This window comes from Leopardus geoffroyi, chromosome C1 (assembly GCF_018350155.1).
Source record: "Leopardus geoffroyi isolate Oge1 chromosome C1, O.geoffroyi_Oge1_pat1.0, whole genome shotgun sequence".
NCBI classification, from domain to species: Eukaryota; Metazoa; Chordata; class Mammalia; order Carnivora; family Felidae; genus Leopardus; species Leopardus geoffroyi.
The window spans coordinates 50,418,622-51,515,775 of record NC_059328.1 but is presented as its reverse complement, the minus strand read 5'-3'; the positions used below and the strand labels follow the sequence as shown (position 1 = coordinate 51,515,775).

At 39.6% G+C, this 1,097,154-nt stretch overlaps 7 protein-coding genes, 2 long non-coding RNA genes, 1 other non-coding gene and 5 pseudogenes across 37 annotated transcripts; 7 read left to right on the top strand and 8 right to left on the bottom strand.

The window, feature by feature from the left end:
- Positions 1-44,764: 44,764 nt before the first annotated feature.
- DOCK7 (dedicator of cytokinesis 7) lies at positions 44,765-272,886 on the top strand. Of its 14 annotated transcripts, none has more exons than XM_045477636.1 (51): positions 44,789-45,181; positions 70,092-70,197; positions 81,937-82,112; positions 82,301-82,369; positions 86,917-87,046; positions 87,142-87,354; positions 87,701-87,786; positions 95,787-95,853; positions 97,257-97,406; positions 107,942-108,022; positions 110,532-110,697; positions 116,796-116,938; positions 121,396-121,489; positions 122,179-122,341; positions 164,040-164,157; positions 167,504-167,574; positions 171,533-171,671; positions 172,577-172,678; positions 182,967-183,053; positions 187,595-187,826; positions 190,746-190,910; positions 192,848-193,017; positions 201,249-201,341; positions 202,527-202,616; positions 202,940-202,975; positions 203,564-203,659; positions 205,319-205,459; positions 205,553-205,666; positions 207,696-207,866; positions 209,583-209,722; positions 214,442-214,611; positions 215,831-215,985; positions 225,992-226,174; positions 226,285-226,447; positions 230,278-230,374; positions 233,392-233,488; positions 233,607-233,741; positions 235,316-235,468; positions 237,607-237,765; positions 238,452-238,552; positions 240,061-240,253; positions 241,892-242,035; positions 244,875-245,006; positions 246,557-246,571; positions 254,497-254,622; positions 256,624-256,713; positions 256,829-257,065; positions 257,408-257,551; positions 258,680-258,786; positions 269,210-269,377; positions 272,427-272,886. In XM_045477636.1, exons 1-51 carry the CDS (start codon positions 45,144-45,146, stop codon positions 272,467-272,469), a joined length of 6,459 nt encoding a protein of 2,152 aa, XP_045333592.1. In that variant the 5' UTR covers positions 44,789-45,143; the 3' UTR covers positions 272,470-272,886. The 14 variants fall into 14 exon arrangements, with proteins under 14 accessions (XP_045333605.1, XP_045333592.1, XP_045333603.1 ...); XM_045477640.1 differs by having other exon boundaries at positions 45,031-45,181; positions 226,285-226,420; XM_045477645.1 differs by lacking the exon at positions 201,249-201,341 and having other exon boundaries at positions 45,031-45,181.
- On the bottom strand, positions 123,069-123,895 carry LOC123598000 (annotated as a pseudogene).
- On the bottom strand, positions 137,746-147,969 carry ANGPTL3 (angiopoietin like 3). Of its 2 annotated transcripts, XM_045477654.1 has the most exons (7): positions 147,413-147,966; positions 146,632-146,742; positions 143,883-143,997; positions 142,319-142,432; positions 141,804-141,899; positions 139,311-139,577; positions 137,746-138,899 (listed from the first exon to the last, which is right to left on the bottom strand). In XM_045477654.1, exons 1-7 carry the CDS (start codon positions 147,905-147,907, stop codon positions 138,715-138,717), a joined length of 1,383 nt encoding a protein of 460 aa, XP_045333610.1. In that variant the 5' UTR covers positions 147,908-147,966; the 3' UTR covers positions 137,746-138,714. The 2 variants fall into 2 exon arrangements, with proteins under 2 accessions (XP_045333610.1, XP_045333611.1); XM_045477655.1 differs by lacking the exon at positions 139,311-139,577 and having other exon boundaries at positions 147,413-147,969.
- A 2,123-nt stretch (positions 272,887-275,009) lies between the features above and the next one.
- USP1 (ubiquitin specific peptidase 1) lies at positions 275,010-287,192 on the bottom strand. Of its 2 annotated transcripts, none has more exons than XM_045477652.1 (9): positions 286,999-287,192; positions 284,529-284,767; positions 282,939-283,059; positions 282,084-282,188; positions 281,382-281,542; positions 279,271-279,962; positions 278,414-278,584; positions 277,541-277,742; positions 275,010-276,508 (listed from the first exon to the last, which is right to left on the bottom strand). In XM_045477652.1, the coding sequence occupies exons 2-9, from the start codon at positions 284,696-284,698 to the stop codon at positions 275,776-275,778; spliced, it is 2,355 nt and encodes a 784-aa protein (XP_045333608.1). In that variant the 5' UTR covers positions 284,699-284,767; positions 286,999-287,192; the 3' UTR covers positions 275,010-275,775. The 2 variants fall into 2 exon arrangements, with proteins under 2 accessions (XP_045333608.1, XP_045333609.1); XM_045477653.1 differs by having other exon boundaries at positions 279,598-279,962; positions 286,999-287,112.
- A 90,252-nt stretch (positions 287,193-377,444) lies between these two features.
- On the bottom strand, positions 377,445-383,004 carry LOC123599990. Its single transcript, XR_006713405.1, has 3 exons — positions 382,939-383,004; positions 380,758-381,056; positions 377,445-377,811 (listed from the first exon to the last, which is right to left on the bottom strand). It is a non-coding gene; the product is annotated as an uncharacterized LOC123599990 (long non-coding RNA).
- Positions 383,005-400,941: 17,937 nt separating this feature from the next.
- On the top strand, positions 400,942-473,089 carry KANK4 (KN motif and ankyrin repeat domains 4). Of its 6 annotated transcripts, none has more exons than XM_045477630.1 (11): positions 400,942-401,219; positions 435,059-435,298; positions 442,357-442,444; positions 448,948-450,885; positions 452,206-452,317; positions 455,231-455,449; positions 456,862-456,949; positions 459,135-459,354; positions 463,351-463,493; positions 467,093-467,293; positions 471,820-473,089. In XM_045477630.1, the coding sequence occupies exons 3-11, from the start codon at positions 442,429-442,431 to the stop codon at positions 471,922-471,924; spliced, it is 3,042 nt and encodes a 1,013-aa protein (XP_045333586.1). In that variant the 5' UTR covers positions 400,942-401,219; positions 435,059-435,298; positions 442,357-442,428; the 3' UTR covers positions 471,925-473,089. The 6 variants fall into 6 exon arrangements, with proteins under 6 accessions (XP_045333586.1, XP_045333587.1, XP_045333588.1 ...); XM_045477632.1 differs by having other exon boundaries at positions 401,003-401,219; positions 435,059-435,302; XM_045477631.1 differs by lacking the exon at positions 435,059-435,298 and having other exon boundaries at positions 400,946-401,219.
- Positions 473,090-485,474: 12,385 nt separating this feature from the next.
- On the bottom strand, positions 485,475-486,640 carry LOC123596800 (annotated as a pseudogene).
- Positions 486,641-505,184: 18,544 nt separating this feature from the next.
- On the bottom strand, positions 505,185-522,977 carry L1TD1 (LINE1 type transposase domain containing 1). 2 transcript variants are annotated; one of them, XM_045477627.1, is made up of 4 exons: positions 522,743-522,977; positions 521,529-521,602; positions 509,477-510,554; positions 505,185-506,989 (listed from the first exon to the last, which is right to left on the bottom strand). In XM_045477627.1, exons 3-4 carry the CDS (start codon positions 510,461-510,463, stop codon positions 505,397-505,399), a joined length of 2,580 nt encoding a protein of 859 aa, XP_045333583.1. In that variant the 5' UTR covers positions 510,464-510,554; positions 521,529-521,602; positions 522,743-522,977; the 3' UTR covers positions 505,185-505,396. The 2 variants fall into 2 exon arrangements, with proteins under 2 accessions (XP_045333583.1, XP_045333584.1); XM_045477628.1 differs by lacking the exon at positions 522,743-522,977 and having other exon boundaries at positions 521,529-522,072.
- An 18,532-nt stretch (positions 522,978-541,509) lies between these two features.
- On the bottom strand, positions 541,510-905,843 carry PATJ (PATJ crumbs cell polarity complex component). Of its 5 annotated transcripts, none has more exons than XM_045477622.1 (45): positions 905,733-905,843; positions 891,287-891,343; positions 891,022-891,188; positions 888,151-888,345; positions 886,468-886,607; positions 880,582-880,777; positions 878,290-878,418; positions 865,365-865,583; positions 862,234-862,333; positions 859,756-859,847; positions 857,795-857,936; positions 853,962-854,093; positions 850,520-850,596; positions 848,411-848,467; positions 836,334-836,468; positions 829,649-829,810; positions 825,546-825,677; positions 802,260-802,469; positions 796,692-796,811; positions 794,496-794,891; positions 787,660-787,783; positions 782,153-782,327; positions 767,897-767,968; positions 765,682-765,859; positions 760,210-760,320; positions 755,573-755,650; positions 743,461-743,557; positions 689,687-689,883; positions 665,808-665,899; positions 649,681-649,753; positions 635,021-635,098; positions 617,363-617,437; positions 612,547-612,664; positions 608,286-608,419; positions 588,225-588,308; positions 582,247-582,440; positions 579,441-579,588; positions 578,249-578,335; positions 573,332-573,446; positions 572,240-572,277; positions 567,979-568,101; positions 567,138-567,242; positions 551,555-551,661; positions 548,016-548,157; positions 541,510-543,483 (listed from the first exon to the last, which is right to left on the bottom strand). In XM_045477622.1, the coding sequence occupies exons 2-45, from the start codon at positions 891,306-891,308 to the stop codon at positions 543,337-543,339; spliced, it is 5,715 nt and encodes a 1,904-aa protein (XP_045333578.1). In that variant the 5' UTR covers positions 891,309-891,343; positions 905,733-905,843; the 3' UTR covers positions 541,510-543,336. The 5 variants fall into 5 exon arrangements, with proteins under 5 accessions (XP_045333578.1, XP_045333579.1, XP_045333580.1 ...); XM_045477623.1 differs by having other exon boundaries at positions 548,016-548,139; XM_045477624.1 differs by having other exon boundaries at positions 853,989-854,093.
- Positions 671,527-672,863, top strand: LOC123597993 (annotated as a pseudogene).
- On the top strand, positions 799,499-836,418 carry LOC123597994. The gene is made up of 5 exons (XR_006712346.1): positions 799,499-800,059; positions 803,510-803,563; positions 813,354-813,461; positions 815,537-815,625; positions 836,325-836,418. It is a non-coding gene; the product is annotated as an uncharacterized LOC123597994 (long non-coding RNA).
- Positions 905,844-908,573: 2,730 nt separating the features above from the next.
- Positions 908,574-908,679, bottom strand: LOC123600192. The gene has a single exon (XR_006713564.1). It is a non-coding gene; the product is annotated as a U6 spliceosomal RNA (small nuclear RNA).
- A 5,218-nt stretch (positions 908,680-913,897) lies between these two features.
- TM2D1 (TM2 domain containing 1) lies at positions 913,898-999,006 on the top strand. Of its 3 annotated transcripts, none has more exons than XM_045477621.1 (7): positions 913,898-914,101; positions 916,332-916,405; positions 929,321-929,429; positions 934,912-935,003; positions 945,561-945,634; positions 958,477-958,606; positions 998,960-999,006. In XM_045477621.1, the coding sequence occupies exons 1-6, from the start codon at positions 913,935-913,937 to the stop codon at positions 958,585-958,587; spliced, it is 627 nt and encodes a 208-aa protein (XP_045333577.1). In that variant the 5' UTR covers positions 913,898-913,934; the 3' UTR covers positions 958,588-958,606; positions 998,960-999,006. The 3 variants fall into 3 exon arrangements, with proteins under 3 accessions (XP_045333577.1, XP_045333576.1, XP_045333575.1); XM_045477620.1 differs by lacking the exon at positions 998,960-999,006 and adding an exon at positions 960,005-960,533; XM_045477619.1 differs by lacking the exon at positions 998,960-999,006 and adding an exon at positions 960,568-963,338 and having other exon boundaries at positions 913,899-914,101.
- LOC123597989 lies at positions 963,457-964,506 on the top strand (annotated as a pseudogene).
- A 65,754-nt stretch (positions 999,007-1,064,760) lies between the features above and the next one.
- On the top strand, positions 1,064,761-1,065,943 carry LOC123599989 (annotated as a pseudogene).
- Positions 1,065,944-1,097,154: the final 31,211 nt, after the last annotated feature.

Sequence of the window (1,097,154 nt, the reverse complement as noted above, 5' to 3'; positions counted from 1 at the left end):
GCCTGCTTGGGATTCTCACTCTCTCCTGCCTCTCCCCTGCTCACATACTCTCTCTGTGTCTCTCAAAATAAATAGACTTTAAAAAATAAAAATAAAAAAAGAAAGTAAAACTTCATTCTTTTGTATGTGGATTTCCAGTTGTCCTAACGCCTTTTGTTGAAAGGACTATTCCTTAACCATTAAATTGCATTGACATTCCTGTTGAGAATCAATTACCCAAAACTATATAGGAGTATTTCTGGATTTTAATCTTCAAACCCAACACGAGGTTCGAACCCACAACCCAGAGATCAAGAGTCAAAAGCTCCACCAACTGAGCCAGCCAGGCGCCTCTCTATTCTTTTGATATATACGCCTATCCTTATGCTAGTACCACACTTTCATTACCATAACATTGCATTAAGTTTTGAAATTGGGAAATGTGAGTCCTCCAATTTTGTTCTTCTTTTTCAAAATTGTTTTGGCTAGTGTGGGTCACTTGCATTTCCTTAAGAATTTTAGGACCATCTTGTCAATTTCTGCAAAAAAAAAAAAAAAAAAAAAAAAAGTCAGAATTTTTATAGGAATTGCACCAGATCTGTAGCTTACTTTCAGGAGTCTCTCAATAAGTTATACCAGTGCTGATCACATAATATGAACTCAACAAATTTTTGAGTCATATTATAGTTAAGAGTATAGACTGTACAGCCAAATTATTTGAGTCCTAATCCAAGTGCTGACACTTATTAGCTGCTTGACTTTTGGGCAGGCACTAACTTCTTTGTGCTCAGTTTTCTCATCTGTGAGATGAGAATATAATAGCACCTACTTTATAAGATTGTTGTGAGGATTATAAGAATTACTATAAAGAAAGTACATGGACCAGTGCTGGACATACATTGTCTGCTCTTACTATATTCACTTTACTAAATAAACATCATCTACCCTGTCATCATCATTCTTAGTGTAATAGCCAAATTGGCTAAATTTCAAAGAATAATTTCTATATGGGTATCTGTGTTTCAAGTTATAACTATTATCCTCCTTCATACAAAGTATAGCATGAGATTAACTTTATCCAGAAAGTTGATCATAGTATTATTTATGGAAGTATATTCGGCATAAAAGCCTAACAAATTAAACAGATTTCAGTGAGCTGCCAGTAGATGGCTCTCTTAATTTGCTGTTTTATTCTCAGTGCTTCCTCCCCCCCCCTCCCCCCCACCCAGTGGAGTCAAAACCATCAAAAAACCTCAGTAACAGGGTAGATAGAAATGGTTCCCCAGAAACTATCTAATTCATCTGTCTATTTTCTAGAAGGACTTAAAATCTACAATTGTAAATTCATTTGCAGAGGTCTCTCTTCGGAGGATAGTTGTGAGGGTTTGTTGTTGTTTAATGAATAACACCTAAGGGAACACTTTGGGTAATGTTTTAGTCAGGAACAAGAATGTTGATTATTTTTTACCTGTCATGATAGATGGATGAACATAATTTATTTTTAAAATTTTTCTTGGATTTACCCAAGGGATACAGGAGTACTGATGCATAGGGGCACTTGTACCCCAATGTTTATAGCAGCACTCTCAACAATAGCCAAATTATGGAAAGAGCCTAAATGTCCAGCAACTGATGAATGGATAAAAAATTTGTGGTTTATATACACAATGGAGTACTACGTGGCAATGAGAAAGAATGAAATATGGCCCTTTGTAACAACATGTATGGAACTGGAGAGTGTTATGCTAAGTGAAATAAGCCATACAGAGAAAGATACCATATAGTTTCACTTTTATGTGGATCCTGAGAAACTTAACAGAAACCCATAGGGGAGAGGAAGGAAAAAAAAAAAAGAGGGTAGAGTGGGAGAGAGCCAAAGCATAAGAGACTCTTAAAAACTGAGAACAAACTGAAGGTTGATGGGGGATGGGAGGGAGGGGAGAGTGGGTGATGGGTAATGAGGAGGGCACCTTTTGGGATGAGCACTGGGTGTTGTATGGAAACCAATTTGACAATAAACTTCATATATTGAAAAAAAATAAATAAAATAAAATTTTTCTTGGAATGAACTTCTAACTTTTCTTGGAAAGCTAAGTGATGACTTATAAATATCCATCTTTTAATATATCAGTTGCTTAAGATCTTTCAATTTCAATGGCATTTTACCTTTCTTTTATTTTACTGTGATTTATTGGCATTTATTAGTTTTGCTATTAGTTCCTCAAGTGATATTTGTTGCTATGAAAAATATATCCAGATATTCACCAGTTAAACCTTATAACATATAGAGTTTATAGCCCTATCTACTGCGTCTGCAAAGTTCTAGAATGTATTTCCTCAGATTATGTTTCTAAATTCTTAAATACACCTATGCTCCACAGTTCCATCCCATCCCAGGCTATCTGGGGAGAGGGGGAGGTTGAGGGGGAAGCCCAGTCTCTTCACTGCTTTCACAAAAGACCCACTTGCACAGAAGCACTTGATGAAGATCTGCAGAATCCTGAAGAGAAGTCACAGGGCAAGGCTCTTGGTCTTTAATCAGAACACTCTTTTGATTTTACTTTATATTTCATCCTCTTCTCTCCATTTCTTCCTGTATAACCAGAATTTAAAAATATATTCAACCCTGTTATTCATAGAACAGATCTGCCAAATGTCAGATCTTCTCAAGTTCCTCAGACTCAACTGATCCCATGGGTAGCTCTAAAGCTGAGATGGCCCTTCAGTTATGTCTTGAATCAAGGCAAGAGCCTAGGCCTTGGAACCCCTCATTGATCAGTCTGGGAGCAAGTTGCTCCCAGGGAATAGGTATAACCTTGATTGAGGTGCCTCTTTTTGTCTAAGGGCAATTCCCAGAGAGAGACTCAGCTTTGAGCTATTAGCAGCCAACACTCCCAAAAGCTGGTGGAGGGAAATCAGTGCTTTCATCCTAAAGGTGGCATCTGGGCACCACAGAATCTACTTCAGAGTCCATCTTCAGAAAAAGAAAATGAGGCCTAAACAGTAAGAAATAAATCCAGAGGGGTACCTGAGTGGTTCCATCTGTTAAGCGTCAGACCTTGGCTTAGGTCATGGTCTTGTGGTTCATGAGTTCGAGCCCTGCGTCAGGCTCTGTGCTGACAGCTCAGAGCCTGGAGCCTGCTTTGGATTCTATGTGTCCGTCTTTCTGCCCCCACCGCCCCCCCACCTCTCGAAAATAAATAAAAATAAAAAATTAAAAAAAAAAGAAATCTAGAAAGAAATAGAGAGACCCAATAATATTATTTGAGTCACTTAGCCTAGCTCTATCCCTGGAATTCCTAGTTACAAGAGTCAATAGATTCCACTTTCTGCTTAGGCCATTTGATATTGGGTTTCTGTCACCTGCAACTGAAAGACCCAGACTAATAATACCATATGTTTAAAGAAAGAAATAATCACTAATTTCTTCTTTCAGCACATGTCACAATGTTATATTATAATTTGTTTACACATTATCTTTCTAATTAGACTATAAATTTCTTATAGGATCACATTTTTATTTATCCTATCTCTAGCATCTATAGCAGTGCATAAATGAAGGAGATAGTGAATAAATATTTGTTGAATTAATGAATAAGATAATGCCAAAATGATAGACAACGCACAAGCACAGACATGGATGAGTTCACAGAGATCCTTAAGGAAAGTGTAGCCAAAAGTTTACTTGAGGGGCACCTGGGTGGCTCAGTTGGTTAAGCGTCTGACTTCAACTCAGGTCATGATCTCACAGTCTGTGGGTTCGAGCCCTGTGTTGGACTCTGTGCTGACAGCTCAGAGCCTGGAGCCTGCTTCAGATTCTATGTCTCCCTCTCTCCCTGCCCCTCCCTGCCTCATGCTCTGTCTCTCTCAGTCTCTGAAAAATGAATAAACTTTAAAAAATTAAAAAAAAAATTTACTTGAGGGGCACCTGGCTGGCACAGTCAGAAGAGCATATGCCTGTTTGGTTTTTTTGTTTTTTTTTTTTTTTTTTTTTAGTTTATTTATGTATTTTGAGAGAGGCGAAGAAAGCATGAACAGAGGAAGGGCAGAGAGAGAAGGAAAAGAGAATTCTAAGCAGGCTTTACGTAGTCAGTACACAGCCTGAGGAGGGGCTGGAACCCATAGACCATGAAATCATGCCCTGAGTCATCATGAAACCAAGAGTCACATGCTCAACCAACTGAAACCACCCAGGCGCCCCAAGAGCATGTGACTCTTGATTACAACGCTGTGAGTTCAAGCCTCACATTGGGTGTAGAGATTACTAAAAAATTAATAAACCTTTTTTTAAAAAGTGTTACTTGGAAACAGTATTTGGCCTCTCTGATTTCAAATTTCCTCTCTTAGCTCTGTCTAAATTGGACTTTAGCTCAAAATATTCAGATTCTTTAATGTCAGGTAGCTTTAGGTTGATGTTTAAACTAAGTTTGGTAGAATGCTCATTCCTTCTTAAATTACACTTTCTTGCCTTCTCTATGATTCTAAACTCCAAGATCATTCTTTTGATCTATTGATCTATAGATCTATTGATCTATTGGTCTATTGATTTGTTTACTCTGTATTTGGTCCCAGGCCCTGTGCTGGACTCTGGGGATATAGCAATGAGTATGAGAGAAAGCCATGCATTATCCAGGGAGTGCATATTCTTAAAAAGGAAGGCAGATTTTAAACAATTAGAAATGCAATGTGAATTACAAAAGGCAGTTATAGGAGTGTGTAGCAAGAGAGGATAACCTAAATTGTGAGATTAGGGAAATTATCCCTGATAAAATGACATTTCTACAGAAATCCGAAGGACGAATATAAATTAGCTCACAGAAGCACCCAACAAACATTTTACTCCGTCTCATTGACCCAAAGTAATCAGTATGATCAGAGGAATAAGTGAATTCACTAATTCAGTGAGTGAATCAGTAGATTTACTAATTCAATAGAAATTCACTAAGCAGCTAAGCTAACCAGAATCCAGTTCTGGAACTGGAGGTGAGGTTAATCTCACCAAAATTATATGATTGAGAGTAAGTGACGAATTTTTCCCAAAAAAGGATTTTGGGTACAATTACGGAGAAGAAGTGGAAATGGATGCTGGGCAGTAAACATAAGCATTGCGTCACAAGGAGCAAGACTTGGTTCAGAAAGCCAGCTGGAAAATCTGTGCAGTAATCCAAGCGAGAGATGACTTAAATAAAGAGAAGCCAGTGAAGGTTGAGAGAATGGACAGGATTTGATAATCAATTTGCTGAGAGAATAATAATAAGTGGAAAGACTATTCAAAGATGACTCCAAGGGGCGCCTGGGTGGCTCAGTTGGTTAAGTGTTGGCCTTTGGTTTGGGGTCATGATCTCACAGTCTGTGGGTTCAAGCCCCACACCAGGCTCTGGGATGGTGATGCAGAGCCTCCTTGATTTTCTCTCTTTCTACTCCTCCTCCACTTGCATTCTCTCTCTCTCTCTTTCCCTCTCTCTCTCAAAATAAATAAACTTAAAAAAAAAAAAAAGATGACTCCAAGATTAAACTATGTCTTGCCCAGCTGTGAAATAGTCTGGATGTTTTAAGAATTTCCTGGCTGTGGCTCATGAATGAGAAATGATTTCCCCACCTTATCATAAAGTTCTTTTTGGATGTTTCCTAAACTAACCTTATAAATGTTCCCTTTACCCCTTTAGAGTTCTGTTGTTCTTCTGAACCCTCATATGCTTTTCTCTATAGTGCATTACTTTTCTGAACCATATTCACCAATCGAAGGTTAAGCCTACTTCTACCTTAGCTTCTTTATGCCGTATAATAGGCAAGCTTCTGAACCCTTAATACTAACCATTGGCAAATGTGTTGAAGTTTGAAATTATTTCAGTTTTTCTAAATGTAAAAAAATAGTACACCCAGAATTGCAGACATAAATTGTGATGGCTGCTCATCTGATGACTCTCCTGTGACTCTATTTTGTAAGGGTTTCCAGATCTCTGGTTACAAATGTAAGGCATATGATCTGGATTGGGTCAGTTTAAGTTCCTGACTTCCCTAGCCACAGTGATTCATCCAAGGAATGGGCTTATCATTCCTTCCTAGAGATTTTTCAAACTGAAGCTGAGAAAAAGAGATTCACCTTTTTCTAAAATAACTAAGCTTGAAAGAATGCAGTTTCAAGTTGCTTTGCCTGTGCTCTCTTTGTGAATTCAGCTCATCTAAAGAAAGAAAAATTGACACCAGTGCAAAAAGATAGAGTCACAACATATTGAAAGAGACGGAGACAGAAACAGAGATAGAGAGAGATTTCAAAAGCCAGTAGCGTTTATGTGTCCCTAGATGCTGCCGTCCCTGGAGTCAGCACAAATTCTGACCTTTCTGTAGTTTGGTCATATGCTCTAGCAGGGATCCCAAGTGCTGGTACATAACAGGCACTTGAAAAATGTTGAGATAGAGACTTTACTTTGGACCAAGATGGAATGAGAGGGGCCACTTTCACCCTTCCTTCCAAAACAATTAAAAAAGCAGACAATATAATGAAAAAATGGTTTTATACACTGGACATCGGGCAATACAGAACAGTATGATTTCAGGGCATCTGGGTGGCTCAGTTGGTAGAGTATACAACTCTTGATCTCAGGTCATTGGTTCAAGCCCCACGTTGGGGGCAGAGCTTACTTAAAACAAACAAACAAACAAACAAAACAGTGGATTTCTAAGAGTGGGGGAAACAAAGTGAACCCTATGAATACCCTCATTCACTGTCTGGGGAACGTTTCCATACTGCACTGCAAAGAGGGGGAACACTCTCTGAGTTGAGAAGATAAGAGCTAGGCTCATGTGGGGTGAAGCAGCTAGAGTTTTCAAAGTGGCATACTAGAGAGGGGATTGCTGCACAGAGAGTGCTCTGAAGATCTGCAGAAGGTCTGCCTCTATTGCTTAGCTGAGTATTGATCACAGTATGGATATAAGGAGCTAAGGTGGATAAAAAAAAATTATAGTTTTTTTTGAGCATATCTGTGTTCCAATTTGGAAATAAATGTATCCTTATAAATCCAATAACGAAATCTCTGATGTTATTTTTGATGTTTATTTATTTTGAGAGAGAGAAAGTGAGAGCACAAGTAGGGGAGGGGTAGAGAGCGAGAAAGAGGGAGAATCCCAAGCAGGCTCTGAGCTGTCAGTACAAAGCCCAACACAGGGCTGGATCTCACAAACAGTGAGATCATGACCTGAGCTGAAACCAAGAGTTGGACACTTAACTGACTGAGACACCCAGGTGCCCCTCTAATTGTCTTTAAACAATTATTGAATGAATGTGTATCAGTAAATTCTTCCTTTTTCCTTAAGCTGGTTGCGGTAAGATTTCTGTTGCTTGCAACCAAAGAATCTTCACTGATACACCTTATAATCCCACTTCCTAAAGTTTATCTTCAAGAACTAACAAAGGATTCCAAAGATTTTGGTTATAAGAATGTCTATCAGGAGGGCCTGGGTGGCTCAGTCGGTAAAGCATCCAACTTCCGTTCAGGTCATGATCTCCGGGTTTGTAAGTTAGAGCCCTGCGTCAGGCTCTGTGCTGACAGTTCAGAGCCTGGAGCCTACTTCAGAATCTGTGTCTCCCTCTCTCTCGGTCCCTTCCCCATGCGTGCTCTGTCTCTCTCTCTCTCTCTCTCTCTCAAAAATTTTTAATAATTTTAATTTTTAAAATTTTTAATTAATTTTTAAATAAACATTAAAAAAATTAAAATGTGGGGGCGCCTGGGTGGCTCAGTCGGTTAAGCATCTGACTTCAGCTCGGGTCACGATCTCGCGGTCCGTGAGTTCGAGCCCCGTGTCAGGCTCTGGGCTGATGGCTCAGAGCCTGGAGCCGGCTTTCGATTCTGTGTCTCCCTCTCTCTCTGCCCCTCCCCCATTCATGCTCTGTCTCTGTCTCAAAAATAAATAAACGTTAAAAAAAAATAAAAATGTGGAAAGATATGTCTTAAAATATTCATAATTCTTATCTCTGGCTGGTAGTTTCAGGTGGTTTTTATTCCTTATTTATTTATTTTTAAAACTTTTTTTTTTAACGTTTATTTATTTTTGAGACAGAGAGAGACAGAGTATGAACGGGGGAGGGTCAGAGAGAGGGAGACACAGAATCTGAAACAGGCTCCAGGCTCTGAGCCATCAGCACAGAGCCCGACGCGGGCCTCGAACTCACGGACAGCGAGATCATGACCCGAGCTGAAGTCGGCCGCATAACCGACTGAGCCACCCAGGCGCCCCACTTTTTTTTTAAATATCTGTATTTTCTGATTATTCTACAACAAATTTGTTTCAACTATTTGTTTTTAACGCCTGTCTCCTTAGTTGACACGAATTTCTGTTTTTTATTTAAAATTTACCTCTGAGTTCCAGTTTATTTGTAAAGCAAAGGAGATTGACACACTTTTAGCCAGTTAAATAATTAAGTCGTTTCCTGTTCAAATTACAAATTCTTCCTCTTTCCCCAACTCCTCTTCCAGAGCTCTAATGATTGCAGTTTTGCAACATAACAGCTATATAAAACGTACACATACTGCAGGTGCAATAAAAATTGTTCTATAGATGGTTATTCTCTCACTGATATCCTAAGAGAGAGATGTCGTATAGTCAAAGGTATATGTTTAATAAAATGGGGCCAGAGAGGTTTTAAACTTCTACCAACATACACCGAAGCAGCTCAGTTATTAAAGCTTAGAAATGTTTCCCAGTGCCTGGCTGATCTAATGCTTTGGCAAATACAGAAAGTGACCTATGTCCCTAGGGGGAAACATATTACGCCTAATAATTTGATGTCCCAGATCTTCCAGAAAAGACCTGATTTCTTTCTTTCTTTTGTTTTTCCATAACAAAGGTCATTCCTTTACTGAATTTTAACTTTTATGTCTCTGGAAGATTTTTCCTATAAATGAATTCATGCATTTAAATAAAAAATCTTTTGCTAGATTACAAATCCCAGTAATTAATTTTTAAAAATCACCAGGGGCTCCTGGGTGACTCAGTTGGTTGAGCGTCCAACTCTTGATCTCAGCTTAGGTCGTGAGTTCATGGTTCATGAGTTGGAGCCCCACATCAGGCTCTGCACTGACAGCACAGAACCTGCTTGCAATTCTGTCTCTTCCTCTCTCTGCCCCTTGCCTGCTTGTTTTCTGTCTCTCAAAATAAATAAATAAACTTAAAAAAAAATCTCCATAGCATCAGGGTTGGAACAGTTGATCCTCAGGTAGGGTAATGTGGTATTGATGACCCCAGCAGGATCAGGGAGAGATATGAATGATGTAGATATTAAAAATCTAATTTGGCGTTCACACTTTGGTAACCATAAGAAACTACCACCATGAATTCCCAATTTGCACCCTAACTACTTCTGCCCTTGAATTCTAGTCCCAGATATAAAGCTAATTAGCTGTATAAAAAAGGCTCAGTCAATATCTTATTGCTTTCATATTCTTATCTCTCAAACAGAATTTTAAAAAATGAACTATAAGCCTTGCTGAGTTGCTTTGAGGTTTAAATGAAATACTGAATGCACAAGTGATCTGAAAAGCACTATTTGTTTTTCCCAAGGAGTCCTTGATAAATCCTACTATAGATGTAAAGAAATAAGACACAAAGAAGTTGAGTTGCTTTGGTTGAAGAGGACATGAAGGGCAGAAGCCCATCATACAAATTTAAAATATTACTCTCACTCCTTCCCATATTTGTTAGGGAAAAATTAGAATAATAATAATGAAAAAGAATAAAAATCACTAACAATTCCACCACATAGAGAACTGTTGATGGATTATATTTTTCCAGACCTAAAGAATATCTTCAAACACCTTGATCAGGTGATTGGTTAAACAGAATAAATCTTTTCCCTTGCTTCCATGGGGCTAGGTAAGTGAAATTCTAGGCCGAGGGTCAAAGTAAGGAAGGCAGATTTCATCATCCAATTCAGGAGGCAATGAACATATGTCCAGAGAGAGGAGACAAAAGCCAGAAGCTGCTGGATAACAAACCTGAACGAGGAGCCAGACTGAAGTAAACCTAGAGAGCTGTGGATAATAGCTGGAAACAGGACTAGAGTTCCTTTAATTGGCTAGCAGCTATGAATTCTTCATTCCATCAGACTATAAAGAATCAGGGTTATCAACATAATTAAACTTAAGAATGTGACCATTTCATTAAACTTCCAAAACTGCCACTGAATTTTTGGTTAAAAGTTTTAGTCGCTATAAAAATGCTATTTTGAGGCACGCCTGGCTGGCTCAGTTAGTGAGGCATGCAACTCTTGATCTCAGGGTTGTGAGTTCAAGCCCCACATTGGGTGCAGAGAGTTCTTAAAAATGAAATCTTTTTTAAAAATGTTATTTTGGGACACCCGGGTGGCTTAGTCGGTTAAGCGTCCAACTCTTGATCTCAGCTCAGGTCAGGTTCCAGCCCCAAGTCAGGCTGTGCCCTCTCTCTCTGCCCCTGTCTTGCTCCCATGCATGTGTGGGCATGCTCTCTCTCAAAATAAATAAGTAAACATTACAAAAATGTTATTTTGAATGTACTTTGAATCATAAGAGCAAAGGAAAGATAATTTTTTGTAAGTTTTTTCACTTAATTGAAATGATTTTCAAGTTTCTGCAAATATGGTAATTGCAAATTAAGGCATTAAGAGTTTATTGGTAAATAATGTATATATTCCCAATTCAAGAAATATAATAAATGAATGAGGTTAAAATAAACCTTTAAAGTTAAAAAAAAAAGTAGTATTAGGGTGAATATTTCCTGATACCTCCTGCCTTCTCCTACTTTCTTACAACCCAGGGCAAGACAAGGAATGTAACTTGAAAGAATTAATGGTAATGCCCAAATAAATTAAAGCTTTTCTATACCGGTTGTTGATAAACATTACATTATTTGATCTATTTTTCTCTCTTTACCAAATCTATAAAGAGATACTAAAATATTAAAACCATATATGATATTGATTATAGGGTTAAAACATTTGTCTAGAACCTTCCAACTTATGCATGCAAAAGTTCAAAACCTTTCTGAAACATTTGATTATTGTTCTACATCTTTCACTACCCTCCTGCACATTTTTAGCCATTATTTATTCTGGGAAGTCCCTCCTGAACTATACAGACTGTACTAAATGCCCTTGTATATGCTCTAAGGCCCTTTATGTATATTTCTATCATTTCTACTTACCACCTTGTGTTGAAATTATCTGCTTATAATTGTCCCTTTGGCTGAATTGTAAGTTTGTATGGAAATCCTCCACTAACCCAGAGGAGACTGAATACTCCTATTATAAGTGTCCACAATTCCCTTTGGTTTTCCTTTATAATACTTAAGGGTGTGATTATTTTTGTAACAAGGATGGTAATTACCACTGTCCAGTACTCCATAACTATTATGGTTGAAGCTTTCCCTTATACACTACTATCACTTTCTTCACTGGATTCTATTTACAAAAGATTATTTAAAAAAGAAAAAAAAAGTTGGGTGTTTCTTGGTTTTTTATTTAAAACAAGAGTTTGTTTTCGTACAGGTCTTTAAAAGTCAAATACTACTATTATACTTACAATGAAAAAAGCACTACATCGTTCCTCCTTCTCTACTCCCAATTCCTACTCCTCAAATGCAACATTTTCCCCATTATGTTAGCTGAAAATTATTTTTTAAAAAAAATGTTTGTTTTTTACTTTGAGAGAGAGAGAGGGAGCAGGTAAGCAGAGGAGGGGCAGAGAAACAGGGAGACAGAATCCCAAACGGGCTTCAGGCTCTCAGTGCAGAGCTTAATGCAGGGCTCAGTCGCACAACTGTAAGATCATGACCTGAGCCGAAATCAAGAGTCTGATGCTTAACCGAATGAGCCCCCCGGGAGGACCCACTGAAAATTCTTCTGGTACTTGCTTCCATATTCCTACACGACATCCATGATTACTGCTATTTTGAGTTTGCTTAGTTTCATATCTTTTGGCTTTCTACTACAGGAGATGAAGATTAGAATTTCTTACAATACTGCCCACCCCATGCCACATCACACACACTTTACACACACTTTTTTCCTCCTTTGTTTCACCCCATATGATGACATTATAACTTTTGGTTACCTCAACATGATCATTGCAATATACGATAATTATACTTCTCTTGTACAATGTCTTTTTTTCTGGAATTAATAACTGTCTTTATTGTTTTCTCAGTTTTCTATGTTCATTGAACTGTTTCATCCTCAAGCATTCCTCAAGAATTATAAATTTCCGGGGCGCCTGGGTGGCTCAGTCGGTTGAGCGTCCAACTTCAGCTCAGGTCATGATCTGGAGGTGTGTGGGTTCCAGCCCTGCATTGGGCTCTGTGCTGACAGCTCAGGGCCTGGAGACTGCTTCAGATTCTGTGTCTCCCTCTCTCTGCCCCTCCCCTGGTCGTGCCCTCTTTCTCTCTCTCTCTCAAATAAATAAACATTAAAAAAAAAAAAAGAATTATAAATTTCCTCTCATGATGTTCAGATACATCAGGTTTTTATTTATTTTATTTATTTTTTAAAGTTTATTTATTTATTTTGAGAGAGAGAGAGAGCATGCAGGGGAGGAACAGAGAGAGGGAGAGAAAGAATACCAAGCAGGCTCTGCATTGTCAGCACAGGGCCCGACTTAGGGCTCAATCTCACCAACTGAGAGATCATAACCTGAGTGGAGATCAAGAGTCAGATGCTTAACTGACTGAGCCATCCAGGGCCCCCTACATCAAGTTTTAAAAAAAATTTTATTCATCTCATGGCAACATCCCTCATGAAGCCCTGTGCTCTCCTGCCCCAACATGAACAGATTGTTCTCTAGAAATGTCTAAATATGGCTCTAGGATCTCCATGCTTATCCTAAGGATTCTCTTCTTCTCCCTGTCTTAGATCTACTATTTTTTGGATACTGTATCTTTCTTCTTTGTTTTGCTTCCTTGCTTTGTGGAGCACATTTTCCAGTAATTCCTGGAAAAAGATACATGTTAGGTACAATCTTTAAGAATGTAAGCATCTGGGGGCATCTGAATGGCTCAGTTGGTTGACTGTCAGACTCTTGGTTTCAACTTGGGTCATATTTTCATAGTTCATGGTTCAAGCCCTGTGTTGGGCTCCATGCTGGCAGCACAGAACCTGCTTGGGATTCTCCCTCCCTCTCTCTCTCTGACCCTCCACACCTCTCCAAAAAAATAAATAAACTTTAAATATATATATATATATATATATATATATATATATATATATACACACACAAAGATAACAAATGCTCAAAACTCATAACTTCCTATTTTAGTGAATTTTGCTATTATTTAGGTTTTTGAAGTTATTTCCATTTATCCTATGTATATGGTGGAAATAATACATAATCTCTTTCCAATGCCATATTTAGGGAAGTCATATTAGTGGGGCTTGAAAACAGTAATAGTGGCAGTATTCATATCACAGAAATAAGAAAATGGTACAATAAGGGATTGATATTGCTCTTTTCCTTATCTAGACTTAAGAAAGTGATAAAGAAAAATATTAATAATACAAATTAAAATGAAAAGTGTGTTTTGTCTGTAGCAGTTAGATTGTGAATAGCACAAAACAATTGAGTATGTATTCTTCCAATATTCAAAAATTATTATCTCATTTGAGAAGAAATCACTCAGTCATTGATGTCTAACATTCTTCTTCCTTTTCACTCCATCTTAATCTTTTTTTTTAATTTTTTTAACATTTATTCATTTTTGAGAGACAGAGAGAGACAGAGCATGAGCGGGGAAGGGGCAGAGAGAGAGAGAGACAGAATCTGAAGCAGGCTCCAGGCTCTGAGCTCTCAGCACAGAGCTGATGCAGGGCTCAAGCTCACGGATTGTGAGATCACTACCTGAATCAAAGTCGAATGCTTAACCGACTGAGCCACCCAGGCGCCCCATCACTTCATCTTAATCTTTAACTTAAAATATCAACCAACATTCTGGTGGAACTACTCATTTGTCATCTACAACCATAAGTCTGAAAAAATCAACAGAATCATTCAGTAAGAATTAATTGGCTATAATGACTTCACAATAAGGTGTATATTATTATTTATACCTTCTGGCCACACATTCTTCATCTTAATAAAATTTAACACACTTTTTAAATTTATTTTTTAGAGAGCTAGTTTTTTTTTTTAACTTTTTTAAATGTTTATTTATTTTTGAGAGATAGAGCACATGCAGGGGGTGGGGGCAGAGAGAGAGGGAAACACAAAATCCAAAGCAGGCTCCAGGCTCCAGAGCCTGACCGAGCAGAGTGGGGAGGGGCGGAGCGAGAAGGGTTTGGGGAGTTCGGACGCTCAACTGACTTAGCCACCCAGGCGCCCCTAGAAGGCTAGCTCTTAAACATGTATTAATGTATCACTGTCTATAACTTTCCCTATACTATAAATTCCATCAGTGCAGTAACTTTCTCTTTGATTCCCCAGACCTTACAAGGTTTCTATTACCTAGTAGGTACTCCATAAACATTTATTGAATGAATGGATGAAAGGTCAAGAATCTTGCCTTATTCATTTTTATATCCAAGGAGTAGCACAGTGCCTGGCACAGGTCACATCCTGAAAAAAAAAATGTTGCTGACCTGAACTGAACTTGAGTCATATTCTCCTAATTCTGAAAACAGTCCCAGGGCAATCTAACATATCAAGAAAAGAGTGAGATGGTTTATTTTTTCAGGCACAAGGCTTGTTTTCATAGTTGCTTTGTAAGTTAAGTCACTTGCTGCAGTAAGTCCAGGATAAAAGCCAGATCTCCTGATTCCCGAAACAGTGCCCTATTCATTAGGTTCCCTATTTCTCAGGAGCACCAGTATTTTCTGACACTAATGTTGGACAGGAGAGCTGATTACTTGCTTTATGGATACAAGATTTTTACTTAAGATAAATGACAGTAAACAGAGCCAGGAGAAATCAGATAACGATGTCTACCATTTAATGAGTACACACTACGCTCATTATAAAGCTCTGCTTTAAATCTAGTAGCTGGCTTCTGTCAATAACACTATAAGGTGGGAATTATCTTTACATTCCAAATGAAGACACTGAGTTTCAGAGAGGTTTGTGAGCTCGTCTAAAGATCACAGCTGCTCAGTAGCAATACTGGGATTTATTTTTTTTATTTTTTTATTTTTTTTTAAACGTTTATTTTTGAGACAGAGAGAGACAAAGCATGAACGGGGGAGGGTCAGGGAGAGGGAGACACAGAATCTGAAACAGGCTCCAGGCTCTGAGCTGTCAGCACAGAGCCTGACGCAGGGCTCGAACTCACAGACCGCGAGATCATGACCTGAGCCGAAGTCGGCCACTTAACCGACTGAGCCACCCAGGCGCCCCAGCAATACTGGGATTTAAAACAGTTTTGTCTTAAGACAAATCCCAGTATATTTTAATTGGACAATGTTTCTTAAACATCAACTGTTTGTACCCCATTGTTCTGTACCACTTCCAGGATTTGCATGCCAATCATATTATCACTTATTTCGTATTTTTCATGGAGCTTTTTTGTTTAGCCTCATCTGAAATAATAGTATCCATGAAATGATGGGTTAATATCTTGTCATACTTTTCTAATACATATTAACATGAATACATAAGTATTAAAATAAAACATTTTCCTGCTTACCACCTCAAATGCCCTTGGGTACTGTCAGAGATACATATACTTCCTTGAGGGAAGCATTGAGGATTTAACTTGTACTTGGGTAGGAGCAAGGGTGATGGTCCTATTTTTTGCTTTCCGTTACGCTCTTGAAATAAAAAGAAATAAATCAATCTGTTTCACTGGAAGGGAGGGGGAGGACCCTGACTCATACTTCCTTGAGCAATTTTCCCATTGCACAAAACAAGCTTTACAAAAGCTTGTTCCAGGGTCACTGAAACCTTCCAGGCCACTGAATTGGAATTAAACTTGGCAAAGATTACTAAATGCCACCAGTGTTAGACAATTGAAGGTTTCTGCAGCAAAAACAGAATTCAAGAAAAATAAAACCAAATTGTTGGAAAGCACCTACAGTGACAGTCACGCAGGATTTGAAAATCTAAGAAAAGCTTCTTGGCATTTTGCTGCCCCAGCTGGAGTTGATAGAATTGTTTCTATTCTTTCCTGTAAGTAAGTTGGAGGAGGAAGTAGTTGGATTGTCTTTCTTGGCTTTTGAGTGGGAGGAATAATACAGAATTATCAGAGATAATGGCAAAAGGAAAAGGGGGAAAAATATTTGAACTGCTGAAAAACTAAATTCATATCTCTGTGGAAGAACCCAGGTTTGGTGGTAGATAATTTGTTATGTTGTCCGATGCATTTCAAAGAAAAAAAATTATAAGCATCAGAAACTAGAGCAGCCAAGACCACAGTGGTAAATAGTACAGATTTTTTTTTTAAGAGCTTGTGAAATATGAATGTCTACCTTTGATTCAGTCTCAATCCATCTCCTTTATAGTGCCTGCAAGTCCCTCCAGAATCTGGTTTCTACCACATACTCAATCTTCTCCTTACCTCAAACATATTTGGGTCCTATACCTGTGCCTTAACTGAGTCCAGGCCCAGAGTCACTGGCAGGAGGGTTTCACCCACCTCTGGACTTTAAGTAGACCAGGACTTACAAATCTTAATACTGTGTCTCTTTTATTTCTTTTTTTTTTTTTTTTTTCTTGTTATTTCGTAAAAAGAAAATCCCCTGTGGAATTTAGAGCCAGGAAGAATGCTGCTTTGTTTTTTGTTTTTGTTTTGAGGAAACAGAGTCTTTCACAATAATGAGAACTTCACGATTAAGTGTTTTCATCTTGCCCTGATGGTGTGGCTAGCAACGTAAATGACAGATTAAATAATTTCCAGTTGCTCTAGAATCTTCACAAAAGAATGAGATGTTACTTTCCCTTCATTTCTGGGGGAAAGTATGGGGAAAGGAGAATAGATGGGTAGCCAGGACTTTGTGTTCTATTTGGTAAGTTCTAGGCTTCCTTCACCTCATTAAGAAAACACTGTTTTTGGATACTTGTTGAGTTGGCCTAAAAGAGGAGAACTTCCAGTATTAAGAGAGAAGGGGCCCAGGGCATCTGGGTGGCTTAGTCAGTTGAGCATCAGACTCTTGATTTCGGCTTAGGTTATGATCTCACAGTTCGGGGTTTAAGGCCGTGTCAGGCTCCACACTGATAGCACAGAGTCTGCTCTGTGAGAGAGGGTCCTCTCCCTCTCTCTTTTGCCCCTCTCCTGCTTGTGCTCTCTGTCTCTCTCAAAATAAACAAATAAACTTTAAGCAGCCCTTCATGCTGCTTCCTCACAGTGGCCTGGAAGGATCAGGAATGCTGATGAGTGTGGCTTTGAGCTCTAAGCTATAATCTTCCGTATAGCGAAGATTCCAGTTGCCAAATTTGGCAGAGGGAGTAGATGCTATTTTCAGCAGAGGCAGCCACTTTGAATAAGTGTATAGATGGACAATGTGTGTTTCAAATCGACAGATTGAGGACTCTACACACCTCTCCTCCACATCAGTTTTCCTAAGTTATATAAGCCTTGGGTTCTTTGATAAAGAATGAGGTAGGGCCCTCTAAAAATAACTATGATTGAATTACCAACCCTGATAGATAAGAGCCCAAAGGATTTAATTTAATTGAGAAAAATAATGAAATGTGATATTTCTTACACTTTAGTTTTATTAGTTATCTATTGCTGTGTAACGACATTACCGTAACCTGAGTGGCTTAAAATATCACTCATTTGTTAAAGTCTTGAAACATTGTTCACTTATTAGCTTGTAGTGTCTCTGGGTTATGAATCTGGAATGGCTTAGTTTAGTCCTCTGCTTCAGGGTCTCTCACAAGACTGCAGTCAGGTGTCAGCCAGGGCTGGGCTGGGCTTTCATCTGGGGTTCGACTGGGGAAAGATCTTCTGAGTTCACATCACTGTTGGTAGCATTCAGCTCCTTGCAAGCTGTTGGACTGGGGGCCTCAGTCCCTGTGCTGTTGAGGAGAGGCTGTCCTCAGTTCCTTGCCACATGGGTCTTTCTATAAGGTGACTTACTTCATGGAAGCCAATAAGTGAGAGAGTCGATAGAAAGAATCTGCTAGCAAGATCAAAGTTACAGTCTTATGGAATGCAATGACAGAGGTTACACTGCCTCACCTTTGCCATATTCCATTGGCAAAAAGCAAGTCACAGGTCCTGCCTATACTCAAGGAGAAGGATTTACACAAGGGCACAAACACCATGAAGTGAGGATAATTTGGGGCCATCTTTGTGTCTATAACATAAATTATAGAACAATTTTATACTTGTTAACACTAAGATGTTCATGGAAAATTTGTGATTTAAGCACAGTAATTTACATTTACCCCAAGGGTTGTCATATTAGCATTCTTCTTTTTCCTAGTCTTTATTTTCTTCTTTTATATATAATTCACTACTTTACTACATGTGCCTTTAAAAAACTTTCTCAAATATTTTGTGGAAAGGGGCATATATAAATAAACATACTTAACATACTAAAATAGGGTAATATAGGGACGCTCAAGTCGGTTGAGCGTCCGACTTCGGCTCAGGTCACGATCTCATGGTCCGTGAGTTCGAGCCCCGCGTCGGGCTCTGTGCTGACAGCTCAGAGCCTGGAGCCTGCTTCCGATTCTGTGTCTCCCTCTCTCTCTGCCCCTCCCCCGTTCATGCTCTGTGTCTCTCTGTCTCAAAAATAAATAAATGTTAAAATAGGGTAATATAGACTAACTACCCCTCAAAATTCATATGTTGAAACCTAAACTCAAATGTGATAGTATTTGGAGTTTGGGCCTTTGGGAGGTGTTAAATCATGAGGACAGAGCCTTCAGGAATGGGATTAGTCGCCTTACAAAAGACACTCAGAGACTTCCTCATTCCTTCTGCATGCGAGAACTCAGAGAGAAGACAGCTAGCTGTCTATGAACCAGGAAGCATCTCTCATTAGACACTGAATCTCCCAGTGCCTTGACCTTGGACTTCCCAGCCTCAAGAACTTTGAGAAATAAGTGTTTGTTGTTTGAGCTACACACTCGATGGTATTTTTGTTTTAGCAGCCCAAATAGACCAGGACACATACTAAATATAAAAGTAGCCATTTTGGGGGGGCTTCTGGGTGACTCAGTCAGTTAAGTGGCCAACTTCCGCTCAGGTCATGATCTCTCGGTTTGTGGGTTCAAGCCCCACGTCAGGCTCTGTGCTGACAGCTCAGAGCCTAGAGCTTGCTTCAGATTCTGTGTTTCCCTCTTCCTCTGCCCCTCCCCTGCTTGCACTCTGTCTCTCTCTCTCTCTCAAAAATAAATAATAAACATTAAAAAAAAATTTTTTTAAGTAGCCATTTTGGGGTTGCCTGAGTGGCTCAGTTGGTTGAGCATCTGACACTTGATTTCAGTTCGGTTCGTGGTCCCAGGGTCATGGGATCAAGCTCCTCATCAGGCTCCACACTAACCATAGAGCCTGCTTTAGATTCTCTCTCTCTCCTCTGCCCCTCTCCCCTGCCCAAGCTCTCTCTCTAAAATTTAAGAAAAAAACAAAAGTAACCACTTTATTAAAAGGGGAGGTAGGTCCTAAAATACATAATATTTTAAAATTACTAAAATGAGGAAATTTTTTCATAAAATAGATATGAAAAACTTTTCAACTTCATTCATATTAAGAGAAAGGCATATTAAAACCCACTGTTATACAAATTTCTATAGGTCAGACTGGCAAAAATGTGAACAGTGTTGATGATGCTTGTGGGAGAAACAGATAAGAAACAAACTTAAATCACAATGTTAGATGTTGATAGGTGCTAGGAAGAAAATTAAAGTAGAAAAAAGAGAGCAACAGTGTTGCTATTTTCTATAGATTGGTCAAGACCGCGAGTCTGAAAAGGAGACATTTGGGCAAACATTGGTATGAAGTGAAGAAGTGGACCTTCCAGGATCAACAGAAATATGCAATTTCAAAAGCTCAGAAATGGGAACAGATTTGCAAAGTTTGAGGAACTGGAAGAAAGCCAGGGCGGCTGAAGCACAGTGAGCGAGGAGGAGAGTGATGCACAACGAAGTTGCAGGGGTAGCCAGAGGTCAGACTGGGTCAGGCTCTGTAGACTATGGTAAAAACTTTCTGTTTCACTCTGTGAGCCGAGGTCATTTGGGGGTTGAGATCAGGAAAGTGATATTGTAGGACTGAAGTTTTAAAACAATCACTGTGGTTGCTAAGGGGAGTGGGTGAAGGGTAGGAACTGGGCAACAGTGGAAACAGAAACCAGTGAAAAGACTTGGTTCCTATTATGCATGTGAAACAGAACTCTTGATTCCCAAGCCCATCCCCCACTCTTACCCCACCATTCCTCATTCTTTCCCATTTCAGTAATGGCACTGCTATCCTCCAAGTTGATCACTTCTTTTCCCACATCTCTTACATCTGCTTTGATCCATAAGTTCCTCTGATGGTATCTTAAAAAAAATGCCAATATCCATATGCTCTTTCCATGTACACTGTCACTCTCGGTTCCACGTATTTTCATCTCTCATCTGGACAGCCATATCCTCTCTGCCTCTGCTTTCAACCTCTACAATCTATTCTTCACATGCAGCCAGAATGATATTTGGAAAATATAAATCAGATCATGACACTTGTCAGCTTGAAACCTTAAGGGTTTCTTTTAGCATTCAGAATAATATCTGCACTCCCTATCAGTCCTTTTCATGAGCTGGTTTAAGGCTACATCTCCAATTCATTTTGTGCATATGGTGGGCAGAATTTTGGCCCCCATGATCTCCATCCCCTGGTATTATTCCTATGATTGTGTTATGTTGTAAGGTAAAGGGGAGATTACCTGAGCCTGTACAAGCAGAGGCAGAAGCAGCAGTCAGAGGAATTCTATACATGAGAAAGACTTGACTCTCCTTTCTTGGCTTTGAAGATGGAGGAAGCCATGAGCCAAGGAGTGCAGGCAGTTTCTAAAAGCTGAGAGTAGCCACCCCCCACCACCCACCCCCCAGCCAACAGCCAAGTTGATAGGGACCCCAGTCCTATAGTCCTGCAACCGCCAGGAACTGAACTCTGCCAATAACCTGCATGGATGTGAAAGTGAATTCTCCTCCAGAACCTCCGTAGAAGAGTCCGGTTTGGCCAACACTTCGATTTCAGCCTCGTGAGACTCAGCAGAGAGTGTAGGAGAGACCCCCCAGGCTTCTAACCTATAGAAGCTAGAGCTAATAAATGGACATTGAATTTGTTGTAATTTGTCACACGGCAATAGGAAACTAATAGAATTCAACTTTCTCTCTTGCTTACCATGCTTTACCACACAGGCCACATTTTTCTTCAAATGTGCTAAGCTTCTTCCTGCTGTAAGATCTTTACATTTAGATTTCCCTGCTCCTGAAATCATGACATGTTCCTTCTCGTACTTTGGGGTGACAACTTAATCACCACAATTTCAGTGAGTCCTTCACTATCTTAAGCAGCACTTGGCCCATTTATTGTCCTCTATCACTATTTTCTTCATAGTACTAGCTTAGTATGCACTTGCTATGGGGCATACACAGATCTAAGCACTTCACATGGATTCATTCATTTATTTAATTCATTTAATTCATTTAATCTCCCCAATGTAGAGGCCACATTTAGATAGACAGGCTTGAGCAATGGAAGGCAGAAAGGGCCCACGGTGACTACCTGGCTGAATACAGACAGGTCCATTAGGCAACCCACCTCAAAAGACCCATAGGTCCTAAGTGACCAATGGGCTACTTACAACCAGGCACAGTTACCAAAAAAAGGGAGAATTCCATATGCTATCATACTTCCTCATCTTCCCCCTTTACAAACAGCCCCCACTGGGGCGCCTGGGTGCCTCAGCTGGTTAAGCATCCAACTCTTGATTTCAGTTCAGGTCACCTACCCACCAAACCATGAGATCAGCCCCGAGTCGTAGCCTGCTTGGGATTCTGTCTCTCTCCCTCCCCTGCTCGTGTGTGGTGTGTGTGTGTGTGTGTGTGTGTGTGCACACGTGTGCACACACTCTCTCTCTCTCTCAAAATAAGTAAATAAACTTAGACATTTTTTAAATAAAAATAAAATAAGTAAAATTAAAACAATTTTAAAAACAGCCCCACCCACTGCCTCATTGCCGACAGCAAATCCCCTGCTGTCCTGTCCACCAATCGCTTGCAGTGTTTTCAATAAACTTCCATCTCATGTTCTGCCTCCAGTGAGTTCTTTCACCTCCTGCACCACCAGTTCCCACCCCATCATTGCCCCACATTTGAGGGCCCCTCCAACTGATTGGTAGACATCCTATTTAGACAACACACCCAATAACCCCATTAGGTTATGAAGTAGATACTATTCCTATCCCCATTTACAAATGAAGAAATGGAAACACAGAGACTGAGTAATTTGCCAAGGTCACATAGGTCGTAAATAGCAGAGCCAATATTTGAACTCAGGCAGACTAATCCCAGAGTCCACACACTTAAAACTGTATTTCCTCTACAGCATTTATCACATTCTAAAATCATCTCATTTTGGGGGCGCCTGGGTAGTTCAGTCGGTTCAGTGTCCAACTCTTGATTTTGGGTCAGCTCATCTCATGGTTGTGAGATAGAGCCCCATGTTGGGCTCTATGCTGGGCCTAGAACATGCTTGAGATTCTTTCTCTCCCTCTCTCCCTGCCTCTCTCCCGCTTGCACTCACACTCTTTCTTTCCCTCTGAAAATAAATAAACATTAAAAAAAAGATAAAGTCATTCTTATTTTTTGTTTACTTATTTATTGTTTCTCTTTCCTTCTACACTCCCGCCTAGCATGTAAGCCTCTCAAAAGTAGAGATCTTATTTGTCCTGTTCACATAGTACATGCTGAAGAGTGGCAGAACATAGCACCCCAGAATAAGCCACTTATTTTGAACTGAAGGCAATTGACAGGAAGCAGATATAAGGAAAACTCTTTGGGGCACCTGGGTAGCTCAATTGGTTAAGCATCTGACTCCATCTCAGCTCAGGTCTTGATCTCAGGGTCAAGAGTTCAAACCCCATGTTGGGCCCCTGAGCTAGCCTGCTAAAAAATACAAAACAAAAAACTCTTTGCCCTCCCCTTATTTGCATAAAAGTCAGACCTAAATTTGTAAAGGTATTTCTCCTCCTTTCTTTGCCTGGCAGGACAAAAGTTAATCATGGGAGAAAACTCAAGATCTGTATTAGCCCAGAGGAATCCATATAAAAAACTCTACTAAGTAGCTCTTACCTTCCATTAGTTCCCCCGTATGTTTGCGTTTCCACAGTTTGCCACAAAATTGAAATTCAAAGCCTTTTTCCTTTGTCTTGTCACTTCTCTAAAATTTTATTTATCTTTTGTTAAGATGCTAGAGAAGCCCAAGTTCTAATCATCGCTTTAAGTTGCTCATCTCTGAGTGTTCTCACATATGCACAATTCACGTGTTAATAAACTTCTGCTTGTTTTTCTCCTGTTAATCTGTCTTTTGGCATTCTAATTTATAGAGCCCCAGCCAATTAACCTAAGATAGAGAGAAAAAGATTTTCCTCCCCGCCCACTGCTCACCAAATATTTTGAAAAATGAATGAGTCATTATTTCCATTTTTCAGATGAGGAAAGTGATACCAGAGAAGTTAAGTAATTTATGCAAAGAGACACAGTACATAATAGAGCCAAGATTTATACCCAGTTCTGACTAATTTCAATCCTGTGCCCTTAGCTCCTATTGCCTTCTTCATTAAAAAAAAATAATAATAGTGGGATGCCTGGGTGGCTCAATTGGCTAAGCATCTGACTCTTGATTTCAGCTCAGGTCATGATCTCACAGTTTCGTGAGTTCGAGCCCAGTGTCTGGCTCTGGGTTGATGGAGTGGAGCCTGCTTGAGATTCTCCTTCTTTTTCTGCCCTTCCCTTGCTCGCACTCTGTCTCTCTCAAAATAAATAAATAAACTTAAAAAAAAGAGTGATAATAATCAGTTCCCACTTAATAAATAATGTTGTCCCAGAGTATGTATACAGTTTTCTTCAACTAGCAAAATGATCCACCGTAAATGGTTTCCTGGAAAATATTTTGACATTGTGGAAGCTCATCCTTGCTGTCATCTCACTTTGTTTGGTGCTGTTTTCTCTCTGAGGAGCTTCTCTGGCACTTCTCTGTGAAGCATATTCTTGTTTGGAGAAGTCTTTCTAGTGCCCCCTCAACTGCCTCTGCCTCTGTCCTTGTGTCCCCCACACACCAATTTACTTTGCCTCTGAGGGGTTAATGTTCCCTGCCCACAAAATGTAATAACTATTTTCCTTTCCCTTTCTTCCCACGCTAGTTTCTCCCTGGTCTATAAAAGTGGCCCTTCCCACCTCTGAATACCTTAATTACAGTGTATTTTAGAGAAAACTCTCTGCCCCTCTGAAGTCTTCCCTTCCTCCAGGCAGACCTCTGGTGGCTATATTCACATTTTACTATAGATAATTATCACTGTTTGAGGTCTCACAGCTGACCCCATTGACTCAAAACAACACAGAAAGCCAAGATTCTGACCTGCAAAACATTTCCTCAATAGCTTGACATGAAACAAAGACAATCACACTGAGGCATTTGACCCAGGCTGCACGAGTCCATGGAAGTTAATTGTTTGGTGATTTCCTGTACTTGAGGCACAAATGCTTCCTTTTTCAACAATAGACTCACTAAAGCCTCAGTCAGTGCAATGAAATTAGAGACTAAAAGGGCAGCCTATATTCAGATAACACTCAGTGGTAATTTAGGCTATGAGGTTTGCAGGATTGAAAGGCATTCAGAAAGGAACTATAGGCCCTCCCAGTATAAGGATTCTTGATTATAGTTCTGAGTATTTCTGGAGGAGCTCTGGCCCTCCTACCAAGGACCTTCATTTTATTGCATCCCTTGGAGTTCAGAGCCTCTTTCTTGCAAAAGGAGAGAAAGGTGGATGTGGGTAGTATGCAAGTATAAGCTGTTGAGGAGACCAAACTCCTAAGCATAACATAGGAGACACTTCATGAACTGGATTTTGACTACCCAAACATCTCTTTCTTCTGCCTCTACCTGACAAAGATGTTCTCCTTGACCAACCTTTATTCAGATTCCTCTAAGCTCTCTTCTCAACTAGGCTTTGACCTTGGGCTTCAGCATCCACTTTTGTTGGGCTCACATGGCCCAGTTTTAGCAAGAATCCTGCTAAGTCAGTTTAGAGGGAATCCCCTACCCTAGATATCTGCTCACTGTTGATATCTGGTCAAATTCGCCACCCCCCACCACCTCCCAGGTGTTACCTGATCATTCTGGCCTACTTTCAGCAAGAACCCTATTAGGTCACTTTAGCAAGATTATTCTACCCTCTTAGTAATTTTCCATCTACTGACTGACATCCCCACCCCTCACCCCATCCTTGTCTATAAATCCCCACTTTTATGTTCTACTTTTTTAAAGTTTATTTATTTATTCTGAGGCAGAGAGAGAGAGAGAGAGAGAGAGAATGCATGTAAACCAGCAGGATAAGGGCAGAGAGAGAGAGAGAGGGATAATGAGAATCCCAAGCAGGATTCGTTCTGTCAGTGCAGTGTCCGACCTAGGGCTTGACCTCTAGAACCAGGAGATCATGACCTGAGCCAAAATCAAGAAGAGTTGGACGCTTAACCAACTGAGCCACCCAGGTGCCCCTCTTTCTATTCTAACTTGAGCCCAATTCTATACTAAGGTCTCTTTTCTCCTATTGTAATAGTTCCTAAGTAAAATCTGTTTTTACCAGTTTAACTACTGTCCAGCTCTTGTTTTTGTTTGACACACTCTCATAGTGATACTGTGTTCCTGTCACACTGAATTATTTATTAATTACTTCTTAGAACATTTCTAGCTTTTCCACACCTCCCTGCCTCTCCACTTCCCTAGGAATGTCTTTTTTCACTTCTCTGCCAAGTCAACTCTAGTCATTCTTAAAGACCCAGTTTACATCATTAATTAGCCAGGTCTCCTCCTTCCCATTTCTAAAATCACTACTAGCACAGCTCAGGCCCTCAAAATTTCTTGGCTGGATGACTGCCAACAATCTATATTCTCCTGGTCTCCAGTATTGCACCCCTTCAAATCTGTCTTTCATCTACCAGCCAGAGTTTATTTAAAATACTAATTTGATCAGCTTATCTCTTGCTTGAATTCTTTTTTTTTTAATTAAAAAAGTGATTCTTATTCTATCTTTAACGAGCGAGGTATGTGCTGAGAAATACCAATATCACGGTTGGTATAGAAAGCTGCAGACTTTCGATTTCTCCAATGTGCTCCATTCTCCCAGTCCAGAGTATCCCAGACTCCTCTAGTGCAGACCAGGCTCCTAAATTGGTATACCTCTGTCCTGCATGCCACCTGCTCCTCTTTCCATGAGGAAGAAGAGGAAGAGAAGGATAGGAGGGCCTAGGAGAAGCTGCAGCAGAAGAGTACAAAGAAAGGAAAGAGGAGGAGGGGGAAAGTATGTTGAGAGGAGAAAATGCTGGAGAGAGAATATAGGCCAAAGCCCATTAGGAAAAGGAGCATCACACTTATTTTTTTAACTACCTCTTCTCTTCTTGACTTTCCTCTCCCTATAAAACATCCAACAGTACTGAGGATTTTCCCAGTTGCAAAGTCTTCCAAAACATACTTCTTTGCAAATATGAAGGTTCTCCTATAAACACTAACTTAGACACAGACGATCCAAATAGAAGTGAGATTTGGGGAAGTATATTCAGTTATCTAATAAATATTTTTTGAGACCATTTATGTGCCAGGCACTAAGCTAGGAAGCAGTGCTGAATAAGACAGATAAAGGCCTTTGGGAGCTTTCATTAGCACTGAGCTCATTTATACCCTCATCTTTCATAATCGGTTAAAATAAATGTCCTCTCTTAAAATCATAGCAGTGATAAAATATGAGATTAAAGTATCTATCCCAAGGTTACATACAGGTAGGTGCTTAGTATAATTGCTTTGTAATGATAAAGTGATGATACTATTAAAACTCTAAGTAGAATCAGGGTAATGTCTTGAACTTCATTAGGCAAAGGAAAAAATAAATTTTTATCAAGAATACTAGAAAGAGCTGTAAATCAAACAATGGGGGCCTTCTAGGTAGACAAATAGATGTATTTAACCTGTGAGTATGCTATCAGTGTTGTTGAAGATACTTCTTTCCTTCTTCCGATGTGTCTTCCACTTGACAGGAACCCATTGGTGTATATATTAGTATAATGCTTCTGATTTTCTGCCAACTCTGCACTCATTCCACCTGGAGGGTGACGTTGGAAAAAAGAAATTGGGCATGGACAGCTCAGCTTCTTCTTCTTGGAATATAGCTGAAAAGAGGAGCATGTATGATCTCTCTGCTCCTCCAGGGACAGGCCCTGTCCATGCTGGGGGTAGAGGAGGCGTCTTGCCAGTTTCTACACTGCCTGCAACTGCAATTCTGGATTCTGTATTAGGAAGCCCACCTGCTCAGACATCAGCCCTTCCAACCTAACCTTGATCTGTGATAAAGGTGATTTTTCTCTGCAAACAGACTATTTATTTATTTTATTTATTTGCAAACAGACTTTTTAGTGCAAATCAGGTTAGACTCTTCCTTTTGTCTCTTAGTGCTTTCATGGTTTATACCATTCTTAAACAAAACCTACCCAACAGCAGCAACACAAATAAAACTAGAATTAAAGAATGAAAACCAAAACAATTCTTTTGTGCTGATAAGTGGAAACAGTGTGTTTTTGCAAAGCCCTAATGAGCAGTTTGTAGATTTTAAGAACTCCTTGCTTCAGCATTCTATTATGGAAAGTTCATACAAGGAGCCAGTCTGAGCAGAGATGGGAGTTCTTTTGGACTGGAGTGTTCACCCACAATGGAAGCCATGAGAACACATCAAGTGCATCATCTAAATGGCTGAAAATATGGACCTGGTCAATCCAAACAATCAGGAATTCCTTAATTACTGCATGGTTTGAGTTTTGGCACTGACACAATAACATCAAGTGATTTGTTTTTCTACTCTTAAGCAGTATTGCCTAAATAAAATGCTCTCCTATTGGCTCTTAGGGAATTAAGTTTTCAGACTGCTCTGTCCCTTGCATTTGTGCAAAACTGATTTTTTTTTTTTTTTAAGTGGGCTCATGCCCAGCGTGGAGCCCAGTGCAGGGCTTCTACTAATGACCCTAAGATCAAGAAGTGCATAGGGATCAAGAGTCAGACACTAACCAACTGAACTACCTAGGTGCCACTGAATTCTTTATTTCCCCACTAACTCTCTTCTTTTGTGCTCTTACTCAGTAAAGGTTACTCACCACCATCCACCCAGGTACCCAAGTCAGAAACCTGGGTATCATTTCTGGCATCATCCTGTCTCTTGCCTTCCACAGCCAATCTGAGTCAACTCTACCTCGTAATTACCTCTCAGACTGGTCCACTTCTTCTCATTTTCACTGCCACTACCTTAGTTCAGGTCCTTTTCTTTTTTATTGGAATATATTTGACACATAATATTGTATAAATGTAAGGTGTACAACATGTTTTTAATACATTTATATATTGTAATATGATTGCCGTTGTAGCAATAATTAGCACCTCTATCCTACTACATAATTTTCTTTTTAGTAGCTAGAATAATGAAGTTCTAGTCTTTTGGCAAGTTTGATGATTATAAAACAATACAATTGTTTATATTCATTGTACTGTGCATTAATTATATCCCTGGGGCTTATTTACTACTTATTGTACTATTAAATGATAAATAACTATATACCCTTAAACAACGTCTGTCTTGTCCCCTCACCCCCCATCCTCTGTTAATCATTTTACTCTCTGTTTTTACATATTTGGCTTTCTAAAATTCCACGTATAAGTGATATCATAGAGTACTTGTCTTTCTCTGACTTATTTCACTTAGCATAATGTGCTCAAATTCCATCAGTGTTGTTGCAAATGACAAAATGTCCATATTTCGCATGGTTGAATAATATTCCATTGTAAATGTTTATTGCATTTTCTTCATCTATACATCTATCAGTGGACATTTAAGTTGTTTCCATATCTTGGCTATTGTAAATAATGCTACAATGAACACGGTGGTTCAGACATCTCTTCGAGTTAGTGTTTTCATTTTCTTTGGATAAATACCCAGAAGTGAAATGGTAGTTCTGTTTTTAATTTTTTGAGGAACCCCATACTGTTTTTCATAGTGGCTGCAGCACTTTACATTCCCACCAACAGTGCACAAGAGTTCCCCTTTCTCCGCATCGTCACCAACACTTATTATCGCTTGTCTTCTTGATTATAGCCATTCTAACAGTTGTGAGATAATATCTCAGTGTGGTTTCAAACTGTGCTCCCCTGATTATTAGTGATGATGAGTGTCTTTTCCTGTACCTGTTGGACATTTGGATGACTTATTTGGAAAAATGTCCATTTAGTTCTTCTACCCGTTAAAAAAAATATTTTTTAATGTTTATTTATCTTTGAGAGAGAGAGAGAGAGCACGAAACAGAGTGTGAGTGGGGGAGGGGCAGAGAAAGAGGGAGACAGAATCTAAAGCAGGCTCTAGGCTCCAAGCTGCCAGCACAGAGCCTGACGCAGGGCTTGAACCCACAAACTATGAGATCACAACCCAAGCGAAGTCAGATGCTTAACCGACGGAGCCACCCAGGTACCCCTCTTCTACCCATTTTTTTTTTAAATTTTTTTTAACTTTTTTTTTTTTTTTTTTTTTGAGACAGGGAGAGACAGAGCATGAACAGGGGAGGGTCAGAAAGAGAGGGAGACACAGAATCTGAAACAGGCTCCAGGCTCTGAGCTGTCAGCACAGAGCCTGACATGGGGCTCGAACTCACGGACCACGAGATCATGACCTGAGCCGAAGTCGGCCGTTTAACCGAATGAGCCACCCAGGCGCCCCTCTTCTACCCATTTTTTAATTGGGTTGTCTTTTTGTTACTAGGTTGTGTGAGTTCTTTATGTATTTTGGACATTAACTGCTTATCCATTATACAGCTTACAAAAATTTTCTCACATTCTTTAGGTTGCCTTTTCATTTTGTTAATTGTTTCTTTTGCTATACAAAAGGAGGTAGCCCCATTTGTTGACTGTTGCTTTTTGCTTTTTGTGCTTTTGGTGTCATATCCAAAAAATCATTGCCAAAAGCAATGTCAAGGAGCTTCTTCCCTACATTTTCTGCTAGGAGTTTTATAGTATCTGGTCTTATGTTTCAGTCCTTGATTCATTTTGAGTTAATTTTGCGAGTGCTGTGAACTACGGTTCCAATTTCATTGCTGTGTATATGCTTATCTAGTTTTCCCTACACCATTTGTTGAAGCAACTATCTTTTCCTCATTGGCTACCTTGTCAAATATAGTTGACCCTATAAGCAAGGGTTTAATTCTGGGCTCTCTATTCTGTTCCATTGGGCTATGTGCCCATTTTTGTGCCAGTACCATACTATTTTTATTACTGTACCTTCATCGTAGAGTTTAAAACCAAGAAGTGTGATACCTCCAGCTTTGTTCTTTTTCCTCAGGACTGCTTTGGCTATTCTGGGTCTTTTGTGTTTTCATACACATTTTAAGATTTTTTTTTTCTTCATTTCTATGAAGAATGCCATTGGTATTTTGATGGTGATTGTGTTGAATCTACAGATGGTTTGGGGTCCTTTATATTTCTTACTTAGCATGACAGAAACTGCGTGTTGTTTCCTGGAAAATTTATTCTCCCCTTTATTTATGGTAAGGTAATAAGCCCCTGTTTTTCAACTGGGCACATGGCCTCACAGAATAAGAACTGCATTTCTTAGTTATCCTTGCATTAGGCAATGGTCAAGTGTCTAAATTCTGGCTAATGGGATATGCGCTGATATGATGTGGAAATTCCAGGTCATACACTTAATTTTTCTGTATCTCAGGCTGTAATGCATATGTGGTAAAGGTGAACCATATCTAACTCGTAGAGATGAGGGCAACAACTGAGAATGCATGGCGTGGAACTGCTGCTCAACCAGCTCTGGGTTGCTTATGCCCAGACTAAGTGAGTAAAAAACTTTAATATCATGCACACTGCTTTTGGGGCACGTGGGTAGCATCTGACTCTTGATTTTTGGCTCAGGTCATGATTCCAGAGTCGTGAGATTGAGCCCTGCATGGGGCTCTAAGCATGGAGCCTGCTTAAGATTCTCTCTCTCTCTCAAAAAAAAAGGAAAAAAAAAAAAAGATTCTCCCTCTGCCCTTCCCCCACTGGCGCTCACTCGTGTGCACACACGCTCTCTCTCTCTCTCAAAATAAATAAATAAACAAATAAATAAGCAAATAAGTAAATAGAATCATGCATACTGATTTTATTTGGGTTTCTATTACAGTAACCATATCTATAGAGTAATACCTTAGATTAACACAACCTTTTGATTAGTCTTTCTGTCCCCACTTTTAACTTCTCTTCAATCTGTTTTCTTCATTAAAGTTGGAGTAATCATTGTAGAATTCACATTTGATCAGATTATTCCCTTTCCTCCAGTTTCCATGCCATTCTTTCAGTGTGTACTTTATAGTCCTCAGCCTAGCATACCAAACCCTTCATGAACCAGCCTCTGCTTTATCTCTCCAGCCTCACTTCTTATCATTCCCTACCTTGTATGCCAAGCTCAAATCACATAGAAACATTTGCAGTTTCATAGAATAAGCGAAGCTTTCATACCTCAGTGCATAAACATACTGTTTATTCTGCCTGGAACACTTATTCCACATACTCACTAGTTTCTCTGTCTGGCTAGTTTCTCCTTGCCCTTTAGGATCAGGTCACCTCTTCCTGGAAGCCTTTCTTGCCCACCCAAGAATTGGGTATGGTCCTCTCTTATGTATTCCTAAAGTATTCTGTGCATACTTTTGTCAAAGAATTTCCTGTTTACTTGTCTGCTTCCCTCCCCACCACTCCCCTATCAACTTCCTGGAGAGCAAGGGTTATTTTCTCATTAATAGTGTATCACTATGCCCAGGCACAAACCTTGGCACAGAGCAGCACTCAAAAGATACTTATTCAGTGAGCGAATAGGTCAATGAATGAATGGAACCATGGAGTCATGAAAATAATATTTGAATGGAATATAGAGACCTGAGTTTTGTATCTCGTTATGACACTTCTTGGATGGTTTTAGTTGAAATCATTCCATTCCACTTCAGCTGAGCCAGATAAATTCTCAGGTTCCTTCCAGGTCTATGATTTACAAACGCATTATATAGGGAAAAGTAACAGTATGCAAATGTATAGAGCTGACAACCATAACCAACTGCCTAAATTATTCTTGTAATAAAAAATGTACTTTGAAGAAACATGCCAAATAAAAGCCAACTTTTATAGCCATATTTAAGTGCTTTCTACTTACAGATTTTAAGCTATTTTTGTAGAATCAATTATTTTCATGAAATCTTTTTTTTTTTTTATTTTTTTTTAACGTTTATTTATTTTTGAGACAGAGAGAGACAGAGCATGAACGGGGGAGGAGCAGAGAGAGAGAGGGAGACACAGAATCGGAAGCAGGCTCCAGGCTCTGAGCCATCAGCCCAGAGCCCGACGTGGGGCTCGAACTCACAGACTGTGAGATCATGACCTGAGCTGAAGTCGGACGCTTAACTGACTGAGCCACCCAGGTGCCCCTCATGAAATCTTTCAAAAATATCTGTCATAATCTCTGTTTGAGAAGTAGAGAATATTACATTTACTGATACTAGGGGGTGGCTGTCTAGCTCAATTGGAAGATCATGTGACCTGTGATCTCGGGATCATGAGTTGGAACCCATTGTTGGATATAGAGATTACTTAAACAAGTAAATCTTAAAAAAAAATAAATCCAGTGATATTAGGTAATTTATTAAAAAGCCCGCAGCAGAGACAGAAGCAAAGTCAGAATCTGATTCAGAATTGTCTTGATAGGATACCCACCTATTGTAAAACAAACTAGTATTATTCTGAAGCTAAACCAGTAAAGAAAGCAATGAACTTTAAAACAAATTGCAGGTAGGTGAAAATAGCAAATACCAGAACTAAGGTTTGAGATAACATTCTACTTTTTGAATCATATAATTATGGGGTTTGGCAGCATTTTTAAGGGGGGGTTATCATTTACTCTTCCCCTACCATTAAGCAAAGCTACTCCTAGTAGTGCCCAAACAGAGCAAGTTATGCAATTCTTTAAAATGTTTTGAAAAAGACTATTCTACAACTCTTTTTCATACTTGTCCCTGCGTCACATCATGCTGATAACAAAGAATTTTTATTTGCCTTAACACTCATCTAGTTTCATCACTTGTGTTCTATAGCTGAAGAAAATGAGGCCCCAAATGGTTATAATGTGGTCAAAGTCACATAGTAAGATTATGGCAGAACAGGAACTAATCTCCAGTCTTTCTGATTTCCAGCCCCCTGCTCCAACTGTATCAAGTGTGGCTGTGACTTTCAGCACCTTCCCCATTTCACTCTCTGTGTCTCTTGGTAAAATTTTAATATACTCCCTGGCTCCCCAGCTAAGGCCTATCTCTTAGTTTCCTAGTTGTGGTAGGCAGGATTCTAAGATGGCCTTCCAAATCCCTGCCTCTGGTGTACAAGTTCTGTATAAGCCCACCGCCCCGAAATGTGTGGGCAGGACCTATGGATACAATGAGGTAGTTGCCCCTTTGACAGGTTACATAATATGACAAATGTATGATGATGGTCACCTTTGGTTATGTAATGATAGGAAACAAACATACCAGCATCACAGGGTTATATTTAGTAAGAAAATGGAATGCTATTGGAATGTAACTCCCTCAATTTCTCTTATTTCTACCTCTCTGCTACATGGTTTTCTATCCTTTTCTTTCCTCCTGAGGGAGCAGATGAAAAATACCTCTCTCTCTCAATGTTATTAAAAGTGTCTCTCAGGGGTGGCTTGGTGGCTCAGTTGGTTAAGCATCTGACTCTTGATCTCAGTTTAGGTCTTGATCTCAGGGTTGTGAGTTCAAGCCCTGCGTTGAGCTCCACGCTGGGTGTGCAGCCTACTTAAAAAACAATAGTGTCTCTCATATTGCCAATTTTTCTCTCTCCTTGTAGTCATTCCCCACAACCAGCAAACCTGTAGGGTTTCCGATTCAGCATAACTTTTCTTTTTTTTTTTTTAATATTTTATTTTTAAGTAATCTCTATATCCAACATGGGGTTTGAACTTACAACCTTGAGATCAAGAGTCATATGTTCCGCCCACTGAGCCAGCCAGGTGCCCCACCCCCCAGCATAACCTTTCCATGACTGCAACCCTTTTTAACTTTGGTGTTTCTTCTTCCTTTCTGTGTGTCACGTGTCAGACCTGCTTGTTCCAGATCTACCCTACTGTTCCTAAAGAACACTGGGCTGGGCTGGGCCCCGATCCAGAACAAATAACCAGCAGGTTTCAGATCCTAGCTCACTGAAGTGAAATTAGAATGACACAGTAGGGCACCACAGACATTGGTTCTGACCTGGCCCTTGATCCAACATTTCCTCTGTTTGGTTTCTTTTCTTAACCTGGCTGCTTAAACCTTCCAGTCTAGCTACATGATAGACTCATTCTCTGAGCTTTCAACTCTTTCTTTTTTCTCTAATCAGCAGGCTGTCTTCTCCCCTCTGACATCATGCTAATTTGAGACTTTTTTTCTTTTCTTTTTTTCCAACTTAAGAAGAATGATGCAACGAACCCCCATGTCCCTATCACCCAGCTTCAAAAATTACCAACATAAGCCCATGTTGTATTATGATTTTGTGTGTATGTGTTTTGTTTATAACATTAAATCTACCATCTTAACCATTATTAAAAAAAATTTTTTTTACCATCTTAACCATTTTTAAGTGTAAAGTTTGTCGGTGTTAAATATATTCACATCGTTGTGCAACAGACCCCTGGAACTTTCTCATCTTTTATTTTTTTTTAAGTTCATTTATTTATTTTGAGAGAGAGAGAGAGGGAGAGCGAGAGCGAGCGAGCAGGAGCAGGGACGGGCAGAGACAGAATCCTAAGCAGGCTTCACAGTGACAGCTCAGATGCGGGGTTTGAATCCACAAACCATGAGATCATTACCTGAGCCAAAACAAAGAGTCAGAAGTTCAATCGATTGAACCACCCAGGCGCCTCTGGAACTTTTTCATCTTTTAATATTGACACTCTGTATTCACTAAACATTAATCATATTGAATTATTTTTTAAAGCAAGTCCCAGACCTTATATCATTTCATTCATAAACACTCCAGTATGTATTTTCAAGGAATAAAGGATTTTCTCTCTTTTTTGTACGACCACAAAACCTTTATCACACTTTTTTTTAATTAAAAAAAAAATTTTAATGTTTATTTATTTTTTAGAGAGAAAGAAAGAGACAGTGCTAGCAGAGAAGGGGCAGAGAGAGAGAGAGAGAGAGAGAGAAAAGGAAGCACAGAATCGGAGGCAGGCTCCAGGCTCTGAGCTGTCAGCACAGAGCCCAACACAGAGTTTGAACTTGTGAACCACAAGATCATGATCTGAGCCGAAGTCGGAAGCTTAACCAACTGAGCCACCCAGGTGCCCCAAAATCTTTATCACACTTAAATCAAGGTTTCAACAAGAAACAATTGACACATTCAAAATAAGATAAAGTTAGGAGGGTTTATTTAAAGGTTGTTTGTATAGGGGAACCACAAGTATGGTGCAGTAACCTAGAATAAGTGGCTAAATTGGTACTATCTACAGGGCCATAGGGATAAGGACAGGGAGTGGTTACCAGAATCTAAGAGTCTATAGAGTTGGGCTGCTCTGGGAGAAACAAATTAATTGTCCAAGAGACACAGTAAGAGGTGATCTTGTAAGGAGGGATGCAGGGGAATAATACCCTGATATGACTCTCCTCCCTCCCTGTTTGTCTTATCATCATTTCTCATTGGTCAAGTACATCTAATAGTTAAAGGCATGGGTGCTCTGCCAATATAGTCCATACAGGATCACCCTTCTGGAGCAGAGAGCAGGGTAGGGAGTGGATCTGGAGGAACAAATGGGAGCTATCCAGAAAATAATAATTCTTGGGGTGCCTGGATGGCTTAGTCGATTGAGTGACCGACTGTTGGTTTCAGCTCTGGTCATAATCTCATGGTTAGTGGGTTTGAGCCCCAAGTCTGCTTGGGATTCTCTCTCTCTCTCTCTCTCTCTCTCTGCCCCTCCCCTGCTTGGGCTGTCTTTGTCTCTCTCAAAATAAATAAATAAAACTTAAAAAAAAGAAAGAAAATAATAATTCTTAATGTCATTTAATTCCTAGCCAGTGATTGGAATTTGTTGTCTTCTCATGTCTTTTATTTTACTGTTAGTTTATATTCTTTAACTCCCCAAATGTTCCTCCGCACATTGTATTTGGGTTGGAACGTGTGACAGTTAATTTTATGTGACAATTTCCCTGGGCCAGATGGTGCCCAGATATTTGATCAGTCTTCTCAATGTTTCTGGATGGGTTTAATGTTTAAATCAATAGACTGAGTAAAACAGATTTCCCTTCCTAACATGGGTGGGCCTCATCCTATCAGTTTAAGGCCTGAATAGAACAAAAGGCTGACTTACCCTCTGAATAAGAGAGAATTCCTTCTGTTGAATGGCCTTTGACTTGGAATAGAAGTAGTTTCCTGCTTTCAGACAACTCAAAATGAAATATTGGCTCTTTTGTATCTTGAATTTGCAGCCCTTCAGAATGGAACTATACAATCAGCTTTCTTGGTTCTGAGGCCTTCTGACTTAGACTGGAACTACATCATTGGCTCTCCTGGGTCTGCAGTTTGCCAGTTGTGCATCTTGGGATGTGTCAGTCTCTATAACATATGAACCAATTCTTTATAATAAATCTCTCTCCCTCTCCTATTCTGTTTTTGTGGAGAATTGTGACCAATATAGTATGCTTCTTAAGTCTATTTTAGTCCATTTTTTAAAAAGTTTATTTATTTATTTAAGTAATCTCTACACCCAGCATGGGGCTCAAACCCATGACCTCAAGATGAAGAGTCACATGCCCTTCTGAGTGAGCCAGGTTGGTGTCCCTTATTCCATTTTTTAATGACAGCTCTATTGAGATATGTGATATAATAAGAAATATATATTTGGGCTTTGTCCCTGGCTCCTAACACAGTGTTTCTAAAATCCTTGGAATTTTCTTTTCCTTTTTTTTTCTTTTTAAGTAGCCTTCATGCCCAGCCCAGAGTCCAATGCAGGGCTTGGACTCACAACCCTGAGATCAAGACCTGAGCTAAGAGTCGACGTTTGGGATGCCTCGGGTGGCTCAGTCGGTTAAACGTCCGACTTCAGCTCAGGTCACGAACCTCCTGAGTTTGAGCCCTGAGACAGGCTGTGTGCTGACAGCTCAGAGCCTGGAGCCTGTTTTGGATTCTGTCTCCCTCTCTCTCTGCCCCTCCCCCACTCACGCTTTGTCTCTCTGTCTCAAAAATAAATAAAGATTAAAAAAAAATAGTTGGGGCGCCTGGGTGGTCCAGTCGGTTAAGCATCTGACTTCTGCTCAGGTCATGATCTCAAGTGGTTTGTGGATTCGAGCCCTGCTGAGCTGAGACAGCTCAGAGCCTGGAGCCTACTTCAGATTTTGTGTCTCCCTCTCTCTCTCTCTGCCTTTTCTCCACTTGTGCTCTGTCTCTGTCTCTCAAAAATAAATAAATGTTAAAAATTAAAAAAAAAAGAAGTCATATACTTAACTGACTGAGCCACCCGGTAGCCCTAAAATCTTCAGAATTTTCTGAGTGATAGAGGTAATAGGAGAATCTTTTGTTATTCATAAAAAGCTGCGTTCAATCAGGTCTGAGTTCATGCTAATGAGGTGACTCTGTGGGCCCCTAGATGACTACTGCTTGGGACTTGTTTCTAGAGGAACCAACCAGGTGTGTAGAGGGTTGGAACTTTTAGGCCCACCCATAGACCTCTGGGAAGGGGAGGGGCTGGATATTGAATTTAGTCAACAACAGCCAATGATTTAATCAACCATGCCTACGTAATGGAACATCCAAAAAAAGCCCCACATGATGGGATTTGGAGAGCTTTTGAGTTAACAGAAACATTCATGTATTAGAAGACTAGTGCACCCCAACTCCACAAAAAACTCCTGTGACGAGACTCTTCTGGACCTTGTCCTTAGTACCTCTTCATTTAGCTGTTTATTTGTATCCTTTATAATAACTAATGATAGTAAGTAAAGTGTCTTCTTGAACTTTGTGAGCAATTCTAGCAAATTACTGAACTTGGGGAGGATGTTGTACAAACACTAAATTTATAGCTGGTTGGTTAGAGGTGCAGGTGGCAGTCTGTGATTTGCAACTGGCATCTGAGGTGGGGACTGTCTTGTGGGATTGCGCCCATAACCTGTGGGGTCTCTGCAAACTCTGGGTAGTGTCAGAATTTAAATGAACTGTAAGACACGCAGCTGGTATCTGGAGAGTTGGAGAATTGGTTGGTGTGGGGGAAAAACACCATACATTTGGTGTCAGAGCATTGTGAGTAAAAACAGTTCAAGATATAGTTCACATTTCATACAACTCACCCATTTAAAGTGTATAATTTATAACTTTTAGGATACTCACAGGTTGTACAACCATGACAATTAATATTAGAACATTTTCATCATCTCCCAAAGAAGCCTTATACTCATTAGCATACTCATTATGCTTATACTCATTTCCCATTCTCCTTTTCTCTCTGCCCCTGAAAACTACTAATCTACTTTCTGTCTCCATGGATTTGGACATTTATTGACATTCATATAAATGGAATCATACAACTTGTGGCCTTTGTGTCTGGCTCCTTTCACTTAGCATAATGTTTTCAAGGTCCATCCATGTTGTAGCCTGTATCAGTACTTTATTTCTTCTTATTGCCAAATAATATTCCATTAAATGGATGCATGACATTTTATCCATTCATTGGTTGATAGGCATTTGGGTTGTTTCCATTTTTTGACTATTATGAATAATGCTGCTATAATATTCATGTGCAAGTTTTGCATAGACATAGTCTTCATTTCTCTTGGATATATACCCAGGAATTGAATTGTTGGGGTTTCCTGGGTGTCTCAGACGGTTAAGCATCTGACTCTTAATTTCAGCTCAGGTCATGATCTCATGGTTTATGAGATTGAGCTGTGTCTGGCTCTGTGCTGACAGTGCAGAGCCTTTTTGGAATTCTGTCTCCCTCCCTCTATGCCCCTCCGCAGCTTGTGCTCTCTCTCTCTCTCAAAATAAATAAATAAACTGGGTCACATGGTAACTCTACGTTTAACATTTTGAGGACCTGCTGGACTGTTTTCTAAAATGGCTGAACCATTTTATATTCCCACCAGCAGTATATGAAGGTGCCAATTTCTCCATATCCTCATCAACACTTATTAATATCTGCCCCCTTTTGATTCTAATCATCTTAGAGGATTGAAGTGGTATTTCACTGTGGTTTTTTTTTTTTTTAATATGAAATTTATTGTCAAATTGGTTTCCATACAACACCCAGTGCTCATCCCAACAGGTGCCCTCCTCAATGCCCATCTCCCACTTTCCCCTCCCTCCCACCTCCGTTAACCCTTTATTCTCAGTTTTTAAGAGTCTCTTATGGTTTGCCTCCCTCCCTCTCTTTTTTTTTTCCCCTTCCCCTCCCCCATGGTCTTCTGTTAAGTTTCTCAGGATCCACATATGAGTGAAAACATATGGTATCTGTCTTTCTCTGTATGACTTATTTCACTTAGCATAACACTCTCCAGTTCCATCCACGTTGCTACAAAGGGCCATATTTCTTTCTTTCTCATTGCCAAGTAGTATTCCATTGTGTATATAAACCACAATTTCTTTATCCTTCATCAGTTGATGGACATTTAGGCTCTTTCCATAATTTGGCTATTGTTGAGAGTGCTGCTATAAACATTGGGGTACAAGTGCCCCTATGCCTCAGCACTCCTGTATCCCTTGGGTAAATTCCTAGCAGTGCTATTGCTGGGTCATAGGATAGATCTATTTTTAATTTTTTCAGGAACCTCCACACTGTTTTCCAGAGCGGCTGCACCAGTTTGCATTCTGTAGTTTTGATTTGCATTTCCCTGATGTCCAATGATGTTGAACATCTTTTTATATGTGTATTGGCCATTTGCATGTTTTTTTGGAGAAATGTCTATTGAAACTGTCCATTTTAAAACCGAATTCTCATTTTATTATTGACTTATAAGTTATTGATATTTTCTAGATATAAATTTCTTTAATTTTTTTTTAATGTTTATATTTGAGAGAGAGAAAGAGACAGAACGTGAGCAGGGGAGGGGCAGAAAGAGAGGAAGACACAGAATCTGAAGTAGGCTCCAGGCTCTGAGCTGTCAGTACAGAGCCCGAAGCAGGGCTCTAACTCACGAACTGTGAAATCATGACTTGAACTGTGATATCATGACCTGAGCTGAAGTCGACGCTTAACTGACTGAGCCACTCAGGTGCCCCTAGATATGAATTTCTTATTAGATAAATGATTTGCAAAAGTTTTCTCCCATTCTTTGGCTTGCTTTTTCACTTTCTTGGTTGTGTCTTTTGATGTATACAAATTTTTAATTTTGGTGATGTCGAAGTTACCTTTTGTTGCTTGTATTTTTATTATATTTTTAATCTTTTTTTTTAAGTCCTTGTCATTTATTTGTTGAAGGAACTAGGTCATTATAACCTATATAATTTACCATATTCTTAGTTTTGCTAAGTGTAACCCTTGTGTGTTGCTGAACATGTTCCTCCATCCCCAACATTTCCTGTAAACTGATAATTATATCTAGAGGTTTGATCAGATTTGAATTAAAATTTCCAGAAGGAATATTTCATAGGAGGTACAGTATCTATCCTAAATATCTTCTCTTTACATCACATGAGGAGGAATAAAATGGCTGGTTGACTGTGTGTGTGTGTGTGTGTGTGTGTGTGTGTGTGTTAAGATTGATCAGTAAGTTGTGTTCTTATCAACCTGACTCAGCCATTTAAAATTCCCCAACAGGTTCTTTTTAAATGACTTATCACCTATAATCTTTGGGTCAGTCCTGTCCAATAGAACTTTCTATACTGATGGAAATGTTCTATCTGCACATTGTCCAGTATGGTAGCCTCTAACCACATGTGGCTATTGAATACTTGAAATATGTCTAATACAAGTGAAAAATGAATTTTAAAATTTAGTTAATTTAAATTTAAATGGTCATACGTGGCAAGTGGTTACTGTAATAAACAGTACAAGTGTAGATTTGTCATTTCACCAGAGTCTGCATTACTTTGCATATTAGCTCACATTTTTTGAAGAGAAGAACTTTCCTATATCAAATATGATTACCTTGAAATACAGGATTAATTGTCCCTTTTGCTAGGTATTAAGAGAGAGTGAGTAACAGAAGACAAAGCAGACAGAAGTATCCATAGCCTGGACTTTGTACCCAACTCCTAGGCTTCAGTTTGGGGCTGAGGTAAATCCAAGTGGCATGCCTCAGTTCTCCTTTCCTCTAGGGCACACTCATTTGGCCTTCCTAGAACCTTCTAAGAGGGACTCCCATTTAAATCTCACTGCATGAGTCCAGTGCTGCTTCAAAAAAGTCCAAATCTTAGAAAGGGAACCACTCCCTATACCCCTCAAAATCCCCACAGAGAACACATTCTGTCTGCAAAGCCAGAACTTTATCCCTCCTAACAAAAACAAAAACAACAAAAACAAAAAACACCAAACCAAAACCTAAAAAACTTTGCCTCCCTGTACTGTGGCCTTAGAATCTTGACCTTGCTACAACCATAAGCCTTTTTAGTGCTTTATTAAAGGGGGAAAGTTAAGCTCAGTATCAGTTGGAAGGTGAAGGTAATATAATTACACAACTCCCCCCCCCCCTTTTTTCCTGCCATCTTCCTAAGTCTTCTGTTTGAAGGACTTTAGAACAGTATGTATAGTTAATGAGAAAACTGCCCTGAGGCATTCTTACCTAAAAGTCACTATTTTTAGGCTACTCTGCTAAATTAGTCCTAGCCCTTGATCTGTCGTTTATTTGTAAGTACCCTCCCATTAGTGGGGAATAGGGGTTCTGAATTCCAGTAAATGGCAGGGCCACTGATACTTCCAGGGTTCACTCAGGCTTTCCAGTTCTAATAGAGTTAAACTCCATCCAGTTTTTACCACCTCATGTTAAATGAACATCTTGGTGATAATCTAGGCTTCACTTGATGCTGAAAACTGGTGCTAATCCAGAATTTATATGGAACTTCCTGAAATTTTCATCTAGCACTTAAACGTACTGTTTACTCCCTTATCTTTTCAGCCAGACTCTAAATTCTTTGAGGACACAAACAGTGTCTTATTTACCATTGTCTCTCCAGGGCCTAGTGGTATTAGCTGACTAAATGAAGGCTTGTATTAGGTAAAGACTCTTCAGTTGCTAATGACAGAACACCCAACTCAAATTAGCTTATGCAAAAACCAAACCAAAACAAACCCCAGCACATTATTAGTTCGTGTAACTGCAAAGTTCAAGCTTCAAGTAATGTTGTAAGGAGCTCATCTTTTTTCCATTGTTACTCTCTTCTCTGCTGTGTTTGGCTTCACTCTCAGGCAGTTCTTCTGTAGATGGGAGGCACCTGGTACAGCAAATGCAATTTTTTGTTCTGATTGGGCCCCAATGTCTTGGTTTGATTCATGTGCCTATTCCTAAACCAGTCCCAGAAGCCAGGGGAGTGCACTGCTCTGCTTGGTCAGACTTAGGCCACATGTTCATCCTTGAAACTGGTGGTAAGGGAATCAGCTCCACGTAAGTATGATGGATTGAAACTGGTGTGTGTGTGTGTGTGTGTGTGTGTGCAGGGATAATATGGGGAGTATGGATGCTGATAAGCTAAAGCAATTCCATTCTCACTCCCTTTGTTAGGCTCCATGCACTACCCTGGATTTGGACCCTTGTGGCACATGGATATCTGCCCACACTGGACTTGCCTGTGACTGCCAGCTCTTCCCCAGAGGTGGGGGCCACCACTCTAGCTTGGAGTATTTCCCAGACTTTGTCTACCCAGCTTACAGCTTGGTCCTGTTTGTCCTCTTCTTGCTCTAAATGTTCCCAGCAAACTGCACAGTGCATGCAATGTCCTTTCAGACACTTTGGCAACTAGTGAGTCATATATACAAAGAACCATTCAAATGCAGAGTGTGGTCAGTTCTCTAAGAGAGTAGTGAAAAGATGTTTGGAGAGCAGAGATAAAGGCATACAACATCTGGCTGGGAGCATGAGAGCAGACAAACGCTTCAGGGACTATCAAGCACCCAAGACAAGTTTAAGTGTAAGTTGAATGATGGTAATAACAGTGATAATAAAACAGCAGCGAGTACATATAGTACTTACCATATGCCAGGCCCTCCTCTAAGAATTTTATATGACTTAACTCAAGGAATCTGCACAATACTCTTTCAAATAGGTACAATTATTCCCCCCATTTGAGAGTCAAGTTTAAGGAACTTGCCCAAGGTCACATAGTAAGAAAGTGACAGAATATAACTGGGTTCCTATCATGCAGTGTCTTAAAGGCCAGGATACTGTGTTAGACTTGACTTATAGTTCTTTGAGTAGGTGTTTCATCCTTCCCCATGGAACCAAACTTCCTGAGAACAGGACTGAGTCTAGTTCAGCTCTGTCTTCTCTAGAATGTCTAGGTAGGCTATACATTTAAATAGAAGCTACACAAAAATCCTCTTTGAACAGACTATTTTTACTGGAACGTGCATTGTTATACAAAAATGAAGTCTTCCACAGTGGTTAGAGCACTGAACAGGAAGTTATGGATCTGACTAACTGAGGCTCTCACCCCCTGACTCGTGTGTGACTGGGCAAATGGCTCTATGCTACAGATTTTCCAACTGTAAGAGAGGAAAGCAAGTATCCAACATACCTCAGAGGGACACAGACAGAATAGAATAAAAAAATACACATAAATCCTTGCAATACTTAAGAGTAAAGGTACCACGAGAAACCAAGATATTTTTCTTAGTTTCACGATAACATCAGTAATCAGCAAATATGCATTAGGAGCCAAACATTCTAGACACTATGGGATCACAACAGAGTAAGACATGATTTCTGCTAGTCCTTGTTTTATAGGATTTAACAGGCAAGATCATTTTGAGTGGTAAACAGAGATTATTTAATAGAACGTCAAAATGGTAAAGTACATTCGAGTTCATATGGTCCAACATTTGTAAATAGAAAAAGAGATCCAAAAGGGGAAGTAAGTCTCAGGAAGAGTATTGTTAACAGAGAAACACTTATCTTCAAAGAAAAGGCCTGGAGTCTGGGTTTGAACATCTTAGTTGAAGAGGTTCCCATCTGTGTGACCTGGGGCTAGACTCTTAGCTTCTCTGGAATAATTTCCTTCTGTCTAAAATGTTGATAAAACTTACTTTAAGGGGCTGTTGTGACGATTAAGTTAAGATCATGCATGTAAAACTTGAACCTGTGCCTTGCTAAGCATCACAAGTCAACTATTATTATTGTTACCTCTGTAGGAGAAAGATCTTTTTTGGCTCTTTTTCTACAAGAAAAACTGTTCTTTCTCTGGTGAGACCCCATTCACAAGGTCGAAGTAGGACAGAAAGTGCTTTCAACTGCTCGGAGATGGGCGCTGAGGAGCAAGAACCCAGCCATCCTGGGCGGCAGAGCACAGCCCCCCTCGGCAAAACCCATCTTCCATTTCCTCTCCTTCCTTTTCGGGAAAACCAAGCTCCCCCCACGCGTTCTGTAATCTTCTTTTCCTGCCTCACCAAGTCACTGGCCCCTCTCTGGCTGCTCTGTGTGTTCTCTCGGTCGTGCGGGCCCCGCAGCAGCGAGGCGGCCGGGACTGGCGTGTCGCTCCCTCCACGCCCCATTCTTCCCTCTGGTTCCAACCGGCCGCAGCTGCGTTCTGAAGCCCGGGCTCCCGCGGGCATTGACGCGCTGGGGGAGGAGCGGTTTCTTGCTGCGCGCCTCTCAGGAGCATTACGGCAGGGCTCGTTCCCGGCTCTCCGGCCGCCAGCCCCAGCCTCCCCGGTCCGGAGCTGGGACTGGCGGAGGCCGCGAGGGAGGGAGCGTGAGCGAGGAGGCACGCGCCCGCCCGTCCGCGCCCAGACCGCCGCCGCCGCCGCCTTAGCAGCCATGGCCGAGCGCCGCGCCTTTGCCCAGAAGATCAGCAGGTAAATCTCAGGCGCGGGGCGCGCCGCCTCAGCGGGAGGAAGAGCCGGGAGTCCTCCCGGGCCCGGCCTAGGAGACGGGTGGGTGTGGCGACGCGGGCGCGGGGATCCGGCGGCCTGGTCCGCGGCTGGGCGGAGGGGGGTCGCGGCTGTCGCGGGCGCCGCCGAGGCCTCGCGCCGCCCTCCAGCCCGGGCTCTCAGCCCGCACCCGCCGCCGATCCTCGCCTTGGGGCGCGGGGAGTCCCGCACGCCGGCGCGCCCGCCTCTGCCAGCTCCTCGGCGGCCCGGGCCTGGAGTTTCGCGGCGGCTTACTGCAGGGCGGGTGGGGGAGCTCGCCGGTCGGCGGATCAGCGCTCCCCAAATTCTTTGTGTCCCCACCCCCGAGCTGCCTGGGGCCGCCGCGGCGTCTAACTCCCCCTCTCTCCCCGCCCACCCCCTTTTGCCCCCAGGAGGGTGCGGGGGTCCGCCCTCTTCTCCACCCCAACAAAAGGTTCCGCGCGCGGCGGGCTCGGGGCCGGTGGGAGGCCGCCCCTTCTTACGCCTCCCACCCTTCCGGAGAAATCTGACAGGATTCCTCTTTGCAACCTAGGGACAATTCAAAGTGGGCTTGTGCACCCAGAATCTAAAACGTATAGGCAAAATGAAAAGTTGAGAGCTTGTGGTCTGCACCTCGGGTGTGCAGCTGCCGAATCTTGGGCGAATTGTAGGCTGAAGCTTGATCTTAGTAGCATGTGAATTTAAATGTGTGCCTGTTTCTCATGGCACCAGACGAAGATGGATGATAGGCAGTGTTCTTTTTACACTGGCCGTTTGGCTCATATTTTAGGAGTCTGGAAGTAAGCATGTGATCATGATTGAGGTTTCCGAACCTTTTACCAGCCTGTGGCGGGTAGGATGCCAGAACCAAAAATTGAAATACGGCGGGGGATTTTAATATCTGTAGAATTTCATTGTGAAATATACTAATGTGTAAAACACTAGACAGTGTTGGTTTTATTATGATGTCCCAAGAAAAGAAAGAAACATTCGAATGCATTACTTTTTTTGACAATTTTATTTCTGTGGTTCTGGATCTTTTTAGTTTGCTGATTTTAACGATTTTTGGACCGACCAGACAGGTCTTTTCTTAACTGCCTGAACTTCCATAGGGTTACTCTGTTTTGGCACGTTTTTCATTTAAAACTAACATCTTTTTGATTTAAGCTTTGTGCGTAATTATTCTTTTCTTGTGCGCTTTAAGACACATTTCATTTTAAGAGGCAAAATAAAAAGTGTGTAAGAACATGTGCTCTGGTGTCGGACTGTTATGCCATGGGTTCAAATTCTGACTTACATTCTAACTTGGCACTCTAATCAAATTGTTTAAGCTGTTTTAAGTTACAGTTTTGGCATCTGGAAAATGGGTACAGTAACAGTACCCAGCTCATAGCACTGTGAATATTAAGTGGCATACTTTGTGTAAAGTGTTTAGCATGGTGCATGTCCTTTAGTAACTGTCATTGAACACTGAACAATAATTAGTATATCCTTAGAGTTAATAGGAAATTATTACTTTTGTTCTTTTTAATTTTTTTGTGAAATAACTGGGTCTTGTTTGTGAAGGCAATATCACTAAAAATGTATTGCTTGACATATATGCTTAGTATTCATTTCTCTTTAATAGAACCAAGTTTTGCTGAGAATATTTATTGATCAGGAAATTACGCACTAGGGAGTTAGATATGAAACATATACAATATCTGTTCTCCGTTCATGGAGTTTGTGCTGAGATGAGAGGACAAAATACAAGAAAAAAAGGAAGTTTCACAAAACAACAAAAATTCAAATTAACGTAGCCTTGTAGAGTTGTCACATTAAGTAAGGCAGTGGAAATGAGACATGCATTGATTGGAGAGATACTTAGGTGATTGGTTATTGATTGGGTACAGAAGATGAGGATGACTGATGAGTCTGGGATGACATACAAGTTTCTGACTTGGGCAGTCAGGTGGATGATGGAGGCAGTCATTGAGGTAAGGGAGTACAAGAGGAAGATGGGATTTGAGGGTGGGAAACAAGATGGGAAGAGATGATGATTCAGTTTTGGACCTACTGATTTTGAGGTGCTCATGGAGCATTTAAGGAGAGATATTTATTAGGTTGTTGGTGATGTTGAAGATGCAGGAGATTGGGCTAGATGTCTAGATTTGGGAATCAGCAAATACATTGTAATTGAAGCCAGAGGAGTAGATGAGATAGTATTGGAGGAATGTGCAGATTAATTTGAAGGGAAGACTGAGGACAGAACTGTTATAGATGATGAATTATTACCTGCTTATTGTGACTGAAAGGTGCTTTCATTCTTGTTACTAAATATGGTCAAATAACACTTCTGAATAAATTCTTGTTCTGTTGATTAGTTTCCTACTAGAGGAAGTATATATAGCACATACTCTGGAGATAAACTTCCTAGGTTTGACATCCCAGCACTGGCCTGCATTGAATAAACTTGGGCAAGTTACTTCACCTTACTTCTTCATTTTCCCTATCTATAAACTGGGGATAATAGTAGGACCTACCTTATAGGGTTGTTGTAAGAATTAAATAAATCAGGGGCGCCTGGGTGACTCAGGTCGGTTGAGCCTCTGACTTCAGCTCAGGTCATGATCTCTCAGTTCATGAGTTCGAGCTCCGCGTTGGGCTCTGTGCTGACAGCTCAGAGCTTGCAGCCTGCTTCGGATTCTGTGTCTCCCAATATCTCTGTCCCTTCCCTGCTCATGCTGTGTCTCTCTCTGTCTCTCAAAAATGAATAAACGTTAAAAAAAAAAAAAGAATTAAACAGATCAGTACCTGTACGGTGCTTAGAACACAGCTTTCTACATAAGTGCCCAGCATCAATTATTTTTTATTATTATAATATTCATAATGTGATGTTGGACCTTTTCTTGGGAGTGATAAGTCATTTTGTGATGTGAATATATGAAATTTGTTGCTCTGTGAAAAGCCTGTTGCTATTTGAAGCCTTCTTTTTCTTCTGTTTAAAGCTTTATGATTGTTCCAAAATCTTTACTTTAAAAAGAATTATACTGATTTCTTTTCTGGTTCAGTCATTTCCTAACCCTTTGCATTTAGTGCTGTTATTTCTTGAGGCTGTGATTTTGTGATTTCTGAAAGCTCTTTATTCTTTATCACTGATTGTACTACTTTACTCAGCTCATTATAGAAAAGCAGCATGTATATTTTGTTCATATCAATTATTGCCTCTTGTCTGTTGTCCCTGCTTTTGGAGGACAAGGCATATACATTGTTCATTACTCCCCTTATAATCACCCCCTAGCATATAATTTTGTGGAACGTTGACTGTAGATTAATGATCTAGGCTTTTGTTTGGATTATTTTGTTCTGTTACTTGATACTCAGCAGTAATAATGAACATTTGGATATACTTAAAGCACTTATTACTATATTCTCATCTTTATTACCCAGAGAAGGGGAAAGAACATAGTGAAGAACATAGCAGGTCAGTCACATTGTACAGGTTCAAATTCTGCACATACCACAGAGTAGCTATGTAATTCTGGGCAGTTGATCTAACTTCCTCGTCTTGGTTTTCTTTCCAGTAAAATGGGGATAAAAGCCTCCATGGGGTTATCATGAAGATTAAGTGAGTTAATACATACAAAACACTTAGAACTGTGCCTGAAACATTATAAGCATTAAAAAATGTTAGCTGCTGCTATTGTTATTCCTATATCATTTACAGTTATTATGATTCCCATAATCCAGACAAAGAATTGAGGCCTACATAGCATGAAATTATTTGCCTGAATTGGGATTCAAACCCTAATCCTCTGATTTCAGATTACACTTTTTTTAATTGACTGTATTTTCTGTCTGCAAAATGTTTTCTATGATACTTCCAGATTTTCAAACAGTGCTACAGTTAGCATCCCCAAAGTTACCCTTACCTAGTTCATCTTTCCTTTGTTAATTTGTTATCATTTTCCTGCCTAAGAAGCAGACTTTGAAAGGCTTTCATCAGATCTTTATTTTTGAGGAAAATCCTACAGGAGTAGTATTTCCTGGATATAGGCTTATTTACAACCTCATTTTTTTTGGTTTGTTTTTTGTTTTGAATTTGTTCATAACTTTGGCTGTATAGGCCCAATCTTTCAGTCTACTTTGTTCAGTTCATTCTCACAGTCCTGATCAAAGAAATTCTTTCCACATAATACCAACTACTTCAATGCTGCCTTTTTTTTATCACTTTGGACACGTATACCTCCCTGGCCTTTTGTTGTACTCATCTTACAAAATCTTGATGCTGAATGTCTAACCTCTTTCTTTTTTTAAATATATATTTTTTTAATGTTTATTTTTTGAGAGACAGAGCATGAGTGGGGGAGGGGCAGAGAGAGAGGGAGACACAGAATCCGAAGCAGGCTCCAGGCTCTGAGCTGTCAGCACAGAGCCCCACGTGGGACTCAAACCCAGGAACTGTAAGATCATGTCCTGAACCGAAGTTGGACATGTAACCGTAACTGACTGGGCCATCCAGGCACCTCTCAGTGTCTAACCTCTTTCTTGCCCCTTAGTTGCATATTAGTGTTAGAGGCAGAGCAGAACAGTGCAGAGTTGATCTTTTATTAATGAATGTCTTCTCATTTGAAATGAGGTTTACTCTAAATCCTTTCTCTTATTAATGTCTGTTTCCCTACCCCCATCTCTTGCTGAAAAGTTCAAGACCATCTAACATGAGTCCGTTATAACCTCAGCATGCTACTGTTCCTATATATCATTAAACCATCTTTCTTATGAGCTTGAAGGTGTGCCTTCCCTAAAGTTTACCTAGTGTTTTGTCCTTTGAACCCCACACTTGCCACCTCTCTCAGAATCTTTAAAAAAAATTTTTTTAATGTTTATTCATTTTTGAGAGACAGAGACCGAATGTGAGTGGGGGAGGGGCACGCACACGCAAACGCGCACACACACACACACACACACACACACACACACACACACACACAAAATGGAAGCAGGCTCCAGGTTCTGAGCTGTCAGCACAGAGCCCTATGCAGGGCTCGAACTCACGAACCACAAGATTGTGACCTGAGCTGAAGTTGAACACTTAACCAACTGAGCCACCAAAGCACCCCTCTCTCAGAATCTTGCTCTCATAATTTTTTCCTTTCCTTTCTATCCTCTTCCGTCTGTTTCTTTTCATATATGTTTCCCTTAAACCGTAAGACTTATTACGCCTTTCTCATCATAAAACGAAGAACCATTGAATCTTCTGGCATTTCTAGCTGCCAACCAGTCATTCCTTTTTTCTGGTCGCATTTCTCACATGTATGTGGTACAGTCACAGCCCCTTCCTGCTTGTTCTCATTGGCCCTTGAGCCATATTACTGTGCTTCCCCTGGTACTTTTACGTGTACTGGAATTAGAGAACGCTTGAGGATTAGGGGTCTTTGACTTTTTTCTTCATCACTGATTTCATGACCTCTTGTTTTTTGGGTTTGTCTTTGTAATTTTTCTGCCCCCCCCCCCCCCTTCAATTCCCCACATTCCCCCTTTCCCCCTACTTTATACTGCTTTTCAGAGTTCTTTGATGGCTGGTCTGTGTCTTTTTTTTTTTTTTTTTTTTTTAATTTTTTTTTTCTCAATGTTTTTATTTATTTTTGGGACAGAGAGAGACAGAGCATGAACCGGGGAGGGGCAGAGAGAGAGGGAGACACAGAATCGGAAACAAGCTCCAGGCTCTGAGTCATCAGCCCAGAGCCCGATGCGGGGCTCGAACCCACGGACCGCGAGATCGTGACCTGGCTGAAGTCGGACGCTTAACCGACTGCGCCACCCAGGCGCCCCTGGTCTGTGTCTTTTTATCTCTAGAGTTGAACACAGAATCTTGTGTAAACTGGACAGGTAAGAAGTGTTTCAATGAATGTCGCTCTGCCACCTTGGAGCATCTTTCATTACCTCACTTCCTTATGACTTCAGTGGGGCTAGAGCTGATCTAATCTCTTACCTCCTGTAATTCAAATGTGTTGCAAATGAAGTCTCCTTAAAATACAGCTTTTATCATGGCATTCTTTTGTTCAAGAATATAGAGTGGCTTGTTAAAGTGTTAAACCCAAACTCTTGCCTGCATTTTATCTTATTAAAAAAATTAAAAAAAAAATTTTTTTTTAACATTTATTTATTTTTGAGACAGAGAGAGACAGAGCATGAACGGGGGAGGGGCAGAGAGAGAGGGAGACAGAATCGGAAGCAGGCTCCAGGCTCAGAGCTGTCAGCACAGAGCCTGATGTGAGATTCAAACTCACACTCACGGACCGTGAGATCATTACCTGAGCTGAAGTCAGCTGCTTAACCGACTGAGCCACCCAGGTGCCCCTCTTGCCTGAATTTTAAAGTCATCTATAATCTGGTCCTTCTCTTGTTGACTTACTCTCTAGTTTACTTGTACCCCCCACAAATGCTCTGCTCAATCCCATCTCTGTAACTGTTCTGTTGTTTTTTCTTTCTGATATATCCTTTCTCTTCTCAATCTTACACTTTCCTGCAGACCACTCCCATTCATTATCCTTACTTTTGGGATGACCATTTCCTCGCTTTTCTTTATTCTTTCCACCTGTGAATGCATTTCTTTCTTTCTTTTTTTTTAAGTTTATTTTTATTTATTTTGAGAGAGAGATAGAGAGCAAGCGGGGGGAAGGGCAGAGAGAAGGAGACAGAATCCTAAGCAGGCTCTGCGCTGTCACTGCAGAGCCCTATGTGGGGCTTTAACTCATGAACTGTGAGATCATATCCTGAGCTGAAATCAAGAGTCGGATGCTTAACTGACTGAGCCACTCAGATGCCCCCTATAAATGCATTTCTAAACAATGTATTTTTTTCTGTTTTTGAATCCATTTGAATACAATCATATTGTATATTGTCTTTTTTTGTGATGCTTCTTTTGTTCAAATTATATCTGTGAGATTAATTTATGTTATAGATAGTTGGAGTTCATTTTTATTGCTTTATATTATTTCATTGTATACATATACCACAGTTTTTCATTCTACAGTAGATGGGCATTTGGATTGTTTCCTGTTTGTGGCTATTACAAACAATGTTCCTGGGGCGCCTGGGTAGCTCAGTCATTTGGGCTTCCGACTTGGGACTCAGGTCCTGATCTCGCAGTTCATGAGTTCAAACCTGGCGTTAGGCTTTGTGCTGACAGCTCAGAGCCTTGAGCCTGCTTCGGATTCTGTGTTTCCCTCTCTGTCCCTCCCTGCTCACCCTCTGTCTCTCTCTCTCAGCAATAAATAAAACATTTAAAAAAAACAAACAATGTTCCTGTGAACATTCCTATACATGTATTTTGGTATGCATGTGCATGAGTTTCTCTAGGGTATATATTCAGGTATGGGATTGCTGGTCCTTAAGTATTTTTTATTGCTTGTCTTAGCAGTTTTATTCATCATTAAGTTTATCTGGTAATGCCAAACTGTTTTCAAAGATACCTGAAGAAATACACACTCCCACAACAGTGTTATTTTACATAGTTGCCATCACTTGGTCCTGCCAACTTTCTCATTTTTACCAGTCTGGTGGATGCATGCATGATGCTGTCTTACTGTAAAAGTTTTAATTTGTATTTGCTTGATTACTAATGAGATTGAGCTCTGTTTTGTATGCGTATTGACTATTTGAATTTACTCTTTTGTAAATTGCCTATTTGAGTTTTTTGCCATTCTCCCCCTTTGTTTTTTCCCTTCGTATTATTCTTTTTCTTATTGATTTGTGTGAGTACTTTGTACATATTCAATGTATTAACCCACTTATTGATTATATGTTTTGCAAATATCTTTTCCCACCCTGTGGTTTTTAAAAATTCTTTTTATCGAGGGTCATCTTGGTGACTCAGTGAGTTGAGCATTTGACTCTTGATTTTTGCTCTGGTCATGATCCCAGGGTCATGGGATTGAGCCCCACATTGGACTCCGGGTTGAATGTGGAACCTGCTTAAGAGTCTCTTTCTCTGGGCGCTTGGGTGGCTCAGTTGGTTGAGCGCCCAACTTTGGCTCGGGTAATATCTCTGAGTTCATGAGTTCAGGCCCTACATTGGGCTCACTGCTATTAGTGCAGAGCCCGCTTCAGAGCCTCTGTCCCCCTCTCTCTTTGCCCCATCCCCACTTGCTCTCTCTCTCTCTCTCTCTCTCTCAAAAATAAATGAAAACATTAAAAAAAAAAGTGTCTCTTTCTCTCTCTTCCTCTACCCTTCTCCCTTGCTCTGTCTCGTGCATGCTCTCTCTCTCAAGAAATTATTTTTATGGAGTCTTTTGAAAACTAAGTTCTCAGTTTTAATATAATTGATCAGTTTATCTCTCTCTCTCTCTCTCTTTTCTAATGGTTAGTACTTTTGAGGTCTTCTTTAAGAAATATTTTATTACCTTGTGGGTGGCTCAGTCAGCTAAATGTCTGATTCTTGGTTGGTTTCCACTTAGGTCATCTTACAGTTGTGGGATCGAGCCTAGGGTAGGGCTCTGTGCTGACAACATGAAGCCTGCTTGGGATTCTCTCTCTCTCTCTCTCTCTCTCTCTCTCTCTCTCTCTCTTTCTCTCTCTCTCTCTTCCTCTCTCCCTCTCTTCCTCTCTCCTCCCCTGCTCGCTCACTCTCTCTCTCAAGATAAATAATAAACTTAAAAAAAAAAGAAATATTTTATAAACCTGTGGTCATTATGATATTCATGTATATTATCATAAACCTTCTAGTTGGCTCCTTTATATTTAGGTTTATATTCTACCTGGACTTGATATGTGTATAAGAATTTTAATTTTTTTCCAAATAGATTATCCTTTCCCTATTGACCTGCCCTGCCACTTCTATAATAGATTGTGTCATTATTTGTGGGTCTTTGTCTGGGTTCTCTATTTTGTTTTTTTGGGCTGGTTATACATATTTTCACCAATTATAAATACTCTTAATTATAATAAGGCTTAGAATTTGGTAGAATAACTCCCCCACCATTTAAAAAAGTGTCTTGCTTTCCCCTAGTCCTTTGAATTGCCTTGTATATTTTAGAATCCACCAAAAAACAAACAAAAATCCCCAAGTCCTATTAGAATTTGATTGGGATTACATTGAATCTAAACATCAATTTGACAGAGAAATGACGTCCTTATAATACTGAGTTTCCAATCCCTGATTATGGTGTATCTCTTCATTTATTTAGGTCTTCCTTATATCATACAACAAAATTTTATAATTTTCTCTGTAAGGTTTTTGCATATCTTTTGTTAGATTTATTTCTAAGTATATAACCATTTTGTATCTAGCTACATACCTTGTTAAACTCATGTTAATTCTAAAAATGTATCTGTGACTTTTGTATTTTCTGTGTAGACAGCCATGTCATCTGGAAATTATGAATTTTTGTTTTTTCCTTTCCAAACCTTATAGCTGATTTGCTTTTTTGTCTTGCTCTATAGATGGTTATCTTGCATTACTATGTAGATTATTACCCTTTCTATTTAACATTGTATTCATACTGAGTGTCCTCATTTTGTTTATGATCTCAGAGGGAGGGGAGCTTTCTATGTTTCACTTAATAGTAAGCCTAATGGTTGCTGTAGGTTTTTTTGTAGATACTCTTAATCTGAGTTCCCTAGAAAACTGAGACCGATACAAGGATTAAGGTTGAGGGTTTATCTGGGAGGCGTAATCCCAGGGACCCTGAGAAAAGGGAAGTGAGGCAGAGATGGGAAACAATGTAAGATGATACGTTATCTCATTGGCCTCTGCTTCACAAAGGACTGGAGAGACATTGTTTGGCAGGTGTGCTTGCTTAGTCACACAGGGTATCTTTGGACAGAGGAACAGTTTCTCACATCAGTAGATGGGAGTCTAGAAGAAGAAATTTATCTCCCTGCTCTTCTCTTGCATCCTGTTTTCCGTTAGTCAATTCAATCTCCTCAGAGAGTGAACTCCCCTTCACTTCTGGGTTGCGTCATTTCGACCCCTTTGGCAACCAGTGTAGATGTGTCGCTAATTTTTCAGTGGCTTTTTACAGAGGAGACATTTTGGTTGCATTTGACAGAATCTCCAGTCAGATTAATTTGCATATAACTGAGTATGTCAGGTCCAGGGATACAGATGGTATCAGCAGCCTCTCATCTTCGCATCTTTGATAGATTTTCCACTGAATGGTTACAATGATTGTTGACAGCCCTAGGCTCAAATCCTACCATTTAGTTTTGGCAGAAAACATTCAGGAACTCAATTATTGGTCTGGCTTGTATCACATGTCCTTCCTTGAACAAATTACTGTGTTTAGGGATATAGGGGTTGCTGGCCATTCCCGTTCACCTCAGCTTGGAGGAGAGAGGTGATGGTGTCAGCCCCACCCAATCCTAAGTAAGGAGTTCCTTACCAAAAAGAAGGGGTTCCTAAGCAAAAGAAGGAGGAGGGTTAGAGTGCTGGTCACACCAAAACAACTGATATTCCTTCAAATTGGTCATTGTAACTTGTTGAGATCACTAAAATTATCTAAACATATAGCAATATAGTCAATTGTGCTACCTGCTAAAATTTAAATGTAACTGGTAAATACAAAAATCTAAAGAAAAGCGTTGTAGCCTGATGCAGCCGTGGATCCCTGTTCCTTAAAACTTTAGGTTTAGCTCTGACTTTAATGCCAAACCCTAGCCCTCACAAGGAGGTCTGCTTCAATTTTGTGTTTTGGACTTCCCTTGCCTCTTTCTGCATCTGCACTCCTGCATCTCATTTGTCCTCTGACACCAAAAACTGCAATCATATCAGCCATTTAATGATTTTCATAAACTTTGCTGAAGATACAGGGATTGTGGGAAGGAGCTGAAGGGTGCAAGACTTTCTTAGAGACTCCACTCTTCCTCTTCTTTTTCCTCCCTTTATCGTTGTTTCTCTGACTGGGAAGCAATTTCTTCCTCTTACCTTCACAGAGCAATTCCAGTCATTCCTAGGCTCTTTTTTTTTTTTTTTTAGTTTATTTATTTATTTTGAAAGAGAGAAAGAGAGAGACAGAGCGCAAGCGGGGAAGGGGCAGAGAGAGGGAGAGAGAATACCAGGCAGGCTCCTTACTGTCAGTGCAGAGCCTGATGTGGGTCTAGAACTCACAAACCATGAGATCATGACCTGAGCTGAAGTCGGCTGCTCAACTGACTGAGCCATCCAGGTACCCCAGCTCTTTTTTTCTTTCTTTCTATTTCTTTCTTTCTTTCTTTCTTTCTTTCTTTCTTTCTTTCTTTCTTTCTTTCTCTCTCTCTCTCTCTCTCTCTCTCTCTTTCTCTCTTTCTCTTAATGTTTATTTATATTTAAGAGAGAGAGAGCACAAGCAATGGTGGGGCAGAGAGAGAGGGAGACACAAAATCTGTGTGGTATACTTTACATACCATAAATTAATTCACTTTAAGTGTACCATTCAGTGATTTTTAGTAAATTGATAGAGTTATGAGAAACCATCACCCACAATCTACTTTTAGGGCATTTCCATCACCCCCTAAAATCCCTTGTGCCCATTTACTTCCTATTCCCATTCCAAGTCCCAGGCAACCACTAACCCATTTTCTGCCTGCCTCTCTCTAGATTTGCTTTTCCTCTACATATGTAGCTCTTTGTGCCTGGTTTCCTTCACTTAGCATAATATTTTCATGATTCAGCGTGTATGAGTACTTCATTCCCTTTTATAGTTGAATAATCCATTATATGTCTGTCATACATTTTGTTTACCTGTTCATCAGTTGATGGACGTTTAGCTTGTTTCTACCTTTTGGCGATGGTGAATAGTGCTTGTGCAAACATTCATGTACGAGCTTCTTTTGAACACCTATTGTCCATTCTTGTGAGTATGTTCCTAGGAATGGAATTTCTGGGTCATCTGGTATTTTATGTTTAATTTTTAAGGACTGCCAAACTCTCCCATAGCAACTGCACCATTTTACATTTTCGTTAGCAATATGTGAGGGTTCAGATTTTTCCACATCCTGGCTAACACTGGTGTTTTCTTTTTGATTGTAGGCATTCTAATGAGTGTGAAGTGGCGTTTCATTGTGGTTTTGATTTGCATTTCCCTAATGATTTTGTGATGTTTTCTTGTGCTTATTGGCCATTCACATATCTTCTTTGGTGAAATATCTATTCCTGTCTTTTTCTCATTTTTAATTTGGTTATTTAACCTTGTTTTTGAATTGTAGGAGTTTTTTTATATGTTCAGAATACAAGTCTTTTATTAGGTACATGATTTACAAATATTTTCTCCCTGTCTGTTTAGTTTCTTATTTTCTAAATGGTGAATTTTGAAGCAGAGATATTAAATTTTCATGAAGTCCAATGTGTCAAATTTTTTTTTTTTTTCTTATTATAGATCATGATTTTGGTGTCATTCTCTAAGACTCTCCTTAATTCATGGTCAAGATTTCCTTCTCTCTGCAAGTTTTTATAGTTTCAGCTTTTACTTTAGGTTTATGATCCATTTGCATTAATTTTTGTGCATGGTGTGAGATAAGGGTCTAAATTCATCTTTTGTGTGTGAATGTTCTTTTGCAACACTGTTTGTTGCAAAGACTATTTTTTGTCTCATTGAATTGCCTTGGTACCTTTTTCAAAAATCAGTTGACCGTAAATGTGGTTATTTCTTGACATTCAGTTCTGTTTCATTGATATGTATGTCTATTCTTAGACTAGTACCAGTGTTCTGAATAGTATTACTTTATAGTAAATTTTGAAATCCAGAAGTGTGAGTCCTCCAACTTTTTACTTCTTTTTCAAAATTGTTTTACTCATTCTGGACTTTCTGCATTTCCATAAACATTTCAGGATCAACATCAGTATAAAGTTTGCCAATTTCTGCAAAAATCCTTTTGGGATTTTGGTAGGGATTATGCTGAATCTGTAAATTAGTTTGGGGAGAATTTCCATTTGAACCATATTGAGTCTTCAGATCCACAAACAGACTGTGTCTTCATTTATTTAGGTATTATTTGATCTCTCTCAGCAAAGTTTTAAAGTTTTCAGTATGTAAGTCTTGTCCTTCTTTTGCTAAATCTGTTTCTAAGTATTGCTTCTGATGTTACCATGATGGAATTAAAAACTTGTTTTTGGTTTGTTCATTGTAGTATATCGGGATACAATTGACTTTTGAATATTGAACTTGTATCCTCTGACTTTGCTGAACTCGTTAGTTTTAGTAGTGTTTTTTTGTTTGTTTTTTTTTTTGTGGGTTTTTTTGTTGTTGTTGTTGTTTAATTTTGGGAGAGAGATGTAGCATGAGTGGGGAATGGGCAGAGAGAGAGAGGGAGAGAGAATTCCAAGCAGACTCCTCCCTGTCAGCTCAGAGCCCAGTGTGGGGCTCGAACTCACAAACTGTAAGATCATGACCTGAGCCGAGATCAAGAATCCAATGCCCAACTGACTGAACCACTCAGGCGCCCCATTTCTAGTAGTTTTTTTGCGAGTTCCTTAGATTTTCTGCATATAGGATTATGTTGGCTGTGAGTAAAGAGTTTTATTTCTTCCTTTTCAATATGAACACCCTTGATTTGTTTCCGTCTCTTTCTTTCCTTCCCCTGCTACACTGGTTAGAACCTCTAGTACAATGTTGAATAGTGAGAGCAGATACCCTTGCTTTCTCCCCAGTCTAAGGAGGAAAGCATTCAGACTTTCACCATTAAGTATGATACTATTTGTAGGCAGTTGCTGTAGAAAAGGGAAGGAGAAGAAAAGATTTGAGAAGTATTTAAGAGCATGAATAGGTCTTAGCAACTAATTGTATACAGGATATAGTTTATATGTTTGTGGGAGATTCTGGCTTTATTTTTATGAAGTAGGGTGGAATTGAAGATACATTTATCTCCTTTTGGGAAGATTGACTTTTTACAGTAGAGGTTATCTCCCCCCCACCTCAGTTTTTTTTTAGTTGCCAATTTCAGATCAGTGTTAATTTTTTCAAATGGTAAATTTTTAAATTCTTTTTGTGTGTAGTTATAAGCTGGTATGTTCTATGAGGTAGGCAACAATGTTATCACCATGTTTTTAGTTGAGGAAATTGAGTTATGGTGGAATATTCTAGATCAGAGTGATGGAGACATCCACGTCCCTTTCAAACAGTGCTTTCTAAATCTTTGACTTATATGCTATTCCAAAATTGTGTCAGATGGGATACATGAGTCATCGACATCTTTTTTTCCTTATCCTCTCCCCAAAAGGAACTATGTCTTGAATGTTAAGTGTATTATATAGAAGGATTTCTGTTCTTTGGTTTTAACAAATCAACCTCTATCTGTTTTTGTTTTCTTAGACCTTTAGTGGTTACTGGTCCACTGTGAACCTAAATTCCTGAAGAGTTCAACACAGGCTAACTGATAAGTGACAGGGCCTCAGACAGGAGTTTTATTTGGCCAGCCATGAAAGATAGGAAGCAGATCATAACAGTGGTGGTGGTTGTAATTACAGTGCTCCTATTAATATGTTAGTGAATACACTAGACATTTTCACTGAGTATCTTTAGCTGACCTCATAGGCTAGGTTTTTGAGACTAGAGAACTCATTAATATGAACTGTAGCTAGAATCATCGACTTTTGGAAACTTACTTTCAAGGAAGTAGGTCTTAGGAGCTTTGTGGATCTGAATACAAACCCTGCCTCTCTACCTTTAATAAGCTTGGGAAGTTACTTTATTTTTGACGTTTATCTAAAAATATCTGTTTTTTTCTGACTATAAAATAATATATGGTGCTGCAGGAAATTTAGAAATACAAAAGGCCCAAAAGAGAAAATAAGGATCATTCATAATTTTAGATTTAGACAAAAATCTCTAATGGAGCTTGGATTCCAGTGATAATCTTTGCAAAAACTAGAAATAGCCTAAATGTTTACCAATAGAGACTGCTGGCTAAATATGTTCTGGTTTACCCATGTCTTGACCTCTGTAGCAGATAAAAATTAGGAGAGCAGTGTTTAAGAGTGGGGCTCCATGTTCAGATCTTGGTTTTATTCCTTATTAGTTATGTGACCTTAACCTCTTGATGCTTAAGTATCCTGATATAATGCCTACTTCATAGAGTTTTTCTGAGGATTAAATGAGGTATAACAAATCTAACCTTTACACAGTATCTGGCACACAAGTTGTAAATGCTTGATAGGTAGTGTTAGACCATTACTAATTTTATGTGCTGATATGGAAAGATTCCCAAGATATATTAAGTGTATAATATAAGGTATCAAAAAAGGTTTTTTATTGTATGATGTCATATGTGGACATTAAAAAGTAGATGCATCTTTTTTTTCTTGTAAAGTTTATGTATTTATTTGAGAGAGAGAGAGAAAGAGAGCGTGCAGGGGAGGGGCAGAGACAGAATCCCAAGCAAGTTCTGTGCTATCAGCAGGGAGCCCAGTGTGGTACTCAAACTCATGCACCTTGAGATCATGACCTGAGCTGATAGCAAGAGTCAGACGATTAATTGACTGAGCCACCCAGGCGCCCTGTCTCATCTTTTTCTTGAAGGATACCTGGTAAAATATTAAGTGGTTACATTTGGGGAATAGAACTGGGGATTGGAGATGGTAGAGAGATGTACCTTTTGTTTTTATCTCTTTGTGAAATTTGAATTCTTTAATGCCAGGTACATACTCCTTTTGTTTACTGTCTTTTTTTATTTTTTATTTTTTATTTTGTCTTTAGTTGGAGATAGTATTTTTTTTAACGTTTATTTATTTTTTTGAGACAGAGAGAGACAGAGCACGAACGGAGGAGGGTCAGAGAGAGGGAGACACAGAATCCAAAACAGGCTCCAGGCTCTGAGCTGTCAGCACAGAGCCTGACGCGGGGCTCGAACCCACGGACCGTGAGATCATGACCTGAGCCGAAGTCGGCCGCTTAACCGACTGAGCCACCCAGGCGCCCCTGTTTACTGTCTTAAAATATGTCTTTCTGGGTCTCCTGGCTGGCTCAGTCAGTAGAGTATATGACTCTTCATCTCAGGGTCATGAGTTCAAGACCCACTTTGGGTGGGTGGGAACCTACTTCAAAAGATGTCTTCTTTTATAGAGTTGTTTCTTTTTTTTTTCTCCAGGTTGGAAAATCGTATTTCCTCTGCTTCTCATAGTAACTTTATTTACATAATTGTAGGGTTTGAAATTGTTCTGGAACCAGACCTTTGCAGATATGCTAAAGACATATTAGAGACTATTTTGAGATAAGTGAAAATATCATATATCTTGTTTAAAAAGAAGAGTTTCACATGGAATAGAACATTGTATTTCCGTGTTTCACTTAGCAAATGGGACACTAATGATGTCAGCAAGGTTCTTAAAGAAAAGGTTATACATTTAGAATTCTTCTGTGGATTCAGATTTCACCCTCCTGTCCCCCAGCAAATATTTACCTGTTTGGCAGTAATAGATAAAAAGTCATAATTCCTTGTCCTTTCCCAATCAATTAAAAACCAACCATACTTACAAATTAGTCTTCTCTAAAAGGTATTTGGAAGTTTCATAAACTGAGTAGTCTCAAAATTCATTCTTACTCCCTATCTCCTTTTCTCTGTTTGTACTCTTATACCCATGTCTCCATTTCTCTCTTTCTCTCTCCATTGTCTCAAATATGAGGTTGTAAAGATTAATAGGATATAGTCCCTGTCTTCAAGAAGCTCACATCTGTTGTTCCATTCTAGCATTCTTACCTAACTACTTTCCTGTGGGGAAAGAACTATGAAAATTTCTCTCTATTCCCATTTTTTCACTTCAGCTTAAACATTTATTAAGTACTCAGGATATGCCAGGCACTCTGCTAGAGGGTGCAAAGGTAAATGAAGTCCCACCTTTTACTGCTTGGTTTCTTGCAAGGAGATAGGTAAATAGATTTCAGAACAATCTGATAGATGCTATGTCTGTGATATTGTTTGGTTATCACAAGGAGATAGTTTTTGATAGAAAAGTGCCACCAGACAGAATTAAAGAATATACATTTTCTTTAATGGCAGAAATTAACATGCTTTGAGACATTTGTACAAGATAAGAGCCAGAATAGCATACTCCAATCAGAAGTAAAGTTTCCTTGTCCTCCCTAATTCCTCAAGAAATTGCAAAGGTGCCTCTGAAGAGTGAGAATGTGCCAAGCCTGAGAAGCCAAGTTCTCAAATCCTTCACTGTACCTTTTTTTCTTCAACCATACTTTTATATTGGAGGGTTGCATTAGTATTCCAGAAGAACCTGCCTTGCAATTTATGTGCTTCTATCAAAGAGAATGTTTACAAACATTTGGGCTTTCCTACTCTTGAAATCAAACGTTGTCAGCAAGGCCAGGTTCTTAGTCCATGGTGAAAAGCAGTGTGGCTAGTCTGCTGCCTGTCTGAATTAGCCTCCTGGAAACTGTTTCCTTGAATGTATATGGATGAACACAGAGTACTTGAAAAGGACAGAGGAGGAGTATCTAATCTGAGTGGAACAGAACAGAAATAATCAGGCAGGGCTTTATAGAGAACATGATATGCTTCTCGAAGGGTATTTGCCTCATCTGTACTCCATAGTTAGTTAGTTTTGTCCATTAGGGTAGATTGATAATAACTGAAGAGTTTAAAGCTAAATTGCTGACATCATTTGTATCTTTGAAATATAGGGACATTTCTTGGATTACTATAATAGTACTGTTACACACATTAAAAAAACAATAATTCTTCATTGTGTTATACCTTGTCCATATTCACATTTCTCATTATCCCCAACAATGTGTTTTGTAGCCTGTTTGTTCAAATCAGGATCCAGTTAGGAACCATCCATTACATTTAGTTTTATCTCTCAGTCTTTTTTTCTTCTTTTAAGTAGACTTTACTTTTTTCATATGATGTCTTTTTTATGCTAAAAGTTACTCTGTCTTTAGATACTCATCATGCTAATTTGTTGAAGAGACTTGTGGTACAGAATGACCTGCCTTCTGGTTTTTGTCTGATTGCTTCCTTTGGCACTAGTTTGTTTTAGTGTTCTCTGTATTTCCTGTAAACTGGGTGTTAGATGTATAGGTTTGATTTAATTCAGGTTAAACATTTTTTTGGCACAGATACTTAGGAGGTAACACAATGTTGCATTTCTTTAATCTATTGTTTTCTTTTTTTTTTTCTAGTAAATTTTGATTTATCCAATGTGACTGCTACTCCTAAAAAAGCCTTTATTTGCAGGAGGTAGGCAGTGGCATTGGACAGTAATGAATATTAAAAAAAAATTACAAGTAGAAAAATATCACCGTGCATTATATCTAAGGTAAATGCTTTGTGTTACTTGATATGTGTGTATATAAACACACACATCATACACGTTTGTATTTGTATGTACAGAGACACATATATACACAAACACATTGACACATACAGACATAATAGATTGCATATATACTGGATTGTGATGTAAGCCTTATTTTGTACTCTGGGTCCCATTCAGAAAAGTTTGACAATCATTAGAGGAACTGACTCATTGTTTGTGAGCTATGCTGTATCTCTGCACCCCTTGGAGTGAGAACAGCTTATCAAGGTAAATTCCTATATCAAAGGTATAGACCACTATTTACTGTTCCACATATTGGGGAAACCATGTGTGATAACACAAACAAATGAACCAATGGCTGTCATCAACCAAACTACATATTGTGTATTTTAAAGGTTCTTAAACATACTCCTTTGAGTTTCCTAATTCATTTCAGGAAGGATTCAGTCCATTCCATCTTTATGTTGCTACTTGCAAACACTTTTGCTTTGCTAGTTCTTATAGTAGATCTTCATACATTTGTGGAAAGAAGTCCTCTTCAGATTTTGTTCTGCCTAGGTAAACCATTTCCCACCTGATGTTTCCATTTCTTGTCTGTGCTTTAGATAGATGGGCCACACGTGGCCATCCAAGTACCCTGGAAGGGTTTGGAGGCTCGTAAACCTTTGTACTCTTCCTCCCCTTAACGTTCTTCATATGGAGTGGTCAGAAAGTAGCTCCTATGTTCCATAGAGTGTCAGGGGCTTATAATTAAAGAGAAGGAAGCCTTCAGTGATTAATATGGGAAATCCGTTAGCATTTCCACAGTCTGTTGATACCAGTGAGTGTCTTGGGCTTTTCATCCAGCAGGAAATGGTGGACATCATTTTTTCCACATTAAGTGCTTCAAGCATGTCATACTGCAGAAATCCATTTGTATTTGTCTCTATCTCAGACTGTGGCTTAAAGAAATCATCCTGAGATATGATCCTGCAGTTTGGGAGATGTTTCTTAGCCAGTGTTATCTTCCTGCCATTTGTCACACCACTAATTCCAATGACAAATGTTTTCATAATTACTTTTGAAAATCACGTCTTCCTAAAGTTTCCAGGTGCCAGTTTGAGTCCTCCCAGGCAAAGCGGCAGAAATGCTGGCCAGGTGCATGCTTGTCACTGACCCACCGCAACCCCCAAAGATTGCTAACGGTGAGGCTCACGGCCCCTCTTTCCACATCCTTACCGGGTCAGAGGTGGCCTAGATCTAATCGATTGTTTTTTTAATTTTGCTCTTCATTATCTTTAATGCCAACTATACACAGTGGTACAACTATGATTCAACCCGTCAGTCACCAATCTTGGGTTTGGATAGTCATAACACTGGAGTATCTATCAGCTGCTCTTTTCCATTTTCTTTTGGGGATTTTTAGCTAGTCCTTTTTTGCCTTGTCTCTGATGTATTCTCTTACCTGATATATTGCCTGGTGTATCCTTCTACCCTTCCCTTCTTCTCTGACTTTTATGTTATGTATAAACAGTGCCAGTTCCAAGAGATCTTATTTTCTTCTTTGACATAGAACATTGTGGCTCTTTTTTGTGACTTTATAGGAAAAGCTCAACTAAACTCTTTTTTATTTTTGTCTAAACTCTCCTTACTCCTCTTTTTTGTTAAATTGTATTTATTTGTTTTTAGATTTATTTTATTTTTTAAGTAAGCTCTACGTGGGACTTGAACTTAGAACCCTGAGATCAAGAGAGGTTAAGGTCTACCAGACTCCCCTCTCCTTACTCATCTTTACTAAGGTTTTACTTCTGATCCCATGAAGAATGACTAGAGATGAGAGAGGCCCAGATTGGTCATTCTGGAAATCATAGTCAGATGGGGCATCTGAAAGTGGGAGGAGATTAGAAGAAAGATTAAATGCAACATAATTTCCTTCAGGATGTGAGTCCTTTGTTGGTTATTTCCAATATCCTATGGTGAATGACCTTAGTGAGTGCTTTCTCTTGTGAAAATTATAATGCCTGTTGACATAATGAGGGAGCTTGTGGAAATGGAGAGAATTGATAAGAAGGCAAATAGGTCAAGTATTCCATCATGTTCTTTTGGGTGGGGAAGACGGTATTTTCTCATAATTTAGGAGCATGAGTACCTATGGAATTTTTGATTTATTCTTTCCACTTTGCAGTTAATATTAATAGCTTATTAGAAGTAAAAAAGGGTTCCCTGTATTTCCCTGCTATAGAGCTATCACTAGGAGTAGGAAAAATAATTATTGGAAAAAGCAATCTACAGTAGTCTCCCATTATCCACAGTTTTACTTTTCGCTGTCAACCTCAGTCAGAGAGCAGATGATTCTCCTTCTGACCATCCAGCATGTCTCATTTTAGTAGTAGCCTAATGTCACGTTGTAGTGCCTACAGCATTCACCTCACTTCGTCTCATTATGTAGGCATTTATCATTTCACATCACAAGAAAAAAGAATACAGTACAATAAGATATTTTGAGAGAACACATTTATATAACTTTTATTACAGTATATTGTTTAATTGCTCTATTTTATTATTGTTAATCTCTTTGCCTCACTTCTAAAAAAATTATTTAAATTCAAGTTAGTTAACATACAGTGTAGTACTTACATATAACACCCATTGCTCATCCCAACAAGTGCCCTCCTTAATACTCATCATTTGTAAATTAAACTTTTTCATAGGTAAGTATGTATAGGAAAAAACATACAGATAGGGTTCAGTATAATCCAGCGTTTCAGGCATCCACTGGGGGTCTTAGAACTATTCCCTGTGGGTAAGTAAGGACTCTTTTATGATAAAGGACTTTAACTGATATAGGAGATATATTTATTCAGCATTTTTTTTGTCTTGAATACTTCGGGCCATAGTGTGGTTAAGAGATTTTATTTCTTGGGAAAATTTTCTCAGTACCATTCCATGAAATCTTTTCATGCAGAGGGTCTCAGTATGAATACATCCCTTGTTTGGGCAATATTTTTATTGCTATCATATAGCCCATATGGAAATGGTTTTTATTTTCAAGTTACTACTAATTTTGTTTTTTGGGGAAATTTTGTCATATAGAAATAAGACAAATATTTGTAGCATGGGGATTATCTTTTCTTGTATGTCTCTTTTAATAAAGAAAAGATCATCTCTTTTTGAGGAAACCATATTTCACTTAAGTTTCACTGCTTAACATCTTCTGAAAACAGGATATGTCTTCCACTTAATTGATGGTATGGTGGTTAATTGGCAATTTTTTTTTTTTTTAGCTGTACATGAAGTAGTAGCAGGTCTTAACAACTAATGACATCCTGTGTTTGATGAAATTCAGATTACTCATGGTTTAGCCCCAGAAACAGTGAGGTGGTGCTGAGATTGGTAGACCGAGTTGAACAACTCTGAGGAAGGGAGACACAGAATATTTGTTCTATGTTGCCCTACGAAAAACTTTTTCATATTCTCATCTAAGTCTTAAAGGAATCAGGAGATTTTAAGGCCTTTAAACTAAGCATAATAGTGAGCACCCATAATATAGGCTTCATTAAGAAGACTAAGGGAAATTCTAAACTGAAGTGAACTTTCTTGTCTTCTCACATCTGGTGGAAAGTACAGAGAATTCCCTTCTATATTTCCCCAGCAAGTTTCCCTTGTTATTAACATCCTGAGTTAGTGTGGTACATTTGTTTTAATTGATGAGCCAATATGGATACATTATTATTAACTACAGTCCTTAGATTACATTGGGTTTACTCTTTGTGTTGTACATTCTGCAGGTTTTAACAGATGTATAAGGAATCTATCTACCATTGTAGAATCATACAGAATTGTTTTGCTGCCCTAAAAATTCCCTATGCACTATTTATTTGTCTCTTCCTTTTCCTCCCCATTCCAACCTGGGCAACCCGTATGTTTTTTAATGTCTCCATAGTTTTGCCTTCTCCAGAATGTCACATAGTTGAAGTCCTACAGTAAGTAAACTTTTCAGACTGGATTGTTTCACTTGCAGTATTCTTTTAAGGTTCTTCCATGTCTTTTTGTCACTTGATATCCTATTTCTTCTTGTTGCTGAATAATATTGCATTGTATGGATGTACCACACTTTGTATATCCATTTACCTACTGAAGGATAAACTTCTAGGTTCTAGCAGTTATGAATAACGAATTAGTCTTTTATAACACACAAAAATGTTCTAAAGTACCTCAGATCACTGAGGTAATTCAGTATCTTGAGATTTAAAGAAAAACTTTTTCACCTTTGTATGAAAAGTTTCTAATTGAGTAGTAGGCTCAAAACAGTGCTTGACAATGTGTGGAATGATTGAATATGAAAAAAGGAAAGGGGTATGGAAGAGAAGAAAGAGGGGAAAGATTGTATCATAAATTTAGATACTTTTTGGAAAATGAGATTTTGTAGAAATTCAGCTGGAAATTTGAACGGGGACCAAGATGCAAAGGGCTCTGAATTCAGAGCATGAGAACACTGCAGGACGCAAGTATCATCAAGCTGGCCCAGAAACCAGGTCATTAGACCTGTTTCAGCTGCTTTGCAGTAAAATGCTAGGAGAAAGTAGGGTTTAGATTTTGGAAAAGAGTAAAAAAAAAAAAAAAAAGCAAAACCCAGAAGGCTAGTTTTGTAAAATAAGGAAGTGGCCAGTTGGTGATCGTAGTGTAGAAGTTAGATAGTGACTACAGAAAGTTAATTGCACAAAATCTATGGATAGTGGTGTTTATTTTATGTTGTGTTATAATTTCTTTTTTGGGGGGTTATAATTTCTATTTAATAAAAATGTTACTAATGCGGGGATGTTATTTATTGGATTTGGGACTCACTGAATATTTTGCTTTATAGTTTTGGAAAATGTAAGGAAAATGGGAGACTAATGAGGTATAAAGTCATTTGAATTTCTTTTTTCTTTTTTTAATATTTATTTATTTTTGAGAGAGAGAGAGAGAGAATGAGCAGGGGAGGAGCAGAGAGAAAGGGAGACACAGAATCCGAAGCAGGCTCCAGGCTCTGAGGTGTCAGCACAGAGCCCGACCTGGAGCTCGAACCCACGGAATGTGAGATCATGACCTGAGCTGAAGTTGGATGCTTAACTAACTGAGCCACCCAGGTGCCCCAAAAGTCATTTGAATTTCCAAAATATTTCTGTTTCAGAAATGCTATTTCAGTAAATTTGAAATACTAGTATGCCCCCAAGGGTCACTAACCAGCTTGAAATTGTGGAACTTTTAAACTCTAATCCTAATTCAAATAAAGATTTATCTGTTGTATTATGGTAATTCTTTTGTGATTTACTTCATTTGTCAAAAAGTTCAGTAATATTGTATATTTCATAGGGCTAACCAGTCACCTGTTTTGAGTGCCACATGCTAAATATTTTAGGGAAAACAATGGTGAATTAAACACTGCCTCTTTTTATATAGAGTGTATATAAAATGTGGAAAAAATAACTAGGAAGGAGGAAAATGCATTAGATTATAAATGAAAGTCTTTTTTTTTTTTTTTTTTTTTAACGTTTATTCACTCTTGGGACAGAGAGAGACAAAGCATGAACGGGGGAGGGGCAGAGAGAGAGGGAGACACAGAATCGGAAACAGGCTCCAGGCTCTGAGCCATCAGCCCAGAGCCCGACGCGGGGCTCAAACTCACGGACCGCGAGATCGTGACCTGGCTGAAGTCGGACGCTTAACTGACTGCGCCACCCAGGCGCCCCTATAAATGAAAGTCTTAATGAAAGGTGGAATTATTTTTGTTTGGGGTGAGCTATCATAAGTTTGTATACAGTTCCTGTCATTTAGGTTTTACCCTTAAAACTAGTTAAGAATTGAATTTGTGGATACAGGACAGAAACAACATTGTGGAAAACAATTTATGTTCACTGACAAGAATTTGGGAAAGGACATGCAAGGCTGGAACCAGGTGATTAGGGTCAGATCGTGGAAAGCCATTAATGCCATAGTATTAAGGTGATTTTCTGTTACTTAAGTAAAAATAGGGAATAGTTTTCTGGGGCGTGAATGAAGAGCTAACAATATTAGATAGGAAAGAAGAGTTTTTTTCTTCCTAATTCTTTGTTTATAAAATATTTTAGAATTTTATATCTTTAAGATATGCACATTTTAATATATATATCTTATTATAGCTTCTTGCTCTGTCGTAAGCCAAAATATGTTCCCTGAAATGCCATATACAAAAAAAACCTTCTGTAAGTTGGCTTTCACTTTTGTGTCCTACATCAGCATAAAGATGTTGTACTGTAATTATAGGCAGTATTTACTGAAATATCTTACAAATTTATGACCCTATTGATACTCTGAGATTTTGTTGGTTTTTAAATGGATATTTAATATACTTAGTTTCTTACCATTTTAAACTAAGTTGTTTTCTTTTTAATTTTTTTATATGTTTATTTCTTTTTGAGGGAGAGAGAGACAGACAGATGGAATGCAAGCAGGCGAGGGGCAGAGAGAGAGGGAGACACAAAATCTGAAGCAGACTCCAGGCTCTGAGCTGTCAGCACAGAGCCCTATGCGGAACTCGAACTCATGAACCACAAGATTATGACCTGAACTGAAGTTGGACGCTTAACCGACTGAGCCACCCAGGCGCCCCGGTTGTTTCTTTTTAAAATAATATATTTGCTTTCTTTGTTGTAGAACTGTGGCTGCTGAAGTCAGGAAGCAGATCTCTGGACAATACAGTGGTTCTCCCCAACTGCTCAAAAACCTCAACATTGTTGGTAATATATCCCATCATACCACAGTAAGTAGCATATTTAAAATATGGGATGTTACTGGTGTGTTACTGACGAGGCCATGACAAAATAGTGGAAAGACAAGACCAATGGGTTTTGGGTTCCATCAGTAGTCTCATAAACTTACTTGTTGCTACCCCTGTCTTTCCTGAAATTTGAGTTGGAGAATAATGTTAGTAGGTGTGATACAGGTGTTGATTTCTGAGTCAACTTTGAAACTTTACATTCAGGATTTATCAACTCTGGAACTTTATAGGTAAGACTTCCCAGATCCAAGTTGATTCATTACAGGAACCTTTAGGAATCTGTTCTAGAAATAGTTACTGAAGGCAGCATTAGATAAATATGTGGATTTGTAGTATTGTATGTCCCCTTTAATAGAAGGGAATATACAATTATTGAATCATTGCCTTAACCAGGTGCTATGTCAGAGACATAAACATGTTTTTTTCTTTTTTTAAAGTTTTATTTATTTATTTTGAGGGTGAAAGGGGGAGAGGGGCAGGGAGAGAGGGAGAAAGAGAATCCCAAGCAGTCTCTATGCTGTCAGTATAGAGCCTGATGGCCTCCGTCTCACAAACTGAGATCATGACCTGAGCCAGAATCAATAGTTGGATGCTTAACCCACTGAGCCACCCAGGTGGCCCTAAATGTGGGTTTTCTTATTAAGGAAACTGGCATGAGAATAATCAATTTTGATAAAAAATGGATACTTATTCTAAATTTTTTTTTTAACGTTTATTTATTTTTGAGGCAGAGACAGACAGAGCATGAATGGAGGAGGGTCAGAGAGAGAGGGAGACACAGAATCTGAAATAGGCTCCAGGCTCTGAGCTGTCGGCACAGAGCCGGACGCGGGGCTCAAACTCACGGATGGCGAGATCATGACCTGAGCCGAATTCGGACGCTCAACCGACTGAGTCACCCAGGCGCCCCAAAAAAATGGGTACTTATTAGAGTAAGAATATAAATTAAAACTATGCCTCTATTTGTCAAAAATTAAAAAAGTAGTTAAGAGTGACTTTTGGGGGCACCTGGGTGGCTCAGTCGGTTGAGCGTTTGACTTTGGCTCAGGTCATGACCTTGCAGTTCGCGAGTTTGAGCCCCGCATCGGGCTCTGTGCTGACAGCTCAGAGCCTGGAGCCTGCTTTGGATTCTGTGTCTCCCTCTCTTTCTGCCCCTCTCCCGCTCATGCTCTGTCTCTCTCTCTCTCTCTCTCTCTCTCTCTCTCTGTCAAAAATAAATAAACATTAAAAAAAAATTTTGGGGGGTGCCTGAGTGGCTCAGTCGGTTAAGCGTCGGACTTCAGCTCAGGTCGTGATCTCACAGTCTGTGAGTTTGAGCCCCGCATAAGGCTCTGTGCTGACAGCTCAGAGCCTGGAGCCTGTTTCAGATTCTGTGTCTCTCTCTCTGCCCCTCCCCTGCTCATGCTCTCTCTCTGTCTCAAAAATAAATAAAAACATTAAAAAAAAAAGTGACTTTGGTGGAATTATGTATTTACACTTATTTTTTTAAAGTTTATTTATTTTTGGAAGAGAGTGCGTGCATGCGTGTTCAAGCAGGGCAGGGGCAGAGAGAGAGAGGGAGACAGGATCCAAAGCATGCTCTGCGCTGACAGCAGAGCCCTATGCGGGACTGGAACTCAAAACCGTGAGATCATGACCTGACCTGACCTGACCTGAAGTCAGAGCCTTAACCGACTGAGCCACCCAGGTGCCCTATTAACACTTCATTTAGGTACTAAACGGTACCAATTATTGAAAAAAGATGGTATGACAGAATATAACAGTTTGATTGCCTTATAATGACATGTTTATAATGTTTGTGTTTTTAAAAGTTTTAAAGATGAAATTTAATAACAGTTACATGCTGATTGGAGAAACTTTAGAATATATGGATTTCTGAGTGATTTCAATGTACATGGAGGTGATTCTTTTAATACCCTCTCAGAATCTTGAACGCCTTTTCTGTACTGATAACCTATGTCTCGTATCATACCTCAGCTACTCACTTCCATAGTCATACCTTAGATTTGGTCATTATAAATAATTTTAACCCCTTCGTAATCTCAGTTTTATGCTTCTTACTCTCTGGCTACTACGTCTTATCTTTCTTGCTCTCTTGTTTTGGTATCCTGACTCCCAGCTGTCTTTCACCGCCACCAGAATCTAGAATCCATGATTCTACTAACTTTTTCCTGCCCTCACCTTTCAATGTTTTCTTTTCTTTCCTTACCAATCTTAAATTATTTGTTGATCGTCATAATTACTCTCTTGCATATACATACCCTTGAGTTCCTTAACTTCTCATGTCATCAGCACACCCAGAAGTGCTTTTCAAATCCAGCTCTCTGCTTGTTTCATACCTGCACTTAGCTGAGTGTGGCTCGAGAAAACACAATCCCATTGACTGGTCTCAGTTTATGACCACTCACTTACGTTGGCTTTAACATTTCCAGGCAAATAGTATATTTTCCTAGTCCATTCATTCTCCTACTATTTTAGTTGACTTATTCCATGCCCCTAATTGCTGATTCCCATTTTCACTCCTAGGATGACTTGGCTTCATATTGCACTTGTGAAAATCGAAACAGTCAGAAAAGAACTTCCACATACTCCTACCAGCATTTGTGTTCACCGATTGTCATCTGTACCCATGTAGTCTACCTGTTTACTTGTTACTCTAGATGAACCACTAGTGAACAAGTGGAGGGATTAGTTAATCCCTACTTCTCTGTTATTCAAATATAGTACTTTAAGAATTCTCTCTTCTCTTTTATCACCTTTGCTCTTTATTTTCCTGATCATTCCCATCAGTATACAAACATACTATTATTTCTCCTATGAAAAAAAATCCTGCTTTTTTGCCCTACATTTCTACCTGTCCCCAGCCTCCAGTATATCTTTGCTCTTCTTTGCAACACAGTTCCTTCAAAGGGTTGTCAGAGCTTGATGACTGCAATTTTTCTTCTTGCATTCTCAGTGGTAAAGTACTTTTTTAAACTATGAGAATCTTTATTTTTTTTTTTTTTTATTTTTATTTTTTTATTTTTATTTATTTTTTTTTTTTAAATTTTTTTTTTCAACGTTTTTATTTATTTTTGGTACAGAGAGAGACAGAGCATGAACGGGGGAGGGGCAGAGAGAGAGGGAGACACAGAATCGGAAACAGGCTCCAGGCTCTGAGCCATCAGCCCAGAGCCCGACGCGGGGCTCGAACTCCCGGACCGCGAGATCGTGACCTGGCTGAAGTCGGCCGCTTAACCGACTGCGCCACCCAGGCGCCCCCAAACTATGAGAATCTTTAAACATACACAGAAATAGACTAGTGTAGACATTGTTATTTTCTTACTTAACCACAATGCTGTTATCACACTTAACAAAATTAACAGTAATTCCTTGGTATCATCTTATATACAGTACATGCTAGATTTCTTTGATTATCTCATAAATATCTTCATAGTTGGTTTATTCAAATGGAGATCCAAATAAAATTTATAGATGGGATTTAGTCTTAGATCACTTGTGTTAAAACCAAACCAAAAACAAACAAAGCATTTTCTCCCTCCCCCAGCAACTACTACTACTACTACTTCTTCTTCTCCTCCTTCTTCTCCTTCTTCTTCTTCTTCTTCTTCTTCTTCTTCTTCTTTAACTTTTTAATTTTTATTTATTTATTTTTTTGAGAGCGAGAAAGAGAGAGAGCAAAGTGGGGAGGGTCAGAGAGAGAGGTAGAGAGAAATCCCAAGCAGGCTCTGGAGTGTCAGTGTAGAGCCTTTTGTGGGACTCGAACTCATGAACTGTGAGATGTTGACCTCAACCAAAACCAAGAGTCAGATCCTTAACTGACTGAGACACTCAGGCGCCCCTGTCTCCCCCAGCTTCTAACTTTGTTTGATTTTATGCCATTGACTTGTTGAGAAAATCAAATTAGTTGTCTTATAGAATTGCCTGCCTTTTGGATTTTATGTTTGCTTTTTTGTAGACTTGTTTCTGTATCATTTCCTGTAACTGATTAGATTCTGGTTCAACCTTTTTGAAATTTCTTCCCTTATAGACTCGTTCTTCTATCTTCTGTATTTCCTATAACTGATTAGATTCTGTTTTTTTTTTAACAGCCTTATTGAGTTTTAATTCACATACCAAACAATTCACCCATTTAATTGACAAAATCAGTGGATTTAATATGTTCACAGAAATGTGCAACAGTCTCCACAGTCAATTCAGAACATTTTCATCACCTCAAAAAGAAACTCTTCAGCGTATCACCCTTGTATCCTCCTCTGCCCCAGCCCAAAACAATCTCTGATCAAATACCAGAATTTTTGATGGTGTATCAGAAAGGATTGAAAGAGATCTTAGCACTAAATATATCAAATTCCAACACAATGATTGTTGAAATAAGACAATATCTTAACATTGCCTGTGAGAGGTTTTGTAGTGTTTCACTATTGCTTCTCATCACCCTTCAACCCTAGGTATTGCCCAGCCACTTTCTTTTATAAAATCATGTTGCAGTCTCTTGCTTTGGGTCAGTGAATACAGGATCTTTCCTTGGAGCCTTGCAAAATAATTTATAATTGTAATCAGTTCATCACCATATTCCAAGACTAACCCAAGCATCTGTCTCTGCTGGGCATCAGAAAGAAGAGAGATAGTTGTATCAAAAATAAATTTGTTGGGGCGCCTGGGTGGCGCAGTCGGTTAAGCGTCCGACTTCGGCCAGGTCACGGTCTCGCGGTCCGTGAGTTCGAGCCCCGCGTCGGGCTCTGGGCTGATGGCTCAGAGCCTGGAGCCTGTTTCCGATTCTGTGTCTCCCTCTCTCTCTGCCCCTCCCCCGTTCATGCTCTGTCTCTCTCTGTCCCAAAAATAAATAAACATTGAAAAAAAAAAAAAAATTTAAAAAAAAAAAAAAAAAAAATAAATTTGTTTCCATGATCCAAGTCTAACTAATACCGTACCTTGAAAGCCAGTGACCTGTGTGAGTTTGGGGAACAAGATCATTTATCCTATATTTAGTGTTTTAAAGAGAGTGTCATAGCTTCCTTCCCTACCCTAAGACTTACTTTTGATATGGCTGGTCATTCTTTGAGGGAAGATTAATTCTGAATTAGACATATACAAGGACTCCCAAATTTTGTCTTTATTTTCAATGAATAGTCGTTTGTGACACTTTGAATCCTGAAAGGTGTGCTGCCCTGCAAGTAATACCTGGGCAGAGAAGCATTGACTTAAAAAGATTAAAAAAAAGGTTCACTTAAATCTGTCTGTCTGTGTGTCTTTATATCTGTCTATCTATCTATCATCTATCTATCTATCTTTTTGTGTAGTATCTATTTGTATTGTGGTAAACTATACATAACATAAAATTGATCATTTTAACCATTTCTAGGTATACAATTCAGTGGCATTAAGCACATTCACAATGTTGTGCAATTATCACCACTATTACTACTATCCATTGCCAGAAATTTTTCATTATCCTAAGCTGACACCTCGTACTCATGAAATAATAACTCCCTGCTTCCCTCTCTTTCCAGTCCCCAGTTATATTTATTCTATTTCTGTCTCTATAAATTTATCTCCTCTATGTACCACATAAAGTACCATCATATGATATTTGTCTTTTTGTCTCTGGTGTATTTCACTCAGCAATGCTTCAAAGTTTCATCCATGTTAAGACTGAAGAATATACCATTTTATGTGTATATCACATTTTGTTTATCCATTCATCTGTTGATGAACATTGGGTTGTTTGCACCTTTTGGCTCTTGGTAGTATTGCTGCTATGAATACGAGCATACAAGTAATCTGAGTCTTGATTTGCAATTTTTGGGTGGAGTACATAGACATGGAATTAGTAGATCATATGGTAATTCTTTTTTTTGGTATGATATTTTGGGAACATTCAAAAGGTTTCCAATTTCTTTATATCCTCTCCTGCACTTGTTTTCCAATGATGGATATGAACTAGTATCTTGTGTTTTTGGTTGCATTTCCCTGATTCCACAAATTGTATTATGTATTTTCATTTAGTTCGGTATATTTTTTAAATTTCACTTTTCAGACTTCTGTGACTCATAGGTTATTTGGAAGTGCATTATTTAGTTTCTAAGTGTTTGGAGATTTTCCTGTTATCTTTCTGTTGCTAATTTCTAATTTGATTATGTTATGGTCAGAGAATACACTCTGATTTCAGGTCTTTTAAATTTGTTGAGGTTGGTTTTATGCCTCAGGATATGGTCTGTCTTGGTATATGCTTTTTTGGGCTTTTTTTTTTTTTTTTTTAATGTTTATTTATTCTGTGAGAGAGACAGCAAGTAGGGGAGGGGCTGAGGGAAAGGGATAGGAGAATCTCTCCTGGGGCTCAATCTCATGACCTTGAGATCAGGACCTGAGCTGAAATCAAGAGTCAGACACTTAACTGACTGAGCCATGCAGGCACCTCTATGCTTTTTGGGGTTTTGAAAAGAGTGTTTATTCTCTTATCAGGTAGACTGTTTTAAATGTCAGTTAAATCCTGTTAGTTGATGTTGCTGTTGAGTTTTACCATATCCTTGTTGGTTTTCTCTTTGGTTGTCTATCAGTTGTCGAGAGAGAGATGTCTTGAAGTTTCCAGTTATAATTGTAGATATGTCTTATTTTTCCTTTCAGTTATGTTAGTTTTTGTTTCACATAATTTATTTATTTATTTATTATTTTTTTTTTTTAAATTTTTTTTTCAACGTTTATTTATTTTTGGGACAGAGAGAGACAGAGCATGAACGGGGGAGGGGCAGAGAGAGAGGGAGACACAGAATCGGAAGCAGGCTCCAGGCTCTGAGCCGTCAGCCCAGAGCCCGACGCGGGGCTCAAACTCGCGGACCGTGAGATCCTGACCTGGCTGAAGTCGGATGCTTAACCGACTGCGCCACCCAGGCGCCCCCTGTTTCACATAATTTATAGTTATTTAGTACATACACCTTTAAGATTGCTGTGTCTTCATGTTGGATCATAGCTATTATCATCAGATAGTGTCCTCCCCCCCCCTTTTTAAAGTTTATTTATTTATTTTGAGAAAGAGAGAAAGAGAGCGTGCACAAGCAAGGGAGGGTCAGAGAGAGAGAGAGGGAGAGAAAGAATCCCAAGCAGGCTTTGTGCTCCATTCTGCAAACTGTGAGATCATGACCTGAGCTGAGATCAAGAGACGCTTAACTGACTGGGCTACCCAGGCACCCTGGTAATGGCCCTTTTTATATACTACTTTGCTTTGCTTTGAAGTCTACTTAACTGATGCTAATACGGTGACTTCTGCTTTCTTTTGATTAATGTCTGTATGGTATATTTTTTTTCCATTCCCCTATTTTAACTTCCTTATATTGTCTTATTTGAAGTGAATATTTTGTACACCATATAGGTGGGTCATATTTTAAAATTCATTCTGTCATTCTCTTTTGATTGGTGTATGTAGATCATTTACATTTAATGTTATTATTCTGCTAGGGCTTTAGTCTGCCATTTTAACTTTTGTTTGTTCTGTTTTTTGTTTTTCTGTTTTTTTTTTTAATCTTCCTGTGGGTTACCTGAACATTTTTTATAATTCCATTTTGATTTATCTATAGTGTTATTGATTGCGTATCTTTGTATAGCCTTTTTAATGGTTGCTTAAGATATTATATGCACATAATTTAATCACAAAACTGGTATTGACATTTTACCAATTTAGGTGAAGTCTAGAAATTTTATGTACCTTTTCATCCCTTTACCTTTATTGTATTATATGTAGACCTCCTTAGATAAGCAATAAGAGGAAGAAGTGCCTTGTAAGAGGAAGAAGTGCCTTGTTATTACTGCATATGAGTAGTCCCTATGTGGTCTCCACTGACACTGTGGGGGTGGAAGGCTCATACCTCCCAGGAGGTATGAAAATCTTAGTTCCCTCCTCTGATTTCTGTGATACCATGCTTGGTGAGGAGTGTTGGATGCCTTGTTACAGCTTTGTGAGGGTGAAGTCTAGCTTTCCACTTGGCCTTGCTTGTGTAGATAGGGTGGGTCCACAGTTTTTCACATTGTGTTTGGCTGCAGTAGAGTGATTATTGTCTAAAACTTTTCTATTTTGCTTTGCCCCTTTCTTGGTTTGCCCCTTTCTTGGTTCTTTGGCTGGGAAGAACAGGATTTTGTTGGGGCTTCCGCTAACCCCAGCTTGCATCATCTTTTTTGGTGTTTCTGGTTTGTGAGCTTTTCTAGCTACAAGTCTGGAGTACATAAGGCAAAAAGAAATTTTAGGTAACCCACTGTTGTGCCATTCCTTGCATTCCAAGATCCCTGCTTATTTGCCTTTTTCTCTACCTTTTAGAGTCTTGAAAAAAATGTTTATTTTAGAAAGAGAAAAAGAGACAGACGGTGTGAGCAGGGGAGGGGAAAAAAGTGAGAGGGAGACACAGAAGCTGAAGCAGGCTCCCGGCTCTGAGCTGTCAGCACAGAGTCTAACGTGGGGCTCGAACCCACGAACCATGAGATCATTACCTGAGCTGAAGTCAGAAGCTTTTAACCAACTGAGCCACTCAGGGGCCCCGTACAGTCTTTTTTTTTTTTCAGTTTATTTATTCCGAGATAGAGACTGTGCATGAATAGGGGAGGGGCAGAGAGAGAGAGGGAAAGAGAGAGAATCCCAAGCAGGCTCTGCACTGCCAGCGCAGAGACCAACACTGGGCTCAAACTCATGAAACTGTGAGATTATGACCTGAGCCGAAACCAGGAGTCGGACGTGTAACTGACTGAGCCAGCCAGCTGCCCTTGGAGTCTTCTGATGTTTATTTTATATAGACTGTCCAGGGTTTGTAGTTTTAATTAGTGGGAAGAATAGGGAAAAATATGTCTACTCCATCTGCCAGGAAGTGGAAGTGTGTCTTTTGTGACTTTGAGTGTTTAACACTTTTTTATGTGCTAACTGGCCATTCCTCTATCTTCCTTTGTGAATGTCTTATCAGCTTTTCTCCCCCATTTGAGAGGTGGTTTGTTCTGTTATTATTGAGATGTAGGACTTCTTTTTTTTTATACTAAAAAAAATTTTTTTTTTAATGTTTATTTATTTTTGAGAGAGAGAGACAGAGCATGAACAGGGGAGGGTCAGAGAGAGAGGGAGATACAGAATCTGAAGCAGTCTCCAGGCTCCGATCTGTTAGCACAGAGCCCGACATGGGGCCGAACTCACAAACTGTGAGATCATGACCTGAGCCGAAGTTGGAAGCTCAACCAACTGAGCCACCCAGGTGCCCCGAGATGTAGGACTTCTTCATATATTCTAGACACCAATCTCTTGTTAAATATGTTTTGTGAATATTTTCTCTCAGTGGGGCTTGTCTGTTCATTTTCTTAACTGTCTTTAGATATATCAGATTTTTCTTTTATGATTATTTCTATGTCATGTCTAAGAAACTTTTGCTTACTCCCAAATCATGAAGACGTTCTCCTATGTTTCCTTCTAGCAGTTTTATGGTTTTAGTATTTATATTTATGTCTATGATCCATCTCAGTTTGAATATATTGTGATGTAAGGATGGAGATTCATTCCCCCCAATATAGATATCCAGTTTTTTCAGCAATTTGGTTGAAAAATATTCCATTTCCCTATTGAATTGCTTCTTTCCCTGTATTAAGAACACCATGATAATATATTATGTACTTGAGAGAATAGGTAAGATAGGATGCTTATGAGAGAAAACCCATGAATTTAAGAACTTGAAGACCTGCCACCCCCCCCCCCCCCGCTTTTTTTAAGTAGACTCCATGCCCAACGTGGGGCTTGAACTCACAACCCTGAGATTGAGAGTTGTCTGCTCTACCAACTGAGCCAGCTAGGCACCCCTTGAAGACGCATTTTAAAATTTTGCTCTGTCATTTGTGGCTCCTTTATTTTCAGGAGTTTGTCTTCTTTGGGCACAAATGCCTTTATTTGTAGAATTGAAATACTGATTATCTCTAGCTTACAGGGTTTAGGAGAGTTTGAATGAAAACACATGTAATGATAATAATAGCTACTGTCTTTGAGTGTTTATGATATGCTAGTTATTTATTGTTTTACTTAACTGTCTTTAAAATGTTGCTTTACCTGTTGCTAGTTGTTCAGTCCAAAGCAGCATAGATTAATGCATCTCTATTTAGTAACATATACCTGCAAGTCTCAGTGTTTTTATCCAGTTGAACATCCTGTGAAATTACATGTTCATATTTTCATTGTTCTACAACTGCACATTTGTTATATAATTCTTCGTGGTTTTGCTTGAAATTTTTTTCTTGTGTCAGATAGGAAGTAGAGTATCTTATTAAAAAGTATAATTTCATTGTGGCTAAGGAATTCCGAGAATATTCTATTATTGCTAATAGATACTTTTACTATTAGTTTCCTGTGGCTGCTGGAACAAATTACCACAAACTGTGTGGCTTAAAACAACAGAAATTTATTCTCTCACAGTACTGGAGTCCAGATCCTGATATCAGTGGGCAGAAATCAAGGTTTTGGTGAAGTTATATACACTCCCTTCAGAGGCTTCCTTCAGAATCAGTTCCTTGCCTCATTCAGATTTTGGTGGCTGCTTGAGGCCGTATCACTTCTGTCTAAGGCCAGAATCTTCAAATTTCTCTTTGCTGTGTCTTCATATGGCTTTCTCCTCTGTGTGGTCCAAATAGCCTCTGTCTTCATATGAAGATATATATGATTGCACTTAGGACCCACTCATATAATCCAGAATAATATCCCCATTTTAAGATCCTTAGTCATATCTTCAAATACCCTTATATTTGTATTTATTTATTTATTTTTTGTCATCTAAGGTCCATGGGTTGGGATGTGGAGATCTTTGGAGGACCATTTTCAGCCTACCACAGACTGGTTTATGTAGTTTTACTAGAATAATTAACAATAACAACCAATAAGGTAAAAGCGCTGCTTAGAAACTTAGCAATGACAGTTTCAAAGATATAAAAAACAAAAAAAGAATCCTTCTGAAGAGCATTTTGTCACTGTATCCTAAAACTGTTAATTATCTTTACCAATTTTACGTGAGGGGAATGGGCAAAATCTAAGCCAGAAGATTATAGTATGACCCAAAGAATAAACAAGTAGAAGGCGGCCAACACTTTGTGGTTTCTTTAGTGCATCTGGCTGAACTTCTGCTGACATTTTATTTTATCCTTCTTTTTTTTTATGTTTATTTTTGAGAGACAGAGCATGAGTGAGGGAGGGGCAGAGTGAGAGGGGAACAGAGGATCTGAAGCAGGCTCTGCACCGACAGTGGCAAGCCCCATGCCAGGGTTAAACTTACCAACCGTGAGATCGTGACCTGAGCTGAAGTCAGATGCTCAACTGACTGAGCTACCCAAGTACCCATTATTATATTTTTTAAAATGTTTATTTATTTATTTTGAGAGAGACACAGTGTGTGTGTATTCATGCACGTGTGTGAGTGGGGGAGGGGCAGAGAGAGAGCGAGCCCAAACGGGCTCCGAGCTGTCAGCACAGAGTCCATTATGGGGCTCGATCTCAGAAACTGTGAGTTCATGACCTGAGCTGAAAACAAGAGTCTGGTGCTTAATAGACTGAGCCACCCAGGTGCCCCTCTGCTGACATTTTAGAAGTAACGTTTAGAAATGACTACAAAAATGTGTATTTTTTAAAATAATAAATTTCTTTTGCTTAAAGTGTAAAATTTTCACATCCACCTCTTCTTTTCTACTCACCATTCACACCCACCCCTCTTTATAAAATAGGTGCCCCTTACTGAAGCAGTGGATCCAGTGGATTTGGAAGAATACCTCATTACTCATCCTTTAGCTGTGGATTCTGGGCCTTTAAGGGATTTGATTGAATTCCCTCCAGATGACATTGAAGTTGTTTATAGTCCTAGGGACTGTAGAACCCTTGTTTCAGCTGTACCTGAAGAAAGGTAAGGAGACATTTACCTATTTTTGATTTTAGTGTAACTGGAAAGATTACCTTTCTTGATTTTACTTGGGTCCTATTTCTTGTGGTGGTGGTGTTTCCTATTATATGACCATGAACTGCAGCAACCAAATTCACAGACATCAATGCTTTCCTTACTAAATTACTAATGTATTTTCTTTTTTGAAATAGTGAAATGGATCCACATGTTAGAGATTGTATAAGAAGTTATACAGAAGACTGGGCAATTGTGATCAGAAAGTAAGTCATATATTTATTATAACATTAAAAAATACTGAGTAGGATGTATAAATGTATTAAGGTAGATTAATAATAATTATGAGACCTGGAGCACCTGGGTGGCTTAGTTGGTTGAGCTTCTGACTTCAGCTCAGGTCATAATCTCCTGGTTCTTGAGTTCAAGCCCCACATTGGGCTTGCTGCTGTCAATGCAGAGCCCTCTTCAGACCCTCCTCTGTCCCTCTCCCACTTGCTCTCTCTCAAACATAAATAAAACTTAAAAAAAAAGAAATTATGAGACCTGAAAATTCATTTGAAAAAACAGTTGAAGAAGCAAGAAGAACCTTTTGTTTATAGATATGTTCTGCTTAGGAGTTCTGCAATTACTGCTGCTTACTTCACTTACTTTCTTTATAAAACAATATGTTTGTCAGTAGTATTTCTGTATTATCATAGGTCATTAATAACTAATAATATATAATTATAATAACTTATAGTCTAATTCTTTTGGGAATTCATGGGTAGGTATTGATGAATAATTTGTATTTCTCAAAAAGAATCCAGTTTATTGAAACTTAAATAGTTAAGTTAAATTGAATAGCCTGTTTTCTAGATCAAGCTGTTTGAAAGACCTCTACCCTTTATTAACTAACTAAATATTTATAGATCCTTGACCTGTACGTCTAATCAGGTAAATATTTAAAAAAAATAATGTTTTGTTCTCCCACAAAGTTTATTTTTCTAATGGATGGTGTTTGAGATATCAAATCTGATTAAGAAATAAAAGTTTCCTTTGCTAATTTTAATTTGCATAATTAAAAGTCTTCATACTGAAAATTCTTAGCCTTATTTTATTTTTCTAAAGGAAATATAATGACTGAAGTAGTGGAGAATTCTGTTATGACCTAGTTTTCAAAAATGAAGTTATCTGTGCTAACTTGTACTAGCAACAGTGATGTATCCTTTGCTTATTGTTTTGTCCTTATGGCTGCTGTCTTATTTCACTGGGTTTAATATTATGTTAAGCATCACTTGGGGATACTGCTGACATGCTTTTTAGTTTTAGTGTGACCTAATAAAAGCCAGTCTGTTACCCTTTATAAAGAAGAGCGATTTTTATGAACTTACAATTTTGATAAGGATTTCAATAGCTAGATTTATTAGTGAATAAAACTGTTTCTCTGTCAAATAACTCAAAAATCTTCTATGCATGTATGTTGAAAACTCCTAATCAGAAATCTTAATATAATATAAACATTAATCTCAGAATCATGGAGTCTGCTACTTAATAACTCTCATCATGGGGTGCTGACCTTGGTTTAGACAAAGAGGTAAGGTAGTTAACATTTTTGGGTACTTACTATGTGTAGGGCATTTTATTGGGCACTTTATCTCAGTTAAGTTTCCAACAGATAAGATTGTTCAGGCTCAGAGCAGTTAAGTAACGTCTTTGAGGTCCCACAACCAGAAAATAGGATAGCCAAGATTAGAAGCTAGGAGCATCAGATTCTAATGCTTACATTTTTTCTGTTACATCAGATATTATTTATTATTGGCGGTATAGTAAATGGCAAAGGGGGTACTTTTATTGGACTACAAGTTTTAAAGTATCCCTGAGAGATAGAAGATAGGTGTGATTGGAACATAAGAGGAAACCATAATGCAGAATAATCTAAGGAGAAGATATATGAAGAAGCCTTGGTAGCACTTTAAGCTCAGAAACAGTGAATTGAGGCAATGGAAGGGAGACCTCGGGTAACTGTTTGACATTCGGTTACTTTGAAATCCCCTGTACCCTGATTATACAGGAGTGGCTGCTGCAGAGGTATCTGCCTCATTTTTAGAGCATCTATTATGGGTCTTGAGCTGTTAATATAGTGGCCAGGGTGGGCATGCCATGGAAGAAGAAGGAACCCTTCATACCCGGAAAAGTAGATACTGGCAGATTCTGCCTGGCAGCATGATTTGCTTCTTCTCCACAACCACCAGATATGGGGTGAGCGAGGCAGATACAGTATTTCCAGACAGATATGGGGTTATAAATTTAAAAATGAACACAGAACCCAAAATTGCCAACTATTTGATGAAGATCAGCATGCTTCAAAAGAATTATCAAACTACAAATAACAGAACTAACAATTGAAAGCTGGCAATAGAGCGGCGCCTGGGTGGCTCAGTCAGTTGAGTGTCCACCTTCAGCTCAGGTCATGATCTCACGGCTCGTAAGTGTGAGCCCTGCGCCGGGCTCTGTGCTGACAGCTCAGAGCCTGGTGCCTGCTTTGGATTCTGTGTCCATCTCTCTGCCCCTCCCCTGCTCGTGCACTGTCTCTCTTTCTCTCTCTCAAATATAAATAAACATTAAAACATATATATTTCCTCAAGGAGACATGAAAGGATATGGTAATCGTGTAAAAATCAACTAGTTATCTTTGGAAATTAATATTTTATTCAGCGAAAACATATAAAAAACTCAGCAGATGGTCTTATTGGCAAAGTGGACATCATGACCAAAGGGTGGAATAGTAAGCCAAAAGGTATGGTGGAGGTAACTCTTATGGAGAAAAAAAACGTAGGGTGAGGGGGATGGGGAGAGCCAAGAAGAGGGGCTGAATTTCCTACTTTGTAGAACTAATCAGAAGAGACCTTACTAATAAGGTGAATTTGAGCCAAGACCTGAAGGGAGTAAGGAAGTGAGCCCTTTGGATTTCAGGAATGTATTAGGCAGAGGGGAGAACAGCATATGCAAAGGCTCCATGCTGGAAGCATGCTAGGGGTGTTCAAAGAATAGCAAAGAGGTCAATGTGACTGGAATAGAATAAATGAGGGAGAGAATGCTGAGATATGAGGTCATAACAATGGTGGTGTGTGTATGGGGTTGGATGGGTAATCCTGTAGAGCCTTATCATAGCAACCAGCCGGAGGTCAGAGTGTTAATTTATAAGAGTATTGATTGGGGCACCTGGGTGGCTCAGCTGGTTAAGCATCTGACTCTTAGTTTCGGCTCAGGTCATGATCTCATAGTTCATGAGTTCCAGCCCTGTGTTACACTCTGCGTTGACAGCATAGAGCTTGCTTGGGATTCCCTCTTTCTCTCTCTCTCTCTCTCTCTGCCCCTGACTCTCTGTCTCTCTCTCTCTCTCTCTCTCTCTCAAAATAAATAAATAAACTTAAAAAAAAGAAGCTTTAAGAAAAAAGAGTATTGATCATGAATCATGTCATTCTCAGCTCTTTTGAATTTTATACTGTCAATTAATTTTTTAGGACATAAAGGAGGCAGAATGCAACACATTTCTTTTATTAGAGCAGCTTAGACATGCAACTTCACAAATTAAGGCACTTTAAAAATTTCATGAAAGAGTAAAACATCTGCTTTTGAGTAATACCTTTTATGTTATTACATTGAATATCCTTATTTTAGTTCTTCCAGAGGAAAATGCTGTCTTTTATTTTGTGATTATGCAGTGATATGATCGTGTAGCTGCTATTTTCATATCTTTAGCAACAAGACACAATATGAATGATTCATATCAAGTGTGATTCCTTACTATTTCATAAATTCACTGGTGGCAAGAACCATATCATCCTCTGGTAATCATAATTGTTTTTGCTCCAATTAAAATTTTCCCCAGTTGGGCTATATGAAGTGTGGAACAGTAATTGCTCTTGGATCTTGGTGTCTTGAATGCTCTTGGATATTGGGTTTTTAGGCAAGAAGGTTACATTAATTTCAGAGTTATTCTAAGTAATATATGTATTACGTAACAATATATGTTACGTAATATATGTATGCAGTGGTGGAGATCTTGCTGTTTTTCATTTTAAAAGTCTGCAGCCTTAGGGGCACCCGGGTGGCTCAGTCGGTTGAGCATCCAACTTCGGTTCAGGTCATGATCTCCCTGTTCCTGAGTTTGAGCCTCGTGTCAGCTCAGAGCCTAGAGCCTGTTTCAAATTCTGTGTCTCCCTCTCTCTCTCTGACCTTCCCCCACTTGCGCTCTGTCTCTCACTCTCTCAAAAATAAAAATAAACATTAAAAAAATTTTTTTTAAAGTCTGCAGTTTTAGCTTGTTTAAGATCATTTATACATAATGAGATATAGGAACTTTTTTGGCTATTTGAAATTTTAAGATTCAGTGCTTTATATTTTTCTGCCTTTAAAAAATTTACATTGTTATGAATGTAATACATATTTTCTACTCTCTCATTTTATTCTTTAACCTGGTTTCTCATTCTTTCTTTTTACTGAAAAGAAAAAAGTTCTCTGAATTGAAAGTACAACTCTGAATTGAAAGTACAACTTAAGTTATATATACATGGTTCCCATGGAAAGAAGGAGAATATAATTTACTTCTGGAATCTCATTATCTGTTCTCTAGTTGAAATAAAGGAACTGTGAATGGAAGTCTTCCTAATCGATCACTCTGGTTAAATGTTTGACACAATCAAAACTGCTGGGATGTACCCTTATTAATGTAAAGAAGTAATACAGAGAACAGTGGGCTTATTACATCGTGATGAAAATGAAAAATTTCCAAAAACTGATATGTATTTAACTATTTTATTTTGAATAGATATCATAAACTGGGAACAGGATTTAATCCTAATACATTAGATAAACAGAAAGAAAGGCAAAAAGGTTTGCCAAAACAGGTCTTTGAATCTGATGAAGCTCCAGATGGCAACAACTACCAGGATGAGCAAGTAATACTTTTATTTTTAAATTATTACAAGAAATTATTTTAAAGTAGTTTATTTTTTAATTTCTTAATTAATATATTTAATGTTTTGCACGACAGGATGATCTTAAAAGACGTTCAATGTCAATAGATGATACTCCAAGGGGTAGCTGGGCCTGCAGTATTTTTGACTTGAAAAATTCGCTTCCTGATGCTCTGCTTCCTAATTTACTTGATCGAACGCCCAATGAAGAAATAGACCGTCAGAATGATGACCAAAGGAAATCAAACCGTCACAAGGAACTCTTTGCTCTGCACCCATCACCAGATGAGGTATAGATGTTTATATATAAAGAAGCAGATGATTATTAAGATAGATATTTTGGGAATATCACATAAAGTATTCTAATAATATAGGGAATAAAACAACTGAAACATAGCTATAACTTTTAGTAAACGAAATATATATATTGTGCTTAATATATAACTTAATATAATTTCTATGAATTGAGCACATTTAGGATCTAATGAGTTCTCTTTGAGGGTAAATTGGTCCTTATTTTCTCTGCTCAGTTGTGAAGACTAAAAGTATTAGATTAATAAAATAAGTTTTTAGAAAATTATAAAGGGTTGACATATGATAAGAATGTTCATTTTAGTATTGCTTGTCAATTTGTAGGAAGAGCCAATAGAACGACTTAGTGTTCCTGATGTGCCCAAAGAGCATTTTGGTCAAAGACTTCTTGTAAAATGTTTATCACTCAAGTGAGTATTTATTTTGTTTACTGTATAACTTTTATTTTTCAAATAACATTTTGAATATTAGTATAACAAAATCCTAGTAGATTTTATGCTTGTATTTGTATCCTTTTGAGAAGTATTGTTCTTCTATACGTAATTTTAAGTGCTACTAAGCATTAAAACTATTGTATGAGGGTAAGCTTTAAGAACATTTTTGGCTCACAGGTGAAGATGACTTTTTGTCACAGCTGTATAATTAGTCTTAAAACTTGAACAAAAATTTGCTGAATTTTCTTGTGTTTACCGGACACTGTACTTGGCTTAGGGAATATAAAGGCAAAGTATCTTTTCCCTTAAAGACTTGATTATACAAGCCTACATGGTGGGCTTTGTGGGTGTTTTGAAGATTCTGAGTTTATATATTTTTCTTTATGTAAAAAAGTTAAATGACTTCTGATCTAACGTCATCGAAGTGATAATGTCCTGAATTTATATTCTTCACAAAGTGCTTTATTTTATTTTAATTTCTCTATTTTAACTCATCTTGTCTTCAGTGTAATTCTATAAGGTATATATTATTTTCTTCATTTTACAAATGAGGAAATCAAGATTCAAAAGCATTAGCAGAAGTGAACTGACTGGCATGCTCACTGTTTTGCACCCAGTAACTGAAAAAAACAAAACAAAACACCTCGATGCTGTTTTCATTGTATCATGTTAATATTATGGTTAATTACCAGTTCTGACTTAAGAAAAAGGAAGTTTTAATACATAGAACTTTCTAAAAGGAGCAACTCATAGGGACAGACCACTTCCGTGTCTGGATAACTTAGGCAGTTTTCTTCCTTTGAAAGCTAAGGCATTATGTATTTAGTTAGATTTATCTAGAAAGTTGTTAGAGCTTTAGTGCATTGAGTCTTTTGAATATCATATTCTTTTTTTGTTTTTTTATTTGCTTTGACAGCTTTCTTATGATATAATTTAAATATAAAATTCACCCTTTTAAAGTCAGTGGTTTATTTGTTTTTATTTATTTAAAAAATTTTAATTCCAATATAGTTAACATACAGTATTTTATTATCTTCTGGTGTACAATATAGTGATTCAGCAGTTTTGTATATTATTTATTGCTCATCATGATAAGTGTACAGTTAACCCCTTCTCCTATTTCACCCATCCTCCTTCCCTACCCACCTCCCCTCTGGTAACTATCTGTTTGTCCTCTGTAGTTAACAGTCTGGTTTCTGGTTTTTTGTTTGTTTTTGTTTTTTTTTTAATTCCACATATGTGTGAAATCATATGGATTTTCTCTTTCACTGATTGAATTATTTCACTTAGCATTATATTCTCTCTGTTCCTTTCTTCTCTTGCTCACTTCTTTCATGATTTGCTAGCTTTCTTTAGTGATATACTTGGATCCCTAGCTCTTTATTTTTTGCATATCTGTTACTGGGTTTTGATTTGTGGTTACAATTAAGTTTATGTATAACATCTTATGACTAAGCAGTCTATATTAAGTTGCTTGAGTTTGAACCCATTCTTTACCACCCCCCACCTATGTTTATAAAAGGTATCCTACTTTACATCTTTTTATTTTGTGGATCCTTGACTGAGTTTTACAGATATATTTAATTTTGCTGCTTTTGTGCTTCCTACTTTTCTTATTCCTGCTTATGGTCTTTCCTCTCAAAGAGTCCCCTTTAAAATTTCTTGTAGGGCTGGTTTAGTGGTCATGAATTCCTTTAACTGTTATTTGTCTGGGAACCTCTTTACTCTCATTCTGTTCTAATGATAGCTGGATAAAGTGTTCTTGGCTGCAGGTTTTTTTCTTTCAGCACTTTGAATATATCTTGCCATTCCCTTTGGCTTGCAAAGTTTCTGCTGAACAATCAGCTGGTAGCCTTATGGAGTTTTCCTTGTATGTATGTAACTTTTCTTTTGCTGCTTTTAAAATTCTCTGCTTTATCGCTGCTTTTTGCCATTTTAATTACAATGTGTCTTGGTGTGGACCTCGTTGGGTTGATTTTGTTGGGGGCTCTCTGTGCTTCCTCAATCTGGATTTCTGTTTCCTTCCCCAGATTTGGGAAGTTTTCAGCTATTATTTTTTCAAATAAATTTTCTGCCCCTGTTCCTTTCTCTTCTTCTGGGATTCCTGTAATGCAAATGTTATTATGCTGGATGGTGCTGCTGAGTTCCTTAAGTCTGTCTTCATTTTTTATTATTTTGTTTCCCTCTCTCCTCTTCAGCTTGATTGCTTTCCATTTCTCAGTCCTCTAATCCTCTAATCCAGGTCACTAATCCTTTCCTCTGTTTCCTCTAGTCTCCTATTTATTCCATCTAGTGTCTTTTTAATTTTAGTTACTGAGTTCTTCATCTCTGATTGGTTCTTTTGTATGTTTTCTATCTCTTTGTTATGGGTCTCACTGAGGTCCTCCACTTTTTCTCAAGTTCTGTGAGTGTCTTTATGACCATTCCTTTAAATTCTCTGTCAGGCATATGACTTATTTCAGTTTTGTTTAGTTCTCTTTTGTCCTGTTTCTTTCATTTGTGACAAATTCCTCTGTCTCCTCATTTTGTCTAACTCTATGTGTCTGTTTCTGTGTGTTAGGAAAGTTGGCTATGTCTCCTGCTCTTTCAAGTAGTGGCCTTAAGAAGAGGTCTTGTAATGCCCTGCAGTGTAGTGTCCCCTGTTCACCAGATCCTTGATGATTGAGGAGGTCTCCTATGTGTCATTCAGGTGTCCTGTCAGGGCTAAGCTGCTTTTGCCTTTAGTTTGTCATCTGTGATGGTTCTTTTTGCCTCTTGTGGACAGGATTTTGTCCCTTTGGTGTTAGCGGGTGAATCTAAGGTCGCCTTGGGCTTAAGTTGAGTCAGACCAGGTATTTGCCAGAAATGTAGCGGCACCAAACTGCTGGACACCTTCCATGTTGTCTCCTGAGAAGCTTTCGTTGGTGTCTGCCCCCAGCCCCCAGCTGGGGCCAAAGGGGGACTGGTATGTTTGGTTATTTTTCTCTCTTCCCAGGGTAGGAGTCGCTTTATAGTAGTGTTGGCTCCTATCAGGGCTGCTTGCCCACTGTCAGGCTTGTGGCACCGCTTTGGACGGGTTCTGCCAAGGGATATTGCAGGGGGCAGGTCTGCAGGAGAATGCAGAGGCATGGTGTGCTCTTAGCAGTTTAGGTGCAGGTGTTGGCAGTATGCTGGTTCCTGCAGATATTTAGGTTGGGGCATCAGGGAGGGAAAAGGCACCCACCAGCTCTTTTGCTCCTGGAGAAGTCTCTCAATGATCCCTGCCCCTCCAGCAATGTTCTGAGATTAGTAAACAAATCTTCCTCCTGAATACACCAGGAATTTTTCAAGGTGATACTTCTGTGCTGTAAAATCTGAGGGACTGTTTGTTGTGCTGTCTCATTAAGGGTGGGAACTCAGTTTCATTTTGCCCTCCTGGCTGATTTTTAAAATTCGAGGTGTTTAGCCTCACTGTAAGAACTCACAAAATTTGGCCTCTCTGATTTAAAAAAAAAAAAATTAAAAAAAAAATTTTATTTTGAGAGAGAGAGAGAGAGAATGAGCAGGGGAAAGGCAGAGAGAGAAGGAGACACAGAATCTGAAGCAGGCTCCAGGCTCTGAGCTGTCAGCATAGAGCCCGACACAGGGTTCGAACTCACGAACCATGAGATAACCTGAGCTAAAGTCGGATGCTTAACTGACTGAGCCACCCAGGCACCCCTGGCCTCTCTGATTTTCAAAGTCACATGTTATTAGTCTGCCCCCTCTGGGTTCCCTGTGACGGGGTGCTTAGTGAGAGTCTCATTTTGTTTCTGCATTTACTGTTTCCTTCCCTCCTGTGGATGGTCCTGTGGGTTCATTTAGCTCCTCACCTGCTCTTCCTCCTTCCTTTGATGTGGCCTCTTCTCTACATTTAGCTGTGGAGAGTCTGTTCTGCCAGTCTTTGGGTTGGGTTATTTACACTTATGTGGGTGTTATCTATGGGAAGAGGTGAGCTTAGGGTCTTCCTACTCCACCATCTTCCGTGGAAGTCTAACATCAGTGGTTTTTAGTAAATTCAGAGTTGTACAACTATTGCTGTGACTAATTCTGGAACATATTCATCACCCCAGAGAGAAACTTCATACCTGTATTAGTTTGTTCCAGCTACCATAATAAAATACCATAGACTGGGTAGCTTAAACAACAGAAATTTATTTTCTCACAGTGCTGGAGAGTGGAAGTTGAAGTTCAAGGTGTTGGTAGGATTGGTTTCTGATGAGACTTCTCTTCCTGGCTTGTAGATGGCCATCTTCTTCTTGTTCCCCGATATGACATTTTCTTTGTTCCTGCATGAAGAGAGAAAGTTCTCTGGTGTTTCTTTTTCTTTTTATAAAGACACCAGTCTTTTTGGCTTAGGGTCTCACCCTAATTTTGTCAGTAGTGTGTTTTGGTAGGCCTTGGAATGATTAAAAATTGCTTTTTTGGAGCACCGGTGTGGCTCAGTCGGTTAAGCACCTGACTCTTGATTTTGGTTCAGGTCCTGATCTTGCAACTTGTGAGATCAAGTCCTATGTCGGGCTCTCCCCTGACAGCGCAGAGCCTGCTTGGGATTCTCTCTCTCCCGCTGTCTTTACCCCTCTCCTGCTCTCTCAAAAGAAATAAGTATTTTAAGAAATTGCCTTTTTAAAAAGTGTTTTTTGAATTCTCAACATTTCAAATAAATGAGCACTTAACAGTGGGGAAAAAAGCAACCTTTTTTGCAGCTTGGTGCACTTGCATTGAGTATCTGGTGCTCAAATAGTATTTCTTGACAAACTCAAGCACGTGTATGTTTGGTTGCCTGGGAGTAGCATAGTATGCGTTTTTTAAGTTTTCATACTGAGTGTATGAGAGGTATACATTTAAAAACAGAAAAGAAAAAAAAATACAACCATGGCAGTCCCTTTGTATAATGGAAGAGCCTTTTGAAACATTAAAGAAAAAAATGAAATGATGTATCTCATTTAAAATATTCTTGTCATGCATTAGTAGCTTTTCTTAATGTGAAGCACACTCGTTGTTTCCTCAAAACTTTTAACCTTTGTTCATCATACTAACAATAGGGATCTTTAAATACTGTCCAAGAATATCATAGAGAAAGTTATTATGCATGAATTTTATGGTGCTAAATTACAAAATAGGATACTCATTTTCTGAATAAGCAGTTAACATTTATCTTTGATCTATTTTTGCTTATTTTTATCTGAATCTAAAATTTATATGAAAATGCAAAGGGCTGAAAGGAGGCAGGGAAGTTTTGAAGCAGTTTACAAAACAAAATAGGTATTAATACTTAGTATAAAGCTACAGTAAGCTAATTACCTAAGACAGAAGCTAATGAAGACAATATAGCACTGACATACAATTAGAAAATTAGTCCAATGGAGTAGGGCTAAAAAATAGACCTATGTGTGTATTTTGATTTACAATTACAGTGGCACTACAGTAGCCCCCCTCTTCTCCATGTATGCAGTTACCAGTGGTCAACTGCTGTCCAGGCACAGATGATGATCCTTCTGACTTATCAGAATATCAGTAATAGCATAACTCTATGTCACAATGTCTGTGTTATTTACCTCAGTTGATTTCATACGTAGACATTTTATCAGGTCATATCATTGTAAGGAAAAGGAGGATTAATATAATACAGTAAAGTATTTTGAGAGAGAGAGAGAGAGACTGCATTCACATATCTTTTATTAAAGTATGTTGTTATAGTTGTTCTGTTTTGTCATTAGTTATTGTTGTTAATCTCTTACTGTGCCTAAAGTATAAATTAAACTTTATCACAGGTAGCATATGCATTGGAAAAAACATTGTATATATGGGTTTCAGTACTGTCTACAAGGTTTCAGGCATCCATGGGAGGTGTTAGAACATATTTTTTGCAGATAAGGGGAGACAACTGTATAGACAGTTGGGAAAGGTAATCTTTTCAATAAATTGACAGGACAGTTGGATATCTGTGTCTCTCTGTTTCTCTATCTTTCTCTGTCATACAGAGGGAGAAGATGTTTTCAGTACATTCACTTGACAAAGCATCTGTATACAGAATGAATAAAGAAGTATAAATAGATGAGGAAAATGCCAAACAAAAAATAGAAAAATGGTCCAAAAGAGGGTGTCTGTGTGGTCATAAATAGATGAAGATGCATATTAAAAGTCCAGTGTGATAACAGATACCCACTGAAGTTGCAGAATCAGAAAGAGTGACAGTAACAAGTGTTAGAGAGTTTGTACAGTAGGCTTTGTAGAGGTTGAGCCATGTAGACAGTATCACCAAAATTTCTGTTCTTTTGGCTTCTGGGTTGGGTTCTGCTAAGAGAGACATCAACAGAAGTCAGAGGATGGAAGAGAGTGAAATCAGTGGTATTTACTTATATCCTTTTACTCATTCCCTGCTAGGTCATGTTGATTGGTTGCCTTCTCCTCCAAAGGCCAGTGTTTCTGTGAAAGCCCCTTGTATACCTGTTCTTTCTCAGTTTTGGTTTACCACTTCTAAGGTCTCCTTTAGGTCAAGGATTGGTAATGACTCCCTGCGATTGTTGTCTCCAGAGAATTGTACTCTCTCTAGTTGTTTTCCTAAATCTTATCGGAATCTTTGTGAATCCCCCTTCATTCAACTCAACCAAATGCGACTGTGTGTTATCTCCTGTAAAGACTTTGATACTCTCATGACAAAAAAAAAAAAAAAAAAAAAAAAAAAAAATGAACAATGTAGAACAGGGTTTTTATAACCTTGGCACTATTGACATTTTTGTCTGGATAATTCTTTGTTGTCAGAGGCTCTCCTGTACAATGCAGAATGTTTAGCCACAGCCCTGGCCTCTCTACTCACTAAATATCAGTAATATTCCTGCAGTAATGATAACTTAAAATGCTTCCAGACATTGCCAAATGTCCTATTGGGGGAAAAATCATCCTTTATTGAGAATCACTGCTCTAGAGTTTTAGTTAACCTCATGTTACATATTATTCCCTTTTTTAAAATATTTTTAATTAATTCATTTATTTTGAGAGAGAGAGAGAGAGAGAGAGAGAGAGAGAGAGAGCGCGCTAGAGCATGCAGCCGTGGGGGAGGGACAGAAAGAGGTAGAGAGAGAATCCCAAACAGGCTCCATGCTCAGTGTGGAGCCCAACATGGGGTTTGACCTCACAACTGTGAGATCATGACCTGAGTTGAAATGAAGAGTTGGGTATTTGATTGAGTACCCAGGTGCCCCACATATTACTTTATTCAGCAAATAGTTACTAAGTGTTTACCGTATGTAAGTCAAGTTCTTGGAAATGAAATTAGACATCTTGATTTAAGCATGCAGTTATAAAATACATTTTTACATATTCATATAGTGAAAATTTGTATTTGAGCATTAAAAAGCATGGTTAGATTAATATTTATGACAGGGAAATATACCCATAAAATATGCAGTTGAGAAAGCAAGACTACTAAATATACAGTGACACACTTCATTTAAAAAAAAAATCCAGTTGGGGCACCTGGGTGGTCCAGTCGGTCAGGCGTCCGACTTCAGCTCGGGTCATGATCTCACGGCTTGTGGGTTTAAGCCCTGAGCCACGTGTTGGGTTCTGTGCTGACAGCTCAGAGCCTGGAGCCTGCTTTGGATTCTGTGTCTCCCTCTCTCTCTGCTCCTTTCCCACTCACACTCTGTCTCTTTCTCTCAAAAGTAAATGAATGTTAAAAAATAAATCCATTTACCAAGTGCAATTATACATAGACAAAAGGCTAGACGGATAGGCACTGAAACTGTTAATTTTGGTTCTCTCCATGTGGTGGAATTTTGTATGCTCCTGTTTTTCTCTGAAATTTTGAATGTGTTTTCTTAGTTTTTCACATTGAATATATGAAATTACCTAATGGAAGTAGTGGTTGATTTAGACTGAAAGATATACTTGCAAAAGTGTTTCAGAAGGAGGGGTAGCATAGATGGTATAGCACAGATGTAGAAATGTTAAACTAATTGCTTTTTTTCTTAAAGGTTTGAGATTGAAATTGAACCTATTTTTGCAAGTTTGGCTTTATATGATGTCAAGGAAAAGAAAAAGGTAAGATTATATGATTTGAACATAGTCTTTTGTCACATTCCTAGGTTTCAGAAACTTGTTTTCAAGTTGTTTTATAAGTAATGATTTTTTGAGAATTGTTAAACATGATTATTTATTTATTTATTTTTATTTATTAAAGTTTATTTATCGAGAGAGAGCGAGAGAGAGAGAATGAGCAGAGGAGAGGCAGAGGGAAAGGGAGAGAGAGAGAATCCCAAGTAGGCTCTGTGCTGACAGCAGAAAGCCCAACTTGGGGCTTGAACTCATGAACTCTGAGATCATGACCTGAGCTAAAACCAAGAACCAGATGCTTAACTTACTACCCATACAGTCGCCCCTAAATATGGATCTTTTCAAAAGAAAATAGAAATTTAATTTATTAAGACTTGTTAAACATATTTTCTTACTATAAAATAGTTTAGTTGATACCTAGTTTTTATTTAATGGAAAGAATTCCAAAAGCAAATAGCAGAAGCAACTTTCTTTAAAATTAAGGAAAAGTTAATACAAGAAAAGCATTTTAGGCAAATAATGTATAAAGGATTAGAATCATTATAAAGTTTTGTTGATGTGATTTAAAAATTCACACTAGCTAAAAAGATCATTTATATATGCTTGAAGTCTTTTATCTTAAATACTGCTTTAGTTTTACCATTGTATCTTTATTGCACTTAGGAGTCTTTCAGAGGGCTATCTCATGCAGCATTTTTTAAATAATGTTTATTTTTTGAGAGGGAAAGAGAGAGAGAGAGAAAGAAAGAGGGCACAAATAGCGTAGGGGCAGAGAGAGAGGGACTCAGAGAATCTGAAGGAGACTCCGTGCTGTCAGTGCAAAGCCTGAGGTGGGGTTTGCTTGAAGCCGTGAACTGTGAGATCATGATCTGAGCCAAAATTGGATGCTCAAGTGACCAAGCCACCCAGGAGCCCCTCATACAGGATTTCTTAATATTCTAAGCTTAATGTGTGGTAGAAACTAACTACTTTCAGTGACTTCTACTGTCAACATATTATAGATTTCTGCTGTGGAACTCTGCCCCAGCAACTTGTATTTGCTAAATCAAATTTGCTAAAATATTATTTGTATAATTCTTTTAATTCTCAATTTGAGGTAATTCATCTCAATAATTTCTTTGTGTACTTTATTACAGGTTACATTTCTAATCAAAAGAGCTTGGGATAGAGTTCTTTAGAATATATTTCTTGTATATTTCTCAGATAGTTTTGTATATTTCTTTTTGCTTTTATTTAGACATATAAAGATTGGTCAATGAAATATATGATATACAGTATGTTAGTGTAATGTTGTAATATCTGTAATATTTTAAGACTGAGTATGCTTGATATTTGCAAAATGTACAGATTTTAAAATTTAATATGTGAATTTTTGTTTTTTTTTTTTTTAGATTTCAGAAAACTTTTATTTTGACCTTAATTCTGAGCAGATGAAAGGATTATTACGTCCCCATGTACCACCTGCTGCCATTACCACTTTGGCAAGATCAGCTATTTTTTCTATCACTTATCCTTCCCAAGATGTTTTTCTTGTAATAAAGGTAAGAGTAATGTTAAATAAATTAGTTTGTTTGTGTAGTGTCTGTATATTTGTCTCCCTATGAATATCACAAGGTTTTTAAGGGTAAGGATTTTATCTTCATGTGTTTTTTTTGTCTTAAAACTTCTTAACACAGTACTGGATGTAGACTGTAGTCTACCTAAAAAAAACTACCTAAGTTTTTTTTTTTTTTTTTTTTGAGTGGGAACTCTATTAGGGTTCTCGATCAGTAGGCTGGAAATACACACACATGTATGTACACACATACAGGTAGAGATTGACTGATTTTAAGGAATTGGCTTGTGTGATTGTGGGGGCTGGCAAATTTGAAATGTGTAGGGCAGGTTGGCAGGCTGGAATGCAGGTAAGAGTTGGTATTGTAGTCTTGAATCTGAATTGGGCAGCAGACTGGAGACTCAGGCAGGGTTTCTATGTTGCAGTCTTGAAAATTACTTCTTTGGGAAATTTCCATCTTTGGTCTCAAGGCCTTCACCTGATTGGATGAGGCACACTCACATTGTGGAGAGGGTAGTCTGCCTTACTCTACTGATTTAAATGCTGATCACCTCTAAAAAATACCTTTACAGCACCATCTAGGTAGGTTTGATTAAATAACTGGGCATTATAGCCTACCCAAGTTGGCATATACAATTAAGTTTCATAGGAGTCTTATTATGATGTTATCACTTAGTTTCTAAATTATATAAATACTAATATCTAAATCATTGAGGTCACGGAACATTATGATTTGACTGTCCTCCAATTAAGAATAAGGATTACAAACATAGGGAAGAATAAAAAACGAGGCCAACTGTAAAACAGACTCTTAACTATAGAGAACATACTAAGGGTTGCTGGAGGGGAGTTGGACTGAGGGATGGGTTAAATGGGTGACAGGTATTAAGAAGGGCAGTTACTGTGATAAGCACGGGGTGTTTTATATAAGTGATGAATCTCTAAATTCCACTCCTGAAACTAATATTATCCTATGTATTACGTGACTGACATTTAAATTAAAAATTTGAAATAAACAAAGCAAAATAAACACAAAAACTGAATAAGGATTATGAATTCTAAAATCTGAATATTATGAAGCTGCTTAGCTTAAGTTGAGGAATAATTTACTATAACTTGACCTTGACTTGAAAGAAGCTTAAAATATATTCATTAATCATTTTATCTTTATTTATATAAAATTATAAAAGGTAATGAATTTTACAATAAGGTTATAAAGTGGATTGTCACAGAATGAATCCTGTTTACCCACAGGAATAATGTCCTAATTTGTCGACACATTCCCATTGAATTCAGCTTAAAATAGATCTTAGCTACAATGAATCCTACAAGCACAGATTTAGCAGCAGTGGTCTTCAGAAACTCAGAATAAAGTTCTAAATATTAATACAGTTGAGAAATACTGTATATACAAGTACCTTTACATGGGAAAATAGTACATTTTCATAAAAATAGAACATATTTAAGGAAACGAGATGAAAAGATACAGCTGATGATTCGAATATTGACTGCATGAAAATGAGATTATTTAGTGACAAGATTTGGTTGAGAGTGAACAGTTTAGATAGGATTAAGGGTAAGAAACATTGTAAATGTTCAATATGAGTAAATAGGGAGATAAATCAATGTACATCCATATGATGGGATACTACGGCAAATAAAACCACTATTTGGAAGAAATTTTAATGATATAGAAACGCATGTGTGATATAATATTCAGTGAAAAATAAGTCTGGCACAAAACTCTATGGAATGATCTCAATTGTGTAGAATATATATGTACATAAAAATATGTATATACATAGAAAATGACTTCCCTGTAATTTCAAAAAAATGAACAAGTTAAAATATTATTAAAAATTTAAAGGAGATGTATTTAGGAGGTTTTGCTAAATCACTTCTGGTGCAGCAGGATGTTTTTGTTTCTTGAGAGGAAAAATGCCATTGATCTGTGTATTGGTGAGCTACTGCTATTCAAGAACAGAAAGAGAAAATCCCAGTGGCATGCAACAACAAACGTTTGTTTGGGTCATGCATCCAGGTTGTCTGGTGGTCAGTTGATGTAGGTTGTACTCTCCTCGAGGTGGCTGTGCTCCTGAAACCGTCTTTTGGTTGGTTGGGGCTCATTTGATTCAGCTGGAGCTGTACTTCTTTGTATATTGCTTTTTTAGCAGGCTAGCTTGGTTTATTCTCATGGTAATTGCAGAAATGCCAAAGAGCAGACCCCCCTGCACAGGCACTTTTCAAGCCCTTGGTTGCATCACACAGGCTAACATTGTATTGGCCAAGACAAATCATATGACAGAACACAAAAGCAAGAAGTTAGGATATATACTTGGCGTCTTTATTCAGAGGAATTCCAGTGTCAGGTGGCAGTGAGGGGGATAAAGGAAGGGTGAAGAATTGGGGCTATTAAGTGCAATCTATCACTGTCTGAGATACGGGAATTCTGGCTCAGCCAGGATTAGGTCTTCCTTGTTCATTTTTGTGTCCTGTTTATTAGCATACTTTCTGGTAAATAGGTGAAGGGGTAATATCATTGTGTTTGGATTATTGTTTATGGAAGACTGACATTTTAGAGAACAAAAACAAAGCTCTTTGAAAGAAACCCACAAATAGATGAAGAAAAACGTGGGTTACAATAAGGTAATGATAACAAAATAAGCTTAATTTCATTTAATTTTTTATTGAGGTGTGACATAGTTATAGAAAATACACAAAAGTCATAAATACATGATTTAATGAATTATCCCTAAATAAATATATTCTGTTACCACCCACCCATGTTAAGAAACAAAACATTACCGGAATCCCAGAAACTGCCCATGTACCATTCACCGCTCCTTTTTTTTTCCCTCAAAATTTTTGCTTGTTTTTGAACACTATGTTAATAGGATCCAACATTATATATATTTCGTGACTTGCTACATGATTGTGTGATTATACCGCTGTATGCAAGTTTTAAATTCATTTACATTGCTGGAACTCCTGGGTGGCTCAGTTGGTTAAGCGTCCGACTTTGGCTCAGGTAATGATCTCAAAGTTCATGGGTTTGAACCCCATGTCGGGCTCTGTGCTGACAGCTCGGAGCCTGCAGCCTGCTTCAGATTCTGTGTCTCCTTCTGTCTCTCTGTCCCTCCTGTGCTCATGCTCTGTCTCTCTCTCTCAGAAATAAATAAACATTAAAAAATAATAAAAATAAAATTCATTTACATTGTTGTTTAGTATTGTATGAATATATCATAATTCATTTTACTGATGATAGACATTTTGGTTAATTTAATTTTGTGGCTTTTATCAGAAATTCTGTAAATATTTGCATTCCATGAGGATAGACATATGCATACACTTGTATTTAGTTTATTCTTGGGAGTAGAATTGCTAAGTCACAGAATATTTGTATGTCAGCTTTGGTAGATGCTATCAAATAAATGTTTTCAGTCTCTGTGACAGTTGCATTCCCACCAGCAGTGAATAAGAGTTTCAGCTAGTCATACTTGATATTTATCAGTTTTTTTAAAAATTGAAGTATAAAATATGTACAATGAGATATTTACAAATCTGGAGTAAACAGCTTGGTGAATTCTTCCATGTGTGTTTGCCTGTGTAATCACTCTTGAGCTCAAGTCATAGAATATTTCCATTGCGTAATTATTCTGGAGGGTTCTTGTGTTTCTCTTTCTAGTGACTACCCCTGCCCTTCTAGATAACTAGTATTCTAACTTCTGTCACCATTGTTAGCTTTTCTTCTTCTTGAAGTTCATATGAAAGGAATCATAATAACGAGTCTTCTGTGCCTGGCTTCTTTCACTCAATATAATGGCTGTGAGAGTCCTCCATAGGAGGAGAGCCACCCAGGTGCCTTTTTTGGTTCCACTGGTCTATTTGTCTTTTCTTGGTACCACTACTATACTGCTTTCATTATTGTAGCTTTATAATAAGTGGTGTATTTTTTTTCCAGCTTGACTTTTTATATTTTTGTGTAAATTTTTACTTGTCAGTCTCTTCAACCCCTCAGTATAGGCATGCTCTCTTTCTCTCAAGAAATAATGTACAGAGATGTTGACTGGCATTGCATTAAATATATAGATCAATTTGAGAAAGTTGACATCTTTAAACTATTGTTTTTCAGTCAATGAACATGATATATTCCTTCATGTTTTTAGGTCTTTTCCTCTCATATATTCTTGGTGATTTGGTATTTTTGATTATATTATAAATGGTATCACTTAACATTTTTCATTTTAAATTACATACAAAATTTCATTTGTCACTGGTATATAGAAATTGTTTTCTTTGTAAGCTTTGTTTACAATTAGCAATATGCACAGGGTGTCCATCTTTATTAATTTTTACATACTGAACTTAAGTACATCTAGATCAAGATGTAGAATATTAGCAAATGGCCTTCTTTGTGCCCTTTCCTACTATACTGACTTTTACCATATATTGGCCTCTTTTGAAACTTAATAGGAAAGGAATCGTATAGTATAAATTCTTGTCTCTGGTATTCTAAAGAATTAGGTTAAGATTCATCTAGGCTTTTTGCGTGTAGCAGTAGTTGTTTTTAATCCTATATAATATTCTGTTATATGAATATATCACTGTTTTTCCATTCTCATTGTTGGACATTGGGTTTATTTCTACAACCGGTTTCCCTACATGGATATTCCAATTTTTACTCTTTTCAACAGTTTTGAGAATATCAGCTGCTCCATTTCCTTCTTAACACTTGCCATCATCGGATTTTATTGTATTTGACATTTAAATTTTATTAATTTTGTTTTATATTCTGGTTTGTATTTTATTTCTGATATGTTTGTCATGTTATATCAATTTTTTTAAGAGTTTATTTTTAAGTAATATCCACATCCACTATGGGGCTTGAACACACAACCCCAGGTCCAAGAGTTCCATGCTCCACTGACCTAGGCAGTCAAGCGCCCCTCAATTTTAGTCTATATTCTGTGATGACTAAGAATGTTGAGTGATTTATTGGCTGTTTGGATATTCTGTTTTATGAAGTACTTATTGAAATAGCTCATTTTTAACTTGTTTGTAAGTGATTTTTAATATAAAAAACATGAATTTTAAGTGTATGTAGGATACATATGTTTCAAGTGAAAAAATATATACACTTGTGTAATCCTATCCATTTTATTGGATTATTTTAATTTTATTTTATTTGTAAGAGTTTTTTGTCCTCCACTTGCTAATTTGAAGTATCAACTTTATATGTGCTAAATTCCTACAAGGAATTATCACAATTCCTACAAATCAGATATGCTTGATTTGGTTTCTGGACTTTCACCCTATTTTATTTACATTTCTTTTCTTTTTGAAAATATTAAGTTATATAGGGTTAACGTGAGACATTAAATTAGAAGTGGAGAAAAAAATTAGAAGTAGAAACTGTTGCATTGGTCACTCAATACTGTTTTGTGAGTTTTTTTTTACTTTTTTTTTTTTTTTTTTTTTTTTTTAGTGTTTACTTACCTATGTTGAGAGAGAATGTGTGCACAAGCAGGGCAGGGGCAGAGACAGAGAAAGAATCCCAAGTAGGCTCCACACTGTCAGTGCAGAGCCTAAAGTAGGGCTTGATCTCACAAACTGTGAGATCATGACCTAAGCCGAAATCAAGAGTTGGACACTCAACCAATTGAGCAATTTTTAAAAAATTGTTAATTCTGTACATTGATATTATATTAGATGACTTTTTCTCCTCTTATCAGATTTTGCCAACCACCAGTTTGCTCTTTCTATGAATTTGACCTCATATACTTCATATGAATGGAATCATACGGTATTTGGTTTTTGTTTTTGTGTGTGACTGGCTTATTGTACTTAGTATAATGTCTTCAAGGTTCATCAGGTTGTAGCTTGTTTTAGGATTTCTCCCTTTTAAAGGCTGAATAATACTCCATTGTATAATATTTAATATATATATGTTTGTCCACTCATCTCTTTTTTTTTCAGTTTGTCATAACCTATTTACCTAACTTTATTTTTTTATTATTTTTTTAAATATGAAATTTATTGTCAAATTGGTTTCCATACAACACCCAGTGCTCATCCTAACAAGTGCCCTCCTCAGTGCCCATCACCCACTTTCCCTTCCCTCCCACCCCCATTAACCCTCAGTTTATTATCAGTATTTAAGAGTCTCTTATGGTTTGCCTCCTTCCCTCTCTGTAACTCCCCACCCCCCCTTTCCTCCGCCCTGGTTTTCTGTTGAGTTTCTCAGGATCCACATAAGAGTGAAAACATATGGTATCTGTCTTTCTCTGTATTACCTATTTCACTTAGCATAACACTCTCCGGTTCCATCCACGTTGCTGCAAAAGGCCAGATTTCACTCTCATTGCCAAGTAGCATTCCATTGTGTATATAAACCACAACTTCTTTATCCATCCATCAGTTGATGGATATTTAGGCTCTTTCCATAATTTGGCTATTGTTGAAAGTGCTGCTATAAACATTGGGGTACAAGTGCCCCTATGCCTCAGCACTCCTGTATCCCTTGGGTAAATTCCTAGCAGTGCTATTGCTGGATTATAGGGTAGATCTATTTTTAACTTTTTGAGGAACCTCCACACTGTTTTCCAGAACGGCTGCACCAGTACGCATTCCCACCAACAGTGCAAGAGGGTTCCCGTTTCTCCACATCCTCTCCAGCATCTATAGTCTCCTGATTTGTTCATTTGAGCTACTCTGACTGGTGTGAGGTGATATCTGAGTGTGGTTTTGATTTGTATTTGCCTGATGAGGAGTGATGTTGAGCATCTTTTCATGTGTCTGTTAGCCATCTGGACGTCTTCTTTGGAAAAGTGTCTATTCATGTTTTCTGCCCATTTCTTCACTGGATTATTTGTTTTTCGGGTCCACACATCTCTTGATAGACATTTGGGTCGCTTCTGCCTTTTGGCTTTGTGAATAGTGCTGCTATGAACATGAGTGTACAAATAATGGTTTACATTTTGCTTTTGATTCTATTGGATATATACTTAAAAATAGATTTTCTGTATTGTGTGGTAATTCTATTTTTAATTTTTTGAGGACCCTCTGTATAGTGTTCCATAATGGATGTACTATTTTCATAATCACCAATAGTGCCCATGAGTTCCAGTTTTTCTGTATCCTTGCCAATGCTTGTTATTTTTTGTTTTATTGATTGTAATCATCTTGATGGCTATCAAGTGATAATCTCATTGTATTTTGATTTGCATTTACCTTATGATTAGTTATGTAGAGGATCTTTTCATATCCTGTTAGCCATTTTTGTGTCTTCTTTGGAAAAATGTCTATTCAAGTCCTTTGCCATTTAAAATCAGATTAAAGTAAAACCTTGGATTGTAATTTGTTCTGTGAGTGTTCCGCAAGACAAACATTTCTAATAAATTTTAACTTGATAAATGAGCAGTGTCTTGCAATATGAGTTGTACATGACGCTCAACGTCACATGATCACAGCTGAGCCAGTGGTTCTTGAAATTTGCTTTGATATCTGAGTGCTTTGGATTACAAGCATATTTCCAGAACAAATTATGCTTGCAAACCATGGCTTACTGTATTTATTTTGTTGTTGAGTTGTAGAACTTAAAAATAATTATTCTGGGGGCGCCTGGGTGGCTCAGTCGGTTAAGCAGCCGACTTCGGCTGAGGTCATGATCTCACGGTCCGGGAGTTCGAGCCCCGCGTCGGGCTCTGTGCTGACAGCTCAGAGCCTGAAGCCTGTTTCAGATTCTGTGTCTCCCTCTCTCTAACCCTCCCCCGTTCATGCTCTGTCTCTCTCTGTCTCAAAAATAAATAAACGTTAAAAAAAAAAATTAAATAAAAAAAATAATTATTCTGGATATTAACTCCTTATTAGATACATTATTTGTATATATTTTTTTATTTGTTGCCTTTTTACCCTGATTATGTCTGTGATGCACAAAGTTTTAATGTGGCCCAATTTCTGTATTTTGCTTTTGTTACCTGTATTTTTCTGCATCAAATCCAAAAAACATTGCCATATCCAGTGTCATGAAGATTCTATTTTTTTCTGTTAAGAGTTATATAATTTTAGGTCCACATTTAGGTCTTTGATCCATTTTGTGTTAATTTTTGTATATGATAGAGAGTAAAGACTTTATTCTTTTGCATTTGTATATATGATTTAAGAAAAAAAATTTTTTAAATTTTTTTAAATGTTTTTATTTATTTTTGAGACGGAGAGAGACAGAGCATGAGCAGGGGAGGGGCAGAAAGAGAGGGAGACACAGAATCTGAAGCAGGCTCCAGGCTCTGAGCTGTCAGCACAGAGCCCGACGCAGGGCTTGAACTCACAGACCGCGAGATCATGACCTGAGCTGAAGTCAGACGCTTAACCGACTGAGCCACCCAGGCACCCCCAAGAAAAATTTTTTTTAATGTTTATTTTTGAAAGAGAGAGAGAGTCAGAGCACGAGTAGGGGAGGGACAGAGAGAGAGGGAGACACGGAATCTGATGCAGGCTCCAGGTTCCGAGCTGTCAGTGCAGAGCCTAATGCGTGGCTTGAAGTCATGAGCCATGAGACCTTAACCTGAACCAGAGTCAGACACTTAACCGACTGAGCCACCCAGGTGCCCCATGGATACATGGTCTTTTAAACACCATTAATTCTTTTGCATTTGGGTATATGGTTTTTTAAACACCATTTGTTGAAAAGACTGTCCTTTCCCCATTGAATGGCCTTGGCAGTCTTGTTAAAAATTATTTAGCCTGGGGCTCCTGGGTGGCTCAGTTGGTTAAGCATCCAACTCTTGATTTCACCTCAGGTCATGATCTCATGGTCGTGAGATGAGCCCCCTCATTGGGCTCCACACTGAGCATGGACCTGCTTAAGATTTTCTCTCTCTTTCTCTGTTGGCCCCTACCCTAAGCACACTGCCTCTCTCTCTCAAAATAACTAAATAAATATTAACAAAATATTATTTAACCACATATATGAGGGTTTATTTCTGGACTGTATTCTGTTCCATTCGTCTATATGTATGTCTTTATGCCAGTATCATATATATATTTTTTATTACTGTAGCTTTGTATTGTTTTGAAGTCTGGAAGTATGAGACTTACAACTCTGTTCCTTTTTTAAAGGTTTGTTTTGATTGTTCAGGGTTCTTTGAAATTTCACATGAATGTTACGGTGAATTTTATTATGTCTACAAAAAAAGTCTTTGAGATTTTCATAGGAATTGCATTAAATCTGTAGATTGCTTTGCATAGAATTGGCCTCTTAATATCAATTTAGTCTTCCAGTTCATGAATATAGGATATCTTTCCATTTGTTTGTGTCTTCTTTAATTTTTTTGTTTTTTTTACCAATGTTCTATGGTTTTCAGATTATATATCATTCACCCTTTTGGTTAAGTTAATTTTTCAGTGTATGTTTCCTTGCTATCTAGAAGAGTGCTTTGATGAAACTTTTGTAAGCTGAAATTTTATAAAGTGACAAAGCAATTAACATTAATTTATATGGAAAAATATTTGAATGTTCTTAGACCGAAAAAAATAACTCTCTCAGTCTTTCATGATGCCTTTGGACATATCTTGCCAACAGATGCACAAAATAAATTGAGATAAAGGACAGATGCTCATAGACACAGTGTAGAACTATGGTGGTTTGATGCTGAGATACTGAGTTGTAATTCCCAGGGAAGGAGCTTGGCAGTGCCACTATTGTTGCCCCGGGTGTGTGCTGCCTGTATTTGCAAAGTATATGCTGAATGTTATTTTTACTTTCCCCTTTTTTTGTAAAAGTGAAAATCTTCTTCAGATTTCTTTCAGTTAGCAAAAACAGGTAGTAATGTAGGTCTTTGTAAGATCAAAGTAGCATAATGTTAGCTTTCTAAAAGTGGGGGATACCTTTATATTTTTCTTTTTGATATTATTGTAAGTGAAATTGTGTTTTTAATTTTCTTACAGATTTTTCATTATTAGTATTTAGAAATATAATTGATTTTTGCATATTGATTTTGAATCTGCAACTATGCTGAATTTATTTATTAGTTCTAACCATTTGTGTGTGTGTGTGTTTGTGTGTGTGTGTGTACTATAAAGGTTTTCTGAACAAAAGGTCATGTCTGCAAACACATAATTTTACTCTTTCCTTTCAAATTTGGACTCATTTATTTTTATTTTTCTTGCCTTATTGCTTTGGCTCAGACTTCCAGTACTTTTTTGAATAGAATTGGTAAAAGTGAGCATCCTTATCTTGTTCCTAATGTTAGAGGAAAAACTTCCAACCTTTCACCATTGAATATGATGTTAGCTGTGGTGTTTTCATATATGGTCTTTATTATGTTGAGGTAGTTTTCTTGTATTCTTAGTTTGTTGAATGTTCCTAGCATGAAAGGGTGCTGAATTTTGCCCAGTTATTTTTCTGTATCAATTGAGATGATCATGTGTTTTTTTTTCCTGTCATTCTGTTAATGTGGTGTATTACCTTGATTGATTTTTTTTTTAAGCTTAATTAGTCTTTACTGTTTTATTTTTTGACAGTTAGAAAAAGTCCTACAGCAAGGTGACATTGGAGAGTGTGCAGAACCATATATGATTTTTAAAGAAGCAGATGCCACAAAGGTAGAGTATCATGCCTCTCATTTTTCCCACCTGTATAGTCATATAGTCCCTCCCAATGCTCCCCCAGTCCCTGAACCCAACACTAAATAACCTCTCATTTCCCAAGTTATTATTTGGGAGAATTATGAAGCATATTAAAGAATTTAACTACTAATTCATTATTTTCTATTGGACTACCTGCTTTCTTACTTTCTTCTTTTTTTGTCACTTAGCTTTTTTCATATGCTGTGTTATTCTTTAAAATCTCCCTTACCCCCAAACTAAGTGACTCCTGACTTTTTTTTTCCTTGGAGAGAACTAAGTTAATTTCATTTCATTCCTAAGTATTAAAATTTTTAAAAATAGTGATTTTTCATAAAATAGTGATATTGGTAATAAAAGGTTTTTTTTTTTTTTTTTTTTTTTTTTTCCAACGTTTATTTATTTTTGGGACAGAGAGAGACAGAGCATGAACGGGGGAGGGGCAGAGAGAGAGGGAGACACAGAACCGGAAACAGGCTCCAGGCTCTGAGCCATCAGCCCAGAGCCCGACGCGGGGCTCGAACTCACGGACCGCGAGATCGTGACCTGGCTGAAGTCGGCCGCTTAACCGACTGCGCCACCCAGGCGCCCCATAAAAGGTTTTTTAAAGTTCATTTATTTTGAGAGAGAGAGAGAGAGAAAGCACTTGCACATGAGCGTGGGAGGGGCAGAGAGAGAGAGGGAGAGAGAGAATCCCAAGCAGGTTCTGAGCTGTCAGCCTGGAACCTGATGCAGGGCTTGATCCTATGAACTGTAAGATCATGACCTGAGCTGAAATCATGAGTCAGAAGCTTACCCGAATGAGCTGCCCAGGTGCCCCATATAGTATAATTTTTTATAGTAAGATAGCAGTACTCTGGGGCTCTGTCTAGCTGCTGATAATTAAGGAATGCCACTGATAATTAAGGAATATGGTAAAAACAAAATACTATCTCCCTTTTGCCATCAGATGACTAATTTTTAGAATTTGGGTACACATATAAAGCAAAAGCAATTGATATAAAGTTGGTACCAAATTTCAGATACCCTGAGTTAGCTACAAGAATAACATGATTGAATACATGATTTAATAGTTGAAACATCCAGGAGTATGCTTGAGGAATACTCGATAAGTTACCAAAATCTAGAATATGTTTTGCTTTCTATTTTTGTGAAATTTGGAACAGTAACTGAGCCTTTTCTGCTAATATAGGTAGAACTGAGTACATGATACTCTTCTCTGATCCCTGGCTTGCTGGTTGAAATTAGGGTTCAAGTATTCTATAACCTTTCCCCGGGTTGTCATTTTTTAAATTTGCTGTTGTGTGGAGCTCATAATTACAATAGCAGCTTATTACATGCCTACATAAGCTGATAGAATCAAGTATACTTGATATCTAGGCTTTTAAAGCAATCACCTATTTTGGAGGTATAATATATATAGCAATAAACAGCGCTAACATTTAGTTATCCGTCCATCTTATCCCAGGCCTGACTCTCAAGGTAGGGCTCTATTGTTAGTGTATATATACCTTGACAACATCCTGTATGGAAAGAGTATGTAAGATATTTGGTGTAGATTTTTACTTTTGGACCATTAGTTGGCTATTGCCCGTTACCTTAGTGTTTGTTTCAGGGATAGCCTAAAAGTTGGGCCAGCTTCAGGATGTCTTCCAGATAGGCACATACTGTTTGGACCATCAGTCTGTTTCTAGGGTTTAGTCTTTTTGCAGTATTTTTTTTTTTGTTTGTTTGCTTCTTTTATTACAGTTCTGGTCTTATATGTTATTAGCCTGTTGGTACCCCCAATCCCACTTTACCTCACTCCTTCTCTTGCCATAAGTTAAGGATTATTTCAAAATGGCTCAACTGCTCCCATCTTTTTCAGAGTAGTACAATTTAGTAAGTTTAACCTAGAATATTTTGTAGTTAGCAGTTGCTGACTTGAACATGGTTATGTTTCTTTTCATAAAATAGTACTTGTAATACATACACGTTTGACACTTGCTCTACATTCTTTCCTACCAAAATGAGATAATCACAAAAATAAATTTGAAAGACTTACTCTACACACACATTTATAGAATGGATTAAAATTATTCAGCGGTTAAGATAATACAGTGTTGGGGCGCCTGGGTGGCGCAGTCCGTTAAGCGTCCGACTTCAGCCAGGTCACGATCTCGCGGTCCGTGAGTTCGAGCCCCGCGTCGGGCTCTGGGCTGATGGCTCAGAGCCTGGAGCCTGTTTCCGATTCTGTGTCTCCCTCTCTCTCTGCCCCTCCCCCGTTCATGCTCTGTCTCTCTCTGTCCCCAAAATAAATAAACGTTGAAAAAAAAAAAAAAAAAAAAAAGATAATACAGTGTTAATTGATCTCTGAAAGGTATAGATTATTCTTCCATCTTTGTTGAGAATTGAGAATTCCTAAGCTGTCTTTTTATATACAATGGAGTAGTCTTTGATTCATTTCTTTCGAGCATAATCATATAATGTATAAAGTTTTGTTTTGCAGAATAAGGAAAAATTGGAGAAGCTGAAAAGTCAAGCTGATCAGTTTTGTCAAAGACTTGGGAAATATCGCATGCCTTTTGCTTGGACTGCAATCCATTTAATGAATATTGTTAGCAGTGCGGGGAGTTTGGAAAGAGATTCTACAGAGGTGGAAATAAGCACTGGAGGTAAGAGTGTTTTATATAAAATATTTCTAAATGTTTAATTTTTCTTTTTTTTATATAGGCTTGTTTTGTTTATATATATATATTTTTATTTTATTTTATTTTATTTTATTTTATTTTATTTTATTTTATTTTTTTTCAATATATGAAATTTATTGTCAAATTGGTTTCCATACAACACCCGGTGCTCATCCCAAAAGGTGCCCTCCTCAATACCCATCACCCACCCTCTCCAGGCTTGTTTTATTTATAGACTTTACAGTGTTGTGAGGCATAAAAGAGTTTTCTTTTTTTTCCTTTTTTCCCCCACAGCTTTATTGATATGCAATTCCTATACTATACAGTTCACCCATTTAAAGTGTATAATTTATTGTTTTTTTGATATATTCACAAGGTTCTGCAACCATCACCACAGTCTTAATTTTGGAACACTTTTGTATTCATTAGTAACCCTCCATTCTCCTCCAATCCACAAACCCAATCCTAAACAACCTCTGATCTCCTTATAAGGTCTATATGGATTTGCCTATGCTGGACATTTCATATCAATAGAATTATACAATATACAGTCTTTTGTGACAAGCTTCTTTCCCTTAGTATAATGTTTTATTTTTTTATTATTATTTTTTAATGTTTTATTTATTTTTGAGAGAGAGAGAGAGACAGAGTGCGAGTGGGGGAGGGGCAGAGAGAGGGAGACACAGAATCTAAAGCATACTCTAGGCTCTGAGCCATCAACACAGAACCCGACACGGGGCTCAAACCCATGAACCAGGAGATCATGACCTGAGCCGAAGTTGGACACTTAACTAAGCGCCCCAGGCGCCCCTCACTTAGCATAACGTTTTAAAAGTTCATCCATGTCGTAGCATGTATCACTATTTAATTTCTTTTTATTGCCAAATAATAGTCCATTGTGTGGATATACCACATTTTATTTATCCATTCATCAGTTGATGGACCTTTGAGTCGTTTAAACTTTTTGTTTAGTATGAATAATGCTGCAGTTAATGTTCAGGAACAAGCTTTTGTATGGGCATGTTTTCATTTTTTTGGACATATACTAGAAATTGTTGGATCTTAGTGACAATTCTATATTTCACGTTTTGAAGAACTATCAGGTTGTTTTCCAGTGTTGCTGCACCATTTAAAATTCTTCTAGTAGTGTGTGAAGGTTCCAATTTCTCCATATCTTTGCGAACACTTTTATTATTTGGCCCTTTGATTACAGCCATCCTAGTGTAGGCAAAGAGGTTTGTCATTGTGGTTTAGGATTTGCTTTTCCTTGATATTTAATGATCTTGAGTATAATTTTATGTGCACTGGTTATGTGTATACTTTCTTTGAAGAAATATGTAGTCATGTCTTTTGCTCATTTTTTTAATGTCTTTGTTTTTGTTTTATCTAGTGGATGCTCATTTTTTATGTGGCTTTTTAATATTCTTTTTTTTGAAGTTTATTAAAAAAATTTTTTTTAACATTCATTTATTTTTGAGAGAGAGAGAGGCAAAGTGTGAGCAGGGGAGAGGCAGAGAGAGAAGGAGACACAGAATTTGAAGCAGGCTTCAGGCTCTGAGCTGTCAGCATAGAGCCTGATGTGGGGCTCACACTCACAAACCATGAGATCATGACCTGACTGAGCCACCCAAACACCCCTAAGTTTATTTATTTTGAGAGAGAGAGAGAGAGAGAGAGTGAGCGCACGCATGCGCAAGCTGGGGAAGAGCAGAGAGAGAATCCCAAGCAGTCTCTATGCTGTCATTACAGAGTCCCATGAGGGGCTTGAACTCATGCACTGTGAGATCATGCCCTGAGCCAAAATCAGGAGTCAGATGCATAAGTGACTGAGCCACTCAGGTGCCCCGCTTTTTTATATTCTTGTCTTTGAATTTAAGAGTTCTTTATGTATTCTGGATACAAATCTTTTATCTTTTTTTCTTATTATTTTTTTCTTATTATTTTTAATTTACATTAAAAATGTAAATTAAGTTAGTTAACATATAGTGCAATAATGATTTCAAGAATAGAATTTAGTGATTTATCACTTACATATAACACCCAGTGCTCATCTCAGCAAGTGTTCTCCTTAATGCCCCTTGCCCAACAAATCTTTTATCTAATAAAGGATTTGCAAATATTTTCTCCCAGTCTGTGGGGTTTTTTTTTCCTCTTTTAATGCTGGTGTTTGTAGCATAGAAATTAAAAAAAAATTTTTTTTTCACGTTTGTTTATTTTTGAGAGATAGATAGAGACAGAGCATGAACAGGGGAGAGGCAGAGAGAGAAGGAGACACAGAATCCAAAGCAGCCTCCAGTTGCTGAGCCGTCAGCACAGGGCCCGATGCAGGGCTCAAATCCATGGGACCGTGAGATCATGACCTGAGCTGAAGTCAGACACTCAACTGACTGAGCCACCCTGGTGCCCCTGTAGCATAGAAATTTTAAATTCATTTTCTCTGTTCTTTTGTTGCTTGTGCTTTTGGAGTCCTATCTAAGAAAGCATTACCTAACTCAAGATCAGAAAGATCTGTTTGTATGTTTTTGTCTAAGAGTTCTATAGGTATAGCTCTTACATTTAGGTATAATCCATTTTGGGTTACTTTTTTTTTACATGGTGAGAGGTAGGGGTCCAATATTATTCTTTTAATGTAGCTATTGAGTTGTCCCAACACCTATTTGCTAGGAAGACTATTCTTTCTCCAGCAAATGGTCTTGTGATTCTTGTTGGAAATTAGTTCACGGGACATCTGGGTGGCTCAGTTGGTTAAGCATTTGACTTTGGCTCAGGTCATGGACTCACTGTTTGTGAGTTCAAGCCTCGTGTAGGGCTCTGTGCTGACAGCTGAGATCCGGTAGCCTGCTTCAGATTCTATGTCTCCCTCTCTCTCTGCCCGTCCCCAGTTGGCGCTCTGTCTCTCTTTTAAAAATAAATAAATATTTAAAAAAAAAAAAAAAAGAAAGAAAGAAAATTGGTTTATGATAAATGTATGGGTTTAATTCTGGACTCAATTCTATTCCATTGATTTATATGCTAAGCCCATGGTAGTACTATTCTGTGTTCATTTTTTTGGCTTTGCAGTAAGTTTTGAAATTGGGAAGAGTGGTCCTCCAACTCTACAACTTTATTATCTTATTTACAGATTTGTGTGTGTGTGTGCCTATTTTGGGCCCTTGTAGTTTTATTTTTGAGAGAGACAGAGACAGAGCGCAAGCAGGGGAGGGGCAGAGAGAGAGGGAGACACAGAATCCAAAGCAGGCTCCAGGCTCTGAGCTGTCAGCACAGAGCCCAGTGTGGGCCTCAACCCATGAATCTTGAGATCTGCTTAACCGACTGAGCCACCCAGGCGCCCTTGGGCCCTTGTAGTTTAATATGTAGTTTATTTTATTTACTTTTTTTTTTAAATTTTTTTTTTCAACGTTTATTTATTTTTGGGACAGAGAGAGACAGAGCATGAACGGGGGAGGGGCAGAGAGAGAGGGAGACACAGAATCGGAAACAGGCTCCAAGCTCTGAGCCATCAGCCCGGAGCCTGACGCGGGGCTCGAACTCACGGACCGCGAGATCGTGACCTGGCTGAAGTCGGACGCTTAACCGACTGCGCCACCCAGGCGCCCCTAATATGTAGTTTAGAATCAGCTGTAAATTTCTGCACAAAGGTAGCTGGAATTTTGATAGACATTACATTAAATCTATAAATCATTTTGGGGAGTGTTGCCCTCTTAACAATATTAAATCTCCCAATCCATGGAATGTTTTTCTATATATTGAGATCTTAACATTTTTTTCAATGTTTTATAGTTTTCAGTGTACAAATCTTTGCCTTTCTCCTGTTAAATGCATACCCAATTGTTTTATTGTTCTTATGATATTTTTAATGGAATTGTTTTCTTAATTTCAGTTTTAGAATGTTCATTTCTTGTGTATATAATATTGACTTGAATATTGATTATGTGCTTTGAAACCATTTGAACATGTTTATTAATTGCAGGGTTTTTTTTTTTCCTCTTTTGGATTCTTTAACATTTTCTATATACGAGATATTGCCCTCTGCAAATAATAAAAGGTTTACTGTTTCTTTTTCAATCTGGATGACTTCTTTTTCTTTTCTAACAATCTTAACTAGAACCTTCTATACTATATTAAATAGAAGTGGCAGGAGTGTTCCTGCCCTTGAGGGTCAATGCATTCAGTTCCTGACCTTGGGGGGGAGATGCATTCAGTCCTTTATCATCAAGTATGATGTCTACTGTAGGTTTTTCATAAATGTAGTTTAGTAGATTGATGAAATTCCCATCCATTCCTAACTCTTTGAGTATTTTTATCATCAAAAGATGTTGGATTTTGTCAAATGCATTTTTTGCTTTTGAATTGACTTGTATGGTTTTTGTCCTGTATTCTTTTAGTAGGGTGTATTGCATTAATAGACTGGCTTTTAGAGGTTAAACTAATCTTACATTTCTTGGAGAATTACCACTTGGTCATGGCATATAATTTTTTTGTTGATGTTAGAATATGTTTCCCAATATTTTGTTTAGTATTTTTCTTCTGTATTCATAAGGGATATTGGTCTGTAGTTTTTCTTTCTTGTGAAATAAATCTCTGTCTGGTTTTGGTATCAGAGTAACACTGGCCTCAGAATGAGTTGTGAATTATTCCTTTTTTTATAAATTTTATTTTGGAGGAGTTTGTGAAGGATTGGTATTTGTTTTTTTTTTTTTAAATCGGAAGAATTCACTAGCGAAGCCATCTTGGCTTGGTCTTTTTGTGATAAGTTTTTTCATTACTAATTAGATCTTTCTGCTTGTTTTAGATCTTTTTGTATTTTCTGTTTCATCTTAAATCAGTGTCAGTACTGTGTTTCTAGAAATTTGTTCATTTTATATAAACTTGTATAAAATTTGTATAATTTTTGACCTATAGTGATTCAAAATATTGTAATATAATTCCTTTTCTAAGAGCTGTAGTGACGTCTACTCATTCATTCCTGATGTAAGTAATTTGAGATGTTGTATTTTTTAACCGCCCACTTAGCAAAGTTTTTAAAATTTACTTTTTGAAGAACCAGTTTTTGGCTTCATTCTTATGTTTGTAGTTTCTATTTCTTTTATTGTCATCCAGCTGTTGTCTTTGAGTCATTTCTCGTGCTTGCTTAGGGTTTAGTTTTCTCTTTTTCTACTTTCTAAAAATGAAAGGTTAAGTTACTTATTTGAGAGCTTTTCTTTTTTATTTATAGTCATTTATGGCTATAAATTTTCCTCTGAGTGCGGGTTTAATGATATGCCATATGTTTTGGGATATTGTGTTTTCATTTTCATGTATCTTAAGTATTTTCTAATTTTCTTTGTTATTTCCCTTAACCCACTGGTTTTTCGAGAATCGAGAGTATGTTTAACTTCCACATGTTTATGAATTTCCCATATACTTTTCTGTTACTGATTTATAATTTAATTTCACTGTTCTTGGGAAACATTTTATATGATTTCAGTCCTTTTGAATTTATTTTATTTTGTTTTATAGCTTAATCTATGTTGGAGAATGCCCTGTGTGTGCTAGAGAAGAACACACATTCTACTTTTGCTTAGTGACATGTATTAGTTTGTTTATGGTTTTAAGTCTTCAGTTTCCTTGTTGATCTGTAGCATAGTTGTTCAATTGTTGTTGTTGTTTTCCAGTTGGTTTTGAATAATAAGGGTATCTTGCAAGGACTTTGAATGAATGTTATCTTAAAATTCTGTTTCAAATTCAAGTGCTAAGACTGAGGGACCATTAGATGGTAACTAAAATTTTCATTGTGTGAATATTTCCTATTAAATGCATAGTTTCTCTGTAGCTGCATGTTATAGCTCATCTTTGGTCATATGCATAGTCTTTGTGTGGTAGAAACTTATTTTCCACTGGAGAAGTTTTAAAAGAGAACCAGGAGATTTAGGTATGGTGCTTCCTTACCGATCTCTCCAGAAATGAAATTCTTTACTACAATCAGTGTGTTGGGTAGATAATTTTCAACTTGAATGAATTTTTTTCCTGTGTTTGGAAAGCTGATTTTAAAACAATTTAAATATTATGAAAATGAATACCAAACTTTTCTTTTCCCTTGGTAGAACGAAAAGGGTCTTGGTCAGAGAGGAGGAATTCTAGCATTGTTGGCAGACGATCACTCGAAAGGACAACAAGTGGAGATGATGCTTGTAACTTGACCAGCTTTCGACCTGCTACTCTCACAGTGACGAATTTTTTTAAGCAGGTATTGTTCTGTCATGTAGGAATTCTATGGGGATATTTGTACATAATATTATTTTGGTTTCAGAAAAATTATAATTGTATATTTGCATGTAGTACATGTACATGTAATAATTGTGATTTCTAGAAATTAAAAAAACTTTTAAGAGTAAAAAGTATAAGAATAAAATAATATTGTATCTGCTATTGTATAATTATATTTAAATGTTAGCACTAAAATGCATCAACATCAATCCTCCACATTTATATCCTATTTCTTAAATGTAATGTTTTAACTTTTAAACATTTATGGTTTATGAATTTTCTTAGTCATTGAGTGGTTGTATCTCTCTTCCCTACCCAAGTTTTATTTTGGTTGAAGCTACCACATCTATAGTATATGGAATAGGACTTTCAGGCCTTACTAGTATATTTTTCTGCTAAAATGTGGTCAACATTATTTGTTTAGGTGAGTTTATAGGTCCAAGAAGTTCTTGATAAAAGACACTTTATTCTTTGCAAATATATTCTCTGTGCTTCAAATTATGAATCAAACCAGTAATTTTCAAATGCTGATCATGATCCGTTAACAGTAATGGAAATTTAATAGGTAATACCCAGCTTGAAAACAAATGAACAAACTCAGGAGAATAGAAAAATATTAGTGCATTGCACATAGTGCAGTTAAATATTGCTTCAGTGAGCTTTTTTCCTCTTGCTTTTTGTATGAGTGCATACATGTATGCATGTACATACTGGATTTTGATATAAAATGGATTGGTACCATGTCTATATTTTGGAACAGATGACTGGGAAATGCTAAGTATTCTTTTAGGATTCCTTCATTTGAGGTCTTATTCTTAATAAGAGGAGGAAATCCTGGCCTATAATATCTAATAACTTGAAAGAGGACAAGGATTTAGGAAACGATGTGCCATGGATTGAAAGACAGCAATCTGCTTGAAGCTCCTTTCACAGTTTGATATCAATAGCATTTATAGACAGCTGCTCGGTGAGATTCATATGGAGAGTAAAGCAAGTGAGAAGTGTCTGAAGTGGTGAGGGTCTTTTTATTATGGACAGTAGTATGAGGAAGAGTCTAGAAAAGGTCACAGTGTTAGCTGGATGAAGTGATAGGCCAAATAAAGCTATGGACAGTAGATTTACCTGATACAATGACACAGCCTTGCAGCTATGACATTTTTTTCTCTTTCTATTTCCTTAACTGCTGCATCACTTCTGCACTATTTCTACAGCTCTTTTTCCATTTCTTCAGCCTACTTTATTATTGAACTGGTATTGTAACCTTAAATCAACAAGTCATTCATCTACCCACCTACCTATTGATCCAACAAATAGTTTTTGAATGTTCAACATGTACTGAATATTAATCCACTTACCTACGTATTGATTTAGCAAATATATTTTGAGCATTCACCATGTAGTGGACACTGTGTTGGAGACTGGTAACTAGAAACTAGCACAAAATGATCGTGAAAACTTAAAATGAATGATTGTTGGAAATATCAGCAATGGAGAGCATTTATATTTGACTTTGTATGGTCTATTTGTTAAAAATTATTAGCATCTATAATTCTTATAATTATTTTTAAATAGCTAGGATACTGTGCATTAGGCAAATGGAAATTAAGGAAAAAGCAGACATTGCAATTTTAGTAAAGTAGAATTCATGGTACGAATTTCTCCTAAATGAGATACAGAAGGCAGTTCTTTTAAATTGATGAGAGATTACTATCTGAGATTGGGATATAGTAATTAGGAGTGCTTCTGTACAGATTTGAAGTTGTTAAGCAAAATTATTAAAAATACATAGAGATATAAAAACAGAATTAAGCCCACACATTAGTTTCAGGAACATGTTTTATTTGTTGATGAGTATATATAAGTTGGAGTACATAGTGGCAAAATACGCTGTGTGGAAGTGGAGGGTGTCAGCTAGGCTCATTCACATTTGGAAATTGAGACTGACTTCTGGTAGGAAGACTGAAATGACTCAGACGTCTTCCATGTGTCTCAACTTCTCTTCTCATCCTGTAGCAGGCTGGCTTGGTCATGTTCTCATAGCAGTGGCAGAATTTCAAGAGGGGGCAGGCTCACTTGTACAGATGTTTTTCAGATCTCTGTATCACATTTGCTTATTGGCCCAAAGAAAGTCACATGGCCCACCCAAGAGGAGGGAATTATGCCTCACCCCAACAAATGTCATGGAAACAGGGAGTAAAGATTGGAGGCCAATAATATAATCAATTTAACAGGTTAAGTAGACAGAAATAATTAAGTAGAGATAATCTGTACTATCAATAAGGACCACTTAAAAAGTTATGTTAATACTGTATTCAAAAAGAGAGTATACTGTTTTAGCAACTGATGGAACATTTACAACAATTAGGCCACAGAAAAAATCCTCTTAAAATGAAATTCTCTAATCATAACTCAATAAAACTAAAAGCTATTTATAAAAGTACTAACAAAAATCTTGAACCACTTAGAAATTTAAAAAAAAAAAAAAAAATCACCTTCCTAGGGGCTCCTGGGTGGCCTAGTTGATTGAGTGCCTGACTTTGGTTCATGTCATGATCTTGCAGTTCATGAGTTTGAGCTTCGCATTGGGCTTGTTGTTGTCAGCTCCAGAGCCTGCTTTAGATCATCTGTCCCCCTCTCTCTGCCCCTCCCCTGCTTGTGCTCTCTCAAAAGGAAATATTAAAAAAAAAAAATCACTTTTCTAAATAGTGGGATAAAAGAAGATCAGTTCTGTACCATGTTTAGAATATAATAGTGAACAAATGGAATATGTCTCAAGGTGAGGTCACAGTAATAAAGTAATGTTAAATATGTTCATTACCACATAAGTATATGAACTCTGCACTAAAAACAAAAAGATATCAAGTGCAGGAGGTTTGGATTAATAAAATCTAAAGACCTACTCTTGGATAAAAGAATGAAATAAATTCTTACCTATTTTAATTGCAAGAAAAAATATATGAAATAGAAAATTTTGTATTAATTAGGTACGGTTTGGTTATATGTTGGTTTGCTTGTCTCTTTTCCCATTGATTGAGGTTGTTTCATAGTTTTCATTCTGGTCTTAATATCAGAATAATTATTCTTCTCTTTAAGAGTAGTTTATGTAGGGGCGCCTGGGTGGCGCAGTCGGTTAAGCGTCCGACTTCAGCCAGGTCACGATCTCGCGGTCCGTGAGTTCGAGCCCCGCATCGGGCTCTGGGCTGATGGCTCAGAGCCTGGAGCCTGTTTCCGATTCTGTGTCTCCCTCTCTCTCTCTGCCCCTCCCCCGTTCATGCTCTGTCTCTCTCTGTCCCAAAAATAAATAAACGTTGAAAAAAAAAAAAAATTAAAAAAAAAAAAAAGAGTAGTTTATGTAAACAAATGAATAAACAAACAAAAAGCAGAATTACACGTATAAATACAGAGAACAAACTGGTAGTTGCCAGAAGGGTGTGAGGTGGAGGGATGGGCAAAATGGGTGAAAGGGAGAGGGAGATGCAGGCTTCCAGTTGTGGAATGAATGAAATCATGGGAATAAAAGACTCAGCATAAGGAATATGGTCAGTGATACTGTAATGATATTGTATGGTGACAGATGGTAGGTACACTTGTGGTGAGCACAGCATAATGTATAAACTCGTTGAATCACTATGTTGTACACATGAAAGTAAAGTAACATTGTGTGTTAACTATACTCAAATGAAAAATAAAATTTTTTAAGTACTTGCAGTCAGAAAAAAAAGTATCTTTTTGTTACTTTTTTCTTTTTCCAATTTAGTGAATGCTGTATATTTTGCATTTGAGAAATGTAGTATAAAATTGAAAAGACAGAAATTCAAGTGCAATGACTTTTTAAGACTGTCATTTATGTATGTTTCTTTTCTGTCTATATATTTTGTTTAACTTTTTTTTTTAATATTTATTTTTGGTAGAGGAAGAGAGAGAGCAATCATGAGTGGGGGAGGGGCAGAGAGAGAGAGGGAGATGGAGAATCCGAAAGAGGCTCCAGGCTCTGAGCTGTCAGCACAGCCCGACATGGGGCTGAAACTCATGAACTGTGAGATTATGACCTGAGCTGAAATCGGATGCTTAACCGACTGAGCCACCCAGATGCCCCTTTTCTGTCTATATCCTTATTTTTCTTTTTTCCATTTCATCTCCCTCTAACTTCTATTGATTTTATTTATTTTAGAGTGTCTTCTAATACTTTATAGACATAAATAATGGGCTATAAGTAAATATTTAAATTTAAGGTACAGATAATAGTATCATAACTCAATAAAATTTGAAAGCATAAAAGGAAGGAAATCAGTATGGTATTTGTTTTTAATCATAATTATATTAATTTAATCTTTTCATTCTGACTAAATGGACAGAAGAGGGTAAGAATATTAACAGGCACTATACATTTTTTTTTTCAATCTACTCTATTTGTTTTCTCAAATGCTTTTTCCTCAGGAAGGAGACCGCTTAAGTGATGAAGATCTGTACAAATTTCTTGCTGATATGAGAAGGCCATCTTCTGTTTTACGGCGACTAAGACCTATTACAGGTATTTTAAAATTTTGAGTAGACATCATTACGACCCTTTCATCCCTAATATGTCATATTTTTAGTAATTATGTATTTCTTTTTTCACTTATCTGGTCCATGTGTCTTTCTTTGCCCGATGCCTGTCAGTCTTCTTCATTTCATTATTCTGCCTTTGTGGTCTTAACAGTTTATATGCAAGATTCAGTACTTTCGATAATTTGAGTACTGACTTGAGAATGATGAGTAATTTTGTGGCTTACAATTATTCTTTAGGTGAAAAAATGTACATAGGATGGTAAATATTCTGAAGCAGATTGATACTATGGTCAGAACAAACCATTACAGAGTAAAACTGTTTTGTTTGTTGTTTTAGAGTAAAGAAGTTTAAATTAAATCACTTAACCTTCAAAATGTTGGCATGATCCTATGCTAGATCCTTTTCTGTTTTGTTTTCTTTTGCTTCTTTTTTTTCCTTCTCACTCATTTATTCATTCAGTAGGCATTTATTATTTTACATGTACTGTGTCTGTATCAGTAATTAGTAAGTTTGAGACTTGGTAAAATGAAATAATTTAAGGTCTGAGATAACAGTAATTTTGATTTCTTTCCAGACTTCTTGCAAAAAGAGGACCTAAATCCTTCCAAGAACATTTTTAATATGAAGTTTTATTTGTTTATGTTGTTTTTATAATATATTTTTATACCCAGCTCAGCTGAAGATAGACATTTCTCCTGCACCTGAAAATCCCCACTATTGCCTAACTCCAGAGCTGCTTCAGGTGAAGCTTTACCCAGACAGTAGAGTTAGACCTACCAGAGAAATTTTGGAGTTTCCTGCCAGGGATGTCTATGTTCCAAACACTACTTACAGGTAACACATTTTAATTTTGGAGATTTCTTTTTTTTTTTTAAGATTAAAAAAAATGTTTATTTATTTATTTTGGGGGGAGAGAGAGAGCGAGTGCACGTGCGAGTGTGAAAAGGGGCACTACACCTGTAGTGTGGAGCCCGCTTGGGGCTCGATCTCAGGAACCATGAGATCATGACCTGAGCCGAAATCACAAGTTAGATGCTTAACTGACTGAGCTATCCAGGCACCCCTTAAGATTTTTTACTGTTATCATGACTTGGCATTTAAAGTAATCTCTACACCCAACACGGGGCTTGAATTTATAATCCCGAGATCAAGAGTTGCATGTTCTATTGACTGAGCTAGCCAGGCACCCCTGATTTTGGAGATTTCTGAAATCAGATACTGTACAGTCTATTTTTAAAGTAGAACTAGAATAAACTTTCCAAAAATCTTTGGTAGCTTTACTTATTTGATTTCTTATCACATAATTTATTAATAGCTGAAATGTATTAAGCTTATACTATGTGCCAGGTCACATGTTAGTTATTTTACATATGTTATCTTATTTAATCCTCACAGCCTGAGGTGTAGGTATTGCATTCATTTTAGTAATGAGTAAAGGGATGGAGAGGTTAAGTATACTTCACTGTGGTAGAGCTAGCATTGGAATTGTAAGCTGTTAGGTTAAAACATTAGAACTCCCAGTTACTATATTTCTGCAGATGTTCTTTTTTTCTTTTTTTTAATTTAATAAAGTTTTATTTTCTAAAATGTACAGTTGGTAGGATCTGTTCATGCATCTTCACCAGCAACTGGGGCATCTGCACCCTTGGTGTTTCTGGTATAAATTACTGGAGCTCTGTGCTTTGAAACCAGCTTAAAAAGTCCTTTACTAAGGAGCCCTGAAGGGCTGCCCTGGCAGTGTCCCAGAGACAGCAGCAGGAGTTACAAGCTGATAGTTGGGAACTTCCTTACAGAGTTTGTCATACGTCGCTTTGTCAACAAGACTAGGTTATTGAACTTGTCCTGAACTTTGCCTTCGGACCAGTTCTTCTTTTTGGCCTTGACCCCAGATTTGTTCCCTAAGTCCTTCTTTTTTGGCTGACTTTCCAGCATCTTTCTTCTTCTCATCCTTGGGTGGCATTGCAAAGCTCAGAGAGCAGCAGCCACCCCTGCAGTCTCACTAAGATGTCGGACAAAAAGCCCTCAACTGTTCTTATTGGCAGAATCTAGTATTACACAGGAATCAAATATATGTGCCTGCACTGTGGTTTAACCAATAATCAACAATGTTTACTGATGTACTGCTCAGAATACTTGACATGAGATTGTTGGGTAGGCTTTATAGGCTGACCACTCTATAACACTAAGAGTTCATGACTTGACATTGGGATATCCAACAGGGCAGCTCAGACATAGGATTCCAACCCAGACTTCCCCATCACAGCATATTTCACCACCTAGTTGCCCAGTTTCTGATGCCCAAAGTTTTGAAATCAAAATGATTTCTTTCTTTTTCTTTTTCTTTATTTATTTTGAGAGAGAGAGAGTGCAAACAGGGGATGGGCAGAAAGAGAGAGAGAATCCCAAGCAGGCTCTGTACTGCCAGTGCAGAGCTCGACATGGGGCTCAAACTCACGAACCGTGAGATGACCTGAGCCGAAATCAGAAGTCCGGTGCTTGACTGACTGAGCCACTTGGTCTTTGTCTTAGTCCTCACATTTACTCTTCAAACAAGTTTTATAAGCTCTGCTTTCAAAATGTATCCCAAATCTTACCTTCTCCACTTTTAAAACTCTAGGCAGGTCACCATCTAGATCAACATGGTCATATAGAAATATAATGGGAATTGCATTTGTAATTAAAAATTTTATAGTTCCCACATTAAAAAAAAACAAAAAGAAACAAGTGAAATTAATTTTAATCATGTTATTTAACCTAATATATCTAAAATATTATCATTTCAACATATAATAAATGTAAAAAGCTGTTGAGATATTTTACTTTTTTTCTTTCCTACAAAAAGTCTTCAAAATTGGGTGTGTATTTTATACTCTAAGCACATTCAGTTTCAGATAAGCCACATTTCGGATGCTCAGTTGCTTCATGGAGGCTAGAGGCTTAGCATATTGGGCAGCTGCTCATCTCAGATTTTTCTGTACCTTTCTTTTTTTTAATTAAAAAAATTTTTTTATTAATGTTTTATTTTATTTTTTGAGAGACAGAGAGACACAGAGCACAAGCAGGGGAGGGACAGAGAGGGAGACACAGAATCCAAAGCAGGCTCTAGGCTCTGAGCTGTCAGCACAGAGCCTGATGAGAGGTTCAAACCCAATGACCCAGGTGCCCCAGATTTTTCTGTACCTTTCTAATTTGATCATCTGCCTTCCACCCTGCCTAAATCAATTTTCAACGTTATAGCCAGAGATTTTTTTTTTTAAGATTTTATTTTTAAGTAATCGCTGTGCCCAACATGGGGCTTGACCTCATGACCCTGAGATCAAGAGTCACACACTTTATTGACTGAGCCAGCCAGGCGCCCCTAGCCAGAGAAATTTTAATTATTATCAATTAGATTACTCATTCCTCAATATAAAACCTTCCAGTGACTTCCATTACAAGCAGAAAAATGCTTTTTTTGTAATACTCTATAAGATTCTACATGTTCTATCCCCTGCCTGTCTCTAACTTCATATCCTACTCTGCTTTGCTCATGTCGCTTTAGCGTCAATGGTCTTTTTACTGTCCTTTAACAAACAAAATTCCAGTCTGCATAAGGCTTTTCCATTTGTTCTTCTCTTTGCTTAACATGTTTTACCTCAGATCTTCATGTGGTTTGATTCCTTATTCAGATGTATATGTGTTGAAAGGTCACTGTCTAGAGAGGCTCACTCTCTTCACCCTCAGTAAAAAGATCTACTGCTTTTCTCCTCTAGTTCGCCACCCTTTGTATTTGTCGTTTTCTGCCGTTACATTATATAGTTATGTGATTGGGTTTTTTTTTTCTTTTGTCTTTTTCTTTAGAATGTAATTACTGTTAAGAGGGACTTGTCTATTCCCTTTATCACTTTTTTTTTTTTAAGTAGGCTCCACACCCAAGGTGGGGCTTGAACTCAGGACCCTGAGATCAAGTCACATGCTCTACTGACTGAGCCAGCAAGGAGCTCCTTTCCTTTATCACTTTATCTCCAGCATCTAGAATAGTGTGCTAGCACACAGGAAGCACACAGTAAATATTGATTCGATTAGTTAAAAAATAAGGAACTGTGTAGTGTTATGAGAGTGGCATTTACAGTCATAGAGATACAGGTGTGATTTCTGACTCCAGTTTGCACTATTTGGTGACTTTAGATAAGTTAATTTATTGGCCACTCAGTTATCTTATTTAAAAAATGGGAGATAATAATAATATCTGTCTTCTTGTGAGGGTACAGAGTACAAAACACTACATGTAATTGACACTTAGTGTGAGTAAAATTTCTGGAAGATAGGCTAAAGAAAATATATATTGTTTTTAAGAGAGACAAAGTAACATGAAATTATTCTTCTATAAATTGTGATTTAAGTATTTACAAGGACATGGAATAAAGGAGAAATTATATAATCTAAAGTGTGTCTGAAACCATTTTGAGGTTATCAGCTGTACCTCTTATCTAGTACAGGTATCTTATCTAGAGCATCCCTAACTTGTGTTTATCTGTTTTGCTTCTGCTTGGAAATTGGGGACGTTGAGTGGTCTTTTTTTTCATCTTCCTACTTATTTTTGTTATTTGCATATTTAAGTATTTTAAAATGATTTTATGACTATACTTAAACTTTATAAGTACTGTAGGCTTAAAATTAAAAACGGAGGTCTTTCATCTCATTAATACCAGCTTTTCCCTACCTTGATATCTAATTTTCAGTATGTCAATCACTGGCAACTCTTTTTGCTCTTTCTTTTGTTTTTTTATTTCTTGTTTCTAAATAACACATCCATGCTACTATTTCTTTTTTTTAAAAAATTTTTTTTTCAACGTTTATTTATTTTTGGGACAGAGAGAGACAGAGCATGAACGGGGGAGGGGCAGAGAGAGAGGGAGACACAGAATCGGAAACAGGCTCCAGGCTCTGAGCCATCAGCCCAGAGCCCGACGCGGGGCTCGAACTCACGGACCGCGAGATCGTGACCTGGCTGAAGTCGGACGCTTAACCGACTGCGCCACCCAGGCGCCCCCATGCTACTATTTCTTGATTCTTGTTCAATTTTAAATATCTATTGACTGTTGCAGAAGATGAAGATTTAACTCTTATATTTTCCTTCCTAGAAATATATGTGCTTGCATAAATCCAGGAAAAAATACATACACTTGTCATCTCTCCCGTGTATAGTTATATCCCAGTTTTTCATTAAATTAATGTTATTTTTTTTTAACGTTTGTGATTCTTATGTAACAATTTTAGCAGCTTCGCCATGTGGATTACTATGATTCTATTCCTGCATTTGTTTTGTATAGCTTTTTATTTTCTTGGAATAGCTACATTATTTAGTTTTCCCTACTTTTCAGTGTGTTGTCACTAAAATTCTCTGTAAAGCTTCTTGCAGTACAATAGAATGCATCAGATAGTCTGTTCCCCTGGGAACTAAATTGTAAGTGTGGCAGAGGGACTTTCCTAGGCTCGCTAGACTCAGTGCAGTTGTCACATTGGAGCCTGTTGACCATTATGCTGGAAATTTGCTTTACATTTCTTTTGCGATGGAGTCCTTATATCCCATATATTTTTCTTTCTTGTTTTACTTATTTTACTGTGAGCCTTCAGTATCTTCTTGAAATAGGATGTATAGGAGTAAATTCTCTAAGAGTTTTATATCTGATGATATGTTTATCTTACCTTTACTCCAGAATTACTAATTTTGCTGCATACAGTATTCTAAGGTTTAAATTATTTTCTGTCAAGACTTTGAAAACAGGACACAACTGTCTTCTGACTTTAAGTGAAGCATTTGAGTGGTCCAGTATACTTCTGACTGCTAATCTTTGGTTGGTATCTTTTCCTTTCAAGGCTTTTTTGAGTTGTTTTCTTTATCCCTGGTGTTTTGAACTTTCATGTGATGTACTGATATGATAACATTTATTTAGTGCTTTATAGTATGTAATTGTTTTCATTTAAATTAATTTATTCAGTGTCAGAGGAATCTTATAATTCCAAAGGAATCTTTTAATTCTGGCTGTATTTATTTTTCTCCACAATAAGGCTGAGATTAAGAAATTTATCTGGACTTGAACCCAGGTCTTATTTTCTATGTTATTCATCCTTTGGGAGGTAGTACATCTAACATTTATACTTATTGACAATATGAATAAAGTTAAAATTTCTTATTGCTAGATAATTGTTATATTTTTATTAAAGCAGGTAGAACACTTTTATTTACCTTATTATTTGCCCCAAAATGTACATCATTATTTATCCTTGTTTAATAATTTTTTAATGCCTTATTTTTTTTAAGTTTATTTTGAGAGAGTAAGAGTGGGGGAGGGGCCGAAAGAGAGTAAGAAAGAGAATCCCAAGCAGGCTCCACACTGTCAGTGCAGAGCACGACGTGGGCTTGAATTTACGAATCGCAAGAACATGACCTGAGCCCAAATTGAGTTGAATGCTTAACTGACTTAGCCACCCAGGCGCCCCTTAACGCCTTATAATTGAGCTGAGTATAACAGTTGATAGGAATGGCATCCTCGAGTATTATATCTAAGAAGTAATGGAAACAAGGGCCAAAATAGAAAATCTAGACGTGTTTCAGGATTTGAATGGGAGGTGGGTAGAGAACCTGTATCAAGTGAGTACACATCTCACTAAATAAGAAAGCATATTGTTTCCTCTTAAGTATGTATCCAGTTTTTATATATCAGGTACTCCTCCTGGATAAGAAGGATAAGTTAATACACCAAAAGGTTTAAGTGTAAATTTAATAAATTATAAGTTACTGTGGTTTAGCTGTATGAGTTTTTGGAAATTAAGTAAACATGTATTAGAAGCTGTTTCAGGTAACTTGTTTATTTGTATTTGATTTTGGTTTTTATGACTGAATGCCTTACCATTTGAAGTGTTTAGCATCAGTAGAGATAATTGTTCAAAACTGTAATTATTTTCTATTCTGGCAGTAAGCTTTTCAAGTGTAAGAATGCATTCATAGCTAATTAACTTGACAGTGATCTTGAGATATCTTTTAACATATCTCAGTGGCTTTAGCTTGCACTGTATCTAAATACTCAATTAATTAAAGAGCTGATAGTCATCCCAGGCATTAACGATTCATTAAATGTGTAAAGAAGAACTGTTCTCTCATGAGCAGTTATTCCCAGAAATAGTAGAATCAGCTAAACTTATCAATAAGTTTAGGTTTATTCCTATTAAACATTTAATGAAAACAGCTACTGTTTTAGGTTCTAAAATTTTTCATCAAAATAAATTAGTTTCAGGTTAGAAATTTTTTTTAAGTTTATTTGTGTTAGAGAGAGAGATTGCGAGCATGAGCAGGGGAGGAGCAGAGAGAAAGGGAGAGAATCCCAAGCAGGCTCTGCACTGTCAGCTCACAAACTGGGAAATCATGACCTGAGCCAAAATCAAAAGTGGGATGCTTAACCCACTGAGTTGCCCAGGCGCCCTGTTTCACGTTAGAATTTTATATAATCTTTTTTCATCTTATGTGCAGCCTTTAAGGATCTCATGTAAAATACTTTAATTCATTAACATACTTTGGTAAATTGTGATACAGGATGTCAAGTTTGCTAACTTTCTTAGCGTGCAGAAATGATCATGAAGTGCTCTGTTAGTAGTAGGTTACCCATGAAAGCTGTTGAAGCAAGAAAGATGCATAATTTTGTTTAAGAAAGAGATTAATAATTTTCTGCTATAAGGGTGTCTTCAAAGAAGTAAATAAAGTTAGGCACACGAGAATATAGAAGCAGAATTATGGTTTCTATACTTTGTTGATATTGTTCCTCCTGTTACTTTTTTGCCAAAAAATCTTTGATGTTAAAAATGAATAATTGTAAATTTGACTGTATGCAGTTGTTTTTTTTTTTTATAAAATCAATCTCCAAGATATATAAGGAAATAATAGTTTCAGTGTTACTTGAAATGCATATTTCATGAAAAAGTGGGAAATGGGTTCCTGTAACCAATATTTTGCAACCATATTTTCTTTTTAGGAATTATCTTAAACTGGAGATTGACTGGTTTTTCTTCTTTCCCTTTTTTTTTTTACATAGGGATAATAAAAGTACCTATATTATAGAAATTTGTGAGGACTAAATAAGGTAATACATATAAAGGTTTTTGTAAAGTGCCTGGCACATATTAAATGCTCCATTAAAGAGGTGCCTGGGTGGCTTAGTTGGTTAAGCATCTGACTCTTGATTTTGGCACAGGTCATGATTTCACGGTTGGTAAGGTTGAGCCCCACATTGGGCTCTGTGCTGACAGCGCCTGCTTGGGATACTCTCTCTCCCTCTCTGTCTGCCCCTCTCCTGCTCATTGCTCTCTCTCTCTCTCTCTCTCTCTCTCTCTCAAAATAAGTAAACTTAAAAAAAAATTCTTGATAAAAGTTGTCATTATTATTATCATTGGCTTTATTAAATTACATTTATCCAAGTATTACACAACTCGAGAGAGAATAGTTTGAAGGCATAAGGATACTGGGCTTTGGGGGGTATAATTAGATAAGAGGATGATTTAAGAATAAGAAGGGAGGTTATCCCAAGCAAGAAAGTAGCTTGCTTTGTATTATTACTTGAGCCTTATATGCTCATGTAACCTGAACATCAAATCATATAGGTTGCTTATTGTACTTAATACTGTTAAAAAATTTGAGTGTCATGACAGTTAAAATTTTTAGGAATTTGTAGTTTGTTTAAAAAAAACTTTATCATATCTAGAAAATCTAGCATAGAAATAATTCTAGAATTACAAAAGGAGATGTATGAAACCTCAGCAGATACCAGCTAACATATAGATATCGTAAAAAATTTGCATAAGTTTCCATAAATATTTGCTGACTACATTGTTGCTGGATCACAATAATATTCTAGCTCAGTTTGAATTCTTTTTAACCTTTTAAGGTATGTTTCACAGGAGGCCGTAATTTGGGGTAATACACACTAGTGGTTATTATACAAATCTATAGGTGTACATTTTCCCAGTGAATAATGTTCAAAAAAGAAAGAAAAGTTGGCATTAGTTTATATACCATCATTATCTCATTAACTGTGCTTAGCAACCTGCATAGAAACAGTATGTTTATCTCTTTTATAGATGACAAAGCTGACATTCCAGAGGGCTCTCACATTTGTAACCGAAAAAAAAAAAAAAACCCAGAAATTTAAGCATTGTTAATGTGAGTTTTAAGATATTTACACATTATATTTATTTTTTAGTATAAAACTTGAGTGTATTTTAAAGGGTCTCATGAGGTAAAAAAGATTTTAAAAAATTATTGTCTGAATAGAGGGAGAATGAATGGATGTGATTGAAACAAACATTTGGCTGAGGTGAGAGAACATAGGTTAAAAAGAGGTATATTCTGAAAATGACAGATTTCCTATTATTGAACACCTTTTGGTTCTGATTTTTAGGGTTATTTATTATCAGACAATGTAGAAAAAGCTGTCTGAAAGGATATATATGTAAAAAATATATTTTTTAGTTTAATTCGTTATTTATTTTTTTCAAAATATGTTTTTTAAAAAAAAATTTTTTTTTAACGTTTATTTATTTTTGAGACAGAGAGAGACAGAGCATGCAGGGGAGGGTCAGAGAGAGAGGGAGACACAGAATCTGAAACGGGCTCCAGGCTCTGAGCTGTCAGCACAGAGCCCGACGCGGGGCTCGAACTCACGGATGGTGAGATCATGACCTGAGCCAAAGTCGGCCGCTTAACCGACTGAGCCACCAAAGGCGCCCCTCAAAATATGTCTTGAAGAAATTGTTGAGATTTCTCAAAGATATTTTTAAAAATCTGTTATTAAGCCATACCTAAAATTAGAGATTTTTGTATTTAAATAAGTTTTTTTTCCCCCTACACATTAGTTGTTCACTTATTCTTGTACAGTGTTAATCCAGGAAGGGCCTGGTCTTTTCAAACCCTCTATAGGGATAAATGAGGGTATATAGGTATATGGCAGTTTTTAGCTAATGTCATGTATTTCTTATTGTGCCAAATGGAGGTTATTTACAGCAAGTGCTTACTTTATCAAGGAAATACTTATGCTATCACAGTATCACAGAAAAATACTAGTCCAGTTGTCACATTAAGATAATCAAATAATACCAGTGGGAAAAATGTTTTTTATTGAGTGTCTGAAATCATTTAAAAGTTAGATACTGGATTATGTGTAATGTTACTCATGTTCCAAATTTGTGCTTGAGCTCCACTGTTGCATTTGAGTTATAAAGATCAAAGTATATCTAATTGAGCAAATGCTTGTGTGTTTGATTTTTAAGAGCTATGTCACAGAGCACACGCTATTCTTGGCAAGGTTGTTAGAATTGGCCTCTTTCCTAACAGTAGCCTTAGTTGTAATCACCTACTGAACTTTCATATCTTTTTTTTTCTAAGTTTTAGAAAGACTGTATCTAGCAAATATTGTGTTACTAAGAATATAAGAATGAATGCAGTGGTTCATACCCGGTAACAATCAGTATAAGAAACAAAATGAAAGGATGCCATTCATTTTGATTTGGACCTTGGTTAGCAGTTAGGAATATGCCCCATACAACTCTTAATAATTGTTTGTAAACCTGTAGGTTTACTAATCTGAATATAGTCTTTAAAAAAATTTTTTTAATGTTTATTTATTTTTGAGAGAGAGTATGAGATGTGGACAGAGAGAGAGGGAGACACAGAATCTGAAGCAGGCTCCAGACTCCAAGCTGTCAGCACAGAACCCAACCTGGGGCTTGAACCCATGAACTGCGAGATCATGACCTGAGCTGAAGTCAGATGTTCAACCAACTGAGCCACCCAGGCGCTCCCATAGTCATTTTTAAAAATATTTTATTTATTTATTTATTTTTTGAGAAAGAGAGAGAGAGAGAGAGAGACTGGGGTTGGGGGGGGGCAGAGGATCCAAAGCTGGCTCTGCAATGACAGCAGAGAGCCAGACGTTGGGCTTGATTCCACAAACCATGAGTTCATGACCTGAACCAAAGTCAGACACTCAACTGAGCCATCCAGGTGCCCCACTAACCTAAATATAGTCTTAACCTTTTTATAATGGGAAATTACAAACATACACAAAAGTAAATAGAATAGGGGTGCCTGGGTGGCCCAGTCATTTAAATGTCTGACTCTTGGTTTTGGCTCAGGTCATGATCTCTGTAGTTCATGGGTTAGAGCCCCTTGTTGGTCTCTGTGCTGACAGAGCAGAGCCTGCTTGGGATTCTGTCTCTCCCTCTCTCTCTCTCTCTTTCTCTCTCTGCCCCTCCCTGGCTTCCTTTCTCTCTCTGTCTCTGTCTCTCTCTCTCTCTCTCTCTCAAAAATAATAAATAAGTAGAACAGTACAATTAACCTCCATTATCATTCTTGTTTTATGTATTACCTGTTCCCTTTTTCCCTATAGTAGTTTATTTTTTAAAAAGAATTTTTATTTATTTTGAGGGAGAGAGAGAGTGAGCATGCACACACACGAATGGGGGAGGGGCAGAGAGAGAAGGAGAGAGAGAGAATCCCAAGCAGGCTTTGCATTGTCAGTACACAGCCCAAGAAAAGGCTCAAACCTACAAACTGTGAGATCATGACCTGAGCCAAAACTGAGAGATGTTTAACCAACTTAGCCACCTAGGAGGCACTACTGTAGTTCTATAAAAACAAAGTCTAGTCATGGTATCATTTTACCTGTCCATCCTTCAGTATCTTTTCTGTTAAGTAGTTTAATAAGCTTATTACATACTGATTGAATTTTTTCTCTAATGTTTTGTTTCTAGAAACAGATTGGCCACCACTCAAAGTGTATATATTCATATTATGACCCATGTAATTCATGTTTCTTGAACTAGGTTATATGATAGTAGATCTTGCTTAAATTTGTGGTTCTTAAAATTTTTTTTATCATGGTACTCTTTAGCAGTCTTTTGAATCCTATGACTCTCTTTTTTGGAATAATGTTTTTACGTGCATAAAATAAAATAGAATAACAAAGGAAATTAATTACATTGAATTACAATTATCAAGATATTAAAGTTCTGACATGTTTCTTTACTAATGAGTTAAATATCTAGCCACATGTCTAAAAACTACTATATTTTCTAAGCAGTAATAAGCATGTGACAATATTCTGAGATACCTGTACTGGTTGTGATATAAAAATATGTACCAGTTCTGTTAATAACAAAGTCTCAGGTATAGTTAATACTGGTGTGGTTAGTTTCCTACATTCATTATTTAACGAAATGCAAATTTCAGTGACAATGAAGGAGTATTTTACTCCCCATTCAAGTTTATGGACCCTGCTTTAGAGTATTGGTTTTTATATTGATTTTTGATTTTCATGGATGTCTCAAGCTATTGCTAGTACTCTACTCTTCCAGTTTTGCACTAGATATACCACTCTTGCTTTTATTCTATCTTGATTGGTCCTAGTTTATTTTAATACAAAAGCTTATGAGTTGAGAGCTCTGTTTTCTACCATTTTAACATAGCCACCCAAGATTTTTTAGTTAAGGGCTTGCATTTGAATGTGAAGAGTGATATCTCAGACTGTGAGGGAAGGAATAAAGTTCCAGAACAGTAGCAGAGCAGAGTAGGAGAGCAGTTTTGTTCTCCTATCCTGAGAATTAGTGTATTTTCAGTTAGGAAAAATTTGTACAGATTCCTTACTTATAGCGATATGGAGTGATATCCAAGATCTAGTTTTTATAAGTATATACCTTGTTTTGTTTTTTTTTTTTTTTTACAATTACAGAAACATTTTTTTTTCTTCAATATATGAAATTTATTGTCATATATACATTGTTTAGTTCATAAAATCATTCAAATACCATATTTTACTTGAGGTTTACAACAACCCTGTGGGGTACATTTGGCAACATGCTTATTATTCTCATATGTGGAATGTGGAGACTGAGGCTTTGTTGTTTATAGAAAATACGTACAGCTTTACATCTTTAAGGTTGTAGATTGTTGCTCTTTGAGATATACCTAATCATTTTGTTGGATGTGTTATTGTTCCAGGGTTAAACATATGAATTTAGAAAAACAGTTTTGTTTGAGATGGCATCCTTGATTTTCTGTTTTCTAAAATGTCATTGAAACCTGATTTTATAAAGGCATACTATGGGAGATTGTTAATCCTGCTTTCATGACCTTGAACTCAACATTTCACACCAGTTGAGTAATTTTGTCCTAGCTGATTTGCCTTGAGGACACTTGGACTTTGATAAGAGGGCCAACTGTTTGGTCATTTTGTTTTTAATTTTTTTTGCTTTTTGCCTTAAATTATTTTTAATTATAATGTTTCTTGTTTTCAGTTTTCAAAACTGTTGTGTTGGATGATCACTCAACATCACAAACACAAACATGGTGATTATGGTTGTTTATGATGGAAAAAATCACAATGAAATTTGACTATCCTATAATAGAAGGTCAAATATGTAACAATCCATATTTGGAATAGTTTTTATAAAGAAGACAAATACTAGGAATTCAGTAAATACTGGTTAATGCATACAGTTTTGATTAATTTATGAGCTAATTGATTTCCATGAGTTATGCTATTAGGAGGAAAAGATATAAGCATGAGAACATGCTGCTTCTAGGATGACGGGGAGGAAACAGATTATACAACAGTAGGTAACTCTGAAATGAGTAATGTGTATACTTGCTCTTAGTAAAATTCACACTGGCTCAGAGTGAACTCTTGGTATAGAAATTTGGCAGTGATTTACTAAAATTAAGTAGATTGACCATCTTTTTTGATGCTCTTGGAGTTTTTATTACTATTTTTGCATGATTCTTTTTTATCATTTGCCACATGTACTTTTCTGTCTTTTCTTGATTTGCTAAATGCCAGTTGAGGGGTACAGACAGTAATGCTGTAAATATTGAGGGAGGAGCCCCCATTTACTAAGATATTTGTAAAGGAAGTGAGATCATCTGGATCTTGAAGTAGGACCTACCCAAGCAGATAGTCATAGAGAGGCATTCTAAATAAATGGAGTGGCATTAGGAAATGCACTTTTAGGAAATAGGCAGTGTTAAAAAGTAGAGAATTTTGATTAGTGCAGAGGGTTTGTGTTGGGCAAGAAATGGTTGAAGATATAATTTGGGGTCAGATTGTAGAAACTCTTGAATATGTGGAAGAGATTGGGATTTTGTTCTGTAGGTTTATGCCCTTTGAATTGGGGTATACATTCTTGCTATATGAGATCTGCAAGACCACAGGATAAACATGACATATCTTCCAGGAACATAACTTTTTAGAAGATTTGGGGAAAAAATAACTTTTTTTTAATATGGAGATGATTTATAGAGTAGAATACACAATTCACATGCAATTTTAAGATAAATTGTAAGATTTAAGATAAAATCCTAGTAAGATTCTAAAATTTGTGTTCATATAAAGCCATTTTCATCCCAGCACTGTAAGGAAATGCTTTCATTATCCTCAAGCTGTTAAACTCTTTTAATAGACAAGTTTGAACATCATAGGTCAAAGTAGGATGCAGCCATTGTAAATTTGTTTTAGGAAAATTGAAGGAAGATAGACAAACTTAGGAGACTATTTAGATAAATTAAAACTCAGGGTAAAAGTGGGTCTTGGTGGGCTTTGGGCAGTAGACATGGGAAGAAATGGTATCATATTAAGAGACCTTTCAAAGGAAGATTGTATTCCATTTAGTGGCTTCAGATACAGGAGAGGTGGTTTACAAAGTAGAAAGACAGAGATGTCTTCCAGGTTTTAAGCTTGGACGACTAGAAGCATGATACTGCTATTAGTGAATATGCAGAAGTAAGGAGGAGTGTGATAAGGTAGAAAGGAAGGACCAGCAGGGGCAGTAAGGCTTTAATGAGTTTTGATATGTTGAATTTGAGGAGATTATAGGGTATAAAAAGGAGGAATGGCAAACAGGCAATGTAAGAAGGGGAACCAGAGAGAGATCTGGGAATAATATGTAAATTTGGGAACTTTACTCATTGAAAATAGAGGAGTCCATGAGAGTAAATAGACTTTCTGAGGATCAGAGTAGAAGAGATGATTGAAGAGTGTGCATTGGCCCGAATATATCACATACTAGGAGGGAATAGGGCTATAAAAATGCATCCAGGTTAAGGATAATCCTGAGAGTGTAATAGTAGTGTGGAAGTGAAATGAAAGTGAAGTTTGGAAGAAGAATATTGTTTATTAGTAAGTAGCAGAGAGATCCAAGAGAATGTGGACTGAGGAAAGGCCATTTGATTAGACAATTGTGAGTTAGTGGTGTAATTAGAATACTTGGCAAAGTAGTGAGGACAGAAGGACATGATTTGTGAATCATAAAAAAAAATTCTTTCTCTTCCAGAATTATCTCTCCACTGAGCATATTTTATATGCAGAAAAAAACTAACTTAGTACTCCTTAAAGGAACAAAATGAAACTTACTGTGTAAGAATTGTTAAAAAAAAAAAAAAAAAAAAAGGACAAATAGAAGAAGCAATTGATATATTAAATAATGCATTATTTTGTATTTGAAAGCTTCCAATTTTTTTGTGAAAAAAAGTCATTTTGGCATTCTGGCTCCAAAGTCAATTTTGACAGTTTGGCTGCGGTTTTAAAAACTAAAACCTATTCTTGCCTTTGTTCTTTTGTACTCTTTGGGAACAAAATATTTATGTAGGATCCACATAGATCATACATGTTTACATATGACATGTTATACATATATGACATGTAGAGAAAAATACATAATGCTGAATATTTATTGACTAAGGTAAGTCACTATGTAACTTGGGCATTTTATTCTTTAAAAACTGGATTTTGGGGCGCCTGGGTGGCGCAGTCGGTTAAGCGTCCGACTTCAGCCAGGTCACGATCTCGCGGTCCGGGAGTTCGAGCCCCGTGTCGGGCTCTGGGCTGATGGCTCAGAGCCTGGAGCCTGTTTCCGATTCTGTGTCTCCCTCTCTCTCTGCCCCTCCCCCGTTCATGCTCTGTCTCTCTCTGTCCCAAAAATAAATAAACGTTGAAAAAAAAAAAAAACAAAACTGGATTTAATTCAAAATTTTATTTCCATTTGCTAGTTTCTTTAAAAACCTTATTTAGAAATAAATACTGACAAGTGATATTCTGGTCAGAAGATTGGCATCTTGTAATCCTTGAGGATTAGAATTTAAATGATTTAAATTAGAAATAGCATAATCATACTTCTATTACATGTCACTAAAAAAACTACAAGAATTTAAATTTCTATATATTAAGGGATGAGTCTTTATTGAATTTGAAAATGTATATACACATCTGTCAGGCTGTTTAAACATTCAACAACTTGTTATGATTTTTAGTTCTATATGACAACCTACACAAACGTACTAGACTCATACTGTGTCCAGGGAGAATAAATTATTAAACTTTAACTTGATGCTGCAAATACATTCTTTCTCATTACATTCTGACAAGATCCCTTTAAATTGTTTTCACATCATTAAGTGTTAAAACATATAAAATGTATGCAGTATATACATAAGTTAACAAATATGTTACGATACAGTGATACCTGATATTAAAGTCAATATGACCTAATAATCATGATCTACTGCATTTAAGACAGTTAATCTACTTCAATATAGTATTATATCCTGCTTCATTTGACTTCCTAAATAAAGCATACCAAACATTTGTTTCAGATTTTGTTGTAGCAAAATGAAACTTCAGTTTTAAAATTAGTATTACAGATTTTCATGTGTACTCTGAACTGGCTGAATTTTAATTTTTAAATTAATAATATTACAGAATCTAGGAACTATACAATTATCAGTCTTTTATATGTATTCAAGTTCAGAATTTTGGCAAGAAAATTTTTTTAACTGAGGAAGCTGTAAAAGTAGCTTACATGATGACTTTTAAAATAAAAGTCCTTGTAAGTTTTTTATTTTAAAAAAATTACTTAAAAATTCACCCATTGGTTAAAATTTGGACTGTGACTATATAAAACTGATACTCATATCACAAAATATATGTATAAATGATATAAGAATTTTGATTAGGAAAGATAAATGGTGTTCTTTGAGGTGATTTGTTTACTTTCAAGTTGATAGTGGCTTTAAAATCAAGAGTCTATTTCTGAATCCTTGTGTTAGGGATTTAATATCAGGTTATTAAACCACAGTAATTTCAGATGAGTTTAATGTTTGATTTGTTGGCTCTTTAATTTGTCTCAGTTCATTCAGAGCTTTCTGAATCTGTTGGATGGATCAACATTTTAGTTGATTTGATAGAGTACAACCTTCCATTTTGAGACTTCCAATGTATTCCTCTTCTCCTCTCTGGCTTAGTTTTTGCTCTTGGCTTGTTATATTTACCATTCAGGTTGTTTTCCCCACATACATCGTGACACCACCAGCCTCCTAAAGAAGATAGATACGGAATTTAATAAATACAAACTCTAGCTACTGTTAATGCATTTCCCTATGAGTACATCTTCATTTCTTACAATATGACAGTATTGTATGCCTTATGCATGTATCCCAATTTTAAATAATCTGTGTAAGTCTCATGTATGCCACCCAAAATAAAATATCTTAGGCTATTTATAAAACATTATTATAAAATAAATCCTTATAAAATAAAATATCTAGGTAAAATACCTAGTTGAACCATAATCCAGTTAATACTTATGTTAAAACATTTTTACCTATAGTCAAAATGTTTATTTGGGATTCAGTTTTTAAAGAGTTGACATTGTAGATATTAGCTAATACTTTGGGAAGACATTCTGTAGATATGAAAATGAATTATTGATGTTAGGAAAAAGATACCTGAATAACTTTCTGGACAGTTGACATGTCCTTTTGCTTTATGATCCCAAGTAGAAAATGCCAAATCTTTGTGTTCCGGGAGTGCGTTGGGGACATTGCCAGTAATCTCAACTAGGTGTAATGTATAGTTGGTTTCATGATCTCCCAAGTGAAAGGAATATTCGATATAATGCTTGTTGTCTTTCCAGTCTTCTAGTTCAATTCGTAAAACGTAATTAGATTGCTTTACTATGGAATATATCTTCTCTAGACCCAACCAAAATTCTCCTGAAAAGAAAGTGAAAATCTGTGGGTTGTTACCTGCAGATTAGGCACGAACGGTTTTTGTGGGTTTTTTTAGTGTTTTTTATTGGTGCAAATCAATGAATTGTTTTAGCCTTGAATCCCTTGGTTATTTTCGAGTCTCTTAAAATATTTCTTTTTAAAACAATTTTATTGAATATAGTGAAATGTACAAAAAATATAAAAAATATTAATAGGCCTGCCTAAAGTTTGATTAGCCTTTCTAAAATGAATATTGTGAGATGTATTTCTTGGATGAAATATATTAGGCAATTGTAGATATTTTAGATCTGGTCATTGGTAAAATATTATCTCATTTCTGGGTCCTTATGTGTACTGGCTTTGCTATCAAGAATTTATTAATACCCATATACTATCAAAAGTTTTGTTGGGGCGCCTGGGTGGCGCAGTCGGTTAAGCGTCCGACTTCAGCCAGGTCACGATCTCGCGGTCCGTGAGTTCGAGCCCCGCGTCAGGCTCTGGGCTGATGGCTCAGAGCCTGGAGCTTGTTTCCGATTCTGTGTCTCCCTCTCTCTCTGCACCTCCCCCGTTCATGCTCTGTCTCTCTCTGTCCCAAAAATAAATAAACGTTGGAAAAAAAAAATTTTTAAAAAAAAAATAAAAAAAAAAAAAGTTTTGTTAAGGATTTCTACTATTATATCCAGTATTACTCGGATAGTAGTGTCATTTTCTTCAAATATAGTCTTGGCCTTTGATATTTGCTTGATATACGTTTTCTTTGTAGAAAAATAAGGGAATAGAATTTTATAGACATTTTAAGTTAAAAAACAATTCTTAATAACTTCTCTATAATTTTAAAAATTATTTTTCTTTGAAATTAAAAGCATAACAAATATAGACACTTTTGAATTATCACAGTCTTCTGTTAAAGTATTTAAGGACAAAAGACAAACTGTTTTATTGCTATTGAATTAGAAGACAATTTTAAGGATTACAAGTACAAATGGCTTACTTTCTTATAGAAGTAAATGAATACTCTGGACTTAACAGTCAGCCTTTTATTTTGGGGTTACAAATAATCATTCTTAGAAGATTAGTTAGGGATTTAACTAGTAGTTTAAATACAAAATTTCTTAAATGGTCAAATAGTACTGAATGTTAAGTCAAAATTTGATATCATAATGGATGTTTTTCACTTTATATATGAGTGCTTACATTTGTGAATTTTTATAATGTGCCTTTTTGGGTTTAAAACCATTTTTGTTATGCTTATTTTATTTTATTATATTTTGTGGTAAAAATATAGTAATTTGTATTAATTTCCTTTAAATCACACATTCTATAGTATACATTTATAATATTTAAACAATTAAGATTTAAATTTTTTTTTTTTTAACGTTTATTTATTTTTGGGACAGAGAGAGACAGAGCATGAACCGGGGAGGGGCAGAGAGAGAGGGAGACACAGAATCGGAAACAGGCTCCAGGCTCTGAGCCATCAGCCCAGAGCCCGACGCGGGGCTCGAACTCACGGACCGCGAGATTGTGACCTGGCTGAAGTCGGACGCTTAACCGACTGCACCACCCAGGCGCCCCTAAACAATTAAGATTTAAACATTTAGTACTGTATATCTGACAGTTTCCTTGTTCCTTTCACCTTCCAAATAATTAATATCTAAAATGTTAAAAAAAGAAAGTAGATAAGGATGGTTTTCTTCAGAGCTCATTCAAATATAGCATTTACCACTTATCAGAGCACATAGCACTTAATCATAATTGTCTTTAATAATTGTAGTTATGATAATTAGAAGCCATCAAATTAAATTGAGATACATATACTTAAGAGCAGACATGAAATTATGGTAAGCATAATTCACACATTTGCTTGTAATAAGTATAGATTACTGACAGATATGTAATTATATGTTCTATGAAGTTCTGTGAAGGCTGGGACTATTCCTCATTCGTTGTTGCGTTCCTAATGCCCAATCCATAATAGCTTCTCAGTAAATATATTTTTTAAGTGTTTTTATTTATTTTTGAGAGAGAGAGTGTGTGAGCAGGAGAGTGGCAGAAAGATAAAGGGGGGTAGAGAATCCAAAGCGGGCTCTGCGCTGACAGCAAGACCAATGTGGGGCTTGAACTGATGAACCATGAGATTATGACCTGAGCCGAAGTCAGATGCTCAACTGACTGAGCTACCCAGGCACCCTAATAGTTTTTACAAATGAATGAATGAAGTCACCTTACCGTCAAGCCTCCCAAAACCATATCTGTAGTTTTCCCAAGTTTCATTGAAGTTTTGTGATCCATCTATTCGGTGTTGAATCACTGTCCATGAACTACCTGAATATAATGAACGTAATTGTGTACTTTAGTAGATTGATGCTGACAGATGCAACAAAATACTGTTTTCTTGTTTTGGTTTTAATTGGTAGCACTGTAATATAGTTATTAATGTTGCTATGGTGGTACCATTTTATTATTTATTATGGTACCAAGAAGTTAAGTAAAGGGCAAATAATGAATTTGTCTTAATAAACTTATTAACAATAGTATTTCAGATTACTTTATGGAAAATAATTGAATAAGTGCATGAGTGAATATGAAACTAAACAAATATAAGTACTAGAGCTATATAACTACTCATGTTGCTTATATTTCATTTTATATTCACAACAAAGATGACAGGATTGAGTTTTACTTAATAGGCAGTGAGTAACCTGAGCTAATTATAGTCCATTTTCTCTTCAGGCTGCTTTTACCTGATTTAACATCACAGTAGACATTAAAAGCTTGAGAGTTGCTGGGTCTAATGGAGTAGATGCCACTTGTATGTTCACCTCTGTTATAAATGGTGGTACAGTTAGCAGGAATGTCTAGAATCAAGAAAGTTTATTACATAAGATACAGTAATAGGAATTGTATCTTTAGAGCTTGGGCTTTTACTTGACATTTTATGGAATTGTGGTGAATGTAGCCCTTAGTCTTTTTCAGTAATGTATTACCAAGAAGGTACTTTATGCTAAAGCAGATTTATTAGATGGCATGTTATACAAATACTATTAAAATATTGATTATCAAACTGATTTTTAAAAAATTTTTTTCTTAATGTTTATTTTTGAGAGAGAGAACACAAGCCAGAGAGGGACAGAGAGAGAGGGAGACACAGAATCTGAAGCAGGCTCCAGGCTCCAAGCTGTCAGCATAGAGCCCCATGCAGGGCTCGAACTCATGAACTGTGAGATCTTGATCTCAACTGAAGTCAGACCCTTAACTGAGTGAGCCACCCAGGTGCCCCTCAAACTGATTTCTTTTTAAGAAAAGTGACAAAATGAGAATTTTAGACACATATTTTGTTAGATAAAGGAAGGATATAAATTTATTTTATATCCTTTTTTGAGAGTGACAGAGAGACAGAGCGTGAGCGGGGAAGGGACAGACAGAGAGGGAGACACAGAATCCTAGCAGGCTTGAGGCTCTGAGCTGTCAGCACAGAGTCCGATGCGGGGCTCAAACTCAGGAGCAATAAAATCATGACTTGAGAGGAAGTCAGACGCTTAACCAACTGAGCCACCCAGGCTCCCCAGGAAGGATATAAATATAATACTACATAAGACATTATTACAGTGTTTCACGTATAGCACATAGTCAACAGGTGGAAAGAGTGAATATACGTGAAGGAAACTTACAGAGACCTTTTGTGTATGTGTATGAATTACATAAAAGTAAGTGTATTTTGAAAGTATTATTATTTTGTTAAAGTATCATCACGAATGGAGACTTTGTTCTCCTGTCTTTGTGTTTTTCTTATGAAAATTTTCAAGGAAACAGGAAGGTAGAAACATTGGAGAGAACTTCATAGTCTTTCCACCTGTATTCAGGAATTGTTAACCTTTTGCCGTTTTTGCTTTATAAACATACATATATACAAACATGTATTTTGCTGTACTATTTGAAATTTGCAAACATCATGACCCTTAGCCACTTAAATATTTCGATATGTATCTCTTAAACATGAAATTATTTTATTGCATGACTATAATACTATTATTACATCTAAGAAATTTTAAAATAATGTCATATTATCTAATATCAAGTCTACAACTATATTTTCCTGATTGTCTTAAAAATGTGTTTTATAGGGTTAAAAGAGCTGCCAGGATCCAGTTAAGGTTGACACATTGTATTTGGTAGATTTGTCTCTTTACTCTCCTTTAGTTTAGAACAGGTCCCAAGAATAGCAATTATTTTTTATGGGAATGTCTAAGATAGGAAAAGAATTTGATGATAATACCTTCAAGAAGGAAACCCAACAAATTAACTTACCATCATGTTCTACAATTTTTGTTTCATTCAAGTGAAGAAAAGGGGTAGTTCTTGGTGCCCTTGGTTTAGAAGAAAGAGAATTTTCTGTGGATTCTTGAACACCAGTTCTTCTTAGCTGATGAAAGAATATAAAAATGGTATGGAATATACAGTTAGACGAATCTGAGGGAGGTTATTAAGATTACAATTTATATACATCTTTAAGTTCATAATATGTTATTGCTCTTGATGTTAAGAGGGATAAACAATGCTGTACAGATTATATAGATGACTTGTTCTCAAAATATGTAATCAGGCACATTGTTTAATGGGTTTAAAAAACTAGAGAGAGCAAAGCACAAACCAGAAATTAGTCAAAAAACAGCAAGACCAAAGGTAGAGACTTTGCTTAGCATATTTTAACATGTTCTGTTTATTTACATGAATAGAATATATATGCTATTCAGTAGTAGGCAGATTTTAAGCTTTAATAATTCTCAGTTGTAGGCCTTATTGATTGATTCTCAGACCTGCCTAAAGACTTAGCACATAATTTGAATAAGGCTTCTTCTATCCTTCCTCCCTCCCTCCCTCCCTTCCTTCCTTCCTTCCTTCCTTCCTTCCTTCCTTCCTTCCTTCCTTCCTTCCTTCCTTCCTTCTTGTTTTTTCAAGTTTATTTATTTCTGAGGGGGGAGGGGCAGAGAGAGAGAGGAGGCAGAGGATTGAAGTAGGCTCTGAGCTGACAGCAGAGAGTCCGATGCGGGGCTCGAACTCACGAACCGTGAGGTCATGACCTGAGCCAAAGTCAGACACTTAACCAACTGAGCCACCCAGGCATCCTGAACAAGGCTGCTTTCTTAATAGTTTTTTTTGGAATGTAAATATATCTGTAGAGGTGACAGATTGGCAGCTTTATTTGCTTACTTTCAATGCATTCAATATTTCATTGTTAGTTTTAGCAATAACAGTTTACTTTTATGTAAAGTGTGTTGGGTTTGCATTTTATTGACTGAAAGCTTTTCTTATTGTTGGCCTGAGAAAAACAGAATATGTAATATCTTATTAGTGTTTTTTGATATCAGCATTTTTTAGGACGTAATTCATAAGGATCTGTTGCAAAGTTCATTTGTTGGGTATTAACCTTTTTTCCCTGAGTAACTGTGTGATGTTAAAGTCACTTAACAAAGAGTTTTAGACTCTTATTTTAAATTTGAGGAAGTTGGATCAGATGATCTAAGGCTTCTTCCAACTCAGATATTCATTGTTTTGAATTCTTCATACATTTTATTATTAGGATGGATGTAATTTGATAATAGTGACATTTTGTTTCTGTGAGTAGGCTCATTTAACTGTTATAAAAGATATAAGAAAAAAGAAATAAGAAAAATAATGTAATGAGGAAATTATGGAAATCAAAACTAGTTGTTGGCAACAAACCCTTTTGGATAGTTAGGAAAAATAATAAAATAACTTAGTAAATTATGTTTCATAATTAGCAAAAATAACCTGAAATTATGAGTTATAAAATTACTGAAACATATAATGATGTTTGTTTAGTGGAAATTGTTTTATAATTCTTGGCAACTATTTTTTTTTACAAGTTTCTCCAAGTTTGTATTAGTTTTGGAACCCTCTTGAGTGCCTGTTCCATAGCATTACTAATTAATATTTTCGAACTGTGGTATTCCATATTGAAATGTGTAGGTTCTCACATAGCTTTATTCAAGACAGGTATCTCCCTCACCTAGCCAGCTGTTTACATTGTAGATTAATTATATTGTTGGGTATTGAACTTTAATTATCAGGCACACAGTTTCTAATACTATTAATAATAGCATGCTTTTGTTGACTTCTTTGTGTTAAATATGACATTAAATTTACTCAACATATTTATTGAGTTCCTACTATGTTTCAGACAATATTCTATATTTTGGGGCGTCAGCTATGAAAAAATGAAGAAAATCCCTGTTCTCATGGAGTTTACATTCTCGTGAGGGGACAGATAAATAACTAAAAAATATATATATTGCATGAAATAGAGCTACATGTAAAGGAAAAAAGGAGAGTAATGAAGGAGGTAGTAGGTTTTTAAGTATGGACTTAGGGATTATAATTTTTGATTAAGTGACTTGGGAAGGCTTCACTGAGAATTTTACATTTGAGAAAGACCTAAAGCAAATGAGAGTGGGCCATGCAGATACCAGGGAGAAGAGCATTCCAGATATGGGGAGCATGGGCAAAAGCCCTGAGACAGCAGCATGTTTGATGTGTTTGAGTAATGGGGAAGAGTACCCCAGTATGACTAGAGTAGTGGAGATGAAGTCAGAGAGATGAGTCATTGGGGGTCTTGTGGCCACTGGAAGTGAGATGGGAAGCTATTGTGTGGTTTTAAACAAAGAGAGATGTGATCCAATTTTAACTTTTGATAAAATCATGTTAGTGGCTCTATTGGAGGTATACTTTACATAAATTAATTCTTTTTTTTTTTTTTCTCACAACACTCCTATAAGATAGGTTCTGTTATTTTCTTCATAGAATAAGTGAAGAAACTGAGAGACAGAGGAGTTAGGTCACACCAAAGTTTTAGAGCCCAGATTCAAACCGAGGTAGTTTATGAGCTTTAGAGTCTCTAATCTTAACGATCATGCCGATGTGATGGGTTTACTCACTATCCCAACTAGAAGTTTTAAAAATAAATTTAGGGCTTAATGTTCCCATAAACCTAGATTTTATGTAAAAGATTGGACGAGCCATTAAAATATTGACTTACCTGGTTTTCTATTTCTTTTATTTGACTATGCTGTTGATTTAATTGTCTGTATTGTTCCTCCACCGTCTGGAGAAGGTCTTTGATGCTGTTATCTTGCTGTTCTACAAAATTCTGGACATAGATTGTAGGGTGGTTAGAAGTTTATTTCTTCTTTCTTTTTTCTTTGCTTTTTTGTTAAGTGAGTCTTTTTTTTTTTTGTAACTATTACAATCTAAATTTTTAAAACTAATAGTGGATTAGATAATTGAATATTGGCAACCATTTTCTCTTGTATGCTTCAAATCCTTTTGTTTTTACGATTTAAAATGTACTATCTCTAAAACCTGATTTCCTGAACTTTAAAGCAGTTCAGTTAAATGAAAAAAAAAAACCCATAGTATTTTAATAGGAATTAATCTTTACCATTTACCTACTACTTTTATCCATTTTATTTATTTATTTATTTGTTTATTTATTTATTTATACTTTTACCCATTTTCAATATGGGAGGATAGTTTCAAATTATCTTCCTCTAACCTTTTACCTGCCTCTAGTAATTGGCAATATTGTAATAATTTAGTGTTCTAAAATTTTATTAATTGATTTATAATTTTCATCTGAAATAAGTGTAGAATCATAAATAACTTGAAATTATAACGGGAAATTTTATTTCCTAGAAGCTTTTTTTCCTTGAGAAAAGTATAGTATTTCAATGATTCAACAAAGTAGCATGTCTTAAAACATTTTTTAAAAAGATCCATATTGAAAACATAATCATGAACCCTCTTTGATTTCTACTTACTTTAAGTGAAGTTATTTCTGGGTGTTCCTGGATTTCAGGTTGATTTTTAGTTAAACTGGTTAATTGCTTCTCCAAATATTTCACTTTTTGTTGAAGTAGATTTTTTTCTTCTAGGAGGCTTTCAAGTTTTGAGGTGAGTTCAAGTGACATATTCTTTACTTCTTCATTCTTGACTTGTAGTTTGGATGTAGTTCTTCTAAGTTCCTTTTCTTCTTCTTTGATTTCATTGGTTTGCAGTGATAGGTCATAAAAAGACTGATCAAATATGTTGAGTTTTTGAAATATGTCATTAATTTGGCCCTTAGTCTTATGGACAAAGTCTTTAAGACCATGTCCTAACTGAAGGAGGCCATTGGCTAAAATTTTTACATCATCTAACATAGCAAATCTTGATTTTGGCTCTGGAGACATAGAATCATATGATGAATAGTCTTGGTCAATTTTGGAAGAAATAACTAGAGGAACAATAAAAAGAAAGAGCTTAATCGTGTGCATTTTTATCGTAATTATTCAACTAATTTTCTCCTGTAGGCAGACCTAGACTTCTAAACTCTATATATACCACTATTTGCCACACTGCAAACAGTAAGGTTGGCAGGTGAATATAGTTAATCATTAAGCTGTGTAAACTTGTACGAATGTAACCTTCTATATTGAGTTAGACCAGTGCTAAATGAAATCAAAGAAATGAGCAATTAACCTTCATTTTAAATTGTTACTGTATTTAATTCTTCAGTATTATAAACTTCAGTTTCAGGGTTGTGAGAGCTACCTTTTTTAAACACTTATTTTAATTTACCATGATTTTTAAAAGAGATTTACAATTAAACTCTTTTGACTGGTAAATTAACATTAAGGTTGAGGAAGATTAGTGAATTAAGATTGTGTTTCCCAAATTGTATTTTAGTTATTTTGGAAACAGCAACCTATTCCCAGAAATGGTTTCTCTCTGAAGCTTTCCTCCACTGCTTCAGGTGGTATTAAGGGCTCTCAATGCAGCCTTCCTGTGATACTCTGTATAAGCTAACATGATTATACATTCCTTATTATTTGTCACTGTAATTGTTAGTATGTCTTTTGCTTCAGAATATCTTTCCTAACCATATTTTTATATTATCATAAAATCTCATACATTAAAAGGCATTTCACTCCCTTTTTGTGTTATATAAAGCTGTGTCTATGTTCTAACTTCTTTTCCATGTGCCCACTGAAAGACCAATAATAGATTAGGTGATCTTGTACAGTCAAGCCAGAATTATATACTTCCAGTGTCAGAAACAATTTGCTTGTTGTAAGTTTTTCTGAACTTTGTGAGATTGGTAACAATTTTGGTAACATAAATTTAACAAAACCAACAAATTAATAGTGTGTTCAAAAACAAATGTTCTACTGTGCTTCTAACATAGTATTAAAAGGAAAAATATCAAATCCCTTGTTTAATTATTACTGATTAGCCTTCTTGAGTGCTCATTGAGAACTTTTTGAGAAGATAATAAATCCTTTAAAAATGCCTTATTTTGGATGCCTGGGTGGCTTGGTCAGTTAAACGTCCGACTCTTGATTGCAGTTCAGGTCTTGATCTCAGGGTTGTGAGTTCAAGCCCTGCATTGGGCTCTGTGCTGGGTGTGAAGCCAACTTAAAAAACAATGCATTATCTTGACAAATGAATATAGTAAAATAAGAGTGTGGGCTCTGGAATCAGACTGTCATCCATATCCAAGACCCAGCTCTAACTTTCTGGTCTTGGGCAAGTTATGCATACCTCAGTCTTCTCATCTGTAAATTGAGATAGTTATTGTACGTACTTAAATAGGGTTATGAGAATTAAAAGAAATGATAGGTGTAGAGCACTTAGAACAGTGTCTGGCAAATAGGAAGCACTCAAAGTGTTAGTTATTGTATCACATGAATGATCTTTGAACCAGTGTATGTGTGTGTAATCAGGCCTGAGAGAAATTTTTAAATAAAGTTAATAGCTTTTTTGTAAAGGAAAAAGTTTTAACATAATGTACTTACACGGTTTAAATAGTAAATTGTCAAGCAAAACTTTACAACATGAACCATTTCCAAATTTCTGTTCTTAGCAATGCCTCTTCCTGGTATAAAATAAAGACCGTTTCCTTTGACGATTTAGGATTAAGGGCTTTTAGATTTAAGAGCTACAGTCAAGTAGTTTACTACAGTGGTTGAGAGTATGATTCTGGAGAGAAGCTGGCTGACTAGGAATCTGGCTCTGCCGTTCTTCAGCTCTGTGACTGTTGGTCAAATTACTTAGCTTTTCTGTACCTGTATTTTCTCAGCTGTCAAGTGAAGATAATACCTACTTACAGGGTTGTATAAAGATTAAGAATTAGGGGCGCCTGGGTGGCTCAGTCGGTTAAGCGTCTGACTTCAGCTCAGGTCACGATCTCGCGGTCCGCGAGTTCGAGCCCCGCGTCGGGCTCTGGGCTGATGGCTCAGAGCCTGGAGCCTGCTTCTGATTCTGTGTCTCCCTCTCTCTCTGCCCCTCCCCCGTTCATGCTGTGTCTCTCTCTGTCTCAAAAATAAATAAACGTTAAAAAAAAAAAATTAAAAAAAAAATAAAAATAAAAAAAAGATTAAGAATTAAAAATTTTAAAGCACAGAACATTATCTGGTGTATAGTAAATAATCCTAATATTATATATTAGTTATTTTTGGTAATTAGAAATAATCAATGCATTTATGCCCATAGAGTAATATTTTATTGGTGAATATTGTTTAATCTCATGTTAAGATGACATGAGTTCAAAAATTTTGCTAGAATCTATGTTCTCTGCATTTAGTCCCTTGGTAGGTACAAGGAATTACATCTTTTGTTGAGCCTTTGTATAGTTTAAGTGTCTAATACAGAACCATATACATTTTTTATTAAGTTTATTTATTTTGAGAGAGAACGAGAGAGAACACATGCAAATGGGGGAGAGTCAGAGAGACAGAGGGAGAGAGAATCCCAAGGAGGCTTAGTACTCTCAGTGCAGAGCCTGACACGGGGCTCTAGCCCACGAACTGTGATATGACCAGAGCCAAAATCAAGAGTTGGACACTCAATTGACGGAGCCACCCATGCGCCCCTAAATATTTCTATTTGTAAGAGAAATAAAGAATCCAAGTAAATAAAAATATGCAAATACTTCCGCTAATAAAGAAGAACAACAAAAAAAATTTCTTAGTCTTCATTTTCATCTTACCTTCACCACTGTTAAATGTTATGGGATTATGAAAGTGCATATAGAACTACTGAAGAAATTTGAATTTTTTCTTTCCTTTTTAAAGGAAAAAGTGTTGTGATCATTGGTCATGAAGGGCATATTTCGAAACTCCTCTTAACTAAACTGTCTACTTTTCTGGCTTAACACTATCGACCCTGATGTTTCATCCACCTTCTAGTTGGGAAATTGAGATGGGCCAGCTTCTCATCTCTTTTGCACTATAAGCTGTTTATGGGCAAGATCTATATCGTTTTTTAATTTGTATCCCTTATAGTACTTTATTTAGTACAATGCCTTACATATTTGAGAAACAATATAAATATATGGGATGAAAAAGAGAATGATAAGGCCTTAAGATGGGAGTTTCCAAGCACAACATTTGCATATAGTAGATGCTCAACCATTTTTGACATAGGAGGTACTTTTTAGAGAAAAGAATTCGAAAAGATTTTTGAGTTTGTCCCTTCTAGTACATGAAAGTAGCTGGACACTCTTACCGTAGGAAGGAATTTCCTTCCATTTTGGTTACTGTATTAGAATATTAACACGTTTTGCACAATTTATATAATTCCTTTACATGTAACACAGCTGATTAAAGGCAGTCATCACAAATTCTTGGTTTATAGTATATCGTCCCTGGGTAGAAATATCTGGATAATTTTCTTTTCTTATAGTAGTTTGACATATTATTGAATATACATAAAGTAAATAACTTGCCTATTTATGAGCTGTGGAAGAGTGTCAGCATGGGAAGTGTAATGGAAATAGCAATTTTATAAGTGATTTTCCATTGGCCTTTTCATGCCTCCAGTCTGAGTACACATTTTACATCTACCTTTTCATCCACCTCCTGTCTGAGTACACATTGTCAAAGGTAGAATCTAATCTTTGCTTGAATTTGTGCCTATTTAAATAGAACCCTAATCAAATATAACCAGTAATGTTATGAAAGTTAAAATGATTTCTGCCAAGTAAGAAACTAAAATCGGACTCTAATCTAAGGATTTCTAGTTTCTAAGAACTAATATACAAAACTTTAGCTACATGGCATTTTAGGACATTTAGAAGTCTTGTTTAAGCTTCAAGCAAAGCAAAGTCCTTTATCCTCCCCCGGTTGTGCAATCTTCCAGAGATGTGACTTCCAAATAAAACACAAGGCATTGGGATCTTCTGAATGTAATCCTTTTAATTTCTTCCTTTACAAAATGTGATCATTTGTTTTTGAATTAATGTTTGGTAGGAAGATTCTGAAAGTAATAGCTTGAGAAAAACACATGTATAAGTAGAAATATTTATATTAGCCAAGGTGAAGAATACTGCCAGATTAATACATTGGCTTCCCTTTCCTCTCTTTGTCCAGAACAGGCACTATTCAATGGAAATATAGTATGAGTTATATACATAAAAGAAGTGAACAGAAACAAGTGAAATTCATTTTAATAGTGTATTTAATCCAGTATATCAAAAATTATTTCAATATGTGATCCATATAAAAACATTAATTAGATATTTTATATTCTTTTTTGTTAATAAGTCTTCCAAATCTGGTATGTTTATGTACTTTGAGCATATTTCAGTTAGAATAGGCACACATCAAGTGCTTAGTAGTCTCGTTAGACTATTTTATTGGACGGTGCAGATCCAGAAGATGAGTGACCTTTGAAGAAATCATTTCATTTATCTTACTTTTTTTCTCCCATGTTCATTATTGATAAATGTTAAATTTTTATGCTGAAAGTACCTATTGTGGAAATCCAGGTATTTCTGAAACTTGTAAACAATAAAAATCCTGACTCTTCACTATTAACATTTTGGGCTCTGTCATACTAGATCCCTTAGATGAGTAGCTATATATAATTTTTTTTTTTTAACACAAATGGGATTGTGTTATATATAATCCATGCCATATATAGGGGTGCCTGGACGGCTCACTGGGTTAAGCTTTCGACTTCAGCTCAGGTCATGTTCTCATAGTTCTTGAGTTAAAGCCCTGTATTGGGATCTGCACTGACAGCTCAGAGCCCACTTTGGATCCTCTCTCTCTCTCTCTCTCTCTCTCTCTCTCTCTCTCTCTTCCCTCCCTTGCTCAATCTCTCTCTCTCCCACGAAAATAAATATTAAAAAAAAAATTGGTTCAAGACCTTCATATTTTAAAATTTATTTTCCTGAGTGCCTGTAGATTGATGTATCCTTTTTAATGGCTGCATAATCATTTATTTATATGGATGTACCATAATTTAAGTCTTCCCCTATTACTGATCATTTAAGTTGTTTCCAGTTTTCTAACTGCAAACAATACTCACAGAAATGTCTTCCCGTGTGTGTGTAAATGTTTTTAAACAACAAGGTTGTGGTGTTGAATTTCACATTATGATTTCAGGTCAGATGATCCTTCAAAAGAGTTGCGCCAATTTACATCTCTGCCAAGAGTAATGAGAGTTGCTCTTTTCCCATGAATTTTTATCAATGCTTTGAATGAGAAAAACAAAAGATATCAGTAAATCTAATAGGTAAAAAACATCTGGTGTATTTTGCTGGCCATCTATTTTGCTCTTTTTGTGAATTACCTGAGTATTATATAAGTCCCCTCTCCCCATATTCCTCCCCCCCTTTTTTTGTTTGTCTCTTTCTGACTAATTGTAGGAATTATTTACATATTTTGGATAGTCCTTATCTTATGTGTAGTGAATAGTGTTTTTCCAGTTTGTCATTTGTCTTCCACCTATGGGTATTGATACCACCTTTTCTGCAAAGGCTTTAAAATTTGTCTTTTATGTTTGTGGCTCATGCTCAGAAATGCCTTCTCACCTATAAAATGTGGTCTCTTTAAAGCTTTTCTAGTACTTGTTGGCTTTATTTTTATTATTTAAACCTTTGAGTATTCTAGAATTTATTTTGAGGAGGAGTGAAATATGAATTCATCTTTTTTCCCTAAATGGCTAGGTGCTATCTCCACACTTTTCATTAGTCTGCCTTCTCACTGCTGATTTGAAATTCTTCTGAAGAAGTATTATAAGTGCAAGGTAAAGACTTACTAGTTATATGTGGGAATTTATTAGTGGAATTAATAGTCAAATGGAAAAGAATCTGGATTCAGTTGTATGCTTTTTATCTTTGGAAACAAGTTCAATTTAAAACTGTCTTTTATTGGAAATCAAACATAGCTTATAGGTTATGTTTAATTAATTTCCATTTAATCTGGAATCCAAACTCCCTGAAGTATTAAGTAACTAAATATTTATGTGCATTCTGTATCATTCATTCATTCATTCATTCATTCATTCATTCATTCATTCAATATGAGGCACTGTTTTAGGCACTGGGAATATAGCAGTTAACCAGATAGATACAGTTCTTGCCCTCATGGAGTTTGGACTCTATTAAAGGAGATATATAAACAAGAAATAATACATAAATGAATAAGATATTTTAGGATTGTTTTAAGCAGATTGTTTAAGAGTTGTAAAGAGAATAACAAAGTGATGTGATAGCAGGGGAGGGTAAAGGTGAGGTTTTCTGAGACTTTAAAGATGGGAAAAGGCCAATCATGTCCATGTCCACAAAGCTAAAACAGTAGTAATGATAATGTAGAGATTCTGAGGGGTGGGGGGAAGCATAGTGTGTTTTGCTTTACTGTGTGTTCTGCTTGTTTATCCTACTTACAAATTTTTCATTGAAACTTGTTGGCAGATTCTTTAGTCTCAGGTCCTCTTGTGGGCTTCAGTGATATTCTATGTTCATAGCACTTACACTACATTATAATTATTTGCTTGTCCGATTCTCCCTTTAGACTGTAGTTCTGTGAAGTCAGTAACTTTGTCTTTTATCTCTATATTCTTAGTATCTAGCACACTGCATACTCAGCAAATGTTTGCTACAATGAGGAATTACAAGCATAATTAAGGGCAATCTGTTATGTGCTTTGGATCCTGTTCTCTCCTATCATTTCAGGAATCTTTACTTTTTTGTTCTAATGTATGCAGACTCTGTCTCACCTGGATTCTTCTCATTAGTATTTAATCAAACTCAAACCTTTCCAATCTTTTTTTTAATTAAAAATTTTTTTAATATTAAATATAATTTATTGACAAATTGGTTTCCATACAGCACCCAGTGCTCATGCCAACAGGTGCCCTCCTCAATGCCCATCATCCACTTTCCCCTCCCCACCACCCCCCATCAGCCCTCAGTTCATTCTCAGTATTTAAGAGTCTCTTATGGTTTGCCTCCTTCCTTCTCTGTAACTTTTTTCCCCCGCTTCTCCTCCCCCATGGTCTTCTGTTAAGTTTTTCAGGATCCACATAAGAGTGAAAACATATGGTATCTGTCTTTCTCTGCCTGACTTATTTCACTTAGCATAACACTCTCTGGTTCCATCCACGTTGCTACAAATGGCCAGATTTAATTCTTTGTCATTGCCAAATAGTATTCCATTGTATATATAAACCACATCTTCTTTATCCATTCGTCAGTTGATTAACATTTAGGCTGTTTCCATAATTTGGCTGTTGTTAAAAGTGCTGCTATAAACATTGGGCCCTCTCTCTTTTCTGAGAAGCCTGGCCATGGGTTTATCAATTTTGTTTATTTTTTCGAAAAACCAACTCTTGGTTTCATTGCTCTGGTCTACTGTTTTTTTGGATTCTATATTGTTATTTTTGCTCTGATCTTTATCATTTCTCTTCTTCTGCTGGGTTTGGGGTGTCTTTGCTGTTCTGCTTCTAGTTCCTTTAGGTGTGCTATTAGATTTTGTATTTGGGATTTTTCTTGTTTCTTGAGATAGGCCTGGATTGCAATGTATTTTTCTCTCAGGACTGCCTTCACTGCATCCCAAAACATTTGGATTGTTGTATTTTCATTTTCATTTGTTTCCATATATTTTTTTATTTCTTCTCTAATTGCCTGGTTGACCCATTCATTCTTTAGTAGGATGTTCTTTAACCTCCATGCTTTTGGATATTTTCCAGACTTTTTCCTGTGGTTGATTTCAAGTTTCATAGCATTGTGATCTGAAAGTGTGCATGGTATGATCTCAGTTCTTTTATACTTATTAAGGACTGTTTTGTGACCCAGTATGTGATCTATCTTGGAGAATGTTCCATGTGCACTCAAGAAGAAAGTATATTCTGTTGCTTTGGGATGCAGAGTTCTAAATATATCTGTCAAGTCCATCTGGTCCAATGTATCATTCGGGGCCCTTGTTTCTTTATTGATTCTCTGTCTAGATGCCCTTTCCATCGCTGTAAGTGGAGTATTAAAGTGCCCTGTAATTAGCACCTTCTTATCAATAAGGTTGCTTATGTTTGTGATTAATTGTTTTATATATTTGGGGGCTCCTGTATTCGGTGCATAGACATTTATAATTGTTAGCTCTTCCTGATGGATAGACCCAATAATTATTATATAATGCCCTTCTTCATCTCTTGTTACGGCCTTTCATTTAAAGTCTAGTTTGTCTGATATAAGTGTGGCTGCTCCAGCTTTCTTTTGACTTCCAGCAGCATGATAGATAGTTCTCCATCCCCTTACTTTCAATCTGAAGGTGTCGTCAGGTCTAAAATGAGTCTCTTGTAGATAGCAAATAGATGGGTCTTGTTTTTTAATCCATTCCGATACCCTGTGTCTTTTGATTGGAGCATTTAGTCCATTTACATTCAGTGTTATTATTGAAAGATATAGGTTTAGAGTTGTTGTGATATCTGTAGGTTTCATGCTTGTAGTGATGTCTCTGGTACTTTGTGGTCCTTGCAACATTTCACTCAAAGAATCCTCCTTAGGATCTCTTGTGGGGTGGTTTAGTGGTGATTAATTCCTTCAGTTTTTGTTTGTTTGGGAAAACCTTTATGTCTCCTTCTATTCTGAATGACAGACTTTCTGGATAAAGGGTTCTTGGCTGCATATTTTTCCTGCTCATCACATTGAAGATTTCTTGCCATTCCTTTCTGGCCTGCCAAGTTTCAGTAGATAGATCCGTCACTAGTCTTATCGTTCTCCCTTTATATGTTAGAGCATGTTTATCCCTAGCTTCTTTCAGAATTTTCTCTTTATCCTTGTATTTTGCCAGTTTCACTATGACATGTCGTGCAGAAGATCAATTCAAGTTATGTCTGAAGGGAGTTCTCTGTGCCTGTTGGATTTCAATGCCTGTTTCCTTCCCCAGATCGAGGAAGTTCTCAGCTATGATTTGTTCAAGTACACCTTCAGCCCCTTTCTCTCTCTCTTCTTCTGGAATTCCTGTGATACGGATATTGTTCCATTTGATTGCATCACTTAGTTCTCTAATTCTCCCCTCGTACTCCTGGATTTTTTTTAATCTTTTTCTCAGCTTCCTCTTTTTCCATAATTTTATCTTCTAATTCACCTATTCTCTCCTCTGCCTCTTCAATCCGTGCTATGTCCGCCTCCATTTTATTTTGCACCTCATTTATAGCATTTTTTAATTCATCATGACTATTTTTTAGTCCCTTGACCTCTGTAGCAATAGATTCTCTCCTATTCTCTATGCTTTTTTCAAGCTCAGCAATTAATTTTATGACTATCATTATAAATTCTAGTGCAGTTATATTGCTTAAATCGGTTTTGATCAATTTGTTAGTTGTTGCTACTTCCTGGAATTTCTTTTGAGGAGAATGCTTCCGTTTCGTCATTTTGGCTAGTTTTCTGTCCCTTATGCGTTTTTAAAGTTTGTTGTGTGCTCTGCACCTGTGAGCACTGCTCTGTTAAAGGAGGGTCATACACTGTTCAGGGCCTGGCCCTTCAGGAGGTGTTTTTTCGGAGATTATTACTTGTTCTCTGTTGTTGTGACTTTGGTTATTTTATTACCCTACTCGTAGTGATATTTTGGACCCTCCACCAGGTGTGCTTTGATTTGTTTCTTGGAGTAGCCCTGTAAAGGAAAACAGATAGACAAATAGGAGACAAAAACATGGAAACACACAAATAAATAACACAAACAAACAAATGAACAAAAACAGAAAACTAAAGCCTAAAAACAAAAACCCCAAAACACCGATTACAAGTAAAGAAGAGGGTGGAGGCGGTGCTGTTTGAAGAGCATATACAAAGAGAGAAATGACAGGAGCGGGGTGGGGGGCAGGGAGGGGGGAGAAAAATAAACACTGACTAGGCAGAGAGACTAAAAGACTCAATCCATAGAACAGAAAACAAAGACGGAGGCGGGAAAAACGAAAGGAGGATAAAGTTACCCAGACATAGAAACTATATGGCTTAATTGTTCCAGAGAGAGAGAAAGGAGTGTAAAGAAGGAGGTGTAGAATATGTATCAAGACAATGGATTAAATATGTCTGTTTAGACAGACCAATAACCAGAGTAACCAGCCTAGGGGAGGGAAGAGATAAGGAGGAGAAATGGGAGTTGGGGGGAGAATATATCTATATTTCCAGAATTGACCTAGAGCTCATCCAGGCAATGCTGCTGCACTTGTCCGGAGGAGCTGTCCTCAGGGTCTGCCCGGCTCTGGTACATAGGCAGTTACCCAGTGCGAAGGGCCGTGGTTTGGTGCAGTCTGGACCCACCCCCACTATGGGCCCAGGGAGCCCCACCTTGGTGGTGGTGGTTGGTGGTAGGGGAAATGGTGACCCCACAGTCTCTTCTCCACAGAGCCGGACCCGGTGGACTCTGAGTCATCCTCACTGTGCCGCAGGCGCAGACGGGGTGGTCCGTCTCTCTCCTCCCCCTCCCCTGACACCGTGCTTGTCTAGGATTCAAAGTCCTGCTCCAGGCGCTCTGGCACTGGGGAAGCTCCTCTCCGCGCGGCGGGATATGCGGCCCTGGCTGGCTTTGTCTGTGCCGCTGCACTTCAGGGAGGACCGCCTTCTGCGGACTGTGCAGTCGACCTCGCCGCCGATCCCCGGGGGTGGCCGATGCAGGCCGACTTAGGCAGGCTTTGTCTTTTTCCACAGCACTCCAGGGAGGGGGCCACTTTGTCCTACCGTAGACTGTTCCGCTGACCTCACCACAGAGCCCCCAGGGTGGTGGATGCAGGCAGGGCTTTGTCTTTTCCTACAGCACTCCAGGGAGAGGGCTGCCTTCTCCTACTGTAGACTGCGCCCTCGGCCCAGCCACTGAGCTGGGGGTGGGGGGACGGGGGGTGACGGACGCAAGCAGGCTTTGTACTATCGCGCAGCCCTCTAGGCAGGGAACCACTTTCTCCAACTGCAGACTGTGCCCTGACTTACCACCACACCCAGGGCTGGCTTCCCTCCTCCCCAGGTGCGTGAACTGGGAGCCGGTCCCGGTGCGAAGAAAACTCTGCAGTTGGAGATAGGATCCCTCTCAGTCTCAGTCCGAGGTCTTTCTCCTGTCCAGATATGGTCCTACACTTCCCTAGCTGCCCTTTCTCTTCCCTTTGTTTCTTCGCAGAAGGGGGTCCCTCCCCCTCCGTGCCCTGACGGCCTTTTTTATCTCCACCCCCATTCGCAATCACCCACCTATCTTTTCTCCAGTTTTCCCATTTTCTTCCTGGTAGACTCAGTCTCTTTTTTTCTCAAACCTTTCCAATCTTAAAAAGCTTACAAAATGCTCATATTCTGTCTTCAACTATTGCATGATCTTTCTCTCTTTTACAGCTACACTTTTCAGAGTTTCACTTATTTCATTTTCTTAACAACTTGCTCTTGAACCTACTTTTATCTGTTTCCAGCCTGATATTATCAGTGACTTTCATGTTGCTAGTCCAGTTGACCTTTTTTGATTCTTAACTCATTTGGCCCCTGAGTAGTGTTGACACTTAACTGTTTAATTCTTCTTATGCTGTTTTTCCTTGGCTTCCATGTCATTGCACTCTCATGGTTTTTTTCCCTACTTCTCTGTAGGTGCCTTCTCGGTCTTGGTAGGCTTATCTAACTCTTCTGGATAGCCATAGAAAACTGTAGTTCCTTAAGACTCCAGTTTTTGAATAGTATGCATAAGTAATTAAGTGATATTCTAATTCTTTAATACTTGATGTCCTTCAAAATGATTCTCAGTGTTTGAAGATGATATGTAGATACAAGATAAAAGATTAAATAAAATCTTACAATAAAATTAAATAAATAGTCTTAAATTGGAATTTGAAGTATCAGTATGAACTCAGAATGTATTTCACGTTAAAAGCATTTCCCCCTCACCCTTTCTACTTAAATGGCCTAGAAACAATGACTAACTCACAATGAATGCCCAGACTGTGGCTTGGAAAAACATTTCTCATGCAGAGAACCAAAGCTCCTTGGAGAAGTGGTTGATTCTGGGTCTGAGGAGAAATGATAGAAGACCTTGGAACGTCTTGCTATAACAGATAGCAAGAAGTCATCAAAGACTACTATGACTGACTCACAAGGACGCAGGAGCCAGTTTGAGTTGGCTTTTTCCTTTGTTAAAGAGAGAACATTTGAACATCAATCAAGATAATACCTGCCGTGTACTGAAACCCATTCATATGTTTGGTCCCTGAGTTTATAAGTGATGCTAAAAAAAAAAAAAAAAAAAAAAAAAGAATGAATTTCTCTTAGAGGATTGTAATGCACCTACTGCTTATTTTGAAAACTGGAAAATAATGGAAAAGAGTCCAGCATTTATTCCTCTCTATAATATATAATGGTTCACTGGCTAAGCAAATAATAGATGAGGATAATTGCTCTTCATAGAGATATTCCAGCTATTAAATAAAGACTGAGAGGGTATTATCTTTTGGCAGCCCTTAATGGAGCTAATGGATTTAGGCATTGATCACCATCTACTAACTGCACAAAAAGAGATATTTTCCTCCTGATAGGACACGGTACTATTTATGGAATGATCTTACCAAAAAAAAACCTCAGGCCTAAATATAACCAAGGCTCTTGATCCAACTCTGAATTTATAGAAAACAAGAATATGTTAAATGTCACTACAGGGATACAAACAAATTCTAGCCTCAAGAAAAATTTACACAAAAATAATCCCATTTCTTCAACAACTATATTGTGAAGGTAGAAGATGGAAAGACTCCCCCACAGTCAACCAAGTATCTCTTCCTCTCATAACTTCTGCATAACTTTTCTCACAACACAACATTATTGTGAAGTGGTCTGTTTATAGGCATTTCTGTCCCATTAGATTATATGTTCCTCAAGACCAGGGAATGGCCTCTTAATTTTCCTTTATTTCCCTTGCATGTAACTTGGTACTGATGTTGTGTGCAGAATCAATAAATAAGTATTTCCTGTGCAGATTTTATTTGGTGACTTCAGTGGTTAGTAATAGTCATCTTTGATCTTTAATTCTTTTGATTAAGAAACTGACAAATCATCGTAACATTTCCACATTTGTCTTTTATACTTTTGACTGTTCAGAGAATAAGTGACTCTTCTCCATGTTTTTAGTGACTTTAAGATTGTAGGCTTTTTGTTACATACACTTATTCTCCCCCCATGGAAATTGTTTTTCCTATTATAAAAGTCATGTGTTCTCACCAGTTCAAACAAAATAGAAAAGTACAAAAAAGAAACTAGAGCCTTCACTGTTAACCAGAAGTATCTTTTTATCTATTTCTTTCTCTCCTCCCTCCTTTCTTTCCCCTCACCCCACCAACTTTCCTCTTGCTGGACTGACCCCCCTGTGTCAATGTAATGACCTTCTTTGTCTCTTATTATAGTTTTTATTTCGGAGTCCATTTTGTTGATATGACTTTCTTTTGGTTTCATTTTCATGAAATCTCTTTTTCCCTTTTTTTACTTTCAGTTTGTGTGTGTCCTTACACCTGAAGTGAGCCTCTTTTTTATTTAAAAAAAAATTTTTTTTTTTTACTTTATTTATTTATTTTTTTTTCAACGTTTATTTTTGGGACAGAGAGAGAGAGAGCATGAACGGGGGGGGGGGGGGCAGAGAGAGAGGGAGAGACAGAATCGGAAACAGGCTCCAGGCTCTGAGCCATCAGCTCAGAGCCTGACGCGGGGCTCGAACTCACGGACCGCGAGATCGTGACCTGGCTGAAGTCGCACGCTTAACCGACTGCGCCACCCAGGCGCCCCATTAAAATTTTTTTTTTTAACGTTTATTTTTGGGACAGAGAGAGACAGAGCATGAACGGGGGAGGGGCAGAGAGAGAGGGAGACACAGAATCGGAAACAGGCTCCAGGCTCTGAGCCATCAGCCCAGAGCCCGACGCGGGGCTCGAACTCACGGACCGCGAGATCGTGACCTGGCTGAAGTCGGACGCTTAACCGACTGCGCCACCCAGGCGCCCCTGAAGTGAGCCTCTTTAGGCAGCATGTAGATGTGTCTTGTTTTTGTTTTTGTTTTTAACCCATTCAGCCACTCTGTCTTTTGACTGGAAAATTTAGTCCATTTACATTTAAAGTAAGTATTGATAAGTATGTACTTATTGCCATTTTATTGTTTTCCAGTTGTTTTGTAGTTTGTCACTCTCCCTTTCTTGCTTCCTTCCTTTGTGGTTTGATGAATTTCTTTAATGGTATGCTTAGGTTTCTTTACCTTTTGTGTATTCACAATAGGTTTTTGCTTTGTGGTTACCGTGATGCTTGCACATAACAACTTGTATCTAGAACAGTGTATTTTAAGTCAATAACAACTTAAGTTTGATCCAGTTTTAAAGTTCTTCATTTTTACTCCCTTCTCCCATGTTTTATATTTTTGATGTCATATTTTATGTCTTTTTATCTTGTGTATTCCTTAATTAAGTATTGTAATTATTTTTACTGCTTTTGTCTTTTAACCTTCATACTAGCTTTATAAGTGATTAATCTGCTACCTTTACTATATATTTACCTTTCCAGTGAGATTTATTCTTTCATGTTTTCTTGTTCATAATTAGCACTTTTTCTTTTCAGCTTAAAGAGATTCTTTATTATTTCTTGTAAGGCCAGTTTAGTGGTGATAAGCTCCTTTAGCTTTTTCTTGTCTGGAAGACTGTCTCTACTTTGCTTCTGAATGATAACTTTACTGGCTAGAGTGTCCTTGGATGGAGGTGTTTTCTTTCAGCACTTTGAATATATCATGCCATTCCCTTCTGGCTTGCAAAGTTTCTGGGCTTGCAAAGTTTCTGCTGAACAATATGCTGATAGTCTTATTTGGGTTCTCTTGTGTGTAACAAATTGTTTTTCTTCTCCTACTTTTAGGATTCTCTCCTTTTTAACTTTTAACATTTTAATTATAATGTGTCTTGGTGTGAGTCTTTTGGGGTTCATCTTTTTTTGGAACTCTCTGGGCTTCCTGGATCTGGATGTCTATTTCCTTCCCAAGGTTAGGGGAGTTTTCAGCTATTATTTCTTCACAATTTTCCGTAAGTAGGATATGCCACTATACATCCTGCTATGGAACCTGCGTTTTTTCTTTATCCAACATGCTGGGTATCTCTTTCTACATCAATAAATATTGCTGCACATTGTCATTTTGGAGACTCCATAGGATCCTTCTTATTAATATATATTAATATAATTAACTAGAATAGTACTCATGCATATTATATTTCTTTATAATTATTTGTAATTATTCTCTACTACAAAAAATGTTGTAGTGAATTTTTTTTAACACATCCATTTATACATGTGTATAATTCTGTCCTTAGACTAGAGGCAGGTTTGTTAGGTCAAAGGTTGTGTTCATTTAGAATTTCTATATTCCCCTACCACATTCCAGAAAATTTTGACGTGTTTTCATTGCTCCAGCAGTTGATTAGCAGGACTTTATTATACTTGAAGTCTTGTTCATCATATCTCAGTACTAGTCTTCAGGTAAAGTAAATCTTGTTCTATTTCTTTTTATTTGTTTAGCCCTCTCTTTTGGTGTTTTTTCTTGAATTATTTATCTTCTGTGTGGCAGAAGCAGGGACTGGACATGAAGTAAAATAAATACAGAGTAATATGTGATTATTTCATAGCAACTGTTACACCTAGCATATTGTCCATACATGTTTTTGAACAAATAATGTGGAATGTTATCTCTCTTATGTCCTTGATCATATATATACAGAAGCCCTGCCTATAAATGTTATCCTCTTTATATCTGCTTGCAGGAGCTAACATAATACATTATTAACTTCTTAATAATGATTCAGTCCTTACTCATTCATTTCCCAGAAGTCTCTTGCAGAGGAAGGAACACGTGTTTTGAAGTCTGACCTATATTCTGATTTCAGCTTTGCTGCTTACTTAGTTGTGTGTGAACCTCACTTAAGTTTTCTGGGCCTCAATTCATCTGCAAAATTGGGGTATATTTGATTGCTATCTATTTGAATGATTGCCGTAAGAATTAAATGAAACATTGTATGTGAAAATATATGGTGGCTAGCGTATGTTAATAATGAAGTATTTGTTCCATCTCTTTCTTTTGTGACCTGCAGTGATACATAGTGTTTTTAGATATATATTTACTATCGTGCATACTATTGCCTTTACAGAAATCTTCTCTACATATACCCTCAGAGTCTCAACTTTGCCAATCGTCAGGGTTCTGCAAGAAATATAACAGTGAAAGTACAGTTCATGTATGGGGAGGATCCAAGCAATGCTATGCCGGTAAGAAGTGTTCTTTACTTTTCCTCTTGTTCATGTATGGTTCAAACAGACATTGTTTTTGTTTTTGTTTTACTTGATTGGCAGCTCTAAACTGGAAATTAATGATCTTGTAAACCAAATTTCTAACTGCATTACTTCCTGTAACAGATAGTATGAGTTTCCTTGAAGTCTTTTTTTTCCCGTTTTTATTTAAATTCTAGTTAGTTAATATATAGTGTCATATTAGTTCATATTAGTTTCCTGTGGACAATATAGTGATTCAACACTTCCGTATTGAAGTCTTAAATATTGAGGACTTAGTACATACTAGTCCCTCCCAGAGATACAAAGATGAATAAGACTTGTAATCTAAAGGATATGGGATAAACACATAAAATTCTAAAATAGTGACTTTCAAGAGAGGATCAGAACAGAATCACCTAGGTAACTCTAACAAAGCGCAGATATGTTTTTTCTGCTCTTGTCATCTGTGATTCTGATTCTTCTCCTTGAGAATGAGAGGCCAAAGGAAGTAGAAAGTGATGGGTAGTATATGAGGTTGTGGTATAGGCTGAAATGCTCCCCAGGTGATTCTAATATGTATGATTCTTCCCATCTTTGTTAAGAAACTCTGGTAATAGTGCATATTACACTTACCTAGGGAGCTTTTAAAAATACCAGTGCTCAGACTGAATTTTACTCCAATTAAATTATAGTGTCTGGGGGTGGGAACTAGTCATATATCAGTATTTTTAAATCTCCCTAAGGGGATTACATTTTGCAGCTAATATTGAGAACCAAGGTATATGCTAAGTATTAGAAGATGGCTGTAGGGATTCAAAGGCAGAAGTGTACAGAGGTAGGAGAGAATGTCTTGCTGAGGTAATAGGCAGGTATCACCTGGAGGAGGTATATCTGAACTAAAACCAGAGATAGTTAAAATGTAGATGGCGTTGGGTCTTAGATAGCTGGGGAAGGAAAGCAACTCAAGGTGGAGAATGTCCTTCCACAGAGGTACAGTGGCGAGTTGCCAGTGAGCCAGAGCAGTGTAAGAGAAGTCAGAAATAGTAGATTGAGGCCAGACTGGAGAGATTCCTGACTGCCCAAATTATCATTTAGGATTTGTAGAACACTACTCAATGCAAGTTCCATGAAAGTAGATTTTAAGCTCAACTAAAGTTAGTAACATATGGAATAGGAGCACACCTGTCACTATAGATGTTCAACCTCTGAGAACCCTAATGGAATGAAAATGAGCTTACGAATAGGTGCATTGTTAACGGTTTTATTTTAGCCTTCTCTGCCAGTCATTAAATCGCATTCCTCTGATTTTCTACTTACTAGGAAAGCTGTATATTTTCTCTTTTCCCATTGCCTCAGTTTTATCAGCATTTATAGATCTTGACAGCAGCGAGCACAAATTATGCATCTTTATATTCTTCTATGGCTGCTATTTCAGATCTTTGCATATAATACATGGTGAATAAGTATTTGCTAATAAATGTAGAATTTACTTCTGAGGTTTGGAGTTAGCATTTCATATTCTTTACTAGTTCTTTATTCCTGCTGAAAGAATGAATATACTATCACAGTTGATGAAAAGGTACTGGATTGTGAAAATAGATGCTTTGTTATATGTGAATTACCATATGAATTGAGCTTATGACAAATGTAGTATATGTAAGATAATCTGTTTCTGTTGATTGCCTAACAAACTCTTCCTTGTCTTAGCACATATATGGCCTCTGTGGAGTCCCAGCTGCATCCAGCCACAATGACAGTTAGACCACTCCCTCTTTTGGTGCTACCGTAGCATCTTCTCATTTCTTTTATGGGCCTTATCACTTTAAGATTATATGTTTATTTCTTTATCTTGTCTACCAGATTGTGAGCTCCTTGAGGGCAGGGACCATGTCTTACTCATATCTATATCTTGATGCCTGCCAAAGTACCTGTCACAGAATTGATGCACAGTCCATGTTGATGAATGGTTAAAAATACATGTCACAAGGTCAGAAAAGGAACACTTTCTACTTTATGTCATTCATGTTATGAAAGTAAATGAGTTACTTTGTGAAAAATGGGATCTTCTCAGTGGCCGGGGTGGGGGATGGGGAGGATACTGTGTTCCTTTCACTTGTGTATTATTAGTCATATGCAAATATAATGCTTTTATCTTTATCCTAGTGACTGGTTGAAAGTATAGAAACATAGACACATTGTCTTTGCTTAATTCTTTAAAAAAATAAGGACTACTCAAATGGATCCTAAGATAATTTTTGTATCATATAATGTTGGTGTGATAAGATCATAAAATTCAAATTCTGGCATTGGAACAACATTTTATAAAAACATGGCAATGTATTCTTGGAAATTGGTGAAATTAGACTTCTCTAGGACAGTCATAGTCATTACACTTTTACACAGCCTTAAAATGAAAGGACCTGTGTGAATAAAAGGATCTTTTGTGTCACAAAAAGAAACACAAATAATCTGTTAAAAAGTTCTTTTTATTTGCGGATGGTTCCAATTAATCCTTCTGTATAAGATGTAAAATTTGAGTTATTTTACCAGTTGTATTGATGTAAGTGCGATGATATGTCCATGTACTTATTTCTGCATGTGTAGAGATGGCTGGCCAGAGATAAGAGGTTAATTTATGGGTAGGTAGCGTTGCAAATCTGTCTCACATAGGAATGATAAGCCATGTATCTTATCAGCTGCCCTAATTAACCGTAGTATTGCTATTAGAACGCCAGAGGCAGATATACAAGACTGAATTACTTTACCTTTAAACCTTCTCCAAAAGTAGTATTTTTTTTTAATGTGGTGGATTTTTTATTTTTAAGACATATATAAGAACATAAGAATGGCGCTCCTCCTTCTTAATAGGGTAGCTTGTAAGGAGTACTGGAAGCAAAGGATACATAGCTTCACCTAAAATAGGATTTTAAAATATCATTTATAAATTTATATTTGGCTTATAGAATGATTACTGTTTTAGTGGAAAAGCCGCCAATTTTATAGTAGATACATGCTACTATTCTAAGACCATATTTCTTATATAAATTCCAAATGATATGCTACACCCAGATTTTGAAATGAATTCTTCACCTTCTTTAAGAAAAAGGAAATATAATGGGTAGAAATTTTTTGAATGTTTGAATGTCAGATGGTTCTATAGTTGAAAAGAAATTTACGGCTAAGCAATTGAATTTATTAATGAACGTCAGTAGGCACATTGTTCTTCATTGGGCCGATTTGCCCATTGTTCTCCAGTAGTTATTAAATCAGACAAATTCTTACATAGATATGAACATCCAGCATTTATTACAACAAAGTTTCAACGTGCTGTTATTTGTTACAGGTAATCTTTGGTAAATCTAGCTGTTCAGAATTTTCAAAGGAAGCCTATACAGCCGTAGTATATCATAACAGGTACTGAATTCAAATATTTCTTTCAAAGTTACTCCCTTCTCAGTGGCATTTTAAGCACTCACGTTAGTGTGTTTACCAAATGCTTTGCTGCACTGAATGTGCAAATTCAAGACAGCTGACATCAGAGTTATAATTTTCTGCCTGTAGATGCATATTCTCTATAGACATCAAATTTAGACTTTATATACAAAAGGTCTTTCATATCAAATTCTCTGACCCTTTCATTTTTATTATATTGTTATTGATTATCATTGTAGCCTCTGGTCCTTTGGACTTTCCCTGTTATTTTCCCCTTGACACTTTGTAGTTTTACTTAACTCTTTACTAAGCTTATAACCATTAGTTAAATTGGTGGTATTCTCAACATCTAATAATACTTTGATTTAGTGTCCTTCCATTTTACTTCTTTGAGAAATTCTTAACTTTGGATAACTTTTAATCTCTGCTTTCTTTTCTTTTCTTTTCTTTTCTTTTCTTTTCTTTTCTTTTCTTTTCTTTTCTTTTCTTTTCTTTTCTTTTCTTTTCTCTTCCTTCCCTTCCCTTCCCTTCCCTTCCCTTCCCTTCCCTTCCCTTCCCTTCCCTTCCCTTCCCTTCCCTTCCCTTCCCTTCTCTTCTCTTCTCTTCTCTTTTTTGTTTTTGTTTTGATTACTGAATGCTGTTGGAGAAAAATCACAAAATTGTACCGATCAGGACTATCACAAATTGACGTTATTTTATCTGTATGATGGGACTGCAGTAATTCATTTTACTTTATTTTCTTTTTGGCCCCACCATTCTCCACCATTCTTTGGTAATCTTCTTGTCATCACTTTTTTTACCCTCTGTCATTTGGCAGGAGATATTTTAAGCCTTTCTTCTTCTTTCTCTAGCTCCTACTTATTCTGTTTGCTTACTCTTAGCGTTCCTACTTTATTAAGTGGTTTGAGACCATCCAACTTGAGAACCATCCACTTGTCTACTCTTCACCTCTGATTATCTCTGCATGGATCTGCCTTTCCTTCTGGTTCAAGGGCAATCAGAGCCCGTACCTGGCTCAGTGTGAGTCTTTCATCTCTACTTTCTACCAGTCTCATTCTTCCTCTTCTAGAGTGCGACTCCATCAGTTAACCCTTCTCTTGTACCATCAGTCCCCACTTCCCTGGCTCCATCTGTTACTGTCAAAAAGAAACCTAAGTCTCCTATACCTAAAAAACAAAACAAAAACCTCTCTTCAGTGTTGTTGTGTAGCATGGTTTTTCCTTGCCCTCTTTAAAACTTTATTGTTTCTCACCCTTTGTGACCCGCTCTCACTTTCCTCCCATCTCTTTGGACAGTTTATTTTTCTGTAGTAATTATTCTAATCTTTCTTCCTTTCTTTCTTTCTTTCTTTCTTTCTTTCTTTCTTTCTTTCTTTCTTTCCTTCCTTCCTTCCTTCCTTCCTTCCTTCCTTCCTTCCTTCCTTTTTTTTTTGAGAATAGATATTCCATACAAAACACTACAGTTTCACTCTTGACCCTCTTTTTCTACACTATACTCTCCATAAATAACCTTATATGTGTTTCTCAGAGTTACATTCATTGAAAATGTTACTGCTTTTATCTTTATGTGGATTGTTTCGCAACTTTTTATTTTTAGTCATAACCTTCTTTCGGAGGTGCAGACATATATTTTTAGTAGCCTAGTAAGCATGTTCTTTTGGCTGCCTTCTCAATTTCCATGTATTTATCCCCGATTCTCTTCTGGACCCTATCTCTGTCTGATTATTTTTATTAACGGTACCATAATTCTTTTGACTCAAAATTTAAAACATCCTTGCTTTCCTTCTTCTTTTCTCTAATATCCAATCATCTTTTACATCTTGATGATTTTCTTTTTGCCTTATTGCTAAAGTATCCTGTTTCTGGGCTTTTCTTGGATCCCTTTTTCTATCATAATACTGATTCCCTCTATTAATTCAACTCCTACTTGTTCTTTAAGGCCCACATCATATATCTCTTCCTAAATACAATTCCCTGATCCAAAACTTGAAGTAATCTGTTCAGCTCTGTTCTTGAAGCACTTAATCTTATATGCTATATGCTGTATACCAGGGGTTGACAAACATTTTCTGCGAAGGGCCCAGTAGTTTTGTTTTAGGCCTTGTGGGCCATACGGTCTCTGTTGCAATTACTGAACCCTGCTGTTGTAGTGCAAAAAGAGCCATAGACAATAAGTGAAGTTGCAAATGAATGGGCATGGCTGTCTTCCAATGACATTTTATTTATGGATGCTGAAATTTGAATTTCATGTAATATTTCAAGTGAAATGTTACTCTTTTGATTTTTTTAACTACTTAAAAATATAAAAATCATTCTTAGTCTGTAGGGCTATACAAAACCATTCAGTGGACTGGATTTGACCTGTAGCCATAATTTGCCAACCCCTGCTTTATAGCATTCCTATTGATATATGTGTGTCTTATATTTCTACTAAATTATATATTTTTGAGGGTAATTATTTTTTCGTATCTTTAAAACCACCACAGAAATAACACAATACTTAACATAAAGGTGAACAGTTAAAATGTACTTGTTGATGAATAACTCACAGATGCTTAATTTTCCATAAAAGCCTTCACATAGTATGATTTCAGAAAAGAAATGAATACTCAGTACTAGGAATGATATTGATGCAGAAGGTAGTAATTTCTTAAAGTATCTCAGTTTATAGCTAGATCTTTATTTTTGTTGCTCTCAGTATTCGTGGAATTAAAATGACAATACTCTAACACTGTGAGGAAATTCAACTTTCTCATGATTTAGTGGTGATTAGCGAGGTCAATAATAAGATACATAGCATCTTTTATTCACCAAAATCATCAAATTCTCAGATGGCTACCATTACTTATCTTTCTTGGGGGTATTAAAATTTTAATTAACCTAATATTTCTGTGATCAGATCTACACTTTTAGTGTTTTTGAGACTTATTTGAAATGGAAAGATATTAGACTTATTAGCATGGGGTGGGGGGAACCCTAGTTGGTGGGAAAGCTTTCACTTTTAATTAGTTGGAGCCATATGGTTTGGATATATTTTCTTTGAATATAACTGAGAGATACTAGCTGAATATGGATGGTTGGGATGCTAAGATTCTGTCCCTTTTAAATCATAAATCATAAATAGCAGCAATGCTTTTTTTTATAAAAATGCTCCTAGGGACCACTCTCAATGGATATTGAGATGAAAATGCCATTGGTTAAGTCAAATATGATATTCATTGTATTTGTGTAGTGGCTGGGAGCACTTCTAAACTGTGAGACAAATGCAATTTATAGGTGTTCCCTGATTTTTTCTTTATTTTTTTTTTCCTTTTTTCTGAGCAGTTAATACATTAGTCTATGTTTTGTTAACATCTGTTTCTTTAGCAATGGAATAATTGATATAAGATATTCCATAGAGAGCCCAACTTGATACTAAGCTGTCTAGAGCTACTTGTTTTTTTTTCTTTTTTGCAAAAAGATAATACAAATTAATCTTTAATATGAAGTCACTCCTATAATAGAAAAATGTTTTTTTATGGTATGGTTTTAAAATACATACTTACAAAAACTCCTGTTACTTTTCTATGTAATGCGTATCAGAATATAGAAGGCCTTGCCCTAGTCTCCTCATTTATACAGTTTCCCATCTAATGAAGATCTCGGCATCAAGGTGGTGATTATTAATGAATTTTCAAATCATAGGATCACTCAGCCCATTAATAAAAATGAGACGAGAAATTTCAGAAACAGAGACAACTCCCTCAGCTGGAAGTAGGAGTTAGTTACATACAGTTTGGGAATAGAGAAAAATATTTTGTACTGGAAGAAAAATTGAGCATGAATCGTGAAATTAATTTAAAAATTACTCAAATATACAAATGCAGTAATTATTTATTTTGAACAAATTACTGACTATTGATCTGTTTTTTGTTTTGTTTTTTTTTTTTTTTTGTATGAAGGTCTCCTGATTTTCATGAAGAAATCAAGGTTAAACTCCCTGCTACTTTAACTGACCATCATCATTTGCTTTTTACTTTTTATCATGTTAGTTGTCAGCAAAAACAAAATACTCCTCTTGAAACTCCTGTTGGATATACAGTAAGTATATCTTTGTTTAATATTTAGCTTTTCAGTCTTAAAAGTAGTTTGAATACTTGAGATGTAATTGGTGTTCATTATTGTTGAGTATTCCCTATTTGATTCCCCATATTGGTTAGGAAGAGTCATCGTAATAAGAAAATACTCATTAATGCAATTAATTAACATGTGTAAACACTTAGGTGTTGGTCCTGATTATTATGTGTTTACCAAACAGTACAGTATAAATATATTAATTTTAAGGGTTCTTCAGAACAGAATGGTTTCAGTGTAAAATGATTAAAAGAGACCCTTAGCTATTAAAGCTCTTGGCTTTAATGAAAAGCAATTAAAACTCTTGAGTATTATTTGAAAATCATTATGATTGAATTGCAAACGTAAACCTGAGGTGAAGGGTATCATGATGTGCTATCACAACTTTGTCAGAAAAATCATGCTGCTACCCAAAAGAGAAAAATTAACAATTGACTCATTTTTTTGTCTATGAAATGGATTTTGCTAAATGTAACCAAATAAATTCATGCTTTTTAGTTTTGTTGTCAGCATTCATATTCAACCAAACCTTTCCCTGTATACTTTGACAATGCTACCGCCATGTGTAATGGATTGACTTTGCGGCCTTTTTCTACTCCAGCTTTTTCTTGGATAGTAAGGACCTCTTTTGGCTTAAATATTGCATAGTTAGTTAGTAATAATGTTTTGGGAATGCTCCTTAATAAAAATATTGTCAGGGAAGCTTTTCTTTAGAGGAATCGTGAAACCTATTATTACTTAATTAAATCCCCTTGGTGTTTGGCGGCGTGAGACAAATTTGGCTCATTCCAAATTCTTAAAACAGATTTTCCAAGTACTTACTTTTGTAACAAATGTATTTAACTTAATATTGTTTCCTTTTTAATTAAAAGTGGATACCAATGCTTCAGAATGGACGATTAAAGACTGGGCAGTTTTGCCTACCAGTTTCACTGGAAAAACCACCACAAGCTTATTCTGTACTATCTCCTGAGGTCAGTATCTCTTATGGTGAAACTCTCCAGATGGAGTGAATGAGTTTTTTGCAGAAGTGTTTTTCTCAAACAAGACTTTGCTGTTCTATCTAGAAGTATGTAGATAATGAAGTAATAATATTATTTTGTACTATAGTTAAAATTACTCCATAGAATACTTAGAAGCTTTTAAAATAAGTATATTGATTTTAAAACCAAAATAATATGTGAAATATTAACTTAAAGAAAAGGCAAATTTGGAGAATTTTCATAACATAACATAAGCTTTAAATAAGTAAGAACATTTCACTGAAAGTCTGGAGGAAAAAGAACAAACCAATTAATTTTTTAGAATCTTTTTGTAATTAATCATGTATGTGAAAAAAATTTTAAAAAATCATGTATGTGAAGATAAAGTAGCTACAAACTTGTAATACAAGAACCATTAGCAACTGTGATGATGACATATGTGACTTAAACAAAAACATTGGAAAAATCTCAATCAAGAATCAGTAGCCACTACTCAAAAACCAAAGTGCTTTTTGGGAGAACTGTTACATGATAATTATTAATATGAGTGCCTTGAATGTAACTGTTTGTATAGATTAGTCTGAAATATGTCTTGGGAATGTTCTCCTGGTAGCATTTATTTTCAGAATAGAACTCAAAAAGTATTCATAGGGGTGCCTGGGTGGCTTAGTCAGTTAAGCATCCAACTTCAGCTCAGGTCATGATCTTATAGTTCGTGAGTTTGAGCCCCGCATTGGGCTCTGTGCTGACAGCTCAGAGCCTGGAGCCTGTTTCAGATTCTGTGTCTCCCTCTCTCTCTGCCCCTCCCCAACTCATGCTCTGTCTCTGTCTCTGTCAAAAATAAATAAAAACATTAAAAAAATAAATAAATACAAGTATTCACAAATACATTTGTATTGTTTTTGTTTAAAACACACACACACACACACACACACACACACACACAAAGACAACAGAAGGCTACTGCTCCGATCTCCTTTCTTACTATTCTTTGTCACTGACTCTGCCCCAGACAGAGAGCACAGTGCCTTGGCTGTTCCTTCTATATGAAGAGCACATTTTCATTTCTGGCCCTTTGCACTTCCCTGTGCTGGTGGTGGTGCCCCATCTCCAGGCCAGCTTCTTCATTTCATCCAGACATCCACTCAAATCCCACCTCTTCAGAGAAGGCGTCTCTGATCACTTTGTTTCAAATTGCAGCATCCAGCACTTTTTTATCCCTTTACTTTGATATGTCTTCATAATACTTATCATTGACTTTATACTTCTTATATCTTTATTTGTTGTCTACAGAGTATAAATTCCAGGAAGTTAGGGACTTTGTCTTTCTTGTGCATTGCTGTATCTTCAAGTACTTAGTGCTTGGCTCATGATGGGCAGTCAATAAGTATTTTATTTTTTAATGTTCATTCATTTTTGAGAGAGAGAGAGAGAGAGAGGCAGAGAGGCAGAGAGAGGCAGAGAGGCAGGCAGAGCATGAGCAGGGAGGGGCAGAGACAGAGGGAGACACAGAATCTGAAGCAGCCTCCAGACTCTGAGCTGTCAGCACAGAGCCCATCTCGGGGCTCAAACTCACAGACTGTGAGATCATGACCTGAACCAAAGTCAGTTGCTTAACTGACTGAGCCACTCAAGCTCCCCAGTCAATAAGTATTTTTTAAATGAATGGATAAAGACAGTAGGAAAGAAATGTGACTCCTTCCTTCCTCCTTGTCTTTCATCCCCTGCCAAATCTTTCATTCGATTTTCCAGGAACACATCTCCTCAGTAAAATAAGGTAGTCTTCTGCCAGGGGTAGCATTATATATTTCAAAAGGAAATATTTTAAAAGAAAATTGATTTTATGGAAATTATGCATTTATTCTTAATTGATTTGCAAATACGAGGTCAACTTTCTAAAGGGAGACTGATGATTTTCTTCTAGCTACTATGCTGTGTATGCTCATATATAATATAAAGAATATGGTCATGGTTTGGATTTAACGATAGACGTATAGTTGATTGATATGTGATTAAGTGATCAAAACTTTTGTATTTTTTAATTACAGCATTAAAAGAACAGTATAGGGGCACCTGGGTGGCTCAGTCGGTTAAGTGTCCAACTCTAGATTTCGGCTTAGGTCATGATCTCATGGTTTCATGTGTTTGAGCCCCGTGTGGACTCTGAGCTGACAGCATGGAGCCTGCTTCAGATTCTCCCTCTTTCTCTGCCCCTTCCCTGCTCACAGTGTCTCTGTCTCTCTCAAATAATCTTAAAAACAATTATAAAAACAAAAACAGTATATATTCTTAGCTTTATTATTACATTTAAAGAACAGTATAGGGGAGCCTGGGTGGCTCAGTCGGTTAAGCATCCGACTTCGGCTCAGGTCATGATCTCACGGTCCGTGGGTTCGAGCCCCGCGTCGGGCTCTGTGCTGACAGCTCAGAGCCTGGAGCCCGTTTCAGATTCTGTGTCTCCCTCTCTCTCTGCCCTTCCCCTGTTCATGCTCTGTCTCTCTCTGTCTCAAAAATAAATAAACGTTAAAAAAATTTAAAAAAAAAGAACAGTATATATTGTTAGTTTTAGTGCTGAATTTAAACCAAGTGAGAGATCATTATTCAAACATTCAGCTTTTACAATCTTGCCATTTGAAACTACATGGATGGAACTAGAGGGTATTATGCTAAGCGAAATTAGTCAGAGAAAGACAAATATATGACTTCACTCATATGAGGACTTTAAGACACAGAGGACTTTGAACACAAGGGAAGGGAAGCAAAAATAATATCAAAACAGGGAGGGGACAAAACATAAGAGACTCTTAAACATGGAGAACAGAGGGTTACTGGAGAGGGGGATGGGCTAAATGGGTAAGGGGCATTAAGGAATCTAGTTCTGAAATCATTGCTGGAGTATAGCTAACTAACTTGGATGTAAATTTAAAAATAAAATAAATAAAAATAAAAAATAATTATACATAAAATAAGCGAACATTCAGCTTTTACAGATCATTGCTTCATGCAATTTTGTATCTACTTTCCTGGTTATGGTGGAGCTCTCTTTGATTCAGAAGGTCAGAGACCTTGCCAATATGTATTAACTTCAACTGGTTTTTGGGCCTTAGAATGTGAAGCTTGCCATCTAAGTTTACATAGTAATAAACAAATTTCTGTAACCAGCACACTGTTACTTTATGATACTTGTCTCGATCATTTTCAATCATAAGGGGATCATTTTCTTTTTAAAATTGGGTAAAAAGGAAGGTAAACCTTTGTGTGGCTTTGTTTCATATCATTTGGGTTTTAACCTGTTTTCCCCTTTGAATTTTCATGTTTTTTTCACTCTGAATCTGTAAGCGTTCTTCTCTGGCAGGACCACTGACTGCCTTTTATGTGAACAGTACTCCTAGAGTGATATAGTATACAACTTGCACAAAAATCACGATGCTCTTGACTCCTGCTGTTAGTTGATGAATCCTAAATCTGCATCTCTGCTCATCCATTTTTATTTGTCTAGTAAGTTAAAACGCTTATTGATACCTTTGCCAGGATATCTCAAACATAAAATGTCCAAAATTGTACTCATTTTTGTTGAATACTGTAGGAATCATGTTGAGAGAAAAGCCTAATCAATGAATGTGTTTCAACAGTGTTTGTTAATGGTATTCTGGAGAATTTCCCTCAGTTTGGTGTCATCAGGTTTCTGGATCAGTGTTTATTGAGGTCTAGATAACAAATTCATGCTTATAAAATTCATCGATTGATGCATGGGCATGCATGGCAATCTGTCACCAGATTTTTCTGTCCATGGGACTGTCGTATTCATCCTGGGGCACTCATTATAATCACCTGGACTTTTAAGACTTGGTTGAGGGGAACCTGGGTGGCTTAGTCGGTTGAGCATCCGACTCTTGATTTCAGCTTAAGTCATGATCTCATGGTCTTGAAATCAAGCCCCTCATGGGGTTCCGTGCTGGCCCTGGAGCCTGTTTGAGATTCTCTTTCTCCCTCTCCCTGTGCCCTTCCCTCTCTCCCTCTGTCTCTCTCTCTCAGAAAAAAAAAAAAAAAAAAAAGAAAAAGAAAAAAAGGTTTGTTTGATTATTTCTGCCTGAAATATGTCACAATGAAACAATATACATACCCTTTACAAATCTCATGAATTATATGTCTGAGTATTTAACTTACAAATATATTTGTGTAGGTATGCAAAGATCAACATAAGGGATGTTTTAAAACTCAGCAGTGTTTACACATATATGTGCAGTTAGGCTTTTCAATTTATTGGTTTTTTATTTAGTAAAATAATAAACACTCATGAATCTACTACCTAATCCAGAGCTAGAACAGTGATAATAATTCACATCATTTATGTGCTTGTTCCCTATTCCACATAAGAATAACCTGTAATTATAAAAATACTAGTCTTTAAAAAAACTGTGGTAAAATATACATAAAAAGTTACCACTTTAACCATTTTTTTTAAAAGTACATTCATGTTGTTTTGAAAACTAGCCTCTTTTTCTTTTTTTTTAAGTTTATTTATTTGTTTTGAGAGAGAAAGAGAGCACATGCTGCGGAGGGGCAGAGAGAGGGAGGGACCGAATCCCAAGCAGGCCCCTGCACCGTCATTGCAGAGTCCTGTGCGGGGCTTGAAATTACAAACTGTGAGATCATGACCTGAGCCAAGCTCAAGAGTTGAACACTTAACTGACTGTGCCACTCAGGCACCCCTGAAAACTGGCCTCTTAAAAACAAGTTTTTTTTGAGAGTGAGAGAGCGCAAGTACACAAGTGGAGGAGGGGCAGAAGGAGAGGAAGAGAGAGAATCTCAAACAGGCTCCTTGCCCAGCTTAGAGCTCAGTGCGGGCTTGAACTCCCAAACCGTGAGATCATGACCTGAGCTGAAATCAAGAGTCAGACGCTTAACTGACTGAATCACCCAGGCACCCCTTAAAACTACTTTTTTTTTTATTAAAAAAAATTTTTTTTTCAACGTTTATTTATTTTTTTTGGGACAGAGAGAGACAGAGCATGAACGGGGGAGGGGCAGAGAGAGAGGGAGACACAGAATCGGAAACAGGCTCCAGGCTCTGAGCCATCAGCCCAGAGCCTGACGCGGGGCTCGAACTCACGGACCGCGAGATCGTGACCTGGCTGAAGTCAGACGCTTAACCGACTGCGCCACCCAGGCGCCCCTAAACTACTTTTAAAAAAATGTTTACTTATTTATTTTTAGAGAGAGTGCATGTGAGCATTGGAGGGGCAGAGAGAGAGGTAGAGAGAGAGAGAGAGAGAGAGAGTCAGTCCCAAGCAGGCTCCATACCCAGCGCAGAGCCTAACACAGGGCTCAGTCCCAAGGCCATGAGTGAGATCATGACCTGACCTGAAATCAAGAATCAGACACTTAACTGACTGAGCTGCCCAGGTACCCCTTAAACCTACTTTATAACTGAGGTATATGTGTATTTAGAGAATACATTTTACTTTGCTTATATTTTGAATTTAATGAAAAGTTATTATGCTGTATAGAATCCTCTGGAACTTGCTTTTTTCATTCAGCATGATATTGCCAAGCTTTAGTGTTTCTTTACGATCATATATGATGTTTATATATTTTGCTGGCATTTCACTGTACTTAGAATATAATCTAGATTTGTATTCCATGACCTCCAAATCTCTGAATGATCTGAGCTTTTCTGTCTCTTTAACATCATCTTCTACCATCACTGAGCCCCTTCTTCTGTACTTATACCTTCTTCCAAATATTTTCCTGCTTCTAGGCCTTTGAATTTTCTCTTTCATCTTCCTGAATTTCACATGGCTGGATTCTCTTCATTATCTGAATTTTATATAAAATAGCACTTCCTCAGAGAGGTCTGACTCCATGAATTTCCAGCCCTTTCCTCCACCACACTGTTGATACACTCCATCATTTTTAATACAATTTTGTTTACTTAATACTTACCACTACCTGAAATTATTTATTTCCTTATTTTTCTCTATAAGAAATGGTAGGTAAGCTCCCTGAGAGCAGACATGTTTACAATGGAACTCTAGTACCCAGAAAACTGTGTAGAGACTTCAGTAAATATGTGTTGTTTGAATTCAGTATAAAAAAGTTGCAGGATTGTTGTTATTAGCAAAAACTAAAAAATGGAAATTTTGTTGAGACCAAAGTTTCCCGAAGTGATTAGTCATTTGGCAGTGATGAATATCTGCCGTATTCTTTCCCCCACAGAAACATTGGCCATTTCTTTGAATCTTCCTCATCCCACTCCCCCACAGGGGTAGGACAGGCATTTCACTGGCATGTGGAGAGAGAGGGCTCTGGGCTGTGAAATACAAACCCATTTGCCAGATCCAGCCATAGTCACTCCCATTCCAAAGCCTGAGTGCCATTTTGCAGTGAACCACCACCGACATGCAGTAAAGGATATAACCTAGCAAACTTTTATTTTTTTACTTTTTTAAAAAAAAATTTTTTTTTAATGTTTGTTTATTTTTGAGAGACAGAGAGACAGAGCATGAGCGGGGGAGGGGCAGAGAGAGAGGGAGACACAGAACCCGAAGCAGGCTCCAGGCTCTGAGCTGTCAGCACAGAGCCCGACGCGGGGCTCGAACCCACAAACTGCGAGACCACAACCTGAGCCGAAGCCGGACGCTTAACCGACTGAGCCACCCAGGCGCCCCCGCTAGCAAACTTTTAAAAAAGTATTTTTAATATCTCATTTGCCCGAGTTCCCTGGGTATCTCTAACCTAGGTTAGAGATTGACTAAATCTGTGACATCCTGAGTAACTCATTAGTTTTAACTACATTAGTTGAATGCGCTTGATACATCTGTGTCCTCATTTTTACAAAGAGCACACCAGGTTGTATTAGGCATTGTCGGGACATGACATGTCAGCAGAGATGTATTTAACTATTAACATGGAGGTAGACTTGTATGACTGTGTAATATTTTTAATAAATATGTTTCTTTCTGAAAAGAAGGAAAAAAATTATGGGACTATTGGTATCAGCAAAAATGAAAGTTACATGGATCACCGAAGAGTTTAGTATCTTTTTTGAGAGTGGGGGACAGAAGGAGAGGAAGAGAGAGAATCTTAAGCAGGCCCACAACCAGTGCAGAACCTGACTTAGGACTTGATCCCATGAATGTGAGATCATAATCTGAGCTGAAATCAAGAGTCAGATGTTCAACCGACTGAGACACCCAGGTGCCCCAAGAGTTTAATATTTAATTAAATTTTTGTACATCCATACAATGGCGCAGTAGTTAAGAAGAGTAATATGGATTTGAATATCCCAATAGGATGTTTATAATACAAATATAAAAACATACAGTATAATGACAACCAAACTCACATATCAGATACACATCAGTAATTGTGCGGGAAATAATTTGGAAAATACATATCAAGTTTACCAAGGTTAACTTTCAAAGGGGTAAGGGTTTGTGGAAGTTTTTATTGTTGTTTTAAATTTCATATACTTTTGAAAGGTAGTATATAGTTATTTTCAGGATTTCACTCTGGCCTCACCATTTATTAGTTGTGTAACCTCAGATAAGTTTCTTAATCTTTCTGTTATGGACTGAATTATGTCTCCCTATTCCCCACCTCATCTTCCCACTTCAAACCCCAAATTCATATGTATCCCCCAAATTCATATACAACCCCCAATGTGATAGGTTTTGTAGATGAGACCGATGGGAGGTAATTAGGTTTAGACTAGGTTTCTAGTCTCCAGATTGTGAGAAAATAACTGTTGTTTTAGCCACACCAATGTATGATATTTTGTTACGGCAGACTGAGCCGACTAAATATTCTCTGTGCCTGAATTTTCTCATCTGTAAGTTGAGAATAATTAATGCTTATAATAAAGGGCTATGTTGATGATAGTAGTCTGTAGAACATTTAGAATGGTGCCACATCAAAAGTGTTAAAGCAGTGTTTGCTACTATTATGGGATTCCTATTTGCTGCACTGCTTGTAAGAGTTTTAAGACAACAGTTCTTACTTCACATGCATCAAAACCACCTGGAGAGTTTGTTGTAACACCAACTGTTAAACCTTACCCCACAGAGTTTCTGATGCAGGAGGTCTGGGTTGGCGCTTGATTATTTACATTTCTGACAAGTGCCCAGGTAATATTCATTCTGTTCTTGCTCAGATCAGACTTTAAGAACCACTATTTTTATTTTTTTTTTATTTTATTTATTTTTTTTTTTAATTTTTTTTTTTTCAACGTTTATTTATTTTTGGGACAGAGAGAGACAGAGCATGAACGGGGGAGGGGCAGAGAGAGAGGGAGACACAGAAACGTAAACAGGCTCCAGGCTCTGAGCCATCAGCCCAGAGCCCGACGCAGGGCTCGAACTCACGGACCGCGAGATCGTGACCTGGCTGAAGTCGGACACTTAACCGACTGCGCCACCCAGGCGCCCCAAGAACCACTATTTTTAAAGCAGTATGTGTTCACATTTTATTTGTGTATTCTATGTTTTTAAGCTGAAAGCAAATGTTTTGGGTTGAAAGAGCTAGTACTAATTTTTTGCTTTGAGCAGTTCCAATTTACCTTACCATCTTTCTTTTACAAAAGTTTCAAAACCTGTGTTACTTACCTCAGTAGAGACATTGCATTTCTTACCTACATAATGTTGAATTTTGTAAGAGGACTGATTTTAATTGGTTTTCATTTCTACACATGGTAAAAAAAAAATGCAACCATGGGAAAGAATCTCTAAAACATTTTTTCCCCTAAGACTTTCTAATTTTGGTCATTTATTTCAAAGATATTTGTAATTCCTTGTTACAGCTTCTTATTTTCTAATGATGACTGCTTTAACATCCTTGTCAAATCTGTCCAGCCTGTGTCATCTTAGTGTTTGTTGATTGCCTTTTCTCATTTGAGATTTTTCTGGTTCTTGGTATGATGCGAGATCTTTTATTCTAACCTGGACATCTTGGGTATTACTGTGATCTCAGATCTTATTTAAGCCTTCTGTTTTAGCAGTAGGGGGAGGCGCTATTGCCACATTCATGCCACAGGTAAAAGTCCACATTCCTCACTTTGCAGTGGGTTGAGGATGCTTATTGGATAGAGGTAGGATTTCAGGTTCCCCACTAGACCTGCGCAGATACCTCTCTATGCGAGGAGGAAGGGCACCTTGGTACTGCTCCTTCCTTGCTTGGATTCCACTGACACCCATTTGGAGGTGGTGCTTGTTACCACTGGACTGAGACCGGGCTTTCCATCTCCATCTTTTCTAATACCACCCAATGTGTTAGGGGAATCTGGGCACCTCATTACAGTCAGCCGAAGGTGGACGGACACCTGGGCTCTCTACTCAGCCTGTGGCGGCGGAGGGCGGGGTTGGGGGCAGTGGGGCTGCAACTTGTTTCCATGTGTTTGGCCAGAGCAGGGCAATTATTGGCTTTGATTAGAGAGAGCAGGCTCTTCTTGAAGCTTGTTTTTCTCTGCTTCTTTCGGCATTTCCGGGTTGCCATCTTCTCTAGGGGCTAGTCCAGGATCTGTGAAGCAATAATAAAACCAAGGAAACACTACTTTCTATTTCCTCACATCCTGAGGTCACTAGCCATTTGCATTATCTCTACCTTTCAGTGTTTTGTGTATCATGTTCAGGGTTTTTAGCCGTACTTAGCAGGAGGAATAGAGAGAAGTAATGTACTGACTGTCTTTTTGAAAATACTTTTAATGATCTAATTTAAATTAACTTTCCTAGCAATTTACATCAAAAGAAAAGTTTTCTATTCCTTACAACAGAATTTTGTTGCTGTAAATATTTTACAGCTCCATTAAAACAAAATAGTCGTTTTCGTAAGAAAAAAACCAGAATATTACAAACCATTAAAATATTGTAGATATGAATTTATTGACATGAAAAGCGATTCACAATGTGATATTTGAAAAATAGGTTTAAAATAATGTTTTATATTCTATATTATGCATTATATATTGTACATATTTATGCAAAGGTAGGGTGTATATAAATATATGCACAGAGGCAGATTTAGAATGATATAAAAGGATATATCTTTGGGAAGATAGCATTTTGAGTGCATATTTTCTGCTTTTTTGCTCCTTGAGTCTTTTAATTCTCTTGTAGAAAACATAATTTTGTAATAAGAACAAAATGTAAGTTTTACATTTATTTACAGTGCATAAAAATATATTTCCATGGTATTTTTTTTCTCATTGAGGTGTTACAATTTTTGTTTTCAGAATATCTTATCAACTTAAGTATCTGTGATCATTAAATTTAATATCTTACAGGTTCCTCTACCTGGCATGAAATGGGTAGATAATCACAAAGGTGTTTTTAATGTGGAAGTTGTTGCTGTTTCATCTATCCATACACAAGTAAGTTTTAATAATTTATATGATCAATTTTCACTTGAAGAATATATTATCTAGTACTTAAGTCAGTTTTAGTACAGTTATCTGTTGTAAGAATTATGGGACTATATATCAGGAATGTATAGATTTAGAAGTTAACTTTTTAAAGGAATCAACAAAATGTCATTTAATATCAACACAAGCAAAATTTTTGCTTTTCAAAATGTCATCAACTTCATTTTGAACAATTAAGTGACTTTTTTTGATAAGTTTCTGGTGTGTTGCAGAATTAGAGTTGAAAAACCATCATCCAACTCATTTTATTCCTCATAGACTCAGATAATTTAAGAGAAAGGGTTCTTAGGGATCATTTGCTTCATATTCCTCACTATAGATCTGAAATATACCAGGCTTTTCTCAAAGTCTGGTATGTTTACTCTTTCTCTAGCTGGAATACTTTGCTCCTGACATGCACTTCTTTTCAACAAGGCTTCTGCTTACCTTAGGCCTTTTCTGGAGACTTTTAAACATAGCAGCCCCATCATTCCATATCGTCTTAACCTGCACTTGCTACTGCTTCTGGCTCTTACCTGTACTGTCTTGCACTTTTGCTTTCTTTCCTGTGTGTGTGTGTGTGTGTGTGTGTGTGTGGTACGTGTGTATGTATGTATACATACTTATGCATTTATTTATTGTTTCTTTCCCCATTAGGCTGTAAGCTCCATAAAGTCGGGGATGTTGTTACCTGTCAAGGAAAGAAACTTTCCTTCAAAGACCTTACAGTATAATAGGGGAAAATGTAAAAATAATTGCAGTACAATAAAATTATGACTGTGTTAGATATATGAACAAAATCCTTTCAAGAGGAGAGTTGTCTGTTCTGCTGGGAACTGAGATACTGTATTGATAAGTAGGCATTTACCATACAGAGAGAGAGTGGGCTACTCAGTTGATAAAAAGCATGTGCAAAGAGATAGTAGTTTATTCAAGGACAGGCAAGTAATCTGGTGTGAATGTAATTTATAGTGCATGGGAAATCGTGATAGATGAGAATAGAAGACTAGGCTAGTTACAGATTGTGAAGGACTTTTAATGCTATAGAGTTGAGGGTCTAGGTAGATGGTGATTTCTAACCTAAATAGGAAACATCAGAGAAGTAAATTTGGTAGCATGCTAAGAGAGATTTGGGAGATAATCAAGATGCTTCTGGAGCTATAGTGAATTTATTTTTGAGCCTGTTGAGTTTGAAGTGCCTATGTACTTCAGATAAAAATATCCCAAGGCAGTTGTAATTAAGTTCGAGTTTAGCATTGGAGGTGACAGAATAAATGTGATAGCTGAAACTATACTGGTGAGTGTTTTTCCAGGGAGAAAATGTAAGAGTGAGAAGAGGCAAGTGTTGAAAATGGAATCCAACTTGAAAAGGGAGGGGGTGGTACATGGGGATTTCCAAGGCCACCTTCAAGTTCGGTGATTTTCTAGCAGAACTCACAGGACCCAGCATACAGCCATATTCATAGCTATGATTTATTTTAGTGAAAGATACAAAATAAAATCAGCTAAGGGAAAAGAGGTCAAGTTCAGAGGAAACAAAGCACAAGCTTCCAAGAGTCCTTTCCCAGTGGTCACATAGGGTGAGTTGAAACAGCACGTTTGAGATGTATACCAGGGAAGCTCATTCATTAGAGACTTAGTTCCCAGGGTTTTTACTGTAGGCTTGTAACATAGGCACCCGCTGGCTATCACATACCAGAATTCTTGATTACCATAAGGAAAACACATTTTCAGCATAAACCATATTGTCTGCCCAAACAATTTAGGTGTGGTGAGCCATCATCCCCTAACAGTTGGAACTCTCTTGAAATCCAAATTCTGAGATGCCAGCCAAGAGCCAACTGTGTAAGCTGTCCTTTCAAATGGTAGCAGTCTTAACCTTGCTAGTGAACTCTTTTCTGCAGTGAAATTGGGAAAAATAAGACAGAGCATTTCTATATTAAGTTTTAAAACAACAACAAAAAACAGTAGTAGATAGGTTTTATTTAGCAGTATACAGGTAGAACCCAGTAAAAGAATGGCTCCAGGAGAATTTTTCCTTTTCTGATACTGGATATGTTCTATGTTTCCTATAGTCCTTACTCTTTTGATAATGATTAAGATTGGTGTTCTAGTATACTGTTGAAATATATTCTTTCCCTTAATAGTATCCTAGTAAGTATAAAAATACAGTATTTTTCATGTTTTTTAAAGTCCTATAATCATTATTAGTTTTCTCCTTTTAGAGTTGATAGCGTATTTATCTTTAACTCCTACCTTTGTTTTTTGGAGGCAGATACATGTGTTGTCTTAAGTGACAAAGAAGGATTTTAGGCAAAATATATAGATGATTTAGAATCTATAGAATGTAGGGGAAGATAAAATGGAAGTGTCTACTTTGTGGCATTCGGCATTCACAGTCCTGATGACTAATACTCAAGATTTTATAAATTTTTGTAATTCTGTAATTTTCATCATGTATTATCTTTTTTAAAGGATCAATTGAAGACAATAATGTTTCTTATGTTGTTTTTTTTTTTTTTTTTAAATGTCTATTTTTGAGAGAGCAGAGATGAGCAGGGGAGGGACAGAGAGAGGGGGAGACAGAGAATCCCAAACAGCCTGCATGCTTTCAGCGCAGAGCTCAACACAGGGCTTAAACTCATGAACTGTGAAATCATGACCCAAAACTGAGAGACGGAAGCTTGACTGACTGAGCCACCCAGGTGCCCTTCTTAGGATGTTTTCATACTTTTTTTTTTTTTTTTTCAATACATGAAGTTTATTGTCAAATTGGTTTCCATACAACAGCCAGTGCTCATCCCAAAAGGTGCCCTCCTCAATACCCATCACCCACCCTCCCCCCCCCCCCACCCCCCACCACCCCCCATCAACCCTCAGTTTGTTCTCAGTTTTTTTTTTTTTTTTTAATTTTTTTTCTTCCAACGTTTATTTATTTTTGGGACAGAGAGAGACAGAGCATGAATGGGGGAGGGGCAGAGAGAGAGGGAGACGCAGAATCGGAAACAGGCTCCAGGCTCCAAGCCATCAGCCCAGAGCCCAACGCGGGGCTCGAACTCACGGACCGCGAGATCGTGACCTGGCTGAAGTCGGACGCTCAACCGACTGCGCCACCCAGGCGCCCCTGTTCTCAGTTTTTAAGAGTCTCTTATGCTTTGGCTCTCTCCCACTCTAACCTCCTTTTTTTTTTTTTTTTCCCCCCCCTTCCCCTCCCCCATGGTCTTCTGTTAAGTTTCTCAGGATCCACCTAACAGTGAAAACATATGGTATCTGTCTTTCTCTGTATGGCTTATTTCACTTAGCATAACACTCTCCAGTTCGGATGTTTTCATACTTTGCTTATAGCTATGTGAAATGTACTGGAGAAATATATAGTTAGAACTCAGTAATTTTTTATTTAAAACATACATATCAAAATAGAACAATATTAGAAATATAAATGTGAATGAAGATTTTCGGCATTACTGTTTTCATACTTATTTTCATTGTTAACTAAGTAAAAGTCTTCCCAGAGTTCCCACAGACTTTTGCTCACATCTCTTGGTCAGAACTGTACACATGGTTATGACGAGGCATAAAGCAGCTGAGAGAGCAAGCGCCTACCCTGGGACTGGGCACATGATTACTTTAAATAAGACTGTAGTCCTGTTAGTGTAGAAGGAGGTTAAATAATAGCAGTCAGGATTTAGTCAGGAGATGGAAGCTGCCATTAATTTGAATGGGGACAATTTATATATAAATAATTGTTACCTGGGTTAATGGTGATTCATTTCTAATGGGGTAAAAGAAAATTCTGTGATTGTAATGGAGATAGCAGTTGTAGAAAGTAATAAGGAAGGAACTTAGAAACCTGGAGGAGGATCCTGAAGGCTGAGAATCAGACCCCTGAGGAGTTAACACTACTGCTGCAGGAACACATTGCCTGCCTTACTGTGGTGTGGAGGGCACCTGCTGAGGAGCAAAATGAGCCAAATTGGCCGTTGTGAATGCTGCTGCCATGTCCCTCACCTCTGAGCCCCAGCATTCACATCTGCTAGCCGCTGTCAGGAAACAAACTGGAGGAAGGAAGGCTGTTTCCTGCACCCTGTATTGTCAGAGCCAGACCACAGGCCAGCTGGCAAAGGAGAAACACAGTTTGAAGGGTCTAGCTCCACTGTTACAAAACGTGGCAAAGATGGTGGGTTTGGATGGAGCTGAGAGATAATAAATTAATAATGGGCACAGGCCATGCACTAACAGAGCTACACAATAATTAAGTTCTAAAACAATTAGGCAGATTCACATTGGGGGGAAAATACTTAATTCATATCAGAGTTCTTGAGTACTCAATAGCATTCGAAATGGCCACTTTACAATGATAAATGAGAACAGAGGTAGCGTTTAATTGGAAACAATGTCCATATATACTTGTGTACTTTTTGTATTACTGATTAATATGAGCTATTTTATTTTAGGGGTCCAAAGTTTGGGGAATATCCAGTTATAGTGCTTTTGTTCATTCTTTGTTTTAGGATCCTTATCTTGACAAGTTTTTTGCTCTGGTTAATGCTCTGGATGAACACATGTTCCCAGTCCGAATTGGAGACATGCGAATCATGGAAAATAACTTAGAAAATGAACTGAAGAGCAGTATTTCAGCACTGAATTCATCTCAGTTGGAACCAGTGGTCCGATTTCTTCATCTTCTGCTTGATAAACTGATACTTTTAGTTGTTAGACCTCCTGTCATTGCTGGCCAAATAGGTAATTGACTTATGTTTGGGGAATTATGAAATTTATAATTGTACATTTCTAACTTTTGCAGAAATAGAACCATGATTTACTGTTTGTTATCTGTAATGACTGTGTTTGATTTGGGGGAGGAAAAGATGGGGTGTTATTGTTTCTCATGCCAGAAAAGAGCTTTCTTTTTGTTTTCATAAAATGTGCCATATACACCTCAACTCAGATTATGGAAACAAATTCATTTATTTATTCATTCAGCAAATATTAAGCATTTACTATGTGCCAGATGCTGATAGGTTGTATCCAAGGCTTATTATTTCCTGATTTTAAGGATCTCACAGACCAGTTTGGAAAACAGGCAACTAGATAAATGATTTTGCATTTTACATGATATGTGCTCTATGTAGCCTACATTTTGACTCATTTGCTATCTTCTATTTAAAAATAGCTTTTTTCATCAACTCAAAATCTCTATATTCTCATTTTCTTCTGTGTTGTTTTGGAATTAGAGGTACTCCTGTTTCCCACTCTTTTTCCAAGAGTTATTCCTCTGCTTGTGCTAAGAGCTTCCACCCAAATCCTGCAGAGTAGTTGAGCTTGTAAGAAATTTCAGCTAACGGGTTATAAAAATTTTGTGTTAACTGGTTGCACAACAGAGAGGAATGTTCAGCAACTTGGGGCAGACTTGTCAGTAGAGGTGATTCTTGGGTCAAACATTTTAAAGATGAGTAGGAGTCTGACAGTTAAATAACTAGTCCGGGGAGATGAAATAGTATGTGCATGGTATACAGGCAAATAAACTGGGAAATTTGGGGGGAATTGTAAGTAGTCACAAATTGGAGGGTTGGTGATTGGAAATGATATTGGTGGTGAGAGAGAGGAGATGGGCTCTTCCATGATGACACTTAGGGAACCGGGACTATTATTCTATAAGAAATCAATAGCTTTTGAAAGGTCCGGTCTTAATTAGGGAAGTAATGTGACCCAGTTTGACTGTTACAAAGATGAGTGTGCTGCATGGAGATGGATTCAAAGTGGGAAATCTGGAGACAGGAAGACAAATTAGGAATCTTACAGAATTTCATACAAAAAACTCTGAAGTCCTGCCAAAAAACAGGTGACAGTGAGATGAAGAAGAGGGGTAGGTCAAGAAATACTGAAGAGCAATTGTACAGAGTACTGTCAAAGGAGTCGTTCAAGATTTTAAGAAAAAAAATGAGCATTGTTCATTTTTGTAGATTATGTAAGTAATGTAATAATGATGGCACTAGTAACAAACATTTGCCCAGCACTAGTTATATGCCAGCAATAGTACTGTGTGCTTTATTTATATTAATGTATGCATTCCTCACAACTCTGTGTCTAGGCATTAGTACCACTATTGTACAAATGAGTAGAGTGATGAGCACACCGCTTGAAAATTTGCTAAGGATTCAAACCCAGGCAACTGACTCCAGAGTCCCAGTCTTATCTACTAAAGAAGTGTCCACTGGTGAAATTGACAAGAATAGTTGTAGTCAAATAGTGGAAGTGGAGACCAGATTACAGAGAATTAACTCGTGCATAGTACATGATGAAAGGAATATAAGAGTATACACTACACTTCAAAGAAATTCAGTTAGAAGAGGAACCAGGGTTGATTACAGCATAAAGATGGAGAAGTTTGAGCATGTTTATGTGCTTTGTGAAACTAGTGGAGTGCAGAGAAAAATAAGATATAGAGGCTAAAAGGTTTAATTAATGAAGCAAGTCTGTAGGACACAAGTGAAGGTGGAGAGATCATTCTTCTGTATAGGACAGGAGCACTATTTCTTTTGGAAGGGAAATAAAAATGGTTTCAGATTTGGGTAGTAAAAAGTTGAGGACTTGATAAATTTGTACTGTGAGATTAAAAAAAAAAAAAAAAAAAATCAAAAACACCCACAAGATTTCCTGAGAAGGGAGGAAAGTGAACCTGAGTTTTGAGAAGGATTCTGATGGTTTGGAATAGCTACTGTGAGGAAAAGGAAAAGGAATTAAGTAGAACACAGGTAAAATTTCTATAGCCCACTTAGGCCTCTGTGTCTCTAGTTCCTTTTCTAGTTCCATATATATATATATATATATATATATATATATATATATATATATATATATATTTAGTTCCTAAATGACCACTTTACTGGATTATTCCACTTTTAGGAAAACTTAGGCCTCATTTCTGTTCATAATTTCCTGTCTTGATTAAATAAACCCTAGATTCTGAGGCTTCATTGCTCAAAATGGCTGTTTGTTTTATCCATTTATTCAGTGTGCTACCAGAATTTTCCAACTTTTGCAAAATTCTTGTTACTTACTAACTTGAATTACTGGGTAGGTATTGCTTAGCCTGGTATTTAAAATGCTATACAGTCTTACCTCAACTTTTTTTTCTAGCCACCTAGTCCTTCTACTGACTCACTCATGTCAGTCAAATAGCTAATTCACTATTCTCTTATGATTTGAAGTTGTTATTTTTAATAATCCACTTTCATTGTTAATTTTTTAAAAACAAAAGTAACATCTGCTCATTGTATGTTAATTTAGGTTTTCAGAGTCACCTTTAAAACAAGAAGTGACTTTTCGAAGGTGATACACAAGATAGAATTTTTTTTTCTTATGTGCTTTGTATTATTTTACAAAATAATTTCTGTTGGTTGATGTTTCTTTTTTTTGGACTACGCAAACCCATCCAGTGTTCATGTTAAATTAGTAAAATTAGTGTTTTAAAATCTTTAGAAAAGGAATTTTGCTTCAGCTAATAAATACATCATTAAAATCTACATCAAATATCATCTTTATCCTCTTACTGTGTGTAATCATTATACTTAACACATACAGAGATGACAAAACCTTGATCTTTTTGGAATTTGCAGTTTAAAAAAGTTAACACAAAAATATTTTCCTCCTTCTTAAAAGTTAATCTAGGTCAAGCATCTTTTGAAGCCATGGCATCAATTATTAATCGGCTTCACAAAAACTTGGAAGGAAATCATGACCAGCATGGCAGGAACAGCCTTCTCGCATCATACATCTATTATGTTTTTCGCCTACCGAATACTTATCCTAATTCCCCATCACCAGGTATTTTATTCTTTTTATTTGAAACTGTCTTGCATAGATTGTATGTTCATGGCAAGTCTGAAATAATCCAGTAGTCATAGTGGGATGCATTCATTCAACAGTAGACATTTATTGAGTGCTTGCTAAGTGGCATGGACTATGCTAGGTGCTGGAGTTAAATGGATAACTAGGTTACATATTCAGGCATCATTATTTATACAGCTTCCTTTAATTTGAATGAGAGCTTGGTTGACTTAGTTCTTGGAAATGAATCTTGAAAATTAGTTCTGTTTCTCTGGAAGCATTTTATCCTTCTCTGTTATGGTAAGATAAATGGACTGTTATTTTGTCATCTGGAATGCTGGACACTAAAGAAGAAATAGGATGGTGTAGTAGTACCCTGATAACTATGTGAAGCCTACAATAATATAAAAGATTATTCCCTAGAAAAGTCCTGATCTCTTCATGGCAAATAAAATATATAGCCTTTCTGAATATCAGGACCCAAAGTGGTTACTTGCTTTTTGTATGACATTGGTGGTGGGCGGGGGGAGGGGGGGCGGGGTGTGGTGATGAATGTTGTAGTTTGAATAACTCTTTAGTTCAGTTAGTTAATGATTGTGTTGTGCATACCTTTCAACCTGTTCACATCTTTGTATGAGTCCTCATTCATCACTAATGATAATGGTAAGTGCCCTTTTCCAGCTATTGGCAATATTAACATTAATAATGGTGGTAAATAATTATGACATTCATTATGAAAACTAGGCATAATAGTAATCTGACTCTAAGTTTTACCTCATTTTATTTCTTAATTGCAAAAAGAGAAATAATTGACTCATTCTGGGGTGTAATTTCATATCTTGATTTTGAAAATTCTAGTACTTGAGGCTCTGAATGTATATTGTGGACTGTATATAGTGCTTCTTCATTTATGCTTTCATTCAGTACACTATTAGAATTCCACAGATTTTGCAAAACATCTTTTTTACATACTGACCTGAAAGACTGTGTAAATTAATTAGTTGACAGGCATGTGTCATTTGCAAACGTGACACTCGGAAGGATTTCTTTAGGAAAATGGAGATCAATTATGGATACAATTGTGGGGTATTTTTATGTTCATAGAACATGGTTGATTTTAGACTAAGAGGAATTCTTGCTTTTATAACTTGGGCTCTTAGAATTATCTGGAGTATATATCTATGTCTGTATATCATAAAGATGCCATTTTGTTACAGTTCAAATTCTTGTTGATGAAGACAGAGAAATAAAACATAGTCTTGTTGGGCACCTGGGTGGCTCAGTCAGTTAAGGGTGTGACTTCAGCTCAGGTCATGATCTCACAGCTCATGAGTTCAAGCCCCACATTTGGCTCTGTGCTGACAGCTCAGAGCCTGGATCCTACTTCAGATTCTGTGTTTCCTCCCTCTCTCTCTGCCCCTCCCCTGCTCATATTCTGTCTGTCTGTCTGTCTCTTTCTCTCTCTCTCAAAAATAAATAAATATTAAAAAAAATAGTCTCATTTAAGAAATGTTGACAGTAAATTGGCTGTACCTCTAGGACTGTGTATCAAGGACAGAGTAGGAGAGGTGGGAAAAAGGAAGAGCCGTTAGCTGAAAAATTTGGGGTCCTAGATACCCTTATATCTAAAGTGAAAATAATACATGTGTATGTGTGTGTTTTCTATTCTTGCTGTTCGTTGTACAAGTAATACATAGTCAGAAACATTGACAAGATCACGATTTTATCATTGCGTATGGTTTTGTCCACTGCTGTAAAAGTTTCTTTGTGTAGCTATCATTAAGTTTTGAGTTTTTTTAAGTTATAGTATTTTTCATTTAGAAATAAAAGCAGTTCATGATTTTTATGGATTTTTGTAAAGTAGCAGAGATTTTTTTCAGGTCCTTTCTTGACTGATTTTCTTTAATTATGTGCTGTTTTATGTACAACTCTAGGTCCTGGGGGTTTGGGAGGATCAGTGCATTATGCCACAATGGCTCGATCTGCTGTGAGACCTGCAAGCCTTAATTTAAATCGTTCTCGGAGCCTTAGTAATAGTAATCCAGACATATCTGGGACGCCCACGTCACCAGATGATGAAGTACGGTCAATCATCGGCAGTAAGGTAAACTGAAGATAGTCATCTGTACATTTTTGATTTTCGGTTTATGAACAAGTGAGCAATGTCTAATTTTAATTTATCCTTATTTTAAAATGTATTTGGGTTAGTAATAGGCAAGAAATTGTATCTTTCTGTTCTATCACTATGCACACTGAGTGTTTCATGTTTCTATTAAATAAGCTTGCTATTACAAACTGGTTTTTACATTCTGCTCAAGAAAATCTGCCAAGTTCAGAAATTTGTCCAGGATGGCCAGTCTGTGTAACTTACTTTTGTCTGTGTGATACTCCATCCTGTGAAAAATGACTAGATTAATTTCCTATAGAATTAAAAGATACTTATGTGACTGCTGTGTAGAGGGACACGACATCATTGATTTAAACTATGGACCCCCATCCCTTCTCTGAAAAATATCAAGAACATTGATTAGGCTTAATTGGTAATATAGCTACCTTTCACATGGAAAACTCTATAGAAAATTCACCAGGACACAAAAAATATGATTTATTTAATGATGGTTAATGGTTATTTCAGGTAACAAGGGAGAGCCAGCTAGTTTAAGATCCAGCTATATTATATTTACAGCATCTTTATTGAGCCCCCTTAAAAAATTAAGGAATAATTATTACCTTTATAGGTAAAGTACACGAATAACTGAGTTTAAACAAGCTGGCAAAAAGAATAGTAAGACTGAGGCCAATAAATCATGGTATGTTGTGTTTTGACCAAACCATTCAAACATATATACCATTGTTGTGGAATCATAGCCAACTTCTCTTTGGCACATTTAGCCTGTTAACTAGGATCTGAGGAAGAATTAATGAATATGTTTTACAGTCTGTGTTTAACCCCTAGCCTGAACTGTAATAGATCTTTGTGGGTTTTTTTTTTAAACAGTCTGGGTTTTTTTATGTGAAGTATTTGAACATTGATCAGAAACATCAGAAATACTCTTATCTTTTCATACAGCTATAGAAATTTTACATTCAGAAGCTTCGAATGAACTTCAGCATTGTTCATTTAAAGTAACAACTAATTTTTAAAGTAATTGCTCACAGATCAAGAATATATTTTGTAGCCTTATATTTTAAATGATAAACGTGGATTTCAATAACTTAAAGATCCATATAGATGTTACTCTAATTAGACAACTTTGATTTTTTGTGAACTGCCCAAGAGAGTGATGTGCAGAAGTATTTACATGGGATTCTGCAGGCAGAGTAACCTGAGGAGTATAGCAATTGTAAATGAGAAGGCTCCCCAACAACCCCCTGCATATAAAATTTCCACCTTTAGGAAAAGAACTCAGATTTTTTATCCTTGTATTCATTCTTGATCGTATCTCATTGTCATAGAGGTAGTACTTAGCATTATTTATATACAACTCTAGGTCCTGGGGTAAAGAGTAGTGTAAGAGTTATGGAAAGTAAAGAGTTACGGAAATGAAAAAGACCATTTTCCTCAAGGTTCTATTTTTAAAATGCCTCTTAATTTCTGTAAGATTTGCATTATGCCTCACCTAGCATGATTCTAGAGTTTTCCTTTATATGATGTATTTGATAGATTATAATCTCGAGATTTAGAATAAACTTCTACATGGGATGATTATTTGCCTTTTTTCCAGTAGTTCATAAAATGAGACATAATGACATAAACATCTGATGATCTGTAGTGTAAATATAATGATGTATATATATAAACTTCTAAGAAAGTCATCATAAGATGAGAATTTGCCTTATGACAACACAGCCTCATCCTACTCAAGTTTTATTTAAATAGATTTCATGTTTTCTTTCTTTTTTTTTTTTTTTGCTGGAAAATTTTCTGATAGTTACTTTATTTTGGACTATCATTTTGCTCATAATTGCTAATGATAATGGTGTATAATTTTATCTCCTTATTAAAATTGAAAGGAATCTGAAGTTTATTTATAACTACTATTTATTTATTCTGACTTCATTGGCCTTTCCAATCAAGAAACTCTTTTTTGAATAATTTGGTCTTTCCATCCTGCTTCAGCCATGGTCATATCCTAGATGTTGTCATTACTAACAACTTTAACCTTCATAATCTCGATTTCATGCATCTTGTTCTTTAACTGTTTGCTCCCGTTTTTCTCTCTAATACCCCAATTCCAACAAGTTCTTATTTCTCTGCAAACTCCCATCACTTGATCTGATGACCTTTTACTGTGTGTGCCTCAATCCCTTAGTATTCTTTCTTCCAATTTAGCTTGCTTAAATTCCATGACCAATCATTATAGTTATCCCTATTATAGTCAAACCTCAATTGCCTTATCCTTCTGTTATTTGATTGTACTTGCTTAGCCAAACCTCCAGCCATAGTTGAACTCAGTCATCTGTCTGTGCCATGTCAGCACTTGTGCCAGTGAACATGACTTGAGAAGTGTCGTGATGACTGCTCTCATTTGAATTTAAAAGCCATGGACCTCCAGAGAGCGCTCAGTGCTGTCAGGCAATGACACTATATTTCTGTATTCCATTTACTTTTCCATTCTCCCCAGAAAAAGGTTTCATGCCTTCTTCCCTTACCTGCCCACCAGTCCTCCTTCTCACTTTATCTCCTACCTCACTGAGAAAATTGAAGCCATCAAAAGAATACTTTTATAGACTTTTAAACCACATCTGCCTACCTACTGCCATCTACGACTACCCACTACTTAATATAGTATTCTACTGTAGATGGACTGTCCAGTTTTGTGGATCCATTTGTAAACAAGCTCCTGTCCCCTCTTGCTTATTGGAATCCTCACTACAGCAATTGTCTCATCTCTGTACTACATCATCATTTGCTCCCTATCTGCTAAAACATCCCATCCACATGCAAGCATGCTAGTATTTATCCCATTTTTATTTATCCCAAAATCTCTCTAGTATTTCAACTGCTAGCCTCCTCACTATTTCTCTGCTACCTTTTGTAGTAGAATTCTTTAAAAAAGTTTCCCTAATTCAGTCAGGTATTGCTCCCGTCTTCCATGCAAACTGCCTTTGTTTATGTCACCAGAGCTGTCCATGTTGCCAAATCTAGTGGTTAATTTTCAGCGCTCGGCTTACTTGACCTTATAGCAGATTTGAACATAGTCATGTTCTTTCCTCCTTAGTTTATTTATGTACTTGCCTTTCAGGCTCTGCACTCTTCTTAGTTTTCCTTTTACTTTACTGGTTATACCTTTTCAGTCTCTGTGGATTCTTCTTTCCCTGATTTCTTAATCTGCAAGTGCCCCAGGCCTCTTTCCTTATTTCTCTTGTCTTTTCTCTTTTCTCTCTATACTCACTTGCTTGATGTTACCAAGTTCCATAGTTTTAATTTTTTTTTTTTTCAAGGTTTATTTATTTTTGGGACAGAGAGAGACAGAGCATGAACAGGGGAGGGGCAGAGAGAGAGGGAGACACAGAATCGGAAACAGGCTCCAGGCTCTGAGCCATCAGCCCAGAGCCTGACGCGGGGCTCGAACTCACGGACCGCGAGATCGTGACCTGGCTGAAGTCGGACGCTTAACCGACTGCGCCACCCAGGTGCCCCTCAAGTTCCATAGTTTTAAATACCACTATGTGCTAATGACTCCCAAAATTATATTTCCAGTACAAACCTCTCTCTGAAATTGTAAACTTAGCTGCCTTTCTGAAATCCTTTTGTTCAGATTTGGATATATGCTAAAGATAGAATCACTGCTCGCTCCCTTTACTGCTACCATTGGTCTGAACTATCGTCTCTTTCTCAATTAATGTAATAACCTGAAAGATGGTTTTCCTACTTCCAACCTACACTGTCTTCACAACATAGCAAACAGAATGCTGCTTTAAAAACCCAAGTCATAGGGGTGCTTGGGGGCCTCAGTTGGTTGAGCATCTGACTTTTGATTTCAGTTCAGGTCATGATCCCACAGAATCGAGCCCCATGTTGGGCTCCATGTTGAGCATGGAGCCTGGTTGAGATTCTCTCTCTCTCTCTCTCTCTCTCTCTCTCACTCTCTCTCCTTCCCTCCCTCCCTCCCTTTTTCCCTCCCTCCCTCTCTCCCTCTCTTCCCCTCTGCCCTTCTCCCCCATTCATGTGCACTTTATAAAATAAAATTAAAAAAAAATTTTTTTAAGGTAGTAAATGTTATGAGACAAAGAAACAGAATAAGGGGATCAAAAGCCCCCAGGACAAGACTGAAGAGAAAGAAGGACTGGTTATACATTTAAATAAGGTGGTCAAACCCTGGGATCATGACCTGAGCTGAAATAAAAAATTGAATGGTCCACCGAATGAGCCACCCAAGAGCCCCACATTTACTACCTTTTAATGTGGCATATAAATTAGTTATTATGTTTGTTTACCTTTATCAGAGTATAAGCTCCATGAGGTTGGGCATAGTTGTTGAGTAGTGTATCCTAAGCACCCATAATGGCCAGCATGTTGAAGATGTGTGATAGATATTCAATAAATGAATATTAGTAAGCATAGAGATCTATTATAAGAATAACTTCCTTCTTTAAAAGTTATGTTTTTGTTTGCTTTCTTGCATTAATTATATATTTAATTACCTTAAAAGATTTGGCTTTATGAAAGTTTGTTTTCATAATTTATTCTTTAATGTAAAATGCAGAACTCCTAAAATTCAAGAATACTTATATCAGTAGGATTTTATTACTCTAGTGACTGTAAAATGAGATTTGCGAGACTTTCTTCATAATTATCTTACCAAAGCTGATCTCTTTGCCCTAGCAATACTCTTTTAACGTTCAATTATGTAAATATATTATTATAACAACTGTCAGTTTTATTGCTTTTAATCAAATGCCAGTGCAATTTATGTAGTTAAATAGTTTCTTTGTAATGTGTCATCCCCTATTTTTAAATTTATTTTTAAATACTGAGAGCTTACTATGTGGGCACTATGCTGAGAACTTGTGGGTACCAAGCCAAATCTTTGTATTCTAACAAGAATGTTGATGTCCTGTCAAATACAGTATGAGCCTTGCTCAAGGAAGGAGGCTATCTGTACTTATGGGACAAAACACTGTTACAGAGATTCGACAAAAAAAAAAAAACCCACTTTCATGCACATGTGCACACATTTGGTTAATCTGTTCTATATTAGTTGAAGATCAGTGAACATAGTTATGACATTAGTAAATGTATGTGATGAATTTGCTTACCTAAGGGTGGTTTGATATAATTCTTAGCTTTATAACAAATTATGGTAATTATTTGCTTTACAAAATAATTGGTCACAGGTTTTCTTTAAATAGTTAGCTTTGACTTGATGTAATTATAACTGTTCCGTCTCAATATTGTGAATATAATATACAGTTAATGGCACAAAGAGATTTATTATTTTTTCTCACATTATTGATTAGCCTGTGACTTAGTTTTAAAGGAAATTAAGGAATTGAAAAGTGAATTTAAGAGTACGGAAAAATTATTGGTATTGTGGAAATTTATGGTAGAGTGAAGAGCACAGTGCAAAAATCAGATACTATGTATTAATTTTATAACATGAGTAGTGGTTGTAAAAATTATAAATGGCAGAAAGAACTTTATACAGTGGAGAAACCTAACTTGAGAGTCTGGTGAAAACTTTAGTTTTAACATATTTGAAAAACATTTGCTGGTTTGCTTTTATTTGAAATAACATAGGGTTATGAGAAGGTAGGTATTTTATTTTAAATGTGATTACATAATGTTACTAGTATTTGAATATTGTCTTTTACTTTGCTGGGAAGCATTTAAAAAACATGTAGAAAGTTTTTGTTAGAACCGTTTCTTTTTAGGGCACGTGGGTGACTCAGTTGGTTAAGTGTCTGACTTTGGCTTAGGTCATCATCTTGCAGTTTGTGAGTTCAAGCCCCACTTTGGGCTGTCACTGCAGAGCCTGCTTCAGATCCTCTGTCCCCTTTTCTCTCTTCCCCTCCCAGGTTCATGCTCTTTTTTTCTCCCTCAAAAATAAACATTAAAAACAAAACTATTTCTTTTTAAGTTTATTTTGAGAGAGAGAGCAAGTATGCATGCACACGCTTATAAGCGGAGGAGGGGCAGAGAGACAGAGGAGAGAGAGAATCCCAAGTAGGCTCCATGCTCTGCTCTGGCCTTACAGGGGGTTCAGTCTCACCTCTGTGAGATCATGACCTGAGCTGAAATCAAGAGTCAGATGCTTAACCTACTGAGCCACCCAGGCACGCCTGCTAGATCTATTTTTTGAGAGTTTTCTATATTTACTTCCATATTTATTCTTTTTTTTTTTAGGTTTATTTATTTATTTTGAGAGAGTGAAGGAGAGAGCACGTGTGTGTTGGGGAAGGGCAGAGAGAGAGAGAGAGAGAGAGACAGAATCCCAAGCAGGCTCTGTGCTGCCCCTTGGCTTAAACTCATGACCCGTGAGATCACGACCTGAGCTGAGATCAAGTGCCAGTCACTTAACTGACTGAGCCACCCAGGCATCCTTTAGTTCCATTTTTTAATTCGATCTTTGCAATATGAGGGAGACTATCATTATTCCTATTTTATTGCAAAGAAACTGAAAAAGAGATTAGGTAATTTACCTTAGATTTTACAGTTAGTAAGCAGTTGAACTTGGATTTCAACTACACTCATCTTACACATTCAGTATAAAAAATGAGTGGAAATGGGTGATTATTATATCATTTCAGTCAGTCTCTATTTTTAGAACAATAGGGCACATATTCTCCCTAAAACCTAAGCTCTTGAGAGTTAGTTTGTCTTCCCTCCCTCACTCTCCCTAATCCTCATTCCCTCCCATAATACTGATACATGGGCTTCAATCCCAGAGATTCTTATTTGTTTAGACATAAGGCCCTGCACATTTTTGTTGTTGACCTTCCCAGGTGATATAAATGTCTACACAGTTGATTATTATTGTTACTACTCTTGTTTTTCTTTTACCTTTCCTTTGGAGCTTTCTGGTTTGGGTCCATACTGACACCCTATTTTTTGTCTCCTTGTATTGGGTTGTCTTCTTTATTCTTACTCCAAGAGTCCTCTTAAAAAAATCCCTTACAACTGGCTCTAGTTCTTTTAGCAGATTCCAGGCTACAGCCCGGGTTGCTGAATCAGGTTTTCTGGGGTTGGGGCCCAGAATCTGAATGTTACAAAACTTCCCAGTGATTGTAATGATCAGTCAGGCTTAAGACATTAAAACATCCCTTCACCTGGGATCATAACTTCTTTGAGAGAAGAACAGATGTAATTCTCTTCTGGCCATACACATTAGTAGCATGTTAACTTAACTTCAATGATAGTAATGATGAAGATATAATTCCTGTAGACAGTACCATCATAATGCTTTTCTTTATAATATTTATATAAAATAGTAGCCCATTATGTTTCATTTTAACAGTCACTGTAAAACTGAGCGCAACTCCAAATCCACCATCATTTTTAGGGAGGAGCAAATATTAGTCATCCTATTTATTTTCTTAATTTTTTCCTTAATTTTCTTGCTTGATTTCTCCTATTGGTCCCTAAAAGAAAGTGAAAGAGGAAGCAGGGTCAAATAGAATTATGGAATATCAGTGCACAGAAGTTTCACTCATGACAAAATGAAAGTAAAGTCTTTTAGACAAGAATGATTTTCTTCTTACATTTTTTTTCCTTTTAAATCCTAGTTGGTTCAGAGGAAATAATCTGTTGCTAATTTGTGCCATCTTTAAAGAGAGTTTGGGGGGATGGTACTATGGGAACTTTAGTTGGTTCTCTAAGGTGATCCCTTTACATAAAGAGAAATTATCTTTAAATGCTATACTTAATATTTGTGATTTAAAAACAAACTTAATATTTGTGATTTAAAAGCCACCTGGGTGGCTCAGTTGGATAAGCATCTGACGTTGGCCTGGGTCATGATCTCACGGTTTGTGGGTTTGAGCCCCACGTTGGGCTCTGTGCTGACAGCTCAGAGCCTGGATCCTGCTTCTGATTCTGTGTCTCCCCCCCCCCCCCCCCCTCTCTCTCTGCTCATCTCCTGCTTGTATTCTGTCACTCTTTCTCTCTCTCAAAATTGAATAAACATTAAAAAATTAAAAAAAAAAAACATTATGTAATGAATGTAATTTTGGTGAACTAATACTTCTAGGTGCCTAAGAATTTTGGTTGCTTTAACAGTACTAATTAAAAATATGTTTGCATTGGAAAGTCTGGATTTCTTTAGGAATAATTTATAGCATGCCACATGTAATATTTCTTTCCTTTCCAACTGCTTTCTATTATATGCTTAGGGTTTAGATCGCTCCAATTCCTGGGTTAACACTGGTGGTCCAAAAGCTGCCCCATGGGGATCCAACCCCAGTCCAAGTGCAGAGTCAACACAGGTGGTGTTTATATTAGAGGTTTCTTTATTGGCTGCTGATGTTTCCCTTTAGAACGTTACTTTTTAGTACATACTATGATTTCAGTGGCTTGCTTTTTAATCATTAAAAAGTGTGTATTTTTGTTTACTTAGCACATTTTCCCACTACTATGCATGAATACCACCAATTGTACCAGTAATGCTCTCCTTTCCTACTTCCTGTCTTCTTTCCCTTCCCTCCTTGTATACCATATCAGTATTTCAGTGCCTGCTGCTTATGCAATCAATGGCTTTATAACAGTTTCTACTTTAGGGCTAGTACATCTTTAGTAGGAATTAAAAAAAAAAAATTGGTATGGAAAAAACCTGACAGTTTTCCATTGGCTTTTGGTTTAAAGTGTAGCTGTTGTATCATTTTCATTCAGCATTTACTATCTTGTCTTTTTTTTTTTTTTTTTTTCATAATTACTGACTGGAAATATTGGTAACAAACTGAAATTAAATCTGAACGGTATATAATCCCCATGCTGTAAGATTTAGTACCAGAACCAAACTGAATTTTAATTTATATTGTGTTGCAAAGTATGAAATTTGTTTCTAGATTAATTGAACTAGGATTTGCTTACTTAAGTCAAGTTGCTTGATAGCTACTATTGCATGATACCTCAAAATATACTTCTCATCTGTGTGTTGGCTTTGGAGGAAAATGCTCTTGTTCTGGAAGAATGTAATTCCATGGTTAATATCGACAGTGTTTTATATTTGAAGTATATGACAAAACCGAATAGTAGGTTTTGATCCTACTGGAAAGTGGGAGAAACCATTCTAATCTTTTAATTTTCTTTATTGAATATAAAATTCTTGATTTTTTGATCTGAGACCAGTGAGAAGTATGTTTTTACTTTTTGCTTTCTCTTACTAGATGTGTGCATGTGTATAGATCACAGAGATAAAAGTTTCATTCTTTGCAGCACTCTGAATTTATATAGTGGTTAAAATACTCTTTTTACTAAAAATATATAGAAGCCATTTTGATACTTCTACTGTCATTAAAGCAGCTTAAAATGGTGAAAATTAGATGAACAATAAAACAGTTGTTGAAAACACAATAAAATGATTTTAAAAACTGTATGTAATCCTTAAGCTGCAAAGTCATCCACAGCGGACTTTAATGTTATCTCGTCATTCATCCACCTTCACTCCATAGGCTATGGATCGAAGTTGTAATCGTATGTCTTCGCACACAGAGACGTCAAGTTTCTTACAAACATTAACGGGACGCTTACCAACTAAAAAGGTAGATTCATATGAAGACAATCCATATAGGGGGAAAATTCCAACAGTTAAATAGATGTAAGATTTCTTTAAGTAAACCAGTATGTTATAATAATTGCATTTAAATTATTTGTTTAAAAATACCATTCAGCAAGCTCTGCTTGTCTGATGCCTTTTTTGGGCATACCACTTCAGTGTATGCTCTTTTATGCTATTATAATGTTTATATCTTTGGGATTGACTGTTTGAAATCAAATTTGATCATCAAATTTTAGTACCAAAAAAATGTATCAACTCTGAATTCTGTTTCTGTAACTGCTTCTGTTTTGTGTTTTAAATTTCCAGGGAAAGGAAGATGAGTTAGAAAAATTATCACTCTTAGTAAGATATGTTGATTTGCTTCCCTTATGCACAGTTTTGTTAGTCCTTTTTCATATTGATATACACTATTTTGCAAATGCTTTGTATGCATATCCATTATAAGGCAGGAGATTTCTATGTTTATAAAAAGACTTCAAATACCTGAAAACTTGAAAATTAATGGCTTACATCAAAAGTTAAAATTTTTAAAGGTATTTCCTAAATTGTACCAGCAAAGTTCATGAATGTATTTGCATATGTTGAAATATGTATTTAAGGCACAGACAAGATAGTATTTGTAACTGTGAGTTTTTGGTCTAGTTTCTGTTTGCAGGTACAATTTAGGAGGCTCTTTTCCCACCTGTCCTTTTAAAATTACATTTTACTGCAAGATAACATGTAATTTTTTCAGCTGTTCAACATGCCACTGTCTTACATGTATAAACAGCCGTTTCGTTAATGGGTGTCCTCACTGCATCATTGAATGGTTCACATGCCTTATTTTGCTTACTCCCATTATATCTTCATTTGTAATTGCATTATTATTTGGTTTGTGTTATCAGCAGATATGACTTTGATAATAATAACTTTGGATTTACTTCTGGATAGCTTTTTCATGAGGAGCTGGCTTTGCAGTGGGTGGTTTGCAGTGGCAGCGTTCGGGAGTCAGCTTTGCAACAAGCCTGGTTCTTTTTTGAGTTAATGGTGAGCAACCTACACACACTTTTAATATTGTTTTCCTTAGTTAACAACTTTGTGCTAGCTCATTATTTTCTCCTAAAAATCTTTTTCTAATGCCATTGCATGATTTGACATGTGTGTCCAAGACAAAATTACGTGTGTTACATCTCTAAATAAACACTGTGGACACTCGGCACAATTGAGGTGGACTTAGGAAGCTCTCGTTAACCACTTTTCTAGAGATGGTTGCAGAAGCAGCTATCTTTTTAAAGGAAACATGGTACATTGTACTTTAGTCTGAATGTGGCTACTGTATGATGGCGGTAGTATAGACTTCATCCCAAACAGATAAAAAAAGCTTTATAAGGTACTCACTGCTTTTATGGTTAGAAAGCTCTTAGGGAAATGCCAGTTACAGCCAAGAAAAAAGAAAAAAAAACCCACAATGCTTGTCACTCAATTCAATAAATGGTATTAAAAACAAACGAATTAATATCTTAATAAATATTTGTACACACATAAACACATATATACACAAAAGCAATAAAAATTTACCGAGTGCATACAGTGTGGTGGCACCGCCCCTGTGAGCTGCGTGTTACCCAGGCACAGAGAGATTAAGCAATTTATCGAAGTTGATGTAGCTTCTAGATAGCAGAACTGTGATTCAAACTCAGGTGTTCAGGCCCTAGGGATCTTCCTGTTCAGCCTCTAGAAAGCTGAAGTCCTTGAAATTTTTCCTTGCAAAAGAGAAATGTGTACAAAAATGAGACAAAACAACAAAAGAATGGAAGAAACAAAAGGAGTTTTCAGATTCTCAGCATTGAATGTTGCCTATATTAGGGATAAGAAGACATTTTTTTCTCAGCATTGAATGTTGCCTATATTAGGGATAAGAAGACATTTTTTCTTAAAGATTTACTAATCTACAAAAGAAAATAAGTCAGGGGCCCTATGTAAGTGATAGGCAGCTAATTTTGTAATTCTTGTGCTTTTAGTATAAGATCACATTGAAATTTTGACTTATTTTTTGAGTCTTATATATATGTTCAAATTCTTTAAAATAGTCAAAAGGCTGCAGTTTAAGTCTTGGCTGTGCTATTTACTAATTGTTGAAACTTGGCTTCAATTTCCCTGAATTCTCTATTACTGTTATCATATTGTTGTGTTAAGAATTGATATCCAGAAGCATTTTGTACACATAAATCACTTTGTTAATTTTGATCTAATATCTTAATATTCATATTGAGTCATCAGTAATTCATGTACCCTCACCCTATGTTACTCTATGCTAGAGGCTGAAGACACTGCAGTGAAGTCAATGTGTTTAGGCTGTTAGAGCTGCAGTTTGCGGGATATGGAATGTCAAAATGTTGAGCGGTGGAAAGATTTCATTTAAAACAATTTAAAGAGTGAAATTTTTTTCTGTTGATGTTCATCATTCTTTTCCTGTTGATAGCCAGGAGAATTTTATAGAGGTGATGCAGTGATTGACTTGTACAGTGTGTCATATTTCTTGGGAGCATACAAAATATTGCAGGGAAATTTTCAAAATACTTGAGGAGCTAAAAGTATTTCGGCTATCTGTTAAATCACTCAGCAATTTGAAAAAATAGCCCTAATGTGATTAGCTGTTAATTACATCCATAAGAAGTTAAACTAATGGCTTATTTATTTTCTCAGGTAAAGAGCATGGTGCACCATTTATACTTTAATGATAAACTTGATGCACCAAGGAAAAGTCGTTTTCCAGAACGATTCATGGATGACATTGCTGCTCTTGTCAGCACAATTGCTAGTGATATAGTTTCACGATTTCAGAAGGTAATGATAACTTTTTTTTAAATTGAATCTCTTTCAAGCTCACATTAAACTATCATACTTTTATTTGTTTTTGCTTTTTATTCTGTTTTCCAGGACACAGAAATGGTTGAGAGACTCAACACAAGCCTTGCATTCTTTCTCAACGATCTGCTGTCTGTTATGGATAGAGGATTTGTCTTTAGCCTTATTAAGACCTGCTACAAACAGGTAATGTGTAGTTAGTAATAATTAACAATTAAATATTGTGTTTGTTGTTTCTAGGGTTGCAGCTAAGAGATCTTCAAGAATACATTCATATACTGATGTTTTTAAAAAGCAGTGTATTTTTGTTAGTAAGAAAAAAGTAAATTTCATTTGTTTTATAAGGCTACAGGACAATGGCAAGCTGGTACCTGTGCAGCTGACTTTTTCTTGGGTTATACTGGCCCACTCATGACTCTTCGATTCCCATTCTGAAACAGATCATCAAGTCAGTGGTCTAAATGTAAAGCATCCCCAAGATGCCATGCAAGAGTAGCAGTTATACTGAATGAACAGCCACGTGAACTTTTTTGTGTATTTACTGGGTGATTTTTAAAGCAGCTTCATTTTGCTTTGTATTCCTTCTAATGTAGACCTAGACATAGTAGAGCTTAGAATCATGGACAGATGTTTACCCAAATCCCCAGTGTCATTCGTTATGTTGTTTTTACTAAACTAAAAACATCATAGGAGTGCCTGGGTGGCTCAGTAGGTTAAGCGTCTGACTTTGGGTCAGGTCATGATCTCATGGTTTGTGAATTCAAGTCCCGTGTCAGGCTCTGTGCTGACAGCATGGAGCCTGGAGCCTGCTTCGGATTCTTTCTCTCTCTGTCTCTCTCTCTCTCTCTCTCTCTCTCTCTCTGTCCTTACCCCGCTCACATTCTGTCTCTCTCTCAAAAATAAATAAACGTTAAAAAAAAAAAAAAAAGCATCGTGGAACTTTTCCCTGAAAAACTGACTTTAGTTTAAAATTTTTATCAACTGATTAATGAAATGTGCCTTTTGGAAAACATTAGTTATTGGTCCTGACAGGCCATTTGGGTAAGTGAGCTATATAATCATCCTAGAATTACCTTTTAAAGGAAATTTAAAAATATATAGCTCTCTGGGTACTATCCCAGCATTATTGAGTACTTTGAGTCCTGGGGGTGGGGAGTGTGGGACATAGTGTGTGTGTAACATTTCCCAGCTGGTCCACAGTCTCGTTTCTGAGAACTACTTCTTTAGAAATGCTATTTGGCAGTCTAATGTTTAGAATCTTGAAGCTCTGTTCTATTGGATGCCTTTATTGTATGTTTCTTTTAATAGAGAAGTTAAAACTACATGTGGGCACTGACCCACTTCCAAATATTTGTAATAATATGTATTATTGGTGGGGGGGGGGGGCACCTGGGTGGCTCACTCAGTTAAGTGTTGTTTTAAAAGACACTGCCGGGGCACCTGGGTGGCTCAGTCAGTTGAGCATCTGACTTCAGCTCAGGTCATGACCTCGTGGCTCGTGGATTCAAGCCCTGCATTGGACTCTGTGCTGACAGCTCAGAGCCTGGAGCCTGCTTTAGATTCTGTGTCTCTTCTCTCTCTCTGCACCTCCCCCGCTCACACTCTGTCTGTCTCTCAAAAATAAATAAACATTAAAAAAAATTTTAATACGTATTATTTTTACTTTCCCCCCCAAACTTCATGTTCTGTTGCTCCTCAAATCTGTTGTTATTCTTCAAGCATTGACATCCTATATTTGCCAGACATTGAGCTAGACCCTAGGGTGCCAGAGCTCCTAAGTCAGTGTATATATGTCTCCTGAGAGTAGCTTATGGTGTAGCTGGGTATATAGACAAATAGGTAATCATCAATATAGAGTAACACAAGGTGCTAATTATCCAAAGAATGTATCATTTCTTTCATGGAGCTATTTTGGTGGTAGACTTTTGCTTCATAAAGTGCATCTTTGAGAAATGGAAATATTAATGCTGTATTGGAAATATAAAGAATGTGGCTTCTGGCCTAGTCAGTGGATTTATAAATCTTAATAGATCTTGTAGTTCCAAAGTTTTTATTCTAGCAGTAACTCTGGAAAAAGCTGATAATGTTTAAACCACAAAATCCAAAAACTGTCCACTGAATACTGTTCTTTAATTCCTTAATCTGTCATTCTGATGCTGGCTTAGAGAAATGTTATATTCAATTGGTGTTCTTTTGTTTATATAATGCTTACAAGGTATCTTCAAAGCTTTATTCATTACCAAATCCAAGTGTCCTCGTGTCCTTGAGACTGGATTTTCTGCGAATTGTCTGCAGCCATGAGCACTATGTTACATTAAACTTGCCCTGCAGCCTGCTTACTCCACCTGCATCACCATCACCTTCTGTTTCTTCTGCAACATCTCAGGTATGCAGGGTGTCTGAAAAAAAATTTTTAAAGCCCATGTTTGTAAGAAAGCATTCTAAACCCTGGAAAAAATTATAAGTAACACTATGAATAATAGGTATGTGATAGGCTCCATACTGAATGCTTTAAAAGTATTGATCATTTGCCCTTTAGAGCAATTCTAGGAGGTAAGTTCTGTTATTCTCATTTTACATATGAAACACATTTTACGTAGGAAATACAGAAAGGTCATTAAATTACCCAAGGCCGAACGGTAATAAGTGGCAAAGCTAGGCTTTGAATCAAGGCACAGGTAGACTTTATTCTAGAGCCCAAGCTCTTATCTACTATGTTGTACTCTTCTTAGAGATTTATACACATCCATGTGAGTGAATTGACTTATATAAGCCTTTTAGATATTTTCACAAGATGGGTTTTCTTGAAGCAGATGCAAGGTTGTCTTGAGCTTGGGATGGAAGATGTTAAATAGGGATCAATACCTGTGAAAGGAAAAAAAGTGAAGCATAATTTAGCAAAGAAAGAAGTCAAACTTCAGTGCAGTCCTGGGAAAGGCCTGCCTACCTCTCTTGTACCTAGGTAACCCAAAGGAAACCAGATGGATGTTCATAGGGTTTTATTGGGTACAACTGACTTCAACAGCTAGTAGTTTCTCTCAAGGCAAAAAAAGGTTGTTGTAGCAATTATTATGTATCTTATCATACCGATGGAGATTAAAGGATTTTGTGGCTTTAGTATCAGAGAAGCCTGGTTCAATCTCAGATGTTTGATAGAAAAAAAATTTTAACTTTATTTACATTGGAAAACATCAGAGAGCACCCACAACTTTTCATTTTACCTTTATGAAAAGTCTTAGGGATTGGCCTATTTTCACATACTCTTTTACCTGGCTAGCATACACTTCTTCCTAGAATGGATAAGGCTAGTGTTTCGCTTTCTTCCCACATCCTCTGCCAAAGATGTGGCCACACAGTGAAGAACAAATTAATCGTAAGTGCTGTTCCTAAAACCTGTAATGAAACACAGTTGTTTATACCTAACTCCCCCCGTGAACATCTCATTCAGCCAAGAAATTAATAGAATGTCTTCCATTATCTTGGTCCCTACTTTCTTATCTACATATATTTTTCAGATTCTAATGGGTGACAGAGACCTCACTGTTTCTGGGGTAGGGGTAGGCAAGAATAATTTTATATACTTACTAGCAAGATGATTTCTCTATAGAGAAATCTGAAACCTGTTGTTCTGAAAAATATCACATGGATGGTCTTGAATGTGGATTAGAGGGAGATGAGATTGTAAACACTCTTGCCTTGAACTGTGTCTTGGAGGGATGCTATTTGCAGTATTAAAAATCTTTTAAAAACTCAATAATACGTCATTTGGATTGAGTTACTTTTTTCTCCTTCAGGGTATGATACTGAAACATTAAGTGGCTAAAAGAATAAAGGAAAAAAAAAACAGTTGGAAAAGTTTCAGTATGAGAAAAGGGAAATTGAAAATAATTAAAAGTGTTTTTTTTCCATCATAGTCTCCTGTACGAAAAATAGGAGCAGTTACTTTTTCCAGTGCGAATAATAGTAATGTAAAATAAACTACCCTACACAAAGTGTATCTCATATTGAGATAATGCTCGTACTGCATTTGTTGTAATGTTCTGTCTGTAGGATGTTCTGTTGCACAGCTATTATTGTTTTGTCCTACCTCACTCCCAAACAGAGTTCTGGATTTTCCACAAACGTACAAGACCAGAAGATTGCAAATATGTTTGAATTGTCTGTGCCTTTTCGCCAACAGCATTATTTGGCAGGACTTGTGTTAACAGAGCTGGCTGTCATTTTAGACCCTGATGCTGAAGGGTAAGTAGACTAGTTTTTGCCTTGTAGAATATCAGTTTGATTTTGGATAATGGGACAGAAGTATCACACCGATACTTCTAAGAATCAAAAGAATACTCTGCACCACTCGTAATCTACTTCTGTATTTACTAAGTTCCATACCCATGTTATTTTTTCATTTCATTGATTTTAAGAAAGCCATTTTTTCATACTTTATCATCTCCGAATTTGAGGTTTGTCTTGAACTCAGTGGTGTATTGTGGTTTATTTGGTAGCATTTCCCCCCCTTCTTAATGGTTATACAAAATATTTGTGCATATTAGTGGGTTAACTGATAGATTTATTGGTATATACAGTAGACACATTTCAATTGAGGAAAATGGTCTGGTTTTCTATTTGATTCCTTGTACAGAAAATGTGTCATTTGCCATTATACTATATAGCATTTTATTTCAAACTTTGTCCTATAAACAAATGTCTTTAGGTTTTAAGAACTTCCAAAGTTGTGTACACTTCTGTAGAATTTTTGGAAATTGATACAGTAAGGAAAGGGCATATTGTCTGGTGATGTGAATTTATAGAAATAGCTTGAGTATTATGGTGCAGCTTCCCTATAGGGTATTTCTATCTTAATAGTTATTGTTAAAAATTTCCATGATCATTATTCCTTTGGATAATAATTCCTTTTTTATCCTCATAATAGGATCTTTAGGAGTTTTTTTTTTTCTTAATTCTTATTTAAATTCCAGTTAACATACACTGTAATATTAGTTTCAGGTGTACAATATAGTGATTCAACACTTGATACAGCACCCGGTGCTCATCACAACAAGTGCACTCTTTAATCCCCATCACCTCTTCCCCCCCTCCCCACACACATCCCCTCTCTGGTAACCATCAGTTTGTTGTACAGAGTTAAGAGGCTGGGTTTTTTTTTTTGTTTATCTTTTTATCTTTATTTGTTTTGTTTCATAAATTCCACCTATGTGTGAAATTGTATGTTATTTGTCTTTCTTTGACTTATATCGTGTAGTTTTTTTTTTTTTTTTTAAGTTTATTTTTGAGAGAGAGAGAGCATGAGCAGAGGAGGGGCAGAGAGAGAGAAAGAGAGGGAGGGAGAGAGAGAATCCATGGGGCTTAAACTAACAAACCATGAGTTCATGACCTGAGCCAAAATCAAGTGTTGGATGCTTAACCTGAGCAACCCAGGCACCCCTCACTTAGCTTAATACCCTCCAGATCCAGCCATGTTGTTGCAAATGGCAAGATTTCATTCTTTTTTATGGCTAATATGCCATTGTGTGTGTGTGTGTGTGTGTGTGTGTGTGTGTGTGTGTGTATCTGTCATCTTATTTTTTTTTCTTCTCAAAAATATATATTTTTTCAATATATACACACACACACACGTATATGTATACATATGTATATATGTATATGTATGCATATATATATATTCTATATCTTTATCTGTTAATGGATGATTGCTTCCATATCTTGGCTATTGTGAATAGTGCTGCAGTAAACACAGAGGTGTATATATCTTTTTGAATTAGTGTTTTCATATTCTTTGGGTAAAATCCGGACTTTTTTTTCTTTTCTTTTCTTCTCTTCTCTTTTCTTTTGAGAGAGAGAGAGAGAGAGAGAGAGAGTGTATGGAGGGGCAGAGGGAAAGGAAAAGAGAGAATTTCAAGCAGGCTTCACTCTCAGTGCAGAGCCTGACACAGGGCTCCATGTCATGACTGTGTGATGACCTCAGCCAAAATCAAGAGCTGGATACTTAACCAACTGAGCCACCCAGGCACCCCAAATCCAAACTTTTAATAATGGTCCTCAAAGTTCTATTTACCTGGCTTTTCTGTACTTCTGCCTCTGTCTTCCCTACCCACATCCTAAAATCTAGCCATCCCGGTCTTTCTTTCTGTTTCTTTAATGTGGCAAAGTCATTCACACCTTAGGGTATTTGCACTTGGTTCTTTTCTCTGCCTGAAGCAGTGCTCACATTACTCTATGACTGTCATGTACCCATTTGCTCTTTGTGATTCTTCAGGTCTCCACTCAAATAGCATCTTCTCAGGCTTTCACTGACCATCCAGGCAAAATTAGAGCCACATTACCTTGCCACAATCATTCTTAAACATGTAGCCCTCTTTTATTTTCTACAAAACACTTATATGAAATGTGCTGCTTAATTTCGGTCTTCTCCCATTAGAGTGTGATTTCATGAGAGCATGCACTTGATCTTTCTTTTTCACTACCATCCTTCCAATGCCTTAGAATTGTGTCTAGTACAAAGTGGATGAATACATATGCATAAATAGATATTAATTCAATGAGTGACTAAGAGACTTAGATTCCATCTTTAAATTTTATATTCTTTAATGGTATATAGATAAAATACAGCATACAATATCTTAGATCCTTGAGAGGAATGCTTTTTTACTTCATTTGCTTACTAATGAGAATAATTCTTTGAGTGGCAATAATATGTTTTAAAACCAAAGAGTTGCTCCCTAGAAACTTTCATTATAGTTAGAAAATCAAGACTGTGAAACCATACTCTATGATTAAATGCTAATTTTGTAGCATAGACATAGTTCTATAGAACATGAATACCTTTACTACTGCATTTGTGACACTGAATTATTTTCGTGTCTGTGTTTGTTGCTATTCAAACTCTTTAAAAACAGGGACCATGTCTTACCCTAACACGTAGAATAGGATGTTGCAGGTCCTGCATAAACATATATTTAATAGTTGCATATGATTAAGTAATGTAGACATATGGAAAAGCTTCATGAAGATGAGTGGGTTATAGGTGGGTTGAAGTCGGTCTGGTAGCTGCAGACAGCTAAGGAATATGCACCCAGGTTTGGCAGTCATCACTGGTAATGAAAAAATTCACAAGGGAGAACATAAAAAGCAAATGACCAGAATCTGAGATTTGGATGAAATGAGAGAGAGTATGAGGAAGGTTTGGAACTATTTGGAGAAAATATTGAGAAGAAAAAAGATAAGATGACAGTGTCGAGTAGATAACTGGAGAATAAAATCTGAGGTATGTCATTTAGATGTGTTTCTGGACAGTGTTTAAAACTACACTTTCTGAATAAAAATCTGGAAAGAAGAAAAATCTCCAGCTTGATTTCATATATAGCAATGTAAAGTGGCAGATAAGATTAAGGACTCTGGAGTAAGACTACCTGGTTTCCAATCCCAGCTTTGAAATTGGCTATGTGATCTAAAAAGTGACAAAAGCTAGTATATACTGCAGAAGGCAGTGTGCAAGATAGTGTGCTAATAAGTATGTTACATAAACTACGCAACTTAACTCTCACAGCTGCCTTATGAGGTAGGTAATTACCCTCATATCTTAAGTAGGGAAACAAGTTAAATATCTAAAAAATTATTTAGCTATTAAATGATAAAGCTATTACAGTGCCATGTGTAAACATTCAAACTGTTAGTTTCAAAAAAAAGGGAGTAGGGGGCTTATATATTTAAATTTAATTTAAATTTTAAATATTTAAATTTAATTTAATTTTGTTTAATAAAAGCATACATTTATTTAAATAATTAAAAATCAAATAAAATTTCTAAATTTATTTAAAAATTCCATTTACTAGGAAGTAAGCACATGCTATGGACTGTATATTCAGGAAGTTTATTACTGGGGAAATTATTATAGTAGTTTATTGCAAAGGGATACTATATAAGCTAGAGGAAACTAGTTTTAAGTAAACTTGTATTTTCAACATAGGAAAGTCTCATTTGAAAGAAAGAAGGGAAGAGTTTATGAGGGGGGCATTGAAGCTGTTGAAGAAACATGCAGTTCATTGAACATAATGCAGAAATTTCCTTTTGAGAGAAGATACAACTTTTTCTGAGACAGAAGGAATGATGGAGATACAAAGGTGCAGATGTGTTAAAAGATCTGGCCAGAGCAAATTCTGAATGGTTTTTCTTTACTAAAAGACAGAAGTTGGAGGTAAAGTCTTATCCTCATACTGATGGTGATAGGCTGCAGGGGAGAGAATGAGATGTGGCACCACTGCCAGGTGTTGCCTTAAGAGTGCCTATGGAAGTTGGCCGAATGTTTAATTAGAATAGTTGGCATAGTCAAAGCACCTTTAACATAAAAAGAGGCAAAAAAAAAAAGAAAAAAAAAAGTGACAATGAGTATTTTAGCCCAGTTGAAACTGAAGGGATCGGGAAGGTGTAGGGCCTGAATGAGGTAGAATGAGCAAGGAAGTTGACTTTCAAAAGAGACATCAAAGGCAACTCTCGAGCCTATGGACTGCATAATCCATTAAGTAGAGGATTTTTCTATTAGAAAAAGGAAATAAAAGTTTAGTTTTGGTAAATGTAAACTTTTGGTAAAAGATCTAATTTGAAATAAAATTTGAAGCTACTTATGATTTATTTACTTTTCGTTTTTTGTTTTAAAATATAACCATACTGTTCATATTCAATATGAGTATGCACTAATAAGGAGATAATGTAAAAACACTCAGATTTACTCCTCAGTGAATTTGTTTAGCATTTCTTTTTTCCTTCTATCCTTACTTTATACAGACATTTGTTAATTTTATGAGAAATGTTTTATAGAAGGACATGCAAATATATGGCAAAGTTTAAGTTAAAATTAACTCAGTACCATGACTTACTATTTGCTTTAACGATATTTACTAATCTCTGTGACCTTACTGCTGCTGCTTCTTCTTCATCTTCTTTTTAAAATAGACTGTTTGGATTGCACAAGAAAGTCATCAATATGGTACACAATTTACTATCCAGTCACGACTCAGACCCACGGTACTCTGACCCCCAGATAAAGGCTAGGGTGGCCATGTTGTATCTACCTCTGATTGGCATTATCATGGAAACTGTTCCTCAGCTGTATGACTTTACAGGTACTTAGTATATTTAAAACAAATTTTTAAAGAAAATCTCAGTGTTTAAAAATATTAGAAATAGCTTGAGGATAAAGATCTTATTTTAGGGAAAGAATTATAAGAAAATGTACACTGACATAAGTAAACTATAAATATTTAGCCATATTACTGAAAAGCTTTTGATTATGTGAGAGAATTCACTACAAACTTTTCTTAACTGGTTCTTTTTTTTTTAATTTTTTTTTTTCAACGTTTATTTATTTTTGGGACAGAGAGAGACAGAGCATGAACGGGGGAGGGGCAGAGAGAGAGGGAGACACAGAATCGGAAACAGGCTCCAGGCTCTGAGCCATCAGCCCAGAGCCCGACGCGGGGCTCGAACTCACGGACCGCGAGATCGTGACCTGGCTGAAGTCGGACGCTTAACCGACTGCGCCACCCAGGCGCCCCTCTTAACTGGTTCTTAAGATGAATTTTAATGATATAAGACATTTCTGTACCTACCTATTAGAAAATAGGATTTTTGGTATGAGACTATACTGTTCATCTGAAGAAAATATGTCAGAAAACTTGACAGATGTCTACCACCTTCAGTCACAATTTTATTCATATATAAGACTGAAATTAATATTCCCCTGAATATCAAGAATTATGTTTATCATTAATACTGGGTTTATAAGTTGAAGTTCCGTTACTTTTTAAAACCTAGAACTCACAAAATTTTATTGCTCTTGCTTTCCATATTTAGAATTTACTTGCCCTAAAGGAAATACTGTAGTTTGCATTTAAATTAACATTTAACCTGATAAAGTACTTCCAGTTCAATAAAATAAAAACAGACATTTACTAAGTACCTAATACATATTAAGAACTTCAACAGAGCTGGTGATACAAAGATAACCAACTCCATGCCTTTATGGGACTGGTTCTTGTGTGTTCAACCAGTATTTTGATCGCTAAAATGGGCTTCTTTTATTTGAAGGCAGAAATGTTTATATTATTATATCTTCTTTTACTAGCAAGTTAAAGTTCTCTACAAAACTACACATTATTGTTGTAGGAATGGGTTAATGTTTAAAATATTGTCTAAAATAAGTAAATCTAATGATAAATACTACATCTTAATAGGTTTTTCCTTTAAAGAGTAATGGGGAATAGGAAAGGAAATTGTATGCTCAGTAACCATTAATTAACCTAAATGGAATTTTATTTATTTATTTGGGGATGATTTTTCCAGAAACTCACAATCAAAGAGGAAGACCAATTTGTATAGCCACTGATGACTATGAAAGTGAGAGCGGAAGCATGATAAGCCAGACAGTTGCCATGGCAATTGCAGGAACATCAGTCCCTCAGCTAACCAGGCCCGGCAGTTTCCTCCTCACATCATCGGTAAGAACAACCCTCCTGCAGAAGTTTTTTCCTGGAAAAACAGATACTTACAAGGATATCCTCTTAAATAACTGAGGTTATTGTATTAACTGATGCAAAAGTACTGTGAGTTTTATTTGTGGAAGCATTAAGGTTCTGCTTATCTTATACTAAGTTGTTATAAAAATTATTAATACCTCAAGGTTTATGGTATAGAGCTGTGTATTCTGTCATTCAAAATTTGAAAATTGCCTTATTGTATATAGCCTATTTTCTTTCTTTTCTTTCTTTCTTTTTTAATGTTTGTTTATTTTTGAGAGAGAGGCAGAGCATGAGCAGAAGCAAGGCAGAGAGAGAGGGAGACACAGAATCCGAGGCAGGCTCCAGTCTCTGAGCTGTCAGCACACAGCCTGACACAGGGCTTGAACTCATGAACCATGAGATCATGACCTGAGCCAAGGTCAGACGCTTAACCGACTGATCCACCCAGGCGTCCCTATTTTCAAAATCCATTTTATTCTTTTTCAACCCTAAGAAATATTCTCACTGTTTAGCAATTGAAAATATTTTTTTAATCTGTTAAAATTTATCCTGTTTCATGTTTAAGAAAATTGATAGGTTCTCTGCCCCTGTAATTTCCCCCCTTAAGGAACAAAGGATATGGGAGCAGAGAGGAAACAAACAGTAGACCAAGATCAAGCTCTTAAAGTTTCAAATGACGTTCTTTCAGAAAAATGCAACAATACTTATGGAAGCTAGCCTGTTGACTTAGTTTAATTGAGATAATTTACATATCAAAAGATTCATCCATTTTAACTATACAATTTCATGGTTTTTGATATATTTACAGATGCAGCCATCACTACAATCTAAGTTTAGAATATTTCCCCATAAAGAACCCTGAGACCTGTTCTGTAGCCACTCCCTATTTCCTCTCAGCCCTAGGCAGCACCTAGTCTACTTTATATCTATCTAGATTTGCCTATTCTGGACATTTCATGTAAATGGAATTACATACTGTGATCTTCTATGTCTAGCTTTTTTACTAAACATAATATTTTTGTGATTCAGCCATGTTGTAATGTATATCAGCACTTCCTTTTTTTTTAATTGCCAAATAATACTCTTTTGTATTGATATACCAGATTTTCATCCATTTATCAGTCGATGATCATTTGGATCCTTTTCCCTTTTTGACTGTTAGGAATGATGCTACTGTGAACATTTGTATACATGTCTTTGTGTACACATATGTTTTTGTTTCTCTTAGGTAGATATCTAGAAGTGGATTTGTCGGGTCATCTGGTATCTCTGTGTTTAACATTTTTGGAAACTTCGGAATTTTCAAAGTGGCTGCACCATTTTACATTCTCACCAACAATAAATTAAGATTCCTGTTTCTCATATCCTCACCTACCTTTGCTATTATCTCTTTTTTTTTATTATAACCACCTTGGTATAGAGTAGTATCTCACTGTGGTTTTGATTTGCATTTCCCTAATGTCTGCTGATGTTGAGCATCTTCGTTTGCTTATTGAGACATCTTTTTCGTATGTCTTATTTAGAGAAAAGTTCATTCATATTCTTTGCCAGTTTAGTATTGTGTTACTTCCTTGTTATTGAGTTAAAAGGATTTTTTTTTATATATTGAGTACAAATCCCTTATCAGATATGTGATTTGCAAATATTTTCTCCTGTTCTGTGGATTTTCTATTTGCTTTGTTGATTGTGTCATTTGAAGTGCACACGTTTTTAATTTTGATGAATTCAATTTATCAACTTTCTTTTATTCCTTGTACTTTATATATTATTTTGTATGTATAACATCAAAAGTACGTGTACAATTAAAGTATAACAATAAAAGAAACAATAATGTACCCACCACCCAACTTCAGAAATAGAACATTGCAAATTCCTTGGAAGTTTCCAGTCTGCCCTCAATCCAATCCCTCCTCTCAGAAGGACCACTGTGCACCATTTTGTTGACCATCCTTTTCACTTTTTAAAACTTTTCTTAGGTGAAATATACTATATATTAAAAATTACATGAATCATAAATGTACAAATTTACAAAACATTGTAAAATGAACACCTTTGTAGCCACCTCTCAGGACAAAATATAGAACATTGGCTGCCTTTCAGCCAATTGGATTTTCTTCTCCACCACAGCTATCCACCACGCCACCCTCTATTCTAACTAATTGCTTAATTTTGCTTATTGTTTTACCGTTCAAGTGGGCATCCCTAAATCCTGTAGTTTAATTTTATATTTTTATCATTCGTCCATATTATAAAATGTAGCTATAATTTACTGATACGTGTTTCTGTATGACATTCAATTGTCTGACTATATATAAAACTATTTACCTTTTTTTTTAACTTATTTTATTCTTGGATGCATGAATGGTTTCTGATTTTGGGTTATTTCAAATAGTAGTTCTATAGATTCCTTTACATGTATCCTGTATGTATATACTTTTATTCAGGATATTTCCTAGGAGTGGAATTTGCTGGGTTATAGAATCTATGTGTATCTTTATTACCAGTATACTTGGGTATTTTCCAGAGGGTTTGTCTCAGTTTATATGTTACCTGTAGTATGAGAGTTCCCATTCCTTCACATGTTCATCAGCATTTAGACTTTTCAGACTTTAGAATTTTTGTCAATCTGTAATTTATAGTTGTATCTCATTTTAGCTTTTGTTTTCCTGAGGGTATGCACTTCTTCATATATATGTTGACAATTTGAATTTTCTCTTTTGAGGTGTCTAGAGTTTTTGCCCAGTTGCCATTTGGTTGTCTGCCGTTGTTTACGATTTGTATGAGTTTTATATGTTCTTGATCAAGCCCGTTATCAATTATAAGTGGCTCAAATACTTCCTTTTTTGTGGCTTGCTTTTATCACACACTGAACAGTGATTTGGTGATTAGAGTTTCTTATTTTAAAATACTTAAGTTTGTCAATCTTTTCCTGTACAGCTAGTGTTTTTTGGTATCTTTAAAATTTTTTCCTATTTCAAGATTATGAAGATATTCCCTATGTTATTTTTTTTAACCTGATGACTTTTTTTTTTTTTTAAGGAGAAAGAGTGAGCGGGGAGGGGCAGACAGAGAGGGAGAGAGAGGATCCCAAGCAGGCTCCGTGCTGTCCGCACAGAGACCATTGAGGGGCTCAAACTCACAAACCATGAGATTATGACCTGAGCCAAAATCAAGAGTCAGACGCTTTAATGGACTGAGCCACCCATGTGCCCCTCCCTATGTTATTTTTTAAATGCTTTTTTGTTCTTTCATTTTAATCCTAAAATTTACCTGGAATTTTTTTATGAACAGTAGAATTTAGGGAGCCAGTTTCATTCATTTATTTATATTATACAAAATTCTCTCAACACCATTTATTAAAAGATTATTTTCCTTACTCCTCAGGAGTACTATCTATGTATGGTCTGTCATACAGAAAAAAAATCCTCATGCAGGGCACTGTTGTGATGAGTACTGGGTGTTCTATGTTAAGTGATGAATCACTAAATGCTACACCTGAAACTAATAATTAAACTATATATTAGCTAGCTGGAATTTAGATAAAACCTTGAAAAAAAAAGAAAAAAAAATCCTCATGCATATTAAAAAAAATTTCTTGGGGCGCCTGGGTGGCGCAGTCGGTTAAGCGTCCGACTTCAGCCAGGTCACGATCTCGCGGTCCGTGAGTTCGAGCCCCGCATCGGGCTCTGGGCTGATGGCTCAGAGCCTGGAGCCTGCTTCCAATTCTGTGTCTCCCTCTCTCTCTGCCCCTCCCCCGTTCATGCTCTGTCTCTCTCTGTCTCAAAAATGAATAAAACATTAAAAAAAAAAAAATTAAAAAAAAAAAAATTTCTTGGCTAATTCTTGGCCCTTTGCATTTCTACATAAATTTTAGAATTAGCTCATGATGTTTCACTAAAGTAAATAAAAACCGGTGAATCTGTGGGGATTTTGGTTAAGATTGTAATGATTCTGTGGGTTAATTTTGAGGACAATTGATACTTTTACACTACTGAATCTCCTAATCATTGAACATGAAAGGTCTACCTATTATTTAGGCCTTCTTTAATGTCTATAAATATATACACTTTTATACTTTTCACTAAAAGAGTCCTAGTACATTTTTTGTAGATGTGTTTTTTGGTCCTTGATATTTTTTTACTTTTATAATATTATAAAATTATATAATACATATAATTATATATAATCTTATAAATGTCATATTTTTCAAAAATTATTTTTTCCAACTGTTGATTACTTTCATGTGGAAATGGAATTGATTTTATACAGTGATGTTTATTTTTAGCAGAATTGCTAAACTAATCACATATGTATAGGCTTTTTTCCTACATACACAGTCCAGTCATCTATGAATAATGGCAGTTTGTTTCTTTCAAGTTTTTCTCATAACTTATTTTATTGGCTAAAACTTCCAGTACAGTTGTTGAATACAAGTGGTGATAACATCCTTAAAGGGGAAACTGGAACACTTCATTCTTAAACGTATGTGATGTAGTTTTGGGGGATTTTTTTTTTTTTTTTTTTTTTAGCTATCCTCTATTACATTATGGACGTTCTCTTCTGTTCCTAGTTTGCTAAGAGTTTTGTTTTTTAATTACAAGTAGTTGAATTTTAATCATGCTTTCTTTCTCATGTTATTTTGCCTTTTTTGGTTTTTTTTTTTAATGTTTATTTTTGAGAGAGACAGAGCACAAGCAGAGAGGCAGAGAGACAGGGAAACACAAAATCCGAAGCAGCCTCTAGACTTCGAGCTGTCAGCACAGAGTCCAATGCGGGGCTTGAACCCACAAACCATGAGATCATGACCTGAACCGAAGTTGGACACTTAACCAACTGAGCCCCCCAGGCACCTGTTATTTTGCTTTTTAATCTTTTACTGAGGCCCCTTTCAATTGATATTCTAGTATTAAACCTACCTTCAGTTCCTGAATTAAACCCAGCTTTTTTTCATGATTGTGTATTAATGGATTTTATGTGCTGTAATTTAAGATACATGTATTTATGTTTGTCAGTAAAATTGCTTGTAATGTTTTTCTCATAATGTTCTTTACAAATTTTGGAATCACGGTTAGGTAAGCCAATTTAAATGAGCCAGGGAATTTGCCCTTTTATGCTGTCTGTAGAGACTTGTTTAAAATTGGAGTTATTTCTTCCTGGAGTATTTGGGGAAATTGTGGGTGAGGCCATCTGTACTTGGAGTTTTCTTTTTTGAAAAGTTTAAAAAGTACTGATTTAATTTCTTTAATGACTCTAAGACTGTTGAAGTTTTCTATTTCCTTTTATACTGGTTTCTGTAAATTTTATTCTAATAGAAATTTATTAAAATCTATTGGCATACAAAATTCAAATATCTTCTATAATCTTTTTAGTGTCTATACCATCTGTAGTAAATATAAATGGTTTCATTTATGTGTCTGATTTTTTTGTACATTTGTCTTAAATCAGTCTCAGTAGAAATTTGTGTATATCTTTAGTCTTTATAAAGAACCAATTTGGGTTCTTTTGAATGTTTATCTTCATTATTTAATGTCTTCTACTTTTTTTGCACTTATAGTTTTCTTTCTCTCACTTCTTGGTGGATGTTTAACTTAATAATTTTCATCCTTTCTTCTTTGGTACATATTTTAAGCCTGTATATTTTCCTTTAATTATTGTTTTAGTTACATGCCACAGTTTATATGTAGCATTTTTATTATTCAGTTCAAAATATATCTGAAGTTCATTATGATTATTTTTGTCTTTTATACCCTAAGTTTTTGTTTTAAAATATCTAGTCATAGGAAAATTTCTCATAATCCTTTGTTTCTGATTTTGACCTGATTTCATGATCAGAGAACTTTGTGTAATTTTTCAGTTTGTTATATTTGTTACAGCTGGTTTCATGGTCTTGTATTTAGTCAGTTTTTGCAAATAGCTCATGTATTTGAAAGTGCATATTCTTTAGTGTATTTCAGTGTTCTGTATTTGTCCATTACACCTGTTATTTCAAATTTGTTAGTCTTCTTGTTTAAACCTTTGTTCTTTTTACTGAATTCTATCTGCTTATTCTAATATCCCATTAAAATCATGGCTTTTTAATAACTTGTCATTTCCTAAGGATTCATTTCCTTTGAGGCCTTATTATGAAATACCTAATTTTAATTGTTAGTTTTTTGATGGATTGCACCTCTTATCAACATGAATTGTAAGACTTTTTATTTTGCCTTCAAGTCTATTTTGTATTGTATTAGTAGAAGATATCTATCTTCTAAGATATATATATGAGTTTTTCCATCCTTCTCCTTTCAACATTTTTTTCTTATGTTTTAAATGTTTGAAAATTATGTTTTACACGTGTCTTTTATAATCAACATGTAGTTAGATTTTTGTCTTAGATTTTTAAAATCTAGTCTGTTCATTTTTGTCTTTCACTAGAGTTTTTAAAAGCCACTTAATTTAGGGGCACCTGGGTGGCTCAGTCAGTTAAGCATCCAACTTTGGCTCAGGTCATGATCTCGCTGTTCGTGAATTCGAGCCCTGCATTGGGCTCTGTGCTGACAGCTCAGAGCCTGGAGCCTGCGTCAGATTCTGTGTCTCCCTCTCTCTATCCCTCCCCTGTTCTCTCTCTCTCTCTCAAAAATAAATGATAAAACATTAAAAATTTTTTTTAGGGTGCCTGGGTGGCTCAGTCGGTTAAGCGTACAGCTTTGGCTGAGGTCATGATCTCATGTTCATGGGTTCAAGCCCCTCAATGGGCTCTGTGCTGACAGCTCAAAGCCTGGAGCCTGCTTCAGATTCTGTGTCTCCTCTCTCTCACTCTCCTCCCTCCGAGCGCTCTCTCTCTCTCTCTCTCTCAAAACTAAACATTAAAAAAATTTTTTAATAAAATCCACTTAATTTGATATAACTAAATTTAATGTACTTAACATTCTTTAATTTTAGTTCATATTGTCCCACCCCGTATGCCTTTTTGTCTCATTTATTGTTTTTTTTTTATTATTTTTTTCCTTTCATTCATTTTCCTTGTTCTATTTTTTTTCCTTTCTTCTACTTTAGAAGTTATACATTCTGTTTCTTTTTTTCATTGTATTACAAATCACTGTATACTTCCTTAAATTAAATTCCATCTCATTTAATCATTACCCTTACTTTCACATTGGTTAATAGAAGGATCTTAGAACAGGTTATTTATTTACCTTCTGCCTACTTAAATGCTATTTTCATGCATTTTTAATAGTATATATCATTAAACTTCAAGAGATATTATTATTACTTGTATGGCTATATAAATTTAACTGTCATTTAAATTTGCACATGTGTTCACCACTGTATTTGCTTTTTTCCCAAATTTGTGACCTTCCATAAGAAATACTGTATCCTTTAGAATTTTCTGTGCTATGGTGATGAACTTTCTGTGTTTCTTTGAAAAATATCTTTATTTGACCTTCATTCTTAAGGTTTTTGTATTTTGTGTTTTTTTGAAATAGCATCTGAGTATCCTGTTTTCTTTCAGCATGCTAAGGGCATTGTCTCCACTGTCTTCTCATTTCCATTACTGCTACTTTTTTTTATTTTTAAAGTTCATTTATTTATTTTGAGAGAGAGAAAGAACGTAAGTGGAGAGGGGCAGAGAGAGAGAGAATCCCAATCAGGCTCTGGGGAGCTGCATATGGGGCTCAAACTCCAGAATGGTGGAATCATGACCTGAGCTGAAGTCAAGAGTTGGTCACTTAACTGACTGCACCACCCAAACACACTTCAATTACTGCTTTAGCTGTGTCTTGGGCGCTTGGGTGGCTCAGTTGGTTAAGCATCTGACTCTTGATTTCAGCTCAGGTCGTAATCTCATGGTTTATGAGATTGAGCCCCACATAGAGCTGTGTGCTGACAGCACAAAGCCTGCTTGGGATTCTCTGTCTCCCTCTCCCTCTCTCTCTCTGTCTCTGTCTCTCTGTGTGTGCACCTCCCCAGCTCACTCTTAAGTACGTGTGCTCTGTCTCTCTCTCTCAAAAATAAGTAAATAAACTAAAAAAACCCCATTCTCTCTCCCTCTGCCCTTTCCCTTACCCTGCTCATGTTTCCTCTCTCTCTCTTAAAAAAAAAAAAAAAAAAAAAAGGTGTTGAACTATTGCTTCTTTAAAGATAATCTGTCTCTCCCGCCACCTCTTTTTTATGATATTCTCCTTAGAATTGGTCTTCTGTGGTTTCATTCTGTTGCATCTAGTTTTGAATTTCTTTATGTTTGTTCTGCTTGGTTTTTGTTTTTTTTTTTTGACTTCTTAAATCTAGTTCAGCATCTTCAGTTCTGTGAAATTCTAGGCTATTATCTGCCCAAATATGTCCTCTTCTTCATTCTGTCTCTCCTCTTTTTATATTCCAGTTAAGCTTATGTTAGTCCTCTTTATTGCATCCTCTGTGTCTCTTCTCTTCTTACATATAGTCCATCTTGTTGTTAACCTGTTCTTCACACTGGGTTGTTGTTTTTGATCTATCTTCCAGTTTACTAATTCTCTCCTTAATTCTACCTAATATTACTTTATTTCACTCCATTGAGTTCTTAATTTGGTTATTGTGTGATTTGGTTAAGTGAGTTTATGTAGGTGAATTCACTTATATGTGCAAGCATAGTGAACATAGATAAGTGTTTGATTTCTCTCTGGAGCCACCCTTTCTTCTGCATTTGAATCTCAGGCCTGCTACTTACTGCAAAATACCTGTATAGAATACTTCTCGGTGTCTTAGTTTTCTTTGACTATAAGATGTGGTGAGTAATAATATTTATCTTTTTGGATGGGTGCAAGGGATAAATAAGTTAATATGCATAAAGTGTTCAGTACAGTGCCTAGCACAGAGTAAGCATCATAGAAGAGTCGACTGCTATCATTTTTATCATCTAGGATGGAGGGGAGAGTAAGGTAGTAGTTGAGATCATGACTCCAACAGTTAAGTATGTTAAACTTTCCTTTGTCTTTTCTTCTCAACATCCCTTCCAAGGCTTTCTTATTATTAATTAGTATATTTACTTAACCAAAGCATAGAATGTAGTATAATGGTAAGGAGTATAAGCTTTGGAGTCTGGTTAACCTGGACTAAAATCTTGGCTTAATCTCTAGCTTTTCATTTCCTTACGTTTAAACTAGAAATAACAGTGATTAATACCATCTCAGAAATCATTGTGAGAGTCAAATGAGAAATGATTAGCACAGTGTCTAGCACATCTCAAATGTTCTGTTTTGTCATCATCATCACCGTTAATTGTCATCCTATATTCTTGGCTATAAAACTAAGATGATACAACCTGCTTGGTAATACTGTTGGAGGACTAAATGAAATAATGTACAGAAAGAGCTTAGCATGATGATTAGAACAGAGTAAATATGGAATAAATGGTATTGTAGACAAGTTTTTATTCCTAATTTTTCATTTTTTTCATTTTTTTCATTTTCACATGCTGTATTACAAGTGCAGATTGAAGACTGAAGATAGCACCTTCACCTAATTTCTCTAAGTGAAAGTGCTTTTTATTTACGTATGGTCTAAGACTCTTCCCTTTTGTCAGTGGCCCTTGAGAGGAATCCATGGTTCTTTAAGCCTGATAAACATTTTGTTTTTACTATTCTACTCTATTCTTATACCACTTTATGGAGTCATTTGCTTTTTCTTTTACCATATTATATCAGACATGATGAACATAGATATCTTAGTTTTAATAGTGGATCTGTTATGTTTTTCCCTTGTTTCTTTCAGTGTTTATTGTCTACAGGAAACCCTACCATATAAATTAAAACAATCTTTCAATGCCAGGAAAACTTATTAAACTTCAGGACCTGAAGTTTAAGGCTGTATATGACTTGTTCAAGTATTGTCTAAATCAAATGGTTCTTTTTAAATATTTGATTTTTTAAGCAATTTTTGTTTTATTACAGTTAGAAGAAAACAGTTGACAATCCCAGAAAAGAAATGGCCATTGATCAGTCTGTCTCATTCTACTGTTCTTTATTTTCAGAGTGGTAGGCAACACACTACCTTTTCAGCAGAATCGAGTCGGAGCCTTTTGATCTGTCTACTTTGGGTTCTCAAGAATGCAGATGAGACAGTTCTACAAAAGTGGTTCACAGATCTCTCAGTACTACAGCTAAACCGGCTATTAGATTTGCTTTATCTCTGCGTATCTTGCTTTGAGTACAAAGTAAGTGATCACTATGCCATTGCAGAGAAAAATGAGAAAGAAAACATAATGTAGAAAAGGAAGAAGGAAATTTCCTCAATGGCTCTTCTTTGCTAATGTTTAAATTTTAGGGAAAGAAAGTGTTTGAAAGAATGAATAGTTTGACCTTTAAGAAATCAAAAGACATGAGAGCAAAGCTTGAAGAAGCTATTCTTGGGAGCATAGGTGCTAGGCAAGAAATGGTGCGCCGAAGCCGAGGACAGCTTGGTACGTACACATTATCTTCTCCTTCTGGTGAGAATTTTTTCAGTTTCTTTGAAATATTTATTACAATGGTCATTGTTGCAAATCTTCAGTGATTTGACACTTTTTTTAAAAAAGTGTTTTAAATGAAACTCTGAATTAACTTGAATAACCACATCTCTTTAGGGATTCAAGTTCGAGTCCTGAGTAGGGTGAACATATTTCCTGATTTGTTCTGGACAGTCTCAGTTTATTCCTGTTGTCCTTATGTGATTATGAATAGCATCCCTTATCTTTTAAAATAGACGTTTTAAAAGCAGTTTTAAGTCCATAGCAAAATCGAGCTAACAGTACAGAGATTCCCTGTATACTCCCTAGCACACAGGCGTAGCCTTACCTGTTATCAACATCCCTCAGCAGAGTGGTGTACTTGTTACAGCTGGTGAACCTGCACTGACACATCATTATCACCCAAAGTCCATAATTGACACTAGGATTCACTCTTAGTTTCATACTTGCTACATTGCATCACTTCTTACTCTTAAAATAAACTTCCTAGTTTGTACAATGAATTAAAATAGCCTGTATTTCAGGGAAAGAGATTGTCCCTCAGCCTCAGGTATCAGGGAGAGAAACCAGTTAGTAGCATTTGAGGCCTGTTTCTACTCCCAGATACTGCTATCCTTTAGCCATATAACCTTGACCAGGTCACTCCATCTCCTCACTTTCCTTTTCCTTATCCGCTTTTGATTGTTTTGAGAATTTAGAAGGTAGTGTAACTAACTGATGTTTCATCATTGTAGTGACCCACGTGTGTTTAAACATTTCGTAAATTCTAAAGTCACAAATAATGACGTTGCTGAGAGCTCCTTAGGGTCAGGGACATGGCCTAGTCACCTGTATACATGACATATGCTAATAGTTCAATGTATATTTGACTCAAAAGAGGAATGCACATTTACATGAATATTTTTAATGTTTTCTGATAAGCCATAAACATAGTGATCATTTATTCAAGTTAACTTAAATATCTTTTATATGCTATTTATGGTTGGAATTTCATAATAATACAGAATCTTTGCCTTTGGAATTAAGAGCACCGTTTGCTTTTTTTCCCCCACTTTAGTTGTATGCAATGTATAGTGTACTTACAGATTTATTATGTACAACAACCTTCTAAAAAAGAATGAAAATGAGGGACCCCTGGGTAGCTCAATCGGTTAAGTGCCTGACTTCGGCTCAGGTCATGACCTCACTGTTTGTGGGTTCGAGCCCCACTCTGGGCTGTGTGCTGACAGCTAGGAGCCTGGAGCCTGCTTTGGATTCTGTGTCTCCCTCCCTCTCCCCCTCTACCACCGTGTTCTGTCTCTCAAAAATGAATAAACATTTAAAAAATATATATGAAAACGAACTTTTATTTAGTTCATTTAATTATTACCGAAATCTAATGAAGATTATCTTCAACCTTTAAGTTAAAGAAAATAAAACTCACCAGAGGTAAATAACTTGCCTACGATCATAAACTAAGTGACAGAACCAGGCTCTTTTGACTTCCAATGTAGTGTTCTGTATATTCTACTGCACCTCTTTCTAAAGTTTCTTGTTGGAGAGAGTGGCACTATTAGTAGTATGTTATGTTTTTAAACCTGTAGCCTTGGGACCGTCATCTTTGTTTGAATGTAGAAATTTAAATTCTATATGTAGAATCTAAAGGAAATAAATGAATAAACTCCTAGATACCTCTGTTAGTGGTGCCCTTAGGTGTGGGGGGAGAGGAGGGCAGAGAGGATGGAGGTGTCAAGAGGTACAAATGTCCAGTTATAAAATACTTAAGTACTGGGATGTAATGTATAGCATGGTGACTACAGTTTATACCATATTGTACATTTGAAAGTTACTAAGAGAGTAGGTTTTAAGTTCTCATCATAGGAAAATTATAATATGTGGTAATGGATATTGACTAGATTTAGAGTGGTGATCATTTCATAAATGTATACAGATATTGAATCATATTGTACACCTGAAACAAATATAATGACATACGTCTGTTGTATCTTAATTTTTAAAAAATTGAAGTTCTTAGAAAAATAAGACCTTTGCAATTCTTATTTGAATTTGGACACCCAAGTTAATGTCACCCAATGATAGACATTGGGTGATAAGAGATGAGGGACAATTTCATGGGGGGAAGAAAGTTAATGATAAAAATGTAAATAGATCCCAGATATTTGTTTTGTTAACTGGGTAAATACAGGCATATCTTTTTTGTTTTCTTTTACCAAATTTTTTAAAGACAGAGGTTTCATAATAAAAAAAGAGGTGGGAAGAGAAGGAAAGTGAAGGGAAGGGAGAGAAAGCAGAAGACTTATCCAGACATGTCCTTTATTGTGTAGCATATTTGCTTCTCATTATTTTTTTTTTTTAAGTTTATTTATTTTGAGAGAGAGAGCACACGCACACAAGTGTGGGGAGGGGTAGAGAGGAGAGGAGAGAGTAAGAATTCCAGGCAGGCTCCATGCTGTCAGCTCAGAGCCCAACTCGAGGCTCAATCCCACAACCCTAGGATCATGACCTAAGCCAAAATCAAGAGTTGGATGCTTAACCAACTGAGCCACCCAGGTGCCTCATTTCTCATTATTTTTAAAATTTCTACTTGGACTCTAAATTTTTACTTTCCTTTTTCTTTGCATTCTCCCAACCAATTTAAAATCTCAGGCTTTTCAAAAAGAAGCATTAGTTTTCTAGTTGAAAGTCTGAAGTCATGGCTAATTCCTTCCTTTAAGTGTAAATCTCTCCACAATTCTCAATACCTTCTTCACTTCTGCTGGATTTGTATGAACCAGTTCTGTCACTGCTGCCCCTTCTGGGAGCCCACAGCATTCTGTCTGCTTTCTATCCCAGAAGCCTTGTATGAAAGCCCTCTTCTTTCTCCTGTCCTGTCTTCTGTGTACCAAATAATAATTCCTAATTGTTTTAGGAATCCTTCTTACTTTGTTTCTGTATTAAAGAAAAGCTTATTGAACTTCAGTATTGCCAGACACCTTGTTAACCCTAAACATAAAGGGGTGGACAAAATAGGCATAATCTCCATTCTTAAGTAGCTTATATTCTTGTGATGATAAGTGCTGTGGAGAGAACTAAAGCCAATTAAGAGGAAGGGAAGTGTTGGGGAGTTGGGGAAGACCTTTATGTGGAGGTGATGAATGACTGGTCAATGAAAATTTGTGGGAAGCACAGTCACATAAGAGGAACAACCACTATTACAGAGGTCCTAAATCAGGAGCATATATAGAAAACACACACAAAATAAGTGTGGTGGCATAAGTAGGAGAGAGAGTGTGGTAGGAAATAAGGTCTTATAAGACCCACGTAGGGCCTAATAAGCCATGGTTTAGGTTCAGAGAAAACAGTGTTAGAAAGTTTGCTTATATAAAAGGGCATTTGGTTTTTTTATATATAATGCAGGTAATATATTTCTGCTATAACTGTTATAAAAAAGTGAAAAAAATTTTTGAGAGAGAGAGAGAGAGAGAGTCAGAGCGTGAGCAGAGGAGGGGCAGAGAGAGAGGGAGACACAGAATCTGAAGCAGGCTCCAGGCTCCAGACTGTCAGCACAGAACCTGATGTGGGTCTTGAACTCAAGAGCTATGAGATCATGACCTGAGCCGAAGTTGGATGCTTAACTGACAGAGCCACCCGGGCGCCCCATAAAACATTTTTAATAAAAAGTACCATTGTTAGTTTTTGCGACCTGTAGTGAGGATAAAATGGCTGTGTATAAAGTTAACATTGTGCAGTATATCTTATATATTTGCAAATATACATATAGGTGGTCCAAATGAAACAGCACTTTAAAAATGGTTTTGAAATTTATTTGACAGAGAGAAGCCCATCTGGAAGTGCCTTTGGAAGTCAAGAAAATCTGAGGTGGAGAAAGGATATGACTCACTGGCGTCAAAACACTGAGAAGCTTGACAAGTAATATAACGTATTTTATGTTACTGATGGGCTTGTTGGATTTCAAATGCAGGAGGAAAATGGCTAATTTTATTGTTTTATATATATATATTAGGTATTCAAATCTTAGACAACAAAATAGGTTTAATTTTTTTGATGTCTATTTGTTTTGATAGAGCGCATGTGTGTGAGTGGGGGAAGGGAGGAGAGAGAGAGAGAGAGAGAGAGAGAGAGAGAGAGAGAAAGAGAAAATCCTAAGCAGGCTCTGTGCTGACAGCCTCAATCCCATGAACTGTGAGATCATGACCTGAGCCAGAATCAAGAGTCGGACACTTAACCAACTGAGACACCCAGGCGCCCAGTTATATTTAATGTTTAAATTTTAGATTAAAAAATATTTAGGGGAAGAATTTTTCATGTGGTATAGTAAAGCAAAATGTTACCCATTTTGTCTCCAACAACTGTCTCCAAAAATAGGCCTTTGAAATACATTCTGCAATAGTTTTTTAATGTAATTTGGGAGTGCACTGAACTTCATATTTCAGGGATCCAAGAATTAGCTAATCTTTGTCCTCTTGGAGCTTAAAATATAATTAAGAGAAAGACAGAAACACTACAGGTCTTCTGTTTCTAGCATGGAGGTAAGCTAGGAACACTAATTGACCCCTACTGCCAAAAACAACTAAAAATGCACTTCCTGAGAGCTTGTACCTAATGAGCTGGACCTTCAGTGTAAGGGGCACCAAAAATAATCCCTTCTTACTGCCCATGTGACCTCAGGTAAAATTGCTTAGCTTGAAACTTGGCATTGAGTCAAGGGGCTGAAATTTTTGTCTTGAGAATTTGTAATTACAAGTTAGGCCTCAAGTAGCTTGACTGGCCCAATAAACTTTGAGAATATGATAACAAGCTCATTCAGGTTTGCCTAGTACTACACCCAGTGTTAGCACTGAATGTTCATCCCAGGGAATCCCTCAGTCCTGTCCTAAAGTAAACCAGGCTGCTCAGTCACGCTACCTGAGGACCATCTTCAGACCAGACTTTCAAGGATTTTCACAGGTAAACTTGCAGAAGTACACAGATAGTAACATCATAGACCATAGGAAACACTGCCTTATGCAAGCCAGTAGAGTGAGAAATCACAGACTTGCTACCATATAGATGAGAGTTTGGATTACCAGAAACTGTCATAGTCTCTTCAGGCTGTAACAAAATGGAACACAGTGCATTGCTTATAAACAACAGCAATTTATTTCTGACAGTTTTGGAGGCTGGGAATTCCAAGATCATGGCACCTTCGGTTTGATGTCTAGTGAAGGCCCTCATCAGGGTTACAGCAAGAATGCTGTCTTTGGTGGAAGAGCAAGCAGACTCCCTGGGCCTCTTTCATAAAGGCGTTAATCCCCATTCATGAGGGCTCTGCCCTGATGACCTAATTACCTTCCAAAGACCCTACCTGCTAATACTATCGTCTTGGGCATTAGATTTTTAACATGAATTTTGTGATGACACAAATACTCAGACTATAGCAGGTATTGAATACAATATAAATACTTAAAAATTCTTAAACTTTGAGTATGTCCACTTTTCTCTCCTCCTTGTCTGTTCAAGTTCATTTCTTTATTTTTTCCAGGTGTGTTTTGTTTTTTAGAAATCACAAAGGATAGGGCTACCAGGTGGCTCAGTCAGTCGAGCATCTGACTCTTGTCTTTGGCTCAGGTCTTGATCTCACGGTGTGTGAGTTCGAGCCCCAAGTGGGGCTCTGCATTGACAGCACAGAGCCTGCTTGGATTCTCTTTCCCTCTCTCTTTGCCCCTCCTCTGCTGGTGTGCACGTGTGCACTCGCTCTCTCTCTAAATAAATAAATAAACTTAAAAAAAAAAAGAAATCACAAAGCAGTGAGATGCTATGATGTTAGTATATTGCTTTCTTTTGCATTTGTATAATGTGCTTTCTCTGCATGTCTTGCTGTGTTTTAAGGAAGCTTTTTTTTTTTTTTTTGGTGTTTTCCTGATTCTTTTTGTTTAAACCATCATGTTATTGTCAGGTTTTTTCACAAAATCTTGCTGAAAATTTAAGTTTGAACATATATATATTTCCCAATTTAATTCTAACTATGTTGTATTTTCTCTCTTAATTTATAAAATGTAAATTCATGAACTATTCTCCTAAGTGGTAGTAATAAAGATTCAGAGGTTTAAACATCCAGAAACTTTGAAAAGTTAACATTTAAAATGTTCTTGTTCTTCCACCTTGATTTATGTGTTTGTTTTGTCTATGTAGGTGTAATTGTTTCTATATCTATCTATCTATCTATCTATCTATCACTACTAAAATAAACGTCAATTTTACCCATAAATCATATGGAGCTATTCTTAATGTTACTCTTTATATTTTTAATAAATACTAGTCTTTAAGAAAACCACTTTATTGCATCAGTTTGTTTTGTTTCTATTGAGTGATTCTGTCCAGAGTTTGGGGAAGATTAAATCACTTTCTGTATCAAAATTGCTGTATCAAAAATCTGTAGCAAAAATTTTTTTTCTATTTTTGATAACAAAAATACTGAGAAATTAGGCGACAATTTGGAAAAAAATAAGTACTTTTATCCTAAGTAAATATATCGAAAATCCTTGAAGGAGTAACATGAACACTAAACATTTTGAGTATTGCTTTACATGAAGCAGCTCTAAATACAAGCCCACATAGCACCACCTAGTGTCTGTGCCATTGAGAATAAAAAATATGCTCCTGCGTTTGCCACATCTCTGAAAGCTAAACATTTGTTTTCAGTGGTATTGTAGAATTACAATGGGATGTGAAAATCTGTACTGACGTGGTTGACAAAATGCAGGGTAAAAGAAAACACTTATAATGTGTAAAATAATTGTCTTTTTATTCTCTTACAAGTTTTCTTTAAGGCAAATACTGACAAATGGTTCCAAGTTTTTTATTTCTATGTATCTTTAAGTCTTTTTTGAATTGTGGATCTATTGGCTCTTTTAAAAGGTAAATATACTTATAATATTTTGTATTAGATCAAGAGCAGAGATTGAGCATGAAGCACTGATTGATGGAAATCTGGCTACTGAAGCAAACCTAATCATTTTGGATACATTAGAGATTGTTGTCCAGGTAAGAACACAAACAAGAAGGATTTAAAGTATAGATTTGGTGAATTGGGGTTGTGCAAAAAACATTTATTGAGCCATAATTCATCTATTTTTAAATTTTATTTATTTTTAAATTGCAGACAGTTTCTGTAACAGAATCCAAAGAGAGCATCCTTGGTGGGGTACTAAAAGTCCTACTGCATAGCATGGCCTGTAACCAAAGTGCAGTTTATCTACAACACTGTTTTGCTACACAGAGAGCCCTGGTTTCAAAGGTAGGTTATTTTTGTACCTTCAGTCTTGTCCAACTTGGCTTTCTTTCTTTATATTGTCTAAGATCGTTTAACACTCCTTGGTTAATATAGTAAAAATTTTAAGGGGCGCCTGGGTGGCTCAGTTGGTTGAGCTTCCGACTTTGGCTCAGGTCATGATCTCACGATTTGTGGATTCGTGCCCCGCATCAGGCTCTGTGCTGACAGCTCGGAGCCTGGAGCCTGCTTCACATTCTGTGTCTCCCTCTCTCTCTGCTCCTCCCCTGCTCACATGCTGTCTCTCAAAAATAAATAAAGATTAAAAAATTGAAAAAAAAATTTAATAATAACCTAAGACCCATGATTCTTTTTTGCCTCTCTTCTACTAGTTGCCTTTTCAGTTCTCTCTTATTTGGATCACTTGTAACCAGTTTGGGGCTTAAAAAGCAGTAGTTTTGGGGGCGCCTGAGTGGTTCAGTCAGTTAAGTGTCTGACTTCAGCTCAGGTCACGATCTCACAGTTTGTGAGTTCGAGCCCTGCGTCGGGCTCTCTGTTGGTGGCTCGGAGCCTGGAGCCTGCTTCGGGTTCTGTGTCTCCCTCTCTCTCTGCCCCTTCCCTGTTCACGCTCTTGTCTCACTCTCTCTCAAAAATAAACATTAAAAAAAAGTTTTGTTGTGGAGAAGAGCTTGAAATTAATAACTGATTTAAAATATGGGGCTTTCCTTGTTTTCTCTTAATCTCCTTCTGTCATTAACTTGATTTATTTAAGAATTTAAGGTATAAGTAGTTCATTCCATTGATATTAACTTACCCCATGGATGAATAGGAGGTACTTCCATTTGTTCAACTACTTCGGATATTTGTTTCCTATGTTGGTTTTCTGAACGTAGGTATATTCTTAAATCTTGAAGGTATCTATTTCATCATAGTCATCTAATGTGGAATGCAGAGCTGTTAAAACTTGAACCAATGAAAATTACTTATATAGCATTTTATAATAAAACATATTAATAGAATTATTACATGTTGGTTATGGTTACTATATTGTTTTTTGTTTTGTTTTTTTTTTTTAATTTTTTTTTTTTTCAACGTTTATTTATTTCTGGGACAGAGAGAGACAGAGCATGAACGGGGGAAGGGCAGAGAGAGAGGGAGACACAGAATCGGAAACAGGCTCCAGGCTCTGAGCCATCAGCCCAGAGCCTGACGCGGGGCTCGAACTCACGGACCGCGAGATCGTGACCTGGCTGAAGTCGGATGCTTAACCAACTGCGCCACCCAGGCGCCCCGGTTACTATATTGTTTTATGCATAGTGTCTAATCTTACTCAGATAGTCCCATAGTCCCGTGTAGATAATACCGTTAGGTCCATTTTATGGATGAGACATTGTCCAACATTACAGTACTGGCTAATAAGTGACATATGCAGTATTCAATCCCAATCTGTCAATATTAGCCGATTAGCAAACATTGCTGAACTGTTTTTTAAAACTGGGCTATACTAACACATCTCTAGTTCAGGCTATGTTAATATATCTCTGGAACTTCTACTGCATCAGTTCAGTGTTGGTGTTTTGTTTTTGTTTGTCTGTTTACAGTTCCCTGAACTCTTGTTTGAAGAAGAAACAGAGCAGTGTGCTGACTTATGCCTCCGGCTTCTCCGACACTGTAGCAGCAGCATTAGTACAATACGGTCACATGCCAGTGCCTCACTGTACCTACTTATGAGACAGAACTTTGAAATTGGTAATGTAAGTATTTATCTCTGGATTCATAATGAAATATAACTCCTGCAATGTCTGGTAAATGTGTTTTGGGGGGAGCATGGAATTTTTTTTTTTTTTGGGGGACTAATCTTAGACTGTGTTGATATTTCTCATTGCGTGTATATCTTAAAAATCTGAATCTCCAATTTTGCTTCCTGCACTAAAGATAAAATATAGTAGTAAAAATTAGAATATAAATGTATCTTGAGCTTTTGGAAAATTTAATTATTATCATTAAGTAAAAAGAAAATACAGATAAAGAAAATTAAAATCAAAATCAAATCAAAATCTTGATTTGATATTTTATGACTATATACCAGTCTGAAGAATTCCATGTTTTTGTTAAAGTATTTTTTTTTATCATATATTCATGTGTTGTATTTTTTTGCAATTTTGAGTCAAATGTTTACATCTTTTTTTTTTTTACTTATGTACGTATTTAAGGCCCAGGATTGTCCTTGGAGCACTTTTTATTGGTATCTCATTGATTCTGATGCTGATATACAGTTTTCCATATTCTTGTTTTGTAGGTATTTTGTAATTTGTACTTTTAAAAAAATTTTTTTCCTCTTTATTTTTGAGAGAGAGAGAGAGAGAGAGAGAAAGAGAACGAGCGCACTAGTGTTATTGGGCTAAATATTGTCCTTTAGTTGTTTACTCAAGATAGTTCTTGGGAATAGTATTTCTCACATTCTTGATTGTTTAGTGTTTTCTATATTTAAAGGACAGCAAAGATGGTTATGAAATTTTTTGCCTAAGACTGAATTTAAAAAAAGGGTGGTGGTGGGAAAGATCAGTAAAATGTACCAGATAAAGAACACTTAATAGAAAAAAAGAAAAAATATATATACTTGAATATCATCATCTTCTGGCTTTACATATTGTTGTAGAGATATCTGAAGATGACCTGATACTTTCTTCCCTTTTAAATAACTTTTCCCCTCCCAGCTGCTCTAGGGATTCTTTCTTTAGATTTAAAATTAAATACCTTTTTTTAGAATGGGTCTTGGTATTGACCAATATTTGTTAATTTTCTCAGCCACATGATGTCTGCTTTCAATTTATTTCAGACTGTTTTCTTGAATGTAAAATAGAATATTTTCTTCCAGGGCTTAGGGTTTTTCCCAAACAGACATACATATGTTGGATCTGTTTTGCTTTACTTTTTGTCTATCATTTTTCTTTTCTTTTTTAACACTTCTAAACTTTCCAATTATTGTGGTTCCTTTTCTCAGAATTTCTCTGTCCTGTAATCCCTTATGTGCTCTCCATGACATCCTTTCTTTCTTTTACCAATTATAAGTTTAAATGTCTTTCATCTTTTTTTTTTCAAGTATTGTGAGCTCGCATGTTACCTCCTGTTTTATGTCCTCTATTTCTGGTTTTTGTTTTTTCCTTGAGTTTCTTATTTATTCTGCCTTTTATTTATTTCTGCTTTCCTTCCTAAAGTTCATATGTTTTTTATTAGAGAGAGAGAGTAAATGAGCACACATGCATGCAAGCAGACAAGAGGGGCAGGTGGAGAAAGAATCTTAAGAAGGCATGGAGCTGATACCTTGACCCTGGGATCATGACTGAGCCAAAACCAAGAGAGACTTGGATGCTCAACCAACTTAGCCAAGCATGCAACCCCATACTTTTTTTTTTTAAGTTTATTTATTTATTTTGAGAGAGAGAGAGAGAGAGTGCATGCACATGAGGGGAGGAGGGGTCAGAGAGAGGGAGGGGGGAAGGGAGAGACTCCCAAGCAGGCTCTGCACTGGTAGAGATGCGGAGCTCGAACACGAACCATGAGATCATGACCTGAGCCAGAGTCAAGAGTCAGACACTGAACCGACTGAGCCACCCAGGAGCTCCTAATTCAATTCTGAGACATGGCTTTGTTTTTTTACTCTGTTTGTAGCATATTATTCTTAGCAAAACTCTGTTTTATGTCTTGTTTTAAGGTTTTAAAATAAGATTTTAATATGTATATTTTATTACTTTCTAAAATTTTTTTATAACTATTTGGAATGGTATTTTTTTTTTTTTTACTTTTTCATTTAGCAAGTAAAAAAAGTATAAACTTTTTTCTTTTAAGCTTTTCTGTATTAAATGCTGACCTGACAATTTCTCTGTTACAGAACTTTGCTAGGGTTAAAATGCAGGTAACCATGTCACTGTCTTCCTTGGTGGGCACATCTCAAAATTTTAATGAGGAATTCTTAAGACGTTCTCTAAAGACTATATTGACATATGCTGAAGAAGATCTGGAATTGAGGGAAACAACATTTCCTGATCAGGTCAGAAACACTGCTTTCTTAATAATTAACTGAAATAGAATTATAAATAGACAGTTTCTAAATTGTTAAATCAAATTTTGTTTTTTAAAACCTATATTTTTCTTTCAAGCCACGTATCTTAGGCTATAAATAGTGCTGAATCTTTTTGTTTCAATAAGCCATGCTTCCTTCTTGGAAAGGTTGATATCTTTGGTATGTAAGTCTGTGCATTCATAACAAATACAACAAATAGTAGACACCGTATAAATAAATAGGAAACTTTATGATGAAATATTATTCCTACTTATTAATGAAACAGTAATTTGCCTTAAAAAGTAAAGTTTTTACAAACTACGTTTTGGTAGAATCAGAAGCACAGGAGAGAATATCCTTTTGTGTTTTCCTCTTGAATCCTGTATATCCCTACATTTTATTTCTAGTTCTAGTTCTACTTGTTTCCCGATGAGAAAACTGAAAGAAAAAAAAAACCCCAAAAAACGAAACCCAGCCAGCTCAGGAATTAGTATAAAGTTTACTACCCTTTACTCACCATACCCCAGCATGCCCGCATTCTTCAGAACTCTATCAGTATCATATTTTTTGTTTTGCAATCTTCAGATATTTATCTAAAATATCTTCCAAACTAATGTGGTGACTGTGAGTAAATGATAATTAAAGAATGTTTTTTATAAAATTCTCTGCTTCAGGTTCAAGATTTGGTTTTCAATCTCCATATGATTCTTTCTGATACTGTTAAAATGAAGGAACACCAGGAAGATCCTGAAATGTTGATTGATCTAATGTACAGGTATCATTTGTTTGATTCATTTATACCTCGTATAATGGGTTTAAATTGGTAAAAGTTAAAAATAGAAATACCCTACAATCCAGAAATTGCACTAATAGGTATTTACCCAAAGGATAATTTGAAGGGCTACGTGCACCCCAATGTTTATAGCAGCATTATCAACAATAGCCAAATTGTGGAAATAGCCCAAATGTCCATTGACTGATGAATGAATAAAGATGTGGCATATATACACAATGGGATATTACTCAGCCATAAAAAGAACCACAAAAAGACTCTTTAACTGTAGAGGATAAACTGATAGTTACTGGAGGAAGGATGGGCAGGGGGATGGGTTAAATGGGTGATGGTCATTAAGAGGGGTACTGGTTGTGATGAGCACTGGGTGTTGTATGTAAGTGATGAATCACTAAATTCTTTACCTGAAACTAATATTACACTGTATGGTAACTAACTGGGATTTAAATAAAAAATAAATTGGTAAAACATACAGAAAACATTGGATAAAAAAATAAACATACCAGAATTACTTAAGTCATTTTCTTTTTTTTTCAACGTTTATTTATTTTTGGGACAGAGAGAGACAGAGCATGAATGGGGGAGGGGCAGAGAGAGAGGGAGACACAGAATCGGAAACAGGCTCCAGGCTCTGAGCCATCAGCCCAGAGCCCGACGCGGGGCTCGAACTCACGGACCGCGAGATCGTGACCTGGCTGAAGTCGGACGCCTAACCGACTGCGCCACCCAGGCGCCCCTTAAGTCATTTTCTAATGGTAGATCAGATCCCCTGTGTCACTTCTCTGGGAACTATGCATAATTGTTTAGTATATTTATTGATTATCAAAAATGAGGATTTTTAAAAATAATTGATACATATTTAGCACCTTGGGATCACGTGCCCTAGATTTCATGCAGACACCCAAGACCCATATTTTAAATGTAAAAATCAGCCCTTTAGGAAGAAAATACAGTGTATTAATGTTCTAACATTAATTTTTCTGATTTTAAATATGGTTGTGCCTATAACATGATACTTGCAGGAGCACATTTTGAGAAATTTGTAATTCCTATTTATATCTTGAAAGATGCAAGTAAAACTTTGCCATACGACCTTCTCTTTTTACAGTTTTGGAGTCTTTTAAGACACAAATAAAACAAACATTTTACTTAAAATAAATATGCAATGATACTATCTTACAGATCTTTTTTCTTGACGATGAAATTTCTTTATATTCCCCTAACGAACACGTAAATTCCCATAGCTTTCCCTTACTGATACCATGTCATTTTTTAGTCCCCCTACAAAAAAACATCTATTAACCATTGCATGGGCCCACAGTTACTTCTTTAAACATACTTAAAGACACTTTCATACCATTTGAAAACTTGTCTTAATAGGTTGTGTTCAATAACGGAAACCTCTCTAGGTAAACACTAAACAAGCAGTCTAAGCTCTCTTCCAGCTTGGGAAACAAATGCTAACTGAAAAGAATTTGTGTTCCAATTAGAATTGCCAAGGGCTACCAGACCTCTCCAGATCTGCGATTGACCTGGTTGCAGAACATGGCTGGCAAACACTCAGAACGCAGCAATCATGCTGAAGCTGCCCAGTGCCTTGTCCACTCCGCAGCCCTTGTTGCTGAGTATTTGAGCATGCTGGAGGACCGCAAATACCTTCCTGTGGGATGTGTAACATTTCAGGTAGGAATCTGCCAGGTTTACATTAAATCGAGGTATGTCCTTCATAGTTTTAACTTTTCTCACTGCTGTTAAGATTCACTCAGCTTGTAAGGACAGCATAAAGACTGAAGGTGATGTTTCACAAGATAAATTAACAGTTCTCTGTCACTGTCATGAATACATTTTTAAAGAGTACTCCGTGTTAGTTTTCTTTCCTCATTTTTTTTTTTTACCTCTAAATATCAGTGCTAAGTAGATTTATTCTCTTTGCCTATACTGCTAGGGGGCTTCATAGCATCTATGAAATATACCCAAAATGCTGAGAATCAGAATACAGTAGAAACTCTCAATTGGCTTTTACTTAAGACATCAGATAACCCAACATTCTCCAACACCTGTATAAAATGTGCAGATACCATGGCTCAGAGATGATAGTTTGCTCCCTACTAGGGTTACATACCTCTGACCTACTAGTTGAAATCTTTGCTTACCAGAAGTCAGTTATGCTTTCTTTGCTTTTTTCAAAACCCGTTAATGCCAGATCTGGGAAATTACAAAATTTAATTACATGTTATGTCCTCTGGTGAAATCTGAATGAAGAAAGAAAGTCAGTCATTGTTTCTCTGAAAACTAAGTTAAATGTTTTGCAAAGACTTGATAAAAGTGAGTCTCCACAACAGTTGCTATTGAATTAATTTTGGACCAACTACAAAAGATTGAGGAGAAATCTCCTAGAAATCTAGGATAATTTGATAACCTTTTATGTTTCAAGTTTTTACTCTGAAGAAACCAGAACTGGGAATCTATTTTTTTTTTTTAGAGAGAGAGGGAGAGTATGAGCTGGGGAGAGGGGCAGAGGGAAAGAGAGGGGGAGAGAAAGAGAGAATCTTAAACAGGTTCTACACTCAGCATGGCGCCCGGAGAGCAGGGCTTGATCCCACAACCTTGAGATCAGGACTTGAACCAAAATCAAGAGTCATATGCTCAACGGACCAAGACACTCAGGCACCCCCAGAACTGGAAATATTAAATGAAGATTGCGTTATTGCTGTCTAGTCAAGAGAGATTACATGAAAATCTGATCTGGAGACCCATACACAAAGAAAAGGCCTGAGATCGACTTCAAAAAAATGTCAGATGAGTCTATCTGCTGTAAATGTTTAGGTTAAAATATTTAAGGTAGTATGTATTATTTCTCTTTTGGAAATAATGGCTGATCCCAGTCTCATTGGGTAAGAGTTTTACCTCAGTTTTTTCATTAACTCAATGTTTGTTAAGCCAGCCAAAACACCATTTCATACTTGAGTTTTCCTCTTGGGGAGTTTCGACAAGATCATTGGAAGTTAAAAATAAAGACCGTTTAAGTCTCTCGAGATGTCCTGTATCGTATTGCTATTTTCCTTAGCCCATGATTTTTCATATTTTTCATTGTCACAGTTTTTATTAATGGAAAAGTTACCTGACAGTAATGGTACCATTTGATTGTCATCTCCAAAATAGAGAAAGATTCTGGAAATTTGTCTTTTATCTTTGCATTGACTACCCACCCCCTTTTTAAACCGAAGCTGCTATTTATATTTCATTTTCAGTTACTTCTTCACACACATCTTTCATGCTAAGAAGTTCCATATCTAAAGGCATTTCAACTTTTTCCCCCAGAATATTTCCTCTAATGTTTTAGAAGAATCTGCAGTCTCAGATGACGTGGTATCTCCAGATGAAGAAGGTATCTGCTCTGGAAAGTACTTTACTGAGACAGGACTCGTGGGATTACTGGAACAAGCAGCTGCTTCTTTCTCTATGGTAGATGACTCCTGTTCATTCTCTTTCCCCAGATACATACCTCTGGATTATTAATGACATGTGTATTCTCTCTGCCTGTGACCCTGCTCTTCCTTTATGCTAGTTTTCTCCAAGTACCTGAAGAACTGAGAACGGATCTTATCTATAGATTCATCATTGCTTACTCCTTTTTATCTTAATTGTCATATTCTCCAGTATTTTTTGTTTGCTTATTTATGAACCATCACTTAATCTACAACAGATTTTTTTGGAGTTTATAAATCTTTTAGCACCAGACATTTTCTAATACCTTAAAATTAAAAAACAGAACAAAACAGAAAACCTCTGGATGATTTAAGTTCCTGTTCAAGTAGACTAACACGGCTGTAGCTATAGAGCTGGTCTGTTGAATGAAAGAAAGAATCTTCTTTTTAGTATGTCAGATGTTGCCCTGGTGCTCAGGAAAATTATAGCCACTCATCTCATGGGTTGTATAGGGACCCCTATTAGGTAGATGTTAGAGTCCTGGAGCTTACTTATCAGGAACTTTATGAACTATCTCCTAGTTCCCTTGCCTGACCTAATGTCCCATGCTATGTAACCCCAGTCCTTGTCCCTCCCTATCTTTATGTGAAGAATTGAAGCAGTTTTGTTAATCAAATCATTTTTTAACGTTTATTTATTATTGAGAGACAGAGAGCATGAGCATGGAGGGGCAGAGAGAGGGGGAAACACAGAATCTGAAGGAGTCTCCAGGCTCTGAGCTGTTAGCACAGAGCCTGATGTGGGGCTAGACTCACAAACCACAGATTGTGACCTGAGCTGAAGTCAGACGCTTAACCGACTGAGCCACCCAGGCACCCCTTAGATGGGATGATTATTAAAGAAGGGAAAGATAGTTAGCCAAATCCCTGCTTACTTTCTTTCATTAAAAAAAAATTTTTTTAACATTTATTTGAGAGAAGAGAGAGAGGCGGAGTGCAAACGGGAAAGGGCAGAGAGAGGGAGAGAGAGAGAGAATCCCAAGCAGACCCTGCACTGTCAGCGCAGAGCCCAGTGTGGGGCTTGACCTCACGAACTGTGAGATCATGACCTGAGCCCAAATCAAGAGTCAGATGCTTAACTGACTGAGCCACCCAGGCGCCCCAGGACTTTTCTGACATTTCTGCTGAGTATTTAGTGTCCCAGCACCACAGATAAGGAGTCTTGAAGTTCATGTTGGGGGAAGAGGGAAACTTAACGTAATATGCAATGCTGCCCTTCTTCACCATTGTACTGCTATTGGAAATTGGTTATTCTCCTGGCCTTAACCCTAGCTTGCAATGTATTGGTTAAAGGCATCGATTTAGAAGACATACAACCAGACTTCAAATCCTGCCTCTGCTACCTTAGTAGTTAAATCACTTCAGGCACAAATTATTCAACCTATCAATGATTAATTTTTCTCATCTATTTAAATGCATCTAAGAATAGTACCTATCACGTAGGAGTGTTGTTAGGATTAAATGAGTTAATATATGTAAACTGCTTATCACAATGTCTGGCTCCAAATAAGTATTACTGTTTGCCATTATCATCCTATTCATCATTATTGATGTTTAGAATGAGTTTACATAAATATAATTATTCAGAGACTCTAAGAATGTTAGGTGATTGACCATTTTAAAATTTCCTGTCTGAAAAATAAAATAAAATGTCCTGTGTGAGGCCCTCAACTGTTCTGATTGCTCCCCTGGATCCCTGCTCCTTGAGTTTCATTTTACGTGATCTGAACTAGCAGGGAAAAAATGTTTTTTTGCTATTAATGGAATATTTTAATAAATACACACTCTGTGTTTGTGTGTATGTGTGTAATTTTAATAATTCACAGTAGTGCAGTGGCCTGTATTACAGAAGTTCTTTTGTAATAGCATATAATTATGAAATTCACTGTTTTTCAGTGAATCTGTTTAATCTTAATTATAATAATTACTGGGGCATTTTAGTTACACTGTATTTATTTCACTATTATAGTTATATGATTGCATAAATTCCTGTGAACTTTTACTGGAAAATATCAGAACCGTATGTTTATTTCCTTGGGAAAATATGTTTGCTAATTTGTGTGGTAATACGAATTCAGTGGCTCTTGGAAAACATCTCTTTCTTCCTTCACTACAGCCACCAATTCATTATTAAGGACAAGAAAACAGAATAGCAGTATAAACACATTTTGTCCATCACTTTGATTATAGGCAGAGCAACCCTTGGCCAGTCACTGGCTAACTGTCCCCTAGTGGAATAAAATCTGGTAGCTTAGAACCTTCTTACATTTTGTGAAAGATAACTGATATTTTCCCATCGGATATTTCCAGTAAGATTTCCTGTGCCAATTTAATATTTTAGAAATGTAAATAATTTTAGTTTTCCAGGAGGCCACAAGTTATCTGATATCTGTGACCAGTGTAATAATTAATAATTAGATTTCTTTTATTCCACTGCTCAGAATTCTGCAATAGTTTATATGCCTGTGTAAGTACCGACACATACACACTAGTGAAGTAATTATTGGGTAGATAGCAAAATATTCAATTTAACTTAAACAGAAATTTAAACTTAACATATGTTAAATACACACACACACACACACACACACACACACACACACACACCATCCATCCATCCGTCTGGAGGAATCAATACGTTGTGCAAAATTCTTTTATTAAGAGTTAATAAAATTAAACATTAGTAGTGTTAATTTTTATGTCCTATTGGGAAAGTGTCATTGGTATTGCCTTAGTAGAAATATTGTGAATTCATAAATTGTAATTATTTACTTTCATATCAATGTAACAGAAAACATATAACATTATTTTTATAGGCTGGCATGTATGAAGCAGTAAACGAGGTTTACAAAGTACTTATTCCTATTCATGAAGCTAATCGGGATGCAAAGAAACTATCCACAATTCATGGTAAACTTCAAGAAGCATTCAGCAAAATTGTTCATCAGGTAATGACTGCAATTTCTAGCTTCAGTGTAAATGGAGAAAACTGTCTAAAAGCATTAGTGTTGCTTTGTACTGATGTCAAACTAGATCCAATGAAATGACCATTTTAATCAGATTATAAATGAACAATGTCAAAATGATGGTTCATGGCCAGAGCAGACTCATTAACAAAAAATGAATTTACTTAGAGTAGATAATGATCATCCTAAATTTTCTACACAGTTTTTTTCTTCACTTTTAAAAACTAATTAGTAGTTAGCAAATTTTTTTTAAATCATGAGTTCTTTTTGTTTCACAGTATGGGTTAAAATTATAAATCTGATTTTTACATGGATTTCTTTTGCTGCCAAAAATTTTTATATGTAAGGTAGTTTTTTATTAAATGATATTAAAGTCTAATAAACTAATATTGTTAATGTTTTCAACTCAACAGTAACTGTTTTTCCTAGATGTTCCATTCAATCATCCTTTAATATATTTCTAACATGAAAATAGTATTTAGTGAAAATAATGAATAAAACGGTTATCTTATGTTTATTCGATTATAATAGTATGATTTTAGTACTTGTTTATAGTTCATGGAATCCACATATTATCACCAAAATTAAAATGAGCATAAGCTTGGTTTAAAAAATGAAGTCAACTATTAGCAATTGAATAACAAAAAATGAAACTAAAATCTGGGCTCTGTTAAAATACTCTGAAATATCTTATTGAGCCTCCTCCTTCCCCATTTTTCCATTCCCTTCTCTGGGCTACCTGTGCTGTTATCTGCTACTACCATCATCTAAGAAGGAAGTGGAGTATTGATTATCTACTTTTGTATTCATTACTAGTCCTGCTGTACCCTCTGTCAGCTTGACCTCTTTCTTGCCATGAACTAAGCTATTCTAGATGAATTGATAGAATCTGAAAAACGTTAATCGTCTTAAAACAGGGCTGCTACACTGTTAAGCCACTATTTTATTATCACTACTAAAACATTGAAGTTGCAGGAGATTTATTAGGATTCATAATGGTAACAGGTGGGTCTTTTTATAGTCAGTTGTACATATACTGTCAAAGGAGCCTCATCCCAGCTTCTAGAGCTGTAAAGTGCAAATTACACGGCAGGTCTGGAACACCTGGAGCTGGTAGTTTGCAAGAAATTTTCATACATTTGTATCATAAGCATCTGAGCAAAATTGTGATTTCTGTTCCAGTTTACCCTGGGTAGTTCAGCAAAGCGCAACTCCCTGTAGTTAGAGATCTAATTCAGACACATTCATGAAACAAGCAGCTGTCTCTTTTTCACCAAAATGTGTACTTTCCCTTATTAGAGTTTTTAAAAGATGAAATTTTAACTACTAGGTTTTGAACAAGCAGTTTATAAAATTATCACAGATCTCAAGTGAAAGAATATGGTGTTTAAAATATCCTGCTGTCTTCTATTCGCGGAGAAGAATTTACGATATATGGTACCTTACACTGCTGAAGTTCCTTTTGGCCTTTTTTTGTTCTTTTGAAACAGTTTTTTTTTATGACTTGCCCTTTTTTACTTTTTATTATACAGAGTACTGGCTGGGAGGTAGGTAATGTTTTAGTTAGTTAAAGACACTAATAGATTGATTTGATCAGATTTCTTATGCCAATGCTTTGCCCACATGTGCTAGCTGTGGGCATTCTGTTGCTATCTGCTATCAACTGAATTCATTAACCAAAGAAATTTTGTTAAAATACCGTTAAGTTATTTTAAGCAATTTATTAAGAGGTTGCAGGCAGTGCATGGAAATTCCTATGTTACACTAATGAGATTCTTTGGTAAATGAGCCACTTTGTCATCACTTTAGTTTGTTTTTATCCTTTGAAGCATTTTCTTTCATCAACATTTACACACGGATTTCTTTTTTTAACCATACTGTTTCACCTCATTTTACAGAGGTCGATTTATGTGTTATTGCTCAGAGGTGTAACTAAAAAATACCATATTTCATCTGATCAAAGACGCCATCAATTGTAAGACATACCATTATTTTATATGCCTTTAAGAAAGAAGAAAAAAAACGTATTAAAGCACAACAGCCATCAGTGGAAAGATGAGTGCTAACTACAGAGATATTAAAATGTGGGCCCCAAAAAACGTGCGTCTTAGAATTGATGAAATAATGTGTTGATTTGATCTGGAGTCACTTCACCTTGAGTAGAAGCAATACTGAGGAAGGAAATTCACTTTGTCATTTAAATTTTGTTGGCAGAAGGGATAAAGAGACTGAGAGAACATGAAATTTACTTTGACCTCCTGTACTGACAGTTTGATAATTCGTGTTTAATGAAGACTACATATGCTTCCTTTTATGTAGTAGGTAGGCTTGTGAAAAGTTCTATGTGAATCAGATTTTACCTGAAAAAAAGCCAGGAAGAATTGATTGCTGTTGTTCTAAATCTTTCTGGGAAGGAAAGAATTCTATAAACTGTGCCCTACTTTATGTTGACGAGGTAAAGCAAGGTATTAATCAGGTTTATTTTAAGCTAGGTATATTTGTACAGTTGTCTGCTTTGCCTCTCACTCTGAGATCAGATTTATGTTGGTTCAACAGCGTAGGCTTTCTCTGGTTTTGTACTACAGTCCTTATTTGGGGACCCAAATAGAAAACCTTGGGAATAAACGTTACTGCTATGTTTCTTTCATTTCTGAGTTAGTCCCCACCTTTTGCTTTTCTTCAGATGAAGCCAGTACTTTTACATCTACCTTAATTCTCCAGATTAAATGCATATGATCTTATTAATATCTAATATATAATTCCTCATTTTTTGTGGCTCAGTGAAGAGATCTAGAAAGAGACTTGCCATGGTTAATCTGTGAGTGGTACAGTTCCTTAGGGATTTCCTAACATGAAATGAAATTAGCTGAAAAGTAGGCATGCGAAAAGACACATTGAAACCTCTGAGCAGTTTATTACTAGTCTGCTTGATGCTAAATCGACCCCTGAAAGGTATAATTTTCACTGGTTATGACATTAATACCATTCTGTCATCATGTTGATTGCATGGTAAAAGTCACACAGACTTTTTTTTGTTTATATTCTTGTCACTGCCTTTCACTGGACTTTTAGCTTTGTAGCTTCTAAAATTGTTGCACGTTTGTTTTTTGCTTTTTCCCTTGTAAAACTTAAATGGATGCTTGCATTTTAAAAATGTGTTTGCTACCATTTGCTGCTTATTTGTTTTGAAATTTCCCTAATTAAAATGCTTTCTGTTTTCTCTTCTCTCTTGCCCCTGGTTGCTGACCCTACTCCCTACTTTTACTATTGTCTATTGTGGTAAGTTCCTATCTTGTGAATATTTTTCTTTTTGACTCTGGGAAAACTTCAGTGATTTCATTTTTTTCTGAAAGCTATGTTTCCTAGCTAATATCCTAGTATTCTCAAAGAAGTCTAACTGGTTTAATATCCAGTAAGGATGACTTATACATTGTAGAAAGGCTCTTTGAATTGGTAACTCACTACCTGACTTATAGCCCACTACCTGGGCTTATATATTAGTGTGTTTCATTTTTCATTATGCTGTTTGATTTGGTACAAATTATTTGAGTTGGCAAAGCTTTTGAGGGATGTGTGTGTGTGTGTGTGCGCGTGCGCATGTGTCTGTGTGTAAAAGATAACTCTAAAACTTGACACTTAGCAGTTTGGTAAAGTGTTTAATCATGCAAAATAACAAATCATGAACTCTTCATAAATCATGGTGGCTGTTATCTGCTCTGGCAGTTTCAGTACCTTAATGGCTACGTAGTATTCACTTTTTCCCAAGCCCATTTATTTTTCTTAAAATAATAGGAAATAAAATGTTTTTTAATCATTTCTTTCTTATGACTACATTTTAAAAATATTTTTAGAAAAAGAAATACTGAATTTCTGTATGGAAATTCTTATACTGATTTCATATTTTGTGTGTGTGTTTCATTTCTGAAGGATGTATTTATCCATATGTGCAACAGTGATCAACTTCAGAAGTAGTTTGAATTTTTCAGAATAATCAATCCCCAAACATTGGTTATAGTCGTATGACACTTTTCTCAATTTTTTTCTTTTTAATTTTTTAATGTTTATTTATTTTTGAGAGAGACACAGAGCATGAGCGGGGGAGGGGCAGAGAGAGAGGCAGACACAGAACCTGAAGCAGGCTTCAGGCTCTGAGCTGTCAAAACAGAGCCCAACGTGGGGCTCGAATGAACCCATGCACCATTAGATCATGACCTAAGCTGAGGTTGGACACTTAACCTACTGAGCCACCCAGGCACCCCTCAATTTTTTTTTCTTAAAGGATAACATTTGTCTTTAAAGGGAATATCACCACCCTAGTAGGTATATCTTATATTCTCCAGAAAGGCTAGAGAAGGTGGGCTTATTAGCTTTGTGAAGCCAAACTCTTCCTGCTGGGCCACTAAAGAAAAGTGGGGCACCCTAACTTTTGAGATTGAAGCATGGAAAAGGGCAATGTCTTACCTCTTGTCATTTGGCTGGATGGACATGAATGTGAGGCAGTGTTTGGTTTTTATATGCTCAGAAATATTGGCTATAGTTCTGGTGCAGTGGTTTCTGTTGAATTTTTATATGCTTTATGCCATGCTAAAGCTAAGTGAGAGAAATTAACTTATCTAAGCAAGTAAAGGTAGAGCAGAATTGGAAACTGCAATATAATGGAGGTGGGGGTAGTCTCTGAAAGAAGGGAATGAAGAAAATTCCAAGAGCATAGTCTTTACCTCTGGAATGTTAAGTCAGATATTAAGAAAGTTAAGGAAAACATAATAGGTAGGAAGAATCTTATCTTCAGGAGGAGATGCCTTTTGGGTAGTTAGTGACTCCCTGATAATTGGTACAGACCCATGACTGAGCACCTGACAGTGCTGTACTGCTGATTGTGTTCTGCCCTTATTCTACTCTTCAGGAGAAAAAGAAAGATATGGACAGCAAACATGTACTGTGTAGATGATATTAGATGTGGTTTCTTTTTCGCGGACTGGCCATGTAATGGTAAAAACTGAACTTCTGATAAGAAATGTAGTAGGATATATCTTAGAATATGTTCAGTAGGTGAATCACCAACCTGGTTATCATATTAGAGTATGGAAGGAAGGAAATGCAAGCATGCAAAAACAACTATGGTAGAGGACAGTGTTGTAACATAGAGAAAGACAAACCATAGGATGGGAGGTATCCAGTAATTTTCAAAAGGCTTACTCAAGGAAATTGTCAAAAATTACCAAGGAAAACATAAGAGAAGTGGAAGATGGCTTAGAGATCATACTGGTGTCCTAGTGTTTGTGTATCAGTATATAGGGCATAGGGATTTTTATAGCTTATTTTTTTTAATGTTTTTATTTATTTTTGAGAGAGAGAGGTAAGTGCAAGCAGGGGAGGGGTGGAGAGAGAGGAGACACAGAATCTAAAGCAGGCTCCAGGCTCTGAGCTATCAGCACAGAGCCCAACATGGGGCTTGGACCCGCGAATGGTGAGATCATGACCTGAGCCGAAGTCAGACGCCCAGTCAACTGAGCCACCCAGGCGCCCCTGGGATTTTTATACCTTAATTAAGAACTTGGACTTAAGGTGTCAAATATATTGATCTTTAACTCCCAGCTCCAACACTGAGTAACAGTGTGGCCTTGGGCAAATTACTTTTTCCTCCTCTATAAAATGAGAGTGAAAAAATGATACCTATCTCATAATTGTGATAAGAATTAACAATGATGCATGTAAAGGGGATAGCCAGTGTATAGCACATAGTAAGTCATTTAAAAACATTAGAGATTATTTTTATTGTTGTTACTATAACATCATCATCATCATCATCATCACCGCTACTTATGTTAACACATTTTGGCTAATGAAGTCTAAGAGGTGTTATGTTCCCAAGCTGACATCTATGGCTAAATAAACTGATAAAAAATGTTTGTGCTCTATAAGAGAAATAGATCTGGTAGACAAGGAGGGACAGAAATTACCACTGTATGAAATAGTGGTATGCTTTTCTGGAAATCAATTACCTTGAAGAAAGTGTAGCAGAAAACAGTTGCGTGAGGATAAAAGTTTTAGTAGTGATATTATTATAGAAGTACACAACCAACTCAATAGAATGTTCTTGCTAAATAAAGATAACAAAAGTAGAAAAGATTTGAAATCCATTTGTCATAAGACATCTCAGCCATTAGAGACATGGATAGATGAGTAGATGGATTTCCTTGTCTGGGACATGGTTTCATCCCATGAGATTGTGGAACCAATAAGTAGAACTGCCAAGGAAGAATTAAGTTGGAGTGTGGAAATGATAGGAATCTCAGAAAGAATTCATGGCCGTAAGGAAAAGTAATGCTAGAAAAAAGAGAGCTAAGGCGATAGGAAAGTGGAAAACCGGTGTCATCCTGTGGTCCAGAAGTGAGGAGGAAATAAAATGAAGTGAGGTATTTCCTGAGGAGGAAACTATATGTATAATTATGCTTTCATGAACATGTAGAGTCAATGGTTTTACACTAGGGAACTCTTTGTAAATTGAAGCTAAATTTCCTCAAACTATTAGTCTTCCTTCTGCTGCTGTTCCCTCTCCAATGCCAGTGCACACACATTCATTCTCAGTTCCAGTAACTCCTTAGAGTTAACTCTGATCTACTCCATTCTACCTCTTGCACACTCCCCTTCAACTGCATTAGCCACCTTCCTGTTCCTCAAACATACTGGGTAGGCTTCTGCCTGGAATGCTTTTCCCCACAGGTCCACATAAATCACTCTCACACATCCGTCACATCTTTGCTCACATGTCCCCTTTTGGTGAGACCCACCCTGACCACACTCTTTGTCTCTTCTATTCACTGATTTCTCACAAACATCTAGAACAGTTTGCCGACATATAGTAGGCACTAAATAAACATGTGAATGGATGAGTGGTTTCCCTCACATTATGTTTTGTGCCTTTCCACGACTTTTCTTTCTTTCTCTCTCTGCTTTCTCTCTCTTCTTTCCTTCCTTCCCACATCCACTTAGCCATTCTTTTGAGTTGTAGAACCCTGTGTGTCACCTCTTTTGAGATCTGACTCCAGCAGGATTAATCTTTCCTTTCTCAATACCACTTTTTATTACAGCACATGACCATTTTTACTGTAATTATTTTAGTATATCCTTTACTTTCTTGAGAGGCCAAGTCTTTTTATTTTTATTTTTATTTTCATATTACTGAGTATGAATAGTGTCTAACACATTATCAGCACTCAATACTTTTTTTCCTTGATCTGAATGTCAGTATGAGAAAGTAAATAAGAAGTTTAAGCCTACTAACTAGTTACAAGCTGCATTAATAAAATTCAAGTTTATATGGAGGGAGTCAGTGAGCCCACTAATCCCTGCACTGATCAGATCACATCAGCAATATTGTGTCTATTTCTGGGATTCCACACGTTGAAAGGTGGCGTTGAAAAACTGATAAAATGTAAACAAGATAGTAATTCCTATCATATAAAGATGATTGACAACTGGAAAGTTTAGCTAAGGGAAACAAGGCCTAATAGCAGTCTTCACATATTTAAAAAGCCACAATATTAAAGATTTGGAATAGTGTTTGAAGTTGGAAACCTCTGAGAGGAATAGAGCCAGAATAAGAAAACGTTAGTATTTGTGGTTTTTCTTTATTTAATTAATTAATTTTTTAAATGTTTACTTATTTTTGAGAGGGAGAGGCAGCAAGCTAGGCAGGGGCAGAGAGAGAGGGAGACACAGAATCTGAAGCAGGCTCCAAGCTCTGATCTGTCAGCACAGAGCCCAATGTGGGGCTCAAACTCATGAACAACGAGATCATGACGTGAGCCGAAGTCGGACACTTAACCGACTGAGCCACCCAGGCGCCCCTAGTATTTGTGGTTTTTAAAAAGTAGTAATGTATATCTACACATGTGTATGACATTTTTGAAACCTAACTATCACAAATGGTTGATTTTCTCAAATGCCATTTTCACTTTCCATGCAGTGCCTTCATTCCTTATGTCAAAATTTGCTGTTATACTATTTTATTGACTTATTGATGGTTTTAATCAGAATTTAATACCTTTTTGTCTACAGAGATTTAATTTGCTATAGAGCTTAATTTTTATGCCTGTTAAATTTTGAAATAACTGAAAAAAATTTTATTTTGAAAATTTTTATTGCAGGAGAGAGAAAGAGAGTGGGGGAGGGGGGCAGAGGGAGAGAGAGATGTGAGGCTTGATCCCACAATTCTGGGATCAGGACCTGAGCCAAAAACAAGAATCGGATGCTCAACTGACAGAGCAACCCAGGCACCACCTGAAAAGAAACTTTAAATTAAAAGCCTCAAGTTTCTTTAGTGCCAAAGACATTTTTTTTTCTTCAAAACTGTATTTCTTCTGGGTAAAAATGTGGGGATATTTTTAGTCACTGTACTTTTTTTTTTTTTGGTATTAAGGATCAGAGTTTTGCTTAATTATCTGTTTCATTTGTGACTTATTTTACATATCCTTTTGCCTTCCAGTAAGAACTCAATATAGGAAAAATAAGTATAAGACAGATTAGGCTTAAAGAGAATTCAGAGGTTTCTGAATACTTATGTGTGGCTCTGTATATAGGCACTACCATAAAATCCTTCTGAAATATCGTTGTAAATAAACTGTAAAGACTGCATAGAAAGCTTCCAAATATTTTATCTTTATTGAAGGAATTTGTTTTCAAATGCACTGTAAGAGTTGAGATGATCTTAGTGTACTTTGTACTTGAATGTGTGGTTAATGCATGCAGTAGGTGGTTTGGGGACTTTAGAATAACCAACTCATGTCAAATTTTTCTCTTTTTATCTTTCATTCATGAATTTTCCCCTTTGTATTCCATTTTTAGTTACTCTTCCACGTATAAATATTTTTATTGGCAGAGGGATTCCCCATTGTAAATTTTTTATGTCAGGGCTTCCTGATGGTCTTGACATTTACTGTCTCCTCTGTGCCAGGTGCTATATACCCGGCTTTTAACTTTCATGATCTCATTTATTACATTTGTAAAGGAATTATATATAAAGGTAAATGCTAACTAAAAATATCAGTGTTATTTTTAAATTTAACTTTATTTAGTATGCTGTAATTTCAGAATAATTAAAACACAGTTCATGGTATCCCAAGCATCTTTTCTTACAGTAAGGAATATAATTTATCTCAGTTGCGTAAGGACTTAAAAACACAGACCAATTTGAGGTGGTCACTTGGTACAAACTGTGAAAAACCTATACCATATGTGAGTCACTTGATAAAAGTCCTAATTGCATAACGTTATTTGTTAGAAAAAATGAAAAAGAAAGATTATTTACTTCGTTTTAACTTCATTTGAGAAATAAAATATTGTAATTTTAAATTAAATATTTTTGCAGTTTTTGAGAATTTTATACCGTAGTAACAATCTAAACATAATGTAAAAAACAAAAAAACTTTGTATTAAGGTTTCTTTGTTTTCCTACACCTAGGATGGTAAGCGGATGTTTGGCACCTATTTTCGTGTTGGTTTTTATGGAACCAAGTTTGGGGATTTGGATGAACAGGAATTTGTCTACAAGGAGCCTGCAATAACCAAACTTGCGGAGATCTCTCACAGATTGGAGGTGAATGCTGCAGTAGTTTATAAATGCCATCTTTAATTTGTATTTTCTATGATGAATAGACTCTCAAATCCAGATCTAATCATTTAATAAGCCAGATCATGCCAAACTACTCCTTTACAGAATAAAGATTTTTTGATAGGTACAGTAATATGCTTTCTAATCCTTCAAATCTTTTATGGCAACAGTAAAATAATATTAACTGCTTCTTTTTGAGGCTCTATTTTCACATCTGTCTTAGAAGGCCCTACACCCTTCAGAATTACTGTGATTTACAGAGAAATGTGTATAGTATTATCTGCACTTTGTAGAAAAAGACATAAGCAGTTACGTAGCAACTAATAATAGAATTGGAATTAGAACCTCAAGAAATTTCTGACCCAAGTGCATTATCTCTTTGGCCTGATTCCCAGGGAGATTCCTTTAGGACTTAAAAGCCTGAAATCACACCCTGAAAACACTTCTTAGAACCCCTTAACCTTCTTTTTCACTCCTTATTCATTTTCACCAAGATGATAAATTTTCATATTAAGAGGTTTACCAATCTTCTCTGCTGTAGTTACTCTTTCCAACCTTTCTTTATTCTTTTTACTCAAAAGGCAGTCCAGGACTTAGAAAGCACCGGCATCATATAGGAGATTGTTTGAAATGTAGAATCTCAGACCCTACCCCAGACCTTCTGAACTCATTCATATGTGGAATTTAAGAAACAAAAAAGATGAAGATAGGGGAAGGGGGGGGGAGGGGGGGGGAAGAGAGGTGGGGGGAGGCAAACCATAAGAGACATTAACTGTAGAGAACAAACTGAGAGTGGATGGGTGATGGTAGGGCACTTGTGGGGCGCTTGGGTGGCTCAGTAGGTTGAGCCATCCGACTTCAGGTCAGGCCATGATCTCGCGGTTTATGAGTTCGAGCCCCACATCGAGCTCTGTGCCGACAGCTCAGAACCTGCAGTCTGCTTCAGATTTTGTGTCTCCCTCTCTCTCTCTGCTCCTCCCCAACTTGTGCTCTATCTCTCTAAAGTAAATAATAAAACATTAAAAAGGGGGGGGGGGCACTTGTGTTAAGCACCAGGTATTATATGTAAGTGATGAATCACTGAATTCTCCTGAAACGAATATTACCCTATATGTTAACTAATGAGAATTGAAATAAAAACTTGGAACAAAAGAAAAAAATTCATCATTTTTAACAAGATCCCTGGGTTATTTCTATTCACATAATAGTTGGAGAAGCAATGTTCTGGGGCTTGTTTTTATTCTCAGCTGATGTTAATTTCTTGACTGTTACATGCTTGTGTTCACCTTCCATAAATTGGCTTAAAGTGTGACTTTTTATTTTTTAAGAGCTAAATAAGTCTTGGAAAATGCTGACATGGTGTCTTCCAAATTTACTCAATCATAAAACTTATCTTTGAGGGAAGAGCAGGGGTTCTCCTTTGAAGATTCAGATTTAATTTTTCCTATTGAATATCTCCATCCATTGTCCATGCTGCTACTCAGTGTTAAATGGCAAAGTTACTACATTCTTGACTGGGCTGACTTTTCAAAATCTAAACCAGTATAAAACTTTCAACAGATCAATGCCTTTATTTGAAAATTCTGGAATATTAAATCATTCATAAAATGAATGCTGGTTCATTGACCCATATCTGTAAGAAGTCAGGCCACATCAAACTCAATAGTAAGATTCTATACATCAAAGATACTGAGTTTCTTTTGTTTCTGCTTTCTGTTCCCTTTTTGTTTTTCTTGAGGACCTCTTATGGAATCCAGTATTTTTATTGGAGAAAATTGTTATTTTATTTTGTGTTAAAGTGAGTGATGGGAATAAAATCAGATTAATCGGCTAAATATAATTTTTGTGAACCTAAATAATTATTTTGTAATTATTCGGATGGTTGTACAAAAACTTAGCCTCATTTTGGTCAGAAGTCTCCCTGAGAGGCTTTCTCTACTCTCTAATGTTAACTTCATGTAAAAGGTTTCTTTTTCTTTATTGTAGGGATTTTATGGAGAAAGATTTGGAGAGGATGTGGTTGAAGTAATCAAGGACTCTAATCCTGTAGACAAGTGTAAATTGGATCCTAACAAGGTATGGTTAATTAGACCAGAATGTACATATGTATATCTCTGAGACTGGTTTTGAGGGAGAAGGACTAAATGATGACTTAACAGTGAGAAAATAAAGGGCTTTTTTTCTTTCCTAGGCATACATTCAGATTACCTATGTGGAGCCATACTTTGACACATATGAGATGAAGGACAGAATCACCTATTTTGACAAAAATTATAATCTTCGCCGTTTCATGTACTGTACGCCCTTCACTTTAGATGGCCGTGCCCATGGGGAACTTCATGAACAATTCAAACGGAAGACCATTCTGACCACTTCTCATGCCTTTCCTTATATTAAAACAAGGGTCAATGTCACTCACAAGGAGGAGGTAAGTCCCCAAACAGGGAACTAGGATTAAAGAAACCAATACATTGGAGCCATGTGAGAACAGTGTGGATGTAGCATTATGTACTGCCCCTCATGTGTAAACGTACTAGAAGTTTACCCATTATTGAGTCATTAATTTCAGCTTCTTTTCTCGGTCCCTAGTTTACCCTTGGTTTATGCTTTAAAAGGTTGGCTTTTTTTTTTTTTTAAGGCATCCAAAGTTTGGAATTATGTTATTGGACAATAATTTATACTTAGTCTCCACTTTTTAAAAAATTGATTATATATAAAGCTCATTAAATAGTTTTCAGTCAGGAGACTGACCTAATGTTATTTCATCCAGATCATCTTAACCCCAATTGAAGTTGCTATTGAAGATATGCAGAAAAAGACTCAGGAGTTGGCATTTGCAACACATCAGGATCCAGCAGACCCCAAAATGCTTCAGATGGTGCTCCAGGGGTCTGTAGGCACAACAGTGAATCAGGTTAGTGCTTTTTGCTAGTACTCTGTAAATTCTGTCATAAATGGAATTGGGAATGATGTCATGATTACATTTCACAGAGATCACAGGTAAGTGTCAGATCAGGCAGAAAAAGATTTGTGTTAGAAGTGGTTTGCAGAAGTCACAAAGGATAAATGAAGATAGACTGAAAAACAAAAATCTTTTTAGTATGATCTGTCACTAAGGTTTTCATGCCTCCTCCTGTACTGCCTGTATTTGTCTACCCATCTGTTCTCAAACATTCTATTAAGAAGGAATTGATTCACTTAAAATGGCCTTTCCTTTAAAATCTTGTACTAAATGAACGTGATCTAAAAAGGCCTCATTTTCAGAGCTACGTACGTACATGCGAATGCCTGCCCCCTTAGTACTCCCTGGTGTTTCTTCTCCACATCTCCTTCACAGTGAGTCATGAGCAGGAAATAAATAATATGGATTCGCTTTGAAAGTTTTAATAACATATGTACATATTATTGTTGTTTTGTAATATGCAGATTAGAAGCCATCCCCATTATCTCCTTGTGATGGGTTCATTCAGCTTCTCTTGCTGATGATTAGGGAATATTCCAGGGTAAGGTAAAATCCAGAAAGGCTTCAAGTAAGATTTCATATTATGTATCTTATATTTTAACCAAAAAGTGCCCTATCAATACTGATACTGCCCTATCGATACCGATTTACTTCAATACTGAAGTAAATATTTTAACACTTTTACCCCTAAAAACATACATGATTTGGGGGTTTTACTTCCAAAAGGTATAACAGTCACAAAAGGTCATCTCCAACAGCTGACTGCATCCAGGATAAATTATGGAATATAAAAAGTACAAAGCACAGTGCTTCTATGAATACGATAGTCAGTCCTTGAACTCCTCTTTTCTTTGAAAAATGCACTAATTTAATTGCAGTACTTAAAAATATTTGGCATTAAGAGAAGCTGAAAATCAATTGCCAGAATCTGTCTGTGAGAAGTTTTAATATAGGCATAGACGTACTTGCATTAAGCTTAAGTGGAACCATCTCATTGCTAAGAAAAAATCATTTGGGTAAAATCTACCTCTGATTTTAGAGAAGACCAAAACACACTTGTTTTATGTTCTTATTTTACAGGGGCCTTTGGAAGTTGCCCAGGTTTTTCTATCTGAAATACCCAGTGATCCAAAACTCTTCAGACATCATAATAAACTACGACTGTGCTTCAAAGATTTTACTAAAAGGTACTCAAGACTTCCTACATAAAGATCCTCACATTTGAGAATGTCCAAACCACAGAATGGTATAAGGTCCTTAAGGGACTCTTCAAAAGAGAGAATCTAGGAAAGCATCTCACAGTGAGAAACAGTTTGTGCGTTACTTCCTGTTCCTTCCGGGCCTCTACGTATCCCCCCTACGTATCCAATACTCTGTAATGCCATATTTTTTATTTTAAAGATTAGAAGAGCCCAGACTCAATTTTTTTTTTAACTTGGAACTGTTATAGACCATTTAACTATTTAACCTGAGAGTCATTATTTATGGTGAACCTTCAATGGGAAAGTTTTGGTTTCCCTTCCCTCAGGAAACACAGAAGCAACAAACTTGGAAGCAAAAAATTTATGTTCAGATCTTGTCTTTGTAATCGTGTGTCCTATTCCAGGTCACTTAATCTCTATGATCCTTTATTTTCTAGTATATAAAGTAAGGATAATAATATCTGCTTGTGCAAGTTAAGTGAAATAATATATGGGTGTGTCGGGGTCCCCAAGACCACCCCCAGTTTTAACGATTTGCTAGGAGGACTGACAGGACTCAGCATATAGATGTAGTCATGGCTATGATTTGTTGCTGTGAGAAGGGACAAAGTAAAACCTTCAAAGGGAAAAGGCACAGTGAAGTCTTGGGGAATCCAGCTGTAGGCTCCACAATGCTCTCTTAGGGGATTTGCACAGGAGCTCCTGACGCCTCCAGCACTGAGCTGGGATAGCATGTGTGAAATGTTGTCTACCCAGGAAGCTCAGTAGAGACTCAGTGCCAAGACTGTTGCTGGGGGCTGGTCACATAGACACCTTCTCCCTGGTATCTACCAGAATTCCAGACTCACAGAATGAAAGCAGGTATTCAGCATAAGCCATAATGTTTGTGTAAATAGTTTAGGCACATTGAGCCGCTCTTATCTTCTGGGAATGATTACCTCCCAAAGTCCAAATTCCAAGACACTAACTAAGCGCCATCCTTGCAAACAGGCCTTCGAAGGATAGCAGTCTCCGGCCTACAGTTAACTCTTTTCTGCACAAATAATATTTGGCACATAATAAATAGGTGTTTAGTAAATATTAAATTTTGAAACAGTAGGAAAAACAGTCATTTATCAACTTGATACTGGTTCCTGCTTTACTAACACTGAAAGCAAAATAGAGAGAATGATTAATTTTACATGGTCATGCCAGGGAAGATTGCACACAGGAGTCGACATTTGATATGGACCTTGGAAGGAAGAATATTAGTTTTCAGACAGATACAGGGAGAAAGCGTATACTAAATAGAAGAGAAAAAAAGAAAAACCAGCATGAGCAAAGTTCAGAGTCTCTTCGGAGAAAGGTGAATAGTTTAATGAAGCTGGAACCATAAAATCTGTGAAGAGAGGCGGTCGAATACTGGGTAAGTGGACTGGGATTAGATTGTAAGAGCCTAGTGTACCATTAAGTAAATGACTATCACCTAATAAAGTAGCATCAGAACCCAGTCTTTGACTCCCTGTTGTGCTTTCTCTTATCAAATCATTCATTGAACAGCTTTATCAGGGGTAGAGATAATTTTATATCAGTTTTGTCATCAGAAAATTATGAGGAATGCTAACATAATCAAGTATTTTAAGACGGAATTTCCCATGTTCTCATTGCAATAGCTATCATGAATTCCTATCAGTCTCTCCTGCCTGAACATGGTGAATATCTTTTAAAAGACTTCAAAAAGCTTCACTGGAAGTCTGAGATTCCATAATCCGATTAGTGGCCTAGACCCCTTCTAGGCTTGATTTTAGGAAGCCGCAGGAAACAGCTCCAAGTATATGAAGTAAATGAACTGTGGTAGTGAAAGAAGGAAATCTGCTTTATACCTGTAAAATTGACTAATAGCTGGCATTAGTTTTATTATTAGGAAAGTTTCAAATAACAACCAAAAACACCCTGCTATCTGTCAGCCAGATGGTCTTGGAACAATACATACTTCTTTAGGTCATACACATTTAATTATAGACAGATACGGCTTTTCTTGCCATTATTTGGAATTTTTACATGATTACATTCATATATATCCTCCTCTGTGCATATTGATGATAAGGTAATGAACTTTTGTAGTGCGCAGGTCTCCTTAAGTGTTACCAACTGTAGAGAAGGTTTTCTTCATTTTAAATGACAAAAAGGCAGAAACACCAAACAAACTATAAAATATAAATCTTATCAAGAAAATTATAGCCTTTTTTTATTATTTATTATTTTATTAAAGTCATGCTACCTTTTGTGTTACCTTTAATTTTTTATATCAGTATGCATATATATATATATGAATTTATAAAAATTCACTTACAATATACATAGAATTTTTTGTTTTTCAGTTAAAGTTAAAACTTTCTAATGGTTACTTTATTTCATTAAATGTTTGAATTTAAGTTGAATTTAAGCGTGATGTAGTTATCCAGTGTGTTGGATTTTTTAAAATATTTTTTATTATAGTCGACACAATGTTTCATTAGTTTCAGGTGTACAACATGGTGATTTCCTATACCTTATGGTGTGTTCTCTACAAGTGTAGCTACCGTCTGTCACCATACAATGCTGTTACAGTATCATTGACTATGTTCTCTATGCCATTCTCTGTGCCTTTTGTGCCTGTGGCATATTCATTCCGTATCTGGAAGCCCGTACCTCATACTCTCCTTCACCCATTTTGCCCATCTTCCTACTGCACTTAGATCTGATTCTGCTCTTTTGTTGTTGTTGTTCATTTGTTTTTTAGATTCGACATATAAGTGAAGTCATATCATTGTCTTTCTTAGTCTGACTTATTTCACCTAACATAATATCTCTGAGTCCATCCATGTTGTCACAGATGGCAAGATCACATGCTTTTCATGGCTGTGTAATGTTCCATTGTTTGTAAATACCATATCTTCCTTATCCATTCATCTATCAGTGGACACTTAGGTTGCTTCCATATCTTGGCTAATGTAAATAATGCTGCAATAAACATAGGGGTGTATGTATCTTTTTTAATTAAATGTTTTCATTTACTTTGGGTAAATACCCAGTAGTGGGATTATTGGATCAAATGGTATTTCTGTTTTTAATTTTCTGAGGAGCCTCCATACTATTTTAAGCATGAAATGACTAAGCCAAAGTACACAAACATTTTTACAAGCCCTTAATACATCATGCGTTGCAAAAAGTTTCTAAGTTTCAAACAGTGCCAAGTATGCAAGTGTACTAATCTCAGCACACCTTGCTTTAAGTAATGCCATTTAGGTAGGGTATCCCTTGTTAATCAGTTTAAATGGTACTTTCGTTTGCATTCTTTTATTCCTAAAACCAGTGAACACTTTTGCATGTGTTTACTTCTTATATTTTGGGATTTATATTTTAAAACTAATTTTCATTAAATCTTAAATGGATTTAATATAATATTTATAACACTTGTTATTAAAGAACAGGGAGGAAAAAAAATCATGTTCCTACCCACCCTGCTTAAGAAATAACATTATCATTGCTTTGAGATCACCTCCTCATGTGTTCTTTTCTGATAGCATCTCTACTTTCCTTTAGAGGTAACCACTATCATGAATTTCATATTTATTATTTCCTTTATTGTCTTTATGGTTTCTCCTAAATTAATGTATCCTTTAATACACTTTCATTTTGCATATTTTTATATAAATGGACAGTGAATATAATTTTTCTGTGACTTGCTGTTTTCAAAGTTTGTGAGATACACCGAAATTTACTTTATTTTTATATATTACATTGTGTGAATATACCATGATTTATTCATTTTTCTGTTGGTGTATATTTGGTAGTTACCTGTGTTTTTGTTTTGTTTTTGTTACAAAGAGTAATATTCAAATATCCTTCTTTTTCTGAATTGACAACAGATTTTCTAGGAGTTATATACCTAAGAGTAGTGTTGTTGGTTCATAGGTTCAACCTCAACCAGATAATGCCACTTTTTTCCAAAGTGTATAAGCCATTACACATAAAGGAGCCAGAAAAAGAACAAAGCCCCAAACCAGCAGAAGGAAGGAAATAATAAAGATTAGAGCAGAGATAAATTATATAGAAACTAAAAAAAACAACAACAACAAAAAAACAATAGAATAGTCAGGGAAAGCAGGAGCTAGTTCTTTGAAAAGATCAACAGAATTGATAAACTTCTAACCAGACTCATAGAGAGAGAGAGAGAGTGCACGTGCAGGAACTTGAATAAGCAAAATCACAAATGAAAGAGGATAAATAACAACCAACACCACAGAAGTATAAACAATACTTCTCTGCTCATGTGCTTTCTCTCTCTCTCAAAACAAAACAACAGCGAAATTGCAGGAGAATATTACAAAAAATTATATGCCAACAAATTGGACAACATAGAAGAAATAAATTCCTAGAAACCTATAAACTACCAAAACTGAAGCAAGAAGAAATAGAAAATTTGAATAGATGGTTACCAGCAACGAAATTGAATCCGTAATCAAAAAACTCCCAACAAACAAAAGCCTAGGATTGGACAGCTTCACAGGCGAATTCTACCAAACATTTAATACCTATTCTTCTCAAACAATTCCAAAAACTAGAAGAGGAAAGAAAACTTCCAAATTCATTCTATGAGGCCAATATTACCCTGATACCAAATCCAGATAAAGAAACCACAAAAAAGAACTACAAGCCAGTATCTCTGATGAATATAGATGCAAAAATCCTCAACAAAATACTAGCAAAATGAATCCAACAATATGTTTTAAAAAATCATTCACTGCAATCAAGTGGGATTTATTCCTGGGGTGCAAAGTTGGTTCACTATTCGCAAGTCAATCAACATGATACATCACATCAATAAGGAAAAGGATAAAAACCATATCATCGTTTCATAGATGGCAGAGAGGGGTGCCTGGGCGGCTCAGCCGGTTAAGTATCCAACTTCAGCTCAGGTCATGAACTCGCATTTTGTGAGTTCGAGCCCCACATCAGGCTCTGTGCTGACAGCTCAGAGCCTGGAGCCTGTTTCAGATTCTGTATCTCCTTCTCACTCTGCCCCTCCCCTGCTCTCTCTCTCTCTCTCTCTCAAAAAAATAAATAAATAAATAAATAAATAAAAATAAACATTAACAAAATAAAAAAAAAATAGATGGCAGAGAAAGTATTTAACAAAGTACAACATCCATTCATGATAAAAACTTTCTACAAGGTAGGTCTAAAGGGAATGAACATAACTCAACATAATAAAGGCTGTATATGAAAAACCCACAGCATACATCATACTCAATGGGGATAAACTGGAGAGCTTTTCATCTAAGATCAGGAACAAGACAAGGATGTCCACTCTCTATTCAACATAGTACTGGACGTCCTAGCCATAGCGTTCTGACAACAAAAAGAAATAAAAGGCATCCAAATTGGCAAGGGAGAAGTAAATCTTTTACTATTTGCAGATGACATAATACTATATATAGAAAACCCTAAAGACTCCACCAAAAAAACTACTAGAACTGATAATTCAGTAAAGTTGTAGGGTAAGAAATCAATGGACAGACATCTCTTGCATTTTTATACATTAATAATGAAGCAGCAGAAAGAGAAATTGAGAAAGCAATCCCATTCACAGTTGCACCCAAAATAATAAAATACTTAAGAATAAACCAAAGAGTTGAAAGACCTGTACTCTGAAAACTATAAAATGCTGGGGCAACTGGGTGTCTCTGTCCATTAAGTGTCCAACTCTTGATTTCAGCTCTGTTCTCACGGTTCATGGGATCAAGCCCCTCATCAGGCTCTCCACTGGCAGCACGGGGCCTGTTTGGGATTCTCTCTCTCTTCCTTTCTGTCTGCCCCTCCCCTGCTTGTGTGTGCTGTCTCTCAAAATAAGCATTTTTTAAAAATCTGTAAAACAGTGATGAAAGAAATTGAAGATGACATAAAGAAATGGAAAGATGGAATGCTCATGGATTGGAAGAACAAAATTGCTACCCAAAGCATTCTACAGATTTAATGCAATCTCTGTCAAAATACCAACGTTTTTCTTTCTTTTTTACGGTGTTTTTATTTAAGTAATCTCTATACCCAGCATAGGGCGTGAACTCACAATCTCAAGATCAAGAGTTGCTCACTCTTCCAACTGAGCCAGCCAGGCGCCTTGCCAACAGCATTTTCTTTTATAAATTTTTTTTTAACGTTTATTTATTTTTGAGATAGGGAGAGACAGAGCATGAACAGGGGAGGGGCAGAGAGAGGGAGACACAGAATCTGAAGCAGGCTCCAGGCTCTGAGCTGTCAGCACAGAGCCCGACGCGGGGCTAGAACTCACGGACTGCAAGATCATGACCTGAGCCGAAGTCGGCTGCCTAACCGACTGAGCCACCCAGACGCCCCAACCAACAGCGTTTTCCTCAGAACTTTAGAACAAATAATTTTAAAATCTGTATGGAACCATGAAAGACCTGAAATAGTCAAAGCAGTCTTGAAAAAGAAAAACAAAACTGGAGGTATCACAATTCCAGACTTAAAGTTATATTACAAAGCTCTAGTAATCAGAACAGAATGCGACTGGCACAAAAGTAAACACATAGATCAATGGAACAGAATAGAAAACCCAGAATAAATTCACAATTATATGGTCAATTAATCTTTGACAAAGGAGGAAAGGATATGCAATGGGAAAGTTTCTTTAACAAATGGTGTTGGGATAATTGGACAGCTACATGTGAAAGAATGAAACTAGACCACTTTTTTCACCATACACAAAAATAAACTCAAAATGGACTAAAGGCCTAAATGTGAGACCTGAAACCATATAAATCCTAGAAGAGAGTATAGGCAGTGATTTCTTTGAGATCGGTCATAGCAGCATTTTTCTCCATATGTCTCCTGAAGCAAGGGGAATAAAAGCAAAAATAAGGTACTGGGACTACATTAAAATTAAAAGCTTCTGCACAGTGAAGGAGACAGTCAACAAAAATTAATAGGCAACCTATGAATGGGAGAAGATATTTGCAAGTGACATATCTGATAAAGGGTTAGTATCTAAAATGTATAAAGAGCTAATAAAACTCAGTACCCCAAAAAACAAATCCAATTTAAAAATGGACAGAACACATAAACAGACATTTCACCAAAGAAGACATCCAGATGGCCAACTGACACATGAAAAGATGTTCATCATCACTTACCATCAGGGAAATGCAAATCAAAAACTACAATGAGGTATCACTTTACACCTTTCAGAATGGGGGAAAAAAAAAAAAAAGGTGTTGGCCATGATGTGGAAAAAAGGGAACTGTTGCACAATCTGGGACTGCAAACTGGTGCAACCATTGTGGAAAACAGTATGGAGATTCCTCAAAAAGTTAAAAGTAGAACTACCTTAAGGTCTAATAATTGCACTACTGGGTATTTACCCCAAAGATACAAAAACACTGATTCAAAGAGATACATTTTTATTGCAGCATTATTCACAATAGCCAAATTATGGAAGCAGCCCAAGTGTCCATCGATATAAGTGGATAAACAAGACATGGTGTATATATACAATGGAGTGTTTTACAATGGAGTAAAAAAGAAAGCTTGCCACTTACAACACAAATGGAGCTAGAGATATAATGCTGAGTGAAATAAGTCAGAAAGACAAATACATGGATTTCACTCATGTGGGATTTAAGGAACAAAACAAATGAGCAAAAGGGAAGAAAAAAGATAGGCAGACCAAAAATCAGACTCTTAATTATAAAGAACCAACTGATGGCTACCAGAGGGGAGGAGGATTAAACAGTACATTTACCATGATCAGCACTGAGTAATGTTTAGACTATGTCCAATCACTATGTTGTACACTTGAGACTAATAGAACACTGTATGTTAACTACACTGGAATTAAAATCAAAAACTTTTAACAACTTAAAAAATAAAAACAAAGTAAGCCAAAATTAAATCTCACCAGTAGCGTTTGAGCGTTCCTGTTGCTATATAACTTCACCGCTACTTACTGTCTGGCAGTTTGACTTTTACCAATTTAGTGTGAAATAATATGTGATTATGGATTAAATTTGCACTTCTCTTTTTCAAAGAGGTTGAATATCTTGTCATGTGTTTGTTAGCCATTTCCCTTTCCTGTCTGTAAAGTTACATGTTCCATTTTCCTATTGGATTCTTTTCCTTACTGATTTCTGAGTATTTATATAATCTGGATATATAATATTTTATCATTTGTTAAGTATCACAAATATCTTCTCTGAATTTAGGGTTTAGCACCCCCTTTTTTAAAAAATAAACATTAGTTCTTAAATTTAATGTAGCTAAAGGATTCAGTCTTTTTCTTATGACTGTTGCTTGTTGTGTCTTAAGAAATTATGTTTCCACTGAGTCCATAGTATTCTGTATTAACTTCTAAAACCCAATTTAATGGGATCTCTAAAACTCAATATAGGTTAAACAAAGGGGAAGAAAGCAAAAAAGGCTTTTTACTTTTTAAAAAAAAATCCACTTGCGGTTGAGTTTTGAGTATGGTTCAAGGTGGGATTAGTTTGATTTTTGTCCATAATAATTGATAATTCTCAATACCACTTATTAAATATGGCATGAATTGGGGTCAGATTTCTTTTCCATATGGATACCCAGTTGACACAGCACCACTTATTTCAAAGATTACCCTTTCTTTCCTGCTTTGCGGTATTATCATAAATTAGGTGCTCATTTTGGTGTGCACTTTATTATCTTCCACAGTTTTGTTTCTCTCTCCTTGAGCCAGTATCATGCTGTCTTAATTACTGCAGCTTTGCGATAAACTTTGATATCTGGCAGAGCAGTTTCTCTCATTTTTTGTTCAAGGACTATTTTTGGCTCTTTTCCTTTTGATGTAGATTAGAGAATCAAATTATCATTCCCACTACCACCCTCCCCCCCCAAACTAATAATCTGAGTCTGTAGATAAGTTGACAGAGTTGAACTTCTTTATTATAACCGGACTCTTCCAGTCCATAAATATGATATAGTTCTCTTTTGTTTTCTTAATATTTTAATTTTCTGTAGAGGCCTCTGTATCTTGTTTTATTTCTTGGTATTTCACACTTTTATGCTTTTGTGAATGGTATCGTTAGAATTATATCATGTTTGCTGGTATACAGAGTGCAGTTGAATTTTATAGTTTTACATGAGGATATTGCCAAACTCACTTGTTAATTCTAAAAAGAATCTTTTTTTCCCTTTTCACAGTAATGTTTAGGACCTCCAGTACTATGTTGAATAGTATCACTTTCTTGTTCCTGATCTAAAAGGAAAGAATGTTCACCATTGAGTATAGTGTTTTCTTCAGGTTTTTTTTTTTTTTGTAGATACTTAGGTTAAAGAAGTTCCCACCTATTTGTTATGCTGCATTTTCATCATGACAAACTTAAAATTTTTATCAAAGGAGTAGGGAGCTCGGATGTGTGACATATTAGAAGAATGGTTCCCTGTTGTCCTGTTCAGGAGTTTTGCAGCTGTGTTTATGGGTGAGATTACACTTTTTCCTTTAGAGTCCCAATTAGGTTTTGATATCCCAGCCTTGAAACGGGAGTTGGAAACTCTTCTCAGAAATACGTCTTTTCCCCCTCTCTACTGTAGAATAATTGTTACAGTGGAATTATCTATCCTTAGGATGTTTAGTAGAATTTACAGGTTGTTTTCTGTGTGGGCGGATTGTGAGTTGACTTTGAGTTCGTTCTGGGTTTGTTGTTGTTGTTGTGTTTTTTTTTTTTTAGTTTCTTAACTCTTCCCTTTTAGCCTTTTTTAAAAAAATATATAAGCATTTGAAGCTACACATTCTCCTCTGAAACATCACTTAGCTACAATTCTGCCAGTATTGATATGTGTACATTGTTTAACATACTACTATATTGATATGTTAGGGTCCAGATACGTTTTCTTAAATATTTATCTAAAATAAACTGGATAAAGGATTATTATCAAGAACTATTCATTTAAGAAAGTTATTTGAATACTGTCAAACCACGGTGCCAGAAGCCATTGTTGCTACATAAAGGAGGGGGGTTGAATCCCTTAAAGAGCTTTTAGTCTAGCGGTGATGTGGAGAAAAATGACTTAAGATTTAACATTAAGAAATATATAATTTTCAATTAAATGAAAACTGAATGGTAGAGTTTAAAAGAACTCACGTTGATACTCCTAAAATCATTGTTGCACTGTATGCTAACTAATTTGGATGTAACTTAAAAAAATAAATAAAATGGTAAGAAAAAAAAAAAAGGAACTCTAGTTGATCATCTGTTCCCTGCCTTAAACCCAAAGCAAGAGAGGATATTTAATATTCAACTGAAAAACTGACCTCATCATGGCAAATATGTATAATAGCATCAAGCCCTCAAACTATGCCAGAAGAAATCTTTTGATAACACACTGTTTTTCCTAGGTGTGAGGATGCATTAAGAAAAAATAAGAGCTTAATTGGGCCAGATCAAAAGGAGTATCAAAGGGAACTGGAGAGAAACTATCATCGCCTTAAAGAGGCCTTACAGCCTCTGATAAACCGAAAGATCCCTCAGTTATACAAGGCAGTATTACCTGTCACCTGCCACAGGTATGCTTATTTATTTTCTATTATTTTGGATATCTTCAGGAAAATGAAATCTGCTTGAATTGTTTTAATAATAATGAATTAGTGTAACTTTATTACATGGTTTCAGATATTGTCTCTTGAGACCTAACAAGTTAAAGTAGCCTATTGTGAATAACCCTCATAATAGAAGTCAGTTCTGTAATTTGAGAATAATAAAGTGTTAGGCACACATACTAACCAAGATACAACATCTAAGTCTGACCTCCTAAGACTATTTCTTTTAGAGTCCTGTTACACTTTGTTATTTTTATGGGAGAATTAAGTAGAATGTACCAGGAACTGGGTAATTAATTTTCCTCAGCCCTAACAGTAAATAGTATACAGTATGTTCTTCTAGGTTATATTAGAACTGTGACCTGGGGCACCAGGGTGGCTCAGTTGGTTAAGCATCTGACTTCAGCTCAGGTCATGATCTCATGGTTCATGAGTTCGAGCCCCGTGTCAGGCTCTGTGCTGACAGTTCAGAGCCTGGAGCCTACTTCAGATTCTGTCTCTCTGTCTCTGCCCTCACCTGCTCATGCTCTCTCTCTCTCTCTCAAAAATAAATTTAAAAAATTACCTTTAAAACAGGTGACCCCATGGAATATTGAGAGGGTTTCAGTATTTTTCTCCACAAATTGTGACAAATAAAATAATACCTACCTTTAAGAGGTTGTTAATGGAAATTAAATTTTAGGCATGTAGTGCTTTAACATTTTACTTTTTTAGCACCTGAATTCTGGACATGGCATGTTAACTGCCCTTGTTTTGCCTTTTGAAATCCAAATATACATACAACCATTGAATTATTGTGGCATCAGTACTTGACCACCCTTTTCTTTGATAACAGTAAAGCTCTTAAACTGTACTTAGTTAATAAATTAATATCTGGAAGGCCTCTGAAGTTGCTTATGTGAAAACAATGTTTTGGTATAAATATATACAGCTAAGTCAAACTAGCTATTTGATCATCTGGGAATTTGTCCCTGTTCTTCAGTGATTTAATACATTTTTACATCTAGACCTCTGGAAAAAAAAATCAAAGAATGTCTGCATGTCATGTCCCTGACATGGAGCATTGTTGTAGCTCTACAATAACAGAGGAAGACGGCGGGGGGGGGGGGAGGGTCTTTTTAAAGTTTTTATTTATTTGAGAGAGAGAGAGAAAGAAAGCGTGGGAGGGCCGGGGAGGGGATGGGGGACAGAGGATCCAAAGCCGGCCTTCTTAAAATCCTATCTCTGGCAAAATATATTTTGCATCCACCATCTTATACTGATCTGTTTCCTCTTGAAATTCTTAGTGGGAAGCAACACCAGTCCCCTTTACTTTGTGCTCCCCCCAGCCGCCATCTTTTTGGAATTGTTGCCTTCTTGTTGCCTCGACCCACGTCAACTATTCTTAAACTCCTCCGTCTAAGGTCCTGGGAAGAGGGTGCTGGGTCCCTCACATAGTCATGCCATTTGCTAAGGCTAGTCTTGCTTTCTTCAAATCTGTAGCCCATTTCAGTGGAAACATTGTGTCCTTTCTATCTGAAGGAGCTTTCCCCTTCACACCATAATCCTGAGTTTTGCCTTCGTCTGCCATCTATTATGGTCAGTCCCCCAAGCTTTTTTAAATGTTTGCAGGCAGTTTTGCGGGGGGGGGGGGGGGGGACGCTTTTTGGGGATGCTGGTGTGGTGAGCAGTGTCTAGCTTTCAAGACTGCTATTTTCCACAGAACCAAACAACCAAGCTTTGAGATTCAAAGCTGAACATGATCTTTTTGTACCTGCCCTCTTCTTTCATGGAGATCATAAGCCTCAGGGTAAACCCTGATGGCAGGAAGGATAAACAAAAGAAACCAGTTTCAGATAAAATACATTAAGAGGTATTGAAGAATATTCTCTTCACTCTTAATTTCTTCAGAACTTAGAAAATAGCATTTCCATAGAACTTGAATTTATTTTGCTGATTAACAGAACCTGGAACATTATTGTGCAGTAGGCTTAAAAGATATTAAGATAGTGGTTCCCAAAGTGTGATCTAGAACACAAAGAAGGGGGTGGGTTCCTGAGATACTTTGAGGTTCCTAAATCAAAACTAATTTCATATTAGTAACAAATACTTTTTTCACTCTCATTCTTTCATGAGTATAGTGGAGCTTTCCAGAGACTACATGCAATGTGATACTGTAAAAGATTGAATGCAGAAGCAGATATGAAAATCTAGCCTTTTAATAAGCCAGACATTAGAAGAATGCCATTCTTCTAACTTTCTTACGTTATTTTTAATAAACAATGCTATTTACAGTAACATGTAATGGGTTATCTTGTAAAGTAATAATTTAAAATTTTCTTAATTTTAATTTCTAATACGGTAAATATCAATTTAGAACCCACATAAACAACCCTCGATTTTTAAGTGTAAAGACCTAAAACCCAGAAGTTTAAGAACCACTGAATTCTTGGAATTTAACATTTTAAATAAGAAACACCTGCCCTTTTTCCCTTTTAATAATCCCAAATCTTTTTCTGAAATCTCTCCCATTAGTTCCTGTCTTATCACAATATCTAATACACTTATTGGAAAAACGAATAAAGATCAGTGGATTTGGCAAAGTGGTTACTGTAATATACTTTGTAGCAGTGTTTATAAATTAGAATATATAAGGCAGAAATGTATAGGGTGAACACATAACTTGAAAGTTAACTTTGCTGACAAGGGCACCTGGATGGCTCAGTCAGTTAAGTGTCTGACTTCGGCTCAGGTCTTAGGGTTGGTGGGCTGGAACCCCACAGGGGGCTGACAGCTCGAAGCCTGGAGACTGCTTCGGATTCTGTGTGTCTCTGTCCCTCCCTCACTTGTGCTGTCTCTCTCAAAAATAAACATTAAAAAAAACAAAAACAAAAAAAAAAACCTTGGCCAAAAAAAAAATTTTTAACTTTTGGATGATAAAACTTTGAGGTAACTCTGGCAGAAAGAAGTACCGTAAAGCATATTTTAAAGGAATATACTAAAATCGTTTACTTGTATCCTTTCATTTTCTCTCCAGAGATTCCTTCAGTCGGATGAGCCTGCGCAAAATGGATCTTTGAAATAAATGCACTTGTCTTACTCATTTGAAAAGAGCCATGTATTCAGCATTGAGTGTGGAAAGAAGTTAAGATCTATTGAAAGACAAGACTTGGGACTTGGGAATTCTAGCATTAATTTACTACTCATTGAAGAATGCAGTGGCCAAAACATTATCAAATGTAGATCACTGAAGTTTGAGAATCATGGCCATGGTTTCTCATGTTCTGGTAATATGCTGTTACCTTTTTTTAAAGACTCAAAAGTAATGACTCACTATACATTTACTATTATTTATACCATAGCTAATGTTAAATTTATTTACTTTAAGTTTGTATTTTTTAATTTATATTACCATTTATAGATTCATTTTGGAACCATTTTAAATGTAGTAATGCTTATTTTAAAGGTACTATTAAATATGTGAACGTTTACACTAATTTTACTGAGACTTCAAAAATTTTTGTTGACAAAAGCAGAGAATCTTGAGTTGATACAAGAACTTGTTCCAAAACTAGCAAAGTAAAAATGAAATGAAATTGACCTTTTTATAGGCCAAAGAGCCCCAAGTTAAATAAATGGATGGGTAGAGACACATATTGATAAGTGGTTTGTGAAATTTTAAAACCGGTTTCTAAGTTATTTTCCATTTAGATACTCAAAAAAGGGATTTAGAACAAATTGCAGAAATAAGTTTCTCTGATGAAACTTTTGTCTATAAATAATGATTAAAAACTGGGATAGCTGCTACCAGTGACAGTAAATCTTTAATCCTCAATCTGATAGAAGTATGCACTTCATGACTCTCAGCAATTAACATGGAAGATTCCTGTGTTTCAGATAAACAAGCTGGTCTTTTCATGAGTTTAGTGAGCTATACTGGTAAGTCAGAAATCTGCTTTAAAGCTGTCTTAGATCACCATAAAAATGACAGAGAACTAGTGTTTGATTTTAATCTACCAGATGAATGAGAAGTTATATTTTTTAACACTTGTATAGATTTTACAAAGTATATGTAAAAAGTAAAATTAGCAGTTTTAGTTAAATTAAGAACTGATTTAAAATATAGGACATGAAAAACTAAGGCAAAAATTTTTTTGGAGAATATTTATTTTCAATTACTTGCCAGGTTTATCCAAGAAACTACCGATTAATGATTTTCTGAGGAGTGTTTTGAACAATGTGTTTTTCTTTGTGTCGTTATATGTCTTACAGAAAGACATTTTAAATCTATCCCTTTGATCCGTAGACCATTGACATGAATCACTTAAAAACTGATCAAATACAGTGCCTTTATTCTTTAGTTGATGTTGAAACAAGCTCAAAAAATGTCTATTTCTCCTGAGAGCATAGGAGATGGTTGACATCCTTTCTCCAGTTTACCTTTATAACTGGCAATATTATGTCACATTCATCTTGTCTACACCAATTCAAAGCCTAAATCACAAAAAGATTTTTCAGATGAGTCAACAATGTTGGACCAAAAGGGTTGTGAACTAAAGGAGTCAGAAAGGCGTAACCTCAGAAATACATTTGAGGACAGAGGATCCACATGCACAATAAGTAAAGCCCAGGAGTCAAGAATGGAAATTCGTTAAAACTAAGGTAACAAATATTCTCATCTTTAGGGCAAGGGACGGGGGAGGTATACATAAGGGAAAGAATATTAACCTGTAGGTCATTTCTCATTAAGTTATATTATGGAAGAGTTTAAAGTGTTTCACATGAATCTCAGTGACAGTATCAAGAACCCTAAAATTCCTACGATTTAACTGTCATGCAACACTATTTTCTGATTGAAGAAGAAACTTCCTCCGAGAACACTGATACGATACTGAACACATCCCAACCCTCCATATACTTCAGTTTTCTTAAAATAAAACGTTCTCATATCAAGAACTCGTACCAGTAGTTCTTAACATTAACTGTCCCTGGAGTGTGAGAGGCCCAGGCTCTGTCCTACAACTACTCTATCAGAAGCTTATGAGTAGTGTTCAGGGCTGTTTCTTTTAAAAAGTTCCATTAGTGATTCTGAATGTAGAGTGAGGGGAGAACCATGACTTTTTGTAACACACCATCTTGTGGAAGAATGTTGAGACATGATTTAACTGTGACTAATTTATTGGTACTTGAAATGGGGGTATCAAAGTGTTATTCTAATAGTATTTGTGTATTTTTTAGAATGGTTTTTAATGTCTTAGCAAGTCATAAGGTAACTGATCATTTGCCAATATACATTTAAAATGAAAATTTAACCACATTTTTGTGTGTGCCCAAAGCCTCATCTTACGGATTCCATAAAGTATGTCTACTTTAAAGGGCAACCAAGAATGCAACAATTTTTACTATAAACCTCTTTTAAGTATGACAACTTGGATGGACTAAGTTTCTCCTATTTGAAAAATCTCTTCACCTCCAACTATTATTAAAGGTAATTATGCATGTTTATTCTCTTCTAGGTATGTGTGTATATATACACATATATTATACATACATATTCTCAAGAGAACTCCACTATATTATAGCAAAAAATATGCAAAACAAATATGAGCAGTTGTACATGTAGTTGTTAAGCAGTTTAAATTTTATTGACCTCCCAGTTTTTAAAAAAAGTTAAATTTAAGGTCACACACCTCTAAATTTGATATACTATATACAGATCGTGCAGAATATGACTATGAAGAGATACAAATTAGTCCATGCCCAAAAAGATTTACTAGAATACAGAATCATTTTCATAAATACATATAAAATTCTTCTCAAGATAGAAGGGGGATTGGCTGTCCAGGTTTTCTGAGACACTTTTCAAAGTGATTCAAGGCACAAAATGTACACTACTGTGAATACACACATATTCCAGACTTTGTGCCTCTAAATACAGCCCATTAAAGATCTGGCTTCATGACTTAAAAAACTAAAGGTACTGAAATGAGATTCTTCTTCTTAGCTGGAAACCCACAGGACCTATAAACATCATATAGATAATTACTCCAAAATATGGAGATACAAATACAAGCACTTTATTTTAAAAAGCAAACACAAAAGATAGATGTGAATTCAAAAGTGTTTAAATGCTTCCATTTGGATAATTCAATTAAGAACCTATACAAGTTTGTTCCCAGAAGCTAATGCATCACTAGTCTCTACTATGGGAAATGAATTCTAAAAATTAACATGGTTTTCAGTAATTCAAATTTCACTATTTATATAAAAACTTTAGAGAGACCAATAATATCCAATAGCTTCAAAAGATAAGCTAGACTCTTTGATGTAATCACCTTTATCAGCTTTTGTCCAGGTCTGTTTAATATATACATAAGGAAAATACTCTATAATTTCTTATAAAATAGCAAGTAAGGAGTAGATGTAGGAGATGTAGAAGGAGAAAGAGAATTCAGAAAGTCCTTCTCTTCAGTAACTTTCACTTCAGAATCATCAAAAAGTAACCACTTTCCCTCATACTCCTTTAAACTTTGCACTACATATGAAATTTTGTTCTCAAATCCACTAAAGTTAAGGCCTGTTTGGTCACTGGATTCCTTGTTTGTATCAAATTCATGAGTCCCATTAGTACTGTTAGTCTCAGAATTTCTGTTTTCAGCAAATGCTGTATTGGCAACTTTATCAGGATTAGATGCTTTGTTGTATAGCTCATAATCTGCTTTGCTCTTTTGTCCTCCAAGAAGTCCAATAGCTTCTACATTTTTTTTGTTCAGAACTTTGCTTGGCTGTGTATTTCCACTGACTCTAATTGACATTTCTTCATCATAATTTTCAACCACATCCCTTGCTTCCTCCTCATTCAATGGTTCTGGTTTACCTATTTCACACATTTGGTCAATCACAAAATTTCCCTTATCTAGTTCTAAACTGTTAAGGTCAGTGACTTTAACAGAAGCAGTGTAATGCCCACTACTGATGGTAATGCCACTGTGCATCACAACTGCAAATAACCCATAGCTGTCGTTGGTTGGCTTTGTGCTCCATTCTTCTAGTGACAGTTTAAGAGGTGTCAGTAAAGGAGTGTTGATCTTGGAAAGTCCACCACCATAGCAATCAAACCTTTGGAAGGAAAAAAAAAAAGTTTTCTGCAATTCCACTTTACACATTCAGTTTTACATCCAAATGTGAAACCAAGTAGAAGTCTGAATGAATCCTTAATGTTTAGTGCACACAAGAAATACTGAAATTAAGTGCTAATATTCAGCAGTTTCTATGAAGAACATATGGCATGTTCCCTTTTATTTACTTTCCTAATTTTTTAAAAGTTAATGTTTATTTATGAGATAGCACCAGAGGGAGGGGCAGAGAGAGAGAGGGAGACAGATTCCCTGTCAACATGGGGCTCAAACTCACAAACTGTGAGCTCATGACCTGAGCCAAACTCAAGAGTCGGATGCATAACTTAACCGACTGGGCCACCAAGGTGCCCCTTTAACTTTCCTAATTTTGTACAATGAGAAAGCCAGTGTTTTAAATGCCATTTAACTTCAAAATCCTTTAGTGAGTAATTTTAATGTGACAGCCATCTCTACCAAGATTTGGGGAACAAAAAATAAACAGCAAAGAAAAAATCCACCGAAAGAAAACACTGTATGTCTTCTTCTGTAATAATAAAGTGTGTAGAGAGCTACTGGAGGCTCCCGTGCTAACTTCGAACAATTCGTTAATATGGGACGGAATAAAATCTACAATGACATGTATACATGTCACAAAGATACTTGAATTTTCAACAGAAGAATCAAAATTCTTCAAAGACTAGTTTTGTTCTTGGCTTACCTTAAATATAATTTTGCCTTTTCACCCCTCAAAAAACCTTGATGTATACAAGATCTGTTTCCTGCTTTAATCACTTCAACTTGAAACTGTATCTAGTAAGGAACGAAGATTAAAAGATGTGGGAAGAACCCTAGACTATGTATTCATACCAAAAGGATTTATATTGATACATTTTTACAAGTAAACTTAATAACAAACTTTTCTAAGGTTATCTTTATATTATACTATTACACTATTAAGTTACTATTACAGTGTTTTCAACAAAACTTATAGCAGCTCATTTTTTTTCATATAGCTTTTATTTATAATACTCACTCCAAGCCACTAGCAGCAAAGCACTTCAAATGAATAGTTATAACTTCAGGCATTTTGTCAAACAAAAGACTTCGTTCGGCTTCAGTATAATGATGGCAATTTTCACAGAAATATTTATCTTCTCCTACAATCCTCTCCACTGAAGCAAACTGTGAAATTGCCCATCTCAGGGTCTTCATTTCTGTTTTTGGCTCTGGAGAAACTACATAAGAGAATCCTTTCACTCACAAATGAAAAACCTCTCAGACATTTAAAAATTAAACAAGTTCCATGTTCAAAATTAGCATGCAATTTCATTTGACTAATCCTTCCCAAACAATAAAGACATTTTAGTTTCAGAAACTTAAAGTTTATCATCCTCAACAGGACACATATCTTTTAAATATTTATACTTGGCTGGCCAAGTACAAAGTATTTAGGTGACAGGGCCAGCAAAATGATGATAACCTAGTCTCTGATTCAATGTTAAGACAGACTTTCTAGTTTACACTTTAATGGCCAACTTCCGATATCTGAACAAGCCAGTCTCATGATCACTTCCCATAACGTTTCCCTACTTCTTGTCCTTTTATACTAGACAAAACACTGGCTCAAATATTGTGAAGAAAAATATCCTCTGTAGCTCTAAGACTGAGATACCTAAAACTTAATAAAGCATTTCACTTCCCATTATAACATACTCTACACATCAAAATAAAGATACCATAATCTTCTGTTAATTATTAACAAGTGAATCTATATGAGCAGAAAGATTTTATTATACCAGAGACACTATTTTTTTTTCCCAGTAATTATACAAGCTACTATTAGACTGTGTTTTGTTGAAGAAAACTACTTATTCCATCATCCATACAAGACTCCAATTTTGCTTACTTTCAGAACTCTCCTCTACTTTGGAAAGCTCATCTTCTTGTACTGGCACACTGATGTCCTGAAAATCTTCTCTTCTTTCTGTTAAACTTTCACATTCTAAGCAACGAGTCCTTAATACCAGCTGACCTTGAAATAATTTCTCTACTAGCTCAAAACCAATTTGCTCTGCACCTAAAACAAAAATAGGAAAAATTTTCAGCTCAGTGTAGCCCAAGTAACCAATATTGTTTCAAGTGTATCATGAATAAAAAGCTTTTAGATCTAAACTTGCTTATTAACATTAAGAGGTGTCTTATTCATGACACATAAATTCCCTGTAAAGATCGTTTTGAAGATGAATTACTGTGGTCTCTAAAAAAGAAAGTCACAATTTTGTCACCTTAAGTCCCTTCCCAAAGAAACTCCTATAGAAACAACCCCAAAATAAGTACGACACTTTTGGTAAAAACCATTAACCACATCAATACTACACATTTTCCCTGAGAGTTGGACACAATTAGGTAGCTATCCAGTTCAACTACAGTAGAACTACTTAGTTCTCTAAAATTGTATTTCATTAAATGCAATTTCTTTCATGAGTTTATTGTCTAGTACTACAGAGGGGGTAGAATAATTCTCTTTCCATTAAAATGTATGGAATCCCCCTCGTTTATAAACCATAAATTAACATTACCTTAAGATTAGTGAGATTTATACACACACATCTGAGCACAGTGGTTCAAACACCACACAGTTCACAGTGTCAAAATTTTCTTACAACTTGAACCACATTTATCTTGTACATGTATCTAAGAGAACACTGCAGTTCTGCAGCTGTTAATCCTACCTATCAATGTCTAAGAATAAATTATACTGACCTTTGTTTATGGGCTTAACTTCATTAACATTAACGGACTTAACATTATTCCCTGGAGATTCAAGTTCACAACCATTAGTTGTGCTTTCATTTTCACACTTCCCCAAGTCCTCTTCAAGATCATATTCATTTTCTTTCGACTGTCCTTTGGATCCCTGGTTTGTTGTTATTTTCCCCAGACTACAGAATTTAGAAAGAATGCTGGGTTGCTTAGTTGCAGGCTTTAACCAATTTATTTTAACTCTTGATTTCTTTTGTGAGGGTCTTGAACTTTCATTTTCAGAAACATACTTGGGGATTATTTTAGAAGGAATCTCTAATGTATCACCTGTAGCTTTCCTTTTTGATCTGGTTTGTCTCTGGTTCTCTTCCAGTGACTGGTGTTCCTTAGAGGCTTTAATTTTTTTCTTTATGTTACCAAATTCAATGTCATTTTTTCTTTTCCCATTTCCTTTTGTGAGTTTTTCTTTATAGTCTTCAGAATGCCTCATACTGTCCATCTCTGTGGTGTTAATACCACTCATTTCCTCCTTCTGATGAGGTTTTTCTTCTACCTTAGTAGATAATTCTACCACATTTTTTACTTCTTCTTTTTTTAGGAGTTGGCATGTTTCTTGAATGTTTCCCAAAATACACTGTAATACTTCCTGTGCATCATGCTGTAGATATCCTTCATACATAGGGTTGAGTTCCCTATAAATAAAAATTTCCATTTCATCTATTCTAGTTTTCAAGATAGAATATAAAAAACACATCCTTTCTATAGAGAAATTAATTCATTTACAGGGGTATCAAATTATTTTAAAAACCTGAAAACATTTATTCAACTCATTTGAAACTTCTTACCTAAACTTGTAATTAAAAATAAAAACAAATTTTACCTCATATTCATTATCACAAATACTAGTAACAGCTAGTATTTGTATAGTTTACCATGTACCAGGGTTTATTCAAGATGCTTTTTATATTAGATGTAGAACATAATTCTCACAATAACCCTATAAGGTAAGTACTGTATCACCATGACTTTACAGATAAGGTAGCTTGCCCAAGGTCAAAGAGATGCAAAGCCAGGATTCAAACCTGTTGGCCACCATGCTATACTGCCCATTAACAAACGTATAACAATTACACCTAGGTCTCTTTTTTTTTTTTTACTGTTAAGTAATCTCTACACCCAATGTGGGGCTTGAACTCACAACTCTGAGATCAAGAGTCACGTGCTCTACCAACTAAGCCAGGCACCCCTCACCTAGGTCTATTCTTTAAAAAGTTACTTAGTTTTAAGATTTACCCTGTAACATTAGGTAAGGCTATTTATATATTGGATAATGTTTCATTTAAGACAATACAAAAAAAATCTAATCCAGTGAACTAATAGTTACGCAAACACATACAACAAAACTGGAATATTTGGTATTTATAGTTCTTATGCATAATATATTTTGACTAAAAACCTACAATTCCTAATCTGAAATCTCTTAGGACCAAATCTGAGAATTCACTAATTTTCAGATTAAAAAAATACATATGGCATGTAATAAATTTATTTTAACCCAAGGGGCAGTATCCCATAATTAAACATATTACTATTCCTATTTAAAAATGTGTGAGTTGGGGCGCCTGGGTGGCGCAGTCGGTTAAGCGTCCGACTTCAGCCAGGTCACGATCTCACGGTCTGTGAGTTCGAGCCCCGCGTCAGGCTCTGGGCTGATGGCTCAGAGCCTGGAGCCTGTTTCCGATTCTGTGTCTCCCTCTCTCTCTCTGACCCTCCCCCGTTCATGCTCTGTCTCTCTGTCCCAAAAATAAATAAACGCTGAAAAAAAAAATTTTTTTTTAAATAAAAAAAAATAAAAATGTGTGAGTATTCACATTAAAAATAAAAATGAACAAAGACTATTAATAGCCTCATACCAATTCACATCTAATGAATTTAGTACCAAACTTACAAAAAGATTTCTAATTTCCAGAGCCTCTGGGATACCAGTGAGTATCGGATCTGTAGTTTCTATTTTCCTGGCCCTTCACTCCCCCTATTTGTTCCCATATCACTCTCCCCCAAAGAACGCAATAAGCTACTAAGTTGGAATCCTAAAATTATAGGCACAATACCTGAGTGTGTTAAGCAGTCGCCTTGGCTGAGTAGCAAGTTCATCAGTGTATTTCTCTGGATTTAAGAGAAAGCTAGCCTGAAGCTGTTCAACTGAAATGATCAAGGACTGTAAACTGCATATGAGTTCATAACTTGCCAAAGAATCTTCTTTACAATTTCCCTGTCAAGAAAGAAACACACAAACCATTATTTTTATTTATGAACAAATTAAGTACCTTCCCCTTTTCTTGTGTTTCACTAGACAATACTAGCTTTGCTAAATTTAATTTCATTCTAACACTAATTCTATAGAGGTATACAAACTTTAAACAATTTGGAGTTTTTGATTATTTTCAATTACAGGGAAGATAATGGTTTTCTGACTGTAAATCAAAGGTTGTGAGTGAATCTGAAAACACAATATATAAATAACAGGAGATACAAGGGCATGATAAACTGTGACTGTGATATACAATGTTTATTGGTAAGCAATAAATTAGAGGGCAAGAGAAGACACTGTAAAAGATGATAACCTAGTTAGCTAACCTACAAGAATGGAGAAATTGCCTTTCTTAAAAACACAGGATACTAAGAAATTCCATTTCAGAGAACTAGTCTGTTATCCTCCTCCCAAATCCTGTGTTTCTATTACTTTTTAATTTCTAAGCAAGTTAATTTCCATTACTTTACGTTTTATATATTTTCTGTTCTTTTATTTTTACCTTATCTTTTTGATTGGCTTCATCTTTCAGGGCTTCTTTCTTCCTTGAAATAATGTTAAATAAGTGCTTCACTCCAGATTTAAAACCAGGACAAAAATATAATACCTATAAAAAGTAAGACTGTCTGAGTGTTTACTGAACAATGTAACTAAAACCATTAAAGTACTGTTTTTTGTAGAGCATTTTAAAAATTTTTTCAAAATTTTTATTTGAGAGAGAGCGTGCGAAAAGGGGAAGGAGGGACAGAAGGAAACATAGAATCTGAGCTGTCAGCACAGACCCCGACGTGGGGCTTGAACTCCAGAACCGCAAGATCATGACCTGAGCCAAAGTCAGACAACCGACTGAGCCACCCAGGCACACCTGTAGAGCATTTTAAAATGTGCATTAGTTGAAATTCTGAAATTAATACTGTGTCAAAAATTGTTTTATATTTCATCATAGTAGCTCACTGTCTTCCCTTACTGGCAGCATAGCAGTGAGCCCGGGCACATATTGCTAGGACGTAGGGTTCTAAGAGTACAATATAAAACAGAGTTCCAAAGGTTAAAATACACATCGCCGTAGTACTAGGAATAAGGCAGAAAAACCAAGGATTTGTCATCTTCCAGTTAACCAATGTCAATTCAATTTTGCTAGCCCAATTTTATTTAATATATTACTTTCTCTTACCCCAAAGGAAGCTGGTAACATGCAATTTAGAATCATTACTTTAGTCCATTCTAGTTCATTTACAGTCAAAGGCAAAGACCATATGGACAATTAAAATACTCCACTCTGAAATTCTCAAACATTAAATGTTACATCATGCTTTGCCTACTAAAGCTTTATTATATAGCAAAATCCTCAACTTACCTGAAGTATACTGTTAAGATAACAAGTATTGCCGAGATTATTCAGTCCCACAAATGGTAACAAGTTTTCTCTCTTCTCACAGTTTATAGGTGAGGACTGTGCTGCAGGAACAACTTGATCACTATAAAATATAAGCAGAGAGAGGTATTATGAAGTATAGTATCTTAAAGAAACAAAGTGGAACGAACACTTCCTTAGATACAGTCTTTTCCCAAAAATTGTATGAACTGAGATACGGATTTTATTCAGGTGACACTTTTCTAAGAAATCTATACAGGTGCAAAAATTGCTACATACTCAGAATAAAAGTTTTATAAACACTTTAAAACCATTATACACAACAAGCCTCAATTCCATCCTGAGCTATTAATCCCATTTTAGAGAGTAGAAAATTGAGGGACTGGTACTGTGATTAGTTAAACCTACGTAATTTTTAAAAGCAATCTAACTCTGAACAGAAACCTGGAAATAAGCTATGACAATATCTAGGAGAGGATGCACCACTTAAGAGGTCAGGTTCTGGTAAAAGGAAAGAGTAGATAAAGAGAATTACACAGTTGTCCTTCACTTTAAAATGAATTGTTCAAGTTATTCTTTTACCTTATTTTAACAAATAGTAGGTCCTCACAGAATTTTTATTTTATAGCAGCTAGCTACTACCCTGGCACCTCAAAGTGTTTATAGGCATGAATGCTGGTAAACATAAGGTTCACATCTCCTAAACTGATTACTGGGAAATATTAGGAAATTACACATGGGACCAAACCCATTTTAGTCATATAGCAGTGTACCTATTTGTTGAATAGCGAGCTAGTATAGACTCTAATTACAACAACTATATGTAAGTACTCCATTTTGTTCAGATTTCAATCACTAAAGGATTTGCACCAAAAGATTTATTTTTATCTTACTGGCAACTACATACCAATAGGTTTGATAATTCATACACTAGGTTGTCAAGTCTTCTGAACCAAAAAAAAAAAAAAAAAAAAACCCAAAATCACGTTATTTCTTTACCCTTACACAGAATGCGTTCCATTACAAATAAGTTTAAATTGAAAAATAATTTTAGCCAACAAATATTTCTCCAAGTCAATCTAACTGGCTGACCATCAATGTAAACAGGTTAACATTATGGATGTGATCCTGTGCTGAGCCAGCCAGTTTTGCGGTTTCTAAATTTTTTTTTAATATTTATTTTTGAGAGACAGAGACAGAGCATGAATGGGGAAGGAGCAGAGAGAGAGGGAGACACAGCATCCAAAGCAGGCTCCAGGCTCTGAGCTGTCAGCACAGAGCCCGACACACGGGGCTCGAACTCGTGCACTATGCACCATGCACTGTGAGATCACGCCCTGAGCCGAAGTCGGATGCCTAACCGACTGAGCCACCCAGGCGCCCCCCCGCGCCCCCCCCTTTTTTTTGACGATTATTTACAGTTTTGCTGTTTCTACTATACACTGCTAGGTTTGTCTCACTGCTGTGTTTTTGCCTCCATACACTATCAGATCAGAATGGAGGCATCAAAGTTCACTGCTTCTTCACTGATACGGAATTTTAAAAGTCCCGAAATATACTTAAGATACATACATTTCAGATCCTCTATATTCAGAAGCCTTTTCTTCATTTTCTTGAGAATCTGTGAAATCCAAGGCTCTCTTAGTTTCCTTTTTCTGAAAAAACTTCAAGGAAAGTCTATTTTTTTTGGATGGGCTACCTTTTGAAAGCCCATTACTTTCACTAGGTATGACACCAGGCATTTTCTCTTCAAATCCCAAGGAGTTGACAAGAATTAACTTATACAAGGATGTTGTAATCACCAATCATATCTGTTAATCACAGAAAAGGTTTCATTATTTTCAATTATCAGCTGTAGGCAGTAAGATCATTAAACTTTGAAAATTTACCAAGGAATGGTACCAATTAGATCTTCACATTTGAAAACCCAATGCTTGATCAATAACAGGCACTCAATGTTTATTGCTTACACGAAGGAGCTTGTCATTTGTCCTTAACTTTCTTAAACAAAAATATCAGATACTGAAACTTTTATTATTAGCCTACGAGATTAAGGGTCACACCACAAAATACCCCCATTTGAGTAGACCTACGGTAAAGCAGTATTGACTAAGAAGTTAATTTTTATTTTAATTTATTCATTCGGAAAACATTGACTGAGCAACAACCATCTCTAATTCTAAAGCATGAGGTAAAAAAGAAAGGGATGAATGGGAAATTAAGAGTGCTGGAAGTGAAGGAGTCCTCCCTCCAAAGCCTTTTCTAGTTATTAATATGAATACATGAAATAGTCTCTAAAAAAGCTTATATAAAATGTAACTTGCACAAGTCACTATGTTGTACACCAGAAACTAATGTAACATTGTGTGTCAACTATACTCCAATAAAAAAAATAATTTGGATACAAGCAAAGGCATAGATCTGGTTTTCAATTATACCTAAACATTTGAGTGAAAAGTAATAAAAGATGCAAAGTTGAGAAAATGGTGCAAAGAACTGCTGCACTTTGTGCTACCAAACTGTTACTGACTAGACACAATATACTGATTTTCCAAAACTTCTTTTAAACTATAAATATTGTTAAATGCTCCCTTGAGTAGAAAAAAAGATTTTACCTTTTGTAAACTCTTTTCACTGTTAAAACTTTTGGATGAAAAACCCCCCAGCAGTATTTGTGGTATTTATTTTATACACACGTCCTATTTTCTTAAGATATCGGGGGGAGGGGGGAGGGAATTATCTGGGGTATTATTAGAGCACAAAACCTCAGCAATGATTTCAATACAGACACAGTAATAGGATGAACAGAGAAACTAACAAAATTCAAACTCCATCTTTACTAACAAGCATTTCACTCCACTGTCTCTGATCTGGGAATTCGCAACATTGAACTCGGTTGTGAAACCACACTTTTGAGACTCAACTCAGGAGTAACTGCAAAGTTGACCAATTTCCCCATCCCCCTCCCCAACTCAATTTACCCTCCTAGCCACTTACTGCTACTGATGGAAAGCTATCACAAACGATAAACCAGCCTACGCGAAGTTGTCAGGGATCTCTAAATATTAACGATTCTCGTAAAAGATTTTTCTTGGGAGCCAATTCTTATAAATGATGTAAAGTGGATTCTCTAAGACACAGAGTAGTAACCGGACTTAAATAAGCAGAAGAAAAAACGACCAAGCAGTTGAAATAACGGATAGATCCTAAGCAATTAAACCCTCCTGGCTCCCTCAAATCACTAACCATTTAACGTTGCTGAAAATACCACATTTTTACCAGATGCCGTATCTTACACCATTTCTTACTCCTGGCTTTATTACTGGAAAAACTAAAACGTTTCTCCTAGAAGTCTTAATCAAATGTCACAGAAAACACAATAAATCGAACATTAGATACTCTTGAACAAATGACAATATGAACATTCAGTCCCACTAGTTTCAAGTTCTTCCCTTTATAAGACGACAGGACTCAATGCCAGTTTTTCACGAAAAACGTAAAACAAGGATAACATCCTCGACAAAGGCTTAAAAACACGTGGCTTTCTAAATACTTCTGGAAAAATTAAGTTACAGTGCGCGATAAAATTTAGCAATTCCCGACACCGGACAACATTAGTGAAAACATGCTCTCCCTACGCCGCACCTCTAGGAACGAAAAGTGAAAAGGCGAGGCTGTGCTGCCGTCCGTGCCGGTCAGACACAGCCCTGGGTCCTGCGGGAGGCTGGCCGGTGGCGACTCTGGCCCGCACCGCAGCTCCGGGCCCCTCGCCCGCGGAATTGGCCTATTGACGCCCAGCCCGCACCTGCCTCCCCGTGTCCCCGCGGCGGCAGGAGGGGCGCCCCTCCCTGCCACCGGTGCCCAGAGGGCTCGACTGGCAGCTCCGCAAGGGCGCAGCAGCGAAGCGGTCCCGGCGTCTCCCCCCCCCCCCACACACCCCCCCGCGGATCCGACGCCGGGGTCCTAGGGCGACCCCCTTGGGGGCCGGCCGAACTTGTCTCGGCGCCCAGGCACCGGCCTCTCCTCCCCAGGCCCTCCTTACCTGGTCATGGCCCAAAGCACGGTCCGCGGCGGTGACGCCCCGAGTCCAGCCGGGATGTATGTGGGTGCGACAGGTGAGCCCCTGCCCCGAGCCCGCGGGGGCCCCGACCCAAGGAAAAGCTGCCCGGATTGCCCTCCCCGCAGGGGAGTGACCATTCGCTCTCAAGAGCGGGAACCCGGGCTGCCGCTCGGTCCTGCCCTGCGCCGGCACCAACTACATCCCCGGAGCGGCGCCCGCCCCCGCCCTCCCCCGCCCCGGGATGGCGAGGCGCGCCAGAAGTAGTCCCGCTCGCCAAGCGCCTGAACCGCTAGGGTCTTTCCCACTCCACCACCGAGGGGAACTTGGCGCGTTTTCCTCAGTCTCAGGACCCCCGTGTTTTAGCCTCCGCCCGCGCCAGCACTGCGATTGGAGGTGGCGTCCTTCGAAAGTGCCGGTTCTAGTCTCCACGCTGCAGGGACGCGAAAGGCAAGAGCCGCCTCGCGACCGCCACTCGCCCCCCTGCCACGCACGGGGTCCGGAACCAGCTGGAACGGTAGTTTTCCCAAGATCCTAACGGGTTCTGCAGTTTCAAACAGCGCAGGCAGCGTCAGGGGCAGCTCGCGCGGGTCCTCGCTGAGGGCGCGCGCTAGGTGCTGGAGGCCTGGCTGGCGGGCTCGAGCCTCACACCCTTTTTTTTTTTTTTTTTTTTTTAACCATTCGTGCGCGCGAGTTGAGGAAAGGCGTACGGGTCGGGAGACGGGACAGAGAGAAGATGGGACGGACTCCTTCCTCGGGAAGACGACGCTAGGTGCTCAAATCCACCAATCTGCGATGAGCAATCCCCCAAACCTTGTCCCCCACCACCACGCTGAAGGAGCCAATCAGAAGTACCTAGACAAAAGCAAGTGGGTGGGCGGAGGAAGTCCAGCCAATACCAAAAAGAAGACAGGAGGACTCCACCAATCATTGCTGGATATGCAGAGTACCCTTCAGGAGCGGTCCACTCCTTCCGCTCTCATTGGCGTTCGAGTGCGCGCTTTCGCTGCCGACTGTTAAATCTCGCTCCGCGTTTTGTGAATCCTTGACGGTGGGACGCCTCCGCGGGTGCGGTTTCCGGAGTGAGGCCCTCACAATAAGTCCCGCCCCCCTTTCTTGCGTACACATTCGGGCGGGGTTACTAGGGAGACTAGTTTCGGAAAATGGCTGACGGGTGTGCTTGGTTCTCGGTGCCTGGGCTTTCTGATCGGAATCGCAGCCCCAGCCCCGGGACCATCCAATAGAAACCAGCGCTGTCGTGGATAACAGCGTATTCTCAACCGTATACGGTAGCGCTGAGGCTCCTTCCTCAGCCCTTCCACGCCTCATTTTCTCCCGTTTACTCCTTTCCCTTCCCGGCCAGACAAGGAAACGAAAAGAGCACTTTAAGGCCCAGCTCCGGCTGCGGGTGCTGTAAAGTGTTTCTGCGCGAGCCCTTACTTGGGGCTCAAATGCGGCGAGCCAGGCCTTACCTGATTTTTGCTTCCTTTTGTTAGTATGCTTACCTTAGTGAGGTGACCTCGCAAAGCAAGTTAAGCAGGATAAGTTCAGTTCAAATGCATTTAATCAAGCTTGTTTTTAGGTGCCTACCAAGTTGCAAGGCATTTTTCAAGGCGCTAGGGACACGGCGTGAATGAAATGCATTCCCTGCTCGAAAGGAGCTTTTTAAAGTTCTAGAGAGGGGCAGAAGTTAAAATGATAGGACATAATGAGTGGTAGAGAAAGGAGATAGAGAGTGGACAGTTTTAGATACGAGTCTGGAAAGACCTCTTTGAGTTGACATTTGAGCTGAATGAAAGTGGAGTGAGCCTTGGAGGAATCTCAGGGAAGAATGGTTCAGGCAGAGAACAAGTTTTTAAAAGTCCAGGCTTCATATGCATATACTGGAAAGAAGCAAGTAGGCTAGGGTATTTAGAGCAAAATGAGCCTAGATGTGATGACTGTGGGAAATGAGGGTACCTTACCCTGATTAAGCAGGGTAAGGAGATGGAATTCATTGGACGGTTTTGAACTGGGCAGTGGCATAATTTGTTAAGTGGCTGCTTATGGTGGATAGATTGTTGACCTTCAAACATGCAAGCAGGAAAGTTAGCTAGGAGGCTATTTCAGACTTCCAGGAAATAAATTATTTGGCTTGCAATAAGGTGGCAGTAGAAATGTTAAGAACTGGTAGGATTCTGGATGTATTTGGGGTTTTGTTTTTTTTATCCTGAGAGAGATCCAGCAGGGGGAGAGGGAGAGAGAGAGAATCCCAAGCAGGCCCTGTGCCACCAGCACAGAGCTGGATGCAGGACTCCATCCCAGGAACCACAAGATCATGACCTGAGCCAAAAGCAAGGGTCAGATGCCCAACTGATTGAGCCACCCAGGCTCCCCAGTTCAGAATATATTTTGGAGTGAACAGGATCCCTTGATAGATTGTAACAAAAAAGAGACAAAAATGACCAGGATTATTTTTTCCCCAAAGCAACTGGATAGTGGTTGGCCCTTGCTAAAATGGGGAACATTAGGTAGCAGTGGGTTTGTTGTGAGGTGACATTGTTCTCACACACTAAAACTCAGATGCCTATTTTAAATAGAAGTTGAGCCAACAGTTAGCAAGGTTGGAACTGAGGGGAGAATTTAGATCAAGTGATATAAATTTAGGAGTCACCAAATGGTATTTAAAACCACAAGACTGGAAGAAATCACCTAGAGTGGAAATCTTTATCCTAAAACTCTGCAGAGCATTGATGACCATTTCCCTTGCCCAGCCAAGAATCCTAAATCCAAGTAACTGCCTCTTAATTTACCCATCTTAGAATCAACACCCATAACAAATACTCATTTTAAGAGTGAGACTTTAGGGGTGCCTGCGTGGCTCAGTAGGTTAAGCCTCCAACTCTTGGTTTCAGCTCAGGTAATGATCTCACGGTTGGTGAAATCAAGCCCGACATTGGGCTCTGTGCTGATAGCTTGGGTTTCTCTCCTTCTCCCTCTCTCTCTCTCTCTCTCTCTCTCTCTCTCTCACTGACTCTATCTCAAAAAAAAAAAAAAAAAAAAGTGAGACTTTAAAGGTCCTAATCACTGAATTTATACAAAGAACAGTATGACATGTTCATACTGAACATAAAGTTCAAAGTCACTGCCTAAAGAGAAATTAATGCTGCTATCACTTGGTAAAATAAGCTCAAAGTTAGGGTTTGAGCTACTTTCAAGGGATTAATAATTCCTATTTGAAAGCAGAAAAGAAAGCAGCCCAACTCATTTTGAAGCCAGTATAACCCAAAATAGACAAGGACAGAACTAGAAATATAATTATAGGTCAGTCCCTTAGTTTGCCATTGTGTATCATGGACTAGACAATTTCATTCTCTAGTACTAGCAGAATCATTGCTACTTTCAAACTCTACCAGGATAGGTAACCAATTCTAGTTTCCTATTATAATTTTCCTAATTCTAGTTCTCTTTTTAAATTTTTTTTTTTAACGTTTGTTCAATTTTGAAAGAGAGAGAGAGCGTGTGGGAGCAGGGGAGGAGCAGAGAGAGAGGGAGACACAGAATCTGAAGCAGGCTCCAGGCTCTGAGCTGTCAGCACAGAGCCCGACGTGGGGCTCAAACCCACGAACTTCAAGATCATGACCAGAGCCAAAGTCGGACACTCAACCAACTGAGCCACCCAGCCACCCCTTCTCTTATCTTAACTGAGATCCTATTGTCTGCAGCCACCATTCTTCCTCTATGGTACATAATATGAGTCAAGATTCAGTTGAAGAGAATAGAATCCACTCCCCTGGTATAAGCAAAAAGAGCATTAAATACTTGGGAGTGTTGATTAAATAGACTCAGATTAATTTTCAGGAATGAGTCCCAAAGTCTTCACAGAACTCGCCACCAAGGGAAAGATGACTCTTTTATGATCAGGAAATGAAAACTCCTGAACTACATTGTTTCTGCAATACCTAGGAACCACGACCATCAGAAAGCTGCCCATGTTGCCAACTCCAGAACTACACACACTGTGATCTACTCTTGCACAATACATGTGTTCAGTCCTGAATGTTAGAGCCCACAGTACTAGTGGCTAGATATTGACACCTCTGCTAATGCTGCTCCAGAAATCCCAAAACCTCCATAACTGTGCTTGTCAATAGCAAGAGCGGAAGCCCATGGATGCATAGCAAGCTTGGTGTATCTGGCAATATAACTGATGCAAAAATGTAAAAGGTCTCTGATCCTTTTCCTTTCACTCAGTACTATGTGGGAGAAATTACAGCTGTAGTTCTTGACAAGATATAATTTTTAAGCCCAAAGACTCTTATTTCCTGGCTTCCATGTGCAGTGCAACTACCTCACTCTTAATGACAGCTACCTTGGGGGCATCTGAAACAATGGGACTTAACAGGTGGACAGCATTCTTAATCCCATTTTTGTCAGCCTTGCAAGGCTTTTATTCACAGGCAGTTCCTGTGTGCTTTGACTTAAAGGTATAAACGTAGTTGGTATTTTTTCAGCCCTTCCAAATTATAGAACTCTTAATCACTTAGATTATAGACAGAGTTTCCCTCTTAGGAAAGCTGAATACCTTTCCATCCCTACTTGCAGATTGACTAGCTCTGGCCTGAGTTAATCTCTCAAAGACCTTTGCTGAAACTGGCAAAAATTTAAAGCCAGCGAATACCAAGTTCTATAAATTTTACCAATTATTTCCCTCATGCTACAAATATCTTGCAACTGGACAGTAAGGGTCACCAGTTTTCCATGTGGCAATATCTGAGTCTTTACCACACATTGCCCTAATGCTTCCACTAAAGTGACAGTTCATTTATTTTAAGGTCATGTAACGTGCTGTAGGAAGTTTATAGGGCTCAAATTCTGCATCAGATAGGAATAGGTTAATCTATGAGAAACAGAATATTTTTTTAAGTGTCCTTAGCCAAGATGCACATTTATTTCTTCATCACATAAACAGCGTGCAGAAGTAGGAAGTCTAAATTAGTGGTGATTCCATGACCATCAGGGACCTAATTTCCTCCATTCTCAACATGTGTGGCTTCTACCTTCTGGTCCAGATGGCTACTTAAGTTCCAGCCATCTTGTCTACATTCTAACAAGCAGAAAAGAGAAAAGGGGAAAGATGATCATGCCTCCTCCCTTGAAAAATACTTCCTGGAAGTTGTACACACCACTCCTGCTTACAACCCATGGGCCAGAACTAACTTTATTCTCTGTGTCTGTATGTCCAGTAAGAGGTCATAACATCAAGGAAGAAGTATACAATTGATATTGGAGGACAAATATTCTCTGCTATGCTTCTCCTTTCCTGATTCAATAAAAGATTTCCCTGAGCGCCTGGGTGGCTCAGTAGGGTAAGCATCTGACTCTTGATGTCGAGATCTTGTGGCTGTGAGATTGAGCCCCACCTCTGGCTCTGCGCTGAGTGTGGCACCTGCTTGGGATTCTATCTCTTCCTGTGCCCCTCTCCCACTCGCTTCCTCCCTCTCTCTCTCTCTCTCTCTCAAAATAAAAAACTTAAAAAAAAAAAAAGATTTCTCCAGGTGGGGGAGCAGAAGATTAAAAAAAAAAAGTGTATTGTTTGGTTCTTTGCAGAAGAGGATGTGCTCGATAACTATGTTTGCCCTAGTAGTAGATATGGACATGATGCCCAGAACACCCTTCAAGGAAGGACTTGCTCCCAAGCTGCGGGGACTATCTCCAATTGTCAGCTCCATCAGGGTCTACTTAAGCTGCAGAGAGAAGCCTTGCCCAAGGTTATGACATTTCCAGGGCAGCCAATATTGGGTGATTGCACAAGACTGGAATAGAAAGGCTCATCCATTAGGGCCCACCATGGGACACCTCTGATATATGATATTCACTCTGGAGCTTCTGGGCAGGTTGTTCAAAGCTTTATTACACCTGTATTAGAATTTGACTTCTTTCTCTGCCCAGTCCTGCTTCCTCTCCCTTCCTTCCATATCTTCTATGCTCTGCCCCAGTGTCTGCTTCCCAAGAACCCTACCTGTGATAACTGGTACCAGGATTGGTTGGAGAGAGTAGACAATAAGATGGAATTTGGGAGATGGATTATGGACCATCTGCTGATGAAGCACAGGCAGCCCCTGGCACAAGGTGATAGTCTAACTGGGGTGATATACCAGGTGGAAAGGAAGACCAGAGGTGTGACATTTCAGGCGTTTGAGATATTGGTAAAAGTAAGAGTGATAAGAATAACAGAACTGGATGGCTATTACTAAGCTCCACTGGTTACAGAAAAATAATGAACAACTGAGGATAGGTAATAGGCAATTGCAAGTGAGGAATGAAAGCCAGAGAACCTGTTTATTGTACACACACAAAAAAGGTCTCATTAGCAGGGAAGGGGTGGAGAATGACAAGCAACAAGACTCAAACTTTAGAGTGGCTAAAATATGGTTAAATAACCAAAAATGGCAGGTCTGTTGTGCCAAGGTCAGGGCCATGATTGAGAAAATCTAGCATTCCAACACATGGAAGGGACATCTGGGTGGTGCTCCTAAAGATTTTCAATCCTCGGGCTCCTCAGATGCCTAGTGACTGTGGCTCACTCCTCCCTACCAAGAACTGTCACTTTCCTGTGCTAGAAGACTTTGCAGAGGCTTCTAACTGGAAGGCAACATGTTTCCCCCTCCTGTAGTAGACCCCCCTACCCCCTGCCGCCACATGCACACACAAATCTTCTGGCCACTAGGCCTATAATTAGGGCTTATAGCATAACCTAGTTGAGAAGTGCTGTGCCTAATAATGGAGGTAAAGGACTATTCCCCAAAAAAAGATGTAAGACCTAACCAGCATGTACCACCAGGAGCTTGGGGACTATGCATGGGACTGGATTCACAGAAGGCTTGATAAAGGAGGCCAGACCATAAAATGGGATAGGGAGAATTCTATTGATGGTGGAGCACTCTCCCAAAATATTTAACATCCTGGCCAGGGTCTCAAGAGTTGTGTGAACTCACTGCTATGATGGCTCCTAGAAGGATGAAAAACAAAAACAAAAACAAAAAACAAAAACAGTGACTTTGACTAAAACTGAAATGCCAGAAGTGCTAGGGCAGGTAGATAGGACATGAAAAGATAAAAAGGCTCAAGGAAGTGAATATGTTAGAATGGATGTGCTATGTACAGCCCAAAGGTTATGATAATTCTGTTCTGAAGGACAGCTCAGAGGCCATTTATCAAGGCCATAAGGAATGCATTGGTTCAAAGGGCAGGAATACCACTCAAAATTTGTGGTGACTCTCTGCAAGTCATGGCTGAAGGTAGTAAAGGCCTCTAGAACCTGGTTCACTGATAGCAATGCATATGCCAGGACTCCAGAGCAGTAGAGGCCAAGTGGCAGTGCTCAATGACCAGAAGCCAGGAAATTACAAGTATTATAATGTGGACCTAACCCACACAGTTATGGAAATGGTTAACAGGACACGGTATCCTTAGGGACAAAACAGGCAGCCAACAAAGGTCCTATTTAGTTTGTATCAGCAGAAGAAAAAATCAAGGATAATGACCAGGAGAGTAAAATCCTTCATTCAATAAAGTCACCCACTGTTCCTTAATCCATTTGCACACCTGAGTTAGTTTATAGACCTGGAATCCACTGACTGAAGAAGGCCTCAGGAGGAAGGACCCTATTACATTTCAAGTATAAATGGTAATGATTTTCCTAGCCCATCCCCAAAGTATCTTTTGTCATTTACCTGGGTAATTGTACCTTGAGGAAATGGGAATACCCAGACATTTCAAGGACTGTTAGACACAGGGTCTGAATTGACACTGATACCCAGAGACCAAAAGCATCATCATGACCCTGTTAGAGTGGGAGCATAGAGGCCAGTTAATAGATGACAAGGTCTGGCTCAGAGTGGGTCCATTGGGTATGTGGTCTCACCCAATGGTCATTTCCCCAGTCCCCAAACCATAATGGGATTCACATATTTGACAATTGGTACAAACCCCTTGGGATGTTTGCCTGTGAAGTAAAAAAGCCATCATAGTGCAGAATGCAAAGTCGGGGTCTCTGAAATAGCCTCCCCTCCCCAGCCAACCATGGCACCAGAAGTCAAAATAATACTGTATCTCAAGAAGGGATGGCTGAAATTAGGGCCACTCTTAGGAGTTTAAAGGATACAGAGTTGCAGATTCCCATCATAGCTCCATTTAACTTGTTATGTGACCATGCAAAAAATAGATGGTCTCTGAAGGATGACAGCAGATTACTGTAAAGCTCAACCAATTAGTAGGTCTAATGGCAGCTGCCGTGCCAGATGTAGTGCACTTACTAAAGTAAATTAATACAGCCTCAAGTATTTGGTGCACATCGTTGATTTAGTGAACGCATTCTTTTCTATTCCAATCATAAGAAAGGATCAGAAACAGTTGGCATTCCCACAAAACAGACAAAAGTACACATTTACAGTGTGGCCCGGGGCTATGTTAACATTCCTATCCTGTGTGATAAAAAAAACCCGAAAGAGATCTGCACCTCTGGATATCCTGAAGCACATCCCATAATCTCTGACATCAATGACTTCCTGCTGATTGGGCAGGATGAGCAAATTATGCTGTAACAATACCGGGAGAATTAAAAGACTAGAAGTGCACATGTGTGGTGGTAGAGTGCAGAGGAATGTGCAGAAGAAAGCTGACTCCTTGCCTTTCGTATCAAGAAGTCAGTAGATAATGGCTGACTGAAAAACCAAGAAGTAGAAATATGAGCATGTTATTTAGATAAGTGGAGGTAAATACCAAAGAATCAGCTTAAAGTTGAAAGAGGTTGCCTTGAGGGAAATGAAGTCTTGTTGGAAGCATTTAACTCTTTAAGTCAGGCACATGTATAACTTTGAAAAAATTAAAAAACTAATATATATATGATATATATATAATATATGCATATATTATATATATCATATATTATATACATATATTATATATATTATGTATAATATATGTATATAATATATGATATATATATATTACACACACACACACATATTTAAGTACTGTAAGTGAATTATTTACTGATTTCATCTCCTGGGAAAGGAGTAAATAGAGCAAATAAGCTCAACAGGAATAGATTATTTGAGATTGGAATGACCGTTCTTCCAACCTCACCTTCTGGGTGCTAGTTAAAAAAAAAAAAAAAAAAAAAAAGGCTCAGTATGTGAACATTTGGCTGTAATCCAGCATCTTTAGTAACCACAAAAGGCAACCAACCTCAAAACAGCTAGTAAAACCACTATTCAGTAGTTCAATTTAAATAAATGATTCTTCCCACAAATTAAAGTCTGTTTAGAAGGTAAAATCCACTTGGCTTCAAGATTAAAAATTTTTGTTTCCCAATCTACAGCCCCAGGGTCAGGTGGAATGACTTCCCTTGCCTATTCAGGGAATGCCTTGCTCCACTTCTTTAATGTTTGGTAACAATTTAGTAGAGGAATGTCCGGTAAGGGGGTGGGTGCTGTGGGGGTAGCAGGAAGTCTCACGAGCCTATTTATATTTTACGGAAAGGGAGTCTTGTCTTTCTCATACCATTAAGATTCTCTTATCCTTTGTATATTTAACCCATCCTGAAGAGAGATCTACAGTTAAACTTCAATATTTTTTTCTACTCTGAATAAAGTTTACTTTAATAAAGTACTAAGTACTTGGAGAGGAAATAAATTCCAAGAGAGTATTATTATGAATATTATTATGGACTCATGGCTTTTTATAGTCTTAACATGTTTTAATTAAGTATAATTCTGATTGGATTTTTGAAGCAAATAAGATTCCTGTTTTAACCCGTGGGGACTCCTTTTAAGCAGGCTTCCAGGTCTCTGAACATTTTTTTAATGTTTATTCATTTTTGAAAGAGAGAGAGAGAGAGAGCATGAGTGGGAGGGGCAGAGAGAGAGGGAGACACAGAATCCAAAGCAGTCTCCATGCTCCGAGCTGTCAGCACAGAGCCCGATGAAGGGCTCAAACTCACAAACCACAAGATCATGACCTGAGCCGTAGTCAGATGCTTAACAGACTGAGCCACCCAGGCACTCTGGTGTCTCAACATTTTGAAAGCATCCTTGCCTTCTAGCGCTTCCAGGTCCATCTTTAAAAATATTTTCTTACTAACTTGAATGTACTATATAATATGTTGTTTTTACCATATTACCTGTTTAAAAACCACAATATTATTATACACCATAATTAAAAAAAATAAATCTAAGTAAGTCATAAGTCAGTGTATACTACTTTGCCATTTCATTCTGGGCTTTTAAAAGAGTGCATGTATTTTTCAATCAGAGAAGAATACAGTTGGCTCTAACATGAGGATTGTATGATGATTATCTTTCAGCCTAACTAATTCAGATTTAGATTTTGTGTAGGTCTTGGTATGCAGCCACCCCAAAACTTGGTGGCGTAAAATAACAATTTCTTATTTCTCATGATTCTGTGGGTTGGCTACATTCCCTTGGAGGATGCATTCAGCTGGGACGGTCACCCGGGAACTGGAATCAGTGGGGCTGACTAGGCTTCTCTCTCCCTCGGATGCTCCTCCTCAAAGAGGTGGCATGGGGCTTCTCCACACAGTCATGGTAAGCAGAGTTCCACAAGGGCAAAACCCAGTGTACAAGCATGTACCAACCCTCTGTCTGTATTACTCCCTTTGGCCAAAGGAAATCCCATGGCCAAACCCAAAGTTAAGGGTTTTCATAAAGGCATGGATATGGGGGAGGAGAGGGGTCCTGAGTCACTGGGGTCATTATATAACAAATTACTCCAATCTTCCTGTGAATATTATCTTAAAATAGAAGTCCTATCACTCAGGGTGTTAACCTTAAAAAATAAAACTGCTAGTTATTTTACCAGCAAGAATGGTTTTGTCCAGTAATAGCAGAGAATTACAATCTAGAACAAACTAAAGCAAAATCATAGGCAAATCTAGAGAACAAAGGAATGGAACCCTTTTTTGCAGAGGAAAGGGGAAGCTGGGAGGGCTATTATAAGCAAAAAGTCCATTGGAGTAAACTGGGATTTCAAAGTATAGTAGATTTTCATTGGCTGACTTGTGATGGTCACTCATTGGCTGGGCTGTTGCCGGGGGAGTAAGAAAAACTTTCTTCCTTCTGCTGGGATGGAGTAAAGCAGTATCCACTTGCAAGGTCCCTCTCTCTTCCTGTTGGTTCTGCAGCTGCCAAGGAGTGCCAGTGTGTAAGAGCACTCCCTTTGCTGGCCTCCCAGCTTCATTCTAAATGATATTTCCTATTATTAATTTTCATATTTCACCCTTTTGTTCAAGATCTTTCTTTGAAAGCATCACTGATCAAGAGTTAGATTCTCCATATTTAGTAGTTTTGTCCCTCAGTGCCAAGAAGAATCTTTCCTAGTTGTCATGTCCCATGTCAAAGAAAAGGAGCATAGCAGCTGAAAAACACTGAGGCCACATCTGAGTAACGAGGAAGGTTGGTGGGGAGACCCCTTAGGCACTTCCCATCTATAGTCCATATTTATTAAAACTGTAAGTGTTGGAGATCGTCTCAAAGCATCAAACCAGCATCACCTTATTGGGTACATCATTTAAAAAACTTTTGACAGGTGACAAAATACAAAACTTAAAATAATTATATAAAACAGAAGAAGTAGAAGTAACATGAGAATTCCAAATCCTGCATGATGGTTCTACACCAGGACTCTAGGTGTGAAAGTAGCCAACTGAGATATTTATTGGCACTGATTATTATTATTTAGGGGAAAAAGGCTCTCTCATGATGGTAAACCTGTAGTCATGTATGTCTCCTAGAAACCTCTGCTTAAAGCAACCATGAACACAACATAGTGAATACTGCAAAGGCACACTACAGAATTAACTGAGTGGATTTGGGAAGATACGGTACAGGTATAAACAGGAAGCAATAGCTGATGGACTTTTTGCAAAATAGCAAAACTGCAAAAGTGTTTTTGAAAAAATGTCATCTCAAAAGAGCTGTTTGGAACCAAATGTGTTCTCAGTGATATTGTAGAGTTGTAAATTCAGAAACCATGAATTTGGATAAGAATCCAGAGTCAGTTAATGGTTCAGATGAGAAAAGACTTTTTGTGAATTCTAAATTTTCCAAGCCTTCAGAAAAAGCAAGTGAAAATTAATTTGTCATAGGATCATGATGAGGCTATTTCCAAAAGATGGTAAGAGGTTTCTCCCTTTTGTATGAATTTGAAAAAGCAGATAAGAGAATGGTCTTTCCACAAAAGAGACAGAAGCAGCAACAATGAGAAAAAGGTATACAGGCCTGGTCCAGACATCCTGGGAAAGCTGTCCCATCAAATGTCATCTGTTTTGATTCCCGGAAATCTTTACTTTTAGGTCACCAGATGATGTGCAGGTCTAGTCAGGGCTTGTTGCTTTCTTTAGATGTGTCACATGAATCCAAGAGTCTATTTCCCCAATTTTGGTGGCATAAGGGTTGGTTAGAAGTTCCTAATGAAGGCATTTCCAGTGAGGTTGAAGAGAGTCTTTCTGGAGGTGTCTTTTGAAATCTCCATGTTGCCAAGGCATGATGTTTAAGGTTTTCATCTCCTGGGAGTGCACAGTGAAAAGATTGCTCTACCAAAGCATGGTTAGTTTTAATAGAAGAAATTGGGCCTTTACAATATTGAAGTATATCTCCTTTTATCAACTGTGGGTCAAAGGAGGCAGAGGGCAAATACATTGGATGCCTGTGACTGTCTCAAAGGATGAAAGTCTGTGAGTTCCCAAGGGGGTGGGACTGAGATTTAGAAGGAACAACGGCAATACTTTCAGCCAATGTATTTTGAGGGTTTCCACAAATTTTCCCAACTGAGTCTTAATAGTGCCATTAGTGTGCTCCACTAACCCTGAGGATTGGTGATGGTATGCACAATAAAAGCATTGTAAAACTGGCCAAACAGCACAGACTTGTTGAAGCACCTGACTGGTAAAAGGGGTTCCCCGATTGCTATGAAGTTCAAGAGGGGTTCTCCAGGCAGAGGTAATCTTTTCTTCTAAGGTTTTATTTGTAAGTAACCTCTACACCCAATGTGGGGCACAAATTTACAACCCCAGGATCAAGAGTTGCATGCTCTACCAACTGAGCTAGCCAGGCATCCCAGGGGTAATCTTTTCTAACAGAGTTTTAGCAACAAAGGAAGCGTGGCCTGTCTACAAGAGAAAGCTTTGGTCCAGAGAGAAAGCATACAAATTATGACTAAAACATATTTATGTCCATGAGATGGGGAAGCTCTATGAAATCCATTTGTATGAACAGGTTTCTTTGGATTCTGCTTTGGACAGGTTGAACAGCTGAGGTAGGCACTTTTTGTGGCCTTATTAGTATTTCCCCACCAATATTGATTTATAAATGCTATTATTTTGTCAGTAGACGAATGGTTTAATGCATGTTCAGTGCTAGTGGGACTGCTAGAATTTCTGGTAGGGGCTGGATTCTTATTTGGTCCAAACCAGACTTACTAGTTTTCCAATATTGTTTTTCCCTCTCTGGGGCTAATTGTTGGATATCTCTTATTGTCAATTTCTCCAAATTATCATTCCTTTGGACCATAATATAGGTTTGCTTACTGGTTTCATTTGACCTCCAGGGAGATGAGTCTGGAATGCCTAGGAACCTTAGTGATAGCCAGAGAAGTCAGCAAAAGTATGGCATCTAATAAATTCTGGACACAGGAAACATTTCTAATTTTATCCCCATTGGAGGTAAGGAAACCTTGTTGTTTCCATAACATTCCAAAGTCATGAGCTTCCCCAAAGGCATACTGACTATTGGTGTGAATGTTTGCGGGTTTCCCCTTGGTTAAGGTACAAGCTCGAGTCAGGGCATGTAACAACTTGTTGGGCTGAAATAGCCAAAGGAAAGGTGCTACCGCAATGACTTCAAAAGGAGTAGCAACAGCATACCTAGCACAATACTTGCCATTTTCATCCCTTAAGTAAGAGCCATCAATAAGTCATGAAAAATCTGCATTGGTTAGAGGAGTTTCCTGTAAATTGCCACAGAGAGTCAAAGGTAATCTGTCAGCATAAGCGGTAACTGAGGGGCTTCATTTGGATCCAAACATTGCCCTTGTTTCAAGATCAGATGCAGTTAAGTACCGAGCCTGAGTTTAAGAAGACTGCCAAAAGTTTTCTGTCTTCCGGCGAAGAGGTTTGAGAAGGAGAGCAGAGAAGCAAATCATCTGTGTATTGTAACAAAGTGGAGACTGCAGAAAACTTTCTGTCATCCAAACCAATTTTTAGGGCTTGTGAAAAATAAAGATTCTGCAAGATCCTGGGGCATGACTGTCCAGGTGTATTTCCATTCTTCCCAAATGAAAGCAAAAAGATATTGGCTACCCTTATCAGCTGGAATACTAAAAAAAACGCACTGTGTAGATGAATTACAGTGAAAAATTTGCTTTCAGTGGGAATGGATGTCAAGAGCGTATGGGGGTCAGGAATAACGGGGGGCCAAGAATAACAGGAGTAACAGGGTTATTTGTTGCTCAGAGGTCCTGGACAAACCTGAAGCCTCAGACATTGGGTTTTCTCACAGATAAAAGTGTGATATTATAGGGACTAGTGTAGAGGATAATGAAGCCCTGAGCCTTGTAATCTTTTATTATGGGCTTGATGTCTTGAAGAGCTTCTTTATTTATAGGGTATTCTGGGGGGAGCTTTTGAGGAATTGCTGTGAATCTTGATGGGAGGTGCACTGTGGATTCTGCCAATACCAATTCAGGATTTTGCCCGTAAAGAGGATGGTAGTTAATCCAATAGGAACAAATAACCAGTGTCCCCAGACTCAGCTGTACAGTGTTGTTGGAGATGGAACAAATAAAAAATGTTGAAGGGAATAGGTTAGAGACAGGGATCTGTCAAAGTTTATTAGAGACCCCTGCTATTTGAACTGTTTTTGTATTCTGAGACAGGCGCTGCTTTATAGCAGTGGGGCTGAGCACCAAGTCTGTAGCTCTGGTGTCAATACTGAGAGATCCATTCCCAAACTGGAGAGTGGATTCTGCAAGCTGATTAAGAGAAATTCCCATCCCCCCCACTGGGAATTGGGAGAACATTGGAAAGGCTGGCTGGAGGGCTGAAGGTACCTGGAGCTCTTAAACTGGCAGCAATCTTCGTGTGCCTGAGGGACTCCATCAGTTAAGCATCCAACTCTTGATCTCGGTTCAGGTCATCATCTCACAGTCCGTGAGTTTGAGCCCTGCACTGGGCTCTGTGCTGACAGCGTGGAGCCTGGTGCTTGGGATGCTGTCTCTTTCTTCTCTCTCTCTGCCACTACCCTTGCTTGTTCTCTCTCTCTCTCTCTCTCTCTCTCAAAATAAATAAATAAATAAACTTAAAAAATAAAATAAAATAAATTGGTAGCAATGTTTTTTCCCCAATACCCTGGCTCTTTGCAATAATAGCAGAAACTAGGAGGTTTGGTTAGTTCAGGAGCCTTCATTTGCCAGAGTTAAAATTAAGCATTTTAGTGGTCTTTCTCTTAGGTGACTGATTTATCTAGGATATGAGTGAGCTAGTTTATCAAGTTAACTAAATCTGAAATGGGTATAGGTTCCGATTCCATCTTGGTCCTTTTAACTAAAGGAGAAAGATCCTGGTTCAGCCTATTTATAAGCCAAAAGTTAAATGCTACCCAAGTGGCTTCAACATCTAAAGGAAGACCAGATTCTTTAAAAACAATTTAGAGTCTTTTGTAATAGCTTTAAACAGGCCCATCAGGCTTTTGTGTGCAATCCTGAAATGTGTTCCAATCAGCAGGCTTAAGAAAAGCTATTATAATTGCTCTGTGGAGATTTCCAGCGAGTATTCTAGCCATCTTGCCAAAAGTTTGGGGTTTGTTTCTCTAAATTCGCTTCAGGATGTTCCCATTGGGTTAGTTCCATCCGATGTTTGGCCTGGTCCTCACCAACAAGCATGTGGACTAATTGATAGAAATCTGAGAAACCAAGTTGGTGAGTCTGAATAACTGTTAAATTCTTCAGCAAACTTATGGGGGGCCCTCTGTCACTTTAGGAAACCCTTTAACTGTGGTTTGCGATTCAGCCCTAGTCTGGGGGAGATAAAACTTGAGTATATTTAGATCCTCAGAAGAGTTAACTTTAAAGAGTCAATTTTTAATAGGTTCAGGAGAGGAGAAAGCGGAGGGAGATTCAGAGGAAAAGAGAAATTTGGCAGAGAGAAAGAGGAAAATGGTGCTGGAGGCAGGGCTTGAGCACAAGGTGGCTGCCATATGTCTGTAGATGAAGATAAGGGAGGGGAAAGGAGGTCTCAGAAGCTATTTTGATTTCTTTCAATTGTTTGTTTGCCTCAGTTAATTTAGAAATAGTATTTTTTAATTTTTTTTTTCAACGTTTATTCATTTTTGGGACAGAGAGAGACAGAGCATGAACGGGGGAGGGGCAGAGAGAGAGGGAGACACAGAATCGGAAACAGGCTCCAGGTTCTGAGCCATCAGCCCAGAGCCTGATGCGGGGCTCGAACTCACGGACCGCGAGATCGTGACCTGGCTGAAGTCGGACGCCTAACCGACTGCGCCACCCAGGCGCCCCTAGAAATAGTATTTTGTTAAGAGGCAAAGTTAGAATCCTGAAAAAGTTTGGAAGCTTGATGTTACCAATTACAATAAGCATCCCATTCAGTTATCTGTTTCTTGCCTGTTTCTTGCATAGTTTTCTAATTCATTTTTTGAATAAAACAAATCTGGGGAGGTTGAAAATTCCCCATAATGGATGTTGGTGTCCCAAATTACTTTTGGTAAAGTTAGTCCATTTAAGTTATACATGTGCATGAGGTGGACCATGGTTTTTAGACTTAAAACTGGCCAGAGTCCCAGTAAAGGAAAGTGAGGCACCCTCAAAGCATTCTGATGGCTGGGATTCCATTTCTTGAAGGTTTTTCTCTAAAGCAAAGATAAAAATTCCTAAACAGCAGTTTTAACAGGAACAGCCTGGTTCCAGAAGGAATCAGACCAAAGGAGGAGGAGAGTGGGAACCTGGGAGGGCTGTTACACACAAAGTCCATTGGATTAAACTGGGAGTTCAAAGTATAGGGGCTTTTCATTGGATGAGTTGTGACAGTTTCTCCTTGGCTGGGCTGTTGCAGGGGGAGGAGGAAAAACTTTCTTCTTCAGTTGAGATAGGGTAAAGTAGCATCCAAGCGCAAGGTCTTTGGGTCTGCAATTGACAAGGAGTGCTAGGGTGTGAGAGCTCTCCTTGCTGGCCTCCAGATTCCATTCTAAATGAGTTTCCTTGTATTAATTTTCACAAGGGATATATCAGACAGATGACCTAATTTTGATATAGAATTTTATATGAGATTTGGTGTAAGTATCCCTTTAACCATAGGGTTTTTAAAGTATGCAAATATATATTTCCTAGTATTATTTTTAATCTTTTATTGCAGGCAGTTAATGGTGAACATTAATTTTTATGCTTATTTAAAAAAATTTTTTTTCTCCAAGTTTTTATTTCAATTCCAGTTAGTTAACAGTCAGTATAGCATTAATTTCAGATGTAGAATTTAGTGATTCATCACTTACATACAACACCCAGTGCTCATGACAACCAGTGCCCTCCTGAATACCAATCACCCATTTAAACGCCACCCGCCCCTCTCTGGTAACCATCAGTTTGTTGTCTATAGTTAAAAGTTTGTTTTCTGGTTTGCCTCTCTCTCTTTTTCCCCTCCATGTTCATCTGCTTTGTTTCTTAAATTCCACATATGAGTGAAATCATGTGGCATTTGTCTTTCTCTGACTGGCTTATTCCACTTAGCATAATACTCTCTATCTCCATCCACGTGATTGTAAATGGCAAGATTTCATTATTTTGATGGCTGAGTAACATTCTAGTGTGTGTGTGTGTGTGTGTGTGTGTGTGTGTGTGTACACATACATACCATTTCTTTATCCATTCATCAGTCAATGGGCATTTGGGCTTTTTCCATAATTTGGCTATTGATGATAGTGCTATTTAAACATCTGGGTGCATATATCCCTTCAAATCTGTATTTTTGTGTCCTTTAGGTAAATACCTAGTAGTACAACTGTTGCAATGGTAAGGTGGTTCTATTTTTAGCTTTTTGAGGAAACTCCATACTATTTTCCAGAGTGGCTGCATCAGTTTGCATTCCCACCAACTGTGTAAGAAAGAGGATCCTCCTTTCTGTGCATCCTCTCAAACACCTGTTGTTTCTTGTGTTGTTAATTTTAGCATTCCAACAGGTGTGGAGTGATATCTCATTGTAGTGTATCTCATTTGTATTTCCCTGATTATGAGTAATGTTAAGCATCTTTTCATGTGTTCATTAACCATCTCTATGTCTTCACTGGAAAAATGTCTATTCATGTCTTCTGCCCATTTATTTATTTTTTAAAAAGTATTTTAATGCTTATTTATTTATTTTTAAACGTCTATTTGTTTTTGAGAGACAGGGAGAGATAGAGCACGAGTGGGGAAAGGTCAGAAAGAGAGGGAGACACAGAGTCCGAAGCAGGCTTCAGGCTCTGAGCTGTCAGCACAGAGCCCGATGTGGGGCTCGAACTCATGGATCGTGAGATCATGACCTGAGCCAAAGTCAGATGCCCAACCGACTGAGCCACCCAGGTGCCCCGATGTTTACTTATTTTTGAGAGAGAGTGAGAGAGACAGTGTGAGCAGGGGAGCGGCAGAGAGAGAGGGAGACACAGAATCCCAAGCAGGCTCCAGGCTCTGAGCTGTCAGGACAGAGCCCGATGCAGGGCTCCAACCCATGAACCATGAGATCATGACCTTTGCTTAAGCTGGACACTTATCCCACTGAGCCACCCAGGTGTGTCTTCTGCCCATTTTTAAACTGGATTATTTGTTTTTTGGGTGTTGAATTTGATAAGTTCTTTATAGATTTTGGATACTAACCCTTTATCAGATATGTCATTTGCAAATATCTTCTCCCATTCTGTAGGTTGCCTTTTAGTTTTGTTGTTTCTTTCACTGTACAGAAACTTTTTATTTTGATGAAGTCCCAATAGTTTATTTTTGCTTTTGTTTCCCTTGCCTGAGGAGACGTATCTAGAAAGAAGGTGCTACTGCTGATGTCAAAGAGGTAACTGCCTGTGATCTACACCTCTAGGATTTTAATGGTTTTCTGTCTCACATTTAGGTCTTTCATCTATTTTGATTTTATATTACAAAGCTATAGTGATCAAGACCGTATGGTACTGGCACAAAAACAGACACATAGATCAATGGAACAGAACAGAAAATCTAGATAACGAACCCACAACTATATGGTCAACTAGTCTTAGACAAAGCAGGAAAGACTATCCAATGGAAAAAAGAGTCTCTTCAACAAATGATGTTGGGAAACCTGGACAGCAACATGCAAAAGAGTGAAACTAGACCACTTCCTTACACTATTTTTTTTAACGTTTAAAAAGTCTTTAAATAAATATAGCTGCTACTTCTACATTCCAATTAAGAATTTTTAAAGGCAATTTAATATTAACATACAATAAAATTAATATTGTAATTAAGAATCATCATAAACATCACAGTTTAGAAACTACCCATTAAGATTAAAGAAAATACTTTGTACAGGTTTGCATTTTATATTTTCATATGTAATTATAAGAACTAATATAAATGAGAGTGGGTGTGTGAATGATATTATATCTCAACTGTAATATGTTTACCTTACATTTATACTTGTTTAAGTATCATCACAAATATTTTAGTTACTTTAACTTTAGAGAAAAATTCTGAATCTTTGCAAGGAATAAAATAAACTATGTTGGTGTTTCCAATTTTTTATTTTTTTAAGATTTTTTTAATGTTTATTATTTTTTGAGAGAGAGAGAGAGAGAGAGAGAGAGAGAGAGAGAGAGAGCAGGCAGAGAGGGAGACACAGAATCTGAAGTAGGTTCCAGGCTCTAAGATGTCAGCACAGAGCCTAACTTAGGTCTCAAACTCACGAACTGTGAGATCATGACCTGAATGAAAGTCGGATGCTTAATTGACTGAGCCACCCAGGTGCCCCTAAGATTTTATTTTTAGTTTTTGGTGTTTTGTTTTGTTTTGTTTTGTTTTGTTTTGTTTTGTTTTGAGAGAGAGAGAAAGAGAGGTCCAAGTGGTGGTGGGGAGGGGCAGAGGGAGAGGGAGAATCCCAAGCAGACACCATGCTTAATGCAGAGCCTGATGCATGGCTCAATCCCATGACCCTGGGATCATGACCCAAGCTGAAATCAAGAGTTGGACACTCAACTGACTGAGCCCCCGAGCACCCCTAATATTTTTTTTTAAAACTTTTAATGTAATCTCTACTCCCAACATGGGGCTCAAACTCATAATCCTTAACTTGGCCAACATTTCAACAAAGAGGATGGAAAAGATAAGAACTGACAACATCTGCATAATCAAAATTTCCCTTATCTCCGGAGGCAAGACAGACACAATTCTATATTGTAAAACTCCCATAAAAGGGATAGTTTTCACATTTTTCCACTTCAGTCTTTTAAGGAAGCTTGAGATAACCTGATATAAGAACCACAAGCACTGTCACCAAGCAGCTATATTTATTAGAAATCCCTCATGTTCCTTGTTCAGACCTTTTAAACAGACATAGTACAAGTTTAGTTAACACAAATTTAGCTAGCATTTGCTTGAAGAAGCAGGATTCCACAGAAGGAAAAACTATGTATCTGGTAGAGCAAGACAAATTTCAGGAATTTTCAAAAAATTACCCATTATGGATTTATACCTGCTACATAGTAACTTTTGTTACTGTCCCACGCTTCTTCTTTTTCACCCATTTAGCCTGCTTTCCAGATAGTTTTTGTTCATTATGAACTATTTGAGAGACATGGAATACACAAGACACGAATATAACTTGTGGCACAATAATAAAATGAGCACCTGTGAAACCACAAACCAACTGAAAAGCTGGGTGTCAGTAGATCTGAAGGTTCCCCATTGGGCCCCTTCCCCATTCCATCCTCCAGCCTTTCTCCCTAGGTAACCACTACTTTGCATTCATTCTCCTCTTGTCTTTATAATTCTATCAAATATACATGTGCATTGGGATAACTTATCCCATCATATTTGGTATCAAAGTTTATATAAGTAGTAACATTCTATAGCTTGATTTTTATTTTTCATGTTGGAGGGCTTCAGCTATGTTATTGGATATAGCTGTAGTTGTCTCATTTTTTTGAGGTTGTGTGCTACTCTATTGTGTGACTATGTCACAGTTTATTTATCCATTCTCCTATCAGTGAACATTTGAATTATTCCCAATTTTTTTTCCCTTTAATAGGTACCCATGTATATCTTGTAGTAGACACATGCACCTGTTCATGGTATATGTCAACTTTGCCAGATAATGCCAAACTGTCTTCCAAAGTGTGTATACTAGTGTACTCCTACACAATGTACAAGAATTCCTGGTTCTTTTCATCCTCACTTGAGACATCCAACACTTGAGACTGTCAAATTTTTTAACTTTAATTTAAAACCAGAAGATATAAAACAGTAACTCATTGGGCGCTTGGCTGGCTGAGTGGGTAGAGTGTGTGACTCTTGACCTTGGGGTTGTGAGTTCGAGTTCCACACTGGATATAGAGATGGCTTAAACAAATAAATTTTAAAAAGAAAAAAAAAAACCCAGTAACTCACTGTGGCTTAAATTTGTATTTTCCTAATAACTAATGAAGCTGAAGAGCTTTTTATGTGTTAGTTTGCCATTTGTATATTTTCTTTTTAAATTTTTTCATGTGTATTTATTTATTTTGAGAGAGAGAGAGCACAAGGGAGGGGCAGAGAGAGAGAGAGGGAGAGAGAGAATCCCAAGCAGGATCCATGCTGTCAGTACAGATCCCAACCTGGGGCTTGATCTCATGAATTGTGAGATCATGACCTGAACTGAGGTCAGGAGTCGGATGCTAAACTGACTGAGCCACCCAGGTGTTCCTGTATATTTTCTTTAACAATGTTTCTGTTCAAGTCTTGTGACTATTTTTTTTAATTGGGTTATTTTCTTCTTATTGTTGTAAGACTTCTTATATTCCAGATACAAGTTTTCATCAGATATATTTTGCAAATGTTTGCTTTATGTAGCTTCCCTTTTTAGTTTTTTAACAATGTCTTCTGAAAAATAAAAATTTTTAATTTTGATGAATTCCAATTTATCATTCTTTTTACTTTATGGTTCATACTTTTAGTGTTGTATCTAAGAAATTGTTGCCTAACCTAAAGTCAAAAAGACTTTCTCATATGTTTTCTTCTGGAAATTTTATAATTTCAGCACTTATATTTAGTTCTATTTTCTTTTTTTTTTAAATTTTATTTTTAATTTGTTAAAAATTTACATCCAAATTAGTTAGCATATGGTGCAACAACAATTTCAGGAGTAGATTCCTTAATGCTCCTTACCCAGTTAGTCTATCCCCCCTCCACAACCCCTCCAGTAACCCTCAGTTTGTTCTCCATATTTATGAGTCTCTGTTTTGTCCCGCTCCCTGTGTTTATATTCTTTTTGTTTCCCTTCCCTTATGTTCATCTGTTTTGTCTCTTAAAGTCCTCATATGAGTGAAGTCATATGATTTTTGTCTTTCTCTGACTAATTTCACTTAGCATAATACCCTCCAGTTCCATCCATGTAGTTGCAAATGGCAGGATTTCATTCTTTTTGATTGCTGAGTAATACTCTATTGTGTGTGTGTGTGTGTGTGTATATATATATATACATATATATATATACATATATACATACCACATTTTCTTTACCCATTCGTCCATCGATGGACATTTGGGCTCTTTCCATACTTTGGCTATTGTTGATAGTGCTGCTATAAACATGGGGGTGCATGTGTCCCTTTGAAACAGCACACCTGTATCCTATGGATAAATGCCTAGTAGTGCAATTGCTGGGTCGTAGGGTAGTTCTATTTTTAGTTTTTTGAGGGACCTCCATACTGTTTTCCAGAGTGGCTGCACCAGCTTGCATTCCCATATTTAGTTCTATTTTCTACTTGAAGTTAACTTTTGGATGTGGTGTGAAATAACAGTTGAGATTATCCAATTTTGTGTATAGATATTCTGGCACCATTTTTTGAAAAGACCATATTTTCTCCTTTGAATTACCCTGGTACATTGGTTAAAAATCAATTAATTATATACATGTAGGTTTATTTCTTAACTCTATTTTTTTTTTTGCTTCTGAACTCTTAATAAATTCTATTAATTTATATGTCTGAAGATTTTTGCAAATGATATATCTGATAAAGACTTAGTATCCAAAATATATTGAAAAACTATACAATTCAACACCAAGAAAAAAAAAACCCACAAAATAATCCAATTTAAAAATGGGCAAAAGACCTGAATAGACATTTTTTCAAAGACATACAAATGGCCAAGAGATATATGAAAATATGCTCAACATTATTCATCATCAGGGAGATGCAAATCAAAACAACAATGATATGTCACCTTACACTTGTCAGAATGGCTAGTATCAAAAAGACAAGAAATAACAAGTATTAGCCAGGATGTAGAGAAAAAGGAGCGCTTGTGCATTGTTGGTAGGAATGTAAACTGGTGCAGCCACTGTGGAAAACAGGATAGAAGTTCATCAAAAAGTTAAAATTAGAAATACCGTATGATCCAATAATTCCAGTGCTGGGTATTTACCCAAAGAAAATGAAAACACTGTTTTGAAAATAGTGCATGCCTATGTTTATTGCAGCATTATTTACACTAGCCAAGATAATGGAAGCAACTGAAGTGTCCATCGAAAGATGAATGGATAAAGAAGATGTGGTGTATATATACAAGAGGAGGGGGGCTGGGAGGATGGGCAAAATGGGTGAAGGGGAGTGGGAGATACAGGCTTCCAGTTATGGAATAAAAAATGGAAACGAAAGAGAACTCCATAGGGAATATAGTCAATAGTATTATAATAGTATTGTATGGTGACAGATGGTAGTTCCACCTGTGATGAGCATAATATAACCTATAGAGCTGTTGAATCACTATGTTGTACACCTGAAACGAATAGAACATTGTGTGTCAATGTTCAATTAAAAAAAATATATACATCTGTCCTTACACAAATACCACACAATCTTGATTATCGTAGCTTTATAGTGAATCTTAAAATCAAGTAGTGTCAGTCCTCTGACTTTGTTCTTCTTCAAAATTATTTGAACTATTCTAGAATTGCTTTGCATTTCCATGTAAATTTGGAATCAAGTGATTGATTTATAAAAACACACAAAAAAAACACTTATGAGATTTACTTTTTCACTCTTTTTATGTTTTGTTTTAATAAATAGATGTTCCTAATTTTAATATGGTCAAATTTATCAGTCTTAATCTTTGTGGTTTATCTTTATGGTTAGCTTTTTTTTTTTTTTTTTTTTTTGCTTTTCCTTTTATTTTCAATCTAGTCTTTCCTATCCTGAGGTTAAAAATATTTTTTCCAATATTTTCTTCAAAAAGTTTAAAAGTTTTTACATTTGGCTTTTAAATAAATATTTTGTGTGTGTGATCTAAAGTATGAACCCAATTTTATTTTATTTTTTCCATATGGATAAAAAGTTATCCCAGCCCATTTATTAAATAGTCCATCTTTACCCCAGGGATCTGTAGAAACCTCTGTCATATATCTGTTTACAAATATGAGTCTGTTTACACATTTTCCGGATTAATTACCTGTATAATCACTATAGTTTTGAAATAAGTCTTGATATCTGATAGAACAAGTATGTCCTATTTTGCTTCAAGAATGTTTTATCTAATTTTAGCTTTTACCCTTCCATGTAAATTTAAGAATCAGATTGTAAAGTTCCATAAAAACCCAAAGTAGCATATGTAGGTTCTATTTTTCTCTCTTCTTGAATCTGGCCTGTCCTTGTGACCTATTTTGCTTGATAGAATGTAGTAGAAGTGATACTTTATAATTTTTAAGACCGATCTTGAAGAGATCTACAGATTCTTTCTTTGTTGTGTGGGACACTCTCAGCACCAAGCCACCCTTAAAGTTAGCCCACCAAGCTACGTGAAGAGAATGATGTGCAGCAAGGCAGTGTAGAGTTCTAGTCTTCCAGCCAGCCCTGCCAAGGCATCAGACATGGGAGGGCACTAGCACCATCTGACATGCAACTTCAGGAACCAATGTGGAGCAAAAGAACTATCCACCCAAGTTTTGGTCACATTCTTGACCCTCAGAATGTGAACAAATAAAATGGTTGTAGTTTTAAGGCATTGTGTTTGGGGGACACCTGGGTGGCGCAGTCCTTCGGGCATCTGACTTCAGCTCAGGTCATGATCTCATGGTTCATGAGTTCAAGCCCCGCGTCGGGCTCTGTGCTGACAGCTCAGAGCCTGGAGCCTGCTTCCGATTCTGTGTCGTCCTCTCTCTGTGCCCCTCCCCCATTCACACCCTGTCTCTCTCTCTCTCTCTCTCTCTCTCTCTCTCTCAAAAATAAAGATTAAAAAAAAAAAAGGCATTGTGTTTGGGAGTAGTTTTTATACAGCAGGTAAAGGCCTAAAGAGTAGTAATGTAGCCAAATATTTGGCAATACTCTCATATGTAGTATATGAAAGATAGAGATATACTTAATAAACTTGCCTTAACTTTACCTTCTATGTCTCTTAATTTCTTCATATTTTTCATATGCATTTGACCACCATTTCTGCATAATTTCTTCAGTCCTATCTTCCATTTAACCAGTGATCTCTTTAGGTACATCTAGTTTGCTATTTATCTTAGCACTATCTACCCTAGCACTGAGTTTTTCATTTCCTTTGTAATGTTTTCCATTTTCTAAAGTTACGTATATATGTGTGTGTGTTTTATACATACATATATATGTGTGTGTGTGTGTGTATATATATATATATATATATATATATATATATATATAAATTTTTTCATCTGTCTGCATATTTGGGTTTTTTTCCCTCTTTACTCATGGTCTTAAATTTTATCTTTCATTTACTTAAACATAAAATATTGTTATTTAAAAAAAACTTTTTTTTTGAGTTTATTCATTTTTGAGAGAGAGAGAGACAGAGTATGAGCAGGGGAGGGGCAGAGAGAGAGAGAGGTAGACACAGAATCCAAAGCAGGCTCCAGGCTTAAAGCTGTCAGCACAGAGCCCGACACGGGGCTCGAACTCTCAAACCACAAGATCATGACCTGAGCTGAAGTCGGACGCTCAACCAACTGAGCCACCCAGGTGCCCCCATAAAATACTGTTATTTAAAAATTTTCTATCCAGTAATTCCAGTATCTGAAATCTTTTCCAGTCTGGTTCTATTGATTTTTTTTTTTCTTTTTTGATTGACGCTTGCTCATGGTGGCTTTTTCTTTGTGTCGGATTTTTTGTTTTTTGTCTTTTTAGATTGTAAGCCCACATTTGTCATAACTAGAGCTGCAGGAATATTCTGAGGTATGGGTTGAGGGTTCTTATGGTAGGTAGAATAACAATCTCCCAAAGATGCTGATGTCCTATTGCCTGAAACCTATGAATATATTGTCTTACATGGAAAAAAAAACTTTGCAGACATGATTAAGGTTAAGGACCTTGAAATGAAAAAATTATTCTGGATTGTCCAGTGGACATCATTACATGAGTCCTTATATTGTTTTAAGCCATTGTAATTTGTTACAGCAGCCGTAGAAAACTAATCCAACTTTTTTCCCAAGGAGGATTTCTTCAATTACGCCCAGAGGCACTCCAGACCTGGATCCATTTTAAATAATTATTTGGGAGAAGGAGAGGCTTTCAGTTTTTAAGACCTTCAGAATAAATGTAAATTCAGGCCCAAATCATGTGAGAGTCAATTACTAAAATTCTCATCGGAGACTTTCTGTTTTAAACCTTTTCTCCAAACCCAAACCAAAAACAATTTTCTTTATTCTCGACATTTCTGGAGAAGATTCCCCCCACCCAGCTTCCTTCAACAGTGTTTCCTGTGTCCCAGCTTTACCTAGAGTGGTCTCTACCATCTCCCTGCCTGGGTGGGCCCAAGTCTTTATTCCCAGGTTCCTCTGTGCAGTGACATTGCTACCCTTGGTTCCTGTGCCTTAAGATGCCCGACGACTTCATCATTCACTTCCCTCACTGATTTCATCTTTCCTTTCCCTACTCTCCTTCCAGGCTTTAAACTCCCATTTCATTCCTGATTCATCTGGTTTCCCTTTCCTTCTTGCAACTCATTTAATCATGTAAAAGAGGGAGACTGAGAGAGTGTGTGTATTTGTATTTTGTTGAGTAATTTTGGATGATATCCAGCAGAAAAATTTCAGGATCTCTAGACCTCCATATTGCCAAAATGGTCACATATATCTTCTGAATGCGTTCCTTTCTCTCCATCTCCATGGCCTTAGTTTGGACTGCACTCTCTAATTGCACACCTTCTTGCCAAGTTTCTCCTATTTAGTCTCCTTCCCACTTTGATCCATCCTGTCCATGCCATTAGAGTTGCCTTTTTAACACATCTGTGCACAGTAATGTCCTAATTCCCACACATAGTGTGCAAGCACCACCCCCAACCATGAAGTGAGTTTCCCCCTATTTATCTAGTTTCATACCCCATCACTTCCCTATTCCCACCCTACACTCCATATATACCGAGCTATTGACAGTTTCCTCAGTGGGCTATGCGTGTTCACAAATCTGTCTTTTCTGTACTAATTCCTTTGCTCAGATTCCCTTCTTTGGCTTCTTTTTTCCAATCCCGTCTCCACCTGTTGTTAACCTTGAACACTTCTTAACTTCCACATCCAGTTCAATCTTCTCCTTGGTGAACCATTCTTTGTCTTTTCTCTCCCTTGGGCACAATTTGCTCAGCCTTGACTGGTTGCTATGTTGCAGGCCCTGTGCTGGCCCAGGGGTTACAAAATAAATAAATAAGACCAAGTTTCACCCTCAATGGACTCATAGTCCAGTGGAAGGACTCACTGAGTTGTGGGGTTAATCATGCCATCTTTCTGTTACCAATGTAAACTGTAGTTACTCCTATTATAACACTTTACACTGGGTCTTGAGTTCTTTGTATGCCTAGGTATCTGGGTCTCTTGATGTTTACATTTCCATTCCAGATTACCAAATTGTATTCTGGTTTTATACAAAGGCAGGGGTGTGAATAACTTGTTTAAATATCTTGCTACCTAAGCCCGTTGCTAGCTGTGAGCTCTTTTAGAAAAAGAATTCTGTCTGATTTATCTTTGTACACAGGGTAGGCACTTTATAAGTGAATGGACAAATGAATTAGTTCCTTTGTTTTTTAAGATTTTATTTTTAAGTAATCTCTACACCCAACGTGGGGCTTGAATTTACAACTTTGAGATCAAGAGTCATGTGCACCACCAACTGAGCCAGCCAGGCACCCAGAATTAGTTCCTCCTGTTCTGACATTCTGTAAATCAACTGTCACTTCTGCAGAATCTCATGCAGAACTAACTGTCCGCTCCTCTCTTTTCTGGTTTTATTTCCTATAGATTTCCATTTTAGCATTTAACATTTGATAATATTTTTAAACATTTTTTTAACTTTTTAATTTATTTTTGAGAGACAGAGAGAGACAGAGCATAAATGGGGGAGGAGCAGAGAGAATGAGGGAGACATAGAAACCAAAGCAGGCTCAAGGCTCCAGGCTGTCAGCACAGAGCCCGACACAGGGCTGGAACCCATGAACTGTGAGATCATGACCTGAGCTGAAGTCGGACACTCAACCAACTGAGCCACCCAGGCACCCCAATAATATTTTTATATTGTTGCTCTCTATTGAGATAAATTTTTTTTTCAACGTTTATTTATTTTTGGGACAGAGAGAGACAGAGCATGAACGGGGGAGGGGCAGAGAGAGAGGGAGACACAGAATCGGAAACAGGCTCCAGGCTCTGAGCCATCAGCCCAGAGCCCGACGCGGGGCTCGAACTCACGGACCGCGAGATCGTGACGTGGCTGAAGTCGGACGCTTAACCGACTGCGCCACCCAGGCGCCCCTATTGAGATAATTTTTTAAAACTCTGTATCCCGTTGTGTCAAGTGCCTGGCATAAAGAAAGTGACCGATGAAGGAAGAATTGAAATTTCTTGGTTTAGCTCAAAAATGCAAGCCCATCAAGCTAGTCTTAGAAATGCCAATTACTGAAATCACTCAAAGTTAAAGCAACTTAATTTAAATTTTAAAACTTAAAACCTCTTAAGTAGTTAAAAGATAAAATTTTCTAGTTAAAACTTTCTCGGAGGGGGGATATTTGGCCATTTAACGAATTAACTAGTTGAAAGTAAAAGAGAACTTTTCAAGTTTTAATTTTTTAGCTAGCTAACTGAAATAAGTACCATCTAAGTTTCATCCATCTGAAGGATCTCTGGGACAAGTAATGTCTTTAAACCAAATCAAGACATTAGGACCATCTGAGAATGCCTTTAAGTTTCTCAGCAGTAGGTGGCGCTCTCTTCATAGTGTTGACTGGTCGCAAACCTGCTGGTTTTCCAAAAGACTTGGGGATGGAAAAGGATGGTCTCCTAAATTCATTACATATGCTGAGGGAAGAATATGTAATTGTTATGAGAATTAAAGAGTAAGTATTGTATTAAAGAATAAGTATTGTTAATATTTTGTCCAACTTCTCTTGGTTAGTACTCCGGACACTTTAGCAAGTGTCTTTGCCTGAGTGGCTTAATCAGAAGGTAAGAATGGTAATCTAGGGGCGCCTGGGTGGCGCAGTCGGTTAAGCGTCCGACTTCAGCCAGGTCACGATCTCGCGGTCCGTGAGTTCGAGCCCCGCGTCGGGCTCTGGGCTGATGGCTCAGAGCCTGGAGCCTGCTTCCGATTCTGTGTCTCCCTCTCTCTCTGCCCCTCCCCCGTTCATGCTCTGTCTCTCTCTGTCTCAAAAATAAATAAAAACATTAAAAAAAAAAAAAAAAAAAAAAAGAATGGTAATTTAGCAGGATGTGAAGTCACATTTACTTTTTAAAAAGTTATTTAGGGGCACCTGGGGAGCTCAGTAGATTGAGTGTCTGATTCTTGATTTTGGCTCAGGTCAGGATCCCCGGGACATGGGATCGAGCCCATGGTAGGCTCCACGTTGAGTGTGTAACCTGCTTGAGAGTCTCTCTGTCTCCCTCTGCCCCTCTCCCCTGCTCATGTGCTCTCTCTCTCTAAAAATAATTTAAAGAAAACTTATTCATTTGAGTAATCTTTACACCCGACGTGGGGCTCGAACCCATGACCCCAAGATCAAGAGTCATATGCTCTCTGAACTGAGCCAGTCAGGCATCCCATGATGTGAAATCATTTAATGGAACATTTGAAAGTTTGGAATTAGGTGGAGTTGAAATTCTATAAAATGGAGATATTAATACTACTTCACTCTATTTTTAAAGCTAATGTTTGTTGAGCGTTTACTGTGTACCAGGCACTAGATTTAACCCTTCACGTGGATTATGCATTTAATCATCACCACAATCCTATGAGGTAGGAGTTTGTCAGTTAAAAACTTCTTAGAGGTGCCTAGGTGGCTCAGTCAGTTAAACAACCAACTCTTGATTTCAGCTTGGGTCATGATCCCAGGGTTGTGGGATGGAGCCCCCTGTGGGGATCCCCACTGAGCATGGATCCTGCTTAAGATTCTCTCTTTCAGGGCACCTACTCAGTGAGTAGAACATCTGATCTTTTTTCTTCTTTTTTTGAGAGAGAGAGAGACAGACAGACAGCGTGTGCACGCAAGCAGGTGAGGGGCAGAGAGGGGGACAGAAGATCCAAAGTGGGCTCTGTGCTGACATCAGAGAGCCTGATGTGGGCTTGAACTCACAAACTGTGAGATCATGACCCGAGCTGAAGACAGACACCCAACTGATTGAGTCACCCAGGTACCAGTAGCATCTGACTCTTGATCTCAGCTCAGGCCTTGGGCTCCACTCTGGGCATGGAGCCCACTTAAAAACAAAACAAAACAAAACAAAACAAAATAAAACAAAAACTAATCCTTCCTCAAAATCCTACAACCCCCATAGGTGCTGCCCTTGCCTATCCTTCACAGACAAACTTCTTGTTAATACTTACTGTCCCTGTCTCCTCACCTCCTCTCATAGTTCAATGTGAGCCCTTCAATGTGGCTTCCACCCACATCACTCCAACAAAAGAGCTTTCTCTAAGGTAATTCACAACATCCATGTTTTCATTCCATGCTGAACCTTGTTGTAACATTCTCTTCTCTTGACTCTGATGGACCCACGATGCATGGATTTTCAGCAAGTGAGTAAAGGTGGGTTACAAATGCTGCTGTTTTATCGAAAGAAAGGGAAAGACTTAGTGATCCTTCGTTCCTTTTCTTTCAGTCCTTCCTTAATCATCAGTAAGGTGAGGGTGAAGAGTGTTGGCAGAATGTGTGTCTATCATGAAGTAAAATAAAGCCAGTTAAGCTAGTTTTATGCAGTATTTCCACTGTTCCGGTAAGAACAAAATACATATTCATATATGAGCTATGAAATCTGAATTGAGTAATTTCAGTGATTCCACAAAGGAGTTAAAAGTTCTTAAATTTGCATTTAAAACTGTCATTGCACAATGTAAAGATGAATGGTAATATTCACGCTAATAATTTAAAACTTTAATATTTCTTTACTCAGAATGACATTAAATGGCAAATTAAAAACACCACGACAAGTTGAGAGAGGGACCTTGGAATAAAGCATATTACACTTTTAATATCTTTTAGAGTACCGTTATTCTTACTTTTTGAACAAGGGGCCTTGCATTTTTATTTTGCACCAGCCTTCAAATCATATAGCCGGCTCTGTTCACAGCACTGACTCAGGAGTGCTCAAATGTAGCTTCAGTTTCCATAACTCAGTTTGATATCTGACCCTGAACCCCTATTGTGCCTGATGCAAAAACTCAATTGCTCCCATTCGGGGAAATTCAGTTCAATTCAGTAATTTCTTTGTCAGCCTAAGGTTCAGAATTCAGATTTGGGCTCCGTCCATCCCAGAACCGTCTCCTTTGTCCCCCTAGGTTGGCATGTAAGCATAGAGGGAAGGCGGTTTCTGGTTTGTCGTCATTCTTGGCCAGCACCTGCTGCAGATGTCAGTCTGTAGTGTCATCTTTCTTTATCGGTGTCTATGTCTACTGCAATTGATAATCACATGCATGAGATAATGACAACTTAATTGAGGCTCTTTTCTAAGTTCCTGATTTATTTCACTCATTTACTCTGCACAATAATCCTATAAGGTAGGAACTATTATTACATCCATTTTATAGGTGAGAAACCAAGGCAAAGAGAGGTTAGGCAAATTGCCCAAGGTCACACAGCTCGGAAGTAGCAGATACACTGGTTCCAGAACCTATTGTCTTAAATATACACTAGACTATGTCTCTCAGCCTTGTGTTCCCCAGAGGCCCTACTTGGTCACGATAAATGTTTTTGGTTTTTGTTTTGTTTCAGTAATATAGTGTTAAATTTGATTTACAATTTTTTAATTCAATTTTTAAAATTTATAAGAGAGGTTGGCCTATAATTTTATTCTGATTTGAGTATCAAAGTTATACTAGTCTCATAAAATGAGTTGGGTAGCATTCCCTCTTTTTCTAGTCTGTGAAATAATTTATTAAAGCTTTTTTGCATGAAGTTTTATTTATTTTTTTTTTTAATTTTTTTTTTCAACATTTATTTATTTTTTTTTGGGACAGAGAGAGACAGAGCATGAACGGGGGAGGGGCAGAGAGAGAGGGAGACACAGAATCGGAAACAGGCTCCAGGCTCTGAGCCATCAGCCCAGAGCCCGACGCGGGGCTCGAACTCACGGACCGCGAGATCGTGACCTGGCTGAAGTCGGACGCTTAACCGACTGCGCCACCCAGGCGCCCCTGCATGAAGTTTTAGAAGAGCTTGGCAGGTAAGTTGTTTGGGCTGGTGGATTTTGAGTGTGGAGAGACCTATTTAACTAGTTTCCACTAAGCACACATTGCGTGCTAGACTTGAGGCTCCTGCAGGGAGCACTGACTGGCGTCTGGCCCCTAATGTCAAAGGTACAGAGTGCAGGTAGCAGAGGTGAGGCAGTGAGGTTTCTGCTAGAGCCACTCCATGATGTGGTTCGGCATTTTTCCTGGTTGTAGGGGCCCTGAACACTTCGCTGCTGATTATGTGCTATACAAGCCTGGCTCTCTGGCTCTCCTGGAGAATCAAGGAACTACCTAATATCTCATTAGTTCTCTTCTGCTCAAATTAGCTTGGGTAGATTCTGTTGTCTGCAACTAAGAATAAACTTTAGGACATAATACATGGTCAGTTTTTGTATATTTATGCTCTATTTATTTACTACCAGTTTTTAGTTCACTTGAGCACTCATGTCTGATAAGAGTATATTAAAATATAACATGTACAACATTGAAGAAGAAGAAATCTGGAGGATTGACACTACTCAACTACAAGACATACTATAAAGCTATAGTAATCATGTCAGTGCAGCATTGGCCAAAAAAAAAAAAAAAAAAAAAATCAACAGAGCAGGATAGAGAGTGCAGGGGCATCTGGATCCAACTCTTGATTTTGGCTCAGGTCATGATCTCATGGTCTTGGGATCAGCCCTGCATTGGGGTCTACACCCAGCGTGGAGCCTTGTTGGGATTCCCTCTCTCCCTCTCCCTCTGGCCCTTGCTCACACTTACTCTCTCTGTCAAAAAAAAAAAAAAAAAAAAAAAAAAAAGAATAGAGAGAGCTCAGAAATAGACCCACATAAATATAGTAAGATGATCTTTCACAAAAGAGCAAAGAGAAAACAATGCAGCAAAATAGATATTGCAGCAAATGATTAACAACTGGACATCTACATGCAAAAAAAAAAAAAAAAAAAAGAATCTAGACTCAGACTTCCTTATACTCTTCACAAGACTGACCTCAAAATGGACTAGAGACTTAAATGTAAAATGCAAAACTATAACTCTCCTAGAAGATAACATAGGAGAAAATCTAGAAGACCTTGGGTTCGGTGATGACTTTTTCAATGGAATGTCAAAGGCAGGATCCATGAAAGAAAGAATTAAGTCGGATTTCATTAAAATAAAATTTTTTTTCTCTGCAACAGAATGAAAAGACAGCCACAGACTGGGAGAAAACCTTTGCAAAAGACACATTTGATAAAGGACTGTTACCCAAAGTATACAAAGAACTTTTAAAGGTCAACAATAAGAATACAAACAACTGATTTTTTAAAAATGGGCCAAAGACCTCAACAGACACCCCACCAAAGGAGCTACACAAATGACAAGTCAACATATGAAAAGATGCTCCACATCATATGTCATTAAGGAAATGCAAATTAAAACAACAGGATATCTCTACATACCTGTTAGAATGGCCCAAATCCAGAACACTGGTAACACCAAAATGCTGGTGAGGATGTGGAGTAACAGAAATTCTCATTCATTTCTGGTAGGATTGCAAAATGGTATATTCACTTTAGAAGACAGTTTGGTGGCTTTTTTTTTTTTACAAACAAACTCCTACCATACAATCCAGCGGTCATGCTTCTTATTATTTACCCAAAGGAGTTGAAAATTTATGACCACCCAAAAACCTGCACACAATTGCCCAAACTTGGAAGCAACCAAGATGTCCTTCGGTAGGTGAATGAACAAGCTATGGCACATCCAGTCAGTGGAAAATTATTCACCATTAAAAAGGAAAGAGCCGTCAAGCCATGAAAAGACATCAAGCAAACTTAAGTGTATATTACTAAGTGAAAGAAGCCAATCTGAAAAGGCAACATATTGTGCAATTCTAGCTATATTCTGGAAAAGGCAAAACTATGGAAATAGTGAAAAGACCAGTGGTTGCCAGGGGTTAGGGAAGAGTGCAAGATGGACAGGGGGAGTACAGAGGACTTTGAGGGCAGTGAAATTTACCCTGTATGATACCATTACAGGGGATACAGGTCATTATACATTTGTCCAAACCCATAGAATGTACACCACCAAGAGTGAACCTTAGAGTAAACTATGGACTCCGGATGATAATAATGTGTCAGTGTACGTTCACTGACCAGAAAAAATGTACCACTTCGGTTGGGAATGTTGATAATGGGAGGCTATGCATGTGTGGGGGCAGAGGGTATATGGGAAAACTGTATACTTTGGTTTTTTTTTTTAATTTTTTAATGTTTATTTATTCTTGAGAGAGAGAGAGAGTGCAAGCAGGGAAGGCACAAAGAAAGAAGGAGACACAGAATCCAAAGCAGGCTCCAGACCCCGAGCTACCAGCACAGAGCTTGATGTGAACTCACGAACCATGAGACCATGACCCAAGCCAAAGTTGGACACCCACCTGCCTGTGCCCCCCAGGGGCCCCAAAACTGTATACTTTCTATTGTGAACTTAAAACTTCCCTTAAAAATGAAGTCTATTTAAATATATACACATATTTATACAACATACTATGTTAATAAGTTCATTTAAGAACATGATTTTGGGGGAGGAGAATTATTCCTTTTATTATTTAGGTACTGCCCTTCTTTGTCACTACTTATTACTTTCAGCCCCAAATTCTTTTTTATCTAATGAAATTTTGCTACACTGGCTTTTTCTTTATTACTATTTATATTAGTTAGAATTAAGTTCAGCTGCAAAGAACTGAGAAACAAAACAGCAGTAGCCAACGTGAGAGATTTTCTTCCTCTGCTACGTGGAAGTCCTGAGATGGGCAGCTGGGAGGTGACACAGTGGCTCTGTTTCACACGCCCCTGGGAATGTAGGTGTTCCAGCCTCACTACTCAGCCATCCACAGGGCCTGGCTCTCATCTGCCAGGTCCTCCCCCACGGCACTAGAAGCGTTGTCAGCATAATTTAAGCAGGAACGTTCACTCTAGCAGGGAGATCATCCCCCTGTGAGATCAGCCCTGGCTGTTTTCAAGATAGTGTCTGGGCCCTTTATCACCCTCAGTTGTACATCCCAGCTCTCCCTCTAATATCCAACTCACACCATTCAAGTCCACTTGTTCCATCTATGTCTGACATGGTCAGTCCTGGCCCCTCTACTCTCCACGAGCACACAACTGTGCCATCTTCTCTTGAGCCCAACCTTCCTTCCCTCCCTCTTTTTCATTGTTTATTTGAGAGAGAGAGAGAGCATATGTGTGAGCACGGGGGTGGGGAGGGGGGAGAAGCAGAGGAAGAGAAAGAGAGAGAATCTTAAGCAGGCTTCATGCAGTGCAGAGCCCGATGCTGGGCTTGATCTCATGACTGTAGGATCATATCTGAGCTGAAATCAAGAGTCAGAAACTCAATCCACTGAGACACACAGGCACCCTTACCACCCTATTTCTTTTTTAAAAATGTTTTATTTATTTATTTTTGAGAGAGAGAGAGAGCAGGGAAGGGGCAAAGAGAGAGGGAGCAGAGAACCCTAAGCAGGTTCCATGCTGCCAGCACAAAGTCCAGTGCAGGGTTTGAACCCACAAACTTTGAGATCATGATCTGAGCTGAAATCAAGCCCAACCAACTGAGCCAACCAGGTGCCCCAAAAGTAGTCATTTCTCACCGTCCCCAATTTCCTCTCCTTCTGTTCACCCCCAAGCCCACTCCACTCAGGCTTTGTCCCAGGTCACCACTGAAACCTCTTCCTCTTTGTTAAACCCGGGGGGTGGAAGGGATCCATAGTCTTATCTGCTGGTAGATCGGGCTCCTCTGGGGCCAGAAGCAGCAAGGCTTTCCTCCATGGGACCAGCAGGGGAGGAGAACCTGCCTGACCTTCCCATACACATCAGTGTTCGTCCTGCCAGGGTCATTTGGTTTTACTGACATCAAATCTTACCAGTTAATTTTTAGAAGTTACACGGCAGGGCCTGTGCTTCTGACTGCCCACAGGGCTGCAGGGATGGAGACCATCGTTAGTGAACTCACCTGTCGTTGTCTCTCCAGAAAATATGCACACTGATGTGGTGACCTCAGCTGCAAGCACTCCAGGGAAGCCCAGCCTTCTGGGAGGCTCCTCCTCCAGCCCAGGTGATGGAATCTAGGCTAAGCTGGGGGCAGAGGAAGGGGAGATGGGAAGGAAAGACTAATCATTCTCACCAATCTGTCTCACAGATAGTACAACATTTAAGAGGGCTCGACACTTTCAGATCCTGTTCACTTGGAATCTGCAATTATCTGAGCACGAGCATTGTGATCTTCTCTTTGCAGGCTCTGCTCTTTAAAAGCATTCATCAAGTAAAATGATAGTTGTCCAGCTGGAACTCCTTAAAACCCACTCTTTACCTCAATCAGTCCCGACCCAGATTCTGGGATCGCTCCCGGCTTCAGGTCTGAGGACTCTAAGGAGCTTTTGCCGGAACTCTAGTTGCCTAAGAAAACAGTCCTGAGTCCTAAGCCTGACCTTCACGACCCTTTGTTGCTTGAGTACTAGCTCTGTGCTAGGCTAAGTGTTAGGGGCTGGGATACAAATGTTAAGACGTGCTTTCCTGTCCTGTCCTCCCCCAAACACAGCCTCATGGATATGCAAAGAAACTGCCATGTGCAATGATAGGCAAATGCACAGAATATATTATTTGCCAGAGAGGAGGGCCTATGTTTGGACCTTGGAGCCTCCTCCTCTCCCCCCAAATGCACACCTTTGTTCCAGCAAGTTTGGTCTCTCTGGAGGACATTCTCCTTAGCTTGTGGATGGTGGCCTTCTTGCTGTGTCCTCACATGGCCTTTCTTGTTTGCATGTGTGTATCTAGTATCTTATCTCTCTGTGTTCTACTAATCTCTTCTTATAAGGACACCAGTCAAAAGCCACCTGAGTCCATTGTACATGCTGCAGAAGAGTCCTAAGAAATACTTGTATTGGGGGGCACCTGGGTGGCGCAGTCGGTTAAGCGTCCGACTTCAGCCAGGTCACGATCTCGCGGTCCGTGAGTTCGAGCCCCGCGTCAGGCTCTGGGCTGATGGCTCAGAGCCTGGAGCCTGTTTCCGATTCTGTGTCTCCCTCTCTCTCTGCCCCTCCCCCGTTCATGCTCTGTCTCTGTCCCAAAAAAATAAATAAACGTTGAAAAAAAATTAAAAAAAAAAAAAAAAAAAAGAAATACTTGTATTGGGTCAATGAGTCGTATGTATAAGTCTACATATATGAACTGTGGGTTAGGGCCTCCCCTAATGACACCATTTTACTTTAAATACCTCTTGAAAGGTCCTATCTCTAAATATAGTCACATTCTGAAGTACTGAAGGTTAGGGCTTTGACATATGCATTTTAGGGGGAGGGAGACATAGTTCAGCCATAATAGTGCTCAACAGAGGTTTTTAAAAAAATGAATGAATAAAGCTTTAGATATTAACAGATTAACTAGATATCCCCTAGATAAATTTATATTAATAGACTTCTAAAAAATTCCCCCAATAGTATCTTCCAGGAAGAATAAAGGTATAGCAATGAGGAGAAAAACACATAAACCCACATGATGTAAGGTTAATGACATAATCACTTACCATCTGTATTTGCAGAAGTCTTCAAGACTTAAAATGACATTGGTTGAATTCATCCTTACTGAAGCATAATCCACCTTACATTTAATTCTCTCTATAGGTTTGATAAACCATGGGGAGCCCCCATATCAGTCACTGGACGTATTTCAGAGGCTTTATGTTTTCCTGTGGAATGTAAATTTTGCCTTTTGAATACAAGCTCACATGGTTCCCTGTGTGGTCATTTAATTTTTTGGAACTGGTTAATCAACTTAGATTCATCTAAATTCAAAATCAAATTCTGTAGTGAAAGGGTTATTCATCTAGAGTAGACCCAAATGTGGTGGGCAGGTCATTTTTTTAACAAAATATTCCTCAGGAGCTGGACTTCATGTATCAGCTCTTAGCATTCCAGTATTACAAAATACATTTCTATTGTCCTTCCAAAGTTCACTTTATAGTTCCATAGCTTACATAGAAAACATTCTGGCTCTATGTTCTATCACAGTTCATATACGTAGACTTATACATATTACTCATTGGCCCAATACAAGTATTTCTTAGGACTCTTCTGCAGCATGTGCGATGGACTCAGGTGGCCTTTGAGCTACCCACTTCATTCATTCTGAAAGCAACACCCTCCAGAAGGCTATGGGTTCCAGTCATCACACTCTTGTTCTACTTTAGACCCTGCTGAAAAGTAGTGTCATTGTGGGGACACAGTGAGGGGAGGGTAGTAAATACAGCAGTCACATGGGCCTGTGAGTTCATAAGGATTCTATCATAAAACAAGGTACAGTATATAATTTCCCACCAGAACCTTCTCAGCCTCCTGAGACTAATTCCATCAGGCACAGCTAGCAGTTTTCCACAGTCCATAGGTGGACTTGGACAGGAACCACTGGAATAGGCCTCATTCATCCATGAGTCAGGCCATCAAGACCCCTGAGGTTATAGTGCTCCAAGAAGAAACTTACCGCCCACCCTATGTCTGCCACCAGAATGGTACCCAAAACTGGGCTTTTTGCTAAGAAATTGTAGCATCCTAAGGGGCCTTCAGCTGGAGTTTCCAGTTTCTCATTCCGTTCAATTTCTACCAGGAAAAATACCAGGACATTCTAAGTATTTCCATAGATAAGAGATACACCCTTTTAAAGAAAGTAAATTCCATGGTTGTAAATGGTAAATAATACACATGAGCAAGGGCTGGCAGGCCAAATTTGCCTGCTGCCTATTTTTATAAGTAAAGTTTTTTTGGGAACACAACTATGTTTATTCATCCATGAATTGCCTTTTGCTTCTTTGGTACCACAAACGCTAAGTCAAGAGTTATGACAGAGACCAAGTGTCCCACAAAGCTTAAAATATTTACTATCTGGACCTTGACAGACGAAGTTTGCTGACCTCTGTGATTTGAGCACACCTTGACCTCCTTCTTCTAACAAGTAATGGATTCAAGCTACCCAATGTTTTACCCCAGGGCTCCCAGCTTTGTCTTCGGCAGCTGATTATATGCAATTATTCCCAATTTTTACTACAATATTTTTTAAAGTGGCAGTATAATTGGTTATTAGGATCCTCAGGACACACTCACAGAATGCACAACTTATAATGGAAGGAAACCATTCACTAGCACTAAGAAATTTGCTCCAGGCAACTGCTAAGAATACAATGAGTCTCATCACTAAGTTGGTCTGGAAAGCATGTACAACCCATCTCTCATCTTATGGTCAGGTGAAATTCATATACAATTTTTTCCTCTATCTCTGGTTTTTATAGATGTGGACAACTACTAATAGGTAACCCTGGGATACCTTGGTTTTACCTCTGCTTCCTGGGCCATGACTATTGAAGGGTCCTGAAAGGAGGCTGGTTTTGTAGGAATTATTTTTCCAATCATGAACACAATAGAAAACAATCTACTTTACCATCCAACTTAAATTTTAATTATCAAATAAAATATATTAAAAAGTATATTATGAGGAGACCAATAATAGAAACCAACTTCCTCTGGAACAATATTTTCCTCAATCTTTTTGTTGTTGTTGTTGTTATTGCCCTTCTAAGGAATCTTTTTTTTGACAAATTTTCCAAATCACTCTCCACTCCATAAAATTTTAATATCATAAATATACTGTATATCTATTTATGTAGTATGCCCTTTGGAGAACAATGGTTATTATAATATCTAAGATTTTATCACTCCCATTTGAGAACACATGCTCTATCTAGAAAAATTGTCTAAGAAACTAGGAATCCAGGGAAACAATTATCCAACAAACATCATCATTTTTAATCCATCATCCCATTTTTTTAATCTGGCTTTAGCAATGTAATTGATACTGTGGCTCCCTTCTTGGGCCAAAGTGCCCCTATACTTACCCCTTTTGGGTGATTTGCCAGGGACTGGTGTGGGCTCAAACCACCATGTATATAGTAGGAGCTAGACTTACTGTCAGAGCACCATTAACAGCTTATCAAGTCTTTGTTCACTTAACTACACCTTGAGTTCTTGCCAACTACTTTTGTTTACCGGATATACTTGACTCATTACCAGTTAAAAAATACTGAGGGTTGATCAGGGGTTGGGATTAATACAATATGATTGAGAATATTCCCTGTATGAAATTGAGGCTATAAAGTCTTGTCAGGAAAAAAATCAGAACTGGCACATACTCCAAAGCAGTTTCCTTGAGGTCACCTCTCCATCAGTCTAGTACTCTTAATCCTAAAGTAGAGTTAATTCAGCATAAGAGCTCTTGTGGTAAACATAGAAAGGAACCAGTCTAGAGGTGAGTAGGAGGACAGAGAGACTCAGGAGAGATGTAACCAAGAAAAAATAAAGTATGTAAATTACCTCATGTGTTTGACCATCTTGAGAGATTTATACTTCAGTCCCAAAGTTTGAATATGAAATAGTGATGTTTATCTAGAAAACTAAAAAAACAAAACCAAAGCAAATACTAACTTAACAGAAAACAAAAAGCTGTATAATAAAGTAATCACAATACAGTGCATTGTTCAACTTGGAATAATACATAGTTTTATTATGTTAACACTGAGTTAGGGTGGGGTATATTTTTGTTCTTAGTATTTCCATTTCCTAATTTCTTCCTCCAAGAATACTTGAATATGTCATTTAGCACTTGTTGATATTTCTCATATAGAAATTATATAGACAGGCCATTTACTCCAACCCCCACCCTATGAATCACTGTGATCATTTAACTAATGCTATCATTGGTGAGCTAGAAGCCTGGGTCTTTCTCTCTGAAAGAGGACCCTTCCTCATATCAAGAACACAACTGCACTGGAACTGGGTATCAGCCCATAAAGAAAGATAGCTATCCCCATCACTGAGACACCCTATGATGTTCCTGATAGTCTAAATGTGAATGAGCAACACTGAAACTTCCAGACTTGAAAATGAGATTTCCCACAGTAAAATAGTATCGTTCGATTGGGGTTGGGCTGGGGAGCTGATGTCTCATCAGGATTTTTTTTTTAAACTGGGGTTTTAGGAGCTTGAAATAATTATTTCAATATTTTCTTACCACATGTATTAGTTTCCCATGTTGCTGCTATACCAATTGAGTAAAAACACAGTGGCTTAAATTAACATAAATTGATTATCTTACAGTTCTGGAGGTCAAAAGTCTGAAATCACTTCCAGGAGGCTAAAGAAAAGGTATCATCAGGTATCATTCCTCCTGGAGGCTGTAGGTGAGAATTCTTGCCCTTCTACCTACTACAGGCTACCCATGTTTCTTAGCTTGTGCCCCCCCCCCCACCCCGCTTTCATGTTCAAAACCAGCAACTATATCACTTTGATCCCTGATTCCATTGTCACATTTTCCTTTTCTCTGACATTTCTGCCTTCCTCTTATAAGGACCCATGTGATTATAGTGGGCCCACCCACCTGGATAATCCAGAATAACCTTCCCAATTTACGATCCTTAATTTAATCACATCTGCAAAGTGCCTTTTGTTTTGTTTTGTTTTTTTAAACATTTTTTTGATGTTTATTTATTTTTGAGAGAGAGAGAGACAGAACATGAGCAGGAAAAGGGCAGAGAGAGAGGGAGACACAGAATCTGAAGCAGGCTCCAGGATCCGAGCTGTCAGCACAAAGCCTGACGCAGGCCTCAAACTCATGAACTGCGAGATCATGACCTGAGCCAAAGTTGGATGCTTAACCAATTGAGCCATCCAGGCACCCCAACAAAGTGCCTTTTATTGTGTGAGGTAACACATTCACAGATCAGGTGGATTAAGACATGGACATCTTTTAGGGCTGATTATTCTGCCTTCCACACTGCAGGCGTCAGGTAGATTCTGGTGGTGAGAGTTGAAAGAGTGGCATCAAATGGAGAGGTATGACCACTACTATCTCACCCCAGGTCTAGAAAAAAATACTCAGGTCAACTATGGCCCAGGGTTGCCTTCACAGTCTGTTCCCTGCAAATAGTTCCAACCCAGGTATTTGGATGCCATTCATGACCTACCTGTGTCCTCACTTGACCCAAGGAGATTTGTTAGACTAGTAATTTCACCATCTCCGCAGATCTTCAGTTCTCCCAATAAACTTCTGGAGCTTTGCCTCAGCCTGTTCAGCATACCATAGAGAGTCTGACCTGGAAGACAGGGACATTTCACTTGGCACTTACGACACTCTCACTTTTTTTTTTTTTTTTTTTTATGTGTAAGGATGTTCATTGCAAGATTATTTACAATAGCAGAAGAACCCCAGCAACAACCTAAATATCCATCAATAGGGGACCAGTTAAGTAAAATATAGTACAAAGGAAGAACCACATAGAGTCACTAAAAAGAACATGGTAAGTCTATAAGTGCTATTATAGAAAGCAATCCGAAATGCTATTAAATTAAAAGAAAGCAAGATACAGATCACAAAAAGGTCATTATACACACAACTTTTATTTTATTTATTTAAAATTTTTTAAAATGTGTATTTATTTTTCAGAGAGAGAGAGAGAGAGACAGAGCATGAGCAGGTGAAGGGCAGAGAGAGGGAGACACAGAATCTGAAGTAGCCTCCAGGCTCTGAGCTGTCAACACAGAGCCCAACACGGGGCTCGAACTCATGAACTGTGAGATCATGGCCTGAGCGAAGTCAGGAGCTTAACGGACTGAGCCACCCAGGTGCCCCTACACACAACTTTTAACATGAGCATCCATAGTACTTTGTAATTTATAGAAACTTTATATCCATTATCCATCAATTATAGCTCCTTTCTCTCCAGATCACAGCCTCTTTCTCTATCAGCTTTTCCTCTTGGCAGGTAGAACGTGTTCCAGAGTAGCATTCCCCAGCCCTTTTGATGGCATGGCACAGATAGATGACAGTGTATGCATGACATGCTGAGGATGAATTAGATGAGGTTGCACATGCCAGAAGCACCCTGTGGTGGGGGAACTCCAGAGCCCAAGCTGGAGTGGAGGGGAGAAGTGATCAGTAGAGGTGTACTATAGCCCATTCCTAGTATGCTGGTATACTGTGTAGGAGTGTTTCCTCAAGAGTCCTGGCAGCTGAAGCCTTGGGCTGCTTATAGAAGGGATTGGCCTGGGAGGGAGGTAAAAGGGGAATCTTGTCCTGGCACATTCTGGGTCAGTGGGAAAGACAGGGCAGCATCAAAGGAGGAGTTAAGGGGAGTGATCTGAGGTTTTGAGTTCAGGCAAGGCAGGTTCCGGACCTTGGGAAGAGAAGCCAGCTGCATCCCTTTCCAGGGATTGCAGACAAGATGATGCTTGGGGGCCATTAGGTTTTGTCCTAAGATGAGCAACTTCTGCCAAGATGAAGCATGGGAAAAGTGACACCCTCACCTTCTTAAACTTCACCCTCTAAGCCTCCATTTACTGTGGGCTGTACAGAGTTAAAAGCCTCATTCTCCTACTGGTGGACTGCTTGAAATCAGGGTATCCTGTGCTACCCAAGCTAGATCATCCTTATCCCCTAGATAGCTTCAGGGTCCCCAGGGCTCCACCTGGGGAAGGCAAAGTGAGCCACAGGGGAAGAGGGCCAGGCAACCTCCCTTGCTCACCCTCCACACAGAATCCTATCTCCTCTCCTTGCTTGGCTTTTATTTTTGTGTCCTCATTCTGACCTTAGAACCATTCCTCCTAGTCATACTTCGTTGTGGCAGACCAATGTGGGTGCTCCCTGATGCTAGGGGAAATTTTGTATTTCAAATTTGTAAGACCCCAAGGTGTTGGGAGGGCTCCAAGTTCCTGCAGGTGGCACCTCTGCCACAAGATGTACTGTAGTCTTGGTAGAGAATTTCTTTGCTGGAGAGCTCCCAGGGTGGAGAGAACACTTGCTTTTGAGTAAAGTTAGAAGTGTTGCATAATGAACTGGATAGTTTTATTTCTGAATTAGACTGTGTCCTACTGGCTTTAAGAGTGATCAAAAAACTCTTTGAGTTTGCAAGAACTATAAGAAGAATGTCTCCCACTGAATCCACTTAAAGGGAAGGTAGCATACCAAACGAACTCGCATTCTGATTACATGCCACAAGGAAGGCTTGTCTTGTTCAGCATACCGAACACACAAATTTCCTTTATGAGGGCTCGGTGTGAATAAATTTCAAGTGATTATTGATAAATAGTTCACCCACCTACAGACCCCCTAAATATTCTCTATTATTTCTCTTTTAACACTATTTTAAAATTTCTCCTTTTTATGCCTGTTGGGAAATGTACTGGAAACCTAGTTCAAGTGACTTCCCCTTCCAAATAGTGCCCCCCCTTCTCTCTCCCCATTCAGGCCACTTGATCACTTTAGTGGGTACAAGGAATAGATTTGGAACTGGAAAGATTTCTTCTTTGGGAAACAATTGGCTAGTGTGGGGGCACAGACCATCTGGGCCCAGTACAGAGGCAGCTTTCTTCCAAGAAGAATGCTGAGCACACAGACACCATGACCCTTGCTGTTCCAGTCCTTGTTAGGATTCTCTGTTCCAGGCTGTTCCAGGGTCCTGTAATGGAACCTACAGGTCATCCTTGTTCTGTGACCACTGACTGGAGCCTGACTCTTTGTGGCAGCTTTGCATCTTCAGACTGGGGCCTGGCATTATTTCCCACTACCCACCTCAGCCTGGCAAGGGAGCAGGAAGATCCCTGAGTATGTGACTATTTAGGGGGTCTGTAGGTGGGTGAACTATTTATCAATAATCACTTGAAATTTATTCACACCGAGCCCTCATAAAGGAAATTTGTGTGTTCGGTATGCTGAACAAGACAAGGCAGAAAGGAAGAGAACCAAGGAAGTCATCTCTTATTTAGGAAGCAATGCTGTGTGCCAGGCATTGTGCTGGGTGCTTGGCATACTCACTGCAATTTCGCTGAATATTCTCAACAGTCCCACGAGGTGGGTGTTACTATCCTCATTTTGTAATGACACTAACGTTCTAAATTGTCAGCATTCAAGTAGGAAACAGATGGCATACTAAAGGGGGTTAACTGGAGAAAGTTTAAGGAATGGACTATTTACAGAGGTGTGAACAGAGGTAAGGGAAGTAACAAGAGATAATGAAGCCTTAGAGATTAGCAACTGTTAGAAGCCATTATCACCCCTGGCTCTAAAGGGAAAGAGGAAGGAGAAAGTTACTCAGAACATGAGACAGCTGGAACTGAAAGATGGTCAAAACACTGTGGTACAACAAGGCAGGGAGCTGGAGGGTTGGGAGGGGGATTAGTACCCTGCCTTCTCTTCTCCCACTGCTCTGACCCAATGGTTTTCCACCACTGCTTCCCATTGGCCAAACCTAACTGGAAGCCAGAGAGCAGGGATGCCTGGACGGATGCAGTCTATAGAGGTCAGCTTCTTGAGGGGCAAATGGAAACCAGCCAGCACATGTTCTGAGAGATTAAGTAATTTAATCAAATCTGGAGCTGAAATTTAACCCTTGGTCTCCCTGAATTCAGATTACCACACTGCTGTCCTCCCATTGTCTACATTATCAAGAATAGCAGCTAGATATTGAAAGGAAACATAGAGAAGGAAATTAAATTTGAGCTCAGAGACAAGCTGTCCAAAGTATACTCCAAACACTAGACTTTTTGTTGCCAAAAAGTTTGACAAAATCTATATATCTCCAGTTAGAACTCCAAAATGCATTTTAGCATATTGAAGACTCTGAGAAGTAATTAAACCTAATTATTTTTCTCTCTTTTCTCCAACTCAGTTGACCATAAGAACTTTCTTGTTCATGTAACACCAATTACACAACACAGATTTTGTATTCTTAGAAACGCACTTGGGGAATTACTGCCTTCAACAATGTGGGGTGTTGGTGAAGGTAAATGTAGCTCCAGTGTGGAAGATGGATTTGAAGAGGCCAGTGTGGGAGACGAGCAGACCAAATAGAAGACTACTCTAGTAATCCAAGCAAGAAAAGGACGAGAACTTGTGAAGCTGCAACAGGAAGGAAAGAAGAGCAGGTTTCTTTTCTTTCTTTCTTTTTTTTTTTTTTTTTGGTGTCCCATATGGGGAGTAAAAGGAGTAGGTTTCTTTATGGTGATTGGGTGAATGGCAATATTATCCACCTGGAAGAGAAATCAGACAGGGAGTGTAGGCCAATTTCATACACATTGAGCATAGGGTGCTTGGGGATAAACAGAGATGTTTTAGTTGGAAATTGGGGATGCAAAATTAAGGTTTTGGAAAATGGTTGCTGCTCAGGTATACATTTAAAAGCCATCAACATCTGAGTGATGCTTAAAGCCTGGAGAGTGGTTGGCATCCCCCCAGTTGAGAAAGCAGAACAGAGGGTCTAATGTGGCTTCAGGGTATGAGGGAACCTCTTGAAATTACTTAAAGTATTGTGAATCCATGAATATAGGCATTTTTTTTTCCAAGTTAGAGTGTCCCATAGCTTTTAGCATCTTTTCAAAGGTATCCTTAAAAAAAAAAAGAAATTTGGGACACCTGGGTGGCTTAGTCGGTTAAGTGTCCAACTTCAGCTCAGGTCATGGCCCCGTGTTGACAGTGAAGAGCCTGGAGCCTACTTCAAATTGTGTGTCCCCCTCTCTCTCTGTCCCTTGCCCAATCACACTCTGTTTCTCTCTCTCTCTCAAAAATAAACATGAAAAAAAAATTTTTTTAAGAAAAAAAAATTTTTTTAAGAAAAAAGAAAAAGAGAAGTTTAAGAACCATTGTTGTAGAATGAGAAAAGAGAAGAATTAAGGGTGGAATCTACAAGGAGAGTCACCAAACAAGTCTGATGCTTGTTGGCCAAGCAGTGGGATAAATGCAGGGTGCATGGGCCATGGATCCAGAATGGAAGGAAAAGTGAGCCATTTCCAATGTACAGTCCGTCACAGAAATAATCCTTTCAGTTCAACAATTAGGAGGTTATTGGTGGCCTTATCAAGAGCAGTGTCAATAAGGTGTTGGGTGGGTGAGGATACAGAGTGGAATAGTGAGTGGCTTGGAAGGAAGTAGAAGTCATGAGAAAAGACAGACTCCTTTAAGATGACTGGGGCCAAGATAAGACCAAGATTTAGTGCTTCTATTGGTTTGAGAATGAGAGCAATAAAAGCAGTTTGGTATTCAGGGCCTTACCTGAAGACACTGTAATAAAAGGAAAAATGCATACCACATACTGAAAACAATTTCTCTGGGTGAATAATAAATATAACTCATGAAAACCAACACATACATCCCTGCAAAAGCAGCAAGTGGAAGTAGAGAGACTAGGTCACAGTAAGGATAAATGTTGAAGATCAGAGTCAAGAGGGTTTGCGTCTGACCTGAGCATCCAGGTGAATGGTGGTGTCTTTTACAGAGTTGGGAAAGACTGGAATAAGAGTATGAGGGGTAGTGAGGTGCCTGGGTAGCTCAGTTGGTTGAGCATTCGACTCTTGATTTCGGTTCGGGTCATGATCTCAGGGTTGTGAGACCCAGCCCCACACTGAGCCCCATACTGAGCATGGAGCCTGCTTAAGATTCTCTCTCTCTCTCCCTCTGCCCCTCTCCTCCACTTGCTCATGCTCTCTCTAAAATACAGAAAAAAAAAAAAAAAAGAGCATTAGGGGTGGAAAGCGAGAGTTCCATTCTGGATAGATATACAGTAAAACCTTGAATTGAAAGTAACTTGTTCTGCAGGTGTTCAGCAAGACGAGCAAACATATCTAATAAATTTTAACTTGATAAACGAGTGATGTCTTGCAATACAAGTAGTATGTGATGCTGAACGTCACATGATCACAACTGAGCCAATGGTTCTCTTTCTCTCTCTTGCTGCAGGATTGTGGGTGATCGTCTCCCAAGCTCGAATGCTCAGTCTCAGGCCACAGTGTTCGGCAGAAATCAGATTTTTCAGAACATTGAAAGGTGACCACACCTGGCACTAGAATATTTTTTGTCACTTCAAAGCACCTATGGACAGTTTTTTGCTTTTCCATACAAGAGTAAGCTTATGAATGCTTTGCTTCATTCTAGGTCAGGCTGCCTGTAGATATGGACACTTTCCTGTGCTGCCTTATTGCCAGTTACGTTAAATACAGTATATGACAAGAGTTTATTAATAGTGTACTGTAGTCAACATCCGTGCAAGCATATACAATGGCCCCCATGTAGAAAAAGGTTGAAAAGAAAGGTGGTAAGAAGAGGGAGATGCTTAAGAAGGAAATCATTGAGAAGTACCAATGAAGTATGCGAGTGGCCAAAATTGCAAGATTTTATAAGAAATCTAGTTGACCATTTGCACAGTATTAAAGAAGAAAGAAGAAGTAAGGGGGCTAGATGCAGCAAAAGGAGTCACGAGAATATCAAAGCAACGGCCATGTGTTCTGGAAGATGCAGAAAAGTAGCTTCTGGCTTGGATAAACGAGAAGCAACTAGCAGGTGATACTGTGACAGAGAACTTTATCTGTGAGAAGACAAAGGCCTTGTACACTGACCTCGTAAGTAAACTGCCAGGTACATCAACAGAAAACGAAGAAGCCTTCAAGGCAAGCAGGGGATGGTTTGATAACTTTCAGAGGAGAAGTGGCATCCCTAGTGTTGTGAGGCATGGAGAGGCTGTGAGTTTGGATGCTAAGGCAGCTGAGGCATTCACTACCGAGTTCTAGAAGCTCGTGGTTTCCAAGTGTTACCTGCTGGAGCAAGTTTTAACTGCGATGAGATGGGACTTTTTTTGAAAAAAGATGCCAAAGAGGACCTACATTATAGAAGAAGAGAATGCAATACCTAGTCACAAGCCCATGAATGACCATCTCACCCTCTTGTGCTAATGCAAGTGGGGATTTCAAAGTCAAGCTCCTGCTCATGTATCATTCCAAGAATCCAGGAGCCTTCAAGAAATGCAAGGTGCAGAAGAGCCAGTTAAATGTGATGTGGAGTTCCCAACAGCAAGGCTTGGGTCACCGTATCTTATCTGTTGAGTGGATCAACAAGGTCTTCGGTCCTGCAGTGAAGAAATAACTTTAACAAAAGAATCTGATACTCAAAGCCTTACTGGTTATTGATAATGCTCCTGTTCATCCTCCAGGCTTTGAGGACGACTTACTGGAGGAATTCGAGTCCACTAAGGTCAAGTTCCTTCCTCCCAATACTACTCCAATCCTCCAGACCATGGATCAGCAGGTCATTTCAAACTTTAAAAAGTTTTACACCAAAGCACTATTTCAACAATGCTTCGAGGAGACTGAAGGAACAAACCTCTGAGAGTTTTGGAAAAATCATTTCCACATCATGACCTGCCTCAAGATCATCGATAAAGCTTGGGATGGGGTCACCAAGAGAACCCTCCATTCTGCCTGAGAAAGCTATGGCCTGATTGTGTTCTTGGACATGACTTAGAAAGGCTTGCTTGCAAACAGGAGCTGCCAGTTGTCGATGAAATTGTGTCCATGGGGAAGGCCATGGGACTGGATGTGAATAAGGAGGACATTCAAGAGCTGGTGGAGGAACATGGCCAGGAGCTGACCACCAACGAGCATCACGAGCAACAGCAAGAGGTTATGGAGATCTCATCTCCAGAGGAGGAGGAGAAAAAGGCACAGGAATCCTTCACTTCAAATGAGATTATGGAGATGTGTAAAATGTAGGAAACTGCAAAATTTTGTAGAAAAGCACCACTCAAATAAATCTGTAGCAGTGCAAGCAATGAATCTGTTTAATAACAATGCAATGAACTTTTCTTTGAAATCCTCAAAAGGAGGCAAAATCAAGTGTCACTGGATAAGTTCCTTGTTAAAGTTGCATGAAAAGAAAAAGATTCCACTGAGCCAATACATAGCAGTGATTTCATTAGTGATAGTGAAAGTTGTCCTACATAATAACCCTCTCTCCTGTCTCCCTCACACCAGCCATGAAGGTTTTCAAAGATAAGTGCAGGTTAATTTGTTTCCTTTTCCTTTATATTTTGTACTTTATTTATTACTTTGTATTATATTGCAGTATTATATTCATTTTCATATGAATATTTTTGGGTTGTGGAATGAATTACCTGAGTTTCCATTATTTCGTATAGGGAAATTCACTTTAATATACAGTGCTTTGGATTATAAGCATGTTTCCAGAACAAATTATGCTCACAAACCAAGATTTTACCATGTGTGTGTGTATGTGTGTGTGTGTGTTTTTTTTTAATTTGACTGATTTTTTTTTCCGCAGCTTCATTGAGATCTAATTGACATGTAATATTGTGTAAGTTTAAGATGTACAATGTGATGATTTGATATACACATATATTGCAAAGTGATTACCATAATAAGGTTAGTTAACATATCTATCACCTCACATAGTTACCTGTGTGTGTGTGTGTGTTTAGAACTTTTTTTTTTTTATGTTTATTTATTTTTGAGACAGAGAGAGACACAGCATGAGCAGGGACGGGGCAGAGAGAGAGGGGGACACAGAATGTGAAGCAGGCTCCAGGCTCTGAGCTGTCAGCACAGAGCCCGACGCGGGGCTCGAACCCACGAACTGTGAGATCGTGACCTGAGCCGAAGTCGGACGCTCAACCGACTGAGCCACCCGGGCGCCCCGAGAACTTTTAAGATCTATTCTTTTCTCTTTTAGCTACTTTTAAGTATACAATACAGTTTTGTTGACTATAGTCACTATGCTCTACATTAGATCCCCAGAACTTATTCATCTTATAAGTGAGATCTTACAGTATTTGTCTCTCCCAACTGACTTATTTTACTTAGCATAATGTCCTCAATCCACAAAGATACCTTGGTTAATTTCCTCCCACTTTTGAAAAGTACAATTTATCACTATTACATGTCACAAATGTAACAACTTTCCTTTCTCTCTCTCTTTGGTTCATTGAGCACGATTTACCCTCATTCCAGTTAAATTTACCCTCATTTCCCTCCTAACCCAGCCAAGAGAGTTCAGGGATTCCCAAACAGATTCTCAGCTCCTGGATCTCAGAAAGGCCCCAAGCTGAAATAATTTGGTGATAATAGACACCAGAAGCTTTTCTCTACTCCTGTTAATGTGCTCCCCTTAAGAGGCCTAACAAAAATTATTTAACTGATTGGAAATGGTCCTCTGAGTAACTCTGGTGGTTGTGGACATAAGCCACCCAGATCCTCTTCCAGGAAGGACTTGTTGCCTCAGTTGATGGAAGTGCTTTCAGCAGACCATTCTTGATGTCTTCAGAGATTGCTTCAGTTTTGGAAAAATGCCTCCTCCAAGGTTATGCCCTTCCACGGGTAGCCCACATCCAATATGGGGTCGCCTGGCCATTTTGACTCAGTGCAGGACAACTCAGAGGCCAATTCAACCCTGGAGTTCCCAGTGGGTGTCAGGTGAGACAGTTGGAGGTGAAACAAGTTGTCGTCTCCTTCTGCCCACACCAGTTTCCTTCCTTTCCCTTCCACAGGCGTTGATCCTCAATATACATCTGCATCTATATTCCATCTTGGAGTCTGATTCCTGAAGAACCCGAATGGCAACAGTAATCACACACTGAAATGCCTGGCTTCATCAGCAACTGAGCTGCTTCACTGAGGCATTAATCATTCATGTCTCTGATTAGTAGATCAAAACCCCGAGGCTGTCTTGGAAAATTTTCATGTGGCCTATACTTCAAAGAAATTGATTCTCTCTTTTTTTTTTTTTTTTTGGCCTGTGATAATATCAGCATAATAGTTGATCCTAGGCCCTTAGGTTTAGCTGGATTCGTGTCAGAGCATCCTAAACCTGAAAAGTGGTCCCAGACCAGAAAGAACTTCTCCTGCTTCTCTTCCTTGCAAGTATTTTCACCTTCAGGAGACGTATCAATGTTGGCAAGTTCTTCACTCATCAGCTCACGGATGTGGACCCAACAATTCCATTGACCTAGCAGTGCCTTTATGAATACCAGTTTGCCTTTAAGAGAAACTCTAGGCCTCTCATATACATTTGCATATTATTCCACATTGCCAAAAATTTCACACTGAGTGAATGTGAAGTGTAAATCATTCCAAGTCTTGTTGCAGCTGCCATATTTTTCCTACAACTGGGTGGTGAGACACAACAGGCATCCGGGTTCTTAGTAACCAAGAATAGGAAATGCTATGGCTAGTCTATTGAGTGTAGTGTCTTTACTGCTTTAATTTTAGTGAAGATGAATATTTATAAGGGCTTTGTGGCTTTGTTCATTATTTGGGTCCCTTTTCACACAAGATCTTCTATTCTTCAATCATGAATTCCACTAACAAAGAGTTTCCATGGTCAAAGAGGAAATAATATATAAATCTTGATGATACTTTTCATTTGCAGATGTTTTCATAAATGATCTTTACCATAGAGCCAAGGTTTTTGTTTTTGTTTTTCTCAAATGGCACCTTCCAATATCATATGGTTGTTGGAAGGACCAAATGAGATGCTACAGGTAACGCCCTTGTCGCAGAACCTGGCACATTGTGAGTGCTGAATGAATATTGGCTGGAAGCAGAATGCATCATGGTTAAACCACTCCGGAGCTGGAGTACTTGAGGGTGAACCCCACTTCTATCCCTCTATCTTTATGAACTTGATCAAGTTCCCTCTCTGTCCCTCTGTTGTCTGTCTCATCTGTAAAACTGAGAAAACGATAGTCCCACCTCATGGGGTTGTACAGATCAAAACATTTCCATTAATGAACATCAGAAACATACGCATGCATAAGTTAACATGTAAAACACACTAAAAAGTACTTAGCACACTGGAAACATTATTTAAATATTCACTTTTATTACGAGGAGCAATTCTGGATAATAGACTGAAATGATAAAATGACTTTATCAGAATATGCATTAAAAGCATTTATTTAAGGTATTCCTAATCTATTTCATACTGCCGAAGTTTTGCTGTTATGTACAGTTAACACTGATGCTTACCATGTCCCAGGTACTCTGCCGAACACTTTCTAAACATTGCCTTATTTAATCCTCTCAGCAGGTTTAATCCTCATCAACAGATGAGGAAACTCAGACACAGCAAATAAGTGACTTGCCCACAATGTGTCCAACTCCAGAACTCACACACCAGTCCGTTATACCTCCTACAATAGCCTGAAGCTATTGCTAACAAAAACACATGTAATAGAATGCTAAAAAAAAAAAAAAACACGGCCTCTGAGAAGGGAGCCAATAATTGAGACGACAACCTGGGATAAAATAGTTATTGCATTAAGCATTAATTTAGAGCTAGGCTTTCCAGCAACCAAGGCAAAATGGAAAACATAATGTGTCACACGGTATCTAATTTTTAAAAACAAGCCATGCTCTCCCGTACCTCACTCTGAACCTGGTGCACTCCTACTCATTTTGTCATCAATGTGTGCATGGTGTGTATTCTATTTCTTACTCTGCCCTCGGGCCCAACGTGGATTTTGAAGACAGGGTAGCCTAATGCAGCATTTCCCAAACTTTGATCAGAAAAAAATCTTTGTTGGCAGCACATCTGTTACCTTCTCCAGAACAATGTTCCTGAAGACAATTGATCTACATTATATAGGTAGATGTAGGTGAATAAACTCTGGCCAAGGTCCAAGATAAGGGAAATAATCCTTGTGTTGTGCTTTCATCTTGCTTTCAATTGTAAATGTTTGTTTTTCTGTAAACAGGCCTTCTGACTCACTAGGGTTCTTTGTACAAGAAGGTATGTTTACATTTCAAAGTCTTATATCTCCCAATAAAGCCAAGTTCTGAAAACATCTTTTGCTTTGAAAAAGACCTTTCTGAGATCATAAAGCCAAACAAATACAATGAATTAAAAAGTTCTCTCTTACCATGGAACTAGCCACAAGAGACCCATAAATGCTAATGTATATAATCTTCTTTGTCTATGAACCCTTTGGGCAAATACATAACTAACATTTTAAAGAAAAACATATGGTTATCTATAGGTGGGTGTGTTCATGGGTAGTAACTGTAGGGTATGTGTCCTTTAGGAATATTAATTGCCAGCTGGGGACTTGGATAAATCACTTTTCCTATGCATCTCAATCTGCCCTCTGAAAAATGAGGGTGTTGAATTACAATGTTTTTAAAACTTCCCTAAAGATAAGAATCCCTGGGGGTAGTGTTTAATACTGAGATTACTAAACCTTCTGCTGAGAGCATGATTAAATGGATCTAAGCTGCATAGTTATTTATTTTTTATTTGTTTGCATGCTTTTTTGGTTTTAAAATGTTTATTTATTTTTGAGAGAGAGCAAAAGCAGGGGAGGGGCAGAGAGAGAGACAGAGAGAGAGAGAGAGAGAGAGAGAGAGAGACCAAGTCAGAGAATCTGAAGCAGGCTCTGAGCTGTCAGTGCAGAGCCCAAGGTGGGCTCAGACTCACAAACCATGAGATCATGACCTGATCAATCATGATCGATGCTTAACCGACTGAGTCACCCGGGCACCCCTCATTTGTTTGTTTTTTAAATCTTTCTTAAAAAACTATTCTTATTTTTGGGAGAGCACAAGTTGGGGAGGGGCAGAGAGGGAGACAGAGGATCCGAAGCAGATTTGAAGCAGACAGGCTGACAACAGCTTGCCAGACATGGGGCTAGAACTCATGAACCACAAGATCATGACTAGAGCCAAAGTCTGACACGCAACTGACTGAGCCACCCAGGTGGCCCTCATTTGTTTGTTTTTAAATAAAGGCTCTAGCTCCTTCTCCAGGAAAGCTGAAAACCTGGTTAGATGACTCAGGGACTTTTCAACTCTGCCATTCTGTAGTTGTACAATTCGGTGAGGCAGGAGACCTGCCAGCCTCTCACCAGAAGTTACAGTAGTTAAGATCAGACCTTAGGAAATTTCTTTTTCTTAGGTTCTCCCCATGATAAAGTGGCACCTGGAGTTTGTATGGGATAGACACCTACTTCTCCTAAGATAATAAGCCCCATGAGAAATGACAAACCCTAGTTGATTTTGCTTTATTAACTCTTCTGATGTGTTCTCCCAAATAAGTGTCCCACACAGGGTCCTAGTATCTGTCCTCCTCCCAGACCTCAGATTGATAACTTGCAGCATCCAGAAATTATTTCAGAACCTCCTCACCCACAAATGGCTCCCAAGGTAAGAAGAGAGGTGACCTGAAATCAAACCCCAAACTCCTACAAACACCAAGTCCGGTCACTCACTCTTGCTTCTCTGAGAGCCAGCTGGTTCCTCTGAGACTAAAAAGAACCATCTCTGGGAGCAGGTTTTCCAACCAACCCTTCAAAATAATTGAAGATAAAACAATAAAAAGTCCCTGTGCTCCTAAACACAATCATTTCAATTTCAATTTTTAAAATGTAAATTGCACCTGCCCCTGCTCAAATCAATGAATTCTGTGGGGGAAGCAAGCAGCATCATATTCTGTCCCCAGAAGACCTTGGAATCCTTTTCTCTGAACATCCTTAAAAATAGTATTGATCAGAGTGAAAGAAAATAATTAATACTGGCAAAAGGAAACACAGATGTGAGACTGATGAGGTTAAGTAAAAACCCTGAAGTCTTGAATTTGAAATGAAAGTATCAATATGAACTCATGATACATTTTATTAAAAAAAAAAGTATTTCCTAGCTTTGCCCATGGAAAAAGCCTAGAAACAAATAATCAACCAATAAAATGAGCCCACGTAGTACTCAGAATGTGTTCTCTGAATCTTAATTTTCTACCAAAAGGAACCAGGACTCTGTGGAGAAATGGCTGATCCAAATTTAGAACAGAAAAGAAAATCCTAAGATGAGCCTGGACTGTGCTACCATACTAGAAAGTACAAGGTTTGTGTCAGAAGGACTCAGGGGTTAACTTGATGAAGTTGCCTCTACTAAAAGATGGAACAATTTGAACATTAAGAAGAATAATAACTGCAATGTATTGAAACCATCAAAGGTATTTTAAAAATCTATGAATTTATCATAATACATTTAAATTTTCATTTGTAAACAAAACAAAACAAAACAAAACAAAACAAAACAAAACAAAACAAAAAACATGCACCGGTCCTATTTGCAGGATACTAGGGAACCAACTTATTATTTTGAAAAATAGTAAAAAAAAAAAAGAAAGAAAAAAAAAGAAGTAAGCACTCAGCCCCTTTCCTATACAATCTGCATTTTAACCAAGTAGTAAATGAGAAGTTTCTCCTTATAAAATATTTCCGCTAAATACATCATAAGGAACGATAATTTGACTACCACCAACTTACACTTTCTTATATAATCATTATCAATAGCTGCTAATATCACAAAAAAGAGACAACCAGCCATTATGCACCTGCTGATGGAAATTCACACCGCCTATGATGGATTCTTGCCAAAAAACTCAAACTGGATTAAGTCTCTAGATCTGACTACAAATTTACAGGATGTACAGGAGTCAGAGAAAGATAAAATCAGCCAAATACAGACTATATGGAAAACTCTCTAAGACACTAACCCAGTCTCTCCAATGAATAAATTGCAAGGAAAAGAAAAGAAAAAGGAGGGAGGAGTGACCTTTAGATTAAAATAGACTTAAATGTATCATCTGTACAATACATAGATTTTATTTGGGTTTTGACTATAACCAAAAATAATAAACAATTATGAGACAATCAGGGAATTTGAACACAAACCGAATAAATAATGATATTAGGTGTTAATTTTTTAAAGTGTAGGAATGATTCTGGTTATGTAAAAAATAGTTCTTATATTTTAAAGATACATACATACTTGTGGAAAAAATGATCCAGTAGTGAGATTTGCTTCACCTAGTTTGAGTTAGTGGAGGGTATCAAGGAAACTAGATAGGTTATGAGTTGGTCATTGTTAACTTGAATGATGGTTATACGGGGGCTCATTATACTATTGTCTCCACTTTTGTATACAGTAAAATTTTTCGATAAAAAAAAGGATCGAGGAGCCTGAGTGGCTCAGTTGGTTAAGCGTCTGACTTCAGCTCAGGTCATGATCTCACAGTTCATGGGTTTGAGCCCCACATCGAGCTCTGGGCTGACATCTCAGAGCCTGGAGCCTGCTTCAGATTCTCTGTCTCCCTCTCTCTCTCTGCCCCTCACCCACTAATCCTCTGTCTCTCTCTCCTTCAAAAATAAACATTAAAAAAAATAAAAAAATAAAAAAGGATTGAATATTCCCTCTCTTGGAAAGATTCACTTTGCACATTCTTGAAGGTGGCCAAGGAAGTCCACCTTTGCTCCCATTCCTATGGAATGAAGTATGCATGGAGGTGGCAGAAGTGGGATGATCCTGCTGTATTCCTCACACCGGATTAAGGTCTTTAAATGAAAGTGAATTGAGAGGTGTCTGGCTGGCTTAGTCAATAGAGCATGTGACTCTTGATCTCAGGGTCATGAGTTTGAGCCCCATGTTGGGTGTAGAAATTACTTAAAAATAAAATCTTTAAAAATAAGTGAATCAAATAAACATTTAAAGGTAACTTTTTTCAACATTAAATTATTGCACAGTTGTAGATCTCCTGACTGGCTGGGTTAGTGGAGCATGTAACCCTTGATCTTGGGGTTGTAGATGCAAGTCCCACATTGGGTGTAGAGATTACTTAAAAATCAAATTTAAAAAAATGATTTCATAGTTGTTTGAGGTTGGGGTGGAGGCCACAGAGGACGATGATGTCAGACTCCAGAACACAAAATTTTTTTCCTCTGTCTTCATTTAAAACTCAGCCCATCTTAACATTTCCTTCTGAGACCAGAAGTATGATCCTGGGCTCTTGGCCAGAACTTCTCCCCCTTTTCAAGGCTGGCCTCTTGCCTCTCATTTCTTTTAATGGGGAAGAAAGAGCAGAAAAACCTGGAAAACATTATGTACCTTTGACAAAAATAAAACCCAAACATATTATGTCAATTTCTCATAGACACTGTCACCAGAACCTCATTTTATTTTCAGATATGTGGAAGAATCTTTTGTTAGACACTCAGTTGAGTACAGCAGGGGGAAAACAGGATATACTGTAACTAGGTTGTAAATAGATTTCAATCCCTTGGGCCACTCTGCCTTTAATTCTTAATGCCCTGCCCCGTAATGGAATGACAGGGCCAATAGCCTAGATTTCAGAGGTTTAAACAATTCCCTTCACACAGTTCTGGAATTCCTTATGTGCACAAAGTAAATAGAAACAAAACCAGATTTGTGACAAATGACTTTTTTTATACTTGAAATAAAACAAGCTTTTTTTTTTCTGTACAGAAATAGTAACAGATCCAAACAGTCACCCAAATTATTTTCCTCACTTGCTGAGCTGCGTATATTTGTTCTGCATACTGGTTCCTGTTCCCTGGTGCCCTTTTCATTAATTTGCTGGTGGATTTGAACCCAATTTGATTCCTATTCTTTCCATAAAACCTTCCATCTCTCCTGAGAGCCAATGTCTTGGCTGAGGAAGGAGTAGTTAAAAGCAAAAATAAGTTAATACCAGACAAAAATCATTGAGTAAAGCATGGTAAACTTTCTTCATGCCTTCTTTCTTTTAATACCTACATATCCCTTGAAGGTGGCTGCTCTTATTTTCTTCATTTCACAGATGAAGAAACTGAAGCTTTAAGGGGTTACAGCTAGTAAGAGGCTGAGCTGTGACTTGAACAAATTTTTGCTTTGCTCTAATGTTCAAGCCTATAATCACCATGATAAACCTCTTTTATCAGGAAGCTTTGGAAGGACTTAGATATTTATGTTAAAAGGAGCGGAACCTTGCAGGGAAGATGCCACGGCAGCAAGCCATAGAAAGAAAAGGTGCAGGCTGCCACCTACGGTTTGACATACTGTGCATTATGCAAGTCCAGGGGGCGCCATTCACATTACAGTTTATGGGAACGGTGCCCTTGAAGTTGTGATGGCCACTACCTCCATGGCCATGTGCCATAAATGGGAATGGGCTTTGAAGTTTAAATGTGCTCTCATGATCTTTGAGCTTGGGTAAATAAGTGGCTTCACTTCTCTAAACTTCAACTTCATCACAAGCAAACTGGAGTTGCCAATAAACACAGAACAGGCAATATTGCTAAGATGTCTGCTACCTCAGTGGCTATTACAGAGGTCATGCATGCACAGTTTATGTGTACCATACCCAGAGAGCTACTTCTCCTAGAGTGCTCTTCCTGGGTATAGAAGGTCATTTTGAATTGGTTTTGGTCAACTGCTAGCTCCTTCTCCTTCTGAACCTTTAAATGCAGAAGGGCTGAGAGGTCAGTATTCGGGCATCTCTTTTACCTATCCTCATTCTCAAGTTTATCTCATCTTGGCCCACAGCTCAAATGCCATCCAGATACAACTCCAAAATTTTATCTCCATCCCTATCCTCTCCTTGAGCCCCAGATTATGCATCTATATAGACATCCCCACTTGGGTATCTACTAGGAACCTGAAGCTCAATACAATGTAAAATATACACACGAGCAACAATAAACAAGTTGGACTACATCAAATAATCCTGCACAACACAAGAAATGATCAACAAAATGTAAGGTAACCTATGGAATGGGAGAAAATATTTGCAAATCGTGTATCTGAAAATGGGTTAATATCTCGATATATAAGGAACTCATACAACTCAATAGCAAACTCAATAATAATAATCCAATTAAAATCAGCAAAGGATCTAAACAGACATTATTCCAAAAGAGACATACAAATGGCCAACAGGTATATGAAAATGTATTCAACATCACTAATCATCAGGAAAATGCAAATCAAAAGCACAAGATATCACCTCACACGTTAGAATAGCTATTATCAAAAAGCAGATAACAAGCGCTAGCAAGGATTGGGAAAAAAGAGAAACCTTGGATACTATTGGTGGAAATGTAAATTGGTGCAGCCTCTATGGAAAACAGTGCAGAAGTTCCTCAAAAAATTAAAAATAGGTGTATACCGTATGATCCAGCAATCTCACTTGTGGGCATATAGCTGAAGAAAATGAAATCAGTATTTCAAAAATATATCTTCACCCCTATGCTCAAGTATATTCATAACAGCCCAGACATGGAAACAACCTAAGTGTCCATTAAGGAATGGATAAGGAAAATGAACAATATTTGGTCACAAAAAGAGAAAACCCTGCCATTTGCAATAACATAGATGACACTCCACTGAATTATTTTGGAGCACATCCTAGACAGGATATTTTATCTGTAAATATTTCAGAACGCATGTCTAAATTATAAAGAATCAAAACCCCCTCAATAACGTTAGCACATCTAAAACATGAGTAATAACTTCTGAATTTTATCAAACACCATCAGTAGTCGCTACGGGTTCCCCTACAGTCCGAAAAAAAGCTATTTTTTTCTAAAAATATTTTTTGACAATTTGCTGACTGCATCCTCATCACGCCCTTTAACATACTCCCTTTCCCTTGTTTCTGTAACAGATGAAGAGGCTTGATCAGAATCAAGTTTGAGTTATTTATTTTACTTTTCTGGCAAAACTACTTTATAGGTGGTGGTGTGTGCTTCCACTGTGAGCTTTGTTATATCTAAATTGTCTCCTTTTTGTGATGTTAATAAGTGTTGATGATCACTGCCTACATTACAGTAATTCATTAGGGATTACAGAATGGGGATCCTCCAACTCTATTGATCCTTCTAATGGTAGCTGAAATGCCTGGGTGAAGAGAAGCTTCTCATCGACAGTTTGTACAATTAATACATACATTCGAATATTTGGAGTAAATTTCTGTTAAAAAGAGTAGGATACATTTTTGATTCTTTTCTTTAGTTTACCAGTTTTCAAAATACTCAGATGGTTCCCCAGTATCTTTTCAAGTAATCAAAGCAGTCATCAAATAACTATGTTTTAAAGTCACTTTGGAAGTTTTCATATGATCATGCCTTCAACTCTGCATACTTAGGTTCAAGTGCATCATTTGGTCTTATTTTCTTCAAGTATAGCAAAGTAGAGACAAGTATGTAGATAATGCTACCATTTACCCAAGAATGATATTGGTGTGTGTGTGTGTACATATATATAAATTCTTGGAAGAATAAACAACACAAAAAGGGGAAGGATGAAATAGCATCGAAAAGAATAAAGTCTAGGTTTTTATAGATTTTACTTTAGAACCAAGCTTACATTATGTAATTATAAAACAAAATTAAATTACATAAAAAGCAATCCCTAAAACTCAAAAGCATATAACTGTTTAAAACTATGTTTTTATGAGGCTCCTGGTGGCTCAGTGGGTTGAGCACCTGACTCTTGATTTCGGGTCAGGTCCTGATTCCAGGAACATGGGATCAAGCCCAGAGTCAGGCTCCGGGATGAGCGTGGAGCTTACTTAAGATTCTCTCTCTCTCTCTCTCTCTCTCTCTCTCTCTGCCCCTCTCCCCTGCTCATGTTCTCTCTCTCTCTCTCTAAAATAAGAGATCAAATAAGAGCCGAAATTAAGAGTCGGACACCCAACCAACTGAGACACCCAGGAGCTCCAAAAGAACACAGCTTTTGGAAGTTGCTTTACCACTTCACAGCAGGAAGTTCTCAGCAAGTTACTTACTAAGCCTCAATTGATTCATCTCTAAAATTGGGATAATTATAGCAACTCCCTCACTGAGTTAATTTGAAAATTAAATCACCCACATTAAATATACTTAGCATAGTGCCTGGCACAAAACAAGTATCCCAAAGTATGTTAGCTATAATTTAATATTATTATTAAACCTTGGAACAGAATAATTTGGAAGCAAGTATCCATTTTACATAAAGATTCTCCCTGAGATCCTTCTCAATACAGAGATCCTCCAAGATATTTAAATATTTCATTTACAAAAATGTAGCTTTTCAGAAATGGGTCTATTATAGTCTTTATCGGCCGAGCACAGAGAATCTGCTGAGAGCTGGAACTTGAAGGTGGCATTAATTTCACCTCACTCCAGTGAAGGAGAGTCAGTGTTCACTGACTCAGTGTTCACTAAGGAACTTTCTGCCTCTTTGAGCACAGAAAAACTTCTAGAACTCCACACACAAAAGAGTAGGGCTTTGGGGGAAAGTGAGACTCGATTAGGCCAAGGCCTTTGGTGAGAGGAAAGCCTTTTGAACCAGTCTTTCTTCTGACCTGTTTCTGCTCCCTTACTTACATACTCATGACCATTGCCCCTTCCCATCATGAGTCTGAGGGGGTCATCCTGTGGTTGGTAGGGATGTTCCTGAGAGCCATTCCTAATCCAGGATATGTCTTGAATAACTATACACCAAAGTGAATTTGAACCACATAGAATGTCCCATTCAACCCAGACTACATGGGTTTAGACCCGACACACTCTTTACCTGGATCCTAATGCAGTGGAAAGAGACAAGAGCCTTAACCAATTTCAGTTACAATACTGTGCTTTTGTGAATTTATAAAAACATATGGCTCTATAAACACATTGTTGGGGATCCGCCCAGGGCCTTTGGAAGGGCGTCTGCAAATGAGGGACCGTGTGGCTTAAGCCTTGTCAGCTTCATAGTAAATCTGCCTCTGCTTATCAGGAAGCTGTTTTCAGAAGGATTTTCTGGGAAATCCTTTTATAGAACTGCACCTCATTTCTCAATTTATTAGTCTGTGGGATGAGGTATTTCCATGTCCAGTTTTCTAAAAATGGAGTGATGCCTGCATTTAAGAGCTAAAAGCTATGCGTGGTGGCTGATGGGGATGAAGGGGTGCCAGCGCCAGATGCTTCCAGAATAGTTTTGAGGGTGCAACAGCCATGGTGGAGGGCCAGGTCTTAGCAAGGAGGCAGCGCTGTAGGGAAAAGATGCACCCCAGACACAGGTTGGGGGATCGCTATAGGGACCACAGCAGTTAACAGGGAAAAGGATGGCAGAAGAGCAATGATGCCTCCCAGCCCCCCACCCCCCCACCCCCCACCTCACCCCACTCCCTTGCCAGAAAGCTATAATTACACTGGATGGGGTTAGCTGGAGAATTTTGGATGCATTCCCATTATGGTCTTATTGATATCCCCTGTTATCATGCCTCGGGCCCCTGGCCAGGAGAAGCACCTGGTCTAATTTTATTTATCACTAGATCCTTAATATCCTCTGGGAGTGTCAGGATTCTTCGTTCCAAAGACTGCACGAATGAAGAGTATTATTGCAAATTACTCATCTCAGACTTGAGCCCAGCCTTCTGTTTTGCATTTTTATAAATGGCTAAAAGGTTAGCTTAGGTTGGACCAGTTAGAATCATACCATTCTAAGTTTCACCTAAGGTTAAAGGTAGCAACTTTCAAAACTCATGATCTCAGAATATCAGGAAGTGACTAATGAATTAATTGGAAGTTATTATTAGAATTAATGAAGCTTTCAGAATTGCCCTTGTGAGCCCTGTAACAAACTCCTTTTTGTTCGAATTTCAAGAAAGTCACCCAGAACATGGCTCAAAGTTCCTTAGATGCCTATCTCTGTAATGAACAGGAGGTCTGAAAATGTGCCCCTCTTCTACAACAGACTTTATTGCTTTTCAAGATGGAAAGATTTTTAGCTTACAGAAAAACACCCACTATCACTTCCCTCTTTAATTCCTAGCCCTCCAACAGAAACACACAGTGAAGCAACAAGTCAGCTGAGTGGACTCTTAATGGCCTCCTGAGGTTGCAGCTCTGTTGTAGGACAGAAAGGACATTCAGATAGACAAAGTGAGATTTCATCTGTCTTTCACAATGAAGGAATGAAGTGCAGTCTGCACATGACTTTGTGAAGTACACGTGTTGTTGCAGGAAGGATCACATAATAATTACATTTATGCAATTATTTGTACAATAATTGTTTTCTCTACTAGATTGAAAACTTCATGTGGGCAAAACTGAATTTCCTGAATTTCATGCGGGCAAGTTTACCTCTGTCCTCAGACTCTAGCACAAAATGGACACCAAAAATAAACATTGAACAAGCACTATCAAGGTCCCAAAGAGTGATTTTAAAAAAGATATAACTGGGGCACCTGGGTGGCTCAGTCAGTTAAGTGTCTGACTTTGGCTCAGGGCATGATCTCATGGTTTGTGGGTTCGAGCCCCGTGCCGGGCTTTGTGCTGACAGCTTGGAGCCTGGAGCCTGCTTCAGATTCTGTGTGTCTCTCTCTGCCTCTCCCTCCCTCGCACGCTCTGTCTCTCTCTCTCAAAAATTAATAGACATTAAAAAAAATACATAACTGAGACTCACATTTTTTAAAAAGCCCAATAATTTTTAGGGAAGAAAATGTATTAGTTTTCAATAACTTTTCATTTTGCAATAATTTCAAACTTACTGAAAAGTATTTAACTTTTTTATTTTGAGAGAGAGAGAGCAGGAGAGGGGCAGAGAGAGAGAGGGGGAGAGAGAGAATCCCAAGCAGGCTCCATGCTGTCAGCACAGAGTGTGATGCTGGGCTTGACCCCACAAACTGTGAGATCATGGCCTGAGCAGAAATCAAGAGTTGGATGTTTGACTGAGCCACACGGGTGACCCACAACTTACAGAAAAGTTTAAAAGTTACATAAAGAAATCCTGGGTGCTCTTCATCCAAATTCCCCAAATTTTAACATTTGCCACATTTGCTTTAATGCATATTTTGAAGAGTAAGTTGCAGACATGCTGCCTTTCATCTTTGAATACTTCAATGTGTAATTCCTAAGAACAAGAACATTCTCTTATATAACTATCACACAATTATCAAAATTAGAAGATTAATAGTAAGATATTATTATTCAATCTGTATACAGTATTAAACATTTGCTCATTAATTTACTATGCCCTATAGAGTAAAAAAAAAAAAGAAAAAAGTAATTTTTAAGGATCCAATCAAGGATTACACATTGCATTATAATATCTCTTTAATCTCCTACCATCTAAAATAGTTCCTCAGTCTTTCTTAGTCTTTCATGACCTTGACATTTTTGAAGAGGATAGGCCAATTATTTTGTAGGAGGTCCTTCAACTCAGGTTGATCAGATGTTCCTCCATGATTAAGTTCAGATTTTGCATCTTTGGCAGGATCACCAGATACATGATGTTGTGTCTTTTGCAGTACATAATATATCAAGAGGCACAGACGATAGTTTGTTCCATTTCTAAGGATGTTAACCTTGATCACTTGAATAAGGTGGTGTTTACCAGCCTTTTCCACTGTAAAGTTACTATTATCCCCTTTTCAATTCCCCTTTGTTGTTAGTATTTTGTGGAAAGATACTTTGAGGTCATATAAATATCCTGTTCCTCATCAAAGTTTCAACAGCTAGCTCTTGCATCCATTGATAATTTTTGTTGGAATTATTACTGTGACACTTGCTAAATAGTGATTGTCTAACTCCACCATTCACTCTACATTTGTTGGTTGGCATTCTACTATTAGAAAACTGTTCCCTTTCCCCTTTATTTAACTGATGTATTTATTTATATGAACATGGGCTTGAATTATTGTCTTCGGCATTGGGGTTGTAATCTGTTAATATCCTTATTTGTTTGATGTGCATATCCTCCCAGATTCAATTGGCTCCCATATTCTTTTGACATGAGCCGTTACTTCTGAGCAGTAATAACATCATGCTCCAGGCTCAACCTGAACCGTTTCTGCCTAGCCCTGAAATCAGTCATTTTCTCAGGAGCCCAGGTTCCTTTAAGTGGAGAATGGTCTCAGATTCACTTTTAAAATAAAATAAAAACAAAACAGAGAACACACAACTACTCAATAAATGTAATAAATAGTTAAAACATATTCTGATCTATGCCATTTCCAGTTAAACAAAAGAGACACAAAGTTAGTTGGCATAAAAACAGACACTCAGATCAATGGAACAGAATAGAGAACCCAGAAATGGACACATAAATGTCTCGCCAACTAATGGCAGGAGAGAATATCCAATGGAATAAAGACAGTCTCTTCAGCAAGTGGTGCTGGGAAAAACTGGATAGCGATATGCAGAAAAATGAATCTGGACCACTTTCTTACACCATACACAAAAATAAACTCAAAATGAATGAAAGACCTAAATGTAAGACAGGAAGACATCAAAATCCCCAAGGAGAAAGCAGGCAAAAACCTCTTTGATCTTGGTGGCAGTAACTTCTTACTCAACACGTCTCCAGAAGCAAGGGAAACAAAAGTGAAAATAAAAAGCTTCCACACAGTGAAGGAAACAATCAGCAAAACGAAAAGGCAACCGATGGAATGGGAGAAGATATTTGCAAATGACCTATTGGATAAAGGTTTAGTATCCAAATCTGTAAAGAGCTTATTAAACTCAACAACCAAAAAACAAATAATCCAGTGAAGAAATGGGCAAAGGACATGAATAGACACTTCTCCAAAGAAGACATCCAGATGGCCAACCGACACATGAAAAAATGCTCCACATCACTCATCATCAGGGAAATACAAATCACAACCACAATGAGATACCACCTCATACCTGTCAGAATGGCTAACATTAACAACTCAAGCAACAACAGATGTTGGTGAGGATGCAGCCAAAGAGGATCTCTTTTGCATTGTTGGTGGCAGTGCAAGCTGGTACAGCCACTCTGGAAAACAGCATGGAGTTTCCTCAAAAAACTAAAAATAGAACTACCCTACGACCCAGCAATTGTACTACTAGGCATTTATCCACAGGATACAGGTGTGCTGTTTCAAAGGGACACATGCACCCCCATGTTTATAGCAGCACTATCGACAATAGCCAAAGTATGCAAAGAGCCCAAATGTCCACTGATGGATGAATGGATAAAGAAGATGTGGTATACATATACAATGGAGTATTACTTGGCAATCAAAAAGAATGAAATCTTGCCATTTGCAACTACATGGATGGGACTAGAGGGTATTATGCTAAGCAAAATTAGTCAGAGAAAGACAAAAATCATATGACTTCACTCATATGAGGACTTTAAGACACAGAAGAGATGAACACAAGGGAAGGGAAGCAAAAATAATATAAAAACAGGGAGGGGTACAAAACAGAGGAGACTCTTAAATATGGAGAACAAACAGAGGGTTACCAGAGGGGTTGTGGGAGGGGGAGATGGGCTAAATGGGTAAGGGACATTAGGAAATCTACTCCTGAAATCACTGTTGCACTATATGCTAATGAACTTGGATATAAATTAAAAAATAAAAAATAAAATTAAAAAAGAGACAAAAAGTAAGATTCAATATGCAGTGTAGTATGGGTTTGGATATATGCAAATATCTACATAAAACAGAATAGAGCTACAATAAATAGATCTAGCCATATATCAGACTTCCAAATATAATAAAGGATCATTACACTGGACTATTCAATTAATGATATTAATGGTTTTTTAAATATTAAAAGTAATCAACTTAGTTCCTTCTCACAATTAAAAAAAAAAGCTCTGTATATTAAAGCTTCACTTATGAAAACAAAATTAGAAGAAAATTTAGAAAAATAGTTTTAGGATAGACCTACTGCACAGTTTCCTAAATAAACACAAAGTACACACAAGTTAATAATTGTTACATCTTTTTGGTAGACTCTTCATTATCATGCATTGATCCACCTGTCATTATCAAATTCTGCATCTGAAAGCCCACCTTATCCGACATTCATATTTGTACCACAGCTTGCTTTTGATTGGTATATTTGCAGTGTGTCTTCTTCTGCCCCTTTGTGTTCATTTTCTATCTGTTTGTTGAGGCCTGACTCCTGCAAGCAGCATGTATCTACATCTTTATTTTTTATATTTTTTACATAGGCTCCCAATGTGGGGCTTGAACTCACAACTCTGGGATCAAGAGTCAGATGCTCTACTGATTGAGCCAGCCAGGTGCCCCAACCCCTGCATCTTAAACTTATCACCATCTATTTTTGGTTAATATTGACTTACTTCTGACAAAACATAGCATCTTTGCTCCAGCAAAGCTCCATTTCCTCCCACTTCCTTTGTGCTTTTGTTTTCCCATCTGTATTATATCTGTATAAGCACAGTAACACCTGGTTATAAATATTGCTTTAAACACACAATTGGATTTGATTTATTGTCTGATGTCACTCTCTTTCAGCATGGAGGATTTCCTTCAGTATTTATTTAGGCAGATCTTCTAACAATGAATCATCTCAATTTTTGTTTATGTGGAGATGTTTTGATTTACCTTCATTTCAGAAGGATAGTTTTGCTGGACGTAGAAGTGTTAAGAATGGTTTCCCTGGAAATTTAATTCTTCACTTTTTTGTTTGCATGTTGAATATGTCATTCCACTGCTTTCTGGCCTCTGTTTTTTCTCATAAGAAGTCAGTCATTAACGGTACTTCTGTTTCCACCCATACATAATGAGTTGTTTTACTGCTGTCAAAAATTTATCTCTTAGGGAATGCCTGGGTGGCTCAGTCAATCAAGCACCTGACTCTTGATTTCGGCTTAGGTCATGATCTCACAGTTCATGGGTGTGAGCCCCACATTGGGCTCCGTGCTGACAGCATACAGGGCCTTCTTGGAATTCTCTCTCTCCTCTCTCTCTGCCCCTCCCACCACAAAGCCTGCCACCGTTACCTACCAAAGACACTTGCAAAACTGTAAATGAGGAATGAAAATATGACTAAAGCTATCTTTTCCGATGCTTTATAAATGTTAATAATTACCTTAGTGTTTTTTATGCAATAGAGCATTTTCTATAGTCTATGGGGTCCCCTAAGTTGCAGCACCATATTGGGGCCAGTCATAGAGTACAAAGAAAAACAAATTGAGTATTTTAAACATAGATATAATGACTTAATGGACTTTAAAGTCCAAAAATTGTTTGTTATGGCTTTTCAAACTAGAAATTAAAAAGCTATGGAATTGCCTTATAAGGTAAGCTATCATATTTTCATTGGTGGAAATATACACACAATAGCAGAGGGACTAATAAAACCTTGTATAGTTCACATTGCTGAATGCCTGCTAGATGAAAAGTCAGTGAAAGAAATCACAGAAATCATCTTTGAATGATTCAGTAACTCAAAGTAAAGATTTAGCTGCAAACAAAAAGACTGAGTTAGTATCTCCTCTGTAGAACTGAACTGTTGTCTTCAAAAAAACAAAAAAACAAAAAACAAATCTAGGGATGCCTGGGTGGCTCAGTTGGTTAAATGTCTGACTCTTGACCTCAGTTCAGGTCATGATCCCTTGGTCATGAGATTGAGACCTACCTAGGGTTTAGGGCTCCATGTTGACAGCGTGGAGACTACTTGGGATCCTCTCTCTCCCACTCTCTGCCTGTCCCCAGTTCATGCTCTCTCTCTCTCAAAATAAATAAATGAACTATTTAAAAAAGCCCACAAACCTACATATATACTTAGACTTGCAGTTTTGCTTGTATTCTGGTTCAGCACCAACTAATCATCAGAGATCTTCCTTTATGTGAATACAATAAACACAAGCGGTATTGAAATTTTCAAAGCATTAAGTAACATTTTGAGTTGCTTGGTTTATCCTGTAAAAACTGTGTTGACATTTGTCTTGATGGTGTAAAAGCAATGGTGGGTAAGAGGGCTGGTGCTTTAGCATGAATCACAGAGATATGATGCCAAATTATTCTGGTAGTCATTAGATTCTTCACCGCAAGCACTTTCTGGGAAAAAAAATTTTTACTGAAGAAGATCCTTAATGAAGCAACACAAATTATTAATTTTATAAATTCACATCCCTTGAGTATGCATATTTTTAATATTCTGTATTGAATGGGAAGTACACATAAAGCATTTGTGCTGCATACCAAAGGATAACTATCTAGAGGAAAAGCACTGTTGCAATTGTTTGAAATGAGAGGTGACCTAGCTTCTTTACTTATGGAACACCATTTGAAAGAATGACTGGCAGACCAACTTTGATTATTCAGACTTGAGTATCTGGCAGACATTTTATTTTTAATGTTTATTTATTTTCGAGAGAGAGAGAGAGACAGAGCATGAGCAGAGAGAGAGACAAACACACACAGAATCCAAAGCTGGCTCCAGGCTCCAAGGTGTCAGCACAGAGCCCGACGCAGGGCTTGAACTTGAACTCACGAACCGCGAGATCATTACCTGACCTGAAGTCAGACACTTAACCAACTGAGCCACCCAGGCGCCACAGACATTTTCTAAAAAATGAACAAAGTGAGCCTATTTGACAGGAGATATCTGTGAGCTATTTTGATAAAATAAAATTCAAGCCTTGCTGCAAAACTTAAAATTTTGGGAAATTTGTATCTGCCCCTGTGAACTTGACAGCTTCCTATTACTTAAAGACTTCAGATGAGATCAATGGTGATGCTAATATACGCGATTAAAAAAAATCTTGTGTATAGATCTTCCTCGACTTACAATGGGGTTATGTCTTGATGAAGTAAATGTACGTTGAAAATATCATAGGTCAAAAATGCACTTAATAGACCGGACCTCCCAAGCATCACTGCTTAGCTGAGCCTATCTTAAACTTGGTCACAACACTTACATTAGCCTACACTTAGACAAAATCAGCTAACACAAAACCTGTTTTATAACAAAATATTGAACCTCTCATGTAATGTATTGAATGCTGTACCGAAAATGAACAGAATGGTTATGTAGGTACAGAATGTGTGTGAGAGCATTGATTGTTTACCTTCATGATTGCCTGGCTGCCTGGGAGCTGTGCTCACTGCCATTGCCCAGCGTCACCAGAGAGAATCATAATATGTTGCCAGCCCAGAAAAAGATCGAAATTCAAAATTCAAAGTATGGTTTCTACTGAATGTGTATCGTTTTCATAATTGCTCGGTGGAGATAACCAGCGAGTGTTCTAGCATCTTGTTAAAAGTTAGGGGTTTGTTTCTCTCAGCATATTCCCTTCTGGCTAGTTTCATCCAACGTTCAGCCTGGTCCTCAACCACACGCATGTGGACTGATATAAATCTATGAAACTAGGTTACTAGGTTTGAATAACTGTGTTAAATTCTTTAGCAAACTTATGAGGTCCTCAGTCACATTCGGAAACTCTTTAACTATAGCTGGTAATGCGGCGTTAGTCCAGAGAACACAAGAAAAAAACTTGACGTTTATTTAGATCCTCAGAAAACTCAACTTTAAAGAGACAGGTTTTAATAGGGTCAGGGGAGGAGGGAGTGGGGAGTGATTAGGAATAAAAGGGAAGTTCAGCAGAAAGAGGAAAATGGTGCTGCAGTCAGGGCCTGATCACAAGGTGGCTGCCATATGTCTGCAGACAAAAAAGACTGAGGGGGAAAGAGGCCTCAGAAGCCATTTTGACTCCTTTCAATTGTTTGTTTTCCTCAGTTAATTTAGAAATAGTACTTTGCAGAACACCTGTGTGGCTCAGTTGGTTAAGCCTCTGAGTTTGGCTCAGGTCATGAGCTGGTGGTTCACAGTTCATGAGTTCGAGCCCTGCATTGGGCTCTCTGAGCCTGCTTCAGATCCTCTGTCCCCCTTCATCTCTGCCTGTCTCCCGCTCATGTGTGCACACACTCTCTCTTTCTCTCAAATGTAAATACACATTAAAAAAAATTTTTTTTACAAAAGAAATAGTATTTTGCAAAGAAGCAAACTTAGAATCCTGAAAACATCTGAAAGCCTCAAGATTTTAAATAGGCATCCCATTCAGTTTTTTCCCCCTTTTCTTCTAAGAAGCCTTGGCTTTCTAATTTGAGTAAAACAAGTTTGGGGAGATCAAAAGTTCCCCATAATGGATGTTGGTGACTAAATTACTCTGGTTAAGTTAGTCCATTTAGTTATACATGTGTATGAGGGGGACCATAGGTTTTAGACATAAAACTGGCCAGAGTCCCAGTAAGGGAAGTGGGGTACACTCAAAGCATTTTGATGACTGGGATTCCATTTCTTGGATGTTTTTCTCTAAAGCAAAGAAAAATTCCTGAACACCACAGTTTTAACAGGAACAGGCTGGTTCCAGAAGGAATCAGACCAAAGGCCAGCACAGTTCCAATGGGAACAGTTCAATCCCAAAAGGGAGTCAGACTGAAGGCCAACACACTTCCAACTGGCACAGCCCCAGCGGGAGCAGTTTGATACTGAAAAGGAATCAGACCGACGGCCAAACAAGTACTCTCAGAGAGAAAACCAATCAAACAGGGCCTTAAAACAGATCCTGAATAAAGCCTGGAGAACTCAGACACAAATTGTGGAGCTTGAAATCCAGGAGGAAACTTACCCTCCAACTCCAGGGTCAGCGAGAAAGCAGTGATTCCTGTTGGCTTGGTGGGTATCGACCCTGTTTGCTCACCAGCCTTGGGGGTGTTGGGTGTCCTCCTTGGATACCACTTCTAAGCACTAAGTAATGTTAACCTGAAAAAACAAAACTACCAGTTATTTTGCCAGCAAAAAAGCTTTATTTGGAATAGCAGAGAATCGCAACCTGGAACAAGCAAGCTGGGGCAGAACCATACCAGAGGACCGCTGGTTTATAGAGGAAAGGGGGCATTTGGGAAGGCTGTTATAAACAAAAAATTCCATTGGATTAAATTGGGAGTTCAAAGTATAATGGCTTTTCATTGGCTGAGTTGTGACAGGCTCTCATTGGCTGGTCTGTTGCGGTGGGGGTTTGGGGTGCAGGGAATGGTAGGTTAGTACCCACAGGCAAGGAAGGTCCTGTCTTCCTGCTGAGTCTATAATTGACCTCAAGGGGTAGTGTGCCAGAGCTCCCCTATCCATCCTAAATGAGGTTTCCTTTTATTAATTTTCATAATGTGGTTTCAAATCCACATTGCAACTAACCTTTAAGAAATTATCACTATTGGGGCACCTGGGTAGTTCAGTCAGTTAAGCATCAACTCTTGACCTGATCTCATGGTTGGTGAGATTGAGTCCTGCTTTGGGCTCTGTGCTGACAGCATGGAGCCTGCTTGGGATTCTCTCTCTCCTTGCTTCTCTCTCTGCACCCACCCCCACTTCTCTCTCTCAAAATAAATAAACAATAAAAAAAAGAAATGATCACTTATCAAATTTTTGTGTAATATCAAAGAAAAATACCCTCAATTATCTGAAAAGTCTATTAAAATACTCCTCCATTTTCCAACTACTTATCTGTATCTGCAGGAGTTTTCATGATATACTTCAACCAGAACTATATATTGTAACAATTTGAATGCAGAAGCATATACAAGAATCCAGTCGTCTTCTCTTTGACCAAACATGAAAAAGTTTTACAAATATGTAAAATGCTTTCTTTTCTCATTAACATTTTTTTAGGCTTGGGAAGTACAGTTCTTTTTCATAAAAAATGTTATTTATGTTAACATACAATCCAGGAGGAAACTTACCCAAACAATAGGCTCATTGTTATTTTTAAAAAGAAATACACTGGAAATATGTTTTAAATTTCCCAATTAATTTTAATATAATAAATACAAGTGGATATGACCTATATATAAACACTAGCTCCTTAGGGTCTTCAGTTTTCAAGAGTTTAAAGGAGTCTTGAGACCAAAAACTCTTGCGAACAACTAGATTTGAGTAAGGAGGGCAGAGGAGTTTTGGAGTTTGGAGAGACAAGAAGAGGTGTGAGATAATTCTGGTAACATAGAGTGAGAAAGTAACTGGCCTGGATAATGTAGTAGGATCATCCACTAAAGGCCTATTCACGGTTACCAATCACAAATGTAAAGTGAGACCAGACAGCCTGGTGGTGTGGCTTTCTCCAGCTACATTCAAGGGTATAGTGCAGGTGTGCAGCAGGTGAAGGCTTGGATTTACCGTAGTTTGCCTTTGTCAACCTGGTGAAAAAAAAGGAAGACTAGGGTAAGGGAGTTTGGTGCACAAAGGACTGATTATGGTGAGATACTGTGGAATCTAATCTGGGCAGAAGAATGAGAAAGGTGAGCATAGTGAAAAATGGGAGGAATAATGAATTGTAGGCTCTAATAATGTGGCTGAATTGTTGGAAGTGGAGCTCTAGGTGGAGTAAGCTTGAAGGATGTGTGTGTGTGTGTGGGGGGGGGGTTTGTCCAAGAGTGGGATGCTTACAATTTAGATCATAGAGAGAGAGGGTATAGTTACCATTTATGGGTCTAGCATATGACAATTGGAATCGGTGGCTGAGGTAGAATGGAGGACACGGTCACAGGAGAAGAAGGGATGGAGCTTGGGAGGACTATCTCCACTCAGGGATGATATTAGCTGGTAGGATCTGTATGTCCATTCCAGTTGTTAAAATGTTGACATTGTTTCATACCAGTTGGCTAATGACCACTTCCTGAGACCCCCAATGCTCCTCCATTGCCTTCGGCCACCCTGGCTCCTGCCCTGGGACCCATGACCTCCCCATGGCAATCAAAGTATAATACCTGGCTTATGCTGAGGCCCTCCAGGGGAACAACTTTGCTTCTGACTGGTCTCTGCCTATGCTTTACCTGAAGTCACCACTGTCAAGAATCGAGATAGGCATACTATTGGAGAGAGTAACGATGAACATGGACTAAAATCTTCAAGGAGTAAAGACCAAAGACCCAGGGACCTAAAGACACTTGCCTGCAATATAAAGTGAATGCTATTGTCTGATTCTGTGAGCTTTAATGCTGGAGATTTTCATAGAGGAGAGAGGAAAAAAGATCTGTAACTGGAAAAAAAAGGAGGAAGCAGACACCTAGCTGGCTTCTGTGCCCAATGGTAGGAGGAGGGTGGGGGAGAAAGCAACTACCACTTGTGAGGGTCACAGAAGGAGCAGGGTCCTCAAGAAGGGGACTTTCAGAGAAGAGTTTGAGGGTGGAGAGAGGTGGCTCTTTATCCTATCAGACCCAACAAATATTATGTAATGCCCCTTTACTATCCTGAAATGGAATTCATAGACAATATAATGTGTGCTTAACCATGATTTTTAGGGGCGCCTGGGTGGCTCAGCTGGTTAAGCAACTGACTTCGGCTCAGGTCATGATCTCATGGTTCCATGAGTTCGAGCCCTGTGTCGGGCTCTGTGCTGACAGCTCAGAGCCTGGAGCCTGCTTCAGATTCTGTGTCTCCCTCTCTCTTTGCCCCTCCCTCACTCACACTCTGTCTCTCTCTCAAAAATAAATAAATATTTTTTTTAAATATTTTTAAAAGCCATGGTTTTTAAAACTGAATCTAATGCCTGAGTGACATATAAAGGGAAAATAAAAGTACGATATTATTTAACTAAGTAACATGTATTTCAACATGTAAAAGCTTGGCAATCCCCTCAATCAGGTTAGGATAAAGTGGTATGCTTACCGAATCACCATGGATGATGGACACCCACAGATGCAAATTGATAGTGTTGTATTGATTCATGATGCAAACACCTTTAGCTGCTTTGCCATTAGTAATGTGATTTTTCCCCAAATGATAAATAACTCCTGGTAAAGTTTCAAATATAATAAAGTACAATCTTCTCTTCATTTACATCATCCCTGAAATCTTTTTTTTTTTTTTAACGTTTATTTTTGAGATAGAGAGAGACAGAGCATCAGCGGGGGAGATGCAGAGAGAGAGAGGGAGACACAGAATCTGAAGCAGGCTCCAGGCTCTGAGCTGTCAGCACAGAGCCCGACACAGGGCTCAAACTCATGGAACCATGAGATCATGACCTAAGCCGAAGTCAGACGCTCAACCAACTGAGCCACTCAGGCGCCCCAACAATCTTGAAAAATTCAGCATCCTTGGGCCCTACCCACTCAATTCCAATAGTGCTTTGCAACTACCCTAATAATTTAAAATATTCCCACAAATTTCCAGAACTGTCCCGAAGGATCAGCGTCATTCCTGCTGACTTTCCTGATACAGGGGATTTTTCGAATGACCATTATGTGGTGCAAGGTGTTTGGCCTTGAAAAGGTGGATGTTGGGGTTAGTTGGGGAGGAGCACCTCTGAGCTGCTCGGGATGCATGGCCTCTGTTCTGGATAGGCTGGCAATCTGGTGAGCAGGTAAGAGTTAGAGGAGTCTAAGAGCACCGAAAATAATAGTTATATAAAGGTAAGGTTTTGTTTTACTTTTATAATACAAGAAAAGACAGGAAGACTCACAACAGCAACACTTTTAACAGGAAAAATCAATCTCATGGGTTTTATAAGCATTCCCTTCTCAATTCAGTTTTTTAAATATGTAACAGACACTTTTTTATATGGAAAGAGTTACTTGCAGTTGCTTGCTTTTCATGGATATTCAATTTAATAAAATTATAAGTTTAAAACACAGCTTTTCTTAAGCTTTTAAGCTCAGTTTCACTTGTCCTTTAATTAAAATTCAGTTAAGTTTAACAGATCCTATTTCCTTAAACAATTAACTCATTTAACTATCATGGTTAATTAAATCCCCTTAAATGTTTTAAATTATAAGCCCAAATTTAATATACTTGATTCTCTCAAGCAAGACGCTCAACAAGGCTGGTCCATTGATAAGATAAAGAAAATCTTCTTTAACATGGAAACTCTAGTTTCAAACTTAAGGTGCCTAAAAAGACCTTGAAACGTTTCCATCTTTTAGACAAACACTGTTTACAAAATTAGACAAATCTTCATGCATTTTAAAAGTAACATCTCCAATTAAAATCATACAATTAATATGTCAGATTTTCTTAAATGGTTCAAACACCATAAATAGCCATTATACATGATTTTTCATGATGGTTATAAAACTTATTCCTAGACCTCACATGAAAGTATTAATCTCAAGGGCTCAATTTTACTTTATTCATCTCTGTACTTGATTAGAAAATCTCCCGAGTAGCCAAGTCACTTGACAACTGCAGGGAGCAGGTTACCATCTCGGGCCAACTGAATGCCCTGGCCAAAGACTGGGGTCAAGATCCAGGTTTTGAAGTCAGAGGTCCTGGCCTGCAACTTGGACGGTACTTCTGGGCTGATGCTACTCAAGACTCAGGCTCATCTCCCTAAACTTGTCTTAAGATCATGGAGGTTTAAATCCCTACGTTTTCTTTTCTTTTCTTTTTTTTTAAGTTTGTTTGTTTCTTTCTTTCTTTTTGAGAGAGAGAGAGAGGCAGGAAGAAACAGCATGTGTAAGCAGGGGAGGGGAAAAAGAGGAGGAGGGAGAGAATCCCAAGCAGGCTCTCTGCTTTCAACGCTGAGCCTCACTTGAGGTTGGATCTCGCAAACCATGAGATCATGACCTGAGTTGAGATCAAGAGTGGTATGCTTAACCAACTGAGCCACCCAGGCAACCCTAAATCCCCAAATTTTCTTTCTTTTTTAAAAAAATTTTTTAATGTTTATTTATTTTTGAGAGAGAGACAGACAGACGGAGTATGAGTGACTGAGGGACAGAGAGGGAACACAGAATCCAAAGTAAGCTCCAGGCTCTGGGCTGACAGCACAGAGCCGCAGGGGCGCTTGAACTCATGAGCCTGGAGACCTGAGTTGAAGTCAGAGGCTTAACTGAGCCACCCAGTGCCCCATAAATCCCCAAATTTTTTTACGATTTGGATCATGAGTCATGAGAAGTTATTGTACTTAGTCAAATGTTAAAATCTTTACTGTAACTTCTTCGATGCCTCTTTATTGCCTGGTAGGATTCCATGCTCTTCACCTATTTTATTTCTTTACTTGTCTTGCTGGTCTAATTTTTTTAGAATGTTTATTTATTTTTGAGAGACAGAATTGGGGGGGGGCTGAAAGAGGGGGAGACAGAGGATCTGAAGCGGGCTATACGCTGACAGCAGCAAGCCCAATTTGGGGCTTAGACTCCAGAACTGTGAGATAATGACTTCAGCCGAAGTTGGAGGCTCAACCGACTGAGCCACCCAGTGCCCCTTGCTGATCTAATTTTTATAATCATTCTATTGACATCCCCCCTGTGTTCCACACCTGAATCTTGTATGATTTAATACAGCTCCTGGATTGTTTAAATTCATTCATTCAACTAAAATCTATTGAGCCCCTCCTTAGTTCCAGATACTATTCTAGGCCCTGGAAATACAATATAGAAAACAAAACAGAAAAACAAACAATGCTAGCCTCATGGAACTTTCTTTCTAGTGAGACCATGACCTTCTCACCATCTTGAGCTACCACTTTGAGTCAGAAACTATGTCACTGAAAACCTTGGCTGGCTCAGGGCCGAGCGTATAACAATACAATAGTAATAGCTAATATTTTTGAGAGCTTACTGAGAATCCAGCATACGTCTAAGGGCTTTGCTTGTGTTTTTCATGTAATCCTTACAACAGACCAATGTTGGGAGGTGGTTGGTTTACAGATAAGGAAGGGGGTACACCAAAGTTCAGTCATTTGCCTACATCCCGTAATTTGTAAGTAACAGGGCAGGAACTTTCTGGCCAATATACATACATATGTATATACATGTATACATTTATTTATTTATTTTGAGAGAGAGGGAGAGAGAGATAATCCCAAGCAGGCTCCATACGCCAACGTGGGGCTTGAACTCATGAACCGTGAGATCATGACCTGAGCTAAAATCAAGAGTAGGATGCTTAACCAACTGAGCCACCCAGCACCCTGGCTCATATTTAATGGCTATGCCACACTGCCTCCTAGAGTAATGTGAAAATGTTTGGGGGGAAAAAAAAAGTCCATGTGAAATTCTTGTGGTCCTAACCAGCTGGTTACCTTGGTGTGTGTTGACAAACCACCCGTTTATCTCCCCCTCCTCCCCCGACCTCATGTCTTTCTTCTGCTCTAACTGGTGTGTCTGTTGATGTTTTATTTATAAAATATTCTTAATTTAAACCAACTGAACACCAGGTGTCCAGAGCCAGATTCTATCAGGAAACTTGCCTTACATTTGCAAGCAGGAAAATGGGATTAGATTAAACCAAAAGGGAAAAATTGTGTGGTGTCTTCAATTCATCTCCACCTACGCCTGCCATGGCTGATCATGTGCAGACCAGAGGCAACAGATGTCCTACTGGGAAAGCCACAGGGCCTGAATGTTTGCATGTCAGCCATCATTTGCAAAAGTAGACAGATTCAGCCTCACTCAGATTGTTGGCAATTTCATGAGGAGCCTTCAGCAGGGGCCAAGAAATTTCTCTCTCTTCAGAATGCTTTCTGAGCAGAGGGCATCAGCCAGGGTGAGACAGAATAGGTAAAACATGATTCAGGAGTGCCAGATGATGGGCCTAGTGCAGACACCTTTTTGGAACTCTCTGGTATTGCTTAAATGCCAGTGTGATTGTTCAGGAGTCTCTTTTTTATTTTTTAATTTTTTTTTTTAACATTTATTTATTTTTGAGACAGAGAGAGACAGAGCATGAACGGGGGAGGGTCAGAGAGAGGGAGACACAGAATCTGAAACAGGCTCCAGGCTCTGAGCTGTCAGCACAGAGCCCGATGCGGGGCTCGAACTCACGGACCGCGAGGTCATGACCTGAGCTGAAGTCGGCCGCTCAATCGACTGAGCCACCCAGGCACCCCGGGGAGTCTCTTTTTTAAAAATCCCTTGTTTTTGATCATCATTAAACAAAACCATTGCAAGAAAGAGCCCTTTTCATGTTTTTGTAGTATTGGCTTAAAGCAAAACTATAACTCTTATGTTTCTCATCCAATAGTTAAGTCTCAATAACACTAAAATGATTTTGATAAAGAGATAAGGACAAATAAGATGATAGACATTCAGGCCATTGTGATTTGAACACTGAAAAATATCACGAAGGCTTTCGTGTTGGCAAATGTGAACAGAACAGTCCTTGACTGCTTACCACCTACCATCTATAGAAGGTAGGACCAGATTCAGATGTATGTGACAGAAAATCCCAAAATACCAGTGGCTCAGACAATGGAGACTGTTGGAATAATGGCCTTCAACAAATCACTCCTCAGTAATTTGCCTTTGGGTGACTGGCACAGACCAATGGGACATTAGCACGTGACACAAATGGAGGTTTGAAAAGCACTTTCATATCGGCATTTGCCTTCTCTTTTTTCGGACCCTGAGACCACCATGTGAAAAAGCTTAGGCTAACCTACTCTAGGATAAGATCAGATGGAACAAACAGGAGCCATCCCCGCTGAGGCCCCCTAGACCAACCAGACATGTAAAGCCCACCTAGACCATCCAGTTCCGGCCAATCCTCCAGCCACACAGGTGATCTGTAGAATCCGGAGCTAAATAAGACGATTGTTGTTTTAAGCCACGAGGTTTAAAGTAGCTTGTTATGCAGCAAAAGCTAACAAGTGCATACAATATAGAAACTTCTTTTTTTCTCTCCCTCATAAATGAGACATATGAAGCCCAGGGATGGTATAGTATTCCACTCGGTCATGGACTTCTTCCATCTTGCTTTAACTTCATGATCCAGAAGCGTTGCTGGATCTCCAGCTGGTGCAGTTTAATTTCTAGCTAGCAGGAAGCAGGGTAGGGGGAGCGATGGAAGAAAAGTAGGTTCCTTCTCTTTCTAAACGCCCACCAGAAGTTTTACATACCACATATGCTTATATCTCATTGACCCAAACTTAGTCATGTGGCCACAGCCAGTAACAAGAGAGATTAGGAAACGTAGTTTTATTTCTAGGAGCCATTAGCCCAGCTAAAAATCTGAATGTTTTGTTTTGTTTTGTTTTGTTTTGTTTTGTTTTGTTTTGTACTAAAGAAGGGAAATGGCTCTCTCTGAAAAATATCAGCCCCTCCCCAACTCGTGCTCTGTCTCTCTTTCTCCCCAAAATAAATAAACATTAAAAAAATGTTTAAGGGGTACCTGGGTGGCTCAGTCAGTTAAGGTCTGACTTCAGCTCATGATCTCATGGTTCATGGTTTTAAGCCCCGTGTCGGGCTCTATGCTGACAGCTCGGAGCCTGGAGCCTGCTTCGGATTCTCCCTCTCTCTCCTGCTCCTGCTCTCTCTCTCTCTCTCTCAAAAATAAATAAAACATTTTTAAAAATAAAAGAAAAAGAAGAAGGGAAATGGAATTTGGGGAGAAAGAAGCAGCTTTGACCTAACTTTTCCCTGCTGTGAACTCCCACCATGAGTTCACTCCCTGTGTGAACACCACACAGGCTTTTACTCATCTTTGAATCTGCATCACTCCGCGGATATTCAATAATGTCTGCGGCGTGTTGCCAAGTGAATGGACAGTTTGTTCCTCAGACCACTGAAAGGGCACTCACCAATTTAGGAATTGTACCCCATCTTCAGCAGGGGGTTGGCGTCACCCTACTATGAGTGACTACAATACATCTTATTAGAGAGGCTTCAGAAGGTAGTAAGAAAACCATGAGCCTTAAAGTAAGAATCTTGTCTCTGTCGCTTATTTCCTGGGTGACACTGGGCAAAGTGCCTGCCCTCCTGTATCCTTGTCTGTAAAGTGAAAAGAAAAATTGTGAACTTAATGGGGAGTTAATTCTTTCTTTTTTTAACTGTTTTTATTTATTTATTGAAAGAGAGAGAGGGCGAGAGAAGGAGGGGCAGAGAGAGAGAAAGAGGGGGAGAGGGAGGGAGAGAGAGAGAGAGAGAGAGAGAGAGAGAATCCCAAGTAGGCTCTGTGCCAACAGCTCAATCTCATGAACTATGAGATCATGACCTGAGCTGAAATCAAGAGTCAGACACTTAACTGACTGAGCCACCCAGGCGTCCCAATGGGGAGTTAATTCTTCACAGGTACAGGTTTTGGAAATAGATAGTGGTGATGATTGTACAACACTGTGAATGGAATTACTGCCACGGAAATGCCTTCAAAATAGTTTAGAGGGGGGCGCCTGAGTGGCTCAGTCTGTTAAGCATCAGACTCTTGATTTTAGCTCAGGTCTGGATCTTGCAGTTTGTGAGATTGAGCCCCACGTCAGGCTCTGCACTGACAGTGCAGAGCTGGCTTAGGATTCTCTCTCTCTTCCCCTTTCTCTGCCCCTTCCCCATTCATTCATTCATTCTCTCTCTCTCTCTCTCTCTCTCTCTCTCTCTCTTTCTCAAAATAAACAAACTTAAAGAAAAATGGTTTAGAGGATTCCTACCTCACAACCTTGCCATATTTCTGTGTGTGCTTCATGTGCATTTATAGAAGAACATGACAAGGGATAATTTAGGAAGGCAAAAGAAAAAACAATCACAAAAGGGTGGTCTGGGATGGGGTGAAGGGACGAATGGCAGTGGTTGGAAGTCAGTAATTACATCTTCCAGGAATGTTTGAGTCTTGTAACCAGAACCCTCTGTGGTCTCTTGGCAACACGCAGACTGTACAGAGAAATGCCCGATATGCAGAATTAGTGATGCGGTAGTTCTCTGGTGGCCTTCTGTGCAGAACTGTTAGTGCTTATGTTTGCAAACTCTCAAAAACTTTAAAATCGAGTTAGGTGAGACAGAGTTCATGCCATCTGGTCGGGACTGGTCATTCAACTCCAGTTCAATCAACATTTAACGAGCACCTATGTGCAGTCGTTAGGCTATTAATAAATATTCTGGTTCTTGCCTCAGGACATAACGTCAAATTTCATTTCCCTGCTGCCTTAGATTTGACAAATGAAAGAGCAGAAGTAACATGTGTCATGCTGGGCAGAAGTATTCTCCTTCCCCTTTCCTGCCTCAATGATTGCAGAAGCACACGATAAGATGAACCCTCTATCACCTGTGTCTATGAGTGACCACACTGAGCCATACCTGCCACCCCACACTAAGCCTGTAGCACGAGGGAGGAGAAAACTTCTGTGTGTTACGTCACGGACATTTTGACATTGTTTCCTACTGCAGTATTACTTTGCCTAACCTCAATAATGCTATGTGTCTCACCCTGGACTAAGTGGGTGTTTATTTACAGAGACTAAACTCTAGAGCTAGGGAGCCTGAGTGTTAATCTGGGTTAGCTACTTTCTCACTGTGTGATCTTAGACTAATAAATAAACTTATCTGTGCCTATTTCTCACATTTTTTTTTTTAATTTTAGAGAGAGAGAGAGAGAGAGAGCAAGAGCACAATCGGGGCCGGGGGTAAGGGGGAGAGGGGGAGAGGGAGAGAGGGAGAGAGAAAGAATCTTAAGCAGGTGCCACACTCAGCGCAGAGCCTGACGCTCTGTCCTATGATCCTGGGATCATGACCTGAGCTGAAATCAAGAATCGGACGCTCAAGTGACTGAGCCACCGAGGTGCCCCCCTATTTCTCACATTAGAAGGTGAGGAAAATAATGGAAACCATCTCATAGGATTTTCATGAGGATTGAACTAGATGAGCAATATACCCCAGCACATAGTAAGTTTTCAAACATGTTGGACAGTGATGATCTCATTTAATTTTCAAAAGAACTCTATGTAAGATTTGTTGTTTTTCAAGCCTTTGAGATCTTGGTACTGTTACTGCAGCATAACCAGACCCCAAGCACACAAATGATAAAACAAAGTTTTGAGATTAGAATCCAGCATTGACCCATCAGACCACCCTGTGGGCAAACTTCTGTCCCTGGAAGCTGTTCAGCTCAGTGTGTAGCTACTTCTCATCTATCCTCAGCTGCTCTCTAAAGGGTTCATTCACTTACTCACCTTCCCCAGTGACCAAACCCATGCAAAAGATCCCCTGGGGAAGACAGTCAGAGCTACAGCCACCTTCCTGGTCCCTCAGTCAGAGACTGTCCTGCTCTCCTGCCTAAAAAGCCATCCAGGAATCAGACCCTTAGATATGGGATCCATTTGATGTCCTTTTGTACCACACTCACCTCTTAGTCTGTCAAAGCCAAATTATTTATTCAAACAACTTTTTAAGGGTTGGGGATACGGGCAGAGGGAGAGGGAGAGAGAGAATCTTAAGCAGGCTCCACCCCCAGTGTGGAGCCTGACATGAGGCTCCATCTCACGACCATGAGAGCATGACTTGAGCCAAAACAGAGTCAGTTGCTTAACCAACCAGGCACCCCAAATATTTTTTTAAAGAAATAATTTGTGCACAAGATAAAAATATTTCAAAGACACAAAAGGATATAGAGAGATGTCTGTTTCACGCTGTTCCCCAGAGGCAACGAAGGTGGGTTTTAAAATCAGTTCCTTGTTTCTTTCTCCAGCTGTACCATCACGGGGAATGCACTTCTGGGGCGAATATCCTTCCTGCTTGGTGGCTGCACCCACTGCTCTCTCACCAGCAACATCCTCCTCCTGCCCTTCTAATCCCGCACATCCTGCTATGTCTATTCAAGCCACCTTCTCTAGGAAGAAGTTTTTAGCAATTCCAGCTGTTTCTCATCTCTCTTCTTCCTGACAACAGTCCCATATCTGGACATTTTGTCATATCCAGTCGATCAGGTGCTAGTTTCTAGTGGCTTGGTGTAGGCCACCCTCACTTCCCCAACCAGCCTGAAGGCTGATTATCCATCTCCGCGGCTTCCACTACCACCTACACCCCGATGACTCCCAAATCCACTCTCCTGAGTTTCAGACATATTTCCAATTGAAACTGGCTTCTTCCCTGTTGTCCTGAACTGAATTCGTGCTTCTTTCCCTTAACTTACCCTACTTCTCAAATCTCCTCTCTCAATGAATGGCATGAATACCTGTTTCGTCATCTGAACTTGAAACTCCCTGCCACCCCCACAGCCACCATTCCCCTACACCCCTGACATTCCTGCAAGGTGACCACCTGCCATTCCCCAGACAGAAGCTTCACTTTCATGCCTTTGTTCCTTCTATTCCCTTGACTTCCCTCTCTCCTGCTCTCCTCTGCCCACCCCTCGCCAGACTCCATAGTCCAGCACAAATGTCATCTTCTTCGTGAGACCTTCCCTCCACCTCTAACCCTGACCTCTGCTCCTGGACAGTATTGACTACTCTTTCCTCTGTGCCCCCATATTTGTGTTCTTGCTGCACATGCATCAAAACAATGGTTGTACCCACCTGAGTGGGAGCAGACATCACTCATTCGTTTAACATTCCCAGTGCCAAAATTGAGAGGTGACAGATATTCAATCTATGTCTATTAGACACATAAATGAATGAATGAGTGAATGCACGAATTAGATGCTGTATAACTTTTAAATCTGTAGACAACGGGATTGTAATGTATACTCTTTAAGGGATCTTGAAGTGGAAACATTCTATTATTTGAGCTCCTCAGTGTCTCTAACAGCCCCTTTTCTTCCCACTCCCCTTCCATCTTTCCTTTTTTCCTCGTTCTTTCATTCAAATAGCTATTGAGAGTTCCCTATGTGCCAGGTCCTGGGCAGGACACTGGGGGAACCAAGGGTAATAAGGAATCTTGTCTGCTTTCAAGAAGGTCACATCTTGGTATCACGATCCAAGATTTCAAGATAATCTACAAAGCTATAATAATCAAAACAGTATGGTACCAGCACAAAAAACAGACACATAGCTCAACAGAACAGAATAAAGCACTCGGAAATCCAAGCTTATATGGTCAATTAATCCACAACAAAGGAGACAAGAATATACAATAGAGAAAAGACAGTCTCTTCAGCAAATGGTGCTGGGAAGACTGGATGGCTTCAGGCAAAAGAAAAAGCTGGACCACTTTCTTATACCAGACACAAAAATAAATTCAAAATAGATTATAGACCTAAACATGAGACCTGCAACCATAAACTCCTAGAAGAAAGCATAGGCAGAAATCTTTTTGACATCAGCTTTAGTAACATTTTTTTTCTACCTATGTCTCCTCAGGCAATGGAAATGAAAGCAAAAATAAATTGTTGGGACTACATCAAAATAAAAAGCTCTTGAACAGTGAAGGAAACCATTAACAGGACAAAAAGACAACCTACTGAATGGGAGAAGATATTTCCAAATGATGCATCTGATAAGGGGCTAATATCCAAATATACAAAAAAATGTATACAACTCAATGCCAACTCCCCACAAATATCCAATTTTTAAAAGAGCAGATGTCCTGAATATACATTTTTCTAAAGAAGACATACAGATGGCTAACAGACATGAGAAAAGATATTCAACATCACTTGTCATAAGGGAAACACAAATCAAACTACAATGAGATATCATCTTACATCTGTCAGAATGGTTAGTATCAAAAAGACAAGAAATAACAAGTGTTGGCAAGGATATAGAAAAAAAGGACCCTATTGGTGGTATGTATACAGGTGCAGCCACTGTGGAAACAGTACCAAGGTTCCTAAAAATCATAAAAATAGAATTACCATATGATCTAGTAACTCCACTACTGGGTAACAAAGCAAATGAAACACCAGTTCAAAAAGACATGTGTAGCTCTATGCCTATTGTAGCATTATTTACAATAGCCAAAATATGGAAGCAACCTAAGTGTCCATTGATAGATGAATGGATTAAGAAGATGTGGTGTATATACATATACAACGGAATATTACTCAGACATAAAAAAGAATGAGGTCTTGCCATTTGCAACAACACGCATGGACCTAGAGGTCCAGTTATGGAATGAATAAGTCATAGGACAAAAGGCACAGCATAGGGAATATAGTCAATGGTATTGTAGTAGCATTGAATGGGGACAGATGGTAGCTATACTGGTGGTGAGCATTACATAATGGATGGTGGGGTGCCTGGGTGGTTCAGCTGGTTAAGTGTCCAGCTTCGGCTCAAGTCATGATCTCACAGTTTGTGGGTTCAAGTCCCGCATTGGGCTCTGTGCTGACAGCTTGAAGCCTGAAGCCTGCTTTGGATTCTGTGTCTCCCTCTCTCTCTCTGCCCCTCCCCACACTCTCTTTCTCTCTCTCCAGAATAAGTAAACATTAAAAAAAAATTAAAAAACAAAAACAAACAAAATAGTGCATGGAGTTGTCAAACCACAATGTTTTACACCTGACACTAATATGACATTGTGTGTCAACTATACTTCAAATAAAAATAATACAAAATTTTTTTTATGTTTATTCATTTTTGAAAGAGAGAGACAGAGCATAGGCAAGGGTGGGGCAGAGAGAGAGGGGGACACAGAATCTAAAGCAGGCTCTAGGCTCTGAGCTGTCAGCACAGGGCCTGATGTGGGGCTCGAACTCACAAACCGTGAGATCATGACCTGAGCTGAAGTCGGACGCTCAACCGACTGAGCCACCCAGGTGCCCCAAAATAGTACAAATTTTAAAAAACTTTTTAAAGAAACTCACAGCTTAGTGGTGGGGGGAGGGGCAGGAATGTTTAATTCAGATGTCAGATACCACTTCCCCTTTCACAGGACAGCTTTCCTTATATATAATATATATATACATATATGTATATATATATTATTATTTTTATTTTTTTATTTATTTATTTTTTTTTTCAACGTTTATTTATTTTGGGGACAGAGAGAGACAGAGCATGAACGGGGGAGGGGCAGAGAGAGAGGGAGACACAGAATCGGAAACAGGCTCCAGGCTCTGAGCCATCAGCCCAGAGCCCGACGCGGGGCTCGAACTCACGGACCGCGAGATCGTGACCTGGCTGAAGTCGGACACTTAACCGACTGCGCCACCCAGGCGCCCCTATTATTTTTATTTTTAATGTTTTTTTTTTTTTTTGAGAGAGAGAGCATGAGCAGGGGAAGGACAGAGAGAGAAACACAGAATCTGAAGCAGGCTCTAGGCTCATGAGCTGTGAAATCATGACCTGAGCTTAACTGACTAAGCCACCTAGGTGCCCCCAGAGGATAGCTTTCTTTAACTTACAGGCCAACAGGACTGGTCCTGCTGTCTCTCTCTGGTTTGTCCACTATGACTAGTATCATGCATATTTCCTCAGTTCTCCCACTTCCTCTGGGGGACCCCCTCTTTATTGCTGGTCACTACTTGAAACTCTGAGTGATGGTCACCTGATAGAATGGACCTTCCCCACTGGTACCAGGAAGAAGATTGAGAGGCACAGGCTCCCTTCCTTGACTACCAGGTCTCCTAGGTCTTTCTGAGGCTACCTTCCACACTGCACAGGTAGGTATATATGACTTCCACCACAGGAAGGTTGGAACAACTTAGACCTGGGGACCCTTAGACTGGGACCCTTCACAGAGTGGATCTCCTGGTAAGCATTCCCTACTTGTAATCTGGTTCCCTTTCCCTTGGTTTGTATCTTCTCCCCCAAGCACTATCCATCTGAATCATCATCCATCCTCTTTTCTAAGAAGAGCTATTTTCCCACCTTTAAGGAAAGATATCAATCACTGAACTCATTTATCCACCCCCTTTTCTCCCCAGGCAATGCCCTGAATCTGAGTTATTTACTTCTAAGTAAGGCCACAGGGTTCCGACCAATAGCCATCAAGACTCAAGAACCATCTGGGGAATGAGGGGGATCCAGTTCCCATAGTCAAGGACAAGTAAGGGTCTTCCAGGTTAGATTGCCTTTTCCACATTCTACCAGGATGAGCTTTAGTCCTCCTCAGCCATTTCATTAGTGGTCTGGCTAAATTAAGTAAATATATGTTTCTTGATGACAGACAGTATTTTTTGGATGCATGATAGTCATTGCAAAAACTTATTACAGGAGAGAGTTCTGTAACTGCCAGAATGCCTTGCCCATCTCTGTACTCAGTGAGCCCCATTACTGTCCAGAGCAGAGCAGGACTCAGTTCCTTCTCTGCACAGGGGACAATCCATTTAATAAAGGAACAATGATTCCTCCTAGGGACTGCTCCCAATGTTACTCCAGGAAAAACATGCCTATGTATGTTCATTGTTGAAAGTGAAGCACCATGTACAGTAAGAACACGTAGGTGGTGCTCAATTATTGACTGTTCTCAATCTCAGTAAATGATATCACCAGGTACCCAGTTGCTTAGGTCAAAAATCTTGACCCCTTCCTACCCCCCTCCCACACTCCATATCCAATTCATAAGTAAATCTTGTTTGCTCTATCTTCAGAACACATTCCCAATTTGACCACTTTAATCTACTGCCACCATTATCCTGTGATATTTTCTATATTTCACGTACCATCTACCATTATATTGTAAATCTACAGGTGATCTTCATCATTTGTGGATTCTGTCTTTGTGAGTCCATCTACTTGTTAAAATTCACTTATGATCCTAAAATCAATTCTTATGGTCCTTTCATGGTCATTCAGAGACACCCATAGAAAGATGAAAAATTTGACTCACCTGATGAACTCATTCCCAGCTGAGGTCAAACAAGGCAACTCTCTGTCTTCTTGTTTCAGCTCTTATAAGCAAAGGTCTTTTTTTGTGGTCTATTTAGTGCCATGCTTTCACACATTTGTGCCTTTTCTTGGTGATTTTACTGTTTAAAATGGTGCCCAAGCATGGTGCTGAAGTGCTGTCTAGTGTTAAGTGTAAGAAGGCTGTGGTGTGCCTTATGGAGAAAATATGTGTGTTAGATAAACTTCACTCAGGCCTATAGTTATAGTCTCAGTGCTGTTGGCCATGAGTGCAATGTTAGCAAATTAACAGTATATATTAAATAAGCTGTCTTGAAACAGAAACACACATAAAACAAGGTTATACATTGATCGTTGGATGAAAGCAACTGCTGAAATTAAACAGTTCCTGAGCATAAGCACAAAATTATAATAGGATTAGCAGTATCTGTGATGATCACAATAGAAACCAAAGATATTTTCTAATCACACTACAGTTGTAGAAAATTTGAAATATAGTTTTATACTCATAGTACTTTGAATTATGGTAGGTATTTTGCTCACCACCAGAGATCATTATTTGAATGTGTTAATAAGGGAACATTTCTGCACCACACATTTTAATGATTATATTGAGCATAATTGATTTCCTTTGAAATCTTGTGGTTTTATTTTCTGCATTTAAGACATTAAACATTAAAACATTCTCAGAAGAGATCCATAAGGCCTCTCCAGCCTATCAATGAAATCCACGGCACAAAAGAGTTTAAGAACCTAGCTTCAGGTCAAGGCCATATTTAGGTAACACATCTAGGATCATGAAACTACTTAGAACTGGGATCCACACCCAAATCTGCCTGCAAGCATCACCACAGAAGGACCTCCCTCTACAAAGACTCCTCTGTGCATCCCCTCAGACATCTGGAAGAGTACTTGGCAGAAAGTTTCCAATGGATTCCATAAAGCATATCCATGTGCAGAGCGTCTCACAGGGGGCTGGAGGGCATCATTCTTCCAAGTGTGGCCCGAAAGCTGTTACTGATCAAAGATGAGAAAAGCAAGAAATTGAGAGTAAGGGTTTAGAAATCTTTTTAGAAATATGAAACTAACAATAAAATAACCAAGGCTTGTATTTTCTGTCTTTGTGTTTTTTTAAAACTTTCAGTTTATTTTACAAAATCATCAGTCTGCAGTGGATTGGAAATTTACAAAGACTAAACAAACAAACAAACAGACAAACAAATCCTAGTTTTTTCTTCACACAAGAGTTTGAGAACCACTATTGTGGGGGGGGGGTGCAGTGGGTAGAAATGGGGAAAGAGACACGGATACAAATGGGCAAATACTCTGACAAAATGATGGACACAGAAGCACATCAGACTAGCAGAACTGGGGAAGGCAGAGGGAGGAGGAAGAATTTTTTAAAGTTTTTTTTTTTTTAAGGTTTATTTATTTATTTTTGAGAGACAGCACAAGTGGGGAGGGGCAGAGAGCAAGAGAGAGAGAGAAAGTCCCAAGCAGGCTCCACACTGTCAGCACAGAGCCCGATGCGGGAACTCATGAATCATGAGATCACGACCTGAGCTGAAGTCGGACACTTAACCGACTGAGCCCCCCAGGTGCCCTGAGGAGGAAGCATTTGAGCTGTGTTTTGACCAATGTCTATAGGTGGAGACGATGCATTTCTGGGTATTCCAGGCAATGGGCCCAGCAGGAACTAAGGCAAGGAGTGTAGAACACAAGGTGCATCAGAGAAGGTGGTCATCAGGAAAGAAGGGGCAAATGGCTGTGTGTATCTTCAGTGAGTGGGGACACAATACTCATGGCTTTTGAAACATGGTGGGGATTTGGAGCTTTTCAATAGGCCATAAAGAGCCATGGATCTATTTTGAACAGGAAAGGAAATAATCATACTTAAGTTTTAAATGATAGTATTTGTTGAGCCAAACTAAATTTAAAAAATTCTCAGGCACTGACTCTTTCAGCGGAGAGAATTTGCTTCTTTCATCAGAATGTACAACTACACAGAGATTGATTTCCATGCCTGGATGAACACATACAAGGATGTGCATGAATGAGGATTGCTCTGGAAAACCTATTTGCCTCTTTTCTCCTGTCCTCTCCTCTCATCTCTTCTGTCTTATTTTCTCTCTTTCCTCTCTTATTGTATCTCACTTAGCACTTGGAGCTACTAGCCAGCCACATGTGGTCACTGAGCCCTTGAAATAGAGCTTCTGTGGCTAAGGAACTGAACTGTAAATTTTATTTAATTTTAATTAATTTAAATTTAAATAGCCACATGTGGGTACTGGCTACTATATTGGATAGTGCAGGGACTTACTACAATGAAGACAGAGAAGGAAAATCTAGATGCCACTAAGTCTTTTTAAAAATTTTTTAACATTCTTCTCCTCTCCTCCTCCTCCTCCTCCTCCTCCTCCTTCTTCTTCTTCTTCTTCTTCTTCTTCTTCTTCTTCTTTTTGAGAGACAGAGAGAGATAGGGTGTGGGCAGGGGAGAGAGGCAGCAAGAGAGGGAGACACAGAATCTGAAGCAGGCTCCAGTCTCTGAGCTGTCAGCACAGAGCTTGATGCGGGGCTCGAACCCACAAGCCATGAAATCATGATTTGAGTCGAAGTTGGATGCTCAATCAACTGAGCCACTGCTACGAAGTCTTCAGACAGGGTGTCATGGCATATTTGGTTAACAAGAGTAGTCACAGAAGAATGAAGATGGAAATGAATCTTTCTGCTTTTAACCCAGATATGTATGTTTTAGCCTATCTGTGTCCAATGAGCCTCTTGGAAAGAGGCCTGGGAGCCAGGAGCTTAGGGTCCTGAGTTTGATATGCTACTTTAGACAGGTCACTGCTAGGGGAAGGGCAAGAACTAATGTCCACTGAGCATTAACAAAACACCAGGTATGGGGTGTTAAACATGTTTACAGATTACTACATTTGAACGTTGCACAAACCCATAAAATAGCATTTTTATTCCTATGTTACAGATGAGGAAAAAGCAGATCAGAGAGGTAAGCAATTTGTCCAAACCACCCAGGTTGCGAGGTATAGAGCAGGTATTTAGATATTTAGAGCCAGTTCTAAGGCCAAAACTCTTCCCACTGCACCTCTGGGCTTCCCTAAACTCTCCTAAACATCTATTCCTTCCCTTCTTGCCCCCCAGTGAGACAGGATGATGAAGAAAACCTAATGAAGGTTAGGAAGGTCCCAACATGTTGACAGGGCAAACATGTTGAGTGTGCACAAGGGAGGGAGGTGATATTTTCTGAGAATACAAACAGGGCACAGTGTTCTGAGATGGTTCTGCACTCTAACTGACATTGAAAATACTTTAAATTTTCCATTTAAGTTATGCCTGAGGCTGGGCCTGTTTCAATCATGTAAAAACCAATATCAGTTTGGAAAGGTTATCACAGCCTTGCCGATTCCAGTCAACATTAAAAATGCAAATGTTTAGTATTTAAATATAGCCTTTGGCCACCAGCATCCAGGACATCAGGTAAACCACAGTGGGCAGCCATCTCCCACTGAGGGCTTGGCTGGCCCACTGAAAGGAAGCGAAGGATGTGCCTAAAAGTCTGCTTTGTACGAGGCTGATGGAAGCACTTCCAGCCCCATGGAAGTCTGGGTCCTCAGAGGTCATCCAGTTGGTGTTGCTGAATCAGACATCCATTCAGGGTGGGGCAGAGACCCCGTCAATCTTATTTGTCTTTGTCTTCCCAGTACCTATCCCAGTGCCTGCTTCATAGGAAGAGCTCATAGAGATACTAATTGGATAGATGAATTAATTCATCTCTCATCTTTTATGGGTTAACCTATTATATCGCAGACACTGTGCTAGGCCTATAAGTTCACACAGAAACAAGCCATTTGGGGAAATCAATCTCAAGGAATTTGCCATCTAAGAAGTGTGGTAAGATATGCAAATAAATAATAACAACATAAAATAGTATTAAGTGAACCTTACCGTAAGTATTAATTCTGGAGGTCTCTCAACAGGTGTTTGAAAATGGGCCAGATGAAGAGTGCCCGTGAGGCCAGACATCGAGATTCTGGGTGTTCTGAGACATGGAGTAACTGGGCAGTGAGATCAGCAATGGGAGGTTCGTGGAAGAGGTGCCAAGAAGCACTCCTGAGGTGGGTTCATGTCCTTGGTGGTCTCCTCCACTCAGACTGTAGGCTGTCTGAGAGCTGGCCTGTGTCTTATTCAGCTCTGCACTCCAGTACCTCACATGAGGTCTGACACATAGTAAGAAGCAACATATGCTGAATAAATGAATGAATAAATGAAGGAATATTAGGAATCCATAAGGGATCATACGAAGAAGCATTTATTGAAAGTGTAGTAGGCACCAAACATTTAATAGATACCTTCTTAGTTAATTATAAGAATCAGGGTGCAGCTAGGAGACAGAAACCACATCAGCTACTTGAACAGAGGCAGTTGAACGTAAAGGATTGTAAACAGGGTATAAAGTTGTTAACTGGGCAACTGGAAGGGTAAAATGAGAACTATCAAGTATAACAGAGATAGCAACTGCAGAAAGCAGCTGTCACCCTAGGGATAAGGGACCACGGGGGCGGGGAGGGGGAGTTACAACTGTTAAAAGTTAGAGGCTTAGTAGAGAGACCCTGGGAGCTGTAACTCAGGCAAGGGAGCAGGGGACCCTGCCAGACTGGTGCTGGTATCTCTGATTGGATGTGATGAAGCTAATTCTTTGTTGGAAACTACAAACCGGCTTTGGCTACTGCAATGGGAAGGCCTTGCTGCTGCCAGAAAGAAGGAGCATTGCTGGGGTGATGCTCACAGCCACCCCTCTAAGATTCAAGACCCAGTTCAGATGTCATCTCCCCTGAGAAGCCTTCTTGATCTCTTTCTGGAGATAGGAAGCCCACAGGAAGCACACAGGAAGGACAGAAGTCTTATCTTCCTCCTCCAGCTGTGCGGCCCCCTCCAGCACCACCACTGGCAGAACTTAAGAGGGAGCCAGCTGGACCAGCAGAAATGTGATTTGCAGAGACCCAGGCCCATCATCACAAAGCAGAGCACAGAAGGGTTTTGGAGCTGGGATGCCATGGTGTCCTAACCATACAGGAATCTTCCCATCAGTGCTGTGATGCAGATACTGCTACTACCCCATTATATAGATGAGGAAAACAAGGGTCTAGACAAGTCAAAGTGACTTGCCTAATAAGTTGATGTGGCAGCTCTCTGAGGTGAAGCCAAGTTGGTCGGTTCTTGATGACAATAGTCTACCAAGCTTCCTTCACACTTTTATGTTAAGAAGGTATCAGGGGATAGAACAGATTTGAAGCTCCAGTGCTGCTAGGTTGGCAGCTGGGGGTGAGATGGGGTGGGGGGGTCAGGTGTCACCTATAAGAGCAGGGAAGCAGGCATGGGGAAGTCCTGACAAATATCTCCCAGTGTGCCACTTGAATCTCTCACTTTACTGTCCTTTAAGTTAGTTGAGATCTTTATTACTTGATCAAAAATTAGCCACCTAACAAACTCCTCCACATCTCAGAGATCTGAGACCCAGCTCAGATGCCACCTCCCCTGAGAAGACTCCGCAATCTCTACAGAGCCAGCCATGCTCCCACACGGTGCCCCCAGGGGACTTGGTGCAGAGTTTACTTGTCTATATGCCACGCTAGATTGTGGGCTACCTGCGGGCAGGCCTGGGTCTATCTAGGCTCTGCCTGGCACATGGTAGGCATGCAACGTCTAGTGATAATGACAAAGCTTTGTTTCTTCCAGAAGCGTACTTCTTGTGGGAGCACAAGCAACTTGAGGACCATGTTTTCTGACTCATTCTCTGCTTTCCAGGAGTTCTTGGTCTAGTGCTGAAGACATATTGAAAAAACACCCAAAAGCAAACCCCTCCTGGTTGAGGCCTCGACCTCCCGCCTTTTCCAAACCATTCTTCTCCCTTCACTCAAGATGGAAATGTAATCATCAGAAATCACTGCTAAATCCTTCCAAAGGCCTCCTGCTCTTAGGATAAAGACTAACTCAACTTTTCCCCCTATGTCCTCTGCCATCTGTCCCCTGTCCCTCTTCAGTCTTGCATCTCATGGCTCCCCATTCCTCTCCTGCCTCCTTCTACTCCACCCGCCAACTACGGAACCTCTGCAGTTTCCAACTCACCAAGCTCTTTGCACCTTGGTCATTGCAGGTGGGGTTTCCTCTACCCAGAACCCTCTCTTCTTGCTCCCTTTGCCAGAGTCACTCTGGCCTATCTTTTAGATCTCAGCCGCTGAGTCACTTCCGCCAAGAGGCTATTGGCAGGGTAACTTGATGCTCTGAAAGCAAGGTGCTCCTGATCATGCCTTTTATCCTCCAAATTGTAATGGCCTGCATTTGCTCAGAAGAGTGATCTTCTTGGCACACGGCAGATGCTTTGTAGAACAGACTTGAATAAATTAAAAACTACAAACAAAAAACTAAGAGAGATCTCTCCAAGGGAGTTTGTAAGTCATAGGCTGCCTGAAACATGATGAAATAACTCCCAGTGTCAAGGTGCCTGATGAAAAGAGGACCTCTGGAATGGGGGGAAGGGCTCTGGACCTGGAGGCAGATCAGGGCTGGAGCCCCAGCAATCTGGGAGGAACGAGCTTGATGTTATCTTATTTTCTTCATCTCTATGATAGACAGTGTAGGGGAGGCAAAAAACTTTTCTTCTACCCTCCTAGGTGCTACAGCTTAGGTCCAGGAAATTAAACTGACAAAAGATAGATTAGTAAGAGAAAAAAAGAGTCTATGAGTGTTCTCAGCATGAATACATGTGGGAAAAACTCAGTGATGAGTGATTCAAAAGGGTGACTAGAGTTTGGGGTATATATAGCATCTTAATGAAGGACAATAAATTTGTAGAGCAGTGATGAGATGAAGAAAGAAAGGTTTAAGCTTGTAGGGGCTGCAAGTTGTAGGTAGGTAAATATATGGGGAAAACAATGGAAGATAAGGGTTATTTGAGCATGTGTGTTAAGTAGATACCTCTTGGTGCCATCTCAGAACTGCTGAGAGTCTAGAGTTATCTCTTGCAGTTAAGAGTTTAAGAGTTTGTCCTCCTGGGTCCTCCTCTTCCTGGTACAGGAGAGGGAAATGCCTTTACAAATGGAAATTTATGTTCTGCTCTTTTAGGCAAATAGGGGGTAAAGGCAGAGTGCTTTTTTGGTGTCTGCTATTTCTCAATTGTCTTCAGCTCAAGATAATGCTTATGATAAAGTGGCATACTTAGGGGTGGCACATTCTGATCCCTTACAGTCTAAAGATGCCTGTCCTTCCCGTCACATAGGGTTGTGATGGGATGGCGCATGTGGGAACTCTGTGCAAACTGTAAAGTGCTGTGCAAATGTCAGGCATAACCATTTCCATAATGATAATCTCCAGGAGACAACCTCGGGTTGCGGCCTTGCCAGTTTTAGTCACAGCAGTCCAAACACTAGCCTCAAGCTTTCTAGCTCCTTCTCCCCCAGGGCCAGGCAGGGACTGCTTGCAAAAAACACATCAAAGCTCCAACTGAGGATTTTTATAGTTCAATGTTGCATGAGCTTCCTTCTTGGGAAATAGAGCCTGGAGAAAAGGTGAGGAAGCTAATCTAAACTTCCTGTTCCTCAGCCCCCACCCCCCATGGCTGGCTCCTTTAAGACTAAGTCTGCAGGCTGCTCCTGACTTTTGTTTGCAGGAGTCCTGGGCCACCAATCTCTAGTTTCTCCCTGGGACTTCCCTACTGTTCTCTGTGGAAACCTGAGAGACACATCTAATAAAAAGAACCCAGGGGCATCTGGGTGGCTCAGTCAGTTGAGCGTCCACCTCTTGGTTTCGGCTCAGATCATAATCCCAGGGTTGGCTCAGGTCATGATCCCAGAGTCGTGAGATCAAGCACCCTGTGGGTCTCTGTGCTGAGTATGGAACCTGCTTAAGATTCTCTCTCTCTCTCTCTCTCTCTCTCTCTCTCCCCCCCCCTCTCTTTCTCTCTCTCCCTCTGCTCCTCTTCCCCACTTGTGCTCTCATTCTCTCTAAAAAAAAAAAAAAAAAAAAAAAAAAAGTAATAACTAAAAAGGACCCAGTGCACTCCCATCATCTTAGGTCCTCAGAGCAATAAATCAAAAGACAGAGTTCATTGAACCTGATTCAGCCACAGGAATGGACATTCCAAAGAATTAAAATCCTCCTAAAAGTGACTCCTTAACAAAAGACATCCATAGAATAAACATTAATGCACCTACTATATGTCAGGTGATAAACATATTTTGCATTACTTAAATCTTACATCAGCCAACCCCATTTTATGGATGAGTAAGTAAATTAGGGCTTAGAAAGGTTTTAGTTAGGGGTGCCTGGGTGGCTCAACTGGTTAAGCGTCTAACTCTTGATTTCGGCTCAGGTTGTGATCTTGTGGTTCGTGGGACTGAGTCCTGTGTCAGGATCGAAGCTGACAGCACAGAGCCTGCTTGGGATTCTCTCTCTCCCTCTCTTGCTGTCCTTCCCCACCTCCCAATAAATGGTAGAGAGAAGTAGGGGGAGTGGGGACAGAAATGGGTAAAGGCGGGGGCGCCTGGGTGGCTCAGTGAGTTGAGCGTCCAGCTCTTGATTTCAGCTCAGGTTATGATCCCAGGGTTGTGGCTCCCTGCTGAGCACGGAGCTTGCTCGGGATTCTCTCTCTCTCCCTCTGTCCTTGTCCACTGTTTGTGCTCTCTCTAAAATAAAATTTTAAAGAAAAAGAAAGAAAGAAAGAAAGAAAGAAAGAAGGAAGGAAGGAAGGAAGGAAGGAAAGAAAGAAAGAAAGAAAGAAAGAAAGAAAGAAAGAAAGAAAGAAAGAAAGAAAGAAAGAAAGAAAAAGGGGTAAGAGTGGAAGACCCAAAGCAGCCTATGGGCAGATTTTCTTTTCTTGACACATCCTAAGGAAGGATACAGAAGGAAAATATATTCCTTAGATTGCTTCACAATGAGCGAGAGAGAGAGAGAGAGAGAGAGAGAGTGGTGTGTGTGTGTGTGTGTGTGTGTGTGTGTGCATGTGCGTGTACCCACATGCTTGTGTGGACAGGGATGCTTGTGTGTGGGTGTGTGTGAGGTGCTGTGCGTGTTTGTATGTGGGGGAGAGTAGTCGTGGGGTATGGATGTGTGGGAGGGTATGGGAAGTGTTGTGAGTATGAGGGTGTGCAGATGTGGGTAGGTAGATGGAGGCGGGGAGGGCCTGGAGGGGGAGTGAGTGTGGGGTTGTAGGTAGGTAGATGGGGATTGGGGGAGCGTGTGAGGAAGGAAGTGTGCAGAGTTGTAGGTGTGTATCCGTATAATCACACGGAGGGGCTGGGCCTCAGTAAATGCATAAAATCACATACGTCTAAGCACTGTTAATAAACTCTTCCTCACTGGGGATTTATAAAGAAGTTTCTTTTCCATTATTCACTCATTCATTTTCCTATCATCAACACTGACCTACAGTGAGAAAAACTAGTTAATATCCCTGAAGAACTTACAATCTTGAGAGAAGATAAGACATGGATGAGTTTCATAACAATAATGAACACATTTGCTGCATGCCAGACACTGTTCGGAGCACTTTCCGTGTGTAGTATCTAATTAACTGCTCATAACCACCTTACCTGATAGGTCCTACTGTGACTCTCATTTAGCAAATGAAGGAAACTGAGGTTTGGAGTAATTGGCCCAAGGTCATGCAGCTTGTGGGTGAAGCTCGGATTCCAATGCCTGCAGCCTGGCTCCTGAAATTGCTCTTAAGTATCCCATTAAGTCGACACCATCTGTTCCCGGCTGACCTACAAGGAAGGGCTAAGCTTGTGTCCCTTATAAGGACTGGCTGCCAGGGAGCAACCACCTAGCAAGATGCTTGGTGCTCTAGTACCTGTGAGCACCTAACTTATTGCCCTAGATCCACAGCCGTCTGGGCCCAATCTCTTCACCCATTCCCCTCCCTACATCTCCTGCCATTTCTACTTCTCATGTCACCCCAAGACTAGGCAGAGAGGGGTACAGGGAGGAGACCAGTGTAAATTTAAGGGCTCCTCCCTCTCCCTCTCCCTCTCCCTGACTGCCAGCTTCCCCACCAGATGTGGGGTGGGGGTACTGGTCCTGTGGTATTCTTTTTTTTTTTTTTTTTGAGAGAGAGAGAGCAAGTGGGGAGAGGCAGTGAGAGAGGGAGAGAAAATCCCAAGCAGGCTCCACTCTGTCAGTGCAGAGCCTGATGCAGGGCTCGAACCATGAACCATGAGATCATATCCTGAGCCCAAACCAAGAGTCAAACACTTAACCAACTGAGCCACCCAGGTGCCCCACCCCAGTCCTGTGGTATTCTTTACCTCAAAGGCCTCCCTCCTTTGACCCTGGAAGGCAATGCCCATGATAGCACCTGCAATGGAGTGGCTGGGGCTTGGATGCATGGAGAGATCTGACTTTAGTCCTCGGGGTCATAATAACATCTCTGCCCATGGAGCTCTTGCCAGGGAGCAGAACAGGCCCCAGTGCTTTAGGTACATTATCTCTTTCAGTTTAGTTCTCATGGCAGCCACACGAGGCAAGGATTAGTAGCCCCCTTTACAGATAAGAAAACCAAGGCGCTGAGAGGCCAACCGGTCAGACCAAGCAGTAATGCTGGGAGGACAGACATGTCGACACCTCAGAGCCCATGCTCCAGGCCATGCCGCCATGCTGGGCAGGCTTTTCCTCTTCACACTTGAGTTCAAAGCAGAGTGAAAAGCTGATCCTGACTCTCCCTTGCCAGGTAGCAGAGTTGAAAGGGTGGTGGTGGACTGCAGGGACAGATGCAGGGGTAAGTCAAGTCTACTAGCCTGAGAGTCCAGGGAGTTTCCTGGGAAATAACTCACCCCCAGGTAACCAAATGGGGGCAGTACAGAGGAAGAACTGCCATCTCTCCTTAACTTTGCCCCAACCTGTCAGACCCCCTCATGCTCTTGTGTGGGGTCCGAGGGAAAGTGACCTGTGGGTACAATTGAAAGAGCAGGTGCTGGGGCGGGTGGGTGGCTCAGACAGTTAAGTGTCCAACTTTGGCTCAAATCATGATTTCCCAGTTCAGAGCCCCACGTCAGGGTCTGTGCTGAGTTCAGACCCTGCAGCTTGCTTTGAGTTCTGTGTCTACCTCTCTCTCTGTCCCTCCCCTACTCACTCTCTCTCTCTCTCTCAGCATTAAAAAAAAAATTAAAAAAAAAAAAAAAGAAAGAGCAGGTTCATACATCTCCACCCCTGCCATTGGAGGATGCAGCAAGGAGACCCCCCTTTGACAGTAGGTAACAAGAAGAGAGAAGAACCCTCCCCCTGTGGTTGTTCCTTAAATCAGGGCTTAGGTGTACTGGGCTTGATGTGCTGAGAGGATCAGCAGAGTCAACACTGGGGTCAGGGGACACAGTGACAACTACAAAAATGCAAGTGCCAGAGGTGGTGGGGGGGAGGGGGGAGCAGGAACAGAAGAAGATAGCAGAGGTCGTCTGGCAGCAGACTGGATTCATGGTTAACACAGGAGGCACTATTTGGGGATCTCCCAGAGAGACAGACACTTTGGTGGGGGGCACAGTTTGAAGAACGGGATTATACAACAGTGAGTGCAGTAGTGGAGTGACAGCATGCCTATGGTAAGTTATCATTTCCAGCAGTTAAAACCCTGATTCATAAAGGCTCCAAAAGGCTCTATTCCTGCCTCAGGGCCAGTGGGGGTTTTAGAAGTATATTACAAATGTTGGCCATTGTCCTTCATAAAGGAACAATTCAACCAATAGCCCTGGCTGAAAGGGGGAGGTACATTCCTCAGCAGGGTTGTGTCCCTCTCTGGGCTGTCCCGTACAGCAGGGGAAGTCATCTGAGCCAACTCAGGCCTGCCGGTGACCTATGACCTACGGCCCAGCACAAAAAGGGAGCTGGGCCAATCAGATTCCCACCTCAGGAATTTGAACCAAGAAATGCTGAGACATGCAGGCAGTTAGCAGCTGGGCTGGAGGCCACAGGAATGCACTGGAAGGTTCTATCCAGTGGAGTCAGAGCTGCAGGGCCACAAGAGGAGGAGAGATCTGGAGCAAGCAGAGAACTGGCTTTGCAGAGGTGAGCAGAGAGAAGTGAGACTCTGGGAAAGACAGAGAAAAGCTGCAACAGAGAAGGAAACCACATAGAAGCACCCAGGCACCTTCATCCCTGCCCCAGTCCTACTCCACCTCACTCCTTTTCTCCTGAGGGATGGGAGTGGCTCTCTGTTCCTGGAAGCCAGAGTGTCTGACAGACTAGGAGGTGACCTCCCTGCGGGATGGTAGTGGGGATTCTGGGTAACAGGAGACCCGACCTTCAGTCCACGGTGGCTTTGTAGGTCACAAGGACACTGAAAAACTGCGTAAGCAAGGTGGAGAGTCCATGCATGATGATCAGCTGTCTCCCAGCCACATCTGAAGCAAGGCAAGAAGAATTTGACTTTGAACACCTGTGCACATCTAAATCATGTCTCTGGAAGGAAGGCAGTGCTGTGGGGTGGTTACTTAACTGTGCTTGGGAGCTAAATGGCCTCAAAGCCCACCTTCTCTTTCTAACTGCGGGAATTAGGACCAAATGTACTCTTCTAAGTCTCGGTTTCCACATCTCTAAAGTGGGGCTACAACCGAGGCTCCTCCCTCAGGTTGTTGGGTGTGTTACGGGTGATGCCTTGGCTTGGGTAAATCCTTCCTTAAGCTGCTGTGTAAGCTGTGTAAAAACCCCTCCTTGAAAGGCGAGAGGTGGAATTAGAGGTTGAGGAATCTGCCTGTAGAATTTTCTACCTGTAATGGCCAGTGTTGGGCTGCCTGCTGACAAGAGCACACCCCTTCTCTTTGTCACCCTTGGGGATTCTACAGGGAAACAGACTTTCAGAGTCACCCTGGCCTCAGACAGGCCTTACTTAACCAGGCTTACTAATAGAAGCGTGTCCATTTCTGTCTTAAAATAGCCACAGAAAGTTATTTAACATGAGCTTCCAGGTGGGTGGTCAGATAGCTTTTTGTCTTCCTCTTAGGAGAGTTCAAGAACTCTCATATTTTTCTGTTTCATTTATAGCAAAATAGTCATAACAGGAAGATCCATTGCTCTGTGGAACTTCCTGAGTCAAGGATGTCCAGGCTATTTGAGGGGGTCCCAGAGTCAAGTGCCACTCCTACCCACCCCCACACCTCTCTTTATAGTGTCCTTGTCAGACAGTCATCCACCAGGCATATAGCCTCCTAGCTCCAATGGGAGGGGCTCGCCGGGGGAGGGGCCTCATGGGGGGGGGCTCTCCGGGGAAAGGGTCACAGGACTTGGGGGTATAAGGACCTAATTCAGCCTTTTGCTTCTGTTCTAATACTTTAAGCCATGAAGCATCCCTCCCAGGAAGCAAAAAGTCCCTTTCCTAACCTCAAACCCACACAACCCCTGCCATCACCATTTCTTTCCCTCCCTGCATTTCCTACTCACTCTCCTCCCAAACCCTACTCAGGCATCACACCCTCCTGAACCCTCCTCCATCCACTGTGAAAGCTCACATCACTTTTGTCTTAACAAGTCGTCACTTCCTCTGTGGCTTTTCAGGGGAAAGTGGTTCACCCTCTACGACCCATTCCCCACACTTCTGAAGTAGAAATAGTGGCTGGATTGTTCCGGCTCTGCGTTGTCACTCTGCACAACTGCTTGTCCACACTCAGGTCTTTCTTTAAGCCTCATGCCATCCAACCGCTCTCTCCCTGAGCACTGAAAACTGCCCAAAGCTCATTCACTGAATCATTCATGGCCTGGCTCTCAGTCTCCTCTCCAGCTCCAGTTCTGCAACACCCTGAGATTCCAATGCCTAGGCAGACAACTGACTAGACTGCTACTTCTTGTATCTTAACTCCGAGGGACTTCACCTTCACTCTACTTCAGCCACCAATCCCAGTCTCCGCCCTGGATCTTGTCATGACCCAGGACTGGGTCATCTAGATTCCAGCCATGTCCTTTATGGGTGCATTCTCCTTCCTTCTAAAGCTCTCTTGACCTCATACCTGTGACACCTGCACTTTGATCTCCAAGAGACCCCAGCCCTTTGGTCCTTCTGTTTCCTTCAGTCTGTCAGTCCTCCTGGCTGGAAGTCTAGACCTACAGGTGATCATGATCTGCATTCACACCAACACCGTCATTTCTCTTGTGCTGCTATCCTGTTATGCCTTCCTCCCCCAACAAATCCCAGTAATTTTTCTTCCAGTCTCAGTGGAGACTGTTCACTCTAGCTCTTCAACCTGTGACTTACCCCTCCCCTGCTGACTCCTCTGTTGTAATCTCACTTCTCTGCTTCAACTCCCCCACTCCTCTGATACTTTTCTCTTATTCGGTTAACATGTCTAGGTTACTCCCTCTGACAAGATCCCTCCTAAGACCCTTTCTATCACTCTCCAGTTTGACTTCCCCCCACTATAGTCTATTCATGTGTGACCCCCTTCCTTACCTCCTACACGTTCTCCCACCTAATGTATTCTGGCCTCTGTCCTGACCGCTCCATGGAAACTGCTTTCCCTCAAGTCATTGTTCTAGGTACTATTACTGTGTAATAAATTATGAATTATCCCAAACTTAGTGGCATAAGACAATCATTTTATTATGCTCATGCATAATAAAGGATAAGTTTATTATGGTAAACATGGGGGCGGGGGGAGCAAACATGACTTCCCTGTGTAGTTTGGCTTCCTTGCAGCATGGCACCTTCAGGGTAGTCTGGTTTCTTACATGGTATGCTCTTTGACTTCTCCCAGAGTTCCAGTTACCAACTATGTACCATCAGCTCCCAGATCTATCCCACCACTGTCCTCTCCCTAAGCATCAGACTGTAGACCCATCAGCCTGGTGGATGTGTCCAAAGATACATCAGTTTCAGCATGAACGAAGTTAAACTCACCATCTTCCACTCTAAACCAGCTCCTCTCCTGGTATTCTTTCTCTCTCTTAGGGATACCTAGTTGACCAAACTTTGACTCTTTCCTTTTTCCTCATTCCTTACATCTAATTATTTACCAAGTCATGCTCTTTCTATCTCTGAAACATTTCTACGAATTTTACTTAAAAGATTAAGGATCAGAGAGGTTGTTAATTCCCAAGACTAAACAGCTCTCATGTATTTATTTTTTCACGTGTCGATCAAACATGTAATGAGTACAATTACATTCTAGGAGCTGAAACAAAAAGGCTTGTAAGACATGGCCCCTGGTCCCTTTCATGGCAGAGATAGGCAAGTAAGCAGATTACTATAAGGTCTAACAAATGCTGTGATAGTGGGACACGCTGGGTACAACAGGGGCAATTAGTCCATCCTGGGGTGGGAGGAAGAGAAGGTGGGGGTTCTACTGCTGTGTAACAAATTACTCCAAATTTGGCTGCTTAAAACAACAAACGTGTATTAGCTCACAGTTTCTGTGGGTCAGAAATCTGGGTAGAGTTTAGTTGGCTTCTCTTGCTCAAGGTCTCACAAGGCTGAAGTCAAAATATGTGGGACTACAGTCACCTCAATGCTTGACTTAGTCAGGGGGTTCACCCTGAAGCACACTCACTTACTGTTGGCAGACCTCACGTTCTCACTGGCTGTTGGCCAAACACATCTGTTTCTTGCCCCTTGCATTGGGCTAATCAGAACAAGGTATCTGACTTCTTTCAGAACAAGGGTTCTGACAGACAGAGAGTGAGAATAAGGGAAGAAGAGAGGGAGCCCAAGATGGAAGTCAGTCTTTTTGCAAACCTAATCTGGTAAGTGATAGCATATCACTTTTGCCATGTTCTACTTGTGAGAAGTGAATCACTAGGCCCAGTTCACATTCAAGGGGGCAGGGTGGCATAGGACATGAATGCAAGGAGGAAGGGATCACTGGGGGCCAGCTCAGAGACAGTTTGTCACAGTGGTCAGGTGGTATCTGAACAAGATTCGGAAAGAGTTAGCTAGATGAAGAGCCATGTAGGACGATCCTGGGCAGAGAACAGTATGTGTGAAATAACCCAAAAGTGAAAGAGAGAGACAGAGAGACTGAAGTTGGAAGAACTGTATGCTCAGGAAGGTGGGGTCTGTGTCTCCCAACTTCATATCAAATTCTTGCTTAACATGTTCTTGTCCACACTGTGATTTAACCAAGTTTTAAACAGTTAATCAACAGTGACTACGTCACATATACAACAAAGCTTCATTACATAAAAAGATAAAGAAACTGAACTTACAACCTCTTCCTTTTTATAAAGCCTCAAAATTTCTCAGAATGCTTTTCCAGTGGAGCACATTTCTAAATCATTACACATGTGAAAGGCATGACTAGTATTTCCAGTTATCAGTGGGCGGAGATGAACTGACACTTTGGAATGTATTTATTTAATTTTTAAATAAAATTTTACATTGAACTATAACACAGAAAAGCACACACATAAAGCACAATTCAATGAATTTTTACAAAGTAACATAGTCGTCTAAATATTACCCAGATTTAAAAAATAGAACTTTGTCACCTCCCAAATCTCTCTTGTGCCACCTCCAAAGATATCCACTATCCTGATTTCTATCATCACAGAGTAGTTCTTCCTCTGTCTAAAGTTTATCAAATGGAGGCATCCAGTCTATTTTTTTCTTTTTTTTTCAGTCTATTTTTTTGCATTTAGTACTCATCACTCAGTTTTGTGAAAGTCTTCCATATTAGTTTTTTTTATATAATTTTTTAAAAGTAGGCTCCACACCCAACATGGGGCTTGAAGTAACAACCCTGAGATCAAGAATTGCATGCTCTATGGGCTGAGCCAAGCAAATTGTTTTACGTAGCAGTGGTTGTTTCATTTTCACTGCTGTGTAGTATTCCATTGTATGACTTAACCACAGTTTATCCATTCTACACCAGACATAAATTTAAATGGTTTTCAGTTTGGGGAAATTATGAATAGCCATTACCATTCATGATTATGCACTATGATGCACATATGCACACATTTTTATTGGGTCTGTGCCTAGGAGTGGAATTGCTGAATCATGAGTATACACATATTTAGTAGCTCCTGACACAAGGTGGTTGTACCACTTTACACTCCAGGAACAATGTTTATGAGTTCCATTTGCTCTACATCTTTGACAACACTTTGTATTATTGACATTTTTACTGTAAGCTATTCTAAAGAGTGTGCAGTGATACCTTATTGAGATTTAAATTGCATTTCCCTAGTAACTAATGATGTTGAGCACTTTTTCATAGCATTGACCTTTCTAATATCTTCTTTTGTGAAGTGTTTGTTTAAATGTTTGCTCATTTCCCTATTGGATTGTTTCTTCTTACTCGCTTACAGACATTCATTATATATTGTATTAGTTTCCTAGGGAAGCCATAACAAAATACCACAAACTGGGTGTCTTAGACAACAGAAGTGTATCTTCTCACAGTTCTGGAGTCTAGAAGTCTGAGATCATGGTGTCAGTAGAGTGGGTTCCTTCCGAGGGCTATGGGAAAATATCTGTTCTATACTTCTCTCCTAGCATCTGGGTGGTTTGCTGGCAATCTTTGGCACTCCTTGGCTTGTAGATCTCTGCCTTCATCTTCACATGGCATTCTCCCTGTGTTTCTGTATCCAATTCTCTCCTTTTATAAGGATACTAGTCACATTGGACTAGGAGTCCACCCTACTCCAGTATGATTCCATCTCAACTAATTATATCTGCTGTGATCCTATTTCCAAATAAGGTTACATTCTAAGGTACTAGGGATTAAGACTCCAACATACGAACTTTGAGGAAGGGCACAATTCAACCCATAACATGTATGTTTTGAAAACATCTCCCAGTCTATGATTTGCTGGTACAAAATTAATGGTGTTGTGATAGATGAAAGATGACCATAATTTCTTTTTCACTCTCCCCATTGAGAGTTGGTGTTTATTACTCTCTCCCTCAGAATGTAGGCTTGCCCTGTGACTGCTTAACCAATAAAACATGCTGAGAGTGCTGCCGTACAAGTTCTGGGCCTAGCCTTTGAGAGATTGGGCAGTTTCCACTTCTTGTCTCTTAGAAGACTTGCTTTTGAGGGGCGCCTGGGTGGCGCAGTCGGTTAAGCCTCCGACTTCAGCCAGGTCACGATCTCGCGGTCCGTGAGTTCGAGCCCCACGTCAGGCTCTGGGCTGATGGCTCAGAGCCTGGAGCCTGTTTCCGATTCTGTGTCTCCCTCTCTCTCTGCCCCTCCCCCATTCATGCTCTGTCTCTCTCTCTCTGTCCCAAAAATAAATAAAAAACGTTGAAAAAAAAATTAAAAAAAAAAGAAGACTTGCTTTTGAGACACCAGTCTGAGAAGCCTTAGCCATATGGAGAGGCCATGTGTAGGTACTCCCAAGTTAGGAGCCCTGGCTGGACTCCCAGTCAATAACCAGCATTGACTAGCCAGCCATTGGAAAGAACCATCTTGGACATTCCAGCCTAAATGATCTTTACATGACTCAACTCCAACCAGCATCATCTCATGGAGCAGCAGATCTGTCCAGCTGAGCCCAATCAACCCACGGAATGAGAAGAGGGAATAAAATGTTTGTTGTTTATGTCAATAAGCTTTTTTTTATGTCGATAAGTTTTAATGAACAGAATAAAATACTTAATTTACCGTATTCCAAATATATCAATTTTTTTTTTTTTTAGGTTTAGTGCTTCTGATGTCTTGTTCAAGAAATATTTGAACTCATTCTAGGACATGAGTTTTTACCTATATTATTTTCTAGAGGAGTATTACCTTTCACATTTTAATCTGTATTACCTAAATAATTTTTGTGTATGATACAACATAGTGGGGGCATATTCCTTTTGAATTTAATGATAATGATAACTTTTTAAAATCTAGAATTAAGAGTGCACTACAAGACACCAATAGAGTAGTAAATTAACATCACAAGTAAAAGAAACCTTGAAACATCCATAATTATTTTACCTATCTGCTATCCCATCACTTCCCAATAGGTCTCAAGACAATGGAGATTTAGTTATTCATTCATAAAACATTTATTGAGAGCCAGGATTTACATTTATATGTGCCAGTTTCTGAACTAGGTGCTGAAATTCACCCAATGAGATGTAGGCTTCTCTTCATGTAATTACAATCTTGTGGGGAAAATGGGCTATAACACATAATTTAAATTGTGTTGAATGTTTTTAAAGAAAAGCAGAGATGCTTGGGAGTGGAGCCCGAGAACTCGTAGTCCTGGGGTTTGGGATACATCAGAGAGACTCCTTGCAGAAGTGATATTTAAGCTGAGATTCATGGGATGGATATTAGTTATTTAAAGGAAGAATTGGAGGGTGGGAAATTCCAGGCGGAGGCAAACACAGCATGTGCGGAAAACCCTAAGCAGGAAAGAACCCAGTGTGATACAGGAACTAAGAGGAATCTTGTGGCCAGAAGAGAGAGGATAAGGGGGACACAAGTTGAGCCTGGAGAGGTAGAAAGGGGCTAGACTTATAAGCCTTCTTAAAAGAATCCAGACTTTATCCCAAGAGCAGTGGGATGCCTTTGATGGGTTGTAAGCAAGGGAGGGGCATGGCCGGATATGTGCTTTTTGAAGATCACTAAGGCTTATAATACAAGGTAGAACATGAGCAATGTCTGACATAGGCTTCAAAGTGCCATGGTGATCCTAAGCATGGAGAAATTCCATTGTCTGAGTTATCAGGAAGGCCTTCATGGAGGAATTACTGTTTCACAGCTGAATCATTCACACATGGGAAGACAGGGTGTGTGTGTGTGTGTGTGTGTGTGTGTGTGTGTGTGTGTGCGTGTGTTGGGAGTCCGAGAAGGAAGTATCCAGGCATAGGAAGTAGCTTGCATTCAGTCACCCAGCTAGATATGTATGGGACATGTTTGGAGAAGGGCTAACTGTCCAGTCTGGCTGGAAGACAATGGGAAATAAACCTGGAAGGATAGGCTGTAGGCATGGAGAACCCGGAAGGTATACATGGATACATACATGTACAGCCCATTCTCATAATGTGTGGAGCTGTGTTGGTGAATTCACTTACTTGCTAACATTTACTTGTAACCCCCAAAATCAACACTTGCAGTACTTTTGTTGTCATTTGTTGGACACGTGCAGGGTGATGAAAATTTTGAGTCACCTAGTATATGTTTCCAGCTGAGGTTGAACAAGGTGACCCTCTGCCTTCTTGTTTCAGCTCTCATGCTGTAAATAAGTGCCCCTTTTGTGGTCTACTTAGCAGTAATTTTTGCATTTTTGTGTTTTTTGTAGGTGATTTCACTGTTTAGCATTTTATTTTTTATTTTTGTTTATTTTTGAGAGAGAGAGGGGGGAGGAAGAACACAAGCGGGGGAAGGGGCAGAAGGAGAGAGAGAGAGAGAGAGAGAGAGAGAGAGAGAGAAATCTCAAGCAGGCTCCATGCTCAGTGTGAAACCTAATGCAGGGCTCAGTCCCAGAACCCTAGGATCATGACCTGAGCTGAAATCAAAAGTTGGATGCTCAATTGACTGAAGACCCCAGGGACCCCCAGGGGATTTCACTGCTTAAAATAGCCCTAAAACATAGTGCTGAAGTGCTACCTACTGTTCTAAGTGCAAGAAGGCTGTTATGTGGCTTACGGAGAAAATACATATATTAAATAACCTTCATTCAGGTGTGAGTTACAGTGCTGGTGGCCATTAGCTCAATGTTAATGAATCAGCAATGTACATGACGAGGATTAAGGAGTACACTTGTGATGAACACTGGGTGAGGCATCACTATATTATACACTTGCAACTAATATTATACTGCATGTTAACTAACTGGGATTTAAATAAAAACTTTAAGAAATAAAATACATAAAAATATAATGTATATATGGTTTTTAAACAAAACATAAAATGAAATTATATATTGATCAGTGGATGAAAATGTGCCCAGAGGCTTGTAGGAACCTAACCCTGTATTTTCCCCTGGGAGCAATCGTTCAGTATTAGCAATTTCAGTGTTTGTGGTCATTTTACAGGAGTACTGGGAATAATGAGAATTGGCTGTATCTATGCACATATTTCCCCCCGCCAGAAAGCTGGTTGTTAAACATTACCCACCCACGACTGATGGAGGCAGACCCTGCAGGAGCTTGCCACACTGTGGAGGTGGCAGCCAACCACACTCTCACAGCTGGGCAGTCTTTTCTCGAAGCAGGATCTGAGTGACACATCTGCATGTTAGCAGCAATTTCGAAACCCTCAATTAGAAGGGGGTTCAGGCGTTGGAGTCACTATGACCCAAGTTTGAATCCCAGCTCCCCAATTTACTAGCTGTGTGTCCTCAGGCAAGTAACACTGTTAGCCTTGATGGAAGAATAACGGCCATTAGAGAGTTTTATTGTGAGTCCCCAAGAGATCATGATGTAAAATGCTTGACTCAGTGCACATACATAGATGGTGAATACTTGTTAATCCAGCAAAGGATGGGAGCAAGGAGGCCCTCTATTCTCTGCCTGCTGCTCAGTCCTTTGATTACAGAGCTTCAGGATACAGCAGTGTTGTGGCCAGTCATTCTAAATCAGCTTTTCAGACTCTGTCTGAAAGGCCCAGGCTGAGTCTTGCAGTGGAGATGCCCAAACTGGAGATTCTAGAGGACCTGCTGCCTACAAGGGGTCCTCTCTTTCCAGTCTAACTCTTGTTGCTCTCCTCTTATGGAAACATAGGAACTTTCTAGCTGGTATATCTGTGTCTGTGGCTTCTGGTTTTGTGGGGGTAGAAGGGGTGTGTCTATTTGCTTGGTCCATTTTTCATCCTGTTTCTCGATACCCTAATCTGGGATTCAGAAGCCCTGACTGCCCCAATTCAGACCTTGCTTCCTCTGACTCAGCTTTACCCTCAAGATACAGCTTCATCTCTGAGTCATCAGGCTGAGCTTTCGAGGACAGCAGTCTGGCACTCCCGCTCTGTCTTCCCAGGAAAGGTGCTATGTCTCCACACCCCAGTGCCAGTCCCATGCCTAACTTGGCTCACAACACTCAGAAACAAAGAAACGGCTTCTTAATGAGTTTGGAGGACACAGAGAAAAAAGGCTCTAGGACCAGAAGTCAGAATGCTGGGTTCTGTTCCAGCTCTATCAATTAGCTTGCACAACCTTGAGCTAGTCATGGAAGCCTCCTGAACTGAGATTTCCTCCTTCATAAACATAAATAGTAATCCTTGCGGGGTCTACCCCACAGGGACATTGGGAGGCCTAAGTGAAAACAGTGTGAAGCGCCTCCGAACTCGAAGGCACATACTCCTGTTCCATGGGCTGGATGTGGTTCATAAACTCATTTCATTTTGCTTGAACAACACTGACTTAGACTTCAAGTGTCCAGCATTTTTAAAATGAGTTATCAACAAATTGGTTGGCTGAGCAACCAACTCTTGATTTTGGCTCAGGTCGTGATCCCAGTGTCATGGGATTGAGCTCTGCATGGGGCTCCACGCTGAGTGTGGAGTCTGCGTGAAATTTTATCTCTTTCCCTCTGCCCTTCTTCCCTGTGCACGTGCGCGCTCTCTCTCAAATCAATCAATAAATAAAAATTAAAAGATGTCCAAATTAAAAAAAAAAAATGGGAGCCTTCACTTAAATATCTGGATGTACAGGTTCTCTTTAAAAATGAGAAGATCTGGCCATCTTAACTCCTTGCTCTTGTGAAAAGGAGAAAAAAAAGAATAAAGAGAGACCTCACTAAAGTGGACTCTGGCATGCTAGAAGGGGAGGCTGTTAGGGGGAGCCTTACCACTCAATGTCAATGCCCCACCCTTAACAGAAGAATCTGGACAGGAAAAAATCATCAATTACACGCCCCCACAGGGAAAGATATACTCTGCATCTCTTATAAGAAATACACCACCCTTGCAACTCAGCCGTTGGTTATCGCCCTGAACTCTTCCTTCTCTCCACTGGGCTTTTGTTTAAAACAACCCAATACAACTTCCTCCTTCTTCTTTAAAAAATAATGTTCCTCTCTTTCATTTATTGGACTTGCCTATGGTTTTGCTGTATATTACTCATCCTGGATTGAAATTCTCTACTACTCCCAATTAAACCCATTTTTGCTGATAGAAGAACTGGCAGTTTTATTTTAAAGGTTAACACCTCAAATGGCAACAACACACTAGAGCTGAGTGGCAGCAGCCCCTTCACTTGGGCAGGAGCCTAGAGCTACCTTCAAGCTCACCACAGTCCCCACTACTCCCTATTACTTCCCAGTACTAAGGCCAAGCCTCTGTTGCCACTTATTGTGGCTCTTGGACTATTAATTTGCTCTTAGTGGAGCCCTAGTAGAAGCAACCCTTTATAATAACCATGTTTCTATCAAAACGGGGAAATGAAAGTCCCAGAACTTGTCCCTTGCCCCAAATTCTCTCCCCCTTCAGGGTCTTCATGTCAAAAGTGCAACCCCTTTGGTTCAGTTTTACCGTGTGCCAACTGGCTCTTTGGAAGGGGTGTGAGCTGAGCCAGAGCTGGGATCTAGAGTCCCGCAGTCTCTACATTGACCCCTTCCATGCCTGTTTGTCCTCATCTATAAAATGGAGCAGTGCCACCTTTTTTTGTCCTAGGTTGCTTGTGCACAACATACGGCCCTTGGTGCGCTGATCAGTCACGGTGAGTGACTGAAATGTAAGTGGTTTGAACTGATAAAAAGCATTGTGGGTAATGGCAGAGTGAAGTGAGTGGGGTAAAGCAATGGCTGGGAAAGAAAAAAGCGAGTGGAAAAATAAATGACTTAGGGGAGATAAAAATTCTATTACATCCATCCCCACCCTGCCTCTTCCACCTCTGCAATGAGAAAGTCCCACTAGGGATGGACATCACCTCGCTATACTCTGGATTCTGGTACTAATACTAGGTTCTGCTCCTGGCTTGGGCAAGCTTTACCTTGTGCGATGGTGTCTCCCCATCTGTAAGGACAAAAATGCCCCAACAGTTGGTTACTGTGGTGGCGAAGATTAACTGACATAAATGTACGTGAAAGCACTTTGGAAATCTGCAAAGCGCTATACACAGTTAGGAGGTTTCGGGTCTCTTTGCAAAAAGTTTTTTCTCCAAACTCTGTCCACGGCTAAGACCCTCCCCTCTGTTTCGCAATGCTGCCCCTTCCCACACACCAAAGCCCGCGCCGCGTCAGGAGTCTTTTTTCTTCCCCTAGCGAAGGCGGGGACTCGGGTGGTGTTGGCAGCCGGCGACGCCGGCCGCGCCTGGCCAGTCCCGCATCGGCCGCGGTGGGTGTGCCCCACTGGGTGTGCGCCTCGGGCCCAGGCCCAGCCCGCCGGCGAGAGGGCGCCCGAGGGTGTGCGCGCCCTGGGCGACCAGAGTGCGCCAGCCCGGGGGTGCGCGCCCCAGACCGGGACTGTGCACCCGGAGGCTGCGTGCGCCCCGAAGCCGGGGTGTGCGCCGGCCCCAGGCACAGCCGGCCGCCTCCTTCCGGACTTCTGCGGCGCGCCAAGGTAAGGGTCTCTGCGACCCCAGCGCGCGCCGCGCGTTGAGTGGGGCGTGCCAGCACCCTGACCCGCGCGACCCGGGTGTTGGCCCCGGCGCTCGGCCACTCTTCTCTGGCTCCGCCGCCCGCCTCGTCGCCTCCCCGCGCCGCGTCCCCGGCTCCCCTTAAGACACAGGCTGCGGCAGCCTGGGCCGACCTGGCGCCCCTGCCTGGGGTCCGCGACAGAGCGGGGAGGGGGCTGCCGGGGCTGCGCGGGCTACCCAAGGGCGGGCGTCGCTCCCCTTCCCGCCCTGACCGGCTCCCCGAGTCCCAGCGCTGGCCAGGGAGGAGACCGGTGGGGAGGGGGAGGCCGCGTTGTCCTTGCGGCTCGGGTGGTGCAGCCCCCGCCCAGAGCTTCCGAGCGGGGCGCTGCGGTCCGGGATGCAGATTGCGGGACTGGGCGCCCTGCCGCCAGCTCCCAGGGCGACCTGGAATCGAGCTCTTAATCTTCTATCTTTCGCAAAAGCCGGCCCCCCAGTGTCTACCCTGGTATCCCTCGGCTCCTGGCTGAACTTTCCAGAGCTCGCGTTGGGCCACGACCTTGGGTGGGGGCAATGGGGCCGCCCCGGGGGAGGAGGGGCGGGTGCACAGGCAGCCTAGGGCGCTTTCGTTCAGCTGTGGGCCACCTGGTGAGATTCCCTCCTTCTCATCGCTCCCTTGAGGTCAAACCTTTGACCCCAAGTACTTTGTCCCTGTAGAGTCGCCAGTAACTTAGCACAGGAGGTGGAAAGGAGAGCCCACGGCCGCTAAGCCTGGTCTAAGTAAGTGCTTGCTCTGAGCATCTGCTAGGGCTGCAAGAACCAGTGGTTTCAGTTCTCAAGAGATAGGGTGCAGGCTGGGAGGGCTAGGAAGAGGCATTTTCCAGGAAAAGGAAGAGGAGATTCCCCCCTTCCTCAGGATGACCCTCCGAAGCCTGGGCAAAGTCCTGTTGACTATGTCCAGTCAGATGCAGCCAGTGACCAGGTTGAGGCCTGGGGAGAAAGCATCTTGAATTAAACACAGAAGCTGCCTGGGTAAAACCAAATGTGGGTTCTTTCGAACCTTTCAAGACATGACGCAGAAGAACACAGAGCTACACATGGAATCACAGCAGATTCCACTCTGATATTGCCTTTTCATCCTAATCCTCCTGCCCATGTCCAAAACTCCTCCTCACCGGACCATAAGGTGAGTTCTGGGGAATGTTTAAAGGACACTGAGAATGGGGGATGGCTCAGGGTCCATTTGGTCAACAAGTACTTGCTCTGTGCCAGGCACGAGGCAAAGTAGCGGAACACAGAAATGAAGAAAACCGGCACTGTCTGGCCTTATGAAGCTTGCAGTCCAGTGGCCAAGACCGACATGAATCAAATCACTCAAATACAGAGTTACAAACAGTGCTGACTTCTTTGAAAGGAAAGGATTAGATACTGTAATTCTGTGATAGGTACAGTCGTTGCTCAGTCAGAGGCTCACAGGAGTTAATTAGTTGAAGAGGATGGAAGCACAGCATGTGGGAAGGCCCTGAGGCCAGTAGCAGAGACCATTAGAAGGACTGAAAGACTGTTTACCAAGTGATGACCAGGGACCCATAATATGGACATGCCCTTACTTTAGCATCCCACTGCCTGGGCCAATCATTAATTTTCTTTCTCAGCCGTAATAACAGGCAGCTGGAATCCCCCAGGCTGGGAGGACAGAGGGATAAACTGTCAGGCGGGTGCCAGGCCCGTCCTCACGCACGCACTTACTACCAGCACCTTGGTCAGACAGCCCATGTCCACCCAGAGCGCCAAGGGGCAATAGTTCTTTCCTCCAGCTGTTCCCTGTTGCCCACTGTGCTCACAACTTAACCAAGGCCCCTGCCCAACATTTAGGAAGATTCGTGTTGGAAGCGGTGGCTCATCCTGAGACTTTTAAAGCTAGAGTGAACTCACTGTCTACAATCCTAAAATTCTTTAGGATGGCTTACGTGGCATTTCCTAATCTGGACCCTTCTGCCTTCCCTGCCCCATTTCTGGTTCTACCACTCCCCCATCTCCCCACCACTGCACCCCGCCCCCCATGAGCACCCTCTAGGTTTTACTCACAATTACACTTCAAACAGTTCCTGGAACACACATCGTCTTTGCACATGCTGTCTTTTGTCTAAAATAGTGTTCCTACATGTTCAACCAGTGAGTGCACAGCCAGCTTTCAACTTCAACATTAATTTTTTTAAAAATGTTTCTACGTATTTTTGAGAGAGAGACAGAGAGACAGAGTGGGAACAGGGGAGGGGTGGAGAGAGAGGGAGACACAGAATCCGAAGCAGGCTCCGGGCTCTGAGCTGTCAGCACAGAGCCGGACCTGGCACTAGAACTCATGCATCACGAGATCATGACCTGAGCCGAAGTCTGACACTAACCTACTGAGCCACCCAGGCAGGCGCCCCTCAACTTCAACATTAAATGTAAGGTTTCCACCACCAACAGCACCGCCAGTGCCATCACAGAAGGCCTTTCCTGATCAGGTCAATGCTGCCTCGTCTGTCTTTTGGAAGCTCCCTGGACATGCTTCCGTCACAGAGGGTATAAACTGCACTGAACATCAGAAAAGGAGGACTCTTCTGTCATATTTGTGTTTCAAGTCTAGCACATTGAAGGTGTTCAGTAAATGCTTATTGGATAAAAATGGTCCAGGCTAGTATTTCTTAACTTTCTTTTTAGGGAGGGGAGGGAGGGTTACATATTGTATCTTGGAGATTCTGATGAAAATTATGGATACTATACTCGCCTCCAAATGCCTGTAACCTAAAACATCTTATATACAATATCACATGATTCACAGCCCTCCCGTCTCCCACTGACCCCATTTCCAGAACTTTGGACAGGAAGCAGAGGCCCAGGGAGGTGCAGCGACTGCCTAAGCACCTACAGCTGGGTAACAGCATGCCATCCCCCTTCAGTGTCCCAACCCCCGCACCTCCTCCCAACCCCCAGCTCTTGACTCCCCGGCCAGGGCACCCTCCAGCTCTGTCTGCTTCTCTTAGCCAAATAGCCTCCTTTCATCCCTGGCACCTTGTGAAGGCCACTATTTATGGCTGGAAGATGGATATTTTGGTTTTGCTTCAGTTCAGTAGCAGCCTAAGGTGTGACAGGGAGAAAAATCTTATTATGGGCAGAGTTGACAATTAGGAAGATAGATGGGCCATCTCCCTGGCCTGTTTGCTGCCCCTTGCCTGCAATGTTATTACATCTGTTTTAGCTGGAGGAGGGTCACGTGTGCTTCACAGTTATCTTCCGGGCCCGGACTGAGTTGTGTGGGCCAGGTTTGGAAACCCGCTGGATGGGATCATTGAGATCTGGGACCTAGCTCTTGGTCTTGTCAAAGGCTTCTTCCCTATAGAGCAGGCTTGGGAATGGATGAAGAGAATGGGGTTCTTGCTTCCTGCCCTTGGAGCTCTTGCCGGCCTGCTTCCTGCTTTCTGCAACAAAACATCTATTTCAGGTTATTGGGCCAATCGGTACCTTCTTATCTGTGGATCAGGATTTTCACTCATTCAGTAATTCACTCACTCATCAAAACTGCACTGAGTCTCTGCTTTGTATTAGGCACTGTGCTGATTCCAGTTTATGAGGAAGGATCACAGAGTGTGAGCCAATGATAGAAGGCTCTGCTCTGTGGGGGGCAAGGAAGGGATAACTCATTCTAATTCAACCCAAACCTTAGGAGTTGTGGTAGGGAGGACAGTTAGGACTTCTTAATGCTGAGAATATGCCTTTTTTTTTTTTTTTAAGTTTATTTATTTATTTTGAGAGAGAGGGAGAGAGAGAGAGAGAACGGAGGAGGGGCAGAGGGAGAGGGGGACAGAAGATCTGAAGCAGGATCTGCATTGACAGAGAGAGCCCGATGTGGGGCTCGAACTCGCAAACCGTGAGATCATCATCTGAGCGGAAGTCGGACACTTAACCACCCAGGCAACCCTGTGCTCACTTCTAAAACTCTGGTCTCCTGCAAGTTATGTCATCTCTGAGGACTGAATTTTCTTAACTGTAAAATGGGTGTGCTAGCAATCTTGTCTTGCTTATCTCTGGGCAGTCATGCAGATAGTTCTCACATCTCAGATGGCAGATCCACTCACCGCTTCACGGGAAACAGGAGCACTTACACTATAATAATGGCCTGTCTGTGTGTCAAGCTCTGGCACATGTAATTCTCTCAGTAATCCTCCAGACAGTTGTAGTCATAACCCCAGATGTACAGATGAGGAAAATGAGGCTCAGAGAGGTTAAATGACTTGCCCAGGGCATGGAACTAATCAATGATAAGACTGAGATTGACAGATCTGTCTCTGCATATCAGATGGCCAACCACTTTGTGCTGCTCTGTATCCGTTTGTGGAGAGAGGCGTGGGCTTGAAGGTTAGGGCACGCTGGGATCGGAGCCGACATCTGCTGCCAACCAACTGTGTGATCTACAGCTAGATCCCTAACCTCTCTGTGCCTGGGAATGTTAATCTCCCAGACCCAGAGTTTAGACTAAGAGGCTTCTAATAGGCCTTCTGTGAACAGTTTCCAGTCTATATGGATAATATTTCAAAGTAGGATTAAAGGAAAGAAGAGGCCCTCCCACTAAAAATAGGCCTGTCGCAGTTTCTAGGATAAAATAAATGCTGCCTCAAGATTTCAAGTAGATGGTTAATGTGATATGCAGGCAGTTATAGATTGGTGGTGTCTGAGAAGCTGGCTGAATGTTCCTTCTCCAAGGCAAAGAAGTGTATTTTCAAAAGGAATGTCTCACTGTCTTGCCCAAGCCCTGGGGCCTGGGCCCTGCCCCTCACATAGCTTTCTGGGGACACAGGCATTGTGGGAAAAAATCTGAATTCTCATCTGCCCTCCCCCCCCCCCATTATTTTTCTCTCAAAGTAAATAAAACTTACTGGCTGGATATATATCTATCTTTCATGTGGCTGTGGTTTTGCCCCCTTTGCGTGGAAGTAGCCTTTGCTGTCTCCTTTGGTATGTATTTCTAATTTGTTGCTCTGACGTTAAGTGACGAGGGGGCAGAGAAATATGGCACTGGGGAGAATATGCTCCACGCAAAGATAAAAGAGCAGCCTTTGGTGCAGATTCTCCTCCGCAGCCTGGTTTTTGCCCAGCAGCCAGAGATGCCAACTCTCAGTGAAATTGATTTTGGTTTTCATAGCAGGGTACCAGGCGGCTGGGCTGTGTGTTTCCAGGTGCTGTGCTCATCTCCATTCCTCACCACTCCACCCCCTTTGGCCCTGGTAATGCAGCCATCCTGCTCTTGGGGAAGGGTTTAGAAGACAGGAATGTCAACTTGGGTGAAAACAACCTAATATGGTCAGGGTCTTTATTATTAGGCACCATACTGAGTGTGTGGGGAGGTGGGGTCATTTTATCAGTAATGTTTAAGTTTTATTTTTTTTTAATGTTTTATTTTTGAGGGAGACAGAGCACAAGCAGAGGAGGGGCAGAGAGAGAGGGGAACAGAGGATCTGAAGGGGGCTCTGTGCTGACAGCAGACAGCGAGATGCGGGGCTCAAACCCACAAATTGAGAGATTATGACCTGAGCTGAAGTCAGATGCTTACCCGACTGAGCCACCCAGGCGCCCTCCCCCCCCCTTTTTTTTAATGTTTAGTAATATTTAAGTTTTTTAAGAGATTGGTTTTGTGTATCATTTGTGTGATTTTATTTATTTCTTTTTTTAAGTTTATTTATTTATTTTGAGAGACAGAGTGCATGTGCAAGTGGGGGAGGGACAGAGAGAGAGGGAGACACAGAATCTGAAGCAGGCTCCAGGCTCTGAGCTGTCAGCACAGAGCCCGATGTGGGGCTCGAACTTATGAACCTTGAGATCGAAGTTGGACACTTAACTGACTGAGCCACCCAGATGCCCCTCATTTATGGGATTTTAAATAAATAAGTAATGAAGGCTATCACCCCTCTTCTCCTCCTCCTTAAAAAAAAAAAAAAAAAAAAAAGGAGGAGGGTCAGAGAAGGGAAATGGCTTCACCACATGCTGGCCCTGTGAGCCTGAGCAAATGACTCGTGTTTACTGAACTTGAACTTTCTCATCTTTAAAATGCTGTTGTTCATACTGGCTCTTCTGATACAGAAAACAGAGATTCCCTAAAGCTGATTTGAATGAAGAGGAGGGGAGCTGTCAAATGCAGCACTGATATTTAAGAACAGTCCTGAATGGAAGCCAGGCACCCTCGAGGCTGGGTGGAGGAGGTTCTGAGTTCGAGGCTATTCCACCAGTACAGTTGGTGCCATGGGCTCCACTCAGCACCTGCCCACCCCACCCTCAGCCTACTATCAGAGGGACCTCTCCTTTGTCACTCAGTACAAGTTCCAGGGAGGATCCTGTTGTCTGAGCTCAGTTCTCAGAACACCGAGGCTCTCTTTCTGGGCCATGTCTTGGCTGGTCCCTGGCCAGCCTGGGCACAGGTTGCTATGGAGGCAGGCATCCTCTCTGGGCCAATCAGATGGCCCAGTCCTCCCAATCAGAGGAGGCTCATGTGTACAGAACGTGACCTTCTGGGGCAGGAAGGCCTGTGGGTGGAGATTCCTGGAGAAAGAAGTGAGGGTGAGCTGGAAGTCCAGGATATGCCCCGTACAAAGACTCACGGAGATCTAAGGACCTACCATTCTTAACTTGAGATTAACGGCCCCAAGGAGCTCATGTGTAGAATTCAGTTTGTAAATGTGGTTGGGAGAAAAAAGATAACATCTTTATTTGGCATTTTCTTTGATTATGTGGGTTGTAGGCAACAAACCATGGTGTATTTGCAGTACCTGGGAAGTTGTCACCGATAGAAATCACCAATCTTTTCTATTTAAAAAAAATTTATTTTTAGTGTTTTATTTTTGAGAGAGACAGAGTGTGAGTGGGGGAGGGGCAGAGAGAGGGAGACACAGAATGGAAGCAGGCTCCAGGCTCTGGGCGGTCAGTACAGGGCCTGATTCAGGGCTCAAACCCATGAACCGTGAGATCACGACCTGAGCTGAAGTCGGCCACTTAACTGACTGAGCCACCCAGGCGCCCCTAGAAATCACCAATCTTTTCATATCACATTTGAACTGCTGCAGATAACTATTATTTATGCCTGTTGCAGCTTTGAAATTACAGCCGTTATTACACCCAGTGTTAAAGCTTGTTATTTAATGCATTAATAAAGAACGTATGTTACTATATTACATTCATTTTTTAATTTAAAAAACATTTTTTTAACGTTTATTTATTATTGAGAGGCAGAGAGAGACAAAGTATGAGCATGGGAGGGCAGAGAGAGGGAGACACAGAATCCAAGCAAGCTCCAGGCTCTGAGCTGTCAGCACAGAGCCCAACGCAGGGCTCGAACTCATAAACCGGGAGATGGTGACCTGAGCCGAAGTCGGACGCTCAACCGACTGAGCCACCCAGACACCCCTTTTTAAAAAAATTCTTTTTAATGTTTATTTATTATTGAGAAACAGAGAGACACAGAGCATGAGCATGGGACGGGCAGAGAGAGAGGGTCATTTTTTAATTTGAATAATTATATGTCAATATAATTGAGTTTCTTTGTAGTCAAGCTATACATTTTATTTTCAATATTTGAAAATGTTCTGAGAAAGGGTCCATTGTCTTCATCAGTCTGCTAAAGGGGTGCAAAAAGACTCTCTGACAGGAAGTCAGTAAACTTTAGTTCCCAATTTCCCACACTCCCTAACCATAATCTTTCATATACCCATCTATCTCTGTGTAATTAGTGCCAGGCATTCTTGGGCAGTAGTAAATTTCATTTACTAGTTTGGCATATTTGCAAGAGCACATAATTTGCAGTTTGGGTAAAAGGTTTTGATGTATATCCAGAGGTTAATTTACAAATTGCAGGCACACATGGGCAACTGGTTAGATGATTCCTATCAGCCCACAAACCCACCAGCTCATATGTTGATTGCTTGGTCCATCCCATGCAAACAAGTCCATTGAAACAGTCACAGAATGGACCGTTGTATTCTTGAGAGGTTAAGGAGCTTATAGGCTAATTGATGAATCACTTGATCAAATGCAAGCTAGAGTCCTTAGGAAGAAGAAGGAGCACTGGGGGAAGAGGCTTTGAAGTGGGTTCTGCAAGGGAGGGAATGCAAAGGAAGCAGACAGGAGGAAGGAGGGAGTTAGGATGTGGGGGGACTGGCCAGATGTCGATTTTGAGGAGGAAGCATGGAGAGAGGGGAGCCCACTGGAGTATATTAGAATACTGGTTGGTTTTTTGCTATCTTTTATTGAATGTTGAATATGTGCCTGACCCATGCCAAGCCCCTTAAATATAGTTGTTCAGTCTTTACCAACTACCCAATAAGGTGTGACTATTATTATTCCCATTGTATTGAGTGAGAAAACTGAAGCTCTAAGAGGTTAAATACATGCTCTAGGTCACAGAGGGATTAAGCGGTGGAGCCAGGAGCTCAGCCCAGATTTGGCTAATTTCAGAACCCAGTGCTCTTAAAAACCACTATATACAACCACAGAAGAGTCTGTTTGGAAAAACTATGGCTGCCATTTTGTTTCAGTAAGAAAGTGCTTACTGCCCTTCCTTGTCTTTCCCATTGTATTCTCCAGCCTTTTGCCTGTTCTCACACCTCCTCCCTTTCCCTCTTTACCCTTGCTCCTCTCACAGACACACATGCTACATCAGTGAGGATAAAAATAGAGAGCAAAAGCTGTGAGGTCAAACAGAACCGGGTTCTAACACTGGCTCTGACACCTGGCTAATACCATGCCGAGCCTCAGTTTCTATCTGTGAAAAGGAGGTAATGATGCCTTCTTCATAAATTTGCATGAGCCCTCTAGTGCTTCAGTACCATTTTGGATAGTTGTTTCCATTTGGGTGACTCCAACCTCTACACTGGGTGATGATGGTCCCTGTCTCCTTGCCACATGGGCTTCTCTGGGAGGGCTTCCTTGAACCCCTCAAACCTGGCCGATGGGCAGCAGGCATCACTACTTATAGCTGTCAGCTCTGGCCTGTGGGGAGAATTCAGGAGTGGTCCTTGTGAGGCTGTCCCCTCTAGCTAGAAGCTCCCTCTCCCCATCCCTTGGGCCGCGTCTGGTCTGGCCTGGAGAACCCTGATAAAAGCAAATGAACAGTATCCTTCGATCCCCTTTTCAGGACCAATCTTGGCACTTGTTCTAGGTCCCATCACCTAGAGCTTGTCTCTGGGAAACCTCCCTGGTTACCTACACCACCCCTCTCGTCTTACAGATGAGGACCAGCAAGGGCAGGTGTCAAGCCCTGGTGGCACAGGGAGTGACCTGGGGTGAGAACCCAGGCCTCCTGCAGTAGCTCCCTGCCCGGCCCTCACACTAACACTGAGAGTGTCTCTTCCACGTTGTTAAGCAGGCTACTATTTTTGGGTGAGGGGACATCCGTGGAGCACCTGAAATTACCTTCTGCTTTTTCTTCCTTGCCCCACACTTGTGCCTGCCTCAGGGCTGGCCTTCTCTGACCTAATCTTCTCTCTCACTCTACCCCCAAGTCCTTGGCCTTGCCAGCTGCTGAATGGAGCCCCGTGTTAGCCAGGCCCGTGGGTGGCCGCCTTCGGGTGATGCCTGGTGTTGCCAAAAGGCTCCTGCCCTGAGAATTCTGCCCACTGGCAGGGCTGAGGCCTGAAATTCCTGGCATTGGAGTCATTCCTTTGATTACTTTGTCTTCTCTAAAGAGCTATTGTTAAAATGCTAGCATGTTACCCTGAAGGGGTGAGCCTGTTAACTCACCACTGTGGCCTAGTCTGGAAGACTGGAATGGCCTGGGCCTTTGTTAACTCATATCACCGCCCTGTCCCTCAGTTTCTTATCTGTAAAATGGGGATAACAAGAAATTGCATTGTAGGGTTACCCCAAGAATGAAATGAGATAGTGCATTTAAAGCACTGGGCACATGATAAGTACTCAATAAAATTAGCTTTTTTTTTCCTTCTTTCATTCTAAGGCAGTAGATTATTTTTTTAAAAAAACTTTTTGAACGTTTTTATTTATTTCTGAGAGACAGAAACAGAGACAGACCGCAAGTGGGGGAGGGGCAGAGAGCAAGGGAGACGCAGAATCTGAAGCAGGCTCCAGGCTCTGAGCTGTCAGCACAGAGCCGGACATGGGGCCTGAACCCATGAACCATGAGACCATGAACTGAGCTGAAGTCGGATGCTCAGCCGAATGAGCCACCCAGGCACCCCTAAGGCAGTAGATTATTTGGTCAGTTCTCTGGTTTAAGTCCTGGTTCTTATCAGTTTTGGGTTTTTTTGTTGTTGTTGTTTATTTAAGTAATGTGGTCTCCTTTTAAGGTTTTTTTTTTTTTCTTCCCTAATTATAAAATGGCTTTGAACTTTATCTTCTTGTCTTTAAAATGGGGTAAAAGATCCTATCTTACTGGTTCATTGAGAATTTACTGAGCTAAACAGGCCTGCCAGGTCTACTCAGTGAGAGCCTGGTATTCTGTAATCCTAGAGGCAGGGATCGGAAGCACCTGGGGGTTGGGGGGAGGTTCTGGGTGGGTCACTGAGATGGGAAACAAAGAGGGAGGAGAAGGGGGAGCAAAGGGGACCCTGCTCCTCCACCCCAGCTGCTTGAATGTGGAGTCTAGATCTCAGGGGACCTGGGAATGCTATCCTGGCTCTGGAACAGGATGGATCCTGTGACCTTTCCCCAGATCTTTGGACTTCTAGGCTTGTACTCGGAGGTTCCGAATTCCCTGGAGGAATGGCGTCCTTGGCCTCCCCTCCCGGTTTGACTTTGGTGGAATGGTGGTGAGGAGACCAGAGTTTTCCTTAACCCCCTGATCTCACGGTGGCTGTCAGTAGGTGCTGTAAACTGCTTCTTTGAGAGGGCAGTTAGGCTTTTGAAAACGTCAACCCAGGCTAGAGTCTCTGCAGTTTCTCCTGAAACCAAGATGGTTCTCTTTGGCCTGGGTCAGGGAGAGGGTGTAGGAGCAGGAACATCTTGGCCTAGCCTCCTGGCCTGTGAACGAGGAGGGGCTGTGTTGAGTGGCAGTGTCACAGGAGTTTTCTAGCAATCCACAGAGCAGAAAGCCTCACTTCCAGGGTTCTCTGAAGGAAGATACTCCTCTCTCCCTTGTCTACCCTGGGCAGTGAGGATTGTAGTCTGTCCTTCTCCCTGCACTGGCCCGCTGTGAGCTTCTCCAGTGTGCTTTCCTGCCAGCCTCTGGGGAAGGCTGATCCCCAACATCATCTGTCATAACGGAAGTTATCCTTCCAAAGCAGAGACTCACTGATACAGAAAATCACTTTCCCTGAGGCTGGAAGCCAGGAGCAAAGAACAGAGGTGAATGCTGATTCCTGGGACCTTGACACCAAGCAGCAAGCTGCCACCTGCTGGCCCCACTCTGGTGGGGAGGGAGTATGAAGGGGGTATAACTGAAGCCTTCCCATGTATCTGCTTTTGGGCTGCAAAGGAGCCAGCATCAATTCCAGCCCAGAAGTGGGGCTCGGAACCATGCGCTTTATTATACCTAACATTTGTTGATTACCTGTGGGCTATTACTATCCCTTATCCCCTCCATCCCTTTTTATTCCCTCTCTCCCTCCCTCATTCCTTCCCTCTCTTCCTGCCATCCAACAAATACTTACTGATCACTTACCCTGGACCAGGCACTCTGCTAGGAAGGGAGCTTATAGTCCCAACAGAAGAAACAAAGAATCAGATAGCTAATTATGTTTGATGAGTGCTCTGACAGATGTTCTTACAGGGTGCTATGGGAGCACAGAAGTGTGGGAGCAGGGGGACCAGTCCAGACTGGTGTGTGGAGAAGGGAAGATGCTGGTAGGTAAAACTGTCTTGGTTGAGTAGGAGTTACCAGACGGAGAAGGAAGGAGGAGGAGGATTCTGGATAGCAGGAACAGACAGAGGTGTAGAAGATGGGCAGGGAGACAGTATATATGGGAAGCTCAGGGTGATCACTTAGTCACTGAGTTTTGGTTTTCTGTCCTGTAAAATGAGGATAATAGTACCAAGGTCATAGCTGGCACACACACAAAAACATCCTTCCTTTTTACCAATTTATGATCTACCAGAAAGACTTAAACATGCAGAAATAATGGCAACGAGAGGCAGAATGTGAGAAGTGCCAAAATCAATGGAAATGCAGTGAAGGGAAGTAGCTTTTGGAAGAAAGCCTTGGACGATGGACAATGCTAACTGAGATTAATATTTAGGATTAGGAAGAGCTGGTACCATTTAGGCAGATCCTTGAAGGATGGAAAAGACTCTGGTGGAGAACTCAGGAAAGGGCATCTAAAAGGTTGGTGCGTTGTAAACCCAGGCACAGAGGTGCTCGGGCACAGGGTGAGGTAGTGAGGGGGAGAGGAGCTGGGGACGAGCCTGGAAAGGTGGGCCGAGGTCACATCAATGCCCAACTAGTGGGCACATGGGCAGCACTGGGCCTGCATGTGGGTTTTATTTGACCTCCATAGTGTTTACAAAAAGAAAGAAGATTTATATAAACATTTAAAAAGCAGATTTTACATAAATCCACATTCCAGCTTCTTTTGGAAAAAGGCAGGACTGGTGACACCAGCAGTGAGTTAATCCCCACATAGCAGCCCCCACCCAGAAGGTCAGTGGTGGACATTCAGATATCATGGCTGCCCACAGTGGCAGGTTGATAACCCACCAGCCAACTAGCTTGCCTGGTACCTCTGCCATTCAACTCCGTCTCAAATTCATTCAGCGTGTTCAGAAAGCTCCTGCTGAAGTGCTAATTAATTACATGGGAAGAGAAAGAAAATTCTAAACTCTTAACTTTGTATTCCTTCATCAGATGAGGGAATGAATTCTATTGCTCGGAAAAACTTTAATTATGGAGTAATGGTTAGGTGGGGGCAATGGGAAGCCTAATGCATGATGGCTTGGGAAGGAAACTCTCAGAAGTGAAAGATGGGAGCAGACACTTGAAAAGATGGAGATGTTGGGGCCCTGTGGTGAGTCATTTTGACCACTTCACTCAGCCATGGCGACTGGTGTCTTTGCTGGAAGGACCAAACACCTGTCTTTGGCGAGTATTTATTGCATTGTAAGACATTACTACCTTACTTTATTAATGTTTTAAGCTTAAAAAAAATTGGACTCTTGAAGGACAAGGTGAAATTTGTGTGTTTTTTAATTGATAAACTAATGGAAAAGAAAATTTTCCCATTTTATTTATTTAAATTAAATTAAATTTATTTTATTTTTTTCTTATTTATTTTTGAGACAGAGAGAGAGCATAAGCAGGGGAGGGGCAGAGAGAGAGGGAGACACAGAATTGGAAGCAGGCTCCAGGCTTTGAGCTGTCAGCACAGAGCCCAACACAGGGCTCGAACTCACAGACCGTGAGATCATGACCTGAGCTGAAGTTGGACGCTTAACCGACTGAGCCACCCAGGTGCCCCTTATTTTTTATTTTTTAAAATTTACATCCAAATTAGTTAGCATATAGTGCAACAATGATTTCAGGAGTAGATTCCTTAGTGCCCCTTACCCATTTATCCCATCCCCCTTCCCACAACCCCTCCCGTAACCCTCCGTTTGTTCTCCATATTTATGAGTCTCTTCTGTTTTGTCCCCCTCCCTGTTTTTATATTCTTTTTGTTTCCCTTCCCTTATGTTCCTCTGTTTTGTCTCTTAAAGTCCTTATATGAGTGAAGTCATATGATTTTTGTGTTTCTCTCATTTAGCTTAGCATAATACCCTCCAGTTCCATCCACGTAGTTGCAAATGGCAGGATTTCATTCTTTTTGATTGCTGAGTAATACTCCATTGTATGTATATACCACATCTTCTTTATCCATTCATCCATCGATGGACATTTGGGCTCTTTCTATACTTCAGCTATTGTTGATAGTGCTGCTATAAACATGGGGGTACATGTGTCCCTTCAAAACAGCACACCTGTATCCTGTGGATAAATGACTAGTAGTGCAATTGCTGGGTTGTAGGGTAGTTCTATTTTTAGTTTTTTGAGGAACCATCATACTGTTTTCCAGAGTGGCTGCACCAACTTGCATTGCCACCAACAATGCAAAAGAGATCCTCTTTCTCTGCATCTTCACCAACATCTGTTGTTGCCTGAATTGTTTAGCCATTCTGACAGGTGTAAGGCGGTATCTCATTGTGGTTGTGATTTGTATTTTCCTGATGATGAGTGATGTGGAGCATTTTTTCATGTGTCGGTTGGCCATCTGGATATCTTCTCTGGAGAAGTGTCTATTCATGTCTTTTGCCCATTTCTTCACTGGATTATTTGTTTTTTGGGTGTTGAGTTTGATAAGGTCTTTATAGATTTTGGATACTAACCCTTTATCTGATATGTCTATTTGCAAATATCTTCTCCCATTCTCTTGGTTACCTTTTAGTTTTGCTGATTGTTACCTTCGCTGTGCAGAAGCTTTTAATTTTGATGAGGTCCCAGTAGTTCATTTTTGCTTTTGTTTCCCTTGCCTCTGGAGATGTGTTGAGTAAGAAGTTGCTGCGGCCAAGATCAAAGAAGTTTTTGCCTGCTTTCTTCTCGAGGATTTTGGTGGCTTCCTGTCTTACATTTAGGTCTTTCATCCATTTTGAGTTTATTTTTGTGTATGGTGTAAGAAAGTGGTCCAGGTTCATTCTTCTGCATGTCGCTGACCAGTTTTCCCTTTCCCATTTAAAAAATAATCTTTAGAGTGTGTGCGTGTGTGTGTGTGTGTGAGTGGGTGGTCTTTTGCAATTTGAAAGGTTCAATAAACCCTATTGGAAAATTTTTTTATTAAAAATTATTTAAAAAACCATGCCAATGAGTGGCAAACATCTAAAATAATATAGAAACACGTGAAAGGGAAAACTCTGAATTGATAAGAATTGGTGGTTGGGGTTTATGGGACAGTTTGGAGTGTATTGTTTTAGACTTGGCACTACACCTATATGAGTTATAACTATATCCTTATTAGATGTAGGTATAAATTCATATATATATAATCTGGATAGAAACTTTTTTTTTAAGTTTATTTATTTATTTTGAGAGAGAGCTTGAGCTTGAGCTGGGGACGGGGAGAAAGAGGAGGAGAGAAAATCCCAAACAGACTCCACATTGTCAGCATGGACCTTGATGTGGGGCTCGAACTCACAAACTGTGAGATCAAGACCTGAGCAGAAATCCAGAGTTGGATGCTTAACCGACTGAGCCTCCCAGGCACCCCTATTTATTTATTTATTTATTTTGAGAGAGAGAAAGCATGTGTGAGGGAGCGGCAGAGAGATAATCCCAAGCAGGCTCCACACTGTGAACACAGAGCCTGACACAGGGCTCGAACTCACTCAACGTGAGATCATGACCCGAGGTGAAACCCAGAGTTGGAGGCTTAACTGACTGAGCCACCCAGGTGCCTCTAGATAGAAACTTTTTTTATTAAAACAAATTTCTTTTAATGTTTATTTTTGACACACACACACACACACACACACACACACACACACACACGTGAATGGGGGAAGAGCAGAAACAGAGGGAGACACAGAATCTGGAGCAGGCTCCAGGCTCTGAGCTGTCAGCACAGAGCCCGACACGGGGCTTGAACCCGTGAACTGCAAGATCATGACCTGAGCTGGTTGGACACTCAACCAACTGAGCCACCCAGGCACCCTGATGACACTTCTTTAAAAGTTTTTTTTGAGAGAGAGTGAAAGTGAGTGCACATGCACAGGCGCGAGAGCAGGCGAGGGGCAGAGAGAGAGGGAGAGAGAGAATCCCAAGCAGCTTCCCTCCTGCTGTCAGTGCAGAGCCTGACTCGGGGCTCAATCTCTGGAACCGTAATCAAGAGTTGGACGCTTAACTGACTGAGCCACTCAGGCGCCCCTGGATAGGAATTTTTTTTTAATAAAAATGAGGTTTTACATACTATTCTGTTTTTCTCCTAATACTCTATCTTGAATATTGAAGGTCATTACATCACTTCTATGCATATGTAAAGAGAGTCTGTGATGAGCCTCTGTTTACTCCTCTATAAAATGGGGATAACAATTCCTTTCTTCGAAGGTTAAGATGAGAGTTAAATACAATGCAAATGTGCTTGGCACAGCTTATTGGATACTGGGTGATAGAGCCCACTACATCACTGAGAAAAAGCAAACCCTGCTTACGTCTTGCATTCTTTGGATGGAATTGGGGGAAGGGGAGTGTGAATTACAACTTTTCACAGTGGATTTTTATTTATTTATTTTTAATGTTTTTATTTATTTTTGAGAGAGAGGGAGAGGGAGAGGGGCAGAGAGGGGGACAGAGGATCTGAAGCAGGTTCTGCGCTCATGGTGCAGAGCCCAGTGTGGGGCTCAAACCCATGAACCATGAGATCATGACCTGAGGTGAAGTAGGACATTTAACCAACTGAGCCACCCAGGCGCCCCTTCACAATGGATTTTAAAAATCCTTTTTTCAGTGCTGAGTAACATTAAAATCTCAAGCTGATGCATTCAGGTTTTGATTAGGACTTTTTCTCTGGACTTACTTTTATTTATTCAGCTGCGGGAAAATTCCTGAAGCCAGGTATGTGGATAGGAAGGTATGTCTGATAGGAAGGCTGTGACCTGTGCCTGCCCTTCATGGGGGTGCCTCTTGCCAGAGGGGAAAGTCAGCCCTTCTCAGTACAAGGGGAGATTCAAACCTCTTCTTTGAACACATCCCCTTCCTGCTACCTACTTGTCTTTTTTCACGTCTCTCCTTCCCCTTCCAGCTCTGGACTATACCCATGCCATGTCTTCCCTTCCTTCCTATAGTCTCCCCTTAACAGCTCTTACTTGTGTAAACCCTAACCCTGGATTAAACTTTACTGTCCCCTTTCTCTGATCTTGCCTTGCAACTGATGGATTCATTTTAAATCCATGCCCTTTAACCTCTGCGGCTGCTTGGCCTCCTTCATGTTTATCTCCGTTGTGTCTCATCCAGTCTCCCCACTGACTGCTTGTAAACCTCGTCTGCTGTCCTCTGGCCTCCAATCCATAGTAGGCTCTCCCTCCTAGCACTCGATCTGTTTCCTGCCTTCCTGGGAAGGCGGAGGTCCTGTGGCTTGAACTCTCCCTGCCCCCCACCTCATGATTTCTCCCCATCTTTGCTGTCCTCTCCCTTGCCAGAGCGCAGCCTTAACAACCTTCCCTTCCCGCCTCCAGAAACACTCTCCTTCAAACTGGCTGTGGACTCTGGAGCCAGAACTTCTGGCTTCGAATCTCAGCTCCTCCTACTGCTAACTTGGGGGAGTTGCTTAGCCTCTCTGGGCCCACTTTCTTCATTGCACAATATGACTAAATAAAATCGCCTCACTGCTATGGTTGCGGGGAAGGTGGCATTTAACTCTGCTGCCTGTGTTAGCAGTGCCTGGATACGCATCGGTTTTTATGCCCCTTCTCTTCCTTGCATCTCTGTCCATCCGTCACCTTGGCTTCTCCCCCTTGGCCTGCAGGCATGCTCACCTTCCTGCGAGCTCACCTTACCCCTCCTATGAGCTGCTGTCCGTTTCTCTCCGGGATTCCACTGAAGCATCAAAGCAGAGCCCCACCTGCTGCTTCTGCCATCTTGTCAACCCTTGGCATCTTCCCTCACTCCTCTGAAACTGAGCCCGAGCTCACTGGTTTCCTCAAGATTTACCCACTTTGGATTTCTGGGCCACACGCCACCCTGGTTTTTCTTCCTCGTCGGCTTCCCAAATGTGACTTTCTTCAGGAGTTTCCCTTACACTCCTCCTCTGCTAGCTCTTGCTTCCCACCCCCAGTACCCACATGAATCTGCACCTCTAATCTTTGGGTCTCTCCCCTGTCCCAGGCCCACCTTTTCCACTATCTGCTGGGCCACACTCTCCGGGTGAACCCCTCTCTGTGGGTGAACCCCTAGTCAGGCACTCGGCATGCCCAAGGATGAACGCCCGTTCCCTTATTCCCAAATCTTTTTTCCCTCCTGATCTTTCTAACTCACTGGTTGTCCCTACCACTCTAGTTACCCAGGTTTGAAAGGCTGGGGCAGCTGACCCCTCCCTCTCCTTCCTGATCCAGTGCTTGAACGGAGTAAGTGTTCAGCAAACAAAGGGTGAATAACCAATGGATCCCACAGGTTGCCAAGTCCTGCTGTTTTCTTTCCTTCTTTCTCTCTCACTCAATCCCTTTCAACTCCTACTGCAGCCACTGTGATAGACATTTTATATACTTCACCCCAGTGAATCTGTATAACCTGGTAAGGAGGAAATTGTATTTTTCCCGTTTTACACGTGTGTGGACACCATGGCTGGGGGGTTTAGGGAACTTGCCAAACACAAAACGGGTAAGCGGCAGAGCTGGGATTTGAACTCGGACCCACCTTCCTCCAAGTCCACACTCTAATCTTCATGCTGTCCTCTAGCAGTTCTAATATCAGGCTATGCTGTAAGCACTGAGTAAGCACTGAAGCTGAATACTATGCATGTACATGAACACATTTCTCTTGTGCCTATATCGGTTGTGTGTTGGTGTTCTATTTGCCCTACCGCTACCCAAACTCATCGCTGGTTGATTTCAGAGTCTGTTCTTGACCTTTGGTATTTGCTCCTGAAAGGCTTAACTGAGCCCAAGTCCCTGCTGTGAAATGCAAGGGCCCAGAAGTAGAACTGTGAACGTATTTTCAGGTAGGGCATGTGTTTCCCTTCCTCTGGGTCTCAGTCTCCTCATCTGTACAATGAGAGAGTTGAACCAGTTAATTACAAAGCCTGTCTGACTCTTAGGCTCCATGAATCAGCTTCATGGTTCTGCCTACTGGGGCCGACTGTGTGCTCAGCACATGAGAGGTATTGCTGGGCAATGCACACAGAGCATAAGAGGCATTGCCCTGGCTGTCAAGGAGATGACAGAGTTATTATGGGAGACAAAGCAAACATTCAGGAAACTGCCAACAATGTAAGACATTATGTAATTATGCCTCCAATCTCAGATTATATACATTTGTGATGGTTCAATAAAGGAGAAGAAAAGCTTTTGCTCTCTTAAAAGAAAAAAATGCATAAAACGAGCAGTTAGTGAAAAGCATTACGTCTGGCCAGACCTCTTGTCAGAACTGCTATATTCTTCCCTCTCGAAATCATTTGTTCGCTCTGTAAATACTTATTGTCCACTAACGGCCAGGCTCTGGGGACACTACCCCCAGCCACTACACCTCCCCCGCCTCACTCACTGCAGTCGGAGTTCTATCCAACACCCAGCTTTCATCTGGTTCCTGCCCTGCTGTAGAACCTTTGCTGGTTTCCTACTCTCTACGGAATAAGCTGAGCTGACCTCCAGCCTCGCCCTTCCCATCCTCTGCCCCCTCCCTGCAATCTGGGCCTGGTTTGCTGGCCATTCCCCAAACCCATCACACATACTTTCATGTCTGAGTTAGAAAGCTGCTTCCTCCGTCTGCCCGGCGAGCTTTTATTCATCCTTCAAAGCCCAGCTCAAATGCCATGGCTGCAATGCTCTTGGGGTCCTTCGTAATGCCTTCGCCCGCCTCTGTGACACTGTATGGCCTTGTTTAGGTCTCTGCCTTTATTTTTTTTTTTTTAATTTCTTTAATGTTTATTTTTGAGAGACAGAGAGAGAGACAAAGCATGAGCGGGAGAGGGGCAGAGAGAGAGGGAGGCACAGAATCCGAAGCAGGCTCCAGGCTCTGAGCTGTCAGCACACAGCCCCACACGGGGCTCGAACTCACAAACTACGAGACCATGACCTGAGCCAAAGTCAGACGCTTAGCCGACTGAGCCACCCAGGTGCTGCACTCTGCCTCCCATTTTGGAATGTGAGTTCCTTAAGGGATCTTTATTCCCTGTCTTATTCACTTGTGAATCCCCAGAACCTAGCCCTGTGCCTGAACAATGATTTCTCATTATTGGCTGACTGAACACCATCTGTAGAGGCTGATCTTTGAACAGGAAAGGCTCCCCTTGCTTCCCTCAAGCTGCTGGGCTCTTTCATTTCATGCCTTGGGGCCCCGAGAAGGTGACAGGATGATTGAGAAAGCATCACTGTCTCTTGTCTCCACACAGTAGTGGGGAGACTCAGCCAAAAGGGCCTCACTTTGGCCCTGGAGGGGGGATTTTAGAAACAGCGGTGGAAACCACACGTGGCAGAGGGCTGTGGTGAAGGAGGCATTTGTGTTGGGCTTGGCAGGCAGGGGGTTCTGGGCTCCAGAGCACAAGTGGGTAAGTATGCTGGGCAGGCTCCGTGCTGCACACACCCGCTGAGGGGCTGGGCCCCAAATGCCTTCTGGTCTGGGAAGAAAAGGAGGCATTGTGTGGTCTGGCTGGGCTCCAAGGGAAATATTCCTGTTGTTCTTCTATTTTAAACTGCTCTCTTTTTAAAGAAGGAAAGTCCAGAAGTGAAAATTTCTCTCCCACTCCAACACATCCTGCCCACCAATTTCAAATCAGTTGCTGCTTTGAAAATACTAATGAATCTGTTACTCCATCGGTTCATTCATTCAATTACTGTATCTTTAAGGAGCACTGCTATGGGTCAGTCTATACGAGGCACCAGGGAGCCAATCCTTGTCCTTCTAATTAATTAATTAATTAATTTTTATTTGGAGAGAGAGACAGCATGAGCAGGGGGGAGGGGCAAAGGCAGAGGGAGGGAGAGAGAGAGAGGGAGAGAGAGAGAGAGAGAGAGAGAGAGAGAGAGAGAGAGAGAATCTTAAGCAGGCTCTATGCTCAGTGCAGAGCCCAGCTCAGGGCTTGATCCCACAACTCTAGATCATGACCTGAGCCGAAATCAAGAGTTGGATGGTCAACCGAATGAGCTACTGAGGCATCCCTTCTCATCCCTTTTAGATTCTATTCCTGATTGCTATGTGTCCATATCCTTGTGGAACATGGCCCCACTCCTTCTGTCAGGCCTGATGTCCCTCTGCTGATCGGCATTCCAACTTCAAGGACTCCATTTGCCCGTGCCTGTTCTCTGCCTCTGCAACCGGACCTGTATTGTACCTCTTTGCCGAGACCTAAGTTACAGCCTGCCACCCTTCCCTTGACTCAGCCCTTGCAGACAAGTGTGGACAGAGCCATGCCTCAGTCTGGGCGGTTAGAAACTTAGGCAGGAAGACCCACATTCAACCCTAGCTCTACCATTCACTTTCTTTGTGACTTGGACCAAGTTACTAAGCTATCTGGGCTTTGGCTTCCCAGTCTGCAAACCAGAACAAATAATACCTGACGTTGTACACAGATACACAGAGTCTTTGGGAGAAGGAAAAGACAGTAGAGTACCACTTGACACACTGCCTACAATACCATAGGCGACTCTCGATAAATAATAACAAAGAACAATTATTGAGCACTTACTAGTTGCTTCCTTCCCTCAGAAATAACAGCAACCACAGCTTCTGTTTGAGTGTTTTCTACATGCCAAGTGCTCTGTTAGGTATAGGCATGTTGCCATCTGAACAGCCTTATAAAGTAGATGGTACTATTTTATACCCTTTCAAAGCTCAAGGAAAGTGGCTCAAAGAGGTAGAGTGACATGGCCAAGGTCACAAAGCTTTATAAGCATGGGAGCTGGGAATCGTGCCAAGGTCTGTTGGACTCCCCCACTCCCATCCCTTCTCAACCACAGACACCCATCATGTGCCTGGCTTCTCGGTTCTGGAACCAGCCTCATCAGCATCTCCTGAGAAGTTGTTGGAAATGCAGATTCTCAGGCCCCACCCCACACCTACTGAATCAGCATCTGCATTGGACGAGATCTGCAGGAGGTGTATATGCACAATCCAGTTTGAGATGCACTGAACTATAGTTCACAAAATGTTTTTTAAAGTAGGTTAGGTCAGGACTTCTCAACTCTAGCACACATAAAAATCACCGGGAGGGCTTGCTAAAACAGAGATTCCTGCCCCAGTGGTTCTGATTTTTATCTACTGTTTGTTCCATTCCTATTTATTATTTTTACTTCAGGGGTCCCTCTAAGTAGGTATAGTGGATTTGAGTGGGATCCTGGCAAACTCCTGGCTCAGGCCTTAGCGCCAGATGGCTCGTGATTTATAGCTGCTGGAGCCGTTAGGGGAAATCTGGGCTGGACTGGGTCCTCAGTCACTGATGGTAGCATCCCCCTACTTTGGGGGAAACTGGCCCACTGGCAGGGAGGTGCATCTCTCCCCCAAGTTATACCAGGCAGGGCCCATGGATTCCTGCATCAGCCACTGCAGTGCTCCCCCCCCGCCTTCACCATGCCTAGGTGAAGAACAGAGAAGCAAATTTAATTTGTAACTTAAAACCCTTGTATCTGGCCTGACAATATGTGTTTCTAATATAAATTTGACAGAAGGCTAGATCTGCAAAGAGCATTTGCTCTGAAACTTGTATTGGTGTAACTTGACCATTGCTATCTGGTTAAAAAGCAATTAAACACCTCAAGACTCTTCAGAGCTTTCAAAGATTATTTGAAGAGTAAGTGTGTTGTATTGATTAAATAATTTTAAGTTAATTAGAAAGTCACTGCATTTCCCAGCTTATTCCTTTGCAAACAAATTTATCTTATTTATAGACCTACTGCATGCCAAATAATGTTGTTTATATTTTCATAATCATGTGATACTTAAGGAGCATGGCTGGTGATGCAATTTAATGCTAAGATTCTTTCACTTGCCTAAATCTTTTTATCTGGTTCCTTCCTTTTGTATTTAAGCACGACTGGCAACTTGTTTCGTAGATAGTCACAGAACTAGAGTCTTAAGCCAGAGAACACTGTGATCAAGAGCTTGGTCAGACACACTTCAATCTGAGTTCCAGGGCTGCCATTTACTAGCTTTGTGCCCTGAACCCATCATCTGTGAAAAGGATATAAGAGCACCTATGTCGTATGGTCAATGTGAAATTAAATAAGCGATCATTTGTACAATATCAGATAATGTCTGACTAATAACAGTTATTATTTATAATAATAACAGTATAATTATTCATGATAATGACGATGCCTCAGTTTTCTAATCTGTAAAATGGGTGTGACAGGGACTAAAACATATAAACGTGTGAGTATTCAAAACTTCTTTGCCTGTGGAGACTTCAAGTAATTCCCTTCTAAGAAAATTTCTGGCATAGTTTTCTTGGCTCTTGCCCCAATTATACAGATTGGGGTCACCCAGTGATGAGAAAGCACTGGACAAATGGAGCCAATATTGGGATTCCTGGTGATGAGGGGAGAGAGAGACTGGCAGAGGATGGGTAAGTAGAGCCCAGAGGTGAGGGAGGTGAATGAGCTGATGAGCCAGGTGGAAGAGTTCAGGTATGAGATGATGGGAAACAGAGCACCCGACTGCTGGAGCAGTTGCTTTGCTGGAAGTAGATAATGAGAATAGGAGAGACAGGAAAGGAAAATTTTAAGACTTTGTCTTGTGCTAAGAATGCACTTCCCCTTTGGTGTTTTCTCTAGAGACTGCAGTGAAGGTTTGGACTGCCTCCAATTCATTTTTTCCTGCTTAACTGTTGTTTCATTGAACACAACCATTGAGCTGAGGCTGAGCCATGAGGTGGCCATCTTTACCGGGTTTATGGGGGAGTCATGACAGTGCTGTTCCAGTGCTGAGTGTGGACCAGTAGAGGACTCATTCAGAGGAAGTGCTTAATAGGTGTTGGTGACTGTTCTGTCATTAAGCATCATACTTTTCCTGTAGCCAGAGGCTGCAAGCAAAGGTCACCAATAGGATTTAGCACCTGCTCTCTGGCACTCTTCACCACAATAATGCCATTATCCCATGTTTAAACTGGGGACCGCCAGCCACATCGTTTTTAAAGAAACCATTCATTTGATAGCCTCCAATACCACACGGCAGACCACTGCCTTCGGCATGAGGTTTATAAAGGAAAGCACTCGATCAGGAGTCTAGAAAATAGAATCTGACCTTCACCCTGCCGTGTGGTGTGGACAAGTCAATGAACCTGTTTCCTCATTGGTAAATGAAGATGATGTCCCAGGTCCTTTTTGTTTCTCTGCTCCCAGCTGTAGACGATCAGCAGGAGGGATTTAGCACCTGCCATCTGCAAGGCCCTAGGCGCCCTAAAGCAGACCTAGAAGCATGAAAGAGGGACCTTGCCTTAAAAAAGGCCCCATAATTGAGCTGGATCTTTATTGTGTTTGTTGTTAGAGTTAATGAACAAGTCTGCCTGTGCTGTGCTCCAAATGCCCAACCATTTTGTTTCATCTTTGAGCTGCAGTGGGGTGATAGCAAATATGGGATGTGAATTTTGGACACACCTTTTTTTACTGACTTTATCCACATTAAAACAAAACAAAACAAAACAAAACCAAAACAAAACAAAACCCAAACCAGAACAGTATATGACCTTTCTTTGTACCGCTGATGAAGCACTGGCAATAAATCCCATCTTCTTCAAGGACAAGTTGAAGATGATAGAAGTTTTTCTCATTGCCTCTCTCTGGTTCATGTCTGATGATGCCCAACCTTTATCCAGCTGTATGCCACTGAGGCTGGATGCTCATCCTTGTCTGACCCCCATCACATACGCCTGCTTTTCCTTACACTGTGCCTGCTAGAGGGGCAGGCGGGTCTTGTGAAATAATAAAAAGTCTTTCAACTTGCCTGAAAAATCTGGAAACATCACTGGTTCCACCCAGGTGTCTGGAGATTACTTATCAGGCTCAGTTTGGTTTAACTGACTTTCTTGAATGTGCAGGCTGTGCCAAGATAAATCTTCCTCCCAACCCAGAAGGCAGATGCCACAGCCCACGCAAGCCCTAAAGTGTCTGCACCTGCGACCCATGTTCTGCAGCCAGGCAGAAGTCTGTGAAGGTTTCCGCTGGATTCTGACCAGGGACAATGATGCTGAGAGCGGGGGCCGCCCAGAGAGGGTGGGTGCTGGAGGGTGTGTCTGTGCCTACCCTGGAGACGCTTTCACTGAGGTGACCCAGGAGGGAGGAGGTGAGGTTGAATTCCTTGGTTTACTCCAAGTGGTGGTTCCCAAGCTCTTTTGACTGTGGCCCAACCTGGCTAAGCAAAAAACCTTGTGGCTCACTGAGCCCACTGGCTCCTACTTTCCAATGGGAAAGAATCTGTAATAACAAAGGATGAAAGGGGAAGAGAAAAGTAATCAACATGGCCATGCAGCAAATACTCAGGACAAAACAATCAACTGAAATTCCAGAAAGTAGGGTTTGGGTGCCTCTGTCGGTTAAGCGTCCGACTCTTGATTTCAACCCAGGTCACGATCTCATGGTTCATGGGTTCCAGCCCCGCGTCAGGCTCTGCACTGACAGTGTGGAGCCTGCTTGGGATTCTCTCTCTCCCTCTCTCTCTGCCCCTCACCCACGCTCTGTCTCCCTCTCTCTCAAAATAAACATTTGAAAAAAAAACCCAAACAAACAAAAAAGAAACTCCAGAAAGCAATCTACAAGCAATATAAATTAACAGAAAAGAAAGCAATTAAAACCCAAACCAATGCTGACGCTGCATTGTAGCAGTCAAGGGTCATAGTTGCAAACAAACAACAGAACCAGGCTTATGGAGAACTTATGTAGAAGAGGAATGTATTAAAAGATGTTGAGTCACTCCACCACACTCTCCAGAATCACTTGCCTGCAGCCCTTCCTTTTCCAGGGCACTTTCTTCCAACCTGAGGTCTGGCCTGCGTGCCTCTCTACCTGCTGAGCGCAGGTCCCATGACTGAGTCCTAACTATAAAGGAGTCTGGCACCGCAAATTCTGGTTGCAGCCTTGGGGAGGTGCGACTCTTAAGGAAGGAAATAACCCAAGCATAGGAAGGGTGTTCACAAAGTGCTGGCTAGCCCAAAAAAGCAACAAATATCTTCTGTATTAACAACAAAGCACCCTCCTGAGAATTGCGGGAATTTCAGCTGTTGGCCTGTGTGCATACATGAGAGTTTGGCAGTGCTATTCTGTGATGGCTGGAGGTCACACTTCTTTGTGGAACAGAGAATTAATGTTCTCGGGAAAGTCTTGTAGTGAACTAATTTTTGTTTATGAATGCCAAGGCTTATTAACTCTCAATAACTCACTTATGTTTCTAGCTCCTTATAAAAATGAAATCCCGGGGCGCCTGGGTGGCGCAGTCGGTTAAGCGTCCGACTTCAGCCAGGTCACGATCTCACGGTCCGTGAGTTCGAGCCCCGCGTCGGGCTCTGGGCTGATGGCTCAGAGCCTGGAGCCTGTTTCCGATTCTGTGTCTCCCTCTCTCTCTGCCCCTCCCCTGTTCATGCTCTGTCTCTCTCTGTCCCAAAAATAAATAAACGTTGAAAAAAAAAATTAAAAAAAAAAAATGAAATCCCACGTATGGGGTTTCTTTTCTTTTTGGGGTGATGAAAATGTTCTAAAATGAGATTGTGGTCTTTTCAACAACTGGTGCTAGGAAAACTGAATGTTCATAAGTAAAAGAATAAAGCCAGACCTTAATCTTAAACCACAAAGAAAAATGACCTCGAAGTAGATCAAAGTCCTAAACTTAAAAGCTAAAACTAAAACTTGTGGAAGAAAACATTGAGGAAAATCTTCATGACAGTGAATTTGGCAACAATTTCATGGGTATGATACCAAAGCACAGAAAATATAGACAAATCCGACTTCATCAAAATCAATAACCTTTGTACATCAAAGAACAATATCAAGAAAGCAAAAAGACACCCTACAGAATGGGAGAAAATACATGCAAATCACATAGTTGATAAGTTGTTAATATCCAGAAACAACTTTTACCACTCAACAACGACAAAAACAAACAATTTTGCCAATTCAAAATGGGCAAAGGACTTGAATAGACATTTCTGTAAAGAAGGTATACTAATGGCCAAGAAGCACATAAAAAAGATGCTCAACAATCATCGTCAGTAGGGAAATGAAAACCAAAACCACAAGGAGATAACACGTCACACCTACTAAACTTACTAGGATGGCTGTAATAACTTTTTTTTAATGGAAAACAAAAAAAAAAAACCCACAAATGTTGGTGAAGATACGGAGAAATTGGAACCTTTATGCATTGTTGGTAGGAATGTAAAATGGTGCAGCTTCCTTAGAAAACAGTTTGGTGGTTCTTCAAAATATTAAAAATAGAATTACCATATGACCCAGCAGTTTCATTCTTACAGGAAAGCAGGGACTTAACCATACATTTGTATACCAATGTTCATAGAAACATTATTCACAACAGCCAAAAGATGGAAGCAACCCAAGTGTCAGTTGATGGAAGAAGGGATACACAAAATATGCTACCTATATACAATGGAATAATATTCAACCATAAAAAGAAATGAAATTTTGATATATGCTAAACCTTGGATGGACCCTGGAAACATGCTAAATGAAAGAAACCAGACACAGAAGGACAAATATTGTATGATCCTATATATATGAGGTACCTAGAATAGGCAAATTCATAGAGACAGAAAGTAGATGTTACCAGGGCAAGAGGGAGTGGGGAGTTATTGTTTAGTGGGTTACAGAGTTTATGATGGAGATAAAAAATTGGGGGCATGGTGGTGATGGTGACAGAACATTGTGAATGTATTTAACGCCATTGAATTCTACATTTGCAAATGGTTAAAATGGTAAATTTTATCTTATGTATATGTATTTTAGCACAATTTTAAAAATCAGGTTGTGGCAATGTTTGCATAATTCTGAGTATACTAAAATTGTTGAATTGCCCAATGTATATGAGTAAATTATATGGTATGTAGATTACATAACAAATAAAGCTATTTAAGAAAAATCCTTTCCAGCTCTGACAGTTTCTATGATCCATCCATTTATTCACGTGTTAGTTGAGTTCCTATCATATCCACTGTTAGGAATAGGGTGATTAATAAATCAAACACAATCTGTGCCCTTCCCTCACTTAAAACATTGTGGGTTTACAAAGTAATCCTAGCTAACATTTATTGATTGTTTATTATATACAGAGCATTGGTACAAGCACTTTACATACGTATCTCACATGGCCCTCACAACCATGGACTGAGCTGAATAGGAAAATTTGCTCAAGGTCACATAGCCAGGATTTAAACCTGGTCTGTCTTACCTCAAAGCCTGTGCTCTTAACCATTCATCATCATATGTGTCAACTGGGTTCCAGCCACCTGGAATTGGGGTCTTCCTGGAGACCTGCCCTGAGGCCTGCCTGACAGGCTGCCTGATCTGGAAGCACCGACGAGAGAGCAAAAGATGACGTGGAATGACCTCCAGGAGGGAGTGAGTTTGGAAAATAAGGCCGAAGTCAAGGGAATTTTGCACAGCCATTTACAGTAATCGTTATAAAACAGGTATGACTGTATTTTTTAAATGGTTAGGTGATAGAATTTTAAATATAAAATTGAATTCACACTTGAATTTATACTATTATGTTAATAGCTAACATATTTACTATAAGTTGAACACAGACTGTATACCAGTCTGTGTTCTAAGTGGTTGACCTATATCATCATCTTTAATCCTCCATGACATGTAGGGTGTATTACTATTCCTTTTTTTACAAGTGAGGCAGCTAAGGCACAGAGAGGTTAAGCCATGTGTTCAAGGTTACACAGGGAGTGGCGGACCTGGGATTCTAGCCATGGCTTCTTGACTTGGAGCCCAGACTCTTAACCACCATAGAACTTGCTCTTTTATTATGTTAAGATACACAGGGTGCCAGGGTAGTTCAGTGGGTTAAGCATCCAACTTCAGCTCAGGTCATGATCTCCCGGTTCCTGAGTTCGAGCTCTGCCCTGGGCTCTGTGCTGACCGCTCAGAGCCTGGAGCCTGCTTTGGATTGTGTCTCTCGTCTCTCTCTGCACCTCCCCTGCTCGCCTTCTGTCTCTCTCAAAAATAAATAAATATTAAAATAAAATTATGTTAGGATATGCAAAGTAGTTGGACATGAAACTAGTTTTTATCGAGATGGTAGGATAATGATGGTTTCCCCCCTTTTTTCCCCACAAATGATTTTTTTTTATTTTCTAAGAATATATCATAATAGTGATTTTTTTTTTATACCACGAAAAGAAATCTCATGTCACTTTCATCTTCTTACTTCATCGTTTTATCTGGCTGTATTTGATTTGGAAGTTGCTGTGCGTGTGCACACACTAAGCCAGCGCCATGGAACAGGTGGACAGCGTAGCAGGAGATGCCGGCAGGTGTCGGAGGCGCGGCTCCTGTGTGGTTGCAGCTGCCCCGACTGCTGCCATCTTCCAGGGAGGCGTGTCCCCTTCTCATCACATGCTTACCAACACTGATGCTCTTTCTTTCTTTTTAAAATTTTTTAAAGTTTATTTATTTATTTTTTTTTTTGAGAGAGAGAGGGAGCACAAGCTGGGGAGCGGCAGAGAGAAGGAGAGACAGAATCTCAAGCAGGCCTCACACCATCAGCGCAGAGCCCGATGTGGGGCTCAAACTCACAAACCGTGAGAACAGACCTGAGCCGTGATCAAGAGGCAGACACTCAGCCAACTGTACCACCACCCCGACGGTCTTTCTTTAAAAACAGTTTTTTCCCTACTCTATGACCCAGCAATAGCACTGCTAGGAATTTACCCAAGGGATACAGGAGTACTGATGCATAGGGGCACTTGTACCCCAATGTTTATAGCAGCACTCTCAACAATAGCCAAATAGTGGAAAGAGCCTAAATGTCCATCAACTGATGAATGGATAAAGAAATTGTGGTTTATATACACAATGGAGTACTACGTGGCAATGAGAAAGAACGAAATATGGCCCTTTGTAGCAACGTGGATGGAACTGGAGAGTGTGATGCTAAGTGAAATAAGCCATACAGAGAAAGACAGATACCATATGTTTTCACTCTTATGTGGATCCTGAGAAACTTAACAGAAACCCATGGGGGAGGGGAAGGAAAAAAAAAAAAAGAGGTTAGAGTGGGAGAGAGCCAAAGCATAAGAAACTCTTAAAAACTGAGAATAAACTGAGGGTTGATGGGGGGTGGGAGGGAGGGGAGGGTGGGTGATGGGTATTGAGGAGGGCACCTTTTGGGATGAGCACTGGGTGTTGTATGGAAACCAATTTGACAATAAATTTCATATATTGAAAAAAAAACCAAAAAACAAAAAACAGTTTTTTCCCCTAACTTGTAAGTCGTTGTCATACCATGGTTAACAGCGGTGCATAAACTGAATTTGAATCTTGGTGCAGATAGTCTTGGTACCTGGGCAACGAACTGCCCTGAGCCTCGGACAATGGAAATAACAGTACCACCTTATAGGGTTATTGTGAAAATTAAATTGGATGGCGTTTGGAATGGACCTACGGTGCCTGGCACAGTGTAGGGTAAACAAAGAGTATGGCATTTTGATGTTATCTTGCTCCTTTTTGATTAATTCATGTGGTTAAACATCTTTCGAATATTAGCCGTGAGTACTTCTTTTCTGAATTGCCTGCTCGTGCCTTTTCCTCATTTGTCTCTTGGTGTCTTGATTTTATAGTGCGTTTGGGTGAAGGACTGAGAGCATTCCGGGAGGGTCTTTTCCCTGTGGCCCCGATGCCTTCCATTTTCCCTAGGGAACGTTTCTCACTGGTTAGTGAAGACTCCTCTCTCCTCGAAATTGGCACTGTTCCCTTCCTGAGAAATTCTCCTCCACTTTAAAGGGTCAGTCTTTACAACCGCTGATTCCCCCTGGACAGCTGCACCCGCAGGTCTCACGGGCATGATTTCTTTCTCCACCCGTTTAAGTTGTGTTCCATCAGAGTGGCCATGGTCAGAACCCACGTGCTCCGAGAGGCTCTGTTTCAGCAGCATGTGTACCTAACCAGTATGCTCCAACTCGGCCCCTGTCATCACACAGGCTGCCAAGTAGCTGACCTTCCTGAGCAAAGTGCAAAAGCCTAAGGGACTTCTTAGATAAAAGGCACATTCTTAAGATAGTTTCATCTCCTTTTCTTTTTGCCTACATGTCCATCTTGCCTCACGTGGAGAGTCCATTCTTTTCCCATCATGGGGCAGACGGGACCTAGGCCATAGAAGTTGGATGTTTCTAAACTGCAAAAGGAGTCAGTCTCCCCTCAGCCAAATGATTCTTGCCAGAAAAGTTCTTGTGGATAAATGTGTTTGGTGTGGGGGATTCTCTGGATGGCTTGGTGGGAACATAAAGTTGGCTACTGATCTTAAGACCTATGTCTGGGTGAGGCATAGGGGTGGGGCATGCTGGTATCCCATGGCCCAGAGGCCCTGGAGGGGGGCCTCCCCAAAGAAGCACAACCCCTTAGAGAGTTGTGGGGCTTTCCCATGAAGACCTTCCCTAAATGCGAAGTCACCCTCTGCGTGGACAGAACCAGCACTGAAGCTTCCATCAGGCTGCCTGGCTGAGAGGAAAGGGTGTTAGACTGCGAGACAGAAAATCTGGGTTTGAGTTGAGGCTTTGCCTTTTGTTAGCTTTGCAACCTGGGGAATGAGCTTTGTGTCCTCATCTGGACAATGGAGGGTAACAACCCTGGTTCTGCTCACCTCCCTGCTTGACTCTGGAGTGAAATGAGCAAAGTGGGCAAGTTAGAAAGGCGTAAAAGACAAGAATCGCTTCTCCTCTTAGAGACATGGCGGTCAGCACAGTGTCTGTCCCAGCATCTCACGTGGAGGCCAGAGAAATGAAAGGGCTCCTTGTCTCCAGAAAGAGGTCTGAAGAAGAAGAAACCAGATTAGGAGTATGTGTCTTTTCCTGTGGGTCTTCTGTCCTGGCATCTGAGCCAAGCAGTGGCACTGCTGGGGGCCTAGTATTTCCTTCCCTCAGTCTGCCGTCTTTTTAAAGGTTTTTTTTTTTGTTTTGTTTTGTTTTGTTTTTTTTAACATTTATTTTGAGAGAGAGAGAGTGCACATGTGAGCAGGGGAGGGGCAGAGAGAGAGGAATAGAGAATCCCAAGCAGGCTCTGTGTGCACACTGTCAGCACAGAGCCTGATGTGGGGCTCAATCTCACAAACCATGAGATCATGACCTGAACCAAAATCAAGACTCGGACGCTTAACCGACTGAGCCACACAGGTGGCCCTGTGCCATCTTTTTTAATCTGATGAGAGGCTTGGAGTCGGCTAGAGAAGCAGAAGTGCTGCCTTGGTACTGAAGGGAGTATCTGGAGGGGTCACCTGTGTTTATTTTTTATTTTTTTATTAAAGTTTTTTTAATGTTTATTTATTTTTGAGAGAGAAAGACAGAGTGTGAGCAAGGGGAGGGGCAGAAAGAGAGGGAGACGCAGAATCCGAAGTAGGCTCCAGGCTCCAAGCTGTCAGCACAGAACCCGATGCGGGGCTCAAACTCACGACCTGCAAGATCATGACCTGAGCCGAAGTCGGACACTCAACCAACTGAGCCACCCAGGCACCCCCACCTGTGTTTAGAATGGTCAGTATTGTGGATAAGTTCAGTTTCACAAACCTGACATGGCCTCTAGCCTGTGATGCTGGTCAGGGACACTAACGCAGAAGCAGCAATTAGAATTCAGGTGATACTGGCTGTGGTAGAAAGCAGACAGGAAGAGTGGAAGCAGGAAGGATAGCCACTGCTCTTCAGGGGATGCTGAGTGGAGCTTGGTGGATAGGCAGGCACTGGCCAGTGGTCCGAGTAGAATGGTGGATCTTGAAAGAAAAGTACAGATCTGGAAATAAGCCTCTCATCTCCATACTGGATAAGGAAGAATTTCTCCCTGGGAGAGAAAATACAAATGCTTATATATCCAACACATAGATGAATCAGAGGGGAAGAATGGGTGGCTGGAAAGTCGTGGGACCCAGTGAAATGGAGAGCTTTTTTTTTTTCACTCTGTCCTGCTGAAATGGCATGTGCCTCTAGCCATTCTCTGGCCAATTTGGAGAGGATGGTCAATGATCATTTTTTTAATGTTTATTTGTTTATTTTGAGAGACAGAGCAATCAGGGGAGGGACAGAGAGAGAGGAAGATCGAGGATCCCAAGCAGGCTCCATGCTGTCAGTACAGAGCCTGATGTGGGGCTTGAACTCATGAACCATGAGATCATGACCTGAGCCAAAATCAAGAGTTGGACGCTCAACCAACTGAGCCACGCAGGCGCCCCAATCAATGATCATTTTAATCTATCAAAGAGGCTGTTTGCTCCTTAGTATATTTTTCCATGTGACCTCAGAGTTCAAGGCATATTTCTGACTTTGTTTTTATTCTGATGGTTTGGTCTGTGTACTCAGTTAACACAGAAATCCTTTCAGCAGTTGAGAAAGGTGAATGCTGGTGTTCCACAGCCTTGTCCATCACATCCACCTGTGCCCTTCCATAAGTCTCTTAACCTCCCTCTTGAACAAGATGCTCTAGAATATAAAGCAAGTAAGGAAAATAAGGAGCGTGATCCAGTGTAGTAGGAAAAACGCAGAATTCCACCCCCAAAATATTCATTTTAATCCGGATTCACTCCGAGGTGAGCCAAGAGAAGTCACTTACATGTCTGTCTCATTTTCTTCGCCTGTACAATGGGGATGCTCATCCCATCTGGCTGCCTCAAGCTAGTTTGAGGATAAATGGGATTCAGAATGTTTAGTGCTTTCCAAGTGTATTGGGCTGGATGCAGGCAGCATTTCAGGGTGACACTCAGCTCTGGCATCAATTTCAGCGTGGGTAAGACAGGAATCTGCCCTGGTCTTTGAAGCACATCTCGACAGGCAGTGTCTGTGAAGGTCAGAGCTGCTTTGACATGTCTTACCGATAGAGCTTCATTTCCTAGGACACACTCATGTGGCTAGGGCACACGGAAGGTAAAGGGGATAAGGTCCCCATAATCTTTTTGCTAAGCCTGCATACAGGAGCCCAGATGCTCTCCTGGCTCCTTTTGACACCTACCCCACTGTGTCTCCTTTAGGTCCAGTAGTGGTGCTGGATTTGGAGAGCGTGGAGCCCCTGAGCCTGAGCCTCACACCTGCCTCTGCTCCAAAGAGCTGTGGCTGCAGTGGGCTGGCTGAGACTCTTCACAGCACCTGCCTGGGACACTCTGAGACCGTCCTCCTCCACAGCTGCCTTCTCCCGGGCTCCTGAGCCTGCCCTTCTGAACTCACTGGTCCGTGCCGCAGTTAGAAGCCCTGCCCGGAGCTGGATCCTTATAGTAGGTATTTTCCTTTCTCTTTCTGCCAGAATAGGATGCATTTTGGTCCTGGGGCATCAGACTGGTAGAGTGGCAGGAAGCAGAAGCTGCCAGTCTGGTCCTGGGATCTCACTGATCATCATATCTTCCTGCTCTGCCCCAATAGACTTCGAGTCACAGATCCAGGCAGCTGGCAGTCTAGGGATTGCTTGCGGAAGCTTTGTATGGTTGTGGGACCCCAGGAGGTGGGTGGGGGAGGAAGTTTCTAAAGGAGAGCTTAGAAGAAAGAGATGCACCACTGGAGGGTTTCAGCTCCTAAGGACAATCCCTGTGTCCTCATTAGGAACAATTTTATTAATGAGCCACCCAAGCTGCAGGAAGAGAGAAGGAAAGCATAATTAATTATGACCCCTCAGAGAAGCGCTTAGAGTCGGGGCAGTCAGAGGAGGAAGGCGTGTGCTGCTTCCGAGTCTTTAGATGTGGCCGCAGCTCTGGGAACTAACTTTGCAGTTGAAGGATTGGAGCTTTCCTCTTTGTGCAAGATCGGGTATCAGCTTATTGAGCATTGAATTCCTGCCTGACCCTGCTCCCCTCTTCCCGGGAGTGAAAAGGAAGTCAGTATTTGCTTTTCCAGCAAGGTCACGGATCACCTGACCAAATCCTTTAACAGCTGGGAAGCCAGTGCTGCTGTGCTGAACTCATGAGCCATCAGCTCTGGTCCAGCAGCCAGAACCTCGCTTTTCGCAGGGAGACGACTTCTCTCGCTCCAGGTTATGGCAAGGGGAGGATGCCAGGGGAAGGTAATGTGGTTACAGCTTTCCTCCCGACAATTTTCTCTTCCCGAAGCTCCAGATTCAGCTGCTGCATTGCAGGGAAAAATGACAGACACTTGCCGAAAAATGTGAGACCGGAGTTAATGAGGTTGTGTTAATGTGTCATTTATTGAGAATGAGTTATCTCTTTGTTTCCTGAGTCGGCGGGAAGGGAGCTGGCTGGAGAACTCCATAGGCAGAATCTTTTTTAGGAGTGCATCTCACCTCCCCGGGTGTTTGGGCTTCAGTGCTCTCTCTCTCAATGTTAAGTAGTACTGTCAGATGCCTCCTGCTTCTCAGCACAGGGGACATTTACACTTGAAGGCATGGGGCCCTGGAATGGGGAAACAGGAAGCTCTCGTCTTTTTGGCAGGATTCGTAAGAGGTACGGGTAATTTTTTTTTCCCTCTTTTGGAAAGAGTGCTTTGTCTTTGCAAGTGATTGTGCGGGGATTGACAGGGTTGCTGTTTGGTGCACTACCTTGCTAAATATTTGACTTTGTAAGGTTGAATTCTCCAAGAATCATCGTGGCAGTACGGCTGTGCTTTGAGCCAAGGTTTCTTTTCAAGGAAATCCAAGGTGCTATTTATTTTGGCATGCGGCCTGTCCTAGGATGAAATACGGCATTTTTATGATTGCAGAATAAAGAGAGGTTTGAAGAGAATAAAAGTGCAGAACTAGGTTTCAGTTTCAGGACTAAGTAAAGGAAGGTTTCTTTGTATTTGGATTCGAGGTTAGGAATGAGACTGTAAATGGCATCATAAAAGGAATAAATGTGGGTAGGGAGAAGGTGTAAGTATACACGGCAGGAGTCGGGCTGACTAGGGGAAATCAGACTGTTTCTTCTAATGTGGCCTCGTAGTTACACAGGGACTGTCAGACTGACTGCCTCTGTGGTGAATTTTGAATGGGCAGCCTCAGTCTCCATCTCTTCACTACCCACTGGCTTTGAGAGGCAGTGTGGAGTGATGGAGTGACACAAACTGTCCTACCCCTAATTTACTGGGAACTTTGGATTGGCCACTTAGCCTCATTGGGCCTTCGATTCCTCATTTGTAACTTGGAGATGATACCATGAACTGAGTGTCTACCATACGTTAGGTTGGGAGGGTGTGGAGGTGGGGGTGAAGGGCACAGAAATGAGTCCTGCAGGAATTCTGACCTTCACAAGCTTGTAGAATAGGAGGGGAGAAGAGCTAGAGACAGACAAATCTATATACACTCGAAACATAAAGCTATATATACTCAAAACATCTAGAATGTGATGAGCTAATGAGAGGGCATTCTTGATCCTGGGATAAGCCATAAACAAATGAAAAGTTACATAACAGGACCAGGCATTATAAGGTTCTGAATATCAAGGATACAACTTAACGGCATCGAGTAATAAACTGCTTTATGTCAGAATTGTTAATGCTTTAGAAGGTTGCAAAATTCCATTTGAAAGGGGAATTCTGTCCAACAAGGCTAATTTTCATATTCAGTTGTGTTGCAAAGTAGCATGCGTTGATGCGGCAATTATTCTTCCATCCCACTCACCTAACCACATGAAATATACACCCTCAGCTAAAATCTAAGATGTCTACCATAAGGACGATGGGCCGAGTACAGAAGTCCGGGGTGGGTGGAGGCCGGCAGTGGCATGATGTGGGTATGACAGTTCTCTCCTTTCCTTCCTGTGTCTAGCCCTTTCGAGTGCAAGCTTGCTATGCCCTCTTCTTCAGAGTGTTGGGGTGTCAGCTCCATTTGATTTCTGTAACCTTGGAATGATTAATTTTAGCAAAATTCAAGTTTAAGAGAACTATTAGAACTCTCCGTAGAGTTCTTTTTAGTGAAATTTGATCTAATGTGTGCTGCATAATTATTTGAAGCCCTAGGATCTGATACATCAAGGGCTGAGTCCTAACTCAAACCAAAGCTGGTGAGTGTGACTGAACTCTCCGACGGGATGCTGGGTTTGTGCTGAAGGTCCTTCTGCACCCAGGTGGCCCTCTCTTGCTTAGGAGGAGCTTTGTTGTGTGGTGTCCAGTCCTAGAGAAGGAGATCACACACACCTTTGGCCAAGAGACCTTACAAGAGAGCGGTCTCCTTATCCGTGTCCAGAAGGCGTTTTGTGCATACTTGTGAGAGAAGCAGAGAAGCATCCAAGTCAGGAACATCTCCCCTCACAGAGAGAGCTAGGGATCGGTCACAGCATTAGGGCTGGGCAAAGGTTTATAAATCACTTCTGTTCCCAGGACACGATTGGAGTTGGCTAGATTTGAGGGCAAATCCTGCTCTAACACCTGCTTGTTATGGGACTTTGGCAGGCCTGTAAACCCTCTCAGCCTCAGTCTCCCTATCTGAAAAGTGGGGACCATAATAATAATGTCCTTGGGGCTATGGTGACGACTGCATGTCAGGTGCTCTGACACTTGCCTGTTGCTCAGTAAAGCTGTGGGGTAGAAGGAAGGAGGAGGGGGAAACCGTGATGATGATGGAGAGACAGGCTGAGGGGCCATGCCTAGGGTTTGTGTCCTCACCCTTTCTTCCCTAGGCTTCAGCTCACAGCTGCCAAGCCTTTCCTGCCCTCCAGCATCTGGGAGGCTCCCCCACCAACTGTGGACCTGTGGCATTGAGATCAGTGGCAGTGTCCTCTGTCTGGAAACCCTTTCTTTTCTTTCTTTTTTTTAAAAAATTATATTTATTGGGGCGCTTGGGTGGCTCAGTCGGTTAAGCGTCTGACTTTGGCTCAGGTCATGATCTCACGGTTTGTGAGTTTGAGCCCTGCGTTGGGCTCTGTGCTGACAGCTCAGAGCCTGGAACTTGCTTTGGATTCTGTCTCTCCCTCTCCCTCTGCCCCTCCCCTGCTCATGCTCTGTCTCTGTCTCTCAATAATAAATAAAAATGTTAAAAACTTTTTTTTAATTTAAATTTAAAAATTTAAAAATATATATATATTTGTTTTTTAATTGAGATCTTGAAACATAACTGACATAATATTGTGTTAGTTTTAGGTGTACAACATGACTTGATATTTGTATTTATTGTTAAATGGCTTCTACAATAAGTCCAGTTAACATCCGTTAACCGTAACCATAGTTACAAACTGTGTAACACCATAGTTACATAGCTACAACTATGTGAAATATGATGAGAACTTTTAAAAAATTCCTGCATAGTAGGGGTGCCTGGGTGGCTAAATCGGGTAAGCGTCTGACTCTTGATTTCAGCTCAGATCATGATCTCAGGTTCATGGGATTGAGCCCCACGTTAGGCTCTGCACTGTCAGTATGGAGCCTGCTTGGGATTCTCTTTCTCCCTCTCTCTCTGCCCCTCCCCTGCTTGTTCTCTCTCTCTCTCTCAAAATAAATAAATAAACATAAAAAAAAATTCCTGTATAGTTAACATACAGCATTATGTCAGTTTCAGGTGTATATTATGATTCAACCATTCTATACATTACTCAGTGCTATCATAAGTGTACTGTTAATTCCCTTCACCTATTTCACCCATCTCCCCACCCACCTCCTTTAATCATCAGTTCTCTATAGGTAAGAGTCTGGGTTTTGTTTGTTTGTTTGTTTTTTAATAAAAAATTTTCTTAAGTTTATTTATTTTGAAGTTTATTTATTTTGAGAGAGATAGAGAATATGTGCACATGCGCAAGGGAGGGGCAGAGAGAGAGAGCGAGAGAGAGCAACCCAAGCAGGCTCCATGCTGTCAGTGCAGAGGCCGATGTGAGGCTCAAACTCATGAACCGTCAGATCATGACCTGAGCCGCAATCAAGAGTCAGATGCTTAACCAACTGAGCCACCCAGGTGGCCCTTGTCTCTTGTTTTCTTTGTTTTTGTTTTCTTTCTTAAATTCCACGTATTAGGGAAATTGTATGGTATTTGTCTTTTTCTGACTGATTTATTTCAGCTAACATAATACCTTCTAGACCTATCTATGTTGTTGCAAATGGTAAGATTTCATTCTTTTTTATGGCTGAGTAATATTCCATTATATATATATGTGTGTATTGATATATATATATATATATATATATATATATATATATATATATATATTCACACTTACAACAATAGGTTTTAAGATCTACTCTCTTAACAACTTCTAAATATGCAGTACAGTGTTATTAACTATAGTCCCCATGCAGCACATTATATCCCTATGACATATTTATCTTCTAACTAGAAATTTGTACCTTTTGTCCACTGTCACCCATTTCACCAACCATCCCCACCCTGCCTCTGACAGCCACCAATCTGTTCTCTGTATCTATGGAATCAGGTTTTTTTAGATTCCGCAAACAAGTGAGATCATATGGTATTTGTGTTTCTCTATTTCACTTAGCATAATGCCCTCAAGATCCATCCATAATTGTCACAAATGGCCAAGACTTACTTCTTTGTCATGGCTGAGCAATATTTCATTGTATATATGTATACACCACTTCATTATTTTTTTTTTTTAATTTTTAACGTTTATTTTTGGGAAAGAGAGAGACAGAGCTTGAGCAGGGGAAGGGCAGAGAGAGAGGGAGACACAGAATCTGACACGGGCTCCAGGCTCTGAGCTGTCAGCACAGAGCCTGACGTGGGACTTGAACCCACAAATTGTGAGATCATGACCTGAGCCAAAACCAAGAGTCGGACGCTTAACTGACTGAGCCAGCCGGTGCCCGTATACCACACTTCCTTTATCCTTTCATCCGCTGATGGACACCTAGGTGATTTCAGAACCTTTTCTCTCTAGCAAGGGTGACCCTCCCTTGCCCCAGGTTAGACCCTTCTAGGTCTCTCCACCTTCTGCCTGGTTAGCAGGACACTTGCCCTTCTTATCCCCAGTTTCTCTCTACTCCAGCTCTCTACCACCCCCAGACTCAAGTACTTATCGTCCTGAGGTAGGTGAGGTACTTCGTGTCAGCATTCCCTCTGCAGAGAGTGTGTCTGCACATAGAAACCCGGCCCGCCCTTCAGGGCTCACTCTTCTACAGGGAAAGGTCCCTCTGGCAGCTGCATGGAAGGTAGTTTGGAGTGCTCACAGAAAGGAGGACACATGAAAATCTTCCAGGCAAACTTTAGACTTCCTCTCATTTGGTGGGCCTCACGTTTCCCAGGCCTCTTCTCCAGTTTACTTGTTCGCTCACCTTCATTCCATCCTGGATTGTTGGAGGCCACCCCTCATCCATCTGTCACTCCCAGTTTCCCTCAATCCTCCCCTCATCCCTGGTATGCTTTTCTGGTCTCGAATTCATTGTCAAACACATTGGAATTCCTGAAACAACTCCGCTTCCACTGCTGAGGTGTCACAGATAATTCATTGTTATGATGTGTGTGGAGTTACAATCATAAAAAGACAATTTTCCTAGGTGATTTATTATAATGGGGGTAGGCGCCAGGTTGTTTACCATTCAAAGAAAGAGTCCAGGGAATGGATTAAAACTTTGGGGAGAATTCATGATTAAACCTCAAGGTATCCTAATTCAGAGTCAGGACAGTTTTCTGCTTGAATAGTTTCTGATGTCTTTGGACCACCCAGCTTGAACTTCCCTTGTCCTGCCCGTGGCTAGAAATCACTTCTAAGTATCCGCTCCTACTCAGTACTTGCAATGATCTCGCCCCTGTTTTGAATCTGATTGGGACGTCACGGATCATTTATAGATACTCTGGTTCCAGTATTAAAAGTAAATGGATTATAATTCTTTTACCATAATGGAGGGGGGGGGTTGATTACAGCTTTTGATGTTATGGAAGGAACACCGTGATAGTTGTCAGAGCCCTGGGTCTGGCTCCAGCTCTGTCACTAGAATGCTGAGAGGTCCTGCACAGAGCAATTAGCTACTTTAAAGTTTGTTGATTTATTTATTTATTTTGAGAGAGAGAGAAGGAGAGGACCCCAAGCAGACTCCGTGCTGTCAGCGCAGAGCCTGACATGGGGCTCACAACTCATGAACAGTGACATCATGACTTGAGCCAAAATCAAGAGTTAGACTCGTTAACTGACTGAGCCGCCCAGGAGCCCTGAGAGCAATTGACTTCTGAGCCTCAGTTTCTTCATCTGCCAAGAGAGTGGGTTGGGCCAAATGCTTCCTTTGTTGTTAACCATTGCTAACATCCTGTGAAGTCATGCCCAGGATTGGACACACTGTAGGAGGGAGTGTGAAGCTCATGGGTATCCCTGGGAGAAATGCAGGGATAGGAGATCTTTGGTGTTATGTTGCCTCCATACTTATTCTAGCTGTAGGTAATAAGACTCCACTTTCCTGTCCTTCCTTTTAGGACTCTCCAACGAGTTTTACAGACTTCCTGGATGAAGAGTGCCTGAGAGACTGACAGTCTGCGTTCCCTAAGATGGAGAAGACAGATGGTAGGCAGGCCGCTCTGTACTCCCTGGTCTAAAGCGAGTACTTGGGTTGGAAAGGGATTGCCTTCACAGATCCTGGAAATAGCCTAAGGGAGACCCACAAGAGACATTCCCCAAATAGGCAGTGCTGGGAGACCCCAACCGTGTATTTCAGGTATGAACAACAGAAGGTGGTAGAAGATGAAAAGTTTCACGTCTGTGTCACACTTGTGTAATTTTTGGACAGTTTTCTCACCTCTTCCAAGCACGGAGAAGGGAGCAGATGCCCTCACCCATTACCCTCATTTTTTTTTTTTTTAATGTTTGTTTCTGTTTGAGAGAGAGAGACACAGACAGAGTGTGAGCGCGGGAGAGGCAGAGAGGGAGACACAGAATCCGAAGCAGGCTCCAGGCTCTGAACTGTCAGCACAGAGCCCAACGTGGGGCTCGAACCCATGAACCCTGAGATCATGCCCTGAGCCAAAGTCAGACACTTCACCAACTGAGCCACCCAGGTGCCCCTTGTTACCCTCATTTTAAGGATAAGGAACTTGATGTCTGAGAAAGAGGCACAATATGGTGAAAGAGCCTTCATTCATACCTGGGTGACTCTCCCTGTCATTTAACTCCTCTGAGTCTCAGTCCCCTCATGTATCAGTTAACTTTGCTGTGTCACAAACCAGTCAAAAATTTATTGACTTAAAATAAAGACATTGACTATTTCCCAAAATATTCTGTGGGTTGTCTGCACCATTGTTCTACTCTGATATTTGATATGTGCTGGGCTTATTCATGTGTTTGTGGTCTTCTGGGTGACTTGGCTGGATGATTTAGAATGGACATATTTACATCGCTGGTGGTTGACTCCATGGCACCTGGGGCACAGGAAATGATTTGGCCATGTGTTTCTCATCATCCAGCAGGCTAGCTGGGGCTCATTCACACAGTGGCCGAAGCACAGCAAGCACAGCAGGAACGGACAAACCCCAGGGGCACCCGGGTGGCTCAGTCGGTTAAGTGTCCAACTTCGGCTCAAGTCATGACCTCACAGTTTGTGAGTTCGAGCCCCACATCAGGCTCTGTGCTGACAGCTTGGAGCCTGGAGCCTGCTTCAGAGTCTGTGTCTCCCTCTCTCTCTGACCCTCCCCACTCACACTCTGTCTCTGTCTGTCTCTCTCAAGAATAAGTAAACATTAAAAATTTTTTTTTTTTTTAAAGAACAGACACACCTCAAAGTGCCAGTAATTTTCAAGTCTCTGCATCTGTCACATTTGCCGTTGACCCACTGGTCAAAGCAAGTCACAAGGCCAAGCTCAGGGTCAACGTGGGAGGGGAGTGTCCAAGAGTGGGGTATGATTGTGGCTGTTTTTGCAAACGGTCTACTGCCCCTCAGCTATAAGCAGGTATAAATACCTACTTCATAGGGTTGGTAAAAGGCTAACTGAGATAATGCATGCAAAGTTGTTAAGTAATAACTATCTTGCACAACAAATGTCTTCATAAATATTCCCTTCTTCCCCTGTCCAGGAAACATGCTCAAGGTTATAGAGGAGATCCGGATCTCCTGACTTTCTAATGAAATGCTTTTTCCAGATCACAAATGTCAGGAAACAGGAGTGCCTATAATCCCCCTGAATCACATGACCTTTAACCAGCACAGGACTTAGGGACCAGACGGCAACTCCAGCCCTGCCTCTTCCTTCTTTCCAAATGTAGTCACCGTATATGTCAAGAGTCTGCCTTTCTCCCCAGAGAGCTGCCTTTTCAGTGCATCCATGGAAGTGGTCCCACAGAACACCAGCTAATTCTCTTAATGCCCTGGGGGCCTGTCATTCCTGCCTGCCTCATCTGTCCCGGCTCAGCTCAGCAACCGCCCCCTCCCTCCCCCCCCCCCCCCCCCCCCCGCTGTGCTCCACGTGATTACCCACAACTAGCTCAACAAAGGCACCCCTCCCTCAGGCACAACCACCTCACAAAATAAAGGCTGAAGAGAGAAAAAGCTTGGTCGCTGTCTTAAGCCTTCTGAAGAGGCTGGCTCATTAAATCTCCCTTCCTTCTGGCTGTGTTTTGGGTCACTTTCTCTATAGTTTCTGTTTTTCCTATTTCCTTCAGAAAACGAATATAGGCTTTTGGACTTTTCTTCCTCACTTCAAATATCCCTGATTGGTTAGCTCACCTGCCGCACTTCACTGTGTTCCTCAAGATAACCACTGTGGCATCTCCCCCCTTCCCTAGTCCCCTTCCGATCCCCTTTCTTGCATCTGTGTGTGTCTTAGGCTCACAACTGTTTGCGGGTCATTTCCAAGGGTCTAGTGATCTGGCATGCTTTCAGACTCTGTAGGGAATCCTAGGTAGCTCTGAGCCTATATATCTTACTTTTTTCTTCTCCCCTGACTCCTTTTCCCAGTTTCCCCAGAATTATCTTCTTGGACTCTTGAGGCTGTCATTCCAACACAAAGCTAAATATTCCAAGGAATGAGCACACCTTCAGCAGATCCTCCCCTGCCTCACTCAGCATCAGCCTATCTTGCCTTTCTCAAGTCCCTGCGCTGTGTTCTTTCTACGGCATTCATGCTAACAACCGCAATGACTCTGTAAGTTAGGTATTATTATCACCACGTTACAAATGGAGAAACTGAGGCATCAGGAAATTAAATAATTAAGTAATGTTCCCAGAAGTAGGAAATGACAGAGCCAGGATTCAAATCCAGCCAGTTTGGCTATGTGTTCATTTATCCGATCTGAAGCTCATTTTGAGCAGAAACGGTCCTCTTAATTAATTCTTGCCCTGGCTCAATGCCTGGAATTCTGAGGTCCTGCATACCTGTCACCAGGTAGAATTAAGAAGAGCAGGGCCAAATGTGAGCACAGGTCTGCTGGCATATTGGATCAACTCCCTCATACAAGGTCCAGCATTCCTATTACATTGGGAGAAGAAGAAGGAACACAGTGGTGGGTGGCAGGTAGAGCAGGTGTGTGTGTGTATGTGTGTGTGTGTGTGTGTGTGTGTGTGTGAGAGAGAGAGAGAGAGAGAGAGAGAGATAACCCATAGGGCTAGTTTAGGAAAGCACCTATTAAATCTATCATCCTGGATGGCTGCTCAGTCTCCAGACTCCTTTGGTTTCCTTCCATCTCCCTTGTGGAAGATTTTGCCTTTGAATCTGCTGTTTCTTATTTGATGCTATTATTGTATTTGTGCTCTGGACCTGCTCCCAGAGGCCACTGGGTAAATCAGCCTCAATTGAATTGAGGCAATAAGCAGATAAATAATGCAGCCTCTCCTTTAGGAGAGTTCCTTGCCTTCTGGGTCATAAATCTGCTCTGTACTTAACTTTAGACAAATACCTCCTCTCTGATTTGGTCTGTCCCTGTAATCCAGGAGGCTGCAGGGCCGACCAGTAGGCTTAAGAGTACAGTCAAGTGTAGCCTGGAAAACTAACAGAAAAGCAATAGCTCTCAGTTACTGAAACTATGAGTGTGCCTCTTTGGGAAAGCAGGGTGGTAAAACATTGTGTGGGTGAATGGGAACTTATTTGGTATGGGGGGGGGGGGTGAGACGTATTTACTCCTCATTGCCTGAAGTTCAGGTCCCTGCCACAGAAATGGTAGAATCCAACGAAGACCATCCTGTGGGTGAGCACCAGTGCCTCTTTCTGTTCCTTGCTATGGTTGTGACTTAACTGTGTAAAGCCTATGGCTTTACTGAGCCTACTAGGCTTGATTGTGTCAGTGTGCACACCATGAACCTTTGCGTGTCTAGTTGATTTCATTTAGTTCTTTGGAGGTAACTGTACTTCTCTAAACACAGAGGGCCACCTGAAAAGCATGTGACACTGGTCAAAAGGAGAGATCAGACGAGCAAGTGGGAAGAACTCAGGCCCAATATGTCATCACATGTGGGGAGAAAGCAGCCCCCCAGAAGCTACCCCAGGTAGCTCCATCAACTGCACCCTTTTTCTTTAACTTGTCCCTTTCCCTTCATTCCTTTCTCTTACCTTGACCATGTCAGCCTTTAGCTTCTCTTACCTTGACCATGTCAGCAGGCTCCCAAATGGTCTTGAGGCATTTGGTTTGTCCTTTTTGCAGTCCTCTGTGAAGATACTCTGAGAAGCCACAGTTGATTACCTGCAGAGTGAAGTCAAGGCTTGTTGGTGTGCATGTGAACTGCTCCAAGATCTGGTTCTTGCTGACTTTTCCACTTGTCTCTTTCTTCTCTTCTCTACCTCACTTGGAGCTCCAGCCACATCAACTGTATTTACAGAACCCCAGAACACTATGACATTGCACACCTCCATGCCTTTGCACATTCTCCGATGTGTATCTAGAATCTGTGCTATTTATTGCTGCGTAACAAACACCCCAAAACTTAGTGGCGTAAAACAAGAATGTATTATTAACACAGCTTAGCTGAGTGGTCCTCACTCAGAGTGCCTCACTGTCACTGAAGTCAGATGATGGCTGAGACTGCAGTCATCTGAGGGCTCTTTTATTCATGCCTGGCACCTGGGCTAGCATGGCTAGAACAGCTTGGGCTGGCTAAGCACGTCTCACCCTCTTTCCCCATCTCTTCCGTGTGGGGCTGTTAGGGCTTCCGCACAGTATGGCAGTCTCAGGGAAGATGGACTTCGTATGTGGCATCTGCCTTTCCACTGAGTGTGCATTCTAACAGACCCAGGTGGAACTCCAGGCTTTAACCTTGGAATTCCCTCAGCATCATTTCTACCATATTATTTTGGTCAAAGCAGTCACAGGCCAGCTCCGATTCAAAGGGGTGGAGAAACAGACTCTGCCTCTCATGTGGGATTCCCTTGCCTGTATGGAGGGTGGGAAGTGATGGTGGCCATCTTGGAGATAAACAGCTACAATGTCTTTCACCCTCTTGTTCTCCTGGTAAATTCCTGTTTGTTCATTTTATGTCAGTCTTAGGTCACTTTTGTGAAGTCATCCCTTTCCTACCAAGGCAGAATTAACCTCCAAGCCTAAGAAAAGTACTTTTTAAAAGTTTATTTGCTTTTATAATTAAAAAAAATTAATGTTTATTTATTTTTTGTGAGCAAGAGACAGACTGAGCATGTGTGGGGGAGGGGCAGAGACAAGAAGGAGACACAGAATCCGAAGCAGGCTCCAGGCTCTAAGCTGTCAGCACAAAGGCCAACGCAGGGCTCGAACTCACAGACTGCAAGATCATGACCTGAGCTGAAGTCAGATGCTTAACCAACTGAGCCACCCAGGCGCCCCTAAGTTTGTCCCCTTCTGTGCACCCAGGCAAATCCACTTCCATTTTGAGGCATCGGTTTTCTATGTTTTGTGTTTCCACAAAGATAATAACTACAATATTGAGCATGTGTTGAGTGTTTATTATCATGTGCAGCACTTTATAAATATTAATTAATCAGTTCTCACAATAATCTCATCTTGCTATTGATATTCCCATTTTATAGATGATGAGACATAGAGAGGCTAAGTCATTTCCCTAAGGGTCAAAATACAGACCAGGCTTTTGAACCTGCATTCTTGATCTCTGTGCTGTCCATTAATGTTCTCTCCTGAGCTAAGCAATTTTGGAGCACGTTTAGCAGAATGTTAGGGGTGTTACATGAGAACAGACGATTTCACCTGAAGAAGTCCTTATGGATGCAAATAGTTGAAGGACTGACTTGTTCTCAGCATTCACTGCTGGAGTCAAGAAAATCAATGGTGCCTTGGTGTGATGAACTTTGTCATCACAATGTCCTCTGATAGTCTGGGCTGCCCTGAAAAGTCATGAGTCCCACCCCTCTCAGAGGATGTACACCAATGTTCCTTTTGACATGGCCCTTTCTCCTTACTAGCTTTTATCCAGTCTATGAAGAATATGGTATTTCCTCACCTGACATGAGCTTTTGAAAGTGAAGTTCATGTTTGTAAAGCACTAAACAGTTTCCAGGTGGAAAAGAGCAGGAGCTGTGCATGACTACATGTTCCAATTCTCTCTGATCCTCCTGTATCTGAAGGCTGACACATATGAGGTAGCTTAAATAATACAGGAGACATAACTCCTTGATATCTCTGGCTTCGGCAAGCTTTACTAGTATCTATTTGAATAATGCAAGGTTCTTTCTTAATGTCGAGGCAATTGTGTATTTTATCCTTCAAAACCTTCAGTATTCATAATTTCCAATTAGTACCCTGATCCGGCAAATTCCTGGCCACTTCAGTTCAGCAGTTACCATGACTCAGAACCAGAAAAACAGTATGAGACTATTTTATTTTGCTGGTCTGTGGGCAGATTCCACAGCAGTAACTGAGATGAATACTGCAAATTGGAAACTATTTCCTTTACCTATTTCCTTGCAGACACTGGCTAAGTACACACTGATTTAATAACCTGGACTCTCAGCATGGCTGGAAGACTGTGAGAATCTCAGCTTTAATTTAGAGGCTGGGACATTTAGGAGAAGTCTCATGTGAGAGCAAATCACACATATTCGGCTTCACCACCCTGCAATTCTTATTAACATTGTGCTTCTTTTTTACATGTCTCCCAGCCAAAGACCAGTCCTCTCAGAGAGAGGAAGAGAAAGACCCTCCAAAGAGCCACCCCTACTCTGTGGAGACCCCATATGGCTTTCATTTAGACCTGGACTTCCTCAAGTACGTGGATGACATTGAGAAGGGAAACACCATCAAAAGGATTCCTATCCACAGAAGGGCCAAGCAGGCCAAGTTTAGCACTTTGCCCCGAAACTTCAGCCTTCCTGACAGCAGGGCTCGCCCCCATGCTGCTCTTCCCCACCAAAACTGGTCCCCAGTGGTGCCAAGGAAGGTGCCGCTGGGGACAGAGGAGCGAGCCCAGTCGTTGCCACCTGGTGAACATGTGCAAGCCTCCACCAGCGGGAGTGACGTGAGCTACCACAGGAAGGCCCTGCTGGCGGAGACAGCCAGACATTTGGAGGCTGCAGCCCCCAGGGAGGCTGAGCTGGCCTCCGGGAGTGGACGGCCCCAGCTCTTGAGGGCATCCAGCATGCCAGCCACACTGCTGCAAAACAGGGCCTCTGAGGACCCAAGCCTAAACTCAGGTCCCCCCACACCTCCTGCCCTCCCTCCCCTTCAGGGTGAAGGCAATGTCTGTGATGGCACCTTTGGCCCTGCAGATGGATTTGCGGGCTTTCAAAACTCCACCCCACGAGCAACAACTCAACCCAAAGTCAGAGAGTTTGGGGACCTGGTGCCAGGGATTCCAGAGCTGGTCCAGGAAGGCGCTGAGCCTCCAGAGGATGCAGATGATGAGGAGGCTCCAAATCACCTCTCTTTCCCAAGTCCTCCCTTCTCATCCCAGGATGCACTGATAGTTCTCGAGGATGAAGAAGATGAACACAAAACCCCAGAAGCAGAGGTAGTGGTCACCCCTGGCTCCCCAACACCAAGTCCCCCACCTCTGCCATCACCCATCCCTGAGAACGAGTTCCCCCTAGAAGAAATAGAGCTCAACATCAGCGAGATCCCACCCCCACCACCTGTGGAGATAGACGTGAGAAGCATTGGCGTCCGGGTCACGGAGGAAAGCCTGGGCCTCCCCACGATGGATCCCATCAGCATCTCCAGCCTGAAGCAACAGCTGTCTGCCCTTGAGGGTGAGCTATCTGGAAGAACTGAGGAACTGGCCCAGGTCAGAGCTGCCCTCCAGCAGCAGGAGGAGGAAATCAAGGCTAGAGGGCAGAGGATTCAAGAACTAGAGTGCACTGTAGCTCAACTGGCAGATAAGCTTAGCCATGAGAACGCCAAAGATGCTCAGGGCCAGACTGACGCCATGGTCAACACAGACCCCTTCCATGGACTCTTGACCAGGGAGTTGTGTGACAAGAGCATTGAGGTCAACCTTCTGGGCAGCACAGGATCTGAAAGCTGGAGGGCTGGAGGAGAGGAGAATGGGCTCTTATTGGGGCAGGACAGCCACAAACCGGGGGATTGGAGCCCAGCAGAATTCATGCCACCATCTCAGCTCTCACTGCCACAAGGACCCGAGATGGTCCTCACGCCCTCTTTACATAGCTGCCTCTCCACTGAGCTGAGGATCGAAGAAACAGGCTCTGAGCTTGAGGGGGACCCTCAGGTGGGAGCCAAGGGTCTGGGCAAGGGACCAGGAGGCTCTCCATGGAGCAGTGATAGAAAGACTCCCCCGGCAGGGAGGGAGGAGGCCAGTTCAGAGCTGCCAGGGAAGGAACGCCCAGGGAGGCCACCAAGTTCACCAACAGATGCCACTATTGGGCAATATGTTAAGAAGATCCAGGAACTCCTACAGGAGCAATGGAGCTGCCTGGAGCACGGGTACCCGGAGCTGGCCAGTGCCATCAAGCAGCCTGCCTCCAAGCTCAGCAGCATCCAGAGCCAGCTACTCAGCTCCCTCAACCTGCTGCTGTCTGCCTACTCGGCCCACGCTCCACCCCAGAAGGAGCCCCCGGCCCCTGCCTCCTCTCCGCCGATGGGTAAATACTGGTCCCCGACACAGGGAACCATTTCTCCTCTACCTGGCGAGTCAAAGGGAAAAGGGATTTTAATTGCATGCATATATATGTATTTTTAAAAGGTTTAAGCAGCTCAGGGAACCCAGTGGAATAAAAACCCATCTATGTAACAGTGGAGGCTCTGTGCCCCTACTCTTGTCCTTGCTCTAAGGTTGGGCCTGACTGCAGGCTGTGCAGGCCTGTACAGCTGTGCAGATAGCACAGGGCACAAAGATGCCGGCCAGGGAAGTTAAACGGGAGCTGAAATTCAGCCCACACTCACTCGCCAAGTCTGCAGCACTGTGTCCAGCCAGAGGGGTGCCTGTTTCTCATTTGCATGGCGCAAAGGCAATGTCTAGGGCAAGAATGGCCCTGGCTGTGTGTACTCTAAACCTCAGCCTGCCTTCGCTGTTTCCTGGGCTCTTGCATTCCTGTGGTCCTCTCTGGTTCTTGCACAGTAGAGGTTTTCTCTAGCCTGGTTTTGGAGGAGCATGATGTTGAGATCGGATATATTTCACTGAATACTTTGTGTGTGTGTGTGTGTGTGTGTGTGTGTGTGTGTGTGTGTAAGAGAGAGACTGAACGATACATGTGGAAGTCGACCCTTTGGCTGAGCACACTTCCTCTTGTAAGAGATCACACACTTTTCTGTTGCATAAAGTGGAACCATATTTTGCTTTGCTCAACGAGCGGGCCGCAAGTCTGCTTCCTGCCGCAGATCACAAACTGGCTGCTTTTTCCTGATGTCGGTGCTATTTCCAGTCTTGCCCATTGGAAAATGCCTCCCATAACTGTGAGCACAGCAAACGAAGCCATGTTCTCGTTCACGTGTCTGCTCTTACCTGCCCTGCATCGCAGGTGTCAAATGGCTTGTGAGCCAGGAAAGACCACTGAGGTGCCCTCCGGCAGAGGTGGGTGTTGGAGCAGAGGTCATGTGAATGGACTTCTGCTCCTGTTCTGCCATTCACTGAGCAAGTCTGAGCCTCAGATTTCCCTCCCAGAAAACAGGGACGATAATGGCACACACACCACATGGCTCTTCTGGAAGAGTGCCACTAATTCCACTCCATCATCCACACTCAGAAGGGCTTTGTGGACAGGGACAGGCCAGCTGGTGTTGACCAGAAGGCCAGGCCTCCTCAAAGACCTTCACAATATTTGATTTACATTATCTAGTGCTCTGTCCCTTTCTACCCCCTCACACACCTTCAGTGTGTATCCGCTCAAAGCAAGAGTACCGGTTTTGCTGCATTCTGGGGCATCCCCAAGATCATTCTAACCTGTGATGTTGTGTCTGCCTAGAGATCTCCCCGTCGACCAGCCTTAAGTCCATAATGAAAAAGAAAGACTATGGCTTCCGTGCAGGAGGTAATGGGACCAAAAAGAACCTTCAGTTTGTTGGGGTTAACGGTGGGTAAGCATCGCTCGTGAAGCCCAGACTGCCCCCTCCACACTTCCCATCCCGCTGTTGTCCTTAGTGCTCTCTATTCCTAGGGGGAAGCATCTGGTTCTCATTTTTTCTTCAAGGGAATTAACAGCCCTTTAAAACTCCATCTTGGGTTTGCATGTGTTTGGCTCCTTGCCAGCTGTGGTGGTCTGTCAGATCCCGTGCTTTTAATGTCTTAGTGTTGGTGCCCCCAGGGCCAGGAGTCCAGGTGGCTTCTGGGAGTTTGGGGAGTACATGGGCCCTTTACAGAAGACATTTAATCTGCACAACAAACACTGAAACCAGGACAAACTCTTAGTTTGTCGAACTTCAAATTTCATCCATTTAGGTTTTTTTCTTCCTTTTAACTAACTTACTGCAAACCAATCCAACATCTTTTAGCATGAAGAAAAGCAACCAATGCCTATTGACTCAGAACATGAATCAAACCTTATATATTCTAGAGAGTAAATCATTGGCTTTAGAATATTTTCTTTCTTTTTTCTTTTTTTTTTTTTTTTATTTTTTGAGAAAGAGTATGAGTGGGATAGGGTCAGAGAGAAAGGGAGAGAGAGAGAATCCCAAGCAGGCTCCAAACTGCCAGTACAGAGCCCGACTCAGACCTCAAATTCACAAAACAGTGAGATCCAAGAGTCGGACACTTAACGGACTGAGCCACTCAGACGCCCCTGGATTCAGAGTATTTTCTAGATCAGTCATCTAACAAACATTTATTAAATGTCGACAAATGTATTAGGTGTCAGTCATAAAAAAAGTGAAATAAATCATGGTCCCTGCCCTGAGCTCATAGTTTGGACAGGGCAGGGAGAAGACAAGAAGAGAAAATGCTGATATGCTGAGATGTGTAGAGGAAGAAGTGTAGGCCTAAAGGAGGGGCACATGACCCAGCCAGTGGCAGGCCCCGGTGGTGGCCCCAAAGGGGTCGGAACCACCAGGTTCAAATAAGAGTGACGGCACTGTTGCAGGTTCTGCAAGGAAAACGTCAGATATAAGGAAATGGGATGTCATAGGAGGGTTGCCGTTCTCATTGCCACTAACGTCAGCTTTCGCTGACGTTTTCAGCTTTCGCCAGCTCATGCACAGGAAAGGAGAATCAGCCTAATCTCAAAGTCTAAAAGCAGGTTCTCTCTCTCCCCTTCTGAAATGCCCCTGACAGTGCCTGCCCTGTGCCCAAACCTGGAAGTCAATCTTGCAGCTAGAGCTTGCCTCAGTGTCTGCCATTGGCTCCTGTCTCTCTTCCCTAAAATGTGCCAAGTTGGGCCCATGCTGGGGCCCTTGCATTTGCTATCTGTCCTTCCATCCATCTCCCCCACCTCTTAAAGTGCTCCTGTCCCAGATATTCTTCAGTATTTGTCACTTTAGTCCAATGTTTCTCAACCTTGGCTGCACCTTGGAAACCCTGGGGGAGCCTTAAAAATACCAACGTCTGAGTCCCCTCCCTGAAAATGCCAGTTTAATTAGTCTGGGGTGCAGCACAGATATTGGGAATTGATATCCCCTCAAGTGATTATAATGTGCAGCCAGGGTGAAAAAAACTTCTGCTCTAATTAATGTAGCCCCTCCTCCCATTACTCAATCCCATGGTCCTTTATTATCTTACTCCTTGTTCTTATCACTATGTAATTATACTGTTTACACGTTTACTTTCTGTTGTTTTCCTATTAGAATATAAACTCAATTAGGACAGGTACTTTGGTATAGCATTTACAACAGTGTGTGACACATAGTAGGTGCTCAATAAATTTCTGTTGAATGAATGAACTGACATCCAGGTGAAGTCTTTATGGAAGCAACTGTAAGACAAGAACAGCTTGGTAAATGTAGTATGTCCCCTACTCCCTTAATCACAAAAGTAAAAGGTGGTTCCAAGCACAGTAGAAGAAATATCTGGTTTAAACAAGACAGAATGTGAACACGCCAAGGAGCAGGCTGGGTTTGCAAATCCAGTAAGCACAGGGGCCTTCCATAGGGGCCATCATTCAGAGAAAGGGCATGAGGGGGTTCTGTGGAAACTGTGGTCACTGGTCTCCCCTGGTCTCTGTGGCAGTGTCCAAGGGCCCCAGCACCCGAAATCTTCATCCTAACTGCAGCATCCTCTTTCGGGGTCTCCTGTTGACTATCGGCAGAAGGATGGATAAATCTTCCAGGACTTGTCTTCATGGTCTGTGGTCTGTCACCTCAGTGGAGTTGCACATAATTGAATATAAGGATCACTCCTGGGGAGGAGGGGCCACAAGTCAAGGGGCCCGTGCCCTTGCTTTTGCTGTTGCAAGTAATAGCTAAACCAGGCTGCAGCCAGGAAAGGCAGATGCTGGGTTCAGGTACCCTGACTGTTCAGGTTTCCCATGGAACCCTGCTGGGAGTAGATACAGATGGGTCCTTCCTTTCAGAGGTCAGCTGGGCTAGAAGAGGGGAGCTAAAGGGAAGCCTCATAATCACCTGGAGACGTGATGATTTGTCAGTCAACTCAGAGGATCCAGGGTGGGAGTGGGGATGTTTGCCTAGATCTGGGCCCCTCTCTAGACAACACGTTAGGATTCCCGAAAAAATGCTTCTGTGAGAATCTTGGGTTGCTTGTCTGAATCCTCCAAATGCATTGGCCAATTAGGGTATGGGCTATTTACATGTTCACTGCAAAGAGCTCAGTTAATTATCTTTTCTCCCAAAATGGCCTCTGGTGTTAAAGCCACAGCTCTTAACCACATCTTTCTCTGACATAAGGTTCCTGGGAGTCCCCTCACCCGAGTCTGCAGGTATAGAGAATGGAGATGTGGTTTAGCAAGCTGGGAATTATTATCTGAAGCCCACCTGGTTCTTATATGTGTTGACCTGGGCACCGGGTAGGAAGCACAGAATGAGTGACTTTGTCTTGTTCTTCAGCTATGAGACCACCTCAAGCGAGGAGACCAGCGGTGAGGACAGCTCCCCAGAAGACTTGTCTGACAGTGAGGCTGAGAAGAAATGTGATGGCACAGAACACAAGCAGGGCAAGGAGGCCCACCCTGGCTGCAAGGCCGGGCAGGGCATCCCAGAGGGCACCAGCACCTCAGGCCAGGACGGTGGGCCTCCTGAAGACCTCCCCCATCCCAAGGCTGAGAGGTGAGTCAGATGGGCACGGATGGGAGCACTGATCCTCTGAGAAAGAGCAAGGGCATTTCTTCACCCTTTTATTCCATTATTTGTTCATTTGTTCATCTTTCTCTCCGTTCACCAGATTTACTGAGTTTCTAATCTATGCTAGGCACAGACGTAACTCCTGCCTTCATGGGATATCCTGTCATAGAGCTCTACGTGTAAAGCTAGCATGGCCCCAAAACTAGAAATGCGAAGGACTTTACATGTACTATCTTAGATAATCCTTTTAATTATCCTGCAAGGTAGAAATTATTATAATCCCAACTTTACAGATGTGGAAACAGAGGCTTAGAGAAGTTAAGTGACGCAGCTAGCAGAGCAGGGATTCTGACCCAGATCTTTTCTGATTCTTACCCATATGCTTTTCTGCCTCTTCCATTGGCCATGTTGACATAACCCCATCTTTGAAAGAGATGCGAGGTCATGTCACATGATGAAAAGAGTACTGTCTTTGGAGTTGGACACACTTGGATTCAAATCCTATGTCTGCCACAGGGTCACTTTACACAAAGCACCTAAACTGTGGTTGCCTCAGTTTCCTCATTTGGAATAATGTGGATAACAGCCACCTGATAGGTTTGACCTGAGGACTGGATGAGAAAAAATATGTAAAATGCCTAGCACAGTGCCTGCCACACAGTAGGCTCTCAAGAAATAGTGGAAATAAGGATAGTAAGTACCATAATCATCACTACCACACCCAGCCAGGGGTAGTGACGAGCAGTGAGTGGGATCTGACTGCTAAGTGGGTACACAGGGCTGCTCCAACATGGCAGCACTATAAAGACGTGATGAGGGTAGAGCTTCCTGGTGACCAATGCCATTAAGTCCTACCCTGGGATGGTCTGTCTGCCCTTATACTAACACGGGAAGAGTGCTCATCATTGAGTGCATCCCAGCTTAACTGATTTTCATTTTATTGACTCTGTTAGCATTGATGGTACCCTTCATGAAAGAACAGCCTGACAAAGTTTGCTAGTATGGATTGGGTTCTTTGGGTTTTTCAAGTCGCTGAGGCAGAAAATGTTTTAGCCAAAGTCAGGAAGACAGCCCTTCCTTTCCCAGCATGTCAGGAATTGCAGTTAGGCCCATGGCCCCCAGAATGCTTTGGTGATCTACTCCCTCCTCCTGAAAACAGCAGGATTAAAAGGGCAATGTGCTTGACTCACTCTTCAGAAGAGTTCAGAAGCCAAGCCTCATTGTGGGAGGCTGTATTCAGTGTAATATCCCTTGTCCTGGGAAGTTGCTTAGTGTGGGTGTTTCAGCTGCTGAGAAGCGAAAGTCAAGGTAGGGGATTACTTTCTTTTTTATTAATATGAAGATATATGTATATATATATATATTTATATATGTATGTATTTTATTTTCCTCTTTAGATATAAGCCTTCAGAAGAATTCCTCAGTGCATGCCGGGCATTGAGCCAACATCTGCCAGAAAGTGGGGCCACCACCGACCAACTCTTGGTACTGTGATTTTTCATTGTCATGGAAGGATGTCCGTGCTGTTTAAGCTGTTAGTTCCAGCTTGGTGACTTTGGTCTCCCGCCTGAGGCGGCAGTGTGGGTGTGCACGGAGTCCCTTTCCTCTGGGTGCCTTCATTTGCCTAAACTCTGCTGCCTAGGTGATGGGTTATGCTGGGAGAGGGGAACCGATGCATTTGCACCAGGAAGCAGCCTGGTGCTCAGAGGCACTACCGAGGGTTGTCAGGCGCTGCACCTGAATGTCAGGTGTACAACAATCAACAAAACAAAACTGTGTGGCTTAGGCTCAAAATCACCTCACAATTGGAGAGAGCTGTGGGCAGACTGAAGAGCGTGTGGAATGGGAACCGGGATTCTAGTCCCAGGACCTCTGTGAGATCTTGAGCAAGTCAGTTCACCTCATTAATAAAATGAAGGTGGGCGGTGGGCAGCATGTTTCATTACCCTCAAGCCCTGGTATTTAATTCTGTAGTCTATACTGTTTTTCTTGACGTGTACCTATGGGTTGAGAGACCAAAAGCAAGAAAATATATCTGTTGGCGCCTTAACACCTTCATGGCCCACAGAGATGTAAACAGATAACCATTAGGTTCTACTTTTACTCAAGAAATACTGGCACAGACACATTTTCCCAAGTCATGAGAGCCAGCTGGTAAGCCCCGGTGTGTAACAACCCATAAGCATTTTAGAGCCCACTTTGTTCTCCCTTGCAGAAGAGGCTTAGGGGTAAAAAATGATCGATTCAGCCCAACCCATCTTGATTATTCTATCTCAGCTGATTTGGCAAACAACTGTTCCCAGATTGTTAAAAAACCAGTGTGTGATGTGGATGGATGTTGATCAAAACTCCTGTTACTTATTCTGAGTTACAGAATAAGTAGTTCTGAATGAATTACAGAACTAAGCTGTATGTTCCTTAATATTAGGATCTTTCTCCAGATTCTCCTGAAGATTCCACAGGAAAGGGAGATATTCTGATATATAAAAAATGTTTCAGCCACAAAAGAATCCACTGTTTCTGCCTAGAAGACGTAGGGTAACCTGGATGGCTCAGTTGGTAGAACATGCAACCCTTGATCTTGGGGTCGTGAGCTCAAGCCCCACACTGGGCATAGAGTTTACTTAAAAATAAAGTAAATAAGAAACAGAAAAAGAAAAGTGACAGAGGATGTGCAAACCTGACACCACACCCACGTTAGGTTCAAAGTACCCCCGACCCCAACCCCACCTTCGAGACAAAGCAGGTTGTACAAAGACCTCACTGTGTAGAGCCAGGGACAGGTTAGGGACCCAGCCCTCTCTTCACCCACATTTTGTAGTTGAGACAGGAGGTTCAAAATGACTACATGACTTCCAAGGTCATACAACTGAGCCAGGACTTAAGCCTGGCTACATTGGCTTAAGTGACTCCAACTCCAGTCCCTTTCCAGAATGAGTGTGAAGTCACATCCCCATGGTTTCTCCTCCCCCTTACATAAATAACTTAAACATGTTCTATTTTAAACATGTAGGTCATGTAACACAGAGAATCGATGTCATTTATGTCTGGAATTCTCCTCATTGATGGTTCCAAAGGAGCTAAATACTGCAGATAGTGAGGTCCTGCCATGGGTTGTTAAATCATTTTCTCTGAAGGTTCTAGCAAAGCTTAAAAGCCAAAAATAATTCAAGCACAGCTGTTTGGGTTTTATTTTCTAGCATAAATTGGCCATGTTGTTGATCTTAGCTTTCAGCATGCATTTTTCCCATTAGTAAAATGTTGTGACTTGCTAGTTATGGCTATTGAAAACACACAAAAGTCCTGATAGAGTCTGGGCTAAGGTCAATATTGGCTGGTTATATGAAAGACGGGGCCTTGGTTATCCTGTGCATACAAGGGATGCAAGCTAAACTTACAGTAGATTCAAACTGTCACCTAGGACACTGTTACCAGTTGTTGTTTGCTCTCCCAGTCCTCTTTCTACCTCACATGGGGGGCTCATCACACAGGTCCAAACTCAACCCCACTAGCTCTGATCCCTCCAGGAGTAAGTCACATGGAGTTACAGGGAGCTGAAGGGATAGCCGTGAAGCATCCAAAGCTGACTTTTCCTAGTGGGGAGGAACACCCCAGCTGGAGCACCCCAGGCCAGGTAGTCTCCTGGAACTGGAATCTGTTGGTATTTCAGAGGCAGAGCTTGAACACCATCAGTCAAGAGTGGTTCCGCGTCTCCAGCCGGAAGTCGTCTAGCCCTGCTGTGGTGGCGGCCTACCTCCGTGGGGTCCAGCCCCACTCTCCACACTTCCTGAAGCTGCTTGTGAACATGGCTGATGGCAACGGGAACACGGCTCTTCACTATAGCGTGTCTCACTCCAACTTCTCTGTGGTGAAGCTGCTGCTGGAGACAGGTCAGAAACAGGTGCATCTGCACAGCCCGGGTCCCTCCTTGAAGGGCAACTTTTGTAGCCACTTCCTTCCAGGGAGGTGATGCTTCACTGTCCTGAGTTCCTCCTGTATTCTTGGAAGTGGACTAGACCACCATGCCTTTGTTATGTCACTTATTCTTCACAATGCTCTTGTGATGTAGGTATTATTACCCTCACGCTGCTGTGTGGGACAACATCAAGTGGCCTAGGAGTGACAGTGTGGACAGGTGGGTGATGGGGCTGACTGAAGGCATGTCCAGGTCCAGTGTCATCTAGGAGTTCAGGAAGGCTGTATGTGGGATATCTAGGAGAGTATCTATAGGAGATTTAACACCCCAAATGATCCTCTGCAGAGTAGGCCCTCTACTAAGCCCCTGGCAAATGAGGTCTCACTTAATCCTCATAACTCCTGTCAATAGGGATGATTACTCCGATTTTTTATAAGTGATGCAAGTGATGCTCAGAAAAGTCAATAGGCTTTTGCGTGATCCCAAGATCACATAATGACTAAGTGTGCTGCTGGGGTTTAAAATTGATACGACTGACTTGTTCTTCCCATTCCTGGCATCCAGGAATTAGAGCACATGCTAGATCTGTAAACCTGATGTAGGAGGCTAGAGGAGGAGTTTAAGCGGGCATCAGGGAGTCTCAGTTCTAGATCCAACAGCTTTCCCCCAACTTGGATCTTATCCACCCTGCCTTAAATTCCTCCCACGGCTTTCCATTCTCCTAAGATGAAAGGCAACTTCCTCAGCCTGGCCTTCAGAAATCCAAGAAGGCCTGACTCCTGCCTGCATTTGCTCCCTCAGCCACCACCATGCATTCTCTTTCCATCCACTCCAATCAGATGGCCTCAAACTCACCATGCTCATTCCCTCCTTTTCTCTTTCTATCTGAACCCTTTTCCCTAAAACCTTTTCATGACTGGCTCCTTCTCATCATTCCAATACTCCAAAGTTCCCTTAAGAAGCCTTGAAACTTTTTACTGGAATGAATAGGTGATGGACCTAATGACAGCCTAAAATTCTTTCCACTTTCCACATCATCAGAGGAAGATAAAGTCCCAACTCGACATTGAGCCAATTTTACTAGATTTCAGTTCTTCATGGATTCATGCATACCACAAAAAGGGTAGCTCAACTGAGAAAGGCACATAATTCAATGGAACATGCCCCTGTGCGTGAAGAATCCAAAGACTGGAAATGTAGAGCCCTCATCTTCAAGTAGCTCAGACTTGCAGCCTGTTAGAAGTTCTCCAGGTGGGCCAGGCCAGAGAACAGATGCCCTAAGCTTTGGTTGTTGTGCACTTCTGCTGGTGTGGACTGAGAATCCATTCAGCTCTCATCAACCCTAAAGTGATCTGGAAGCTTTCTGTTTAACTTACTGATAGAGCTAAATAGCCATAAGCACAAAGAATGAAGATTTGCTGGAGAATGGGCTGAAGGTACCATTCCTTTCCCTCAATGTAGAAGGGCTGTTGAGGAGGACAGACCAGTCACACTCCGAAACTTAGGTTCCCATCCCAGACAGTTGTGAAGCATCCAGAAAGCACACTACAAACCGTAAGGGGCTACACTGAAGTGACTCATCATTTTTGAGAATGGAGCCAGCGGGTGTACCTCTACCACCTTAGTCTTCTGTGATCCTTTTTTTTTTTATTTTATTTTTTATTTTTTTAATATTTATTCATTTTTGAGAGACAGAGAGAGAGAGAGAGAGAACGAGCATTAGCAGGGGAGGGGCAGAGAGAGAGGGAGACACAGAATCCGAAGCAGGCTCCAGGCTCTGAGCTGTCAGCACAGAGCCCGACGTGGGGCTTGAACTCACGAACCATGAGATCATGACCTGAGCCGCAGTCAGACACTTAACCGACTAAGCTACCCAGGCACCCCATGTGATCCATCCTTTATTTTGCCAGAACACCGCTGCAGGGGAGAAAGCTTGTTGAACAGGAGCGTGCTCAGTCATGAGTCTTTCTTCTTGACTCCAGGGAGGGTTGGCTTTACTCCCTAGGGGGCTGCTCAGAAGAATTTGCTGTGAAAGCCCTGGGTGAAGCCCCTTTCTGAACCCCTGAGGAGGAGTCAGTCCTTACTCCTCAGAGTAAGGAGAGTCCTTACTCTGCTGAGCTACAAGTCATGTTCCTGAAGAGAGTAAAGAGAACTGTAACCTGAGGACTGTTTACACCTCTTAAAAGCAAACACAAGATAGTCAAGAGGTAAAAATAAAAAAGTCATTAACAAGGCAATGCAGATACTCCCATCTTTATCAAGGCAAAGTTGTGAGGCAACATGTGGAGTTGGATTCAGCTTTCATAGCCCAGCTGGTCATGACAGTGGTCAGAGGGGCTTACTGATGATAAATGGACCAGACTGATTTTTTTGTATCCACTGGCATCCTGGCATCACAATGGCACATTTCTGAAAAATTGTTTGAGGTGGGGTGGAGCGAATGTCAAACAAATATTGTTTTTTTACCCCAAGTACAGAACTTGTAAATCAGTCACCCTAATTGTAGGTTTATGCATTTTTTCATAAACCATATTTGTTACAATGAATACCTAAGTCTTCATGAGCAAGTAGCAAGGATACAGAAATAAGAATACTATACTAGTGAAACAGTAAGTCCTTACTGACCGTTTACAATGTGCTAGGTACTGTTCTAAGTTCTTTTGATATATTAACTCATTAAATTTCACGGTAACCCCATAGGTTCTATTATTGTCCCCATTCTACAGAGGAAATGCTAAGAAAAACTAAATGACTTGATCTATAGAGATAGTTTTTTTATTGTCCAAAAGAGATACATAGCTTTTTTGCATAAGCAACAGTATGGGAAAGATTTTGTTTTCCACATGGTATTGCCCTTAGGAAGTGGGACTGTGGGCCATCTGGATGGCTCAGTCGGTGAAACATCCGACTTCGGCTCAGGTCATGATTTCATGGTTCGTAAGTTCAAGCCCCACGTCAGGCTCTGTGTTGACAGCTCAGAGCCTGGAGCCTGCTTCAGATTCTGTGTCTCCCTCTCTCTCTCTGCCCCTTCCCCACTCATTCTCATTTTCTCTCTCTCTCTCTCTCTCTCCCTCTTTCTCTCAAAAATAAATAAACATTTAAAAAAATTTATAAAATAAATTAAAAAAAGAAGTGGGATCATTTATACAATAGGTAAGAAGCTGATGACCTATGTCACCTTTGGTGCAGCGAGATATGAACGTATACCCCCAGGGTTACAAAGCAGATATTTCCTTTGAGTTCTAACTAATACTTTATTTAAGTATTTAAATATTTAAAATGTGCTATTTTTCATTCTACTTTGAAATGTATATTCTTAATTGCTTTAACCCAAATGTGTATGGAGACCTCCCCCCTCCCCGATTTTTCAAATAAGATGCTTATTCCTGGAAAGATTTCCTGTGGCGTTTTTCATGCCACCTGGCACACTGCCCAGCATATCACTAGGCCTTTGGAAAAGACATGAAAATGCTGCCACCAACTTAAGAGTTGTACACAGACCTAGAGTAAAGCCTAAAATGACAGTTGTGGCTGATGGGTGGCCAGGTGAGTGGTGGGCTCGAGAGCCAGACTCACCTGAGCTCTGGTCTCATTTCATCTTCACTCGGGCAGTTTATGAAGCTTCACTGACCTTCAGCATCCTCATCTGTAAAATGGGAATCATGTCATGTGCTCTGCTTTAGGAAACAGTCCTGGTCATTTTACTCCTTGGCCATCTCTGACTCTACTACCTTGTTGGACCTTTCTTGCTGAGTAGCTTCAGAAAACTTGTAAAGAAAACTAGCCACTTTTAAAGGCTGCTAAAAATGACTCCACCACTGGGAAAAGATTGCTCTGCTCCATGGCCTTTTAACTAGCAGGGAGTGCCCTGTTGAACTGTGCTCTGCTAAAGCAGAAGCTCACTCCTGCCCCCTCCCGCACCACCCCCCCAACCCGGGAGCTATCCCAGCGCCTACTGCTCCCCCTGCAGGTGTCTGCAATGTTGACCATCAGAACAAAGCCGGCTACACTGCCGTGATGATCACTCCCTTGGCTTCTGCAGAGACCGACGAAGACATGGCTGTCGTCTGGAAGCTCTTAAGAGAAGGAAATGTGAACATCCAAGCTACTCAGGTAAGAGGTGTGAACGTGATCCCCTCTTTAATAAATGTGGGTACCTCTCAGTTTTATTCTGCCAGTGGGGTGAAAAATTGCATGTAGATCCCTGTAGAGTTTTTAACCCAAGAAGGCTGGGCCCTCCAAATGGCATCCATCCAAAGCCTGTACATTTGGTTTCCTCAAAAGCTTCTGAGACCCAGACAGGTTAGGACAGAGATCAGTGAGCTTGTAATCTGTGTCCTGGTCTGAAACTGGGCAAAGTCCATCTGGACTGGACGTCTTGAACAGTTAGCACCAGCAGGACATGAAAATGCTGAAAGGCATTTGTTGGTTGTGTAGAAAGCCTCTGCAGGTGATCAACCTCCATCATGAGTTAGAAAGCAGTTCAAAGGGTTAGCATGTCTCTGTTTAGCTTCTGGGCCCCTCTACTTGAGAGGATAGCATAGGGGCATGGTCCTTAGCCCGAAGGGCTTTGAGTTAGACAAGGCTCCATATGGAACAATGGGAACTCCTCAAAAGACCACTTACCCATCTTTGACCAATATGAGAACAACAGAATGCATGCAACTCTCTTTCCCCCCAGAGTGATCAGAGATGTAGCTTAACTATCAAGAACTGTGAAGGGTCTGAGATTGTACTCTAATGCTAACAAGTTAGCATGCTACAGTGTCATGGACGCTGGCAGAAGACATGAAACTCCTGTGCCAGAGATGGACAGTGTATTACTCACAGCAGGAAGAGTAGCCATGGCATCGGTATTTACACCAGTTCCCTGAGCCCCAATACCCAATTCCCACAGGTGTGAAGAGGGTCAGATCCCTGTACATGGAGTAGGTTGTATTACTGGAAAGGAACCCTGAGCTTAGGAAACCTGAATCTTTTATATTGGATAGTGAGTATGATTGCCCTTTGTTTTGGAGAAGACGCTGTCTCTTTCTTCCAAGGCTGTTCACTATACCAGCATCTTTAAAAAGACAGTCTAGGGGTGCTTGGATGGCTCAGTCAGTTAAGCATCTGACTCTTGATCTCAGCTCAGGTCTGGATCTCAGGGTTGTGACTTCAAGGCCCGCACTGGGCTCCACGCTGGGTGTGGAGCCTACTTAAAAAATAAAATAAAGCAAAAAATAAAAAGACAGTCTAGAACAACAGAGCAGATAGTGTCTCACTCACAAAGTATGCAAAAACTTAGAGACCCATAAGAAAGTGCCTCCCAACAATATATTTAACTCCCTTGTCCCCCCCACCCCCAGAAAGTGACTGCAGACAGTAGCCTACCCAGATAGCAAAGTCACTTTGCACACTTTATCTAATAGTGATCCTACTGATGGCAAGGAACAGACATTTGTAGATCACTTTCTGTTTTTCAAAGTATTTTCACCTAGAGCTCCTACCCCATGGGATTTAATAAAGCTGCTTTCATTTTAAAATGTTTGCCATAAATATGTTAATTTTTTTTTTCTAAATTGGCCCTCTTTTAAGAAGGGATGCTCATCAAAATCAAAATCAATGCCCTTTTTTTTATAGATGCTCTAGGAGGGCATGGGTCTCATCCCAGGTTGCTAAGGAGGGAAAGGAATTCATAGCTGCCACTGCTCCCTTCAGCTCCCTCCAGGGCTTTTACATATTTCAGCTGCATATGAGCTGCAGGTACCAGGTAAATAGTGCATTAGGAGGCTGGGAGTCTCCTAGGCTAAGCTGTTTATTTCTCTTTGAATCTCCAGGATCAGCACCGTGCCTGGCATATAGCAGCACTCTGTAAATATCGTTGAATTAAATTGTATTGAACTGGACCAGGAGGGAGGTGAGGAAGGCAGGGGCCCCAAGCCAGGCATAGGGACAGACAAGAGGACAATCTACATAAGTCATCTGGCTTTAATACCACTTGGAGAGAGGGGTCTTGATGGAAATCTCCTGATCTAGTTAGGCCAGTAAAGAAAGAACAATTACTTTAGGGCTGAGTATAAGCAAACCAAAAGGCAAACAAGGCTTCTCTGGAAAGATCTATCTGGGTGCCAGAGAAATGGAGAACCAGGATACCTAAGAATACAATCCCACATACTGGGTATTTGTCACACATTATCGCTCATGCTCATAACAACAATAATAGCTAACACATGCACAGCACTTGTTAAGCACATGAGTCTCAGAACAGCCCCATGAGGCAGGTAATATTGTTGAGCATTCCCATTTCACTAGATCAGGAGAAGCCATTGAGAGGTTAACTCAATTCACATAGATAATAGTTAACTCAATTCACATAGATAATAAGTGACACAGCCAGGATTTTCCTGATTGCAAACCTCCTTTCTTTTCTCTAAGTCCCAAAGTTCTGGGCAGGGAAGCATAATCCATCAGTGATCACAGACCGGCCCTTAATCAGTGAGCAAACATATCAGCAAACATGTCCTCAGCACTTTTTACACGTAGGACTTGGTGCTGCTGAGAGCCACAGGGATCTGAAAGGAGGGAAAACATAGTCCTTGCCTCATTCTTACAACCTTAAAAAAGCCTGGTGTCCAGTGAGAGACAAGCCTGACTTACCTGGAACCCAGGAGAACCATAAGGGAAAAATATAATCAGGTCATTTAATAGGACTATGTACATAAAGGAAAATCTATGAGAAATAAATGGCCCATTTATAATCAGCAAAATTGCTACCATACGTTGTTCTATTTACACCCTTTATTTCACTGGATTCCCACAAAAGCCCTGTGAGGTACACAGGACAGATTATGATGATAATTTTTAAGAAAAGAAAAAGGCAAGATTCAGGGAATACAAGTGATGGGGCCAGAGTCACACACTAGGAAATAGGAGAACCAGGGCTTGGACTCACTTTCTGACTTGAGGCCACTGCCACATGCACTAATGATTACAGGGATGTGAACAGTTGTCAATGCTGTTGACATTGACTTGGCTGGCTCAAGTTAGAAGAGTATGCAACTCTTGATCTTGGGGTTGTGAGTTGGAGCCCCATGTTGGGTGTAGAGATTATTTAAATAAGTAAAAAAAAAAAAAAAAAAAAAAAAAAAACAACCTTAAAAAAAAAGTTTAAATGGTGATAGATTAGCAATGACCATAGGACCATGCGGGCAGAGATCTTGTCAAGACAAGAGGGTTCTAGGTATCACTGAACTGAAAATACCAGGGGTGTTCTGAGTAGACCAAGGCTTCCTGCAGGAAGTTAGGCCAGGGCAGAGAGTAAAAAGCCACAGTACAGAAGCATTCAACCCTTCATTTACTCTATCATTCCATGTTTATCGGCATGTACTTGGTGCCAGGCACTGGGGAGACAGAGATGAAAAAGGCTTAGTCCCTGCCATCAAAAATTTCACAGTCCACGAGAAGGAGAGAGATTGACAGGTTGCAATACCAAGTGGTAAGTGCTGTGTTATGTATCCCGTGCCTGGGGTGTTAGCAGAGGGCTCTAGAGAGGATGTGGCATTTGACTAGTGTTTTGGCAAAGCAGAAGTTTGCCAGGTGGAGAAGGATGTGTCCATTACCAGGGGCAGGAGGAGATTCAGATTCAATGGTCATTTTCTGGAACCATCTTGCCCAAGCATACCCAGGCTGGAGAGGGGATCCTCACCATTCCCCTGTGCTCTGTGTGGCAGGGAGGCCAGACTGCCCTGATGCTGGGAGTCAGCCATGACAGGGAGGACATGGTCCAGGCACTGCTCAACTGCCAGGCAGATGTCAACCTGCAGGACCACGAGGGATCGTCGGCGCTCATGCTGGCCTGTCACCACGGCAACGCCGACATGGTGCGGCTGCTCCTGGCACACCCAGCCTGCGACAGCAGCCTGACCGACAAGGTGAGACTTCCAGGCAATTAACAAGTAGGTGTTTCACTTCCCTTCCCGAAAAGTGCCTGCCCAGCCAGTAGAATTCAAGGAAGCACATGTCAGAAACAATGGAATCAACCTCATAGCACTGTTGTGGGACTTAAATGAAATGATCTGTAGTAAATGCGGGGAGCCTTGGAGCTGGGAACCCCCAAATCCTAACCTTTCACACTATCCTGAGGAAATGTGCCCAGGCCTGGCCTTGGCCCTGAACTGGTCACAGCAACAACCGCATTTGGGCTTTGGAGCAGCACCTTGGACAAGGGAGCTTTGCTACCCACGGGGACTTGAAAGGCTGGGGAGGAACCAAGTGCAAATTATGTCTACTCTCTGACAGTGATACACCTTACAGGGTGGTGCATATCATCAACCGGCCGGCTCGAGGTCACATTGCCAGGCACATGCTTCTTAAATAAACGTCTTTGTAAGGTGATGGAGATGATGATCACAAGGATGATGGTGGTGACGGCTGGTGTGATAACAATGATGGTGGCCGGCACGTCTCTAGGGCTTGCTCAGTGCCCGGTACTGCACTAAGCATTTACCGAGGATCACGTTATTGAAACCCCACAACAACCTTATGAGGTTTGTCTCTGCTGACGCCACCCATTTGCTTGTAAGGAAACAGAGGCAATGAGTGGTTAAGTAACATACCCCAAATCACACAGCTAGTACAACCCAGCTCCATCAAACTCCTTAGAGTACTGTCAGGAGCCAAACCCTTTCCATGCGTTATCTCACTAATCCTCTCGATAATCTAGTGACGTGGATACTTTGATCCCCATTTTCACTGATAAAGAAACAGAGGCTTAGAGAGTTTATGTAGCTGTCATAAGGTCACAAGCTTCTGGTTCTTGGAGGAAGGACTCAAGCCCAGGTTCGACTTCAGTGTCCTTATTGTTGGAACTATAATGCTTTACACAGACTTGTCTATACTTTCTTAACACCCACAGTTTGAAGGGAAAAAGGCCTGGAAAGGGGAAGAGTCCCTCCCCTGCCCAAGGACAGCCCCCCTCACTGGGCCACATCTGAACTACCTGAGATTGTTCCATCAGTGACTCAAGCTGCTGGGTCCCTCACACCACACCCAAGAAGCTCACACCCTGGTCCAGTGTCTTTAGGTCCCCTGAGCCCCAACTCTACCCTACTTGTGGCCCACTCACCTGCTCCCTGCTTGGGTCACACCCCAATTTCCCAAAGGTGACTTGGGTGAGACATTTCATGGGGACAAGGGGACTGCTGACTGAGGCCCTACCAAGCACCAAGCCCTGTTCCTCCAGGTTTACCCTGAAGGGTGGGGTCCAGCCCTTGTCATGGTCACCATACTGTTTCAATGGGCACATATCCTATGGAGACTTAGACACAGGTTTGGATGACTTAATAATTTCCTTGGAAAACTGAGAGATAATTCATGTCCTAAAATCAGTTTCTCTTATCCTACCACCATTTAAAGGTTGATATAAATGTGGAACCCCCAGAATAGCCAGCAAGCACTTTCTCTAGGTTTAGAAGGTAATTTGAGAAATTGGTCACCCAGCCTTTTGGGGGCTGATCAAGAGATGAGGAAGAGGAGGTGGTGAGGACTCGTCTCTGGATCCCGAGGCTTACCCTTTGAAGGGCTTACTCTGGCAATGGGTGCCTCCAAAGCACCCATCAAGTTGAAAGCTTCTTTTAAGGCAGAGACTATACCTTGCTCATTTTTGCCTGATACATAGTAGGTTCTGTCATATCGAAAGACAACCCAACTACCACCACACACACACACACACACACACACACACACACACACACACACACAGTGTGCTGGCTGCCTGAGCCCATCCCATTTCTTCAGGCCTCCAGTGTTGCCCAGCAGGAACTTGCCAAGCCAGGTTCCCACTAGAGCTACACACTGTTGCCTTGTTCCCAGGGCTCTGGCAGAGGCATTTGAGGGATTCACCCACCCCAGGTGGTCTCACTGGCCACACTTTCTGAGCTGAATTGGGTCCCTCACTCTCCAGGTCTGCAAGTGAGAAGCCCACAGATACAGGCTGTCATCTCCAGATGGGCCCTCTTCAAAGGTGCATGGGTCCCCTGGGACTGGCCTGTGGCTCTTTCCCATAATAACAGTAATCACACCATCTTTGTGCTTACAGAGAACCTTAGGGTTGACAGAGTGCCGCAATGAAAACCAGAGCACGGGGCCTACAAAAACCCAGGTGCCTCTCTTCAATCGAAACTACGCAGGCTGCTTTAGAAAACCCCCCCTGCTTAAAATCTTTGCTTTGTTCCCGACTCGCCCAACCTAGGAACATACTCACTAGGAGTTAGGCTGCTCAGGCTCTTCATCAACTTGAAATGAATACCTCTCGGTTATCGTCCAGCATTCCCTCTTTCAGCAGTGCTTACTGGGTGCAGACCAAAGGGCAGGCACTGAGCCAGGTGCTGGGATATTCTTTCTGGGCCAGTAGCCACAGGTCAGATCTAGAGTCTGACCTGGTGGAGAAAGATTTATCAAACGGCGCCAGATACCAACTTATAAATGGTGGTAAAAGGAAGGTACAGTCATGAGGCCTTTTCAGAGAAAGAAGCTGTTATGTTTTGTGAAGCCCATGAACATCCTTCGGGGTCCGGCTGAAACGCCACTTCCTTCCTCTGCTTTCCCCATCCCTACACACACACACACACACACACACACACACACACACACACACACACATCATATACACACAGAGCACCATCCTCTTCTCTGATCTGTGTTCCTCTTTCAACTTGTTTGGCTCTTTGCCATGCATTATAGTGATTTACAGGTGTGTGGAGCCCTGATGGGAGCTGGACTCCATCCTGGTGAAGACTGAAGAGCTTTAGGCTGAGGGTGAACACGTCCCACCTGCTTCCAGGAATTTTCACATTTTAGGAAGTAAAATTCCACCCATAGACAATAGAGCAGAGAACAGTCCAGTGGGGTCTTGGGTGCCCCCCCCCCCAATATGCTAAATCCATGAGTATTTATGAAGCAGAGTATAAAAACATTCACACTAACTGGGCTACATAAGGGTCACAGATAGCCTCACATCGGGTTTTGCCTCCTAATTCACTTGGAGGCAAATGAATTACCATAAAAGTGGTTTGGGAGCTGTTGAGATTTCAGAATTCCAGAATGGGATTGAGCCATTCATACAAGAACATGGCTGCCATCGCAGAGCTTAGCATCCACTGCATTGAGTTGGCCTTCCCCGCCACTCTCTGTAGAGAATGGCCCATGTTGTTGGCTGAGAGCCCTTCTGAATACAGCTTCTTTACAGAGTGGGCCTGGCAGCTTCCTGCATTATTGCAGCAGTGTAAAAAGCACTGTGGTATCATGTATCAGGTGTAAAAATGGGTATGTCCTTTTATGCTGTAAGCCCACTTCTCTAAGAGTTGGTCCTTAAGAAACAGGTAGAATTGGGGAAATACCGTCTGCACTATATTTATAGTGGTGAAGACCTAGAAATGTAAGTCTCCAATAGAAAGGAAACAGTTCATTAACTTATGGAATATTAACACAGCCAATAAGAAAAATTTTAAGAAGAGGGAAAAATCTTGTAGTGTGCCATGGTATGTTAAAAATAAAAGCAGACTTGGGGGGGTGCCTGGGTGGCTCAGTCAGTTAAGCATCTGACTTCAGCTCGGGTCATAATCTCTCAGGTCCTGAGTGAGAGCCCTGAGTCAGGCTCTGTGCTGACAGAGCAGAGCCTGTTTGGGATTCTGTCTGTCTGTCTGTCTGTCTCTCTCTCTGCCCCTCCTCCACACACTCTATCTCAAAAATAAATAAACATTTAAAAAAGTAAAACGAAAGCAGATTCAAAATTGATATATACTATCATTCCTCTATGTAAAAACCAACGACAAATTTGCACAGGAGAAAAGACTGGAGGGAAACATACCAAAATGCTAACTTTCATTAAGGTCTGGGCAATGGAAAAATGGAAGAGTTATTTTCTTTCCTCTATTTTCCAATTTAAAAAAGAAGTATTAAAAACCATGTGGGAGGGGCGCCTGGGTGGCTCAGTCGGTTAAGCGTCCGACTTCAGCCCGGGTCACAATCTCGCGGTCTGTGAGTTCGAGCCCCACGTCGGGCTCTGGGCTTCTGATTCTGTGTCTCCCTCTTTCTCTGCCCCTCCCCCGTTCATGCTCTGTCTCTCTCTGTCTCAAAAATAAATAAACGTTACAAAAAAAAAAAAAACAAAAACAAAACAAAACAAAACAAAAAACCATGTGGGAAAACAAGCAAACAAACCGTGTGACACTTCTTATTTCCATCGGCACAGATTTTCCAGAAGTGAATGATGCTTCCATGGAAGGGAACCCATTTTTCGTGAGCCTCATGCCATTCTAATCTCCACCTCTCCTAGGGTCACTGGATGCTTGGAATAGACTTCAATGCCCCATGCCTACCCAGTCCTTCCAACTCACCCTTCTCTGGGGCAGGAGGCAGACACGATAAAATTGTTTCTCCTTTTCTTTCTTCCCTGTAGGCTGGCCGAACAGCTCTGTCCATCGTTCTGAAATCACCCGCCCATGTGGAAATTGCAGGGCTTCTGCGGGCCCACGCAGAGCAGGGCAGGTCCCTGGGGCCGTAGGGGCTACAGAAGAACTGGCAGCTGGGAACAAAAGACTCCTTCTCTGGACTCCTTCTTAGCCCTTGGAGAGGGCATGGGTCAAAGCCAGAGGGCCGCCCTTCAAGAGAAGAAACTATGTCAAATATGCACATACATTCCTGTTATATAATTCTGCTCATTAGAACGCTTTGTAGTTTTTGCCTTAGGCCAAGCCCCAAAACTACGCAGGCTGCAGAGCAGGGTATAAGGTGCAGGGTGCATTGGTGTTGTCTAAAAATCCCCAACATCTTCAGCCTTGAATTCCTCATGACTCTATCCTTTGTAGCACCATGTAGCGAGCAGACAGGCAGGAGCACATTAGCAAAGCAATACTTTTTACATGGAATTTTAAAGTGCACCATCTTTTTTGTTTTTTAATCAGTTACATGAATATGTCTGATTAAATATGCATGTCTAGAGAGGATTGGGTGGGGAGGGGAGGGGGGGGTTTGGGGGGAGGTGGATTTAAGCAGCCACCCTGGCAATCATTCTCTAGAGGACCTTAGGAGAATCACCATACTGACAGCTGAAACTGAACAAACCCCATCTGGGGCCTTTGTTTGGCTAGGGTTGATAGAGAAATCTTAAATTCAGGCAAAGTAGAAAGAGCATATCGGTATCGATGCCAGGTATACAGTCTTGACCATTTCTGAGTCATTAAGTGGCCCCAATTTGTGCCAGGGAAATTGGAATTAATTAGGAAATCCAATCCAGTGAAGCACACCACATGTATTTAGGCAGAGCCTAGTTACATCAGCTATTCTGAATCTATGAAAGGAACAAATAGGAATGAGCATCCTCCTGGGGATAGGCTGTTGTCATCTAGAAGCCACCACATTACCTCTGGAGCCATATCCATGGCCTCATGAGAGTCCTGGCTCCTTTCCCCTCATAGACCTTGAGTGAACTCTGAGCCCTCATGAGGCACTGAGGTTTCTGAGGCTCCTGGTTGCAAAACCTGTCACTTTGGACTGCAGCAGGAGTGTGGGAGCTGAGCAGGGCATGGCCCTCTCTGGGCTCACTCCTCTCTCCACTAGACAGACAGTTCTCTCTTAAACTTCCATAATCCCAGGGGCCCATATGTGCATGGCTTCTACTCAGTAACTCACACAAAGTTATCTATGAATTTGTTCTTAAAGTCTCCTATTCAAAAAAAAAAAAATCCTCTTTATATAAAAAGAAAAGACATCAAAGTTTGGTGAGCCTCACATTGGAATATCAAAACCTCTAGTTCTCATTTTGACTCATATGTCAATTTGCTTGGTGTCCCTTGGGAGAGTCATGAAACCTCCTTGAACCCTGGTTTCATCATCTCCCAAAAAGGAAATTATCATACAACCTATCTCCTGGGGGTGTCATACAAGGAACAGCTGATGGAAGTCTGGGAATCAAATTTGTAACCCATACTGACTGTCTACAGAAATGGCGCAGCAAACTTCTATACGCTGTTGGGATTCATGAGCATCTCAAAGTCCCAGAGCAGGACACTGATGTGTGACAGTGTTGCTCAGAGGTAGAGAGAATGGAGCAAATAATGAGCTAAAAATACTTTAAGTGGGTTTACGTTGACCTGAAAGCACATTTTAAGGGCAAAAACCCACCTTAAAAAAATGTGCCAGCCCAGTGCTTCTCAAACTTTGATATGCATACAATCACCTGTAGGTCTTGTTAGAATGAAGTAGGTCTGAGGGGAAGGGAGCTGAGAGTCTACATTTCTAACCAGTTCTCAGGGGATGCTGATGTTCCTGGGCCACACCACACTTGGAGTATCAAGGCTCCGGCCTGGCCTGACTGTTTATATATTAAAATGCTGCCCCTCAATCTTTTGTCTCAAAGGTATTTCTTTGCATTTCTCTAGTCTTGGTTCTTGGAATTTGCACTGTGGGTCTTATTCGCTATTGAAGTTCTGCAGACAGCAGGAGGGGTTCCATGTCGTATGTTGCCAAGTTAGAGTCTATTTCCGTATCTCACATTAGGGTGGCAAATTTCATTTGGGTCACGTTACCTTTTAATGATCTCATTTGAGTCCAGCTATTAAGCACAGCTTATATACCAGAGAAGGGTTTGAAGCCATTGAATCACTATCCAAAAAGCTTTGTCCATCCTTTCTCAGATTTTTCGTATGTTTCTCCTCATCTTGAGTTTGGAATGTGAACACATGATCTCACTCCTTATAACTATTCCATTCTATTGGAATGTCTGAGCCCAGAACATGGTGAGATTGAACAAGCACAGCCTGCCTCCCTGTCATTGTCTCTCAGTTCCAGAACTCATTCAACAAACATCTATTGAAACCAGCCAGGTACCTGACACTGTTCCTGGTGCTGGCTTTTATTTATGTATTTTAGTCATTTCAGCTTTATTATTCTTTTGTTGTTGAAGTACAATCGACATAAAATGTTTTATTAGTTTTAGGTATACAGTTTTTTTACTTAATTAATTTTGTTTATTCTTATTTTTTTGTTTTTATTTTTGAGAGAGAGAGCATGAGCTGGGAAGGGACAGAGGAAGAGGGAGAGAGAGAATCTTAAGCAGGCTTTGTGCCCAGTGCAGAGCCCAAAGCGGGTCTCGATCTCACAATCATGAGCTCATGATCAGAGCCAAAATCAAGTCAGATGCTTAATCGACTGAGCCACCTAGGCGCTCCCAACATGTTAATTCTATATGTTACTCAGTGTTGACCACAGTGTAGTCACCATCTGCCACCATATGACATTATTACAATATTACTGACTACATTCCCTATGCTGTACTTTCCATCTCCGCGACTTATTTATTGTATAACTATAAGTTTGTACCACTTAGTCCCCTTCGTCTGTTTTGCCCATCCCTCCTCAACAGCATTCATCATCAGGGAAATGCAAGTCGAAGCCACAATGAGTTATTACACCAGTCAGAATGGCTAGTAACAAAAAGACAAGTGTTGACAAGGATGTAGAGAAAAGGGAACCCTCAGGCTCTGTTGGTAGGAATATAAGCTGGTGCGGCCATTATGGAAAATAATACGGAGATTTCTCAAAAAATTAAAAAGGAAATACTACATAATCCAGTAATTCCACTACTGCACATTTGCCCAAAGAAAACAAAAACATTAATTCAAAAAGATATATGCATTGGCACTGGCTTTAGTCACGTCTAGAAAAAAGGTATCTAAGGTCACCGTGATCCCAAACCCAGGCTTCCAAAAACATTAAGCCAAGTCTCCACTGATTAATAGATTGGTCAAATGTCTGACAGCACAGCCTCCAAGCAACATATATCAGCCTTACTGGGGACAGAAATTAAGCTCAGGCCTGGAGAGAGGCCCCTAGACACCTTAGCTTCCCTCACTGACTTCACGGAGCTTCCAACCTGCTTTTGGAAGACAGGACACATGCACCAACAGCAAGAAATAAGACCAGGAAATATAGTTTATTCTACAAATATTTCAGGAGTGCCCACTGTGTGCAGGCAGTGGGTTCACATTCGAGATACTGTAGTTCAGGTTTCCACTTAACCATCTACTTAGGAAAACAGAATGGTGTGAAGGAAGAAAGCCCAGAATACTACAAGTCTTAAGAACTGCTCTTAGGAATTCAAGGAAGGCTTCCTGAAGGAAGAGGTATCTGAACTGAAAGACTAAATGGATTCAAGATTAATGGGGGGCATCTGGGTGGCTCAGGTAAGCATCCAACTTCAGCTCAGGTCATGATCTCACGGTTCATGGGTTCAAGCCCTGGGTTGGACTCTGTGCTGACAGCTCAGAATGTGAAGCCTGCTTTGGATTCTGTGTCTCCCTCTCTCTCTGCCCCTCCCTCACTCACACTCTGTCTCTCTGTATCTCTGTCTAAAAAATAAACATTAAAAAAAATAATAAGTGGATGTTTGCCAAAAAAGGAAGAGAAGTGAGAAGTGAGGAGAGCCCAGAGTGCACCAGGCACAGATCAGCACTGCTGAGGCTGAAAGATGGGACTGCAGGCATGTGGGGACCTTCAGGCAGTTCAACAGGACTTTCATGTGGAGCTTGAGTGAGATGCTGAGATCAAAGGGTGGGTTCGGAAGAGAGGAGACTGACAATACATGAGGACAGATGATAAAGAGCTAAAGGGGCTTTGTTCAAAAGGCAGTGGAGAGCTACTGAAAAACAGATTGACAGCTAAGAAATTCATTTTTCTAACCCTCCTTTAACACAGATTTATCAGGTACCTCCCCTCATCCAAGCACTGTGTTTGGGGCTGGGGACATACTGGGCAAGTTAGACACAGAATTTAGTTTCACAGGATAGAAAGACAAACCAGTCATTCTGACACAGCATGATGCATGTTGCAACTGGGAAAGTACAAGGTGCTATGGGGACACATAGGTGGGACCCTCAGCCTCATCTGAGGGTGGGGAGGGGGCCCAAGAAAGCTTCCTGGAGTATTTAAGCTATCTGAAGTATGGGAAGGTAGAGCCATGCAGAGGAGCAGAGGAAGAAGCATGCATAAAACCTCAAGGTGAGAAAGAACCCTGATTTGGAGCATGAAAAGAACTTCAGGGTTCATGGAGTAGAAAAAAGAAAGAATTGCAAGATGAGGCCAGAGAAAAGGCCACTGTAACAAATTTGAACTTGGAGGCACTAGGAAAGCAGGAAGTGACACTCAGATTTACATTTTAGAAAGGCACTTCAGTTTTTGGGCATGAGTGACAATTATTCAATGAACATCTGTGGTCTACCTACTCTAGGTCCTAGGCTCCAGAGTTAATGGTTTGGTGGAAGAAACAGACATAGGTTGATGACTGTGCAAAAGGATGCGTAGCGGATGTCAGAACAGTGCTGTGGAGGCTGACTGTGCCGGAAGGAGTTAAGGAAGCCTCACAGAAGAGGGGGCTTTTCTGCTAAGCCATAAGGATGTGTAGGAGTTTGGGCATTTTAGATAGAACAACAGCCATAAAGATGTGGCATAGGAAAGAGCATGGCCTGTCTAGGCGATGGAAGGAATTCCAGAATGACTTCAGTTTGGGTTACACTATGGAAGTGCCCAGAGAGAAGATATAAGAAGGTCCGTAGACACATCCCACTTGTATGTTTGACATTAGGAATTTCAACTTGAGCCTGCAGCTTGAGAGGGAATCACAAACTCCTTTGAGAATCTGAAGCTGTCTTCAGAAAAATGCACATATGTGCAAAATTTGCATGTAAATCCCAGGATTCAAAAATTGGCAGTTAAAATCTCACTGCTATAAGCAATAATAATAACAATAATAAATAAACAAACAAACAAATAAATAAATAAATAAATATAAAAATAAAAATAAAAATCAAATCAAATCAAATCAAATAAAATCTCACTGCTATAAGCAGTGGGGAGCTGGGTGTGATTTGCACTTGAGAATGATCACAGGGGGAAGCTGGAGAGAGACTGGAAGCAAGATCAGTTAGAAGGTTCTTGGGAGATGCTAGGTATAAAGCTCTAAAAGCCTGGCCTGTGATGACATCAGTGGGGATAAAGAATAGGGCCCTATGAGAAAGGCATCAGGAGTGGGATGTGTCAGGATGTTCTGACAAACTGAATGGTGGAGAGGAGTCAAAAATGAGTGACAGGAAAATGGTGGTTCCATCGTCCCCAGTATCTACTCTTCCCCCCCTCCTTAGAGTAAAAGAATCCTCAAGTTTTATCTGGACACATCATCACCCAGAATACTCCATCTCCCAGCCTCCTTGCAGCTTGATGTGGTCATGTAACTAAGTTCTGGCTAATGAGATGTAAGTGAAGTGATGTGTGCACACTCTGGCTCCTGCATTTAAAGGGAAGGGAAATACATTTCCCCCTTCCCACTGGCAGGACCGTGCTGGTAATTCATCTTGATCCATAAGGATAAGGCCAATACCCTAGGGTTCACAGGGTAGCAAGTCAGAAAGAGCTTAGACCCTCCAACACTGTAAAGCCATCAGATCTGCTCTGGATTATTTATTCCCCATTTATATGTGAGCACAAAATAATCCTTTTACTTGTTAAAGCCATTGTACATTTGGATCTCTGTTGCAGTAGGAACTGGACAAATGCACTCAGCACTTCATGACAGGCTCAAGGGTCTAATGCTGTGGGTAGTGGATTTCAGGAGGGAAAAGCTTGGCAAGGCTCTTGGAGCATCCTTTCAATGGCTAGATACAATGGATATGTCTTCATGGTACAGGCCCCTGCTCCATGTCCACAGTGACATCACCCAGCCCACAAGGCCTGGCAGAAGGGGAGGTCTTGCGTCACCCTGGGAGACTCCTGAACACAGGCTCTGTATCATAAGGTAGCCAGTCCTTAAGCAAGACAGTGCCTATGAACTGGTCCGTCATGGAAATATGGGCAGGACTAGGGAATGTTCTGAGAAATTTGAATAAAGAAACATGGAACAGCAGAGTTTCATGCAACAACAGTGGGTTATGGCTGGGAAGTAAAAAGAGGCAGAGGCCATGAGGTGGAATGAGGCATAAGGAGAGAGAATCCACATGCACAGAGGTCAATATAGACTGTAAGTATGAGATACCAGGAGCTACGGGCTGAGAAAAGAAGGAGAACAAAGAAAAGGGTAAGTCTATCAGGTACATGCCTATGGACTGCCTGCTAGGTGTCCCTTCCCATCTGGCATCCACATGACCATGGCAGGAGCTGCCGAGTTCCTACAAGAAAACCTGGCCTCTTGGCCGTTGAAGGATGGACACTGGCCACTACGTGGGCCAATTAGGCCCTCTCCCAGGAATTCTGGAGCTGGGATTTAGGAGATACCGTCTCCTGGTTGTCTCAGTTAACACCTGCAGATCTCAGAAGCTACTAGTGGCCAGGTGCAGCCCTGTGGATTGAGGAACAAAAGTGACTGACTCTTCAGCCAGAAAGACTGAAGTAAACAGACTTCTTGGCTTCCCCAGGGCAATCCCTGCTCCCTCCTGAAGACCCCAACAGATACCCACACTTCAATGCCATAGTTACCCTACTTGTTTCCTATGCCCAGTCTCCTCTCTGGCCTCTGTAGCATGGTGTCTGGAATCAGCTATCACAGGTGTTGAATTCCAGCTGGACTATTTGGTCACTCAGGCTCTTATTCTATAAACTGGGGATAATAGTTTCCCCTCTGTTCTTGTAAGTGGTTAATTGAAGTATCCACATAGTGCTTGGCCCTTGTGGCAGAACTCAATACACAGTAGAGCACTCCCCCCTTCCCCTGGCCACTTCAACCTTTCCCCCTAGACCTAGCCTCATAAAAATGGCAGCTTGCCTTCACTAATTACTTAGAACTACCCAGGCATCAGTCTTAAAGGTGTTATATGAAATCATCTATTCTTCACAATAATCCTGTGTAGGTATTGATATTATTCCTGTTGTACATATGAAGAAACCAAAGCACAGAGAGGTTATATAACTCTTCCAAGACCACACAGCTAGTAAATACGAGATCTGGGATTTCAAGCCAAGGAATTCTGGCTCAGTGATCATACACCATTGCCCGCCATATTTCCGGAGTGCTTCTGGCTTCCTTGCCAGTGACCCAGGCTGGGGAGGGGTGCCCAGCAGCAGGGGGTAGACACAGCTGAGGAAACAAAGCTGCTGCAGGGAGCCAGCATTTAGTCAGTGGCTGACTTGCAGGTCCTACTGGGTGGCCCCAGGACAGAGCAGACCAACAGGCAGAGAGCTGGGGATCAGAACAGCTCAGGGGTGAGGATTCCCATGTATTCAGCATTCCTGGGGAAGAAAGCAGCCTTCTGCCCAGGAAGCAGATACACTGAACCCCACACTGACTAAACTGCCCTTTCGTAGGTAATTCCTTACTGTTCCAAATCCATTCCTTTACTCTCATCCCCATCCTGGAGAGAGATGGGTCTGGACCAGAGGGAGCCCAGCCAGTGTCTGAGGGGGTTGCACCTGCCTTCCTCCTGCCTCACTTCCCCCTCCCGTACCCCACCCTGCTCCCATGCTCAGTGAAGACCAGGTAACAGCTCTGAGGCCTTTGCTATGAAGCAAACAGAACCGTCCCATTGTTCACTGGGAGGTAGAGGAGACATTCTCTAATCCCCTCTTGCCTTAGAAGTAACGAAATTTCCATTCTTCTCCAGAAGGGAAAACTACAGGAAGAAACTAGATGCTCTCCTCCACAATCCCAGCAGATCCAGAGCAGGACTGGGGTAAAGCTCAGATTCTGGTCTCCATTCTGCCTGCCTATGGAGTGGGATCACGCTGGTCTGTCTTCCACCCTTTAGTGGCTCAGAAGAGCAGGCCTGGCCCTGAGGGGTGTGGGGGTGTGGGGGGGGGGTGGGGGCTGAGGTTCTGAACACCAATCCTCATGTGTGTAGGGGGGTGGTTTCCCCACATCCAGGCAATTCTTGGGCACCAGCTGGGTGTCCTACCATTCAGCTCAACTCTGACACTACGCCCCTGGAGATAGCATCAGATTCCATAGATTAAAGGCTCCATCCTCCAAGACTGCCCCTTCACACTTCACACGCCAGCCACAAACCCAGGCTGTCACCTGTGCTTCCTACACACTGGCTATAGATTAGAGGTTCCAGTGACCCCCACCTTGGGCTCAATTAATTTGCTATAAGGGCTCACAGAACTCAGAGAAACATTTAACTTATTACATTGTTACTAGTGACCAAGGCATGAGAGCCCCTGGTTCTGGAGGCCCCAAAGGTTTGTCCACTCTCAGCTGACAAAATCTAGAGAAAGTGCTGGTCAAATAAGAACGTTTATTCCAGGAAGACCAACACCAGGAAGACAGTGGACTAACACCCCAAGAACTGTCTTCAAGATGCTGAGAATACTTCTAAGTTTATGTAGGGAATATATGGAACAAAGATTGGTGGGTATATGCAGCTAAACAGCAAAGGTCGGGTTGATCACTGTCATGGGGTGAATTATGGGGGGTACGGTGGCATCAGAACAGTCATTATTGCTTGGGGGGTTAGTTTTGGTGCCCATTACAGGATGTTTTGCCTGCTGGGTCCCTTGCTGAAGTTAACAGATAAGCAGGAGGGGAAAAAATAAGCAATTAAGAGGAACAGGTTAAAGGCAAATGGAGTCAGTCAGGGCAATGACTGGGTCCTCCTTTGAATCCCCATGTCAAGTCACCATTCCATTTCAACGGAAGGAGAAGGGATGACGGTCATGTCTTCTGTAAACTACTTCCTGCTGATCAGGGATGACGTAGGGATGTCGGGATGGAAGACTTTGACAGGGTAGGAGACCTTTGTTTCTTGAGTTCCTTCTGAGATGGACAGCAATCTTCCATGGGGGTTCTCACCCACTTACACGTTGTGAGTCCTGACAAAAGTCGCTGTCTGGAGGTGCCTTCTTAATGCAGGTGTGATGAATCCGTGGCTTGACGCCTGCAAGTTTTGAAGTAGGGCTAGTTAGCATCTTGTGAGGACCTGTCCATTTTTCAGTTAACTGATCTTCTGGTCCTTGGTTCTTCCAAGGTCCTTGGTTCTTTAGTAGGACCCACTCTCCTGGCTGAAAAAGGGGGCAGTGTCTGCTCAGGAAATGGTTTGATCTTAGAAAAGACGAACTCGTGTGTAGATGTCAAAATTTGATTCAGCTGCTGCACATATTATTTAATTCTATTTTCATGTTCTAGAAAGGGGAAAACACCCCTTTTACTCAAGTCGAAAGGGTTTCGCATATATCGTCTCATAAGGGCTCAGTGGGAGCCCTACTTCCAGAGGCCACCCTTATACAGAGCATGGCAACAAGTGGCTTTTCCCAAGTCAGGCCAGTCTCTTGGCACATTTTAGCAAGGGCTTTCTTTAAAGTATGGTTCATTTTTTTCTTTTTTTTTTTTTTTCCCAACGTTTATTTTTGGGACAGAGAGAGACAGAGCATGAACGGGGGGAGGGGCAGAGAGAGAGGGAGACACAGAATCGGAAACAGGCTCCAGGCTCTGAGCCATCAGCCCAGAGCCCGACGCGGGGCTCGAACTCACGGACCGCGAGATCGTGACCTGGCTGAAGTCGGACGCTTAGCCGACTGCGCCACCCAGGCGCCCCGATTTTTTTCTGTTTTACCTGTTGATGAGGTGGAGGGGAATGATTCCTAACCACAAATTGTTTAAGAAGTACTATTCTACAGGGGCGCCTGGGTGGCGCAGTCGGCTAAGCGTCCGACTTCAGCCAGGTCACGATCTCGCGGTCCGTGAGTTCGAGCCCCGCGTCGGGCTCTGGGCTGATGGCTCAGAGCCTGGAGCCTGTTTCCGATTCTGTGTCTCCCTCTCTCTCTGCCCCTCCCCCCGTTCATGCTCTGTCTCTCTCTGTCCCAAAAATAAATAAACGTTGAAAAAAAAAAATTAAAAAAAAAAAAAAAAAAAGAAGTACTATTCTACATAATGTCATTGCACATAGCACATTGCATTTTATCTGTTTACGTCTCTCTTTCATACTAACCTGTGGACTGAGGGCAAGTAGGGGGACTTCATATTTCTTCACCTTTTAATTCCCATTGTGTAGCTTCTGACCTGACAGAGTAGACAATAATAAACTGAATTAATATGTAGGCCCATGCTGGATCACCTAGGAGTACGCACGGTGAACATAAGACCAAGGCCTTTGTCCTACTGGACCAGAAACGCTCTAACCCAAATCCCCTTTGTCCAAAGTCAGAATCAGTTCCAGAACTTGGGGAGAGGTTGGGATGACAGACGAGATTGTTACATGCTGCCTTCTTCAAAGGACCACCAGAGCTACATGTTGATACGACAAGGCTGAATTCCTTTTCTCAGTAAGACTTCATCTTAGTAGCATCCTAGAGAGGGGAGAGCCAAGTGGGAAGTCTATGAGGTTTTGGAGTCTGGGTTAAGGCAATTCAGCAGGGTTTTTTTGTTTTTGGTTTGTTTTTAAAAGTTTACTTATTTATTTTGAGAGGGCACACATGCGAGTGGGGGAGGAGCGGAGAGAAAGAATCCCAAGCAGGCTCCTCGAGGTCACCACACACTGTGAGATCATGACCTGAGCCAAAATCAAGAGCTGGACTCTTAACCGACTGAGCCACCGAAACACCCCCAACAGTTCTTTTAATAAAGCATTTGATTAGGAACACAACATGATAATTTAAGATTGGTGTCCATAGCAAGGAGAGCATTTTTAAGGTAAGGGGTTCAAAAAATCTTGGGAATTAAAATTGTCATTTGATTGAACAATTTAATGATCATTTAAATATTTTTGGGGGGGGGCACCTGGATGGCTCAGTCAGTTGAACATCCAATGCTTGATTTCAGCTCAGGTCATGATCTCATGGTTCATGAGATCGAGCACTGCTTCGGGCTCTGTGGACAGCAAGAAGCCCACTTGGGATTCTCTCTCTCATCTCTCTCTCTCTCTCTCTGCCCCTTCTCCCATTCATGCTCTTTCTCTCACAATAAATAAGTAAATAAACTTTAAAAAATAGGTTTTTTTAAAACTTTGAGGAATAAGTTATTTCAACTTTTATTTTCTGGGCCAGTTTCCTGAAATAGTTAATGTATATTGATAAAGACAGTGGAATGGGAACATCATATTAATGCAGACAGTGGCTGTGTTGGTGTAGAAGGTTTCAACTCTCAGGAGTCAGGTGGCCCAACTGAGGGAGAAGAGAGCTGGGGAGGTTCAGAGCTGATGTGCCCAGACACCTATCAGTTTCTCATCAGGATGCTATAAAATAATCCTGCAACAGGAAACTCTCATCCCTCTTAAGACGATTGATTTTTAGTCACTGGTCCCATTGGAAGCCATTTGGTCTTTCTCTTCCACCTTCCGTCTCCCTCTGTTGCTTGACTCCATCATTAGGCTGGAATAACTGCTTAAAATCTTCTCACCCAGAGCCTGCCATGGTTTGTGTGAGCATTTGCCAGTGGGCAAGTCACATATGACTGCACTGGTGACCTTTTCCATGCCCCTCCTGGTCTGTGTGCAGTCTGGAAGCAGGAGGCCTGCCCTGAAGCTTCCGAAGTGATTATGCTATTGCAGACATCAGGCAAAATGAGCAAGCCCCGCAGGGGTGAGTACTGATGTGTGGTAGAAAGGTCAAGTAATGCAGCACACAGCCTCTGCTGGAGAGACACAGACGCATCTGGCCCAGACAAGGAAACCTAATCTAATTTGCAAACAGGAAGAACACAGTTCCCTGGGATGAAACACCAGGACTGATATGCCTAGAAGCTTATTGGGAATGGGAGGTAGGGGATGACTAACATTTACTGAGGGCCCGTACAGCAGTTTTTACACAGCATTTCATGGAAAAGCTTAGCATATACACAATCTTTATCAATAGAATAGTATTTTCAATATCCTAGGAAAGAACTCGGTTTATAGGAAATCTATAGCAAACTTTCTCTCTGAAATGAGGGAAGCATTCCCTGTTTGTTTATTTTTAATCCAGCTGCCCTCTCTTTGATATTATCCAAATGAAGGTACCGGCGGCAAGGTCGGCAATTTCTCCTGGATGTGTGCTACCCAGTAGGTGAGGTGGGAGCTGACCTCCCCCCAGCCTCAGCCACATCAACAATCCTCTCATCTCATTTGTTAATTGTGAATAAAATAAAAAGATCTGAAGGAGTGAAAAGCCCATTCTTTCTGGAACCTACATCCCATCAAGTGCCGCTCTGTGATACATATTTACTCATTTAGAATTGAGAATGAGGGGTTACTTAAAAAAAATAAATATTTGGGGCGCCTGGCTGGCTCAGTCAGTAGAGCATGGGACTCTTGATCTTTGGGTCATGAGTTCAAGCCCCACGATGGGCATAGAGTTTACTTAAAAAAAAAAAAAAATGTAGAATTGGAAATAAGGGAAGCCTTCTTTCCTTCCTTCACTCATTGTAGCTCTGTCATCTGCTTTTAGGACTCTGATCTCTCTGGTTCTCCTCCTTCAGACCTCCAACTCAGGCTTCTCTTTTTGCTTTGTTTTTGTTTAAAATGGAAAGTTTATTTGCTCAGTACACCAAATAGGATGCAAGGATGGTCATGACAAATATACAGAAACGTGCAGATCAAAATAAAACTATAATTTAGTTTAAACGAAGGGAAACATATTAAAATGTTATGACAACGTATTCCCAAGAGTTTTTTTTTCTTCAGTTAATTTAACTATACATTTCAATAAAATAAAAGGTAATGGGTTAAAGGGAAGTTAGCTTGTGAGTTTTTCTTAAAAATAAAACTCCAACTCTATCAATCCATGCCAGTTAAACACTATAGCTAAAATTTGCAAATAAATGCAAAAGGAGATGAAGGAGTTATTTACCTTTTGTGCTTGAATAATCCAGAGGAAAATGGTTACCACAACTACAGCAGGCAAACCGGTAAGACTGACCAAACTAGAACACAGCGTTGTACTAAATTTCAGTCTCAAATCCTGCTAAATGCTCATCATTAGTATGGCACATTTTGATCCATGATATGGTTTAATGCCTAGACAGATCCCAATCTGTCTAGGAAGCACATAGATATTACTGTTGCTTTGTTTGTTTTTAAATATATATACATATTTAAAAAGCCAGGTATACTTCCACATACAAAGGCAGGTTTTCCCCAGGAGGAATTTACAGGCAGTAGTCTGGGGTGCAACATGAGGCTGGGTCATGTTGCAACACCATGAGGTGCTGGGTCAAACTGAAGGAAGGAGTATTTTATCTTTTTTATTTTATTTTTTGAGATGTTTATTTTTGAGAGACAGAGAGAGCACGCACATCAATGGGGGGAGGGGCAGAGAGAGAGGGGAACAGAGGATCAGAAGCAGGCTCTGGGCTGACAGCAGAGATCGTGAGATCATGACCTGAGTGGAAGTCAGATGCTCAACCAAATGAGCCACTCAGGGGCCCAAGGAAGGAGTATTTTAAAGTGTCATCTAATTCCATGAGAGCAGCCTGGTTCCCACAACGATAACAGTAATTGGGTGCATTAAAAATGGTAACCACATTCTAATCATGACACCAATTGTATCCCTCCATTACAAGCTGGTGAGCTCAAGAAGCCAGTGTGAGGCCATTCCCATGGTTAAATGTTTCAGAAAAGTCTTATCCACATGTGTAGCCAGCACCACATGGTGAAATACCCCGCCCACCACAATCATCTGGATCTGACCACTACACATCACACATTGGGCCCTCATGTGGAACTTCCTGTAAAGGATCCAAATCTCTTATATGACCCAGCACATCTAGGGATGGAGAGAGGCCACTGTGGAGGCAGAATATCTGTCCATCTACTAAAGTTGTACGTAGAAGATAATCAGATAGATCTGTAACATATTTCCAAACATCGGCATTTCTAAACTTCCACAGACATTCATTATAAAAGCCATATACTTGGGTAATTTCGCAGCTTTCGTGGTTTCCTCTCAATATTGTAATGTGTTCTGAGTAATACGCCTTTAAGGCCACAAGGAGAGTCACAGTCTCCACTGAATAATAGCCTCTGTCTACACAGTCGCCCATGAACAGACAGTTTGTACCTGGTGATTTTCCACCAGTTCTGAAGAGTTCAGTAAGCTTAAGAAATTGACCATGCACATCTCCGACACGGTAACAGAACAACAAACCTCTTGCACATTTTATTCTTTTGTTAAAATTTCCTTAGCCTTTTTGCACAGCATCTGTACTTGGTTCTGTTAAGCTGTTTACACACATGCAGCTCTTTGGTGAATGCCTAGCTGTCCATGGCTGCCTGAACGCCTTCCCCCCTGTTTCCTTCCCCCTACCCGCCCCCCAACCCTGAGTGCCCCATCGCTGCCACCAGCTCCTGGGGAGGTGGGGGGGGGGGTGGTGAGGAAGGAGTCTCAGAAGGAGTCTCAGAGCATTTACCCCACCCAAGGCCAGCTGGGGGGAGGGGTGCTAGCCCACCCAGACCTGCCCTGTTGCTTCTGTGTCCACCTCCTGGGAGGGAGTGAGTGAAGGGTGTGGGGAGGTCAGGATGACTTTGGCCCAGGTCTTTCACTGACCACCAAGTGTCTTCCCACCGCCCCCTCACCCCCACCCCCACCAGCCTCTACCCATAGGCTCCTCTTTTTTTAAGTCCTTTTTAAAGGCTTCATTCTCTGGCCAACACAAACATGAAAAGATGCTCAACATCACTCATCATCAGGGAAATGCAAGTCAAAACTATGATGAGGTATCACCTCCCACCTATCAGAATGGCTAAAATCAACAACACAAGACATAAGTATCGGTGAGGATGCAGAGAAAAAGGAACCCTCCTGCACTCTTGGTGGGAATGCAAACTGGTGCAGCCACTGTAGGAAACAGCATGGAGGCTCCTCAAAACATTAAAAATAGTTGATCCAGTAATTGCACTACTGGGCATTTACTGAAGAAATACAAGAACACTAATTCAAAGGGATACATGCACCCCTATGTTTACTGTGGCACTATCTACAATAGTCAAATTATGAAAGCAGCCCAAGTGCCCATCAATTGATGAATGGATAAAGATGTGGTGAATATATACATAATAGAATATTACTGAGCCATAAAAAAGAATGAAATCTTGCTATTTGCAATAACATGGATGGAGCTAGAGAGTAAAATGCTAAGCAAAGTCAGTGAGAGAAAGACAAATGCCACATGAGTTTACTCATCTGTGGAATTTAAGAAATAAAACAAATGAAGAAAGGAAGGATAAGAGAGATACAAGCTAAGAAAGACACTCTTAAGCCTGGAGAATAAACTGATGGTTACCAGAAGGGGGGAGGATGGGTCAAATAGGTGAAGGGGATTAAGGAGGGCACTTGTGGAGATGAGCACTGGATAATGTATAGAATTGTCAAGTCACTATAGTGCACACCTGAAATATAACACTGTCAACCACACTGGAATTAAAATTTAAAACTTAAAAAAAAAAAAAAAGGTTTCATCCTCAACGCTTTTCCCCTTTCTCCTCAGAATCCTCAGGACTCCAATGTTACTTTCATCCAAATCATTTCCACTCCTAACACCTTTTCCTGACCCACCTGGCTTTGGGTAACGACTATGCTGGAGTGCCTGACACCCTATGCTATTGACTGTGTCCAACACCCTGGTCCAGGCACCTGCCTGAATTCCTTCTGATCTCAGGGCATGCAACTCTAAACAAGGGCTCCCCACTGCCTACGGAATTTCTCTAAACTCTAGCCCTGGATTCAAGATCCGGTTTGGTCTGGCTTCCAAACAGCCATCACTACCCTGCCTGACATACCCTCTAGCTCAACACCACCTCTATGCTTTTCTGGCCTCTGAGAACTTGCTTACAATGTTTTGTCTGCTATTACCCAAGAAATCTTTTCGTGCCCAATTTCTGCACGTTCAGATCTCACCCAGGGTTCTCATTTAGTCCTTTAGGTTTGAAGTAGCAAAACACACTGAAGTAAGTAAATCCCAAAAGGCTATCTCCAGTGGGTGTGATGTCCTGGAGGTCAATACATGGCACGTATCACTACCTCGGAGGAAAATCCCATTATACAGTAACTGCTGGTAACAGAAAAAAATACATGAAGAGTCACCTATTCCAAGAAGATAGAAAAACAATAAAATACACCCAAAGAAAGTAAAATAAGGATAGCAGTAAAATTAAAATCAGAAATCAATAATTACGAAAACAAAAAATGAGTTTATAAATCAAAAAGCTGAATCGCTGAACATACGGGTGTGCTAGCTAGCTTTACAGAAGAAACGGAAAAGAACACAAAAACACAAAATTAAGATAAAGGAAAACTTGTTAGCGGAAATACAGATAAGTAGAAGACATTATATACCACTATACTTAATACATTTGAAAGTCTGAACGAAACTGATGATCTTTCATGGAACTACATATTCCCAAAACTGGGTTGGAAACACATGGAAACCTTAAACAATAACACGTAGAAATAAACACAATTCTCCTCCAATCAGCCCCAGATCATTTCACATGTGAACCTTTCAAATACTGAATTAACAGATTTTTTGATGCTGTTTAAACTATTCAAGAGCACAGAGAAGTAAAGGAAATACCTTAACTCATTTTACAAAACTGACAAATAACTGATCTGAGAACCTAATAAAGACAAAACTGCAGACAATTTTACTTGTAAAGTGAGTTGAAAAAGTTTAAGAATATACACACACAAACCACATATAAATTGTATATATCAAATCAAGCCAGCTGTACATTAAATAACACACCAAGACCAAGTAAAGTTCATTTCAGGAATCAAGGAATCAAGGATGGTCTCATATTAAGAAACTTAGTAATATAAATTAATCTTAAGTAAATCAGAGACTTTACTATCAAAAATGCATTCACGGGCGCCTGGGTGGCGCAGTCGGTTAAGCGTCCGACTTCAGCCAGGTCACGATCTCGCTGTCTGTGAGTTCGAGCCCCGCATCAGGCTCTGGGCTGATGGCTCAGAGCCTGGAGCCTGTTTCCGATTCTGTGTCTCCCTCTCTCTCTGCCCCTCCCCCGTTCATGCTCTGTCTCTCTCTGTCCCAAAAATAAATAAACGTTGAAAAAAAAAAAAATTAAAAAAAAAAAAATGCATTCACTGGGGTGCCTGAGTGGTTCAGTCGGTTAAGCATCCGACTTCGGCTCAGGTCATGATCTCACGGTCCGTGAGTTCAAGCCCCGCGTTGGGCTCTGTGCTGACAGCTCAGAGCCTGGAGTCCGTTTCAGATTCTGTGTCTCCCTCTCTCTCTGCCCCTCCCCTGTTCATGCTCTGTCTCTGTCTCAAAAATAAATAAACGTTAAAAAAAATTTTTAAAAATGCATTCATTAAGATTTGTACACCTATTCCTCCTTATAAGCTTCTTAATAAAATGAAAATAGAGGTTCTCGGCTGGCTCTGTCAGCAGAGCATGTGACTCTCGATCTCGGGGTTGTGGGTTGCAGCCCCACACTCGCTGTAGAGATTACTTAAAAATAAAATCTTTAGGAGAACCTGGATGGCTCAGTCGGTTGAGCGTCCAACTTTGGCTCAGGTCATGATCTCGCGATCTGTGAGTTCGAGGCCTGTGTCAGGCTCTGTGCTGACAGCTCAGAGCCTGGAACCTGCTTTGGATTCTGTGTCTCCCTCTCTCTCTGCCCCTCCCCCACTCATGCTCTGTCTCTGTCAAAAATAAAATAACATTAAAAAAATTATTATAAAAAAAAATAAAATCTTTAAGGGGTGCCAGGGTGGCCGAGTGTCTGACTCTTGATTTCAGCTAAGATTGAGATCCCCAGGTTGTGAGATAGAGTCCTGGGTCAGGCTCTGCACTGAACGTCTGAACGTGGAGACTACTTGAGACTCATATTCTCTCTCTCTCTCTCTCTCTCTCTCTCTCCCCCCCATCTCTCTCCTAAATAATAAACAAAATCTTTCCGAAAAAAAAAAAAAAAAAAAGAAAATGAAAGGTATTCCTTTATCTTAGTGAAAGTATTTCTCAAAACCAAAGCCAGGATGTGTTTAAAATGCTAAAACACCAGAAACATTTCTGATCAAGTCAGATTCAACAGAGGGCCTAATACTAACAGTGTTATTGAATATTATTCTAGAAGCTCCTGCCAATAAAAAAGGACTGAATTAAAATGTGTAATTAATAGAAAGGAGGTTGCAAAATTGTCATTATTTACAAAGCATATGATTGCACATCAAAAAAACAAAAACAAAAACAAAACACCAGCTTAAGCCTACTAGAAAAATAAAAGTGAGCAAAGAGATTATTTTAAAAATTAACAAAGTGGCACCTGGGTAGTTCAGTTGGTTGGGTGCCTAACTCTTGATTTCAGCTCAAGTTATGATGAGCCCTGCATCAGGCTCCTTGCTAATAGCATGGAGCCTGCTTGGGATCCTCTCTCTCCATCTTCCCCTCCCTTGCTCGTGCTCTCTTTCTCTCAAAATAAATAAACTTAAAAAAAAAAAAAAAAAAAGAACGTGAGCAAAGGCAACCAAATGGAGTTGCCCCAAATGGAGACCTCCACAAAGTCATGTAACAACAAAGTTCTTGGATAAGTAGGATATATGTGAAGAACTCCAATGCCATTAAGTACAATTCACATACTTAAATGGGAGAACTCCCTCCTCAAGTAAAGCTACTAGAAAAATCTAAAAGAGATGTTAAAATAAATACACTTCAGATATTTGAAGGAAGAAAGAATAGCAGAATTAACCATAAATAGGACGCGGGTGATTCTCTTACCAGCCATGACTCAAGCCATTAAGGTTTCCAGCCTCACCTGCTCTGCCAGAATCTGTTCTCTGACTGCCTCCTCTGGCACACAAAGGGAACAACAGGCTGCAGTGACTACTTGAAGCCAATCTGATTTTTGTTTCTACACCTGGCTCCATGAGACGGACTCAAGGCTAGGAAGGAGAGAAAGGCAGCGACACAGGGAAGCGGCGGGAGAAGATGATCACATGGGGGCAGGGACAAGTCACTGCCCAAGAAAAGTAAGCACTTCCCCAAACACCTTTTAAGACACTTAAAATTTTTTCATGTGGAATATAAAGAAATCAGGTGGGGAGTGTAGGTAAGAGTGTGGACACTTCATTTTCAGGACCCACTGTTTTTTAAGGGCTTGTCTAGGAAACGGATAGCTTATTAGACCCCTCTTGGCTGGCAGGCTTTTGGTGAGCCAATGGACTATTACCTGCTATCTCAGCCATGTGCCACCTTGGGACCAATCCTTACCTAAGTCAGCATTTAAAAAGCTACAGCCAGGGTGCCTGGATGGTGGCTCAGTTGGTGTAGCATCTGACTTCGGCTCAGGTCATGATCTTGTAGTTTGTGGGTTCAGGCCCATGTTGGGATCTGTGCTGACAGCTCAGAGCCTGGAGCCTGCTTCAGATTCTGCATGCGCCTCTCTCTCAAGAATAAACAAACATTAAAAAAATAAAAATAATTAAAAAAAAAAAAGGCTACAGCCAAGGGGCACCTGGCTGGGTCAGTCAGTAGAGAATGTGACTCTTGATCTGTGGGGGTTGTGAGTTCTGGCCCCACGTTGGGGGGTAAAAGTTACTTTAGAAAAAAAAAAAAAAAAAGAAAAAAATCTCCAGTCAAGCACCCTGCTGTCTACAAGGGACCATTAGTCTTCCAGGTTTCGCCAATATGGTCTTTCAATTACCTGTCTCCAGGCTGGGGCTGAAGAGAGCTTCCTGGAGGAGGTGATACTAACTGCTAAGTGGAAGGAATTTCCAGGTGACAATGGGGAGGAGGGCTTTGAAGTTCCCGGGAGCAGCCTATGGACAAGGCAAAGGAAGAGTGCAATGTGTTCTTAGAGCTGCCAGTCCAGAGAGGCTGGATGGGGAAGTGTAATGAGAGAAGACAGAAACCAGTGACAATCTCTTTAAAATCTTTGTTGCCTCGATTTAATTTTTTAAACATTTATTATTGAGAGACAGAGAAACAGAGCATGAGCAGGGGAGGGGCAGAGAGAGGAGGAGACACAGAATCCGAAGCAGGTTCCAGGCTCTGAGCTGTTAGCACAGAGCCCGACGAACTCACAAACCGTGAGATCATGACCTGACGCTCAACTGACTGAGCCACCCAGGCGCCCCTACCTTGATTTAATTTTTAAACTTGTTTTCACTGTCTTTTGAGCACATACAGTTTTTTAAATTAAAAATTTCCTAATTAGAATATAAACTCTTAAATGGCAGAGAGTTTGACATGTATCTTTCCTCCCAGCAGAGTCCTATCTTCATCTGGAGAGACCTACTGCCAGATGACAATGCTCAAATCCAGAATCCCTGGAAGCATCAACAGGCAATGATGATTAAAACCCCTAAAGACCCATAAGCTTTCTGCCCCTGGTGCACCTAGGCTCTGCTTGGAACACAGATTCTTCTGTTCCTAAACCCCTTAGCAGAGGTGAGAGGGGCTCTGGTGCTGGAGGGGTAGGACCACACCCTCCTTACTATGGGTGAGACAGCAAGGATCTTGCTTTTGAGCCTCACTTCTTTCTTTCTTTAATTTTTCTTTATTGTTGTTGGAGTCTTAAAGTTTATTTTATTCTGAAAGAGAGAGAGAGAGAGAGAGAGAGAGAGAGGGAAAGAAATATGAGCAGGGGAGGAGCAGAGAGGAGGCTCCACCCTGTCAGCCCAAAGCCCAACAAGGGGCTCAAAACTACAAACTGTGAGATTATGACCTGAGCCGAAATCAAGAGTCAGATGGTCAACTGACTCAGCCACCCAGGCGCCCTGAGACTCACTACTTGCATCAAGTTGTTGCTATGTTAACTTTTTAACAGTTTGCTTGCAAAGTTAATAATTTTTCAAGTAATGGATTGGGGGGAGGGGGTCCACATGTTCTCAGGAACAATTTAATTTCATGTTTTAATTTGGAGCCAATAAGAAAAAAAAAAAAGCCTAATATAAGCATCTTCTAGGTTTCTGCCTCAGTATGAGAGTTGCTTCTGTCTTGGCATGCTGGGGGAAGGCAGGCTCCCCAGTGGGTTTGAAGAGAAATACCACGTGAGAATCAGGTCTCCTAAAGACAGGCAGAATTCTACAGAGCCTGTTCTGGAGAGCCTGTTCTTTTAAATTCCAAAAGAACAACTTTGTAGATATGGGTATATTAATGTTTTTCATTTCACTGGCTTTGCAGCTTTGTAATTCAGATATAAGTCTATCTCCATTTCCTACTTGTAGAAGAGCCGTAAACCCAAGGAGTTTAATGTGCACAAAGCCCAGTATAAGTAATTAGATAACAGAAACTTTTGTAACAGAATTTTTTTTCTGTAGAAGTCAGGCAAATCTGTGAGGTCTTTGGCCTTCAAGGAGGGATGGTGCTGCTGCTGGGACCTCGTGCAATCTGTCAGTTTCAGGGCCTGAGTGGGGACAGTGTGTCCCCATATACAGCTGAGGCGGTAGGCTGCCAACAGTTATCTCCAGGACAGGCTATTACAAATGTTACCGCTAAAGACATTTTGGTTAGCCCTCCCACTGTTCTATGCAATAGGGAGACTCGATAACTTTGCCTCTCTGATTTGCAAATCCAGATTTTGTTCGGAGAGCATGTTAGAATGGAAGAAAAAAGATGGCTGCTGATCTCATTAACTGCAGATGGGACAGGGCAGTTTTTTCCAGATGAACTGTACTCAGAAGATTCATACTTTTCAGGAAATCATGCACCCACTGAAAAAGAAGACTAAAATCATGAAAGCAGGCAAGAAATTTCAGGTAAGTGATTCAGGTCGCTATCTTTATAGTACCCACATGAATGTTCAAAGTATAACAGGTTCTCTGGAGTAGATAAGAGTGCTGTTTATTGAGTAGTCTCTACAGTCATTGTGGGACTCCAACTTATGACCCTGAGATCAAGAGTCACATGCTCTTCTGACTGAGCCAGCCAGGGGCCCCTGGGGATACCTGCTTATTTAGATGTTCGTCTATTAATAGTTCTGATGAAAACTGGAGATCATCTAGGCTTGCTTGAAACTTCAACTTTGTGCCTGTAAAGGTTACAGTAGTCTTTTATGTTTCAAATGTATTATCTAGTACTCTTGCTTACTCTTTTTAATTTAATGTTTGTTTATTTTTGAGAGATGGAGACAGAGCGTGAGCAGGCAAGAGGCAGAGAGAGAGGGAGACACAGAATCCGAAGCAGGCTCCAGGCTCCAAGCTGTCAGCACAGAGCCCGACGCGGGTCTCAAATTCACAAACCAAGAGATCACGACCTGAGCGGAAGTCGGAAGCTCAACCAACTGAGCCACCCAGGCGCCTTATTGCTTACTCTACTCTCTAAACCTTACAGTATGCTGTAAGGATTAATGATCTTGTTACCAAACAAGAAAGAAAATTTCACAAGGATTTTCCACGTCTGAATTGTTATATTATCTCAAAAGTTTAAATAAGATGATCTACCGCCATTGTTCTTTTAACTGTCCAGTATATTACAATTCCACTGGTGTGCTTGGGAGGGTGAATAATTCTTTGGACTTTTTGCTAGTTATGGTGTCGTCATGATTAAGTGGTGAACAGCAGACGGTGATAAGCTTCAAGTGATAATGTCATTATTTTTTTTGCTATGTCTTTAGCTTTGATGATTAAAAAACGAATTCTGTGTAAAACCAAAAGTGATAAAGAAGAGAAACAGAGAAGGAAAAGTCATGCAGTATCTTAATCAAGACTGGGCAACACTGGAGTAGTAAATCTGTTTAGCAGTTCAAGGTCCCAAGGTTTTTGTATTTCCTTTGAAGAACTTGAGTTGACACAGTGTGTGGCTTTGACATCATGGACCAGAATACTCCTTTACCTTGGGATGGCAGGTGCAGCAAATCTGCATGACTCCTCAAAAAACTTCCCTGAATCTGGAAATCATCAGCTTAAACTACAAAGTTTGGCCTTGGCCTTCAAAGTGAAAACCTTGAAAGAAAGGACTGTATGAAGAATCCAGCTTGCACAGTTGGTAAGAATGCTCCATAGTACATCACCTGGATGCATTCTGTTGCTTCTAACTCTGTGTTGGTTGAACTCTCTGTCCTTTCCTTTATATTAATCATTTTCTTTTTAAGGAGAGAAAGAGTGTGTGAGTGGGATAGAGGGGCAGAGGGAGGGAGCGAGAGAATCTTAAGTAGGCTCTATACTCAGCATGGAGCCTGATGCAGGACTTGATCCCACAACCCTGAGGTCATAACCTGAACCAAAATCAAGAGTCATATGCTCAATTGATTAAGCCACCTAGGAGACCCCCCCCAATTATTTTTGAGACATAATTGACATATAACACTTGTAGAAGTTTAAGGTATACATCATTTTGCCCCCCCTTTTTTTTTTGTTTATTTTGAGAGAGAGACAGAGCATTAGTGGGGGAAGGGCAGAGAGAGAGGGAGACACAGAATCTGAAGCAGGCTCCAGGCTCTGAGCTATCAGCACAGAGCCTGACGTGGGGCTCAAACTCATGAGCCGAGCAGTGAGATCATGACCTGAGCTGAAGTCGGATGCTCAACCGACTGAGCTACCCAGACGCCCCTATTTTGTCCGCTTAATCTTAAAACTTATACCTTTGTTTCTATTCTTTACCTCTGACTAAAGGTAAAAATAATTTTTCTGTACTTAATTTGTATCTTGTTTAATGATGTCTTCTTCTTCCCCCTAAGTTTTAGCTACCTCCTTCTTTATCCTAGGATCTTCTCCTTTAATTCCATTTTTAAAAATTCACCACCAAAGTCTCTGAGCATAGTTTTGATCAGGACATTCCCCTAAATGTAACCCTTCAAAAGCTCCCAGGTTTCAGTAAATCAGAATGGCTCACCTCTAACTCTAGAGCAAGAATACAAAGGGAGGCCCACACATCCTACCTGAACATTTAAAAATTATAAGCCTAGCAAAGTACTACAAATATGCCTTCATAAGGATATAGCATGCCACGTTCTAGTTCAGAATTCTCAGGCCTGTCCGAGTTCCATACCAGGTTGTTGGACAGGAGAATCACCTCTGGGCCACTGCCAAACGCCTCCTCCTACCTGCTGTGCGTTCTTTGGAGGGTTTGGAGGGTTCTTATTATATACAGGTGGACATCCAGACTCATCCCCACCTCTCCCCAAACAACTGCACTCCATCAGTCCATGCCCAGCTTTAGGGCCCAAGCATATGCATACCGGCTATCTGTTTTTAGGTTAGGTAGGTAAGAGGTGCTAGAAAACCCTAGTATAGGGCTCCAAGCTGTTTAGCCAGGAAATTCGGGGAGCTTGGCTAGAAGGTAGGGGGAGGGGGAAGGCTCTCTGAGCAGGCTCCTCCCTTAGCTTCTTGGACTCCTTTTGTAGGTTGGGGTGAAGGGAGGGTCCCCACTGCACAGGGATTAGAATTAGAGGGAGTTTAAGGGCAGTGGTGGCCTCAAAATTTGTTTGTAAACACACTAGGTCCTCTCCACACTTCTTCCCTAGAGAACTGTCTTCTCCAGCTCTGCTCTAAACACAAACTAAAATGAAACCCAGAAGAGCAAGGAGACATAAATATAACCCTAAAGTGAAATAGAAAATGAGAGTAAAAGAAGGGAATTAAACTACATTAAGAATAAGAAAAAGGTAAATATTGGTAAAAGAAATGAAACAAAAAAATTAAAGTTTATTTATTTTGAGAGTGCGTATGCACAAGTGGGTGAGAGGCAGAGAGAGGAAGAGAATCCCAAGCAGACTGACAGCACAGAACTCCGTGCAGAGCCCAATACGGGGCTCGATCCCACGAACCGTGAGATCATGACCTGAACCAAAACCAAGAGTAGGTCAACCAACTGAGTAGCCCTCAACCAACTGAGGCACCTAGGCACCCCCAAACAAAAATTTTTAATAAATTTTAGAAACCCTAAAGGAAATATGATGAAGGCTATTTAATGTAAATGAGACAAAGGCTAAAACCAACTTAAATTAAAAACATGAAACTAGAGGAGATAAAAGATTTAGTGGGTAGAAAGAGGCCCAGTTCTTCAACAATGCAGGGAAATGTGAGAGAACAAGTCCTTAAAGATGTACACTTAAAAAAATCACAAGCTACAAGTAGATAAATAGATATGGAGCCTCATCATAATACCCCGTGACATAATGCAACCAGGTCTGTATTCTCACTAGAATTTTGAAAGTTACATAGGTACCACTTTTTTCCTATTGTAATGTGTTTTCAATTACATCCTTTGTTGGCAGCCAGAGGTGAGCTGGCCCTTGGAGTTGACACAGCTGAAACCGCGAAAACGGTTTTTGAAAGGAATATGGATAATATTTAGCAAAAGCCATAAAATGACCGTGCTCTTTGATCCACTCATTCCAGTCCTGCTAGACAGTCCTACGGCAGGAGTCTTATAGGGCTGAAAAAAGGAAATGTTCCAATCTTAAAAACTTCCAATTTTATGATTATGCTGACTACAAAAGTAAAACCAAAATGTGTCCAAAGGCAGGAGAAAGATGTAACAAATGATGGTATATTTGTCTGAGGAATCATGCAGCAACTAAAATGATGATTACTAAGACTTTTAATGAAAAGATATCATTTAAGGGACACAAGCAGAAAACAAAAATCATTGTACTCTAAAATTGCACAAGGTATGCAAATCACCTTTTAATTTTTACAAAATGTTCATTTTTTATTTTTGTATGAGAGAGACACAGAGCACAAACAGGGGAGGGGCAGAGAGAAAGGGAGACACAGAATCCAAAAGCAGTCTCCAGGCTCCGAGCTGTCAGCACAGAGCCCGATGCGGGGCTTGAACCCACAAACTGCAAGATCATGCCCTGAGCTGAAGTCTGGCATTTAACTGACAGAGCCACCCAGGTGCCCCTACAAATCACTTTTTAAAAAATCATTGCTCTAAGGGCGCCTGGAGCATCTGACTCTCGATTTGGCTCAGTCATTTCTTGGCTCAGTCGAAATCATGATCTCGCAGTTTGTGAGGTCAAGCCCCGTATTAGGCTCTGAGCTGACAGTGCAGAGTCTGCTTGGGATTCTCTCTCTCTCTCTCTCTCTCCCTCCCTCCCTCCCTCCCGTGTTCTCTCTCAAAATAAATAAACTTAAAAACAAACAAACAAACAAAAAACCCAAAACCAATGTTCTAACAGCTGTGATGTTTCAGTGATAAATGATGGGTAACTTCCCCTTCCTTCCCTTTCACAAATAAGATGCAGGTACCCTCAGCTTATCACAGAATCCCAAGACCTCTAAATTGTCACCTTCTGATTCTGCTTCCCAGGCACTGTCCTTAGGCTTAGGAACATTTGTCATCCCTGTCTGGCTTGGAGGCTGCACTGTGCAGCTCAGAGAACTGTAAGGCAACAAGTATCAAATTATTCACTTTTAGCAGCTTGAATTTATTCTTCAGACTTGAGTGGGGGATCTGCATGCACTGATCTGACCCTAAAATCTGGCAAAAGGAAAACATCACGTTCCTTATTAACCTTGTGCAAATTTACCAAGAAATTGTAACTTCTCCCCTCTAATTCCAAAACTGGCTGTGGCTGCTATCTATTATTTCTTGACTTCTTCCACGTCTCATCTTAAGTCTATTTCCTACGATGAACCTTCCAAGGCTTCTCAATCCCCTTTCTGCAGGTTCCCAGAAAACACGGTACACTTCCCCTTATATATAACTCTCAATTCTTTCTTTAATGCCTGGCTTTCCCACTAAGACCATAAACTCTACACAGTCAGAGAATGTCTGTTTTAACATAAAGATGTTCCGAATCTTGGTATTGAGTTCATATCTTCCCTTGTGAGAAGAGATGGTCATCTCCGTCTCTAACAGCCTGGCCTGTGCAGTCTGCCTGGGGGAGATTACCACATACTTCCAAAGAAAAACCAACAATGAAATAAAAGTCAAAAACGTGGATTTTTTTTAGAAGAGCTTTAGGCTTGAGCCACAAGGAGGCAATAGGAATTCTCTGCGGGAGTCAAGTCCTCTTCAGTGCTGGGTTTTCCAGGCTGTTCTATCTACCTGGAAGCCCTTCTTTTTGTCTTTGCCCATCTAACTTCTAGGACCTTCAGGCTTAGTATGGGTGTCACCTCCTTTAAGTCTTTGACTTCCCAGACTATGCAGATTTGCAGGGAGCAATTAGTTTCTGAGAATGGCTGGAAACCATTCAAGGTTTGTTGCAAAGAATTTGTTGATCCACTGGTACCTTCTAACTCTCTTCATATGCTAATCTTACAGAGACAAGGACAGGATGTGGGTAGGGATTTAGTCCCTAGGGTGTTCACACTTTCTTTAAAAATCTGGAGGCAATTAGGAACATAAATGGTACAGCCACTATGTAACACAATACCAAACCTCCTGAAAAAATTAAAAATTACCATATGATCCAGCAAGTCCACTTCTGGGTATTTATCCATAAGAACTCAAAGCAGAATCTTAAGAGATATTTATACACTCATGTTCATTACAGCATTATTCACAATAGCCAAGAGGTATGAACAACCCAAATGTCCACGAACAGATGGATAAAGGAAATGTGGTTATATACACACAATGGAATGTCACACAGCCTTAAAAAAAAATGAGATCCTATCACGTTACAACATGGATGAATTTCGAGAATATTATACTAAGTAAGCCAGTCATCAAAGGACATATACTGATGATGTCACTCACGAGAGATCTAAAGTAGTCAAAATCAGGAGTGCCCTGGTGGCTTAGTCAGTTAAGTGGCTGACTTCGGCTCAGGTCATCGTCTCGCAGTTTGTGAGTTCGAGCCCCGCGTCGGACCCTGTGCTGACAGCTCAGAGCCTGGAGCCTGCTTCAGATTTTGTGTCTCCCTCTCTCTCTGCCCCTCCCCCACTTGCACTTGGTCTCTAAAAAATAAAAGAAAAAAGAAAAAAAAAAAGTAGTCAAATCATAAAAACAAAGTAGAAAGCTGTTGCTGGGGGAAAGGGAAGAGGGAATTAATATACACATAGTTTTAGTTTTGCAAGATAAAGTTCTAGAGATGTTGCACAACATGAATGCACTTAACACTAAACTGTACACCTAAAAATGTTTAAGATGGTAAATTTAATGTTATGTGATTGTGACCACAATTAAAAATAAATTAGGGTGTCTGGGTGGCTTAGTTGGTTAGATTGTATTATGTTAAATTAAAGCAGAGAAAAGACAAATACCATAGGATTTCACTCATATGAGATCATGACCTGAGCCAAAACCAAGAGTCAGAAGCTTAACCAACTGAGCCACCCAGGCACGTCGGGAAGGGAATTCTTAAAATACTTTAAAAGCATGAAACGGAAGGCAAAAACAATTATTAGTTTGATTACATAAAATAGTAAGGATTTCTACTCAAAGAGGATACAACAGCCAAAATTAACAAATGAGTAATGAACTGGGAGAATGTATTTGTACCCTCCAAAAATATAAGGTTACTATCCAGACATACAAAGAGGGTCTTGTAAATCAACAATCAAAAGAGCCTTGAGTGCCTGGCTGGCTCAGTCTGAGAGCATGTGACTCTTGATCTTGAGATTGTGAGTTCAAGCCCCATGTTGGATGTAGAGATTACTTAAGGGGAAAAAAGAAGGGGGGAGGCGGTCATTGATAAAAGAGCAAAGCTTATGAATCAGCAATAGAGGGTGAAATCTAAATGACTAAAAATATAGGGACAGCTAGCTTCTCAAGTTCAGTAATTAAAGAAATACAGATCTTCAACAATGGGATTATATTTTACATCCATTATGTTGGGAAAAATTAGAAAAGTTGAGTGAGAGGTTACCTGGGTAGCTTAGTCAGTTAAGCATCCAACTCTATTTATTTACTTCTTTAAGAGAGCTAGAGAAAGAGAGCGAGCGAAGAGCACGAGCATGAGTGGGGGAGGTGCAGAGAGGGAAACAGAATATCTGAAGCAGGCTCCAGGCTCTGAGCTGTCAGCAGAGCCTGACTTGGGACTTGAACTCAAACCACGAGATCATGACCTGAGCCAAAGTCAAGACACTTAACTGAGTCATCTAGGTGCCCCCGGTGCCCCAAGCATCCAACTCTTGATTCTGGCTCAGGTCATGAAGTGATAGTTTGTGAGACTGAGCCTGGCATTGGGCTCAAGCTGACAGCGTGAAGTCTGCTTGGGATTCTCTCTTCTCTGTCCCTCCCCTGCTCACACTCTCTCACTCAAGATAAACTTAAAAAAACAAGATGTAGAAGTGGGAACTCCAGTCAAATATACAAATAGCCAAAGTACTTATGACAACAGAACTCTGACCAACAACTTCTATAGCAATTAGCCTGGGAAGCCAAACCACCTTTGCAGCCATTGGCCCAGGATGGTCAGACTTGGTCAAGGACTACCAAATTCCCTATGTTGGTCCCCATTTCCAACTTGGAACCAACCAGAGAAGCCATGTATGTTCCCCAAAACCCGGACATAAGATGCCCTGTTTGTAGTTAGCTTCCCATGCCAATAACTTTCAGTAGGAGCATATGGAGCCTTCCCTTTAACAATGTAAAGCTCTTCCACTCCCAGCTGCCTTTGAGTCTGCGAAATACTGGCCATGGAGGCTGACTACTTTACCATAGCTAGGTCTGAATGAATACGACGGGTTTGTTTTCATCCAGGTGGTCTTCACCTATTTTCACAAAATAGAACCATTGTGAAGAGCAACCTGGCAATACTGAGAGGAATTAATCATTAAGCTCACTCCAGGAGCCAACAGGTACTCTTTTTGAGGTCCATATGGGGTCAGAGACAAAGATGTTCATAAGCAGCATTGTTGCAGGGTGGGGTGGGGGGTTGGAGCAGCCTGGGTGTCCACCACTAGACAAAGTGATAAAATAGTGTGGATAAATACTGTAAAATTCACTAGAAATCTTGAGTCTTATGTACATACCAATATATACATCTTTTTAAAAATATATAAGATCCATGGGGCGCCTGGGTGGCGCAGTCGGTTAAGCATCCGACTTCAGCCAGGTCACGATCTCGCGGTCCGTGAGTTCGAGCCCCGCGTCGGGCTCTGGGCTGATAGCTCAGAGCCTGGAGCCTGTTTCTGATTCTGTGTCTCCCTCTCTCTCTGCCCCTCCCCCGTTCATGCTCTGTCTCTCTCTGTCCCAAAAATAAATAAACGTTGAAAAAAAAAAATATGTTTTTAAAAATATATAAGATCCAAAGCATAATTCCTTTCACATAAATTAGAAACACCATCACTCACAAAAGGACATACTTTAGAAGAAAAACATCAGTGAACTATAGGACTATTAGTGGATGGGAACCCTTTCCAGGGAAGGGAACGTAGGAACGAGGGCCAGATAAAAGGGAAAATACAAGAGGTTTTGTAGACTTGATAGAGTAGCAAGGACTAAAGGATATTACCAACGGTGTTTATTTTTTAAATAAAGTTTATTTTGAGAGAGCACACATGTTTACCAGCACGAGCACAAGGGGGGAGGGGCAGAGAGGGAAAGAGAATCCCAAGCAGGCTCCTCACTGTCAATGCAGAGCCCAATGCGGGGCTTTAACTCACAAACCACAAGATGATGACCTGAACTAAGATCAAGAGGCAGACACTTAGCATTGGACTTTGGCTTATGTCGTGATCCTTGTGGTTCCTGAGTTTGAGCCCCACATTGGGCTCGCTGCTCTCACCAGAGCCTGCTTTGGATTCTCTGTCCCCCTCTCTGCCCCTCCCCTGCTTTTGCTCTCAAAAAAATTTAAGTAATCTCTACACCCAACTTGGGGCTCAAACTTACAATTCAGAGATCGAGTTGCACGCTCTACCAACTGAGCCAGCCAGGGGCCCCCTACTGTCTACTCTTGTCTAAAAATTCTTATCCCTCCACACACCAGTGGAAAAAGCAACTTAAATACTATTCCCAAGTGAATCCCACAACAAAGGGGGTTTTGACCTTGTAGGTGTAGGTCAAAGTAAGCATCCAAGTTGGAGAGGATTACCTAACAGGCTTGTCTCTCAATCTGGTCATTAAAAGTATATCAGCATCAGCAGAATTGCTCCTTGACCTATAATTCTCCACCCTCACATGTCTACAGAAACAGGTTATTAGTCTAAAAGAAAGCAGTGCATGGGTGTCAAACGGGGTTCACAAACACTATATAACGTTTCCTGGGGCTGCCATAACAAACTATAACAAAGTAGGTGGCTTAAAACAAAAACACACAATTCTAGAGACCAGAAGTCTGAAACTAGAGTATTGACAGGATCATGCTCCCTCCAAAGGATCTAGGGAAGAATCCTTCCTTGTGACTTAACCCTAGTTATGCAAGATGTTTTACCACTGGGGGGAGAAGGGTGAAAGGTACATGGGACAGTACTATTTTCTCAACATCCTGTATCATTTCACAAGCAGAGCAAAAAAAAGTACTTTTATAAGTTTTACAAAAGTAAAGAAAAACTAGGAGGGGCGCATGGATAGCTCAGTCGGTTAAGCATCAGACTTCAGCTCAGGTTGTGATCTCGCGGTTGAGTTTAAACCCTGCATCAGGCTCTCTGCTGTCGGCACAGGCCTGCTTCAGATCCTGTAGCCCTCCCTCTCTTCCCCTCCCCCACTCATGCTCTTTCAAAAATAAATGAACATTAAAAAAAGAAAACTGGGATTAAAAACCCTGTTAGCCAGTAATAGCAAAACAATGCAGCAAAGTATGATAATGGAGTACCTATGATTAGTATCTTCAGTTTTCCCACTCACATGCTCACAACATAACTGAAAATGGACTCCTGTGGTGCTCATTCTAAAAACTGGGGTGGGGTGAGTGCCTTGGCTGGCTCAGTCGGTGGAGCATGTGACTCTTGGGGTTGGTCTTGGGGTTGTAACTTCGAGCCCCACACTGAGTGTAGAGATTACTTAAAATAAAATCTTAAATAAATAAAAATAAAAAATGGAGGGCAACCAGCCTTACTTTAGATCTATTGGCCACAAAGAAGGATTTCCCATCTACTGAGGTGTATCATGTTGGGCACAAATATCACCTTGCAGAATCTTACAAGACATCCACAAGGAAAGAATGAACCCAGGTACAGATGAAAGAACTGAACTCAAGAAGCATTAGTAACTTGCCTGGGGTCACACAGTAAAATTAGAACTCCAAGCCAGGTGTACTGAGGCCAGGGCATTTGAAATAGCAATCAGTTTGCAGAAAGGCCCATGAAGGCCAGAGTCAGAAGGACTGAACTGAGAAAAGAAGTGTATTTCAAAAGCTGGACTTTTTTTTTTTTTTTTGGTAAACTGAATATACTAAATAAGCCCTTGACACAAAAGCCATAAAATGATTACATCATTCTCTTAATTTCTTCAGTTATCAATACATTACAAATCATTTTTTTTATTCTAGACTAACAATTGACAATACATTTGACCTCTCCCTTGGATGGGTTTATGTAATAAAATGTAAAATTTAACTACATTAATGACAAAATAGATTAGAAAGTGTAAAATAGAAAACATAAGCAAATGAAGCATAATCAAAGGAAAAACATTTAATATAAAGATTCAAGATTGACATGACATTAAAATTGAATACCCTTCTCAAGATAAAACTTCAACTTTTCCATCTGTTTTATATTTAACTTTTCTCCTGTCATCTTTTTTCCAGTGCTTTTCTATTACTTTTAGCCCACCTCTTCCTATCTGGTTACAGACAGATTCCATCCCTCTCCCCAGTAGTTTAGAAAAGTCTACTCCTGGGCGCCTGGGTGGCGCAGTCGGTTAAGCGTCCGACTTCAGCCAGGTCACGATCTCGCGGTCCATGAGTTCGAGCCCCGCGTCGGGCTCTGGGCTGATGGCTCAGAGCCTGGAGCCTGTTTCCGATTCTGTGTCTCCCTCTCTCTCTGCCCCTCCCCTGTTCATGCTCTGTCTCTCTCTGTCCCAAAAATAAATAAACGTTGAAAAAAAAAATTTTTTAAAAAAAAAAAAGTCTACTCCTATGCAAGCTACAATGATTAACACCATTTTAAAACACCCCTTAACTATGCCAACAAAGTAACCTTCCCTTCCCCTACTCCCCAAATACACTGTTTGAGGTCCATCCTCCTGGGTAGAAATGTGGCATTTTATTTTCAACCTTTCCTTATTGATTTTTGCTGTGGGAGGAAGGTAATATATATTGTGTACATGTATTTATAGTCATCCTAGAATGCTAAAGTAGATCCTCCAGTAATTCTTGCAACGAGGGTATGCAAGAAATAAACTTTGTGAATTCTTCAGTATCAAAAAATGTCTTTGTTTTACCTTCAAAACTGAATGCCAGTTTGGCCGGGTATAGGATTTTAGGTGTAAAGCCTTTTGCTTGCAGAACTTTTATGATATTGCTCCATTTACTTCTAGCATCTAGAGTATCCAATGATAAGTCTGCTGTCAGTCTGATTCTTGTTCCTCTATAGGTTATCTCTCTTCTCTTTCTGGAAGCCTTTATGATCTTTTCTTTATCATTGGAATTCCCAAATTTCACCAAGATGTGTCTAGGAGTGAGTCTCTTCTCATCAATCTTACTAGGTATTCGGTAAGCACTAACAATCTCAAGACTTGAATCCTTTAGCTCTGGAAAGTTTTCTTCAATGAGTTCCTTCATTATTTCCTCTGCTCCATTTTCTTTATTATCTTTTTCTGGAATTCCTATCAAGCGGATATTGGAGCTTCTGGATCTATCTTCTATGTCTCTTGACCTTTCTCTATTTATTATCTGTTTGGCCATTTGCATTGTATCCTTAGAGAATTCTTCAATATGATCTTCTAGATTGTCCACTCTCTCTTCAAGTATGTCTATTCTGCTATTGAGAACATCTATTGACTTTTTTATTTCCAAGACTTCTGGAAGGTAACTTTTAATATTTGCAACCTCCTCCTGGATCTCTCTGAAGTTGTTAATTGTACTTCTTCTAAAGTTTTCTTCTGTCTCTTGTATTAAGCCTGTTTCTTTAGATGTTTGCTCACCTGTTTGTAGAGTTTTCTGTCTCTCTTTCTCTGTTTTCCTTGAAAATCTGGAGATTCCTGATGGAGTACTTGATTTTGTATATAAATGCCTTTTCTGCTCATCAGAACTTCTCTCCAGTGATTTTGAGGGAGAGACAAAACACCAAGTTGGACAAACTGTCCCAACTCCCTGGTTTCTAGGTGTAGCTGTTTCTTCTTTATTCTGGGTTTTTTGTAACATCCGGTGTTTCGCTAGTTTTTCCTTCTCAAAGTTGGGAGCCAAATAATTATAGGCAATTTCTTTAGGTCCATATGAGGCCTCTTTTCTCTCAACTGGGGAGGCAGGCTTTACATTTTCTACTTCAGAGTCCTCTCCTTCCTCCCACGATAGGACTACTTCCATTTCCCACTCTGAACCTTCTTCCGCCTCTGGCTCAGAATCTTCTACCTCTTTAATTAAAACAATTTCCAAGCCATTACTGGTTTTTTCCTCAACTCCACATTTTGTATTTACCAAAGAATGACACTGAAAGGTTGAATCCTGTTTCTCACATAATACTGAAGCCTCCTCTTCTTCTTCCTCCTGCAGCCCTGAAGCCTCTTCTTCCTCATCCAGCTCTGAGGTCTTTCCTCCCTCCCCTTCCAGCTCTGAGGCCTCTTCCTCCTCTTCTGTCTCCCACTCTGAAGATTCTTCCTCCTGGGTCTCTAAGTTCTTCACCTCCTGTGGCTCAGCAACCTTAACCTCTTTAACAAATAGAAAGCTCAAGCCATCACCAACTTCCCCCCCAGCTCCATGCTTTGAATCTAGTAGCGTTTTTCCCTGAAAGAAAAAAAATTGAACAAATAAATAAGTAGTATCATGTGCCTTTTAATGGAATTAATGCTTTCACTGTCTAAATTTAATTTTGACTGCCATTTTAACAATTATCAAATAAATAGCTGGAAAATTATTTAGGTAATACTTTTTCTTGAATGCCTAAGTCCCCGAACAAGTCAAGTTTACTCTATGATTATCCCATCACACCTGCAATCTGTATAGCACTTGCAACAAATTTCCATCAGGTCATGTTTACTATGTTCCTTCTATATTCCCAACACTTAAGTGTTTTGTGCCTGACAGACTCTCAAGAACAACTTGTATTTGTGAATGTCTGAGTATATGCAGGACAGTATGGTAATGAGACTCTGCGATCTAATTTCAGGAATATTATCAACCCGCACCCCCCACTCACATTTACTTTTCTCCCAAAGGAAACAAAAGTAAATTTAGTATTTCTTAAAGATCCCACTTTCAAGTTCCAGCCACATTGTTCAAAAGGAAAGCATGCTTTGGTTAAGAGTACAAGCTCCTAAATCCAGCTGTCACATTTGCTACTGGTGCCTCAACTTGCCCTCTAGAACAGCATCTAATGTAATGCACTACTTCAGATTATTGTGGAGGGTTAAATAGGACAGCCTAGGTACTCAACTTAAGACAATGTCTCCAATATAAAAGTTAACTCTTAACATTTCTTGAAACCCTGTACTTGCCTCTGAATATTCCATTTAATGCTCCTTGTTACAGAAGGCCCTTCTTCCCTATTTGGGGTTGGTTGATAGATATTTGTCCTTCAACCTTCCCAGACTGTTTAGAACAGGTTAGATGCCTCATCTGTGCAAATCTCCAGGGAATAATTTCTAGGATTAAATGCTGATTCTCAAATAAAGAATTTGTTGATCCAAGTGTATTTCCTAACTCTAGACTGTCATTTTGCAAAGATGTTATACTAGAAAATGTTGAGAGGGCAGGGAAATTAGGTACTATTTTGAGAACCCAGCAAAAATACTGGCTTAAGCTACAGACCTCTGAAGATACAAATAAATAGAAAGATATTCTGTGCTCATGGATTGGGAGAATTGGTATTGTTAAATGTTTATACTACCCAAGGCAATTAGCAGATTCAATGTAATCTCTATCAAAATTCCAGTGGCATTTTTCATAGAACAATTCTAAAACTAGTATGGAATCACAAAGGACCCAATACCCAAAGCAATCTTAAAAAGAAACAAAGCAGGAGGCATCACGCCCTGGTTTCAAACTATATTACAAAGCTATAGTAACCAAAACAGTATGGTATATGGTATTGTCATAAAAACAGACTCATAGATCAATGTAAACAGAAAGCCTAGAAATAAACTCACACATATATGGTCAACTAATTTATGGACAAATGACCCAAGAACATGCAATGAGGATAGTCTCTTCAATAAGTGGTGCCAGGAAAAATGGAGAGTCACATGCAAAAGAATGAAACTAGATTACTATGTTATACCATACACAAAAATAAGAAATACACATCCAAGATGAGAGAGAGAGAGAGAGAGGGAGGGAGGGAGGGGGAGAGAGAGAGGGGGGGGGGAGGGAGAGGGAGAGAGAGAGAGAGAGAGAATCTCTACAGTATACTACAGGCATTACCTTTCAAGATTGGGATTATGAAAAATATTCATATTTTCAGTGTTTTCAATGAAACCAATAAACATGGGAATATACTCTAATACAATGTAAGAAACAAAAACCTTTATACATGAAATGGATAATTGCTAAATATTAGTATTAATGAACACTCTGATAGGCTTTAGTAAAATAGATTTGCATTTCGCTGAATGTTAATAAAGAGGACTTAGCAGGACTACTTTATACATTGAAATTTCAACCTAATTATACCCGATACTTTTTTTCATAATCCTATTGCTTGAGGGCTTTTAATTGAACTTCTTTATTTCTATTCTTCCTCCTACTGTTTTAAAAGCCACTATTCTAGTGTTTATCCTTAAATACATAACATATATATAAATTCATTTTCTTTCAATGTCTATAATAAATATGTACAATCTCTTCTCAGAGCAACTCAAATCTTTTTAACCTATTCCAAGCTTTCAATGCCACCCATTAAAAGAAAAAGAGCCTTTAAGTCATTACTTTTAATGTCATGCTTTTACTTTTAAGGATTTTTTTTAAGGAATTCTTTCTTTTTAAGTATTTATGAGAAAGAGAGACAGAGCGTGATCTGGGAAGGAGCAGAGAAAAGAGGGAGACACAGAATCCAAAGCAGACTCCAGGCCCCAAGCTGTCAGCTCAGAGCCCAACACAGGGCTGGAACTCACCAATCGTGAAATCATAACCTGAGCTGAAGTTGGATGCTTAACCGACTGAGCCACCCAGGCACCCCTTTAAGAAAATATTTCTTAAAAATTGGTTTAAACTTCAGAATAACTTTACCAACTATTCTACTTCATACATAAACTCCAAAGATCTATATATACTTACCACTTTTTCTCGAATCCCGTATCTTCTTCCTCCTTTCTTTATTTTTTCACTTTGTGGGAGTATATCCTTCAGTAATTCTTTCATAAACGGTTTTTGGCTAGTAAAATTGCTGAGGCTTTGAATATCTGAAAAGGTCCTTACTTCACCATCACACTTAAATGCTAATTTAACTTGACATAGAACTTGAGGTTCAAAATCATTTTCCCTCAGAATGTTGAAGACATTACTCCACTGCTTACTGATGTCCAGTGTTGCCGATGAAAAGTCTGCTGCCAACCTAAGTACTGCTCCTTCATCTTCTCTGGAGGTTTTTAGAATCTTCACTTTATTATTGTTTAAATTCTGAGGAATTTTTTCCTCTCTTTTTGCTTTGACCACTCCACCCTCTCCAATCTCTATGTTCTCTCCTGTTACTTCCATATGGATCCTACTATCTCCCCAAGTGTTATCTATATTGTTTATGGCTTCTTCCATACTTTCCATGACTTTGTAATTTTGTGACTCATCATAGGACAATTCCTTACCTTGGTTAGTACTGTACTCTTCAGCTTTGCCTAATCTGCTACTTGGCTCATTTATTTCTTTTCTTTTAAAAGTCAAATTTTCAATATCCTCAACTATTTTAGAGTTTGCTCCTTCTATGTTTTCTACCAATCCTTTTTTTTGTGTGGCTAAACCTTTTATTTGTTGGCACTCCTTTTTGGTACTGGAGTTCTTTGGATTTTTCACTTCAGGTATTTTACTTTCTACTCCTAAAATTTCCTTTAGGTCATTTTTAAGAGAGTCCCTTATCTCTTCAACCATTAAATCCAGATTTTCCATCAAGCCTTTAAACTTCATCAGCACAACTGCTGACATGTCTTTGCATTTTAAATCTAATACCTGAGCCATTTCCTGGTCAGTTTCTATCAACTGAATTCTTTCCCTATGAGTGATATTTTCCTGCTTCCTTGCAGGTCTATCAATTTCTGACTGTATAAGGGACATTGTGGACACGTTTTTATTTTCCTGAAGAGTAATTTTTGTTCTTGAAGGTCTGCTAGACTCCCCCAAACTCAAATATCTTTAAAAAGATTATCTGAAATACAAAAAAAAAAAAAAAAAAAGTAACTTGTTTACTTAACAATTATTTTGAGAAGCACAACGACCAAGAATATAAACGTGGTTATTAAGTAAACTGAGTACTCCACAATTTAATATAAAGGGTAAACCATAGGTTACATAGGGTAACACATGGGTATATGCACATAAACAACAAAAAAAATCAGAATTCAAAATTCATACAATATGATTAATACCCCATTCAAGTAAAGATTTGAATGCCATAAATCAACCAATAATGATGGAAATTGGCCAGTTTCCCATACTATTGACTTTGCTGCCTATGTTCGCTGTCAGGATCAAACAGATTACAGGAAAATAAACATTATTAAAACAGAGTGCACCAGGGGCACCTGGGTGGCTCAGCAGGTTGAACATCCCAACTTTGGCCCAGGCCATGATCTCACAGTTCATGAGTTCGAGCCCCAGCATCAGACTTGCTGTTGTCAGTGCAGAGCCCACTGGGGACCCTAGATCCCCACCCCTCTCTCTGCCCCTCCCCTGCTCGCACTCTCAAAAATAATCATTTTTTAAAAGAGTGCACCATACCAAATTTTTAACGCTTAAGGTGACTTGGATGGAATCATAACGGAAAAACAGAAGGCCCTTTTTTGATTGCAGAGAAAGTTAACATTAAGAATTTTTCTTAAAACCAGCTCAAGTCAATTAAGAGTATTACTTTCCAGAATGCAAATATTAATACCCGAGGGGAACAGAATAACTAAAATCCATGCCTACTCCCACGTCACAGAGGCCCTGGACCTTTGCTTGAGGAGACTCAATTAGGCTGTTCATTTATGTTTTTAATCATTCAACCCTGCTGTCCTGACCCTGCATGGTGGAAAGGGAGAAACCACTCCCATCCCTTCATCCCTTAATTAACGGGGATGAGAAATGGCTATGCACAATAGACACACTTTGGACAACAGCTGGGATGCCTGTTCCTTAATCTTTTCCTCTGCAAAACCTAGTAGGTATTCGTTTGAGTGGACTGCAGATACACTAAAAATTGTACCACATGCTGATTCATCACTGCTGTCAAGACCCAAACTGCTTGAACTTACAGGTATGAATAGAAAAATTATACCCCCTTCAAGAGGATTCAGCAGCTTCATGGAAGGGGACTAGGGTAAATACACAAAACTAGTAGCTATTATTGAAGCATATGAACAGAAGAGAAAGGGGAAATAGGACTCATGAGTGTTGACCATAGCTTTGAGGAACAGAACCAGAAAACCTTCCAAGCATCTAGTGGAAGGAGGATACAAACCACATATAGTAATAGAAAACTTCTCTGGACTTGAGTCATGTGATTGAAAAAAACAAAAATCACTAGATCTGGGGCAAGGTTAATAAAAGATGCATATCCATCTATATATAATCCTGGTAAAACTTCTGAATGCAGACATGAGCCATCCAAGTTCTCAGACATTCAATCACATTTATTGAGCAGACTATATGCTATGGATAGCAAAGGAAAAAGATGTTGAGTAAAAATGGACATGGAACCTCCCCTACAAGGGGGTGAACATCTAGGGAGAAATAAATATCAAATGGCAACTGTGCCAACTTACAAAGTAAGGGTCGAGGGTCATGAGTGTCTATACCAGGTGTCAGCTGACATATTCAGGGAGATCCAGGAAGGCTTCCCTGCAAAAGTAGCTCACACTGAATCTGAGAAGTGAGCAGCAGCTACATGGCAAAGAATGGAAGAAAGTACATTCCAGAAGCAAGGCTGGAGCAAGCATCTGCTGAAGGGGAACATATAGCAGGGAAGGGGCATAGAGAGAGGGAGAAAGAGGATCCAAACAGAGCTCCACGCTGACAGCTGAAATCCTGATGCAGGGCGTGAACTCGGGAACTGCAAAATCATGACCTAAGCGAAGTAGGACCCTCAACCAACTGAGCCACCAAGGCACCCCAAGGAAAAAAAAAACAAAACAGGTTTTAAAGGAAGAGCAAATTTCGTTTAACATATCAAGCTTGAGGTGCTCTTGAAATAGAGAATGAGATAAGTGGTTCTAGAACCTAACCTACCCTAGTTTCTGCTCTGCAAGATACACTTTTGCAAATCCTCTGCCCATAGGCAGTTAATTCCATAGCTAACAAACAATCTAGAAAGGAAAAAAAACAAAAAAAACAAAACTCAAATTAGCCTGAGACAAGATGAGATGACAAGCCACATACTGGGGAAAAATATTTGCAAAAGAGACATCTGATAAAGGATTGCTATTCAAAACAGACAAAGGACTCTTAAATCTCAGTAAAAGTAAAATGAACCGGATTAAAAAATGGACAAAAGACCCAAAGAGACACCTCACCAGGGAAGATACACAGAAAACAAGTCAGCATATGGAAAGATGTCATCAGGTAAATGCAAATTAAAATGAGATACCACTACATGTCTATTAGAAGGGCCAAATCCAAAATAACTAACATCAGGTGCTGGTAAGAATGTGGAGTAACAGCAACACTCATTTCACTGCTGATGGAAATGAAACAATGACACAGCTACTTTGGAAGACAGTTTGGCAGGTGCTTCAAAACGGAACATATTTTTACCATCGTGTTCCCTGGTATTTACACAAAGGAGTGGAAAATTTATATCCATACAAAAACCTGCATACTGAGGTTTAGAGCGGCTTTATTCAGAACTGCCAAAACTGAGAAGCAACCAAGGTATTTTCCAGTAGTTGGATAAACTGGGGTATATCCAAACAATGCAGTATTATTCAGGGCCAAAAAGGGATGCGTTACTAAGACATTTAGACAACATGGAGGAAACTAAATTGCAACTTTACCAAGTCAAAGAAGCCAACCTGAAAAGGCTACGTACTACAGGATTCCAATTACATGACATTCTATAAAAGGCAAAAGTATAGAGACAGAAAAAACATCAGTTGTTCTCAGGGATTGAGGGGAGGAAGATGAATAGGCAGAGCACAGAGGATTTTTAGGAGTGAAACTATTCTGTATGACAGTGGCGGACACAGGCCATGTACTTGTCAAAACTCACAGAAAGTCATAGAAAATTCACTCACCAAGAGTGAACCCTAATGCAAACTACGGACGGATAATGATACATGAATGTAAATTCACCGGCTGTAACAAATGTACCACTTGGTGTGGGATGATGAGGCAGGGGCCATGCAGGTGTGAACCTAAAACTGTGAACCTAAAACTGTTCCAAAAATTAAGTTTATTAGTTAAAAGAAAAAAAAAAAATAGCATGAAACATCTTGCCCACAAGGATGAAAGCTTAAAAAAAAAATAACTTTGAGGACTACTACAAAAGGGCTGTGACAATCATAGGGGGCGGCGCCTGGGTGGCTCAGTGGGTTAGGGGTCTGATTTCAGCTCAGGTCATGATCTCACGGTTTGTGAGTTCGAACCCCACATCAGGCCGTACTGACAGCTAAGCGCCTGGAGACTACTTCGGATTCTGTGTCTCCCTCTCTCTCTGCCCCACTCATGCTCTCTCTCTCAAAAATAAACACTAAGGGGCGCCTGGGTGGCTCAGTCGGTTAAGCGGCCGACTTCGGCTCAGGTCATGATCTCACGGTCCGTGGGTTCGAGCCCCGCGTCGGGCTCTGTGCTGACAGCTCAGAGCCTGGAGCCTGTTTCAGATTCTGTGTCTCCCTCTCTCTGACCCTCCCCCGTTCATGCTCTGTCTCTCTCTGTCTCAAAAATAAATAAATGTTAAAAAAAAATTTTTTTTTTAATTAATAAACACTAAAAAAAAAAAAAAAAATCATAGGAGCAGCTGATCTATCATTAACATCAGGGCAAAAAGATACATACTTAAAATCCTACAGTTCAAAAATTTCCCTTACATAAAATCTGAAGAAAAATTATGATAAAATTAAAAGAAAAATTTCTGTGTATGGAATTCAAATACTAAAGGAAACAGATATTTAAATTCCAAAATAACTCGGTCAAAAACTGAAGGAAATTTAAAAATACTGAATGTCAGTAATAACTACTTATAGTAGGTAGTGAAAATGGTGCTTTGAAGGAAATTCAGACTTTAAAATATTAAAAAAGTAGAAAGGATGAAATGGAGTTAAACTGCTAGATAAAGAATGAAATAGACCCCAAAAGTTGAAAACACTTATCCTCTGATGACAATTGACCAACCTAGAGAGAAAAGGCACAAATAAATAACACTGTAAAGAAAAAGGGGATACAACAGCAAATAAAGCATAGTTCAAACACAGGATTATTATTAAACTTTCACAATTAAATTTGAAAAGTGAGAAGCAATTTTTACCTTATTGGTACCCAAAGTCTTCTAAAGATCAGGAAAAAAAGGAAGTATTTTTTTTGAGTTTTTATTTTGAGAGACAGGACATGTGCACGCAGGCACATGAGCAGGGGAGGGGCTGAGAGAGAGAGAGAGGGAGAGAATCCCAAGCCCAACATGGGGCTTGAACTCAGGAAATGTGAGGTCATGGCCTGAGCCTAAATCAAGATGCTTAAGTCAGATGCTTAACTGACTGAGCCAACCATGTGTCCCTACCCCACCCAGAGCATGCAACTCTTGATCCCAGGGTCACTGTTGAGAGCCCACGTTGGGCATGGAGCTCATGGAAAAAAAAAAACAAAAAAAAAACAGAACAACAAAAATGTAGGGCACTCGGGTGGCTCAGTTGCTTGAGCATCCCACTCTGGATTTCGGCTCAGGTCATGATCCCAGGGTTGTGGGATAGAGCCTTGCGCCTGGCTCCACGCTCAGTGTGGAGCCTGCTTAAGATTCTCTCTCCTCTCCTCTGTCAGTTCTCCTCTCCCACACTTGCACTCTCTTTAAAAAACCAAAACCAAAACAAAAAAAACCCAGCGCTGTAAGAGTTTAAAACAAATAATTTATAAATGTAAGTCACTACATTAACTATTCAAAAAAATGTATTAGTTGCAAAAAACCTTACACTTAGCATTCACTTAAAGTACAAACAGGAGGTCAAAGGAAAAATGTATACTAAACACCTTCATTAGTTCAGAGAAAAGGTCAAAAAAGTAAATGTAAGGATGACTACAAATACAAAAAGTGATAAAAATTAGTTATACACATTTCATCCCTCCTAATGACTGGAAAACCGAACACCAGGCATTGCACCTGAAGCTAATCAAAGCAACTCTGAGGAATCAACAGTAAAGTCCACTGGGGAGGACTTTCCGCAAGGCTTCAATAGAGGGACTTAATCTAGTTTAGGAGGCCAAGGGAACTGTGTGTCCCCTTATCTGGATCTGGATCTGGGTTGAACAAAGCAATGTAGAAAAGCAGGAAACTTTTTGTTTTTGAAGAGCAGAAAATTTTGAATACAGATTGAGCATTAAACAATCCTAAGGAATAGGAATTTATTAGTTGTGATAGTATGGTGGTTATTTAAGAAATGTCATTTTTAAAGAGATAGATGATATTCAAAAGAAAACCACAGGCCCAAAATGGCAGCACTTAGGTTAAGGCCCCAAGTCAGTAAACTAAGACTTAATACCTACTAACTGCAGTTTCAACCCAGAAACGTAACCTTTAAGAGGCCAATCGGGAATTTTCTGGTCAGCACCAATAATCTGTCACATGAGCCCACTCCGTCCCCCAAGGACAAGGAGATAATCCACCCTTTTGTCCCCAGATGAAGGGGACCTCACCTGAATCCTTTTTCTGTGTAGGACTTCCTTGTCCTGCCTTTAAAAACCTTTCCTCGGGGCGCCTGGGTGGCGCAGTCGGTTAAGCGACCGACTTCAGCCAGGTCACGATCTCGCGGTCTGTGAGTTCGAGCCCCGCGTCAGGCTCTGGGCTGATGGCTCAGAGCCTGGAGCCTGTTTCCGATTCTGTGTCTCCCTCTCTCTCTGCCCCTCCCCCGTTCATGCTCTGTCTCTCTCTGTCCCAAAAATAAATAAACGTTGAAAAAAAAAAAAATTAAAAAAAAAAAAAAACACTTCTCCTCTTCTTCAGACCTTTGGTGCTCCCCACTATTTGCTAGAAAGGATGTAGACCCATTCATGAATCATTTAATAAAATTGTTTGAATTTTTTGTTTTAAAAATACTTAAGTTTAGGGGTGCCTGGGTGGCTCAGTCAACTTAAGTGACTGAGCCTGCTTGGAATTCTCACTGTTCCTCTCTTTTTGCCCCTCCTTTGCGTGTGCCCTCTCTCAAAATAAATAAACTTAAAAAAAAAAAAAAAAAAGTAAGAAAGAAAAGAAAAAATACTTAATTAAAAAAAATAATAAATAAAAATACTTAAAATTAAAAAAAAGTTTTTTTTAATGTTTATTTATTCTTGAGACAGAGACAGAGCATGAACAGGGGAGGAGCAGAGAGAGAGGGAGACACAGAATCTGAAACAGACTCCAGGCTCTGAGCTGTCAGCACAGAGCCCGACGTGGGGCTTGAACTGATGAACTATGAGACCATGACCTGAGCCGAAGTCAGATGCTTAACAGACTGAGCCACCCAGGCGCCCCAAATACTTAAAATTTTTTAACTGAAGTACTGTTGATAAAATATTATGGTAGTTCAGGTGTACAAATAGTGATCTGACAATTACATAATATGATGATATGCTCCCACAATGTTGAATACAGTTACACAACAATACTGAAGTTTTTAAAGGTGAAATGACACGTCAGGGATTTACTTTAAAATACTTCAAGGGCGCCTGGGTGGCTCAGTCGGTTAGGCGGCTGACTTCGGCTCAGGTCATGATCTCGCGGTCCGTGAGTTCGAGCCCCGCGTCGGGCTCTGTGCTGACAGCTCAGAGCCTGGAGCCTGTTTCAGATTCTGTGTCTCCCTCTCTCTGACCCTCCCCCGTTCATGCTCTGTCTCTCTCTGTCTCAAAAATAAATAAACGTTAAAAAAATTAAAAAAAAAAAATAAATAAAATAAAATAAAATAAAATAAAATAAAATAAAATACTTCAGCATGGGACACCTGGGTGGCTCAGTCGGTTAAGCATCCAACTTCAGCTCAGGTCATGATCTCACAGTTTGTGAGTTCAAGTTCTGTTGCTGACAGCTTAGATCCTGGAGCTTGCTTCGGATTCTGTCTTCCTCTCTCTCTGCCTCTCCTCCGTGCACACTCTCTAATAAATAAATAAATAAACACACACATACATACATACAATACTTGAACAAAAAAAAAAGTTAAAGAATAGATGACACAAATGGGGAAGACACCTGTTCTTGAATCTAGGTAATGGGTATGAGCTTATTCTTGTATGCTTGGATGTGCTAACATTTTTTTTTTCAAGATTTAAAAAATTTTAAGTTATCTCTACATCCAACGTGGGGCTTGAAGATCAAAAGTTATACACTCCAGGGACCGAGCCAGCCAGGAGACCGTTCTGACATTTTTAACACGGAAAGTCATTACGGAAAACCAGAGGTCTCCTGGCTGAAACACAAGCTTCTCTGTATGTTCTACAAAAGATACTATCAGAACAAAACCTCAAAGAAAACTGAAAATAAGGCCAAGGTTGTACAAACAAATGCACAAAAATTAAAGCACAAAGGTAACAGAGACCAAATAAAGCATTACCCAGGACAAAAGTATGAAATTAAGCGAAGAACATTTTTCAGTTATGATAATCCAAACAAATTATCTGTGCCCCAAACAACGTGACTAATGTACAACAATGTGACCAAGTCATAACCAAGAAAAGGAAAGTCAAAAGGAGGAGATAAAGGTAGAAATTTAAAAGGGCAAAAAATAAAACCAAAAGCCAAGTAAAAATTTTCCTTAGAGACACAAAGTGTGAGAACCTAAGCATGAGGAATGATCCAGTATAAGAATTTTAAAAAGCTGGTTTCCGGGCACCTGGGTGGCTCAGTCCGTTGAGGGACTTTGGCTCAGGTTGTGATCTCAGTTTGTAAGTCGAGCTCTGCAGATGGGCTCTGTGCTGACAGCTCAGAGCCTGGAGCCTGCTTTAGATTCCGTCTCTTTCTCTGCCCCTCCCCCATTCACACTCTGCCATTCTCTCTCTCAAAAATAAAAACATTAAAAAAAAATTTTTAAGCTGGTTTACAAATGCATGGTAATAAAAAAATCTAAAGGAGGGGCGCCTGGGTGGCTCAGTCGGTTAAGCGTCCGACTTCGCTCAGGTCATGATCTCACGGTCCGTGGGTTGGAGTTCCGCGTCAGGCTCTGGACTGACAGCTCGGAGCCTGGAGCCTGTTTCGGATTCTGTGTCTCCCTCTTTCTCTGAGCCTCCCCTATTCATGCTCTGTGTCTCAAAAATAAATAAATGTTAAAAAAAAAATTTTTTTTTAAATAAAAAAAAATAAAAAAGTAAAAAATCTAAAGGAAATAAATGATATCCTAGCAAAACTTTTAAATAACCAGTGGCGTGGGGCGCCTGGGTGGCTCAGTCGGTTGAGCGTCCGACTTTGGCTCAGGTCATGATCTCATGGTCCCTGAGTTCGAGCCACGCGTCGGGCTCTGTGCTGACAGCTCGGAGCCTGGAGCCTGTTTCAGATTGTGTCTCCCTCTCTCTGACCCTCCCCCGTTCATGCTCTCTCTCTGTCTCAAAAATAAATAAACGTTAAAAAAAAAAAAAAAAATTTTTTTTAAATAATCAGTGGCGCATGGCTGGCCCAGTTGGTAGAGCAGGAGACTCTTTTGAGTTCTAGCCCCACATTGGGGGTAGAAATTATTTAAGTAAATAAATAAACTTAAAACAAAGAAACAACAAAAAAAACTTTTAAATAAATATTGATCCACAAAGTAAAAACCAAACACAAACCCTTCATCACCAAACACAAACACCTTCAGTATTCTCAAGAAAAAAAAAAAAAAATCAATAAAACATTCAATATTTTAAAAGGATCCATATCCAGAAGTTTCCACTGAATATACAGAACAATTTTCATCAAATAGTTCTGAACTGCCAGAAAACCTAAAACAGGTAATTCACAGAAGAGGGAGTAACAATTCTAAACCGCCACAAAAGATCATTAATGTTTCTTATATTAAAATTTTATATAAAGTAAGCTAAAATAAACAAAAAGAGAGAATGCAAAGAAATACCAAATATTTGAAAAGGTGCCCAACCCCAGAAGCTGGAGAGATAATAATAAAAAGAAGTGATCTCTTTTATCTATCTGGAGTGGGAATAGTTACAACTTTTCAGGAAATTGGAAAACCTATTAAAAATCAGATAGAATACACATAACTCTCGCCTTGAGAACCTAGGCCAGGAATACAACTACCTGTACTTAAGAATACAAAGACAAAAGGTTTAGCACTGAACCTTTTGTGACAAAAACCCAGAAAGCAATGCCTTTTAGTAAGAGAATTGAACCAAGGAAGGTCTACCAAAAATGGAATTATAAGCAGCTATTACAGAGTATATTTAGAGACCAGTTGGAATGTCCCTGATACATTAAAGAAAAAACAAGCTGCAGAAAACACATATAGTACAATTTCATTTTGTAAATACACACAAAACCACAGAAATGAGAATGAACAGTAAACGTGAAAATATGGTCAATTTTATGAATCAGGAAAATGCAAAACACAACAGATTCTAGTGTTTTAAAAAATGGATTTTAGCCAGTGCTGGGGCAAATGTCCGCCCACTTCACCTTGAAAGGGGAACTGGGAATTATCAGAACCTTTTGGGTAATTAAAATGGGAAAAGTATAATGCCATTTAGAGAAAGTTCTAGTCAGTCTTTTCCTTTATTTTTCTGCCCTGCACTCAGAAAAAACCCCAGATACTTGTACGTAGTGAAGAAATGGTAAACCAAACTCTGCGTGGCCACAGAGATTGGCGTGGGGAGTATTAACTGTTCTTTTTCTAGCTAAAAGGAAATCCATAGTATAGCAGCAAATTCAGAAAATTAAAAAAAAAAAAAGAAACCACTAAGAACCAGCAGCCCATTTTGAAAATTCACTATAGGAAATGCAAGTTGATAATAAACATATGAAAAGAAGGCAGCTAAGGCCAAGGAAGTGCAAACCAAAACAACCTGGTCCATCCAGGAGATTAAGGGAAACTGTATTCATCCTCCCCCCACCCATTGCCTTGGGGTGTGAATTGCTAAAGATTTCTCGCCCTTCCTAACAGGTTCCAGTTTCCATAGCGAGCCCTCGAGTGGGATCTTCAAGTTCCTTAAAACATAAATCCAAACTCACAGCTGCACTGATTATAAGCCTCCAAAGTTCTCCTACACTAAACCCCTCTTCAGGACAGTCCAACCTGACCTGAAACCTGGCAAGTCTGCTCCAGCCTCAGTGTTTGCAGATCCTGATTTCCACCCTGATTAGGGATTCTGAACCCAGGGCGGATAGAATTTCAGGATGTCTAGGATCTTGGGTAGGAAAGAGAACACATATTTATCCTTGTTATCACTGACAGGAATTTAGTTATCAAAATAACAAATGCGAGATGCAGAATATGTGACCTTTTTTTAAATGTTGATTTATTCTTGAGTGAGAGAGACAGAGTTTAAGTGGGGGAGGGGCAGAGAAAGAGAGACACACAAAATCCAAACCAGGCTCCGGGCTTTGAGCTGTCAGCACAGAGCCCATGCAGGACTTGCACTCACAAACCCAGAGATCATGACCTGAGCCGAAGTCAGACGCTCAAGCGACTGAGCCACCCAGGTGCGCAGAGAACACGTGATCTTCTTAACCTATTTAACAAAATCAAGTGGCAGGTCTAAAGTACTTTTTAATCCGACATAATGAGTGTAAAACTGTTTCACGAGACACCTGCAACACAGGAAAATACCTGCGACCGCTAGCGGTGACAAAATCTCAGATTCTGCTCCTCACGGCAGACAACCACAGCCCCGGGCGAAGGATCCCCCGCCTACCCCATCTGCTGCCAAGATTCACAGCTCATTGGTCCAAAGGTCAACTGCCCAATTCACTCTAAACTACGCACAGGCACTCTTGCCCTCCACTTCCGCAGCTACCCAGCTGCTCAACCGCCAAGTCTCAGCTGCTTACCCAGTGAAGGCCGTCACCTGGAAGAAAGTTCTCTGCAGAACAGGGCTTGGTCTTCCGCACAGCTGTCTCCGTGCCTAGGGTTCAAACAAAGTCCACCATACGGAATTTAAGTTTAAGGTTTAATATGTAGAGGATCACCCCATTTTGTACGTATAGGGGAAAAAAGGCTCTTCTCTAGCTGTGTTTGCTTAGATTTATAGGATCACAAAAGTATGCAAAGATATAAAGTTATTAATGTCCGAGAGAGGACCTGAGGAGAGGACAGAAGGGAAGGGAAAGATCCAGGGCCACAACTGAGGAGGTAACCAGAGGCACAGGGAAAGAGGGTGGTTGTTTCTTTGTGCTAGTTGGGGTCGATTTTCTAAGACATTTTGGCAGTAAACATATATTCCTTTTGCCGTTTGAGAAAGAATTCAGTCATTTCTCCCAATCAAGGAGAGGCCGAAACCGTCGTCGTCTTTAAATCCATTTCCTGGGGCGCCTGGGTGGCTCAGTCGGTTAAGCGTCCGACTTCGGCTCAGGTCATGATCTCGCGGTTTCTGAGTTCGAGCCCGGTGTCGGGCTCCGTGCTGCCAGCTCAGACCCTGGAGCCTGTTTCAGATTCTGTGTCTCCCCCTCTCTCTGCACCTCCCCTGCTCATGCTCTGTCTCTCAATAACAAATAAACGTTAAAAAAAATTTTTTTTAATAAATCTATTTCCTTTACTTCTACAGTTTATGGGGAATACTGTGAAGAAATGGGTTGGAGATTTAAGTTCAAAGCCTCGCATCTAGGAAATGAGGGCACATGGGACATCCAGGTCCGCCTGGTCCCAAAGCTCTCACTCATTCCATTGCTCCCCTAAAAATACCAAGTAAATTTGCACCTCCCCCACCCTTCTTTTGAAGGCAGTACTTAAATACTGCCTAGCGTCCTTGACTGTATTTTCTCCTCCTGGCACCGCTATTTCTACCTTTTGTTTAAAAAGTTTATTATTATTTTTAGCAATCTCTACGCCCAAGGTAGGCGCGAACTCAAGGCCCCCGAGATCGAGAGTCGCATACTCTTTTCACTGAGCAGGCCAGGGCCCCTGGCACGGCTTTTCAATGTCCCTACTTTTGGGGGTAAAGGACTCTCGGGAAGGTGCCTCTCTCACCGGCCGGTGCGGGGCAAAGCAGGTAGCAAAGCCAGAGGGTCCCAGGAGGGGCCCTGGTCCCCACATCTGTCAGCCTTACCTGGAGAAGGGATCCAGCCTGAGGGCGCACACGCGTGCCAGAGAAAGAAGCAGGACGGACTCAGCACTTTTTGCCAGCTCCTCCCCTCCCCGTGCGGAGTTTGCAAGTCCCTAGGCCCAATCCCCTCGCAACCTGCACTGCCTCGCCCCCTCCCCTGGACACCTCCTCCAATCCTGAAGCGCCTGCTGACTTCCCATTGCTGGCCGCCACCTGAGCTCCAGCCCCCGGCTCCGCGAGGAAGGTGCCCCACCCCACCCCCACTGACGCCCTCCGCACGCAACCTCCCACCCCGCCCCACCCCACCCCCACCCAGTCTCCACCTCCTCCAAACCCGCCCCGACTCCAGGTTTGCATCTCAATAAAGTCGGCGCTAATTGCCCAGTTTACTCAGGCTGTAACCCCAGGGGTCATTCTCCATTCCTCTCTTTTCTTCAATGCCCACCCCCCCCTTTCTTTTTAATGCCCACACCCTTGAATCTGTCCACTTCTGTCCCTCTCCTTGGCTGCAACGGAGTCGGAGCCCGCCACCTCTCCCTTGTCTGTTGGTCTCTGCAGTCCGTCTCCACACCATCCCTTTGTGGCTTTCCATTTCCGGTAGAGTAACATTTCTAACTTCTCACCCCATCCTGACCCCTCTTTAACTGTTGTTTTAGTTCTACTCCCCATAACAGAACTGGTCTCCTTTCTCCTCCTCAGAAAACACTGAAATTCTTGCCTCAGGGCCTCGGCACTAGCTATTTCCTTTGTGAGTTATTTTTTCCAGTTCTTTTCATGCTCAGGACTCAGGTCCATTGTTAACTCCTCTAAGAGGCCTCCCAGACCACCCTTTCTGAGGGAGTCACATACCCTCTCATATCACCCTCGTTATTTGGTTCCCAGTTACCAGAAATTTCAACGAATCCATTCAACTCAAATTTCGTGTTTTCTTGGAATGTGTCCCTTCCACTTCCCCACTAGAATATAGACTACAAGGACAAGAATCTTACCTTTCTTGTTCACTGATTTACCTACTGTACCTCGACGGATGGCAAGTATGTACTCAGCTCTCCTGGGGAATGAGGAAGGGAGCAGACTTGCCCAATGAGACTGGTGGTACTCACAGGGCAGCTAACCATTGACGGTCTCCAGAATGAAGGGGGGTGGGGGGGACCAGGAGTTCAGGGAGCTGTATTGAGTTGGAGACTCTGGGGTCCTGGGTGGATGCGCTCCCCAGGCGTGACTTACAAGATTCAGATGGAGGTTGACCCAATCAAGGTTATATAGCTAATAAGCAGTGAAGTCTCGATATCCAGCACTGCCCCCTAAATGTGTGTGGGATACTGGAAAAGCACTGTTAACCTCAAAATAAAGAGCCACAATGAGAGGCAGAGGGATGTTTATGTGGGACCAAAGAATTGCAATTCCGGGAGCAGAGACTCGAAGTAAATGTGCAGATAGTGTCCTGATTGTAGGGTGAAAGCAAGGGAGGGGGAAGGGAGCAATACCCTAATTGAAGAAAAGAAAAACAAGGTGTTTTTGTTTTTTTTTTTAAATGGGTGTTTTGGGGCGCCTGGGTGGCTCGTTCGGGTAAGTGTCCGACTTCAGCTCAGGTCATGATCTCACGGTCCGTGAGTTCAAGCCCCACATCGGGCTCTGTGCTGACAGCTCAGAGCCCGGAGCCTGTTTCAGATTCTGTGTCTCCCTCTCTCTCTGCCCCTCCCCTGTTCATGCTCTGTCTCTCTCTGTCTCAAAATAAATAAACATTAAAAAAAAATTTTTTTTAAATGGGTGTTTTAACAGCTAAGCTACTCTGGGTTATACATTGACTATAGATTCTATCTTCAGAAAGTCCACAACCATCAGGCTTGTGATCAGGACGTTTGTCCTGCTAAGTTCTCAGACAATTGCTTCAAATAATTGCTATACTGCCCAGTCCAGAGGTTTTGGCCCAGTTACACCAAAGGCAGGTGTGCTATCTCTCTCCGTATTTCTTTTTTTATTTAAGTTTATTTATTTTGAGAGAAAGAGAGAATGAGTAGGGAGGGGCTAAGATAGAGAGGGAGAGACAGAGAATCCCAAGCAGGCTCCGAACGGTCCATGCAGAGCCCAATGAGGGGCTCGAACTCACAAATCTTGAGATCCTGACCTGAGCCAAAACTCAGTCGGATGGTTAACTGACTGAGCCATCCAGGCACCCTTCCATATTTTTAAATGGCTCCAGTCATGTCAATTTTTCACAGTATGTAGTCTTTTTAAAAAACTCCTTCTGCCTCTCTGGCATTATTAATAAAATCACTCAAATGGAAAAAATTAAAATCAAATAGCACAATCAAGTGTTTGAATGTAAGTTGCAGTTTAGGTCAAATACATGAGCTGGAGTAGCATGCTGAGTGACAGGGTAGGGATGCGGTCAGCCGTATTCTGAATGATGGAAACCAGACCAGACAAATGGCCTTGTTTCTTTAACAAATAAATATCAAGGGGAAAAGAAAGGCAGGTTGGGGGGCAAAGATTAAATGTCAATCTTTAAATCATTAAAAGAAACTTAAACAACATATTATAAGGAAGAAAAATTCTTCCTCTGCCCTTCAAGCTCTTCGAGCTAGACTGAGAATTCAGTTTGCATGAGACAGGTCAACAGGAGAAAGTGCCAGTTTATTACGTGTGTACAGAGGCCCAATAATGAAATGAGACCTAAGAAATGACCCAGGCAGGCAGAGTTTGTACTTTTTAGACACAGAGACAATTAATTTGTGAGGAATTGGTGGGATAAAGAAAAGGGATGCTTGGGAGCTTTAATGTGTAAAGGCTTTTTTTGTTTGTTTTGTGTGTGTGTGTGTTTTGTTTTTTAGGTTCGAAGCCAATAAAGGGCTTGAACTCCTGACCCTGAGATCAAGTGTTGCATGCTCTACCCACCCAGCCAGCCACACCCCCCTCAATTAGTAAGGATTTCAAGTGGGATCTGGGCTCACATAGATGAGGGAAAAAGTAACAAGTTTTTTAAAGCTCTGGTAGCTTTAAAGTTCTTGGTGGGGGTGGGGAGGACGCACTTGGGTGGCTCAGCAGGTTAAGCGTCTGACCTTGGTTCAGGTCATGATCTCTGGGCTTGTGAGTTCCAGCCCAGAGTCAGGCTCTGAGCCTGGAGCCTGCTTCAGGTTCTGTGTCTCCCTTTCTCTCTCTGCCCCTTCCGCGCTCGTGCTCTTTCTCTCTCAATAACAAATAAACATCAAATAAAGAGAAATATTTTTAATTTAAAGTTCTTCGGGGATAAGGATGTCTTTTTACTTCTTAGTAAAGGGAGAGTACCTTTCATTGTGGAGATTTGTTTCCTGCTTTCGGCTGGACCGAGGCGCGAGTCAGTGTTCTGTCATAGTGGCCCGTTTGGGTGGCCTGCCCATGGCCCTACAATACTGATTGCATTAACTGAATGCCGCTTGTGTGGAGCTTGTTAGGATCCTGGCTCCAATAATTTGAAGAGTACACAAAACAGGAGACAAAAAAGGAAACCCTGAACACTGTATACTTGATATTAAGAGATTAACTGCCACTTGCATTAAGCATAATAAAGGGACTGTGATTACGTGTTGAAAGGAGTAAAACCTCCCAGCCCTGTGTGCTGGCAGTTTGGGGGGAGGGGGGGGAATATTTGAGCCTTGAGCCCTGGGTTTAATGGGCCAATCAAGGCCTATTTATTGTAAAGGTGGAGTTGCTGTTGGTTGCCCTAGAGGACACAGTTGCCAGCTGGAGGCTGCTGCCTCTGGGGTTTGCAGGGACCTTCCAGAGGGCACGTGGGCTTGAATAGTTGGGGTTTTTTATGGTAACAGAGTACTTTATTTGGGGCACCTGGGTGGCCCAGTCGGTTAAGCATCGGACTCTTGATTTGGCTCAGGTCATGATCTCAAGGTTCGTGGGTTTGAGCCCCATGTTGGGCTCCGTGCTGCTCCCAGGGCAGAGGCCGCTTGAGATTCTCTCCCTCTCTCTCTGCCCCCCTCCTGCTCTCTCTCAAAATAAATAAACTTTTAAAAAATGTATATTGCTTTATTCTGTCCAGTAATATTTGAGAACACTAACAATATACTAATGGAACTTAATCTGAGAGTTCAACTTACATTTTGTTTTACATCTCAATACATTTCAATAAGAGAGACAGCTAAAATAATTATGGTCAAAATTACCATGTCAAAAACTTATGCTTAGCGTTACTATGTCTACATTCAGTTTTTGGTGTAAAACTCCTTGGCTGTAAGAAAGAACATTTGGTGCACTCCACTGACTGGAATATTTCCTAATATTTCCAATATTCCAGGAAGTTGGATGGCTTCCTCTTGGCATTTCTTTTATGATTGTATGAATGGAGTGGAGAGGTACTCAGCATGTTAATCCTAAAAATAAGCACACAGCTGATTCCTATAGTTATAAGGAGACACACAGGAAATGCAGCTGCCTAGCGTTTTTGAGGCCAAGAGATTAAGCGTAAGAAGTTTAGCTGAGGGCCACCTGGGTGGCTAAGTAGGCTAAGCGTCCAACTCTTGGTTTCATCTCAGGCCATGATCTCACAGCGTGTGAGTTCAAGTCCCTCATCAGGCTCTGCACTGACAGCATGGAGCCTGCTTGGGATTCTCTGTCTCCCTCTCTCAGCTCCTTCCCCACATGCTCTCTATCTCGCTGTCTCTCAAAATAAATAAATAAACACTAAAAAAAAAAAAAAAAGTTCAACCTAGCTTCAGGAATTAAAGACCATGCCAGAAATAGTATGAAACCCAAGTGGGGGGGGTTAAGAAAACCTCCAGACATGTACAAATCACTCTTACTGGCAATGGTGGCAGTGAATTTTCCGTCATTTCCCCTGTGATTTTGGACAGTCTCAGGGCTGGGTCCTCTGCACAAGTGCCCAGCTGATAGCTGCAGGCAGGTAAGGGAAGGCCATGGCATCGTGGTCACCTGACCCACACTTTGTGGTGTGCCTGAATAATTTCTTTTTTTAATTCTTTTTTTTATTTATGTTTGAGAGAGACAGAGACCTGTAAGCAGGGTAGGGGCGGAGAGAGAGGATCCCAAGCAGGCTCTGAGCTGTCAGCACAGAGCTCCAGGCAGGGCTCGAACCCACTAAACCATGAGATCATGACCTGAGCTGAGATCAAGAGTCGGATGCTTAACTGACTAAGTCACCCAGGTGCCCGACGCCTGAATAGTTTTAAGACAAACTACTCAGGAGGTTTGGGCAAATAGGGTGAGTTTTGTACTGGGCTCCTTGCCTGACACCAGTTCATCTGGAGTCTGCCCAGCTCTTTAGACTTGACCTGCCTGTCAGGTTAGAAGATTTTGCCTGGTTCTAGTTGGATTACCAAGCTGACACCCTGCCACCTGCCAGGACAACCCTAAACCTGAAAGGAAAGGTGTTCTTGGACCTGTAGCAGAATGCTGAAGGAAACCAGCCTGGAATTCTCTGGCTGAAACACAGCCCTGACATTTATTCTGCTTGGAATGCCTTTCCTCACCCAAATTCTACCCTCCTTTCTAGGTCAATCAACTCATTTGTCAAAAAAGTTTTAGGTTTATTTATTTTGAGAGAAAGAGAGAGAGAGAGCATGGGGGAGAGCCAGAGGGAGAGGAAGAGAGAGAATCCCAAGCAGGCTTCATGCTGTTAGCCTGGAGCCCAATGCAGGGCTTAAGCCGAAACCAAGAGTCAGATGCTCAACCAACTGAGCCACCCAGACGCCCCTCATTTGTCAAATATTTATTGTGTATGTGCTATGTGCCAAGCACTGCTCTAACAAAGTTTTGCTTTGATGACACTTCCTCTAAGAAGTACCTTATTGGACTCCATAGCGTCAGTTAGGATCCGAGTCCCAGCATCCTAGGACTTGTGCTATTCAGCCACTCATCACTGTGCACAGTCATTGTGTTCTTGGAATGCAGTAATGCTCACTCAGAAGAGCTGGTTCCCTTGGGGCGCCTGGGTGGCGCAGTTGGTTAAGCGTCCGACTTCAGCCAGGTCACCATCTCGTGGTCCGTGAATTCGAGCCCCGCGTCAGGCTCTGGGCTGATGGCTCTGAGCCTGGAGCCTGTTTCCGATTCTGTGTCTCCCTCTCTCTCTGCCCCTCCCCCGTTCATGCTCTGTCTCTCTCTGTCCCAAAAATAAATAAACGTTGAAAAAAAAAAAATTTATAAAAAAGAAGAGCTGGTTCCAGATTCGGGCTGTTGGGTTAAGACGACCACTCTACCAGCTGTGTGACTTCAAGTAAGTTGGTTACCCTCTCTGAGCTACTTTTTAAGAATCTACCAAGTAGGCAAAATAATACCTATTTCATGGTGTTGGGAGAATTTGAGATAATTCAGTTAAAGTACCTTTCCCAGTGCTTAGAATTCAGTAATACATGCACATTGCAACAAGTCTGTTAAATACAAGAAAGTATAGGGAAGCCAAGATACCTCCAACAACCTGTGTACATTCTTTCAGATTTTTCTACACATACATGTACTTACATAAAATATGAACCTCTTACATCAGTGACCTTACCTTGTTTGGGGATTTTGATGAGATTTGAGTTAAATATTAAAAAGCAATTGGGGAAGAATTATGCATAATTGAAGCTCTCCAGCAATGAAGATGAGATCTCATCAGGCAATTTACTTAACCTCTTTATACCTCTGTTTCCCATAAAACTAGAAATACTATGGTACCTACCTCACAGGTTGTGGATTAAATGGAGTAAGACATGATGGGGCGCCTGGGTGGCTGAGTCGGTTACGCCTCCGACTTCGGCTCAGGTTATGAAATTGCAGTTCGTGGATTTGAAGCCAGAGTTGGGCTCTGTGCTGACAGGTCAGAGCCTGGAGCCTGCTTGGGATTTTGTGTCTCCCTTTCTCTCTGCCCCTTCCCTGCTCACACTCTGTCTCTGTCTCTCTCTCTCTCAAATAAATAAACATTAAAAAAAATGGAGTGAAACATGCAAAAGTTTTTAGAATAGTGCCTCAGGCATGGTAAGCCTCAAATGTTTGCTATTAATGTTGTTAATTTCATCATTTGTTTAAATGCTTGGCAGGTTTTCCCCCCCCCCCCTCAAATAAGTCCTACATATTTTTTTGTTAACGTTTTTTCTGGGTAATAATTATTGTCATTGCAATTGTGAATGTATTTCCCCCCAAGTCTCTTGTTGATATGTGGGAGAGGGGTGGCTGATATCCTACTGCTAATAGCTCATGGCGTAGCATCTGTTGGGATAGCTAGATCTTCTAAACAGATTAATTTTAACATAACGTGTTAATTGAAAAGATAAAGCCAAGCAGTGAGTTCTAGGAATGGTAGAGAAGGCTCGGCCAAACTTGCAGGGGAAGGTCTGCACAAGGTTTGTTGGAAGCTGTGATAGGGGACTGCGTCTTGAAGGATAAGGCATTTTGCACATCTTGAGGGTGCTGGAGGGTGCTGGGTTCCCATAACTGCTTGCCTCTTCCTCAGTGGAGGTGCCAAGGTGGGAGGCTCTGCCCCCAGCTCCCACTGATGCTAGGACTCCAAAAGAAGAGAGCTGGCGAAGTGGAATCAATAGCCTAGGGTGTCTGTTGTGTCCGTCTCTACATGCCCTGGAACTAGAGACCCTCTCCCTTTCCTTTTCCTAAATTTGTTCTAAATTCCACAGTGACCACCCTATTCTGGCCCTGACTTTGTAGCCAAAAAACCCCCAAGGGATTGGTTACAGCTCTCCTTTAGGGTGTAGTACTATTCTCACACACATCTAATCTAATCTTTCTTTGGCGAAGAGTAGTTTCTATGGAGACAGGATACCTAATCCTACCTGTTATTAAAGATTCTAGTTTCTTGTTTCTCATCACAATTTCAGGGTGCGGATACCCCTCTGGCTTTCTGTAATGAGAGCAAAATATTTCTTCCGAACAAGATTTCCCTCTAACGGCGTATGAATCGGGTAAACGGGAAACCCGCGCCATCTTCTGGCCACGAGTGGGAGTACCTTTCTTAAGACCCATTGTTCTTTAATATGAAATGCAGGTTTTTCTCTTCTTTCCTAGTTGCTAAATCGGAGGTTCTGCGAACTTCAGCGTGTGTTCAGCGAAGGCTCACCTGAGCTAGGCTAATGCAGATTCTGATTCCTAAGTGTGCATCTGCCTGTACCAGGATTCTGACGTAAACTGTTCAGGGATCACACACTCTCAGAAACAGTAACAATGATGGGAGGAAGGCCAAAATGTGAAACGAATAACGGTTTTTAAACATTGTTTTCTAATTAAAAAATAAAACACTTCTGAGGCGCCCGACTGGCTCAGTCCGTAAACCATGTGACTCGATCTCGGGGTTGTGAGTTCAAGCCCCACACTGTGTGTAGAGCTTACTTAAAATCTTAAAAAAAAAAGAGGGGTACCTAGGTGGCTCAGTTGATTGTCTGACTCTTGGTTTTGGCTCAGGTCATGATCCCAGGGTCGCGGGAACAAGCCCTGAGTTGGGTTCTGTGCTGAGCGTGGAGTCTGCTTAAGATATTCTCTCTTTCTCTCTCTCTCTCTCTCTCTCTCTCTCTCTCAGGGTGTCTGGGTGACTCAGTCAAGCGTTAGACTTTGACTCAGGTCATGATCTCACGGTTCATGGGTTTGTGCCCCATGTCAGGCTCTGTGCTGCCAGCTCAGAGCCTGCAGCCTGCTTCAAATTCTGTGTCTCCCTCTCTGTCCCTCCCCCTGCTCGTGCTCTTTCTCTCTCAAAAATAAATAAACACTTAACTAATTAACAACAACAAATAAGATTCTCTCTCTCTCTCTCTCTCTCTTTCGGGTGTGTAGGTACCTCAGTCAGTTCAAGCGTCCGACTCTTGAGTTCAGCTCAGGTCATGATCTGACAGCGTGAGATTGAGCCCTGTGTCCGGCTCTGCACTGACAGCACAGAGCCTGCTTGGGATTTTCCCTCTCTGTCTCTATCTGCCCCTCCCCTGCTCATGCTTGCTCTCTCTCTCAAAATAAACTTAAAAAAAAATGAAAATTAAAATCACATATAATCCCAAGAAAAGCAGCATTTTACAATCTTTTTTCCTTTTTTTTTCAGTTTTGTGTCTGCGGTGCAAAATTTTTTTTGAAAATATGCATCATTGGGGCGCCTGGGTGGCTCGGTCGGTTAAGCGGCCGACTTCGGCTTGGGTCATGATCTCGCGGTCCCTGAGTTCGAGCCCTGCGTCGGGCTCTGTGCTGACCGCTCAGAGCCTGGAGCCTGTTTCAGATTCTGTCTCCCTCTCTCTCTGCTCCTTCCTTGTTCATGCTCTGTCTCTCTCTGTCTCAAAAATAAATAAACGTTAAAAAAAAAAAAAAGAAAATATACATCATTTTCCTTTGGGTGGCTGTAAGCCATGTGGTATCTAACCTTGCCCATGGTTACTGGTGGACCTCTGGGTCATTTTACCTTTGTAAATAATAGTATAGTATCGGTATGACCATCCATTTACATTAATCTTTGCGTATGATTTTTATTCTTTCCTTAGACTATAATGGGAATGATTCTGGTACAGATTGATTCTTGATAATATTGCCAGTTCATTGTATCTTCTTTCAGTACATTAGCAAGAACTTCCAAAGCATGGAATTGCATAGATGAAAGGAGTCAATTCTTCTACAAACATAATAGTCTCCAATTCGAGTAAGAGACTATTCTTCCAAATGTTTAATGGAATTTTACAAACCGTGAAGTATTTCCTCTCTAGGTACACTTTCTTCTGTTCTTTGTTTCCCTTTCTCCTTTTCCTCCAAGCTAAAAAACAAGTTTGGATTTTGATGATTTGTTATTCACTATTAGCCTAATTTTAATAAAGAGGTTGGAATAACAGGAGAGTATGAGGAGAAAAAATAATATACATTTTTTCGTAATGAAATATGTAATATACCAAGTTCAGTCCAACCTTATTGAGTGCTAACTTGGTCAGGCACTATGTTAGGCCTCATGGGATGAAGTAAGTGGTGATCTAATTCATGACCTAGAGAGGGACATAGGTATGAAAATAATTATAAAAAGTGATGGATGCACTCATAAAATGAGGCTTAAAGTATAGATATAGTAATAATAGGTAATTCACTTAACTTTCCTATGTTATGTGATCCTATGAAGTTGGTTAGGTATTAGTCTTATCATCATCAGTCCCATTTTACAGATGGGAATACTAAGGCACAGAGTAACTCACCTAAAGTCCTAAGAGCCCGATTTGAACCTAGGTGTTCCTGCTCCAGAGTCCATGCACATAACCACTAAACAATCATGTCTTTCTGTAATACCAAGCAGGGAAGGATTATAGCTCTCGAGGATCAAGAAGGATTTTTTAAAAATTAAAACTTACAACTAGTGTTTATTGAGCATCTATTAAATGGCAAGCAGTGGGCAAGGAGTTGGGTATACAGCAGTGAAAAAGATAGTCACAGTCCATGCCTTCATTAAGCTTCCAATCTAGTAGAGGAGCCATACAGCAAAAAATAAAAACAAATGAATACATAATTATATACTTTACATATATATATATTATATATATTTATACTTATATAAATATAAATATATATATAATATATATACTTATACTTTATATAAATAAATAAATATATATTTAAGATACACAATAAAATGATAAGACTTCCCCAGAGTAAGGGACCTGGAAGGGAGCCCCTGGTAGGGGAAACACTTAAGGGCTGAAATCCATGCCCCAGCCCCCAAACCTAAACATCTCTAACTTACTACTCAGTGTCCAAGGGCCAGGCAAACGGAAGCAGTCTGGGTCATGGAAAAGCGGGGATTTCAAGGCAGTGGAACGTGGTCATAGGACCAAAACACCAACAGCTAGCTACAAGGATGATGTTTACCTTCCTGTACTGTTAACAACCTGGCCTGGTGGGAGCACCAACATTGAGCCTTTGCCCGCTTTGGAGGTCACACAAGCTTTGGCTGCAGCCCGGACTCCTCTGCCAGCCCTCACTTCTCCATCTGGTTTCTGGAAGACATCGGGAAGACTCAGCTAAATGAACATTTTGTTTTCCCCTTGCTGGCTCAGCCTGGGATTGCCGAGACCAGGGACTCGCAACGTCTCTCGTGCGCCCCCGCGCGGTCATCTGCGAACTTGCAGGCTGCCGCTGCCTGCGGAGTCCAAAGGGAGCAAGTTTGGTGCAGGTGGCTGGGGTTTTCATTTCTAGCCTCTCCTGGTAGAAGGGAATCAACCTGCTGTTGAAGCATGTGGCCTGTCTTCATAAGCGTGCAGCAAACCAAACACCTGGCAAACCTCTCTGGTTAGAATCTTCTTATGGCGGTAGAAAACCAGTGATCAAAGGAGGGTTTGAAAGAGGGAGTAATTGTTTCCGTTATGGACATGAAACTCCAAGGCTGGGGAGAGAAGTCCTAGTGGTGTTTCCAGCGAGCCCTTGAGCTCTGGCTCAGATCCTTAAGCCATATTTTATTGATGCAGCTTTGCCTTCTCAAACGATCACAAATAGTGGCTTCATGAAGCCTGCTCTGTGGCTGAGGGGCTTTCAGGTAAGGAAATCATCTACTCACTAGTCCGACGCTAAGGGGAATGAGATGCAGGTAGGCGCTGGTGTGGTCCTCTAATCCCCCAAGGAAACAGGGACGCCACTCCCACCCTTATGCAATGGCCCGAAACAAGTGTGTTGTGGCCTTCCCATTCCTGAAAACAACACGTTTTCAGTTTAATTCATGAGTCAGAATGGGGCTATCTGGCCTGCATTCTATTTGACAGCCAGAAAAGGAAGTCTGTCTGAGAGCAGATGGGGAAGTGGTTTACAGAGATGATGCAAAGCCTGCCTGCACCTGTTGTGTGATGCTGAGCAGGTTTCTAACTTACCTGGTTCTTAGTTTCCCCTTCTGTAAACAATAGGGACAATACCGATCCTGAAGTATTGTGAAGATTCATTAAGTTCCCTACCTGCCTCCCCCCTCCCTTTTTTTCATTATGCAAAATTTCAAACATACAGCAAAGTTGAGAATTTAACAGAGAACATCCACCAACAAGATTCTGTCATTAACACTTTATAAGACTTGTTTTACAACACCTCCTATCCATCCTTTAAAAAATGTATTTCAAAGTAAATTGCAGAGTGATTTGTAAAATAAATTGTATTTGGGGCACCTGACCTAGTCAATCTGAAGAGCATGTGATGCTTGGTCTCGGGGTCATGAGTTCGAGCCCCACATTGGGTGTAGAGATTACTAAAAAAATAAACTTAAGCAAAAAAATTGTATTTGGCACTGTGCCTGGCCACATATTTTAATTCAATAAATATTTGAATAGTTATTCTGTGCCAGGAACTATGCTAAGTGCTGGGGATACAAAAATGAGAAAGACATTGTTTTTGTCCTTAAGATATTCAGAATTTGGAGCAAACCAGAGGCAAGTTAACAGATACCTCTTCTCCCACCATCTAGTTAACATTATAAGGGAAGCTCAGGGTGTCCAGAAGCCGTGGAGAGAGACTTATCGGGGTCTGTGGAGTCAGAAAGCTTCCCTGAGGAAGTGGCATTTACAATGTTTATTTATTTTTGGGACAGAGAGAGACAGAGCATGAACGGGGGAGGGGCAGAGAGAGAGGGAGACACAGAATTGGAAACAGGCTCCAGGCTCTGAGCCATCAGCCCAGAGCCTGAGCGGGGCTCGAACTCACGGACCGCGAGATCGTGACCTGGCTGAAGTCGGACGCTTCACCGACTGCGCCACCCAGGCGTCCAGAGGAAGTGGCATTTAAATGGGTACTTTCGGGGCGCCTGGGTGGCTCAGTCAGTGAAGCGTCCGACTTCGGCTCAGGTCATGACCTCGCGGTCCGTGAGTTCGAGCCCCGCATCGGGCTCTGGGCTGATGGCTCAGAGCCTGGAACCTGCTTCCGATTCTGTGTCTCCCTCTCTCTCTGCCCCTCCCCTGTTCATGCTCTGTCACTCTCTGTCACAAAAATCAATAAACGTTAAAAAAAAATTAAAAAAAAAAATGGGTGCTTTCTTATAGTCCATGAATGCTGCTATATACGTGGTGTGCACATAACTAGCTTTACTCTATACCCCAGGGGAGGTAAGCCAACACTAGAGGTGCACCCCAATCAAGAATCTATGTCCAAAGATGGATAATTGGCAATTGAAAGACCATATGCTCCTGGGATGGCTTTAACTTTCATCAAAAATGAAAGGGTGCATTAATTACCTTATGGGTGATTTTTAAATGCATGAAATCAATGTGTTCGAAATCTGTTGTTGGTAGAAAGATGAAAGAGGCACTCCTCCCCCTTTGCTTCAATAGGGTCTAATGATCTAAAGACCAACACCTTCAGGGGATCCTGCTAGGTCTGGAACAATCAGTTCTGCCTTCCCCCTCCCACCTCCAGCCCGCCCCCTCAGGAAGCATTATTTATCTGATGGGACAGAAAGTCTGAATGTTGTAGCAGTTGCCTTGGGAGTGGAACTTTTTAAACCAGGTGTTTGTGGAAGGACCTAAAACAATTGCTCTTAACTCTGGCCACATGTTAGAATCCCCTGGGGAACTTAAAAAAAAAAAAAATCCTTGAGTCTCACCTTCCCTCCCAGGAGTCCCCATTTAATTGGTCTGGGGTGTGGCCTAAGCTTTGGGCATTTAAAATAGCCTCAGGTGATTTTAATGTGCAGCCAAGGTAGTGGCCTAAAAAGACAGATTGGGCAGCTCACTGAGCTTTCTGGACAGGTGGGGGCTGTGTGTTGTGCTGCGAACACATGTTTATATAGGCGGCTGACGACTTGCTCTGGATCCAACACAGCTCAGCAAGGCAGTGAGGGAGGAGGCCCGTATTCCTGTCTGCCTTTAACTTGTCGGAGGCCACTGGTATCTATCAAAAGAGCTTGGCGATTGTAGGGGCGCCTGGGTGGCTCGGTTGGTTAAGCATCTGACTCTTGGATTCAGCACAAGTCATGATATCATGTTTCTTAAGTTTGAGCCCGCATCGGGCTCTGCGCTGATAGGGCGGAGCCTGCTTGGGATTCATTCTCTCTCTCTCTCTCTCTCTCTCTCCCTCTCTCTGCCACTACCCTGCTGGCGCTGTCTCTGTCAACATAAATAAATAAGTAAACTTAAAAAAAAAAAAAAACTTGGCGATTGTAAATGACCACAGATAGGAAGGAAAAGGGAGAGTGCTCTAACCTTGTGACTCTCTAACTTCTCTATGTATCCGAGTCACCCGGAGAGCCTGTTAAAACACAGATTTCTGGGGCGCCTGGGTGGCTCAGTTGGCTAAGCCCAACTCTTGATTTCAGCTCAGGTCATCATCTCCCAGTTCCTGAGATGGAGCCCTGTGTTGAGGTCCGCCCTGACAGCATGGAGCCTGCTTGGGATACTCTGTCTCCCTGTCTCCCTGCCTCTCCCCTGCTTGTTCTCTCTTGAAATAGATAAAGAAACTTTAAAAAACAAGAAACACAGATTTCTGGGTCCTGCCCCCAAGATTGCAATTGCGTTGGTCTAGGGCAGAGCATACATTTGCATTTCTCCTGGGCGATGCTGCTGGATGTTGCTGAAGCTGGGTCTGATTACACCTGGAACAGCATTTCCTCTGTGTTAATGAACAATCTGGGCAAATTCCTAAGGGTGAGAGAGGATAAGAGAGCTGGGCTTTTCCTTGGAAGTCTTTTGTGACACGAGGGTTAATATGACTGCCGGAGACTTAGATGGAAGCTAAACATGAAGTGTTTCAAACACATGCTGAGTTTGGACTTTACTCTGAGTGCAGTGAGAAGCCACCTAATTAGGCCCACAAGTACCTGGGGGCCCCTGGGTGGTGGCATGGCAGAGGCCAGGTCTCAGTTGGCTGCTCCTGGGGGACCTGGGGAGGGGGTAGTGGTGATGGTGACTGCCCCACAGCTGAGGACACCAGAGCGGTCAGGAGGTTCCATGTTTACCCTAAGGCAAGGCCGTCCCTAAAGGAGTTGCAATCCAAAGTCCCATGATGTCTGGGATAGTTAATGTTGTATGTTAACTTTGAGGGTGCTTTTGGATAACACTGACATTTAAATCAGTAGACTTAGCAGATTGCTCTCGGTAATATGGGTAGGCCTCATCTAATCAGTTGAAAAGAATAAAAAGACTAGCCTTCTTGAGCAAGAGGAAATTCTTTGAACTTCATCTGCACTGTTGACTCTCCTGGGTTATGAGCCTGCCAGACTACGCTGCGGATTTTGGGCTTGCCAGCTTTCGTCATTGTATGATCTGGTTCGCAATCTTTAAAATCAGATAAATCATATTCCTCAGGATATGGGGACCATTGGAACCTATTTTCAAACAACTATCCTGAAGTTCCCAGGAAAAGAAATCATAGCTCTGGCCTTGAGGGGAGTTAAATACCAGCAGCAGCCCCACCTTTACTCCACCATTTCTTCGGTTCTCCCAGGAGAGGAAAGCTAGGCACGTGACCAGTCAAGCCATCAGGCAGTTGACTGTGCACCTGTCATCAATTATGGCTACTTTGAGAAGAAGAATGCATAAAGCAGAGGGTATCGGGGAAGTCCTACCTTGGAAATTCTTCCCAGGATGTGGAGATATATGGGGAGTTGATAGACCAGCTCTTTTTTTTTTTTTTTTTTTTTTTGTCAACAGCTAAAAGGTCTATTTTTCTTTGTTTTCTAGGCTTTGTCTTGAAAGTGCCTTGTGTTGTAGAGCTAAGTTAGGGAGAACTGAAATAAGCTTTAAAAATTTAGGCAAATTTAGAAGCCGTGTGTGGGTGCGCTACAAGAGTGCTAAATTGATGAATCCCACTGAGGTTTACTGAGGATCTAGGAAGAGAATCAGAGAAATTTTTGCTCCTGTGTAACTTCGCCCACCAGGAGTCCTGCTACTTAACAGTAACATCTCAGGGCCCAAGACCAAAGCTACTTATTTTCTCCTTTAAGTGACTGGAAATAGAAATGCTACTCAGGAGGGGTGGAAGTGAGTCTTTGACACATGCATGTGCATGCGCACGCGCGCGCGCGCGCGCACACACACACACACACACACACACACACACACACACTACCCTTCCAAACTTCAGTTTGTATTGGCATTGTGCAGTGAAATGTTTCTTTTTTAGTCTTTTTACTTTTAATTTAGAGACAGAGAGCAAGAGCATGGGAGGGGTGGAGGGAGGGGGGAGGAGGGGGGGGAGAGAGAGAGAGAGAGAGAGAGAGAGACATGGGGGAAGGGAGGGAGGGAGAGAGAGAATCGTAAGCTGACGTGGGGCTCATGGGGCTTGATCCTATGACCCTGGGATCATGACCTGAGCTGAAAGCAAGAGTCACAGGCTCAACCAACTAAGCCACCCAGGTTACCCCTCTTTCAGTCTTTACTTAAATATAGAGAATCTGACAATTCTCTGTCAAAAACTTTGCACTGGGATGGCAAAACTATAATTATTACCCAAATTAAAAATGTTGTGTTTAGGGGTGACTGGGTGGCTCATATGGTTAAGCATCTGACTTTGGCTTGGGTCATGATCTCACAGTCCCTGGGTTTGAGCTCTGTGCAGACAGCTCAGAGTCTGGAGCCTGCTTCAAATAGTGTCTCCCTCTCTCTGCCCCTTCCCTGCTCACATTTGGTCTCTCTCAAAAATAAACATTAAAAATTAAAAAAAAAAAATGTCGTGTTCAAAAGTCTATTCTGATTGACTTTAAATAGAAACATATAAGTATAAATAAAAAAATATAATGAAGTAGGAACTTGGAGCTAAAAAAGACGGACTGACCCAGAGGATTCCCTAAGCATGGGACCTCCAGTATTTGACAAGTATACCGGATAGAATTAACATGATGAATCTGACCTAATCTGTTTTTAAAGAGTCTCATCATCTGGGGGAGGAGACGGACTTCTTTGACAACAGATGGGCGGGAAAGTGTGTGGCTGGGTTAGAAGAGCAGTGGTCAGCGATTCCGAATCTCTGGAATGAAGGTGTGTGCCAGGTTAAAATTCCTTGCCAAAGGGCTGCTGGTACTTGAAGTGCCTTGCCTGGTTCTGGAGGCAGGAGAGCAAACCCACGGAATGGATCTAACTCCCCATCCTGGCAGCATGGCTGATGGTGGAAGCCTTGGTTTCTGTTCAGTTGTGGCTTTTTATTAGCACAGGCTCCAGTGCCTCAGGCTCACACCATTAGAATCAGTGACACATGTCGCTAACTGATTTGGGCAAAAGTTCTGAACTAAGCCACCATCAGAAATATGTTTTTTAAAGGTCAATGATTGAAATCAAATCATCAGCATACACGTATAATTTCAGGCCACTTCCATATATAGGAAAAGAGGTTTATTGCTAATGTTTATGTAATACTTAACTATGAGCCAGGCACCTCTACTACGGTCTAGACTTGGACTTTACTCATTATAGTACTTAGAAACTTCCCATCTCCACCCCTTTCTAACTGGAGAAACTAAAGCAAGGGGTAATTAAATAGCTTGGACAACGTCACAAAGCTAGTGAGTCAGGATTCAAACTCAAGAGGATGCCAGGACTTGCCCTCTGGATTATCATACTGGCTCTTTTATAAAGCATCTATTTTAGGAGTGCCTGGCTGGCTCAGTTGGTTAAACATCTGACTTTTAAAAAACATTTTTAGTGTTTATTTATTTTTGAGAGAGCGAGTGAGTGAGCAGGGGAGGGGCAGAGAGAGGGAGACAGAATCCCAGGCAGGCTCCTTGCTTTCAGCACAGAGCCTGATGGGGGGCTCAAACCCTGAAAACCATGAACCATGAGATCACAACCTGAGCCAAAACAAAGAGTCTGATGCTCAACTGAGCCACCCAGGTGCCCCTAAACATCTTACTCTTGATCTCAGCTCAGGTCTTGATCTCAGGGTTGTGAGTTCAAGCCCCATGTTGGGCTCCATGCTGGGCATGAAGGCTACTTAAAAAAAAAAAAAAAAAAAAAAAAATATATATATATATATATATATATATAGAGAGAGAGAGAGAGAGAGAGAGAGAGAGATGGGGTAGGGGAGAGAACACCTATTCTAACACCTGGCAACATACTTGCCATGAGATAGCTATTAATGGATTCCAGATTTTTTTTTTTTTTTAATTTTTTTTTCCAACGTTTATTTATTTTTGGGACAGAGAGAGACAGAGCATGAATGGGGGAGGGGCAGAGAAAGAGGGAGACACAGAATCGGAAACAGGCTCCAGGCTCTGAGCCATCAGCCCAGAGCCTGACGCGGGGCTCGAACTCATGGGCCGCGAGATCGTGACCTGGCTGAAGTCGGACGCTTAACTGACTGCGCCACCCAGGCGCCCCAATGGATCCCAGATTTTAATAGTACTGGAAAACTTTGTGAAAAGTTGGATTCCCCCCGGCCACGGCCACGCCCCGCCCTTTGGGAACAAAGAGGCTGAAGAAAAAGCCAAATCAGATGCACAAATTGCACTTTTTCATATATAATAAGACTCTATTTGCTCTTTAGGCAACTATACTTATTTATAATCTTTGGAAACAACTTACACATACATTCAGCAGTTTCATGTTTCCTGATTTACTTCCCTCTCATGCTAGAACCCCAATTACTATACTTAGATTTCCCAAATGATGAGGACAAAACAATATATGTACTATGACAGAACCACTTTCTTCAAAACATTCCCATCTTCGTGGCCTCTTGGCTTGTCAGTAAGTTCTGATGCAAAGAAGCATTTTTGGCAAGGCAATTACTTAGAGACGGAACCAGTTATGAGAATTTTGGTCAATTTACTGCAGTAAGGAATATAGAGCACAATTCTTGTATCAATAGACTTCTAATGGCATGACCTAAGAGGATTATGTGTGAGACACAACAACAGTATATTATTTCAAAATGTATATTTAACGGCCATTCCATCAAAATCAAGCAGAATCACATTTCAAAAGTATTCCACGAAGTCTTATGTGTGGGTGTGTGTATGCACACACGTACTTTTTATTTTAAGGTGCATTTTCAAGTTTTATTTGGGCTTCATTTCTTCTTGGCTGCCTCAGGGGTTCTTACAGGTACAATTAGCATAGAACTTCTGAGGCCTATAGCTTCCTGTGCACTGAAAGACAAGATCCTCATAACACTGCACATCTTGGATACATTAGAAATTCCACAAGCCATATGTAACTTCAGAAAACTCAATGCCAGTCATGGAAGACATTTTCAACATAAGATTTAGGCACTCTATACTTTGGAATAGCCACAAAATATTCCAACAAGAGTTAATGCACTTTGTGATTACATCTACTCAAAGATAAGTCTCAATTAAAATCTGTAATTATTAAATAACATTTTAAATTAGAGCCCATTACATGTTGACAATTACTGTGGACCATTTGCAGCATAGTGTTTTAGTTCAAAGATGCTACAATACTTCAATTACTGATCCTGGTACCCCTCTTTTATGGTACATTTTTTACAGAAGAACCTAAACTATTCACTGATAAGCAGCTCCCCCATTTTCCTGTGAATACCTACATAAGAATGCCCCTATTCAACTTTAAAGGTATTTTTGTATTTTCTGCTGTAGTTGCTTTGTTAGCATGTAAAACTTCGGCAGATGGGGGGCTTCCTGACGATCAGGAAACATTAGCCAAGTACCCATCACTGATTTTCAGGCTGAGTTCATTTCCACCGTCACTTTGCGGCTAAGCATGTTGCTCTATCCCTATGTTCCTACAGATTGTACTGCTAGCTTGACCGGTATGGAGCCAAGGGGAAGGATACTCAAATTTGTCACTCTACTTTGCACAAGTCCAAGGCCACCCAGGCCACATCTGACTTACGATCTCTACAGTGTGGTTGTCAGGCTTCCACCTCGTCTTCTGAAGACTGAAGGGTGGGAATGATGCCTGCCTACTGAGATGCCATTAACTCCAGATGAACTTCCTGGACTTGAAGGTAATTTAGCATGGTTAGAATTCAGAACATGGATGCTAATTTTCCCTGCTGAGAATAAGGTGCTTTTTCTCAGTGGTATACATTTATTTAGCTAAGAAAACAATTAGAAAGCCTTCCAGAGTTTTCACATTACAGTGTGCATATTGATTCATCATAATCACCAATGACTAGTTTATAAAGATCCGCCAGGGAAACGAATTTGAGACTTACTTGACTATAAGTCGTGCAGAAAAGAGCACAGTAATTTCCCATAGGAGAACTGGGTATTTTATCACGGGGATCAATGGTAAGTTAATTATACTACTAATGTTTTCTGCCATACTTGAAGAGACAATTAGCATATGTAAATCATGAGTGAGATGACAAGTTGCTTAATGTTTGTTTCTGTTCATCAGATGCCAAGTGAGCTTGCTGTTAAGCCTCTGAGTGAGGAGGAATGGGCAGAGAAGGGCACAAGAAATGAGGGGTTGTTAACTTAGGTTTCAGCAAATATAATCAGAACCAGCTACTACTAGAAGATAAACATGGATGTTAGATGCATATCAGAGAAGACTCATTCGAGTTTTGGAAATTAACCCCACCAAGAGGTGACGGTTGATTTGGGAACTTCACACGAAATCTAGCTTCCTCTCCTGAGCAGAGAGGGTGAGATGGGAAATGAAAGCGGATTCTAGTGGAGGCTGCTTTTCATCCTCTCTCAGGGCTTCATCTTCCTATGGGTATTCTACAATACCTATCTTGAGATTAGGACCCGAGGCTCATGACAGCACAGTTAAGGTTACAGTCCCTTTCTGGTGTTTTAGAATGGCCACAGCTTGCTCATGAGTGACACCTTCCAGGGTCTCGCCATTAACGGCTAAAATCTGATCGCCTCGCTTCAACCGGCCGTCATCTGCAGCTGCTCCCTACAAACAAGAAACATTCCAGTTTAATCCAGGACCACGCAGTTAACAAATGATATTAATATTAGGGTGTGTTTATCAAAAGAGTAACTTTAAAAACTACCAGTTAAAGTTATTTCTAGGTAATGTTTTTAAACTAAGAAAATTAAGAATGTAGGATGTGTTATTTGAATAATGGTTGAATAGTAACCATAATTATGCACTGTTTAAATAACATACTAGTAGAAATGTACTGACATTCACATTTCTTTTAATACGAGTAGGACCTTATTTCAATATTCCATACTGAATGGAATTTGAATGTCATATTCATGAATACCTAATATACTGACAAAGGCAGAACTGAATCTGGTGTTAAGTCTTATTGCCAGCACCATCATGATATAGGGTTCCCGTTGCATTATTAAGGTATCTTCCCTGCAGTGATTGGTCAAAAATGAGTGTAGCCTTGGGGCGTCTGCTGGCTCAGTCAGAAGAGCATGAGACTCTTGATCTCGGGTTTGTGAGTTTGAGCCCCGTGTTGGGTGTAGGGATTACTCAAACAAATAAAAAAAAGATGTAGCCTCTAGATGGGGTGAATTGTATAGTATGTGAATTCTATCTCAATAAAGCTGTTCTATATATAAATACACAAAGTGTAGCATCTCTGAAGTTTTGCAATATCATATTCAAAAGCTTCAGCTTATCTTTGATCATTTAGGGTTCTAAATGACTATTTTCATTATACATTCAGTCATGCATGGCTCCTCAAAATTGCACAAAGCAAGTGAAACTTGGGCTTTTTTAAATTCTAAAGCCAAGTACCTAAAAATACCATGATATTACTAGAAATACTTTGGATGGGTAAGGAAAGAAAAAACCTAGGAACAGATTTGTAGGAGGCTTTCTCCTTCTGTTGGGGTAACTGCGAAAATCCCTTAAAACATTAGTGCTGGAAGAATCCTCTAAATGGTGTTGAAGTGCTGGGGAAAATAATTAAGGCCCACAGGCACCCCTGTCCTGACTCACTCAGAAGCCAAACTAAGAGGCACTAACTAATGCTTCAGAGACTGGTGTCTACCCGCAGCATGGAGGTCCTGAGGTGATGGGTGAATTATCTAGACTGTCAAAACCGTGGAAAGGGTGGAATTCTGGTAAAGGTATAATAAAGAATATTCAAAACCATGTCTGTACTGGGGGGAAATACCAAAATTAAATAAATTGTAACTTCATTCAAATCTTTTTTTTTTTTTTTTTCTTTTACGAAAGTGTGTTAACTGCAACACAGACAAGATTAAACAACTTGTGGATAAAATCAGAATTACTTAGCAAACTTGATTTTATTAAATGTTACAGGCTAAGATTTGAGGGCTTTAGGAAACCTCAGATATCTGTGTAATTTTTTTTTTAAAGCATGTTAAGTTTTTCAAGTTTTCATTTTCAGTAATGCAAAACAGGATGACATTTCAACGTTCTGCGATTTGTACATTCTTTAACAAAAATTTTTTAATGTTTATTCATTTTTGAGAGAGAGCGATCAAGTGTACTTGCACAAGTGGGGGAGGGGCAGACAGAGAGGAAGACAGCATTTGAAGTAGGCTCCAGGCTCTGAGCTGTCAGCACAGAGCCTGATTTGGGGCTTGAACCCATGAACTATGAGATCATGACCTAAGCCAAAGTCGAGTCAGACCCTCAACTGACTGAGCTACCCAGGAAACTCCCAAATTTATTTCTTAGTTGAGCAAGAGAAGTATTAAAAGAAGCTTAGGGACACTAACAAGGTCACATAAAAACTCACGCCCTGTGGGCATCCGAGATTCAGAAACTTGAGAAGACAAACATTTTTAAGAATATATGTTTATTGTTGAAAAACAGGGAAAACATACAGCTATCGTTTCTATAGCTTCCAGATTCCTATGGGGGAAATGTTTAGCTTAGCATCAAAATTCATTTTTATGATGGACTTCAACATTTAAAAAAAAGAAAAAACTTGGGGCGCCTGGGTGGCTCAGTCGGTAAGCATCCGACTTCAGCTCGGGTCATGATCTCGTGGTTTGTGAGTTCGCGCCCCGCATCAGGCTCTGTGCTGACAGCTTGGACGGAGCCTGGAGCCTGCTTCGGATTCTGTGTCTCCCTCTCTCTGACCCTCCCCCGTTCATGCTCTGTCTCTCTCTCTCAAAAATGACTAAACATTAAAAAAAAAAAATTAAAAAAAAAAAATTGGGGCGCCGGGGTGGCTCAGTCAGTTAAGTGTCTGACTCTTGATTGGCTCAGATCACGATCTCATGGTTCGTGGGATTGAGATCCGTGTCGGACTCTGAGCTGGCAGTGTGGCCTGCTTGGGATTCTCTCTCTCTGCGCCTCCCCTGCTGGTTTTCTCTCTCAAAATAAATTAAAAAAAAAAGAGAGAAAAACTCTTTTGCCAGATTTTGGTTTACTGATTGTCTAAAGAAAACTTTTAAATTTGGATATACTGGTTTCACTCTAACAAATGAAAAAAGAAAAAGCCATCAAATGAGATTGAATTATAATAAACTCTATGGAACTAATAATTGTTTGCACTAGAATATTCTTTTATTGAGACTGAACTAAGTAGGCCATTAGCTAAGGCTTTAGAACTTTTTCTTTTTTTAATTGGGCTTCTCAGATTTAGCTGTGCCTTACTTTACAAACAAGGGTCTATTCCTTAAAAATAAAACATACCAGGGATGTTCAATATTTCCTACTATGTTACTACTTGCATAGCTGGTTTCTAAATGGCATCTTCAGTGAGGGTCTTTGAAAAGAGATTCTGTGGGAGCTGCAGCACATTCATTATCCCCCACTGCTTTGTCCCACTGTGATTTGATGGTAGTTTCTTTTCAAAAACCCACCAGCAATGCACAGCCATTTCATCCTCCACTGTATGTTCTGGTGACCTGACAAAAGGTGCCTGGCCCTGGCTCACTACCTAGGAGTTGTCTAGATGGGCGTGGCTGGTGTGGCCTTCTAACTCTGGACTGCAGGTCAAAAGACCTGAGAAGCTAACCAGTCCTCTGATCTACCTACAGTTACGAAGTGAACAGGGAATTAAACATTCTGGAAGGGCTTTACAGAGAGGCAAAGGCGGGGAAGTAGATTGTGTTTTACACTATTCTTATCTATATAGTGGCTCTTTTAAAAGCAGAGTATAGGGGCGCCTGGGTGGCTCTGTTAGGTGTCCAACTCTTGGTTTTGGCTCAGGTTGTGATCTCACGGTTTTGTGAGTTCGAGCCCTGCATTGGGTTCTGTGCTGGCGGTATGGAGCCTGCTTGGGATTCTCTCTCTCCCTCTCTCTCTGTCCCTCCCCCGTGCTCTCTCGCAAAAATAAATAAACTTAAAAAAATAAAAGCAAAATATAATAATGCACCCAAAGAATAATTATCACAATTACTTACGGTGTTGCCTTAGGAAAAGGAGGGTCTCTCAGTGGCTTACCACCTTGGGAATTATTAGACTGGGGCAGCACCACTATCCAGAATGTTTCTGATCTGCTTTCCCTCTTCCCTTTTGCCCATCACCAGGTCAACAGATGTGTGTGTTTGGGAATAACATGTCTCCTTAATAGGCACCCTAGCAAATTGGAAACAGGTGGGTAAATCTGCAGCTACCTAATGTGTTCCAAAAGGAAATGCCAAATGACTTAAGGATTATGTCAGGTCATGGTTAGGCTCAATTAACAGGTGCTAAGAGCCGCACAGGTAAAAGTAAACTTGTTATTTAGTGTAGAGTATAGCTTTCTAGAAAGAGAATCTACCTTATTTATTCTCTTAAAGACCTTTATTTCTTTAGGAAAGAGCAGTAGGAGGCCATCGGATCAATTAATAAAAAAAGACTGTCATAAAACCAATGAAGAGTAAAATTGTACTATTAATACTAAGTCCTTTTCCAAGATCTTCAGAATTGACAATAAAATTGAATTCCAACTTTAAAAGTCACAATAAAGTTAAAAGTAACTTATCTAAGAGCCATCTAGAGGCAGCAGTTGGAATGGACACCATGACCTATGTATCAAGTAGGATGTATTGGAATATTTAATTCCTGAAAAACACTATTATCCAGCTGGAGTCTAATTTAGTGGGCTGATCGTGCAAGTACTCAGCAGAGGGCTGGAAGAGAGAGACAGCAACTTAAGGTAAAGGGTCCTGAGATTTCTGGTGATGTACGGCCATTAATGCTGCACTGACCCGAGGCTTGTGCAGAGCTTTCTGCCACGGCCCTGTGCGGTCATCTTTTCTTGAAGGAGAAAGCCAAACTTTTGTTCTAGCCTGGAATAACACTTCCAAGGCCAGCTTCCAAAGAGCCCTGCACTGCTCCTTATGTTGTGTTGTTGAAAGAAGACAATCTGTAAAATCGACTTTTGTAGATTTTTTTTTTTTCACTAGTCTGCTGTGGGAATGTCCTACACAAGGTGAAAATGCAATGAGCATACAAGCACACACCCAGGTATAGCTAAAAGTAAGCAAAGCAAAGCACTTAAAAAAAAATCTCACCTAGGTTAAAAAAAAAAAAAAGTACAGTAAAAAGGAAAAAAATACCTTTGCAAATATAGTCTTGACATAAATTGGCAGGTCTCCATGGGGACTTCCATAACCCCCTACAATACTAAACCCCAATCCTTCAGAGCCTTTCTCCAAAGTAATAATCTTAGGTGGAGGTGTTCTGAAAACACAATGCACGCTGTTTAATTCAAGAATAGATATTGAGAGGGAATTTCATTTTAATGGAAGAACACAGATTTGAGAGAGACTTTCATACTGCGAAACTATGAAGGCCGGTTTATCAAATCAAACTCTCAGAGAGCAATCAGAAACTGATTTTTACATTTCCTGTGTCATGCAGGACTAATGGCCGATGTCTTAATGACTTGATGTCTTAAGGGGTGTTCTCTTTCATAAAAGTCACTGTTTTTTAGTGAAAAAGAAAGTCAGGATGCCGAGGTTGTTAAAGCAGCGGTCTGTATGCTTGGCTTTTAACTTTTACGCTTACTGTGCTTACTGTTTAAAGCTGAATGAAATGGTCTCCATATCCTTGAAGAATGTGCATGGGGACAGAGAGGTGGGGTATCACCTTTGCTTAGTGGCAGACCACCAGTCTACAGGTGGGCTTCTCTCCAGAACAGGTGATGGCAGCCCAATGGCTCAGTCAACTGCCGCTCCTTTTCTCCCTGAATAGCCTCACCACACCTCACCTACCACTTCCACCTAGGGAACCGGGGTGGGAACTCCTTCTTCAAAGCCCATCTCCAGTGTGATGCTTTCCTGACTCCCTTGGAAGAATTAGCCAATCCTCCTCTGTGCTCCCTGTGCACTTGGTCCAGATTTCTAGTATAGCACTTGTCATAAGATGGCATGATCGCTTAGCCATCTATCTTTCTCTTCCACCAGACCATGAACTCCTCACGTCTCTGTCATCTGAGTATTCCCAGCAGTATGGTCACCAACTCAGGATCATGACCATGTACATGAGAAGTGGAGTCCAGGAGAGAAGAAAGAAGCCAAGGAGAAGCAAAATGGGTAAGGGCAATCTGTTTCAAATGGGTAATTTAGATTTTCAAAGTTTCGTCCAGTGTGGAAGTCTTCTCTCTTAGAAACAACATGGCTAAAAATTAAATTATCTACGTGGGCTCAAGTAGTTTAAGCTTATCTAATGCCAATTTCTTCTTCCCAAATGCCCTTGCCCAAAGGGTAGAAACCTGAAGGAACTCCGGTACCCCAGACCCTGCCATCTTATTTGTAGGAGGTTCATTTTTGTATAGTGGCAGCCTCACCTGTTTTGTGGCAGCATGTGTGTGTGGGACACAGAGCCACGTGATACAAACTCAGCCACTCGTGTATTTAGAGAATTTTGCAAAACTGGGATATAAGCAACCTTTGAATATGCTATTCTGTCTAACTATTCTTCCCTCTCTCCCGCCTCAATTTTGCCTGGCTTTTCTTAGGGTTGATTTTCAGCTGGTTCACACCGATAGGGGTGTTTATTGATGTACTTACTGGTTGTTTCCAGCAGGCAACCCCTAGTAATTGCTGAATGTCCATGCCATATAAAGTGCTAACTGTTTTGAATGCCACTCCTGCTTATTCCAATTCTTTCAAAACTAAGCTGAAGCATCAGTGTGTCCAAGTGTACCCCCTAATTGAGCTGTGCCACCCTGTCATGGTTTCACAGGACCCTGTGCTTACTTATCTCTCCCATGGAACTCAGCTCCCCTATGCTTATCAATTCTTACAAACATGGATTCAGAGGCCTGGTTTTCCAATTCTCTGGCAGTTCCTTGAGGACTAGGGCAATGCCTTCACTTATGTTTCAAAGTTTGAATCTCCCAAACCCCATCCAGGACAGTGTCTGACCTTAGGCAGGTGCTCAATAAATATCTGCTGAATTGATGATAAATTATCGCCTAGGGCCAAATGGTAATGACGTCATGAGTAAGGCTCTACATTTCATGACTTTGGGGCCTTGTAAGCATTCTTAGTAATGGCCCACTGGCCAGATGTGAATTTGATTCATGTTACCTCTTGCAAACACAGCCGCCCATTTCTAAGCATATTGAAATGGGAATCTAGATGTCCAAAGTATTGTTTTAGAGCTGGGCCCTGGGAGCCACCAAATCATTAGAGACCTTCTAATTGTGCTTCTTCACTATTAGAGACCTGTTTTCAGGGGGAGAGGGAGGAATGCAGTTCCACTCATCAGATGGAGTTTGCCTCCATTTATCTCACATTTTCAATTAGTTTTAATTTACTTTCATATAGAAGACTAATAAAAAAAATCTCCAAATGTTAACAGTGGTTGGATTATAAGTAATTTATAAATTCTTTTATGCTAGGGGCCCCTGGGTGGCTCAGTCGGCTAAGTGTCCAAGTTTGGCTCAGGTCATGATCTTGCAGTTTGTGGGTTCGAGCCCCACATCGGGCTCTGTGCTGACAGCTCAGAGCCTGGAGCCTGCTTCAGATGCTGTGTCTCCCTCTCTGCTGCTCCCCTGCTCGTGCTCTGCCTCTCTTTCTCTCAAAAGTAAACATTAAAAAAAAGAAAAAAAGTTCTTTTATGCTAGTGGTTCCCAACTTGCCAGGAGCTGTGAAATTATACCAAAGGAACCAAGATTATAAGGGCATCTCTGTACTTCCATAGGGACATCAAATGATGCTAAAAATGCACTAACTACTCTTCCTATAAGGGCCCTGATTTTTTTTTGGAAAGGGCCATTATAACTTAAAAATGTGCTAATTTTGTGTATTTGTCACATTTTAATAGCATGCATTTATTACTTTCATAAGAAAAAAGTAAAATGAGTTAAGATTAATATCCTTTCCTTAAGAAAAACAATCTCAAAGATGTCACGTAAGCTGTGAACTACCAGGAAAAAGTTGGAAATGGTGGTGATCATCAGGTCTTTCTAATGAACCATTCAGATCAGTCAACAAGCATTTACTGAGCACATACCGGTGACCAGGCACTGGCAGTACCGAGAGCATTAACTTCAGGCGACATTTCTCCAAGTATGGATCCTCGGCCTATGGGTAGCAAAAGTGCGCTGGGGAACCCACTGTAGCCCACCTAGTCAGAATCTCTGAGAATGGGGTCAGAGAAATTAGCATTTTTAAATATGCTCCTTAGGTATTTAATACGCACATTCTAGTTTGAGAAACACTGCTTTAACGAACAATTTTAACCGCAATGACTGGTTTTAATGAAGAATGCCAGGAGTTGTAACAGTAAGATTTAATCTCAGAACAAGATTTTAGCTTAGAAAACATAGTTTTTTTGCATAATAAAGCAGGGTGCACCCAGGTTGTAAATATGGGATTTCTTAGGGAAGAAGGCACCATGTCAAAGTGATCAGATACAGTGTGTGTGCAGGCCCCATGACAGCAGTCTGTTAAGAAGTCCTATGTGAAGCAAAGCCTGGTGAGATATCAGGAAACCTTGGTGTGTTTCTGGAGATTCTCTAGGAGTTAGAAAAGGTAATATGTACTTCCCCCCCTCCTCTTCCTTAGAGAGCACTCTAGATTCTGGAAAAGGTCTCACTGAGCCTTGCCCACACATGTAATAGGCACTCTGCATCTAGAATACTCACTCAGTGTCTTCTGGATGGTGTTCAGCCGTGGGAGAACCAAGATGGTAGCTCGCAGACATGTTTTCAAGCTGAGTTGCTATGGCACTTATATTGGTATCTGCTACAACCTGCGGGAAAAATCAGAACAAGAAAATCCACTGTAAATCAGGAGAGAATTGGAGAAACCATACCATATTCAATGGTTGGTTCTCATCCTCATGTTATTCAGACTATCTGCAGCATTTGACACAAATGGATTATTCTCTCAAATGATTTTCTTCATTTGGCTTCCATAACACCATACTTTACTGGTTTCCTTTCTACCTGCCGGCCGTTCCTTCACACATCCTAAGCCTCTATTAGAGTGCCACAGGGCTCAGTCCTTAAATTTCTTATCTCTCCCATCTAAACATCCCCTTAGTTATCGCCTCTTATCTCATCTCATCCCACTTGATAACTTAAATACCATCTACGTAATGATAATTCCTGCATCTGCAGCACCACCTCTTACCTCTAGATTTATATGTCCAATCACCAATTAGTGGGATGTCCAACACCGACCTTTATTTCCCATAACCCTCCTCATCTCAGGTAATGGCCACTTCATTCTGTCAGTTTCAGCAAATGCCTTGGTATCATCCTTGACTACTCTTTCCCTCACAACCTGCGTTCAGTCCTCATAAAGTGCTGTTGGTCTTTCTACAGAATCATCTCTTGCCTGGAGTTTTACAAAAGCCCCCTTGCTTGTGTCCTTGCTTCAGCCCCTCCCCCACTCAGTCCGTAGCAGCTAGAATGGTCCTGTTAAACACAGCAGATTATTTCACTCTGCTTAAAACTTAAAGCAGGGGAAACCCAACTCCCTAGGATCACAAGCTCAAGTCCTTACTATGATCTACAAGGTCATCTGCAGGTGACCTACCCAGTTATGTCTCTGCCTTCAGCTGTTAACATTTTCCTCGGCATTCACTGGGTTCCAGCCACACTGGCCTCCGTGCTGTTCCTCTAACGTGCCAGAGGCATCTCCACCTCAGCGCTTGGCAAGTGGAACATTCTGCGTTCAGTGTCTGCATGGCTAGCTCCTTCACTTCCCTCAGGACCTTGGAGACTGTAACTAAAATTTCTACACCAACACCCAGCCCAACATTTCATACCCTCCTTTGCTTTCTGATTCTTTTGTTTTGAAGAACAAAACAGAGGTCACATGCAAAGACAATAATACTCTCTGATAAACTATATATTTTTTTAACCTTATTTATTTATTCCCTGTCACGTCATATGAGAGTATGAGAGCAGGAAGCCTGTCCGTTTCATTCACTACTGTATACTCATTATGTTCAACAGTACCTGGCATATAGATGTTCAATTAATATTTGGTGACTGAAAGAAAGAATATCTGACTCTCTATTATTTTTTTAGATGGTTCCAGACAAAAGTATAGTACATGACATGTAAACACTTTATGTATCTGTAATCTTGCAAATAGCATTCAAAAGTATTCAAGAGAGATATGGTATAGCTCCAACAGCTCATACTAGGACTGAGGTTCAATGAGTTCAGTTTCTGTCATTTAAATGGTGCTGTGCCTGAGTTTCAGCTTGCTCATCTGTTGAATGGGAATCAGAAAAGCCTGCCTTGTGTGCTAAGCCTGGAGGTGTCTTCCACCTCTATGAGTTATCAGAGCTTCTTTCTCAAGAGCTCCTGGGCTACCCCTGCTTCTGATCAGTGGTTCTTCTTCTAGGGTATAATACTCAGTGCACAAGAATAGAGTGCAATCAAAGAACTGGATTTGACTGCAGTTTCAGAATAAGCCAACAGAGGGCATGGCTGCCTAAATTGCTAAACTTAGCTGTATCTGTTAATGGAGTTTTTAGAACAAGGAAAGCAACAGGCCAGTCCTGGCAGAGTGAGAACACATTTTGGTGAAGTATCCTATTCTGGGGAAAACATGGCTGTGTGCAAGTTATGGAATCTTCTGGAAATACCATCCTATACAGAATGTCTGAATGCACTGGGCAAATATTTAGGATAAGAGAAAGAGGAAGAAACAGATTCTCCTTGACCACAAGAGCCCCTCTACTTTCCAACAGCCCTTTTTTTTACTCTCCCCACAGCAAGTGTATTGGAGAAATTGTCTCTGCATGTGACCTCTGTAATTCTAACCTACACCATCTTCATGAACTACTCCATTCCAGCAGCTATCCCTAAACTTCCATTCCAGCAGCCACCAGACCTAAACTTCTGTGACCCACTTTCTGGCTTTCCCCATGCTGCTGGGGCCCACTTTTCTACCTCTTGGCTGTTCTATTGGCCTCTGTGGCTCAGTCCTGTACCCCCTTCCCACATGCACACTCAGGGTCTAGGTGACAATGTATACATTCTCATAGCTTTAAATGGCAACAAGGTGCTGACAGTTCCCAGCCTAGTCGGCTATATCCACTTGCCAATTCACCATCTGCATTTTAACAACTCAAAGGCTTATTATGATTAACACAAATTCAAACTCTTGATCCAATAACCATTTTTCAATGAATTTGAAAAATTCTTAGTAAATGGCACCTCTGGCTACCTAATTAGAAATGCACTAGGTGGAATATTGAAAATACTTGATTTCTGACTGGTGACGACTGTCCAACTAGAAAAGATGCCAGGATGCTAACCACACAGGTACTGTCTCTGAATATCAACCTGATACATCCATCTCTCACCTGCCATATGCAATCCACCACCAAGTCCTCTGGATCCTAGCTCTAAAGTACTTCTCAAATCTGTTTTCTTTTCACCTCTGTGGTGACCATCCTAATCAATTCATCATCACCAACTGCCTTTTAACCAGCATCCCCAGTCATCCTCTTTCAATCTCTTCTATACAACAGCCAGTTATCTTTTTTAACATAAAATGGATAATGGCACTCCCCTGCTTAAAACCTTCCAGTGGTCTCTCTTTGTACTCAGAATAAAATCCAGACTTCCTAATTATAAACACAAAGGTCCTCCCCTAGGAGGTCCTGCTCCTCTAATCCCATTATCTCCTTTCACTCCTTTATTAGCTCCAGTTCTCTCTGTCCAGAATCCCCACCCCTCCCCCTCCCCTACCAAAAAAAGCCAGTTGGCCTGGTGTTCACTTAAAAGTCACTTTCCGTATACAAGCCTTCTTTACCACCAGTGTTTTAATTTCTCCTGCTTTCCTCTCCATAAGAATTTTTTCTTACAAATTGCAATGAGACATATTTGTGTGACTGTTAACAGGTCTTTCTCCCTCAATCACAGGATTCATGAGGATAAGGACTGCTTCTCAGTATTAACATGCCTGGCACATAACAGTTGTTTAATGAGTATTTGTGGAGTGAATGAACCCAAAACCTTCCTAAGGAATAGGGATTATGGGACTCAATCTTCTGAATTTCCACGGAACAGAGTGAGGCTGATGGAGGTTACAAGCAGATTGGTTTTGGGTCCTGTTAAAGAGGAAAAAAAAAAATCTAATAAGGTAGTTACAGAATGGAATGGCACAGCTTGTTAGGATATGAGCATCTTGCCAAAGCAAGCATTCAAATAGAGGTTCAAAATCTATCAATTCGGGACATAGTAAAGGAGATTCCTATACTTGGTGGGAATTTGGACTTGTACTCTCAATTGACCGTGAAACAATCCACCCATTATGGGGCTAAGGAAGAAAGTCAGTAAAATACTATTTTTTCTTCTTTTAAGTAGGCTTTATGCCCAACTTAAAGACTTTAAGTCATGACCTTGAACTCGTGAGTCTGAGATCAAGAGTCAGATGTTCCACCAAGGGAGCTGGTCAGGTACCACAAATACTGTTTTTTCTAAGGTACCTTCAAAAGCCAAGCTTTGATGGCAACCTGATCCTTTATTTGCTCATTTGTCTAATATATAACAGCACCACAACTAATGAATATAAACTGAGCACTTACTTTATGCTAAACACTCTCCTGAGTCCCTACGGACTCAGGTAGGTACCACTATTGTTTCCATATGTTGGGCAGAGGAACCCGGAGCAGAGAGATTAAGTAACTTTCTCAAGGTCAGTTAAGGAGTGAAAGCTGGATTCACTTCCATTTCATTTTATTCTAGAATCTTGGGCAGTGTGAGGGTATAAACATGGTCTTGGACCCTCACACCAGGCAATCTGACTCACAGTGCATATGATTAAGTAAACTCTAGATATGGTGTCAAGGAGGAAGAGGGGCAGAGAGATAGTTGTGAACAAGCAGTTGCAAATAGAGCAGATTATCTGGATGTGTGCTTGGCAACAGGTAGAAAAATGTCCTCACCCTCACAGGATACTATATGAAGAGGGCTCAGGGCGTGGGAGACATATGCCCATGGATATTCCAGAAGGACAGTTTTTTTTAACTTTTAGAAAGAGAATACCCTTTCAAGAGTCCACGAAATCAACCGTATAAGTTGTGAAACCAAAGTCACAGTTCTATTTGGGTAAAAATTAATTTTTTTTTTATCTAGCTAGAGAAGATAAAAACACTTCTAACAGCACCATCGTACAGAAAAACTCACATCCCTCCAAATCTGAAGGCCTCTTGCTCAATGCCAACCCTGAAATAAAAAGGCCACTCCCAGCCACTGATAATATTAAATCCTAGAGAATTACCTAGGATCCTTGGAGCTGTGCAAGCTCCTATTTTGTAGGAGTGGAAGCCAAGAAGCTAGTGGGAAATGTGAAGGATTTTCACTGACAGCAGTCTTTTGTAGGAAGGCAAGGAGAGAATAAACTCATCACCCTCAGAAAGACTTTATAGGCCCAAGGCATTTGCATTAACCATCGTGGTCTCAGAGTTGATTGGTCTTCCCAGGGACTGACTTAGGAAAGACCATAATCTGATCTTGGAAGGGTACGTATGTTCAGCTGGGTACAAGTCCAAGGAGATGTGGCCTATGAGTGTTCAGCACGGCCTCTGAAGTGCTCTTCCCTCATCAACATCAGGGACCAAATGGCATGGAGGTAAGGCTGGGAAAGGTCTATTTACACTTTCTGAAGAAGGGCAAAGGCAAACAGACTAATGGGAAGTTTACTCATTTTTTTTTTAAAGTAAATCTTCAACTCCTGGGGACAAACTTCTGTGGTAGGTTCTGAGGATAGAACCAGGAGCATAGGAAACCAAGGAAGAGCAAATGTGTTCCCTCCCTCCAACAAACAGGCTTACAGTTGATGTGATCTAGTGTGGGGGACAGATATGAACACATGGCTCAATGTGGAGAGAAGAGAGGGGAAAGATAGGTCTCCTGGGTAAGGCAATGAAGGCTTTGAGGTCCTTAGACGATAGGTATTAAAGTCTATACAACCTGAATATATGGTTCAAGAGCTGTGGTGTCTGGGGTCCTTGGAGCTGGCTAGGGCCAGCTCCAACTCTTAAGATCTCCACCCTATCGTCTGGCTTTTTACATTCCTCACATCAGCAACCTCTTGCCTCATCCCTCATCCCCTGGGGACTGGAGATGTAGTAGATGTCCTCCTTGCTTCCCACTCACCCTTCAAAACCATTAACCTGGTTCAAAACCTGTGGCCCTTTAAGATTATGTCCTCTTTACTGTTGCACATAGTGCTGCTACATGCATCTTGAGTGGTCCTTTAAGATAATCAGATATGGAACTGCTGGGTGATGGGTATTCACAGAGTAAATTTAATAGGTCTTCTGAAGCTGCCAAGTGGTTGCAGCAGTTGTTTCAACTCTCACCAGGTTTAATGAAAGTACTTCATTTCCTCACCTTTTCCCCAGCCTTGTTATGATCAAACATTTAATAAGTGCCTACCTGAGGAGATGGAGACCACTGGTCTAATGGAAGAAGAGGAGGAAATCCCTGCACTTGAGGAGGGGGAGTCATGTGAAATGAAAGAGGAGGAGGAAGTCACTCTACCTGAGAGGAAGGCTTGTGAAATGAAGAATCGGGAAGAAGCCCTATCCTCTGAGCCTAATGAAAAAGCAGAGACCTTTCAATCAGTGGAAGAGGAAGAACCAATAAGGATGTTTCCCCCTCCGACTGCCCTTGTGCCTCATAATGTGTTTCCCCCTCCAACTGCCCTTGCCCCTCACAATGTGTTTCCCCCTCCGACTGCCCTTGCCCCTCACAACGTGTTCCCCCCTCCGACTGCCCTTGCCCCTCACAATGTGTTTCCCCCGCCAAATGGATTTCCTAATCAAACTGTATTTCCTCCTCCAAGAGGGTTTCCTCTTCAATATTCATTTCCTTCTTAAATTTTGTCTCTTCCTCAAACCCCTTTACTGTAGGAAGGTATTTACTCTGATATGCTCTCATACCTTGGCTTTCTGTGGCATTTAATAATTTAGGTTAAAAGCAAAACTAAATTCAGTCAGAATTGTATTTTCTATATTAGAGTGATGTATGTTAAAAAAAGAATGATGTATGTTTAATACTTTTTAATTGAGTAATAAAGCACAAAGTTTTATTGCATGAACCCTAGGATGAGTACTTTTCCTTAAAAATAGGTTTGCGGGGGGGGGGGTTGTTTTGGAGAATTGAGAAATTGAAATATTTTCCAGATAAGTAGGATATAACAATGTACAAAAGCTTGAGCTCCTTGCTTAGAACTTTCCTGGGCCGCTGATACTGTACAGGAATAAGATTAGCCCTTAGATTTGTTAGGACTCAAATCTTGCCGTACATACTCGGCACTCACACCCAACCTGGATCCTAGATCCATAGGGTAGATATGCTGAAAACCGACAGGAAGGCTATCAAGTTAGGGTGATCTCTGAGAAAGCTGGTATCTTCAGATGGGGCACAGAACAGAAGAACAAGAAAAGCTTGCCTTGGGACACCTCGGTGGCTCAGTCGGTTAAACATCTGACTCTTGATCTCAGCCCAAGTCTTGATCTCAGGGTTGTGAGTTCAAACCCTGCACTGGGCTCCATGTTGGGTATTAACGAAGTAGGAAGCACATCTGCTTCAAGTTTTTATTTAGGATCTAATGACACTGATTCCAGTGACATCAGAATATATTGATTTCAATGTATCTGTTTTAAAAATATAATGGTTTGAACTGTCAAATGTTTTAAGTTTGGAGTAAAATAAGGGGCAAAGTGACTTCTGGTCACATCAATATCTAGTGGCACATACCTCAGGTGCCACACGGAAAACCACTCTGTTTCCAGGGTTTTAGAGACGTTAGCATCTACTGACTTAATGCCTGTGTTATTATAATGAAAGTAATAAAATGCCACTTATTTAATGCTTACCATTGGCATCCACGGTTTTTATTAAACATTACACCTCATCTAATCCTCACGGCAACGTTGGAAGAAAGGAGCTACGATCCCTATGTAGAGAAAACTCAAGAGTTAAGCGGGAGGACCCAAACACACAACTCTCTGACGCTAATGCCTATGTGTTCTACAGAATTTCCACTGGTCTTCATTTCAACTTTCAAACCTTTAGCTCTTTGTCCTTTTCCTGGAGCTTACCACCCCCTTCCTGGCATCACGTGGTCACATCAGGCCCTCCATAGGTCAGCTGGTTACATATTAGAAACACCTGGGAAGCCTCAACCTCTCTCCATGCCACATCCCAGACCAATTGAATTCACGTGGTAGACCCGGGAACCAGTAATGGAATCAGTGATTTTACTGTGCAACCAAGGTTAAGAACCGCTCACAAACCATTCCTTTAATGATACTCACAGGTGCCTTTAGATGCTTGCCCTGTACCCTCTATCACACACCTTTTCCGTTCCCAACCCAATCCATCTTTCTCCTCTAGTAGAATTTTTCTGGACAGATTGGGACTGTGATTAGTTCTCTATAAGTTCATGTCTTTTAACTTGATCAGCATAGCTCAGCAACCCAGTCAATATGACCAACACTTACTAGGCATGTACTCTAGGCCGGGCCAGGTACTAGAGGCACAGTCATTATTTTGAATAAATTCATGCTCTGGGGGGCGGGGGGAATGACCCCCAGGCATTCTCTATTCTCCAACTTTCTGGTTTCTCAAGAAAGGATTTCACAAGATCTATAAAGAGGGGATGAAGGTGGGGTGCCATGGATATTCCAGGCATTGAGAAGAACGTGCTTTACTCTGAATAATGCACAGCTCCAGTGAGTCTCAGACTGGTCTCTGAACTAGCAGCAGTATCACTGCAATGATCATCGTCATTAGAACATTTTTTTCTTTTAAAGATTTTAAGTAATCTCTACACCCAACGCAGGGCTAGAACTTACAAGCCTGAGAGCAAGAGTCTCTTGCTCTACGGACTGAGCCAGCCAGGTGGCTCTTCACTGCAAAATTTTTCATCTTCTTTTTCAGAGGTAACATCATCCTTACCTTCTCTTTTCTATCTCCCTTGCCCCCAACTACTCCCTTGCCCTCTACTGACTTGCCACCAACTCTGAAAGAAAATCAATTTCTTTAAAGATTGCCAGTGATTTATCTGCCAGTTTAGTGACTTTTCCAGTTTTATTTACTTCTGCTTTATTGGTAAGTGTGCCATTCTTCAAATTCCTTTCTCCTTTAGTGTCTAGAACCTGTATTCTTGACTCCTGGCTCTTTTCTATTTTATTTTTCCAGCATATTTCTCCTTGGGTGCACAGGATAAGAAACTAAATAGTAAAGGGGCGCCTGGGTGGCGCAGTCGGTTAAGCGTCCGACTTCAGCCAGGTCACGATCTCGCGGTCCGTGAGTTCGAGCCCCGCGTCGGGCTCTGGGCTGATGGCTCAGAGCCTGGAGCCTGTTTCTGATTCTGTGTCTCCCTCTCTCTCTGCCCCTCCCCCGTTCATGCTCTGTCTCTCTCTGTCCCAAAAATAAATAAACGTTGAAAAAAAAATTAAAAAAAAAAAAAAAAAGAAACTAAATAGTATGGCACATGATAAAAAATTAACACTCTTCACTCTCTAGAGACACACTAAACTTTTCAATTCTGGAGATATATACAAGCTAAGTAATATGCTTATAAGCCTATATTAATCATCTTATTGATGTCTTATCAACTCCCTATTTTGACAGATGAAATATTCCAACAGATGAAAATTTAACTTGCCAAACTCTTCCACTTTTATATTATTTAAAGTTCTACTTGTTGCCTGTGTTTCTTTTTCAAAATTTTTTTAATGTTTATTTTTGAGAGAGAGAAACAGAGTACAAGTGGGGGAGGGGGAGAGAGAGAGGGAGACAGAAACTGAAGCCGGCTCCAGGCTCCTAGCTGTCAGCCCAGAGCCTATCATGGGGCTCGAACTCATGAGTCGTGGGATCATGACCTGAGCCGAAGTCGGGCACTTAACGAACTGAGCCACCCAAGTGCCCCATCTTTTTAATAGTTATTTTAGAAAGAGACTCTTAAGCAGGCTGTACGCTCAGCATGGAGCCCAACACAGGGCTCAATCTAATAACCATGGGATCATGACCTGAGCCGATATCAAATGTTGGATGCTCAACCGAGTCACCCAGGTGCCCTCCTGTGGCTCTTTAAATATACTTAAACCTGGTGCCGGGAGAACGGGACAGCAACATGCAGAAGAATGAAACTAGACCACTTTCTTACACCATTCACAAAAATAAACTCAAAATGGATAAAGAACCTGAATGTGATATAGGAAACCATCAAAACCCTAGAGGAGAAAGCAGGAAAAGACCTCTCTGACCTCAGCAGCAGCAATTTCTTACTTGACACATCTCCAAAACCAAGGGAATTAAAAGCAAAAATGAACTATTGGGACCTCATGAAGATAAAAAGCTTCTGCACTGCAAAAGAAATAATCAACAAAACTAAAAGGCAACCAACAGAATGGGAAAAGATATTTGCAAATGACATATCAGACAAAGGGCTAGAATCCAAAATCTATAAAGCACTCACCAAACTCCACACCCGAAAAACAAATAATCCAGTGAAGAAATGGGCAGAAAACATGAATAGACACTTCTCTAAAGAAGACATCCAGATGGCCAACAGGCACATGAAAAGATGCTCAACATCGCTCCTCATCAGGGAAATACAAATCAAAACCACACTGAGATATCACCTCACGCCAGTCAGAGTGGCTAAAATGAACAAATCAGGAGATTATAGATGCTGGAGAGGATGTGGAGAAACGGGAACCCTCTTGCATTGTTGGTGGGAATGCAAACTGGTGTAGCCGCTCTGGAAAACAGTGTAGAGGTTTCTCAAAAAATTAAAAATAGATCTACCCTATGATCCAGCAATAGCACTGTTAGGAATTTACCCAAGGGATACAGGAATGCTGATGCATAGGGGCACTTGTACCCCAATGTTTATAGCAGCACTTTCAACAATAGACAAATTATGGAAAGAGCCTAAATGTCCAGCAACTGATGAATGGATAAAGAAATTGTGGTTTACATACACAATGGAATATTATTTGGCAATGAGAAAGAATGAAATACGGCCTTTTGTAGCAACGTGGATGGAACTGGAGAGTGTGATGCTAAGTGAGATAAGTCATACAGAGAAAGACAGATACCATATGTTTTCACTCTTATGTGGACCCTGAGAAACTTAACAGAAGACCATGGGGGAGGGGAAGGAAAAAAAAAAGTTAGAGAGGGAGGGAGCCAAACCATAAGAGACTCTTAAAAACTGAGAATAAACTGAGGGTTGATGGGGGGTGGGAGGGAGGGGAGGGTGGGTGATGGGTATTGAGGGCACCTGTTGGGATGAGCACTGGGTGTTGTATGGAAACCAATCTGAAAATAAATTTCATATAAAAAATATATACTTAAACCTCTGTGGATCTAATCATTTCCAACCATCTCTTTTCTTTTCATTTTAACATTAAAGATTTACTTGTCATATTTTCCTTCCCACTAATACATACCAAATACCCAAGATACTATTATTTCATGCATTATGATGTTTGGTTGTATTAATTATTATGACTTACAATGTTTATGTAAATGTTGTTTATACTGAGTCAGCTACTGTACTGTGATTACATTTCCTTTTCTTGGTGCAAGTTTATTTTCTCCAAAGTTAATAATGATCTCACTTTAATTTTTATATATTTATCACTAATTAAGCCCCAAATTTCCCCAGTAATTCCAAACTTCCAATGTAGTTAAACAGATAAGATAATCCATCTGTTCCTCTTCCTTCCTTTTGATTCAGTGGCATCTCAGTCTCTTCTCCCCCTGCTCCAATTTGGGCAAGTTGTTCTCTGTGCCTGCCATACAGCTGTCCTGGGACTTCCACGTTCTTCAGCACTGAATCCATGGGCTTCCCTCTTTCTTACTTTTCTTATTTTCTTACTTGCTTTTTTGCTGGAGTACATCCTAAAGTAAGTTTCTCAGAAACACACTGCTGAAAAAGAGGTGCCATTTGAATCTCTTGTTCTTTTGTAAGTAGCTTACACTTTTCTCTTTGAAAGTTTTAGAAGCGGGGCACCTGGGTGGCTCAGTCAGTTAAGCATCCAGCTTCAACTCAGGTCATGATCTCATGGTTTATGGGTTTAAGCCCTGCATTGGGCTCCACGCCGATGGCTCAGAGCCTGGAGCCTGCTTCAGATTCTGTGTCTCTCTCTCTTTCCCTGGCCCTCCCCTGCTTGTGCTCTCTCTCTGTCTCAAAAACAATTAAACATTAAAAAAAAAGTTTTAGAAGGTATATAGGTACTATACTTATCCTGCTTACTACTTAATGGACTTTAAGCTAAGATTTCTTTCTTTCTTATTTTTCTGTTTTTCTTTTTGCAACTCCTATTGGTTGGATATTAGATCTCCTGAATTAATCCCATGTCTTACTTTTTCTCTTCCATTTTCAACTGAGAGTTCAAAAAGAAGCCACTGTTTTCTATTTTTTTTTAATTATAACTTTTTTTTAAAGTTTATTTACTTATTTTGAGAGAGAGAGATCCTGATTGGGGTAGGGGCAGAGGAAGGGAGAGAGAGAGAGAGAGAGAGAGAGAGAGAGAGAGAGAGAGAAAGAGAAAGAGAGAAAGAGAAAGAGAAAGAGAAAGAGAAAGAGAAAGAGAAAGAGAAAGAGAGAGAGAGAGAGTACCAAGCAGGCTCTGCATTGTCAGCACAGAGCCTGATGCAGGGCTTGAACTCACAAACCATGAGATCATGACCTGAGCTGAAATCAAGAGTCAGATGCTTAACCCACTAAGCCACCCAGGCACCCCTGTTTTCTCTATATTAATAAATATGACATCTCTCTCTCTCTCTCTTTCTTTCTCCCAACCAGCAGTTGGGCCCTCTTAAGCAATTATCTTGTGTTCTGGAGAATGTCCTCAAAGGACTACTTCCCAAACTACTTTGTAGACAGACCCTCAATGAATCTCCCTGATTTCAGACTCTCTTCTCCTGCCTTCTATACTTGCTGTTGACTCTAAGCCTTTGTCCTGTCTTGTCACCACTGTTTTCATTCACTTATTCAGCCAATATCTATGATGTATGTAATGTGCCAGGCAGTGGGGATGGCTGAAAAGCCTCAGATGGCTTTATTTATCCAGTTCCCAGCAATGACGTCTCCCTGAACATTGGCCCGTATTTCCTCTGCCTGTTGGCCATCTCCACTTGGACGTCTCAAACTACAAATGTTCTCTCTTCTCCCAGCATACTCCTCCCGCATCCTCTAGTTTAGTTAGTGTTACCTCAATCCACTCATTCTGCTACACTCTCAAATATTTGTAAAATATCTTAAAGGACCCAGAAGAAGCCTCACAAGTTCCTTAAGTGATAAAAGTCCCTGATATGCTCTTTTTATCTTCTGTGGTCTCAAAGAAAGATACATATATGTTTCCTGGCAGAGAGTCTGGGTTATCTGATTTTGTCCAAAAAAGGCTTTATGGTCATTCCACAGACAAAAGAGCTTAACCAGACAAGCTCTCAGACTACAAAAGCAAATATAATTGACCCCTCGTAGCCACATCAATCTCCACTGACCAATCTATGACTGATAATAAGAAATCATCAGACTTTAAGGGCAGAAATGTCTACGTCCTTATTACACCCAGAGATAGCAATTTATGCTGTAGAGAGAAGCTTCTGGAAGTGTTGGTCATCTCTTCCACTCTTTCCCCTTCTCTACCCTGCAGTCTGCTGACCTTAATCTTTCCTGTGCAACCAGCAGTTGCTGACTGCTTTGCATGATACACCGACAGTAAGTCTTTTCCACATCATCAGACACAATTACCTGACCTTCCCTACTCTTCTGCCAATGGGCTGGCTCACCTGATGATAAAAATAGTTACCTAGTGCCAAGTCAGCTGTAATAACTATATTGCTGGTACTATACGCACATTGTTTTAATTAAGGCAAGTACACTATGTAACTGTAAGGCATTTGATGCAGGACATAAGAATTTTCTGGATTTTGTGTCTAATGCCTTTGGCAGCACATATGTTCCATACCCATAACTGTGTAGATTATAACTGTAAAAATCCCAAAGGATTCCATTAAGCTTTTAATAGCACATGGTAGAAAATAACACTACCAACTAATGTGATTAATGCAAGAGAACATTTTAAAACCAAATGTCATTTTCTTAAAGTACAGAAATAGGAAAAATGAGGAACTCCCTCAAAGGTGTGTTAATAGGGGTAATTTGGCAGAGTGAAGTGTTAATTCTGCATGGGAGAGCTTGAGTTCATTTTCATTTAAGTTACTTTTACAGTTAATGTTACAATTTTGCACCGTGTCTTCTCATTTCTTTGTGAAGAAGGTAGAGCTGAACAAATTATGTCAATGTATGGAAATATTGATAATACCGGGTTTTGCTAAGGGAGACTTTTTTTTTTTTTTTTTTGTCTTGACGTAGTTATTATTTGAAATAACTTCCTTTTAAAATTCTGTGTGACGAGCGGACCCCAGTCTGAGATGGAGGAGTTGCACTTGTAGGCCTCTAGGGGTCAGCATAACTCGAAGGAAGAGCAAGAGTGTGCAGGCTGTGACCATGACGGAGGTGGGTAGAAGGAGGAAGGTGACACGACAGCCTAACTTCCACTGAAAGTGAGGACAAGGAGTAGAGGGCAAGCTCACTTGACAGCCAGTGCCCATAGTGTTTTGATTTGTGTTCAGTAGAAACTCAGGGACCCAGATCACTGAGTAGTATGTTGCCTATCACATAAACTCCCTTGAAACTACTGACAGTATTAAAAAAAAAAAAAATGTTTATATTTTGAGAGAGAGAGAGAGGGGGGGGAACACAAGCATGTAGGGGCAGGGAGAGAGAATCCCAAGTGGGTTCTGCACTGTCAGCGCAGAGCCCGACGTGGGGCTCAAACTCATGAACCATGAGATCGTGATCTGAGCCAATATGAAGAGTTGGATGCTTAGCTGATTGAGCCACCCAAGCACCCCTACTGACAGTATTTTGATGATCCCCTGCATACATGCTGCAGCTCATTTACTTTTGTAACATCTTTTTTGGCTCTTTGGATTTAGACCACTGAGATGGGAGAGTTAAGCACCACAAATTTGTTCTCCTCAGTATAATGGCTTTCCAGTTTGAAACAACAATAATTGTTATTATTTTAAAGATTTTATTTTTAAGTAATCTCTACACCCAATGTGGGGCCCGAACTTACAACCCGGAGATCAAGAGTTGCCTGCTCTACTGACTCCAGCCAGGAGCCCCTGAAATTATTAAAAAAAAAAAATTTTTTTTAATGTTTATTTTTGAGAGAGAGAGAGAGTGAGCAAGTGGGGGAGGGACACAGAGAGAGGAAGTCACAGAATTGAAAGCAGGCTCCAGGCTCTGAGCTGTCAGCACAGAGCCCAACGCGGGGCTTGAACCCATGAACTGTGAGATCATGACCTGAGCTGAAGTCTGATGCTTAATCGACTGAGCCAGCCAGGCACCCCTTGAAATTATTATTTTAAGGCTAGAATGATCTGAGGGGCTGGCTAGCCCTCTCTCTAAGGTCCTAAATGGTGGGTTTTATTCTTTTTACCTGTAAACCGTTTACTACTACCTGCAGAAGTGTGGTGATTTTAATCATACGTTTTGGGGGAAACTCATTAGCAAAACTCACTGCAGTATCCTGCGTCTCAGTGCACCATATCAATCTCAGAGACATGTGAGGTGCTGAAATAGGAGAGGTAATTAACAGCATACCTCTTTCTTACTTCCTGGTATATTTCTTTGTGCATCTGGACGGGACTCTGGGGGACCACAGTTGATAAATAATTGTCTGCCTTAGCTGATGACAACCATACAGTGGGAATTTAACCGTGTTGGCAATCATTTATGCTAAGGGAAAAAGAGCATTGTATTTTTTCTTTCCTTTAAAAAAGGAGTGGAGGAAACAGTGCTTGGGCAGTTGGGTAACAGTTTTTGGGCATAAGAAAAGAAATCATTTCCCATTCCTCACAAACTTTGATTTACAAAAGAACGCTGGAAGCTAAAAGCCTTGTTGATTTATCATGTGAAGCAAAGAGTAATTTTTCTCCCCTTGTTATGCTTTCATATAATCATGCTCACTGCCTGTATGGGTGGCATTAAAGAATTTCTGAATAAAAATAATAATTTCTTGCTCTCAACCTTCATAATTCACATCAGCAAGCACCCTGCTGGGCGGTGATGCCTACTGCCAGTGACGCTCAATCTTTTTTTGCACGCCACTTATCTGCCTCGTGCAGCTGCGTGCTCCATTGATCGCAATACCTGCAGGATAATGCGCCCGTAGGCGTTCTTCAGCAGATTAACCACATCCGCGTGAGACAGCCCATCCAAAGGTTGCCCATTAATGCTGACAATCCGATCTCCAACCTGGAAGTACAAAAGTGGAAGAAAATCACTATCATTAGGAAAAATTAAATTTGAGAAGATTGCTTAAAATTCTTTGTAAGTCATATTTCCCATTTGTGGCTATTGTGAAGGTTCCATGTTTCTACTGTGTATGCATGTTCCAGAAACATGAGGAATTTTTATGGCTTTCTCCAAATACAGACCAATCAGAGAAACAAGAAGGGGGCCAGATTTGATCCTGAAAAGGCACGGCAGGCCACTTTTGTATTTTGGCAATGGTGGTGTTGTATACGTCCACTCACCAGTAATAGTGGGGTGTACAAATTAACTGTTCAGTAAAGCTCTAATGAGGAGGCCAGATATTTTCTCCTTTATTTTTCTACCTAAGTTAAGATGGAGGGGCAATGGGCGGGGGGGGGGGGGGAACATAAGAGCATTAATTCTGGTTGAAGGACGATTCTCAGGTCAAATATCTCTCGGGGGAAAATTAATTTTGGGTGGAATGGAGTGCTAAAAATGGTATCGGAGGCTCTGAAAAAGGGCTGCAATTTCTTCTTTCATCAAGAAGCTTTGATACGAACAATAATATTTTTATATGCCCAGGGGCTTAATGAATTTTAGGTGTAAACTTTCTCCAATGCATTTTGCCCTCCGTGTGGGTCTCTGTTGGAATTCCAACTTTAAACAAAGTGCCCATGGCTGCACCTTCGTCTCCTACCACATGCTGTTAGCACTTCACCATTCCCCTTTTGTTTACCTTAAGCTTCTGTGTACGTGCAGCCACACCACTGGCCTGAATCATGGCAATAAATATTGGGATATCTCCTAAGGGACTTCCTTTTCCTCCAGCAATACTGATTCCAAGGGCATCGCTGAGCTCCTAAAAAAGAAGGACAACACCATGTTCCTATATTTAATAAGAAAACCCCACAACCTGGTTGCCCCCAGATAGCTGTTGCACAAAATCCGTCCATGTTGCAGGAAGCCAGGGAAACACAGGAGTTAAACGCAGTGCCTTTGGAGTCCGAAACACCTGTGTTTCAGTTCTAGCACTTACTTAGCTTGGGGGGAGGGATCTCAATGCAGTTCCTTAAGCTCTTAGAGCTTCTGTCTTTATATGTTGGTTTGAGGATTACATGAGATGATATAGTGCAGTCTTGGCCTACAGAAAAGGCTCGGTAAAAGGCAACGGTAAGAACACAAACAACAAAAAAATACAAAACAACCCTATGTTACTGCTCAGTTTAGTGGCCAATTTTGATGCAGACTTGGCAAGTATGATCTCATATGGTGTTTATGATTAAACTGCCACACATATCATGCTCTTCTGGGTGTGAACAAACACACTTGGCTCTCAAAGAGCCGCACGGCTGCATCACAATAAAGGATCTGAGAGGACACCCGCTGCAGGGATAGCCGAGTTTGCGGAGAGAAGTAAGATGTGACTGAAAGTGTTCACTAGGATCACTGGGTGAGGCAGCCTGGTTCATGCGGACCCCGGTGAAGGGATCCTGGCTGCATTCCAGGCCTTCCCCATATTGCTGCACAGGGTTACTATTTTAAAAATCACTCAAAGAATGAATGATGAGTTCCAGTGTCAGCCTGGTCGCGTTGCATGGCCGTGGCATCCCTCTCCTGCTGACTCATTACAGTGAACAACTCTATCAAACACAGAAACAACTACCTGAGGTTTCTGAAAAGTAAAGAAACTCAAACAAATTGTGGTGGAGGGCCAAAACTTGGAGAAAAAACATAAGGGGTGGATTTCTCAGCTGTTTTCCTGGCAGCTTGGTCCTGAGGGCGAGCCCCAGTCAAGGAGCTGTAAAGGTGGAGTCACTCTCTCTGATATTAACACCTATCTTGCCCCATTTTACCTCTTCTGGCCACCAGAGCCAGAGAAACCAGGCAAGGGAGCGCCTGGTGGCTGGAGAATAAGGGAAGAAAACTAGAGTAGAGAGAGCCTGAGAGAGGGATCTAATCCAATAAGAGGGATCACACAGACTTCTCAGGCTCCATTCTAAGCTTCACACGTGCAGGACAGACCGACACGGAACCGAACTGGGATGTCAACCATCACTCACATTCTGAGCTGGAATGGGTTGATCGTCTGCTAAAGCATAAATATCAACACTCTTCAGAGTCTATACAGCATAACGTTCATGAGATCCAGGGTAAAATCCTAAATTACTCAGTCTGCAAAGAACCATTTTCTATGAGACCAATTTTTTTAAGGGCTTTAAAATATGTAGAACAGTTGAAAGTAAAAATTATAACATTGTTTGGTGGGGTTCTCAATTCATCTAAATGTAAACATATGACATCTATGGCATAAATGTTAGTGGTATGGTTGTGGAAAAGGGACCTATATGGTAGCAGGGTTTCTACAGTTTTAATCGATCATTTAAAAATATATACCACTTAGTGAGCTTCAATTTTACCTCATAAAGTTGGAAAAAGGGAAAAGAACAACAAGAAAAACCATGTATGAAAGAACTTTATTTAAATTTTTTTTTTTTTTAATTTTGAGAGAGAGTGCATGCACGAGCAGCCATGTGAGTGGGGGAAGGGCAGAGAGTGAGAGTGAGAGAGAGAAAGAATCTCAGGCCAGCTCTACACTGTCAGTGCAAAGCCCGATTTGATGTAGGGCTCATTTTCATGAACTTTGAGATCATGACCTGAGTCGAGATCAAGAGTCCAACGCTTACCTGACGAAGCCACCCAGGTGCCCCTGAAAGAACTTTAAAAACTCATGTCACGGGGGCACCTGGGTGGCTCAGTCCTGTACGTGTCAGACTCTTGATCTCGGCTCAGGTCATGATCATCTGGTTCATGAGATCCAGCCCCATGTTGGGCTCTGTGCTGACAACACAGACCATGCTGTGTTTCTCTCTCTGCCGCTCCCCTGCATGTGCTCTCTCTTTCCCTCTCTAAATAAACTTAAGAAAACAAAAAACAAAAAAACTCACGTCACATAAGTGTGAGGACTCATTCTTTATTATTAATAACACTACGAATGCTGCCACATCATGTCTATAAAAGAAGAATGGTGATGCTGACCTCTCTAGTCACAGGTAATTTATACCCTGTTTTCCAGCACGTTTGTGTCTAGCTTTTATTTCCTGAATGCATCAATAGTAAAGCCCTGCATGCAAAATGGCAAGATGCATTTCATCGCAAAGTTTCTGCTTGGACCATTTGTGGGAGAATACAGTTGGTAGGAGCAGGCTGTTTTATAAAAGCCTGTAAAAAAAAACAACTGGCTGAAACAACTAAGGAAACATAAAATGATATTTTATAAATCTTGGAATGAGGAGAAATTTATGGAATAACTTGGCTTTGTTCGAATCTATCATAATGCTTCCTTAATTTGTCCATAATTATGTATATGTTGGTAGATTTAACTTTCCCATAGGAAAGTTATGTCCATATGTCCCTATGTCCCATAGGAACATCTGAGTTGCCACTCTGGTGGAAAGACACTAGGAACAAATAAAACAGATTTAGCTAAAGTTGTAATCACTAATAACGGATGTCACTTCCTGGACATTTATGATGCACTAGGTACAATGCCAGGCACACCATTTGCATTACCGCATTTAATCCACACAAGATTTACTTTGTGAGGTGTTATCATCCCCAGTTTACAGATAAGAAAACCTGAAGTCAGTAATTTGCCAAAGGTTATAGAGCTAATAAACGGTAGAATGCCTTCAAACACAGCTATGTTTGATTCCAGAGAGCTAAGCTATGCTGGATATCTCTTCACTGCAGTTGAACCATGGTTATAGCAAGATCATACTTCTTGAATCCTAAATGTAATGTTTAGAGAGAGAGATAGAGGGAATGTGCATGCGAGCAGGGAGGGCCAGAGAGAGAGAAAGAGAGGGAGAATCCTAAGCAGCCTTATGCCCAGTGCGAGCCCAGTGTGAGGCTTGATCTCACTACCATGAGATCATGACCTGAGTCAAAATCAAGAGTTGGACTTTAATGTTTAAAAGTGATCAAAGTGAAAGTACTTTCCAATATTCTGGATATCACACAGGAGTTTGAACATCAGGATATGACAATTTTATGAAATACATATTATACAATCTTTTGGGGAAGGGAATTTAGTAACATGTATAGAAGCCTTTAAATAACAAGTGTGGCTCTTGACTCAACAATTTCATTTCTAGAGGTACTTGGGTAGCCCAATCTATAGAGCCCGTGACCCTTGATCTTGGGGTTGTAAGTTCAAAGCCCACACTGAGTTAGAGATTACTTAAAGATTAAAAAAAAATTTTTTTTTGTAAACAAACAAAAACCAATTTCATTTTAGGAACAAATCCTGAAGAAATCACTCATGATATGGACAAAAAAGAAATACAAAGATGTTGTTATAAAAGAGCAAAAGTTGAGAAATGTGCTAATTGTTTAGTAGGAGGAAGCTGATTAAAAAAATTATAGCACATCATATGATAGGATACTATACAACCAATAGAAATCGTGCTGTATGCTGTCAACAAATACGAGCATGACTAAAAGTTCATGCTTTAAAGTGAAAAAGACAATGGGGTGCCTGGGGTGTCGGTTGAACATCCAACTCTTGATTTCAGCTCAGGTCATGGTCTCACAGTGGTGGGACTGAGCTCTGCACTGGGCTCCATGCTGGTTGTGGAGCCTGCTTAAAATTCTCTCTCTGCCCCTCCCCTGCTGGCTTTCTCTCTCTCAAAATATAAAAGTGAAAAAGATAAGCCTCAAGAGTATATCCATATGATACCATTTTGTTGTTGTTGTTGTTGTTTTGTAAAACTTAAACACATGCACAAAACATAGTGGATGGGATGTACCCAAAGATTCACAGTGGTCTGTGAATGATGCGGCTTTACTGATTTTTCTATTTATGAAAGATAGACCATTTGATTACTTCAGTGAAACTTAAAAGAGGACAGTAACAATCCAACAAATTATATAATAAGGAGAAAATATACATTTTATGCAAATCAACAAAGATCAGAAAAATAGCAAAATTGACTTACCCTGATTATTTCAACGGTCCTTGGTCCTGTGTCTGTGCCTATAAATAAAAAAGCAACACAATTAACTTTTTAAAATTAAGAGACAACATAGTATTTCATATTATCCCATAAAAATGGTATCATTTTCTAGGCCTTTCAAGAGAGAATACTGGAGCTAATGGCATGACATACTTTCCCCAAATCCAAACTGGCAACTATTGATTAGGGGCTACTTTGAAGAAGCCCTCTGTTTGACATGGATGTGGTCATCATCATTTGGTCTGACAAAGGCTGATGGGCTGTACCAGCAGCTGCCTGGAATATGGTGATTAAACGGCTTGAGGTGGGTGAGCTATTAGTGTTTTACTGTACATTTTTCTGCCTTAATCAAAGATAACCCTCTACTCAAGGAAAGACTTAAAAAGACGCCCTGCTCTGCTCCACTTGCAATGGCATATGCATGTGTAACTTTCCTCAAGTGACTTGTAATTTCAAATTTTTCTCTTTGGAAATGGTTTTACTTTATGAAGTGCCTACACCCGATGTGGGATTTGAACTCACAACCCCGAGATCAAGAGTCGCGTGCTCCTCCGACTGAGCCAGCCAGGCCCCCCACTTTATGAAGCACTTTAGATTTCCGCTTTCCTACCACGTGATTTGTGTAAAATTTAAGGCAAAATTCCCAAAATGAATCTCTATGGGTTTACTTTCTTTAGAACGGGCTTTTCATAAAGGCTGGGGCTTATGTGCACACGTTCAAAGATTTAAACTTAGTATCTTAACTGAAGGAAGGTGAAGAGATTGTTCAAAAAAAAAATTTTTTTTTTTAAACATTTATTTATTTTTTGAGAGACAGAGCATGAGCTGGGAAGGGGACAGAGAGAGAGAGGGAAAGTCACAGATTCTGAAGCAGGCTCCAGGCTCCGAGCCGTCAGCACAGAGCCCGACGCAGGGCTCGAACCCATGAACCATGAGATCATGACCTGAGCCGAAGTCGGCCGCCCAGCTGACTAAGCCACCCGGGTGCCCCAAAGAGATTGTTTTTTAAAAAATATTAATATTAAAAAAGTTGGGCAGTGGGATGTCTTTCCTCGAGGTGTGTCCAAGTAATACCTGAACTTTTGGGGGAAGGGTCTGTAGCTCTTTTTGTGCCGACCAGGCTTTGCAGGCTGGCGATGACAGGAGCGAGGGCGGGGTGGAAGCTGTTCTGTGCACTCTGTTGGCTGCCCTGGAAAGAAAAGCCGGCAGTCAGCTGCGTGGAGACACGGGCTTGCTCTTAAAAATTCAGACTTAGTACTTTAATTACTGAAGTAACCATAACCATATCATAGAAAATTCTAGAGAGGCTAAAAGGGAAAACAGAAGTTAGCCCTAAGCATCCTCTTACCACACAACCCAATTTCATCTGACGTTTTTCCATTGTGTTCCCCTTTCATTTGTGCTTTTACGTATGGTTTCAATCGTCAGGATAGGAAACGTGTAATAATTGTTAAAAGTTTATTTATTTTGAGAGAGAGAGAGAGAGAGAGAGAGAGAGAGAGAGCATGAGCCACCCATTTGCCCTGAAAACTTGTGATAATTTAAGCTTTTCTTGCTCCACATGAAATCAGAAACATTTTCCTAGGCTGTTACATAGTGTTTATATATATGATTATATAGCATCACATATATGTAAGATTATATATAAACATATATATATGATGCTAGCTATATAATCATATAATCATGTATACATGTTTATATAAAACAACTATAATAAAATCTTAACAGACATTTTCTCCTCAGTTGAAGGAGAAAGCAGCAAATATCAAGGAGATATGTTGTTTTATGAATGGGTTAAATTTTTTTCTCAAATATTTTCCTGGAGTCAGTAGTAATCCAGCCCAATCTGTTATACTTCCATTACTGTCCTTTTATTCATTTAATTTTTTTTTTTTCAACGTTTATTTATTTTTGGGACAGAGAGAGACAGAGCATGAACGGGGGAGGGGCAGAGAGAGAGGGAGACACAGAATCGGAAACAGCCTCCAGGCTCTGAGCCATCAGCCCAGAGCCTGACGCGGGGCTCGAACTCATGGACTGCGAGATCGTGACCTGGCTGAAGTCGGATGCTTAACCGACTGCGCCACCCAGGCGCCCCTCCTTTTATTCATTTAAATAAATATTTGAGGTCTACAATGTATTGTAACACATGGTTAGTGGCTACTCAAAGAGAGTCATGTACACTGTGGAGGACCCTTGCAGAAAATAATATAACCAAAGAAAAAAGTAAAAAGAAAATAATGCAACCAAGAGTACAGAAGGTTTTCTACCAAATTTTCAAGGTTATGCCTCAAAATTATGATAAATTATAATTTGATCCATTTCCCTAGTTCCATCATGCAAGTTGTTTAACATTTTAACATTCTTTAAATATGAAAATTTACAAGGGCATCTGGGTGGCTCAGTTGGTTATGTGTCCTACTCTGGATTTCAGCTCAGGTCATGATCTCACAACTGTGAGATTGAGCCCCTTGTCGGGGGAAGCCTGCTTGGGATTCTCCCTCTCTGCCCCTCCCCCACTCATGCGTGCACGTGTGCACATGTTCTCTCTCAAAATAAACTTAAAAAAAATACAGAAAAGGTGAATTATACAGTAGACATTCATATGCATGCCACTTAGATTCCACAATCAATATTTTGCTGTATTTTCTTTATCACACATCCATTATCTGTTCATCAACTTTGAAAATTATTTTCAAAGCAGGCTCACATTGCCAGCATGGGGCCCGATTTGGGGCTCAAACTCACTAATCGTGAGATCATGACCTGAGCAGTAACTTAACTGACTGAGCTACCCACAGGCTCCAATTTAATTTTTTAAAGTGTATTTTTATTTATTTAGAGAGACAGAGTATCAGTGGGGGAGAGAGGCAGAGAGAGAGAGAGAGAGAGAGAGAGAGAGAGAGAGAGAGAGAATCTTAAGCAGGCCCCATACTCAGCACGGAGCCCAAGGCAGGGCTTGATCTCACACCCTGAAATCATGACCTAAGCCAAAATCAAAAGTCAGATGCTCAACCAACTGATCTACCCAGGCACCCCTATTCATCAATTTTTAAAAATTCATTTCAAAGTAAGTTATAGACATCAATACACTTCACAATGGAAATGTATATTTAGAGGAGTGTTTTTATATTTTTCCTGAAAGGATTTAAAAATTTTTTTTTTTTTTTTTCAACGTTTATTTATTTTTGGGACAGAGAGAGAGCATGAACGGGGGAGGGGCAGAGAGAGAGGGAGACACAGAATCGGAAACAGGCTCCAGGCTCTGAGCCATCAGCCCAGAGCCCGACGCGGGGCTCGAACTCACGGACCGCGAGATCGTGACCTGGCTGAAGTCGGACACTTAACCGACTGCGCCACCCAGGCGCCCCTTTCCTGAAAGGATTTAAATCAATAGTGCTATAATACTCAGAATTAAGGAAGTACAGAATATTATAACTTCTGCCTAAAAAATCTTAGAGCAATGTGTTTGCCAAGGCCTTTATAAATATGAACTGTGCCTGGCAGTATTCCCTCAGTTACCTGAGGAAAAGATTTCTCAAGTGTTTTTCCATTACACAGTTTGCACTATAAAGATACTCTCTTCTGGTTGCTGGGGAAAGACATTATTTTAAAAGAAGGAGCTTGGGCGCCTGGGTAGCCCAGTCCGTTGAGCATCTGACTCTTGATTTTGGCTTAGGTCATGATCTCACAGTTTGTGAGAATGGGCCCCGTGTTGGACTCTGTGCTGGTGGCATGGAGCCTGCTTGGTATTCTCTCTCTCTCTCTGCCCCTCTCCCATTCACGCTCTCTCAAAAATAAACATTAAAAAAATGACTCGTGAATTATGGATTATTAATCAAGTCTTATTTCCTCTGAGCTATCTCACAGCTAATTTCTATACTATTCTTAAAATAAAGAAAGTAAATAAATAAAAGAGGCTTGGTAGCCTCCAAAGATAGAAGATCTCTCTTAATGAACCTACTTTCTCTAGGCCAAGTCAGTGAATTATAATTCTCCTTGGCTTTCAAAAGAAGACATTTATCTCCCCATCTTGTAATTGCCCAGAAAGAAATCTGTGCCCCTAGGGGGTCCTGACTGCTTTTAAATAGGTTTGGGAATAGGGTCCTTTTTTTTCTCCACCTGGGTCATGGGCTGGTCTTCAATTCACGATCATGGAGAACATATCTTTTCCACAGCCAGCTATAAGCCTTCTTTCAATTAGTCACATATGACTGCTGCCTCTCATATAATCTCAGCCAAATTTTAAGGACAAAGTAAGGATACAACATATTTACTGTTTTTCTTAAAACTGAGTCAGACTTCTACCCCCTGAAGTAAAAATTCTGTGTAAGGTAAGGCACTTTGATACTTTGTCTCAGGTTTACAAAATAGAACAGCTCACATTTATATATCAGATAAATGGTGATGATGGTTTTATTGACATTTAATAATAGACCTTCTAAATTTGTTAGCTCTGCATTTAACCTGAGTATGAACTTTATTAATCACCCAAGATATTCTTATTATACATGTTCCTCAAGGGCAGAAATCTAGTTCTACTTACTACCTCGTCCTTCAATTCAAACTTTTCTTAAAACACTGGAATCCTTTGTATCCCTTTGTGCTTTTGTATATGCTAGTCCATCTGTCTGGGATGCCTTCTCCCTCTTCAACCTATCAAACTCCTTTTGCAGTGAGACCCAAAGGGGCCTCCTTTGTGGCACCTTCCCATATTCCCCAAAGAGGAAAAATTTTATCCCTAGGATTGTTCAGGGATAATCTAACCTCCTGGTAGGTTAGTGAAATTAGCCATTAGTGAAATCACTCAACAAGTGAATCTTCCACTAAGGAAGAAGCTGAGACAACTATTTTGCATCTGAGGTTCCCACTGTTGATACAAGTCTGGTTAGAATCATTACCAACCATTTACTCCTGGAGTCCCATGGCAGCGCTGTGTCTTAGTACACATGATATTTGCTGCTCATTGTGTAGACCAGAAATGAAAGAGATAAAATATTCTAAACTTAACATGATGTTTATTGGGTTTCACTGCTTTCAAGATTCTCTAAGACAAGATACCTAGTCTGTGATCCTATCCGAACAATGGTATTTTTTTTCACCTATTTTCTAATACCAATGAAGCAAAAGAGGCAGTTCGTAGCATTCCAGAAGCATTCCTGTATGCAAACCACAAACTCAGAACGACTTCTGAACAAAGGCCTTGGAGAGGCTTTAAGCCTATGGCAACCAGGGAGAGGACCAAAACTCATGCTTTTAACCTGAAAACAAAGGCCCATCTATAACCCACAAAGGGGAATGGAGGTCACAGGCAGGTTTCTACAGTTTCATTATGTACCAAATGGGACTAAACATATAGTCTACCATCTTGATTTTTCAGCCATTATAATTAAAACAAAATAAAAAACCCCAAAACTTTGAAATATACTTTGTTAAAAAAAAAAAGTGGCACTTACATCAGCCTTGCAAATAAACATAAGATGTTTGCTAACCTACAAAATGTCACCCACTAAGGCCTCCCTCTCATAGGATAACCCCCCACACTTCACTCTCTTAGGAATATACCATTAATTGCCCTCAGCATGTGTGAGTGGCTATTCACAAGTTAACTTTATAGCAATATTTAATTGAACGAATAGAACAATGTTGTGCTAATGAGGGTCAAATTGCCACCAGATGTTGCTTCTTTCTTTTTTTTTTTAAATAAACACAGCTGTGTACATGCATGCATAGGCAATACAGAGCTAATAGTGGACAACAAAAGTAGTTCTAAGAAAACACTGGCAGGCAATAAAGGAGAGAAAAATCTAGGGATTAATGAATTTCCATCCCACCTTTCATTTTTATTTCAAACACATTAAAATGCACTGAACTTGGTATTGTGAATATGCTGTATATTATACATTATTTCCAAACAACCACTTATGAAATGGGGACTTTCTCTCAGTGGGGACAGGTGAGTCAGTGTGATGGGAAGCCATCAACAACCTGACTGTTCTGTGACGTCTTCCTTGAGGAGGTCCAGGAACCAGCACGGAGTCTTCCAATCTCTAGCTGCACCAGCCCCTGTGCACACTTGGAAAGACAAGAAAAGAGGTGAAAACCAGCATTTATACTCTAAAATTATCATGGCAGGGCCTCCGCTCATCTCTGCAGCCAACAATTGTAAATGGGTGACAAAAGCAACAGGCAAAAAGGAAATTCAGTCCTCAAAAAATCACACAAAACAACAGAAATTCACCAACTCAGCGGTATTCACGTCATGACTTCATGACTTTTTAAAACATGGTAAAAGGATTACATTTCAATTCACCTCTTTTCCTTTTCCCTTCTGATGAAAGTATTCACGAGCAGTGACATAATTAAGGAAAAGTGGGTGAAAGGAAGACCGAGAAATCAGACATGGAGATAATCTACAAATAACTTCTCTCCTAAGTCACAACCGAGAGTTGACTACACTAGAAAATCAGGATCTTGCAATAAACAGAATTCTTTTGTCTTTGCAAAAGCTTCCACAGCTATTTGTGAAACAGCATAAGACGAAGCTGGTTATAATTGAATGCAAAGTTACAGGAACTTTTATTAATCCGTTTCCTCCAAAGGAGGTAGGGTCCATGTTGCGGAGACACTTGGAAGGGAAGGAATTCTGAACCTTTGCCTCCCTATGACGTCAGTGAGGAATAGCTCTCGTGGTGAGAAAACCACTCAAGCAGACCCTTGTCATCTTGGGCGTGCTGCTCTACTTTTTCAAACTTCCTCTGTGAATCAGAGGACTTGGTCTAGATAATCTTTAGTGGTCCCTCAAGCAGTAAAAGCTAGATTGGGTAAATTCACAACAATACAGCGTTAGAGAGAGAAGGAGGAATTTTGTGATTCCAGGAGAACTTATACCATTTAATGCACTTGAGGATAATTGTGGATACTTGGATTCTCACAGGTATAAAAACTAGCTTAGAAATCCCCAAAGAGGTTACTCCTCAATCCTGTTAGTCATTATAGCAGCTTTCTTGTAAAGCTGTTTATGATGGGTTAAAGTAATCAGAGTTTAGATCTCTAGTTAAAACTCGAATTAGCAGAAAGTCTAACCCATTTTATAACCAAGCCAGTTTAGAACTGTCCCCCGCCCCAGTCCCCGGACTTTAGTTACACCAGCCAGGCAAAAAGCAGCCTGGGGACTCACCTTGAGGACAGTGGCCACCGTCTCCTGTGAGGCATTTCTCATGTCCTCCCCATTCACAGATAAGATCTGATCTCCCTGAATCAATCTCCTATCAAGGTCTGCAGCTCCACCTTTCACGATGTCAGAAATAAACACTCCACTTCCATTTCTGTGAATACCATAGAGCAGTGGGTAATGGCACAATTTAGTATTTCTTTAGTAAATCTGAGATTACTGACATTCTACACAGTTTCACTAAATCCTAACGCTTGGAAGAATGGTCCTACAAAGCTGACTCATCCAATTATATCCACTAACTTCCCAAATGATAAACCTCAGAGTGCTTGCCTTTTAAATAGTTTATACCTATTTGTGCTGCCTACTGTAAAATTCATTTTTATTGGCCCAAGGGCATTATTTCTGCAAGAGGATAATCTTAATGAAATGAAATGGAAATTCACTTTAAAAAGCATAGTACTCTCAAAAAAAATTTTTTTAATGTTTACTTCTTAGAGAGAGAGAGCAAGAAGGGGAGGAGCAGAGAGAGAGGGAGATATAGAATATGAAGCAGGCTGCAGGCTCCAGGCTCCACACTGTCAGCCCAGAGCCCAACGCGGGGCATGAACTCACGGACAACGAGGACATGACCTTAGCCGAAGTTGGACGTTTAACTGACTGAGTCACCCAGGCGCCCCTTAAAATGTACAAGTTATTTCCTTATAGATTAAGTACTCTTAAAATGTGAAAGTTATTTCCTTATAGATTAGCTCACTTACTAGTATCTGATCAATTTCTAGTTTTATCACTCTTCCTTTTCCTGTTGTTACTAAGGTTTTAATTATAATTATTTATTTGAGGAGTAAATAAATTTGTATGTCTCAAATTCAAGAGGTTAAAAAGTGGAGAAAGCACCTGGGGCTTCCTCATTGTTTTTTAAGGCTGTATTCGATTCTACAGAGGTTCTTTACTTTCATGATGAGTAAAATACATAGATAAAATATAGAGGTTATTGTCAGTCACTAGCTGTCGCAAACAATGTGCAATGGGGAACATATCTACAAGAATACTGTTAGGATACATTTCTAGTTGTGGAATTGCTAAGTCAAAGAACTGTGCATTGTGAAAGTGTATACACCTGATCCTTTACAATGGAACATTTTGGGCTAAGGAACGTGAATGTTCCTTACAAACCCAATCTGAAATACTAGTGTTGTACGAAGATGGTTTTATCAATCCACTATGAGGCAATAAAGTAAAAACCATTACTCTCTGTGGAATCTCGCCAGGCATATGCATGTGTCACAGGTAAGCAAACTTCAACATGGGCTCTGTCAGCTGCTCTGCACCAGGTATGCAGGGAGTTTGTTTAGAAATATGAGTCTCAACTTTTTTGATTTGTAATGCATTTTCTGAGTGACGATTTAACAGTGCTGAAGAATGAGATCAGGACAGCACAGTACCTGGCACAAAATCAGTGCTCTCAAAAACTCTCTAATATTTTAATAACAGCTTGGACTGCTGGAAAAAAACACTGGGCTAGCCGTCAGAAGTCTTTGAAGGCAAAGGATGTAATATATGTAAAACCATTTCAATGCTCCCTAAGATGATGGTTGATAACCATTTAAGGCCATATTGGGGCGTCACCTGACAATCTTGCAGCCCTGTTGGAATAGAAACACACCAAATAACTAAAACCAGTAAACCATGGAAGCTGGAATTGCAGTTGCAAGATATGACTTACTTCTCTAATCTACTGATATTATTCTATAATGCCTATCATATGGGTAAGCGACACAGACTTCAAATGAAAAGCCTAGCCACCAGGATCTACCTACATTTTTGGTGCAAGTTACCTTTTGGGGACATCTTTCTTAATGAAAACTACTGTCATAAAGAATTTGTCTCTCAACTACACTTATTCAGCTAGTTTTTGAAACTCACCAGCTAGATGTAGTTAACAGCATAAGATTAACATGGTACTCATGGCAGAGGAATTTTCTTTCTCTTTTTAAAAATGTTTTAAGTTTATTTATTCACTGAGAGAGAGCACAAGCAGGGGAGAGGCAGAGAGAGGGAGGGAGAGAGAATCCCAAGCAGGCTCTACACTGTCAGTGTAAAGCCCGATGTGGGGTTTGAACCCACGAACTATGAGATCATGACCTGAGCCAAAGGCAGATGCTTAACCGACTGAGCCACCCAGGCACTCCGGAATTTTCTTAACCCAACTCTGTATAAACCTGTCTCTTGATATTAGCTATTTCTTGGGTAAAGCCTCAGATCTAAGTGACTCCAAAGTATAAAAACCCTTTTGAGTCTCTTATTTATTTATTTATTTATTTATTTATTAAAAAAATTTTTTTTTAACGTTTTATTTTTGAGACAGGGAGAGACAGAGCATGAACAGGGGAGGGTCAGAGAGAGGGAGACACAGAATCTGAAACAGGCTCCAGGCTCTGAACTGTCAGCACAGAGCCCGACGCGGGGCTCGAACTCACGGACCGCGAGATCATGACCTGAGCCGAAGTCGGCCGCTTAACCGACTGAGCCACCCAGGCGTCCCAAGTCTCTTCTTATTCTATATGGGAACAAATATAGTCTCAGTTGACTAGGCTTCAGGTTCCATCTTCATATGACACATTTTTTTTTTTTTTTTTTGGTAAGATCTTGCTCAGAGATATTACCAATGTCATTCTAATATTTATAGATAGGTTGAATTTAGAAGCCATACTGTTAGTTTACATGAGACTTTACCTTTCAGTGTTTGTAGGCTCCCTAGGGCTCTGAAGGGAAAGGCCAATCTGTCCTAACTTGCATAGTATTTCCTTACCGTTTCCCAACAATACTCAGACCCAGTCCTCGGCCGGCCTTTTTCTGCAGATCCACTGGGAAAATCTCCAAGTTCTCCTCATCCCTGTAGTGTGCCTCATCTCTATACACCACCAGCCGCACCTTCTGGGGGGTCTGCCTCAGGGCTGTGATGGCTTCTTCATGGCTGGCGCTCCTCAGGTCAATCCCATTAACCTGGAACAATGGACATCTGAGATGGGCTGCTGACAGCAGAGACCTCCATGCCGGTTCTGTCTGGAGCTCTTTAATCCAACCAGTGACAAACCTCTGGAAATTTCTAGCCGTCCCCAAGGCAGGTAGCAACTATTGGCAGTAGTAGCTGCTTCATGTATAAAGGAGGTAGCCCTTATCCTCTCCTACCCCAAAAGCATAGAGGGTGCTTAGTACACACAGTAATGCTGTTTTGCAAAGCTGTGAGCTCTACTATGGAATCAACATGGTTGGGGAGGGAGGAGGGTGAAAGGGAGCAGGAGGGGTGGAAGGGTCTAACGGCCTCGTGTAATTGAGGTCAAAAGGGAAATGAACATTAGTGTTGGTCAGCATTTTAGGACTCAGTTTGCTTATTGAATTTGACGTCCTCACTCTTAATTGCAAACATCACAACTACTTTAGAATAAGCCTGAAAAAAAATGAGAGACCAGTATTTCTGACAGTGTCAAAACCCCCTTGAAGTACACCCTTCTGAACCTGGATCCGAGAGAGCACAAATAGGACCATAAGTTAGAAGCAAACTGTACTGGAAACGGCACTGAGTAAAGCCATGGCTCTGCTTCCGGTAAATCACGTGAATTTGGACAAGTTGTGGGCCCTCAATAAGCCTCTGTTTCCTTGTCTGCTAAATGGAGATCATACAGCCAGTTTACTTATTTATTTCTTCAGACTTACATGTGTTTTACTTAATAAATGTTTGTGTAGTGCTTGTGTATTAGCCCTTTGTAAATATTTACTCATTTAATCCTTATACTAACTCTCTGAAATAGGTACCATTACCATTTTACAGATGATGAAAGTAAGTCACAGAGGGGCTAAAGAGACTTGACCCAGGTTATATAGCTAGTCACGGTTTGAACCCAGACTATCTTCCCACCCTTAGTCTCTATACCCTTCTGCCTCAACATACTCTTATTTAAAAAAAAAGAAAATTTTTTTTAACATTTATTTATTTTTTGAGAGACAGAGAGAAACAGAGCGCGAGCAGGGGAGGTGTAGAGACAGGGGGAGACACAGAACGTGAAGCAGGCTCCAGGCTCCGAGCTGTCAGCACAGAGTCCGACGTGGGGCTCAAACTCACGAACCGTGAGATCATGACCTGAGCTGAAGTCAGTTGCTTAACCAACTGAGCCACCCAGGCACCCCTCAATGTACTCTTAGAATGAGTTATTGGATCCCCTGCCACAGAGAAAGTCAAGTACTGTTATGGATTAGTGGATTTAACAAAAAGGAGAAATTGAGGGGAAGAATGGCCAAGGACTCGAAGGAAGGGAGTCATAGGTCACTCCCTCAAGGTCATAGCTAGGAAAAGACACAAAGGGAAGAGTAGGCACGGGTCATGGCCAGTAATGGGGTGGGCGGTGGGGTGGGGGGTGGGGTGGCAGAATAGAAGACTTCCCTCAAGATGCTGGTTCTACTCCATGTTCTAGTCCATCCCTGTGTGTCCTGGGCAAGTCAAGCTTATCTCTGGTCTTCCATTCCTTCATCTGTACAATAAGGGATTGGTCTCAGGCTTTTCCAATTCTAACATTCCAAAGACTAGTGACTTGTGGCATAAAGATTGGTTACAGAGAGGGAGAAGAGAGCAATGAGCCTTTCTTGGAGAAGGTGGGTTTTGAGCAATTATTTAAAGCTGATTCTATAAGCCAGAAAAATGTTTAAAAGCCTAATTTTCATGATGCTTTTTCTTTTCTGGTATATCTTGTGTTTGTGTTCTCAATTACATTAACTATACCCAGTGGTTAAGGGGTGCCTAGCTGGCTCTAGTTGGCAGAGCATGCGATTCTTTTTTTCTTAAAGTTTTATTTATTTAAATAGTCTTTACACCCAATGTGGGGCTCAAACTCATGACCCTGAGATCAAAACTTGCACGCTCCTCCGACGGAGCCAGTCAGGTGCCCCCAAGCATGCGACTCTTGATCTCAGGGTCATGAGTTCAAATCCCTGGGCACAGAGCTTACTTTAAAAAATAATAATAATGAAAACAAAAACAAAAACAAAAAAACCCCAACCCAAACAGTGGTTAAGTATGGGTTTTAGATACAGACGCCCTTCAGTTTGAGCATGGATTTTAACTTACGTTGTGAAACCTTATGTATATTAGTCAAGCTAAGCTTCAACTGGGTCATTTATGAATTGGAGATAATATCTATTTAGTGTTGTGAGGATTAAGTGAAATAAACCTTCTAAGGCATTCGGCACAGGACCTGGCACACAGTTAAGTGCAATGTAAGTTAGAAGTTGGGATTTTATAAGAAGCTGAAGTAACCCCTGTCAGGGCTGTTTTCAGTCAGTGCCAGCATTCACTGTTACTTTAGGCCCATGAGTGCACTCTCATTGTTTGTGAGGTAAATCCATAGGACAAAGGGGAAAACAATGTCTCTAGAAAATGTGGTCCGAAGTGATTATTTCCCTGTATTCCAATAGATGGCACACCAGACCACTTCTGTTACTCAAATGCAAAATAGTTACTTCCCTGGACTCCAGGTGAGTTCTCTTAAGCCTCTGAAATAGCTTGTGAGAGGCCCTAGCAATTATACTTTCCATAAAAAGCACTGTCATGAAACTAATATAATAAAAGCAATTTATACTAAATTCCAGCATGAAGATGACTGCCCAAATCCAAGACATCTGCTCCAAGTTCACAGTTTTCATTTCCTCCTTTGCTTATCAAGAGGCACCACTAAATGCACCAGTAATCATAAGAGAAATATCGCTGTGCAGCTCAAATATTGTGGAGTGATGTATTACCTTAAGTGCCTTACAGAAGCACTATATGCATTATTTAGAGCATTGATTGTAGAAGGGTAGGGGTGGTAATTGCAGAGCTCCCTACTTGAGACAAAGAGCCATAGGAGGCCCCAGTCATCAAGGGGAGTGTATCACATCTCTTGGGTAGGACGAGGAAGTGGGGAAGTCACTGCTTTCGAGGGAAAAAATAACCAAACCAGGCAGCACTTTCTCACTACATTATTCCACAGGGAAAACCAGGCATTAGCCCTTTACTCTTTCTGTTCCCACTTGCACAAAAATAGAAGAAGATAATGGACGTAGAATTAGGGAAGGATGAGGGACTGAGCCTAAAAGGAGAATCGGAAAGAAGACAGTTCATGCTAATTATAGAATCATAAATCTTGCCATGCTAAAAAATTGCTGGATTAGATCTTTGTCAGCAAAATCTGGCTTGTCCCAATTTCTAAAAAAGTAATCTCTACGCTCAATGTGGGGCTCGCACCCACGGCTCCAAGATCAAGAGTGGCATTTTCTTCTGACTGAGCCAGTCAGGCGGCCCATGGCTTGTCCTGATTTTAACAAGAGGACAGAATTAAAATTATGAAAGGCCACTGACAATGTAGAGGACTCTCATAAGTAGAAAGGCCATTGTGTGGAAAGTGCTGATACACAGTTATCTTGTTTCACGGTCTTGAAATGTACTGCCAAAGCTGGCCTGTTTTCTCAAGGCAAACCTGCAGGCCAAAGGCTGATGATGCCTAATTATGCATCTGTACACATCAACCACAACTAGCACAAGTCCAAATGTGGGGTCTAAAGCTGCTTACAAAGGAAACATGATGTTACTTGACCAAACAGCTACTTCTTTAAAAAAAAATTTTTTTTTTAAATGTTTATTTATTTTGGAGAGAGACAGAGTGTGAGCGGGGGAGGGGAAGAGAGAGAGACACATACACAGAATCCGAAGCAGGCTCCAGGCTCCTAGCTGTCAGCGTAGAGTCCGACGCAGGGCTCAAATCCACACACTGTGAGATCATGATTTGGGCCGAAGTTGGTTGCTTAACTGACTGAGCCACCCAGGTGCCCCCATACAGCTACTTCTTAACTAAACACATGACATGCTTTTGTGGACTAGATACTGCATGGGGTAAAATTTCCTGATCAATAAAAAAACAACGTTTGTTTTAGTTGACACACACTGTCATATTATATCCTGGTCATCTTTAATGTTTATTTATTTTTGAGAGAGAAAGAGAGACAGAGCATGAGCAGGGAAGAGGCAGAGAGAGGGAGTCACAGAATCTGAAGCAGGCTCCAGGTTCTGAGCTGTCAGCACAGAGCCCGACGTGGGCCAACTCACGAACTGTGAGATCATGACCTGAGCCAAAGTTGGACGCTCAACTGACTGAGCCACCAAGTGCCCCATGTCCTGGTCATCTTTAATGAGGAGTCTAGGCCATCCATCCATATTGGGTAATATAATTCAGTTGGATGCCAGGAAATGGTTTGAGTTTTCAATTTCTCCTTCCATTTAATTGCCTTCTTCATGTTAACCTATCCTGAGTATTCACTTGTACATGAATATGAAAGAGAACAGCTACAGCTGAGATATCCCATACAAATAGTTTTAAAAAGGGATTTTTTTTTACTGAAGTATAACTGTTATGAAATAAACTATATTTAAAGTATATAATTTATATTGCTAATTTATGTGATTTATACCTATGCAACCATCACCATAATCAAGAAAATGCTGCACAGATTAGATTTAGTTTCAAGTGACCATTATAGAATAATCCATGGGCTTACAAATCATGTATCTAGGCATGTATGCATCTGTACTCTTTTGAATATTCAATCTATTCATCTTATAAAGCCAATTATGATAACACCAGTTAATTAGAAAACCTAGGGAGAAAAAAAAAAAAACCTTGAAACTCCTGACCACTAAAAAATGGTGTTATATGCAAAAGCAGTCAAGCCAAATCCCAAAGAGGCCTCGCTTATTTTTCTAACCTCATACACTTGTACCTTAATGAATGTACTGGGAATATGTCCTAATCCAATGATGAAGCACAGTAAAGGTCTGCAGAGAAACCCTGAATTTAATTTGCAGCGAGCCCGGCCTCTCCTTTAACTCTTTCTTGCCTATATTTTCTGCCCTTAATTATATCTGTGGTTTCATCTTGGGAGGCAAACTTGAACCACCAAAGGGGAAATAAAATTCTATGATGTCATTCATAATGTGCTGTATTAAAGTTGCAAAGCAAAAATGCACATGCCCACCATAAAATGTTAACTATTCAATTAAATTCATCCAATGAAAGAAATAAATGTTGCCTAAAGGTCTCACATCATCAAAAAAGCTTTTTCGTTCCACCTACCAGAATGCCTGGCATTGACCTGCCATTCATCCGTTCCTTAGTTCAGACACTGCCTGCTTTGGCATTTTTTAAAAGGCTTTAACACCTTTGCTAATTGAGAGCCCATTTGAAAGAGGCAAGCTAAACATTTCATTTCTCCCTAAAGGGAGAAGATTCTACATTTTCATCAACTAGAAAACAAAAGCAGAAAGCATTTTACTTAACGATTTATTAGGAGTAAGAAAACAATACTTAAAACAGCACTGAAGTCTTTAAAACATCGGCTGTCCATGTTTTTGCATATGTCTGTGTTTTTAGGAGAATTTAGACAGGTTTAGTGAAGCGGCAAAACAAGTCAAGTTGCAATACTATGCACTCTCATTTGATATTAAGATTATAGAACTATAGGTTGTACTTTGCTTTAATTTAAAAAAGTTTTCACAGATTTAGATTGATGATCTGCCATGATTCTGATTGTAGTTATTCAATGTACATTAAAGAAAGAAAAAAGAGTAAGGTACATCTTTTGCTAAATGGGAGAGAGATAAGTGAGGATAAAATGGAGTACAAGACTGTGAATAAATACTTTGTGGATCAAGGTCAGTAAGGGAACTGTATTTGCTAGTATTAAATGAAACTCATAGTCTTATACCTCTAATATCTGGTCACCAGCCCAAAGTCTTCCGTCTCTGGCCGCTGCTCCTTCTTCGTAGACTTCATGTATAACTATAGCATCCTAGAAAAAACAAATTCTTATTAATTTTCGACAACCATAAATGCTTCCTTACACAAACAACCAAACCATAGGCAGCGACCCATAAATTGCCATTTGCTAATAGTGTCATATTTTATGGGACCTGAAGGTAAATAAAATACACAGTTACCATATATTCCAAGGTATAATTAATTTTTCCTAAGTTTCTTATTTCATTCCTTTAGAACTGGCTTTGCCTAATATTTCAAGGTAAACTTCCCCCCTGTGTTTTACTGTTAACCTGTACATTGCTGCTATGTATGAACTTGAGGTGAACTGTGCGTCATTCTTATTTTCATTTTATGGTATATTTTGAAACATGGTTTCAAGTATTTATTAGTATTCAAGGATTTGGCATAGATGTGTGGTCTGATGCAGGGGGTCTGTCAGGCCCATTACTTGGGCAATGAAAGAAAAGAACTTAAGTGGAGTGAAATGACCCTGGAGGATGAAGCATGGAGGAGGGGGAAGGGTGTTCATGACCCTAAGTAAGTGTAAGACAGCCGTGGGTTCCAATTCTGACCCACCATTGTGTAATCTTGGGCAAATTAACTCCTGAACTCAGCATTCTGAGCCATAAAATCAGGACAATACCTAAGGCAGGTAAGCTCAGGCTGAGGAAAATATTTCATGGTTAGTGAATTAAAACAAAAAATTCCTATCTTTTCAAATTAATAACCTTAAATTTTAATCATCATAAAAATAACACATACCAATGTAAAGAACTCAAGCAATACCACAGCATGTAGTAAACCACAGAAATAAACTGCCTCCTTGGTCTGCCCCTCAGTCTCACTCCCCAGAGACAATCACCATCAACAGTTTCCTAAGGATCCCTGCAGACAATGTACATCTCTACACCCAAATATTTCTATCATATGTACATATATTTTGGTGAGACTACTTTTAAAATATTCAGTTGAATATGTTCACACAACTTTCCCCCCTCATGTTAAGCAAGTAGAGGATTTTTATAGAGCTGAAAACTAAAGCAGCCAGAAGCCATTGGTTCTTTCTGCTGTTTATCAAACTGAAGAGCCTGAAAAATATGATGCTGGAAGGATTATGCCAGCTGTCTTGGAGGGCTGCTGGGAAAGGAAAAGAGCTTCTGCGTGGAGACTAGACACAGAGATCTGTGGGTCCCATGAGCAGTGCAGAAGCCCTGCACTGCCCAGTGTCCCCCATGCCACACCAGCCCCAGCACATGCACTGGCTTACAAGACTCTACAAGCAATGGTCAAGGGGGCCACAAGCCATGCACAATGGGTCCTACCTTGGAAGAAGTCCTGTGTCCCAAGCACTGGGGCTTGGAAGCAACAGGATTTCTAGACTTGAGGTCATGAAGGCTTGGGTAAGACGGGCTTGATGACTACTGGGGGAACTGATGATAATGGCCAGGGGCCCACCAATGATGTCTGGGAGTTTTGTGAGGAAACCAGAACCCTGAGAGCTTGAGGAGCCTGCGAAATGACTGAGGGTGATTCTGCCTTGGCCCAGAAGTATGGAACCTCAGAATCAGAATTAAATTGACGTGAAGTCAAACATAAAGAAATATTTCTTGCAGAAGTATAACAAGACAAGAAAAAAAGACCCAAACTACTTTCTTAAAAAAATAAATAAAGGGGCGCCTGGGTGGCGCAGTCGGTTAAGCGTCCGACTTCAGCCAGGTCACGATCTCGCGGTCCGTGAGTTCGAGCCCCGCGTCGGGCTCTGGGCTGATGGCTCAGAGCCTGGAGCCTGTTTCCGATTCTGTGTCTCCCTCTCTCTCTGTCCCTCCCCCGTTCATGCTCTGTCTCTCTCTGTCCCAAAAATAAATAAACGTTGAAAAAAAAAAATTTAAAAAATAAATAAATAAATAAATAAAAAGGTTCTTATGTGAATTTGGGAGTAGAGAAGCAATACAAGAAAATATTAAGAAGTTCTACAACCAGATGGCTCTACTGGATTCCAAATATCTTTCTCACTACTTTCATTTTATCATCACATGCTTCTGAAAACATTCTTTATTATAGCAATTATAAAGGCAGCTCCCAGGAGACAGGAGAGGTTCCCTGATCCAGACAATTTACATTACAGATTTTGTATCAGCAACAGATTTTAGACCATTCTTTGTTTTAACTCTGATTTATGAAATTTCTGGATGCAGGGAGCATCTAGACTGCCAAGAGTTGGTTCCTCTGAACTGCTTCAAGGGAATGGCTTTGTGAAAACGTGCTGGGTCAGTGGCTTCAGGAGATCCCAGCAACACTGCCAAGATGACACCAAGGACCAGTTTTATGAAAGTAGTGCAGGGAGAAACTAACGCAAGTTCCTTGTAATGACTTGTGTCATGCTGGTGTTTCAAGTTTGGAGGCCAAACAGCCCCCCTTCATTGGACTGACAGAATCAGACTCAACTCCTACTAACATGGTGTTTACAGAGCTCAACTTCCAGCGTAACCTTCTTTAATTTTGCAACATTACAAAAGTCAAATGGGAAATTTCTCTTCATTTACACTTAAATGGAAGAAAAATATCAACTGTAGTTTTTATTCCATAAAAGTAGCCCAGGGGCGCCTGTGTGGCTCAGTCAGTTGAGTGTCCGACTTCGGCTCAGATCATAGTTTGCGGGTTCGAGCTCCACATCAGGCTCTGTACTGACAGCTCAGAGCCTGGAGCCTGCTTTGGATTCTGTGTCTCCCTCTCTTTTTGCTCTTCCTCTGCTCACACTCTCTCAATCAATCAATCAATCAATCAATAAAATAAACACACACTAATAAAAAAAGTAGCCTGAATTAAAACCTCTTCAATACTTTCTGGGTGTTCAATGAACTCTTTTTTTTTTTAAATGTTTATTTATTTTTGAGAGAGAGAGAGAGAGAGAGCGCGCGCACAAGCAGGGGAGGGGCAGACAGAGAGGGAGACACAGAATTCAAAGCAGGCTCCAGGCTCTGAGCTGTCAGCATAGAGCCTGATGTGGGGCTCGAACCCACAAACCGTGCGATCACGACCTAAGCTGAAGTCTGGTGCTTAACCGACTGAGCCACCCAGGCACCCCAATGAACTCTTTTTTTAAAGTTTATTTCTTTGAGAGAGAGAGTGCAGTGTGCAAGCAGGGGACGAAGAGAGAGAGAGAGAGGGAGACAGAGAATTCCAAGCAGGCTCCGTGCTGTCAGAGCCCAACACAGGGCTCAAACTGAAGAACCATGCAATCATCACCAGAGGCGAAATCAAGAGTTAGACGCTTAACCAACTGAGCCACTGAGGTGCCCCATAATGAATCTTATAAATAAAAGAAATATACTATTGCTCAAATGCTGAACTCCCTGTCAATCTGTTTTGTCCAGGAGTCTGTGTGAAAAATTCCTCATTATTTCTTCCCTTTTGCTTGACTACTGTTGTGATTTCTCTTAAAGTTATCAATGAAAATACAAGAAAACAGTAGACACTCTAACCTATCAATAGAAAAAGGTCACATTTCTTACCATGTGCCCTATGTGTTGACACTGGATTGTGAAGTTAAGGTTCTGCTCAGCTGTACTAAAAGGGGGTGCTAGACATGAGAGGTGGGGGCCAACAGGTAAATTAGAAATGTGGGCTGGTGAACTGAAAAGAAAAATAGATTTATTTTTTACAACTTACACAGTTGATAAGGTAGGACAGAATAATAATAAAAAAAAGATACTGTATTGAGCTATTTTAGGCATCTATTTGACAAGGCCACAAAAAATTTTTACTTCTTACTTTGAAAAAATTGTGATTAGATGAAATAACGAGTCATTAATGAAAGACTGCTATTTATTGTTTTAAGGAAAAAATTTGGAGTTGATTATACACATGATTCTTATCTCCTCATTGTATATCCTCTTAAATTTTAATGCTCTTGAGCTGTTCAAGCAAAACTGCTTGTTGGCACAGTTCTGAGTACCTTCTCGTCCACTCTTATCTCTGCATATTTAAGTAACATTCCTTCACCCTAGGATACCTCAGTGACTCCCTCTACCAATACCAATGACTTCTAAAACTCATCTATTCCAGAAGCATTCTATTCATCATTTCCCTGTGGGTGGGTTGCTGGCTCACACTGAGGAGAGGCTATAGAGACAGATGATTATGAGCTAGGCCTCTGGAGTCAGATTTCTTAGTCCAAATCCTGGCCCTGCTACTTCTGGCCACGGGCCTTGGGAAGACTGTTAACCTCTCCAGGCCTTAGCTTCCTCATGTTTATATGGTTTTAACAATACTATCTGCACATAAAGCTTTATGTACAATGCCAGCACATAGTAAGGAAGTGGGAACATCTCATTTATTTTAACACCTCTGTGCCAGAGTTGCTGCACGCTTCCCATTCGTGCCATTCAATCCTCATAACAACGAAGCAAGTGCCGTATTATTAGTCTCATTTACGGTTGGGGATATGGAGGCTCAGAAGGATTCAGACTTGACCAGGTCTTTGCATCTTCTAAGTAGGAAAGATCACATTCCAACTTGGGACTGTTTAACACCAAAGCCTGTGTTCCTACAGCCATTGCAAGCATCTCATCTGTTTTGAATATTTTATTTTGCACTTGTATAGAAGCTAACCTGGGATTTTCCATATGGCATCAATTCTGTTGAAATACTGTCTCCTTAACTCCACAGCAAAAACCTTAAGGGCATGGGCTGATCATTTTGTAGACAGTGAACAAAAAGACAACTGGGGAAGTGAAAATTGAAGCCTCTCGCTTAATGAAGTGGGGTGATGATTTATGGACCTCACTTGCTAGTTAGGGGTTTGTGCTACACAAAACACGATGGTTAAGAACTCTCCCCAACCCAACATGGAGTCTCTCTCTCTCTCTCTCTCTTTTCTTTATTTTTTTTTAACGTTTATTTATTTTTGAGACAGAGAGAGACAGAGCATGAACAAGGGAGGGTCAGAGATAGAGGGAGACACAGAATCCGAAACAGGCTCCAGGCTCTGAGCCATCAGCACAGAGCCCGACGTGGGGCTCGAACTCACGGACCATGAGCTCATGACTGAGCCGAAGTCGGACACTTAACCGACTAAGCCACCCAGGCGCCTCTCTCTCTCTTTTTTTAATGTTTTTATTTATTTTTGAGAGATAGACACAGCACGAGCTAGTGAGGGGCAGAGAGAGAAAGGGAGACACAGAATCTGAAGCAGGTTCCAGGCTCTGAGCTCTCAGCACAGAGCCTGATGCGGGGCTCGAACTTGTGAACTGCGAGATCATGACCTGGGCGGAAGTTGGACCCTCAACTGACTGAGCCACCCAGGTGCCTCTAGCTCTCTCTTAATTCCATTTGTTGTTCTTGTCTCTTTCCTTCATTTTTTCCATCTTCTTTCTATGCACCCATATTATTCAAAGAATGATTTTTTTTCTACAGGAGCAGATATAAAAGAAAATTATATACAAGTGATGCATTCATGTTTAAAATAAAGTTGTTCAGGGCGTCTGGATGGCTCAGTAGGTTGAGCATCCAAGTCTTGATTTTGGCCCAAGTCATGATCCCAGGGTCTTGGGATTGAGCCCAGCATCAGGGCTCTACACTGGGTGTGGAGCCTGCTTAAGATTCTCTCCCTCTACCCCTCTCATGCTCTAAACTAAACAATAAAAATCTTTTCAGTCCAAAACAACCCAGATTAATTTCTCCTAATTAATGGCAGACTTAAGAACCATTTACAGATGACCAAGACTGACATATAATCAAAAACTAATTTCCTCTTGGTAGTTGTGATTTTCACTGTGACAATAGAAATTTAAGTAACATCGTCTTATTTACTGCCTGAGACAAGACCAACAATTTTCCTTTGGACACTCTAAATCACTCATTTGACTTGCCAACTCTGGATCCAGGGAAGAATCTGATCAATTAGAGAATCTCTCAGATATGGGTTTTCCTTAATCAGAAGGGTTAGGCAGGATTTCGGAGATGTAGGAAAAGTTCTTTGCTTATTAACTTCTCTCTTGAGGCACCTGGGTGACTTAGTCAGTTAAGCGTCTGACTTCAGGTCATGATCTCACAGTTCATGGGTTTGAGCCCCGCATCGGGCTCTGTGCTGACAGCTTAGAGCCTGGAGCCTGTTTCAGATCCTGTGCCTCCCTCTCTCCTGCCCCACCCCCCCAACTTGCTCACTCTCTCTCTCTCGAAAATAAAAATAAAAATAAAAATAAAACATTAAGAAAAAGCTTTTCTCTCATCAGTCTATGTCTGAAACACATTTAACTTGAGGAAAATTTCTTCATTCCACTAATTAGGGATAACATTAAAAAACAGACACCCAGGAAGAAGTAGCTGGCTCGCAAATTTAACATATTGTTTAAGGAACCACTGTTTTAATATCTCCATTCTTCAAAGAATACATATTTGTTTTTAAATACAGATAAAATATGTACACATGGTATTACTCTCAAAATAATATACATTGAAAAGTTTCTCTCTGCACCTGTCCCTCAGCCACCATCTATCCCTAACTGGAGACAAATACTATTAAGTTTCCTGTGCTTTTTTAAAAAAAAAGTTTATTTAGAGAGAGAGAGAGAACATGAGCAGGGGAGGGGCAGAGAGAGAGGGAGGGAGAGAATCCCAAGCAGGCTCCATGCTGTCAGTGCAGAGCCTGATGTGGGGCTTGATCCCATGACCATGAGATCATGACCTGAGCTGAAATCAAGAGTCAGATGCTTAACTGACTGAGCCACCCAGACACCTTCAGTTTCTTGTGTATGTTGATATAGAGAGTCTATATATCTATATTTGGAAAGTACAAAGGCACCAAAGGCTTGAAGGTCATGGTCTCTTTTATCTGCTGCCCCCTTTTCTCATGAAATTCTACTTGAGCCAGCCAAATGCCACCTCTTCTATGAAACTTTCTCTGACTCTTTTCCCCTAACAAGGTTGATCAACCTTCCTGTGGGTCACTGCTCTATCCCCTTGTATTATTGAACTTATTAATATCACAATAGCTTTTTCATGGATCTAGGTCCTATATTACCTCCTAGTCTTGGTGGAACTCTTCCAGACTGGGGGCTGCTTCCAACTCTTCTTTGTATCCTGGTGCTGAGCCCAGGGTAGGCACTGAGTACATGTTTGCTAAATGATTACCAAGAAATTGGTTGGAGAGAGAAAGATACATCAAAATGACCCAGAAAGAGGCTGGTAGGGTATGTCATAATCTTACCTACCCAATCAAGCTTCATTCTTCCTTTTTTTAAAATCCCACCCAAGCTTCTGATGGCAAAATATTAGTGACACACAACCCACATACCCATCACAAATGGATATTAAATCCATGTGAATTTCTAAAGGATTTACTTCAGTTCAAAGAGCAATTTAAAGGAGCCAAGTACACGGGACTTAATTGTCATTGAGCCCCACAAAAATCACAAACTCCTCCAGGGGGATTTAAACACTGCATTGCTGGAAAAGAATTTCATAACACGTACTAATGTATCCTTAGAGTCAAAGTCATCAGACATTTCAGCCCATCCATTACCACATTCTTTACTGTTCAGGCTACCAACAAGTAGATAAAGTAACTCATAAACATACCAATCGTTCAGCAAAAGGCAATTTTATCATTGCCACAGTAGGCTCATAACACTTAAAGAAGCCGTGTGTTAGAAAAATTAACTAAGGGTCTCCTGTGCACTGAACAATATCAATAAGCACCCTTGTGTGGGTGAACTATTTCCATAGAATGAGATTTTATAGATTACATTTCTAAATGTTCAGTGGATTGTTCTAATAAGCATTTTAGAATAAAACTTTGATAAAGAATTATGTGGTAGATATTACTATAAAGGACCATATGGCTCAATTTTACTATTTGTAGGTGTGATATACTTAATTTGGATCATTCTAGAATTAAACCCAATCTTCGTTATACTCATAAAACCTCTGTTCCCACTGCCCTCAAAATAATCCTAGGTGGCATTTTAGCTACAGAAAAATTTCACATTAAATTACACACTTAGGTGGAAAACATATTACCAGTGATCCCCAAAGAGTGTCATGTCTTATTTCCTTGCTTTATGGGAAAAATCCCTGCTAATAAGAAAGACCCATGAGGACCAAAATAAGGATTAAAAAGATTATATAGAAAATGGGCATTGTTTTTGTCTGGAAGAAGCCATTGTTCAGATCTATGGTCTTAGAGGAATAATGCTCCTTTTAAACATCATTTAATAGAGTTCCCCTCTATGGTTGTCACGGTTCAGAAATCATACAGTTCTGTCTTTCCATATAGTAGACGACTTTCTCAGCAGGAAGGCCAAATCAATGAAGGGTGATAATATAGTGGGAGTAGTAAAATGCTCAGTCCAATACTGTGCAAATCAAAACTACGTTCACTTCTACCTTGAAACAGATGTAGATGTATTAAGTTACTGATTTGTGATGTCTATTGCAGTTAGAGAGTTAAAAAGAAAACTGTTGGGGTACAACTGTGAAAAAATATGTCACTTTGAACAAAGTTGATAGGCTCCAGACTGTACTTATATAAGTAAAGGGATCAGTGTCTTAGAACATGATGCTTTTCTGTCCCAAATCCTTTGTGGCCAAATTCTTTGGGAAAAAAAAAACAAAACCCTCAAAAACCAAGCTTCCTTATTATATTTCAATTAGAATGTGATTTTGAGGGGCACCTGGGTGGCTCAGCTGGTTAAGCGTTTGACTTCGGCTCAGGTCATGATCTCGCAGTGTGTGAATTCGAGCCTCGCGTCAGGCTCTGTGCTGACAGCTCAGAGCCTGGAACCTGCTCCAGATTCTGTCTCCCTTTCTCTCTGCCCCTCCCCTGGTCACACTCTGTCTCTCTCAAAAATAAATAAACATTAAAAAAAAAAAAAAAAGAACATGATTTTGAAAAAAGAGGGCAGGAAAGTGTAGAAGAAGGACCCAGAACTGGGAACAAAAGGAGTTAGTTTTTCTCACAGCTCTGCAGGTGGCCAATTTTGCAAGTGGTTCTCCATGCAATGCTTTGTTCAGGACACTTATCAGTAAAGCACAGAGTCAAAATACATGGTTTCTAGAGTCATTCCACCTCTATAATTTTAGACCTCTGTGAACTCATACAGCACAAAGTAAAGCAGAGAAAGCCACTGTTTTATGCAGATACTTAAGTCCTGCCTAGGAATAGTAGGACCTCCTTCTAAATGGCAGACCACAAGAATCCCAACTTTCACAGTCTGTGAGAGATCAGAAACATAAGGGTTTGGCTTGGGCTCTGTATTAGTTTTCTTTTACTGCAAAATTTAGTGGCTTAGGGATGCCTGGGTGGCTCAGTCAGTTAAGCGCCCAACTTTGGCTCAGGTCATGAGGTTCATGAGTTCGAGCCCTGTGTTGGGCTCTGTGCTGACAGCTAGAAGCCTGGAGCCTGCTTTGGATTCTGTGTCTCCCTCTCTCTCTGCCCCTTCCCTGCTCACACTCTGTCTCTGTCTCAAAAATAAAATAAAATAAAACATTAAAAAAATTTAATAAAAAAAACCTTAGTGGCTTAAAACAAAAATGAATCATTTGTTTGTTCATGATTCTGTGGGCTGGCAGTGTGGGCTGGGTTCAGGGGGTAGTTCTGCTCCACGCTATCTCAGCTGGGCTCGCAAGAGTTTGCAGTCAGGTTGGCTGGGGCCTCAGCCGAGATAACTGGGCCCCTTTGCCCCCATGTGCTCTTTCATATGGGGTGCCATCCTCCAGGAGGCTGATCTAGGCTTGTCTGCAAGGTGGCAGTCTTTCAGGAGAACAAGAGCTAAGCTGCAAGACCTTGAGGCTAAAGGCTTGGAAGTTACTCAATGCCACTTTCACTAGTATTGATCAAAGCAAGTCAATGGGCCAGCTCGAATTCAAGGAAAGTGGAAGGAACTGCACAAAATTTATGATCAATTTTAATCTCCTACAGACTCTATCAAGTCTGCCAGAGGAATTTTCCAGCCTGTAAACAATGGAAGGCAGCAACGTATGGTGGGAAGAATACTGGCTATGGCCACATAAACCTGTGTTCAGAGTTTAGCTCTGCCACTTATCATAGCTTTGTGATACTTCTATTAAGATATTTAGCCTCACTGGGCTAGTGTTCCTGTCTCTGTAAAATGGAACTAATAAATTCTTCCTTTTAGGGTTTGAGGACAAAATGAGATTATGTATATAATGTCAAGCAAAGTGTCAGCCAAATAGATGTTGAATAATTGCTAATGAAGGTTCCCAACACATATATATCTAAGGTTGAAGGGGGCCTATCTGGGACATAAAGGAAGGAATATAGATCAGTGGTCAAAATTCATGACTCTAAGTAGGAATGACACCAATTTCAGTCCAATTTTTTAATTTCTATTTTTCCTATTATTATGGTGAACTGAGAATATAAGTGATTGCTTTTTTTTTTTAAGTTTATTTTGAGAGAGAGTAAGAGAGCAAGTGGGAAGGGAAGAGAGAGGGAGAGACAGAATTCTAAGCTCTGTGCTGTCAGCTCGAGCTTGGGGCTCGAGTTCACAAACTGTGAGATTATGACCTGAGCCAAGATCAAGGGTCGGATGCTCAACCAACTGAGCCACCCACGTGCCCCTAATAATTTTATTTTTTTAAATGTTTTATTTATTTTTGAGAGAGAGAGAGAGACAGAGAGTGAGTGGGGGAGGGGCCGAAAGAGGGAGACACAGAATCGGAAGCAGGCTCCAGGCTCCGATCTGTCAGCGCAAGAGCCCAATGCAGGGCTCAAACCCATGAACCATGAGATCATAAACTGAGCCTAAGTCAGACGCTTAACCAGCTGATCCACCCACGGGGCCCCCTGATGATTTTATTTTTAAGTAATCTCTACACCCAACGAGACATTTGAACTCATAACACCAGGATCAAGAGTCGCATGCTCTATTGACTGAACGAGCCTGCTTCTTTTCAAGAAAGATTATGGTGGGAAACCTAATGTAAAAGGTGATAAAGTAGAAATGCAAACATGTGCTATCTTTAATAGGAATGGCAGGACTCATGTCAACAAAGGCAGCTCTCTACTTTCCTTGTTACAGTGGGGCAGTATGTTGTTTAACCCAAGGATGGACAACTTAATGCATTTGTCTTGCTGGGGCATGTGTTATTATGCTTACATTCCATGTGTTTTGTAGATCTTTTTATATTTTTGAACCAATTACAAAGGTAGAAGGCAAAGATGATTCAAGACAAGTTGCAAAGATGCTCATCTTCCCCACCTTCAAACCCAGTGCTTTGATGCAAAAGGTATCTGGCAGACCCTCATTGATTCATGCATGAGAAGCAAAAAGTTAAGAGGTTATTTTCAGTATCTCACAAGAACATAGAGGACTTGAAGCAGAATGTAGTCAACAAATACTGTATTTTCTTTACTTGAAGATGACTTTTTTCTCATTTTGATTTTATAATTTGGATGAATCTCAGAGTCAAGTGTACATTCAATATACTACTTTCCCACTGTGGATACAATAAAAGATGATTACTTTAGAAGAAGTACAGTATTTGTCAAACTGATATAGTTTTGTTTGCCAACTTTATAGGTTGATTATAAATGTTTCTGTTCAGAAAACCTGAAGAAGCCATAGCTATAAAAGGGAAGTCAGTAAGAGTCAAAAGAACTTACACTTTTATTTATTATTATTTAAAAAAAAAATTTTTTTTTTCAACGTTTATTTATTTTTGGGACAGAGAGAGACAGAGCATGAACGGGGGAGGGGCAGAGAGAGAGGGAGACACAGAATCGGAAACAGGCTCCAGGCTCTGAGCCATCAGCCCAGAGCCCGACGCGGGGCTCGAACTCACGGACCGCGAGATCGTGACCTGGCTGAAGTCGGACGCTTAACCGACTGCGCCACCCAGGCGCCCCGAACTTACACTTTTAAAAATCTGGATACTCTCACTAATAAATTAGAGTTTGCTACATAGATTTTCTTTTTTTAAAAAAAGTGTTTATTTATTTTGAGCAGAGAGAGGGTGAGAGAGAATCCCAAGTAGGCTTTGAGCTGCCAGCGTAGAGCCCAACACATGAATCCATGAATCATGAATCCATGAACTGCGAGATTGTGACCCCAGCTGAAACCAACAGTCAGGCATTAATGGACTGAGACACCCGGGTGCTCCTAGATTTTCTAAGAATCTCAGAACACAGTCACCAATCAAACCCCATAAGACTCTGTTACAAAAGGAACCAAGAGCCAGTCCTTATATCCTAATCTTAATTTATTCATCTATTCTAATAGGTTTGGGGGAGGGTGTAAAGATTTGTACCTACCAAACACTTTAAGAGAAAGAAAATGGATCACAACATTTAGTACCTACCATTTTGGAATAGTGAAATATTCTTGGGTGATAAACTATAGACAACATAAATAAGCATTAAATCAGCAATACCAGTGGCTCTTTTGACTGAAAGTATGGATTAAGTGATCGGTTATACAGGAAGCAGTAACACCAATCTGTGTGTGTGTGTGTGTGTGTGTGTGTGTTAAAGGAATGGACTATTTAAGCTAAAAGTCAAGCTCAGGGATTGCAAACTCTTCCACACTATAGGTAACTAAAGTGTGGAATGAAAATCATAGCAATAAAACAGCTAATATAAGAATTGCAATGAATATATAAAAAGTTTCATATTTTAAGACTGCAAAGCTTTCCCTTCTCAAACTCAGAAAAGAAACTTTTATATTTACTTGAAATGGAATTCCCTTGCCAAGAATGATTTTGCAAAAGGTTGATATTCATCAATATGAATATAATTTTTCATACTGAACTATAGATTTATTTTAAGGAAATGGGATAATATTTGCATCATATTTTATAAGTCCCTATAGTTCCATCTGGTCCTTATTTACCTAAACTTTACTCAGCTTGCATAATATTTTTGCTTACAGTCATATTCTTTAAGATCAGAAATGCCCAAATCTGGAAATTCAGAGGTACTATTCGTTAACATTCTTTCAGTGTGATTCATAGACTTTCTGCAAACTCTGCTTTGATTTTAAAATAAAACTAAGGTAATAAGATGTTTTGTGTAAAAATATATGACTTAAGCAATAATGATAAAAGGAGCCTGGCTTTGGGTGATTACACGCCAAAGCAAACCACACTCCTTGTGAAACAGGCTGTGCAAAGTTCATTCGAAGGGGAATAGCAAAATAAAACACTTAATCAAATGTAAAATAGTTTTCTATTCTGCTTACTTAAAAAAAATATATAGTGGTTTAAATTGCTACAGTCCTAAGTTTAAATGGTCAAAAGCAGTAACAGCTAAACAATAGCAGGCAATATGGTGAATCAGGGTTAAATGAGGTCACTGCAGAGCCAGACATATGGTGATAGCTAAAAAATATTTTTTCGCTTCAATTTCTAGATGGATGACTTTACCACACAGTATCCAAATGTGACAGTCCTTCTACCTTGATGCTTCTTGCTAATGTACCTCTTCTATCTATGGAACTTCTATTTAATAAGACTGACTTAAATTGGTACTGAATCAGGTGGTGAAAAAAAATACACATTTGAAACTTGGAGAGAAATAAGATTTTGAATCTGATATTCCCAGGCCTTTTAGATATTAATAGAGCATCTCAATTTTACAATCTATCCTGGGCATCCGCTGACCTCATTTACAATGGGATGGTACCAGGAATATCAAGAGGAACCAAATGCCCGAGTCTAATTGTTTTCCTCTTGTAAGGAGACAAGCTTATCTCCAGACGCAGAGGAACATACAAATATAGCAACTAGGGCTTATGTTCATAAACTTAACCTTTCTAAAAGTGGTAATAATGACTAGTTTCCATAAACCAAAACTCAACAGTAATTAAGCCTTTTTCTCTAGTTAAAAAAACTTAAGACTGAAGTTTTAAGAAACCTGTGAGATGGGAATGAAAAGAGAGAATGAATTTCCTTATCCTACCATACCCTTGAGAAAGAGACTTCTCAATGTAACACGTTCCTGTCTGATTAAAAGAGAAAGCCTAATAACACTAATGTCCTCGCAAAGTGGCTGCCTGCATTTGTCAAAATATTTCTCGAGATTTGGCACTCACTACGTAGTTCACTCCAACTTTGGCCAGCTGAGGTCTAGAAAGTTCTTCCTTATGAAAATGTGAAATCTGTTTTTCACTGAGCCGCTTGGAAGCACTTGAACTGTTCCTACCCTTCATCCACACAAAGATAACCTTACGTGTTTGCATGTCACTGTCCCTTCTGATCTTCCCTTTTCCATTTGATTCAATTCTTCCTCACAGTGATGTGGTTTCAATAATGTCCTTGTCAACTGTGATATAATCACATCCAGAAATGAACAGGATACTCCAGGTACAGCTAAAACTGATCAGAGAAGCACTCCAGACAGATCTAACAGCATGTGCAAATGCCTTGAATGGAACTGAAGGAGGCCAGCATGGCTGGAGTTCGGTGTGGCTCAGAGGCTAGACAGTCATATTTTTAAGTGTGCAAGGCTCTATATGGGTGGTCCTAAAGGTACAAAATACAATAAAACAGGTCTGTTCTCAAGATACTCAGGGTCTGGTGGGTGAGATGAACAACCCCCTTTTACAGGTGAAAATCGATGACACATAGAGGTAGCACTAGAAAAGGAACCCAGTGGTGTGGCTTTGCAGTCAGATAGCTTGATGAAACTCCAACTGGACCAACTGCTAGCATTATTGTGGTAGGGTCCCCTCCCTAAGGAAAAAAACAAAAACAAAAAACAAAAACAAAAAAACCTCAAGGTAACCTGGCTATGCGCGCACATGCAACATCCCTCATGACCTTGTGACATGAGACTACTTAATCAGACTACATGTTTGTGTGTGTTACCATATATGGGAGACAAGGAAGTAGAAAATACATAAAAAACTACTCCACGTGGTGTTCAGGGCTCAGTTCTTCAGGTACAAGCCCAACTGAGCAGTGCCGGCAGGAATAAAGTTGCTTCCTGGAAAGAAAAGCCTTGGGGTCATGATTCTCTGTGGGAGAATCCTGCTGCATTATGTTCTTGGAGAAGTTACCTAACTTAGCTGAGTCTCAGTTTCCTCATCTGTAAAATGGGGATAATACCACTACTTCTATAGGGTTGTTGGGAGAATTAAATAAGAGGATAACACATTAATTACATATTAAGAACAGTGCCAAACCACTTTTTAAGAGTTTGGTGCTGAAAAATAAATATCTAAGTACGCAGAAACAAAGTCATGTTTCTCAGTGTGCAGCTAATATATCAAAGACATACAGATGAAGGGAACTAAGGATATACTTTAATATGAATGTTTAATAATAATCACTAATAACTGAACGCAGTATAGACAGGTACTGGGAAAGTGCCTTATATTCTTTATCTTAATTAATCCACATGTCAACCATAAGAGGTAGATTTTGTTGTCACCACTTTCACACAAATGGAGAAGCAGATTTAATCTAGAACGGTTTAAGTCACTTGTCCAAGACCCTGCAGTGAAAAGATCTGGGATTCTGGTGCCATAGAATCAGCATCATTTCTCAGACTATTAGATTTGATATAACACATTGTCTACAGTGTGGGACCGTTGGCAATGGTAGCCAGAGAAAGGAAAATGCACAGAGTGAGGGGTCCTGGGGAAGCTTTCCTCATTCTTTCTCCACTTCATTTGTTTAATCCCAAGAATGGTTCAACTTGGCCAATACTCTGAGATAAAATACTTGTTTCTTACGTTTCTTTCTCTTCTCTAGAATTCCCAAGGCTGATATAATAAAATAACCACCAATAAAATGACATTGGAAAACTATATTTTACTTCTTCTGGGGACACTAGAGGTAAAACTTCTCATCAGCAAGCAAACATTTCAGAGAAGGGGGAACTGAAAGATTCAGGGAGATGCTTAAAACATACGTGGCAAGCATCATACCTCAGTCTTTCATTTGGCAGAATATGCTGTGTCTTCTGAGTTGCAAGATTTAATGAAAACTAGTACTCCAAGACCAAAATAAGTGGTGGCAGTGGGGGAAGACATAGGATGAAAGCATGGGTGGACGGATGGATGGAAGGAGATAAAAAATATAAGTAAATATACTACTTTATACCTTATCTGATCTCCTTGTTGTGTGCCCCTCTAAACTCATATGTAGAAACCCTAATGATCAGTGTGATGGCATTAAGAGGTGGGTCCTTTTGGAGCTGATTAGGTCACAAGAGCAGAGTCTTCATGGATGAAATTAGTGCCCTTCTAAAAGAGGCTCCCCCAGAGGCTCCTTTCACAATGTGAGGATACGAGAAGTCTACAACCCAGAAGAGGGCTCTCGTCTGACTCTGTGATCTTGGACCTCCAGCCTCCAGTACTATGAAAAATAAATTTCTGTTGTTTATAAGCCATCAGTCAGTGGCATTTTATTACAGTAGCCTGAATAGACTAAGATACTGGCATATAAGAAACATACAAAAACTAATCCATATTAAGTATATCTAGACAATGTGTACTACAGTTCTACTTTTTTATGCTTTCCAGAGAAAGTAGCTATTTTAATGGTCCTTATTAAGATTTTTCACTGGTTGGTCCCTTATATTAGACCATAAACACTGATGGTAGTAGGATCAACTTGAACAAATGTATAAGGGCAGGGTTATGTCATTCAACTTCATGTCCTCGGCATTAAGAAGAGGGCAGCCTTTAAGCAAACATATGCAGGCTATCATACAAGAGCCACATTCACCAAAAGCAGACCTGGGAGCACGTCATAAGATTGAAACAACAGAGGCAGAAGTTTGTCATTGAGGAGTGGGTGCAGTGTGCTCATAAACCTTCCCAAGAGGCTCACCCTCACCATTGTCTTGGTGTTTTAAAAGGCCTATTTTAGAGGACGGGCTGCAAACACATTGGGGTGTCAAGTGAGATCTCCCTCTCTGATCTCAGAAACCATCTGTCTTGGTTCTGAAGCAATTATTTACAGCAGATAGGACTGGTGTGTTGTCAAGACCAAGTCCCAGAGGCTTAATTCCTCCAAAGATAGTAAAAGTATCTGTTGGACACACAACAGAGAGAGCACAGAAACCCTAACTGAGATGGTTGGAGCAAATGCTTAAGAAGGGTCACCAGCACTCAAAACATGCTCTTTCCCTGCATCAGAGCTCAAGGTGGCATCACATAATCACATGTGCAAAGGCAAGTGCAAAGGTACTTTTGACAGTGGGTCAAACTGTCCGCAATTCCCTTTCATACGCTCTCATCTTTATTTGCTAACTTCCTGCTGGCTGGATGCAATCCCATGACCTGACTGGATAATATGACCTGGCATGTTAATTAGGCTGTGTATTCCATGTCAAAATTTAGAAGGAAACAAAAGATCTTCATTGTGGTAAACAGTGGTTTTATTTGTTAAAGCACCTTCCACCCCCCAGCTGTTCAGCTTCACCAAAAACGGACATGGCTATATATTAACTAGTGAGTCTAACTTACAGCTTTGGATGAGGTACCTGAGGTTGAAAAATAAAAGCTGCACCCCATTTCTCATTTTTAAAGTGGTGCTTATCCTTCCAAGGACAATGGGATTTACAGTCTCAAAAGGCAGAACTATATATTATGAACTTTAGAATGCTGTTAAAGATTTTTTTTTTTTGGCTGCCTTGTGGTGGCAAAGAGAAGCAGAACGTAGTATTTAGCAAATAGCCTCACATCCAAGAAGCAGCAGGTGAAAAGGAGCACTGGAAGCCTCCAAACTAACAGCCAACAGCACAAATATATGCAATAGTAAAGTCCCAAGTGCAGCATGGGCACATCTTACTCAGGTTTTCTAACCAACCCACACAAAGCAAAAAAAAAAAGAAAAAATCAGTTAACAAACTCATTTAGCTAGGCAAAACATGCTGATTTAAAGTAAGTCTTCTGATTTCCTATGGAAAATCTAGTTCTGCCTTATTTTAAGCAGTATAGACTTATATCTACAAAACTCAAATCAGAGAGTTACTTCTTCATGAAAGAATTCACTACAAAATTTCCTTAAAATATGATTTCCCTCGTTCGTTTTAAATACAGATTTATACAAATTCGGCTTATTTAATATTTACAAATATCTCTTTGGATAAATGAGGAAACAGGCCCTGGAAGGGAGAAACAGCCAATCTTCAAGGTTGACCAGTAGTTTCTGCATACTACTCCAATGTCTTCAGTATATTAAGACCCCAGAACTTTCCTACATTTCTAATTATATGGCTTGGAATGCTGTCTGTTCAGCTTTTGTCATTGAGGAAAGCGGCAACCTTTTCTTTATAAGTTTCCATTCAAGTGGTTTGGTCCAGGCTATATTTTTATTTATTTATTTATTTATTTATTTATTTATTTATTTATTTATTTGAAGTGATGTGTTCTTTTATTTATGTATTATTATTATTATTTTCAAGTCTGTTTTTTATTTATTTATTATTATTATTTTTTAAATATAATTTATTGACAAATTGGTTTCCATATAACACCCAGTGCTCATCCCAACAAGTGCCCTCCTCAGTGCCCATCACCCACTTTCCCCTCTCCCCCACCTCCCATAACCCTCAGTTTGTTCTCAGTATCCAAGAGTCTCTTATGGTTTGCCTCCCTCCCTCTCTGTAACTTTTTCTTTTCCTCCTTTCCCTCCCCCATGGTCTTCTGTTAAGTTTCCCAAGATCCACATATGAGTGAAAACATGTGGTATCTGTCTTTCTCTGACTGACTTATTTCACTTAGCATAATACCTTCCAGTTCCATCCACGTTGCACTTTCAGGCTATATTTTTAAAGTTTTTTTTTGTTTTGTTTTGTTTTAAGTTTTTTTTTAAATTTTTTTTAACGTTTATTTATTTTTGAGACAGAGAGAGACAGAGCATGAACGGGGGAGGGGCAGTGAGAGAGGGAGACACAGAATCGGAAGCAGGCTCCAGGCTCTGAGCCGTCAGCCCAGAGCCCGACGCGGGGCTCGAACTCGCGGACCGCGAGATCGTGACCTGAGCTGAAGTCAGATGCTTAACCGACTGAGCCACCCAGGCGCCCCAGTTTTTTTTTTAAGTTTTATTTATTTAGTTTGAGGGGGGGAGGGGCAGAAAGAGGGGAAGAGAGAGAGAATCCCAAGCAGGCTCTGGGATGTCAGTGCAGACCCCAACGCAGGGCTCAAAGCCACAAACCCTGAGATCATAACCTGAGCTGAAATCAAGAGTCAGACGCTTAAGCTTAACCTAAGACTGAGCCACCCAGGTGGCCCCAGGCTGTATTTTTTTTTTTTTTTTTTTAGTGTCTATTTATTTGTGAGAAAAAGACAGATGCGAGCAGGGGAGGGGCAGAGAGGGAGAGGGAGAGAGGGAAACACAGAATCTGAAGCAGGCTCCAGGCCCTGAGCTGTCAGCACAGAGCCCAATGCAGGGCTCAAACCCACAAAACACAAGATCTGGGCCGAAGCAAACCACCCAGGTGCCCCCCCCAGGCTGTATTTTTAAACTGTATTTAAATCTTACTCCATGAAAAGGCAGAGAGCTAAAACTGGCTGCTGAGCTAGTTAACTCCAGGTGTTCCCAGTTATAATCTTGTTATAATATGTCTAAATGCTGCTATAATGCTGTTGGTCTAGTAAGCATTTATAAAAAAAATGCTCCAGGGGCACCTGGGTGGTTCAGTTGGTTAAATTCCCGACTTCTGCTCAGGTCATGATCTCACTGTTCATGGGTTCAAGCCCCGCACTGGGCCCTGTGCTGACAGCTCAGAGCCTGGAGCCTGCTTCCGATTCTGTGATTCCCTTTCTCTCTGCCTCTCCCCTGCTTGTGCTCTCTCAAAAATAAATAAAACTTAAAAAAAAAAAAATACTCCATGTCCTAGACAGAGAAAATCCTGATGAAAATTAAACACTGAGAAAAACTTAAGGCTGGCCAGAATATGCATGCATATCTATTTATAATTATGCTTTTTCTCATTCCATGAAAAAGCCAAGTCTTCCATAGAAGTGATAAAGGCCATAAGGTTCCACAACTATCTCTGTAACGGTATAGATACACTTTACTTCTAGGAACTTACCAAAGGTGTGTCTTTTCCTCCCACAATGCTGAGACCAAGACCTGAACGTCCCTTGGATATTTCTATAATCATTTCCTGGCCAGGAACAATGGGACACGTGGCAGGGTCCACTGACAGAGGAGCCTGGAAACCACCTGGAGGATTGAACACAGAATGACCGGCTAGTAGGAGATGTAGTCCGGCGTGCACACTCGTTACTTGGGGAGCGCGGGGTTTGCATGTGTTCGTCATTTCACTATTTTCCTGCTAAGCACCATGAAGGAAACGCTGGGTCCTTAACGCCCATTCAGGAAGGGATGAAACCTGACGCTTCTGAGATTAAAACAACAACCACCCCCTACTCAATCATTTATTTTAACTATACTTGAAGTTTTTAAAATCTTAATATATACCATGAAAACTGGTATGGAAAAATGACGAAATGATTAAGTACATATAGGCATAAGTTACAATGAAAATAAAGACTAGAATGATAGAAGATTCTGAGTTACAGTTCTAAGACACTAAGAGTTCGTGCTTACTTTCAATTAAAGCATAGCACAGCAATTAAGATGTATAAAGGATTTAATCAATAAAATATGATTTAGCTGAAAATAATAATTTCCGAACAATGATCCCCAAATACATACATAGTAAAAAAAATAATAATAATAATAATGTGTCACAAACACATTTAAGAATTAATTACTGGGATGGGGCGCCTGGGTGGCTCAGTCAGTTAGGTGCCCAACTTCGGCTCAGGTCATGATCCCACAGTTTGTGAGTTCAAGCCCCCCTGTCGGGCTCTGTGCTGACAGCTTGGAGCCTGGAGCCTGTTTCAGATTCTGTGTCTCTCTCTCTGCCCCTCCCCTGCTCAGGCTCTGTCTCTCTCTCTGTCTCTCTCTCAAAAATAAATAAACTTAAAAAAAAAAAAAAAAAGAACTAATTACTGGGTCCATGACTGAAAAACTTGTTACAAGAGTTATTTCTATTTTATAAAGATCTACTTTTCATTTTCTTTAAAGATTTCATTTTTAACTTTTTAATGTAACATCTATTCCCAATGTGGGGTAGAACTCACAACCCTGAGATCAAGAGTCTCATGCTCTACCAACTGAGCCAGCCAGGCGCCCCAACATTTACTTTTTTAAATCATTGCTTTTAGATTGAGTTTCTCTAAAAACTGAGAGAAAAAAAAGTATTTACTGGCTAGGAAAAGATGTTTAATACAACCCCTTTCTCTGGCATAACTTCTACATATGTGCATTTTCCAGATGACTGATCCTAACTAATTGAAAAATCAAAATATTCAAAAGGTTAATTTCAAGAGATTCTTATACAAATAACAGCCTCCAGAGAATGTCATCTTTTCTGACAACTAAGCTTAATCATCACAAGTACTGATTCTTACAACGTGGTAGAATTTAGTTAAGGGCTGATAATAAAGAGCCCCACCTGCTGGTCAGCTGCAGCTAATGCACAGGGACCAACTTGGGATCCAGAAAGCTCATTAAACATCTGTACAAGCAAGGGTCTGTGGGGTAAGAATGATTTTTACATTTTCAAAAGGTTGAAAAAAAAAAAAATGAAAAAAAAATTTTTTGAAGACATGTCAAAATTACATGAAATTCAAATTTCAATGTCCATAAATGAAGTTATATTGGAACATAGCCCTGTTCATTTACTTGCAGTCTATGGCTGTTATCACCCTATGACAACAGAGTTGAGTAGCTGCAACAGAGTCCATATGGTCCACAAGCCTTAAATATTTACTATCTGGCTCCTTACAGAAAAAGTTTGCCAATCTCTGATATTAAACAAAAGGGAACAGGCTGTAGGTAAGTCTGTGGAGGGTTCTGCTGTAAGCAATAATAACAATAAAGCAGGTTTTGGAGTGGTGGCGAAACGGATTTAAGTTCCCAGGAAGGAAATTAATAGGTGGGTGAAACTGAGGCTCATTCCTCATCTGAAAAGATGCATGTAACGAGCCACTTTCTAATAGGAATTAAATGAACAATGTGTGTAAGGTGCCCAGTCCAGCAGCTGGCATAATGTAGCATTCATATAGTCACTTTTCTGACCACATGGAATTTGTTAATCTAATGGTCTCTTGGTTAAGAGTGAGAAATTTAGTGACCCAGCCTCAATAACAAATGCCTTATTAGAAGAATATTAAATTATAAACCTAATTTCACTCCAGATCTTTTTGCAGCATATGTAATTCACACTGCATTTTCCATTCATTTACAATAAAAACCATGTACAATATAGTGGCATAATTTCATGAATGCTTTACAAAGTTTCTTGTCCTTATGTAAATGACTAGTTTAGCCTCTTGGATGAGAAGAGAGAGAATACATAGTCAGAGACGCTGGCGATGGCATTTCTTTTCCTCCATTTTTGCCTCATTCTAGCTGGTCCTGAGTCAGTCTTGGTATGTATTTCTCCCATACAATCCGGCCCAAAGCCTGACATACCAGGCCCCCAATAAATGTTTGGTAAGGAAATAACTGAATGAGTAGAATTTCCAAAGATTAAATTATAGGATGATTAATTTCTGTTATTGAGATATAAATATGTGATACATCATATCAAAACTCAATTGGTTGGGAATGCAAGCTGGTGTAGCCACTCTGGAAAACAGTATGAAGGTTCCTCAAAAAACTAAAAATAGAACTACCCTACGAGCCAGCAATTGCACTACTAGGCATTTATCCACGGGATACGGGTGTGCTGTTTCGAAGAGGCACATGCACCCCCATGCTTATAGCAGCACTTCAACAATGGCCAAAGTATGGAAAGAGCCCAAATGTCCATCAATAGATGAATGGATAAAGAAGATGTGGTATATATATATACAATGGAGTATTCCTTGACAATAAAAAAGAATGAAATCTTGCCATTTGCAACTACGTGGATGGAACTGGAGGGTATTATGCTAAGTGAAATTAGTCAGTCAGAGAAAGACAAAAATCATATGACTTCACTCATATGAGGACTTTAAGAGACAAAACAGATGAACATAAGAGAAGGGAAACAAAAATAATATAAAGACAGGGAGGGGGGCAAAAGAGAAGAGACTCATAAATATGGAGAACAAACTGAGGGTAACGGGAGGGGTTGTGGGAAGGGGGATGGGCTAAATTGGTAAGAGGCACTAAGGAATATACTCCTAAAATCATTGTTTCACTATATGCTAACTAATTTGGATGTAAATTTTAAAAAATAAAAAATAAAATAAAATAAAAACTCAACTGGTAAATTATGGTTACTTTCTCAGTAAAAGGCCACGTAGTAAGTATTTTGAGCTTTACAGGCCATGCATTCTCTGTGGCAACTACTCAATTCTATCCTTAATGTGTGAAAGCAGCCTTAGACAACAGATAAACAAATGAGCATAGTATTTTAAATTTTATTTATGGACACTGAAGTCTGGGTTTCAGATGATTTTCATGAAATAGTCTTTTGACTTTTCCAACCTTTTAAAAATATGAAAACCATTTTTGGAGACCATGCAAAAACAGATGGTGGGCCAAATTTGACCCACGGGTCATAGTTTGCTGACCACATTCATCAAGAATTTTAGTAAAAATCCAGTACTTCAGAATAATACTGGCTTGCTAAATTTTTTATTGAGTTAATGTTTATGAAAAACATGTAAAAGACTAATACCATAAAGGTGTCAGGCTTGCTAAATTCATTCAGGGTTGTGTTTTGCCACTGGTAAGCATAATGTTTTAAATAGGCTTTTTAAAAACTGACTTATATAATATAAAAACAAAGTAGAAATACTCATTATTCATTTTGAAATTCTATTTTCAACTGCCAGTCAGCATAATTCATGCCAGGAATTCAAAGATAGAAAGTGAATACTCTTGTCTTTAAGCACTGAAAATTAACAGTCTTCAAATAACTTATATCAACATATGCAAGGCTAACAATTTGACTGAATATGATTTTTAAGAGGTATTACTCATGAACTAAACACACTCTTTTCGAGAGAGTACAGAATAATTTATTTGTAAGCCTCATATTCAAACAGTATTTACTGAGGGCCTTTTTTGTTCTAGTACTTTTATATTCAATAAGCACTAGGCAATCCCAAAAACAGAGATGAGGAAAATGGTGACCTGTCCAAGTCCCAAAGCTAAGAAAGTATAGGAGAGGTGCAAAGCCAGGCTTCCTGACTCCTGGCCCAGTGCTCTTTTCAGGACATCACAATCCCTTCTCTTTTCTCATGTCTGATGAGTCGATTCAATTTTGCTCAGAGAAAGAATCATACCATAGCCTGGGAAGTCTGCATCTGTTGAATGGTATGACGGAGCTGGTGCTAAAGGTATCTCTTGTGAACTGAAGGAAACTTTCGTCGAATATTTTTGCTGTTTCATTTGGCTGACAGCCTACGAAAGAAAGGAAAATTAGATGCATGTCAAAGAGGAGAAAGATAACAAAAGGACAAGACTTTAAAACTGGTGTGTTGTTACCAAAACAATGGCAGCACTCCAATAATGTCTTCTGAGAATTTAGAGTGGGAGAGGTAGCAGGAGGGAGTTAGGATGATTTGTGTCTCATCCCCCATGCCTCCCTATTTTAATCTTACATCCAAAATGCTTCAATGAAGGATGGATCAAGGAAGGGAAGAAGGATAAAAGCTGACAATACTTATCGTTGTGGTCTGTATATGATGCTGGGGCTGGTAAGCAGAACAAAAATTTTTACAATTTCTACTTACTGATGAAATCAATGTGAAGTGCACATACCTATGCTGTGCCCGGTGAAAAGCAATCTATGCTGCAGATGTTCTGAGCATACAACACTGTCCATCTCTTCTGGACACACCCACAAGAGTCAAATGCATTAGGCAGCTTAACTGAGCAACATGAGGGTCAGGAAGAGGAAATAAGCATCCACTGAAAGCTTACTAAGTGCCAGGTACACCAATTACATTTTAATTCACCTCAAAGACCTGTACCTTATTCACCATTGACTCCCAGTGCCTGGAACATAGTAGAGCCTCAATAAATGTTTGATGAATGAATGAATGAGTCAATGAATGGATATACAAGAGCAAAATTGAAGACATGGAAATTCACAGTCGAAAATGAATTTGTAATTCAGTGAAGGTACGGACACCTTTGCTACGTGAGCTTCGGAAAATTAACTTGTCATTCTGGATTTGGGTTGATAAGACCTCCAATGAATATTAGTATTAGAAAACCAAGAAAAACCAAAAGGATTCCATGCTTGCTTCACAGGCAGTTAAGAAATATAGGTAGTGACCTGACCTGCCTTCTTGATCTGTAGTTAGCCAGGGAACCCATCCCCAGCTGGAAGATTCTGGTGGAGGCAGTGAAGCACCAGGCTGTCCCTGGAGTCTAGAAATAGGATCAAGGTAACTGCTCCAGAATAATCATACCTCAAGATTCTGTCAGTGGAAGGCTGTGCCTCAATACAAGGTGCTGTACAGTATATAAAAACTAAAACAATACCACCCATTGTGTATCTGCATTGTACTTTCTAGTTTTCAAAAACACTTTTACATCTATGAATTCATTCATTTATAAGAAGAACCTGGAGGGTTAGACACTATTACTCTCTTTTCCAGATACAGAAGTCGTTGTCAGACGACATATCTGAAATCATAAACTAATGAGAGGAAGAGGTTGGATTAAAAGTCAGTAGCTAAACAATGCTACAAATTATTGTATTTTTATTTTTAGAAGATTTTATTTTCAAGTAATCTCTATCCCCATCATGGGGATGGAACTTACAACTCTGAGATCAAGAGTGGCATGCTTGGGGTGCGTGGGTAGCTCAGCTGGTTGAGCCTCCAATTCTTGATTTTGGCTCTGGTCGTGTTCTCACAGTTCATGGGATCAAGCCCTGCATCAAGCCCTGCCTTGGGCTCCACACTGACAGTGCAGAGCCTGCTTGGAATTCTCTCACTCCCTCTCTGCATGCATGCACACACTCTTTCTCTCACAAAAAAAAAAAAAAAAAAAAAAAAAAGAAAGAAAGAAAAAAAGAAAAAAGAATTGCATGCTGTACTATCTGAGCCACCAAGCACCCCAGAATGCAACAAGTTTAAAATGTTTATCAAACAGCCGTTTGGCAATGAGTCTATGAACGTTCTTTTCTGCAGTTTTTCTATCACCAACATTTAATAACGACCATATACTTTCTTAAAAAGATTTATTCAAAGACATATTTTCAGTGATTTCAAAAATGAGGGCAGTGGAAAAATGACAAATACAGGTTTATTATCAGAAAACTGAACAATGGAGCCACCTAAATATCAATTACTCTAAGGACCACATTTTCTAGCCTGCTTGCAGCCAGATACATCTGCAGACTCTTATCTAGTAGGATGTAAACAGATACGAACTGTACAATTTTCAGGTCATTCTCTTAAGGATTAGAAACCTGCCTTCCTCTTCTCCCTAACTGGCATGCAGATGGGGTGATAATAACTGGAGAAGCCATCTTGGACCAAAAAATGGATGCATTTTTTGAGGATGGTAATCAAATAAGAATGATAATCATTCTTAGACTGACCATACCCATACTTTATATAGAAGAGATACTTCCTGTAGAGATTGAGCCTAATCTTAACTTATATAGTACTTAAATTCCACTTTTGTTGTGTATCATCTTTAAAAAGAATATCAATAACAAAGCAAAATGGAAGCTAAAGAATTTTTTTTAACGAAAAAATGATGTGATTTTTAAAACAGGAAAGTACAAGAGACCACAATCATGACATTATCACTTTTATAATAGCAGGGAATGTTTGCATCATTACATCTCAGCTCCAGGTAGCATTCCATTTCATTGTGTATAATAGCTTTCCAACAGATATTGATAGTATTGAACTCAATTAAAAAACAAGGAAATAGGGGCCCCTGGGTGGCTCAGTCGGTTAAGCGTCCGACTTTGGCTCAGGTCATGATCTCGAGGTCTGTGAGTTCGAGCCCCGCGTCGGGCTCTGTGCTGACAGCTCGGAGCCTGGAGCCTGGTTTGGATTCTGTGTCTCCCTCTCTCTCTGCCCCTCCCTGCTCATGCTCTGTCTCTCTCTGTTTCAAAAATAAATAAATGTTAAAAACAACAACAAGAAGGAAAAAGTCCACAGGAACCAAGTGAGAAGTCCAACATATACTTTTAGAGGCAGACTTCTTGTTGGTAGGTATGGCGAAGGATGGAATGTGTGCTCCCTGTGACTCATCCATTGGCACAAAACCAAACTAACAAGAATGAAAGATAAGAAAGATTGGATTTTCTGTTGAATGTCTTCTATTCAAACCTGAGAGTTGGAATGGATGTTATAGGCCATCTAACCTAACTAAACCAGTGATTCTCAGACCCTGTCTTTATAACAGAAATTGCTAGGGAGCTTTTAAAATTTATGGATGCCGGAACCCCCCCTTCTAAACCAAGTAAATTGGCACATTTTGTGTTTTAAGAATTATTGCTTAAAGTTAAACCCTGGATTCTTAACGTGGGGTAAATGGGTTTCTAAGAGATCCACAGAAGGCATTTTGGGAATTATAAAAATCCTGTGTTGTATGAAAATTATGTTTATCAGTGTTTTTCTGGAGAAAAGGATCTACAGTTCATCAGGTCTTTATGATGGGGAAAAAAAAATCACCATTCAAAACAAGATAGGAATTGTTGAGTTTGCTACTACTGATAGCTGTGTGGCCACAGGCAAGTCACTTAACCTCCTTGTACTTAACTTCCTCATCTGTAAATTGGTGGCATTATCTCTAAACCTTGCAAACCTGCTGTAAAGATCAAAGAGAAAAGTATATAAGTAAACCTATCACTGTGCCAGGAACAGTTTAAGAGTTCAACTGATAACAGCTATTAATGTTTTTATGTCCTTTGATAATAAATGACCAGCCAGCTCCTGATTGAAAACCGTCAGGGCTGGTTTGGAACAGCTCAAGTGGTTGGGAAATTCTTCATAATGAGCTGACACAGCCTCGGTGCACGTGCTGCTCACTGACCTGTGGGCCCTTTCTCTTCTGTAGCCACGGAAAAGGGTTACAATCGCTTTCCCAAAGGAAAATGCTTTCGATATTTAAGCGCTCATTTTCCAACAGGGAAAAGAAAGGGCAGATGATGAATAAAATGTTATTCTAAAATAACATTTTCGAGATGGCTGATATGTGCCTTGTGGTAAGTGGCAACATATAATGTATTAACACATTAATAGTATTTACGAATGCATTACATAAAGTAAAAAATGTGTCCTTAAATTAAAAATTGCTTATACGTTTTCAGTTGAACCGAATTTGGTTATTTTTAAGGTTCTTCCTACACCTACTCATTTTTAAAAAAGATTTTATATTTTTAAGTAATCTCTACATCCAACATGGGGCTCAAATTCAAAACCCTGAGATCGAGAGTCTCATGTTCTACCGACTGAGACAGCCAGGCACCCCTACACCTACTCATTTTTATTTAGGTTTTTAGCATATAATTTTGGAGACTTTTCAAAGGCGTTTCCTTTGGCAGTGTTTGAAATATTATGCATTTCTTGTAAGTTCTAGTTCCTTAAACATAAAAATAGTACAGTAATAATGTAAATTTTAGCAGCATGAAAATATAAACTAGAATATAGAAATGAGAATCAAGATTAAAAAAACACACTTGACAGCAACAAAAGTACAAAAATTTGACAGAAATGTATAGTTTTGTTTCTTTAAGTGAAGTGAAACTTAAAATGCAAGGAGCAATACAACATTATTGTATTTATGTTTTTATAGAACTATGCATTCTCCCACTTAAAATTTTTATTTATGACATTAAGACATGGCACTCTCAGAATTTAAGTGCAGGTGTGTTTGCAGGGATGGCCCACTTTTAAACACCTGTTCAGGGTATTGGTCCAGGAAGACGCACAGAGAATATTTCCAAACACCTTACACAGAATCAGTTATACGGCTATGGGTTGACTTCAAGTTGCAAGACATACCATAACCTCCTGGCAAGTCACAAAGGATTTGATTTCATTGTAATCACCTCCTTTTTTTCTGGAACCCACTTATAATGCACACCATCCCAGTAGAGTGAAACCTAAAGTGGAAATTACGTACACTGTCAGTTGGGCATTCCAGTGCCTTCTGTTGACCTGCCACCACACCTTGATCAACGATCTGGGAGATGTCTTCCTAAAAGGTAAAAGACACAAGTGGTTAACAGTATTTTAGGGCTCACTTGCACTCTCCAACTTTAGCAAACACCATGGAGCTTTGGTTCTACTACAAAAATGACCACGAAACACCAGTCAAAATTTCTCTTCATCCAGCTCAACTAACTCTCAGAAATAAACATAGGCTTGTCACTTCCAAATGCTTCTTTTGGGGACTTTCAGATCTATCAGGCTTTAAACCCATCAGATATCCCCTGATGGTCCCTTCAGGTGAGTTTTTTCTTCTTTTGCCATACTAGTAATTTCTGCATCTGTATTTACACTGAATATTTAGTTCTTTCATAGTTCAAGCTCTGATATTAGAACATCTTTCTGCCCAAGATATTCAATTAGAGGCAAAATATATTCACTAAAGACACTGGGGGGTACAAAGTTAGTCCTAAACCCCATGGAAAAGTGCAGAGTCCAGACTTAGGAGAGCAAGAAACTACCAAAACACATAGGAAACCACTGCATACCTAAAGGGCAACTTATCGACACCGACAAATTGACCAGAATGCTATGTCTGCTTCCCACCATATCCCATCCTTCTTTATAGGCAAATTTATAGGGGAAATTATCATGAGATGGTTTACTCTGTCAGGCATGAACTCCTGCATTGGGACTTGGCCAAGGCAGGGAACATGGAGTGTGACTGTTTTGGATAGGAGCAAAGGCTGGCTTACTCTAGCCCCTGGTAAATGTCTGAAAGACACCCAGGTGGCACATATAACATACAGACTGTAGGCAGGGAAGCTATCTGGAGATGATAAGAGAGGCATATAGCAAAGTGGTAGGAGTTTGTGAGCCTAGTTCCTTGACTTAAGAGTTTTGCAACCCTGAGCAAATTTTCTGACATCTCCAAGCCTCAGTCTCCTCATTTATAAAATGGGAAGAAATAAAGGTTGTTACACTATAGGGATGTTGAAAGGATTAAACCAAGCAATACATGAAAAGCACTTAGCAGGGTAGGTGGCAAAAACCAAATATGTAATACAGATGCTAATCATGGGAGTAAATGGAATCAAGCTCTGACAAATTCATATTCCTAACTTTACTATAGGGCCGGTGAAAATAATTACATGGAAAGGACATTTTCTCCTTTGGGGAATGCTGGGATAGTACCTGATACCTCCTACCCCCACTTCCACCTCAGTTTCTTTTTTGAACATATTGACATACCCTTAATTCAATAGGCTCCCCCCATCAGATCTGTAACAATACAAGAGATAATGATCAGGTCATGCCCAGGTATTCATTATTACTAGATTCGGTTACAATCTCATCCTGTCCCATCAATTCCCTATTGGTTTACAACCTGAGAAATTTAACCCCACCACATAATACCATGAGACTGCTGGATAATTGTGACTACCTTTATCTGTCCACTTATTTTTTAGGACCCAACTCTTTCTCATTTAGATATAAATCCTCTCTAAATTTCACCCATATGGGAGAAAGACTTTAGAATTCCTCCCCTGCCAAATTCTGCTCTTAAACAGATTATATGACATGAATTCAAAAGTTACTTCATGCCATAATTCCCTGAGCCTCTGGGCAGTGCCCCTTCCATAGCATGACCAATTTATTTTACCACAATTTTTGCAATATTGAGTTGTATCTTTTTATGTGTCTGTCTCCCATACATTAGCATGATTGACTTTTTGTCTTATTTGTTTCTTCAACATAAGGCAGAATAGACTGTGAGCTTGAAAAGGCCCGTGCTGAATGAATCAAAGTTCAGGAACTCAAATCTTAAATGCATCTGGTTGGATTTCAGAGCCAGCCATGAAAGAAAGGATGCACAGTGAAGGTGATCCTGTGGCTTCCACTTTAAAGGATCACAGTTGAAAAGAGAGAAGAAAGACATATAAAGGTCAATAAATGGTGCTCATGGGAATTTTTAGAAGAAAACTTCTAAACTGCCTTAAAAATGGAAACCATTGGTATTATTCCTTCCAATGCAGATCAAATGGCCTTCGGAAGAGCCTCTGTTTGAAAAATGATACTTCAGGTCTGCAATTCCACCTTCATTTAAGCGCAGAGTAACTAGCAGTGGGACAAAGGAGCTGACTTCCCCAGCTAGACTTAAAAACCCAATTTGCATATCACAGAGAGGTACTCCTAATTGGTTGAATTCATCCACATTTGCACTTGTAAATAAAAAAGGGCACTGGAGCAGCAGCCAGAAAAATCTGGGTTCAGCTTGGTTCCACTACTTAGCAGCAGTAATGCTTGGAGACCTTCATTTTTAGCAACAGTGAAAATACACTAACAACATCTACCTCAATAAGGGGTTGCCAGAAAAGTTGAATTCAACACATGCTTAAGGAGGATCTACTCTATGCCAGCACTGAAAAAGACCAAAGGAGTCTTGCACTTATGACATTTACAGATCTGGTGAGACAGATATCAGACAAAAAGCCTTGGAAACTTTGAACAACTAAATGATATCTGTATGAAGACGTGTGGCAGATAGCAGGTGCCTGAGAAGAGGGTTTCCTTCCCTTTCTCTTGTCCTGAAAATGTAGAAGGATGAGATGAGGAAATCAGAGCTCTGAAAAGCATCCAGTCCAACTCCCGGTTCCATTTCTTACACTGATTGCCCTTAAACCTCTGGGCCACGGGATGGGGCCAGTGCATGGCGATGATAACAACAGTAACAGATCAAACTTGCTGAGCACTGACTGTACCAGTCACTGAGCTAGATACAGTTCATGTGTCAGATGCCGATGTACACAACAGACCCGTGGGATAAGTATTATTATCACCCTCATTTCAGAGTTAGCTGGGGCATGAGAGCCTAAAGTATGTGCTGAACCAAAACTTAATCCAGACGCATCGTGCCGCAGAGCTTCTGCTCTTCACCGAGGATAAAACACAAGGGAGAGGTGGAGTGCTGCTCACCTTCCCAACGACGCACATGAGCTGCTGAGGGGCGGCCTGAACATGGTGATTCCATTTTTAGATTCAACATGAAGTCAGAACGAGTCATGCCAGCTTATTTTGAGCTTGGGCAGGCAAAAAAAAAAAAAAAAAAAAAAAAATTCATGGCACCAGCCACTGCGGTGACCTATGGTGAGTCACTTTTTTCTGTGTTTTGTGTTTAAACATAAATTTCAAGGGGCGCCTGGGTGGCTCAGTCGGTTAAGCGGCCAACTTGGGCTCAGGTCATGATCTCCGTGAGTTCGAGCCCCACGTCGGGCTCTGTGCTGACGGCTCAGAGCCTGGAGCCTGTTTCAGATTCTGTGTCTCCCTCTCTCTGACCCTCCCTCGTTCATGCTCTGTCTCAAAAATAAATAAACGTTAAAAAAAAAAAAAAACCCATAAATTTTGAACTTGCTAATCTCCCAACTATTGCACTGAGGGAGTTTTTAGTGCCTTCAAAGCTGAGGTTCTGGGCTATTCTAAGCTATTGACTTTGCATAGGGGACCCCTGAATAAGAAGGGTGAGAAGGCGGGGGGAAAGACCATCTCATTTCATGAAGCAAACTGATAGAACACATTCTGTGTACATTATGTTATAATTCTCAGCGCAGTACTAAAAGCTCCTGAAAGAAAATTCTTTGTGCGCCAAGCAATTTACTCTGATCAAGAGAAGGAACTTCCAAGTGGTGGACATAAAAAGCAACACTGCGAATATTCTATATAATAGATAATAATAGGATGTCCAGCTTATAGTCAGTCACCAAAGCTGGTTGACTTCTGTCCCACAACTGGTAAACAAGCCCAACAAGCCCTGTCTGTCCAGCCAAAGTAATTGGTCCAAGGGCAGACATCTGGACTACACAAGAACATCCTATAAATTTTCTAAAGTGGATCCAAGGGAAGAGCCCCTTTCTGGCAGTGAGGCTTAGGAGCTTTTGGTGGCCATGCTCCCACTATGCTGAGGCAACAAGTCTGCAGTGGAAGAGAGTCAGAGACTGTAGGTATCTCTGGCAGGTCCAGGTCTCAGGTTCCAACTAGCCCTGAGGCTGTCAACCCTGCCTTTCCTGTAGTTATGTAAAAAGGACCTGTCACCTATCAGTAAATTTCCCTTTGCCTACAGGTCAAGCTGAGGTTTTATCACTTGCAATCAAGAGACTACTGATTAAAATGAGGTGGAGCCCAGAAAAGATCTATCAGGATAACAAACTCATAGGGCTGAAGCCAGAGGGTAGTTAAAATGGAGATGAAGGAAGTGACCTGGGTACAAGACAGCAGACCAGAGAGAGCTGCTCAGCCTAAAGGTAGTCACATTCAAAAGTATTCAAATTCAGTGATTTTTAGAACATGCCTGTGAGACACACAACAAACACAAATCATCTACTGCTGATCTGGGTCCTTGGACTCCCACCTTGTAGCCTGTGGATACACTAGAAAAGGACAGCCTTTGCCTGAGTCAGTCCCGGCCTCCCTCCTCCCTCCTCCGACCACCGGGATTAGCTGAACTCACACCAGCAAGAGCTCCATGGACCTTCACCTGCTCTTCTGCAGTACGCCTCAACGCTAAGAACTACTTTTCAAGTTTATTTATTTATTCTGAGAGACGGAGAGAGTGAGCAGGGGAGGGGCAGAGAGAGAGGGAGAGAGTTCCAAGCAGGCTGTGCACTGTTAGTGCAGGCCCCAGTGCAGAGCTCGAATTCACCAACTGTGAGATCATGACCTGAGCTGAAACCAGGAGTCAGATGTTCAACCAGCTAAGCCACCCGGGTACCCTGCTAGGAACTACTTTTTTATTTTTTAAATAATGTTCATTTATTTTTGAGAGAGAGAGAGAGAGAGAGAGAGAGCGCGCGCGCGCACACAAGCAGGGGAGGAGGGGCAGAGAGAGAGAGAGAGGGAGACGCAGAATCCGAAGCAAGCTCCAAGCTGTGAGCACAGAGCCCCACACGGGGATCGAACTCACGAACCACAAGATCATGACACCAACCGAAGTCAGACGCTTAACCGAATGAGCCACCCAGGCGCCCCGGAACTACTTTTTAAAAGTCGGATGCGAATCCTGGCGGTGACACTTAGTTGAGTGTCTATGCCTCAGTTTCCTTATCAATACAATGGGGATAGTTATAGGCTCAATCTCCTATAACACAGAAATTAATACACTTAGAATGATGCCTTTTTGGATTGTTAGTAAATATTGTAAAAGTATTCGCGGCCATTATTATCACTTGTTCCTTCTTGTGTGTTGAATTTTAGATTGTGCAAGACAGGAAACAGTTATTTTTTTCGAATTTTTTTTAATGTTTATTTATTTTTGAGAGAGAGACAGAGCATGAGCAGAGGAGGGGAAGAGAGAGAGGGAGACACAGAATCCGAAGCAGCCTCCAGGCTCTGAGCTGCCAGCACAGAGCCCGACGCAGGGCTCGAACCCATGAACCATAAGATCATGACCTGAGACGAAGTTGGATGCTCAACCGACTGAGCCACCCAGCCGCCCCAGAAACTATTATTTAATGGCTGCTCATTATGTACTTGTCACTTAGTAGGCACCTTTAAAATAACTCATTTATCCTCACGTAGTGTTAATAATAGCCTCCCCCATTTACTGTGCACTTACTCTTTGTTAGGAACTGAACAGTCTTTCTCTCTACCCTCCCCCTAATGAAAGCTTTGTTGTTATCTGCATTGTGCAGGTAAGCGACCTGAGTATTCTGGAAGTGAATTCACTTGCCCAAAGGCTTAGGTCACAGTGAGGATTAAAAGCCTTATGTATTTGGCTCACATGCTTAATCATGCCACACTGCCTCTCCAAGAGATAGTTGGCATTAACCTATGAAGAAGCTCAGGTTTTAAAGAAGTCTAATTTGTCGTAGAGCATATAACTTATAGGTGGAAACATCTGGCTATGAACCACTACCCAACTTCAAAGTCCAAGCTTTCTCTTCTATTCAGGTAATACTGAGGAGTGAGAACCACGTGGATCTGTGACCGTTTCCATTGATTTGTGGGAAATATGAAAAACCACCATATGGAGAGTCCTTTATAAAGCTAAATCTATGCAAGTTCAAGGACTACCCTTTAAGACTGTGCCCTCCCTAAATTTGCAGTGTTAAAACGGCTCTTATGTGACATTATGACAATGATATATGGTAGTAATGGGGATGGGAGGGGAGGGGAGACTTCAATAGGTTGAACCCTCTGAAATCCCTGTTACTTGACCATTTCTTGACTTACAAAATGACAGACTCATATGCTCCAAACTACTATTACTTTGGTTTTCATTACTTAGCCAAATAATAATAATAATAATTCTACATTCTCAACATTCTTTTGAAAATGTTCTGGTCTGTGAAATCCCAGTGTCTGAAAAAAATATACTTTGCTTCATGTTGTGTCCCTAGACTTAAGCATACTTTGCAAATGATTTGATGAAAGCAGACAAGGAGAGACATTAGTAAAAGCTGACTGTGGTTTTGAACCTGGATACATAGGAGGTTGATATTGTCTCTAATTTTTAAAATAATAACATGAAAAAAACATGAAAAAAATAGATTTGTAGAGGAAGATAATGAGTGCAGTGTAGGATTTTAACTTTTAAGAGAATAACATGCTGTGTGATTTCTGATACATGTTCAGTTTATCGATTTTTTATTTTCCTTTAAAAACATATTAAAAGGTTTTTAAAAAATTTTTAAATATTTATTTTTCAGAGAGAGAGAACACACACAAGTGGGGGAAGGGGCAGAAAGAGAGAGAGAGGGAGACACAGAATCTGAAGCAGGCTCCAGGCTGAGCTGTCAGCACAAAGCCTGATGCGGGCGTGAACCCACAAACTGCGATATCACGACCTGAGCAAAAGTGAGACACTTAACCAACTGAGCTACCCAGGTGCCCCTAAAAAACATTTTAAGTGAAATATAATTGACACCAGTTTATCAATTTTGACTACTAGGCTTTATTAAAAATGATTCCTAAGTGTTTTTAAAGTGCTGGTATCCAAGTTTGGAAAAACAGCTTAAAATGTGTTTTTGATAAAAAATAAAAAATAAATAAATAAAATGTGTTTTTGATGATTGTAGGTCTCAAGTCCAGTCTGGAATTGTCAGATGTATATCCTCTTCACTTTTAAAACAACTGAACTATGTACTTTAAATCCATTTTATCCCCAATTTGTAGTTCATCAAGAACCGCAGGGTTTTAGTTTGGATGGGGTAGCAGATGTCACTGTGAAAATCGTATTTTCTGTTTCAGATCCAACATGAAAACCGCTTCTATAGCAAGAGCCTAGGAATTCCCTTGTAAGGAGCCAGAGAGAAGAATGTGTCTGAGTCAGCACTGGCCTCTCTTTTGTGACAGTATGCAAATTGCCAATGGCAGAGTTCAAGTGCATTCAAATATGTGGCATTTTTCACAGCTCATTGTACTTCATATCTTGTATTTCTGAAAATCACTTGAGATTTGCCTACATGATGAATTTCCCTTTCCTGGTCATAAAAAAGATGGTAGATTTACAGTCAAGTCAATTTCCTTCACAAAAGTCACAAGAGGAAAGTTTGGGGGTTTTTCCTCCGTTCTCTCTCCCTCCGTATCATAAACGAAGAAGATACTGTAGAGACATGATGGTAATAGGTAGAGTAATCTCAGGAACTCAAAGACAGCACAGAGAGAGGTATACGATTTTAACACAAATTCCCATCGTCGACACCTGCTGGCTTGCGTTCATTCCCTTTAACTGGTCTGCTGTGAAGACTTGTTAGGTGAAATTCAATTTGCCAGGAAGGAATCTTCCTTCATAATTCATAATCTTCCAATCATAATTATTAGCGCTAAGAACCCAGAGAAGGAAAATGACGCCCTGGCTGAGCCTAGAACTCAGACTTTCTTAGCTGTGTCTAGTGTCTTAATTCCAGAACTTATCAGAAACATAGAGGTGCTCACACGTGGTTCTCTGAATCTGTAAAATTTTCACTTCTCTGGGCAAGTCTTATTTGTCACGATAATTTTAAGGTCCTATAATCTAAAACCCATATTAATTATCTTATATTTCAGAGGAAGCAGAAATTAGGCAAGTTTGTATTAAAGGCCTTTTATGTCCCAGACACTGTGAGCCACGGGACATATCAGTGAACAAGACACATGAATCTTACCTTGAAAGTACTTTCAGAACTGCTGAGAAAAAATATGGCAGCTTAACACTTTCACAGCATTTCCTATGTGCTCCAAAAGGCATCCGAGGTGTATTAATTTCTATGTTATATGAGATCAAGCCTATTACCGTCCCCATTGTATTGATAAAGAAACTGAGGCACAGAGACTCCACTAAGTGTCACAGCCAGAATTCGCATTCAACTTTAAAAAAGTAGTTCCTAGCAGGGTACCCGGGTGGCTTAGCTGGTTGAACATCTGACTCCTGGTTTCAGCTCAGGTCATGATCTCACAGTTGGTGAATTCGAGCTCTGCACTGGGGCCTGCACTAACAGTGCACAGCCTGCTTGGAACTTTCTCCCTCTCTCTCTGCCCCTCCCCTGCTCACTCTCTCCGTCTCTCAAAATAAATAAATAAACTTGAAAAGTAGTTCTTAGCGTTGAGGCGTACTGCAGAAGAGCAGGTGAAGGTCCATGGAGCTCTTGCTGGTGTGAGTTCAGCTAATCCCGGTGGTCGGAGGAGGGAGGAGGGAGGCCGGGACTGACTCAGGCAAAGGCTGTCCTTTTCTAGTGTATCCACAGGCTACAAGGTGGGAGACCAAGGACCCAGATCAGCAGTAGATGATTTGTGTTTGTTGTGTGTCTGACAGGTATGTTCTAAAAATCACTGAATTTGAATACTTTTGAATGTGACTACCTTTAGGCTGAGCAGCTCTCTCTAGTTTGCTGTCTTATACCCAGCCCAGTTCATTCATCCTTCCCCACAAATGTGGGGAACCTTCCTCCTTGGTTCCTTTCCTCAGTAACAGCACCCAGCTGGCACCCAGGCAGTCAGCTTGCACTGATGCATGTTAAAGTCAGTCCTAGCCCTCCTCTTCCTCCAACAACTTTCATCATTGTTATTCTAACAACTTTTTAACTCTCTCCCTGCCTTCAGTTTTGGCTTTTTCTAAAGGATTCTTTTCAGGGCATTCAGAAGAATCTTTTCAAATGGCTACTCTCATCATCATCCCCAGTTAAAACCACTCCAAAGGCTTCCCTTGGTCCACAAGGCCTTCCACCATTCACCCCTGTTCACTTCTTGGCTTTCACCTCCCACCACTCCACCTGCACAGCCACAGCTCTGTCTCCAGTATTAGACCAGGGACGCAGACTCAGGTGTTTACAGGTATGGGGATATGGGAAGCAGGCTGGGGTGGGGAAATGGTGTTAAAGTAGGGACAGAAGGGGGGCCTGGGTGGCTCAGTCGGTTAAGCCTCCGACCTTTGGTTTCGGGCTCAGGTCACAATCTCACAACATCCCTGGGATCAAGCCCCTCATCAGGTTGTGTGCTGATAGCATGGAGCCTGCTTGGAATTCTATCTCCCTTTCTCTCTCTCTTTGCTCCTCCCCTGCTTGCTCTCTCTCAAAATAAATAAATGAACTTAAAAAAAAAAAAGTAGGGACAGAAATAAACTGCAACTGCATAATTGATTCATGGGGCAGCTTAGAATGCTGGTCTGTTTTTAAGAGAAAAGAGAAACCAGGATTTTTATGTGAAAATCTGATTTATAAAAATTAGCTCAAACATCTTTAAAAAAAAAAATTTTTTTTTTTTTTTTTTTTTGAGAGAGAATGATTGGAGGAGGGGCAGAGAGAGAGGAGGACAGAGGATCTGAAGCGGGCTCTGCACTGACACCAGAGAACCCAGCTCAGTGCTCAAACTCGTGAACCATGAGTTGATGACCTGAGCCAAAGCTGGAAGTTTAACCGACTGAGCCACCCAGGCAACCCTAGCTCAAACGTCTTAAGAGCACATCATAGAGGCCAAATGAGATCTGGATCCAACTCTGAGAGCCAGTTTGTGACCTCTGCATCAGACTTAATGTGGTGTACATTATCTGAATTGTCAGACCTAATGTGGTGTACGTTATGTGAATTATTATGTGAATAAAAGAGGTCTTATGTATTTATTTATTAAAGGAACAGGGCACCCTGGGTTTCTTTTTTTAAATGCTCATTCATTCATTCATTTATTTATTTATTTATTTATTTATTTATTTATTTATTTATTTATTTTGAGAGAGAGCGAGCAAGCAGGGGAGGTGCAGAGAGAGAGAGAGAGAGATCCCAAGAAGCCGGCTCTAAGCAGTCAGCACAGAGTCCGACTCGGGGCTCAAACTCACAAACCATGATGTCATGACCTGAGCTGAAACTGAGTCAGTTGTAACCAACTGAGCCACCCAGATGCTCTGAAAGAGGTCTTATTTATCTTTACATTTCCAGAGCTCGACACATCACAGGTTCTCCGGAAATATGCACTGAATAAAGAGAGTCCTAGCACACGTAGATTTTATATAGGCAGTATCTGGTGTTAACAACAGCTACATTACGGAGCCCTTCCTGCATGCCAAGCACTGTGTTGAGTGTTTCAGTCCTCACAACAGAGAGGTGGACATCCTCCTCCATTTTTGGATGAAGACTGCAGATAGGACAAGTCACTTTTCCTAGTGAATAGCAGAGGCAAAATCTAAGTCTGTTCAGACTTCAGAGCCCACAATTTATATCTGATAGCTTTTTTTCATCTGAAAAAGCAAGTACTATCAGGCCATTTGGATGGTATCTGTAACACTCAACACTGATTTTTCAATAGGTAGGTTTGAAAACTTTATATGGATCAAGCATATCTAGTAGAGAGTAAACAGTGTTCCTAAAATGTTGCTATTGCAGCTGGTGTGGACTCAAATGGTAAAATGCACTGCCTGTTACAGTGTGAATTTCCATGTCACAGCTCATTTAGGTTAGTGATAGGTAATTCAGAAACAACTCATGTTTCCCCAGGCATCTTGCTACCCCATAAATTCCAAAATCTCCACAAAGAAGCCAGAGGTAGAATGCCACCTTGAGCTGACTGAAATGCTCTCATTTTTCTATTCTTGCCCAGAGGATCAGAAATATTTCACAATGAAAGACAACAGTAAAAACCATTGCAGACAGTTGGAAAAATCTAAACATTTTGAAAAATTTTGAAAAATCTAAGATGATATCAAGGCTGCTGTATCAGATCTGTGACGACAAGGATCATTTGACACAGAGACACATAGACTGTATTGTTGCTAAGCAGTTTCATAAATTGGGAAAGAACACGGAGCACATCTGTTGGGGGCATTTCCTAGCAGGTTTATCGTGGGCTGCTGGCCAAGTCCTGGGAGGATGCTTGTTCTCAAGACCCAGATGGTGCAACAATTGCCATTTAAATAGCTCTAAACCTGCCTTCAGAGGAAAGTCTTAAAGAACACATACAGCAGGAGGTTTGCATACTGAGGGCAAGAAAGGTAAATTCTTTTACTGGCAACTTCCTGTGGAACTTGGTAAACACACATATTGCCTTGCTGTGTATTAAGGTCTTTGCATAGACAAGAGTATGAGAATACATAGTCATCGCCGCCTCTCATGGATGGCCACTGTTGTAATGAACCTCCAGGGAGCCAGTCAGCATCGATTCTGGTCCCTGTCCAACCTAGTCACCACATCACAGCTACAGTTCAGAGTCACCTTCTAAAGCCCTGCATGGCCTCCCATTGCTTTCGGCGAAGAGATCACCTCATTAACACGGTCTGGCTCCAGTTTGGTTTCCATCTCACCAGTTCTGGCAACCAAGGCCTTTCATACTCTCAACGTTGAAGTTTAAGATTTAGACAAAATTACAAAGTTCAGATCCCAATGTAACTTTCTTGCTGTCCCTTGACTTCAGTATTGTTCTATGTCTGTATCTCTCTCAAAGGTGGTAGTGCACAGTGGTTTACAGACTAGCTTCCAGCCTCACAGTGCATGGCCCTGGATCCAGGCTTCACTGGGTGATTATTTAATGTTTCCGTGCCTCAGTTTCCTCATCTCTTATATGGGGAAAATACTAGCACTAACCTCATAGGACTGTTAATGTAATTGAGCTTAGAATAATGCCTAGCACATAGGCTTTCAATAAATACTGTTATGATTACAATTTGCATTTTTCAGGTTGAAAAATTCAGTTTTCTAAGTTACACCTTGATGCTTTAACTTACAACAGTTACTCCTTATGTGGCTAACCCTAAATGTTTTATTTTATTTTATTTTAATTTTTTAAATGTTTACTTTTGAGAGAGAGTGAGACAAGAGCATGAATGGGGGAGGGGCAGAGAGACAGGTAGATACAGAATTCAAAGCAGGCTCCAGGCTCTGATCTGTCAGCACAGAGCTGGACGTGGGGCTTGAACTCATGAACTGCGAGATCATCACCTGAGTGGAAGTTGGACGTTCAACCGACTGACCTACCCGGGCGCCCCAAAATGTTTTAATCAGAATAACAGCAATGGGGCACGCCTGGGTGGCACAGTTGGTTGAGCATCCAACTTCGTCTCAGGTCACGATCTTACGGCTTGTGAGTTCGAGCCCCGTGACGGGCTCTGAGCTCAGAGCCTGGAGCCTGCTTTGGATTCTGTGTCTCCCTCTTTCTCTGCCCCTCCCTTACTCACGCTCTGTCTCGCTCTCAAAAAATAACTAAACATTGGGAGGGAGCCAAAACATAAGAGACTCTTAAAAACTGAGAACAAACTGAGGGTTGATGGGGGGGTGGCAGGGAGGGGAGGGTGGGTGAGGGATATTGAGGAGGGTACCTATTGGGATGAGCACTGGGTGTTGTATGGAAACCAATCCGACAATAAATTTCATATTTAAAAAAATAAACATTAAAAAAATTAAAAATAAATAACAGCATCATCATTGACAACAAGTCACCGCTGCACAGAGATCCCAGCATACTCTGGCATGGTTCTGCATAGCACCTTATAGCTGGTACCTCCTCAATTCTCACAACTGTGGTTTCTTTCTCCCATTTTATAGATGCAGAAACTGAGGCACAGAAAGGTTAAGTGCCTAATGTTATATTGCTCATAAATGGTAGAATCAAGACTTGAATCCCAGTAGCCTAGTTCCAGTGTTTGTACTCTTGATAATTTAGTTATATGGTCTCAAAAGAGTATAATATATTAACACATATTCTCAACATGATAAAAAACATAGGTTGATATCCAAAAGATTAAAATAATCACTTTAGGGATTCATGACCCTTTATGTCCAATGCCAGGGGGTCAAGGAACCTTCAGGATGAGCCCTAGCCCTTCCAATTTTCAGTTCTGTGATCTTTCACTAAGCTGATTACAGTCTCATCTGTAAGTCTGGGGTAAATAATTCCTGCCCTACTTTTTTTTTTTTTTTTTTTTTTTTTTTACATAGGCTTATTTTGGGGATAAAATTGAATAAGACCACGAACAAACTAAATATCATTTTAGAAAAAAATTTAGATATTAAAAAATTAAGCAAATGAGATAATAGATGACACTTTGATTCGCAAATCACAAAGCTCTATGCAGATAGCTTTTGAAAAGTTCCTTTCAAAGGGCTTAAAAAACAGTCTTAACAGGCTCTCACCTAGACTTCTGAAATAGATTCCAGACACTTTCCTGCCTCCAGTCTCTCACAAGTGGAATCTGTTTCACAAACCATCATCTGATCAGTTGTCTAAAAACAAGTTATTCTCCCTTTAAAAATATTTTAGAGAAAGCCAATACCTACTGAAGTTATTATAAACTCCTTGGTTGTAAGTCTGAGGACCACTGAGATATGGACCAAAGCCAACCATAACTGAACAGTGGAAACAGTACTGGAATGTGTTGACCCATGGCTTGGTCTTAGCTCTGAAAACAGGTAATCTTAAAGAAATAATTTAATAGCTCTCTAAAGTACAGGTTCTCATAGGTAGCACCTTGTGTCTACATGAATATAGGCAGCTACTGAGACACTGATTGAACACTGAGCACATAAGGATGAGTAAATTCATCTATAATTCACAGCATACAGTTCCTTCAGTTCTGTGATTCTACTCTTCAAATTGTATCGGCCACTGTTGCTCTACAAAAACCCAACCCTTACTCACTATTCCATAATCCACACTGATTTAGCTGGTAAACTTTCTTTTTTTTTTTTTTAATTTTTTTTTTTACATTTATTTATTTTTGAGACAGAGAGGGACAGAGCATGAACGGGGGAGGGTCAGAGAGAGAGGGAGACACAGAATCCGAGACAGGCTCCAGGCTCTGAGCTGTCAGCACAGAGCCCGATGCGGGGCTCGAACTCACGGACCGTGAGATCATGACCTGAGCCAAAGTCGGTCGCCCAACTGACTGAGCCACCCAGGCGCCCCAGCTGGTAAACTTTCTGTTTACGCCAACCTCACCGTTCAACTGCATTCTCGTCTTCAGAGGTTTACCTTAAAGGTCACATTCTAAGAAACCTTCCCTAATCCCTGAATGAGATGGTTTTCCTTCCATTTTTGAACACGTGCACCATAGTGTTTTCTTGTTTTTTAATCTACTTTTGCATGTATGGTTTTCTAGATGCAAATTCTTTTATCCTCACTGATTCTAGAGGGTCAACTGCTGAAGAGCAAGGCTTGTGTGTTTCTCCTGATCACTCCTGCAGGGGTCAGCATAGTGTCTGATGAGACATATGTGCTGCCTTAGGAAGCAAGCAACTTTTGGAGGGTTAGGGCTTACTGTTTCCCACTGTCTTGACATAAACAGGGGTGAGAAGAGTTAAGACCCATACAGATGATATGCTGTCCTCTGACCAGATGCACTGGGCAATAATCCTAGGATGGTGTAGCAACCCAGAGGAGCTTGTATCAATCTTATAATAGAAATTGTCATGATGACTAGTGATGATTAATAGTTATTAATACTTTATAATAAGACTAAGTCGCACCACATGAAATTCTTACCTACAGAAACGGCTATTTCTTATGACCAAATCTAATATTTTGCTAATTTCTTATCTATTCTCCTCCCCCTACTCATTCCGAAAAGAGTCCACAAGAAAACAAGCATTTTTGTACATTTTATTCACTGTTGTATTTCTAGTGCCTGGAACATAGTGGCATTCAACAAATATTTGTTGACTTAAGGAATGAACTTGCTAAACACCAACTATTTGCCTTATACTCTATTACATGATTTATTCCTTATAGCCCTTGTGTTTCCTCATAATATCCTGATTACTACTCTCCTTCAGGTGAAAAAACTGGGGCTTGGCGAGGTCAAGTAACATGTCCAAGACCACATTCTTATTAACTAATGTTTTATGGTACGCCATCTATACTTATGCTATAAAAGTTGTTTAAATCTAGGCTATCTTTCCTCTCTGAATTAGATCATGCATAGATTCTATCAGAAACAGAATTATAAAATACTAAAAAGAGAGGAGGGAGGTGAGGAGGAGAGGGGAGGGAAAAAGAAAGAGACAGCAGTCAGTGGGTATGGGGAAGACTTCCATCTTGGTGAAATGCAGTATAAAAAAATATTTAAAAATTACCCTTAGCCCTTTAAGTTTTCTGCCTGAGGGCGGGGGGGTCCCTTCAATTGTCTTGGCACTTAGAGCCTCATCACTGGCATTGCTCTCTTGGGAACAGCGAGTGGATAATGGATGGCTTTTGCCTATAGCATACAAGTGACCCTCATTGGACTACCAGACTTTTCTAGCAAGCAGATAAGAAAGTGTTTTCATCATTTTTACCATTTTCTCTGTGGATGAAGTTGGTGGCCTCTACTAACAAAACCCTGTTGCTTTACAATACTTTTCCTTAACCTATCTGTGGAGATACAGTGCCCCCCAAAACCAAGGTAACAGTATTTTTATTTGTATTTTTTTTAAAGTTTATTTACTTATTTTGAGAGAGAGAGCGTGCTCACACATGCACACATGTACAGGAGGTGGAGGGACGGAGAGACAGAATCCCAAACAGGCTCCGCACTCTCAGCATGGAGCCCAATGCAGGGCTCGAACTCACAAACCTTGAGATCATAACCTGAGCCAAAACCAAGAGTTGGAAGCTTAACTGACTGGGCCACCCAGGTGCCCTAATAGTATTTTTGTTTTTTTTTTATTAATTTTTTTTTTTAACGTTTATTTTTGAGACAGAGAGAGACAGAGTATGAACGGGGGAGGGTCAGAGAGAGAGGGAGACACAGAATCTGAAACAGGCTCCAGGCTCTGAGCCATCAGCACAGAGCCTGATGCGGGGCTTGAACTAATGAACCGCGAGATCATGACCTGAGCCGAAGTCGGACACTTAACCGACTGAGCCACCCAGGCACCCCCCCAATAGTACTTTTAAATGAAGGAACTCTGAGTTCAAAATTTGTTGATGTTACTCATTCCCCTTCTGTACAAATATGCTGTTTATCTTTCATAAAGGAAACAGTGTAACCTTGAAACATCTTGCTCAAGAACAATGGTCATAATCCATTAGTCCTAGTGTTCTTGATGCCAGGGTCCTTGGGTCCCATTTACAACTGGCCCAGGAGTAGCCCACTGTCATTTCCACTTTTGCTGAAATGTCCTTTCCCTTCAGCCTGAATCAGTTTCTTTTCTAGGACACAGAATCTAAGACAGTCCCAACATATATTTTCTAAAAGTTGAAAGAAGATAAACGATTTCTCAAACTCCCTGAAGTAAAATGAACAACTCTGTGCTGCCATAAAATCAGGGTGACCCTCCTAAGTGATAATTCTTTGAGATTTGTAAGACATTTTGAAACAGAGAGAAAAAAGCCCACATTTCTTTCTAGAACTTGTAGTCTAACCTTGCAAGTACAAGGCTACAAAACAAAAAGATGGATTATGAACGAAAGCATGGGAGTCAGACCAAATGGGGGCATATCTCCAGGTCTACCGTGAGTGGGCTCTTGCAAGTTAGTGAACATCATTAGCCCTTGGTCTGTTTGTGGGTAAAAGAAAGCTATAGCCACCTGCACCATAAGACTGAGGAAATGAATGTAGCATACAGTATAGAACCTGGGACCCAGTAAAAATTCAATAAATATGAAATAAAATATCAAGCATTAAAATATGTAAGGAGGGAGGGTTCTCTAAAACTGACTCTCTTCAGGGTGCCTGACTGGCTCAGTCAGAAGAGCACACGAATCTTGATATCGGGGTCGTGAGTTCAAGCCCTATGCTGGATATAGAGATTACTAAAAAAAATTTTAAAAATAAATAATAATAATAATAATAATAATAAAAAACAAACTTAAAAATAAAACTGACTTTCTTCCATTCTCCACCCCCTGGGCGAGTTTACCTACGATTTACTATGAATCAATGGAATACACTTAACATCTTTTTCTGTGCCTTTAGGACTAATTGAATATAGCTCTAGCCTGAAAGAAACCCAATATTAAACAGGATTAAAAGAGAAGTTGCTTCTTTAGTCCCAGACAGCATAATTCAAGTGTGAAGAAAACAGAATATGTTATTCTTTGGAATGGATGGGTCACTCCATACGGAAAAGCTTCCACTACCTCAGAGATCAAGAGTCCTAGAGAAACAAGCACAACACAAGTTGATCCTTTTCACAGTGGCACAAAATATAAATAACACATCTTGAAAAAGAACATCAGATGGAAAATCACCCAGGATTCTCACCAGTTTGGAGCTTTCATTTTCAGGCAATTGTTTCATGCCGTCTTCCTCACTGCTAACAGGTTCAGTACCACTCTGATCCTATAGGACAGTAAGAACAAAATAATAAAAATGTTAATCTTCACTCACACTGCCCAGAACTATATACTCAACCACAGTTGGTTGTTTTATTATTGTAGATACTGTTTCCTCTCTAGAGGCCATTTCTGTTTTCTTCCTTTCCTCTAGAATGCCACCCCCGCTGCTTACAGATATGCCTTAGAAAAAGCTGATCTCTATTTTTTGTTCCAAGGTTGGGCCTGATGGTCTTATTGTTAAATCCCACTCCTTTAGCCAATGCCTTTGTCAGGAATAGGTATGTGATCCAATTCTGCTCAATGAGACACAAAGAGACTTCTGGAAAAGTTCTTCCTTGGTCTTAAAAGAAACATAAGAGGGAAGTCTGGGTGGCTCAGTGGGGTTAAGCATACGACTTTGGCTCAGGTCATGATCTCACAGTTTGTGGGTTCAGGCCGCAGGTTGGGCTCTGTGCTATAGCGTGGAGCCTGGAGCCTGCTTCAAGTTCTGTGTCTCTCTCTCTGCCTCTCCCCTGCTTGCACGCTCTCTCTCTCAAAAATAAAACATTAAAAAATTTTAAATAAATAATAAAAGAAACAGAAGAAGTCTCTCTACCTCCCAAATTAACAAGAAAGCACGAAGCTCAAATTGCCGTGGGCAACCATCCCACAACCACAAGGAAGCCAGCCTTGAAATGAAGCCGACACTGTGACAAAGCACAAGTAGAGAGGGAAAGAGTGGACTCCAATGGCAGAAGTGAGCCACTGCGTCACCTGACCTGAAGTACAGCCTTACTCTTAGCAGCCTTCACAGGAGTGCCAATATATTTACTTATTGTTTCAGCCAGTTAGCTAATCTGTTCCCTCCAGCCCAAACTGTCCGAGATGCTTGTTTATCTTCTGAACAAGATTAAATTACCTGAGATAAGAGACTGTATGTATTTTGTTTATTTCTGAAACTCAAGTACCTATCACTGTGCCTGTTACCTGGAAAACACTGGACAAATCCTGGTTGAACCAACGAATGGAGCACTTGTTTACTTGATGATTATTTTCTGCAGAATTCTAAAAATATTGATTTAATATAAATGAGACATCCTGGAAGAATAAGCCCCATTAAAATTGCAAAACACATCCAGTATCTCCTCAATTGAATTATAACATATTAAATGTTATAGTTAATGAACCAGAGGTTACTTTCTGAGGGTACATAGGGGAGAATAAGGATGATAAATGGAGTATCTATACTTACATTATTTGGATTTTTATATTAGAACACTACTTTCTTGGGATTACTACAAATTTTGTTGGATCGTTTGTAGGGAAAATAGTTTTTAAAGCAAAGATACAGCATTCTTTCGTCTATCAAATGGACAATAGAAAGAGAACATTCAGTATTGATAATGATGTAGAGAAAGAGGAATTTTTACATGCCATTGAAAGAATATAGAATATTCTTTTCAGAAAAAAACATACAAAATATACAGATATATAGAGATATGCATACAGGAAAATATTTGTAGGCATATTGGACAAATTATTTAAATTGCTTACTTCTAGGGGATAAGATTAAAGATTGGGGAATTTTTACATTAGTTATTTCTATACTGTTAGATTATAGAAGAATTGGCACATATTATCGTAAGCTTAAAAAATAAAGGAGAGCTTTGAGAACTATCTAAAAGAAAAAAATCTAAGAAAGCAGCATGATGTTAAATTGGTTGGATCTGGGTTCAAATCGCAACTTTGCCATTTAGAATTATGACTTTCAGCAAGGTTTTTTCTAAGCCTGAGTACTTGCCAGGGGCAGAGAGAGAGAGAGAGAGAGAGAGAGAGAGAGAGAGAAGTGGGGCTCACCCAAAGCAGGGCTCACACTCACCTGAACTGGGGATTGACTGAGCTCACCTGATATGGGACTCGAACTCATGAACCATGAGATTATGACCTGAGCTGGAGTCAGATACTTAAAGACTAAGCCACCCAGGCACCCCGGTTTTTATTATTTTATTTTTTTTAATGTGGGACCAAAGAGTTCTTTTATTTACCTATTTATTTAGTTTAGTTATTTATTTTGAGAGAGAGATAGGAGCAGGGGAGAGGCAGAAAGGAGAGATAGAATCCTAAGCAGGCTCTGTGCATGGGGCTTGATTTCAGGAACCGTGAGATCATGACTTGAGTTGAAACCAAGAGTTGGGCGCTCAACCAACTGAGCCACCCAGGCGCCCTTGAGTATATGTTTTTTTAAACAGATTTAAACATTTAAACAAGTAAAAGTACCAGATTAAAATACTACCCCATCAGGTTGCCTTGAAAATTAATACATTAACAAGCAAAATATCTATTAGCATAACACTGAGTGCAGTTTATTTTTGTTTCCAGCTTTTTGTTGACACAGATTCGTTATCAACCATGTTTCGTGTAGTCTTCGTAACAACCCTATATGGATATGTACCAAGGTTATTCCCATTCATGGATGGGGAAATGATGCATTTTAAGTTAGCTTGCTAATGAATGCCTAACTACTGAGAGGTGAACCCAAGATTCAAAGCTAGGGAAGACTGATATCAAAGGTCCTGCTATTATTAACTATGCTCTAGGCCTTAAGTAAACGATGCTCTTGTTTCTCTTTATTCCTTGTCAGTGTTTTATTTATTTATTAAAAAAAATTTTTTTTAACATTTATTTATTTTTGAGAGACAGAGCAGGAGCAGGGGAGGGGCAGAGAGAGGGGGAGACACAGAATCGGAAGCAGGCTCCAGGCTCTGAGCCATCAGCACAGAGCCCAATGTGGGACTTGAACTCACCAACCATGAGATCGTGACCTGAGCCAAAGTCGGACGCTTAACCACCTGAGCCACCCAGGCGCCCCCCTTGTCAGTGTTTTTAAAAAAACTTTTAAGTTTACTTATTTATTTTGAAAGAGAGAAGAGAGCGAGCAGTAGAGGGGCATAGAGAGAGGGAGACACAGAATCCGAAGCAGGCTTCAGGCTCTGAGCTGTTAGCATAGAGCCCAATGCAGAGCTCGAACTCATGAACCATGAGATCATGAGCTGAGCAGAAACCAAGAGTTGGACGCTAGTCAAGTGAGCCATCCAGATGCCCCAGCACCGAGTGTTGATAACTAATCTTATGGAAAACAGGATTCACAATCTTAAAAAAAGAAATCGTTGCTATTAGACCATTAATTTTTCAACAGTGTTTTAGCATTTGTTAACCAGAAATTTTCATTAGGTAGAATATACTCTTCTCCGTGAATTTTGGGTAACCAAGAAATCACTATGTAAAATAAACATGCCCAAGTTAAGAAACAAAACTTGAGAATATAGAGATTTTCAGTTGTTTTTTTTTGTTTTTGTTTTTTTTTTTTTTGAGACAGTGAGAGACAGAGCATGAGCAGGGGAGGGGCAGAGAGAGAGGGAGACACAGAATTGGGAGCAGGCTCCAGGCTCTGAGCTGTCAGCACAGAGCCCGACGCGGGGCTCGAACCCACGGACCGCGAGATCATGACCTGAGCCGAAGTTGAATGCTCTACCGACTGAGCCACCCAGGCGCCCCGAGATTTTCAGCATTTTAAACAGTAAGTTCTAGAGACAGAAAAATTCAGAAGAAATGAATTAGACTTTCAAAAACTAGTACTTAATCTATGGAAAACCGTTAATGCCCCAAATACTTAGTGTTCGCAACTGCTGCACACTAAATTGTAGAACAAAACACACTAAACACTAGAAGTTACTCTTCTAGTAACTCTGCAAATAGCCACCTCCTCTGATCCCAAATGAAAGGAGGTTGTCATCAGAATGGTGGTCAGCTGATGCCATTCTTTTATTTATGCATGTATCTTCTTGGGGAAAGCAACTAATGTTTAAATAAGTCAGAGGAATCTTACATTTCTTGGCAATATGAGTATAGAAGTGAGATTTTCTTGGTCTTTATCAAATGAATACTAAAGTTGGGGAGAAATCAGTTGTTTGATGCTTCAACTTTGAAAATGTAAGAAAACATGGGCAAGGAAGTCTCAGTTGCAAATGGTCTACACATCCTTTAAGATTTGGGGGTGCCTGGGTGGCTCAGTCAGTTGGGTGTTCAAGTCTTGATATCAGCTCAGACTACAATCCCAGGGTCATGTGATCAAGCCCCATGTTGGGCTCCATGCTGAGTGTGGAGCATGCTTGGGATATTCTCTCTCTCTCTCTCTCTCTCTGCCAACCCCGCCTCCCTGCTCATGTGCACATACTTGCACACGCTCTCTCTCTTGCACACTCTAAAAAAAGATTTGAATAAAAACAAAAAAGAATACCCTTTACATCTACACGTACAGAATTATCACACAGAGCCATGTCTCAAATGTCACTTATTCCATAAATCCTTTCTTCTTCTTATCTGGAAGACAGCTCTTTTTCTTCTAACCTCACTTAACATTTTTCCTGAATTTCCTATGTCACTTAATTTGTATCCTAATTACATATATATGGAATTGATCTTCCTGATGAGACTGAAACATTCTTGAATCTAACATCTGTGCCTCGTTCATTTCCTTTGAGCCTTCTTTTTATTCAACCTAGGTCTGTCTCATTTCAAAGTCAATGCTCTTTTTAACTCTACCATGAACCCCTTCTAAAGCTTTTCCTCTGTTTTTAGTTACTGGTTTAGCTTGAGATGGTTCTATAGAGGAGGATTTGAAATAAAAATCTAGATGGAGAGGAGTCAGGTAAAAAAAGGAAGTTGGAATTGAGAGAGGTTAACAATAAAGCATGTACTTTCCTAGGAGAGTTCATGTTTATAGAAGAGTTTTCATCCTTCAATGAGGCACAGAACAAAACAATGTAGGTTCTGTTCTGAAAACAGAATGGTTCACATGTGTTAGGCAACCTTTAAAATACCCCGCTGACCAGGAGCTTAGAAATGAGCAATCAGTCAGAGATGGGAAGAGGAAAATAGGTCAGCAAGCATGACTTCCAAAGTCCAATTGTATCACGGTGGTTTGAAGACCATCTGGCTGGTGGATGGTGGCCCAGTGACACCCAAGATGATTCAGCTAATTTGGATAATGGGTGTTCCCTTCCTTTCTTTCTTGCTGATCCTCAAACCACCTGTCCAAAGTTGTCTGGGCGGCCAAGGCTGCTCAAAGAGAATGACCTTTTCCCATGAAGATCACAGGTAGTAGATTCTGTGGTGAATTATGTTTTAAAGATGAATGAAAAGAGGGGCGCCTGGGTGGCCCAGTCGGCTGAGTGTCCAACTTCGGCTCAGGTCATGATCTCATGGTTTGTGGGTTCAAGCCCCGCATTGGGCTCTGTGCTGACAGCTCAGAGCCTGGATCCTGCTTTGGATTCTGTGTCTCCTTCTCTCTCTGCCCCTCCCCCACTTGTGCTCCATCTCTCTCTCTCAAAAATAATTTTTTAAAAAAGATGAATGAAAAGAAAAAGTAAGGCTCATGATTGTATGTTTGCCACAGATTTTACCTAAATAAATAAATAGGCTGATGAGAAATGCTGTTCAATTCTCAGACGTTCCTTCCAAACCTTCAGGAAGTTCTAAACTCCCTAAACTCCTTCCCTGGGGTCCTCCAAAATCTACATAAAGTGGTGATAGTTTTTATTTTTATACTACTTAATTTTTTTCATACCCACCACTATAGTTTTCCCCAACCAGATAATGACATTATGAGAGAAGGAATTTATGTTTTTATTTGAGAGGTTATCAATAAATTAGTTAAGGATATTACTGTAGATTGGAAAAACTGCACTTTTTCCAATTTAATTTAATTGGAAATTTAATTCCAATTTAATTTCCAATTTAATTTTTTAGTTAAAAAAATTTTTTAATTACATGTATTTATTTATTTTTAAATTTACATCCAAGTTAGTTAGCATATAGTGCAGTAATGATTTCAGGAATAGAATCCAGTAATTCATCCCCTATGTATAACACCCAGCGCTCATCCCAATAAGCGTCTTCCTTAATGTCCCTTGCCCATTTAGCCCTTCCAGCAACCCTCAGTTTATTCTCTATATTTAAGAATCCCTTTTGTTTGTCCCCTTCCCTGTTTTTATATTATTTTTCTTCCCTTTCCTTATGTTCATTTGTTTTATATCTTAAATTCCACATGAGTAAAGTCATATATTTGTCAGAAAAACCACACTTCTGATTTAAAAAAAATTTTAATGTTTTTATCTTATTTTTGAGAGAAAGAGAGAGACGGAGAGACAGAGAGTTGGGGAGGGGCAGAGAGAAAGGGAGACAGAATCTGAAGCAAGCTCCAGGCTCTGAGCTGTCAGTGCAGAGCCCTACGTGGGGCTTGAACTCACAGACTGTGAGATCATGACCTGAGTGGAAGTCGGATGCCTAACTGACTAAGCCATCCAGATGCCCCAAAACCACACTTCTGATTCGTTAAATGCTCCATAGCGTTGTTCCCTTACTTCTTCATTTACCATGACAAAACGGTTTATTAATATACAAAAATAAAGCTATTTTCATTATTATTATTATTTTTTTAATGTTTATTTTTTTTGAGAGAGAAGCAGAGTGTGACCAGGGGTAGGCAGAAAAGAGGGAGACATAGAATCTGAAGCAGGCTCCAGACTCTGAACTGTCAGCGCAAAGCCCGACGTGGGGCTTGAACTCATGAACCATGAGATCATAACCTGAGCTGACGCTGGATGTTTAACTGAGTCATGTAGGTGCTCCCTTTTAAGATTTTACTAAGCAAATTAAAAAAACAAAACAGCAACTATACCTCCTTTAAACAATTGAAAGTTTTTTAAAAATAAAGCTTATATTGGTTTAAATTTTATCATGCCCACATTTCCCAAACTCAATGCTCTCTTCCAAAAAAACCACAGGATGATTTATTTGTCTCATTGCCAGCCTAAATTCACAAATATTTCTTTCTGCAAAGTCATGTTGACTAGATGTGACAAATTGAATTTCTTTCTTCTACTCCCATCGTAAGCATATTTTCTAGGCTACTCAGAATTCCAGTAAGGTAGTACACAATTAAAGATAAAATAGGAATTATGCTAATAGCACTCCCTGGGTAATCAACCTGTCCATTCTTTATGAGGCCTGCCTCATCTCACTTAGTATTCAAAAAAGCACAACTTCTGAGAAAGAAAAAAATTAAAGCTCTTGCTTCTATAAAGATACTCTAAAAGATTCAGCCTGCCTTGTCGAGGACTGTAATATCTTACAACCCAAGTATACTTGAGCCTTGAGCACCTCTTCCAAGACCACAACAGTGACTTCCTAATTGGGTTTCCCTCTCTGAGATATCCTTGACATGCTATTAGACTAACCTACCTGAAGTAGAGCCCTGATCGGACTATTTCACTGTTCAAAATGCCTTCAACAGCTCTGAGTACCGAATACATGAAAATCAAACCTTCTGAGATTTTTTTTTTTAAGTTTATTTTTTTGAGGGGGGGGAGATACAGAGTGCAAGTGGGGGGAGGGGCAGAGAGAGAGGGAGACACAAAACTCAAAGCAGTCTCCAGGCTCTGAGCTGTCAGCACAGAGCCTGACACAGGGCTTGAACGCACGAACTGTGGGATCATGACCTGAGCTGAAGTTGGATGCTTAACCCACTGAGCAACCCAGGTGCCCCCAAACCTTCTGAGATTTAAATTCAAGCCTCTCATTTGATCTTGATTTACTTTTCAAACCCCATCTTCTATTACTCCCTTTCACATACCATTACTCTTCTCCCCATTCCAAACCCTTATTTTTCTTATTTCCATGTTTTTGTTTATACTATTTCCACATTCTTATCTAACCATATTCATATTTTAAAATCCAATCTACTCATCAGAAATAGCTTACCAGGAAATAATATTCATCTTCTCTGAACTCGTCTTAAAGCTTTATCTTTTAGGACACCTTGTTTTAGTAATATACATGTGTTATTTTCCTTATAAGACTAGAAGTTCTTTGAGGTTAAGACACTTTGTGCATGATCTACAAAGTGGATATATGATAAGTAGTAGCAGAATAAATTAAATCAATAAGAAGTATCCAACACTGAAATGAAGCATCAAGGATACAGTAGAAAAGCCTAAATATGGTTCACCCCGGGTGCCTGGGTGGCTCAGTCTGTTAAGCGTCCAACTTCGGCTCAGTTCATTATCTCACAGTTGGGGAGTTCGGGCCCCACGTTGGGCTCTGTGCTGACAGCTCAGAGTCTGGAGCCTGCTTCAGATTCTGTGTCTCCCTCTTTCTTGCCCCTCCTCGGCTCACACTCTGTATCTGTCTCTCTCTCTCTCAAAATGCCCCTCCTCCACTCACACTCTAAACATTAAAAAAAAAAGCCTTAATCACCCCATTCACTTATTCAACAAATACTAAAATTTTTTTTTTTAATGTTTATTTACTTTTGAGAGACAGTGCATGAGCAGGGGAGTGCAGAGAGACAGAGAGGGAGACACAGAATCTGAAGCAGGCTCCAGGCTCTGAGCTGTCAGCACAGAGCTGGATGTGGGGCTTGAACTCACGGACCGCGAGATCATGACCTGAGCCAAAGTCAGACACTCAACTGACTGAGTCACCCAGGTGCCCCAAATTATTCAACAAATATTAAGCAAGTGCCATATGCTAGGATCTGAGAATAAAGTGGTCAAGAAGATAGTAGGCCAGCCTGCCAGAAGTTTATAATTTAGTGTGGTGCATATAGTCCTACATTCTTAAAATGTTGAGCTGGTGAGAGAACTATAAGCAATAAAATCCTAGTTGAGAAAAAATCCTCATTGAGAAACTCATTTAGAAATGGGTCTCTCTTGGGGCGCCTGGGTGGCGCAGTCGGTTAAGTGTCCGACTTCAGCCAGGTCACGATCTCGCGGTCCGTGAGTTCGAGCCCCGCGTCAGGCTCTGGGCTGATGGCTCAGAGCCTGGAGCCTGTTTCCGATTCTGTGTCTCCCTCTCTCTCTGCCCCTCCCCCGTTCATGCTCTGTCTCTCTCTGTCCCAAAAATAAATAAACGTTGAAAAAAAAAAAATTAAAAAAAAAAAAAAGAAATGGGTCTCTCTTTTCTATAAGGCCCAGGTGACATCACATAAAGGACAATTTTTACTTTTTAAATGAACTATGAATATTACTTAACTATGAAGGGAGTTAAGATTACTGAAGGGAATGATGTGAGATGAAGTTAGTCATAATATCTCACATTTCAACACTTATTATATTCCAGGTGCTATGCATTATTTTATTCATTTTGAACAATAGAAAACTTGAAGTTCTGTTTTCTGTGTGTGTGTGTGTGTGTTTTAAGTAGGCTTCATGCCTAGCACAGAATCCCAACATGGGACTTGAACTCACAACCCTGAGATCAAGACCTGAACTGAGATCAAGAGTCAGACACTTAACCAACTGAGCCACCCAGGTGCCCCTGGAGGAGTCTTTCAAAAAGCAATCCTTCAAGAAATTATTGGTTGTGAATTAATAAGGAGGAAGTGGAGAGTCAACCCAGATGGAAGAAACAATAGGAATAAAGACATAAGTGTTGGAGAGACCAAGATATGTGTGTATGGGGGGGTGGGGGGTGGGTGGGTGGCATGAACAGATACATGGAGAGGGTCTAGTGCTTTACTATGCATTAATGAGAAAGGAAGGCTCATTAGCAGAAGTTGGGGAGGTAAATACAAAGCCTTAATTCCAACTTTGAAACAAAGATCTGCTAGGCAAGAGTTATAAAAGAATTCTGACCAAGAGAACAAATACAGTAATATAGTAAGAAAATAAACCCTGTGTTGTATGCACCTGTTGAAAATGGAAGATGCTCGAAGCTGGGACTTTTGCTTTAGGGCTGTAACAATAGAAGTAGAATCACAACTGTAATGAGTTCTTCCTGTTTGCCAAGAATAATGCTAAGTATTTTATAAACATTCAATTCTTCCAACAAATTCATAGAATTATTATTATCAATCCCCCCTTTAAATGTGAGGAAATGGAAGTTTATAGTGTTTAACTGGCTCAAGTTCACTCTGCTAGTAAATGACAGAACAAAGATTAGGACTCGGATGTGTCTGAATTCCAAGCTTATGTTCTTAATCACTGTACCATACAGCTGCCCCAGTATTACAATTACCAAGAGTATAGCAGCAGAAATGCTAATAGTCCCTTATATATATGTATAGAGCTGCATGGATTATCAAGTAGTTTTACCTACATTTAGTGCTTGATCCTCATAACTACCTGCTGACACAGATGAGGAAGGTTATGAGTGTGGCTTTTACAGAAAAAACAAGACTCTGAGAAAGTACTTTAACAAGGCCGTCTTGTTAAAGAATCCACAAGAACCCACATCTTCAGACTTCTTGTCCAATGTTCTTTTAGCACTCTTGTTCACTATGCCGGCACACAACTGCATGAAGGGATTTTGTTCTCTGCTATATCCTTGGTGTTTAAAACAGTATCTGACACACAATAAGGGCTGAATAAATATTTGCTCACTAAAGGAATGAATATAAGATCCCATTAGTGTATAATAATAGTGCTGTTCACTATGCTAACTGTTATCAGGTCCAACTTACTAATGATAAGGTTATATTTCATCTGTTTGGTGATGATTTAAAATTTTTTTTTTTTAACGTTTATTTATTTTTGAGACAGAGAGAGACAGAGCATGAACAGGGGAGGGGCAGAGAGAGAGGGAGACACAGAATCTGAAACAGGCTCCAGGCTCTGAGCTGTCAACACAGAGCCCGACGCGGGGCTCGAACTCACGGACCGTGAGATCACGACCTGAGCCGAAGTCGGACGCTTAACCGACTGAGCCACCCAGGCGCCCCTGTTTGGTGATGATTTAAATGAGCGAGCGCTTTCAGCGATACGTCACATGAGTCATGCTTGAGTACTTACTAAAAACAGCTGAGGAGGGGAAAATGCATAGTGACAGGGTCACAAAATCGAGAGGGAAGGGGTAAGGAAGCAGGCAGGAGAGCAGAGACATCTCTAGACTTTACTGGCCACCCGGAGCAGGGCTATCACTCACCATTTGGTGGCAGTTTTTGGAGGCCAACAGTCTACAGAAAAACTAAAAAAAACCCCTCTTTATAATTCAATTCATATATTCAATTATAATATAATAAAATGTATTTTTTACTGGTGACTAAATGATTAGAGCCATTTCTGTGGTTAGCATAGTTAAGAAAATGAAAAGCATAGCTAATTTGTATAATATACTTAAAAATTGAGTTAAATATACTTAAAATATTTGAATAAACAGTTTACATTAATTGAGCATTTACTCTGCACCATGAGCTGTACTAAATGCTGTGTGTGTGTGGGGAGGGGGATGTGTATTTTTATATATATATATATAACTTCCTTAGCTCTTTACAAGTCTATGAATGTTTGGTAGTAATACCTCCAGGTACAGATGAGGAAGTTGATGTTGAATAACATACCTCCCTCTGGGCATTTGGATATAGTATTTAGCCTCTCCAGACCCCACCCTCTTCTTCTGTAATGTAGAAATAATAATGCTGTCTCTCAGAGGACTGGATGTAAGTGGGATAGGAGATCACATTTTGAAGGCCTTTAAGACAGTGTTTGACACAGTAGACTCAAGATTCAATCATCCCCTTAAAATTCAGTTCCAAAGCGATTTTTTAAAAGTTTATTTATTTATTTTGGGAGGGAGGGAGAGAGAGAGAGAAGAAGAGAAAGAAAGAGAGAGGGAGAGAACACGAGCAGGGAAGGGGGCAGAGAGAGAGAGGGAGAGAGAAAATCCCAAGTGGGCTCTGTGTCCCATGCAGGGCTTGATCTCACCAACTGTGAGATGACCTGAGCCGAAATCAGGAATCAGATGCTTAACTGACTGAGCCACTCACCAGGTGCCCTCAAGGGGATATTTTGATGGGAACATTCATAACTAACAATACTATAGAAAAAAAAATTATTCTAAAATATGATTCCCCTTATTCCCCCCACTCCCTCCAAAAGATTTATATGGCGTTCTGTAAAGATGAAAATATTAGGAATTAAGTACTAGCATTTATTGAGTAGCTATTGTGTGTCAGGCACAAGATATGTCTTATTTAATCCTAACAAGCCTATGAGGTGAAACTATTGTTACCTCCCTACATAGAAATAAAGGGAGGACAGAAGAGGTGCTCTAACTATCCAAGGCCAGGTGTCTAGAATAGTTACACTAGGATTTGAACTGAAGAGTATGGCTCTGGGGTCCTTCCTTTCTACCAACATGCTAACTGCCTTAGGTCTTAGAGTGAAAATACCCATTGCTGGCAAGCTTTGGCTACATGGCAATTGGTAGAGAGTCAATACCTATCAATACAATCTTTCGTGATACAAATTGGTCAATATAAGTAAAGATTTTGAACATATTATACAGCTTATGACTCAGCAATTGTACACTGGGGGAAATCTATGCTATAGAAATAAAGGCACTGTTACCTAATAATTCTCTCTCTCACACATACACACTCACAATGTTTATTTTGGTATCCTTTTACTGGCCAAGCCTTGGAAAATCATCTGGACATCTGTCAGTTGGAAATAATAGAGTATACCAAAATACGGCCATGATATTAAGCAAAAAAATAATTTTTTAATGAATAGAATCTATACCAGAAGCATGTATACTATGCATTTCAGATGTAACCTATCTAAAATCAACCTCTTAGTTTCCACTTCTCTGCTGAAGAGCAGCTATTCTTCAAGAGACTAAGAAAAGGCACCACCACCCACCTTCTTGCTCAAGCCAAAAATCTAGGTTTGTGCATGAGTCTCTGGTTCTCCTCAGCTTCCACATTTAATCAATCAAGTCTGATTCACCATCTAAAACTCCAAAAATCCACTCACTTTTCTTTGCCTCCAATACCCAGCCACCATCTGCATCTAACTGCAATCAGGCCTCACGGTGTCTGATGTCTTTTGGCGTATTACTTTTACTTTCCCATAGTCCATTCTCTACCCCGTGGACTGTACATCAAGTCGTTTCATTCCCCCATCACAAACCCTGCAGTGGCTTCCAGCGCACAGAGGATAAAACCCAAACTTCTCACTCTGACTCACAAAGCTCTTGCCCCATACCAGTCTCCAGGCTCCCAATACGCCTCCAGCCATATCCCTCAAATGCTCCAGCTCATTCTCACTTGAGAGTTATTTCTGTTCCCTCTGCAAAGAAAGCTCTCCCCCTTTATCTTTGTGTTTGGCTCCTTCTTATCATTTTGACCTCATTTACATTTCCCCTGTCCAAGAGGACTACCCTGACACTAACCAAAGTGTTACTTTGGATCACAAGCTACTTGCCTTATTTTAATTCTCTCCAAGTCACAGACCACTGTTGATAATTCTCTTGGTGTATTTATTCATTAATTTCCTTATTAGAATGTAAGCTGAACCACAGCAAGGAGCCTTCTGTTTTATTCACACCTATGTCTCTAACACCTAAGACCATTTGATGCATAATATGCACTTCTCGAATGCTGGCTGAATGAAAAGAATGTGTACTGTACAATCAGGTTTTTACTAAAAGAGACACTACTCACATATAGCTGTTTATTTTTGCGGTAGAAGAAAAGGAGAAAATATGGAAAGATACTAAACAGTAAATATTAACTTCCTTGGGGAGGTAGGGAAAGGAAAATTAACTTTTTCTTGTAGTAACTGTATGATTTGACTAGTTACAATACGTATTTTTTTTTCTTTTTGGAATTAAAAAATAAAAAAAAAATATACAGAGAATGTAATATTCCCTCAGCTGAGGAGACACTTGATTATATAGCTAGTTAGCTATCTAATGTACATCTATCTGTCTACTTCTAGAAGCAGATCAGCAGATCAATGTGATGGCAATCTTGTACTAGTAATTTCTCCATTAACAGGTTATTTAAAGATAATTCTGATCATAGGTATTAAAGTATTTCAAAAACATAAAGAAAGAGGTACTGACAGCTACCAGAGGGGAAGGGGTGTGAGGATGGAGGACAGGTGATGGGGATTAAGGACGGCACTTGTGATGAGTGGCTGGTGTGGTACGGAAGTGTTGAATCACTAACTTGTACATGTGACACTAACACTACACTGTATGTTAACTAGCTGGAATTTATTTAAAAAAAAAATTTTTTTTTAACGTTTATTTATTTTTGAGACAGAGAGAGACAGAGCATGAACGGGGGAGGGGCAGAGAGAGGGAGACACACAATCGGAAGCAGGCTCCAGGCTCTGAGCTGTCAGCCCAGAGCCCGACACGGGGCTCGAACTCACGGACCGTGAGATCGTGACCTGAGCCGAAGTCGGATGCTCAACAGACTGAGCCACCCAGGCGCCCCTAACTAGCTGGAATTTAAATAAAAACTCAAAAAAAATCATTTTTCCAATAAATTTTGAAATGCTCTGTTAGGACAAATTATAGATCAAGAAGAAACTTGAAGGAACTTTGAGGAAAGCAATACTTATATGTTAAGTTCTAATGTCTTTGATATTACTTTATAATCATACCTCAAATACTTTCTAATTAGGGAAATTTCCTATTTAGCACATTCCGTGAATTTTGAATACCAGGTACTGACAATCAAAAATGCTAGAATTGGAAAAAATAATCACGACAGATCCATCTAAGTTACGGCAAACTCATTAGGAGCCATTTTACCTCAACAGAAGATGGGTAACTTGATGGTAATGGAAACGGAGCAACGGCCATCTGATTGACTGCATCTTCATTTCTGTGGATGTGAAAATAGGCAGAATCAGTACACACCAAATGCTAAGTTTCTGGCTCAAGATACAACCATTTCCTCTGTTGAAAATGCATACACAGCACCTTAGAATAAAAAATATGTACAGATGTATACTGGTTTTAAGCATGCAAACCTATTAAGCACAAAAAGGGATGTATTACCCCAGGGACAATAAGACGTGATTATTAGTGACAGAAAATGATGATGTTAGGGGTTAGCTAGATCCTGCTTACTAAGTCAGGATCATTTTGGAAAGACATCAACTCTTTCAGCACTGTCGAGTGTAAGTTTTTTGAATGGCCGTGTGTAACCTCTAGGCCCATTAATGTCCAGACCATTTTGTTCTTTGAACTGGAAAGGTTCCCGGTTCCCTCACTTGGTTTCTAACTTTGTTATGCCAAATGAAGGTCGATGGGATGTGTATGACAGGCCCTGCATGGGTGGGCACTGTGAGGAGGAGTGATGGATGGGGAGAGCAGAGATCCAGACAAATGTGGGTCAATCCCACTCCTCCTCATCCTAATGGGAGCAGAGAAGGTGGGAGCTAAAACTTCATCACCAGGGTCACAGGTACAGAACAACTCCTAGAATACCAGTTCTGATTATTTGGGCCCATTTCCATGACATTACCAGCAAATGATAGGTGGTGATTTCGTGGGAGATTTAACCTTTACTATTCATTCATGATGCATAACCAGTAATAATTATCTCAAGATTTATGTGAAGTTTGACTTTAGGTTTCACAACATAAACCAAGGAAGATCACGAAAACGCTTCTTCCTGGTACGTAAAGCTCTAAGACTGTTCACAGATCTCTCTCCATATGACCAGTATATCCAGGATAGCCACTCCCTGACTTGGTATGGCATTCAAAATCCAAACCCAATGTATTTTTTACTTCTCACCAATAGGAAAAATACATTGGTCCATGCCATTCCTGCTTTGGTGCTTTAATCATATCACTGCATTTACCTGAATTGTCTTTCTTTATTAAATTTCTAATCCACCCATCCTTCTCCTCCAGTGTGAGTTCAATAACCTCAATTAAGTGAATTATTCCCTTATGTTAAAAGACTATCTCTATATTGATGTCTTCCAAATTCATATGGTTAGCCCAGGTCTTTTTCTGAGCTTAATATCCGCATATCTAACTCCTACTTTATATTTCCACCGGATGTCTTACAAACATCTCAAATAAAATAATCTCTTTATCCCACTAGTCGCCAGAGGGTTCCATGATCAATCCTCCTCACTTGAGTAAATATCAACAAGGTCTGCCCCACTGTTCAACCAGGAACTGGGGAGTCATTCTTGAAACCTCTAACCCCTCAGCTGTATATCCAATCAAGAAGCCTTGTTAATTCTACCTTCAAAATGTATCTTGAGTCTTTCCACTATTATCATTTCTTACCAGAGTTAACGTTAAGAGCAATCTATTTCTCCAGTCTATTCTTCACCCAGCAGCGTTATTATGGTTCTAATACATAAATCTGGTTATATTTCTATCCTCTGCTTAAAATACCCCTATGGCTTATTATACTTAGGATCAAGTCCACAATTGTTAGGGAGGCTGTAAGGCCTTGAGCAATCTGTCTCAGCCCCCATCTCTGGCTTGTTCTCTCTTCTCCTGGCTCACTTGGCTCTAGTCTAGTTACATGAGCTTTCCTCCCATTTTTCAGCTGAGCCAAGCTCCATCCACCTCAGGGTACTAGCTAGCCCTATTCTCTTCCGCTCTGCTCAGCCATTGCCCAAATCCTTCGTCTGATTTATATTCTTACTTCTTTTTCCTAGCTGACCATAAACATCATTTCCTCAAATAAGCCTTCTAGGACCTCCACTATATGCATATGGCACCCTATACAATAATTGTAGTTATTATCTTTCATAATTTACCTAACTGATCTGCATAAACATGTGCTTCTAGATGGTAAGCACTCCGAGGACAGGAACCATGTCCTTCCTACTCTCTCTTACATTAACTAGGGCAAACAGTGCCTGGCAAACAGTCTGTACTTAACACAGTTGTTAAGTGAACTGAACTGCAAGAAGTCTAGGCTGATGTAAATTTTATGTGGAAATAGGCAGAGTATATATAAATAAAGAGATGAAGTCTAGGTACCATTCCTTATTCTAACCTTCTAAGGTTCTTGGATTATCTAGCATATGAGTCAAACCAAAGCAAGAGGGAGAAAAACTAGAACCATAAAGTGACACAGCATATGAAGAATGTATCTAGTTTTTCTGACCGCATCACAGATGCCTTGAGCATGCACTATTACATTAAGAGATGGCTATTGTTTTTCAGGGAGTACAATCCATTCCTCAGCAGTTTGCTCATACACAGAAGAAGCGATCAGTTACCTCTGGATAAGTAACAGCATTTCAAAGTGGTAATTCCCTTTCACATTCATTTTCCTCCACTGAATAACACAATAGAACTCAGCTCTAGCTTAGAGCTGAAAGCCAACAGGACACGTCTGCTCCAGACTCAGAACTCACAGGGCAGAGTACATTTGGCAGTAATTAAGCAGATGGCTTTTCATACTTCTTTCAAAGGTTACCGGCATTAAAAATATGGCTGCACATAAATTCTTATTGAGAAGTCATGATTACCTGGACCAAGTTACTTCAAATCAGCCAAGTTATCCCTTCATAATTTAATGGTTTTCTCCAAATGAGTATGACTTTAATGGCCTTTAAATTCTATATTAATTTTTTTAAACTTCACAAAATAGAACACTACAATTACTCTCAATGGAGAGAAAAAAGTGCTTTAAAAAGTTATAGTTCATAATCCTTTATAATCCACTTACCAGGGAGTGTTCACACACCTCCACGTCAAGTAAGCAAAGACCTGACAATTTTCAAGAGAAATGAGTAGGAAGAGGGAAGCCAAAGGACAGAAGGCATTCACACTTCAAACAAGCAGTCAGCTTGAATGACTTCTGGGGACCCTTTGGCCCTTCCTCTCCTGTGATTCTCACAAGGAATAAAATCTATTTGCTTCATAATTTACCTTTCCTTTCCAATATAATTAGTGTAAGTTTCTTAGGCCCAGGCGCCCCATACAAGACACAATCAGAAATTGTAATTGCTTATTGGTATTTTCATAATTATCGTCAACAGCTGTTGAGAGAGATAATGGAGTGCTACCATGGGTAAGAGAATACTTTTCCAGAGTACAGAGCCCTGTATGTATATGTCTGTATCACTGTATTTTTCATGCTCTATTAAAATTACCTGTGCTGTCCTCTCTCCCCCTTGAAGCCCAGGGATGGGATCTTATCTTTTTGCATCCCTCCAGCTTGTAGGAGGTAGGGGTACTGTCAGAGTACTCCTGTCAGAGTACTACAGAGTAGTACTGTACAGAGTACTGTCAGAGTACTACCTGACAGAGTAGGGGTACTATAAACGTCTGTTGAATAAAGGTGATCTTAACAAGGCAGGAAAAAGACATGGAAACAGAACTATCAAAACTATGCCCTGTGTTTTTTCAAGCTGCTTCAATGAGTTAATGATAGTGTACTGCCTCTAGCCAGGCAGCTATCAGTACTTGCCACATTAAGGGACATTTCTTGGGGTGTCTGCCTAGCTCACAGTAATTCCCTGAATGGGCCAGAGGAGCAATGTCTACATTGTGTAACAATGACAGCCTGCCTCAACCTTAGTGGATGGAGGGAGAAAACACCTGTCTCAGTTTGGGCCAATCAGATTCTTTCCCAGGGACTCAAAATTTAGGACACAGAGATCAGGAATGTAGTAGCTAGATAATAACAAATGAAGTGCTCAAGGCTAAAGAGGGGGTTGAGAAATTGCTTCTGACATCTCTGGAGTCATCCTGATTTCTTCAGTCTTAGATGTAAAGCCCCTTCTTAAGAGCCCCCGAGACATCCTTGTATTCTTACAATGCATTCTCCTTTATTTTTTTTAAATGTTTATTTATTTTGAGAGAGAGGGGTGGGGTGGGGGAGAGGGATAGGATGGAGCAGAGAGAGAGAGGGAGAGAGAGAATCCCAAGCAGGCTCTGTGTTCTCAGCATAGAGCCTGATGCGGGCTTCAATCTCATGAATCATGAAATCATGCACTGAGCTGAAGCCATGAGTCTGGTGCTTAACCATCAGAGCCACCCAGGTGCCCCCTGCATTCTCATTTAATTTAAGCTGGCTAGCATTTACTAATTAGAGTAAACTCAATAATACAGCTCTGATTTTGTTTTGAATACATTTAGTTTATTTAACAAATATTTATACTAGGGGTACAAAGATGAAGAAAACATCATTTCTGCCTTTGATGGTATTAGCCATTAGTAAGGAATATAGCTATATAAGTAAATGGACAATTACAATAATGGAATTAACTATACAGGGACTGTCAATTTAGTTCTTCTCCAAACAGTTTCTAGGAACACCCCCAATTCAGTTTCTTGTAGAATATACTTATATTTATCACAAATATACATTCTAGATCCTGATTTCAATTCTATTTTGTTACAAAAATACACTCATTGGCAGTTGTGTTAGTTAGAATTCTAAAAAGGTTCCCAAGGTTGTTGCCGCCTGGTTTACATACTGCATAGGATCAATTTCACTTCCATGATTAAGTAATATCAAACAGCACAGCTGACTAGAATACAAAGAAAGATGATCAAGTGGAGCCTGACCCAATCATACCGGCCCTTTAAATCTGGAGATGTCACTCCCCAGAGCTCCAATGCCCTGATCTCCTAAATTAGTAGTTATTTCACAGGAATCCTAAAGAATGCTTGGAAGTCAGAGACAGGAAGTCAGAGATTAGAAATATCATTGCTGGAGGATGCCTGGGTGGCTCAGTAGGTTAAGTTAAGCATTGGACTCTTGGTTTTGGCTCAGGTCATGGTCTCAGTTTCATGGGGTCGAGCCCTGCATCTGGCTCCACGCTAAGAATGTGGAGCCTGCTTGGGATTCTCTGTCTCCCTCTCTCTCTCTCTCTGTCACTTTCCCACTCGTGCTATCTTTGTCTCTCCCAAAATAAATAAATAAAATCTAAAAAAAAAAAAAGAAAAAAAAAGGAAATGCCATTGCCGGTTTGAGGATGGGGGAGGCCATGTGGTAAAGAATATGAATGGTCTCTAGGAGCTGAGAGTAGTCCTCATTTGAGAACCAGCAAGGGCATACAAGACATCAACTAGGATGAACTTGGAAGTTGAATTTTTTCCAAGATTTCAGACAAGAACTTAGAACGGACAACACTTTGATTTCTGCCTTGTGATACACAGCCATGCTGTGCCAGACATCTGATCTACAGAACTGTGAGCTAATAAATAGGTGTTGTTTTAAGCTATTAAATTGGCGGTAATTTGTTACACAGCAAGAGAAAACTAGTACACAGCACAATTCTTTGATTTGGAAAATATGGTCACCAGAAACATACCCATATATCACTGTTCTAAATGTCTTTCATGGATTAACTCATTTAACTTGCATTAACAGCCCTATGTGGTAATTACAATGATTTTCTTCATTTAACACAGAGGGTAAGCAACCTGACCAAACTCACAAAGCAAATGAATAGTACAGCCAAGGTTGAAACCTGGCAGTCTGGCCTCAAAACCCACTCTTTTAACTACTACACTACAGTGTTTCCCATTTTAACAACCTGCCCCAGAGCCACATATGTCTTCTCTTACATACCCAAGCCAATAGGCCTAGACTCACCTTAGGGAAAAGTTCTACTAGGTCACAATTTACTCTTAAAGCTATTTCATAATTTTCCTTAGGGCAAGAAGCATGAAAGGTTCTGAGTTTGCTCACTCTATCAACTTTTTGTACTTAAGTTCTGAGCATCATGTCTTCATTACCTAGTCTTTGTACAGATATAATAACTATAAAATGCTTTAAAATACTCATCGTGTTTGATAGTGCATGTAGCATGGTAAAAAATACAGCAGAGTGTAATTCCCTCAATATTCTTCCGCGACCATAATTAGAACTGTTCCTAAATCCTCTGGCTTGTACTTTCCTTCTTTAAAGTTGAGCCGGTACTTGAACCAAGTACTTGGTAATCATGGAAATACATGTTGAGATGGAACATGCTGCCTTGTACTTTTTTTTTTTTTTTTTTTTTTTTGCGCCTATTTTGGGCCCTTGTAGTTTATTCTTTATTTTTTAAAAATTTTTTAATGTTTATTTATTTTTGAGAGAGAGCGTGTGCACACAAGGTGGGGGGATAGGGGCAGAAAGAGAGGGAGACACAGAGCCCAAAACAAGTTCCAGGCTCTGAGCTGTCAGCACAGAGCCCAATGCAGGGCTCTAATTCATCAACTGTGAGATCATGACCTGAGCCAAAGTCGGAGGCTTAACCGACTGGGCCACCACTAGGCACCCCTACCTAGTATACTTAAATACAGAAGCAGAAAGTAGAATGGTAGTTGCCAGAGGCTGCAGGGCAGGGGAGGGAGAATGGGGAGTTACTTTTTACCAGGTAGAGATTTTTAGTTTTACAAGATATAAAGAGTTCTGCAGATAGGTAGTGGTGACAGCTGCACAGCAGTGTAACGTACTCATTGCCATTGAACTGTACGCTTAAAAATGGTTAAGATGGTGGACTTTATGTCATACATATCTTACTACAATTTAAAACAATTAAGCAAGACACAAGAACAACAAAGTGTGCAGAGAATATATTTGAATTACTTAGAATGTCACTTAAAAATCATTATTGTCGGGGTGCCTGGGTGGCTCAGTTGGTTGAGCGTTCGACTTCAGGTCAGGTCATGATCTCACGGTTCGTGAATTCAAGCTCCACGTTGGGCTTTGTGCTGACTGACGGCTCAGAACCTGGAGCCTGCTTCGGATTCTGTGTCTCCCTCTCTCTCTGTCCCTCCCCTGTTTGTGTTCTGTCTCCCTCTGTCTCTCAAAAATAAATAAAAAACATTAAAAACAAAATCATCGTCTCCAGACTGCTGTGGTTCTGCCACTTGGAAATTCACTTTCACTAAACCCGTAGGATCTTATTTTATACCAACAAAACAGCACTATATGAAAAACAGAAGTTTTGTACCTGAATTCAGCCAGGATAGCTGAGTAGGCAGATTTCATTTTTTAAAATCTATTCTAAAATGATTACAACTGCCATCTAGTGCCTAGCCCAGTGTTTAAATACACACAGAGTTGAATAAATGAGTGATACAGGAACACAGCTAAACAGGCCTAAATGTTATTTTCTGATTGTACTAAATATAGTGATGGGAGACACTTGAGGACAGGAAAAATAAACTCTACATTTGCTTTATTAATTGGGACACGACACTGAATTAACATTTGGCTAGGAAACCTCAATATAAATGAACCAGAAGTAACATACAAAACAAAGCACATCATTATATTTCAGTGGGAGCAAAACTCCTTTCTGTAAAGATTCCAAGAGAGGTTTCAAACTCTATGAACAGACTGAATAGTTTACAATTTCCAATTGTAAGAAACCTCCCAAATAGCAATATGCTGAATCTGAAATAAATGACCAATGACAGTAGAATTATGAACTTTATTTACTTGGCATTCCAAACAATGTCAGTAATGAGGGCTGCTGGGAGTAACTCAGCATCCAGACCCACATTTCACAAACGTGGCCCCAGGCAAGTTCTAAATAACTGTTGCCAGTTGTGCAGAGGAAAAGGTAGCTCATAAAATATCTGGCAGTGCAGGTTGGTGGGAGGGTTGATGTAGAGAGCTTAGGACTGGATGGATGGGATGATTTAGCCTAATATGTTTCTCAGAGAGGTTCTTTCTGAAGGATATCGTAGTAGATACCCTCAGCCATTTGTCTCTTTATCCTGGCTGGCAAAGCCTTAATGGTGTTCAGATATCCAGCCCTCACTAAAAGGCCATGTGCTGGGGAAAGGTGACTTCTTCCACCGCAGGTAAAAACGCAGGATAAATCCTGCCTAATTCCTCTGAGATAATCATGGCAATCCAATCTCATTTCAAGAGCCAGTGAATGGTTTGGCAATGGAAATATGTCATACTGGAGATACGCAGTGGAGACCTGCTCAGAGGTCTTGTGATTTGCTGAAGAAGTCTGAAGGATAAAAATTTGTCAGAACCAAGGGTAAAAGCCTGTGGGTGACCAGAAAATGTGCAGAAGAAACCATCTCACTCCGGCTGCTCGTGATTTGTTCAGATAGCTCACTTTTATTACCCTTCTCATTCATTAGGATTCTTTGGCAACAAGCAAGAGAAATGAATTTGGACCAACTAAAGCAAAGGGAATTTATTAAAGGGATACAGGGATCTCACAAAACACAAGCAGGCTACATGATCAGATTTGGAACATACAGGAACTAAGAGGCCTCCAGAGGACAAGGAAGCAGGAAAACAGAATGATGTCATAGCAGGAACCTCCTATTAAGTAAGGCCCTGTGGTTTCATGAATAAACACCATTTATATAAAATCACTCACGTAATGTGAGTGCTTCCTAGTCTAAGCAAAGGTATCATATTGCCTAAGTTTAGGTCACATGACCAACCCTGGGCCACATCTCAGAAGTGAAAGACAGGGCCCCTTCAGCTTACACAGAGGAAGAGAGGCATCTAGCTGTACTGTTTTTACTGTTCCACCATAGTATATGTATTGTGTGGGTGTGCGTGTTTCAAAAAGAAAGTCTATCTAAGGAAACAGATATTCTACAAGGAAAGGAGAAGTACTGACCAGCCAAAAAAAAAAAAAAAAAAAAAAAAAAAGGAAAGAGAAACTTCGCAAACATGATTAGAAAACCAGGCACAATTAGGTGTTTGAGTGCTAAACGAAATCAAACAAATATAGTCATAATTTTCCCAAACTGGTACCATGTTAAGGATGGGGAGTAGCAAAGAAAAGAAGAAATTACCAATATCTTGAAATAAAATAATGAAATAAAAATGATTTTTTTCTTTTTTATTTATATATAGATAATACATATATATATAATACATATACATATGTATACATATACATATATAATATGTATACATATACATATATAATACATATATATATAATACATATATATATGTATATATTTTAATTTTATTTTTGAAATCTACATCCAAATTAGTTAGCATATAGTGCAACAATGATTTCAGGAGTAGATTCCTTAATGCCCCTTACCCATTTAGCCCATCCCCCCTCCCACTTTTTTCTTTTTTAAAATGTTTTATTGTTTATTCTTGACAGAGACAGAGTATGAGTGGGGGAGGGGCAGCGAGAGGGAGACACAGAATCCGAATCAGGCTCCAGGCTCTGAGCTGTCAGCCCAGAGCCCGACGCAGGGCTCGAACTCACAAGCTGTTAGATCATGACCTGAGCCGAAGTCAGATGCTTAACTGACTGAGACGCCCAGGCACCCTGAAATAAAAATGATTTTCAAAGATACTTTATAAGTCATGCAAGAAAGTTTGATAGCAACACTTTATCTAATATACTGAATTCACCTGATTCACGAATGGCCCCCAAATGGCAAAATTTTGGGTCACTTCAGATTGACTAGCTACAATTACCTCCAAAAAAAAGGAAAACTTATGGCTTCTGTGGATATTCAAAAGAATATGCCATAGGCTTTCAAGATGATTCCAGAACTGGAATCCACCCAATGGAATCGTAACTGAATTAAGTGTACAACTTCCCAAGGTTACCATAGTAGGTCAAAGGGAACAACGCTTCTTATTTGGATGCATAACATCCAATGTCTTGACAAAAGATCAAAACACAAAACACTCCAATTCCACCTTGTTCTTGAACTAAAAGGCTTATATATTCTACTTACAAAATAAAAGTAATAATTAAAATTACTCTTTAATATGGAGAGTACAATAAACAAGTATCAAAGAAATTAAGAAAGAGTCCGCATTGCAGAGCACTTGAGAGACTCACATGGGTCTACCATATGGTCCAACTAAACACAGAAGAGCTTTGAAACTGAAGAGTGTCTCTATCTTCCTTCCTCCTGCAAGTCCTAGAAAGAACTCAATGCTAACGACAGGCCTCTTCCTCAAATCTTGTCACATATCTCATGGATGATATTTTATTGTGTACTTGAAAAGGGGCATTACATTCTTTAATGGTCCATGAGAGTTGGAAGTATGTTTCCTCACAGATTTCAAAGCAGCTGATGTACACAGCTCATCCAACGATACTTTCAACGACTGCTTTTCTCGTAGAAGTAAATGGTCAGGTACATTGGGTATAACATCCAATCTCAGAAACCTTTGGGTTTCTGGACACACTATAGCTTTGCTTACTTATCCTTCAGGTCTGAGCTTCAGCATCTTTCACTGTAATACTCTCCCAAAGGCTCCAAAGTTTAGGTTAACTGTATTTCCTATACATAAAGTACCCAGTACCTTTATCACTGGATGAGGTATCACGCTGCTTATTCTCTGCCTCCTCCTTTAAGGTAGAGATTGTAGTCTTTGTATCATGGACTCCACAGCCCCAGCACAAGTAGGTACCCTGCAAATACTTGTTGAATAAATGCATGAATAGTTCTTTATGAAAGTTAAACTCATGCTCATTCCCACGATCTTTTTTCCTTCTTATTTAGATACAAAGAGCATAGCAAGGATTTTAAAAACAGGCATTTAGTTCACTTCTTCAGATGGACTTCTCCCACAGATGACTGTGACATTCACATTAATTTCAAGTCAATATCATCTTTTCGGGATATGGCCAGAGGATAACGGGCCACCCTATATTTTTAGTGACAAAAACAAGACATATGCTCAATCGATACTGTATGGTAGCTCCCACGGTGAGTCCACTCTGAGTCAGTAGGGCTTGACAGCCAGCACTAAATCTTTCCATGGGGTTCAGTTTCACTTGGCCTCCCCTAGCCCCAGGAGTTTTTATAACAGTACACATTTTCCACATGTAATTAAGTAATGGAGAGTGAGTTGTTATACATGACATTTAATTTTCAGTAGTGGGGGAAGGTATGACAAGAGCTCCAGGCAAGATCATTAATCTCCTCGGATCCCTGCACTGCCAAATACAGCAATTCATTCTTTCTTGTATTAATATAGCTCTCCTCCTGTACTTAAGTTATAGTGCTTGTGTAGAGGGGATAATGTCAAATAGGAAAACCCACAGAACTGAAATGTGTGGTACATAGTAAGAATTCGAGATTGTAAAATGCATCTGGACTATCCATTGTGGAATAATTTAGTATACCAGAGTCCCTGTGCGTCATAGGCACAAGTACATGATTACCAGATTGTCCAAAATCTAATTTGGGGGGAAAAAGGGAGGGAAGAGTGATTATGTAAGTCATGTATACATAGCAGCAGCAACTTGCTAATGTCACTAATGACTCACAGGCCTCTTGTGAATTAAAGGTCAATTAGTATATGAATAAATACAAGTGTTAAAAGAATACGACAAGGACGTGATCACACAAATGTGTATCACTATAGACTAAAGGCCCTAGTTAATTAAAATGTTGCCTGCAGCATATTTTAACAGCTTTCTGTGATTACTGCTAATCATACTCTGAAATCTGTGGCTAGTTCCCATTTTTATCTCAATTGTCAATAAATTTGGAAAAAAGTTGCTGAGGCATACAAGCCAAAAATTTCTCTACAATGGAAATGCACAGAGAATCAATAATTTAAACTAAGGAAGGCAATATTACCAAATAGAAGCACTACCTATAAAGAAATACAATTTATAAGCATCAGTTTTTAAAGTAACATTATATAGCATAAGTTAGGCAGCTTAAAAGTATAATTGCACCTGTTGTGCTGAGGTGCTTTAAGTGCTAACTTCCTGAATTGATAGCAAATCAGTATTTAACTGCTTTAAGATTTGGTTCCCAAATAGGCACAACAAGGGTTCTCGTACCAATAGTCTAAAGGAGATAACCTATAGGCAGAGGTTGAAAAATGTGGGGCGCCTGGGTGGCTCAGTCAGTTAAGTGTCCGACTTCTGCTCAGGTCATGATCTTGCGGTTTGTGGGTTCGAGCCCCGCGTCGGGCTCTGTGCTGACAGCTCAGAGCCTGGAGCCTGCTTCGGATTCTGTGTCTCCCCTTCTCTCTGCCCCTCCCATGTTCATGCTCTGTCTCTGTCTCTCAATAATAAATAAACGTTAAAAAAAGAAAAATGTATCTAATTGAGTGATGAACTAGATAATCAGCCTGAAGGAGAGAGGATAGGTTGAGCAGCATCTAAAATGCACAGGTTACCATATTTAAATAGGACACCAGTCCACCATTATACCCCCACTGGTGACATATGCAGTGGATGAGCAATAACATATATTTTTTTATTTCTTTAAGTGTTTTGTATTCTGACACTATCTGATATTATTCACCTCAGTAAAATCTATTATATTTTATTGACATGGGGATTAATTCACATTAATTAGATTTCTCTTTATACATTCTTTCATTAAATGGTACTCTACTCCCTGTTAGAATATCAGGTCATCATTTCAAAGGAGGAGGAGGAGTGCCTGCCTGGCTCAGTTAGTGGAGCATGCAACTCTTAATGCTCTTGATGTCAGGGCCATGCGTTCAAGTCTCACTAGGCGTCAAGCTTACTTAAAAAAATAAAAAAGGGAGAATAAGGGGAGAAGCAGCAGCAGACACAGGACTAAAAGAGATGTTTTAGGCAGGCTGTGTCCTTGTCTCTTATTCTAACATTTATCAGAAATGGTTTTATATAGGGGTGCCTGGGTGGCTTGGTTGAGTGTCCTACTCTTGATTTTGGCTCAGGACATGATCCCAGGGTTGTGGGATCAAGCCCCATGTTGGGCTCCACGTTGAGCGTGGAGCCTGCTTAAGAATCTCTCTCCCTCCCTCCCTCCCTCCCTCCGTTCCTCTCTTCCACTCGTGCACACATTGTCCCCCCCCCCGCCAAAAAAAAGTTTTATATAATGATAGCTATATATATATATATATATATATATATATATATATATATATATAGTTATATAGCTATCTCTTCTAAGTGTTTTGTCATTATGATGTTAATTAAAATTCTTAAATTGTGAATATGCTTCACTCAAAATAAATATTCCAGATTCTGGAATGATACAAAATATATACGAAGGAGTGGTTAATCTTTTCCTCCTCTTCCTTTATCCCTAACTTCTTTTTTTCCTCTTACTTCCTCCCCTTTTTCTGCCACCATCATCATCTTCATCACCATAGCAACAAACATTGCTGAGCCCATATTGCCAGGCAATTTATATATATTAAGACATTAGAAAAATCTATAAGCCAGCTATATTATCTACATACTGCAGATCAGGAAACTGAGCAAACTTGGGGTACTTGGGGTATTCTAGAGCTGGGTTTCAAGCCCAGACCAGGTGAATCAGGGTTTCCTCTTTTTATCACTTATACTCATCATTCACGCTTGCTTTAGAAAAGAATTCGTCACTTTAGGTAAGACCTCTCTGTTAGATGAATAGTTCCTTCTCTTATGGAAATGGCAGCATTAATTAATAAAATGTTGGCACACAAATTATCAAATACATATCTATTGACTCAATAGATCTGTCTTGATTCAATTTAAACTAATTTTCCTTTACAGTCTCACAGTGGATAGGACAATAGATTATTCAGAATCACGCCTACATCTTTTTTCTCTCTATTCAGAAAGATAAACTTGCCCCAACTTAGATTATTTGGGAAAGTACTGAAGAGAGGGACTTAAGTATGAGAAAGAAATTATTTTGTAAAATAATAAATTGATCTATAAGTATCTTTTTTTTCTGTTATCTTTAAATTCACAAAATCAGCCAAACTAACTTACTATGATTGTTACCTTTGGAGAATAAGTAATCTGGAATTGCTTAGAGGGAGCTGCAAGGAAACTTATTCAATAAAGCTTTTCGAATGTCGACAATGTGCTAGGCACTATAATTTAAGAAAGGTTCATAATTAGATTGCATGTTTTGAATGTACATTGATACTTCCAAATTGCTTAAAATCCCTTCCAGTAAATAAGTATTCCGTGACATCCTCCATCATGCTTACACCATTAATTCACTGAACAAATCATTTCTTTGATTGTGATCTCCTCTGAACAATCAAAATTGAAATCATCACACACTAAATTACCGGGGCTTTATTACTATGATTAAAATTCTCCTCAGCTTTCTCTTGTATCTTCTAAACAATTTCAAATCATGTAATCTTTCTTTTTTGAAAGAGGAGGATTCTATTTCCCAACTACTTAATTGCATTCGATGGTTTCCTTTGGATCCTATTCAATTATCGTTTTGCTCTCTTTAAAGTGGGATGACCCAGAATGGGTGATAAAAGCCCCACAGACGGTGAAGAGGTGACGGCGACGTTAATAACCATAATAGTTGCAGTGGTTGGTCAACATGTGCTGAGCACTAAGTGCAGACACCCATGAGGGCTGTGTGCGCCTGCTTGTGGCATCCTCGCATGACTCTCCGCAAAGTGGTCAAGCCTACGTGGATGTCCGTCGATGGGCACCTTCATCTCTGAGCGGCTGACCTTTCCTCAGGCCTGTTCACGTTTTCAGCCTCTAACTCCAATTTTGTAACCTCTGGCAACAGGAAGGGCAGAGAAACCCAAAAAGGAGACTGGTACCTCACATAAGACTTCAAGGTGAGTGAGCCAGAGGAAGGCTGGCGTAACACACAAAGACAGAAGAGAAGGAGAAAGGATTCGCCCTTCAGAAGCAAGACTAAAACCTGGAAACCCAGAAGTGCCGCTGAGTGGGAGAAAAGGGTACCAATGTATGATCTCTTCAGGAGCAAAACAGCAATAACACCCTGTGAGGCTGAAGTAATGGCATGGGAAGGAATATTTCAATCACCTACATTAGTGTCCATATCTGGGAACAAAACTACCCCTTAATCCCAGTGGTCCCTAGGAATGCATAGCTCTTACTGACAAATAACTAGTAATAGTAGGAAGAGGAATAATGATCATCAATGTCATAGAATGCCATTTAACACTCTTTCAGCCTTTACGCGAGAAAGCGTTCAACATTTCAGATTTTTGACATGTCACAGTGAATGAGGTAGGTGCCTTATTATTCCCATTTTATAGAGGATACCTGAGGCCCAGAAGGAAAAGAAACAGAGTGACAGTTAACATACAGGGTTAGCTGCATCACTGAGTGATAATTCTGATTTATCAGTCATTTTGATCCAATAAAAGGAATCAAACATTCCATTGCTGATGAGGCAATAGTAAATACCACCAACGAGAATTCCCAATTCTGACTTACTTATGCCAAAAGGACTCAGTCAGGTAGTACGCAGGGTATGGGAAAATGTGGATCCCCAAACACACCACATGACTCTAGACAGCAGAGTTCACATCTGCTCCCCTCGGGATTTCTCACCAGCATTTGATATATACATTTTTTAAGTTCAAAAAGAGAGACAGTGAGAGCATGAGTGTGGGTGGGGCAGAGAGAGAGAGAGAGAGAGAGAGAGAGAGAGAGAGAGAGAGAACGCCCCAAGCAGGCTCCATGCTGTCAGCACAGAGCCCGATGTAGGACTCGATCTCATAAAATGTGAGATTATGACCTGAGTCAATATCAAGAGTTGGAGGCTTAACTGAGAGCTACCCAGGCACCCCACACCAGCACTCTTAATATGAAGCTCCTAAAATGTTTCTGGGTTCTGTTTTCCTGCCTATTCTTTGATGAAGACATTAATGAGTCAGCAAATGTACCACATGATGGCGACAGGAGGAAGGGAAGTTAGAAGACTCTATTATATTTATGGAGAGGATAACCAGCTCCAGGAAAGGAAGAAAATTTAAAAACCAAAATACAAATACTAGCCTCAACTACCAGTTCTATCATATGAAATGTAAATAACAAGAAAGCCTCATAATTGAAACAATCCAAATGTTCCTTAAAGTGACAGTTAAAAAAGGAAAATCTATTTTTAGGATATGGTGATTTTGTTAGACAAACCAAAGATAAAATATAGTCTTAGAAAATAATAACACCTCCAGAAGAAATCTTAGATTTTATTTTTTAAGAGATATTAATTTTAGAAAACCAGATGTATGCGTGTGTGTGCGTATCTTACCTGATGAAAACCAGCTTGACTTTTGATGGGGCAGTCTTAATAATGGCAGATGCATTTTGGTGGCTTCTTCCATACAGGATCTGATTGTTTATCTAATGGGGAAAAAATAAAATGCACTTGTAAAAATGCAATATGTTTGGTTTGTATAAAAATATACATGTATATATTTATACATTTATACAAATATACGTGTATATACTTGGAATTAAACAATGAAGTCCATTCATTTTTAAGTGGATCCATGTAGGGCTCTTTAATGCTAAAAAATCTTAATATTGTTTGTAGTATGGATTAAAATACTAATTCCATATAGCTATTAAAATCTCTTAAATTCAGTTTTGAAAGCAGTTAATAAAGAGCATATAGTCCTTGAACCTTTTGCTAAACTTCAAGAGAGCAGTAGTTGAGTTAAATGTAAAAACTTTATGACAGATATATTTCCTACAGCCTTTCCAGATTTCTGAAAAATGTAGAAAACAGACTAAACTGTGGTATTCACCAGACCTCTGGAGGGCCCATTAAACACGATTCTGTAAATGTGTCAAGGTTATTACATAGCATAAATTTTGTTACTCCAGAGGAGGTAAATATTCTATCCCCATTTTAAATCAAATTTTAGATCAATTGCATGGAAACATTTTACTATACACAATCAATGAGCCATCTGCTCTTATCCAAGATATGGTGGAATTTCAACTTGATTGAGTTCGCCTAAATATGCTCTAAAAACATTGAGATTCTAAATTTTTTTACTCCAGATTTTTCCAGTGATAAACTATGATGATAGTCGTAATCAATCTTTTATTTCATCCAATTGATAATAGCTCACACAGTTTTGGCTTTTCTCCTCTTGTCTCTTTAATAACTAGTTAATGATCTATACTGTCCCAATTTAACGGAGGCCTTGAAACTGTCTATTTAAGAGACAGTACGATATACTATATAAGGAATAGAAAATAGGGATTTCAGTTTTTTGTAACTAGCATTGGTCTGTCCTTGAGGTCTCTGAAATTTTGTGTTCGAAGACATACCTGGAAAAGGTTTTTGTCATAGCAGTTATAATGAGAAAGTGTATGGAAATGAACAGAGGAGGGAGCTGTCTGAAATGAAGCTCATCCATCATCTTGAAGTGGTAACGTGGGCATGTACATCAAAGTCGGTTGCAGAGACTAAACTGGAACTACCTTCTCACTATGTCCCTCATTCTATCAGCTTTTATTCTTTACCAAGATAACCTCCCAGAAACCCACTGATCTCCACACTATTTCTCTGTGCCTCAGTTTCCTCTTCTTTAAAAGGAATTTAAGCACCTGCTTCATAAAATTGTTGTGAGAATTACATGAGATAATGCCTTTAAATTTTATTTATAATCATCTTTTTTTAATGTTTACTTATTTATCTTGAGAGAGCACACATGCAAGTGAGAGGGGAGGGGGAGAGAGAGAGAGAGAGAGACAGAGACAGAGAGAGAGAGAGAGAGAGAGAGAGAGAGAGAGAGAGAGAGAGGGAGGGAGGGGGAGAAGCCCAAGCAGGCTCTGCGTTATCAGCGCATGAACTGTGAGATCATGACCTGAGCTGAAATCAAGAGCTGGACGCTTAACCGACTTCATTTATAATAATCTTAATACCAAAAATTATTTTGGGGGTGTTCAAAATTACTCATCTTTTCTGTTAAGGTTTTTATCTTTTTTAATAACATGTATTTAAAAATGTGTCCATCCTCTGTATGATACTATAATGATGGATACATACCATTATACATTTGTCCAATCCTACAGAATATACACCACCAAGAGTGAACCCCAATGTAAACTATGGACTGGGAGATGATGATGATGTGTCAATGCAGGTACATCAACTATAACACATGTACCACTCTGGAGAGGGATGTTGGTAGTCTAAAAGGGACATATGGGAAATCTCTGTACCTTCCTCTCAATTTTGCTGTTCTAAAAAAATGTATATGTATGTGTGTGTGTGTGTGTGTGTGTGTGTATTGAAGCGCCCACCGTTTAAATTATAGGTTTTCTCCTAATGTTTTCATAGTTTTATTTTTCTTATATTTACATTGTACTACCTAACTCATTATAAGGGGGAAAAAATGGTTAAGTCATGTAATGATAGAGTCATGTGAAAAAGAATAATGACATAGGAAATGTCCAACTGCACTAACCTGGTTACAAAATAGTATGTCTGCCATGATCGCTTTTTTTTTGCAAACCGTATTTCTCAATCTCTTCCATTTACAATGAACAACAAATAAGGATCTTTTAAATCACAACTCAAAAATGAGAGGACATGTGGAATACGCATGACTCAAAGTCTGGCATTCAGGTAATTATTTGCGAATGTCTTCCCCACCGTGTCTGGCCTCTGCTTTCAGAAAGCAGACCTATCAAATCTTCCTGTCTTTGAATCCTGTGGCACTACATTTAAAAATGTTCTCTTGTCGCCCTTACGCCTCACCTGACACGGTCAAGCCAATCCTTGTCAGGTGGTAAGCATCAGTGCAGGCACCTGGCATTTACTGAACTGGGCTCAACTTGTTGAGGGCAGGAACCATGTCCTCCACTTGGTGTTTGCCAGCCTGCCACGCGTAGCCTGCACACAGCGGTGCTCGGCGAGACATCCAAAATTGCAGAGCCCTGAATGCAAATGGCTCTTTCATTAATCAACTGCTGCTATGCTTTCTCTGAGGTGGGCTCCAGTCTTCAAAGGGATTTTTTTTTCTTTTTAAAGTCTTTTTTATTAGCAAAAGCTTGAACATACAGAAAATTGAGCTGTTTCATCTTTATGGAGATGCCTGCTTTTTAGCTGTGATCTTCCATTTTGATAGGATAAAATGTATGGTACTATTATTCTAAGAGGGAAAAATTACAGCCCAAATGAAGAAAGCAGGTCATTAATTTTAATTTATCTAAGAGTAAATCTACAGTTATGTCTTCATGGTGCTGTTTGTGAATATTCAGAGGCTCTGGCTGCAGAAAGGCGGAACAGCTTGCTTGTTGTGGATGTTTTTTCCAGTGCCAACAACTGTGCCATTTATTGTTATGGTAGCTGCTCCTGCCAGTGTTCGGAGGCCTCTGGAGAAACTCGGTTCTGCAGTGCAAGACCACGAACAGAATAAGAAACTCAACACAGAGTGAAACCTGATTTAACAGGATTATGTCAAAAAGGAAAATGCAGATCTCTGGCTTTAAAAATCTAAGACAAAGTCTCTCTTCTGACTTCAGAAATACGTTAGTAGCCTGTGAGTTCTAAGACAGGAAGGGCTCTTTTGTGTTTTCTTGGATCTTATTTAATATACAACAATTTCACTATTTAAATGAAAGGCACATACAGCTTCCAACTGCATAAGCAGTTTTTGTATTTCTTCATCACTAAAGGAAACACACGCCAGAGAAAATTCAGTAAGTAATTAGAAAGAATATGATGCATTTTATGCACAATTAACTTTAGGCTGTCACTTATTCTATTTCTGAGAAGCTGCTGTTCTCTGAGGGCACTATTCTTTAAACAACAGATGTAGGGCATCTTCTAAGTATAGCACAGGCAAAAAAGAAAGCACTCCATACCTCCTGGAAGTCTTTCAGGTCAATTCTAATTAATAACAGCTATCATTTATCAAGTGCTTAGTCTGTACCAAACATTATCCTAAGCTCTTTAGGCACACCATCTCATTTAAATCTCAGAGCAACTGGGGTATTATGTACTTTCATCAGATGATGATAATCCTAAAGCACACCTAGAGGTCACATCTATATGGTGCACATAAAAATCAGATGATTTTGAAAGTCATCTTTATAAAGATGTCTGTTAAATAAACTCTGAGTGGGAACAGGAGGATGTGGTGACCTACCATCGTAGGTCCTAGAGCTTTGAGATACAGAAGTCGGAATCAAAGCAACTTACCACAATGTATAGAGGAAATGCCTGAGAGTTGACTGCTAGGCTTTTTAAGTCCGAAATGCAATGTGGAGTCCCCTAAGACTGTACTTCTCTTCGTGCAAGCAAACTGCAACTTGAACAATATTATATACTTACTACCCTTTTTTTCATTGTACAGATACTGTATAGATTGATCACCATTTTAATTTATTCTGACTCATGCCAAAGGAAGACAATTAAAATATTTCATTTTGGGGCAAATACTGCTCCCATTCTTTTAGAATATGAGTGATCATTCAGATTATCAAGAAGTTAGAAAAAATATTATCATTTCCTATTTACTTCCAGTAAACTGAGGGGGTAGAGAAGTGCCTTTCCCAAAGTTTCTCCTTTTGAAGGTGACTCAATGATATTGAAAAAGAGTAATAAATTATTTAGATATGTCCTTATTTTTGTTATTATTCTTACTGGTGGGAAGAACTGTCCTAAGTTCTGATTTAGTGTTCCCATTACACCTAAATTATCTTTTTATTCTCTTAATAGCTGAGATCTATAACTCTTCCATTCAAGGATAACCATATATCCTACTTCTGGGACAGTCCAGTTTATGCATGTTGAGTGACACTCGTAACGATCCTCCACATCTTTTCTGAGCTTCTGCGAGGTGGCCATATTCTGCCACATGGATGAAGGAGCAGGAAAAGCCATCACTTCCTGAGGCCCCCAGGCAACCCAATCTCCAGGTTCTGGGATGGACACCCATACTATTGCAATAAGTTCTCCCCTTTTTGGTTAAATCACCTTGAACTAATTTCTGTTCTTTCCCATCAAAAAAGTCTCCACCAATACAGTATGTGGGGCCCCTATTTCTAAATACTAATTTATACATTCAAGTGATATACCTCTTTTTATCTCCTAGTCTTATGCTCTCTCAGACACATAGTAATTTATCCTGGCATTCAAAAAGAAAAGAAAGTAGACAAAGGAAAAAGGCTTTCTGACCCAAGGAGATTTCTATGCTCTTGAGTTACAATTCTGATTTTCTTATCTGTTTGGCTTCCTCTTCTGAATACTGACAAAAAGGGCTTTCTGAGACCTCCACATGGCCAGTAACTTCGATCTCAAGCTCAGGGGGTCCTGGTCCCAGAAAGACACTGATACTTTATCATGGGTAAATTAACTCATCTTTTCCTAAATTCTGAATTTCTAGTTCAATGAGAACAGGGGCAAATGATAGCAGCCCTAGATACTGAAGACAATAGCCTTAAATAAGAAACATCTGTTTTTATAAAACTCAGAAGTCATATTATAACGGGTTTTCAATGGGATTTATATTTCCCTTCATAAATTGGTTTCTGCTACTGCAGTGGAGAAGGAAAAAAAAAAAAAACCCAGAAAGCACTCTTTTCAGGTAAACTCTATATTTTGGTATCAAAGATTGGATATTTAATTGCATTATTTTACAGTTTGTAGAAGAAGTAGAATTAGGGTTAATACAGCAAGATTCAGCAAAAGTAAATGAATGTAAATCCTTTTGTTATACTACATAAACTTTCACTTAAGAGGTCTTTAATGAGATTTATTTTACTAAAATTAATTATTCAAAAATATCACTCAATTTTCCATAGTTCAACAGAACATGAATATAAATTTATGCTGGAGAGCAACTCAATTAAATCTATTCAAAAAACTTACCAAATTGGAAGTCAAAGTTAATTAACTTAAGCTGGGATTAAAGATATTAATTATAAAAAACTAAAATTTAGTTCAAGCAACAGATTTGCCTGAGGTTTGAATATCATGTTATAATATAATACCCAACAACACCACCTTTGCCCATACTTTTATTGAAGTAGAGGGATTTATTCTGAACAGTTGAAAAATTATTATTAAAAAACTGAGCTAGGGGCTTCTGTGCATCCCAAAGAAGAATTGGGGCCTGGCGTCCCCTCCATGCCCTGGTCCAGGCCCCGCCCCACCCCACCTTATTTCTCCTGGTTGAGATGGGCTCAGCCAAGAGCTCCCCGGTCATTCTGGCTTGGTTTCCACAGCACAACAAGCTTCTGGCCCGAGTGGCGGACCTGCGTTCACCTAGTGCCGTCATCCTCCGCACTCCCATCCAGATGGAGAGTTCTCTACAGCCAACCCTACCAGCAGGAGAGCAGTTGGAGGGTCCTAATGAGGCCCAAGACTCAGATCCCTGCTCTCCTACTCTTGGCATTGCACAGACACCTATGAAGACTGGCAGTGGAGACCCCCAAGCCCACTGGTGAAACAGCTGAATGAAGTCTTTGAGACAGAAGCCTCCAAATCGAATCTTCCCCCAGAGCCTGTTCTGCCCCTAGAGGCAACTTCACCTTCTGAATCGGACTTGCCTCTGACTACCCAGTTTTCCCTTGAGGACCGATGCCACTCTGGAGCCAGACTGAGCTCCCCTCAAGCAGGTGTCCTCCAAGGAGGAAGCAGGACAGCCCTCACAACCCCCCATGGCCTGCCAGGGTTCAGACAAGCCCTTAAGAGACCCTGAGACTCCCTGATCTTCAGGTTCTAAGCACAATAGACAGAAAGGAAATGGCAAGGTACTAGGGAGATCTCCCCTCACCGTCCTACAGGATGACAACTCCCCCAGAACTCTGACACCACGACAGGGTAAGCAGCCTCCTCCCCTCAGTGAAAATGCTAGAGCAGTAAAGGAAGGGGCCATTCTGAGAACTGGACGACTTCTGGAAACCGGAGGCCGAGTGTGGGAGCAGGGCCAGGACCAGGACAAGGAAAATCAGCACTTTCCAAACTTGGTGGAGAACTAGGTCGTGTGTGGCCCCAGCGCCGGGTTCACCAGGGGCCTGGTGATGTTGTGTCCTCACAGCCCTTCTTTCCCTGGGAGACAGGAAAGGCTCGTTGTCTTCAGCTCCCCCTAAACTACCAACTCGAGGACTGAGCACTTTCTTAGCCTTTATTTGTGTCTCGTGTGTTTCTTGTATATTAAAGAAAGTGATTAAAAAAAAAAACAAAACAAAACACGGAGCTAGAGTTCAGGTAACTGGAACTCCTGATAACGAAAACTGACTCCTTCTCCCTACTTTACTTTTAAATATACTCTATTGTTTATATTTCATGACACTGGAATCTATAGGTTAACTTTTTCCTTTAATAAACTCTTTTACTGAGTATAACACACATTTAGGAAAAAACAGTAAGTATAATTGATGAGTCTTTTTATAGGTTAATTTTTAATCTAATAATTTCACCGCTAAAAGTTTACCCTAAAAAGATTAAAAATCTGGGAGTCAAAATGTCTATGATGGCTATACTTATAACAGAGAAAAAATGAAAAAACTATACACTCATCAACAAAAGTTTTATTATATTTTCTATCGTTACGTTGATAAATGGAAAACTGTATCATTAAAAGGAAGTGAAGAAGGATGGCACAGACCTAGATCCACTGCCATAAGAAGATAAAATTGGGGGCACCTGGGTGGCTCAGTCGGTTAAACATCTGACTCTTGATATCGGCTCAGGTCATGATCCTGCGGTTATGAGATGGAGTCCCGCGTCAGCTCCACAATGAGTGTGGAGTCTGACATTCTCTCTCTCTCTGCCCCTTCTCTGCTTTTGCTCTCTCTCTCTCTAAATAAATAAATAAATAAATATTTTTAAAAAGATAAAATTACTGAGTGAAAAAAGTAAATGACAAAATACGTTATCTATCACATTATTTTCATTTATGCAAAAGTTCTGAGTCTAAAAAAAGCTCCATGAGTATATACTAAATGTCAACAATGATGATATCTCTGATTGGTGGGATTTGAGGTGATTTCCAGTTTGTTTCTGTATATTGATATTTTATTACTACTTTGTAATAATACCATTTAATAAATGCTTACAACACACAAGGCACATGCATATACACACATCTTAAATACATTATTTCACTTAAGTCTCACACAAATCAATAGAGGAATACATTATCATCTAATTATACAGATGGAGAAAGTGAAGTATATGAAGTTTAAGGAATTTAACCAATATAACAGATCTATAGCCAGTAATTATAGCCAAATCTGTTTGAGTCCAAAAGCCTGTCTTGTTAACCTAAGTAACTCATTTTTAATCCTGTGAAATTTTAAATCCAATTAATAGGGCCTCATAAATAGAAACGCCAGACCAAGAAATATTCCAATAAAAGTATATTAGATATATGTTATATCCATCCATTTACTCATTTATTCAACTGTCATAGTGTAAGTGATGAGGATAGAGGAATTTTCATTGCCATCATTACCACAGCTATCATGTATTGAGCACCAGCTTTGTTCCAGGTACCAGATCCTTTGAAAATTACTTTATAGGAATTATTTTATTCAGTCAGATATGGTCCCTGCACTCGAGCGGCTGGTACTCCAGTAAGTTAACAGTCTTGGAAACAAAAACCTGCAATTGGCTTTGGCATAATGAATGTAGGCATAAAGCAAGAAGTGACTGTCTCTTCTTGGAGATGGGTGGGTTGGTCTTGAGCAGACAGAAACTTAGCAGGCACAGGGGGAAGTGAGCAGCAGGAAGAGCACCAGGGCCAGGGAAAAAACTGCAGGTCTTAGTCTCTAGGAAACACAGGTACTTTAGTATAGCTTTTGGGGTAGGGGTGTTATAGAAGTAAACAGGTCCTGTTCAAAGACGACCTTGTAGAATACTTTCCCTTTCCAAAAATTTTGGGCACTAGCCTCCATGAAGAATGATCCTTACTTTCCAAACCACCATTTCAGGTTTGCACATGGGAGAAGGAAAGAGAGAGGTACCAAGGCTAGTGACGGAACAGGGAAAGTGACGGAAACTCACATGAAAACAATTTCACTGTAATGAAAAAATATTTCTGAAGAAAACTGTCACATTAATTTTTTTCTCAAAAAGACAAAATAATACACATCAAGCTCCAATAATTTAATACTTTGGGTAAAGGAGCAGGTTTTAAGGACTCAGTTTCATGATGCAGTGCTGAAATGAGGTAGGCAACTTCACTGTAATCTATTTCTTGTGAAGTACAATGTTCCCAAAGGAATACAGCCATTTAAAAGGCTTAAGCATGAGATTTATTTTCTCTCAAACAAATCTAATGAAACTGGAACACCTTCTAAAGGCAAAGTAATAGTAATACGTAGCTCACACCTCCCTAAATTTGATATATTCAGAAAACAGCATGTTCTTTTATTTTTTAAAGCTTATTTATTTTGAGAAAGAGCGCAAGTCAGGGAGAGGCAGAGAGAATTACAAGCAGGCTCCGCACTGCCAGCACAGAGTCCGATGTGGGGCTTGAACCCACGAACTGTGAGATCATGACCTGAGCTGAAGTTGGAAGCTCAACTGACTGAGCCACTCAGGTGTCCCAAAACAGGTTGTTCTTTTGAATCCTAAACCTTGACAATTCTGAAAAATATTGACTTCAAGGAAGTGAGCAGAGAAATATGTTTATGTGCTGCTCTGATTTTCAGTGTTTCTGTGGAAGTTGCCCCAATTGCTACAGGTTGGTTCACTTGACCAAAATAGGAAGGAATATGTAAATGGAGGCAGAAGTATAATCTCTCTCTTAACAGCTCATTAATATTGCAAAGGAATCGTGTTTCCCTAGGAGGCTGAGGCATTACAACCTACCTGTATTAGTGATGTTGTTAGTCACAGAAGCAAACAGACTCAGGTGACCACTGACCTAGAATTCCTTCTTCCAAGAATTGGTACACGCTACGAATCAAGACTAGTAATGCTCAGCTTAACGTTTGCTTCTTTCATATGATGATCTACTTAGAGCTCTACTCCAATTCCCTCTGTTTTTAGACTTTTTCTCTTCTGCCTTCAAAATATTTTCCTAGATGCTCCCACAGATGTAGCCACAAACCCAGTGAATCATCAAAGGACTTCATCGAAGTTCCTAACTCCCCTCCTCCCAACTCCAGCTTCTCTTTTGAAAACATTTTTTTTTTTTTTTTGACACAAATCTTGTCAGTGAACCAGTCCTATAGCCTATAGAGTCAGGATTAGATCATGTGTATTTGATAGCTTTGAAAGCATATTTCACAGACAGTCTGGCACTGTCACACTGCTCTGCATGACAGGTCGGCAAGGCAGATGCTCCAGTATTTCTGCAACAAGGACACTGAGACTCAAACTCAGGGACTTGTATAGGGTTCTAGGTAAGACACCTGCAGAACCAGAATCCAAGCTCGCATGTCCTGATCCCAGAGCCTCTTTCCAGCAGGTCTGAGGCTGGAATGGGTGGCATGCTATGGGACTCCTGCTACTTTGCTACAAAGACTCGTCCTAATCACCCATAGCCGAACTACCTTCCTCCCTCTCCAAAATAATTTCCCAGCACCCAGTTCTCATTCTAAAGTGGTGAAAGCAGATAAAAATCCAAGTGTCGACTTTAAAAACTGCCTCACCAGAGTATAGTCCTATTCTCTCGGTCACTTCCTCATGTGTGTATGTATGATATATAAGTAAAGAATTTTTATTCAATTTAAAAAACTGCCTCTGGGGCACCTGGGTGGCTCAGTTGGTTAAGCGGCCGCCTTCAGCTCGGGTCATGACCTCACGGTTCGTGAGTTCGAGCATCGCGTCGGGCTCTGTGCTGACAGCTCAGAGCCTGGAGCCTACTTCAGATTCTATGTCTCCCTCTCTCTCTGCCCCTCCCCCACTAGCACTCTGTCTCTCTGTCTCTCTGTCTCTCTCTCAAAAGTAAATAAACAACAACAAAAAAATCTTTAAAAAAAAAAAACCCTGCATCTGGCAGGTTGGCTATGGTCTGATTACATCTAGTGTTTGCTAGATTTGGCGGGTGGGAAACAACTTCTTTTACAAGCTGTTAGAGGAGCAGAAATTTTGTGTAACACCGAAGAAAGATAATTTGATATTTTCTATGCCACATATTCAAACAACTGCACAAAGACATATACAGCAGTATGTTATAGTATTATTTGTACTGACATCTAAATAATATATATCATAAATGACATATCATTCAGTAAAAAAGGTATGCGAATTATGATTCTGTTTGTGTACATTAATTAACTTTAAAATCTGTTTGCACAATGTATCTGTGCATGAGATCAAGAGGAAAGATGATAAGTTGACAGCGGTTACTTCTAAATTTTTTTTTTTTTCAACGTTTATTTATTTTTGGGACAGAGAGAGACAGAGCATGAACGGGGAAGGGGCAGAGAGAGAGGGAGACACAGAATCGGAAACAGGCTCCAGGCTCTGAGCCATCAGCCCAGAGCCTGACGCGGGGCTCGAACTCACGGACCGCGAGATCGTGACCTGGCTGAAGTCGGACGCTTAACCGACTGCGCCACCCAGGCGCCCCGACAGCGGTTACTTCTAGAGGAGTAGTATTACAAAGGTAAAAGAGGGAAGATTATTACTTTTACCTAAACCATTATAATTTTTTATGATTACATGTTATTTTAAAAACATATAAAAAAGCATAATCTGTAAGTTAGAAAGACAAAAGTAGCAATAAGAAGTAACACCTTTATGACAACTTAGTATGTTAGGGAATCAATTAGAATTAAAATCTATTTGCTAACCTAACACTTTTGAGTCATAGCCAGAAACATAAGTAAGGATGGGAAATAAAATTTAGAGTCAAAATAATTTTAAATTATATTTAAATATTGTGCAAAACTTTGAGCCTTCAGCTCAAAAATCACCTTATTTTCCTGCCCTAATTTTTCCAGTCACAGCCCCTGTTAGGTCAATCCTATTATCTTGGCATTTAAAAGGGACAGTATGGAGACAGAGACTCAAGTTGAAGGGCAGGAAGTACTATGGACCATTTCCCTTTGCTTTTTATGGATTCCAGGGCACATCTTATGTCCTTCTATGACAGGAGCAAAAATTCACATCTAGACTCCTAATAAGATTTGTTATATACTGACTAGTTAAAAGTACACCTAGGCTCCACCTTTGGAGGATATCCTCTAAGAGGATGGGGTGAAGGGATGTTATTTAGGCAAACCTTTCCTATGAGTCTGATACACAAACTTGGTTGAGAGCAACTTATATAGCTAAAGAGATTTGTTTGGTAAACATTTTTGAGAAAGGATTTGCAGTTTCATGTTCCCCAGAATAGAGATCAGAAATTCGTTAGGCTAAATTAATATGTGAAGTTTGAGGAGCAAACATTTAGATCACAGATTCAGACAACATTAAGTCTGAAAGATTTGTTTTTAATTTATTGAGAGAGAGAGAGAGACAGAGAGAGAATGCACACGCCTGTATAAGGAAGAGGAGGGACAGAGTGAGAGGGAAGGAGAGAATCCCAAGCAGGCTCCTCACTGATGCAGGGCTTGATCCCATAAACTGTGAGATCATGACCTGAGCTGAAATCAAGAGTTGGATGCTCAACCGAGGGAGCCACTCAGGAGCCCCAAGTTTGAAAGATTTTTAAAGGTATTATTGACCATTCTTCTATCTTACAGTTAAGAGATGGCAACAGAGATTAAAGGATTTATCTGAGAAAAACAGTTAGTTAAAAATAGAACTGGTATTACAAGCTATCTCTCTTATAAAAATAGTACTATTAACAAATAATAGCTAGTATACTTGTTTTTCCATTCTGTCATCTTCACCTTTGAATTTCAAGTCAATTACCTAAAGTTAAGAAGCATTTAAACAATGCATATAAAGAAGAGATATCTGATTTTTATTTAGGGCAATAAGAAAAATAATGTCATGAACTTATGCTAAAACAATTGGGCTAGGTCTTTAAAATGTCTATGCAAGTATACTGAATAAAATACATGGGCAAAAGAATGGAATGATGGAAATACTCATTTGTATTGAGGACTTATTTAAGTAGTTCAATATAGCTGGATCAGAACAGTGAAGCAGTGGCAGAAGCTGGAAAGGAAGGTTAAAGATATCTCCTGAGGGGTGCCTGGGTGGCTCAGTCAGTTAAGTGTCCGACTTCAGCTCAGGTCATGATCTCACAGTTTGTGAGTCCAAGCCCCGTGTCGGGCTCTGTGCTGACAGCTTAGAGCTTGGAGCCTGCTTCGGATTGTCTCCCTCTCTCCCTGCCCCTCCCCTATTCATGTGTTCGCTCGGACGTGGACGGACTCTCTCAAAAATAAATAAACATTATTAAAAAAACGTAAAAAAGAACATTAAAAAAAAAGAGACAGGGTGTGCATGGGGCAGGGGCAGGGGCAGAGACAGAGGGAGACACAGAGTCTGAAGCAGGCTCCAGGTTCCTAGCTGTCAGCACAGAACCTGACGTGGGGCTAGAACTCATGAACCGTGAGATCATGACCTGAGCTGAAGTTGAATGCTTAACTGACTGAGCCACCCAGGCATCCCCCACCCCTCCACCCACCAAAAACAAAGATATCTCTTGAATGATTTTGAATATTATGATAAAGAGTTTGAACAATGCCATTAGTCAGTGTCTTTTTGTGTGATACTTAAATTTCATTTAAAAACATATATAGATAACCTAAGCAGGTGCATACAAAGCATTTGACAAAATATAATGTCAAATTGTAATTTAAATGGAAAACCCTCTTATCAAATTAGAAATGGAAAGGAATTTCCTTGGCTTATGAAAAACCTACATACAGCTAAGGTCTTATTTAATCATCTGACACCAAATGGCTTCTGAGACTAGGGGCACAAAAGAGAGAGAGAACAGAAGGTGAGAGAAGGAAGGAGGATAAAGGCCATAATGATTGAAAAGGAAGAAATAAACTCCCTATACGTGGATGAATGATCAGTTACCTCCAGAGAATGCTAAGGACTCAACAAAAAAACTACTAGAAGTAGTAAGTTAGGTTAGCATGATTATAGGATACAAGGTCAATATACAAATACATGAAAATCAATTGTATTTCTACATGCTAGCAACAAACAAGAATGAAAAGATAAAAATTCCACTTATAAGAACACTGAATACAAAATACATAGGAATCACTTACCTGAAAATGCAAAAGTTCTACACTGAAAACTATGAAACACTTCAGAAAAATTATTAAATGGGGATATCACATTCATAATTTGGAGGACTCCATATTGTCAAGAAGTTTAGCCTCCCTAAATTAAACTATAGATTCAATACAATCTCAATCAAAATCCCAGCTGACTTTGTTAAAAAATTAATAATTTACAAGTTGGTTTTAAGATTCATATGGAAACTCAAAGGAGCTAGAAGAGCCAAAACAACTTTCAAAAAATAACAAAATGAGGACTTGGTGCTACCTTAATTCAAGACTTGCTGTAAAGACATGGTAATCAAGGCAGCGTGATAGGCAGATTAATAGAAGAGGACTGAGAGTCCAAAAATAGACACATAGTTATATGGTAATTTCATATTTGACAAAGCGCAAAGGAAGTCAATGGGGGAAAAAGTATTTTCGCAAATGGTGCTTGAACGAGTAGGTACTCACACGGAAAAAATAAACCTCAAATCCTATCTCACACCACACATAAAAATTAATTCAAGATGGATCACAGAACTAAACATAAAAGCTAAAACCATAAAGTTTTTAGAAGAAAATATAGAAAAAATTACTTGCGATTATTGGAGGTAGGCCAAGATTCTTAGGGCAGTAACTATAAAAGAAAAGAATCTATCTGAAGGGCTGCTAAACAAGAAAAGTGTTCAACATCATCAGTCAACAAGAAAATGTAGGGGCGCCTGAGGGGCTCAGCCCATTGAGCGTCAACTCTTGATTTCGGCTTTGGTCATGATCTCACAGTTTGTGAGTTCAAGCCCCACGTCGAACTCCACACTCACGGCGCAGAGCCTGCTAGGGATTCTCTCTCTCTCTCTGTCTGTCTCTCTGTCTGTCTGTCTCTGTCTCTCTACCGCTTATACGTGTACTCTCTCTCAAAATACATAAATGAACTTTAAAAAAGAAAAAGTGAATTAAAGCCACACCGACCAGAGGAGCTAAGGTTGTAGAACAACCACAATGCTCACACACTGCTGGTGAGAATGTTTAATGGCCCAGTTACTTGGACAAAAGGTGTGGCGGATTCTTTGAAGTTAAGCACACAACCACTCTGTGTCCCGCTCATTTACCATTAATATTTATCCAAGAAAAAGGAAAACAGTTGTCCTCAAGAAGACCTGTCACACAAATGTTTGTTTCCAGAGTCACTGCTGCAAAAAATCCAAAAGTCCATCTACAGGTAAACTGAGAAATTGTGGTAGTTATACAATGGAATATCATTCAGCCACAAAAAGGAACAAACTACTAGTATATGCAACAGCACAGATGAATCATAGGCGAAGTCAAAGAAGCTGGACACAAAAGAGTGCATACTGTATAATTCCATATATGTGAAGTTCTAGAAGAGGAAAAACCCATGAAAGGAAAACAAAACCAAACATCAATGCAGTGCTTTGCCTCCCAGGATGGGAATGAAAGATTCCAGCGGGAAAGTACATGAGAACAATTTCTGGGGAGACAAAAATGATAGATATTTGGATTATTCAGGAGTATATAATTGTCAAAATTAGACAGAGACTATCTGTGCATTTCTTTTTCTGTAAGTTTTATCCCTCCCTTCCAACTATAAAAATAATTGCATAGGTGTGGACATATGGAGGTACAGGTGATACAGAAATGACAGTGTTGATAATTGGTGAACCATGTGATAGCTCTACAGAAGGCTTTCATTACATAATTCTGCTTACTTTATAGATGCTAAGAGGTTTTTTTTTTTTTTTTTTTTTTTCCAACGTTTATTTATATTTGGGACAGAGAGAGACAGAGCATGAACGGGGGAGGGGCAGAGAGAGAGGGAGACACAGAATCGGAAACAGGCTCCAGGCTCTGAGCCATCAGCCCAGAGCCCGACGCGGGGCTCGAACTCACGGACCGCGAGATCGTGACCTGGCTGAAGTCGGACGCTTAACCCACTGCGCCACCCAGGCGCCCCGCTAAGAGTTTTTTTTAAAAGGAGGAAAACCACACATGGGTATACTTCCCAGGTAAGGTTTTCGCAATAGAATACCTTCTGATTTTCGGTACTCAAAGTTCATAGGGCCTGCATATACTCTCAATAAAGTATTTTTCAGTAAATGTTTACATAGGAAACTTTTGTATCTACATCCCCAATACAGAGTAAAACATTTTTTTTTTTTAATTTTTTTTTTTCAACGTTTATTTATTTTGGGGACAGAGAGAGACAGAGCATGAACGGGGGAGGGGCAGAGAGAGAGGGAGACACAGAATCGGAAACAGGCTCCAGGCTCTGAGCCATCAGCCCAGAGCCCGATGCCGGGCTCGAACTCCCGGACCGCAAGATCGTGACCTGGCTGAAGTCAGACGCTTAACCGACTGCGCCACCCAGGTGCCCCCAGAGTAAAACATTTTAAATGAGATGTTGTGAGGGAACAGTCTCCGGGCATATTCCAAATGCAGAATCGCAGAGCGGTGTTTGGAACCATACTCAGTAGCAGCAAGAAGGATGTGCAGTTTGAATGCTGCTGTAGTGAACTGGAAGCCGTGTTATTGTACACAATGCAACTGTGTTAGCAATCATACTGTTGGGTAACAGTCCACACTTCATATCCTAACATGACTGTGTTATTTACATGCACTTTTTTTTTTAATCGCGTTTCAGTAACATTTTAGAAAATTGGTGGGAGGAGGAGTTGGGGTTCATGTGTAATGAATGCATCAACTTTCCTGACTTAAAACAATGAGAAATATGGGGCGCCTGGGTAGCTCAGTTGGTTAAGCATCTGCCTTTGGCTCAGGTCATGATCTCACGGTTCGTGAGTTCCAGCCCCGCATCAGGCTCTGTGCTGACAGCTCAGCCTGGAGTCTGCTTGGGATTCTGTGTCTCCCTTTCTCTCTGCCCCTCCCCTCTCTCTCTCTCTCTGAAAAATAAATAAACACTAAAAGTTTTTTTTTTCTAAATAATGAGAAATAGGCTGATGGCTACTCTTTGGAGCAGAACATCTGATTCTCAGGTTGGATTACTGATTTTAGGCCTACTCCTTAAAAACTATAATTAAAACATATACAACCACATTTTTGATGAGTTTAAGCAGCTCTCTGATATTGTTAGGAAGTCAAACCCGGAATAAGAATTTCATTAACACTTTTCTGTCAGGCTTCATGCCTCAAGACTGCATAGTGACTACAAGAAATTTCCATTGTGCAAATGGAGCAAAATACAGGCATAAGTTATATGCTGAGGTTGATATAAGGAGACCCTTCTCCATAATCTAAGAGTATATCTTTCTAGACTGCATTTCAGTATGGTCATTATGATGGCAATGAATAGGGCTGGAAGGAGGTAGAGAAGAAACTGGAAAAGGCAAGGAACAGGGACCTGGAGAATTACCCCAACAAGTCATGTAAGAGCTGAGGGGAAACTGCAGAAAGAAGAGTCTTGAGACATACTGCTAAAGACCAATTATTCATTCCAAATGGCAACTTTCTCCCCAGCATACGTTCCCTTCCCTGTTTTTTATATTCTTTTCACAGTAATCTAAGTTTCTTTGATTATCCTCACATTTTTACTTTCTGCTTCCATGGCACTTTCTCTTTCACAGCACTTTATCTCTGATTTTAAGATAATGCAGTTCACTGTAGAAATCTCACATAAAGCTTTTGTACAGTGATAATGAGGACTGCAATAATAAAAATTAAATGATTGTCATTCCTCTCAAAGATCAGTAAGAACATAGACTTTTAGCCCAAATATTTCAGCAGTATAAAGACAATGAAGTGTGACTAAATAATTAAAACTCTTCCCCCAACAAGCCAGAGACAGAAACTAAAAGGGCAGAGATAAAGTTCTAAGACTTCATGCAAGAAATACAGAGAAAAATGAGGCCACCCAATATGAGCTAGGTCTTACATAATATTTCCTGCAGCCTGAAAATAAAACCTTACCTTTACAATGGTTTTGAGGGGGAAAGCTCTTAAATTATGAAGTTCAGAGAAGCTCTCAAATTGGACAAGAATAACCTCAAAACCAGATTATTTTTCTTCTTTGATTTTTGAGAGATGGCTGTAATTTCACTGACTGCATTCTTCTATTTCAAAGTGGCATTCAATTTTAAGAAGATAAAAAGAGTAACATGGTATTGCATTGTGAGAGACTATTTCAGATATTTTGAACTGGCACCAGAATAACTGCATTAATCTAATCAACCCAAACTACAAAATGATGAGAAATTTACTTATCACTTTTTTTAAGTAGGCTTTTTGCCCAACGTGGGGCTCAAACTCATGACCTTGAGATCAAGAGTCGCACACTCTACTGACTGAGCCAGCCAAGAGTCCCCACTTATTACTTTTTAGAATCATGATTAATCCACAATGAAATAACGTAAGAACTTTAGAGTCAGAAAAAGTTAGTGTTTGCCTGTTGACTCTACCCCTTCAGATCTCAGTTTCCTTATCTGTAAAATGGGGATTAAAATAACACCTACTTTCATCGGTTTGTTATAAAAGTTAGGATAATGCACATAAAGTACTTAGCACTGACTTGAAAACAGTAAGTATTCGATGTGAACTCAATTCCTAATACAGCTTTCCTACCCCAAATGTTCTCTTAATGAGTACATCTTTTTGTAACTCATATTGGATATCATACAATAGATTACTTGGGAAAGATGACTTGACGAGACACAGACAGCTATTGATTATATGCTGTAATAACCAGGAGGCTGCACTGTGAAGAAAGAAAAAATGTTACACACACAGGAGAGGCCCCTTTATGTGTGAGGTTGACCATATTCTTCTGTTGACTTTCAGAGTTGTGAATTGGGCTCTAGACTATTTTAAGAGCTCCAAATGGGGTCACGTTAGCTATGCATATGGGAAGGTTATATTCAGGATCTGCTAAAAGTATTTATTTTTGTAAAGTTTTAACAACAAGTGCAGTGAGAAATAACAGACATACAATAAATTACTTATTTAAAATGTAAAATATGTTTTAACACTCATGAAACCACTGACATGATAAAAAATTTGGTCAGTTTATTTTTGCACTTTTAGCTATTATAAACCTATCTCTTAATAAAACTAGGAAAAATATTTTGCAATTTTGCTTTCCTTTAGTCTTCTTTCTGCTCCTCAAACTAGTGTTTCTCCAATGGGATATTTTATTACAGGAGGTCTCTTAGGGCATAATTATTGCATTAAGAAGCACTCATCAGGGAGTGGCTGGGTGGCTCAGTCAGTTAGGCATCTGACTTTGGCTGAGGTCATGATCTCACCATTCATGAGTTCGAGCCCCACATTGGGTTCTGTGTTGACAGCTCAGAGCCTGCAGCCTGCTTCGGAAAATGTGTCTCCCTCTCTCTCTGCCCCTCCCTTGCTCACACTCTGTCTCTCTCAAAAATAAATAAATATTTAAAAAAGTTTAAAAAAAAATTAAAAAAAAGAAGCACATGTCACAAAATTACATCCATGTATGGCAATAATCTAAAAGGGCCAATCTAAGGTGACAGAAACTTGACTGAAAATTAGAAAGAATCTTATCTGCGGCTGCACAAAGGCTAGTGATTTGTTTAGTACCCTTCTGCACTTCTAAATCACATTTAAGTCTTCTGAACATTTCAAAAATAATTCACTGGCAACAAGCAGAGGACGAAGAACCAGTGTTGAGACCAGGGAGGTGGTAAGAGCCCTCAGGTAGGAGTTTTGCCACAAAGCAGCTATGTGTACCTGGGCCAGTCACTGAAGTTTTATGGTTTCTGTTCTTTTTTCTGTTACGAAAGAAACATAACAAGACAATAAGATCCGAGTTCACTTGTGGTTCTACATCTTCATTCCTGGCAAATATGGGAAGTATTCGTGCTTTTTATTTGTAGTGGCTCTTAAGTAAACATGTTAGACACATGAAAAATAACAACATTCAGCTTTGGTTATCCTGCAGGCAAATGTCCCAAAGGGAATGTGCGTGCTCTGTGGCGCAGGGCATGGGGGCCCGATGAGACATAGCTCTCCAGGCTGGCCCAATCAACTGTGCAGGTCTTGTGCCACCCACCCTGCTGCTTCTGGCTGCTTTTCTAACCTGACAAATCACTCCAATTCCCCATGCAGCATTATCCACTCTCTCTTCCCACACTTGCACTGTAGGGAAGATTATAAATAAATCCTATATTCATAGGACAGCGCCATGCCCAGGCCTGTGTATTTTCTGGGACTAATTGCTCAGGGAAAGCCAATACTCTGGTGCAAGTCTCATTCCAGTCTACATGGTAATTATATGCTAATGCCTTTTGAAATTAATTCAGAGCCCCCACACCAGCATCGTGGTAAAGGGTAAAGAAGCTGAGATTTAATCACATTGTCTTCTGGGGGCTTAACGTAAGATTTCTTTTATACATGAACTGGGCCATCGATCGACAGAACTTGCTGGCTGCTCCTGCACTGTAACAATGCAGTCCCATAGCAAGAACACTGCTGGTGAATGGCGTGCCAGAAATCAGTCGCAGACAGGCTCCGGTAAAGAAGCAGAGCTTCTGACTTCAAAGAAGGCACAATGCACGTTCGACCAAGCTCTTTTCTCCTTCCTATAAATTAGCCTCATCTTGGGGCCTAAAATAAGTCAGATCAACTATAAATAAAAGGAAGCTCGGAGCAAAGTAGTAACACAACAATAGCAACAAAGCAGTCATGAGAAAGAACAGGAATAAACGGTGGAGTTGGAAAAACAATCAAGACACAGATGACTTTACCTCATCAGGGAGAGAAGTCACAAAAAGAAATGGAGTGTGGGTGGGTAAGCAAATATACAAGATTTGCACTAGCCCAGAGACCTAGTAAGTGTAATCTAAAAGCCCACTCTGGATGCCTGCCACACAATGCAGTGTCCTTCTACTATCTATTGCTCTGCAATATCCAAAGAACAGCTATTTTAACATTGGCTTTCGGCTTTTTTGGTATTTATCGTTAAATCAATTTCCTACTCTTGGTTCAAAAGCACATTGGATTTAGGGCACCTGGGTGGCTTAGTCGGTGAACTGTCTGAGTTTGGTGCAGGTCACGATTTCACGGTTTGTGGGTTTGAACCCCATATCAGGCTCTGTGCTGACAGCTCAGAGCCCAGAGCCTGCTTCGGATTCTGTGTACCCCTCTCTCTCTGCCCCTACCCTGCTCGTGTTCTGTCTCTCAAAAATAAATAAATAACAGGTGCCTGGGTGGCTCAGTCGGTTGAGTGTCCGACTTCAGCTCAGGCCATGATCTCATGGTCTGTGGGTTCGAGCCCTGCATCGGGCTCTGTGCTCACAGCTCGGAGCCTGGAGCCTGCTTCGGATTCTGCGTGTCCTCTCTCTGTCCCTCCCCTGCTTGCATTCTGTCTCTCTCTCTCTCAAAAATAAATAAACATTTAAAAAAATTTTAAAAAATACATAAATAAATAAATAAACCATGAAAAAAAAAGCACATTGGATTTGATATCATGCACTATACAAATTCCTCGCATATCATAGAGAAATAATCAAAATTTTTCTCAGCTATAAAAAGAAACCAGGGAAATGTTTCCCACGCAAAAATTTTTCCCATCATCCCTGACCTACAGCCAAAAGTCATACCAGTGATCCTGTTGATCTGGATCCCAAGGGCCATTATTCCATCTTGAGTCTTTTTTTTTTTTTTTTTTTAGTTTATTTTTGAGAGAGAGAGAGAGAGAGAGAGTGAGCGCACAAGTGCAGAGGAGGGGCAGAGACAGAGGGAGAGAATCCCAAGTAGGCTCCACATTGTCAGTGCAGAGCCCGATGTGGGGCTTGAATTCACAAACCAAAGGATCATGACCTGAGCTGAAATCAAGAGTCAGGCGCCCAACCGACTGAGCCACCCAGGCACCCCTCCATCTTGAGTCTTAATAAGATAGAGAGACTAGAACTAGAATCTTTGTGTTCTACATTACCGCCTTTGGAACATTTTCACATACAAGATAGGAAATCCATATCTACGTATATATAACAGAGGAACTTCAGATACGTGATTCCATAAAGGTTAGAGGATCATAAATCAGGATTCTCATGGATCTAAAACAAATGGGGTTTGGTTGAAGTACCACAGGGCACACTTAGAGCATGAATCTTGGAGTCCGGTGAGCCTGGGTTCTTACTGAAACCTAGTAACTTAGTTCTGTAATATTAGGCAAATTACTTACATAGTTTTCTTATCGACAAAATGGGGACAGTACAAGTACTTACCGGATAGGGCTGTTGGGAATACTGAATACAAATGTGAGAGCACCTACGTACCAGTGATAACTCAGTAAATTTGCTTCTACTTTCACTTTGATTACCACAACCATCAGTGTAGCCTCACTGCTGAAGTCTCTAAGCATCAGCCAAAGGAAATAAACGTGAAGTGATGAATTATATTGGTTATTATGTACTGCCACCTTTGATTTTTTGCTTACTTAATGATTACGCAGGTCATTGCTACTACCCAGTGTGGGTCCCTTTCTTGATGCTGTATTACAAAAGAACAAGAAAAGTAATTCCAAAAGTGACTTCTTGGTGGAAACGGCTTTTAGAGGGGGAGAAACTTACTGAGGCTTAGGAAAGAGGCATGATGTTCATGGTCGCACAGTGAACTGTCTGACCAGTTTGGGCTGTAAATATCATGAAGCAAGTCAGATTATGGGTGCCTATGAATTCTATTTTGAGTCAAGGTCTGAAGAGGAAATCATAAAATGCAAAATCAGTAACCCTCATTTTCAGTGAGCAGCCTGATACTCGTTGCCTCTGTGATTCAGGTCCTTTAAACGTCCAAGTGTTGGAGCATCTTATCTCAGAGGCTGCGGAGTGCACTGGTTAACAGAGAGCTGAGAAGTCAAACTGCCTGATACTGAATCCCAGCAGCGTTTACTCTGTGACCGCACTAGTAAAAGAGGTTGCTTGTCTGACACCGAGTATATATAAGCTGCTGTTACTATTTTTCATTTTGCAGTGCAACTATCTTTTTATGTCTGTTTTCTTCCTCTAGACTGTGAGCTATCTGACTGAAGGGAATGGATGCATTCATCTTTCTTTCTGTGTCCGGTCCTAAGAGACACTCAAGCAATGTTTGCTGAATGAATCAAAGACTCTTAACAAGCAAATGAATATCAAAGTAAGATAAACTCAGAACAGAAACTCTGACTTTAAGGGTGCCTGGGTGGCTCAGGCGGTCAAGTGTCTGACTTGGGCTGCAGTCATGATCTCCTGGTTCGCTGAGTTTGAGCCCCGCATCAGGCTCTGAAATGCCAGTGCAGAGTCTGCTTCGGATTCTCTCTCTCCTGCCTCTCTCTGCCCCTCCCTGACTTGTGTGTGCACCCTCTCTCTCTTGCTTTCTCTCTCTCTCTCTCTCTCTCAAAATAAATGAACTTAAAAAAAATAAAGAAAAAAAAAACCCTGACTTTAAGTTGAGGAAAACAAGAATAACCTTTTCAGATTACTGATGAAATCATCTAGAGAGTAGTTGGCAAAGGATGAGCTGTCTCCTTAGCCCTTCTTACCTTTATCCAATTCCTAAATAAGGAATCTACATGGCCTTAGCCCACGTCAACAACTTCACAGATATTAGCCAAGCCTTGAAAACCAGTTCACAAAGTTTTGTTGGTTCTAACACCTTCCCAAAAAACTAAATGACAACAACAAAAACAAATGCCATACTTCTAGTTTATTCTAAGGCTAAAGAGAATTCTGATAAATATGAATAATAGTAGATAAATACACAATTTAGTTTTGAACATTTTGGAATATATGTTAAAAACAAATCCTGTTCTTTCAATATGCTTCCATGAGATTTTAACTTAAGGGTCCCTAAATTATTTTCAAGACTAGTTTTTACTCAAGCAGCAAGTAACATTTGCAAGCGACAATACGATTTCTGTTCTTCCTCTGGAAAATGATTTTGAATAGTCAAAGAAAACATAATTTGTAACATTCTTCCCCATCGCCTCATTTTCCTGCAGAGTATTCTCTTCACCCCTTCACCTTAGCAAAAGAGAAATTAAAAATCTATGCCCCTCACCTCCAACAGTTCATCTCCGATACGCATTCGCCCGTCCGTGGCAGCAGGTCCTTCCGGGTTAATTCCCACCACAAATATGCTCATGCGTGACCTGTCTTTATTACCAGCAAGGCTGAGTCCAAGTCCATTCTTATCCTTTTCAAGCTCAATAATGTGCAATTCTCCAGGCAGGTCTGCATATCTTTGCCTGATTTTTTCTATTAAAAAAAAAAAACGGTAAAATAATTTAAATAGAGCACTCGAATCTATATTTTAAAGGCGTCGGCATGTTCCCATCCATACCGTGATTCCTCCACCATGATGGTCTCTTTCTGAGAACGAAGTAGTAGAGGTCATTAATATCTGTATGTATAGGTTCCAGTTAATTATTCCATCTCCATCTAAAAAGGTTAGTTCAGCCATAAAACCTTCTCTGATTGTTCAGGTCACATTGGCCCAGACTTTCCGTGCATTATTTTCTTCCCTAAGACAATGTGGTAGAAACCCTGGCTTCCCTGTCTCCTTCCAAAAAAGAGAGAGGGTGGGCAGGAAACAAAGAACATATACTGATCACCAGCTATATGACAAGAGAGATATCATGCTGAACAAAACAGACAACATTCCTATTCTCATGGACTTGCTATCCAGTAGGAAAGAAAATCAACAATTCTCTTCTTAAAATTTTTTTAAGTTTTTTTATCTTTGAGAGAGAGAGAGAGGGAGACAGAGAGTGAGTAGGGGAAGGGCAGAGAGAGGGAGACAAAGAAACTGAAGCAGGCCCCAGGCTCTGAGCTGTCAACACAGAGCCCCATGCAGGGCTCGAACCCATGAACTGTGAGATCATGACCTGAGCCGAAGTCGGACACTTAACTGACTGAGCCACCCAGGAGCCTCAACAATTAATTCTAAATAATTACAGTTAAGTACACAAAGGGTATAAATCCTTGCATGTTAAATGAGTAAACACAAGGGGGAATTAAGGATGTTGATTTAGCGGTCGGATCTCAATTCAGTACAAAAATCAACCACTTACTCAAGGTCCAATAATTAACAGATTATTCTGTGGAATTCTACTTCTTCATCTGTAAAATGGGCATGATAACACCCCCTTCATGAATGTTGCGGAAATGAAATAAAAATACACATTAAAGGACTTAGTAGCACATGGCTTATAGATACTCTATAATTCTTTTATTCAATCTTCTGTCTTTCCTTGCTCTTTCTACTTTATGGTCTAAATTACCTATTTTAGGATTTGGCTGGTTAGGCTTTGTGTTGATTATGTGCAACAAAGCCACACTAGCAGATCGGAGTGGGGGATGATGTCACTTTGAGCATGTCTTGTACTCCATACAGCCCCAGCTCAGGCCAGATGTGTTGCTGCAGCTCAAAGGTTGATACCTACAGTGTGATACAATCATCTTATCAGCTGAATAACCAGTTTGTAGATTGTGACTATCTCAGAACTCTCTCTGCTCAGTCTAATGCTTCTTCACTCAGGTTTGCTATCCTTACAAGGAACCTTACAAATTCAAAGCTGAACTCGAATAATTAGTGCCAAGGGGGAGGAGGAGAAGTGCCTAGCCCATTGGATCATTTTACCAGACCTAACAAACACTGCCTTATAAGAGTAAATTTAAAAATACTTTATATGTAAATTCACATTAAAAGAATTAACCATATAAATGGCTGCTTATTTTCGAAAAGAGAATAAATCTGCTTGCTTTACAGTGATTTTGAAAAGAATCTTGGGGCACTAGGGTGGCTCAGTTGGTTAAGCGTCCGACTTCGGCTCAGGTCATGATCTCATGGTTCATGAGTTGAGCCCCTGCATGGGGCTCTCTGCTGTTAGCACGGAGCCCCACTTTGGATCCTCAGTACACAGCTCTCTGCCCCTCTCCCACACATTCTCTCTCCCTTTCTCTCCCTCTCTCTTCTCTTTCTCTCAAATGAAAACACTTTAAGAAAAGAATCTTAACTTTTACAAATAAAGCTTATTATTAATAATAAAGAACGCATTTAGCAAAATAGAGTAAAATACAAATCTTGCAATGTAACAAAACCACCCTCTATATAGGAAAAAAAATAAAGTCATATTAAGGTTAAAGTAAGTAAGCTCAAAGTGTTTCTGTTGCTCAACTACCAGGAACAAGATGCTAGGTGACTATTTTAATGAATAGAGATGTGGACACGCCTTACCCTCAAGATGCTTACACAGCAAAACGAGGGAAACAAATACAACAAATATTAAACCCCCCAAAAATATTTATTATTTATTTATTCATTCATTCATTCATTCATTCATTCATTTATTTATTTATATTGTAGAAAAAGAGAGAGCATGAGTGGGGGAGATGGGCAGAGGGAGAGAATCTTAAGCAGGCTCCATGCTCAGTGTGGAGCCCAACACAGGGCTCGATACCAAGACTATGGGATCATGACCTAAGTTGAATGCTCAAATGACTGAGACTCCAGGTGACCCAACAACTACAATTATTTAAATAGAAGTTCCAATCACCACAGGTGCTGGTCCTGAATACTCATTTATTAGTGAATTAGGTCAGTGAATAAATACTCAATTGTTATGAGCAATAGTTGCTTTTAGAGTTTTAAGAACTGACGTGTCTAGAAGACATTTCACAGAAGTAGCAGAATTTGAGAAACATTTTGAGTAAGGCACAGAATTTGGTTATGAGAAGAGCCTTGTAGGGGGAATAGCAAATTTAGAAGCATACCTGCAGGTGGAGTGAGGAGGAGCATGTGAGAGCCCATTTGGCTGAGAACTGAAAATTCTCTGGGTTAGTGGGTGAGTGATAAGAAACCAGAGTACAAGGTTTACAGAAATTCCAGCTGGGGATTCTACAGAGGTGTCCTGAGGTCCCCTGAGGATGGGCCTTGAGAGGACACTCGATGTAAGATCTCTTCTCTCAGATTCAACGGGACCACTGAACACTTTCATCTGCTTTGTCTGTTGGAGTTACAGGGTTAAGAAAGTTAAATGCCACTACAGCTAAGAAAACCAAATAGAACATAAATTTTAACACATCCCTTTCAGAAAATAATAAAGCAGAAAGAGATGATTTAAAAAAGATACTGAAGACTTTAACAACACCATAAGCTCTAAGTAATGGATATAAGAGAGCTCTCCATCTGACAGAAAATACACACATCTGGGGAGGCACACACAGAACAGTTACACAAACAGTGTGCTGGGCCATAAAAGAAAGTTCAAAAAGAATCAATATCATATAGGCTGTGTCTTTGAACACAGTGCAATAAAACTATGAAAAACTATAAATTAAAAAAAATTATTTTATTTATTTTAGAGAGAGAGCACAAGTCAGGGAGAGGGATGGGGGGAGGGTGGTGGGAGGGGTGGGAGAGGGGGAGGGAGGGGGAGAGAGGGAGAGGGAGAATCATAAGCAGTCTCCACACTTAGAGCAAAGCCCAACACAGGGCTCAACCCCATGACCCTGGGATCACGACCTGAACCAAAATTAAGAGTCAGATGCTCGACCAAGTGAGCCACCCCAGCGTCTTGAAAAACTGTAAATCAACAATAAAAAATAAACTTTAAAACTCCGTGGTATTTAGAAATACATTAATGTTTATTAAAAGCCCAAGATTTAAAAGGGAAATAATTACAGAAATGAGGGAATACAGTACTCAAAAATGAATACAAATTATAATTCTAGGTATCAAACTTGAGGGACACAGCTCAAGCAGCACTTAGAAGGTTATTTACAATTTTGAATAATTTTTCAGAAAATAAGAACAGTATACCCAAGAGGTTAGAAAAAGAGCTACCTATCAAATGCAAAGAAATAAGAGAAAATAATAAAGGGCATGTGTTAATGAAAATAGAACGAGCACCACCAATCAGAAACAAATAATCCACAGAACAAAAACACTATAATAAAGGTCAGTGAAACCCAGTTCTTTGAAAACATTAAGAAGACAGACACTGTAAAAACTGATCAGGAAAAAAATTGAAGACAGACAGAAATTCTTGCAATAGAAAGTGTTGAAATCACTACAGATAGATTAATAAAATTATTATGGGGGTACCTGGGTGGCTCAGTAGGTTGAGCGTCCGACTTCAGCTCAGGTCATGATCTCATGGTTTGTGAGTTTGAGCCCCACATTGGGCTCTGTGCTGACAGCTCAGAGCCTGGAGCCTGCTTCAGATTCTGTGTCTCCCTCTCTCTCTCTGCCCCTCCTTTGCTTGTACTCTGTCTTTCTCCCCAAAATAAATAAAAACATTAAAAAAAAAAAAAGATTATGAATAGTGTATTGATATGAAATGCTGGCACACTTTAAAATCTAGAAGACAGATACATCTCTCAAAATTTGAAATGCCATATTTAGTGTAAGAATAAATGTAAAACTGCCATAGACTAGTAATTATTAAAGAAACTGAAATGTTAGTCAAGAGTATTCTCTTTGAAAAAATAACAAAATCCCCCATGGTTCTAGGTATTTTTACATTTGAATTCTACCAGATTTCAAGTTTTGATGAATTTTATCTATGTAAATTGTTCCAGAACATAGGATGGGCAGGGAGTTATCCACTTCATATTTTGAGGCAGGTATAATCCTGATTCTCATCCCCAAAACAGAGACAAATCGAGAAAAGGAAAGTACAGTCATATTTAACTTAAGGTCATAAGATGTAAAAATATAAAAAAAAATGATTTGAGGGGCTCCTGGGTGGCTCAGTCAGTTGAGCGTCTGATTTCGACTCAGGTCATGATCTCATAGTTTGTGAGTGGGCCCTGTGTCGGGTTCTGTGCTGACAGCTCAGGGCCTGGAGCCTGCTTTGGGTTCTGTGTCTCCCTCTCTCTCTGCCCCTTCTCGCCGGCTCACATTCTGTTTGTCTCTCTCTCAAAAATAAACAAACATTAAAAAAATAATAATAAGTTGAGAGTATATTGAAAATATTTAGTTTAACCTCTATGATATAGCCAGTATTCGACTATTTTCTGACCTAAGAAACAGCAATTTCATATGATTCAACCTAACACTATATTATGAATAAGGGCGCATTCCAGGAATGTAAGAATAGGTAAATATCAGGAATTTTTTTCAAGGAAATTATCACACTGATAAATTAAAGCAGAAAAGCTGAGAAACTATGTTAATAGATGGCAAAAAGCATTTGAGAAAGTACAATATCCATTTAAGATTTTTTTTTTTAAACACAAACTGTTGGCAAACTAGAATAGAAGGTTCATTCTGGACTTAAGCTGACAAATAGAAAATATAACAGGAAAAAATATTTGTAGTATTTAAAATCAACAGGGAGTGGGGCGCCTGGGTGGCTCAGTCGGTTAAGCGGCTGACTTTGGCTCGGGTCATGATATCGCGGTCTGCGAGTTCGAGCCCTGCGTCGGGCTCTGTGCTGACAGCTCAGAGCCTGGAACCTGCTTCAGATTCTGTGTCTCCCTCTCTCTGACCCTCCCCCGTTCGTGCTCTGTCTCTCTCTGTCTCAAAAATAAATAAACATTAAAAAAATTTTTTTTTAATCAACAGGGAGTTAATATACAGAAAGGCAGAAAAAGATAGTAACCTCAATAGAAATCGGGTCCAAAGACAAAATTTAAAATGCTCACAAAATGTAAAGACATGCTCAAGTTCATCAGTAATTATGGAAATGCAAATTAGAGTGAGATACCAGTTTTTGCTATTAGACTGGCAAGTATCTGAAAGCTGCATCATTAAGCCTTAGTGGAGATATGGGAACCCTCATGCGCTGCAGTTGGGACTGTCGAACGGTGCAGCCTTCTGGAGAGCAGTCTGACACACTACTTAATCAGATTAAGCATACATATGCTCTACAAACCAGCAATTCCACTCTTGGGTATGTATATCCTAGTGAGTTCTTATACAGGTCTTAAGAGGGTGTTCTTTGAGAGAGTAGTGGGGTTGGAGGTAATAGATGGAGATAGTAGGGGGGCTGGAGGTGTACGTCACTGGGAGAGAGGATGGATGAAATGTGGTAGATGGACATCACAGTGTACCATCAGCAGGTAGGAGCAATTAATTGGAAGTAGTGACAGAGAGATTTTCAAAGAGTGCTGAATGAAAAGGGAAGAAAACAATAGGCCAATACCATCTAGGTAACACCATTTATGTAATTTAAGATTACTGCAGAAACAAAACACAATACAGGTTTTGGAAGTGCATACATGAAGATGCACATATTTAACACATTAGAATGGTTATTTATGGTGGGTGGAAAAAAAACAGGAATACAAGGGAGAAAAGAAAACCAGTCAGGGACCCCCAGCAGACCAATGATGGTAACATGCTATGAAGATTATATATTTAATGCAATTCTCTGGCCCCGGGCAATAAAAAAAGAAAGATGCTCAGAAAAGCCTCAGTGTTGTATTAATATGAAAAGACCTCCAGGTTCAAAACTTGTCTGACTTGTTCAACCTTCAGAGAAAAAAATTAACCTTCATGGCCATTAACTATATGTTCAAGTACTTAGACATGGAAATGATTAATGATAAGAGGGACCCTCCATTGCTAAATATGGTTCCATCACAGCTGGTGAACAACTCAAATTAACTGCTACAAATGGTGCATCTCTATCAACACATTCTTGTGGCAGAATAGGAAGGACAGGGGCTAAGGGGTCAGAATTTAGTCAATCCTAGCAGAGGCACTTAACATCCCTGGTTCTACCAATTACTGAAGCTTCATGAACAGCAGATTTCTTATTTGTAAAGTGGGGTTGTCGCCTTGAAAATGGATGTTAGCATAAAATGCCTGGGGATACAGGGTCCAAATAGTGCCAGGAGAAAATACAACCAGGACTTTATTCCATGATTTAGCTATGTTGAGGTTTTAAGTTGGTCTTAAGTGGGTGACAAAGCTACTTTTCTTTACATTTGTCTATCTTGAGGAAAATAGAGATTTGTGACAGGAAGCAATCCCCCCTCCCCGACGACACAAAGGAAGTGGTCACACAGAACTCAATGGGAATCACTAGAAGGGGTTAGCATCCCTCTCCCTCAGCGTCTTTTCCCTGAGTTACTCCTATTGAGGAGCTGTCAGGACAACTTTTGCAGGTGCAGAGGAGTAACACCACTGGATCAGGTGTTAGTCCCATGCTACGTAGGCCACTGAGGTGGCTTTCCAACGGTGTGCTAGGTGCGCCTGGGTGGCTCAGTCGGTTAAGTGTAGGACTCCTGATTTTGGCTCAGGTCATTATCTCATGGTTCATAAGGTTGAGCCCTGCATCAGGCTCTGTGCTGTCAGCAGAGCCCGACTCTCAAAATAAATAAACTAAAAAAAAAAAAAAAAAAAAAGAGTTCAGATTTGTCCCTCAGTTAAAGAAACTATAATCTTCATGATTCCTCCTTATATGAAAGAAACATCTCATAGGTTACCATGTCAATGAATCCTTCCCACGCTTTTGTAAACACCTCCATTTGCACATGAGTGGACTGACAGAAGGTAAAGCCATTTAGTCCGTGTTTGGGCCAGGTCTGCTGAGTCAAGTGCTGTGCTGTCTTTATCACACCAACTCACAGCTATCTCTTAGGCTGACAGAATTTTCTTTTAATGTTTATTTGTTTGAGAGAGAGAGAGAGAGAGAGAGAGAGAGAGAGAGAGAGAGAATATGAGAGGGGGAGGGGCAGAAAGAGGGAGAGAGAATCCCAAGCTGGCTCCAAGCTGTCAGCACAAAGTCTGACCCAGGGCTCAATCCCACAAACTGAGAGATCATGACCTGAGCTGAAACCAAGAGTTGGATATTTAACCGACTGAGCCATCCAGGAGCCCCTAGACTGGCAGAATTTTGAGTAATAAGAGGATCCCCTTGTAAGAGCTCAAATAATGGTTCCCAGGCCTAGACTCCTTATATTTGCTAGGCTGGCTACCTAAAAATCACCATTAGAGTCTATAAAACAGAATCATGACTGGGCTCCCCCAGCCAAGATTCTGAACCAATGAGTTGAAGTTTAGTAATGGAATAAATTCTCTTTGTTACAAGGTCCTTAGATGATTCTCATGGGCAGCTAAGGTCTGTGAATAACATGATTTATCTCCCATGCAGTACAAAATTTTTTTCTATAGTTATCATGACAGTCAGTCATAAAGTTCACAGATATCAAAATTTCAGGCAACCTTGAGTACATCCTTCACAAGACTAATCTAACATGAAGAATACCTCTGGCTCCACAATCACGCCTCAGGATTAAATAAGAAATGCTTTGACTATACAGGTTTCTTTAGAATCTCAATCTCAGCCTTTCTGCTTCTATCTCCCCCACCCCCTCCCAGGTTGTCTGCCTCCCTCCCTCCCTCCTCTCCTACATCAGATGTTTTCTGCCACTTCCATTATTAATTGTTTCTAATCTATAGCTGTAATAAAAGGTGAGCTAGAATTTCAAAAGGGGAGAAGGAAACAAAGTTAGCCTTTGCGGGAAAAGCAGATCCGAACCCTTTCAGTGTCTCTGAAAAATCAAGACACTGCATGCCAGCTGGTTTATTCAGAATCTGAGAAATTGTAGTCGAGCTCCTCTGGCTGATTCGGCACAAACCGTTCTGCAGTGTCAGGCATGTGGCTCCACCGCAGGGGAAACCCACACTGCCTGGCATTTGCTTTGGGGGCTGCTGGGAGTCGTTTCCAGGGTAACCAGTGACTGAAGAAGGGGATAAGTAGGAAGAAAATGTATAGAGAGTGGTTTTCTGAAATCTTTTATCAATTTTGAGAAATGCAATTAAAGATGTGGGGTAAAGCATATTATTTTCTTTGCACTCAATGGGGTTCTCCCCTAAACTTAAGAAAAAAGAACCCATACTTTGTTTCCTGTATACAAGCACCCCCCCCCCCCCCATCGATTATGTAAGTACCAGCTTTCAGCACCAAAATATTAGAAGTGTTTCTAATGATCCAGGATCTTACTGCACCCATTACCTGTATTTTCTGGAACTATTTGTGATAAATAGCCAATCTTTATACTGACTTTCATTGATTTTCACAATATGTTAGTCAAGTGGCAGTAGTTTCTATCCCAAAAAACCTAGATGCCTTTCCGTTTCTAAATACAGATCACATTCAGATACAAGGAACATACTTCTTTGGCAGCAGGCTTTACTTAAGTAACCCTTAATAAATATCAGCCTAGAATAACTGGAGAGAGAACAGTCTTTTCTACTCAGCCGAACAGTCACGCTTGTTTTAAACATGGGTTTTCTAGCCCCATGACAGTGTTATCTGAAGAAAGGAATCCCAAGTTGCTCATAATTCTATATCAAAGCATCAGTGCCTTTTCCTTGTCCAAGAAAGCCAATAAGATTTCTCCAAGGTGGTCTCAGGGTATTTTCCTATCATCCTAGGATATCAGGTGTTGCTAAGTAACAGAGCCTTTCTCCCAAGAAACAACCTTAATTCAAGTCACTGTCCAGTATTTTAATAGAAAATGTTCAATACACCAGAATAATGACCTGATACAGTTCCAGAAGCATTTAGCTACCTGGTCTGTTTCTAAATAACAAAGGATAATGCAGAGAAAATATTTAAATACATTTTCTTATATATTAAATACAAGGATCCCACTTTTAGATAAGCAGGTAATAATAAACTTAATTTTCTTATGCAGTAACCAACTTTTAATTCAGATTTGAGAAGTAAAAACATATGAAAAGAAAATCATAACTAACGATAAAAAACAGCATATGCACTTCAGCAAAAAGGAGCAAATCTCAAGTGAAAGTCTAGACCAAAGAGAGGAAATAATGAAAATAAGTCAATGTAAAGAAACTATACTTGACATAACAACAAGTAAATTCCTCTCTTAAATGTTGTAGATGTTCTTGCCAGTATATAAATTTGATAAGATCCTATGGACCTATAAGTAGAAATTAGTAACTGAAGCACACATACATGAGTATAATAATAATAGTTGGATATTGTTTACTTCATTCTGTTGAGCTCACTTAATCTTTATGAAAACTCTATGAGATAGGTATTCTCTCCAACTTTACAGATGAGAAAACTAAGGCACAGACAGGACAGGGAGTGCACAGTAATACAGTTACTGAAGGGTAAAATGGGGATTTGAAATCAGTGACTCTGACTCCAGAGTCCATGATCTCAGGTGAAAGTCAGGACCAGAATTAAACAAAAAGACTTACTTAAAGAATTCAGAAGCAAACAGAGAAATCAAATAATTTCATTCCTTTTAGTCACAAAAATTCAAAAATCATAAGATATTAAGAATGGAAAAGAAAATCAACCACAAATCTAAAGTGACAAAATTCAGGCAGTCAATTAGAACAAGAATCATTAGGACTACTTCCTCAAGAGTAGGAAGGAAAAACAAAACAAAACAAAACTTCAACTCATAATGAAAATCTAAAATTTTCCATTAGATGAATCAAAATCCAATCAAGTCCATATGCAACGAGCAAACTTTAAACAACATACACTGAACTTTCACTGTTAGACACTACGCTGATTCCTTGGTATATTCGGTATTATGAAATATAATCTTTAACAAGTCCATTTACAGCAGAATGGATAAATCAATTGCGGCATATTCAAACAACGGAACTTTATTCAACAATGAAAACAAGTACTACTACATGCAACATGTTTGGTTGGATATTAGAGGCATACTGTTGGGGGGAAACAAACCAACACAGAAAAGTGTATACACCTGATTCCATTTTTATCAAGTTCAAAAACATACAAAGCTAATCTATGGTTTTAGAAGTCAAGACAGTGTTGACATTTGGGGAAAAGGGAAGATACAGTGAATCAGAGAAACACAAAGTAACTTCTGGGTGGTAGTAATTTTCTATTTTTGTGACCTGGATGGTGGGTGAAAATTCAAACTGTGGTACAGTTTTCTGTTTATTTTCCAGTAAATTTACTTTTTTAGAAAAAGCCTTATCAAAATAATGTGAGGACCTTATTTGAATTCTGATTTGAACAAACCAACTATAAAAATCCATTTTGATACAATAAAAAAATTTGACTGTGGGTTATGTATTGGATAAAACCAAAAAATTATTATTAGGTACATTAATGGCATGATAGCTGCTTTTCTAGAGATGCATATGTAAGGAAGAAATTACATGATGTCTGGGAAATGGCTTTAAACTACTTCCATAAAGAAAAATAAGGGAGAAATGAAACTGATACAGTAAAACCTTGTTAATTATTGAATCTGGGGGAAAATGTATAGGAAATCATAGGCTTTTCTATTTATGTTTGCAAATGTTTGAAAATTTTCACAACTAAAAGAAACCTTAAGTGACTCAACTCTAGAGAACTAAGGGTTGAAGGAAGGTGGGTGGGAAGATGGGATAAATGAGTGATGGGCATTAAGGAGGGCACTTGTTGTGATGTGCATTAGGTATTATATGCAAGTGATGAATCACTAAATTCTACTCCTGAAACCAATATTACACTATCTGTTAGCTAACTAGAATTTAAATAAAAACTTGAAACATAAAAATAATAATAATAAAAGCCCTCCTAACAATCCTATAAGGTATAATCATCTCATCATTACAGATGATGAAACTGAGGCTAACTGAGGCTCACTGAGGTTATGAAACTCACCCAAACTTGCATTTAGTAATTGGTGGACCTGAGGTTCAGATTCGGGTCGGCCTCACTCCCAATCCCATGTGCTTACCTACCACAAAAGGAAAATAAAGATATGTGCTGTGTTCACATCTGAGAGAGTGGCAGAAGGGAAGTCTAAAACCTGTCTTAGTCCTTTTGGAATTTACGATTTGGTGGGAGACACGGAACACATATCAGCAATCCCCAGAGCCCAGCCTTTGGAAGTTTAGTTTGGGAGCACACACAGGTGACTTGAGGAGGGGAGCTGAGGAAATAGGAAGATCAAGAGGAAGACCATACAAATAGAATGATGGAAAAAAATAGAGGTAAAGCTGGCATGTGGTGGTAGTAAAGTGATACACAAAACCAATAAGGCTGGTGAACTCTTTGGCTGTCTGAGGTAAAGGAAGGGGGAGAGGAAGCAGAACAGGAAGGGGAACAAGGAAACCGATCCTTAGAGACCAGGAGTTGAGTGAAGCATGAGGAGGAGACAATTTAGTTTGAATGGGCTGGTTTTGGGTATCAACAACAGAGAGCTGCTGAATTGAGCCTGGAGCTCCAGGATGAAGGGGAGGTAAGCCCAGAACTCCTCCTGGTAAAACAAAGCCAGGTGAAACACTTTACACAGTGTCTGAAAATGAATTTGCACCCAGCTGCGTGAGTGCTCAGGGGAGAAGGGTAGGGAGCCTGATCATGTCATTACTATCCACCCAAGAGGAAATACATACAAACTGGGTTTAGTGGGTATAGCTCAGTGGTAGAGCATTTGACTGCAAACTGGGTTTAGGTGTCAACTGAAATAGAAAATGGAACTCAAAGAGTCAAAGAAAGGACTTAACAGCTGACTCCATCTATTCATTAAGAAAAACATCAAATGCTTGCTCTGGGCCAGGCACTGTGTTACTCACTAAGGATCTAAGAAGGGTGAATTAAAAGATAAAGGAATAAAGGTTGAATTAGGTTCTATCAAAAGCATAAGAAATCCCAATTAAGATTGATTGGGATCTTCCAGTCACATAACAACAAAGATTCAACTTCTGTAACCAGTACCTAAATGGTTAAGAATCACATTTAGTTTGGAGAAGGAAACCTGTCCAGAGCATCCACAACCAAGGGTACCAAGGATCATTGAAGTTAATCACAAACCAATAGCAAAACCAGGAACAGAATCCACAAGTCCTCACTGATTAGTTTCACTATCCTAAGGCTCAGATAATTGGGGCAATTACACCCAGTCCAAAGTGAGGTTAGAGGTGTGCTACTTACACGTCTCACTTTCCTAAACCTTACCCCCATTCCTTTTTTATGTCGTGCCGTAAGAAGACTGATCGCTCTGCCAAATCCCTCTGATGACAAGGGATGTGGGGTCAGGCAATCATTCAGTGGGGACGTGCAATCAGCAACTAATCTATCTACAGAGTAGAAGTTCCTTGACCACCTTTAGGTGTACAATAAGAAATGAAATTAGTTTAGTACACAGAAAGTTTATCCATCCTAATTAGGGAAGATCATATTTGCACCTATGCTCAAACACAAAGGCTCATGTAATCAGTCCTGATGGATATATCCACTGAGGCTTTCTGTAACAGCACCATCACACCTACACCAGTGTTTCCCCAAGTGTGGTCCACAGATCATCTAAGTAGTTCTATACAAAACACACTTGGGGCACCTAAGTGGCTCAGTTGGTTAAGCGTCTGACTCTTGATTTCGGCTCAGGTCATGCTCTCAGGGTTCATGAGATCAAGCCCCATGTTGGGCTCTGCGCTGACAGTGCAAAGCCTGCTTGGGATTCTCTCTCCCTCTTTCTCTGCCCCTCCCCTGCTTGTGCTCTTTCTCTCTCTCAAAAATAAATACACGTTAAAAAAACAAGAACAACACATTTGTCTGGGCTCCATGTCATATCTACAAAATCTAAATCTTAGGATGCAGACAAGGGGTCACCACCTTTTTTTTTTTTTTTTTAAAGATCTCTATGTAATTGTTATACACATTAAAAAATACTGTCCAAAAACCTAAGATAAATTCCTCTCCATGCTCAAAACGCTTTTGTGGCCCTTAGAGAGGACTGAAAACAAGGTATAAAAAAGGATTTGATTATTAGTGACTTTTTTTTTTTTAATTTTTTTTTTTTTCAACGTTTATTTATTTTTGGGACAGAGAGAGACAGAGCATGAACGGGGGAGGGGCAGAGAGAGAGAGACACAGAATCGGAAACAGGCTCCAGGCTCTGAGCCATCAGCCCAGAGCCTGACGCGGGGCTCGAACTCACGGACCGCGAGATCGTGACCTGGCTGAAGTCGGACGCTTAACCGACTGCGCCACCCAGGCGCCCTGATTATTAGTGACTTCAGATTTTTACTAAGTCTTGAGAGAGACCAAAAACATGTTGATTTTGAAGACAGCACCGAGAAAAGCCAAATGCAACTTTAAAAACACTCTTAACAATCCGTTGTTGCACATTTTAAATATCAGGAGAACACAGAATATGGTTCTTTAATCACTATAAAAGCACTGAGTCGCAAGCTCATTATGGTTATAGTGTGGTAGAACTGTGTTGCAGTTGTGATTTTGCTCCCTGGTCATTACCCAGTCATGCAGTAATGCTCAACAAAAGCCCCACACTGGCAACAGATCAGGAAATCAGCAGAGGCACTGACAGCATTAAGGTGTTTAATTATATTTCCTGGAGGGGGAAAAAAGTGGCAGTTTGCAATAATTAAAGGGAACCGTAGAATGTAGAAAAAGGAATATAACACGGTATTTTCCAAGTTCACCTGGTCCCCTTAGTGACTGATTCTTTGGAAGCAAACCTCCCTCTGCATTCCTGCTTAGGAAACCATCTGGCTTTGTTCACCCAGGGCCATGTGCATACGTTATTGGTTCCAATAACCATCAGAGCAAGGTTTAGGGAAGAAGAATTCTAGCTGAGATCTGACAGTATTTTGTGTAGTCATCTTTAGGTGTTTATTTGTTATGTTTCCCCACTATTATGAGAGAAGAAACTGCCTCTTTTGCATAGGTAGAGCTCTTGGCCCAAAGCAGGCAAAGCATAAATATATGAATAAATTACAGAAACAAAAGTTTACAAATCCTTTGTTATCTGAATTGGTATCAATAAACGGGTTAACTTAATCAAAATTTCTAATTAATACAGTTATATCTTCCCTAAGAATTAAATTATAATAAAGGACTCTAAACTGAGAATAACATCTTCTCGGAATAATTAAGATGTTTCATCTTCATTAGAAACACAATCTTTCAGGTATGTTAAACCAGACTCAGAAAAAATAGTGCGAGAAGTTTAGAGTCAAGAAAGAGCTTCAAAAGGCACACCCTTAAGTCAGAAAGTACTACTGTTCCAATTCCATCGATGTTGCATTTTAACTGTTTGATCTCTTGCAAGTTCCTTAGCCTCACATTCCCAAATTTAAAATAAGATAACCTTTCCTATCCTAGGAATTTGAGAAGACAGCACTAAAGAATACACTAAAATATTTAGCTTAATGCCTAGCATAGAGAAGCTTTCCAGACAAAACTTTCCCTCCTTCTCTTTTGCAGTTGGAGAGCTCCTTAAAGTACCACATAAACCAGCCTTAATTACATTGCACTGCTTTTTAAAATTATCATTTTTATTTAAAAAATGAGGAAACAGGCTACGAGGATTTGGGTACCAAGCATGAGGTTGCATGGTACATTTGATTTTTAAATAGGACAAGAAAAGATCCTATGAGACTTTTTCAACAGTTTTATAGGAAAGAAGAACACTAATTCTATAATTTGCCATAATTAAACATAATTAATTTTGTTCAAATAATATTAAACAATAATAAAACTTGTTTAACAGTTTCATCCCAGAGCATGTGAGATTCCATGATGTTATAAACAGAGCTTAGGCAAAGAAACCAGTCATGGGACAGATCTCCTTTACTGCTGCAATAGGCTGATGGCATATTCACATATGTTTCCAAGTCCAATGGGAAGCTAGTTGGTACAGTGGAGAGAACTGGTTACGATCCTGGACTCTACTTTCTAGCCATTAAATCTTGGGCAAATCATTTGCCTTAGTCCAGTCTCTGAATGGTCATGGGTTAAATGAAAATAATCTTGCCTGCCTTAAGCATCTTACAGGATTTTTAAAATGATTAAAAGTACTTGTGAAATTATGTTAAAAACAGTCATGCTCTAAAAGAATGTAAATGAGCTGGCAATCGTCTTAAATAGTTTTTGGTTTTGAAGTTTTTTTTTAAATAAAGATTTACTGAGAGTAAGGGAACACCATCCTGATTAAATTTCTACTTCAAATGACAACTAAATCAGGTGACTGAAAAGTTATCTTGGAGATAACTTGTAGTCCTGCAATTTGAACACTGAATGCTTGGATGGTGGTATCTTCTGAACAGTTCAAAATTTTCTTGGCTAAAAGTTAATTCCTTGGGCTAAGGAGAGATGAGTAGGTGGAACACAGAATTTTTAGGGCAGGGAAACTATTCTGTATGATACTATATATGGATACATACGATTATACGTTTGTCAAAACCCATAGAATGTAAAACACCAAGAGTGAACCCTAGTGTAAATGATGGGTTTTGAGTGATAATAATGTGTTAGTGAAGGCTCATCAATTATAACAAATGTTGTACAGGGTCCTGGTATAGGATGTTGATACTGGGGGAAACTGTGGGGTGGGGGTCAGAATAGGGGAGAGGAGTACTGGCAGGAGATCTGTGGAAATTCTATATACTTTCTGCTCAATTTTGCTGTGAACCTAAAACTATTCCAAAAAATCAAGTCTAAAAAATAAATAAGTAAATGAAAATTATGTTATAAAAAAACTATAAACTTCCTAGAAGAAAACACAGGGGGAAAGCTTCATGACTTCAGATTTAGCCATGATTTCTTGGATATGACACCAAAGGCAACAAAAGCAAAAACAGACCAAGGAGACACATTAAACTTAAAAACTTTTTTTCATCAGAAAGACACAATCAATGGAATGAAAAGGCAACCTATGGAATGGGAAAAAATATTTGCGAATCATATATATGATAAGGAGTTAACATCCAGAATATGCAAAGAAATCCTACAACTCTACAACAAAAAATTAAATAACCTAATATAAAAAATAGACAAAGCACTTCAATCATTGTTTTCCCAAAGACAACATATGAATGGCCAGCAAGCACATGAAAAGATGCTCAACATCACTAAGCATCAGAGAAACAAAAAATCAAAATCACATAGTACCTCACACAGTACCTCCTTCCCATTTGGATGGCTTCTATCACAAATAAGAAGCGTTGGTGGGGATGTGTTGAAGTTGGAATCCTTGTGCACTGTTGGTGGGACTGTAAAATGATGAAGCCACTGTGGAAAACGGTATGAAGGTTCCTCAAAAAAAATTTTAGAAAGAACTACCATATGATCCAGTGATCCTACGTACGGGTATATACCCAGAAGAACCGAAAGTAGGTCTTGAAAATATTTGCACATCCATGTTCAGAGCAACCTTATTCACAATAGTTTTTCATCACACAAAACAGACAAAGGAGTGAATAACTGAACCTACTAAAAGAAGTTACCCCTTGAGAATGTATTGAAGATCATACTGTGATCTAGCTCTGCACGTACCAACATGACAAGTGAGTGTGGGGAAGGAGACACCTAGACATGCCAAAAGATTGGGTTCTAAAAAGCTGGCAGCTAAGATGATTATAATAAAGACAAAGAAAAGATACCAAAGACTGTCAAAACAATCTGGCAACATTTCTCTTTCATGTACTTCCCACGGAGGAACAGACACTTGTTTTCTCTCTGCTGTTGGAACCTTTCACCGTTTAATTCTTTATCCCTTGGGCTTTAATATCTTTTTGGCTTTTTTTCAGGCAGTCAAGATGATAACATGAAAAAGGAATTATTTCAGGCATCGTAGCCAGTCTGTTCTCATTTATGTCTCATCTTTAGACTGATCACACACTGAAAGAAGCTGACAGTCAGAACCTGGACAGGATCTTGCACATCAGTGAACAATTGCTTTCTCCCAAGATAAAAGAAAAGATAAATGAGAGAGGAAGGGACTGAGAGGAAGAAGCAAGCAAAACAGAAAAGCAAAAGTAACAGCAGCGGAGGAAAGTGAGCAAGGAAATGTCTTTTGGAGACTAATCTAAAATCTCCAATGGGCAATTCTGAACTCAGATTTATAACAATAACAGATGCTGCCTTTTCAGTGACAGTTACCTTCAAATAAATGATCTCATTTAGTATTTCAACCATCCTTTCTAGAAATAAGAAACATTGAGGCTGGGAGGGATTAGGTGAACTGCCCAAGAACATTAGCTAGTAGAAGGTGGAGTTGATATTTTAACATAAATCACTGTCTCTTTTATAAATTATAAACCACATATTTCTTTAAAGGCAATATAAAACTGTATCTAGCACTCTGGTCATCTTTTTTTTTTTTTTTTTTTTTAAATCTTTATTTATTTTTGAGAGCGAGAAAAAGCGCAAGCAGAGGAGGGGCATAGAGAGAGGGAGACACAGAATCTGACGCAGGCTCCAGGCTCTGAGCTGTCAGCACAGAGCCCACTGGGATGGGGAAGGGCCAGGCGGGGGTGGGTGGGAAGGGGCTCGAACCCACGAACTGCGAGATCATGACCTGAGCCTAAGTTAAACCAACTGAGCCACCCAGGCGCCCCTGCTCATCTTTTTTCTAACGTATAGTCAAGTTAATCTTATGGAAAGCAGGTACTGAATGTGTATTCAAGGCATCATTCCTTGATGAGAAAGTTCAACTCTTAAGAAAGAATTTAAGTGTTGTAGGGGCGCAGTGGGGGGCTCAATTGGTTAAGTGTGGGACTCTTGATTTCAGCTCAGGTCATGATCTCATAGTTTGTGAGATCAGTGCAGAGCCTGCTTGGGATTCTCTCTCTCCTTCTTGCTCTGCCCCTCCCCCCACTAGTGCACTCTCTAGTGAAAAAGAGAGAGAAAAAAGAGAGAGAGAGAGAGAAAGAGAGAGAGAGACAGAACACAAGTAGGGTAGGGGCAGAAAGAGAGGGAGGCACAGAATCTGAAGCAGGCTCCAGGCTTTGAGTTGTCAGTACAGAACCTGATGCGGGGCTCGAACTCACAAGATCATGACCTGCGCTGAAGTCAGACACTGAACTGACTGAGTCACCCAGGTGCCTCTCAAAATAAATAAACTTAAAAAAAAAGAAATGTTGTACGTCAATTGTACCTCGATTTAAAAAAAGGACAATTTAAGGTAAAATCAGTAAACAAAAGTATCATAAGCAAGGTTAGAAAAAGCTAAAAATTTTAGGGGCGCCTGGGTGGCGCAGTCGGTTAAGCGTCCAACTTTAGCCAGGTCACGATCTCGCGGTCCATGAGTTCGAGCCCCGCGTCGGGCTCTGGGCTGATGGCTCAGAGCCTGGAGCCTGTTTCCGATTCTGTGTCTCCCTCTCTCTCTGCCCCTCCCCCGTTCATGCCTTGTCTCTCTCTGTCTCAAAAATAAATAAACGTTGAAAAAAAAATTAAAAAAAAAAAAGAAAAAGCTAAAAATTTTAGAATCAAAGGGAGAGTTCTTAACTTAGTGTGGCCAAATAAATATAAAATGACCCCTTATATTTTTGATAGACTCATTAAATCCCTGGCACTCCTAGCTCCACACAAGATGCATGACAGTGTTCAGCAAATGTTTCTTTTATAACTCCATTTTCTGCCATGCTGCCTTGTATGATGCTCTATAGCTGGAGTATAACATCATGGCTCCTTCATTTTCTATGCCTCAGTAACTTTGTTTAATGATCAAAGAAGCATTCCATGACCCCTCAGGCAGATGTCCTTTCTCTCATTTCCAAGGTATTCTGAGCCTTTTCCTGTCAAAGCTCTCCATCCCCTGTGAAACTGATTTACTTATCTATCTTCCTCATAGGACTGGGGTTCCTTGGGAACCAGACTCATTTTGTATCCCCCAAACCCATCATGGTATCTGGCACAGAGTAATCAGTTAAATGGTTAATACTTGATTTGCAGCCCCAAGAAGTTAAGGATGAGGGACAATATTTTTTCAGGTTTGGCTTTCCTAGCAATTCACTTGTATTAAATTTTGATGGCATCTATGGCCCTAACAGATCACCATTTAAGAATAAAGACAAGGGGGTACTGGCAGGAGAAAATTCAAGGTACTTGGTACAAAGGGCACCCAAAGTCTCCTTTAAAGCCTATAGAATAGCTTCCTGGAAGAATTCCCATGTGGGTGTTCCTGGGAGCCTGGGTTCCTGTCTCACCCTTCCCAACTCTCCTGGTACAAATCTCTCATGCTCTGACTATCCAAAGCAATGCTCCATCCAGTTAAATGGGGCAATAAAACCCAGTAACTAAGAGCAGGGGCTCTGGAGTTAAGACTGTGGGTTCGAATCCCACTTTTGTCACTCGAAGTTGGAAAAACTTGGGACGTTTAACCTCCGTCTTTTCCTCAGCTACCTCATGTAGAAAGTGAAAATTACCACGTGTTGGGTTTGTTTGGGGGATTATGTGAGGTAATGCATTTGAAACCTCACACAATACCTGGTCCTATTCCCACCTTTACCCTATACTTTCTTTACCATGCAGAATCCCAGAGCTCCCCCCATGTGCAAATTTTCTGCATAATTACCCCATACCCCACAGACTACTATGCCCTCTCTATATTCCTTGTCTTTTGCCCTGTCACTGGTTAGCTCTGTCCCTGGTCAACTGAACTACCTAACTCCCTGGGTCCCTACTTTTAGCTCACAGATTCAAAGAATAAAAATACAAAAGTTTCTACTGATTGACATGTAGGAGGAGGGGAAGTGGGGTTGCACTTTGAGATGCATAGTGTTCACTAAATGATTCTATGAGTTATACCTTAGAGATCTCAAAAACAGTTATGAGATGAATGCAGAAGATATAAAGACAATAATTATATTCAAATGCAAATAACATCTACTGAGAATGAATTTCATATTAAGCACTGCCCCAGGTTCTTTTCATATATTTGTTTTCTCACCTAATCTTCAATCTAACATGCAAGGTAGGCATTAGCCATGTATACTAAAGATAAATAAACTGAAGACCCCAAATTCAAGCAGCTCGATTGAAGTTGTACAACAAAAGTAATTAAGGTGAAATTTCAGTACATATCTTCTGATTCTACACACAAAGGCTCTTTGAATATGCTATATGGTTTTTTACTTCCAGAGATAAAAGTGAGTTAAATGTATGCATCTTTCTTGGTTAGGATCAGTAATATGAAAGTGAACTTTGCTTAGCTCTCCAGTGTGAAGTATAAAAGCTGAGTATTATGCTTATTCATTCGCTCACTCAAAAAAGTTTTTAACAATAATTACCACATGGCGAGCATGGTGCTAGATGTTGATGGGCAATGGAAATCTGACCCTGGAGTTTACCAGTTTATAGTGGAAGAGACAGGTTTAATCTAATAATCACAGAATTAACTCAGATAAAAATAGAAAAAGCACCACAGGGAGTGTGTAGAAGAAGTATAAGTCTCTGAAGTGGACATCAAGAAGGTCTTCCTTACCTCATATCTGTCCAGATCCAACAATACATTAAAAAAATTATTCACCACAACCAAGTGGGATTTATACCTGGAATGCAAGGCTGGTTCAATATCCACAAAACAATTAACGTGATTCATCATATCAATAAAGGAAAGGACAAGAACCATATGATCCTCTCAATAGATGCAGAGAAAGCATTTGACAAAATACAACATCCTTTCTGGATAAAAACCCTCAAGAAAGCAGGGATAGAAGGAACATACCTCGAGATCATAAAAGCCATATATGAACAACCCAACGCTAATATCATTCTCAATGGGGAAAAACTGAGAGCTTTTCCCCTAAGGTCAGGAACAAGACAGGGATGTCCACTTTCGCCACTGTTATTCAACATAGTATTGGAAGTATTAGCCTCAGTAATCAGACAACACAAAGAAATAAAAGGCATCCAAATTGGCCAGGAGGAGGTCAAACTTTCACTCTTCGCAGATGACATGATACTCTATATGGAAAACCCTAAAGATTCTACCAAAAAACTTCCAGAACTGATTCATGAATTCAGCAAAGTTGCAGGATATAAAATCAACATACAGATATCGGTTGCATTCCTATACACCAACAATGAAGCGACAGAGAAATCAAGGAATCGATCCCATTTACAGTTGCACCAAAACCCATAAAATACCTAGGAATAAATCCAACCAAAGAGGTGAAAAATCTATACACTAAAAAGTATAGAAAGCTTATGAAAGAAATTGAAGATGACACACAAAAAAAGGAAAAATATTCCATGCTCCTGGATAGGAAGAACAAATATTGTTGAAATGTCGATACTACCCAAAGCAATCTATACATTCAATGCAATCCCTATCAAAATAACACCAGCATTCTTTTTTTTTTTTTTTTAATTTTTTTTTTTTTTTCAACATTTATTTATTTTTGGGACAGAGAGAGGCAGAGCATGAACGGGGGAGGGGCAGAGAGAGAGGGAGACACAGAATCGGAAACAGGCTCCAGGCTCTGAGCCATCAGCCCAGAGCCCGACGTGGGGCTCGAACTCACGGACCGCGAGATCGTGACCTGGCTGAAGTCGGACGCTTAACCGACTGCGCCACCCAGGCGCCCCAACACCAGCATTCTTTACAGAGCCAGAACAATAATCCTAAAATTTGTATGGAACAACAAAAGACCCCAAATAGCCAAAGCGGTTTTGAAAAAGAAAACCAAAGCAGGAGGCATCACAATCCTGGACTTCAAGCTATACTACAAGGCTGTAATCATCAAAACAGTATGGTACTGGCACAAGAAAAGACACTCAGATCAATGGAACAGAATAGAGAACCCAGAAATGGACCCACAAACGTATGGTCAACTAATCTTTGACAAAGCAGGAAAGAATATCCAATGGAATAAAGACAGTCTCTTCAGCAAGTGGTGCTGGGAAAAATGGACAGCGACATGCAGAAAAATGAACCTGGACCACTTTCTTACAACATACACAAAAATAAACTCAAAATGGATGAAAGACCTAAATGTAAGAAAGCCATCAAAATCTTCGAGGAGAAAGCAGGCAAAAACTGCTTTGATCTTGGCTGCAGCAACTTCTTACTCAACACGTCTCCAGAGGCAAGGGAAACAAAAGCAAAAATGAACTACTGGGACCTCATCAAAATAAAAAGCTTCTGCACAGCAAAGTAAACAATCAGCAAAACTAAAAGGCAACCAACAGAATGGGAGAAGATATTTGCAAACAACGTATCAGATCTTTATCTGATACGTTTATTTGGGTTAGTATCCCAAATCTATAAAGAACCTCTCAAACTCAACACCCCAAAAACATATAATCCAGTGAAGAAATGGGCAAAAGACATGAATAGACACTTCTCCAAAGAAGACATCCAGATGGCCAACCGACACATGAAAAAATGCTCCACATCACTCATCATCAGGGAAATACAAATCAAAACCACAATGAGAGGCGCCTGGGTGGCTCAGTCGGTTAAGCGTCCGACTTCAGCTCAGGTCACGATCTCGCGGTCCGTGAGTTCAAGCCCCGCGTCGGGCTCTGGGCTGATGGCTCAGAGCCTGGAGCCTGCTTCCGATTCTGTGTCTCCTTCTCTCTCTGCCCCTCCCCCGTTCATACTCTGTCTCTCTCTGTCTCAAAAATAAATAAAAAACGTTAACAAAAAAAAACAATCACAATGAGATACCATCTCACACCTGTCAGAATGGCTAACATTAACAACTCAGGCAACAACAGATGTTGGCAAGGATGCAGAGAAAGAGAATCTCTTTTGCACTGCTGGTGGGAATGCAAACTGGTGCAGCCACTCTGGAGAACAGTGTGGAGGTTCCTCAAAAAATTAAAACTAGAACTACCCTACAACCCAGCAATTGCACTACTAGGTATCTATCCAAGGGATACAGGTGTGCTGTTTCGAAGGGGCACATGCACCCCCATGTTTATAGCAGCACTATTGACAATAGCCAAAGTATGGAAAGAGCCCAAATGTCCATTGACAGATGAATGGACAAAGAAGATGTGGTATAGGGGCGCCTGGGTGGCTCAGTCGGTTAAGCGTCCGACTTCAGCTCAGGTCACGATCTCACCGACCTTAAGTTCGAGCCCCGCGTCGGGCTCTAGGCTGATGGCTCAGAGTCTGGAGCCTGCTTCCGGTTCTGTGTCTCCCTCTCTCTCTGCCCCTCCCCCGTTCATGCTCTGTCTCTGTCTCAAAAATAAACGTTAAAAAAAAAAATTAAAAAAAGAGAAGGTGTGGTATATATATACAATGGAATATTTCTTTCTATATACAATGGAATATTACTTGGAAATCAAAAAGAATGAAATCTTGACATTTGCAACTATGTGGATGGAACTAGAGGGTATTATGCTAAGCGAAATTAGAGAAAGACAAATGTCATATGACTTCACTCATATGAGGACTTTAAGAGACAAAACAGATGAACATAAGGGAAGGGAAGCAAAAATAATATAAAAACGGGGAGGGGGACGAAACATAAGAGACTCTTAAATATAGAGAGCAAACAGAGGGTTACTGGAGGGGTTGTGGGAGGGGGGATGGACTAAATGGGTAAGGGGCTTAAGGAATCTGCTCCTGAAATCCTTGTTGCACTGTATGCTAACTTGGATGTAAATTAAAAAAACTAATTATATATATATATATAATATATATAAATATATAAAAAAGAATATATATGAAATATATATATTTATATGAAATATATATATTTATATATGAAATATATATATATAAATATAAATAAATAAATAAATAAATATATATATATATATATATATATATATATATATATATATATATATATATGAAGGTCTTCCTTAAGGAAGTGAGATTTGAGTTAAGAGAGTTGAAAGAGCAGGGGTGCCTGGGTGGTTCAGTCAGTTGGGCGTCTGACTTCGTCTCAGGTCATGATCTCGTAGCTCGTGGGTTTGAGCTCTGTGCTGACAGCTCAGAGCCTGGAGCCTGCTTCAGATTCTGTGTCTCCCTCACTCTCTGCCCCTCCCCCACTCTCACTCGGTCTCTCTCTCTCTCAGAATAAATAAACATTAAAAGGAAATTAAAAACATAATAGGAGTTCAGGGGAAAGATTTCTTTATATATTACCTTCTAGATATCATTATATTAGGATAAACAACATTCAACTACAATCATAAACCAAAATCAAAATACTATATACAGGCCAAAATGTCCACTCTTTTCTGGTTTGGACAAATAAAAGCAAGCAAGCAAACAAACAAAAAAAGAATGATGTATACCGCTTTTCATACTATCCTTCTTTAAAAAAAGTGCTTGAAGTTCTATATATAAAGTATATTTTGCTTTCATTCCACAAATAGAAAAATATACACTTGAGAATGGAGGAAATGTAATATTAAACTACAGTTTCTTCCCTATTCTTCGAAAGTTTTAAACTTATGCTATAAACACAAAATGATGGTCAAGGCCAGAACTGAACAGAAAAGAGGGTTAATAAATCACAGGCTGATGCGGCAGAGGGAGAGGGAGCTGGGCTCTTCCTGATGCAATACACAGGCCTAAGGTCTTTAGCCCCTTTTGTGAAATTCAAAGAACTGTTCTTCATCTCACCTAAGGTTAAAAGCTTCACCTCTCCCACACTGTCTTAGCATTGCTCCTAAAGGTTCCTTCTGATGTCCCTGGGGGGTTATGTGGCAGGCCTCACACACACTCCGTGACCATCACACCTGCCCTTACAGCTTTTACCAATGGCTCTACACCAATGACTCCCTTAATACCTAGAACAACACAAGGCTCTCGGGACAGCTCTCAATAAATTCTTGTCGAATGAATGAATGAATGCGTATCTTCTTTTCTAAGAAAAGTTCTACTTACGTTAGCTTATGGGCTTCTCTCTGTAGTTCCTAGAATATTAACAATCTCAGGGCAGCTGGGTGGCTCAGTTGGTTGAGTGTTCAACTTTGGCTCAGGTCACGATCTGAGGGTTCGTGAGTTCAAACCCCATATTGGGCTTGCTGCTGTCAGCACAGAGACTGCTTCGGATCCTCTATCCACCTCCCCCACCCCCACTTCTACCCTTCCCCTGCTCATGCATGCTTGCTCGCTCTCTCTCGCTCTTTCTCAAAAATAAACATTTATTTTTATTTAAAAAAAAGTTTTTTTAACGTTTATTTATTTCTTGAGACAGAGAGAGAGAGAGCATGAACGGGGGAGGGTCAGAGAGAGGGAGACAGAGAATCTGAAGCAGGTTTCAGGCTCCGAGCTGTCAGCACAGAGCCCGACACAGGGCTCGAACTCACGGACTGTGAGATCATGACCTAAGCCGAAGTCAGATGCTTAACCGACTGAGCCACCCAGGCGCCCCTCAAAAATAAACATTTAAAAACCTCGCCACTGGCAAATCTACTAATTTGTTCTCTGATTATTCATTCTATTCTACCTTTTTTCCTGAGTAAGAGAAATACATAACATATATTTTTAGCTGGGCATCTATCTGCCCAGAAGAAAAATAACATTTTTCAGCCTCTTTTGTAGCTAGTTATATTACTAAATTCTGGACAATGGAATATAAATTAAGGAATTATGGGCGGCTTTCCAGAAATATCATTCAAGGAGAAATGTCGTCCTTCCCTTCTCTTTTTGCCTCCTTGACAGCTGGAATGCAGCTTTGATAATTAAAGCTAGAGTCCTCCTGACCCCGAGGTGATGGAAGTCACACAACAATACGAAAGAGGCCTGGATCCTAGACACTGTGTCCACTTCCTGACTCATACTTGTGGGAAAAGTAAAGTTCTGTCCTCCAGAGCACTATTATTTTGGGGTTCCTTCACCCACACTTGGAACTTAATCCTAACTGATGCATCTTCTACACAATTCTCTATATTCTCCCCTTCTTATCAAGTTCATTCTCCTTTAAGATTATGGTCAGATTATTCTTCCGGCTCAAGAGCTTGAATAGTCCTCTACTGACTACAAGAACAAGTCTCTTTGTTCAAAACCCTGCAGCATCACTCCACAAACCTCATCCAACTACTCTACCTCCACACCTGGGTTGATGTAATTTATACCTGCTTTGTTTACCACAAAACTGCTTTGTGCAATTAACTGAAAAACTCCAGGCACGGTATTTAAAAGGAATACTGTAAGCAGAAAAAGATTCGGCAAAACAGTCCATGTCAAACCTTTCGCATACCTTCTGCATAATTTTACATAACTTCATGTTCATCCACTTACCCATTCATTTGATATTTATTGAGTGTGTCCTCTGGACAAGGAATTAACAAGATGGGCTGAATTAAAAGTCAATCAAGATATACTATCCTTGTGAAGCTATAAATACAATGAAGAGCCACATATGAATAACCTTAATATCACAGTGGTCTGTAAAAGTAAACATGAAATAAGAGAAGAACTGGGAGAGCCAGTAATGGAAGACAAACAACACTTCTAGCTCGGTCAGGAAAGGTTTCCTAGCAAGAAGAAAAGATGGTAGCGTCTGAGCTCTGATATGAAGGGCTGTTTGCATGTGCAAGCAAACACAGGCTGCTGTATTCATATTGCTTGTGTCTGCTCTACAGAGTATTTCTGCCTCTTTTGCTGTCAGATTGATACTTTTCCTTTGTTGATCCTGCAGTCAGCAGACCTGCCTAAAGTCTCTCTGTCAAATACAATTTTTGTCCCATCCTAGGTGAACTGTTACAAGATATCAGTGTGTGCACCTTTAACCCCACCCCTTTCAGTGACGATGCATTTTACCAAAACTAAAAGCGTCAGAAATCAGTGTTTCTCCCATCTATCTGCAAATGAATGAATTCAAGAATATTGAGAAAAACAATCAGGAAAATGATCTTTTCTGGGGTACTAATTTACATCAAGACCGTAGGCAACTGCCAAAGAATTAAGAGGGATTTGAAATGTTCTCCATAAAAATTCTACTTCATTCACAGGTAAAACAAATTTTATGATGAGCTTAGATTTGTATAACAGAAAAGAATGAGGGAAAGGATGGTCATGATGAAAAACTACCACGTGCAGAATGCTATCCACCTTGTATGCATTATGTCACTTAGTCCTCTAAACAATTCAGTGAGGTAGGTCATTTCGTCTCCACTTTATAGTTAAGGAAAGAGTTGTAGAGAGATTAAGAGATGACGTGGGACTACAATTATATAACCCAAACCCCAATCTCTCTTAACCACAAAATGATGAGTTATATGTATTTACATAAAGTCAAAGATAATTAGACTTTCATCAGAATATACAATACTGATCTTGAATAAAGAACCTTAAAACATCGTTTATTCTTTCACACAACATTAAGCAATTATTACACACCGAGGACTGTGTTGGGACTCATGTGACAGAACCATTCTAAACGTGGCAGTTTTCTATAGAACTGGGAATTGTACTTCCTAAACTTTGAAAATTCACCTATTTAATTTTCTTAAGTTGCACTACAGCTTACATTAGTTTTGGAGATAAAATGTTTTTTTTTTTTTCAACGTTTATTTATTTTGGGGGCACAGAGAGAGACAGAGCATGAACGGGGGAGGGGCAGAGAGAGAGGGAGACACAGAATCGGAAACAGGCTCCAGGCTCTGAGCCATCAGCCCAGAGCCTGACGCGGGGCTCGAACTCACAGACCGCGAGATCGTGACCTGGCTGAAGTCGGACGCTTAACCGACTGCACCACCCAGGCGCCCCGCCACATTCATTTTAGAGATAAGGAGGTGAAGCATCACAGTCAGTGACTTGCTACAAACCAGAGGCAGTACCATGATTTCTAGGCCTCACTCCCTCTGCTCTACCAGGAATACCAGGGCATCCCTCAGGACTAGAATTTCTTCTCCACAATCCCTGAGGAAAATGAGAATTTCACACATAAGTGAGGCCAGATCCATGTTGGGTATTTCATGCACAGATAGAATAATTTGTCAAATGAACTAGAAAACACCTCTTAAATCTTGAGAAAATCCTCAAAGTAAAGCTACAGAATTTTCAAATCATAGGGTACTTCAAGCACTGAGGGCTTTAGTTCTATACATAGTTTCCGAACATTAAACAAGCATATATGCAGAGACGACTGGGTGGTTGCTGGTTAAGGGTTGGACTTCAGCTCAGGTCATGATCTCACAGTTCGTGGATTGGAGCCTCATGTCGGCTGTCTGCACTATCAGCACAGAGCCTCCTTTGGATCCTCTGTCTCCCTCTTTCTCTGCCCCTCCCTCTCCCCTGCTGCCCCTACTCTCTCTCTCAAAAATAAATAAATATTAAAAAAAAAACCAAGCATTAGGGAATAAAATTACTTTTACATTAAAATATTTTGATCCTTTAAAAATAACCTGATTAATTTGACTCAATATTTGACACCACCATTTGTCAGAAAGAATTTGGGCCATGTTTTAATTACAAGTTAATTTAAGGTTTATAAAGCTGATTTTTTTTTATTTTATTAGTTTTTAATATATGAAATTTATTGTCAAATTGGTTTCCGTACAACACCCAGTGCTCATCCCAACAGGTGCCCTCCTCAATGCCCATCACCCACCCTCCCCTCCCTCCCACCCCCCAAAAACCCTCAGTTCATTCTCAGTTTTTAAGAGTTTCTTACGGTTTGGCTCCCTCCCTCTCTAACCTTTTTTTTTTTTTTTCCTTCCCCTCCCCCATGGTCTTCTGTTAAGTTTCTCAGGATCCACATAAGAGTGAAACCATATGGTATCTGTCTTTCTCTGTATGACTTATTTCACTTAGCATAATACTCTCCAGTTCCATCTACGTTGCTACAAAGGGCCATATTTCATTCTTTCTCATTGCCACGTAGTATTCCATTGTGTATGTAAACCACAATTTCTTTATCCATTCATCAGTTGATGGACATTTAGGCTCTTTCCACAATTTGGCTATTGTTGAGAGTGCTTAAAGCTGATTTTTTTATGGCATGTAAGAAACTTGAATAACCCGACAGACATAATTTATGCTATCAAAGTACAGAGAGTTAGGAAGAGTGTATCACTAATCATATCTGGAAGATAAATATGTAACACAATAAACATGCAAACAAATTATTTCATAGTAAGAGTATACCACAATTAACAACTTTCCATCTTGCATGAAGGAAAATAATATACCAATATATATACCTTTTGTATATAGCTATCCTTTTCAGAGTACTTACCATTTAAAAGTGACATATTAAATAGTTTATATATTTTATGCTATTTAATTGCCAGGAAAAAACTTATGGAATATTATCTTTTTTTATAGAAAAGGAAATCAAAGGTCAGACAATTTTTTAGTAAGTGATTTGCCCAAGACTACACAGAAAGCAAGCTGGAAGGCAGGATTTGAACCTACACCTGATTCAAAGCTTTAACTTCTATGGTAGAACTCAGGGACTGGCAAACTTTCTGGGAAAAGATAGTACATATTTTAGGCTTTGTGGGCTCTATGGGTTCTAATGCAATTAATGAATTCTGCTGTTTTTTATTTTTATAAAATTTTTAAAAAATATTTATTTTTGAGAGAGAGAAACAGAGCACGAGTGGGGGAGGGGCAGAGAGAGAGGGAGACACAGAATCTGAAGCAAGTTCCAGGTTCCGAGCTGTCAGCACAGAGCCTGACGTGGGGCTCGAACCCACGAACTGTGAGATCATGACCTGAGCCGAAGTCAGATGCTTAACCCACTGAGCCACCCAGGTGCCCTGAATTCTGTTTTTTAAAGTTCAAAAGCACTAGAGACAATATATAAATTAATGGGTATGGCCATATTCCAAAAACACTTTTTTTTAATTTTTTTTTCCACGTTTTTATTTATTTTTGGGACAGAGAGAGACAGAGCATGAACGGGGGAGGGGCAGAGAGAGGGAGACACAGAATCGGAAACAGGCTCCAGGCTCTGAGCCATCAGCCCAGAGCCCGACGCGGGGCTCGAACTCACGGACCGCGAGATCGTGACCTGGCTGAAGTCGGACGCTTAACCGACTGCGCCACCCAGGCGCCCCGCCAAAAACACTTCTTACAGAAACATGCAGGAGGTCAAATCTGGCCCATAGGCTGTAGTTTGCTGAATCCTGGAATAAATGATTCATTTTAAATAAGCTCACCCTCACCAAAAGTTTGCTAGTAACGAAGTGAAAAGGCTGCTACTTTTACCTACTTGATCAAGAAACTATCCAGTTAGCTTGCCCTGAACATGTTAACAATGCATAAATCATATTACAGATTTGTTCAGAAACCACTGAAGCAGCACACAAAATGATTTAAAACAAACAAACAAAGACTGAGAGCAGGAAAATAAACTCATCTACCCCATTATTCTACTTCCTACTCTCCCCAAGTATACAAATTCCTCATAAGAACTTCTTTACAATTACTGAAAAATTTTTTTTAAGAAAAACCACTGTTCCACTGGGAGAAAATGTCCTTTCCTTACATACTATCATTGCACACTATGTAGTCTATAAAAAGAACCTTCTAAGTAATACGTGTAGATGATAGAATAATTTCATCTTCTTTGGTGAGCCACTGTTCCAAGAGAATGCTCCCTTTATAAATTGAATAGACTTGGCCATTCTCTCATGAATATTCATTAGGTTACATGCAAAAATGTCTTTTTCTACATTCAAAGAACATTTACTGAACGTCTACAAGGACCTTAGCTTTGGCTATAGAGGAAACAGATGCATGAAGACCTAACCCCAACACAGCACCATAAGCACGTGAAGAGCCATATTCACACATGGGAAGCGATTATTTAGGCATTAACTGAAAGAAGAAAGAGCACAGACATATGAAAGTTATAGATTCCCCAGGGACTAAAGAATGAGAAGCCAGATTCTGTAGGTTCTGTGACCTGTGAAAGCACAGATTATCTACTTGCCAAAATGATTCTTCTTGAAGAACAATCAAAAAAGAGGACTAAGCAACTTGCGAATTATTATATAAATGAGCCTTGGCAATCAATCAAATCCATTGTCTGTCATTTGAAGAACCAAAGCCTTTAACTTAATTTTGCACAGGAGCAGAGAGCCGTTTTCAGAGATTTCCCATGACACAGATGAACAGCTATAACCAGTATAATTTTGTTATTAGACTATCACTATGTGCGTGTTTAATCCCTGCAGGTATACTCAAGACCTCTCCAAGAAATATCAGATGTATTCAAGCAAACGCTTAGATGGGAAGCTAGGAAACAATCCATCAGATATAAATTTTTAAAAAACTTTTATACCTCGTGATCTTTTGCTTTATGAAGCTGAAAGTTGCTACCTTCTCATTCCCAGCAAGCTCTTAAATCTGCACTGGCTTTTGAAATACTCATGGGAGCAGATATTGAAAATCTGAAGCAGGTATAGGCAACACAGAGCCAAAACCCCAATGCAATTCAAAACACTTACCAAAGTGCTAATACATTTCCATGTCACCTAGGATGAACCTGAAGTTACTGAATCACTCAAAATATAATTTTTTAGAAATTCTATCTAAGTATCTGATCAACCTTAGATACTTACCCATTTCCTTCTGGTTAGCGTCAAGAGACTTGTTATTTCTTTTCCAAATGTAGAAATTGTCCAGTAATGGAAGAGAAATTTGTTTATGCTCAGAAGCCTGATTCATGCTGTGCAGTGTGTGATGCCACAGTGATGTGTACCCTAACGACTAATGGCACACCTCCATTACTGTATTTTTCCCCAATTCAGCTTCATTTGGTTTGTGACTTTTTCTTTCAAATTGGAACTTTCAATATTAAAATGTGGTTTGCTGAAGAATACAGTGAACACTTTTTGGAATTTGGAATGTCAGCATGCTTTTGTTTTGTTTCGGAATTTGAATTACATGTCTACCTACCCAATTACTGAAAAAGAGGAGAGTAATCAATTTGTCTTTGCCAATGGAATGAACTATTTCACAAGATCCTTGAAGATGTGTTAAAACTAAGTAAAAGTACAGGCTTTGGAGTCATCTAGACCTCATCAATAAAATGATGAGACATTAAGAAAGAAACTTATAGGGGCGCTTGGGTGGCTTTGACAGCTCAGAGGCTGGAGCCTGCCAGGATTCTGTCTTCCCCTCTCTCTGCCCCTCTCCTGCTCATGCTCTGTCTCTGTCTCTCAAAAATAAATAAAAACCATTAAACATTTTTTAAAAAGGAAGAAATTTATAAAATAATATGGATTGAAGACAATAATGTACATAAAGCAGTTAGCCCAGTGCCTGGAACATAAGTACTGAAAAAATTTAAGAAAGGAAACTACAAATTTTATTTTGACTAGTCTAAAATGTGATTTCCATGGGTTAGCTACCACTAATTTCCATTTCAGGAAATAATACATTTGTGACCTTTCAGTTCTAAAATTCTTACTCCTCTGAAACCTGGTCTTACTTTGTCCTTTCTGCTTTCCTGCTTGTAACATTCCTTTGCCTGAGTGGACTCCCATGTCTGGAGCTACGATCTTCCTGCCAATCCCACCAACTTCTCAACCTCAGGTTCTTCCAGAGGGCCTTGCAGTGAATTTGTGTCTCTACCTGCATACATCCTCTCTTTTTAGGAAGATTATAACCCTCTTGAAGGCAGAAGCCCCATTAGTGTATTTTTCCCCTTAGTCTTAGGAAGCTCTTAGAGCTCCAAAAATTTGTCATATCATTATAGTAACTGAGGTTATGCCATACTTCCACCAACCCATGAATAAAGCACTCTAACCTTTCTAGAAAAGGAGTTTCACTATCTACAACAAGGGAAATAATAAGACTGACTTGGCACAGATACATTCAGAATATACAATGCGAATTCTTCACACTATGTAAGTATCTTAGAGTCCTGTCAAAGCATACATGTAAAGGAAAAGAGATAAAGTGAATATTTGCAAAAAAAAGTACGTAACTATCTAACTAAGAAAATATAATCAAAAATAGAAATGATATTTCTTACGTTCCCTCCCCACTGTTCTCACCAAAAAAAGAGGTAGTTTTCTCCAAAACACACTTTTAAATGATACTTAATTTTTGATACACTACCTTCCTAATTTAAATTATAATACTTTGTTCAACATTGGATCAATTTAAATGATGAACGGTTAACCTATACTCATATATGCAAACAAGAAATATTTTCAAGTGGCCTGTTTAAAACCACTTATATCAAAGCAACATGCACTCATTTAAAATAACATGTTTCCATGGGTGCCTGGCTGGCTCAGTTGGTAGAGCTTGAGATTCCTGATCTTGGGGTTGTGGATTTGAACCCCACACTGGGTGTGGAGACTACTTAAAAAAAAAAACAAAAAACAAAACTCCAAACAAACAATCATGATTCCAAGCAAGTTCCAAAAAAAAAAAAAAAAAAAGAAGTAAATTCTCTGCAGACTGAAGCCTCATCTTTTATTTATCAACTTATGTATAACTATTTGTAAAATATGCCAAAAAGACACATGAAATAGAAGGATGCTTTTCAAATTAACTGAATACAGAGTAGCGAACATAATATAAAGACAATTACAAAGCATTTAAATACTCTGGAGTTAAATGTATATATACATTGAAAGGTAAAAAGAAACATTAAATAAATGCTGAATATATTTGTTATGTAAATCACGAACAATTAATCCTGAGCAGGAGCACTAGAAAAGGAACTTATATTTAACACACAAATATATGTCTACTTAAGAGGCACATTTATAGTTAATAACATAAAAAATATTTTCATATATTATTTGAATAAAATGCAAAAGACACAGAAATTCCTACCGACTAGACATATTCTGTGCAATTTCTGGAAAACTCACTGTGGGGATTCTTGAGGGTTCTACTGTGGTTTATGAAGCCAGACAGCAGCAACTTTAAGTTGGTGAGATAGAGATTAAGAAAATTATCAGGGGTGAGAGATCACTCTGAGGACACTAAGCACACATGTATTTTTAATCTGGAGAAACCGATTTTTAAAATGACACTTCCTAAAATAAAAGGAACAGGAGCAAATTGTTCCAGAGAGTCTGAAGAAAAGCAAGTAGGGTCCACCAATGTTCAGGATCATTCCTATAGCTGCCTTGTCAATACAAGTTTGAGAAGTAGTATTAAAAAGATGACCTTCAGACAAATGAAACCAGTTCCAACTATAAGATAAAAAGAAACAATCAGGACAGTTGTCACTACAGGGAATCTGTGACGCATCCTTTTAAGGGCTATAACATTTCCTCCAAATCAAAATCACAAACTTGGATACTAAATAGCACAAGACTCCAACACTGAGATCTTCAGAAATTGTATTTTAGGCGGAAGAAAAGTTCTTGCTCAATTATTTTCACAGCATTGCCAAGGATAAGGTCTGCTAGCTTAAATCAGGTATGCAGCATATATCCTGCTGTTGCAGTAGAAATAACCTAATTTGCGTGTGCACTGCTGAAAAGAAAAAGCCATAATGTGATGTCTAACTCTTCTGAGTTTACAGTTGTCTCCCTTAGGTAATAATGTTTAGGCAGGAAGATCCCCCTATTATGTCTAAAATATTCCACACCTTACTTGGATAAAAAGCTCTGTTAAATTAATTTTCTAGAAATCAAGCAAAAACATAGACATAGAGTACCCTATTGTATGAGATTATATTACTATTGTAGCAATGATTTCAAGAACTATGTGTTAACAGGGAAGTCCCTGATAATACTTCCAAGTGCTGAGCCCCCACCCCTAATGAATGTGAACTTGTAGGTTTAGACGAATGGGACTTCGATCACAATTAGCAAGTATTATTTACGATGCTAGTTTACAATTTAGAAAAAGCAGCCTTTTGTTTACTACTAGGATTCCTTAACGATATTCTACTTTCATCTCTAACAAAATGCTGAATGGTCAGTTTTTAAAAATTAATCAGAATAACCTTGTTCTAATGTAAATCATCTTCCTTTTTGATTATGGTGAAGTCACAAATAACAACAACAATAATAAGTGTCCAGGAGATCTACTTCTCAATTACGAGTCTGAAAGGAGAGGCTACTACACGAACACAGTGTTAAGAATTTTGGCACCAAAACTCACTAGTATATCCTTGACAGTCTGATAAACTGCTCTACTTTTCAATAACATTACCAGGAAAATTCCAGCTACAATACACAGGAAAGGAAATTTTTAGAGGTTTCTTTCTAACATACAATTGCCTTGCACATGCATATGTACCCTCACTCTCTCACTAAAGATAAATGCCTTAGCTTACTATTGTTCAAACCTTTAAAACAACATTCTGCACCAACACTAAAACAGCTTAAGACTGCATTCCACAAGAGCCACAGATCACAGAGGCACAGATATCTTACCTGGGAAACCCCCTTGGACCATTGCTGTACCAGTGTTCCCTTCAGGGTATCTGCATTCCTGATAAACATTCAGTGCTGGAAGCAGCTGAAATCCTCACCAGACTCTGTCCTCTCTCTTCTGTCGACCTTGGGCCTATTTTTTCTCCCCCTCAGGTTTTATTCTCCTTTAGGGCAAGTTGTCAGTCTATTTCTATCATGAGAAGCAATCAATTAAGCTAATTTCAAGCGACCACTCAAGCTACCAGTCACATCTGTCAGTAGGTAGAAGCTGCCTGGAAAAGTATGCCGGGAGAAGCAAAATCCCTGGTTTCCCACATCTGACCCTCAGATGCTTCACACTGCCGATTGTGGCACTCAGTTACCCTGCTCACATCGGGATGATTGCTCTGTTCCAGAGCAGGAGGCAATATAAACACGACCGTTTATTTTGTGGCCAGCTTCAATTAATATCACTTTAATGACCCCGTTTCCCTGCTGAGAAATAGTGCAGTGCATTAGTTGCATCTTTCGAATGCAGATTAAAAGGAAACTGTGGTGGATTTTAGCCCATCTGAAGTGAATGAAACAGTCATCAACTTACTCTCTCCTTCTTGCTCACATCACTGAATCATTTTTATAACAAAGAAACTGGTGAACCGTACTGAACATGTGGTATCCCTAGCGAGATTCATTTGTGTCTCAGTAATGTTTTAAATGTGCAGTAAAGATTCTGTTTAAGCAGTCAGGTCTTAAAGTTACCTTTCAGGGGTAAATGTATCAAAAATGTATCAAAAAAATAGAAGCTTCAGAAAAATCATTAGAAAAATGGTTGTAGTTTCTTAAACTTTTTTTTTTTTTTTAAATGCTTCATTGCGTCCCCTCCTCCTTCCCATCCCCAGCACACCAGGACAGAATCAAGTAACTGCAATTACTTCATGATTATCTATTAAGTACTATAGGGTTCTCTAACCTTTCTTTGTAAACTGTAGAATACCTGATCACCTCTCATGTGGATGAATAATATTAAAATTCAGAACACCTGAACATAATTTAAATGCTTCTCAAAAGATCTTAAACAATATAATTTTTTATTTATAATTACAATAAATGCATCTCAATTCTATCAAGGGCTGGAGCTTTGGGAGTTTTCAGAACAAAAAATCCACTAAAATAGAAAGCGACGTTCACCAGTCTCCATCATAGGACCGGAATAAGAATTCTACTTATTTCACTTAATTAGAAAGATAAAGCGTTCAGAAAAGGATGATTAACTACAGGAAATGAGAAAAAGAATTTACATAAAACTAAAAAGTTAAAACTTGGCCTTTATTTCTTAATCTTTCCTATTTTGCATCAAAACCAAGAAACAAAACAAAGGAGGGAGCAAATAAGTCCACAGATCTAATAAAAAGAACACGTAAATACTGCTAGAAGCCACTAATGAATGCTGTTTGCCTATTTGAAGTGATCATTCTTAACATTCCTTAAATCCCAGATAATAATTGCTGTTGATTGTAGTGACATCTATTGGCAAGGTAGAGATCAACTACAGAGTCCACAACAATACCCCCCCCCAAAAAAAAAAAAAAAAAAGCAAAACAAAAATTTAAACTAAAATCCACTAGTTGCTCAATAAGTCTCTGGTGACCATGAGTCTACTTCATGTTAAAAATTGGCAATGGCGTGAACAGGAAAGCACCAGAAGGGAAAGTTTAAATATGGCCCTGAACATCAAATGAGACCTACATTCTATTCTTGACCTCACAATAACTAATTTTGTGACTCTGGGCAAATTAATTACTCTGGGGTAGGGGGTGTCTTACGATTCTTAACTGTAAAATTAGACCAGATGAATTTTAGGGTTCTCAAATCCCAGCACCGTCAAGGAAGACATGAACACACTTTAATTCTATTCTTCAAAGTAATTTGCTATTTGATTGCCCTCCTCCTTTAACATAGATCTTTTCATAGTAAGTTTTCATTATCCTTTACAAATGATATTCGTTTAAAAAAAATTTATTTAGATATAATTGACTTTATCACATTATATTAGTTTTAGGTATACAACAATGATGTGATTTATATATATATTGCAAGGTGACCATAACAATAAATCTAGTTAACATCTATCATCATACATTGTTACATTTTCTTGTGATAAAAACTTTAAAGATCTACTCTTAGCAACTTTCAAATATACCATACAGCATTGTTAACTATAGTCACCACACTGTACATTACCTCCCTAGGACTCACTTTTTTTTTTTTTTAATTTTTTTTTTCAACGTTTATTTATTTTTGGGACAGAGAGAGACAGAGCATGAACAGGGGAGGGGCAGAGAGAGAGGGAGACACAGAATCAGAAACAGGCTCCAGGCTCTGAGCCATCAGCCCAGAGCCCGACGCGGGGCTTGAACTCACGGACCGCAAGATCGTGACCTGGCTGAAGTCGGACGCTTAACCGACTGCGCCACCCAGGCGCCCCAGGACTCACTTATTTTATAGCTGGAAGCTTGTATTTTTTATTTATTTTATTTATTTTTTTTATATTTTATTATTTTATTATTTTTTTATTTTTTCAATATATGAAGTTTATTGTCAAATTGGTTTCCATTCAACACCCAGTGCTCACCCCAAAAGGTGCCCTCCTCAATACCCATCACCCACCCCCCATCAACCCTCAGTTTGTTCAGTGTTTTTAACAGTCTCTTATGCTTTGGCTCTCTCTCCCACTCTGACCTCTTTTTTTTTTTTTCCTTCCCCTCCCCCATGGGTTTCTGTTAAGTTTCTCAGGATCCACATAAGAGTGAAACCGTATGGTATCTGTCTTTCTCTGTATGGCTTATTTCACTTAGCATAACACTCCAGTTCCATCCATGTTGCTACAAAGGGCCATATTTCATTTTTTCTCATTGCCACGTAGTACTCCATTGTGTATATAAACCACAATTTCTTTATCCATTCATCAGTTGATGGACATTAAGCTCTTTCCATAATTTGGCTATTGTTGAGAGTGCTGCTATAAACATTGGGGTACAAGTGCCCCTATACATCAGTACTCCTGTATCCCTTGGGTCAATTCCTAGCAGTGCTATTGCTGGGTCATAGGGTAGGTCTATTTTTAATTTTTTGAGGAACCTCCACACTGTTTTCCAGAGTGGCTGCACCAATTTGCATTCCCACCAACAGTGCAAGAGGGTTCCCATTTCTCCACATCCTCTCCAGCATCTATAGTCTCCTGATTTGTTCATTTTGGCCACTCTGATTGGCGTGAGGTGATATCTGAGTGTGGTTTTGATTTGTATTTCCCTGATGAGGAGCGACGTTGAGCATCTTTTCATGTGCCTGTTGGCTATCTGGATATCTTCTTTAGAGAAGTGTCTATTCATGTTTTCTGCCCATTTCTTCACTGGGTTATTTGTTTTTCGGGTATGGAGTTTGGTGAGCTCTTCATAGATTTTGGATACTAGCCCTTTGTCTGACATGTCATTTGCAAATATCTTTTCCCATTCCGTTGGTTGCCTTTTAGTTTTGTTGGTTGTTTCCTTTGCTGTGCAGAAGCTTTTTATCTTCATAAGGTCCCAGTTCATTTTTGCTTTTAATTCCCTTGCCTTTGGGGATGTGTCAAGTAAGAAATTGCTATGGCTGAGGTCAGAGAGGTCTTTTCCTGCTTTCTCCTCTAGGGTTTTGATGGTTTCCTGTCTCACATTCAGGTTCTTTATCCATTTTGAGTTTATTTTTGTGAATGGTGTGAGAAAGTGGTCTAGTTTCAATCTTCTGCATGTTGCTGTCCAGTTCTCCCAGCACCATTTGTTAAAGAGACTGTCTTTTTTCCATTGGATATTCTTTCCTGCTTTGTCAAAGATTAGTTGGCCATACGTTCGTGGGTCTAGTTCTGGGGTTTCTATTCTATTCCATTGGTCTATGTGTCTGTTTTTGTGCCATGTATTTTTTATTTTAAATTTTTTTTTAAGTTTATTTTTCTTTATTTTTGAGAGACAGAGATAGAGAGCAAGCAAGGGAGGAGCAAAGAGAGAAAGAGAGAGAGGGAGATAGAATCCCAACCAGGCTCCATGCTATCAGTGCAGAGCCTGATGTGGGGCTACAACTCTCGAACAACCAGATCATGACCTAAGCCGAAATTAACTCAGACACTTAACCCACTGAACCACCCAGGCATCCATTTTATTTTATTTTTTTAAGTAGGCTCCACACCCAGTGTGGAGCCCAACTCGGGGCTTGCGCTCTCAACCTTGAAATCAAGACCTGAGCTGAGACCAAGTCAGATGTTTAACTGAATGAGGCACCCAGGTGCCCTATGGAAGCTTGTGCTTTTACAATTTTAAACTCCTTCACCCACAAATGTGATTTTTCAATTTAAAATTATATTTGGGGCACCTGGATGGCTCAAATAAGTGTCTGACTTCAGCTCAGGTCATGATCTCGCGGTTCACGAGTTCGAGCCCTTCACTGGGCTCTGTGCTGTCAGTGCAGAGCCCACTTTGGATCCTCTGTCTCCCTTTCTCTCTGCCTCTCTCTTTCTCTCTCTCTCTCCCCCCCTCTCAAAAATAAATATTTAAAATTATATTTAACTTTGAAATAATTTTAACAGGTTTTATTTAATATAATACATTAAATTCACCCACTGCAAGCATATACTTCAATGATTTTCAGTCAACTTACAGATATGAGCAACTCTCACCACAATCCAGCTTTAGAGCATTTCCACTACCTCAACAAATTCGATGAAGCCCAATCCCAGCCCCAAATCTAGGCAATGAATGACCTGCTGTTTATAGTTATAATTTGTTTTTTATGGACATTCTATATAAAACTTTAAAAAAAAAATTTTTTTTTTAATGTTTATTTATTTTTGAGACAGAGAGAGACAGAGCTTGAATGGGGAAGGGTCAGAGAGAGAGGAGACACAGAATCTGAAACAGGCTCCAGGCTCCAAGTTGTCAGCACAGAGCCCGACGCGGGGCTCGAACTCATGGACTGCGAGATCATGACCTGAGCCGAAGTCGGACACGCAACCGACTGAGCCACCCAGGCGCCCCTGGACATTCTATATAAATGGAATCTTATAGTATATAGTCTTTTGCACTGGGTTTCCTTTACTTTGCATAATGGTATATATAAGTATTTTGCTCTTTTTAACTTTTTTTCTACTATATGGATATTCAACACTATGTTTCTCTACTAGTTGATGGATACTTGGCTATGTCCAATTTTGAACTATTATGGCTAACACTACAATTAATATACTTGTAGGAGTCTTGTGTGGACATAGGTTTTCATTTCTGTTGGATATATACCTAGAAGTAGAATTGCTAGATTGTATGGTAAACTTATATTTAACTTTTTAAGAAATGACCAAACTGTTTTCCAAAATGGTATATCATTTTACATTCCCACCAGCAGTGTATTAGGGTTCTAGTTGTAGAGTCCTTTTTTTTTTTTTTTTTAATTAAAATCTTGTGAAGGGGCACCTGTGTGTGGCTCAGACAGTTAAGCATCTGGCTTCGGCTCAGGTCATTATCTTGTGGTTGGTGAGTTCGAGCTCTGCATTGGGTTTCTGCTGACAGCTCAGAACCTGGAGCCTGCTTCAAATTTTGTGTCTCCCTCTTTCTACCCCTCTCTGCTTGTCTCTCTCTCTTTCTCAAAAATAAAAATAAATATTAAAAAAATTAAAATAATTCTTATGAATGTGTTGTGGTTTTAATTTGCATTTCTCTAATAATTAGTAATGTTGGGCATTTTTATGTGCTTCTTAGCCATCTATAGATCTTTGGTTGAAATGTCATTTCAGTTTTGTACATTTTTAAAAATTGCGTTGCTTGTTTTCTTATTGAGTTGTAAGACAAAATGGTTTTTCTCTTCCAAGCAAACATATTTTGTTATACAAAATTCAAGTGGATTAAGTAAAGTTGAAAGGACAAGATTTTTCTCAAAACTCCCCTCTCAAAGGAGTTAGTATACATGCTTTTGTACTTTTTTCAATTAAAAAATACTAGGGGTTCTGCAAAATTCAGCTTTGGCTGTAAAACTTTACTAAACTGCTATTAGGTACTGGCTTCAAGAAGGCCAAAGATCTGAAAGACACTCAGCATTCAGGCCCCTCTGAACCCATGCAGGATCAGTGATTCTGGGCATGGATTAACAATAGAAAATAAACTGTGTATAAATGGCAATAACTCAAACAAGGTTGCAATTTTGATTTACTGTTAATTCCTAGGTTAAAATTCTTGATGTAACTGAGACTGGAACATTTCTTTGTATGCCTGATATGTTCAAATTCTCTTGATTAATTGAAGTACAAATGTTCATCACTGTAAGAGTAACATACCACAGATAATTAAAGATGGGGGTGAAAGCTGCTAACATTTTGATTTAAAAATAAAAATTGTGGGGTATACCTGGGTGGCTCAGTTGATCAAGTGTCCAACTCTTGGTTTTGGCTCAGGTCATGATTTCAGATTGTTAGATCGAGCCCCACATCAGGCTCTGTGCTGACAGCACGGAGCCTGCTTGGGATTCTCTCTCCATGGCTCCCTAGTTTGTATGAGTATGCTCTCTCTCAAATAAATAAACTTTTTAATTAAAAAAAATTAAAAAAAAATTTAATGTTTATTTATTTTTGACAGAGAGAGAGAGAGAAACAGAGCATGAGCAGGGGAGGGGCAGAGAGAGAGGGAGACACAGAATCCGAAGCAGGCTCCAGGCTCTGCGCCCTCAGCAAAGAGCCCGACGCGGGGTTCAAACTCACAGACCGCGAGATCGTGATTTGAGCCGAAGTCGAAGTCGGATGCTCAACCGACTGAGCCACCCAGGCGCCCCTTAATTAAAAAATTTTTAAAGGTTGGGGCACCTGAGTGGCTCAGTCGGTAACAGTCCAACTTTGGCTCAGGTCACGATCTCACGGTCTGTGGGTTCCAGCCCCGCGTCGGGCTCTGTGCTCACAGCTCAGAGCCTGGATCCTGCTTCGGATTCTGTGTCTCCTCTCTCTGTCCCTCCCATGCTCATGCTCTGTCTCTCTCGGTCTCTCAATAATAAATAAACATTAAAAAATTTTTTCTTAAATAAAATTTTTAAAGGTTAAATAGGAAAATATATTAAAAATTAATGTTAATATTAAAAGAATTAACTCTACAGAGAGCACTATAACTTTTGTGAATCAACAAATGTTTATAAATATTTAAATACTACAAGGCAGAATAAGAGAGATTAAGTCATGTTATAAGCTTTGTAGGACTATTTGGAAAACTATCACTCATACTAAACAAAGTAATCTTTAAAAGCTAGATTTTTAGTTTTTAAATTCCATTTGGGCCATGATTTTTTCTCAAAAAACTCTATTTTGCCCACATTGGAAGGAAAAAAATTACAAAATCATATACAAAACTTCTAGGATAATTCCATGTTTGGTCCAAAGAAAATACAGAAGAGAAAAATACTCAAGAAAAAGGAAGTATTCCAAAACGCTTTTCTCTTCCAGTGATCACAGATGAAAGTGGGAGAATAAGAGTGTCACATACAATGGTGATGAGGGTGATGAAGGAGCAGCCCATTTGTATAGAGTTCTTAATAAAGTATTGATCCCACACAATAATATTAAACTTAGAAGATTTAACTTACAGGGGAGCCTGGGTGGCTCAATCTGTTGAGTGTCCAACTCTTGGTTTTGGCTCAGGTCATGATCTCGTGGTTTTGTGAATTCAAGCCCCACGTTGGGCTCTGGGCTAACAGCCCGGGGCCTGCTTGGGATTCTCCCTCTCCCTCTGTCTCTGCCCCTCCCCCACTCATACTGTCTCTGTCTCTCTCAAAGTAAATGAATAAACCTAAAAGAAAAAACTTTACAAACATTAAAAAAATTAAACTATAGTAATTTTTAGGTAAAATTTTAATATGTACAAAGGCCAGAAATTTCATCCTGTATTGGCAATATTTGGCAAACACTGAAGAATGTTGTATTACTATTGATGATAATAAACAGTAGTAGCTCACATTTCTGGAATACTTCCTATGTGTCACTTCCTGTAGAAGGATGCTATATACATTAACTCTTCTAGTCTCTCAAAACAACCCAGTCAAAGGAGTACTATTATTATTTCCATCTTACAAATGAGGAATCCAAACTAAAAGGATGCAACCTGTTTCAAGTCTAATGTCTAGAAATGTTTAGGGTAAGTAACTTAAACAAGGGCATTTTATAAATTACATATAATATATACTGCTATAATTGCTATTTGTGAAAAATGTAGAACACATCTTTGTAGGTATATGTACATATACATATATTCACATGGGCCTTGAATTCTTTAAGCTATTATCACTGGAAGTTGAATTATTCAGTCAAAGAATATGCACATTTAAATTTTTTATACATGCTGCCAAATGGGTCTGCAGAAAGAGGTACATGAATTCATATTCCTGCCAACAGTATATAAGAACTCCTATTTCTTTTTCTACCCTTCCCCCACTTGCTCTCTATCTCCCTCAAAATAAGTAAACTTAAAAAAACCTTAGATTTTTTACAGTATTTTTATGTTTTCAGTGTTTAGAAGTAGACAGTATTCAGAATTAAATTGCAATTTTGATGAGAAATGGAGATCTCTACATTTTTCTCCCCAAATTATTATATACCCTATCATTTATCAAATAATCTATCCTATTTCTATTTCAAAAAATGTATTTTTTATGTTCTAAATTCTTGACATCTGGGTTTATTTCTAGACCATCTTCATTTGCAAATACTAAACGGATTTAATTACTGTAGTTTATTTATTTTATTTATTTGTTTTGAGAAAGAGTGAGAGCAGAGGAGGGGCAGAGAGAGAGGGAGACAGAGGATCCCAAGCGGGCTCTGGGCTGACAGCAGCGAGCCTGGTGTGGGGCTCCAACTCACAAACTGTGAGATCATGACTTGAACCAAAGTCGGACACTCAACTGACTGAGCCACCCAAGTGCCCCTAATTACTGTAGTTTGAGCAAGGTTTCTAATCAGGAGTGCTCCCAGAACTTTGAGCAGAATAATTCTCCATTGTAGAGGACTATTCCATAAAATGCAGTGCTCTTGGCATCCTCATAAATGACAGTAAAACCCCCCATCCTGTGGACCAGGGGACACTGAGCAATGTGTGGAGACATCTGTGGCTGTCACCACAAGTTTGTGGGAGAGAGAGCTCCTGGCATCAAGTGGGTAGAGACCAGAGATGCTGTTAAACATCTCACAATGCGGAAAACAGCCTTCTTCCCCACCCAACAAAGGATTATCTGGTCAAAATGCCAAGAGTTGGTCAAAATGCCAAGAGTGCCAAGGTTGAGAAAAGCTGATTTAGACAAGCAAAAACACTCTCACTCATTTCTGAAAGTTCCAGATTCAGTTTGAAAACTACCAATTTAGAATATATTCAGATACAAGGGACACTTTCCAAAACTGTGTAGTGTTTCATTTCCAAATCAATTTTCAATCAAATCCTCATATTTAAAAAAAAAAAAGGAGGGGCTATATATATATTTAGGAATTGGATTCAAATTATCTTAAAGACTAATTTAAAAATAATTGAAATCTTTAATATACTTCCTCTTCCAATCTGGAAAGGAACATGTCTCTAATTTTCCCCTGAATCTTCTTTAATAAAATTCCAGTTTTCTTTAAAAAAAGAAACTATAGAGGTTGTCAACCTGTGGTCCATGAATTCTTAAATGGGCTTCAGGACTTTCACTAAACAGGCAAAATGATGCCTACTCAAAATGAGGTAGGGGTGTGTGTGTGTGTGTGTGTGTGTGTGTGTGTGTGTGTGTATGGGTGAGTGAGTGTGAGTGCAGGTATGTGTCTGAGGGTGTGTGTACAGGTGACAATGGTTTTGTGTATCCGCATACATTTTTTTGGGGGGGGGGGGAGAGTAGTTTTAGAGTTTTTGTCACAGTGCCAAAGAAGTAAATGACAAACTTATGGATCACTGCCATGAGTTTCACATTTCTAATTGTATTATTCCTAGATATTTTCTAGTTTTTCTGTTATCACTATTAGAATATTTTTACAAAGGGGTGCCTGGGTAGCTCAGTGCATTAAGCATCTAATTCCAGCTCAGGTCATGACCTTGTGGTCTGTGAGTTCGAGCCCTGCATAGGGCTCTGTGCTGACAGCTCAGAGCCTGGAGCCTGCTTCGGATTCTGTGTCTCCCTCTCTCTCTGCCCCTCCCCCTCTCATGCTCTCTCTCTCTCTCTCTCTCTCTCTCTCAAAAATAAGTAAACATTAACAAAAGGGGGGAGAGAAAATTTTTATATTTTTAAATAGATGAAACTGATTAGCCAATATTTTCATATGTGCAACTCATATATAGCCTTACTTACTGTTGCCAAAAAGTTTTTTAAGGTTTTGAATTTTTAAGATTGACTACTATACCATCTGTGAATAATAATTTGTTCTCTAAATTTTTTTTTTTTTTTTTTTTTTTTTTTTTTTTGCGCGGGGCAGAGGAGGTGAGATTTAATGCACTGCTAGATTTGAGGACAGTAACATATCTTTGTCTTCTTCCAAATTTAGATGCAGATTTCAATTTTTGGTAAAAGGAAGGAGGGTTTGGGGCAGGTTCCCCAACCCAATCCATGGGAACACATGCAGAGTATCTACAAAATCTTTTTTAAAATTAGAATATATATGTGTGTATATTTTATATATGGATGTAAAGAATTTCTGAATAACTATGGGAGTGACTGCTAATGAGTAGGAATATTGTGGGGGATGGGTGATTAAAATGTTCTAACTGTTCTAAAACTGACAGTAGTGATGGTTGAAGAACTCTGTAAATATGTTAAAAGCCATTGAACTACATGCCTTAAGTAGATGAGTTATATAGTAATGTGGGTTATATCTCAATGAAGCTCTATTTTCTTTTTTTTTTTCTTTTCTGATTTTATTTAAGAAATCTCTATACCCAACCTGTGGCTCATACTCATGACCTCAAGGTCAAGAGTTGCATGCTCCTTCAACTGAGCCAGCCAGGTGCCCTAAAGCTGTAATTTTCTAAAAAGGCATCCCCTCTAAACATTAAAAAAAATTTTTTTTAATGTTTATTTATTTCTGAGAGAGAGAGAGAGAGAGAGAGTCAGAGTATGAACTGGGGAGGGGCAGAGAGAGAGAGAGAGGGAGACAAGGAATCCGAAACAGGCTCCAGACTCTGAGCTGTCAGCACAGAGCCCAATGCGGGGCTTGAACTCACGAATCATGAGATCATGACCTGAGCCGAAGTTGGACGCTTAACTGACTGAGCCACCCAGGCGCCCCTGGCATCCCCTCTAAACTTTAACCAAAATAAATTCTTTTTACCAAATATTATATTAGAACATATAATTTCATGAGGGTGGGGAAGGAATCAGAGCAAAAGAAAAAAAAATTGAGAGGGAAAAACAAAGCACCTAAGGAGAGTATGCTATTCTGAAATTAAAGTATTAAAAAAAAGGCTTTAAGAGGCCTTCAGCATGCAGTTCCATTCATCTCTGCTATACCATTTAAAAGTCAAGTGTCAGAGAAGTCAATTATATTCTGAGTTTCTAGAACCTAATATACATCAAGAAACATGTCTATTGTATGATTCTCATTGCTTCTCTATGATCATGCTCTTATAGGTTACAAAAAGTCATTCCAAAACCTTCTGCTCCTTGATGTTTAAAAATGTAGTTTAAATAATGAATACCAACAGGTTAGAAAGACCGGATATAAAAGTGTTTAATGTCTGGGATCAAAAGTGGGACTTTTTCGAGATAGTGGCTTCTCTCTGTGGGGATCACTCCTTTTAGATAAGGTGAGGGGTGGCATATTGGCAAAGAGAAGGCAAGTTGCTCTGGACAGAAGGCTCTGAAACTAGATGGATGGCACAGCTCAGTAGAAAGGCTATCTCTAAAGCACTATGAGCGGACCTGGATTTTCATCACACCCCCAACATCACTATCCAAGTTACACACCCTCTGTCATTAATTTGTCCCAAATATGGAGTTTCTATAATGTGCCAGGCCCAAACAGAGAGGATCACTCGACTCATGGAACTTGAAGGGAAAGACAAACTAATAATCACATAAATAATCACATTTCGTTGTGTTATAAAAAAAAAATGCAAGAATATATATTAGAATGAGGAATGAGGCAAGGTTTTCCAAAGAAGGTGAGATTAAGCTGAAATCAGCCCAAAGCCAAGATATCCTTTTAGAGCTCTTCTGTAAATCAAAAGAGAAAGCATTTAAAGAATTGGGGAAATGTATGACACATAGTAGGTACTCAGTAAATTGTGACTACAACTATATAGCCACTAAAATTGTGGCAATAAAAATGCAAAGGAAGCTACAAATGTGGGAGAAATTGGTAATGAAGATTAATTGAGGAAAAGAGACCACAAACAGAAGTGAAGCTTCAGTCTGGAGTAAGGGCTTTATGAAAAATTGAGAATATAAGGAAAAAGGTCAGCCTTCAGGAAGAAAATACATTTTGTTTTGCACAAAAGATTTAGAATGCTAGAAGAAAAAAAGACATCATATCTTTCTGGCAGCCAACTGAAAACATGTCAGGATGTGAAAGAGGATGGCTAAAAATGAAGATTTGAAAGTCACCACGTGATAGTCAACTGAGTGACACTTCATGCCCTCAGTGATCTTAAACCTTTGTCGAGACAATCTAGTTTTTAATTTAGGTATTAAAGACAATTACCATAAAGTTAAGTCGGAAGTTCTCTACATTGGCAACTTCCCTTGGATAAATCCTGTAGGTGTGATAATGGCAGTTTTCAATAGCTAAGCATTTATGTGGATACTGTTTCTTAATTCATAATTGTTTCATAATCCTTAATTAAAATTTCAGCACTTTTTGGGGTGCCTGGGTGGCTCAGTTGGTTAAGCGTCCGACTTCGACTCAGGTCATGATGTCACGGTTCATGAGTTCGAGCGCCATGTCGGGCTCTGTGCTGACAGCTCAGAGCCTGGAGCCTCCTTTGGATTCTGTGTCTCCCCCTCTCTCTGCCTCTCCCCTGCTTGTGCTCTGTCTCTGTCTCTGTCTCTCTCAAAAATAAACGTTAAAAAAAATAATTAAAAAAAATTTTCAGCACTTTTCATTCAATGGATGGTTAGAAGCCTTCCTATAATTAGATACCAGAATGTCATGAATTATGCTCAACTATGTAAGATAAAGGATCTATAATATAAAGAGCTATTATGTACCATACTAACTATATTAGTTGTCACATCTAATTCTCACAACAATCTGTACAGTATTTTATCAAGTATTCTTTTTCTTCTTAAAAATTTTATGTTGTTAAGTTCAATGGTTACTTCCATGATTCTAACCTCCGTAAACTCTCAGCATCATTTCCATATTTGGCTACTGAAGTTCAGGGACAGAGGCCTTCTTGAAACATATTCTTCTCTTAAACTGCCTAACTCTACAATCTTCTGGAAATGCTAGTGTGCTAGGATGCTCCTTTGCTGGCTCATGAGGCCCATGCTGGGTTAGCTTCCTGTTGTTGTCTATACATCAATCCTAAGTAAACTCACCAGCTCCCATGACTTAAAATACTACCTAGATCAATAGTTTTCAGAATATGGTCCCTGGATGAGGAGTATCAGCATCACTTGGGAAATAATTAGGAATGCAAATTATCAAGTCCTCCCAGATGTAAGGAATCAGAAATTGGGAGGGGGCCCACAGCTAGTGCTTTTTTTTTTTTTTTTTTTTTTAACATTTATTTATTTTTGAGACAGAGAGAGACAGAGCATGAACGGGGGAGGGTCAGAGAGAGAGGGAGACACAGAATCTGAAACAGGCTCCAGGCTCTGAGCTGTCAGCACAGAGCCCGACGCGGGGCTCGAACTCACGGACCGTGAGATCATGACCTGAGCCGAAGTCGGGCGCTCAACCGACTGAGCCACCCAGGCACCCCACCAGCAGCTAGTGCTTTTAACAAGCTCTTTAGATGCTTCTGATGCACTCTGAAGTTTGAAAGCCAGACTTCTAGATTAGTGTTTTCCATACTACAGGTTGCAACTTATTAAACCGTCAAGAAATAAACTGAGTTGCAAACAGCATTTTAAAAAATGAAATAGAGGGGTGCCTGGGTGGCTCAGTAGGTTAAGCGACAGACACTTGATTATAGCTCAGGTCATGATCTCACGGTTCCTGAGTTTGAGCCTCACATCAGGCTCTGGGCTGACAGTACAGAGCCTGCTTGGGATTCTCTCTCTCTCTCCCTCTTTATCCGCCCCTCCCCTGCTCATGCTCCCTCTCTCTCTCTAAATAGATAAACTTAAAAAAAAAAAGAAAAATAATAAAGTTCTTCATATGTTATAAAGGTAAGTAATATTTTGTGAAACTTTTATTTCAATTATATATGCACGTAAGTGTGTGTGTGTGTGTGCACGCGCACATCTATACCCGATTGTTAAGTAAGATATAGATTACCATGGATTACAGTCTGATTAAAACTCAGATCTATAGGATTATATGAGCTCTTTGTATGTCTGGCTCCTTCTTGTCACTTTGGTCTTATCTTGGCCGTTGTTTCCTATTCTACTTAATGTTGACTCCTGCAAAGCATTTATTCTCACTACTTTGTTTTATTTTAGTTATTCAGACTATTTATCAATATTTAATCTATCTCATTGTTTATAATCTTTCTCTCCTACTAGAATAAAAGCTAATGAGAGAGATCTTGTTCTCTCTGTCATGTTCCCAACACCTAGAACAATCTCTGGCCACCTATAATATCCACTCAAAAATGAAGTTTATAAAGAAGTAATTATCAAAGATCACCTAAGTTAGATTGTAACTACACTTTAAAATCCTATGTGTCTCATGTCTGTGACCTAATACAATCACCACTTCCTAGTGGGCCTAAGGCTTGGATTCCAGCCATCCACTTCATAGTCCTGGACCATGGGAAAGTCAGAAAATCATACTTTCACAACTGTTAAAAAGAAATGCTTAGATTTGGGACAGTAAGAATCTGATAAAACAGTGAACCAATCTACTTTTAGTTTTGGATGGATGTGCAGAGTAGTCATTTAATAAGAGTTAAGGAACAAAGAAAAAAGCCATGGGATCCACTTCACAAAGAAATATAGGAAGCTAGAGGCTTTAGGCTCACCTACATTTAAAATGTGAACCATCTAATACCCCATATGGTTCAAACCCTTCTGAAGAAAGGGAAAAGTATGCTGGGAAAATAAAATTAGGGAGCAAAACAAATGGAAAGTCATATTCACAGGCTAAATATATTTGCTGGAGAATCTGTGAAATGTTACAGTTGGATGACTTAAGAATTAGAAGTTTTTTCTGCATTCAGTGTAAAATGGCGTTTCCTGAACCCCACTAATATGTGAATGTGTTTGTGCACATGTATGAAAACACATGTATGCCAACTTGGAACTTTGGGGAGGGTGCTACTGTCTTATGGCATCAAAGCCATATTTACTGGATAATCTTAACCACTTTGTACCTACTTCTGCTATACTAAATGAGATTTAAGTAACAGGAAGTATAGATGATAATACAGGCTCTGGAATCAGAGTCTGGGTTCAAATTCCATTTCCGCTACTTACTAGCTGTGTAACTTTGGAACACATTCCTTAATTTTTCTGAGCCTCAGTTTCTTTATTTGTATAATTAGAGACCTCACAGGTTAGTTGTTAGACGTTAACTGAGTTAATAATAGATAAAGGCCTGATGTATGGACACCAGATTGCTCACTTGATATCACATCCTTATTCTAAGCTCTTTTTTTTTTTTTTTTCAACGTTTATTTATTTTTGGGACAGAGAGAGAGACAGAGCATGAACGGGGGAGGGGCAGAGAGAGAGAGGAAGACACAGAATCGGAAACAGGCTCCAGGCTCTGAGCCATCAGCCCAGAGCCGGACGCGGGGCTCGAACTCACGGACCGCGAGATCGTGACCTGGCTGAAGTCGGACGCTTAACCGACTGCGCCACCCAGGCGCCCCTATTCTAAGCTCTTTATTTTTTTTTTTTTTAAATTTTTTTTTTTTTTTCAACGTTTATTTATTTTTGGGACAGAGAGAGACAGAGCATGAACGGGGGAGGGGCAGAGAGAGAGGGAGACACAGAATCCGAAACAGGCTCCAGGCTCTGAGCCATCAGCCCAGAGCCCGACGCGGGGCTCGAACTCACAGACCGCGAGATCGTGACCTGGCTGAAGTCGGACGCTTAACCGACTGCGCCACCCAGGCGCCCCTATTCTAAGCTCTTTAAATGCTTTTCTCCTCAGGTTATAACTACGCTGTGAGGAAGGTTATCATAAGACATCCCTTCCCCCACTTACAGATGAGCAAGTGTGAGCCATGAAGGAGTTAATTCACTTGTCCCTGAATTCACAAATAGAACTAGGATTAGAACATTGTCTTTATCACATGCCCAAACCAGATTTCCTAACTATGCAAATATGGGCATTCAAGCATCCTGGAAATTATGAATAACCAACAAGTATCTCCACTCTGCTGCAGCTGTCCTAACACCTATATCAGAACAAGGGATTATGGTACACATGTGCATACACATATCAATCATATCCATCAGTGTAACTCTCCAGAAGAGGTTGAGAAACACTACAGCACACTTGTCATATTTTGTTCCAATGCCTTTGTACACTCCCTTCCAAGTTGGTGACCCCAGTAAAACTATATATTTCATAACAGACTCAATACCGTTAGTAAAAAGCAGTTGGCTTTTAACAAAGATTTGTGGAATAAATGAAGAAAATGCTGCATGAGAAAGGGCTCTTTAAAACCACAAAGTGCAAATCAAGTTTTTATAAAGCCAACTAAATGATTATAAACATATCTATTTATATTTTAATTCACATACTTATTACAGTATTTGGGAAAATACTGTTATAAAATCAACTTAACAATAATTATTAGTAAGAGCTATAATACTTGTTGAAATTTCACTGTTTGGCAAGCCAAAGGCTTTACCACCTTATTTTAATCTTCACCCCCAACCCTGGGAAGTAAGAACCATGATTTTTATACAAGAGGGCATGCTGAAGGTCATCCACTAAGAAGTCCTGCAGTCAGAATTTTAACTCTTTCGATTTCTCTATCAAACTCCTTTTTTAAATCGTGGAAGGAACAAGGTTATTTTTAAAATAACATATATAAATACGTATTTCACAAACCATAAAATTCACCCATTTAAATACATAATCCTGTGGGTTTTACTAAATTCACAAAATGTGCAACCATCATCACAATCTAATTTTAGGGTATTTTCATCACCCTCCCCAAAGGAAATTCCATGTACAATAGCAATCAGATCTAACTGTATATACTTTACATGCATAAAAGAAATGCAAATTCTTTTAAATAAAGCCTCCATTAAATACATGTATGAATGTATATTTGATACAGCTAATGCAAAGAAAATCATGAAAGGAATTCTAAAGGAGAATATGACTCCAGCCTTCTGTAATTTTGCATTAGCAACATCACCATCGGTTTGAATACAGAAAGTCATCAAGAGCTGGCATCCACATCCAACTCTGCTTATTGTGGGTCAAAGTGCAAGTTAAAGGACTTCTTAGCATTTTTCCGTTCATAACCAAATAGTAACAGTAGGAGGAAATGTAGATAAAATTCTGTATAACCCGTTGCCTTTGACATTCACTCTACTATTAGTATTAAAGGAGGGAAGTTTAGTAAATTAAGTGAAAAATTAAGGAGATGTAAATTTTCTTTTTCAGCATGATATGCTAATACACATTTTCTAAGAACCCACAGAATGGCATTGATAATTGACAACCATCATGAAAGCACAATTTAACAAATTCTGCATTCACTGCAAAGAATGAAAAGGAACTCACTGTCGGTAAAGGCATATTCTTCATTTTCGTCACTGTCATCAGACGGAGCTTTATAAGGAGGTGGAAGTTTCATTGGAGGTGGAGCGGTTCCTGGTCTCTGAAAATGCAAAATTTGAGAGAAAGGTTAATTGCCTTTGCACAGTCCTGTCCTCAGTGACAAACAGGATAAGAAGATAATCTAAATATTTTGACTGTATCCAATTTCAGTCACATAAGAAGGGCTGTGAAACAAATACAATTTGTCTTCTTATATTTATGTTATTATGTAAGTGACCCTGTGATATAAACATACTACTATAGAAAAATAGGAATTCAAAAGCAACATTTAAGACGGTTGACCTGCCCAGAAGAATACATTCCTTTCCCCAGTGAGAATGCCAATTATATATATTTTATTTACACTGTTATTAACCAAATAATTCAAATGAAAGACATTTCAAAATCAATGTAAAAACTATCCACTATATTAATTCTATAACTATTTAAAATGTTTACTCAATTGCAGAAGACACAGATTTCATTCTTATATAGTTGAAATGAAATACCAAGATTTTCTAACTGTAAAAATATTCATCTGTAATTTGCAGATAGTCAACATACACATTTTAAGGTTTTAAAAAACAAATCTTTATGATGAATATTTTTTTGTATTTCTGTAGACGTATTCTTTAAATTTAGCCACCAAATGATACAGCACATAAATATCTGCCTCAGACTTAAAGTAGAACAAAACTCTACGGTCAGATTACCTTCACAGAATGTAGACATTTTCTTGAATGCTGGGAAAAATAAAACATGCTAAAGTTTACGGAGAGATCCAAGCTGCTAAAAAGAATAGGAGCTGATAGATCCAAGCACTCCACAAATATCAAAATAACTGGATTAAGATTTGTTTGCTACAGGGTTTCAATAGAGTACATTCAATTATGCTTTATATGACAAAACCACTAATGGCAGGATACAATCCAGTAAATGTCCATTACAGAAAGCAGGCCTGTAATAAATTCCTCCAAAGCAGAAAACATTACCTGAGATCCACAAAGAAAAACACACACCCAAATTTATTTAAGATTAAGCAACAAAAGAATACAGAAGTGTGATCATGCTACGTCTTTATTCTTGCTTGAAAAAACTTAAAAGTGGGTTAACTGAAGAGTCAAGAAGGTGCATGTATTCCCTCAGTAAACCTTTTCCTCTGAACCAGATCATTCCAGGTCAAAGACAATACTTGGGACAAGGACAGACAGCTTTTAATATTAAGAGATATGAACTCTTTAATGCCATTTAAAAAACATATTTAAGAGGAAACTGTTACACCACTGATTTTATTAAAATTAACTTCTACCAACACTTTTTAAATTTATTTTTTAAATTTACATCCAAGTTAGTTAGCATATAGTGCAACAATGATTTCAGGAGTAGATTCCTTAATGCCCCCTTACCATTTAGCTCCCCCCCGACCCCCCGTCCCACAACTCCTCCACTAACATTCTGTTTGTTCTCCATATTTAAGAGTCTCTTATGTTTTGTCCATCCTCCCTGTTTTTGTATTATTTTTGCTTCCCTTCCCTTATGTTCACCTGTTTTCTATCTAAAAGTCCTCATGAGTGAAGTCCTATGATATGTCTTTCTCTGACTAATTTCGCTTAGCATAATACCCTCTAGTTCCATCCATGTAGTACCAACACTCAGAATATAGGATAAGCATGTCCTGGTCACCCTATCGTTTGATTGTGGGTTGCCAGATACCTGGGGCATATTTCTACTGCTCATAAGGGAAGGTTGTAGGGAGGGCCAGGCTCTCTTGGTGGCAATGAAGGATGGAGCAAGGGACATACAAGGAGGCCAGGTGAATATAATCTCCATGAGAGCAGAGAATAGTAGTGTGGTATCCTTAGCTTCAAGAACAGTGCCTGGTATAAAGCAGGCCTCCCAAACTATAGTCTGAATGAGCAAATAACTGCTTGCCAGTCATGCTGCTTAGGTCTAACATATTAACTTCTAGAAAAATGACAGTAATGGAAAAGGTTCTTGTCCAATAGCATTGCATAGTAATTTTGTCTGGTAGAGATGAAAATTATTTTAGTCCTGTAAAAAGGATAACTCCAAAGGTTATAGCTTTATTGCCCTGTCAAGATGTTAACCAGTTTTGTATCTAAATTTGAATCTTACTCATGCATTCTCTGAACAAGTAATAAATACTTCACTCTCTCCAATTCTCTCAGAACCGGGCTATCTTGGTGGTTCCCTCCTTAATGAGGTAAGTAAATAACTGGCCCCTGTACATATTACATAATTTCATAGGTCACTTGGGCTGTGAATTATTTCCCATTAGCAGGAGTAGTAAATGGAGTTTGGGTTTTACAGTCTGACAATTTAGTGGTATTTGAGGACTCATTATATATTGGTTCTACGGGGATCCATTCTCTAGGTTGAGAGACAATTGAAAATAGGTTGTTAGTCCTTATTTCCCTGTTGGTGTTTTTGTACAATAACAGGTCTGGAGTCCACTGGAAAGAATAGCTTTCTGACATGAAGACCAGTGGGTATGTACATTTCTATCTACATTTGTCCTATGGCTCAAGCTATAGGGTAGAGGCCGAAAAATCTCTGCGTATCTGAAAGTGAGAAAAGCCCCTACCTCTCATTGTGAGAAATATTTTCCTACCTTCAGAGGGTGCTAATAAATTAGAAAAAAAAAAAATCTCTTTCCGATTGGTTTATAGAGACTAATAAGCATTATTTAAATCTAATATTCCCAGTTTTCCAGAAAATAGTAAAACTAACCTCACATGACCTTAGATGTGTCAGCCTTTTAACTGAAAACCAAAATACCTTTCCATAGAAACCACGAACTCAGAGGCATTTTAATATAACAATTCAGAGTCACAAAATCAAAGTGATTTGGTGAATTTAGAAACAGATATACTTTCTCCCTAATATCCTTGATCTTACTGATGTGGAGTATAAAGCAAAGTAAGACTATAAAAACATTTACACCAATGTTGCATGATCCCCACATGTCTACATGCCACGTATGCATACATATAATATATAAAAGAATATCACAAATATTTACACATCGCAGAGTATTGTCAGCCAATTCTAAGACCTAGCACAATGTGGAGTATAGTGATAGAAAACTGTATCACCTGTTACTGTTAAGAATAATCAAAGAGCACATCTTGTAACACTCTAAGTGCCACCAGGAGGGTCACAAAAGATCATTCTGATCTTTGCAAAAACCTTCATGAGGTTCTCCTTAGCCCCAGACTCGAGCAAGTCCAGATTTCTCACTTGAAATAGATGTGAGTCTTAACATCAATCTTATGAAGGAATAATTTACATACAATAAAATGTACTCATGGGGTGCCTGGGTAGCTCAGTTGGTTAAGCTTTTGATTTTGGGTCAGGTCATGATCTTGCGGTCCCTAAGTTCAAGCCCTGTGTTGGGCTCTGTGCTGATAGCTCAGAGCCTGGAGCCTGCTTCAGATTCTGTGTCTCCCTCTCTCTCTGCCCCTCCCCCAGCTCATACTCTGTCTCATTCTCTCTCAAAAATAAATAAATGTTAAAAAAAATTTTTTTTTAATGTACTCAGTTTACGTACTTACTTGGTATAGATACATTTTTATAAGTTTAACATGACTGTATTTTTTTTAATGTTTATTTACTTTTGAGAGGGCCAGAGAGAGAGACAGAGACAGAGACAGAGACAGAGTGAGAGCAGGGGAAGGGCAGAGAGAGAGGGAGACACAGAATCTGAAGCAGGCTCCAGGCTCTGAGCTGTCAGCACAGAGCCCGACGCGGGGCTCAAACCCGCAAACCATGAGATCACGACCTGAGTTGAAGTCAGACACTCAACTGACTAAGCCTCCCAGACACCCCTAACATGACTGTATTTTTAAGGACTATTATGTTTGGTTGGACACAATATTTGCATTTGGGTAGTACATAAAAAGAAAATAAAGAGAACAACAGGAGACCACTTCTCTGTGAAAGAACATCTCCTACTTGTATCAGCGTCCATGACTCCTTGAGAAAAAGAGTATATGAAGTAACACTGAAGCAAGTTTTAGAAGGAAAATGCCAAGGAGTTACAAGCATATAGTGAGTATTAGTATGTCTATGAATCCTGATGGTCTGTCATTTCACACTCCGTGATGAAAAGCAGCCAAAATTTAGATTTCTAGCCTACACCTTTCCTAGTATTTGGTTTCAGGTGACATTTATTGTCTCTTTTAAGGTTGTAATTCTAGAGAATAAGCACTGCTTTTGTATTGAGGAAACAATGCATAAAAGGAATTTTATTTTACCTTATTTTATGAGAGAGTGTGAGCAGGGGAGAGGGGAAAAGGGAGGGAGGGAGGGAGAGGGGGAGGTAGAGAATTTCAAGCAGGTTCCACTCTTAGCATGGAGCCCAACGCAGGCCTCAATCCCATGGCTTAAGGACCATGATCTGAGCAGAAACCAAGAGTCGGATGCTCAAACAACTAAGCCACCCAGATGCCCCTAAAAGGAATTACTTCTAATGATGACAATTTTAAAGGAGATTTTTATTTTATTTTATTTTATTTTATTTTATTTTATTTTATTTTATTTTATTTTATTTTATGAAATTTATTGTCAAATTAGTTTCCATACAACACCCAGTGCTCATCCCAAAAGATGCCCTCTTCAATGCCCATCACCTACCTAAAGGAGACTTTTAAAGAGATAGTATAATTTGTAATCATCTGACCTCCCAACTTTGGGAAGTCTGTCTGCCTGTGCTCCCATAGTATCCCAGGCATGCTTTTTTCATCGTAATTGTACTTTTGGTTATTTCACTATGTGTCACATTCATCTGTGCACCTCTTAGAGTAAAGGTGCTTTGTTATTTTAGAATGTAGTATAGTGCTTAGCATGTAAACTATAATTTCAGATAAGAGACATGGTAAGGTACATCCTGTAACCACTGAAACATCATCCCGTAAGGGGAGATGCTGATACTGATCTGACTTCTCTCACTGCAACGTTAACTCAGTGGTTAGTCATTCTCTGAACCAAAGAACTCAGCTGGACAGAACTTCACTGACTTTTGGTACTGCCAAGCTCTAACTGGATTTTTTTTTTTTTTCTGAATGCAAATATCCTGGCTTTCTTTGAGACTCAATTTAGTTTAATGGTACAGGCCAAAGTTGGTAAGAATCATATATTTATCTCTCTCTTTCCTAGGATCTTATGTGGAATTATCCTGAATCACCTAACTACCTGTTCCCCAAACCAATTAAGTTAGTAACCAGTTTATTCATATGTGTGTGGTTATTATCTGTGTCCCCACAGACTAATCTCTTCCCTGCTTCCTTTATGATCTCATCTCCCTGGACTGCTCTGCACAGTAGTAATGGGCCACACTATGGGTTTCCAGCAGACATTTGAGAAATGCTCAGATCTTGGAACCAAGATACAAATTGACAAAATTCCAACAACAGAATAGACTAAATATTCTGAGAAAACCACCTTAACCACACAAAGATGACAGATAAAATTTCAAAAATGTGCTTTTGCAACATATGACTGAAGCCAGAAACGACCATAAATCCCAAATCAGAAGGTCAAGTGGTGCACAAGAAGGTGGCACTTGCCCAGAGGGCATGTGCCAATTCTTGGTGACGTAAAGCCAGAGATTTTTTATTTTGTTTTTATTCATTCAATAAGTATGTACATACTCTGTGTCTGTTAGGCACCAGGCAGTGTTTTGGGCAATGGGATAGGGCAATATTGAGATAGATGAGCTCCCTGTCTTCATGGAATTTCTTTTCCAGCCCCTTTCCAATGCCACATTTTGTGAGTCTTCATGTCTTGTCCCCAAATTGCTTTAGGTGGCAGTCACTAAACTCTATATTGTTTGCCTTGCCCCAGCTAGAATGTAAGCTCCCAGAAGGGCAAGGACTTTTTGTCTGTCTTTAAAAACTTCACTGTGATACACTGACATAAAAAACTGCACACATTTTAAAGTGTACAATTTGAATTCATCATCACAATCATGATAATGAATATAACCATCAATCCCAAAAGTTTCTCCATGCTTTGTCTTAATCCCTCCTTCTGGCCCCTTTCCCTGGTGCCCCATTCTCATGATCTCCTTTTTGTCAGCATTGGTTTTATATTCTAGACATTTAATCCCTTCAAATGAAGGCTATTACTTGCAAAAGGCTGAGAAAGATTTCTGCAAGTAATGACCTAGATTCCTCCACATAATATTTCTAGAAGCAATAACTATGGTCTTCCAGAATCTACATATTATCTTTGTGTACCAAAAGGTGCCAAAATCAAACTAGAATCCTGAACACACAGCATATGCTGATAACCTGACTATAATCTATGTGATTAAAATCTGAATTCAAAGAAGGTAACCAACCAGGTTAAAACAATTCTATAATTTGGTAAGGGAACAATGCTACTATTTCTTATCCTTTTCAAGAACCCTTCCTCCCAAATCCTTAAGGCGCCTTGAATGATCCCTGCATACATGTCTATAAATAAATGTTCAAACTCAGTTATAGCTTTTTTTTTTTTTTTCAAACAGGGTGAAACCTGCAATGAGTGAAGTTAAAGACAAATCGAACCAACAAACCAAAATCTTGACAACAGAAGATAGTTGGGATATTTCCTGACCTTGGCCTTAAGTTGATGTAGAAAGAAAAAAAAGAAAAAGAAAAAGAGAAGAAAATAGGAAAACGGTGTTCCCTGAGAATTTCTTACAAGCCCAGACTCACTCAGGCTAGAGACCTGAATTTATTCTGTGTGTGGCTGAAAAAATTTAAAGCCAAAAACCAGGCAAATACAAAAAGAGAGCTGGACCAGACTCAGTGATATTAGATGAAATATATGTCATAGCATTACTATATAATGCCACATAGAGTAAAGGTATAAAAATTTAAAATATGTACACACCTAATAAATGAACTTCAAAAGATATTAAATAAAAACCATATAAGGGGCGCCTGGGTGGCTCAGTCAGTTGAGTGTGTGACTTCAGCTCAGGTCACGATCTCACAGTTTGTGAGTTCGAGCCCCATGTTGGGCTCTGTGCTGACAGCTCAGAGCCTGGAGTCTGCTTCAGATTCTGTGTCTCCCTCTCTCTCTGCCCCTCAGCTGCTTGCTTGCTCGCTCTTTCCCTCTCTCTCTCTCAAAAATAAATAAAACGTTAAAACATTTTTTTAAAAATAAAAACTTAAACATACAACAAATAGACTAATTTTACTATCAAATGGGAGATTGTTAGATTGCCCTGACCCCCTTCCAAAATACATCAGTAAGCGCAACGAATATCTGAGTAACTTAACTAACTACTTTGCCCTAGTGACTTTGTATATAAACCTATACCCAATAACTATTAATGCTAGGGGTGCCTGGCTGGCTCAGTCACTGCAGCATGTACTCTTGATCTTGGGGTTATGAGTTTGAGCCCCACTATGGGTGTAGAGAATACTTAAAAATAAAATCTTAAATTCTTTTATACTATTCTTTTATGTTTATTTATTCATTTTGTGAGAGAGAGAAAGTGAGCACACCCATGAGGAGGGAACGGGCAGAGAGAGAGAGGGAGAGAATCCCAAGCAGGCTCTGGGCTTTCAGCACAGAGCCCAGTGCAGGGCTCGATTTCCCCAACTGTGAGATTATGACCTGAGCTGAAATCAAGAGCCGGACACTTAACTTAGCCACCCAGGCACCCCTTATCCTATTATTTTAATCACAAATATACATTTATAATAAACAGAAAATGTGATAGGCCATAAGAAGTCTCAGCTAATGCAAAAGAGTATTACATAGGAGCACCTGGGTGTCTGACTCTTGATTTTGGCTCAGGTCATGATCTCACGATTCCACAGTTCGAGCCCTACCGTCAGGCTCCGCGCTTAGAGCCTGCTTGGGTGTCTCTCTCTCTCTCTCTCTCTCTCTCTCTCTCTGCTCCTACCCTGCTTGCACTCTCTTTCTCTCTCTCTTTCACTTTCTCTCTCTCTCTCTCTCTCTCTCTCAGAAATACACTTTTTTTTTTTTAAAAGAGAGAGATAAAAAAAGGAACACAGCTGCTTCCATTAAAAAAAAAAAAGAGTATTGGGGTGCCTGGGTGGCTCAGTCGCTTAAGCGTCCGGCTTTAGCTCAGGTCATGATCTCACAGTCCATGAGTTCGAGCCCCAAGTCGGGCTCTGTGCTGACAGCTTGGAGCCTGGAGCCTGCTTCAGATTCTGTGTCTCCTTCCCTCTCTGCCCCTCCCCTGCTCATGCTCTGTCTCTCTCAATCTCAAAAATATATAAAAACATTAAAAAAAATTTTTTTTTAAAGAGTATTATATAAACCACAATCTCTGATTATAACTGAAATCCATGAGAAAATAAAAGGTTTTTAAAAATAGTCATATGGAAATTTAAAAATACATTTCTAAGTAAGTTTGAGTAAAAAAGACATGAGATGGGGACTTTAAAAAAACAACAAACCTAACTACTGAACAACAGAAATTCAACCTAAAATCTCGGAATGTAAAGAGGGACTTGTCTTAAATGATTATTAAAAAAAAAAAATGGCTAAAAATTAATAACCTCTATAACTCTCTAAAGATTACAGTGGGGAGTGGAGGGGAGTAGAAGAATAAAAGCAAACGAAGTAAGGCAGTATACAGATGAGAACAAAATTAAGCAGAATAAAGATAAACAGAGATGACTAACGCAGTTCAAAAATTAATACTTTAAATAGAGGAATTATAGGTGTGCCTGGGTGGCTCAGTCGATTAGGCATCTGACTCTTGATTTCAGCTCAGGTCACAATCTCACTATTTGTGAGATTGAGCCCCACCTTGGGCTGTGTGCTACCAGTGTGACCTGCTTGGGATTCTCTCTCTCTGCTCTTCCCCTGCTTGTGCTCTCTATGTCAAATAAATAAACTTCAAAATACATACAAATATACATACATACATACACACCTACATAAAGGAATTATACATTTGAAACAAAGGTAATGTCAACTATTACCTCAATAAAAAATTTTTTAAGATAAATTAAATGAAAATTATCTTCAAAATTAAGAAAGAAGTAAAAAATTAAACTATATTTACAATGAAAAAGAACTATGGATAGAACATATATAATTCAAGCTAAGAGAATACATAAACAACTTTATACCAAAAAATGTAAAAATTAAGTGATATCAGTATTCCCAAAAAAGAGCCAGTAACCCAAACTGACTCTAGAAGAGAAAATGTGAATAGTTCCATAACTATTAAAGAACTGAATCAATATTTTAGATTTTCTCACATAGAAAACACAGGCGCAGGGGTGCCTGGGTGGCTCAGCTGGTTAAGTGTCTGACTTTGGCTCAAGTCATGATCTCACAGCTCATGAGTTTGAGCCCCACATTGGACTCTGTGCTGACAGCTCAGAGCCTGGAGCCTGCTTCAGATTCTGTGCCTCCCTCTCTATCACTCTATGTCTCCCTCTCTCTCAAAAAGAAGTAAAACATTTTAAAAATTAAAAAAAAAAAGAAAGAAAACACAGGCCCAAACTGGCTTTACAGGCTAGTGTGACCAAAGATTTAAGGAATGAATAATTACCATTTTACACAGGGAACTGAAAAAGAAGAAACACGCCTACCATCCATTTTGGTAGTCTCATCTATTCAAAAGCAGATAGGATAGTACATAAATCCCTAGCCAATCTCATTCCTAACCACAGATGCAAAAATCCTAAAAGAAATAATGCCAGAAAAATTAATGTGTGAAAAAGATCATGACCAGATTAAGTTTAATTCAAGAATTCAAGATTGGTTCAACATTAAAAAAATCTATTAATGTAAGTTACCACAGTAAGGGATTCAAGGAGAAAAATACATTATACATACACAATTATTTCAGTGAATGCAGATAATACATGTGATGAAATTCAATGCCAATGCCATTCGTGACAAAAAATTCTTAGCAAAATAAGAATGAAAGGGGATACTTCCTTAACCTGAAGGATTATTATTTTTTTTTTAATTTTTTTTTTAACGTTTATTTATTTTGGGGACAGAGAGAAACAGAGCATGAACGGGGGAGGGGCAGAGAGAGAGGGAGACACAGAATCGGAAGCAGGCTCCAGGCTCTGAGCCATTAGCCCAGAGCCCGACACGGGGCTCGAACTCATGGACCACGAGATCGTGACCTGAGCTGAAGTCGGACACTTAACCGACTGAGCCACCCAGGCGCCCCTTAACCTGAAGGATTATTACAAAAACTTACAGAACACATCATATTCAATGGTGAAATATTAAAAACAATTTCTTAAGAAAAATTTTTTTAAGGTTTGTTTATTTTTGAGACAGAGAGGGAGAGAGTGCAAATGGCAGAGGGGCAGAGGCAGGGAGACACAGAATCCAAAGCAGGCTCCAGACTCTGAGCTGTCAGCACAGAGTCTGACATGGGGCTCGAACCCACAAATCCTAAGATCATGACCTGAGCCAAAGTCGGACACTTATCCAACTGAGCCACCCAGGCACCTTTATTAAAAGCAATTTCTTAAATATCAGGAGGAAACACAACAAAAATGTTAGCTATCATTACTTCTTTAGTAAACCCAATGGAAGTTTCAGCAGATAGAATAAGAAAAAGATTGGAACAAAGGGGAAAAGAAAACTGCCTTTATCCAAAGTGATTATTATTACCTATACAGAAAATCCAGAAATAAAAATTTACATAGTATTAGAATTTGAGATTCACATTCTTAAAATTACTTTATGTACACTTATGGAGGACATAAAGATACTAGAAAGCTCTACATACAATATTTAATAAGTTTATCCTTAGGTGGTGGGTTTATGGGAGATTTTATTTTTTTTGTTTCACCCTTTTGGTTTTCCCAATGTTCTGCACTGGATTATTTTATTTTATAAAAGAATAACAGTATAATGTTATAAGATGTTGAATAAATATGTAAAAATCAATTTTATGTCCAAACAAAAATCAATTTTATGTCTATACACTAGCAACAAACAGAAAATGCAATTTAAAATATTTGAAAGCAATACAAAAAACAAAAACAAAAAAAATAAAGGCAATACAAAATCTAAGGGTATCTAGGAATAAATCAACTGAAAGATTTACAATACCTTTCTGAACAAAATTATAAAAATTCAAAGAAATAAAAGAATATACAGGAAGATATACCATGTTAATGATTAATAAGACTGGATCTCATAAAGATATAACTTCTTTACAAATTAATCTACCAATATGACACAATTCCCATCAAAATCCTCAAAGACTTTTTTTTTGTGGAATTTGACAAGTTAGAGCTACAACTCATATGAAAAAGAAGGACAAAATAGGTAAGACATTTCTAAGGAAGAAGAAATATGTAAAGGAAATTGCTCTACTAGAAAACAAGATTTATTATTAGGCTTTAATAATTGAGCTAGTGCAGCATTTGTACTGGGACATACCTGGGGAACAAAGAGAAAACTCAGAGGCCGACTCCCCCCGATAACCTGAGATAGGATAGAGGTTGCACTATAAGTCAGTAGATAAAGGAGGGGCTATTTTAAAATAGTAGGATAATTAGTTATCTTGATGGGGAAAAACGAAAATTACTCCCTACCAGATACCATATTCTAAAATAAATTGTAGATCACCTAATTCTACTAAAATAGAGGCGGGAAAACAGGAATGGATGACTGGTTCTGATCGATGGTAAGGAATGTTTTCTCAGAGAGATGACCTCTGAGCTTCTCCTTGAAGGATAAAAGGAAGAACAATGTGGGAAATGGACTTCCAGGCTGAGACAACAGCAAGATCGCTGTCCCAGAAAGTCCCAAGAGTGAGAAGTATTTTCTAGGAATGGACAGACAACCAGCCCAGCTGAACAGCAAAGAAAGACAAAGATGACAATGGATGACTGGTGCTTCATCATGGTTTTGCACCTGTTTCACTACTTTTCTGACCTTCTTCATGGCCAGAACCAGTTATATTCTCAGGAAGGAAACATTATTAGTATGGTCCTTCTACCCTGATGCTAATTAAAAAACCATTCTTATTAACTGCAGCTCAGATATGCAAGAAGACACCAAAACACTTTTTAAAGGTTTGAGAGGTTCAAGTTACCTTTTCTTTTTTTTCTTCGGTGTTTTGGTCCTGTTTACTAGCGATTATGTTGGCCTTGTTATGCACAGTAGGAACAACCTAGGACCACAAAAAAAAGGGGGGGAAGGAAAAGGGATAAAACATTTAAATGTCACAGTCATCACACTATTTCTTTAAACAGTTAAAATCTTACTTAACTAAGTCTCTGACTTCATCTAAAAAGTAAAGACCTGAGAAGTAGAATTCAAGGCCAACAATATAATTTGAAAAATACTACAAGCTAGATAACCCCAAATATTGTGTGTGTGCATGTGTGTGTGTGTGTGTGTGTGTGTGTGTGTGTGTGTAACATCAAAGAGCAGTAAGTTCCCAAGCTGGTGTAGATCCACAAAGTGAAGACAGAGAAGACTAAAAAAGAAAGTCATGACATCGACTGTCATCCACACAGCTCAGTTTCCAAAATGCAGTTTTAGAGGCAACCTATGTTAGTCTCTAGAACATGGGATGCACCATTTATTTGGTAGGTTTACCTTTTTCTTCACTGTACCCCAGTTCAAGTATGTTATCTAGCACACTGTGCATACTCCATAACTATCTCAGCATCACTGTTAACAGGAAGATGAATTATAAATCTAGTCGCAGTCCTGGATAAAAGCTCAGTGAGAGCTGGGATTTAATGATTGATCACTGTTATCACTATACATAATGCTCAGGAAGAACCCATTACATGCTTGCACTCAATAAATGTTTACACGTGAATAAAACAGCTCCATTTCATAGAAACAATTCTAATTATCGATGGTGCCAACAGCATAGATTACTTTTGTACTCACTTCTTCTTATAAAACAATCCATGAAACATCTTAGGAAAATACAACAGTTTTAGTGATTTTTAAAAGGCTCCACGAATAACTAACACAAATAATTTTGCCATAGAATCTAATAATTAACATGAAGATTCTAAGAAAAAAATCTCCTTTCTCAGAAATGTAAAGAAACTGCCTGCCTTGGGATAATTTAAAAGCCAAAACATAACAACAACAACAACAACAAAAAAAACCCACCTGTGTCTGGATATAATTTAAAATTAAATTTTCTTCACCTTTACTATAGAGTCTAAAGACATAAATTAATTTTGGAATAAATGAGCAAGTCTCAGAAATGTTTCATTTAAATAAAAAACAATACTAATCACACATCAACACATATGTAATGTTTTGTATACGAACAGACACTGAGTGCTTAATATTTATACCTCTATTTATTTATATTTATTTTTAAATTTTAAAAAATATTTTTATTTATTTTTGAGACAGAGACAGAGCATGAGCAGGGGAGAGGCAGAGAGAGAGGGAGACACAGAATCTGAAGCAGGCTCCAGGCTCTGAGCTGTCAGCACAGAGCCCGACGCGGGGCTCGAACTCACCAACCGTGAGATCATGACTTGAGCCGAAGTCGGATATTCAACCGACTGACCTACACGGGCGCCCCTATACCTCTACTTAATACACACCACAATCCAAGTCAGCGTCAAAAACTGGTGGGTCTACAGGCATGCACTTCCTGTCCTGAAGGATCTTAAAATATTTTGCCTCCCTGACAAGTCAGAATACCTATCCACACTGGACCTACTTTCTCCCATGGGAAAAACCAGCTGAAGTTGAATAGCAGAAGCTCTGGGGTGGGACACGATGCCAGCTGCCACTCATAAGGTTTACTGTTTTTTAAATAGCACAGAACTGTATCTCTGTAAACATATCATTAGCAAGAACAAAAGCTCACCAGGATGACTGCATCCTCAAGGAAAGTAGAAGACTCCATATTTCTTATGAAAAAACTACATTTTTATATGATTAATATGCAAACGTACCATCAGAAAAATTTAGGTGCCGTTATGAAATAACGGTATTAGGGAAGTACAAATGGAATACAGGGAAAAAGAAAACAACACATGATAATAAACTTAGTGAACTGATGGGATGACCCCCAATTTCAAACAGGTTTGTTTTGGAATGTGGAAAAATAATATGAGATGCTACGGTGAAATGTAGTTATGTTAAGTCGAACAAAATTACCTTGGCATAAAAACTTTCTATAGAGGAGTGCAATATAAATCACGGGTTCTGGGGCGCCTGGGTGGCTCAGTCGGTTAAGCGGCCGACTTCAGCCAGGTCACGATCTCGCGGTCCGTGAGTTCGAGCCCCGCGTCAGGCTCTGGGCTGATGGCTCATGATGGCTCAGAGCCTGGAGCCTGTTTCCGATTCTGTGTCTCCCTCTCTCTGACCCTCCCCTGTTCATGCTCTGTCTCTCTCTGTCTCAAAAATGAATAAACGTTAAAAAAATAAAATAAAAAATAAATAAAAAAAAAAAAATCACGGGTTCTGCTCTCAAATAAGCATTTGCCAAATAAATTTAATACACACATTTCTTTCTAGGATGCTGAAAATACAGTTGAGAAATTCAGGAGAAAAAGCTTAAAAAGGTCACATATTGGTGATATGCCTAATGCATCCGTTAAAAGTGCAAATATAAAAAAGTAAACTACAACTCAAAGAATAAAAAAAAAAAGCACAAATATAAACACCACTGCTCAATTCATGATGTTGATGACAATCTACATGTAACAGGGGCACTTGAGACACAGGGTCTTTGGGGGCGCTTGGGTGATTCAGTCAGTTGGGCGTCTGACTTCAGCTTAGGTCATGATCTCATAGTTCATGGGTTCGGGCCCTGCATCAGGGTCTGTGCTGCCAGCTTGGAACCTGGATCCTGCTTCAGATTCTGTGTCTCCCTCTTTCTTTCTGCCCCTTCCCCGCTCACACTCTGTCTCTCTCAAAAATAAATAAATATTAAAAAAAAAAAAATAGACAATAGGGTCTTTGATAGTCCCATTACGAAATGACCTCTTTGGGGGTTTTGAGGAAAGTCTCAAAGTTTAATGAAAAGTGGTCAAAACTGATTAAGCATGTGGCTATATTTTCTACTCCTGTGAGGGTCAATACTATTTGCAACAACAAATAAGCCAAAGAGAGCGCCATTTTGCAAAGATATGAAACTTGATTTCTTTCATTGCCTCATTCAAACAGGAATCATTTTGTGTTGAAAAATGGAGTAAGTCATGGACATAATAATTAACACCATCACCTGAATATGTTCCCTTGCCTAGAATCAGAGACAGTTCAATGCTTGCTGAACTGAATGCACCATGTGGCAGTCTGCTGTGCCGCATCGGGGCTGAATGATTCGAGCAAGGCACAATGCAGAGAAGATCTTTTTTGAACAGTTGCAAGAAACTGCACCGTTTGTCATCTGAGTGAAAATTTCCACTTCAGCTCACCAGCAAAGGCTGGATTAAATGCTTGCTTGGCCTTTTTGGTTGACTTTATAACTTACTTAAAAGCTGTGAACATTTTTTGAGCAGGGCATTCACAAGTGGCCACATAAAGGTATAATTTGATTGGCTCATTCTAGCTCAAAACGGTTTCTTTAGAAGTGCCATTTGGCAAGGAATAATTTGGCCATTTTTCCTATTGAACTCAAGTTTCCAGAAATAAAAGTGATAGCCTCCACAACTTTCTCTTAGTGTAAGAGTTAAAAAGTGGCTTCTAAAAACGTTGATTCCAAAAAAGACTTCAAAAGTGGATTCCAAAAAATTTCAAATTGTATCAGAGGGAAAAGACTTTATTCAGTTCACCTCTGTCAGTCAGTCTTGGACTAGGAGGGATCATACTGCAATGCAGTGCACCACAGCAGAGCGGTGGGGGGAGCATGTAGCCTACTGTGTGCAGGGAGGTTCAAGTGTGGCAAAGTGTGTCGATGCCCCCCCACCCCCGCCCTCAGGGCAGCCAAACATCTGTCTGTCCGGTTTGCCACCCAAATACTATTCTCTGTATGCCTTGACATACAAAAGGTTGAAAAACACTGCCTTACTTATTGAAAAGCATTTTTAGAAAACATGCACAGTTTTTCTACTGTTCAGAAGTGCCTGTGTTTTGAACAGCTGTCTTCCATAAAATAAAGAAAAATAAACATTTCTTCCCGTTACAGGGCTTATGGGTGATATTTCTGCTGCATGTTACAATACAAAATACATACCCTGCCACTAACATTAGAGTTGTAATTCCATACCAAAAGAGTAATTTATTACAGAAGCAAGCGTTATGATTAAATACTGCTGGTTTTGAATTCGGAATGTCCAAAAGAACATACGACAATGCACCATGTTTGCATGCTTTAATAAATACACAGAACATGATAGTACCTCTAGAATGGTGTTATATCTGACCCCTTTATGTTCAAAGTATTTTTATAAATAAAGTAACTGGCTCAGAAAAGTTAAGTAACTTGTCTCTCAGTTAGCAAAGCTGGTAAACAGGGAAATCAAGGAATTGAAAACAGGTCGGTTTGACTCCACAGCCTGTGACTTAAACCAGTGCAAGCTGGAATGACTCAAATTTGGCCAAACGACCACAATCAAAGAAAAAAGGGGAAAGTGAATAACTAAAGAAAATAACTAAATTTTTATGAAGTAATGCTTTCTCTGGGTAATAGTAGGATCAAAATGAAAATAATATAGAAAAAAACACAGAGGAAAAGCTTGGTCTATAGATACGCAGAGAGTATTTTTAAACGCTTTGAAAATATTAACTTAGGCTTACTCTTGGAGTGGACGACAAGCTCTGAACAACGAACACCACAGGATTTCCTGCATTCTTAATGGCCTCAACTGCTTCTCTGTGTGAGGCATTCTGCAAATCTACTCCAGACACCTGAAACACAGAAGTCACTTCAATTAGAAAGGCTGTCGAGTTCACATATATTAACCAGCTATGAGAACAGCCAGAGTCTAATGAATGAGACCAAAGCCAAAAAACTAAGATTGGCCCATAAAAAGCTTTGTTGCTTTAGGAGAACATATTTAAGGAAAATAACATTCCGTCTTCAAGACAAGCGAATGAGACAAACATCTTAGTAACAATAGCCCTGGTTAAATACAATTATCCAAAATAGGTAGCTCAGTTCATGACAGAATCCTAAGAAGCTTCTGTGCTGTGGTGTCACCTCTGCCACCAACACAGCACATAATTCTGAGTGGGGACAGGGAAGGGCGGTCTGGACTCTTCTCTCGAATTGAGAAGTATGATATTTTAAGCACACTGTACATTATCACAATTGAGTAGCGGAACATCTCTCAAATGATGTTCAAAAAAGAACTATGAAAATATCCATGGGTTCTCTTACTAAAAGTGTTCTCTGTTCAGTAAATTGGGGTAAGTGTAAATAGCTCCTCATCATACAGATTTCAGAAAACCTAACATGCAAACGTCCATAATCTCCAAGAGCATTCTGTATTTACCATATTTAACAGAACCAGTTTTTCAAAACGATAATGTAACAAGGCCTTGGTAAATGCAGGGGTGCCTATGGTCAGCAGACAATGACAGTTTGTGAATACTTTTTCATGTTAAGGAGACCAAAGAAATCGGACTGTAGGTGGATAGGGATGTGGGATCAAGGTTGGCTTTTGTGTTTGAGATGGGAGGTATTACAGTAATCGTGGTGCAGTGGAGAGGAAATGGATATGAGAGAGAGAAGTGACACCTGTAGAAGTAAATCCTTGGACACTGAGGAGGGAATGACTTCTGTGCTACAAGTCAGGCAGGTTGGCTTTAGACAGAAGCACAAACAATTCATTTGTTGTTACAGATACAGTTAGGAAAAAAAAGATTTGGCACGCAGTGGCAGCAAGGGGAAGTTCCTTTTTCACTGCTTTCATTTTCTCCATGAAATAAAAAACAAGGACCATAAACTGAGCAGTTTAGGAGGTATGAAGGAGTTACGTCGGGAAGCAGGAAAATGAAATAACTAGGGACATATTACAGGATTGCAGGGCAGAACTAAAGACTCACTTGAGAAGGAGCTCATGAATTTTAAAATGAGACCAGACAGCACTGTTATTTTCTCCAGCCATGCCAGAGTCCTGAAATAAGCAAAGAGTTGCATTAAACTAGGATGTGGTTCCCCCAGACAAGTTCAGTAAAAGCAAAGGGGATCCAGGGAGCTGGAAACGACAAGGATGATCAATCACGGAATCAGAGCAGAGTGAAGAGAAAACTGAGCACCTCTGAAGCTGAGGGACACACAGGTAAGGGCCTGAAGGTATGAGACAGGAGCGTCGTTATGTGAGAGAGGTCTGAAGGCAGGTGGGTCCAGGGGTGCCTGGGTGCTTCAGACACTTAAGTGTCTGACTCTTGATTTTGGCTCAGGTCATGATCCCAGGGTCATGGGATTGAGCCCTGTGTCAGCTCTGCACTCAGCATGGAGCCTGCTTAAGATTCTCTCTCCCTCTGTCCCTTCCCCTGCTTGCTCTCTCTCTAAAAAGAAATAAATGATTGGCAAAAAAAATTTTTAAATAAAAAAAATAAAAAAGGCAGGTGAGTCTAAAGCACAGTGCAAAATGGAGAGGAGAGAGAGGTGAGGTCAGGAAGGCAGCTGAAGGCACACCACACAAAAGCCACGGCAGGAACTTTGGCCTTTTATTCTAACAGACATCCGGTGGGAGGTTTCAATGCTCTGTAAAGCCTTTTCCCATCTGAACTCAGGAAGGATGAGGATAATAGTAAATGCATATAGAAAAAAATTTAACTGAAGCTTAAAAGCAATCACAATGGTTTGATGAAGCTTCTTACGAATAACCTGATCCCCATGACATTCTACAATAAATGAGGTAGAAGCTATAAAAGAACCACTTCATCTTCCAGTAATAACCAGCTTCGGTTTCCCCGACACAGATTTCCACAGGGTTAAATGTGAATCCCTAAAGTTGGGAAGTTAGGGGGGAAAATGGAATTCTATTACAACAAAAAAATAACCTGAGTGTTTCTAAGCTGTAAATTTATAACCCAAAGTGTGTCCCATTCACACAAGACAGACCCATTTCTAAAAATTAAATTAAATTCCAATTTCCCACTTAAACAAATTCTTCTCTACATGGGCCTAAATCCTTTATGCAATTGTGCAATTGTTTCAAGGCAGAAAGAAATATTAAGCTTTACTTAAAAACAAATGAGTAATTCTCTTCACGGGAAAAAAGTAAACAAATGACTCAGTATGTTTGACAAAATAAAGATTCAAGTATTAACATTTCACATCTGGTGTGAGTTTAAAGAAATTTACTAAATCTGAGACACCACAGTGATATAAAAGTGTTGATGGATAAGTGAGAGAATACATTCATCTTACAGCAGAGAGAGATGAGGGGAAAACCCACAAAATTGAAGAAGATAAACAATGAACAATCCAATTAGGAAACAGGCAAAAGGCCGGCACAAACATTTCCCTGAAAAGGACACATACATAAGGTGTGAAAAGTTCTTTATCATTTTCCATTGGGGAAACTCAAAACAACAATGAGGTATCACTATCTGCCCATCAGAATGTGCAGAATGAAAAACAGTGACAACACCAAATGTTGGTGAGGATGTGGGGAAACTGGGCCACTCATACATTGCTGGTGGGAATGTAAAATAGTACAGCCACTGTGGAAAATAGTTTTGACAGCTCCTTTCAAAACTAAAAATGGACTTACCATACAACCCAGCAATTGCATTCTTGGGCATTTATCTCAGACAAATGAAGACTTATTTTCACTCAGGAACTTGTATACGAATATTTAGAGAAGCTTTATTCATAACAATAAGCCAAGAACTGGAAACTACCCAAGTGGCTTTCAGTGGATGAATGGTTAAACTGTGGTACCTCCACACCATGAAATACTATTCAGACATAATAAAAGGGTATCAACTATTAATGGACACAACAGATTAAATGAACTTCAGTGAAATTATACAGAATGAAAAAAGCCAATCTCAAAAAGATACAGAATGCATAATTCCATTTCTGTGATAATTGTGAAATGAGATAATTAAAGACATGGAGAAACAGATCAGTGATTCTCAGAGGTTGGGGATGGGGGGATATGAAGAGGGGAAGAGGAATGGCTGCAGAGGGTAGCACAGGGGAGTCTTGTGGTGATACGGTTGAGTTTCTTGATTGTGGTGGTGGTTATGCAAGGCTACACGTGTGATCAAACTGGAGAGCTATAAAAACACATACAGTTATACATTGGTGTGTGCCTAATTGGTAAGATGGAAATAAGGTCTGTGAATTATGTCAATATCAGTATTTTGATTTTGCTATCATACTATGGCTATAGTTACTGTTAAGGTAACATTAACATTGAGGGAGGCTGAGGGAAGAGTATATGGGACCTCCTTGTATATTTCTTTACAATTTCTTTCCCATGACTCTGTATTTCAAAATAGAAAGTTAAGGTGGGGGAGAGACCAAACAAAATACAAAACATATATTTAAAAATTAAGTTCAAATATATCAGGAATCAAAATAAAAAATTAATCCGTGCCACTTATTTACTAGATGAAGATTATCAATGTAGATTTAATAAGACAAAATCCCTTATGTATTGCTTACAAAACATACAACTAAAACAAAATCACAAATAAGGGTGAAAATGAAGGAATGAAAAAAAACAAAAAGCAAACCAATGTACCATGCAAATACTTAATAATGGAAACCACACCTGCCCCAGAAGGAGTAATCCTTTTAAAATATGTATGCATTCATAATCTTCTAATGGATTCTCACTGCGTTCAAAGACAACCTTCCAAGCTCTCTGTGATGTGGCTTCACTTTACCTCTCAGACCTTTTCTCTTCGCGCTCTCTTGCTCCCTTTAGATACATTATCAGTGCCAGTCTGCTTTCTGCTCCTTCAACACAGCCAGACGAACTCCTACCTCAGAGCTTTCGCCTTTTAGTTCTCTCTGCCTGGATCCTTCTTCCCCTATACATCCACAGGGCTCATTCTCACGCTTCCTGTATTTGTCTCAGTATCATCTTCCATAACCAACCTATCAGTTGCAATTACCACCTCCATTCCTTATCTTTCTGTTCTATTTCTCCATAGAATCTACAATCTAACACTCTACACATCACCTATGTAATATCTTCCCTACTACCATGTAAATGCCATAGGAGTAGGAATTTTGCTCATTTTCTTCACTGCCATGTCCCCCGTGTGTTTGAAATTTTCTTTTCAGTTTCAAAAACACAAATATAGGGGCGCCTGGGTGGCGCAGTCGGTTGAGCGTCCGACTTCACCAGGTCACGATCTCGCGGTCCGTGAGTTTGAGCCCCGCGTCGGGCTCTGGGCTGATGGCTCAGAGCCTGGAGCCTGTTTCCGATTCTGTGTCTCCCTCTCTCTCTGCCCCTCCCCCGTTCATGCTCTGTCTCTCTCTGTCCCAAAAATGAATAAACGTTGAAAAAAAAATTTAAAAAAAAAAAAAAAAAAACACAAATATAACCTAATATTTGTATATACAGAAAGGTTTTACACAGTTCTTTGCTTTAATACTCACAATAATGCTATGGGTTTTGAATTCTCATTTCCATGAGAATAAGGTGCATTTAATAATTTGTCCAAGAACAAATGCAAAGTAAACAGGGCAATCAAGACTTCACCCCATGACCTCCAGTGCTCCCTCCAATGGAATCTGGGAGGATGTGCGTGGCTATTCCACTGACACATATTTATAAAAGGTAGAGCTTGTTCTAGGGAATCTAGTCAATAATATGGTAACGAGGTTGTATGGGGACAGATGCTAACTACATTTGGGGCAAGCACTGTGGAATGTACAGAATTGTCGAATCACTATGTTGTACACCTCCTACACCTACAAAAATTAATGTAGCATTCATTCTAGATCAACTACACCTACAAAAAAGAGAATATTAGAAATTTTTTAAATGATGAAAAAAAATTACAACTTGTCAGACTGTGGGAGAAGCACAATGCCCATCACCTGCCTCATTCTGTTAAATCGTAGAATTGTTTTTTCAGTCAGCTACGCCTTTGTGCAGCATTCTGTATGCTACCACCCTGATGTTATAATTACATACATACAATCATGCAAACAACATACAAACTAAGGCATGGGAAGAAAATACACCAATTGTACATACATATACCCCAACAATGAAGGGAGGACTTCTGGTTAAATATTACTGTCTTAAAGCAGGTTTCAAATGAAAACAAAATTTTAACATCATTTACCTCAAGTATTTTATCTCCTGTTTTAAGAGCATTTGTTTTTCCTGCTGGACTGTCTTCTAAAACTTGTTTGATAAATATACCTTTAAGTTCCTCTCCATTCTTCAGGCGTTTTATTACAGTTTGTCCACCAACAATACTAATACCAAGGGACACATTGGGTTCTCTGAAAATCTCAACACTGTAAAAAGAAAATAAATTCACTCATGAATAAGTTAGTATAACTTGTTGGAATGTCACTAGAAGTGTTCACTTTGTACCATATCCTTGTGACTCATATCTTATATGAATATATTTTTACAAATGTTATCAAAATTTTACCTCGTTCAAAAATTCTAAGATATTTTCAGTGATTTGTGGCACATGTGAAAGCCTGAATTTGGAAAAAGATTTCTAAAACAATAATTACACCTCTTAATATTCTTAATGTTCACAGCTCCTACCACAATATGTTTTCTGTAATTAGTTCTTTTAATCTATATCCGTAACATTAGCAAAGAATGAAGAAAGTAATAAATGGGTGAAAAAAAAATCAAGAAAGTCACATATATCATTTTGACAAAAACCACAAACTTTCATAATAAAATAAATTTCTGACCAAAAATCTTGTTACCCAAACTGTTTTTTCCAGTCAGCAGGTTTAACCTGTGGTTCTTTAAGTGGAGGACAGATTTTGCTCTTAAGGCTGGAAGTTGTTCTCTTTTCTTCCTACCTCCACATCACTTTATTTTATTTTATTTTATTTTATTTTAATTAATTAATTAATTTATTTATTTATTGAGACAGAGAGAGAGCAAGTTGGGGAGAGAGAGAGAGAAAGGGAGAGAGAAATCCCAAGCAGGCTCCTCACTGTCAGCGCAGAGCCTGATGCAGGGCTCGTAACTCACGATGAAATCATGACCTGAGCTGAAATCGTATGTTCAACCACCTGAGCCTCCCAGGCAACCTGAATGAGCCACCCAGGCACCCCACATAACTTTAAAAAATAAAGAATGGAATAAAACTTGTTCTTCTCTGGTTATGAATTTTGCTCAAACTGCACAGATGTGACCAATGATTAACTGAAATTTTTAAAAAGTAGTTCAGAAAACAGCTCCCAAGAGGGGCACCTGGGTGGCTCCGTGGGTTAAGCATCTGACTCTTGGATTTTGGTTCAGGTCATGAACCAGGTTAGTGGGATGGAGCCTGGGTCTATGAACTGAAAGTGTGGAGCCTGGTTCGGATTCTCTCTGCCCCTCCCCTGCTTGTGGGCAGCTCTCTCAAACTAATATAAACATTGAAAAACGAAAAGAAAACGGCTCCCAAAGACAAAATTCAGAAGTGCAAGAAGAAAACAGACAACGTTGGTAGGTATTATGGCATTAATAACGCATGCGGAATAGAGCAGGTAATGGAAGACTTTTATATACTGTTAGCTCAAACTAGGCACAAACTTGGAACTAACACAAGGGAAGGAAGGAGGATAGAGATAAATTGACACATGATAGAAACTTCAACTGATGTTGTTGTTCACTTAAAAAAAAAATAAGGGAAGGAATTTTAGTCCTTTCAGGGCAGTCCTACCTGCCTTCCTCAAGGATGCAGTAATAAAATATGCTTAGTCCGTTGGTTACTACCATACATGGACAATTGCAAATTGCTTTCTCTGCAAAGGTATGATAAAGACTTTCCTAATATTGATTACAGTCATTTTGCCCAGGTAAAAATCTCTAGAGAAGACAAATTGAAACTAAAATTTAGGTCATTTTGTAGCAATGTGGATGGAACTGGACAGTGTTATGCTAAGTGAAATAAGTCACACAGAGAAAGACAGATACCATATGCTTTCACTCTTATGTGGACCCTGAGAAACTTAACAGAAGACCATGGGGGAGGGGAAGGGAAAAACAAAGTTAGAGAGGGAGAGAGCCAAACCATAAGAGACTCTTAAAAACTGAGAATAAACTGAGGGTTGATAGGGGGTGGGGGACAGGGGAAAGGTTGATGGGCATTGAGGGGGCACCTGTTGGGATGAGCACTGGGTGTTGTATGCAAACCAGTTTGACAACAAATTTCATATTAAAATAATTAAAAAAAAAAAACAAAAAAACCTTAGACCAGCCTAGATGTACATTATGGCAATACTTAATCAGTAGAGAACGTCTAAATGACACTCTGAAAGGAAAGAGCAACCAGCTGTGTTCTCCTACTGAGAAAGCCAATGACATCATCAACGTACATTCTTGGTGGACCCCAGTGGCTGAAGTTTGGAGTTTCTTCTCCTTCACCTTCTTCTCTCTCAGGTAACTCACTGAAGAGAGACAAAGGAAAAACACACATGCACCTTGTAAAACAGTGCTGTTAAAGGTTCTTACAAAGTTTTGAAGTTGAGCAATCTATTTGTAGGTAAATAGTTCTTAATTTTTAAGGTTTAAAATATTTACATCAACAGTTAACTATCTGTACAAAACAAAAATACATTACTTTTAATGTTCAACAAACAATCCACCTGGCACCAGAAACATCACAGATTATAAACACTTTTATTGGTGACAGTCTAGATGCTATTTCCTAAAAATCTATGTGTGATTTGTACAACTTCACATTTGTTTCATGATCAAGGTACAAAATATTATAACATATATTCCTTAAAACTTGGTCCTGATCGACAAGCAAAGAAAACACTCCAGCATAAACCAACATACGTAGCTGAAATGGCTAAACAGGAAACACAATCCCTCTTTGTAGATCTGTCATCCTGGCACTAAGTAACTCCCTGTGATGTGTATCCCATGAACGTCTTGTGTCATTATCCATCACTTTGCAGTTTGCAGAGAGATTTCCTTCTGGTAGATCTAATTTGATCCTCCCACCTACCACTGCCATACTTTCACCCATCAAGTCATGCTGGTATAGAAGTGATAACATAAAATGCTGAATTACAGGGGTGCCTGCAAGGCTCAGTCAGTTAAGCACCTCTTTTTTAATGTTTATTTATTTTTGAGGGGGAGGTTAGAGGGGCAGAGAGAGAGGAGGAGAATCTGAAGCAGGCTCTAGGCTCCAAGCTGTCAGCGTAGAGCCCAACATGGGGCTTGAATGTGCAAACCGCAACCTGAGCTGAAGTAAGACCAAGCTACCCAGGTGCTACAAGCATCCAACTCTTGATTTTGGCTCAACTCATGACCCCAGGGTCATGGGATCGAGCCCTATGTCAGGGCTTGGGATTCTCCCTCTCTGCCCCTTTCCCTCCTCAAAATAAATAAACTTAAAAAAAAAAAAGATCCTTTTAAAAATGCTGAATTACAAAGTACTTATAAAGGTAATGCTATCTAATAGGGTAGAGACATTACCATATATTATCTGGAAGCTCCAGTCTAACCCTCACCATGAAATGCATGTGTGACTCTGGACCACCACCTGAGATAATAGGTCTGAAGGGTACATTTTATTACTCTGTACAAAAATGTAGGTACTACCTCTTCCATTTCACATTCACAAAAACCCTGTGAAGCAGGCACTGCAGGTCATATTATTATTTTATTCTTCCACTTGAGGAACTGAAGCTCAGGGAAGGCTGCAACTACACAACCTCCTCACAGTATCCAAATCTGTGTTGCAGCCTAAACGTTTCAATGCTCCATTTTTCTCTGAAGTCTCAAATGAGTCCTATAAATAGCAGCAAAACTCCAAACCCACCTGCATGTCTACAGACAGACTTTCTAGGGTAGAATGGTTTCAGGCTGAATGAAAAAGAGAATACCGAAAGAATCCAAGTATTAGTTAAGAAATTGGAATCATCAGGGGTCGTTAACATCTCACCTATTCCCAGATGGTTTTGTTGCCTCAGCCAGTCAATGATTTCATGATGAAGAGCATCACAGTATTCAAGGAAAAAGAGTTTGGCAGATACTTGCCAATTACTTATCTAATGTCCTCTTCCTCCTTCCTTACCAACATAACTTCTCCTTTATTCCAGGTGGCACTATGCCCAGATTTAAAGAAATACATTTTCTGGACTTCCTTTCAGCTAATGTTAACTGGGAGCTACAGTTCTGAAATGGAAGTACAAGTCCCCAGAGATTTCCAGAAAAACTCATTACATGGAGAGAGAATCATCTGGCAGGAGCCTTTCATGCTACGACCTTCCCTTTCTTCTTGCCTAGAAGGCAGAGATGATATTGGCAGTGAAGCATGCATTTTAAAATCATGAAGAAACAGTGACTAAAGCAATGCATTAAAGACAGCAGAGCAGAAAGGAAGGTGTTTAAGACCCCAGCAGATCACCTTCTTCAGGGGTTTTTACATGAAAAAAATTACAGCCCCACTTGGTTAAGCCACCCCAAGTGGAGAGTTTTATAAGCAGCTGAATGCAATCCCTACAGGATACCCAGGATTCTACCAATTTAAGCAAAGTCTTCATATTATCACATTATATTATTCTTTGCACATGTGCATAGATGTTCACTGAATAGCTATAATAGCAGAAGCTTTCATATTTTGATTACCCTATGTAACAGTAACAAGGATTAAATGACGTGACTGTCATTTAGTGGAAGCTTAATATTCATTTCCTTTACAATTTTTTTCATTTGTATTTCTATCAAAAATTTTCCCCATGTATCGTAATCTTTCTTTTTTTATTTAACAGCATCTTAATAGCCCATACTATTGATGTAATTTATCTGCCATCCCAAATATGATACTTTACATTATATCCTGGTTTTCAGAATATGGACATTACTGCAAGGAATACTGTCATGCTCTATTTTAGAATTCCCCTTTAAATATTAACTGAGGATTAAAAATTAAAAATCCCCAAACAAACCAACATTGAAACTTTCCTTCTATTTTCTACTTTCCTGTATCCCAAATCATGACAGGTGTGATAATAAGACATAAATATTTGGTCTAATTACGGACACACCTCGGGCTGACTAAGCCTTTCCAGAGAGGCAAGTGCTCGCATCATGCTCATCATCAGCCATGCTCCAGAGAGCCACTGACTCTTGGGAGGAGAGTTCTCCATGAGTCTGATGCCTGGTGTTCGCAGCGGATGTCCAGGGACACCCTTTGATTGCCTGGCTTTGGTGGATGAAGGGTCTTGCATTGTTGGGTTCCACAGGACTATGGCAATCAGAGGACCATTCTTGGTAGGCTACCATCACCAGGGCACTTCAAAGATTGCAGACTGAGGCATATGCCCCAGGCTTTCTGTGAAAAAGGTCACTTTGCTCATCCTGGAGCTTTGGACTAAGGGGCAGGATTCAGGTTTGGCACACATCCAGTGCCCTACAGTGTGGCTCTAAAGGAACATAGGCTGTGAACACCACCTTGGCACTTTCCCTCTGCTTTGCTCCAGCTTGCTGGTATCTCCCCAAAAAGAGCTTATAAACACTCTTCTGGAGCCCAAATTTTTGTGACTGCCACCCAAGGCACACCTCAGATTGCCTGTCTTTGGTGCCCAGTGGGGCTTACACATGTGGTCCCTCAGGACCATATACATTTGCATACTTTTAAAGCTGCTGCCTAAGGGTTTGGCTTCTAGTCAAAGCCTGATTCTCCCCTTTTGGACACTGACAACCTCAGTTGAGGCACATCCTCAACTACCAGGAGCTATTAAAAATACAACAGCCTGCTTGAACAAGCACAGAAATTTGGGAAACAACCAAGAGCTGTGGTAGGGCTGAATGAAAAGTTTCACCTCCTACACAAGGCCACTCTTTCTAGACTGGGAGAGGTGGCAGTTTCATCTACTGTATAGAAACCAACACAGAAAGTCAAGCAACATGAAGAAACAGAGGAATGTTCCAAATGAAATTTAACAAAACCTCAGAATGCCTAAGTCAAAAGGAGATAAGCAATATACGTGATATAAAGAGTCCAAAGTCATGGTCATAAAGATGATCACTGAAGTTGAAAGAATGGATGAACACAATTAAAACTTCAACAAACACGTAGAAAACATAAGAAAGTACCAAACCAGTCACAGAGCTGAAGAATGCAATATGTGAACTGAAAAATACACTACAGGTATTCAATAGCTGACTAGACAAAACAGAAGGATCAATCACCTCAAAGACAAGACCAATCAAAGAAGCAAAAGGAAGAAAGGATAAGAAAAAATGAAAATAGCTTAAGGGACTTATAGGACAACTTCAAATAAACTAATATTCACTTTTTATAGGGCTCCCAGAAAGAGAAAAGAAAGAGAAAGAGGTAGAAATTTCATTTGAGGAAATAATGGCTAAAACTTCCTTACAATGGGAAATGAAATAGCCATCCAGATCCAGGAAGCCCAGAGAGTTCCAAACAAGTTGAAACCAGAGAGACCCACAACAAGACATGTTATAATTAAAATGTCAAAAGTTAAAGACAAGGGAAGACTATTAAATGTAGCAAAAGAAAAAAAACCTTGTTAATATTAAAAAAAAAAAAAAAACCCACTCCCCATGATAAGATTGCCAGCAAATTTTTGAGCACATGCTTTATAGGTCACAAGGGAATGGCATGATATATTCAAAGTGTTGAAAGAAAACACTTGAAACCAAAAATACTCTATCTGGCAAAATGCTCATTCAGAATTGAAGAAGAGATAAAGAGTTTTCCAGACAAGTAAAAACTAAAGAAGTTCATCACCACTAAACTGGCCTTACAAGAAATCTTAGAGGGGCTTCTTTAAGCTGAAAAGAAAGAGTGTTAATTAGTAATGAGAACCCATGTGAAAGAACAAATCTCACTGGAAAAGTAAATATATAATAAAGGTCGTGGATTATTTATAAAGCTAGTATGAGGGTTAAAAGAAAAAATAGTAAAATAACTATGATTACAATAATTAGTTAAGGGACACACAAGATAAAAATATGTAAACTATGATATCAAAAACATAAAACATGGTGGGGAGTAGTAAAAAGATTGAGCTTTAGAATGGGATCAAATGTAAGTTATTATCAACTTAACATAGACTATTATAGATGTAAATTGTTATATGTAAGTCTCATGGTAACTACAGGCCAAAAACCTATAGTAAATACACAAAAGATTTAAAAATATAAGCATACCACTGAAGAAAGTTACCAAACCACAAAGAAAATAAGAGAAGAAAGGAACAGAGAAAAACTACAAAAACAGATAGAAAACAATTAACAAAATGGCAATAAACACATACCTCTCGATTACTACTTTAAATGTAAATGTACTAAAATCTCCAAAGACACAGAGTAGCTGAATGAAAAAACAAGACCCATCTACATGCTACCTACAAGACTCCTTTCAGATGTAAAGACACACAGAATGAAAGTAAAGAAATGAAAAAGTATATGCCATGTGATGGAAACTAAAAGAAAGCTGGAGCAGACATACTTCTATCAGACAAAATAAACTTTAAAACAATGATTAAGAGACAAAGAAGGATGTTATATCAGGATAAAGTAATCAGTCCAATAAGAAAATATAACATTAATATAGAACACAGGAGCAGTTAAATATATTAAGCAAACATTAATAGACCTAAAGGGAAAAATAGTGATACAATAACAGTAGGGGACTTTAGACCAAAAAATCAATAAGGAAACATCTACCTCAAATGACATGTTAGACCAGGTGAATTTAACAGATACATACAGAATATACCATTCCAAAAGCATTAGAATACACATTCTTCAAGTGCACATGGAGTATTTCCTAAGATAGATATCTTAGGCCACAAGTTTTTTTTTTTCTAAGTTTATTTTTGAGATAATACATGCAACACAAGTGGGGGAGGGGCAAAGAGACAGGGGGACAGAGAATCTTAAGTGGGCTCTGCTCTGACACCAGAGAGCCCCACGCAGGGCTCAAACGCATAAACCCTGAGATCACGACCTGAGCCGAGGTTGTATGCTTAACTGACTGAGCCTCACAAAACAAGTCTTAATCATTTAAAACAAAATTTTTTTTAACATTTTTATTTATTTTTGAAAGACAGAGACAGAGCACAAGCAGAAGAGGGAGACACAGAATCCAAAGCAGGCTCCAGGCTCTGAGCTGTCAGCACAGAGCCTGACAGAGGGCTTAAACCTATCAACTGTGAGATCATTGACCTGAGACGAAGTCGGACGCTCAACTTACTGAGCTACCCAGGCACCCCACAAGTCTTAATCATTTAAGATGACTGATATTAAATGAAGCATCATTTCCACCTGCAATGGTATGAAACTAGAAACTAGAAAGTTCATAAATATGTGGAAATTAAACAACATTCTTTGACCCACTGGTCAATCCAAAGAGAAATAAAAGAAAATGAAACAGAATTTTTTAAAAAATGAAAGAAAAAAATGAAAAATACATTGAGATAAACAAAAATGGGAATTTAACATACCAAACTTTATGTGATGCAGCAAAAACAGTTTTAAGAGGAAAGCTCATAGCAATTAATGCCTACCTCAAGAAACAAGGAAAGTCTCAAACCTAACTTTTACATATGAAGGAACTAGAAAAACAAATGAAGCCCAAAGTTTTTAGAAGGAAGGAAATAACAATGATTAGAGCAGAAATAAATGAAATAGAGACTAAAATGATAATGGAAAAGACCAATGAAACTAAAAGCTGGTTCTTTGAAAAGATAAACAAAATTGACAAACCTTTAGCTAGACTACTCAAGGAAAGAAGAGGTCTCAAATAAATTCAGAAATGCCTCTGATGCCACAGAAATACAAAGAATCATGAAACTACTATGAACAATTATATGCCAACAAATGGGACAACCTAGAAGAAATAGATAAATTCCTAGAAACATACAATCTTTTAAGACTGAATAAGGTAGAAATAGAAAACCTCAATAGACCAATTACTAACAAGGAGATTGAATTGGTAATTGAAAGCCTCCCAATAAACTAAAATTCAGAACCAGAAGGCTTCACTAGTGAATCCTACCAAATATTCAAAGACAATTGATTACCAATCCTTCTTAAAATTTTCCAAAAAATGAAGGGGGTAAACTCTTCCAAACATATTTTACAGGCCAGCATTGCCTTGATACCAAAACCAGACAAAGATACAAAGATGCAAAAATCCTCAACAAAATATTAGCAAACCAAATTCAACAATACATTAAAAGGATCATACACCATAATCCAGTAAGATTGATTCCAAGGATGCAAGTATGGTTCAACCAATCACAAATCAATGTGATACACCACATTAACAAAATGAAGGCTAAAATTCATATGATCATCTCTCAATAGATGCAAAAAGACCATCTGACAAAATTCAACATCCGTTTATAATAACAACTCTCAAAAAAGCAGGTATAGAGGAAATGTACCTCAACATAAACGCCATATATGACAAGCTCACAGCTAACATCAGACCTAACAGTGAAAAGCTAAAAGCTTTTCCTTTAAGATAAGGAACAAGACAAGAATGACCACTCTTACCACTTTTATTCAAAAAAGAAACCAAAGGCATCTAAATTGGAAAGGAAGAAGTAAAACTCACTATTTGCAGATGACATGATATCATATATAGAAAATCCTAAAGACTCTATCAAAAAGAAGTTAGGATAGATGAATTCTGTAAAGTTGCAGTATACAAAATCAACATGCAAAAATCAGTCGTGTTTCTTTACACTAATACAAAGTATCAGAGAAAGAAATTAAGAACAAATCCATTTACAATTCGATCAAAAGGAATAAGATACCTAAAAATAAAATTACCAAGGAGATGAAAGACCTGTATATTGAAAACTACAATATATTAATAAAAGAAAGTGAAGACACAAATAAAAGATATTCCATGCTCACGGATTAAAAATATTAATATTTTTTAAATGTCCATGCTACCCAAAGTAATATACAGATTCAATGCAACTGCTATTAAAATCCCAGTGGTACTTTTCACAGAAATAGAATAAACAATACTAAAATTTATATGAAACCTCAAAGACCTAGATTAACCAAAGCAATCTTGAGAAAGAACAAGGCTAGAGGTAACATGCTTCCAGATTTCAAACTATATTACAAAGCTATAGTAATTAGAACAGTATGGTACTGGCATAAAAAGAAACACATCAATGGAATAGGGTCCAGAAATAAACCCACACTTAGATCATCAATTAATTTACAACAAAGGAACCAAGAACATATAGTGGGGAAAGGATGGTCTCTTCAATAAATGGTGTTGGGAAAATTGCACAGCCACATACAAAAGAATGAAACTGGACCACTATCTCACAACATATACAAAAATTAACCCAAAATGGATTCATGACTTAAATATAAGACCTGAAACCATAAAATTCCTAGAAGAAAACATAGGTGGTAAACTCCCTAACATAGGTCTTAGTCATGATTTTTGTAATCCAACACCAAAAGTAAAAGGAACAAAATCAAAAGTAAACAAGTGGGACCACATCAAACTAATCAGTACGGTAAACAATAAACAAAATGAAATGGCAACCTACTGAATGAGATAAAATAATTGCAAATCATATATCTGATAAGAGAATAAAACTCAAAATATGTAAAGAATTCATACAACTCAATACCAAAAAGCAAACAATCCAATTAAAAAATGGGCAGAGGATCTGAATAGACATTTTTTCCCAAAGACAACATACAGATGACCAACAGGTACATGAAAATTTGCAGAGAAATGCAAATCAAAACTACAGTGAGGTATCACTTCACATCTATTAGAATGGAAATTATCAAAAAAGCAAGAAATAACAAGTGCTGATTGGCAAAGATATGGAGAAAAGGGAACTTCTGTACACTGTTGTTGGAAATGTAAATTGATGCAACCATTATGGAAAAAGTATGGAGGTTCTTCAAAAATTTAAAAATACAATCACTATATGATCCATCAATTTCACTTATGAGTATTTAGCAAATAAATAAATAAATGAATGAATGAATGAATGAATAAAAATTTAAAAAAAGAACACGCTGCTACAAAAGATACATGCACTCCCATGTTCGTGTGTAGCATTATTTATGACATTTATTTATGATAGCCGAGATACAGAAAGAGCCAAAGTGTCCATTGATAAAGAAATCATGGAATTTAAAATGGAATATTATATAGCCATCAAAGGAATGAAATCTTGTTATTTGAGACAACATGGATGGAACTTGAGGGTATTATGCTAAGTGAGATAAATCAGACAAACAAAGATAAATACCATATGATCTCTCTTATATGTGGAATCTAAAACAACAGGGGTGCCTGGGTGGCTCAGTTGGTTAAGCATCCAACTCTTGATTTCAGCTCAGGTCATGATCTCATGGTTCATGGGATTAAGCCCGGCTGACAGCACAGGGCCTGCTTGAGATCCTCTCTTTCCTTCTTCTCTCTCTACCCTTCCCCCCATTGTGTGCGTACTCCCTCTCTCTCTCTCAAAATAAATAAACATTAAAAATAAAATAAACAACAACAACAACAAAAACCTCACAGATACAGACAACAACAGATTGGTAGTTGCAAGAGGCAGGGCGTGAGAGATAGAAATGGGTGAATTGTTTTTGTGTTGTTTTAGTTTATTATTTTTTAAATTTTTTTTTTCAACGTTTATTTATTTTTGGGACAGAGAGAGACAGAGCATGAACGGGGGAGGGGCAGAGAGAGAGGGAGACACAGAATCGGAAACAGGCTCCAGGCTCTGAGCCATCAGCCCAGAGCCCGACGCGGGGCTCGAACTCACGGACCGCGAGATCGTGACCTGGCTGAAGTCGGACGCCTAACCGACTGCGCCACCCAGGCGCCCCAAGTTTATTATTTTTTAAATGTTATTTATTTTTGAGAGAGAGAGAGAGAAAAAAAAAAAACAACAGAATGTGAACGGGGGAGAAGCAGAAAGAGAAGGAAACACAGAATCCGAAGCAGTCTCCAGGCTCTGAGCTATCTGTACAGCACAGAGACAGACGCGGGGTTCAAACCCACAACCACAAGACCATGACCTGAGCCAAAGTTGGATGCTTAACCACCTGAACCACCAAGGTACCCCTGTTTTGTTGAGTTTAAATAAATTGAATAAATATTCTGATCTGTAGTCAGACACATTATCCATTGCACTACAGGCCCCCTTTAAATTTAATCTTAGAACAAACAAACAAACAAAAAATTAGGCCTCTAAAGGTACAGGGAAGTCAATGGGATGCAGAAGCACAGTATATATTAAATAACTTAGCTGGGTTCTACACCAAAATTAATGCAAAGTAGAAACTCTAAACTATCATTTAGCACTTCATGATACCCTGATCTGAAAGACTGTCTTCCAAAAGAATCTATGCATTAGTCAGAAAAGCTCTGGAGTGGCAATAAATATTCACCTATGAACCTAACTCCACGGGACATACCTTTAAAGACTAAAAGGGGGAAAACATGACTTACAGGAACTCTTCTATTACCTGCTAAAATTTTAATATATCCTGAATCTATAACAGCAAGTCAAAAAAACAACATTCAAATGCAAGACTGAGCTCTCAAAAGTTAGGTTGAAACTCTTGAATGCCTGTGCCCACATAAGAAATCAGCTTGTCAAAGTTACCTCTGGAGAATAAGAAAGGAATGAGGTAGGAGTAAAGTGTATCTTCCCTTTCTGAAAGTGGTAAGAACTGAGTAAGACAGAATGGATGTTCCATTTTGACTTCTGCATAAGAAAGGGGGGGTGGTTTTGGAAATTTGTTTAGATATTTTCCAATTACAGTTCTATACCTTTAAAAAAGCAGTCTCATTTCCGAATTCTTTGTGAGATTTAATTATTGACACCAAGCAGAAGAGAAATTTAAAAAATAAAACGGTCTCATTTGAAAAGTAATTTGACCATATAAGTAGTCAAAATTAGGGGGACCTGGGTGGTTGAGTCACTGGAGCATGTAACTCCTGATTTCAGGGTTGTGAGTTTGAGACCCACATTGGGTGTAGAGATTACTTAAAAAAATTTTTAATTTAAAAAAAGAGTCAGGGGCACCTGGATGGCTCAATTGGTTAAGTGGCTGATTTTGGCTCAGGTCATGATCTTACAGTTCATAGGTTGGAGCCCCACATCGGGCTCTGTGCTAACAGCTCAGAGCCTGCAGCCTGCTTCAGATTCTGTGTCTCCCTCTCTCTCTGCCCTTTTCCCACTCACACCCTGTCTTTCTCAAAAATAAACATTAAAACAATTAAAAATAAATTTAAAATAAGTCATAAAATTATATATATACATATATATATTTTAAATGTTTATTTATTTTTGACAGAGAGAAAGAGACAGAGCATGAGTGGGGGAGGGGCAGAGAGAGAGGCAGACACAGAATCAGAAGCAAGCTCCAGGCTCCGAGCTGTCAGCACAGAGCCCAACGTGGGGCTTGAACTCACAGACTTTGAGATCATGACCTGAGCTGAAGTCGGATGCTCAACTGACTGAGCCACCCAGGTGCCCCTATAAAATTATATTTTTAAGCCTTCCAGTACTTCCATCTGCAACCATCCCTCCTGAAGAAACAAACCTATTGCCTGTTTAATACTATGCATTTCCCCAGGAGCTTGGTTACATTGCTCACGCCAGGACACAGGACCTGTCAGCACCTCCCTGCTGAACACTGGTCCAGTTCTGCTGAATGAAAAGCCATCAGATTTCTCCAAGTGGTTGAGCTTATCTGAGTCTTTCCTTTTTTTTTTTTTTAATTTTAAATTTTATTTTAAGCAGTCTCCATACCCAATATGGAGCTCGAACTCAAAACCCTGAGACCAAGAATCGCATGCCCCACTGACTGAGCCAGCCAGGAACCTCGGAGTCTTTTCCTTTACACTCAGAAAGGAGCTTTGCTGAAGCACAGAGACCAACTTTTTGCAATATGAAGTTTCTGTCTAAAACTATAGGCAGAGGGACACCTGCCTGGCTCAGTTGGTGGCGCACGTGACTCTTGATCTCATGGTTTTGAGTTCAAGCCCCACACTGGGTGCAGAGATTACTTGGAAATAAAATCTTAAAAATAAATAAATAAAATTAAATGTAAAGGTCAATAAAAAGGGTCAAAGGTCACAGGTTGCTGAATGGAGAAGTGGTATCATTCTAAGACACTTCATATGTCAATACAAAATCATTCTTGGACTAAAGGTTTAATAAAAACACGAAGGCCAATAAATCTACCCTATCTCTCATCCCTGTTATGCTTGGCCAACACCTCCAACTCCTTCCTTCCTTGCTGCTCTGGTTTCTCCTTCCATTCTCATACACCCCATGGAAACCCCTTCCCTTCTCCCCGCCCCCAGGCCAAACTACCCATCACACTCCACAGAATCTCCTTGAATTGTCAAGAAACTACTCCACACTCTGATATCTTCACCAAACATTCTCTCAACAGCTTCTGGTTCTCTGCCACAGATACCATGTTCAGGTGAATGATACTCACTCTCTCACCTTGGGAAGTTGGAAGGTGGGGGGCAGGCAGCAAGATTTTTCTAAACTGCTTTCCACCAACCACTAAGCCATTACTCTCCTACCCTTGTTTCAAAAGTGACACCTCTACTTTTAATGTACACATTACTACCACCTTATCACTCTTTTCAAATAATCTTTACCTAAATGACAAAAAATATAAAAAATAAAAAATCTCTTTGGATTCCTATCTACAGGATACAAATAGCACTTGCATTTGTACTTTGCTTTCATTCCTGGCACCTGTCTCTGTGGATTAACCACCAAACGTTAATCTCTCTAGGTGTGCAATGTCTTTCTCTCCTTCTCCTCTCTCCAGGGACTGTGTTTAATAACTTCCTTTCCAGCATCTACATATTTCTTTGCTGGATCTTTCCCAGAAAGACACACACACAATACATATATCAATATATATGTAATTATGTATGCATAACCCCTTCTTCTTTACCTCAATCCAAAAATACCCTCTAGCTATCTAGATGATACACATTCTGTCTCTTTCATGACCTGGATTCTGAAAACACTAGTCTCACTGGACTTACTATGCCCAATTTCGGACCTGTTCAATTCTCAACCTACTACTCTCTGATTTCTACTTTACTTAAATTGTTCTATGCTTACCTAGTGCATCCGTGTGGCCAAACCCCAAGTAAACTTTTCCGTTTTATCTGCCCTGACCTCTCTGTAGGCCATGACGAAGGTCTGTGAAAACCTTTGGTAAAATGTTCTCTTGTCCGGTTTCTACGACAACCTCTAGGTTTAATTTCCTCTGAGTGACATTTTGTTCACTCCATTTCACTATTTTCTGCCTCCGTTCTTACTTGTGATATTGCTGCTCTGCAAGACTCTAATTTTGGTCCCATGCTCTTCTTAGTATTTGAGCTTACCCTGGATTTGACTATTCAAATCTAGCAGTTTCACCTACACTTGATCTTGCTCCGAATTATTAACATCAGGATAGATACCAACATGAATCCCCAGAATCACACACCTAATTGATTCCACTTCGCTTTGTTGTCCTATGGATACTGGAACCTTCGTCTTGTCCCACACTGAATTCGTTTTCCCTTACAACCTGTTCATGCTCCTATAAACTTTTTTTTTTTAATTAAAATATAACATACAATGTTATATCAGTTTCACCTACACTTGATCTTGCTCCGAATTATTAACATCAGGATAGATACCAACATGAATCCCCAGAATCACACACCTAATTGATTCCACTTCGCTTTGTTGTCCTATGGATACTGGAACCTTCGTCTTGTCCCACACTGAATTCGTTTTCCCTTACAACCTGTTCATGCTCCTATAAACTTTTTTTTTTTAATTAAAATATAACATACAATGTTATATCAGTTTCAGGTGTGTAACACAGTGATTCAATGGTTCTATACATTGCAAAACGCTCACCATAAGTGTAGCTACCACCTGTCATCATAAAAATTATATTAACTACATTCCTCATGCTATACTTGTCTCTGTGACTTATTTAGTTTATAACTGGAAGTCTGTGACTCTTAATCCCCTTCACCTATTTCATCCATCCACCTCCACTCCCCTCCACTCCAGTTTGTTCTTGGTGTTTAGGAGACAGTTTCTGTTTGTTCGTTTGTTTTGTCTTTGTAGATTCCACATATAAGCGAAATCGTACGGCACTTGTCTTTCACTGTTCGACCTCCCTCATTTAGCATGATACCCTCTAAGTCCATCCATATTGTTGAAAATGGCAGCACTTAATTCTTTCTTATACACCACATTTTCTCTATCCATTCATCTATCATTGGACACTGAGTTTGCTTCCTTTGCTCCTACAGTCTTGTTAAAGAATTAATGGCACTGCAATGCATTTATTGTCCTAATCCAGAGACACAAGTCACCCTCAACTATGTCCTCTCACCCTGACACACGTTATTAGTCACCAATTCCAACAAATTCTCTCTTAAATCCACTCCCTCCTTAATTTGTCTGTATGTCTTGCTTATGTTGTGAAACTCCTAATCTCTTAGTAATTGTCTACTATAGGGCATTTTTTTTATAAGAGCAAAAAAACCAGACTACTTTATAATGTGAAAACAAAGATAAATGGTATCATACCATGCATCAGTGGTATATCTAGAAGACAGTGTTCCTGTGTATGCCGAGGTCTTGGAAACAACTCGAGTCCTGGGGAGTTGATATAAAGGCAAATCTTCTTGCTCCCTTCTTTGAGCCACAGCAGGAAGTTCAACAAGCAAGCCAGGACCTTGGGCATCATCTGGAATCATCATACCTACACAGCAAACCCAGATGATAGTGAACACAAGATGCTTTCATTTAGCCTTCATTCATTCAACAAACAGGCCTTTTCTAGGTAGAAATCTTATTAAGTAAAATGTTTAATATGTCAGATGGTGAAAAATGAAGGAAGGAAGGAGGACAGGGACTCCTCAGTGGAAGAGAGTTGCATTTCACACATGGCCTTACTGAAAAGAGGACATTTTAGCAATATAAATATTTTACCAAAAGAATCCCCTTAATGATGGTATTCTAATCTCACTACACATTTTCCCTTATCAACCTCAGCTGTCCCAACTGCAGGCACTCCTGCATTTCACTTATTAAAAAAAAAATAAATAAATAAGGGGTGCCTGGATGGCTCAGTCGGTTGAGGATCTGACTTCAGCTCAGGTCATGATCTTGCATTTTGTGAGTTCAAGTCCCATGCTGGACTTGAACAGCTCAGAGTCTTGAGCATGCTTTGGATTCTGTGTCTCCTTCTCCCTCTGCCCCTCGCCATACACACACACACACACTCTCTCTCTCTCTCTCTCTCTCTCTCTCTCTCAAAAGTAAACAATCATTAAAGAAATATTCTATTGCATATTTGAAAGTTACTTAAGAGAATAGATCTTAGAAGTCCTCATCACGCACACAAAATAATTTCACAGAATGACAAATAACCAAATAAAAAATCTTACATCAAAAAATGTTTTAATTTTAATTCCAGTGTAGTTAACACACATTGTTATATTGGTTCAGGTATACAATATAGTGATTCAACAACTCCATACATCACCCGGTGCTCATCAGGTAAGAAAACAGATTTTTAAAGGGGCTTTGTTTACAAATTTCATAATTCTTTTACAGTTGTTACCTATTTAATTCTCGTGTCAAACTATGAGTTAGAAAAGATACTAACAACTGTTATTTTATAGATGGAGAAATTCAAGTTAAGGAATTTTGCCAAATGGAATGTGCAAGTTTACCTGACATGCCATCTGTGTTATTTCCACATTTCCTGAAAAAAAGAATAACTGGGGCAGAGTTGTGCATAGAGTCCTATGACTCATAGGACCCTTACTGGCATAGGTCTATTAATCACTCTTAGGATACACCCGATTCTCAGCCAATCCTTCTTGAGCATATTACAAATATGATGAATTGTGATCAAATGTCTTCCTTAAATCCACACATTTATAGTATTTTTTGGAGCTCTGTCTAATCAGAAAATCACAAATTATTTCTAAAAGACATAGGTATTATCCTAAAACTTTTCCTATAAACATTACCTCAACTCTTTCCATTTCTTCATAATGAACAAATTTTCTAGTAAACTCACTACTACTGCTTTTTATCTTGTCTAGAAACTTTGGAACTGGGGTCTAATCAGTTGGTAATGTAACAGAATCTGAAGAGGGAGTGAATTTAACTTTAATGCTCAGGTTGTGTTAAAGAAGTCTCAGGGTCTGTCCCCCATCCCTATGCACCCTTCACTCCTATTCTCTGGGGCCTCCATTCCTGAAAAGCACTCTAATCCATCTCGATGCCAGAGAGTTCTAGCTTGGCCTATGTCTGCCTCTTCCCCACTGAGGAGGGACCAGGGGTGGGACTAGATTCTGACCGGAATGGCCAGAAACCAGTGTTAAGAAGAGGGAACTGGCTTTATTTGCAGAGCTGGTTCTCATCCACCCACACTGGTAAAAGCAGACTGTTAAATTATGGCATTGGGTTTCATAGGTTGCTGCAGTTTGTTTAAAACTTTTCATTACCTGTTCCACAGAAAGGCTGCTGTGCCCTTTGCCCCACTCCTCCTCCATGGACCCTGGGTGCTGGTGCTCAGGCACGCATTTCTCATCTGTCACAGTGCGTGACACACTCACACTTTACAGAGCTGTTCGCCAAGTGCACTGCAGTTCCCAGAGCCCATAAAACAAATCAAGTCCTCGAGGACCTATGCAGTTGTTAGGGAAGGGCCATAATAGGAGCACAAAGGTTAGAAAAACAGAAGCTAAAAAAAATTTTCCTGGACAAATGGAGGTTAATGTTTATAGGAGAGGAATGGGGGAGACTTTCAAAAAGTTTATACTTGGTAAGGAGCAAGAACAGAATGGTCAACAAAATAAAGGCAACGAGAATCCAAGTAGAGAGGAGGGTAGGTTATTGTATAACTTGGCCGCTGCCAGAGGGAGGGAGGGCTGGGGGTTGCAATGTTGTTGAACAGCCACACATGAGCAGCATTTCACTCTCTCATTCAACAAATATTTCTTGAGCACCTACTACGGTAACAAAAATCAGATACAAGCCTTGCCCTCCAGAAGCTTAATTTACAGGAAGAGGTAGGCATGCAAATGAGTATGTGTGCCTGACCCTTGAGTGCAATGACAGAGAATCATCCAGGGTTCCCTGGGGGCACCATCCAGACAGGGGCAGTCAAAGATTAGGAATCAGAACTATCTTCTGTCAGAAACCTTTTGAAATGTTGTAATACTAAATGTGTTATTGATTTGGAATTTATCTTGTAAGCTTTACCTTACTAATTATGCTCATTATAGGTTTATTTTCAAAGCCCATGAAGAGTAAAGGCTCTTAGAAGCTACCTAATGTTGGACTAAATATAGGGTCAAGAATAGCTCTTCACATATAAGGTTCTCAAAAATAATTTTTTTTTGATGTTTATTTTTGAGACAGAGAGAGAGACAAAGCGTGAGCAGTGGAGGGGCAGAAAGGAGACAGAATCTGAAGCAGACTCCAGGCTCTGTGCTGTCAGCACAGAGCCCAATGTGGGGCTCAAACTCACAGACTGTGAGATCATGACCTGAGCCGAAGTCGGACGCTTAACTGACTGTGCCACCCAGGCGCCCCTCTCAAAAATAATTTTAAAATTTATTGTTCAGAAAAAGAAATTTAATTGTTCAGAGATAAACCTAAAACTGTGTGATACTAATAAAGAGGTCAAAGAATTACAGATTTGAAAGAGCGCTTAGAGAATACTTAACCCAGGGGAGTTTACTTAGGAGAAGCTGGCAGGATTGCCTGGTGACACAGCAGGGTACCTGCTTTGTACAGAGGGACGTGGGACTAAGAGTCAGCCCTTTGCTGGAAAGGATCTCAAGAACAAAATCAAACTCTGACTAGAATAAATTCAATATGTATGCTGCTGAAATCTGTATCGACTCTGTATTAATAATTTCTCAGCCTACCCACAGTTAGCATTAATTCAAATAGTCATGCCTGCCACATGGCATTCTAGAGGCTTTCAAAATTTTTTCCTAAAAGCATGTGGTTATGAATGCATTTCCAGTGAGGACAGATCTAAAATATACAAGTTTAACTTCATTCCCAAAACTATAATCTCTAAAAAAATAAATTCCCAGATCCTTGTAAAGTATCAGACTGAGGCCGAGTAGAGGGCATAATGGGGGGACCTCTCTAAAAGATACATCCAAGTCAGAGAACTTGTCAATGTGACCTTATTCGGAAAAAAGGTCTTTGCAGATACATTTAAGTATCATGAGATGAGACCATCCTGGATTACCCAAGCGGGCCCTAAATCCAATGACAGATGTCCCTATAGGAGACAAAGAATAGAAGACACAGGTCAAGAGAAGAGAGCCGTGTGAAGACAGAGGCACACATAACAGTGATGCAGCCACAAGTCAAAGAAGGCTGAAGCCACCAGAAGCCGGAAGAGGAAAAGAACAGATTATTCCCTAGGGCCTTCAGAGGGAGCACAGCACCTTGATTTAGGGCTTTGGGCCTTGAGAACAGTGAGAGAATTAATATCTGTTGTTTTAAGCCACCAAGTTTGCGACAATTTGCTACAGCAGCCCTGGAAAACTTCGAGAGCCAGTAGAGGTCAGAAGTAATTTTGGAGCCATTTAGATAACGCACAGAGCAGAGCTCAAGAGGAACTACCTTCTCCGTCTTCTTCCCAACTCTGCTGCTCTTCCCCACAAACACCCACCCCATATAGCCAGTTTATCCTTTCATTCCTAACAGTGTAGAGCAGTGAGTGATTCTCAACTCTGCCCCCCACAGGGGACATTTGGCAGTGTCTGAAGACACGTGATCTTGATCAGGCCTGGGAATGTGAGTACCACTGGCATCAGAGTTAGAAGGCAGGGAAGCTATTAACATTCTACCAAGCACAGGTCAGCTCTCCACCATAAAGAATCATCTGGTCCAAAATAGTAATGACATTGCTATAAAGTATCAGTGGCGATCAAACAGATATGGCCTATTAATTCAACGATTCATTCATTTGTGCAGTAAATCTTCTCTAAGTACTTAAAGGACTATGGAAATGTGATAAAAAATTTTAAAACAGTTTAATGGAACACTTTTGGGGGGAAAAGTCCCATTTTTATCCTAGTCACAATCAGTTATACGTCATGAAAAACTGGATAAACTCATCAAATCTTAGATATTCAAAATTAACTACCCATGCTCTGTTTTGACTCGGAACTGACAACTATTTATCATCTCAGAGAGGACTTGAATCTTTACTGTTAATGACTCCATTCTCTGGATTTTACTCGACAGAATGCTGAATTCATAAAAACCATTAAATGGCTTTCTATAATGCACTCCATCCCCTCCAATGTATTACCATACAACATGAGAATTGTCCAGAGAAAGACTTTTCCTATAAGCACAGTCATAACACATGAAGGACAGCATAAATCTTGAACAATGGCTCTATAAATCCCAGTACTGTGAAAGGACTTAACAGTCTTACCTAGGGATCTCAATAATATAACAGCCTTTGATATTTCAGTGTTGGATGAAGAAAAATTATTTTTCACAGTTGAGTTTTCAAAATTATGTAAGAGTCAATATTGGGGGTAGGCAAGGAGAAGCACTATACTTTTAGGATTCTTTAATGGAAACTAAGTTATTAATGCACCAAAATTGACCATAATATATGGCTATAAAAATGTTTCATAAATGTTTAAAATATGACTCTCTTTATTAATATTTAACAACCTCATTCAATGAGCTAACAGTATCACTTAATAGCATCAGAGGTTTTAATATATATTAGTAGAGACTTATTTCAAACTTAGCACGTAAGGTACTAGTTTTAGTTTTAATCCACGCTGCTTATAAAAAGCAAAATCAGGCATTGAAAATATAGCCCTTTCAGAAAAGAGAATCTTAAGTTCTATGTTGAAATATGAGCCAGGTTTATTCTTCCAGATATTCTGAAGCAGATTAATGAACATTTAAATTTGCATCATTATGAATGAAAATAGGACAGTAAGACTTATCGTCTATAAAAACAAAGCTGAAAGATTGCAAAATAATGTAATTTGTGTTTATGAGAAACAAAAACCACAAACCTAAATCCAGACTGCTTTGTGTTAATGAATTAAGATTTTCCAGATCATCAAATCTGCCTTGTTGACTGCTTCCTTCAGATGAGGGCATGGAGGGTAGGGAATCAATGCCAAAATTTTCTTTCATCTTGAGAGGAAGAAAGACAGAAATGCATTAGTACTTCGTGATAAAATGAGGTACATCATAATGTTGTTCAAACCAGATAATGATTGCGGAAAACTGGCCCTGCAAACAGGCCTCCTCAAGTAGTGGTTTATGCAGTGGTAAGCAGTAATGAATGCTGGTAACTTAATCTCCACAAGAGTACTAATAGTTTTTTAGTACTATTAGGCTAATAGTTTCTTTTTTCTTTTTTTTTTTTACACTGGATTTTTTTTCACAAAAAAAATTGTTTTATAAACATTAATGAGTGGATTTAAGTAAACAATCACAAAGGTATAAGAATAAAGATCTATCCAGTCAAGCAAGGTCAATGGCTGACACACACTAACTCATAGAGTATGTTGGAGCACAACCTCAATAGGTTCACTGACAATCCCAAACCAACTGGTGGATTTTCACAGCTCTGAGCTCTTGCTTTACCCTAACACCTTTATCTGCCCGGCAAACACCAGCTACCCAAACCTAAAACCTACAGATAAGCACATTTTTGCATTTTCCAGTTGTCTTCCTTTGATACATGTCTTCTCTGGTTTTCCAAAGTTGCAACCTTCCAGAACATATGATTTTCGCTGAAATATTTTATTATCATATTTTAAAAACTTTTATAAGCATAAAATTAAATGACAATGTTAGGGCCACCATAGGGGTATACTGCAATTCATTTAAGACAAGTAACACCTATGTCATTCTCTGTTGGAAATTTAGCTTGTTCAAAACTAAAACATGAATGACATCTTTTACAGGGTCCCCATTTTTTTTCATTATGTTATATTGGTCAGACCTCAATGGTATGAGAAGGATCTCTCATAAACTGGTGAACCAAACACTGCTAGCTTTTTCCATACAGATTATGAATATAGCTAAGTATAGAACTGTATCAGACATTTAATGGAGATATTCAACTCAAATATTAAATTGGGGTGAGAAAGGAGATACAACTATCTAGTTGCCTAGAATAAAATAAGAATTTCTTAGAGAAGGGAATAAGGACGAAATAGTAAGCACTGAATATTTATATTTTATAGCAATTTGGGACTTATTAAAAAAAGTTTATGGCAACTATATGAGGAATAAGATAATTGATATCTGAATCTGAATTTCAATATAAAAGGGTAAGATCTTTAGGAAAAAAAAGTTTTATGAAAAAAAATTTTTTTTAATGTTTATTTTTGAGACAGACAGAGCATGAGTGGGGGAGGGGTAGAGAGAGAGAGAGGGAGACACAGAATCCGAAGGAGCCTCCAGGCTCTGAGCTGTCAGCACAGAGTGCGACATGGGGCTCGAACTCACGGACTGTGAGATCATGACCTGAGCTGAAGTCAGATGCTTGACTGACTGAGCCACGCAGATGCCCCGGAAAAAAAAGTTTTTCTAAATAGAGAAGAAAATAAAAACACATACAATTAGTCTTAGGTAATTAATCCTCAGGCAATAGTCAGATATTTTATTTTTATTTATTTATTTTTTAATGTTTTTTATTTATTTTTGAGAGAGAGACAGAGTGTGAGCAGGGGAGGGGCAGAGAGAGAGGGAGAAACAGAATCCGAAACAGGCACCAGGCTCTAAGCTGTCAGCACAGAGCATGACACAGGGCTCAATCCCACGGATCACAAGATCATGACCTGAGCCGAAGCTGGACACTTAACCGAAAGAGCCACCCCGGTGCCCCAAGAATCAGATCTTCTAAAAAGGGGCAAAAAATGTGGACATTTCTTCAGCGGGTGGCCAATGAGCACATGAAAAGTTGCTCAACTTTTCTTAATAATTAGAAAAATGCAAATCAAAACCACAGTAAGGGGTGCCTGAGTGGCACAGTCAGCTAAGCGTCCGACTTTGGCTCAGGTCATGATCTCACGGTTCGTGAGTTCGAACACTGCATTGGGCTCTGTGCTGACAGCTCAGAGCCTGGAGCCTGCTTCATATTCTGTCTCTGTCTCTCTTCCTGCCCCTCCCCTGCTTGTGCACTATCTCTCTCACTCAAATATAAATAAACATTAAAAAAATAAAAAAAAAAACACACAATAAGATACTACTTGGGACCTATTTAAAAAAACAAAAACAGGGGCGCCTGGGTGGCTCAGTCGGTTAAGTGGCCGACTTCGGCTCAGGTCATGATCTCACGGTCTGTGAGTTCGAGCCCCACGTCAGGCTCTGTGCTGACAGCTCAGAGCCTGGACCCTGTTCAGATTCTGTGTCTCCCTCTCTCTGACCCTCCCCTGTTCATGCTCTGTCTCTCCCTGTCTCAAAAATAAATAAAACATTAAAAAAACAAACAAACAGAAAACAGGTATTGGCAGGCATGTGGAAAAACTGGAAAATTTGTGCACTGCTGGTGGGAACGTAAAATGATACAGCTACTGTGGAAAACAGGATGGTGACACCTCAAAAAATTAAACATAGAATTACCATATGAATTGCCATATGCAATGTTGCATCCGGGGAAATACCCAAAAAAATTTAAAACAGTTATTTGAACAGATACTGTATACCAGTGTTTGCAGCAGTATTATTCGCAATAGCCTTAGGTAGAAACCCAGATGTTCATCAAGTGATGAAGGAGTAAACAAATTGTGGTATATACATACAATGGAATGTTATTCAGCCTTACAAAGGGAGAAAATTCCAACACATATGATGTGGATGAAACTGGAAGGCATTATGCTAAATGAAATAAGGCCCACACAAGAGGACAAATATTGTATGATTCCACTTATATGAGATATTGAGTCAAATTCTTAGAGAAAGAAAGTAGAACTATAGTTTGTTGCCAGGGGATGAGAGAAGGGAAGAATGGACAGTTACTTCTTTAATGGGTACAGACTTTCAATCTGGGAAGATGAAAAAGTTCTGGAGATGGATGGTGATAATGATTGTACAATAATGAAAGTGTATTTAATGCTACTGGAACTGTAAGCCTAGAATGATTAAAATGGTATATTTTATGTTCAGTATCCCCTCCTTATCTGTGGTGGACACATTCCAAGACCTCCAGTGGATGTCTGAAACCAAAGATAGTACTATACCCTGTATATACTGTTTTTTTCATATACATGCATACCTATGATAAAAGTTTAATTTATAAATCAGGCACAGTAAGAGATTAACAATAACTAATAAAGAAATAGAATATATTCCATTAAGAGTTATGTAAATGTGGTCTCTTTCTCTCTCAAAATATCTTACTGTACTGTAGTCACCCTTCTTTTTATGATGATGATGTGAGATGATAAAATGCCTAAATGATAAACAGTGAGGTGAATGGTGTAGGCACATGTTAGGCTACTAGTGACCTTCTGACACTGTTGGAAGGAGGATCATCTGTTTCCAGACCTCAGGTGACCGCAGGTAACGGTACTGTGAAAGGGAAACCACAGGGACTACTAGGATGTATATTTTACTACAACTAAAAATAAAAAACCAGATCTGTAAATCTTGATGGTTTTACCCTTCAATTAAAATGGAGAAATGAGTGATAGAGAAAGGTAAACTTAAGTAGCAGGTACTATAAATATAGTTACGTCTGTACCCCAAAATGGATATTACAATAAAGACAGAAATGATAATGTTCCTCTACCCTTCTGGAGGGCACTCTCTAAACAAGAGTATTGAGAATTATATATTTATAAAATTATCAAATGTTTTAACAATCTACCCAGGGATTGTAATATTAGATGATAAATTTTTATCACAGGAGTATATTTCTGAGAGGAGGGTAAATAAAGATTCAAGCCCATCCTGATCTTATGTGTGTAACTCTTATAGAGAATCAGAATATTCTATCAAAAACATGCCACTTTGGCATAAGGATTATTTTGAGAGGAAGACAAATGAGAAACAGCACACACAGAAAAGCTATCTTCCCCTGATTCTTGATCACTAGAGAGGACACTAGATTTTGTTCTGCTAAGAGATGGCACCAAGAGAAACATACATAACAAAACAGCCTTTATCTTCCATCAATTTCCCCCTTATATTTACCTTCCTACAGCTCTGACCCTAAAACCTAAACTCCTTTTCCTTTGTCTTGTTACTTCTCTAGAAATGTATTGTTCTTTGTTAAAATGCCACGTAAGCCCGAGTTCTAAGCACCCCTTTGAGTTATTCATCACTGAGTTTCTTCTGCTTGTGTGCATGCCACACTTGTTAATAAATTGTTTTCCTTTTGCCAATCTTTCATCAGCTTAATTTCCACAGCCCAGCCACAAAACCAATGAGGTTAGAGGAAAAAAAATTGTCCCTCCCCTACACTGTCATCATTGTGGAGTCCAGAAAGGGAGGAAAAGAGTTAGTGCCCAAAACAAGACCATATAATTATTTAAAGAAAATAAAATTTTGTGCAGACTAGACACATTAGCTCTGAAACAATTTTAATCAATGCCACTTTAGAGGGTTTACAGAGGTCACCTCACAGAATCGGAAATGGAAAATAAAAAGAAGGAAACTAGGAAATTTAACAGAGATTCAGTAATTAGAATGTATGTCTTTCAAACTGTGAGCATTGAATGTTGTTATAAACCAGCGTTTCAAACAGTAATTTAACAAACAACAGAGTAAGTGGTTGTATTGTGAAGATCATTGCTATGTGCTTACGAATGGAATTCTTTTAAAGCCTACTGCCTTGCAAATGAGTAGTTGAGATCAGGATAAAGTTTTGACTGATAGTATGGATTCAAAAATTACTGTATCTTGGGGTGCCTGGGTGGCTCAGTCTGCTAAGCATCCCTCTTGGCTTCAGCCAGCACAGGTCGTGATCTGACAGATAGTGAGATGGAGCCCCACATCAGACTCTGCGCTGGCAGTATGGAGGCTGCTTGGGATTCTCTCTCTCTGCCCCTCCCCTATTTGCACTCCCTCTCTCAAAATAATAAAATAAACTTTAAAAAGAAACTACTGTATCTCAAACAACTTAGATGAAAATTAAGATGGTATATCCAGAAAGCTGTGTTAAATGACCAAAAAGTGATTGTAGTGGTAATGGAAATATGGACATTCAATATGTGTTGAAAGAATCCAAATAAAATTGCCATTAAATGTAAGAATAAGCAAAAAAATTTAACATTTGACAGTGTTTAAAATGTGAATGTTTAAATTTATGATGTAAATATTGTGAATGTAGCTTTGACTATTTCATCTAGAACCCTAAAAATTTATACATTAAAATGGGCCTCTTTTTCAGGTTGCCTTGTATTTGGGTAAATAGAAAATTTTCCTTATAGAATAAAGCCACAAGTGACTATTTGTGAACATTCACTAATCTGTGATTAGAATTTGTTCCACATAACTGGATATTCTGTTTGAGTTCAAGTACTTAGCGGTATAGGAACGGGACCAGCAAGGAAAGAAAGCACCAATGTCAATGGCAACACACCAGGTGATTCTCTGTTACTTCTTCCTATAACCAGGTATTATTCACATAATCTTAAAATATCTGTTCTCTGGTAGGCTTCCCAGAGTCCTTTATCATGGGTAATCCTCTAGGGTCCATAAATACAGCTTGTAGAGCACCTTGAATAGCAGAAGGACCCATAGCATTTGCAAAAGGGGAGAAAGGAAGATAGGTTTGAAGGAGGAGGGAGCACAAAAACCAGCCTCATGAGCCCTGTAATAGAGCAAAGAAAGGCCCACTCCCCACAGCACTGCAAGAAAGTGGCTGACCTCCGTGAAGGGAACAGTGCACTGTACCTAAACGTATTGCTAAGTGGCCTTTTAAATATCCCTATAAGTTTCTTTTCATTCACCTGGAAATTAATCTTCAGCATGAAATGAACAAACAAACCAAAACATTAAAAAATGTCCCTAATGAAAGATTCCAATTGGTGACCAGTTAACTCTAATTTTATAAAAATAAAGTTTATTGGGGGCGCCTGGGTGGCGCAGTCGGTTAAGTGTCCGACTTCAGCCAGGTCACCATCTCGCGGTCCGTGAGTTCGAGCCCCACGTCAGGCTCTGGGCTGATGGCTCAGAGCCTGGAGCCTGTTTCCGATTCTGTGTCTCCCTCTCTCTCTGCCCCTCCCCCGTTCATGCTCTGTCTCTCTCTGTCCTAAAAATAAAAATAAACGTTGAAAAAAAAAAATTAAAAAAAAATAAATAAAAATAAAGTTTATTGGTTATCTAATAGCAAAGGCAAAACCTATTGAAATATAATGCTTTCCTGTCAAATTGAAAACAGGTAGTATCACAAATGTAAAGATAATTTTTTAGAGTTCAGTGACCTTCTGTTTAGTATGACATATAACACAGAACAGTGTGGGTAAGCAAGACATAAACAAGAGATCTTTAATTAATTTTGCCTTGATTTTTCCCTGATAAATACTATGTGAGAAATACAACGCTGTGTTTCTCTGAGAGATAAAAAATCACAAATGGCCAAACAGCTCTTTTTTGAAATGGATAATTTGGAGAAATAAATCACTAAAAAAATCAAGGCAAAAACCACTATAAACCACTATAAAAGGCAACTGCAGCCTATTGACTCTCACTAGAAGTTATATAATACAGAAAAAATGAGTTTATACTTACAGTAATACACAGTACAGTGTATCTTGGAAAAATGATTAATTACAAAAGTTACCTTTTCCATTACATTTTTTTTTTGAAATGCACAGGACTTAGCAACAGGGATAGAGAGGGAGGGGAACAGAATGGGTGATGTGGAAGATCTGTTCTCAACCCTTACCACGTTTTCAGCGCTGTAGCCATACTGCTGTGTTTCCTGGGAATAGATACTCATCATGGACCTTGCTTCTTGAAGCTCAGGTGGTTCACTGTCATGTAACCACTGTGTGCCAAAATGAAGTTCCTTCACAGAGGGAACAGGAGCAGCCTCTTGAAGGTGCGAAGAGGCATACAAGTCCATGGACTGAAAGCGATCTTGATACAGTTCATATTCTTCATCCACAAGCATCTCTCTTTCTTCCCCCATCTCTTGCAACCTGGGAGTCAGAAATTCACGCATCTCCCAGGCCTCCTTGCTGTTGTCTATCTCTTTTTGTTGGGACTGGAAAGTCTTCCCCAAATCTAGGAATGGCTCATCTACAAGTTCCTCTTGATAATAGGGTTCATCTCTAAATCCCTGTAAATAAAAGTTGCAAAATAATTTGAATTCCCCCTCCTTTAAAGTGGCACTCTATACATTAACTGGAAGGTTAACCCGTGACAGAACCACAGTGACTACATTCCATGCCCAGCCACAGTTAACTTGAACGGCTCTCCATCACAAAGGAGGAGAAATAAATGCTCACTCCCACACAACCCTCAAAGCAGGAAAGGGACAAACAGTTAAGAGGCAGAAATCTGCCACTGGCAAGGTGAATGACTATTCTAAAAGGTTCGTTACACATTAACCACCTGAAACTTCTCAATCAGAAATAAGAATTTTGTTAACTGCTACATGAATATTTAACTCATGCATCTCAGAGAAAAGTAGTACATAAATATAGATACACATCATTCTATTCCCTAAGAAAGCAAAAACTTAAAAAGTCAGGATTTTCAAGCTTAGCTAATTCAAAATCAATTATGGCTATTGAAATTATCAAAAAGCATTCTCCATAAACTAAAGATATGGGAAGTAGGTCTCAACTACTTTGAGTATGACTATTTTATAATATGCCTATGTAACAGACATGTAATTTTTTCATCTGTACTGAAATTACATGGCAAAAAGGAATGAATATAGAATGCTTTCTAATTAATTTATATTTTACTAATTAGAAGATCAAGTACATGCAACTGAAACTAAATAGTCACATATGTGCAGAAACTTTGTTGAATTCCCAGGTAATGCCTGAGAAATGTATGGGTTTGCTGAGCCTCTAACCTAACCGTGGAGGATCCTCAGAGTGCTGACCACAATGAGGCCCAATTCCTCCTGAGAGATCAGTGGCATTTCCTATTTGGAGACCTATTCATTAAATATTACCAAATGTAAATTCATGGAATGAATCACTACTTCCCACCTTTATATTATTATAGCGTATCAAATACAGCAACCTAGTTAATTTTTTTAAAGGTGTATTTACAGGGTATATTTAAAGAAGTCATATACTTATGAAATTTTAACAAAAAATGTTGACATTAAAAAACCCACAATGTACAGTATAGAAATACACATCAGGGGCGCCTGGGTGGTTCAGTTGGTTAAGTGTCTCCGACTTCGGCTCAGGTCATGATCTTGCAGTTTGTGGGTTCGAGCCCCACGTTGGCCTCTGTGCTGGCAGCTTGGAGCCTAGAGCCTGCTTCACATTCTCTGTCTCCCTTTCTCTCTGCCCCTCCCCCGCCTCAAAAATAAACATTAAAAAAATATGTAAAGAAATAAACATCAGTTTGAGACACTGTCAATAAATTATGCAAAAAATATCACCAGATGGTTGCTATCAAGTAAAGCAAAACCATACACCATTCTCTACCTGCAAAGAGCAAAATAAGCACAATTCATTTTAAGAATAAAAAAGGAAAAGCTTCAAAATATACTTCCTAAAATTAAAGCATAATGATGGTTTTGACTAAATAACTTTTCTTTAGAAAGTATTGAATGAGAAGTCCTTTGGAATAGCTCTGTTTTCTACAGCATTTTAAATGCAGGTCTATTTTCAAACATATGTTCTACCCTCAAAAATTTAAGAGTATATTAGCGATACAAAATCAGATATGTTTGTGCTTTGAAAATGACTCATATCTGGCCTATGTTATTTATGAAGCCAATGTCATACAAGAGGGAAACCATTTCATCTTAAAAAAATTAAAAAGAGAGGAGGATCATTTAATTTGAATCTCTTTAGCCTAGAGAGTGAGAACAAGCTTTTGTCTTCTTTTTTATAGCAATGTTAGCTCACAATAAACCATTCAAATAGGAAATCAATTTACTAAATACCTGGGGTGCTTCGAGTATTAAAGATGAATTTATATCATGAATTGTTTCTGAAAGTTCAGTCTTGTCTTCATTTCTGTTTGAATGTAAAATATAATGACTTTCTCCCTCTTTATCATCTTCCTGAAAATAGAAGCAATTTTTTTTTTATGCACAATTGAAGACATGTTTTTGTCAACTCTGAAGCTATTTTTTATTGACATATAACATTAAACACTGTATCCATTAGATGTACAACATAATAATTCGATATATATTTTCCAAAATGATTATCACAATAAGTTTAGTTACATCTGCAACTTTCAAATATACAATATGGTATTATTAACTGTAGTCACTATGCTGTATATTACATCCACAAGACTTATTTATAACTGGAAGTTTGTATCTTTTGACCACCTTCACCCATCTTGCCCACCGCTCCTCACCTCTGGCAACTAAAGAAGCACTTTCATAACCAAGAAAATACCTTAGTTTTGAACTCTCTTCAGATTAATTCTCATCTTTCCATTAAATGCAATAAACGCATTAAATGCAATAACCTTTATGCAAATTATGTCATTAGAATGAACTTTAATAATTAAACAGAAAACCATATTCAGGTCAAAGCTTCTCAAATTTTTGTTTTCTTTTTAAGTATTCCCTACACTACATACAAAAGAATGAAACTTAACTGCTTTCTTTCATTAAACTCAAAATGGATTAAAGTCCTAAGCATCAGACCTGAAACCATAAAAATCCTTAAAGAGAGTACAGGCAGTAATTTCTCTGCCTGTGACATCAGTCATAGCAATATTTTTCTATAGGTCTCTTGAGGCAAGGGAAATAAAAGCAAAAATAAACCATTGGGACATCAAAATAAAGTTTCTGCACAGCAAAAGAAACAATCAACAAAACTAAAAGCCACCTATAGAATGGGAAAATATATTTGCAAATGACATATCTGATAAAGGGTTAGTATACAAAATACATAAAGAATTGATACAACTCAATACTCAAAAATCAAATAATCCAATTAAAAAAGGGCAGAACAGACATGTCTATAAAGAAGACTTCTAGATGGCCAACAGACATATGAAATGATGCTCAACATCATGCATCATCAGAGATATGCAAATCAAAACTACAAAGAAATATCACCTCACACCTGTCAGAAGGGCTAAAATCAAAAACACAAGGAACAACAAGTGTTGGCAAGGATGTGGAGAAAAAGAACCCTGTGCACTGTTGGTGGGAATGTGGACTGGGGTAGCCACTGTGGAAAACAGTATGGAGGTTCCTCAAAAAGTTAAAAAGAAATATCACATGATCTAGTAATTTCACTACTGGGCATTTATTCAAAGAATATGAAAACACTAGTTTGCAAAGATATATGCATTCTCATGTTTATTGCAGCATTATTTAGAATAGCCAAATTATGGAAGCAGCCCAAGTGTCCATCGATAGATGAATGGATAAAGAAGATGTGGTATATATGGACAATGGAATATTACTCAGCCATTTAAAAAGAATGAAATCTTGCCATTTGCAACAACATGGACAGAGCTAGAGAGTACAACGCTAAGCAAAATAAGTCAGAGAAAAGACACCATATGATCTCACTCCTATCAGTGAGATGGAATTTAAGAAACAAACGAGCAAAGGGAAAAAGAGAGAAAGAGAGAGAGAAAGAGAGAGAGAGAGAGAGAGAGAAACCAAGAAACAGACTCTTAACTATAGAAAACAAACTGATGGTTGCCGGGGGTTGTAGGGGAGGTTGATAGGTGAAGGGGATTAAGAGTGCGCTCACCATGAGAAAAAAAAATTAAAAAAAAAATGTTTAAGGGTTATTTATTTTTGAGAGTGAGAGCATGAGCGGAGGAGGGGCAGAGAGAGGTGGACAGGGAAGTGGGCTCTGTGCTGACAGCAGTGAGCCCGACGTGGGGCTCAAAATCACGAACAGTGAGATCATGACCTGAGACAAAGTTGGATGCTCAACCAACTGAGCCACCCAGATGCTCCCGAAATGGTAATTTTTTTAAAGAGGGAAAATTCAACAGAGTAACAAACGGAAGTTTCACAAGGTTGTCAGAAGATCAAATTACCAAGTCAGTATCATTACCACCACTTCAGCAGTAGCTAATTTAATAAAAATGTAATAGAAAACAAGACATCATTCACAAAGGGGGAAAACTCAGTAAATTATCTCAGAATTAAATTTGAAAAACACTGCACAGAACATTTAAGGAGAAAACTGTAAAAGAAGATCTGATTAAATAAAGAGACATACTATGTTTACAGGGGAAAAAAAAGTATTTCTTAAATTAAAAACATCACTTACTAGTAAGTAAGGTCCTTACTAAAAAAAGGACCTTAATATTAAGAAATGTATCAGGGGGCACCTGAGTGACTCAGTCAGTTAAGCTCTGGGTCATAATCTCAGGGTTTGTGAGTTCGAGCCCACATCAGGCTCTGTGCTAACAGCTCAGAGCCTGGAACCTGCTTCAGATTCTGTCTCCCTCTTTCTCTGCCCCTCCCCTGCTTGCGCTCTGTCTCTCTCTCAAAAATAAATGTTAGGGGAGCCTGGGTGGCTCAGTCGGTTAAGCATATGACTTCAGCTCAGGTCATGATCTCACGGTTTGTGGGTTCAAGCCCCATGTTGGGCTCTGTGCTGACACCTCAGAGCCTGGAGCCTGCTTTGGATTCTGTGTCTCCCTCTGTTTCTGCCCTGTCCCCGCTCATGCTCTGTCTCTCTCAAAAATAAATAAACATTAAAAAAAAAAATTTTTTAATAAATAACGTTAAAAAAATGAAAGAATAAGCCCCATTCACAGTTAACATGAAAATATATAAAGATGTTATATTTGTATAATGTATATCTATATATGACTTAATAAAAAAAAAGTCACGTTCTCTTAACTTTTATATATTCATAGTCTTTCTGCCCCAAGCTGACTTTGGGCCACCTTCTTCACACACTCTACCCCACTTCTGCGGAGGACTGAGTTGAAAGCTCAGTAAACTTTATGTGATCAGGTAAGTGACCACCAAGTGGACAAGAGAGAAAGAGACCTCAGAGAAGATCCACACATCACTATTTACAGCTCGTGAGCAAACAGTTTTGCTAAAAGTGCCCAGATGTTAAAGAAGGAATCAATGGTCGTTCCACTAAGAATTTTTTACCATCCTGAAAGTGACCTTTCTCCTCATCCCTTTTGTGGCTTCCCGCTCCCAGGTATGCTGGAAGACTTCTACTCACCGGGAAAAGCCTAGGCAAAGGTCTACCTCACAATTACTACATTCCAAAACCCTATCAGAATGTGGCTCTGATATCCTGAAATCTCTGCAGCCCTACCTCTGCCAGGAGCAGCACAGGAATCCACACCCAACTGGTAACTAAGTTCTCTTTTTTACACTACCTGACACTTCCCTTAAACTGCTTCACAGTAAAGTCACGCCGTCCAAGTCCTCCAGGACATAAATAGTTTGGGAATTCCTCTGGCAGCCCAAACAACTAGGCAAATAATCATCGGGTAAAATCTATATGAAATTCCCCCCCACAATGAGAATACCAAGAAGATGAGAGCCCACATAAAAATATCACACTCCTCCCCCCCCCCCACCAACTTAATTTGTCCAGAAATCAAACCAGGCATCTCATGGTGTTGGCTACGGCAACAGTCAAACAGCAAATATGCAATACAAAGTCGAGAACTTGATTAGCTGTGTGCTATACTCCATTCTGAAATATTTAGAGTGCTGGATAGTATAATATACTGGCATCTTTATGGGAAATTCATGAAGGCCATGAGGTTCCCCAGTACATAAATACAGGAATCTATATCTATATATGAACATATCTGTATCTACCTATACTTATGGACACATGAAGTATGTTAACATACTCATGTAGTATATTGATGTATTTCTTAAAGATATTAGGAGTTCTCTAGGATTGTTCAGTCTTTTCAGAAATGAAAAAAATAGGCTCAGGGAAGAAGAGTGGTGTACCTATCATCAAATTCCTAGTATGATGTTTCTCAAAGTGTGAAATTCGGCGTCAGAATTACATGGGTGATTCACTGAAAAGGCAGATCCCTAAATAGCCATCACAATGACTAGATGAAAATCTCTGAGGGTAGGACCTGGAAAACTGCATTTTAACCACCTCCCAGGTGATTAAGTATATTACATATCTTTGAGTTGAAACCCACTAGGCTAACTCATAAGAAAGCTAGAAACAGAGTCCAGGTTTCTTAAAATCCAGTCCTGGCACTCTATGAAGACCATCTGTCTGTTTCACACAAGCTATGCAAACCAAGGTAGCAACAAGTTAAATATATAGCACTGTGGCTAACAGTGCAGGGTCTGGGGCCACCTTGCTGAGTTTATACTCTGTCTCTTACTAGTTACATCACTATGGATAAGATGCTCAATTCTCTGTGTCTTGATAGGCTCATCTCTAATGAGGGTAATAAGAACTACCTCTTCAAGTTGCCAAGAGCATTAAATTAGTTAATGCATATAAAGGGTTTAATATACTGACATATGGTAAGCACTCAATAATATTTTCATACTGCTTGAGAATTATCTTGAAGTATTTTGTTAATTGGGGAACCTCAAAAGCACCCTAACTGTAATGTGGCCCTCAGTCATAAACACTAATCTGACCCCATACAAAAGATTAAACAGTAAGTGGGGTGCCTGCGTGGCTCAGTTGGTTGAGCATCCAACTTCAGCTCAGGTCATGATCTTGCGGCTTGTGGAGTTCAAGCCCACATCGGGCTCTGTGCTGACAGCTCGGCGCCTGGAGGTTGCTTCAGACTCTGTGTCTCCCTCTCTCTCTACCCCTCCCTCGCTCACACACTGTCTCTGCCTGTCTGTCTCTCTCTCAAAATAAAAATAAACATAAAAAAAAGATTAAACAGAAAGGGGTGCCTGGGTGACTCAGTCGGTTAAGCATCCAACTCTTGATTTCAGCTCAAGTCTTGATCTCAGGATCGTGAGTTCAAGCCCCATGTTGGGCTCCATATGCCCGCCACCCAAAAAGAAGATTACGCAGAAAGAGCACTTAAAGATGACTTGGCCACATAGACTTCTAGATCCTAGGGATTATGAGGCACTTTGATGGGCAGAAAAGTGGATTAAAATCTCAAATCTGTATGTTAAAACGATATAGTTACTTGGATTTCAACTTATCATGACATCTCAACATCATTCCCAAGTGAAAGTTAAAATGCACAGATTTTAATTTATATCATAAGGAATGTGATGAGAACTTACAGATCTGTGCTAAAAGCATGAAGCTAAAAATAATAGTAAAAGTGGTAGGAGGACTAGTAACGTTAGCAGCTACTATTTATGTAATGTGCTAAGCACTTAATGAACATAATCTTTTTGTCCCTGCAAATCTTACGAGGTAGACGTTATGTTGCTAATTTTTTAAGTCAAGGACATAAGAAATTTGTCCTAGGATACACAGAGAGTAAGCAGTGGAACAGGGATTTGAAAGCAGGTGCATCTGTCTCCAAATCCATGTTCTCAACTATTACACTATTATCACTTCCTATAGTAACACAATTGAACACTCACCACCAAGGGCTTACAGATGCCAAGGCGTACAATGCCTGGTGGTACGGCTTTCAACACTTCCACGGCTTCAGCAAGTGTGGTGTTCTCCAAAGAGTATTCGTTGACTGAAACCAGGCGGTCTCCAGGTAAGAGTTCTCCTGCTCTTTCTGCAACACCATCTGCCACCAGGGAACGGATCACAATCACTGATCGTGTGGGATCCAAAGGGTCCTAAAGGATCAAGTAAAGAAGAAACAATGAGTGCATTTCTGAAAATACATGTATTCATGATTCTCATTTGACTATTTATTATAAGTGTCCAGCATTCTGGTGATAGTCTTCCAAATTCTTCTGTTAAAATATCGTTCTATACATCCACACAAATATCAGCTTCTATCAAGGTGGAAACATAATCCTAACAATTTCAGTTACATATCTGAGGGTTCAATACATACAAATTTCTTCTTTAAACTTTTGAAAACTGCTATTTTGTTGGACCACAAGTCTATGGGCAGTCGAGTAAGATTCACTGACATCCTCAAGCGCCCATATTATAGACTAAAGACAAGTCTGCTCTTGGGCAATAAATAGGCTTTAAGAGAAGTGTACTATGGTAAATGATACTTCATTTTTATGTATTGCACCAGTATAAAATCCTCCTGTTAAATCAACAAAGTTCAAAACCGACATGGAATCCATGGAATATCCAACTGCATGACAAAAGTATTTTGAAAATAACATAATTATGGGGCACCTGGGTGGCTCAGTCAGTTAGGCATCCAACTTCAGCCCAGGTTATGGTCTCACAGCTTGTGAGTTCGAGCCCCGCATCGGGCTCTGTGCTGACAGCTCAGAACCTGGAGCCTGATTCAGATTCTGTGTCTCCCTCTCTCTCTGCCCCTCCTCTGCGTGTTCCCTGTCTCTCAAAAATAAATAAATGTTAAAAAAAATTAAAAATAACATAATTATAATTTATAATCTATAACATGATATAGGGACCCTAGGTGAGAACTATTCTGATATAAGAAAATGAGCGTCACTTTGTCAACAAAACCAAGGTGAAAATCTCTCCCATCTACTGGGAAGGCCCCGTTTTTCTTTTTATTAAGCAGCACTAAAGATAATGTTGACATTCAATAAATACATTTGGTTAATAACCAGTTTATAGTCCATTATTTTTTTTATTTTATTGGACACTCATATACAGCACTTACTATGTGCCAGGCTCTATTCAAAGTGCTTTACACTAACACTTGTCTCTGTTTTTACAGATGAGGAAACTAAGGCTCAGAAAGTTCAGGAAACTTGCCAAGATTACCCACGTGGTAAGTAGCAGAGCTAGGATTCAAACTCAGCCAGTCTGGCTCCTCGGTTCTTACTCTAGACCATCAGGCTCTGCCACTTGCCCCACTTTAAAATAATGGTACTACAGAGAAAAAATAAATCCCAATCATGACACTTGTCTATTTTGTTTCTACAGTTTCATAATGCACATACTATTCCATAAAGTCAAGATGTAGTAACATGAGATTCTACTACTGTTGAACCCTTCCCGACAAATACAAGAGAAACTGTCATGTTTTGTGTTAGAATCAGAAGGCTCAGGAATTAGCAAAGTGAGAATTTGCCAAGTTCCAGGCTTTGTCAGTTTGATATGACTGATGGTTCTTTTGGAGTGTTCTGATCCAGTTTTCCATACCTCTGTGCTTTGGACATCAGAGTTCATTTTCAAGTACTATACGGAATTTTAACCAAATATATCATGTTTAAATCAACAAAAGCCACACAGCTAATTCCTTGAAAAATGCCTTCAAACATAACTGTCATTACTCTCCTTAACCTTGCTTTTCTGCTCCAAGGTCAAGATACTCTTGGTAAATTTCTAACATGCCCTGATGTAGAACACCTCATATATAGGAAAAGGACTGAAAGTAAAAATAGTCATGAGTACTCACTAATAAAGTACATAGTGCTAAACTATAATTACACCAATATTTTCAAGTAGAGGGAGCTATTGCATAGGAAGAGAAGAGAAAAGAACAAAAAAAAAAAAAAGTACAGTGGTATATCAGCAGGCAATCAGTGCAGATATAAAAGAGCTGTCTGTTTTGTCACCAGCAACCATGAATCACAACACACTTTTCATTCTGAAATATGAAACCATTACATTTTAAGTCTGACACACTAATAAATAAGCTGTACAATTATGTCCTTCATTTAGGATGTCAGTTTATGATGAAAGGCTTTTTTATTAGGGGGGAAGGGAAACTACATAATAGCATATTCCTCTCATGAAATGCCCAGAAAGCAGCTAGCATTACTTCATTTTAATAATTACTAAACTTTCTTAGGGAAAACTGCAACAGTAAAATATACCAAAAGCAAATAAATGATTTCACTAGGTTGGCGTGAGCAATCTCTTTGCAGAGTCATAGAACACCAAATCAGAAAGTACTATTTTTAACCTCAACTGGGTGAACAGGTTTTCAAAATGCAACCAGCCGAAATGATAATCAGAAACATTTGAAAGAAAGATTCACCAGGAAATAACAGAAATAGAATGATTAACACATTTGCCTTATTACAGAAAAGTCGTGGTGAGCATTCATTTATACAAAGGGCAGTCTTCTTTAGACCTCAAGCTAGTACCAGGTATGCTTCCTTACTAAAATTTATTCAGGCTTAGACCTCCAGTTATTCTGAACACTAAGTCCAATCTACCACTGCTTTTCCTGGAGGAGAGAACCCAATGGCAGCGTCTTTGTCATTTAAAAAAAAAAAAAAAAAAAAAAAAAAAGAAAAGCCATCCATTTCTGAAGATGCCCCATTATGCATAATCACTATTTCATTTTCTGTGATGACTTTTCTAACTGTGTGATTTCCTATGTAGCCGAATGAAGTTGCTTTAATGAGTAACAGTCATTTCCTTTCATGGGGCATCACATGCAGCAGCCGCCCTATGGAAAAACAGCAGCTGCTACTGCCTACTGGGGCGACTGCTGTCCTTGAGGCTTCGCTGCATTAAAAATGCTTAAAAACCAGCCCGATTTAGGCTACTCATCATCAGAAAGGTCTGTTTTCTGAAAACTCTAGCCCACAGTATCATACCCATGTTGTAGCAAACAAAATGTTATAACGGTTGTTTCTAAAGACCTCTACCCAACTTTGAGACCCCATGCAAATTTTTTTTTAAGTTCCCATCAGTTCTTATGACCATTTATCATGATTTTAAAACCTCTGATTCTTCCTATTTTGGTAAATAACACTGCAAGGAACATGGTGTTCCAAAATCAAGACATTGTTTTAGACTAAGCAGTCAATAGAGGGCACTAAAGACCAATTACAGAACACAAGAAACAGCATCTTTTACTATGACAACTACTCTCTTCTGAAGGATTTGGTTCTTCTTCTTTCTTCAAAAGACTTATATTATTATACACATTATAACAGTATTCCATATGCTTGCTTCAACTTAACCACTTATGAAACTTGTCGCCTACAGCTCTTAAAAATATTAGCAAACTCTGACATTCAGTTAAGGACAGCTAACTTCCCTCAGAATGCCAGACCAAGACAGGAGATCTGAATTGAATTCTTCTCACTATTTAGTAATGAAATCCTGAGAATCCAAATACCCGGTCTCATAAGTGCATACAATCAGTGTGCCTGCCTGAAGAAAAGTGCACATAAGAATTTTTGAGGTTTCTTGAAGTGATGCTAACATTTGATGTTATAAACACAGGATGTTTCCATGTTGGGGGAAATCCAAGTTGACAGACTTCTCTCCTCCCATAATCCCTGACTCGCATTACCATTTACCCAAGCACTCACTTAATCCCTCTCCCCTAACCCCTTCACTGAGTTGCTAGCTAAGGCATGTCAATTTGAACTTCTATCTTTTCTACCTGACCCTTTCTCTCCATTTCCGCCACAACTAAGTTGGTTCAGCTTCTCATTATTTCTTGCCTCTGCAACTGTTTGTCTCACTGTCTCCACTCTTGCTCCCATCGGTTTATTTTCCACAGAAATAAAAGAATGATCTTTAACAATAAAAATGTGATGAGGGGCACCTGGGTGGCCCAGTCGATTAGCGTCTGGCTGCGGCTCAGGTCGTGATCTTGCAGTTTGTGAGTTTGAGTCCTGCGTGGGGCTGTCTGCTGTCAATGCGGAGCCTGCTCTGGATCCTCTGTCCTCCTCTCTCTGCCCCTCCCTTCCTCACTTGCTCTTGCTCTCTCTCTCCCCCTCAAACATAAATATTTTAAAAAATAAATAAAAATTAAATTTAAAATGTGGTCATAATTTCTTCTCTGTTTGAAACACTTCAGTGACACCCAATTGCCTTCGGACCATGTCTTAACTGCTTGTGAGAGCAATTCCTTCAGATGTGCAGAGGAGTCTAGGCTCCTATCGCTCTCCCTACACGTGAGACTGCCCGTTTCCATTTGCTCCGCACATCGTCCCAAAGATACAGAACTACTGAAATCCAGCGACTGTGAAATGCTTTGATGCATTGTCTGACATCCCACAAACCATTCCATCTGCCAGGAATACTTTCTCTGCTCCACTGCCACTTATCTACCTTTGCACCATCAGAGTCCACTCAAGTGTTTCCACCAATGGGAAGCCTTCCCTGACTTTCTCCTCTTGTGATACCCCTAATTCTAGAAGAGGACTTCCATACAGCATTTGTCATAATATAGTTTTCCTTATTGTCCCATATCTCTTAAAATAAGTTGGGTCTCCTCTTGTTAGATGTATCCATGGCACCTTGCATTTTCTCTATTATAACACTTCTGGCATTTTTCAGAAATTATTTTAACTGTCTTATCTATTAAAAATAAGCTTCATGAGAGTGAGGGTGTGTTTACTTATTAGCTGCTTTATTTCCAGGACCTACTAAAGTGAATGCCATATGGAAGGTACTGAATAGTAGTTGAAATATTGAATGGCAAACTATTTACCTTCTCTCTCCTCACTGGACTGTTAAGTCAAAGGCAAGGGCCACATCCTGTCATATATGAATAGGAACAACAATGGTTAGCACTTACTGAGTGTTTGCCATGCCAGGAATGTTCTAGGAATCTTACTAGAATTCATTTATTAACCTTCACACCACCATGAGGTAAGTACCATTACTATCCCTACTTTCAGGATGAGAAAACTAAGACAGAGGAAAAGTACCCAAGGCGCACAGTTGAGAAATGGCAGAGGCAGAATTTAACCTACCTGGTAAAGTTCCAGGGTTTACACTCTTAGCCACTAAGTGATGCAGCTTCCCTATCTTCAAGTACTTGCCAAACGAATTAGTACTGAAAGAAGGCAAATTGACAGAAGATATATTTATTACCTTGCCAAAGTGTGTAAACTGAGGCCCTTACGTATGACACTTGGCCACTACAGGTTTATATATCAGTACCTAGTTGATGAAGTTAGTTTAGCACAGAATGTAGAGCTTGGCTGCCATGTACAAATAAAACATGTATTTGTTTACCAAATTTTAATTTATACCTACTTTCTCAAGAATCCATTCATTTGGTGACCTGAAGACACCTTTACATGAAGGGATACATACATGTGACAATAATTATGCCCAAATGGATAGGATTCCAAGTTTCTACAATGTCTATAAAATGTAGTATATGAATATTTGTGTACCTTCCCACAGATCAAAGAGATCAGAGTTCACATAAGATAAGGCAAGGTGCAGGGTGATCACCTAGGGCAGAATGGTGGCTCAGTTGAAATGTAGGCTCTGTGAGAGACGGCTATCAACCTGAAGATGTGGGGAGCTCTAGCCATGATGCTGTCACATAAGCAAAACTACCAATACAAGCAAGCAGCGACGGCAAGCTCACTGGAAAGGCATGGAGCAGGGAATGTTAGAGAGAAGAAATAAACAAGAAAAGTGGTCACATTTAATAAAATTGGCCAGTGCATCAGTAAGAGGTATTTTTTAAAGAGGAACATGAGACGTATACCCTGGACTATTCTGACATTTAACATGTATATGCTTTGTAGTATTACTCCAATGTAGAAAATGTAAACAATGAACTTACTACATGAATTCAAAATAAAGAACAACTTTTTGATTATTTTTTAATTCTATATTTAACACCCTAATTTTTAAAAGCATTAAGGAAATGGAATATGAATTTTTATAGTAGAATGGCATTGAGAAAGAGCATATTTTATTTCAGATAAAAATCTGTGTCTAATAGATCAATGGAACAGGATAGAGAGCCCAGAAATACACCCATGCTTATATGGCCAATTAATGTAGACAAAAGCTGCAAGAATATACAATTGGGAAAAGATAGTCTTTTCAATAAATGGTGCTGGGAAAACTGGACAGTTACATGCTCTATGAAAGGACTGCTTTCTTACACCATACAAAAAATAAATTCAAAAGGGATTAAAGATCTAAATGTGAGACCCAAAACCATTAAACTCTTAAAACACAGGCAGTAATCTCTTAAACATCAGCGTTACCAACGTATTTATGGATATATCTCCTCAGGCAAGAGAAAGCAAAACTAAAAATAAACTATTGGGACTATACCAGAATGAAAAACTTCAGCACAGCAAAAAAAAATCAACAAAACAAAAGGCAACCTAGCAAATGGGAGAAAGTGTTTGCAAATGATATATCTGATAAGGGGTTAATATCTAAAATATGTAACTTACACAACTCAACACCAAAAAGAAACTGACTAAAAAATGGATAGAGGACCTGAACATTTTCCTAAAAAACATATACAGATGGCCAGCAGACACAGGAAAAGATGCTCAATATCACTAATAACTAGGGAAATGAAAATCAAAGCTACAATGAAATATCATCCTACCCTGGTCAGAATGACTAGTATCGAAAAGATGAGAAGTGACAAGTGTTGGCAAGGATGTAGAGAAAAGGAAACCCTCATGCACTGTTGGTGGGAATATAAATTGGTGCAACCACTGTGGAAAACAGTATGGAGGTTCCTCAAAAAATTAAAAATAAATACCCTAATCCCATTGCCGGGATTTACAACAGCGAACATATGGAAGCAACTCAAGTGTCCATCAATAGATGAATGAATAAAGCAAATGTGGTATATGTATACAGTGGAATATTACTCAGCTATTAAACAGAATGAAACCTTGCCATTTTCAACAACATGGATGGCATTATGCTAAGTGAAATAAGTGAGACACAGAAAGACAGATGCCATATGATTTCACTTATAGGTAGAATCTAAAAAACAAATTAAACAAACAGACTGTCAAATACAGAGAACTTGTGGTTGCCAGATGGGAGGTAGGAAGGAAGATCAGTGAAATAGGTGAAGGGGATTAAGAGGTACAAACTTCCAGTTAGTTATAAAACAAATACGTCACAAAAACAAAAAGTACAGCATAGGGAATATATTCAGTCAGTAATATTGTTGTATGGAGTCAGATGGTGACTACAATTATCATGATGAGCAATGAGTAATGTATAGAATTGGCAAATCACTATATTGTACACCTGAAACTAACATAACACTGTATGCCAACTACACTTCAATAATTTTCAAAATGTGTATAAATTGCTTTACCTTTGATAATTTTGACACTGTTAACTGAGTACAGTATATTAAAATATAAAATTGGCCTATGTAAACTCATGAGAGGAAATATGGTTACGTCATATAGTCTTAATCCTACATTTAATTACTCTAAGTAGTTTAATTCTTAAAATTCTTTGCTGCTGTACAGCTCACCACACCAAAATAACTGCTCTCCCATATTACCGCGGTCCTTCATCAAAATGAAATGATTAAAAAAAAAAAAAAAGACTAGGAATACAACCTAAATAATTATGAAATAGAAAGTGCTCTACAAATGAACAGATATCCTAATCAATGAATTCAATGTCTTGGTATACATTATCACAGAATTAGATAATTGAGCCTAACTCCACAAATACTCAGATCAGTGTGAAGAAGTATATTTCAAAGATAATTTTAAAGAATCTACATAATTTCTGGATAACATGAATTAGGTAGCTATGAAATATTTGATCAGAGAATTGTTCCAAATCAGTAATGTTCAACTGAGAGAAAACTATAAAAGTAGCAAGCAGCAAATATTTGTTTCTTGAAGAGCATACTCTTAAATGTGGCCATTATTATTTGAACTAAAGATTATTAGGGGCGCCTGGGTGGTTTAGTTGGTTAAGCATCCAGCTCTTGATTTCGGCTCAGGTCAATCTCTCTGTTCATGAGATTGAGCCCCATATTGGGCTCTGCATTGATGGTGCAGAACTTGCTAGAGATTCTCTCTTTCTCTGCCCCTCCCCGATCACACTTTCTCTTTCAAGATAAATAAAAGAAACATTAAAAAAAATCTTTGATCTCAAAAGAGTATTAAGTTAAAACGTAAATAAGTAGATTTTCAACGATCTCAAGGAAGTTACTAAAATGGAGAACACTGAAAGAAACCATTAAATTTAAATTTTTTTTTCTTTTTTTTCTTCAACGTTTTATTTATTTTTGGGACAGAGAGAGAGACAGAGCATGAACGGGGGAGGGGCAGAGAGAGAGAGGGAGACACAGAATCGGAAACAGGCTCCAGGCTCTGAGCCATCAGCCCAGAGCCTGACGCGGGGCTCGAACTCACGGACCGCGAGATCGTGACCTGGCTGAAGTCGGACGCTTAACCGACTGCGCCACCCAGGCGCCCCTGAAACCATTAAATTTAAAAGGGAGACCACTAACTTCTCCATCCTGGAGGTAGGCGGAAGAAGCAACTGGTACAAAGAAAGGCAAAGGAAAGTTTATTTTACACACACACACACAGGAAAAAAAACAGTGATCTGCAGAAGCTCTGAGGTACAGCTGGCATGAATTAAAATTTCCATTGTGAGCAACGTCAATCAGGAAACAGGAATCCAAAGTTTTTTTTTTGTTTTTTTTTTTTTTTTAAGGAGAAAATATACATAGGAGAGAAAGACAAGGAAGACAGCTATTCAATCCACTAGTGGTAGGATGGGTATGGATTAGAGGTCAGGGGACAAGTTTTGAGCCCCAGCTTGGTGCCAGCCTGGCTGTGTATAGTTTCAGAAGTTCATTTCTCTTAGTTTCTTCAATTGTAAAATGAGAACACTGGATACATGACAGTTAGGATCTGTTTCCCCAACTCCAAAATCCTGTAACTAAATTTGACAGACTATCTTGAGTCAAATTTGTCATTAATTTCTACCAAAACATTCAGAAAACCACTGTAAAAAGTAGGGAATGATGGAAGTTAATTCAAAACACAGCTTCAGTAATGAAAAAGATGCACACTCTGGTCACAAATATGGTATAATTTCAGTTAGTGGGGTCTTTTAAGAACTCATAAAAAGGCCACTGACTACATAAGATCTAACTTCCTGGATATTGTACCATCAAAACGAAACATATGACAAAATGTTTATGACATGTGCTTTTTTTAAATAAGTTGAATCTTAAAACAACTTATGTTTTTTTCCCTTTGCGATTTTTAGATTGCAACAAAGACATGTCAGGGACTATTACTTGAATTAAAATCACTAACATAGTTCTGGTTTAAGATAGTGGGATGTAATTAATTACACTCAAAGAGCTTCTGATTTGACCAACAAGCTAAGCATTTACTTTTAGGAAAGAGAAATAAATGTATTTATAGTGAATGCAAGGCAATAAATAAATGATTTGATGAATAATGGGCAAGCTACCTTATTAGAATTTAATCCCATTTTTAACTATTTTATAATATAGCCAAGTATTACACTAATCGTACCAATTACCGCAACACCATCGTGTTCAAAGTACCCACAAAATACATTCAGTGCACTCAAGATAGATTAAACTGATATGGTTCCTGGCTTCTTGTGTCTTATTACTTCCTAAATACCATTAGGCATTAAGAATAGATTTTTCCATGCATCATACATAGAACCGAACAGTCCCTGAGCAGCACAGTAAGCACAGCATGTGAGGCAATTAAAAGTGCAATGAAAGAGAACTGGACAGAGAAACTTGCTAAAAATTCAAAATATATTGCAAACAGGAAAAAAAATACAGAAGCTTGCACATAATTTTATTCTGCATAGCTTGGTACTTCAAGTCTATTTTAAGCCCTATAATAATTTAAATGGTTCAACCAGGAGTCCCATGGAAATTGCTTCTTGAAGACTATTGCTTTCTTTTATCCCCCTCTAGTCTCTGATTAGATATTTTCCTTGGATATTAGATCTGTTGCTTGGAGGTTTCATCTACTGAAAATTTTTTGTCATGCTGTAATTGTTTCCCATTCACTCCTGGCCCAGGACTTTTGCTGGTTTTAAGGAAAATAAAACAAAATCAACCACACAAATGTTCTTTATCTGTAAGTCTCCTCATTTGTCTGGAAAGTCCACTAGGCAGACAGTAGTACTCAAGTACAGACTCATACCCTCTATTAAAATTACAGTAGCTGAAAAAAAAATGCCATTGGTTGAAATGTGAATATACTTCACATTATGGGACTGCACACTTAAAAATGGTTAAGATGGTAAATTTTATGATATGTGTATTTTACAAACAATTTTCTAAGTAGGAAATGAATTTATAAATAAATATTGCAATATCATCCAAGGAAAAAACTACAGAAATTGAAAGCTACTATGATGCAGGGCAAGTATAGACACATAAAATTTGTAAAAGCTTTTCTAATGTTAATTTTGGAATTTATTTTCATTTTCCATACAAATCATTCTCAGCCTAAGCATTTAGAAATACTAGCTGAGACTTGGGTTTCTCGTCTGTAACTGGGAAGAACAACAGTACAGATTTCATAGAGTTGTGCAAAGCATTAAATGACACAGGTCACATAAGGGGCTTTATAAGTCCACAGCAAGCACTTCATAAGCGCTAATCCTATTCTATGGTTATCACTGTGAAGATGATGATGGAGAAGTCAGTAGGAAATAGGAGATTGAGGAGTTAACAATTACCACTGAGTTTACAGTCTTCTAAATTCAACTGAGCATGTGTGATTTAAACCAACAGTTCTATCAACTACTGAACTATTTGTGATATGATGCTTATGTGGTAACACACAGAAATAAAGAGCTGACCCTACACTCTCCAGGTTACGAAGATCTCTGCATCAGAAGGGAAGCTCAGAGCAGCACGGCATCCTCAGCCCTCCTCTCTTCAAGCAGACACTGAAAGACAGGAGCCGTCTCCAGGCTGGGAGGTATGCTGACAAGCATAGCCATAGCAAGGACACAGGATGCCATTCACTCTTGAGAAAAAATTCTGTGATTTTTTTTTTTAATCCTTGAAAGGGCAACCAATACTCTGTAGTATGTAGCATGCAACGGGCAGAATAAAACTTTGCCAACTCTGAAACTGTTCAGGAAAAAAGGCCACAGAGTCCTGCTGGAAAATCTAGGATGCAACACACATAGTTTGTACTCTCTGCTGGTAAGAAAGCCGCCAGGTCCCTCAAAAGCACAGGCCAAGTGGGAAGAGTAGAGGCGAGGGACCGCAAGATTCAGAAATGATCTCAAGTAAACCTTTTGGAATTGTAGTAAGTATTTTTCTCTGGAAAGACAACTGGAAATTTTTTTGTCTTTTATCATTGTGTTAAGCCACAGTCATGAAGAATCAATGTTGTTCCTATCACACTACTAGAGCACAGACTTAGGAGCCCAGCTCCACCCACTAATTGGGTGATCTTGAGCAAATTCCTTAACCTCTTGCCATTTTCCTAAGTCATAAAATGAAGATGATTACAGGACCTACCTCATGGGGTGGTAGGGATGATTAAATCAGTTTATGTATATATTGAGGCCTTAATGTGCAACACAGAGTAAGCAGTACATAATTCATAATTACTATTTTTACCATGTGAAATGTGAGTCCTGTTTTTCATATAAAATATGAGAACACAAAGTTTCTCAAAGGATTTTTCATTAAAAGGAATAAAACTCACAAATTTAGATACATAGTTAACAGATACTAAAGAAAAAAAGACTTGAAATAAGGACCAAGTAATCAATTCTAGGACAGGAAATTCCTGTGCCTGGAGTGTCCACTACCTGTTTGTCTACAAGGCATACCTCAGTTCCCTGTGAGGCCCCTCTGAATCCTAAGAAACAATCATCACAGAGTCTCAGTCTTACTTCCAGCACTGCTAAAACCATAATGTATTATACAGAGTTGTTCTCAAGTCTGTTCCCTTTATTATATTTAACATATGTTTATTTATCCACTGACTCTCTACTCCCGATTGAATTTAAATTCCATGAGGACACAGAGTCTATGATTTACTTTGTTCACTACTATCTTCTTCCTGTCTAGAACAGTGCCTGCCATAGAAGATAGTATATATTTGTTAAAGTTCTTTAATATCTCTTTTCATCTTTATATGCCCCATACTAGGTCATACTAAATGGACACTTTTTTTAAATGTTTATTTAGTTTTGAAAGAAAGAGAGCGAGCACGCATGTGAGAGTGGGGAAGGGACAGAGAGAGGGAGACAGAGGATCTGAAGCAGGCTCTGCGCTCATAGCAGATTCTGACATGGGGCTCGCGGGGCTTGAACTCACGACCAGTGAGATCATGACCTGAGCCAAAGTCAGCCACTTAACCAACTGGGCCACTCGGGTGCCCCTGAACAATAATTTTTTTTTGAGGGAGACAATGAGTAACAGGTATAGTCACTGTGTGCTCAGATTCTATGTTTTAGAATCGTCATTTTTCAGTAACTGGTAACATATTATTTTGTGCCTAGAAAGTGTGGGCATTTATATACATCTTTTATTTAATATTTATAACTTTATAAGGCAAATACGATTTCTATCTTAGAGATTATTATTTTAGTAAACTGAGAATAAGGAAGACTAACAAGCCTGTCCAAAGTCCTAGGGAGTCACAGCCAGAATGAAAATCCTGGTCCTGACTCCTAAGCTAGTGCTGTTAACCATCCTATGTGTTCACAGTGGCATACGGGTGAATGTAACATCTGACTAAAGTAAAATACAAAGGGAACAGCTGAAAGGGAAACCTGAGCCCTAGAACATGGTGTGTAAAGATCAGGCAGCCAATCCCCTTTCATGCATCATTAACAAATTAGGCCTTTGGTACCAGAAGGAGGCAGCACACTTCCCAGCCCTCACTGGGAATAGCATGGCTTCTCTGGATCACTGCCTGGCTCCAAATGACACCCACACACAGGGCAGAGCAGTACAAATCACCATGCCTTGGGAAAACAGATTCTCAGTACCTGTTGGTGTTTTTGATTCACTCTTTCTGCCATACTCTAGGAAGGGCTATGACCGTCATCTACTGCCATGGCTCTTGAGGCTGACATCACAACCAAGTGAGGACTTCTACAAGACACCCACACGCAGAGGTAGGGGAAGACGGGGCATGAAATAGCTCTGAAGAATGAATTTCTTCTTTAGACCAACATTGTTTCTTGAGTTATTATTCTGTTTTTAATTACATGGGAAACAGATACATAGCTAGACTGATATCCACTAACTTCCTGGAATATGTTCAGCATTTCACAAGATAGATGTAATTACCAGGTTTTGCAGTAAATCAGCTCTCTGTGGTTGTTTCATAAACACTAATATTTACAGTTTGGCTATTTGTGAAATACTCATGAAAGGTAATATGACAAATATACCATTTACAGGATCTCTTCCTCCTCAGCATTGCCTTCTAGTACAAAGCAGAAACATTTGTTAAAAAGGGAGCCACCCTATTAGAAAGCACCAACCAGCTGATGAGCATTTGCTCCCTGCCCTCTATTCTCTCTCCCCACCATTAGACACAATGGGATTTTTTTTTTTTTTTTTTTTTTTTTGCCAAATTCGTATTCCAGAGGAGCCATGAAATTCCCGTAAAGTTCAACATCAGGCCTGACTTAAGATCTTTGGGGCCTCCTGCTAACTTCATCCCCCTGCAGCTGCCTCGCTAAGGCAAGCTTTTGATCTGTACTATCTGGATTTCAAGCTGATATACACACAGCCTCTTTGATCTCTTATTAAGTGGCTTCTGGTCTCCTGATGCCTTTAGTCTTGCTGAACTGTGGTTTTTGGAAGTCAGTCATCATCCTGAGCACAGTACAAACTCCACACACCAGGAGTGGGCTCCCTTCATTCACCCACTTCGCAGGCTTGAAAAGCAATCTTTAAGCCATGAGAGAATTTCCCCACTAGCCACAATCAATCCACTCCATGAACACACTACTAAGAATTATTTTTCAAATGAAGCAGCTTAAAATGATTTAAAGGATATAGAACTTTCCCATAGAGGGAAAGGGAGCAAATCCTCTGTGAAAAGAAATCTTCACCCCAGTTGGCACTGAAGCTTACAGTACTTTGATGTTAATAAAAATAAATGTGGACAGGAATCAGGGATGAGCACAGAATAGCCTTTATCAGTCCCAAGTTCCATTAAGCAAAAGTGACCTTTAAATGCAGATGTGTGGTTTGTTCAACAGCAAGCTATAGGAGGATATATTTATGAGAACATGTATACGACCATTAGTAGCAGATTGATGGCATTTTTCTTAGTCTTACTGTCTTAATCCTACCTGGGTGAAGTAAACCCAAAGAACTCCTTAAAAAAAAAAAAAAAAAAGACATAAGCAACAAAAGAAAAAATCAACAAGATATTGGTGTCCATGTTATGAGATCCCTTGAGCATGAAACTGTAGCTATATAGTATATCCTCCGTGTCTTAGATTCTGGAATTAGTGTAGGTTTGTAATTGGCTTTTTAATGTTACTAACATAGGCTGTATTATATGTTAAAATTATGTTGATACCTATCTAATTCTATATCTTAAAGTCTATGAACTAATCGCCTAATAAGAACACAAAGATACTGGACTTCCCACAAGTTAGTGAACACTATGTATTCTTAACAGCACTCACCTAAAATAGCAAAAATTAAAATCCTTAATTGCTTCTCTTTATAAACTCAAGTTTTCTCATAAACAAGATTAAAACTGATAGAAGAAATAGGAATAGACTTTTGGGCACTAGCAGCATTGTATGAATATAAACCATTTATGCCCTTAGCTTCAAAAATCAATAAATTAATTACTGCCAGGATGCCTGGATGGCTCAGTCAGTTAAGCGTCCGACCGGAGCTCATGTCATGATCTCACAGTTCGTGAGTTCGAGCCCCAGGTGAGGCTCCATGCTGACAGCTCAGAGCCTGAAGCCTGCTTTGGATTCTGTGTGTGTGTGTGTGTGTGTCTCTTTCTCTTTCTGCCCCTCTCCCACTCACGTTCTGTTTCTCTCTCAAAAATAAATAAACATTAAAATTTTTTAAACTAAATACAACAATTAATTACTGCCAATATAAAGTCGAAACAAAATGAATAGTTATACTTTGCTATCACTTATTAATCTGTCCATAGCATGGAAAATCATTAGCAAATTCATGAATTAGGCACCTGCTTAGACTTTGTTTTCCAGAGAATTATCTAATTAAAAAAATGACACTACATAAGAAGGCATTAATTTTAAGTAGTCTAAATACATAGGAGTCTCACAAATGATTATATGCAAGCAATTTAGTAAAAATGTACCAAAATTTAAAAGATATGTGCTCTTTTGATGAGCAATTCTAGGAATTCATCCTAAGAATCATCCCCACCTTTTTACGAAAGAGTATGACAAGGATATCCACTATAGCTACATTTGAAATGCCCACTAAATAGGTACAGGAGATTGGTTAAATAAATTACTATACATCAACAATAATATACTATGCAGTTATTAAAAAGAATTACATAGATCTATAAATACCAAAATGAAAGAACATATAACTGAGATAAAACGCAATGTGCTTAAAGTATGTTTGACATACTCCATTTATATGTAAAAAAAATTTGTTTTAACTACTACTTTTATTACTTTGTATGTATAATATATCTCTGAAAGGATAGACAAGAAAAACAGGAGTTTTTATCTAGGAGAAGTGAAGGGACTATGGTCAGAGGTAGATTTACTTTTCACAGGATACCTTTATGTACTTTGAATTTTTATGCCATATGTATGTATTACTTATTTTAAAAACATTCCTTACGTTCAGAGGAAGTCATTCTGTTGCACATATAAGAAAAAAGCCAATTTAGGGGCACCTGGGTGGCGCAGTCAATGGAGTGTTCAACTTTGGCCCAGGTCATGATCTCATGGTAAGTTCGAGCCCTGCGTCAGGCTCTGTGCTGACAGCTCAGAGCCTGGAGCCTACTTAGGATTCTGTGTCTCCTTTCTCTCCCCCTCCCCTTCTCACATTCGGTCTCTCTCTCTCAAAAATAAATAATAAACATTAAAAAAATTTTAGAATAAAGCCAATTTAATGCCAAATACATGAAATTTACACAATCTCTTCCTACAACTTTTTAAATCTTTTAAAGAGAATTCATCTAATGGAGTTAGGAAAAAGGCAAAAACTACATACTAAGTTTTTCTAACAAACACTAAGCCATACCATATCCAAGACTCAGCAATACTATAGTCATTCATATTCATACTCTTTGGGCTTTATAACCCATTTCTTCTGTTAAGGAAAATTAATCTTTTTTTTATACAGAGGAATATTTTCACTATTATTTTTAACGAATCATCATTCGTCTTTGGTCTTTCAAACAACTTTTTAAAATATTGCTAACAGTATTTATGTGTGAATCACCTCTCAATGGCTGTGCTATTATGCTTTCTATTTTTATCTATCTTAGAGTCTGAGATAAACCCAAAGTCTTTTAAAAATATCGGCTTTGGCAAAAATTGAGTCTGTCCATATCAGGAGGGGAGAGAAACGAGGACTGGGATGTGGGAGGAAGGAGAATTATTGGTTAATAAATTTTACCTTCTAAATCACTGAAATTCAAAAGTACTAAGAATGGCAATATCATGGCTAATGTTCAAAAATTGGCTAATGTCAAACATTTCCAGTGAATTATAATCATGAGGGGTTATTCGAAGTTCAACATAAATCAAAACACCAGAAAATATCCACTTGCTGTCTTTAATACGTAAGGTCAACCTAAGGTGAAATCCACACAATTCTAAATTTATTTCAAGATTTTTGGTAGAAATTAAAAATTACAGACTCAGACTACCTAATAATTGCTTCATTATTGAACACTAACCCACAACAAATTAGTAGCACTAATTTAGGATACTTAAATTTGTAATTATTTTCATTGGAAACAATAAACACTAGCTCTTAGAAAATGTGTATGAGGACACTATATTAATTTTTAATACTTACTAAACTTCCAGATAAGCATTAAAAATGAGAATACCATCTCGCAACTTGTCTTTAAGATATGAAATTTTTTTGCAAGCTGGAAAAACAGGAAGATCTGCTGTAATAAATTTAGTACAAAGATCTCCTGTAATAAAATGCATGCATCATGAAAGAAGCAGCATAATACGGTAGCTAAAAGCATAGATTCTGGGAGCCAACTGCTTGAGTTCAAATTCTAGTTCTGCCACATACTAGCTGTGTGAACTTGGACTAGTTATGTAACCTCTCTGTGCCTCAGGTTCCTCACTTCAAAAATGAGGATAATAGCATCTACTCTTGGGGCACCTTGGTGGCTCAGTCAATTGAGCGTCCAACTTCGGCTCAGGTCACGATCTCATGGTTCGTGAGTTGGAGCCCCTCATCAGGCTCTGTACTGACAGCTCAGAGCCTGGAGCCTGCTTCAGATTCTGTGTCTCCTTCCCTCTCTGCCCCTCCCTTGCTCATGCTCTCTCTCTCTCTCTGAAAAATAAATAAACATTAAAAAAAAAAAGTCATGGGACATCTGGATGGCTCAGCTGGTTAGGCGTCTGACTTCAGTTCAGGTCATGTTCTCATGGTTTGTGGGTTTGAGTCCAGCATCGGGCTCTGTGCTGACAGCTCAAACCCTGGAGCCTGCTTCAGATTCTGTGTCTCCCTCTCTCTTCACCTCCGCTACTCATGCTCTGTCTCTTTCTCTCTCTCAAAAACAAATAAAACATTAAAAAAATAAATAATAATAGCACCTAGTTCATAGGGTTCTTGCAAGGAATACGTACATAAAACAATCAGAACAATGCCCAGCAAACAGTAAACACTCAGTAAACGTTAGCGATTATTACTGGATTTGTATTAGTTTTAGTTGTATTAATATTAGGATTAGTATGAGTATTAGTACTATTCCAAGGAATAAAGACATTACACGATTGAGACAAAGATAACTCGAGCGCAATATGTAAACCACATCTAGAAACTGGCAAGAAATTATACCATAAAAAATTATAAAAAATTTCTGAAGTTTTATGTTGCTTAGAAACAGAGTATACAGTTAAGCCATTATATTCATGTTCTTGATAAATTAGGCACATCACTGTTTTCCATGGCACTATCTTACACGATATGATATTATAGTGACAAATGACCCTTCTAACATGGTACACATGTAGGACAGGATTTTAACTAACCACTACATGGAGTAGTGCCTAGAAATATTTGAAACTAATAAATATTCTACCTCCATTCGAATCCCAGCCAATAAAGCTAGTATCACTTTATCTTAAAATCTAATGAGGAGGCTTACCACCTGAATCACATTTACGATGTCTTCCCTGTCACTATCTCCTTTTGCTTTGTCCCAATCTGTTTTAAATGCCTTTCATGAAAATGTATTTCCACTTTGCATTTCCAGACTTTCACCTATCCAGGAAGCCACCCCATGGTTCCATGGCCAATTCAGCATCCTTTATCTGCTCGCTCATCTTTTCCTAAGGCTCAGTTCAATTTATGTAAAAAGCAAATTGCTGGCCAATAATCCACAATTGGATAATTCACATATGGTTTATCAAGAGTTGGCTGCATTTTAGAATGTAATTTTACAATTAAATTTAGACTTCACTAAACAAAGGCATCTACTTATTAATTTTCCTAAATAGATGGCTAAAAATTGACAGGGTACAAATATATTGTAGTACGGCTATATATTAAAGGACAATATCAAGACTTCTGTAGTTTATTTTCTAAGTTGGATGATTATCGATATTCATATACCCATCGTAATGTTAACATTTCCCACTTCTTTACACATTAATTTACTTAATCCACACCAATCCTTTCAGCTAGACATTATCCCCATTTTATAGATGAAGAAATTGCATAAGTACCAGTACAACAGATGCTGTATATCATTTAGTCAGGTTCTTTTTTTTTTTTAATTTTTTTTTTTTCAACGTTTATTTATTTTTTGGGACAGAGAGAGACAGAGCATGAACGGGGGAGGGTCAGAGAGAGGGAGACACAGAATCGGAAACAGGCTCCAGGCTCTGAGCCATCAGCCCAGAGCCCGACGCGGGGCTCGAACTCACGGACCGCGAGATCGTGACCTGGCTGAAGTCGGACGCTTAACCGACTGCGCCACCCAGGCGCCCCTCATTTAGTCAGGTTCTTGAGAAAGTTCTTACTATTCTAGAGAAAAACTGGTGAGAAATTACTATTGCAAAGTAAATTTTCAATCTCTTCAATACTGCTAATGCAGTCCTTTACCACCGGGAAGCTCTCCCACTGTCCTAAAACTTTCCTCTGGTGGCCAAAATGTTTCTACGGTATTCTTATTCTAAATGTACTAAGAGGGGGAATGGGATGGGGGTGGGTTTGCATTGGTCCTATTCAGCTACCTAATAAATTCATACAGGATATATTAAATACAATAATAGCCAGGAACATGGCCTTTCATGACTTTTGCTACACCTTCACCTGGCCTTGCAAAAAATGTTTGAACTTTAGAATTTATTACCTAATTACAACAAGAGACAATATAACCAATTAATTAACTTGCCCCAAACCAAATTTTAAATTGTGTTTATGTGTCATCTAAATGTCATAGTGTTTAATAGTTCTACATACCACTGACAAATGGTGAAAACGTGCCGAATACAGCTGTAAGTAAATGGACTTAAGAAAAAAGTTCAGTTCAAGATTCAATGTTTTTTCTCCCAAGGGTTAGCTACAGAAGTAAATAAGCTGAGCACTTTAATATGAATCAAAGTAGCATTTCAAAAATGAAATATTTTTCCATCAGTTCTCTGAGAAGCACAAAGGCAAAAGGAGTATCTAACACTTCTCTTGCAGCAAAATTACTTTATATAATTTGTGCAGAAATGTCTGTATACGTAATGATGATTATGAGGAAGATGGGGAAAAAACCTAGAATTTTATTTTATTTTTTAAGTTTATTTTGAGAGAGACAGAGAGAGAGAGAGAGAGAGAGAATACACAAGTGGGAGAGCAGCAGAGTGGGGTGGGGGGAGGGGGGGCAGGGAGGGAGAGAGAGAATCCCAAGCAGGTTCCACACAGTGAGCGCAGAGCCCAATACAGGGCTCAAACTCATCAACTGTGAGATTATGCTCTGAGCTGAAATCAAGAGTCAGACACTTAACCGACTGAGCCACCCAGGCAGGTACCCCTCATTGGCATTTATATGTAAGCATTTTTTTTCTGAGATAAAGAGAGAGAGAGTGTGCACGCTAGAGCGAGCATAAGCAAGGGTGGGACAGAAAGAGAGAGGAGAGAATTCTAAGCAGCAGCCTCCATGCCCAGCACACAGCCCACATGGGGCTCAATCTGACAACTGTGAGACTACCATCTGAGCTGAAATTAAGAGTCCAATGCTTAACTGATTGAGTCACCCAGGTGCCCCTAGAATTTTATAAATAAAAATAAAATTTCAAAAAACCCAAGTATGCTACATGTCATACCTACAGGAATGTGGTGAAGAAAGAAATTTTCCATATTTGGAACTATTTTTAAGTGTAAAGCTCAGAACTGCTAAAAGAATTCTTCTGTTAACTAGAGGTTAAATTCTTAAGGACTATCAAACTTTTCTTTCTATCCTTTACTGAAGTTTGGTTTGGTTTTTATTTCTGAAACACTTCTCTGCTTTAACATGGGCAATATTCGAAATATAAAGCTTGCAGATAATGTCATTTAAGAGGGTAAGCATGACCATTTTAATACCTTATGTAATAATGCAAATACATATAGCTCCAATGATAATGGAAATGTACCTGAATATCTAACACTACATCTGAAAGGTGTTTTCTAAACTAAATCCTAATGATCAAAATGGTAAACAATAAATTTCGTTGGATGTGTTCATTTAGTTCCAGTTAATTTTGGCTAACCTAGAGGTGCCTGTGTGGCTCTGTCAGTTGAGCGTCAGACTTTTGATTTCTGCTCAGGTCACGATCTCACGGTTTATGGGTTTGAGCCTTGCATTGGGCTCTGCACTGTCAGAGGGATTCTCTCTCTACCTCTCTTTCTGCCCCTCCCCCACATACACACACATGCGCTCTCTTTATTCAGTTTAAAATATTCTGCAAATATTTATCATTTACCATATGGTAGGTAATAAGGATATACGGGGGAAGAAAAATTGAGGTAGTGCCTAAAATTTGTTTTATATGTCCTTATATTAACCAATATATAAGCTTCTAGAATCTTACAGTATTGATACTTCTTTTTTTTTTTTTTTTCAAGGTTTATTTATTTTTGGGACAGAGAGAGACAGAGCATGAACGGGGGAGGGGCAGAGAGAGAGGGAGACACAGAATCGGAAACAGGCTCCAGGCTCCGAGCCATCAGCCCAGAGCCCGACGCGGGGCTCGAACTCACGGACCGCGAGATCGTGACCTGGCTGAAGTCGGACGCTTAACCGACTGCGCCACCCAGGCGCCCCAGTATTGATACTTCTTGATAAAAATATCTCCCCAATTATGCATTATTTAGAATCAGCAAATCATAATTCAGTAATATTCCAAAGAAAAGTTCTAATAACAGAGAGGGTTATCTGGCATAGAAATATGCCAGCAAAAATGAACAATCTATTTCAGTAATCTTAAATCATACTGCCTAAATATGGAATTTAATGTTCTTACATAATGCACAAAGTATTTTTCTTTTAATCTGTTCCCGAATGCCTTATTATATTAAAAAAATTGATTTTTATATCACTTGGCATTTTATGTGCTTTGATAGAGTACATTTTGCTTTATTAAACCACAATGTGTTTAGGCAGCACTAAAGTATTAAAATATGCATCTTAAAAGTGAAGAGCTTTTTTGCCAACAGTTCTAAATTCCCCATGATAATCAGAAGGTCTAAAAATACTGTAAACTGGTAAACTGATACAACATATAGATAGATGTCTTATTGGGATCTTTCACACACACCTCCTCCCAAATACATTAGTGACTTGACTCCAATTATAATTGGAGTACATATAAATAAATGTCATGTGTCCTATATTAAATACAAGTACATAATTTCACCAAGAACATTTCTGTTAACAGAAAAGCAAAACAATAAAAACCTTCATGTGAAGGGGAGAGAGAAGAGAGAATTAGGAATGAATGACTATCATGTGGATGGGGTTTCTTTCTGCGGTGATGAAGTGTTCTAAAATTAAGACTGTGGTGATGGTTGCACAACTCTGAATATACTAAAAACAACCAAATGGCATGCCTGAAATGCATGAATGTTATGGTTTGTGAAACATATTTCAATAAAGCTGGGGAAGGGCAGCTGGGTGGCTCAGTCAGTTGAGCGTCCAACTTTGGCTCAGGTCACGATCTCACGGTTTGTGGGTTCGAGCCTCGTGTTGGGCTCCATGCTGACAGCCCACAACCTAGAACCTGATTCAGATTCTGTGTCTCCTTCTCTCTCTGCTCCTCCCCTGTTCTCTCTTTCAAAAATAAATAATATTTAAAAAAAATTTTTTTAAGCTGGGGAAAACAATCCCTCCATATAAAAAAATTCTTGAAGGGTCACCTAGGTGGCTCAGTTGGTTGAGCATTGGACTTTTGATATCAGCTCGGGTTGTGGTTTTGCGGTCATGAGGCTGAGCCCGTCATCGGGCTCCACACTGACAGAGAGGAGCCTGCTTGGGATTCTCTCTCCCTCTTTCCCTGCCCCCCTGCTCACATTCTCTCTCTCTCTCTCTCTCTCTCTCTCTCTCTCTCTCAAAATAAATAATTTTAAAAAATTCTTCAAGCTCCAGTTTCTAAAAGCATCCATGGGTATAAAACTGTTGCTTCCCTCACTATTCAATTATTATATCACCCATCATTTTATTCACTAAGAAAGCTACCAGTTGCAAAGGTAACAATGGGAATTTTAACACCTGTCTTTGGACGATAGCATTATACATCAAATCATTCAGTTTTCCCTAGTGGGTGCCTTAAATAATTACTTTTTCACATACCTTTAAAACAAACAAATCCCTCCAGAAACTCAATATAGATTTTTATACCTGGTAATCCAAAATGCTGAATCCCAAGCCTTTATGATCTTTTACAAGTTCAACTATCTTCACTTCAGGAGACCATAATGCTAATTCCCCATCATCATCATCTTCAGTATGGACATCTACACTGTGGTCAGCCTGAAACACCAAAGAAGATAAATGCTTCAAAACATTGTCCTTTCAATTCTGAAAAGAATTAACATATCAGGAATCTCATAGCTTCTTCTCAAACTGGGAATTCTCTTTGGCATGCATAGTTTATAATCTTTTCAAAAGGGGCATGCGCTGGGGTACACACACTCTAGGATAAGATCCTCAAGAAAATTCAAGTACTTAAAAATGCAGGCTGCTCATACAGTTGGATTTTTTTTAAATGTAAGTAACTGTGTCATTCAAAATATTAACACTGACCTCTTATACTTCAATGAGGTCTGTCATCCCATTAGAAGCATAAAAGGAAAAATATGTGATTTAAGAAAAAATGTAAATATCATACAAAGTCAAAGTTTATAAGATATTTGAGTAGCAATACCTGAATTCACAATTACAGTGAGAGACAGAAAGATGCCAACAAAGAGAGAGAGTGTAAGACAAAAGGGAAACCACTTCTGTTGGCTCCTGGAAGTTAAGAAAAACTTCACTAGAAAAACAAAGTGGAAAAAACCCCAAGTCCTTGTGAACTGTGAAGGTCTAAATATCAGATTTAAAAAAAAAAAATCACTGAGTTGAAATAAAGAAAATCTGGTCTTGGATGGAGGACATAAGCCAGCAAAACTATTCGATACAGAGATCCTTGGTTATTTTCCTTGACTTCACACTCCTGAGTCCCCCTATTCCAGACTCCTTCCCTCCTTTCAGGTAAAAGAGTCACTGCTATAGGGAATTCTAGGAAGCTAAATCATAGTGGGTCAATGAGTCAACTACACAGAAGGAGAGAAGCTGCTTTCAGTTTTCAATACTATTTATAGCATGGTATTATTTTTTATATGATCTATCTTGCTCAAAATACTCTGAACTTCTACCTGAAGCTCAAAAATTATCTTCTTTTTCTTTGTAGCAACTAACAAAATGACAGGCTAGAATGGAAATTCTGTGTGGGCTACCATGGAGTTTACCGATGGTTATCTGCTCAGCCCACAATACAGCTTGGCGTGCACTAGGCACTTGATAAATATTTGTTCAATACATTAACAAATCATCCATCTTTGCATTTCCCTTGAAACTTTCTAAATAAAGCTATGGACTAATTTTTCAAAGTAGACTTCTTAAAACTTTGGGTGATCTTAGTAAATAAAATCAAAGTGCATCGTTCCTATGAATGTAATTTTGAGTGACTTGCATAAGAAAATCCATTTAATGAAATCAAAGGGAGGGGGCCCCTCTAATGTGGAAGAGCAAGGCACCAGAGCAAGTACAAAAACATTTTTAAAATTAGGGTTGGTCCAGATCTCAAACTGTCCCCACAGGACATGGAAAGTCAATACTCAATTCATGGTGGATTGAATTGAAACATGGGAACAATTTCTGGGTTCTTGAATTACAAAACTTGAAATTAGGGGGATCCACTGAATCAGGAACCTCTGTATATATAAGTCTGATGTGAGGAAATGATATTTAAAAAACATTATACCTTCCAAAAAAGTAAACTTCCAATACCTAATACAATGTGATTGATGTTTTGCTGTGCATTTAATATCCTCAATGATTAATGAGCATTAGAATTTTGGCTAAGTTGTCTAACCAGATAAGGTTTAAGAACCTAAGATGATATAGGGATAAATGGAAAAAAAAAACAAAAAAACAAAAAAAACACAAAGACAGATGGAAAAGAAAGCCAGGATTTTAAGAAACCGCATACACTTATAAAACCTAAGCTTACAGAAATTTCAAGGCATCTAAGGTATGTAGGATATTAAACTCCAACCTGAGATATATCACTCTGATAGAATCAATTCTGCCTAACTCTGTATTTACAGAATAGAAAGCAATCAACTAATGGGCAGCAAGGTTGACATTTAGAATAATTCAAAGCTGTTGTTTACCCATTGTGGTAAAGGATGACAGATGGGAGCACAGAGTCAGCAAGCTGGGTTGGTGATTTACACACCCTGTAAGATTTGATTAAAGGCATTTTTATCAACCTTTAGAGGTAAGCCCTCATCCACACTGAATTTTAGTACGATAGTAAGAATCACAAAAGTGATTCGAGTCTCTTCTTTGAAATAGATTTTACCAAAGATAAACATTAAAAAAAAAGATTCTCAATCAATAATCAATAATGGGCGGGGCAATTCTTGTACACCCAGTACAGAATAAAAACACTATGAGACACAAATTAATTTTTTTTAATTTTTTTTAACGTTTATTTATTTTTTAAATTTTTTTTTTTAACGTTTATTTATTTTTGAGACAGAGAGAGACAGAGCATGAATGGGGGAGGGGCAGAGAGAGAGGGAGACACAGAATCGGAAGCAGGCTCCAGGCTCTGAGCCATCAGCCCAGAGCCCGACATGGGGCTCGAACTCACAGACTGCAAGATTGTGACCTGAGCCGAAGTCGGACGCTTAACCGACTGAGCCACCCAGGCGCCCCAACGTTTATTTACTTTTGAGACAGAGAGAGACAGAGCATGAACGGGGGAGGGTCAGAGAGAGAGGGAGACACAGAATTGGAAGCAGGCTCCAGGCTCTGAACCATCAGCTCAGAGCCCGACGTGGGGCTCGAACCCCCGGACCGCGAGATCGTGACCTGAGCCGAAGTCGGACACTTAACCGACTGAGCCATCCAGGCATCCCAACGTTTATTTACTTTTGAGACAGAGAGAGACAGAGCATGAACGGGGGAGGGTCAGAGAGAGAGGGAGACACAGAATCCGAAACAGGCTCCAGGCTCTGAGCCGTCAACACAGAGCCCGACATGGGGCTCGAACTCACAGACAGTGAGATCGTGACCTGAGCCGAAGTCGGACGCTTAACCGACTGAGCCACCCAGGCGCCCCGAGACACAAATTAATTTTAAGATATGGCTCTGCCCACGGGAGCGGAGTTGTCACGTCACATGAAAGACTTTGTGACCTACGACAGTGCCAGCCTCTTACATACTTTAGGAAATTAGCAAACAAAGATGGGTGGACTGGAAGAGCCAAGAGCTATCATTAACTTTTCCTGAGCACTTTCCACGTGGAAGGCATTGCACTAAGAACTGTGCACATAATATTTCACTTCCTTCTCACACAAACTGATGAGGGTGGTAAGTACTATAAGCATCCCCAATTTTCAAAAGAAGATGAATATTCAAAGTAAGTTATCTGCTCCAAGATTCACAATCATTAAGTGGTAAAGGCACAATTAGAGTCCATATATGTTGAAATTCAGACCACAGGCAGGTAAAAGAAAGGCTCTGTGTATGTAAACTGGTGTTAATAGAATTATAATTTGTAAGAGTCTGGAAAGGGGGGAGGGGTAGGGAAAGTGGCATGAAAGATGAGGTTACAAATGGTATAAAATGGGGAAGCATGTGCTTAAAACTGTTTTCATAATCACAATGTTCTTTAAAATAAAAAAAAATTAAAAAACAAAACAAAACAAAAAAAGAGTACCAAAAGCACAGAAAATGTTATATTCTTCTCTGACCTTCTGAAGGCTTTTATAGCAATTTTTACTCACTTCAAAACCGGTCATAGATCTTCATATTTTTAAGGCTCTGAAAAAGGGAAGTCCATTAGATATTTAACACTCATCACCATCTTAAACTTAAGATGAACTGAGTTGAACTGGGATCCAGAAGTAATGAGCCCAGGAAATTACTTAAAGAAAAAAAAAAAAAAAAAAAAAAAAAAAATTCTCTAAAATCAAAGTGCATGCATGTTAATATCTCCACCATTTCAAGTTAAAAAAATTAAAAAAGGAAGAAAAAAAAGTTTTATGATGTTAAATGAAAAGTAACAGTTTGAAAAGCTATGCATTGTTGCCTGTAAGTGCTACTTTAGTCATATAAAAGAGGGAAGAAGTGTCTCCCCTCCCTTCCTATCCAAATACTCTCTCCAGGGCATCCTGGATGAACAGGCATTCCTATGAGAACCGCATATGGGAACCATATTCAGTTTGTACCTCTATCTTGGGAAGAGAGGCTTCAGTGGTCCTTGGTTCATCTACAGAGGCTTCATCATCAAAGAGTCGTCGACAGCAAACCAAGGTAAAGGGAGGTGGCACTTCTTTGAGAAAGGAGACTGCTTCTCGGCGAGATTTCCCATAGAGCTGTACACCATTGACCTAGAAAGTCAAGGGACAAGTCAGAACTGAGGAGGCCCCGATGAAAAAACCAAAGTCCCATGCTTACATCAGAATCAAAACAGTATTATTTTATTTTTCCTATGAACAAAGGGTTTAAATGTATTCACGTTATTTTAGCAGTAACCAAACATAAAAAACTAATGCATAAATGTACAAAACTAAATGCATAAAAATTAAAGCTAAACCTTGACTGAATTTCAGTGAACAAAGTATAACGTGTGAAGATTACAAGTGATGTGCCTAATTTTTCACACCTCCATGGTTTCTCTTTTCTAGACTCCAATGTTGAATTCTATCATCTACACATCTCTCTTTAAACATTAAACATCATTGATAACCTTTCTAAGATGGTCTCCTTATGCTTTTTCATTTCATAAAAACACCACTAACAGATATTAACACTAAATTTAAGGCTAAAATTAAAACCTGCTCAGCTTATAATGTGTAGGTAACAAAATCTAGGATACTCAGCTGTCAAAATTTTTTTTCACATGCCATAAACTAGAAAATCCTAGAAAAACCCTGTCGATCAAAAAGAAATACGTATAAGAGTGCCTCTATTCTATTCTTACATGCTCTGACATAGCCATCAAGTACAGGAAGTGTGCCAGTTTTCCAATTGCTTTTTGTGTGTCCCATGTGTTTAAGTTGCTTTTTTTTCTTTTTTCTTTATTTTTGAGAGAGGGAAAGAGAGACAGAGCACGAGTGGGGGAGGGACAGAGACAGAGAAACACAGGATCTGAAGCAGCCTTCAGGCTCCAAGCTGGTAACACAGAGCCCGATGCAGGGCTCTAACTCACAGACCACGAGATCACGACCTGAGACAAAGTCTGATGTTTTACCGACTGAGTCACCCAGGCGCCCCTGTGTGTCCCATATGTTTAAAAGAACAAAAAGATAACCAACTACTCCTTACTAATCTTAGTGCTTACCACCAAAAAATTTCCTAAATTTCCTATTTTAGTGCATAGTCACAATATTTTACACCAAAGATGATTTAGAAAGATAAACCTATTCTAACTTTTTATATATATGACCTAAGCTCCAGGAGCTCTCCCAGTTCTGACTAAATGCCACCAAAAGCTGACCTGTCTGCTACTCCCTCAAAGTTGAGGCATGAATACATCCAGGCATCAAATCATCTTTTCACATCTGGACTGGACTCCTACCTTCCTGGGAGGGTTCCGCAACATTATTAGTTTTAAAGTTATCTCTGGTCTGGCATTAATTTCTGACAGGTGCAGTGTTAATGTCCACATAACTGGAGGGGCTGACTTCCTGGGAGAAGAAACCTTTGCACAAAATCTGTCATTCTCAGACAATATGACACTGTGAGTCATTGGAAGTATCTCATCAGCAGCTGCCGGAGCCCCAAGTCAATCATCCCTGGGAACTACTCGCAGGCCTGCAACATACAAGTACTTAGCGATCAGGCTGGATGCCATCTCTCTGCCTCCTAATTATTTACAGAGAAATCACCACCTAGTAAAGAGACCCATATGTGCTTCAGGGAGCTAGTCCTAGTAGGAAAGTAAATACCGTCTCCCAAGACTTTATGACTGATGAAAGGGAGCCAGGGGACAGCAAGTTCAACAGCTAATAAAGGTTTTTCCTTGGAAGAGCTGACAGTTAACCTTCACAGGTCATATCATGTCCACAGTGCCAACTGGTACCACAAACACAGGAAGTTCTAAAATCACCCAAATGGGTAGTACCCTGTACTGGAAATAAAGCAAGCAGATATAACCAAAGCAGGAATTCTACCCATATGCAAGTATTAGTTTGTGTTTCACATTACTTCAACAAATTAGAAAATCACTTTTCAGGTTTTTATCTTGGAGTACATTTAAATATTTATTTAGCTCATTATTTATTCATTTGAATTGTCTCCAATTATTACAGCAGGTGCCTGGTAGTCCTCCTCACTACTCTCTACTGCTAAAGGGATTGGTCACATTTCCCATTACCAATTCCTATCTAAGAGGATTTATGGCTGCTGTAAATAGCTGCTCTGGGCTGAGACTTGGCACAATGTTCTAACCCCAAAGCACATTTGTGTTTCTGGTTTTAAGCTCTAAGGAGTATGCTACATTACACACACACACACACACACACACACACACACACAAAGTTCAAGAGTTTATTGGCTAACTTTAGACAGCTTTTTTTTATTTCTATATTTGATTATTCAGAATAAGCCAACTTTTATTTTAGAGTTCACAGTATTTCTCTAGGCCCTCCAAGTGGAGACCCTCTTAAGTGGCATCAAGTCTCAATTACTCAGACTTTGTGATTAGAAAACACACACATACACATTTGCAGAGTACATAATACTGTACAAGTATTGTCCCACTGCATTACCTCATTCAATCCTCATTCATCTTATCCCATCACGATTGTTTATGCCTTTTCACAGTGATAATACTGCCAAGATCTCACCGTGAGATTATGCTTTCAAGTTTGCATGGATGAACGTAGCCACTGTGGAAAACTGTATGAAGGTTCCTCAAAAAGTTAAAAATAGAAATACACTAGAATCCAACAATGGCACTACTGGATATTTACCCAAAGAATACAAAAACACTAATCCAAAGGGATACATCTACCCCCATGTTTACAGCAGTATTTACAATAGCCAAATTACAGAAGCAGCCCCAGTGTCCATAGACTGATGAATAAAGATGTGGTATACATACAGTGGAATATTATTCAGCCATAAAAAAGAATGAAATCTTAGGCAATGACATGGTGAGAGCTAGAGAGTATAATGCTAGGCAAAATAAGTCAGTCAAAGACAAGTACCATATGATTTCACTCACATGGAATTTACGGAACAAAAGAGCTAAGAGGAAAAAAAGAAAAATCAAGAAACAGACTCTTAAAAAAAATTTTTTTAATGTTTATTTTTGAGAGAGAGCAAGTGAGCGAGCACAAGCAGGGGAGGGGCAGAGAGGGAGACACAGAATCCAAAGCAGGCTCCAGGCTCTGAGCTGTCAGCACAGAGCCCGATGCAGGGCTCGAACTCATGGACCGTGAAATCATGATCTGAGCTGAAGTTGAATGCTCAACTGACTGAGCCACCCAGGGGCCCCAAGAAAGAGACTTTTAAATATAGAGAACTGATGGTTACCAGACGGCAGGGAGGGGGGGACGGGTTAAATAGGTGAAGGGGATTAAGGAGTGCACTTGTCTTGAGCACTGAGTGATGTATGAATTGTTGAATCACTATATTGTTCACCTGAAACTAATAAAACACGGTATGTTAAAAAAAAAAAAGTTAATATTCCATTACATCCTTACAAAAACCATGGTGAGGTAGGCATCTATTGATGAAAAAACAATTCTCAAAAAAGTTGACATGTCAAAGGACACATGGTGAAGCTGCGGCAAATTCAAAACCAGAACAGCTCTTCTGACTTCAAACCTATCTTTCATTCCCTATTTCCAGTTTCTTCACCAGAAAATTATACTTAAGAAAGGATACTACCTTACTATACCACATTCCTTTATAAGAGGAAAGGCCCATGGGATTCTAATCTTGGCTAAAGCTCAGAGGACTCAGCTGATGGCCAGAATCATGTACACTTGCTCCATACTTGCCAATATTTCTTTATCACCTATCATATACTAATAGTGAATCATACTTAATGTCATACACTAAAAATGGTTACAATGGCAAATTCTGTTATGTATATACATTTTTTTCTTGGAGAAAAAGTAATTTATTGTATTTGTTTTAATCGTAATTGACAAAACACTGTATGTTAACTACACTGGAATTAAAAATTTTTAAGTTGTAGTTGATATACAACATTACATTAGTTTCAGGTGTACAACGTATGTATCTTTCTCACAAAAAAAAGAGAGCATCATACTGATTTTTACTAATTCCACTTCTCTCCAAACAAAAATCTCTCATTTCTCAATAATACCTAAAAACTACATATTATAGGGGCACCTGGGTGGCTCACTTGGTTAAGGAGCCAACTCTCGGTTTTGGCTCAGGTCATGATCTCATGATTTGTGAGATCAAGCCCCATGTCTGGCTCTGCACTGACAGGACAGAGCCTGCTTGGGATTCTTTCATCCTCTCTCTCTCTGCCTCTCCCCCCACTCAGGCACAATTTCTCTCAAAATAAATAAAAAAAAAAAACATAGGGGTGCCTTGTGTGGCTCAGCCAGTTAAGCATCCGACTTCGGCTCAGGTCATGATCTCACAGTCTGTGAGTTTGAGCCCCGCATTGGGTTCTGTGCTGCCAGCTCAGACCCTGGAACCTGTTTGGATTCTGGGGCTCCCTCTCTCTCTGTCCCTCACCTGCTCATGCTCTCAAAAATAAATAAAACATTAAAAAAATAAAATAAAAACTTTAAAAATAAATAAATAAAAACAACACAAAAACAAAAACAAAACTCACTTCATATTATAGAAATGGTCTGCAGGGGACCCTGGGTGGCTCAGTCAGTTAAGTGTCCGACTTCGGCTCAGGTCATGATCTCATGGTTCATGAGTTTAAGCCCCGCATCAGGCTCTGTGCTGACAGCTAAGAGCCTGGAGCCTGTTTCAGATGCTGTGTCTCCCTCTCTCTATCCCTCTGTCCTTCCCCGGCTTATACTCTCTTGCTCTCAAAAATAAATAAACATTAAAAAAAAAATTTAAAAAGAAATGGTCTCCAATCTCCAGATTATCATGTGTGGTATCCATAAAGCTATACTACATGCCCTGATGATCAGAAGAGAAAGATATGACCTCAGTACCAAAACAAAAACCAAAACAATAAGCAAAGAACAAAAAACCCTGAGTCATGTAAGTAAAACCTAAGGGCATTAATCTGCAGTAAGCATCTCAGTATGATTACTTGAGCACTTCTAAAAATAAGCAATTTACTACATCTTTTTTTTTTAAGTTTATTTATTTTGAGAAAGAGAGAGGGATAAGGAAAGAGAGCGCACACAAATAGGGGAGGGGCAGAGAAAGAGAGGGACAGAGGATCTGAAGTGGGCTCTGTACTGATAGCAGAGAACCTGACACAGGGCTCTGGCTCACAAACTGCAAGATCATGACCTGAGAGGAAGTCAGATGCTTAACCAACTGAGCCCTCCAGGTACCCTGTAACTTACTACATCTTAAAACAGGACTCCAACATCTTGCCCTCCCTTGCTTATGACAGAATACAACAACCAGTCATAGCAGCTTTCCCTCTGACCTCAAAAGTCAGTCCAGAATTCCCAACATTCTTCTCCAGGTGGCCAGACACTGCTAAAAAATGCAGTTGCATTGAACAACAAACTTACTTGCTACCCTTGTCATTTCACTTTGCATAAACATAAACTTTAGAAAGAAATCTCTAAAATCAAGGCCCATGGGAGTCTAATCTTGGCTAAGGCTACAAAGTTGATTCCATTAAGCTCAACTGAGGGTTTCCTGTGGTTTCTAACTCTTGGGAGAACCCTCTTTTACATAGCCTTCTCTAAGTGTGACTATTCCCCACATCCCCCGCCCTCCACTAACTTTTTTTTGGAGCTTAGGAAGTAGTGTGATGTATTTGAAAAAAGTGAAATGGGAGTTAGAAGACATGAACTAAAGTCATCATGCCATGAGGATATAAAGTTGGAAATAATCAATGACTTATTTTCTTGTCTGTAAAATTAGGGGATTCAATATTGTTTGTTTTTTTTTGTGTTACCTATAGAACTGTCTGATTTAACAAAATCTCTCAAGAAAGTCTTGTCAAAGCAGAAGTGCTGTAGAATTGCTCTAAATGAAGACGGGCTGGGGAGCCTGAGTGAGCCCACTGAGGCTGCCATGTTGTGTGAGCAAATCTCAAGGAGACCATATAAATACCACTCAGTAATACATAAGCTTGAAGTCATCCAGCTAGCTTAATTCTTATTAGAAATAACCAATAAAACTTGCAAATGAATGGGACCATATACTGCAAACAAGGTGTAGGGATTCAAATCTTTAAAAAAAATTTGCTAAAACGAAGAAATTATGCTATAAAACTAAAACAGGCCATTAGCCTTTTTTCTCAATGACTTAAATAAGCACTCAAAAGAATATCTCAGGACTTCCAAATGACAGGGAAAATGAACTGTCATTACACAGGCTGTATTTTTCTTTGCCTTCATTTTATTTCATTTTTTTCCAGTTTTATTGAGATATAATTGACACATAACACTGTGTGAGTTGAAAGCGTACAATGTGATGATTTCACATACACCTATATTGCGAATTGATTACCACAATAAAGTTAGTTAACTTATCCATCACCTCACATAGTTACCATTTTGTGTATGTGTGGGGAGAACATGAAGATCTACTCTTAGAGCGATTTTTCAAGTATACAACACAGTATTGTTAACAATAGTCCCCAAGTATTTTTCAACCTAAGTAGCTCACATTACATTGGAAGTGATGTAAACTCAGTGAATTTCTGGTAAAAATACATCTTCCTACAACTTAGAAATTCCTGTCCTGTCTTTTATCTCTCAGAAATTTTACCTCAAGAAGCTCATCCTCTGGCTGCAGAAGTTTCAGTGTATCAACAGGACCACCCGGAACAATTGAAGATATATAATGGTGCCCATCAAAGGAATCCACTTCCATGCCAAGTCTCAGAGTGTGAATGGGCAGCAACTGTAGCAAAACACAAGCAATAACATCAAACATGACAAGGGCATATCCAACTGTTAATCCCTCTGTCAAGTGTTATTTTGGCATGAAAGCCCCACCTCTTAAATCAGATCACGAAGATCCCAGTAGAGGACAATAATGGGAAAACTAATCACCAATAAAATATGCAAGATTTGTTTGCTTATTCTTACTCTTTTCCTTTCAGATTCCCTAGAAATGGAGAGACAGACAAAGTCCTGCCTTCAATTCGAAGCAACAGGCATTCCAAACCTTCTATAGTTTCCAGTATGTATTCAGTGTTTCACATTTCTGCAGGGCTTCCCATCTCCCAGAACATTCTAGTTCCTCTTTATTACCTAATTTCCACTCACACTTCCAGTGTTAAGTGTCACTTCCAGGAAGCTCTTCCTAATATCAAAGTTAATGTGCCTCTGTGTGGGGTCTAAGACCACCTTGTACACATCTCTCACAGCTCACAACCTATGGTGTTTATAATTTCTATTTTCTTGATTGCTCCCCCCTGGTTAAGTGCAAAGTCTGTATGTTCTCTCTATAACCTCAGGCCCTACAATAGTACCGGGTACTAAACATGGGCTCGTGTGTTTTTGAATTAATCTGTGAAAAATGGCACTTCACTCAAGAACTCCTTTTCCACAAACAAAAGCAAAAAAAGAAAAGAAAAAAAAAAAAAAGAACTCCTTTCCCATTTCACCAACTTAAGTGAGAACAATTTCCAGTTAGGGAAGAGTAGTTATGTAATAAGGAAGGCAATCATTATTCCATCCTAGGATTGATGCCGTTGGCTTAAAAGAATTCATATGGGCTCAGATGAGTCAAAGGTTAAGAAATTCTAGCCAATGTCTAAGTAAAGAGATGAGACTCAGTGTTGTTGGCTGTAAAGGTCAAAAAGGCACTAACAAATCCACTCCCTTGACTTTCAAAGATGGAGCTAATGATTTCTCTTTGAGGCTACAAACTCGAATGTGGTTACATGGTACTAATTATGGTTTATATTTCTTATATCAATAGTCTATTTCTCTAAAAGTACCAGCCCACCTCTAACTGTACATTTAAGGAGAAAACCCTACAGAATGTGGCAATGCATCCATAACATGGCTCCTTCCTTCATATATCCTATTCTCTGTAATCCCTTATCTCTGAGTTTGTCACCTCCCCGTAGTCATCTGCTCTGAGTCCCCAGAGATCCACAGGCCTTTCTTCAGACACCATCTGGGGCTCATTTCCTTCCCACCATATACACACAGACAAATGTTAAGGACTAAGACCTCAAGGACTTAAAACAGGCATGAGGGACTTCCGGCCCTGGGCTAATTTTCTGAAAGTTAAGTGCTCTTGACCACCGAGCACTTCAGGATCTACCACCATCTCTGGCATGAAGATGTTCCAGCACTCTTTTGGGAAGTAATTCCTGTGATAAGTGAGAAGCAACATCAAAATAGAAGTACTTTCTCAGGGTCAATAAATTTTTACTTGTAATATTAAAAAAAAAAAAAAAAAAGATGTTCCAGCACTTTATTTATTTATTTTTTTTTTTAATTTTTTTTTCAACGTTTATTTATTTTTGGGACAGAGAGAGACCGAGCATGAACGGGGGAGGGGCAGAGAGAGAGGGAGACACAGAATCGGAAACAGGCTCCAGGCTCTGAGCCGTCAGCCCAGAGCCCGACGCGGGGCTCGAACTCACGGACCGCGAGATCGTGACCTGGCTGAAGTCGGACGCTTAACCGACTGTGCCACCCAGGCGCCCCTCCAGCACTTTAAATGAAGGGTTAACATTGTTTTTACCCTTGTTCCCATTCTGTGATTTATTTCTCACTGCCACCTCATCCTCCTGTCTAGTCATTGCACCAAGTCATGCACATCCTTAAAGAAGGAAGGAGACATAGTTTCCTTATTATTAGTGTATGTGTGTGTGTACGCATGTGTGGGTTTTTCGGAGTTTTTTTTATTTTCAGTAGTAAAAAAGTTAATAAAAACTCTCGAATCTGTCTGTAATAAGAAACTGCCAACCATCTCCCTTTGTTTATAAGGCAAACACTAGCACAGAGAGTGGTCAGCGGATCCACCCACAGGTCGTCTCTACGATGCGAAGATTACTTGTAAGAACAGACTGTTCAATTTTCAGGAATTTTGTAAGCTAGCTGTTGAAAATTCTGTACAACTACAATTAAATAATATTAAAGACAAATGCAATAAGTATTCAAAATCCATCACTTCCTGATTATTTTTACCACACTTTACCTCCTTTAAGGGACTTCTGTTATACATGTACAGTGGAAATACTCTCTGTCTAAAAACTTAGAACAGAGGAACATAAGGGAAGGGAAGCAAAAATAATATAAAAACAGGAAGGGGGACAAAACATAAGAGACTCTTAAATACAGAGAATAAACTGAGGGTTGCTGGAGGGGTTGTGAGTGGGGGGATGGATTAAATAGGCAAGAGGCATTAAGGAAGTCACTTGTGGGATAGCACTGGGTGTTATATGTAGGGGGTGCATCACTGGATTCTACTCCGGAAATCATTATTGCACTACATGCTAACTAACTTGGATGTAAATTAAAAAATAAGTTAAAAAAAAAAACAACCTAGAAAATCCTAAAGGAGTGAGCAACTGAAAGAGACAGATGAAATGGTGGATATGTTGAGCTGCAAAATAAAGCTGGGTGAGGTAGTTAAACAGTCCTGTTCCCACAGAGAAATTGGAAACACTGAAGTGCTATTGTGAATTGTTTCGGAGCTCAGCAATCCATGATGTCATTTTGGTAGCTTGAAATCTGCCATGGTGGGATTATTAACACCACGGATACTGGTAAATGCTACAAATTTGGGCTGGTTTTTGATTTTTGTTTTGAGAGCTAGACATTTACCAGCATACCACAATCTACAATCTAGTCTGGACATCATATCCAGCATATATTTATAGGATGTAAACTATGTACAAGGATTTGAGTTATGAGTTGGAATCATTAGGTGAATGAAAGAAACAGTCTTGACCTCCGCCCCCGGCACTAATATCCATCGTGAAACACAATAAACAAGATGGCAAGCAGATACAAGCAAAAAAAACAATTCACCAACAAAAAAATGAAAAGCAAATAATTGCTAATTGTGATAAGTGCCATGAAGGAGCTAATCAGAGTCAAGACACCACACACAACTGGTGGAGGTCAGTTTGGAAAGTTGGTCGGGGTAGGTTTCAAAGTCAGGGACATTTGCGGTAAAAATTGAAGGGTAAGAATGCACCTGCCCTACAAAAAGCCTGCCAGGGGACTGCTTGTAGAAGGTCAATGAAAAAGATAATTGCTCAATTTTTACTCAAGCAACTGACAGTGATAGCAATTTCTGCATAGAAATGCCCCAAAGACGTTACTGTACACACAGATCAGTTACTTACATAACAATATGTGCCCATAAAAAAATAAAAGGGTTAAGGAAGAAACTGATCCAATCTCCTCATCCTGCCCCCTTACTAATCCTGATCTATTCACATGGCTGACCCCACTCCCCAAATCCACGAAACAGTTCAAGTCAGGAATAGACTGGAGCATAGAGGAACAACAGAGGGTCGCCCATGGAATCCCTCACCTTCCAGATACAGGGCTGTGCCCTTCTAGGCTATTCTCCCAGATGTCTATAAACAGTACATGCTCCCTAGAAACTTAAACCATGAGCAAAACACACATGCTCCATCTTCAATCACGCTGAACAAATAAACCAGAAACGATGTTTATGAAATCTGTCAATCTAAAAGAGGCCTACCTAATATTAGTTCTGAATCTAAATCTGAGTACAGCTGGGTTTTTGAGACTTCATGTTACATTGCTGCAGGCTTCTCTGCAGGAGCAGGACTGTTTAATTACCTGTCCCAGCTGCATTTAGCAACTAAACAAATCAACCGTTTCATCTGTCTCTTTCAGTTGTCCACCCCTTTGGTATTCTGAGTTCTTAGAGAGCAGAAAGTGCGAAAATGACAGAAGTGGGTGCAACAGACAGATGATTGATGCCTTCACGCACATCACATGTTATGCTTTATTGATGCTTATTCAATGCGCTTTGCGAGGGGGGTCCTATTTAAATTGACAAAGTTAATGAGCAGCGGGATTTTCATGATCCTGATATGACAAGTAAAGGATACAAAGAAATATATCCAAGGAAAAGTATGACCATTGTGTGATTTACTGTCAGTGCTAGGATGATGAAAATCAAATGAGACCAAGCAAGCTAGAGCCCTTCAACCTGTGAGTGGAGAGACCTGTCACGAAGCAAACCATAGGTTATTCATTTGTTAAAAGCTCTACTTTTAGGACCCGAAAACAAGACATCAGAATGCTCAAGTGGGAATATAAATGATGTTGCTTCAAGGGAAAAAACCCTTCTGGAGAGGAATAGATATGTCAGCAGGATGGGGGAGGATGCTTCCCAAAAAGCTGAACTCAAAATAGAACAGGACAGAAAGAACCCCAGGATTGGTCCTTGTCTGTCTGTCTGTCTGTCTGTCTGCCTGTCTCTCTCTCTCTCTCTCTCTCTCTCTCTCTCTCTCTCTCTCTCTCACACACACACACACACACACACACACACACACACAGACACACACACTGAAGATGTTAAATGCCATTTATGTTCAAAAGTTAGAGGGAGGGGCACCTGGGTGGCTCAGTTGGTTAAGTATCAACTCTAAAGTAGTTAAGCATGGCTCAGGCCATGATCTCAAGGTTCATTGGTATGAACCCTGCTTGGGGCCCTGCACTGACAGCACTGAGCCTGCTTGGGATTCTCTGTCTCCTCTCTCTGTGCCTCCCAAGCTTGTGCTCTCTCTCAAAAATAAATAAATAAACTAAAAAAAAAACAAAACTAAACAAAAAAACTTTAAAGATTAAAAAAATAAAAGGGAAACAATTACTAAATTTACCATAAATAAAAACAAACTTACCAAGAATGAAGCTGCAACTTTTCAACTAACAGTGGAACACAGCATTAAAGTTTCTCACCCATCTAAAATTTTAATTCTAAATATTCAAAAAATATACACTATATACTCTTTTTGTACAGAAATGCAGTGAAGGTTCTTTTCAGGTCACCTAACACCAAACTCAAGAATCCATTGGCACTTATTGTTTTAAATATCATTGATGTTACCTGCCTAGCTCACATGGTAGTTGAGCTTTTGACACCTGATTTAACACTTTGCACTTGGGGTGCCTGGGTGGCTCAGTCGGTTGAGCGTCCGACTTCAGCTCAGGTCACGATCTCGCGGTCCGTGAGTTCGAGCCCCGCGTCAGGTTCTGGGCTGATGGCTCAGAGCCTGGAGCCTGCTTCCGATTCTGTGTCTCCCTCTCTCTCTGCCCCTCCCCCGTTCATGCTCTGTCTCTGTCTCAAAAATAAATAAATGTTAAAAAAAAAAACAAACACTTTGCACTTATGACTCTTGTTCTACCTTTGTTGTTGGTATTTCCTCCACCTGGAATCTCCAGTTATTTCTCCACATCCATTCTTCAGAATATACTCAAACGCCATCCTCCCAATAAACCTCCTTTACCTATACTGAGGAAGTACCGTCCCCTTCCTTGAACGAATGAAAAGACTTTTTAGCAATACCTGCACAGTAATTCTCAATGGAGGAAAGGAAGGGATCACAATTTCCTTTAAGGGCCTCACCACAAATGACAAAATTAGAATACTCGTCACGAGGAGAAAATAGGACATGTGTCTTTTGAAAAAGCTCCTGTTTCTGATAGGCCACTACCCTAGCAGAGGACCACAGTTACTATAGCACTGGATTCTGTGCCGTATGCTCTCCACTCAAAAAAGAGACCAGCGAGGTATAAATTCACACTCTTGAGAACCTGACACAGTAGTTGTGTCTGCAGAGGATTAGAAGGGGACTGGGATGGGAGAGAAGCTTACTTTTTGCAGTATATACTTATGTAACTTTTTAACTTTTGGTCTTTTTTTTTTTTTTTTAATGTTTTATTTGTTTTTGAGAGAGAGAGAGAGAGAGACAGAGAATCTGTAGTAGGCTGGGCGCTGACAGCAACAAGCCTGACGCGGGGCTCAAACTCACCACCCATGAGATCATGACCTGAGCTAAAGTTGGATGCTCAATCCACTGAGCCACCCAGGCGCCCTTTAATTTTAGGTCATATCCATATATTATTTATTCAAAAGAAAAAAATAGCACAGGTGTAGAAGCCACGTAACCCTTGATTTGTTACCTAACTTTGCCACTTACTAGCTGCATGTGATCTTGGACAAGTCACTCTACTAGCCTGACACTCAGTTTCCACATATTAAAATTGGAAAGAAGAAAACACTTGCTGACCAATAGGGTGTCTGTGAGAAATAAAGGAGAAAAAGTACTTTTTTCAAATGTTTATTATCAGAAAGAGAAAGAGAGAGTGCATGGGACAGGAGTAGAGAGAGAGGGGGAGAGAGAATCTCAAGCAGGCTCCGTGCTGTCAGCACGGAGCCCAACACAGGGCTCAATCTCATGAACCATGAGATCATGACTTGAGCGGAAATCAAGAGTGGGATGCTTCACTGACGGAGTCACCCAGGCGCCCCAGGAGAAAACGTGTTTAAAGCAAAGAAACTGAGAGCCCCTGGGTGGCTAGGTCAATTGAGCATCTGACTCTTGATTTCGGCTCAGGTTATGATCCAAGGGTCATGAGATTGAGCCTTGCACTGGGGCTCCATGTTGAGCATGAAGCCTGCTTGAGATTCTCTCTCTCTCCCTCTGCCCCTCCCCCTGCTCACCCACATACACTATCTCAAAAAAATGAAAATTAAGAAATTAAAAAATTAAATAAATAATAAAGCAAAGAACTGATCCTGGTAATCGAGTGTTAATACCCACTGCAACTCCCGGAGTGGGGGTGGGTGGGGGAGTGGTACATCCCACTGCCTTAAAAATTAGATTTGCTTATATAGAGTGAGGGGGAAACTCATGTTTTAATGTCCTTTGGTTCAGAGAATATAATTCAGGAAGGAAATAAAGTGAAATCTGCCAGCCTGTCTTGTCAAAACCAGACAACAGGACCTGTTATGTTTGTTTCCCACACCAGGGATATTACTAATGCTCACTCCAAATTACAACTGATGGCCAGCGGAAAGGTCACCAGCATGAGCTAAATGCTTCTCCCTCACAGTGCTGTGATCATCTTAATAGTAAACAGTTGCCAAGAAAGCCATCCCTAAAAGTACAGTCTCCCCAGATGCGGGAAAACCGTTCTCATGTCATGATTAACGGCTTCCTAGAAGCAGTGCAGCTAATGCTCAAGCCAGTGTAAATTGCTTTCACCTCCCTCTTTCCCCACAACTCCATCCACCTCATAAGAAAAGCTTATCTGTTACACTGGCCAGTAAGTAATTCGTGAAGATGCTTCCAGAATCGTCATCCCTTCAAGAGTGGTGGCAATGGAGAAGCAAACTGGAGTGACCACCTGAAGACAGCCAGACCCTTAGGAACACCAGCCATGTCCATGAAACATGGATTCCCTAAATAGAAACCTGAGGAGATGGAAGAAAAACCTACAGCCTTGACCACAGATCTCCACATTGAACCACTTAATCTTTCCACTGGTGTTACCTGGCACCACAACTGAAGCCCAGGCTTAGCACCACGGATCTAGAAGCCCTGTAGCACTTGGTCTCCCTCACCATCCTCATTTAACATTCTAGTCTTCGGGGCGCCTGGGTGGCTCATTCGGTTGAGTGTCCGACTTTGGCTCAGGTCATGAGCTCATGGTTCATAGGTTCGAGCCCCACATCGGGCTCGGTACTGACAGCAAGGAGCCCACTTGGGATTGTCTGTCCCTCTCTCACTCTCTCATGTAAATAAACATTAAGATAAAAAAAATTTTTTTTAAATTCTAATCTTCACTCAGTTTGACCCTAACAACTTCCATTCTCCCACAAGCTGGCCCTATCCTCCCGAAGGACTTTTACACCTGCCAGTCACCAGGTTCCCAGCCCCACATGCCCTTATCCTTCAGGCCTGGGCTCAGAAAGGTTTTCTCTGGCTTTCTCTCCAAAATGCTCCCTCCTCCCCAGCTGTGAGGTCACCATTCTGTTTACTCCTTTGCATCACTATTTACAATCTACAACTATTTGATCAAGCTACCTTTCACTTGTTTATTATCATGCCCTTACCCAAAGCCAGAGTCTAAGCTCTATGAGAGCAAAAGCCTTTTCCATTTTGCTGCCTACCATTGGCAGCAGTGTCCAGCACGGAGTAGGAACTCAGCAAATATTTCAGAGATGAATGAAGGTGCTCTAAGCACCTGCTATCTAGCTGCGTAATTTGAGGTGGGACACTGCACCTACGCAAACTCGAGTGTCCTCCTCTGTGACGCACCGCTAGGATAGTGTCCTTACATATTGCAGGGGGAAACAAGGCACTGAGCCAACAACTAAACTCCTAATTACAAGAGGATTTTTTTAAAAAAATTTTTTAACGTTTATTTTTGAGACAGAGAGAGACAGAGCATGAACGGGGGAGGGTCAGAGAGAGAGGGAGACACATAATGTGAAACAGGCTCCAGGCAGTCAGCACAGAGCCCGACACGGGGCTCGAACTCACAGACCGTGAGATCGTGACCTGAGCCGAAGTCGGACGCTTAACCGACTGAGCCACCCAGGCGCCCCAAGAGGATTTTTAAAAACCATAATTTCATCAACATACAGAAATAATCTGTGGACATCTTGATTAATTTCATCAAGAAATTATAGAAAAAAAGTAGAGATGTGTGAGAACGTGATGTGGGAAAAGTACACGTCCCTTCTCCCTCACACATATGTTACATAAAAGGATGGACATACTAACCACAAATATGTAAACATGCACAGGTAACAACTAAACATGAAAAGAGAACAGTGCAATTATGCAGAACTCTCCCAGAATAAAAAAAATTTAAGGAATTAAATACTTTGGCACAACAAAAGTTCAATTAAATGATTAAATGTTTTAAAATAGCTTTCTTGTAAAAAAAAAAATTCGAAACTAAAAATGAAGCACACAACTGGGAAACAAAATCACCATTTACTGAACAATTCTTATGTGTTAGCACTGAGCTATATTAAGGCATACGTTATGTATATTTATACTTAACCTTCCAACAAAGGTATTATTGTTCATGTTCTACAGAAGAAAAATTAGGCTGCTTATTCCACCTCCTAAAATGCTTCCTTCCAATGTCACCTTCTTAATGAGGCCTTCCCTGGTCAACCTACCTAAACGTGCAAACCTACCCTCTGTCCTGAATTCCTCATTCATCTTCACTGCCTCAATATTCTGCATGACACATATCACCAATACTGTGTAACTTACTTATTTCCTATCTCCCCTTATGAAAATATAAGTTCTAGGGGCGCCTGGATAGCACAGTTGGTTGTGTGTCTGATTCTTGATTTGAGCTCAGGTCATGATTCTGGGAACATGGGATCAAGCCCTGCATTGAGCTCAGTACTGAGTGTGGAACTTGCTTAATATTCATTCATTCATTCATTCATTCTCTCTGTCTCCCCCTTCCCCTCTCCCCTGCTTGTGCACACTCGCTCACGCACACTCTCTAAAAATAAAATAAATCTTTATAAAAAACAGAACTTCTGCAGGCAGGTGTTTTTTTGTGTGTTTTTTTTTTCTTCCTCCGTTCTCTTCTGAAACGCCAGCACCCAGTAGAGGACCTGACACAAAGTAGATACTAATAAATATTTGATGAATGAATAATGAATGAATGAATGTACAGCTGAATGCACTGGTGAATTTCTAGGAGTTAGTTCTGAAAGTCTATTCAACTCAAAGCCTTTCTGTGTCTTTATACAAGAATTACTGAGTACAAATATATACATTGTATAGAGGTTAATCAGGAAAGAAAATGAAATTAGTAAGACTGGTGAAAGGAACTAGGGAATGAATGCGAGACAGAACATACGCCCGGAAAAAGACAATGCCATTTTTTTAAGATGTAAGAGGTGCATGAAGTGTGGTTATTATACTTTTTTTTTTTTTTAACTTATCGTAGAGTATGATGACACAGGGTCTTAATGGCTTTGAACATGGGAGGGCAGACAACTAGAGCTTAGCTGCATGAGGAACTGAGCCTGAGCTAAGGCAGGTTTCCTCCAAGGAGGTCTCTTGAGTTCGAAAGCTATATGAGCAAGAAGGCTAAAAGCCAATCAGAAAACCTCTGAAGGGGCACCTGGGGTGGCAGAGTTGGTTAAGCATCTGACTTTGGGTCATGTCATGACCTCACAGTTCGTGAATTTGAACCCCTCTTCAGGTAAGCTCGAGCCCCACTTTCAGCTCTACATTCTCTCTCCCACTCTCTCTGCCCTCTGACCACTCGCATTGTCAAGGAAAGGAAAAGGAAAAGGAAAAGGAAAGGAAAAGGAAAGGAAAAAAGAAAACCTCTGAAAAGCCAAGATTTTAGCAGGACTGAAGTACTGAGGAGATAGAACTGGAGTTCAGGTCCCACCAAGAAGAGGGGACAGGTAAAAAACATTCCAGACTTGTGTGAAATACCTGGAAGGCTAGGTCTTAGGAGCAAAGGCAAACCAGACAGAGTCTGAACCTTACCAGAACCATACCTCTGCCACATCTTGGAGATCATCCACTCCCCACACCCACCCCCAACACACACCATACTTATCAAAGAAGAAAAGAATGAGTCCCCCTGGACAACGATAACATCACCTGAAGCCTTTTGTAGCTGTCCTACATAATGTTGGGCAATTACCTTATGGTATGATGTGAGAGACAAACAAGTAACTACAATAAGAGAAAAGATCAAACAATAGAAACACATCCAAAGTTGATCTAGATATTAGAATTAACTGTTTAAAGTCCTTATAAGCTGTGATTAATATGTTCAAGAAATAGAGAAAAAGATGGCATTTACACATTTTTTTATGTTTATGTATTTATTTTGAGAGGGGGGTGAGGGGCAGAGAGAGAGACAACGGAGAATCTCAACCAGGCTCCTCACTATCAGCACAGAGCCCAACTTGGGGCTTGAACCCACGAGCCGTGAGATCATGACCTGAGCTGAAGTCTGACGCTCAACTGACTGAGCCACCCGGGCACCCCTGAAAGATTTTTTAAAGTCTGTATTTGGGGCGCCTGGGTGGCTCGGTCGCTTAAGCATCTGACTTCGGCTCAGGTCATGATCTCGCGGTCCGTGAGTTCGAGCCCTGTGTCAGGCTCTGTGCTGACTGCTCAGAGCCTGGAGCCTGTTTCAGATTCTGTGTCTCCCTCTCTCTCTGCCCCTCCCCTGTTCATGCTCTGTCTCTCTCTGTCTCAAAAATAAATAAACGTTAAAAAAAAAAATTAAAAAAAAAAGTCTGTATTTGTGGTCCTGATTTTTGGCAAGCATTTTAATTTTTTTTTTTTTCAACGTTTATTTTATTTTTGGGACAGAGAGAGACAGAGCATGAACGGGGGAGGGGCAGAGAGAGAGGGAGACACAGAATCGGAAACAGGCTCCAGGCTCTGAGCCATCAGCCCAGAGCCTGACGCGGGGCTCGAACTCACGGACGGCGAGATCGTGACCTGGCTGAAGTCGGACGCTTAACCGACTGCGCCACCCAGGCGCCCCTTGGCAAGCATTTTAAAAGGTCTGCTAATAATATCTGAAAGGCTAACACACTCTGCACAATGTTACTCTGTGCACTACCTTTAAAGTGGGCAAAGTAATTAAACCTGGGTTTGGCTTCTGAAAAAAGCACAGGCACGCCATGCCCTTTCCAGGCATGCCATGCCCTTCCCAGGCATATGTAACCATCACCTTTCAGAACAGTGAGAACCTACCACATTTCCAGAAATCATCTAAGACTAAAATTCTGGAAACATAGTTTCTCCAACAAGGACTCAGAGAAAGTTCTTCAAGCAACAAAAAACTGGTAACCTTTTAAAAAATAATGCTTACCTTTGAATATTTTTGTAACTCAGCATCATCTGCAATCTGGGTATCCAGAGTCGCAACCTAAATTTACAAGAAAAAAAAAAAAATCCAGTATCTGTAAAAGCATAACTTTATTTCTTCTTAGGTTTTCTGAAAATAATCTATAAACCCTATATATTGATAATACCAACGGACCTACATTCTCATCTTTTTTTGATATTTCTGAAATCTGTAAGTATAGCACATAATGTAGAATTTCAGCAAATATTTCCCGTTCTGTTGTTACTGTTTTCTACAGCAATCCTTTCCCCTCCCCCACCCCCACCTCCACCCCCACCAAATTACTCAGAAGTCGAACCAGAAGGGGATGGGCAAAAACATACACTATTTTTAAAAAGCCATGCCCCCTAAAATTTTAATATAATGTTCTGTTAGAAGGAGTCCATAAAAATTTTACTCTTTTCACAAAGCCAAGAGTTATCGTCATTTTTGTTTTTAAATCCAGGCCTTAAAACAAAGACTGCAAGGTCAGTAAGATGTGTTTGGAAAAATTGAAGCATCTGACTTTCTACAGAAAAGCTCTACCATTTCCCTAGGAGACTTGGCTGGCAAGGACACAAACAGAAAGACCTGGCCTGGTGAGAGGCTCATGGAATACTTAAAGCTTTCAACCCTGGCCTAAAACTATTGTTCTAAGCTCCAGTGGTGGAAATCCACAGAAGTAAATTGCCAGCAAGTAAAATACTTTACTGATGATTTGCATCTGTGAGTTGTTAATAAAATATGGTACATCTGGAGGGAGGAGTAAGTTAAACAATGATCCAACTTAAAGCTTCTAGAAGTACTGCACTTCACAGAAGTAGATTCTAGAAGAAAAATGAAGTAAGGAACACTGGAGTACATGCATATGTGCATGCATTTTTCATCTTGCCTGGTTTCTCCTTTCTTCTTCTCATCCCTCAAAACAGCAAGAACCCTTAATGAATAAGCTGTCACTTTAAATTCCCAGTCTCAAAGTATGTCTCCCCTCTCTACCTAATCTGTTATGACCTCACTGTATGATAAATGAAATTTGGAAATACAGTTATAAGGGCAAAGTAAAATTTTAACAAAAAAGAGCCCATGACAAAACTGGCCATTCATAAATACTCAGACACCAAATTACTTTGAATATCAAACCACTAAGAATAGTAGAAAAGGTTATTGGCTAAGGTGATAGATAGCCTAATGACAAAACAGCATTTGAAATCTATGAAGTAAAGAAGCGGGCGTTCATAACAACCAACATGCAAGTACAAAATTAGCAAGAATAGAGCACTGAATGTTTTAACTCATCTTAAAAACACTAGAAATTTTCTCACACTAGATAGTGGTTGTATGTTCTGAACCAAGAAGAGAAAAAAATTCTCCAACCAGCCAACGAGTGCTAATGATAAACATATGTAAGAAAACATGAATGACAATAGAAATTTAATAGAATATTTTATTACTAATGCATTTAGTGAACACTGTAGAGGCTTTTCTAAGCACAGCTTTCTGCTTTCATGTGGATTCATGGGGGGAATGTAATCAATCCCTTACTCAATGAATCTAATAACAGGTGAAAGAAAGTCTAATGGACCACTGGCACTATAAACTTCTGCCTAACCTAAATTACTTCCTGTTCTCCCTAATCCATTTGATAATCATTCTTTCATTTTTCTCATAAAACTGTAAGATTCTTTGTGAAACATAGGACTAATATCCACAGCCCTTTCAGTGTACAATAAAACAAACAGATCATAAAAGCAATCATAAAAATGCCAGCAATTTTAAGCAGCTGATATAGGTTATAAATTTAAAGGCAAGCTTTCTAAGATTCTTCTGCCTACTGTTGACTTAAATGTTTTCAACATGAGCTGAGTGTCTGCTAATTGTAACTGAAACTTGCGTGCAGTCCTTAATTGTTCTTATAGCTTAAAATGCTAAAAGAGGGGGGGAAAGATCAATTGATCTGCTAGGGAAGAAAGGCAGGAGGTAAAAAACAAAGGCAAGCTGGCTCTTCTTGGGCTCTCCCATCTCTTTGAACTGCAGTGTCAGGAGCTTAACATGAAATGAGATATGAGTGTTCTTTATTGCAACATTTTAACATACCATTACTTCATAATCTGGACCCAAAAGGTTTTCCCACCTAGATTTCAGCTCATTTTCTAGAGAGTCGGGAACTTTTTCTGGATTAAAAAAAAAAAAAAAAAAAAAAAAAAAAAGAATATTGAAGCGACAGTGAGCCAAACACACTTAACTACTAAATTCTTCAATAACCACACAGTTCCAGTAAGTAAAAGGGAAACAAATGAAAAGGAAAATGCATTAACTTGGGTCTACCAGGTAAAGTAAATCAGAGGTGACTTATAACACTAATGTAAAATGTAAGGCCAATTGTGACCAAATTATAATGGGACTTTTTTGTTAAGAACTATCTTCAAGGGAAAAGGAAATGATGACTTAGAAATGAAATTTGAAATATATGCACTTTAGATGTAAACATCCTGCCGTTTATAAGAAAAATACATCTGGCTTTGCTTTACAATATGTTAAGGCAAACAAGGACTTAATTTAAATGTTAATCACTTCAAAGTAATACTTTCCACTTACCCATAGAAAAAGTACAGATTTATCAAAAGATATCTTTACTATCAAGTGGACATATCAACACAACCCAGTCAGAATTCTCACTTGGGCGGATATAAAGGCTTGTCTGGTTTAATTCAACCACGGAGATACATGAGCTTTAATATAATAGAAACTCTGGTTTTACTTTGGTCTTCTGTGGTTAGTTATACCTTTTTGACTCCTAAGTATAATATTACCTTTTTTGCAAAGGTAAGATAACATTCAAGAACCAAGACAGATTTTAAGTATCCTGCCTGTCCTCCATATGATCTTAGCCAGAAGTTCAGGGCACCGTTCATAGTCTGAATAATGCCTAATAGGTGAAAGTTAAAGTACTGAAAATACAATTTCAACTTATATCCATAGTAGCAGAAAAAACAAACCTTCACTTTTTTTTCTGTAAGTTAAAGAAAAACTCTCCATTTTATCACAAGATTAAACAAGTCACAGAACACTTATTCCAAATGACATAACCATCTGTCTAAAATCAAACATAACTTGCAATATCAGCTCTTTCAGTCTTCAGTCTGGACAGCTCATCTTGGGTGCATATAATGCTTAATTACATAATGCAAATCATCAAGTAAAACAGGCTAACCTCAGAATTAAGAGACTAAGACTAACACTAAAGAGCTAAACTCACTACATGTACAAAAGAATATCCATGAAGTAACTCTATCAACTGAGACGCTAGGTTACATTAAGGGAATAACTAACCGGAAGTCTTATTAAAAACAAAATATCATTCACGTGGGCTCTGCACTGTATGTCTATTTACTGCTGTCAACACCTTCATAAGAAATTACATTAAGAGTTCTACCATCTTTGTTAATTTCTTCCGGGCAGCAGTTTCTTATCTGGTAAGCTAATTGGTAAGCTTAAGAACATGATATTTAAAGACATTTCACACACATGTATAAAATAATGATATTTCACCTATAATTCCTTTTAACTTTTTCATCTTTCAGTTGTACAATGGAAGCACAGAGAGTCATTGAGTTTTAAAGCACAGCACAAAGCTAAGTACCAGAGGAAAAAGACTAATTTCAGCAGCCCAATAATCCTGAGCTACACAAAAGGACTTGAAAAATGAATAGTATGGGCACCTCAGTGGCGCAGTCAGTTAAGTGACCAACTCGATCTTAGCTAGGGTCATAATCTCACGGTTCGTGAGTTCGAGCCCTGCATCAGGCTCTGCGCTGACAGTGTGGAACCTGCTTAGGATTCTCTGCCTGCCCCTCTCTCAGAAATGAATAAATAAACATTAAGAAAATGAAAACTATGATGATCTGAAACATTACTCCAATGTTTGAAGGGGAGCAGAATATGCCACCCCAAAATATGCCATTCTAGCACATGGAATACTTAGAACTAAAGACAATCAAGACCCAACAGACTTAGGAGAAACTTTTACCTCTCCCTTAACTACCTAAAAGAATTTAGATAGGAGGCCTATACCAGAAAGAGCTATTACCAGAGATAATTATTTTATCTGAAAGACCTATTGTCACGGTAGAGCAAACTTTTAATCACCAAACATTTGCTCTTCTTATCACGCTGCAAATTAGCCTCCTTGTCTTTGAAGCCACAGGCCTCTATCACATTCCTTAATTTAGGATAGCGTGTAAGCCTCAATTGCCCAACCTACTCTTGGGTCTCATATTTTTATGGGGCTTCCATACTTATAGAATGTGTTTTTCTCCTGTTAATCTGTCTTATGTCAATTTAATTATTAGACCAAAGAACCTAGAAGGGAAGAAGGGAGAGTTTTTCTGCCCCTACAGCAAACAAGAAAGCTAACTTCTAGCAGTTCAATGACTTTGGTCTTACTCTCAAACTGAAATTAAACATACTCATGAAGAAAAAAATGCAGTGAGATTGATCCAAAAAGAGCAGATAAAAATGTCTAAAGATACTTCTAATTTCAGAACATATTTGATTTTCACCCAATAGCTCCATGACAATCTATCCGGGTACACCTGAATTTAAATAGCAAAGATCAAACTACAATACAATCTACTTGGGTCAAAAAAGAATAAGGTAAATTTCCAAATTATAGGAAATTTTTTAACTTGAATGAGGGGCTACTCCTTCCTTCAGGCCATTCTTTCCTGACACAAGACAAAGCCAAAACTTCTCTGGAAGAGGATGGTGTGAAGTATCCCATTTCATTCAATTGTCAAGGCTTTCCTGAGCAATGCTGTGCAGGGAATTGTGTGAGACTGTTATTCAAAATGCTTGCAGAACAGTCAACTATGTAGCCAAGTTATCAAAGTACAAAGAGGACAAAGTTGCACATCAATTGAAAAGAAGATTAAAGTATAAATATATAACAATCTGGCAGTTTGATAAAACATACATATGTATAGATTACAAATTATTATGTTAAAAAACACTGCTATATGTATACAGATACCTAGATATCTATAACTGTATCAACGACAATACATAAGCTAACATATGCAGTAAGCTTGTTAAAATGCTAGCAAGATGAAAAGGGTTAACACATACTAATAAAAATGCATTTAAAATTAATTAAACAGGGGAGGCTGGGTGGCTCAGTTGGTTTAGCATCCAACTCTTGATTTCGGCTCAGGTCATGATCTCACAATTTGTGAGATCGAGCCTCTATGCTGACAGCATGGAGCCTGCGTGGGATTCTCTCTCCCCCTCTCTCTCTGCCCCTCTGCTACTTGTGCTCTCAAAACAAAGTTTTAAAAAAATTAATTAAACAAAGATTAAACAATAACGACTGGTCTTCAATTGTCACAAGCGGTAAGATATTGATATTAAGAATATCCTGTTTCCTATCTCCAAAATGTCTCTAAAATTTCTCGTATTAGCTCTAAAGGGAGAAAACAGTTAACAAATAAGAGAAAGTCAAATTACTTTGATTGTTTTGAATTGAATGCTTTGTGCCTACCTAATTTTTCTGAGGCCTTTAGATTACCCATTCTTTCTTCAGTTTCCTCATCCCCACCATCCAAGTTCGTTTCCGTTTCCACTGCTCCAGTTGAATAGAGGGCTGGTATTTCCGATGATTCTATGACAGTTCCTAAAAAAAAAAAAAAAAAAAAAAAAAAAGAATTACTAACTTGAATCACTAGCAGCTGAAGACCATATTTAAGTGAGTTCATTCTAGTCCTGTTCTCCCATTTGGCCACCTCATTACAAACATCTCAGGTAACTTACATATATGATACTTTATTTAAAGTGTCATGTGTGATAACCACTCAATTCCTAAAAAAAAAAATAAGGAAGTTCTGGTAGCATTGGAAAGGATAAGGAACCAGGCGATGGGGAAGAAGAGCAAGGCCAAGTCATTCTACAAAAGATACTTATCAACATAGCCTTGGTAAAGAAAAAGAACACTAAGGTCTGTATATACTCTTGCACTTGTGGTGGGTAAGGAGCAGGTTATGCAGAATAAGCCCTTCCCACTGCTCTGGGCTCACCTAAGTTCTGGCATGACACCATCATAAGTTTAAAAAAAAAAACAAAAAAAACAAGTCTACACAGGTAACTTTATGAATTGGAAGGGAATTGGAGAGAATTCCCCTGGTTGCAGCTAAGGGTTCTCCTCCCTTAGCTAAATTGAGCTGAGTAATAGGATATCCAAAACTTTCAATCTCAAGCATGCAAGTCATTATGTATCTGTTAAACACAAGAAAGGTTGAACAAGAGTCATTTTTGGTCATTTTTAAATGGTCACGCATGACTTACAAAGTTTTCTTACCAAAAACATTTAACCTGGATCTAACTAGGGCTTTATATCTAGCTTCTCACAGGAAACACAGTGGATAGAGGAACAAGTTAAATTACACCACAAGGACAATGAAATTCAGAATGTAGTGTTCTGGTGACAAAATGGACAAATCCTTTCATGAAAAGTCTGTGCCATGGAGGTGGAGGCAGGGGTCGGGGATTCTTCTAGATTAAGAAACTGAAGAAACGTAACATAGGAAACCAAAGAAACATAACGCATGATTGAATCTTGATGTTATGAGGTTTCTCTTTCAGAGAGTGGGGAGTGGGAAAAGAAGCTACAGAAGACATTTGGGGCAATTAAAAAAATTTAAGTACGTGCTGCACACTGGATATTAGGGACTACTATTAATTTTCTTCGTTGTGATAATGATATGTTATCATGTAAGACAATATCTTTATTTTTAGAAGCTATAAAGTATGCAGGACTAAAGTGCCATGATGTCTACTACTCACTCTCACAGGGTTCAGGGAAAAGGACAAATAGATGAAACAAATATGGCAAAATGTTAACTGTTGAATCTAAATGGTGGGTCCGTGGGTATTTGTTATATGTTTTTCAATTTTTCTGTATGTTTAAAAATTTTTACAGGGGCGCCTGGGTGGCTCAGTAGGTTAAGCATCCGACTTCAGCTCAGGTCATGATCTCACAGTTTGTGAATTCGAGCTCTGCATTGGGCTCTCCGCTGTCAGCATAGAGCCCGCTTCAGGTCCTCTGTCTCCCTCTCTCTCTGCCCCTCCCCATCTCATGCTATTTCTCAAAAATAAACATTGAAAAAAATCTACAAAAATTTTTACAATACTGTTGACCCTTGGACAATGTGGAGGTTAGAGGCACTTTCCCATCCCATGCAACTGAAAACCTACATGTAACTTTTGAATGCCCCCCAAAATGTAACTAATAGCCGATTATTGTTGACCAGAAGCCTTACTGACAACATAGTCAATTAACAGAACTTGTTTATTATGTATTATATCGTATTCTAGAGAAAAAGTAAAAGCAACATAGAGAAAGGAAAATGTTATTAAGAAAATTTTAAGAAAGAAAAAAAAACCACACTTACAGAAAATATAGCACAGTACTGTATTGGAAAAAAATCCACACATAAGTGGACCTATACAGTTCAAACCTGTGTTGTTCAGAGGTCAACTATAAAATGTTGAAAAATATAGCCAGTTACAAGTTCCTATGATCTTAGCATGAAATTTTCAACCACATGATATTTTTTACATCATTAATCCACTGATACACACTAAAACCACAGCCTAGTGCTAGCCAAAGTAATGAGGCCCAAAGTTGCTAGTGTAACTGGGGAGAATAGTTGCATACCACAGTTTATAGTACAGAGCAGTACATGATGTAATTGTATGCTACTATACAAACAGGTACACCAAAAAGATATATAAGGTATACAAACAGTAGGAGAGAAAGACAGTAAGATCTAGAATAGTAGAGGCAAGTATTAGGCAAGCGCTAGAAGCCGTGCAGTTTCCCTCAGTAAAAGACTGAAGGCAGAGGAAAATGTGTTACGTGGGGCAGGGAACAAAGGCATCACCATTTCCTTTCATTATAGTGACTACACATGAAACAGGTGATCCCAAAACAGAGTGATAAATGCTACAGTACAGCGCTCTTCTAAGGGTGCTAGTAAAACCCACATGAAGGACATCTCAACCGTGGAAGAAGTGCGAATTTAGAGTCAAAATTTATCCCAACATAAATTTAAAATGGAGGCATGCGCAGGAAAGAATTGCTAATTCGCAGAGAACGTACTTTATTTGATACAGTAGACTGAAGCCAAGGGCTCTATCAGAGCTATTAAAAACCATTATGTTGATATAAATATTTATGTAAACCTTTTAAGGTCAATATAGCATTTTACAATTTGTACTATTTAGGCAATGTTTAATTTCATACATACGATGCAGTTGACAGGGCATCTGTCTTTCAGCAGCAAAATTTTCACTATCACATAAAACTTAAAAAGTTCCCATTTAAATATAAATCAATATTAGTTGAGACAAGGCTTCCAGGCTTATTATATCTTCAGAAGAGAGGAAAAAAATATATTCATCTTCTGACAAATTCTAATGGAATTATTTCTTACTAGTTCTATAACTAGTCATTCATTTTATTTTATTTTATTTTATTTTATTTTTTTCAACGTTTATTTATTTTTGGGACAGAGAGAGACCGAGCATGAACGGGGGAGGGGCAGAGAGAGAGGGAGACACAGAATTGGAAACAGGCTCCAGGCTCCGAGCCATCAGCCCAGAGCCCGACGCGGGGCTCGAACTCACAGACCACGAGATCGTGACCTGGCTGAAGTCGGACGCTTAACCGACTGCGCCACCCAGGCGCCCCTAGTCATTCATTTTAAATTGAATTTGTTTTCAGGACTGTCAAATTTTTCAATCTACACATTAATAACTTGATAATTAAAAAACTGGCATGCATACCATTTGTTCCATAATGACAATTTGCTATTCTTTAATCAAAATAACAAATATTTTACAAATAAAAATGTTCTTAATAGAAATCCTCATTTTCTCCCCTCTGTATTTCATAGGGTAAATCAGGAGACATTAGAATTAAATATATTGTTAGAAGTAGTATGAAATCTTAAGTGTGCAAAATGTCAAAGCCTTAGACAAATGAGAACCCCTAGAACAAAAGGTGTCGAAGCTTTATTATTCAAATATAAGTAATAAATGAAATTTAGAAGCTTTTTGGAAAAAAAATGATTTCCATCTCCATTTCAAACAGCTCTCAAAGCTTAATGCATGTCAGGGTTCATGTTCTAACATTTGGAGTGGCACAAGGAAGTTCTTCTTCAATGCACAAATGAGCTAGCTGATTCATTTCTCCATCACTACATTACACAAGGTGGGCAGTTTTTCCTTCCCAGACTCACAGAGCAACTTCTCTAGATAAGATATTCTTCCAGACCTAGACTATGTGGTGGGGAGAGGGATCGTGGAATGAACTACCTCTGTCTGAAGGCCATTCGTGTGGAGAAGCAGATGAAAATGTCTTCCTTCGAACCAGAGTTAGGTGTACCACTTGCCCTGCATTTCGTAACACTTCAACAACATCCTGGTTGGCAAAACCCTGAATATTGACACCATCAACCTAAAATGTTAAGAGACACATTAAACAGGAGCTTCAAGTTAGCTACTATTTCCAACTCTGACAAGGCAGAATAAAATCAGGCAATTCATTTTATGCCAAAACGAATTTGTATTAAACCTAAGGAATTATTTTTGAATAGGAGGCAAAATTAGTAGTGAAACATGCTGACAAATGTCCTGAAAACCTACAGAGCAAATTCAAACTTGTAATTGAGAGTCACACATTTTAACTGACAGCCTGAGAGGGAAAAGGTCTTAGTCTCTTATGCTATTCAAAATTCAAAGTGCCATCAAAGATGGTCAACTGTTAAACACAGCTCTCAAGATGTACTAACTACAAGCCTGTATTATCAACATTGAAGAGGTCATCCAATACTTCATCCCTCTATCATATCATTATGTGGTAGTTTCCAAAAGAGATACACACATCTCCCCCCATTGGGTTTTCTAGTGCTGTGAAGAAGTATATGCGAGAAACGGATTTGCTAATCTAAATCAAGCCCAATTCCTCATTTCTGAAGTCCATCAGAACATACAGGCCTCATCTCCCAAGCTGGCCAAACCATTACTTTTAGTTTTCCCTAGAAGTATTTTCTCCAAAGCATCCACTGCTTACTGCTTGACTCCATACCCTGCAAATCACAAGACGCTTCCTAAGCCAAGAGTCATGAAAGGTGCTTCCCTACATGGACTTGAAGGACGAAGATTCATTTTTTTTTTTTTTTTTTTTTTAACGTTTACTTATTTTTGAGACAGAGAGAGACAGAGCATGAACAGGGGAGGGTCAGAGAGAGGGAGACACAGAATCCGAAACAGGCTCCAGGCTCCAAGCTGTCAGCACAGAGTCCGACGCGGGGCTTGAACTCACGGACCACGAGATCGTGACCTGAGCCGAAGTCGGCCGCTCAACCGACTGAGCCACCCAGGCGCCCCTGAAGGATGAAGATTCAAATGACACCAATGAACATTTGTTTCTATGTAAATCACTAAATTAAATGTGTGTGTGTGTGTGTGTGTGTGTATGCTTCAAAAATATTATTCAAATAAACTTTAAAATTTAACCAATTTCTACTAAATGAAGAAAGACCAGTCTGAATTGACAAAAGGTAATTATTATATTCTCCAATATATAAAATAGTTCTATTTTTTTGTTTGTATTCAAAATTACTTACGGTTAGTAGAAAAATTACTTTCATGAAGAGATAAAAAGATCTGGTTAATAGCCTATTTTCTATGAAAAATGAGTGAGTTTAAAAAACACAGAGGTGCTTGAAAAGTCTTTTCTAGGGGCACCAGGGTGGCTCAATCGGTTCAGTATCTGACAACTTCGGCTCAGGTCATGATCTTGCGGTTCATTGGTTCAGGCCCTGGGTCAGGCTCTGTGCTGACAGCTCAGAGCCTGGAGTCTGCTTCGGATTCTGTGTCTCCCTCTCTCTGCCCCTCCCCAGCTCATGCGCATGCTCGCTTGCTCGCGTTCTCTCTCTCTCAAAAATAAATAATAAAAACATTTTTTAAAAATGAAAAAAAAGGCTTTTCTAGAAGAATGGCAGACCATCTTTCAGATATATGTGTATATATATATATATTTTCTTCCTACCAATATGGTTATTGATTGGTTTCTTCACACACAATGAAAAACAAAAACAAAAAGCAAACAAATTTAGAACCCCAAGAGTCCAAATCAATGAGATGACACTCAATTTTTTGAAACATTATGAGATTATGCGAAGCCATTCTCCTCTCGCACACATCATAATAAAGATAACTCCCCCCCGACCCCCCAAGTTGATTCCATTCTAAAACAGAGAACAGGTACTTACAGCAATTATTTTGTCATTCACTTGAATTTGGCCATTGTGGTATGCAGCACTGCCAGGTATTATACTTTTCACATAAATCCCTGAAGCCTCCCCTGAGGTGCACGAAAACATATGGAAAAAGGAAGAAAGCTCTAATTAGACCTTGATTGCAAAATTCATATCAAGAGGTTAATTAGCTACAGGGGCTGACTCGAGGCTTGATAAATACTATCTTGAACACAAGCAGGGAAATTGATGGATTATTTCAAACTGTCACCATCACGAGTGACCCGAATTTGAAATGATGTGACTGATGACTATTTCTGGAAAAATCATCAGTAATGGAACCTTGATGAAATGTGCTCTACCACCAACTGGAATTCAGGAGAGCCCAGGCAGTCTCAGCCTCTTCTCTTGGGCTGTCTCCCTTCTCCCTGCTGCCTCAGAGACCTCGTCACTTTTCACCAGCACTAAGACAAGAGTCTCCCTCCTACCTGGTCTTCTGGCCTACATTTAGTTCACTGTTAGCTTCCCAGATACGGAAAAATACACATAGTGTTTTGTTTTGTTTTTTTAAGTAGAATCTTCACAATGTTACATAATCTTTATATTATAAAATATTTAAATAGAAACAAATGGCTATATAAAAATTACAACTATATAAAAAGCATGCGTTCCTAGGGCAAAGACTGGAGGAGAAACTGGAAAATGAAAACCATAACTCTGGATGATTTTGTACTTTTATTCTTTCATTTCAAATGAACTTAAAATATTGTCAATAGAAGAAAACTAAACACCAATGGATTCCTATTGCCTAAATAATTGTAAATTTCATAGACTCATACTCAAGGACCTCTATACTCTGCCCCAAATGTCTTTTTTTCCTTACATCCAACTACCATCCCTCCAACAAGACAAAAGTCCACACACACAAGACTTGAGATTTCACCAAAACACTAAGTATTGTCATGATGCTATCCCTTTTCTTATCCATTTTTTCTTCCTATAACCTCACCCCTTCTACTAAAATCCTTTTTCATGACTAGCGCAAATACCTTTCTTTGTGAATTCTTTATTTCATCAAATTTAATCTTTCAACTGTCATGATAGTTTGCTTAGATCTCTACTAAAACATATATTTCACTTATCCTTAAATAATTAAGAGTTACTTACATATTTCTTTCTCTGACTAGACTTTTCTTACATTCATTTTTCTATCCCTTTCAGAACTAAGTAACCCCCTCAAAAGTCCAATGAATGGAATAAAATGAATATTATTTTGAAAGACTACATGTTAAATAGTATGCTGAGTTTGAGTTTTTAAATGGTCTAGTTTTTGGATTTACCATTGCCCCCCGCCCAGTCTCCAAAACTTCTTTTGAAGGTAAAGAAGGTAAAGGATTCTTTTCTTTATTCAGTAACATAAACATCAGATTTTCTCAGTCTTCTATTATTCACTTTCATTTTACTCTGTGTGTATATTGTTAACTTTATAAGAACACTCTAAAAACTTAATAGAGTATTTGAGTCATAAGCCACAAGTTTAGGAACAAAGTCATGATTTCTTTAACCAGACAGCATATTAAGAGCTATTCAATATAGGTTTTTTTCCCCCAACATTATTATACAATCCATACTTAGCTCTTTTGGAACTCATTTAAATTCTGAACCTAATAAAGGTGGCACTTAGAAAAATCTAAAGGTTTGAAAACAGTTATTTCATTAGGCTAAAATAGCACAAGGTGGCCTGACATGAATTTCATTCAGGACTTTGAATACATTAGCACTCTTAATCTTTCCACCTGCTGTAAGTATGCAAAATAATAATTTTTTAAGAAAATTAACTTTCTAATCTTGCTATTTTTTAAAAAACTAGAACATTTCATACCTCTGAATTCATGTTACTAGCAAATATTTGTGCAAAAAATTTATTTTACCTTACTCTAATGACTGTCTTATAATAACAGAGTAATTCGTACAGTGAAAGTTACCAAATCTTTACATGTAAGAGCTGAGGGGATGTTATTCAGAAATACTTGGGCCATGTATTTATTATTACAATAGAACCCTTTTATATGACGGGAAAATAATTCTAATCAAAGAAATTGTTTTATATATATATGTGATTATACTAATACTTTTTTGACATTTATAATATGAAATACAGTAATCTTTTTATTTTATCACATCTAAAGTGTCATAATATGTAACAGTCACAATATTTTAAATATATTTAAGAAATAAAAGAAGGTACAATTCAAATGCTATATGATGAGCTGGATAATTAAATCCTTGTTAATGAAAATCAAGTCAGCTATAAAACTACTGAGATAAAACTGTAATTGTCTAATCACTGAAAAGTAACTGGTTGCCACTAAAAATACACGGTTTATTGTTCAGTATTTAAATTAAAGTCTGCAGATAGTTAATTTTACTATCTAGAAACCTTAACATCCTTTACAATTATTTCCAAATACAAAATGGAAATGATTCATTTACCTGTATGAGGAGTTCCAATATACCCAACAATTCTAATTCCAAGACTTTGTCCATCTTTTTTAATGAGTTCAACATCATAAGTTTCAAAAAGAGAACTGTCCTAAAAAAAAACAGAGAGAGAGAGAACGGTCTTAAAAGGAAAAAAAACTTTTTAATGATATATATTTAGTTCCATAACTGTGTACACAATTTGTGCATGGTTTGTCAAGTATTTTTTTAGCACCTGTGGCAGAGAGAATCTTAAGATGGTCCCCATGATTTTTGATTCCTGGTGCTATTCCTGTGTTTATGTTTCAGTATGTGGCAAAAAGACGACTATCCAGGTGCATCTAATCTAATCACAGACCCTTCAAAAGCAGTTTTCTGGCTGGCAGCAGAAAAGGAAGTGACAAAGATTTGAAGTATAAGGGCTGGACTTGTGGTCTGAAGATGAAGAGGTCCTATGAGAAGTTCCATGGGGAGCCTCGAGGAGCTGAGAGGGCCTTAGCTGACAGCCAGCAAAGAAAAGAGACTTCAGTCCTACAGATGCAAGGAGCTGTTTTCTGCCAACAATCTATATGAGCTTAGAAACAGACTGTCCCCAGAGCATCCAGATAAGAGTCCGGCAAGCCCTTGATTTTGGCCACACAGGAATCTAAGTAGAGAACCCAGCCCGTCCTACCCAGACTTCTGAACTGCACAACTGTGAACTAACAAAGCATGTTGTTTTAAGCCACAAAGTTTGTGATAATTTGTTACACAACAACAGAAAACTAATAACAGCCACTTAGAAAAAAAAAACTCAGGATAAATTTTTATCTAAAAGAACCAAATGTAGGGGTGCCTGAGTGGCTCAGTTGGTTAAGCATCCAACTTCGGCTTAGGTCATGATCTCAAAGTTCTTAAGTTCGAGCCCCGCTTCGGGTGAGCCTCGCTTCTCTCTCTCCCTCTCTCTCTCTCTGCCTCTCACTCACTTTTACCCTTCCTCTCTCAAAAAATAAATAAAAAAGAACCAAATGTAAAGAAAAATTTTGAAACAAATGTTAACAATTATTGTGAGTAATAATTGTGAGCAAAAACTGTCGACCTAGAACCTTTTTTCATTACTTGTCTTCTAATTTAAAATAGTTCTGGGGCGCCTGGGTGGCTCAGTCGGTTGAGCGTCCGACTTCGGCTCAGGTCATGATCTCATGGTCCGTGAGTTTGAGCCCCGCGTCGGGCTCTGTGCTGACAGCTCAGAGCCTGGAGCCTGCTTCAGATTCTGTGTCTCCCTCTCTCTCTGACCCTCCCCCGTTCATGCTCTGTCTCTCTCTGTCTCAAAAATAAATAAACATTAAAAAAATTAATAAATTAAAAAATAAAATAGTTCTTTAAAAGAATAAAGTGTCTAAAAACATGATCCGATTCAAAACGCTAACAGGAGAAAGGAAACGGGTGATTGCATCAAATTCTCACTTATCACATAGCTACATTGATCCCAACTACTGAATTGGAGGCTCAAGAGAGCTAAAGTAATGGAAGGAAAGAAAGTGGCTGTAACCAGTCTGGGGAGGAAAACAAAAATGATGCTAACATCTCTGACAGAAAATTTTCAGCAACAAGATGCCAAAGAGGGAGAGGCCAACAACTTCGTAGAACAGCCCCTCGAATGCAGATGAATGACGGTCTTCCACCTCTTCCCACCAAAATCACTTCTCCTTCTTTCTTCCATGGCCCCTCCTTTTAAAAACTATTTCTCTCCATTCGCTTTATTACCCCTTGATTCAGAGCCTGTGTGATGGTTGGAAAGGGTTTGGAAAGGACCAGAAAGACCTGAATTCAAATCCCAGCTTCAACTTACTATATGATTGTTTCTATAAGTTTATTATTTTTTTAGGGACAAAAAAAGCACAAGTTGGGGACAGAGGGAAATAGAGAATCTGAAGTAGGCTCCACACACAGCACAGAGCCCAACCCATGCCCAATCCCATGACCCTGGGATCATCACCTGAGCCGGAATCAAGAGTCGGACGTTCAACCTATTGAGCCACCCAGACACCCCTCACTTTATGACTTTTAATGGGTAATTTGGACTTTAGTTCCTTCATGTATTGCAATCTTCTCTTTTTTTAATTTTTTTTTTAATATTTATTTTTGAGACAGAGAGAGACAGAGCATGAGCAGGGGAGGGGCAGAGAAACAGGGAGACACAGAAGCAGGCTCCAGGCTCTGAGCTGTCAGCACAGAGCCCGACGCGGGGCTTGAACTCACAGACCGTGAGATCATGACCTGAGCTGAAGTCGGACACTTAACTGACTGAGCCATCCAGGTGCCCCTACAATCTTATCTTAATGAAAGGTTAAGACCTATCTTGCAGAATTCCTGTGAGGATTTCAGATGACCTCAACAATTCTAGGTGTTTGATGATAATGATTATTATAACAAATATTATTTATTTCCTTTGGTCATTCTGTTCCTATCTGTAGTAACTCATACACTGACCAATACTTAGTTTCCCCTCCAATACATGGATGCCTCAACACCACTCTAATGAAATAATAATGACAAGTACTAGGACTTCTGGCTGGCTCAGTTGGTAGAGCATGCAACTCTTGATCTCGGGGTCATGATTTCAAGCCCCATGTTGGGTTTGAATCTTACTTTAAAATAAAATTTAAGGGGTGCCTGGTTAAGCGTCCAACTTCAGCTCAGGTCATGATCTCACAGCACATGGGTTCGAGACCCGCATTGGGCTGTGTGCTGACAGCTCAGAAACTGGAGCCTGCTTAGGATTCTGTGTCTCCGTCTCTCTCTGCTCCTCCCCCACTCGCACTCTGTCCCTCTCTCTCAAAAATAAGCAAACATTAAAAAGGAATTTTTTTAAACAAAATTTTAAAAGTTTTTTAAAAGCCTTTATCTAAGAAAAAGAAATGGCAAGTACTATTATTTTCCAATTTACAGAGGAGTAGCTGAAGCTCAGGGAGGCTGAATGACTTAACCCTGAGACACAGCAACAAAGAAAATCAAACTTATCGAAGGTCTCTTAGCAAGGTTCTTCTTCACTTCCTTGGTCACACTACTCACAATCGTTGGCACTCTGAGTTGAAGGGATTTCTAATCTTGCAGGATCTCATATCCAGTATTTAAGATTAAAGAATGGTTTGTATACTCACAACACTAGGGCTCCTGTTGGCTACAGCAGGCAGGGCTACAGGTAAGGCTGCAGGGGGGGGAGGGGTTTCAGAAATTTCACCAACTGGGTCTCTTGCAACAAGCATCCTGACTGAATTCCCACAGTTCCTTAGTACTTGGGCAACTTGCTCGCTGGTCATTCCCTGCACATCTGTGCCACCAATCTTCAAGATGTGGTCCCCTGTCTGGAGTCTTCCATCCTTTAATTCAAGAAAGAAAAACAAAATTCAGCCACTCTGGAAAACAGTATGGAGGTTCCTCAAAAACCTAAAAATACAACTACCCTACGACCCAGAAATTGCACTACTAGGCATTTATCCAAGGGATACGGGTGTGCTGTTTCGAAGGGATGCATGCACCCCAATGTTTATAGCGGCACTATCAACAATAGCCAAAGTATGGAAAGAGTCCAAATGTCCATCGATGGATGAATAGATAAGGAAGATGTGGTTCATATATACAGTGGAGTATTACTCAGCAATCAAAAAGAATGAAACCTTGCCGTTTGCAACTACGTGGATGGAACTAGAGGATATTATGCTAAGCGAAATTAGAGAAAGACAAATATATTACTTCACTGATATAAGGACTTTAAGACACAGAACAGATGAACACAAGGGAAGGGAAGCAAAAATAATATAAAAACAGGGAGGGAGACAAACCATAAAAGACTCTTAAATACAGAGAAGAAACTGAGGATTGCTAGGGGAGAGGGGGTGGGGGGAAGGGCTAAATGGGCAAGGGGCATTAAGGAGGGCACTTGTTGGGATGAGCACAGGGTGTTATATGTAAATGATAAATCACTAAATTCTATTCTTGAAATTATTACACTGTGTTAACTTGGATTTAAATTAAAGAAAAATAACAATAAAAAAATATTCTAAGAAATCAATGATCTAACTTCACTAATAACAATTCATCAGACTTTCAATTCTGGCAAAATGGCTGACAAAGAAGCCATCTATAAAACGTTAAATAAAACATAACAGTCTTAATGAATGCTGAACTGGCAACAGAGAAAAGGAAATCTTTGCCAAAAAAAAAAAAAAAAAAAAAAAAAAAGATGGGGTGGAGGATGTGTTCAAAAGGAGAATAGTATCTAGAATTCTAAAACAGTCATTTATTTGCTCAAGGGCATCACTTCATGCCTGATGGCTTGGAGCCAGGGTATTAATGGCCACAAAAGTAAGGAAGAGATCAGAAAGCCCTGGGCCTTAAGAAGGGAAGGAGCTTGGATCAGAAGCCTCCAGCATAAAGCTAGAAACTCTCAAGGCCAGAAAACTCAGTGGCATGTGTAAGGATGAGCGAGATATCAGTGTAGCTGGAAGAGAATGAGCAAAGAGGAGAGTAGTCAGGAGGAGAAGGGAGTATTAACTGAGGTCAGCAGTGCAGAGCATTTACTCGGAGCCAATGGGAAGGGAAGTCACTGAAGTGTTCTGAAAGAGAAGTGACATTATCTGACTTACTTTTAACAAGATCCTCAAGCTTCTGTGCTGAAAATAGACTACAGGAGAGGAAGCAACAGAAGCAGAGATACCAGTTAGTAGACTAAAGCAGTAATCTAGAGATAGTGGTAGCCTACAGACTGGGTTAGCAGTTGGAGTGTTGAGAAGTGAGATCCTAGATGTATTCTTAATGAACTTTCAACAGACCCTACTGATAGTTTCTACAGGAGGTGTGAGGGGACAAAAGGACTTAAAGCTCCAAAGTTTTAGCCTAAGCAACTGAAAAGACAGAGCTGCTATTAATGGAGATAGAGGACTACAGAGCAATGGATGGGTGGGAGTAGGAATGAGGAGTTTTGGAGATAGCCAGTCTGAGATCCTATTAGACATGCAAGTGAAAATGTCAAATATGCAGCTGGATATACAAATTTGGAGTTCAGGAGAAAAGTCCAGACCACAGAGTTAAATTTAGGAGTCATTAGCATATATAAAGTCAGGATTCTGGATGAATTTAAAGCAAGGATATGTGATGTTCCATTTCTTTTATTTTTTATTTTTTTTTAATGTTTATTCTTGAGGGACGTCTGGGTGGCTCAGTCAGTTAAGCATCTGACTTCGGCTCAGGTCATGATATCGCGGTTTGTGAGTTCAAACCCCACGTCGGGCTCTGTGCTGACAGCTTGGAGCTTGGAGCTTGCTTCGGATTCTGTGTCTCCCCCTCTCTCTGCCCCCTCCCATGCTCATGCTCTGTCTCTCAATAATAAATAAAAGTTAAAAAAAAAAAAAAGAAAAAGAAAAAAATGTTTTTATTATTTTTTTTTAATTTATTTATTTTTGAGAGACAGAGAGACACAGAGCACAAGCAGGGGAGAGGCAGAGAGAGAGGGAGACACAGAATCGGAAGCAGGCTCCAGGCTCCGAGCTGTCAGCACAGAGCCTGACGCGGGGCTTGAACTCACAGACCGTGAGATCATGTCCTGAGCTGCAGTCAGACACTTAACCAACTGAGCCACCCAGGTGCCCCGAAAAAATAAATGTTTAAAAAAATAAAATAAAATGTTTATTTTTGAGAGCATGCACACACACGCACACCAGTGGGGGAGGGGCAGAGAGAGGGAGACAGAAGATCCGAAGCAGGCTCTGCGCCAACAGCAGAGAGCCCTATGTGGGGCTTGAACTCATGAACCTAAAGATCATGACCTGAATCAAAGTCACATGCTTAACTGACTGAGCTACCCAGAAGCCCCTGTGACATTCTATTTCTTAAACTAAGCGATATGTACATCGGTGATTATTTCATTACTTAAAACGTGCACAGCCATCATACATACTTCCTATGTACATTTTTCTATGTGTGTATCTCATGCACAGAAAAGTTTAAAACAATAAAAAAGCACATCAGTTCAAAATGTTTAACATTTCCATTCTACCTCCAACTGTGAAATTCTTGAAACAGCAGACCCATCTGCATTTTGTTTCATTGGAAATTTTGAATTCTCTTTACTTATCTTTACTATATTAAAGATACCAAAATTTAACACATAGCTGGTTACAAAAAATTATAACTGCAAAATGCCTTACAGGTCGAAAATCACTTTTCATATATCATCTCATTCAGAGAGGGACAACTTTATTTTATAATTTTTAAAGTTTATTTTATTTTATTTTGAGAGAAACAGAGACAGTACAAGTGGGACAGGAACAGGGAGAGACAATCCCAAGCAGGCTCTGCACTGCTGGTGCAGACTGATGTGGGGCTTGACCCCATGAACCGTGAGATCATGAGCCAACGCCAAGGGGCAGATGTTTAACCGACTGAGCCACCCAAGAGCCCCTGAGGGGGACAACTTTAAAGATGAACAAATGGAGATTCAGAAAGGTTGACTGACTTGACCAAGGTCATAAAGCTAATAAGAGAACCTAGGTTCAACCCAAGCTGTCCCAGTGAAGACCAGTTCTCATTAGTCCTTTATCTTACACTTCAATATCTTCAAAGTGACACTAGGAGATCAATTTACTGTTTTCCTGTTCTCCAAGAAACTGTAACTGTCAAAAAGCTTCAGTGAAATGAAGATGAAAAGTAGGTATTTTGCAACTGGGAGAGAAAGACAGCCTGAGAATACAGCAATGACCATCAGGCTTGTGCAGTACTAGGCTTCATATTCCTGGCTCCAGAAGGCACTATCTGTAAGGTATAGGTGAAATTCAGAAGAAAAAAGTAAAAACAAAACAAAAAAAAATCTTAAGACTAAAAAGTCTATTCCCCATCCTTCCTTTTCTCCAATTTTGCAGAAACTTGGATGAAGGTATTAGATCAAAAGAATGAGTTGGGACGCCTGGGTGGCTCAGTCGTTAAGCATCTGACTTCGGTCAGGTCATGATCTCATGGTTTGTGAGTTTGAGCCACGTGTGGGTCTCTGTGCTGACATCTCAGAGCCTGGAGCCTGCTTCGGATTCTGTGTCTCCCTCTCTCTCTGCCCCTCCCCCACGTGTGCTCTGTCTCTATCAAAAATAAATGTAAAAAAAAAAAAAAAAGAATGAGTAAAAAGCTATGGGCTTTGTTTTGAAGTCTGGAAAAGGCCCTAGGAGCAAATGGAAAAGGAGAAGAGGAGGAAAACAGAAATGCAATTCAATTTAGAAACTCAGAAAAAAAGAAGATGCAAAGAGCAAAAAAGAATTGGTGGATTTCTGGGGCGCCTGGGTGGCTCAGTTGGTTAGGTGTCTGACATTGGCTCAGGTCATGATCTCACGGTTTGTGGGTTTAAGCCCCATGTCGGGCTCTGTGCTGACAGCCCAGAGCCTGGAGCCTGCTTCAGATTCTGTCTCGCTCTCTCTCTCTGCCCCTCCCCTGCTCATACTCTATCTTGCTCTCTCTCAATAACAAAAACAAAACAAAAATTAAAAGAAATGGTGGATTTCTACTTTAAGCACTGATAATTTTGATATTCTATCAATGTAACAACTTGAGATAAAGCAAGTACTCAAGAAGAAGTCAGTGCTTATGATGAAAAACAAGAGTGAAGTGGCCTCTGTAAATCAAACCATCCTTGAACAAAATTATGGCTAGGCCAAAGAATAAAGAATTTGTCAAATAAGTGTTTTCATACTTGGCTAAAGAAGGGCACTTCACCATAAGTACATATTTAGTTACTTTCTTAGGCACTATTTTTTTCCCTATTTTACCTCAATTCAATTTAAAATGATGTAGATAATTTGCATCTGTCACTGAAAGTCAAACATTTTCTTCTTCCAGAAAAACAGGTGTTCTAAGGAATTCATAAGCGCAAAAACAATCATCAGTCAGATTGATAGGAAAGACACCAAAATGACAGCTACCTTGTTTAAGTCCTGAAGCTCTAAGCATTACATTTTACTGATATTTTCTGATCAACATTCTCCTTCCATAACCTGTCTACTGTGCAAGGGAAAAAAAGGCATAGAATCCTTTCTTTTCTTTAACAGAAATCATAAATCAGCAATAGCCAATAAATAGCTATGCCAACATTCAAAGACAGGGTGTTGGGGCGCCTGGCTGGCTCAGTGAGTGGAGTGTGTGACTCTTGATCTAGAGGTTGTGAGTTCAAGCTCCACATTTGGTGTGGACATTACTTTAAAAATAAAAATACACAGAGCATGCTAATCAAACATTCAAGTATAAAAATTTATTAACCCATGGGTTCTTTCACAAGAGAAAAATAATTATGCATATAGGCTAAATAGTATGGAAGGCACAAAAATTAAAACAGCTGATCTACTTTCTCTTTCTCAAAAATAAATAAACTTAAAAAAAAGGGGGGGTGGGCAGAGGTGCCTGGATGGCTCAGTCAGTTAAGTGTCCAACTCTTGATCTCAGCTTAGGTCATGATCTCACAATCGTGAAAAGGAACCCCGCATCGGGCTTAGCGCAGAGCCTGGAGCCTGCATGGGATTCTCTCGCTCTCTCAAAATTAAATTAAAAATAATGATAACAGCTGATGTAATAGGGTACCACAGATTATTGTGAAAGCATTAAAAGTATCACTTATTCCAAGTTAGCAATTATAGGCTAAAAAAATATATTACTTTGCATCTTAAGTTCTCTGATAGGCAGACTGGATGAGGGGTACCTGGCTGGCTCAGTCAGTAAAGCACGTGACATTCATTCGTTCATTTAGAAAGAGAGAGAGCCTGTGCACAAGCCAGGGAAGGGCACAGAGAGAGGGAGACAGAGAATCCCAAGCAGGCTCCACTCTGTCAGTGCAGAGCCTATGTGGTGCTTGAACTCACATACTGTGGGATCATGACCTGAGCCAAAATCAAGAGCCAGACATTTAACCAAGTGAGCCACCCAGGCACCCTGAGCATGTGACTCTTGATCTCAGGGTTGTGAGTTCAAGCCCCACATTGGACATGGAGCTTACTTAAAAAAATAATAATAAATTTAAAAACTTTTAAATATATTATAATAAAATAAAAATATTTGAATACCTAAAGGAATTCAAGCTTTAAAATAAAAGCTATAAAATAAATAAATTTGTTTTTTTTTTTTAAACTAAAAACAGAAAATAAAATTATTACTAGTTTCAATGCCAGGCCAATTCTATCACTGGTCTTTAATCAAAAGACAACCTAACACTGGCAGAAAACAGCGACTTTATAAAATAAACACTCTTTTCCTTAAGGAATTAAAGGAAGATAATACATCTAAGTATATCTATCCTATTCTACTCAAATTCTCACAGCCCTCATCAAATATTTAAGGATAAGGAAATTATTTGTTTATAGACTCAAAGCAAAATTTCTTGGGAATAACCAACTATTCAATGGCCTCAAGCTGAGCCTCACTTATTCTAGGCTGAAAATTCCTCATAGTACACACCCACCCTCCAATCCTTGCTTGGTTACATTCTTTCTTAGTATGAAAGATTACTGGAGAGCTAATGTGACTCATAATTGCCTAACTCCAAAATGTCAATAATTCGTGAAAACTTTTAAATAGGTTGCTTTGCTATAGTTACCTTCTAGAGAAAACAGGATAAACTCAGTGTACCTGATTTCCCTAGAATTTCTCCAGACCACAAGAAAGATACTTATGTAAAATGAAGTTTTACACTACCCACTTTTAATTCAAAACAAAAACAAAACAAAAGTTCTAACTGCTGAAAATTTTTGAAACTTTTGTCATAGCTGAACGGAATTCTCAAAAGATGTATGTTTCAGGTACTGTGAATTTTGGAGACTGAGGATTACAGGTTGGTTTATAGGTAGGTCTATAGGTTTATAGATTATAGATTATAGATTTATAACATAGATTGTAAGTCTTTAACTCCCCTTACACAATACAATTTTCCTATCCATGGAATTGGGCCTGATTACATTAAATGACTGGTCATTGTAATTAAATCTCAGTAAGTGTTTCTTAAAAAGCTCATATAAATCAATAGTTTTTTCATTTACTTTATACTCTTAGAGGCAGTAGACAGCAGAAGGACAAGGACCAGCTTAGGAGTCAGACACACCCAAGTTCAAATCCTGGCTCTACTGCGATCAAGCTGTATGACCAAACGTCAGTTACTTATTCTACCGAAATCTCAGATCCTTCTTAAGCAAAATGAGAATAAATCCCTCTCTGAGTTGTGGGCATTATACTCAATACTATATGTAAAGTCTTTAGCTTAATGTCTTGCTTATAGCAAATCATCAATTGCTTCTGATCAATTGCTTTCTGATGACCCTTTATGCTGCAGTGACCTCAGTTAGGTGTTTTTTGCCACACTCCCTCAACTGTACCCACCTTTTAACTGTGTATTATCTGTACACACAAAAAGAAACACTAAAGAGCTATTTCATAAAAATCTTTTAAATAATATGGACTTCTTTTTCTAACTTTCTATTATCTCATCTTATATTCTTTGAAGAAAGTAATATTAATTAACCCCACTAGCTGAACGTAGGTATCACTTTATGATCAATCTTGATCACACTTAAACTAATGACCCAAGACATCTGTATTCCCTTACCATAAAGATTGCAATAGTCAAGAGTGAACATTAGTATTCAAAACAGGAGTACATTTTAATTAAAGGCAATAATTCCCTTTAATTCTTTTAAAGCTATGATCAGGCTGGGGCACCTGGATGGCTCAGTTGGTTAAGCATCTGACTTTGGTTCAGGTCATGATCTCACAGTTTGTGGGTTCGAGCCCTGCGTCGGGCTCTGTGCTGACCGCTCAGAGCCTGGAGCCTGCTTCAGATTCTGTATCTCCCTCTCTCTCTGCCCTCCCCTGTTCGTGCTTGTGTCTCAATCTCTCTCAAATAAATAAATAAACATTAAAAAAAAATTTAAAGCTATGTTCAGGCTACATGAGCAAAAACTTGTAAAGGCTTAGCAACAACACACAGAATCTGTTGAAGAGATTTTATCTGCCATTAGCCGAGGTGAGAAGAGAGAGGGGATGTCTCTGTCCCCTATGATCAGACTTCACCATATTCCCTACAGGAAAAAGCCAATTGTTCTGTTGCTTCTAGAGCTGACTATTTCCTGATAAGCTTAGACCAACTCTGGACAAGTATACATCAGAAAAAGAAAAACATTAGGATGAACGTTAGATAAATAGATTTAAGCAGTAAAACACAGGCTTCAGAGTCAGATAGATGTGGGCTCAATCCTGACTTTGTCATTTCCTAGTTGAGTAGCCTTGGGCAATTTCTTAACAGCTTTCAAATCTATAATTTGAAAATAAAATTTATGACTGTTTCAAGGATTACATGAGAATAATATATATTAGGTAGATAACAATGTCGGGTATAAATAAACACTTGCTTCTCCATCATGACTGATGGGCATACCACAACCCCCTCCCTAATGACCTGAAATAGTGACAATCCCTTCCAGTAAAGGCTAAATATCAGACCTGGGCCTTTCCCAACAGTGTCTCAAAGGGATTAATTTGGGAAACTGCACATCATATTCTCCTTGTGACAATTCTTAATGCACATTAGGATATTAAAAGCTCAGAAAATTCTTACAGTAAAAAAGTCTATTTGATTTAACTTGGTGTTTTCTAAATTTATCTGACCCTTTGTTTTTCACAGTAACTACTCCACTTTGCATCTTGAAAAATGCTACTCCAGCAAACAAGCCTATGAAAATTGCTAAAGTGGGGGGTGGGGGTGTTGGGGAGGAAATGTGGAAAAAGATATCAAAATATTCCACAATACTTCATCCTTTTCCAGGTTATAAAAAATTTACAAAAAACCCTTAAAGAATATGTTTTCTGCCCCAAATGTGTTTTGAAGGCCCATAAAATGACCATTTTCAACCCTTTTGGTCTCAGAAACGCTTCACACCCTTAAAAATTATTGGGGCGCCTGGGTGGCACAGTCGGTTAAGCGTCCGACTTCAGCCGGGTCACGATCTCGCGGTCCGTGAGTTCAAGCCCCGCGTCGGGCTCTGGGCTGATGGCTCAGAGCCTGGAGCCTGTTTCTGATTCTGTGTCTCCCTCTCTCTCTGCCCCTCCCCCGTTCATGCTCTGTCTCTCTCTGTCCCAAAAAAAATAAAAATAAAAAAAAAAAAACGTTGAAAAAAAAATTATTAAGGATGCAGAAATGGGGATTACAAAGAAGCACAGGAAACTTCCGTGGGTGATGGATATGTTCATTTTCTTGAAGAAACAGATGGTATGATGGTTAAATTTTATGTATCACCTTGGCCAGGCGATGGTACCTAGTTTTTTTTGGTGAAACACTAATCTAGATGTTACTGTGAAAGTATTTTGCAGATATGATTAATATCTATAACTGGCTGACTTTAAGAACATTACTCTTGATAACAAGGGGGGAGGGTTGCACCATTAAATCAGTTGAAGACTTTAAGAGCAGAAACAGATTTCCTAGAGAAAAAGGAATTCTGCCTTAAGACTCTAACAGAAATCCTGCCTGAGTTTCCTAAGAAATCTTACTAACTGACCCTACAAATTTCCAAGTCCAGACCATGACATCAACTCCTGCCTGAGTTTCCAGCCTGCTGGACTGCCCTACACACTTTAAACTTGCCAGTAAACATATTTCAAATTTAGTTTTTTTAATTATTATTATTTGGGGGGGAGGGCACCTGGGTGGCTCAGTCGGTTAAGCTTCTGACTTCAGTTCAGGTCATGATCTCACAACTGGTGAGTTCAAGCCCCTATCAGCACAAAGCCTGCTTCAGATCCTCTGTCCCCCCTCTCTCTTTGCCCCTCCCCTGCTCGTGCTGTCTCTCAAAAATAAACATTAAAAAAACAAAACCTTTTAAAAATTATTATTTTTTATTTGAGAGAGAGAGAGAGAGAGGGCAGAGGGAAAGAGAATCTCAAGCAGGGTCCACACTCAGTGTAGAGCCTGACATGAGGCTCGATCCCACGCCCCTGGGATCATGACCTGAGGTGAAATCAAGAGTCAGAGGCTCAACTGACTGAGCCACCGAAGCACCTCATCAAATTTATTAAACTGTATACTTTGCATATGTGTAGTTTATTATATGTCAATTATATCTCAAAAATTACTGAGAATCTCAAAGCACTTTTATTTATGTGGTTCTTTTTGTTGATATCTACTGAATTAGAAAATAGCAGAGAAGGGGTATCTGGGTGGCTCAGTCAGTTAAGCATCCGACTTCAGTTCAGGTCATGATCTCAGTTTGTGGGTTCAAGCCCTGCTTCAGGCTCTGTGCTGACAGCTCAGAGCCTGAAGCCTGCTTCTGTGTTTCCCTCTCTGTCCCTTCCCTGCTTGCACTCTGTCTTTCCCTCTCTCAAAATATTAAAAAAAAACAAAAACAAAAACAAAAAGAAAAGAGAAATTCTTAAAATATTTAATACATGTAATATATTAATATATATTTTATCTATTGATGTATACACTTTTTAGTTTGAAAATAAAAGCTATATTTTCTAAAACAAAATGGTGAGAAGAGTGGTAGTTTTAAATATTTTTGGAAATCTCTTTAATATCTGGCTTAAAAGAAGACAACTGGATTTTCACATCTGCTTTAGCATTCAATATGTTGCAATATGTTGCTTGGCTGAAGTATATAAAGAAAATCTGGCCTCCATAAAATACATAGTTAGAACACGTATTTATAGTATTTAATAGCTCTTCAGGCCCATTCTTTGATAACACACCAAAATTTGACAAGTTGTAGTTTCTTAAAGCTCAGTGGCAATGTAGCCTCTGCAACTACACCAACAAACTTTCAAATACTATTCATTAAAATCTATTACTCAATTTTGAATTCTGAATGGACCTTTCACCTATACATTGTCCTATCACACGTTGGTCTTCAGAGAATATTGATCTACAGACTCATGCAGATGTTCCAAATGCTGACATATTTCATTATATAATATTTTAAAAATCGTATTAATATCAGTAATAATATAATCAGAAAAGTCTAAATATGGGGAAATTTCAACTCCTGGTAAGACACAACTTTTCCAGAGTTCTAACTTTTGCTTGAAAGTTCAAATTTTATCATCACCAACAAATGTCAGTCGTTTTTCTTGAAGTGAAAAGCTTCCTTCATCCATTTTCAAAGAAATGTCTGCCAAGCCCCCAAATCTGAATAACCGTAATTTTTCCTTCAATTATTTTTTCAAAAATAAAAATGATTTTCCTGATTTGTGGTTGCCGGAAAGGGGTGGGGGGGGGGGGGGGAGGGAGGGCGTAGGTGGGCAAAATGTATGAAACTCGTCAAAAGTTACAAACCTCCAGTTATAAAATAAGTAAGTCACTGGGATATAATGTACAGGATGGTGACTGTAGTTAACAGTACTGTACTGTATATATGAAAGTTGCTAAGAGTAGATCTTAAAAGTTCTCATCACAAGAAAAAAAAACTGTAATATGTGTGGTGACGGAGGTTAACTAGATGACTGGTGATCATTTCACGGTATTAACAAACATCGAATCATGTACAGCTGAAACTAACACTGTATATCACCATATTGCAAAAAAGATTTTTGACTGAGGGGCACCTGGGTGGCTCAGTCGGTTAAGCATCTGACTTCAGCCCAGGTCATGATCTCATGGTTTGTGGGTTCAAGCCCCACATGGGGCTCTGTGCTGACAAAGCCTGCTTTGGATTCTGTGTCTCCCTCTCTCTCTGCCCCTCCCCTGCTCACATTCTCTCTCTCAAAAATTAAAATAAACATTAAACATTTTTAAAAAAAATTATGTTGAATGAGAGCACAAAACTTAAGAATTTTAAAAATCGTTAGTGTTTTCCGTATAAAAAAGCAGCTAGTTTGTCTCACAAATATTTGTCTCAAAACCACCATCCAAATTCAGTATGTGACAGGAGTGCTGTTTTGTCACACATGCACTTCAATGTCAAAATTGACTAAAAAACAATACTCTTTGTTGCACTTCCTGTAGTAAGACTTTTTTTTTTTTCTTTCTCATTGCAACCACACAGTGGAGAAGATTGCAGTGACCACTGGCACGGTTTGGTGCCATTTGCCTGTCTTGATCCCACAGATCCCCTTCAAGAGTCTCAGGGACCCCCACAGAATAAACCCTGAGAGCTGCTTCTCTAAATACTGTGGAAGGGAGAAGAACCTTGAATAGAAATGGAGCGCTAAGGAAATTGCCTCAAAGCTGCATTTGCATAGCAGGTTCCTCTTTACTTACACTTATTAGAAGGGATAAATGTATAGGTAACTGAATATCAATCGGTGAAATTTACATACTATTCTGATTATCACAGTCTACATACTATGGGCTTATCATTAAGTGGTGTCATAACCAAATTTCTAGAGTACTCTCTAAAAACTGAATGTAATGTGTAACATTTTCTTCAATATAAAACTAAGCAGAAATAGTTAATAAGTTTTAAAATGGCCCACTTTCAGGGACACCTGGCTGGCTTAGTCAGTGGAACAGATGACTCTCAATCTTGGGGTTGTGAGTTCAAGGCCCACGTTGGGCAAGGAGCCTACTTTAAAAAAAAAAAAAAAAAAAAAAGGCTCACTTTCAGTTTAAAAACTGCTAAATAATGAAGTGTAGTCATTTGACTTATGATGCCAGAAAATCATAATCAAGTAAAATTTACCACATACAATATTTGGACAAATGTTTATAATCACTGTACCTTCTGAGTTTAACATTTAGGCCCCTGAAAGATACGCTGGGAGAGAATACAAATATTCAAAATACAATACTTATTAACAATTCTTCAACAAAAATACTGTTCTCTGATGGAATCAGGAAGACTGTCAACAACAGAACCTCCCCCTCCACCAAAAAAAGAAAGCTGACTTAGGAACTGTTTAAAGCCAAGTTGAGTGTGTATTAACATTTATGGGGGGGAGGGGGATAAACATTTTTAGCAACACTTCATTTCTATTTATGGAATCATATATTCTAGTAACCCATGTTATAAAATTACATTTCAAACCATACATTTTAAACTGTATAATACCAAAGTGAAAATAAACAAGTCAACTTACTCGATCCGCTAATCCTCCAGGAACTATTGTCCTCACAACCACACCACTCGATTTTCCTCCAACTATTCCAAAACCTAATCCAGAGCCATCATTAATGAGCTCAACATCTTCAATATGGCCCCAATGAACCTACAAATTAATAGCAAATAAAAGCCACAGTGTTAGCGAGACATAGATGCTTAGCTTCCCGATAATTACTGAAGTAACAGATATACCACAAACTGAACATTCATACAAGTAATTAAGGCAACTCTCTAAAGGCTAGGAGATAAAGATGATCATATGGTCCCTGCTCTTGAGAATCTTATACTCCAGTAGAGAGATAATCTAAAACACAAATAATTAAAATGGGAAAGAATATCGAATCTAACAGGATAGAGACATGTAGCTCTAAGAGGACAGAGACATGTCTCATTCTCTAGTCTATACCCAATATCTAGAACAATGCTCAGCCCACAGGAGGAACCAATAAATATATGTCTATCTGAACTGAAAGAGAACCTCAAATATTATAAAGGTTGGCAGGGGAAAGATAGGGGAGGCAGAGACAGGAGGTCAAATCCAATGAAGAATTACAGAAACCTTCAAGAAAAAGGTAGCATTTTAATTGCACTATGGAGAAAAAATACATTGAAGCAAAAGGGAAATGTAAGAGCAAAGATGGACCAGGTAACAGAATGAGTCAAAGATGTGGTCAAAAGATTGGATTTAGTTGGGGAACCTGGGTGGCTCAGTTGGTTGGGTGGCTGACTCTTGATTTCGGCTCAAGTCACAAGGTTCATGAGACTGAGCCTCGTATTGGGCTCTGTGCTGCCAGCACAGAGCCTGCTTGGGATTCTCTGTCTGTCTGTCTGTCTGTCTGTCTCTCTCTCTCTCTCTCTGTCCCTCCCCCAGCACATGCTCTCTCTCCCTGAAAATAAAACAAAACATTTTAGAACAAGATTGGATTGGGGCGCGTGGGTGGCTCAGTTGGTTGAGCTTCTGACTTCAGCTCAGGTCATGATCTCATGGTCCGTGAGTTCAAGCCCCACATCAGCTGTGCTGACAGCTCAGAGCCTGGAGCCTGATTCGGATTCTGTGTCTCCCTCTCTCTCTCTGCCCCTCCCCCGCTCATGCTCTTTCTCTGCCTCAAAAATAAAGATAAACGTTTAAAAAAAAATTTTTTTTTTAAATGATCAGGAATATTGGGACACTTAATAAATTCACGTCTAGAACACTACCTAGTATCTGCGGAGTAAAAAGATTTGCTAAAATACACCTGAATTAATGATCACAGCTAATACTCATAGAGTGTAAATTCTGTACCAAGCACCATGCTTAGCTCTTCACACGCATTCTCATTTAATCTGCACATTTAATCTCTCTGTGAAGTGGATGCTGTTCCTAGTTCCAAGTAAAAGAAGAAACTGAGGTGTGGGGGAGTCAAGAAACCTGCCTGATAGGACACAGCTAGAAAGTGGAAGACCTGGACTCGAACCCACCTTAGCCTGGCTCCGGCGCCCTTGTTCTTACCCACTGTGCAAAGCATTTTCCCACTTTGTACATTCTATTTATTATGTAAATTGTGCTGTATTAATATCACTGATTGCAAGAGGGAAAATGTCTACACATTAATTTGTGTTGTGACCTTGTCCTGTACCCAGATGGTCTATTTTTTCTTTTGTCCCAGTGAATGAAAATTAATCAGCTAGCACTTAGTGTTATAAGAAAATAAGATTTATTAGCCTGCATTCTGAAGATGGAGGCCAAAATCCGTAAAATGTTATAAACCAAGTTTAAAGATTTCCAAGAGACTTTTACTTTTATTCTTTTAAATTGCTCAGTAGACATGCTTACGTGAAAAGGAAAACTTCTGTAATTTTGCAGTATAAATAATCTAGTCATAAACATCCCATCTAACTTACAAAAATTTTTTTTCAATAATAATTTTCAATATTTTTGGAATAAAATAACTAAATCTTACTTAAGATACTTAATAGTAAATCTCTAATAAAACTCTCAGCTTAATTAAGGAACTCCCTACAGCACCAAGGAACACGAGACTCTTTCCCTCACCAAATAAGTTAAACATAATACTACAATTCATCCTCTATGTTAACTGATAATCTTAAATGAGGAGAATCATAGGATGTTGAAAAAACAGAATATCTTGTTTAATATGCTAATGCTATATTTAGAGATGATCTTTCTCAAAATATGACAAGTAAAATGACACCTTCTAAATGTCTTTACACTTATTAAAATCAGTGGCATAATTCAAAATTGAGTTATTTTTCTAAGTTTGCAACTCACTGTTTCCGGCACAGTTGTATCAGTTAGACTGGTGGACGTACTGCTCTTCATGTGGCCTGGTTCCCTGGCCACGACCAGACGCAAAGATCCAGTGGTTTGTTGCAATAATGCAATTGCTTGCTGATGGGAAACGTTCTGATCCAGCGGTGTGTGATTAATAGCCAATATTTGGTCATTTTCCCTTAATCTTTGATCCCTTAATAAGAAAATTTTGTTGTAATATAATAGCATCATTAAAAAAAAAATCTATTCAAGTGAAGCAGTTTATTTCTTATGGCACTATTTCACTTAGAACAATTACTCAAATAATTATATAACAGAGCTCTTCAGAGTGCTTTTCAGAAAAGCACTTATTAGCTAATTAACCAATTAAGTGGTGCATCCCTGAACATGTGTGCATGCACATGTATGGATGTATGCATGTGTGCGTGCACCCACACACACATACACACACACACACACACTTTAAAAACCATTTGGGGTCGGGGGGTGCCTGGCTGGCTCAGTTGGTAGAGCATGCAACTCTTGATGTCAGAGTCCTTAGTTCAAGCCCCACTTTGAGCATGGAGATAGATAGATAGATAGATAGATAGATAGATAGATAGATAGATAGATAGATAGAAAGAAACATTTGGCTAGAAAAATAAGCAAAAGCAATGTATGGAGCCCCACTACCAAGTTTTGCAAGTAAAACACTGCTCCCATTATCGCAAGAACTGTATCCTTCTGAACCCCTTCCAATCTGACTTCAACATATATCACACTGGGGTAACTATATCCTCAAATTCACCAATAACTTCCTCTCTAGCAGAGTCATCCTATCTCCATCGTCCCTTGCTTTTCTGACACTTGTCAATAATTAGGCCCCACTCTCCTTGAAAATCAGCAGACATTACTTCTAAATCTGTTATCTAAGCCCTTTTCTGTCCCAATCACCAACTGCCCAACTGCTAACCAAGGTAAAAGGAAAACAAAAAAACAAAAAAAAAAAAAACAAAAAAACTGTTTTTAAAATAATTTAGCAAAACCTGGGGTGCCTGGGAGGCTTAGTCGATTGAATGTCCGACTTTGGCTCAGGTCATGGCCTCATGGTTCGCGGGTTCAAGCCCTGCGTCGGGCTCTGTGCCAACAGCTCAGAGCCTGGAGCCTGCTTCAGATACTGTGTCTCCCTCTCTCTCTGCCCCTCCCCTTCTCATGCTCTATGTTTAAATAAACATTAAAAAAAAAGAATTTAGCAAATCTTAAGGAAAAAAACACCTCTATTACAGTTAATATTTACTAAGCACTTGTCATTTAGCCAGGTACTGCACAAGATGCTTCACAAGCATGATCTCATTTACTCCTCACAATCACCTCTTAAAAGTACTCAGGCAGAATTTGGTAACTTCTGAGCTCAAGGACACAATATAAACTTGGTTTGTATTCAAAGGCCTGTACATTTGGTCCCCAAGCACTCCTTCCAACTTGGCTTCCTTCCTGCATAAACCCCTTTTCCAACTATTCTGATCTATTCTTCCGCACTCAAACACGCCTGGCATTTCCCACTCTCATGTAGATGGTTTCCTGCATCTTTACTGTCCTCTGACTTACTTGGCCAAAATCAATCCACCTTCCGTGATCCAGCTGTCTGTCTGTCTGTCTCTCTTTCTCTCTCTCCCCCACCTCCCCATCACTTACCTCATTATCACAATGATCTAAACCACTCATTTACCACTCACTGAGTATGCATTTATATTAAATATGCTGTAGACAGAGCTAGGTAAATCCTTCAAAATTCTAAGTTTTCTGGGGCGCCTGGGTGGCGCAGTCGGTTAAGCGTCCGACTTCAGCCAGGTCACGATCTCGCAGTCCGTGAGTTCGAGCCCCGCGTCAGGATCTGGGCTGATGGCTCAGAGCCTGGAGCCTGTTTCCGATTCTGTGTCTCCCTCTGTCTCTGCCCCTCCCCCATTCATGCTCTGTCTCTCTCTGTCTCAAAAATAAATAAACGTTGAAAAAAAAAAAATTTTTAAAAAAAATTCTAAGTTTTCTGAGGACACTCATGTTTTAGATTCTCCTGTGAAACTAGCAAGATCAGAGGAGCATGCAATTCTTGATCTCAGGGTTGTGAGTTTGAGCCCCATGTCGGGTGTCGAGATTACTAAATAAATAAAAACTTAAAAAAAAGAAACTAGCAAGTTAGATATTGAAATATCTACTTTTGATGTCGAAATTTTGGACGGCTCTCATGATAAATCAGGTACCATTAAAAATGTTGCTTATATAGGAGTGCCTGGGTGGCTCAGTTGGCTGAGCGTCTGACTCTTGGTTTTGGCTCAGGTCATGACCTCACAGTTCATGAGTTCGAGCCCCAAGTCAGGTTCTGTGCTGAGAGCGCAGAGCCTGTTTGGCGTTCGCTGTCTTTCTCTCCCTCTCTCTCTGCTGTGTTCTCTCTCTCTCTCAGAATAAACTTTTAAAAAAAATGTTGCTTATATGTCCTTTTATTAATATTAGGAAAGGCTTGTGTTAAGAGATAAAAATAAGATTAAAAATTGTATATGCTCCATGACCTTGTCTTTATAAAAAGAAAACATTCTAAGGTATTTCCTCATTGTCTCAGGGTAGTCAAAGTCCTAGATGTTTGGGGGAGGGGAAAGTAGTTTATTATATATTCTATAATTTTCTATTATATACATGTATTACTTTCATAATTTTGAAATATACATATATTAAATTGAGAATGTTGCTTGTGAACCTTTCCCAAGTCTGAAAGAAACATTTATTTTAAAATGTGACCACGATAGGACGATACCAGATCACTTCCATTTTCCCATCTCCAATGTCCTCCTTTCTGACTTCTTCACCTAAATTCCTATTCACAGTTTGTTCATTAAGGAAAATTTCTTAATTAATCCCAAATGAATGGATACTCTTGAGTCTTTTCAACCCTGATGTAACTGATTTTGTGTAAGTTCTTAATTTACTCACATTCAAATCTTCTATTTTCTGGAAATCAACCTATATTAATCTACCTTCCCCCTACCCAATAGACTGCAAAGACACTGAGTTTCTTTCCAGTTAGTAACTGCTCAGGGAATATACACTCAACCCCAGATAAACAAGTTGTAGAGAAGTGAAATCTCCTGGAAAATATGATTTTGATGCATTCTAAAGTTGAACAGAATTAGTTTTCCTGCTACTATAATTTAACTCCTCCATACTGTTTGTATATATTGAATTCATATTTTTCACTCAAGGGGAGACCAATTCTTGTCTCTCCATTGCAACATTTGAAAATAATGGATTCCCATTACTTTGAGAGTCAAAATAGCACAGGTAGGTCTTAGGTAAGATCCTAAAATAGCACAGTTCTATGTGGAAAGTCCTCAGGAGAAAGGAAGAACTGATCGTGAATACATTTCACATGACCTAGAAAGTCATGAATAACTGACCCCCTCCTCTCTCCAGTCTCTTCTCATACTGTCTTGCACTAAATTCCTACACCAGATACACAGCAGCCTCACTCCAAGAATAGGAGCTGTGTTCCATCTCTCCATAGGACTACTGTCAAGACAGTCTCTTTATCCTTCTAACACCTTCTCCTCTTTGCAGACCCCACTGTCTCAAGTTTTCCGCCAAGCACTGTGGTCTCTGGGAAGTCACCTGACCACTTAGTCTTGGTAAAGGTTGTTTACATGCTGACACATCAAATCCCACTTTTTGGAAATGCTCACCTCACTCTGTAATTACAGACTTCATACAGACCAACTCAGACACAGGACTGACCACAAAATGTTTGCATAACATTGAAGATACACTAAACACTAGTGAACTGTACATTTTAGAACAGTGACATTTATATTATGTGAATTATATCCCAATAATTTTTAATTTTAAAAAAATAAAAATAAAAGTTGGGCCAATCAAAGATAAATAGGCTTTTTGTCCAGGGACTTCAAAGCCTATGGTAAACTAATGGTAAGTGACCCGAGGCCCAGGCTTACCCGGGATTGTCTTAGGTTTGTCAGAATAGTCTTACTCTATACCTGCTGGCTCAGTGTCACTAACTGCATACCCTCTCAGTCCCAAAACTCTCCCAACATGGACAATAAATTATTTGGTTACCCTAACTATGTATATCCAATCTCCAAGAACAGGATAGAATTTCTCAAATATATCTAACCATTGCTAAGGTTCCTCAGAAAATACTTGAGGAAATGTTGCATGAAATGGCAGAAGAAAAGCTGCAAAGTCATGGAAATCCATTATTTCTGAACTTTCAGTTAGAGAGACTAGAACTCATACCCCATGAATGCAGAATGTGAATTCAAAAATGTATTATTGGCTGAGAATTTTTTTTTAATAGTACCAGTACTGTTGCCATTACTCTAACAGGCAGTAGAACTATGATGAATAACAGTATACTCGTTAAATGAATAACAAAGGACCTGAATCATATAGAAACAAAATACAAGGCTTGCACATACCTCTTAAAAATAATAATAAAAAAATATACTCAGCAATCAAAAAGAATGAAATCTTGCCATTTGCAACTACGTGGATGGAACTAGAGGATATTATGCTAAGCAAAATTAGTCAGAGAAAGACAAATATCATATGACTTCACTCGTATGAGGACTTTATGACAGAACAGATGAACATAAGGAAAGGGAAGCAAAAATAATATAAAAACAGGGAGGGGGACAAAACATAAGAGACTCTTAAATATGGAGAACAGAGGGTTACTGGAGGGGTTGAGGGAGGGGAGATGGGCTTAATGGGTAAGGGGCATTAAGGAATCGATTCCTGAAATCATTGTTGCACTATATGCTAACTTTGATGTAAATTTTTATCTTTTTTTTAATATTTTTTTTTTCAACGTTTATTTATTTTTGGGACAGAGAGAGACAGAGCATGAACGGGGGAGGGGCAGAGAGAGAAGGAGACACAGAATCGGAAACAGGCTCCAGGCTCCGAGCCATCAGCCCAGAGCCCGACGCGGGGCTCGAACTCACGGACCGCGAGATCGTGACCTGGCTGAAGTCGGACGCTTAACCGACTGCGCCACCCAGGCGCCCCTATAAATTTTTAAAAAGTAGTAAGTAAAACAAAACAAACAATAAAAATAATAATAATAATAAGGGGCACCTGGGTGGCTCAGTCAGTCAAGCATCTGACTTCAGCTCAGGTCATGAACTCACAGTTTGCAGTTCGAGCCCCACGTCAGGCTCTGTGCTGACAGCTCAGAGCCTGGAGCCTGCTCTGGAATCTGTCTCATTCTCTCTCTGCCCCTCCCCTGCTCACGCTCTATTTCTCTGTTTCTCTCTCTCTCACTCTCTCTCTCTCAAAAAGTAAATAAACATTAAAAAATTTTTATTTTAATAAAATAGTACAGGTACAATAGGGGGAATCACATAGATTTGAGGAAGCTTTTAATTGATAAGAGAAATAATCAACAGTGTGACATGACCACCAAAACAGCTGTTATAATCTTAAGATGCAAATTTCAGTATTTCCATCTTACTGATCAGACATAGCTAAAATGCCATGTTCAACTGTGGGGAGAATGTGGTGGAATAGAGCACTAGTTTTGGAGTCCGGCTGTCTTGGAATCCTATCACGGCTCGTGGTTCCAGCACCAACAGCTTTGTGACTGCAGGTGAAGTGCTGAACCTCTCTGAAACCCAGCTTTCCCATCTATAAAACAGGGCAATGATACTACCAGCTGGATCGCTGCCACAAGTACATGGGAGAATATCTGCAAAAGGCCTGACGAATGCATAGGAAGAGAGCAAGTGTTAGCTGTTACTGTTAACTGTTTTCATTACTAGTTTCTTATTTGCTTTATAATAACATTTTCAGAATTATCAGAAAAAAATTAGCAAAACACAGAGGGAACGCCCTCCTCACCTGTCTGCTATACTCCCCGGCTGCACCTCCTTCACAAAGATATCAACTTCTCCCAGATTTTGACTTCTAAGGGCCACCACACTGAATCCCAGGCCTCCAGTTGAAGGTCGTTCTATCTCGATATATTCAATTTGGCGACCCTAATGAAGGGGGATTAAAAAAAAAAAAAAAAAGGAAAAGTCAATAAAGTATATTTAACCACCATACCCTTTCCAAAGAACTAAAATTGCTATTTTTGTGAATAACACAAAAAACAGCTTCTCTTAAGTCATCTCTATCCAAAAAATCTCAGAATTTCAGCAATAAATTATTTCTGGAAATGCTCTCACTTGGTTATTTTCAGTAGAACACGAGAGGGAATGTGCAGTATTCTGCAACCTCAGGGAATCGGAGAGGTATTTTCACACTTCATTCACGTTATGACATGAAGCCCAAGCTGGATGAAAATTCCCAAGAAAAACATCTTTTCCACAGTAAATTCTAGATTACTTTTTACACTGAATTTCTCTAAATTCTTTCCATGAAAAATACATTTTTCAATGAGGAAAGCAAAATAGATATCGAGAATGTGCTAGTGTTCAGCCGAAGTTAGAACCAGCTGCATTTTTTTAGGGTCTAATTTTTAATTTTATTGTGATGAATTAATATTCCACTTTATTAGGTTAACTCAAAATATTATGGAAAGGCCACCATTCAAATGGGTTCAACCTGTAACAAACACATATTTTATTGCTTTAGTTAATAACTACATTTATGACATGAGAAGTTCATAAATGTAATCACATAACAAAAGCGTTACATTAGGGGCGCCTGGGTGGCTCAGTCAGTTAAGCATCTGACTTCGGCTCAGGTCATGATCTCATGGGTCCTGAGTTTGAGCCCCACGTCAGCTGTGCTGACATCTCAGAGCCTGGAGCCTGCTTAGGATTCTGTGTCTTCCTCTCTCTGCCCCTCCCCTGCTCATGTGCTCTCTCTCTCTCTCTCTCTCTCTCTCTCTCTCTCTCTCCTCCTAAGAATAAACATTAAAAAAGAAATTTTTTTAATTATTAGTCAAATTAATAGGATAGAGCTATAAAGTCAAAAAAGGAATTAGGTATAGAATATTTAAATATCACACCTTAAACCGATTCTATTTAACTCTAAAACTCATGTTTCATTTTTTTTTTTAAAGATACTTATTAGAAGGTGAGGTAAACAAACATTAACACATCCAAAGTTTCAACTATTTAATTTTTAATAGTACAAGGGGTAAAGCTGGATGACTCCTTCAAATGTTTCCCTAGATTTTCCAAATTATATTAGGTCTAACTCTCATTAATTCTGTCTTGATAAAAAATTAAAAATAGCTTCAAAGGAGCTTCATCACTTCTGGTAGACATCAATTTTCCTCCTATGACCAAAATCCTAAGAATCCCTTTCCAGATATGTCAAATTGAATTGTCTAAAAACTCCTTGCCACACTCAGATATTTTCCTTACGTAATTTTAAGTCAATAAATATCTAATACACAGGTTAAAAATAGTATCAATCTCTCCTAACAATATAAAAATGCAAGCAAACCACACACACAGAAACTAATTTTAAGGCAAAGAGTTTTTTTTTTTTTAAAGAGTATTGTTTTCCTTTTTAACCTATAAGAGGAAAAATATAGCAAAATAGTCCCATGACAAGATATAACTTTACCTGAGCCATCTGTTGAATGACTGAATTAAAGTCTTCATTTCCCAGATTAGGAGTCCAAGGAAACAACCCAGAGGCAGTCAGGTTATTAGAGGGTCTTTGGGCATTCCCGTTAGTAATGGCACCATCTGTAAACACTAATAAACCTTTCCTAGAAAAATCAAAGTTGGCTGAACAATCTGAGGGTATGTGGCTGAGCTGTCGGAGAGAAAACAAGAGAATCATTAACAGAAACCTACACAAAAGAAATTATTTATTAAATATTCTATTTTCCCCATTACATGTATAAATTGCATATTAAATATTTGCACAAGAAAGAAATAAGATACAGATACATGAATCTGTGTGTTTGTAAGGTTAAAAATTTTTTTAGTATTGCACAGAATATTTAATAGTTTAAAATGTTGCTTCCTGCCTTCTACCATCACCCTAAGTTAACAGCATGTACAACAGCTCATTACACTTCTTATACACAGGTACAACCAGTCAGATAAACATGTAAGACCCTGATCCCTTTTGCGTTTCCATGTAGAAGGCCACAAAAGATCCACAGGTAATTGAAACAAAAATAACAGTAACAGTATTTAATGAATGATTGCTATGAGCAAAGTACTACACCAGACTCTTACATATTATCTCATTTAATCCTTACAATAGCCCTAAAAGATATTATTCCATTTTGTGAACATGAAAACTGATTCACAGGTTAAGGAACTTGACCAAGATTAGCAGCAAATGAGTACTGTTTATACTTACATGGTATAGAAAAAAAGTGGGGGGAGGGGAAAGAAACCTATAGTTACGGTGAATAATAGAAGTTAATTTTTAAAATATCATTGGCTGAGAGGTGCCTGGGTGGCTCAGTCGGTTAAGTGTCTGACTTCAGTTCAGGTCATGATCTCACGGTTCGTGGGTTCAAGCCCTGCATTGGGCTCTGTGCTGACAGCTCAGAGCCTGGATGGAGACTGCTTCAGATGCTGTGTCTCCCTCTCTCTCTGCCCCTCCCCCACTCACGCTCTGTGTGTGTCTCTCTCTCTCAAAAATAAATAAACATTAAAAAAAATTGAGAAATAAAATAAAATCTCACTGGCTGAAGGGCGCCTGGGTGGCTCAGTCAGTGTCTGACTCTTAATTTCGGCTCAGGTCATGATCTCACAATTTGTGAGGTCGAGCCCCATGTCAGGCTTTGCACTGACAGACAGCTTGGGGCCTGCTTGGGATTCTCTCTCTCACTCCCTCTGGCCCTCCCCATTGTGTACATGCTCTCGTGATCTCAAAATAAATAAACTTAAAAAACATATACATATATACACAGGAGTGCCAACACATCGGAATAAAGGTAACATCAAGAACGAATGTCAATAGGACCACATAGGGAAAAAAAAAATCAATACCCACCAAAACTCTATGAAAACACTCAAAAAAATTCAGATTTTACAGTTGAATGGATACAATGATTATGCATATAACAACTGCAAACTATATAAATACAAAAGATAGTTATTATGATGGAGTGGTTGGTCAATTCCACTCTTCGTCCAATAAGAGCAACAGATTTGTAGTAACCCTTCCCAATTTCTATTGCTATTAATAGCATTCACTTGCTCTATAGGACTCATCCCCTGGCCAGGGACTATAGTACCAAAGCATCAACATGGGGAGTTCTAAAATTATGGTATAAATCTGATCCAGAGAAAGAAATTCACAAAAAGACATATGTGCAAACTTTAATCCTTAATTTGTTATAAGAAAAATCACTTGCTAAATATTTATGGGCAGCCATTTTGGTTTATTAGCAAAAACCATTTTTCCCAGATTTTGTTAATTTTCACTTAACAATGTTCTGCTACATTATCTCCAATTACATTTAAAATTCTGCCCAGGGGCACCTGGGTGGCTCAGTCGGTTAAGCCTCCGACCTCAGCCCAGGTCATGATCTCTCGGTTGGTGGGTTTGAGCCCTGCATCGGGCTCTGTGCTGACAGCTCAGAGGCTGGAGCCTGCTTCAGATTCTGTATCTCCCTCTCTCTCTGCCCCTTCCTCATTTGTTCTCTCTCTCTCTCTCTCTCTCTCAAATAAATTTTAAAAAAATTAAAACTCTGCCCCAATGTAATCCATAGGAGAGCTACTCTTCAAGCTCACCTTCTAAAATAGATGATTTAAAATCAATTTGCCCTCTGTGACCCCAAAAAACAGCAACCAAGAGGACAGTTAAAACTATTAATTGATATCACTCTAAGAAGTGCTGCCATGTGATCTATAATTCAACACTCATGTGTGTGGAAACCCTAAGACTCCGGGTACAATATTGTATGTAGTGGAGAAAACACAGGTAAAACACCAGTTATACTGCTTCTGAGACCTTTCTAATCAGAAAACCCATGACATTTAACATTTATTTGATAAATATTTGATAATTGGGAGGTGTAAGTAATATGGTATAAGGGTATGATCACTTCTCGCTAGAAAAAATGGCTTCATGAAGAAAACATATTTAAGCTCAACACTATTTTATATTCTGAAGAAAATGTTGGGAAGTCTGAAGGTATCTGACCTTTACATATTTAAATAAGTACAACTTATATTCTAAACACAAAATTTATCATCAATGTATATATTTTTTAAGTAAGCTCTACACCCAACGTGCGGCTTGAACGTAGGACCCTGAGACCAAGAGTGCATGCTTTACGGACTGAGCCAGACAGGCACCCGTGGCAAACATTTGAAACTATCCGTGCAATGCTACCTGTAGGTCGCAGGTCCCAGTACAGTCTCCCTGTTGAATTAAGTGCACCGAGAGACAAGTTTGTCTCTATCTCTTTCTTTCTTTGCAGCTTGAACATACCAACACGTAAAGCCCTGATGAGTAACTTACTTGCCCTCTCAGTTGCTTGATGGACTGCTGAAGTGTAAGGATCTGATTGAAGAGAGGGCTCTTTAGTGTTTCATAAAACAGAGAGAGTTTCTCATTCTGCGATGTGTCCCCCTTCTCCTGCAGTTTCATTTTCAGCCGATCAAGAACTTGTAGGACCTGCAGTTTATCTTGTTTGAAGAAGGATAACCAGAGTACAAGTTAATCCCATCATCGTTTGAATCATTTGAATCGTTAATTCACTGATAGAACTGTGTAGCTAGCATACCTGGAGCAGGATTTTCAGGCATTTTGAATGACTGTCTTCAATCTCTTCTAAAGAAACCTAAAGAAAACTTTAAAATACAAAAGATGAATTTCAATTAGCATATACTTTTCTATAGTACTGTAAAAAAATTAAAGAAAACATCAAGAACGTTCTTCATCAAAAGACTTCACTCAGGAAATTCAAATTAAAACTACAATTTGGGGGGTGCCCGGGTGGCTCTGGCAGTTACGTGTCCGACTTTGGCTCAGGTCAGGATCTCACACTTTGTGGGTTGGAGCCCCGGGCCGCGCTCTCTGATACCGGCATACAGGCCGCTTCAGATCCTCTGTCTGTCTGTCTCTCTCTCTTTGCCCCTCCCCTCCCTCAAAAATAAAGAAACATTAAAAAAAAAAAAAAAAAAAAAAAAAAGCTACAATTTGAGGCACCGAGGTGGCTTAGCTGGTTAAGTGTCTAACCCTTGATTTCAGTTCAGATCATGATCTGACAGTTCATGGGCTCCACGCTGACAGACACAGCCTGCTTGGGATTCTCTCCTCCTCTCAAAATAAATAAATAAATATTTAAAAATACTTAAAAAAAAATACAATGAGGTGCTAAGATGGCTAAAACTAGAAAGAAAAACAGACAATTTGTTGACTGTTGACAAAGATGTGAAGCAACCAGAACTCTCATACGTCACTAGTAAGAACATAAAATGCACATACGCTTTGAAAAGTTGTTTGGTAGTTTCTTATAAAGTTAAAAATACACTTGCTGTATGACTCAGCACTTCCACTCTTAAATACTTACCCAAGAAAAATGAAAATATGAATTCACAGAAGAGCTGTATATGAAGGTTCATAGCATTTTTATTTATAAAAGCTCTGAACTACAAAACCCCAAATGTCTAATAACAGATGAGTGTACATGTTATAGAACATAAACAGAATATTCGGAAATAAAAAGGAAAAAAATTATGAATATACACAACACGGATTGTTCTCAAAAATCCCTCAAATGTTGAGTGAAAGAAACAAGACAAAAAAGGTTACAGACTGTATGATCCCATTCACATGAAGTTCAATCTATAGCTATAAATTAGTTTACCTGGGCAGGGTAGAAAGGAGCTGACTGGGAAGGGATTTGAGGGAGCTTCTGGGGGAAATGGAAATGTTCTAAGTTTTGAATGGGGTACTATTCACACAGATGCATACATTTGTCAACATTCATTGGCTTATATTCTTTAAATCAGTACATTTTATTGTATGTAAATTAACTTTAATTTTTTTTTAATGTTTATTTTTGAGAGAGACAGAGACAGACAGACACACACACACACACACACACACACACACACACACACACAGGGAGCTTGAGTAGGGGAGGAGCAGAGAGAGAGGAAGACACAGAATCCCAAGCAGGCTCCAGGCTCTAAGCTGTCAGCACAGAGCCTGACGTGGGGCTTGAACTCACGGACAGCAGATGGTGAGATCATGACTTGAGACGAAGTCGGACATTTAACCAACTGAGCCACCCAGTTGCCCCTAAATTATACTTTAATAAAGTTGATTTTGTAAAAAGGAGCCTGGGCTGGAAAAGAACATCTAAATTAAGAGATGAAGATGATTTTAGAGAGATTAGGGGGAAAAAAGTCCCCAATTGCACAAATGATCCCGGATCCAAGTGCATCTGAGTCTCCAAAAGGTAACCACCCAATATATTGGCATTTTCTGTTTTTTTAATTCCAGTGATTTATTCAAATGAATTAAATGCCTAAAATGGAACTCAACTCAAATGTAACAACTCAAAATGCTAGCAAACCCTCTGCTCTGACCAAAATGGCACTTTCAGAGCGGTCACTTATCCTAATCGTACACTAGATGGTAATAAATTATCAGAGAAACAGGAGTATTATATAGTCCAAATTTTCCTACATCAACTCTGGATACAGTTGCTGAATGAGGTCTTTATCTTCCAATTCAAGGTCACTAAGAAGAAAGCATATTAAAAGCCAGTAAGGGATGCCATCGGCACTGATAAAAGGTCCATGTATTCCATCCAAACGTTCACTGGATTCAGTGAGAAAGAATTGCTGAATAAGAGCATCACAGAAACGCTACCAATGAGCTCAGCATCTCAATTGTGCAACCTTTACAACTACCCATTGACAGGTAACTGAGTAACAAAAGACAGTTACAAAGGCACTGTCCTTTTCTATAGCAGCCTAAGGCCCAAGAGGATTGACAAGAGCAGCTTTGTGGTCATTAATACATCAACCACTCTGAAATAAAGAATGCAAGCTAAAACTATGAGATGCTATTTTTTACTGTCAAGTTGGCAATTTTTTTAAATGAATAACAGCATGTAGCATAGATGTCATGGAAAAACAGGCGGGAATATAAATTTGCACAACCTTTTAGGAGAGCAACTTAGCAATAGCTATCAATATATTAAATTTGCATTCTCTTTTACCCAGAGTATCTACTTCTGAGGGTCTCTCTTAAAGAAATACTTGCAGACGGGCACACAGATGTGTGTACAAGAATATTTACTTCATTGTTTTTAAGAACAAAACTCCTGGAAAAATTAAACTATCAAAAGTAGTCAGTCAATGGGGTGCCTGGGTGGCTCAGTTGGTTAAGCGTCCAACTTTGGCTCAGGTCATGATCTCACAGTCTGTGAGTTTGAGCCCCACGTCAGGCTCTGTGCTGACAGCTCAGAGCCTGGAACCTCAGATTCTGTGTCTCATTCTCTCTCTGCCCCTCCCCCTGCTTGTACTCTGTCTCTGTCTCTCAAAAATAAATAAATGTAAAAAAAAAAAAATTAAAAAGTACTACTTATAAAAAAAAAGTAGTCAGTCACTACAATAAAGTAGGTCTGAACGTATTGAAATGACAATGGGAGGGAAAGGGTTAACAGTAAGCCTGTGGCTCCCTCCTTCAGGGAGGGATAGCCAGCTTGATAACCAAACCCCCTCGCAAACCCTCTAAAGATTTTTAATAGGTAATAGCCCATGTTTTTAAATGTCAGGAAATACCTGATCTGTCCTAATTGCTTTTTGTAAATAATCTGAGAATATGTGGAAGTATGGGGCATGGCTGACTAGAAAATAGGAGATAATCACACAGATATTTTACATTTGTCTAACTCGTAGAGTATAAAACTCAGGATTCCCCAAAAACAAAAGGTTTCCTTATAGAAAAATGTTTCCAGGGGCGCCTAGGTGGCTCAGTCGGTTAAGCATCCGACTTCAACTCAGGTCATGATCTCACAGTTCATGGGTTTGAGCCCTGCATTGGGCTCTGTGCTGACAGCTCAGAGCCTGGAGCCTGATTCAGATTTTGTGTCTCCCTCTCTCTCTGCCCCTGCCTTGCTCATACTCTCTCTCTCTCTCTCTCTCTCTCTCTCTCTCTCTCTCTCAAATAAATACACATTAAAAAAAAAAAAGGTTTCCATATATATTGTTGAGAACTTGTCCAGTAATCTAAAACAAAACAACGTGTCCTAAGGTTGTACTTTATTCCTGTAAACAAATTAAAAATTGTGGCTGAAGTGTGTCAGAAATACATTTATATGTTACTTAATGTCTACACATAACTAGGTTTCTTAAGTGTGTTGATAATATGTCCTAAGAAGAAAAGTGACATTCTTTGGAATGCCTACTGGCTGGGTACTCCTCCAGGAAGGAATGTCTGTGCCTAACTCCTACCTGTAATCACTGAATCATGAGTAAGCTTTGGTGCTGGTTTGAAGTTTGATCTCTCATTCACATGAGCATGCTTTGACAATTCAACCCCCTATGTTAACACAGGGATATTATCTAACACTCACAACTGAATAGGGAAAACAGCAACTTTCAGGATAGGTGCATTTTCTTTTTGTGAGGGAAAAAAAAAATATGTTGGGGCATCTGGGTAGCTCAGTCCATTAAGCATGGACTCTTGATTTCGATTCAGGTTGTGATCTCACAGTGGTAAGATTGAGCCCCACATCCGGCTCCACGCTGAGCGTGGAACCTGTTTGGGATTCTCTCCACCCCTCCCCCACACACTCTCTCTCAAAACAAACTTAAAAAAAAAAAAAAAAATGGAAGCAAAATGGAACATGTCCAAGCACATATGAGAAGTTAAGGGTAGAGCTAGGACTTGAACCCAGTCTTTTTAAGTACAGCCTTCTCTCAACCACTCTGCATCAGGATACAGAACATAGTACAACCTGACCTTTGCACTCCAAAGGAAGCAAAAGACACTTAAAGCTGTTCATGGATTTTTATTTTTTAATGTTTGCTTATTTTGGAGAACAAGCTCTCTCTCATAAACAATTTATAAAAAAAAAAAATGTACTCATGCGTAGGTTTCTAGTTTTAGAAAGGTAGTCAATTTTATAGTGATAACTTCTAAAAAGTAAAAATAAGGATGCAGAGATTAAAAACTTAGACTTTTATAGATTTTAGTGCTGTTTGAACTTTATTTTAAAAGTATGTCTTAATTTTATAACTGAAAAAGACAAAAAAATAATGGCAAACGTGGCCTAGTGAGAGAGCACACAGATACAAAGATCATGACAACACAACAGGATATATCATAAGGCCTATAAATAGTAGAGGTGTGTGCCATGTACTAAGCGAAATCACAAAGGGAGAGTGACTAAGGCTGAGTGGGGATGTGTGGAATGAGAACACAGTAGAAACTTCTCTTAAAGAGAATAGGGTGTAAGAGGAGAGTGACCATTTGCCCAAGATAGTTTCAGATTACCCAGCATCATTGACAGTGTTTCATTTCACTGGCAAAAGTGTTGCAGTTGTGAATGGATAGAAAAGATGTAGCGCGTTCGCACACATGCACGCACACACACACAATGGATATTACTCAGCCATAAAAAAGAATGCGACCCTCCCATTGGGATGGACCCAAAGCTTATTATGCTAAGTGAAATAAGTCAAAGAAAGACAAATGGAATCTAAAAAAATGAGTAACAACAACAACAACCTCTTAAATACAGAGAACAAACTGATGGTTGCCAGAGGGGAGGTGGGTGGAGGGATGGGTAAACAGAAGATTAAAAAGGTACAAACTCCCAGTTACAGATTTAAAAAATTTTAAGTATTACAGTTTGAATGAAATATAGGGATGCCCTTGGTCAGTGGTTCTCAAATTTTAGCAGGCATCAGAATCACCTGGATGGCTTGTTGAAACACAAGCTGGGGGGGCGGGGGGGGGGGGGCTACCCTCCAGAGTTTCTGATTGTGCAGGTCTGAAGTGAGCCAGAGAATTCGCATTTCAAACAAAGTTCCCATGTTACCCTGAGGCTGCTATAGCCTAGAGACCACAATTGGAGAACCACAGTACACAGGCATAAAAATGCATGATTCTCCGTAAGAATATTAACCAGCTTTAAATGACGTATTGTATATAAAGTCTCTGAAAATAGGGCAAAAAAATAGTTGGCTTTTGTTTTTACTGCAGATGTGGACTGCAAATTGATGTTTGGCTCACAAAGAGATAAGTACCAAAATTGGTACTTAAAAACCATGCAGTGTGGCACAGTCATGTTTATTCAATGTAGTAATAAAAACTTGACTTTTTAAAAAATCTCCTTGTTCTAACAATTCATTTTTGTAACAAATTATGTTACAAAAATATCAGTCCTTGAAAGACTGGGGGTGCAGGGGAACCCTGATCTCTTACCACTGACAGTTTAAGAAGCACAGACTTAAATAGACTTTGAGAGGGTCCTTGTAAATAATGTTAAGTAGACTGGTCTTTATCCTGTAAGCAACAGGAAGTAATTAAAGGCTTTTAAGTAGGGAAGTATTGAGTCCAGATTTCTATTTAAAAAGGTAATTCTGGTAATAGGATAGATTAGTGGTATTCAAACATTCCCATCAGTGAAAATATGTGGACTATTCACCTTATTTTTTATAATTATAAACACATATCACTATTATTTACATGTCATATGTTTTAAAACATAAATAAAATAAAAAATACCATGACAGTAAGATAAAAGCACTAAAAAAGTAAGGTTTTCTTGTCATCTTCCCATCTTCCCAATTGAATCATCCTGTGCATTTTGGAAACCACGGTGGTAGAGTATGCTTCCGGAAACGCTAAGGGTAGACAATGGGTGGTCATCCAACCCTCTGACTCATATTTAATTACTGGAAGGGTTACTGGAAAATTACTACAATTCCATCGTGTTAGGGAATATCTAGGGAAGGCCACTAAAGCCTTAAGAGCATATGACGACAGAAGGAAGAAATGCCCTAACTCTAGAGCTGAACATCCAGTAATCAGCACGTAGGCTAAATGGCCTCTCATTTCATGGTCCTAAGAAATCTTCAACCAAACAACTTTGATCTATTCGGCTAGGCTAAGAAATAAGGCTTACAGCAAGGAATCTCAAGTTTGTTTAAACATGGTAAAGTGGAGTCTAGCTTGTCAGAGATAGACCACCTAAAATCAGTCATAGCCTAGACATTAAAATGCCACGGTGTGCCACTGTCCTCATAGTCATACAGCCTCCAGAGAAGTAGTTATTATGCTCAGCTTCCACTCCATCATTGATCAAGTGAGTTTGAGCCATGAATTTTTCATGTCTGGTTCACTGTAGGATTTGACTGAAGGAAATTATTATAATATTGTGGCTTTTTTTTTTATACCCATGCCTTTAGCCATTAACAATTAATGGAGTATGTGAAAAAAAAAAAAAAAGCTGATGCAGAGATAGAAATGTAATTTGACTTAAATTTCCAGGTGGAGGAAACTTATTGAATTGATTTATTAATCTCCTCAGTTCAAGAATTTAACCAAACTAAGGACCCTGGTAAACACACTTTTCAGATTCCCAATAGCACATGGAATAGAACACACCGGGACAAATTTGGAGGGAAAAAAGATCACTGGCAGTCAGCTTGGCAAAGTACAGGTATTCAGCATCTAACTGCAGATGTGAATTGGGAGATCACAATGAAAGGCCTCACTGGGAATTCCCCAGAGCCAACCAGGGAGTTTGAACAACCTAAAAGCTATTAACTGTAAAAACGAAGTCATGATTTCAGAAGTTGCTCAAAATCAGAAGGTCAAGACCAACTAAGTTTCTATTGCTTCCTTAGGAGTACAAAGCCCAGGTGGTTATCCAATTATCATGCCTTTTGTTCTCAAAGCTCAGTATTTGTAAGGTATCAATTGAATGGAAAACAAACTCTCCTAGCCAAAGTAAACACATCTGCTACCATGCTAATGCAGATTCAAGACAGTTGTCATAGTCTTGTGCCCCTATCAAATGACAAGGCCTTTTGTAAACCCTTTAAATGTAAATGATAATGTATTTTTGGCTGCTGTCAAAACACTATATTCTTGGCATTCTGAAAACATATACAAATTCCAGAAAGATCTTGATATTTGGGGGTCATGTGCTTAAGCTATAGCCAATCCTTAATTAAGTCCACTTAGGGGCACCTGGGTGGCTCAGTTGGCTAAGCGTCTGACTTCAGCTCAGGTCATGATCTAGGGTTCATGGGTTTGAGCCCTGCGTCTAGCTCTGTGCTTTAGATTCTGTGTCTCCCCCTCTCTGCCCCTCCCCCCTCATGCTCTGTTTCTCAAAAATAAATATTAAAATGTTTTTAATTAAGTCCATTTAATGCTATTCAGAATATATAGAAGTTGAAGATAAATAATACCATGTTAAACTCAGAATCAGAACTGAAAATTGAGTCAGTTCTCCAGAATAATTCAGTTGGCGATACACTAATTTTCTTATTGAACTATTCAAAGTTAATCAATGCATATCAATACTCTCTGTGATTGGCTACCATGTGAGAGTGAAGCTAAACTGTTTTATAGTATGCTTTTGTATTTCTGATGGTGGCACTTTTCTCTAATAATTGACAAAAACAAGAAAAACCAAATCAGGGCAATGTTCACCCTTATGGATCTCTATATAGCCAGTCCCTCACTGAAAAGACCCAGGCATTCATAAATGATTAGTTTCCACCTCAAATAATCAGTTCAATTCTCCCCACACTGTAGGCTGTATGCCTTTCTGTCCAGAAATATGGTCATGGCATTTTTGACATGCTTGGGATACTCAAAACAGTCGCAGCAAATTGTGAAATAGACAAAACTAGGCTTTGGACACCCTTCCCACCAATGTTCACCCTCCCTTTTTCTCCTGACCTTTTTCCCAATCCATTTTATCAGTCACTAAATCAGGTAACTCAACTTTTGGTGTTTACTATGCACCAAATTCAAGGTCTTTCATTCTGTAAAACATCTCATTTATCTTAATTAACAACGTAGTATTATCACCCCATATTGCAAATGCAGAGACCTTCCTACAATTTCAAAACAACAAAGGGGAAATTTGACCTTGGGAGGAGGGAAGGTCAACTGTTAATGATTTTAAAAACAGGTGTCAGATATTTCACAACAGAGTGAAAATGTCTGTCAACCCCTCAACTCACCTTCCTCTCCTACCATGCTCTGCCTGGGAGCTTCATTAAAATCTCCAGAAAGTAACTCCTAGGGCACCGACTACCCTACTCAGGCAGAAGCCCCACCCTGCCCCTATTGTCAAAGTCATGCCCATCAGTTAGTGGCCAAAGCTAAATGAAAAACGTTCTGCACCTGAAAGCTACCTACCAGCTAGGCAAGATGTGCAAAACACCAAAAGTACGGGACTCTGGTTTTGTTTTTCGAGTAAGGCCAACATAAGAGAATGCTCATCTCATGGAAATTTTACTAAATTTTGTTTTTAAAGTTTATTTATTTTGAGAGAAAGCTTGCACATGCAGGGAAGAGGCAGAGAGAGAGAGAGAGAGAGAGAGAGAGAGAATGAATGAATCCCAAGCAGGCTCCCTGCTGTCAGTGCAGAGCCCAACGTGGGGCTCAGTCTCACAAACTGTGAAACATCATGACCTGAGCAGAAACCAAGAGTTGGTGGCTTAACTGACTGAGCCATCCAAATGCTCCCACTAATTTCTTTTAACCTGAAGGCAGCTTCACAAATGCATGTCATCAACATAACATAAACAGAATTAAAATCTGAAATTCTTTTTTTTTTTAATGTTTATTTTTGAGAGAGAGAGACAGAGACAGAGTGAGAGCAGGGGAGGGGCAGAGAGAGAGGGAGACACAGAATCCTAAGCAGGCTCCAGGCTCTGAGCTGTCAGCAGAGACCAATGCGGAGGTTTGAACTCAACAACTGCAAGATTATGACCTGGGCTGAAGTAGAAAGCTTAACCGACTGAGTCACCCAGGAGCCCCTTAAACCTGAAATTCTTCCTTTTGTAAAAAAAAAAAAATTTTTAATGTTTATTTATTTTTGAGAGAGAGAGAGAGAGAGAGGGAGAGAGAAACAGCATGAGTCGGGGAGGACCAGAGAGACAGGGAAGCACAGAATCTGAAGCAGGCTCCAGGCTTTGAACTGTCAGTTACAGAGCCCGATGCAGGGCTTAAACCCGTGAACCATGAGATCATGACCTGAGTTGAAGTCGGACGCTTAACCGACTGAGCCACTCGGGCACCCCTCAAGTCTGAAATTCTTTAAAGATTTTTCTTTTATGCTTATTTTTGAGAGAGAGAGAGAGAGATAAGAGACAGAGCACAGTGGGGGAGGGGCAGAGACAGTGGGAGACACAGAATCCAAAGTAGGCTCCAGGCTCTGACCTGTCAGCACAGAACCTGACGCGGGTCTCGAACTCACCATGAGATCATGACCTGGACCATAGGCACCCCAAATCTGAAATTCTTAACCACACACTACATGTAAACATGTTTGTTTACAACATTATTGTTCGATGGTTTTTAAACTATATAAATGGTGAACGTACTGTACATTTATCCTGCAGCAATTTGTTTTACCTTAACTTTACAATGTTAAGATTTAGTCATGGAGCACCTGGGTGGCTCAAGTCAGCTGAGCAGCCCACTCTTGATTTCGGCTCAGGTCATGATCCCAGGGTCATGGGGCTTGATTCCACATCAGGTTCCGCACTGAATGGGGAGCCTGCTTGAGATTCTATTTCTCTCTCTCTCTCTGTCCCCCTCTCCCTCACTCGTGCACACTCTCTAAAATAAAAATAAATAAAATTTAAAGATATAAATAAAAATGTCTCCTTTCTGACCACAAGCTTTGCCTTCTAAAAATAAAATAAAATTAGTCATGATGATACACATAGCTTCTTTTCATTTACTATAACTACTATATAGTATTCCACTCTAGGAATCCATGATTTCTTCACCCAATCTCCTGTGGATGGGTATTTGGATGGTTTCCTACTGGTGACAAACACAAAAACAGGATGAAGCTAAATACCTACCTCAATAATATACTCCTTTCCAGTATTGATTCAATAACCAATGCATAAAATAAGATTCTATAGCCTATGAACTTTGAAATCATGGAGACCTGGTTTCTACTGCTGGGACCAGCTCTGTGTTCTTATGCCAGTTGTTTAAATTTCCCTATACTTCAGATTCCTCATTTGTATAATAGTTAATGAAAACTACTACATATGTACAGTTGGAAGGACTAAATAAGGTATTGTAAAACATTCAGCCTGGCACACGGTGTACATTCAATGAATAAGAGCTACTATTGTTATTAACATCTCTTTTCAACCAAAATTATTTAAGATATTTTAAGGGCTTCAGAAAAACTATTGTAGCTGAGATTTTGCTATGTACTCATTAACGATTATTTCTCAGAAGACTAAACTATAAAAATGTTCACTAATGCAATATATACAAGGAGGGGGAGTGGGAAGGCCTATAACTTGGGAATAAAAAAAAACCTGTTTATAGGTAGGAATGTAAGTGCTTCAGTCAACTAAACCCTCTTAAGGATAAACATACTCATACTGAATCCTAACCCAGTGCTGTTCAATAGAAAAACAATGTGAGCCACATAAGTAATCTTTTTTAATATTTAAATTTTTCTAGTAGCTGCATGAAAAATGTTAAAAGCAACAGGGTAAGTTAATTTTAATTTTTTTTAATGTTTATTTTTGAGAGACAGAGCACAAGTGAGGCAGGGGCAGAGAGGGGGGACAGAGAATCTGAAGCTGGCTCTGCACTGACAGCAGTGTACCCCATGTGGGGCTCGAACTCATGAACCACGAGATCATGACCTGAGCCAAAGTCTGGCACTCAACTGACTGAGCCACCCAGGCGCCCCAGGGAAAATTAATTTTAATAATATATTTTGCTTCACCCAAAATATACAAACATTTCAATATATAAATATAACAAGTTCTTTTTTTACACTAAACCTTCAAAATTTGACGTGCATTTTTACATTTACATCACCATCTCAAATGGCCCTATTTGAAGTGCCCAATAGTCACATGTACAAGTAGCTAACCATGTTGACAGCAGTTTTAACCTATGGCTTTTCAGAAAGATCCCTGTACAGTGTTTTTAGCAAAGATGTTTATTTAACAGCTAATATGGTCTCTAGGCCTTTCATCAAAGTAACTCACAACCTTCAGTTCTTCCCAATAAAAATAGCACAACTCCCTAATTTTATCAGAATTAAACATCACAGTGGAAGAGCACAAAGGGGGGAAATAATGGCTCACGGTTTACAAGATACATTCTTAAAAAGATTTAATTTCAACCTCCCCCGAGCTCAGTGAGGTAGATCATTTACAGATGAGAAAACAGAGGACCAGGGTTATGTGACTTGCCAAGTTATATGGTAAATGGACTCAATACCATGTCTCCAAAATCCAGTCTACACCGTTGTGCACAGCAAAACAGAAGTGAAACTTTCATGTTCAGCATAGATCCATCCCAGTGACTAAAGTGTATTGACAGGCTCTAAATTTCTATTTGCACCAGAACCTAAAATGAGGGCTTAAAAAAAGCATCCAAATCTACACAAAAACATCGGAGTATGAGAAAAACACAGCAATGGTCAAACAATATAAAGGCGGAATGATTCTCTCAAAAATACACTACCAAGATGAACAAAATCTTTACAAATTAAACCCAATTTTGATTTCACCAACCTAATGTATTTTTGTTACACTTTAACAAAGCAAGTAAACTCAGAATACTTGGTTGTTTAGTTTAAGGACTAGCATTAAATGTTTTTTAGGTTTTTTTAATGTTTGTTTTTGAGAGCAAGAGAGCATGTGAGGAGGGGAGGGGCAAAAAGAGGGGGAGGTAAGACGTGAGCTGAAATGAAGACTCGTCCCTTAACAGACTGAGCAACCCAGGCACCTCCAGTAACAAAGGTGTTTTGTTTTGTTTTTAATGTTTGTTTGTTTGTTTTCTTTTTTGAGAGAGAGACAGAGAGTGTGAGCAGGGGAGGGGCAGAGAGAGGGAGACACAGAATCCAAAGTAGGCTCCAGGCTCTGAGCTGTCAGCATAGAGTGCAACATGGGGCTGGAAGCCACTATGAGATCATGACCTGAGCCAAAGTTGGATGCTTAACCGACTGAGCCACCCATGCGCCCCAAAAGCTTTTAAGTAAAAATGCAATTACAAGGATTACTGAATGCTGAACCCATCTCAGAATCACAAGGTTCCAAAAGTGAAGTCACTATGGGAAAATACACAGGTTTCCCTTTTTAAGAATACTAACTGAAAGATAATATACCATAATTTTATTAGTGGTTACTTCCAGTGGTAGGTGGGTTTGTGTATGCTTTTACCTCCTTTTATAAAAATCCTCTTCAATTTTCTATGATGCATATAGGATGTTTATAGTTTAATATTCATACATGACTTAAACTTAGGCCTTTAGGGTTGCCTGTTTGGCTCATCAGATAGAGCATGAAACTCTTGATCTCCCCAGGTGGTGAGTTTTGGCCCCATCTTGGGAGTAGAGTTCACTTAGAAAATAATAAACGTATTTAGGGTATTAAACACAGATAAGAGCTTAGTACAATTTCTTTTCCATTTTTAAACACAACTATTATTCTAATGCTAAGGTCATCTTATGTGACTGTTAACAGGATCTCAATTAGCAAGAGCAAATCTCTTCAGAATAGTTTGCAAATTCTATCTCAGAAAGTACCTTCCAGCTCTGGTATTTATTAACTTTGTAATTATTTTAAATTTTTAATAATCTTTATATAGGCCACAGGGGCCGGGAAACATCAAGTTCATTTTAGTTAAAAGTCACAATCCCCCGGTTCCAATACTGCAAAATGAAGCAATTTGAGTTTTTACAACCACTAGCTTTTTTCTAAAAAAGATGTGTACAGGGGCGCCTGGGTGGCTCAGTTGGTTCAGGTCACCATCTTGCCGTTTTTGAGTTCGAGCCTTGGGTCTGGGTCTGTGCTGACAGCTGGGCGCCTGCTTCAGATTCTCTCTCAAAAACAAGTAACATTAAAAAATTAAAAAAAAAATTTAAACAATGTGTACAAATGAGTTGGCAGCCAATAGGAGCTTAGACAGCCTAGAATGTGGTGTTACCATTCTCGGCATAACGGAGATTTCTTCTTCTAGGTCTCCAGAAGGCTTCTTCATTAATTTAAGAAACACATGCTTGTTGCATAGCTATCAACGGCCAGAGTCTAAATACAGCTGAGAAGCTAGCTAGAGACATAGGGCCCTGAAAGTCGAACTCTTTCAATCGCAGAGACAAACCAGTAAACAACTAATTTGAATCCAAAGTGAGAAGAACCATCTGGAGATACGACAAAGTGCCAAGCGAACGCTCCTGGGGGAGATTAATTTGGCACTCCTGCTAGGTGTGCTAGCCGGGCTGGGGCGCCTGGGGTGGGGGAAGGGGTAGGATTTGAAAATGTTTTCCTGAGCTTGACTTAAAAGCAGGAATCCAGAAATTCCCCCAAAGGCTGGAGGCCACGGTACTTTCCATCTGATCCTCCCCCATCTGAAAAGGGAGGTTAGCAGAGCCCGAGCCTGACCGCCGTCCTGGGAACGCGGCTACGTGACCATCGGGCACCCAGAGGAGGCCAGGGCCAATTCGTCCACTCAGACGAGATCTGGGAACCCCCTTCTTCTCCGGACCCCCGTGGCAGGCCACCACCTGTTCACTCCTCTCGCCGTCACCAGTGGAGGAAGACTCCGCCCAGCTGTGGGGCCAAGCGCAGGCACCGATCTGGGTGCAAACTGTGATCCCTGCCAATCCCGGAACAGAAGTGGGCCGAGATTTGAGGGCCGGCAGGGCCTGCTGAGGCGGGGCGGCACCGCGGCCGGCGGCCGGGTGCCCCCAGAGAGCTGTGCACCCAGCCGCGGGGACGCCCACGTTGGGGTCACCAGGGCCCCGCGCGGCAGGACTGCGCCCCGCACCCTCCGTGGGCCTGGCGCGGCGTTCAGCGGCGCCCTGGGTCTCCAGGGCGCACCTCCTCCCGAAGGGCGGGCGGAGGGCGCGCCGGCTGCAGGGAAGGCGGGCTCCACACTGCAAGACGAGCGGCCCCGCACCGGCCTCTGGACGCTGGGACCACCACCCCACACCGCACGCGCCCGCACAGCCCGGACCCCTGCTTTACCTGGTCCCGCAGCGGCGCGGGCGGGAGCGAGCGGGCCGGCTCGGCGTCAGCCCTCCCTCACCTGGGCGGAAGTGAGAGGCCCTGGGTGACCGCGCCTCACCTGGCAGGCCCTTCCCTCGCACCGACCCTCCCCGCCCGGGGCGGGGCGCCGGGGTGGCGCGGGCGGGGGAGCCTGGGCACTGGGAGGCCGAGTCCCGGGAGGGGAGCGCGGGGGCGGGGGCGGTGGGCTTCCCTGTTTTCTGCAGGTGGAGTTCGTCTGCGCGAGGGAGGGTTACAAATGCTGGAAAAGGGGGGTCTGGGGGCCGCATGGGCAGGTGAAATGCCAAGTGGTGGGGGCGGTTGGCGCTAATGGGGTGGGGAGATCCGGCCGGACAGGTGTTGTTGAAGGGCTGAGAGGAGAGCGTGACCCAAGGTCGAGCAAATGGAAGGATATGATGAAAGAACTTGGCCAGACCGGCTGAGTCCTCCATGGTCCCTCTCCTTTCTGTTTCGTCATATCTTCCTTGTGTTTTCTTTATTGTCTGACCCAACATTAAATTCTAAGAAGTATACCTGGGGAAATTTAGTTGGGAAATAAAGGAATATGGAGTATTCCTGCAATATGCCGGGCACTAGCTTATACAGATCTCATTTTCCTTAGTGAAGAAATTGATGGAAGAACTGCGCTCCTGATAGGTTACGTGATTTGCCCAAAGTTTGGGACCACATGGGATCGTCTGACTCTAGGTCCAGCGTTGACTTCACTAGACATCTTAACGTTCTTATTCTTGTTACCGTAACTTGACTTTGAGAAAGATCTGTGTAAAACCTACAATTCCCCTGTCTTTATTCCACTCTCTTTAATGTAACTAACAATTTTTATGATAGGCCTTTTACTTTGTATAATAAGGTCCATGCATTAACCATAAAGAAAATCAGTCTTCAGGTCTGTATTCATTGAATAAATGCGGTGTTTGTTAGGCACAGTGCTTACAAAATGTTAAAAAAAAAAAAAAAAGATACCTGTCCTCAAGGAAGATGAGGTATATATACAAAACACCTGCAACATAAGAACATTTGTTGTAATATAATTTATAGTGTTGTTAGTTTGCTTGTTTTCAAGGATATATTGCTTCCTAGGCCTCCTAAAAAGAGATACACAATTGCAGCATGGCCCTGCCTCTTAGGAACTATTAAGGGAAATAAATTTATACAGTAACTTAGATTACCAAATAGAATGAACCTAGAACTTCTGCAAGATAAAGAGATTATGCTTGTTGAAATCATCTGTTAGGACCTAAACAGATTTTTTACCGGTGTTTGGGATTAAGGTAAAATGGAGAAGGTAATGTTTCCCAAGGCACTGGTGCAGCATACAGGTGGGGACCAATTAATCTTGAAGCATCACTTTGCAAGCATTGCGTCTCTTCTTACTCTAACATGTGATGGTGGTTTTGAATGTATTTCCCCTTTCCCCCAAAATAACATGTCTTTGAATTGATCATGAAACAAAGTTCAAGCTTCTTAATATGCAAGATCTTCTAAATTCTACCCCCTCTTGCTGACTCTTCAACCTATTCTCCCACTTAACATCTCCAAGATCCTACTCTGGCCAAACAAGTCTGGTTATGGCCTTAGAATCACCACACCAGGGCTTTTCTGTTGCTTATTCCTACTCTTTCCCAAGGGTGGAATGTCCTGCAAGCCCCACCATTCCCCCCAGGGCTAGACTCAAGTCTCTGCTCTAAAGAGAAGCTGCCTCCATGACTACTCCAGCAAACATCCCTCTAACCACATTTAATCTAATTTTCTCCACATTTTTATGTTAATTTAATGTGAGCTTTCCTTTGACTCTTTCCTGGAATTAAAAAAAAAAATTTTTTTTTTTTGCATTTTATTCAATGAAAATTTATTCAGCGATTTTTAAGGAGCTTACTCTATGGTGAACATTTTCTGGCACTGATTTGGTTTGTGTTTGTTTTAATCTCCTAGAACCCTCCAGTGTCTTATTCATAGAATAATGAAGACAGACAAAATTTTTAAGAACACCTCTGTGCAATCAGAAGATCTGAGCTTGAAATCTGACTCCACCATTTCTGAAAATATGTGACTTTAGCAAGTGACTTAACCCTTCTAATTCTCATTAGGGAATTTTATCCTTTATCCTTCATCTCTAAGAAATTAAAGAACCACTGAAAAAATTTTGAATAGAATTTATCTATTTTAACATTTAATGACTGGTGTCTATTCTTTTAAAGACTTTTTTTAAAATAACTTTTAGGGTCACAGCAAAATTGAAAGGAAGACAGATTTCCCAAATGTCTCTCCCACACATGCATAGCCTTCTCCTGTATCAACATCCCCCACCAGAATGGTATACCTGCTACAATTAATGAACCTCCATTGACCCATCAAAATCACCCAAAGTCCATTGTTTACATTAAGGTTCACTCTTGATGTTGTACCCTCTATGGGTTTAAATAAATGCATTGTGACATGTATAGTATTAATATAAGTATTTATATAAATATAAGCATATATACTCATATATAAATGTATTAAATAAATGCATCGTGACAGTTATAGTATCATGCAGAGTATTTTCACTGCCTTAAAATTCCTCTTGTACTCTGCCTATTCATTCCTCACGCTACCTCCAACTCCTGACTGCCTCTGATCTTTTTATTCTCTCTGTAGTTTCACCTTTTCCAAAATGTCCGAGAGTTGGAATCAAATAGTATATAGCCTTTTTACACTGGCTTCTTTTACTTAGAAATAAGCATTTGAGATTCTTCCATGTTTTCTATGGCTTTACAGCTCTTTCTTTTTAAAGCAATAAATAATATTCCATTGTCTGGATGTACCACAGTTTATATATTCACCTACTAAAGGGCATCTTTGCGCAAGGGCCATGCTAATTTTCTCTTTATTGTTCTGATTTTAGAATTTGTGCTGCTGAAGAGTGCACATCCACTAAAGGACATCTTTACTGCTTCCATATTTTGGCAAGTATGAATAAAGCTGTCATAAACATCTATGTGCAGGGTTTTGGGTGCACATAAGTTTTCAACTCCTTTGGCTAAATACTGTGTAACTGAATAAAGGAAATATTTAAAATAGAGCTGAGAGACCCGAAGATGAAGCGTTCATGCCCTATCAACTTAAGGTCAATTCCAGACCCTCCAAAGAAGCCTACTTTACTACCTCAGCAAGAGGAAGATTTTCTCCTCGCCCAGCAACAGCCTAGCCAATGAGTAACTGCCACAAGTCAACTGATGAGAAACCATCACCACCCTGAACTCCATTTTTCTCCAATGGACCTTTGTTCAAAGCAACCCCTCCCAACTTTCTCATTTTTCTGTAGAGTACCATTCATCTCTTTTGTTCTCTTGATTTGACTATGGTTTGCCATAGCTTGCAGGTCTCAAATTGCAATTCCTCTGCTATTTCTGGAAAATGAAACAAAACAAAAACATTTTCTAGCAAAATAACTGGCCATTTTATTTTTGAGGTCAACAATACCAAGGAACTTACATAGGATTTTGAATAAGATTTTGAATATGATATAGGTTTTTCTTTTTTTGATGAAAGATTAATCAGAAGCAGTATAAAAAAATGAATGGACAAACTTGGAGAGACGGCCTAGGATCAGAAAGAGGAAGGGGGTGCCTGGGTGGCTCAGTCTGTTGAGTATCAGACTTCGCCTCAGGTCTGATCTCAACCACTATTTTTGAGTTGGAGCCCACTTCAGACTCGCTCCTGTCAGCAAGGAGCCCCCCTCAGGTCCTCTGTCCCCTTCTTTCTCCACCCTTCCCTCAGTCATGCTCTCTCTCAAAAATAAAATAAACATTAAACAAAAAAAAAAGGAGAGGGGGCCCCTGGGTGGCTCAGTTGATTAAGCATCCGACATCAGCTCCAGTCATGATCTTGAAGCTTGTGGGTTTGAGCCCACTGTCAGGCTCTGTGCTGACAGCTCAGAGTGTGGACCCTGCTTCAGATACGTGTCTCTCTGTCTCTCTCTCTCTGTCCCTCCCCGACTTGTGCACTCTCCCTCTCTCTCAAAAATAAATAAAATATTTAAAAAGAGAGAGAGAAAGGAAGAAATCATGATAGCAAGGTAAATGGGAAAGGATAAATAACCCAAAATAGGGTTAAGAATATAGGATTGAAAAAAATGAACATTTAAAAATATCAGTCACTTACTGATTAAAGGAGTTACTGAAAAATAAGGAGAAAAATAAAATGTAAAGAGGATTCTAAATTTTGAACCTGATAGAAGGGATATGGGTGGTGAAACAGAGAAAAGCCAACTTATTCTGGTCTGGTTTTTGAGAAGCAGACTCTGATAGAGTCAGTTTTAGAGCCTACATTTGACATTCAAGATGAAATATACTTGGCACAGAGTAGGCCTTAGGAAGTGATGAGTCAAAGTTAATTGGATAGTAGGCAGCTAGATTGGTGCACAAAGAGAGGACACAATCAGAAATACTTGAGAGACAGCAGCATGGATATGGTAGAATTCCAAATATGCAGCTGACCATAATAAATATCTCCTAGAGGCGCCTGGCTGACTCAGTGGGAGGGGCATGCTGCTCTTGATCTGGGGGTCATGATTTCGAGCCCCATGTTGGGTGTAGAGATTACTAAAAATAAATAAAACTACAAAACAAAACAAAACAAAAACAAAAACAAAAACAAAAAAAAAAACCCACTACCAGAGCCTTGATACTATGAATTTATCACCGGGAGAAAAAATTGCCCATCACAGTCAAATGAAAAAGAAAATTTTGGGGGGGGGGGGGGGGGTAACAATCTTTTATCTCTTAGTGTTTCTGTCCTAACCACAGAAACAGGAGTCGGTTGGTTTCCTTCCCTACCCTCCCCCTCAAGATTTTATTTTTTTTTAAGTAATCTCTACACCCAATGTGGGGCTCCAGCTCACAACCCTGGGATCAAGGGTCACATGTTCTACTCAGTGAGCCAGCCAGGTGCCCCCAGGTTGATTTCCTCAGAAAGTTTTGCTAAGGGTGAAACTATCTGTTAATGTAATTAGGTCTATGATAGAATCTTAGGGGTGGAAAGATCCAATGTACAGAGCCCTTAAATCCCAAGGTAACTTTGCTTCAGGCTTCACTGGTAATCTCCTTTCCTAATGCTTCTATACAGCAATTTCCATATTAGACTGCTATTCATGTCTTTTGCTTTCTATAGAATTCTATATAATTCTTACATGACAAAGAAATTTGGCATTGAGATTTAAGAACTTAGCTGAATTAGAAAAAGTAGTAATCATGTGATTAGAGACAATGTATGCAAAGAAATAATGTATTTTACTGAGCCACAAGAAAATAGATTAAGGGGCAGTAAGAAGAGAAAGTGAATTTTTTTTTGTTTATTTATCTGTATTGTTGGTGGAGAATGCAGGTAGTAACCTGAGAAAGTGAATTTTTAAGTGTACCATCATTTCAAAAGTTAAAAATTTTGTATCGTTTCTTTACTTTTCATGGGAGACTCTTGTCTTCTTTTCAGTTTATACATTGCAAAAGAGAATGAAGATAATCATTAGAACCATAAAAATAGATTTTATGATGGGATTAATCAGCAAAGCATTAAGTATTTTCAAATATTTAACTCTATAAATAGAGTTAACAGATTTCATAAATTTATATGAAAAATGGTACAAATACAAATACCAGCAATATTCCTGCAGTCATAAAGAAAATACCCAATTTTGTTATAATTTCAATAAACTCAGACTAGAAAGTCTTCCTTTTACTTTCTGATTATCTTTAGATTGAATTTTGAAAATCAAACAAGAATGTTTTGAAAGAGTATCAAAATGGTAATCAAAATGCAAAATCACTGGGGCGCCTGGGTGGTGCAGTCGGTTAAGCATCCGACTTCAGCCAGGTCACGATCTCGCGGTCCGTGAGTTCGAGCCCCGCATCAGGCTCTGGGCTGATGGCTCAGAGCCTGGAGCCTGTTTCCGATTCTGTGTCTCCCTCTCTCTCTGCCCCTCCCCCGTTCATGCTCTGTCTCTCTCTGTCCCAAAAAAATAAATAAACGTTGAAAAAAAAAAATGCAAAATCACTGTCTTTTATTACCAGAAAATATGTGTAATAGATATTCTGGTATTTTATTACCAGATAATATGTGTAGTAATTAATATGTGTAGCTAATCCTTGACCTCAACCCCTTTGCTAAATTTCATCTCAGGATGGGGGTTGAGCCATATATTACATATATTATTGGTATTATTTTAACTTAAAGTTAATGGTTAAGTTTTCTTGGCTGCATTTTTTTTTTTTAAGTAGACTTCAGGCCCAGTGCAGAATCCAACACTGGGCCTAATGCTGAGCCCAATGCGGGACTTGACCTCATGACCCCGAGATCATGACCTGAGCAGAAATCAAGAGTCAGACACTCAACCAACTGAGCCACACAGGTGCCCCTGTAACTATGTGCTTCTATTAACAATTATCAAATAGTACTTTAACTGTTTATCTTGTCCCCTAGGAAACATGAAGTATTTAAATCACTGGGTTCTTGTCTCTTCATTTTTTAAGTCTGTAAGGTCTTGCCTAATGATGGGTACATAGTAAATGCTTGACAAATATCTCTATGGAGGGGAAGAGAAGGAAAGAAAGAAAAGAAAAAAAGGAAAGGATAGTGGAAGTAAAGAGAGAAAAAAGAAAGAAGTCCACTTAAAAAAAGTTAAGTTTAAAAATTGAACTAGTAAAGGGGCACCTGGGTGGTTCAGTCGGTTGAGCGTCTGACTTTGGTGTCAGGATCTCAGAGGTTTGTGAGTTCGAGCCCTACAAAGGGCTCACTGCTGTCAGTGCAGAGCCCATTTCAGATCCTCTGCCCCTCCCTGGGTTGTCCCCCCTCCCCAAAATAAACATTAAAAAAAATGAACTAATAAATTTCAAATTTCTTATCACTTAAATAAGCATAAATATTTTAATTTAAAAATAACTGAGGGGCACCTGGCCGGGTCAGTCAGTGAAGCATGGTCTCTCGATCTCTGGATTTCAGGTTCGAGCCCCACCTTGGGTTTAGAGAGGACTTAAATAAAATCTTTAAGGAAATAAAAATAGCATAGTAATGCTGAAAAGTTGGTTTAAGAAAAATTTTCAATGTTGTTACAATACTAAAATATTACTGCAAATAATTTCATGTCCTCCTATTCCAAAATGACACTTCTCATAATATATTATCCCATGCTTCTCAAAGTGTGGTCTCTGGACTAGCAATCTCAGCATCTGTTGGAAATTCGTTAGAAATGCAAATTATCCTGGCCCACCCTAGAATTTCAGAATCAGAAACTTGAGAATGGGTCCATCCTTGGTGTTTTAACAAATCTTCCAGGTAACTCTGATGCTCCCTAAAACTTGAGAATCACTGCAGAACTCAATTCTTCAAAACTAGTGCCACTGTGAATGAGGAGGCATCAAATTCAAATATTGTTACGTTAGATAAAACGGCTTAAACTTTCACTAAAAAAGTAAATGTGTTGCCCAGTATAAAAGGCCCACTACAGAACTTTTAGAATATATAAAAATTTAGAAGGTAGAGCTGGAGGGGAAAAAAATTCCAACTTTACTTGGTGTAGTCGTAAAATCTTTAAACTCCTTTTCCTATAGGCTCTCTCGCATAAATGTCCACTACTAAAAATAAAAGTGTAATGCCTATTTTTGTTATGGAGTCCTTAAGTTCTGTGTAAGAGCCTTCCACAAATTCTTCTCTAAGCGAACAGGCAGGCCATTATATCATAACAGTAAGAGAACAGATTTCTGAAATCGGGCAAACATCAATTTGACTCCAATTCAATAACTAACGTCGACATGGTTTTTTAGCGTCTTGGAGCCTGGCTCCGTATCTGTAAACCCAAATCCTACCAGAACCAACCGAGATAATGTCTGTAAAGCGCTTAGCAAATCGCTGGGCGCCGCGGGCACATCTGTAGACGGAAAAGTCAAAGCAGGGTTAGCTCGGGAGGAAGCAGTGGATGCACGGCCTCGGATTCTCAAAGCGAACCTTCTTCTCCGGGATCTCAAAGACAAATCAAAGCTCTTCCACATAAATCCCCTGCCCTATACAGACAAGAACCTGCCTCCGGCTAAGACAAGGTCCCTTTAAGAGCCTCGCTCCTTCCGCCCTTCTCCCGCCCCCGCCTAAGCAAAGACGGAAGCGGAAGAGGTGGGGGACTTGCTGGTCCCCAGCATGGCGGCCGCCTGGCCCTCCAGGCCGGCTGCGCAGGAGACGCTGGCCGCCCAGCTCCTGGGTGTCCTGTGGTTCGTGTCAGTCACCACGGGATCTTGGGGAGCTGCTGCCATCGCCGCCGCTGGCGGGGAGGAGACGCTTAAGTGCGAGGACCTCAAATTGGGACAATATCCTCTGTGAGGACCCCCCCACCCCCCTGCAACCTTGCCTTGGGGGCTAGGTAGATTAGGGGTTGCGAGTGGGTCGCGGTCCTCCATACGGGCCAGGGTTGTGCTGAAGGGATCGGTGACTTGTGGCTTCTAATGATCGACGGGCTCCGGGAGGTGAAAAGAGATGTGGGGGTGGGAAGGACAGCGGTCATCCTGTGTGATTTTCTTGGGATTTTACTGATTTTTGGCCCTTCCTTTTCTGAACCACCTAGTTTTAGTTTTAGTTTATTTTTGTTTGTTTTGTTTTTACCGGCGAGCTTATTTGTTCAACCAACACCTAGATCCTGAAATGTGCCAAGTCTGTTTTAGGCACTAGTAATAAAACGATTGATAGGCTCTACCCCAGAAGTTTGCTGAGTTGAGGAGGGAGGAGACAAGTAGTTAATAACGATTAAGCCAGTGTATGTTGCCCATTTATCATTAACTCTATGTGTATTGCCTTACATCATTCTAAAACTCCGTGAGATGCTGGACTATTGGGGGCAAATTCCTGCTCTGCCTTGTAACCGTGGGCAAATGATCTGAACTATGTTTTCTCTTGAGTGAAAATGTAGATAACAATGGTACCAATTTAAAAGTCTGTTGTAATAAGTTAGTGCAAGTGAGTCACATAGAACAACCCCTGGCACATAGTAGGGACTATCTGTGTTATTTATTTACAGATGAGAAAACTGAGGTTGTGGGGGTTAAGTGGCTCTCTTTTTTTTTTTTTTTTTTTAATTTTTTTTTCAACGTTTATTTATTTTGGGGACAGAGAGAGACAGAGCATGAACGGGGGAGGGGCAGAGAGAGGGAGACACAGAATCGGAAACAGGCTCCAGGCTCTGAGCCATCAGCCCAGAGCCCAACGCGGGGCTCGAACTCACGGACCGCGAGATAGTGACCTGGCTGAAGTCGGACGCTTAACCGACTGCGCCACCCAGGCGCCCCAGTGGCTCTCTTTATAGTAGCTCTGATAAAGGGAGGAACAGTATGAAATGGGAGTTACAGTCAAAATAGCTATTTTTGTACAATATTAGATCGTTTTATACAAATTGTGGAACAGAAAAATTAATAACAGAGGCCAGAAATATAGGAAAGATTCTACTAGACAAAATTTTTAAATTATGGAAATTCTATAGTATTTTCATATGAGTTGGAGAGAGGCAGCCATTATTAGATGTTTACATAATAGCTCTAATTTGTTGAATACCCTTATGCTTGGAGTTTGAGAATCACTGACCTAGTAATTGAGTCTTTTTTTGGCAAAGATGTCAGAATAGTTCTGCGCAAGAAAATAATTAGATGGTATGAAGAGTTGTACGACTTGAACCCTAGAGAGAAATGGCTGAGCATTTGGTGATGATAACGGGAAAATGTCTGTTATTCCTCATGAAGTTGGGTTTCCAGTAGTGTTTAAAAAATCTTAAACAGGTGTCAGTAGGTTCTCTTTCTAGAGACATCCTGTGAACGCCTTATCCCATCTCAGTGTCAAAATATTTTGGAAACAAAAGCCGCGCACAGGTGTTTTGGACATCTGTTAAAGGACAGTTATTATACTTACACCTGTTTTCAAAAGCTTGAAATCCTGTTGGGCGGACCATGTAGACACACCTAGAAGACCTATCTTCCCTACAGTCTGATGGAAAGTGCTCTAGGCTTGGAATCAGGAAACCCGATTTTACTCCTGATCACTTACATGACTTTGGATATGTCTCTCAAACTTTGAGCCTCAGTTTGTGCTTCTGTAAGGTGGGAATAATAGAATTTACCTCACAGGGTTATGTGTTACATGAAGTTACAGATGTGACAATAAATACAATGGGACCCCATAAATTAGTTCAGGCAAATATCTGGAAACTGGTTTTTTTTTTTTAACCTAAAGCACACTTAGAATAATTTGGTAAAGATTTTCCTTTTTCTTTTATGCTTTGTGGTTAAACCTTGACTTACGTTGTTTAAGGATGGCATCCTTTGTTAGAGCTTTTAATATGTATTAAGTTAATATACTTTTCCTGTAATAAATTAATGTTCAATTTTTATTTAGTGACCCTAAAAGTATATTTGTGGTTGTGCTTGTTGCTCTGGACCAAGTAACAGCCTTTCTTTACATGTGAATGTGAACATGAGTATATAATACAAGATATTAAAGAGAAGATAATAATGGTTTGTGTTGGAATGTCATTCATATTTCCTTAACTATTCTCACATATATTTGTAAAGATCCAAAAATAAATGATGCTACACAAGAACCAGTTAACTGTACAAATTACACGGCTCATGGTAAGATTTCCAGAAACATGTTTTTAAAAATAATTTTTAAAACGTTATTTCATAAATCAATGTATGATCACTGAAAGTCATAAAATGTGCTTTTTCTTGAGTTAATCACATTATTCAGTTTCCAGAACAGCTTAAAATTGGAGAACTGGCTAGGGGTTTAATTCAAGAAGAATGTTATTCTTAGTTATATGAATTGGGAGTTTTATATTTTCATTCATTTTTTTTAAACCTTTAAAATCAGCTTTCTTTTTTATTTACCAAGCTATGTATGCAAAGATGCTTTTTAAGTTAGATTTTTCATTACTTGAAAAGAACTTGAAATGAGACTTTTAGCCCAGTAAGTTCCAATAAGAAGCTATATCACCCATATTATGTATTTGTGAAATATACTTAGGTACATGCTAATTACGAAAACAGTATAGTTAGGAGTTTAACAATGTATCAGTATTTTTTTCTAGTATTTTCTTTTTTTAATTTTTTTAGTATTTATTTTTGAGAGAGAGAGAGACAGAGCACGAGTGGGGGAGGGGCAGAGAGAGGGAGACACAGAATCTGAAGCAGGCTCCAGGCTCTGGACTGTCAGCACAGAGCCCGATGCGGGACTTGAACTCACAAACTGCAAGATCATGACCTGAGCTGAAGTCAGAGGTTTAACCGACTGAGCCACCCAGGCGCCCCTTTAGTATTTTTTATAGAGATGTTTTGATAATAGATCGCACCCTCAGCCTACTGATTTTGGGGAGCTTCTGTTACTCTAAAATATGTGGAATGCCAGATAAGAACTAATAAATTATTCTGTTTAGTCTTTTCTTCCAAAGGGGTATATGTTGGAAGGGAGGAAGATGTATGTTGGAACTATTTAACCTTTTTTGACATGGTACATAATGATGGCCGTTACATGGTATTTTGAGAAAAGAACATTTATTGAATATATACTGATTATTTTATGTATTAGGAAGTAAGCCAGTAATTGATGTTTTCTTTGTAAGTAAAATCTCTTAAACTCATTATGTAAAAATGAGATTAAAGGAATTATTTCCTTACAGCAGAAAACGTTCATGCTTTTCAGCATGTTCAGGTAATTCACCCCTTGATTATGAATTTGTATATATTTTATTTTTTTTTTTATTTTTTAATAAAGTTTATTTTTTTTCATTTTTAATAAAGTTTATTTATTTATTTTGAGAGAGACAGAGACAGTGCCAGTGGGGTGGGGGCAGAGAGAGGGAGACAGAGAGAATTCCAAGCAGGCTCCACACTGTCAGTGCAGAGCCAGATGTTGGGCTCAAACTCACGAAGCATGAGATCATGACCTGAGCTGAAACCAAAAGTCAGAATCTTAACTGACGGAGCCACCCGGGCACCTCTGAATTTGTATATATTTTAAAAAGCAGATCTTCTTTTATCTTTTTATATCTTTATATTTTGGCACACTACTAGCCCTATATTGTCAACAAAGATATTCGCAAATAAGTTGTGTTAAACTTTTATAAATGGCATTTAGCTACTACTTTGAAGTAGTGAAATTTTACCATATAAAGTTATATGTATATATATAATTTGTAGGTTATTTATATATATGTATGATTTGTATAGCAGATATTGCTTAACATGTATACATTAATTTAGATGTGCTAAAGGGACTTTATAAGGAATCCTTTTTTTAGTTAATTTAGAAGTATACTCGGATTTGCCTGTTTTACAGTTCTGTCTTATATTACGCTTTTGGAACACAGACAATAGAGTAAATGTGTATAAAGAAGACTCAGCTTTCAAGATACTTAACCATTTATATGAAAGATGTTAGAAATCTGTGAATACTATTGTGACTCAGGTATCTAACTAAATTAAGAAGCAGGCAGGCTTTGCACTATCAGCATGGGGCGCCATCTCAGGAACTGTGAGATCATGACCTGAGCTGAAATCAGTCGGACGCTTAACCACCTGAGCCACCCAGGTGCCCCTAGCCTGTAGGATTCTTTGCAGGTATGAGGATTTTGAAGGAAATTATGCAACTAAAAAGAATAGTTTCTGCCCCAAAGAGCTGTGACCTCCATTTAGGTGTATCTTGCATAAAATAAGTTTGAGTCCACTTGTGCAAATGTGTGCACAAATGTGCAAATAAGTAAGTTTATAAATGTACAAAAATGATCAGACTACTAGAAAGTAAAAAGAGGGGCGCCTGGGTGGCTCAGTCGGTTAGGCGGCCGACTTCGGCCCAGGTCATGATCTCGCGGTCCGTGAGTTTGAGCCCCGCGTCGGGCTCTGTGCTGACAGCTCAGAGCCTGGAGCCTGTTTCAGATTCTGTGTCTCCCTCTCTCTGACCCTCCCCCGTTCATGCTTTGTCTCTCTCTGTCTCAAAAATAAATAAACGCTAAAAAAAAAATAAAAAAAATAAAAAAATAGAAAGTAAAAAGACTTGGAGGTATTATGGTACTGTCATGGCTGATGTAAGTGGAGAGTTACAGGAAAGTAAAAGGAAGACTTTCTGTATAAGGGAATGATACGATTATTCATATGGAGAGAATAAACCAAGTGCCTTACTGAATGTGAGAACAAAAGTAGATTAATAAATGATTTTAAATCATTATAACTTTAAAAAGAAAGTAAAGTTTTTTAGACAAATACGAGTCACGGGGCTTCTGCATATGGAGGTACAATTTGTTATCTCTCTATCTGAGAGCTAGATAACTCTCAGGTTATCTAGCTGAGAGCTGGGATAGATGGTACCATACCAGCCCAACACTCCTGAGGCTGGCTGTCTACAGGAAGTTTCTTTTTTTTTTTTTTTTAACATTTATTTATTTTTGAGAGAGACAGAGCATGAGCAGAGGAGGGGCAGAGAGAGAGAGAGGGAGACACAGAATCCGAAACAGCAAGCTTTCAACACAGAGCCTGATGTGGGGCTCGAACTCACAAACCGCGAGTTCATGACCTGAGCCAAAGTTGGAAGCTTAACCCACTGAGCCCCCCAGGTGCCCCTACAGGAAGTTTCTTTTAATTGCTGTTTTTAAAACGCACAAAAGCTAGTAAAGTAGTCCTGGTGAAATACTTCTAAGTCCTGATCAGAGAGGACATCAAAATGACCCTGGAAACATGTTTTTGGGTCCTACCATGGAACTGATGAGCAGGAGAACAATATTGGAGTTGTGGAAAATGTGAGTGACGTGATTTCTCTCCTCCTCCAGCCAAGACTCTTTTTCCTCTGTTTTTTCACTGTGTATGTGAAGGACTATTACAGAATCCTCAAACTCAGTTTAATTTTCTTCACCAGTACTTTTTAAGTAGGTATGAATAAGAACAATGTTTTACAAAGAGGGGAGTTTCAAGATAGAGGGATTGAGACCAAAGGCAAAATAATTCAACTGTGACAGTAAACTAATGTGATCTTAAAATGGTTCCCAGTTAGAGATACAGGCTTCCATTTATGGAATGAATTAAGTCACAGGGATGACAAATACAACGAAGGGAAATCATGGTATTATAATAGCATTGTATGGAACACATGGTGGCTACACTTATGAGCATAGCATAATGTACAGACTTGTCTAATAGCTATGTTATACACCTGAAACTCCTATAACATTGTGTGTCAGCTATATACTTAAGTTTAAAAAAAAAAAAAAAGGAACTGAGGCCAACCAATCACAAAAAGTCAGTTAGACCTTTCCAAATAAGATAAATTCTTAAGGTATAGCCAATCAAATAATTTCCTTGCTTTGCTTCCACTAATTCTCTGTAGAAATAGTTCCTATTCTGCCCTAATGGATAACTATTAACCCTAACTTCACCATAAATTAGTTATGCAAAGAGTATGTTATTGTTCGACTTTTTATTTGGAGATAATTTCGAGTTTACAGAAAAGTTGCAAGAAGAGTAGTACAAAGAACACCCGTACGTCCTTTGCCCATACTCACCAGTTGTTAACACATTATTCTTCTTGCTTTCTCATTTTGTGTTCATGTGTGCTCAATCTCTGTCTCTCTGCATTTGTATGTATTTTGCCCCTAACTATGTTTGCGTGTTTTTCCTAAGAATAGAGATGTTCCAGTTGTTGTAAATTTCAGTAAATTTAATATTAATACATATGCTTTATCATCTGTATTCTAATTTTATCAAATGACCCTAAGTAATGCCTTTATAGCATTTTTTTTTCCCAGTACAGGATCCGTAGATCAGGTTTTGATCCTTAAATCTGACAGATCAAGATTATAGTCCACAGGCATGATGTTAACCAGAGTAGGATCCCAAACCACCTACTCCCTAGGTCAGTCCTTTTGACTGTTATGAAACTTCATTGTTTATTTCTGATAATTTTTTTTCCATTTAAAAAGCAGTGCTACTTTTAACAATTGATAAATACTGTGTACCTACTGGTTTATATTGATGCCATCTAAATCGTAGACATTGGCCAGAATGAAACTTGTTACAGAAAAGCTATGAATCAAGTAGCTTTCAGGTTTGTAGCATGTTGCTTAATTTTGTCTACCAGTTAACATTTATTGTTAACTGGTTTCCTTAGTCTCATCATCTTGATTTATTTTTGCTTGTTTCTGAAATCAATGTAAGCCAGGAATTATGGTGTAATGGAAAGAGTATTTAAAACTAAATTTTTTTTTAATCTTTATTTTTGAGAGAGAAGAGACAGAGTGTGAGCAGGGGAGGAACAGAGAGAGGGAGACACAGAATCCAAAGGAGGCTCCAGGCTCTGAGCTGTCAGCACAGAGCCCAACGTGGGGCTCAAACTCACGAACCGCAAGTTCATGACCTGAGCCAAAGTTGGATGCTTAACCGACTGAGCCACCCAGGTGCCCCTGGAAAGAGTATTGATTAAGAAGTAATGATGCAGGGGCGCCTGGGTGGCTTAATTGGTTGGGCCTCCAGCTTTGGCTCAGGTCATGATCTCATGGTTCGTGGGTTTGAGCCTGCATCGGGCTCTGCGCTGACAGCTCAGAGCCTGGAGCCTCTTTTGGATTCTGTGTCTCCCTCTCTCTCTGTCCCTCCCCGCTTGTCTGTTTGTCTCTCAAAAATACATAAACATTAAAAATAATAATAATAAATAAAAAGAAGTAATGATCCAGCCACTCTGGAAAACGGTGTGGAGGTTCCCTCCCCAGATTAAAAATAGATCTACTGTATGACCCATTAATGGCACTGCTAGGAATTTACCCAAGGGATACAAGAGTGGTTATGCATAGGGGCACTTGTACCCCAATATTTATAGCAGCACTTTCAACAATAGCCATCATGGAAAGGGCCTAAATGTCTATCAACTGACGAATGGATAAAGAAGATATGGTTTATACATACAATGGAATACTACTTGGCAATGAGAAAGAATGGAATCTGGCCATTTGTAGCAACATGGATGGAACTGGAGAGTGTTACGGCAAATGAAATAAGTCAGGCAGAAAAAGACAGATACCATATGTTTTCGCTCATATGTGGATCATGAGAAACTTAACAAAAGACCACGGGGGAGGGGAGGGGGGAAAAATGTTACAGAGAGAGAAGGAGGCAAACCATAAGAGACTCTTAAATACTGAGAACAAACTGAGGGTTGACGGGGGGTGGGGGAAAGGGGAAAGTGGGTGATGGGTATTGAGGAGGGCACCTGTTGGGATGAGCACTGGGTGCTGTATGGAAACCAACTTGACAATAAATTTTATATATATATATATATATATATATATATATATATATATATATATATAAAATAAAAATTAAAAAAAATTTTCTTTACATTTCTTTAGTTTTTGAGAGACATAGGGAGACAGAGCACAAGTTGGGGAGGGGCAGAGAGAGGAGGAGACACAGAATCCAAAGCAGGCTCCAGGCTCTGAGCTGTCAGCACAGAGCCTGATGCAGGGCTCGAACTCACAAACCGTGAGATCATGACCTGAGCCGAAGTTGGACGCTTAACCAACTGAGCCACCCAGGCGCCCCTAAAATAAAAATAATTTTTTAAAATATTTCTTAAAAAAAAAAAACAGTCATGGGATGTAATGCATAACACAGTGACTATAGTTAATAGCACTGTACGGTATATTTGATAGTTGTTAAGACAGTAGGTATTTTTTAAATTATTTTTATTATAATTCCAGTATAGCTAATATACAGTGTTGTATCAGTTTCAGGTATACAAAAATTGCTGGTGAATCAGCAATTCTACACATTACTCAGTGCTCATCATAAGTATACTCTTAATCCCCTTCACCTATTTCCCCCATCACCCCACTCACTTCCCCTCTCATAAACCCAGTTTGTTCTAAGAGAGTAGATCTTAAAAGTTCTCAACATAAGAAAAAATTCTGTAACTATGTACAGTGATGGATGTTAACTAACTTGTTGTAGTGATAATTTTACAGTTTATATACAAATATCAAATCCTTATGTTATACAACTGGAACTAGAACTAATATAATGTTGTATGCCAATAATACCTTAATGAAAATAGATAATAAATTTTAAAACTGGGGGAAAAAAAAGTAATGAGTGTTAGCCTAGGACTTAAAGAGTCTTACCTACTTACAAGACTTTTGTCAACTCATTTAACTTCTTTTTTTTTTTTTTTTTTTTGATGGTACAGCCACTTTATTTGTTTATTTTTGAGAGACAGAGGAGTGTGAGTAGGGGAGAGGGGCAGAGGGAGAGAGAAAGAATCTTAAGCAGGCTCCATGCTCAGGATGGAGCCTGACACAGGGCTGGATCCCATGACCCTGGGATCATGACCTGAGCCAAAATGAAGAGTTGGAGACTCAACTGACTAAGCCACTCAGGTGCCTCAACTATTTAAATTTTTAGAATCTCAGTTTTCATGTTTGTAAAAGGAAAAAAAGTTATGCCTACTTATAGGATTTTTTAAAATAAGGGTCAGTAAGGCACCTAGCTGGCTCAGTCAGTAGAGCATGCAACTCTGGATCTTGGAGTCATGAGTTTGAGCCCCATGTTGGGTGTAGAGATTACTTAAAAAAAATAAGGGTCTAAAGAAATTATCATAAAGTATGTGAAAACAAACTCTAGGGTGGTAGTCTTCTTTTGATTTATTAATTTCATTACACAAAAAATTCCATTAGTGATATAGCCACTTACAGTGTTATATTCATTTCTCGTGTCAGATTCATTCTCTTAGTTTTCTCAATATTGAAGTTCTCTAATTTACTAGAGTGGGGAACCTGATACTTGTTGAACAATTCCTCTAACCAAGTACCATGCTTTACACACCATATGCTTGAGCATTATAAGAGTATTATCCACATTTCACAAGATTTAGTGAGGTTTTGTAACTTGCTCAAAGGAGCAACCTAGTTAAGTAACAGAATTTGTAGTTAAACCCAGATTTCTCTGTCAATTCAAAGACTTCTGATTAAGTCAGTATTGATGTTTCTCTTATTATTTTCTCATGTACTCTCTATATATTTGGAGCAACAGCTTATCCTTTCTCACTAAAGTACATAATTTTCATCCCTTGAAATAATTCACATACTTCTCTAAAATTTCTAGAAGCACTGTAGCAGTGTGATTTCCTCTTTCCACTGTTGTTAGCTTTCCTAAGGTTCTGAACCTGGAGCATTGGGCATTTTTTCTTATATGTCTCATGTCAAATACAAATCCTTTCTTATAGTAGAAATGATAAAATATCATTGAAAACTAAAATTGTCAGAATACGGGAGTTCAAAAAATAGTATCTAACTGAAAATGGAAAAGTATGATTTCTTACTATTTAATATTTTTATGAGGCATTTTTACAACTCACCTATAAATGTTTGATCTTTTAAAAGGTACAGGAAACTGTCATTGCTAAAAACAGTGCATTAGGGAAGGTGTATTGGACAATAACCCCAACTGGAATCATAATTACAGTGTTTTGCATTGCAACTATCTCTTTAAGACCTGACTTTAGATCGTCTGCAGGAAAATCTCACAAGGCTGTATGTAAGACAAGAAAGTGACAGCTTCAAACTGAGCAAGTAAGGGCAAGGTAATACATTTAGAGGAAAATTATCCAAAATTTATCAGTAGAATTCTGTTTATGGCACAGCCAATCCAGAACTTACTACTTTGAGGATTTAAAAAAATTTAAAGGCACATTTTGAGGAAAAACTTGTATTTATCGATTCCTTGCAGATCACTTCTTTGTGAACTTCAAAGCAAAAAAGTAACTTTTTAAACCAGACATCCCTTTGATTTATATGTCTGATGCCGAAACTCTTGTACATGTACTCCTGGAGGTAGACAGAGCGATCCAAGAGGTAAACAGGTATAATTGTTGAATTAGTTTCCTAGGGCTGTTATAACAGAGTGTTACAGACTAGATGGCCTAAAACAACAGACATTTACTGTCTCGGTTCTGGAGGCTAGAAATCTGAAATCAAGGTGTCAGCAGGGCGGCTTCTCAAACTCTGGGTGGCAAGTTTCCTTCCCTCTTCTGACCTGCTGGTGGTGGCTGGCAGTCGTTGGCTTTCCCTGACTTGTAACTCTATAGGTCTGGTCTCTGCCTCTGTCTTCATGTAGCATTCTCCCTGTATGTCTTCATATCATCTTCTCCCTGTGTGTATGTATGCATGTAATTTCCCCTATTTATAAGGACAGCAGTCTTCTTAGATTAGGGCCCACCCTAATGACCTTATTTTAATTTGGTTAAATCTGCAGAGACCCTATTTCCAAATAAGGTCACACTCTGAGGTACTAAGGGTTAGTACTTACACATATCTTTTTGCGGGGGACATAATTCAGCCCATAACAGGTATCTTTAAAGGAATCGAATTCCAGAACCTCAAATATTATGTTTACTTTTCCTAAAATTGATGTAAAATCTCTGAATTTTAAAGAGGAGCTCTTTCATATCTATTCTTTGTTGGATGGATGGCTATTCAACTGCTGTGGTATTTACAAGTGACTCTTAAATACAGAGAACAAACTGAGGGTGGCTGGTGGGGGAGGGGAAAATTGGTGATGGGCGTTGAGGAGGGCACTTGTTGGGATGAGTCACTGGGTGTTGTAAGTAAGCCAATTTGACAACAAACTATATTTTAAAAAAAGGAAAAAAAATGCTGTGGTATTTAGATTCCATTGTAAAGTGCTATAACATTTAAATTTTAATGGCAGTGTTTATAATCTGCTGGAAATTATATTTTTTCCAACCATTTAAGTCCATGATGAAAAACTTTAGGTATCAACTTAAAAATGTGTAAGGGAATATACCTAGTTGTAGAAAGCTACTTAAGGGAGTGTGTGAGCAAAATTTTTTGAAGACCCATTGGTCTAAAGCAGGGTTTCTCAACTTTGGGATTATTGATGTTTCAGATTAGGTAATTCTTTGTTGTGAGGAGCATGTTTTATGCATTGTAGGATGTTTAGGAGCATCCTTGGCCTCTACGCCCTAGGTGCCAGTAGCAGCTCCCCAGAGGTGACAACCAAAAGTGTCTTCAGACATTGGCAAATGTCCCCTGGGGAGCAAAATTGCTCTTGGTCATTGAAATAGAGTATAATGATCTCCTTTCAGTCAGTAATGTAGAATATATATTAGCATTTCAGACATTTGCTCATCTCAATTTTTTTAAAGCCTATTTATTTTGAGAGAGAGAGAGTGTGTGAAGAGAATGGGGGAGGGGCACAGAGAGAGGGAGACACAGAATCTGAAGCAGGCTCCAGGCTCTGAGCTGGCAGCACAGAGACCGACACAGGGCTTGAACCCATGAATCGTGAGATCATGACCTGAGCCAAAGTCAAGGGTTGACACTTAACCGACTGAGCCATCCAGGTGCCTCTGCTAATCTCAATTTTGAGATATAGCTCTAGACATGACCTAATATGACAGATTTTCAAGAGATATCACCTAAGGGTATTGATAATAATTTATTCACTAAAGTCAATAAATTTTATCCCAGTATCAAGGCATATATCCAAACAGCTATGTATAAATTGTCTGTTAACTTTTGCCCCATCTCTGTAAATTAGAAGTCCTTGCTTATATCTGAAGTCAAGAAATGGCTGTGTGGAAAGCCTCTATGTTTTGTAAAAGTTCTATTTAAAAAAAAAAAAAAAATTATTTATTTATCTTGAGAGAGAGAGACAGCAAACAGAGGAGGGGCAAAGAGAGAGGGAAACAGAGGATCCGAGGCAGGCTCTGCACTGTCAGCCCAAAGCGGGGCTCAAACTCGTGAACCATGAGATCATGATCTGAGCTGAAATTGAGAGTCAGATGCTCAACCAACTGAGCCATCCAGGCACCCCTGTTTTGTAAAAGTTCTTATTGAGGACTTTCTCTGTGTTTCCCTTGGATCATGAACCAAACAAACCAAGTTCCCACGGTTGCTCAGAGGTGAATTGGAATGCTTTCTTTCAATTATATCACAAGAGCTCTATAAAGCTTTTTGTCTTAACTGCCAAGAAGCTCTGACCCAAATTTGTGGCCCAATTACAATGTCTTCTCTTTCTTGTTTCCTAGTAAAGTTGACCCTTGAACAGTGCAAGGGTTAGGGGAGCTGACCCCTGGGCAGTAAAAAATCTGTGACTTTTGATTCCTCCAAAACTTAACTACTAATAGCCTACTGTTGACTGGAAGATTTATCAATAACAGTAGATTAACACACACTTTGTATATTGTATTATTCTATACTGTATTCTTACATAAAGTAAGCTAGAGAAAAGACTGTTATGAAAAATATTATAAGGAGGGGTGCCTGGGTGGCTCAGTCAGTTAAGTATCCGACTTTGGCTGAGGTCATGATCTTACAGTTCATGAGTTCAAGCCCCACATCAGCTCCATGGTGACAGCTTGGAGCCTGGAGCCTGCTTCAGATTCTATGTCTCCCTTTCTATCTGCCCCTCCTCTGCTTGTGTTGTCTCTCTCTCTTAAGAATAAATAAACATTAAACTACATTTTAATAAAAAAAGTATCATAAGGAAAATATATTTTACAGTACTGTATTTATTGAAAACAAAATCCACATATAAGTATACCTATGCAGTTCAAATCAGTGTTTTTCAAGAGTCAGCTGTGTATTATTTCTTCACTCAACTCTTCCCTTCATTTTATTACTTTTTTTGCTTGTTTAAATGGTTCTCAGTTATACTGAATCTGTGGCTTTTAGTGTAAGACCTTGTTTTGGAAATTTGAATACATTAAATAAATTAAGTTTATGGGTGACATAGTTTGAACTTTCAATAGCCCAACAAAAGTGTGCAAAGTCATTATACATTTTTTTCTAACGTCATTTTCTCAGTGTACTACTCTGGCCTAAAAAAGGACAATGATTTGTTGGAAATCATAAGATAATTATAATGTAGACAGAAAATGAATACCATTTTCCTCTCATGATAAAACTCTAGGGTCTCTTTTAGACTATTATACAATTCGATTTTCATTTTCTGAAAAAACAAAAACAAACACAAAAAGTGTAATTATTGATCCTAAACATAGAGATAAGCAATTACTGAAACTAGCCTAAAAACCTTAGTACCTTTTAATCAGGAACGGTGAAGGTGGAAAAGGCACTAACATTTAGCAAATAACTACACTATGCTGTGCTTTGTACTAGGTACTTTATATCATATTTAGTCCCCACAATAGTCCTATGACATAGATGATCTTGGTGCTATTTTTATCTACCAGGAACCCAAGGTTCTGAAAGAGGCAATGCACAGATAGGTTATTCACATCCCAAAATTCTTGCTCTTTACACAATGAGGCTATAAACGTTTCAGGACAATGTCTGCCTAGCACATAGTAAGCTCTGTAAGTATTACTTCCTCTTATTATGTCATCTGGGGTATAAGTAAAGATCAAAAATGTTAAATGCTGAAGTGGTATATTACATCAATTCCTGGAGGGAATAGAGAAACAAATACATTTAAAATAACCCAGGGGGGCACCTACCTGGCTCAGTCCATAGAGCATGCAACTCTTTTATTTTTTAGAGAGAGAGAGACCACATAAGCAGCAGAGAGGGGCAGAGAGAGAGAGAGAGAGAGACAGAGAGAATCTCAAGCAGGTTCCATGCTCAGTGCAGCGCTTGACCTGGGGCTCGATCCCATGACCATGGGATCATGACTTGAGCTGAAATCAAGAGTCAGACAAGAGTCAAGAGCCTGGGGGCTCAGTCAGTGAAGCATCCAACTTCAGCTCAGGTCATGACCTCATTTTTTGTGGGTTTAAGCCCTGCATCGGGCTCTGTGTTGACAGCTCAGATCCTGGACCCTGCTTCAGATTCTATTGTCTTCCTCTCTCTCTGTCTCTCCCCTGCTTGCACTCTGTCTCTCTCTCTTTCAAAAATTAAAAAAAATAAATAAAGAGTCAGACACTTAGCCAACTGAGCCACCAAGCGCCTCAGAGCATGCAACTCTTGATCTTGGGGTTATGAGTTCAAGCCCCACATTGGGCATAGAGATTACTTAATAAACAAATTAATTTTTAAAAATAGAATAAATAATCTATTTAGAATAAATGAAAATAATCTTAGTTTATGAAAACTGTCTTCTGCAAGAGTTGATATAAACTGGAAATACAAAATCAGATCATATTAAATTTAATGAATTACCCAATGAGTTACTAACAAAAATTTGAGAAGTATTCTTTACCCTACAGATAAAGTAAAGGGCAATAATACTGTGCAATTCTTGTCACCTTTGTCAGAGGTGAGAGATTAAAGTAGATGGGTCATACATCTAACCCGATGTGACAATTCTTACATGTTTGTGTTAAGACCACTGTATCATATTATCCTTTATCTTGTACATGTATATATACATTTAGATATTCCTATCTAAAGTCTCATGTCAGATATTATATTGGGATGTGGTTTGTTATAATTTTATATTTTCTTGTGTTTTTTTGCTAGTCTTAAGCATAATTACATACCTTTCCTGCAGAGAAAAACACAGTGGTTTCTTGCTTTTTTTTCTGCCTTTTAGTTCCTTGTTTTCCAGCACCCAACATAACTTGTAAGGATTTCGGTGGCAATGAAACACATTTTACTGGGAACGAAGTTGGTTTTCTCAAGCCTATATCTTGCCGAAATGTGTAAGTCCATTACTGAAGCTAAATGTTCAGATTACTTGCCTGTGTTGTATCTTGACTGCATGGTGTAAAGAGATAAAGAGCAATTTGTGGGGAAAATCCAACACTAATATAACTTTTATGTCTATGTCAGAAAACCTCTATTTTAAGTGTATTTTGTTATATAAATACAATTGACCACCAAGTAAAGCATAGTAGTTCACTATGTGGAATAAATAAAGACTGTGAATAGCCTCATGCCATGTTATTTCGGTCAGTTTATGCCACTAAATGAGTTATGAAAAATTCTGTTTTTAAAATTTGGGGGGTTTCTAGAGTGCATATAAGGGATCGTGTACCTGTAATGGTAAAAGAATGTTAACTATCAATCATTTGCATTTCAAGGGCATTTTGAAATTTTGTTTCATTCTTGGTAATAGGTATGGATGAGGAATGGTTAAACAGCATTCAAAAGTTTGGGACATTAAGACAAATGGCTTTTATTTTGTTAAGAGTGTTCTTTATTTGTTTCTAAAAATTTCTTTAAATGTTTTTATTTTTGAGAGAGAGAGAGAGAGAGACAGCACAAGTGGCTGGTGGGGGGTGGGGAGTGCAGAGAAGGAGAGAGACACAGAATCCAAATCAGGCTTCAGGCTCTGAGCTGTCAGCACAGAGCCTGATGTGGGGCTTGACTGCATGAGTCATGAAATCATGACCTGAGCTAAAGTCGGATGCTTAACTGACTGAGCCACCCAGGCGCCCCAAGAGTGTTCTTTGTTTAAAGGACTTTTAAGTTTGCCTTTTATTTTTGCTTTGGTAAAGCTAACATTGTATTCTTCTGTTTCTGCTTTGTACTAAAAACATGGTTTAGTTTCACCCATTTTTATTTAATTTTGGTGGCACTATATTTTTACCTTTGAACTGTACATTGTTTTATTTGATGGCACCTATTTGCAGTTGTATCAAGGAATAACCACTGTTATTTCTTTCTTTCCTTTTCTTTCTTTCTTTTCTTTCTTTTCTTTCTTCCTTACTGTTTGGCTATTTCTACCAGTTCTATTAGAATTCCTAGAAATTATAGTAGAGTCTTATTTTTGACCCTACTTCACTGAGTTAATGACGGGCTTTAGATTCTATCTTGCCATGTAATCCTAAGTGAATCACTTAAACTTTTTTGGGTTTAAAGATTGCTCATTAGTAAAGTAAAAATTGCTAAAAGGATTTACTTCACAAGTACTTAGATATGGTTTAGCCAAGTTTTGAATTTATAGATTGATATTTCTACCATAAAAAATCCAAATGACAATTTATTAAGCGTTGGTCCAAGATATCATAGATTATAGTATAACAACTAAGAAAATCATCTATTGAGAACAGTTAACCACTCAGGTTGGACATGGAAGTTTATATTACCTGTTATGGTAACACCACAATGGTCTGTTAATCAATTTCCAAATTAATTCTGATTTCTTTTCAGTGTCTCTGGGTAGATTAGGCTCAGTGCAACTGAGCTATACTAATCATGCTTACAAAACAGTGATGTCAGTGATAAGAAGAAATGTAATTATCAAGGAAACCAGATACTCGCAAGTATACTGGCCAACTTATTCCCCTCCTATAGTAAAATCTGCAGGTCCAAAATAGAATTCACTTAATGAGCATTGAATCAGAACAAGGGGAGTTAAATTGATGGGTAATTTTAATGATAAGTCACAAAATTAAGATCAACTCATAAGTCATTTTTCTATATCAGGATATTCAGTACATGCCTACCAAAGATCCAGCTCCTGGTCAGCTACTGAATGCTCACTGACAAATTCTTACTCATTGAGTGTTCCTTTTCCAGTTTACATATTTTCCTTCTACTCCTGTTACTCCTGTATATAATATTGATAGTTGATTAAAACTCCTATCTTAATATTGCAGATACAGTCGTTCTATAATGTATTCTCCAGCAACTAAAGTCTAGCAACCATGTCTGATTGATTACCAAGCCACACACCTATTTATACTGGCCAGCTATTTTAGCTGGAGCAGGCTAACTGCTGTAACAGATGTCTTTAGAATTTCAGTGGCTTAACGCAATAAAAGTTATTTCCCATTTACATCATGGTCCAAATGGTGTTGGCTTGGAGGTCTGGATGAGGTAAGGGGAGTGATTGTTGTTCTATGCAGCCATGCCGGAGCCTTGCTCCTTTCATCTTGTGGCTTTGCTTCCTCTAGTCCTCACAGTCCTTTCCATTCAGCCAGCAAGGGGGAAAGAGGAAAAGCAACCCCGTATAGGAGTATTTTATGGGCCAGATCTAGAAATGGCACACATCACTTGTGTCCTCATTACACTGGGCAAAACTCAGTTATGACTGCATTTAAGTTCAAGGTGGGCTAGAATATATAGCTTAGCTATACATCTGTGACCATAAGAGCAGTGTTTCAGAATAATTAGACAATGTCTGCTACGCCACCCATTTTCAGATTATTCTTTAGGATGGTTTAATATATAGATCATTGTGTTTCCAATTTCATTCCCCTTTCTAGCCAAGCTTTTTGAAAGGTATGTTCCTACAATACTTCCCTTTTATGAGTTTTTCTGTCTAATGTAAAGACAGTTTTTCTGTCTAAGCTTTTGGCCATGCTGAAATTTGCTGCTATATCAAATAGATCTTTATAATCCATATCTTAATCTTTCTACAGCATTTGGCATTCCCTTCTCTTAAAATATTTTCTTTCCTTGACTTTTGTATAAAGCACTCTTCTATTCCCTTTGACTCCTCTTCTTTTTTCTGTAAATCTTGATATCCCCAAGATTATATCCTTGGTCCTATTCTCTTTGTCATTCATTCCCCTCTTTGGCTTCTCTCACCATCTTTATGTGTATTAAAGTCCCAAACTGAATCTATCATCTTTTCCTTCAGATCATTTCCTCCTTTGTCTTAGTGTATGGCCCATGTTCTACTCCGTTTCTTAAGCTGAAACTTTGGAGTCATTCTTGACCTCTCCTTTTCCCTCATTTCCCACATTTAGCACGGTTGCTTCTGCCTTCTTAGTATTTCCCAATTTTGTTTACATTACTCTTCTAGTGCTACTGCCTAGTAGGTTATGGCTTGAGTTTCTTAAAAGCCGACTAATTTATTTCTCTACTTCTGGTCTGGTGCCCCATTCCAATGTAGATAGGACAACCACTGCCCTCAGCATAAAATCTGACATCCTTATAAGAACAGGATCTTTGGGCCATCTATCATCCCCCATCTTCCCCAAAATGTCCTAATTGTGAGTGAAATGCAAAAAATATAGGATTCTAAGCAGGAGATGGACATAATCAGATTTGATATTAAAGTAATAACTCCAGCTACTTCTCTGTTTAGTTCTTTTTTGCAGCAAATCTCCTTCAAATAGTTGTCTAATACTCCTGTACTTCAATTTTTTTCGTTCCAGGCTTTCTTAAGCCTGCTTTGTTTGGTCTTTTTCCTCTACCACATCACCAAAATTGTCCTTGCTGAGATCACATCACCAGAATTGTCCTTGCTGAACTTCTCTTGACTAAATTTGGTGGTAAATTCTCAGCCGTTACTTATGTGATCCATCAGTCACATTTGGCACAATTATCACTCTGTTCTCCTTGATACACAGTGCTGTCTTCGCTTGACTTCCAAGATATCACACTCTTCTAGTTTAACTTCTTCCTCAATGTTAGCTCTTTCTCAGTCTCCTTTCCAGCTTTTTCTCTTCTTGGTCTCTTAATATTGGAGTATATCAGGGCCCATTCTGTGAATCTTTTTTTTTTTTTTTTTGTCTATCTTTTCTTACATGGCAATATCCTGGTTTTAAATACTTGGTATATGCTTGTAACTCCCTAATTTATATCTCCAGCTCAGACTTCTTTTTCTAACTCTAGACTTGTAAATCTGTCTTTTGGACAACTCAACTTGGATGTCTGAGAAACATCTCAAACTCACATGCCCAACAATGAAATCCTGAACATCCTTCCAAGGTGTAGTCTACCCTCAGCCTTACTCAACTCAGTTAATGCTTGTTTTATCCCTCTAGTTACTTAGGACAAAATCTTTAGCTTTATTCTTACTCCTTTCTTCTTTCATAACCCAAATTGAATACATCAGGAAATCCGGATATTGTACTTCAGAATATATCCAAAATCTGATCACTTATCAGTGTTTCTTTTGCTATTACTTCAGGTCAAGCCACTATTAATTTTGATCTGGATTACAGCAAGAGCTTTCAGAGCCCTTTGTCTCTGTGGTAGTTGGAATTTGTTCAGCAATTTCATCCCTCTCAATCACTATTAACTGGGCAATGTATACTTTCCACTCTATTGATTTGGGGCTTGACCCTGTGATTGTATTTGGCCGGTGTAATGCTAGCCAGTATGAAACAAGCAGAGGCTTAAATGTGCTTGTGAGTTTTCGCTTTTGTCTTGAACCTTGGTGACATGCTCTGAAGAGAACTTGCCCCAGGTAGATGCTATACCTTCAGCCTGGGCCCTAGAAAAACTTAAGAGGAACTAATTTGAACTGATTTGAACTAGCCTGGATTTAAACTGAGCCAAACTTTAGCCTGAAGCAACATCTCCTGGCTGAACTCACTCTACATCAGCTGAACCACAGCCAGCTGCAGTCTACAAGTATGAGAACAATTCCTTGTTGTAAGCCACAGAGATTTAGTGTGGTTTGTTATACAATGTTATTGTGACAGTAACTCACAAGTACTCCCCTACAGTCAGTTTTCAGCACAGCAGCTAGAGTAATTATTGTAAAATCAAAATCAGATCATACCACATGTTTACTTAACATGCTATAGTAGCTTCCCATATCTTTCAAAGTAAAAACCAAAGTCTTTACAATGGTATTCAGGGCCATACATGATTTGCCATTTTTGCCCCTTGTTATCCCTCTGACCTCAGCTCCTACTCTTCTGTTCTCTAATTCTGTTCCTACTATACTGGCCTCCTTTATAGTCTTCAAACATGTCAGGTATGCTGTCCTTACCACAGTGGTTACTTTTGCCTGGGGCTCTCTTCCCTTCCAGGTGTGGTGTGGCTCACTAACTCACTGACTTCCCTCAGGTCTTTGTGCATATGACCCCTTCTCAATGACGCCTACTCTTATTACCCTGTTTATATCTTATATCACCCTTGTCTGTATCCCTGGCATTCTGAATTCCCTAAATGCCCTGCTCCACTTCTTTTTTCCATAGCATTTATGACTTTCTAACATAATATACGGTTTACTTTTAAAATACATTTATTTTTACTGCTTGCTGCCTGTAGATTGAAAGCTCTCTAGGGGCAAGGATCTTTGTTTCTTTTGTTTATTAATATATCCCAATAGCCCAGCATAATGCCTGGCATGCAGTAACCACCCAAAAGGCATTAAGTAAATGAATGAATGGATGAACAAATTAACAAATAAGTATTAATTAATAGTTTTACTTCCTGAAATGTCTACATGTTGAGAATGGATGTATATAACACTCAGGTTCTAATTTTGTACAGAAATGGCTATTCATACAAAGTGGCAGTTGCACTATCTCTTTTTCTTGGATGGTTGGGAGCCGATCGGTTTTACCTTGGATACCCTGCCTTGGGTGAGTATGTTTCATCAAAAAAAAAAAAAAAAAAAAAAATCCTTGTGAAACCTGTACGGTAGGTAAATGTATGTATTCTTATAGATTAAATCTCTGCATACTATTAATAGTTACAAGTTCCAACTAACTGGAGTTGAATAGTTAATGTTCTGTGAATATAGAGCTAGCTCTACAATTCAGCTTGGGTAAGAAATATTGACCTCTCCTGTATTTTCATCTTTTTGAAAACACACAAAATAGTATAGGTACTTCCTGTCATTGCTAGTGCTGAGCAACATGGTAGACATTTAATAAATCTTTTATGAATAAATGCATATCCCTTCTATCCCTCTAAAAATATTTGCCTTCTACCTGAACCTCTGTCAGTGTTCCCTTGAGAATAGAAACGACTTCTTTTCAGGAGACATTGGGATTGCAACTCCAGCTACCGGCATGAGCTGGTGTAGAACCTGACTTTTAGTACCCTTAGCATCCCCCTTATATGTTCCTTATAGCTGTAATCTTCGCATTTACCCTAGTTACTAATGCTTATGCAAACTGTATACATTTGATGATAGCTTTTGTTTGAACAATACTTTTATATACCTACCCTTATTTAAACCTTACAGCTCTCAGACTTTATCAACCTCTTTAAATCTTCTTTACCAGGTAGGGAAATTGTCACCAGAGAGGTTAAGGGATTTACTTACTCTAGAGGCCTTGCTTTATTCTGTGACACATTTGTTGTTATCATCCTTGTTTTATGGATAGGGAAATTGTCATGAGATTAAGAGATTTACCCAAGGACGCTCAGCTAGTGACCTGAATTTGAACCTAAATTTTCTGGCCCAAGAGATCATACTTTATTTACTGTAGTACTCTGATTCTTTATTAGCCCTGAACTGAGAAAAATTTAAAGTGTCTGAATGCTCTACTTTCCAGCTAGCAAGGCTAATCTTATTCTTTCCATGTTGCTACCCACCAGAGATCAAAGAGGAATCTTTACTGTGGTGTTAGTGGGAAGTATGTTTCTGATAGCCTTACTTGGAACTGGACAAATTTGTCCAGTTAATAGACATGTATTCAACATTCACTACCTGTTAAGTAAGTGCGTGCTCTGGAAATAATGATGAAGATCACAGTTCTCATTGGCTAAGACCATATAAAATCATATAATCTTCATAGAAGGCCTCAGAGTTGTTAAAATAACAACCCTTTAGCCTAACTTTCTTTTTAGATGATGGATGGACAGATGGATGGACAAAAGGAAGGATGGATAGTTGGACAGAGAAACTAGATTCATAATGAGAAAGTAAAATGATATGGTGATGGTAAGAATACACCTGAAGCCTTCTGCCTTTATCCTTGTATTTTCTTTGCTTTTTTTTTTAAGTTTATTTATTTTGAGAGAGAGAGAGGACGAGCTAGAGAGGGGCAGAGAGAGAAGGGGACAGAGGATCTGAAGCAGGCAGTATGCTGACAGCAAAGAGCCTCATGCAGGGCTCGAACTCATGAACTGGGAGATCATGACCTCAGCCAAAGTTAGGTGCTTAGCTGACTGAGACACCCGGGTGCCCCCTCCTTGTATTTCCTTCTATGTTTTCTTTAAAAAAAAAAAAAAAAAAAAGTTTAAAATTTTTATTTATTTATTTTTGAGAGAGAGAGAGTACATGTGCAAGCATGAGCAGTGGAGAGGGAGAGAGAGAATCCCAAGCAGGCTCCATGTTGTCAACACAGAGCCCAATGTGGGGCAACACAGGGCTCGATCTCACCAACTGTGAGATCATGACCTGAGCTGAAACCAAGAGTCGGACGCTTAACCAACTGAGCCACCCATGTGCCTGTCTTCTATGTTGTCTTTAAGAAGATGAAATTGTATAGGACTACCTGGGTGGTTCAGTCAATTAAGCATCTCTTGGTTTCGGCTCAGGTCATGATCTCACGGTGAGTTCAAGCCCTGCATTGGACTCTGTGCTGACAGCACAGAGCATGCTTGGGATTCTCTCTTTCCCTCTCTCTCTGGTCCTCCCCCACTCGCTCTCTCTCAAAATAAATAAACTTTCAAAAAAAACTTTTTTAAAAAGACAAAATTATATATATATATTTTGTAAAGATTTCTAACTTTCAGAAAGTTTTTAAAAAGTTAGAAGGGAAGGAGAAACGCTGTTCTTTACAACAGTTTATTCTGTGATGATTTCGAAGTCTATTTTAAATTTTAAATATTTGGCCTAACGAGTGACTTTTTGGTTTTTTGTGATGTGTGTTGGATGAGCTGTCATGTCATATGTGTAAGTTAATGTTTTTTTCTTACTGCAGCACATAATAATATGTTGGTATGTATATTGTGAATTTTTCTTCCTGCAAAGGAAAATTCTAGGTAAACCTCCGTATAAAGCTCTGTATAGTGAATATTAGTTTCCTGCCAGGAGCTGCCTTTCTCTGTCCACTGCTCTTCCAATCTATTATTAGGTCAGTCAAAGAGAACCTTTCCATTGGAGGCTGAGATTCCATAAACTTGCAGGTGTAATTTTTTTTTAATTTATTTGTTTTTGAGAGAGAGAGAGAGTGAGAGAGAGTGAGCAGAGGAGGGGCAGAGAGAAAGGGAGAGAGAATTCTAAGCCAACTTCACACTGTCAGCACAGAGCCTGATGCAGGGCTCCGTCCCACAACCCTGGGATCATGACCTGAGCTGAAATCAAGAGCCAGATGTTCAACCGACTGAGCCACCCAGGCACCCTGCGAGTGTAATTTTTAACATTCGATGTTATGCTTCAGCGTAAAAGGTTTTTTTTTAATCTTTAAATAACTTACTTTATTATCACAACAATTTTTGTGTGTTCATTAGTTCAACAAATATTTTGACTGTTGGCTTAAGATAGAACTTTCTCAAGATTGTTGTCTGTCACTTCTTATTCGTCTGCTTTTCAGCTTCTGAGTTTTTGTTGTTATTGTCTTATCTTTTATTTTCTTTATTCTATTGGGTTTTTGGACTTTAAAAATTCCTTGCCATCTTTTAGTGGGATCTTGGAGAGGAGCTAAGTGGGCATGTCAAATTCATGATCTTTAACTGAAAATCCTCTTATCTCTGTAAGCATTCAAACATTTTTATTGTATCTTACTTGCATTTAAGCTGTCTTAATGTTAAGGATTTTGATATGTTTTATCAACTAATCTAATCTAATATGTAAAGTAATAATGTTTTTGAATTTTAAAATATTAAATGTTTTTAAATTAAATTTTAATTTTTACTAAGAATCCATGGTTAAAGATTTTTGGTATTTTTGAATAAAATGACTACCATTAAAAAAAATTCTTAACTGTATAGTATGTTGACTGACATGAAAATAGTTATAGATAAAGTCTAAAATTATATTTTTCTTATAATCTTATTTAATTTTCATGGTTATAAAAAGCAGTGGTAGCTTTTTAAAATACTTCCTCAATACCATTTATGATCATTGGAATTTTATTTTATTTTATTTCATTTTATTTTATTTTATTTTTTTAATTTAATGTTTGTTTATTTTTGAGAGACTGAGAGAGACAGAGTGTGAGTAGGGGAGGGGCAGAGAGAGAGAGAGAAAGACACAGAATCTGAAAAGGCTCCAGGCTCTGAGTTGTCAGCACAGAGCCCGACGCGGGGCTCGAACTCACAAGCTGTGAGATTATGACCTGAGCTGAAGTCGGACGCTCAACCGACTGAGCCACCCAGGTGCCCCAATCATTGGAATTTTATAAGACAGAATAAATAATGTAAATCATGCAATATGAAATCTGCTTTTACTAAGTAATTTAGTGTTAAATGTGATACTTCATTATATAAATTTTACTTCAAGAATAGACAAGGGAAATTTGTTGTGGGGGTGAGCTTGAGTAAAATTTCATAAGATCTAAAAATTCATTTAAGGAAAATTTTCAGATATTTCAAATTCCTTTTTAGCTCATGACTAACTTTATGTATAGCTTTATTATCTTTAATTGATTTATTCCTCAGTATACCAGTGCTACATTAGCTGGAAACTTTTTTTTTATAATGAAACCTTAGTTTTTATTTTTATTTATTTATTTATTTATTTATTTATTTATTTTTTATTTTAGAGAGAGAGAGAGCAGGAGCAGAGAGAGGCAGAGGAAGAGAGAGAGAGAAAATCTTAAGCAGGCTCCACACTCAACTCCAAGCTCAATGCTGGGCCGGGCTTGATCCCACAATCTTGGGATCATAACCTGAGCCAAAATCAAAAGTCAGATGCTCAACCGACTGAGCCACCCAGGCACCCTGAAATCTTATTTTTCTAATAGCATTCTGTCTTTGTATTCTTAATTGTTTTTAATGTTTATTTCTTTTGAGAGAGAGAGGGTGTGAGCAGGGGAGGGACAGAGAGAGGGAGACAGAATTCAGAGCAGGCTCCAGGCTATCAGCACAGAGCCTGATGCAGGGCTCGAACGCACGGACCGCGAAAACATGACCTGTGCCAAAGTCGGATGCCTAACCGACTGAGCCACCCAGGTGCCCCATCTGTCTTTGTATTCTTAACTGTAACATCTGTCATTTTTTATATGGAATAACTAGCATATTTTGTTTTGCCCATCTGTAGCATTAAACTGTTATGGATTCTCAAAGATAATAGCTCTTTTGAAGCAGTTAACAGGAGAGATACTCTTTTCACAGTGGTATTCCTTTTAAAATGTAAATGTTTTCTTATTATGAGAATAACAAAGTGTCTTTAAGCCCAAATCTTAAAAATCTTTGCTTAATTATTCCTTTTTTTTTTTTTTTTTTTTTTAATTTGAAGTTACCAGTCTGGACTAGTATATAATATCCACAGATCATAGGACAAATAAAGGGATTTGTAGGTTAGATTGTTCTAAGATTTGAAAACTCTCTTTTATAGGTACAGACACAAAAAGAATAATGATAGCTAATTACCAAATCATTATAGAACACCTGTGGTTTGGCAAATAGCAACTTCAATACGAAATAATCTGCATTCTGTAAAACAGTTATGCAGAGAGCAGTGTTTGCAAGACTCAACCCGTAGTAAAAGAAAAAATACCAAAAATGTTCTTAAATACTCAAAATTAATTTCTGTTCTTTTTATTTTATACCCAAATCCTTTTATTGCATTCGTGTTTTTAAAATATAATATTTGGGTTACTAAAGTATAAATAAAATACACTCAACATGAGTTTTATGAATATAATTTGTCAGCATAATCTTTTTGAAAGAATATAATGGTAATGGTTCAGGATAAAAATGGATCCTTCTTGATGAGAAACACTTTTATTTGGAATTTTAAAATAGTTTTTAAAATCTAAAATTGATACTCCTTTTCACAATAAGAAATTAGTAAATAAGGTCTGCACAAAGAGACCTAACACTTTTTTTATTTGGGGGAAAAAAGGCAATCAAGTTTTGGTAGTTCACAGATACTTAAAAAACTGGTATTATGCTCAAAATAATGAAATCTACAAGAGTAACAGTTTGTATTGATTTTGATAACTGCTGTTTAGAATATATGCTACTTTGTGTTCTGATCAGCGTTTGGTTGCAAATAAGATAATTTACTATTGATATAGTTTGTTCCTTCAGTAATCACATTGACTAGGCATGGGAATGACACAGCACTGATTTCCAGTTGCTCACGAAAGGATAGGAGAAGACAGATAAATAAGAATATATAATAAGTCATACCATGGGCTATGTGCTATGCTGAAAGTTCAGGGCAGGGCTGGGAGCATCTAGGAATAGTATTAAATTCATCCTGGCGGCATCAGAGAAGACTTTCTAGAGGTTTCAACCAACTCTTAGAGCTAGATGATTGGGAATAGAAGGTGTGCAGAGGAGGACTCAAGGCAGAGAGTAGTGCAGCACATATAAATGCAGAGATGAATGAGAAAACTATGAGTGCACAGCACATTGGAAGAGAACTTTGGGTAGTTTGGTAGTAACATAGGCAGAAGGAATTTACAAGATATGAGACTAGGTTAGATGATCCTATTATAAAGAACGTAGGGGCACCTGGGTAGCTCAGTTGGTTGTGTCCGACTTCGGCTCAGGTCATAATCTCACTGCCCGTGAGTTTGAACCCCACGTCGGGCTCTGTGCTGACAGCTCAGAGCCTGGAGCCTGTTTCAGATTCTGTGTCTCCCTCTGTCTCTGCCCCTCCCCCACCCATGCGCGCGCGCTCTCTCTCTTTGTCAAAAATAAATAAACATTTTAAAAAATGTAGATTTATGCTGTATACATTTCTCAATTGATAATAATCGTAGTGGTAACAGAAGTAATGACTGGGCTAACATTTCAGATGTTTGCCATGTGTCATGTATTAATCTGAGTCTTTACTTTTTCTCATTATCTCTTTTAACCTTCAGTGTCCTTCCTATCTTATTTTCATAAAATATTTTTATATTTGGAAAACTAAAGTTTAAAGTAGCAGTATTAGCAATTTCCTTTAGTAAACTTAACCCTTGTGTTAAATTTACAGAAATAGATGAACCATAGTTAATATTATAGGTTTGGATTTGAAGTGAAACAAGATGTAAATCACTGTAATGATTTTAAACTTTCTTTTTATTTTTAATTTTTTTTAATGTTTTTTTCTGAAAGAGAGAGAGAGACAGAGCACGAGTGGGGGAGTGGCAGAGAGAGGGAGACACAGAATCTGAAGCAGGCTCCAGGTTCTGAGCTGTCAGCACAGAGCCCGACACGGGGCTCAAACCCACAAACCGCGAGATAATGACCTGAGCTAAAGTTGGATGCTTAACTGACTGAGCCACCCAGGTGCCCTTGTGATGATTTTAAACTTTCAAAAAAATTTTTTTTAATAGTTAACTTAGTTCCTTAATTTTTAAAGCAGCTTTATTGAGGTATACATGACATACATTAAAATGCACATACCTTGGTTGGCTCAGTCAGTTAAGCGTCTGGTTAAGCATCCAACTCTTGGTTTCGCTCAGGTCGCGATTTCACAGTAGGTAAGAATGAGCCCCATGTTAGGCTCTGCACTGACAGCATGGAGCCTGCTTGGGATTCTCTCTCTCTCTCTCTCTCTCTCTCTCTCTCTCTCTCTCTTTGTCTCTCTGTCTCTCTTGCTCTCTGCCCCTCTTCCCACTCTCTCTCTCTCAAATAAATTAACATTAAAAATGCACATATCTTAAATGTACAGTTTGATAAGTTAGACATATGTGTACACCTTTGAAACAATCCCCCATAATCAAGATAATGACCATATATGTCACTACCCAGGGCATCCTCATGCCCATTTGTAATCTCTGGCCCCTCTTGTCCTGCTCTTTACCAAGCAAACATTCATCTGCTTTCTGTTGCTGTAGGTTAGTTTGCAGATATTTTAAATACTTAAGTATCATATTGGATCTGTTCTATAGTTTCTTTATTTTTTTTGCATATATCCTTTTATTTTTTTAATTAAAAGAAATTTTTTTTAATTTACATCCAAATTAGTTAGCATAGAGTGCAACAATGATTTCAGGAGTAGATTCCTTAGTGCCCCTCACCCATTTAGCCCATTCCCCCTCCCACAACCCCTCCAGCAACCCTCAGTTTGTTCTCCATATTTATGAGTCTCTTCTGTTTTGTCCCCCTCCCTGTTTTTATATTATTTTCGTTCCCCTTCCCTTATGTTCATCTGTTTTGTCTCTTAAAGTCCTCATATGTGTGAAGTCATATGATTTTTGTCTTTCTCTGACTAATTTCACTTAGCATAATACCCTCCATTTCCATCCACGTAGTTGTAAATGGTAAGATTTCATTCTTTTTGATTGCTGTGTAATACTCCATTGTATATATATATATACCACATCTTCTTTATCCATTCATCCATCGATGGACATTTGGGCTCTTTGCATACTTTGGCTTGCACACAATGTCGTGTGGCTTACACACACACATATTTCCATACACAATGTTGATAGTGCTGCTATAAACAGTGGGGTGCATGTGTCTCTTCAAAACAGCACACCTGTATCCCTTGGATAAATGCCTAGTAGTGCAATTGCAGGGTCGTAGGGTAGTTCTATTTTTAGTTTTTTGAGGAACCTCCATACTGTTTTCCAGAGTGGCTGCACCAGCTTGCATTGCCATGTTCTATAGTTTCTTTAAGTGTGTTACTTTAGAAGTAGGTGACACTCACCAAAGTTTCAAACACACATATCATTCCCTTATCTAATACTTTATCTGAACAGGAACCTCTCATGTTCATTCTTCTGAAGAACCCTTAAGTAGGGATTCAGCAGCAGAATATCAAGATTTTCATGAACTCATTATCATTCTCTCTTTTGAGTGTTGTCCCATCACTTTGCCAATAAATATATTTTACATCATTGTTTTAAACAGCTGCATAATACTCTCTCCTATTACTAGGTGTACCTTGACTTTCTGAGGCAGTTCCTCCCTGTTAAACATTTAGATTGTTTCTAGTTTTTTGATAGTCATAAAAGAAATATTTATCAGACTTTTACTGTCTGTCAGGTACTGTTCAAGGAATCGATAAGGACTCTGCCTTTAGGAATTTACATGGCAGTGGAAGAAAGAGAATGAATGAAAACCAACAAATGAGGCCGTTACAGACTTTTAATTGGCACCAAGAAGGCAATAAATAAGGGAAATGTGGCAGGAAGCAGCATGCAGCTTTAGACAGGCAGGTTAGGAAGACTGCTCTGAAGAAGTCGCCTGAGAAATGACAAGAGCTACAGAATATTGTTGGAAGAAGTCATGACAAGAGTAGAGGATCTGACATGGTTATGTTTTCTTCATAGAGTAGCAATTAATTAAAGAGAAACTTTTCTCGGACCATTCTTGACATTAATCTTTTTATAAGAAAATTAAAAGAAAGGAACCTCTATGGTATTTCCAAATTTACACTAAAATGCTACATGAAGAGGGACGCATTTCAGAAATTTAATGAATGAGTGAATGGATAAAATATACCAAGTCAGTGGATCAAGTTCCCTGGGCAACTATAATAAAACATAACTAATGAGTAAAATAATTTAAGGAGTTGTTATATAAGATAATGGCTAAAAAGTTAGAGGCCTTTAGGAAACAGAAAAGCTGAGACCATTTATCCATTCATGTAACAAATATTGAACATCCTCCCTGTGATATGATGTAATGCTGTAGGTACTAAGGACACAAGAGTAAATAAAACAGATAAAAGACCGTCCTTTGATGGGACTTCCATGAGACAAAGACGGAACATAACAACTGTTTTGAAGAAAACTAAAAGCATAATTTTATATAATCTATATATTTTAGTAGTTTTAAAATTATTTCCAACATGTGTTATTTTAGTACTTAAACATTATTCTGCTGTATGTCCAATTGTCTAATACTAAAAAGGGAGAAATAATCATGTAATGTACCTACATATTTCAGTCTTATTTGTGTATTTCCAAATTGTGTGCAGGAGGTGATCTCATCCACTCTTGTGATTTTAGCTGGCATCTATTTGTAGTTGATACTTAGAACTACCCTTTCACGAAAAGTCTTGTTTCCTACCATTTTTATATCTCAAATGCAATGTCTGGAAAGCAATTTAAGTTTAAATATAGAAGAGAGATTACTCATCCCACCCCCACCCCCAATCTGCCTCCTCTATTTCATCATCATGTTTTGTGTAATATCGTTGTGTATGTCCTAGATTCTATGCTCTGTTATTATCTGTTTTAGTACCTTAGTTCTAAGGTTGGGACTGAAGGCAGAAGTGTATATAGTACACAGAATTATTGATTTTGAGTATAGTATTAATAATCATGAGATGCTTAGAAAAAAAGTATAGGATAATTATAAGATAATTAAGTATAGGATAAAGATAATTGTGTTGCTAATAAAATTTTGCAATTTAACTATAAGATTAATGTTTTTTCCTGGTTATTTTTTCTGTGCCTTGATAATCTTTATTTATTTGAACTTTCTATTGTAAATGTGTATTAAAACTTGGATCACATATGTATTAAGTCTAAATAAATAAATAAGGGTTTTAGGACTAAAAGATGTTCTATAATTCTGGTGTACTGAGATTTAAAGATTTATTTCTTTAGACCTTTTCTCTTAAGAAATTTTGTGAGATTACACTGAGGTGGGTTTTTTTTTTTTTTTTTTTTTTGAGCTTATTTATTTATTTTGAGAGGAAGGAAGAGAGAAAAAGTGCGAGTGAGGTAGGGGCAGAGAGAGAGGGAGAGAGAGAGAATCCCAAGTAGGCCCTGCACTGTCAGTGCAGAGCCTGATGCAGGGCTCGAACTCACAAACCATGAGACCATGACCTGAGCCAAAGTCACTTAACCAACTGAGCCACTCAGGCAGGCATCCATACACTGAATTCTTATTTAACTTTATAATATTTATTTAGGTGAACTAATCATTTTTTGTGTCTTTTTTATATAGACAGTCCTTTAAACTTTTCTCATATTTGCAGGTGAAGATTTGATTTTTTAAAGTGTTAATTTTATATTCTTGATATAAAGAGTTTGTGGTACAGTATACCTAACGGTTTGTTGGAAAACAAAAATTAATAGTTATAAGACTTTCCGAGTTTTAAATGAATTTATCTTCTTTTCTAGGTTTGTTAAAGTTTTGCACTGTTGGATTTTGTGGAATTGGGAGCCTAATTGATTTCATTCTTATTTCAATGCAGGTAAGTTAGTTTCAATCTAGAAGATGAACTACTTTTACATTCAAACTGTGATCTGTGATCTTTTCCTGGTATATTTTAGATATATTAGAAAGCACACTTTATCTCTTAACTCAGGCAAAAACACCCTGTGGGGCAAAGTATCCCCTGATGAGAACTGAAACTTCCCCCTCGAGCAATAAGAACTGCCCTGAACCAGCAAGACCCCACAGGATTGATCCCCAGACAGTGATCAACCTGACCTTTGCTGCCCCACCTTCATGTAACCACCCACCTTTGACCCACATTTTTGTGATAGAAATCTACAAATATTTCCAGCATTTTGAGAACCTAGTCCATCGTCTTACCAATGTTAGCCTCACTGAAATAAATTCCTTTCTTGTTTCAAAAAAACAAAAAACAAAAACTAAGAATGAGTATATTAGAAAGCAGTTAGGAATACTTTTTCAGTTTTTCTTTAGATACTAGATCTCAGGGATCATAGCTATGTTTCCAAGTAGCATTTCCCAACCTGTGTTCTATCAGTTCGTAGTTCTAAAAGACGTAAGAACTTCATAAAGAAAGGATTCAGTGCTCAAATATGATTTGTAAATGTGAATTCAACTGAGATTTCTTTACCAGATAACTTCTAAGAGCCTTTATAATTTGTATTATGAATCTCTAATAGGGATTAAGATTATTTCTTGGATTTATTATTTATTTTCCTGGATGGTCACAGCCACATTGTCAATTATTATAATAGAATATTGATGGGGATCTGATATTTGCATATGAACATATATAGGCAGAAACAATGTTTGTGGTTTGTTTTTTTTTTAATGGACAGGCACTGTATATTAGTATTCTCTTGGTTGTAAATTACAGAAATTGAAATCCAGCTAGCTTAAACCAGAAAGAAAAAAGCAATGTCCAGGAGGTCTGTAGAAAATCTAGGAATGAAAAGAAAGAAAGAAAGAAAGAGAGAGAGAGAGAGAGAGAGAGAGAGAGAAAGAAAGAAAGAAAGAAAGAAAGAAAGAAAGAAAGAAAGAAAGAAAGAAAGAAAGAAAGAAAGAAAGAAAAAAGAAAATCTAGGAATGGGTTGGTCTTGGGCAAGACTAAATCCATAGGATCAAATGATGTATTTGGGGACTCCCCTGACACTCATCTCTGCTTCTCTGTGTTAACCTCATTTTCTCCTGCTGCACTGGTGTGGAGGCAGGCAAGTTTGTGAAATGCTATCCTGTAGCATTTAAAAGGGCCACCAGATGTTTTACATTAAATTACACTGAACTGGTGGTGGTTAACTCATGAGGATTCTTAAATTAGAGAAGGAGATAAATTTATCACAACAAATGTCACAAAACAGCATTTCAGTACGCATTTATGGAGCACCTAATGTCTTCAGCAAGTGTGTCATTATGTATGTAGAGCATCATCAGTTTTGGTCTTCTTTCTCATACAATATTTCCACTCCTCAATTCTGTCTGCTTCATGTTAATCCTTATGTTTTAAAAGAAAGTCAAAATCCAGGAGATTTTGGTAGCATACTGTGAGGAGGGTACCATACTGTGAGGAGGAGGCAGCATATGGACCAATAAGATACCAGAATTAAACAAGGAAAATATTTGGTTTCAAAGTTGGAATTTTCCTGTCTTTATTCATAAACATATGCCTAACCAAATATCCTGCCTTCTCTGACTGTGGGACAGGCAAGCAGGCATGAAGAGGCTAAGGTACTTGTGCACATATGCTTGGAAATGGATTTCTCACTTCAAATGAGGATCCAAGGAACTTAATGTATTATTGGGATTCTTTAAGATATCCATAATTCAATATCTTTGAAACCCATTAGGTAATATTTTCACACTAGGTTCTTTCTTTGGTGACGTCATTGCTTTATAGCTTTATTTATATCAGATTATGGAGTTTTTTGATTCAGCTACTGCTTTCTGGTACATGAATGCCTGAACCTTTGAGAACAAATAGTTTGTTTCTTAAAGATCTTGAATTAAAACTATCGCATTAAGAAATATTGAGGCAGAATTAGAGTGTTTGAATTTCTGCAATAAATTTCTCTAAGTAAGGCATGTTAATAGGTATTGCCACTTTAGTTTTAGGCCGCTTTCAGATTGGAGAAAATATAAGTTTTCAAATGTAGCCAAAATAGGAGATATAGCCTTATTCTACATGACATTTAATATACTTAACATGTGATGTTGACTGCTTTAGTTTTTAAGGATTATTTTTTCAGCAAATCAAATGTTTTTAGTATAAATATTATAAACTATGTTAATGTTTTTGTCCCAAATATATTTTTTCCAATTTCTCATAGACCTTTTACATTTGTCCATCATCTTTTTGTTTATTGTTTTTTCTCAGTCTCTCCATCCTGGTTTTTTTTTTTTTTTTTTTTCTTTTTGCCATTAAATATTGTTCCCCAGTGAATAGCAATGTTTTTCTATTGGGCTGTGATCCCAGAAACATATTGTGCATGAACTCAAGACCTATAAAAACATACTTGCTTCACAGTGTTTATAACAAAAATCTAGGAAAATCCTCTTTAAAAATATAGGTCTAGTTATTTCAACTTTGAACCAAAATAATATAAAGTATAATGTATATATTGCTAAAGTAAGCTTTACATGTCACTGTATTTACTGAAAATACTTTAATGAGTTTATGTAATAAACTTTTGAAGTTTCTTCTTTTTCTGTTCTTAAAAAGTATGGAAATGGCAGTGTGAATTAATAGTATGAAATAATACATAGAATTAATTCAGCTCTTTTGTGCATTCAACAAAAATCTAAATCAGTGATATGTGTGTAGCATAGTCTTTCAGTTATAAGTAGCTGTTGTATATAATTACAATATATATATAGTTATTTATAAGGCAGTTCTGAGGATTTTAAAATAAACATTCTTTTGTGCTTGTACATTTTTATATGTATGTCATGATGGATAGATTAGGCATTTAATTTTTTTATCAGAATAAGTATGAAAATATTTTGATTTCATTTAAACTTCTTTCCTTACTTACACAATTTGGACATTTTTAACAATACCAAAACCACTGATGTGGACTGTGCCAAACAAAAAGAAAAGAATGTTTCCTCTCTTAAGTGGAGACAAGATGGCCGCAAATCAGAAAGACGGGGATGGGTAGAGGGAAAATGGAAATATGAGTTGGAATGTAGAAAGTTGTTGGAAGAAAGTACATCAGTGGTGCTTTGTGACACTTTAAAAAATTCTATGCATCATGGAAGAAATTACTTTCATTTTTATTCCTATTAGCATTACAGAGTATATCTCCTTAAGGGACTAGTAAACTATGTAAATAGTAGAAATTCACAAAAGCAGTATAATTTCAAGACATTAATTAATTTTAAAAATTTATAAAATATCTTGTTAGTTTGGCATTTAATATAGATAATGTTTTTTTTAGCACTGCATTATATATTGTTTCTGTGTTATTTTTTTTTAACTTTCAAACACCAGGTTTGACTTTTCACTCATAAATTTCTTTAGAAAAAAAGAAAAGTTTTTGGGGCACCTGGCTGGCTCAGTCTGTTAAGTGTCCGACTTCAGCCCAGGTCATGATCTTGCAGTTCATGAGTTCAAGCCCTGCGTCTGGCTCTGCACTGACAGTGTGGAACCTGCTTCAGATATTCTCTCTCTCTCTCTCTCTCTCTCTCTCCCCCCCCCCTTCCCCCATCACCCCCAAAATAAACAAACATTTAAAAAAGAAAAAAAGTTTTTAAAATTCCCTATAGCACTGGTAGTTTGCTAAACCAAGAGTACGCCATCAGAAGTTTTGGCTGATTTGAACTGAATGCAGTACACCCTGTGAAAAGTGTGGCTGTGTACGAATTATGGGGAAAGTGAGAAGCTAAAAAAGATAGTTTTTAAAAGTGCTTTTTTTTTTCTTTAGGCCCTTAAAGCTCTAAATTTCCTGGTGTCACTTGAGAGGTAATAAAATAAAATTGGATACGATAAACTATAAATAGTAGGTTTTATGCCATCAGTGAAAACAGGTTTAGTGAGTACCAGTTAGGTATAATAAGTTGAGGTCCTGCGCTAGAGAAACTTATACTCTATCCCCAAAGTGGTCTGATAATAAGATCCCACTTATCAGAAATAAAATGTTTCCTTGAGAACTGCAGGCTTAAAAAAAAATGAGTTATCTTGATTTTATCTTGTTTAAATTCTTTGAATTTTACTAAAAATTTTAAAAACCTATGTTTTTCAGTGTAGAACATAAGCAAGGCTTAGGTTGTAGGTTCACTTCTGTGTAAGCCAGTTTGTTTTGTCCAATGCCTAGCCTACATCCTTGCCCTGGGACACACATACTATTGATCAAAAAAAAGGACTAATCATGTAATCACCCTAAATCTGTTACCAGTGCTGGAAAAGTGGATCAAAGTCCTTGATAGTTCACTAGATGTTGGACAGCAATATAAAAAAGCAGTAGATGTTTTATAGATCTCAGTTCTTTCAAATAGCTCTCTGTATTGTTTATTTAACCCTGGTGTGATTTATTGGGGAAATAAACTAGGAAACTGAGGAGACTAATAATTTGTGTAGCCTCTGCTCTGTCATGTGACCTTAACTAGGTAGATTTCACTTAGTTCATTTATCAGGTGGGCAGATTTTTATTTAGTGAATTAAAGGAATGTTCAAAAAGTAAAGAGTATCTTAAACTGGTTTTCAGAATCATCCCAAAACTGTGTTTTCCTCAGGAGATATATAATATATGAATCTTACTCATTTCTTGAGGAATAATATTGATATTGGTTATTAAGGATTTATACTAACAAGTCTTTAAATCAGATGAAGTCAAGGGGTCTGAGTGTATAACTTCTGGCACTATGTAGGAATTTTGGTGCTTAATTTATTATTTAACTGTTTATTTTGGGGGCACCTGGGTGGCTCAGTTGGTTAGGCAACCGACTTCAGCTCAGATCATGATCTCATAGTTTGTGAGTTCGAGCCCTACGTCGGGCTCTGTGCTAACAGCTCAGAGCCTGGAGCCTGCTTCAGATTCTGTGTCTCCCCCTCTCTCTACTCCTCCCCTGCTCACGCTCTGTGTCTCTCTGTCTCTCAATAATAAATAAATGTTAAAAAAAATTTAAATGTTTATTTTTTATTTTTGAGAGAGAGCATGCATGAGCAGAAATGGGGCAGAGAGAGGGGAACCAAGGATCCCAAGTGGGCTCTGTGCTGACAGCAGAGAGCCCAGCCCAATGTAGGGTTGGAACCCACAAACCTTGAGAACATGACCTCAGCCGAAATCAGAAGCATAACTGACTGAGCCACCCAGGTGCCCTGGTGCTTAAATGTGACTAATCAGATAGTTTTAATAGCCTCATATTAAAATTAACCACACGCAGAAGTCAGCTATGGACACAGAAATGTAATTTGACTTTTTTTTTTTTTTTAATTTTTTTTTTTTCCCACGTTTATTTATTTTTGGGACAGAGAGAGAGACAGAGCATGAACGGGGGAGGGGCAGAGAGAGAGGGAGACACAGAATCGGAAACAGGCTCCAGGCTCTGAGCCATCAGCCCAGAGCCCAACGCGGGGCTCGAACTCACGGACCGCGAGATCGTGACCTGGCTGAAGTCGGACGCTTAACCGACTGCGCCACCCAGGCGCCCCTGTAATTTGACTTTTAAAAGAATATACATGTATTTTTTTGGGGAGAACTAGGTGGATACATATTGCATCATGATCCTGTAATTGCAGACAGTGGGGTCATTTTACTTTTTCACCAGGTAAGTCTTTAGGAGATGATTTGATCTTGCCAGTATTGAACTTGCATTCTTAATATGGAGAAACTCCTAAGTGCATTATATAGAAAAATGGTGCATTGATACAGTTGTATAAAGTGTTCTTAGTTTTTTCCTTTCCCTTTTTAGTTTCTGCATAACATTTAAATTTGTAAAATAATTTGAGTTACCTAAGCCAGTATGACTTTGTTGACAATGCAAAGCCATTATATGCAAGGGCATAGATTGCTATTGCTGAAGTTCAGATATTGGAGTACTTACAGGTAACCACATTTTTTTCTTGAATTAATTTGTTTTTATTCGAATGTTACTTAAATATACTCAAACAAAATACATTTTCCACTAGCAAAATCAAAAGTTTACAAACAAAACTATAACATTAATAAAGTTCAAATGAAGTAAGCTCTTTTTTGATCTGGTAAAAAATAAATCCATATATAATATAAAATTTGCCATTTTAACCTTTTTTAACTTACACAGTTTGGTGGCATTAACTACATTCAGAATGTTGTACAACTGTCACCACAATCTATTTCCAAAATTTTTCACCACCTGAAATGGAAACTCTGTACCCATTAAGCAATAACTCCCCATTTCTCACTCTCCCAACCCCTGGTAACCTCCAATCTACTTTCTGCCTATATGAATTTGCCTATTCTAGATATTGCATATAGGTAGAATCATATTTTTGTCCTTTTATGTCTGACTTAGTTTACTTTAAATAATGTTCTCAAGGTTCATTGATAATATGGCATGTATTAGAACTTCATTCCCTGTTATAGCTAAAGAACGTTCCATTGTATGTATATACTACATTTTGTTTATCCATTCATCTGTTGATGGATACTTGGGTTGTTTCCACGTTTGGGCTATTGTGAATAATTTTTGCTATGAATATTTGTTTGCAAGTATCTATTTAAGCCCCTGTGCAGTTCTTTTGGATGTATACCTAGGAGAAGAGGAACTTTTACGTTAAAGCTAATTGAGGAGATGGGGCGCCTGGGTGGCTCAGTCGGTTGAGCACCAGACTTCGGCTCAGGTCATGATCTCACGGTTTGTGGGTTCGAGCCCCACATCAGGCTCTGTGCTGACAGCTCAGAGCCTGGATCCTGCTTCGGATTCTGTGTCTCCTTCTCTCTGCCCCTTCTCCGCTCACACACACACACTCTCTCTTTCTTTCTCAAAAATAAATAAATGTTTTTTTAAAAAAAAGCTAATTGAGGAGAATATCTTCATGACCTTAGATTGGTTAAATTTTTTTGAACAAGATCCTCAAAACATAAATCATAAGGGAAAAAATTATTGAGTATGATTACCTTAAAATTAAGACATTCTGTTTTAAAAAGAATGTCATGGACATAGACCAAGTTAACACTTAATAGACTAAATAAAAGGATACTAGCAATAGGAATTGATATGTGGAATATACAAATAATTTCTGCAAGTTAACAAGATAGAGATCCTAATAGGAACTCAGTTCCTTCAAACCTCCACCATTTTCATAGAAGTAGGGTGTGGTAGGACAAAAGATACCCGTGTTAAGTCCCTGGAACCTGGGAGGATTACCTTATTTGGAAACAGAGTCTTTGCAGATGTGATTAAGTTAAGGATCTTGATATGAAGAGATCATCCTGTATTATCTAGATAGGCCTTAAATCCAATGACAAGTGTCCTTATAGGAGACAGAAGGGGAAAAGACAGACACAGAAAAGAAGGCATTGTAAAGACACATTGGAGTGATATGGCCAAAAGCCACAGAATGCCTAGCTGTGCTGATTGCTCTCAAAAGCTAGAAGAGGCTTAGAAAGGATTCTCCCCTTAGAGTCTCTGTAGGGCGTGGGGCTGTTGGAGATACCTTGATTTTAGATTTCTGGCCTTAGATCTGTGAGAGAGTGAATTTCTATTGTTTTAATCCACTAAAGATTGTGGTAACTTGTTATAGTAGCCCCAGGAATCTAATATAGAGGTATTTGACGTGGCTTTCTTGTGGTTTTAAGGCTTCTCACACAAGAGACGTTGATGCCCATTGTACAAAACAGCTTCCCACAGTGTAGTGGACCTCCTGTTTCCCTTCTTAGAAGATGAAGATTTGTAGCAACCTCCATTAATTGGACCCATAGATTTCAGAAATCTGCCCCAGCTTATCAAATGGAAATACATCATGGTATAGAATTTGGCTTCAGGCTATTTTTTAAATTTTTTTTTAATGTTTATTTTTTGAGAGAGAGCACCAGCAGGGGAGAGGCAGAGAGAGAGGGAGACACAGAATCCAAAGCAGGCCCGTCATGGGGCTCAAACTCATGAATGGCAAGATCATGACCTGAACCGAAGTCAGACACTCAACTGACTGAGCCACCCAGGTGCCCTGGTTTCAGGCTATTTCTTAGCAGAGAAACAGACTCATAATTATAATTTTAGGTTTTATACTGTGTTGTCAATGAACAAATGGACATAGGCCTATTTAACTGAGTAAAAAAGTTCCCAGTATGGGATATTTTTAGACTTGTGATTTTATAATTAACAACTCAGTAATATACTCATTATAAAGGAATTTATAATTGGCACATATATTGTACATAAGTGTATATAAGATGCTTAAAAACAGATTTAAGTTTTGATTTTGATGAGGGAATATGGATTTGAATAATTAAAAATTTTACAGCAGATAGTTTTCTTAAAAATTAAATCAGATGAACAATTTCTTCTTTGATGGGATAGTTCATAGAAGAGTATATTAACAACACCTTATACATGTGTTTATATTTAAATTGCAAGGTCATACAAGATGTAGAAATTGTAAAGTACCGTATAGATCAACTTATTCTGTTCCTTTTCACATGGATATGAAAAACTGAGATCCAGAGAAGATTCATCCTACAGCTAGTTATTGACTGCTTTCTCTTTACATTTTCCTTTCATCTAGTGCTTTCCCATAGTGACTTAATTTGGTTGTCTTTGGGGCAGCTCTTCCAATTGTTTTAGCAGAGAAAGTGCTGTGCTTTGGTGATCTGGTGGTAGCATGTAGGAGGCACTGAAAACAAGTGTTTTTGGCTATAAGTAACAGAACCTCAATTTCAATTTGCTTCAATAATATAGTTTACTATATGATATACCAAGAATCTAGAGGTAAGGTAGTTTTAAGATTTATTAATTTTTTTTAAAGATTTATTTTTGAGAGAGAGAGGAGGAGGAGAGAGGATCTGAAGTGGGCTCTGTGCTGACAGCAGAGAGCCTGATGCGGGGCTCGAACTCATGAACCATGAGATCACGACCTCAGCCAAAGTCAGACATGCAACTGGCTGAGCCATCCAGGCACCCCAAGATTTAGAGCTAAAGGATGTAATAAAGGACTGTCCCCTTTCTCTTTCCTTTCTTCCCTCCTATTTCTCCCTCTCTCCTTCCTTCTTCTTCTTTTTTTTTTTTTTTTTTCCATGTTCAGTTCCTTTGGCTAGCATCACTTTGTTGTACAGTGACTTTCAGAGATAGACAAAAAATTGTTTCCTCTCACACATGTCTTCTAAGGGTGCCTATGCCAACAATGAACTTGCGTCATAGGTGGTTGGCTAGAATTAGATTCCACGCCCAGGCTGAACCAGTCTCTGGAAGGAGGACCGGAATTACCTCGCTAGAACTAGATGTGGAGGAGCTGAATTAACATAGTTTGAGTGGAGAGAAATGCTGTGATAAGATGACTAAGTTAGTTGCAAAGTTGGATCATGTATTAGCAGGTAATAAATGGTATCTTTGGGGGCTATCTTCTCTATAGAACAGAGGAAACAAAACTGAAAACATTATTATTTGTCTACATGTTAACTGCTAACTTTACAAGATTGTAAAACATCTGGGTCCTAAAAGAAGTAAGGGAGCCTCAGGTAGGCTTATTAGATGCATGTTATCAATAGGTCATTTAATCATATATTTTCCTTATTTCCAGCTTTGAATATTTTTTTTCAACGGGGATAAATATTGTTAGGGGAGATGGCAAAGGAAGAAAAAGAATGGGATAAAAGGCCTGGTTCCATTCTATGCACATATTCCAAATCAGGCTGTTTTTGGCCATGTGATTTATTTCTACAGGCTGGGCTTTCCTTTTTCTTTGTTCCCCTCACACAGTCTCAAACCACGTTGTAACTCCTAGTCACCATTCTCTTTCTTAGCTTAATGCTCAAAGTAGTTTCCTCTGGGACCTGGGCCACTGAAAAGGTTTAATTAAACTCTTAAATAACATTCATAGGGGTGCCTGGGTGGCGCAGTCGGTTAAGCGTCCGACTTCAGCCAGGTCACGATCTCGCGGTCCGTGAGTTCGAGCCCCGCGTCGGGCTCTGGGCTGATGGCTCAGAGCCTGGAGCCTGTTTCCGATTCTGTGTCTCCCTCTCTCTCTGCCCCTCCCCCATTCATGCTCTGTCTCTCTCTGTCCCAAAAATAAATAAACGTTGAAAAAAAAAAATAACATTCATAAATGTCAAGCCAAATGAATTTCATCTTTGGAAAATAAATCAAAATGCATGACAGCACCTAGCATGGTATTTAGTACATAAGTTCTTTATAAATGTTATATGAGTATTAACATTTATAGTTCACTGGTATAAGCTCTTTGTTGGCAGAGATTCTATCTTATTCACGGTTGTGTGTAGAATGCCTAGCACAGTGCCTGGAGTGTTGTAGCAATTCAGTACTTGTCGAATAGTTTTAAAAGCCAAACGTAAAAACGAAGCATGCTCTCCAGCAGTGTTCTTCAAATTCTGGTTGTATAACCCCTGAAATATATATATATATATATATATATATATATATATATATATGTGTGTATATATATATATATATGTGTATATATATATATATATATATGTATATATATATATATATGTGTATATATATATATATATATATATTTTTTTTTTTTTTAATCCCGACCCTCCACACGTTTTTAAGTTGACATTTAAGTTTTACATCATAAGTTTAAATAGTTGCAAAGGATGTAATTTCTGGTTTCCAAATATTTACATATTTAAGTAAAACTGTTACATCAATTTTAAAATATATCCAACAGAATATAAATACCATAGAATTTTAAATATCATTCATTTAAAAAAAGACACGAATGAACCCTTCGCTAACCATTATAATTTTTAGTTTCTTTATTTCCCAGAATTTTTTAAATTTTTATTTAAACAAATTTTTAAAATATTTATTTATTGTTGAGAGAGAGAGAGAGAGAGAGAGAGAGCATAAGTTGGGGAGGGGCAGAGAGAATGAGTCACAGAATCCGAAGCAGGCTTTAGGCTCTGAGCTGTCAGCACAGAGCCCAACACAGGGCTCGAACTCCCAAACTGTGAGATCCTGACCTGGGCTGAAGTCAGATGCTTCACCAACTGAGCCACCCAGGTGCCCCTCTCCTTGAATTAAAAAAAAAATGTTTATTTTTTGAGAGAGAGTGTGTGTGCCTGCTCACATGATTGGGGGAAGGGCAGAGAGAGGGAGACAGAGGACCTGAAGTGGGCTCTGCTCTGACATCAGAGAGCCCCACGCGGGACTTAAACTCATGAACCGTGAGATCATGACCTAGGCCAACATTGGACGCTTAACCAATTGAACCATCCAGGTACCTCTCTCCTTGAGTTTTTACTTCTGGTTCCATTCTCTCAGGGAATTTTATCCTAACGTAATATATTTTTATGTTTGAAAAATCTTCTGATCATTTTCATGATCATGATTTTCATGATTCATTAAAATTAAAAGATTTAAAAATTTTCTGTAATTACTGGATTGTTGTCATTATAATTGTTGATATACTATCAAAACAGCATAAACATATTCTAAATCTAAGCAAATTTTTTTTTAAGAGAAAGAGTGTGCATACACGCTTGCAAGTGGGGCAGAGGGCAGAGGGAGAGAGAGAGAATCTCAAGTAGTCTCCATACTCAGTGTGGAGCCCCACACAGGCCTCAATCCCATGACCCTGGGATCATGACCGGAGCTGAAATCAAGAGTCGGACGCTCAACAGACTGAGCCAACAAGGCACCCCTTAGCAAATTATAAGCAAAAAAAGTAAAATGTTATTGGGAATACATCTTTTGAACAAGATGAGGCAGAGCATATGTTTGGACTCTTGATTTTTTGTTTTTGACTCTTGATTAAAGGTTTCCTGAAGTCCATTATTTTGCGTGATCTCTTTGGTACATTAGAGGCAATGTACCATCATAAGATTCAGGTGTGCTCTGATAGCAGGTGTGGTTTAATGTTTTCACGTTAGAGAGAGGACCTCGGGGAGAGGGGAGGGAGTGGGGAGCCAGCACGACATCTCCACCATAGCTTGGTATCAGTTGGGTCACTTTTACAAAGAGTATGGGAATTAAGGATCTCAAAATTGATTCCCTTAAAACCATCTGGGTAACTACCTTGGTAAGTCTTTGTGTATTCCTAAGGCCACTGTTCGCAGATTGCTACCTTGAAGGATAATTTGTAGAGATCCTGTCAACTGGGTTGTCAGAAATGTGATTAAGTGGACAAGATGACTGTAATGAGCATGTGTTTTTTTCTATCTCTTCCATTCCATGTGGTTTCTGGAAGGATTGTCAGTCACACTCCCTCACCTCTTACAGGGAGCCTGGCCTAGACAATCATATTAATCCTATTCCCTTGACTATAGTAATTTGTCCAGCAATAGGCATAAAAAACAAACAGATCAAAGTCCTTCCCTGGAATTGGTATATAAACTCTGAAGATTTTACTTTCTTTCTATTGGGAGCTGCTGAGCTTCGAAGATGTAAATCTGGAGCCGCTGGCAACCAAGCAGGAATGCCTCTGCAGAATGAAGGCAAGGGTTGCAAAATGGCAGGGAGGTCAAACCAAGGGCCTCTGGGGGCCTTGAATTTCAGTCCTTGAGGCCTTGTGATCCTATGAACTTCTCCAGTATCCTTTCCAGCTGCATGAGCCACTGAGTTACTGTATTTGCTTAAGTTAGTTTAAGTGTATTTTGGTGCTACTGAAATAATTTAGTAAGAACCAAGAAAAGTAAACACAAATTATTGTGAACATATCTTTTGTAAAGTGGTAATTTTGAAAATTTTCTCTTCTAGATTGTTGGACCTTCAGATGGAAGTAGTTACATTATAGATTATTATGGAACCAGACTTACAAGACTGAGTATTACGAACGAGACATTTAGAAAAACACAGCTATATCCATAAGTATTTTTTAAAAGAAACAGTAAGTAATATGCATATATAATCTTTATTATAGTATATCACCTGTATAAAATTATGAAAATTTGCGAACCGTAGGAAATTTAAGGAGACCATCTAATGTTATAAACCTCTCATTTTGCTTATGTGGAAACACAGGTCTCCATTTGCCTGAAACATCTCTAGTCTTTTGTAAAGCTTTTTTATGTACACTCATTGTTCCTGCAGTTCCTGTTTCAGTCCCTCTTGCTTTGCAGACATTATGGCTAGAAGACAGAGTTCACAACAAAAAGATAACGTCAAAGCAAAAAGATATTTCATAGTATTATAGGATGGTTCTGGAGAAAGCATGTGTTGTAGACATTTCAGTACAGCATGTCTTTGCTTCTGTCCTGCTTTCCTGGGGTCACTATGATCTTTAAACCTCTTTCTTCTTCCCTAAACTTGAAGGTTAATTGAGACTCAACCCTGAATAAGTACTTATTCTAACCTAAAGTTTGGCCCTGCCCATGAGAATTATTAATTGGCCTTAGCTTTAACGAGGTAATACACCGTGGCCCCTGGGTGACTCAGTCGGTTAAGCATCCAACTTTGGCCCAGGTCATGATCTCACGGCTCGTGAGTTTGAGTCCCATGTTGGGCTCTGTGCTGACAACTCACAGCCTAGACCCTGCTTCGGATTCTGTGTCTCCCTCTCTTTGCCCTTCCCCGCTGCTCACACTCTCTGTCTCCTTCAAAAATAAATAAACATTTTAAAATTAAAAAAAAAAATAAGATATACCTGGATAAGTCAGAGATATCATCAGTCTTCCTGGCTCAATTCTCTGATTCTCTAGAACTCTGCTACTCCAAGGTTTTTATTTCCAGGGCTGTACCTTAGTCTATTCTAATAAATAATCTTCCAAGAATGTCAGGCTGTTCTCAGGGTTTTGGTAGACTATCAGAAAAATGATTCTCTAGCACTATCTCCTCTGCAGTGGTGAAGTCCTGTATAACACGTAGGGTGCAGGGTACTTCTTAGGTGACAGTTCACATTGAACCACCTAGCAGCTTTCAGAGAGAGAAACACAGGCCAAGTGTTCTGGCCACAGCCATAGCCCAAGGGTTTTCAGTTGATTCTATCTCAGAGAGTGCTTCTAGAGGCCAGGAAAGGAACAGACATTTATTTTCTATGCTGCAGTGTATAAATAGGATATGTAGTATAATTTTTGCCACTAAGGTAGATTTTTTTTTCTCTTCTCACAGTAATGTTATGAGATATGCTTTATAGTTAGTGTCATGAGGGTTGAACAGTGCCAGACCCTGTCAGGATGTGAGGAATTTGTTCAACTGTCCAAAAAGCTTTTCAAATCTTTTCCTATAAAGAGTCTTTGGGTTCAATATTGAAATGAAGCTCGGAGATCCATCTGTCTCTTCTTGCCAGGGAATAAGTTGAGCCCTGGGGACGTTGAGACTAAGATACAACTAATCAGTACAGAACTGCCTCTCGAATCAGTTCTTCTGTGCCTTCCACTGGTTGCTGTGCACTGCCCACCCCACCTCAGCCCCACCAACTCTGTCATTTTGCAATATGCATCTTCATTTTGGAAATCGTTATTCCTGCTCTATGGGAAGGGTTGTGTGGTTTCACATAGCCCTATATTCATACTGTAAATTGTTGTGTCTCTTTCAAAGTATACAGATTGTTTTCAACATGGTGAAATTAAGCAACTGCAATTTAGAAAGCAGTTTCATTCTCTGTGGCCTATTAGATCAACTTTTAATTGGGATTCCAGACTCCGATTTGATATTTAAAACTTGAAGGGCTCATTGAGAAGGCAGATCTCTGCACTGCCATTCACATGATCTCCTACAGTAAATATGGCAATGTTCCAAGAGAAAGAAAAAAATGTCCTGAGTAAATGAAACGTTAAAATGTGCATCTACGGTAACCTCACTGGACTCTTAAAATACTGTGTTTTAACGCATTTCTTTTTTCTGTTTTAGGATTTGGGCTTCCTTGATTTTAACAGAGCACTCTCAGTATGTGGGTTTCCAGATTTTCCTTTCTCTAAACACATCACTTTATGGATTCTATATAACTTTGTATTATTGTTGATATTTTGTTTTGTTGTTTTACTTAAAAGCATATTATTCTGAGATTTATTTAATTGGACTTTCTTTGAGAGCTGTATGATAATAGAGTCTTTCTCTGGCTACTGTCTCTATGAGATAAATAGCTTATTACCCCGATATTCCTTAAAGTCTTTCCTAATGGCAGGTTGCCACTTGTCATTTTGGCTTCTGAAAAATAAAAATATGGCCTATTCACATTTTTTAGCTCTTTATTGTCAAGAAAACCTTAAATGTTGAATGTAGCTGTCTTCTAAATTTTGATCCTTCAAAACAGCTAATCTGTAGTGTGAACAAATCCCATTACTATATTGCCTGGGGCTGCGGTCATGTATGAGAACCCACCTGTTTTTCTGCGGCTTTCAGATCTGTCTCTGCCTCCGTATCCAGGGAGCGAAAGATCACTGGGGAGTCTGAAACCTTGAGGCAACGCGGATACTTCTGGCACTGATTCAGGCCTCTGAAGTGTGAACTTTTTCCTTTTTGCTTTGGGAGTGATGCACTAGCTTTTGGAAGACCAGCTGCTGACTCGTCTAGCTCAGTGCAGTTATATTTGAAGCTGGATAGACAAGGTGGGAACACCAAACAGATGATTAATGTCTTCCATCTGTTAACACTGCCAGGCAGATGCCGGCACAAGTGCCGGACGTGGTGCACCAGTGTCTGAAGGGAAGGAAGCGGCACCTGAACGCTGGCATGGCCTCTTCTTACCGTGCTTACAAGGGTTTTGGGAAGGTGGAAATACACGAAACATTATGTGCTCATAATACCGCCGAGGTTTTTTTAGTAACAGGCATAACGGCTTCACAATTACTTGAGTCCGGGCTCCCCAAGAGTAACACCATAATTTTTTTTTATCACTCATATTACTCAAAAGTATACAGTCTAGTACAGTTGGCTTCCTAACATGTTAGTCACTCAGCAACAGTTTCTGCAGTTGGCGGGTGATTATTAAGTATTGATATGTGAAGTGAATTTGGATCGACTCCTCATACACACAAGGAATGGGCCCTTTGATTCCTTCATTGAAATACTGAGTGTCTACTACATGGGAGGTACTGTTCTAGATGCTAGGATGCAGCAGTGAACAAAAACATGAACAAACATCCCCTCCCTTAAGGAGTTTACGCTCCCCTGGGATCTGTTTTCACAAGCGATAGTATTTTGGGCTGCAGTTAAGCTAGCTGGTAGATGCCCAGTTTCTAGTATTTCCTAGTTCCTTTTGTTTGCAGACAGTGCTTTGAAGTTTAACCTCAGGATCACCTAAGTCCAGATTTGAAGTCTACGTTTCTCTAGCCGTGTACGGTATGAGAAATCCCTGCAATCGAAGCTTGAAAAAGTCCTCTTGATTCTTGCATAATTGTTCCAGTTATTAACTTGGCCAGGGGGAAAGTCTGTTTCAAAGCAGGTGCTTCTCAAAGTGTTTATTCAAATAAGCTATACTCCAAAAGGGTTGTAGGTAAAATCTAGAAATAAAGTCTCTTCACAGTGCATTCTTAAGCCTGTAGACTTTATTTTCTTTATAATTTCCTAAATTTATATGACAAGAACACCTCAGCTTTTCCACTTTGCTTAATTCCCTGTTGCCTAAAATATGTACTTCTGTAACAAATGGTTTTTCTGTGTCTTATTATTTATTTTTTATGTGAATACATTTAATACATGTGATTTCAGTTTTTGTTTTATTTTGCTTTCATGGAGCACATTTTATTATGGCTATTTGTTAGTAGTGTCTCTGAGTACAAATTGTGTGTTAAGGCCTCTGTAGGAGATGTTTTATATAACCCTACTTTTAGAGCAGTGGCCAAAATTGTGAGAGATGAATTAACTCAATCATTCCTTGGGTTACTCCTAAACCCTCTAGGATGGAATGGAATGGATTCTTTCAATGCTACATAAACAGTTAGTGTTTCTATAGAAATATTTACAAATGGTACTGCTTTAGCCTGAAAGAATTAATACCGTTTCCAGAAGTACCTCTTTACCCAGGAGGGTTTCTTACCTACAGTATATTAGAATAAAAGATCTTTTTAAGACTTCAAAGATTGTGCTATGTGTATGGCTAGCATCTGTTCATGGGATTTCTAGGACTATAAGAAATACCGGTTTGTGGGTGTGTTTTGTTTTTGTTTTGCTTTACAAAAAAATGCATGTCTTTTCTCCTTATTTTAACCTAGATGCTTAAGGCTAAGTTAAGTATATAATACTGATAAGCAACTAGGAAACTACAACAGATCTAATAGCAAGGACTAGCAAGAAGAAAAATTAGTTCTTAAAAAGTACAAGTCTAAGATGTTGGTTCCTCTTCCTGATTCAAACGTCTTAACTGTAGATGTTCCTCAGGGTTCTGACACCTTCTCCTTTTCTCCCATTAACTCAGCATCTATTTTGCTTTTTTCTATTTACAAAATTAATACAAACCTAATGCAGAAATTCTGGGAAACACCAAAAAGTGCAAAGAAGAAAGCTCATTCCATAGCTCAAAGACAACAATGTTAGTGTTTTTATGTATGTCCTAGTAGTTTTTCCGTGCACGTATGTACATTTTCTTCACAAAAATGATATAGTACCCATACTGTTTTGTAGCCTGCTTCTTCACATTGTAAAGATTTTTCTATTTCGATAAATATTCTTTTACAACACCATTTTTAATGGCTGCAGAGTACTCCATGTCTCCAAGTCATAATTTATGTAATTCCTTTGTGTATTCTTTGGTATTGAAGTTATTACAATAAATGAGCAATACATGTTTATGATTCTTTTTCTCTAGAATTGCCATTCTTAGTCAAAAAGTGCTCATACATTAAAGTTCTAGATACCCATATTAGTCCTAGTTAACCAGGGTTAACTGGGTTAACTGAAAGAATGAGGTCAAACAGCCCAGAGCCAAGTTCAAACAAAACCATAGTCAACTCTCAGTTGTCCTGGTGCAGATTAACTGTAGATCAGATACTGCAGGGACTTGTAAAACTACCCCTGCTCTGCAGTCAGGCCACTGCTCATTGGTACTAAATTCTGTCCCTCCCATCCCCAAGGGGCTGTAGAAGAGCAACTGTTTGAGAACAGGATGGCTGCTGGAGAAAGGATGTGGTCATGAGTATTGGGGAATGATAGCAAATCGATTAGTTTGGCATGGAATATTGAATAGTTGACTGAGTTATCTAACGCCCTCCAGAAAGCTTCAAGACAGAGGCATTTTAAGAAGGAGTAAGTAGGGGGTGATTCCAGAAGAAACAAGAGGGTGGCGTGAAATGGGGAAGCAAAAGAATGTAAAAAAGTATGTGACTATGAAACAAATGCAGAGATCAGAGCCTTAAAGAGAAGGACAGATTAAAACAAAGCAAGAAAAGAGAGATCCCAGTGCACTCAAGGAAAGAGAAGCCCCCCAACATCCTTCCTGCTTAGTCTTAAAACACAGCTGAGCCCCCTTTTCCGTCGTCATGGTCGATACCAACTTTATCAACTTTTCCATTAAAGCCAAACTCAACTTAGTACAGTCAATGATGGACTGTTGTCTATATGCCAGGCGGATCCCTTGTATAACTGTGTAATGGCCGAAACTGAGAAATTGGGGCAGAAGTAAGGATTGCTAAGGATCCAAGATTTGAATGATTATCATGCACTCTGCTTAGTACAGAGAGTAACTCAGCAAGTGTTACATTGTGGCCACAGTTGACCAGTATCTTAAAGGAAGGATCTGGAAGATCCCTGGTTTCCCATCATGTACATGTCTAACCAGATAAATATGGAGCCCCTCCTTCTAATTCTTTAAAAAAAATTTTTTTTTTTTAACTTTTACCTATTTTTGAGAGACAGAGCATGAATGAGGGCAGAGCAGAGAGGGGGGGAAACACAGAATCCAAAGCAGGCTCCAGGCTCTGAGCTGTCGGCCCAGAGCCCGATGCAGGGCTCGGACCCACAACTGTGAGATGATGACCTGAGCCAAAGTCTGACGCATAACAGCCTGAGCCACCCAGGTGCCCCAGCCCTCCTTCTAATTCTTAAAAGATAGAGTACCTCTGACTTCCTTTACCATTTTTTTCTGTTGCCAGTTCATATAGCAATATGCTATAGCATGAATTATTATTCCACTTACCCATTTGCTCTGTTATGAACTGAGTATTGTTAAATGCACTCAGTTTTTGATGTTGTTTTGGGAAAAAAAAAGAAGTAGAAAGCTTATTCATAATGGTCTTTATTCTCCCATACTAAGAGGGGAAGGGAGATAGGTAAATTTGGAAAGTGAAAAAAGTTACTAATTAGGAATGAATAAAAGAATTTGGGGGGCGCCTGGGTGGCTCAGTCAGTTGAGCATCCTACTTCGGCTCAGGTCATGATCTCATGGTTCATGCACTTGAGCCCCACATCTGGCTCTCTGCTGTCAGTGCAGACCCTGCTTCGAATCCTCTGTCTCCCTCTCTCTCTGCCCCTTCCCTGCTCTCTCTTGCTCGCTCTCTCTTTCAAAATAAATAAACTTAAAAAAAAAAAAAAAGAATTCTGAACAGCACTGAGTACCCAAATGAGTCCTGGATTAATGCATTTGTAGCTAAATTGATGAGCATGGTAGCAGTTATTTCTATTCTCTCTCTCTCTTTTGCGTAAGTAATCTCTGTGCCCAACATGGGGCTCAAACTCACAACCCTGAGATCAAGAGCCAGATGCTTTATTAACTGAGCCAGCCAGGTGCCCTCCTATTGTCTTTTTATTTATTTATTTATTTTTTTTTTAATTTTTTTTTCAACGTTTTTATTTATTTTTGGGACAGAGAGAGACAGAGCATGAACGGGGGAGGGGCAGAGAGAGAGGGAGACACAGAATCAGAAACAGGCTCCGGGCTCTGAGCCATCAGCCCAGAGCCCGACGCGGGGCTCGAACTCACGGACCGCAAGATCGTGACCTGGCTGAAGTCGGACGCTTAACCGACTGCGCCACCCAGGCGCCCCTCCTATTGTCTTTTTAAACAGAGCCTCGTGTTTGCTTTGGTAGCACATATACTAAATAGAGCCTAATATCTTAATTCTTAGTAAACTATCAATGCTCTTAAAGCTAGTCATTGTCTGATGGAAACAATGTTATCTGCCTTCTTAGAAAATAGATATTTTTAGGAAAAAAAATAAAAATATTCAGACTTATAATAAATAAATAACTAATAAAAAGAAAAGTTAAAAAAAATATTGAGGCTTAAAGTCTTAACATTTCAAGAAGATTTTAACTTGTTGAAAGTTCCTTTTATCACTCTCCATGTGCAAGATGTTATACTAAGTTCATTTTACATATTTTTTCCTTTTTTTTTTTTTTTTCATTTTAGAGAGATGGTGTGAATGGGGAAGAGGAGCAGAGGGAGAGAAAATCTTAAGCAGGCTGTAGATTCACTGCATAGCCCAATGTAGGGCTCGATCCCACAACCCTGGGATCATGACCTGAGCCTAAATCAAGAGTCAGATGCTCAACTGACTGAGCCACCCAGGTGCCCCACTCATTTTATATTTAAAATGATTTAGTCCTTGGGGTGCCTGGGTGGCGCAGTCGGTTAAGCGTCCGGCTTCAGCCAGGTCACGATCTCGCGCTCCGTGAGTTCGAGCTCCGGGTCAGGCTCTGGGCTGATGGCTCAGAGCCTGGAGCCTGTTTCCGATTCTGTGTCTCCCTCTCTCTCTGCCCCTCCCCCGTTCATGCTCTGTCTCTCTCTGTCCCAAAAATAAACGTTGAAAAAAAAAAATTAAAAAAATAAAATAAAATAAAATAAAATGATTTAGTCCTTGCAATATTTCTGTAGGATCTTTCTAAACAGTTAATATCATTATCCCCACTTTCCAGATAAGTAAATTGAGTCCCACAAAAATTGAATGACTTGTTCAAGGCCATGAAATAAGTGGTGAAGCGAGGATTTAAACCCAGGTCTATATCTGCTATCCTGCAATGTGATAGTTATATCTATCTAATTCTATGAGACACTGCTAATGATTGTGTAATAAGAGAGTTTTCTTACCATGTTTTTTTAGTGTTATCAGTATGGCAGTTATTTGCCTATACTGAGCCATTTTGCTTAACCAATAGTTTGCTGGTTTAAAAAAAAAAACTTATTTAGGGGCGCCTGGGTGGCTCAGTAGGTTAAGTGTCTGACTTCAGTTCAGGTCATGATCTCACAGTTCTTGAGTTCAAGCCCTGTGTCAGGCTGTGCTGACAGCCCAGAACCTGGAGCCTGCTTCGGATTCTGTGTCTCCCTACCACTCCGCCCCTCCCCCACTCATGCTCTGTCTCTGCCTCTCAAAAACAAATAAATGTAAAAAAATTATAAATAAATAAAACTTACTTCCTTAAACTTCTCCACTTTACATCATGCAGATGCCAGCATGTTTTATGAATATCTAAATGAGACTGACAGAGCAATGATTTTCCAAAACCCAAAGATTTTTCTGTTGCCACCTGATCTGACATTTGCAGCACTTTCTGGACCAAAAGTCTGATTATGTTTGTATGACAGGGAGAGAGATGTTAGGTAGGACCATACTGTCAGCTGTGCTTTAGTCTTGCTGAGGTCAGATGATGACAGAGACATCTGTAGATGTTTGCAGGTGATTTTTATTTAGTTAGGGTGATTTTTTTTTTGGCTTATCTGAATTTTCTAATTTTTCCACAATAAACATGCATGTTTTGCATGCACGTATTTGGCAAAATAAGTAATAGTATGGGTAAATTAGAAGAAAGAAACCAACAAAGTCTTGTTCTTGTCTTCTCTCCTTCCTCAAGATACACTTACCCTAATCTCTGATGTGACTCTGACTTTAAACAATAAATAGTACATTTAAAAGAAAAAGGCTTTTTGTCTTCTGTCTTTGTCACTTGTTTTGCGACTGAGCACGTAATGGTTCTGAGCCCACCTATCTTCATATACTCGGGGATAATAATGGGGCACCTGGTTGGCTCAGTCAGTTAAGCATCTGACTTCGGCTTAGGTCAGGATCTCATGATCCATGAGTTCGAGCCCCATGTCAGGCTTTGTGCTGACAGCTCAGAGCCTGGAGCCTGCTTTGGATTCTGTCTCCCTCTTTCCCTGTCCCTCCCCTACTCTTGCTCTGTCTCTCTCTCTCTCTCTCTCTCTCTCTCTCTCTCAAAAATAAACATTAGAAAAAAAATTTTAATATGTAAAAAATAAATAAATAATATGTAAAATTAATAAATAATATGTAAAATAAATAATATGTAAAATAAATAATATGTAAAATAAATAATATGTAAAATAAATAAATAATATGTAAAATAAATAAATAAATATGTAATAAATAAATAAATAATATGTAAAAAATAAATAAATATGTAAATAAATAAAAAATAATAATAATATTAATTAGGTGATGTTGAGAGATTAAGATGACATAAATAATAGTCACTACTTATTGACATATTTTAAAGGAATAGAATGATGGTGTTAGACATTGGGTGGGGGTCAGGTGTCCATGTGGAATTTGCAAGGGCTTCCTCATACTTGGGCTACAGTGTGGTCACATGTTGAGTAAAATACCAGTGGACTCGAAAGTTCCTTTTACAGAAAGAAGGTAAGATGTGTTCTTGGGACATTGTGTACCTACATTTTTCCTACCTCCACTATTGTTATGGTTATACATAGCCACTCTGTAATAAGGGCCAAAAATGTCTTTCTCAAAAAAGTAGTCTTGTTGGTACCTGTCACTCCTTGAAGACTTTCCTTACATAAGGAAAGGCTGCAATGTTGCAGATTTTGTTTTTGCTCTTTAATATGAAGTTCTGTGGAGATATTTATCTAATACATTTAGAAAGGTTGCTATGAGGCAGAAATGTTGCTACTTTCAGCCCAAATTAAGGTTAATTGCAAGCAATTGCTATGCCATACAATGGAATGTTGCTTTTGCCCTGTCAGTGTTAGCAATATATGCCAAGCATGTGGAAATTAAAACTTGAAAAATGATTAATGTTAGAGCTCTTTGGCTGCATGTGCCAAAGAAAAATGTTGTCTTACCAGAACACTTTAGAAAGTGTGTGGCGTTTGGAACTTTTAATCATGTGAGCCTGTTTTACATTTAACAGGCTGTGATTATGACGGCTCAAGGTACTGTCTTTGGTTTTCAGACAAACCTCAAAATTTGACTACTCATTTGAATGAATGAAATCCCTTTATTATTGCAACATTAGAAACATTCGGGAAAATGGCATGAATTCTTTATATGACTTGTGATCGAGTCAAGGTGTTGGAGTGAAGTGGCCTGAGACATCCCACAAATTGTTCTAACTAAATACAGCAAGTCTTTAAAAAGGAATTCAAAACAAATGAATTTATTGTTTATTAGTTCTCAACTATATATTGGCCTCCTGGGTATGCCTTCTGGTCCTGCCCATGTATGTATATATACAGTATATTCTCCACACAGCAGCCAAAGCGATAAAAGCAAATGAGAATGTTACATTCATGCTGATTTTTTAAAAATGTTTATTTATTTATTTTTGAAAGACAGAGAACAAGAGGGAGATGGGCAGAGATATAGGGAAACAGAGACTTCCAAGCAAACTCTGTGCTGTCTGCACAGAGCCCATTGTGGAGCTCATGACCTGGGTGGAAATCAAGAGTGGGACGCTCAACCGACTGAGCCCCCAGGCACCCCATCTTTCTGCTAATTCTTAATGATTTCCTGTCATGCTTCAAATATGCCAAAGTGGTTCCCACCTCAAGATTTTCATACGGGCTCTTTCCTTTGCCTAGAATGCTCTTTCCCAGGTCTTTGCAAGGCTTGCTTCCTCATTTGTTTGAGTCTCTGCTCAACCCCCCTACCCTGACTGTCCTTTTCAAGTACCACCCCAGTCAGTCCTCCACTGATCATTCTCTGAGTCCTTATCCCACTTCATTTCTCTTCACAGCACTAATGCTAGCTGAAATGATGTGCATTTACTCATTTTCTCTTTTTTTCCTCTACTAGAATGTAAGCTTGGTGAGGGCAGGGACTTTCTCTTGGATATTGAGGTACCATCAGTGCTTAGAACAGTCTCTGGAACATAATAAGTTCTCAAAGGATATTCTCACTAGAATGGGAACACTAGAATGGGTTAGTAGGAATATAAATTAATCTGAGATTAAATAACCTGCTTTGAATAATTTACTTTAGCAGTTGGCATCCAATATGATTTCAACCCTAATTCTTGTCTATGGGGAGGAAATGAGCCTCTGACGATTTACTCAAGTCCTTGATGGTCCCAGTGCTTAGAACAGTGCCTGGCATAGCATAAGAATTTTATCAACATTAAATTCTTACCATAGAATGGGTGATTGCTAGAGGTGGTTCTCAAAAAAAGGCCAGCAAGTAGACTATCAGAGATAATAGGAAGGAGGTGGATGGGGGGAGGGGGGGGGGCCTGGGGGCTACTAAATCACCTAATTTATGTCATATTATTATATGTCATTATGTACTTTCCTGACCTGATTATCTTGTGGTAAGAAGAATAATAACCTTCTGGAGCTATCCATGTCCTAATCTCCAGAATCTGAGAATATGTTACTTTATGTGACAACAAGGACTTTGCACATGTGATTAAGTTAAGGTCTTAAAATGGGAAGACTATCCTGGATTACTTGGGTTGGTTCAATACAATTACAAGAGGTCTTACGAAGGAAAGGGGGAGGAAAGAGAGCCGAAGATAGATGACTGACCGGGAGGCTAGAAAGTAAAGCGATTTGAAGAATTCTGCACTATTGTCTTTGAAGACAGAGGGCAGGACCATGGGCCAAGGAATGTAGGTGGGCACTAGAAGCTAGAAAAAGAAGGAAAGGCATTCTCCCCCTGGATCCTCCAGTTTTAGTATACGTGCTGCCCAAGTCAGCACCGCCCCGAAGCCTGCAGAGGAATAGAACTCTACTGATACCTTGATTTTCACCTGGTAAGACCCGGTTCAGACTAGTAACTTCCAGAACTGTAAATTCTAAATGTGGGTTGTTTTAAGCTACTAAGTCTACCGTAATTTGTTACCGCAGCACTAGGAAACTACTACAGTTGGTACTTTCAAAGTGAGTTACTTATAGATAGTATGTTATTGGATCATCCCTTTGTTTCCATTCTGCTGGTCTTTGTCTTTTAATGGATATGTTTAGACCATTTGCATGTAAATTAATTACTGACGTGTTAGGGCTTAGGTATGCCATTTATTACTTGTTTTTTGTCTTTCTCTGTTTCTCATTCTGTTTCTCTTTTTTGCCTCGTGGGCATTACCTGAACTTTTTTTTTTTTTTAATCGATATTTATTTACTTACAATGCTTTTGAGCATATCACCCTGCATAATTTTTTTTTAGTGGTTGCTCTGGACATTACACTATATATACGTAACTTATCACAGTGTACTGGTATCAATATTTACCTCCATTAGGTCCCTTTACCTTTTCCACTTTTTTTAAAAAACATATTTTTAAAGTAATCTCTACCCCAACCTGGTGCTTGAACTCATAACCCCAAGATCAAGAGTTGTATGCTCCACTGACTTAAGCAGCCAGACACCCCCACCTTTTCCACTTTTAAAATGTCACAGAGGTGCCTGGGTGGTTCAGTCATTAGCATCCAACTCTTGGTTTTGGCTCAGGTCATGATCTCACAGTTTATGAGTTCAAATCCCATGTCGGTCTCTGTGCTAACAGAGAGCTCCCTTTCTCTGCTCATCCCCTCTCAAATTAAATAAACATTTAAAAAAAGTGAAAATAAAATGATATAGCAGCAATAGGAAACTAAGACAAGCCTCAAAACCCTATTTCACACACAGCCACATAGCCCTGTGGGCTCAGGCGTTAAACTTCCCAGGTTCAAATTCTACCCTCTGCAGTTAACATGGTGTATGACCTTGGGCAAGATATTACCCCTCCGAGTCTCAGTTTCCTCATCCATAAGTCAGAAAGGAAGCAGTAATAGCAAACTACTCATTAAACATTTTTATTTCCTCAGGACCTATATGCAACATTTTCAAAATTGGTCTCATCTTCTTTTTTTTTTTTTTTAATGCTTATTTATTTTTGAGACAGAGAGAGACAGAGCATGAATGGGGGAGGGTCAGAGAGAGGGAGACACAGAATCCGAAACGGGCTCCAGGCTCCGAGCTGTCAGCACAGAGCCCGACGCGGGGCTCAAACTCACGGACCACGAGATCATGACCTGAGCCGAAGTCGGTCGCCTAACCGACTGAGCCACCCAGGCGCCCCTCATCTTCTTCTTTTTTAATATAATTTTAGGTCTTAGAGAAGTTTTAGGTTCACAGAAAAACTGAGCAGAAGTAGAGATGAGCCCCCACAGAAGCATAGCCTGCCCCATTATCAACATCTCCCACCAGAATGGCACTTTGTTATAGTAGACAAACCTGAACCCACACATCATAATCACCCAAAGTCCAGAGTTTACATTAGGGTTGTGGGTTTATGGGTTTGCACAAGTGTATAGTAACATGCATCCACCATTATATCATACAGAGAATTTTCATAGACCTAAAAATCCTCTGTGCTCTGCCTATTCATCCCCCCCTTCCCCCTAGCCCCTGGTAACCACTAATCTTTTTACTGTTTCCATAGTTTTGCCTTTTCCAGGATGTCACATAACTGGAATCATACAGTATGTAGCCTTTTCAGATTGACTTCTTTCACTCAGTAATACGCATCTAAGATTCCTCCCTGTCTTTTCATGGCTTGATAAACTCATTTCTGTTAGTGCTGAATAATATTCCATTGCTTGGATGTACCACAGTGTATTTACCCATTCATCCACTGAAGAGCATCATGGTCATTTTGAAGGTTTGGTAATTATGAATAAAGCTGCCATAAACATCTATGGGAAGGTTTTTGTTTGGACTGGTTTTCAACACCTTTGGGTAAATACGAAGGAGCATGATCGCTGAAATGTGTGGTAAGAGTATGTTTAGTTTTGAGAGAAACCTTTAAACTGTCTTCCAAAGTGGCCGTGTTATTTTACATCTCCACTAGCAATGAATGAGTTTCTGTAGCTCCACATCACCAGCACTTGGTGTTGTCTGTGTTTTGAATTTGTGGTCATTCTAATCACTATGTCGTGGTATCTTGTCTTAATTTGCACTTTTCTTATGACATACGACGTGAAGCCGCTTTTCACGTGATATTTGTAGATCTCCTTTGGTGAGGTCTGTTAAGGTCTTTGGCCCATTTTCAGTCATGTTATTTGTTCTCTTATTGTTGAGTTTTAAGAATTCTTCATGTACTTTGGATAATAGTCTTTTCTCAGATGTGTCTTGTGCAAATATTTTCTCTCAGTCTGTGGCTTGTCTTCTCATTCTTTTGAAAGTACCTTTCACAGAGCAGAAATTTCTAACTAGATCGAAGTCCAGCTTATCAATTATTTCTTTCAGGGATCGTGCCTTTGGTGTTGTATCTAAACAGTCATCACCAAACCTGAGGCCATCTAGATTTTCTCCCATGTTATCTTCTAGGAGTTTCATAGTTTTGCAGTTTACATTTAGATCTGTGATCCACTTTCTGTTAACTTTTGTGAAGGGTGTAAGTCCTATATCAATCTTTTTTTTTTTTTTTTTTACATGTGGATGCCCAGTTGTTCCAGCACCAGTTGTAGAAAACTCATCTTCATTTCTAAGTATGTTCCTTCTGCATCGTTAGCATGGGAGGCAACAGCACCTTTGCCAAGACAGAAACTCAGCAGTTATCTTTTTTTTTTTTTAAGATTTTTTTTTTTTTTTTAAGTAATCTCTATGCCTAAGGTGGGGCTTGAACTCACAACTCCGAGATCAAGAGTTGCAGGTTCCTCTGAGCCAGCCAGGCACCCATTAGCAATAATTTTTTGTTTTTTAACTTATTTCTTTAAATTCAAGTTAGTTAACAATGTAGTATTGGTTTCAGGAACAGAGCCCAGGAATTCACCACTTCCATATAACACCCAGTGCTCATCCCAACAAGTGCCCTCCTTACTGCCCATCACCCATTTAGCCCATCCGTCCACCTAACACCCCTCCAGCAACCTTCAGTTTCTTCTCTGTATTTAAGAATCCCTTATGATTTGCCTTCCTCTCTGTTTTTATTTTTCCTTCCCTTCCCCTATGTTCATCTCTTTTGTTTCTTAAACTCTACATATGAGTGAAATCGTATAGTATATGTCTTTCTCTGACTTATTTCGCTTAGCATAATATACTCTAGTTCCATCCACCTTGTTGCAAATGGCAAGATTTCATTCTTTTTGATTGTCAAGTAATATTCCATTGTAAATATATATACACCATGTCTTCTTTATCCATTCATCCATGGATGGACATTTGGGCTCTTTCCATACACTGGCTATTGTTGATAGTGCTGCTTAATAAAAATTGGTGTTCATGTGCCCCTTTGAAACAGAATTTTTGTATCCTTTGGATAAATACCTAGTAGTTTAAATTCTGGATTGTAGGGTAGCTCTATTTTTAATTTTTAAAGGAAACTCCATACTGTTCTCCAGAGTGGCTGCACCAGTGCCAAAGGATTCCCCTTTCTCCGCATCCTCCCCAACATCTGTTGTTTCCTGAGTTGTTAATGTTAGCCATTCTGACAGGGGTGAGGAAGTATCTCATTGTGGTTTTGATTTGTATTTTCCTGATGATGAGTGATGTTGAGCATCTTTTCATGTGTCTGTTAGCCATTTGGATGTTTTCTTTGGAAAAGTGCCTGTTCATGTCTTTTGCCCATTTCTTCACTGGATTATTTGTTTTTTGGGTGTTGAGTTTGATAAGTTCTTTATAGATTTTGGATACTAACCCTTCATCAGATGTCATTTGCAGATATATTCTCCCATTCCATTGGTTGCCTTTTAGTTTTATTGATTGTTTCCTTCACTGTGCAGAAGCTTTTTATCTTGATGAAGTCCCAATAGTTAATTTTTGCTTTTTGCTTTCCTTGCTTCCAGAGATATGTCTAGTAAGACGTTGCAGCGGCTGAGGTCAAAGAGGTCATTGGCTGTTTTGTCCTCTAGGATTTTGATGGTTTCCTTTCTTGCATTTAGGTCTTTTATTCATTTTGAGTTTATTTTTGTGTATGATGTAAGAAAGTGGTCCAGGTTCATTCTTTTGCATGTCGCTGTCCAGTTTTCCCAAAACCATTTGCTGAAGAGACTGTCTTTATTCCATTGGATATTCTTTCCTCTTTGTCAAAGATTAGTTGGCCATACATTTGTGGGTTTATTTCTGGGTTCTGTATTCTGTTCCGTTGATCTATGTGTCTGGTTTTGTACCAGTAGCATACTGTCTTCATGATTACAGCTTTGTAATATAGCTTGAAGTCGAGAATTATGATGCCTCCAGCTTTGGTTTTCTTTTTCAATATTACTTTGTCTATTCAGCACCTTTTGTTGTTCCATTCACATTTTACAATTGTGTATTCTAGTTCTGTGAAGAATGATGGTATTGTTTTCATAGGGATTGCATTGAATGTGTAGATTGCTTTGGGTAGTACGAACACTTTAACAATATTTGTTCTTCTGACCCATGAGCATGGAATGTTTTCCCATCTCTTTGTGTCTTCTTCAGTTTCTTTCATAAGCTTCCTATAGATTTCAGTGTACAGATCCTTTACCTCTTTGGTTAGGTTTATTCCTAGGTAACTTATGGATTTTGGTGCAGTTGTAAATGGGATCAATTTCTTGATTTCTCTTTCTGCTGCTTCATTATTGGTTATAGAAATCAGCAGTTATCTTTGATGTTGTCCTCTCCCTATATCCAATGGATCTAATGGATCACCAACCTTTTAAATCCCACCCTATAAATACTCTTAAATAGTTACTTATTCCTCACTGCAACTGTATTCTTCAGGCCCCTGAATCCCTCTCATCTGGGAGCTTGTGTCAAACTCCTGTTGGGTCTGCCTGGCCAGTCCTAGCTTCCTCTCCATCCATTCCTGCTCCAATCACAATAATCTTTCTGAAAAGCAAATCTGATCATCTCTATGCTGCTTACAACTTTCCAGAAGCTCCCTATTTCATTTAAGATGAAATCCAAATCTAGGGTACCTGGGTGGCTCAGTCGGTTGAGCGTCCGACTTCAGCTCAGGTCATGATCTCCTGGTTTGTGAGTTTGAGCCCCACATTGGGCTCTGTGCTGACAGCTCAGAGCCTGGAGCCTGCTTTGGATTCTGTGCCCGCCCCCCCTCTGCCCCTCCTCCATTCACTCTCTCACTCTCTCTCTCTCAAAAATAAACAAACATTAAATAGTTTTTTTAAAAGGTGAAATCAAAATCCCTTTTCCTGGATTAATGGGTTTATCCTGACTGAGTCCCAGCCACCATCGATCACCTCCCTTCACTGCCAGTACTTTTGAGCTGACCCCTTGACATGATGGGACTATGCCCTGATCTCCCTCACCCTGAGACTTATCCTTACTGCTGCTCACTCTGGTCACCCACTTCAAAGTAACCCTTAGTTTCTTGAAGACACAGCTGGAAGTCAGAAGTCCAATCAGATGTCCCTGGGCTAAACTGGAAACATCTGCAGGAACATGTCCTGCTGGAGCTTCCTTTTTCCTTGCCTTTTCCAGCTTCTTTTTGAGTTAGGTTCGAAGCCTTCTTCTGTCCTCCTGTACTACCCTGTGCTTCCCTTGAGCATGTCACTGATGATTTATTATTGTGATGATCTCTTTAGGCAACAGTAACAATGCTTCTTAAATTCATTGATGTGGGCCTTCTTGTGGTACATCGCAAACTAAACTAAAATGAAGAAAAGTAATGTAACAGACACCTGTGTAGTCGGCACCAGGTTAAATATATGTTAGTGATTTGCCATACCTGTTTCAGATTTCTCTTTTTTCTCTTATGAAATAAGAGGTTATGACATAACAGAAGCCCCACCCCTCCCAAACCTTTCTCCACCTTTCCTCCCTGAAGGTAAACACTAACCTGAAGCCAGTGAGAAAAAGTCTCTTTAGTCCTCTGTCTCCCACTAACAGGTTGGGTGCCACAGGATGAGCAGGGAAGATGGGTGTCCTTTTGCTGTGCTCTCTCCACTGCCAGTGCTTAGCACAGGGCTTGTCACAAATGCTTCTTGCACAACCAGCTGGTAAAGCTAGACTCTGTGTGGCTGCCTGAACCCCTGCCTTCCAAAGCAGCTATTTCTAATGGTTCAGACAGCCCCAACTTGTGTTCTTCCTTTAATGGGAATTTGCTCCTTCTCAGAGAAGGGCTGAGATGATTACTATGGGGGCAAAAAGGAACAAAGGCCAGAGTATGAAGTTTGGAATCAAACTTAATCTCTCTGGGCATTTCATTCCCTAATCCCCTTGTTAATAATACCCATTTAGCAGAGGTTTTGTGAGGATTAAATAAAAAAAAACAAATGCGCATGTTCCTTTTGTGGTGGAGTAGGTGTTCAATAAATGTTGCATTGCCATGCAAATAATTAAATGTTTCATTTTCTTGTTTTTCTTTCTCCAATTTTTCCCCTCACGGGCTTTTTATTTCCTTTCCCCATTTTCATGCTCATTTATGCCACCGTTCCTTCCCTCATACCCTTTCCTCTGCCTTGAAGAAAGCTCCGCTGTGCACTGCCCGTCCGTAGCCCATGACCTTGTAAGGTCCAGCTCCATCCAGTCCTGAACATTCCAGCTTTCTTGTCCTCTTCATTAAACATAGGCTATAGATCACATAGCCTCTTGACATACTCTCTGTAATGTGGCATTCATGTTGGAGTGCTCTTTCCCATTCTATCTGTAAGTTCCTTCAAGGCCAGGAATGAGTCTTAGAATTCTGTTATTTTCCACGCTTCTCAGCCCTGACAGGGAAGGTAGAATGACATGGGGTCAGGTGGCCTGGGTTCAAATCCTTGTTCTGCTACTTGCTAACTTGTGATCTGGATCAAATAACTTAATTTTTCCAGACCTTGGTCTTCTTAGTGTAAGTTAGGAGTAATAATAATACAGACCTTATGGTATAGTTCTGAGAATTAATAAAATAATGTCTGTAAAGTCTTTTGTACTATGCTTCTAACTGCTCAATAAATGCTGGCTGTCATTATGGTTATTATTCACTCATAACATAATGTTACATGTCAATTGTATCTCAATTTTAGAAAGAGTTATTGTGTAATTTATAAGTGTTCATGCTAATGTATCAGTTTCCTATTGTTACTGTAACAAATTACTGCAAACTTCTGGCTTAAAATAATACATATTTATTATCTTACAGTTCTGGAGGTCAGAAGGCCAAACTGGGTCTCATTGGGTTAAAATGAATGTCTGTGGGACAGTGTTCTTCTGGTGGTCCTAGGGGAGAATCTGTTTCCTTGCCTTTTCCAGCTTTCAGAGTTGACTCACATTCCTTGGCTCCTGGTCCTACATCACTTCAACCTCTGCTTCTGTTGTCCCATGTTCTTCTCCAACTCTGATTCTCCTTCTTGTCTCACTTATAAGGCCCTGTGATTACTTTGGACCAGCCCAGATAATCCAGGATAATTTCTCCATCTCAAGATTCTTAATGTAATCACATCTCCAAAGTCCCTTTTGCCATGTGAAAGAACATGATATACATATGTATTTGAGAGATAGAGAGTCTGTGTGCATGTGTGAGCTGGGGAGGGGCAGAGGGACAGAGAGAGAAACTCAAGCAGGCTCCATACTCAGCATGGAGCCTGACACATGGCTCCAACCCACGATGCTGGAATCATGACCTGAGCCAAAATCAAGAGTTGGACGCTCAGCCAAATGAGCCACCCAGGTGCCCTTGAAACAATATTTTTAAAGGTTCTGGGAATTAAGATATAGACATCTTTGGGGGAGGCCTTATTCTGCCTACCACACCAATATAATAAAACTCATTCATTCATTCAATAAACATTTATTCATCACCTAGTATATATCAGACCTTTTTTTCAGTCCGTGGGGTTGCAAATACAAATAAAAATAATATCTACCTCTCACATGGCTCTTAGTTTAGTGGAGGAACTTGGTTGGCAGTGGACCTATCTTATGATAGTACTTCTTAAAATGTGGAGGGGAAATGAGAGCGTCTCATGTTTAACAGTTACCCAAAGCTTGGTGCCATTTTGATTGATGGAGAGGCAGAAAATGGATGCAATTCAGCACTCATTAGGCTAAACACACCCTAGACTTGTGTGTGTGAATACATGTCCATTAAGTTAAGGTATTCTTGAAATCGCTCTCTCAATGGGAAACCAACAGAAGTTGCACACACCAGTTTAAAGTGAGAAAGAGAATGTGGAGGGGCGATATTGTAATATTGTCTTTTATTTTCTGTTTATCACCAAGGTGGTGTGTGTGCATTGCAAGGATTAGGAAGAAACTTTTTTTTTTTTTTTTTACTTCAGGTATCATTTACCTAATAGAGTAAGCTTATTTCACTTACCTTCTCACCCATTAGAATAAACACACTGATTTGGTTTTGGTTTTGTTTTTTTTCACATGCAAGCTTTCAGCTATTGATTGTGAGGGTGACCCAGGGGCGTTATCACATCCTATTCACAGGAATAGACATGGAAGAATAAGCATGGGAATAGGAAATACCTGCCAGAATTCTTAGAGATATGGGCCTTGGTTGGCAAAGCAAAATCCTGGAAAAGAGAACAAACCAAAAATAATATTTTCAAGTGACAAGTCAATCATGTCTTTATTCCTCTTCCCTTGTCAGAGATGAACAAAACATATCTTTCTCTGGACCCTGTATTTCCTATCAAATAATTCTTCCTGACTCCTTTGAACACAAACTTGCCCTCCAAAGTTTTCTCCTGCACAGCCTTCCTCCTACATGACTGCCAAGAAGTGGGCCGATGACACCGAAGGACAGATGCCAGAAAGGTTTTCTCTCCCAGTACTTGGCAACACATCACATTTTTTTCATTGGTTGGGGTCTGGGCTTGTTTGTATTTTGTCTTCTTTAGCCCCGAAAGGACCGTAAATGACTGGAGTGGCCTTCTTAAAATGCAGGAGGTTGGCTCTAGCTGCCTTTTGTTTATTCATTATTTTAAAAGGTGAGACTTTTGTGAGTCACTTTGGTTTGTAGAGACCACACAGCTCATTTTATGAAGGTTACACTGACATTCTCTCATTCAACAAATATTTATTGGGTACCTACTGTGTGAAAGTTGGCTGCAGTAAGGCAGGAAGTAGGGAAGGGATTAACATCTACTGAGCTTCAGATGTGCATGCACTGTTACCTATTTTTTAAGATTTATTTTTAATTTTACAGAGGAGAGTGTGTGAGGAGGAGAGAGAGAGTGAGAGAGAGAGAGAATGAGAAAGAGAGAGAGAGAGAGAGAGAGAGAGAGGATCTTAAGCAGACTCCACGCTTAGCATGGAGCCCCATCTGGAGCTAGATCCCAAGACCCTGGTCATTGTGATCTGAGCCGGAATAAAGAGTCAGACATTCAACTGACTGAGCCACCCAGGTGCCCCTGCACTGTCTCCTTTTATGCTTAGATAATTTGTCTAAGTATAATTCATTATAATCAGAGGCTTTCAGTATGGCAGATAGGTTTCTTCTTCCATGCCAGCTCCATTGTCTGTCTGTAGCACTGTGTTGTAAAGGACTGTGAGCTGAGCTCAAACAGAATGGGAATGCATGGTGAGATCGATAAATTATGTCTGCTATAAAAATTTTTTCAATGTTAATTTATTTTTGAGAGACAGAGAGAGAGAGAGAGACAGAACACGAGTGGGGGAGGGGCAGAGAAAGAGAGAGACACAGCATCTGAAGCAGGCTCCAGGCTCTGAGCTGTCAGCACAGAGCCCGATGTGGGGCTCAAACCCACAAACTGTGAGATCATGACCTGAGCCAAAGTCAGATGCTTAACCGACTGAGTCACCCAGGTGCCCCAATTATGTCTGCTGTAAGTGTGAGAGGGGAGGATGGTGACATATATGCATGTAAACTCTCATTTACTTGTTAAACCCTTACTGCACAACCAAACATGTACTCAGCACCGTGAAGGCATATGCAGGTGAAGGTAAATGTAACATGTGACTAATGCCTATAGATGATCACAAACACACTGTAACAAAGAAATGTGGAGAAATGCTCTGGAATGGTCCAGAAGTCATCAAGGAACAACTTTAGTTGAATTGAGCCCTGTGTATCAGTCAAGGTTTCATCCTTGACTGTAGAAGTAGAACCACCATAAGTATTATGGAATAAAGGATTTATTATAGCAATTAGATGTGACATAATTGTGGGAGGGTCTGGGGAAGTAAGATCCAGAAAAGGGAACTGGAGGACCAGAAATAAAATGGCCAGCCCAGCTGAAACACTGACACTGATAGATGGGTAGGAGCTTGCAAGGGATACCTGGGAAGGCAGGCGAATCTAGCCTCTGGGATGGGACCAGCAGGCACAGTGCTGGAGAAACTCATGGAAGGTTGCTGATTCTGTATCTGGGGGTGGGCTGGAGCAGTGAGTGGGCAACAGGACCAGCAACTGGGAAGAAGAGCTGGTCACAGAGCAGGGGACACATTTGAACCTGCTACTGCTTCTGCTTTTGTCTCTCACCACATCTAATCAAGACTATAACCTTCCAGAACTCTTGCAAATTTGTCTTTTGGGTCAACTTTAATGTGCAATCATACAGGAAAAGAGGTCATGAGAGATGTAGTTCTAACTTAGCCATGTGGACACAGTTCAAAACATCACACCTCAAAAATGTGGCACAAATCTGCATAAGAGAAGGAGTGAGCAGAGCATGTGGGAAGGTTTGTGGGCAGGGTCTGGTGTAGGAATGAGTAAGTTAGTATTTAGGAAACCATGAATAGATGGGCCTGGGTATAGTGAAGGGGCTTATGCTGGAAGATAGTGGAAGCTAAGGTTAGAAACAAAGATTGGAATCATTAATTAATGAATTAATTAACCTATTCGATCATTATTTGTTAAGCACATTTTATCTACCAGGCACTGTACGAAGTGCTAGGAGTATGGTGATAAATGAAGAGCCAGATTTTGAAACAATTTGTATGTTAGACTAAAATATTTGTTCAGTTTTTGATCCTTTGTTTGAGAAATAGTAGACTCTTCCAGTTGGGACAACTGATTAGTTGAATTTCTGCCCCTTAATTCAACTCAACCAATACTTAACTCATTTCAACCAACATTTAAACCTCTTCTCTGTTCAAGTTCCTCGCAGACACTGTCACTGTCCTCTCAAACCGTGAGACATGGCTGCACCTGATAATACTGGTCAGAGTAGAAATACTGAGTCACTTCTTTCCCTGGCAATTTTCTAGAATGTTTTGTGCTCACATTTTATTTTATGCCATGATGTTTTTCTTCAAAGCAAAGGTACTTATTTATCAGGCACTTAAGACAAACCACATACAGGTTGAATTGCCTTAAATCCCCAGATTTTTGTTGAAACCGATGCCATTTCAGAGCTCTGTGCTAGTCAAGTGTAGCACAGCCTAACATCGTGCTCTTGCTTGGCATACATGATCTCATTGAATTCTCCCAAAGCCTTAAAAAGGTAGATACTATTAATTGGACCCATTTTGTGGAAGTGGAAAGCAAGACTTGATGAGATTAAGTAACTTTGCCAGGATTATGTAACTAGTAAGAGACTCAGCTAGGAAACCAGTCTTCCTAACCACTCCATAGTCAACAAATGAGCAGTTAACTATCATTTGGCAACTGGTGACTTTAAGAATCCTGCAGATGACTCAGGGGGAATATTTTATAGGCAGGATAGATGTCTAAGAAGAATTGCTTATAGTCTTAATAGATACAGATTAAAAATAAAGTATCTGCAGATGGGAATCTGTAAAGAGCAAAGAGTGATCTTTGAGGACTTTCACTCCAATGGTTCACTCCAATGGTTCAAGTTGGCCTATGAGCCTTTCCTCCAGATTTCAAGATGCAGGCACCTGCAAGTTAAACCCTTGTGATATATGGACAGTTTTGAGGATTGTGTGGTGGGTGTGTTTTATTTTCACAACTCACCCCTGAACTTATTATTGGATAATGTGGATATGCTGCCATTTCTGCTAAATAAGCAATTATAATGAGGATCCCATTGCTCATTGTGTGTTGTGGGTGAGAAAGAGCACCGAATCTTTAGAGTCAGAACTGAATTAAAATAAAAAACAGAGGTGCCTGGGTGGCTCAGTTGGTTAAGCGTCTCTCTCTCTCTCTCTCTCTCTCTTTTTTAATTCAAGTTTGTTACTTTGTTTGTTTTGAGAGAGAGAGAGAGTACTAACAGGGGAGGGGCAGAGAGAGAGGGAGAGAAAAGTCAGGGGGTTCAATCCCATGAACCGTAAGATCATGACCTAAGCCCAAATCAAGAGTCGGATGATTAACCTACTGAACCACCCAGGAACCCCAAGCCCCCACCTCTTGATTTTGGCTCAGGTCATGATCTCACAGTTTGTGGGATTGAGCCCCACCCACATCAGGCTCTGTGCTGGCAGCATAGAGCCTGCTTAGGATTCTCTCTCTCCCTCTCTTTCTGTCCCTTCCCTGCTCGTGTGTTCTTTCTCCCTCTTTCTCAAAATAAACAATTAAACATTAACATAAAATAAAATAAAATAAAATAAAATAAAATAAAATAAAATAAACAATATTTGACCCTTGAAGGGTTTGCCACAAAGTCAGAAGCATTTCCTTCCTTTCATTTCTATTTTACCACTTGCCGTTATCCCAGATCCTCATTGAAGTGTTTCTTTGTATCAGTTTGACACGCTGTACTCTTTGGTACGGAGTCCATTATCCTCACTTTGCTATATCTAGTAATAGATTTCTTCATTACTTTGTGGTTTACCAAGCAGTGTTGCATTTAACTCTCATAACAGCTTAGTGAGGTAGAGAAGGCTGGTCCTACTCTCCATTGTACAGCTGAGCAAACTGAGGCCTGGAAAGAGGAAGAGACTTGCCCAGCTAGTTAATGGCAGAGCCAAAACTAGTCCTAGCCTTTTCTGCTCTGCCTTGTAAGTAATGTCAGTCCTGGGAAGGAGAGCACCATAGTTATGAGTCAGATTTTTAACTTGTTAATCATATTTTCACGTGTTGACATTCTGTTTTCTTTTGGACCCATTCTAAATTAATTTTTGGATGCGGACTACTTGAGGTGTTGTTGAGGGGGAGCGGGTGGACGGGAGTCCAAAGAACACAGGTCTATGGCCAATGAGCTGCTTTCTTTACAGCACAGGCGATCTAAACCAAATGTGACAAATGGGCAGAATCTCATAAGTATTCCAGCTCTTCACTTCCCTAGTTTGATTACATTGTACCGGATGGCATTTGGAACTCGGTTCAGGGTGCATGGAGCTGAATTATGCAATTCGCCAATATGCAATTAACTGGAGTAGCAACACATTCAATCTAATGGGGGCCAGACAGAGACTGCATAATTCTTGGGAGCACAAGTTGATTATGCAGTTAAGTGATATGCACTTAAGAGAAGTGCACCACATCTATCTGATCCCATTTCTTCCAATAGATTCTTCATGGCACTTTACTCCAGCCTTTCTGCTTTTATGGTCAAACATATTCTAACCTGTATCCACTTGAAATGAGAACCTTACAGTTCATATGTAGATTTGGGATTCATTTCTTTTAAGAACCAACCTTTAAAAATCTTAACTCTTGAATGCAAAAATGGATAGGCATGTGAGACGGGAAAGGGGCGAATCAGGGGGCTCAGTATGTCTGGGTCTTGAAGATAGGGAACAATACCTGAATTGTACAATTTAGGGTGCTTCGTTTTCAGTTTCTTTCTTTCCCCTTGGTTAGGAAGTTGTGTTTCAAATGCAAACGTGAGGTGCATGAAAAGATTTCTTTTTTAAAAGCAACGGGCTTTGCAGTCAGTATTTTTTTTTTTTTAACTTGAAAATGGATATTGTAGAAAGGGGGCCCTTTTACGAGAAACTCCAATTAAATGACAGTTCATTGAGTGTGGCTAGTTTTAAGTTACTCTGATGATGATGGATCATTAATTTAATTTGGCAGGTTTTACTGGTTTACTGTATGCTTGCTGTATGCCCTGGATCGACCTAAATCCTTTGGGGGACCCCCAGAAGTATAAAATATGGCTGCCTGTCCTCAACCTTCTCAGTAGGTCATGAGTCATGCGTACAGAGTAATTGAGGAACAATAAAACACAGCATATGATTAGGTGTCCAGTATGGTTGTTAAAGATGAAAAGAAATCAGAGAAGGGAGGAAAATAAACTGGGCTGGAGTTTTTCATCACTAGAGGGAGACAGAGGGAGAAGCAAGGGTCGGAGCTTCACATGTTAGGTCAATCAAAACTACTCTGCAAAGCTATTCCTGTCCCAAATTTACAGATGAAGAAACTGAGGCTCAGAGAGTTGAAGGAACTTGTTCATGATGCACAGGAAATAAAGCTAGAATTTAGAATCAGGTTCACCTGTCTCCACACTTCCTCCTTGGAGGTGTTCAAGTGGGAAGCCATGGCAGACAGGCTGTGGAGGATTCAGACACCTGTTGGGAGAATTAATTGTATGCTCATCACCATCTCTCCCAGCCCTGTGGTCCTATGGTCTGAAAAGATTTCAAGAAGCAGGTGGGAGCTGTGGTCTCAGTTTTAAAAGAACTCCTTCTTATCCCTTTAGCAGAAGAGATCCCAGTCTTATAGACACAACTCTTCCTGAGTTAAATGCATTTCCACAAGCTTAGCAAAACCAAATGTGGTGACAGAGCAAAGAAGAGAGTGACTTAGTATTGGGACTGTTGTGGTAGGCGAGGAAGAGAGAATAACAAAGATTGCCATATTATCATCAAATCTCCTTTCCCTGGAGGAGAAGATGCTCCTGGCCCTGGAGTGGAGAGCCAGGTGTGGCTGGGCCCTGTTGGGACCAAATGGGTCCCTATGTTTTGGGTTTGTATCAAAAGCACTTCAGGGCTTTCTGCTACTGAGTAATTTACTCTTTACCTGTATTCATTATCTACTGCTGTGTAACAAACTTAGCCACTTGAAGCAACAACCTTCAGTTATGTCACAGTTTCTGTGGGTATGGAGTACATGCATGTGGTGGCTGGTTTCCTTGCTCAGAATCACCAAGACTGCAATCAAGATGCCATCCAGGGGTACCTTCTCATGAGGAGGCTCAACAAGGGAAGAATCTACTTGGAAGCTCATTGAAGTTGTTAGTGGAATTCAGTTCCTTGCAGCTCTGGGACTTGTGGTTTCTGTCTTCAGTGGCACTTTGCTTTTGGAGAGCACTTTGTAGTTTGTAAATGCTTTTCCAGTCTAAAATTAACCACATGTATTTTCTTCCTGTTCTCAGCTAAGGATTCTACCATTCAAACAGTTGTCTAAGCCAAAATCCTGAAAGTCACCCCTGGTTTCTCAATTCATCAGCAAATCCTATGGGCTACACTTCCAAAATAACTCCTGCATCCAACAGCTAGTTTCCATTTCATAGTCCCCACCGTTGTCTGAGCCAGTATCATCTCTCAGTCGACCTGCTATGCCGAGTTTCTCACTGCTCTTCCTGTTTGCTTTTCCTTGAGTGCTCCTCAAACCCATTCTCCACTGAGCAGCCAGGGTGGTCTGTGAGAGATGGAAATAAGGTCATGTCACTTCCTTACTCAAAAATCTTCCCATGACTTGTCATTGCAGTTACAGTAAAATCCAAATTTCAATCCTCTGTGATCTGGTCCCTTCTTGCCTCTTTGATTTTACATCTTATCATTCTCCTTGGTCATCATGTTTTACCAACCATGGCTTCCTTCTGTTCCTCAAATGTGCCACGACCTTGTCTGCCTTACAGTGTTTGCACTTGTTGTTCCCTTCACCTGGAGCTCACTGTCCTTGGACTTGCACATGGCTGGACCCTTTTCATTAATCAGGTCTCAGTTCAACGTCTCACTTTACAGAGAACATCTCTCACCGCCTTTTGCAAAGTAACAATTACCTATCAATCTAAAATCCCTTATCCCATTGCTTAATTTCCTTTTGCTCATGTCACTTATTGCTGTCCAAAATATCTTCCTTTTTCCTTCCTTCCTTCTTTCTTTCAATGGTTTATGTGTCAACTTTCCTGGGATACAAGGTGCCCAGATTAAACATTGTTTCTGGGTGTGTCTGTGATGGTACTTCCAGATAAGATTAGCATTTGAATCAGTGGATTCAGTAAAGCACATTGCCCCACCTAGTTGTGGGTGGGCCTCATCCAATCTGGTGAGAGCCTGAATAGAAGAAAAAGACAGAAAGAAGGAATTTGCTCTTTGCCTGACTGCTTGAGCTGCAGACTTCGGTCTTCTCCTACCCTCAACTGAGAGTTACACTGCTGGCTATCTGATTCTCGGAATTACACCCTGGATTTCCTGCATCTCTATCCTTGATAGCAGATCATGGGACTTAGCCTCCATAATTATATGAACCAATTCCTTATTATCAATCTGATCTTTTTAATAATTAAATCCTTATGTATCTCCTATTGGTTCAGTTCTCTGGAGAACCCTGACTAGTACATTTTCTCCCTCCCTCCCTCCCTCCTTCTCCCTCTTTATCTCTTTCGCTCTCTTTACTTATATATCTATTTTATACATCATTGTTGCCTTCTTTCTAGAATATAAACTCCATGAGGGAGTTTTAGCACTATGACTGGCACATACTAAATGTTTAATAAGAACGTGTGCAATAAATAAGTGAACCTTTTGATGAGGGTAAGAGACAGGTTGTTAATTCCCATTTTTATCAGAAACATTAGGCCACTTGCCCAAAGTGAAAGTATCATCCAGTGTTTAGCCATGAGCTCTTCAAAGGGCTGGATTATGTTTTACACATTTTTCTTGCCCAGCTGGTATACGGCTCCTGGGAACAGGATAGAGTAGTGGTTAGTTAGTTGGAGTCCCGACTCTGCCATTTACTGTGTGACCCTGGGCAGGGTACTTAACTTTTTTGGGGCACAATTTCCTCATGGAAATAAATATTAAATAAATAAATATTCCTCAGTGGCAATAAAAATAGTACATACTTCGTAGGGTGATGAAGAGTAACACAATCATGCCAAGCTCTTAGCTCACCACATGACACATATTGAAGGCAATACATTTTCATTTTCTTCTTTTCCTTTGTCTCTTTTTTCTCTTTGTAGGCTTTCAGTTAATTTTGAGCCAAATCATTCATTTTTCTGTAGCTTTCAAACTGTGTCCATGAATCAACTTATTTACTTTCAGTTTCTCTAACCCCAAGCAAGGATACTTTCTTGACTTCACACCAATGTGAGTGGCATCCACACCATGCAAACCAGCAACTCTGCCCAACTGGAAGATGCTCCCATTCCCCCTTCCAGCCTTCTGTGAGCTTCATGGCCGAGGGCCTGGTAAAGGGGGGGAGCTGCTATGGGTGGTTGAAGCTTTGCTTTGGGTGGAAATATTTCAGACCCTGAGCCACTTGCAGGGAGGCCACCTCCATACTGGATTTTTAGAATCCCTCTTGTGGTGCTTTCTTTAGAGATGGAGAGAACGCTTCTCTCTCTCTTCTTTTATCTTCTCCTATTTCCTTTCTCTTTTCTCCTTTGCCCAGTCACTGCCACCTTCCTATTTTGGCTTCCCCCATCTATGTGTCAACATATTAGCTCTACTCAAAACCTTCTGCCTTTGAATCTCTTTACCGAATCTGCCCGAAATGCAGCAATGACAAACAGAGTTGTGGGATGTCAAACAGGAGTCAGATGGGCCTGTGTTGATGTTGAAATGATTTGCTACTTGTTACCTTTGTGACCTCGTGCAAGTTCTTTAACTTCTTGGAGCCTCTATTTTCTCATTGGTAAAATAAGAATAACGTCTACCTCACAGTTTATCAATGAATATTTGATAAGTTACCTAGTAGATGTTTAAGCAGTATTAGTCTCATCTCCCATCTCCATGTCCCAACCAAATGGACAGATTTGAATCTCACTCCAAAAATAAGAGTCAAACTAATGTTCACCACTGCTCTATTTATAATAGTCACGGATTAGAAGCAACCAAAATGTCCTCTAATAGGTGAACGGATAAACTGTGGGTTTAGTGTCACCATACAGTGGAATACTACTCAGCAATAAAAAGGAATGACCTATGAATGCACACAGCAACATGATGAATCTCAAGAACATTATGCTCAGTGAAAGAAGACATACACAAAAGCGTGTATACTCTGTAATTCTGTTTATATGAAATGTTAGACGAGACAAATATAATCTATGGTAGAAGGCAGATCAGTGGTTGTCTGGGGAGAGGGGTGAGAGTGGGATCTGATTGGCACAAAGAAACGTTTTTGGATGATGGAATCCATGAAAGTGATTATGGTGGTGGTTGCATAAGTCTATGGCTTTGTCACAAGTCATGGGTATGTACAATTAAAATGAATACCTTTTACTCTATGTAAACTCTACCTCCATAAAGTTGAGTTAGAGAAATAAGAATCAAGAGAAATCGACAACCTGGATAACTTGCTCTTCACGGTACCTGGCAATGTGATTTTTCCTTTAACACTCATCATCAGAAAAACAATTCCTTTGTTGTACAGATATTCCAGTAAGTGGTATTAGCCACTCCTTGGAGTGAGGAGGAGTTTGGGTGTAGAGTGTGGTGCTTTCATGGTTTGGGAAGGAGAACATCTGTTGTCTCCCACCAGCCTTGTTCCTTTGTTCCCCGAGGGTCTGGGGTGTGTTCTATTACTTTATTAAGCCTTCTCAAGTTCCGCCCATCTTCTTTCATCCCCCACTTTCCCCTTTCCTTTTCTTCCTTTCTTTGTATTTCTTTGCCTGCCAAGTTCTGTGAGGTTCTGAATCACAGAGAAACAGATCACTTCACATTAATCTGAAAAGCCAGGTTCAAACAGGAAAAGTAAGCAGGAAGTTTTCAGATGATTGTCTTGAGATAATCCAAGACAAAGTTCTGCTTTTTACCCTTGTTCTCATAATAATCTGGGTTTCTTAGCCTGAATAATTAAGGCTAATTCTTCGTTACTCTCTTCATCTGTGCCAATGGAGCTCCCGGGTGTCTGGAATTTGTTGACGAGGAAAAATGTTATAGAAATACTTTGGAATCAATTGTAATGAGCAAATTTTTAAAAGAAATTATTAAAAAGTTATCATTGCAAAATGCCCAGAAATAACCATGTTACTTCTTTGCTAAGTATCTTTCTCATTTATTTTTTATATTTTTATTTCTTACATTTTTAACATCAATATGTGCTGTTCTATAACTTGCTTTTTCTAATTACCAATACACTTATAAATTTTTCATGTCTATACATACATTAATTTGAACCATATAAAATTGCTGTTTCTATAGATCTATACAGGAAAGAATTGTTAACCTAATACATTTACTCCAGTATTTTAATGGATACATAGTATTGCATTATATGGTTATACCTTAATCTAAAAAAAAAAAAAAACATTCCCCTATTGATGGACATTTAGTTTGTGTCTATTTCATTTTGCCAGTACAAACAGAACCATAATGAATACACATACACACACTACACACATTTGTGTGTAGTGTGTGTGTGTGTGTGTGTGTATATATATATAATGTCTTTGCACATAAGTTTATATATGTCTTTGTGTTAATACAGTCATAAATATCTTTGAGTATGTGTATATCCTTGAATGTATATACATACACATGTACAAAATATTTGGGTATATTTATCAGTTTTTCTGTGGAATAGATTGGATTTCAAATTCATTTCAATTACTACCAGTGTATTTTATTTTAATTTTCTAATTTTTTAAATGTTTAAATTTTAAAAATTTTTTTAAATTTACTTATTTATTCTGAGAGAGAGCGGGAGGGGCAAAAAGAGAGGAAGAGAGAAAGAGTCCCAAGCTGGCTCTGTAGTGTCAGTGCAGAGCCCAATGTGGGGCTTGAACTTATGAGATCATGACCTGAGCCGAAACCAAGAGTCCGTCGCTTAACCGCCTGAGTCACCCAGGTGCCTCCCTACCAGTGTATTTTAGAAGGAAGATAAGAGGTAACACTGTAGATATTTTTAGCCAGAATAGAATGGTGCAAAGTTAAGCCATGGAGATGTTTACTCATAATAGACACATTTTCTGCAGTTATTATTAACGTTTCAGAAAATACTGTTTTCTTCCAGGTATGTAAATTTTGTGTTCACTGTGGTAGCATAAGCAGGTGGGTGGAAAAGTGCCCAGTCCGTTATGCATGACCATGAAAGTACCGTCGTCCCTAAACATATAGCTTCCTTCTCCAGTACATTTATTAAATCTGTTCCAATTAATTGCCTGTTCAATGCTCAGGTGGCTGCCGCAAAACTGATGCTCATTGGAAGCTGCGAGAAAAGATCAGAGAAATGTAAACGATTGACGATCCAACAAGAGGGCATTGTCCCCACTGGAAATTCACTAGGGGGAAGGACTTTGGTGCATATAAATAGGGTTTGGAAGGAGGCATCTCCATTAGCTGCTCAGGATACCCTGCCCATGTGGAGAGATCTGGATTGCTCAGTAGCAGTAAGGAGATGCTAAAATGCTGAGACCCTTCCAGGTCACTCAGACTTAAGGTTTTCTGTATTGAGATCCATTGGCGTAATTATTAGTAATCAGTAAGTGGTTCATAGGCTACCTACAATAGGCTACCTGTTTCCTCTGAGGGTGCTAACCTAGTTAGGGTCATTGACTACCTGATGAAAGTGCTAGTCCCGCCTGATACTTCGAGGTTAAGTACTATATTATCTACCACATTGGATTCAAGCAAGCTCGTTTGAAGTGTAGGGTGTGTGTGAAGTGACCACGGACATTTTCGGTTGTGTGGAGACCTTCAAGCCCTGAGAGCTGTGCTTTTAATCTCAACCCTCATTTTCATGAGGAATATCCCATGTAGGGCAACAAAATGGAGAGGCCATAGTGATAAGAGCTTTCATTTCTGGTTTTCATTCTTTTCTTAGGACACTGGTTTGAAGAGGCCTAATTATGCCATGGACACAAGCAAAGACAGTGAAACAGATCCTTCTGAGTAGTGTGTTTTAGTATAATTGTCTCTTCCAGATTTTCTCAAGGAAAAAACATTTGCTTTTTGGCATTTGGTCTTAGTATTAGGACAACTTACAGACTGTGGGCAAAGGCTTTGTGAAAACAGGCATATTGATGCATAAGGTTAGGCTTTTTTTTTTTAAGGTGAAAATAAAATTTGGATTTAAAAATTACTTTAATGCATTCAGTGAATACTCTTTTTTAAAATTTTTAAAAATTTTTTTAAAAAATGTTTATTTATTTTTGAGGGAGAGAGACACAGAGAACAAGCTAGGAGGGGCAGAGAGAGAGAGGGAGACACAGAATCCGAAGCAGGACCCAGGCTCTGAGCTGTCGGCACAGAGCCTGACATGGGGCTCGAACTCACAAACTGTGAGATCGTGACCCGAGCTGAAGTCAGACACTTAACCAACTGAGCCACCCAGGCGCCCCTACTCTTTTTTATTTTTTATTTTTGAGAGAACAAGAGAGACAGACAGACAGACAGAGTGTGTGAGAGGCAAGGGGCAGAGAGAGAGGGAGACATAGAATCTGAAACAGGCTCCAGGCTCCGGGCTGTCAGCACAGAGCCCAATGCAGGGCTTGAACTCACAAACTGCGAGATCATGACCTGAGCCAAAGTTGGACGCTTAACCTACTGGGCCACCCAGGTGCCCCCATTTAGTGAATACTTTTAATGTTTTGGAAGAATGTTATACTGAGTTAGACTTTGCAGATACTTCTTGAGGACCTCCTGAGTTTAGTGCTATAGATGCAATCCCAGACCTTGAGGAGATCAAGTCCAGAAAAGAGGTTGTATCCTGATTTTTTTTAATCTACATATTTATAATGTCAAAATATGAGATTGTATTAAGAATTTATGTTTCTTTAAAGCTTTAAAGTGGAATGTTAGAAAGAAGAGTCAGAGCCCTGGAATCCTAGCATCTTTGACCTTTAAATTGTAGATCATGAACTTCCCAAAATAGTTTAAAGTTAACCTGCAATGGAGTCATATGGAAGCATGGGGATGGCCATCGCACACCTTCAAAGTCTCTCTGACTCTTTCCCTGCCCTCTTGGTGAGAATCCCTACCATTTTCATTGCTTTCAGAAAGTCCTAGAAGTCTCCAAGGAGGTTCTCACGCATGCATACTCCACCTACCAGTCCTTGGTTACTTGTGGTGGCCTCCATTTTGTTCCTTACTTCTCTAGCTCCTTGTAATGAACCTCCTTTCATGCGCTCAGTCACCAGAGACCCTCTAGTTGCAGACCCACCCAAAGCCCCCAGTGGCCGCTGGTGCCGGCTGGCTTGTATGGCCATGCCTTTGTCGACACCTCTACCAACTCTGGTGCTGCCACCCACCCTGCCTACAGATATGGTCAACACCTTTCCTCTCTTCCCCTGCCTGTGGCCAAAAGGCTCTAAAACAAAACCAGAGCAGACACCTGGATCCCGTTAGCGATCTGTTCAGGAGCCAAGTAAACAAGGAATTTCTGAGTCACAGCCTTTCAGTCCCCCACTTTATAGCTTTCTGCTTGCTACCTCATCAGGCGGGAGAGGCCTGACATAAGAAGCTCTATCTTTGAGTCAGATGCCCCAACCCGGCCCCATTTCTGCTCTCATTTACCATCCCCCTGGGAAGAGCCGATTCCACTCCAGAGCGATTTGGAGAATCTATTGTGTAGGTGTGTTTGCAATAAGGCACATGCCTATGCTCCCCACACCCCTAAAATTAGCTCAGAGAAACATCCCTTTCTTCCTACAGTCAGCTCTTACTGCCAAGGAGGAGCAGATTTCCTGAGGCTGTTTGTCCCAGACCTTCCCATTCCCAGTAGGGGGTCTGGGCTGCCTCATTTTATAGCCCTGCCTTAGAAAAGAGAACAGTCTGCTTTGGTCAAGAGGCTAAGAATCCCAGCACACAGAGCAGTTAGGAGCAGCGGCTTTGGGGGCCAGACCCCGATTCTGCCACTTCCTAGCCAAGCTAACACCGTCCCTGTGTCTGTAAAGTGGGTAAATCCCTGCGATGGTAAGTGAACCCTAAGGTAGGGTGTATAAACTGTGTTTAGCTTTGACTCACAATAATCACGCAGTTATCGGTTGCTACTAATAAGAACAAAAATAGCTAAGTGGTTTTTTTTTTAACAGTAGGATGTATGGCAGTAGTGTTCTATCTTCCTCTCTCCAGCTTCCTATTCTCTGCAATCCATTTTTTTTTTTTTACATTTATTTCTTTTTGAGAGACTGAGACCGAGCCCAAGTGGGGGGAGGGGCAGAGAGAGAAGGAGACACAGAATCTGAAGCAGGCTCCAGGCCCTGAGCTGTCAGCACACGGCCGACGCGGGGCTCAAACTCACAAACCATGAGATCACCACCTGAGCTGAAGTCGGACGGTCAACCGACTGAGCCACCCAGGTGCCCCTCTGCAATCCATTTTCATTCAGTTACCAGATTCATCTCCCCCAGAACATTTTATTTATTTATTTATTTAGAGAGAGAGAGAGAGAGAGAGAGAGAGAATTACCATGTGTACAAACGGTGGAGGGGCAGAGAGAGAGAGAGGGAGAGAGAGAGAATCCCGAAAGGCTCTGAGCTGTCAGCACAGAGCCCCAGGCAGGGCTCTATCTCATGAACCGAGAGATCATAACCTGAGTGGAAATCCAGAGTCGGATGCTTTACTGACTGAGACACCCAGGCGCCCCAGAACATTTTGATTATATTGGTCCTCTATGTGAAAACGTTAGATGTGCCTCCTAGTACTCACAAATAAAGTCTGAAGTCCTTCTCTCTGCTCAGAGCTTTGATCTGGCCCCAGCACAACATTACCTCCTTTTCTCCACTACTCCTCTTCACACATCCTCCGCTCCAATTAAAATCAGCCCACATTCTGGAAGTATACCCACACACCCTGCACACTGCTTGTTCTTTTATCTGGAATCCAGATCTCATCTCTTCTTTGTGCCTGGCTCAAGTATCACCTCCTCCGCCCAGCCCATAGTACACCCCATAGCTCATTATGGACTTTACAGGCTTAGGTGCATTTACTCCGCCTCACCACACAGTTATCTCTGCAAACTTTGTGCTTCAAATTTGCACATATATCTCATGCATCAGATGATTGATGATAGGATCTGTCTGATGATGCATCTTCATATTCCTAAACCTGGGTTTCTTGAACTCAGCACTATTGACATTTGGGGCAGAATAAAATTTTGTTGTGGGAGATGTCATGCGTATTGCAGACTATTCAGCAGCACCTGTGGTCTCTATTCACTAGATGCCAGCAGCATCCCCTCACCCGAGTTGTGACAACCAAAAAAGTTTTCAGACATTGTCAAATATCCCCCAGAAGGCAAAATCATCCCCATTTGAGAACCAGTGTCCTAGACCGAGTTTGGAGGTCTGAACATGGATGGTTCATGGCAAATGCTTACGAGAAGAGGGAAGGAGGTTAGCTTAGGCCCTTTTAATTTTAAATAGCAGTGAAATATATAATTAATGATATTCTTTCAGTAATTGGAAATAAAGTATAGAGCTCCCATGAGAACTCAGAAATAGAGATAAAGATCTGAATGTCACTGGCATGGAAGCAGCCAATAGGTATTTATTGTACAGCATAGTGCTTAGGAGTCTGGAGTGAGGTAGGATTTGGGTTCTGATACTGGTCTCACCACTGTGAGCTGTTACCATGGGTGAGTACTTAAACCTCTCTGAGCTTCAGATCTCCTTCTGTAAAATGGGGATAATTGTAACCTACATGGAGTTGTTATGAATTAGATCATGTACTTACAGGGCTCAGCAGAGAGCCTGGAATGTAGTAAGCACCAATAATAGTTTATTTTTGAGAGAGAGAGAGAGCGAGCACGCGAATGTGAGCTGGGGCAGGTCAGAGAGAGTGGGAGACACAGAATCCAAAGCAGGCTCCAGGCTCTGAGCTATCAGCACAGAGCCCGACATGGGGCTCAAACTCACAAACTGCAAGATCATGACCTGAGCTGAAGTCGGACATTTAACTGACTGAGCCACCCAGGTGCCCCAGTTCAAAGCTATTATTAATATTGTGATTATTGTAATAATGATTCATTTCTAATCCCTTCAGAGGTCATGACAGTATTACTTCCATTTTATAAATGGGTTGTGGTTAGAGTCTGGATCTTTTGATCTCCAACTTTCCCTGGATCATATTCATTTGACATAACGCAAATGAAGTCATTTACAAGAAGGATCTTCTTCACTTTATTTGGAAACTGAGCGCTAACTGCCTACAGCAAAAATTCCTTTTCAATTGGTAAATACCAGCTTCATCTGTAACTATCACTGGGAAGCTCAAGAACTGCTTATTAAGCACTTTGGGTAAGTAGATGTGCTAGCTACTGGATAGAAGACACCTGTGTTGCTAAAACAAAGCACCTGCCTGTTTGTAGGTTACAGGCCCACAAGTGCAAAGATTCTGTCCTTTAGGCTTGAAAAAATGAATTCATAAGTTTAGCAACGGGTTGGCATCAGCTCCAGGCAGCATTTGATATTTGGAGTAAAGCAACATGAGCAGCTGCCTTGGCCCAGAGCAGAAGCTGGGACAGAAGCTCAGGGACAGGACAACAGGTAGGCAGGGAAGCCAATTTCCTCCTGAGATAGCCAATCAGCTGAGCATATCCATGCTGGCCAATCTACAGTAAAGTAGAATAAGTCTCTTGCTTTAGAAACCAAACTCCAGAGAGGTTAGGAAAATTTAGCCCCAAACCATTTCTATCATCATCAAACTAGTTGACTGCGGGGGGTTGGGGGAAATCCTCTCCATGCCTCTGTTTACTCACCTGCAAAATAAGGGCGCCAGATGAAACAGGTGACCCTTACTTTGTGCCGCCCACCTTGGAGGTGGAACACAGTACTAATGTAGATAGTGGAGGATTTTTGTAGCCATTACTAGCCATTAACAAAATGCTTGACAACTCATAAATACACCTGAAAAAAAGGGGGGGGGTTGTTTTGATCACATTCGATCTCTGTTGTTTGATAGAGTGGATTTGTTCATGTATTCAATAATTGAGCACATGCTATGCGTTCTGTCTGTACTAGAACCGAATACTGCCTTTGGCCTTCAAATGGGGCTTACCTTTAACTAAGAACAGGTTGTCAGAGGGCATGATGTCTTTTCTCCCCCAAATGCAAATCCCTGTACTGAATAGGGCTTGCCGCTCCTGATCGGTGTTGGAGATCCCTACTTCCCAACTCCCCCCACCCCCTCCTCTTACCCCGTGGGGAAGGGCTGGGACAGGCCCCGGCGGAGGTCTGTCCCCGCCCCCACCCGGTTTCTGCGGAAGCGGGGCATCTAAGCGGTGTGCCTTCCGATTCCTGCAGGTGGAGCCAAAGCCCCTGGCTGCGCCGCGGAGGCCGGCTTGCCGGGCAGCCCCGGCCAAGGTTCTTTCGCTCCCTGCCTCGCTTCCTCCCTCTCCCCGTTTCTCTTGTGCGGTCTCCCTCGACATCCAAACCAACCGAGTGCGTCTGAGGTGAAGTCGTGCCAGACTTGGAGCCGGCTGCCAGCTCCCTCTCAAGTCTTGGCTTCACAAAGGAAAGCAAATTACAAAAATGGAAATTTTCAAACTAGCGTTCAGTGGTATTCAAATCGACGTTTGGGTAGCACGCAGGCACAGACCGCGTTCGTGCTATTTTGCGATTAAAATGATACCGAAAATACCTCCTTGTTGGTTTTCATCTGCTAAAACGACTTGTATCTTTCCCTCTTCGAATGTCCCCTCTGTTCGGGGAGCGGCAACCCCCTGACCACTGTCGAATTGTTAACATTGAGATCATCAGCGGCTGCTGAAATCTCGCCCCTGCTGACTTTTCTAGAGTTGAACTTTGAAAATGCCTGCGCTTTTCAGCCTGGAGAAATAGAAATGAAGTTTCTAGGTACTTTGCCAGGAAGTTCTGTGTTTTGTGTCAGGAACCACGAGTTCTGCGATAGCGCATAAATCCTCTACGTGTCATCTGGATGCAAGGAGAAAACCTGAATGTGTGCCTTGCTGGAGATGCCTGTTACCTCGTTCTCCCCTCTGCTTGCATTGAGTGCTCTGTCTTCCCCTTTTCATAGATGGTTTTAAAGTGGCCGTTGAGTTGGGTCTTGAATGGCTTTACTTATTGTCAAGTTTAAAAAAAAAAAAAAAGGCCTTACCATGTCCTCCTTGCTAATTTTTTGCGGTTGCTAGACAGGCCCTGTCCCAAGTGGGTTTGTGAGAAAGACGCTCCCGTTGCCGGCTCCCCCCACCCCCTGGATTGTACCCTGTCTTTCCTTGGAAGCTTTGGCTGTCTCCTTACACAGCTGTGTTTGCAGTGCCTGGAGACAGGTGGGGGAGCAGCCTCCAGCTGAAGCTGCCAACTCCCTCTCTAAGGACTGTCTGAATAGCTATTAAAAACAAATGTAAAGATCACACACGTACACATGCACACACACATGCACACACATACTGTATTTATTTTTTTGGTGGCGGTCATTCACTATGCCTCACTGCTGTACGAGGGCAGCTGTACATGTTTGCCAGACTAAGTGTCAGGATCATCCTATTATCTGCACTCTCCAGGCCACATAAGCATTACCTTGGGCCACTGCTGCCTCTTTCTAGGTATATTAAAAGCTGGGTCCTGTGGCCTTGGCCAAGCTGTTGGACTGATTTTGATTGTGGGAGGGAGGACCGCCCATTTCAATAGGTTAACCTCAAACTTGCTTGAACACAGGCAATATTCAGGCAGTAGTCACATGAAGTGAAGAGGTTTTTGCTGATTTGGGCCCACCCAAATTAGAATTCCCTGTCTGGCTCAAGTGATAGCAGGTAAGTCAGACTAGGCTGGTAGTGTTTTTCAGACTTCAGAATGGAAGGGTGACTTTTCCAACTTGGACCAGACACCCTGAGGGCTCTAGTCCTGAGTACCCAGTGCTCTTTGGGACCCTCATATCTTGGCTTGTGCTGTTGCCTTCTCTTGGAATATCTCCCCCATCCTCTTCTTTGCTTAGCAAACTCTTGTCTATCCTTCAAGACTTATCTCAAATGCAACCTCTCTGAAGGCCTTCGTAGCCACGCCCATGTGCCTGTCCCCCACCCCCCCGGAAAATTAATACTCCTATCATCTGCTAAATATAACTCTATTACTTGATCTATATAACATGCTGCACTGTATTAGACATTTTTTTTTTTTTTATGCCTCTTTCTCCCCTGATAGAATATACTCTTTGCAAAGGCAGGGAACACATCTTATTTACCTCATATGCTCCACACTAAAAACATTCAGGAAAATCTATTGAATGAATAAAGAAATAAACTTGGTTTTCAAATATTTTCAAAGGAGCAATTTTTTTTTCCAGATTCTCCTAGTTCCACTGCCAGACATCTATGACCGTGTCTGTAGAGGTGAGAGTAAATATTTTAAGTTTATGTTAAAGTCTGATTTTCATATCTCAGAGACATTCTCCTGCTTATGGTAAGAAAAGTTTGATGTGGGGGCGCCTGGGTGGCTCAACTGACTGAGTGTCCAACTTCCGCTCACGTCTCGATCTCTCATCCCATTTGTTCGAGCCCCGCGTAGTGTTGGGCTTTGTGCTGACAGCTCAGAGCCTGGAGCCTGCTTCACATTCTGTGCCTCCCTTTCTCTCTGCCCCTCCCCCCACCTCAAAAATAAATAAACATTAAAAAGTATTTTTTAAACAGTTTGATGTACATGTAGGTGGAAAATTTCTCTGTATCCCCACCATCTGATTAAGGCATCTGTTCCTTAAAATCTGATGAGAGCAGAGTATCACTACAGACATGGGAGCTTGTGAGAGTGATGTAGTTCTATCCCTGTGGGGTACTCTTACGAATTATGCTAACAGGTTAGTATTTACTAGACTTTATTCATTAAGCTGCTGAAGCCACAAACCTGAAGATTTCCTTGGGCTTCCTCTCCCTCACTTCCCAGGTCTGTTATCACTAAGTTATGTCACTTCTCCAAAATATAGCTCACAGGTGTCCACTGCTCTTCACCTCTGCCATTGCTCCATTCGAAGCCACTAGTATTTTTGATCTGGACAATAGTCAAGGTGTTCTAGTTAGTCTTTCTGCTTCTTGTCGTGCCTGCCTCCCATTTATGTCACTCCCTGACCTACCACCTTTGAATGGCTGAACAATCCTTCTATAATCTTAGCATAATCACTTACATGACAAAGTTTTATCCGGCTCTTGCCTATCTTTTTAGCTTCTTTTTCACTGAATATACTAGCCTTCAGATCCTTCAATTTGCCAAAGTCTTGTCTACTTCAAGGTTTATCTATATGCTTGCTTCTCCTGGGAATATGTATCCACTCTCTTGGATTGCTTCTCATCTTTCAAGGATCAATTTCAATGGTACTTTCTTGGAGATGTGTTCCCTGCTTCTCTTCCCCTCTCCATCTCTCCTGGATAAATCAGACCCCCATTTTTGTCCTTCCTGATGCTCTACTTTTTAAAAAAAAATTTTTTTTTAACATTTACTCATTCTTTGAGAGACAGAGAGAGAGAGACAGAGCATGAGTAGGGGAGGGGCAGAGAGAGAGGGAGACACAGAATCCGAAGCAGGCTCCAGGCTCTGAGCTGTCAGCACAGAGCCCGACACGGGGCTGGAACTCACGAACCACAAGATCATGACCTGAGCCGAAGTTGGACGCTTAACCAACTGAGCCACCCAGATGCCCCTCTACTTTTTCTTCATGTTAATTATCACAGGTTATAGTTATAAAACTATTGATATTTTCATTATTTTATGCCTGTCTCTCCATCCACAGTTGATCACATGAAAGCAGGGATTATATCTCTTTATTTAAAAGAGTTAACCTATAGATCCAGTGTCTAACATATGGTAGGTAGTCAAAAAATACTCTTTAGATAATTCTGCAATGAGAAATGCTAGCAGGTCATGTGTAACAGTCCTGTGACATGAAAATAGTTTCATGCAAAAAAAAAAAAAAAAGGTAATCTGAAATATCTGAAATGAGACTCAAAGATGTTTTTGCGCATGGAACAAGCAAGGAGAAGACTTGAGTTATGATATGATATCCCACGGCCTTTCTCCACTGCTATTTGAAAAATAAGAAGCGAACAAGAACAAAAATATTTGTTTTACAGCTCTACCAAGAGTCAGCCCTCCCCTTTCTCTCCCCCTTGCATCAAGTACATCCTGTACTTTTGGCAACATGTTGACTGGATATTTAAAAGCTGTGAACTGTTCTGAAAATTTCACATACTGGGTTATGGGCCATGTGTGTTTGATCAAAATTCAATTACTACACTGTACCATACTTGGAAACCTATCATCCCAAGTTATGAAGTATGACGAAATAGGCAAACCTAATTGGTTCAGTATGGGAACAGTATCAACCAACCTTGTTATGATAAATAGCTTCCTGTGTTAAAGGTTCTCTAGAGCTTATAAGTATCTTGGCTCACCTCCTTCAGTGGAATAAGAATATTGCTCCCAGGGACCCCCTCGATCCCCGTCCCTCCGATCCAACAGCAGTTCAGAGTTTTCTTCAACTTGCTGCCCCTGAAAAAGAAAAATGCTGTGCAATTTCTCCTCTTCCTTTCCATTTCTTCAGTTAGAATTTGAGTACCTGGGAACTTCTTTAGCTTTATTTTTCTTGAGAAAAGCCATTAAAAAATTATGAAGCATTCCAAATACAGAAAACTAGACAAAACATCAGAAGTACCTACCACCTAGAAATAACAATAATTTTTTTCCTATTTCCATTGGCTTTTTTGTCTTTGTTTCTTATATATTCTTTATTCTCTCTTTGGGAGCAAAGATAGACTACCTCTTATTAAAGCACAGTTTTCATGAGCTTTATCAACTAAGTGCTGACATACTTTGATACACTTGAATCAGGAGGATGTACATATTGTTACAGAGAAGTACCTGTAAGTTGCAAGTCTTCTCATGTGTTGAGATGGACTCAATAAGGATTGCTCATCTATGTTGTAGATGAGATCACAAGGATTCATAGAGGAGTAAGGTTTCTGGAGGTGTGGGGAGAGAGATCAAGAAATTGTCTTAACAGTTTTGAAAGGATAGAAAAAAAGGAAAATATTTCTGTGCTTTGTGGTCATCATGGGCATACGAACACAATTTTTCTTTAGAAGTGACATTTTGGATTGGGTTGTAAGTATTTCCTTCTAATGTTCTTTTTTTTAATTTTTTTTAATGTTTATTTATTTTTGAGAGACAGGCAGAGACAGAGTGTGAGCGGGAGAGGGGCAGAGAGTGAGGGAGACACAGAATCCAAAGCAGACTCCAGGCTCTGGGCTATCAGCACAGAGCCCGAAGCAGGGCTCGAACTCATGAACTGTGAGATCATGACCTGAGCTAAAGCTGGACACTTAACCAACTGAGTCACCCAGGAGCCCCCTCCTTCTAATGTTCTAAGTAAAAGGCAAAACAATTGGGTGATAGCCATCTTAACTTCTGAAAAACAATCAGTAGCATTGGCTTTTTCCTCAGAAGACAGTTGTAAGTCCAGAAAGATGTTCACATATTTACCCTTATTCAAGCCAATCACTTGCGATTGCTTTCTCAAGTTTGCTCTCATTCCCTGTTTCTATTAGACCATCCTCCTTAATCTCTTACCAAGAAAGCATGAAACCAAATCTACATTTCTCCCTCAGAAAAACATTTGTGTTCCGTAAAAAGTTCTTTTGGTAAAAAGCAAGGGCCTGAGTCTGTCTTTGACAACAATTCATCAATCATGAATGCTGCAATACATAACCAAGGCACAGAGAAAGATCCTTGGTGAGGGTTAATAGGCATCCCACACAAAGGAAAAGTGAATATACTGTGTGGCTTAGCAGTTTGAAATCACAATGCTGCCAAGATTAGATTAGAGACGTTCTTGTTCTCTGCAGTACCATTAGGTTTACTTTAGAAATTGCAATTAGCTTAAAAGTTGTGATTTCTAAAATGACCCACTTGCCTTTCTCGTTTTCCTCTATCAGGTAGATGCGAGTATCGTAATCCTTACGTAATTTCTAAATAGAACTTCCAGCAACACGCGCTCCCTGAGAGCTGTAAACCTCAAAAAATAGAATGTCACTGTAGGCACTTATGCTAATAAGTGTCTACATAATTTTTTCACTTAACAAATGTCTGATTTTGGCAAATCAGCTTTTTTTTTTTTATTGAAACTTGCTTGATTGAATAGCACAGGATCTGCCAGAATACTACTACTGTCTTTGTACAGTAATTAAAGAAACAGTTCTTGTCATTCTAACAGGGACCAGGCTCTGCCTGCCTGTAATAAAGTTAAATGATAAAGAATACATAAAGCAAAAACTAAAGGGAAGTCAGTTACTAGCACATGGTTATTCCAGATGAATAGTAGACAAAATGCAGTGGTATGTTTTATAGAAAATGTTGAAAAAGTTAACAAAATTATATCAACTTTTCCAATTTAATGAAATAATCATTTCAGGAAAAGAAATTCTTCCAGACTTCAAGCCGTATTACAAAGCTGTAATCATGAAGACAGTATAGTACTGGCACAAGAACAGACACTCAGATCAGTGGAACAGAATAGAGAACCCAGAAATGGATCCACAAACGTATGGCCAACTAATCTTTGACAAAGCAGGAAAGAATATCCAAAGGAATAAAGACAGTCTCTTCAGCAAGTGGTGTTGGGAAAACTGGACAGCAACATGCAGAAGAATAAATCTGGACCACTTTCTTACACCATACACAAAAATAAACTCAAAATGGATGAAAGACATCAATGTAAGACAGGAAGCCATCAAAATCCTTGAGGAAAAAGCAGACAAAAATCTCTTTGATCTTGGCCACAGCAACTTCTTACTCAACACGTCTCTGGAGGCAAGGGAAACAAAAGCAAAAATGAACTACTGGGACTTCATTAAAATAAAAAGCTTCTGTACAGCAAAGGAAACAATCAGCAAAACTAAAAGGCAACCGACAGAATGAGAGAAGATATTTGCAAACAACATATCAGATAAAGGTTAGTATCCAAAATCTATAAAGAACTTAGCAAATTCAACACCCAAAAAACAAATAATCCAGTGAAGAAATGGGCAAAACACATGAATAGACACTTCTCCAAAGAAGACATCCAGATGGCAAACTGACACATGAAAAAATGCTCAACTTCACTCATCATCAGAGAAATACAAATCCAAACCACAATGAGATACCACCTCACACCTGTCAGAATGGCTTACATTAACAACTCAGGCAACAACAGGTGTTGGCGAGGATGCGGAGAAAGAGGATCTCTTTTGCATTGTTGGTGGGAATGCAAGCTGGTGCACCCACTCTGGAAAACAGCATGGAGTTTCCTCAAAAAACTAAAAATAGAACTACCCTATGACCCAGCAATTGCACTACTAGGCATTTGTCCACGGGATACAGGTGTGCTGTTTCAAAGGAGCACATGCACCCCCATGTTTATAGCAGCACTATCAACAATAGCCAAAGTGTGGAAAGAACCCAAATGTCCATTGATGGATGAATGGATAAAGAAGATGTGATACACACACACACACACACACACACACACACACACACACACACACACACAATGGAATATTACTCAGCAATCAAAAAGAATAAAATCTTGCCATTTGCAGCTATGTGGATGGAACTAGAGGATATTATGCTAAGTGAAATTAGAGGAAGACAAATATCAAATGGCTTCACTCATATGAGGACTTTAAGAGACAAAACAGACGAACATAAGGGAAGGGAAACAAAAGTAATATAAAAACAGGGAGGGGGACCAAACAGAAGAGACTCTTACATATGGAGAACAAAGTGAGGGTTACTGGAGAGGTTATGGGAGGGGGGATGCGCTAAATGGGTAAGGGGCACTAAGGAATCTACTCCTGAAATCATTGTTGCACTATATGCTACCTAATTTGGATGTAAATTAAAAAATAAAATAAAATGAAATAAAATAAAATTCACAAAAAATTTTTAAATCTATTTCCTAGAAAGCCACAATAGTTTGAAAAAATTCTTGCATTTAAAGTTTAAAATTGGTTCTGCTCTAAAAATTAGAGTAATCTGTTCCAAATAGCATGTGAACTTTTTCAAATGATTGTGTCGTTGTTGTTTTTTTAAGCAAAAGCTTCAAAGCTGATGTCTTCATCAAATAAACAGTGCATCAATTGTGACTTTGAAGAAATTGATCATTTATTTTCTCTGTAATTACTGTATATGTAATACATTTTCACTCTGTAACTAACTTACCATTTCTGTATGCAAAATGTTAAAGGAAATTTAGAAAAATCTTATTTCTGAAGTTACTTTAACCTTGACTTTTTAGAAATAACACATGAGCACAACCTGTATGAAGTGCTAACAACCTACAATTATCCATTACAAATCTGAACTGGATACCATTGAAAAAGGTATAAAGGCTGAATTCCTAGAAAAATTAAAAAATTAAAAAATTAAAAAATTAAAAAATAAAAAGAAATTCTTCAGTTTCTCTCCTTGGGAAAAGTTGATGCTTCCTTCATAAACTTCAGTGTCTTATTTTAAAACCTAGCTTCACCAAATACAGGTCAAACCCTATAGAAAACATCAGTTTTAAGACAACAATTTTCTCAATAATTACAATGAACACTTTGCTGTAGTGAAAGTAGTTCCAAGCTTTGGGAAAGACCACATTACATTGTTTAAATGATGCTGACAGAAGTAAAATTTCCTTTATGGATTCAGTGTGCCAAAGTGTGGCCTCCCGCTTTTCCTCTGATGGTCTTTTTCTCCTACCTCTCTGTATCCATCTACCTTGGCTACTATATATCTTCTTGTTTCCAACATGGCAAAAAGGGCCTAAGGGTGTTGACAAGTCTCTCACTAAACCTCGCCCAGAAGCCATAATATAAAAAATACAGTTTATATTTTTAGGTGGAGTTGAAGTGCAGGAGTAGTGCTCTGCAAAGGAAGGAGGCAGCACCATATTAACCATCTTAAAAATGGTTATGTTCTGTGCTTTGGAAGGTCTGGTGTAGGAGTTGGTGAGCTTTTCCTGTAAAGGGCTAGTGTTTTGTGCCAGTCACAGCCTATCAATAACCAATGTTGTGGCAGTACCAGCCCTTGTGGTTCTTGTTAAGAATGTAAGATACCCTTTGGCAACAACCATCAGGAAGCTTTGAAAAAATAACGGTTTATTACTTACAAGGACCTAGAGATTGCATAGCAAACCAGGGCCACACAGAAAGGCCCTGGGTAGGGAGAGAAAGAGAGGGCATGGCTCTGAGGTTCTGTTTTAATTGAGATGGAGAGTGGGAGCCTACGGTTTCATGAGCTCACTCTCTTTATTGGCGAATGTATATATGTATGTATGTATTTATCTATTTATTTAGGTAAAATTGGTATATGACATTATATTAGTTTTAGTTATGTGCACAACATAATTCAATATTTGTATACACTACAAAGTAATCACTACAATTAAGCCTAGCTCCATCTGTCACCATATAAATGACCCTCTTCAACCATTTCACCTACCCCACAAGCCCCTTTCACTCTGATAGCCACTAGCATATTCTCTGTATCTATGAGTTTTGTTTTGCTGGTTTGTTTATTTTGTTTTTTAGATTCCACAAATAAAGAAAATCATACCATATTTGTCTTTATCTGACTTATTTCACTTAGTAAAATACTCTTAAGGTCCATCCATATTGTCATAAGCACAAAGATCGAATTCTTTTTAACGGCATATATATATATATATATATATATATATATATATATATGTATATATATATATGTATATATATATATGCATAAAGATATCTATCTATCTATAGATATAGATATAGATATAGATATAGATATAGATATAGATATAGATACAGATATAGATCTCACATCTTCTTTGCCCACTTATCTACTGATGGACACTTAGGTTGTTTCCACAGTTTGGCCATTATTATAAACAATACTGCAATGAACACAGTGGTGCATATATCATTTAGAATTAGTGTTTTCATTTTCCTCAGCTAAGTACACACACAGAAGTCAAATAGCTGGATCATATAGTAATTCTATTTTTAAGTTTTTGAGGAAGGTCTATACTGTTTTTCATACTGGCTTCACCAGTTCATATCTCCACCAACTGTGTATGAAGATTCCCTTTTCCCACAACCTCTCCAACACTTGTTTCTTCTTTTTCTTTCGGTACTAGCCATTCCGACAGGTATAAGGTGATATCTCACTGCAGTTTTGAGCTGCATTTCCCTGATGATTGGTGATGGTGACGCATCTTTTCATGTGTCTGTTGGCCATCTGTATGTCTTTAGAAAAATGTTCAGATCCTCTGCCCATTTTTAATTGGATTGTGTCATGAAATATTATTATTCTTTTCATTTTTCATAACGCTTTAAAAATGTAAAAACTATTGTTAGTTCATAGGCCATAAAAATCCGTTGGCAGGCCAGATTTGGCCCACATGCTGTAGTTTCCTGAGTTCTGACCTAAATGATCATATTTTGTTTTCCTTTAACAAATGTCTGTTAAGCACCTACTTTGACCAAAATATTTTCAAAGCATTATGATAAATATTAAAATGTAGAACACATTCAACAAACATTCAACATGTATCTGTTGAGCTCTGTTATGTCCCAGGCACAGTGCTAGGGTTGGAGATATGAGGGAGAGAGTGAAACAACAGATCCTGCCCTGCTCTCATGAGTTTTCATTATAAAGAAGCATGAGAAGTGCCACAGCGGGAGAATTATAGGGACTATGGTAGATCATGACAGACATAACCTAAACTCAAGTAGCTTTTGGGTTTTTTTAATGGTACATTTTACTTGGTCTTTCTATATCTAATCCCTCCCCCATATATCATTATCTGATTCTTCTTCTTCTTTTTTTAAGTTTATTTATTTATTTTGAGAGAGACAGAGACAGTACAAGTGGGGGAAGGGCAGAGACAGTACAAGTGGGAGAGAGAGAATCCCAAGCAGGCTTGGAGCTGCCAGAGCAGATCCCAATGGGGGGGCTCGATCCCATGAACTGCAAGATCACCACCTGTGACGAAACCAGGAGTTGGATGCTCAACTGGCTGAGTCACCAGGTACCCCTGATTATTCTTCTTAAGAGAGAGTATAGTGATGATACTTCCTTGCAGACAAGAAAGGTAGAACTATATACATAGGACAGATTTCTGTTCCAGTGAGGACAAATCATTGCCCCCTCCATTGTGGGCATGGTCCAATTATTCCGCCACCAGGTACCTATCTGGTCTCCCCAGGTGTGGTATCAGATAGGGAGCTAAGCTGGGGTCCCTGCTGTTGGAAGAGTGAGCACTCAGCAGCGGTGCCATCCAGATCCAACATGGTGAGGAGAGAAATCTTACTCTGTTATTGAGTCTGTAAATAACAACCATTTCTGCCACTGTGGTCCCTTACTTTATTTGTGAACACACTGAGCCAGCTCTGGCATTATTAGGAAAGATGCGGACTGATATTCACAGATCATTTTCCTACTGTTATGGAGAGCCTCCTCTGCAGCGGGTGCCATCCAATGAGCGTCCACACATGACACAAATATCCTCACGCTCTGGGGTCATTGTGTGAGATCCAACCTCACAACTCTCTCCCATTGATCCCTGTCCCCAACCCTTCAATCTAGTTCCTTCCAAGTCTATGGCCTTCTAGTTAAACCATTTGGTACTACCCACACATCTCTGTAGATCTGTACCTTTTCTGTTTCCTTTCAGGAAGGGGACAGCATATGTACTGCTTGAGACTCTGCCTACGGAAAGAATTACCTTTCTCTACGGTCCTTCAGGAGTCACCCTGAAGCAGGGCATACTGTTCCTGCCATCTACTTTTAACCAATGCCTATTTCTGCAGATATTTATTTATTTATTTATTTAGCTTCTTCAGGTCACTTTTGATAAGCAACTCCCTACAAAGCTATTAAAATCAGTGAAAGAAGAGGTGATGGTGCCACTGGAGTAGATGTGCTGGGAACACAAATGACCTGCCTGTGTAGCCTTTGCCAGCTATTTCAGTACAATCTCATATTTAACACTTCCGTTTGATTTCGGAGTGTTGCTACACATACCCAATTTTATAGCTTGATGTGTTGGGTAGCACACAGTTGATAATGGGCAGCTCAGGTCACATGATCCCTCGGTGTCCCGTGACTAAGCAGTCAGTCTCTACCAGCCGGGAGATGTTTCTTAAAAAGAGACTATGTATTCATAGAAGAGTGCAGAGCTTTGCTCCACACCCCCAGGGCTTGTATCTTGATTCTTCTATTGGAGCTGTTTGTCCAGCATCCTCATCAGTCATACGCTGAGCACCATGATTCTGCTAGATCATATGTCCAAGTTGCTTGCTTTGCATCTTGGACCAGCTGGAGAATTGTTGCTGGCTCCAGGACCTAATCAAAGTTGACAGTCCTTAGGTGTTATTTGGTACATGTGTCCAGCAGTTTATCCCAATGTGGTATGAATTGCCTCCCAAACCCTAAGGGACCTTCTAAGCATCTCTGTACTGAGGTGGCAGAGCCTTGGGATTTTATGAGGTTTATCTCACACTCTTTTAGGCACATGTGTTTTATCAAGGAGTCTAAGACTACAGCTGCTTCTTATTTACTATGTCTTAAGAATACGATATCATCAATGTACTGAACTACCATGATATCCTGTGGAATGGTGAGGCAATCAGTGTCCTGTTGACTACATTTTTACAGTCAGAGCTGCCGCAGCCATGAGGTAAAAGAGTACAGGTGAATTGCTTTCCTGACAGATGAGAAAGAAAACTCTTCTGGTATTCTCTGCTTATTGGTGTGGAGAAACAAGTATTTATCAGATTGATAATTGCATACCAAGAGCCAGGGTCTGGGTTGATTTGCTGTAGTAAAGAGACCACATTTGAAAATGCAGTTGCAATTCAAGTGCTGTTTACATGACTAAATTTAAGAGAATCCACTGGCATTCTCCAAAGCCCATACATCTTCTGTCTTGGCCATAGCAGTGAATTGAATGGGACTATGTTAAAAATCACCACCTTAGCATCTTTTTTTTTTTTTTAAGTTTATTTTATTTTGAGAGAGAGAGTACAAGGGCAGGTGAGCATGAGTGGGGGAAGTGCAGAGAGAGAGGGAGAGAGAGAATCCTAAACAGGCTCCATACTGGCAGCACAAAGCCCAACTCAGGGCTCAAACTCACCAACCATGAGATCATGACCTGAGCCAAAACCAAGAGTCGAATGCTTAACGGACAGAGCCACCCAGGTTCCTCAGCTCCTGAATCTTTATGACATGACCCCAGTGGTCTTTGATAGCTTCCTTGGTATCTGTTATGTAAAGATGTTCCAGGAACATCTTGTAAATCTTTACCTAGACCTAGATCCAGTCATTTCTCCAAAAATCCCTGTTTGTTTGTTTTTTTAAATGAGGAATGTGGGCCCTAGGGGTACCTGTGATTACTGATCACAGGTTCTTGTTCATACTAACATTTCCAGTTTAAATTCAGCCTACAGGATTTTTTACTTGACCTCTTCTATATTACGTCTGTATCTTCTTTCTTCCACAGTGAGACTCTGGTTTGCAAAGACATGATAGAATTAGAATATCCCACAATTATTCATTTGTTTCATCCCTCATTACAATTACATTGGTCTCAGATTAACAGTGCAAATACCACCACCGATTATGATTATTCAAAGTATAATTTTAAAATATTTTTATTTTGCAAATCCATCTCCCCCATTTTAATGGTTTTACTATATGTCAATTTTCAAATTATGCAGCTTTTATATACTATCAGCCTTTTAATCCTCATTTAGTCTTTGCTATTCAATTAAGTATATATTAAAGACCATCAGTCTTTATGTTGATGATTCTCCAGTCATTCGGTTCTCTGAAGCTCATTGGCTTAAGCCAGTACTATCCCATAGAATTTTCTGTGATGATGAAAATGTTCTATATCTGAACTATCCAGCATGATACCACTAGCTGGAGAATTGTTGCTGGCTCCAGGACCTAATCAAAGTTGACAGTCCTTAGGTGTTATTTGGTACATGTGTTTGGTACATGTATTTGGTACATTTGTTTTTGAGAACTTGAAAAATAGCTAGTTTGATTAAAGAATTGAATTTTTAACTTTACTTCATTTAATTCATTAAAATTGAAATTTAAATGGCAACACATAGCTAGTGACTACCATATTGGTCAGCTCAGCTCTAAGTAGATCTCTTGGGAAGGACTCATGGGAACAATACTCCTTGAATTCTTGTAGGTTGACAATAATTTGTCTGCACCTTTTATATTTGTAGGTCAGTTTTGCTGTGTATAAAATCTTTGGCTCACCTTTTCTTACTTCAAGCATTTTAAGTATGTTGCTTTATTTTCTCCTGGCATAAAATATGGCTGTTGAAAAATTGATGATAATATATATTTTTTTCCTTGTAAGTCACGTGTGCTTTTCAAGCCCGAAGCCTGAAATATATTTTTCCTTAAAGCTCAGTAATTTTGCTAGAATATGTCTTGGTGCTTGTGTAGATACTTCATTATAATCAACCACAGATAATTTCATTAGCTGTGAATGCCACTGCAGGCCACGGATTACCTAACATTTTCCATTGGCAAAGAGTTCTACACTCTGTTCCAGAGCAAGGACACCACCAAATCAATCTTCGATTCAATCTTTGAGGGTCTATTTCCTGGGACCACTCCTGGTACCAATTTCTGGATCAGGGTCCGGTTAGGAGATAGAAAACATTCCAATAATTAGAATGGGGAGAATTTATTATAAAAGAGGGGACAGTAACTTTATAAATAGCATGACCATTTTAGGTATCTTTTCTCAAGCATACTGTGTATTCTTTCAATATGTAATTTCAAATATTTTTGGTTTTTATTTCAGGAAATATTCTAGCATTTGGTCTGTTCCTCTGCTTTGGGTTTCTTCAGGGACTCCTATTATCCATATATTGGATTTTCTTTGCTTATTGTCAGTATTTATCCATTTCTCTTGACTTTTTTTTCTCATTTCTTTTTGAATTTAAAATTTTTCCTTCTTTTTGCCCTCCATTTTTAAAAGTTTCACTTGTATTTATTAGCTCTTACTTTTCTCCAACAGTGATCTTTATTTTAAAAAAATTTTTTGTTGTTGCCCTTTATTGGTAATTCTTTCTTGAGTTCTGTCACATCACTTCTGGGTTTTCCTAATTCTGACTTTTGTTATTTTTCCTTATATTATGTTATTTTCTGAATATCTTTTACCTCATTTTGAAATGGTACATTAGAGTTTTGATTTGTCTTTGAGCATGGCTTTCAGGTGTTCTTTCATTGCCTGTAGGGATATCATTCTGCTCCTTTTCTTTTTTTTTCATATAGTAACATTTTATGGGACTTGATTTTGATACTTTTTCGTTACTCATTTTAGTATAAATTGGCTTTTAATGCAGTTTTAGAAAGAGGCTTGTTTCAGAGAGGTCCTCTAACTTTACACAGCACCCTCTTCTGGTGTTTTCTTTTTTTTTAAGTTTATTTATTTTAAGAGAGAGACAGAGAGAGAGAGAGAGAGAATCTGTCAACAAAGAGCTCCACGTGGGGCTCGAACTCACGAACTGTGAGATCAGGACCTGAGCTGAAACCAACAGTCGGCCAGTTAACCCACTGAACCGCCCCTGTTGTTCTCATGTAATGTTTAAAAATGTGGTGGTCTGGTTTCTGAGAGTTTCTGGCTCTTTCGCCCTCCCACACTTTGACCTAGGCTTTCCTTTACACTCATTTCTGTTGGTCCTAGCCTACTCAGATGTGATGCTATGGCAGCAATTTCTCCTGTGGAGGTCTGTCTTGAGTTCCAAGGGATTAGACAACTCCAGCGCCTTTTAGGACTTGTTCTTGGCCCTGTACACTCACCCACTATTGAAGTTTCTGCTCCTTTCTCAAACTGACCAGCTGTACTTTTTTCAGTTTCTGTTGCCCTTTTGGCAGGTTTCTGTCCATCAGTTGCATTGTTGCATGTCTCTGATTTCTCAAACAGATGACATGAGTTCAAGTTACTGTTGTTTTTTCCTCCACCCATTTGTAGTTTGGGGTTTGTGGGGATAGCTTATCATCTAGTTTTATTATAAATATTGATCATATATAAATTGTTGAGTATATATATATATATATATATATATATATTTTAATGTTTATTTATTTTTGAGAGAGAAAGCATGGGTGGTGGAGGTGCAGAGAGAGAGAGGAGAACAGAGGATCCAAAGCAGGTATGTGCTGACAGCAGAGAGCAGGATGTGGGGCTTGAACTCATGAACTGTGAGATCATGACCTGAGCTGAAGTCAGATGCTCAACCTACTGAGCCACTCAGGGCCCCCCTGTATATTTTTATGTGGGGATTCAACAAGATTCCAAACTATGCTGCCCCTGCCAGCACCATCTTCCTCTTTCAAGTTTTTTTTTTTTTTTTCCTCTCTGAATTACCAGAATTGAGTTTTTTTCAGGAATAGCAGAGGAGTTGCAGTTCAAGCAATACAGAGTGTAGTGAGCTACAGGTGAGACCCTCAGGTCTTTGATGGTGATATTAGTGTGTAATTCCCCCATGGATATGACATTGTGTTTGATTCACTATTTGCCTCACTTCATTTGTCCTTTCCCTTCATGACAAGAGAATAAATGTGGATAATCTACTACTTGCTGAAATGTTATTACAACTTTGTCTTCTGGAATGGGAAAATAACCACAGAATGGGTTCATGGACATTCTTGGCCCATTGCAAAATGGATCCCATCCAAAACTGCATGTATCACTTGACCCTCCTAAGTCCTTACTCTTACTAGTGGATCACAGCTGCCTTTTGTGTCCCTAAAGATTAATGCTAAGAACTGGTGTCCGTTTATACCCCAAAGTCTGGGTATTTCCCTTTTCCCAGTTTACAGTTACTCTGGCAATTGGCTTTGGCTTATTTAAGGGGACAAAGGAGAAATTTGCAGTTGATGCTTCAGACAATGTCACAGGGTCCTTGCTCAGGGTTACCTTGCTTCTATATTCAATAAGCTCATCTGTGAACTGGATCCATCTCTGGGAATTGGGTAAGGTAATCTGACTTTTTGTTGAGGCAACTCAAATCAGGGCTAGAATTTCCCAAATTATTTTTCTTGACTTTTTCATTGTCCATTTGCTTCAATACCAGGTATCCTGTCATAAATAATCTCATTCTTGAAGGTCAGACCATTCTGATTGCAGCTGTATCCCTGCTGCTTATATAGTAACCAGTTAGTACTACCACTTGACCTCTGCCACTCCAGAATCACATCATCACCACTGATCTCAGGAAACCTATTTCATGGACGTGAGATGCAAAAAACCTTCCATGCTCTTCCTCCATCTTGGCTCCTCCCTCAGGAAACCTATTTCAATAGCAGCATCTCCTACATAGGGCAGCCACTATAGTGTTTTAAAGGATATTGGTACTTCAACAAGATCTATTTCTCTGGGTTTTAGTTAAGGGAGCATTCTTTGGGCCCTCTTGGCAGACATAGTTAGATGGTGAATGAACAGGTCCTAAATAGTAATTTCATTTCAACACTGTTATCTCCCCTAAGTCTTTTATTTCCCCCTCCTCTACATTATGTCAAGGAATTGTGACATTTCAATCTCACTTGGGGTAGGTCTCTGTTGAAACCAGATTTAAATTGATCAGCTGAACAAACAGATGCATTCTCTTGAATTAGATTACTGAATTAAAAATCTCTAGTAAATGCATCCATGTTGATAATTACTTCTCATTGATCTAGTCCTTCCCCTGTCTGAATCCATTATCACACATATTTACCAGGTTTCTATAGATATAAGGAAGTAGGAAATCATAATATTAAATGGTAAACTCTCTACTTGTCTCCTTGAGGCATAATGGTATTTGACTTTTTTTAATAAGGCAAGAGACAATGAAAATGGTGGAACATGGCCCTGGCTGGTGAAACATGGGATTTACTGGCATTTCCTTGAAGGTAGATACCTCTGTTAAGCACAGCACAGGCTGTCCAAAGAAGACAGAACTAACGTTATCATGTGGGAAGGAAGGAATGCCTCTTCTACCAAGTAAGGCTCAGTGTATACTGAGGGCTCCAGAGACTCATATTCATCTGAATTAAAAAAAAAGTTTTTTAACATTTATTCATTTTTGAGAGACAGAGTGCAAGTAGGGGAGGGGCAGAGAGAGAGGGAGACACAGAATCTGAAGCAGGCTCTAGGCTCTGAGCTGTCAGCACAGAGCCCGAAGCAGGGCTCAAACTCACGAACCGTGAGATCATGACCTGAGCCAAAGTCAGATGCCCAATTAGCTGAGCCACCCAGGCGCCCCCATATTCATCGGAATTTATCCAAATGTTCTCATCTCAGTTCTCAGGGTTCCATTCTTTCCTAATCAAAATCTGTCTTGACCATAAAAGAGTGGGAGAGGCTACAAATTCAATTTCATTTGTGATTCAATAGTCACATGATCAGCTTACTTTTGGACATGTCCTCCATGTTGGCTTTAAGAGATTAGAGATTGTTGGGGTGCCTGGGTGGCTCAGTTGGTTAAGTGTCCAACTTTGGCTCAGTTCATGATCTTGCAGTCAGTGAGTTCGAGCCCTGCATTGGGCTCTGTGCTGACAGTCCAGAGCCTGGAGCCTGCTTCAGATTTTGTGTCTCTTTCTCCTTCTGCCCCTCCCCTCTCACACTGTCTCTCTCTCTCCTTCAAAAATAAATAAATATTAAAAAAATTAAATAGAAACTGTCCCTTTCCTCTGAATTCTTCTACTAATTACTATCACATCTTTCTCCTCTTCATATACAAACTTTTTAAAAAGAGTATACTATTTTTCTTTTCATATAGCCTCATTTCCATGAACTCTTCACCTCACTGTAGTTTATCTCTCATTTTGTATGAAGCAACAGAAACTGATTTACATAAGCCAAAAAAAAAGTTTGGTTTTTCAATAAACTGGATAGCATCCATTCTTACCTTGAAGAGCCTAGAAAGTTAAAAATGGCATCTCCCAGACTCTTTTGCAGCTAGCGTTCTATATGCAATTTAGGTTCTGCCAATTAAGACACTCACAAAAGCTTTGGATGGCAAATATGGAACAGACTATCTTCCTACTGCTAACAAGCAAGCTCATAAAAACAGAAGTGTCAAAAAGCAGTCAGGGGCAGTGATAAGCAGATCCAGTGCCTGGTTAACACCTCTATGGGTGTCAAGAGAGTTTTGATGGTGACAGAGGAAGTGGCTTCCTAACCCCAACAACCTGATCTCTGAGTAGCATCTATCATGAACATTGAACTTAATAGTACCAATGATCAATCAGGTGATCTCCTGATTGATGCTACTCTAACATTTCTAGCTGTTTCTTAAAGCATCCAATTTCTTATACAAAAGCCTTTAATGTTTAAAATACCTGGGATATTTTCCATCATCGACATCCAGCCCTGACTAATATATAGTTTGTGAAACCAGAAGTGTTTATAGACAACAGACTTTCAACAAGGATTTGGAAGTGGTTATCTGATTCGGTTGGATTTGAAGGCAGACATGACTGAGTTCCCACTGAAAAATGGGAACTGACAGTCCATGGCACAGTTGCAAATAGAGTTACTTAAATTATCACATTTTTTGGAGGACTTAAGTGCCTATTGAAGGCAAGTCTTTGATGGATTTGTATGGTAGGAACGAGGCAAAGACTACGGGGCATGCTGAACACTTCTAAAACCCTGGAGAGCTTATGAAAGGAGCCAACGTACATTTTTAAAAATGCTACACTCTAGGCAAATATAGAAGATTGGAAAGTTTCTGTAACTGCCATCAAACAATCTCTAATCTCTCTTTTTTTTAATGTTTATTTAGTTTTGAAAGAGATAGAGAGAGAAAGCATGAGTGGAGGAGGGGCAGAGAGAGGGAGAGGGAGACACAGAATCTGAAGCAGGCTCTAGGCTCTGAGCCATCAGCACAGAGCCTGACGTGGGGCTCGAACCCACCAGTGATGAGATCATGACCTGAGCCAAAGTCAAACTCCCAACTGACTGAGCCACTCAGGTGCCCCAACAGTTTCTATTTAGATATAAGAGAGTTAAGCATTGTTATGCATTGAGGGGGAGCAAAGAGTAGAGAAGAGGTTGGTTGAGGACTTAGAATAGGGATGCGAGGGACAATTGATCATACAAGGTCTGTAGGAGGTAGGAAGATAGGAATCAAGGTTACAAGCATCAAGGTTGGCCTCAGACCAGAGATGCAAAAGGATCAGTTTTACTCTATGGAGCTTTACTCTGCCAGTGTGAGAAATCAGGGAGCATGATCACAGGCAAACTCATATCTACATCAGTCATACAAGAGTAGTTTGTGTATAAAGAGATGACTAGATGTGCATGCAGTTTTAGTTTTTTTCAAATGAAGAACTTTTTGGGGGCATTTCATCTTTCAAATACTTTAAATTGTTTGTTATCAGATATTTACATAGGACAGATTGAATCCAACCTGTATCAGGTTAAATGGAACCACTGTGAAGCAGCATTCTTCACTCTTGTGAATGTGTGAAACCAACCAACACTGGAGCAATGGATTGGTGGGGACTCTGCCCCGCTCTGCTCAAGCCTGCACTCAAGCCTCCATTTCTGCCAGCCAGCCAGATCTCTAGAACTTAATTCTATCCATGGTTGATGTGGCTTTTTGCAAGGCCCTGAAAAGCAAGCTCGCTTTGGTTCAGAAAAATAATGCAACAGTTAGGTTATATCCCCAGTAAAACTGTCTACCCTTAGAAATCAATGTGATAAGAACCTGGTTATGCAAAAAGAACAAAAGCAGGTGGTGAGGGCAGAATGAGACCTGCCTTCACATTTGTCTTTTGTTAGGGCTGTTAGTTTTAAAACACCTGGGCAGGGGGGCGTTTGTGTGTAAGCACAGGTGGAAACAGGCGAGTCTGTTCTCTTGAGGTGCAGTGATTGGGTCTTTCCAGGTGGCCAGTGGAGAGGTGAAAGTTGAGCGGATTGATTGAGAGGGGTGGTGATTTGGAGGGAAATTTCCAAAGGAGAGTGAGAGGATCCCCAATTTCCCTCTTCCTCTTCTTTGGTCAGTCTTGGGTCACGAGGTCACTTGGCTCTAAACTGTCCCATATATTCTCCCCACCACCGCCCCATCCCACTTTCCCTACACATCCATCATCCTAAATAAACCTAGAATCCAATTAAGAGTGGTTTGTCCAAATGTTATGCAAATGTGCCCTGAAGACAGTTCCCACGCAACCCTTTTCCACCAGCAGTTACCCCAAGACCTTCCTGTATAGACAGTGTGGAGCTGCTACAGTCTTTCAACACACATGCATGTTCTTAATGCTTTATTATGAAAACAAAGTTGAAAAACACTTTCCTCTGTGTTAAAATTTTTGTCTGCAATTCTCCTTTCTCCCTGATACATCCACCACAGGCCTAATGCCTTGAACTACACTTCTATTTGCCAAGGGATCCTATTTTCTTACCCACCCAAATGTGGGGCCCTTCCTCCCATTTTTAAGATGAATCCTACCTGTGTGCCTTTTTCTTGGGGCTCTGCAAGGTGACTGGTTAGTAAATTTAATTAACTAATGCACAATAAAGCCCCATCAGTTTCATGCATCACTCTTTGAGGATAACATTTGCATTTTAAATGAAGCTTCTCAGACTGTCAATGTCAGCAAATAGCATATAGATCATCAGAACAAATGCTCTGATTTCACAGAGGAGGCCACCAAAGCTGCCAGGCCTCACAGGACTTGCTAGCGGTCTGAGGGCCAGTAGCAGGTAGAGCCAGAACTGAAACTGGTTTGCATTATTACCCATAAGCTCTCACATGATGATGAGTTAAAAAAGAACTGTCAGGTACTAAGGGAAAAGATATTTTGAATTGTGCATTTAATACTCAAGACACATTTACACACAAAGTTATCACTTCTTACCTAGAATTCCTATTCTCATTTATCTTTGTGGCCACTTAGCACAGAAAACTACAATTGTTTCTTACTTGTATGTCTCTCCAGCTGGACTCTGAGCTCCTAAGGACAGGGACTGGTCTTTGTTTGTCGCTGTGCCCCAGCATGCAGGCCAAGGTAGGGCCGAGTGGGGATTCAATATACACTGCTGTAAGAACAATCGAACAAATGAATGATTGCCAGGCACAGGGGCTAAAGTCTCAGGTACCACACTTCCATGGTTCCAACTAAGTTATTCTATTGGTGAGGCATTTTTTGTAATATTTTTTAAATCATATCAGTTACTCACCTTCTTCCTCTATTTCCTCTTAAGACTGGTTGATGCCTTTAACTTTTACTTTTGTGTCATACATTGGTGTTATTACCTCCCTAGCTTCTACTACTCCATAGGGTTTCTTTTCCTCGCCGAGTTATCATCTCTCTTTTGCAAGATTAAGAAATGACATACTTAAAGAATACCAGATTAATCTGTCCTGATTTTTTTTTTTTTCACAGCTAGGGCTAAAAAAAGAGCCTTTTGAAGAGCCTTCAAACCAACAGTAATTTCAAATTTTCACAACATAAAGAGGCAAAGTACAAAGTGAATTTGACACTTTGAAAAATGCTGTAAGCCTCCCAGTAGACGGATGAACATGCTTCCACTTCATGAACGCTTGTTTCATAAGTATTCCATAAATATCGATGTCAGGGTTGTTAAGTAATTAATATTAACCTATTGAGAAAGCATTTCTTTTCTAGGTGGTTGATTTCCAGTGGGGAGACTAATGAAATATTAAAAACCATGTGAGATGTATTCTATAATTACAGCTTCTAGCTGTATTTACAAATGATATGCCTACATGCAGTGAAATGATAACATGGTATTAATTTATTTTTATTGCCATACAGAATATATAGATTTTTTTTCAGTTTGAACCTTTTCTGCCCAAGCTTGTCTAGTTATTTATTAATTTTCACAGTTGCCCTGATAGATTCATTCTTGTTTCTATCATGATTTGAGAGGCTACCATTCCACATTTTTATGCTTCTCTGTTTTCTGGTTCTTCAAATCATCTTGAGTTGTTTCCATCAATTCCTATTATGTAATTTATAGAATAAATTCATTTTGAGTCATCAATATGACCCATTCCCTAGTTAGTTGAGTGTTTAGACCTTGGGGTTTGGGGATAATCATATCATGTAAATGTTTGTATAATTTGAGTGTTATCTGGGGCACTCTTGCCTCTTAACATCTTCTTAGGATTCACCTGAACCATGTTCCACACCCTGTAGGGAGATCTAATGCCCTGTCTAGCATTTGTGTAGATTCTCAGGGAACTTAATTTCTTAATTTCTTATAGTCTTCTTTGAATCCAGTCTTGTATTTCTAGTCAATTCTTATTTTCCAGTCTGCCTTTTTGTGGTTGGCCATTTCTCTTCTTCACTTTGGCATTGACCCCAAAAGAACTCAAACACACTTCCTCCGCTTCACATGCACATATATACGCGTGTACATGTGTTTATACATAATACATATATGTGTGTGTATATAACACATATACCTGTGTGTCTTTTTTTTTTTTTTTTTTAATCAGACCAAAGGCTTCTGTATATTTCGCAAGCTGAGGTTTAGTTAAACAAATGGGAGATTCAGCAGTATGGTTAGATTAAAAGAAAACTTAGATACACCTGTTCTTGAAAATTCTCCTAATCTTCCAGCTGCTTGCCCATTATTTCCCTTCTCTATTCCCTTCTCTCCTCTGTGTCCTCTTCCTCTCAAGAACAAAAGGCCTTTCTCAAATTCTTCCCAATATCTATGCAAGGCAATCGAAGTCTCTCCACCCTATTCCAAATACCCACAACCCCTGGCTTTTCTTTGTAAATACAAGAATTCAGTCAAAGCTTAAGAATCACTGTGTGCAAGAACTCGTACTGCTTTGTTCTTTGATCATCCTCCTCATTCTCTGCTAGTTTTGGCTCCTCCATTACACTCAATTCCCAGGCAGAAACTATTAGATACCTTCAGATTTTCCTCGCACCTCAAGAGCCCATGAATAAGGCAGTTTTAATTTTTCTTTTTTTCTTTATGCGTTTATCTTTTGCTGTAAAAATATATCACACTTACCGTGATTTTAGATTATTGACCTTAAGAAATAATTGAAAGGAAGAATTTCAGAAGCATCCTTGCTGACCTTGCTAAATATTTATATGACTTAAGTGGATTCAAGCAGGATTGTTTCTGATGCAAAGAACCTTGAATTGTTTTTAGTATATAAAATGCTATGACTTTCACGTGTATGTTGAAAGAGGATTAGATTTGCTGTGTTTGAAAAGGGAGAAATACATTTGAATAGGACATTTACCTTATACAGTATGGAGGAAATATTTCAAAAATCAAATAAAATGTGCTTATTAAAAGAAGAAAAAAACTTGCCTTTTATTCTCCAAAAACCAAGGAAGAGAATTAATCTACTAATGGTTTAGAAGCTCTACTTTCTTCCATTCAACACAGAGCCCTCGGTGGCTATGCACTTGAGGACTCACCCAATCAATACCTGTGAGAAGGAAAACCACTCCTCAGACTCGACCCCCACAGTCACAAGGCTCAAGCACACTTAAGTCAAGGCTCCTTTTACAAAGTTCAATGTCAGATGGAGAGTTCCTAAATCTCTTTGTTCAGTGAATTGGACCAGGCATGATGGCTTTTCTGATAAGAGCATTCTTAACTTTAGGTTCACTTAGTACTTTAAACTAGGAAACCAAGAGTACAAACTGGAGTCTTTACAAGTGTTTACACATTAATGAACATTCTAGGCACTTGCTAACTAGGCAACTATTGTTTAAGGAGAAACTGCATGTAGACACAGGTAGTGTAACCTCTGCATCAAGATGTGAGAAATGGGTACAGTGTTGATGAACAGCAGACACTAAACAGGTTTGGGGCTAGAAAGAATTCCCTTTATACAGAGATAACTACCAAACCTTTTGCCAAGTTATTTGTTCATCTATGTAACATTTTTTTTAATGTTTATTTTGAGAGAAAGAGAGAACGAGCACATGTGAGCAGGGGAGGGGCAGAGAGCAAGAGAGAAAGAGAATCCCAAGTAGGTTCTGCACTGTCAGTGCACAGACCAATGAGGGGCTCAGTCCCATAAACCATGAGATCATGACCTGAGCCAAGATCAAGAGCTGGACACTTAACCAACTGAGCCACTCAGGCGTCCCTGTAACATGTTTTGTTGGGTCCTATATTCCAGTTATTGTGATTCTGACGGGGCACAAAGTCCAAAGATATATATTAGTCAGAATTCTTGGTTGCAGGTAGCAGAATATAACTCAAATACCTTATGCACAAAAGGGAATTTATTGGCTTATACAACAGGGAAAGGCAGAATGTACTTGTTTCTCATATAGTGATCCAGGGGCTAAATTATTTAGGCTCCATTTCCATATTCTTTTTTTTTTTAATGTTTATTTATTTTTGAGAGGGAGAGAGACAGAGTGAGTGGAGGAGGGGCAGAGAGAGAAGGAGACACAGAATCCAAAGCAGGCTCCAGGCTTTGAGATACTACTAGCACAGAGCCCGATGTGAAGCTTGAACTCACAATCCGTGAGATCGTGATCTGAGCCAAAGTTGGATGCCTAACTGACTGAGCCATCCAGGCGCCCCTTCATTTCCGTATTCTAACTGGGCATCTTTCTCTAGGGCTAGCTTAACTTCATGGACATGCTCTGTCCATGAGATGGGAAAGGTGAGTGGTGGTGGTCTAAGACCCCTATCATGATAGCATTTAATCCAAAAGTGAAAGAGGGATCTTGTCTTTCCAAGATCCATATAGACATATCACAGAAAAGACTATTCAGTCATATGCCCATGCTTACATCAGCCATTGTGTTGAGAGGATATGGTACCAGAATTTGCCAGGCCTGGCTTTATAGGCCCAAACCTACTATAAGCAGGTAGATAGAGCACTATGATGGAATCACATGGAATGAAGGGATGACACTTCCACAATGGAAGGAATGGTCCCCAGCAGATAAATAGAACTGATGCCCATAGCAAAAAACAGCTCCTTCCTCAAGAAACTCTGAGTATGGGGGCGCCTGGGTGGCGCAGTCGGTTAAGCGTCCGACTTCAGCCAGGTCACGATCTCGCGGTCCGTGAGTTCGAGCCCCGCGTCGGGCTCTGGGCTGATGGCTCAGAGCCTGGAGCCTGTTTCCGATTCTGTGTCTCCCTCTCTCTCTGCCCCTCCCCCGTTCATGCTCTGTCTCTCTCTGTCCCAAAAATAAATAAAAAAAAAAAAAACGTTGAAAAAAAAAAATTTAAAAAAAAAAAAAAAAAAAGAAACTCTGAGTATGGTGAGGGAGATGGATATATAATAGTCAGATGAAAGCTAATACAGTGCAGATAAGCACAGAGCACTATGTGAACACAGAGTTGGGACCTATAACTCAGTTTGGAACATCAGTGATGGTTCCTTGGTTGAATCTTTTTTTTTTTTTTTTTTTTTTTATGGACCATACCTTTTTTTTTTTTTTTTTTAATTTACATCCAAATTAGGTAGCATATAGTGCAACAATGATTTCAGGAGTAGATTCCCTAATGCCCCCTACCCATTTAGCCCATCCCCCCTCCCACAACCCCTCCAGTAACCGTCTGTTTGTTCTCCATGTTTAAGAGTCTCTTATGTTTTGTCCCCCTCCCTATTTTTATATTATTTTTGCTTCTCTTCCCTTATGTTCATCTGTTTTGTATCTTAAATTCCACATGAGTCAAGTCATATGATATTTGTCTTTCTCTGACTAATCTCACTTAGCATAATATCCTCTAGTTCCATCCACATAGTTGCAAATGGCAAGATTTAATTCTTTTTGATTGCTAAGTAATATTCCATTATATATGTAATATATATATATATATATATATATATATATATATATACACACACACACACACACACACACACACACACACACACGCACACCACATCTTCTTTATCCATTCATCCATCGATGGACATTTGGGTTCTTTTCATACTTTGGCTATTGTTGATAGTGCTGCTATAAACATGGGGGTGCATGTGCCCCTTCAAAACAGCATACCTATATCCCTTGGATAAACACCTAGTAGTGTTATCCCTGGGTCGTAGGGTAATTCTATTTTTAATTTTTTGAGGAACCTCCATACTGTTTTCCAGAGTGGCTGCACCAGTTTGCATTCCCACCAACAGTGCAGAAGAGATCCTCTTTCTCCACATCCTCACCAACACCTGTTGTTGCCTGAGTTGTTAATGTGAGCCATTCTGACAGGTGTGAGGTGGTATCTTATTGTGGTTTGGATTTGTATTTCCCTGATGATGAGTGATATGGAGCATTTTTTAATGTGTTGGTTGGCCATCTGGATGTCTTCTTTGGAGAAGTGTCTATTCATGTGTTTTGCCCATTTCTTCACTGGATTATTTGTTTTTTGGGTGTTGAGTTTGCTAAGTTCTTTATAGATTTTGGATACTAACCTTTATCTGATATGTTGTTTGCAAATATCTTCTCCCATTCTGTTGGTTGTCTTTTAGTTTTGCTGATTGTTTCCTTTGCTGTACAGAAGCTTTTTATTTTGATGAGTCCTTGGTTGAATCTTGATGGACAAATAAATAGGGGATGTCAGTGAAGGGGGGTGCAGCATATATTTTTAGTATGAGAAATAGCACAAACAAAAACAGAGAGAGGAGAGAGCATAAAGCCCATTTGAAGAATTCTGTTTTGGGAAAGCTCCACTGCAGCTTGTTTTGGGGGATTTTCAGGAGAGAAGGCTAAGGAAGTATACAAGGCTAGACTATGAGGGAATCTATGTGACTCAAAAAGCATCTAAAGTCATTAAAATCGGACAGTTATTTGATCAAGCTTGTGCTTTATGGCAACGGATGAAGAATAGATTGGAAGGCATATGGACTAGAGGGAGAGAACTCATGTAGTAATCGGAAGGAGAAATGGTGAAGATGTAATTTAAGTAATGCAATTTAGGAGACATTATTTATTTTTTAAATGTTTATTTATTTTTGAAAGAGTGCAAGTGGGGGAGGGGCAGAGAGAGAGAGGGGGACAGAGGATCCTAAGTGGGCTCTGCACTGACAGCACTGAGCCCAATGTGGGGCTTGAATTCACAAACTGTGAGATCATGACCTGAGCTGAAGTTGGATGCCCAACTGACTGAGCCACCCAGGTGCCCCTTTAGGAGACATTATTGACAGGACTTGACAACCGATTGCATGTTGTCAGTGAGAGAAAGCGAGAAGTCTGAGAAGACTACGTGTTTTCTAGCTTTGGTAACTTGGCAGGTGGTGTTGTAAATCACCAATATAAAGAATGAGGAGGTTTTTGGTAGATCCTGAATTTTGATTTGGAAATTCATCTTTATTATGCAAACCTGACGTGTCCCCAGAAGGTAAATGGACTCACGAGAGAGATTGCAGAGAACATGCTTGTCAGGAGGAGAAACAGGGACAAGGTGACTTCTCAGGATCCTTTATGCCCGCCCCAGTGAAGAGTCTGTCGCTAATTACTTTTAACCACATTTACCTTCCTACTGTCACAAGTTCCTGTGACCTTTGTTATATCTGACACAGCTCTGATACAGCTTGTTCTTATATGTATGGACCTTGTACAGGAGAGAATTTTAATACTATGCTTTATTGATTTAGTCTTCATAATTTAGGGATAGCAGCCTGGTGATAGAAAAAGTAGAGTGGTGCTTAATCATTCCATTCCACAGAATGGAATCAGAAGCTATCTTTAGTTTTCTCAAGCAAGCAGTTGCTACATTTATAGTTTCTCTTCATAATGATCACCTTTGACACTTCAGAGTATACAAGATAGATCTGAGCTCTCTTGTGTGACCTACAACGCCACGAACAACTTGATCAGACCCATCTTTCCAGCCCCATTTCATGTCACTCCCTCATGTAGATATGCAGCTCTGATCAAGGTGGTCTGACCTTCAAATGGCACTGTGACAAAGGGCCTGGCACATACTGGCACTTAAAGACTTACTGAATTTTTGAAAGGAAAATTGGAAAAAATCAAATGAATCTTTCCTTCTTTTTGAAATGATTTTTCTCTTCCTGATTAAATAAACTTTTCATGGTAAAAATTGAAACTCATAAATATAAAGAGTAAAATAAAAATTACTTATAATTTCATTGCTCACGATTAACTATTTTATAACTTTTAGGCGAATTTCTTTCCAATTTTCTCTATGTATGTAGAAGCATATGTGTGTGTGTATATATATACACACACACATATGTGCACACATACGCACACATGAATCTCATTATATAAAATGTTGAATTCTGTTCTTCTCACTTAGAATTTATCCTAAACTTTCTCCCAATCTTTGAGTACTTATGAAAAATATGCTTTTTAATTGCCTGTATAAATACCTATCAATTGAGTATGTAGTTTACTTACCATTCTCTTGTAGTAGATATTTAGGGTGTTTCTAGTTTTTGTAACTGATAAATATCTTATAAATATCCTCGTAGGCAAATTTTATCAGCATTTCTGGTTATTTCTTCAGATAAATTCTTAAAAGTAAAATTCTGGGTGTGCCTGGCTGGCTCAGTCAGTAGAGCATGTGGCTCTCAATCTTAGGGTTGTGAGTTCGAGCCCCATGTTGGGTGTGGAGATTACTTAAAAATAAAATCTTAAGGGGTACCTGGGTGGCTCAGTTGGTTGAACTTCTGACTCTTGCCTTTGCCTCAGGTCATGATCCTAGGGTTGTGGGATTGAACCCCATGTCAGGCTCCATGCTAAGGGTGGAGCCTGCTTAAGATTCTCTCTCTCCCTCTCTCTCTGCCCCTCCCCTGCTTGTGCTCTCTCTCTCTCTCAACTTAAAAAATTTTTCTTTAATTAAAAAATTAAAAAAATAAAATATTAAAAAATAAATAAATAAAAAATAAAAGTAAAATTCTATATCAAAATATTGTGGACATTTATTTATTTTCTTTTACTCCTTAAAAATATTTTATTATTTAAATATTCCAATTAAATTGTAGAGTTATTTTTTAATATGAAATTTATTTAAAACAATCTTTGATTTACCTAGCCAAATTGCTTCTAGAATAATTTTATCCACTTATTTCTCATTAAATTATATGAGAATGATTATCACCAAATTGCATGAGAATGATTAATTTTCAGGATATTTAAGCATATGTCGGGTTAAAAACTGTGCTGATAAAGCTTGTGTGTGTGTGTATAACTTTATTAAACACTCAGATAAGTTGAAGAATAATTTATATTTTAACGATATTTAAGCTTCCAATAGACTATGTCTCTCCACTTATTCCAGTGCTATTTTTAGTCCTTTAAATTTTTAAAGTTTTTGGGGCACTTGGGTGGCTCAGTCGGTTGAGTGTCTGACTTTGGCTCAGCCATGATCTCCCAGTTTGTGAGTTTGAGCCCCACATTGAGCCTCACATCAGTTTCACTGCTGTCAGCACAGAGCCTGTTTCAGATCCTCTGTCCCCACCACCCCCCCCCATAGTAAATAAACATTTAAATTTTTAAAGTTTTCATCTATGGGTAAATGACACACATTTCCATCAATGTTATTTCTAGGTATTTATTTCTACTGATACTAACAATGGGATATTTTCCCATTGTATTTTTCAATTGCCTGCCTCTGCCACATAAGAAAGCAATTGATTTTAAAACTTTTTTTTTTTAAATCTCCTTCCCATCTTGTAAAGGAAAGGGGGAAAAAAGGGAGGAGATGCTCTATCTTCCAAACATGCTTTGCAATTTATTCTCCTCTCAATTTCATTCATATGGTCTGACTGTCCTAGAAAGCCCTGCTAATGCTTTTCTGCCCAGGAAAATCTTAACAACGAAGAAGAGACTGTGGAGGTCTGCCTGAACTCCTCTGCATACAGAATGCAGGTTCTGGGACCCCAAGGGGCACCTGCCAGATGTGCTTGGCACCCTTGCCAGTGCTGTTTCTCACTCTTGTCAGGCTCTGTGGCATCTCTGTAACTGCCAATACCAGCCAACAAAGAGGAGAAGGAATGCTTGGTCATACCTCCCACCTGCTGGCTCCCTGTGTGGTACAAGAACTTATACTTCTTGGCCCTCCAGCCACTGTAAACCAGTCTTCTTGTGTAAGCCTGGAATAAGCCCCTCCAGCCATCCATTTCCTCTGATATGGCTGTGGTGTTTATTTACTTCTTGTCTGTCAGTTCCAAAACAACTCTTCTGTGTTGTGCTCTGTGACGCTGGGCTCAGGGTCTGCATACTGTAGTTCTCAGAAACTCTTTCCAGTTGGCTCCCTATTAGCCTGCCTATTAGCCTCCCTATTAGACTGCCAATGGGAAGAACTGGAGGGGGACTGGGAGATGGAAGGAAGAAGAAGGGACTTTCTATTTCTAGCGTGAGTGTCGCTACAGCACAACAGCAACAAGGTGTGGCTGTGGCTCCCAGCCCCCAGCTTCATCTGGCACTCCCCAAACCAGCTGTGCTATTCTCTCTTACAAGTATCAGCACCAGCCAGCCTTACCCTTCCTAGAGGTCTGAGCATACTCTTCTCCCCTCCCCTTCCTTCCTTCCCTCCCCTTCCCTGCCCTCGCTCTCCTAGTTAACACTTAATCCTTCAGATTTCAGCTCTGAGCATTGACTTCTCAGATCATTATGCTTGTTCCAGGCACATCTGCTGAGGGCAAGCTTGCCCCTCTCTTGTAAAACCAACTAACAACTAATCAGGAGGTACTTTGGGGGCTTTATGAGTATGTGACTATGGGGCTTGGTATGGGCTTTTGGCTCTAATTGTACACATGTTTTTTATACTTCTTTTCTATTATCTCCAAATCTTAAGTAATATATACTAGCTGACTTCATTCCCTTTCCTATTATTTATTCCACACAACCTGGCTTTCTTTACTGTCCACGAGACTATGCATTTTCATGGGTGAAGAGATCATATCTATTTTATTCATCTATCAGCAATAGATAACATATGCAATGAATATTTTTTAAAGGAATGAGTGAATTATTTGGCTAGAATTGCCATTTCTAAGGCCATTAGTTATACAGCACTTACCAAATGGATGATGGACACCTTCAGACCTCACTATCGTACTCTGGTAGTACTAATGCTTTAATCCCTTGCTTTCTGTGGTACTGCTCTTTCCTGGTTCTCTTCCTACCGCTCTATTACTCCTCAGTTGTCTCGGTAGTCTCTTCACAGAGGCCCCCCCCATATCTTCACTTAATTCTCCAGTTGAGCCTCTGCAGAGACCAGATGTTTCCCAGGTGTTAACAATAGATTACTCAACTAATTTGTGCCATCCTTCCGGGATATGGTACTGTTTCTGATTTACTCTTCTGGTGGAGCTGGAGGTAGGGCATTTTCAGAGACCTCTACTTGACTTTACCCACTATGGTAGCTTTTGTCCTACAGGTAAAGGACTCAATATGGGAGTTGCACCAAGTATATCAAACCCAGTTAAACATTCAAGGATGGGGAAATGACCACTGGGTGGGTCCATGGATCCAGTGTAAACTAGACCTTGGCCAGGATTCCACCCATTACCAGGTCCCTGTAGTTCCCTAATCTAAGGGAGGGGCCATGATGATTGTTCCGAGCTCTTAGTATTCATGCCAACTGTGTCCAACAGTTCTTGAAATGTTTGAATATTTCCTTTTCCTAAGTGCATAGTTGCCCAAGTGCATGGCCATATGTCCCTTTGGAGAAGGAATCGGGAAATCATTACCATGTATATTTGCTTGGGTGTTGCAGGGTCCTTCCTCCTGGAGACCTGGCCTCCTGTTGAGTTAGTGAGTCTGAGTCTGAAAACAGATTGAAGTCTAGAAATTAGGGATTGTGACTTTTTATTAGGGTAACTGCCTTCAGTCTCTTATTGTCCATCCTTGATTACTTAGGAGATAAAAGGTGATTAAGACCCTTTTTAGCTGAGGAATGCCATGTTCTATTAGGTATCTTAATAAACCTTTGTGGGTCAAGCCCTTTTGGCTACCACACAACCATGGTCTCCTTAGGATAATTATGTTCTTTTGACTTCTGGTAATTAAGCACCACACCCAACCTCTACTGTTTTGGTTTTTTTTTGGGGGGGGGGGAGGGTTATTATACCCATTGCTATGTGAGTCTATTTCTGAAATGGCCTCTCCTACTAATAGCTGTGGCCTAGTGTGCAACTCTCTGGAACATTTTGGTGATGCCCAGAAGAATTGGGAGTCACTGAAGAGTTTTTAAACAGAGGGTAAGAAGGTCAGATGTGTGTTTTAGAGACATTAGTTTGGCAGCTTTATGACATTCTCACCACAACATTCTTTCTGGTCTTTGTAAATGGTGTATCTTGGCATTCTCATGGAAAACAATCATTTGGTGAGTCTTCTGGCCTTACTTATTATATCCATTCCAGCATGCCTACATCTGTGAACCTTTTAATCACTTTCTCAACCATCTGGCACAGCAATTCTGAAATTTTTAGTTTACTTAATGTGGTCCATTGCTTTTTCCAATACTTTTTGGAGCTATCCAAGAAGTGAGTTTGTATTTATCTCTTAGAGTCCTTGCTGAGGTGTTAAATCCTATATTTTGGCAGAGTGCTCCCAAATAAATAAGCCCATCCCTACCTAATTTCATGTTCTAGCCCATGTGATCATGCACCTTCAGAATCCAGCCCACACCTACTCTCCAGCTCCTGCTGGTACATGTTGGTTATGTCTTATAACATTGGAGAATAGTGGGAATAGTCCCTTTCCTCCCTTATTAGTCCTAGTATATCTCCAGCTGGATTACATTGTGACCCACTTTTAGTTATAGCCTACTGGCAGGGGTGGGAAGGAGGGGGGCAAAGATACTGTGAGGGACACATGCTGTCTTTCAAGTCTGAGGTCTTTGCATTGTCTTCAAGAAAGGGGGATTCTCACTCTTACTGGAGAGGGTGTGACATTTCTGAAGGTTGAGAGAGTTCAGAGGAGTCTAAGAGTTCAAAACTTGAAGGGACATTTAACTAGGTAATTCTGTGTCAGGTCTCATTTTTTCCCCCAAACAGAACCTTGTCCCTATGTAACAGGTGTGGTTTGGTTGGTCATTTAACCTTTTCTAGAATTTAGCCACTTTGACTTCAGTCCTGGGTCTGGGCCTCAACTTTCTCTGCTCTCTCACTGAAGTAGATAGAATCCTTGTCATATAAGCTACCAGGGAGTCTCTTCAGCTTTGCCACTTGGTTTTCAATTAGTTTTTTAATGTTTATTTACTTTTGAGAGAGACAGAAACAGAACACAAGCAGGGAAAGGGAGGGAGATACAGAATCTGCAGCAGGCTCCAGACTTTGAGCTGTCAGCACAGAGCCTGATGTGGGGCTCGAACTCATGAACCGTGAGATCATGACCTAAGCTGAAGTCAGATGCTTAACCAATGGAGCCACCCAGGTGCTCCTCCCACTTGGTTTTCAAATGCCTGTTGATCTCATATCGCTCTTCATTATCTTTTTCTAAGTTACTAATGGCACTTATCAACAAGTACCCAGTCCTATTTTCCTTATAATTAGTAATTACCCCATACTTCTCAATGTATTACACCAACTAGTACAATCTCCTCCTCTGATACACCTTTCCAATTCAGCATACAGGAGTATGTTCACAACTAGATCACCACCTGCTGCCAAGGTCCATCTGTACTCCACCTGTCACCAGTGATGAAGTTCTTCTTGCCAACCGGACAGTGAGTGATCCAGCTCCCAAATCCGAACCTATAGCCTGCTCTTTTGGTCCATTCCTGGTGCCAACTGTCACAGATTGGGTGCTTGGAAAGCAGATGTCGAGGCAGAGATTGACATGCAGGCTGTTTATTAGTGGTCAACACCTGTGGAAGGCAGGTGGGGTAGCAGGAACGGGCAGAGAGAGCAGTCCAACTGTGGTACAGGCCTGACTAAGACTTAGTCAACTCTACAGGGAGCTCCAGAGTGTATATGATCTGTTAGAATTATCTCATCATGGGCAGAGTAGCTAGGCCTTTAGACCCCTGTGGGATCACATGTTGGACATGGTTTCTCTAGGTACGGCATGACCTTGGGTAAGGTGGCTTTCTGCAGCTGAGGCAAACGCTGAAGGGACTGACATCTGGAGGCTGTCTGCTGATAGTACTCCTGGCTGCTTGGGCAAAAAGTTCTACCTTGAAGCAGGATCTGGGTGGCATATTTTCATGTCTACCACAACATTCAGTAATGAACTCAACATCTGTATTCGAGTTCTCCAGAGAAAACAAACATACATGTATATATTTATGTCTAGATAGATAGATAGATATAGACATTTTATAAGGGATTGGCTCATGCAATTACAGAAGTTGAAAAGTCTCATGATCTGCTGTCTGCAAGCTGGAGAATCAGGAAAGCTGGTGGTGTAGCTTTAGACCAAACCCAAAGACCTGAGAACCAGGGGAGCTAATGAGACAAGTCCCAGTTTGAGTCCAAAAGCCCCAGAACAAGGAGCACTGATGTGTAAGGGCAGGAGAAGATGGATGTCCCAGCTCAAACAGAGAACATGGTCCCCTTTCCTGTACATTTTTGTCCCCCAGCAAACGTTGTTCATATACATTTTATTCAGGTCCTCAGCACATTGGATGGATGCCCACTCGCACTGGTGAGGGCAATCTTTACTCTGTCTCTAGATTCAAATGCTAATTTCTCCTGAAATACCCAGAAGTAATGTTTTTACCAGCTATCTGGGAATCCCTTCAGTTGACACATAAAATTAAACATCACAACTTCTATTCTCTTTTTCCCTCCTTCACACCTCTTTCTTCCATGTTCTTCATCAATGTGGTGGAACTACTCCTCGCCCAAGCATCTGGAAGCCATTCTGTTTGTCATCCCTCACAATTATCACATCACCACATTTTAATAATTGGATATCTTGACTATTTCTCACATCTATCCCTTCCTTTCCATACCTCCCACAAGAACTCAGAGCTTTGGCATCTTTCCCCTGGACTGTCTCAGTAGGCTTCCAACTTGTCTCCTGGCCTTCAGTCCCCGTGCTCAATCCATCTTTCACGAAGCTGCCAGAGGGAGCTTTCTCAAATGTAAATCTGATCTTATCTGATCTTATTAAATCCTCATTCATTCATTCACTCAGTAATGAATTCATTCACCCAAAGAATTGCTCAGGTCAAAGACTTTGTAGTTGAAGAAGACTTTTTCTCTCACATGCATTAAGTCCTATGGGCACCAGCTTCAAAATATATTCTGAATTCAATCATTTCTCACCACTTCCACCTCTGTTGGTCTGGTCCAAGGCTTCCTTATACCTCATGGAGACCAGTTAAGTAGCCTTGCATTCGATCTTTCTGTTTTCTTTATTGCCTCTTTACTGTGATTTTTCCACAAGGTAGTCAGAATAAATTTTTTAAAATTTATTAATTAATTAATTTTTAAATTTACATCCAAGTTAGTTAGCATGTAGTGCAATGATTTCAAAAGTCGAATCCAGTGATTCATCCCCTACATATAACACCCAGTGCTCATCCCAGCAAGTGTCTTCCTTAATGCCTCTTGCCCTATTAGCCCATCCCCGCCTCCCCCAACAACCTCTCCAGTAATCCTCTGTTCTCTATATTTAAGAGTCTCTTATGTTTTGTTCCCTTCCCTGTTATTATATTATTTTTGCTTCTCTTCCCTTATGCTCATCTGTTTTGTATCTTAAATTCCACATATGAGTCAAGTCATATGATATTTGTCTTTCTCTGACTGACTAGTTTCACTTAGCATAATACCCTCTAGTTCCATCCACATAGTTGCAAATGGTAAGATTTCATTCTTTTTGATTGCCAAGAAATACTCCACTGTGTGTGTGTGTGTGTGTGTGTGTGTGTGTGTGTGTGTTTATCACATCTTTATCCATTCATCTGTCAATGGGCATTTGGGCTCTTTACATACTTTGGCTATTGTCAATAATGCTGCTATAAACATTGGTGTGCATTTGCCCCTTCAAAACAGTACACCTGTATCCTTTGGATAAATACCTAGTAGTGCAATTGCTGGGTCATAGGGTAGTTCTATTTTTAACTTTTTGAGGAACCTCCATACCATTTTCTAGAATGGCTGCACTAGTTTGCATCCCCACCAGCAGTGCAAAAGGGTTCCTCTTTCTCTGCATCCTCACCAACATCTGTCATTGCCTGAGTTAATTTTAGCCATTCTGACTGGTGTGAGGTGGTATCTCATTGTGGTTTTGATTTGTCTTTCCCTGATGATGAGTGATATTGAGCATCTTTTCATGTGCATGTTAGCCATCTGGATGTCTTCTTTGGAAAAGTGTCTATTCATGTCTTTTGCCCAGTTCTTCACTGGATTGTTTGTTTTTTGGGTGTTGAGTTTGATACGTTCTCTATAGATTTTGGATACTAACCCTTTATCTGATATGTCATTTGCAAATATCTTCCCCCATTCCGTCGGTTGCCTTTTAGTTTTTCTGATTGTTTCCTTTGCTGTACAGAAGCTTTTTATATTGATGAGGTCCCAATAGTTTTGTTTGTTTGTTTGTTTCCCTTGCCTCTGGAGACATATTGAGTAAGAACTTGCTGCAGCCGAGGTCAAAAAGGTTTTTCCCTGATTTCTCCTCTAGGATTTTGATGGCTTCCTGTCTTACATTTAGGTCTTCCATCCATTTTGAGTTTATTTTTGTGTATGGTGTAGGAAAGCAGCCCAGATTCATTCTTCTGCATGTCACTGTCCAGTTTTCCCAACCATTTGCTGAAGAGACTGTCTTTATTCCATTGGATATTCTTTCCTGCTTTGCCAAAGATTTGTTGGCCGTATGTTTGTGGATCCATTTCTGGGTTCTCTATTCTGTTCCATTGATCTCAGAGTCTGTTCTTGTGCCAGTACCATACTGTCTTGATGATTACAGCTTTGTAATACATCTTGAAGTCTGGAATTGTGATATCTCCAGCTTGGTTTTCTTTTTTAAGATTGCTTTGGCTATTTGGGGTCTTTTATGGTTCCATACAAATTTTAGGATTGTTTGTTCCAGCTCTGTGAAAAAGACAGGAGTGTTATTTTGATAAGGATTGCATTGAATATGTAGATTTCTTTGGGGAGTATAGACATTTTAACAATATTTATTCTTCCAATCCATGAGCAGGGAGCATTTTTTCCATTTTTTTTATGTCTTCTTCAATTTCTTTCATAAGTTTTCTATAGGTTTCACTGTATAGATTTTTCACCTCTTTGGTTAGTTTTATTTCTAGGTATTTTATGGTTTTTAGTGCAATTGTAAACAGGATCGATTCCTTGATTTTTCTCTCTCTGCTGCTTCATTATTGGTGTATAGAAATGCAACCAATTTCTGGGCATTGATTTTATATCCTGTGACTTTTCTGAATTAATTGATCAGTTCTAGCAGTTTTTTGGTGGAATCTTCTGGGTTTTCCATATAGAGTATCATGTCATCTGCTAAGAGTGAAAGTTTGATTTTCTCCTGGACGATTTGGATGCCTTTAATTTCTTTGTGTTGTCTGATTCAGAATATTGTTTTAAATGTAAACAGATCATGTTTCTATAGAAAAGAAAATCTGCCAACAATTTGATAATCTAGGGAAAGAATATTTCAGAAAGAGGGAACAGCAAGCACAAAGGCCATGAGGTGTGAGCAAATTTGGAGTGTTTGAGTTACAGAGGAAAGGTCAAGAGGGCTGTGTTACAGTGAGCAAGGGAGACTTTGGTGGGGATGGGGCTATGAAGCCTCACATATTTCTTCCTCCTGCCCTTCCCTTCTCCTACCCCTCAGCTTGCTCTCCAGTTTCTGACTCCTACAGCGTGTGAGCAAGGGACAGCGGAGGACATAAAGGTCAGGAAAAACCTTATTTGAGTTGGTTCTATCTAGGCTGGCCTCATGTTCTTGGACTGACAGATGTTTAAAGCTGTCTCTTTCTGCAGTGGAGTGCTTTCTAGGGCTCTTGTGGAGTTTCCGAGTCCAGCCCTCCAACTGCAACCTCAATGTACATTTTCCTTTGACTTGACTGTTCTCCTTTCTGTAGACCCTGGCTTAAGAGAAGCCACTCTCCATGGGCTCACACTTGGTGGAATCCCTTTACCCCTTTACCCAGAAGGTTCAGCTGGAAAAAATTTAACAGGTCTGTGACTCGGCTCTCTCTATAGCATCGCCAGGTATGTTCCAGGGGAAATACTCACGCTTTGTCCTCCCAAACTAAGGGTGTACAGGACTTTGTCCAACTCAGCAGCCCTCTCCTGATTCCGCCTTCAAAGTAGCCAGTTATTCCATTGCTCAGCTTCTGGATATCCCAGTGGGAGTCAGACTATAGGCTATGGTTGTATCTGCCAACATGTGGCTTTCATCTTGTGGCCCAATGGAAGCCCTCTCCATCTGATTTGGAATGAAGGGGATGCATGTTTCCATCACCACTATCCCCTGTCTTTTACCCACTCACATGCATGCCCATTTACAGGAAGGTGTTGGAACTCAGAGCACTGTTCAAAAAATTCTAGATTATACATGCCAATTAGAAAAGGAGATGGCTTTTTAAGGTCACTGGGTATACTTTCTATTTAGTTGTTTCAAGGTTAGGAAGAGTCACTTATCCAATTAGAGGGACCATGAAACAGTGACTGCTCTTTCCCAAAATAAATGAAAAGGGTGATGCTGGTAAAATAATTCTGACCCTAAGTTAAGAAAGGGGCTATTAAAATAATGAGTCAGTATTTCAAATGACACATCTAATGAGATGTACTAGCCAGTCATACAGCTTTTGTTCCTAAGAGTGGCCTCTTTTTTTTTTTTAATTTTTTTTTAACAATTATTCATTTTTGAGAGTGAGAGAGACAGAGCATGAGTGGGGCAGGGGTAGAGAGAAAGAGAGGGAGACATAGAATCCAAAGTAGGCTCCAGGCTCCAAGCTGTCAGCACAGGGGGGCTCAAACTTATGGACTGCGAGATCATGACCTGAGCTAAAGTCGGGTGCTTAACCAACTGAGCCACCCAGGCACCCCTAGAGTGACCTCTTTATTTTATTTTTATTTTTTTTAAATTTTTTTTTCAACGTTTATTTATTTTTGGGACAGAGAGAGACAGAGCACGAACGGGGGAGGGGCAGAGAGAGGGAGACACAGAATCAGAAACAGGCTCCAGGCTCTGAGCCATCAGCCCAGAGCCTGACGCGGGGCTCGAACTCACGGACCGCGAGATCGTGACCTGGCTGAAGTCGGACGCCTAACCAACTGCGCCACCCAGGCGCTCCAAGAGTGACCTCTTTAAAACAGACCACCAGGAAGAGTAAAATGCAAGAATGGAGAGTTTCCCTTGCTCACAATCACTTCTATCTTAGAACTTCCTACTCACCAGGGAAACTTCTTTGTCAGAAAAGTGTTAGACAGAAGAATGGTGGAGGTTACTAAGGCAGTAGTACTTGTTTTTTCCCCTGTGTGAATAAAGAGCACTTACTTACTCAAAAAATTTTTTTTGAGCAGCCCCATGTGTCAGGAGCTGGAAAAGGAATAGTAAAGAAGATTCTAAACAGGAGCTTATAATCCAGTAGTGGATAGAAAAGAATGCTGATTTTAATGTTACCTTGCCATTGGAATTAGCGAGGCCAGATGTTTAAAGAAATCTGTAGCATGATCTATATTATTTCTCAAGGAAATTTGCCTTGAGGAAGTGATTTTATATTTTACTACGTAATATACCAGACATTCTGAAGTCAAAAGGCAGAGAAAAAAAAATGGAAGGAGAACTAGAAAGAAATAGTTAGGATTCATTAGAAACAAATATTAGATTTAGTAATAATGTCATAAGTTATAATCATCCTAATAATTTTTATAAGTGATGTTTTTTTGGCACTTACTATATGTCAGATCTTATGCCAAGCACTTTCATGGATTATATTATTTATTTTCATAACAACACTTTTAAATAAGTATATTATTATCCCCATTTTGTAGATGTGGAATTTGAGGCATAGCTTCGAGACAGAGCTCGATTTGAAAATGGTTGTCTTGGGGCACCTGGGTGGCTCAGTCAGTTAAGTGACTCTTGGTTTTAGCTCAGGTCATGTCTCATGGTTTATGGGATGAAGGCCTGAGACCAGCTCTGCGCTGAATCCCTTCTTGGGATTCTCTCTCTCCCTCTCTCTCTGCCCCTTCATTCCCCCCAATAAATAAATAAATTTTAAAAAAAAGAAAGAAAATGGCTTCACTCCCCCCAATAAATAAATAAACTTAAAAAAAAAGAAAGAAAGTGGTCTTAACCACCGCGTCATGCAATCTGGGACGAAAACGCACAACACAAATTCCCTCCGTTGTAAATTCTCCATTGGAGTCAGATGTAAACGGATCCATGCTCAGGGGATTATTGCAGATAAACCCATAGTTTCTTAGTCCCAAGGAAAGGCTTCTGGCATTCAACTCTATTTTGTGATTTGTCATGTGTGTAAATAATAAGAATCTGCTAGGTTTTCTCCTAAAACATATTTATTCCACTAATATTATCAACCTCGCCTTCGTTGTGTTTGAAAATCAGTAACTTCCTGTCGTAAGCTTTCATCTTGTCTTAAATGAAATCGTACCGAAGGAAGTAAGGCATTTGGAAGCAATGAGCTTCAAGGAATGACTAGGCATCTGAGAATATCAGAGCCTTCATGAAGTATTCTCATTACCTGTGGGATATGCGAGCCCAGAATGCTTGGCACTCTAAACAGCGATTCTCTCCCTTCCCCAGTAGAGCTGAGATCCTCTCTGAGAACACTTTGTCAACTCTGGCCGGCCGTCTCCTATCGGTGCTCTATGAGTGATACTGAAACCTTATCTTTCAGAAGCAGAAAGAAGCCCACGTTCCAAGATGAGGTGCTGAGAACCCACTGCTGTGCTCTTGACCGCCTGGAGTCGGATTTTAAGACTATCTGCTAGAAGAGAACAGGGCCTCGTGCTGAGAGAAAGTCTCCCAAGTTGAGTTGGCTTTCTGGGAAACAACTGGATTTGGTACTGGTCTTTATTACAGTTTCCACACACTAAAAAGAGAGAGAGAGAGAGAAAGAGAGAGAGAGAAAGTTGTTTATAAAACAAAAGCCGCATACAATTTGGTATGGTAACATTCTTTAGAATTTTGTTTTCGCACAGCGGAAACCAGGACTGATGTGGTCATGGTGGACATGGAGCCAGTTCTGTTACCCCAAAGCACCTCTCCTAAAACACGAAACTGAGTAAGCCAGGCCTGGCCTTGCCAGGAACAGCCGGCATTGTTTGGCTTTTTGGAGAGACTTCCTGGACCCAGTGCTTCCAAAAGAACTGCAGAAGAGCGCCACACCATGCAGCAAAGTGCACGAGGCACACCCAGGCTCCCCGCGCTCACATGTGCAAGAGTGGAGCACACCTCCCCGGGTCCCTCCTTTCTTCCACGCCAGCGAGCGTGAACCACGGCGGCTGCTTCCTGGACAATATTGTGGGATGTGCGCTTCTCGCCTTTCCTCTCCACCGCTGAGACATCCGGAGCAAACGGAGACACCTCTCTTGTTTGCAGTTCTTCAGTTCTTGGTCAGCGAAAGATGCCAAACGAAACATCCAAGTTTCCTGATGCTTTGCGCCAGATCATGTGAAAACTAGAGAAAATCCATGTTTGCTGGCCTTGAGAACAGGGGTAACAAACTACTTTTTAAGCTCAAAGGAAGTGCCTTGCAAAAGAGCCAGGCTCATGATGAGAAGGTAGAACGTGTAGGAATTCTATTAAAATTTGGGGAGTGAGAGATCCTCCTGCAGGGGCTGTGTCTTTACTTTCTGTACTAGAATAATTTATTTTCCCTCTTGCTGCCATTCTGTGGTTAAAAAAAAAAAAAATTAAACTTAGGGGCTCCTGGGTGGCTCAGTCGGTTGAGCGTCCGACTTCGGCTCAGGTCACCATCTCACAGTTCGTGAGTTTGAGCCCCGCGTCGGGTTCTGTGGTGACAGCTCAGGGCCTGGAGCCTGCTTCAGATTCTGTGTGTCTCTCTCTCTGCTTCTTCCCTGCTCACACTCTGTCTCTCTCTCAAAAATAAATACAGATTTAAAAACTTTTTTAAAATATTAAAAAAAAATTAAATTTCGTGCTGCAAGGAAAGATTTGGGGAGGAAAGATTTCTTTCGGAAATTTTGGAAGCTACTGTACTACAGAAACTATTTGGATAGTTTTTATATGTATATATCCCTAGGAAAATAAAAAACGGATACTTCATTTGTTTGATTCACTCAGTGTCATGGTGACTCAGGGCTGGACAGGAACAGACTAGGCTCCTGCCCTCAGGAGCTCACATGTGATAAGCAGGGGGAAATAGATAGTAAATTTGTAAACTCAGAAATTTATCATGCAATTTCTGACACTGATAATGCTTTGAGGAAAAATAAAGCAGGGTAAGGAGATAGAAAATGAAGAGGCAGGCTGGTCAGAGAAGACCCCTGTGAAGAGAATATATTTAAAGGACTGAAGGACTGGCAGGAGTGAGCCATGCACAGTTCTAGGGGAAGGGCATCGCAAGCAAGGCTGGAGGCTGAAGCTGAGTACAGGAGAGAAAGTGGTGGTGGCTGAGATTGGAAGGTAGGCAGAAGCCAGGGCTTGTAGGCTCCTGTGTACCATGATAAGGCATACAGATTTCATTACAATAGTCACAAGAAGCCTTTGAGTGACTGTTTATTGTCAACTTTTTTCTCCTACCCAGTTCCAAAAAAGAGAAAGAATTTCATCCATTCATTTGATATTTATTAATTGAATACCAACCATACATCAGGCTGGGTCCAATGCTTAAAAAGTTGTGATCTCTAGGGGTCAGGGGAGCCATGGTGACTCGTGACCTTTCCACCTGTGCGTGCTGGTGGCAGGCGGCCTTCGTGCCCCACCCAGGTCACACGCTGGCCATGGCCAAGCCGCCCAGCACGACCCTGTGCCCTGGCCAGAGGAGACCCAGGCCACATTGCCAGCCTCGGGGCTCACACAGGTTCTGGTAGAGTGACCCAATCATGCCTCCGTCACACTGATGCACCCCCTTTGATGTTAGCAGGGATCAATTACATGTTCTTTCCTCTTGAAACTCTGTGCAAGATGTACCAAGAAGGCTTGGTAAATCCCCACCTTATGAAAGATGTGGGTTTAGACACTTGGATCAAGTGGAGATTATCATGGCCATGGAGGATGAATTTGGGTTTGAAATTCCTGATGGGGAAGTGGAGAAGCTAATATGTCCACAAGAAAATGTAGATTACATTGCAGATAAGAAGGATGCACATGAATAAACTATCAGTCCCCTTTCCTTCACTGAGAGAAGACTCAAGATCCTGGTGAGTGCCTGGGAGTGAGAACGTGCTTTTGGCATTATTGCTGACCTTGACGGTGTAATTCTGCGTAGACTTGGATTTAAATTGTCTGAGTGTTTTTGCCCTTAGAATATAAATCTATAAAACTGAAGGAAAAAAAATAAGGTTGGAGCCTCTGTCATCAAATGAGGGCATAAGAAAATGACGTGGACAACCTGAACAAAAGTAGAACGAAGAAAATTCCAGAAGAGAGGCAAAAATACTACTACTACTACAAATGTAAAAAGAACACAAATTATAAATATTAATGCTGCTGAATATTAATGCTGTGCCCTGGGTGCTATTCATGTATTTTTTTTCACAAAGACACAATGTCTTATGCACTATTATTATTATTCTTTCCTGTAACTGAGGAAACTGAGGTCAGAGAAGCAAAGCAATAGCACAGGGCCGGAAATCAAAGAAACCTGAAGCTAGAATTCGAATTCATGTTTCTGTGATTCTAAAGCACAAGGTTTACTTACAGGAAGGAGCTACTGTGATAAGCCGTGTTTGGGTAACTCAGTATGTGTAGCTGTATATACTGGACTTGGGTCAGGTTGGTTTCAGATGTATATTCTAAATTTTACAAAGTATGGCACCATGAAGTTGGGTATGAAGATCTTTCCAAACAATTCCAAGACTCTGCAAGGAAGACAGCCCACACGTGACTTTTTCCTTCATGAGACATGTTACAATCCATCTGTAATAATAGTATTCTAATTGTTTGTTTCTCATTGTTTTCCTGTTTCCCCTGATGTGGGAAACAAAGGCAGAAGAAAAAATTAAATTGCCTTACAACTTAGAGCCCACTGACAAGTCCTTGATACAGGCAGAGTGACCTTCCTCTAGGAACGCAGTTGCCTCAGTAATGATGATGACACTTTGCTAAGGGCAAAAGGCAACCTTACTTTAACATTATCCTAACCCCCGGGATCCTGTAAATCTACTTTAATATATAAAAGTTCCTTTGGAAATTCCTTTATCTCTTCCCCCCAAGATATATGCTGGCAATCATACTCCAAGCTTATGGCCCCCTGAAATACATCTGAAGGGTCTCATTGGTGAGGGAGCATGGGGCAAGCTGAGGGCAAAGCACGGGCTAACTGCACCACCACCTCCGAGGTGGGGTTTGTGTGATAGTCCTCAGACACTCCTGGCTACCCAAGAACAAAGGAAAGGGGTTTAAGTGCTTGCCAGGGTGATGTGGGAAACAAAGGCAAATGAAAAATGAAATTCCTTTACTGCCTACAGCCTATTGGGAAGTTCTTGAAACAGGAAGAGTGACCTCTCTCTAGGAGCTCAGCTGCCTTGATGGTGACACTTTGCTAGGGGCAAAAGGGAATCTTGGCTTAACATTATCCTGACCCCCCGTGATCCTGTAAGTCTACTTTAACATATAAAAATTCCTTTGGAAACTTCCTTATCTCAACTCCCCCAAGATATATCCTGGCAATCATACTCAAAGCTTATGGCCCCCTGATATACATCTGAAGGGTCTCATGACTGAGGATTTACTAAACAGTGATAAATGGCTTGCTTTCCTAACAATACCTAGTCCCTCAAAGTCCTGAAATCTTGCTTCCAAAATACCTTAGAGACTTACTCTTTCCCTAACTCCCTCCCATCCTGAAGGTATATAATCAGTTACTGTCATAACCCCAGTGCAGCTCTTTCTGCCCCCGGGTCCTGTCCTCGTGCTTTAATAAAATCATCTTTTTGCACTAAAGATGTCTTCAAGAATTCTTTCTTGGCTGTTGGTCCTGGACCACCCCAAAACCCCACCGTCATGACCGAGTTTTTACTAAACAGTAATAAATGACTTTTCTAACAGCAGCTAGCCCTTCAAGGTCCTGGAAACCTTGCTTCCAAAATACCTTAGAGACTTGCTCTATCCTGAACCTGCTCCCAACCTGAAGGTAAATAATCTGTCACCCGTAACAACCCCAGTGCAGCTCTTTCTCCCCACAGGTCCTGTCCCCATGCTTTAATGAAATCACCTTTCTGCACCAACGATGCCTCAGGAGTTCTTTCTTGGCCGTCGGCTCCGAACCTCAACATTTTCACATCATCCCCTGCTGCCTTGTAGCTGTCGTAAAGGCAAAAACCATGTCTGTTCACCATTTTATCTGCAGAGCCTAGCACAGCGCCTAGAACGCAGTAGGGGCTCAATTAATATTTGTTGAATGAATGAATTAATTAAACTTCATTTCATTTCTTTCCAGGGCCTGCCTTTACTGCCATGTACCACTGCAGACAGCATGCAGAGACAGCGGAGAGTATAATAAACATCAGAGGTATTTTGCAATTCATGGCTGACCCATGCTGACCCTTTATTTAATTAAATCTTTCACTTGTGAATGAATCATTTCTTCCATTAATTAAAATAGGATACACATATGTCTCTGTAAAGTATGTGTCAAAAGAAAGCATTCCACCTAAAATATACAGGAGTCGCTGACCACCGCGGCGAATCATCCATCATAATCTGCTAAAAAGATCGGCTCTGGAATTAGAACTAGCACAATCATCTCTTATGCCCTCAAAAATATTAGTTGCAGCTTTGCAACCTATCTGTCAGCTCCCATGTTATAACATGTAAGGAGTAACGCATAGTATGAAGCTCGAAGAGAAGCGTTTATTTTGGAGGGCAGAGTATGTGGCCCCAGCCCTCTAGGAATGCCATCGTCTCTAATAATTGCTTGGAGCCGTGCTCTCTGGAGACGTGGATCTTGATTGTTAGAGCTGGAAGGCAGCTGGGATTGCACTGTTACAAAACTCAACATTTGCTCCTTCGGTTCCTCCGGAAGCCAAAATGATAGCTGCGAGAAAACTGATGGTGCTTTTCAAGTGGCAAAAGCAAGTTTGTGTTTCCATTCACCCTGCGGTCTCCCGCTGGAAGAAATGGGATGCAAAAATCTATTTGCAATCTTTAGCCCCAGGAAACAGGGAGCATATCCGGCTATTGTTAAAGATATTTTGCCTCAGAGTAAACTCCGTGCTGCCCAAACCCCGAAGGAAGGCCTCGAAAGCCTCGATTAAGTACCTAAACATATTTAAAAATCACCACTGGGGATTCTCCAGGCCAGATGAAAAGAAAGGAGGGATAAAGCAGGAACGCAGCTTAAAAGTGCCTCTGCTCCTCTAAAACAAGTTTTCAATATTTTGTGAGATTTCAAATGCAACAGTTTTTGAAAGAGGAAGAAATAGTAAAGCCTATTCTCTTCGCAAAGTGTCAGTTTCTGCAGGAGCAGAAATGATAAACACTCTCCCTGCATAGTTAAGAGGTTGTTTCAGGGGCCAAGTGATTGCTAAACCAGTCGTGGTCATTGAATGTGTTTTATTACCTACCATGCTTTTATGTTGAATATTAACCGTGCTTTTATTTTTCCTTCAAATGAATCCTGGAGACGGGCAAAAAAATGTTGTAGGAATGGTAAGGACCTTTGTGATCACTGGGGCTATTTCTTATGGTGGGAAGTCCCCTTAAGGGGAAGTGACTTGTCCAAGGTCACAGGGCAGATGAATGGCAGAGCCAGGACCCCAAAGTATGTCTCCCATCTCAGTCCTGGGCTCTCTCCCCTGCGTCTGTGCTAAGGGCCAAGTCACAGGTGATATATTCCCTAGCATGCTGCTGGGTACATTGGCAGTGCCTTGAAATGCATTGATTCCAATAGAGTAAGAGGTTCAGGATTACCTGACAAATCTCTCAAGCACTCAGAAAGTATCAATAGCTTTTCTTAGACTTCAAGTCCAAGTTATTTGGATGATTTCAGAGGTTAGTCTTAGTCACAGTTATCTTTAAACTCTTTGGTACCTTCTCCTGTTTTCAACACTTCTCTGATACTCATTAGCTTATCTCCAGGATCAAGATACAGAAAACTGAAAAGAAGAGGGATGGAAGAGATTTAACATTGAGTAGAAATGGGGAATTAATTGTTTCTGTGGTGTAGAGTAGTGATTAAGAGCATAGACTCTGGACTCAAGTTGCCTAGGGTTCAAGTGCTACCTTTGACATTGTGAAGATGTATAGTCCAAGATCACTGATCTTGGGTTTTTTAAATTGCTGAGTCTCAGTTTTCTCCTCTGCAAAATGGGAATTACAGTACCTATTTTATAGGATTGTTGCAAGGATAAATTAAAAAATCTGAGGTTAGACAGTTCTTCCTGTCCAGGGGTCCTGTCCCCATGCTTTAATAAAATCACCTTTTTGCACCAACATAAATAAATAAATAATAAAAAAACTAAAAATCTGAGGTTACTCTTGGAAGTCCCATTTATATGTGTAATTTAATGACATGTATACATATTCAAACAGTAATATTAGGACATGAGCAATGAAAAAATTAGACTATTGAATTTGCTTTATATGGATTGAAACCATGATAGGTCATTTTTGAGAGAAGAGCATCCTTGTGCCGTGTGATGATGCTATTTCCTCTCCCTCTGCCCCATCCCATGCCACCTCAGTTCAGATGCCCTGTGTTTCTTGTCTACACGGCTGCAACAGGCTCTGTTCTCATGCCTCTTTCTCTTTGGTCCATTTCCAATCTAGTTCTCCTGGAGCAACTTCTTTCAAGCACATACGTGGCCATACCATGCTCTGGCTTCAAAGCCTTCAACAAGTCCCACAGTTTATAGGATAAAGCAATACAATCTGGTCCCAAACCCTTGTGACAACTCATTTTTACCAGCACCAGCCCCACACTCCGCGTTCTTCTTAAACAGGACTGCTCACAATTCCTTTAACCCCCCACGTACTTACACATCTCTGTGCCTTTGCTCATGATGCATTCTTGGCCTGAAATCTTCCTTCCCCACTTCACCACCTACTAAATTCCTGGTTATCCATCCAAACCCCACTACAATTTCACCTCTTCAATTAAGCCTTTCCTTATTCCACTCCCCTCCTGGCAAAATTAATTACTCCTTGCTTTGTGTTCTTATCTCCCAAATAGCGCTTACTGTATTAAATTATATTTTGTTGTGTTTTTTTTTCCTGTCCCCAGCTAAACCTGGACTTAGCAAGCATTCAAAACCATTCCTTCTTTCCATGCCTACAGCTCTTTTCCCTGCTAAGATCAATGCTGCTTACAATTGTGTTTAACCAGGGCTCCAGGCGGCCCCTCTATATCTGTGAGAGTTGACACCAATATGAAATATATTTGCCAGTCTGCAGCGAAACTATGACTGCCATGAGTGCAGCGCCATTGTCTTACTTATCTTCTACCTCTAGTCCTTGGTGCAATACCCAGTACTTAATACCTGTCTGTTAAGTACATGAAGGTGAAGTACGACAGCATTGACCTATTAGACGTGAACTCTAAGGAACAATTCTGGGCGCCCAGAGCGTAGAGTGAGACCTAGTCTGTTAATACGTGACACCACACTTTCATATCCTGGACGCTGGGATATGGAAATGTAAATTTTTTATTGTGAAAGGAGCTCAGATGTGGGAGATTGTTGCAGAGTAATTCAAAACTGTTTTATATATGCATACACACACAGATCGTCTTGCTTCATAGAAAATACACCTCCCATAGACAAGAAACTCTAATACCATATGGAACTTATTGGCCACGTGGTAAGATGTTTATCTCCTTCATCCTTCTTCACCAAATATTTCTAAATAAGTCTTTGTATCCAGTTTTATAGAAAAAATATATCAAGTTTTATAATATAAGTTACTAGAAAAGTAAGATTCATTTTATAGAAATTAAAATTATTATTATTGTTAATAATAACAAGCATTTACTTGCTACATACCAGGCACAGTCTTAACTGCTTAATTCGTACTGTTTCATTTTGTCTAACAACATTGCTATGGGGTTGGTACCATGATTCTTTCTATTTTGCAGATGAGGAAACTGAGTCTCAGAGAGGTTAAGCAAATTGCATTAACATTTCACATAAAGTAAATAAGAGAAGTGAGATTCAAAACAAAATGTGCTAAATTTGAGAAACTGCACCCTTAACCATCATGTTATATTTCATGAGAGCACACATTTCATCCTGTATTGGCCAGCCTTTTCACAATAATGCTGTGTAACAACCACCTGAAAACTCAAGAGCTTAAGAATAGCAAGCATTTATCTCATGATCAAAGGTCTATAGATCAACCATGATTCAGCTGAGTTAGACGGAGCTTAGCTGGAAGGCTCTGTGGGTCCAATTTACATTTGCTCCACATTTCTTATTTTGGAGTCAAGGCTAAAGGGACAGTCATGGGGCACCTGGGTGGCTCAGTCAGTTGAGCATCTGACTTCGGCTCAGGTCATGATCTTAAGGTTGTGAGTTCGAGCCCCACATTGGGCTCTATGCTGATAGCTCAGAGCCTGGAGCCTGCTTCGGATTCTGTGTCTCCTCTCTCTGTCCCTTCCCCACTCATGGTCTGTCTCTCTCTGTCTCTCAAAAATGAATAAACGTTAAAAATTTTTTTTTCTTAAATGGGACAGTCGTTACTCAGGGCATCTGTGGCAGGTCACGAGGGCAAAAGACCAAAGCTAAACTGAGAAAGCACATCGAAGGTAAATGTCATGTCCACAAACATTTCTTCTGCCAAAACAAATTGCATGGCCAAACCCAGCACTAATGGAAGAGGAAGGTGAAGGCCCATGACAGGGTGAGGATTGGAGTAGATATTTACTGAATAATAATACAATGAATCACCCAGTTATTTTAGTTGTTTATTTTTATTTAAAAAATTTTTTTTTAAACATTTTATTTATTTTTGAGACAGGGAGAGACAGAGCATGAACAGGGGAGGGTCAGAGAGAGGCAGACACAGAATCTGAAACAGGCTCCAGGCTCTGAGCTGTCAGCACAGAGCCCGACGCGGGGCTTAAACTCACGGACTGTGAGATCATGACCTGAGCCGAAGTCAGACGCCTAACTGACAGAGCCACCCAGGCGCCCCTTATTTATTTTTAAAACCAAGTCTAGGGTACGTAATCCTTCGCATTTGGGCAGGTATGATTTCCTTCTTGTCCTCGTGCAAAGGTACAACATTGCAAAGCTACCTCTGAAGATTTTAGACCTTCTCACCCTGCTGCAATTCTGTGTTGAGCAGTAACATGCTGGCTACCGGCCTCCTTAGAAGGGCACCACTGCTGTCAGTGCACAAATCCACATGATTGTTCACCTGATTCTTTGCCATGTTCATAAAGGTGTTTCTATTTTTTTTTTAAACTTGCAATAAAACTTTGACTTTTCTCAAAAGCAGTGTATTTTCAGAAACCCAGAAATTCTCATGAACAGCATTTACAAAGAATCATAGAATAAGGTCAGAGAGTTTTAGAGCAGCCTTAGAGGGCACTTAGTTCAACCTCCTCATTTTACAGATGAGAAAACAAATAGTTTTGGTTTCAAACGTCCAATTATTGCATAGGGTGGGCTACATTTTTTTTTTCTCATGTAAGAAAAGCAATGAGAAAAAAACTAGGGTACTTGTCTTACTACAACTGAGTTCTGTAGTGGGGACCTCCATTCAGCTTATTCTATGAGAACCCTCGTATGACCTACTAACTTTATCACTATAATCAACTTCCCTGATTGCCTATGAAAAACAAAAATTAAGTCTTTCCTTTTCTGTTTATAATCTTTATAATCTCTGCTTTTAGAGCCAGCAGAACAAGCCAAGGGACACCTGGCCACCAGCTTCAGTGTCCTGAGGACATCTAGGCCTGTTTTCCGCAAGAGAGAGGAAGAGAGGCACCAAGCCTAGTTTTCTAGAAAGGGAATTATGAGTATCTTTTCAGGCCAAACACATTTGATATTTAGCTAATATTCTCCCTGATTAAAACAGTAGATTTAGAATCGTGAGTATACTGGGGTGGGGGTGGGAGGAGACATTAGAAAAATCTAAAGTGAAAAGTGTAATTGATTAAATAAACATCTTTTTTTTTTTTTTTTTTTTTTTGAGAGAGAGAGTGAGAGACTGCATGTGGGGGAGGGCAGAGAGAAAGAGAGAGAGACTCTCAAGCAGCCCCAGAGCTCAACGTGGGGCTGGATCCCATGACCATGAGATCATGACCTGAGAGAAAATCAAGAGTCAGAGGCTCAACCAACTGAGCCACACATGGGCCCCTAAATATCTCTGAATACCTTCTAGGAGCCTAGCCTGCTGTTAGGTTCCAGGGTTTTGATGTGAACAAGACAGAAAAAGATCCTATGCTCCTAATGCTTCCATTCTAGCCTGGACATGTAACTAAAGTGTTAACAAAGCAAAAGAGCAGGATGTCAGGAGGGTACGTAAGGTAGAATTTAACCTAATGTCTATGGGGGAGGGGCTGAGAGGTGGTCAGAGAAGGTCTCTCTGGGAATAGGATGTTTTCCCCTTAGGGCTTTTGGGGTTCTGAGATAGAGAGCTTTCCAGGCAGAGGCAAGAACATGTGCAAAGACCTGAGGGAACTGACAAATAGTCAAGGAAGCCAAAGTTTAGCCAGAGAGAGGAAACTAATATGAGACAGGGCAGGTTGTCAGGGTCCAGACTGTGGGAGTCATATAAGACAAGAGTAGAGTGTGGGACTTTATTGCAAAAGTAAAGAGAAGGCATTGAAGCCTTTGAAGTAGGGGAATGACATAATAATAGGATTTGCATTTTTAAAAGGAACACTTTGGTGGTATTTTCAAGAATAAATTAGAGGGGACGGGGAGAGAGAACTGGGGAATCTAAGAAAATTACACAAAGAACAAAATAAGAATCTAAAGCTAGAGAATCCAAATATCCAGCCCAGGTTGGCTGTAGACTGTGTGCAACGTGGGTGGTTGGGATGACTGTGTACTTGAATGTGCACGTGCACGTGGTCACAGAGCCTCTCTTCTCCCTAAACTCACCCACAGCTTCCAGATAGCCCAGCAATAGGATCGCTCCTTAGGGATTTGAAACTATCTCCAGAACATGCTGGTTAGAGGACAAGAACAGCTTTAGAGTTAAAGCTGGCAAATGGGACACCTCTATTTAGCTTCCTTTCTCCTGGTAACCTAATGACACAAAAATAGAGAGAATAGAAAAGGGGCAAACAACAAAACCTGCGGACTGAAATGCTGTGAAGCTGGCAGCTGTCCTAGCAGACTGGTTTAGCAGAGCCACATGCTAAGCCTGCAATGGGGAGGCTCCAGAAGTGCCTTGGTTGACAGTTTGGATCCCAGAACAAGTGCAGGAATTAGTGACACTTGGTATGTCTGGAAGTGAGCACGAAGGTGGGAGAGACACAAGAGGGTTAGTGGGGAGGGCTTGGGATCAGGTAGGTGTTCCCCAAAGCCCCCACCTCCTATGCCATGAAATCACTTGACTCCTTCTTCACTGCAATAAATGACAGGAAAGATTTATTTTCAAGAGACAGAAAGCAGGGGATTTCTGAGTGGAGATGCTAGGCCGAACTAAGGCATGAGTGGATGCTGTCCTGAAAGCAGAGAGACTCAAGGAATATTGATGATCTGACTGAATTATTTGGGCTCCAGCCTTCTTCCCACATTCAGCTCCCGGAACATAGCAGCCAGGCATATACTCTCCAAGTAGGGACTGCAGAGTCTTCTCTGGAGCTCTGGTCCAAGAAGAAAGGCCTAAATTGAAGATTCCCTAGGCAACAGTCTGGTCATGTGACCTTCAGTGCCAGTTTGGAGAAGGTCAGAGGGCTCTAGAAGAGACTTCAAGAAGGTGAAATCAATAATTACTAATGTGTTTGAATGTATTGAGAGGATTTTACATAACTGGGGCAGAATTGGGATTTGATAAGTGATAATAAGTACATTAAAAACCAGCCAAGTGAAAACACAAGTCAATTATTCACTCCAGGTGGGAGAAGCTTTGTACAGGAAAGAAAAAGTACTCTTGGTATCCTCCACAACTTAGTTATCTATAGCATTTACATAGTCATGGTGATGGGAACATCGGCTAAATCTCACTGAGTCACAACACCACTATATTGGGCAGATGGAATACTAGAAGTGTGTGTGTGTGTGTGTGTGTGTGTGTGTGTGTGTTAGAGGTGGAGTGTACCTATAGAGAGCTGACTCCCCATCTTCCATGTTAGGAAACCAGTAAATAATATCTATAATTGAAAAATCATGTAACTACATAAATCTGTTGTTTGGAAATTTACAGTTAAATGTTAACAGAATCAGAAGAGCTGAAAGAGGTTGCCTTCAAGAGTATAAAACGGAGGTGGAGAGCCTGGCTATGGCTTGTAGACTCCTATTTTTCATAATAAGCCTTATAAAACTACTTGACTCTTTCATATATGTGTATGTATAATGTTATGAAAATGTACAATAAATTTAAAAAGGAAAAGAAAAAAGTAGTCCCGTTAATATATCCCATCATTGGCTTCAAAAAAACCAAACCTCCCTCCTAGGTACTACTGCAATACCAAACATACATAGCTATTGTTTTACCTGGTATTATGGGCTGAATTGTGTTCCTCAAATGATGCTCAAGACCTAACCCACAGTACCTCAGAATGTGATCTTACTTGGAGACAGGGTCTTTATAGAGATAACCAAGTTGAAGTGAGGTCGTTAGAGTGGGACTTAATCTAGTATGACTGACGTCCCAAACTTCCCAAATTTGCCTTTTGGGAAATTTGGACACAGAGACAGACACACACACACACACAGAGGGACAATGCCATACGAAGATGAAGGTGGAGATCAAGCGATGTGTCTACATGCCAGGGAACACCAAAGGCTGAAAGCAAGCCATCGGAAGCTCGATGCCTTGATCTTGGACTTGCAGCTTCTGGAACCACGCAACAACACATTTCTGTTGTCTGAGCCATCCAGTGTGTGGTACATTGTTATGGCCGCCCTCAGAAACTCAGACACACAGTATGCTATGGCTCACTTGCGTGCACTCCATAAAGAAAGACCTATGTCTCTGACTCTTCCTCTGAAGGAAAAAGAAAAGGAAGAGAGGAAAGAAAAGGAGGAAGGGAAGAAGAGAAGGGCCAAAATGTGCCTAGACTGATGTTGACTCCAGCTAGAAAAACTGCCTCTGAGCAAGAGGGGTTTCACTTCTGTCTTTAATTCTTTTATGACTGGAACATATGTATGTATCATGTTTACATTTGAAAAATAAGTAGATACGAACATATACAACCCCTCCCCCACCAAATGAAAAAACCTCTTCTTCCTCAATTCTTCAAAATCCCCACATGGGACAATAACGAATTGATGCTGATAAATGGTATTGGGGCTAATAAAGGATTTAAAATATTGTATTTTAATTTGTTTGTTCTTTTTCCCTAACAAAGTAGGATAACTGCATTTGGGCAGGCTGGGTTCTGTCCTACTTTTCCCTTGGAACTCACAGAGTCAGGGAGACACTGACCTGGGGCAGTCCTTCTTGGACTTTCTTGAGAACATTTAGAAAATTCTCCAAGATTGGCCCTTGATGGATATAGGAAGTAAGGTAATAGCTACCCCTTCCACCCAGTTGTCCAGGTTTCAGTACGTGATACATAAACCACACGCAGCCTCTCTGGTTCACAAGGTTAAAAGTTATTAACTGAAATCAATTGAAATAAAAAGAGTCACATCTGCCATGGTACACAATTCACTTCTCAGGACGGTTTTGGCCTGCACTACATACACACACACACACACACACACTCACCCACTAACCCTGGGGGAGAGCAGAGGCAGCTGCAGAAGCCAAAAACCTCCCCAGTCCTAATTAAACTCTCCAAGTTTCCAGGCAACACAGCCAAGGAAAAAATCATTTCCAAGCCGAAGACCCCCAGCCCCAGCCCCCAGCCTCCACCCCAGCAAAGGAAACGGGTCATTTGGTTTAATCAGCCCACGTGCACATTCTCTCTCCCCAGGTTGCCAAGAAGGGGCCTGTACCTAGCAGAGGTATTTGTGTAATCAAAGCTTCTGGAACTTTCCCTGCCAAGGCTACCAATGTGAATAGGCTCCTGAGGTAAAAATGTTCCCCCTGCTGGGGACGGCGCCCTTGAAGTCTACATCAAAATCAAGCTAGGGTCACAGCTGTTGCGGCACCCCACAGTGGAAAACTTGCAAGAAATCCTAGCCTGTACTACTGTTTTGCCTCAGGTCTAGAGGAAACGGGCCCCAGTTGCAAGTGAGAAAGAGAGGGGGAATGAGAGAGGGAGGGAAGGGGAAAGAAAGGGAGAGTGAGGAGGGGGGGGGAGACAGAAGAGAGAGAATCTGCTTTCGAAAAGCGAACACTTGTAACTAGTACTTTGGGGTGGAAAGACAAAGCCACTCGGGGAACCTTGCCCCCTTCACCAAGGCAACCTCACCCCAGTCACCCTCACTCATTCCTCTTCTGGGAGCTGGGGGTCGCAGGTTGGCTGAGAGCCACTAGGTGGCAGCAGATTAACTCTTCAAATGCCAGAATGGGCACCGAGGAGTCAGGAATTGGGTCTGAAAACTTTGCATCTGGTCATTTCCCTCAAAGGAAAGGAAAAGCAAATGGCTTTTTTCTGTACTTACAGGTCCTTGGCTTGCAGCGTAGGCATTGGAGGAAATCCTATGAAGGGAAGATTGCTTCCTGGTCACCCATTCATGTGGTGGCTTGAGGCAGGGTGAAATGCAACTGTGTATGTGCCAGGTTTCATGACTTCAGTGACACTCGGTTCACACTTGGTTCAAAGGACTAAAAGAACCTTTGAGAAGTTTATGCTCACATTCAATTCACTTCAACGAATACTAAATACAATGAGAAATAAGTCCATTCTATTTTCCAGGGTTATTTCCCCAGCTAATGTCCAGGGCCCCTGCCCTTGGGGATTGTGGGGAAGAAGGGCACTAACTGAATAGTATTCTCATAGTTAACCACCTTGGGTGGGTAAGGAATGGAGGCTCAAGTTTGTTACCAATAAAAGGGGCATACTTAAGGGAAAATAGACTTATGAACATCATTTTACATCGACTTTCTCCGATAGGGGAAGCCTTATATTTTTAGGGCGAGCAAGACCTAAAATGTGGGCTCCATCAGAAACAACTTAGCCAGCAGTGGCTAAAAACGCTTGCCGTTCAGATGATGAGGAAAACAAATCATTCTCCGGGGTATTCTAGCCTCTGCAAAGCATCCCCCAATTCTGCCTATTAAACTTTTGCCACAAATATAAAAATACTGTGGTGTTGATTGCAGGAAGGTGAAATTGATTTACTTCAGAAAAGGGAGAGAGCTACCAGCCACAGGAGAAATAAATCCAGAAAGGGGGAAGGGAGCTGGGGGTGAAGGATAAGTGCTCTTGCAGTTGGGTTTAAGAGAGCCTGGAGGAATCCAGGGCGAAGGGGGGAAGAATGAGGAGGAGGGAACCATAAATGTATGATATATATGACTAGAGAGAGATGGGGAAAGGCAATTTTAAGATGTTTTGCTGTGCATTTGGGATTCTCTTTGATATGCTTCAAGAGAGCTCGGTGAAGATTAAAGTTGCCTTATGATTATTCTTATTTCTTGGACTGGAAGGCTGCCGAAGACACAAGGAAAGCACCATCAGTGTTACCACCCTTTCCCTTTCTTTCCTGTCTAGGCGGTAGGACAGTATCCAGGTTGTAGTGTCTTTCGGGAAAAGTCATCCCAGGATCTCCAGTAGATTATATACAATGTAAGCATTTATTATGCTAATTCCAATATGCAATTCCTCATTCTCAAATGGGCAGCCTCAGCATTTTAAACTTTACTCTGCAATTTCACCAAAAGGACAGGAAGTAGCACAGTAAGACAACGCTCTGATCATCAGGTGATTTGGGGTGGTGATATCTTGTCGTTGTGTTCAATCATCACCATACTTATGCTGGGTACACGGCAGGGCTAATGGGTGTTTGATGGAATTAGGGTTCACAGTGGTTCGCTAGCCTAGCTTGTCGTTTGGGACAAGAACTGCTACGTCTTTGAGAACTTTAAATTTTCGGTCCCAGAGCCCTAATCATGCTCCCATTTTTCCCTCCGCTGGATTCTCCTTACCTCTACCCATCCCTTTACCACCCAACTGTATCTGATCTGCTTAGCAAATTCCTTCTTTCAAGGGAAGACTGTTGAAATATCTTGGCCTTTATGAAAACTGCTCTGACCTTTCACCTATACCCTCTTGTACACAAGTCACTCCTCTGGTACTGCTACAGTGTTTTCATATCTACCTTCCTCACTAGAGTGAAGGCATGAATTATCTTTATATCTTCAATGCCCAGAACAGTGCCTGGCACACAGTTGACACCGAGTAAGCCACCGGACAAAGAGTTGTCACATATCTTGTCGTTCCATGCTGGAGAAAGCCCAGCTATTGAAAAGTTATCATTTTCAAGTACTTAACCTAGAACTCACACTGTGGTAGGTGCTAGGGGATTCAATTACTCAACCCTCTCGAAATAATGTGTACTTCCCATTCTTCGATTGGCAGTCTCGGAGCAAAGCTCACTCAGATTCACAGAAAGTAGAGGAAAACGTCTCAATAACACGACTTGCTGATCATCAGGGCTGTAGGAATATGGTTCTCAAAGCCATTAGTAATGGCATGTTCTGTTCCTATACTTCTGTTTCTGACATGAAACTCTTACTCTTTCAAAAAATGTTTACAATTTTGAATATGAAAGTAGTCCACGCTCACTGAAGGAAATTTGCAAAATAGAGAAAAGCAGAAAAGAACAAAACAGTTTTCAATCAGTCGCACTATGTAAATAGTGAGTCTGTAACATTTTGGAGTATGAATTACTCTCTCACTTATGGAATTTAATAAAAACCAGATGATAGCTCATGCTGTCTGCTAAAATCAGAGCCGAACTCCACAGAAAATACATAGGTGGATTTCATAACTGGTTCCTGGAGCACCCAGGGAGGGAACGAGCGCCCGCGGCATGCTCTGGTGAGTAGCACTATGTAGGGGGAGATGAGTGAATGGAAGGGGTGAATGAGCACATTTGGGTGCTTTGCTTGAGCCTATGGAGCTTTGTACATCGTCAACCACTTTTCTGCTCTCTTCAAAGAAAGCTGCAGTTCCTTCTAGCTTCCATTCATGCAATCATTGGTCAATTCTTTCAGGTTGCAGTGATGGTCACGAGGGCACCCCCCAACAGCCCCATGGCCTTCATTGCTGTTTCCTTGACCGAACTTGCCTTGAGCCGCCATGACACCTGAACTCTTGCATCCAGCATGACACTGTTCCTTGGACCCTTAGTGATCACCCCGGCACCACCCCTTGATAGTGTAATGGGACAACCAAGCAGCTCACCAGAATTGAAAGATCATGGTATAAAGATGACACCTTGTTGATGTAAATAAACTGGTAGCGGCAGTTTTTAGACTGAGGACAGTAGACAATCTTGTCAGAGAACAGGCACTCCCTCATCTGTGTGGAATGACCAGCCCCTAGAAGAGCATATACTGATTCCTTGGGACAGGAATGGACTTTTGCATGTGCATGTATATTTGTTTTATTTAATGTAAAAAGCATCTCTAGGACCAGAGTAATGAATCAGTGCTGTCACTAAACAGAGTTAACCTGTTCTCTTTGCCATGTCCCGAGTTAGTTGTTGGGGACACAAAGATATGCATGACAATCTAGCTAGGGAGAAAACCATGCAGCTGTATGGAAAGAAAGGAATTTAATATTTATTGAATATCTACTCTGTGCTTGGCATTGTGCTAGGTGTTTCTTTTTTTAAGTTTACTTATTTATTTTGAGAGAGAGAGAGGAGAGAGAGAGAGAGAGAGCAAGTGGAGAAGGGGCAGAGAGAGAGGAGAGAGAGTCCCAAGCAGGCTCTGCACTGTCAGTGCAGAGTCCAATGCGGGACTTGAACTCACAAACTGTGAGGTCATGACATGAGCTGGAATCAAGAGTCAGAAGCTTAACCGACTGAACCATTCAGGCACCCCTGCTTTGTTTTGTTTCTTAATTAACACATACAATCTCAACAAAATATGAATTGGATAGTATTTCTTCTCATTTTGTGTTAGAAGAAACTGAGGCTCAGGGAGCCATTTACTTCCCTAACTCAAGCCGCTGGAATTTTGAACAAAAACTCAAAACCCACGCCTAGGTGGGTTTGTTAGAGTGGCAAGAAGAAGAGGTCAAGAGAGGATGGTCAGGGCTTGGGGGTGTGACCGCCTCCCAGTCTGCTTGCCTTGCTTTCTGAGTCAGCGGTGACTGGGAGTGAGACACTGTCCACAGAGAAGCTGTTCACGTCAGCCGCAACAGGACTGCCTTGCAAGAAGAGGCATTAGGAGGAGGCATTAAATTCTCTCTGTCCTTCCAGCTAAGCTTCAGTCTTTCCCTTCTCCCCCCGTCCGCACCCCCCCCCCCTCCCCCATAGTGCCAAGGAGGGACTGGCTGCCGAACTTGGATGTGTAGATAAGGATGGATTTGTGCTACTCCCAGTGGTGTGGCTTCAGGTCTGTGTCTTGACATTTCTGAGCTCTGGTTCCCCATCCATATGACGGCACAATATCTACCTTACTGGGTTATGATTATGTCTCTTCAGATATAAGAAACGGTGGCCCATAGAGCACATGGAACATTTCAACGCTCAATAAACATTAGCTTTTGTCCCTTTGCTGCTTTCCAAGCTTCACTAGCATTGACCTCTGTGGTCAGCACTGTTTCATGTCCTAAAATACCTTCTATTTTTCCTCTATGTGTTAATCTTTGTCCCCCAACCCATTTCCCTCTTCTGCCAGTTGGCCTTAAGTTCTTTGAGGGAAAATACCATGTCACATATTAACACCTTTCTGGGTGGTGACCCATAGCAAACATTTTTTAAAAAACTGATTGATTGATTGATTGATTGATTCTGTCTCGCTGACACTGTGTTCTAACTGCTAAATGATACGTGAGCAGTGTCGTACTGGAGCCAGCTCATACCGGCCTGTGAGAGACATGTTACATTCTCAGGAAATTTGCCGGCCAGTTGTTAAACTGTGGCTACTTTAGATTTTGCTATGGTAGGGGTATTTACACCACAGAAATTGGCAAACGCTATGGCTCTGGACTTTGCTCCCTCCTCATCCCCTAAACACACACAGAGAGGCAGCTACCGTGTGTTAGATGTCTTCTTAGTTTAATTTCTGATGCACCATCATTTTTAGGAAGCTTCCAGATGATATTTACCTTGGTTTGACCAAAGCAGGAGCCTGTAGAGTATCTTAGAATGACTATACTGATAACAGGATTTCCAGCTTTAGAATTGGAAACTAAAAAAAATGTCACTTACTTTAATCTCCCTTCCAATGTAGAAATATCTTCTTTAACATACCTGATGAATGCTCATTTGGCCTCTACAGAACAACACTCTTAGGAAAGGGAGCTACTTTATTATCTTCCAGGCAGCCTTTCCCATGGAGGGCTCCACAATTATTCAAAAATTCTCCTTTATAATGATCCGTTCCTACCTTTCCTGTAACATCCACCAAGAGTTCTTTGGTCAGCCTGTTTTCTGTAGCAAAGCAGAATGTCTACCTACACTCTCCAAGCGATAACAATGATCACACTGTCAAGTGACATTCTCAGAGGTCTTCTTTGCCCGGCTGAATGGCTTTCCTGTTCTAGCTGTTAAGACACCCTCACCTGGGGCATCTTGGTGGCTCATTCGGTTAAATGTCTGACTGACTTTGGCTCAGGTCACCATCTCGCGATCTGTGGGATGAAGCCCGGCAACAGGCTCTGTGCTGATGGCTTGGAGCCTGGAGCCTGCTTCTGATTCTGTATCTCCCCCTCGCTCTGCCCCTCCCCATGCACGTTCTGTCTCCTTTTCTCTCAAAAATAAATAGATATTAAACAAAATTTTTTTTAATTAAAAAAAGGACACCCTTACCATGTGGTTATGCAGGAACTGAACAAAATATTCTAGATTTGGCCAGTTCAGCGCAATAAAGTGAGACTTCTACACTCTATGATATTTTTCCACAGCATATCATACCTTTAGTTAGTGCTATACTTAAAAAAGTCAATTCTTTGCATGGGCATTATTTTTAAGCTGGGCCACCTCAGTGATGTACCTAAACACAATTCATGTTATGAACTCAGCACTTTACATTTATGGAAGTTATACATCACATTCCCATTATTGATGCATTATATTTTGAGTACTTATTTTGAGATTCATCATGTTCAATTAATTTTTTAGTTTTGTGGTCCCCCCCAAGGCCTCTCTATAGATAGATTTTCAAGACTGAATACAAATATTCAACCAGTTGTAATTTTACTTAGTAGTTTCTTGTGATCATCTACTTGTTTCCTAATATACTTAAAAAAAATTTTTTAATGTTTATTTTCAAAAGAGAGAGAGAGAAAGAGGGGCAGAAAGAGAGGAAAACACAGAATCCATAGCAGGCTTCAGGCCCTGAGCTGTCAGCGTAAAGCCCAACATGGGGCTTGAACCCACGAACCACGAGGTCATGACCTGAGCTGAAGTCAGATGCTTAACTGGCTGAGCCACCCAGGCACCCCCTACTTATAACCTACTTATAAATGTTGTATTTAATAATTTATTCTAGAATTTTGTCCTGGGAAAAAGTTAACAATCAGTAGTTTCTATCTGATAGCCATCTTCTCCTACTTATTGAAATTCAGGGTATTTTCTTAACACTTCTTTCAATACCCATCCTATCCACTTTGATATCACATGGATGCCGTCACAGGAATCTTCCAATCCTAGTCATATCCTGTTAAATAATTTGTCTGGTTCTTTAGTGCACTGCTGTCCAATAGAAACATGATGAAAAACACAAAAGTGGGTGACTTATATGATTAAAAACTTTCTAATAACGACATTGAAAAAGTGGGAAAAAAGTGAAATTAATTTTAACCTTATATCTCCAAATTATTCCAACATCAAATCTGCATAAAATTCTTAGCGCTATATTTTCATTTTTTATACTGTCTCTTCCAAATCTAGTGTGTGACTTCCTAACAGTAAATCTTAATATGTACTAGACACGTTTTCAGTGCTCACAGGCCCGCAGGGCTAGCAGAGATCACACCGAATCACCCAGGTAGAGACGTATGCTCGTTTCAGGTGCCCAGACATTATTGTTGTTATTATTATCATGCATTATTTTATCTTGTATTTAATTCCCACTTTCATGATATTTATTCTACCCATTTCAGCATGAAGTTCTCATTCACAGTCAAGAAGGCAAGAGCTAAACAGGGATGGAGTGGCTGGTCTCACTTTCTCTTTGTCTGTGAATATTAACGAGGGTACCTTTTACAGTTAAAAAGCATAAAGAAAGCTCGTTAAGGGCAATAACATCCCCTAGCCCGCAACTCTCTCTAGAACCACAAAATGGGTATGTTACAGAGGCCTGGGAACTAATTCTCTCCAGATGTTTGCAAAGCGAGCAAGACCAAAAGGTGGAAACTGAAATTACTAAACACTTAATAAGGAGCTGATGGAACCGAGGCCCCAGGGTTGGCTCAGCAATAAGTGAAACACAGAGACCCTGTTTGTTCAGAGGAACTTCAAAGCGCCCTATAAACTCCTAGGAAAGGTGAGAGGCAAAAACGCTACAGAGAATCCAGCATTCCTGCAAAGTCAAACTGGGGACTAACTTGAGATGCTTTTCCTGGTGCTTAAGAAGAAGACTGAGGGGCAGGTCTGGTAAGCAGATGTTTGACTTTTGTTTATGCCCATTCTTACATACAGTATGTGCATGTTGGGTATAGGCGTTTCTCTTGCTAGCCCAAAGGGGATAAACCAATTAAACATTAGTTAAAAAAAAATAGAAAGAGAAAATGCCTTTTCTGTACTAAGTATTCTCCACACTAAAACCATAAAATTGCTAATGAGACATAGTTGATCCAAATGAAGTTGGTTATATTTATCTTCATTTTTTTCTTTCTTCCCTCCCTTTAATAGTGGGAGAAACAACATGGAACTTTGGCTAAGATCATAATTAAAGAGGAAGAAAAGAGACTAATTAATCAAAAGGGGTATCCGTTGCAAGTCTGACACATTATCTCTTTGGTCACTGGTTACCCAGCAAGAGAAAGGCTTCCAGGATCCCATCCTGTAGCTGTTTTTTTGGTCTTGGTTTTGGGTGTTCATTGCCAAGCACTGTGACCTTCTAGGTATACGCTGTTCACCTTTTATATCTTTCTTTGGGGTTCAAAGAAAGAATGAAACAATGGTAGCTTAAAAGGAAGACAAGAAAGGTGATCAAAAGTGACCCATTGCCTAAGCACAATAGCTGCCACGGAGGAGGGTGGAGAGTGGTGGAGAATGACTCTCATTGTAGAGTTACTAAGAGATAGAAAAACAGTTCTGGCAGTGTTAGAAACGGAGGCATCTTCTCCTTGAAGAATCAACAAGTGGGTCCACCACCTTTTTTTTTCTTTTTTTTAAGAACAGAATTACGTAACATTACATTCAGAATATAATAGTTAAATGCATAGTCTCTTTGGACTGAGGTAGACCTAGGTTGGATTCCCAGCTCAGCTGCTTACTAGCTAAGTAATCTTTGAAGTTTTTTTGTCTTTTTTTTTTTAAGATTTTTTAATTTTTTATTTTTGAGGGAGGGAGAGAGAGAGAGAGAGAGCGAGAGAGTGAGAGCATGTGCATAAGCAGAGGGAGGGGCAAAGGGAGAAGGAGAGAAGGAGAGAGAGAATCTCAGGCAGGCTCCATGCCCCATGCAGAGCCCCACCCAGCGCTCGATCTCATGACCGTGAGATCATGACCTGAGTCGAAATCAAGAGTCGGACACTCAACTGACTGAACCACCCAGGTGTCCCAGTAAACTTTTAGGTTTTTAACCTCTCTTGGGTCTCAATTTCTTCGTCTATAAACAGGGCATGAAAATAATACCTTTTTCTTAGGACTGTGGTGAGGACAAACTGAGGTATGCATGCACCTTTGTAGCCCAGTTCCTGGCAGAAAGTGAAATAACTAATGACCTATCAGCCCAGGCTTTATTCAACTCTCTTCCTGCAGAAAGCTATTCTTTTGGTATTCATGATTTGGTAGATTCCACGATTTGCAGACCGATCATTTCCTTTCTTTTCTTTTTAAAATGTTTATTATTTTTTATTTGCTTTATTATTATTATTATTATTATTATTATTATTATTTTTAGAAAGAGAGAGAGGGCATGAATGGGGAGAAAGGTAGAGGAGAGAGAGAGAATCCCACTCTGAGCATGGAGACTGATGCTGGGCTCTATCCCATGACCCTGGGATCATGACCTGAGCTGAAATCAAGAGTTGGACACTCAACAAACTGAGCTACGCAGGAACCCCTCATTTACCTTCATAATCTCCAAAGGGTGGGTTCATCAAGGTTTGTTCCTTGTAGTATCTTTCTTCATACAGAAAAGGAACAGTCTCTGCTGAGTTTTGTACTTGCTGGATTTCTGAACTCCGAGCGTTTACTGGAAGTGTGGTTTTCCGAGATGGAGCACTGGCTAAGGATCCGCACGGCACCCTGCACCCATGTTTCCCTCAGCTCCCCCTTCTCAGTTCTTCTGTGCGAACGGTCAATCAGCATAATAAAGCATTTCATAAAGTCATGATTTGACAAGAAAAAGATCAATGTAAATACTACACAGACAAATACTGTGAGGAGAAACATCTGGATGTCCACTGCTTGCTTCCTGTTGAGAGAGTTTGGGAATTTGGGGGTTTTAACAGTTGGACAGAGCTAATTTTGGAAACTACTTCACATTTCTACAAAAAAAAAAAGTGCACACATTTATTACACTTCACTCATCAGATGAGGGAAGCTGGCGGTCAACTTCCCAGGCCTCTCTGAGAACAAAAGAGATTTAATTGGACATGGAGCAGACGGTTTTCCTTCTCTTTCCACTCCTCACTGCTAGGGCATCCCTTCTCCTTCGTCATGGTTCAGGTTTCCTTGATTTCTTCCTTTCCTGCTTATATTCAGTGTCCTCCAAGTTTCCAGAAATCCCAACTTTAAATTCCGGATTTGCCACTGACTGGCTAGCTAATCTTAACAAATCTCTTACTCTGTCTATACCACAGTTTCCTCTTTTGAAAATAAAATTAATCTCTTAAATATGGAGAACAAGCAGAGGGTTCCTGGAGGGGGGATGGGCTAAATGGGTAAGGGGCATTAAGGAATCTACCCATGAAATCATTGTTGCACTATATGCTAACTAACTTGGATGTAACTTAAATAAATTTAAAAAAAAGAAAGAAAAGAAAATTAATAGTAATAATAATTACACTTTACACTCAAATGTCACAGGGTTATATAGATCAAGACTCCTCCTTGTCCTTCCAGTTCCCAGACCATTCAATGTTCTTTCTTGCTTCTATTATCTTAAATTTTTTTTTTTTCTTTTCTCAAGCAGGCACCGGGCTCAGCAAGGAGCCCAATGCAGGGCTCCATCCCATGACCCTGGGATCATGGCCTGAGCTGAAATCAAGAATCAAATGCCTAACTGACCGAACCACCAAGGTGCCCTCTATTATCTTTTCATGCAAGATATTCCTTTTCCCTAAAAAACTGTGATTCAGCCTTTTAGATGCAGCCCAGATATTACTGGTACTGTGAGAGATTCTTTCTCTCTCATTCTCAGGTGATAGTGTTGTATGGGGACAGATGGTAGCTACACTTGTGGTGAGCATAGCGTAACATGCAAACTTGTCGAATCACTATGTTATACACCTGAAACTGATGTCATATTGTGTGTTCGCTGTACTCAGATTTAAAAAAAAAAACACTTCAAAGCACAATTAGTAGCATGGGAAATGCTACTACACATCTTTAGTAAGAAAAAGCAACTTATAAAATAATACAATCCAAATCTGGTAAAATATGATACGTATACATCACTATTTTTTTTAATAGGATGATACCGGGGACTCTTCTTGTCTCGGACCCCAGGCTATCGATGCAAAGCTGAAGGAACTCTCACATTCTAAAAAGGAGATGCTAGGTACATAACTGCAGTGCTAGTAAAAGGTAGACCAGCCTACCCCACCACCTCAATCAGCCTACAAAAGCAAAGACAAGAAACTCAAAGTCAGTTTGCTTCACTAGGAACTGCTAGTGAGCTATTAGTTGAATAAGAACTCTTCTGTGTTATCTTCATCTCCATTCCCCGTGAGTTACCCACCTTTCGGGCCAAATGAGAGTAGCCCTAAGAGAATAATTCATAGAAATTAGGACTGCCTACAGGAGGGGAGCCTGGCTTCACACTCCTTGCTGGATGCTGGCTGAATTATACACACTCCCAGGACCATGGAGGTGCTGCTTGCCATGTCAAGTAGACTGAGAAAGTTCTTGGAGCTTGACACATACTCCCTTTCCTAGAGTGGGGGGGGGGGTCACATGTGAACCCAGAGAGTTGTGCCTACTTCCTGTCTGAGTACCCTGAGGCCAGAGGAGCAGTTCATAACATCAGGGCAAGCAGAAGAAGCATCAGAAGGGGTAGTGTGACGCCACCATTCAGTGTGGAAGGGATGCCTCAGTTTTCCACAGCCCAAGAGAGTATTTTCAAAGGTAACCGGATTTAAAGCTCCTTAAAGGTCACCCCAGCAGAAAATGGTACAGGGTAACTGCAAAAGCTTGGTGTGGAAGATGGCAAGACATCAGCTGGAGTGTGCATCATTCCGACTAATGTCAGGGAGCTTCACATTGCATAGTCCTGGGGGTGCATCCCAATAACCCACACACCCAGTGCTCCAGAGACTGAGGGTGGGGAAGCCTCCAATCACAGACAGGCAGTCTTAGCCAGTGGAAACCTAAGACAGAAGCAGCAGCAGCTAGGAAAGGGTGTTTCTGTCTCTTCCCCTTCCCCTCCCTTCCACCTCCCCTCCAGTGGTGGGAGGAGAACAGACCCAGACACACAACTCCCACTCCCTACTAAGAGTTCCCTGACCTTGACTCAGGTCTGTGTTGAGGATTACAAATTGGAGGATATTGGGGAGAATAGAAGTTTTAATTGCAAGAGAGATTGAAACTTTGATTTAGACTCAATGAAAGTTGCCATTATAATTGAAAATGACATTTTCCTTGGGGATCCATTTTGCTCTCAAGATCTCATTCTTGATGATGGAGGGAGAAAACTTAGATTTGCCAATGAAAAATAATGCAGGCTTTATTTCATTCATTTCACTTCACAATGTCCAGACCCTTTGATGTCTTGCAAATGAAGAAGGAAGATATCCTTAAATTCCTTGCAGCAGGAACCTACTTAGGTGGCACCAACTCGACTTCCAAATGGAAAGTACGTCTACAAAAGTTAAAGTGATGGCATCTACATCATAAATCTGAAGGGGACCTGGAAGAAGCTTCCACTGATGGCTTGTGCCATTGTTACCATTGAAAACCCAGTTGGTGTCAGTGTCACGGCCTCCAGGAACACCGGCCAGTGGGCTGTCCTGAATTTTGCTGGTGCCACTGTAGCCACTCCTACTGCTGGGTACTTCACTCCCACAACTTTCAATAACCAGATCCAGGCAGACTTCCAAGAACCACATCTTCTGGTGGTTACTGAGCCCAGGGCTGACCACCAGCCTCCCGTGGAGGCATCTTATGTTAACTTGCCAACCACTGCTCTGTGTATCACAGACTCTCCTCCATGCTGTGTGCACATTGCCATCCTGTGCAACAACAAGGGAGCTCAGTGGGGCTCATGTGGTACATGATGGTGCGGGAAGTTCTGTGCACCTGTGCCACCATCCCTCATGCACACCCATGGGAAATCATGCCTGATCTATTTCTACAGAGATTCTAAAGAGATAGAAAAGAAAGAGCAGGCCACTGCTGAAAAGGCCATGACCAAGGAGGAATTTCAGGGTGAGTGGACATCTCTAGCCCAAGCAAACTGCTTGAGTTCTGCTATCGAGCTCAGGTTGCTGACTGGCCTGAAGGCACGCAGGTGGCCTCTGTGCCCATCCGGCAGTTCCATACTGCAGACCAGAGCCCCTCGTCTGCCACTGAAGACTGGTCTGCAGCTCCCATTGCTCAGACCATTGAATGGGTAAGAACAACACTAAGTGGTGTTAAGTTGTTCTTCTATAGGTTCTTAAACTGAATGCGGAAAATAAGATTAATAGAAAATAAAGTTTCTTAAAAAAATAAAAGAAAGGAGAAGAGAAGAGAAGAGAAGAGAAGAGAAGAAGAGAAGAGAAGAGAAGAGAAGAGAAGAGAAAGGTGATATAGTCTCTAGGTTTAAAACTGTCCCAGGTAAATGTTCAGCGGATTCTGTTAGTAGGACTATCACGACTGTATCTCCTTCTCAAGTTGTTTCCTCTTCCCCTCCTTATTTCTGTAATGGTGTCTGAGCTTAGGCAGGACCTTACATATCCTCTTCAGAGTGGGAGGAGAAGTCTCTGATCCATGTACTGCGTCCTCATTTTACAGATGAGAAAATAGAGGTTCAGTAGCCTGTAAGGGTACATAGCAGCTAGTGAGGGGCAGAACTACCTCTGTGGTTGGGCAGAGGTTGATATACATAAATGCAAGATCACCAGGTAAATGGATTAGGCAATTGACATGTCAGAAGAATGAGGAGCACACTGGCTGGGTTGGGTGGCTGAGGTGCCAGATCTTGATACGTTTGTCAGGACACTCTCAGACTCATATAAAGCACACCAGACTGACACAATTGAATCACGTCTATATTTCTGAAAGATGAACATGGTCCAATAAAGGACAAAGGATTTCACATGGTTCAAAGTATGTATTGCACTATTTGTTCCATTCACTTATTTCTCATTCATTTATTACATCTCTATTTTGTGGGTCTTACTAATAAGGTATCGTTCTAGGCACTAGGGATACAGAACATAAATAAGATAGCCCCTGCACTTACAGAGCTTTTTTTCTAAAGAGGAAGGGAAAGAATAAAAACTAATTATACTATTCATGCCTTATTATAATTTTTGATAAGTGATATGATAAAGAAATTTAGTGTCCCATGAGACCATAAAATAAGGACATGACCTATTTGGTGGATCAGAGAATCTTCTCTTGAGAGAATGGCATTTGAGCTAAGCTATAAAAGATAAATAGAAGCTAGCCAAGGGGAAGGGAAGAGTTATAAGAATGTTCCAGACCACATGTGTGCTATTCCTATTGAGACACAGCATGGCTCAGCCACAGACCTGAAAAAGAGCTGGGATGACTGGACAGTGGTGAGGTCAGTTCTACAAGATTTTAGATTAAGTAGCTGTTGGATTCAGTCCATGGTCCAGGAAGCAGTGTATGGGGGAATACCCATGATCTTACTGGGTGTTTGCTGGGAGAATCTAGGAATTGGAAGAGGGATCATTTTGGCATGCCGTCCATATGATGTAACAGAAAATCCATCTAATAGTACTTAAAACTGAAGTTAGCAAACTTTTTCTGTAGATGGTCGGATAGTAAACATTTTAAGGCTTTGCAGGCCATGCTGTCTCTATTGCAATTATTCAGCTCTGCAGGGGTAGCACGAAAGTGGCCACAGACAATATATGAACAAAGGAGCACGGCTGTGTCCCAATAAAGCTTTATTTATTGGCCCACAGGTTGGAGTTTGTTGATCTTTGGGATATAATAGGATACTTACGGGTCACTTAGAAGAAGTCACTAGCAAGTGACCAACAGTGGTGGTTGCAGGGTTGATTCAGCAACCTTATAGGGTAAGGAAGCTGGAGAATCAGCCCTGGGATTCTTTTATGGTCATGTGAGCAAATAGAACAGAAACACCAGGTTACTGTTTTTAAAAACTTTTTTTTTTTACATTTGTTTATTTTTGAGAGACAGAGCACAAGTGGGGGAGGGGCAGAGAGACAATGAAACACAGAATCTGAAGCAGGCTCCAGGCTCTGAGCTGTCAGCACAGAGCTGGTCTCAGGTTTCGAACTCACAAACCATGAGATCATGACCTGAGCTGAAGTTGGTCGCTTAATCACCCAGGCACCCCCAATTTACTATTATCTAAAATACAAGTTTACTAAATTAAGAGTCAAGGAGACATGTATCAGTGAAGAAATTCACTGAGAAAGTTTCTTGAGGGGGAAAAGTCAGGGGTTTTAAGTGCTAAATCTGAAGAAGTGATTCGTGGTAGTTATGTTACCTAAGGACTGAAAACTAGTATTCTGGATAGAGCAGAGTAAATCCGTTAGTTTGTCCAGGATTTGTCAAAACCAGTCTCAATGTTCATCAGCCAGCAAAAGGTCTTCAGTTCGGTCCAGTGGGAATTTGATTCCTGGGGTCTTTCAAAGTTCATTGTCCTTCATCAAGTTCCACTGCTTAGAACTAGTGTGATGAAACACAACACAAAGCTTTGATCTCTCCAGGCAAGTGCTGATGTGAGTGATAATTTTACCTCATACATATCCAAGATGGCTACTGAAATTCCAGTCACCACTTGTTTAAAGGACGGTGTCCCATCAGAAGGCATAGCCAGAATAGCTTTTGCTCACAGCACTCCCCACCCTCGTATCAGGGAAGAACTCTTTCCCAGAAGTTTCCCATCCACTACTGCAGTCATACCCTTATTTCCCATTGGCTAAAACTAAGTCACGTGTCTACTAATACACCTTTCACTGGCAAAGAGTACTGGGACAATCACAGCCTTTCCCTGGGGCTGCCTGATACCTGAGCAGCACTGAACATCTATTAGCAAGGGGGAAGGGCTTGCTGGTTATTGGGAAGGCCACCAACTGTGCCCTCAGCCGCCATCACTGGCGTTCCTTCCTGTTAACAGAAAATGAAGCGACAGTGGGAGCCGGGCACTGCTGACGAAGCTGTCGATAGAGTAATCTACAACAGTTCTGTTAAAATTAGCTGGATCTTTGGAGCGTAGTCCCTGATAATAGGTTGAGTGCTCTGACTGGAGCTTCAACGGCGCTGGCTGCTTATGAGAATAATCATATCTTATCTGTTTGGAGATCGGATTTTGTTTTTCATGAGAATGCTCAAAGGGAACACCCCTTCATGCAATCCCACTTCCTAGGGACACATAGAACCAATCTAAGGAAAAAGCTTGAGGACAGGAAACTCCGTTTATCTATAAAACAAACACACAGTTTAAATAATCAGCCATAGGTTATTGGATTTCTTCTTTCTCTATATGCACTACTTTTATGAGAAACTGGCAGAGCATACTTACACGCACCAACATTAGGGATTTAGTAAGAAAAGCCGTTTCCAGGGTGTGTTATAATTAAAGTCATACTAATTCAGCCTGATCCTTAAACACCTATTCCGCCTCAGTCTGCACTGTGGGGTAATGATATAATTATAACCCTGAGGCTTTGTAGGACATGGGAGAAAGAATGAAGTCTTCTTTTCAAGTTTCTATGTTAATTGCACTTTACTGTTGTCTAATTATTTGTCAGGGAAAGGCAATGAATAATGCTGAGAAAAGCATGGGTTTTGCAACTGGCAGGCTGGGGATCAAATCCTAGCTCAGCCACTAGGAATGCCTCAGTTTCCTCATATTTGTTGATAAGAGTTTTGGGGTGGCTTTAGGACCAGTTTTAGTGCACAGAAAGATTAATCAGAAGCTTAGTTTGGTTTTATAAATTCTGCTTTTTACTGAAGTTACAAACTGAAAACTCGACTACTTCCTTAAGCTTTTAAGTCTGGTTTCAAATCATTAATCCATGTGTAAGTTTAACAATCACTTTTGGCGGGGGCTATGACTAATGTTTGCTTTCATTTACAGACTTTGGTTAATTGAACATCTTCAAATATTTCAAAGTGCACTTACATGGTTCATGTATTTGCTTTCTTTCTCAAGGATTTCAATTCCCTGACAACAAATAAAACTTTCTTAGTATATATATATATATATATATATATATATATAAACTTGTACGTCTCATAATTTAAACTTACAAATATGGGAAACTGTAGTTCTCTTAAGTAAACTTAGTGAGACTTCAAATTCAAAATCACAAATTAGGGGCACCTGGGTGGCTCAGTCAGTTAAGCATCTGAGTTCAGCTCAGGTCATGATCTCACAGTTCATGGGTTCAAGCCCCGTGTCGGGCTCTGTGCTGACAGCTTGGAGCCTAAAGCCTGTTTCAGATTCTGTGTTTCCCTCTCTGCCCCTCCCCACCTCATCTCTTTCTCTCTCTGTCAAAAATAAATAAACATTAAAAAAATTATTAAAAAATTAAAATAAAATCACAAATTTAATTTGTGTATTCAATTACATAATTTAAGTTGGAGTTACAAGACTGTGTCTCTACTGGTCAAATTCACATAAGCATCAGAAATACAAAACACTTGTATGAGAAAAAAACACTTGTATCGGGGCGCCTGGGTGGCGCAGTCGGTTGAGCGTCCGACTTCAGCCAGGTCATGATCTCGCGGTCCGTGAGTTCGAGCCCCGCTTCAGGCTCTGGGCTGATGGCTCAGAGCCTGGAGCCTGTTTCCGATTCTGTGTCTCCCTCTCTCTCTGCCCCTCCCCCCGTTCATGCTCTGTCTCTCTCTGTCCCAAAAATAAATAAACGTTGAAAAAAAAAAAAAAAGAACTGTTTAAAAAAAATAAATAAATAAAAAAAACACTTGTATGGATTCCTTAGCCTGAAATATTTATATTAAACCTTTCTGTATTTGTCTATACAAATATCATTCAAAGTCCCCAAGATCGTTTAAACCAAGACGCCTGGAGCTTCAGCCACCTGCCGTGGTTCCTCTCACACCTCACTTAGAAAAACTATTGTGGGGGCGCCTGGGTGGCGCAGTCGGTTGGGCGTCCGACTTCAGCCAGGTCATGATCTCGCGGTCCGTGAGTTCGAGCCCCGCTTCAGGCTCTGGGCTGATGGCTCAGAGCCTGGAGCCTGTTTCCGATTCTGTGTCTCCCTCTCGCTCTGCCCCTCCCCCCGTTCATGCTCTGTCTCTCTCTGTCCCAAAAATAAATAAACGTTGAAAAAAAAAAAAAAAGAACTGTTTAAAAAAAAAAATAAATAAATAAATAAATAAAACACTTGTATGGATTCCTTAGCCTGAAATATTTATATTAAACCTTTCTGTATTTGTCTATACAAATATCATTCAAAGTCCCCAAGATCGTTTAAACCAAGACGCCTGGAGCTTCAGCCACCTGCCGTGGTTCCTCTCACACCTCACTTAGAAAAACTATTGTGTCTCCCCTTGTAATACACGCATTGTCTTTCTGAGGTTGCTTCCTATGTTACCAGAGATTTCAGTCAGGACGCTGATTGGACTCTTGCTGTTGACACTGCTTGGATGTGCTGAACTTTATAGCTGCAGCTCAACTTCAGGTTGTAGCTGTTTATGTTGCTCTTGTCCCTGGAGTCCATTTGTACACATTTCTCTGAAGCCTGTAACTCCTGCCCCAGTTAGTCTCTTGGCTGAGTTTTGCATTTTCTTGGCAAAACCTTAAGATCGGTAAGTGCCTCCCTGCTTCTTCCATGTTCCTAGAGTCACATAACACTTGTTATTGGTACTGACTATAGGCACTGTATAGTGGATACTGAAATGATAACTGATTGAATTTCAAATATCTCTCATGGCTTCACCTGTGGTCACAGTTTGTCAGGTCAGTCTGTTAGCAATCCATATGTTTGGATTCTTAATACCTACCTTGTAGAGTTGTTGTGAATTAGTATTAATTGTGATTTAGCATTAATTAATGTGAAGCACCTTCCCTAGCTGTGGTCCATTATAAGTACTCAGTCAGCCATAGTCACTGCTGGTTTTTTTTTTTTTTTAAATGTTTATTTATTTTGAAAGAGAGAGAGAGAGAGAGGGAGGGAGAGAGAGAGAGAGAGAGAGAGAGAGAGAGAGAGAATCCCAAGCAGGCTCCTTACTGTCAGCACAGAGCCCCACAAGGGCTCAATCTCACGAACCATGAGATCATGACCTGAGCCAGAATCCAGAGATCAATGCTTAACCGACTGAGCCCCCCAGGCACCCCTCGCTGCTTACTGTTTTTAAAAGTCCTTGGATCCTCATGCAGTTCTTTAACGCAGCCTGCTCATTCCCCCACTTCCTTCATCGGCCAGCTCCAATTCTATCACTATGGTAATTACCATATCATCGCACTTTTGCATAAACCCTTCACTGTCTTGCCCCTTTCCTTCCCATCCTACTACTGCGGCCCACCATCCGAGTAAACCATCTCTCCACCTGCTCCACGCCTGCTCCCACACAGCTGAATGTGGCCCGAGAAAACCACACTACCATGCTAATTGATCTTTTAAATTCTTGTTCACTCACTTTAATGCTGCCTGGATATCATCGTATATTTTCCTAATCCATTCACTTTCCCTCTCCTCAGTGACTGTTTTATACCTTCTCGTCTCTCCTCAAATTTCCACACTTACTCTGAGCCCATGAGCTTGCTTCCAGTGTCGCTTAAGAAAAAATAGGCACTCAGATGATAGCTTCCACACACTCTTATCTCCATATACCACCACCTCCTACATCAATGCCTGTTTCTCTTGGATGAACCCCCAGCAAAGGCCAACTCCCCTATTTATGCACCAGGTTTTATCTCTTCTTATCTATTTGAGGACACTGATCCAGCAATTTCCCCCTTCTCTCCAGCATTATCAAATTTTTCCTTTTTTTTTTTTTTAAGTTTATCCATTTATTTTGAGGGGAAGGGGGCGGGGAGTTGCAGAGAGAGAGGGAGAGAGAGAATCCCAAGCAGACTCTGTGCTGCCAGTGCAGAGCCTAACGCAGGACCCAGTCTCATGAACCTCGAGATCACGATCTGAGCTGAAACACAGTTGGATGCCTGACCGACTCAGTCATCCAGGCTCCCCTCAATTTTTTTCTTTCTAATGGATCTTTTCCATTTGCCTACAAACTAGCTATTACTTGTCCCCTCTGTTTTCCTTTCTTCTCTTGGCTCCATTTCTTGCCCAGTTAAGCTCCATTTCTTTACTTCCTTTTACAACAAAACTTCTTAAATGAGTTGTCTCCATTTCTTTTCTCTCATTATCTCTTGTGCAAAGCTCCCTCATGCTGTTGGGACACGAAACTGTTCTTACCAAGGTTACAAGTGACCATCATTTCCTAAATCTCATGCTCCATTCCAGGCCTCATTTTTCTTGACATATCTGCAGAATTTAACACTTTTCCTTCAACACATTTTCCTGTTTTTGTTTTGTTTTGTTTTCTGCTACCCCACTGGAAGCTTCTTCTCAGTCCACTTTGCTGTTTCTTTTTTTCTCTCTGATCTCTTAGCATTCAGCTAAGAAGCTCATTTCTTAGACCTGCATGCCTTTCTTTTTACACCTTTCCCCTTGGGGCATGGAGTCTCATGATTTCAAATACTATGGATATACCAATGGCTCCCAAATGTATGTTTCCATCATGGACCTGTCTGTCCACTTGGAAGTTGAATGGGCATCCCAAACTTAATATTGCTCAAAATCGAGGTCCTGTGCTTTCCCCAAGTTTTCCACAGTTTTCTCCATTTCAGGAAATAGCAGCTCCACACTTCTATTTACCTAAGGCAAAAACCTTGTAGTTATCCTTGACTCCATTCTTTTTCTTCCAACCCATATCTGATCCACTAGGAAATCCTATCAGCTTCGTATAAAAATAACATATGGAAAATTCAAACACTTCTCACATCTCTGCTGTTACTGCCATGACTCAAGCAACTCTCCTCTCTCACCCGGATTTAGAACAATAGCCTCCTTACTGTTCTCCCCGCTCCTCTTGTCCCCACCTCAGTTTATTCCCAGCAGCCAAGTGGAATGTTAAAAAGATTTAAGTCAGATAATGTGACTACTCTTCTAATGAATGGTATCTCGTCTAGACAAAAAGTCAAAGTCCTTACAAGGCGCACACAAGCTTACATGATCTGGAAGTCCATCATGGCTCAGATTGCACCTGCCATTACTGTTTTCCTCATCCATTTGACTCTAAAATGCCAAGCACACTCCCACTTCGAGGCCTTTGTACTATTACCCTTGCTGGGGGGTGCTCCTCTCCCAATGTCCACACCTCTTACTCCCCGACTTCCTTCATATCTTCAATCAATTTTCACCGAATCAGATGGGATGGGCTAGGCTACCCTGCAGTAACAAGCAAACTCACCACCTCGGTAGCTTAAAACAAGTCACACTGCATGTCCCTTTTGGGTGGCTGGGCTCTCTCCAGGTTTCAAGCTGACAGAATAGTCACTACTGGAACATGCCTGGAGAAGGCAAAGAAAGAGCATGAAGAATCATAAACACCAAAGCAGCATACATCACTTTCACTCCCATTTCATCAGCAAAAGCAAGCCACTGGGCTTCTCTAACTCCAGTATAGCAAGGGAATTCAATCTTATCATGTGTCCAGAAGAAAAGCCAGAAATACTGATAAATAGTACTATCATCTAACTGAGACCTTCCCTGGCCATGCCTGGGGTGCCTGGGTGGCTCAGTCGGTTAAGTGTCCAACTTCGGTCATGATTTCATGGTTTGTGAGTGTGAGCCCCGCATCAGGATCGTGTGGACAGTGCAGAGCCTGCTTGGGATTCTCTCACCCCCTCTCTCTGCCCCTCCCCAACTTGCACGTGCAAGCTCTCTCTCAAAATAAATAAACTAAAAAAAAAAAATTACATGCCTTCCTAACCACTTTCTACTTCTCCTATTCCCCTTACCTACGTTATTGATCTCTTCAGTATCTTTCACTATCTGCACATAGTCTATACATTACTTGTTTATCTGGTTTGTTTTATATCAGTCCCCATTAGAATGTCAACCCCAAGGAAAAAGAGATTTCTGTCTGTTTCATTCAATGTTGTATTCCCAGTGTCTAGAATAGTAACTGCTACATAGAGGCATTAGATAAAAATTTGTTGAATAAATGAACAAATGACAAGAAAGATACAAGTAGTGATCCATGTAAAATATACAATGATTTTCAGGTGCCCAGGCTTGGGATTTGGCTTAAACCAGGATTGAGTGTATAACAACTTCTGCAAGGCTCTATGCATCAAGGAGAACATCCCCGTCCTCAAAAATACCAGATACATGGAACTTATTACCTTTCTTATTTTATACTATTTGTGTCAGTGGAGGAGAAGAGAAGGAGCAGCTTGCTTTTCATGGAAATGAAAGTAATAATCTCCCTTTTTCAAATAATATCTGGTTGAAATCAAGGTTTTTTTTGTTCAAAAATACAAGAAAGTCCCATAGGTGACAAGCACACCTCCTCATTTCTCCTTCCTGATGCGCTTGCGGTTCATCAGGTGTGCAGCCCTTCCCCCACCCCGCCTGCCATAAACAAAGCTTATGCCAATAATGACACTCCCAGGATCTTAATTTGAAAAGTTTCATCAGCTTGAGGTCAGCCTCTTTGCATCATGATCTTCTTTAATGAATCAAATAATGCACTTCTCATTTGTAATTAAATAATACCTTAAATGGCTCTGCCTTCCTCAAAAGATTCATGTGGAATTCATTTTCACGTAGGGATAATTACACTCAGCACTGAGAGTAGACACTGTGGTGAGGGATATGGATATTCACCAGCTCCTTGAAGGCAAATTATAAAGGAACTTACTACAGAAGCTAAAAAAAGGTCTTAGTTGGTAGAAAGCAGTGTCGCAGGATGTAAATATTGAATCCAAGGCTAATTGGCTTCCCCACTTAGAGATATTATTGCTGAGTCAAATATTTCCACCAAGATTTTTTTTTTTTTTTTTTTGCACAGACCACATCCAATTGTGTAAATATTTTAGGGAGCAGTAAGTACATTTGCATATGATATGTGTATCATTTGCATAAAGTGATACCATCTTCAGAAAAATTCTAGGTTAAAATGAAATTAGTGATATTTTCCTGAATTATGCTTTTGTGCCTCAGTCTTCATGGCTTCCCATTGCTTACAGGGAAAAATGCAATATCCTCTGCCTGGTGCATTACAGTCTTATCCCACCTGTCCTATTACTGCCATCTCTTTTCTGTTCCCTACAATATACTTACTGTGTAGTAGTCACACTGAACCACACTGTTTGCTAACATGCCATGAGAAGTCACTATCAGTCGACGGTCCATTAGGCACTTTCTCACTTTCTTCCTTCCTAACAGAATCATGATTTTCTTCCCTTCTGCCATTTGTATACCGTATGCTTCAGGGGCCCTCACAAAACCCCAGGGTAGAAGTTTTGATTAATCTGGAGCGAATCTGGTAGATCCATTTCCTTGGTAAGTGATTGGTTTAGGCATTGGTATGTGATGTTATTCTGGCCAATGAGAAGTAAAGGGAAGGCTGCTAGGAGGTTTCTTGCAAAGTTCCCTGTGTCTTTTTGTTGTTGTTGTTTTTCTAAACTGTTTATTTACTTATTTTGAGAGACAGAGAGATAGAGACCAAGTAGGGAAGGAACAGAGAGAGGAGAACAGAGAATCCCAAGCAGGCTCCATGCTGTCAGTGCAGAGCCTGATGAGGGGCTCCGACTCATTAACTGTGAGATCATGACCTGAGCTGAAACAAGACTCAGACGCTTAACCGACTCAGTCACCCAGGCGCCCCAAAGTTGCCTGTGTCTTAAAAGAGGACACACACAAAAAGGCAGAGACCCACCTCTCCTCTGCTTCTAGACAGGGCTTTGAAGACAGTGATGCCTAGAACAGCTTCAGCATCATAGAACCATGAGACCAGGTGGCAACCTGGGATCTGGAAGAGGTCGTCGTACCCCTGGCTTAAGCCATCATCATAGTAATTTTAATTGTGATTTCAGTGTCAGGCACTGTTGTGAGCATTTTATATATGTTGACTCATTTAATCATTACACCTATCTTGTAAAGTGGGAATTTTGTAGATTTCCATTTTACAGTTGAGTCAACTGAACCAGTGAGGGGTTCATGTGCCAAGACCACTCTCCTTATTTATTTGTTTTTCCTGTTTTTTATTATAGAAAAATTAAAAGTATATACTAAAGTAGTGACTTGTGTAATGAACCCCCATGTAGCCATCAGCCATCCAGTTTAAACAATTAGCAAATTACAGCCAGTCTTAACGCATTTGTGCCCCTGTCCACTTTTCCACTGTCCCACGTGATTTTGAAGGAAATCCCAGACCTCATGTTATTTTATTCTGGATTACATCATGCATGACAAAAACTAAAAGCTACTTTTATTTGGGTCTTCCGTTGTAACTAAAACTAGTGTCTAAATATTGATCTTTTCCTCATAAAAATTTGAAAATGTAGATAAGCTGAAGGCAAAATATAAAAATCACCAGCAATATGATCACCTAGCAACAACTAAGAATAATTTAGCTGTGTACTTCCTTTCAATATTTTGTGGAAGTTTGTTTTGAAATATAAGATTGTATTTTTTCTGCTTTAAAATTTTTTTTAATTTAATATTTTAATGTTTATTTATTTTTGAGAGAGAGTGTGTGTGTGCAAGCAGGGGAGGGGCAAAGAGAGAGGGAGACAGAGGATCTCAAGCAGACTCTGTGCCAACAACCGAGACCCCTACGCAGGGCTTGAACTCACAAACTGTGAGATAACCACCTGAGCCACCCAGATGCCCTGTATTTTTTCTGCTTTATCATGTCCTGAACATTTTCCGTCCTCCTTCCAGCTCCCGTGATGTTTGGGTGATGGGCTCCCTCTGTCCTTTCTTCTCCTAGAAACTTGTGGAAGTGCTCCCTTTGCACTTTATACCACACCTCCACCATGGTATTTTAATAACATGTGGCAATTGTCTGTTTACTTGTGTTCCTGACCAGATCAGGGCACACCAAGAGCAGGGACTGTTTCTGAGTTTGTTTGCTTTATTTCTTTTAAATCTCTGGTGTCCATATTGTTATAAGAGACCGTCTGACAAAACTCATTATAGGGATGATGTTGAACTTGGGGTGGCCTGCATCGTATGTAGTGTCCTCTTTATGAGGATCCAGTGGGAGAAACTTTCCTCTCATCCCAGGGATAGATAAAACCTTGTCACTCTTGAAAAACAGGTGTACTTTTATTTATTTATTTTGAGAGAGACAGAGAGTGTACAAGCAGGGGAGGGGCAGAGAGAGAAAGAGAGCAAATCCCAAGGAGGCTCTGCACTGTCAGCCCAGAGCCTGACGTGGGGCTCAAACTCACAAACCGTGAGATCATGACCTGAACTGAAATCAAGAGTCAGACGCTTAACTGACTGAGCCCCCCCCCCCCCACCCCTGCCAGGTGTCTCTTCTTTAGTGGAAACTAATATTAGTTCACGTGTCCATTTTTGCTTTAGTCACTAGATTGCTCAGCGCTTATGGTACTAACTTTGGAAAGGATTTAAAGTTTTCAAAACATGAACTCTCTCACTAGTTTTATTTTATTTTGTTTTCCCTTCACCATGACTTATTGATATTTGAAATAATCATATGGTATCATGACAGGACCATTTTTGACATGTTGAGCTGAGAGTTTTCTTCTCTTCCCTTTTCTGTGTAAGTGGCTTGCAGGTTCTGGGTCATCTGGCTTCATGGGTGGCAAACTAATGGTTTGCTTCCCTTTTTGGATTTGCTTAGAAAAGTCTAAAGTCTTTAGGGAGAATGATCTAAGTGTCCTTCATGGAGAAAAAGGGCACCTGAAGGAAACACGGAAAGAAGAGGATTTCCCCAAGAATGACAAAGAGATTCCCAGAGTCTATTTGGATCTGGGTTAGAGAGAGCAGAGGGAGGCAGAGTCCACAGAAGTGGCAAGAACCCAAGTGGGAGGGGTGGCAGCCCACCTGCCCAGTAGAAGTAAACATGAATTAGAGATGGAGTGTGAAATCTAGAAAACAAAGAAGTACAATATTTCTTGTATACCTAGATTTGCAGACCAGAATTCATATTCATGGCACCACTTAATGAATTTGTGAAGGTCATCCCAAATCTCTTTTGGAATGAGACAGTGTACAAACAAACCAACCAACAAACAGAAGAAAACCATCATTATCATGGAAAGAATGTGAGCTCTGGAGGCAGAGCTGTCATTATTCTACTTCAGGCCCTTAATTTTTTCCTCTTGGATCTGTCCAATTGATTCCCAACTGTTCCAGCAGCACCCAGTCTTGCCCGCATCAATGCACCCTTCCCCCAGCTGTCAGACTTGTCTTCCACAAAGGCAGATTGGTTTGGGTCATTTCCCTGCTTTAAGTTCTCCATGAAATCCCATTTGCCCTCAGGATGAAGTTCAGGTCTACAACGGCGTTCACATTTGCTTCCTGTCTGCCTCTGTAAGCCTTGTCTTCCAAAAACATCTCTCATTTCAACGGACACTTGACTGTCAAGCAATCGTGTGTGACTCGCTGTTCCGCAAATGCACTCTTCTGGCTTCTCTTGTGGTTCCTGCACATGCTTATCTTGTTGCTCACAGTGCGTTCCAGTGACTAACTTCTACTCCTCCAGAACTCTTCCCAGGTGTTTCTATCATCCAGGCAAACTTCTCCAACTCTTTCCTTGCCATGTAGGTTATGTGTGGTGTCTCCTCTGTGTTCTCAGAGCATCCTGAGGTTACTCCGATGTGACTCCAACTTCATATGTCCCAGTAAGAAAGAACACGGAAACTTGTTTATAACTGGCATTCTAGTATCTACAGATATGTTTGATGCATGGGAAAATGGGAGCAGGGAGACATTGCAGGGAGGGTCACTGGGAGTCTGGAGGAAATCAGGAAGAAGTGGTGCTGTGGCCCATACTCGACAATAGGGCATGAAGGCAAAGTGGTTTGAAGTTCAATGTGAGGATGTACCCCAAAATGCCTGAGCGGGGATTGCTGAACTCTGCCCCCAAGTTGTCTGTTTATCTTTTAGTAATATCCACTGTCTGTTATCTTTTTTAAAAATATTTTTTAACGTTTTCATTCATTTTTGAGAGGCAGAGAGAGACAGAGCAATAGCGGGGGAAGGGCAAAGAGAGAGGGAGACACAGAATCTGAAGCAGGCTCCAGGCTCCGAGCTGTCAGCACAGAGCCCGACGTGGGGCTCAAACCCACAAACCACAAGATCGTGACCTGAGCCAAAGTCAGACACTTAGCTGACTGAGCCACCGAGGCGCCCCTTTGTTGTTTGCTTATCTTTTAGTAATAAAAACCCCTCCAGGATTTCAGGTAGTCATGTGGCCGTCTAGCCAAAGATTACATCTTCCCAGCCTCCTCTGCAACTAGGCATAGTTGTGTGTGACTAAGTTCAGGCCAACAGGATAGAAGTGGAATGACATCTGGAAACTTCCAAGTTACCATTTTAAAGAAAAAACTGCTCATGCTGACTTTCTCTTGCCCCTTCCCGCACGTGGGCTGAAATGCAGAAATAGATGAGGAAACCTGGATTCCTGAATGATCCTCTGGAGCAGAGCTTCCCATCCAGGTTGGAGAACTCACCTAGCTCAATTCTGTTTGTCACAATGAAACAACTTTTGCGATATTTGGTCAAGATGACATATAATGCTGAAGATATTTTCCACATATTCCATCCAGAAAAATGTTGTGGGGTTTACCAAAGGGAATGGGAATTCAGGGCGGGGTGGGGGGTTATGAGGAATCATGGCAGAGTGCATCTCCCACAGCAGGCAGTGTGAGGATCTCAGTAGGGACTCACCGTGAGCTCATGAGAGATCCAGCATTTAGACTTCTGCTGTACATGGGCGTTGACTGCCAAGGAAGGAAGGACCAGACAACACTTAAATAGAAGAATTTTGCTTCCCCCTTCCCCACCCTTCCTTGAGGTCCCAAAACACTGGAGAAGAAAGAGGAGGAAGGAAGGAAAGTGAAAGAGAAAAGCACACTCCCTTCCACAGTAGACAATACCTCTCTTGAATTAGGCAGGAGATAATTAAGTTGGGCATGAGTTTGAGGCTTTGGGCTGGATCAGTGGTATTACATTGCGTTTTTTAATATCCAAAAATGGTGAAAATTTTTATCTGAAATGTCATTTAGGGAAAGGAGAATGAGATTCAACAGAGCTTTTTTAGGAGCAGTCACTGGAATAAATAATATTTTTCCTGTTTGATTCTACTGAATTTAGATCATTCAATAAACTGGTTACAAACTGAAAAAAAAAATCAAAACAAAAATACTAGAAAAGCTCTAAATACTAGAAAATCAGGCTTCTGCCCTAATTTGGCAGTGGCCCTCTTCCTTATGAAAAGAACAGGGGAAGGAGAGAGAGGTGAATGCCAGAGATCTAGACTTAGGAACCTCAGTGGCATGAGAGGCCAAGGGCATTACCAGAATCACCCCATTACCAGTGGGGGCTCTCAGCCAACACCACAGGGCATTTGAGAGTAAATGCTTCTCCACCACTTCTGTGTTTCCTTCTTTGTGGAAGAGCCCAATGAGAGTAACACTCCTGGCCTTTTTCTATTTCTTTATTCACTCCCTCTTAGGACAGTTGGAAAAAATTAACTGATTAGTAACTTGGGGAAGAATAAATGGCATAGTCAGCTGAACTCCCTTATTCTCTGAGAGTAAGCTTCCCCAAGGGCCAAGCATTCTATTCTGTTCTCTAGGCCAAAGTGACACAGGAAACCAACTCCACCTGGGGGAACCTCGGTGGTTCGGTGGTTCGGTGCTCCTTAGGAATGGGTAGCTGAGGAAGGGATTAGCATTCTCGGGCCCTCCCAATCCAACCCAGAGGATTGCTTATCTTTTAGTAATAAAAACCCCTCCAGGATTTCAGGTAGTCATGTGGCCGTTAACAGCCAGAAGACTGGGAAGGGAGAGATGACTACAGAGTGTCTCCAATTATAGGTGAGACATTCCAACCTCACCCTGGAACTCCCAGAGAGATAAAAAAAAAAAAAAAAAAAAAAAAGTCTGAAGAAGCCATATGGCAGATGAGGACTGGTAATAGAGCAGATTTAGGGGCAAACTCTTCAAGTGACCTAACCCTGGTCCTATCGGGCTGCAATAATCAAAAGATACTTGATAGGTAAATAATACCAATAGGTAAATAATACTATTCCAGGTGTTTTATGGAACTTAGGGGAGAAGCAATCTAACATCTCATAAGTTTATAGTCTAATACAATTTATTGAAATGTCAATGTTTATTTTTGCCACGGAAGGAAAAAAACCCACATTTTCCTCAGAGGTTTCCACTCAAATTCTTTCCAGTTCTGCCCCACCTTGTTTTATTGATTCTGCAGCTTGGTGGAGAAGGTACGAGATTAGATTAGTTTAAAGGAAGTAGCCAGTGAGATCCAACTGAACCACTCAAATACCATTGAAGGCCTGAAGAGTTTCAGGACGCAGGGTTTTGAAGATGTTAATTTAAAATCAAAACTTTTTTTTTTTTCTTTAATGTTTATTTGTTTTTGGTGGGGGCAGAGAGAGAGGGAGACAGAGGATCCCAAGCAGGCTTTGCACTACAGCAGTGAGCCTGACATGGGGCTCCAACTCATGAAATGTGAGATCATGACCTGAGCTGAAGTTGGGCGCTCAACAGACTGAGCCAACCAGGTGTCCCTCAAATCAATTTTTAAAAAGTAGGGAGGCAGTGAGGCACCTGGGTGGCTCATTCGGTTAAGCATCCGACTTCAGCTCAGGTCATGATCTCACTGCTTGTGAGTTTGAGCCCCACGTCAGGCTCTGTGCTGACAGCTCAGAGCCTGGAGCCTGCTTCGGATTCTGTCTCCCTCTGTCTCTGCCCCTCCCCCGTTCACACTCTGTCTCTCTCTCAAAAATAAATAAACATTAAAAAAAAAAAGTAGAGGGGTCGTTATGCTTCTCCATTCTGGACTGCTATTTTTTTTCCCCTTATAGGAGAACATTCTGAATTCAGCATAATTCTTGTCCTAAGCATTTCATAATGATATTCATACATGTTCTTGTTACAACGCAGCTAACAAGGGCCAGATTGGTTGTGGTTGAGTTATATTTGCCATTTTGTGGGCTACATCTTAGTAAATCAGCCAAATCATTGCCTTAATGAGGGTCATTTGGGGGTTTAGAGGGCGGTGCAACAAGGTCACTCCTTTTACTTCCACGGTCCTTCATTAGTCATTTTGTGCGCCAACGCACCTCACACGTGAAAGAGGCCAGATCTCACATTTGCTTTGGGAAAAGCAGCAGGCTTCCAAAGCAGGCAATGCTCTAGATGACGCAAGGTGTTGAAAACGATTTTCCTTAAACTCACTGTGGTTTTCTCTAAGAAATAGAGAGTATTCACTTCAGGATAGGTCTGTCTGGAGGAAAGAACACCGGTCTTGGAGTCAGGCAGTTCTATGCTCAGAGCACAGCTCAGCCACTTTACTTGCTCTAATGTTAGATAAATTCATTCACCTTTCTGAGCCTCAGATTTCTCCTCTGCAAAATGGGATTAGAATAATTTAACCACGGGGTTAATACTAGCATTAATGAGATTGCATATAGAAGGGCCTGAAGGATATTAGGTGCTCAAAAATTGCTTTTATATCAGAGAGAAATAAAAGAAAATCTTAGAGTGATTTGCTAAATAGAGGCATGAGGAAATGAGCACTTCAGAAAAATACATAGTTTTGAAAATGTGACGTTAGTCGAGTAGGGATATTACTAGGAAGGAAGGAATTGAACAAAATCATTAACTATACATCCCATTTTGCACCAACTGATTAACAAACACCAAGTAGACATGGCTTCTTCCTGTGAGGCTCACTTGATCGTGTTGGAGAGTGGTTAATATACATAACCCCAAAACAGTAGGTTAACGACAGAGGTCAACCACCAGCAAAATCATTGCCTGCCATATAATTAATACTGTACAAATATTTGTCAGGTGAACGAATAGAGCTTATCTTTAACCAAGTGGTAGTGTGGATTTGAGACTTTCAGAATTGAGGAATAAGTTGAGTATACCCTCTCCCCAGAAAAAGAAGTTCACTGGTAAAAATTATAAGCAACCATGATCTAAAGTCTCCAAAAATTGTCCTAAGGGGATATAGGAAATGGAGAAAGATTCTAAATCTTGGTAAGAACAGAGAGAGTCTGGCATTTGAGCCAGAACTTTCTCCTTTACCCCTCCCTACAGCTTCCTGTTACAGAGCTATCCTCCAGGCATATGCAGCCAAGCAGACACCAGCTCTCTCTGCCCCCAGCCCCCAGATTGGGGTTAGTTTTGCCTGAGAAGGGGCAGGCTGCCACCATTTATCTTTCCTAGCCCCATGTTGAGAAGCTCTATTCTAGGCAGGCATGGCCAAAGGGATTGAGTTTCCCTTCCTCACCCAGCTCTAAAGCTCAGGCTGTCAGCTCTGCTCCAGGTGCAGAGGCTAAGAGCACTGGAGCTCTCTTGCCCCTCCTCCCAACTTGCTTGTAAGATGAGAGTTTCGTACCAGGAGAGACAAGCTAAGATCAGAGGCTGCCATCTCCTGCTGCCCCCACAGTGCTGACTCACCCAGTGGGGGTGGCACCCTCCTAAGAGCAGGTGTCTGCCCAAGCTCTGATGCAGTGGCACAGGGGTTCTGCCCAGGCCAAAGGCAGGCCCTAAGGACCGAAGGGCTCCGTAGCTCTGCCCAAGGGGTTCACTTCATTGGAAACAGTGTGGAAAACTCCAGACCTGAAGCCACTGTTGAAAACAATGGAGATCTTGGCAGAGGGCAATTAAGAGGAGACTTGCAGCCCTGTTATACAAGAAAAAAGGCAGAAGGGAAGTTTTGTAGGGAGAAACCGGAGGAAGAGATAGCTAAGAAGAGGCCTCCAAGGATTACAGTCAATTCTGGACTTAGGAAGAATGTATGCATGTGCCAAGTTGCACCTACTCAGGAAAAATCAAGGTGTGATCGGGGGCTGACTTAAAAGTGTCACTCGTGCTGCACACAGAGCTCTTAACATAAGGCAGGGACTGCACTAGCACAAGGCAAACACCACCTCTGACCAAGCACTGACTGAGCAGTAAGTGCCTCTGAGCTAAGAGTGACTCCTAAGAAACCAGGTCTGAAAATAAAATCACACTCATCCCTGGCCATCTGGAAGGCTGCGTGAATGCTCAAGGCTGCACCTTCTCAAGAATGACCAGAGAGGGAACCTCCACACTATAGTGTCTCATAGCGTGTGGGACAAAAAAAATGTGATTCCCTGAGTTGTGATAGAAAACTTCAAGTCACATACATGTCCCTTGTTAGAGGAAAAACATTTAACTAGTGTCTTGGTTTTCTATTCCAGTGCTTTGTACCCCATTTTTACCTCTCTGGCCATGTTTGGGGATTGAGGTTTTATTGAGGGATTTTGTCCTTGGACATTCTCCTTGAGACCTTGCTGGGCTTCCCACTCTGTAAGTGCGGGCCAGTTTCATTCTCCCCATGGTGTCAGACAGTGAGGGTAAGCCCAGATGTTACTTCCTGCAATGGAACCTACATGAGGGGAATGCCTTCTACCCTCCATGGAGCGTGCTTCCTTGTGAGAAGGGAGAGGAAGCTTGTTTTTGAGGTCCCTGGGGCTATGATGGCATCAACCACTTCAGTTTGAAGTTTGCAATCAACCAGGAATGGGTAGTGGGAATGGGAACAAGCTAGGAGAGAGGCCAAAGCAAAACAGGACCACTGAAATGCCCAAGTCTTATTTGGAATGTCTCTAAGGGTGGTCAGCTGTCAGTGCCAAGCCACCAGGAGCAAAGCATAGAGGAAGCTAGCATAACAGTGGTCTCTGAAGTTGCAAGATTCTGCCAATACAAACACGGTGATCAGCTCAGAAATAAACCCCTGGGTTCCCTCTGGGCCTAGGTGGTGCCCCCGGAGAGGATGGACACAGACGAGGACTGACAGGTGGGCATGGAGGGAGATGGGGGTGCATTACTTAGGCTAAAGAAGCAATTCTAGTATGTATGGCTATTTTTATTTTTTCAGTGAATAGCAGATTAGAAGTAAAAGAAGCAGAAAGAAAGAAAGAAAGAAAGAAAGAAAGAAAGAAAGAGAAAGAAAGGAAGAAAGAAAGAAAGAAAGAAAGAAAGAAAGAAAAAAGAGAGAGGAAGCAAGGAAGGAAGGAAGGAAGGAAGGAAAGAAAGAGAGGAAAGGGCAAGGGCAAGGGAAAGGAAGGGAAGGGAAGGGAAGGAAGAAGGGAAGCTAGTTGAGGGTGGAGGGCTGTTAGAGGCAGATACACTGAAATCAGCACAAATGACATCTTACATCTAGACAGCCAGGAAGTTAAGAAAAACAGAAGAGTTCATTTATTCAACAAATATTTTTGGAGCACCTGTTGTATGCCAGGCTCTATTCCCGGTAATTAGGATATGTCAATGAACAAATCAGAGATTTGTCCACATAAAGCTTACATTCTAGCAAGCTCCTAGTTGCTATGGGAAATCCATGGGTACAATTAGAATATTGGCATATCCCTGATGGACTTGGGCTTCATAACCTCGCAACTCATCCAGCACAGTAATAGTGATGGTAATAATGAATGACTATTCTGTGTGTACTGTAGGACAGTCGCTGTTCATCTGCTTCCTGTACATTAACTTCTTAATCCCTCACCAAAATTCTAGTGTTAATTTTTGGCTTGAACCAGTCAGTCACAGTGGCCAAATTGCATGGTGTGCTCTGATTGGTCAGGCCTTCTCTGGACTGTCTGCCCTCCCCCTCCATCTCCCTCAGCCCCCTCACCTCCTTTGGACTGAGACAAATGTCATCGATCCCATCAGAATCAGATTGAGCAGGGTAACTGGAAAGGGGTGAAGGCTGGCCCACCAAAGGAAGTGACACTGGACAGACGAGCATATATTTATCAAATCACATAATAGGCCATTCTAGACAGACAATGGCTTCAGCATTCAAAGTCCAAATGTAGGAATGATGCAGGGCAAAGCAGAGTAGGACTAAATGCCCCATTTTATAAATGAGAAAGCCAAGGCACAGAGAAGGGAGGTAACTTGCTCTGGTTCACAAACCTAGAAAACACTGAGGACGGGAATTTGGTCTGACTCCAGAACCCATGTTTTATTACTGCATTATTCTGATAAAATCATAAAGGCAATTTTAGTTATCATAGTTCATGGATTCTAAGCCCATATTTCCCACTTTAACATCTCTGCAGTTGAGATGTGTCATATAATAGATATAAATGTGGAATTTAATAAACAAAACAAATGAACAAAAAAGAGAGAGAGAAAGAGACCAAAAACCCCTGGCTCTTAAATACAGAGAACAAACTGGTGGTTTAATGGGAAATGGTGGAGGGCAATGGGCAAAATAGGTGAGGGGGATCAAGAGTACACTTATTTTGATGTTTATTTATTTTCGCGAGAGCGTGAGAGAGTGTGATTTGGGAGGGGCAGAGAGACAGGGAGATACAACTCAAAGCAGGCTGCAGGCTCTGAGCTGTCAGCACAGAGCCCTACGCGGGGCTTGAACCCATGAACCATGAGATCATGACCTGAGCCGAAGTCGAATGCTTAACCGACTGAGCCACCCCGGTGCCCCAATAGTACACTTATTTTGATGAGAATTGAGTAATGTATAGAATTGTTGAATCACCACATTGTACACCTAAAACTAATGCAACACTGTATGCTAATTATACTTCAATAAAAATAGATATAAAGGAAAAAACATAAATATGGTAAGAATATGCAGGATCAGTTTCATTGGCAGCGTTTTATTTTCCTCAATGGTATGTAAAATAGTGCATCTTGCAAAAAATAAAAGTCATGTTAGGGTTAATGAGGCAGTATATTCTTTTTCAAAAAATATTTATTTACTTTTGAGAGAGAGATTGAGAGAGAAAGAGAGAGCATGCATGTGCATGGTAAAAAACAAAGGTTCAGCACACAAAAAGTTAAGTTCCAGTTGTTTAGATATTCTGTTTTATCTCTTTACTTGGCAAAACACATTCTTATGGCAAGACTAAACATCAGCCTAAACATCACCATCTTTTTAAAACTTTCTTTGCCCCGCGGCTTTTCTTCTAAAGTTAAGTTTACCTTTCTTTGGACTCCCCTAAGGTCCTTGGGACGCTGCTATTAAAATATTTACCTCCTTGCATTGAATCTTCTCTGTTTTTTCAACTTGAACTGTTCCTGAGGACAGAGCTTTTGTATTATACCTTTCCATATCCTCAGATAGCTAACATCATGCATGGCATAGGGATAGGTTTGCAAGGAATGTTTGCTAATTGAAGGGGGGAAAGATGGAAGGAAGGGAAGGGAAGGGAAGGGAAGGGAAGGAAGGAAGGGAGGAAGGGAGGGAGGAAGGGAGGGAGGGAGGAAGAAAGGAAGGAAGGAAGAGAGGGAGGGATGGAGGGAGGAGGGAGAGAGGGAGCAAGGAAGGAAGGAAGGAATTATTCCTCATTTTACTAACATTTGACAAGTAAGGTGTTACTGCAGACAACATACTTCCTGCTCTCACTGAGCTTCCAGTTGGCTGCAAGGACAATCACACAAGGTTCATCTTCCCACTGTGTGCAGACCTTCTATTAAGATGTGTTGGCCACAGATGATGCAGACTTAACACCCCCCCGTAGCAACAGCAGGGCCTGGTGTCCCAATGCTTCCCAATCACACTAGTTCCTGGGAAGAAATGTAGATGTGTGCAGGGGAGCATCCCACACACTTCCATCAAAGCTGAGCACAACATGAATGCCAGGTTCGGGCTTCCTGTGCCCATACCAATACTGCAAATCCCCTGGGAATTCCTTTACTATTCAACATCTTAATTTCTTCTTTTTATGTAATGGGATCTAGGAATGTTCAGAACATCCCCTTCAATCCCTGTGTTTCTAGAGACCTAATTTATATTAGTTCTTGCTATGTATTTATTTAGGAATAAAATCAACATTTGGAACCATGGCAGCATATGGTTAGTGTTTTGCGTGAGGGGTGCGGTATCCATTTCCCCATCATGTGGCAGGAGTGCAGCAGCTGTAACATCTCATTACAGGGCTTCACTGTATTTAATAAAAAAAAAATAGTATTGCTCTACTTAACAAAATTATCCTCATCCCTCCACCCATCCCCAAAAACCTGATCTGTGGTTTCAATGCCTCTTGCCATAATAGCTTTAGATGGTTTGCATGTGATATGAGTTAGCTCCAGAATCTGCTTTCAATTCAGTTGTTTCAGATTGTATTTTCACTGTGAGCCATTAGTCACCAAATGTTGACAAGCATTTGTAAGGATGCCATCTCCCCCTTTGTTTATATGCAAGTGCAGCAACCAAAATGATTTATTTATGCTTTAATTAAAATTTGTGGATAGACCAGTGATTTTTAGCAGTGGCTTTTCTAATTTGTGGGCTCCAGTAAGAAAAAAAAAATCAATAACCTGATACCATTTATGTTTTTATAGTTACCCCAGGCATTTATAATGCAGACCTGCCACTCACCTGCAGTCTTACTCTGAGCAGAGTGATCCTCGCCACATAAATCTTCCCCCGAGGCCAGGAGGGTCTATATTTCAGAGTCACTTCCCTTCTGCGTCAGCTGTAAGTGAGATGTTACATGCTTTCCATTCTCATGATTTTCATGGCAAGGCACAAGGCTAAAATTAATATTGAAAGTAAATTGATGGACTGTAAGTTTTATAATACCTGACCCAATCTGTAACGACTGCTTAGAATTTTAATAATTTAAGCCCATTGATTTTTGGTTCTTGCATATCCCTCAGCACATTGAAAATGTACCCCATAGGGTCTGTGAAAAGAACACACCCCAAATGCGGAGCTTTTAGGGGAACCTAATATATTTGGCATCGCAGGTGCATAAATCTCCATGAAATTGCACCAAGTTAACATATTTACTGGTGCACACAATTTAGTAAGTACTTTGTAAAAGTCTAAATAAAGATAGATAAGACAGGTAGATATGGAGAAATAATGAGTAAATGTTCCCATGTATATTAACAGGGTGAATTCATTGCCTTCGCAAGGCTAGCAGCCTAACTGGAAAAGAATTAATTAGTTTTCAAGGTGTTGAGGATGTTTTTAATTGCTGTTTTTCAAACTCTGGGGAAAATGAACTGTTTTTGCATTTTCTGCCAAACTCAAATCATCCTCTGCCCAGTAGTCAGGGTTGGGGGATGTGGAGAAAGTGATGATGGAGAGAATGGGAAGGGAAACGCTTGGTCTCAGGCACCATTTTGGCACCCGAGATAAAGGCACAAGGAGCAAGGAGAAGCTCGTTCACTCGTCCAGAAAGTCCTCTTAAGAAGGATCCCTTATAAGTTTCCACATCTACTATTCTTGTAGAATAGAGATTTTCCAAGATCCCTGCAAGTGCTCATACTCACGTGTACGACTTTTCCCCTTGCTCCCATGCCTCCCCCTCCCCTTAGTGTTTGCAATTCAGCTCTGGAAGGGTTCAAGTCATCACTGCAGTATGTTGGAAACATCTAGCTGTCCTTCCAAGAAGACCCCCACCCCTGCTCACCTTTGGAGGATAGAGTGTGTGTCCTTTCCTCGGGGCAGATATTTTAGTTCAGGGAGACAACATTTTGCAGGGGGTGAGGACTATCTTACTCAAATATATCTCTCTATATAACTTGGTGAAACCTTTTACAGAAGTTCATTTTATGAATCAAGTAAGCGTGGAACTGCTACTCTGGTTGGAATGGTGGTTCTAAAAAATAGATGCTGAAGGAGCAGGGCTTGTTCTACCTCCCACCCTCTTGGCAGTGTCCATGGGTGTCTCTACTCTCCAGACGACTTGGAACAGAGGTGGAAAAGTCACTGACAGGACACTACTTCAGTATCAGTCATATGGTTGATGTAAGTGATCAAGTAATAAAAGAGACAAACAGACCAACCTCTATGTGGCCTCCCTCCTTCCTAAGCTGGTCTCCCCTCCTCCCCTCTCAGGACCACCTCCCCTGCCTTCTATTTCAGATATACTGGATGTCTTTTCAACCCTGGGGTACAAATGGTTCTCTCCTACCTCTAGGCCTCTAACATATTCTTTACTCTGCTTGGAAAACACTATGTCCCCTGCCCATCTCACCGTCAAACAGCTTACTCCACTAACTCTTTAACTTAGAGCTCACAACCCGTGTGAGGCCTCCTCTGACTCTCAGAACCAGGCTGGGCTCATTCTCCTCTAATCCCGAGTTCTTTCACTGTTGGCACATGACACTCTGGATTTATAATCTCATTTGTTTTTTCTCTTGGCAATGAGCCTAAATGCAAAATTCTCAAATGAAATGTAAGCAAAACCAAAGTTGGATTTATTGCACTAAAAGTGGTGGTAAAATCCTATACCCATGTATGATAACAAACAACAAACAAAAACTCAGCAAATTAGAAACAAGAACATCCTCACACATATCAAAATTTTCTTTAAAACCCAAACATATTTATCCAAAGATACAAAAATGCTGATTTGAAAGGGCACAGGCACCCCAATGTTTATAGCAGCACTGTTAAAATAGCCAAAGTATGGAAAGAGCCTAAATATCTATTGACTGATAAGTGGATAAAGAAGATGTGGTATATATACAATGGAATATTACTTGGTGATCAAAAAGAATGAAATCTTGCCATTTGCAACTACATGGATGGAACTAGAGTATATGATGCTAAGTGAAATAAGTTAGAGAAAGACAAATATATGATTTCACTCATATGTAGAATTTAAGAAACATAACAGATGAACATAGGGGAAGGGGAGGAAAAATTAGATAAAAACAGAGAGGGAAGCAAACCATAAGAGACTCTTAAATACAGAGAACAAATTGAGGGTTGCTAGAGGGGAGGTGGGTAGGAGATGGGCTAAATGGGTGATGGGCATTAAGGAGAGCACTTGTTGGGATGAGCACTGGGTCTAATATGTAAAGTGATGGATCACTAAATTCTACTCCTGAAACCATTATTACACTATATGTTAACTAACTTGGATTTAGGTAAAATTAAAATAATGTAAAATAAAATAAAATAAAATAGGTATACTTACAACTGAAATATTAAAAACTTCTTCCTGAAACTGAGAATAAAAGACCTGCTATCAACAGCTTTATTCAACATCACACTGGAGGTCCTAGTCAGTGCAATAAAACAAGAATAGAAGAGGATAAAGACTGTAAAGGAAAAAAACTGTCATTATTCACAGACAACCTGATTGCATCCACAGACAATATATCTTAGACAACAGCAAGTGTTGGCAAGAGTGTGGGGAAACTGGAAGCCTCATACACTGCTAGTGGGAATGCAAAATAAGCTAGCCCCTTCGGAAAATTGTTTAGTAATTCTTCAAGTTAAATAGTTATCATTGGATCTAGCAATTCTACTCTTAGGTATATACCAAGGTAATTGAAGGCATATGTTCATGCAGAAATTTGTATATAAATAGTCCTAGGGCTATTATTTATAAAGCCCCAAATTGGAAACAACCCAAATGTTCATCAACTGATGAATGAATAAAAGGTGGTATATCCTTAGAATGGAATATTATTTGACCATAAAAAGGAATGAAATAATTCATGCTACAGCATGAATGAACATTGAAAACGTTATGTTAAGTAGAAGCCAGACACAAAAGGTCACATGTTGTATGATTCTTTTTATATGGAGACACATTTAGGACTGGCAAACCCGTACAGACAGGAGGCAAGTTAGTGGTTGCCAGAAATTGGGAAGAGAGGGAGTAGGGGAGTGAATGGAAATATGTGTTTGTTTCTTTTTGAGGAGATAAAATGTTCTAAATTGAGGTAAGGGTGATGGGTGCTCAATTCGGTCAATGCACTAAAAGCCACCGAATTGTACACTTTAAAAGGGTGAATTTCATATGTGAATTATATCTCAATCAATCTTACTTTCAACATCTCCCACTATGGTTATGTGTTTGTCTATTTCTCCTTTTTTGGTCAAGTTTTAAATGCAAGTATGTTATTAGGAACAAAAAAATTGAATTTTTATGTCTTCTTGGCAGAATGACACCTTTATTATTATGAGATCTCACTCTGCATCTCTAGCAATACTTCTTGCCTTAAAATCTATTTTGTCTGATGGTGGTATAGCTACATCCTGTTTATTTTTATTAGGTTTGCATTGCATTTCTTCTACACTTTTATTTTCAACCCTCCTATATGCTTATATTTATATTACATCTCGTGTAAGCAGCATATAGTATTTTCTTAATTCTACCTAGTCTTTAATGTGAATTTAATTTGATTTATCCAGTCTTTGTATTTTGATGAGAATATTTAGTCCATTTAAATGTAATGGAATTACTAATTTATTTGGATTGAAATCTATGATGCTCTTTGTTTTTAATTTGTTCCAACTTTTTCCTGTTTTTATTTTAGAAAGAGCAAGAGAGAGAGTGCAAGTGGGGGAGAGGGACAGAGGAAGAAAGAGAGAATCTCAAGCAGGCTCCATGCTCAGTGCAGAGCCTGATGTGAGGCTTGATCCCAGGACCCTGGGATCACGATCTCAGGCAAAATCAAGAGTCAGACACTCAACCGACTGAGCCACCCAGGTGCCCCTTTTCTATGTTGCTTTTTCTCTCTTTTCTCTTCTTCTTTTGGGTTAAGATTTTTATTGTTTCATTTTACCCTCTATTATCTTATTTGTTATATATTCTCTTATTATTACTTTAATGTTTATCTTAGAGATTACAGTATGAATACTATATATTTGATATAATAAATATAAATCTATATTTTATAAATAATATAACATCTGACATAACTACAATTATATGATATAAACATCTTATTATATATAAAAAATATAATGTAATATAATCCAAAAAATGCAAGAACATTAGAACATCTTTATACCATTTAATACCCTCACAACTTTTGTGCTTTGTTGTCATGTATTTGATTTATTTATTTATTTATTTATTTTTAATGTGTATTTATTTTTGAGAGAGAGAGAGAGGCGGGCTGCAAACAGGGGGAGGAGCAGAGAGAGAGAGGAAGACACAGAATCGGAAGCAGGCTCCAGGCTCTAAGCTGTCAGCACAGAGCCCAATGCGGGGCTCGAAACCACGAACTGTGAGATCCTGACCTGAGCCTAAGTCAGTCGCTTAACCGACTGAGCCACCCAGGCGCCCCTATTTTTTATTTTTTTTAATTTTTAGTGTTTATTTTCAAGAGAGAGAGAGACAGAATGTGAGTGGGGGAGGGGCAGAGAGAGAGGGAGACACAGAGTCCGAATCAGGCTCCAGGCCCCAGGCTGTCAGCACAGAGCCTGATGTGGGGCTTGAACTCACAAAGTGTGAGATCATGACCTGAGCCAAAGTCAGACACTTAACTGAGCTGCCCAGGCACTCATGTTGTCATGTATTTTAATTTTCTATGTGTTTTATACCTCACAGGACAGTATTGTTATTATTTATACAGTCAACATTAATATAAGATATTCTAGAATTTATCTTTTCTGTTGCTCTTCTTGTCTTTCCTTATCTCCACACTTCGGTGTGGTATCATTTTCCTTCTGCCTGAAGAACATCTTTAGCATTGTCTTTAGTGCACATCTGTTGTCTCAAAATGTCCTTATTGTGCCTTTGTTATTGAAATGCATTTTTGATTCTGGGTTGGCAGTTATAGTTTCTATTATAATATATTTTATTTTAAAAGGTAGTATGTGACTCATTACATTGATTTCATAAACCATGACATTGAAGTGGCTTGAAGCCCACCACAAATGATTGCAAATCCACAGATTGAAAAATGCTGCTGTAGAATGTTCCCTCCGGTCATCCAGCTATTCCAAGCCACCCTGAGAAATAAGTGGTTCCCACAGTGAAGAATCCCCAACAAGTTTGCCAAAACACTAACCATTCATACAGGGGTTTGGAATAGTCATTCAGACCTCAGCTTCCCAGACTCCATAGCTGGAGCCAGCCTTGAAGAGTTACAGGACAGTTTCTATCCAGTAAAGGGACCAGACATCAGACGGCCAATGTTGTCAGTCCACGCCAAGATTGAAAGGGTGCATACTCAAGAAACAATGACTTGTAGAATCACTGGTCAACCTTAGCTCTCAGAACTTGAGTAGAACCTTCTGGAGGCAGGCTGAGGCAACTATAAAATTCTAGAATTCACTAATACTTTGGGTGTTTGTTGAGTGTCTTCTCTATGCCAGGCACTCGAGATAAAAAGATAAGGTATTTATCTCCATAACTGACAAAACTCCCATCAAAGATGTGACTCTAACAGGCCTTGCTCTTCCCTAAGCACTGTTGGGTAAACACCATTAACTTGGCCTCCATGCCTCTCCTGTTCTTCCATTGTCCACCAGTACCCCAAGCCACATCTGCATGACCTCATAAATTTTAGTTACTCTAATACTCTCAGTCAGCTTATAGTCAAGGTTTGGAGTATTGAGAGCCATTTTACCATTCATTCCATATTCTTCCATTCCATATGAATTGTGTGTTGGGTACTGTTCTAGGTTCTGGAGATCCTACCATTGTAGAACCCTGTGGAGTAAGGACGATGAATAACAAATATATAAACAAATAGATCTCTAATTTTATGTCATGTAGCAGTAAGGCTATGAATAAAGGTATCAGGAAAGAGAAACCGAATGATGGGAACATCTAAGAGAATGTGGTCAATGAAGTTCTCTCTTAGCAGGCAAGATCTGAACAAAGTCTCAATAAAGTGAGAAAACAAGTCATGAAAAAACTTGATGGACAAGCACTTCCAGACAAAGGAACAGCTAGTACAAAAATCTCACAATTGGACTCGCCTGAGAGAATAACAAAGAGGCCAGTGTGGCTGAAGCAAAGTGAGCAGGAGGGGGACTGCTAGAAAATTAGGTCAGACAGGTGGTCAGGAGTCTGAGCACGGTGCCAGGTGTCAATTCTATGTCTTTAAGGTGATTCAGATAAATGGATTATTCATTTCATGATTGTGAATAAATGTTTATCTTTCTTTTTATATAACCAACATAATTTTATTTCCAAGCATTTCTTAATCATCAGTTTACAAGTCTGAACATAAGCAAATTTAATTCAAACTGTAGCCCTGGGAGTAGCATTGGTGTGAAGGTCAAACTGGCTTAACTTTTTAGACCCATCTGTGAAATGAGGATACGTAGCTCTGTCCCACCTGGTTGCTGTGAGGATTAAAGGGCATAATATATGAAGCAAAAGCATTCAGCGCAGTGCCTAGCACACAGATGGCTCCCCAAGGTTAGTTTTGTGTCATTAGAACACCAGGTAGGGGAGAGGTGGGAGGCGAGGTCTCCAGGGATTAGCTCACACAGGGCACCAGCTATGAGGCTGAGTAGGTTAGATCTTACCCCTATGAGGAGGTCCGTTTGAGGGAGAATGGGATCACTCAGGACAGGATGGACTTGGGAGGTGACAGCAGTAGTGGGGAAGGTTATGGGAGGGTCAGGAGACAGCGGTACCAGCAAGAAGACCACTGCAGGATGCTAGCTAAGAAAAGGATAGAGACGAGGTAGAGTTGGGAGGGGAATAGATTCATGGATTGAAAAGATGCTTGAAGTTCCCAAAAGGTGTTCATGCATCGGTACCACTGAGAGAGCTTCTTCCTCCATCTAGATAGCTCTTCTCCTTCTGCCCTGCTCTCCCCTCCTCCACCTCCTCCTCCTCATCCTCTGCATCTTGAAATTCTTCAGCTCAGGGAAGCCCTTTCTTACCCTCAAGCTGGCTTTAGATGCCCTTCCCTATGCTCCCTTCATAGCTCCCTGACCCTCTGGAAAGAAGCTTTGCTTGTGTCTCTCTCCACTTCCCTTCCTGGGAGGATGGCACAGATTCTGACCCCCTTCTCTTTACCCTTCACACCTTTAAGGATGCTCAGTCAATGTTTGTTGTTCCCATTCACCCTGGCATTGTGATTTCAAAGCAGAAGTTAGTTAAGCCCTGGGAATGCATCTGTTTTCACTAAGAGCTATTCATTCCTTGTAAGTACAAGGTCCCAGGTTTTAAGACCAACCTACATTCTTTTAATTTTAGAACAGTGTGTGCCCCATAACAAGAGTATGTCCTACTGCCCAGCCTTCTTGTTCAAGGATTAAGGTTTCTAAGGAGAAGCTGGCTTTGGTGCCCAGTAACCAGGGTACTGTTGTTTGGCCTTCATCCTTGAAAACTTGTAATTTATTGCTTCTGATATTTCCATTGTGTCCCATCATGAGATGCACAGATAACAGAGGCAGACCTGAGATAGCGAATGGCCAGCAGAACCATGCTAATAATTAAATCAGCTCCTTGGGTCGCACAGTGGGCCCATTTACACTGGGAGTCTATTGTGTATAAATATACTTTAACAAATTACCGAACAGGAGCGCCATTCAGGTTCTCCAAGAAGACAATCACTTGCAGCAAAGCCAGTGAGTGGGGGAGGAGACAGTACATCAAACCCGCAACAAAGGAAAATGTGAAGGCCAGCAAAGTGGGGCCCTGTCACCAGAGCTGGTGTGGCTATTCCCTTTCACTAGAGATACGCGGTCTCTGCTAGAGTTCTGGCGTCCTGAGAGCAAGATGAGCTGGAGAAATTTCGGAAAGAGGGTTCTTACATGGGGAAATTAGTAGACACAGAGCGTGCACAAGCTTTGGAATC

What these genes read in the sequence shown, in the direction of transcription:
- ANGPTL3 (XM_045477654.1), bottom strand. Translation starts at nt 147,907, where the DNA reads ATGCACACGATTAAGCTCTTTCTTTTTATTGTTCCTCTAGTTATTTCT. An exon ending in CAGAAATAACTTCACTTAAA is followed by an intron (nt 146,743 to 147,412) that starts GTAAGTAGAAAT and finishes ATCTATGTCCAG; the next exon opens with AATTTTGTAGAACAGCAAGA. An exon ending in CTACTGTGATGTTAAATCAG is followed by an intron (nt 141,900 to 142,318) that starts GTAAAAGCAGCC and finishes CATTATATTCAG; the next exon opens with GTAGTTCATGGACAGTGATT.
- PATJ (XM_045477622.1), bottom strand. Translation starts at nt 891,308, where the DNA reads ATGCCTGAAAATCCTGCTCCAG. An exon ending in CCGAAGAAAAAAAAGAAAAG is followed by an intron (nt 743,558 to 755,572) that starts GTAACTTGAACC and finishes TTGCATTTTCAG; the next exon opens with AGACCAGGAACCGCTCCACC. An exon ending in TGGAATGCCCAACTGACAGT is followed by an intron (nt 612,665 to 617,362) that starts GTACGTAATTTC and finishes TTTCTTTCGTAG; the next exon opens with GCTGTCAGCCAAATGAAACA.
- USP1 (XM_045477652.1), bottom strand. Translation starts at nt 284,698, where the DNA reads ATGCCTGGTGTCATACCTAGTGAAAGTAATGGGCTTTCAAAAGGTAGC. An exon ending in AGTTAAGCCCATAAACAAAG is followed by an intron (nt 278,585 to 279,270) that starts GTCAGTATAATT and finishes TTTTTGTTTTAG; the next exon opens with GTGCAGAGCAAATTGGTTTT. An exon ending in AGTAGAGGAGAGTTCTGAAA is followed by an intron (nt 277,743 to 278,413) that starts GTAAGCAAAATT and finishes TCTCTTATGTAG; the next exon opens with TTTCTCCAGAGCCAAAAACA.
- TM2D1 (XM_045477621.1), top strand. Translation starts at nt 913,935, where the DNA reads ATGGCGGCCGCCTGGCCCTCCAGGCCGGCTGCGCAGGAGACGCTGGCC. An exon ending in GAGGACCTCAAATTGGGACA is followed by an intron (nt 914,102 to 916,331) that starts ATATCCTCTGTG and finishes AACTATTCTCAC; the next exon opens with ATATATTTGTAAAGATCCAA. An exon ending in CCTATATCTTGCCGAAATGT is followed by an intron (nt 929,430 to 934,911) that starts GTAAGTCCATTA and finishes AATTTTGTACAG; the next exon opens with AAATGGCTATTCATACAAAG.
- L1TD1 (XM_045477627.1), bottom strand. Translation starts at nt 510,463, where the DNA reads ATGTCCCTTATACAGTCAGAAATTGATAGACCTGCAAGGAAGCAGGAA. An exon ending in ACGGGATTCGAGAAAAAGTG is followed by an intron (nt 506,990 to 509,476) that starts GTAAGTATATAT and finishes TTTTTCTTTCAG; the next exon opens with GGAAAAACGCTACTAGATTC.
- DOCK7 (XM_045477636.1), top strand. Translation starts at nt 45,144, where the DNA reads ATGGCCGAGCGCCGCGCCTTTGCCCAGAAGATCAGCAG. An exon ending in TGACGAATTTTTTTAAGCAG is followed by an intron (nt 116,939 to 121,395) that starts GTATTGTTCTGT and finishes CTTTTTCCTCAG; the next exon opens with GAAGGAGACCGCTTAAGTGA. An exon ending in TTTCTTCTGCAACATCTCAG is followed by an intron (nt 207,867 to 209,582) that starts GTATGCAGGGTG and finishes ACTCCCAAACAG; the next exon opens with AGTTCTGGATTTTCCACAAA.
- KANK4 (XM_045477630.1), top strand. An exon ending in TGCCTCCTCTCCGCCGATGG is followed by an intron (nt 450,886 to 452,205) that starts GTAAATACTGGT and finishes GTGTCTGCCTAG; the next exon opens with AGATCTCCCCGTCGACCAGC. An exon ending in TTTGTTGGGGTTAACGGTGG is followed by an intron (nt 452,318 to 455,230) that starts GTAAGCATCGCT and finishes CTTGTTCTTCAG; the next exon opens with CTATGAGACCACCTCAAGCG.